Here is a 1,153,433-nt window from a genome sequence, read left to right as displayed (position 1 = left end):
TTCCTTTTTCATTGTGTCAGTTGCTTTTTCTAAAGCCTCAAAAAATTCCTCCACTTCTACCTTAGTAGAACCTTCTGTGGGACCATAGGCACATATTATTATTATTATTATTATTATTGTTCCGGGAAACTCCAAGGAGTCGACAGACTCATCGAGCAAGGCCCTAACATGTCAAGAACAACTATTCAACATTCACACAGTATCTATCATACGTTGCCTTGAACTCATTCACGGTCGTAGCACCCACAACAGACTCTGGAAGCTTATTCCACTCATTTACCACTCTCCAAGTAAAGAACCTAGCTTTAACACCCTTGTCAACCACGCTCTTGCCCAGCTTCCATGCATGGCCCCTAGTCCTCCCACCACCAGTCATATTTTCAAAAATATCTTCTGGATCAATCTTATAAAAACCCTTCAGTAATTTGAATGTCTCAATCATATCACCTCTCCTTCGCCTATCGTCCAATTTCTGCAACCCACAAATCTTCAACCTATTCTCATAAGGTTCATTCCACAGATCTGCTATCATCTTGGTCACTCGCCTCTGGATCCTCTCCACCTCCACCCCATCACAAAGAAACCCTGGTGCCCATAGCTGGGCACAGAAGTCCAGATGGGGTCTTATCAAGGCTCGATACAGAGGAACAACAACTTGTTCGTCTCTGCATGTTAAAGTATTTTTCAGAAGCCAAGTGATTTGGTGAGCTGTTTTAGTTACTTTTGCAATGTGCCCCCTAAACTTCAATTCCCTATCCACCAACACTCCAAAATCCCTGGCCTCATCAATCTCCTGGAGTATGGTTCCACCAATGCGATATACTGCTGCTATTCTTTTCACCCCAAAGTGCATAACCTTACACTTTGCCACATTAAATTGACATCCATTATTCCTAGCCCAGTCGTCCAAACTATCCAAATCATCCTGTAAAATTTTGACATCCTGTGCACTCACAATTGCTCTACACAACTTTGCATCATCAGCAAACAAGTGAACACTTCCTCTCAGATCCTTTCCAATATCATTGATGAACAAATTGAAAAGCAGTGGTCCAAGAACAGAGCCCTGTGGCACTCCACTAGTCACAAGACGTCTTTTAGACTCCACTCCTGAATAAACCACTCTTTGATATCTCTCCTTCAACCACCCTCTTATCCATCTCACCAACCCTATATTTATACCCATCTGCTCCAGTTTACTGATTAGGGTTCCATGTGGTATCCTATCAAAGGCCTTGGCAAAGTCTAGTAGTATCACTGTAAACCCATTACCCCTATCCAGTTCAGCCGTCACTGTGTTATAAAACGTGAGCAAGTTAATGAGGCATGATCTACCCTTCACAAAACCATGTTGTCTCCCATACAATATCCCATTTTCATCTATCCAATCCTGTATTATTTTCTTGACTAATTTCTCTAAGACCTTGACAATGATTCCTGATATGCTAATCGGTCGGTAATTTACAACAGCAGTCTTGGAACCACCTTTATGCAGTGGAACTATTTTCCCCTCCTTCCACCCGCTCGGGACTAACCCAGACCCGAGACTCAAATTAAACAAAATGGTCAAGGGTACTAACAATTCTTTAGCTGCTTCTCGTACAACACGAGCTGGTATACCATCCAATCCCACAGATGTATTGACACTGAGGTTATGCAATAGACTACTCACCTCCTCTTCATTAACCACAATTCCCGTATAATCTACTGGTTTATTCGTTTCTGCAATGTCACCACCTGGATGATATACTTTTGCAAAGTGCTTACTCAGTAACTCAACTATCTCAACTGATTCAGTTACCTCCCTACCATCGGAATTCTTTAAAATCAATCTGCCATGTACATTTTTTCTTTTACTTGCTACATATCTAAAAAACTGTTTAGGATTCTCTTTAGCCTGCATGGCCAATGTTCTTTCGTAATCCTTTTTTGCTTTTCTTACCACACTCGTCACCCTTCTGGCCTGCGCTTTATACCGTTCATGTGCCTGCCGGTCACCCTTCTCCTTAAATTCCCTCCATAGTTGTTTCTTTTTTTGCAACTCAAGCTTAATGGTGTTATTCATCCATTTAACCCCTACTTGATTTATTATTCGGACTCTAGGTATACAATCAGCCATTGCTTCATGCAAGCATTTCTTAACTACCTCCCATGCACTATCAACTTCTAGTCCTTGCAGTTGTACATGCCATGGCACTGAACCAATCAAACTCCTAAGCTTATCATACTTTCCAGCCCGATAATTCCACATGTACCCTGTCTTAATTGAAAATTCTACACCTTTAGCCACCTCCCAAGTTAAGACCCTAAGATCACTCTCACCGATTGGTGGCAATGTGGTCATATTTGTTACAGCCAAATCCTCAGATATAATTACTAGGTCAAGCACTCTCTGACCCCTAGTATTTTCCATTACATGCTGTCGCAGATAGTTATCCCTTAATAACCGCATAAAATCCAGTTCCTTCCTCCCGTGTGTCCTCTCCTCACTCCAATTAATGCGACCATAGTTGAAATCTCCCATAATAATCACCCTCCTTCCACCCATTTCTTCTATTTGCTTGTGCATACTGTCACCACCATCTTTTCCATCACCTGGTCTATAGCAGCACCCAATTGTATATTTAGTTCTGCTAGCCACAATCTCACACCAAATGTCCTCAAATGTGCTGTTTTCTCTATCCTGCAATTCAACTTCTATTCTCCTTGGCTGGAGCTCATCAGCTCTCATCGACAATACTCCTCCCCCCATTTTATTCTCTCTGTCATTCCTGAACACACTATATCCATCACATTCAATCCCACTAGTTATATCATCTACAGTCAGCCATGTTTCACTAATACCTATAACCTGTGGTCTGGAAGTGCCAACCATGGCCAAAAACTCTTCCTTCTTGTTCCTAATACTCCTAGTATTAGTGTACATGAATTTAAGACCCCCATTAGCCCCAACCCTACCTTGATGCCTTATATTAACTACCCCACTCAGATTTGTTGTCCTTATTTGCTCTGGCATATTATATTCATTCTTACATTCAACTGCCTCCATAAGGACTGTATCTCTACTCCCCCCCCCTTAACAAATCTAGTTTCCCTGAATTTGCACATCCACTACATTCAGCAACACTTTCTGAAGTCTTCTTACACCGTAACCATTCAAATGCAAGCCATCCATCTTATATAGATCCTTTCGCCCATCAAACTCACTCCACACATCCACAAATTCCACACCACGCGTCATACATAACCCACGCATAAAGTCATTCGCAATTATAGCCCTCCTTTTAAACATTTCACTGTCAAACCGTGGCAAAAGACTAATCATTCTAACTCTCTCACTCTTTTCTTTTGCTACCTCAAACAATTCATTCAGGTCTTCTATCATTTCCATTTTATCTCCTTTCAGATCATTCGTACCTGCCACAACATGGGGAACTGGACAATATAAGTCTCATTGTCCAGTTCCCCATTCTCATATTTACCCACATTACTCTACTTGAGACTGACTGCCATTCAAGAAGGTTAGCCTCGTATTTTGATAATAGACTCGTTTACATCCTTAATGTTCACAACAGGTTAGTACGATTTTGTCAAACTCTTATCAATCACACCTCTTATTAAAGAATCTCCGTACAATAATTGCTCTTACATTTTGTTTACACTCACAGTCATACTCTTATTTTTCTTATCATACTTTTGCCGTTCATTAGTTGGTACGCTTGGTAAATATTTTTTCAAATGCACCAGCTGCCGATTCGCCCTACGTATCGCTCCGTGCAACCTCACTCATTGCATCTATCCCAACATTTTTATTATCTGTTAAACCATTCATTCGGTCTGTATTTGTAACTTCATTCTCACTTTCAATCCTGCTCTCACAGGTCAAGTCATCCAAGTTCGCAACTTTATTCCAAAACGAAAAGAGTTTCCTTTAAACACAATCCGCTTAGCATAGCCCTTTGCATTTTATCCTGTAAAGTGCTATCAGGTGATCCCTTTGCTCGTGATTCGAAAATTTGAACGCACACCATCTTTCTACTCGAGATCAACAGTTATCCAAATTGCCAAAAGCTGATTCGTTTGAATTTGCGGTTGTAATCTTCAGAAATAGTATTTGTCCTCAAGGACACCAGTGTAGTTTATTTGGGGATATACTTCATTTGCTTACATTTAGGTAAAGGTTTAAGAGAAGAACATAATTTCTTGTTATTCTACTTTATATTGTAACGTATGCTAGTGTTTTAAATTATTAGTTTGATTCTACTTTAATCTCCATGGTATTCTCAGATATGTGTCACCTAAGTTATCCATGCATTACGTGGTGGGGAAAGCAATCAAATTTCCGATATGATTAGTATTATAGCCCCGATTTCTTTATGGGGAAGATTCAAATTTCGTTCCTAGAGAAATATATAAGCAAAATTATTAAGCAGATTTCTTTTGATGTAAATGATATATAGGCTGTCCAAAACAGGAAGATATAATTTTATATACTTACCATGTCACCATATCTCCCAAATTATTTACAGCTGCACTAGAGGAAGTCTTTAGAAGCCTTGATTGGGAAACAAAAGGAATAAACATAAATGGAGAAAGGCTGCATCATCTGAAATTTGCAGATGATATTTTCCTAATAGCGGATAATCTTGAAGATCTGGAATAAAGGCTATATAAGCTAAATGAAGCCTCCAGAGTAATTGGATTAAAAATAAATATAAGCTAAATGAAGCCTACAGAGTAATTTGATTAAAAATAAATAGAGAAAAAGCAAAAATAAGGATGAATAAATACATAAACCATAGAACTGTCAAAGTTGAAAACCAGTGGTGGCTCGTGGCTTGAAATCGTGAGGATGCTGCAACTTTCGAAATATACATACACACTGTACAGTGTGCACTGTACACATTACACTGTCACGCATACCACATTAGCGTAATGTGGAATGCGCGACGAACATGCCACATTATGCTAATAGCTCGCATTTCAGTATGACATGCATATGCTTGCGCGCATAGCAATATGACACTGTGGTAAAAACAGTGCTGCTAGCGTCCTTCGCCCTCCTAAGTGCTACAAGATGGATTTTTATTATTTTTTATACAAAATAAGAGAACTATATAGGATTGTTGATAATCAAATCAAATATTACAAGCAAATATAAATAAATTAATAAATATATTTATATATTGAGAAAAATTGGGGTGCTGCAGTTCCGTAGTGCCTATGCACGAGCCGCCCCTGTTGAAAACCATGAAATAGTACAAGTTACTTCATATGCATATTTGGGCCAATTGTTATCCTTTGAGGATTGCCAAAGAAAAGAGATTGAACAAAGAATTCACCTCAGATGGATGGCTTATGGTAAAATAAGAGACATATTCAGAAGTGATATCCCTATTAGTCTAAAAAAGGAAAGCTTTCAACCAGTGCATACTTTCTGTCCTAACATATGGAGGAGAAACATGGACTTTAACAGAAGCCCTAAACAAGAAGCTGAGAACAACACAACATCGCATGGAAAGAAGTACGCTAAAAATAACATTAAAGATAGGAAGACAAATACCTGGATAAGATCTCAAACAGGTGTCATAGAGATTGTAAAATACATTAAACAGGCTAAGTGGAGATGAGCTGGCCATATTTCCAGATGCAGTGATGGGAGATGGACTAGAAAAACAACAGGGTGGAGACCAATGGATGGAGCAAGCCAAAGAGGAAGACCAAGAAGAAGGTGGAGGGATGAATTGGAACAAATTGCAGGAGTGAGATGGATGGGAGAGGCAGAATACCGAATGGTCTGGAAAACCATGTGGGAGACCTTCGTCCAGCAGTGGACAGAACCAAAAGGTTGAAGAAGACCATGTCACTGAAAAATATTCTTCGCTACTTATTCTGTGCCTATATCAATGCTCAAAAATACGTAAAAGTATTAGCCTCCCTACAGACCACGAGATATTTTACGTCTACAAAAATTTGGATGGCAGGTATACAGTATGGTTGAAATACCGTGAATAAGAAATACGTAATCGGGGTCCACTATACGTTTAATATATTTTGTGTTAATGAATAATAAAAAGTACTATCGATGGATACTGATAGTTATGCAGGAATCAAAGTTATTTTGTACTAATTATGTCTAATAATGCTTATTATTATTAAATCCGGATGCAAAAAGGTAAGTCAAAATAACTTATAATTGTCTTGGTTGGCATAAATGATTTGAGAGGCAAGAAGTATTCTATGAGGAAGGATGTTTAGAAGAAGCAAAGCTGAAGAGCAAGAAGATGAAGATTGTAAGTCTCCTCCCACCCTATGATAGAGATGAACCGAGGAGGAGGGTGTTAGTAGTTAATGAATCAATACGTAAGTTGTTCAGAAGGAATGATGTACGATTTGTAAAGCTATGATCTGTGTTTGACAAAAACAAAAGGATTTGTACAATGCTCATGGAGTGCATCTAAATGTGTTGGTGTTATGTCTAAGTAGAGCTTTGTTCACTGAGCATGCTGAGGCGAAAATTGAGGAAAACGTAAGCAGTTAGGGTGGAAGGAAGTGAGTTTGTGCAAAGGCACCCGCGAGGCAAGTGAGTGAGTGTGAGAATGACCAAGTGTGGAATCTAGTCTCTCAAGCAAAAATATTGAATAGGGTAGTCAATTCATGAAGTAATGATGAGTGGAAGCCTAAAGATATGCTGCAATTTCTATATACTAATGCCAGCAGTATCGGGAACAACAAGGAAGTGAGTTTTGGGCATTGGTTTGTGCAACCCGCCGAAAGTTAGAGGCATTAGTGAGACTTGGCTAACAGCAGATGATGTGGTTACAGGGATTGAATGCGAAGGACTTAGTATTTTCAAGGAAGATAGAGAAGATAGAATGAGAGAAGGGATACTGCTGATGATAGCGGATGAATTGCAGCCAAAAAGAATAGGCTGTAGGCAGAGGTGTTCGTTTGAAGCAGTCTGGTGTGAGATCAAAGCCTGTAAAACAAAATATATAGTTGGTTGTTGCTATAGTCTTCCAGCAACTTGATGTGCTGTAGGTTCTCAACCTCTCATGTGTGGGATTAATGTTTACAATTATATAAGACAATCTGTTTAAGCTAATATCATTGCAAACACTTTTTTTGAATAGTTGGGTAAATTTCTTCACCCCGTTCTCTGATGTTTATTAACAAATAACCATGGTTTCAACCTAATTCTGTGTATAATGTGACAACTCAAAAAAAAAAAGTAGTAGTAATGCTCGAAGAATTTTTACTTCTCTAAAAGTCTTATTATTCATTGTTTTCTTTTCATCAATTTATCTGAATGTTTAACTGAAACTTCTGAAAAAAAAAATAATAAAGCTTGACATAATTTCCTCCATATCTTTAGTAACATCTTCCAAAGTGAAATTCATTGTTGTGTCACTTCCAAACAACCGAAGTAAATTAAATGTAAACCTGAACTCTTTACTTGGAATTTCCTAAGAGAGGAAATTCCAGCTAACACACTTTGCTCTTAACTCAAGTGGTGTCAAAGGGCGCAACGCTGCTACATTAAATCCGCTCAAGCCCTAAAGGTATGGAATAAACGGAGGTATGGGTAAAGACAAGAAAAAAGATAAAAGGGATGAAAAACTATCAAATTTCAGAACTGATTAGTATTATAAATGCCCAATTTCCTTATAGGGAAGACTCAAACTTCTTTCCTAAAGGTTGTATTTCAGATGGAATTACTCTAAATATACATTGACAAAAAACACACCTTGCAGGTGGCTTGCTTTACCTGTCTCAAATGTGATAATATAAATCTGTGTATTTATTCATGTCACTGGAATCAAAGCCAAAGAAGCTGTGGCTAAATTAATGCTCATAAGATTAAAATAATTCTTAGTTAATTAAACATAACCATAAACTGAAACGAGGAGTCGATTGTTTTAATTTTGACAAACTGCTTATCAACTGCTTTGCTAATGGCAGCGAAAATCAGTGTTGTTATGAAAATTATTAAGCAGATCTTTTTTTTTTTTTTATTTAGCCATGGGAAGACAAATCTGTGTACTTATCTATGTCACTGGAATCATAACCAAAAGTAATGCTATATCAATGCTCATAAACATGTATACTGGTTTTAAAAATATATGGATATTAATGTAACATTCGTAAAATCTTCCAGATGAGACAAAACATTTGTCTCAACATCACAAGATGACAGTGAAGTGATGAAGGACATGTGAAAACTTCCCATGGCGTCAACTCAAGAAAACCGACAGGTTAGGTGAATGGGAGGAAGACTTGCATATACATTGTTTATTCGGACATGGATCACTTGTGTTGCACTGTGCATCCAGTTATGTGATAACTGAAACACATAAGCAAATGAAATTTTCCCTTTTCAGGAAAATAGCAAGCGACAAACTGGTTCAAAACGATGGCAACCAATTTTCATTTTGGAAAATACGTGATTTGGTTATCAAGGAGCAACTGGAAAAACTTCGAGAGAGTGATGGTACGATATTTTCAGCTTACTGCCGATAGTAGAATATGATGCGGACATCGGAGATTCCATTCTACTAAAATGTCAAGATGGTGACCTATCATTGATGCAATGCAAAGGCAAAGTTTTGTCGTTCAGTTACTAAGAAGCTCTGAGCCATTTTCACCCATAGTACAGGAATTGACACCCATCTTGTTTAAAGAATGTGAATTACCAGCTATCCGCATTATGAGGTGGATTATCGCCGCACGTTCCGAATAGTTCCCCGGAAAATTAGAATTGCATGATTTATTCAGTTCAACAAACATTCTTTATTTTTTGAACATTTATGAGAACGATACAAAAACCGCTTGTTTGTTTCATGTCTAAGGAATACTCGGAATCTTCAGCCAGGAATTGGGTTCTTTCCAGACACACCATACGAAATGTACTTCTAGTGCTTTCAGACCTAAACTTTTTTAGCCGGACCAGTTATTTTGATATACTGCCAACCAAAATCGGCGAGTAGTGAACAATTTTCTTATTGAACTATTTTTTTTTTTTTACATTTGAATTGTGAATACAGCTCTCAGACACCCAGTGTACACTAAACACATGAAATATTTCTAGATAAATTCACTTATGAAATCTGTAAATAAAATTTCTATCCAGCAAAATATCCATTTCTAACTTAAAAATGACCAAAGTATGGTGGAATTTTGTGTACTTTATAGGCTATAACTTCATATGTTACTTGGGCATCCTGATAAGAACTAGACTTTACTTGGAAGTCATATGAAACAAAATCTCTGCTTACTTAATTCGATTGAAATTTGATATATAAACCATAACTTGATATTTTGCAAAAATCATATAGAAACACTAATTATTTATGGCAAAAGAAAATTATAATTCAAATAGAAAAAGTGCCTTTTAACGTCCGTAGAAATTATACCAAAGTACTTGTAGATTATACTTTGCAAAATATTGTGATAAGACATTTATTTTTAAAATTACCTGAAGCATACAGATTTCTGCTTAATTATATATGCAAAAATATTTTTAAAATTACCTGAAGCATACAGATTTCTGCTTAATTATATATGCAAAAATATATAGAGACAGATTAATATAGATATTATCGAAAATGGCAAAAAAAAAAAAAAAAACCATCGTGTGCCTTTTGTTGACATTTCAGAAGAAAATAAGTTTCCGGGAACTACTCGCCAAAACAGAGAAACTATTTTGGAAAAAAACTTATGCTACCATCTGGTGATACTGCATTAAAATTGCTGCAGTCAAAACAAAGTTGGGGATGTGAACTAACACGCATAAACATGTTATGTCATCTATTGAAACTGCTCCAACTATCTCATCCAGAATTCTGTACTTAAACCATCAGCTGATACCTCAGGCAGTTATGTCACTAATCGCTCCCCTACTTCTAATTGTTTCCAAGTGACCGATCTTCTTACTTGATATTGTTTGCCATTCAAGATAATCCTCTTATTTACTGTTGAATACTAGAGCTACTCCTTTTCCTTGCCCGAATATAACATTCTGTATTTGTTGCTTAGGAAGATTTCCCCTGTTTTTTGGTTTCTTTGTGCCAGTCATGCCGCTTATGTTGATCTGATACATATCCAATTCTTCTGCTAGTTCTTTTTCTTTTCCATTGATGCTGATGTTCAGTTGAGACGCGTTGTGAAATTGTTCAGGTAGCTAACTTTGGGTTGTTCGTCCTGGTTCCCTGACGAAAACAACTTGAGCCTTGATTACCCGAGCGAACTCGCAGTCGGAGTAATTTAATAATGTGCGACATTTGGCAACTCGTATAGGTACATATGACTTCTGCATTGCTTCAACCTTGGTATCACCCCTGGGTATGGCTCCCACTGAAGAGACCTCAATCAAGGTCGAAACCGGTCTGGGTAGTAACCCTTCCCATAATGCATAGCATTATACATGTCCGTAAGGAGATGTGCTTTGCATTATAGGATACTAAGGCAAGTGATGTGAAGCTTTGTTCCATCTTTACCACGAGTTGCCCCAGTCCTGAAGATACTTCAGGTGCAAACTTTGTTTGCTTACACTTGGATAAAGGATTAAACTAAATATATAATTTATAGTCCTTCACAAAAGTCGGTTCCTCATGGTACGGCTTTAAAAAGAAACATGTGAAGCTTTACTTCACTCTCCTAACTTAAACAGATCCGATAGTCTATCTCCTTTGTGGGAGATAACACTTTTTAAATCAGCTAATCTTTCTTAACTTTATTTAATTGTATAATTTTTTTTAAAATAAGTTAGGAAATTTAATGACCTTTTTTTTTTAAGTTATCTTACATTATCTACTTAGGTGGCACCTTTTGGAATTGTCATTTATTGTTTGATTATCTTTTTACATTCTTGTACTGAAGATGCCTTTATCACTTAGGATACGAAAATAATTTACATGAGTTTATTCTATTATAATTTATTTAAATATGCCAGCGCATGGTATTTCCTTATTGAAACAAATTTACAAAGTTACTTGTTCATGCAACTTATATTACAGTCAAATTGGGAGATCTGCTTGGTGAACACAATTAATACATTCCTCTGGCACAATGATGGTCAATCAAGTCTAGCTGATCTGGCTTAGATAGCTTACAGGATCAGATGAAAACAAAAAGATAAAAAAATATGATTCCTGCAGCAAATACAAACTTGAAACACTCTTTTTAGAATCAGCAACAGATTTATAAAACTGGTCTAATCTAAATAAACATGGTTGTGCTAAACTTCCCCAAGATTTGGGAAACTTCAACTCTTAAGTCTCCTGCCCAACAGCACCCATTGAGGGCATCCTTCATAGGCTTCAGGCTCAAAGTAGCCTAATTTGTTTCACTTACTGTAGAAGAAATTGGGCTACCTCAGGAATACAATATTAAAATTTACAAGTTTAATATTGTATTCCGAAAGATATCTCTGTGACAGAGATGAAATATCAGGATGATTAAACCTGTTGATTAATTATTTCTGATTTAATGGAATAAATATGTACTATATTTATTCCATTAAATCAGGGGTCGGTAAACTTATTTAAACCATTGACCCATTCATGGAATCCATGATCCCTAATCGACCACCATCATGTTAAATAAATGTTATCAATAATAAATTTCTCAATTTAAAAATAATCCCTTCACCCTTTTACTTCATTACTGCTTCTCTATAATATTTAAAGAAATTTATAAACATTAAAAACTGACTTACATTTTATTGATTTACTTGAAATGGTTAATGAGAAGCATGTGTTTGATGAATAGTAGCCACTGCATCACCATTTGGTTGGAATTTGAGTTTTCGCCTTAAGTCACCATGCTCTTCCAGGTTCATTCTGTTCCTCTCCTTTGTTAAAACCTGCTTTACCATGTATGAACTTGGGAATGCAAGTAAAAAGGGTTCAACTGCTGCACTAAGCTTGGGGTATATATTATTAGTATTTACATTGCTCCTATAGTCACTGAGACTTTTGTTTTTAAAAAAGGATTTAGTTTTGAGATCCACAAGCATATCAAAGCTCATCCTGTAAGTCAAATTCAACGTCTGCATTTTCTATTTCCAAATCAAACAGTGTAACAATCGAGTCAAGTACATGCATTTTCTCCAAGTCCTCGAAACATACTTTAAAATCTTCCTTTAATTTTTCTAGGTGATTTATGTATATCTCTAGGTCACAGTCTGAAAATTTTCCCTCTTCTCCATCTTCCAGTTGCATAAGTTTGAAAAATCGTTTTAGGTGTTTATTGACCCTCTTTTAACCCTTAGACATTTATCGACCCCTTGGACAGCCACATTGACCACTTTGCTAACCCCTGCATTAAATGAAACATTTCAGCAATAGCTTCAACCTCTGAAAAACGAGTGTACTTTTTTTTTAAGCAAGACATTACTTCTCACTTGCAACACTGCTGACATATAAATCCAAATTCCCAAACTTAGAATGCTGCTCAAGGATTTGGGATAGTGCAATTAAAAACTCACTAAGAATCTTCAATACTATCTGGCAAACTCAGAAACCTTCTCAAAAAAGATTCATTCCAATTATGCTCTTAAACACTATTTCTCACTTATGTCTTTTATTAATAAGTATTTTCAATGATGATAATGTGAAGACTAGATAATTACCCATTCAAAAAGTCAATGTTAAATGAGTGCAATCTATTCCATTTGGGGGGGTGAAAAATTGTTAGATGATTGTTAGTATTATTATTATGAAATATAGCAAACTCTATAGCTAATAAAGTTATAATAAACTCTCCTGATACGCTGCTTGAAAAGAACTCAGACACTCTGGATAAGGTTCATCATGCCTCGTAACAAGTCATGTTTGCAGCCAGGAGAAATTGGAGGAATATGATGCTCCCAATACAGTGCAAGTGTCTGGGTGAAATAGCTGTAAGAAGGGAAATGAAAGAGGCATTGTGATAGGAGGTCATGTTGCAGACCTATCTGTTTGGCAAATTGGGCCATCTCAGATCAACAATCAGTGATACCATACATAGTTGAGAGCAAAAGGGATTCAACTGCAAGTGCTACTCGCAGTGGATGACCCACCACACTCACTGAACATGACTATAGGATGCTACGAAAGATAATATATAAAAACTGCCATTCACTGGCCGACACATTGATGCCCAGAACTCTGCATTCAATTGGAACACAAATCCCGCACGAATCTACGGGAAGAATAGTCAAAAAATTCCCATTGATTGGTATTGTATGCTTGTGGAAAGTATTACCTGTATTTTGCACCAGCAAAAGGTGGGAACCATGGATGTTTGTTTCTCATATTATGGTGCCCTTTAACTTCTTTCCAAGCAGTGTATATAGCATCAAAAAAAAGACCTGGCCAAGTTTAATTACTGCTGGTCGATGATGGCATTGATTGAACTATGTTTTTAATGTAAAATGCTACAGTATTTCTTTATTACAATAATTTCTTGGTTCCTTCATGTTCAAGCATACAGAGAAACTGACAGTTAATCATTATTTAAAAAATAATTTAATGCACATATTTTTTATATTAAGAAGTATACAACTGAGGTTTACACAATGCAATAACTTTAAAGTTTATTTTACATGATAATTTCTTTTATCTATACAGGTTTTTTTTTTTTTTTTTTTTTTTTCACTTTGTATTCTTTAAAGTAAAAATAATTAAAAAAAAATTGTGAACAATTTCGACTGAACCTTCTGAAAATATGCCTTCTTTATTCATGATATATCACCTTGGCTAATAGCACTCAAAGAATGGCTTCCATTTGTTTTATATCTGCAAGCAGTTTTTCACCATATTTCTGGCAATCTAATGGTGTTGCTGACATTACAATAGTTTTTAAGCGGTTTTCTTCCTGTAAAATTAACACAATATTCAATTAATGATGAGTGGCAATTAGTGCTGAAATGAAGAGAAGACATACCATAATATCAAAAAATGTATTTAATTTTTTCCCTCTAATTACCTGGTATGATAATGGAGGATGGTTTTTTTTTTTGTTTGTTTTTTTAAACTCAAATATGAGAGTGTGCAATAGCTACCAACAGTGTGAAGTGTGAATGAGTGATTAAGGAGGAAGAAATAATCTATTGATAAGTAAGTTTCTTGAAAAGATGTGCATTGTACTCACTGGGAAAAACCATATGAAGGCAGTTCCAAATGGGGGGGGGGGGGGATGAAAGATGAAATGTTGGTTTGATTAGTTTGGAGTTGGAACACTGTAACTAACCAGTGGCTGCCCTAGTTCTCACATGATTTAAAGGAAAGTGAAGGAATTTTCCATAGCACATCAGAAAAAATAGCCATGTCTTTAAAAAAGTACAACCTTTACACAGCTTTTTAAGCCCCAGTGGAAACTTGCTATCCTTATCTGTTCTACAAAAGATATCAGCTGGCCCATATATATATATATATATATGAGGTAACGTGTTCTATTTCAAGATTTACAACTCTGACAGTTCTTTGGTTTATGTATTTATTCATCATTATTCTTGTTTTTTCTTTATTTAATTTTAATCCAATTACTCTGGAGGCTTCATTTAGCTGATCTAGCCTTTCTTCCAGATCTTCAAGATTATCTGCTGTTAGGACATCATCATCTGCAAATTTCAGATAATGCAGCCTTTCTCCTTTATGTTTATTCCTTTTGTTTCCCAATCAAGGCTTCCTCTAGTGCAGCTGTAAATAATTTGGGAGATATGGTATTGCCTTGCTGGATGCCTTTTTTGTATTGGAAACTTTTCACTGTTTTTATATAATTTAATTACAGAAGTTGCATTATTGTAAATATGTTTTAGTGTTTCAATATATGGTTTCTCAGTTCCCTGAGTTTCAAGAGCCTTTAGTATTGCAGATGTTTTCTGCAATATGTTATAGTTTTCTTAACCTCCCTACCAGCAGAGGTGGATGAAACAGTGAGACCAAATTGCACTTCTTATCCATGTTATTCAACTGGTGTTACAGAATCGTATCGAGATTTAGCTGGACGTCTATAGACATCATAGCCAGTTGGGGGGTTAATGTGTGAATATGGTGCAAAGTATTGTAATTCTTCCTAAATCCAGCTTGTTTCACAGGATTGCATTCCCTCAAGTTTAGATTTTATTCTATTATTTATAATTTTGGTGAAGACTATATGTGGTGAATAGGCTTATAGGTCTGTATTTTTAATTTCTTCCTTATTGCCCTTTTTAAAAATTATTATTAGGAGTGAATTGTTCCAATTTTTTGGAATTTTTCTCTGTTTTAGGAATTTATTAGAGTTTGGTCAGCTGTTTTGATGACAGGACTTCCTGTTTTAAGAAGTCTGCCATAATTCCATCCATTCTTCATTTCGCGCAATGCCATTTCCACTTCATCTTGTAAGATCTTGGGGGCATTGTATTCTTCCTCACTTGAGTTATCCATAATTGATTCTTGGACGTCTCATACTTTATCTTGTCTTGATAAAGTTTAGTATAAAATTCCTGATTCCTTAGATTATCGCTTCTCTATTTTTTTATAAGATCACCATTTTTTCCTCTTACAGCAGCTATTTCCTCTATTCCAACTGATAATGCTCATCTTAGGATCTTCATATTGCTATTTTTTTCTATTGTTTCTTTAATTATCCTAGTATTACATGATCTAATTTAATATTTCATCCTTTTGTGTATAGTTTTACAAATTTCTGAATATTCTATTTTATTGGTCGCATTCAAATCTCTTCTTCATCAGATCTAAAGTTTCCTGTTTCTGTTTTAGTTTTTCCTCTCTTTGGTACCATTTTACAGCTCCTATTTCTAGTGCCCATTTCAAAAGAGATTTTGTTAAGATTTCACTAGCATCATCGATAGTAGTGGCTGTATTTAACTTCTTTAGTTCATTTTTGAGTGATTCTCTATAACAGCTTTTATTGTGATAGAGGTTTTGTAGATTCACTAAACTGGATTTTTTTTCTTATGAGCTTATCCATTCCCAGTTCTTGTTGAGCCTTACTTTTGCTCTAACTAGTCTGTGGTCACTTCCTGTATTGAATCTATTGAACACTTCGGTTATTTATTATGTCTTTGTTGGAGAGGATAAAGTCTATTTCATTATAGGTTTGTCCATTTGGGCTTCTCCATGTCCATTTTTGGTTAATTTTCTTCTTGAAAAAGCTGTTCATAATAAAGAGATTAATTTCTTCTGCAAATTCAATAAGTCTTTCTCCTCTTTCATTCCCCTGTCCAAATCCAAATTTACTGATGGAGTTCAGATGGTCATTTCTGCTTCCAATCTTGGCATTAAAGTCGCCCATTATAATTATGTAGAATTCTTTAGAATTATTTAATGGATTCTAATGTTTCATAGAAATCTTCAATCTCTTCATCTGGATGATCCATGGTCGGGAGATATTTGTATAATTTTCAGTTGGTATCTTTTATTTATGAAGAGACTTAGTTCAGCTATTCTTGATGTTATTTTATTAACAAACAAGACACTGTCCTCGAGTGTTTTATTTATTAGGAATCCTACACCACCAGTTGAGTTTCTTTCACATTCACAGTGGTAGAGTAGATGTCTATCTTTTAATTGCAGGAGAGTTTCTTCTTTCCTTCTTATCTCTGATAGGCCCACAATGTCCCATTTTATATGGTCTAATCTCTCCATCAGTTCTTCCGATCTATTATCATCCCAGAGAGATCTGCAGTTCTGGGCGAAAGGACTTATATAAGATGGATGGGTTACATTTGAATGGAGTTGGTGTACGGAGACTTGAAAGAGTGTTGATGAATGATGTGAAAGTGGATGTACAGACTCAGGGAAACTAGATTTATTAAGAGGGGGGAGTAGATATGCAGACTTTAGGGGGGCAGTTAAGTGTATGAATGAGTATATTATGCCCGAGCGAGTATGACGGACAACAAATCAGAATGGGATAGTTAGTATAAGGCATCAAAGTAGGGATGGGACAAATGGGTTTCTGCGATTCATGTACACTAATGCCAGGAGTATTAGGAACAAGAAGGAAGAGTTTTTGGCCATGGTTGGCACTTCCAGGCCACAGGTTGTCGGTATTAGTGAAACATGGATGAGAGAAGATGATAAAGCTAGTGGGATTGAATGCGATGGGTATAGCGTGTTCAGGAGTGACAGGGTGAATAAAAAGGGGGGAGGAGTGTTATTGATGATAGCTGATGAGCTTCAGCCAAGGAGTATAGAAGTTGAACTGCATGATGGGGAAAAAAGCACATTTGAGGCTGTTTGCTGTGAGATAAAATCTAGCAGAACAAAATATACAATTGGGTGCTGCTATAGACCGGGTGATGGAGTGGATGGTGAGGATAGTATGCATAAGCAAATAGAAGAAATGAGTGGAAGGAGGGTAATTATTATGGGTGATTTCAATTATGGTAACATTGACTGGAAAGAGGAGAGGGCACATGGGAGGAAGGAATTGGATTTTATGCGGTTATTAAGGGGCAACAATCTACGGCAACATGTATTGGAAAATACCAGGGGTCAGAGAGTGCTTGACCTAGTAATTGCAACCGAGAATGTGGCTGTAATGAACATGACCATGTTGCCACCAATTGGTGAGAGTGACCATAAGGTCATGACTTGGGAGGTGGCTAAAGGAGTCGAATTTACAATTAAGACAGGGTACATGTGGAATTACAGGGCTGGTTAAGTATGACAAGCTTAGGTGTGTGCTTGGCTCAATGCCATGGCATGTAAAACTGCAAGGGCTGGATGTTGATAGTGCATGGGGGGTGGTTAAGAACTGTTTGCATGAGGCAATGGTTGACTGTATACCCAGAGTCCGAATAATAAATCAAGTAGGGGGTTAAATGGATGAATAACACTACTAAGCTTGAGCTGCAAAAAAAGAAACAATTGTGGAGGGAATTTAAGGAGAAGGGTGACCATCAGGCGCAGGAACAGTATAAAGCTCAGGCCAGGATGGTAACAAGGGTGGTAAGAAAAGCAAAAGCAGATTACGAAAGGAAATTGGCCACGCAGGCTAAAGAGAATCCCAAACAGTTTTTTCAATATGTTGCAAGTAAAAGGAAAAATGCTCATGGTAGAATGATCTTAAAAAATGCTGAGGGTAGGGAGGTAACCAAATCAGTCGATATTGTGGAATTACTGAGCGAGCACTTTGCAAGAGTATATCATCCAGGTGGTGACTTTGCAGGAATGGAAGAACCAACAGCTTATACTGGAATTGTGATGAAGTAGAGGTAAGTAGTCTATTACAGAACCTCAATGTCAATACATCTGTGGGATTGGATGGTATACCAGCTCGTGTAGTACGAGAAGCAGCCAAAGAATTGTCAGTGCCCTTGACCATTTTGTTTAATTTGAGCCTCAGGACTGGGTCAGTCCCAAGGGGGTGGAAAGAGGTGAAAATAGTTCCACTGCACAAAGGTGGTTCCAAGGCTGCTGTTGAAAATTACCGGCCAATCAGCATAACAGGAATCATTATCAAGGTCTTAGAGAAAATAGTCAAGAGGAAAATACAAGATTGGATAGAAGAAAATGGGATACTGTATCGGGGACAGCATGGTTTTGTGAAGGGTAGGTCATGCCTCAGTAACTTGCTCACGTATTATAACACAGTGACGGCTGAACTGGATAAGGGTAATGGGTTTACAGTGATTCTACTGGACCTTGCTAAGGCCTTTGACAGGATACCACATGGAATTCTAATCAGTAAATTGCAGCATATGGGAATGGACATAGGGTTGGTGAGATGGATAGGAGGGTGGTTGACGGAGAGATATCAGAGAGTGGTTTACTCAGGAGTAGAGTCCACAAGACGGCCTGTGACTAGTGGTGTGTCACAAGGATCTGTTCTTGGACCACTGCTGTTTAATTTGTTCATAAATGATATAGGAAAGGATCTGAGAGGAACAGTTCATTTGTTTGTGGATGATGCGAAGTTGGGTAGGGCAATAGTGAATGCAGATGACGTCAAAATTTTGCAGGATGATTTGGATAGATTGGAGGTCTGGGCTAAGGAGAATGGATGTCAATTTAATGTGGCAAAATGTAAGGTTATGCATTTTGGGGTGAAAAGATTGGCGGCAGTTTACTGTATTGGTGGAACCGTGCTCCAGGAAATTGATGAGGCACGAGATTTAGGAGTGTTGGTGGATAAGGAATTGAAATTTAGGGGACACATTGCAAAAGTGGCCACATCAGCTCATCAAATCACTTGGTCGCTGAAGAATATGTTGACAAGCAGACACAAGCAGGTTATTGTTCCTCTGTATCGAGCCTTGATAAGACACCATCTAGACTACTGTGCTCAGATTTGGTCACCTAGGTTTCTTCTTGATGGGGTGGAGGTGGAGAGGATCCAGAGGCGAGTGACCAAGATGATAGCAGGTCTGTGGAATGAACCGTATGAGAACAGGTTGAGGATTTGTGGGTTGCAAAAATTGGTTGATAGGCGGAGGAGGGGAGATATGATTGAGACATTCAAATTACTGAAGGGTTTCTATAAAATTAATTCAGAAGATATTTTTGAGAACAGGGCTGGTTGTGGGAGGACTAGGGGACATCCATGGAAACTGGGCAAAAGTGTGGTTAGTAAAGGTGTTAGAGCTGGGTTCTTTACTTTTAGAGTAGTGAATGAGTGGAATGCGCTCCCTGAGTCTGTGGTGGATGCTGTGACAGTGAATGAGTTTAAGGCGAGGTATGATAGATACTGTATGAATGTTAAATAGTTGTGATGAATATGATTTGGGGCATCCCTCGATGAGTCTAATGACTCCCTGGAGTTGCCCGTAATAATAGTAATAGTAATAATAATAGTAATATGTTCCTATTGATATCATTCTGTCATTGTTCATTGTAGATATTCTGTCTATCTTTCCTAAAAATATTGTATTCTTTGCACTCGATACCAGTTAGTAGGTCTGCTCTTGATAGTCAGGTCTCATTAATGCCTACAGTATGAGGTCCCAATATACTAACCAAAGCAACAAACTCTACCCTTCTGTTTCTGATAATCCTAGCATTTATCTACAGTCATAAGTTACTAGTATGCTCTTTTGTATACTCTTGTCTGTGGTCTACATGACAGTTCAGCAAACTTATAAATCTCTGTTGTTACTTAGTTCGTTACTTTTGCAGATATCTTTACAGATGTTTGATAGATCTGAACTGGACAAACACAGAATCGTTTTCACTTCATATTCATTTCCATGATAATAACCATTCCTATCATTAGCATAGTTATCTAACATTGTCACTCTTGCACACAAATTCTCACAATTCCTCCCATCAGAATTCATTTTCCCTGACTTTCTGTATTAGGTCTCATATTAATTTTTCAAGACTCCTGATGCCAGATACATTCAAGTGTAGGAGATCCCAGTAATATAGGAATACTTTTTATTTTCTCACTTTTCACTCTCGCTTCTTCCAACCACCTTTTCATATTCTTTCATACTGAATTTATTGTTAGTTAAGTCACTGGTACCTATCAGAATTATGACACTTTTGCTTTGTTTTTCTATTTTTCAATTGCTTCCTTATATTTTTAATTTTTTCTCCAGGAAAACCTTCTGTTATAACCAGCTCATCAATGGCATGTTTTGTGATTGAGTCACCATACCAAATAACATTCTTTTTGCAATCAACTCTACTTTCCAGATTTTCATTATTATACACTAACTTACCTGATTCTGTGCTTTGTTGTTTCCCATTTTGCTGCTGAACTTTTTTTATTCCTGTGTTCCTCTAAATGCCACTCGACTTTCTGTGATTCCCTCATCGTCTGTCTAATACTCTGCTTTAGTCTAGTGATTTCAGAGGTTAAATTATTTTAAATTATTCTCTTCGGTATCATCTTTAGTGGAGGAAAGCTTCTTGTTCACTACTTTGCTGTTCTTGTTAGCGTTCTGTTTCTTGCACATTTTTGGCATCATTTTACAGCTGTGTTTAATATTACAATAAAAATATGTTATAAAGATGCTAAATACTCTAAAATCATGAAAATCTGCTCTGATATACTATAAAACACTAATTTCCTAAGGTTACATGACTACTAAATTACACTGACTACACATAATATAACCTCAAACCCAGATTTTAAAACTTTAAACTTTGTTACATTGAACTGGCAGCCTTGCACACTTGCCCATTTATGCAATCTATTCAGCATTCATTCTATTCCTCATAGCTCTTCCCAACTTGTATAATCTGAAACAGCTGTAAATCACCATTCAAGCCCTTTGCAGTGTCATTTACATACAAATTAAACAACAATGGTTCTAAAACAGATCCTTAGAGCACACCACTAGTGACTTTCCTCTTCTGGGATATTCCTCTCCCATACACAACTTGCATATACCTATCAGACAGCCAATTCCCAATCCAACACTAATTTATCATTCAATCCGAACTGTACTATATGTCTTTTATCAGTGTGTTTATTCAACAGTGCTACATGCATACTACTATAATTGGACTTCCTGAAGACAGAAGAGTAAGTGGGAACAAAATTACTTGCTAGCCAATTAGGAAACCTCCTGACAATTATAATCAAGTTTGGTCGTCCCATGTACTGTCAAGTGACAAGCCAGCACCACTTCTCTGCTATATTCTCAAATAGAGAAGGTAATTACTTTAATTAATTACAGTGAGTTTAGCTACCCATGCAGAGTGTCTGAATTGCATGCGTTAAGATGAAGGAAAAAGATATGAATCCCGATTCTTTTTTTGAATATACATAGTTCTCTAGTTTGTGTAATGATTGATTTTTGAGTTGATATACCCTTTCAAATTTCCAATCAGGAGATACATTTTCCTAGTCTCAACATTTCATGAAAGTTGATCAAAAGCAGATCGATTAATCTGACATAAATTTGCTAACTAGCAAAGGTGATGGGGGTAAGCTTACACTTATCCACATTTAAATTAACCATTAATTAATCAATTCTCAAGAGAATTCAGGCGTGTCGACCGACTTCTGGTACAGCACTGTGTAACTGTACTTTTATTTGATCATCAAATTGATTTCCCACTGCATATCGATAATTAAAGGATTACTACATATCACACCAACTTCCAACCTTATTGATTAGATAAATTGTCATACAGAAAGACCTAAATGAACACACTTCCTAAACACCTATTGTATCTTTCTTTAAAAGCATTCACAACAGAGTACTTAAATAACTGTCAGTATTATTATTAAATTATTATTATCTGTTAGTATTATCTATTACAAATTCTTGCTAAAAGGCTTATATGCTGGTTAAACATGATAACTAATAATTAAGGAATTAACAGCGTACACTAGAAATATAAATTAAAATAACTTTAATAAATACTTTCCGATATTTCGGCAACGTAGAGTTGCCATCTTCTTGGGAACTTAAAATAAAGAACAGGTGCACGCAAGTACTGCATAACAGCAAATGAGAAACGAAGCGAGGAAGCTACCATTTTCCTAAAGTCCTGATGGTGCTGCCTGGCGGGTCATATTGGTAGTTATTGGCCTTTGGGCTGAAGTTCTTTTGATATATGTTTCCCAAATTTGGGGCAGTCTAATGCGCCCAAATTTGTTGATGTTTGGCATATTCCTAAGGGCAGAGGATGATTCCATGAATAGTCATTCATATTTGAACTTGCTGCGGTGTATTACTGTGGCTTTCTTCCACTTTATTCTGTGGTGGGTATCCAGAGCATGGTCATGGCACTTAAACAGAATGGGAGAGGAAAGATTAGCAAAACAAGTGTTCTCTGCCAGGTTGGCAGGAAAACGACTCAGAGGAAAACCAAGATATAGGTGGATTGATACAGTACCAAGTGCCTTAGACGATAGAAATATAAGATCTGATAATGTCAGCATCTTGACAAGTAACAGACTGATTTGGAGGAAAATTGTAGAAAGGAAGTTAGTAATGATATAAAGTTTTCATGTAGTACTATCATATCCTGTACACCCCTTGAGGGTACATGTCAGGAATTTGATGATGATGATATTATTATCTGACACCTCCAAGGAATCACGGCAGGAGGGTACTCCACTCTATGCAACCAACCATTTACACTACTCTAAACCTCCTGCTACATACAGTGCTACTATCCACACACTGTGCCACATCATATACATTCTTTGATCAACTGCCAGTAACCCGGAGTTTGGTATATTTTAGGCATTTATTAAATAGTTTTCAGTACTTTTGTTAATATTTCTCCTGATGCTTTCATCACTTCTAATGTAATTCCATCTTCTCCTAGCAGTTTATCATTTTTCACAGCTTTCAATGCTTGATGTTCATCATCATCATCAAATTCCTGCCATGTACCCTCAAGGGGTGTACAGGATATGACAGTACTACATGAAAAAAAAATTACATCATTACTAACTTCCTATCTACAATTTTCCTCCAAATCAGTCTGTTACTTGTCAAGACTCCAACATTATCAGATTTTATATTTCTATCGTCTAAGGCACTTTGTACCGTATCAATCCACCTAAATCTTAGTCTTCCTCTGGGTAGTTTCCTGCCAACCTGAGAGAGAAAAATTGTTTTGCTAATCTTTCCTCACCCATATCACCTGAGATTAGCTCTGTTAACACATTCCTAGATGCTGACAATGTCAAGTTCTTTCCAAATATCCTAGTTTTTAATATGATATCGCCATTGATGCCATCTGTCAACGCCTCGAATCTTTCTCAGGACTCTCATATCTGCGGTCTCTAGTCTTTGGTCAAGTGTTTTACTTCTGACCCAGTTCACAGATCCATAAGTTAAAACGGATTTGAAACAGTGTCTTGTATACAGCTAATTTAGTGTTTTGACTAATTTCTCTCTTATTCCATATGAATTTATTCAATTGACTGCCTACCATACCAGCTTTGTTCATTTTGTTGTCTATTTTCATATTTAATTTACCGCCTTCACTAAAAATAGTGCCTAAGTAGCTGAAATGTTTTACTTGTTTCACAGATTTCCGGTTTTCACAACACAGTTGATATTTTCAACAACACTACCTATTTTCATTCTCTTGGCCTTATTAATGCTGACCTTCATACCATATCTATTACAACAGTTATTCAATTTACTCAGGGAATCTCGTAAACTTTCAGCGGATTTATTTAGAAGTATAACATCGTCCGCATAAAGCAAAGAGCTGACATTAACATCTCCAATTCTGATATCATGTTTAATACCACTTTCCTTCATAATGTGATCCATATAGATAATGAATAACAGAGGGAATAATGTACATCCTGGTCTCAGACCAGATTTAACATTAAACCATCTTCCTGTACCTCCTTCAATTCTAACTGCTGACTTACAACTCAAATAAAGACTAAGTATTGCTTGATATAATGGCCCATTGACATCATATAACTGTAGGGTATTGAATAGCTTCTCTCTTGGCACCTTGTCATATGCCTTTTCCAAATCAACAAAACTTAAATACAGATCTTTGTTATATTCCCATGATTTCTCAACTATTTGTTGAGAAGTGAAGATCTGATCCTGACAGCCTCTATTTGGCATGAATCCAGCTTGTTCTTCACCAAGCTTTTCTTCCACAATTCTTCTAAACCGTTTCTCAAGTACACTGGCATAGATCTCGCCAGGAACACTCAGTACGGAAATACCTTTGTAATTCTCGCATACAATTTTATTTCCCTTTTTATATATGGGTACTATTAGAGCTCTACTCCAATCATCAGGAATTCGTACCTTTGTCGAGGCTTTCTGAACTATGCAGTGAAGCCACTAAAAGATTTTTATAGCACCATACTTCAGCATTTCTGGTCGAATATCATCTACTCCTGCTGCCTTTCCACATTTTAAGCCTTTAATGGCTTTTTCTACTTCAAGTATGAATATGTATTTCTGACTGCATGCCTGGTCAGTGTTTTTTACCACTGTGCTGTTCATCACTGCTTGTTTCATTTGGCAGTTTTTCAAAGTAATTACTCAATACTTCAAGGATATCTTTACCTCCTGTTTTCATGTCACCTTTATCATCTCTAAATCCTTTTACAGCACTTTTTCCTCCATTTCTAAGCTTCTTCAACAACCTCCAGATTATCTTACCACCTTCTTGATATTTATTTTCTATGTTCTTGCGAAAGTCTTCCCATGACTTTTGTTTAGCATTCTTACATTTGTCTCTGTATTCTCTAAGAGCAAAAGCTGACTTATTTGCCAGGAACATTTGATATGCTTTCTTCTTTTCCTTCACTGCCTCTTTAACTTCCTGTATCCACCTTCGAGTTCTAATTTTTCTATCCTTGCAGACAACCTCACCACATGCCTCTCTGGCTGAATCATTCAGGGTTTTCTTCAAGGCTTGCCACTGAATCTCCAAGGTTTGGTTCCTGTTATCAAACTCTTTCATTTTTCTTAAAAATCTTTGTATATTTTAGTCTACAGTTCCCATCTGAGAACTGCTCAACTTTTATTCGCTTTAAAACTTTCTTACATGTCATTCTTTTCAATATGAAATTCAATTTCATCCTGCTCAAGACTAAATAGTGATCACTTCCAATTTGAAATCCTCTGTACACTCTGGTGTCCTGCACCAGGGAGAAAACATCATCATCAACAATAATATGGTCAATGAGACTTTTCTTATTCCTTGCCTCTTCTCTCATTTGTGAATTTGTGCAAATTTTTATGTTAACCATGGTGTTAGTAATAACCAGTCCATGTCCTGAGTAGAAATCCAACAGGTATTTTCCATTATTATTAGCTTTTCTCTTTTCTCCAAATTTTCCCAAAACATTTTTGTATGTCACACAATCATTTCCTACTCTGCTATTTAGATCCTCAAAAAGGACCAACTTTTCTTTTTTCATTGTGTGAGTTGCTTTTTCTAAAGCATCAAAAAATTCCTCCACTTCTACCTTAGTAGAACCTATTGTGGGACCATAGGCACTAATAAGTCTCATTGTCCAATTCCCCATTTTGATATTTGCCCACATCACTATACTCGAGACTGCCTGCCATTCAAGAAGATTAGCCTCATATTTTGTGTTGAATACTATGGCTACTCCTTCTTTTCCTTGATTGTTATTTCCTGAATATAACATTTGGTATTTATTTCTCACAAAGATCTCACCAGTTTTTGTCTTTTTTGTTTCACTCACCCCTATTATGTTGATCTGGTACTTATCTAATTCTTTAGCTAGCTCCATTTCTTTGCCATTTAGGCTTCTTATGTTGATAGTACCGATCTTTTCCAGTAGCTGACTTTTCTCTGTTCGGCATGGTTCCCTGCCAAAAACAAGGGCCTTGTTTAACTGGGCGACACCCCAGCCGGCATGAAATTTTGTCATGTTGCACCATCATTTTCTATATTGGATTGAGCCAATAAGAATGCAATTTGGTCGGCTAAATTCCAAATTGCCAGCCCATCCTTGTTCGTTCAGTATCCAGGTAGATACTCAACAGAGTGCACCATGAGAAGGTGAGGATTGTACATTAGGTCAGAAGCCCTGGTCGGTTCTCTGCATTCCTTTAAAGGTTATGTGGAGGTCTCCTCTCTGTTATACAGCTTTGACCCTTAAGCTGTTCTATTTCTGAAATATTTTTGTCTTATTCTTCTTGCTTCCATGCAATAGTATTTTCAACAATGCTTCTGATGTTTCACACTAACTCTTTCTTCTCTTTCTTCTATGCCTTTTTATATCTTTGATATTTTGTCAATTTTCATCTAATATTATTATTATTTCTTTTTTCCCGATTGTGAGATTGTTTCATAGTGTTCTTATATTCGATTGTTGCCTATTCTTATTTTTATTTATTTCTGTTAGTTCTGCTGTATTTCTTTTTCCCTTCTCCAATTGGTTTTCATCTTTTCTCTGGCAATTATTTTTTTTCTGTTTTTATGTTTAACGATTTTATCCCTTGCAATTTGATGTGCACTTTCTATAATGATTAGATTAAGATTTTCCCTGTATATTATCCATTTCTGGATTTTCGTTTTTAACCATGTCATTTCTTTAATTATATAATTTTTGGTTGGTTACTAATGTGTCATTATTTATCCTTATATATTTGTTTTATTCTGTTTACTCTTTGTAATTTTTTAAATTCTATTGTTACTTTCTCTTTAACTGTTCTGTGATCACTTCCTATGCATATTTCATCATCATCATTATCATCAAATTCCTGCCATGTATCCTCAAGGGGTGTACAGGATATGATAGTACAACATGAAAAATTTACATCATTACTAACTTCCTATCTACAATTTTCCTCCAAATCAGTCTGTTACTTGTCAAGATTCCAACATTACCAGATTTTATATCTCTATCGTCTAAGGCACGTTGTAATGTATCAATCCACCTATATCTTGGTCTTCCTCAGGGTCGTTTTCCTGCCAACTTGGCAGAGAACACTTGTTTTGCTAATCTTTCCTCGCCCATTCTGTTTAAGTGACCATACCACCTGAGATTAGCTCTGCTAACGCATTCCTGGATGCTGACAATGTCAAGTTCTTTCCTAATATTCTCGTTTTTAATATGATATTGCCATTGATGCCATCTGTTCATGCCTCTAATCTTTCTCAGGACTCTCATATCTGCGGTCTCTAGTCTTTGGTCAAGTGTTTTACTTCTGACCCAGCTCTCAGATCCATAAGTTAAAACTGGTTTGAACACTGTCTTGTATACAGCTAATTTAGTGTTCCGACTAATTTCTCTCTTATTCCATGTGCATTTATTCAATTGACTGCCTACCATACAGCTTTGTAGATTCTGTTGTCTATTTCCATATTTAATATACCATCTTCACTAAAAATCATGCCGAAGTAGCTGAAATGTTTTACTTGTTCCACAGGTTCTCCATTCACAACACAGTTGATATTTTCAATGATTCTGCCTATTTTCATTGTCATTTTAATGCTGACCTTCATACCATATCTATTACAACAGTTATTCAATTTAGTCAGAGAATCTTGCAGACTTGTAGTGGATTTATTTAGAATTATAACATCGTCCGCAAAAAGCAAAGAGCAGACATTAACATCTCCCATTTTGATATCATGTTTAATACCACTTTCCTTCATAATGTGATCCATATAGATAATGAATAACAGAGGGGATAATGTACATCCTTGTCTCACACCAGATTTAACATTAAACAATCTTCCTGAACTTCATTCAATTCTAACTGCTGACTTACAACTCAAATAAAGACTAGGTATTGCTTGATATAATGCCACACCGACACCATATAACTGTAGCGTATTGAATAGCTTCTCTCTTGGCACCTTGTCATATGCCTTTTCCAAATCAACAAAACTTAAATACAGATCTTTGTTATATTCCCATGATTTCTCCACTATTTGTGGTAAAGTTAAGATCTGATCCTGAGAGCCTCTATTTGACCTGAATCCAGCATGTTCTTCACCAAGCTTTTCTTCCACAATTCTTCTCAACCGTTTCTCAAGTATACTTGCATATATCTTACCAGGAACACTCAGTAGTGATACACCTCTGTATTTCTCACATTCAGTTTTATTTCCCTTCTTATATAAGGGTACTATGAGAGCTCTACTACAATCATCTGGAATTCGTATCTTTGTCCAGGCTTTCTGAACTATGCAGTGCAGCCACTGTAAGACTCTTATACCACCATACTTCAGCATTTCTGGTCGAATATCATCTACTCCTGCTGCCTTTCCACATTTCAAGCCTTTGATGGCTTTTTCTACTTCAAGTATGGATATGTATTCCTGACTGCATGCCTGGTCAGTGTTTTTTTACCACTGTGCTGTCATCACTGCTTGTTTCATTTAGCAGTTTTTCAAAACAATTACTCCATACTTCAAGGATATCTTTTTCTCTGGTTTTCATGTCACCTTTATCATCTCTAACTCCTTTTACAGCATGCTTTCCTCCATTCGTAAGCATCTTCGACAACCTCCAGAATATTTTGCCAGGAACTTCTTGATATATATTTTCTATGTTCTTGCCAAAGTCCTCCCATGACTTTCGTTTAGCTAGTTTTACACAGTGTTTAACTTTCTTACATTTGTCTCTGTATTCTCTAAGAGCACAAGATGACTTATTTGCTGGAACATTTGATATGCTTTCTTTTTTTCCTTCACTGCCTCTTTAACTTCCTGTGTCCACCATGGAGTTCTAATTTTTCTATCCTTGCAGATAACCTCACCACATGCCTCTCTGGCTGAATCGATCAGGGTTTTCTTCAAAGCTTGCCACTGAATCTCCAAGGTTTGGTTCCTGTTATCAAACTCTTTCATTTTTCCTTCAATAATCTTTGTGTATTTTAGTCTACGGTTCCCATCTGAGAGCTGCTCAACTTTTATTCGTTTTAAAACTTATTTACATGTCATTCTTTTCGATATGAAATTCAATTTTATCCTGCTCAAGACCAAATAGTGATCACTTCCAATTTCAAATCCTCTGTACACTCTGGTGTCCTGCACCAGGGAGAAAACATTATCCACAATAACATAGTCAATGAGACTCTTCTTATTCCTTGCCTCTTCTCCCCATGTGAATTTGTGCATATTTTTATGTTGAAACATGGTGTTAGTAATAACCAGTCAATGTCCTGAGTTTGCCATTATTATTAGCTCTGCTCTTTTCTCCAAATTTTTCCAATATATTTTTCTATGTCTGACAATCATTTCCTACTCTGCTATTTAGTTCCCCAACAAGGAACAACTTTTCCTTTTTCATTGTGCCAGGTGCTTTCTGTAAAGCATTAAAAAATTCCTCCACTTCTACCTTAGCAGAACCTTCTGTGTGGACCATAGGCACAAATAGGTCTCATTGTCCAGTTCCCCATTCTGATATTTACCGACATCACTCTACTTGTGACTGACTGCCATTCAAGAAGATTAGCCTCGTATTTTGTGTTGAATACTATGGCTACTCCTTCTTTTCCTTGATTGTCATTGCCTGAATATAACATTTTGTATATATTGCTCAGAAAGATCTCACCAGTTTTTGTCTTTTTTGTTTCAGTCATCAAACAAATCAAAATGTATATTTCATTGATGACTGAAACATCTTTAAATATTCTTGTAAGACAGGTTCTCATCCTGGTTGTGGTTGCGGGCACATTCAAGATTGGGAAGAGTGACAGGCACCAATATATTTTTTTTTTCTATGAAAAACTACATTTGTTTATCATATTAAATGATAACAATTAACAAATTGATTAACTATGAAAGTAGGATAAATACACATTTAACATTTATTACAAAAACTAAATTAAACCATTGCACAACAAGCAAAAACATTTGTCTCTACTCTGGATAAAACAACAGTCTTCTTCTTCCCAATCATTGTTGAATTTATAGGTTCATTGTTTTTTATTTGGATTACTCATTTTGGGGCAAAATTTTTAAACACGAGAAAACAATATATGAACAATAATGAAATTTTGATGGTACAACATGACAAAATTTCATACCAGCTGGGGCGTCACCTGGTTAAACAAGGCCCCCGTTGGTGTCGCCAGGGAACCAGGGTGAACAGTGATAAATCAGCTACTGAAACAAATCTGAAAACAAACCCCAATTCAACATCACCAGAGTAAAAGATCGGTACTATCAACATAAGAAGCTTGAATGGCAAAGAAATGGAGCTAGCTGAGGAATTAGATAAGTACCAGATCGACATAATAGGTGTGACTGAAACAAAAAAGACCAAAACTGGTGGGATCTTTCTGAGCAATAAATACAAAATGTTATATTCAGACAATGACAATCAAGGAAAAGAAGGAGTAGCCATAGTATTCAACACAAAATACGAGGCTAATCTTCTTGAATGACAGTCAGTCTCAGTAGAGTAATGTGGACAAATATGATAATGGGGAACTGGACAATGAGACTTATTTGTGCCTATGGTCCCACAGAAGGTTCTACTAAGGTAGAAGTGGAGGAATTTTTTGAGGCTTTAGAAAAAGCAACTGCTAAAAATTCAGGACATGGATTGGTTATTACTACCACCATGTTCAAACATAAAAATGTGCACAAATTCACATGGAGAGAAGAGGCAAGGAATAAGAAAAGTCTCATTGACTATGTTATTGTTGATAGTCATGTTTTCTCCCTGGTGCAGGACACCAGAGTGTACAGAGGATTTGAAATTGGAAGTGATCACTATTTAGTCTTGAGCAGGATAAAATTGAATTTCATATTGAAAAGAATAACATGTAAGAAAGTATTAAAGCGAAGTTGAGCAGCTCTCAGATGTCAACTGTAGACTAAAATACACAAAGATTATTGAAGAAAAAATGAAAGAGTTCGAGAACAGGAATCAAACCTTGGAGATTCAGTGGCAAACTCTGAGGAAAACATTGATTGATTCTGCCAGAGAGGCATGTGGTGAGGTTGTCTGCAAGAATAAAAAAATCAGAACTCCCTGCTGGACACAGGAAGTTAAAGAGGCAGTGAAGGAAAAGAAGAAAGCATATCAAAAGTTCCTGTCAAATAAGTTAACTTGTGCTCTTAGAGAATATAGAGACAAATGCATAAATGCTAAACACTGTGCAAAACTAGCTAAACAAAAGTCATGGGAGGACTTTAGCAAGAATATAGAAAATAAATATCAAGAAGGTGGCAAAATATTCTGGAGGTTGCTGAAGAAGCTTAGGAATGGAGGAAAGAGTGCTGTAAAAGGAGTTAGAGATGATAAAGGTGACATGAAAACTGGAGAAAAAGATATCCTTGAAGTATGGAGTAATTACTTTGAAAAACTGCTAAATGAAACAAGTAGTGATGACAGCACAGTGGTAAAAAACGCTGACCAGTCATGCAGTCAAGAATACATATCCATACTTGAAGTAGAAAAAGCCATCAAAGGTTTGAAATGTGGAAAGGCAGCAGGAGTAGACGATATTCGAGAAATGCTGAAGTATGGTGGAAAAAAAGTCTTACAGTGGCAGCACTGCATAGTTCAGAAAGCCTGGACAGAGGGAAGAATTCCCGATGATTGGAGTAGAGCTCTCATAGTACCCATATATAAAAAAGGAAATAAAACTGAATGTGAGAATTACAGAGGTATTTCCCTACTGAGTGTTCCTAGCAAGATCTATGCAAGTATACTTGAGAAATGGTTGAGAAGAATTGTGGAAGAAAAGCTTGGTGAAGAACAAGCTGGATTCTGGCAAAACAGAAGCTGTCAGGATCAGATCTCCACTTTACGACAAATAGGTCGAGAAAGCATGGGAATATAACAAAGATCTGTATTTAAGCTTTGTTGATTTGGAAAAGGCATATGACAAGGTGTCAAGAGAGAAGCTATTCAATACGCTGCAGTTATATGGTGTCAATGAGGCATTATATCAAGCAATACTTAGTCTTTATTTGAGTTGTGAGTCAGCAGTTAGAATTGAAGGAAGTACAGGAAGATGGTTTAATGTTAAATCTGGTGTGAGACAAGGATGTACGTTATCCCCTCTGTTATTCATTATCTATATGGATCGCATTATGAAGGAAAGTGGTATTAAACGTGATATCAAAATTGGAGATGTTAATGTCAGCTCTTTGCTTTATGCGGATGATATTATACTTCTAAATAAATCCGCTACAAGTCTCCAAGATTCTCTGACTAAATTGAATAGTTGTTGTAATAGATATGGTATGAAGGTCAGCAATAAAAAGACAAAGACAATGAAAATAGGCAGAATCACTGAAAATGTCAACTTTGTTGTGAATGGAGAACCTGTGGAACAAGTAAAACATTTCAGCTACTTAGGCACGATTTTTACTGAAGATGGTAAATTAAATACAGAAATAGACAACAGAATCAGCAAAGATGGTATGGTTGGAAGTCAATTGAATAAATTCATATGGAATAAGAGAGAAATTAGTCGGAACACTAAATTAGCTGTATTCAAGACACTGTTCAAACCAGTTTTAACTTATGGATCTGAGAGCTGGGTCAGAAGTAAAACACTTGACCAAAGACTAGAGACCGCAGATATGAGAGTCCTGAGAAAGATTAGAGGCATGAACAGATGGCATCAATGGCAATATCATATTAAAAACGAGAATATTAGGAAAGAACTTGACATTGTCAGCATCCAGGAATGCGTTAGCAGAGCTAATCTCAGGTGGTATGGTCACTTAAACAGAATGGGCGAGGAAAGATTAGCAAAACAAGTGTTCTCTCAGGTTGGCAGCAAAACGACCCAGAGGAAGACCAAGATATAGGTGGATTGATACGGTACAAAGTGCCTGAGATGATAGAAATATAAGATCTCATAATGTTGGAGTCTTAACAAGTAACAGACTGATTTGGAGGAAAATTATAGATAGGAAGTTAGTAATGATATAATTTTTTCATGTAGTACTATCATATCCTGTACACCCCTTGTGGGTACATGGCAGGAATTTGATGATGATGAAAACAATATATGGTCAAAGTGTGCTAACACTGATGATGTGTCACCACTTCATGGTGACATATCATTAGTGCACTTGAGGGACACAGTTGCCAGTAGACTAAATAAACAAAACATATGCACAAAATTGGCACTAGTAACACTAGCACTCAAAGACAGAGGAATTACATAATGTTCACATTTTTTACGATTTCAATAAATATTATTACTAAGAGAAGACATCTTTTCAAGTTTTAATTTTATTTTTTCCTTATTTAATAACTGACAGCAAGCACATGCAAATAGCTCTGGGTATGCATTTGTATCCATGGAAATAGGGTTGAGAACCTCTGTTGTATGAGATAAAATATAATCTATTTCACTTTTTGTTTGTCCATTTGGACTAATCCATGTCCATTTTTGGTTTTGTCTTTTCTTGTAATATGTGTTCACAGCATTCGACTGGTTCCTCGCATGAAGTTTAACATCATATTTCCTCTTTTATTTTGCTCTCCTATTCAATTTTTTGTATACAATTTTCAAGTTCATTTTTATTTTTCCTAGTCATGCATTAAAATCTCCTAACACTATAGTGTAAGCTGCAAGATCCTGTTATATTGTATTGGACATCGTGTCATAGAATTTGCCAACTTCTTCATCTTCATAAATGCTGGTTGGTGCATACATTTGTACTATTTTAATGGTTTTCTGTTCTGATGTTTGAACTATGATATATACTATCCGATCTGATATTCCTGATATTTAGTAACATTGTTTACAAGGAAACCTACTCTCTGTCTGACATATCTGGTTCTTTCCAGTAAAGCACATTTCCTGATTATAGTTATGCAATCTTTACTTTTTATGTGTTTTCCCACCCATAAAAGGTTATTAATAAACCTATAGTACATCTGTACCATGGGTGGGCAATTTTTTTCTTTTATTTTTTATTATAACTTTTATTTTTATATATATTTTGTAAGTTTGTATAGTCCAGAAGTCCTGCTCTAAAGACCAAACATGGACCTCTTTCAAGCCACTTCAGGCTTCCAAGAAGTGGGATGGTGATCTCACACCATGCAATTCATCCCACCTGAAGACAATCACAAACATCTATGCCTATAGTGGGATTTGAATCTGCAGTCTGTTGGTCGGAGAGCAGATACGCTAGCCACTCAGGCAACCAGGCTGGCAAATTCTTAGTCTTATTACATCTCATTTCATTTTCCAATTCCTCTACCTTGTCAACATCTGCTAATGTTCTTATCTTGTATGTAGCAATCATGAAATTTGTTTTCTTGCACTCACTTTTATTATTTCCAGGTCAACAATCAGTGATATACCATACTGAGATGGAAGTGCAGGGTTTCAACTGCAAATGCTACCTGCAGTGGACATGACCATATGGTGCTATGAAGGATAACATGTAAAAAACCACCATTCATCAGCAAACACGTTGAATGCAGGGTTCTGGGCATTAACTGGAACATGAATCTGCACTAAAGCATTCAGAGCCGGGGTTTCTGTGGTAGGACTGCAATATGCAAGCTTGCTCCATATTACCCGAACCAACATGCAGCGTCTTCAGTAGTGCATGTATAGATGTGGAAGCTTGGAAAGCTGTTATGAAGCAATGAATCATGATACCCCCCCCCCACCACCACCAACCAAGCAGATGGAGAGGTGTGGGTTTTGCAGATGCCCAGTGAACATCTCTTACCAGAGTATGTAGCCTGAACTATGAAACTCAGAGATGGCAGTGTGATGATATAGTCTTGTTTCTCCTGGTTTTGCCTTGGACCTCTGTTTGTGGTGCCACGAACACTAAACTCCAAGAGGGTCTCTGAACATTCTGGGCATTGCAATGCTTTATATTTTGCAGCATTTCTACGGAACTGACCACCGTCTCTTTCAGCAAGACAATGCACTATTATTGCGTGGTTTGTAGACATGAACATCACCACACTTAAATGGCTTCCACAGAACCCTGATTTCAACCCTACTGAACATCTGTGGGATGAAGTGGAGTATTTGAAAATAGTTCTTTTCATGGTCCACTAATGTTGGACAGGAACATACTTAGTTTCCTGTAATGTAGCTCCATTGAATAAAAAGTGCAAAATTAAAGCCCATTCTGCTTTGTTCAGCCAAGACAGTCATAACTGCCTCTTTCAATCCAGAGGTATGCTGATCAGTATCCTTAATAGATGAAATCCAAGAATGCAAGAGACGATTCTGAAGTTGAGAAGAAAATTTTCATTAACCTGGATAGATGTAATCACAATGAATGAATCTGAAGACCTCAATGATTTCCAGTATTGTGGAAAAATGTTAATGACATATCATGAGGAGATGTAACCAACATTGGACTACTTAACCAAGAACAGAATACTGAGTGAACAGCTCCATCCAACAGGGACAGTACTGAGAGAGATACACCTTACCTAGGGATAGAGAAGGAAACTTGTCTAGGAAGAAGGATGTAATTAAGAATGAACAACTGATAGAGCTTTTTAAAGAAGAGATAAAAGATTCTAGAACAGATGAGAAAGATGAATAAGTTGTAAAAGAAAAGAGAACACCAATGTGTTCTCTTTTCTTTTAGAACACCAAAGCAACACACTCTTCCAGAACCATGTTATAATGCAATTGCACGTTGTGCAGGGAAACCTTCAATTTCCAAGTAGTCCAATGCATTTCTGGAATTGACCTTGAAAGAGAAAGGACTAAATCATGGTGGGTATGGTGGTGGAGGGGAAAAGTTCTCCAAAAGCAACAAATTTCTTGTACATCTCACTTGGATGCTCCATCCATTATTATTTTGGCACAAACTTTTTATATAATCTTCACATTTAGGCATAAAGAAATTTTCTTTCTTTCCACTTAGATCGAACAGGCGATGTGTGATATTCTACTAAATAGGAAGAAGGATCCTGCCTAGAAAATTCCATCTCAAAATAATGATTCAATTTAAGACATCATTTAGTGGCATTCTGATAATTTTGTTTAAAATCTTGTAACTATACTGAGTGAGAGAAGCCTGATGACAAGGTGCTGTAACATATTCTTGAAGAAAAGAAATTATACCATGTCTACTCCAGTGGCAGCCAGGAATATAACAGCCACAGGAAGAGGCTAGTAATGTAAATCATAGTACTAAAATCATATTAGTACTATGATTCTTATATAACTCTTGAAGTTAAATGAGCCATATTTAAAAATTACCTTACTGAAAAGTATGCAAAACTATCAGGCTCATGGAAATCAATTCACATAATCTGTATGATGTTAGAGTGTAAGATGCTAGAGTGATGTATCTAATAACCAGACTAGTTCAATGATCAGAAGTTCCATTCACAAGGCAATACACTACTGCTTCTAAATAGTACAGAAAGTAATCAAAACAGAAAAACATAGTCACTGAAATTGAACTGCTTGTTGAATTCTTCATAAATTAAAGTTTTTGATTAAAAAATGAATCAATTATTATTTATATCACTACAGCAGTATACTTTTCAATTTTAAACTTACATTAAACATTTCCATCTTTGTTCTCAATCTGAAAATAAATGACTTGAAATTTGCATGACTGATTGCACGATTATAAGCAGCTTCATCCTACAGAAAAATATTTCAAAATTTATGTGTAGAGCATATAAGTGTGAGGGGTGTGTATAAAGTATCAATTTAATATGAAGATATGATAATTAAATAAATGCATAATAAATTGAAACATTTATAAAACAACAGATGGATGATGAAAAATGTTATATCTAGATCTGAGCTATGAGATATTATAGGTATAGCTCTTCAAATTATTTATTACAAATTCCACAAATGAAGGTTTAAACCAAGCTAAATGTTGGATACTTACTCAAACTGAACTACTGAAATAATTCTCACTGGAAAGATGTTTTGCTAACTTAATTCAACTGTTTACAATCTCAGCCTTGGTTCTCCACTGAGTATAACCCCCCCTGCCCCCAATTAAAGATGAAATTCTAGTTTCATCATTAGCTTATAATGAAGCCTGTACTGCTACAAAAACATCTTCTGCCTTAGCTTAACTGCTAAGGTTTTCTTTCTGCAAGTATCAATTTCTTCCATTCCTTTGTCTTGAACTCTTTCAGTGAAGTTCAGTCCAGGATTCCCATCTTAGCAGTCTTCTCCTAGGAAGAATGCAGTTAAAAGTTAAAATAAAAAAAGTTACAAGTTTTAACAAGTTTTTACAAGTTTTTTTTCACTTGAAACCATGTGAAAAAAAATCTTTCAACTATCAGTAATCCAGAGTATTTTAATAACAAGTGGTACACTTTCTATGGGAAATATATATGACTTATAAATGCATTACTTCAGCCTTGATATCTCTTCTGGGTCTGGCTACCACTGACAAAACTAGTCTGGACAGTGGCCCCTCCCATGATGTCAAGCATTATATACATCCAAAAGGGTGCATGTGTTTTGCATTATGGCATACTAAGGCAATTAATGTGAAGCCATTAGCCTCTATAAACAAGTGGCCTAGTCATGAAGATACCTCACATGCAAACTGTTTGCTTACACTTGGAATAAAGGATTAAACAAGAATACAATTCGTCAAGTATAAGTGAACTCCACTCTTATTCATCATCAATATGGATCACATTATGAAAGAAAGTGGCATTAAATCCGATATTAGAATGGGAGATATGAAACTTAGCTCTTTGCTATATGCACATGATGTACACTCCTAAACACATCCAGTGCATAAATATGACATGAAGATCAGCAACAAAAAGACCTTCTTCTTGTGCTCCATCCCATCTATTTGGGGTGAGCCTTTTTACATGATGTAACTTTACATGCATGATCCCAACTGATTTGTCGCAGAGCCTGACATTGCAGGGAGGGGAGGTATTGTCTGTAGAAGTTTGTGTGTTCATGGGGCCAGTTTGCCTTTTCTGAGGGATGAATTTCCAGGAGGAAAAAAGCCTTCCACCTCCATATGAAACCAGCTAACTCACCTTGAGTCGAAATAGACTAGATAAAGTTTCCTCGTGTCATATCAGCAACAAGAAGACCAAAACTATGAAAACAGCATAGCTGCATTTTCAATAGATCACTATAGAAAAAGTAAAATATTTCAGCTATTTAGGCACAGTTTTCAGCAAAGATGGAATATTTGGCATCTCTACACAATAACACAATGCTGCTAGTGAATATAGCAGCATTTAAGATGTGCTAAGAAAAGCATTTTTAAATAGCATATAGTGTGGCATTTTATTATATAATTGAGTTTACTTTTTTTTTCACACTGAATAGTTCTTCGGTAGCATTTACTATTGGAAGTTTGTAATTTTGCTACTTGTTTGTTCCTACCGCTTCTGCTTTCTGAAAATGGCATCTGTAAAGAAGAAAACGTTTGTAGCACAGAAAGCCTTAGATAAAGATCAAGTAACTACATTTTTCCTAGTGGATGAAAAATGTGAAAGATTTGCAGACTATTAGACTGAACAAAAGGAAGGAAAGCATTGATGTATGTGAAAAGTGAATAGAGCATTTTGAAATAGGAGCTAGTGTAGCAGGCAGTCAACAAAAATCACATGGAAGTGTTAGTTATGATAGCAAAGGATACAGAGCTTAGACAAGAGTTGATGAAAACGAAAGTGAAATAAAGCATTTGAGAGATGAGATTAAGCATCTAAGAAAAGAATGGCTGATGTGAATGAAAAAGAAGGAAGTATATCTTTGCATGGGGACTCCATCATTAGAGATTTTATGACTAATAAAATACACAAAACATGCTTTCCTAGTGGAACACTGAAAACAAATAACTGATGCTTTGCAGAGTGGGCATTAGAATTACTGGTAGTTGACTTAGTTGATGAATAAAGGAATGATGATAAAGACTCAAGGAAGTAGGATGTTGCTCAGTTATAAGTATATTGAGTTAAGAAGGAAAGCAGCGATAATCAACAGCAAGATGGTTCGGTTGTTTGAAGCAAAACAGGTTCAGTTTGTGAATCTGTGGCATGAATTTGAAAGAAAATTGGAATGGTATAAAGATAATGGAATTGCATTTAAGTGGGTTTGGTGTTGGGCATTTAGAAAGGCTATTGTTTGCTAAGAAGGCACTGAATCAAGAAGTTAATGTAGCTAATGATTAAAGGGTACTTGTGAAGATGGATAACACAGCCCAATAGGCTGTGTTATCCATGATGATCTAAAAATCCCAATAATATGAATAGCACATATTCTATCCATATAACCATTTGTTCTAAGAATTCATTGTAAATTGTAATTAGGAGTACTACTAGGACTGTAGTACTCCAAAATCTTTGCATTAATATAACAAATGCTGATGTTAAATTACTGATTAGGCCACCGCTGTTACTGTGTTAAAAGTGTTAAAGGATAGTATGACTGATAATGTTATATAAAATAGGGTGTAGCTTTCATAGACATTCCCCCCCCAACACACACACACTAGGGGTTAGTCCAGTAAAATAAAGGTTGATCAAATCATTGTCACTTTGGCATTCTGTTTAAACTGTAATGAACTGTAATTCTGTTTGAATTGTACACTAGTTTTGAGGGAAACTAGTCTATTACTCAACAATTTTCCTCAAAAAATTGTTGAGAAATCATAGGAATATAACAAACATCTGTATTTAAGTTCTGTAGTTCTGGAAAAGGCATATGACAAGGTGCCAAGAAAGAAGTTATTCAAAACACTACAGTTGTATGGTGCCAGTGGGACATTATATAAAGCAATACTTAGTCTTTATTTGAATTGTTATAAGTCAGCAGTTAGAATTGATAAATCTGCTTCTAATAAATAAAAACTTCTAAACATGTCAGGAAATGGATGATGACGATGATGATGAATAGTTCCAAGCTTTTTTTTTGGGGGGGGGGGCTGTGATTGGTATTCCCCCAATGGATGTTTCATGAAGGAGCTGCTCTGATTGTGTTTGGTATTGTTTCTATAAGAATGCCCCCTGAATGAGTTTCTTGGTTGATTTTGGAAAGCCTGCAAACCTTTCTAAATCCTAGATGAAAACATTTTCCAGCATGGACATTCTTCAGGTGAGCATGTTAAAATGGTTGTTATTTTAAATGCTGTCCTTAATGTTTTTTAAGTTTTGATTTTGTTTTCGGTTAATGTTGCAATGGTTTCTGGACATGGTTGGGACTTTTTGAGGATCCCTGATAAACATAAGGATGAAAAATTACTCATACTCAATGGAAGTTTGTTTCAGTCACAGAGCTTCCTACCTGCCATGGAACCACACCTGCAGACTCAGTCTCTAGTAAGCAATGACTGCACTTGGGAGTGGAATGCCAGGGCTATCCTGAAGCTATACTAGCACCACAGCAAGCCTTGAGCCATGTTCCCAGACAACGGAGAAGGAGACTTTCCACAAACTGTTGACTCTTGCAGACCCACTAAATGATCCTGACTGGGCCATCCAGGACTGCCCATCTTGCTGAAGTAGAGAACAAAGTAGTGTGAGACTACCAGGATCCACATTTCTGGATGTCCATAGTCACAATGCACAGCAAACACAGTAGCAAGGCATTGTATCTCAGAGATTATCATTATTGTTGTTATTATTGTTCCGGGCAACTCCAAGGAGTTGACAGACTCATCGAGGGAGGCCCTAACATCATGTCAAGAACAACTATTCGACATTGACACAGTATCTATCATACCTTGCCTTGAACTCATTCACGGTCGTAGCACCCACAACAGACTCTGGAAGCTTATTCCACTCATTCACCACTCTCCAAGTAAAAAACCTAGCTCTAACTCCCTTGTCAACCATGCTCTTGCTCAGCTTCCATGCATGGTCCCTAGTCCTCCCACCACCAGTCATATTTTCAAAAAATATCTTCTGGATCAATCTTATAGAAACCCTACAGTAATTTGAATGTCTCAATCATATCACCCCTCCTTCGCCTATCGTCAATCTCTGCAACCCACAAATCTTCAACCTATTCTCATAAGGTTTATTCCACAGACCTTCTATCATCTTGGTCACTCGTCTCAGGATCCTCTCCACTTCCTCCCCATCATGAAGAAACCCTGGTGCCCATAACTGGGCACAGTAGTCCAGATGGGGTCTTATCAAGGCTCGATACAGAGGAACAACAACTTGTTTGTCTCTGCATGTTAAAGTATTTTTCAGAAGCCAAGTGATTTGATGAGCTGATTTAGTCACTTTTGCAATGTACCCCTAAACTTCAATTCCCTATCCACCAACACTCCCAAATCCCTGGCCTCATCAATCTCCTGGAGTACGGTTCCACCTAGCCCAGTCCTCCAAACTATCCAAATCGTCCTGTAAAATTTTGACATCCTGTGCACTCACAATTGCTCTACCCAACTTTGCATCATCAGCAAACAAGTGAACACTTCCTCTCAAATCCTTTCCTATATCATTGATGAACAAATTGAAAAGCAGTGGTCCAAGAACAGAGCCCTGCAGCACACCACTAGTCACAAGCCGTCTTTTAGACTCCACTCCTGCATAAACCACTCTCTGGTATCTCTCCTTCAACCACCCTCCTATCCATCAGATAGTGGTGCAAAAGAAATGATAGTTAAAAACGACTCAGTAGAGCAAAGAACATGGGAAGAAAAGCATAGAGATGAAAACAGTGAGTACCAACACTGGATGCCTCCACCATGAACAGGTGCCTCACATGAAGAGGCTGAGTGATTGAATTCACTGCAGTGGCATCTGACATAGTGAGAGCTGACTATGTTATGTCTGTGTTCTCCAAAGTATATCATGTCTTGCTTTATGCATTAAACTACACATTATACAAGTCTTAAATTTCATCCATTCAATTCTCTTCTAAATTACGTTAGTTATTCACATAAAATACCTGTCACAAATCATCTATAAACTCCTAACCAAATGCTCAGTGAAGTTAAGCCATTGCTATTATCGATAATCACCTAAGAGTTCTATACTGCATTGTCCTTGCTCACTAACTATATAATATTTTTTCACTCTAAGTGGGAAAGGAATAACAAAATTTTGTACATTACCAGATCCGTCACTTAATTCACATTTTTGTCTTACACAGCCCGATCCTTCTTCCTTGAATTGGTGTCAGAACATCTCCGCTTGGTCTTTATCCACGTGGTTACTCATAGAGGTCATCCTACTTCGTTTTACTGAACTGGCGATGTGCCCACACTTGTCTGGTTCTGATGCCGCTAATCCTCGTCAGAGTTGCCAGTTCAGGAATTCCGTCCTGAGGAGATAGCTAGCGAGGGTGCTGGAACTGTGGGTGTCAACATCTAACATCTCAGGGCAATCTGGAATCCATCAGAAGGCGAGAGAGGCCCAATGTCCAACCATGTAAAACACCCGGAAATGGTCAGGAGAACGAGACAAAAAACCTCGAGAGAAGGGCACAAATCCCTTTTATTCTACATTCTTGGCGCCCTCTTTACTGCCACGTTCTTCCACACGGAACTCGTCTCCTTTGCCTGCGAGATGATCCGGTACACCGCATCGCCTTGTGTGACATCTTCCAGGAAAACGAACTAGCGCCGCTTTCCGTGTAAATGTTATGCCTCAAGCCAAATGTTCACCCGAACGGTTTGCCCGCGAACTTAGGACTTTTGTTTACACTTTGATAAACATTTCATTTTACATAGAATATCCTTTTATAGTTACTTTTTACAAACTGGAAATTTATACTTAGATTTGAATAAACAAGTTTTCTTTTATAATTCTACTTTTAAATGTACTTATAGCCCTATTTACAATCATTTTGATAGCTTAAGTTCAAGTTTCTCCTTGTTGATATGTTAGACTTGTTAAATCTTGAATGAATTAATTTTTTTATAAATTCTCCCATTCAAGATCTAACAGATTCACATGAGAAAATTAACACAATAAATCACTGAATAAATCTGATTACCAGCCATACTATTTAAATACCAGGTAAAAGACATGATAAAACATGATATGCTATACAAATGATCTGAAGTTTGTTAAAGACTTCAAATGAAATCTGAATGCTCTATCCAACTTATAATTCCAAACCACCCAGATTATGGGTTTAGTCCAGTTGTAAATTGTAAAATGATACTGATTAGTTACTAATAATGAGGAACCATATCAATATAATTTGCAATTCAATTAACAGCAACAAATTTTGTGCTAATATTCTTGTTCAACTGCTACCATACAAATTCCTGGTTTATTTTCAGCATGTTACAGTTTCCCCCTGAAGACATCATATACATATCACATAGCTAAGTTTTTAGCATATTTATTAAAGGATTACATTGGTTACATTGGATTACATTTGTGTATAAAACCAGCAAAATATTGACAACTAAGTAAATGTAAATGGGTATATTATTTATTTTCTTATTATTGTCTTGTGTTGTGAATTAAAAAACTCAGTAAAAAATACATTGTTAAAAAGCTAAGTAATGGAATTTGTTATAATTGTATTTGCTATAGTGAGAATTATTAGGGTAGATTATTATAATTATTATGGTTATTACACAGTCACATAACTTACCACATGATATCCACCCTATCACTATGTTGTCCTTAAATTCATTCACTATCAGTGCACTTACCACTTCCTTGGGGCCCCCTTGTAAAAATTAGTCTCTTACTTTATCATGTATCCATCTAATAAGCACCTCTCATTAACTTATGTCTCACTTATATTATTTCTGTTTCCAAGCTCTGTAAATTCCATTTAATTAATTTTTTCTTGCTAACATCTATAGTCCTAATATTACTTTTATGCATCTCTCTTTTTTCAAAGTTCCCTCATTCCACTGAAATTCACATAGCCAGATCTTGTACTAGTAGTTGAAATATTATTGTTATTATAACTTAACTCTGTCACATTGCATGTCATGCTACACCTTAGTCATTAACAGTCCTTGCACTAATAACTGTTCCTGGTAATATTCCAGTCATACATCCTTCTCCACATCAAGAACTAGTTGATATGGGAAGCCATTATGAGGTGAGTGAGTTAGTCTTCATACATATGTGACTTGGTTTAACCTCCCATAACTCAGATTTTTCATCCTGAAAAAGGGTCAGGCTGACAGGAGAATACTTGCAATGAATACACATGATGCACTTCCTCATAGTGTTTCATCATAATTACAAATAACCCAACTTACTTATCATGCCTTTATGCAATTTACAGAGATAAACCTTCATTCTCTCCTGCCACTTTTGAAAATATTATCTGATAGACTAAACTCTTTTCACTAACTTCAAAGTCTCAATCATATCATTATTATCTGATAGGCTAAACTCCTTTCACTAACCTCAAAGTCTCAATCATATCATTACTTCTTTTTCTTCTCTCTGTCAGTTTCCACAACTTACATCCCCTCATTCATCTTCATAGCTTATATTCTAGTCCTGAAATTACCTTTATAACATTTATCTACATCCCGTTTAGGATTTCAATATCACGCTGAAAATTATTGACAAAATCTGTTAATATTTCAGATGCAGTTTGATCAAAGTTTTATATAGGGGAACTACCTCTTTGCATCTTATTTATCAATTTTCTCTTCACCTTAGTAGGGACACTTTTGGGTTTATCATTCGTACCCTTTGTAATTTTCCCTGAGGCCTTCAGTATCAATCAACCATCATTCCAAGATCACTTACCTCCTGCATTTTTTCTAGAACAATCTTCTTACAATATGGAATGTAGCCTTATATCTCTGAATTCCAAAATGTAAATCTTCTTCGTAACTACACTGGACTGATATCTCTGAAAAAATTCCATCCTGTATCATAGCTTTATTGACATCGAGATTACTCAGTATTTATATACCTCCACTACACTCATTTTCCCAGGCTCTAAAATACTGTCTAGAAAAATATTCTTGAAATATTATTATTAAGAGAACTGCAGGGAGTCAGGGACTCATCTAGGAAGGCCACACTACCCACACCAGCTGTCATACCTGTTCTTGAATTCAATCACACTGCTTGCACACACAACATCCGATGGCAATCCATTCCAATCATGCACCACTCCGAGAGAAAAATATAGCTCTCACTCCCTTGTTGACTGCTTTCATTCACACCAAGGATGCCTTCTTGTCCTTTCCTCACCCTACATAAAATGAAAAAATTCATTTACTGATATCCTGTATGGCCCTTTCAGAAGATTTTAAGTCTCATTGATACCATCCCTCTTTCTTCTGTTTACTAGAGTTTGCAGTCTTCAAATTCTCAGTCTGTTTTCATAATCAGTATTCTACATTCCTGATATTCATTTTTAACACTCTCTCCGCTGCATTAGAATCACCACAGAAATCAGGAGACCAGACCTGTGCATAGTGGTCCAAATGATTTCTTACCAAGGTCTTGTAAAGAGGCAAAATGACTTCCTTATCTTTACATATCAAGGTTCATACTAGGTTTGCAATTGAAGACTTTGCAGCAAGAAGGGGACAGGTCCAGTTTTATCATTTTTTGGAAATTAAGTAAAAAAGTATGTTAAAAAAATATTTAAACTTGTAATTTGATATGTTTTGTCAATGTTTAATATACATATAAATACTGATTTGAACACTGTTATTAAGGTAAAATCCTTTTTCCTCAGAGATGAATGAACTTTCAGAATCTGGAGCTTTCCTGTTTTTGTGCCTAATTGCATAAAAATACACTAATCTAAGGTAAGTAATTAAAATAAGTAACAAAACGTTGTTACAAAACTATTTACTACTACATGAGAATATATCAGAAAATATCAAATGCAACAGTTTTATGTATAGTCCCATATTCTCCTATTTATGCAGCAGTTTTCCATTCTGTATTCTGTCAAAAGTCTTTTCAAAATCCAAGAATATCATGGTGTATCCATTCCTTTGTCTAACTCAATAGTAATAATATTATAGAATCCAATCAAGTTGTTCAAACATGACCTTTCCTTAGTAAACACATGCATGCTGTTCATTGCAAAGTATAGATTCTCTGTCAACCCATTTCTATATGTGAGATCTAACCTACTTTATCAAAATCTTCACCACTCTTATGCAATGGGATTACCTTACTCTGAAGAGTTGTCCCTGTTCTGAGACTCAAATTATATAGCCTGGTAAAACGAATAGCCAGTTGAGCAGAACACACTTTTAGCATCCATGTTGATATCCCATTAGTCCATAATGCTGAATTCTTATTCAGTTTGTGAAACAGCTCTAGTACCTCATCATTATCATCAAATTCCTGCCATGTACCCACAAGGGGTATACAGGATATGATAGTACTACATGAAAAAATTATATCATTACTAACTTCCTATCTACAATTTTCCTCCAAATCAGTCTGTTACTTGTCAAGACTCCAACATTATCAGATCTTACCTCCTCCTCCTTAATTTCTTCATCCAGTGAAGGGATAGCAGTGAGCACAATTATTATTATTATTATTATTCCGGGCAACTCCGAGGAGTCGATAGACTCATCGAGGGAGGCCCTAACATCATGTCAAGAACAACTATTCGACATTCACACAGTATCTATCATACCTTGCCTTGAACTCATTCACGGTCGTAGCACCCACAACAGACTCTGGAAGCTTATTCCACTCAATCACCACTCTCCAAGTAAAAAACCTACCTCTAACACCCTTGTCAACCACACTCTTGCCCAGCTTCCATGCATGGCCCCTAGTCCTCCCACCACCAGACCTATTTTCAAAAATATCTTCTGGATCAATCTTATAGAAACCCTACAGTAATTTGAATGTCTCAATCATATCACCCCTCCTTCACCTATCGACCAATTTCTGCAACCCACAAATCTTCAACCTATTCTCATAAGGTTCATTCCACAGACCTGTTTCATCTTGGTCACTCGTCTCTGGATCCTCTCCACTTCCTCCCCATCACGAAGAAACCCTGGTGCCCATAACTGGGCACAGTAGTCCAGATAGGGTCTTATCAAGGCTCGATACAGAGGAACAACAACTTGTTTGTCTCTGCATGTTAAAGTATTTTTCAGAAGCCAAGTGATTTGATGAGTTAATTTAGCCACTTGCAATGTGCCCCCTAAACTTCAATTCCCTATCCACCAACACTCCCAAATTCCTGGCCTCATCAATCTCCTGGAGTACGGTTCCAACCAATGTGATATACTGCTGCTATTCTTTTCACCCCAAAGTTCATAACCTTACACTTTGCCACATTAAACTGACATCCATTTTTCCTAGCCCAGTCCTCCAAACTATCCAAATCATCCTGTAAAATTTTGACATCCTGTGCACTCACATTTGCTCTACCCAACTTTGCATCATCAGCAAACAAGTGAACACTTCCTCTCAGATCCTTTCCTATATCATTGATGAACAAATTGAAAAGCAGTGGTCCAAGAACAGAGCCCTGCGGCACACCACTAGTCACAAGCCATCTTTTAGATTCCACTCCTGAATAAACCACTCTCTGGTATCTCTCCTTCAACCACCCCCCTATCCATCTCACCAACCTTATATCCATCGCCATCTGCTCCAGTTTACTGATTAGGGTTCCATGTGGTATCCTGTCAAAGACCTTGGCAAGGTCGAGTAGTATCACTGTGAACCCATTACCCATATCCAGTTCAGCCATCACTGTTATAAAATGTGAGCAAGTTACTGAAGCATGATCTACCCTTCACAAAACCATGTTGTCCCCCATACAATATCCCATTATCATCTATCCAATCCTGTATTCTTTTCTTCGCTAATTTCTCTAAGACCTTGACAATGATTCCTGATATGCTAATCGGTCGGTAATTTACAACAGCAGTCTTGGAACCACCTTTATGCAGTGGAACTATTTTCCCCTCTTTCTACCACCTCGGGACTAACCCAGACCCGTGACTCAAATTAAACAAAATGGTCAAGGGTACTGACAATTCTTTAGCTGCTTCTCTTACGACACGAGCTGGTATACCATCCAATCCCACAGATGTATTGACATTGAGGTTATGGAATAGACTACTCACCTCCACTTCATTCACCACAATTCCCGTATAATCTACTGGTTCATTCATTTCTGCAATGTCACCACCTGGATGATATATTCTTGCAAAGTGCTCACTCAGACTCAACTATATCAACTGATTCAGTTACCTCCCTACCATCGGCATTCTTAAAATCATTCTGCCATATACATTTTTCCTTTTACTTGCAACATATCGAAAAAACTGTTTAGGATTCTCTTTAGCCTGCATGGCCAATGTTCTTTCGTAATCCTTTTTTGCTTTTCTTACCACACTCATTACCATTCTGGCCTGCGCTTTATACTGTTCATGTGCCTGCCGGTCACCTTTCTCCTTAAATTCCCTCCATAGTTGTTTCTTTTTTTGCAGCTCAACCTTAATGGTGTTATTCATCCATTTAACCCCTACTTGATTTATTATTCGGACTCTAGGTATACAGTCAGCCATTGCTTCATGCAAACACTTCTTAACTGCCTCCCATGCACTATCAACTTCTAGTCCTTGCAGTTGTACATGCCATGGCACTGAACCAATCAAACTCCTAAGATTGTCATACTTTCCAGCCCGATAATTCCACATGTACCCTGTCTTAATTGAAAATTCCACACCTTTAGCCACCTCCCAAGTCAAGACCCTATGATCACTCTCACCAATTGGTGGCAATGTGAGCATATTTGTTACAGCCAAATCCTCAGATGTAATTGCTAGGTCAAGCACTCTCTGACCCCTAGTATTTTCCATTACATGCTGTCGCAGATAGTTATCCCTTAATAACCGCATAAAATCCAATTCCTTCCTCCCATGTGTCCTCTCCTCACTCCAATCAATGCAACCATTGTTGAAATCTCCCATAATAATTACCCTCCTTCCACTCATTTCTTCTATTTGCTTGTGCATACTGTCACCACCATCTTTTTCATCACCTGGTCTATAGCAGCACCCAATTGTATATTTAGTTCTGCTAGCCACAATCTCACACCAAATGGCCTCAAATGTGCTCTTTTCTCTATCCTGCAATTCAACCTTCTATTCTCCTTGGCTGCAGCTCATCAGCTATCATCAACAATACTCCCCCCCCCCTTTTTTTTTATTCTCCCTGTCATTCCTGAACACACTATACCCATCACATTCAATCCCACTAGCTATATCATCTACAATCAGCCATGTTTCACTAATACCGACAACCTGTGGTCTGGAAGTGCCAACCATGGCCAAAAACTCTTCCTTCTTGTTCCTAATACTCCTAGCATTAGTGTACATGAATTTAAGACCCCCATTAGCCCCTACCCTACCTTGATGCTTTATATTAACTATCCCATTCTGATTTGTTGTCCTTATTCGCTCGGGCATATTATATTCATTCATACATTCAACTGCCTCCCTAAGGACTGTATATCTACTCCCTCCCCCCCAATAAATCTAGTTTCCCTGAATTTGCACATCCACTACATTCAGCAACACTTTCTCAAGTCTCCTTACACCGTAACCATTCAAATGCAAGCCATCCATCTTATACAGATCTTTCTGCTCATCGAACTCACTCCACACATCCACAAATTCCACACCACTCGTCATACATAACCCACGCATAAAGTCATTTGCAATTATGGCCCTCCTTTTAAACATTTCACTGTCATACCGTGGCAAAAGACTAATTCTAACTCTCTCACTCTTTTCTTTTGCTACCTCAAACAATTCATTCAGGTCCTCTATCATTTCCATTTTATCTCCTTTCAAATCATTCGTACCTGCCACAACAATCATTTCTTTCACCCTTTCCTTTTGCTTTCTAATAGACTCAGTTACATCCTTTATGGTTGCACCAGGTTGGCATGATTTTGTCAAATCCTCTACTAACACACCTCGTACTAATGAGTCTCCATACAGCACTCTATCCTTCGTTTTGTTCATGTTCACACTCATACGCCTATTTTTCCTGTCATACTTTTTATTATTGGCTGGTTCATTCAGTCGATTTTTGCTCATACGCTCTAGCTGCTGTTTTGCCCTTTGTATTGCACCACTCAACAACGCGATCTCACTCATTGCATCTATCTCATCTTTTTTATTCTCTGTAAAACCATTAATATGCTCTGAAATAATACTATCATTCACACTCTCACAATTCTCTGGTACAACCTCGCCGTTTCTTGTCATATCCCTATTTTCTTCATTCGGAAGTTTGACAAAAATATCACACTCACGATCCGAAATACACTTCGATTCCTCATTCTCCCTGCATTTTCTACACACATTCACTCCTTTATTATCATCTAACCACACTCCGACCGCACTCCACAAGGTGTACATTTCGCAGATAGTACACTGAATCATCTCCTTTATATTACCGTTCTTTAATAAAGATGGCGAACCATCATTACTGGCCGCCATTTTTCTTCGTATGGGAGCCATACTTACTTATAACGTATTTTATCAAATTATAAAAAGAAACACACAAACAGACGCACTAAGATACACAAGGCAAACAAAACTAAGCAATATTCAAGTAAATTTATCAATGATAACAGAAAATAACACTTATCTTATCAGGAGCTTTCATGAACACTACAAATCCCTCTAGCGGCTACAATGTTGCATTTACTAGGTCGATAGCTTTTAGCAACTCGTTAGTTGAATAGTCTTTTCTGCATCTGTCACCCACATACCAACTGCATTCATTACAGTTATTCTTTCTCTTTTACTTGCAGTGTAATGATAGAATTCTTTTTGATTGTCTTTTTTGATTTCCATACAACAGTTTTAACTCTTCTGGCCTGTAATTTTCCTAACAGATATCATTCTTATGCATGTGCTATTCCTTCCACACAATCTTTTTCTTATGAATCTTTTGCTTAACACGTTCGCTGCCAACTATGAGTATGCTCGTAGTTCGTATATGAGCTTCACAAGCCAACTATGAGTATACGCGTATGTCGATTTACCGACCTCCTATGCCAAACACGAGTTAACCCTTAGTATAATTACCTTCATTTTGATCCTTGGATTCTGAATAGAATCCAAGGATCAAAATGAAGTCTTGATAGAAGGGAAATAATTTCAACTAAAATATAGTATATCATATATGTGCCACAGAAGCCAACTACGAATATACTCTTATGTCGATTACCAACCTCCTATGCCAAACGCGAGCCAATCCGTAGTATAACATGTAATTTGTAAATCAATTTAAAACTGATAAAATCAATACAAATAATAAAATGAAATCAATAAAATAAAAACCAATTTATTCAAATTACGAATGATACACTTTAAAACAATTTTCCACGCAATGGTGGTTTTTCCTGGCAAACAGGACAATAATAACGTGTTTCGCGTCGTTGTTTGTTTCGTGTACATACTCGGCATGGCTTTGTCGGCGAATATTTTTTTCTGTAGGTGGTAAAATTTCCAAATAATGAAGATCCCGAATCCTGCTGATATTCTGTGATGATATAAGCTCATCCATTCCAACAAAAACTGAGATAAATTGATCTCTAAATTTTAACGCAGTCATTGCATTTCCAGTAATTATATTATAAAATTTATGCGCATTTTGAATGTATATATCAAAAATGCGTACTGCCAATTTCTTTGGCCATCTAATTGTCTTTCGTAAGGGGGAATAGTAAGAAAGCATTTGATCAGAAAGATCGATGCCTGACATACCCAAATTATAGTCCCTAACGATATTTGGTTTTAATTGAATTTTACCATTCCGATTTTTTGCTTCAACCATTTCAAATTTGTGCATATTTGAAATGGAAAGAACTTCCATCATCGCAAATGGAAAGAACTTCCATTTGCGATGATGAATTCATCAAATTCATCATCGCTCATATTAGCGTAAGCTTCTAATTCTTTATCAGTAAGTTTTCTTTTACTGGTCATGGCGAAACTGAAGGTTTTTAGAGACTAGACGCAATAAACACATTCAGCAGCGCATGTAATATATGGGTGGGGGTGATACGAGATTACTCGTAGTTGCCGTATGAAACAAAATTCTGTCTGATAAGCTGGCTACAAGATTACTCGTGGTGACCTTGAAGACGCAAAAGTGCTTGGCATGCAGGAACAAACTATACCTGAGGAGCGTGGCAGCGAACATGTTAATAAGATTACACATCGATTTCACTCCTGTGTCCAAACTCTAGAAACACTAACAGTACTGCATCATTTAAGCATTTTTTTATGCGCTTCTCGTTCACTGTTAATATATCATCATCATAATGCTAAGTATGGATATAGACATATTGGTTTGTTCAAGTCTCATTATCCATCTAATATCCTCTTTGAAGGTCTACCTCGCCTTCTCTTTCAAATTGGTTCATATTTTATTATTTCTTTAGGATATTGGGTTTGGCCATTCGATTTACACGTTCTCCCCAGTTTTGTTTGTAATTGTTTAGTTTTTCTTCTACTGATTTTATTTTTAGTTATTTTAAAATATCTTCTTTCCCCTTTTTTTTTTGTCTAATAATGTGTATATTGCAGTTCTTCTCATGAATCTGAATTTCACTTTCTTTATTCTTTATCTCCCAAATTTTGCTTCCATATAATAATGTGATCCCCCATGGGGCTTGCGACTTGCAGGCACGGACATGGCTAACCCAGGGTCCCAGAGCTAAGTATGATCTATTTCAAAGCTTTTGGTCATACCTTTCTCTAACTCTTCCACTTCCTGCTTCTACCCTCATACTAACATTCTTCCTAATGAGGATTCTTTACTTAAAACTTTGTCTGTGTCTTTTCTTGCTTACTAACCTCAGGAGGAGGTCCTCCATTCTCCCTGAAGCTATTAGAGTACTCGAAGGCTAGGGGTGTTTCCTCCTCTTTCAACTAACCACTAATAGTTATAGTAGTGGGCAGCAGCGCTATTTGTATTAACCTGTAGAATACATGTTACAATACTGCGATGTGGAAGGCAAGGGGAAACCACCACATTACATTCCCAAGTAAAAGCAGCAATAGAAGTTAAAAATGAAATCAAGATTGGATATGGAGCCTTCACTGAAGGAGTCATGCCCGGCAGGAGAAGTAACTGGGCTTCTCAAGTAGACAGCCAACAAAATCCTGTTACTTATTCAAAAATGAAGACAAGAAATAAGCTGAATATTGGAACATGGAATGCTAGAACTAGGTAAAATAGAAAATGTGAAAAAAGAAATGGAAAGACTTGAAATAGATGTTCTGGGCATTAGTGAGACGAGATGGGAGGGACAGGGTGATTTCTGGAGTGGAGAATTTTGGATAATATATTCAGGACAAAAGAAGGGCAAGTCAGGTGTAGCAATAATGCTTCATAAAAAAGTTGGAAAGTTAATCACTACAATAATTAACTATAGTGACAGAATCATGGCGATAAGCATTCAAAATGAAGCAGTAAACCTCAATATTATAATGGTCTACATGCCAACATCACAACATAGCGATGAAGAAATAGAAGAAATCTGGAGCAGCTTTAAAGACAAAGACAATACAATAATAACGGGAGATTGGAATGCTATAGTGGGTTGCTCTTTCTCCCACTATAGCATTCCAATCTCCCGTTATTATTGTATTGTCTTTGTCTTTAAAGCTGCTCCAGATTTCTTCTATTTGTTCATAAATTTCTTCTATTTCTTCATCGCTATGTTGTGATGTTGGCATGTAGACCATTATAATATTGAGGTTTACTGCTTCATTTTGAATGCTTATCGCCATGATTCTGTCACTATAGTTAATTATTGTAGTGATTAACTTTCCAACTTTTTTATGAAGCATTATTGCAACAACTGACTCGCCCTTCTTTTGTCTTGATTTGGTCTTGGATGTAGGAATGAAAGAGGAAAGCAATTAATAGAATTTTGTACACAAAAACAGTTAGTTATAGCAAATACACTATTTCAAGTACCAAAAAGAAGAAGATACACCTGGAAAGTGCCTGGGGATTCAAATAGATATCAAATAGATTATATATTGGTCAAGAAAAGATACAGAAACCAAATAAAAAATTGCAAAAGCTATCCAGGTGCCGACATTAGTAGTGACCATAACCTTGTCGTAATGAAAACAGAACTGAAACATAGGAAATAAATCCAAAGATACAAACCAATAAGATGGAACCTTGAAAAATTAAAGAGTAAAGAAAGTAAAGAGAGGATATCAAGAGGCAACTGATCATAACATTCCAGAAAACATAAATAGTCATAAATTATAAACATAAATTATCCAATGGAATATGATTAAAGAGTTAATTACAAATTCATCAAATCAATTATTGAAAAATGCAGAAAAAGAAAAAAGAAAACATTGGATAACAGATGAAATACCTGGCCTTATGGTAAGGTATGAAGAAAATATAAAAATGCTGTTAAAGAAGATGTGGCCAAATACAAATATCTTAAAAATCAAATTACAAGAAAATGTAGACAAGCCAAAAAAGAATACATGGAAGAACAATGTAATAACATAGATGAATTATTTAAAAAAGAAAACATAGAGAAAGCCTATAAAGAAATTAACAAACTGACTTTCAAATTTAATAAGAACAGCAAAAACAATGCCATCAAAGATGAAAATGGAAAATTACCAATAGAATCTGAGGATATATTAATGGAATGGAAGAATTATCTTGAAAATCTCTATAATGGCAACGAACTTGATGTTGATATCAGTATAGAAAATCAAAATAAAGATAATCTAGGACCCCCAATAATGCGAGAAAAATTTGATAAAGCACTGTCCGAAATGAGTAAGGGAAAAAGTCCAGGTGATGAGACAAAATCCTTACTCTTATCAATTAATAGCCCAAATCTATGATAGAGGAGAAATACCAAAGGAGTTTATGAAATCAACCAAAATACCAAAAAAGAATAATGCAAACAAATGCAGCCAATTTAGAACAATAGCTTTAATCCCACATGTTAGCAAAATTCTGCTAAAATTTATTCAAAATAGAATTTATTCAAAAATACATTGTCTATTGGATGAAGACCAATTTGGATTCAGAAAGAATAAAGGAACAAGAGAGGCAATACTCTGTTTAAGAACAATAATAGAGAGAAGATTAGACCTTAGTCAAAATACTTACATTTGCTTCCTTGATTTAGAGAAAGCGTTTGATAAAGTAAACCAGCAAATACTCCTAAATTGTCTAACTAATATCAGCATAGATTTGAGGGATAGGAAAATAATTTATCAAATTTACAAAAATCAAAATGGACGGATTAAAATCAATGATAAGGAGAAATTAATAAATATCAGGAGTGGAGTAAGACAAGGATGTATACTTTCACCACTTTTATTTAATTTATATATTGAAAAGGCCATTCAGGAAACTAAAGATAAAATAAATAGTGGCATAAAGATAAATGGTGAGCAATTCATGTGTATAAGATTTGCTGATGACATAGCCCTTGTAGCAGAAAACAGAAGAATGTTAAAAACAATGCTAGAATTACTAAATAATAACCTTGAAAAATGAAAATCAACATAGATAAGACTAAAATAATTATTACAGGCAAAATCCCTATCAATACAGAGCATATAGACATCAGCGGGGAACAAATAAAACAAGTGAAAGCTTTAAATATTTAGGTAGCCTAATAACAGAAGATGGCAGAACAAGAGAAGACATAAGATCAAGAATAAACAATGCAAAAGTCCAATTCTCTAAGATGAAAAGCATTTTAACAGGAAACCTCAACCTACAATTGAAAAAAAAATTGGTAAAGACATTGATATGGAGCATTGCACTGTATGGATGTGAAACCTGGATTCTAGGCGGAGAAGATGCAAGAAGATTGGAGACTTTTGAAATGTGGTGCTGGCGTCGCATGAACAAAATAAAATGGACAGAAAAAAAATCAAACCAACAAGTCTTGAGAGAGATAAACGAAACAAGAACTCTAATAAAATCGATCAAAATTAGAAGGGATAGGTGGTTTGAACATATACTTCGACATGATGGACTTGTGAAAAGAATAACTGAAGGCAAAATAGAGGGGAAAAGAAGAAGAGGCAGACCAAGGAAAAGCTTTCTTGACCAAGTCAAAGACGGCATGGGTTTGAGGAGTTACCAGGAGGTTAAGAAGAAAGCCAATGACAGAGCGGAATGGAGGAAATTGCTGCTGAGCTACCAGTCCCAAGACTGATGCAACTGATGAACATTGGTAACTCCTATTCTTTCATAAACATTTTTCCGAATTTCTTGATAAAGCGAAAAATCTTTACTTTCAATGAAACAACTTAATGGTCACCTTCGATATTGAATCCCTGTTCACTAATGTGCCTCTAGAAGATTTCCTTCATCTGCTATGACAAGCCTCTCTCCACTGGATACAGTCGAATTATTTGAGTGTCATTTTCTCGGATTATTTTTTTTGTGAGAACAGAATGTACAGATAGGTTGAAGGGACCAGTATGGGTAGTCCACTCTCTCCTGCACTCAGTAACTTTTATTTAGAACATCTAAATCCTTTCGCATCCACACACCCTCAGCCTTTGTTTTGGGTAAGTTACATAGATAACACCTTTGTGATCTGGCCTCACAATGAAGAATCTACACCCAAGAATTAATTTCACAATGGAAATAGAAAAAGAAAGCAAACTACCTTCCCTAGACATCCTACTTTCTTGTTCCTCATCAGGTGAATTAATTACTTCAGTTTATTGACAACTTACCTTTACTAGACGATACTTCAATAGCAATCTGTTCACTATCCTTCTCAGAGGAATGGAATTATAAAAACTGTTACAATTGTGTTCAAATTATATGTTTTAAATCACAACAACTACAGCAAGAACTTCTGGACATAAACAGTATATGCATTTCAATGGTCTCTCAGAGTGGACCATACAACATATTTCTGATTCTTATAATTCGAGCTCACACAACAAAGCGAAGAATACCTATCCCACACATTTCCAGTATCTTGGGAATCGCTAGAATCCTTAAAAAGTATAACCTAGTGGGTTCATTCCTTTCGACGAATTACCATTATGGTTCCCATCTTCTAAAGATAAACGATCCCTTCTCACTCTTCCTGGTATCTACCAAGTTCTGTATGACTGTCCCCCATCTTACCTCGGAGATACTGGATGTTCAGTAGAGAAAAGAATGCAAGAACATCAACTTACATTGTTAACAAGAAATCTGAGAAATTTGGCCTTGCACAACATGGAATTAACACTGATCAAAATATCCGATGGTCTGAAACATGCTTACTCCACCATTTGAACCTGAATTGGAATGATGACTGCCTCTTACTATTGAAGACATGGGAGAGTATTATTCTAATCACACAGTTTTTTTTTGTTTTTTTTTTAATAACAACAACAACACTATGTTTCCTTTGTTATTCATTTGTGTTGTTCTATGTATCCATCATTAGCATTCTACTTTGTATTCTACTGTCTGATGCCACTGATAATGATCTGTATCTATCACATACATCTCTGGTTGAAAAACAAAGCTCTTTTCCTCGTGTTATTATGCTAATTTGTGAAACCTGATAGCATAAGTATTACTGAAACAACAATAAAATACAATACAGATTATAAAAAAACATTACTAATGTTCCATTGAGTTTTAGTTGTGTCTATTTTTTAAATATGAACCTCACATGCAAGATGTGGTCACAAAACCTGCAGCACAACAGTGCCAAGCAGGCAAGTAATAGTGCTCAGATAAAATCACATGACAAATGCTATAAAGAACAGATGTAGATGGGGAATAAAAGGAAAACAAGGAAAAGATGGTTTGATAATTTTATACCTGAATTATGTAAGATTGTAGATCAAACACTATTTGTGTTTTGATATGTTTAGAGAAAAGTGTAGAAATAGAAGCATAAGTAGGACAATGGGTACACAATGGCATGGGTGCTGCTCAGCTGAACTGACAATTACCACTCCTCCACTTTTCATAATGTATCTATGAGAAAGTGACTGCAGGAAATCTCTACGTATTGTGTGGGTGTGTGTGAGAGAGAGAGAGAATGCAAATTAGATGCAACAAGTGAGTTTTAGGTTCAAAACTGAATGTAATTTATTTTTGAATCATAGAACTCATATACATCAATATTTATATAGTCACTCGTTCAAATGTAATACCATATAATTCATAAATTTAAAAACATAAATCCTTACTTTTTCTTTCAGTTTTCCTAATTCTTCAGAAGAAATACCCAGTACAGTTTCAGCTGATTCCTGAAAACAAGTTACCCATTGGTTTTCTGATATGTCAGCTAGACTGATCTGCAAAATAATAAACAAAATATATATACACAGAACAAGAAAAATATTGGAATTTTGAGGAGGAAGTAAACTTATGAAAATGAATGCATAAAACCATATAGGCTTCTAAGAAAAAAAGTCATAAGGAGAAGCCATTAAAATACAATTCTACCGAGTATTCTCCATGGCCAAGTAGCTTTGCTGTGTGTCATTTATTATTATTACTGTTCCGGGAAACTCCAAGGAGTCGACAGACTCATCGAGGGAGGCCCTAACATCATGTCTGGAACAACTATTCAACATTCACACAGTATCTATCATATCTTGCCTTGAACTCATTCACGGTCGTAGCACCCACAACAGACTCTGGAAGCTTATTCCACTCATTCACCACTCTCCAAGTAAAAAACCTAGCTCTAACACCCTTGTCAACCACGCTCTTGCCCAGCTTCCATGCATGGCCCCTAGTCCTCCCACCACCAGTCATATTTTCAAAAATATCTTCTGGATCAATCTTATAAAAACCCTTCAGTAATTTGAATGTCTCAATCATATCACCCCTCCTTCGCCTATCGTCCAATTTCTGCAACCCACAAATCTTCAACCTATTCTCATAAGGTTCATTCCACAGACCTGCTATCATCTTGGTCACTCGTCTCTGGACCCTCTCCACTTCCTCCCCATCACGAAGAAACCCTGGTGCCCATAACTGGGCACAGAAGTCCAGATGGGGTCTTATCAAGGCTCGATACAGAGGAACAACAACTTGTTTGTCTCTGCATGTTAAAGTATTTTTCAGAAGCCAAGTGATTTGGTGAGCTGTTTTAGTCACTTTTGCAATGTGTCCCCTAAACTTCAACTCCCTATCCACCAGCACTCCCAAATCCCTGGCCTCATCAATCTCCTGGAGTACAGTTCCACCAATGCGATATACTGCTGCTATTCTTTTCACCCCAAAGTGCATAACCTTACACTTTGCCACATTAAATTGACATCCATTTTCCCTAGCCCAGTCCTCCAAACTATCCAAATCATCCTGTAAAATTTTGACATCCTGAGTACTCACAATTGCTCTACCCAACTTTGCATCATCAGCAAACAAGTGAACACTTCCTCTCAAATCCTTTCCAATATCATTGATGAACAAATTGAAGAGCAGTGGTCCAAGAACAGAGCCCTACGGCACTCCACTAGCCACAAGATGTCTTTTTGACTCCACTCCTGAATAAACCACTCTCTGGTATCTCTCCTTCAACCACCCTCCTATCCATCTCACCAAACCTATATCCATCCCCATCTTCTCCAGTTTACTGATTAGGGTTCCATGTGGTATCCTATCAAAGGCCTTGGCAAGGTCCAGTAGTATCACTGTAAACCCATTACCCCTATCCAGTTCAGCCATCACTGTGTTATAAAACGTGAGCAAGTTACTGAGGCATGATCTACCCTTCACAAAACCATGTTGGTCCCCATACAATATCCCATTGTCATCTATCCAATCCTGTATTCTTTTCTTGACTAATTTCGCTAAGACCTTGACAATGATTCCTGATATGCTAATCGGTCGGTAATTTACAACAGCAGTCTTGGAACCACCTTTATGCAGTGGAACTATTTTCCCCTCCTTCCACCCGCTCGGGACTAACCCAGACCCAAGACTCAAATTAAACAAAATGGTCAAGGGTACTGACAATTCTTTAGCTGCTTCTCGTACTACACGAGCTGGTATACCATCCAATCCCACAGATGTATTGACATTGAGGTTATGCAATAGACTACTCACCTCCTCTTCATTCACCACAATTCCCGTATAATCTACTGGTTTATTCGTTTCTGCAATGTCACCACCTGGATGATATATTCTTGCAAAGTGCTCACTCAGTAACTCAACTATCTCAACTGATTCAGTTACCTCCCTACCATCGGCATTCTTTAAAATCATTCTGCCATGTACATTTTTCCTTTTACTTGCTACATATCTAAAAAACTGTTTAGGATTCTCTTTAGCTTGTTCTTTCGTAATCCTTTTTTGCTTTTCTTACCACACTCGTCACCCTTCTGGCCTGCGCTTTATACCGTTCATGTGCCTGCCGGTCACCTTTCTCCTTAAATTCCCTCCATAGTTGTTTCTTTTTTTGCAGCTCAAGCTTAATGGTGTTATTCATCCATTTAACCCCTACTTGATTTATTATTCGGACTCTAGGTATACAGTCACCCATTGCTTCATGCAAGCACTTCTTAACTACCTCCCATGCACTTTCAACTTCTAGTCCTTGCAGTTGTACATGCCATGGCACTGAACCAATCAAACTCCTAAGCTTGTCATACTTTCCAACCCGATAATTCCACATGTACCCTGTCTTAATTGAAAATTCTACACCTTTAGCCACCTCCCAAGTCAAGACCCTATGATCACTCTCACCGATTGGTGGCAATGTGGTCATATTTGTTACAGCCAAATCCTCAGATGTAATTACTAGGTCAAGCACTCTCTGACCCCTAGTATTTTCCATTACATGCTGTCGCAGATAGTTATCCCTTAATAACCGCATAAAATCCATTTCCTTCCTCCCGTGTGTCCTCTCCTCACTCCAATCAATGCGAACATAGTTGAAATCTCCCATAATAATCACCCTCCTTGCACTCATTTCTTCTATTTGCTTGTGCATACTGTCACCGCCATCTTTTCCATCACCTGGTCTATAGCAGCACCCAATTGTATATTTAATTCTGCTAGCCACAATCTCAAACCAAATGGCTTCAAATGTGCTCTTTTCTCTATCCTGCAATTCAACTTCTATTCTCCTTGGCTGGAGCTCATCAGCTATCATCAACAATACTCCTTCCCCCATTTTATTCTGTCATTCCTGAACACACTATACCCATCACATTCAATCCCACTAGCTATCTCATCTACAGTCAGCCATGTTTCACTAATACCAATAACCTGTGGTCTGGAAGTGCCAACCATGGCCAAAAACTCTTCCTTCTTGTTCCCAATACTCCTAGCATTAGTGTACATGAATTTAAGTCCCCCATTAGCCCCAACCCTACCTTGATGCCTTATATTAACTATCCCACTCTGGTTTGTTGTCCTTATTTGCTCTAGCATATTATATTCATTCTTACATTCAACTGCCTCCCTAAGGACTGTATATCTACCCCCCCCTTAACAAATCTAGTTTCCCTGAATTTGCATATCCACTACATTCAGCAACACTTTCTAAAGTCTTCTTACACTGTAACCATTCAAATGCAAGCCATCCATCTTATATAGATCCTTTCGCCCATCAAACTCACTCCACGCCACTCGTCATACATAACTCACGCATAAAGTCATTTGCAATTATGGCCCTCCTTTTAAACATTTCACTGTCATACCGTGGCAAAAGACTAATTCTAACTCTCTCACTCTTTTCTTTTGCTACCTCAAACAATTTATTCAGGTCTTCTATCATTTCCATTTTATCTCCTTTCAAATCATTCGTACCTGCCACAACAATCATTTCTTTCACCCTTTCCTTTTGCTCTCTAATAGACTCAGTTACATCCTTTATGGTCGCACCAGGTTGGTACGATTTTGTCAAATCCTCTACTAACACACCTCGTACTATTTGTTTGGGAAGGAAACACGAGTTCAAATCCTGTCTATAACATGACAAACTTGAGCCATTTTAGGGAAGGATAAGTTAGCTAGTCTTAAATAGAGTTCTTATTAAGAGAGACTTCCAGGGAGACTCATCGAGGGATGCGTCTACATAGACATATTACCTGCGCCAGCTGTCATATTTGTTCTTGAATTAATTCACACCACTTCCAATGGCAATCCATTCCCATTATGTACCACTCTATGAGAGAAAAATCTAGGTCTCATCACATTCTCAACTGAATTCATTCTTATTTTCCAAGGGTGTCCTTTCATTCTTCCCCCACCCTCCATACAATGAAAAATTCCATCTACTGCTATCGCGTATGGCCCTTGTGGAAGTTTGTAAGTCTCAATCATATATGACCCCTCTTTTTTCTGTTGAACCACAGTCAGTGACTGTGGTCCACAATCCCGATATCACTTTGGACACTCTCCTTTGCAATCTCTCCGCCTCTCCTCCACTATATTAGAATCACCACAGAGACCAGACCTGTGCAAAAGAGTGCAGATCCAAGTGAGGTCTTTTCAAAGACTTGTAAAGAGGCAAAATGAGTTCCTTATCTTTACATGTTAAATTTTGTTTCAGCATTCAAATCATCCTCTGAGTTGTGTCTGCAATCTTTGCTATATGACTCTTGAACTTCAACTTCCTATCTACTAAAACTCTCAGATCCCCAACATGATCAGTTTCATCTAGCATAATCCCACCACTATAAGTATGACATCGGATATCTAATGACATGGAAGTGCATGACTTCATGTTTAGTAACACTGAAATGACAGCCATTCTCACATACCCACAATTCCAACCAATTCAAATTATTGTATAAGTGTTGCACATTAGCTGTATTCCTGCTTATCTTTGCATCACCAAATTGCTGCATGTCTGTTGTCAAATCTTTCCTAATGTCATTTATATAATTAAATAAAAACAAATAAAATATATAAAGGGATTAAAATGGACCATGGACTGATCCTTGTGGTACACCACTTGTTATTTTATTTTTTTCATTAATCTTTGTACTGGTTATGGGCAGTACTACCCTTACATCACGTCCAGACTTGATATAGGCCTAAGCCTTTACAAGTGTTTTACCCTATGCCTGTTCTAGTTATCATTGTAGTCATTCTCTGATGGCAACGGCATGCCACCAGTGTGCCCTGTAGAGCCCTCAAGGAAAGAACTTTTATATCCTTCTGAGTAAGCCCAAGCTGTTTTAAGTCCTTATAGCTATTTGCACTCCATATGCCATGTAAAGAGATTGTGGCGCTGGTAAACCTCAGAGTTGCCCCATGCTCCTGCCATATCTTACTAACTAGATCTTGGTTATTCTTATATTAGTTAACCTCATTATTATGGCTATAGGCTAGTGAGTACCCTGTTCCCACTACCTGGGCATCAACTACCCAAACATTACCATCTGTTTTAATCACTAAGTCTGGCTTATGCAAACCAGATGTGGTTCCATTGCGGTCTCCCAATCTTTTGTTCTTAAAGTAGTTGTTCAGAATGGAGACCACGGTGCCATGCCTCCACAGACGGATCCCATGGGTGCAGAAGCAACACTGGGCTATATGAGACAATGTCTCACTGTAGTGGCATCCAGCACTACAGTTTGAGTCATCACTACCCCATCGAGCTGTGCGGGCTCGAGTGGACAGGGCATTGATCCTCGTCCCGATAAGATCCATATACTCAAACCCAGAGAGGACCCTGGTGCCATCCCTTACCCCATCATACTGGGGAGGCACCAGATATGACTCTTTTAAAGGAGCACCATCTACAGAACAGTGCAGCAGAGATGCCCATCTCTTGTGTTCTGTGGATGCTGACTCAATCAATGGGACCAGTCTTTAGCTCGCCTAAAGTCTTCTTGTATTAATGGGCTATAGAAAACCTCTCTGCAGATAGGGGAAGAAGATAGTTCTAACTTCACGATCCTGGACAGCCACAGGCATGGGATCAGCCAAGTGATGGAACCCCGAGCCCACCATCCTTCACCCTCGCATGAAAATATGCAGTAGGGGTGTCAGGCGGCAGTCGGAGCCATGATCTCAAGGCTGAATGGATAGCCCTGTCCATTCGGGACAGTACCGAGATATATGTCCTACCAACCACCAACTTGTGATAAAAGCAAGGTAAGAGATAGTGGGAAAGGAGAAACAGTCTTTGCTGGGGCTTGAGAGGAGCTTCCTCAAAGAAGCGATCCCAGCTTCTAGGATAGAAGAGACAGAAGACCTTACCATATGCCCAGCACAGTCTAATCCCCCCCCTTAAAAAAATTAACATTCCACAAAAAAAAATTGCCTTAAAAATATTACACAATAAAAAGATTGTTATAACAGAATAAAACGACAACAAAAAAAAAACACACTTTTCTGTTGATAGTACAGACTCCCTCACCTTTATAAAAACATTCTGGGTAAATCAAAACTATATTTAAAAAACACTGTTAAACATTCAGACATCATTAGAAGTTAATGCCCTTTCCTCCATTAACACCCTCAGGTACCCTACAATACACCTCCTCAAAACCAAGATTAAACAGGTCTTCAGATAGAGTGGAAATGTTTTTGGAATTGCTGCATGGGCAATACAATCTATCTGTAACGTACTTCACTGACAGGTGTTTTGGCTGACTGCTTCAATATTAAATTGAGTGGGTAGGCATATTGAAGAAAGTATTTACACTGTTATTTAAAGGAGAGGTCATGGTTGTCGAGAATTTGCTGAATGATATGACCTCATATATTCGTGTTGGCATTATCCCACAGAGTATAATGTCCATAAATGCCACCCATTAGGAGTATGGACTAAGGCAGTTGTATTATGAGATTATCAACTTCCATTTCATTAAATTCAGAATCCAGTGATAAGAAATCCCACAGACAAGAAAATCGCTACTACTTCCACGACAGTATTAAGCTGAACATGATGAAAAGGAGTATGATTACCCACAAGAATAGCTACTCCACTATGCGTAGGACCATCTCCAGTTCTGTCCTTGAGTTCAAGAGTGATATTCCTCAAGTTAAGGTCCTTACTGGGTTTTAAATAAGTTTCCTGCCAATAGAAACCAAAAGGTTTGTGTTTCTGCAGCAGGTACTTGATATCATCGATTGTCTGACAAAACCCATGACAATTCATCATAGCAATTTTCCTATTGTTTAAACTTTGTAGACTTGTCTGATTTCTGGGAAGTATAGACAACCAGCATCCATCTCTTCCACCCTGGAAAAATATCCAATAAATCATCAGATGTGTTATGATCACCAAGTAAGTACAAGTTACTTTCAGTGGATACTGAAGTATTTTTTTTTCACAAGTAGGATCTCTTCGAATGGAACCATTTTTGGAATGGGACAGTACATCGTGCGATTGATGCACTCAACAAGAAATAGTCACAATCATTATGTTCAAGTATGGTGAATTATCAAATAGTGGAATGGACATACGAGTTTAAGTTGCTGCTGACATTTGCTTAAGTTGCATCCCGATATGATATGTTTTGTTCTATTTTTATTTATTGTATTTCTTTTTCATCTTTCCACTTCTGACATGTATGGGAGTATGCTGGATGATCTCCCTGACAATTTGTGTTTAGCTTTCTTGGCAGAGCAACACTAGCTTTCATGCTCTTTACTACCACGTCGGGCACAGGTGGCAGAGCCACAATAGGTTGTTTGGGCATGTCCATATTTCTGGAATTTGAAGCATCTTAGTGGACTAGGGATGTCCTGTTAGACTGTACAATTAAGATACCTTACTTAACAGATGTTGGAGGCTTAGGAGTAGCAAAAGTAAAGATGATATTTCTGGTTTGAATCAGGTGACTATCCCTACAGACCAGGATGTGTCCAATATCTGTCGCCCCCTGTTCTGTCAGCTCTGAACATATCTCATCAGAAACATCTAGCAGATCCCATTCTGAGATTACTCCTCTGCAGGAGTATAAAACGGTAAATCACTCCTCTACAGGAGTAGAGAAGTGATCTACTATTTGATACAGGAATTGAGTGTTTTATGGGATGTAACTGTTATTGGTATTCCACTCATTGATGTTGCTCTGAGTAGCTTTATGGAGTGCTGATATTATGTTTCTACGAGGGAATTGCCAAAATAAAGTTCCATAACTGTTTGGGAGAACCAGTCGGTCCTAAACCCTTTTGAATGAAGGAGGGTTGCCTTTTCCCTATTGGCTTTTCATCTGTTGTACAGATGATTAGAAAAGCTGACATATTTATATTGGTATCACATCTTTCGTTTCTTACTTGTTATCGAAAGGTGTACCAATGCTTTCATTACTTGGTTGGGACTTTGTTAGAGCCCCTGAAACAATTGAGGATGAAGGATTAATGCTCAAGTGGTTTGTAGTTTTAGTGCCAGAGATTCCCATTCACCATGGAGACGCATATGGACATCTACTGTCTGGCAAGCAATGACTGTGCTTGGGAGTGGAATGCCAGGATTACTCCAGATGTTATATGAGCACCATAGCAAGCTTTGAGCTCTGTCCCCAGACAACTGGGAGAGAAGACTTACTGCAGCACACTTTACCCTTAGAGGCAAGCCCACTAGCTGAATGATCCTGTCCTGGCCATCCAGCACTATCCATCTTGCCAAAGCAGATGGCCAACATAGTGCAAGACTACCAGGATCCCCTTCTCTGGATGTACTTCCGTACCGCTGGATGTCCATGGATCATCCAGCAGTACGGAATTAGATCCCAGTATGGTAGTCTGGAAGATAGGATAGTAAAAAAGACTAAGGAGAAGTAGAGCAAAGAATACATGAAGAAAAGCAAAGAAAAAGAGGAAGAATGAAAGGGGCCAGTACCATTACTGGGAGCTCCCCTCTGCCATGAACAGGTGCCTCATGTGGAGGGGATGATAATAAAGCAAAGAGCTGAGATGAATATCTCAGCTTTGAAGTCAAGCTTAATTCCACATTACTGCATAATAATATGATTCATACAGATGATGAATAACAGTAGAGATATTTCTGCAAAACTGTTTTACACCTATTTTACATCAACCCAATTTTGTGTACCTCCTTCAATTCTAACTGCTGATTAACAACGTCTTGCTCTGTATTGCACATAACTTTAGCACTTTGAAAGTCTTTCTCTATGCATTGTCCAGAACTTCAAAACTTAAATACAGACCCTTGTTATATTATATTAAATAAAATTTCCTTCTGTCTTAGTGAAAACTGTATCCTGACATTTCAAAGTGGGTTATCTTATCCTGACATAGAAATGTCAGGATAAGATAACCCACTTTGTTCTTTTCCACGTTTTTCTTCCACAATTTTTCTTAACCATTTCCCAAGTACACCTGCATAGATCTTAAATCTTACCTGGAAGATTAAGCAGGGAAATTTCCTCAGCAATTCTTATATTCAGTTTTAGTTTTTTTTTCCATTTTCACAGATGGGCAACATGACAGCCGTACTACAATCATCTATCATTCAAACTTCTGACAGGCATTCTGAATTATGCAATGCATTTACTTCATAATTTCAGAAGGCAAGTGAGAAGTCCAAACTCTAGATCAGCGTTTCCCAAACTGTGGGCCGTAGGTTTTGTTGAGGGGGGGGGGGGGGGGCGTGAAATAATGAAAACAAATATAAAATGTTTTAAGACTAAGTATATATTTTTTTATTTTAAAAGAAACGTATTTAACTTTTATTATTTCTTTTTTGTTATTTTTTATATTTTAATGGAAAAATTCACACATTGGTGTTGGTTCACAAACTTTGCTTCCTGCGTATTTCGGCGCTTAACGAATATTAATAAATATTGCTTATTCATATATTTCATTTCAAAGCAGTGGTTAATTGTATTTACTTCGAATGTTCTCCAGGGAAGTTCCAAATCTTTCTGTCCCTTTCATAATGCGTTCGTAATTGGGGACTGTTGATATTGACTTTATGTTGATATTGACTTTATATACATATCAAAACTCGTTTTATATTATCACTGTCATCCGAGCTAGTTTTCTGTTACCAATAAAACTTTCGCATATACTTCATTCATGAAAAAAAGCTTAAACAAGTTCATGTGGGGATATAGTAACTCGCTTGCAGTGGTAAACAACACGCCCTCCCTAAGAGCCGCTATACTGCAGAGGCAATAAAAATAAGTACTTTTATTATGCCAGTGAATAAGGTATGAGGAGTCTGTGTAATATATTTCTCAACAAATAGTGCAATTAGAGACAACTGGGATAAAAACACTAATTAATGAATCACATGTCCCCTTATACAGAAACTATGCTGTATAGACTGAAACAAAACCATATGTTGCATGGGCAAACATAGTATCTAACTAAAAACTATTGTTATTAATTAGATGTATGTGAGTTCGATTTCCCAAGGCAGCAATAAAATTCAACCGAACGTGTTAAAATTCGTAAAAGTGTTAAAACTAAGTAATATATATATATATATATTAAATGTTATGGCAGTTTCACATATGGAATTCGGTTGAAGAGAGTTAGCATTTCAACTCAATTGTCAGCTATGCTTTTATCTTTCGGTTGCGCGATCTTTTGTTAATACCGCACCAATCATATGCATTTTAATAAACAGACTGCCTTTGCTGTCTGTTTCGCGTTAGGCTTAATTACCATAAAAGGAGAAAAGTCACAAATGTGAAAAATGTTCCTGGTCTGGGGATTCCCGTATTCAGGTAATATTCACTAATTTCATGTTATCAGTCTGTGGTGTGCCAGTATTGGTAAGTGGTGATATTATTTGATCTATTCTACGTTAAAAAATTTAACCCTGAGATGGATAAGTGGTTGATAAAAAATAAAAAAAAAATCCCGCGAACAATCAGAAGAAGCAGAAACAGACTAAAAAAAAAAAGGACAGTATTTCATATTTTACCAGAACAGACCGTATCGTCTTCAGAACCAAACGGTAAGAGGCAAAAAATGTAATATGTGCATTTGATTTTTGCAATATTCGCTGTGTATGTTTTGTATTGAATATAAATACAATAAATATAATAATAATATATCTCTATTACGATTTTTTTCGAGGGGGGCCGTGAAATATTTTAATTTTTGCAAAGGGGGGCCCTGACATCCAGAAGTTTGGGCAGCACTGCTCTAGATGACTGGAGTACAGCTCTTGTGTAGTCCTTACTAAACTTTCAGATTTCCATCATTGAACATTTTTCACTGAATATCATCTACTCCAGCTGACTTTCCACATCTCAGGTTCTATGATGTTTTTTCTATCTCAAATATTGAAAATATTATAGCATTCCTCTTGAATTTTTACTCTTGTTCTGTTACTGTTTATCTCATTTCTTTAAAGTAATTATTCAGAATGTCATCTCAAACACTCAAGATGACTAGCCAATACTTGGAATCTAAAATTTTAGCACATTCAGGCAAATCAGCATCATCTTCTTCAAGCAGATGCTTTCCAACAGCTTCTGTCAGACTTTTATAAAAAGCAGATGAACTTATTGCAGGACTGTGTTTTTCATTTTGCAGAGCTCAATACCTTTGAACTTAATGCTCTTCTGACTTTGAAGAGAAATACTGTAGTATGGACCAGGCTTTTCAATTCTTTCTTCAAAAAGTTGAACTGTATTCTTTATCTTCCTGTCTGCTTTGTACAAGTTAATATTTCTCTCTTGTAAATCTAGACTTAATTCAAAGTTCTTAGAGAGCATCACACATAAGACCCAAATCAAGAACAAACTCGCATGATGTTATTATTCTTAAAAAGCCCTCATAAAGAAAGCAATCTGTTTTGCTTTTTCTGCTGTCTTCTTTTGCCTCTAGAAAGTGATGGACAAGGGCTTCAAAGTCTTGCCGCACTGCAGAAACAGTGCGAAAGCTAGATGCAACCCAGTGAATGCTTAAAATTCTGCCAATTTTAAGAAGTTGAAGTTCTAGAGTCGCTGCACATTCCTGTAGTTCCCTAGCATTCTTAGGTGAAGCATAGGTCACAAATTATATATTTAGTTTAATCCTTTATCCAAGTGTAAGTAAACAAAGTTTGCACCTGAAGTATATTCAGGACTGGGGAAACTCGTGTGACAAAGGTGGACTGCCACGAGTTGACCAAGACCTGAAGATACCTCAGGAGCAAACTTTGTTTGCTTACACTTGGATAAAGAATTAAACTAAATATATAATTTACAGTCTAACCAAGTGGGGAAAAAACTTCCAGTCAGAAATAAGTCAGAAAGTTTGTCCATGAAACTGTTAAAGCGATTCACTCCTGCCACATTGTTCACTGTGTCACTAACAGACAATTCAAGGCGATGGCTAATAACACTAGGAAACATCTCTTGCATTAGACTCCTTACACCATTATGCACACCAAACAACATGGCTGCACCATCACAAGTTACAGAGAATAAATACTCCTTTAAGTAATTTTCAGATAATCCTAAACTCTCAAGATGACTAATTAAAGAGTTTAGAATTCCTCTAGCAGTTACACTTGATAATTCGATCAAATCTAGGAAAATACTCATAGGAGCCGAAAGTTCAGTAAGAATTACATGAACAATAACGATCAATGTTGTTGTGTTACTCACAGCTGTCGATTCATCAATAAGTAATGATATTTTGTTCTTGGAGTTCACTATATATTGTCTATTAATGTTTTTCTTATTTCATTTGCGATATAGCTCACAATGTTAATACAAGCATTTGCAGAATGAAGAATATATCCCATGTCTAAGCCATTAAGTTCCTGTAAATTTATTTAGTCTTCAAAGTTGTTAAATGATTGATTTCTCTTTGTAACTTTGTAAGTGGATCGAAACACTTTTTTAATGTTTCGTTTTTTGTTTCAGATTTTATTTTTTGGCATGCTTTGTGTGCTCCACTCTCCTTATGATCATAAAATCTTTTTTTCGTAATGACATTAACTATTGTTTGCAAGATTCTCCAAAATGACTGATTTTACCATTTGCCCACTCTGATGAAATTTTTGTTCCTATATGTTTATCGACAGCAAGACTTCTGTAAAATCGGGTATTCAAGGAACTTTATTCAAAAACCTCTTGTATACCAATTTTACTGGAAAACAAAATTCACTAAAAATACTTGTGAGTTAACAGAGAAATTTTCATATTTTTTTAATTTTGAAATAATATTTTTTGTATATTACTGAATATTGTCACCTCAAAGGGTTTTATAAAAGAACAAAGGAAAATAAGTATAAGATAAATTGTGTCTAAAGAAACCTCTTAGTCACCGGTAATTCCAGAGGGATTATCATATTGACCTGGGGCAACTGCAACCTCGAAGATCAACAGTGCGTGGGGGGTTTCCCATCTGAATGCAACGACTGAGAAGGGTGGTGGGTGCAGGCCACCAAAGTACCAAGGGATGACGATGTAAGCGAACCCCAAGGTCAACGGAGCCAGATAAATAGAGGGTTGCGATGGTGAGGAGGGAGTTCAGTGCGGCGATTCAGTTTGGTTCCTGGCAGAGCAGTTCTTGGATTTTGAGTTTGTCCGGTCCCGGGTCAGCGAGAAGTTTTAAGGTCATGTGGGGTTCTGACCTGAAGTTACGGGTTCCAGAAGTTGACGAGGTCCCAGAGTCGAGAGGTACAATGATACGACATACGTTGCGGCAGCAGAGCTTTGATAACATCTTGGGAAATGATTTGTAATCGCCATCAGAGACCTGCATTCCAGACGGTAGATGCCAGAAGAGAGACACAACTATGCTAAGTTGTCTTAGAAGAAATTAGATATCAGATTTTCATGTCGCCAAATTCCTGATGTTCAGAGGGGATCTCACAAATCCCGGAGAAGGTATCCGAGTGCAGTGCTAAAGTCGGACGGTAATAGAAGGAAGTGATTTCAGGGATCATTCAAAAAAGACCAGACACCTGTTCAAAGTAATCTTTCCTTTGTTTAGCTAGAAATAAGAAGATTGTGACAGTGATTTAATTAAGAGACTTGTTTTATAGTGATACTTGAGGACTTTAGGCCTTATGCTGATATTTGAAGTATTTTGTTATACGTGAGAGTAGGTCTGGCTAAAATTTAAGGTGAAACATCATGTATTTAATGTTATAGCTATTGCCTAAACCTGCAGAATGTTATGTAAAAATTGATCTGAGTATTACCAAGTGTAACGACAGAAAATTATAGACGTGATCTTACTAGAATTGATTATGATGAGGAACTAAATTGTAAATGTAGTCATTAGTTGTGATTTGAAGCAGAAGCTAATTTACTTAGTACTTAAAATTGACCCATTGTACATTTCATTGATGTTAAATAAATTGTTTTCTTGTTTAAATAACTTGCCTGATTTCTATTTCCAATGCGCTACTCATTAATTCAAATCTGTGAGCCTTAAGGTAGATATTGTCACGACTGCATAACAGAAAATTTAAGTTGCTAGATTTACTTAGAATTAAGAGAGAAAAGTTCTGTGTGGTTTACTGTGTATTATTTTTCGGAGGGAGATTCAACTCCCACCCATGAATTTGGTGGTGCAGCTAGAAACTAAATAAATTTTTCAAATTCAGTTGAGAATAAACACCAGTGGGTCAGACAAAGAGATTGGCTCTGGCCTGAGGCGATTTCTTTATTCTGTAAGTTTTGCACACGTGAGCTTCATATTATTTGCAGCCGTAAGTCAGAAGTATAGTAAAGGTTAAGAAAAAGGGTTTAAACGAGATAACTATAGTTTTTACAAAAGGCACAGAAGATAAGATATATTTGAAGATTTCATAACATATCTTAATAAGATAAGAATAATAAAATTAACAATTATTTAACACTTCCGACATCACGACATACTTTACAGCCCAACATTTTATTCTTGACATACAACCACTCGTTTCTCTCTCGAAGTCATTTTTCTGCAAAAGTGTCCAACGTTCAGGCCAATCATTATCAGAATCTGCTTCCTTTTGACCACGTGGATCTTCGGTCTTGGTTTCATGATCCTCTTCACCAAGTATATTTTCGGTGCTAGTTTTCTGTTTTACAGGATCACAAGTAGATTCAACAATTTCTGCTTCTTCAGCCTGCCTTTTTTTACTCATTGGAATAATGATTGCACTGATTTAACTTAGATTAATTCAAAACTCATGTGAACACCCATCTGTTACAGAAAACATAGAACCGATAAACTGATATTGGAAGCAATCAGAAGTGAACACAGCTTCCTATTTTCGGTTGCGTACCAACCTATGAAACAGGAAAGCAGGGTACCAACTTATGAGTATCAAAACTGAAAATTCAATTCATGAACTCATCTTTATCATGCTTTTAGAAAGAACAAAAGATGTCATAAAGGATAACATAAGGGAATTTCAATCCAAGGTATGAAAACAAACAATATGCAATCTGCAGATGACAGTCATTATTGAAGAAGATGAAAAGATTGGTAGAGAATGAAGTAATGTCAGAGTTGATCATGACCAGCACAGCATAAACAGTGTTGAAACTAAGTGAAGAAGAGAGAGAGAGAGAGAGAGAGATGTGGATTGATAATGAACATAGATAATGATTTAGACTGTATAAAAAAGATAAGATCTCAGATAACAAAAGCTAAAGTAAACCTACAGGCAATGAACAAGATATGGAAAAGTAAATCAGTGCACCTTCCCATAAAGCTGAGACTGCTGGTAGCATGCACATTCACAAGGGCTTTGTATGATTGTGAGACATGGTAATGGCCAAAGACTGTGAGACAAATATTGGCTTTCAAAAGAACATGTTATAGAAATTGGATGAGTGCAAAAGATAACAAATGAAGAACTGTATTGGAAAGTGAACTGCTACGATAATGTAAAGCAGAAAATAATTTCAAATGAAACAAATTTTGTGATAGTGGTGCTTAAGGGTCAAAGCTGTATAAATGAGAGGAGACCTCCACATAGCCTTCAAAGGAATGCGGAGAAACAACCAGGGCTTCTGACCTGATGTCCAATCCTCACCTTCTCGTGGCGCACCCTATTAAGTATCTACCTGGATACTGAACGAACGAGGATGGGCTGGCAATTTGGGACTTAGCCGACCAAATTGTATTCTTATTGGCTTAAACCAATATTAAATGATGGTACAACACAACAGAATTTCATGCCAGTTGGGGCACTGCCTGGTTAAACAAGGCCCCATTGTTTTCACCACGGAACCAGGACAAACAGTGAAAAGTCAGCTACTGGAACAAATCTCACACCCTAACTCAATATCACCAGAGTTGAAGATCGGTACTACTGTAAATAGGAAGTTAGTAATGATGTAAATTTTTCATGTAGTACTATCATATCCTGTACATCCCCTTGAGGATAAATGTCAGGAATTTGATGATGATGACAAATTTTGTGGACATAGCTGCAGAATGGAGTTCAACTTTCTGTGCTGCTGATCTATTCTCAGACTAATGCTACACTCGCCTGTGTGTAAATGTATGGCTTTTGATTAGAACTTCTCTTTGAATCATAGGCAGCCTTTTAGGAAGGAAAGTCGATTGAGTTGTGACAATTCTTAGTTTCCACTGACCTAAATGATGTGCTCTTTGTACAACAGATTCTCTTGGAGAATCTGTATACATACACAGGTTTAAAGGTATAAGACATACAAAGAAAAATAAATTTTTAATTAATTTATTGAAACCATTAATATTCTGCTTGTTTTCTAGCCGATATCTTCAGAGCACAAATTAAAACTGTGATTATAAGTGAAAAAGAATTAATATCCTACACCAAGGCAACCCTCTAGAGACTGGAAAATCGCAAAGTTAATCTGGAGAAGGCAAGATATATATATTATTTTTAAGGTGGCTCCCAACCACAAAACATTATTTGCAAAACTATAGTACATTCATACCACGAGCAGGCTAAGAATTTTTCCCCCCTATTTTTATTGATTATATATATACATATATTTGTATATTTTGTACAACTCTGGTCTCAGAATGACTGTCTCTCAAATCTTTTGCAAATTAATGAAGCTGCACTTCTTGAGGTTGGGAAAAGAGTATCATAGCCAATACTGATTCTAAAATCAGTCTCTCATACTTATACTATAGGTATATGAGTGGGTATAGTAACAACACAGCTGTCTTCTGCCATTTAATGCTATGTAAAGAAATATCTACTAGAAAAGGGGTTCTCAAAACTTTTCTACGACGGAACGCTTCATAGAACACCTTGGTTATTTTGTAATGTATTAATTAATAATTAATTGGTAATTTAGCTGATTTTTATTAATAATTAAACCATCATTAAATTAATTTGTGCTGATTTTCATTGACATAGTCTATTCTGATCACCAAAAATTTATATTATAAGTACTTACGAGTGAATGCAGACTTTTTCTCCTGTGTGCTGGTAGTTTTCCCCTCCTTTCGTACATCCTGGAGATCGCTTTGTAGGCTGGTAGTGGATGACTCACTATCTGTTGCATCATAAACACCTTCAATAAGATATTTCTTAATACCAAAATTAAACAAAGTGTCTTGTCTTCTCTTATTCATATTAGAATTTAAATCTGTATTCCTATTATTTTTTAAAAATCACAGCACTCCAGTTTCAGAACAAGCATTAACCCACTGCAATATGAACTTGCGAAGAAAGTATTCAGTATTAATAGATTTGAGAACCGGATACAGACTACCTTCATCTTCAATTTCAGTGGAAAAATTTTCTTTATACTTCCTTGCTGATTGGTCACTGACATTTGCAACACAGATGTTATTTCGTTCAGTTTTGAGAACACGCCACTCATTGTTGTAATCGGCTTGCAGGCAATTTTTATGATCAGTCATAAACGGTGGTATTCTCTTTCCCCATTGTTGAAAGATTTCGATGTGTGAAAATTAACGATAATTCTTCATCATCAAATTCCTGACACGTACCCTCAAGGGGTGTACAAGATATGATAGTACTACATGAAAAATTTACGTCATTACTAACTTCCTATCTACAATTTTCCTCCAAATCAGTCTGTTACTTGTCAAGACTAACATTATCAGATCTTATATTTCTATCTTCTAAGGCACTTTGTACCGTATCAATCCATCTATATCTTGGTCTTCCTCTGGGTCGTTTTCCTGCCAACCTGGCAGAGAACACTTGTTTTGCTAATCTTTCCTCCCCCATTCTGTTTCAGTGACCATACCACCTGAGATTAGCTCTGCTAACGCATTCCTGGATGCCGACAATATCAAATTCTTTCCTAATATCCTCGTTTTTGATATGATATTGCTATTGATGCCATTCTGTTTACACCTCTAATCTTTCTCAGGACTCTCAGATCCATAAGTTAAAACTGGTTTGAATGCTGTCTTGTATACAGCTAATTTAGTGTTCCGACTAATTTCTCTGATATTCCATATGAATTTATTCAATTGACTTCCTACCATAACCAGATTTGCTGATTCTGTTGTCTATTTCCATATTTAATTTACCATCTTCACTAAAAATCGTGCCTAAGTAGCTGAAATGTTCTACTTGTTCCACAGGTTCTCCATTCACAACGCAGTTGACATTTTCAACGATTCTACCTATTTTCATTGTCTTTGTCTTTTTATTGCTAACCTTCATACCATATCTATTATAACAGTTATTCAATTTAGTCAGGGAATCTTGCAAACTTATAGCGGATTTATTTAGAAGTATAACATCGTCTGCATAAAGCAAAGAACTGACATTAACATCTCCAATTCTGATATTATTTTTAATATCACTTTCCTTCATAATGTGATCCATACAGAGGGGATAATGTATATCCTTTTCTCACACCAGATTTAACATTAAACCATCTTCCTGTACTTCCTTCAATTCTAACTGCTGACTTACAACTCAAATAAAGACTATATAACTGTAGTGTAGTGAATAGCTTCTGTCTTGGCACCTTGTCATATGCCTTTTTCCAGATCGACAAAACTTAAATACAGATCTTTGTTATATTCCCATGCTTTCTCAAATATTTGTCATAAAGTGAAGATCTGATCCTGACAGCCTCTATTTGGCCTGAATACAGCTTGTTCTTCACCAAGCTGTTTCTCAAGTATACTTGCATAAATCTTGCCAGGAACACTCAGTAGGGAAATGATAATTCATGAATATTTCCATGTTTAAAAATATGCCGCATGGTCACTGATATTTGCTACACAGATGTCATTTCCTTCAGTTTTGAGAAAAGAGGATATGCCACCCATTGTTATAATCCGCTTGCAGGCAATTTTTATGACCAGTCATGAACAGTGGTATTCCCTTTCCCAAATGTTGAAATATTTCGATGTGTGAAAATTAACAATACACAGATGTTATTAAGCATTCTGGGTCTGAGCTTTTCGACATATTCACGAATATTATTCTCCTCAGAATATTTCTACTATAAAATATTTATTCATGAAAAATGCTTAGAAAACTAAAATGACAAATTCCAGAACTTCTCGCAGAACACTAGTGTTCCGCAGAACACAGTTTGAGAAACCCTGCACTAGAGCATAGTCTACCAGTCCCTACTTGTCATAAAAAAAGAACTATGCATTAATTATTTTTTTTACATGCAAAGCAATGCCTGCCGATTTCTCAATGTAAGCTATGCATATATGTTGTCTGATCATGTTTTAAAAAGGAAATATGTTAAAAGGCATCAATTGTGAGAAAAAAAAAAACTGGATAAAGTTGTTCAATCAGTTCATACACTGAACTGTTCTATACGATTATGCAAAAACACTAATACCATTTTATTTCCCCAAAGGAAGCAGGCAGAACTTTTTTAGCCATAACGTTATTTTTGGAAACTGGTCATCTCCCTTAGTCATCAACAGTAGCCGAATTCAGGGCTCACAATGATTTGTAAGATCTCAGGGAGATACCTTAAAATCATTACTAACCTTACAATGTGAAAATTCTGGTGAATATAAAGTTAATAACCACAGGATTTCCTCTATAATCACTCTGTGGTCATAATTAAGACATATATCAACTATACTATTTGAAAAATCTATAATTAAAACACTAACAATGATATAAAGATGTATATAACAAATATATAAGATGTCTGAATTTTAAGTTACAAAATATAAAGTGCAACTTACAGATAATAAAAGTCTCCATTTAAAATGGTCAAATTCACGGTTGCATTTTTCACAGCGATACATGCCTGTATTCATATCTATTACTTTTTTAAAGCACTCTCCAGAAGGACAAGCCTATAAAATAATTTATCATTAGATAAATATACAAAATTACATCTTAATATTCAACAAGGTGCAGTTACAATGCAATTAATGCAATAACTAATAATTATTAATAAGATAGGTAGAATGTGAGGGTGAAGCAAGTTCTTTGAGCAACTGACCTTTTGACTACATATTGTATTTTATTATTATTATTATAGGAAATATTAAACTTTGCCAAAATTGTGGATAAAAGTAATGCCATCATCACAAATTCCTGTCATGTACCCTCAAGGGCTGTACAGGATATGATAGTACTACAAGAAAAAAATTACATTACTAACTTCCTATCTACAATTTTCCTCCAAATCAGTCTGTTACTTGTCAAGACTCCAACATTAGCAGAGCTTATATTTCTATCGATGGTGCTTAAGGGTCAAAGCTGTATAACTGAGAGGAGACCTCCACATAGCCTTTAAAGGAATGCGGAGAACCGACCAGGGCTTCTGACCTAACGTCCAATCCTCACCTTCTCGTGGTGCACCCTGTTGAGTATCTACTTGGATACTGAACGAACGAGGATGGGCTGGCAATTTGGGATTTAGCCAACCAAATTGTATTCTTATTGGTTAAATCAAAATTAAAAATGATGGTACAACATGACAAAATTTCATGCCGGCTGGGGCGTCGCCGGTTAAACAAGGCCCCCGTTGTTTTCGCCAGGATACCACGCCGAACAGCGAAAAGTCAGCTACTGGAACAAATCTGAAAACAAACCCCAACTCAACATCACCAGAGTTAAAGATTGGTACTATCAACGTAAGAAGCCTGAATGGCAAAGAAATGGAGCTAGCTGAGGAATTAGATAAGTACCAGATCGACATAATCGGGGTGACTGAAACAAAAAAGACAAAAACTGGTGAGATCTTTCTGAGCAATAAATACAAAATGTTATATTCAGGCAATGACAATCAAGGAAAAGAAGGAGTAGCCATAGTATTCAACACAAAATACGAGGCTGATCTTCTTGAATGGCAGTTAGTCTCAAGTAGAGTAATGTGGGCAAATATGAAAATGGGGAACTGGACAATGAGACTTATTTGTGCCTATGGTCCCACAGAAGGTTCTATTAAGGTAGAAGTGGAGGAATTTTTTGAGGCTTTAGAAAAAGCCACTGACACAATGAAAAATGAAAAGTTGGTCCTTGTTGGGGATCTAAATAGCAGAGTAGGAAATGATTGTCAGACATACAAAAATATTTTGGGAAAATTTGGAGAAAAGAGCAAAGCTAATAATAATGGAAAATATCTGTTGGATTTCTGTTCAGGACATGGATTGGTTATTACTAACACTATGTTCCACCATAAAAATGTGCACAAATTCATAAGGAGATAAGAGGCTAGGAATAAGAAAAGTCTCAAATGTTATTGTTGATAGTGATATTTTCTCCCTGGTGCAGGACACCAGTGTACACAGGATTTGAAATTGGAAGTGATCACTATCTAGTCTTGAGCAAGATAAAATTGAATTTCATATTGAAAAGAATAACATATAAGAAAGTTTTAAAGCGAATAAAAGTTGAGCAGCTCTCAGATGTGAACTGTAGACTAAAATACACAAAGATTATTGAAGAAAAAATGAAAGAGTTTGAGAACAGGAATCAAACCTTGGAGATTCAGTGGCAAACTCTGAAAGAAACATTGATTGATTCTGCAAGAGAGGCATGTGGTGAGGTTGTCTGTAAGGATACAAAAATCAGAACTCCCTGGTGGACACAGGAAGTTAAAGAGGCAGTGAAGGAAAAAAGAAAGCATATCAAAAGTTCCTGTCAAATAAGTCAGCTTGTGCTCTTAGAGAGACAAATGCAAGAATGCCAAACACTGTGTAAAACTAGCTAAACAAAAGTCATGGGAGGACTTTGACAAGAACATAGAAAATAAATATCAAGAAGGTGGCAAAATATTGTGGAGGTTGTTGAAGAAGCTTAGGAATGGAGGAAAGTGTGCTGTAAAAGGAGTTAGAGATGATAAAGGTGACATGAAAACGGGAGAAAAAGATATCCTTGAAGTATGGAGTAATTATTTTGAAAAACTTCTAAATGAAACAAGCAGTGATGACAGCACAGTGGTAAAAAATACTGACCAGGCATGCAGTCAGGAATACATATCCATATATGAAGTAGAAAATGTTGTAATAGGTTTCACGGTATAATAAGAACACAGATGGTTAAGAAAATAACTATTTATTAACTTAAAGCTAATATTTCACTGGCATTATATCCAGCATCTTCAGAGCACACAACACAAAGTTTGTTAAGACAACCACAATCTGGTGTAACAGTGGGGGCTAGTATAAGTGATTGCAGCATGCAACACAAGACTAAAGTCCTAATATGGCGCCATATAGGTAAAAAAAAAAAAAAATCAAAGTTTTGAAATAGTAGTAAAAAAAATTCAAAAAAAACCCACCCCAAAATAATGGCTTCCATTGAACGCGGGATTTACCACTTGCCTCCAGTCATAGCCAATATCCTTATCCATTCTAAGCCTCCCAAAAATAATATCTCACATAAAGAAAGAATTACGAAATAATAACCAAATCAGACAAAGGAAACGGCACTATAGTAATGGATACAACAGAATATGAAAACAAAATGTATGCACTGCTTCAAGACCAGTCTACATATCAAATCATAGATCGAGATCCCACCAACTCACAAAAGAATAAGGTGTGCAAGTTACTGAACAAAATCACTTCCTGGCCTAAAGAAATTGTCAAAACACTCAAACCCATGCACATTAAAGCACCCAGAATATATGGTACTCCTAAAATACACAAACAAGGTACACCTTTGCGTCCTATTGTAGATAGTATAAACAGAGCTACATATAAACTAGCTAAACATTTAGCAAAATTACTAACCACTTACACAAACAATTGTCCCTCTTTTGTTAAAAATTATACCCACCTAAAAAGTATTTTAGAAAACGACACCTTAAATAGTTCAGACCTAATGGTGAGTTTTGATATCACCTCATTATTCACTAATGTACCACTGATTGAAACACTTAACTTACTAAATTCACAATTTCCCCCAGATATATTTCATCATCATCATCATCAAATTCCTGCCATGTACCCTCAAGGGGTGTACAGGATATGACAGTACTACATGAAAAAATTACATCATTACTAACTTCCTATCTACAATTTTCCTCCAAATCAGCCTATTACTTGTCAAGACTCCAACATTATCAGATCTTATATTTCTATCGTCTAAGGCACTTTGTACCGTATCAATCCACCTATATCTTGGTCTTCCTCTGGGTCGTTTTCCTGCCAACCTGACAGAGAACACTTGATTTGCTAATCTTTCCTTTCCTCAGATATATTTCAGCTATTTAAATTCACAGTACAGGCAGGTTATTTTACATGGAAAGGGAAAATATACAAACAATTAGATGGGACAGCTATGGGTTCACCCCTTTCTCCCCCCTTAGCCAACTTCTTACATTGAACATCTGGAAAAATTAGCTATCAACACAGCCACTCTCAAACCTAGTCTCTGGCTATGCTATGTTGATGATGTGTTTGCTATTTGGCCACATGGCCCAGACACATTGAATACATTTTTAGTGCATCTAAATAGCCTAAAATCCACTTTACAATGGAACTAGAAACCAATGACTGACTGCCTGCCCTTCTTGGACACACTGATCACACGTCTTCCAGAAGGTTCCTTATCATTTTCGGTTTATAGAAAACCCACACATACAGGGAGATACTTACACAAACAATCACACCATCACCCTTCTCAACAATATGGTATCTTAAAAACACTAACCCACAGAGCTAGCGCAATCTGTTCCAATGACATTGCTCTCGCTGCTGAACTTTCTCACCTACGTCAAACCTTCTTAATCAATGGTTATAATCCCCACAAAATAGATAACATACTAAATGCTACCCATAAATCCCCTCTATCTACCACAGAAGACTACAACAAAACCATCACCATCCCATACATTAAAGGCACATCTGAAAAGATATCTAGGGTGCTTAATAAACACAAACTACGCACAGTATTTAAACCTTATATAAAATTAGCAACTCTCATCCGTTCACCTAAGGACAAATGCACTCCTTTATCACATCCAGGTGTCTATGAAGTGCCCTGTTCTTGCCATCAAGCCTACTACGGACAGACAGGAAGAAATGTGGATCTCCGCCTCAGTGACCATAAAAAATATATCCGACAATTTTGCTATGGTAAGTCGGGTCTGGCAGACCATGCTTTGGATACCCCTGCACACAGGATCAATTGGAAAGAAACAAAAGTAATGCACAGAAGCTTCTACAACTCAGAGAGGTTGTTCCTGGAATCAACAGAAGCCTTGAAACATACTGCAAACCTTAACAAGTATGGCTGTATAAATCTACCAAAGATTTGGGAGACAGTCATCCTAAGACCAAATTAATATTTTTTAATTTATATTTTTTCAATTTGAATTTTTTTGACTACTATTTCAAAACTTTGATTTTTTTTTTTTTTTTTTAACCTAGATGGCACCATATTAGGACTTCAGTCTTGTGTTGCACGCAGCAATCACTTATACTAGCCCCCACTGTTACACCGGATTCTGGTTATCTTACATTTGTAACAAACTTTGTGTTGTGTGCTCTGAAGATGCTGGATATAATACCAGCGAAATATTAGCTTTAAGTTAATAAATAGTTATTTTCTTAACCATCTGTGCTCTTATTATACAGTGAAACCTATTACAACATGTCTGATGAAAACATAAGCCTATCCACGCATATATTGAAGTAGAAAAAGCCATCAAAGGCTTGAAATGTGGAAAGGCAGCAGGAGCAGATGATATTCGACCAGAAATGACGAACAGAAGGAAGAATTCCCAATGATTGGAGTAGAGCTCTCATAGTACCCATATATAAAAAGGGAAATAAAACTGCATGTGAGAATTACAGAGGTATTTCCCTACTGAGTGTTGCTGGTAAGATCTATGCAAGTATACTTGAGAAACGGTTGAGAAGAATTGTGGAAGAAAAGCTTGGTAAAGAACAACCTGGATTCAGGCCAAATAGAGGCTGTCAGGATCAGATATTCACTTTACGACAAATAGTCATAAAGTGAATATCTGATCAGATACAAAACTTAAATACAAAGAGCTGTATTTAAGTTTTGTCGATTTGGAAAAGGCATATGACAAGGTGCCAAGAGAGAAGCTATTCAATATGCTGCAGTTATATGGTGTCAATGGGGCATTATATCAAGCAATACTTAGTCTTTATTTGAGTTGTAAGTCAGCAGTTAGAATTGAAGGAAGTACAGGAAGATGGTTTAATGTTAAATCTGATATGAGACAAGGATGTATATTATCCCCTCTGTTATTCATTATCTATATGGATCACATTATGAAGGAAAGTGGTATTAAACATGATATCAAAATTGGAGATGTTAATGTCAGCTCTTTGCTTTATGCGGATGATGTTATACTTCTAAATAAATCCACTACAAGTCTGCAAGATTCTCTGACTAAATTGAATAGCTGTTGTAATAGATATGGTATGAAGGTCAGCAATAAAAAGACAAAGACAATGAAAATAGGCAGAATCATTGAAAATGTCAACTATGTTGTGAATGGAAAACCTGTGGAACAAGTAAAACATTTAGGCACGATTTTTACTGAAGATGGTAAATTAAATATAGAAATAGACAACAGAATCAGCAAAGCTGGTATGGTGGGAAGTCAATTGAATAAATTCATATGGAATAAGAGAGAAATTAGTCGGAACACTAAATTAGCTGTATACAAGACAGTGTTCAAACCAGTTTTAACTTATGGATCTGAGAGCTGGGTCAGAAGTAAAACACTTGACCAAAGACTAGACACACAGATACGAGAGTCCTGAGAAAGATTATAGGCGTGAACAGATGGCATCAATGGCAACATCATATTAAAAATGAGGATATTAGGAAAGAACTTGACATTGTCAGTATCCAGGAATGCGTCAGCAGAGCTAATCTCAGGTGGTATGGTCACTTAAACAGAAAACAGAATGGGTAAGGAAAGATTAGCAAACCAAGTGTTCTCTGCCAGGTTGGCAGGAAAACGACCCAGAGGAAGACCAAGATATAGGTGGATTGATACGGTACAAAGTGCCTTAGACAACAGAAATATAAGATCTGATAATATTAGTCTTGACAAGTAACAGACTGATTTGGAGGAAAATTGTAGATAGGAAATTAATAATGATGTAAATTTTTCATGTAGTACTAACATATCCTGCACACCCCTTAAGGGTACATAGCAGGAATTTGATGATGATATTTCTATCGTCTAAGGCACTTTGTACCGTATCAATCCACCTATATCTTGGTCTAACTCTGGGTCGTTTTGCTGCCAACTTGGCAGAGAACACTTGTTTTGCTAATCTTTCTTCGCATATTCTGTTTAAGTGACCATACCACCTGAGATTAGATCTGCTAATGAATTCCTGGATGTTGACAATGTCAAGTTCTTTCCTAATATTCTCGTTTTTACTATGATATTGCCATTGATGTCATGTGTTCACACCTATAATCTTTCTCAGGACTCTCATATCTGCGATCTCTATTCTTTGGTCAAGTGTTTTATTTCTGACTCAGCTCTCAGATCCATAAGTTAAAACTGGTTTGAATACTGTCTTGTATAGAGCTAATTTAGTGTTCCGACTAATTTCTCTCTTATTCCATACGAATTTATTCAATTGACTTCCCACCATACCAGCTTTCTGATTCTTTTGTCTATTTCCATATTTAATTTACCATATTGACTAAAAATCGTGCCTAAGTAGCTGAAATGTTTCATTTGTTCCACAGGTTCTGGATTCACAACACAGTTGACATTTTCAATGATTCTGCCTATTTTCATTGTCTTTCTATTGCTGACCTTCATACCATATCTATTACAACAGCTATTCAATTTAGTCAGAGAATCTTGCAGACTTGTAGCGGATTTATTTAGAAGTATAACATCATCCGCATAAAGCAAAGAACTGACATCTCAAATTTTGATATCATGTTTAATACCACTTTCCTTCATAATGTGATCCATATAGATAATGAATAACATAGGGGATAATGTACATCCTTGTTTCACACCAGATTTAACATTAAACCATCTTCCTCTACTTCCTTCAATTCTAACTGCTGACATACAACTCAAATAAAGACTATATAACTGTAGTGTAGTGAATAGCTTCTCTCTTGGCACCTTGTCATATGCCTTTTCCAATTCGACAAAACTTAAATACAGATCTCTGTTATATTCCCATGCTTTCTCGACTATTTGTCGTAAAGTGAAGATCTGATTCTGACAGCCTCTATTTGGCCTGAATCCAGCTTGTTCTTCACCAAGCTTTTCTTCCACAATTCTTCTCAACTGTTTCTCAAGTATACTTGCATAGATCTTGCCAGGAACACTCAGTAGGGAAATACCTCTGTAATTCTCACATTCAGTTTTATTTCCCTTTTTATATATGGGTACTATGAGAGCTCTACTCCAATCATCGGGAATTCGTCCCTCTGTCCAGGCTTTCTGAACTATGCAGAGCAGCCACTGTAAGACGCTTATACCACCATACTAAGGCATTTCTGGTCGAATATCATCTACTCCTGCTGCCTTTCCACATTTCAAGCCTTTGATGGCTTTTTCTACTTCAAGTATAGATATGTATTCCTGACTGCATGCCTGGTCAGTGTTTTTTACCACTGTGCTGTCATCACTGCTTGTTTCATTTAGCAGTTATTCAAAGTAATTACTCCATTCTTCAAGGATATCTTTTTCTCACGTTTTCATGTCACATTTATCATCTCTAATTCCTTTTACAGCACTCTTTCCTCCATTCCTAAGCTTCTTCAACAACCTCCACAATATTTTGCAACCTTCTTGATATTTATTTTCTATATTCTTGCCAAAGTCCTCCCATGACTTTTGTTCAGCTAGTTTTACACAGTGTTTAGCATTCTTGCATTTGTCTCTGTATTCTCTAAGAGCACAAGCTGATTTATTTGACAGGAGCTTTTGATATGCTTTCTTCTTTTCCTTCACTGCCTCTTTAACTTCCTGTGTCCACCAGGCAGTTCTGATTTTTTTATCCTTGCAGACAACCTCACAACATGCCTCTCTGGCAGAATCAATCAATGTTTTCTTCAGAGTTTGCCAATGAATCTCCAAGGTTTGATTCCTGTTCTCACAATCTTTCATTTTTTCTTCAATAATCTTTGTGTACTTTAGTCTACAGTTCACATCTGAGAGCTGCTCAACTTTTATTCACTTTAAAACTTTCTTACATGTTATTCTTTTCAATATGAAATTCAATTTTATCTTGCTCAAGACTAAACAGTGATCACTTCCAATTTCAAACCCTCTGTACACTCTGGTGTCCTGCACCAGGGAGAAAACATCACTATAAACAATAACATAGTCAATGAGAATTTTCTTATTCCTTGCCTCTTCTCTCCATGTGAATTTGTGCACATTTTTATGTTGGAACATGGTGTTAGTAATAACCAGTCCATGTCCTGAGCAGAAATCCAACAGATATTTTTCATTATTATTAGCTTTACTCTTTTCTCCAAATTTTCCCAAAATATTTTGGTATGTCTGACAATCATTTCCTACTCTGCTATTTAGATCCCCAACAAGGACCAACTTTACCTTTTTCATTGTGTTAGTTGTTTTTTCTAAAGCCTCAAAAAATTCGTCCATTTCTACCTTAGTAGAACCTTCTGTGGGACCATAGGCACAAATAAGTCTCACTGTCCAGTTCCCCATTCTCATATTTGCCCACATTACACTACTCGAGACTGACTGCCATTCAAGAAGATTAGCCTCGTATTTTGTGTTGAATACTATGGCTACTCCTTCTTTTCCTTGATTGTCATTGCCTGAATATAACATTTTGTATTTATTGCTCAGAAAGATCGCACCAGTTTTTGTCTTTTTTGTTTCAGTCACCCCTATTATGTCGATCTGGTAATTATTTAATTCCTCAGCTTGCTCCATTTCTTTGTCATTCAGGCTTCTTATGTTGATAGTACCGATCTTTAACTCTGGCGATGTTGAGTTGGGGTTTGTTTTCAGATTTGTTCCAGTAGCTGACTTTTCGCTGTTTGCCCTGGTTCCCTGGCAAAAACAATGGGGGGCCGTGTTTAACCGGGCGATGACCCAGCCGGCATGAAATTTTGTCATGTCGTACCATAATTTTTGATTTAACCAATAAAAATACAATTTCGTCAGCTAAATCCCAAATTGCCAGCCCATCCTTGTTCGTTCAGTATCCAAGTAGATACCCAACAGGGTGCACCATGAGAAGGTGAGGATTGGACATTAGGTCAGAAGCCCTGGTCGGTTCTCTGCATTCCATTAATGGCTATGTGGAGGTCTCCTCTCAGTTATACAGCTTTGAACTTTAAGCACCCCTAAAAGTAATGTACAATATGTTTAACTGGAAAGTAGTTTTTTTAAATAGCATGTTAAGGTCAGAGTTTGTAACTTATTAGCCTGCTACAGATAGAACCTAAGAAAAAATGGAGGCAAGTAACTCCAAGGAAATATAATTTGGGTGGGAAGGTTTCATTGCCGTCATAATTGTCACACTCAGGGTTATGCCAACCATATGAAGTGCAATGAAGGTAGTAGGGTCATTTCTAAGCAATGCATCTTCAGCTTATATGAAATAAAAACAAGCATAAATCTAAAACAGTGCAAGGTATTAAGAATAAACTTTTGGAGAAAGTCAGTAATCGTTATCCAGGTATCAGATTTATCAGAATATCACTTAAAAGTGAAACTGCTTCACTGTAGAACACTGCTTGGAAGAGAGAGAGAGAAATGGTGAGAGAGCTGACAAATTCCGAAGTAGGAGGAGAATAAATATACTGGGACTGAATTTGAAAACTCAGGGATAGATAGATAGCATACTAGTGAAAATAGTTAGCTCTTAGTAGAAACATCCAATGGGAAGGAGGATTGTAACAATCTGGATGTCTTGATTGATTGTAAGTTAAGGCACACATTCTGATTTTAAAAAAAATAGCATTAAAGTGCGTGGTGATTCTGAGACAAGAGAGGTAAGGGACATTTTATGCAGGTTACGTCACAAGAACATAACTTGAGTATGTCTGCATGGAACTAAAAGTGATTTAAATAATGTGCAGGGGAAAATTACAAAATTCAGGTGTTTATATTAGTGAAAATGAGTGATCTGAAACTCAGATTGTTTAAAAGATTAAAGGAATATTTTTCAGCACTAAGTCAAGTTTAAATAACTTTTTTTTTACATATGATACACAGGTATAATAGTGAATAATTCATGGTCTGAGTAATGGAAGCTAACTGGATTTAAGCAGGTTATGCACAGCATTTATTTATTTATGGGATCAGTTTGTTAAAAAATGAGAAGAAGTGATTTGGTGATAATGATATCCATTCACCTAAATACTGGTGGACCCATTAAGCTGAGTAAATGCCATAAAATCCACAATATTTTTAAGACTAAGAAATAACACCATAAGAAATTTATGGCAACTGACTGGATGTAGATAAGAATGTGCTAAGCTTAAAGAATAAGCTTGTCTTTAGTTATTAACTAACGAAATCAGGCTTTATATTGTGGAGATTTCCGAGTCTTTGCTTAATGGCAAACAATATCAAAGTGCATGATGGTAATTATAATATTGTCAGAAGAGACAAATAAGTAAAACAGGAATGAGAGTTATTGTTTATCTGGGATGACATCAAATTCATATTCAAGACAGGAAGTGGAGGAAACAGAAATAATATTACATGTCAGTTATTTAAGAGGAATAATACTTAAGGAAAAGTAAAATATTATTAAATGAGGGATTTTAATATGAGAGATAGAAAGAAATGACAATGCAACTTGTAATAAATTTTTGGAGCAACTTTGTATTTAAATTTTCGTAGTAATAGCATTGAATGTAGCCATTTTAAGATGTGTTCACATCCCTATCAAGATGATTAAAAGAGTCAGCAAATGTTCAGTGACTATAGGAAAAACATTTGACAACAGATTTCTGGAGTTATAATAAAAAATCCAAGTCAGACTAACACTTTTCTATGCTCGAACGTTAATTTCTTGTTGTTCATATGTCTCACTGAACTTCATTTCAAAATGATACATGGAGAGTAACCATCTATTGCTTATACTCACTCACATCAGATGCCATATCATAGTTGCAATAGTGTATAACTTGTTGAGGTAAACTTAATTTCTTATAAGCATTCTTCACGACAACATTATTATTGAAAAACTGAATTAAAGTAACATGACTACTAGAACATGGGGACATGTCTGATGTTTGTCACATTCTTCTTCCATATATATATATATATATATATACGCACACACAGTAGAACTCAGTTATAACGATCACGGTTACAGCGAATTCACGTTTATAACGAATAATTTTGAAGGCATATTTGAATTACATTTGATTTAATGCATGTATTTCATGTTTATTACGAATTTGTTTCACGGGAATAACGAACGAACAATACACATTAGTCATTCCTTTACTGACATTTCGTACGTATGCATTTTCTGGTTGTGGAAAAATGTCGGGAGTCAAACGGAAAATTTTATCGGTTTCCGAAAAAGTAGAAATTATATGGGAGGTGGAAAGTGGCCAATCAAATCTAACAGTAGCAAAGAAGTATGGTTTGTCCACACCTACAATATCAACAATTTGGAAGAATTGCAAGTTGACTCTGAACGCTTTTGAAAACAATTTATCGAAGTGTAAAAAACTTAAAAAGTGTAATAAAAGTGACGTTGACGAGGCACTTCTTTCGTGGTTTAAAGTGCAAAGAACCGTTGGCTTACCTATTAGCTGACCAATTTTGAAAGTTCAAGCCAAAAAATTTGTTCAACTTGGTTATAGCGATTTTAAATGCAACAATGTGTGGATTGATCGCGTTAAGAACAGAAACAATATTGTCTACGCAAAAGTAAGTGGCGAGGTGTTGTCCACTGACAAAAACGTTGTTTCTGACTGGATCAAGAATGTATGGCCGGACATCAAAGGACGGTATGGATATACAATAACATTTATAATGCAGACGGAGCAGAGGTTTTTTATAATTTAACGCCCGATAAAACTTTTCAATTTAAAAATGAAAAGTGCATTGGCGGAAAACTTATCAAAAATAGACTCACAGTTTTAGTTTGTGCAAACATGACCGGTAGCGATAAAAGAAAGCTTCTTGTAATTGGAAAATCGCCAAAGCCTAGATGCTTTAAAAACATAAAGAAACTTCCCGTTGATTATACGGTGAATAAGAAGGCCTGGATGACATCTTCAATTTTTGAAAATGAAATTCGCAAGTGGGATAAAAATCTTCACAGTGAAAACCGGAAAATTTTGTTATTGATAGACAACTGTCCTGCCCATCCTGTAGTGGCTAATTTAACAAACATAAAACTTGTTTTTTTGCCACCGAATGTGACATCTGTCTTGCAACCACTTGATCAAGGCGTAATTAGATGTTTTAAATCCCATTTTCGTCGTCTGTTAGTCTTGGAACTGATAGAACGCAGAGAAAAATTCATGGAAAATGCTTATGCTTACGAGTCGAAGATCAGTGTACTTCACGCAATACGTTTAATGAGTGATGCTTGGAATTTGGTGTCATCATCTACGATACAAAACTGTTTTAAGAAAGCCCGTCTTGCGAAATATGAGTGCGCATCTGAAGAAGATGATAACTTACCATTATCAGCGTTTAAAAGCGTGAAACTTGAACAATTTTGAAACGTGCGCAGAGATTGATAATTTTAGACATTGATAATGGCGTCGCAACTTTGGGTATACCGACAGATGCTGACATCTTAAAACAAATCTCTCATACACCAGAAGAAGATAATAGTAGTAGTGACTCCGAGGAAGAAAATAGCAATGATGAGAAAATCGTTACTTGGTGTGAAGCAGAAAGTGCTTTACATATTTTAACAAGATTTATGGAATCGCGACCTGTAAGTTCAGACGACACATTCAAGCATCTTAGTGGTATAAGGAACAATTTCAAATTGTATGAAATATGCGTCCTGTGCAAAGCAAAGCACGCTTGATGATTTTTTATGTAAAAATATGAAGTTTTAAAAATAAATTTTTGTTCTTTATATGTATGTATGCACATATGTATTTATGTTACCCAATATACCTATGCTGAGAAAAATCTGAAAACATTTTTAAATCGCTCAAATTATGACTTTCTTGGATATAATGAATAACGGTTATTACGAACAAATATATGCGGTCCTGTGGAATTCGTTATAAACGAGTTCTACTGTGTGTGTGTATATATATATGTATGGGTAGATTCTTCTGCTATTTCTTCTTCGTCCAGCTATTCAGTCATCTTCTTTACTTGCTACTACACAGTAGGAATGTGAATTATTACTACTGAGCTTTCAGACATCGGTTGACATGGTATATACCAAGCTACTAAATGGTTAGTGAGGAATTAATCAGAGACTAACAGAGGAATCAGACTGCTGATTGACTGTAGATGTAATCGATGATGCAAGTTGCACAAAAATATTCTTCTGTTATAAACTGCACGTTGGTGATCAATACCAAGATATTTAGCACAAATGGACTGAATATGTTTGCCTATTCTCCCTAGGTTCTCTCTTCACAAATATTTTTGTCTAAGCTATGTCAGTCTGCAGCATAACCAAGTAAAATGACTCACAGTTCATTTTGTTTGTTGTTAAAAATGATTAATGTTCTAATTGTTCTCTTTGAGAGCATTACAAAGTTTGTTATAAAAGTTTGCATATTTAGCCTGTTTGCTCTTGAGTTTAGGTATTGCAGTAGAATAGCTAGGAACAAATGGAGCCTCGAAAAGATATTTATGCTTGTCTGTATTTGTAAGTCTTGCAGCACATGAGGGATGTTTATAGGTTTGAAGTATCAAAGATGTACTGTTTCCAGAAGCTAGATAACTGATCTGTCCAGGGCATCATTAAGACCACAAAGTTTGAGAAGTTGAGGCTAACATTTAATTTGAAGTCATAGACATAGATTTTCCAAGCTGATATATCATAGCAAACAGATTTTTTTTTCAATGCACATTGATGAAATCCACAGTTTTGATTTATGCTATCTAGAGAGCATAAATCAGTCAACTTTGTATCTTTGCCAATGAATTTGAAAGGTGACGGTCAAAGAAGCATGAGTTTGTAGTCTCATTTTCACTGCCACATATAATAGATGGTATAGTGCAACTACATGTCGAAGTATCCACTGCTATTCACTTATAGACATAATAAACAGAGGGACTTGTGAACCATCTTTACAGTAATGCAAGTCATCGTCATCATCAAATTCCTGACATGTATAGGATATGACATGACTACATGAAAAACTTACATCATCACCCAATTCCTATCTAAATTTTCCTCCAAATCAATCAGTTACCTGTCAAGAGTATCTTATATTTCTGCCTTCTAAGGCACTTTCTACTGTATCAAATTCACCTATATCTTGGTCATTTTCCTGCCAACCTGGCAGAGAACACTTGTTTTGCCCATCATTCCGCTTCCATTCTGTTCAAGTGACCGTAACCGCCTGAGATTAGCTCTGCTAACACATTCCTAGATGCTAACAATGTCAAGTTCTTTCATAATATACTCATTTTTAATATGATATTGCCATCTGTTCATGCCCCTAATCTTTCTCAGGACTCTCATATCTACAGTCTCAGGTCTTAAATCAAGTATTTTATTTCTAACTCTCAGATCCATAAGTGAAACTGGCTTGAACACCGTGTTGTATACAGCAGCTAATTTAATGTTTTGACTAACTTCTTCCCTATTCCATATAAATTTATTCAGTTGACTTCCTACCATACCAGCTTTGTTGATTCTGTTGCCTATTTACATATTCAATTTACCATCTTCACTAAAAAATTGTGCCTGAGTAGCTGAAATGTTTTACTTGTTCTATAGGTTCTCCATTCACAATGGAGTTGATATTTTCAATGCTTCTGCCTTTTTTCATTGTCTTGGTATTGCTGACCTCATCCAATTCTATCACAACAGTTATTCAATTTAGTCAGAGAATCTTGCAGACTTGTACCAGATTTATTTAGAAGTATAACATCATCTGTATAAAACAAAGAGCTGAGATTAACATCTCTAATTTTGATATTATCAGGTTTAATAACACTTTCTTGCATAATGTGATCCATATAAATAATGAATAACAGAAGTACATTCTTGTCTCACACCAGATTTAACATTAAACCATCACCCTTTGCTTCCTTCAATTCTAACTGCTGACTTACAACTCAAATAAAGACTAAGTATTGCTTGATATAATGCTCCATTTACACCACACAACTGAAATGTTTTGAATAGCTTCTGTCTTGGCTCCTTGTCATATGCCTTTTCCAGATCTACAAAACTTAAATACAGATCTTTGTTATAATCCCATGATTTCTCAACTATTTGTCATAAAATGAAAATCTGATCCTGACAGCCATATTTGCTTGAATCCATCTTGTTCTTCACCAAGCTTCCCTCCCACAATCCATTTCAACTTTTTTCAAGTATACTTGCATAAATCTTACCAGGAACATTCAGTAGGGAAATACCTGTGTAATTCTCACATTGTTTTATTTCTCTTATTGTATGAGAGCTCTACTCCAATCATCTGTATTTCATCCCTCTGTCCAGACATTTTGAACTACACAGTGCAGCCACTGCAACTTTTATACCTCCATTCTTAAGCATTTCTGGAAATATATCATCTGCTCCAGCTGCCTTTCCATAATTCAGGCTTTTTTTTCTATTTCAAGTATGGGTATGTACTTCTGATTGTATGCCTGTTAAGTGTTTTTTTACCACTGTGCTGCTATCACTGCTTGCTTCATTTAGCAATTTTTCAAAGTAATTACTCCATACTTCAAAGATATCTTTTTCTCCAGTTTTCATGTCAACTTTATCATCTCTAATTCCTTTTACAGCATCCTCCTTTCCTCCATTTCTGAGCTTCTTCAACAACTTCCAGAATATTTTGCTACCTTCTTGATATTTATTTTCTATGTTCTTACCAAAGTCTTCCCATAACTTTTTTACACAGTTTAGCTTTCTTACATTTGTCGCTGTATTCTCTAAAAGCACAAGCTGACTTATTCACCAGGAACTTTTGATATGCTTTCTTCTTTTCCTTCACTGCCTCTTTAACTTCCAGTGTCCACCATGGAGTTCTGATTTTTCTATCTTTGCAGACAATCTCATCACATGCCTCTCTGACTGAATTAATCAATGTTTTCTTCAGGATTTGCCACTGAATCTCCAAAGTTTGGTTCCCATTCACAAACTCATTTTTTTCTTCAACAATATTTGTGTATTTTAGTGTACAGTTCTTCTGAAAGCTACTTAACTTTTATTCACTTTAAAACTATCTTACTTGTTCTTCTTTTCAATATGAAATTCAATTTTATCCTGCTCAAGACTAAATGGTGATCACTTCCAATTTCACATCCTCTGTACATTCTAGTGTCTTGCACCAGTGAGAAAACATCACTATCAACAATAACATAGTCAATGAGACTTTCTTATTCTTTGCCTCTTCTCTCCATGTGAATTTGTGCACATATGTTCGAACATTGTGCTATTAAAACCAGTCCATGGCCTGAGCTGAACGGGTATCTGCCATTATTATTAGCTTTGCTCTTTAATCCAAATTTTTCGAAAATATTTTTGTATGTCTGACAATCATTTCCTACTCTGCTATTTAGATCTCCAACAAGGACCAACTTTTCCTTTTTCATTGTGTCAGTTGCTTTCTCTAAAGCCTCAAAAAATTCCTCCACTTCTACCTTAGTAGAACCTTCTGTGGGACCATAGACACAAACAAGTTTTTTGTCCAGTTCCCCATTCTGATATCTGCCCACATCACTCTACTTAATATTGCCTACTATTCAAGAAGATTAGCTTCATATTTAGTGTTGAATACTATAGTTACTCCTTTTCCCTGATTGTTATTGTCTAAATATAACATTTGGTATTCATTTCTCAGAAAGATCTCACCAGTTTTTGTCTTTTTTTTTTTTTGTTTCAATCACTCCTATTATATCAATCTGGTACTTATCCAATTCCTCAGTTAGCTCCATTTCTTTGCAATTCAGGCTTCTTATGTTGATATAACACAAAGATGTTTATTATCTCTCCAGATTAGTCTGTTGTAGAACTATCAGGATGTTTTTGATAGTTCACAGTCTCACTTTTATGTTTTTCCTTTAGAATGTTTTCTGGAATCTAGATTGTAAAGAAACTGTAATGAACTATAACTCTGTACATACAATAAAATGACATGCCAGTTAGATATTTCAGCCATGATTTGACAATGCTCTTACTCAATAATTCTAATAAATAACTGGATGTCTGAATTTTCTTTTTTTGTATGTAAATTAATGCAGTGATTGTTGTCCAAGCTTCGCTGGAGGTGAGTGATGATGGTGTTGACAGAAACAGGAGCTTTAATAATTTGACCTAAGATGCTGTACTGTCCATAACCATGCCTCACACATCTTATTTGCATAAACAGTAGTCTCAGAAAAATTGAACATTCAGTGACAAGATCTAAGCCCAGGTAATGTTGAATGATCTAGTATCAGTGGAGAAGAAAATTTGGACTTTAATTTGGTTCAAATCATTTTTCAAAGATGTGTGGCAGCTATTACAGAAAGTCATTTCATCCAAAATTTGATTTGGAAACTGCTGAAGTATAATTTTACTAGCTGAAGCTAGAGGACATTTCATAAAATTTTTGTACTACAGGTGATCACAAATTGAGCAAATAGCACCAAAATGGTTATTATAAAATCTTTCAAATTCTCTGTGCAAAAACAATGTTTGTTACAGTTTAAATAAGGCAAAGCAAGAGTGAATTCTTCACAGTTTCAAGCATTTAAATCAAGGTGAAATACATTATTTCAGATTTGATACAAACTAGAAAATGGTTGATTCTTACTTGTATATTGCTGATTTAATTTAGCCAAAGCAAAATTTGGCATCTTCTTTTGCATGATCTTGACATTCTGCAGCTAATTTTGCAATCTTCTTCACTTTATAGAGGCATATACTGAGGGGTTTTTTTTGTGTGTGTGTGCTTTTAATGCTGATTTTTGCCATGGAATTCATATTTTATTTCATTTTATTTATTTCTGTTGACAATGTCAAAGTTTTTACATTTTCCGAACCAAAATGATAAAAAAAACCCACTTTACTTTCAATTTTGAAAAAACTAGAACTTCAGTTGTAACAAAATGGATGCAGCTAGTCACTCCAAACAGAAGCAATACCAAGTAGACACTGGTATGCTTTCACAGCCAATCAAGTGGCGATGGCATAATTACTTCTGTCACCTCATTTTGTGGCATACATGATGCAAGTTTACTCTGTGTGAAAAATGAAAAGGGTGTGGGTAAAGATGTGTCACATTAAAAAATGTTAGTAAGACTTTACAGCAGTTTGGACCATGCTACCACTATTTATTTATGTGTAGCTGATGAGCCTTTATTATGTTACTTATACCTTGTTCACTTTGAATTCATACTAAAAACCCTTCATATATGAGAGAAAATTTTAAGCAATTAAAATTATAATGCAAGTGGCCCATTGTAAAGTGTCCATTTATGTTTCACTTTCCTCAGATAACTTTCCAGAGTCAAATGCATGTGTCAGCCAACTATCTGAAACTCAAAACATACGGTTTTTAGTATGTTTTTATTCGTGACAGTAAAAGGATTCCAGTGGCATCAATAAGAACACATCAAAAGTTTGCCACAATCAAATCCATTGTAAATCCACACTCTGGTCATACTTGGATTGTGGTTCTTTTGAATTTTGCAAATTTCTTACCCCACTCAATATTTATATTCTTATGTTCATGATAAATGTCTCATCCACATTAAACCATTGCCATATATACTATAAATACCTTCAAGAAGCATCTGAAAACCAAGAAATAGAGGAACTGGAAATGGATGTAATATTGTATTTTAAATCCTAGGGATTTTGGATTTATTTGTTATTATTCTTTACTTTTATTTTTCATTTTAATTTCATTTGCATATGAAGCAAAGAATTTAGTTCTAAATTTTCAAATGTTACTTGAAATATATCCAAAATTTTTTTTCTTTCTTTCTCTTTCACGATGTTCAACATTAAAAATTTTAACTCTTCTGTTATTTTAATTTACAGATGAGTAAGTAGTTATCCCACTATATAAGCCGTAATTAAACCATGACTAAACAATGGTGTGTTTACCTGTAAGTCACGATGTTCAGCTTCAACCAGCCATGACATCAAGTTATTATCTGAGACTTCCAGTGAGTCAAGGACTCATCGAGAGAGGCTATAAATCACCCAAACCAGCTATCATCCTTCCCTTAAGGGCAAATTATTCCGCTCACTGCTCTCTGGGAGAAAAACCTAGCTCTTATCCTTTCTTGACTGTGAACAAACTTAACTTCCATGGATACCCCTGCGTTCTCTCCCCGACTATATAATGAAAAATTTCAACTCTTGATATCCTATAACACCCATTCAAAAATTTATAGACCTCTATCATATCACCCCTCTTTCTCCTGTTAACCAGTCTGCAATCCACATACTCTCAATCTGTCCTCATAATCTAAATCCTATAATCCAGATATAATATTTGTAACTCTTCTTTGCACCCTTTCCACAGCTTCTTTATCCCCTTGGAACCTGGGAGACCAAATCTGTGCACAATAATCCAGGTGTGGTCTTATTAAAGCCTTATAAAGAGGCAAAATGACTTCCTTATCCTTATATGTCAAAGTTCGTTTCAACATTGCAATTATCCTCTGAGTAGTATTTGCAACTTTTGCTATGTGACCTCTGAACTTTAAATTCTTATCCACCAATATGCCAAGATCCCTTGCCTCTTCAGTTTCTTGTAGCATAACCCTGCTAATATAATATGCTGCTGGAACTAATCACACCAAAGTGCATAACTTTACATTTACTAACATTAAACTGATAGCCATTTTTGTTTGCCCAAATTTCATGTCAATTCAAATCATTTTGTAATTGCTGAATATTCAACAGCATCCCTGATTGCCCTGCCTATCTTCGCATCATCAACAAACAATCGCACATCTGATGTTTGATCCTGCCTGGTGTCATTAATGTATACAGTAGATTGAACACTAATGGCCCAAGAACTGAACCCTGATGGTACACCACTGGTCACCTTAAATCTGGCAGATTCACACCCACTGTATACTACTTTTTGATATCTGTGTGTCAACCATCCTCTGATCCAAGTCAAGAGTTTGTATTCTTCCAATCCCATATCCTCCAGTTAATGCAACAGCCTTTCATGTGGTATCCTATGAAATGCCTTGGAAAAATCTAACATTATCTAGTGTATTTAAATTAATGTATCTCTAAGTTGAAAAAACAGACAACTCCCCTTCCTAGACATACTGGTGAAAAGGCAGGAGAATAATTTTAAACTTTCTATATACAGAAAACCTACAGATACTGGACGTTATTTACATTATTCTTCCAACCATCATAGATCACAAAAACATAGCATCATTCACATGTTACAGAAGAGAGCCAAAAAGTTTATTTCAGACGAAGAAGAGGTATAGACAGAACTTTCTCAAATTGCTATAACACTATTGCAGAGTGGTTTTCCTACAAACATCATCAACAAGTTCCTGTATAAAGACAACCTCCAACAACAAGGAACAGTCACCCAGTATGCTTCAACAGTAATCATCCCTAATGTAGATTCGGTCTCTTCAAGATTAGCGAGAATGTTAAAATCTCATAACATCAGAGTGGTATTTAAGCCTACCACTACCATCAGATAAGTATTAAGATCTCTTAAAGACAGTGTATCATTTTTCAAATATCCAGGTGTTTATAGAATTCCATGTACATGCAGCCTTTCATATATTGGGCAAACTTCAAGAAGCCTGGAAATCAGACAGAAGGTGCATGTTGGGGATGTCAATCACAACAGGACAGTCTCCTCAGGCTTAGCACATCACTTTGCAACTTCCAATCATGCAATTGACTGGGAAAATAGCTCTATGCCGTATTTGGATGATGATTATGGTTACAGAATTTTCAAGGAAGCAGCAGTGGTATTAAGAACCGGTAACAACCTCAACAGAAATCATATGGAAAAACTTAATCAACTCATTCAGTTTAACGGAACTACAATACGCAAAAAATCATGTAACACGTGTGCATACAACACGTATCCATGATACTGACTGAAGCTTCTCAACACATGCACGCATAGTTTCAAACTTAACTGCCTAACAGTTAGCAACATTTCTGTATTCTCTCGTATTTTTTTGTGTGTACCGTTCAGCCTTGACAAAGCTAGACAGTCGCTAGTGAAACAAGTAGGCAGGATCATATTAATAAAGTACCGATGGTCTCATAACCACAAAAAAGTTTCATTTTTTAATTATCATAGTGTATCCATTCCCTTTATCCAACTCAGCTGTAACATTTTTACAAAATATGAGCAAATTGCTAACAAAATGACCTTCCTTTAGTAAACCCATGTTGTTCCTTGCAGAGTATAGTAAGTTTGTCTACCCATTTCTGTATGTGAGTTCTCTAAAATCTTCATTACCATACCAGAGATACTGATAGGTCAGTAGTTAGACACATCAGTTTTTGCACCATCCTTGTACAATGGAAATATCATACACTCCTGAACTGAGACTCAAGTTATACAAATGTGTGAAGGGCATAGCCAATTCGGCTGGACATTCCTTTAGCAAATGGCTGATATTCCACCTGTCTATAAACAAATTCTTATCCGGGTTATGCAACAGCTCTTCATGCATTTTCATGAATCTCTAACTCTTCATCCAATGTAGCAGTAGCACTGCACACCATGTTACATACACCTGGTTGATATATCTTAGCAAAGCGAGCACTCGTTAATTGAACAATCTCATTAGCTTCCAACACTCGAGTACCATCTGCATTCAATAAACTGCATTTCTTTTGCTTGCAGCATAACAATAAAATTCTTTTGGATTGTCTTTAGCTTGTATGGCCAATTTCGTTTCATACTTCGATTTAGCATTCTTCACAATACTTGTTACTTTTCTGGCCTGAGCTTTATATATTTCATAACTCCTCTCACTCTTATTCTCACGATATTCTTTCCACATCATCTTCTTCTTGTGAATTTCTTGCTTAATAAGGCTACACATCCATTTCACTCCCAACCTATTTATTCTTTGAACGTTACTAATGCATTCAGATACTGCCTCATTTAAGCACTTTTTCAAAGATTCCAATGCATCACTGACATTTTTCCCATTCAGTAACTGATACCATGGGACAAAAGATAGTATTTTCCTAAGTTGATCATAATTTCCAACTTTGTAGTTCAGCATGTAACATGTTTTGATTGGAGCATCAGTACAATTAGATACTTCCCAAGAAAGTACAGCATGATCACTGTCACCAATTGGTGGTAAAATAGCCATATTCTTGACAGAGATCCCTTCTGATGCTATGAGCAAATCCAACACTCTTTGACCTTGAGTTCTTCCTTCTTTCACATGCTGCTTGAAAAAGTTGTCTTGCAACAATTCAACAAATTCCTCTTCTTATTGCGAGATTTCTCTTCTACCAAATCAATGTTTGGAAAATTAAAGTCACCCATAATGATAATTCGTTTAGTACCCATAAGGCTAAATTGACGATGCATTTCTTCGTCCTCTGCAACTGAGCCACCAGGTCTGTAGCAACACCCCACTATACATTTCATTCTGTTAACTTCCACTTCACACCAGAAAGACTCAAACTCAGCGCTACATGGGACATTGTTACCATCATTGTTTTCTTGTGTTTCTACCCTAACTGGACTTAAGTCATCTGATATCATTAGTACCACTCCTCCTCTTCCTCTCCTATCTCTTTTGTCATTCTTAAAAATAGTATACCCATTACACTCAATCCCACTTACCATATCTGATTCTGATAACTAACCAGGTTTCACTAATGCCAACAATCTTAGGCACATCGTATTCAACAAAGCAATGAACTCAACCTCTTTGTTTCTAATGCTCCTGACATCTGTGTATAGAATAGACACAATAAATTACCACCCACCTAGACTATTCTTATAATTAGATATGCAATCTATTTGGTCTTGTTCTAGAATTTTCTTTTTTCCCTCCCCTGACATACTTAAAGGGTCTGAACCCAAAGCATATTTTTCCACCCCTTCGCCACATACATAACCGTGTTTGAAGACATTCACATCTTTATCATATTTGCATACAATATCTGAACTTTCACAGACATTTTTCCCATTCCTCCCTTGATGATCTAGTTTCCTGCTGTGTTTTTATAGATTGTGTGTGTATGATTTGGCACGTTTTGCAAGATGAAATCCAAACTTCAGAGTACGAAAACTTTTCCACATCCATGTAAGAATGGCTAACCTACCTATAGCTAAAATGTTCTAATCTATATTTCTTTTACAATATGAGAAGAATTAAGCTTGTCATTCCAACCAAAGTGCTGTATTGCATTGTATTATGGAAATAGTAGTGTCTCCACAGTATAATACAGCACAAGGCGAAGAGAATAAGTCAGAAAACAGCGTGACTGAAATGAAAACAGAGCAGTCCATCTTGGTCTGCTATCCCTATTCAATAAAGAAATATTAAGAAGTATAAGGCAGATTTTTAAGGGGTTTTACAACCCATTAAAACATGCTCTTAAAAACCACTTGACAAACCAAAGAACAAATAAAAATCAAATGATAACAAATCTAAACATACAAATTTAAATAACCAAAATAAGAGAAATTAAGGTATTATGCTTTCCAGTATTCATTTTATTTATAAAATTTTGGAAAATATTTTAGATATGGAAACAATTTATGAAGTCAGTCTTTGAAATAAATATCATACGTACCATGTACATGCAATTTTCTCTGCGTACCATAACAACTGTAGCTTTTGTTGTATAATAATCTGGTTTCTCTCCCATACCTAACATTTCTGCTTTAACCTGGGCAAAGGTCTTCCAGTCACTTCCTGCTGCTGTGAGAAAATGCAATAAAATTCACATAAGCTTCTTTTAAATCTGAATAAGTTTTCATCTTTAAATTGCTATAATTATACTCACTGAATGAATTAAACTCACACTTGATAAACCTTAATTTAGAATTTTTATGGCATGTTAAATGGTCATAGGAATGTACAGAAAGGTTTGCATTATTATTAGTGCAGACTCGACTGCAGATCTCACTTAACCAGCAATACACTACACCTGTCATTCATCTAAGGTTTAGCAGCATTTAACCAAATACCATAAGAATAAAATGAATAAGATATTTATTTAGCTACTACAATTCCTCTGGCTTTCAAATCAGCATCTTCAGAACAGAAACAACTTGCCATGATACACAGGAACAAAGAATCAAGTAGTAGGAGAAACAATTTAAAATTACAATGGATATAGAAAAAAATAACCGACATCCTCTTTATGGCAAGTTTACAATTGCCAAACCTCAACAGATATGACTGAATTGTTTGATTAAAAATTTAGGAGAGTTATTTTAAGAACTGCAGCCTAAATTTTTTTTAATAGGACATTGGTTCTTTCCTTATATCATTAGAACTGAGAATTGTTTCCATTACTACTTAATTGTTAGCAACTATGTACCTTAGCAAATTGTTCGTCATAGAGCAGAAATATCTTAGAATATGCAAACAGCAGAAACCGAACACCTGTGTGAAAATGAATAAAGTGTACTTAAATTGTACATATTTGGTCTAATGTATTAAAATTAAGAACTTTTATTGCTAAAAGACCATAAGATATAATGATAAAATATACAAAAAGCCAATAAGTTTCGCTAGCCACTGTCAAGCATTTTCAAGGCTGTACTGGTGTGAAAACAAATGCATCAAGTTACATGTAAAACATACACTTTAGTAACTGCTTGGCCGTTACATTTGATAATTCGTGTTTGATGGCATGCATGCGTTTGAATACTTCAGTCAGAATCTGGTACATGACCACGTGTTGTGTAGTTTTTTGCATATTGTAGTTCTGTTAAAGTGAGAGAAATGATGAGATTTTTCCATATGTCTTTAAGAACAGTACCTTGATTTCTATTTAAATTATTGCCTGTGCGTAGCACCACAGCTGCTTCTTTGAAAGTTCTGTGTCTGTAGTCATTCTCGATATAAGGTATAGAACTGTTTTTCCAATCTATAATGTGATTTGAAGTTGAGAAATGATGAACTAAACCAGATGTGATGATTCTATTGTGATTGACATCCCCCACATGTTCCTTCTGTCTTATTTCAAAACTTCTAGAAGTCTGACCAATGTAAGAAAGGCCACACGTGCATGGAATTTCATATACTCCAGGAAATTTGATGAAAGGTACCTCATCTTTGGGTGATCTTAAGATTTGTCTGATCATGGTAGTTGGTTTAAAAACCGCTCTGATGTTATGAGCTTTTAACATTCTTGCCAATTTTGTGGAAATTGAATTAATATATGGAATGACAGTTGTGGACACATATTGGGACACCGTAACACGTTGTTGGAGGTTGTCTTTAAATAGCAATTTGTTTAAAATGTTAGAAGGGTATCCATTCAGAGATAGAGTGTTAGCTATTAGTGACAGTTCTCTCTGTACATCTGCTTCTTTCGAAATAGACCTTAAGGCTCTATTACAGAGCATATGAATGATGTTGTGTTTTTGCGATCTATGATGGTTAGACGAATAATGTAGATATCTACCTGTATCTGTGGTGTATTAATAAGACAGACAGACAGAGAGAGAGAGATGAGTCATTCATCAGTTATTTACCTTTTTTATAGAGTCGAGTATCTTTAGAGACCCAGACGTGATAGCAATATTCAATGGTCAGATGAATTTGTGATTTGTAAAAAGCTGTTTGCAGTTAATAATGCCTCAAGCATTATTCCAAGAAGCTAAATCTCATCATACATAGAGATTTGGTTGTTGTCGCAAGGCTGGAAGAGAAAGGTTCTTTTTATTATGATTAAGAGAGACCGTCAAGAAGTCAGAGACTCAGAGGGAGGCCCACACATACATATTACACATGCCACCTGTCATATCTGTTTTTGAATTCTTTCACATTGCCTGCTCTCATCACTTCCAATGACAATCCATTCCAATCCAATCATGTACATGCTGAGAGAAAATTCTAGCTCTCACCCCTCAACAGCATTCATTCAAACTTCTAAAGATGTTCACTTTCATCTACTGATATCATGTATGACTCTTTCAAAAGTTTGTAAGTCTCGATCATATCATCCCCCCCCCTTTTTTTTTGCTTGTGTCTGCAGTACATACACAAATTCTCAATCTGTCTTCATAATCAGTATTCCACAACCCTGATATCATTTTTGACACTCTCCTTTGCACTCTCTCCACTGTATCACAATCACCATAGAAAATAGGAGACCAGACCTATGCACAGATACAAAATGACTTCCTTATCTTTCAAGGTTCATTTCAGCATTGCAATTATCATCTGAGTTATATTTGCTATATGGTCCTTGAACTTCAACTTCCTACTAAAACTCCAAGATCCTTAGCCTGATCAGTTTCTTCCAACATATTACCACCAGTATAATATGACACTGGATATCTAATCACACCAAGGTGCATGATTTTATATTTACTAACATTGAATTGACAGTCATTTTCACATGTCCACAACAGCCTATTCCAACCTATTCAAATCATTCTGCAAGAACTGCATATCAACTGCATTCTTGATTATTACCCTGCCTATCTTTGCATCATCGGTAAATAGCTGTATATTGCCTGTTAAATCCTTTCCAATGTCATTATTACAGATTGAATAACATTAACCAAGGAATAATCCCTGTGGAACACCAGAAATTACCTTAAATCTTGCACACTCAAATCATCCATATATCACTTTTTGATATCTGACAGATAGCCAAACTCTTATCCATGCCAATATTTTATAATCTGATCCCATATTTTCCAATTTATGCAACAGTCTTCCATGCTGCATTCTGTCAAAAGCTTTAGCCATATCCAAAAGTGCCATGGTATAACAGTTCTCTTTGTCTAACTCACAGTAGCATTACAGAATGTGAGCAAGTTGCTCAAACATGACCTTCCCTTAGTAAACCAATGCTGTTCATTGCAAAGTATAGTTTCTCTGTAAACCCATTTCTGTATGCAAGCTAAAATCAAGATTTCCAAAATCTTCACCACTCCAGAGATAGGTCGATAGCTGGTTACATCAATTTTTGAATCAGCCTTGAGCAATGGGATTACCACACATTCTTTCCATTTCTGTGGAATCCTCCCTGTTCTGAGACTCAAACTATATAGCAGGATATCAGCATCCATGCTGATATCCCATCAGTCCCAAGAGCCAAAATCTTATTCAGTCTGTGCAACAGCATGAGAAGGTACTTTTGCACTCACTGCTACTTCAGTCAAGAGATAGCAGTGAGTGGAATGCTGCCTGCATCAATTGATAAGTTTTAGCAATGTGGTACTTGTTAGTTAAACAATCTCTACAGCATCTCTTACCTGTACAAAATCTGCATTCAGTAGCTATTCCTTTATATTCATTCTTTCTTTCTTTTACTTGCAACACAATGATAGAATTCTTTTGGGTTATCTCTACATTGCAGAACAATGTAAAGATAATGCAAAAGAATTTCCTTTTCATAGTCAAACTTAGCTTTTGTTGTAACAGTTACAACTCTTCTGGCCTGCTCCTTATAATTTTCATAACTGACATTGTCTTTATGCACATGGTATTCCTTCTGCATCATCCTTTTCGTACAAATCTCTTGCTTAATAAAATTACATATCAATTTACCTCCTACTGTAGTGATTCTTCAAACTAGGAACTAGGAAAACATTCTCATATTGCTTCATTGAAGTTTTTTAAATGTTTCCCATGCACTGTTGATATTCTTCCCATCCAACAACCAATACCAATATCCTTAGTTGGTCATAATTTCCTGCTTTGTAGTTTAGCATGTAAGCTTTTTTGAATGGAACATTCATAAAGTTAGCCACTTTCCAAATGAGTACTGGACGATCACTGTTACCAACCAAAGGTAGAATAGTTATATTTTTAACTGAAATCCCCTCTAACACTATAATCAAATCTAACACTTTTTTTTTGTTGAGTTTCTTCTATCACATGCTGCTTGAGGAAGCTGTCTTACAACAGCTCAATAATTCTCGTGGAAAGGCTTAGATGTTGGTTATGCATTTTTTACTAAGTAATTTAAGGAAATTATAACGTCGCTAGGATATACATTAAAATAAATTTTAATATACTTCAATATTTCGGCAACGTCACGTTGCCATTTTCAAGAAACTTAAGAACAAGACACGTGCACGCAAACAGTAAATGAGGAAGAAGCAGGAAGCAATTATTTCTCCTCAAGTCTTGATGGTGCTCCCTAGCAGGCAATGTTGGTATTCTTGGGCGATTGGGCTGAGGTCTTCTGATGTAGGTTTACCAAATTTGAGGCAGTCTCATGCAGCCAAATTTGTTGAGGTTTGGATTGTTTCTTAGGGCTGAAGCTGATTCCATGAAAAGCCTTTCATATTTGTATTTACTATGGTGTATTATTGCGGCTTTCTTCCACCATATTCTATGGCAGGTATCCAGTGGGTGGTCAGCAAGACCAGAGTGGCTGTACTGGTGAAACCGGATGTAGTCCTTGTGTTCTGAGATTCTGATATTGGCTGTCCTGCCTGTTTGGCCAAAGTAGGAGAGCTTACAGCTGCAAGGGACCTGGTATATACCAGGTAGGTCTGGTGGTGGTGGTGGTGGGGGGGGGGGTTTGGTCTTTAGTAGAGCGGATAAGGAATGCCAATTTTTTATATGGTCTGTAACAAGAAGTTAAGTCATGTTTTTTTAGGATTTTTGTGAATTTTTCCGAGGTGCCTCGGATATAGGGTAAGGTAATCCTTGTTGTGAGGTTTCCTGGTTTCAATATTTTTTTTTGGGGGGGGGGGGGGTTAGCCATTGGCTGAGAAAGTGTTGAGAATGTGGTTTAGTTCTGTGGTTAGGGCATTGTCATTTGAAGAGATACGTTCAGCCCTATTGTGTAGTGTCTTAATGACTCCATGTTGTTCAATATTGTTCAAGATTGGCAATAACATTGCCGTAAGAAACATCAATAGAAAAGAAATGGAACTAGCAAATGAACTAGATAAGTACCAGATCGACATAATGGTCATAAGTAAGACAAAAACAGGTGAGATCTTTCTGAGTAACAAACAAAATGTTATATTCAGGCAAAGACAATCAGGGAAAAGTGTGAGTAGCTATAGTATCATCATCATCATCATCATCATCATCAAATTCCTGCCATGTACCCTCAAGGGGTGTAGAGGATATGACGGTACTACATGAAAAAATTACATCATTACTAACTTCCTATCTACAATTTTCCTCCAAATCAGTCTGTTACTTGTCAAGACTCCAACATTATCAGATCTTATATTTCTATCGTCTAAGGCACTTTGTACCGTATCAATCCACCTATATCTTGGTCTTCCTCTGGGTTGTTTTCCTGCCAACCTGGCAGAGAACACTTGTTTTGCTAATCTTTCCTCTCCCATTCTATTTAAGTGACCATACCACCTGAGATTAGCTCTGCTAACGCATTCCTGGATGCTGACAATGTCAAGTTCTTTCCTAATATCCTCATTTTTAATATGATATTGCCATTGATGCCATCTGTTCACGCCTCTCATCTTTCTCAGGACTCTCATATCTGCGGTCTCTACTCTTTGGTCAAGTGTTTTACTTCTGACCCAGCTCTCAGATCCATAAGTTAAAACTGGTTTGAACACTGTCTTGTATACAGCTAATTTAGTATTCCGACTAATTTCTTTCTTATTCCATATGAATTTATTCAATTGACTTCCCACCATACCAGCTTTGCTGATTCTGTTGTCTATTTCTATATTTAATTTACCATCTTCAGTAAAAATTGCGCCTAAGTAGCTGAAATGTTTTACTTGTTCCACAGGTTCTCCATTCACAACACAGTTGACATTTTCAATGATTCTGCCTATTTTCATTGTCTTTGTCTTTTTATTGCTGACCTTCATACCATATCTATTACAACAGCTATTCAATTTAGAATAGCTGTTGTAATAGATATGGTATCTATTACAACAGCGAATCTTGCAGACTTGTAGCGGATTTATTTAGAAGTATAACATCATCCGCATAAAGCAAAGAGCTGACATTAACATCTCCAATTTTGATATCAGGTTTAATACCACATTCCTTCATAATGTGATCCATATAGATAATGAATAACAGAGGGGATAATGTACATCCTTCAATTCTAAACCATCTTAAAATTAAATTTAAAAAAAATTAAACCATCTTCCTGTACATCCTTCAATTCTAACTGCTGACTTACAACTCAAATAAAGACTAAGTATTGCTTGATATAATGCCCCATTGACACCATATAACTGCAGCGTAATGAATAGCTTCTCTCTTGGCACCATGTCATATGCCTTTTCCAAATCGACAAAACTTAAATACAGATCTTTGTTATATTCCCATGCTTTCTCGACTATTTGTCGTAAAGTGAAGATCTGATCCTGACAGCCTCTATTTGGCCTGAATCCGGCTTGTTCTTCACCAAGCTTTTCTTCCACAATTCCTCTCACCCTTTCTCAAGTATACTTGCATAGATCTTGCCAGGAACACTCAGTATGGAAATACCTCAGTAATTCTCACATTCAGTTTTATTTCCCTTTTTATATATGGATACTATGAGAGCTCTACTCCAATCATCGAGAATTCGTCCCTCTGTCCAGGCTTTCTGAACTATGCAGTGCAGCCACTGTAAGACTCTTATACCACCATACTAAGGCATTTCTGGTCGAATATCATCTACTCCTGCTGCCTTTCCACATTTCAAGCCTTTGACGGCATTTTCTACTTCAAGTATGTATTCCTGACTGCATGCCTGGTCAGTGTTTTTTATCACTGTGCTGTCATCACTGCTTGTTTCATTTAGCAGTTTTTCAAAGTAATTACTCCATACTTCAAGGATATCTTTTTCTCCTGTTTTCATGTCACCTTTATCATCTCTAATTCCTTTTACAGCACTCTTTCCTCCATTCCTAAGCTTCTTCAACAACCTCCAGAATATTTTGCCACCTTCTTGATATTTATTTTCAATATTCTTGCCAAAGTCCTCCCATGACTTTTGTTTAGCTAGTTTTACACACTGTTTAGCTTTCTTACATTTGTCTCTGTATTCTGTAAGAGTAAAAGCTGACTTATTTGCCAGGAACTTTTGATATGCTTTCTTCTTTTCCTTCCCTGCCTGTTTAACTTGCTGTGTCCACCAGGGAGTTCTGATTTTTTTATCCTTGCACACAACCTCACCACATGCCTCTCTGGTAGAATCAATCAATGTTTTCTTCAGAGTTTGCCACTGAATCTCCAAGCTTTGATTCCTGTTCTCAAACTCTTTCATTTTCTTTTCAATAATCTTTCTGTATTTTAGTCTACAGTTCACATCTGAGAGCTGCTCAACTTTTATTCGCTTTAAAACTTTATTACATGTTATTCTTTTCAATATGAAATCCAATTTTATCCTGCTCAAGACTAAATAGTGATCACTTCTAATTTCAAATCCTCTGTACACTCTGGTGTCCTGCACCAGGGAGAAAACATCACTATCAACAATAACATAGTCAATGAGACTTTTCTTATTCCTAGCCTCTTCTCTCCATGTGAATTTGTGCACATTGTAGCTATAGTATTCAACACTAAATATTAAGATAATCTTCTTGAATGCAGGCAATATCAATTAGAGTGATCTGAACAAATATCAGAATGAGGAAATGGACAATGAGGGCTCAGAGAACTAAACCACATTCTCAACACTTTCTCGACCAATGGCTACTCTCCCAAAAATATCCAAAAAATATTGAAACCAGTAAAACACAACTCCCCCCTCACAACAAGGATTACTCTAAATCCATCACCATGCTCTATATCCAAAGCACCTCGGAAAAAATTACAAAAATCCTAAAAAAACATGACTTAACTTCTTGTTACAGACCATATAAAAAATTGGCATCCCTTAATCGCTCTACTAAAGTCCAACCTTCCCCCCCCACACACCCCGACCTACCTGGTATATAACAGGTCCCTTGCAGCTGTAAGCTGTCCTACTTTGGCCAAACAGGCAGGACAGCCAATATCAGAATCTCAGAACACAAGGACTACATCCGGTTTCACCAGTTCAGCCACTCTGGTCTTGCTGACCATGCACTGGGTACCTGCCATAGAATACGGTGGAAGAAAGCCACGATAGTACACCGTAGTAAATACAAGTGTGAAAGGCTTTTCATGGAATCAGCTTCCCTAAGAAACAAGCCGAACCTCAACAAATTTGGCTGCATGAGACTGCCTCAAATTTGGGAAACCTACATCAGAAGACCTTCAGCCCAATTGCCCAAGAATACCAACATTGCCTGCTATGGGGCACCATCAGGACTTTAGGAGAAATAATAGCTTTCTGTTTCTTCCTCATTTACTGTTTGTTGTGCCTGTGTGCATGTGTCTTGTTCTTAAGTTTCTTGAAAATGGCAATGTGACGTTGCCGAAATATTGAAGTATATTAAAATTTATTTTAATGTATATCCAAGTGGCGTTGTAATTTCCTTAAATTACTTAGCAAAAAACAGCTCAATAAATTCAGTTTCATTTTTCTCATGAGATTTTTTCTGCTACCTAATCAATGTTTGGATAATTAAAGTCTCCCATTATGATTACTAGTTTCTCTTTTTTCTTTTCTGTGGGTCATATGTTGCATTTTGCATAGTTGCATTTTGCTAGCACTGAAGCTAACTAGGTTATTCAAACTACACTGAGTGTTTCAGAGATCTGAATTTATGGTAGTAGTGGTAAGGTTCTGAAGATTGTGCTGATTTGTTCAGTGCCAGGTTCATCAAATGAAAAGGAGGAGTGCAAGCTGGCAGTTTTTGAAAAACAGGGAACCATCCACCATCATACGAAGCATGAATCCAATCAGAAAGCTGGCAGCCCAACTGCAGAAGTTGGAGGGGGGGGGGGGATGACTGACAAATAATGGGAGTTTTCTTAACAAACCTTTGTGGCAGACCTCATCAAAATCCTTGGAGATAAAGGGCAACCACTTCTGACTTGCCAAACTTTTCAATGGCATTTATCCAGATATGGATGAGATAAGTGAGATTGCCTGCTAATTGACAATGACAGAATCCACACTATTGGTCACTCATTAATTGAGAGTCTTCAAGATTGTGTGGCAGTTGAATGTTAATAGTTCTTTCCATTACTTTGAAAAGGACTGAGATGAGACAAATTTGATGCAGTTTGAAGGTAAAGATTTGTCACGCTTTTTAGAGATGGGTTGAATGTGGGCTAATTTACAGACCGAAGGATAGATACCAATAGGAGTGTAAAAGATTACATAGAATGGAGTCAACTCTGGAGTAGAAACCTTTAGGACAATCACAAAAATGCCATATCTTAATTAACAGCTTAATTGCTTTTGGATTTGGACTAATAACATTAAGGATCAAGTTCTTCCAGGGTTGTAATGTCATATAATCTAACATGTACTTATTTTGTAACTGTGTATTCTATTCTTTAACTATGCTTAGATTGAAAACACTGAGAAACTTGATCACAAATGAAGACATTTTCTACATAATTGAACTATATTTCTATTATTAGAATAATGTCTTCTATTCATGTTTCAATCTTTCATCATAACATTCCTATTTGTCCTTAAATAGAATGGTTAGTGCCTTATCATTACAAATAAACAATGAGATTATCATATCTTCTGAGGAAGGAGGGATAACTCTAATTTCATTCTTCCATAAATTAGAAAGGCAGACTAGTAACGAGCCCAAGACATTCAGATGGGGAAAGAGGGAAAAAAAAAAAAAAAAAATTCATTCCTACAGTGAATAAATATCACCAACACTAACCACAGATGCCAGACCCTTGGCTGGCAATGTACCAAGAAGAGTCAATTCATGTTGAAAGGGAGAAAGGAATGAGGTGATGTACGAGATTCGTTACCAACACGTGAAATCACATGCTTTATATGTAAATTTTCCAACTGTTGTACAAGCAAAATAGTAACCACTTTAAAAACTAGAATTTTCATAAAAGAAAAGCCAATTTTCTGATGTATAATAATAAACACTCATCCCACAAAACGCATTGATTACCTTATTATTGGAATGGATTCGCCTTCTTCTGACATGCGCAGAAATGTTGAGGGGTCTCGCAATAGATAGATGGACCATAGATACAAGTCCAAAAGAAAATTGGAATTGCCATCAGGATACACATTTTGACCCCAGTCCTTAATCAACTGCTCTGTTTCAAAGCCAGCTTTCAGATAATGTTCAAATCAGTAAAGTATCTCAATATCCTTAATCTAGATGAAGGAGATCATTAAATTTGTGATATGTACCCTCAGGGTTGTGTACAGGATAATTATGATAGTATTACATAAAAAAGTTATGCCATTACTAATTTATTTGGAAGTTTTTTGTTTTTTTCCTCACTTGGTTAGACTATAAATTATATATTTAGTTTAGTCTTTTATCCAAGTGTCAGCAAACAAAGTTTATGCCTGAAGTATCTTCAGGACTGGGGCAACTCATGGCAAAGGTGGACTAAGTTATTAGCACTTTCCCTTCCCATAATGCATAGCATTATACATGTCCACAAGGAGATGTGCTTTGCATTATAGGATACTAAGGAAAGTGATAAGAACTTAGTCCACCTTTGCCACGAGTTTACCTAGTCCTGAAGATACTTCAGGTGCAAACTTTGTTTGCTTACACTTGGATAAAGGATTAAACTAAATATATAATTTATTACTAATTTATTATCAACAATTTTCCTACAAATTAATCTTTTCTCTATCAAGATTGCAATATTATCAGATGTTACTGTATATTTCTGCCTGGCACTTTTTACTATATCAATCCATCAACATCTTGGTCTTCCTCTGGGTCTTTTCCCTGCCAACCTGGCAAAGAACACTTGTTTTGCTAATTTTCCCTTTCCCACTCTGTTTAAGTAACCATACCCTGAGATTAGCTCTACTAACATATTCCTGAATGTTAACAATGGAAAGTTCTTTCATAATATCCTCATTTTTAATGTGATACTGCCACTCATCGATGCCATCTGTTCACTCCAGTAATATTTCTCAGAATTCTCATATCAGAGGTCTCCAGTCTCCAGTAATTCTTGCATTCAGTTTAATTTTCCTTTTTACAGATGGGTACCATTAAATCTCTGCTTCAATAATCTGGAATTTGAGATTCTGTACAGGCCTTCTGAATTATGCAATACAGCCACTATAAAACTTTCATATCTCCATATTTGAGAGTTACTGGCCAAATTTCATCTACTACAGCTGCCTTTCCACATTTCAGGTTTTTGATGACTTTTTTTTTTATACTTAAAATATGGATATGTATTCCTAACTGCATTCCTGTTGGGAGTTTTCTACCACAATGCTGACAATGCTTGTTTCATTTAGCAGCATTTTAAAGAAATTACTCAAGACATCTGGAATATCTTATGCTCTTTCCTCCATTTTTAAGCATTTTTATTAGTCTCCAGAATATTGCCAACTTCCTGATATTTATTTTTTACATTCTTCCCATTACTTTTGTTTAGCTAGTTTTACACGATACTTCACTTTCTTATATTTTTCTCTGTATTCTCTAAGATCTGTCTCTTTAACTACATGAGTCCATGGAGTTCTGATTCTTCTACCCTTACAAACAATCTCAACATATGCCTTTCTGGCTGAATCAATCAATGTTTTCTTCAGGATTTGCCAATGAATCACCAAGGGTTGGTTCTTGTTTTCAAACTTTCATGTTTTCTTCAATGATGTCTGTGTATTCAGTACACAGTTAACCTCTAAAAGCTGCTCAACCTTGATTTGTTTTAAAACTTTTTTATATACTCTTCTTTCAAAGATGAAATTTAATTTTATCCTGCTCAAAACTAAATAGTGATCACTATTTAGTTTTTTTTTTTTCAAATCCTCTGTATACTCTTAGGTCCTGAACCAGTGGGGAAACATTGCTATCAATTATAACATAGTCAACGAGACTTTTCCTATTTCTTGCATCTTGTCTCCATGTGAATTTGTGCACATTTTTATGTTGAAACATGGTGTTAGTAATAACTAATCCATGTTTTGAATAGAAATCCAGGCATGCATTTATCATTATTATTAGCTTTGCACTTTTCTCCAAATTGTCCAAAAAAATTCTGTCTGGTAATAATTTCTACTCTGATGTTTAGATTTCCAACAAGAACCAACTTTTCCTCTTTTATTGAGCCAGAATTTATACTGGCTACATGTGACTCGTTACATGGCATGATGCACCATGCCCACTGGGGTGGGCAATGACTTTTTTTTTCCAAACAGTAAATATAACTAACACATAATATACACAAATATTTACACTGCATAACTGCAACAAAACTGGCCATGGTCAGCCAGAGAAAATAGTACAGCTGACTCTCAGTGTAGCAAAGTTATAAGAACCACAATAGTAGATTGCTGCTGTTCCTTTAGCACCATGCTGCACTGTGTTTATGAGGATTTGGTCAGAACTGTGTAGTTCGATATAATGAGCCTGCTACAGTGGTATTAGCTATAGTGAAAACTAAACTGCAGATAAGTAATAATCCTTTGTACATTTATTTTCATTTAAATGCCATGTATGTATTAATATCAAAGCAGTATTATCAGTATACAATATTATTAACATCCAATCACCATTAATAAAAAATTTATTAGTGTATAACTCCAACCCTATAAAAATCTTACCTGTCCCACTTCCTTTGTTGGAAACAGATTCTGCTTCCAGTTTGCAGCCTTCTTTATCATACCACCCTCTTAATATGAATGCTTCTCGGAGCTCTGGATTGACCTGAATGGTGCTGGAATTCACTGCTGATAAAGAACAGCCTGTTCATAAAAACAACAATAGTTTCAAAATTAAAGATACAGTAATTCTCACAATTTTTTGCCCATTCATAATCAAGTTTAAATACAAGATTTATCCTAAATATAAGTTGATCACAATTATAAAACTGCAAATTGTCATAAAACTGTGTTTTATGACAATATACAGTATTTCATAAAACACTCACAATGAAGCTCAATGATTTCCCAAAGGTAATGCTTACCACAAATAATGTGGTAAGCATTATTTCTAAAATATTTGATTGTTGATCAAGAGAACATTCTTACTTGATTATCCGAAATATAGAAAGGTAGAAGAGAGGGATCATAAAAAAAAACAAAGCACACCAGTGGATAAAAAAAACATCATTCATCTCTTGATATACTATGGACAATGTCTGCAAAAACAGAATCAACCAATCAAAAATCTGTATATGAAAATGCAAAAACTGCCCTTGTGCTGAAGTGTCAGTTATGCATTTGGGAGCTCTTGCTAAGAGCAGTGGCTACAACTTCTACCTATTTCAGATATCATCCTTCTAAATGGTTCTTCTGTACAAATGTGAGAAACAAATCTGACCTGCTGGCACATCATTTTTCAGATTCCTACATAAATAACCAAAGAATCTTCTACTACTTTACAATCCTTTACGATTACATTATAACCTCCTATTTAAAAGAAAATTATGGCACTCTGTTGAATGTGTTTGGAATTACATAAACTCCCATTATATAGTCTACCTTCTGACTTATGCAAATGAGTTGCTAATTTTCTCTCCTCTTGAAGAGAAAGTTAGCAACATTGTGGAATTCCACAAGCTTTCCACTTACTTCTTTAACACAAAAAAAATGATAAACTGGTAAACTGCAAATCTAATCCACAGTTTTCTTGATGAAAGGATAGTATGCTTCTTTCTCATTGAACAAATCTTACACTTCAAAAATGAATGAAACTGCTCGACTATTACATCTGGGGTGCTTAAGGGTGTCAAAGCTATATAACTGAGAGGAGACCTCCACATAGCCTTCAAAGGAATGCAGAGAACTGACCAGGGTTTCTCACCTAATGTCCAATCCTCATCTTCTCGTGGTGCACCGTTAGGTATCTACCTGGATATTGAACGGACAAGGATGGGCTGGCAATTTGGCATTTAGCCGCCCCAAATGTATTCTTATTGGCTTAAATCAAAATTTCAAATGATGGTAACAACATGACAGAATTTCATCCAGGCTGGGATGTTGACCTGTTAAACAAGGCATCCCGTTGTTTTCGCCAGGGAGCCAGGGCAAACAGCGAAAAGTCAGCTACCGGAACAAATCCAAAAATTTACCATAGGTCAACATCGGCACTATCAACATAAGAAGCCTGAATGGCAAAGAAATGGAGCTAGCTGAGGAATTGGATAAGTACCAGATCGATATAATAGGGGTGACTGAAACAAAAAAGACAAAAACTGGTGAGATCTTTCTGAGCAATAAAAAAAAAATTATATTCAGGCAATGACAATCAAGGAAAAGGAGTTGCCATAGCATGCAACACTAATTATGAGGCTAACCTTCTTGAATGGCAGTCAGTCTCAAGTAGGGTGATGTGGGCAAATATGAGAATTGGACAATGAGACTTATTTGGGCCAATGGTCCCATAGAAGTTTCTACTAAGATAGAAGTGGAGCAATTTTTTGAGGCTTTAGAGAAAGCAACTGACACAATGAAAAAAGGAAAAGTTAATCCTTGTTGGGGATCTAAATAGCAGAGGAAATGATTGTCAGACATACAAAAATATTTTGGGAAAATTTGGAGAAAAGAGCAAAGCTAATAACAATGGCAAATACCTGTTGGATTTCTGTTCACAATATGAACTGGTTATTACTAACACCATGTACCAACATAGAAATGTGCACACATTAACATGAGAAAAGAGGCAAGGAATAAGAAAAGTCTCACTGACTATGTTATTGTTGATAGTGATGTTTTCCTACTGGTGCAAGACAGCAGAGTGTACAGAGGATTTCAAATTGAAAGTGATCACCATTTACTCTTGAACAGGATAAAATTGAATTTCATATTGAGAAGAACATGTAAGAAAGTTTTAAGGAGAACAAAAGTTGAGCAGCTCTCAGATGTGAACTGTAGACTAAAATACAAAAATATTATTCAAGGAAAAAAAGAGATTCAGTGGCAAGCCCTGAAGAAAACATTGATTGATTCAGTCAGAGAGGCATATGGTGAGGTTGTCTGCAAGGATAGAAAACTCAGAACCCCATGATGGACACAGGAAGTTAAAGAAGCAGTGAAGCAAAAGAAGAAAGCATATCAAAAATTCCTGGCAAATAAGTCAGCTTTTGCTCTCAGAGAATACAGAGACAAATATAAGAAAGCTAAACACTGTAAAACTGGCTAAAGGAAAGTCATGGGAGGACTTTGGCAAGAACATAGAAAATAAATATCAAGAAGGTGGCAAAATATTGTGGAGGTTGTCGAAGAAGCTTACAAATGGAGGAAAGAGTGCTGTAAAAGGAATTAGAGATGATCAAAGTGATATGAAAACTTGAGAAAAAGATATCCTTGAAGTATGGAGTAATTACTGCTAAATGAAACAAGCAGTGATGACAGCACAGTGATAAAAAAACACTGACCAGGCATGCAGTCAGGAATACATATCTATACTTGAAGTAGAAAAAGCCATCGAAAGCCTGAAATGTGGAAAGGCAGCGAGAGTAGATGATATTCAACCAGAAATGCTCAAGTATGGAGGGATAAAAGTCTTACAGCAGCTACACTGCATAGTTCAGAAAGCCTGGACAGAGGGACAAATTCCATATGATTGGAGCAGAGCTCTCATAGTACCCATATATAAGAAGGGAAATAAAACTGAATGTGAGAATTACAGAGGCATTTCATTAATGAGAGTTCCTGGTAAGATTTATGCAAGTATACTGGAGAAATGGTTGAAAAGGATTGTGGAAGAAAACCTAGGTGAACAACAAGCTGGATTCAGGCGAAATAGAGGCTGTCAAGATCAGATTTTCACTTTAAGATAAATAGTTGGGAAGTCATGAGAATATAACAAAGATCTGTATTTACTGTATTTTTGTAGACTTGCAAAAGACATATGACAAGGTGCCAAAAGAAAAGCTATTCCAAACGCTACAGTTATATGGTATTAATGGGGCATTATATCAAGCAATACTTAGTCTTTATTTGAGCTGTAAGTCAGCTGTAGGAATTGAAGTACAGGAAGATGGTTTAGCCATGCTACCAGCCAGGACGTTATATATACGTCCAAGTTATCATGGATGCGAAATTAACATTAAAATTGTAATATCATTGATTGTACATTGAAATATATGATGGATACGAAGCGCATGAGGATGCATATTTGATCCATAATGGTCGGTAAGGTGGTTAATGTTACATCTGGTGTCAGACAAGGATGTACATTATCCCCTCTGTTATTCATTATCTATATGGATCACATTATGAAGGAAAGTGATATTAAACCTGATATCAAAATTGGAGGTTAATCTCAGCTCTTTGCTTTATGCGGATGATGTTATACTTCTAAATAAATCTGCTACAAGTCTTCAAGATTCCCTGACTAAATTGAATAACTGTTGTAATAGATATGGTATGAAGGTCAGCATTAAAAAGACAAAGACAATGAAAAAAAAGGCAGAAACTTGAAAATATTAACTGCATTGTGAATGGAGAACTTATAGAACAAGTAAAACATTTCAGCTACTTAGGCACGATTTTTAGTGAAGATGGTAAGTCATCATCATCATCATCATCATCAAATTCCTGCCATGTACCCTCAAGGGGTGTACAGGATATGACAGTACTACATGAAAAAATTACATCATTACTAACTTCCTATCTACAATTTTCCTCCAAATCAGTCTGTTACTTGTCAAGACTCCAACATTATCAGATCTTATATTTCTATCGTCTAAGGCACTTTGTACCGTATCAATCCACCTATATCTTGGTCTTCCTCTGGATCGTTTTCCTGCCAACCTGGAAGAGAACACTTGTTTTGCTAATCTTTCCTCTCCCATTCTATTTAAGTGACCATACCATCTGAGATTAGCTCTGCTAACGCATTCCTGGATGCTGACAATGTCAAGTTCTTTCCTAATATCCTCATTTTTAATATGATATTGCCATTGATGCCATCTGTTCACGCCTCTAATCTTTCTCAGGACTCTCATATCTGCGGTCTCTAGTCTTTGGTCAAGTGTTTTACTTCTGACCCAGCTCTCAGATCCAAAAGTTAAAATTGGTTTGAACACAGTCTTGTATACAGCTAATTTAGTGTTCCGACTAATTTCTCTCTTATTCCATATGAATTTATTCAATTGACTTCCCACGATACCAGCTTTGCTGATTCTGTTGTCTATTTCTATATTTAGTTTACCATCTTCAGTAAAAATTGTGCCTAAGTAGCTGAAATGTTTTACTTGTTCCACAGGTTCTCCATTCACAACACAGTTGACATTTTCAATGATTCTGCCTATTTTCATTGTCTTTGTCTTTTTATTGCTGACCTTCATACCATATCTATTACAACAGCTATTCAATTTAGACAGAGAATCTTGCAGACTTGTAGCGGATTTATTTAGAAGTATAACATCATCCGCATAAAGCAAAGAGCTGACATTAACATCTCCAATTTTGATATCATGTTTAATACCACTTTCCTTCATAATGTGATCCATATAGATAATGAATAACAGAGGGGATAATGTACATCCTTGTCTCACACCAGATTTAACATTAAACCATCTTCCTGTACTTCCTTCAATTCTAACTGCTGACTCACAACTCAAATAAAGACTAAGTATTGCTTGATATAATGCCCCATTGACACCATATAACTGCAGCGTATTGAATAGCTTCTCTCTTGGCACCTTGTCATATGCCTTTTCCAAATCGACAAAACTTAAATACAGATCTTTGTTATATTCCCATGCTTTCTCGACTATTTGTCGTAAAGTGAAGATCTGATCCTGACAGCCTCTATTTGGCCTGAATCCAGCTTGTTCTTCACCAAGCTTTTCTTCCACAATTCTTCTCAACCGTTTCTCAAGTATACTTGCATAGATCTTGCCAGGAACACTCAGTAGGGAAATACCTCTGTAATTCTCACATTCAGTTTTATTTCCCTTTTTATATATGGGTACTATGAGAGCTCTACTCCAATCATCGGGAATTCGTCCCTCTGTCCAGGCTTTCTGAACTATGCAGTGCAGCCACTGTAAGACTCTTATACCACCATACTTCAGCATTTCTGGTCGAATATCATCTACTCCTGCTGCCTTTCCACATTTCAAGCCTTTGATGGCTTTTTCTACTTCAAGTATGGATATGTATTCCTGACTGCATGCCTGGTCAGTGTTTTTTATCACTGTGCTGTCATCACTGCTTGTTTCATTTAGCAGTTTTTCAAAGTAATTACTCCATACTTCAAGGATATCTTTTTCTCCTGTTTTCATTTCACCTTTATCATCTCTAATTCCTTTTACAGCACTCTTTCCTCCATTCCTAAGCTTCTTCAACAACCTCCAGAATATTTTGCCACCTTCTTGATATTTATTTTCTATATTCTTGCCAAAGTCCTCCCATGACTTTTGTTTAGCTAGTTTTACACACTGTTTAGCTTTCTTACATTTGTCTCTGTATTCTGTAAGAGTAAAAGCTGACTTATTTGCCAGGAACTTTTGATATGCTTTCTTCTTTTCCTTCACTGCCTCTTTAACTTCCTGTGTCCACCAGGGAGTTCTGATTTTTTTATCTTTGCACACAACCTCACCACATGCCTCTCTGGCAGAATCAATCAATGTTTCCTTCAGAGTTTGCCACTGAATCTCCAAGGTTTGATTCCTGTTCTCAAACTCTTTCATTTTCTTTTCAATAATATTTCTGTATTTTAGTCTACAGTTTACATCTGAGAGCTGCTCAACTTTTATTCGCTTTAAAACTTTCTTACATGTTATTCTTTTCAATATGAAATTCAATTTTATCCTGCTCAAGACTAAATAGTGATCACTTCCAATTTCAAATCCTCTGTACACTCTGGTGTCCTGCACCAGGGAGAAAACATCACTATCAACAATAACATAGTCAATGAGACTTTTCTTATTCCTAGCCTCTTCTCTCCATGTGAATTTGTGCACATTTTTATGTTGGAACATGGTGTTAGTAATAACCAGTCCATGTCCTGAGCAGAAATCCAACAGATATTTGCCATTATTATTAGCTTTGCTCTTTTCTCCAAATTTTCCCAAAATATTTTTGTATGTCTCACAATCATTTCCTACTCTACTATTTAGATCCCCAACAAGGACCAACTTTTCATTTTTCATTGTGTCAGTTGCTTTTTCTAAAGCCTCAAAAAATTCCTCCACTTCTACCTTAGTAGAACCTTCTGTGGGACCATAGGCACAAATAAGTCTCATTGTCCAGTTCCCCATTCTCATATTTGCCCACATTACTCTACTTGAGACTGACTGCCATTCAACTCAGCTAGCTCCATTTCTTTGCCATTCAGGTTTCTTACATTGATAGTACCGATCTTTAACTCTGGTGATGTTGAGTTGGGGTTTGTTTTCAGATTTGTTCCAGTAGCTGACTTTTCGCTGTTCGCCCTGGTTCCCTGGCGAAAACAATGGGGGCCTTGTTTAACCGGGCGACGCCCCAGCCGGCATGAAATTTTGTCATGTTGTACCATCATTTTTTATTTTGGTTTAACCAATAAGAATACAATTTGGTCGGCTAAATCCCAAATTGCCAGCCCATCCTCGTTCGTTCAGTATCAAAGTAGATACCCAACAGGGTGCACCACGAGAAGGTGAGGATTGGACATTAGGTCAGAAGCCCTGGTCGGTTCTCCGCATTCCTTTAAAGGCTATGTGGAGGTCTCCTCTCAGTTATACAGCTTTGACCCTTAAGCACCCCAAGATGGTAAGATGGTAAGCACCCCAAGATGGTAAGTTAAAGACGGAAATAGACAACAGAATCAACAAAGCTGGTATGGTAGGAAGTCAACTGAATAAATTTATATGGAATAAGAGAGAAATTATCCAAAATACTAAATTAGCTGTATACAAGACAGTGTTTAAACCAATTTTAACTTATGGATCCAAGAGCTGGTTAGAAGTAAAACACTTGACCAAAGACTAGAGACTGCAGATATGAGAGTCCTGAGAAAGATTAGAGGCATGAACAGATGACATCAATGGCAATATCATATCAAAAATGAAGATATTAGGAAAGAACTTGATATTGCCAGCATCCAGGAATACGTTAGCAGAGTGATATGGTCACTTAAGCGGAATGGGAGAGGAAAGATTAGCAAAACAAGTGTTGTCTGCCTGGTTGACAGGAAAAAGACCCAGAGGAAGACCAATATAGGTAGATTGATACAGTTGATACAGTCAAAAGTGCCTTAGAAGACAGAAATATAAGACCTGATAATATTGGAATCTTGATATTTAACAGACTGATGTGGAGGAATATTATAGATAGGAAGTTAGTAATGATGTAAATTTTTCATGTGGTACTATCATACCCTGTACACCCCTTGAGGGTATATATCAGGAATTTGATGATGACTATTACATCTACAACCTTAAATTCTGATCACTAAATTATTCTTTAGTGAACAAACATATTAAAGGAATATATTTTAGACATACTTTTAAATACAGCCAATGCAAAAATATATAATATTTATTTAAAAAAAAAAAAAAACTCCAATATATTTCATCTAATGTAACACACATCATCAAGGATAAACGTGAAGATCAGTAGTTGCATTCAAAATGCAAATGATAAGATATGAGCCACATAGATTGTTCTTACTAGTGTATTGTCCTTAACTGAATTGCAGAAGCTATTCCATTCTAACGAATGGAATAGCTTCTGCAAATCAGTTAAGGACAATGTTGGGAGAAAAAAAAAAGGAAAGATAGAAAAAGAAACAGACATCAAGACTGGTATAGGAATGAATTTAGACAGAATACCAAGAATGTATGAAATGAAATTTGAAGGTAAAGACCAAGAGGAAGACCACAAGAGGTATAAGAGAAGATCTAGAAAAGAAACCTGTACTGGAATAATGTTCAGAAAGGAAGAATTTGGTATGTTAGAAAGAAATGGAGAGATATGATTTACCAGACATGAGTTTCTATAGAAATAGTTCATGACTTATTTTTCACGGTATTAACAACACCACAAACACTTTTATCAACAAGGATGTTTTATTAATGCTAATATTTCGCTGATTTTCAACTCAGCATCATCAGAGCACAACACACATGTAAACGCGACAGTGAGTGAGTGAAACAATATAATTGCAGAAAGACAAAAGATCTAAAGTCCTATTTTTGGCGCCCTCTAACGAAAAAAAAAAAAAAAAAAAAAAGGCAGCAGTTATCCAGGAGTTTTTCTTAGGATAACCGTCTCCCAAATTTTTGGCAAATTAATGCAACCATATTTGTTAAGGTTGGGAGAATTCTTCAAAGCCATTGCTGACTCAAAAAATAGTCTTTCAGATCTATAACGACTCCTAAATAGCACATTCGTTTTCCTCCATCTAATCCTGTGTGAAGGAGTGTCCAAAGCATGGTCTGCCAGTCCCGACTTGCCATAATAATAGTAGCGAATGTATCTTTCATGTTCTTCCAAGCGGATGTTCACTGATCTTCCTGTTTGCCCATAATAGGCCAAGTCACAGTCACATGGAACTTCATACACTCCTGAGTGTGCTAAAGGGTGAAGTTTATCCTTTGGTGAGCGGATCAGAGTTGCCAGCTTGACATGAGGCTTGAAGGTGGTGCGAAGGCCATGTTTCAACAATACTTTGGCTATCTTTTCTGATGTACCTCTGATATAGGGAATAGAAATGGTCATGTTGTATTCTTGTGTATTAGGGGGGGGGGACAGAGTAATGGGCCTATGTAGTATTTTTTCTATTTTGTAGGGATTGTAGCCATTGGCTAAGAACGTATGGCGCAGGTACTGGAGTTCAGTGGTCAGAGCTGTATCGTTAGAACAAATGGCTCTGGCTCTGTGTGTAAGTGTTTTTAAAATGCCGTACTGTTGGACTGGGTGATGATCTGATTGTTTATGTAGGTATCTTCCTGTGTGTGTAGGCTTCCTGTAAATAGAAAAAGATAGTGATCCATCTGAAAGGCGGGTTAATGTGTCAAGAAATGGTAAACAGTTATTTGATTCTTTTTCTACTGTGAAGTGAATTTTAGGGTGTTGGCTGTTTAGGTAGGTGACAAAAGCATCCAAAGTGTCTTGTCCATGGGGCCAGATGGCAAACACATCATCTACATAGCGCAACCATACTGGTGGCTTGTATGTAGCTGTGGTAAGTACTTTGTTTTCAAAGTGTTCCATGTAAAAATTTGCTAACGGGGGGGAGAGGGGGGAACCCACAGCAGTACCATTAATCTGTTTGTAGAATTTCCCAAAATTTCCCAGAATTAATTTGCCAAAAATTTGGGAGACGGTTATCCTAAGAAAAACTCCTGGATAACTGCTGCCTTTTTTTTTCCCTGTTAGAGGGCGCCAAAAATAGGACTTTAGATCTTTTGTCTTTCTGCAATTATATTGTTTCACTCACTCACTGTCGCGTTTACATGTGTGTTGTGCTCTGATGATGCTGAGTTGAAAATCAGCGAAATATTAGCATTAATAAAACATCCTTGTTGATAAAAGTGTTTGTGGTGTTGTTAATACCGTGAAAAATAAGTCATGAATAACCAGCAATGCCTAAGCTTATCTGTTAGATTATAGAAATAGTTGTACATAAAATAGAAGAATAGTTTACACTTTCGAAAACTACAAAATTGGCCAATAATCAGAGCAGTTAAGGTTTGAACAATTTTGAACATCTTCTCGTGTGTTTGTGGTTCAAACAAAAGATGATCGAATCTGAATCTACTGAAATGAAGAATCGATCTGGTTCCAAAGAATTCTGTGTCTAGTGTTCAATGGCCTGGTAAGCAAGGCCAGACTTGTCAGATTCCAAAAGCGTAACGTAGTCCTGATATTCTTGGATTTTAATCTTAATAAAGTAGCCAGTCTATCCAAAGTAACAAAACTGACATGAAAAGGACACTTGATAAACACCTGGTAAGGAGAATTTGTCCGTTAGATGGTAAAAAATAAAGTTTCTGAGTCTGCTTGAAGGAAGCTTGGAGATTATCCAAAGAATCCATGCTATTTGTTTGGACTTTATGGTAGGATATAGAAATTCTTTTCACATCAGACTATAGTCTGGCTGAATAATGATAACTGTCAATAAATTTCTGAATGGTGGTTTGGTTGTAACCATTAGTCACCAGAATGATCTTTATTTTATTTAATTCATCTAACAAAAGAGAACAAATCTGAAAGCACACCCGAATTCAACATCACCAGAGTTAAAGATCGGTACTATCAACATAAGAAGCCTGAATGGCAAAGAAATGGAGCTAGCTGAGGAATTAGATAAGTACCAGATCGACATAATAGGGGTGACGGAAACAAAAAAGACAAAACTGGTGAGATCTTTCTGGGCAATAAATACAAAATATTATATTCAGGCAATGACAATCAAGGAAAAGAAGGTGTAGCCATAGTATTGAACACAAAATATGAGGCTAATCTTCTAGAATGGCACGCAGTCTCAAGTAGAGTGATGTGGACAAATATCAGAATGGAGAATTGGACAATGAGACATTTGTACCTATGGTCGCACAAAAGGTTCTGCTAAGGTAGAAGTGGAGGAATTTTTTGAAGCTTTAGAGAAAGCATCTGCCACAATGAAAAAGGAAAAGTTAGTCCTTGTTGGGGATCAAAATAGCAGAGTAGGAAATGATTGTCAGACATACAAAAATATTTTGGGAAGATTTGGAGAAAAGAGCAAAGCTAATAATAATGGAAAATACCAGTTGTATTTCTGCTCAGGACATGGACTGGTTATTACTAACACCATGTTCCAACATAAAAATGTGCACAAATTCACATGGAGAGAAGAGGCAAGGAATAAGAAAAGTCTCATTGACTATGTTATTGTTGATAGTGATGTTTTTCTACCTGGTGCAGGACACCAGAGTGTACAGAGGATTTGAAATTGGAAGTGATCACTATTTAGTATTGAGCAGGATAAAATTGAATTTCTTGAAAAGAGTAACATGTAGGAAAGATTTAAAGAGAATAAAAGTTAAGCAGCAGTTCTCAGATGTGAACTGTAGACTAAAATACACAAAGATTATTGAAGAAAAAATGAAAGAGTTTGAGAACAGGAACCAAACCTTGGAGATTCATTGGCAAGCCTTGAAGAAAACCCTAAATGATTCAGCCAGAAAGGCACGTGGTGAGGTTGTCTGCAAGGATAGACAAATCAGAACGGCATGGTGGACACAGGAAGTTAAAGAGGCAGTGAAGGAAAAGAAGAAAGCATATCAAAAGTTCCTGGCAAATAAGTCAGCTTGTGCTCTTAGAGAATACAGAGACAAATGTAAGAAAGCTAAACAAAAGTCATGGGAGGACTTTGGCAAGAACGTACAAAATAAATATCAAGAAGGTTGCAGAATAATTTGGAGGTTATTGAAGAAGCTTAGAAATGGAGGAAAGAGTGCTGTAAAAGGAATTAGAGATGAGAAAGGTGATATGAAAACGGGAGAGAAAGATATCCTTGAAGTATGGAGTAATTACTTCGAAAAATTGCTAAATGAAACGAGCAGTGATAACACAGTGGTAAAAAACACTCAACAGGCATACAGTCAGGAATACATATCCATACTTGAAGTAGAAAAAGCCATCAAAGGCTTGAAATGTGAAAAGGTAGCAGGAGTAGATGATATTCAACCAGAAATGCTGAAGTATGGTGGTATAAAAGTCTTACAGTGACTGCACAGCATAGTTCAGAAAGCCTGGATAGAAGGACGAATTCCCGATGACTGGAGTAGAGCTCTCATAGTACCCATATGTAAAAAGTGAAATAAAACTGAATGTGAGAATTACAGAGGTGTTTCCCTACTGAGTGTTCCTGGCAAGATTTATGCAAGTATACTTGAGAAACGGTTGAGAAGAATTATGGAAGAAAAGCTTGGTGAAGAACGAGCTGGATTCAGGCCAAACAGAGGCTGTCAGGATCAGATCTTCACTTTACAACAAATAGTCGAGAAATCATGGGAATATAACAAAGATCTGTATTTAAGTTTTGTCGATCTGGAAAAGGCATATGACAAGGTGCCAAGAGAGAAGCTTTTCGATACGCTACAGTTATATTGTGTCGATGGGGAATTATATCAAGCAATAGTTAGTCTTTATTTGAGTTGTAAGTCAGCAGTTTGAATTGAAGGAAGTACAGAAAGATGGTTTAATGTTAAATCTGGTGTGAGACAAGGATGTACATTATCCCCTCTGTTATTCATTATCTATATGAATCATATTATGAAGGAAAGTGGTATTAAACCTGATATCAAAATTGGAGATGCTAATCTCAGTCTTTGCTTTATGCAGATGATGTCATACTTCTAAATAAATCTACTACAAGTCTGCAAGATTCCCTGACTATATTGAATAACTGTTGTAATAGATATGGTATGAAGGTCAGCAATAAAAAGACAAAGACAATGAAAATAGGCAGAATCGTTGAAAATGTCAACTGGCTTTTGAACGGAGAACCTGTGGAACAAGTGAAACATTTCAGCTACTTAGGCACGATTTTTAGTGAAGATGGTAAATTAAATATGGAAATAGACGACAGAATCAAGAAAGCTGGTATGGTAGGAAGTCAAATGAATAAATTTATATGGAATAAGAGAGAAATTAGTCAGAACACTAAATTAGCTGTATACAAGACCGTGTTCAAACTAGTTTTAACTTATGGATCTGAGAGCTGGGTCAGAAGTAAAACACTTGACCAAAGACTAGACACCACAGATATGAGAGTCCTGAGAAAATTAGAGGCGTGAACAGATGGCATCAATGGCAATATCATATTAAAAACGAGGATATCAAGAAAGAACTTGACATTGTCAGCATCCAGGAATGCATTAGGAGAGCTAATCTCAGGTGGTATGGCCACTTAAACAGAATTGGCGAGGAAAGATTAGCAAACAAGTGTTCTCTGCCTCTGCCAGGTTGGCAGGAAAATGACCCAGAGGAAGACCAAAATATAGGTTGATTGATATGGTACAAAGTGCGTTAGACGATAGAAATATAAGATATGATAATGTTAGAGTCTTGACAAGTAACAGACTGATTTGGAGGAAAATTGTAGATAAGAAGTTAGTGATGATGTAAATTTTTCATGTAGTACTATCATATCCTGTACACCCCTTGAGAGAATCAAGAAGACAAAAGAGAATCAGAAGAGCAGATTGAGCTATGTGTATGTACAAGATTTGATAATACCCATTTTATGAGATGGATGATAGTCTGAGTATGAATGGATGTATCTGCCAGTTAAAGAGTTTTCTATAAATAGAAAATTCAACACTACTTGTAGGATTATGGACTATTAAAGTATTCACAAAAAGGGAAGAATATTTTTGGAATTCACATTCAATAGCGAACTTGATACAGAAGTAAATATATATGTATATACATCTGCTTACACCTTTTATTCCCCAAAGAGAGTAGTAGACAAGGCAATTTTAGCCCTAACTTTTGGAGACTGAGTAGCTAAGGATGGAGACCGATTGCCCATCAAAGACAAATGGTCAAAACTAACAATGTTATTAAATGGGATCCAGTGAGGAGAGATTACAGTAGATATCTACCACCATCTTGTGGTCACTAACCATAGCACAATATAGTGTTGTCTGAAGTAGTGCAGATTCCACAGTCAACTGTCTTCAATTTACATGATAAAAATCCAAGTTCTATGAAAAAAAAATCTTCTTCCCCATGACTAACTTGTAACTGGTTGAAGAAAGGTTTACAAAAAAGTTCCTCTAGTCAGCAACTAGAACTGAACTTACAATAGCCTTTCTACAAGTGGCCTAGCACCATAGATGCAAATGCCATTTCCATTTCCACAAGCCTCTCTCATATACAGGGTGTTCGGGATAAATTTGACATATTTATAATTAATTATATTTTTCCGTAAGTTACATGTATTAACACACACTTCTCTTCATTTAAAAGTTTGGACCCTTCTTCATTCATATACAAGATGTCAGAAAGGATGGATAGCTGGAACCCACCTGAATCATGGAAGAGAATAACTTGTATCATGATGATTCGTGCCCGCCATCAAAATAAGGATATTACGACTGCTGCCCAATGCTCCCTGAATACAGTAAAAACAATCAGGCATGAACTAGAGACTTGCAATGGTGACTACGAGGATGTAGCAAGAAGAAAGATCCCTAGCAGACGATCTGATTGCGTTCGTACAGCAGAATTCCTCGCAAATCTGCAGGAACAGGTGTTGAAGAACCCTGGCATTGGAATTCGGGCTTTGTTCGTGGAGTTGCTAACTGTAGTCAAGCCCTGGATAACAAGGGTAGCCAATGGTAGGCCGTATGTATGGCAGCAGGATTCGGCCCCTTGCCACACCTCTGGGAAAAGTCAAAAATGGTTGTCTGAAAATTTCTACGACTTCACCAGTCCAAATGTTTGGCCTCCAAACTCCCCAGACCTTAACCCCATAGATTATTTTGTATGGGGCGCAGTTGAAAAAGACACCAATCGCACTTCCAGTAATACAAAAGCCCAGTTAATGGATAAAATTAAAACAGTTTTTGCGGCCCTTCCCAGGGAGACTGTAGCATCAGCTTGTTCGAGGTTCCGAAGCAGAATTGAAGCTGTGATCGATGCTAATGGTGGTTATTTTGAGTAAATCTTGTTGATAGTATTGTAATTAACTCTGCCTGTAATGTTTTTTTGTCAATTCATTAAATTTAATAGATACAAAGAAGATTTTCTTTTTCCTTACGAAACTGTCAAATTTATCCCGAACACCCTGTATATGTGGGTGGGTGTGTTTATACACATGTATTTGTTTAATAGGTTATTTTAGTAGTAGAAACCATTCCATTTGTTCCTTTAAACTGTAACAGTGCATTCCTATTAACTCAGCTGTGCCTAAGACACAAGCTAGTAAGCATATGCTATGTGACTAATATCTTATGCTTCATATTTGGAATGTAGTTACTGATGTCTGTTCTCTGATGATGTTCATGTTACACTGGATGATATTTTTTAAATAAATTCCATATATTTTCTATGTGTGTTAGCTGCATAAGTGTTTAGAAGCATTCTTCACTGAAGTTTTGACAGTCAGTTGATTTCAATGCTAGCAAAAACTGTATGCTGTAATTTCTTGCAAAAAGGAACTCTTTTCTTCAATTATAATTTTTGACTATGTCCAAATCCCAGGACAAAATGAGATTTCTCTTTTCAGGATAACTCTAATCATACTTCATTCAAATACTTCTTCCTCCTCAACATCCAAAAATGTTTTTTTTTTTCTCCCTCAAGGCCCTGCATTTCTAACCAACTTGTGTCTAACCAGTGAATACTATTTTAACATTTTGAATGGCTTCCCTAGGAACACCCTAAAATATACTACTTAAAAACAGAGAGAAGTTAGGTTTATTAATGACATCACTAAATCACTTTTTTTCATACATATTTCATATAACAGTAATTCATACATTCCCTTCTAAATTTGTTAAAATGTATGCAGTGATGTCTCACCAACTGCATTCAATTTTTTTAATTCAATTCTAAATTCAGAGTAGAAAGGTTCTAGTTTTCTTCGTTCATCTTCCTTCTACCACATTTTAGAACAGTTCCTTGTGTTATATATTTCATAAGGAGTATCGGCTGAAGGCCATTGAATCCAAAGCTAACAAATTTTTTTCTTTCTCCTCAACTTTCTGTCCATTCAAATACTGAAGTACTATATGTTGAATAACCAACTGCATATGGGATTGCAGTAAAAACATGTGAAATTAACTTAAAACGCTTTAAGTTAAAAACAACTGAATTGTGTTTGGGGACACGGTGTTAAAAAAAAAAAATCACACCTAAGATGATACTACAATTTAAGTAGTTTTGTGATGCATATTTAAATAAACCCATCTATGACATAAGCAACATAATGTCAAGTTTCAGAAAATGTTCCATGGACAGAAATAATGATAAAATGTGAAGGATGAAGGCTTGTCATGAAAAAAATGATGGAAGTTTTTTCACTTGGCTATGCTACCATTTACATATTTGGTTTAATCCTTTATCCAAGTGTAGACAAACAAAATTTGCACCTGAAGTATTTTCAGGACTGGGACAACTCATAGCAAAGGTGGTATAACTTATCACTTGCCTTAGTATCCTATAATGCAAAGCACATCTCCTTGCGGACATGTATAATGCTATGCATTAAGGGAAGGGTCACTACCTAGACCGGTTTCGACCTTTATTGAGGTCTCATCAGTGGAAGCCAGACCCACAGGTAGTGATGTTGTTGCAATTTATATGTATACTTAATATGGGTAATTTTATTTTTATTTATTAATTTTCTGTATGAATTATATGGTAATTTCCTGTGTGTTACTCTCCAGCTTAAGTTAACTTTGTAACCTAATAGATAACAGGACTCTAGCTTTGATGTAATAAGGTTTTTTATTTTATTTTTTTAACACCAGAGGCCAGGCAAATAGTTCTACCAATTGATCAGTAACTTTAGCATGCCATGTAGATTGTAGTGCAGCTTGTTTCTTTGTGTATATATATATATATATATATGGTTTATACTCCAGAAGATGACCTTGATATGAAGGTCAAAACGTCAAGTGTATATTTTGGTTTATATTAAACCAAAGTTTTACTCTAACACGGTAGCTTCTATTCATAATTTTCATAAAATGTTTCAGACCACCCCCCTGTGCATGCGTGCGTGTGTATGTGTGTGTAGAAGGTCAGATTCCAGATAAGAATAGAGCTCTCATAGTACTGTAAAATCTTGCGAGAAATAATTTTTTTTTAAGAGAATTTTCACTAGAGATTTTCCAATTTTTTTGTCTGAATTTATAAGAAGAAAATATGCTTAGTAAGATGTGTTAATAAAAAAGAATAAATTACTGTTAGAATGCACCTGCACTTTAGACTTGTTTGTAAAAGCTTAATAGGAGTTAAGCCAGATTAGTGCTGAATACCACCAAAATCATGAGGTCTGGCGGCCAGCGATGACGTCAGATCTTTCGTTGCTTCTGGCTAATCCTGGAATACTCCGAATTTAGAACAAAGGACTGAGAATATAATAAAAGGCAATGTAGCACGTGGTTCTAGGCTTTTGGATCCTTGGTCTCGTGCTTGGCTGTTCACCTGTGAGAGCGCCTTTCCGCAATCCAGGAGGTTCGTTTTCCTGCCGTCGCTGCCTGATGTTCACCGCTGCCAGCTTGCTCTAGGCTCCCAGTGGCTACGGCAGAACCCCAGCGCGTCTAACGAAGAAATGTTCTCGAGGATCGACCGGATGAAGGACGTTCCAGTTTCAATATGTATGTCGGACTTTCCTCTCGAGATTGTTAGCAAGTAAGCCATTAATTTGTTGTGGTATGTAACTCAAAATCGTAAAGGATTGAGAGAGATTACTTGTTAACTAGCAGGAAAAGTGAATGTGAAATAATGGAAAATTATGTATTGTTAAGTATGTCTAATTCATAGGTTGATTGTGATAGTGTCTGAATTAGTGTCATTTAAGTTTTAAATATATTGGAAGAAATTTGAATGTAATCCCTCCTGGAATACTTATGCATACTTGTAAGCCAAGTTGTGTCATAGAAGACACTTTTATATCAAGACAAACCAGGGTTTTTCTGATAGTGAAAGCACTATAGTTTCTGTTGCTCAGATAGCAAGTAAATCTGTGTGTGTTAAAGTGCTTTTGATTAAGTTAATCTTTAATTAACTTTTATGTGCTCTGTATCACATCTTTTAGTTTTATAATAAATACATTTTTGTTTTGCAACTACCTAGTTCTCATTCCTTAGCCAATGCACTATCCCGAAAATATTAATGAGCCTGCTGGAATAGAATATAGTAACGAGCCACGACTTGCATATAAAGATAATGTATAGAGGTATTAACTTAACTTTTGTCATCTTCTCGCCCCCCGACTTTCAAACATAAAAAGATCAATTAAGTGATGCAGTCGTTGCGAATAAATAAATTTCTTAATTGACATTGTGTGATTGCTCAGGGACTGTTATGTTAGATAGACTTACAACACGAGGTCTAACTAATAACAGAAAAGAGGGGGGGGGCAAGAATAAGTTTAAGTAAGTATCTGAAGTAAATGAATTATCTATATCAGGGGTGGGAAACCCCTTGCCCATGAGTCTATTTCAATTCACCCCTTTGCTGATGTACTTGTTATGTAGATGTAAAGTAAAATTTTATAATAATTTAATCTGCCTATATTGGACTTTTACAAATCTATTGATTCTGAGAAATTCCCCTCGTTAAAAATTAAACACCTTGAAAATAGTTTATCAGTTTTCTACTACTTATCAATTCTCATGGAAAGGCTTAGATGTTGGTTATGCATTTTTTACTAAGTAATTTAAGGAAATTACAACGTCACTAGGATATACATTAAAATAAATTTTAATACACTTCAATATTTTCGGCAACGTCACGTTGCCATTTTCAAAAAACTTAAGAACAAGACACGTGCACGCAGGGCACAACAAACAGTAAAATGAGGAAGAAGCAGGAAGCTATTATTTTCTCCTCAAGTCTTGATGGTAGCCCCCCTAGCGGGCAGTGTTGGTATTTTTGGGCGAATGAGCTGAAGGTCTTCTGATGTAGGTTTCCCAAATTTGAGGCAGTCTCATGCAGCCAAATTTGTTAATGTTTGGATTGTTTCTTAGGGCTGATTCTTTCTTAGGCTGATTCCATGAAAAGCCTTTCACACTTGTATTTACTACGGTGTATTATCCTGGCTTTCTTCCACCATATTCTATGGCAGGTATCCAGTGCATGGTCAGCAAGACCAGAGTGGCTGTACTGGTGAAACCGGATGTAGTCCTTGTGTTCTGAAATTCTGATATTGGCTGTCCTGCCTGTTTGGCCAAAGTAGGACAGCTTACAGCTGCAAGGGACCTGGTATACAGCAGGTAGGTCGGGGGGGGGGGGGGTTGGTCTTTATTAGAGCGATTAAGGGATGCCAATTTTTTATATGGTCTGTAACAAGAAGTTAAGTCATGTTTTTTTAGGATTTTTGTAATTTTTTCCGAGGTGCCTCGGATATAGGGTATGGTGATGGATTTAGAGTAATCCTTGTTGTGAGGGGGGGAGGGGGGTGTGGTTTACTGGTTTCAATATTTTTTGGATTTTTTTTTTTGGGGGGGGGGGGTAGCCATTGGCTGAGAAAGTCTTGAGAATGTGGTTTAGTTCTGTTGTTGTCATTGTCATTTGAACAGATAAGTTTAGCCCTGCTGTGTAGGGTCTTAATGACTCCATATTGTTGCAAGGAGGGTTGGTGGGATTGTTGGTGAATGTATTGGCCTGTATAGGTGGGTTTTCTATAGACTGAGAAAACCAAGGTTCCATCAGGCTGGCGGGTGACTAGTGTGTCTAAGAAAGGAAGGCAGTTGTTTTTTTTCTTCTTCCAGGGGGAATTTGATTCTGGGGTGTTGGTTGTTTATGTGTTAGGAAGGAGAGGAGTACATCGGAGCCACGTGGCCAAATAGCAAACACATCATCAACATAGCGAAGCCAAATGGTTGGTTTTTGTGTTGCAGAGTTTAAGGCTTTCTCTTCAAAAGTCTCCATATAAAAGTTGGCCAAGGGTGGGGAGAGTGGAGAACCTATGGCTTTCCCCTCTATTTGTTTGTAGAATTTTCCTTGCCAAACAAAATAGTCCGAGTTCATTGTGAACTGAAAAAGGGCTGTGATATTGGGAGGAAATTTAGCTTGGATTACCTCTAAGGTTTTTTTGAGTGGGACATTTGTGAATAAGGAGGAGATATCAAAACTGACCATTATGTTAGTGTGTTTGAGTGTAAGGTTTTCTATGCTGGCTTTGAAGTGGGCTGAGTTTTTTTATGTGTGAAGCTGTGTTGCCAGTATAGTGTGAGAGAGCTTTGGCCAAATGTTTAGCTAGTTTGTATGTGGGGGAATCAATGCCATCCACTATGGGACGTAACGGCACATTTTCCTTATGTATTTTTGGGAGTCCATAAATATGGGGGGGGGGGGGGTATGGAGTTAAATGGTTTTAATTTGTTAGTGATTTCCACAGGCCAAGAAGTGACCTTCTTAAGGAGCCTGTGGAGTTTTCTAATTTGTGAATTGGTGGGATTGTACTCGATAGGAAGGTAAGTAGCCCGATCTAACAATAAAGCTTTCAGCTTACCTGTGTAATCCTTTTGGTTAAGCAAAACTGTGGCGTTCCCTTTATAGCTTAACAGAAAGGATTTTACCATCAGGACTTTAGGAGAAATAACAGCTTCCTGCTTCTTCCTCATTTACTGTTTGTTGTGCCTGCATGCACGTGTCTTGTTCTTAAGTTTCTTTAAAAGGGCAACGTGATGTTGCTGAAATATTGAAGTATATTAAAATTTATTTTAATGTATATCCTAGTGACGTTGTAATTTCCTTAAATTACTTAGTAAAAAATACTACTTATCAATGCGAGCAATTTTTTTCAAAATAAAGTCTAGCAAAAAATCGGCTTTGTACAAGATTCACTTACGAAAATCTCGCCAATGAACTAAGAGTAGCCGTCTCATCAAGGGCGGCAAATATTTCTAAGCTTTCACAAAAAAACAGTTTCAGCCTTCTCACTAAAAAGTTTAAGATTGTTATAATTATATGCTTGATTGTTATAATTATATGTCTACACAATTGTAATTAAAAGATACCATATCAGATGAGAATGTTGCACATTTACTTATTGAGATATATATTGCACACTACATACACTATATATAAGAGTTAAAATTTGCCAGTTGCCCACGAAAGTTTTTAAATTAGCAATTTTCGCCCTTGATACTAAAAAGGTTCCCACCCCTGATCTATATGGATCACATTATGAAGGAAAGTGGTATTAAACCTGATATCAAAATTGGAGATGTTAATCTCAGCTCTTTGCTTTATGCAGGCGATGTTATACTTCTAAATAAATCCGCTACAAGTTTGCAAGATTCCCTGACTAAATTGATTAATTGTTGTAATAGATATGGTATGAAGGTCAACAATAACAAGTCAAAGACAATGAAAATATCAATTGCATTGCGAATGGAGAACCTATAGAACAAGTGAAACATTTCAGCTACTTAGGCACGAATGAAGATGGTAAATTAAATATGGAAATAGACAACAGTATCAACAAAGTTGGTCTGGTAGGAAGTCAACTGAATAAATTCATATGGTATAAGAGAGAAATTAGTCGAATTTGGTTTGAACACTGTATATAAGACGGTGTTCAAAACAATTTTAACTTATGGATCTGAGAGCTAGGTTAGAAATAAAACACTTGGCCAAAGACTATATACTGCAGATACAAGAGTCCTGAGAAAGATTAGGGGCATGAACCGATGGCATCAATGGCAACATATTAAAAATGAGGATATTAGGAAAGAATTTGACGTTGCTAGCATCCAGGAATGTGTTAGCAGAGCTAATCTCAAGTGGTATGGTCATTTAAACAGAATGGGAGAGGAACGATGAGCAAAACAAGTGTTCTCTGCAGGAAAAAGACCCAGATTAAGCCCAAGATATAGGTGGATTGATACAGTAGAAAGTGCCTTAGAAAGTAGAAATATAAGAGCTGATAATGTTGAAGTCTTGACAGGTAACAGATTGATTTGGAGGAAAATTGTAGATATGAAGTTGGTGATGATGTAAGTTTTTCATGTAGTACTATCATATCCTGTACTTCCCTTGAGGGTACATATCAAGAATCTGATGATGATAAGAAATAAAGAGGGATATCTCTACCCTTCTTAAGATTTATGCAAGAGGCTAAGAGAAACAAAGGTAGAGAAATCTGGGGAAAGAACAAGATCAGTATACAAAACGTGGACACCGGGATTTTATTTAAAGTCAATCACAAATTCATGAGAATATGAAATCAAGTTGTATTTAATTTTGAAGATATGGAAAAGGCATATGATTTATACAATAATTTACATTATTTTATATATACTGTGCCAATGGAATATTATACAGAGTAATAAACAGCCTATACATAAGCCATATTCAGCAGTCAGCACTGAAGAAAATATAGGAAGATGGTCTGATGGAACAGGTAATGTAAGGATGCATTTATCCCAAATGCTATTCATCATCTGTATGGATCAACACTATGAAAAAAGTAGTATTAAATCTGATAAGAAAAGTGAAGATAATAAATTCATTTCTTTATAGAGCTGAGTTTAATATTATTATTATGATGATGATGATTCAGGTCTTCATGGAGTCACAAGACTCAATGTGGGAGGGCCATCCTAGAAAACACGAAGTTCATCATACCACTCCTTGAACACTCTTGCTCACAGCTTCCTTTCGTAACTGCAAGGGATGGCCTCTTGTGCTCGCTGCTTCCCCCTGTTCCACCAAATGAAAGAACTCCCGAATGTTAACCTTGTAACTACCTCTCAATAGTTTAGTCCCAATCATATCACCTCTCCTTCCACCTACCAAATGCTGCAGACCACATGCCCTCAGCCTATCTTCATAACTAACATTGTACAGTCCTGATACCTTCTTTGGTATCTGCCTCTGCACTGTTTCCATAGTTAGTTTATTCCCTTGAAATCCCAGGGACCAAATTTGAGAACAACAGACCAAGTGTGGTTTGATCAGGGCTTTATACAATGGAAAGACAACTCTTATCTGTGCAGGTGAGCATTGCTGCAATTCTTCTCAGTATTGCAGCAATCCTCTGGGTTACCTTCACCACCTTTGCAATATGTTCCCCGAATTTCAGGTTTCCAACAACCATCATCCCTAGATCCCTTGCCTTCCTCCAACAGAGTATGCAGCCTTCCACTGATGAATTCCAAACTTCAAGACTATATTTAGCTGAATTAAATTGATACACCCATTCAGTTACCCATCAATTCATTTTATTCAAACCTCTTGAAGGGCTACCACATCTGAACTACTACTAATCCTTCCCAGCTTCACATCATCTGCAAACAACTCAATATTCCCCTGCAATCCATTGATATAAAAGTTAAACAATTCAGGGCCCAGTGGGATCCCACTTGTAACCTTCTGCCTCCTTCATGTTATACACAACTCTCTGATACCTATCAGATAGCCAATCCTGAATCCAGTTCATTAACCTGACATCTATACATATGTGCTGCAACTTAAATATCAGTTTATCGCGTGGTACCCTGCCATATACCTTTGTAAAATACAAAAAAAGACAAAATATGCCATTCCCTCATCAACTGCTCTTGTCACTTTATTATAAAAGGCAATCATATTACTAAAGCAAGAATACCCCCTTGAGAGTCAACAAATCCATGTTGACTCTCACAGATAACATTACCCTCATCTGCCCAACACTGTAAATCATCCCTCAGTAATTTCTCCAAGATCTTAACTACTGATGAAACACAAACTGGGCTATAGTTTGACACTTCAGTCTGCTATCACCCTTATGCAATGGCACTATCTTACCCTCCTTCCACTCCTTGGAAACCTTTCCTTTGGCCAGACTTTCAGTGAAAAGCCAGATCAAGGGAGCTGTTATTTCTTTAGCACCTTCTTCTCTCATGGAATTTCCCCCAAACCTGTGGGGAAATTCCATGGTGAATTTCACATACTCAGTATGTGAAACGCACTCTCTTCTTGCACTTCTAAACCTTAAACCTTCCCTATTCCTCTAGTATTAAAACCTACTTCACCAGGATGAAGAACCCCAATAAAGTATTCATTGAACAACTCTATTATGTTCTTTGCATCAATCATTGTATTCCTATTTTTATCCAACAATGTCATTCTTCCAAAATCATTTCTCCTCATCCTCCTGGCCACATAACTAAAAAATTCCTCAGGATTTTCTTTGGCTCTCAGGGCCAAATCTCTTCTCATATCTTCCTCACCATACTAGTCACTCTCCTGGCATGAGTCATGCATTTGCTCTCAAACCCTCTTCTTATATTTCTTCCATGACTTCTTTTTTACCTGCAGTTCCTGTTTGATACTGTTTGTCATTCACTTTACACCAAATTGTGTTCTCTTCTTCACTCGCAGTATACAGGTTGCTATTGCTGCTAATAAATATTCCTTCAGAAGTTCCAAAAGCACTAACGATATCTCACTCTTACAATTCCTTCCTTCATGAAACTGCCCCAAATTGATATCTAAGAGACTATTATAATCACCTGCCTTATAATTCCACATACATTCCTTTCTCTTTGATACTCCTGCATTTCCATTCTTCTTCTTCCAAGTCAAACACACATGATTACTCTCTTCAACTGGGGAGCGGGGGTCAGAGATGCAATATCAGTTTTAATCAGATCTTCTGATGCTATGACCAAATCTAAAACTTTTGAACCTTGTGTTCCTTCCTACTACATGTTGCCTAAGATATCTGTCCCTCAAGAATTCCAGAAATTCAATTCCCTTACTACTACATGCAGTTTCCTCTTTCTAATTTATAGTGCTGTAGTTAAAATCTCCCATAAGAATCATTCTTCTTGCACTTGCCCAGGTCAACTGCCTAAACATTTCCGCTCCTCACTCTCTATGCTCCCTGACTTGTAACAACATCCCCACTAAATATCTTATCATGCCTACCTCTATCTGACACCATATGCTTTCAAACCATTAGTGCCGCTGCCCTCCAAATCCCCATTCTGTGAGAATATAAGTCGCAGCTTATCATAAGCAGTACTCCACCACAGCGTTTTCCCTTCCTATCCTGTCAAAAAATGCTGTACTCTTCTACTTCTATTCCTGTTGGTATATCATCTTCCATCAACCATGTCTCAGAGATCTCAATAATCTTTGGACAGTCTGAGGCTATCAGCACCAATTCATCTTCTTTATTCTAGATACTCCTGGCATTAGTATAAATAATTAAGACATTGTTACTGTTTATATAGCACTGATTTCTCATGGAAGTAAAGTCTTACTTAAGATCATTCAGAAAAGACTGGAACCATTCATGAGGAGAGAAATGCCAGATGAACAGGCAGGATTTCGAAAAGGCAGAGGAACAAGAGATCAAATTGCCAATGTGAGATGGATAATAGAAAGAGCACAGGAATATCACAAGAATGTCTACCTTTGTTTCCTGACTATAGCAAGGCTTTTGACTCTGTAGATCATGTAACACTGTGGAATATGTTAAGAACAATGGGAGTACCAGAGCATTTCATTATCCTTCTGCGGAATCTTTATCATGAACAAGAAGCTACTGTCCAAACAGATCTTGGAGAAACTGAGTATTTCACAATAGGTAAAGGGGTGCAACAATGATGTATTTTATCTCTGTACCTGTTTAACTTGTACAGCGAATACATTTTAAGAATGACAGGGCTGGAGGAGTCTTCAGTTGGAATTAAAATTGGTGGAAAAAATATTAATAATTTGAGGTATATGCAGATGATACCACCTTGCTAGCAGAATGCAAAGAAGATTTGAAGGAACTTATTATGAAAATTAAAGAAGAAAGTGATAAATATAGTCTTAAACTTAACCTCAAAAAGACAAAAGTTATGGCAACATGTGAACTTAATGATTTTGAAGTAGATGGGGAGAAAATGGGAGCAGTTAACAATTTTGTGTTCCTAGGATCCCGAATTGATAAAGATGGTTATTGTACCGAAGAAGTTAGAAGAAGATTATTACTCAGAAAAAAAGCAATGATAAATTTAAGCAAGACCTTTAAAGATAAAGATATTAGCCTCATAACAAAAATCAGAATCGTGAAAGCAATGGTATTCCCTGTGGTGCTGTATGGATGTGAAAGTTGGACTCTGAGAATGAGTGAAAGAAGGAAGATAGATGCATTTGAATTATGGGTTTGGAGACACATACTAAGAATACCACGGACTGCAAAGCAAACCAATAAATCAGTGACAGACAGAATAAAGCCAGATTGTTCCCTTAAAGCTATGATCATCAAGCAAAACTTGCCATACTTCGGACATATTATGCGAGCAAATGACAGTCTGGAGAAGATGATGATGCTTGCTAAAGTTGATGGAAGCAACTTTAGAGGAAGACCAAGAATTAGATGGATGGATGGATGGAGTTAAAGAAGCAACTGGAGTGCGCTTGGAGGATCTGAAAGACATAGTCAGGGGCAGATCAGAATGGAGAGTGTACGTTCATGGAGTCTCCAGGAGTCAGAAACGACTTGATGGATCATAACACACCATCGTTACCCCCTGCAGACTCCACTGAATTCAGCATTACCTGATGTATTTCCCCTTCTCCCAAGCACCTATTTCCAAAAGAGGTCACCCCTGCTACCATCCACCTTGATGACGGAGTTTCCCTGCCTGCATTGACACAGACTCATTCAGAGAACAGCACTCGCTCCAGATGTCTACATCCTTCCTGATTCAAATTAAAGCCATCTCTTGTATACAGTTCCTTTCTCCTCAAATGCCCTCCAAACATTCATGTATTCCAAGCTTCTCTTTCAACACATTCTGGGTATTAAACGTATTATTGATGCTCTTCCCTGCAGCTCTACATTATCATAACTGGGCAACACACACTATCTTCCCTTTCTGTCTTCTTTCGTACAACCTCAAGCATGAACCTCAGATATCTTGTCACCCGATTCACACTCCCTCTCAAGTCATTCATGTCCACTATCACAATCATTTCATCCATCTTATCACCTCGCAAACACTCCTCAGGCATTCTATCTTGCACACCACGGATCATCGAGTCTCCATACATTACACTTCTTACCACAGTTTCTTTCTTGCTTACCTGCATCCCTCACTCTCTTCCCCCTCTAACACTTTCTTTGTTCCCCTACTTAGTTGTTGTGCTGGCATCTCTTTCTATCCCTGGTTCCAGCACTCTCTCACATTTTTCTCATTCCCTCTCTTTTACTGATTCTCCTATTCTCTCCTCTTCTATCATTCCCATAACTGTCTCTCATGTCCACTCTGATTCGCTTTGCATTTGTCATTTCCAATTCTCAACTCATTCCCAAGACATTCCACTTCCTCTTTCATCACCTCTTTCTCTCTCTGCAAGCTACCTACTATTGCTCGCCATTCATCTTCCCAATTACACCATCTTCGAAAACTTCACAATGATTCTTATCTTAATGCATATATTGGAATTAATGAATAAATAACATCATCTGCATATGCAGATGATGTTATTCTTTTTTAGCCTCTTTCCGTGCAATTCTGGATATAGGCTTCCTGCTTAACTTTTCACTTCCGTTTTTAGCCACTTTCCATCATCTGAAGTCAAATCTTTGTAGACCATCCTTCTATCTTGTTCTTTGATGACCTTTCCTTATTTTGGTAACCACTCAGTGCTTACTTTTCTCCACTTTTGTCTGTCAATCTACTAATATGCCTATCTCCATTTACATGCTTTACAACACTTCACAATATCTTCTACTCCAATTCTAGTATTTCTAATTCTATCCCTTTTTGTCATGTGGAGCATTCTTCTCTCCAAGTTTCTTTGGGCCACATGCAATCTGTTTTCCTGTTTTTTTACTTGCCACCCATGTTTCACTTCCATAGATAAACAGATAAACACTGGAATAATACATATATTAAAGAGCTTTCTTTTTTAGGCATATAGATAATCTCCCAACAAATAAACTTTATACAAAGTGCTTTTACCTTGTGTGATTCTCCAATTATTTATCTTGTTTTTCCTTAAAAGTAACCAATTAGCTAAAATAAACATAGTCCTCCACAATTTCAATATGATTATGTTAATTTTAGTTTGGTATGATCTGAATTTGTCATCAATTTGACTCTTTAGATTAATCTTGAAACTTTATTTCCTCCTTTCTCTATCATTGTCATTTAGCATTTCCTGAGCTTCATTTTTTTGCTTAAAAAAAAAAAAAAATGTCATCTGCAAAATGTAAGTGAATTAGATTTTTTTTCAATTGATGCTAATGCCTTAACTTTATATTGGTTGTTGAGTTTTGATACACAGTTTTTAATAATTAGATATACTTTGTGAGAATGGCTTGATGTTTTAAGCTGTTTATTATTTCTGAATGATATAGAGAATCAAAGCCTTTTTCAAAATCTATGAACACTAAATATGCAGGAAGAATATATTCATTTGCTTTTTCTATTACTTGGTTAACAGTATGGATATGATCTATAGTTTCCTGCTTGTTCATATGGCTGAATCATCCAAAAACCTCGTGATCCTATTTAATATAAAGGATATAAACATTTTGTATAGTTGCAATAGCAAACTGATTGGCCTACAGTGACATTATCTCTGCTGCCTTTTTTTTATGTAATAAGTTAATCAAGGATTTATGCTATTAATACTACACTGGCTGTGAACCTCCTGATTTTGTGTATTCTGTTAATAAGCCATCTTCTCCAGGATTTTTATTATTCTTTGCTGATTTGTGGACTTTCCATAATTCTTCTATCATGGGTCGCCAAACTTCTTTGACCGTCGACCCCTTCAAGAGTTTCTTGACTTTTTATCAAACCCCTCTATTTTACTATTAAGTAATTATAATAGGAAAAGTAAAAAAGACATTTATCTGAGTTTTTAGATTGTTTATTTTATAGTTAAGTGTTTATTGTATGTATAATATAGTATATATTATTATATTGGATTAACGTCAAAGGGATACGTTTTTGACGTCCTTCTTAACATTACATATTTGATAGGAGGGATAAATAATATATAAAATATAATTTAGATAACAAAATAAGAAGAATGCAATCTTCCTTATATATATGAAAATAAGACTTTTATTAACTTAGTATACAATTTACTAACGTTGTCAATGTGAAGGGTGTGCTCCGTGACTCTTGACAAGATTAGCAATGTTGGGTTCAAAATTAGTAAGTTTCAGCCTTAAATTGCCACGGAATTCTATATCTAGCTTATTTCTTTGTTTTGTTAAAATGGAATTAACATGGCTGAAACCAGCTTCAACCATGTACGAGCTTAGAAATGCAAGCAAAAAGCGGAGTACCACTTCAGAAAGTTTTGGATATTTTTCTACAACATTTATATTCATCCAAAAGCAACTTAAAGTCCTATTTTTAAAAAGTGTTTTAGCTTCAAGATCAATTGAAAATTCAATAAGTTCATCTTGTAAGTTACATTCGAAGATGAACTTATTGAATTTTCAATTGATCTTGAAGCTAAAACACTTTTTAAAAATAGGACTTTAAGTTGCTTTTGGATGAATATAAATGTTGTAGAAAAATATCCAAAACTTTCTGAAGTGGTACTCCGAAAAGTTAAGCGATGATTTTAAATTGCGCTTTGCGTGATAACCCAATCAGGAATGTGCATGTTTTCAAAATCTGCAAAGCGCAATTTAAAATCATCGCTCAAATTTTGAAGATGTTTTGTGTATATTTCTAAGTCTTCATCTTTTACTTCCAATTGTCGTAGATTCGAAAAGTACTGAAAATCTTTTTTGCAACAATGATGATTTAAATAAGGCTAATTTAGCTTGGAAGCCTAAAAGAATCGTCCGAGCTTGAATAATCGTGACATCTTTACCTTGTAGACTGGTCTCTGTGTCATTAAATTTTGAAAATAAGTCCGCCAAGTAGAAAATATGATTCTTATTTCTCTTCAGTTCATCACTCAAAAACAAATTAACATCTATAAGAAACTCTAGAGTTGAGTCGAACAACTCAACAAATCTTTGTAGACTTGCACCTCTAGACAACCATCTTACTTCAGTATGCAAGAGTAATTGGTTTGATACTTCATTTTTTTCACAAAGTTTGGCAAACAATCACGATTTAAGAGGATGAGCTCTAATTTGATTAATAGATTTAATACACACTCTTAGAGTATCATGCAGTCAGTCACTGACAGTTTTTGCCACCAAATGGTTTCAGTGCAACACACACAGTGAATAGTATGTACACTTTTTCTTTCAGAAAGGCAGCGAAACCTCGATAACGGCCCACCATTGCAGGTGCACCATCTGTGGCTACTGCCACAGATGGTGCACCTGCAATGGTGGGTTTATGATATTCCATTTACTAATGTATATTAGTAAATGGAATATCATTCTTATTTAAATATTCCTCCAAACGCTGAAAAATTGTCAACCCCATTCCATCACTTTCAAGATATTTTGCAAATAAAAATTCATCAATAATTTGATGTTTAGTTTTACTATAATATCTTACATAAGCCATAAGAAGAAGAAGAAGAATTATTGAATGTAGATTCATCAAGTTGAATGGAGAACTTACTATTTTTTGAGTTCTGATACTACAGTTTTTTCTACATCTTCAGCCATTTCACCAGTATGTCTTTTCACGGTATTCACACTCAATGGTAAGCATTTTAAAACGGGGCCAGAATCTTTTTTCATTATGGTTTCAATTACTTCTTTGATTGCAGGTATAACAATGTCCTCTGCAATTGTATATGGTTTTCCTTTTTTTGCTATATTAAAAGAACTATTGTAGGAGGCTGTTAATCCTTGTTTATTGTCAGCTTCGGCAGGTGCTTTCATAAATGATTTTATAGTTGGTTAACGTGTGTATTTCTCTTTCAGTTCTTTAAAAAAGTCAAGATCTTTATCTTTCTTATCGGGATGAAGTCCTTGAAGATGATCCTTCATTTTTGCTGGTTTCATTGCATCGTTACTAAAAAGTTTTTCACAAAGAAGACACACAGGCCTCGTTTCGTTTCTTAATGAAGCAATAAACCCAAGTTTCAAATATTCTAACGAATATTGTCTGCATTTCTTTTTAGAATCTGCCATTGTGGTTACTGGGGTTGTAACAAAATAATTAAAATTGAAGTCAGTAAGCAAAAGTAATAAGTCTAAATAATATACCAGTCACATATTTCTATAGGATGTACAAAACTACCAGCCCTGTTCAACTCTTCAGCATAGAGAAGTTTAGTACGTGAATGAATAACGATTGAATTATAATATGCATGTTGATGAATTTTAGAACATTAATCCCACTTGTATGTCGATGCGCAAAAATGAGACCGGGATCGAATACATGTAAGTATAAGTTAATAAGCAACTGCGCACATCTTGCAATCTCGATCCTGCTGCACCGGCCAGGAGGGAACCACCGACATCTGTTTATTGATAAATACGTCATTTTGGTCTACTTGATTGGCCTCTGTAACTATTTTGATGACCTTGCTCCATCTTATAGGTCCTCTTCATGTCATTGTTCCCACGATTCACTCTTAATTGCGTTGTCATTCAGGATGGAGGTAATCCAAGTTAACCAAATTAAATATTACCCATACAATGATTTCTTATATTTTTCTATCGACCCCTGAGTCCGAATCGATCCCTAACAAAGTTATATCGATCTCTGTGGGTCGATATCGACCACTTTGGCGACCACTGTTCTAAATATAGGAAAGGATTTGTATCTGTTCCTTGCTTGTGTATAAGTCACTATAAAACTCTATTATAGTCCCTATTATAGTAAACAACATGGAAATACTAGAAGATGAAACCCTTATCAACCATTTTAATTATAAGAGTAATCGTAGATTAGTGAGAGCAAGGATAAAAATAAAACATCAAGAGGGAAAGATGGAAATTGTTAATGAAAGAACACTAGAAGGTGAACATATGATAAACCATAAAGAAATTTGAGGATGATGTTATACTTCTTAATAAATCCAGTAGAATGTTTCAGGATTATTTAAATAAATTATTTAAATTTAATCATTACGATAACAAATCTATTATGAAAAACAATAACCACAATAAAATCAAGAACACAGAGAGTTTGATGTAAAAGCAGATTATGCAAGTTTGCATGCTATCTCTCATTGCTTTAAATCATCAAAATTCTATCTATTTAGGCTCGGCTGTTTGTTAAGGCAGATAAGAAAATATGCAAAGATGGTATTGTGGGAAGCTAGATGAAGCCAGATGAAATTTATATGGAATGAAAGAACAGCTAGCTAAAACACTGAAGTAGCAGGATACTTGTGCTTCCAAAATAATTTTGACTTATGGATTTGATAGCTGGATTAAAAATAATACAGCTGATCAAAGACTAGAGACCACAGACAGGAGAAATCAGAAAAAATTTAGAGGTAGTGAATAAATAGTGTCAGTAGTAGAATCATATGTTAAAATCATATTAAAATGAAGATATTAGGAAAGGAACTTCACATCATTATTATTCAATAATGTGCACTGAATATATGTATGTATATAATGATAGGATGGCAGAAAAAAGACCCAGAGAAAGATCAAGACCTAGGAGGACTGATGCAGTTATCAGTGTTCTTAGAATATCCAAATGTAAGAGCGAGACAATATCTCAGACTAGATAAACTGGAGATTAATATGGAAGAAAGCTGTTGACAGAAAGGAGTAATAAATGCAAATTATGTAATAGCATCATCATATGGACAGGGATGAGCAATATACAGCCACTTCATAACCCCAAGTGTGGTGGTTTCACCAATCTATGAAGTTCAATCACCTGGTGGGTCTAGTTGGCATTTACAACTAAGAAGATATTCTTTTCATGTGGGAATCCTTGCCTATAAAGCAACAAAATTACATGATAACCACAGTAATGAACTTTAGTGAAAGTGCAGATATTTTGCACTGAAAATAACAGCACATCATCAGACAAGCACATTAAAGAACAGGAATGCAAGGTATATACAACAATCACTTTACCAATGAAAAACGGTTCTGCTTCTATGGAGAAGACGAGTTTCATCCCATAGGATACTGTGTTTAGTGTCAATGCTATGCTGTGCAAGGCCAAGCCAGACTTTGAGATTTCATATATTCAATGTAGTATCAATGTTCATTAATTATTTTTTCCATAGAACTGTCTGCCAAAGTATGTCAAATTACATTCACAGGGGATCTGGTAAACACCACCTAAAGATAGATGTGACAGTTTGTCTTTTGTAGATGGTAACATTGTTGATAGGAAAATATGTGGGATTAAGGTGGATAATTCGGCAAAATTCTACCAAAAGGTTCAGATACCAGAAATATAAGGGAATGGAACTGCAGTCTGTTGAAGAATACGTAGGTGTTCAAACATAGGAACCAATTACCTGTTGGATTTAATGAGGATTATAATCATTTAATTCCATTATTGTTTTGAAAGTGAGAAGTTCTTGTTGCAAGCTTGAGGGAGAGGAGTACACATTATGTGCTCTGTTAATTAATGATTTGATAACACCAATTTTTGAGAGGTGCGATGAGCAGACTTTTGATGAATGTATCTGCCAATAAAGGTAGGTTTCCGACAAACACTGGTTGACAATTTTGCAGCTATCTAAGCCCGCTCCTAGGCACTGCCTTAGTGGGTTACGCTGCTTGGATGCGTATTTTGTAAACGAACGGAAAGAACTCTTGGAGCAGAAAACATGGATATGAAGATTTCTAAGGAATAAGCAAATAATAAAGTTGCTTATTCTGGCAAAAGAGGTAATAACAGCTACTATCTTTAAGAAAGAAAACATTATCGCACTATGAAGTAACAATATAAGTAAATATTTTTTTTTTTTTTTAGTTTTCTTTTCATATCCTTTAAATCTTCAGTTTTTCCTGCTAACCAATTGTGAGTACTGGCAGTTTTATTTATTTATTTAAAAAAAAAATATTAAAGCACTGTGAAGATCAAAAATGGGAAATTCAAGACTAGGTATCCTTGGCAAGGAATATCAGATAGCACAAAAGTACAACTATTCCTGGAAGTGGAATTAAAAAGAGTATAATTTGCACAGTTAAGATGGATTGTGGTCGTTGTGCTAATATGGAGTTCAGTCACTCACAGGTCTGGATGTCTGTAGGTGATGTGTGCACAATATTTAAGTCATTGTCACAAATACTACTTAAGTCAATGTGATTTTTTCTTTTTGTAAGATTTATTGCATATTTGCTTTTTTTTTTAAACTTTCTGAAGTGAGCTAAATTTTTTTTATTTTATTTTAACTGTGACTCTATATTTGAGTTTACTGTTATGATGGTGCCAAAGAGATGAAGGGAAAAGAACAGAGAAACATGCACATTCACAGAGCATTCAGTCTTCATAGCATAATGTGGCCTTGACCATACCCTTATATACACCATGAATGGCCTTTCTCTCCCCTCCCACCCTACACACACACAATCTGATGGCAGTAAGATTATGGACCAGCTGATCACGAAGCCTCCAAAATATGTTTTCATCAGGTTTGGCAGCAACCTGTACAACTGCTATACCTTCAAAGACAAGGGAGGTTCTGGATCTGCATCATATGTTTGGCATGCCCTTGAGCAATGCATGCACAAATATCATTCACAATGCATGTTGGAAGAGTGAGAAAAATAGGATCCCTACCCTCAATACCAAATACAGCTACAGGGATGAGCAATATACAGCCTCTAATAGAAAGTGATGTGATGATGGTATTTTCACCAGGCAATGAAGGCCATCCACCAACTAGGTCTAGGTGGCAGATGGTTAGCAGTTCAGAATTCAGAACATTTCATTACCTGGAAAAGTAAAACATGTATTTTTATCTTGCTTGCTGCAAACTTACCTCCAAAATCTGACACACGTACTCCTTTAACTGCTACAACAGGACATGAGCTTCCATCAAACTTTTCAGCCTACAAATAAACCACGATACAATAATTTATGATTAACAAACTACTATCATTTTAATTTACCAAAGTACATGCTTCACAGTAATTAAATCAAAGTATCATCATCATGATGATGCTAAATATGAATGTATACCATATGATATGTTCCAGTCTCGTTTTCAATCTAACATCCTCTTGAGGTTTACCTAGACTTCTCTCTTCCCAATTGGTTTATATTTTATTAATTGTTTAGGATATCAGGTGTTACCATTTTGTTTACGCTCTATCCAGTTTTGTTTGTATTTGTTTATTTATTTATTTTTTCTATTGCTACTGATTTTATTTTTAGTTCTTTTAAAATATCTTTGTTCCTTTTATTCTTTCTTTCTTTTTTTAATCTAATAATGTATTTTTCAGTTCTTCTCGTGAATCTCACTTCACTTGTTTTTATTCTGTGTTTAACTCGATTATTCGTTACTAAAATCTTTCTGAAGAAAAAGTTATGGAGTGGGAGAAGGACTAATTATTTTTTGATACCATGAGAACTACAACCATTAGATAAAAAAGTGTGGTGTGTATGATTGAGTTCTGATGCAAGAGAGGATTCACTGGAACAACAGTTACAGGCTCTGCTGGTGAGTGTTTTAATGTTATCATATTGTTGGGGAGGGGGGGGATTTCTGAAGGTATCTGCCTGTATGAGTGGGTTTCCTGTATACTGAAAATTACAAGTTATCATTAGGCAGGCAAGTAGAAAGGTGTCTAGAAAGAGGATGAAGACTACTGAGGTGACAAAGGAAAGAGTAATGTATCAGGGCCATGAGACCAAATAGAAAACACCTCAATCATCTACATATCATAACCAGACAGAGGATTGTTTAAGAAGGACTGAGTCAAGAGCTTATTTCTCAAAACTTTCCATGAAAAAACTGGAAAGGGGTAGGGGTGAGAGGGGAAACCCAATAGAGTACTCTGTTTATAATTTTTTTCTCCAAAGAGAAATAACTGGAATGGATAGCAAAAGAGATGTATGATATCAAGAAGAAAAATTTTTTAAAAAAAAGTAAGTGTTATTTAAGGAAATGTTGGTGAACCATGAGGTAGTGTCAAAGGTCAAGGTATCAGTATTATTTGCAATTAAATTTTCAACAGAACTTTTAAAATGGAAAGTTTTTTTATGTATGATTTAGTATGATCAGTAAGGAAATAGGGCAAGAGATTTTGCTGTTTGGATAATTTATAGCATGGGTAATCAGTAGTGTCTCCTATGAGTCTTAGGGAGGGGGAGGAATTGCGTTTATGAATTTTAGGTTAGCCATAAATCCAAAAGTGGGGGAGAATGGCAACTGAAGGATTTAAGTTTTTGTGTGATGTTAAGAGACCATTAAGAAACTTCTCTGAGAAGACTAATTTTTTAATCTGAGATTCAGTGGGATCATAATCTAATGGTCTGTAGGTGGAGGGGCCTCTGAGAATGAGGTAATGTTATCATATTCAATGGCATTAAGGATAACAGTAGCACTTCTCTTGTCAGCTCTGGTGATGACTATGCTATTATCTTTATGTAGTTTCTTGATGGCACTGAACTGGCAGATTGATAGATTTCTATTAGGAGGCAAAGATCTAGAAAGGGAACTAGTGATGTCAAGCCTAATGTTGTTAGCTACCTATGGAGCTAAGTTATGGATACTGCATTCAGTATGATGAATGCAGCATCCATATGCTAGATCTAATGCTGAACATTAGATCTAGTGCCAGTAGTTGTTTAGGTGCAACTACTGGCACTGGTAATATATTATCAATTGGTCGAGACTTGGGACAATAACAGCAGCTTCGTTAAGCCTCTTTGATGATAGGTTAACTATTGTATGAAGAGTTTGAACTTGAAGCATGGGTTTATAATCCAAAAGAATGTTCTACTTATTGAAATGTTTATTTTCAAGAATTCTTTTGGAGCATACGAAAATAGTGCAGAGTTTCAAGCATTGGTGGCTGTGAGAATGGTGAATGTAGCAGCGATCTGTTCAAGTAGCAGAACAAAACTGTAATTAGTAATGCTATCACCATCCCCTGTGTCTGAGTCACATCAAATAAACTAGCCAGAATCTTAAAGAAATACAATCTGTGCACAACTTTAAAGCCCCACTTAAAACTAGCTACCCTTATCCACTCCACTAAAGACAAACTCCCTCTTCTCTTGGTTCCAGGTGTATGCAGAGTTCCTTGTTCCAACAAGTTGTCCTACCACAGACAGACTGAAGAATAAATATCTGCAGTCATGACTATGGTGGTCAATCGGGTCTTTTGTCGACATGTTTCACTTAGTTTTGTGTTGCCTTTGTGTGTGTGTGTGTGTGTGTGTGTGTGTGTGTGTGTGTGTGTGTGTGTGTGTGTGTGTGTGTGAGAGAGAGAGAGAGAGAAAGTCTTGTTGTACTCCCTGACGACGTCTCTGTAACTGAGACAAAATACTGAAGAATTCGATATTATTTTTAACCCTTTCCCAGTGTTGTTTTACTCCATTAAACTTCTAACATGAGTTTCTCCCAGCACTTAAGCATTAACACATGAGAGAGACACACATTAGATACATTTTTCGGGTATTCAAATAGTCAAAATCTAAAAATTCACTTCACAATGGAAATGGAATTAAATCGCTGCCTGCACTTCCTAGATACACTAGTCACATACCAAATGGTTCATGATCTTTTTCTATTTATAGAAAGTCTATCCATACTTGAAGATATTTGCACAAACAATTTACACAATCATTGAGCCCAACAAAGTATCCTAAAAACACTAACACAGAGAGCCAGAGCTATCTGTTCCAATGATACTACTCTTATCACTGAACTCACCTACCTTTGACACACTTTTCAGCTAATAACTATAATTCCCAAATAATAAGGAAAATACTAAATGCCTGCCCTCAATCCTCTCCATTCCCAAATATACAAGCCCACAGTAAAACTATCTCATACAATCAAAGCACACAAATAAAGATATCCAGAGTGCTTAATAAATATCAGCTCCACACCACATTTAAACCAAATATCAAACTGGCAACCGTCTTGTGTTCCCTTAAGGACAAACATACCCTCTCCTTTACAAACAAACTCTCCCCTCCATACTTGGATCCAGAAGTATATGAAGTGACCTGTACTTGTAACTTGGTTTATTATGGATAGACAGGAAGACCTGCCTTGAAGAACATAAATACAGGGCTTTTCAAAAGAGGGTATACAACTTTGCATGACAATAGAAGGTAAATAGTGATAGATGAACAATTTTTATTACTGTGCAAATGTAGCATAACACTTGAATTTTCAACACAAACAGTTAAAGTTTCATATGACTACCTCCAGTAATTCTGCAGACATCCCATCTGTAATCAATTTCCTGCCACATGCTGCAGAGCATATCTGACGTAACTTCAGCAATATCAGCAGTAATTCTAGAACACAGCTCATCCAAATTGGCTGGTAGTGGTGGAACAAACACTCAATCTTTTGCACACAAGAAAACAAGTCCCACAAGAAAAAATCTAACGGTGTAAGGTTGGGGAAACGAAGTGGTCATGCTACAGATGATCCTCTACCAATCCATCTGACTGGGAAACTGGCATCAAGGTATGACCTTACATCTCTCAGGTAATGAGAAGGTGCTCTGTCTTGGTTGAAATGTAAGCATCTGTCATAGTCATCGTAGTCATTGTTGTCTAATTGTGGTATTAGGTACCCTTGTAGCATGTCCAGATACACACCACTAGTAATGTTACACTCAGAAAAAAAGAAGGATCCATACACTTTCTTCTTGCTTATGATGCAAAAAAACGTTAGTATTTGAGGTGCCGCAAACATGTTCTATGATGGTGTGTGGATTTTCGCTTCCCCAAATTCTGCAGTTGTGTTTACTTGCCCACATACATGAAAAGTGCACTTGTCACTGAAAACGATCGTGTCCAAAAAGTCCTCATTTTGTTCTATCCTACTAATCATTTCCATATAGAAATTCTGGCATATCTTCTTATAGTTTTTCTTCAAATGTTATACAAGGATAAATTTGTAGGGTCTTAAATGCAGATACTGTCACATGCCCACACAGTCACATGTGGAATTCCAATTTGACGAGACTCCTGTCTGATTGACTTTCCAGGGCTTCTCTGGAAAATATCCCAAACTTCATCAACAACAGCATCAGCACACAGCCTTCCTGTTGACCTATGATGCACAGAACAGCCTTTTTCCACAAAATTCTTGTGCCACGTGTAGATCGTGAGCCTACTAAGAGGTTCTTTGCCATATTGTTTACAGAAATTCCTCTGAACTTGTGTTGCAGCCTTCCTGTTGACCTATGATGCACAGAACAGCCTTTTTCCACAAAATTCTTGCCACGTGTAGATCGTGAGCCTACTAAGAGGTTCTTTGCCATATTGTTTACAGAAATTCCTCTGAACTTGTGTTGCAGACTTTGTTTTCTCAAACTAAAACATGCAACATGCTTGCTCTGCACCATCAAAAGTTGCCATTTTCAAATGATGTGACATATCATGCCATCTAGTGTCATTTTGTAATAAAGTTACGTGACCAAACACTGACGTGTTTCACTACACTATGACACTTACTCAGCTTTTGTATGTCTTCTGAGTTATTCTCTGTTCTCATGCAAAGTTGTATACATCCTTTTGAAACACCCTGTACATTTTCACCATTGTTATGGCAAGTTAGGACTAGCAGACAATGCCTTGGACATCCCTTCAACTTCTGTGTTGATCCATCTAATCCTGAAGGATTAGATGGATCAACACAGGATTAGATGGATCACATGTTGATAGCACTAGGAAAGGATTAAAAATTAATTTTAATGCTTCCAATATTTGTCTCAGTCACTGAGACATCTTCAGGGAGTACAAATAACATTTGCACCATGCACATGAAGCCAACATAATTCTTAATGAAACACGTAGGGGTGTGTTTGCTATGGGCATTTGTAGGTAGCCTAGGATATAAACTGGAACCTCTCATAATTATTGTTTCCCAAATTTTGGGAAGTTTCATGCATCTGTATTTGTTTAAATTAGGTTTTCTGAGTGCCACTGCAGATTCCAAAAACAGTCTTTCCTTTTAAATTTACTATGGTGGAGCTCACAGGATCTTCTGGAAGAAAACCCTGTGAGTTGTGTCTGCAATACATGGTCTGCAAGGCAAATTTATTATATATCAGACTGTTTTCAGAATCAGCATCAGTTTTAATATATTTTCCAAACCTCAACTATGGTTGTAGCAATTTACCAAAAATCTGGAGATAGTCATTTTACAATCAATTAATATATGTTAACCTCTCTCTTTATCCAATTTTTCCTTTTTATCCTCTCTCTCCTTAGTTCCTTGTATTGTCCATTAAAATATTAATGTGTTCTGTTACTGTTTGTACTTTGAAACACGTTTGTGCTCTAAAAGTGCAGGGTATAAAACCAGTCTAAGTAAATAAATACATTATTCATTTTCTTATGATTATTTAATAATTCATTTTATTCACAACACAAGACATAAGAAAATTGTCTTATGTCTTGTGTTGTGAATTAAAACAGTCATTAAAAAACTCAACATGGACTGCCAACACACAAGCCCATCTATTCATTTTAGAAAACAGTTTGTGTCTTGATGTATCTTGTGATATAGATATTGAATTCCAACATTCTTTTCAAGATTTTTTCCTACATGATTTCAACTGAAATATTTTATGAATGCAATTATATATCATCATCAAATTCCTGACACGTACCCTCAAGGTATGTACAGGATATGATAGTACTACATGAAAAACTTACATCATCATTAACTTCCTATCTACAATTTTCCTCCAAATCAATCTGTCACCTGTCAAGACTCCAACATTATCAGATCTTATATTTCTCTCTTCTAAGGCATTTTTCACCATATCAATCCACTTATATCTTTGTCGTCCTCTGGGTTGTTTTTCTGCCAACCTGGCAGAGAACACGTTTCTGGATGCTAACAATGCTATAATTATATATATTTCTGTGTTGTATTTTATGATTCCATGGCAAAAATTGTGTAGATAATGTATCTCACATTATACAGTACAAGCCAATGGGAAGCAATTTAACAAAAATTGTCATTTAACAAAAGCACTTTCACAAATGTAATCTTTTCCTAGTAAAAGATGCCAGTACTTATTATGAGTACCTAGCTAAAACAGTAAAATCAATTTTAAAAAAATTAGAAGAACAGTTTACCTCATCTCCCCACACAGTAAGGGAAACTTGAGTGTTGCTCTTATCCACTAACTGGATATCTCTTTTCTTAAATTCCTTGTTTGTGGTCCGAGATACTACATTTTGAATTTCGGAGGCACTTTTGCACACACCAATGATATCTAAAAAAATTTAAAAGTAAAAATGACATATCTGTGTACTGACAAATGCTGATATCGCAGTAGATATATAGATCCAGTGAAATATCTATGTTGAATAAACTGAGAGAATGGTAAATGTGAGTAATGAAACCATATAAAATAGATTTGCCACATTAAAAGATGTTGCACTTCTTGGTTCTACTCAATAAAAAATCATCAACACATAGCAACATCTAGTACAATATTAACCTTTTATTCTAAACTAACCATTTCCTACATCATTTCATATACAGTATATAAATTTAACCTTGAAAACTGGATAAGGTATAAAGACTCAACATTTTGGAACAGTAATCTAATTAAATTTAAATTCAGAAATAGATTAAAACCATGATTTCATGGGCCCGCTTAAGGGTCAAGGATAGATAACTGGGAGGAGATCTACACATTAACTTTAAGGAATGCAGGGAAACAACAAGGGCTTCTGACCTAATGTCCAATCCTCATCTCTGCATGGTGCACCTTGTTGGCAGGTATTCATCGGATACCGAAGGAACAATAATGGACTGGCATTTTTACACTTGACTGAACAAATTAAGTTCTGTATTGGCTAAAACAAAAAATGAACATGATTGTACAACATGAAATTTCATGGCAGGTGGTGAGTTGGGCTGGGTATTTTTTTCAGAAAACAAGGGGAAAAAAAAAATCACCTATTGGAACGAATTCAGTGTCAGCAGAATTGAAGATGGGCACAATCAACAGAGGTATAAATGAAAAAGATGAAATGATAGAAAAAACGAGAGAAGTATAAACTGCATAAAACTGGTGTTACTGAGACAAAGACTTAAACAATTCAGATCTTACTAAATAAATATAGGATGTTATATCTGGGGAAAAGTGAACAATGAAAGGAAATACTTGTGATAGCATCCAACATCAAACACAAAGATAGGTATTCGTCTGAAAACTGACACATTTCTGGTACTAATATTTTATAATGAACAAAAATAAGCAATTTCATAGGTAATAGGTATTCTGGAGGTTGTTGAAGAAGCTCAGAAATGGAGGAAAGAGTGCTGTAAAAGGAATTAGAGATGATAAAGGTGACATGAAAACAGGAGAAAAAGATATCCTTGAAGTATGGAGTAATTACTTTGAAAAATTGCTAAATGAAACAAGCAGTGATAGCACAGTGGTAAAAAACACTCAACAGGCATACAGTCAGGAATACATATCCATAACTTGAAGTAGAAAAAGCCATCAAAGGATTGACATGTGGAAAGGCAGCAAGAGTAGATGATATTCAACCAGAAATGCTGAAGTATGGCGATATAAAAGTCTTACAGTGGCTGCACTGCATAGTTCAGAAGGCATGGACAAAGGGACGAATTCCTGATGATTGGAGTAGAGCTCTCATAGCACCCATATATATGAATGTGAATGTGAGAATTACAGAGGTATATCTCTACTGAGTGTTCCTGGTAAGATATATGCAAGTATACTTGAGAAACAGTTGAGAAGAATTGTGGAAGGAAAGCTTAGTGAAGAACAAGCCGGATTCAGGCCAAATAGAGGCTGTCAGGATCAGATTTTCACTTTACGACAAATAGTGTTTTGTCGATCTGGAAAAGGCATATGACAAGGTGCCAAGAGAGAGAGAGAGAGAAGCTTTTCAATACGCTACAGTTAGATGGTGTCAATGGGGAATTATATCAAGCAATAGTTAGTCTTTATTTGATTTGCAAATCAGCAGTTAGGATTGAAGGAAGTACAGGAAGATGGTTTAATGTTAAATCTGGTGTGAGACAAGGATGTACATCATCCCCTCTGTTATTTATTATCTATATGGATCCCATTATGAAGGAAAGTGATATTAAACATGATATCGGAATTGGAGATGTTAATCTCAGCTCTTTGCTTTATGCAGATGATGTCATACTTCTAAATAAATCTACTACAAGTCTGCAAGATTCCCTGACTATATTGAATAACTGTTGTAATAGATATGGTATGAAGGTCAGCAATAAAAAGACAAAGACAATGAAAATAGGCAGAATCGTTGAAAATGTCAACTGGCTTTTGAACGGAGAACCTGTGGAACAAGTGAAACATTTCAGCTACTTAGGCACGATTTTTAGTGAAGATGGTAAATTAAATATGGAAATAGACGACAGAATCAAGAAAGCTGGTATGGTAGGAAGTCAAATGAATAAATTCATATGGAATAAGAGAGAAATTAGTCAGAACACTAAATTAGCTGTATACAAGACAGTGTTCAAACCAGTTTTAACTTATGGATCTGAGAGCTGGGTCAGAAGTAAAACACTTGACCAAAGACTAGAAACCCGCAGATATGAGAGTCCTGAGAAAGTTTAGAGGCGTGAACAGATGACATCAATGGCAATATCATATTAAAAAACGAGGATATTAGGAAAGAACTTGACATTGTCAGCATCCAGGAATGCGTTAGCAAAGCTAATCTCAGGTGGTATGGTCACTTAAACAGAATGGGCGAGGAAAGATTAGCAAAACAAGTGTTCCCTGCCAGGTTGGCAGGAAAACAACCCAGAGGAAGACCAAGATATAGATGGATTGATACGGTACAAAGTGCCTTAGATGATAGAAATATAAGATCTGATAATGTTGGAGTCTTGACAAGTAACAGAATGATTTGGAGGAAAATTGTAGATATGAAGTTAGTAATGTTGTAAATTTTTCATGTAGTACTATCATATCCTGTACACCCCTTGAGGGTGCATGGCAGGAATTTGATGATGATGATGAGGTAATTTCAAGGAGTGATGTGACCATATCTCAAAATGGTGAAATGGACAATGAAACTTACTTATATCTATGGTCCCACATAAGGTTCTACTAAGGAAGAAGTGAAAAATGTTTCGAGTCATTACAGAAGGCATCTGATATTAAGCAACCAAAAGCGCTAGTTCATTAGAGATCTAAACAGTTGGGTACGAAATAAATCCAAGCATGTTTTTGAAAAATATGAAGAAACAGAGAAAGCTAATAATAATGGTAAGTGCCTGCTGGATTTCTGTTCAGGATATTTAGTAATTATTAACATCATGCTTCAAAAAAGATGTGCACAAATTCTCATGGTGAGAAGACAAGAAAAGTTTTCCTGACTATATTATCAATAACAGTCAAGTCTTCAGATGATTGGTTTAGGATAAGAGCATACAAGAGATCTGAACTTGGTAGTGATAAACACTTAGTTTTAAGAAGGATAAAAAAAAAGAATATCTTATTGCAAAAAAAAAAATAGGTAAGAAAGTTTTAAAAAGAATTAAAGAAGAGCAGTTTTTTTTAAAGGTGAACTCTAAACTCAACTATATAAAAATCATTCAAGAAAAAATGAAAGAGTTCAGAAACAAGAACAAAAACTTGGAGTCTCAGTGGCAAGCTCCGAAGTAAACACTGATTGATTCAGCTCAGTAGGTATGTGGTGAAATTGTCTGCAATGACAGAAAAATTAGAACTCCATGCTGATGGAAGGAGTCAAAGAGGAAGGGCCTGGAAAAGAAGCATATCGCAAGTTCCTAGCAATTTAATTCAGAAGGTGCCTAAGAGAGCTATTTGCACAAGAGTTATGTGTAAAAGTAACTAAAGAGAAACATGGGAAGACTTTTGTAAAATATATAACATAAATATCATGATGGTGGCAAAATGTTTCAGAGATGATAAAGGTGACAAGAAAGCTTAAACAAAAGATGTTCTGAATATCTGAAGTAATTACTATAAATAATAAATAAAACAATCAGTAAAAAAACAGTGGCAGGAAATTCATGAGGAATGCCATCAGAAGTGCATATCAATACTTGAAGTTGAAAAGCTATCAAAAGCCTGAAATAAAGGCAGCTGAAGTACATGATTTGATGAGAAATTTATTTTATGTTGGGCACATATACAAGAAGTTGGCAGATCAACCTAATATACTTTAGTATCGTATATATGGGTAGTGGGGTGGGAAATTAGAACCTTGTTGATATTCAATTTAAAAGCCTGTATGTTGTATTCCTTGGGAAATACATCGGGGGGGGGATTTCCTCCTCCTTCATCCCAGTACAACAGTAGCAGGGATGAAGGAGGAGGAAAAGAAACTTATTCTGTGGGTTTCAAGGTGTACTGTGAAAGGATGTTGGGCAGCAGCTGTATGTGTTCCAATGGGCTTAGTACAGAGTGATGGAATTATTAATGCTGTTTCAGATGAACATTTTCCATGGAAATATTTATAGAATATACATATTGCAGAGATTAAATGTCTATGTGAAAGTGAGGGGAGTGAGTTGGCAAGAGATGGGTCATTTATCAGTAACTGCTCTCCTCCGTATTGAGTCAAGCATTTTGAGTCTTTTAGGAGCCCCACTCCAAATGTGAGAACAGTATTCGATAGCTGGGCAGATTTGTGATTTCTATAAGGTTAACAGCTGTTTAGAGGTGAAGTAGTCTTGAGTGAAAGAGAAATCCTAGTTTTTTGGAAGCTGAGGATGCAATGTTGTGATGTGTTTATGCCACGAGAGGCCTGATGTCAAGGTAATTCCGAGAAGAGAAATCTCATCTTGTCTGGGAATTTGAGTGTTATCAAAAATAATACTGAGCGAAAATGATTCTTTTTTGTGAGAAATGCTCAAATATGGAGATATAAGAGTTATACAGTGGTTACTGCATAATTAAGGACTGGTTAGAAGGACAAATTCCAGATGATCAGAGTAATGCATTCATAGTTCCCATCTATAAAAATGAAATAAAACCAAATTCGAAAATTACAGGAGAATCTTTTTCTACAAAGTATCCCAAGTAAAATTTATACAAGCATACTTGAAAAGAATAAGAAAAATTGTGAAGACAAGCATGGAGAAAAACAACCTGGGTTCACACCAGATACAGGTAGTAAAGATTGGATTTTCACTTTATGATAAAGAACTAAACAATCATGGGAATATAACAAGGACTAGAAAAAGTCAATGTCAAACCTCAGAAAAGCTGTTCAGAGAATGCCATAATTATGTGGGATTAATGAAACGTCTATAAGGAAGATAATTTGATATAAAATGTGAGTAAGAGATCTGACTGGCAAATTTTGTGGAGTGCACTAACAATAGACTCTTCCCCTTCTTTAAGTAGTTTTGATGGAATATTGTCAATTCCTGGCATTTTTCCTGATTTTGATATTAAAATTGATCTTTCTATTTCTCTAAATATAGGATAATCATTGTTCTCTATTATCAGAGAAAATTCCTTCTAAATTTTGTTGGTTCAAGCTATCAATCATACTTGAATAATCATACCATCTTTTCAATATTTTTTCATAATCAGTAATATTTGTTCCTTCCTCATCCTCAATTATTCAGCTCTTATGAACAAAAGGTTTGTTAATTTCTTAATTGTTTAGATTGTTGTATGGGTATTCTTATGAAGATTATTCACAATTTCTTTGCATTCTTTGGATAACCATTTCTTTTTTGTACCATTCCTTGTTGTTCCCAATGTACTGAATTGATTATGATCCTGCTGATCACAAAACTGTAATATTTCTTGGGTTTATTGATACCACATTTTCCTTGCTAGGATATTTTTTACTGAATTGATTATGATCCTGCTGATCACAAAACTGTAATATTTCTTGGGTTTATTGATACCACATTTTCCTTGCTAGGATATTTTTAGCAGCTTCAATGACTTTCCTCCAAACTGTGGGTAAGAGGTAACAGGACAAGAATCAGAAGGGATTTCAGAAAGAGCAGAAGCAAGTTTGTTTTTAATAATTCTTTGGTGGATTTTGATTTAGATGTGTAAGGTTAAATTTTTATCTTATTATTTTTTTTTTCATGTCAAATTTTTATTTCAACATTTATGTTGAAATAAAAATTTCAACATAAATGTTGTATGACTAAATTATGGTCACTTCCAATGTCAGTACATGGGAAAGATCTAATTCTTGCTGAGTTTATACAAGTTCTATATTTAATGTTTATACATATATAATCAAATAAGCTGTGTGAAAAGTAGGTTAGTTATGGGAGATCAATCTGCAAAGTAATTTCTACCAGTTTCATACCACTGTTATTTGTTTCTCTTAATCCAAAAGGGGACACAAAGGGGGAGAAAATTCCATCCTATATCTATTCAGATATTTCTATATCTACTGAGCTATTATAGTCTTTCTTTGGTATTTCACTGATCAGATGATTGATTTGGTCATAAAGAGATCCATTTCATGATCATCATATGAGGTATTTGGTACATAAATTTGTATAATAGAAATATTTAGTGGTTTACCCTTTAATCTTTTAAAGGATAAACCTCAATGACCAAGCCAGCATGACATTCTGTAAGGTTTCCTTTATATAGATAACTATACTCCTAAACAAATTCAACACAAAACTCCATTATTAATTAACTAAATTGAATAACAGCTGTGACAAATTTGGCATGAAAATCAGAAATAAAGAGACACTATTTATCAAATAGGTGGGAATATGGAAAACTTCAACTGCATTCAAAATAAAGGAATTAAGTAAAATATTTCAGTTATTTAGGCACAATTTTTAGTGAAGACAGTAAATTAAATTTGGAAATAGTCATCATCATTGTCATTGTATGTTACGCTTTTGTGCAGGGATACACATTTTACTGCATAAGCTTCTGTAACCGATAATCCCACAGAATAGGTTGGATGCTCCTTATTCCCCATAGTATCCCATGCCTGTCAAAACGTCTGTTCACGGGGCCAGTTGGCTGCTTTGCAGGAGGAAAAACCCCAGGATAAACTGGGGAAAAAAACTGCTGTCCACGCCCAAAACCATTTAACTTGGCTATGGCTGAGGAAGATCCTTAAGCTCCTCACGTCACTGACGCGAATCGAACCTAGGACACTCCTTCCCCAGGCATATGGTTGTGAAGTACGTAACAACTAGGCTAACCGCACGGACGAAATAGACAACAGAATAAACAAAACTGGTATGGTGAGGAGCCAAATTAATAAATTATTATTTTTATTATTATTCAGGCCACCAAGGAGTCAAAAGACTCTTCGCAGGAAGTCATTCCTAGGAAATAAAGTCTATCGTACCACTCCTTTAACTCATTGACCGTTCTTGCTCTCACCACTCTATCAGGCAATGCATTCCACGGTTCTACAACCCCCCCATGCAAAGAAACCACTCCTCACCCTCTTGCTCACAGCTTCCTTTTGTACTTACCAGAGATGGTCCCTTGTCATCGCTCCTTCCCACCAAAAAGTCTCGATCATATCACCTCTCCCTCTATCCACCAAACTCTGCAGTCCACATTCCTTCAGCCAATCCTCATAATTAACATTGTACAGTCCTGAAACAGACCTGAAACCACCTTTGTTATCCACCTCTGCACCCTTTCCACAGTTAATTTATCCCCTTCAAATCCTGGGGACCAAATTTGAGAACTAAGTGTGGTCTGATCAGGGTCTTATACAACGGAATGACAACTCTTCTATCTCTGCAGGTCAGCGTCATTCTCAGTACTGCAGCAATCCTCTGGATAACCTTCACTACCTTTGCAATATGATCCCCTGAATTTGTTTTCTGTTGATCATCACCCCCAGATCTAGTCTCCCCTACTTCCTTCAATACAGCTCCTTCAATCGAGTATGCAGCCTCCCATCGATGTATCCCAAACTTCAAGACTTTATTGTTTGCTGCATTAAACTGCACCGCCATTCATTTGCCCGTCTGTCTAGCATATTCAAATCCTTTTGCAGGGCAGCCACATCTGTACTATTACTAATAACCCTTCCCAGCTTCAAATCATCTGCAAACAACTGAATATCCCCTTGCAATCCATTGATAATGTCATTGATATAAAGGTTAAACAATACAGGTCCCAGTACTGAGCCCCGTGGAACCTCACTTGTAACCTTCTGCTTCCTTGATATTGCTCCACCATACACAACTCTCTGATACCCATCAGACAGCCAATCCTGATTCCAGTTGACTAACCCAACATCTAAACCCATTTGCTGTAGCTTATCATTTGGTACCCTATCAATGCCTTTGGAAAAAAAAAAAAAAAAAAAAAAAAAAAAAAAAAAAAAAAAAAAAAGGCAGTGCATGCCTTTCGTTCATCAACTGCTCTTGTCGCTTTAATATAAAAGGTAATCATATTACTTAAGCAGGAGTGCCCCTTAACAAATTCGTGTTGATTCTGACAGATAACATTACCCCTCAATCTGCCCAACGCTGTATAGAGTCCCTCACTAATTTCTCAAAGACCTTAACAACTACTGATGACACAGAAACTGGCCTATAATTAGACACTTCCAGTCTGCTACCATCCTTATGCAATGGCAGTATCTTACCTTCCTTCCATTCATTGGGTATCTTTCCCGTAGCCAGACTTTCATTGAAAATCCAGGTCAAAGGAGCTGTCAGTTCTCACATTCTCTCAAAACCCGTGGTGAAATACCATCCAGTCCCACTGCTTTACTGACATCCAGAGTACTCAGTGTTTGAAAAAACACTCTCCTCTTGCACCTCGAACCAGTCTCATCCCTCTATTATTAAAACCTATTTCTCCAGGATGAAATACTCCAATAAAGTGTTCATTGAACAACTCCACTATGTCCTCTGCATCAGTCACGGTATTCCCATTTTTATCCCACAATGTCATTCTTCACACAATCATTTTTCCTCCTACTGGCCATATAATTAAAAAATTCCCTAGGATTTTCTTTGGATCTTAGGGACAATCTCTTCATATTTCAGTTTTGCCTTCCTCACCATACATAGTCACTCTCCTAGCCTGAGTCATATTCTTCATGCATCTGCTCTACACCCCTCTCCTTATATCTCTTCTATAATCTCTTTTTCTCCTGCAGTTCCTGTTTAATATTGTTTGTCATCCACTTTACACCAAATTGTGTCCGCTTCTTCACTTGTGGAATACAGCTTACTATTGCTGCTAACAAATATTTCTTCACCATTTCCCAAGCACTAATGATATCCTGGCCTTTCAATTCCACACTCCATGGAACTGCCCCAAGTTGATATCTAAGACTATTATAATCACCCACCTTCTAATTCCGGATATGTTCCCTTTTCTTTGAATACTCCTGCATATCTATTCATCTTCCAAGTCAAAACCACATCACTCTCTTCAACTGGGGGGAGAGATGTCATCTCATTTATTATCAGCTCTTCTGATGCTATGACCAGATGCAAAACTCTTGAACCTCTTGTTTCCTCTATTACACGTTGTCTAAGACAGTTTTCCCTCAAGAATTCTAGAAATTACATTCCCTTATTACTACATGCATTTTCTTCTTCCCAGCTTATAGTGCTACAGTTAAAATCTCCCATAACAATCATTCTTCTTGCACTTACCAAGCTCAACTGCCTACACATCTGTTCCCCACCCTCTGTGCTCCTTGGCTTGTAGCAACACTCCACTAAATATCCTGTCTTGCCCACCTCTACCTCACACCATATGCTTTCAAAACAATTAGTGACACAGCCTTCATTGGCCTCCACTCTTAGAGGACATAAGTCATCACTTATCATAAGCAGTACTTCACCACCAAGTTTTCCCTTCCTATCCTGCCGAAAAATGCAGTACCTTGCTACTTCTATTCCTGTTATTATATCATCTTCCATCAACCATGTCTCAGATATCCCAATAATCTTTGGCCAGGCTGATGCTATCAGCACTACCAATTTATCTCCTTTATTCTGGATAATCCTGGAATTAGTATAAAGCATAAAAATGTCACTGCTTCTATACTTATCATTATCCCCCACCAGACACCACTGGACTCAGTGTTACCTGATGTCGTCCCACTTCCGAGCACTCATTCCCACAAGAGGCCACCCCTGCTACCATCCACCCTGGTAACTCTAGTTTCCCTGCATTGACACACTGAGTTGTTCAGAAAACAGCAATCTCTCCAGATGTCTATATCCTTCCTCATTCAAATGCAAGCAGTCTGGCATACAGTTCCTTTCTGTCCTCAAATGCCCTACAAGCATCCACATATTCCAATACTCTCTTCTGACACATTCTGGCTATTATGCTATTCATTATTACTGCGCTCTTCATTCTGCTAAGCTCCTCATTATGATACCTGGGTAACACACACACACACACATACACACACTCTTTCCTCTCTGTGTTTTCTTTTGTACAACCTCAAGCATGAATCTCAGATCTCTCGCCACTCGATTTACACTGCCTCTCAAGTCATTCGTGCCCACCATCACAATCATTTCATCCACCCTTTCACCCAGCTTAATTGTCATACCCACACTTTCTATCGTTCCTCCAGGCAAACATTCCTCAGGCATGCTATCTTGTACACCACAGATCAAGTCTCCATATATCACACCTCTTACCACTCTATTCCTTGATTGCTCGCCTACATCTCCCCCCACCCCCCTCTCTCTCTCTGTGTTCCCTTACTTACCTGCTGTCCTGGCATCACTCTATCCCTGGTTCCAGCACTCCCTCACATTCTTCTCACTTCCTCTCTCTCTGACTGTTTCCATTCTCTTCTATCATTCCCATAACTCTCTCTCATTTCCTCTCTTCTACTCTTTCTATTCTCTCCTCTTCTATCATTCCATCTCTTTCTCCTACTCTGATTCACCTTGCATTCATGTCTTCCATTCATCTACTCTCATCTTACATACTTCTCATCTCATTCCCGAGATGTTCCACCTCCTCTCTCTCTCTCTCTCTCTCTCTCTCTCTCTGCAAGTTAGTCACTCTTACTCACCATTCATCCTCCCAATCAAGACCATCTCTGAAAACCTCACAGTCATTCAAGTCTTCCACACTCCCCACTCTTATTTTTTCATTCATATTTCGCTCATTATTTTCACCTATCACACTACTCGTCTCTCAAGTATTCTCCCGCTCATACCACACCAAGGTCGGATATAGTAACATCTAACTCACTGAATTCCTCCCATTGCCTACATTTTACACATATACGCACTCCCCCTTCTCTCACCAGCCACATATCTAACCACAAAATCCTTTATTATGTTACACAAAATAGAGTCCTTGAATGGGGAAGGACTTGGTGACACATCATTCGTAATGGGAGCTGCAGACTGCCACCATCATTAACTTCGTGCCAAGGAACTACTACAACTAAATGCTAATATGCTCTACTGGAAGCTAATTTATTTATGATATACTACAAGTATAAACGATATTTAACTATACTAAATAACAAAAACTTATCTTATAATAAATTTAGTTTAATGCTTTATCCAAGTGTAAACAAACAAAGTTTGCGCCTGAAAATATCTTCAGGACTGAGGTAAGGTAGTGCAACACCGAGCAAAGGTAAACCAAGCTCTCATCACTCCTTGTGTCAGTATCTCCCATAATGCAAAGCACATCTCCTTGCAGACATGTATACTGCTATGCATTAAGGGAAGGGCCACTACCCAGACTGGTTTCAGCCTTTATTGAGGTCTCATCAGTGGGAGGCAGACCCAAACCTGGAGAGGAGATACTAAGGCAGAAGCAATAGGAGAGGTCATATTTACCTATAGGAGTTGCCAACAGGTGTACCACCCTATTATTGAATTACTCTGGATTTAGAGAAAGATGTTGGAAGTTTATTTTTCACTTGGTTAGACTATAATAAATTTAGTTTAATCCTTTATCCAAGTATAAGCAAACAAAGTTTGCACCTGAATATCTTCAGGACTGAGGTAAGGTAGTGCAACACCAGGCAACTCTGAGCAAAGGTGGAGACCAAGGTCTCAGTATCCTCTCACTTTTATTCTCACGATATTATTTCCACATAAACTTCTCCTTCTTGTGGATCTCTTGCTTAATAAGGTTGCACATCCATTTTTGCCATTCAATAACTGATAACATGAGACCAAGGATAGCATTCTCCTAAGTTGATCATAATTCCAGCTTTGTAGTTCGGCATGTAACCTGTTTTAATGGGAACATCAATATAATCAGATACTTCCAAAGACAGCACAACATGTTCACTGTCACCAACTGATGGTAAAATAGTCATATTCTTAATAGAGAATATGACCCCCTTCTGACACTATGAATAAATCCAACACTCTTTTTCCTCGAGTTCCTTCTTTCAGATGCTGATTGAGAAAGTTGTCTTGTAACAATTCCACAAATTTCATTGTTATGCCAAATGTTCATTTTTATCATGAATACTCTTCTACCCAATCAATGTTTGGATAATTAAAGTCACCCATAATGATCACTTGTTTAGTACCTATAAGGCTAAATCGGCTATGCATTTCTTTGACCCCTGCAACTGAGCTGCTAGGTCTGTAGCAACACCCCAGTTACCAGTAGACAAAATAGCAATCAATCTTTCTTCATTTATTCTCTCTCAAATGGAGCAGAATATATTAGCCAAAAGCTTTAATTATTATTTTGTTATACCTTCCAATCACACCCAAAAGTTGACATAATGGCAAATATTGGAAGAAAACTTATTTAAAATGTCATAAGATTCTGCATACATCTGGAACAGAAGCCATTATCATTCATTCCAACCCTCCTCTAGAAATATCTCTAATGCTGAATACAAGGCAGTGAGAGATCTTCAGAAAAATAAGAATGTACTCTATACTGAAAGCAGATAAAGGAAATGCAACTACAGTATACTGGATTCAAACATGGACATAGAGATGAAGGAACTACTTGGTGATGTTAACCCATATGGACTACTCATAACAAAACCAATGATTAAATAACAGATCTTCGTAAATGGCCTAAGGAAATCAAAGAACACATCACTTCAAAACATCCTGTTATCCCATGTATCTATGGTGTTCTTAAAATACTCAAGGAATACCTCCTTGAGTATTTTAGCAAGTATTTGCAAATATTTATCTACAATCAGAAAAAACATCAATATACTTAAAACACTCCAAAGACTTCATAACAAAATAAGACATTAAACTGGATCCCACAAATATCATGGTGAGTTTGGATGTCACAAGTCTGTTTACTAATGCTCCAAGATAAGCCACCATATTAATTAAATAGGAGATATATTTCCACCTGCTACTATAAAACTTTTCAAACATTGTCTAGAGAATACTTTCTTCAAGTTTTGCAACCTCTATCATGAATGGACAGGCAGGCTTGGAAACCAGGGCTGTCCAACCTTAGTTAATCTGAGGGCCGCATCCAGAATAATAAATACAGTACATATATTAAACTACTTCGAGAGTCCTCCATGCCTGGAGCATGCACAGTTACAAAACAGCGTAAGAACGCTTCTTTGGCACATATAATATTTGAAAAACATGTGGATATACAGTGGTGTAAAAATACCAAATAAAATTACCACATTGAGATTATCGATTAGTGATAGAATGAAAATATCTAATACGCATTCAATTCAAATTGCTATTTTATATTTTTGCTCGTGAAAATCAAAATCCACAAGCGGGCAGCACAAAATCGCACTTCGGCATCCAGCCAGCAGGCCATGTTTTTGACAGCCCTGGCTTAAACCATAAAATCCAATTCACATAAAAAAAAAAGATAGATCTTTTCCCTCCTAATATTTTCATCTCAGTAGGAAATCATGGCAGTCTTTTTTCCCTGCAGAATTCATTTGAATTCTACAGGGAAAAAAGCTCAATGCTGGATGATATCGACATGTCACATAACACCACCCTGCAACAATAAGTTATCAAAACACTCAACAGGGTTACTGCAATATCCAGTGATGATAAAAAGAGAGAGAAAAAAAAAAAAAACATATCACAAAGATATTTTTCTTAAAAAAAAATATATAATCTCAGAATCAATAGCATCTTAAATAGACCAGCCATTTCAGGGCATTCAATTAGATAACAAAGATACTGTTTCTTTACTTACATAAACAATGTTACAAATTAAACAGGGAAAATTCTACAACAATACAACTTAAAAGTTACATTTAGACCACTACAAAAAATATCTCTGATGCTAGCATTGACAAAATAACTTCACCTAAGAACAAATACTCTTCTTTCTCTACTTGTCATTTGTCAAATAGGCTTATGAGAGAAGTTGACAAAATACTGCAACAATGTCCCATGTATCTGACATCTCATTACTACTACTGCAACATCATGTTCAAGTTTTTAATGGAATAATGACAGTTGTTAATTTAGAAATCTCTCTCTCAGTGAATGCTTTTGTTTGTTTGTTTTTTTGATGAAGTACGCAAATGTACAAATCTTGCAATTCATTATTTTTTTTTTCCCTCAAAAAGATGTACTCAACAGACACAAAAACATGGATATATAAAGAAACCTTAACTAGTTATGGGTACACAGTACTGCCTCCACCGTTATTCATCATCAATATGGATGATATTATCAAGGAATACGGTACTAAACCTGATATCAAAATTGGAATGCGAATCTCAGCTCTTTACTTTGTGCATATGATGTTATACTCCTAAATAAATCCAGTACAAGATTGCAAATTCCTTTAAACTAAGAAATCTTCATTTCCAGTAATAGGACTAGTGGCCTGTTACGGTCTCTTCCCATCTTTTCAAAAGCCATCCTCTATTCCTTCTCTCTGGAGGCCAATATCTCTGTATCTCTCTCTCTCTGGGGAATCCTCATACACTCATTCTTTCTGTAGGTTGTCTCCATCTCACTCTATAAAGATTGATGTAGTCTAAACAGATATTACCTGAAGTTAAAAGATATCACTATTTCTTTTGAACTCTAGTCTATTATATCCAGTTGTTTTGTCTATGAATCTTATTTCAGACCTTATCAGTCTTTATCTATCTGCTAAATTTATGGTACAGGCTTCCGAACCATATGTTAGGACTGGTCGTGAAAATTGAGTTATGGATTCTTATTGTTTTCTTGCTTATTAAATTTAGATTGATATCAGATTGATAGTTTTGGTTATTCCTATATAACTGGTTATTTTATGTTGCATGTCTTTCTCTCTTTCATAAGATACTAGATATTTGAATATATTAACCTGTTCTATATCATCGGTGATGCAAATTTTGCTTCTAATTGGGTCTCAGCCTTAATCATCCTCAAATTCCTGCCATGTACCCTCAAGGGGGTGTACAGGATATGATAGTACTACATGAAAAAAAATTACATCATTACTAACTTCCTATCTACAATTTTCCTCCAAATCAGTCTGTTACTTGTCAAGACTCCAACATTATCAGATCTTATATTTCTATTGTCTAAGGCACTTTGTACCGTATCAATCCACCTATATTTTGGTCTTCCTCTGGGTCGTTTTCCTGCCAACCTGGCAGAGAACACTTGGTTTGCTAATCTTTCCTTGCCCATTCTGTTTAAGTGACCATACTACCCGAGATTAGCTCTGCTAACGCATTCCTGGATGCTGACAATGTCAAGTTCTTTCCTAATAACCTCGTTTTTAATATGATATTGCGATTTTTTTATTCCTTGCCTTTTGCCTTGTGGCTACAGTTTGTTCCTCGTTAGAATCTATGTCCTCCAAAATCTGTAAATCTTTCTTTTATATTGTTCTTACTGTGGATTCCTGTAGATCGAACTTCTTTGTTAGCTCACAAATTTTCATTCCGCCTTCAAAATCCTTAATAATGTCGAGTTTTGTTTCCAAAGTCAACGTTTTTCTTTTCTCGCTAGCTATAGAAGAATCGGACTTGCTTCTTTTGGATGACATCATTATTTTTTATGTGCTAAAATTTTTATCAAGAACATAACATTGAACAATCGCAAGGTTTGTAGACTATAAAAATCGTGTATGAATGGAGACTGCGTGAAATACGTCAGTGCTTGTTCACAGCATGTGTGACACTGGCGAATGCAGCCTGCGACTGAAAATACGTACACATAAGAAACCGCATAACTCCGGATTCGCGTAAGTCAGGGTAAGACTACTTAAAAGCACAATCCCCTTTTCGATATGTATGCATTATGGGAAGTGACACTATCCAGACTGGTTTCATCCTTTACTGAAATCTCATTAGTGAGAGCCAGAACCAGAAGAAATACCAAGGTTGAATAAACGCAGTAGTCTTATATTTCCCATATGCAAGTAGTGAAAAGTGTATTAACTTATTCTTAAAATACTCTAGATCAGAGAATAATATAAACTTATGCTGACAAGAAATTATGACTATCTTCACAAATTGGATACTTAACATCAATTGAGTAGCCCAGTTGTGAAGATGCTTCATGCATAAACTTTGCTTACTATTGGATAAAGAATTAAACAATAATATAATTTTTGTCAAACAGGTGAGATCTTTCTGAGCAATAAATACAAAATATTATATTCAGGCAATGACAATCAAGGAAAAGAAGGAGTAGCCACAGTATTCAACACTAAATATGAGGCTAATCTTCTTGAATGGCAAGCAATCTCGAGTAGAGTGATGTGGGGAAAATATCAGAATGGGGAACTGGACAATGAGAATTATTTGTGTAAAGAATTAAACAATAATATAGGTATTATTTCTGGAAAATTTCCCATGGTACTCCTCTAAAATAAACTATTATTTTAATGGCCAATATAGCATCCTTTCATTTAGAAGTGCCCTTTTTTTTTTACAATGTCATTGGCTCTTTACCCAAAATCTTAGGGCATTACTGAAGTGTTATAAAACTAACATATGAAGAATAAAATAGAAGGAAAATATGGACATACCTTTTTTGGATGTTGTTTTCTGTTTCCTTATCCCGGCGATATGTCATCTGCTGTTAAAAGAAGGGGGTGTTTTGTGGAAAGTAAAGTAATGTGGGAGAATTATTTGAAAAAACCTGGATTTTTTATATGTGTAATATTATTATTATTAAGGGTGGGTAGAGTGTTTGAGAGGAAGGGGGGGGGGGAGTGAGAGAAAAATCTGAAGATAGGTTTTTTTTGGTACGAGGGGGGGGGGGGGGGGAAGGAAGGAGGAGAGATTTAAGAGAAAAAGTCAGGGGTGGGAGTAACGGGGTGCGAGCCATTTCAATAGGCGTTATCTTCGGAACTCTTCGGGGAAGTGGATGATATGTCATGTCGGTTAGGTGTTTTGTCTTTGGTGTACTCGTGTTGTCTCCTATTCAAGAACATTTAAGCAATAAAAGATGCAACAACAAAAAGAAAAACAAGATACAAAGTACATGAAAAACTGAAATAGCAGTCCACGCCCTTGAACATAAACATACCCAGCAAATTGACAAGGCCATAATATTAGACATACAAGACAACAAAACAATGCTTAGAATATTGGAAACTATAGTCATAAATTGTGACGAAAACTCAATAAACGTCCACCGACCTTACATAATCTCCAACAGTTGGAAGCGCCATAACATAAAAATTAGGTCAAGACACCAACAATAGGAGACAACATAAGTACACAAAAGACAAAACATCTGACATGACACAACATTCACTTCCCCCATAAGTTCCAAAGATTATGCCTGTCAAAACGGCTCACACCCTATTACTCCCAAACCTGACTTTTTCCCTTAAATCCCTCCCCTTCCCCAAAAAATAACTTCTATCATCAGATTCTTCTCTAACCACCCCCTCCCAAACACTCTCTACCCACCCTTAATGATAATAATATACATATAAAAAACCTGGAGTTTTTTCAAATAATTCCCACACATTACCCCCACTTTCCCTGCCCCCTTCCTTTAACAGCAGATAAAGGCACATCGCCAGAATAAGTAGACAGAAAAAAATATCCAAAAAATTATGTCCAAATTTTCCTCTTATTTTATTCTTCATATATTAGTTTGATAACACTTCAGTATAATGCCCTAAGATTTTGAGTAGTGCCAATGACATTGTAGAAAAAAGGGGCACTCATAAATGAAAGTAGGCTATATTAGGGATTAAAATAATAAACAATAATATAATTTTTGTCAAACTGATGAGAACTTTCTGAGCAATAAATACAAAATGTTATATTCAGACAATGGCAATCAAGGAAAAGAAGGAGCAGCCATAGCATTCAACACTAAATACGAGGCTAATCTTCTTGAATGACAGGCAGTCTCGAGTAGAGTGATGTGGGGAAAATATCAGAATGGGGAACTGGACAATGAGACTTATTTGTGTCTATGGTCCCACAAAATGTTCTACTAAGGTAGAAATGTAGGAATTTTTTTGAGGCTTTAGAGAAAGCACCTAACACAATGAAAAAGGAAAAGTTGGTCCTTGTTGGGGATTTTAATAGCAGAATAGGAAATGGTTATCAGACATACAGAAATGTTTTGAGAAAATTAGGAGAAAAGAGCAAAGCTAATAATAATGGCAAATACATGTTGGATTGCTGCTCAGAATATGGAATGGTTATTACTAACACCATGTTCCAAAATAAAAATGAGCACAAATTCACATGGAGAGAAGAAGCAAGGAATAAGAAGTCTCATTGACTACGTTATTCTTGATAGTGTTTTCTCCCTGATGCAGGACACCAGAGTGTACAAAGGATTTGAAATTGGAAGAGATCACTATTTAGTCTTGAGCAGGATAAAATTGAATTTCATATTGAAAAGAAGAACATATAAGAAAGTTTTAAAGTGAATAAAAGTTGAGCAGCTCCCAGATATGAACTGTAACTAAAATACACAAACATTATTCAAGAAAAAATGAGAGTTTGAGAACAGGAACCAAATCTTGGAGATTCAGTGGCAAGCTCTGAAGAAAGCATTGATTCAGCCAGAGAGGCATGTGATGAGGTTGTCTGCAAGGATAGAAAAATCAGAATTCCATGGTGGACACAGGAATTAAAAGAGGCAGTGAAGGAAAAGAAGAAAGCATATCAAAAGTTCCAGGCAAATAAATCAGCTTGTGCTTTTAGAGAATACAGAGACTAATTGTAATTGTGAATTGTAAGTCAGCAGTTAGAATTGAAGGAAGTACAGGAAGATGGTTTAATGTTAAATCTGGTGTTAGACAAAAATGTATATTATCCCCTCTGTTATTCATTATCTATATGGATCACATTATGAAAGAAGGTGGTATTAAACCTGATATCAAAATTGGAGATGTTAATGTCAGCTCTTTTGCTTTATGCAGATGTTGTTATACTTCCAAATAAATCTGTTACATATCTGCAAGATTCCCTGACTTAATTGAATAACTGTTGTAACAGATATGGTATGAAGGTCAGCAATAACGAGACAAAGATAATGAAAATAGTAAAAATAATCATAATTAAAAATCTGAATATTTTTACGTATTGTTTATGTTAGTATTTTATTAGTTTTGTTTTCATAACACGCATTGTCGGCACTTGCGATGTGCTCGTTATGGAAATTGTTTTGTTAAAAGTGATATGTAAAGCAGTTAAAAATTTATGTACTTACCGGATTTGAATAGTTGTAACTTTAAACAAATTTATTATGGTTTGAAATATTAAGATTTGTGTTTTATGAGGACATTCTCTTGTCGCTAACGGAGACGTGTCAGCCATTATACAGTACTTAAGTTTCTCGCTTGCCATGGAGTACGCATGCTCGACAAGAAGTTTGATGTGTGATTGACAGCTGACAAGGAAAGCCTTCGGTATCTGGGTAACGGCTGTAAACAAGAGAGCGTTCGGAAGAATTTTAGAACACAGGCCAGCAGATATTTAGGTTCGGAGGAACCTAAATATCTGCCGGCTATCAGTTTTTTATGTGACAGTCAGAGGAAAATTAATGGTATATTCCGAAAAAGGAATCGTGGAACTATTAAGTTTTAATGTGGAATAAGTATGTGGATAAATAAAAGAAAATACTCCTATATGCGTTTTAAACGGAATATTGGAGGAAACACTAATTGAAAGATTTATAGTAGATTCCGAAAAGGGAATCGTAGAACTGTAAGTTTTTTTTATTGGAAGAGTTAAGAATGTCAATAAGAATTTCTTATTTACGTTCTAAAGGAATGTTTGAGAAAACTCTGATTAGGAAGTTTCATCTGTATTAAGGATGCCAGATCTAACTATTATTTCTACAGAAGAAAAGAGGACGAATTAATGTGTATTACATAAGTGATGAGAAAGGATCCAGTAAAAAAATGAAGAATAGAGTCATATATCTTCTGAAAAAGGCCTTGACAGAGAAAGAAACTGACTATGAAATTTTTGTGATTGTGCAAACAAAGTGTTTAGTCTAGTCTTAAGTGTAAGTTTATTTTTAAAAGGCCTTGGATCCAATTAATTTGTAGTTAGTTATGTAAAGTTGTTTGAAATGTATATATATATATTGTTTTTGTTTTATTAAATGTATTTATTTTGTATTTTGGTCTTGAGTCAGTGATTATTTGGATTATGAAAGAAAGAGTTAAGATCATTGCACCAATTGGAGTGAACCCTTGTGCATATAATAACATATAGGTACACTCGGAATAAAAAAAAAAATAATTGTTAGAAACAGAGATCATCTCTATGGTAGAATTAAAAATATTAAGATATAATATCTATGAATATCCTTATCTATATAAAAATCCACCAATTATTAACAGGCTCTATTGCTTTATGCAGATGTTGTTATACTTCCAAATAAATCTGTTACAAGTCTGCAAGATTCCCTGACTTAATTGAATAACTGTTGTAACAGATATGGTATGAAGGTCAGCAATAACAAGACAAAGATAATGAAAATAGGCAGAAGCATTGAAAATTTGAAGTGCATTGTGAATGGAGAACCTATAGAACAAGTGAAACATTTCAGCTACTTAGGCACGATTTTTAGTGAAGATGGTAAATTAAATATGGAAATAGACAATAGAATCAACAAATGGTAGGAAGTTAACTGAATCAATTTATATGGAATAAGAAATTAGTCACAACACAAAATTAGCTGTATACAAGACAGCATTCAAACAAATTTTAACTTATGGATCTGAGAGCTGGGGTCAGAAGTAAAACTTGACTGACCATAGATATGAGAGTCCTGAGAAAGATTAAAGCATGAACAGATGGCATCAATGGCAATATCATATTAAAAATGAGGATATTAGGAAAGAACTTGACAATGTCAGCATCCAGGAATGCATTAACAGAGCTAATCTCAGGTGGTATGATCACTTAAACAGAATGGGAGAGGAAAGATTAGCAAAACAAGTGTTCTCTACCAGGTTGGCATGAAAAAAGACCCAGAGGAAGCCGAAGATATAGGTGGATTGATACGATAACAAGTGCCTTAGAAGAGAGAAATATAAGATCTGATAACCTTGGAGTCTTGACAGGTAACAGACTAATTTGGAGGAAAATTGTAGCTAGAAAGTTAGTAATGATATAAATTTTTCATGTAGTACTATCATATCCTGTACACCCCTTGAGGGTACATGTCAGGAATTTGATGATGATGATATAATTTTTGTCAACTATCATTTATATTAGAACCAAGTGAAAAAATTTCAACATCTTTCTCTGATCCAGAGTATTTTAAAATAAGGGGATTTGGTGATATGGTCACTCATTAATGATAATTAATGTTCAGGCCTGTGTGCTATCTGGTGACCAGCCTGGGGTGCCACCATTAATTAATGTACCCTCAAAATAGAGGTTTGGGGTTTCTAATGACAACTGGAATACCACTGAAGGCTGCCACTAACAATGCATGGAGATTGGCTGATAAAAAAAAGTGGAACCCCTATTCTAGAAGCCGAAAATAGCATTAACCAATTTGAGTCTCCAATGAATATGGTGGTGTTTCATCAGATAAGTGTTCTCCACCTAGTGAATCTAGTCAAATGATATTTCCTCCAACTAAGAAGAAAAAGTGCAGTGGGAATACACAGTGGGTATTCCCACTGCTCATTAGTGGCCAAAAAAAGTTAGTTTAGTTTCATGCTGCTAAAATAAAGTTTTTTTTCATTACTGCAAAAAAATCTCAACTATTATAATTATTGCTAATGGTTACTATTTCTAAAGTAAGGTAAATATATAAGAAATACTAGGTAATAATCCTCTATGACCTAGCTAGTCATGCTGAAAGCTGTGATTACTTATCACTACAGAAAACAAAAACATGTTCTAGAAAGCATATAACAGAGCCTCAAGCCTAGTGTATATCAGAAATATGTTGTTTTCATCCTTCTGATTGAGAAAGAGATATTCTAAACAAAAATGTAGGTACAGTATTTCATTTGTAGGCAATACAGTATTTTCTCATAACAAATCTGCTTAATAATCCTAACTTCCCAAGACCACACAAATGGGAGAGCTCTTCTTCCATTGCTCTACATCTTCACTGGCAACCTCCAACTGCAACTCTTTAGCTGGTAGCACTAGCTTGTCACAATCTCTAAAAGCACTGTTGAATCCTGTGAATGTAAATATATTGTCAGTGCCTTGTTCCGAAATTTCATACAGTCACCTCACTCCATGCTGAATCTAACTTCCATGTACAATGCAAGATGATATATTCCTTACACACGTCTGAGAGTATTCTCACCCTCATTAGTAGCTAGACTAAAGGTATTTCTTAAATATGCCTTGAAAACAGCAATAACACCCTAGTTCACAGGTTGCAAGAGAGCAGCAGTATTCAGGTGAACACATTAACAGGATGCCACCATAAGTAACATACAATAAGTCAAGGGATTCTGTATATGATGTGTGTGAAGTTATTAAAAGCAGAATTCCCCCCACCCCTCAAATATATTGTATTTTCTTCTTCATACTGTGAGAAAATGTTTCCTAATAATATACAGTATTTTTGTCTTCATGGGACAATCTTTTCAGAACCAAATTTTATTCACAATGGTCTATACATTCTATTTGGTCCAAAAAAAAAAAAAAAAAGTAATGTGCAAGATTATTTTGTTGCTATTTTTACACCCACTGAAAATCAGAAAAATAATTATAAGAATAACATTTGTTAGAAGGGGGAATACATATATGCGCAAAATGCAGGCAATGAGAGGAACTTGGTGAGTTAGAGATAACTATAACTGACCTCGTTGAGTCAGAGGTGGGAGATTCTCCACGTACAGAGATGAGTGGTATGATAGAGGGCGAGAATAGCGAGAGAAATATGAATGAAAAAATGAGAGTAGTGCATGTGGAATGGTTGAATGATTGTGAAGTTTTCGGAGATGGTCTCAATTGGGAGGATCAATGGCAAACAAGAATGACTGACTTGCAAAGAGAGAGAGAGATAGATGAGCTGAAAGAGCAGGTGGAATGTTGTACTTTCATAAGCAGTACTTGGCGTACTGCTTATGAGATTAGGCAAATGGAAGAGATGAATGCAAGGCGAATCAGAGTAGAAGTGAGAGTTATGGGAAGTAGAAGAAACAGAATGAGAGAGTTATGGGAATGATAGAAGAGGAGAGAATAGGAACAGTAGAAGAGAGGGGAATGAGAGAGAGTTATAAGAGTTGTAGAAGAGGAGAGAATACAAACAGTAGAAGAGAGTGTTATGGGAATGATGGAAGAGGAGAGAATGGAAACAGTCGAAGAGAGGGAATAAGAAGACTGCGATGGAGTGCTGGAAACAAGGATAAAGTGATGTCAGGAAGGCAGGTAAGTAGGGGAACTCAGAGAGAAATTGTTAGAGGAGAGAGAGAGAGAGGGAGGGAGCAGGTGAGTAATCGAGGAACAGGGTGGGAAGAGGTGTGATGTATGGAGACTCAATGATCCGTGGTGTGCAAAGATAGGATGCACGAGGAGTGTTTGCCTAAAGGAATGATAGAAAGGGTGGCTATGGCAATTAAGAGGAGTGAAAGGGTGGATGAGATGATTGTGATGATAGGAACAAATGACTTGAAAGGCAATGTAAATTGGGTGGCGAGAGAGATGAGATTCTTGCTTGAGGTTGAAAAGAAAATGTAGAAATGAAAGATAGTGTGGTGTTGCCTAGGTATGATAGTAATGAGCTGAGCAGAAGAGCAGTAATATTGAATAACATAATAGCTAGAATGTGTCAGAAGAGAAGATTGGAATATGTGGATGCGTGGAGGGCATTAGAGGACAGAAAGGAATTGTATGCGAGAGACCGCTTGCATCTGGAGAGATTGCTGTTCTGAACGAGTCGGTGTGTCAAAGCAGGGAAACTAGAATGCCCATGTTAGATGGTAGCAGGGATGGCCACTTGTGGGAAGGGGACGGCATCAATTAATGCTGAGCCGAGTGGAGTAGAGGGGATAGTGCTAGGTATAGAAACAATGGCATTTTTTATGCTTTATACTAATGCCAGAAGTATCCAGAATAAAGGAGAGGAATTGGTGGCGCTGATAGCATCAGCCTGGCCAAAGATTATTGGGATCACTGAGACGTGGTTGACAGAAGAGGATATAATAATAGGAATAGAAGTAGCAGGGTACAGCATTTTTCGGCAGGACAGGAAGGGAAAGCGTGGTGGTGGAGTACTGCTTATGATAAGTGATGACTTATGTCCTCTTAAGAGTGAAGGCCAATGAAGGCTGTGTCACTAATGGTTTTGAAAGCATTTGGTGTGAGGTAGAGGCGGGCAAGGCAGGATATTTAGTGGGGTGTTGTTACAAGCCAAGGAGCACAGAGGGTGGGGAACAGATTTGTAGGCACTTGAGCTTGGTAAGCAAGAAGAATGATTGTTATGGGAGATTTTAACTACAGCAGTATAAATTGGGAAGAGGAAGATGCATGTAGCAATAAGGGAATGGAATTTCTACAATTATTGAGGGACAAATGTCTTAGGCAACATGCAATAGAGGAAAGAAGAGGTTCAAGACTTTTGGATTTGATCACAGCATCAGAAGAATTGATAATAACTGAGATGACATCTCTCCCACCAGTTGGAGAGAGAGTGACCATGCAGTTTTGACTTGGAAGATAAATAGACATGCAGGAGTATCAAAGAGACAGGAACGTATGTGGAATTATAAGGCAGGTGATTATAATAGTCTTAGATATCAACTTGGGGAAGTTTCACGGAGGGAGGAACTGGAACGCCAGGATATCATTAGTGCTTGGGAAATTGTGAAGGAATATTTATTAGCAGCAATAGTAAGCTGTATTCCACAAGTGAAGAAGAGAACACAATTTGGTGTAAAGTGGATGACAAACAATATTAAACAGGAACTGCATGTGAAAAAGAGGCTATGGAAGAGGTATAAGGAGACAGGTGAAGAGCGGATGCATGAAGAATATAGGACACAAGCCAGGAGAGTGACTAGTATAGTAAAGAAGGCGAAACTGGAATATGAGAAGCGATGGGCCAAAAGATCCAAAGAAATCTTAGGGAATATTTTAGCTATGTGGCCAGTAGGAGAAGAAATGATTGTGGAAGAATGACATTGTGGGATAGAAATGGGAATAGAGTGACTGATGCAGAGGACATAGTGGAGTTGTTCAATTAGTACTTTATTGGAGTATTTCATTCTGGAGAAGAAGGTTTTAATACTTGAGGGGTAGGGCAGGTTTGAGGTTTAGAGGTGCAAGAGAAGAGTGTGTTCCAAATACTGAGTACTCTGGATATCAGTAATGCTGTGGGAGTAGACGGTATTTCACCACGGGTTTTGAGAGAATGTGCTAAAGAACTGACAGCTCCTTTGACCTGGATTTTCAATGAAAGTCTGGAAGGAAGGTAAGATAGTCCCATTGCATAATGGCAGTAGCAGACTGGAAGTGTCTAATTATAGGCCAGTTTGTCTGTCAACAGTAGTTGTTAAAATCTTGGAGAAATTAGTGAAGGACCATATACAGCACTGGGCAGATGAGGGTAATGTTATCTATGAGAGTCAATATGGATTTTGTTAAGGGGTGCTCTTGTTTTAGTAATAAAGTTACAAGAACAGTAGATGAGGGAAAGGCATATACTGCCATTTTCTTGGATTTAGCGAAGGCATATGACAGGGTGCCACATGATAAGCTGATATTTAAGTTGCAGCACATGGGTTTGGATGTCAGTTGGTCAACTGGATTGGCTGTCCGATGGATATCAGAGAGTTGTGTATGGTGGGGCAGTTTCAAGGAGGCAGAGGGTTACAAGTGGGGTCCCCACAGGGCTCAGTACTGGGACCTATATTGTTTAGCTTTTATATCAATGACATTGTTAGTGGATTGCAGGGGAATATTCAGTTGTTGGCAGCTGATGTGAAGCTGGAAGGGTTATTAGTAATGGTGCAGATGTGGTAGCCCTGCAAGAGGATTTGAATAAGCTAGACAGATGGGACAATTCATACTCTACTGGAGGAAGTAGGGGAGACAAGAGATCTTGGGTTGATGATTGATAGAAACCTGAAATTCAGGGGATATATTGCAAAGGTGGTGAAGGTAACACAGAGGATTACTGCAATATGAGAAAGACATTAACCTGCGGTGATAAAAGAGTTATCATTCGGTTGTATAACACCCTGATCAGACCACACTTAAGACTACTGTTCTCAGATTTGGGCCCCAGGATTTGAATGAGATAAATTAACTGTGGAAAGGGTATGGAGGCGGATAACAAAGATGGTTTCTGCCTCCATACAAACAAGGATAGGCTGAGGGAATGTGGACTGCAGAGTTTGGTAGATAGAAGGAGAGGTGATATGATTGAGACTTTTAAACTGTTGAGAGGTGGTTACAGGGTTGACACTGGGGAGTTCTTTCGCTTTTTTGAACAGCAGGAAGAAGTGATGACAAGGGGCCATCCCTGGAAGTTACGAAAGGAAACTGTGTGCAAAAGTGTGAGGAGTAGTTTCTTTGCATGGATGATGGTTGAACCGTAGAATGCATTGCCTGATAGAATGGTGAGAGCAAGAACGGTCAATGAGTTTAAGGAGTGGTATGATAGACTTTGTGTTTCCTAGGAGGGACCTCCAGCAATGAGTCTTTTGGCTCAATGGAGGCCTGAATAATAATAATAAATTATTGCTTTAGTTTCATGTTATAAAGAAAGAGGCTTAATGGATACATAACAATGTTTCATAACTGTTCAATCTGTAATCAGCAATTCTGGAAAAAAATGGGGGGGAGGGGCTCTTAGTACTACAGATATTCTGATTATTACAAATGTAATGTGATATGTCTAAAGATTTGTTTTATATCATATGGAGATAACCCATATACAGGAATCATATTACTTTTGACACCCCTCCCAAAAAAAAAAAAAACATCTGGATGACATGAACTATTTAAGTTACATTTAATTTATTTAAATTACTTACCAACTAAAGAATTCTTTTCCACCTTTTCTAACTGATTAATTGGCACAAACTCAAACTGAATCATAGGAATAGAAGTTGTTGTCTCCAAACAGGGAATCACAGTGGTTTCATTATTAAAGGTCATTTCATAATCATTTTTGATAGATGTAAAATTTTTATTGGCAGTTTTCAAAGTGCATTTGGAGATATAGTAAACCTGCAAGTAACATTTTATTGTAAAGTGAAATATATAATGTTAAATAGGACTAAGCATTTCACAATAATTCATAAAAAAATTATTAGAACCACCACCATTAATTTTACTATTATAAATAAATAAATATATTTCATGTGGATATTTTTTTTCCCTTGACTATTAAAGAAACAGGTTATAATACAGTTGCATTTCCATGTTTACATTTCTGTAGCTGTTCCTAATATTCTTGTTAAAGTTTCTGGAAAGGAAAACTGCATAGACACTGGAATGCAAATAAGTACTTATCTATATAAAATTAATTATTTACAGCCAATGTTTCACTAGCTTAAGCTAGCATTATCAGAGGAAATTTAACATTAGTGAAGGCACAAACTAAGATGACCAGGATAAAAAGGATAGTCACGTGTATGTAGGGTGACAGTGGTGCCCTTCATGTTGACTACTGTTGCTGATGGGTGGGAAGGGCAGTGAGCAAAAAGCTATTTATAATCCTACTGTCTGTTCTGTTACTGCTAACAGGGTTATGTAAAACTTGTGCTGCTTTCAGGAACAGTCTCTTCGATTTAAACTGGGATTTGTAAAGTAGCTTGGTTTTCTTTTGTGTTATGAAGTGGTCATTCTCCAAAGCATGTTGAGATAGTGTGCTTTTTGGCTCTTCATTCTCCACTCCATAAAAGATACATTTGAAATGGAGAGCCAAAAAGATGCCTTCAATCCTGTCATGAAAGTGAAGATTTTGAGGATAATGTGGAGAAAATTGTCGAAAATTATCAGAGGACATTAGAAGAAAAAGAAAATGATGAGGGTAACACTGCCAAGCTTGAATAAGTGAGTAACCAGGATGCTAGGCATGTTTTTTTTTCTGAATTATGACTATTTTATGCAAGAAGGTAATGAAGGCAGTGCTATACCTGCACTAAATACCTGTGAAAACCAGACAGGCTATATTCAATTCCTAGAACACACTGGCTACTAAGAACTGCATGCATGTTTAATATATGTAAGAGAAATCATTTGTATGGCTTTTCATTTGCTATAAAGTAGTCTATTATTGATTTCTGTCCTCTTGCTCACCTTGCATAATTTTATGGTTGTAGAATATATTCATTATTGTTAAATTATTATAATATTATGTAATCAAGGAGTTGTTTTCCATTTCTGTTTACTGTTGCTTCTCCAAGTTTTTCTATATTATTATATATATATATATATATATTTTTTTTCCATTCCTATTCTGGCATTAAAATCTCTGGCTATAATTACATATATTGTCTGTTTTATTTAATTTTTCATATATTCCTTGTAACCGTTTGTAAAAGTCATCACTTTCTTTTTCCTCTTTGCGAATATACACTCAAACAACTGTTAATTTGTTTTATTTAATTTTAATTACACTTCCAATATTCTTTCATTCTAGTAAAATAAGTTATTTTTGTTTTAATTGATTCATGGATCCAAATAATTATGCCAGCTTGTGCATGTATTTGTTTGCCTACTCCGCTATATTGCTAAATATATTATCTTGTCCTTTTATATTTTTGTAAAATATCTTTTTATAAGTCTTAATATGTTTTTAATATCCTTTATACTTTACTTATCTCCTTCGTACTTAAACCTTCTTAAATCAAAATCCTACCGGCCATTATAAAAATTGTAAAATCTTTCCTGTGTAATATCGTTCTCTACAATATTTTTAATTCCCTTTTAGTCAGTTTATAATTTCTCCATCTATATTTTTCTCTGTTATAACCTTTATCTCACGTAAGTCAAAATAATCTCCAGGCCGAATTTCTAATGAGAGTGACGCTATTGGTTTGTGGGACAAAGGAATTACTTAATGGCAGATACCTATTCCTTTGTCTTAGCACTAGTTCTAATTCCTTATTCAGATTCAGAGAAAATTTATTTTTTATCTGCACCATCCCGAATCCTAGATTAACAAAGCTTGTATGACCAAAGAACTAGAACACAGTTAGCATTCAATCTTATTAAACTATAATTCTCTTTTCTGCAGCTGTAGCCTATCTGTTATCTAACCTCCCGCTATGGTTCGTAAATTTTATGAGCAAGTGCAATAGAACAAAATTCAGGCCAGGCAGCATTTACTCTCAAAACAAAACATTTAATTCAAAAGACATATTATACACTTTATAGTACTAAACTGAATAAACATTCTAAATTAGATAATGAATGAGCACTTAGTTTACAATTTCTCAATCTCTCTCATGGAATGCATTCAAAGAATCTCACTCATGATATCTAATTATACACTAGACATATCACTCTTAACCTTCAATTCTATGTACATTATATAACAGACTTATTCAATTTTGTTCCACATGCTCTCAACAAAATTATCTCACACGGAACACTCATTATATCCCTATCATTTAGGAATTACGTTCTATACACCACAGGCTGTTTCACTATATCCTATACAGAATTCTCAATTTTACTCAATAAAATAATGAAACAATTTCTAGAGTCTTTCCTAGTATTCACAAACATTCTTCTTAAACAATTTCACTTGTAAGAGAGCATAAACTGTACATTACCAATTGCTGGGTTGCTACTTAGCCTCATCACTAATTTCGTCTGGATATTCACCTTTGAATTCAAGTTCACTCTGCATATTCTAAGGTATTCTTCACGGATTCTCTCTGCATTTTACATCAGGATATCGCTGCAAGTATTTGTGCTTTTCATCTGCTGGGCTGACCACTGACTGGTAGACTTTCGAGCCATTGTCTCGAAAAAAACTCGTCGAATGAAGGGGATACCACGTGGAGGCTCCACACACATCAGCACGACCGCCAGACACATGAGATCCAGAACCTACGAGACCATCTGAGAGCACAGGAACCAGAGAACAGGAGCAAGGCCTGATTTTCGGCGTTGCATACCCTTTTAAACTGAGCGCCAACAGTTCATACTACCTCATCAGTTTCTCCTTCCAATATCTTTAGCGTCATCTCGTGTCACCAAGTACACAGCGCCCCACACAGAATCCTCACGTAATCTATGGAGTGTAGGAGGGGGGGAGGCAGCATGCTTACAAAAGATATACCTGTACTCTGTTGCACGTGCTATAGACTTCGGCCATTTTCAGATAATAGGATTATCTCTCTTTTCCAGCAATTGTTCAGTACTTACAAAACAGTAAGGTTCAAGCAACTTAACAATTCATAAAACTTTACAATATAAGACAAAATTAAAATTGAAGGATTTAGTAACATTTGGTTAATTTACAAGTGCTCAGTAAGTCTGATATATCAATATTTATTTCCAAAGTGAAAGGCCCATGTCAAGTCTGTATGAAATGTAAATTACTTTAATTCAAGTTTCATTCGGAACTTAACAATATATAGTGGAGTAGACATTTGGAGTAGATATCATATCATATATGATATGATAGTAAATAGATACGTTATATAGCAAATGTCTTCCTAGATATTAAAGTCAAGAGAAGGCTAGAAACAGATACAGATCATTTAGTACAGGCAAAATCAAGGTTTCCAGCAAACTGGTTACAAAAAAATAAATAAATAACCTAGACAAACAAAATCTAATTACAAAGTAAGACTACTACTAAATGATTTAAGTATAAGAAATTTATACCAACTGAGGATTAATAACTATTTAGAAAAAATATAAGAAAATGAAGACATCGAGAAAGAATGGAATAATATAAAAGAAATTATTACATCAGAAGAATATGAAAGTCTGGAAACTTATAAAAAATACATAAAAATAAAAAAAGTACATATATATGGGACAATGAAATAAAAACAATAACTGAAAATAAAAAGCTGGTCTTTAAAATATGGTTAAGTAGTAAAAAACAAAACAATGAAATTGAATATAAAAAAAGATGAGCAATAGTCAAAAGAGAAATCAGAAAGAAACAAGAGAAAGATGGGAAAAAATTGTATCATACCTGATATTGCAAAATAAGACCCAATGCCTATAAAATACTAAAGCACATGAATGCAGATATAAAAGAAACTGCAAATATAAATTACCAAGTAGGTTTAATAGAATTCTTAGATTACTTTACGTCTTTGAACAGATAATTTGTATGGCTTTTTCATTTGCTAAAAAGTAGTCTATTATTGATTTCTGTCCTCTTGCCCACCATGTATAATTTTATGGTTGCAGAATATGTTCATTATTGTTAAATTATTATAATATTATGTAATCAAGGAGTTGTTTTCCATTTCTGTTAAAAAAAAATACACCAAAAACTTACAAAATGTTTCAGATGATGAAGGAAAACTAACTAAAATAAAATAAAAAAATGGTATATCAACAGAAGATGGGATAAATTCCAAACTGCATAAATTTGTAGGGGAAAAAAAATTCATGAGAGATTACTAAAATTTTTAAATAAAATATACACAAATGGGAAAATACCAACAGAATGGAATATAAGTATAGTAATATCTATATTTAAAAAAGGATATAAAAGAAAACCTGCTAATTATAAGTAATTAGCAGGTTTTGAGAGGTATAAGTAGAGGTGTAATAAGAGGTATAAGTCTATTGAATACATTCTACAAAACATATAGTAAAATACTTAATGAAAATTTGAAAATATACAGTGAAAAAATATTATTAGAATGTCAAAATGGATTTAGACAAGGATGCAACTTTCCATTTAAAACTACTTAGAGAGAAAGGAGAATTTAAGAAACTCAACTTTTGTTTATGGATTATGAAAAAGGATTTGACAGAGTAAAACGAGATACTGTTTCATATATATTACAAAGACAATGAAAATAAACAAATTACAAAATGCCTGAAAAACAATCTATAAACCAAGGAGTAAGACTGAGATGTCCTCTGTCTCCAGCAACTTTTTAATATTTATATTAATGACATATTAATACAGTGGAACACTTTAAATAACCCTAATATAGAAATTTCCCAAAATAACAAAATAAATATGCTATTATTTGCAGATGATCAGGTAATATCAGATAGGAAGCCACTTTATAAAGAGCAATATATAATTTAAATGAAATATTACAATAGAATAGTTTGGAATGAAAATATCAAATAGATAAAACAGCAACAACATTTTGTAGACAAATTCCAGTTAGTAGTAAGATAGTTATTAATAATAAAATAATAGAACAGATAAATATATCTAATTATATTGGATATGAAATATATGAAAGAGAAAAAGACAATTAAAAGCTTCAAAATTTTTACTGATTATAGGCCTGCTAAACAAACACTAAATCTGAATATTGTGCAAAAAGAAACAAGTTTGAAAATACACAATACTTTAGCAGTACCTACATTATTTTTTAAGCAATGAAATTTGAACAAACAATATATAAACAAGATAAATAAAGAATAAAAAGAACAAGTGAAATGAGATTCAAGAGAAGGACTTTAAAAACACACATTATTAGACAAAAAAAAAGAACAAAGATATTTTAAAAGAAAACTAAAAAAATCAATAGAGGAGAAACTAAATAAATAAAAACAAAATCAGAACATGCAAACAGAATGACTAACAATCATATCCTAAACAATTAATAAAATATAAACCAAATGGGAAAAGAAAGGCCAGGTACACCTCACAAAAGGATATTAGATGGTTAATGAGACTGGAACAGACAAATATAATTTATACCCATATTTAGTATTATGGTGATGATTTTTATGGCAATCAATTAAGGCCAATAACCTTGTCTACACTTGTATTTTATCTTATGTACATACACACCTTTTAAACTCTACATATAACTTTCTGTAATCAGGGAAGCTACTTGATTAGGCCAAATTATGCTATTCACAATGTGATCCGATTAACTGGAATTCGCTGTACTTAAAAAATCTGTTGAAGATCTTGAAGCCTCTAACAATCATGCACTACAGTCTATCAAACAAAGTGGAATGGCATGCTCTGCCATCAATAATGATATGAATAGGATTTGAGGTCAGTTATACACAGAAGGAAGAGTGAGTGATGTACAGAGCCCTGGGGTACATTAATATTGGTGGCAAAAATCTGAGGAAAGGAAGCCATTTACCATACATGTGATAAACAGAAAGCAAATAGTGATGTACAGGCCATAAGAGGATGGCTAAGATATAAAAGAATGACCCACATATCAAAAGTCACAAGATTAGTGCCATGTGTGTTTAGACCACAGATGCTGGCCTAAACTACAATAGATGAAATGGATGCAGAAACTTTTTTTGGGGAGTAAGAATTAAATTTGGTGGGTTGTTTGGGAGATTTTCATCATCATTAAATTCATCACCAAGCCCCCAATCTTTCTCAGGAGTCTCATATCTGCAGTCTCTGTCTTTGAGCAAGTATTTTATTTCTAACCCAGTGCTCAGATTCATAAGTTAAAATAAGCTTGAACACTGCTGTATACAGCTAATTTATCTCTTATTCCATATAAATTTATCCAGTTGACTTCCTACCATACCAGCTTCGTTGATTCTGTTTATTTCCATATTTAATTTACTATCTTCACTAAAAGGTTCTCCATTCACAATGCATTTGATATTTTCGATGTTTCTGCCTATTTTCAATGTCTTTGACTTGTTTTGCTGACAATCATACCATATCTATTATGACAGTTATTCAATTTAGTCAGGAAATCTTGCAGACTTGTACTAGATTTATTCAGAAGTATAACACATCTGTATAAAATAAAGAGCTAAGATTAACATCAATTTTGATATCAGGTTTAATACCACTTTCTTTGTGGGGGGGGGGTCCAACCACACCTTCTCGCTTCCTTTAGAAAACCCATGCTGTTCCCTGCAGAGTATAGAATGATCATCTACCCATTTCTGTATGCGAGTTCTTACTAACTCCTCTAAAATCTTCACTACCACACCAGAAATATTAATAGGTCGGTAGTTAGACATATCAGTTTTTGCACCACCCTTGTGCAATGGAACTATATTACATTCTTCCATTCCTGTGGTATCATTCTTGAGCTGAGACTCAAGTTATACAAATGTGTGAAAGGCCTAGCCAATTCTGCTGAACATTCCTTTAACAAAACGGGCAGATATTCCATCTGTCCCTATTGACAAATTCTTATTCAGGTTATGCAAAAGCTTTTCAACCTTATTTTCATGAACCTCTAACTCTTCATCCAACATAGCAGTAACACTGTGCACCATACTACATACACCTGGTTGATATATCTTAGCAAAGTGAGCACTCATTAACTGAACAATCTCCTTAGCTTCTGACACTCGTGTACCATCTGTATTCAATAAAGTTATTCTTACACATTCATTCTTTCTTTCGCTTATGGCATAATGATGAAATTCTTTTGGATTGCTTTTAGTTCACATAGCCAATTTCTTTTCATACTTCGATTTAGCTTTCCGCACAATACTTGTTACTTTTCTGGCTTGAGCCAGAAAAGTAACAAGTATTGTGCGGAAAGTAATCATAATCAAGTAACAAGTAATCATAATTCCTCTCACTCTTATTCTCACGATATTATTTCCACATATTCTTCTTCTTGTGGATTGCTTGCTTAATAAGGCTGCACATCCATTTCACTCCCAACCTATTTATTCTTCGAACACTACGGATACATTCAGATACCGCCTCATTCAAGCACTTTTTCAAAGATTCCCATGCATTGCTGACATTTTTTCCATTCAGTAATTGATACCATGGGACGAAAGATAATATTCTTCTAAGTTGATCATAATTTCCAGCTTTGTAATTCAGCATGTAGCCTGATTTAATCGGAGTTTCAATACAAGTAGATACTTCCCAAGAAAGAACAGCATGATCACTGTCACCAATTGGTGGTAAAATAGCTATATTCTTGAGAGAGATCCCTTTTGACTCTATGAGCAAATCCAACACTCTTTGACCTCGAGTTCTTTCTTTCACATGCTGCTTGAGAAAGTTATCCCGCAACAATTCAATAAATTCCTGTTCTTTCTGATCATGAGATTTCTCTTCTACTCAATCAATGTTTAGAAAATTAAAGTCACTCATAATGATCATTCGCTTGGCTAAATCAAGGCTAAATTGGCAATGCATTTCTTCGTCCCCTGCAACTGAGCCCAGGTCTGTAGCAACACCCCACCATATATTTCATTCCGTTAACCTCCACTTCACACCAAATAGACTCAAACTCATTGCTACATGGGACATTGTTACCATCATTGTTTTCTTGTATTTCTACCCTAACTGGACTTAAGTCATCTGATATCATTAGTAGCACTCCTCCTCCTCTCCTATCATTCCTAAAAATAGTATATCCGTTACACTCGATCCCACTTACTATATCTGATTCTGAGCCAGGTTTCACTAATGCCAACAATCTTAGGCCACATCGTATTCAATAAAGCAACAAACTCAACCCCTCTGTTTCTAATGCTCCTGGCATTTGTGTATAGACATAATAAATTACAACCTAGTCTATTCTTATAATTAGATACACAATGTATTTGGTGGTGTTCTAGAATTTTGTCTTTTCCCTCCCTTGACATACTTACCGAACCCAAAGCATATTTTTCCACTCCTACGCCACATACATAAACATATTCAAAGGCAATTATATCTTTATGACGTTTGTATACCATAGCTGAACTTTTACACACATTTTTCCCATTCCTCCCTTGATGATCTAATAACTGAAAAACTGCACCTAATAAATCTCCTAGTAATAATTTTATCTTTGGTCATATGGTCAAACACCTTGGCAAAAATGCCAAAGAACAACTTCTGGACATTCTTATTACTTCTTGGCAAACAGGCAAACTACCAATAGAATGGAAAAAATCATTTATTGAACCCATCCTAAAACCTGACAAAAATTCTACAGAATGTCAAAGCAATAGACCTATCACAATTAACTAGTGCCATACCAGAATCACACACTAGCTCAAAAAAAATAATTATAATAACTTTTACCAAACTGCCTATAGAGCACATCATTCGACAACAGATCAATTATTCTACTTCTGCCAAACAATAATACTCATTTCAGGAAAAAACAAACAAAAAAGATAACTGCCATATTCCTTGATATGACTTCTACTTTTGATCGTGTTTGGATCAAAAAATTAATACAAATAGTACCGGATTAGAGAATCCAAGACTACTGTAACAAATTACCGACCGACCAGCATATCAGGAGTCGTTGTCAAGGTCTTGGAGAAAGTAGTCAAGGGAAAATACAGGAATGGATTGATGAAAATGAGATACTGTACAGGGGACAGCATGGCTCTGTGAAGGGGTAGATCATGCCTCAGTAACTTGCTCAAGTTTTATAACACAGTGACGGCTGAACTCGATAAGGGTAATGGGTTTACAGTGATACTGCTGGACCAGGCTAAGGCATTTGACAGGATACCACATGGAATTCTAATCCGTAAACTACAACATATGGGAATGGATATAGGGTTGGTGAGATGGATAGGTGGGTGGTTGATGGAGAGATATCAGAGAGTAGTTTATTCAGGACTAGAGTCCAAAAGACAGCCTGAGACTAGTGGTGTGCCACAGGGTTTTGTTCTTGGACCACTACTGTTTAATCTGTTCATTAACGATATAGGGAAGGATCTAAGAGGAACAGTTCATTTGTTCACTGATGATGCAAAGTTGGGTAGGGCAATAGTGAATGCAGAAATGTCAAAATCTTAAAGGACGACTTGGATAGATTGAAGTTCTGGGCTAAGGAGAATGGATGTCAATTTAATGTGACAAAATGTAAGGTTATGCATTTTGGGGTGAAAAGATTAGCAGCAGTATACCACATTGGTATACTGGAACTGTACTCCAGGAGATTGATGATGACAGGGACTTGGGAGTGTTGGTGGATAGGGAGATAAAGTTTAGGGGGCACATTGCAAAAATCGCTAAATCAGCTCATCCACTCACTTGGTTTTTGAAAAATACTTTGACGAGCAGAGACAAGCAAGTTATTGCACCTAAGACCTCATCTCGACTACTGTGCCCAGATTTGGTCACCTAGGTTTCTTCTTGATGGAGAGGAGGTGGAGGCGAGTGACCAAGATGATAGCAGGTCTATGCAATGAACCTTATGAGAACAGGTTGAAGATTTGCGGGTTGCAGAAATTAGTTGATAGGCAGAAAAGGGGAAATATGATTGAGACATTCAAATTGCTAAAGGGTTTCTATAGAATTAATTCAGAGGATATTTTTGAGATCAGGACTGGTAGTGGGAAAACTAGGGGACACCTGGAAGCTGGGCAAGAGTGTGGTTAGCAAGGGTGTTAGAGCTGGGTTCTTTACTTTTCGAGTGGTAAATGAGTTGAATAAGCTGCCAGAATCTGTTGTGGGTCTATGACGGTGAGCGAGTCCAAGGCAAAGGTATGATAGACACTGTGAGAATGTCGTAGTTGTGTGGACATCATGTTCAGGACCTCCCTACTGACTTACAGCTCAAATAAAGACTAAGTATTGCTTGATATAATGTCCCATTGACACCATGACCATCCAACTGTAGTGCAACGAATAGCTTCTCTCTTGGCACCTTGACATATGTCTTTGGCAAGTCTACAAAACTTAAATGCAGATCTTCGTTATATTCCTATGATTTCTCAACTATTTGCTTGAAATGTGGAAAGGCAGCAGAAGTAGATGATATTCGACCAGAAATGCTGAAATATGGTGGTAAAAAAGTCTTACAGTGGCTGCACTGCATAGTTCAGAAAGCCTGGATAGAGGGAAGAATTCCCAATGACGGGAGTAGAGCTCTAATAGTACCCCTATATAAAAAGGGAAATAAAACTGAATGTGAGAATTACAGAGGTATTTCCCTACTGAGTGTTCCTGGCAAGATCTATGCAAGTATACTTGAGAAACGGTTGAGAAGAATTGTGGAAGAAAAGCTTGGTGAAGAACAAGCTGGATTCAGGCCAAATAGAGATTGTCAGGATCAGATCTTCACTTTATGACAAATAGTTGAGAAAGCATGAGAATATAACAAAGATTTGTATTTAAGTTTTGTCGATCTGGAAAAGGCATATGACAAGGTGGCAAGAGAGAAGCTATTCAATACGCTGCAATTATAAGGTGTCAATGGGGCATTATATCAAGCAATACTTAGTCTTTATTTGAGTTGTAAATCAGCAGTTAGAATTGAAGGAAGTACAGGAAGATGGTTTAATGTTAAATCTGGTGTGAGACAAGGATGTACATTATCCCCTCTGTTATTCATTATCTATATGGATCACATTATGAAGGAAAGTGGTATTAAACATGATATCAGAATTGGAGATGTTAATCTCAGCTCTTTGCTTTATGCAGACGATGTTATACTTCTAAATAAATCCGCTACAAGTTTGCAAGATTCCCTGACTAAATTGAATAACTGTTGTAATAGATATGGTATGAAGGTCAGCATTAAAAAGACAAAGAAAATGAAAATAGGTAGAATTGTTGAAAATGTCAACTGTGTTTTGAACGGGGAAGCTGTGGAACAAGTAAAACGTTTCAGCTACTTAGGCACGATTTTTAGTGAAGATGGTAAATTAAATATGGAAATAGACGACAGAATCAAGAAAGCTGGTATGGTAGGAAGTCAATTGAATAAATTCATGTGGAATAAGAGAGAAATTAGTCGGAACACTAAATTAGCTGTATACAAGACAATGTTCAAACCAGTTTTAACTTATGGATCTGAGAACTGGGTCAGAAGTAAAATACTTGACCAAAGACTAGAGACCACAGATATGAGAGTCTTGAGAAAGATTAGAGGCGTGAACAGATGGCATCAATGGCAATATCATATTAAAAACGATTATATTAGGAAAGAACTTGACATTGTCAGCATCCAGGAATGCATTAGCAGAGTTAATCTCAGGTTGAATGGTCACTTGAACAAAATGGGCGAGGAAAGATTAGCAAAACAAGTGTTCTCTGCCAGGTTGGCAGGAAAACGACCCAGAGGAAGACCAAGATATAGGTGGATTGATACGGTACAAAGTGCCTTAGATGATAGAAATATAAGATCTGATAATGTTGGAGTCTTGACAAGTAACAGACTGATTTGGAGGAAAATTGTAGATAGGAAGTTAGTAATGACATAAATTTTTCATGTAGTACTATCATATCCTATCTACAATTTTCCTCCATCATCAGGAAATTGATGATGATGAACAAAATGGACAGAAAAGAAAACAAATGAAACTGCAAGACAAAACCTAAAATATACAGACTCATTAATTGAAAATCTCAAAAGAAGACAACTTCAGTGGTACGGACATGTGAAGAGAATGCCATCAAAAAGGTGACCCAATCTCATTCTGTATGCAAGATTAGAAGAAATAAGAAAAAAAGGAAGAACAAGAACTAAATGGCTAACAACAATACAGGTCAACTCTGGATTACAAACATATAGACAGCTCACCAGCTACGCAAGAAACCAAGACTCCTGGAGGACTCAACCCGTCCCCAACGGAAGAGGACAGTAAGTAAGTAAGTAAGTAATATAGGAGCTATGGCAGCTGCACTGCAATCATTTGGAATTTGTCCCTCTGTCTAGGCCTTCTGAACTATGCAGTGTAGCCACTGTAAGACTTTTATACCTCCATACTTGAGCATTACTGGTTGAATATCATCTACTCCAGCTGCCTTTCCACGTTTTCAGGCTTTTAAATGGCTTTTTCTACATCAAGTATGAATATGTATTCCTGATTGCATGTCTGTTGAGTGTTTTGTTTACCACCGTATTGTCCTCACTGCTCGTTTCATTTAGCAATTACTCCATACATCAATGATATCTTTTTCTCAAGTTTTCATGTCATCTTTATCATCTCTATTTTCTTTTACAGCACTCTTTCCTCCATTTCTGAGCATATCTTGCCACCTTCTTGATATTTATTTTGTATGTTCTTATCCGTCCTCCTATAACTTTTGTTTAGCTAGTGTACTTGGTCTCCATCCATTCATAAACTGGCAAAATTGGCTTCAGGATTTGATCCTAGCTGATCGGAAACCTTTAGATTCCTTACTAACCGTTCAGTCCAATGCAGTAACCAGCGCCTTGCCTGTGGAACTGTTTTCCTACTGCATCTTCAAATGTGAGAGAATTCATGCCCCTTAAAGTATTCTTTGTATGTCATTAAGAACATCACTCTTACTGCATGTGGGATGAAAGGGGTGGGAACAGAAACTGGAGCCCTTGCTCTAGTGAACAAATATGGCAGCCCCCACTTCAGGTCTCTAATAAGCATGGAAGGAGATGGTATTTCACTGAGCAATGAAAGTCATCTATCACCTAGATCTGGATCATAAGGCAGTGATACATATAGCAGTAAAGAAATTAACCTGAACACTAAATTTATGTGCTCCTCTGTTCCTAATAAGTTCATTAATTTGCTTAAGCATGAATTCTACCAACGTAGAACACATTTTTCTTATTTTGTATCTTGAAACCATACCATTATAATGGATTGTATTAAATTATCCTTTGTATCGCAATTAAATTTTCCAAGTTTCTTTTTCACTATGGCCCACCAATTTTCTAATAAGTTAATGTCAGGAGAGTTACCTGGCCAGTGAAGCAATTAGATGTTGTGACTTTTGAAGAACTCTCTTTCACTTTTTTTTGAAGCATGACATGGAGCAAGATCCTGTTGGAAGATGAGTTCTTTCTGGATCTGTAGGACCACTCTCTTCTCTAATATTTATGTATTGCTCACTTTTCATCATATCGTCAAAAGCAACTAGTGATCTTGATCTGTCATCTGTAAAACAACCCTAGAACATCGTTTTAGCTGGATGTTTAGGAGTTTGTTAAAGGTGGGTGGGAGAAGTCTTCTCAGCTGCTAATTTGCAAACATAGAGTACTCACTTTTTCTTTTAAGGTTACACGGTGATCAGCATTCATATTTATGAATTTGGGGATACAAAACACACGTGTTGAAAAGATTATTTTACTGATTAATAATAAAATAATAACTTGATGTTTCGACCCCTGTATTGAGGTCATCATCAGAAGGATACATGTGTATAAGAACCAAGCTACATGCTGTTACACTCTATATAGGTAAATTACATCTAGGTTGTTAACTAATCTTTTTTCTTAGCCTGCCCTCTAGTGATTAAAAAAAAAAAAAATTACCAATAAAAACTACAAAAAACTATGCTAAAGTCCTCAGGTACTAGGATTCTTCTGGAATTATACAGTTCATATTGTTATAATACGATTACCTTCTGGATTTGTACAGGTTGCTACTGAATGTTCAGGAAAAAATTATGGTAATGAGGGCACTCATTAGTTGAACAACCTCTTCTGAATCTGCAACCCTCATGCCATCTGCATTTAGAAGAGTTATTCTTTCATATTCGTTCTTTCTTTTACTTGCAGCATATCAATAGAATTCTTGAGGGTTGTGTTTAGCATGTTGCCAGTTTCTTTCACACCGAGACTTTGATTTCTGTACAACAGTTGTGACTAATTCTAGCCTGCTGCTTATAATTTTCATAATGCACTTCATCCTTTTCTTACCAATCTCTTGCTTAACACCCCAACTGGCCAGGATGTATATATACGTTCAGATAAATCTGGATACGATTCTGTAACACCTATTGAATAACATCGATAAGAAGTGCAGGTTGGTCTCACTATTTCATCCACCTCTGACGGTAGAGAGGTTAATAAGATTACACATCCATTTGACTCCAACCTTATTTATTCTTTGAACTCTCAGGACACACTCTGATATCGCATCATTTAAGTATTGTTTAAATGCTTCCCATGCACTGTCGATATTCTTTGCATCCATCAACTGATCCCATTCCAATGGACTCAGTTGGTCATAATTTTCTGCTTTGTAGTTCAGCATGTAACCTTTTCTGAATGGAACAGTCATAAACTTAATCACTTCCCAAGTGAATCACTTCCCAAATTATCACCGTCACCAATCGGAAGCAGAATAGTTACATCTTTAACTGAAACGCTCTCTGACACTATAATCAAATCTAACACTCATGTCCTCGAGTTCCTTCTGTAACATGCTGCTTGAGGAAGTTGCCCTGCAACAACTCAATAAATGCATTCTCATTCTTTTTGTAAGAATGAGAATGCATTTATTGAGTTGTCAGTAAATGTAAAGTCATACACTTTGGCATGATTAGATATCTGATGTCATATTATATTGGTGGAATTATGCTTGAAGAAACTGATGAGGCTAAGGATCTTGGAGTGTTAGTAGATAGGAAGCTGAAGTTTCAGGAGACATGTAGCAAAGATTGCAAATACATCTCAAAAGATAATTGCAATGCTGAAACGAACATTCACATGTAAAGATAAAGAAGTCATTTTGCATCTTTACAAGGCTTGACCTCACTTGGACTATTGCGTGCAGTTCTGGTCTCCTGGTTTCCATTGTGATTCTGATATTTTGGAGAGAGCGCAAATGAGAGTGTTAAAAGTGATATCAGGCTTGTGGAATACTAATTATCAAGACAGACTGAGAATTTGTAGACTGCAGACACTAGCAAACAGGAGAAAGAAGGACGATATGATTAAAACTTACAAACTTCTGAAAAAGTCATACAGGAATTCAAGTGATGGAATTTTTCAATTTATGGAGGGCTGGGAAAGGACAAGAGGGCATCCTTGGAAGCTGAAAATGACTGCCACTAAGAAGTGGGGTGAGGGCTAGATTTTTCTCTCATAGGGTAGTGCATGATTGGAATGGATTGCCATTGGATGTGAGTGCAAGCAGTGTGGATGAATTCCAGAATAAGTATGATAGCTGGTGCGTGTGGTATGTGGACTCCCTTGATGAGTTCCTGACTCCCTGGAGGTCTCTCTTAATAATAATAATATTGTTAAATCTAAGTCTCAGCTCTGGGTTAGTCCTGAGATAGTGGGAAGAGGGAAAATTAATTCCATTGCATAAAGGAGGCTCTAAGACTGATGTAGCAAATTACTGACTGTTCAGTTTATTAGGAGTTGTCAAAGTATTGGAGAAGTTGGTCAAGTGCAAAAATACAGGAATGGATAGAAGGAAATGGGATACTGTATGGGGAGCAGCACGTTTTGCAAAGGATAGGTCATGTCTCAGTAACTTGCTGACATTTTATAATACAGTGACAGCTGAGTTGGATAAAGAAAATGGGTTTATAGTTATACTGCTAGGCTTTGAAAGGCCTTTCACGATACCACATGGAACTCTAATCAGTAAACTGCAGCATATGGGAATGGATATAAGGTTGGCGAGATGGATAGGAGGGTGGCTGATGGAGAGATATCAGAGAGTAGTTTATTCAGGAGCAGAGTCCAAAAGAAGGTCTGTGATTAGTGGCATGGGTTCTGTTCTTGGCCCATTACTGTTTAATTTGTTCATGAACAATTAGGAAAGGATCCGAGGAGAACCATTCAGTTCTTTGCTGATGACACAAAACTGGGTAGAGCAATGGTTAATAGATGATGTCAAAATTTTGCATTATGACTTGGATAGATTGGCAGACTGGAAGAAGAATTGATGCATTATGCATTTAGCATAAAGATTATGCATTATGGAGTGAAAAGATTACTAGTTGTATACCACATTGGTGAAACTGTACTCCAGGAAATTGACGACGAAGCCAAAGACTTGTATAGGGAGTTAAAGTTTAGGGGGACACAGCAAAAGTTACTAAAGCAGCTCATCAGATTACCTAGTTACTGAACTTTGACGAGCAAAGACAAGCAGGTTATTGTTCTTGTTTAGCCAGCCTTGATAAGACCACATCTTGACTACTGCATGCAAATCTGGGTGCCAGGGTTTTTTGGTGATGAGGATCCAGAGGCGAGTGACCAAGATGTTAGCAGGTTTATAGAACGAATCTTATGAGAACAGGTTGAAGATTTGTGGGTTACAGAAACTAGTTGATAGCCAGAAACAGAGTGATACAAATTACTGAGGGGTTTTTACAAGTCAAAGGAAATTTTTCAGAACAGATCTGGTGGTGGCAGAACTAGGGGCCATCCATAGAAACTGAGTAAGGGCATATTTAGCATGGGTGTTAGAACTAGGTATTTTGCTTGGAGGGTAGTGAATGAATGAAATAGGTTGCCAGAGTCTGTTATTGCTGCTATGACTGTGAATAAGTTCAAATCAAAGTATAATAGATAATGGGCAAAGGTTGGATAGTTCTTGACGTGATGTTTAGGGCCTCCCTAAGGACTCCTGGAGTTGCCTATAATAATAATTATCATTATTGTCTGATATCATATTACAGTTACAATTGACTGTCATTACAGCAACCATCATTTCAGTATTTCAGCATTGTATCTGTGGAATTAAAGTTTCACAAATACAATACTATGCTGAAAAAAAATTCACTATAGCAAATTATCCATTAGAGCAACTATTCCTTTGGTCCCTAGGAGTCTGATCTAAGAGTCGATCAACTGTATTATTAGCAGTATCTCACTAGTTTTAGCCATCCTTATTGTTATTACTGTTATTATTACGTGACCTCCAAGGGGTCCAAAGACTCATCGAGGGAGGACACCCACTCCACAACTCTCCGCCTCTACTACTCAACCCACCGACAACGACGAACTGCAACCACCACCATCTACTGCTCACTAACACCACTAGTATTTTCACAGACAATCACAAACATCAATGCCCACGGCGGGATTCGAACCCACAGCCTTTTGGCTGGAGAGCGGATACGCTAACCACTCGGCCAACCAGGCCGGCATCTTTATCTCATTAATATGAATTATTTTAACAATGCATTCCTTTAATTTTCTCAGCATTGCACTTTCTTCTTATGGTGATGTGCCTATCTAATTGATATGACACTATCATATTTCTTCAACTCATTTTCTATTTTAAAGACATATAGAGTATAATTTGATTGGCTGATGAGCCAATCTCCAAAAAGTCCAAAATTTCCATACATCCTCAATCATTTAGTATCCAGGTAGATGCTTAATAATAAGACTCACCATGAGATGGTGAGGAGTGGATACTGGATCAGTAAGTCGAGTTAGTAATGTGCATTTTTCATTTTTCTAAGGCTGTATAAAAGTCTTCCGTCCAGGATACAGTAATACTGATATCTTCAAATATTCTGTATTATGATCATCATTAATCTGCTTGTTGCTTAACTCAGTCATTAATTTTTTATTTTTATAAGCTCCTTATAAAGTATTATAAAATATGCAAAACTAGTTGAGATATTAAAGTAAAATAATTGCTGAACCAGGACAGTCCATGAGGAATATATACTACATTAAATGGTCAACAAAATTAAATATTGTTTAATTAGGAGCAATTTTTACCTCTTCTGCTGTTTTTATTTTTGAGCATCATCCAGAATTTAATGCAGACATACATAATTTCAACATTTTACTTCCTACAGTTTAAGCTATAAGTTCTTTCATGGAGTTTTTTCTTTGTCTTTGCAAAGAATTAACCACTGCTGGATAAAATGTTATGTGGAGCTCTCTTAAGTTTGCTGAAGATCTGTTTACTTATTTTTCATCTGGGTCAAGACAGCAGATACATGTTGGCTGTAATAACGATAAAAAATAATCTTTAAAAAATTCACATGAATAAAATAATATATTTATTTACCTTGTTAGCCTCAATTAGCTTAAAAAACTTATCACACTGTTCATTGAAGGCAGTTGCTCTAATTTCACCACTTTCATCTAGAAGATCCATAGAGAACAGCTTTCCTTCTCCTCTTGAGTTGTTCCATGTACGAATGGCAGATTTGTTTGTTACTCTTGCCCTAATAGTCCACCTAATAGGTATAACCAAAATGTTAATTACAGGGATGAACAAAATTAAAAGCATTAGCATTCAGAAGAGTTAGCCTTTAAATGAAACAATTTCCTTAATTTATTTTTAACATTTTTTATGGTAATCCAATACATGAGAGATTGCTTAATTTATAGTACATTCTTTCTCCTGAACTTTATACCCACCTGTGGGCATAAAGTTCAGGAGAAAGAATCTTTTAACACTGGATTTAAAGACAGACCTGCAGATTGTATTCTTCGGGGAATATAGAAGAAGGTTCCAAAAGGCAGAAGGAATGAATGAAGAGGAAGAAAAATTTTGTTCAGTGAGTCTGGAGCTGACCTGTGAAGGAGAACTGAAAAAGGCACCCACTCCACAGCTCTGTCTCCACCACTCAATCCACCAACTACAGTGAACCACAACTACCATCAACACCTACACAAATACCATCTACTGCCCATCACCACTACCACTAGTATTGTTATTATCGTGTCTATGAACAGTGAGCATTGAAATACTTGCAAAAAGTGCAAGAAGCAAAATTGACTGGCCATGTGAAAGAGAATGGGGTGAACTCATGAGATGGGCCCATTCATCAACCTAACTGCTCTCTTCTATAATAATGAATCAAGTATTTTAAAGGATATCATCATCATCAATGTAAAAACTGTATTCAACGATTGGATAGGTTTGCGATTTATGGATGCTTGGACAGTGATTATCATTCATGCTGATGTTTAGTGAAGGAAACACGTCTAGAAATAATAATGATTATTTCTAGACTAAATTTATTTAGATAATAAATTATTATGCCAATATTTCATCTTGCTATCAAGGCATCTTCATGGACACAAAGAAATACAATAAACACATGCATGCAGGCACACTAGTAAGAAAGTAAACACAGACTGAGTGAGAGGATCCTACAGTCCTAACTGGCACCCTCTTGGTGTGGTGATGGAATCATGTTGAAGGTCTCATGATAATGGTCTTCCAGATTTTTGGCAAAAAAGACAGCAGCTGAATTTGTCAAGATCTGATGAATGTTGAATGCCGTGGCAAATTCTAGAAATCGAATATATCATATTCAAAAAGTCTTATGCCATATATAGAAGAAAACTACCATTCCAAAATCTTCAAAGAAGCTGCTACAGTTGCCATTCCACAAATAACCTCAACAGGAACCAATGTTTAATCCTACCAGACATATGGAAGACTTTAATTAGAACAATAAACACACAAGAAACGAACTTCAGTGCAAACTACAAAATGCATCTCGACAAGTAACTCAACATTACTTTGAATCTGTACTCTGATTTTTAATTTTATGAATAGTCAGACAAGTACAAAGTGCCTTAGACGACAGAAATATAAGATCTGATAATGTTGGAGTCTTGACAAGTAACAGACTAATTTGGAGGAAAATTGTAGATAGGAAGTTAGTAATGATATAATTTTTTCATGTAGTACTATCATATCCTGTACACCCCTTGTGGGTACATGGCAGGAATTTGATGATGATGATGATGAATAGTCAGACGGCCACAACTGTTTAATATGAACTATTACTAATAATTTTTCTTTTCTTTGTGTTTTAACTTTAAGTTACCTCTTTAACCGAAAGAAGTAAGTAAAACGACTTACGAAACTTGTCGGATCTTTTATCAATTCATTGTGTTTTATATAGCTTATTATATAAAAAAATACAATCCAATTACCGGAATACACGATGCGAAGTAAATCATATATCTGTGACACGCGTATTGTTTCACGCGCACTATTTTGTTATTGAAATAGAATTGCCAGTTAACGTTTAGCTTGTAATTTTTGTTTTCTTTGCTTTCCTGATTGTACCCTGATGAAGCCGACAGCATAAGCCAGCGAAACTAGTTGGTAATTAAAATAGTTATTCACCTACACTTGACCAATATCTAAATAATAGTTTATTCTCATTAATCCTTGTGGTCGAGAATCAACAATTTCGAATATATCATATTTACATCTGCTTCTGTCTATAAGAGAGATCTGGTTCCATTGGATTCACGATCCATATCCATGGCATGGTCTGCTATTCTAGAATTGCCTGTATTGCAGGAAATAGATATAATGTCTGGAAGAATACAAACTATTTAATGTTTTTCCTATTTGTCCAGATGATGGAGCATCTTTTGGTGAGCAGATAAGGGTAACTAATTTCTGGTATATGGCTTGAAGGAGGACTGTATGTAATACCTTTTTTTCCTGAGGTGCCTAAGATATAGCAAATGGTAATTTAGTTATTTTTTTGTTGTTGTTCTGGAATTTTTTATGAGGTGGGGGGGGAGGAGATTAACAGTGTTCTGTTGGGTTTTGTGAAGGAAAAATCATTTGCTAAAAAAAAGTATTGCAACGATGATTGATTTCAGAATAAAGACTAGTATTGTCCAAGAAAATGGTTCTAATTTATTTTACTCAGGTTTTGATAAAACTGTATTTGATCATCCTGTATTATCTCCTCCAAAAGAGAATAGTTTCTTGAATTTTGTATATCTTGCATTTCCAAAAAGTGGGATATCAACAATTGTGCAAATTTATCAGAATCATTGTATCAGATGACTTTGATTAGCAGGAAAAAAAAAAAAAAAAAAAAAAAAAAAAAAAAATCTTCTGATTTTGAAATTACAGAAGTACAGTAAAACCCCGAAGTGGGACCAACAAAAAACGCGTAAGTCGAATTCGAGTAACTCAGGGTATAATTTTGCATGTAATTTAGGTACACAAACATATAATTGGGACCAAAGGTTTACAAAAACACCTATATTTTTTAAGAAATATAATCATAATTGCAGTTTTTCGTACATAAAAAAAATAAAGTAATTTGGATGTCAATGGTTTCATAAAATCTAGTAGATTTGTCTGACGGCATAATGTCTTTTTCTTGTCACGCAAAATTTTTTCATAGCAAGCTAATGATTTTTTTATTCCTTGCCTTGTGGCTACAATTCGTTCCTCGTTAGGATCCATGTCCTCCAAAATCTGTAACCCTTTCTTTTTATGATTGTTTTTTACTGTGGATTCTTGTAGATTGAACTTCTTTGCTAGCTCACAAATTTTCATTCCACCTTCAAAATCCTTAATAATGTTGAGTTTTGTTTCCAAAGTCAATGTTTTTCTTTTCTTGCTATCTGTAGAAAAATTGGACTTGCTTCCTTTGGACGACATTATTATTTTTTATGTGATAAAATTTTTATCAAGAACATTAGATTAAACAATTGAAGGTTTGTAGACTATAAAAATCATGTATGAATGGAGACCGCATGAAACACGTCAGTGCTTGTTCACAGCATGTGCGACACTGGCGAATGCAGCCGGCACCTGAAAGATACGACTAGTGGGATGGGAATACGTACATATAAGAAACCACGTAAGTCGGGGTATGACTGTATTCATAGAATCTTTGAAAACTTATTTCTAGAAAACAAATTATAGTATCTGAAGAGTATGTTACTGTAAAGATATTTAAATATCTTTACATGATTTTGTTTAAGAAACCTATTATTGTTGGTTTCATTAATGAAAAATGAAATAAAATATGTGCAAAAATATTATATTGATAATATTATAGCAGTACTTGTAGTTTTGCTATTAGTAGTTGACTAGCAAGGTGATGTAGTTAGGCTTAACGCCTAATTGTGTCCTATGGTTTATGCCACTGATGGAATTAGCTTTCCAATTTAGCAGCAACAACAAGAACTGGCAAGATGTACATATCTTCCCACATCATTGGAATTAAACTACCTATAAGTTTTTTTTTTTATACTGAGTGCATGAAATAAGCATTAAGTGGGAAAAGAAACTTCATCATACCAAAAATAAATGCATCCAGTCTGCCATTACTGACAAACTTTTCTCTGCTATATGTGAAATCTGGCTGTCAAGATATCACGCACACAATCTCAAATAAGAGAGTACAGTGTATGCTCTACCATGATATGAAATGAATAGCAGATGGACACAAGAAAAAGGTGGTTATAACAAGCACCAAAAGAATGACAAACTTTCTTCATTATGACCATCAATCACTATGTCGGTGATAGTTAAATCTACCTCCTATTTTTTTTAATTCTCAATAACTAGATAAAAATAGATTAAAAAAATGATTAGACATAAAAAATAATAATTACATACATACCGAGATATCTGTATGAACATGATATATAAACTGAATACACTTAATATTAAAATAATATTAAATGTATTGAGTTTATTATTCAAAATATCCAAAATAATTTATTTCTCCATGAATTAAAAACAATGCTAATTAATAATAAACACAATTTCAATTAGTATTTTTAAAAACTGACATAATTCAATGTCAGTTTTTAACATACGATGTTATGTTGGTAGGGGTTGCACTAACAAAAATCGCATCAATTGTAACACGCAGACCCTGCATTAGAAATGGGATAAACATGCAGAGGAAGATGATTAGTTTACATTATTATTATTACGCGACACCTTCAAGGAGTTCGAAGTCTCATCGAGGGAGGGCACCTATTCTAACTCTGTCTCCACCATTCAATTCACTAACTACGGCGAACAGCAACTACTATCATCATCTACACCAGCACCATCTAATGCCCACCACAGACAATAATCACAAATATCCACGTCCATAGGGGATTCAAATTTGCAACCTTTCAGCTGGAGAGATGATATGCTAACCACTCGGCCTTCACCAATGCCTCTAGATTTTGCACTGGCCATCTTGTTTCTTGTATGCAGGCAATGTCAATCTTTCTGTTTTTAAAACAGTCAGCAAGTTTGCGGCTGTGGCCAGTCAATGTGCCATTGTTGATGGTTGCTAGTTGAATATTCTGGTTTTGGACTTGCTTATTTAAACTGCCTTGCCAACTGGCAGATAGCCCTAGTATTCTCTTCGTATTATTCAGGTAATAATGGAATGCATCGCTTAAGGGAACTCTCTAGCAGGTTGTGCAAAATGAATTGTCATCAGTACATAGTGATGTAACATGAATTTTACTCCAGTCAGCTTGCTGCAAGAGTCTGACCCTGGAGGAACACTGGGATTTTTACAGGTCCAGGTCGTCAGCCTGGCATCCCTCCTTTCCTTGGGATCCCGTCATTGGGACCGGCACTGACCAAGTTCCTCTTATACATGCTAATGTTTTATAATTCAATCCAATATTTTCTAATTTAAGCAACAGTCATGGAAGCTGTATTCTGTCAAAAGTCTTAACAAAATTCAAAAGTATCATGATGTATCCATTCTCCTTATCAAACTCAACTGTAACATTATTATAGAATATTAGCAAGTTGCTCAAACATGATCTTCTCTTAATAAACTCATGCTGCTTATTGAAAACTTCAATGTCAACCCATTTCTAAATGTGAACCAAAACCAACTTTTCCAAAATCTTCACCACCACTCCAAAGATAGTGACAGATCGATATTTGGATACATCAGTCTTTGCACCATCCTTGTGCCGTGGAATTACCATTCATTCTTTCCACTTCTGTAGAATCTTCCCTGTTCTGAGACTGAAATTATATAACCTGGTCAAAGAAATAGCCATTTCAACCAAACTCTTTTAGCATCTGTGTTGATATCCAATCACTCTGAATTGCAGAATTTTTATTCAGTTTGTGCAAGAGCTTTAGTACCTCCTCATACACAAGAGTTTCTTCATCAGGTGAAGAGGTTAGCAGTGAGTTCAATGTTACATACACCAGGATAACTGCTTTTAGCGAAATGGTCACTCATTAGTTGAACAATCTCTTCTGCATTTGTCACCCACAGACAATTTGCATTGAGTAGTTATTCTTTCATATCCAGTCTTTATTTTACTTGCAGCATAATAATAGAATTCTTTTGAGTCGTCTTTAAGATTGTAAAGCCAGTTTCTGTTTATACTCAGGCTTAGTTTTTTGTATTATAGTTGTGGCTTCTAGCCTGATGCTTATAATTTTCATGACTAGCATCATCCACATGGATACAGTATTCTGTTCACATCTTTTTCTTACAAATCTCCTGCTTAGTTAGTTTACACATCAATTTCTCCCCTACTCTATTTGTTCTTCGAACTCTAGGGACACATTCTGATGTTGCATGATGTATTTTTTTAAACACTTTCCATGCATTGTCGACATCCTTCCCATCCAACATCTGATACCATGGCACAAAACTGAGAATATTCCTCAGGTAGTCAATATTGTCCTGTTTTGTAGTTCAGCACATGACCTCTTAAATGGAACATTCATAAACTTAGCCATTTTTTATGTGAGTACTATATGATCATTGTTACCAACTGGAGGCAGATTAGTAAATCTTTAACAAAAATTCCCTCAGAGACTATAATCAGATTTAACACTCTTTGACCTCAAGTTACTTCTGTCACACGCTGCTTGTGAAGTTGTGCAACAGCTCAATAAATTCAGTTTCTTCTGCTTATGAGATTTCACAGGTACCCATGTCAATGTTCAGATAATTCAAGACCTCCCATTCTGATTACCTTTCTCATCCATCATCTTTATTTGGCAAGGCATATCTTTGTCACAAGCAACCGATCCACTAGATGTGTAACAACACCCCACTACGTATTCGATCTTGTTAGACTTCAATCTTTAAACCTCCTCTTCTTCTTCTATCCTGTCTGTCTTCTCTAAAAGTATTGTACCCTCTACAATCAATATCAGTTAGTATGTCTACCTCTGATAGTCAGGTCTCGATGCCTACAAACTGAGGCCCCAACATATTGACCAGGGCAACAAACTACCTGCATACTTTTTTTGTGTACTCTTCTCTGTGGTCTGCATGACATAGTTGGACAGCTTGCAGATCACTGTTGTTATCTAGTAGTTTATTTATGCAGACATCCTCGCACATGCTTGATAAGTCCAAACTGGACAAACACAAAAATCATTCTCTCTTCAATCATTTCCATGATGATCTGCTATAAAGCTGTAAATACAAATCTGAGAGAACATGCTTGGAATCTGTTATAGTTCCAACTTGCAACACTATAAATCTAAGTTTGGCTGTCTTACTGTACCAAAAATCTCTGAGATTATCATCGTAACACTGTCAGCTGAATGACCCAGATATCTTCACTCATGAAAGGTGCCAATTAGGATAGTAAGAATGCACTTCTTTTTTTTTTTTTTTAATCCCTGATCTGGTTTGCCTTCCTATGATGTGCCTATGTGCATGTGAATATCATAATCCATGTACCTATTGCAGGAAATAAAAGAGGAGGAAATGTCACAAACTTTACATAAAGGTGGATAGGAAGAAGAGAGGATATGATAGAGACATTTAAGTTAGTGAGAGGATTTTATCAGATTAATCCAGAGAGGATTTTAAAAAGAGTAGAAGGTGACAGGGGAAGAACCAGAGGTCATTCCTGGAAGTTATGTAAAAGTGTGGTGAAGAAGGGTGTGAGGAGTAGATTTTTTACACGGAGAATTGTTAGCGAATGGAATGCATTACCAAAATGTGTTGTTAATGCAAGGAATGTTAAGGATTTTAAGATTCTATATGATAAAATTTTGTCAGTTGAATGAACCTCCCATGATGAGTTTGTCGACTCCATGGAGGGTGTAATAATGATAATAATAATAAAGCACACAAAATGACAACACGAAGAAATGCAAACAATAACAGGAGATATACAGATCCAGAAGAGCATGAAATTATAAAAATTAAAATCCAGAATTATCATTTAAATTTTGAAATGTCATGTTAGCTTAATGTCACTTACCAAAAATCTTCATAATAAACTAAATACATGCAGTCTGTACCATTAAAATAAAAAAACCCTGAAAACTTCACTTCCGATTACAAAGGAGAAGGTAATAGGAAAAGTGATCGACACAGAATGTGGATTCCAAACTAGAGAGAGAAAGAGACAGAATGATGTACAGTCACAGAATTTTCTGAATGTGTAAATTTCTGATTTAGAATTTTAGTTTTTGACTTCTTAAACTTTTGATTATAATGGGAAAGTCTGCATATATTTAGTTCATGATGAAAGTTTCAGGTAAGTGACATTAATATAGTTAATTTAACATTTCAAAATTTCGACATTAATTCAGGATTTTCATTCTTATAATTTCATACTCTTCTAGATCTGATATAAATTAAGTGGATATTAAATCCAACATCATCTCAAAGCTGAATACATAAACTATAAAAGTTTCATGCGAAAATTGACCAGAGAGCTTGAGGGAATACACTGCTGCCATACTATGAGTTTCCCTAGCCGAACCTAATTTGTATGGTGGCAGTGTGTTCATGCAAGCTCTCTGGTCAATTCTCACAAGAAACTTTTATAGTTTCTGTATTCGGCTTGGAAGTGATGTTGGATTTAAATCCACTCTTCATCATCATCAAATTCTTGATATATACCCTCAAGGGGTGTATTTAACAATTTTTCGAAGTAATTAACTCCATACTGCAAGGATATCTTTTTCTCCAGTTTTCATGATACCTTTATCATCTCTAATTCCTTTTACAGCACTCTTTCTTCCACTTCTGAGATTCTTCAACACTTCCAGAATATCTTGCCACCTTCTTGATATTTATTTTCTATGTTCTTGCCAAAGTTTTTGCATGACTTCTGTTTAGCTAGTTTTACGCAGTGTTTCACTTTCTTACATTTGTCTCTGTATTCTCTAAGAGCTAAAGCTGACTTATTTGCCAGGAACTTTTGATATGCTTTCTTCTTTTCCTTCACTGCCTCTTTAACTTCCTATGACCACCATGGAGTTCTAATTTTTCTATCCTTGCAGACAACCTCACCACATGCCTCTCTGGCTAAATCAATCAAGGTTTTCTTCAAGGCTTGCCACTGAATCTCCAAGGTTTGGTTCCTGTTCTCAAATTCTTTCATTTTTTCTTCAATAATCTTTGTGTATTTTAGTCTACAGTTCACATCTGAGAGCTGCTCAACTTTTATTCTCTTTAAAACTTTCTTACATGTTACTCTTTTCAATATGAAATTCAATTTTATCCTGCTCAAGACTAAATAGTGATCGCTTCCAATTTCAAATCCTCTGTACACTCTGGTGTCCTGCACCAGGGAGAAAACATCACTATCAACAATAACATAGTCAATGAGACTTTTCTTTTTCCTTGCCTCTTCTCTCCATGTGAATTTGTGCACATTTTTATGTTGGAACATGGTGTTAGTAATAACCAGTCCATGTCCTGAGCAGAAATCCAACAGGTATTTGTCATTTCCTACTCTGCTATTTAGATCCCCAACAAGGAACAACTTTTCCTTTTTCATTGTGTCAGATGCTTTCTGTAAAGCATTAAAAAATTCCTCCACGTCCACCTTAGCAGAACCTTTCTGTGGGACCATAGGCACAAATAAGTCTCATTGTCCAATTCCCCATTCTGATATTTGCCCACATCACTCTACTTGAGACTGCCTGCCATTCAAGAAGATTAGCCTCGTATTTTGTGTTGTGGCTACTCCTTATTTTCCTTGATTGTCATTGGCTGAATATAACATTTTGTATTTGTTGCTCAGAAAGATCCCGCAGATTTTTGTCTTATTTGTTTCAGTCCTATTATGTCGATCTGGTACTTATCCAATTCCTCAGCTAGCTCCATTTCTTTGCCATTCAGGCTTCTTATGTTGATAGTGCCGATTTTGAACTCTGGTAATGTTGAGTTAGGATAAGTTTTAGGATTTGTTCCAGTAGCTGACGTTTCACTGTTTGCCCTGGGTCCCTGGTAAAAACAACGGGGTCCTAATTTCACCCGGTGATGACCCAGCCAGCATGAAATTCTGTCATTAAATGACAGAATTTAATATCCACTTAATTTATATAATTTTGCATCACCGAAATGAAGCATTTGGCTCTTTATTTTAGTAAGTACTTCTAGATCCTTCTTGTATGTTCTCTAATGTTTTTTTTTTTTTTTATCCCTGGCTATGCTGTTGGCCAATTTATAGTGAAATATGAAGTCATATGGTTAAATTCTAAATAAATCTGAGTTTATCCCACATTGTTTATTTGCACACTGCTATAAAAAAAAGCTAAGGGCAAACTATATTTTTACCTACATACAAAAGAAATTTTCATGACTACAGCCAAATGTGGACATAAATTTATTGCCTGTATACTAATAATTAATATTACACAAAAATTAAGTCAGAAATTCCACATAAATTAAACTGCAATATGTCTTTGGCAAAAGTTACAAATTTTGTAAGAACGTAGTTAAGGAAGCAATTCAAAAGATGAAAGAAAATTCCCTGGAATAGATGGTATACAGATAAAACTTATAACATAGGTGAAAAAGGTATGGAAGTGTTATGGTAAATTATTAATGGTGTTAGATCCTGAATAGAGAACTTTACAAGCAAATTCTTTATTCAGGATTTAACATACTAAATATTACTAATTAAGGAGATACCTGCACATCAGCACATAATTATGAAAATTTCCTTGTGTGAGGTGATAATATGTATTCTATATGTTCTATATACTGAAGTTATTCCTGTATAACTGAATTCAGAAGCAGAGAATTTTGTGCTAGAATAGTGAGAATTGTGTAAGTGAATTATTAAATTATTTGTAAATCCCATTAAACTGTCTGGTACATTACAAAATTTCCAAACAGATAATAAGCAGTAATCCAAAATAATCGTATGTAATCAGTATGAGTTGAGCATAGCACCGGAGGCTTACCTACACGGAAAGTGACGTCAGAACGACTACCTGGAATACAGTAACCTAACAGATTAGGGAGAGTGTGGGATCACTCAAGGGGCATAAACTGTGAGGTTCATGCAGTAAAAGACATATTGAATAGAGGGCACACGAAAGGATGAATAAAGGATCATGCGCGCCATATTATATGGGTTTTTCATTCTTCGGTTCCTGAATTCTAGTTTTGGGAGGTTTTGTCGGGTGATTCGTGAGAGACCGGTGGGTCGATTACAACGATGTCGGACAACGAGGCCTATTTCTGAGAATGCTTGAGGATTTCCAAGCAAAGCTGATCGTGATATGACGGCCTATGCAGAATCTAACCTTTGGAAAAAGTCCCATCGAAGAAAATGGAGAAAGTTTCTTGAGAATCAGTAGAAAACACGCCAAAGTCCGGAAGTGATTCAGGAACAGCGTAGTGAATGTCTGGGCGCAGAGACTGCCAACAACTGTACAGGAACGTAACCCAGATCTACATGTGATAGAGTCATGACAATCAGAAAGGATCCGGTAATGTAAAGAATTTCATTCTATGTTAAGATCGCTTTGAAGAAAGAGAATTTTGTGTATACTGTAAGCTAAGGACATTTTTCTAGAGAACTTCATCATCATCATCAAATTCCTGCCATGTACCCTCAAGGGTGTACAGGATATGATAGTACTACATGAAAAATTTACAACATTACTAACTTCATATCTACAATTTTCCTCCAAATCAGTCTGTTACTTGTCAAGACTCCAACATTATCAGATCTTATATTATTATCATCTAAGGCACTTTGTACCGTATCAATCCAAATATATCTTGTTCTTCCTCTGGATCATTTAACTGCCAACTTGGCATAGAACGCTTGTTTTGCTATCTTTCCTCGCCCATTCTGTTCAAGTGACCATACCACCTGAGATTAGCTCTGCTAACGCATTACTGGATGCTGACAATGTGAAGTTCTTTCCTAATATTCTCGTTTTTAATATGATATTACCATTGATGCCATCTGTTCACACCTCTAATCTTTCGCAGGACTCTCATATCTGCAGTCTCTAGTCTTTGGTCAGGTGTTTTACTTCTGACACAGCTCTCAGATCCATAAGTTAAAACTGGTTTGAACACTGTCTTGTATACAGCTAATTTAGTGTTCTGACTAATTTCTCTCTTATTCCAAATAAATTTATTCAATTGACTTCCTACTATACTAGGTTTGTTGATTCTGTTGTCCATTTCCATATTTAATTTACCATCTTCACTAAAAATCATGCCTAAGTAGCTGAAATGTTTTATTTGTTCCACAGGTTCTCCATTTCCAACACAGTTAACATTTTCAAAGATTCTGCCTATTTTCATTGTCTTTGTCTTTTTATTACTGACCTTCATACCATATCTATTACAACAGTTATTCAATTTAGTCAGAAAATCTTGCAGACTTGTAGCAGATTTATTTAGAAGTATAACATCGTCTGATCCCCAACAAGTACCAAAGAGCTGACATTAACATCTCCATTTTGATATCATGTTTAATACCAATTTCCTTCATAATGTGATCCATATAGATAATGAATAACAGAGGGGATAATGTACATCCTTGTCTCACACCAGATTTAATATTAAACCATCTTCCTCTACTTCCTTCAATTCTAACTGCTGACTTACAACTCAAATAAAGACTAAATATTGCTTGATATAATGCCCCATTGATACCATATAACTGTCACTGAATAGCTTCTCTCTTGCCACCTTGTCATATGCCTTTTCCAAATCGACAAAACTCAAATACAAATCTTTGTTATATTCCCATGATTTTTCCACTATTTGTCATAAAGTGAAGATCTGATCCTGACAGCCTCTATTTGGCCTGAATCCAGCTCGTTCTTCACCAAGCTTTTCTTCCATAATTCTTCTCAACCGTTTCTCAACTATATGCTTGCATAAATCTTGCCAGGAACACTCAGTAGGGAAACACCTCTGTAATTCTCACATTCAGTTTCATTTCACTTTTTATATATGGGTACTATGAGAGCTCTACTCCAGTCATCGGGAATTCATCCCTCTATCCAAGCTTTCTGAACTATGCTGTGCAGCAATTGAAAGACTTTTATACCACCATACTTCAGCATTTCTAGTCGAATATCATCTATTCCTGCTGCCTTTCCACATTTCAAGCCTTTGATGGCTTTTTCTACTTCAAGTATGGATATGTATTCCTGACTGCATACCTGGTCAGTGTTTTTTTTTATCACTGTGTCATCACTGCTTGTTTGATTTCGCAAATTTTCCAAGTAATTACTCCATACTTCAAGGATATCTTTTTCTCCTATTTTCATTTCACCTTTATCATCTCTAACTACTTTTACAGCACTCTTTCCTCCATTCCTGAGCTTCTTCAACCTCCAGAATATTTTGTCACCTTCTTGATATTTATTTTCTATGTTCTTGTCAAAGTCCTCCCATGACTTTTGTTTAGCTAGTTTTATACACTGTTTACATTTGTCTCTGTATTCTCTAAGAGCACAAGCTGACTTATTTGCCAGGAACTTTTGATATGCTTTTCCACCATGGAGTTCTCATTTTTCTATCCTTGCAGACAACTTCACCACATGCATCTTTAGCTGAATCAATCAGGGTTTTCTTCAAGACTTGTCACTGAAGCTCCAAGGTTTGGTTCCTGTTCTCAAATTCTTTCATTTTTCCTTCAATAATCTTTGTGTATTTTAGTCTACAGTTCACATCCGAGAGCTGCTCAACTTTTACAGGGTGTTCGGGATAAATTTGACATATTTATAATTAATTATATTTTTCCGTAAGTTACATGTATTAACACACACTTCTCTTCATTTAAAAGTTTGGACCCTTCTTCATTCATATACAAGATGTCAGAAAGGATGGATAGCTGGAACCCACCTGAATCATGGAAGAGAATAACTTGTATCATGATGATTCGTGCCCGCCATCAAAATAAGGATATTACGACTGCTGCCCAATGCTCCCTGAATACAGTAAAAACAATCGGGCATGAACTAGAGACTTGCAATGGTGACTACGAGGATGTAGCAAGAAGAAAGATCCCTAGCAGACGATCTGATTGCGTTCGTACAGCAATATTCCTCGCAAATCTGCAGGAACAGGTGTTGAAGAACCCTGGCATTGGAATTCGGGCTTTGTTCGTGGAGTTGCTAACTGTAGTCAAGCCCTGGATAACAAGGGTAGCCAATGGTAGGCCGTATGTATGGTAGCAGGATTCGGCCCCTTGCCACACCTCTGGGAAAAGTCAAAAATGGTTGTCTGAAAATTTCTACGACTTCACCAGTCCAAATGTTTGGCCTCCAAACTCCCCAGACCTTAACCCCATGGATTATTTTGTATGGGGCGCAGTTGAAAAAGACACCAATCGCACTTCCAGTAATACAAAATCCCAGTTAATGGATAAAATTAAAACAGTTTTTGCGGCCCTTCCCAGGGAGACTGTAGCATCAGCTTGTTCGAGGTTCCGAAGCAGAATTGAAGCTGTGATCGATGCTAATTGTGGTTATTTTGAGTAAATCTTGTTGATAGTATTGTAATTAACTCTGCCTGTAATGTTTTTTTGTCAATTCATTAAATTTAATAGATACAAAGAAGATTTTCTTTTTCCTTACGAAACTGTCAAATTTATCCCGAACACCCTGTATTTGCTTTAAAACTTTCTTACATGTCATTCTTTTCAATATGAAATTCAATTTTATCCTGCTCAAGACTAAATAGTGATCACTTTGAATTTCAAATCCTCTGTACACTCCGGTGTCCTGCACCAGGGAGAAAACATCACTACCAACAATAACATAGTCAATGAGACTTTTCTTATTCCTTGCCTCTTCTCTCCATGTGAATTTGTGCACATTTTTATGTTGGAACATGGTGTTAGTAATAACCAGTCCATGTCCTGAGCAGAAATCCAACAGATATTTGCATTATTATTAGCTTTGCTCTTTTCTCCAAATTTTCCCAAAACATTTTTGTATATTTGACAATCACTTCCTACTCTGCTATTTAGATCCCCAACAAGTACAACTCTTCCTTTTTAATTGTATCAGTAGCTTTCTCTAGGGCCTCAAAAAATACCTCCACTTCTACCTTAGTAGAACCTTCTATGGGACCATAGGCACAAATAAGTCTCATTGTCCAGTTCCCCATTCTGATATCTGCCCAAATCACTCTACTTGACACTGCCTGCCATTCAAGAAGATGAGCCTCGTATTTTGTGTTGAATACTATGGCTACTCCTTTTCCTTGATTGTCATTACATGAATATAACATTTTGTATTTATTGCTCAGAAAGATCACCAGTTTTTGTCTTTTTTGTTTCAGTCACCCCTATTATGTCGATCTGGTACTTATCTAATTCCTCCGCTAGCTCCATTTCTTTGCCATTCAGGCTTCTTTCGTTGATAGTACTGATCCTTAACTCTGGTGATATTGAGTTGGGGTGTGTTTTCAGATTTGTTCCAGTAGCTGACTTCATTTTGTATTTTGGTTTAACACAGGAATACAATTTGGTCGGCTAAATCCCAAAAGAGAACTTTGGTTGTGATTTGAAAGACTAGACTGCTATTAAAGGACTATTCCACTTGACTATTCTAATGATGCAAAATCATCCTGTATGTCATCTACTTAGTTTATATTCCTGTTTATATAATACTAACAAAGCAGACTGCAGTGTTTGTGAAACCAGTATATCTGTGAGCCAGCTGTGGGTATGATGGTTGCTAACAGAGGAACTCCGTGGGTGTTTTGCAAATTCTAAATTACTAGTATTCATGCGTAGCAAATATACTGCATTTAAATGCAATAAATATTTAATGTAATTTTTATCTCAAAGATATTTAAGCCTTGCTACTCTCTAAGACAATCTCATGCAAGCAAAATTTTATTGAAGATCATGCTAAATAGGATTGAGGTGAAAGTTGAGACAGAGATGCCCGAAGAACAAGCAGGTTTCAGGAGAGGTAAGGGCACTAGAGATCAGATCCTTTGCCTTAGACAGATCATAGAAAAACATAAAGAATTCAGACTCCCCCTGGTAATGTGTCTCTCAGACTATTCTAAAGCTTTTGACTGTATTAAGCATGTGAAACTGTGGGAAGTAATTAAAAAAAATGGGTTTTCCTCAACACACTATCAGGTTGATAGCCAACTTGTACAGCAAGAAGCCACAGTAAGAACAGGTGTTAGATTGACTGACTGGCTTCAAGTTGGAAAAGGAGTTAGGCAAGGATGTTTACTTTCTCCTCACTTGCTTAGTATATATGCAGAGGACATGATGCATGAAGCATTGGATGAGCTGAAGACAGGAATTAGGATACGTGGTAGATTGATCAGTAATCTGAGGGATGCTGATGATACAGTACTCCTTTGTAATGACAAGAAAGAACTAGGACTAATTCTTGACAAAGTTAACTAGATCATTAATAACAGATGACTTCAACTCAATCCTGGCAAGACAAAGATTATGGTCTCAAAGGAAATACAAACAGAGAAGCTCTTGAGAAACAAGTGTATCTTAATGGAGAAAGAATTGAGGAAGTTGCAAGTTTGAGTACCTGGGATCCATTATTAATGTGAAGAATTGCTGTCCAGAGGATCTCAGAAGAAGGTTAGGAATGGTTAAAACAACAGACTTGTCTAAAATCTGGAAGGATGGATCTAAGGGAACAAAGTTGAGGATTTTGGATGTAGTTTTTCCAACAGTGACTTATGGATGTGAAACTTGGAACCTAAAGAAGTCAATAAAAATTGGATATCTGCCTTTGAAATGTGGAATTAGAAGGCTGCTGAGGATATCACATACTGAAAGGCGTACAAATGAATGGGTGTTAGAAAAGATCAGTAGAACTTTAAGGCTCCTTAAGGATATTGACAGAAGAAAGTTAAAATATTTTGGACACATTGAAAGGATGGAAAGGGGACTTCTCAGCACAGTAATAGAAGGTAAAGTTCCTGTAAAAATAGGAAGGGATAGATCATCGATGAGATGGATGGATTGTGTGTGTGTGTGTGTGTGTATGGAGTGACCGATCTTCAGAGAGTTGAGGCCTCCAGAAAAGCAAACAACAGGACTACATGGCAAGGCCTCTGTGGCACATCACTGAGCATCAGAGTGACCATACGGCATCTGTAGATGCCCAGTGAACATATACTCTTTCAGACCCTCCTACTTAAAATGATGGGATTTAGTCAAAAGTAATGAAAGTGAATTAAAGACACGTGGATATATCATTTAAATTTTTACAAACTTGAATACATTATCTAGAATAGACCAGCTAACATATATTTATTCAAAATATATCATTCCGAAACAAAAACAAAACATGAAATCCAAACCTGTTTTGGTAAGGTGTCAGACTGTCAATTGGATAAATGTTTTGTTTGGATAATCCAGCATTTGAAACAGAGCCTCCAACCTTTTCTGGGCCTAAGCCTGTTAAGAGCATAGAAATTATTTTTTAAAAATTGAAAATACTTTTTTTTTTGTCAGATTATATACAAAATCAGTTGATTAATAGAAATTTCAAAATGACATTCAGAGCATTGCAAAGTGTGACAAAGAAGTAAAGATAATGTTTTTTTTTTCCTTTTAAATGGTACAGGGCCGTAAAAACACAAAAAATATGCAACCTTTGCAGTTCTGTCAACCAAAACCAGTTTTACACACACAGGTATCCCTTGCTCAACACAGTTTTATTTAATGCAGGATTTGATTAATGCAGCAAAATTAACTGCGACATTCCCTTTATATACATAGCAAGAGTTTAATTAACACGCTTTAAATTTACCATGCCAAAACATGAAAGCCTCAAGGAGTGTTTCCTGGCTGAGAGAAAGATTGCGAGCATGATGTCATTCCTCCCATTAGACATTAAGAGTGTATATTACAAGCTCCAATTGTTCTGCTGTATTTACAAATTATTCTTTGTAAATTTTACAGTCCATTGATCCATGTCGAAGAATAAGAGAAATCCCATAACCAGGTCATTAAGTGAAAAAAAGAGGAGAAAAGTAATTACCTTACAAAAAGTAAAAGTAAGATTGCAAGCGAATTTGGTTTTAATGAGTCTACAATACGGACTATTTTATCCAAAGCTGATGAGTATTGCGAGCAAGGTAAAATTGCATCTACATCTGCAAGTGTGCAATGCACGCATAACCGAAGTGCTATAATGGTTGAAATGGAAGATCTGTTGATTATTTGGCTGGAAGACTGCAATCAAAAGAGAATTCCAATTAGTGCAAATATCACAGGCAAAGCTCTAAGCCTCTTTTCAAGACTTAAAGAGACTAAATATAAAGAAAGCAATTCAAAATTTGCAGCTTACAAAGGCTGGCTTGAAATTTTTAAATCTAAGTTGGACTAAAGACTGTGAAAATAATAGGTGAAGCTGCATCTACATTTTCTGCTAAGTTGCAGAAAATGTAGATGCAGCTTCGAAGAAAATTATTACAATTACTGCCAAATTTTCAATGTAGATGAAACTGGCCTCTATTGGAAAAAAATGCCAGCTAGAACATCACTTAACTGTTATGCTTGGAGCGAATGCTAATGAAAATTTTAAATTGAAGCCACTGCTTGTCTATCAAACTCAGAACCAAGGGGCTTTAAAAGAGGATGTAACAAGAACTCTTTACCTATAATTTGGTGGGTAAATCAGAAGGCTTGGGTTATTCAAAGCCTATTCGAAGATTGGTTTAAGTCTTTTGTCCAGCAGTTGAAGCTTATTGCAAGAGAATAACTTAGCTTTCAAAGCTGCTTTGCTTTTAGATAATGCACCTGGTCATCCAAATTCTCTTAATGATCTGTGTGAGAATGTGAAAGTTTTATTTGTTGCATCAAATACAACATCATTGCTACAACCCATGGACATAGGCATCCTTGCAACTTTCAAAGCCTATTTTTTTAAAAAAGACATTCTTGAAGGCAATAGAAACAACAACAGGAGAAAATGCGATTGCGCTCCAAGAATTTTGGAAAAATTTTAACATTAAACGCAGAATTGAAAACATTCATGACTCAACAGAATAAGTGTCTTCTAGCTGCATGAGAGCTGTTTGGGAAAAAACTTTTGCCAGAATGTGCTAATGACTTACGTGGAAAAATCCTGTGAATAACATGTTAAAGAAATCGTTGCAATTGGTGAAGACATTGTTTTTTATGGTGTTGATGCAGAAGATGTTAAACAATTACTGGATTCAAATTCAAAAAATTTCAGTGACAACAATCTTCTTGAAATTGAACAGCAATGCACATTCTTATTAACTCATTTCTCTTATTAACAGACAAGGATTTTTGATACTTGTTAAATCTGAACAATAGGAATTATATTTCTAAAATTCCTACTATTCAAGATTTAACAGTAGTGCATGGGATATAGTTAAGGGTCATCTAGAGGAAGCAGTATTAAATTGTATACCTAGAGTAAGGAGAGTTAATCGGGTAGGAGTTAGATGGATAAGTAATGGCATTAAGCACGAGCTATAGAAGAAAATGCAGTGGAGGGTATACAAAGAGAAAGGTGACCAGAAAACTTGTGAACAGTACAGGCTCAGGCAAGAAAGGTGACCAGCATGGCAATGAAGGCAAAATCAGTTTATGAGAAGAATTTAAGAACTCTTAGAAAATCCCAAAGAGTTCTTTCATTATGCGGCAAGTAAGAGGAAGAATAACTATGGAAGATTAACCTTAATGAGTTATGATGGTCATGAGGAGACAGAAGTGGATAAAATAGTTGAGTTACTGAGGGACCACTTTGCAAGGTCATTTCAGGTCATTTCTAATTTTAATGGACTACATATATTTAGTTCATTATGATTTCAGAAAGGTGAATTAATAAATGAATAGCTTAAGTGAATTAAGCTATAAAATTTTTGGAACATTAATTCCAAATATTTTTATAATTTCATACTCTTCTAGTTATCTTCTTTCTTATGTCTCCCATAATTTTTTTGAATTTGCACTTTTTCATTGTGTACTTTTGTGACTTATGTGTTCTCATGCAATTTCCCATAATTTCCTTTATTATGTTTTGAGCCACTTCTTTTGTTTTTTATTTCTTGCTATTTCCTTCATTGGACCCAGCTACAGTTTTCTCCAGTTGTAAAAACATATCTGCCTGGACTATAAAATGTTGAGAATTTATTTTATTATTAGCTCCCCACCCCATCCACTAAGGTAGTTTGTAGACTATCTTGGGGGGGGGGGGGGGGAGTAAATAAATTAAAAATAATAATAATAATGATTCAACTTACTTATATTCCCCATTCCATAATCCCCCTCTCCCATTCATTTTGCTACAGCTAACTAAATTGTGTTCTTGTGGCTTCACAGTTGCTTAATAAAGCTTATTAAGATCAAGGGTCTCTCTGTGAATGGCACACTAATAAACAACAAAATAATATCAAAGCTGACCATGATGTTTAAATCATGGTGAGCTTTAATATTACTATATTATTCTTGGATATAATGTTTAAAGATAAGATTTTTTGTTTTCATTAATATTTTAAAATAATGGAGGGAGAATTTCACATGGCAAAGTTTACAGGCAGGACTGTCTAAGACTACCCATTTTGCTTTTATACTGCATTTGATCCATAATGACAGGACAACTACTGTACAGAGGTTTACATGGTTTGTAAACTTTTGGGATCTGCAGTCGTTTGGCATGGTAAGGTTTTAACTGTTTGGTAATTTCTCTGAACCAAAATTATATTTTTTTAAAAGAAGGTTACATCTTTCAAAAATTTATACACTCTTTCCTTTTGAAATTTAGAGGAGCCTTTAAGAAGACTGCTCATTTTTCTGTTATACTCTGCTTAATCTATAATCACAGCTGTATTACTTCTATCTGCTTTTGTTATGATTTATTTATTTTTTGTTTGTTGTTGCTCAAGTCTTTAAGTCTAATTTTCTTCAGGTGGAATATTCCACTTTGGAAAGTTTGATTTTGTCAGAATTCTAGTTATTCCTAATAAACATTGTTCACCACTGGAGATAGTTCATTGAATACTACCTTCCACACAGGGTATGATTTTTAAACTGATCGGGGGGGTAATAAATACTCTGCACTTTGCTGTACTTGTAGCTGAGATGTAGTTTGCTGTTGGAGGGTTTCATATCTTTCATGTGACAGTTTTTGATTTTTCCAAATTCTTCAGTGGCTGCAGTTTTGGAGATGGTGTAGAGTAGCAGTTCTCAACCTTATACCCATGGACACATTTGTGCCTGCTGTCAATTATTAAATAAGGAAAAAATATAATTAAAACTGGAAATGTAAGTCTTCTCCTAGTAATACCTAAAATCTCTAAGTCTTCTCCTAGTAATATCTAAAATCTCTAAGTCTTCTCCTAGTAATAATGTTTATTGAAATCATAAAAATTGTTAACATTTATGTTATATTACGAACATTTTGTAATTCCTGTCTTTGAGTATGAGTGTTACCAGTGCCAATTGGTAACTGTGCGCTTGAGGGATGTGTCACCCTTCACTGGTGTTGTTGGCATGCTTTGACAATAAATTGTTTTCTCATTTAAAATGAGTAATCCAAATAAAAAACAATGAACCTATGAATTCAACAACAATTGGGAAGAATACTGTTTTATCCAGAATAAAGATCAATGTTTTTGTTTATTGTGTGATGGTTTAATTTAGTTGTATAATAAATGCTACATGTGTATTTATCCTACTTTCATAGTTAATTAAATTGTTATCATTTGATATGATAAGTATAAATTTTCACCAAAAAAAAAAAATATTGGCTCTCTATTGGCACTCTGTTCCCAATCTTGAATTCACTCAAGACCACAACCAAGTTAAGAATACCTGGCGAAGAGGATCAAACAAAGTTCAAGATTCTATTCACTTTAAAATCTTATTAAATTTTTTTTGTCTCAGATTCAGGCATTATGGTCAGCTTGAATATTACTTAGCTGTTTAAAATCTATTACTAAGAGAGATCCTTGACCTAATTAAGTCACATTGCCCTCTGATATTTTTGAATTAATCAGATTAACCATTTATTAAGGTTATTTTTCATGGAAAGGAAAAATATACCAACAGCTAGATGGTCTGCAATGGGGTCCATGCTAGTCAATTTCCATATGGAATTTCTAGACAACCAAGCACTCAACATAGCTACAATAAACCGTTGATTTGGCTACTGTAGGCAGATGATGTGTTTGCTATGTGGCCTCATGGCCTAGACACATTAGATACATTTTTGGTATATTACACTTCGCCACAGAAAATTCTTTTTCTGTCTTTCCTTCCTGAGCATGCCAGTGATCCAATTATCAAATAGTTAATTATCCATTTCTATTTAAACAAAACTCATGCATAAGCAAACACATCATCTCCCAACAGTATGCCATCCTCAAAACACACAGAGGAAGGGCTTTTTCTAATGAAATAAATAGAAATATTTATTTTTCTCTTTTCTATTACTTCTACATTATTTCACTCAATATGTCATGAGCTTCATTCAGGGAGAAGGCAGAAGAACTTATTCAGAAGATAAAAATTGCCACACTATTAGATGTATTGAGATTGACAGTTTCTAAAGTTATGTCAGCATGCATAGATCATGACAGGACAATATCAAAGAGAACAGTGGGTGAAAATCAAAAATGACAGAAAGAGATTTCAGACAGTGAGAAGGATTGTTTCTAAAAGTCAAGAACTACAGCCAAATAAGTAACAGCAGAACTGAATATTCATCTTTCAGTACCTGTTTCCATAAAAATGGTGAGCCAAAGCTTCATAAATCCAATATTCATGGTGTAGCTTCAACTGCTAAACTGATTACTGAAAAGGATGCCCAGATGTGTAAACAATGGTATCATGACCATAAAACATGGACATTAGAAAACTGGAAACATGGAATATGGTCAAATGAGCCGACCTTCACGCTGAGCATGAGGGCAGTTCTGTGATGGTCTGGGCAGCAATATTATGGTATTGAGTTGGAACCATTATTACTCTTCATAGCAGAATTACTGGAAGCGATATTTGGACATTTTGTGTAACCAAGTGCATCCCAATCCAAACATTATTTCCAAAAAACAATGCTGTATTCCGAGTTAACAATACCTCCATGCATACAGCTCACACAGTACCATCTTCTCTAACCAGCACAATCACCAGATTTGAACATTACTGAACCACTGCAGTCAGTTTTGGAGACTAGAATAAAAAACAGATTCCAACTACAACATCTTTAAAACAACTTGAAGATGTTCTTCAAGAAGAATGGTACAAAATTCCAAAAAAAAACTATGCAAAACTTTTTCGAGTCAATTCCAAGAAGAATTCAGGTAGTACTGAAGGCAAAAAAAGGTGGCCAATCACCACTTTAATAAAAAAATATTTATGCAAAACAGGTGTTTCCATTATTTTGTCCAATACCTATATTTAAAGAAATATCACACTTGAATGTTATCCTTCACAGGACAAAGTGCAAAACTAAAAAGTTGCACTTTGGCAACAGAGTGGCAACAGATTAGCAGGGCTGAGATGAGAAAGAAACAGGTGGTCCAAAGTAAGAATCGAGACCATGTGAACAAACAACACGATTAAGTACTCCCCTATTCAATGATCAGGGGAGTACTTAATGAAAGTGTTCCCTGGCATTAAAATTAATGACCTTTTTGCATCTGGATGGCAGGACTAATATCATTAATTTTAATGCCAGGGAACACTTTCATTAAGTACTCCTCTGATCATTGAATAGGGGAGTACTTAATCGTGTTGTTTGTTCACATGGTCTCGATTCTTACTTTGGACCACCTGTTTCTTTCTCACCTCAGCCCTGCTAATCTGTTGCCACTCTGTTGCCAAAGTGTAACTTTTTAGTTTTGCACTTTGTCCTGTGAAGGATAACATTCAAGTGTGATATTTCTTTTAAGTGTGATATTTCTGAGAGGCGAGAAGTATGCTATGAAGGAGGATGAAAAGGAGTTGTTAGACGAACCAAAAATGAAGAGTGAGAAGGTGAAGATTGTAAGGCTCCTGCCACATTACGATAGAGGCGAACTGAGGAAGAGGGCGTTGGTAGCTAATGAATCTTATACGTAGGTTGTGCATCTGGGATGCAAGTTTGATAGAAAGGATTTCTATAATGCTGATGGACTGCATCTAAATGGTTTTGGTGCTAGGTGTCGAGAGAGAGAGAGAGAGAGAGAGATAGAGAGCTTTGTTCACAAAGCAAATTCAGGAAAACTTAAGCAATTAGAGTGGAAGCAGTTGAGTTTGTATGAAGGCACTCCATGAGGCGAGTGAATGTAAAAATGAAGAAGTGCAGAATCTTGTCTCAAGCAAAAATATTGAATAGAGTAGTCAGTTCAAGAAGTAAAGGTGAGTGGGGACACAAAGAGATACTGCAGTTTCTATATACTAATGCCAGAAGTATCAGGAACAAGAGGGAGGAGTTTTTGGCATTAATTAGTGCAAACCTCACCAAAAGTTATAGGCATAAATGATACTTCACTAACAGCAGATGATGTAGTTACAGAGATAGAATGCGAAATGTGAAGGGCTTAGTATTTTCAATGAAGATAGAGAAGATAGGATGGGGGGAGGGGTACTGCTGATGATAGAGAATGAATTGCAGCCAAAAAGAATAGGAGATAGGCAGAAGGGTGGATGTTCATTTGAAACAGTCTGGTGTGAGATCGAAGCCAGTAAGACAAAATATATAGTTGTTGTTGCTATAGGCCTAGTGGTTCCAGGTAGGGCCAGATTTAGACTTGCTGAGGCCCTAAGCTATACAAAACCCAGAGGCCCCCTACTATTTTAAATTACATCAGCTGGTCTTTTTGTTTTTTTTTTTATTTGAGGCCCCGGCACATTGCAAGGCCCTAAGCTGTAGCTTTTTTAGCTTATAAGTAAATCCGGCACTGGTTCCAGGAGATGATCTGGAAGACATGCATGCAAATTAATGCAGGTACAGGTCAAGAGTGGAATTAGCACAACCACATAGCAAGAAGGAAATGGAATCTATGCACCTACTAAGATACAATTACTTGAGGCAGAATGTAATGGAAGGGACTTGTGGTGGTAAAGTATTGGACCTGGTCATAGAATTAGAAGAGCTATTCATTACCAAAGTGACAACATTACCTCAAATTAGCAAAAGTGACCATGCAGTCTTGATTTGGGAGATTGTAAAAGACAAGGATATTCTGTCAAGAAGGGGTATATGTGGAACTACAAGGCAGGTGATGATGACAAGCTTAGGAGGAAGCTTGAATCTGTGCAACAGAAGGATGTCAGTAGTGCATGGGAGATGGTTAAGGGATATATCTAGAGGAAGCAATATTAAATTGTATACCTAAGGTAATGTGGGTTTAATCAAGTAGGAGATGGATGAGTAATAGCATTAAGCATGATCTGCAGAAGAAGAAATGCTGCAGAAGGTACATATATGGAGAAAGATGACCACCAAACTCATGAACAGTACAAAGGTCAGGCAAGAAAGATGCCAGCATGGTAAGGAAGGCAAAATCAGTCATGCCAGATTACAAGAAGAATCTAGTCAAGCAAGCTGAAGGAAATCCCAAAGAGTTCTTTCATTATGTGGCAAGTAAGAGGAAGAATGACTATAGAAGATTGACTCTGACGAATGCTGATGGTGACAAGGTGACAGTAGGCAGATAAAATAGCTGAGTTGCTGAGTGACCACTTTGCAAGGGTATATCATCCAAGTGAGGTTACTGCTGTGATATGTGACAGAGATGGATGTGGATTAATTGAACAGAGATGGATGTAAATATATTGGGTTTTATTGGAGGTGCTTAGGATACTGCAGAATATCAATATAAATACAGCTGTGGGATTAGATGGGATATCAGTGTTAAATCTGGAATGAACACTAAAATTGTAATTTGGTATTTCATTCAGATTTAACATAAATGCAAAATTTCCCTAAACAGAATTACTTGTAAATAGATAATATTAGAAATCCTTGTACGTATAGTAATAATAGTCCATTCATATAATTTTTCTATGTGAGTATTTTGTAAATGGTCCTTAAATAACTAACAAGAAATAAAGTAATGTAGAGGTGATATTGTAACAAGAAGGTCAGAATTTAGAGTAAACTATTGTAATCCGATTATAAACATGACCTCAGGCAGTTGTTATATGAACCGAAGGCACATGCAGGCTGTCCACGCGGGAACACAATGAGAGGAGAAGGTGCAGTGTGCAAGGAGAATTAGGTGATGTATTAGAGAGAACAGACACAAGCATATAAAAGTCTTAGCGATGCGAGTTCGTGGTCTTTTTGCCTTTTTCATTCTTAGTTCAGGTTTTGGTGTTTTCTTCCTCCTGCGGTTTTCCATGTGGTGGGTCGTAGCTTTGAGGCGACGGAGTTGAGCAGGAGTCATTCAGCAGCAGTAATACAGTCAAAATAGCGGGCTTGTCCAAGCATAGTCATCCATGTGACGGGACAAACAGCGTACGCTGAAACTTCGTGTAGTTCCAGCAGTACTCTTCTGCCAGATAGATTCTTGGACATAAGGTAAAGAAGTGATCCATGATTGAAGTCACCAAGAAGTTAAGGCAAGGAACAACAGCTCGATGAATAGGGTGACAACCTGAAAGAAACCTACAAGAAGACAGGATGAAAAGAATCTCCTAATGAATAAGTCTGGTTGGTAACGTAAAGCTTTATTTCTTATTGTATTGTGTAATTCTTAGGCCAGAGTGAGCTACAGTGTAAAATTTCCTGTGGATCGGACTTGTTAAGACAGATTTTAGGACTTTAGTACCTATTCCTTTAACAAGGATCTTTATAGTTATAGAAGTGTAGAATTACTAATGTAATTCTACACTTCTATAACTATAAAGATCCTTGTTAAAGGAATTGTCATTAGTTTAAGGTTAGTTTGAATTCGATGTGTTGTATGTGCATTAATTGAGGAAGTAAGGCATTCATCTATTTGTGTTAAGTAATCGGATTTAGGACTTAGGATTTGTTAATATCACCTAATGAGAGATACCTATTGTGAACTAGCTCTTGTTTGTTAATATGTGCATAATTAATTTTATTGACCTTCATTTAGCTTAGTTTTGATTAACATGTATTGTATTTTAGAATGAATAAATTTCTTTTTTTCTTAACCCAAAATATTTGTATGATTTTTCTAGCCAATGCACCACCTGCTAAAAATATCGAACCTGTATAAGTAAAAACGCGGGAAATGGTTACGACTCCTGTTTAGAATAATTAAGGGAGTGTTTAATGTTGATATTTATTGGAATCGCGATAATCTGTAGGTCAAATCCCTGGCAAGAAGTTCTCTCTTGAATAGGAATCAAGATGGCGCAGCTAATAAATTTTCTGGATTCCGAAAAGGACTTGACCCCAGAATTTATAGATTAAGGAGAATTCTCTTTGTTTGAAGACTTTGCACGCGATTTAAGACTGTAGGAGAGGCCATGAAAGATTACAACAAAGGCAGAGCAGACAAGGGATATAGTTGAGGGTTAAACAAGACAAGATTCAGGAATGAAGGTGTTTTAAGAGGCACTTAATATGAGAAATGGAGAATAACACATAAAATAGCAAAACATATATAACAGATTTCTATGATAATGAGCCAAGAGTCCATTTTTCCGTAAATTAAGTTAAGGGGATAATAAATCCCTCATTATTTTAAAGCTGGATACAAAACTCAGAGATTGAAATCTCTGAGTTTTGTATCCAGTTAAAAGCTCCTAGGAAATGTATTACTGTCTTATATTATGAGGAGAGGTCACTACCCAGACTGGTTTTGACCTTTATTGAGGTCTCATCAGTGAGTAGGTAGACCTGGAATACCAAGGTTTAAGTGAACCGAACTTATACACCTACTAATGAATTGCCAGACCGGTGTATCCATATATTATTATTACTACGATAAAGAGCCAAGAGACTATTTTTCCGACGACATAAATTAAGTTAAGGGGATAATAAATCCCTCATTATTTTAAAGCCGGATACGAAACTCTGAGATCGAAATCTAAGAGTTTCATGCTGAAGAACTATCGGCGAGTCCAAGCGTAAGTCATCACTTGGGTAGTATAACACTATGGCAACTCGTGTCAAAGGTGGAGCAAGCTCTGTCACTATCCTTAATATTTTCTCATAATGTAGTAGGGGTATAAGTTCGGTTCACTTAAACCTTGGTATTCCAGGTCTACCTCCTCATTGATGAGACCTCAATAAAGGTCAAAACCGGTCAGGGTAGTGACCTCTCCTCATAATGTAAAACAGTAATACATCTCCTAGGAGCTGCGTTTTACATTATGAGAAAATATTAAGGATAGTGACAGAACTTGCTCCACCTTTGACACGAGTTGCCATAGTGTTGTACTACCCAAGTGATGACTTATGCTTGGACTCGCCGATAGTTCTTCGGCATGAAACTCTTAGATTTCAATCTCCGAGTTTCGCATCCGAGGGATTTATTATCCCCTTAACTTAATATAACAGATTTATAACATCAGCTCAGGTTTAGAAAGAATGTGCAAGGGAAATGGCAATGTCGCTGACTAGGCTCTTTAAGTCTCAACTCCGGAAGAGTTCCAAGGGAGTGGAAAGAGGACAAAATAATTCCCTTGTTAACTTGCCTAAGGGAGGTTCTAAGACTGCAGTAGGAAATTATAGACCAGTCAATATCTCAGGAATAGTGGTAAAAGTACTGGAAAAATTGGTCAAAAAGAGAATTCAAGAATGGGTAGATAAAAATATGATACTATATGAGGGGCAACATGACTTTGTTAAAGGTTAGTCGTGCCTAAGTAATTTACCAACTTTTTATAACAGCTAAGTTGGATAAAGGAAATGGCTGCATGGTGATTTTGCTGGTTTTTGCAAAGGCATTTGACAGAAAACCACATAGAACTATTACGCAAATTAGAACAAATGGAGATGAATATGACCACTGTTTATATGGATTAAAGGGTGGCCGCTGGACAGATATCAAAAAGTGGTATATATATATATATATATATATATATATATGGAGGAGCAGAATCCAGACAAAAGCAGATGATTAGTAGTGTGACACAAGGTTCAGTGCTAGGACCTACTGTTTAATTTTGTACATAAATGATATAGGAAATATTTGTTAAGATGCAGCATACCCTACCTTTAAGGTAGGGTATGCTGACCAAGATATGCAGTTTTCCTTCTTTTTATGGTATCTAAAAGTTCACGTGATTTCCTCATTTGTTCCAGTACTTCCTGATTGGACATTTTTGCTGTCCATGGGATTTTTAACATTCGTCTGTATAACCACATCTCAAAGGCTTCAAGTCTTTTTATTGATGTTGTCTTCAAGGTCCAAGTTTCTGCACCGTACAGCAGTACAGACCATACATAGCATTTAACCATGCGTGCTCTAAGTTTAAACTGCGGTTACACAGTGTTGATTTCATCAAGAGAAAATTTTTTCTAGCCATTTCAATTCTAACTTTTATTTCCATTTCTGGATTGCAATCTTCATTTAACCAGCATCTGAGATATTTAAACTTTGCCACTCTTTCTAGTTGTTTCCTATTTAAAGAAAGTGCTAAATTAAGAATTGGTTTCTTACTTATGACCATGAATTTAGTTTTGGTGATATTTATTTTTAATCCCATTTTTTCACTCTCTGTATTTATTTGTTCCAAAAGATTTTGAAGATCCTGAATATTGTCAGCCAGAAGAGCTGTATCATCGGCATATCGGATGTTACTGATGATTTCACTATTTACACTAATCCCTTCCTTTCTTCCTTCCAAGACTTTTTGAAATATGACTTCTGAGTAGATGTTAAAAAGAAGAGGTGACAGCACACATCCTTGCCTTACTCCTCGTTTGATGTTAATGGAGTCTGTAATAATGTCATCAACTTGAACAGATGCCTTTTGGTTCCAATAGGAGTTTTCAATGATCCTGATGTCTTTACCATCTAATCCAATTCTTTTTAATAGTACAATCATTTTAGCATGTTGGACTTTGTCAAATGCTTTCTTGAAGTTGATGAAGCAAATGAATATTACCTTGTTTTGGTCAATACATTTTTGAAATAAGATCTGAGAACAGAAAAGGGCCTCTCTTGTTCCCAAGCTGTTTCTAAAGCCGAATTGGGTATCACTGATGGTGTCTTCACATTTTCTGTATATTCTTTTTGGAATTATTTTCAGAAACATTTTGAGAACGTGACTCATTAGGCTGATCATTCTATGGTCATTACAAGCTTTCGCATTTACTTTTTTAGGTAGCATGATGAAGGTCGACTGTAACCAGTCTTGAGGGATTATGCCTGTATCATAGATCTTATTAAATAGCTTTACTAATATGTTAATGTTGTCACCTTCTAATAACTTTACTATTTCTGCTGTCCTAGGGCTTTACCATTTTTAGCTGAGTTTAATGCACATTCTACCTCTGATTTTAGAATGCATTGACCTTCCATATGTTCATAATTATTTTCTGGGTTCTGTCTGTTATCAGTAAAGAGTTCTTCTATATATTTCACCCATTCTTGTATTTTGCCATCCTTTTTGGATATAATTTCTCCCTTTTTGTTTAGAAGGATACAGAATTGTTTTTTCTTATATATACCTGAGGTCTCTTTCATCTTTTTGTGTAGATTAAAATTGTCATGTTTTTCCTGTAGAATTTCTATTTCTTTACATTTTTCATTCATCCAGATTTCTTTTGCTTTTTTGATCTTGTGTTTAATAATTTTCTGAACCTCTGTATATTTTGTTGGATTATGATTTTTATATGATCTGCGTTGATCCATGAGAGAAAGAATTTCATCAGTCATCCAATCTTTCCTTTTTATTGCTCTATTAGGACATAAGGTATTGGTACATTTCTCTATGAAGACAGATGTCAATTTGTCCCACGATTTATCAACCCTCATGATGTCATCATTCTTGAAAAGTGCTAGCTCTTGATTCAGATCTTGACTCACTTTGCTTCTAACAAGAATGGGCTGACAATTTTGGGATTTAGCTGACCAAATTGTATTCTTATTCGCTAAAACCAATATACAAAATGATGGTACAACATGACAAAATTTCATGCTAGCTGTGGGTGTCGCCCGGTTAAACAAGACCCCCGTTGTTTTTGCCAGGGCACCAGGGCAAACAGCAAATAGTCAGCTACTGGAACAAATCTGAAAGCACACCCCAACTCAACATCACCGGAGTTAAAGATCGGTACTATCAACATAAGAAGCATAACATATCAAACTTTTACAAGTAGATTTCCTTGATGATAGTCAAATTATTTACATTTACTATTGAAACCTGTTATTTTACTTCGCATAATAAATTATGGGGTGCTTAAGGGTCAAAGCTGTATAACTCAGAGGAGACCTCCACATAGCCTTTAAAGGAATGCGGAGAACCGACCAGGGCTTCTGACCTAATGTCCAATCCTCACCTTCTCGTGGTGCACCCTGTTGGGTGCCTACTTGGATATTGAACGAACGAGGATAGGCTGGCAATTTGGGATTTAGCCAACCAAATTGTATTCTTGTTGGTTAAACCAAAATACAAAAATGATGGTACAACATGACAAAATTTCATGCCGGCTGGGGCGTCGCCCGGTTAAACAAGCCCCCACTGTTTTCGCCAGGGCACCAGGGCACCAGGGCAAACAGCAAATAGTCAGCTACTGGAACAAATCTGAAAGCACACCCCAACTCAACATCACTGGAGTTAAAGATCGGTACTATCAACATAAGAAGCCTGAATGGCAAATAACGGGCGCTAGCTGAAAAATTAGATAAGTACCAGATCGACATAAAAGGGGTGACTGAAACAAAAAACACAAAAACTAGTGAGATCTTTCTGAGCAATAAATACAAAATGATATACTCAGGAAATGATAATCATGGAAAAGAAGGAGTTCCCATAGTATTCAACACAAAATACAAGGCTAATCTTCTTGAATGGCAGGCAGTCTCAAGCAGAGTGATGTGGGCAAATATCAGAATGGGGAATTGAACAATGAGACTTATTTGTGCCTATGGTCCCACAGATGGTTCTACTAAAGTAGAAGTGGAGGAATTTTTTGATGCTTTAGAAAAAGCAATTGACACAATGAAAAGGGAAAAGTTGGTCCTTGTTGGGGATCTAAATAGCAGAGTAGGAAATGATTGTCAGACATACAAAAATATTTTGGGAAAATTTGGAGAAAAGAGCAAAGCTAAAAATAATGGCAAATATCTGTTGGATTTCTGCTCGGGATATGGACGGGTTATTACTAACACCATGTTCCAACATAAAAATGTGCACAAATTTACATGGAGAGAAGAGGCAAGGAAAAAGAAAAGTCTCAATGACTATGTTATTGTTGATAGTGATATTTTCTCCCTGGTGCAGGACACCAGAGTGGACAGAGGATTTGAAATTTGAAGCGATCACTATTTAGTCTTGAGCAGGATAAAATTGAATTTCATATTGAAAAGAGTAACATGTAAGAAAGTTTTTTAAAGAGAATAAAAGTTGAGCAGCTCTCAGATGTGAATTGTAGACTAAAATACACAAAGATTATTGAAGAAAAAATGTAAGCGTTTGAGAACAGGATCCAAACAATGGAGATTCAGTGGCAAGGCTTGAAGAAAACCCTGATTGATTCAGCCAGAGAGGCATGTGGTGAGGTTGTCTGCAAGGATAGGAAAATCAGAACTCCATAGTGGACACAGGAAGTTAAAGAGGCAGTGAAGGAAAAGAAGAAAGCATATCAAAAGTTCCTGGCAAATGTCAGCTTTTGCTCTTAGAGAATACAAAGACAAATGTAAGAAAGTGAAACACTGTGTAAAACTAGTTAAACAAAAGTCATGGGAGGACTTTGGCAAGAACATAGAAAATAAATATGAAGAAGGTAAGATATTCTGAAGGTTGTTGATGAAGCTTAGAAATGGAAGAAAGCGTGCTGTAAAAGGAGTTAGAGATGATAAAGGTGACATGAAAACAGGAGAAAAAGATATCCTTGAAGTATGGAGTAATTACTTTGAAAAACTGCTAAAAGAAACAAGCAGTGATGATAGCATAGTGGTAAAAAACACTAACCAGGCATGCAGTCAGGAATACATATCTATACTTGAAGTAGAAAAAGCCATGAAAGGCTTGAAATGTGGAAAGGCAGCGGGAGTAGATGATATTCGAACAGAAATGCTGAAGTATGCTGGTATAAGAGTCTTGCAGTGGCTGCACTACATAGTTCAGAAAGCCTGAACAGAGGGACGAATTCCCGATGATTGGAGTAGAGCTCTCATAGTACCGATATATAAAAAGGGAAATAAAACTGAATGTGAGAATTACAGAGATATTTCCATACTGAGTGTTCATGGCAAGATCTATGCAAGTATACTTGAGAAACAGTTAAGAAGAATTGTGGAATAAAAGCTTGGTGAAGAACAAGCTGGATTCAGGCCAAATAGAGGCTGTCAGGATCAGATATTCACTTCACGACAAAAAGTCGAGAAAGCATGTAAATATATAACAAAGATCTGTATTTAAGTTTTGTCGATTTGGAAAAGGCATATGACAAGGTGCCAAGAGAGAAGCTATTCAATACCCTACAGTTATATGGTGTCAATGGGGCAAAACATCAAATAAAGATTAGTCTTTATTTGAGTTGCAAGTCAGCAGTTAGACTTGAAGGAAGTACAGGAAGATGGTTTAATGTTAAATCTGGTGTGAGACAAGGATGTACATTATCCCCTCAGTTATTCATTATCTATATGGATCACATTATGCAGGAAAGTGGTATTAAACATGATATCAAAATTGGAGATGTTAATGTCAGCTCTTTGCTTTATGCGGACGATGTTATACTTCTAAATAAATCCTCTACAAGTTTGCAAGATTCCCTGACTAAATTGAATAACTGTTGTAATAGATATGGTATGAAGGTCAGCAATAAAACGACAAAGACAATGAAAATAGGTAGAATCGCTGTAAATGTCAACTGCATTGGAAATGGAGAACCTGTGGAACAAGTAAAACATTTCAGCTACTTAGGCACGATTTTTAGTGAAGATGGTAAATTAAATATGGAAATAGACAACAGAATCAACAAACCTAGTATAGTAGGAAGTCAATTGAATAAATTCATATGGAATAAGAGAGAAATTAGTCGGAACACTAAATTAGCAGTATACAAGACAATGTTCAAACCAGTTTTAACTTATGGATCTGAGAGCTGGGTCAGAAGTAAAGCACTTAACCAGAAACTAGAGACAGCAGATATGAGAGTTCTGAGAAAGATTAGAGGTGTGAACAGATGGCATCAATGGCAATATTGTATTAAAAACGAGGATATTAGGAAGGAACTTAACATTGTCGGCATCCAGGAATGCATTAGCAGAGCTAATCTCAGGTGGTATGGTCACTTAAACAGAATGGGCGAGGAAAGATTGGCAAAACAAGTGTTCTCTGCCAGGTTGGTAGAAAAACTGCCCAGAGGAAGACCAAGATATAGAAGGATTGATACGGTACAAAGTGCCTTAGACGATAGAAATATAAGATCTGATAATGTTGGAGTTTTGACAAGTAACAGACTCATTTGGAGGAAAATTATAGATAGGATGTTAGTAATGACTTAAATTTTTCATGTAGTACTATCATATCCTGTTTTTCATGTAGTACTATCATATCATACCCTGGAGGGTACATGTCAGGAATTTGAGGATGATGATGAACGATTTATTTCTTTAATGTTTTTTATCGAATCGTCTAATGCTAAGTGTAAACGATGAGCGCAATGCCAAATCACAACTTTGGGAAATTTTTGTAGGAGTTTGATTGCAACACCTGATTTGTTTCCTAACATTACACTAGCGCCATCTGAACAAAATGCAATGAAATGATTTTTTATATAGTTATCAGAAAATCCATATGAATTTAAAGTAGCAATTATAGTAGTGTGTATACATTCCACGGTGGTATTTTCTAGTTCTACAAGATTATTAAACAAGAAAAAGGGGCTCGGAAATTTGAGAAAAATTTAACAAAGGGCTCGTGCGAGCCCCTTATAGCTCACCACTGGTTATATGGTGTCAATGGGGCATTATATCAAGCAATGCTTAGTTTTTATTTGAGTTGTAAGTCAGCAGTTAGAATTAAATGAAGTACAGGAAAAAGGTTTAATGTTAAATCTGGTGTCAGACAAGAATGTACATTATCCCCTCTCTTATTCTTTATCTATATGGATCATTTTATGAACAAAAGTGGTATTAAACCTGATATTAAAATTGGAGATGAATTCCTGGATTAAATTGAATAACTTTTGTAATAGATATGGTATGAAGGTCAGCAATAACAAGACAAAGACAATGAAAATAGGCAGAATTGAAAATATCAACTGCATTGTGAATGGAGAACCTATAGAAAAAGTAAAACATTTCAGCTACTTAGGCACGATTTTTAGTGAAGATGGTAAATTAAATATGGAAATAGACAACAGAATCAATAATGCTGGTATGGTAGGAAGTCAACTGAATAAATTTATATGGAATAAGAGAGAAATTAGTCATAACACTAAATTAGCAGTATATAAGTGTTCAAACCAATTTTAACTTATGGATCTGAGAGCTAGGTCAGAAGTAAAACACTTCAGCAAAGTCTAGAGACTGCAGATATGAGAGTCCTGAGAAAGATTAGGGGCATGAACAGATGGCATCTATGGCAATACATACATACATATACATACATCTTCAAGGCCCACCCTTCCTAATTGGGTTGTGGGGGCAAAAGCTGCAAGAGGAACTTCCAATGGTCACGATCCTCTGCCACCAAGCTCAGGTGTTCTGGTGGGATTCCCAAACGTGTCCACCCAATGTTTTGGATATAATCTATCCAGCGAGTCCTTGGCCTCCCACCCTCTGGCTTGGCAAAGAGGGCCTGCTGAGGGAGCCTCTCTTGTGGCATTCTGACCAGGTGGCCGTACCAGCGTAACTGTGATCTCTCAACACGGAGAAGCAGCGGTTGAGTATTGAGGGTTTCCCGAATTGCAGAGCTTCTGACTCTGTCGAGTTTTGTCAGCCCCGCAATCCCTCGAAGGAACCTCATTTCAGCCGCTTGGATTCGTGTCCGCATTCTTTCGGTCATTACCCAACTCTCATGACCATAGGTGAGGATGGGGACATAGACTGTATTGAAGACAGCCAGCTTTGCCTTCTGGCTTAACTCCCGCTTCAATACTACCGAACATCCAAGCTCCCACAATATTGAGCTTGCTAAGCCAATTCGAGTATCTAGCTCTACATCCCATTTTCCATCATTCCTGAATATGGACCCAAGGTATTTAAACTTCTCATTAGGACGCCACTTACATTTAGAGTGCACTGGGATGGTTGTCTTGAGATCACCAATGTTTCAGTTTTGGCCACACTGATCTTCATTCCGGCATCTGCACAAACAGCTACAAACCTATCCAGGGTCCGCTGGAGGTCATCTGTGGAAGAGCTAAGCAGAACTAGGTCATCTGCAAAAAGCAGACGTCCAATGCTACATTTTCCAATTCTGACACACTCACTGCCTCGGCTGTGCCTATCAATCCAGTCCATAAATATTATGAAAAGGAGGGGTGATAACACACACCCTTGGCAGAGGCCAACGGAGACTGTGAAAGGTTCAGACGTTGTGCTGTTTACCCTGACACAAAACTCTGGGCATTCATACAGGGACTTGATGGCAACTAATAGTTGACCATCCGCTCCATACTCCTGTACTACTTGCCAAAGCTTATCCCGAGAAACCCGGTCATATGCCTTCTCCAACTCCACAAAACATGTGTAGACATTCTTGGCATATTCCCAAGATTTCTCAAAGACTTGCCTTAAAGCGAAGATTTGGTCAGTTGTGCTTCTACCAGGACGAAAGCCACACTGTTCTTCTTGGAACTTTGACTCAACTATGCTCCTGCACCGTCTTTCCAAGCACTTAGCATACACTTTCCCAGGCAGGCTGAGCAGAGAGATGCCATGATAGTTATTGTAATCCTTCTGGTCTCCCTTCTTAAAGACTGGTATTATTATGCCTGTCTGCCATTGCTTTGGTGCTCGCCCAGATATCCAAGCAGCCTGACACACTCGAGTCAGCCAGAGAACACCGTCTCGATTTAAGACTTTTAGCATTTCGGGCCGAATTTCATCATCGCCAGCAGCCGTGCCCGATTTTAGCGATTTTATTGCTAAATTGACCTCTTCTGCTGTGAGACTAGTCATTGCCCCGATCTGTACCTCTTGGATGTCCACAACTGCTGGGCTACCTGGGTTAAGAAGGCTCTCAAAGTATTCCCTCCATCTGTGGAGGATATCCTTCTCGGTTGTTAAAAGTGCACCATCAGAGGCTTTAATTACCCTTGCTGTGCACGATTTCCTCCCTCGAAGGCGGCGGATGGTCTGCCAGAATACTTTGTGTGCATTTGCATAGGATGAATCTAATCTTTCTCCAAAGGATTCCCAAGCTTTCTGCTTTGCTGTCTTTACTGCCTTAGCAGCAGCTTTTCGTGCCTCAGCATACCGCAAACGCATCTCAGGTGACCTGACTCTAAGCCATGTTAGGTAGGACGCCTTTTTTGCCCGGACAGTTTTTTGGACTTCTTGGTTCCACCAAGGTGTCCTTTTCTCACTGCCCGTTGCCACGCCGAGCCGCTTTCTGCCACACCATGAAAGTGCAGAGGCAGTGACAGCTGTTCTGAACAGCTTCCATTCCTCCTCAACATCTGCAGTATGCTTGGGAATCTCTTTGAACTTGGAGGAAATGTCATCTGCAAAATTATTCCTCACAGCCTCATTTTCCAATGCCTTCCATTTCACGCGGTATAGCTGCTTAGGCCTACCAGCGTTGATGGTAGCATCTGGTTTCTGAAGCCTTAGAGTGCACACAACAAGGTGGTGGTCGTTGACAGCTCTGCCCCTCTTCTCACACGAACGTCCAACACTGAGGAAAATAGGTCTGCTGAGACTATAAAGAAGTCAATCAGAGACCTTTGTTCTAGTGTATCCCTGTACCAGGTATACTTATGGACTTCTCGGTGCTGGAAGAAGGTATTCATTATGGACAAGCTGTTAGTACAGCAGAAGTCCAATAATTTCAACCCATTCGCATTAAGGTCAGGGGCACCATTCCTCCCAGCCACACCCCTCCATGTCTGGTCATCTGTTCCAACATGTGCATTGAAGTCGCCCATTAGCAGGACTGATTCCATGTCTGCCACCCTGTCAAAAGCAGCATCCACTTCCTCTAGGAAGGCAGAATTTTCTGACTCCAGATTAGGTGCATAGGCTTGCACCACAGCCAAATCATGGTTTTTTATCTGAAGCCTTAACACACATACCCGTCCCCCCAATGGGATCCACTCAGCAACACAGTCTGACAGCTGGGGGCTTGTGAGTATCCCCACACCCGCCTGAGCAGACATTGTCGGGCTCACACCAGAGTAGTAGAGCTTCCACCCCTTATCCAGGTTGACAGTTCCAGAGCCTCTCCTCTTGGTTGAAGAAAGTCGAACTAAGTCTAGCCGGTAGCGCTTGGCTTCCTCAACCAGTTCCAACTCCTTCCCTGTCAGAGAGAAGATGTTCCAGTTGCCTAAAGCCATAGTCTGATGTTGTTGCCATTTCCGTCCTTTTGCAGAACCATTTCTTTGCACTGCCCCTAAGCACCTCCCCAAACGGGTAGCGGGCCCATTGATGAAGTTTCCTCTAGCAGAGTGCTGAGGAGTGGTGTCTAAGGGAGACTGTAACATATTTTTCGAACGGGTCCCTCCGCCTAAAACCCGAACACGTCCCATGGTAACCCGCGCGACGGACGATGCTGTATGAATATTTTTTAATGGCCTGATCATGTTACAGTGTTTGATAATGTCCTGTTAGCACAAGACGAAATGACAAAAAAAATAGGAAAGATTCCCCTCGAATACTCTAATAGCATTCGAGGGAAGGAGCAAGAAGAGAAGAAAGAAAGAATCAAGGGAAGAAGAGGGACCAGTCTACAGATAATATAACAGATGTATATTACATGAAGTAAGGCATGGTCCAGCATCAGGTACCTCGGGTTTGCCACACCCGTACTCACTAAAGTGAGCCCCTGAGGATATCTATGGCAATATCATATTAAAAATGAAGACATTAGGAAAGAACTTGACATTGTTAGCATCCAGGAATCTATTAGCAGAGCTAATCTGAGGTGGTATGGTCACTTAAACAGAATGGGAGAGGAAAGATTAGCAAAACAAGTGTTCTCTGTCAAGTTGGCAGGAAAAAGTAAGCAAACAGACAAGTAAGTCAAGTTTGCGCCTGCAAGTCTAGGTTATCCCACACGTAGTGCAAGACCAAGGCAACTCATGGTAAAAGGTGGATAAACAAGCCCTGTATTACTAAAATCTTGGTATTTCTAGCCTGGCTCCCACTGATGAGACCTCAATAAAGGTCTCATCAGTGGGAGCCAGTCGAAACCGGTCTGGGTAGTGGCCCCTTGCCTGTAATACATGGCATCATACTTCTCCTCCAGGAGATGTGCTTTGCATTAAGGGTAAATATTAAGAATAGTGTTCAGAGCTTATCCACCTTTTACCATGAGTTGCTTGGTCTTGCACTACGTGTGGGATCACCTAGACTTGCAATACCAGCAGGCGCAAACTTGACTTACTTGTCTGTTTGCTTACTTGGGAAATGGAGTAAAACCAGCTTGGTATCTTTAACATTTATTATACCCAAGTTAAAATACTTTCTACATATATATATATATATATATTACTCTAGTTTGACATGTTAAGCTTCATGAATAAAATTCTTTTCTGTTATATATGTTACACATGTTATCATAGGATGTCAGATATTAACAATTAGATTATTATTCAAGGGTGCTTGAATAATAAATGCTTACTATTGCTTAAATGCTTACTATTCAAGGGCAGCTACTGCAATTCATGCAGTACCTGCAACGAGCAGTGTTACATATTTGTTCCTAATTTAATTTTCATAATCTTTATTTTTATTTCCACTAAAGATGAATTCTATTATTCTTTCCAAAATATTTAATATTTAAGTGATCAATAATAAATAATTTACTGTGGTTTATGTGTTTCTATATTAAAAAATGGTTTATTCATACATTAAGGATCAGAGAAAAGGAGAAAGTAACTATAATATTCAATAACAATAATAAAAATGAATTCTTGAATTAGTGTGACTAGGGCACATTCTGAAATAAGAAATTGAACAATGAGACTTACTTGGGCCTACTGATTCCATTGAAGGAAATGTAAGATCTTGTAAGGAAGAAATACAGAAATTTTTCAAGTCAGAGTTTACACATGATATAAAGAAAAGCTACTTCTTGTTTGTTATGCACAGATCTATTAAACTCTTCTACATTTAAAGTAAAATGCAGGATACATCCATAGAGTGCCCTTAAATGGAGTATACAAATGGTTTTTTATCCAAACATATGGTATTGCACTAATCATCATCATCATCAAATTCCTGCCATGTACCCTCAAGGGGTGTACAGGATATGATAGTACTACATGAAAAAAATTACATCATTACCAACTTCCTATCTACAATTTTCCTCCAAATGAGTCTGTTACTTGTCAAGACTCCAACATTATCAGATCTTATATTTCTATCGTCTAAGGCACTTTGTACCTTATCAATCCACCTATATCTTGGTCTTCCTCTAGGTTGTTTTCCTGCAAACTTGGCAGAGAACACTTGTTTTGCTAATCTATTCTCTCCCATTCTATTTAAGTGACCATACCACCTGAGATTAGCTCTGCTAACGCATTCCTGGGTGCCAACAATGTCAAGTTCTTTCTTAATATTTTCGTTTTTAATATATTGCCATCGATGCTGTTCATGACTCTAATCTTTCTCAGGACTCTCATATCTGCGGTCTCTAGTCTTAGGTCAAGTGTTTTACTTCTGACCCAGCTCTCATATCCATAAGTTAAAACTGGTGTGAACACGGTCTTGTATATAGCTAATTTAGTGTTCTGATTAATTTCTCTCTTATTCGAAATGAATTTATTCACTTGACTTCCCACCATACCAGCTTTGCTGATTCTGTTGTCTATTTCCATATTTAATTTACCATCTTCACGAAAAATCGTGCCTAAGTAGCTGAAATGTTTTACTTGTTCCACAGGTTCTCCATTCACAACACAGTTGACATTTTCAACGATTCTGCCTATTTTCATTGTCTTTGTCTTTTTATTGCTGACCTTCATACCATATCTATTACAACAGCTTTCAATTTAGTCAGAGAATCTTGCAGACTTGTAGTGGATTTATTTAGAAGTATAACATCATCCGCATAAAGCAAAGAGCTGACATTAACATCTCCAATTTTGATATCATGTTTAATACCACTTTCCTTAATAATGTGATCCATATAGATAATGAATAACAGAGGGGATAATGTACATCCTTGTCTCACACCAGATTTAACATTAAACCATCTTCCTGTACTTCATTCAATTCTAACTGCTGACTTACAACTGAGATAAAGACGAAGTATTGCTTGATATAATGCCCCATTGACACCATATAACTGCAGCGTATTGAATAGCTTCTCTCTTTGCACCTTGTCATATGCCTTTTCCAAATCGACAAAACTTAAATACGGATCTTTGTTATATTCCCATGCTTTCTCTACTATTTGTCGTAAAGTGAAGATCTGATCCTGACAGCCTCTATTTGGCTTGAATCCAGCTTGTTCTTCCACAATTCTTCTCAACCGTTTCTCAAGTATACTTGCATAGATCTTGCCAGGAACACTCAGTAGGGAAATACCTCTGTAATTTTCACATTCAGTTTTATTTCATTTTTTATATATTGGGTACTATGAGAGCTCTACTCCAATCATCGGGAATTAGTCCATCTGTCCAGGCTTTCTGAACTATGCAGTGCAGCCACTGTAAAACTTTTATACCAACATACTTCAGCATTTCTGGTCGAATATCATCTACTCCTGCTGCCTTTCCACATTTCAAGCCTTTGATGGCTTTTTCTACTTCAAGTGTGGATATGTATTCCTGACTGCATGCCTGGTCAGTGTTTTTTACCACAGTGCTGTCATCACTGCTTGTTTCATTTAGCAGTTTTTCTAAGTAATTACTCCATACTTCAAAGATATCTTTTTCTCCTGTTATTCTTAAGCTTCTTCAACAACCTCCAGAATATTTTGCCACCTTCTTGATATTTATTTTCTATATTCTTGCCAATGTCCCCCTATGACTTTTGTTTAGCTAGTTTTACACAGTGTTTAGCATTCTTGCATTTGTCTCTATATTCTCTAAGAGCACAAGCTGACTTATTTGACAGGAACTTTTGATATGCTTTCTTCTTTTCCTTCACTTCCACTTTAACTTTCTGCATCCACCAGGGAGTTCTGATTTTTTTATCCTTGCAGACAACCTCACCACATGCCTCTCTGGCAGAATCAATCAATGTTTTCTTCAGAGTTTGCCAATGAATCTCCAAGGTTTGATTCCTGTTCTCAAACTCTTTCATTTTTTTTTCAATAATCTTTCTGTATTTTAGTCTACAGTTCACATCTTAGAGCTGCTCAACTTTTATTCGCTTTAAAACTTTCTTACATGTTATTCTTTTCAATATGAAATTCAATTTTATCCTGCTCAAGACTAAATAGTGATCACTTCCAATTTGAAATCCTCTGTACACTCTGGTATCCTGCACCAGGGAGAAAACATCACTATCAACAATAACCTAGTCAATGAGACTTTTCTTATTCCTAGCCTCTTCTCTCCATGTGAATTTGTGCACATTTTTATGTTGGAACATGGTGTTAGTAATAACCAGTCTATGTCCTGAGCAGAAATCAAACAGATATTTTCCATTATTATTAGCTTTGCTCTTTTCTCCAAATTTTCTCCAAAATATTTTTGTATGTCTCACAATCATTTCCTACTCTGCTATTTAGATCCCCAACAAGAACCAACTTTTCCTTTTTCATTGTGTCAGTTGCTTTTTCTAAAGCCTCAAAAAAAATTCCTCCACTTCTACCTTAGTAGAACCTTCTGTGGGACCATAGACACAAATAAGTCTCATTGCCCAGTTCCCCATTCTCATATTTGCCCACATTACTCTACTTGAGACTGACTGCCATTCAAGAAGATTAGCCTCGTATTTTGTGTTGAATACTATGGCTACTCCTTCTTTTCCTTGGCTGTCATTACCTGAATAAAACATTTTGTATTTATTGCTCAGAAAAATCTCACCAGTTTTGGTCTTTTTTTGTTTCAGTCATCCCTATTATCATGTCGATCTGGTACTTATCTAATTCCTCAGCTAGCTCCATTTCTTTGCCTTTCAGGCTTCTTACGTTAATAATACCGATCTTTAACTCTGGTGATGTTGAGTTGGGGTTTGTTTTCAGATTTGTTCCAGTAGCTGACTTTTCGTTGTTTTTTCCCCTGGTTCCCTGGCGAAAACAATGGGGGCCTTGTTTAACCGGGAAACGCCCCCAGCCGGCATGAAATTTAAAAATATCACAAATGCTCTCACAACATATCTGCTAACAACAGCTAGGAAACTTACCCAAAAATTCTATAAATGTTAAATAATTTTTTTCTTCATGTGCATAGCATTCTGTCACTCTATAATTTTATCATAATGCTCCCAAATTCCTGTCATTTCATTCTATTTTGAGCTCTTCTCATCCTCATTTTCACTTAACACAGCATTTCAGGTCTTCCTATCATTTCCATGTAATGGCAACTGTCACCTTTAATTCATCAACAAATACCAAATAGAAGCAATAAAAATTTTCTATTTTATAAAAATCAAATTAAAACATTTACAGTGTATCCTTTAAAAAAAAAAAATAAATAAAATCTCAATAGTTTGACTATCGAACTCTGCCATTAACTTATTTACCTGCTAATCTCTGAATTCCACTTCCCTGTTTGTTAACACCACCTGAATAAAGAAAAAATAATATGAGTAAAAAATAATTCATCATATACAAAAAAAAAAGTTAGTCAGTGATAGTGCAGTACATCAATTATAATAAGAGAAAATATGAAAACTACTGTGCATTTTTATGTTATATCATAATTTTCTAATGTATATTTCTCAAAGGATGTACCAAATATTTCATCACTAGTTTCTGTTCAACAAAATTCTCAACAGAATTATCTGTCAGGGCTGACAGCTCTTTCATTTTGTTCTTCATTAATATTCTTAACTACATTAATCCAATTATATCACAGTCTCTGTTATGGTCTTTTTTTCCCTAATCATATTTGCTTCAAATGCTAATTTAATATCTTCTATTCAGTTTAAGTGACTATACCATCTTAGATTAGGTTAGAAACATTCTTTAATATTAACAATATGAATTATTTTCGAATATCTTTTTGTTTTTAATATGGTTCTGATACTGATGCCATCTGCTCATATACCTAATTTTTTCCTGAGAACTCTCAAATGTACAGTTTCAATCTTTCATAAATTATTTTATTTCTAACAATTTTATTTCTAAGATCATTTTAGTAAAATCATGGAGATTACAGTGTTAATTATAATAACTTTAATTTTCTAACATTAGAACCTTCATATTAAGATTATCTCATCATCTGAAGCACGCACACACACAAAGTTATATTACAATTCAAACAGTATGCTCAAGTATCAAAAACGTGGTCAAATATTACTCTTCTGGCCTCACCTATGTTATTAAAAAATAACAATATTTTATATTTTAATAATAACGTGTGACACCTTTTGACTACTCTTATATGAAAATGACTTCTGCATTACTTCAACCTTACTATCACCTCTGGGTCTGGCTCCCACTGATGTGACCTCAATAAAGGTCGAAACCAGTCTGGGTGGTGACCCTTCCCATAATGCATAGCATTATACATGTCCGTAAGGATATGTGTTTTGCATTATGGAATACTAAAGCAAGTGATGTGAAGTCATTAGCTTCTAAATACGAGTTGCCCCAGTCCTGAAAATACTTCAGGAGCAAACTTTGTTTGCTTACTTGGATAAAGAATTAAACCAAGTATATATACTTGGTTTAATTTCATGGCATCTTTAATTTACATTACAACTTCCCTTCGAATTCATTCCATACATTAAAGAGCTTTGCTCTTTTCTCCAAATTTTCCCAAAATATTTTTGTATGTCTGACAATCATTTCCCACTATGCTATTTAGATCCCCAACAAGGACCAACTTTTCCTTTTTCATTGTGTCAGTTGCTTTCTCTAAAGCCTCAAAAAATTCCTCCACTTCTACCTTAGTAGAACCTTCTGGGACCATAGGCACAAATAAGTCTCATTGTCCAGTTCCCTATGCCCAAATCACTCTATCTGATAGTGGTTGCCATTCAAGAAGATTAGCCATTTAGTGTTGAATACTATAGCTACTGCCAGATTGCCATTGTCGGAACACAAAGCTAATCTAAGGTGGTATGGCACTTAAATAAAATGGATGAGGAAAGGTTAGCAAAACAGCGCTTGATGCTAAGATGGCAGGAAAGACCAAAGTCTAGGTGGATTGATTCAGTCAGAAGTGGCTTAGAAGAACGAAATGATAAATTCTTATTTGTGACACATCCAAGGGGTCCAAAGACTCATCGTGAGAGGACACCCACTACACAACTTCTCCTTCACCACCACCACAGTGAACGTCTACTACCAATCATCAACGCCATCTACTGCCTACCACCACTATTAGTATTTTTTCTGTAAATTGAGTTTGTTTTTGTTCTGAAAGGCAGATTTGTCTGTATGCGGGATGAAAAACCCGAGTTTCCAAGAGGAAAAAGCCCTGTTACCTCCGTATAACTCACCTTCAATCGAAAAAGTCCATATAAAGATTTCTCTCATCACCATGAGAATCAAACTTAGGCTTTTTTAATCGAAGGTGGTAACGTACCATCGTTCTTCCAATTGCGCTATGGAGGCAAGTTTTTCAAATAAAAAACAAACCTGATATGACAATATTGGAATGCTTGCAAGTAATAAGCTGATTTGGAGGAAAATTGTTCATAGGATATTAATAATAATGTACTCTTAATCATGTAGTGCTGTATAGTAACTTTAACATTCCTTGTGGATACATATCAGGAAACTAATGATGACACATACAGGTAGTCCTCAACTTACGACGGCCATAAATTATTATTAAAAATTCTCTAATTTAACTTTGCCGCCAGCATTGCTTTTATATACGCATCGCAGTATTTGACAATTTTAGGAAACAACAAGAAGATAAATATTGCAAGCATACATTTAACATTAGTAAAGCCTAGTTTTATCGATTCAAAAGCCGATTTAACTTACGAATAATGGGAGAAGCTGCTAGTTCCGATTTTGAAACTGCCAAAATTTTCAAGAAAAATCTGAAAGAGATGATAAAAGATGAAGGCTATTTGCCAGAGCAGATTTTTAATGTAGATGAAACCGGCTGTTATGCCAGAACAAACTTACATTCACAGAGAAGCTACATCGCCGCCTAGTTTTAAGGCATTTAAAGATAGGATTAAACTTCTTCTTGGAGGAAATGCTGCTGGTTTTAAATTAAAACCACTTCTTATTTGCCATTCACAAAACCCCAGAGCTTTGAAAAACATTGAGAAGAATAAGTTGCCGGTTTACTTCAGGAGTAATCCTAAGGCTCAAGTAATCAAATTTAGAATTTAGTAATCAAACCTTATGGATCAAGGTTTGATTACTAATTAAATTTAGTTTCTACTAAATTCCAGACATATTATTCAAGACATATCTGAAAACTACATTTTCTCAAGCAATAACAGCAATGGACAACGATGCTATAACATTATGCGATTTTTGTAAAATTTACGATATTAACCAATATATCCAGAACAATGGAACTTCGTGGAAAGATGTATGGGAACAATGTATGCAAGGAATTTGGAAGAAATTACTACCGCAGGAAACACTCAAAGAGTACAATGAGCATAGTATGATAGAACAAATTGGTGAAGAAATCGTTGAAACTGCAAGAAAACTGGATCTAGAAATCAATATTACCGATATAGAAGAATTAGCAGATCACGAAGAAAGTGAACTGACTGATCAAGACTTGATTTTCCAAAACGAAAGAGTTGTAGAAGAAGAAAGGAATAATGCATGCATTATGGATTTATTTTTTGTTTCATATTTCATTTTCAGAATGAAGAAGAAAAATCGTTAAAAAATTTACTGTAAAAGGATTAGCTGAAGTATTTTCCAAACGAAATCAAGGGCTTCAGCTACTCGAAAATATGGATCAAGACACTGATCGCTTCACCAAAATCGAAAAGCAAATTCGAGAAGCAGTCAGATGTTATCAGGAAATATATGAAGAAGAAAAGAAAACAAAAACCCAACAGACAACATTAATCAATTTTCTGATTAAAAAACTACTCCCGATCAGGAGTAAAAACCATATTGTCCAAATGAATGATAGTTACTAACCTGCTTAATTAAAGATGCCGTTAATAAGTTTTTTGTTTATGTTAACTAATATTTAAAGTAATTTCAAATTAAAGTAAGTGCACCATTTTTGATATGTGTTTATGTATTTTTTCTTAAATATTTCTTTCTTAACTTTGTATTTATATGTATGTTTATGAAGTTTATATATTTTAACTGTTTTAAGTTAAATAGAAACCTAATTTATGAAAATATAACAGAAATCAAACAAATCAATAATTAAATTCATAAATGTTTATGAAGTTTATATATTTTAACTGTTTTAAGTTAAATAGAAACCTAATTTATGAAAATATAACAGAAATCAAACAAATCAATAATTAAAAAAAGTCCTCGACTTACGATGGAGACGTTGGAACGGAACTCCGTCATAAGTCGAGGACTACCTATATATACTTTATTTTCCCACATAGTTGTCAGTAACTTCCAGTCATTTTTGGTATGATGGCACTAGCTTCTCCATACCATGTCAAAAAATTCTGCCATCAATGAGTTCAATGCTTGTTTGAATTTTTTTGCTTTCAGAGATGATGAATGGTGCCGCTGCATTGTTATTTTGACTCAATGTTTGTGTATGAAATCCACATTTTGTCACCAGTCATGAAATGAATAAAAAAAAAAAGTTCATCTTCATTTTCATAATGCTGCAAAATTTTTTTAGCCGTTTTTATCATTGCTGTTTATGTGCATCGGTCAACATTTTTATGACCCATCTGGCACACAATTTCTTATACCCCACCTTTTCTGCAGGAATTTGTGTTAACTCTTCCCACTAAATTGTCTGTCACTGCACTTGTCAGCCACCGCACTCTTCATTGCAAATGCTGTTACACCCTTCTTTAAACAAACACCATTGCCTAACCTTACTGTCACTCATTGCATTATATCCATACTTTGTACAGTCATTAGTGAATTTTTGCAGCACTAATGTTTTCTGCCAACAAAAGCCACATCACACCACGAACCTTGCAACTGGCAGGATTTTTTTTTTTTTTTTTAATCACAGAACTCATAAATTATTCGTAGAAGACAACAAACGATAACATAATGAAAGTAAAATTGGCAATGGCTAGCTAATGAGTCACACTATGCTACCAAGCATTCACAACCCCTCTCCCATATCTTATTTGGTGGTAAATTGTGAATGGACATTACTTTCTGGATGTGCCTCATAATAGTTGAGACAGCATGCAATCCTACATCTGACTATTTAGACTTATGTGCTGGTTTGCACTCATTATGGGGTTTAATGGAATAAATACAAACAGATTGCATATGCTGTATTTATTCCATTAAACCCCATAATGAATCCTCCATCTGATTTAACATCATTATCTTATACATACAAGGTCTGGTCATGTGACAAAAAGGGAGGACAAGTATGCGGGAAGAAAGGTCATGCAGATGGATGTGCAGGAGAGGAAGAAGAGTGGGCAGCCAAAGAAGAGATGAAGGCAGCTGGTGGAGGAGGACCTGAGGATGAAGAACTCAGATATGGTTACAGCCCAAAAGTCATGGGCTGTCTTGTTCCACTAAAAACTCTATGTCTAGTGTTGATGACATGCTCTGCAAGTCCAGACTGTTGAGGTTCAAGGTACTGGATATATGAATTGTGTTCTTCTAACCGGATCAGAGCAGATCTTCCTGTTTGTCCGAAATATGATAATAGACACAAGCAGGGAATCTGGTAGACACCTGGATAGCTGAGATGTGGGAGATTGTCCTTTGGAGACATGAAGAATGTGGAGATTTTTCTGACAGATCGAAAGACCACACAAATATTTAGTGGTTTTAATACTTTAGCTATGCGTTCGCTAATGCCTTGCACATAGGGGATAGGTATACGTGTAGGTTCTTCTGCATTTGAAGAGGATGCTGAAGCACGACTGCTTAAAGCTCTTTTTATGAAGGAATTCTTACAACCATTGGATATGAAGGAGGAATTAATATATTGTAATTCTTTTTGTAATAGTTCTTCTGAAGAACAAAAGGAGTGGGCTCTATGAACCAGTGTTTTTATAGTACCTACCTTTTGACTGGGATGGTGATGTGACCAGAAAATTCTACGAATAAAGAATATTTTACATAAGCTAATTCCGTTATTATAATAGTAAGTAATTTTTGGATGTTAACTTCGCTCAGTCCAGTTTTCGGACGGCCTGGCTTTTCGTCGTCCTCAAGCGTCTCATGATTACTTTGAAATCGTTTAAACCACTCAAACTTGAGTACAGAATAAGCATTCATCCCCGTATGCTTTTTGAAGCATTTGATGCATTTCGGTAAAACTTTTACCAAGTTTAACACAAAAGTCAATCGCAGCTCTCTGTTTGAAACTCATTTTGCGACCATTCATAAAAACACGCTGTCACTCTTGGCACTATAACTCGGCTTCTAATGAAACAAATGTCATAAACAGTTGACACAACACTAATGAAGGTTGCCACTTTCAACTACAAAAAGATTCAACAAGTGGCTTCCACTAGTTTCTTCTATTTTCGAATAGTTCGGCTTCTTTTTGGACAGAGGATGTATTTTGAATAATGCCATATAACCATTGTGAAATTATTATTACAAAAGACCTACAGGGACTCATTGAAGTAGGCCACATGTTACCTACACGTTATCTCTTTTCTTCAAATCATTCATGCTCTCTGCAGTCACAACCTCAGAAGGTAAGCCAAATCCAGTCATGAACTCCTTTATAACAGAAAAAAATCTAGCGCTCATTACTTTCTCAATTGCATTCATTCTCAAATTCTAGGGACCCTCTCATTCTCTACCCATCCTCCACATAAAATGAAAATTTCCATCTATATCCTGTATGACTCTTTTGAAAGTTTGTAGGTCTATTATATCAGCCCCCCCACCTCTCCTATCTACTGTCTGAAGTGCATAACTCCTCAATCTAATAATCTACATTAAACAGTCCCAATGTCATCTTTAAAACACTCCTTTCCACCGAATATGTATCACCTTGGAAATCAGATCTGGCATAATAAAATAGATAAGGTATCATTTTGCCTCTTTACAAAGCTTTGTAAATAGGCAAAATGACTTACTTATTCTTGTATGTCAGCATTCAATTCATCATCATCATCAAATTCCTGCCATGTACCCTCAAGGGGTGTACAGGATATGATAGTACTGCATGAAAAAAATTACATCATTATTAATTTCCTATCTACAATTTTCCTCCAAATCAGTCTGATAGTTGTCAAGACACCAACCTTATCAGATCTTATATTTCTATCGTCTAAGGCACTTTGTACCGTATCAATCCACCTATATCTTGTTCTTCCTCTGGGTCGTTTTGCTACCAAGCTGGCAGAGAACACTTGTTTGGCTAATCTTTCCTTGCCCATTCTGTTTAAGTAAACATACCACCTGAGATTAGCTTTGCTAACGCATTCCTGGATGCTGACAATGTCAAGTTCTTTCCCAATATCCTCATTTTTAATACGATATTGCCATTGATGCCATCTGCTCACGCCTATAATCTTTCTCAGGACTCTCATATCTGTGGTCTCAAGTCTTTGGTCAAGTGTTTTACTTCTGACCCAGCTCTCAGACCCATAAGTTAAAACTGAATTGAACACTGTCTTCTATACAGCTAATTTAGTGTTCCGAATAATTTTTCTCTTATTCCATATGAATTTATTCAATTGACTTCCCACCATACCAGCTTTGCTGATTCTGTGGTCTATTTCTATATTGAATTTACTATCTTCAGTAAAAATCGTGCCTAAATAGGTGAAATGTTTTACTTGTTCCACAGGTTCTCCATTCACAACACAGTTGACATTTTCAACGATTCTGCCTATTTTCATTGTCTTTGTCTTTTTATTGCTGACCTTCATACCATATCTATTACAACAGCTTTCAATTTAGTCAGAGAATCTTGCAGACTTGTAGTGGATTTATTTAGAAGTATAACATCATCCGCATAAAGCAAAGAGCTGACATTAACATCTCCAATTTTGATATCATGTTTAATACCACTTTCCTTAATAATGTGATCCATATAGATAATGAATAACAGAGGTGATAATGTACATCCTTTTCTCACACCAGATTTAACATTAAACCATCTTCCTGTACTTCATTCAATTCTAACTGCTGACTTACAACTGAGATAAAGACGAAGTATTGCTTGATATAATGCCCCATTGACACCATATAACTGCAGCGTATTGAATAGCTTCTCTCTTTGCACCTTGTCATATGCCTTTTCCAAATCGACAAAACTTAAATACGGATCTTTGTTATATTCCCATGCTTTCTCTACTATTTGTCGTAAAGTGAAGATCTGATCCTGACAGCCTCTATTTGGCTTGAATCCAGCTTGTTCTTCCACAATTCTTCTCAACCGTTTCTCAAGTATACTTGCATAGATCTTGCCAGGAACACTCAGTAGGGAAATGCCTCTGTAATTCTCACATGCAGTTTTATTTCCCTTTTTATATATGGGTACTATGAGAGCTCTACGCCAATCATCGGGAATTCGTCCCTCTGTCCAGGCTTTCTGAACTATGCAGTGCAGCCACTGTAAGACTCTTATACCACCATACTTCAGCATTTCTGGTCGAATATCATCTACTCCTGCTGCCTTTCCACATTTCAAGCCTTTGATGGCTTTTTCTACTTCAAGTATGGATATGTATTCCTGACTGCATGCCTGGTCCGTGTTTTTTACCACTGTGCTGTCATCACTGCTTGTTTCATTTAGCAGTTTTTCCAAGTAATTACTCCATACTTCAAGGATATCTTTTTCTCCCTTTTTCATGTCACCTTTATCATCTCTAATGCCTTTTACAGCACTCTTTCCTCCATTCTTAAGATTCTTCAACAACCTCCAGAATATTTAGCCACCTTCTTGATATTTATTTTCTATATTCTTGCCAAAGTCCTCCCATGACTTTTGTTTAGCTAGTTTTACACGGTGTTTAGCATTCTTGCATTTCTCTCTATATTCTCTAAGAGCACAAGCTGACTTATTTGACAGGAACTTTTGGTATGCTTTCTTCTTTTCCTTCACTGCCTCTTTAACTTCCTTTTTCAATACTCTTTGTGTATTTTAGTCTACAGTTCACATCCAAGAGCTCAACTTTTACTCGCTTTAAAACTTTCTTACATGTTATTCTTTTCAATATGAAATTCAATTTTATCCTGCTCAAGACTAAATAGTGATCACTTCCAATTTCAAATCCTCGGTACACGCTGGTGTCCTGCACCAGGGAGAAAACATCACTATCAACAATAACATAGTCAATGAGACTTTTCTTATTCCTAGCCTCTTCTCCATGTGAATTTGTGCACATTTTTATGTTGGAACATGGTGTTAGTAATAACCAGTCCATGTCCTGAGCAGAAATCCAACAGATATTTGCCATTATTATTAGCTTTGCTCTTTTCTCCAAATTTTCCCAAAATATTTCTGTATATCTCACAATCATTTCCTACTCTGCTATTTAGATCCCCAACAAGGACCAACTTTTCTTTTTTCATTGTGTCAGTTGCTTTTTCTAAAGCCACAAAAAATTCCGCCACTTGGAGCTTAGTAGAACCTTCTGTGGGACCATAGGCACAAATAAGTCTAATTGTCCAGTTCCCCATTCTCATATTTGCCCACATTACTCTACTTGAGACTGCCTGCCATTCAAGAAGATTAGCCTCGTATTTTGTGTTGAATACTATGGCTACTCTTTTCCTTGATTGTCATTGCCTGAATATAACATTTTGTATTTATTGCTCAGAAAGATCTCACCAGTTTTGGTCTTTTTTGTTTCAGTCACCCATATTATGTCGATCTGGTACTTATCTAATTCCTCAGCTAGCTCCATTTCTTTGCCATTCAGGCTTCTTACATTGATAGTACCGATCTTTAACTCTGGTGATGTTGAGTTGGCGTTTATTTTCAGATTTGTTCCAGTAGCTGACTTTTCGCTGTTCGCCCTGGTTCCCTGACGAAAACAACGGGGACCTTGTTTAACCGGGCGATGCCCCAGCCAGCATGAAATTTTGTGATGTTGTACCATCATTCTATATTTTGGTTTAACCAATAAGAATACAATTTGGTCGGCTAAATCCCAAATTGCCAGCCCATCCTCGTCCGTTCAGTATCCAAGTAGATACCCAACAATGTGCACCACGAGAAGGTGAGGATTGGACATTAAGTCAGAAGCCCTGGTCGGTTCTCCGCATTCCTTTAAAGGCTATGTGGAGGTCTCCTCTCAGTTATACAGCTTTGACCCTTAAGCACCCCTATTTATTACATAGATGCAATAAAAATTTTGCATCTTTGTGCATCTTGGATTTCATAGAGAATTTAATATAATATTTAAATATTATTTTTACATTTTTCAAGTAATTAGACATAACTGTTTAAAAAATATAAGGATGAACTGCTTTTTTAAAAAAATAATAAAATTTCTAACTTTAATTTCAGACAGGACATCCAGGAAAAAACCACATACATTTAATCATGAAATCTCTTTCCATTTAACAAAATTGACTGAATGTACAATGTATACAGAGCAATGCAGATTTTTCAATTGCATTTGATAAAAAGAATGATATTTCCAGATATATTCAATCAGAGAAACATAAATGAGCAACATTAGGTGTAGCAAGTTCAAGCACTTACAATTTTTCACAGCATGAGTTTTGAACATGAAGAACAAAAACTTACACTAAGTGAAGCCATTTTATTTTCATTCGATTTTTCAAAACTGTTCATTTTGCATTTAATGGATTGCACCTCCAAGATGGATAAAACGTTGGGAAAAAAAATTTTAGTTGCACCAACTAAAAAAAAGAGTATGGTCGTTTGTGGTCAGGGAAATTTCTGAACTCTTGGTTTAATTCCATGGTCAGCTATCCCATTTCATCTATGGCTCTGTACAACAGAAGACAACCTGTATTCTTGATGAGGCTTTGCTACCCACTATTGCATCTGCAACTGCAGTTCTGCCAATACTCTTCTCTTCTGGAACACCTTTACTACAGCATTCTGCAAACAACCTGCAATATCAGCAGTTTCCTGTATAATGCCACCCTGCAATCAGTACCCTACAGTCATGCCTTTTTCAAAGTCTATAAAATTGCATCTCTTGTCAATGACAATCAGTAACTTCAAAAGAATAATATATCATACACCTCCAGTATCATGTACAGTGGCTTTTCCCTTGATACGAATACTACCCAAAAGGATGGAATGGCCAATTATGAAATAACAGGGATAGTCATAACATTCTGAGAGGACTGTGCATGTTTATCATGCATCTTAAAAATTAAATACAAATATATTTAAAAACTCACCATCCGCATTAGATGTAAAAACCTTTTCTGATGAAAACTGACTAGCTGATGAATCAATACTGCAGTTAACCGATAAAGAGGGCTGTGCAGGATTACCAAGTCTCTCTCCAACATCTTCACCACTGGCCAAAATAGATATCTCAAGAATAATTAAAACTTTCCTAAAACAGGAAAATAAGTAATATAAATATTATGATAGGAATCCTACAAACACAAGAAATTATGAATAAATCAAATGTAAATAAAGCATTTACTCTGCATCATTACAAATAAAAAAGCACTACCAAAGTAGGCTACTGTAGTCTTGAATTACAGCAAAGCAACTGAAGCCAATGTATTATCATGATCATTATAGACCTGCAAGGTGTCTAGGACTTATTAAAAGATACCATATGTCACCATACTAGCTATCATATCTTCTTTTAAACTCATTCGCACTAGATGCATTCACTACTTTGACAAACTGTTCCACTCACCGCTCTCTGAGAGGAAAATTCAGCTGGCACTCATCTTAATTATGTGCAAACAACTTCCACAGATGCCCCTTTTCCTCATTCTACCTTCCATATAACAAAACATTCTATCAAACAGTATCCTACACCCTTTCAAAAGTTTATACACTTCTAAATGTTACCTCTCTTTCTCCAGTATCTGAGCGCGGTCCACACCCAAATTCCATCATAATCTTCATATCATCTTTGTAACTATTCTTTGCACTTTTTTCTAATTCTTCTTCTTGAAACGCAGGTCATCAAATCTGTACATAGCACTCCAAGTGCAATCATGTCAAGGTCTTGTAAAGAGGCAAAATGACATTCTTACCCTTAAATGCATCAACATTCATTTAAACCAGCATCACAGTTATCCTCTAAGTTGTATTTGCAAGTTCTGCTATGTGACCTCTGAACTTCAACTTCCTATCCACCATAATTTCAAGATCCCTAGCTTCAGTTTCTCTAAGCATAATCCCACCAACATAATATGCTAATGGAAATCTCATAATGTCAAAATGCATAACTTATACAGTTGAACTTTGTTGTAACAAGCACAGAAATAACAAAATCACCGCTGTAATGAACAAAAAGCCTTAATGATTTTAATTTATGCATATTCCCATACAACTGCTCATTTTCATAACCTATTCAAATTTTGGTAGCTATGCAAACATTCTTAATTGTTTTTTGGGTATTTCTTGGAATATCAAACATCACCTCAATAAACAGACCTCAATGTCAAAACCAGTCTGGGTAGTAAAACCAGTGGCCCTTCCCATAATGCACAATATTATACATGCCCAAAATGATGTGTGCTTTGCAATATGGGATACTAAGGCAATTGATGTGAAGTCATTAGCCTGTATATACAAGTAGTCCAGTTACAAAGATATTTTGTGTGCAAATTTTAGTTGCTTACACTTGGATAAAGAATTAAACCAAGAATATAATTTCTTGGCATCTTTAATTTATAGTATAACCAAATGAATAAACCTTCGACATCTATCTCTGATCCAGAGTAATTTAATAATGAGGTGATACACCTTTTCAGTAATTTATATGGGAAATACACTGCTTGGAAAGAAGTCAATGGACACCATAGCATGAGGAACAAAAATCCAGGGAGCCCACCTTAATAAAAGATGTAGGACCTCCTTTTGCTATGACACTTGCAGCAATCCTACAGAGCATATTTTCGACAAGCATATGATAGTGATCAATGGGAATTCTGAACCATTCTTTCTGTAGGAATGAGGTCCTGGACTAATGTGGGAGAGCAGTTACACTAACTGCTCGGCCAACCAGGCCAGCCAAGTCATATTCTTGTGCAGTTTAAGTCAATACAGAATACAATTTGATCAGTTACATCCTGCTTTGTTAGCCCATTCTTGTTCATTTGCTATCTGTGTGGCACAGCAACAAGGCAAAAATAACACAGAAAGGTAAGAACTGTATGCTGGGTCAGATTTCCCAGTGAGTTCTCCATAATCCTTACAGACTACACGGAAGTCTCCTTGCAGTTATCTAGGTTTAGTCCTTAAGTGAGGTCTGTGGACTGGAAGGTAACATAAATTGCATAATTATTTAAAAAAAAAAAGGATTTAATCATTATTATTCAAGAATATCTAATGGAATGTGGTATGGTCACTTAAAACAGAATGGAGAGAGGAAAGGTTAGCAAAATAGATGTGCCTGTGTGTGTATATGTGCACACAATGAACTCACATGCATATGTACATGGCACTTGATGCCAGGATGGAAGGGAAAAGATCCAGAAGTCCAAAATCTAGGCAGATTGTAGTTAACTCAAAATGTAATATGCGACAATACTGGGGACCTGATAAACAGATTAATTTGGAAGAAAATTTCTGATAGAAAGCTAGTAATAAAGTGAACTTAATTATGTAACATTGTCATAGTTGTTTATTAAGAGATACTTATATCATGAGGTTTCTTTAAATTAACACAAAAAACAAGGAATAAATAATTATTACTAATTATAAATGCTAATTATACATAAACCAAAGGGACAGTGATCGAAGAAGACCAAGAGGAGGTGGGCAGAAGACTTTTTAAACTCTTGAAAAGTTACAGGCAAATAATTACCTAATAAGCAAAGCCAAGAAAAAGAAATACTAATTATTTAAGGCCATATATTTCAGCCTGAAGGGTGTTCAGGTTACCATGACAGCACTACATGATTAAGTTTACATTATTATTAATACCCTATCCACAATTTTCCTCCAAATTAGTCTATTACTGGTAAGCACTCCAATACTGTCATATCTAACATTTCATTCTTCTAAGGCAGTTCTGACAATCATTATTAGACCTAGACCTTGGTCTTCCTCTGGTTCTCTTTCCTACCATCTTGTCATCAAACACCTGTTTTGCTAACCTTTCCTTACCCATTATATTTAAGTAGCTATACCACCTTAGATTAGCTCTGCTTAAACATTCTTGAATATTAATAGTGTCAATTCCTTTCTAATATCTTCATTTTTAATATGATTCTGACATTGATGCCATCGGTTCACTCCTCTAAATTTTCTAAGAACTCATATCTATGGTCTCTAGTATTTGATCAAGTGCTTTATTTCTAATCCTACTCAATGATGCATAACTTAAAACTGGTTTGAACACCGTCTTGTATAATGCTAGTTTGGTGTTTTAGCTAATTTCTCTCTTATTCCATATAAATTTATTCAGCTGGCTACCCACTGTGCAGCTTTGCTTATTCTGTTGTCGATTTCCCTATTTAACCTGCCATCTTCACTAAAAACTGTGCCTAAATAACCGAATATTTTACTTGTTCAATAGGATCTCCATTCAGAATGCAGCTGAAGTTTTCTATGAAAGTTTACTCTGAAAAACTTTCATTTTTCTCTAAAGTTCCTGCCTATAGTTTTGGTCTTTTTATTGCTGATTTTCATGCCAAGTTTGTTAGAGCTGTTATTCAACTTAGAGAATCTTGCAGACTTGCACTAGATGTGTTTAGGAATAAAATATCATGTGCATAAAGCAAAGGGCTAAGTTGGACATCTCCAATTCTAATATCAGTTGCCACTTTCTTTCATAATGTGATCCATATAAATGATGAGTGCAAATAATGTGCATCCTTGTCTTACTCCTGATTTTACATCAAACCGTCTTTCTGTATTACCTTCAATTCTAACTGCTGACTGACAGCTTAAATATAGACTATGTGTTGCTCCATATAATGTTCCATTCACCACATGGAATTGTAGTGTTTTGAAAAAGTTTTCTATGGGCACTTTGTAGTATGCCTTTTCCAGATCTACAAAACTTAAGTACAAAATCCTTGTCATATTCTCACGATTTTTCAACTATTTGTCTTAAAGTGAAAATCTGATCTTGATAATTTCTATTTGGCCTGAACCCAGCTTCTTCTTCTCCAAGTTTCTCTTCCATCATCTTTCTCAACCTCTTTTTTTTAAGTATGCTTGCATAAATCTTACCTAGAACATTTAATAGAGAAATTCCTTTGTAAATCTCACATTCAGCTTTATTCCCTTTTTTTATAGATGAGTACTATGGGAGCTCTACACCAATCATTAGGAATTTGACCTTCTGTCCAAGCCTTCTGAATCATGCAGTGTAGTCACTGCAAAACTTTTATATCTCCATACTTAAATATTTCTGGTCAAATATCATCTATCAGCTGCATTTCCACATTTCAAGTTTTTGACAGCTTTTTCTACCTCAGATATTGATATGTACTCCTCTTTGCATTCCTCTTGAAATTTTTAGTATGGTTCATGTGGAATTATTCATTAGCTATTAAAAAAAAAAAAAATTAGTATTGTGTGATTAGAATAAGGCTTTCCCATATCTTAGAGAGAGGCAGTTGTTCTGATGGTGAGGCAATGGCTCAGTGCTTTCTTTAAACAATGTTCAAATTTATACCGACATTGATGTATTAAACATGCTTCAGACCATAGGATATTGTGGTCTGTACCTATTCCATGCTGTGGCAAGCCAGATTTCTGAGATTTACTGTTGCTAATTTAAAATTGGTGTTCTTGTATTCTCTTTTATACTGAGCATCCAGTTGGTCCTAAGTAAGAATGATGACAGGCACAAGGAACTTGGTAGACACCAAGGAGAGCTAGAGGAGACCATTTATCTTTGGAAGATGGATACCATACCGACAATTTGTTGATAGAAAGAAAAGTGCCACTAAACTGTATTTCTTAAGAATTCTGGAAATGGGTTCCGAGATGCAAGAAACGTAAGGGATTGGCACTCAACGTACTGTTTCCTTGTTATTTGAGCTAAGATTATAGGAATTAAAAACCTGTTGGGGTGCTTTCTGAAAAACTATTCAGTTTTATATATTGTTTGATATTTAAGAGATCCTGCTGTAATAGTTGGGATGTATAACAAATAGTATGAGCACATCATAATAAAGTTTTTATAACTGCAGTCTTCTATGCAGATGGTTAGCTGATTGCTGTTGAATGCAGCATCCAGTAAAAATTGCCTTTCGATAAACAGAAGTAATTAGTTCACCTATTGGTGAATAGAAGAGCAGAATATCAAAAAAGGATAATTTGTTGTCATTTCTATTTCCACAGTAAATTTAATTTGTGGCTGCAGATTGTTTATATCAGGTAAAAAGAGTACGTAGTGTTTCTTCATTATGGGGCAAAATAGCAAAAATGTCTACATAACAAACCCAAAATGAAGAATGAGGGTGTATAGATGAGAAAAAGATGTCATTTAAATGTTCTAAATAAAAGTTAGCGAGCACTGGAGAGAGTGGATTTCCCATTGTGGTTCTTTCGACTTGACTGTAAAACTTATTTTGACAAAATATCCAGAGTGCATAACAAAGTCAAATAATTTTACTATATCCTGTTAAAATGCTTCTGAAAGTAGATGCAATGCATCCTAAAGAGGAACATTAGTGAAGAGAGAGAGAGAGATTCAATGTCAAAGCTAACCAATATATCAGTGGGCTGTATGGAAACATTTTACACTTATGTTTTTTTTTTTTTGAATAACTAATGAATAATTAACATTCTCTCAATTATACCATTGCATTGTTTTATGTTTAACATCCTGTGGCTCTTACTTCTTCAAATCAATTCACCATTTGCATTCTACCTTGTAATTAACTGTTGTCACTACTGATGATGGCCTGTAACATTCAAGTTTAAATATACAGCCTTAAATAAATAGCATTACTTATTCCTTGTATTAATTTAAAGAAAGCATTATCATAGTATTCTGCACCTCTTGAGCATATATTAAGAAATGATAAGCATATACTAAATTACGTAGTCAAGCAATATAAAAAACACTAATGATAACAAAAACTGCATAACTAAACCTTACTTGTCCTGCTGAAGCTGATTACAAATATATTTATTAAGCTGTATTACTGTGAATTTTTCCAGTTCTCCACTGGTAACATGGTGATTCAGCTGTGCAGCCAACATGGCAACTAAAAGAATAAATGAGAAAACAAATAACTAAAATACTCTAGCAAAGTAGCTGGAAGTAATTAATTAACCTACATTAAATAATACGGATCTGGTAAGATTTACAGGTATTAATAGGTAATATTATAAGATCCCTGAAAGAGGGAGAACTCTTAAAAACAGTAGTTCAAGAGAAGAAGAATAAACTGGCCAGGTTTTAAATATTACAAGTAAGCTTTGATCTAACAACTGTACCAAAGCAGTCCAGACCAAAGATTTAGCATATGTCTAATGGCCAAAAACTATCCATCTACAACTCAGCTTACATTATTACAGCTTGTAACAACTGAAAAAAATATAATCAACATATCTAAAGCAGACTTTGTAAGGTCCAAAGCACTAAGCTTGTCTCCTGTCCTAATGTTCGTGCCTTCTAATCGCTCGCTAAGGTTGTGGACATAACTTCTGTCCTATGTTTCATAGTAACATCTCCCAAAGACCTCTTGGCATCAGTTTTACACTCCAATTCTGAAGTAGACAACCAAGAGAAAGACATCCCCCCCTACCATAACACAAACTATACACATTATGCATCCTGTGAAATTTTGCCAGAAGGACATCAGAAAAATCCTCAGCAGCTTTTATCAACTCTGATTCCTTTCATAGTATTTTTTTTAAATGAGTTCCAGTAGGAGCTTGTTTAAATGAGCAACACCCTAGTGAACTTAGCAATTAATAACCATGTTTTTAAATTTATGCAATATGGAATACAATTTGATTGGCTTAGTCACAAACTGTCAATTCTCATTTGTTATATTCAGGTGGACACCACATAACAATCCTCACTTTCCAGTGGTGTCCACTACTAGAAAGTGAGGATTGTTATGAAGCGATATCTTCAAGCTTTAACCATTAAGCAACCACACACAACAAATCCATAATTTTTTTTTAATTAAATATTAATAACTTTCAACCATAGATATCCTTCAAAGATAAATGAAAGTAAATAAATAAAATAAAATTCAAAAAATCAAGAAAATTGACTTTAGAAGTTACATTACTTCCAGAAAGTAATATAAAGTGCTATATGAAATATGAAAGTAACATAATAAGAATCATGAGAAGGCTGCAGTTGTCTGCTGTATGCTCCTCCCCAGGTGCCAATTAAAATCACTAATAGTCTTGTGCCAGTTATTCAGTGAGTGGCTAAGGAAGGCTTGCTGTTCAGTAATCTTCAAACGTTAATTAGGGTCAAATGGCTTCACCTACTCCCTTTGGAGAATAAAAGGTGTTAGCAAATGAATTTCAGAAAAGTTGAGCATTAAAAGAAACAAGATAAGAAACCCAGCTTAAATTTCATAAAATAGTCACTTATATTTACAGTTCATAAATATGACTTGTTAAAAAGAAAGTAAAATACAGGCAACAGCATTAAGAATTTATAAGAACAAATAAAGGATAAACAATGTCAGACTTCATAAAGATGAAGATACTGGAAGAGAGTGAAGTATTTATAGTTTATATGAAGAGATTAAGGATATATATATATATATATATATATATATATATCCTTAATATATATATATATAGAGAGAGAGAGAGGGAGAGAGAGAAATGAAAAGTGAATTTATATAGGATGAAAAGATATCAAATACCAAAAATGGATAGATAAAAACCAAAAAGGGAAAGAGAGGGGAAAACTGACTGAAAGATGAAACAAAAGAAACAAGATAGGCAAATGCCTAATTCTTAATGAGAACAACTTTCAACAATTTAACTCCTTGCAGTACTAATATTATCAGGAGCTAAAATATAAAAATTAATTATAAAAAATATATCAAAACTTACAGCAGCAATGTGATGACTGTGCACACAATCCAGTGGGGCAGGCAGTTAATAATAATAATAATAATAATAATAAAAACCTTTTGGATTTTTATATTATTTTTTTATCTTTAAAAATATTTCCAACATTTTTTTTTGACAAATATGAAATAAACATTAAGCAGCAATGCACTAACTTTACTTTAAATACTGAGAATTGCTACACCCTTTGAGGGTACATGGCAGGAATTTGATGATGATGAGAATTGCTATGGCTTACAATCACGTAATTTCAATAAATTAATAAATAAAATACTTACACGGATGACACATAACTCCATCAGATACTAAGAGTCGATATCTTTCATTTGGACTTCCTCCAGGAATCTTCTTATAACTCTAAATTACAAAATATCAGAAATCTTGTTAAAAATATACTGAATTAAAATGATCCCTGAACCACTGTGATATTTACTACAGCAAATGTCTTAACTCAAAAGCTATGAGAAAATAGATATTCTCATGTGGAAATTAAGCCGATTGGTTCAAATGAGAAGTGCCATTTTGAATTTATTATTAGCAATAGTATCATTACCATGGATTCAAGAGACAATTTGCAACAGGTCTATTCTAAAACAATCATACCATATCTTAAAATTATTCAATGTCTACAAATCACCACCTTCTTGCAATGCAGTCCATGCACTCACCATTCTTCGAATAAAAACTTAATCCTTACTTTCTTGTGCAAGTTGCAGGGATTATTCTTAACCATTCTCCTTGTTCAACCTTTGGAAAATTTTCCCATTGCCTATGCAGTAAAGGCTTCTCAATAACTTATATTTCATAATAATCACCCTTCTCCTATCCAAAAAACCTTCAGATTACATCTTCTCAATATGTCCTTATAGCTGACATACCAAAGCTTTGATATCATATGTTATTTACATTTGTGGCTTTCTAAAGTTTCCTGATCTTGAATTCCATATGACTAGATGTGCACAGTGGTCCACTTGTGAACTAATTATTATTATTACATCACAAGGTGCTTAAGGGTCAAAGCTGTATAACTGAGAGGAGACCTCCACATAGCCTTTAAAGGAATGCGGAGAACCGACCAGGGCTTCTGACCTAATGTCCAATCCTCACCTTCTCGTGGTGCACCCTGCTGAGTATCTACTTGGATATTGAACGAACGAGGATGGGCTGGCAATTTGGGATTTAGCCGACCAAATTGTATTCTTATTGGTTAAACCAAAATACAAAAATGATGGTACAACATGACAAAATTTCATGCAGGCTGGGACGTCGCCCGGTTAAACAAGGCCCCCACTGTTTTCGCCAGGGAACTAACCAGGGCGAACAGTGAAAAGTCAGCTACTGGAACAAATCTGAAAACACACCCAAACTCAACATCACCAGAGTTAAAGATCGGTACTATCAACATAAGAAGCCTGAATGGCAAAGAAATGGAGCTAGCTGAGGAATTAGATAAGTACCAGTTGGACATAATAGGGGTGACTGAAACAAAAAAGACAAAAACTGGTTAGATCTTTCTAAGCAATAAATACAAAATGTTATATTCAGGCAATGACAATCAAGGCAAAGAAGGATAGTATTCACCACAAAATACGAAGCTAATCTTCTTGAATGGCAATCAGTCTCGAGTAGAGTAATGTGGGCAAATATGAGAATGGGGAACTGGACAATAAGACTTATTTGTGCCTATGGTCCCACAGAAGGTTCTACTAAGGTAGAAGTAGAGGAATTTTTTGACGCTTTAGAAAAAGCAACTGACACAAAAAAAAAAATGAAAAGTTGGTCCTTGTTGGGGATCTAAATAGCAGAGTAGGAAATAATTGTGAGATATACAGAAATATTTTGGGAAAATTTGGAGAAAAGAGTAAAGTTAATAATAATGGCAAATATCTGTTGGATTTCTGCTCAGGACATGGACTGGTTATTACTAACACCATGTTCCAACATAAAAATGTGCACAAATTCACATGGAGAGAAGAGGCAAGGAATAAGAAAAATCTCATTGACTATGTTATTGTTGATAGCGATATTTTCTCCCTGGTGCAGGATACCAGAGTGTACAGAGGATTTGAAATTGGAAGTGATCACTATTTAGTCTTGAGCAGGATAAAATTGAATTTCATATTGAAAAGAATAACATGTAAGAAAGTTTTAAAGCGAGTAAAAGTTGAGCAGCTCTCAGATGTGAACTGTAGACTAAAATACACAAAGATTATTGAAGAAAAAATGAAAAGGTTTGAGAACAGGAATCAAACCATGGAGATTCACTGGCAAGCTTTGAAGAAAGCCCTGATTGATTCAGCTAGAGAGGCATGTGGTGAAGTTGTCTGCAAGGATAGAAAAATTAGAACTCCATGGTGGACACAGGAAGTTAAAGAGGCAGTGAAGGAAAAGAAGAAAGCATATCAAAAGTTCCTGGCAAATAAATCAGCTTGTGATCTTAGAGAATACAGAGACAAATGTAAGAAAGCTAAATACTGTGTAAAACTAGCTAAACAAAAGTCATGGGAAGACTTTGGCAAGAATATAGAAAATAAATATCAAGAAGGTGGCAAAATATTCTGGAGATTGTTGAAGAAGCTTAAGAATGGAGGAAATAGTGCTGTAAAAGGAGTTAGAGATGATAAAGGTGACATGAAAACAGGAGAAAAATATATCCTTGAAGTATGGAGTAATTACTTGGAAAAACTGCTAAATGAAACAAGCAGTGATGACAGCACAGTGGTAAAAAACACTAACCAGGCATGCAGTCAGGAATACATATCCATACTTGAAGTAGAAAAAGTCATCAAAGGCTTAAAATGTGGAAAGGCAGCAGGAGTAGATGATATTCGACCAGAAATGCTGAGGTATGGTGGTATAAGAGTCTTGCAGTGGCTGCACTACATAGTTTAGAAAGCATGGACAGAGGGATGAATTCCCGATGATTGGAGTAGAGCTCTCATAGTACCCATATATAAAAAGGGAAATAAAACTGAATGTGAGAATTACAGAGGTATTTCCATACTGAGTGTTCCTAACAAGATCTATGCAAGTATACTTGAGAAACGGTTGAGAAGAATTGTGGAAGAAAAGCTTGGTGAAGAACAAGCTGGATTCAGGCCAAATAGAGGCTGTCAGGATCAGATATTCACTTTATGACAAATAGTCGAGAAAGCATGGGAATATAACAAAGATCTGTATTTAAGTTTTGTCGATTTGGAAAAGGCATATGACAAGGTGTAAAGAGAGAAGCTATTCAATACCCAACAGTATATGGTGTCAATGGGACATCACATCAAATAAAGACTAAATACTTAGTCTTTATTTGAGTTGTAAGTCAGCAGTTAGAATTGAAGGAAGTACAGGAAGATGGTTTAATGTTAAATCTGGTGTGAGACAAGGATGTACATTATTCTCTCTGTTATTCATTATCTATATGGATCACATTATGAAGGAAAGTGGTATTAAACATGATATCAAAATTGGAGATGTTAATGTCAGCTCTTTGCTTTATGCGGATGATATTATACTTCTAAATCTGCTACAAGCCTGCAAGATTCTCTGACTAAATTGAATAACTGCTGTAATAATTGTAATAGATATGGTATGAAGGTCAGCATTAAAAAGACAAAGACAATGAAAATAGGCAGAATCATTGAAAATGTCAACTGTGTTGTGAATGGAGAACTTGTGGAACAAGTAAAACATTTCAGCTACTTAGGCACGATTTTTAGTGAAGATGGTAAATTAAATATAGAAATAGACAAGAGAATCAACAAAGCTGGTATGGTAGGAAATCAATTGAATAAATTCATATGGAATAAGAGAGAAATTAGTCGGAACACTAAATTAGCTGTATACAAGACAGTGTTCAAACCAGTTTTAACTTATGGATATGAGAGCTGGGTCAGAAGTAAAACACTTGACCAAAGACTAGAGACTGCAGATATGAGAGTCCTGAGAAAGATTAGAGGCGTGAACAGATGACATCAATGGCAATATCATATTAAAAACGAGGATATTAGGAAAGAACTTGACATTGTCAGCATCCAGGAATGCGTTAGCTGAGCTAATCTCAGGTGGTAAGGTCACTTAAACAGAATGGGTGAAGAAAGATTAGCAAAACAAGTGTTCTCTGCCAGATTGGCAGCAAAACGACCCAGATATAGGTGGATTGATATGGTACAAAGTGCCTTAGACGATAGAAATATAAGATCTGATAATGTTGGAGTCTTGACAAGTAACAGACTGATTTGAAGGAAAATTGTAGATAGGAAGTTAGTAATGATGTAATTTTTTTCATGTAGTACTATCATATCCTGTACACTCCTTGAGAGTACATGGCAAGAATTTTTGTGATGATGATGAAATTTGTTTCACTTGGAAAAAAAAATTCAGGTCAGAAAGGGTTGATATAAAAATACACATGAATTCACAACTAATAAGGAAAGCCTCATTAACTATATTATTGCTGATAGCAATATCTTCATGCTGGATCAGGATAAGAGTATACTGGGGGATTTCAAATAGGAAGTAATTATCATTTAACTTTGAGTAGGAAAAAACTGAATATCATAATTAAGAGAATATTTAAGATAGTTTTAAAAAGAATTAAAATTAAGCAGCTTTCAGGGGTGAACTGTGCACTCAAATATTCAAATATAAAAAAAAAAATGATAGTTTGAAAACAAGAAACAAACTTTGGGTATCCAGCAGTAGATTCTGAAGAAAACATTGATTCAGGCAGAGAAGAATGTGTCATAAAATCATATGCAAAAATAGAAAAGCCAGAACATGATGATAAATGTAAGAATTCAAAGGCTTGGCAAGTGAGCTGACAGAAGCTCTGAGAGAATACAAAGAAAAATGTAAGAAGTGAAGCAACATGTAAAAGTAGCTAAGTAAAAGTTAGGAAAACTTTGGTGAGAACATAGTAGATACATATCTAGAAAGAAGCAAAATGTTCTGGATTCCATTGAAAAAGCTTAAAAATGATGGAAATAATACTGTAAAAGAATAAGATATAAAGGTGACATGAAAACTTAGATAAAGATTAATATTACTTGACACCTCCAAAGGCTCATCACAGGAGGGCACTCTTGTCCAATATACACAACTCACCATCTTCCATATTTAATCCTCCAAGTACTATTACTATCACAATGACACTACCACCATCAACAGACAACACCATCTACCACCATCCATGGTATATTTTGTCTGTAAATTGCGAGCGTTCTCATGGCCAATTTGTTTGTATGCAGGATGAAAAACCCAAGTTTTCAGAAGAAAAACACTTCTGACTCCATATGAAATCAAATAACTCATCTTCAATTGAAAAAGCCCATATAAAGATTACCTGTCATGATGACAATCAAACTCAGGACTTTTCCAACTAAAGGGCATAAAGTCCCATTGTTCTTCCAAATGCGCTATAGTGGTCCCAAATTGATTTGAAGGAATGTTAAATGAAACAAGTAAGAAAGTAGCCGGCCTGGTTGACTGAGTGGTTAGCGTATACCCTCTTCAGCCAAAAGGCTGCGGTTTCAAATCCTGCCGTGGGCATGAATGTTTGCGATTGTCTGTGAAAATACTAGTGGTGGTGGGCAGTAGATGGCATTAGTGTAGATCAGTGGTGGCGAACCTTTTTATGTGTGCATGCCAAAAGTTTACAAATCGAGTTGCTGATGTGCCAGCGCGTGCTAAAAATTTACAAATCAAGTTGCTGACGTGCCGGGCAGTTTTAAATAGGGGAAAAATTAATACAAAATTAATTGCAGAATTTTATTGAGACAAGTTTAAAAATTACCCATAGAATTTCATAAAAATGAACTCATAATTTGACATACACATTGTCATATACAAATCAATATCAACCTATTATCAATTTATTAATTTTTCAATGAGATTTTTGCTATTGTACATTAGATGCCAAATGCTTTATATCAGGTTCATATTTTGTCACTTTTAGTAATACACAAGCGGAACTAGATTCATCACTCATTCTATTTCTTAAACTGTCTTTTATAAAATTCATTTCGAAAAATAACTCACAAGCATATGTAGAGGAGAAAATTGATAATATAGCCGTCGCTAGTTTTTTTAAACAACTAAAGGTTTCAGAAATGGCATACAAGTTCTCATTATTTCCTCTTCTGCATTCTTTTTAATTGTGATCAATAATCAATCATTTCCCATTATTTCCAAATCATTTCACAAATCGATAGACTTTTATTTCCACATAGAACTGGAATGAAAATAGATTAATTGTGCATTTATATATCTTTCATTTGAATCACTCGAAAATCTCAAAATTGAATTTATCTGCTGATGTTGTGTCTGGATGCAAAAATAAATTTTGATGTCTCTGCAAATAGCCTGAACTGCGTAAATCTTGAAGAAAATTCGTTGATTATCGACTGAATAACTGCAGAAAACTATTTTGTCGATTTAACTTGATCTGTTTTATCATGGGATTCTAGATCTGCAAAGTTTTTTTTTTGTATTTGGAAAATATTGGAAGGTATTGGAAATAACGTCACGATTAAAAATTGGTAATTCAGCTTCGAATGCTTTGATTAAATCAAATATGACAATAATTGTCTTGTTATTAATATTTAATTCATTTAAATGTAAACACAAATCAGTAAAAAAACATTAATTTCGAAAGCCATTCGACGTTCATCAATTGATTGTATTTTTCAATGATTTTCTCATTATGTAAAAAAAGTCTGACTTCATCTTTGCCTTCGCGTATAGCTCGCACCCCTGATTTCACTTTACGAAAAAAGACAGTAAAACATTTTGCATATATACCTCTCACACAAAAAATGTTTAAACGTGTTCATGTCTAGATGAGAGTAACTCGCTTCCCGTGGTTAACAACACGCTCTCCCCAACAGCCATTATATACTGTAGATGCAAGAAAAAAAAATAGTTTTATTGTATCCCCCAAATAAGGTACAGAGTCTTTTGCAGTCTGTGCAATATATTTCTCAACAAACAGTGCAATTAGAGGAAGCTGGAATAAAAACGGTGCTAACTAATGATTTGATTGCATTTGAAATGTCATTATAACAGATCACAAAGGCTAACTTCAAATAAAATTCTACCACGAATCAAAACGTCATATAATGCTTGTGTGAGTTCCCCTTTCAGCTCAAATGCAAACAAGCAGCAATAAAAATCAACCAAGGGTTGAAACTTTGTGCGAGTTGAGCCCGCCGGTAATGAGAAGTTCTGTTGGAACGATAAACGACCCCAGTCATGAATGTAAAAATAATCAAAATTAAAATTCTGAATATTTTTACGAATTGTTTATGTTAAAATGTTTATTAGTTCTGTTTTCATAACACGCATTGTCGGCACTTGCGATGTGCCCGTTATTGAAATTGTGTCAAAAGTGATATGTAAAGCAGTTAAAAAATTGATGTACTTACCAGATTTGATATTTGTATTACTTACAAGAATTTTATTGTAATTTAAAATTATCAAAAGTTGTGTTTTATGAAGACATTCTCTTGTCACTAACTGAGACAACGTGCCAGCCATTATTCCTAGTTTCTCGCTTGCCACTTTCATGGAGTGCGCATGCTCGCCAAGAAGTTTGATGTGTGATTGACTGCTGACACGTTCGGTATCTGAGTAATGGCAGTAAACAAGATAGCGTTTGGAAGGAATTAAGAACACAGGCCGGCAGATATTTAGGTTCGGAGGAACTTAAGTTTGTATGTGACAGTCGGAGGAAAATTAATAGTATATTCCGAAAAAGGAATCGTGGAACTATGAAGTTTTAATGTGGAATAAGTATATGGATAAATAAAAGAAAATATTGCTATATGCGTTTTAAATGGAATATTGGAGGAAACACTAATTGAAAGATTTATAGTAGATTCCGAAAAGGGAATCGTAGAACTAAGTTTTTTTTTTTAATTTAGAAAAGTTAAGACTTTTCTAAAGTCTTAACTTTTGACTGTCTTAACTCGTCTAACAAAGTTAAGACGAGTTAAGACTGTCAATAAGCATTCAGTGAATAAAAGAAGAATTTGCTATTTACATTCTAAAGGAATGTTCGAGAAAACTCTGATTAGGAAGTTTCATCTGTATTGAGGACGCCGGATCAGACTATTATTTCTACTGAAGAAAAGAGACAGAATTAAGTTAGGAAGAATTAATGTGCACTACATGAGTGATGAGAAAGGATCCTGTGAAAATGAAGAATAGTCATATATCTTCGGAAAAGGGCCTTGACAGAGAAAGAAACTGGCTATGAACATTTTTTGTGATTATGCAAACAAAGTGTTTAGTCTAGTCTTAAGTGTAAGTTAATTTTAAAAAGGCCTTGGATCCAATTAAATTTGTAGTTAGTTATGAAAAGTTGTTTGAAGTGTATATATATTGTTTTTGTTTTATTAAATGTGTTTATTTTGTATTTTGGTCTTGAGTCAGTGATTATTTGGATTCTGAAAGAAAGAGTTAAGATCACTGCACCAATTGGAGTGAACCCTTGTGCATATAATAACATATAGGTACACTCGGAAATAAAAAAAAATAATTGTTAGAAACAGAGATCATCTCTATGGTATGATTAAATATTAAGGTATAATATCTATGAATATCTCTATATATATAAAAATCCACCAATTATTAACAAGTTCCCCTTCTAGCTCAAATGCAAACAAGCAGCAATAAAAATCAACCAAGGGTTGAAACTTTGTGTGAGTTGAGCCTGCCAGTAATGAGAAGTTCTGTCGGAATGATAAACGACACACAGTCATGAATGTGTTAAAACTAAGAAATATGTAGGGAATGTTGTTATGATGGTTGCAGATGTTATGGAATTTGGTTGAAGAGAATTGGCATTTCAACTTAAAAAGTCTTTGGGTCACGTGATCTTTTGTTAATACTGCACCAATCATATTCATGTCTTCATAGCTGCTCTCTCGTGTAAAACAAAATTTAACTTGTATGTATTGTAACAATTAAAAAAAAAAGGTTGAATAATTTATAAGCGTATAAAAGGATATCACATGTAAATTGTTGACGTGCCAGCAAAATTCTCGGGTGTGCCACCTCTGGCACGTGCGCCATAGGTTCGCTATCTATGGTGTAGATCATAGATGGCGAACCTACGATCTACACCTATGATCTACACAATTTTTGGCACGCGCACGTAAAAAGGTTCACCACCACTGGTGTAGATGATGATGGTAGTTGCGGTTTATTGTAGTTGGCAGACTGATTGGTAGAGACAGAGGTTGGTTGTAGAGTAGGTGCCCTCCCTCGAGTCTTTGAACTCTCTGGAGGTGTCGTGTATTAAAAATAATAATAATTAATAATAATATCATGTAAAGAAACATTTCCTTCATGAACATGTAAAGAAAGTTTGATGTAAAATCAATTGCAAGACAAAGGTATACATTATATCCACTGCTATAGACAATGATAGCAGTGGATATATTATATCCACTGCTATCATTATCTATAATGTTTCCCATTAGACCTCTAATTAAATGCATTCACTGTCTCTGCACTTACTACAATTTCAAGCAAGCAATCCCACCCATCACTCTAAAAGGAAAAAAAAATCTACTCCTTGATCCCTTGTTCACACCCTTCTTATAGAGGTTCCAGGGATGGCTCCCTGTTCTTTATCTCCAGCAATTCTATAAAATATCTCATCCACATTAATCAGGTGATTATCCCTTACATCATGTCCCCCTTCCTCCACTTCATATACACTAGGCTCTGCAATTTTCATTTTCTTAATCTGTCCTCATACTTCACATTCCAGAGACCAGAAACCAGTCAATCGTCTCTAAACCTCAACAACTCATCATCGTTTTGAAAAGCAGGTGACCAAATCTCTGTCTGCACAGTAATTCATATGCAGCGTAATAAAAGCCTTGTACAATGAAATCATAACATCCATACTTCTACATTCAGTCTTCTCCACATCATTACCATAATCTGCAGTAATGTACACAAAATTTTAGCAAATCACCGAATTTTCAGGTCCTTCCCTATCCACTGTCACTCCCACATCTTTCAATGCCTCCATCCCCTCTAACATATCATTACCAATCTTATACCCTGAATCCCATTTTTGCTTCTCAAATTTTAAAAGATTACACTTTGCTACATTGAACTGACATCCACACACACTCACCCAGTCTATTCAAGGCATCTGCTGTACTGCTGTATATTACCATTCAAGCCACTTTATTACATTCACAAGAATGGAATACTTTAATGAATTGCTCATTTAACACTGCTACTGTATCCTCCTTCATGGTTATCATTCTAACATTATCAGTGACCAACATCATCCTCCCATAATCATTCTTCCTTCTACTTGCCACATAGAAAAAACTACCTAGGATTTCTTTTAGCCTCATTTGTTAATTGCTGTTCATACCAAACCTTTGCTACCCTTACCAAGTGAGTCACCTTCGTTGCTTGCTCTTTGTACTCATGTTACTAATGATTGCCACTCAGCATGTGCTGCCTTCACAATGCCTTTTTCTTCCATATTGCATGTGTCACCTATATGGTCACTGATTTTAGACCTACCTTATTTAATCTCCTGATTTGGAATACATTCAATCATTGCTTCTGTCAGATAGTTCCTGAGTAGAAACTATCTGACAGAACAGTACTGATTTACTTCGCATCAGATTCTTCATTCCATGATATAGCTACGAGCAACCTCCTAAGTTTGTCATAATCATCTGCCTTATAGTTCCACACATAACCTATCTCAGAAAAGTCCTGATGTCACCTCATGGTCACTTTCACTAACTAGAGAATGATCTGACACTCACAATATCTTCTGATGAGATAACCAAATCCAAGACTCTCACACCCATTACATACTGCCTAAGATAGTTGTCCCTCAAAATCTGAAATTCATTCTCTTTGGTTCAAGATGCTGTCTCTTCATTCCAAACCATCCTTTTCTTATTAGTCAGATTAATTTGCCTATATATTTCTTTCTCAATGCCATCCACATTAGCAGGTCTACAGTAACACCCTACTAAACATTTCATCTTATCCACTACACACCATACTGCTTCAAAGCCACTTAACTATTTGCTCATTGCATCTCCATCCTAGATGGAGATGCAATGAGCAAATAGTGAAGGGCACAACTCATCTACCATCATTATCAACAGCACTTCTCCTTCCTTTCTGCCTTGTCTGTATTCATAAAAGATTAAATATCCCTCCATCTCAATTCCTGTCAGAATGTCATCATCCTCATTCAACTGAGTCCCATTTATTCCAATAATTTTTGAGCAACTAAATTATCAATGCTACCATTTCATTTTCTTTATTTCGAATACCTCTAAAATTCATAAACATATACACTAGCACATTTCTGTTTCTATAACAAGTTCCACTGATCCTACTTGTTGGATATGACTCCTCCATACTCCCACCCAGGCCATTCCTTTCTATCACTGATATCACACCTCCTCCCCCCCCACCAGACCAAAACATTACCCCCTAAATCCTTGGCTATCAACCCTTTCTTGCACATTCACACATCCACTTCTGGAACCATCATCTACACTTAGCACACTGTCTCCCCCTGTCCACCCTAACCCCCCCCCTGCCACTTTCACCCTCCATTTCCCTATTCATCATGTAACTTCTCTCTCATTCTCTTCACTCAATACCACTCCCCTGTCCATTCACAAAATCCTGCTCTTCCACCACCTCTTGCTTTCAAAGGTATTCCAAACACTTCAGTCATTACTTTCTCTTGCAGCAAGTTTCTCCAGCTGAATCATGAAAAATCAATTTAAATGCCCAGCTCTTTTATATAGTTCTATCCTTTCCTCAAATCCATCCAACAAGTTCACAAAATAAACTCCTTTCTCCTCACACAACTCTACTAGCATATCATTCATAATCTTTGCTTGCCTTTTCATCTCATCATTATCACAGTTGGGAAACATGCTGCTAGCTACCTTAATTCTGATTACTTTTTTTTTACATGTTTGTCATCGTGATGGATGTACAGGTTGTATGCATGGAGATAATACTTTTATTATCTCCACATTTATTTATCATTTATTTATTTATTATTAACAAATATTGAAGTGGAGTCTGATAATTAATATTAAAATATTTAATTAAAATTAATACCTCTCACTTTTGTAATTCTTAAACTCTCTATAATAAAGATCATTAAAAACCAGATGTTTGAAATTTTATGATGGGTACTCTGGTACTAAAACTTTGGTAAGCACTGATCTATATAGTCATGTTATGAAGTAAAGTGGTATTAGATCCAATATCAAAACTGCATATAATTAACTCAGATCTAAACACTCCGGATTATAGATTAGTTGGAAAAACTTCCAACAACTATCTCTAATCCAGAATATTTTAATAAGGTGTGACACCTTTCGGCTACTCGTATATGAAAATATTATTATTATTACAGGCAACTCCAAGGAGTCCATAGACTCATCGAGGGAGGCCCTAACATCATGTCAAAAACAACTATTCGACATTCACACAGTATCTATCGTACCTTGCCTTGAACTCATTCACAGTCATGGCACCCACAACAGACTCTGGCAGCATATTCCATTCATTCATCACTCTCCAAGTAAAAAACCTAGTTCTCCTATTCTCAAAAATATCTTCTGAAATATAGTACAAAAAGAAACACGCTTGAAAATATACAATACTTTAGCAGTGCCTACATTATTATATGGCAGTGAAATTTTGGCAATAAACAAACAAGATAAACAAAGAATAAAAACAAGTGAAATGAGATTTATAAGAAGAACTGCAAAATACACATTATTAGATCAAAAAAGGAACGAAGACATTTTAAAAGAACTGAAAACAAAATCAATAGAAGAAAAACTAAACAATTATAAACAAAAATGGATTGAACATGTAAACCGAATGGAAACACCCAACATCCTAAACAAATACTAAAATATAAGCCAACTGGAAAGAGAAGACAGGGTAGACCTCAAAAAAGGTTATTGGATGGATAATGAGACTGGAAGAGACCAATATGGTCTATACCCGTAATTAGTGTTATGATGATGGTATATGAAAATATGACTTCTACATTCCTTCAACCTTAGTATCAACTCTGGGTCAGGCTCCCACTGATGAGACCTCAATAAAGGTCGAAACCAGTCTGTGTAGTGACCCTTCCCATAATGCATAGCATTATACATGTCCATAAGGATACGTGTTTTGCATTATGGGATATTAAGGCAAGTGATGTGAAGTCATCAGCTTCTATATACGAGTTGCCCCAGTCCTGATTATATTTTAGGCGCAAACTTTGTTTACTTACACTTGGATAAAGGATTAAACCAAGTATATAATTTCTTGGTATCTTTAATTTATAGTATAACCAAGTGGAAAAACTTCCAACAACAGAAGAGAGTGATTTGCCTCCAGTCACCTCCCATAGGCAACCTGTTTCTGCACTTTTCTATAGATCAGGGGTGGCCAACCTCACGTACAAGTTCAGATGCATCATACAACTCTTATACCCTTAAAAATTCCCAGCAAAATTATGTTAATATAGATATATTTAATATAAACATGATATATTTACTAGAATCTACTTGTAGATTTTCTAGGCATGATTTTACTTTCTCAAATATGTCTGATCCTCTTGTTTTTTCATGAAGCGATTCAAGACAGATAAGTTCTTCAAAAATGTTAAAATTATCATTAATTTCTCTTATAAAAATGCTTACCTTGGCTACATCACATGTTAGTAGATTCATTCAAAGCTAAAGAAAAGAAAGTACAAGCACAGACAAGGTCTTTCAGTTGCTCAAGTCATGTCTTTTATTATGTAAGAAAGTGTTTTCACAGAGAATGGACAATGGTTTCCCTGACAGATTCGCTATAAACAAGAACTCATTTTCCCACTGTTCATTGAATTCATGCTTACTATCACTTTCTGTTTTTCTTTAGCAATTTGATGAGTAACAGTGTAAAAACAAGACTTAATTATCGAAAAAGTACAAAACTGCAAATGTTCACAAAGGACGAACAAAGCACAACTCCGTGGCGCATGAGTATCAATTGTAAACTGACAAAAACCTGCGACACACCACTGCTAATGCTTGGTGCCTGAGGATCAAACAAGTGAAAGTGCAAAAGATGTACACGAAAAAATAAAATCGCTAAATCGTAACCCATCACATTACCGTTGGCCTGGTTGGCCAAGTGGTTAGCGTATCTGCTCTCCAGCCAAAAGGCTGTGGGTTCGAATCCTGCCGTGGGCATGGATGTTTGTGATTGTCTGTGAAAATAATAGTGGTGATGGCATGGGTGTAGATGAAGTGGTTTGTGGATGAGGTTGAGTGGTGGAGATGGAGAGTTGTAGAGTAGGTGCCCTCCCTTGATGAGTCTTAGGACTGCCTGGAGGTGTCAAATAATAATAATTATCAGTTTTAGCTTCTTTTTTTAAAATAAAAATCAGTTTTTGGTTAATGTTTTTTGCACAAATAGGCTTACTTTTTTATTATTATCATTGAGATCCAATGTGCCACTTCCAATCATCCAAATGGTGCATGCACCATAGGTTGGCCATCCCTGCTATAGATACTTTCATGGGCACTGCTCCACTGAATTGACCACTGCCATTCCTCAACTCATGTAAGAACTAGAGCAGCCACTGGTCAACTCCAAATATATCCAAGAAGCTTCTCTTCATCTTCCTTCATTCCGTTTGCCTCTATTCTTTGAAATAATCTCCCCGATACTGTTTTTCCAACTAAGTACAACACTCAAAGATTACTTCTCTATATATAAACACTTACCCACATAGCACTGTTGTATTATAGGTCCCATGACCTTTCATGTGTGGGGTCATCATACTCTTTTTTTTTTTTAATTATTATTAATATTATTATTATCCCATGGTATTATTACACCAAATCATAGAGTTTAAATTCATGTATTTTATATGGCACCTTTTCTGGTGGACAAAGTCTGACTTTAACCTCCTCGTGGTGCCCTCTGGATAATCTAACAACAGCAGCATTTCTTTTTTTCCCCATCATGGAGACAAATTTCAGTGATAAAAAAAAATACTTAGGTAAACTGATACTGTAAGAAGTGCCTTAGAAGACTGAAATACAAGATCTGATAATGATGGATTCCTCAGACATGAAACCGGTTCGGAGGAAGCTATCAACTGGAAGTTGGCAATAACATGAACTTTTCATATAATATCTCATTTAATACTATAATATATATAATATCTATTATAATATTATAATATAATTGATGTTAATATAAAATATTCTTACCAAAATCTGAAGAACTGGTTTTTCAACTGTTGCATCTTCCAGAAGTCGCTGGTAATAGCAAAATGACAACAGAATTAAACATACAAAAGTTGTATATCCATATATATATATATATATATATGTAATAAATTTTTTAACTTTGGGATATTGTATATTAGGATAACCAAGTAATTTTATAAACTTGGTTATTTTAACTCCTAATCCCAAGTATGCAAACAATTAAGTTTGCGCCTGAAACAAAGTTCAAGTCGATAGATGGTACAACACCAGGGCAACTCATTGTAAAGGTGGGTAAAGCTCTGATCACTATTCTTAGTATTTTCCCATAATGTAAAGCACATCTCACTAGAAGATGTATACTGCAATGCATTATGGGTGGGATCACTACCCATAGTGACCCCACCCATAATGTAAAGCATTATGGGTGGGGTCACTAATGGGAAAATACTAAGAATAGTGGAAAAAGACCCAGAGGAAGACCAAGATATAGGTGGATTGATACAGTAAATAGTGCCTTAGAAGGTAGAAATATAAGATCTGATAATGTTGAAGTCTTGACAGGTAACAGATTGACTTGGAGGAAAATTGTAGATAGGAAGTTGGTGATTATGGAAGTTTTTCATGTAGTACTATCATATTCTGTACACCCCTTGAGGGTATATATCAGGAATTTGATAATGATAATGACAAAATTAAATGATGCTCAAATTTAATATTTCCAATTACAAGTTATCTACTGAGAAAATACAGTATTATCACTTCCTTCAGTTTTGGTCGATATCCAGTGAACAAAGTTTCAATATGACTTCTCCCACAAACTGATAAAATAAATTTACCATTATCATAGTAACAAATTATAACAGAAAGCAAATATTATTCTTGTTTTAATCTAATACCCAAGAATAAGCAAACAAATCCTTTTCTTCATAGCTACATGGCGATCAGCATTCATTATTAAAAAATTTAAAAAAATGGAAATAACTGCCATGTTATGGCATGATAGCTGTTTCAATTTTTTTAATAATGTAAGCAAACAAAATTTGTGTGAAGACTAAGCTCCATGAACATAGATGCTGTTGACTTCACATCAGTTGCTTTAATATCTCATAATGCAAAACACGCTTCCTTTCAGATGTGTATATTTTATACATTATGGGAAGGGTCACTATCCAACCTCTACACTGGGAGCTAGCTACACCCAGAAAGTTACTGAGGTAAGAGCATCAAAAGTGAAGTATGAGAAGCAGTTAAAAAAAAAAAAAAAAAAAAAAAAAATTATGGAAGGAGAAAATGGTATAAGCACAACTGCTGCAGAGGATATCCTCCACATCAGTTGAGATACTTAATGAGTAGTTCATAAACATCTTTCATTCTTGAATGTGACATCATGGAGTGTTTGAGAGCAGTTGATGATGAGAAGGAGAGACTGACTGTAAGTGAGCACAAGAGGTATATGGAGAATTGAGCAAACTTGATGTTAATAAGGCTGTGGGACATGATAATATATCACCACGTATTTTGAAGGAATGTGCCAGGGAGTTGACATCTGCCCTGACACATTTGTTTAATATGAGTTTTGCACTGGGTCAAGTTCCAAAGGAGTGGAAGGAGGGCAAGATTGTGCAGCTTCATAAGCGAGGTGATAGAAACAAGCATCAAATTATAGGCCTATCTGTGTGTCAGATGATGTGGTTAAAGTGTTGGAGAGGTTGGTGAGAACCAGGATCCAGAATTGGATTGAAAACAATGCTATTAACTTTGATGGACAGCATGGATTTGCTAAAGGGAGATCATGCTTTAGTAATCTACTTACTTATTACAGTAAGGTGACAGCAGCATTGAACATGGGAGCTGGATACACAGTAGTATATACTTAGACTTAGCAAAGATTTTGATAGATTACCACATGATAAATTGACAGTGTAACTAAAGTGGATGGGGTTGGATATTAGACTAATGAAGCATTGCATTGGAGATTGACTATCTGATAGGTATCAGCAAGGTGTATAGGGGAGCTATATGCTGGAAGAAGAATGTCACCAGTGGTGTGCTTGAGGGATCTGTTTTTGGGCCATTGCTGTTTAACTTGTTTGTTAATGATTAGGGAAGATTTAGATGGGAAGATTTAGTTGTTTTCAGATGATTCAAAGTTGGGATGAACTATGAGTAGTAGAGCAGATGTTCAGGCCTTACAAGAAGACTTGAATAGATTGAGTGATTGAGTTCAATGTTGCAAAATGTAAGGTTTTAAAATTTGTGAAACAAAGATGGGATGTAGAATTTATGCTTGTTGGGACTGTTTCCTAGGAAGGACCTCCTGCGAGGAGTCTTTTGACTCCTTGGAGGCCTAAATAATAATAATAATATTATTGGAGGTGGAGGAAATAAGAGATCCTGGGGTGATGATAGATAAGGATCTAAAATTTAGAGGACATATTGCCAAAATTGTGAGGACAAAACAATGATTTCTGGGAATGATGCAGAGTACACCGACTTGAAGTAAGGAGATTCTTGTTACATTGTATAAGGCCCTGATTAGGCCACACATGGACCTACTACGTATAGATTTGGTCACCTGGTTTTCAAAACAATGAAGAGATGTTGGAAAGGGTACTGACTAAGGCAGTTTCTGATCTCTGGAACATTGAATATGAGGAAAGGTTGAGAAGATGCAATCTACAGAGTTTAGTGGATAGGAGGAAGAATGGCGATATGATAGAGACCTACAAGTTAGTAAGGGGTTGCTACAGGATCAATGTTGAAGAGGTTTTACAGAAAATGGTGAGAGATTAGGGAGAACAAGAGGTCATCCCTGGAAGCTGTATAAGAAGGATATGAACAAGGGAGTAATAAGCAGATTTTTTGCATGCAGAGTTGTGAATGATTGCAATGCTTGCCTGAGAGAATGGCATCTGCAGAGAATTTGAATGTGTTTTTACGGCACGATGTGATGAGCTGTGTATATGAAAAAAGACCTCCTAGATGAGTCTCTGACTCCATGTGTGTGTGTGGAGGGGGGGGGGAGTCTTAGGTCTTAGGTAATAATAACAACAATAAATGAATGCAAACATCATATTTCCCATACATAAGTAACAAAATGGTGTAGCACATATTTTTAAAAGTCTGGATCAGAGATACATATCTACGAATTTAGGGACACAAAATACACATGTCAAAATTATTATTTTACTTATTATTAATAAAATAACAATTGATGTTTCAACCCCTGTATTGAGGTCATCAGAAAAATACACGTGTCTATGAAAACAAGCTACATGCTCTTGCACTCTACAAAGGTAAACTGAATCTACACTGTTAATTGATCTTTTACTTAACCTGACCTCTAGTGGTAAAAAAAATAAAAATACAATAAACCCTGCTAAAGTCCTCCCATACAAAGCTTTTCTTCAGGACTTGTACAGTTCAGGTTGCTATTAAATGTTTAAAAAAAAAAAAAAAAAAAAAAAAAAAAAAAAAAACTTCACCAAGTCTTCTTGTATTGAGATTTTTCTTTGGCTTGTTCTGGTTGCTATAATGGTTGCAAATGGGTCCTCCACATTCTTGGAATGGTTAGACCATCATTTTTGTTCTGGTTAAGATTGTGTTTGAGCATTTCCCATGCTTCTTTAAATTTTCTCTCAAACCAGGTTTTGGTACAGTGTAGGAACTTGATACCTTTCCAATCTACATCCCAAATTTGTGAAACAAAGATGGGATGTAGAATTTATGCTTGTTGGGACTGTTTCCTAGGAAGGACCTCCTGCGAGGAGTCTTTTGACTCCTTGGAGGCCTAAATAATAATAATAATATTATTATTGGAGGTGGAGGAAATAAGAGATCCTGGGGTGATGATAGATAAGGATCTAAAATTTAGAGGACATATTGCCAAAACTGTGAGGACAAAACAATGATTTCTGGGAATGATGCGGAGTACACCGACTTGTACAAGTAAGGAGATTCTTGTTACGTTGTATAACAAGCTGTGGTATGTCTGGAGTGCGTGGTCTGAAAGGCTGGTTTTTCCAATATGGAGGTATTTAATGTGTCATTTGTGTTTGTCCTTCCTAATTAGGGTGGTTTGCCCTGTTTCCCCTATGTATGGTAAGTTACATGTGCATTGTATTTTGTAAACCCCTGGGTGGGCTAGGTGTGGAAGAGGATCTTTGGAAGAACTGAGTAGGTGTCTTAATTTTGTCAGGGGTTTAAAGGTGATTTGATGTATTTATGTAGTGTTCTGTCTAATTTTTTCCAAAATGCATCTAACATAAGGAATGGCAATGGCATTCTTGAAATCTTTTTTGTTTTTAGTGTTGTCTCTATGGAGGATCTTGTGAATAGGTTTTTTACTGTATCCATTTTTTATAAATGTATGGTTGATCTCGTATTCTTGGTTTAGAGCAAGGGTGTCCAACCTTTTAGCTTCCCTGGACCACATTGGAAGAAGACGAGTTGTTTTGGGCCACACATAAAAAACACTAACGATAGCTGATGAGCAAAAAAACGTAGAATATATAATTAATATATTTAAGTAATTTAAACTTCATTAATTCATGAATTTTTTATTATAAAAGTAAAAGACAAGACAGCAACATGAAATTAGTGAGATGTTTGACATTGTTTTTGAGACACGAATGCTTCGATATTTGGTTCAATGACGTAGTTGCAATTCTCAGTGAGTTCTCAAGGTGCTTATCAGATATTTTGGTTAGATTATTACACACATTATTATTTTACAATGTTTCTTCTCCATTGGGTGAAAGATATACACTTAATAGACAATTATATGATACACTTCACCCCCTTTCCTTATTTCTTTCTAGTACAATTTTCACCAGCAGTACAGGTATTTTCTTTATTTAGGCTCAGTTCTTGTTAGATCCTGAACGAGGGTCTGTCTAGCAGAGGCAGGCCTCATTCACGATCTAACAAGGGAAAAAACAGTCCCACTGCAATAAAGGAGACGCCAAGACAGAAGTAGCAAATCATAGACCACTCAACCAGAAGTGGTGGTTAAGGTACTGGAGGAAGTGATGAAAGAGAGAATTCAGGACTGAGTGGATAGGAATATGATACTCTATAAAGGGACAACATAGTTTTGTGAAGGGTAAGTCTTGACTTAGAAATTTCCTTACTTTTTATAAAGTGACAATAGAGTTGGATAAAGGAAATGGCTAGTCAGTGATATTGCTAGACTTCGCAAAGGCATTTAATGGATTCCACACATGCATAAATTGGAGCAAACAGAGAAGGATATAAATCTAGTGATTTGGAATAAAGTGGCCAATGGACAGATATCAAATGATTTATGGAAGAAATGCGTCCAGAAGGTAGGTGACTAGTGGTGTACCAGAGGGCTCAGTGCTTGGTCCTGTTGTTAATTTGTACATCAACAATATAGGAAATCATTACAGGAAATATTCAGTTGTTTGCCAGTGATATGATGCAAAACTGAAAAGAGCAATAGTAAATGAAGGTGATGTAGAGATCATGCATAACGACTTAAATAGACTAGCAGTATGAGCAAAGGTGAAAAGCTGCCTGCCAGTTTAATGTGGTCAAGTGTAAGGTGATGCACTTTAGGAAGACAAGACAACAAGCTATATACTATATTGATGGAATTGAACTTCAGGAAAGTGATGAGGTCAGTCAGGGACTTGCAAATGGTTGTGGACATGGAGTTGTACATCAATGAAGTCTAGAGGGCATACTACAAAAGTATCTAAAGCACAGACTGTGTTGTTGATGAACAGGAGCAGACAAGTTATTGTTTCCCTATACAAGGCTTTAATAAAACCATACCTGAACTATTGCATACAGATCTGGGACACCCAAATTCCATGGGATGAAGAAGTGTTGAGATAATCTGGAGTCAAGAGAGACAAAGATTGTTGCAGGTCTATGGAATTCTCTGTATAACAGCAGACTAAAGGTCTGTGGGCTTCAAAAACTAGCTGACAATGGAAAAAAAAAAAAAAAATCAACACGATAGAAGCATATAAGATAATAAAGGGGATTTATAGGATTGTCACCGAAGACTTTCTCACGACATAGGAGGAAAGGAAAGGCAAGGGATCACCATGAAATTGTGGTTAGAGCTAGGGTTTTTTTGCTTAGAGGGTGGTGAATGGTTTGGAATGGGTTGCAAGTGCTTCATCAATGAATGAGTTTAAGGAGAAATATGATAGGTATGTATTGTATGAATAATGGCTCTATTCTTCTTCTACTTCAACCTTTTGGTTCTGTCCACTGGGGGACGAAGGTCTTCCCCATGATTTTCCAGACCACTCGGTTTTCTGCCTCTCCCATCCACCTCATTTCTGCAATTTGTTCCAGTTCATCCCTCCACCTTCTTCTCGGTCTTCCTCTTTGTCTTGCTCCATCCACTGGTCTCCACTCTGTTGTTTTTCTAGTCCATCTCCCGTCACTGTATCTGCCCATCTCCACTTAGCCTGTTTAATGTATTTTATAATATCCATGACACCTGTTTGAGATCTTATCCAAGTATTTGTCTTCCTATCTCTTAATGTGATTTTCAGCATACTTCTCTCAATGCGATGTTGTGTTGTTCTCAGTTTTTTTGTTTCTAGGGCTTCTGTTAAAGTCCGTGTTTCTCCTCTGCATGTTAGGACAGGAAGTATACACTGGTCGAAAGCTTTCCTTTTTTTTTTAGACTCATAGGGATGTCACTTCAGAATATGTCTCCCATTTTCCCATACGCCATCCATCCAAGGTGAATTCTTCGTTCAATCTCTTTTCTTTGGCACTCCTCAAAGGATAACAATTGGCCTAAATATACTGTTATGTACCTACCCCTATACAATGATATCATATTCTTTAACCCTTTACCTTTATGTCTTTAATCTACTCTTGTTAGTTATGTATGCCCTACTCACTCATACAAGTTTTCCTTTTCTTTAAGCAAGCTAAATTTAGACCGCTCTTAAGTTTAGTCATGTCCCATACTTGGACAATTTAATTTGTCCAAGTATGGGACGCTGCCATTAAACATATCCTCTGAGACAGTTCACCTGATAAATATTGACAACTTTATTTTTTTTAACTGCACCAGCCAATACTGAGGATAGACAAGACTCTTATCCAAGGTGGCTCTCTCAGAGTAATACACAGTAATAAACTTCCAACAATAATATAAACTATTTCCTGTTCTCTTTATCTTTGCATGCAGTCATGGCTCTAAATATTAACTTATACTCGTGGGTCCCTCCCACTAGGTTCGATGTTAATTTTATGAGTGGCTATTTGAATACATATAACAAGCTGGACTCAGGTAAATGCTATGAAACATATTTATTAACCAAGAAATTATACATGAAAAAACATAAATGCATGGTTAACTATATCGCATTGCTAGCAAGATCTCAATTTCAATATTAACATTACAATACAAGAACAAATTACTTGGACCACTTCTATATATAATTTAACAAACTTCTAGCATAAGTAGCCTATCTTTTATCACTCACGTGGTCACTAGTTATATCTCACAGCATATTGCAATCATCTCTTATACAAATCCCATCTAGGGAGACATTTCTTAAACAGGGACAGGTCAATGCCAAAATAGGGATAGTTCCTAAAGTTCCTTACAATACGTCCATTACACAAATTATCCTATAGAATTCACACACAAATCACAAATCTTCAACTGGAAATCAGAATATGACAATCTACATTACTTCCTGGAATGACTTTCAGTTCTTTCTTCAGCCTTGTCTGGACATCAAGGCTTCTTAAGGTCTACGATTCTCCGGGTCACATACAATAGCTGTATGGCCAGATTCTCCGAACTGGAAAGGCGATGTGCCGCTCAGGACTTTCACCAGTATAGCAGGCACACATCTGGATCACCGTTGCACGATATAGCATAGCTATCCTAGTCTGAGGAAATAGCTAGCCCTAACATGCATGCTATGGCAGACGACTCATAACTTCTATGGCCAGCCTAGAATCTTCTCCGCTGGCAGAGACCGAGAGCCAACGTCCACGAGGTCAGGAAACAGGAACCAAAAAAAGCCTCATGTGATGGGGGATTGGCGTTTATATTGCCCACTTCAATCTCAGAGATTCGTGCATTTTACGTTGTTCATTGCGCTACGTGCACTCCACCACGTGTGCGTGGGTGTTTTCCTAGAAAGCGTTCTAGCTTCCTTTTTGTATAACGTCACTTTCCCTCCGATCATACGTTATTCTGGATGGCTAAAGTGTGACCCTTGGACCTTAGCTTATACACTTTGCTTTCTTATACTACATGAAATGGGATACATTACATAAATTAATACCTTAAATAAATTTACTATTAGACTTCCTACAAAACAGGTAAAGTCTCACATATTATTCATATTAATTATTTCTTCACTTCTATCTTTCTGTTATTTATATATATGTACATGGCGTTCATTGTCAAAACACGACATTCTCTACCTACAATCAAAGATCAGTTGTTCCAGAATAATTTAATGTTATGTCCCACTTATAATTTGATTATTCAGGACACAACAATACATATCAAGTAACTTGTTCTATGTCATGGTTTTCAACTCTGACAGTTCTATGGTTTATGTATTTATTCTTCATTATTTTTGTTTTTTCTCTATTTATTTTTAATCCAATTACTTTGGAAGCTTCAATTAGCTGATTTAGACTTTCTTCTAGATCTTCAAGATTATCTGCTATTAGAACAATATCATCTGCAAATTTCAGATGATGCAGCCTTTCTCCATTTATGTTTATTCCATTTGTTTCCCAATCAAGGCTTCTAAAGACTTCCTCTAGTGCAGCTGTAAACAATTTGGGAGATATGGTGTTGCCTTGCCAGATGCCTTTTTCTATTTGGAACTTTTCACTGTTTTTATATAATTTAATTACAGAAGTTACATTATTGTAAATATGTTTTAGTGTTTCAATATATGGTTTCTCGCTTCCCTGGGTTTCAAGTGCTTTTAGTGTTGCAGATGTTTTAACTGAATCAAATGCTTTTTCATAGTCTATATAGGCCAGACATAAGGGTTTATTGTATTCAATTGATTTTTCAATGAGCTGTCTTAATGTGTCAATATGATCCAAAGTATTGTAATTCTTTCTAAATCCAGCTTGCTCACAGGATTGCATTCCCTCTAGTTTAGATTTTATTCTATTATTTATAATTTTTGTGAAGACTTTATGGTGGGGAGTAGGCTTATAGGTCTGTGGTTTTTAATTTCTTCCTTATTGCTCTTTTTAAAAATTAATATTAGAAGTAAATTGTTCCAATTTTTTGGAATTTTTCTCCGTTTTAGGCATTTATTAAAGGGTTTAGTAAGCTGTTTGATGACAGGGCTTCTTCCCAGTTTTAAGAAGTCCACCATAATTTTCATTCTTCATTTCCCACAGTACCATTTCCACTTCACCTTGTAAGATCTCAGGGGCATCGTGTTCTTCCTCACTCAAGTTATTATTATTGTTGTTATTAAATATTATTACCCCAAGACCTCATGGAGTCAAAGACTCATCTGGGAGGTCCTTTTATCACACACACACATCTCACCATACCGAGCATTAAACACACTCAAACTCCTTGCAGACACCACACTCTCAGGCAAGGCATTCCAATCATTCACAACTCTGCACTAAAAAAACCTGCCTCTCACTCCCCTACTAACACCCTCTTTATACAGTTTCCAGGGATGACCTTTGGTTCTCCCCTGATCTCCCACTATTCTCTGTAGAACTTCTCCACCATTGATCTTATAACAACCCCTTACCAACTTGTAGGTCTCTATCATATCTCTCCTCTTCCTCCGCTCCACCAGATTCTGCAAATTACATCTCAATCTTTCCTCATATTCAACATTCCAGAGGTCAGAAACTACCTTAGTCAGTCACCTTTGGACTCTTTCCAACATCTCATCATCCTTCTGAAAACCCGGTGACCAAATCTGAGCACAATAGTCCATGTGTGGCCTAATCAAAGCCTTATACAACAGAACAAGAATCTCCCTACTTCTACATGGCAGTGTCCTCCGCATCATTCCCAGAAGCCTCTGTGTTGTCTTCACAATTTTGGTGATGTGTCCTCTAAATTTTAGATCCTTATCCACTAACACCCCCAGATGATAATCTGGGGGTGATAGTGGTTAAGTGGTTATTTCCTCTACTTCCAACAATATATTCTCACCAAGCATAAATTCTGCATCCCATCTTTGTTTTCCAAATTTTAAATCCTTACATTTTGCAACACTGAACTCACATCCCCATTTCCATGCCCAATCACTCAATTTATTCAAGTCTTCTTGCAAGGCCACAACATCTTCACTACTCTTTATGGTTGGTCCCAACTTTGCATCATCTGCAAACAACTGAATATCTCCATCCAAATCTTTGCCAATATCATTAATATACAAGTTAAATAGTAATGGCCCTAAAACAGACCCCTGAGGCACTCCACTAGTGACTTTCCTTTTCCTGGATATTGCATCCCCATACACAACTTGTTGATACCTATCAGATAGCCAGTCTCCAATCCAATGCACTAATCTAATATCCAACCCCATCCACTCTAGTTTCACTGTCAACTTATCATGAGGTACTCTATCAAAAGCTTTTACGAAATCCAAGTATATTACTGTGTATCCTTCTCCTCTGTTGAAGGAAGCAGTCACTTTATTGTAATAAGTAAGTAGATTACTAAAACATGACCTCCCTTTAGCAAATCCATGCTGTCCATCAAAGATTATACCATTGTTGTCTACTCAACTCTGGATCCTAGTTCTCACAAGCTTCTCCAACAACTTAACCACAACACCTGACACATATATAGGCCTATAGTTTGATGTTTGACTTCGATCACTTTCTTTATGAAGTGGCACAATCTTGCCCTCCTTCCACTCCTTAGGAACTTGACCAAGTGCAAGACTCGTATTAAAAAAATATGTCAAGGCAGGTGTCAACTCTCTGGCACTTTCCTTCAGAATATGCAGTGATATATTATCAAGTCCCACAGCCTTATTTACATCTAGTTTACTCAACTCTCCAAACACCTCTTGCTCACTTACAGTCAGTCTCTCCTCCCCCATCATCAACTGCTCTCAATCTCTCCATGAAGTCACATTCACAAGATTGAAAGAGCTTTATGAACAGCTTATAAAGTATTTTCACCACACATTCTGCAACAGCTGTCTTTATACCATTTTCTCCAATCAATGTCATCCTTCCATAATCATTCTTTCTTTTGCTGGCTACATATCGAAAGAATCCTCCTAGGATTCTTTTTGGCTTCATTAGCTAACTGCTGTTCATACCTCTCTTTAGCTACTCTAACCAAGTCACCCTCCTTGCCTGGTCTTTGTAGAGCTCATGAAATTGGTTATTTCCACTTCTCTTATGCTGCCTCCACAATGCCCTTTTTTTTCTGTATCGCATGCTTAATCTCTTCATTCATCCATCTCACACCTACCTTACTTAACCTTCTCACCCTTGGAATACATTTAAACATTACATCTGCTAGATGGTTTTTGAAAATCCCCCAAGCTGCATTGATCTCTTTTCCAGCTAACTCCTCATTCCATGCTACACCTGCGAGCTGTCTCCTGAGCTTTTCATAATCACCCCCCCCCTTGTGGTTCCACATATACCCTTTTCTCACAGGGGTCCTCGCACTGCTGGCAACCACCCAGGTAATCACCTCATGGTCACTCTCACCAATTGGTGGATGATTTGACACCTCATTTATAATTACATCCTCTGATGAGATGACCAAATCCAAGATCCTTAATCCTCGTGTGCCCTCTGTTACATACTGTCTGAGGTAGTTATCCCTCAAAAACTCAAGAAACTCATTTTCTTTGCTTCCAGTTGCTATCTCATCATCCCAGTCTATACTGCCATAATTAAAATCACCCATAATGATCACCTTTTTCTTATTTGCTTGGCTAATTTGGCACATTTCATTATCACCACCATCCACATTACCTGGTCTATAACAACATCCCACCAAGTATTTGATTCCGTTCACCTCTATCTCACACCATACTGCCTCAAAACCACCGGCACTATTTCCGTCTTGCATCTCTACTTTGTATGGACATAACTCTTTCTCTATCATCAATAGCACTCCCCCCTCCCTTTTTACCCCTTCTATCCTCACGAATCACATCATACCCTTCCATCTCTATTCCTGTCAGGATGTCATCCTCTTCTAACCATGTTTCACTTATTCCAACAATCTTAGGGTGAACAGACGCAATTAGTGCAACCATTTCATCTGCCTTGTTTCTTATACCTCTAGCATTGGTATACAAACACAACAGCTCATTTCTGGATCTACAGCTAGTTCCACTGATACCACTTACTCGATGTGATCTCTCCATGCTAGACTGGGGCCATTTCCCTTTCTGCTTCTTCATTTTAGAACCCTTTTCAATTCCAACTGTTTCCTCTTGATCCCTGGTCATCCCATTCCTTTCCTGCTTACACATGATCTCAACTCCTCTTGGAGCATCCACCTTTCTCACGCTGTGCACCCCTGTCCACCCTGAGCCTCCCCATTTCCCTGCTCCTCTTGCACACCCATTCTCTCATTTTCAATACTCATACCACTCACTTCCCAATTCATATCCACTCCTTCAATCTCTCCTGTCTTACTATCCTGCTCTTCTACATCACTCCCCTCTCGATTTGTTGTAAGTTTATTTTTCATATTTCTATAGTTTTTTATAGTCTATAAATTTTCTATAAAGTTTCTTTAAAGTCTATAAATTTTCTATAAAGTTTCTTTAAAGTCTATAAATTTTTATAGTCTAACCAAGTGAAAAATAAACTTTCAACATCTTTCTCTAAATCCAGAGTAAATTATTAAAAAAGGGTGGCACACCAATTGGCAATTCCTATAGGTAGAGATGACCTGCTAATGCTTCTGCCTGATATCTCCACTTGGGCCTGGCTCCCACTGAGGAGAACTCAATAAAGGTCGACACTAGTCTGGGTAGTGGCCCTTCCCTTAATGCATAACATTAGACATATCCGCAAGGAGATGTGTTTTGCATTATAGGAGATACTGAAATAGGAGTGTTGGTAGCGTGCTCCACCTTTGCAACGAGTTGCCCTGGTGTTTTACCACCTTAACCCAGCCCTAAAGTTACTTTAAGGCGCAAACTTTGTTTGCTCACACTTGGATAAAGGATTAAACTAAATTTATTATTACCCTCTCGATTTGATTCATTCTCTCTATTCACTTCTCTACCTTCCAGCAGCAGTGACTCACACCATAACCACTCAAATGCAGTCCATCGCTCCCATACAGCTCACTTTGTCCCTCAAACTCATTCCACACATTAACAAACTGTACTCCCATCTCCTCACACATTCCAGCCAGCATATCATTCATAATCCTTGCTCTCCACCTCATTTCACCACAGTCATACCTAGGCAACACACTGACTACCCATCCTGTCACACTATTCTCTTTTATCCTTCCAAGCAGCCTAAAGTTATCCATAAATGATTCTTGGATGTCCCAGTCTTTAGAGTTCATACTAAACTCTATGTCTTCATAGAGTTCAGTATAAAATTCCTGGATTCTTTTGATTATTGCATCTCTATTTTTTTATAAGTTCATCATTTTTTCCTCTTACAGCAGCTATTTCCTTTGTTCCAACTGATAATGTTCGTCTTAGGAACTTCATATTACTATTGTTTCTTTAATTTTCCTAGTATTAAACGATCTAATTTCATGTTTCATCCTTTTACGTATAGTTTTACAAATTTCTGCATATTCTATTTTATTGGTGCCATTCAACTCTCTTTTCATATCTCTTCTTTTCTTCATCAGATCTAAGGTTTCCTGTCTTAGTTTTTCCTCTCTTTGGCGCCTTTTTACACCTCCTATTTCTAGTGCACAATTCAAGATAGATTTTGTTAAGATTTCATTAGCATCATCGATGGTAGTAGCTGTGTTTAACTTTTTTTAGTTCGGTTTTCAGTGATTCTCTATAACAGCTTTCACTGTGGTAGAGGTTTTGTAGATTCACAAAACTAGACTTTTTTCTTATGCGCTTATTCTGGTCCCATTTTTTGTTGATCCATACTTTTGCCCTTACTAGTCTGTGGTCACTTACTGTATTAAATCATCTGTATTAAATCAATTAAATCATTAAAGCACTTCAGTATTACTTATTATATATCTTCTGTTGGAGAGGATGAAGTCTATTTCATTGTAAGTTTGTCCATTTTGGGCTTCTCCAAGTCCATTTTCGGTTGATTTTCTTCTTGAAAAAGCTGTTCATAATAAAGAGGTTATTTTCTTCTGCGAATTCAATAAGTCTTTCTCCTCTTTCATTCCTCTGTCCAAATCCAAATTTACTGATGGAGTTCAGGTGGTCATCTCTGCTTCTAATCTTGGCATTAAAGTCACCCATTATAATTATGTAGAATTCTTTAATGTGGATTCTAATGTTTCATAGAAATCTTCTATCTCTTCGTATGGATGGTCCGTAGTTGGGGAGTATATTTGTATAATTTTCAGTTGGTATCTTTTATTTATGAAGAGACTTAGTTCAGCTATTCTTGATGTTATTTTATTAACAAACAGGACATTGTCCTTGATTGTTTTATTTATTAGGAATCCTACACCACCAGTTGAATTTCTGTTCACATTCACAGTGGTAGAGTAGATGTCCATCTTTTAATTGCATGAGAGTTTCTTCTTATCTCAGAAAGGCCCAAAATGTCCCATTTTATATGGTCCAACTCCTTCATTAGTTCTTCCAATCTATCATCATCCCATAGAGATCTGCAGTTATATGTTTCTACTAATATCTTCTATCATTGTGCACTGTAGGTGGACTCATTGTAGCTAGTGGAGACTAGCATATTTTTCGAACTAGACCCTCTGCCTAAGTCCAAGACTCGTCCCTTTTTATGCTGGGTGACAGACGAGCCAGTGTGTAATTTTCCTACTTTAATGGCTAGGGTGTGAATAGTGGATCTCCCACAATGAGTCATCATCTGACTCCATGGAAAGGCCTCTGTATAATTATTATTATAACAAGAGAAGAATACAAAGGTTGTCTCTAAAAGATAAGTGTCATTAGCAAGAATGTGAAAACAAAATTCTTCTCATTACATAAACTAGTAAGAAACTGGCATAACTCACCAGAGGGAATAAATGAATAATTAGTGAATGAGTTTTAAAGAAAGGTATGATAAGTAGATTAAAACAAACTGTTGCAGAAGCTCTAGCAATACTGGAGGTGCAAAAATAATATATGCAGTCCAAACAATAAAAATTCTTGGATGCAACAAAGCTCCAATATGAGATGTACTATGTTTGTTAGTAGAGTGTACTGTCACTTGTTTACAGGATAAAAAAAAATACTCAAGTTTTAGAGAGGAAAATATTATTACTATATTTAAGAGTTCTAGTCACTCGCATCCAGCTGAAAATGTTCTTCATATCCCAGATAAGATTCAAACTCAAGTTTTCCCAAACAAAGGGCAAGCATCACATCATTCTTGTAACTAACAGTAGCTATAGAGGACAATAGAGCATAACAACTGATTCTCTTTGAGCGCAGTTGATATGGTTTTTCATCCTCCAAAATAAACAAGCTGGCCAGAAGAACACACTGAATTAGCAGACATAATTAAATTGGTCACACTGACTAGGCTGCACTGGTCCTAATTATACAGGCTTTTCCAACTGAAGGTTGGTTAGCTAACCCAAGCAGAGACAGAAAGGTTGTTTTTTTTTTCCTCCGAGACACTTCGATTTTTCATCCTGCATACAGGCTAATCAACGCTAGTACAAAAGCAATTTACAGACAAAAAGCTGGCCTGGCTGGCTGGCTTATCCACTCTGCAGCCAAACAGATGGGAGTTTGAATCCTGCCATGGGCATGGATGTTTGTGATTGTCTGTGGAAATACTGGGTGGGCAGTAGATGGCATTGGTGTGGATGATACAGTTTGCTGTAGTTGGTGGATTGAGAAGACAGTTGTAGAGAGGGGGGGGGTGCCCTCCCTCAATGAGTCTTTGGACTCCTTGGATGTGTCATGTAATAATAATATCATAAATGTCTTGATGGATTCAAACAGTGTATGAATGATGACATAAATGAAGGTTTGGTAAATATTTACAAGGGAGTCTGGAGGAGTCACACAGAGTGGAAGCTGAAATTAGTTTCATGGAAAGCAAGGAGCATGCAGTCTTGGGCAAATGAAGCAGTGCTCAGTCCACCTGAGCACTACCTTATTCGTCTTGCATTTGCCTCGCTGATATTCCCACATTATGCTCTTCATATTTTTTTTAATTCCGAAACTAAAAATTTCATTAGAGAGTGTTTTTTTTAAGAGAAGATTTTTAGAAGTTAGAAGGCTAGAAATCTACCTTCGAACACTGAAAATAATTGATTTTCCATCCTTCAGAACTTTCTAAAAATAAATGTCAAACATATTAATTTGAAAAATAAATTCAAACTACAGTTCTCACCTGAATTGCACCACCTGTAAGTTTCACCGCCATAATTTTAAAATGCCCGAGCCTAACAGATAAATCAAACAAATAATACAAAAACAACAAACGTACTTCAATTTCTCTTATGAGCGCAAATGTATTTTAGCGGCATACGATAAGTGTCGCCATCTCATTAAGCGGTAACACACCAATATCGTTGCGAAAATTATATTTATTTATTTTAATCTAGTGAGTTGACTTATTCTGAGTGAAATATTCTGGAACAGCTAAGTTATTATTATTGTTATATTAACACTCCTAGAGTCAAAGACTCACAGAGGTTGAGAGGAGCAATTTGTGCAATCAATAATTAATATAATACAATATCCATTTATAAGAATTTTTTTTATAATTTTTTTTAAATTTTTTTTTCAAATTATAAGAATTTGCAGATAACATTATTGATCTCCAAAAACTCATTGACAGAGTATACATAGAAGGCCAAAGAATGGGAATAAATATAAACATCAACAAGACAAAATACATGATCATCAGCAAACATCCAGCCTCATCAATGAAACTGACACTCAATGGGAAAAATATCGATCAAGTGTCAAGATATAAATATCTTGGTTGCTGGCTTAATGAACGGTGGGATCCAGAAATAGATATAAAGACAAGGATTGAAGTTGCACGGCAGTCCTTCATGAAAATGAGAACACTATTCTGCAATAAAGACCTAAACATGGAAGTCAGATGCCGAATACTGAAATACCACGTGTGGTCTATTCTGCTCTATGGAGTTGAAACATGGACATTGAAGGTGACAACCATCAAGAAAATCGAAGCCTTTGAGATGTGGCTATACAGAAGAATGCTAAAGATATCATGGACAGAAAAAATTACCAATGAGGATGTCTTAAAATCCATTGGCAAAGCTAAACATCTTGTACAAATAATCAAGAAACGAAAAATATCATATCTTGGCCACGTCATGAGAAACAGCAAATACCAACTTCTACAAACTATTTTGGTAGGAAGAATTGATGGCAAAGGAACTAGAGGAAGAAAAAGAATATCATGGTTTGACAACATCAAGACGTGGACAGGAAGAGCAGTGCACAACTGCTCAGATTAGCACAAGAGCGCAGTTTGTTCGCCAAGATGGTCGCTGACCTTCGATAGAAGATATCACAATAAGAAGAAGATTTATAAGAATTATCACAAATCCAAAATCTCCCACATACTCCTATCTTTGACATCTCGGAGGTCAAATGTTAATAAAATATAAAAATTAAAATGTTAATATATATTAAAATAACACAACTAATATTTCTGTTACAGAGAGAGGTTTATGCCATTAACAATTAATATTATATAAACTCCGTTAGACAAGAAGTACTGTATGCGAATACATTATTACTGAAATACAGAGACGTATCACTAAGAATTTATCCTTCTGTCAATATGTCCATCAGATTGAAACTTAAACTCACATATTGGCATTCAGACCACATTGAGATAAGGCTTTCCATTCACAATCACTCTCCACTTAAAAATATATACTTATTACCCATTTATTTACCACTCACTAGCGCAATTTCCAAGAATGGGCTCTAGCTCTTGCTCCTTTCTTTTGCTCCACCATCTGAACACTTCCGAGCTGTCGAGAGCTAAATACATCTCAAACTCTGCAGATTCCATTACTTCACTGTATCGTCATAGATACACCGCTCTATGTTCAGAAGGGGATGACAAAAGGGCATCATCTTCTGCAAACCTCCATGGCTATATTTAAGCACAGAAGCCAACATGTCTCGGGATTATGGTCTCATACACAGGAATGACAAATCACTATCATTTCATCTTTGTCAATTAGTGATCTCCTTAATATTACATCAGTCATTCAGGTTATCTCCTTGAATTTTAAATGTCGATCAACCATAACTCCAAGAGCCCATGCTTCTTCTACTTTTTCCAATATATTTCTACATACAGAGTATCCCATCTATAGATTTGAAAATTCAAAACGTTACAATCAGCATGAACCTTCATAGCATACTTAGTTTAGAGGAACCCTTTGGTTAGAAATAACCAGGATCGAATCCCGTCTATGATATCATGAAACTTTATCAGCTCTTTACAAATACATGGTGAGTTAGCCGGTCTCATCGAAGCTGGAGGGTTTTCTCCTGGAATATCGGAATTTTCCTCCCTCAAAACAGACAAATCCTCCAGAAGAACACATGCAATATGTAGTTCCCTTCTAGAATAAGGATTAACCAACAGTGGTGGTCCGTACATAAGCACTGCAACACTGCAACACCCCAAGGAAAAAATGCAAAAAATAAATTTTGTTTGTGTTTATAAATAATAACAATGTTTACAACATTATATATAACTGATGTTTTGACATTGATTGAATAGTTAATAATTGGAATTCTTCGATTAACGGTTTAGATTAGGAAACAAATGCACTGCGATCTAGCGCCGATATTTGTTTGTTCTTGTCATTGCATGTTAGGTCATTTCCAAATATAACTGCTCAAAACGGCAGTATATTTTTAGTATGCTTACGTGCAGTGTGACAACATCTAGTACTTTAGTACTAGATCAGGAGGCTGGATGAGAATCAATCGACCATGAGATGCGGTGATTGATTGATTTTATACCCTTGGAGGTAATGAATGGCAATGCTGTACCAATTTTAGTGCCTCCGTAGCGCAATTGGAAGAATGACGGTACATTGCGCCTTTCGATTGGAACAGGCCTAAGTTCGATTCTCGTCGCGACGGGAGGAATCTTTATCTGGTCGATTTCAATCGAAGGTGAGTTAGCCGATCTCATACGGAGGTAGCAGGGTTTTTTCTCCCGGAAACTCGGGTTTTTCATCCCGCATACAGACAAATCGGCCCTTCAGAACACACGCAATTTACAGACAAAACACACTAGTTGTGGTAGTGGTGGAGGTGGGCGGTAGATGGCGTTGATGGAGATGATTCGTAGTAGTGGTTCGGTGTAGTGGTTGAGACAGTTGTAGGTGTCCTCCCGCGATGAGTCTTCGGACTCCTTGGAGGTGTCAGGAATAATAATAATAATAATATCTAGTGCGATTTATAAATTTGTAGTGTTCTAGTACGTTCAACAACAGACGTAGTACTTTTTCCTTTCCGAATAATAACAACAACAACAACAACATGAGAGTTATATGAGTTGAATATTTTTCTCTTTTCCCACCTCCCGATATGTCACATTCAGTGACACAAGAATATTATTTCTCTTTTTTTCCTACCCCTCTTATTGTTCGCTAGTATTCTCCGCCCCCTCCCCCGTTAAGCAATCCGACTGGCATTAGCCAATGAAAATATATTCTTTGCTGTTCAAACACTTCTCGTGGTATAAGAAATTCAGTGTTGTTATTAACAAAAATTTGTTTAATTCTTCATCGAAAATATCATTATTTAGATTTTATTTTTAAACATGGACAGGTGACAAGAAAACTATCTAAATTTAAATTTGATTCTAAATCTCAGGGGAAAATGTGTAGTGCATGAGTCAGTCAAGTACATAAACGAGCTATTGAAAGTGAAGATCTCAATTCCAGCCCTTCCCACTCACAAGAAACCACTTCTCACACAGGTAATTCAGATAAAAGAGAAAGTGATGCTAGTTATGATTCAAATTCAGGTTTGCAAGGTTCATCTAAAAAGATGAAAAAATCATATAAGCAAAAATTCAAAGAAGAATGGTTGGAGGATCCCATTCTTAAATCCTGGATTTATTCAGGTAAAAGTAAAGGACACACTACTTATTGTAAATTTTGTGATATAAGCATTAATTGTAGCAGATGTCTATCGATTCATTATGCAAACACTCCAAAAGACTCGCAGAATGTAGAATCTAAAACAAGCTCACCATGTTTAATGTCATTGTTTAAATCCCGTTTCAAATACCAGTCGGAAAAATAAATTAAACAGACAGAATTAAGATTATGGGAATATGATGCATACAGGGTGCACTATTTCGTACAGGAGTGCAAAGAACCTGGGTGGCACAATTTAGGGGCGATATAATCGAACACGGTCATAAAAAAACAGGGAATAAATAATACACTGAAATGTTTGTGCATATTTGTCACCTTCGAATGTGAGAGATTTCAGTGAGGGGCTCAGTCATTGCGTAGTTAAATAAATGGTACGAGCTTCAACACAACTTACTTTAATCACTGCTCTCAGCACACTGAACAAACATTCTAGGAATTTCTTGAGTTTTCTTCTTGATGGACCTGTGTTTCACTCAGGATTTTTCCATGAGCGTAGGTCACAAAGATGCCTCCAACGATCTCGATCTTGAGCCTCTCTCTCTCTCTCTTCCATGTTATACCCATAGATTTCACCAGTGGATCTTCTCATCTTGTAGGTGGTGGTCCTGGTTTTCTCTTTATTTTTGTTGGCAGTTGAATATTCTGTATGTCGATCTGTTATTCCTGAGTCTGACTATGTAACCTGCCTATCTCATCCTGCTTTCATATACTGCAATTACCATATCTTTTATGCCTGATCTCTTTCTTAGTTCCGTGATTCTAACATGTTCCATTTTGTTGATGTTACAAGTCTACGTTCCATTGCACGCTGAGTTATTCTGAGAGTCTCTTCTTTTCTTTTTTTGTTCCATGTTACATTATAGGAACGTGTTTGTTTATTATATAAAAATAAGATTTTTTACTCTTTCTCTTTTCTATTTCTTTAATTTAATATTCATTCCTCTTAATGTGCAGTATAATAAAATAATTCGTAACGTGTTATTGTACTTCGGGATCCTTTAATCTTTAATGGAAAAGGGGCACAAAACTTTGGCGCTCGGGAGGCGCAAACCAAAGGAACGGCCCTGGATCCCGAACACAATTTGCTTTTGTGGCTTATGGATACTCTTCAAACTCTATTGAAAACAATTGCAAATGACAGTGAAATTGCTAAAAAAAATACAGTGTGGACGCACTAAATGTAACTATCTTATACAAAATGCGTTGGCTGTAGATTCACGCAATGAAATCTCAAAAAAAAAACCTCCTTTGCTGAATGGACTCCTTTTGACAAAAGAAAAATTGAAACATTCATCAGCTACAGATTTTACTATTTGTGAAGAGTTAATTAATTTAGCAAATTCTGATAAAAAATAATGAATGAATACTTCAAGTGTTTTTCTGGAAGGAAAAACACTGGAAGTGGGAACTCCTGTATATATATGTAAATAGCAAATTAAATAACTGAAAATTTAATGTTACATTATTTTAAACACTAAAATGAGACTAAAATTTATATGGTAAATTAATACACATGTTAAGTGCTAGAGTTACAATTGGATCTTCTGTTACGATGATTGATAACTGCAGCTCTTGGAGTCATAGATGACTACAGTGAGGTGAGTTTTGACTTTTTTTTTTTTTTTAAGATTTGTTGTGCATCTGTTAATTTAGCAGTATTACGTTGAGTTCATCTATGATAATAAGGTAGTAATATCGTAAAGTGTCTTAAATAGAGTGAAACGAAAGCAAATGAAAATTTAGTACTTTTTTTTTTCAGATCTAGTACCTTTTTCCTGCATAAGTTAGTACGAAATATTTTTGCTGGGTGGTCACCCTGCTTACGCGCCTTATTTCAGTGAGATGAAACGTTTATTATTAGTGTGTGAACTATTTTTTGTAAATTTTATTTTATTTTGTTAAAATAATATATAATTATTTATTTATTATAGATACAAGGCTGAATTATGACAAGTGTCACTTTTGAAAATATGAAAAGAATTATATTTTTTCAATTATCTTTACACGAAACAAATGCACTGCGATCTAACGCCGATATTATTATTATTATTATTCCTGACACCTCCATGGAGTCCGAAGACTCATCACGGGAGGATACCTACAACTGTCTCAACCACTACATCGAACTTCTACTACGAATCATCTCCATCAACGCCATCTATGGCCCACCACAACTAGTATTTTTTGTCTGTAAATTGCGTGTGTTCTGAAGGGCCGATTTGTCTGTATGCGGGATGAAAAACCCGAGTATCCGGGAGAAAAAACCCTGCTACCTCCGAATGAGATCGGCTAACTCATATTCGTTTGCAATTGTCATTGCTATTGATACGAAACTTTTAATATTGGTGTTTGTTCGTGATGAGGATTAAATATTTTTAATAAAGCAATTTTTAATACGTAAATTTATTTATTAATAAATTCGTTACTTATTAGAAAAAAAAGTGGTTTTTTTGTTGTTTTTTTGTATATACAGCACCCCCACTTAATATTTTCACCGGCCGCCACTGTTAACCAACCTATTCCATCATATTTGTTTCCAAATACCGGCACATTGAACCGTGGATCTACACGTAAATCAGGAAGGAAGGACACTCAGAAACGCTAAAGTGGCATCCCCATTTATCGACCAATATATCCACCGTCTCCAATCCACGTAAACAGCGCACAAATGAGCAAGTGCTTTATAATACTTAATAACCTTCTTTAAATGTATATCATCCACAAATAAATCAATATCTCACTCAGTTCCAGTGACGATAATATTAGTATTGAGGTCGAACAGTAACAAAAGTTTTCATCACTAAAGATGATATTAAAGAGGATATTGAAAATAATTTAATCTCCGAGATTTATTTGACTTTTTTTTTTCAATGATCTTGGTTCAGATGTAATTTCATCATCGAAGCTTATTTATTAAGATTAGCTGAGGATGACACCGGTTAGTTATTATTTATTCGTTTGTTTACTGTGTAGGGAAGTAGGCTGATGTTTGAAAGGTCTGATTTCCAATAATAATAATAATAAAAACAATCATCATCATCATCCAATTCCTGCCATGTACCCTCAAAGGGTGTACAGGATATAACAGTACTACATGAAAAAAATTATATCATTGCTAACTTCTATCTACAATTTTCCTCCAAATCAGTCTGTTACTTGTCAAGACTCCAACATTATCAGATCTTATATTTCTATCGTCTAAGGCACTTTGTACTGTATCAATCCACCTATATCTAGGTCTTCCTCTGAGTCGTTTTGCTGCCAACCTGGCAGAAAACACTTGTTTGGCTAATCTTTCTTCGCCCATTCTGTTCAAGTGACCATAACACCTGAGATTAGTTCTACTAACGCATTCCTGGATGCTGACAATGTCAAGTTCTTTCCTAATATCCTCGTTTTTAATATGATATTGCCATTGATGCCATCTGTTCACGCTTCTAATCTTTCTCAGGACTCTCATATCTGCGGTCTCTAGTCTTTGGTCAAGTGTTTTACTTCTGACTCAGCTTTCAGATCATAAGTTAAAACTGGTTTGAACACTGTCTAGTATACAGATAATTTAGTGGTCTGACTAATTTCTCTCTTATTCCATATGAATTTATTCAATTGACTTCCTACCATACCAGCTTTCTTGATTCTGTTGTCTATTTCTATATTTAATTTATCATCTTCACTAAAAATCGTGCCTAAGTAGTTGAAATGTTTCACTTGTTCCACAGGTTCTCCATTCACAACACAGTTGCAGTTGATATTTTCAATGATTCTGCCTATACTTCATTGTCTTTGTCTTTTTATTGCTAACCTTCATACCACATCTATTACAACAGCTATTCAATTTAGTCAGAGAATCTTGCAGACTTGTAGCGGATTTATTCAGAAGTATAACATTATCCGCATAAAGCAAAGAGCTGACATTAACATCTCCAATTTTGATATCATGTTTAATACCACTTTCCGTCATAATGTGATCCATATAGATAATGAATAACAGAGGGGATAATGTACATCCTTGTCTCACACCAGATTTAACATTAAACCATCTTCCTCTACTTCCTTCAATTCTAACTGCTGACTTACAACTCAAATAAAAACACGTATTGCTTGATGTAATGCCCCATTGACACCATATAGCTGTAGCATATTGAATAGCTTCTCTCTTGGCACCTTGTCATTTGTCTTTTCAAAATCGACAAAACTTAAATACAGATCTCTGCTATATTCCCATACTTTCTCAACTATTTGTCGTAAAGTGAAGATCTGATCCTCACTGCCTCTATTTGGCCTATATCCAGCTTGTTCTTCACTAAGCTTTTCTTCCACAATTCTTCTCAACCGTTTCTCATGTATACTTGCATAAATCTTGCCAGGAACACTTAGTAGGGAAATACCTCTGTAATTCTCACATTCAGTTTTATTTCTCTTTTTATATATGGGTACCATGAGAGCTCTACTCCAATCATCGGGAATTCGTCCCTCTGTCCAGGCTTTCTGAACTATGCAGTGCAGCCACTGTAAGACTCTTATACACCATACTTCAGCATTTCTGGTCGAATATCAACTACTCCAGCTGCCCTTCCACATTTCAAGCGTTTGATGGCTTTTTCTACTTCAAGTATGTATATATATTCCTGACTGCATGCCTGGTCAGTGTGTTTTACGAATGTGCTGTAATCACTGCTTGTTTCATTTATCAGTTTTTCAAAGTAATTACTCCATACTTCAAGGATATCATTTTCTCCCGTTTTCATGTCACCTTTATTATCTCTAACTCCTTTTACAGCACTCTTTCCACCATTCCTGAGCTTCTTCCACAACTTCTAGAATATTTTGCCACCTTCTTGATATTTATTTTGTATATTCTTGCTGTACTCCTCCCATGACTTTTGTTTAGCTAGTTTTACACAGTGTTCAGCATTCTTTCATTTGTGTCTGTATTCTCTAAGAGCACAAGCTGACTTATTTGACAGGAACTTTTGATATGATTTCTTCTTTTCCTTCACTGCCTCTTTAACTTCCTGTGTCCACCAGGGAGTTCTGATTTTTTTATCCTTGCAGATAACCTCACCACATGCCTCTCTGGCAGAATCAATCAATGTTTTCTTCGGAGTTTGCCACTGAATCTTTATGGTTTGATTCCTGTTCTCAAACTCTTTCATTTTTTCTTCAATAATCTTGGTGTATTTTAGTCTACAGTTCACATCTGAGAGCTGCTCAACTTTTATTCGCTTTAAAACTTTCTTACATGTTATTCTTTTCAATATGAAATTCAATTTTATCCTGCTCAAGACTAAATAGTGATCACTTCCAATTTCAAATCCTCTGTACACTCTGGTATCCTGCACCAGGCAGAAAACATCACTATTAACAATAACATAGTCAATGAGACTTTTCTTATTCCTAGCCTCTTCTCCATGTGAATTTGTGCACATTTTTATGTTGGAACATGGTGTTAGTAATAACCAGTCCATGTCCTGAGCAGAAATCCAACAGATATTTGCCATTATTATTAGCTTTGTCCTTTTCTCCAAATTTTCCCAAAATATTTTTGTATGTCTTACAATCATTTCCTACTCTGCTATTTAGATACCCAACAAGAACCAACTTTTCCTTTTTCATTGTGTCAGTTGCTTTTTCTAAAACCTCAACAAATTCCTCCACTTCTACCTTAGTAGAACCTTTTGTGGGACCATAGGCACAAATAAGTCTGGTTGTCCAGTTCCCCATTCTTATATTTGCCCACATTACTGTACTTGAGACTGGCTGCCATTCAAGAAGATTAGCCTCGTATTTTGTGTTGAATACTATGGCTACTCCTTCTTTTCCTTGATTAATGACCTTCTCCAACTGTATATCATCCACACATAAATCAATATCTCACTCAGTTCTAGTGAAGATAATATTAGTATTAAGTTTGAACAGTAAGAAATGTTTCATCACTAAAGACGATATTAAACAGGATATTGAAAATAATTTAAATTCAGAGATTTATTTCACTTTTTTTAATAAATTTTTTTAATGTTTAAATTTTTTTTTAATCTTTTAATAAAAATAATAATAATAATAATGACAACAACAATAAAGAACCCTGAAGAGGCACATAAATTTTCTGTCTGATATTTGTCTCCAACCATGCATTTTATATCTATCTGAGAGCCAATTTCCAATCCACTTCGACAGCACAATACACAATTATTATGTGAAAACCTAGGAAATACTTCTGCTAAATGAAGAAACTCAAGAGAATAAAATAAAATAAATAATAATGCTTATTCATTTCCCTCATCAATCACTCTTATTACTTTATATTATAAAACAACCATATTGCTGAAACAAAATCATTAGTTAACTACTCCTCGCAGGCCTTCACAAATAGTATTATCCTTATCTGTCCAATTCTCTGTGGTGTTACCGGTATTTCCAATAATATCACAACCACAGAAATAATACAAACTAGTCTATAAATTGATGATTCCATTCTTTTATAATCCTTATACAGCTGCACATCTCCTAGATTTAAAATAGCCATGACAATGGTTCTGTTTGTTCTCTGACACATTCCTTTAGAAAAAAAAGTGTATACATTTCTTTGTACAAACGCATTTCTGGTTTCCAGAGCACTTATTATTCTAAAGCATCTTCTTCACATCTGATTGCTTGAAGCCTCTCAATTCCATTTACATATAAATTTGTATAGCCAGAATGGATACTAATGAGTATCCATTAAACAGTTCCACTATGTCATTCTGCTTAGTCACTCGACCAAATATACCATAAAAATTCTTTCTTTTCTGGCCACATAACGAGAGAATTCCTGAGTGATGTCCCTTGAATAAAGCGTTAGTCTCATCTCATATTTTAATTTTCGCTCCTTAATTTTGATAATGTTATTCATCCATTTTATACCGTTTTTATTTTTTTTTCATTCTTTATAATATATTTACCTTACTCTAAGCATAGGGCCCTTAACTAGCTGTCATTCGCTATTGCCACTTTATTCTAGTTCCTCCATCCATGACAATGAATAAAGTTGATTTTCAAGACGACTGAAATCTCCTGCCTTGTAATCTTACAAAACTTTCTTTCTCTTTCAGATTCTCGCATGTCTATGAAATGCATATAACAGTACTATAAGATTTGTTTCGCCGAGTCGATTTCACCAAGTCAGTTTCAGTAATAATCAAATCCTCTGAGTCCCTAAGCAAATCGATAACTCCTGATCTTTGCATTCCCTCAGTCATATGCTGACTAAGAGACCCTTCCTTATAAAAAATAAAATAAACGCCTTTTTTTTCCTTTTAGGGAGTAGCTGAAGCCTTTAACCTTATCTAGTTTTCGCAGACAGAGTGGGCAGTTCAATCTGCACCGGTAGCCAATGAATACAGCTGGCCTATGTCTATCACTAATTATAGGCAGCACGGATGAAGAGACTGGCAAACATGTGCTAACATCTCTTGGGACCTAACCCTAACAGGATATGTTACTGTCTGAAATAACGTGGTTTCTATTGTTTCAAGTTTAACTCTGAAACCCGTCCTTTAAAAACTACAAAAATTGATTTTCCATATTATCATATGGTATTTGATTCATCCAATCTAAATTATCATGGTTGAAATTACCCATAACAATTACCTAATTTTCACTCACCGATTTTATTTGGTTAAACATTTCCTGCTCATTACAATTAACATTGAAGGCCTACAAGAACATCATCTATAAAAAAAAAAAAAAAAAATCAGCTAACGCCTTTTAGTTCCCATATAGGGAGTAGGCGAGGCTGTTTTATCCCTATTTAACTTTTGGAGACGGAGTGGGGAATTCAATCTACTCTAGTAGCCAATCAGAGATAGCTCACCGAAGGCTATCACTAATTAATCGGTACGCACTGAAGAAAGCGGCTAGCAAGTGCCGCTATCTCGTAGTCCCTAACCCTAACACAATATCGTTGATTTTGAAAATAGTGTGGGTTCGACGACCCATTTTCCTGAGGTTATGGGACGAAAAATTCGAGTTTCCAGGAGAAAAAAGTCGCTTGCCTCTGCCAGCGATCGACTAATTCGGGAATCGGTCGAAAAAAGCTTAGAAAATGTTCCTCTAGTCGGCGAATAGATTCGAAACCAAGTCTTTCATCTATCCAGCTATATATTTGGTTCTTTTCACCACCAGTATTCGTGCAAATAGATGACATTACGATGCCACCAATTAGAAACATAGTGATCATGTAGGTGTGGCGTGGGGAACAGCTACCAAGGTACAAACTTCATGAAACAAATAGTTGTGTGGAATTTATCTTATTACAGTAGGTGATAAGGTTTATAAAACATTTAATAATATTGTATCATAGAGTGATACTGGGAAATATTCATAATTCTGAGGGCTACACTGTTAATACCTGTTAATGGAATTAACAGGGTAGCTATCCTGTTAATTTCTGATGATGATAGCTTATATTATATATCATCATCATCATGATATATAATATAAGCCACCACTGCTTAATATAAGCAGTGGCGGCTCTCGGCTTGAAATCGTGGGCGTGCTGCAACGTTCGAAATATGCATTCATGCTGTAAGCACAGTGTATACGTGTTTGGTTAAATATCAAAATTAAGGTAAAAATTTTTAAAAAAATTAAACACGAAAAAAAAAATTGTTTATTATCGATAAAATTATACACTTTAGTATAATTCAAAATTACTTTTTAAAAAAATCCATTCTTCTTGTTTTGTTTCGAGTGAAAAGGTCAATAACCTTTTCCGTGATGTTTGTGTGATTGTTGAAGATCTCCGTTGAAGTCATCGCAAGTGCATTTAACCTATTCTGATTCACAGTACTCCTCAGAAATGTTTTTATTCTCTTTAATGTTGAAAAACAGCGTTCAGTCCGGGATGTAGTCATAGGAATTGTCAAGAGAATTTTTATCAAACACGATAAGCACTACGAACACTCTACTACTGGCGCAAACTGCATATAAACAGCTTTGGAACTGCGCGACGAACAGTGCCGCATTACGCTAATAGTTCGCATCTCTCTATGACGAACATATGCTTGCGCGCGTAGCAATATGACACTCTGGTAAACACAGTGCTACTAGCGTCCTTCGCCCCCCCTAAGTGCTACAAGATGGATTTTTATCATTTTTTATACAAGATAAGAGAATTGTGTAGCATTGTTGATGATAAAATTAAATATTACAAGCAAATATTATATATCGAGAAAAATTGGGAGTGCTGCAGTTCTGTAGCACCTGTGAACAAGCCGCCCCTGAATATCAGGTCCAGGTTTGGGAAGTGCCCAGTTTAGTGGGACAATGAAAAATTTGCATATCAAAAGGATGTTAACTACAGAATAAATCAATACTATCCAGGTATCCACAATTTCATCGCTAGTACGAAAAAGAATGAATATGGAAGATTAGCTTTTACTGAAGATGAAACACAGATCATGTCTGCTGAATATGTAGTGTAAATGTTCAATAAATATTAGAGTATTTTACGCATAGGATTGGGAGTAGTGTTGAATAATATTTGGTAGGACACAAGACTAACAGTGGAAAATTGGAAAGTATTTTGTACATTCCTTACTTATGTTAATAAGCTATTTGAACTGGATTGGATATCCCCACATATATTACGAGAAGTTGCGAAACAGCAGGGAGTGCTGTTGGCAAAAGTGTTTAATTGGAGAATGGAAACAGGAAGTGTTCCAGAAGAACAGAAAGAAAAAATCGTGCAACAGGATAAGGGAGAATGCAACGTAGTGAAGCATAACTATAAGTCACGGAGTGTACAGATGATTGTTACAGAGGTTAATTAGTGACAAAATATAAAGATGAGTTGAAGAAAATAAAAATCTTTTGAGAGAGCAGCATGGTGAGAGTAAAACTTGGACTCGTGATGAATGGTAAAGTCTTGATCATTACGCAGAATGAATGCTCGCTGAAATAGCTCATAGTTCTTTTTTGCAATGCCGATGACCTATTATACTGTAGTATATGATCTAACTAGAAAATTATATTTGCTTTCAAACACTAACGTTGTACTTGTTCTCTCACTTCGGGCACATTTAAAAAAAACAAAAATGGATACCAATCAGCGGAAACTTTGCTAAAAAAAGTCCTAAGCGTCGTCTGCTTCGTTGTCACTACTGCCGCACCTCCTGGCCACCAGTACACAGTTTAAAGAGAATTCGCAAGTCTTCGTGACAAAAATCTTTACAACTGCCTTTGGGGGAAGCATATCCCTCACAGGAGTGTCGATGTTGCATCTAAAAGAAAACTCAGGCGAGTAATTGACTCTGAAATACAAGAAATGAGGTGAGAGCTTTATGGTGCGATGCAGCTCCCACAAACAAACAAAACAAAAAAACTATATAATCATCATTAACTAAACATCAAGAAAATATACAATCATTATTAAGAAACAAGCCAATAACATTAATTAATTATATCAGTTTTTAATCTGGAAAGGGCATCGGCGTTACCATGACGACTACCCTTTCTATATGTAACGATCATATTATAACGTTGTAGGGCTAAAGCCCATCGGGACAACTTGGCACCATGAGGGGCACTTTTAGTTAGATAGGTCAGAGGGTTATGATCTGAAATTACCTGTATTTCAGCACCAAATACCCATGTGTCAAACTTTTTCAACGCCTCCAAGACGCAAAAAGCGTCCCTTTCAATGGTTGACCATTTCAATTGACAGGAATTTAGTTTCTTTCTGAAGAAAGCAATGGGCAATTCTTTTCCTTGTTCGTTGTTTTGAGCTAAGCATTCGCCAATTGCTGTTGCTGATACATCCGTATACAACTGGAACGGCTTGTCGAGATCTGGAGTATGCAAAGAAAGCAATTTTATAAGCTCTCCTTTGAGTTTCGTAAAAGCTTCTTCAGCATCAGTAGTCCAAGGAATATTGTTTGGGACACTTTTCTTAGTCAGATTTGTCAGTGGTAATACAATTTGGGAGAATCGTGGTATGTAGTCACGGTAGTAGCTAGCCAGTCCAAGTAGACTTCTTACTTCCTTCTTTGTCGCTGGTGTCGCTAAACCTTTTATAACCTCGACCTTCTCTGGGTCTGGGGAATGGTGACCGGATTCAATCAAATGACCCAGGAACTTCACTTGATTTTTCCCGAATTCGCCTTTTTCTAGGTTTACTGTTAAACCCACCTCTCTTAATGTTTTGAAGACTTTATCTATATGGGTGAGATGTTCAGACCATGTTTTAGAAAATATAGCCAAATCGTCGATATAAGATCGGCAGTATGCCTTATGAGGAGCTAATGCTTTATCTAATGATTTCTGGAATGTGCTTCCAGCGTTCTTCATTCCAAACGGTAAGACGTTCCATTGATAGTGACCAGAATGTGTCACGAATGCAGTGAAGGGCTTTGCTTCCTTTTCCATAGGGATTTGCCAATATCCCTTGGTGAGCTCAACTACAGTGATAAATCTTGCTTGTCCTACCTAGAATAATAAATCTCTAGCTATTTTCATTGGATAAGCATCTGGAATAGTTAAACTATTTAGCAATCTAAAGTCAATGCATAGTCTGACACTTCCTTCTTAGCACACAAACCACGGGATGAGCCAATTCACTGACACTTGGCTCAATGAGACCCATATCTAACAGTTCTTTGACTTGTCTATCTACTTCCTTTTGTAGAGTGATTGGCACCCTATAGGGTTTGAGTCTCTTAGGGGAACAGTTCTCTGTAACTTTGATGGAGTGTCCGTCAACTTTGGCATGACTAGGTTTGGAACTAAAAACATCTGTATATTTCCGGAGGATGTCAAAAATTTTTATTTTTGTTCCCCCCCTTAAGAGAGCTTTCATATCCTTAAGATGTTTCCTAATATCTTCGACTGATTTATTCATCTTGTCAGCGGGTGCATAGTGGAGTATTCCGAAATCTTCATCTAGCTCGAAAACTAGACCGACATGATTAATTCTTTGAATATATGGTCGAAGCTCATTTATGTGGAGCTCCCTGATACTTCCATCCTTCATCTCATCCTTCGCAGAATGTGATCTAGTAAGTTAAACGCTAGCAGGTCCTGTCCAAGTATTTATAAGCTTATGAGAGGATGAAGGTAACAACACTAAAACCTTTTCACCAACAGTGAAGGATTTTTCTTTGGAACAAAGATTATATCGGGAGGAGTATTGTTCTTGAGACCCTTTGGCATTCTCGGATGCAATTTCATGAGCATTTCTTAGATTTTAATGAAGCTCTTGTAAATAATTTTCAACCGAGCGAGAGGCAGCGGTTTGGATGACTCGTCCACCAGTCCAAATTTCCTTTAACAAAGATAAGGGGCCTGGAGGTAATCTTCCATATGCCAACTGGAAAGGTGATAACCTAGTAGTGCTATTTGGTACTTCTCGGTATGCAAATAGAAGATAGGAAGATGTAAATCCCAGTTTCTTCCATGTTCCTGTATATTCTTATTCATCATCTCTTTTAAAGTTCTGTTCCAACGTTCAACAGCGCCCATAATCTCAGGGTGTCCTGGAGTGGAAAAACGTGGAGCTATGCCTAGCAGATCTTCAAAAGCTTGAGTGAGTTTAGATGTAAAATGTACAGACCATTTTAGGAAATCCAGTCTGAGTAAAAATCCTCATCAGAACATTACATGTAGTTTTAGCACTTATTTCCTTGACAGGTATGTCTTCGGCCCATCTAGTACATAAATCAACAGCACATATTATGAATCGATGTCCTCTTCCCGATGGAAGTTCTAACGGTCCAACACAATCCACATTCCATATCTCAAACGGAGTTTCTGGTCTGACAATAGGTCGTACGCGGATTCTATCTCTATATGTAGCAGTCCTTCTCATTTGACATTCTTTGCAGCTTTCGCATGATTTTTTCACCTTGTTTAACCACGCTACCGGCCAAGACGTCTATAGACATCGAGTTTATTATGGATGCGAAGTGCATATTAAAATTTTAATACCATTGATATTACATTGAAATATGTGATGGATTCGAAGCGTATGCGTATCCGTATTTGATCCATAATGGCCGGTGAGGTGGTTAATGGTAGGCCAAAAGAATGAGTACTTGATTCGCTGACGGGTTTTCTTTTTGCCGAGATGGCCAGCAAGATGGATTTCATGTGCCATCTTTAAGACATTTTCTCGTTTCACACACGGTAGCACTACTTGTCTAATATTCTCGCCACAAATATGTTCGTTATGAAGCAGAACCCTATTGTCAAACGCATAGGCATTTTTCTGCCTTTTTGCCCATTCAAAACACCTTCGAAGCGTCTCATCATCCTCTTGAAGTTTGCCGAATGCGAATTTTGTTTTTTCTGGTATACATTCATTTTCTGCACCTGGTGGGGACTCTATCGTACTGACTGCCAATGCTGTACTGGTTATTTTCGACGGCATGTCTTCGTCTTCATCATCTTCTGACCGTTTATCACTTAAATCTTTTGATTTCAGAACTGGTGTCTCCCAATGATGACTACTCTCATGTAGCTCGTCGCTTTCGACCAGTATTTCATAGGCAGAGGAGCTCAGTAGCAGATCGGTAACCAGTCTTCTTGAGACGGCACATGTGACTGGAATATTACCATGTAAATTACCATCAATTTTCATTTCAAAAATTCTGAAGGGTGTTATTTCATTTTCTCCGAAAGCAGAAGATATTTCTATCTTACTTTCTCCATCATGGGGCGTATCTGCCACTAAATCTTCGCGCACTACCGATATTTGCGCTCCCGTATTTATTATTCCATTTAAAACTCTACTTCAGCATTTGATTTTGACGACCTTCAAATCATCTACGTTTCGACTAATGTCCACTGATTTGGATACTGGAATGAAAATTTTGGCTGTCAACACACCTGATTTATTGTCATCCCTACAGGTAGACGTTTCAACTAGGTTTCAGTGTGCTGTAGCAGGAGTACCTTTTGGCGGACTATTTTTCATACAAAACTTGCTGATATGACCTTCCTTTCTACAAGTAAAACAAGTTGGTTTGTAATGAGGCTTGTATGAATCAACAATTCGCCGCGGTTGGTACCATCTCGGTGGACTTTTAGAGGGAGATAAAAACTTATTCTTGAATGTTCGCTCAGCAGGTGGAGTATAAGGTCTAAACTTTTCAGTAACCTTGTCCTTCGGAATAGCTCCAATGGGCTTCCTTGATGTACTACGAACACTGTCGTATTCGTCCCATCTGTCAGCTAACTTGGTTGGAGAAACGAATTTTGCCCAGTCGTCTAAGAGATGTTCTCTCACTTCATGTGATACTTTCTTCTTCAGTTGATCCGTAATAATTATATCTTTTAATCCTTCAAAATCCTTGATATCAAGGCCACCAATCCACTCTTCGAAATAATTAGTTATTTCATAACAGAAATCCTTCCAAGATTTTTCAGCAACCTTTTGGTGCATCACAAACTTTTTTCTGAAACTTTCAGGATTCAGTCTAAATCTCTTTAGTAGAATTGTTTTAATATATTCATGATCTTCGCAATTTTCTTCTGACTCTCTACCAACTAATTGGACAATCTCAAATGGTAACAAAGTCAAGAGACATAATATCCAGTCTTTAACATCAATTTTGGTTTTCTTAGCTTGTCTTTCAAACAGGGATAGGTATATCACAATATCATCCTCTTGTAATCTAAACCTAGACATTAGCTTAATTAGTTCAAGACAATATGGTTTATTGTCACTGGATACTGGAGTTGAGGTTGGTTGAACACGCACCTCAATTTCCAGTTTCTTCAACTCGAACTCCATTTGTTCTCTTTCTTGTTGGGCTCCCAATTCATCTTTCCGGCATTGGGCTTCTAGTTCTTCCTTCCACCGTTGAGCTTCTAATTCTTCTTTCTTCATCAGTTCTTCCTCGAGTCTGGTACTAATAATCGTCTCCAACATCCCTTTAACAAATTCTTCTTCATAAAATTTACTTCCCGTAATAATCATTTTAAGATCTATCACTTTCATTTCAACAGTTGGCTTCTCTCCCGATTCTTCAGCCAATTTACGTAAATCTTCCTTTCTACCTTTGGTTAAATAAGCCATGATGCTAAACAATAACTCTCTTTACTAATAAAAAAATCACCCTTAAAAAGGAATCAATTGCAATTTTTTTTTAAATGCCCACAAAGAGATGTATATATTTGGAGATTATAGGACTCAATGCTAAATTCAACATATCATTTGTAAACATAGATAAATCTTATAATATTATCAGATAAAAAAAACTTCAACTATACAATTTATTACACTTTCAAATACACAAATATATATATATATATATATATATGGATATATAAAAACAAAACAAAACAAAAAAAAATAGTTTCGATTTTACACCACTACTATATAATAACTTAAATCTCGAAACAGAACTATCAAAACAGTATGCAAAAAAGAACTATGATAACACTGTCGTGTTCTTTCTCTGGCGAGAAATCACAAGTATTGACTGTTCCAAGATGGAACAAATATGCAAAACAGGAAAAATCGGTAAATGCAGAACAGAACAAAATAAATTTAAAATGAAAAAAAAAACAACTATTCTGATTTATCTGGGACGAAAATATAGCTTGAACACTGGCATGTTTTTCTTTTATCCAAACTATTGTACTACTGTTCCAGGATGGATCAAAATTTGAATACTGATTTATTCTTTCTCTGACGTGAAATCAAAACTACTACTGTTCCAGGATGGAACAAAATTTGAATACTGATGTATTCTTTCTCTGGCGAGAAATCAAAACTACTACTGTTCCAGGATGGAACAAACTCCGATCGCCATTTTTTTTTGTTTTGTGTTAAAACAGACTTTCGCCCAAATAATCAAAATAGAACTTTAAAACATGGGAGCATGCATTTACATAACGAACTGCTCTCACCTTGTAGATCCTGTCGACTGCGCCAGTAAAACTCGGACTCGTGATGAATGGTAAAGCTGGTAATGGTAAAGTCTTGATCATTACGCAGAATAAATGCTCGCTGAAATAGCTCATAGTTCTTTTTTGCAATGCCGATGACCTATTATACTGTAGCATATGATCTAACTAGAAAATTATATTTGCTTTCAAACACTAACGTTGTACTTGTTCTCTCACTTCGGGCATATTTAAAAAAAAAAAAAATGGATACCATTCAGACGAAACTTTGCTAAAAAAAAAGCCATAAGCGTCGTCTGCTTCGTTGTTACAACTGCCGCGCTTCCTGGCCACCAGTACACAGTTTAAAGAGAATTCGCAAGTCTTCGTGACAAAAATCTTTACAGTGAGTAAACGATAGGACTTGCCTTAGTAAATTGTTTATATATTTTAAGAGGATGATTAGAGTATCAGGTCAGAATACATGTTTATTCAATGATTAATTTGGATTTTTCTAAAGCATTTTATAAAGTACCTGATAAATTACTGAGGAAATTGAGCAGAACAGAGATCGAACTATTCACTCATCTCAAAAGTTAGTGCAAAAACGGCTTCGCCTGCTCCCTACGCGCGCGCGCGCGTGTGCGTGCGTGTGTGTGTGTGTGTGTTGTTTGAAGCGCTGTTTGCACTCTTCAGCTCTATCCGCCAGAAGATAGACTTAAGCTCAAGGCTAGTCGCCAACTAGAGGAATTTTTTCTAAGCCTTTTTCTCCAACGTTCCCGAGTTACTCGATCTCTGGAAAGGGCAAGTAGATTTTCTCCCCAAATCTCGGGTTTTATGTTCCGTAAATTCAAGAAAATCGACCGTAGAACTCACATTATATCAGACATTTAAATTATTGTGATTAGGTTAGGGACCACGAGATGACAATAATGGTGATCCTCCTCTTCACTACGGGCTGCATAAATTAGTGATGGCCTTGGTCAGCTATCTATGATTGGCTACTGGTGGAGAATGAACTGCCCACTCAGTCTCCAAAAGCAAGATTTAAGGCCTTGCCTACTCCCTATAAGGAAAAAAAGGCGTTAGTTCATTATTATTGTTGTTGTTGTTGTTGTTATTTTTTATTTTATTTTTTTCAGGTGATACCTCCAGGGAGTCCAAACACTCATCTAGAGTGGGCACCTACTCACCAACTCTCCATCTCCATCACTCAATCTACCAACTACAACAAACCGCAATTAACATCAACATCACCTGCACCCAGGACATGTACTGCCCACCAACATCACTTTTCACAGACAATCACAAATATCCATGCCCACGGCGGGATTCGAACCCACAGCCTTTTGGCTGGAGAGCGGATATGCTAACCACTCAGACAACCAGGCCGGCAAATTGTTATTCACATAATTGATACAAAGTCAAAACAAGATATCATTTAAACAACAATTTTACTAGTGATACATTGTAATTCAGATTCTCCCTAAGAATCGAATAGTAGTCTGTCGGGTAGCGTCGTAAAATAGGGACTGCTCCAAGTAATGCTGTTTTTTGTAGATCATATGGAGTCATTTCGCTGATGTTTAATTGCTGTAAATAATTGGACAGCTTCTTTGAAATTGCACTAAGTGCACCGATAACTATTGGGATAGCTTTAGTGTGTTTAAGCCACAGCCTGGCAACTTCGATTGCCACATTTCTATATTCATAATTTTTCTAGTTCTTTGTTGTTAATGTTGTTATCACTGGGTTCTGTGATATCGATAATCCAAACTTGTCGATGTTCGATAATTGTGATGTTAGGTCCATTGTATTCCAAATGCAGCTCAGTTTGTATTCCAAAGTCCCAGCCCAGAGAATTTTTGCTGTTTCGTTTTTCAATATTGTTTCTATCTTATGCTGCCACCAGTTATCAGATGAAGGGAAGCCATATTTTTTGCATACGAGCCAATGAATTATTTTGGCCACTTGATCATGGCGGTATTTACAGTCAGTTTGCGATATCTTGCTGCACTGATTAGATGTTCTAATCTCATCTTTCTGATTACTGATATTCATAATTTTTACTTTCATTGCATTAGTTTGCAATACCTGATCTTCAGCTACTAGAATAGATCTTTCTGTGTCTTTTTTAATATATTCATCTTGTAACCATTGCCACGTCTTGTTCACGTCAATTTTTTCCTCAGTATTTCGTAGAAATTGACGATGCAAGGGTTTATTTTTCCAGCGCACATATCGGTTATACTGCTTTCCCTTTTTTGTAATGGGATTTTTTTTTCCTGTTGCTCTTTGAAGTCTCTCTTATGTAATTGCTTGAAGCATTTGCTCAGAGCTATTGTCGATATACCTTTTTGAGCTAATTTCTTCTCCCACAGTCTGTCTCACTTGCAGCAGATCCCGTCCACCTATTCTCCTCGGTACGTACAACCAGTCAAAATCTCTTCGTGTATGTAATGCATGATGCATAGTCATTAATTTTCTAGTTTTCCAGTCCAATTTGTCCAGGTCTTCTTTTGTCTAATATATTATGCCAACTGTGTATTGGATCCCTGTTATAGAATTCATTGCTCTATTTGTGGCTAATCCACTTAGCCTTGGTTTCAAAATATTTCTAGCTCTTTTGATATATTCTGCTTCTGCCTGTTATTAAACTTTCGAGTGAAGAATATCACTAGCATCTAATATTCCAAGGTATTTATAGTGTTCGTCAACTCAAATTACTTTTATATATTTCTCTTGATCAAAATTAAAATTGCTAGGATTATCAATTTTTCATCGTATAATAGATACAATTGCACACTTATCTAAACCAAATCCCATTTTGATATGTGTTGACTGAAAATACGATCTGTGTTCAGTGAAGGGTGTATTTACTGTGCCGATTTTCCATATAATTTCAAGTCATCCATATACAACAGATGGGGAATTTTATTATTATATTTAAGAATTTCATATCCTAATTTTGTTATCTTCAACATCATAGACAAAATTATTAAAGAAATGTTGAAAAGCAATGGTGACAAGGAATCAACTAGGAAAATTTCACGTTTAATCCTGATATCTCCGAATCGTTCATTATTGACTACTAAAGTTGTTTCAATGATTTCCTAGCATCAGTCAGATAGGAACATATGTTTTTGCTAATTTCAAATATTTGTAGTAATTTTAGGATTCAGGAGTGTGGGAGAGAATCCAATTGTTTCTTATAATCTATACATACCATGTTTAAGTTAATTTTTCTTCTTTTTGAATTTCGAGAATCATTTTATTAATATCAATCTGGTCTTTTGTTTCTTTAGATTTTTGAAAATTGCCTTTTTGATCAATCGGACAAATTTGATTATCGGATTATCTCATAAGTAGTGGTATGTGGAATTTTCTATGATTGCAGTAAACAGCTTAAACATAATTAGTAGGCATGTTATTGGACGATAGTTACTAGGGTCTGCGCCCTTATCTTTCATGAAGAAAAAGGTGAGCCCAGATATCATCCACTTTTACGATGAGCTTGAACCTTCATTAAAACTTCCTTTAGTTGCTCAGATCAGCTCGAAGTTTTTGACTTTTCGTTCTAACCGGATTTTGCATGGTGCAGATTGTTTCATCCTCAGCTTTTGCTCTTGCAACCAAGCTTCTCTGGAATGTTATAGGCTGTGCTGTATAGGAGCTGATTTATTTCCTTTATACTCTTGGTTGTGATGGTTTCATCCACAGCATTTGCGTCTAAGAGGAGCCGTTTCAGCTTAGATTTATGTAAAGCTCTTAATGGTGGTAGTCTTATGCGTTCATTTATGCAGGTCTATATCTCTGACTTCACTTTACACTGCAGGTCTGTCAAAATATTCTGAGGTATGTCGTCAGCTTGCTGCTACACTAAATTGAATTCCAAAATTTGATATAGCTACCCGCTGATGATTTTCTATTACTGGAGTTGTTTGTATAAATAAAATAAATCATCTAACGCCTTTTACTCCCTTATACGGAGTAGGAGAGACCTTTATACCCTATTTAGCTTTTGGAGACTGAGTGAGCAGTTCAATCTCCACCGGTAGCCAATCAGAGATAGATGTGTGTACTACAGTCGATTATCTTCAATTTACGAGACGAAAAACCCGAGTTTATTGGAGGAAACATCCGCTTGCCCGTGGCAGAGATCGACTAACTCGGGAACGGTAAAAAAAAAAGGGTTAGAAAAAATTCTTCCAATTTTTTCTAACCGAATAGACTTAAACTTAAATCTGAGTTCGCGCGACCAAGCGCAGAAGACGCAAGCACCACTTCTACTGAGTTACATGTCTTTACACTTTTCATTTAAATATTGATCTTTATTTATATTTTTATACATTTATTTTCTGTGATAATATGTAAATAAATTTTTCTTCATAAATCTAAAGCACCATCTTGGCGACCCTGTAAAATCGATGTTATTCATTGCTATTGCGAATAATTTTCCTTGTTGAATAATCAGTTTTGTAGATATGCGGCAACTCGATCTTCTTTGATTCATTAAGCGCCTCCGTAGCGCAATTGGAAGAACGACGGTACAATGCGCCCTTCGATTGGAAAAGGCCTAAGTTCGATTCTCGTCGCGACGTGAGGAATCTTTATCGGCACGATTTCAATCGAAGGTCAGTTAGCCGACAAAAAGTTTACAGACAAAAAATGGTAGTGGTGGAGGTGGCCGGTAGATGGCGTTGATGGAGATGAGTCGTAGTAGAGGTTCGGTGTAGTGGTTGAGACAGTCGTAGGTGTCCTGCCGCGATGAGTCTTCGGACTCCTTGGAGGTGTTACGAATAATAATAATAATAATTATTATTATCCAATTTAGTACCAAAATTTCCCCTATCGGAGAATTTTAGTACTAAATATTTTGTTTTTCGCGGAATTCATCTTCCCATGCCCTGAAACGTCTCAATATAAAATTTGGTCTCCTTCCATTTATTGGTTTTAGCTACAGATGCCTCCAAAGAGGGAAAGTTATTTTATGGCTACCTTGTACATTTTCCTTCAGGTAACCGCACAGGAGGAAGTTGGAAGCAGTCATATCTCGAGAATACGATGGTCAATTATGGTATTATTTGCCTTATAAGATGCAGTATTGTATTGGACAATTTTCATGTTAAATTTTTGAGGAAAAATATTTTTCCCAGCATCAGGTGCATGAATTATGCATCAAATTTTAAATATTTATTTATTATAAATATTTAGCTTATTTATTATAAAATAATAAATAAGCTAACGCCTTTTATCCATTAGGGATTAGACAAGGCCTTTTGAACCCCCATCTAGCTTTTGGAGCTAGTGGGGTTCAAAGAGCAGTTTAACCATGTTACCGGCCAAGATATCTATAGATGTCAAGGATATCATGAATGCGAAGTGCATCTTATAATTGTAATACCATTGATATTACATTGAAATATATGATGGATACAGTAGCCTGTGTAGCTCACTTTTTGCTTGGACTCTGACCAGAGCAGTCGTGTTTTATTGTGCTTCGCGTCGATAGTGTTTAGTGCTTTGTTGAAGGATTAAGAGCGTCATAAGGCGATTATCAGTGACCTCGCCCACGATTGCTAAATGCTTTCCGTGAAAATGGTTACTGTCTCGGGAACATCGTCAAGTAATCCGACCGTCCCTAGTCTGGCCGTTCGTCAAGAGAATTCCACCAAAGTAAACGGATCGAAAAATAATAATTTATCGGGAAACGCTACAGTTTCTTCCATGGATACCAACGTAGACATCCTATCTTAAATAAACCTGCCCGAGGAACTGGACTGGAGTAAGGCCTGCATCTTACAGTGCGACCGAGGTGGAGCCCCGTACACCGAAGAAGACATCATAGAAAGCCTCAAATCCAAGGTAAGAGGTTCAGATGTCTGGTACCTCGGTGTCCTCAAATATAATTATATTTTCCTTATTTCCTTTAAGACCATTGCTGTGAAAGAAACGTTTGTAAATTTTAAAGAATTGGATGTATGTAAACGTAAATGCAAAATCCTACCAATATCTAAAAATCGTAAGCTAGATATTATTATACACTGGTTACCCCCCCCCCCCCCCCAAATCCCAAACAGACTTGTGTCAATGCGCTTCGAAAAATTTGGAAAAATCGAATGCATTGAACAAGTCACCAGTAACACCAGGGACAAAGATTGGGCACATATCCTTTCTAACAAAAGAAAAGTAACCATCACCTTGAACGAAAGCACCAAAACTGAAGAAATACCGTATGTCATAAAAGTTCAAAAATGACGGGAATAGTAATCATCCCAGGACGTCCCCCCTGCATGCTTTCGATGCAGGAAGATTGGTCACTTAAGAAAAGAGTGCACTGCTCCGAAATGCGAGCAGTGTAATCGAATAGGCCATAACATGAAAGAATGTCCTGGGCAGACATACGCATCAATGTTAGCCAAACGAACGGCTGCAGACCAGCCAAGTACACAAAATGAGCTGGAAAAAGCAGACGATGTTCAAGAGTACAACTTAAAAGACATGCAACTGAAAAAAGTAAACGAAAAAAATACATCCGAAGATATTAGCAAAAAAATACTCCCAAATAAGCAGCAAGAAGAGGGAACACCGTGTGTAACCTCTGAAGAAAATATATGTAGAGAGGACATTACAGAAGAAAACAAAATGCCGGAAAAGATTAACTGCAAGAAGCAGAAATACCTTGCATAACGTCTCAGGAACAAAACTGCAGAGAAGACATGGCAGGAAAAAAAGAATTTGTCAAGAAGAATGATAAAGAGGATTTTACTATAAGTCCAGAAAATCTGGGTGGAAATGAAAAAAGCCCAAGTGCTTTCACGCCACATAGAAGTAACAAAATGAAATTTACGCCTAATGTAAAATCAAAAAGAGAAATAGATAAAGTAAAATCTCAGAGAGGAAATGTCTGCTGATTTTAAAAATTATGATGAAACCAATTAATATAGTGAGCATTAATTGCAATGGTCTAAACAGTCAGCAGTCACAGAAATTATTAAGAAACATGATACATCAGAACCGCACAGACATTGTAATGCTACAAGACATGAGACTAAACACAGAATCGGAAACAGAAAAAAAAATTTCACAGAAGCCTGCAATGTCATTACTACATCGTTGGCAAGCCAGCACAAGGTAATAGCATTGCAGGATTATCAACACTCATAAGAAAAAAAAGCAACGTACAAATCATATCCCACAGCACCATAATAGAACACAGAGCCCTCGAGGTTGAAGTGGTCTGGGGACATCAAATAGTGTCGTTAATAAACATCTACGGCTCTACCAATCACAACAACAAAAAACACTTCTGGGAAACACTTGGAAATAAAATGCTAAACATAAAAAATATCATAGCAGCCGGGGACATGAACTTTACTGAAAACAATAATATAGACAGGGAAATTAAAAACACTCAACAAAGAACAACTTCACACACATAATACAACGATGTAATATAAAGGACACATTTCGCATACTATACCCTACACGGAGGGAGTATACACATTTTGCCCACACCAATGCCTCACGGCTAGATAGAATATACATAAGCCAGCATATAAAGTCCACTGTTAAGGAAGTTTGCCATACACCACTAAACTTTAGTGACCACCACTTGGTCAAGGCTAAACTGTCCCTTGAGACCTTAGACAGCACATACACTAACAGAAACTACCCGCTGTGGAAACTAAATAACAGTATTATTAACACAGATCAATTTACATCGGAAATTAAACAAATACTAGACAATATAAAAAAAATAACAAATGTAACGGAGGCATGGAACAAATTTAAAATACAAGTAAAAAAAACCCGCCATAAAGATAGGGAAACAAAAAAATACAACACAAACAAAGAAAAAATAAACATAATTAAAGAACTAATGCAGAAATACAACACAGACAGAACACTTCCAGAAAATAAAATAGCCATTAATGCACTCAGAGCAAAACTAAAACAAATTGAAATAAAAGAGGCTGAAGGGGCCTGGGTTCGCGTTAAAATAAAAACAATGGAACAAGATGAAGGAAGGACCAAAGCTGCGTGGCTCTTTGAAGAGCAAAAAAAGCAGAAAGCACAATTTATTAAAATAAAACACGAGTGGGTAGAAATCGAGGGAGATGCAAATCTCCTCCAATTTTTCCACTCACAATACACGAATACATTCTCTGAAAAAGAAAACGACGAAACAGAAACACAAAACTTCTTGACACAACTACCAAGACTCACAGACAAGGAGGCAGAACACATAGACTCACCAATCACGCCAACAGAATGCAAGAAAAATCATAAAATCGCTATCATTACACGAATCTCCAGGACCCGACGGCCTCACTGCGGAGTTTTACAAAGCGTACTACCCCCTGTTTGAGACACTATTTGTGGAAATGCTATCCGAAATACACAATTCGGAGAGCATCCCAGAACATTTCAACCTCGGCTACATAGCATTAATTCCCAAAAAAGAAAGACACAGCAAACAAAGAAGAGACACAAAAGAGAGAGGAATCACACTCCTCAATACAGACCAAAAAATATTAACTAAAATTATTTCCGAAAGAGTGCAGAGACACATAAACCAGATCATATCCAGATCCCAAACCTGCGGAATAAAAGGCCGCAAAATAGAAGACAATATCCTTCAAATTCGATGTATATACGAGCACTACCAGGCAACACAACAACCATGTCTACTGGTAGGTCTCGACATTGAAAAGGCCTTTGACTCAGTGAGTCATCATTACCTACATGAAGTCATCAAAGCTACAGGTTTGGGGAAAAAATTTCAAAATCTGATTTCAAATATTTACACCACAGCAGAGTCTCGCCTAATCATAAACAAGAAACTGTCTACAGTCAAAATTAAATGCTCGGTCAGACAAGGAGACAGTCTCTCTATGATCCTCTTTGGTCTCGCCTTAGAGCCGGTGATACGAGAAATATCTAAGCATCCCGGCATAGCGGGCACTCACATAGGAGGTGAAGGAAAAACAAAAGTGCTCGCCTATGCCGACGATGTAATACTAACCGTAACTACAGCCGAGTCCTTCACACTCGCACACAACATACTCAAAAAATTTGAAAAAGCGTCAGCACTGAAAGTAAACCTTCACAAGTGCCATGCGATGTTCGTCGGCAGGTGGGTAAAAAGGCCTACCATGCCGAACGACATAAAAATAGACAAACACCTACCACTAATGGGGATCGTCATAGGGGAACAAATCCAACACAACACACAATAGGAGCTTGCACATATAAAAATAACCAAGAAAATTACACAGATGAGACACAGACAACTATCACTAACAAGTAAAGCTAAAATATGCAATCAATACCTACTGTCTAAGATATGGTACCTCATGAACAATACCAACTACAACGGTCAAGAGCAGTAGAGAGAATACACAGAGAGTGCGCAAAGTTCATCTGGGGTTCCAAATGCGAACCCATCAGAAGATCCACAATATTCCATGACATTGAGGCGGGAGGACTCGGCTTAATAAACGTACACCTAAAAACTCTAAGTGCGAGAGCAAAACTCATAGAGAGAGCTTACACGGAAGAAAAAGCGTGGAGCGCATATATAATATATTATATGCAGAAGATAATGCCCGACAAAGTAATATGTTCCCTTCCGCGTTCGAGTGGCAAAACACCAAGAATGTTCCACGAGATTGCGGAAGGTTACAACTTCATTAACAAATACACAGGAATAAACGAATTCTTGAAGATGAGACCTAAAGCAGCACACATCAAACTCACGCGCACAGTTATACCACCACCACAACACCGGGAGTTTGAAAGAGGGACATTAAGACTATCAAAGGCACTTAAAAAAGTTTTCAATCTGCCCATAAACCCCAAATTAAAAACCTTCTATTACAAAGTACACCACGCTTGTTTGCCCACCAAAATATGGTGCCCAGCGAAAGGGATCCCTCTTCAAGGCCCCGCCAGATGTCATTTTTGCCTCCCAACCAGAAACACTTTACCACTTAATGATGTGCTGTCCTCACACCTCCCGAATATGGAACACGGTTCAAACATTCATAAAAGACAAACAACCCCTTACAGAACACACATTATACTGGTTAAACGAAGGAAACATTAACAACTAAAGCAATCATTATTATAACAACCATGTACTCGATTTCGACATACAGATGCGACAAAATTTACGGAAGGGAAACAGGACCAGACATACTCAGGAAAATAAACAATATATTAAAAGAAACAATAACAGATACCATAAACAGAAACAAAATAACAAAACACCAATGGCAGCAAGTAGGTCTCATCTCAGAATTCGAAGAACAACTGCAAATCATAGAAATAAAGGACCCACCATAAATTTAAAAAAGAAACATAAAACACATATATACACGATAAAATAAATATACATAAGCAAAAGAAAAGCATATTGCAAACTTTTTCATTAAGCTGTATAACCATTTGTACATTAATTGCTTTATGCTATGATTAGTTGTAGTTCTGTGCATAATATTTGTCAATTATAGAGGTTGTAGTTTATTTTTATGTATCAAAAAATGTCAATGACAGTTTATATAGTGGAAGAAGTTGATGACATTTTGCTGATCAGGTGGGTAACTCAAATATCTGCCAAAATGTAACCCTCTCCTATGTTAAAACAAATACTACATATGTATATAGACATTTGCAATCTGAAAATGATAATAATGAAGCCATAAATCATGTAATGATATGCAAAAACAAGTTTTAGTAATTATATGTTAAGAATATTTATGATATGTAAAATAACTACAATCCAAAATGTTTACAGTCCAAATGTAAAAGTGTCAAGTCAAACATAACAAAGGGCTATAAAGAAATGTCTCCGAAAGAATAATTATATGTATTATAAGTAAAATAGTCATATGCATAGAAGACGTATTATATGTAAAATAGTAATAGGTATATATGTATATGTGCGTATATGTACATACATGTATAAAAATGTATATTTATATATGAATATTGTCAGATTAGTTAACAATATAAAATCCATTGTTGTATATTTTAAAACAAACCTTACATAGGATTAAGGAAATGTGTCTCTTATAGGAATTTCATTATAAAAAGGAAATATGAATTATGGAAATAGAAATGTGATGACTGGTAACTTAAATTCATAATCCAGAATTCCATGGATAGTAAAGTTATGTTACATTAAAAGAAAAATACTGCTCAACTCATGTAAAAAGGACTGTAGGAAGAAGCAGACACTGAGCAGATTATTGATGTTAAAAATAAGGAAAAATAAATTGTACATAATATATATTATTAAGATCAAGAAATGTAAATCAAAATGCCAATTAGAATTAGCATTCTATGTACAAATGTATATATATTTATTTGGATTGTACGTAGATGCTTTATGGTTAATAAAATATACTGTGTAGCTCAGTGGATGTGGCGTTTGCATACCACGGCGCTTGGCCGCACGATGGAAGACTTAATTTCGAGTCTAGTCGGCGATTAGAGGAAATTTTTCCAAGCCTTTTATCGACCGGTTCCGAGTTAGTCGATCTCTGGCACGGGGAAAGCAGGTTTTTCTCCCGGAAACTCGGGTTTTTCGTCACGTAAACTCAAGAAAATCGACCGTAGAACCCACATTATCTCAGACATTAAATACGAGTGTTAGGTTTATGGACCACGAGATGGCGGCACTCGTTCAGCCGTCACTCCTCACTGCGTGCCGCTTAATTTGTGATAGCCTTTGGTCAGCTATCTCTGATTAGGTACCAGTGGAGATTGAACTGCCCACTCAGTCTCCAAAAGTTAGATAGGGCTAAAAAACGGCCTCGCCTACTCCCTATATATACGGGAATAAAAAGGCGTTAGCTGATTTTTTTTATGACGTATGTGATCGATAATGGCCAGTAACGTGGTTGATTTCGGTAGACAATCAGAGATAGGTGGCCAAAGTCTGTCACTAATTATAGGTGCAGCGTTGAAGAGACGAGCAATGTAGTAATTGAGCTCACAGCCAAAAGCCACTCCATGTGACTTGGCTATGGTGGGTATTTGAAATCCGTTATGTATGTTGGTAGCATTTCCAACTTGCATGTCTTGAAAGAGAACATAAAAACGGGCTGTTATGAACATCCAATCCGACTCCTTATGCTCAGCTGTAGAGCCTGTCACACACCCGATGCAATTTATTGTACACAAGAAAGGTCAGCACATTGAAAATCGTGTATGTGGTCCAGGGGACACTGATTCTGATGAATAAAACATTATTTCCTGTGAGTTCAATCACAACATTAATTTGTGTCTCTCGCAAGTTGTTGTTTTAGTTTAATTATTATTATTATTATTATCATTGAAAGAGCCTGTGTAGCTCAGTGGATGTAGCGTTTGCCAACCACGGCGCTTGGCCGCACGAAGGAAGACTTGGTTTCGAGTCTAGTCGGCGACTAGAGGAAATTTTTCTAAGCCTTTTTTCGACCGGTTCCCGAGTTAGTCGATCTCTGGCACGGGCAAGCAGGTTTTTCCTCCTGGAAACTCGGGTTTTTCGTCCTGTAAACTCAAGAAAATCGACCGTAGAACCCACATTATTTCAGACATTAAATATATTGTGTTAGGGTTAAGGACCACGAGATGGCGGCACATTTGAGCCGTCTCTCTTCACTGAGTACCGCTTAATTAGTGATAGCCTTGGGCCATCTATCTCTGATTGGTACCAGTGGAGATTAAACTGCCCACTCAGTCTCCAAAAGTTAGATAGGGCTAAATGGCCTCGCCTACTCCCCGTATACGGGAATAAAAAGGCGTTAGCTGATTTTTTTTTTCATTGTAACACCACATATCCAGCTGGAATGAGTGACGGGGCTGTCGCTGACACCGTCGAAATGTTATTATTCCATTTTATCTGCCTTTAATGTAATCATTCGCTTGTTTTAGGCTCCGCAAGCGCCAAAATTTCTCCTATCGATTTGTGGTGCTAAATCTTTTTTTTTTCGCTGATTTCATCTCCCTATGCCTTCAAAATTCTCAATATAAAATTTGGTCTCATTCCGTTTATTGGTTTTAGCTACAGATCCCTCCAAAGAGGGAAAGTTATTTTATGGCCACCCTGTAAACCCTAGCAAAATCCACATGGTCATGAGGTCTTTTTCTTTCTATGTCCATCTAAATCATCACACCCTGAATTTAAAAAAAAATGAAGTTTTCAAAAGCTATATATTTGGTATCTGACACAAAATACGCACCTCCTTCTGTGGCCGTTTCAGTGATAGAATGCGTCAAAGTTAAAGAAAAAAAGAAAATATTAATTGGTCTTGCCCTCTGTACAGCAATTTTGATTGTAAATTGCTCTGAAATCAGATCAGGACTGTTATCGATTTAACCTGATATTTCCAGGAATTTTGAAAATCTTCTGAATTGTTGTGCATCACTATCTAGTGCAAGACATTCAAGAACTAGTATTAAGCTAGGATTCATACCTCTCTTTCTCATCAAAATTCTCAGCTACACGGAAAGCAATGATTTCTTCTCAACAAGTTGTCACGAATAATAATGCCATATTATTAATTATTATTAACATTTGACCTCCATGGCATCAGGGACTCATATTCTACAAAGCGACTACTTAGCCTGCATTATACTAAGGATGGAACATATCGCTCTTCAATCGGAAAATTTGACTTTAATTCTCGCCATAAAAGAATTCATCTTTATTTTGGGTTTTTCACGTAAAGTCAATTTAAACCATCTCATACCGCAATGTCAAGGTTTTCCTCAAGTAATGTATTTTTTGAACCTCTCATTTCTTTATTCTGACATAGAGGTAAATCGTCCAGAGGATATACACTAAATTTAAGGCAAAAACACAATTTTGAGTGTTAAATTGTATTCTATATTGATAATGTATAGTAGTACAATGTGTAGAAGGATTGAGTAGCATACAGTTAACTGTGTGGTATGTTGATTAAATGCTTCAATTGGTCCTGATTTAAATGTTGCAGTTTGTATAAATTTTGTCCTGTTGATGAAACTATCCACAGGGAATGCAGTTCTTCACATAAATGCAAATAATAGCCTTCACTTCACATTAGATGGTAATAGACTGACTTCTCCAAAGAACATTCTTCTTATTATAATTTTCATGAGTGTCTACTCTAATGGACTCAAACCATCTAATTCTAATATGATTAGGTAGTACTCCAACTATCCGATCCCTTCTCTCCTTCCTAAAAACATTAGTGTATACCATCTACACACGAGTTTAGTTACCTAAGAAGATATGAAGATACTATGAACGATTTTCCCTTTCCTTCCCCTCTTCCTTTCGAAATTGCCCCATTGGCAATGATTCCCTTTTTGAATATTACTTAAGGAAGCAACTTTCTTCCATCTGCAGTAATTGTGGGCATGATTACGACTTCCAGCTGAGCGTATGATGACACTTTTTCTCCGATTTCTTTTCTTGGTATTCAGTATGGCATGTCCATATTAATGGAGTGTTTTATCAGTTTTTACTGCTCTTCCTAAGCCGAGTCACATATCGATGAAAACCAACACTTTATCTTCGAAATCAGTCAGTATTAAGGAATGCTGAAAGGTAAAGGGATGGCCATCAGCGAAGAGAAAGACTTTTCCTTTTCATGAATCTTCTCATCCAATTTCCGCTCACATTCAGATCTGTGCGAATGATACCTCGTTTTGTAGTTACCTCATGCGCTTTGAAATTTAACATATCGTACCAAACACCGCAACCAACTTTACGCAAACCGAACATATACTCAAATAATTTTCCCTCCAATGCAGAAAACATTTCACTGTTATCTCCTCGAAATTCTTTTCTGGACTTATTTGTTTTTTGTAATGCAAATTTCTGTTTATCCTAATATCACACTAAACTCTTTCATTATAAACTCACTCTGTGCTGCATGATTGTCAGGTTTTCCTTCAAAATCAATAACTTTGAATTTAAAAACCACCAGAATAACTTGAACTTTTCTGTATATATGTCTGAAAAATTACCAGTAATATAAAATACTTGAGACACGATATGAACAAACATTCACGAATGATTATGATAAGTGAAAAAGGAGCGCGAGATGGACAGTAATCCTAGGCCAGAGAGATAGTGTAGCTATGAAGAAGTGCATATGATGAGTGCTGTATTAACACGATCACTCTTGAAAGTGATTTACACGTTTACCGTACTGATGGCAGTTCTCATTGCTGTTTGTGTGCCGTTTCAGCATCGTGAAGCCAGCTGAACAGATGCATAGTTTTAACGGCCTGTTAGGTATAACCCATTTAGTAGACGATTATTACCACTTTCATGTGTGCTGCACCCATGTCAGGCTGGTGGACAGCCTCCCTGACCTAAATTTTATGCATAATGTTTATTGCAACTCTTTCGTTAATATTTGACTTGAGATAACATTTGTGACCTGTTTTATTGATATCGAAAATTTCAAAAGATCGAGTGACTCATAAACAAAGGCAAGCCGAGGACTATTCATTTTAAATATGATTCTCTTCAAATGACTTCCAAAATATTTCTACTGCCATAACTATATTCACTATCTATTTCTTAAAGTTTAAACTTTTTTTCATGTACGAGGTATATGGGAAACTTTATTTCTTTTTTCGTAAAATAAAATCAGGGGAGAGAGATCCTCGAGGGCGAATTATATTCTAGTAAATATATTACGCATACCAATAATCCTTTAAAAACAAACAATTTATATTAATAGTTTGGAATAATGCTTACTCCCCACATTGGAGAGGTTTTGCTTGTTGAAACATTTAGACAAACTACGTCAGTATGAAACTACAGTCTGACATCCACGCAACCGAACTGACGTATTTTTTTTACAGTTTCTCAGTTTGCGAAGAGATGTCGTTTGTTACTCTGGGCCTAATTTCATAAATATCTGATTAGCTCATATGTGGTCTTATCAAATCCTTACAAAGAGACAAAATGACTTCCTTATTCTTATATATCAAGTGCGCTTCACCATCGCAATTAACCTCTGAGTTGTATTTGCGACATTTGCAATCTGACCTTTGAACTTTTAATTCATATCTACCAATACGTCAAGATCCTTTGCCTTATCACTTTCTTATAGCATAATTCCGATAAAATAATATGCCGCTGGAAATCACATCACTCCAATGTGCAAGGATGGCCATTTTCATTTTCCCATTCAAGCCTACTGAAATTATTTTCTAAGTGTTGAATATCAGTAGCTTTCCTGATTGCCCAACCTGTCTTCGCATCATCGCAAACAATTGCACATCTGATATTAAACACTGCCTGATGTCGTTAATGTATAGATTGAACTATAATGGCCAAAGGACTGAACCCTAGGGTACACCACTTTTCACCTTAAATGTGACAGATTCACACCCAATGTATACCACTTTCTGATATCTAACCGTCAACCATCCCCAGATCCGAGAGTTTATGTGCCAATCCCATATTTTCCAATTTATGCAAGATCCTTTCGTGTGATATCCTATCAAATGTCTTCGAAAAATCCAACATTATCATCCATTTCCTTTATCCAGCTTGAGAGCAACATTGTTATAGAATATGAACAAATTGCTAAAATATGACCTTCCTTTAGTAAACCCATGCTGCTCCTTGCAGAGTAGAGACTGTTTCTCTACCCATTTCTGTATGCGAGTTATTACCAACTTCTCTAAAATCTTCACTACCATACCAAAGATAGTGATAGGTCGGTAGTTAGAAACATCAGTTTTTACACCACCCTTTTACAATGGAACTATAATACATTCTTCCATGCATGTGATATCATTCCTGAGCTAAGACTCAAATTATACAAACGTGGGACTGGCGTAGCCAGTTCGGCTAAACATTACTTAGCAAACGGGATGATATTCCATCTGTCCCTAATGAAAATTCTTATCATCCTAATAATTCCAATTCAATAAAGGTATACTTTAACATTCATTGTTTCTTTATCTTGCCGCATAACGATAAAATTACTTTGCAGTCAATTTCTTTTAAATATCCGAATTAGCTTTCCCACAATACCGTTTACTTTTCAGATCTGAGCTTTACATGTTTCTTAGCTTCTCTCACTCTTATTCTCACGATGTTCCTTCGATATCATCGTCTTGTGGATCTCTAGCTTAATAAGGTTGCACATCCATTTCACTCTCTACATATCTATTCTTCGAAAACTAGGGATACATTCTGATACCCCTCATTTAAGCATTTTTAAAAAATTCCCATGCATTCTAACATTTTCTCCGTTTAGTAACTGAAACCATGTGGGCAAAGATAATATTCTCCTAAGTTGATATTAATTTCAGCTTTGTAGTTCAACATGTAAACTGTTCTAATTGGAGCATAAGTACAATTAGGTACTTCCCAAGAAAGCACAACATGATCACTGTCACCAACTGGTAGCAGTGGCATTGTGCACCATGTAAATTAGCCACATACTTTCACGTTTTCCTTGAGAAAACTGTCTAGCAATAATTCAATAAATTCCTCTTCTTTCTATCTTATCATGAGATTTCTCATCTACCCGACTAAAGTTTCGATACAAAATTAATAACGGAAAAAACTCACGTACAAAGATTATTTAATAGTATAATTTTCGCCTGTGTGTCACAGGCATCTTCAGTACATTAAGCTCAAATTAAACAATAACTGACAATTCCAAAAAGCGCCACCTAAGTAGCTGGTGTAAGATAACTAAAAAGGTCAATAACTTTCCTAAAAAAAAAAAAAAATCAATACAATAAAAAGTTAGGAAATATTAGCTGATTTGTAAAGTACCATCTCCCATAAAGGGAATAGATGCAAGCCGTCGGATTTGTTTAAGTTAGGAGAATGAAGTAGAGTTTCACATGTTTCTTTATAAAGGCGTTACATGAGAAATTGACTTTTGTGAAGAACTCTTGTCTTTCTCCAATGAACTCTGTGTCTAGTGAAGATGGCATGTTCTGCAAGTCCAGACCTTTCAGGTTTACCCTCCTTGATTCCATTCTTTGTGCAGTGAGGGATCGCTAGCTACTACAGGGAGGGTCTTGGGTTTTTCAGTTACCTCTGATTTAGCTGAGGTGTTTTCTGTTAGTGTAATTCTAGCTATATCTGGTGTTCTTTTGTGGATGTCGTCAAGGGTTTAATGCCAGCGGAATGGTGTCTGTCTTTTCCTTTTCTCTGGCTGATGGAAGGTGATAGTGGCTGAAGAGGATACCATTGTCACTCTAGATGTTTTGGCTACTGTCGTTGGAACAGTAGCTGATATTTTTTATATTGCCCAAGACTGTTTGCGAAAAGGTATTCCCCTCCCCCCCGATACTTTTTAGGAAAGTTGAGGTAAAGCCCATGCACAGTTGCAGGCTATGAATTTAGTAGATCGGTTGTATCCCTGCTCGTTCTTCGACTCTGCACAGAGGACAATGTTGTTTTCTTCTGTTTCAGGGGTGCAGGCACTATCTGGAAATGTACTCGATGTTAACACAATTGAAGCACTAAGCTCGTGGGCAGTCACTTTACAGATGTTCTGTTGAGCCGGAACGCAAGCACTGCCTCTGTACTCCGGTATAGTTTACCATTATCCGGGTTGTTCGATGTTCAAGAGGTTGGTACAGATAAACTCATTTCGATTGTGAAAGTTACTTTACCAGAGTACCATGCAGGGTTTTCCTTGGAGACACTATATTTGATATGGCTCACTTTCTTCCCCATTACCAAAACTTTGGAAGCGTACCTGGTCTCCAGCCTCAAGATATTCTATGGAAAAGTGCTCTATTTTTACTCTTCGTACTTGAGATCGTGCCATAGTTTATAGGATCTCTAGTTGATGTACTTCCTCTGGATGGAGAAGCCCTCAAGAAGTTTCTCTCGAAACTATGTTTTTCATTACTATTAAAAATCGTCATTCCCATAGGGATGAAAGAATAGATGTCAGCTCCTATAGTCTCGATCAGCATTTTTGTGGCAACTCTGGGCTCTTCGCATTGTGGTATCTTCACTACTGTTATCCTGGCTTTTGGTTGGATGGATCTTCTGATTCATCTTTTGGTCTCTGCGCCTTAAAAAAAAAAAAAAAAAAAAAAAAGAGATTAGTCTTACGACTCTGTGTAATCCCGTACCACTGGATGTGCTACCAGCAGAGGTTAATAAGATTAATATATAAATTAAGAATAATATAAATACCATTAGTAATTTTAAACACCTCAGTAACTAACAAACAATAAATACTAAAGTGTTTCAGAGGAAAAAGGGAGCTCCCCTGCCCGAAAACAAACTAATAGCCATTAAGACGAACCAGGTGCACTGAGTAGGGATTAACGATTAACATTTCTGACTCTAAGAGTGAAGCAAAGCAATTTTCATTTTCCCCGCTATCTGACATGGAAACAATGAGTGGAAAGGTTTGTGAGCTACTTGTTCGCCCTTGGCTGACTTGGAGGTTAAAAATCAGAATAGGGAGTTAGGATGGCTTTGGGTCTTTTGTGTGCAGATGCTTTTGTGAAGAACTTTGCTGTTGTAGTTGGGGAAAAGTATAAATGTAGGGGACATCTGTGTCCCGATGGAGCTGCAAGTTCTAACGATCCACGGAGCGTTTAGGATCATAAAGGCATTTATTTTGTAACTCCAGGCTGGAGAAGCATAAGTGAGTATAGGACGGACCATCAGTTTGTAGATAAGCAGTTAGAATCTGGTGTTAATTTACTGTTCCTATTGATTAGAGGATAGAGTTGAGCAAGGCTTTTGATGCCTTTGCACACAGCCTTGATATGAGAGTTGAAAGTTAGCCTTCTGTCTAGTAGTACACCGAGGTATTTGACTTCTGTGTCCCAAGGGATTTTTTGTTGAATAGGAGGATGTCCCCTTTGAGAAGCACCGGTCTTCTGGTGAATAGCATGGCTATGCTCTTCTGGGGGTTTATTTGTAGTCTCCATTTGGAGAACCACTTCTCAATCTGTAGTATGTTTTCTTTTAGTTTTTATGGCAATCTATGGTTTTAGAGATCTGGTTAATATTGCTGTATCATTTGCGTAGAGGGCCATGATGGTTGACAATGGATTGTGTGGGATATCAGCCATGTATATGGAAAACAGAATCGGAGCTAGTAATGATCCTTGTGGGACTCCAGCCATGAGACCTTTCTGGGCTGATACTACACCTTTGATCTTGATTTGCAGTTGCCTGTCAGATAGGTATCATTTAATTAGTTGTACCATTTCCAGTGGTATTCCAGCTGAGATCATTTTGTGTAGTAGTCCGAAATGCCAGATTTTATCAAATACATGGCTATGTCAAGGAAGACAGTCCCAGTGCATTGGTGCCAGTTATATCCAATGGAGATATATTCCACTGATATGTGTATCTGTTGGGTGGTGTTATGGTACTGGCAAAATCCAAACTGTTCTTTAGGGAGAATGTTTAGGTTGTGTAAATGGTTGGAGTCTGGTGAGTATAACGTTTTCTGCGGTCTTACCCAAGTTTGAGATGAGGCTAATGGGCCGATAATTTTGAGGTACCATGGATATTTTCGGGTCTTATGGATTGGGATTATATCTGCCACTTGCCAACTGGAAGGGAAATGTTTGAAACGGAGGATGGAGATTATTATATTGGTTAGTATACAATGGCTAGTCGAGGCAGCAACTTCATTACTTTGTTGGTGATGCCATCTAGACCAGGAGCCTTCTTGTTCTTTAATTTCTTGATTATGTCATTGTATTTCCGCTGGGGAAGTGTGTGTAATTTGTTTAGAACAGGATTCAGAGGGTTTTAATGAACATCTGATGTGTCGATGGATCTTGAAGGCATGATTGAAGTCTAGATGTTCATATCAGGATTTACATTGCTCATCTAAGTTTTCAGCAATTGCATTTGGTTTATCTGCATCAGAGTAAGTAAGACCTAATTCCGACTGGAGTGGGGGAAGGGTTGTGCTTTTGTTTTTGATGTTTCTTATCAGTTTCAATATGGAGTGATTATCAGGAGTGACAGAAGTCGATCTTTTTTTCCCAGAGTTGACTTCTATGTGTTTTAAGGTCTTTTCTCACCTCAGAGTTTAGTCTATTCAGGATTCGCTTGTCTTGTGGTACACGGGTATTATGAAACATTTTCCTTGCATTATTTTTCTCCTTGATTAGGCTCATGATGTCGTCTGATAGGTGGTTGGGCCAGAGGGCAGTTGTGGCAGCAGCGACTGTCATGAGGGCTGTATTAATTTGTTGGGTAAGATCTTTAACAGCTGTTTCAATTTCCTCTTTAGATTTTACAAGTGGTACAGGACCTATATATTTTGGAAGTACTTTGGATAATTTATCCCAAGATATGAGTGTGTGTGTGTGGGGGGGATGGGACAGTTTTTCTTGGTTTCCCAACTGTAGCAGTATAGGATTATGGTCAAATGAAAGGTCATTTAGTGTCATCAAACTGTGCTGGAGTTTCAAATTCTGCAGTATGACTATGTCCAAGACATCAGCAGTGCCATGTGTGTTGAGACGGGTAGGTTCAGTGGGACCTTTCACGATCGCGTAGTTTGATCCTATATAGTTGGCGAGTGAATGGCCATTTCCATTGGTAGTTCGACTGTTCCAGGCAGGGTGTTTGACATTAAGTCCCCAGCAATGATGACAGGCTCTTCGAAGCACAGAATGGCAACCAAATCCGAAGGAAGTAAAGATTTTATTTGAGGATTGTAAGCTGCTTAGATTTTTAGTCTACCAACCAAGCTCGTGAGAACCTCCACGCCTGTAACCTCAAGAATGGTGGAAGTTGGCATGTTTACAGTGTGGTGACTGATGTAGTTCTTTATGAAAATGGCCGTGCCTCCGCCAGTGTAGCCTAAGATGTCAGTTCTATATATATGTGATATCCTTTGATTCTGGGGAAGTCCGCCCATCTCAGAAGCATCTCACTTATCAAGATGATGATGTCTTTTGGTGAATTCCTGGATCTCCAACATTTTGTTTCTGAGGCCATTTGCATTCCATGCAACTATCTTTAGGTAATATGGGGTGTTTTGTGTCTATTCACGAGAGAGTGCAGCTAAGATAGACTGGGCTTCGTGCAGAAATCTTTTTGTGGAGTCCAATGATGGGTTTGCCTCCAAAAAATCCTGTAGCATAATTGTAAGAGAAGCATTAGTAGCTGCTAGATTTGGGGATGATCTCGGGTGGATCTGGCCTTACATAGCTTTTGATGAGTGGGCAACATCAGCATAGGATCTTATCTATTGTTGATGACAGGTTGTTTGAAGGGCCTCAGGTTGCAATAATGGAACCCTGTCACTGTTTTTGAAACATTATGAGACTATGGAGTTGTAGTTGTTGTTGTTGATCGCGAACTGGTAGAGGAAATATTTTGGTTGTTAAATTCTGTCAGTCTGTTTTAGGATATTTAATAAATCGTCTGTAGTTGGCTGAGTGGGGCAACCACAGTTGGCACACTTAGCCGGAGTGGATTTTGGCTTGGTGCAGGTGTTTGTGGGGGTGGCTCTGCCCACATTTTAGACATTCGAAATCCGCTCTACACAGTTTCTGTGCATGCAAACTTCTGACAGCAGTGGCATTGTCCTGATGATGCCGTTTTTCTTAAGGGCTCTGAGCTAATCTTGAGGTCAAAGACCATTGTCAGGTGGTAAATATTTTTGCAGGCCTAATGAATTTCTACCAAGACCAGTGGCATCAGAGTTTTATCTGCTCTGACTATTCTGCTATCTTTAACAGATGTAAGTCTTGGGATCTGAGATCTTCAGCTATTTCTTCTGTGGATGTGTCCTCGGAAATACCTCTAAGCACCACCCTTCAGGTTTTTCTCCGAGCTCAAGGAGAAAGTATGGTATTTCACATCTTTTGAGTTTATTTCATTGGTTAGTCTTCTGTAGTCCATTACTGTGGTCGGTGGATTTTAATGCCATGGTCTGTTTTTGGCCATTTTGTAGGATATCTGCAGTTTCGACATGGTAGTCCTTTGGTTGCCCACCTGTGCTTTTCATGAAGAATGACGGGGGCACCTTCTCTTTGGCATAGGCAGTGGAGTCTGAATCTGGACTGTCTCCTTCCATTTCCTTATCTTTGGGTGGATCTATGGTTGTTCCGCGCTTCTTGAGCGTGTGGACCTCCTCGAACCTGAGGGAGCAGAGTTTGCCGAGTGCAACTGCTCCTTCATTTTATCGGTGTCATCACCTGTGACGACTGCGGGGGGAAACGTATCGTAAAGTTTACTTTTCCAGGCCAGTTGTTGCTGAGTACTTCACCTAGTCTGATGAATTCGCGATACACTTTCTCAAATATCGTCTCATCTATTTGATTTTCCATGTCTGTATGTGTATATTAACTTCAAATATCAGAGAGCGGGAAAAAAAATAGAAACACGCTTACCGTGCAGTTGTAATTCGCCGGTGTCTTCGCGATGCTCTGAACTTTTCGGGTCAAATCACTAGCATAAATGTCGGAATCTCTAAAGCTCATCAGCGACAAGTGTTTTGCAAGATCCAGTTCAAATGTAGTCACTCTATCTTGATCACTATCACCTTCCTTCACCGTAATCGTAATCGCACTCCAATCCGCGTCCAATCAATCTAATCGCCTCCTCCGTAATCCACTGAGTAGGGATATCACGTTCCTTCAGTTTATACCAGCTATAAGCACGTGACTCATTTCATGGCATGGTGCACCATGCTGACTGGGGTTATATATATATATATATATATGAGACTTATATTTATATATATATATATATATATATATATATATATATATATATATATATATATATATATATATAAAGTCTATATATATATATATATATATATATATATATATAAAGTCTCATTTGGAAACAACCATTGGCAACATATATATATATACTGTATATATATGTTGCCAATGGTTGTTTCCAAATGAGACATTTGAAACTTTTTTGTTGTTGTTGTTTAAACTACAGCGCCTTTTTACTCTCATTTTGTTAAGAAATGTACATATTTACTTGGGTATCAATCTTTTAACTGCCCTATGATCAACTTCGGCAAATGTATACATTTTTCGAAATAAATAAATAGCATGGAAAAAAAAAAAAAAGACTGTTGTGCAATTTATTATTTGTATTCCTCTTGACCTGTAGGTTGTGTTCGAGTAATTTGTGTGGGATTGGTGTAATTAGTTGAAAGTTTGGTTTGTTTGTCGTGTTTTCGATATCCTGCAATAAATTATTGAAAATTCTCTCTGTCTAGAGATACTCTAAACACATGTTATTCTAAAGATTACGCTGATGATCTCTAGAGGTATTGATATGATTCATATTATAGTGACAGTTTCGCTAACAGCTATTATGCTAGGCGTTTGGTAATACTCTTTGACTTCTTGGTTATGGGATTTGAGATCTATTAAGGATTACGGTAATACGAATATTTATGCTCGTCAGTTATACTGAATTTTTTAGTGTGTGTATTCATCATGATAGTCAAAGCGGGAGTTGCTCATTCAGATTCTGTGTCAAGGAAAGTTGCTAATTTAACCATCGTCTGCTTGTTGATCGACGAAGTAGTTCAAGAAAGCATCGATGTACTATAAAACTTATGAGTGTGTACAGAATGACACTGCGGATATCCATTATTTTATACAAATGTTTCTCATTTTGCGGAATTAATGCAAATTTTATGTGTTTATTGATAATGAAGTAAATCCTGAGCATATTGAGAAAATGCCTTTCAAAAAAAAGAACAAAGCAGGTAAAGTTTTCCCTGTAAGGGTTACAACTATGGACGCAGAGCTTGAATTCGATTTAGATGTAAGTACATAATTTTTGCTATTTTCATGTTAGTTGCGATGATCATCACAACTGTTTTTAATTAGTGCAATTACAATACATGTGATTAGTATCGTGAATTTTACCGGTATGTCCAAACAACCCATCATACACACATGTGATCTCACTTTATCCCCTGAAATTTTATCATGGGGTAGCCTTCTGCAATACTCAGTTCCCTTTCCCTGCCCACCAAATGATTGATTTTTCTTGTTGCATGCTAATAGTTTCTCATCATTCTCGCCCCAAATACATAACATTATACTTTTGTTGAAGATATATATTAATAACGGGTCAACCCAAAGGCGTTCTTGTGCACATGGTGGGAAACTTTTCTGTTTCAAACACTGGATGTCATACATGTCTTTAAAGATATTTACTCTCATTGTGGCCCTTCATACTACTTCTGGCAACATATCCTACGCATGCAAAAAATCTGCTCCCTCACTCTTAGTTCTGCACTTGCCCAGCTTTCAAGGAATGATCTGTCATTACCTTTTTCCTCCAATCGCAGTTGGAAAATTTTATCCAATCAACTTATTTTTGTAACAAGTCAAGTCCCCCCCCCCCGATACTCTTTTGTTTGCTGAACTCTGAAACTCAGGCACTCTTAATCTATTCTTCAAGCAATAGAACCATCATTTGTGATATCATCGTAGCTGTCTGCTGCTCTACTTTCTCTACTATTCCCATCTCCCTGAAACCACCGTTAGACATAATTTAAATAATATTTTTGTCTAGATTAAAAAAAATCAATAACAGATAATGCTGTATATTTTATTATTATTATTACATGACATCTCTAAGGAGTCCAAAGACTCGAGGGAAAGCATCTACTCTACAACTTTCCGTCTCCACCACTCAATCCCCAAACTACAGCGAATTGCATCATCTACACCAAAGCCATCTGTTTCCCACCACCACTCGTATTTTCACAGACAATCACAAACATCCATGCCCAGCAGGATTGGAACCCACAACATTTCACCTGGAGAGCAGATCCACTAACCACTCGGCCAACCAGGCTGGCAAATTATTCACAAATTATTATTTTTTTTTTTTTATTGTACATAGGATGTAAAAAAATGATCATCACATCAACCTTATTGAGTCAGCTGAATTATTGTGGAAATTCAATTTATCTAACACCATATTTATTATATTGATCCTTAAACACCTTAACTTGCTCATCAGGCATAAAATATTATTATTATTTAGGCCTCCAAGGAGTCAAAAGAGTCATCGCGGGAGGTCCTTCCTAGGAAACACAAGTCTATCAAGACTCAACGCGGGCGGTCCCTCCTAGGAAACATAAAGTCTTTCATACCACTCTCTGACCGATCTCGCTCTCACCACTCTATCAGGCAATGCATTCCACGGTTCAACTACCCTCCATGCAAAGAAACCACTCCTCACCCTCTTGCTCACAGTTTTCTTTCGTAACTTCCAGGGATGGCCCCTTGTCATCGCTCCATCCAGCTTTTCCAAGCAAAAGAACTCCCCAGTGTCCACCTTCTAACTGCCTCTCAACAGTTTAAAAGTCTCAATCATATCACCTCTCCTTCTTCTATCCACCAAACTCTGCAGTCCACATTCCCTCAGCCGATCCTCATAACTAACATTGTACAGTCCTGAAACTGTCTTTGTTATCTGCCTCCATACCCATTTCACAGTTAATTTATCCCCTTCAAATCCTGGAGACCAAATCTGAGAACAATAGTCTAAGTGTGACTTGGACAATTGCATTATTGCAGCAATCCTTTGTGTTACCTTCACCACCTATGCAATATGTCCCTTGAATTTCAGGTTTCTATCAATGATCAACTCCAGATCTCTTGTCTCCCCTACTTCCTCCAGTATATCTCCAATAGAGTATGCAGCGTCCCATCAATATGTCCCAAACCTCAAGACCTTACATTTAGCTGCATAAAACAGACTACTCCACCATTCATTTGCCCATCTGTCTAGTTTATTCAAATCCTCCTGCATGACTACCACATCTGCACTATTACTAATAACCCTTCCCAGCTTCACATCATCCGCAAACAACTGAACATCCCCTTGCAATCCACTGACAGTGTCATTGATATAAAGGTTAAACAATATAGGTCCCAGTACTGAGCCCTGTGGGACCCCACTTGTAACCCTCTGCCTCCTTGAAACTGCCCCACCATACACAACTCTCTGATACCTATCGGACAGCCATTCCTGAATCAAGTTGACCAACCTGACATCCAAACCCATGTGCAGCAACTTAAATATCAGCTCATCATGTGGCACCCTGTCAAATGCCTTTGCTAAATCCAAGAAAATGGCAGTATATGCCTTTCCCTCATCTACTGCTCTTGTAACTTTATTTTAAAAGGCTAGCATATTAGTAAAACAAGAGTGCCCCCCTCACAAATCCATTTTGATTCTCACAGATAACATTACCCTCATCTGCCCAATGTTGTATATGGTCCCTAACTAATTTCTCCAAGATCTTAATAACTACTGATGACACACAAACTAGCCTATAATTAGGCACTTACAGTCTACTACTGTCCTTATGCAATGGCACTATCTTACCTTCCTTTCATTCCCTGAGCACCTTTCCTGTAGGCAGACTTTCATTGAAAAGCCAGGTCAAAGGAGCTGTCAGTTCCTTAGCACATTCTCTCAAAACTCGTGGTGAAATACCATCCAGTCCAACAGATATACTGGTATCCAGAGTACTCAGTATTTGGAACACACTCTCCTCCTGCACCTCTAAACCTCGAACCTGCCCTATCCCTCTAGTATTAAAATTTACTCTCCAGGATGAAATACACCAATAAAGTATTCATTGAACAATTCCTCTATGTCCTCTGCATCAGTCATTCTCTTCCCATTTTTATCCCACAATGTCATTCTTCCACAATCATTTCTCCTCCTACGGCCACATAGCTAAAAAATTCCCTAGGATTTTCTTTGGATCTTTGGGCCAATCTCTTCTCATATTTGAGTTTCACCATCCTTATCATACTAGTCACTCTCCTGGCCTGTGACTTATATTCTTCATTCATCTGCTTTTCACCTGTCTCTTTATATCTCTTCCATAGCCTCTTTTTCACATGCAGCTCCTGTTTAATATTGTTTGTCGTCCACTTTACTCTAAATTGTGTCCTCTTCTTCACTTGTGGAATACAGCTTATTATTGCTGCTAACAAATATTCCTTCACAATTTCCCAAGTATTAATGATATCCTGGCTTTCCAATCTGCATTTTGGTGTAATGCATTCCACTCACCCACAGCTCTTCATGTAAAGAATCTTCTCCTCATACTTCTCTTCTCCACCTTTAGACAACTTTCAGGAACCTTCCACTTTTTTATAATCTCTGCTGTGTTAATCCACTAAAATTGCTCATTGCAAGACAATTGACTAGTATAGTAGAAAAAGGCAAAATCTGATTATGAGAGAAAATTAGGTAAATATGCCAAAATATATCCAAAAGAGTTTTTTTCATCATGTAGCAAGTAAAAGGAAGAATGATTATGGAAGGATGACTATAATAAATGACGATGGGAGAAAGGTGACAGAAGCAAAATAAATAGTTGAGTTGCTGAGTTATCACTTTGCAGTGTGTCTCCCAACTCTTTGGAAATACCCATGTAATAATAATAATAATAGATCATGCATTCACAGGGTAAGAGATTTTATTTGAATTAAACAACTAACTTATAAGTAACTTTTTCCAGTAAAAGAAATAATTATAGAAAGAGGTTGGGGGAATGCTAAACTGTAGAGTTTGGTGGGTAGGCAGAAAAGAGATGATGTGATAAAGACATCACCTCTTTTCTAATGCATGACATCTACCATCTTCTGTGGATCTCCTGTTCTGTAGCAGCATCTGATAATATACAGTGGTATCTCGCTAATCCGAATTAATAAAATCCGTGCTCGTTCGGATTAGCGAATTTTCCCCAAGAGACAACAATAACTAGCATTTAAGACAAAAATAATCAGATTCTAATGTTACATCAATTTAATTCTGTAAATAAATGAAGTAACTGATAGAAAAAAAACTACTCTGCTGTAATGTAAAACTTAAAAAAATAATACAGCACACAAGTTTATTTTAGTTAAAAATTTAGTTTGTATGTACCTGTATTGTTTAGGATTCTGATTTAATAAATTTGCATAGCTTAGTACATAACTTAAATTGCATAAAAAATATCACTTGTACACAACACAAAAAAAATTTCACAAAATAACACAACATTTTTTTTTATTTCTTTATAAAAAAGTCACTGATTTTCTTTTGCTTCTTGGAAGCTGAACTTTTTTCAAATGCTCCTGCTGCATTGGCAATAAAATTTTGTGGAATGATGTATCATTCTGCTTAGACTATTCTGTACACACTAAAACTATCAACTGCCTCTTCGTGTCTTACTTTTTTTTCTTCGAGTTCTTTATCATCGTCTTCTAATTCATTCTGTAGTGTCACATTTATAATTTCAGCATCTGATTTGATTTCAAATTCACTTTCGGTTCTATCTGTAATCCATTCCGTAACATGTTGCAATTTCACAAACATTTTGTTTGTGAAATTGCAACATGTGGAATTATATTTTTAACCAAATTATGCACGTTTTGAATTTCCTCTTTTTGTATATCACCGTAGTTATCTTGGTAAATTCTAGAAGGCCATAGTTTTTTCCATGACGCTCGAATTGCTTCAGGTTTGACAGCTTCCCAAGCAAACTTGAACACACAATAAATCAAAATATAATATAATAGGAATAGAAGTTCTGGGTACAGCATTTTTCGGCAGGATAGGAAGGGAAAGCGTGGTGGCGGAGTACTGCTTATGATAAGTGACGACCCATGTCCTCTAAGAGTGGAGGCTTTGGAAGGCTGTGACACTAATGATTTTGAAAGCATATGGTGTGAGGTGGAGGTGGGCAAGACATGATATTTAGTGTGGTGTTGCTACAGACCAAGCAGCACAGAGAGTGGGGGGCCAGGAGATGTTGAGACAGTTGAGCATGGCAAGTGCAAGAAGAACGATTGTTATGGGAGATTTTAACTACAGCAGTATAAATTGGGGAGAGGAAGATGCATGTAGCAATAAGGAAATGGAATTTCTAGAATTCTTGAGGGACAAATGTCTTAGGCAACATGTAACAGAGGGAACAAGAGGTTCAAGAATTTTGGAGTTGGTTATAGCATCAGAAGAGTTGATAATAACTGAGATGACATCTCTCCCACCAGTTGGAGAGAGTGACCATATGGTTTTGACTTGGAAAATGAATAGACATGCAAGAGTATCAAAGAGACAGGAACATATATGGAATTATAAAGCAGGTGATTATAATAGTCTTAGACGTCAACTTGGGGAAGTTTCGTGGAGAGAGGAATTGGAAGGCCGGGATATCATTAGTGCTTGGAAAATTGTGAAAGAATATTTGTTAGCAGCAATGGTAAGCTGTATTCCGTGAGTGAAGAAGAGGACACAATTTGGAGTAAAGTGGATGACAAACAATATTAAACAGGAACTGCATGCAAACAAGATGCTGTGGAAGAGATATAAGGAGACAGGTAAAGAGAAGATGCATGAGGAATATAAGACACAGACCAGGACAGTGACTAGTATGGTAAGGAAGGCAAAACTGGAATATGAGAAAAGATTAGCCCTTAGATCCAAGGAAAATCCTAGGGAATTTTTTAGCTTTGTGGCCAGTAGGAGGAGAAATGACTGTGGAAGAATGACATTGTGGGATAAAAATGGGAATAGAGTGACTGATGCAGAGGACATAGTGGAATTGTTCAATGAACACTTTATTGGAGTATTTCATCCTGGAGGAGTAAATTTTAATACTAGAGGGATAGGGAAGGTTCGAGGTTTAGAGGTGCAGGAGGAGAGTGTGTTCCACATACTGAGTACTCTGGATGTTAGTAAAGCTGTGGGACTGGATGGTATTTCACCACGAGTTTTGAGAGAATGTGCTAAGAAACTGACAGTGCCTTTGACCTGGCCTTTCAATGAAAATCTGGCTGTGGGAAAGGTGCCCATGGAATGGACAGTCTGCTACCACCCTTATGCAATAGCATAAGGGCAGTAGCAGACTGGAAGTGTCTAATTATAGACCAGTTTGTGTCTCATCAGTAGTTAGTAAGATCTTGGAGAAAGTAGTGAGGGACCGTATACAGCATTGGACAGATGAGGGTAATGTTATCTGTGAGAGTCAACATGGATTTGTGATAGGGTGCTCTTGTTTTAGCAATATACTAGCCTTTTATGATAAAGTTAAAAGAGCATTAGATGAGGAAAATTCATATACTGCCATTTTCCTAGACTTAGCAAAGGCATTTGACAGGGTGCCACATGATAAGCTGATATTCAAGTTGCAGCACGTGGGTCTGGATGTCAGATTGGTCAACTGGATTCAGGATTGGCTGTCCAGTAGGTATCAGAGAGTTGTGTATGGTGGAGCAATGTCAAAGAGGCAGAAGGTTATAAGTTGGGTTCCACAGGCCTCAGTACTGGGACCTATATTGTTTAACCTTTATATCAATGACATTATCCGTGGATTGCAAGGGGATATTCAGTTGTTTGCGAATGATGCGAAGCTGGGAAGGGTTATTAGTAATATTGCAGATGTGGTAGGCCTGCAAGAGGATTTGAATAAGCTAGATAGATGGGTAAATGAATGGGGGTGTCAGTTTAATGCAGCAAAATGTAAGGTCTTGAGGTTTGGGACACATCAATGGGATGCTGCATACTTTATGGGAGGAGTTACACTGGAGGAAGTAGGGGAGACAAGAGATCTGGGGTTGATGATTGATAGAAACCTAAAATTTACGGGGCATATTGCAAAGGTAGTGAAGGTAACACAGAAGAATGCAATAATGAGAAGGACACTGACCTGCAGAGATAAAATGGTTATCATTCCGTTGTTTAAGGCTCTGATCAGACCACACTTAGACTATTGTTCTCAGATCTGGTCCCCAGGATTTGAAGGGGATAAATTAACTGTGGAAAGGGTACAAAGATGGATAACAAACATGGTGTCGGGACTGTACAATGTCATTTATGAGGATCGGCTGAGAGATTGTAGACTGCAGAGTTTGGTGGATAGAAGAAGGAGGAGAGGTGATATGATTGAGACTTTTAAACTGTTGAGAGATGGTTACAGGGTTGACATTAGGGAGTTCGTTTGCTTGGTTAAACAGTGGGAAGGAGTCATGACAGGGGGCTATCCCTGGAATTTACGAAAGGAAACTGTGAGAAAGAGGGTGAGGAGTGGTTTCTTTGCATGGAGGTTGGTTGAACCATGGAATGCATTGCTTGATAGAGTGGTGAGAGCGAGAACGGTCAATGCGTTTAAGGAGTGGTATGATAGACTGTGTTTCCTAAGAGGGACCTCTCTCGATGTCTTGATCGACTTGTGTTTCTTAGAAAGGACCTCCCACGATAAGTCTTTTGATATCATGGAGGCCTGAATAATAATAAAATAGGCCTACAGTATAACCGTACAATTGACAGTATGAAAAAAAAATACTGTACTGTAATAATAATAAAATAAATAATAATAGTTAAAATAATAATTATTGAATGAAAATTATAGTACACAAAATAATAATTAGTAATAAATAAAACATTTTTTTCTTTCAAACTGCAGTTTGGATTACTTGAGGGTTCGGACTAAAGTTGTTTGGATTAGCGAGATACCACTGTACTTTATTCTGTTGGCCTCTCTCACACCAGATAGCATCAAATGAACTATTTCCCCCAGATCTAAAATCCTCTTTAGTCAAGCTGAGCAATGTCCAAAACTACTCTCCTTTATTCCTGATACTTCTGGTTTTGAAATGAATGTGCAAAAAATATTACATTGTAACCCACAGTTATCCCTGTGTCATTACCAATCCATTTGGATTTGAAACCTACCAAACTGCATTCACCATTGCAAAAGCATTTTGTACACACTCATTTATTTTATTATTATTATTAACATCTGACCTCCATGGAGTCTGAGACTCATCATGAGAGATACACACTGCTGCACACAAAGCTCATTCAACCATGTGTTAAACTGATTCAATGTGTCTACATTCACAACACACACAGGCAATGCATTCCACTCACCAATCGCTCTCCGTGTAAAGAATCTTCTCCTCGCTCCACTGTTTACACCCTCCCTATATAGTTTCCAGGGATTGCCTCTTGTTCTACCTCCCCTTCTCCCATTCAGTGAAACATTTTTTCCATGTCAACCTCTGACTAGTTTATATATATGATTCATAACCCCCCCCCCCACCCCACTACTTCCTCCTATTCATGAGACTTTGCAGTTTACATTCTCTTGATATGTCTTCATACTCCACATTTCAAAGACCACTGACACCTTTGTAAATCTTCTCTGGATATTTTCTAACATATCCTTGTCACCATGAAAACCTGGTGACCAAATCTTTGCACAGTAATCCAAATGAGTCCTTATACAATGGCATCCTAACTTCTTTATTTCTGCATGCCAGTGTTCTCTGCATCATTGCCATTATCCAATATGATGTCTACACAACTTGTGCACTGTGGTCCTTGAATTTGAGATCTTTGTCCACCACCCCGCCCATATCTCTCATCTCCCCCTACCTCCTTTAAAGTTTCCTCACCAAGTGTATACTTTGCATCATCACTGTTTACCAAATTTCAAAACCTTACGCTTTGCAATATTGAACTGATAGTTCCACTTACCTGCCCATTCATAATACAATCTATTCATCCTCCTGTAAGGCCACCATAGCATCTACTTTACTCTGCATTGCTCTTTCCAAATTTTCATCATCTGTAAACATCTGCATATCACCAGTTAAACCCATCCGAATATCATTAATATACAAATTGAACAATATTCCCAAAACTGACCCCTGTGGTATACGGTTTACGGAAAAGTCGCCCCTCGTATTTCGCCCCCTGTAGATAATGAGTGGGCTACAAAAATGTAAATAATACAGCTAATTTTTTAATAATTCTAATTTATTTTGTTTTAATAGAATAAATGCACATTATTATTGTTTAAAACTCAAAGTTGTATGCAATGCCTCTAAGGTAATCAATTACATTATGATTTTGAAAATCTTGGACTATTGTTTTGATTCTAGCAGAAATTGCAGTATATTTCTTGTTTCTTTGATTGCCTGAATTACTGGCAATTAGTTGTGTAATTTCGAAATTGTGCAGCCCTTGTTATTTCTTTAAAGAATCAATGAATCGGTAAATATTTGGGAATAAAGTAGCACGTTTCCTTAAATCCCCTGTTCCATCCCTCCACGTTGGTGTTGGTACATTTCTGATCATTCAGTGTTCGTGTGTAAACATTCCACAATTCGATGGCAAAAATGGATAATTGCCTGCCTCTCCGTTGTCTTCTTCTTCTTCCAATATATGTATCTTCAAAGTAGTTTGCAATCACCATAGCTTCAATGGGGAAGTCATCAGCTTCAACTAAATCTTCAAATGTTTGAATAACGTTAGCAGGAGGAATAAATGCCAATGCCGGAATTATTCAGATCCAATGAGCAAATTCATGGTCTTGTTCGTATCGCTCATTTAAACCTTCATTCTGTACCTTTCGCCAAACGCTTTGGGAAAGATGAAAAAAAAACAGTATTTACAATACCAGGAAATTCTTGTTGGAAGGCTTGCATGGCACTTTGTTCAAAGCCTGTCATAAGTCGCTGGGGTTGGAGACCCAGTTGTAGATTTTTAACTTCTTGAAGCAACTTGACGTATGTGGCACGAGTTTTGTTTGGCAGAAGCGTGTAGACCACTGGAATAACTGCATTGAATTGAACCACATGAATTGTATAAAGCTGCTGGAAATGCATGGGTACTGTGTTAAAAGTTGCATCAGAAAAACATTCCTGGCTATGTGCCAATAACTGAAGATTGTTACTAGTGGAAAAAATAAGCATGCGACCCGAATTACTGATGCAACAATTTGCTGTGGCCATTCGTTCGTGGTTGTTGCATGTTGCCGTATATGACCAATCAATTGCAATGCTTCCGACCTTGTAGCTTGAGTTGCATGGTTATGTTTAGTTATGATTTTCACAACTGGGCCTTCCAAACCCGCTGTCCAAATACGCCCTTTGCAGGTGGAACGTTTTTCACAAACCCAGATTTCACGTTGTTCATCTACAGTTCTCTTTGAAAACATGTAAATGCGGTTGTCATCATCTACCAATTTTCTTTTGCCTCTTATTGACAGAACACTTTTTGCCATTGTACATACAGGATTAATCAATCAAGATGCAAAAATAATATGTAGATATTGCACTGCCTGCGACGCTCAACTTGTTCACGATATGCACCGCTGATAATGAGGCAGTGAAAACAGCAAATGCATGCTGTCCACTGTTCCCGTCCCCCGTGTCTGTCACTAACTATGTGACTATCGTCCTTGTGGTCGAGTATGTATTCTTTCCATTGTGAAAGGATTAACAGTTCCAGTTAATACTTTCACGATAGAAAGAGAATCCTGAAGACATACAAAAGGGGAGAAATTAGTTTAAAAGCTATGTGACAATTTGTACACGAATGTAATTTTGAAAATTTGTTCTGAAAAATTGGAGTTATCAGAAGTTCACTTCGAGTAATCGACAGAGTTTAACATTGAATCTCCGCTAAAGTGGTTCCATTTTTGTAACCTATTCATTATCTACAGGGGGCAAATTGTGCCAGGGGTGAAATGTGCTGGGGGCGAAATGCTGTGGGTGACTTTTCCGGATCCCGTGGTACCCTACTAGTGACCTTCCTCTTTCGGGATACTGCACCCCCATATACAACTTTCTGATATCTAACTGACCGCCAGTCACTGATCCAACTTAGAAGTATGTTATTCAGTTCCATCTATTTCAGTTTACTTAACAGCTTGTTGCATGGCAGTCTATCAAAAGCATACCACTGTTCAAGGCATTTGTCACTTTGTTATAGTACTTAAGTAAGTTAGTAAAACATAATCTCCCTTTAACAAACCCATGCTGATAACCATAGAGAATACTGCTGTCATCAACCCATTTCTGTATCCTAGTTCTCACCAGTCTCTCTAGTACCTTAACCACAATTCCTGATACAGATTGGCCTATAATTTGTAGCCACATCCTTATCACCACCTTAATGCAGTTGAACAAATTAGCCTTCTTTCCACAATTTGAAATCTGTTCTTTTGTAAGACTTATTAAAGTTTAATTAAACTTTAATTAAATCTTAATTAATAAAATTTATAATTAAACTTAATTAAGTTTGTGAAGGCTATGTGGAGGTCTACTCTCAGTTATGTAGCTTTGACCCTTAAGCACCCCATGTAACTAATTATTACTATTATTTATCTTGTACTGCCTCCAGTGTGCCACCTTCATCCAGATTTCAGCTTAATCACCTCATTCATCATTTTACATCTACGTTATTCAGCCTTTTGACCTTCAGGATACATTCACACATTGATGCTGTTATGTATTTCTTTGTCATTTCCCAAGTAGTACTTATTTCCTTACTGCTCAACTTCTCATTCCAAGCTGTTTCCTAAGCTTGTCATAATCACCAGCCTTGTACTTCCACATATATCCTTTCCTCACAGAAGTCTGCATATGGCTAGCCAACCGAGCTGATCACTTTGACCAACTGGAGGAAAGTGTAAAACCTCACTCAGAGTTACATCCTTTGATGAAATGATCAGATGTAAAACTCTCAATCCTTGTGTGCCTTCTTTTACATGCTGCTTGAGATAGTTGGCTTTCAAGAACTCAAGAAATTAATTTTCTATAAATTAAAGATATCCAGAAGTTATATACTTGGTTTAATCTGTTATCCAAGTGTAAGCAAACAAAGTTTGCACATGAAGTAATTTCATGACTGGGACAACTTGTGGTAAAGATGGTATGACTTCACATCACTTGCCTTGGTATCCCATAATGCATAGCACATCTTGCAGACATGTATAATGCTATGCATTATCGGAAGGGTCACTACCCAGACCAGTTTCAGCCTTTATTGAAGGTCTCATCATTGGGAGTAAGACCCAGTGGTGATACCAAGGTTGAAATAATGCAGAAGTCATATTTTTCATATACAAGCTGCCAAAAGGTGTCACACCTTATTATAACACTCTGGATTAGTAGTAGTTGTTGAAAGTTTTCTCACTTGGATATGCTATAAATTAAAGATACCAAGAATTTATATACTTGAAGTATATAAATTCTTGGTATCTTTAATTTATAAGCGCCTGAAGTATCTTCAGGACTGGGGCAACTTGAGTAAAGGTGGTATGACTTCACATTACTTGCCTTAGTATCCCATAATGCAAAGCACATCTCTTTGTGGACATGTATAATGCTATACATTATGGGAAGGGTCATTACCCAAATATAATAGCATTATACATGTCCGCAAGGAGATGTACTTTGCATTATGGGATACTAAGGCAAGTGATGTGAAGTCATTGCCACCTTGACTTCGAGTTGCCCCAGTCCTGAAGATACTTCAGGCGCAAACTTTGTTTGCTTACACTTGGATAAAGGATTAAACCAAGTATATAAATTCTTGGTATCTTTAATTTATAGTATAATCAAGTGGAAAAACTTTCAACAAATTAATTTTCCTTATTTCAAAATTCTATTTCTTCATTCCAATCTATACTGCTAATTAAAATTGCCCTTCCTTTGTTCAGATAGTTGTGTATACATTTCTTCATCACTACCTCCATATTCCCTGGCCTATTAGTAACATCCAACTAAATATGTCTTCCTGTCAACATTCACTTCACTTCACTCCACACCGTCTCATAACCATTGCCACATTTCCATGTTTCATCTACTTTATATGGACATAATTCCCCTGCTATCATATCATCAGCAGCACTTCTCCCACTCCCTTCTTGTCCTTTCTATTCTCACAAAAAACACTTTACCCTTCCATTTCTATTCCTGTTAAGATATCATCATCATTCAACCATGTTTCACTTATTCCAATGATTTTGGGGCAAATAAACTCAATGAGTGAAACCATTTCACCCCCCTTATTTCTGATACTTCTGGCATTTGTAAATAAACACAGCAGTTCACTTTTAAGTCTATAACCAGTCCTACCCAAGCCACTTGTTAGTTGTGATTTTCCCCACCACACCTCCCCTTGCCCCCAGTCACCTTTATCACCACTTACTAAATATATCTGCTCAGTCTCAACTTCCCTATTTACATCACAATCTATTCCATTTCTATGCTGATCATCTCCATGCATACATTCACTACTACTTCCAACATCCATTCTCCCTATGCCATGTCTCCATGTCCATCCTAGCTCCCCCCGTTCCTCTTGCATTCCTTTTCTCTTTTTCTCTCTTCATCTCTCACACTGCTACTGTTTCCATTGCCAAGCACTTCAGTCTCTTCAATAATACTCTCTCCTGATCTTTCGCTTTATCTCTTTCTTCTGATCTCTTGTTTGCATCTCTCTCTCTCTCTCTCTCTCTCTCTCTCTCACACACACACACACACAGACACTGCACTTCCATCTAGCACCACTTTCTCCAGTGCACTGACTCCAAAGCCATTCAAGTGCAATCCATGACATCTGTATAATTCCATTCTTTCCTGAAATACATGCCATACATTCACAAACTGTACTCCCCGTCTTCTCATACAGCTCCACTAGCATACCATTCATGATTCTGGCTCTCTGTCTCAACTCGTCATTCCTTGGCAACACACTGACAACCTTTCCCACTATACTGCTATCTTTCACTCTTCTCAATAACCCCTTGATATTTGCCCTTACATCTCCTTATGTCCACTTAAATCAGTTTGTCTCAGAGGTGGTTGTACTCACACTTTACTGCATCCCCTCCCAATTTATCTTTTAATTGTAGAGTAAAATAAGTGAAATTATTGAAGTTTGCCTAATTTTGGAACAGAATTAATGGAAAATGATTATTATATGTATGGAATTGCTTTAAAAAGTGATAGTTTCCATATTCATTTGGATATGATTTTTGTAATTTTTTGCTCCTGTTTTTCCATAAACAAAGTAGCTCGTGTTTCTTCTGTGTGAAGAAAATGATCATGTAATCTTCAGCTAGAAGTAGATAATCATGTGGGGTTTTCACTTAAGACAAGGAATATGTGGAACTGGTGATTATGACAAATTTAAGGAACAGCTTGCAGCAGTGCCTTAAATTTGTCATAATCACCAGTTCCACATATTCCTTGTCTTAAGTGAAAACCCCACATGATTATCAACTTCTAGTTGTAAGGGAAATGAGCAAGGGGTGTTACAGAGTTAATATCAGGCTTCACATCTGGGGCAAGGTAGATTAATCAGGTGAAAGTTAAATGAATGAGAGCATTGTGAGAGTAGATGTAAAAAAACATATTGGCAGGAATTTAAAAGATAACATTATCAAGCTCATGATTTGTATCAAACACAGGTAAGAAGGGTGACCAGCATATGGTAAACAAGGCAAAATCACATTATAAGAGCAAATTAGCTAGTTCAAAGGAAATCCCAAAATGTTTTTTGTTACATAGCAAGGAAAAGGAAGAAATATTTATGGTAAAGAAGTGATAGAATTAGAAGGAATAGTTGGAGAGTAACTACTTTGCAAGTACATATCATGTAGATGGCTATATTATAGTGATAATTAAAAGAAACCCATGTATTAACCACAGTGAAAATTATTTAATTTTAAATATTTCATCCTAAGTATCTTAGGACATCATCAGTACAGTAGTTTAAAACAATAATAGGAATAACATGCAGTTAGGGCGCATGATTACAATAGAATTTCATTAAACGTGCGTAATGTGTAAAAAAAAAAAAAAAAAAAAAAAAAAAAAAAAAAAAAAATTTAACACAATTTTGTATGACAATTTCCCATACTTTAGGAATAGTAAGAATGTCGTTGCAGTTTAAGTTTGGTCTGTGTAGTAGGGCTTCAGAACTTTCTTTGTATAAACGTTCGTATTTATATAAAGATCTATGTAAAAGTTTAGACTTTTCCCAATGGATCCTATAGTTTGGATTTTCAATTCCATGTTGAGAGAGGCCAGATTTCTGCGGTTTAAAAAGACGAATGTGGTCTTGATGTTCTGAGATGTGTTTCTGAACAGACCTACTTGTCTGTCCAAAGTCTGTTCAGAAACGCATCTCGGAGCATCAAGACCACATTCGTCTTTTTAAACTGCAGAAATCTGGCACACACGTTTAATGAGATTCTATTGTAATCATGCGCGATGATGTCCTAAGATACTCAGGATGAAATATTTAGAATTAAATAATTTTCACTGTGGTTAATACGTGTGTTTCTTTTAATTATGATCGCACCACAGGTTTCGTTATTTAAAAAATATATATATTATAGTGATGTGTGACAAAAGCTGCTGCAAAAATAAAGAAAGATGAAGTGAAGGCACTTAGGATATAATGATATAAATATGAATGGGATTGGAATTGATAAGATATTGTCTGTGTGTTAGAACGCATGCATTACCTCTCACTAGACAGTTAAAGGGTAAGGCTGAGCTTTAGTAAGGTCCCAAGAGTAAAAGGTTTTGTTATAGAAAGGAGACTCCAAGATAGAGATGGTAAATTATGTAATAAAAATCCCAGTGGCTGATGGACAAACATCAAAGTCTAGTATATGGTGGAGTTGAGTTGAAGAGAAGAACACAGACTTATGATGTGCTTCAAGGCTCTGTACTTGGACCACTGCTGTTTAATTTGCGCATTAATGTAAGGAATGATTTGAGGAAGAATATCCACTTGTTGCAGATGATGCAAAACTAAGGAAAATATGGTTAACAAAGATGTAGAAATGCTTTAGAACGATTTCAATAGATTAATATTATGAGCATAGGATATTGATTGCTATTTTATTATTATTATTATTATACCCTCCACAAATTCGACAGATTCATCGTGGGTGGTTCATTCAACTGACAACATATTTATCATATAGAATCTTAAAATCTTTAATACTCCTTGCATTAACAACACATTCTGGTAATGCATTCCATTCACTGACAATTCTCCATGTAAAAAATCTACTCCTCACCCTTCTTCACCACACTCTTACGTAACCTCCAGGGATGACCTCTGGTTTTTCTCGTCTCACCTTTTACTCTTTTTATAATCCCTTCTGGATTAATCTGATAAAATCTTCTCACCAACTTAAACGTCTCTGTCATATCATCTCCCTTCCTCCTATCCACCAAACTCTGCAATCCACATCTCTTCAACCTCTCTCCATAGCAAGCATTCCAAATTCCTGATATTGTCTTAGTCACTCGTCTCTGGACCCTCTTCAGTGTCTCCACATCACATTGAAAATCAGGTGACCAGATCTGAGCACAATAGACCAAGTTTGGTCTGATCAGTGCTACAGTGGCACAACCACTTCCTTATTCTTGCATGTTAGAATACTTCTTATCATAGCAGCATTATGATGTGCAACCTTTGCAACACTAGCAATATGCTCTCTAAACTTCAGTCTACTGTCAACCATCACTCCCAAATCTCTAATCTCATCCACTTCCTGCAGTACAGCACCATTGATATAGTACACAGCCTTATATTTCTGCACTCAAAATGCAACACCTTGCACTTATTGATATTAAAACTACAACCCCACTCTTCTGTTTAATGTGACAAAATGTAAGGTTATGCACTATGGGGCAAAATGATTACAGGCTGCATGTTATTAATAGAATTGGACTGTAGTAAATTTAGGTGAATAGAAATTTAGGGGTGATGGTGGATTGGGATTTGAATTCTTTCCTTCATGCTTACACAGTGATTTGAAAACATTTTTATGAAAATTATGGACACAACTACTGTGTTAGAGTAAAACTTTAGTTTACTAAAGTTTTACCAAAAATATAAACCAAAATATACACTCGACGTTTTGACCTTGACATGAAGGTCATCTGGAGTATATATATACACACACAAAGAAACAAGCTGCACTACAATCTACATGGCATGCTAAAGTTACTGATCAATTGTTAGAACTATTTGCCTGACCTCTGGTGTTAAAAAAAACTTACTACATCAAAGCAGCTAGAGTCCTGTTATATATTAGGTTACAAAGTTAACTTAAGCTGGAGAGTAATATACAGAAAATTAATAAATAATTCATACAGAAAATTAATAAATAAAAATGAAATTACCCATGTAAATATACATATAAATTGCAAAACTGGTATGGACAGTGGCCAATAAAAGATGAAAAATTGCTTAGAGTCCTAAAGTTAGGGTTTGTCGAAACTAAGTTGGCTGAATGTGTGCCATCCAAATTCTTGGGATTTTTAAGCCACCATTATTATTAAGATTAGGGTGGTTGATCAAAATTTTGATCAACCACCCTAATCCATGATGGGTGGCGGAAACAGAGAGTTGTGAGTGGGTGCCCTCCCTCGATGAGTCTTTGGACTCCCTGGAGGTGTCACATAATAATAATAAATAAATAAATACAGTATATAATTCCACGACCGGTGGTCATGGAGAAATCCTGACTGAAATCAAAGATCCATCAAGGTCGGTCTCTCTCTCACACACAAATTAAACAAAGTTAGTACTTTTTAAATCAGCTAATTTTTCCTATCTCCCACAAAGGGGATAGACATAGACCATCAGATCTGTTTACGTTAGACGAGTGAAGTAAAGCTTCACATGTTTCTTTATAAAGCCGTTCCATGAGGAACCGACTTTTGTGAAGGACTCTTGTCTTGTTCTAATGAACTCTATGTCTAGTGTTGATGGCATGCTCTGCAAGTCCAGACTGTTGAAGGTATTGAATATAAGACTTGTGTTCTTCTAGTTGAATAAAAGCAGATCCTCCTGTTTGTCCGAAATAAGATAACCCACAACAGCAAGGAATCTGGTAGACACCTGGATAATTGAGATGTTGAAGCTTGTCCTTTGGAGAAGTGAGAAAGGTGGAAATTTTTCTGATGGGGCGAAAAGCAACAAAAATATTTAGTGGTTTTAAAACTTTTGCTGTGCATTCACTAATGCCTTGCACATAAGGGATATGTGCAAGGCATTACCATATGAGTTATTTCTTTTGTATTTGAAGAGGTAGAAATACCAAAACTGCTAAGAGATCTTTTGATGAAAGAATTCTTATAACCATCAGATAAAAAAAAGTGGAAATAATATGTTGCAATTCTTTCTGTAAGAGCTCATCTGAAGAACATAAGGAGTAGGTCCAATGAACCAGTGTTTTAATAGTTGCAGCCTTTTGACTGGGATGGTGATGAGGTTCAGAATGCAATGGCCTGTATGAGTCTTCTTCCTAAAAACTGAGAAATGTAGGTTACCATATGGTTGGTGAAGAATTAAAAGATCTTAAAAGGCTAACTGCTTATTTACTTCTTCCTCTAGCGTGAATTGGATCCTTGGATGAAGAGCATCTAATTTAGAGAGAAACTGTTGTAATTCATAAGAGACAAGCTATTCCAGATGGCAAAAATGTCATCTACATATCTTTACCAATGAGTAGGTCTAGGTGAAATGTAGTCAAAAATACGTTGTTCCAAGTGCTCCATAAAGAAGTTGGTGATAGCAGGAGAAATAGGATTGATTGCCCATTGCTGTTCCTTCGATTTGTTGATATAACTTGTTTTTAAAGGAAAAATTTCCTTTAAACAAGAATTTCCTTCAGACATTGTTAAAATATTTGATTTTAGCCTCTTTCTATCTGTTGATGGATGTAGGCCTCTCCCTTAACTTTACAGTTCTGTCTGTTTTTGGCTAATGTTCACCATCTCATATCAAACCTTTGTATATCATCCCTCCAAATTGTAATTTGGTGGGTGTTGCTTTTCTTTCCTTCCCTTGGAATCCATTCAGTACTTATTTTTATCCACATTTTGGCTGGCAATTTACTAATATGGCCAGCCCATCTCCATTTACATGCTTTACAATGCTTTGCAATATCTTCTACAGTAGTAATCTCTCTCTCTCTCTCTCTCTAATTCTAGTACAGGTATTCCTTGCTTAATGTGGTTTTGCTTAACGTGGGATTTGATTAACACGGCAAAATTAATTGCGGCAATCCCTTAATATATGCGGTAAGAGTTTTGATTAACGTGCCTTTAACCCTGCGGAGCTTGCAGCTGATCTGACAGATACATGCAAAATGTTTAATATAAATATTCTTACGCAATTCAGTGCCCAGCTTGGAGGTCGTGAATCGCTGTGTATTCATATGTTACAAGTGATGTTCCGCACTGTTTTTTGCTGTCAGTTTGGTTTAACACATGTTATATAAAGGTTTGTGATATTTGACAGTAAATTGTATCTGAGAGATACCGCAACCTCCGATATCAGTATAGTATGGTTTAGTTGTTGTTTTTTATTCTTTGTTCAATAATTTCTAGATTGGAACTGAAAATAAATAAACCATCATGTATTACTGAAATAGAGAGCCAAAGGCTTATTTATCATACATGTTCTCTAGGAGATGTGCTTTACATTATGGAAAATACTAAGGAAAGTGATCTGGAGCTTGCTCCACCCTTACTAAGCGCTCCCCATAAGGTTGCTTGCATCCGCCGAAACGTTTAGTTTCTATATATTCGGCATGAAACTCTTGTGGTTTCTATATTTGGCTATGAAATAATGTTGGATTCAATATCCAATTAATTTGTACCATCATGAATTATATTTGCAGTGTTTTTTCTTTATGTTTTATTGCTTGTTTGCCGAGGTTTGGAGAGACATTTTACTTGCTACCGTAGAATTTATGCCGATAAGAAAAAAAACTAAAACTTTTCAAACCACTCTTGATAACTTTTTTTGATAAAAAAAAATTGCAGTAAATAATGTAGGTACAAGTATTTATTAAACATTTACTTTGCATTCATTTTTTATCTTTCCTAAAAGAGTACCATTATAAACAAATTATTAATACAGTAATCGATCATGGACGAATTGTAATTTTTACCATTGGTTATTAGATTTGATTAACGTGATTTTGATATACGCGGTAACATCGAGGGATTAATTAACCGCGTTAATCGAGGGATACCTGTATTTCTTATTCTATCCCTTATTGTTATGTGGAACATACTTCTCCCGAGGGCTTTTTGGGTCACATGCAACCTGCCCACCAGTGACTTTCCTCTTCTGGGATACTGCTCCCCCATACTCAACTTGTGGATACATATCAGACAGCCAATCTGCAATGCAATGCATTAGTCTAATATCCAACCCCATCTGCTTTAGTTAGACTGTCAACTTATCATGTGATAATCTATCAAAAGCCTTTGCAGAGTCTAAGTATATACTACTGTGTATCCATCTCCCGTGTTCAGTGCTGCTATCACCTTATTGTAATAAGTAAGTAGATTACTAAAACACGACCTCCCTTTGGCAAACCTGTGTTATCCATCAAAGATAATACCATTGTTGTCAACAAATTTCTGGATCCTGATTCTCACCAGGTATGGTCACTTAAATAGAATGGGAGAGGAAAGATTAGCAAAACTAGTGTTCTCTGCCAGGTTGGCAGGAAAACGACCCAGAGGAAGACCAAGATATAAGTGGATTGATACGGTACGATGTGCCTTAGACGATAGAAATATAAGATCTGATAATGTTGGAGTCTTGACAAGTAACAGACTGATTTGGAGGAAAATTGTAGATAGGAAGTTAGTAATGATGTAATTTTTTCATGTAGTACTGTCATATCCTGTACACCCCTTGAGGGCACATGGCAGGAATTTGATGATGATGATGATGATGATTCTCACCATCATTTTTTATTTTTTATTTTTTATTTTGTTTTTTTTTTTGCCAGGGAACCAGGGCGAACAGCGAAAAGTCAGCTACTGGAACAAATCTGAAAACAAACCCCAACTCAGCATCACCAGAGTTAAAGATCGGTACTATCAACGTAAGAAGCCTGAATGGCAAAGAAATGGAGCTAGCTGAGGAATTAGATAAGTACCAGATCGACATAATAGGGGTGACTGAAACAAAAAAGACCAAAACTGGTGAGATCTTTCTGAGCAATAAATACAAAATGTTATATTCAGGCAATGACAATCAAGGAAAAGAAGGAGTAGCCATAGTATTCAACACAAAATACGAGGCTAATCTTCTTGAATGGCAGTCAGTCTCAAGTAGAGTAATGTGGGCAAATATGAGAATGGGGAACTGGACAATGAGACTTATTTGTGCCTATGGTCCCACAGAAGGTTCTACTAAGGTAGAAGTGGAGGAATTTTTTCAGGCTTTAGAAAAAGCAACTGACACAATGAAAAAGGAAAAGTTGGTCCTTGTTGGGGATCTAAATAGTAGAGTAGGAAATGATTGTGAGACATACAAAAATATTTTGGAAAAATTTGGAGAAAAGAGCAAAGCTAATAATAATGGCAAATATCTGTTGGATTTCTGCTCAGGACATGGACTGGTTATTACTAACACCATGTTCCAACATAAAAATGTGCACAAATTCACATGGAGAGAAGAGGCTAGGAATAAGAAAAGTCTCATTGACTATGTTATTGTTGATAGTGATGTTTTCTCCCTGGTGCAGGACACCAGAGTGTACAGAGGATTTGAAATTGGAAGTGATCACTATTTAGTCTTGAGCAGGATAAAATTGAATTTCATATTGAAAAGAATAACATGTAAGAAAGTTTTAAAGCGAATAAAAGTTGAGCAGCTCTCAGATGTAAACTGTAGACTAAAATACAGAAATATTATTGAAAAGAAAATGAAAGAGTTTGAGAACAGGAATCAAACCTTGGAGATTCAGTGGCAAACTCTGAAGGAAACATTGATTGATTCTGCCAGAGAGGCATGTGGTGAGGTTGTGTGCAAAGATAAAAAAATCAGAACTCCCTGGTGGACACAGGAAGTTAAAGAGGCAGTGAAGGAAAAGAAGAAAGCATATCAAAAGTTCCTGGCAAATAAGTCAGCTTTTACTCTTACAGAATACAGAGACAAATGTAAGAAAGCTAAACAGTGTGTAAAACTAGCTAAACAAAAGTCATGGGAGGACTTTGGCAATAATATAGAAAATAAATATCAAGAAGGTGGCAAAATATTCTGGAGGTTGTTGAAGAAGCTTAGGAATGGAGGAAAGAGTGCTGTAAAAGGAATTAGAGATGATAAAGGTGAAATGAAAACAGGAGAAAAAGATATCCTTGAAGTATGGAGTAATTACTTTGAAAAACTGCTAAATGAAACAAGCAGTGATGACAGCACAGTGATAAAAAACACTGACCAGGCATGCAGTCAGGAATACATATCCATACTTGAAGTAGAAAAAGCCATCAAAGGCTTGAAATGTGGAAAGGCAGCAGGAGTAGATGATATTCGACCAGAAATGCTGAAGTATGGTGGTATAAGAGTCTTACAGTGGCTGCACTGCATAGTTCAGAAAGCCTGGACAGAGGGACGAATTCCCGATGATTGGAGTAGAGCTCTCATAGTACCCATATATAAAAAGGGAAATAAAACTGAATGTGAGAATTACAGAGGTATTTCCCTACTGAGTGTTCCTGGCAAGATCTATGCAAGTATATTTGAGAAACGGTTGAGAAGAATTGTGGAAGAAAAGCTTGGTGAAGAACAAGCTGGATTCAGGCCAAATAGAGGCTGTCAGGATCAGATCTTCACTTTACGACAAATAGTCGAGAAAGCATGGGAATATAACAAAGATCTGTATTTAAGTTTTGTCGATTTGGAAAAGGCATATGACAAGGTGCCAAGAGAGAAGCTATTCAATACGCTGCATTTATATGGTGTCAATGGGGCATTATATCAAGCAATACTTAGTCTTTATTTGAGTTGTGAGTCAGCAGTTAGAATTGAAGGAAGTACAGGAAGATGGTTTAATGTTAAATCTGGTGTGAGACAAGGATGTACATTATCCCCTCTGTTATTCATTATGTATATGGATCACATTATGAAGGAATGTGGTATTAAACCTGATATCAAAATTGGAGATGTTAATGTCAGCTCTTTGCTTTATGCGGATGATGTTATACTTCTAAATAAATCCGCTACAAGTCTGCAAGATTCTCTGACTAAATTGAATAGCTGTTGTAATAGATATGGTATGAAGGTCAGCAATAAAAAGACAAAGACAATGAAAATAGGCAGAATCATTGAAAATGTCAACTGTGTTGTGAATGGAGAACCTGTGGAACAAGTAAAACATTTCAGCTACTTAGGCACAATTTTTACTGAAGATGGTAAACTAAATATAGAAATAGACAACAGAATCAGCAAAGCTGGTATGGTGGGAAGTCAATTGAATAAATTCATATGGAATAAGAAAGAAATTAGTCGGAACACTAAATTAGCTGTATACAAGACTGTGTTTAAACCAATTTTAACTTATGGATCTGAGAGCTGGGTCAGAAGTAAAACACTTGATCAAAGACTAGAGACCGCAGATATGAGAGTCCTGAGAAAGATTAAAGGCGTGAACAGATGGCATCAATGGCAATATCATATTAAAAATGAGGATATCAGGAAAGAACTTGACATTGTCAGCATCCAGGAATGCGTTAGCAGAGCTAATCTCAGATGGTATGGTCACTTAAATAGAATGGGAGAGGAAAGATTAGCAAAACTAGTGTTCTCTGCCAGGTTGGCAGGAAAACGACCCAGAGGAAGACCAAGATATAGGTGGATTGATACGGTACGATGTGCCTTAGACGATAGAAATATAAGATCTGATAATGTTGGAGTCTTGACAAGTAACAGACTGATTTGGAGGAAAATTGTAGATAGGAAGTTAGTAATGATGTAATTTTTTCATGTAGTACTGTCATATCCTGTACACCCCTTGAGGGTACATGGCAGGAATTTGATGATGATGATGATGATGATTCTCACCAGCCTCTCCAACACTTTAACTACAACACTTGCCACACATATTATCCTTTAAATTGATACTTGAATTCTGTTACCTCCTTTATGAAGCACTACCATCCTTTCTTCCACTCCTTTGGAACTTGACCCAATGTAAGACTCATATTAAACATCTAAAGGCTGATGTCAACCTCCTTGGCACTTTCTTTCAAAATATGTGGTGATATATCACTAAGTCCCACAGCCTTATTAATATAAAGTTTGCATAATTCCCTATATACCTGTTTCTCACTCACAGTCAGTCTCTCTTCCTCATCATTCAATGCTTTCGAACTTTCCATGATCACATTCACAAGTATGAAAGACTTTTATGAACTGTTCATTAAATATCTGAGCTTTTTCCTCCACAGCAGTTGCCTTTATATCATTTTCTCCAGTCAGTGCCATCCTACCATAATCTTTTTTTTTTTTTTTGATTTATTTGCTAACTGCTGCTTATACTGAACTTTTGCTACCCTTACCAACTGAGTCACCTTCCTTGCCTATTCTTTGTATTCCTCATGGAATTGAATATTACCACTCATCTTATGTTGCCTCCTCTACAATTCTTTTTTTTTCTCTATATTGAATGCTTAATCTCTTCATTGAACTTTTAGATACCATACCATAAAAAGAAGGAAAACTGCATATCTTGGTCACCTACTTCGTAATGAAAAATATAAGATACTTCAATTGATTATAAAAGGGAAGATAAATGGAAGAAGAGGACAAGGAAGACGAAGAAAATCTTGGCTGGCAGATATCAGACAGTGGACTGGTATGAACTCTGAGAGACTGCTCAGAATAGCTGAGAATCGCTCAAAATTTGCCAAGGTGGTCGCCGACCTCCTATAGGAGATGGCACTCAAAGAAGAAGAATCTCTTCATTCATCTACTTCACACTTACCTTATTTAACCTTCTGACATTTGGAATACATTTAGACATTGCTTCTGCTAGATGGTTTTTGAATATCACCCAAGCAGCATTGATCTCCTTTCCACCCGACTCCTCATTCTATGCTACAGTTGCAAGCTCTCTCTCTCTCTCTCTTGAGCATCTCATAATCGCCAGTCTTGTAGTTCCACGTAACCCTTTCTTCACAGAAGTCCTCACATAGTTGGCAACCACCTAGGTAATCACTTCATGGTCACTCTCACCAACTGGAGGGAGATTTGACACCTCATTTATAATTACATCCTCTGATTATGATGATCAAATCCAATTCTCTCAATCCTCATGTGTCCTCTGTTACATACTGCCTGAGGTAGTAGTTGTCTCTCAAAAACTCAAGAAACTAATTTTCTTTATTTCTGTTTGTTATCTCATCATCTCATTTTATTTATTTATTTATTTATTTATCGTATAGCTTGTACACATGGTTAAATGACAATAAGATATAATACACATGAGTATAGATAAGATACACATATATGATTAAAAAAAAATGTCTACATTCAGGCAAATACAAATATGAAATTTATGACAAGCATCAGACAAAAGATTAGTCATAATTTAACATTTAGGTTTTTGATCCAGTTGATCACCTCTGGGGATAGGTCAAAGATATCCTTAAAATCACCTGGATATGCTGTCAGCTCGCATTCCTGTACTATATGGTAAATGGTTTGGGTCTCGGCTCCACAGGGTCAGTAGGGGTTTGATATCTTACCCCACTTTGAAAGTAAGTCTCCACATACACCATGGCCTGTACGAATCCTATTAGTCGTCATCCATATATTCCTGGGCAGGTCAAATCCAGATGGTTTTTGGAAGATGTTTATGTGATTGTGAACTTCAGGTGATACTGCATGGGACCACACTACATCCCACCTACTCACCATACTGTCATTCTGGCTAAGAAGATTACGGGCGGTTTTTATGGCAGGTCTTCTGGATTTTAGTCTATTGGATAAAGCATCTGGAATAAATTCATGTATTGGAAGATTTTGGTTATTTAAAATTCTTTTATATTCACATCTTATTCTATATTGCCATAATTAAAATCACCCATAATGATAACCCTTTTCCCATTTGCATGGCTAACTTGCTTATATATTTCGTGGTTGCTATCCTCCACATCACTAGGTCTATAGCAACATCCCTTGAAGTATTTCATTCTATTTGCCTCTGCCTTACTCTATAGTGCCTCAAAATCACTGCTACTATTTCTCCCTTGCATCTCTGTCTTGTCTGTTTTTATCATCCATAGTACTTCACCTCCCTTTTTACCCTTTCATGAAATACATCAAACCCTTCCATCTCTGTTCCTGTCAGGATGTCATCCTCATCCAACCTTGTCCCACTTATTTCAACAGTGTTTCAGTGAATGAACTCAATCATTTAATTTCTCTTGCATGCAAGCATACCAGCTCACTCTTGGACCAAGTGTAAGTCTTTAAACTTTGGGATTTTAAGAGGGAAGAGTACATTCTGTTGGTGAGACTATACTGGTGGAGAAGGCAAGAGATCTTGGAGTGATTGTTAACAGGAAATAAAATCAGGGAATTATTGCATGGGTGATACAGACTACCTAACATATTACTTCTTTAGTGAGGATATCAACCAGCAAGATAAGGATGTGGTGATTTCATTGTATACAGCACTGATCTGCTGCATGTGGTCTTGCTATGCACAGATCTGTCACCTAGATGCAAATGTGGATAATGAACCTACTCTTTAAAGGCACCTGTGGCATAATAACCAATAGAAGAAAAAGAACCATTAAACACATTAAAAAATACTTTAATGAAAATAGTACAGATATTTTTTACTGAAATTAATGGTACATAGTCAAAGTGTGTGTGTGTGGAAGAACATGCAGTTCAGCGAGACAGGAGTTATTTGACCATTGAAATGGTTGCCGCACACTAGAGGAATCATTAAAAAGATTTTAAAAAAAAAATTCTGATATTTACATACGACTATCCCAACCATTTTTTTTTCTGGGGGGGGGAGGCAATAATTCAAATTCAAATTAGGTCAATGTAAAAGAGCTTCACAACTTTCTTTGAGGAGACATTCATATTTCAAATCACTTCTGTGAAATGTGGCTTGCATTCTCCATAGAAGCAGTTTTAAATATGAAAGTCTCTCTATAGAAAGGTGAAAGATGTGAAGTCCTATTACACTGGGCCTAATTTGAATGATTGTCTCTCTCTCTCTCTCTCTCTTTCTTTCTCTCTCTCTCCCCCCCCTCACGATATAAATATTAGAGATAATTTTTGAATATGATTCCTCTAGCATGCAGCAGCCATTTCAATGGTCAGTTATTGTATTTACTTTGTATTCCTGTCTCTTTGAATTGCTTGTTGTTCCACATGCTGATGATGTAATGTTAATTTCAGCATGAAATATTTGTGCTATTTTTATTCAATTTTTTTTTACTGTGTTTAATTATTATTATTATTTTTTTTTGTTTGTTTTTTACTTCGCAAAGATGGATATTAAAGATTATAATCAGAACTTTGGAATGTCAACTATAAGTATTGATTGAAAGATTTCAGATTATATTTCATTATGCCTGAAAAAAAAAAAAAAGTAGCATTTCAAGTGAAGTATCCAGATTATATGGTGACTTAATAGACAAGTAATATGTGGAGGGACGAACTGTATTCCTCTGGAATGTATTTTTGATAGGATCAAAGATATTATCAAAGATACAAGTATCCTTATTCAATGCTTCACTCGTCAGTATTGCTTTTTTATTTTCTACTTTTATTGGATGAATTTTCATTTGTAGTTGCTGTTTTGCAAATTAATGATATTAAAATAATTAGTAAAATAGCTTGTTAGACTTCAGACTTCACAGAAAATTGAAAGAAAGGTGTGAAATATCAGAAAGATTGTATTGCAAATAGCATGTGTACTAAAGGCTTATACACCCTCTGTCCAAAAAGAAACCAAACTTTTCGAAAATAGAAGAAACTAATGGCGCCACCTGTTGTATATTTTTGTTGTCGAAAGCTGCAACCTTCATTAGTGTTGTGTCAACTCTTTATTACATTTGTTTCATTAGAAGCCGAGTTATAGTGCCAAGAGTGACAGTGTGTTTTGACAAATGGTCGGAAAATGAGTTTCAAACAGAGAGCTGCGATTGACTTTTGTGTTAAACTTGTTAATAGAATTTTTACCAAAATGGATCAAATGCTTCAAAAAGCATATGGTGATGAATGCTTATCCTGTACTCAAGTTTACGAGTGGTTTAAGCGATTTCAAAGTGATCATGAGACACTTGAAGACAACGAAAAGCCAGCCCATCCAAAAACTGGACTGAGCAAAGTTAACATCCAAAAACTACATGATTTCATCAAAAAAAAAAAAAAACCCAAAATCGTCCATGAGATTCATTGAAGATGAATTGGGGATTCCAAAATCAACTGTGCACAACATTTTGATTGAGAGTTTAGGTCTTCGTAAATTGAATTTGCGATTTGTTTCCCACAAGTTGACCAACGACCAAAAAATGTATCGAATTGAACATTGCAAGGACCTCATTAAAACCGCTCGTAAGGACACAAACTTCCTTGAAATGATCGTTACTGGTGATGAAACGAGGTGTTTTGAGTATGAGTCCGAAACAAAGTGCCAGAGTGCTGAGTGGAGACTACCAGAAGAGGGGCATCTGAAAAAAAGTGGCTTGGAGAAATCAAAAGTAAAGACAATGCTGATTTGTTTCTACAATTCCAAGGGCATTATCCACAAAGAATTCATTCTGCCTTGCCAAACGGCCAATGGTGAGTTTTATTTTGAAGTTTTGAAGCGATTGATAGTGAGAATTCGTTGCATACGGCATGAATATCGTGATGTAAGCAGCTGGTCACTTTTACACGATAATGCACAATCTCATCGTTTGAACATTGTAAGACAGTTTTTGAGCAAAAACCAAGTTTGTGTGTTGGATCACTCGCCATATTCACCTGATTTAGTACCCTGTGACTTCTTTCTTTTTCCCCCCGACTTCATTTGCCAATGAAAGGAAAGCGATACGACACCATTGAAAATGTTCAAGCGCCAGTAACCACGACCCTCAACAGTATCCCAAAAACCGATACAAAAAACTCATTTAACGAATTAATTGACCGTGCCAAATGCTATATCGAAGCTGAGGGAGAGTATATTGATTGAAATAAATGATTTGAATAATTATAATTGGCCTGTGTTTTATTTTCTATCAAAAGTTCGGTTTCTTTTTGGGCAGAGGGTGTATAACAAATTAATCTTTTGAGTATAAGTATAATGCTTTAATTCTTAGAAGATTTAAAGCCAATAATCATTTGAGGATTAACTGTGGTTGCTTGAAAATTCCAGTGTGTTGTTAACATTGTGGAATGTTCTTTAAATCAAGCTTCTAAGATATATTATTTATTTATTTATTTATTTATTTTATTGTTATTATTTTTTTCAGTTCAAAGCAAATGGACGGGATTTATTTGATCTGGTATGTCGAACAATAGGGTTGAGAGAATTATGGTATTTTGGTTTACAGTATGTTGATTCTAAAGGTTTTGTTGCCTGGCTAAAACTTGATAAAAAAGTAAGTAATTTTAGTTTTTCTCCCCCCATCCCTATTTTTAAGGCTCGCATACCTCATGGTGAGTTTTATGACATGGACATGATCTGCAGAAGTAGAACCTTGTAGTTAGATTCTGGTCACTGACTAGGAGAACTTTTTGTAGGCCTTTTTTTATCAAGTCAGTTTCACACTTACATCAGCTGATCTTCGCAAGCAAGTAGGGGTTTTCTCCCGTGAGACATTTGGAGTTTCATTCCACAACTCAGAAAATCAATTATAGAATGCAGATGAATACTTATGAATAAATTCTATTTAAGATAGAAACACTGACATGAGTGTGATGTACAACATAGCCTTTCATAGTCAAGTAGGGTATGTTTCCCCTGAGGATTCTGGGAAGCCTTACTTTCTGTTATTGGAGGAAGTGCTAACTCCTATGATAATGACTTTCATCACCTAATGAAACATCACTACCTTGCTTATTGATGGCCTGAGATTGTTGCTGTCTCTAGAGCAGGGATGCTGGTTACTGCATTTGCAACAGGAAGTGCAGGGGACATCCTGGGGTGTGCCTAATACCTTAGGGTGTATTTAGGTATACCTAGAGGCCAGTACCTCTATCAGAGATACAGGCAGTGAAGTAGTTTCTGAGGACAGCAACTGGATAATACATGGGACAAAATCTGATGCCAGTGCATCAGGAGGCTTCTTCGACCAGCTATCAAATCTGTTGCCATAGTTTGTTCCTTACATGATGATATGTTATTGGAGTATAGTAGTATGTAGGTTGTATTGTCTAGGCCACAACACTGGATGACTACATGTTTGTGAGTGAACAGGACAAAACAATAACAACAACAAAAAACAATTATTTGCCACATTCATCTAAACTTGACCTGTTATTTCTCACAGAAGCTCAACTGGCAGCCTTGGCAGCTGCTGCCACAATTTTCAGAATTACGGGGTGTCCCATAAGTTCCTAGATATTTCAATAATTCATAAAAATTAGAAAATTTGGTATATTAGAGTGCAGTTTACATGAAAGTGAATCACAAGGAGGGAGATTTTTTTTTGGTGGGGAGAAAAAATGTACTTCATATTTTCACCAATAGGGGCACTATACTACATGCATCATTTGCAAATACGTGCAAATGAGAGTTCTATAAAATGCAGGCTGTACTGCTGACAGCTCATAATGGTGTGCAAATTCCCAGTCATTGGGGGTGGACAGTTGTTTTTGTGAAAAGAAAAATTTGTTGCTGTGATTCTTACTTTGGTGGATAAGATATTGTTAGTGAGGTAGTCTTACGTAAGTGGGGAATCGGTAGTGGAGGTTTTACGAAAGTTTCGAATGCAGAAAAGAATGAAGGAAGGTTGAGGTCCAATCACTCCTGCTAGAATACAGTCTCTAATATGACTTTTCGAGAAAACTGGAAATTGTCAGATCGCTTTCAAACATGCAGACCACTATTATCCAAAGCCCATACCAGCATTATGGAATTACAAATGAATGCCGTAGCAGTGCAATCAACAAGCGGTGTAAGCAGTGCATGGGAAGCTGCAAGAATCACAGGCATAGCAAAATTGTCCCTATTCCACATCCTTCATGGTGCGTAATCATTACACCACCAAAGTAAGCATCACAGCAACAAATTTTTTCTCCTGCCAAAAAAAAACCTCCTCCTTGTGACACTTTCATGCAAACTGCACTCTAATATACCAATTTTTCTAAGTTTTATGAATTATGGAAATATCTAGGAACTTACGGGACACCCTGTACATTCTTATTTGTTAACAGTCCCAAACATGTAAGACGTTACAAGGTCTATATCATATTAATGTCCTGTGAGGGGGAATGATTCAAGAAGAATGATGAATTTCTTTTTTTTTTTTTTTCTTCACAATTGATTAGAGATTACACTCATTGGGCAAAATGGCATGAGGAAGACTTCCAAAGAATGGAGATAGATGGTATGAACAAAGAGAAATGAGGAGTTTGGTTTGGTAGTAAGTTTTTGAAGCTTGGTGGTGAACAGATGTTGATTTGTTTGAGGAAAAGTGAGGGAGCATGATTCTTTCCATTACAGGGTGCTAGCACTTCCATTGCATGTCAGAGAATACCCAACTAGAATATGATCTCATCAAGTTACAATTTTCTTTCCATGCTTGGTTGCATTTGCTATCATTATTTTGGTACAAATTGTAATGGGCACTTCGGTTCTGAATCTGATAATGACTTTACTAATCTCTTTGATTCACTGAAACTGGCCAAATAGCACAAAGTTTTTCTTCAATGTTTACACTATATGTAATACCCAAAAAGTGAAATCATATTCTTTGGGAATTCGTTGTTCATCATGCAAACTGGTTCCCCTTTCTAATTCCACTGCTTAAACTGGGAGATATGCAAAGTATTTTCTATTAGTAGTAATCTAATGTAAATTTTCCATGTATTTAATAGAATACCGGATGTTCATACCATCTTCCCAACACTCTTGATCTTTATCTAACTGGTTTTTCTTCTAAACATACAAAGAAGATAAGGTAACTGATATCCACAGTAACTCAGACCAACCAGTTACTCTTGTCCATGCTTCTTTTACTACAATATGTACTTCATCAACCATTCGTAATCTCATGTCTGCTCTTTCAAACTGCATTGGTACTAAATATAATGACTCTCTGATTTCTGCTCCTACTAATGAAATTACTGAAAGTATCCTTGCTAGAATGAGGACCATTATTGAAATAATGCCTAATGTACAAACCTTAGTAGTTCAGCAAGCACGCCTACATATTCCAAGATGATAACAATTAAAAAAAAAAAAAAAGAAAGATGACCCTGTTTCCATTGGGTAGTCAAAAACTACAAATTAACTTTGTACCTGGCCTACACTAATACTTACAAAATCGGTATTAATAAATCCAAATCCATAAGCAAATGTGCAGGAATACATACCTTAATATCCCTGAGTTGCCTTAGTGTGGACTACTTAAAAGACATGAGTGCTGCCCAAGTGTCTCTCTCTCTATTCGCCTTTTATTAGTCCATTTTGATAAGGTTTCACAAGGCCTGTGAACCTCTCTATATTTGCCAACCATATTTTATATTTATTATAATATATTTGTCCATTGATCTCCATTCGATCTATTAGCATCTACAACCTCTCTTTCAAGTGGATCGACTATAAGGGTGGTCAGTATTCGCCCCTATTAGGAATCCCTGATATAGACATTAGCTGAAGAGGGGGAGGGACGAATGTGAATATATAGAAGACTCGTTTGGTTGCTTGTATCTTGAATTTGAATATTAAAAAATGTCAGCAGGGGATGTGGGTCTTGTTAAGAATTGAAAAATATAAGTGTTATATTGGTAAACAATAAAGTAACATCAAGACTCATCATGATGTCTAAATTCTTTCTTAGAGATTTTATAAACAAGTTTTGAAATAAATTGAATTTTTCATAAACGAGAGAGAGAATTGTCCATGTGATTAGGGAGAGGAGAAGTTTTGCCAACCGCTTTGCCTGTTTGTGGGATTGCAATTATTGGTTACTATACAAAAGAAAAGTATTATTTGAATGTGTAAATTACCTGTGTAACTATCATTTTTTTCTCTGATGATCCTTATTTGAATCCAGCAAAATATCACAAGCTTAATAAATAGCTTATAGTGTATATAGTAATAGTATGTGTATATATATATATATATATATATATATATGAGTATTTTGCATATTACACCATTAATAAATCTAAATCCAATAAGCAAAATGGATATTAGATCCAGCATTATTTCAAAGCTGAATGTAGAAACTGAAAGTTTCGTAAGTTGACATATCCAGGAGCAGACTGTGATACAGATCATATATTGTTGTCAACTAAGATGAGGATTAATCTAAAAAAAGGTAACTGCAGGGAAACGGTACAAATCATGGAACATGGAGCGGCTGAAGATACCAAGTACGGCGACGCAAAGAAAGTAGAAGAAGAAACGAATGAGAGAAAGAAAGTGATGATGTAAGTGAAAAATGGAAGATTCTGAAGGAAAGCATAATTACTGCTATAGAATTACATTTAGCCAAAACAGAAGAGGAAAGAGAGAAATGAAAGAAGCCATGGATGACAGACAATATTTTGAGGAAAATATCACAAAGAAGAAAGTTAGTTAACAGTAAAACAGAGGAGGAAAAAAAGCAGTATAAAGACTTGAGTAGGGAGATACAAAGAGAGATAAGAAGGAAAAAGGAAGAGTGGTTAAATGAAATAAGTAAAGATACAACAGCAAAGGCAGAAAGCAATGACATAAAAGGTGTTTATAAAAACATTAATTGTTTTTATAAAACAATTAATGTAAGTAAACTTTATGAAGTAAAAATGTAAGTAAACTTTATGAAGACAGAGGAAGAGGAGAAAATCAAATGAAAGAGCATAGTGGGCAGAGGCTGTACATCATGAGGGAGGAATTGAATCGAGCAATTCAAAAGATGAAAGAAGGAAAATCTCCTGGAATAGATGGTATACAGATAGAACTTATAAGGAATATAGTGAAAAAGGTATGGAAGTGATGGCAAATTATTAATGGAATTTATGAGGGACAAGAATTACCAGAGGAGTTTAGAAGATCAATTTTTATACCCATTCCAAAAAAAGACGGGAGTTTTAGACTGTAACAATTTTAGAACGATAAGTCTTATAACTCACACAGCAAAAATTTTGGCACAAATAATTTTAGAGAGAATTAAGAATAAAATAGAAAAAGAAATTAATGAGGAACAGTTTGGATTCCGAGCCAACAGAGGAACTAGAGAGGCTATAACTTGTCTAAAAATTATTGGGGAGAAGACAATAAACCATGGTGGAAAGTTGTTTTTGGGATTTCTAGATTTTGAAAAGGCATTTGATAATAAAAGGCTTTTATTATCAAATGAAAATAAAAGGCTTTTTGACATTCTAGAAGATATTGACTCTTATGACTTGAATATTTTAAAGAGATTATATTGGTCACAAATAGCATCAGTATGTGTAAATGGAGAGAAAACAGGAGAATTCCTGGTGGAGAGAGGAGTATCAATAATGGTGATAATGCAAGTTATCACCATTATTGTTTAACCTTTATAGTGAACAGATGCTTAGAGAGGCACTTGAGGATGTAGAAGAAGGAATAAAAATAAATGGCAGAATCATTAATAACTTAAGATATGTGGATGATGTAGTGGTGATGGCAGAAAATGAAAATGGATTACAACAAATTGTTTTCCTAGAGAAGCTTATACATTGGTTATGCATTACTAACTCACTTAAGGAATTGACAACTTAGATAAGAATATAAATTAAATTATACTTTAATGAATATTTCGGCAACGTCACGTTGCCATCTTCAAAAGGAACTTACAAAAAAGGCACGTGCACGTAGGCACTACAACACAATAACTGAGAATGAAGTGATGAAGCTATTGTTCTCTTAAAAGTCATGATGGTGCCCCCTAGCAGGCACCATCAGGACTTTTAGGAGAGTTTCTTAGGGCTGAGGCTGATTCCAAGAATACTCTTTCGAATTTGTATTTGCTACGGTGTATTACTGTACTTTCTTCCACCATACTCTCCAAACCTCAACAAATTTGGTTGAATGAGACTGCCCCAAATTTGGGAGGCTTACATCAGCAGACCTTCAGCCCAACGGCTAAGAACACCTACTTAGCCCGTTAGAGGGTACCATCAGGACTTTTAGGAGAACAGTAGCTTCATCACTTCATTCTCAGTTATTGTGTTGTAGTGCCTACGTGCATGTGCCTTTTTTGTAAGATCCTTTTGAAGATGGCAACGTGACTTTGCCGAAATATCGGAAATATTTATTAAAGCGTAATTTAATTTATATTCTTATCTACGTTGTCAATTCCTTAAGTGATTTAGTAATGCATAACCAACTTATAAGCTTGTCTACTAGAATTACCATCATCCACGGAGATGCCATCGCACAGAAGTCCTACCAATACGGTAAAATGCAGTTGAAGTTATCTAGACAATTAAATCGTCTAACTTTCCTAAAACGCTGCTGTGATAATCAGGTAATCTGAAATTGTGTAAAATTCAAGCACTGTTTTGTTTCACAATAAGCTCTATGTATCTATAACCACGCCAGCTACGCTTTGCTTCGGGAACAAATCGTCGCCATACAGTTTCTCTTAGCTGACATTAACAAAGCTATTCGTTGTCTTGAAGAAGAGCTTTCGTGCACTTTAAATCACGAGCTTTGGTCAATATTACATGACGTCTCGTGTACCGCAGCAGACAAAGAATTTGAAAAAATACGAGGTCGACAGATCAAAAAATTCGAAAAATTAAAAAAGAACTCTACCGTCAATCCAATACTTCTTACAAACACCGTAATCAACCTTTCTTCATTCACCCTGAAGCCTGAAGCACTCAACGCGCTTTCACGTGGCCACAACTTCGCCATTGCTCCCAGAAAAATACCTAGTGAGGATATTATGATCCAGATCGAACGCGGAATCCGCTACCTTCCGAATCAAATTGCCAACAGTGTAAGACTGGATGTAGCTTGTGTCCTCTCCAAAGCAAGACCACCAAAAACCAACATATCCAACAAAGAATATAAAGCTCTGCAGGAAATTAGGAATAATAAAGAAATAGTTATCACAAAAGCGGATAAGGGAAATGCAACTTTAGTACTTAACCAAAAGGACTACACAGGTAAGCTTAATGCTCTTCTATTAGATCAGGCTACTTACCTCCCTATCGAATACAATCCCACCAACTCACAAATCAGAAAACTTCACAGGCTCCTTAAGAAAACCACTCCTTGAATGTGCCATTACGTCCCATACTGGATGGCATTGATTCCCCCACATACAAATTATCTAAACATTTGGCCAAAGCTCTCACACACTATACTGGCAACACACAATCACACATAAAAAACTCAGCCCACTTCAAAGCCAGCATAGAAAACCTTACACTCCAACATACTGACATAATGGTCAGCTTTGACATCTCCTCCTTATTCACAAGGAAACTCGAGGAAACTTTAGAGCTAATCCAAGCTAAATTTTCTCCCAATATCTCAGCCCTATTTCAGTTCACAATGAACTCAGGCTATTTCGTTTGACGGGGAAAATTCTACAAACAAATAGACGGGACAGCCATGGGTTCACCACTCTCCCCACCCTTGGCCAATTTCTTTATAGAGACCTTTGAAGAAAAAGCCTTAGCCTCTGCCCCACAAAATCAACCGTATGGCTTCGCTACGTTGATGATGTGTTCGCTATTTGGCCACATGGCTCTGATACACTCCTCTTCTTCTTAACACACTTAAACAACCAACACCCCAGAATCAAGTTCAACTCTGGAAAAAGAGGAAAACAACTGCCTCCCTTTCCTAGACACACTAGTCACCCACCAGCCTGATGGAACCTTGGTTTTCTCAGTTTATAGAAAACCAACCCATACAAGCAGGTACATTCACCAACAATCTCCCCCCCCCCACAACAATATGGAATGGTGAAAACACTATACAACAGGGCTAAACTAATCTGTTCTAATGACAAGGCCCTAAATATTGAACTAAATCACATCCTCAACACTTTCTCAGCTAATGGCTACCCCCCCCCCCCCCCAAAAAAAAAAACAAAAAAAAAACCAAAAAATACTGAAACCAACAAAGCATAATCCCCCTTCACAACAAGGATTACTCTAAATCATCGCCATTCTCTACATCCAAGGCACCTCGGAAAAAATTACCAAAATTTAAAAAAAACATGACTTCACCTCCTGTTACAGACCATACAGAAAATTGGCATCCCTTATCTGCTCCATTAAAGCCCAACCACTTCCCCTAGACATACTTGGTGTATACCACGTCCCTTGCAGCTGTAAACTGTCTTACTTTGGCCAAACAGGCAGGATATCAGATCACAAGGACTACACGGACGGACTACATCTGGTTTCACCAGTACAGCCACTCTGGTCTTGCAGACCATGCTCTGGATACACGGCACAGAATACGGTGGAAGAAAGCTACGGTAATACACCGTAGCAAATACAAATTCGAAAGATTATTCTTGGAATCAGCCTCAGCCCTAAGAAACTCTCCAAACCTTAACAAATTTGGTTGTATGAGACTGCCCCAAATTTGGGAGGCTTACATCAGCAGACCTTCAGCCCAACGGCCACTTAGCTTGCTAGGGGGCACCATCAGGACTTTTAGGAGAACAATAGCTTTATCACTTCATTCTCAGTTTCTGTATTGTGGTGCCTACATGCATGTGCCTTTTTTGTAAGTTCCTTTTGAAGATGGCAATGTCACGTTGCCGAAATATCAGAAATATTTATTAAAAACAAATTGTTCAAAGAATTGAAAACTCTTGTAAAGAGTTTGGACTAAGGATTAACACAAAGAAGACCAAGATAATGATAATGGGCAGAAAAATAGGAGATAATGTAAAGATAAGTTGTGGAGGAAAGATTTTAGAAGAAGTGGAATGATTTCAATATTTAGATAGCTGGATCTCAGAGCAAGGAACTTCAAAGTTGGACATTAGAAATAGAATAGGCAAAGCTAAATCGGCATTTGCAAAAATGAAGAGAATTTTAATAAACAAGAATATTAAAATTGGTGTTAGAATTGGAATAGTTAAAGCAACAGTTTGGAGTATTGCAAGTTATGGAAGTGACACTCAGAAAAGAGATATGGAAAGAATTAATGCATTGGAAATGTGGTGTTATAGAAAGATGGAAAAGATTAGCTATACAGAGAGAATATGAAATCAAGAAGTTTTAAGAAGAGTTGGGATTTGAAGAACACTTTTCAAGAATATTATGCAAAGAAAGACCAGATTTGCAGGACATCTTTTGAGAGGTTCTTCGGGATACCTGACAAGAACTATGTTACAAGGGAAAGTTGAAGGGAAGAGAATACATTGAATGCCAAATAGAGAGTGGTTCATTGACATCATGGAATGGACTGGTTTAAGAATGACGGAGGCGACAGACAGAGAGAAAGAAAAGAGCTGCTCATCTGCTGCAATCCTCTTACTAGAGGATGCTACCGGACACATTACATACTGTATATGCATATATAGCATGTAGTAGTGTATTTTGTTCTTGTATGGTGAATGTGTATCATGGTTCTTCTATAGTGATGTGTGTAATATCCTTAACAAATTTGTTATAATGAATTTCATATTTACTTTTCCTCTGAACTAGCACCAATAATTCCTTCACTTTATCTACCTCTTAAAGATGCTTGTAATCGTCTTCTACATGTAGTCTAAATTTAAATTTACCAATTAATTTTTTTTTTCCCATTCTCATAATCTCTGCACTTTAATACAATATTTTCTGTGGAATACAGCTTATCATTTAAAGCAAATCAAGATTCTCTCTCTCATTAGCCCATTTCAAACTGTTTACCCACAGAAGATTTTTCAGACATAACATTACTGAAAGCTTTTTCACTTGGTTACAAAGGAATTATATTTTTGTTTTGACCTTTATTATGGTCTTGTCAGTTGGAGCCCAAAACTTTCAAAAACTCTCTGATCCAGCATATTTTAATAAGCTGATGCACCATTTTACTATTTGTATATTGAAAATATATGACTTCTGCATTGATTCAACCTTGGTATTTTCTTGGATCTGGCTGCCACTGAACTTCAATAAAGGTCAAAACTGGTCTAGGTCCTAGATGGTGACCCTCTGGCATGCAATCCAGAGGTAGCATGTCCGAGAATTTTGCTGGCACATCAACGATTTACAGGTGTGATATCCTTTCATACACTTCTGAATTATTCAACCTTTTTTTTAATTGTTACAATATGTACAAGTTAAACTTTTTTTTACACAAAAGAAACTAACCAACAAACACAAAGCCTACTGTAGGAACAGGTAGAGCAGCTGAAAACTACAGCTGATGTTAAGTACCTGTAGCCAAGCTGAGGGACATAATGCCATAACTCAGCTGATAGAAAACAACTGTGTTTAGTCGCCAAAACTTTTCATTATTTAAAAGCTTATTAATTAACTCAGGTTTATTATCTTTAATATTTTTAGTATATGAAAAGTCACCAGCTGCAACTTTGCAAAAACACTTGGCTTCTAAATATATGATATTAAGAGTAACATGGTGGTTGTATCTGTCATATCTGCTGGGTCTTCTTCCTACAGTGGGCTGTGAACAAATACAATTTTTCTTTGCGTCAGTCGACTCATTGTAGATCAAGTTTTCTCAACCACCGGGCCCTGGCTTCAATTATACTAGCCTATGAAAGATTCTCCTGAAATTTGTCATTTAAGTTTTCTAAGTATTTTTCATGAATTTTATAGTGGAAATATTCCGAGGAGAATAATATTCGTGAATGTATCAAAAATCTCAGACCCAGAACGCCTAAATAACATCTATGTGGGAAATGTCAGTGACAAAGCTGCATATTTTTAAACATTAAAGTATTCATGAGTGATCAGGAATTTTCAGACATCGAAATCTTTCAACATTTGAAAGTTCATTGACTGTCCTGCGGCGAAGTTCTCAAGAGGTTATATGAACTCCGAAAGGAAGTTGGGCTGTTTCTAATTGATAAGAAAAGTGACCTGTCCCATTATTTGTAGGATAAGAAATGGATAGCAAGGCTGGCATATCTCAGCGGTATATTTTCTTACATAACCGAGTTGAATTTAAAACTTCAAGGTCCAGATACAACAAAATTTAATGCTTGGGACAAGATTGAATCATTCAAAAAGAAACTCTAACTCTAGTTTAATATGATTGCATAAAGAAATAATGAAATGTTTCACTCGTACTCAGATTATATTATGGAAGCAGGTGATTTCTATTTGCAGAATTCAGTTTCAGATATCATTGCAGCCCACTTAAAGATGTTGTTTCTCGTTTGAAAAGTTTTATCCTGAACATAAGGATTCCCGGAGGCAAAATATGTGAACCCCCTTTGTTGAACACAAAGAGACAGCCCTTTCCCATGAAGAAACCCTTCAACTTATTGAATTATCATCACAAAGGACTGGAAAGTAGTTTTAATCCTATGAGTAATTCGAAATTCTGGATAAGAATGAAAAATTAATATCCAAATTTACATGAAATGTCAAGATTTCTTCTTTGTTTTTCCACCACATAGTTTTGTGAAACTGCATTTCTGTCATGACTGTGCTTATAATGAAACAGAGGAACTGGCTGCAACTTTCTGACTGTCTCTGTTTGGATATCACATCAATTCATCCCAGAATTAATAAGCTAACAGAGAGAATACAGCAACAAAAGTCTCATTAGCCTAACTAAAACTTTCAGAAACTAAGTTTAACTTTTTCAATAACTTATAATTGTTGTGTTAAAGTGCTGCATTTTTAAATTCAAAATATTAGTGTTTAGAACTGAGGGATTCATACATTTTTATTTATTAAATTACATACTTTGCATATATAAATATTTGGCATGTGTATGTGATAATACTGTATTTATTAGAATATAATTCTCACTCCCCCCATAATTAAAGCTAAAAATTTGTGGTGCGAGATATATACAGGGATTTTTGTAAACCCAAACAGCATCATCTTCTTTCCCATTATTCCAAGCAAAAATTACTAATAATTTACAAGACTTGAGATACATAGTGAACAATCCTTCACGAATGACTAATGAGAAATGAAAGCATAGTACGAAACAGACAGCAATGGTAGGCCAGTAGAGATAGAGCAGCTATGAAGACCTACATATGCCTAGTGTGGTATTAACAAAAGATCATGCAACCGACAGTTGTTGAGCTGAAATGCTAATTCTCTTCAACTGAATTTCATAACGTCTGAAACTGTCATAACAACATTCACTATGTATTTCTTAGTTTTAACACATTCATGACGGGATGTCATTTATCGTTCTGATGGGATTTCTCATTACTGGTGGGCTCAACTCACACAAAGTTTCAACCCTTGGTTGAATTTTATTGCTGCTTGTTTGCCTTTGACCTGGCAGGCAAACTCACACATTATATGGCATCTTTCAATTCGTGGTAGAATTTTATTTGAAGTTAGTTTTTGTGATCTGTCATAATGACATTGAGAATTTCAAATGCAATAAAACAAACACTTATTTCATGTAATTGAAAAATTGGACAACAGTTTTTAGTTGCACCGGGTGCTGTGTTTCTGGTGCAACATATGGTTTTGTTTGAGTATACAACATAGTTCCTGTGAGAGGGGACATGTGATTCCTTAGTTAGTGCCGTTTTTATTCCAGTTGTCTCTAATTGCACTATTTGTTGAGAAATATATTACACAGACTGCAAAAGCCTCTGTACCTTATTCAGGGATACAATCAAGCTACTTGTTTTTCTTACATCTGCAGTATAATGGCTGTTGGGGAGGGTGTGTTGTTAATCGTGGGAGCGAGTTACTATTGCGTTGATGTGAACATGTGTAAACATTTTTCGTGTGCGAGGTATATGCAAAACTTTTTAATGTCTTTTTTCGTAAAGTAAAATCAGGATGTGAGTTATACGCAACAGCAAGTTATATTCGAGTAAATCTTCTTCATGTAGCTTCCTCAGTGAGAGGGTGCAGCACCATGTCCTTCTAGTTCTCTCTGTTGGTGGCTTTCTTTTTTGTTTCTGCATAGCCATGTGATCCTGTCCATGATCTTATATCTTCAAGCCATGTCCTTCGTTTTTTGCTTCTTGATCTTTTCCCATAATTTTCCATTCTAAAACTATTAGTATCTTCTGTCTTGCTGAACCTCTCATTACATGTCCTGCCAATCTCATCTTTCTCTGGATCATTTCCTGTAATAAAGATCTCTGTGTTCTCATTCTCTGTAGGACATCTGTATATGTCACATGTTCTGTCCATGGGATTTTCAGAGCTCTCCTATAGCACCACATTTCAAAGGCCATTATCTGTTGCCTTACTCTCTTCTTGAATATCCGGGTCTCTCACTTCCATATGTGAAAATTGACCTCACTAATGTTCTTATCATTCTTTTCTTTGGCTCGATACTCACAGAACTTCTGAGCAGATATTTATTTTTCCAGAATGCATCTTTAGCTATAGCTGTTCTTATTTTTATTTCTTTATCTTGCTTTCCATCTGCAGTAAAGTAGGTGCCTAAATATTTGTATTCTGTTGTATGTTCAATTTTCATATTGTTTATGAATATTTCTAGCTCGGATCTGCTTTTTTGAGATTTTCATAAATTTGGATCTTTTTTGCATTTATATCTAATCCAAATTCTTTACCTTCTTCACTTAGTAGCTGCAGTAATTTAATTAATTTGTTTCTGTTTTCTGCTATTAGAATGGTATCATCAGCATATATAAGATTGTTGTATTTTATACCATTGATACTAATTTCTATTTTTTGTTTTTCAGTCTTTTTCATCAGTCTCGCTATAGATATTAAATAGATTTGGTGAAAGGATACAATCTTGTCTAACTCCTTTTTATTTTCACTCCAGAAGTCTCATTGTTAAACAGCTGCATTTTCTGTTTAGTGTAAATCATTTTTATAATCTTAAGTACGTGATCTTCTATGTCTAATTTATCTAATATATTGAACATTTTATTATGTTTTACCCGTTCAAAAGCCTTCTGAAAGTCTATGAAGCATATGTAAATGTTCCTATTTCTTTCAAGTGATCTTTCTATTAGTATTTTTAGTTCCAGTATAGCATTAATGGTTCCCATTCCTCTTCTGAAGCCTTTCTGTTGTTCACTCAATTCTGCACTTATGGCTCTTTCAATTTGTTTATTAACAATGGTTAAAATAATTTTAGATGCATGGGATATTAGGCTCACAGTTCTGTAATCCTTGCAGTTTTGTGCATTATGTTTCTTTGGAATTGATATGCAGATAGATGTTGTAAAAACTTCAGGTAATTGTATTGTTTTATAGATGTCCTGAATGGATTCCACTAAATAGTTGTTATTATTGCCAGTCAAAGCTTTCAACAGCTCAGCTGGAATATTATCACACCCAGGGGATTTATTATTAGGAAGATTTTTGATTGCGTGTTCTAACTCCTTTCTTGTGGGTCGAGTGGTATCTGTTGTTACGTTTAACTTAAGGTGTCGTGAATCATCTAACATGTTACCATTATCATCATCATAGAGGTCTGATAAATACTCCACCTATCTTCTATTTATCTTTTCCTTATCAATGAGTGGGTTTTCATCTTTGTCCTTGATGTTATTAGACTCTGTATGTTTTGCTTTTCCATTAAGTTCTTTCACTTTCAGGAATGCTTCTCTGGTTTTGTTCCTATTTTGTAATTCTTCTATCTCAGTGCAATGCCTATTTATCCAGTTTTCTTTCAATCTTTTAGATAACTGTTTGATTCTTTTATCCAGAATTTTATATCTTAACCTTCCTTCTTCATTTGCTCCTCTTTTCCATGTTCTTCTTTCATCAATAAGGTTGATTACCTCTTGAGTTATCTATGGTTTTTTCTTTCTTTCTTCTTGTTTATTGATGTGGTTTTTAGCAGATGTTATAATAGCTGCTTGTAGTCTATTCCACTGAGAGGGTTCATTTTCGTTTTGCAACTGTGCAGACAGCAGTTCTGAAATATTTTTATTGAATTTTGATTTTATTATTGGATTTTGTACCATTTGCAAATCCCATTTTAGGGGTTGATTGCTTTAAAATTTTATTGTTTTCAGGCAAATATTCATCTTCATTAAGACCAGTCTATCATCAGATCCACAGTCAGCACTTGGCATCACCTTTGAGTTCCATATTCCATTGAAGTAACGTTTATTGACTACAATATAGTCTAATTGATTTTTGTATCTTCCATCTGGACTTTCCTATGTGTAACGTGCTGTTGGTTTTTGCTTAAAATAAGTGTTAGTTATGATGAGACTGTGCTTGTTACAGAAATCAATCAGTTGTCCTCTCTCATTCCGAATTCCTAGTCCAAATGGACCCATGTGTGTAGATGTTCTCTCTGATCCAATGTTTGTGTTCCAGTCACCCAAAGCACAAATAACTCGATCTTTCTTGCCTCCAGCTTTCATTATACACCATTCTATTTCATCATAATGATATCTAATTCTGTTTCCTCATTCTGTTCTGTAGGAGCATATACTTGAATGATCAGCATATCTTTAGGTTTAGATTTAACTAGAATTGCCATTACTCTGATTTTTTGATTATATGGATAAAGTTTTAGGGCAAATATCAGAATGGGAAACTGGACAATGAGACTATTTTGTGCCTATGGTCCCACACACAGCTCTACTAAGGTAGAAGTGGAAGAAGTTTTTGAAGCTCTAGAGAAAGCTACTGACACAATGAAAACGGAAAAGTTGGTCCTTGTTGGAATCTAAATAGCAGAGTAGGAAGTGATTGTGAGACATACAAAAAATTTTGGGAAAATTTGGAGAAAAGAGCAAAGCTAATAATGGCAAATACCTGTTGGATTTCTGCTCAGGACATGGACTGGTTATTACTAACACCAGATTCCAACATAAAAATGTGCACAAATTCACATGGAGAGAAGAGGCAAAGAATAAGAAAAGTCTCATTGACTATGTTATTGTTGATAGCGATATTTTCTCCCTGGTGCAGAACACCAGAGTGTACAGAGGATTTGAAATTGGAAGTGATCACTATTTAGTCTTGAGCAGGATAAAATTGAATTTCATATTGAAAAGAATAACATGTAAGAAAGTTTTAAAGTGAATAAAATTTGAGCAGTTCTCAGATGTGAACTGTAGACTAAAATACACTAAGATTATTGAACAAAAAATGAATCAGTTTGAGAACAGGAATCAAACCTTGGAGATTCAGTGGCAAACCTTGAAGAAAATCCTGATTGATTCTGCCAGAGAGGCATGTGGTGAGGTGTGTGCAAGGATAAAAATATCAGAACTGCATGGTGGACACAGGAAGCAAAAGAGACAGTGAAGGAAAAGAAGAAAGCATACCAGAAGTTCCTAGCAAATAAGTCAACTCATGCTCATAGAGAATACAGAGACAAATGTAAGAAAGCTAAACACTGTGTAAAACTAGCTAAACCAAAGTCGTGGGAGGACTTTGGCAAGAACATAGAAAATAAATATCCAGAAGGTGGCAAATATTCTGGAGGTTGTTGAAGAAGCTCAGAAATGGAGGAAAGAGTGCTATAAAGGGAATTAGAGATAATAAAGGTGACATGAAAACAGGAGGAAAAGATATCCTTGAAGTATGCAGTAATTACTTCGAAAAATTGCTAAATGAAACAAGCAGTGATAGCACAGTGGTAAAAACACTCAACAGGCATACAGTCAGGAATACATATCCATACTTGAAGTAGAAAAAGCCATCAAAAGCTTGAAATGTGGAAAGGCAACAGGAGTACATGATATTTGACCAGAAATGCTTAAGTATGGTAGTAAAAATGTTTTACAGTGACTGCACTGTATAGTTCAGATGGCTTAGACAGAGGAACGAATTCCTGATGATTGGAGTAGAGCTCTCATAGTACCCATATATAAAAAGGGAAATAAAACATAATGTGAGAATTACAGAGGTATTTCCCTACTGAGTGTTTCTGGTAAGATTTATGCTATTATTATTATTATTATTTTGGGCAACTCCAAGCAGTCGACAGACTCATCGAGAGAGGCCCTAACATCATGTCAAGAACAACTATTCCACATTCATACTGTATCTATCATACCTCGCCTTGAACTCATTCACAGTCCTAGCACCCATAACAGACTCTGGCAGCTTATTCCACTCATTCACCACTCTGCAAGTAAAAAACCTAGCTCTAACTCCGTTGCTAACCACATTCTTGCCCAGCTTCCATGTATGGCACCTAGTCCTCCCACCACCAGTCCTATTCTGAAAAATATCTTCTGAATTAATCTTATAGAAACCCTTCAGTAATTTGAATGTCTCAATCATATCACCCCTTTTCTGCCTATCAACCAATTTTTGCAACCCACAAATCTTCAACCTGTTCTCATAAGGTTCATTCCATAGACCTGCTATCATCTTGGTCACTCATCTCTGAATCCTCTGCACCTCCTCCACATCAAGAAGAAACCCTGGCACCCATATCTGGGCTCAGTAGTCTAGATGGGGTCTTTTCAAGGCTTGATATAGAGGAACAATAACTTGTTTGTCTCTGCTTGTTAAAGTATTTTTCAGCAACCAAGTGATTTGATGAGCTGATTTAGCCACTTTTGCTATGTGCCCCCTAAACTTCAACTCCATATCCACCAACACTCCCAAATCCCTAGCCTCATCAATCTCCTGGAGTACGGTTCCATCAGTGTGATATGCTGCTGCTAATCTTTTCACCCTAAAATGCATAACCTTACACTTTGCCACATTAAATTGACATTCATTTTCCTTAGCCCAGTCCTCCAAACTATCCAGATCATCTTGCAAAATGTTGACATCCTGTGCACTCACTATTGCTCTACCCAACTTTGCATCATCAGCAAACAAGTGAACACTTCCTCTCAGATCCTTTCCGATATCGTTAATGAAAAAAAATTGAAAAGTAGTGGTCCAAGAACAGAACCCTGCAGCACACCACTAGTCACAGGCCGTCTTTTGGACTCTACTCCTGAATAAACCACTCTCTGATATCTCTCCTTCAACCACCCTCCTATCCATCTCACCAACCCTATATCCATCCCCATATGCTGCAGTTTTACTGATTAGAATTCCATGTGGTATCCTGTCAAAGGCCTTAGCAAGGTCCAGTAGAATCACTGTAAACCCATTACCCATATCCAGGTCAGCCGTCACTGTGTTATAAAACGTGAGCAATTTACTGAACCATGATCTACTCTTCACAAAACCATGTTGTTCCCCCATACAGTATCCCATTTTCATCTATCCAATCCTGTATTTTTCTCTTGACTAATTTCTCCAAGACCTTGACAAGGATTCCTGATATGCTAATCGGTTGGTAATTGACAACAGCAGTCTTGGAACCTCCTTTATGCAGTGGAACTATTTTCCCCTCTTTCCACCCCTGCGGGACTAACCCAGACCAGAGACTCAAATTAAACAATATGGTCAAGGGCACTGACAATTCTTTAGCCGCTTGACGTACAACATGAGCTGGTATACCATCCAATCCCACAGATGTATTGACATTGAAGTTTTGTAATAGACTACTCACCTCCACTTCATTCACCACAGTTCCCATATAATCTATTGGTTCATTCATTCCTGCAATGTCACCACTGGATGATATATTCTTGCAAAGTGCTCGCTCAGTAATTCAACTAAATCAACTGATTCGGTTACCTCCCTACCATCGGCATTCTTTAAAATCATTCTGCCATATACATTTTTTCTTTTACTTGCAACATATCGAAAAAACTGTTTGGAATTCTCTTTAGCCTGCATGGCTAATGTTCTTTCATAATCCATTTTTGCTTTTCTTAACACACTCATTACCCTTCTGTCCTGCGTTTTATACCGTTCACGTGCCTGCCGGTCACCTTTCTCCTTAAATTCCCTCCATAGGTGTTTCTTTTTTTGCAGCTCAAGCTTAATGGTGTTATTCATCCATTTAACCCCTACTTGATTTATTATTCGGACTCTAGGTATGCAGTCAGCCATTGTCTTATGCAAACACTTCCTAACCGCCTCTCATGCACTACTAACATCTAGCCCTTGCAGTTTTACATGCCATGGCACTGAACCAATCAAACTCCTTAGCATGTCATACTTACCAGCTTGATAATTCCACATGTACGCTGTCTTAATTGTAAATTCTACACCTTTAGCCACTTCTCAAGTCAAGACCCTGTGATCACTCTCACCAATTGGTGGCAACGTGGTCATATTCGTTACAGCCAAATTCTCAGATGCAATTACTAGGTCAAGCACTCTCTGACCCCTAGTATTTTCCATTACATGCTGTCGCAGATAGTTATCGCTTAATAATTGCATAAAATCCAATTCCTTCCTCCCATGTGTCCTCTCCTCCTCCCAATCAATGTTACCATAGTTGAAATCACCCATAATAATTACACTCATTTCTTCTATTTGGTTATGCATACTATTTCCACCATCTATTCCATCACCTGGTCTATAGTAGCACCCAACTGATTTTGTTCTGCTAGTTTCAATCTCACACCAAATGGCCTCAAATGTGCTCTTTTTCTCTATCCTGCAATTCAACTTCTATTCTCCTTGGCTGCAGCTCATCAGCTGTCATCAATAACACTCCTCCCCCCATTTTATTCTCCCTGTCAATCCTGAACACACCAAACCCCTCACATTCAATCCCACTAGCTATATCATCTTCTGTCAGCCATGTTTCACTAATGCCAATAACCTGTGGCCTGGAAGTGCCAACCAAGGCCAAAAATTCTTCCTTCTTGTTCCTAATACTTCTGGCATTAGTATACATGAATTGCAGAAGCCGATTTGTCCCATCCCTATTTTGATGCCTTATACTAACTACCCCATTCTGATTCGTAGTCTTTTGTACTCGCTTGGGCATATTACACACATTCATACACTTAACAGTCTATCTAAAGTCTGCATATCTATCCCCCCCTCCATAACTCTAGTTTCCCTGATTCTGCACATCCACTTCCACTACATTCGACAGCACCTTTTCAAGTCTCCGTACACCAAATCCATTCAAATGTAAACCATCCATCTTATATAAATCCTTTCGACCATCGAACTCACTCCACACTCCTGCATAATTCATGCATAAAGTCATTTGCAATTATGGCCCTCCTTCTATACTCTTCACTGTCATACTGCGGCAACAGACTCACCATCCTAACTCTCTCACTCTTCTCTTTACTACCTCAAGCAATTCCTTCACATTCTCATTCATAGCCATTTTGTCTCCTTTCAAATCATTTGTACCTGCTACCACTATCAATTCTTTCTCATGCTGCTTTTGCATTCTAATTGACTCGCTTACATCCTTAATGTTTGCACCAGGTTGGTACGATTTTGTTAAACTCTTACTAAGGAATCTCCATACAACACTCGCTCTTTCATCTTGTTTACACTCATTATCATACTCTAATTTTTTCTATCATACTTTTGCCGTTTATCAGTCGCTAAACGACTGATAAACGTAAAAATAAACATAAAAATAAACGTAAAAAAAGTAAACATATTTGCCATGCTCCAGCTGCCGATTTGCCCTGTGTATCGTTCCGCATAATCAAGCGATCTCACTCATTGCATCAGTCTCATCATCTTTATTCTCTGATAATTCATTCGTTCTGTATGTTTACCTTCATTCTCACTTTCAACGCCACTCTCACAGCTATCTGGTACTACCTAGCAAATATCACTATTTTCTGGATTCTCACTTTCAACAATGATATCACTCTCACCACCTGAAACACTCTTTAAATGCTCACATTCTTTACACTTTCTGCACACATTCACTCCACTGTCGTTGTTTAACCAGACTCCAGCCGCTCTCTTCAATGCATACATTTCTCAAACGGTACACTGAATCAAATCCTTTAAATTAAAATTTTTAGACAAAGATGGTGACCTGGACGCCATCTTTGTATTTCTCTTCATAGGGCCATGTGCACAAATAATCGTATCTATCAATTTACTATTTAAAATACTCAGAGACAACCCCAAAATCACCCAGACACGCTGAAATACGAAAAGTAAACAATACTATGTAAATACTATGCAAATTCACCAATTATTACTCAAAATGACACTTATCTGTTCAGGAGCTCTCCACAAACACTACACACCATATATCCCATTAGTATACCTGAGAAATGGTTGAGAAGAATTGTGGAAGAAAAGCTTGGTGAAGAACAAGCTGGATTCAGGCCAAATAGAGGCTGTCAGGATCAGATCTTCACTTTACAACAAATAGTCAAGAAATCATGGGAATATAACAAAGATCTGTATTTAAGTTTTGTCGATCTGGAAAAAGCATATGAAAAGGTGTCAAGAGAGAAGCTATTCAATACGCTACAGTTATATGGTGTCAATGGGGCATTATATCAAGCAGTACTTTGTCTTTATTTGAGTTGTAAGTCAGCAGTTAAAATTGAAGGAAGTACATGAAGATGGTTTAATGTTAAATCTGGTATGAGACAAGGATGTACATTATCCCCTCTGTTATTCATTATCTGTATGGATCATATTATAAAGGAAAGTGGTATTAAACCTGATATCAAAACTGGAGATGTTAATGTCAGCTCTTTTTGCTTTATGGAGACGATCTTATACTTCTAAATAAATCTGCTACAAGTCTGCAAGATTCCCTGACTAAATTGAATAACTGTTGTAATAGATATGGTATGAAGGTCAGCAATAAAAAGGCAAAGACAATGAAAATAGGCAGAATCGTTGAAAATGTCAACTGTGTTGTGAATGGAGAACCTGTGGAACAAGTAAAACATTTCAGCTACTTAGGCAGGATTTTTAGTGAAGATGGTAAATTAAATATGGAAATAGACAACAAAATCAACAAAGCTGGTATGGTAGGAAGTCAATTGAATAAATTCATATGGAATAAAAGAGAAATTAGTCAGAACACTAAATTAGTTGTATACAAGACAGTGTTCAAACCAGTTTTAACTTATGGATCTAAGAGCTGGCTCAGAAGTAAAGCACTTAACCATGGACTAGAGACTGGAGATATGAGAGTCCTGAGAAAGATTAGAGGCATGAACAGATCGCATCAATGGCAATATCATATTAAAATCGAGGATATTAGGAAAGAACTTGACATTGTCAGCATCCAGGAATGTGTTAGCAGAGCTAATCTCGGGTAGTATCGTCACTTAAACAGAATGGGTGAGGAAAGATTAGCAAAAAAGTGTTCTCTGTCATGTTGGAAGGAAAAACGACCCAGAGGAAGACCACTATATAGATGGAATTGATTCCGTACAAAGTGCCTTAGACAATAGAAATATATGATCTGATAATGTTGGAGTCTTGACAAGTAACAGACTGATTTGGAGGAAAATTATAGATAGGAAGTTAGTAATGATGTAAATTTTTCATGTAGTACTATCATATTCAGTACACCCCTTGAGGGTACATGTCAGTAATTTGATGATGATGGATAATGTTTTTATTAGTTTTCTTCTGTACAATAAATGCTACACCTCTTCTTGATATTTCACCACCTGACGTATATATTTTATATATCTTGCCATTTGGTAGTTTCGACTCAAAATCTGATGATCCTTTCCAAAAAGTTTCACTTATTCCTAGTATACTAATATTCAATCTCACATTAGCTAATTTTCCGCATTTATTCAATCCTCTTACATTCCAAGTAGCAATATTCAGGCAATTTCTGTGTCGAGTTTCTTTATAGCAGTCATGGACTGACGATACTGCAGGGCCTGCTATATCACCCTGACACCACTGTTCCTGGCATAATGAGTCTACCTGGGCTTTAATTCTTTTGTGTAGACATGATGCTTTACATAGCAGCATTTTTTATGGAATGGGCTACCAGAACCATCCATCCCCCAATATGAATGGAGGGTTGCAGCTGTTGTTGGTTAGCGGGTCCCATGGACCTAGCCGGGAGGCCTACAAAGTAGTGCCACTGACCATCCCTCTCATTCACCACCGAGGGGGGGACGCCCCAATGTGCCTTGACAGCCCAGTGACCGTATTTGAGTAAATACAGTATGTATTTTGCCGACAAATTGACATCCTTCTGCTGCTTCCCCTGCTCAGCTGACTTCTGTGGTTAGTTACATTGCATAAATATTTTTCTCACTATCGTTTTTTTTTTTTCAAACCAACATCATTAAAATCAATTTCATAATACAATAATGAATTTTACACTGAATAATATTATAAATTTTTGGTGATCAGAATGGGATATGTCAATGAAAATTAGCACAAATTAATTTAATGATGTTGGCCTGAGGAAACCACAATATGATACAGGATTTCATTAGTCCAGTGATTGATAACTAATTTAAACGTACTTCTATATTTGTCAACATGCATACCGTATACATAAGTGTACTAATACTGTTTTTGATTATGCCATAATTAATTATTAATACTTATGTTAGTTTAATGTATGAACTTTCAAAAAATGGAAAAGGTATTTACAAGTAAGTTTGTTGGGATTGGGTCCTCATCTTATAGAAAAAGAAACAAGAACCACCGATCCTTAGGATTCTTGGACTCTTCCCTTCTCTAATCTCACGTGCATTCAATATGCATTTCGCACCGCGCATCTGCCAATAGGTGGAAATAAGCAGCAGCAAGTGTATTATTTTTGCATATGTGCACTGTTTTGTTTTTGGTCAAGTTTTTGCTGTAAGTGTGAATTATAAAGGTAATTTAATTTAAGCATATAATAAAATGTTGATTTTTTTGAAACTATAGAAAAATGCATACAGATGCATTTGATAGAATCTTGGAAATTGCTTAAAATATAACTCGTTAGCAAAAAATAGTTATAAAATCTTCTGGTTTAATTTCTCTTTGTCTTGATGAGAGTACTAACATAATTGGATCAGCTTGTTTAGCAATCTTTAGAAAAGAAAATCATTGAAAAATGCAATCAAGTAATGAACGTTGAATGGCTTTCAAAATTAATGTTTTTTACTGATTTGTGTTTACATTTAAATTAATTAAATGTTAAACTGCAAGGTATTAAAAAGACAGTTATTGCCATATTTGATTTAATCAAAGCATTCAAAGCTAAATTACAAATTTTCAATCGTGATGTTATTTCCAATACCTTCCAGTTTTTCAGATAATACAAAAAAATTCTTTGCAGATCTAGAATCTCATGAAAAAATAGATGAAGTTAAATTGATAGAAGAGTTTTCTACAGTTATTCAATTGATAATCAACAAATTTTCTTCACGATTTATGTAGTTCAGGCAGTTTGCATTGACATCAAAATTTATTTTGCATCCAGACACAACATCAGCAGATAAACTCAATTTGGAGATTTTCGAGTGGCTGAATTTGGAAGATATAGAAACAATTAATCGATTTTCAATCCAGTTCTGTATGGAAACAAAAGTTTGTCGATTTGAGAAATGACTTGAAAATAATTAAAAATGATTGATTATTGGGCACAGTTAAAAAGAATGGAGAAGAAGAAATAATGAGAACTTGTAATGCCATTCCTAAAACCTTTAGTTGTTTAAAAAAACTAGCGATGGCTATATTATCAATTTTCTCCTCTACAGATGCTTGTGAGTCATTATTTTCCGAAATGAATTTTATAAAAGACAGTTTAAGAAATAGAATGACTGATAAATCTAGTTCGGCATGTGTATTACTAAAAGACAAAATATGAACCTGATATAAAGCATTTGACATCTAATGTACAGCAGCAAAAATCTCATTAATAAATTGCTGGATTGATATTGATTTGTATACGACAATGTGTATGTCAAATTATGAGTTAATTTTTATGAAATTCTATGTTAATTTTTAAACTTGTCTCAGTAAAATTCTGCAATTAATTTTCTATTAATTTTTCCTCTATTAAAAACTGTCCGACACATCAGCAACTCAATAAATATTATTTGTAAATTTTTGGCACGCACACATAAAAAGGTTCTCCGCCACTGGTCTAGGTAGTGGCCCTCCCTTTAATGGTTTTATATTGTGGGATAATGAGCACAAACTTTGTGTGCTTACACTTGGGTAAAGGATTAAACAAGAATATCATTTCTTGTTAAATGTGATTTAACATGTAATAAGAAATGATAAAGAAAAGAAACTATGTGTGATGCTATTTAATAAAAAATAGTTAATGTCATAACTATAAAATAATCTGTCAGGAAACATTTTTACAACTCTGTGTGTAGACTGTGCAACATTGGGTAGATGTCAATATTAGCACAGATGTTTTTTTTATTATTATTTTTTTTATTTAATGAATATTTTAGTGAATAAATTTAGTCACAGCTATTATAAATGGACATTTTTTTTTCAGGTTCAGGATCAAGATGTTCCAAAGAAAACTCCAGTTCCTTTCCTTTTCCTTGCCAAGTTTTACCCTGAAGATGTAGCAGAAGAATTGGTTCAGGAAATTACACAGCATCTTTTTTTTCTTCAGGTGAAACAAGCAATTCTTAACATGGATATTTATTGTCCTCCGGAAGCATCTGTTTTGCTTGCTTCATATGCTGTTCAAGCTAAGGTATCATTTATGTATTTTTATTCATACTAGTATCTTTTTCTTGTTATTGAAATGCTTATATATGTCAATTAAAGTAAGTTTCATGCCTTACATATGTAACAAAAATTTATGTAGAATTTATTCAAAAACTCCAGTATAATTGTAATGCTTATATATGCCAATTAAAGTAAGTTATATGTCTTACACATGTAACAAAAATTTATATAGAATTTATTCAAAAACTCCAGTATAATTCATCCAATGTTGCTTTTATTGGTTGCTAATAATTGTCTTTGAGTAAGGGAATAATTTTAATTTGAAAGTTTATATTTCACTTGTTTAGACTATAATAAATTTAGTTTAATCCTTTATCCAAGTGTGAGCAAACAAAGTTTGTGCCTGAAAGTATCTTCAGGACTGGGGTAAGGTGGTACAACACCAGGCAACTCGTTGCAAAGGTGGAGCAAGCTAACATCACTCCTGTCTCAGTATCTCCCATAATGCAAAACACATCTCCTTGCGGATATGTATAATGTTATGCATTAAGGGAAGGGCCACTACCCAGACTAGTTTCGACCTTTATTGAAGTCTCTTCAGTGGGAGCGAGGCCCAAGTGGAGATACCAGGCAGAAGCATTAGCAAGGTCATCTCTACCTATAGGAGTTGCAAAATGGTGTGCCACCTTTTTATTAAATTACTCTGGATTTAGAGAAAGATGTTGAAAGTTTATTTTTCACTGGTTAGACTATAATAAATTTAGTTTAATCCTTTATCTAAGTGTGAGCAAACAAAGTTTGTGCCTGAAAGTATCTTCAGGACTGGGGTAATTCACTGGACATTGCCCGAATGTTGTACCACCCACCGCAAACAAAGTTTGCGCCTGAAGATACTTTCAGGCGCAAACTTTGTTTGCTCACACTTGGATAAAGGATTAAACTAAATTTATTATGGAATAATTTTAAATATGTAGGGATTGACATTAACACCTGCCTACAATAATATGCATCAGGAGAGAATTGTGAATACCACTCAGTGATATTTCACATCTCCTAAATCCGGGGGAATATGATCAAGAAAATCTAAAGAAAAACTTAGATTTACATTTTTGTATTTACGACCAACATTGATGTGTGATTATGAGTCCTGGCCAACAACACAAAGATATCATAGAAAATATTATATTTGAAAGAAAGTTAATAAAGATTTTTAGACTGTACTGTATAAATGATGACAATAAAGAAATATGAACTTATTTTAAAGATCTAATATTCTATCATCATGGAGTCATTAAAGTTCAAAGATATATAATTGGGATGATAACTCCAAATAGCTTTTAAAAAAAAGCAAAGAACTGATCAGGCTTCTAACCTAATCTCCAGTCCTCACTTTCTTTGGTACCTGGTTAGTTAGGCCATCCATCAAGATATTGAATGAACTAGAATGAGCTGCTAATATGGGGCCTAGCAGATCAAATTATATTCTGTATTGACTTAAACTACAATAAAATGATTGATGATACATAATGAAATGCTGTTCCAGGTGAGGTGTTGACCCTTTGCCATTTCTTAGAGAACCTAGGTGAACAGTGAAGAGCACAGAAAAATAATTAAACACAAGTTTAATCATGAGCTCCATAGCTCAGTATTAATGATGTACACATTGAAAAGACCTGGGTTCCAATCCTCTAGGATGTGAAGAACTTTTATCAGGACACTTCGTCAAGTGAAGGTGAGTTAGCCAGTCTTGTATGGAGGTGGTGGGATTTTTCCTTCCAAAAGCTCTGGTTACCAGCCAGAAGAACATGTGTATTTGCAGACATAACAGACTGTTATATTTTCTGATATTTTGGTAGTTCTCAACTCTGCTTCATCTTTTTCTTTTTATTGTCGTTGTTCTTTTCTTAAACCTCGTGAACTGTCATGAATGGTCAACTTCCTTAACAATTGACTGCTGCCATTTATTTATTTCTACTAGATCTTATGTTCTCATGTTCTATAGTCTGACAAATTTATGTTTTATAACTTCGACAGTTAGACTATGTATTTGGTGGGTTCAAGATTATAAGATTTTAAACTAAAGACAAAGCAGATATTGTTAGCATTCCTTGCTAATGTTAATCTTTACCTTTAATTAGTCATTGCTTGATTATTGATCACTTAAACTTTATCTTATGCAGGTTTGAATTTTTCTGGGTAGTGCATTAACAGAATCAGTCCAATGTGTTGTTCACAAACTATTTAATTAAATCAAAAAGGAATATTTACACCATCTGCTCCACATTAATATATATACACACACACAGTTGCATCACAAGTCTTTGTCAGTTTCAATTCTTCCTGATTCAAACTTAGTTCTATGTTTCTTCCGTTAAAGTTAAATCACGATGTAGAATATCCTGTTAGTCATACATACACGAACTGAAAATAAAGCATACCTTGGGTAAGCTTAAATCAATATTAATTTAGATCATATCGTACAGTACTCTTCTTGCTCTTACAGTAATTAATTATACACAGTTGAGATTAAGACACACACCTTGAGTGAGCTTCTTTCAATTGGTAACTTACACATTCTTATTGTACCCATAAGCAGACACACTTGATGTACATTCTTGTTGGAAATCACATATATAAGTACTTACAATTCTCGTTCAGCACTGCCTTTTTTCATGAATTTTTGTTTGCATGAAAGTGCTCCTTTTTTGTCTTTCTTTCCTTTTGCTGGCTTGCTCTTGATCTCCCACCAAACTTCTCCTTTGTCTGAGTCGATTATTCTATGCCCTTTAGGACCCTTAACATGGCAGCAATGTGCAGCTCTTTCCTAGGGAGATGTCCTGACAAGCGACACAATACTTCTCATGGTGGCAGACCCAGGTAGGAGACTATTGAGAACCCTCAGACCTACAATGTTTCTCTTTTGATTCCCGACAATGGACCTCACGCAGCATTGGACCCAGGCAAGAGAAGATTTTGAAAACTTAAGACCTATGATGCTTCTCTTTTGATTTCCAACAAGGGCATCATGTGAAGGCAGAGCCAGGTAAGAGAAGACTGAGAAACCTAAGACAAAATCCTTCTTGATGTTTTGCCTTATAAAGGCCCGGACTTCCGTTGAGCCTATGTGTGTCTGTCAAAACTTCCATATATGGTCATATATTGATATCCAACCATGATCATCATACTTCATGTGTCTTTTGAGCCATATATGGACATGGGTTAATAGTGTTACATAATGACGTCATGCACCACATTATTTTAACAAAGGCAGCCCATGGTTAAGTTATTACAAATATAAGATTATTACACACAAAATTGACATTTCTCCAAGTGCAATCTCCCTAGAAAAACATGTATAAATGATAAGTTAATTTATCGTGAGAGATCTTACATGACAATGCCAATAGGATTAACTTCTCCATTATAAGCAATAATTTATTTTCTAGAAGCCAAATTTACTTGTCTGTGACAGGCCATTGAGCTTAACACAAAAAAGAGTATGGGTGGGAGGTATCATTCTCATGTTTTGTATGTTACAGAGACATCTTCTGGTATGCAATATAAAAATTGTAATAACATCCACAAAACAGTAAGTGGAAGAAGTTAACTAGAAACCCAAAGTCCTATGTGGGGGAGGATGCCCTCTGTGGGAGTTGTTTTTGCTAGCCTTGGCTGTTGTGGGCAGCAAGTCTAAGAATTAATGTTTCCCAATTCTTGAAAAGTTTAGCACAACTATATTTATTTAGATTAGGTTAGTTTTTCAAATCTGCTTCTGATTGTTTTTAAAAAAAAAAAAAAAGTTAGAATGAGCAGCAGATTTAAAAAATCAACCTAATCTAAATAAATATGGTCACGTTAAACATTTCAAAATTTGGGAAACATTAATTCTTAGACCTCTGTTGCTGAACAGCCAAGTCTAGCCAACAGCATAGAGGGTGTCCTTTATAGGACTTCAGGCTTCTAGTGTATCTTCCACTTATTGTTTTATGTATTATTACAGTTTATTATTATTATGTGACACCTCCAAGGAGTCCAAAGACCCAGCGAGGGAGGGAACTTCCTCTACAGCTCTTTGTCTCTACTCAATCCACCAACCACAGCGAACCACATCCTACATCAACGCCATCTACTGCCCACCACCACTAGTATTTTCACAGACAATCACAAACATCCATGCCCACAGTGGGAGTTGAACTGCAGCTTTTGGCTGGAGAGCGGTTACACTAATTACTCGGTGAACCAGACCAGATTTATATCCCAGATGTTTCTGCAATGGAGATGAAGTATTATTATTAGCTGGTTTGGTTGACTGAATGGATAGCATGTCTGCTACCCAACTAGTGTTAAAAAGTAAAAAGCCTGCTCTGGACAAGCTTGTATAACTCCTTACATTTATAAGGCTTGTCTTATTTTTTTTTTTTAAGTTTATTTAAATTATATAATATAAAAAAAAAAATAAGAGACCTCCAGGAAGTCAGGGACTCATTGAGGGAGGCTACATATTATCTGCACCAATTGTCATACTTGTTCTTGAAGTCATTCACACTGCTTGTACACACAACTCCAATGGCAATCCATTACAATCAAACTTTACTATATTGGAGAAAAATCAAGCTCTCATCCCCTTGTTTTGAGGAAATTCCGTTTCAAATTCTAAGGGTGCCCTCTTGTCCTTTTCCCACCTAAATAAAATTAAATATTCAGTCTATTGTTACCCTGTATATCTCTTTCAGAAGTTTGTAAGTCTTAGTCATATCACCTCTCTTTCTATTGTGTGTTAGTGTCTACAGTCCACAAATTCTCAGTTGGTCTTCATATAATCAGTATTGAAAAATTGTGATATTGTTTTTAACACTGTCTCTCTCTTTCTCTCTCTCTCCACTGTACCAGAATCACCATAGAAAGCAGAGACCAGACTTGCATGCACTAGTTCAAGTGAGGTCTTATCAATTTTCTAAGGGGCAAAATGACTTCCTTATATTTACATGTCAAGGTTTGTTTCAACATTGCAATTAACCCCTGAATTCTCTTTACAATCTTTTCTATATGGCCCCCGAACTATACCTTCCTATATATTAAAACTTCAACATCCCTAGTTTTCATGCTGGCTCGGGCATCGCCTGGTTAAACAATGCCCCTGTTGTGTTTGCGGGAACCAGGGCGAACAGCGAAAAGTCAGGTACTGGAACAAATCATAAAACACACCACAATTCAACATCACCAGAGTTCAAGATCGGTGCTATCAACATAAGAAGCCTGAATGGCAAAGAAATGGAGCTAGCTGAGGAATTGGATATATACCAGTTCAACATAACAGAGGTGACTGAAACAAAACAAATATAAAAGACAAAAACTGTTGAGAACTTTCTGAGCAATAAATACACAATGTTACATTCAGGCAATGACAGTCGAGGAAAATAAGGAGTAGCCATAGTATTCAACACTAAATACGAGGCTTCTTGAATGGCAGGCAGTCACAAGTAAAGTAATGTCGGCAAATAATAGAATTGGAAACTGGACAATGAGACTTATTTGTGCCTATGGCCCGCCCCATAGAAGGTTTTACTAAGGTAGAGGAATTTTTTGAGGCTTTAGAGAAAGCAACTGACACAATGAAAAAGGAAAAGCTGCTCATTGTTGGGGATCTAAATAGCAGATTACGAAAAGATTGACAGACATACAAAAATCTTTTGGGAAAATTTGGAGAAAAGAGCAAAGCTAATAATAATGGTAAATACTTGTTCTGAGCAGAAATCCAACATGGACTGGTTATTACTAACACCATGTTCCAACATAAAAATGTGCACCAATTCACATGGAGAGAAGAGGCAAGGAATAAGAAAAGTCTCATTGATTATGTTATTGTCAATAGTGATGTTTTCTCCCTTGTGCAGGACACCAGAATGTACAACTGATTTGAAATGAGAACTGATCACCATTTAGTCTTGAGCAGAATTGAATATCATATTGAAAAGAAGAACATGTAAGAAAGTTTTAAAGCAAATAAAGGTTGAGCAGCTCTCAGATTTGAACTGTAGACTAAAATACACAAACATTATTCAAGAAAAAAATGAAAGAATTTGAGAACAGGTACTAAACCTTGGAGATACAATGGCAAGCCCTGAAGAGAACACTGATTGATTCAACCAGAGAGAGAGAGAGATATGTGGTGAGGTTGTCTGCAAGAATAGAAAAATCAGAACTCCATGGTGTAGACAGGAAGTTAAAGAGGCAGTGAAGGAAAAGAAGAAACCATATCAAACGTTCCTGGCAAATAAATCTGCTTGTGCTCTTAGAGATAGTACAGAGACAAATATAAGAAAGCTAAACACTGTGTAAAACTAGCTAAACAGAAGTCATGCGAAGACTTTCGCAAGAACATAGAAAATAAATATCAAGAAGGTGACAAGATATTCTGGAGGTATTGAAGAAGCTCAGAAATGGAGGAAAGAGTGTTGTAAAAGGAATTAGAGATGATAAAGGTGACATGAAAACTGGAAAAAAAGATATCGTTTCCTACTCCCTTTAACGGCCTAACAGTAGAAGTAAGGAGAACGAAGATATCTTAACATCCAAACAAGGTATGTGCAAAATTTCTTCCTCTATTAGTTTGCATTTATTTACCTCTAAAATACACTTATAATGCCCTAAAAATTCTTGAGTAAAAAGCCAATGTATTTAAAATAAGGGACACTCCTAAATGAAAACAGGCTAAAATAGCCATATAAATAATGGTTAAGAAGGATTGTGGTGGTGAAGAAAGCTGGATTCATCCCAAATAAAAGCTGTCATGATCAGATTTTCACTGGAGGACAGATAGTTGAGAATTCATGGGAATATAACAAAGATCTGTATTTAAGTTTTGTAGATCTGGAAAAGGCATATGAAAAGGTGCCAAAAGAGAAGCTATTCTAAATGCTACAGTTATATGGTATTAATGGGACATTATATCAAGAAATACTTAATTTTTTTTTGAGTTGTAAGTCAGCAGTTAGAATTTGAAGGAAGTAGAGGAAGTGCTCCCTGCACTTTCTTCTTATAGAGGGGATAATGTACATCCTGAAAGGATGCATTCTTGGATACTGACATTGTCAGCATCCAGGAATGAGTTAATAGAGCTAATTTCAGGTGGTGTATGGTCACTTAAACAGAATGGGAGAGGAAAGATTAGCAAAATAAGTGTTCTCTGCCAGGTTGGAAGGAAAAAGACCCAGAAGAAGACCAAGATATATTTGGATTGATATGGTAAAAATTGCCTTAGAAGATAGAAATATAAGATCTGATAAGGTTGGAGTCGTTATTTGACAGGCAACAGACTGATTTGGAGGAAAATTATAGATAGGAAGTTAGTAATGATGTAAATTTTTCATGTAGTATTATCATATCCTGTACACCCCTTGAGGGTACATGGCAGGAATTTCATGATGATGATGATGAGATCCCTAGTCTAAATAGTTTCTTCTATTACAAAGAAATATAATATAGCATTGGATATCTCATCATTCCAAGGTGCATGACTTTACATTTATTAACATTGAACTTGCATCCATTTTCCCATGCCCATAATTCCAGCCTATTCAAATCATTCTACAAGTACTGCATATCAACCGTGTTCTTGATTACCTAGGCTATCTTCACATCATCAGCAAATAGCTGTATGTTGCCTATCAAATCCTTTCTGATGTCATTAATGCTTAGATTGAATAACAATAGTCGAAGTACTGATTTTTCTGGTACACTACTGGTTACCTTAAATTTTGGACTTGCATCCCCCATATAGGCATTTCTCTATATCTATATCCATGCCAATATTTTATAATTCAGTCTCATATTCTTCATTTTATTATTATTATTATTATTATTATAAGAGCACACCCCAACTCAACATCACCAGAGTTAAAGATTGGTACTATCAACATAAGAAGCCTGAATGGCAAAGAAATGGAGCTAGCTGAAGAATTAGAAAAGTACCAGATCGACATAAGAGGGGGTGACTCAAACTAAAAAGACAAAAACTGGTGAGATCTTTCTCAGCAATAAATACAAAATGTTATATTCAGGCAATGACAATCAAGGAAAAGAAGGAGTAGCCATAGTATTCAACACAAAATACAAGGCGAATCTTCTTCAATGGCGGGCAGTCTCAAGTAGATTGATGTGGGCTAATATCAGAATGGGGAATTGGACAATGAGACTTATTTCTGCCTATAGTCCCACAGAAGGTTCTACTATTCTAAAAGATAAAGTTGGTCCTTGTTGGGGATCTGAATAGCAGAGTAGGAAATGATTGTCAGACATACAAAAATATTTTGAGAAAATTTGGAGAAAAGAGCAAAGCTAATAATAATGGCAAATACCTGTTAGATTTCTGCTCAGGACATAGACTGGTTATTACTAACACCATGTTCCAACATAAAAAATGTGCACAAATTCACATGGAGAGGAGAAGCAAGGAATAAGAAAAGTCTCATTGACTATGTTATTGTTGATAGTGATGTTTTTTCATTGGTGCAGGACACCAGAGTGTACAGAGGATTTGAAATTGGAAGTGATCACTATTTAGTCTTGAGCAGGATAAAATTGAATTTGATATTGAAAAGAATAACATGTAAGAAAGTTTTAAAGCGAATAAAGGTTGAGCAGCTCTCAGATGTGAACTGTAGACTAAAATACACATAGATTATTGAAGAAAAAATGAAAGAGTTTGAGAACAGGAACCAAACCTTGGAGATTCAGTGACAAGCCTTGAAGAAAATCCTGATTGATTCAGCCAGAGAGGCATGTGGTGAGGTTGTCTGCAAGGATAGAAAAATCAGAACTCCATGGTGGACACAGGAAGTTAAAGAGGCAGTGAAGGAAAAGAAGAAAGCATATCTAAAGTGCCTGGCAAATAAGTCAGCTTGTTCTCTTAGAGAATACAGACAAATGTAAGAAAGCGAAATACTGTGTAAAACTAGCTAAACAAAAGTCATGGGAGGACTTTGGCAAGAACATAGAAAATAAATATCAAGAAGGTGGTAAGATATTCTGGAGTTTGTTGAAGAAGCTTAGAAATGGAGGAAAGAGTGCTATAAAAGGAGTTAGAGATGATAAAGGTGACATGAAAACAGGAGAAAAAGATATCCTTGAAGTATGGAGTAATTACTTCGAAAAATTGCTAAATGAAACAAGCAGTGATAGCACAGTGGTAAGAAACACTTAGCAGGCATACTGTCAGGAATACATATCTATATCTGAAGTAGAAAAAGCCACTAAAGGCTTGAAATGTGGAAAGGCAGCAGGAGTAGATGATATTCAACCAGAAATGCTGAATTATGGTGGTATAAAAGTCTTACAGTGGTCGCACTGCATAGTTCAGAAAGTCTGAGCTATGCAGTGTGACCACTGTAAGACTTGATTGGTGTAGAGCTCTAATAGTACCCATATATAAAAAGCGAAATAAAACTGAATGTGAGAATTACAGAGGTATTTCCCTACTGAGTGTTTCTGGCAAGATCTATGCAAGTATAGAAATGGTTGAGAAGAATTGTGAAAGAAAAGTTTGGTGAAGAACAAGCTGGATGCAGGCCAAATAGAGGCTGTCAGGATCAGATCTTCACTTTACGACAAATAGTTGAGAAAGCATGGTAATATAACAAAGATCTGTATATAAGTTTTGTTGATCTGGAAAAGGCATATGACAAGGTGCCAAGAGAGAAGCCATTCAATAAGCTACAGTTATACGGTGTCAATGGGGCATTATATCAAGCAATACTTAGTCTTTATTTGAGTTGTAAGTCAGCAGATAGAATTGAAGGAAGTACAGGAAGATTGTTTAATGTTAAATCTGGTGTGAGACAAGGATGTACATTATCCCCTCTGTTATTCATTATCTATGTGGATCACATTATGAAGGAAAGTGGCATTAAACATGATATCAGAATTGGAGATGTTAATGTCGGCTCTTTGCTTTATGCGGACAATCTTATACTTCTAAATAAATCTGCTACAAGTTTGCAAGATTTCGTGACTAAATTGAATAACTGTTGTAATAGATATGGTATGAAGGTGAGCATTAAAAAGACAAAGAAAATAGATAGGGTTGTTGAAAATGTCAACTGTGTTGTGAACGGGGAACCTGTGGAACAAGTAAAACATTTCATCTACTTAGGCACGATTTTTAGTGAAGATGGTAAATTAAATATGGAAATAGACAACAGAATCAATAAAGCTCGTATGGTAGGAAGTCAATTGAACAAATTCATATGGAATGTGAGAGAAATTAGTCAGAACACTAAATTAGCTGTGTACAAGACAGTGTTCAAACCAGTTTTAACTTATGGATCTGAGAGCTGGGTTAGAAGTAAAACACTTGACCAAAGACTAGAGACTGCAGATATGAGAGTCCTGAGAAAGATTAGAGGCGTGAACAGATGGCAACAATGGCAATATCATATTAAAAACGAGGATATTAGGAAAGAACTTGACATTGTCAGCATCCAGAAATGCGTTAGCACAGCTAATCTCAGGTGGTATGGTCACTTAAACAGAATGGGCGAGGAAAGATTAGCAAAACAAGTGTCTCTGCCAGGTTGGCAGGAAAACAACCCAGAGGAAGATCAAGATATAGGTGGATTGATACCATAAAAAGTGCCTTAGACGATAGAAATATAAGATTAGATAATGTTAATATTGGAGTCTTGAAAAGTAATAGACTGATTTGGTGGAAAATTGTAGATAGAAAGTTAGTAATGATGTAAATTTTTCATGTAGTACTAACATATCCTGTACACCCCTTGAGGGTACATGTCAGTAATTTGATGATGATTATAAGAGACCTCAAGGGAGTCAGAGACTCATCGAGTTAGGTCACATACTACACACACACCAGCTATCATACTTATTCTTGAATTCATTCACACTGCTTGCACTCGCAACATCCAAAGGCAATCCATACCAATCCCTAATAACCGTCTGAGAGAAAAATCTAGCCCTCATCCCCCCTTCTTAGCAGCCTTCATTTTCATCTTCAAGGATGCTCTCTCATCCTTTTCCCACCCTCAATAAATTGAAAAATTCCATCAACTGAAATCCTGTATGACCCTTTCAGAAGTTTGTAAGTCTCAATCATATCAACCCTCTTTCTCCTCTTTGATAGTGTCTGCAGTCTACAAATTCTCAATTTGTCATCATAATTAATATTCCACAATCCTGATATTATTTTTAACACTCTCCTTTGTAGTCTCTCCAATATATGAGAATGGCAACAGAAATCAGGAGACTAGACCTGCGCACAATAGTCGAAGTGAGGTCTTATCAAGGCCTTGTAAAGAGGCAAAATAACATCCTTATCTTTACATGTGTGAATGTTCATTTCAGCATTGCAGTTATCTTTTGAGTTGTATTTGCAATCTTTGCCACATGGCCCCTGAACTTCAATTTCCTATCTATTAACACTCCAAGATCCCTAGCCTCATCAGTTTCTTCCTGCCTAATCCCACCAATATAATAAGATATTGGATATCTAATCATGGCGAAGTAAATGACTTTACATTTACTCACATTGAACTGACACCCATTTTCCCATGCCCATAATTCCAGTCTATTCAAATCATGCTGCAGGTTCTGCATATCAACAGCATTCCTGATTATCCTACTTATCTTTGCATCGTCAGCACATAGCTGTATGTCGCTTGTGGTACACCACTTGTTACCTTAAACCTTGCAGACTCAGATCCCCTGTATACCACTTTTTTTGATATCTGTCAGTCAACCATTCTCTTATCCATGCTAATATTGTATAACCCAAACCCATTTTCTCCAATTTATGCAACAGTCTACCATGCTGTATTCTGTCAAAAGCCTTAGCAAAATCCAAAAGTATCATGGTGTATCCATTTCCCTTGTGTAGTTCAATGGTAACATTGTTATATAATGTGAGCAAGTTGCTAAAACATGACCTTCCCTTAGTAAACCCATGTTGTTCATTACAAAGTAGAGATTCACCATCAACCCATTTCTGAATGTGAGCCCTAACCAATTTTTCTAAAATCTTCACAACCACTCCTGAGATACTAATTGGTCGATAGTTAGATTTGTTTTTTGTGTTGGGCCCATACACAGGAGGTTGGTTGGTCAACCTATAGTACATTAGTACTGTGTATGGGTTTACCAAGGGAAAGGAGGAATTTGTTTATATTTGGTTTGAATGACTTTAAATTATATTCCTTGGGAAACACAGCAGGTGGTAGACTGTCCCACAGTGCAGCAGTTGCAGGGATGAAGGAAGAGAAGAAGAAATTTGTTCTCTTTGTTTCTTGGTGTACTGGAAAGGGATGTTGTGCAGCAGCTGCACGTGTTCCAATGAGTTTAGTACTGAGCAGAGGAATTATTGATGTTATTTTGGATGAGCATTTCCCATGGAAATATTTGTAGAATATACATACTGCAGAGGCCATACGTCTGTGTGAAAGTGGGGGGAGAGAAGCTATGGGATGGATTGTTGATAAGTCTAATTGCTCTCCTCTGTATTGAGTCGAGCATTTTGAGAGAGCTTTTGGGGGCCCCACCCCATATGTGGGAGCAATATTCAATAGCTGGGTGGATTTGTGACTTGTATAATGTTAATAGCTGTTTGGAGTGAAGTAGAGTTCGGGTTTCTCTTGAGCGAAAGAGAAATCCTAGTTTTTTTGAGGCTGAGGATGCAATATTTGAGATATGTTTCTGCCAGGAGAGGTTTGATGTGAGGGCGATTCCAAGGAGCGAGATCTCAGACTGTCTGGAAATTTGAGTACCGTCAAAAAGGATACTGGGAAAAAATGGTTCTTTTTTATGGGAAATAGTTCAGAACTGGGTTAATGACATTAAAATTTATGAGGTTGTCCGAACCTCATTGTAGGATGGCTTCGAGATCAGAGTTGAGGGTGGTGGTTGATGTTCTGTAGGTTGAGGTGAGTTGTGTAGGGCAAGGCTTATCAAATGCAAGCGAGGAGTGTAGGGTGCTGTCATCTGCAAAACTGTGTATTGGGTTGGAGGTCAATTGCAGTAGGTCATTGATATATAGTAGGAAGAGGGTTGGTGAGAGGACAGAACCTTGTGAGACCCCAGCATGAATTGGGTGGTGAGAGGATGGTTCTTTCACACACAGGGTGCATCCAGACAGAAAACTGGCAATCCACCTACAGAAGTCCTGGGTCAGGCCGAATGATGCTAGGTTACCTAGTAGGCCTTTGTGCCAGACTCGGTCGAAAGCTTTGGAGATATCTAGTGCAACCACTTGAGATTTGCCAAACCTCTCCATTGCATTTGTCCAGAGATGGGTGACGTATGTGAGTAGATCTCCTGTTGATCGGCAGTGGTGAATCCATATTGGTGGTCATTTATTTGGCAAGTGTCTTGAAGATAGTGGAGTTGGGAATTGATGGTTTTTTCCATTACCTTTGACAGGACTGAGGTGAGCGAGATAGGGCGGTAATTGGATGGCAGTGACTTGTCACCCTTCTTGGGAACAGGCTGAACATAGGCCAATTTCCAGTTTGTGGGATAAATCCCAGTGGAGCAGGAGAGTATATATAGGTGACATAGGATAGGAGTCAGTTCTGGAGCACAAACTTTCAGGACAATTGGGGGAATGCCATCAGGACCAGGAGACTTTTTTGTGTCTCATTTGGACAGTATTTTTCTGATCTCATCCTGGCAAAAGGATATAAGGGGCATTGTATGTTGGGTGTCTGGAATGGTTGGGGGACATTTACCATCGTCAGTTATGCATGCATTTGAAGCAAAGTATGAGGCCAGAAGCTTGGCTTTTTCTGTGGGTGATGATGCAGTAGAGCCATCAGGGTGTGATGGGATGGGAATAGTGTTGGACAGAAGTTACGGCCAATAAAGGCTCGGCTGCCATTTGAACAGGCTGCTAGTTTCCTGCTTTTTGCTCTTTCAAACTCTGTTTTGGAAGTGTTGATTGTTTTTTTGCATCTATTATGGGCTTCGGTGTAAGCTTTGAAGGAAGATGGGGTTCTTGATTTCAACCAGTTGTGGTATGTCTGGTGTTTCATCTCTACAGCCTTGGCACATCTTTTGGAGAACCAGGTTTTTGTTAGGGAATGGCAGTTCAGAGTGCTGTGTGGAATTATGTATTCATGCTGGTGAGGATTACTTTGGTAATAAGCTCAGTGCATATGTTTAGGTTGGAAGGCCGGAAGCAATAGTCCAACCATGGGAATGAGGCATAGAAGTTGCGGAGACTCTCCCACTTGGCACTGTTATATGCCAAACTGATTGATACATCAGTCTTTGCACTACCCTTTTTCACTGGAATTACCATACATTCCTGCAGAATCTTTCCTGTTCTGAGACTCATATTAAACAGCCTGGTCAACGGAATGGCCAGTTTTAGCTGAACATTCTTTTAGCACACCTGCTGATATTCCATCAGTCCATATTGCTGAATTCTTATTCAGTTTTTGTGCAACAGTTCTAATACCTTAACCTGTGTTTCTTCATCTAGTGAAGAGGAAACAGTGAGCTCAGTGTTGCATTCACCAGGTTGATAACTTTTAACAAAATGGGCACTCATTAACTGAACAACCTCTTCTGAATCTGTAACCCTCATGCCATCAGGATTTAGAAGAGTTATTCTCTCATATTCATTCTTTCTTTTACTCGCAGCATATCAATAGAATTCTTGTGGGTTGTCTTCAGCATGCAGAGCCAGTTTCTTTTCATACTCAGACTTTGTATTCTGTACAACAATTGTGACTATTCTTGCCTGACGTTCATAACGGACGTCATCCTTATGCAAACGGTATTCCTTTCATATTGTCCTTTTCTTATGAATCTCTTACTTAATAAGATTACACATCTATGTGACTCTTACTCTATTTATTCTTCAAACTCTTGGGACACATTCTGATATTGTATCATTTAAGTATTGTTTAAATGCTTCCCATGCACTGTCAATATTCTTTCCATCCAGCAACTGATCCCATTCCACTGAACTTGGTATACTTCTCAGTTGGTCATAATTTCCTACTTTGTATAGTTCATCATGTAACCTTTTCTGAATGGAACATTCATAAACTTAGTCACTTCCCAAGTGAGTACTGCATGATCACTGTCATCAACCGGATGCAGAATAATTACATTTTTAACTGAAACGCCTTTGACACTATAATCAAATCTATAACACTTTGCCCTTGAGTACTTTCTGTCACATGCTGCTTGAGGAAGTTTGCCTGCGACAGCTCAATAAATGCATTTTCATTTTTCTCACGAGATTCTACTGCTACCCAATCAGTATTTTGATAATTAAGGTCTACCATTATGATTACTCTTTTTGTGCTCATATTTTCTATTTGGTGATGCATTTCTTCATCACTAGCAACTGATCCACCAGGTCTGTAACAACACCCCCACTATGTAATTGATCTTGTTAGATTCCACCTCACACCAGATGGCTTCAAACTCAGTGCCACATGAAATATTGTTAGTAATAGTAGTACTGCATTCATAGGTCTCAACTCTAACTGGATGCAAGTCATCTGATATCATTAGCAGCACACACCCCCTCTCCTATCCTCTCTATCCTTCCTAAAAATACTGTACCTTTGACACTCTGATACCAGATAGTAGGTCTGATTCTGATAGCCAGGTCTCACTAATACCTACAATCTGAGGTCACAACATATTGACTGAGGCAACAAACTCTATCCCTTCGTTTCTGATACTCCTAGCATTTGTGTACGGACATTATAATCTACCTGTTTGTTCTTTTGTATTGTCTTGTCTGCAGTCTGCCTGACACAGTTGGACAACTTGCCCATCTCTATTCTTCTCTAATGCCTTACACTTTGTAGATATCTTTGCACACATTTGATGGTTCCAAACCAGATGAACACAAACCCGAAATCATGATGCAAAATAATTTTGCATCATGAATAATGTAACAGTGAATATTATAATAACTAAATTGTAATGATTAAACCTGCGTTTAATTATTTTTCTGTGCGGTATTTATTTTAATTCTAATTATGAGCTTTAACCATCACCCGTCTTAATACCTGAAGTTTACTATTGGAACATACTGTTAGGCACTGTTACGCCACAAACCAGTCAATGAACGAATCATACTAGCAAGATTTCAAGCAAAACTATTTAATATATCAATAGTCCAGATATATATATATATATATATATATATATATATATATATATATATATATATATATATATATATATGCACCCACATCTGACAGCACAGATGAGGATATTGACTTATTTTACAAAGATCTGACAAAGACAATAGAAACATTACCAAAGCAAGATGTACTAATTATTGGAGAAGATTGGAATGCCAAAGTTGGAATAGAAAAGCGTGGTTGGGAAAGCGTCATGGGAAAATATGGTTTTGGAGAAAGAAATGAATGAGGTGAAAAAATGTTAGAATTTGCTGTGGACCATGAGACAATGATCTGTAACACAAGATTCCAGCAAAAGCAGTATAGAAAATGGACATGGCAATCAAATGATGGAAAACCAAGAACATGATTGATATTGTTAAATTGTGAATGAAGAATTTTATGATTATTAATACTTCATTTATGATTTAACATAAATTGCATATCCTGAGCTAATTTTACTCCTAAGTAAATTCTAATTTAAATACTTACTGTTATTTTTTTTATTGAAATAATAATTGTAATTTTTTTAGTTATTTATTCTATATAAATTCATTATATAATTTGTAAATGTATCCTAAGTGAACTGTAATATGTGAATTTTATTTATTGTAAATGAAAGTAAAAGTAAATTTAAGAAATTCTGCTAATGAGATTTGATTGGTCACTGTCAAGGAAACGGAGTTAATTTTAGATAGCGCATGGTGGAGCATGAGCTACGGTATTCGAAGGGAGGAGTTGATATGAGCTGGACTGGCTAGAACCGGATTTTGGCTGGAAGAATGAAGGTATTTTATTGGAAAACGAAAGTAAACAGGGGGAGAAGCATTCAGGACAGCACGGAGTGAAGTAACGGGTGGCAGCAAAGGGAATTTGGAAATGCCATAAATAAATTAAGAAGGGACCGGGAAATTAATAGGCAATTAGGAATATTTCTACGGAATTCTAAAATTATGTCAAATTCCAATTGTTTTGAGGAAGAATAGTGCAAAGCTGAAATTAATGCGTAGAAGAAAATAAGGAATAAGTAGATTACCTGAAATGAGTGCGTCAAGACTTGTGAAGCTCTATGTTTAATATTTCAGTTATATAGTGAAGATTCCTTTTGAATAGTGTTACTTCAAAGTGATAGTTAACTTCAGTTTTTAGTGTGCCTATGGTGAATCCAGTGCGCAAAGGATGTAACCTGGTAAGAGCAGTCCATTTTTTTATATTTCAGCGTGAAGGAATAAGAGTTATCTCCACCCAATGTATCTTAACATTAACTGTGGCGTTCTACTAAAATTAGCTGAAGTATGGAGCTTTAAAGTGTTTCCCCCTTGAAGTGATAACTGCCTCATGATTGAATTAAGTGTTTGTTGACTAGGAGAGAATTAGAGAATTCTACTTTAACACGTTCGCTGCCACGCTACTTCGGCATAGTCTGTTCCTGTACGCCGAGCAATTTCACTTCTTCAAGGTCAGTACGGTAATCTCGTTGCCGGCGGTAAGCGTCATACGAGTATACTCGTAGTTGGCTTGTGCACAGCATATATCATCTATGAGAATACACAGTTTTGATACTAGTTCCACAAGCCAAGCATTTTCACTTCTTCAAGGTCAGTACAGTAATCTCGTTGCCGGCGGTAAGCGTCATACGAGTGTACTCGTAGCTAGCTTGTGTAGCTGGTTTACCAACTACAAGTATACTTGTAGTTGGCAGCGAATGTGTTAAGAATATTTACTGTAAGATTTGTAATATTGAACTGTGTGAACCATTTTTAATTATTTGGAAGAATGTAAAATTGACAGCTGGATGTCTGATGCCTAATGTTTTATGTTTGTTATGAGTATTTGAACTAAGTTGATTTGCATTATCTTGTTTTCAAAGTTATACTTAATGTACATGTTATGTAACCCTGCATTAAATGTTTGTTTTATTGATTCCAATTTAGTGTTTGCCTGATTTTGCACTGCTCATAAAGTTTATCGGACCTTGCAGAAGCCTTAAATGATAATATTAACCTCAGCCTGTAGAAAAGTGAGATGTGATTGCAAAAGTTAGTTGATGATTGATTCCACTATATTATATAGACTAATCTGAATATAGGGTGGTGCAGGATAATATAAATTTCTCTATATTTGGATCAGTAATCAACCAACAATTAATAAAAAAAAATGGATAATTTAAATAAAAATAACGTTCCAACAAGATGGCGGATTCAAAGCCAAGATGTATGATACAAAAATATGATTAAAAGAAGATGGATAGCATCAGTACAACGGTGTTGAACTTTTCAAGGAGCGGATATAGATTCGGATCATAGTTTAGTGACTGCAAACATCAAATTGAAATTAAAAAGAAAATATGAACCCCACCATCAGAAATGAAGAGATATAGCAAGAATAAGTGAAGCAGAAATAGGAAGAAGGTACAGAACAGTGTTAGAAAAGAAACTAAAAAATGTGGACAGAAAAAAAATTGACTCTAAGAGTGAAAGGAATAATGAAGGCGATAGAAGACGCAGTTGAAGAAACAGTACCAGAAGAGAAGATCAAGAAGAAGTGGAGGTAGGAAATACTGAAGTTAGTACAGGAGAAGAGTATGTTGAGGATAAGAAGGGATATATCAGGACAAATAGAGGAGCAATATAGAAGAAAGTGTAATGAGGTGAATAAAGCAGTCAGAATGGATAAGATTAAATGGTTAGAAGCTCGATGCAGTAATGTAGAACAGCACTCTGGAGAGCACACAAAACTAGGGGAGGTGTACAAAATGACTAGAACCATTAATAGAAGGTGGCAACCAAAACAGATCACAATTAAAGATGAAAAAGGCAAAACATTGATGAATGAAGATAAAATTGTACAGCAGTGGACAAGATATTGTAGTGAGTTATATGAAAAAAACTAGATTTAGACGGAGTTGGGAAACTGATTGAAGAATTGATATCACCACCAGGTAATGAGTATGACCTTGACATTTTTAGAGGAGAGGTAGAAAAAGCAATAGGACTGCTAAAACACAACAAGAATCGTGGTAATAATAACATCGCTGAAGAAATGATTAAATATGTTATTATTATTATTTGACACCTCCAGGGAGTCCTAAAACTCATCGAGGTAGGGCACCTACTTTACAACTCTCTGTCTCCACCACTCAACCTCATATACAAACCGCCTCATCTACACTAATGCCATCTACTGTCCACCATCACCACTATTATTTTCACAGACAATCACAAACATTCATGCCCATGGCTGGATTTGAACTCGCAGCCTTTTGACTGGAGAGCGGATATGCTAACCACTCAGCCAACCAGGCTGGCGTTGTTGATGAAAGTATGGTCACAGAAATGCACCAACTATGTAATATGGTATGGAAGGAAGGGAAAATGCCAGAGGAGTGGGAAGAAATCGATATTAGTGACATTATACAAGAAAGGAAATAAGCTAGAATGTAAAAATTATAGAACAGTTGCTTTGACAAGTCACCTTGGTAAGGTGGTGGTGATGATATTGACAGAAAGATTGAGAACACAGTTGGAAACATATCTTGGGGACGAGCAAGCACGATTTAGGAAAGATAGAAGTACAGTTCAACAGATTTTGACAATGTGGTTAATAGCAGAGAAAGTTAGGAGAAAAAACAAAAAACATATATACTTGCTTTGTTGATTTTCAGAAGGCATTTGACAGTATCGACCAGAAAGTGACATTAGTAGTGCTAGAATCCTATGGCAAAATAAACTGCGACATTGTGCACTGGACAAAGAAAGGTGGAAGAAGATAGTGATAGAAAACTAATAGCTATATTAAAAGTTGTTATAAAAATGCGATGGCAGCAATTAGAATAGGTGAGGATTTGGGGAAATGGTTTAGAATGAGCAGAGGTACTTGACAGGAGGATGCAATATCACCAAGCATTTTCATTGCACATTTAGAAAGAGCAATGGACAAAAATGAAGGAAATTGCAAAAGGAATATTGGTACACCGGAGGAGAATTAACAATCTGAGATTTGCAGATGACATTGTTATTACTGAAGAAGATGACATAGAACCAAAAAAATCACTGAAACTGTTGAATGAGGAAGAGAAGAGATTTGGACTTGTTATGAACTTGGAAAAAACAAAGGGGAGAAGAATATGAAACAAAAGATACAAGCCGATGGACTTGATAGAAAAAATATAGAACAATTCAAATATTTGGGAAGTAAAATGACATATGACTTGGACTGTAAAACAGAAATAAATATCAGGATTATAATGAGAGCAAATCTGAAGGTTATGGATAACATCTGGAAAAGTAAAATGATCAACCTGCAAACGAAATTAAGAGTGCTAGAAGCATGCATCTTTAGCAGAGTGCTGTTTGGATCTGAAATGTGGGTAATAAATAAGGAATCAAGAAGAAGAATTTTGCCATTTGAAAGAGAGGGGTGCTTAAGGGTCAAAGCTACTGAGAGGAGACCACCACGCTGTCTTCAAAGGAATGGGCTTCTGACCTAATGTCCAATCCTCACCTTCTTGTGGTGAACCCTCTTACATATCTACCTGGATACTGAACAGATGAGGATGGGATGGCAATTTGGGATTTAGCCGACCAAATTGTATTCTTATTGGCTTAAACCAAAATTTCAAATGATGGTACAACATGACAGAATTTCATGCCGGTTGGGGCGTCGCCTGGTTAAACAAGACCCCGTTGTATTCACCAGAAAACCAGGGCAAACAGTGAAAAGTCGGCTACTGGAACAAATCCTAAAAGTTACCCCAACTCGACATTACTAGAGTTCAAGATCAGTACTATCAACATAAGAAGCCTGAATGGCAAAGAAATGGAGCTAGCGGAGGAATTGGATAAGTACCCGATCGACATAATAGGGGTGACTGAAATAAAAATAGACAAAAACTGGTGAGATCTTTCTTAACAATAAATACAAAATGTTATATTCAGGCAATGAAAATCAAGGAAAAGAAGGAGTAGCCATTGTATTCAACACTAAATAAGAGGTTAATCTTCTTGAATGGCAGGCAGTCTCAAGTTGAGTGATGTGGGCAAATATGAGAATGGGGAACTGGACAGTCAGACTTATTTGTGCCTATGGTCCCACAGAAGGTTCTACTAAGGTAGAAGTGGAGGAATTTTTTTTCAGGCTTTAGAGAAAGCAACTCACACAATGAAAAAAGGAAAAGTCAGTCCTTGTTGGGGATCTAAATAGCAGAGTAGGAAATGATTGTGAGACATACAAAAATATTTTGGGAAAATTTGGAGAAAAGAGCATAGCTAATAATAATGGTAAATACCTGTTGGATTTCTGCTCAGGACATGGACTGGTTATTACTAACACCATGTTCCAACATAAAAATGTGCACAAATTCACATGGAGAGAAGAGACAAGGAATAAGAAAAGTCTCATTGACTATGTTATTGTTGATAGTGATGTTTTCTCCATGGTGCAGGACACCAGAGTGTACAGAGGATTTGAAATTGAAAGTGATCACTATTTAGTCTTGAGCAGGATAAAATTGAATTTCATATTGAAAAGAATGACTTGTAAGAAAGTTTTAAAGTGAATAAAAGTTGAGCAGCTCTCAGATGTGAACTGTAGACAAAAATACACACATATTATTCATGAAAAAATGAACGAGTTTGAGAGCAGGAGCCAAACCTTGGAGATTCAGTGTCAAGCCCTGAAGAAAGCACTGATTGATTCATCCAGAGAGGCATGTGGTGAGGTTGTGTGTAAGGATAGAAAAATCAGAACTCCATGGTGGAGACAGGAAGTTAAAGAGGCAGTGAAGGAAAAGAAGAAAGCATATCAAAAGTTCCTGGCAAATAAGTCAGCTTATGCTTTTAGAGAATTCAGAGACAAATAATAGAGACAGAGAACATAGAAAATAAATATCAAGAAGGTGGCAAGATATTTTGGAGGTTGTTGAAGAAGCTCAGAAATGGAGGAAAGAGTGCTGTAAAAGGAATTAGAGATGATAAAGGCGACATGAAAACAGGAGAAAAAGTAATTACTTCATTCTTCAAGGATATCTCCTTGAAGTATGGAGTAATTACTTTGAAAAACTGCTAAACGAAAGAAGCAGTGATGACAGCACAGTGGTATAAAACACTGACCAGGCATGCAGTCAGGAATACATATCAATACTAGAAGTAGAAAATTCCATCAAAAGCCTGAAATGTGGAAAGGCAGCAGGAGTAGATGATATTCGACCAGAAATGCTCAGGTATGGAGGTATAAAAGTCGTACTGTGGCTACACTGCATAGTTCAGAAGGCCTAGACAGAGGGACGAATTCCAGATGATGGGAGTAGAGCTATCATTATACCCATATATAACCAAGGGAAATAAAATTAAATGTGAGAATTATAGAGGCATTTCATTACTCAGTGTTCCTGGTAAGATATATGCAAGTGTACTTGAGAAACAGTTGAGGATTGTGGAAGAGAAGCTTGATGAAGAACATGCTGGATTCAGGCCAAATAGAGGCTGTCAGGATCAGATTTTCACTTTACAACAAATAGCGGAGAAATCATGGGAATATAACAAAGATCTGTATTTAAGTTTTGTAGGTCTGGAAAAGGTATATGACCAGGTGCCAAGAGAGAGAGAGAGAGAAGCTATTCCAAACGCTACAGTTATATGGTGTTAATGGGGTATTATATCAAGCAATACTTAGCTTTATTTGAGACTAATTATTTGTAAGTCAGCAGTTAGAATTGAAGGAAATACAGAAGATGTTTCAGTGTTAAATCTGGTGTCAGACAAGGATGTGCATTATCTATATGTATCATATTATGAAGGAAAGTGGTATTAAACCTGATATCAAAATTGGAGGTGTTAATCTCAGCTCTTTGCTTTATGCAGATGATGTTTTACTTCTAAATAAATCCGCTACAAATCTGCAAGATTCCCTGACTAAATTGAATAACTGTTGTAATAAATATGGTATGAAGGTCAGCATTAAAAAGACAAAGACAATGAAAATAGGCAGAAACATTGTAAATATCAACTGCATTGTGAATGGATAGAACAAGTAAAACATTTCTGATACTTTGGCATGATTTTTAGTGAAGATGGTAAGTTAAATATGAAAATAGTCAACAGAATCAACAAAGCTGGTATGGTAGGAAGTCAACTGAATAAATTTATATTGAATATGAGAGAAATTAGCCAAAATACTCAATTAGCTGTATACAAGACAGTGTTTAAATCAATTTTAACTTATGGGTCTGAGAGCTGGGTTAGAAGTAAAACACTTGGCCAAAGACTAGAGATTTCAGATATGAGAGTCCTGAGAGAGATTAGGGGCATGAACAGATGGCATCAATGGCAAAATCATATTAAAAAAGAGGATATTAGGAAAGAACCTGATATTGTGAGCATCAGGAATGAATTAGCAGAGTTAATCTCAGGTAGTATGGAAAACGACCCAGAGGAAGACCAAGATATAGTTGGATTGATACCATAAAAAGTACCTTTGGAGACAGAAGTATAAGACCTAATAATATTGGAGTCTTGACATTTAACAGACTGATTTGGAGGAAAACTGTAGATAGGAAATTAGTAATGATGTAAATTTTACATGTAGTACTATCATATCCTGTACCCCCCCCCCCCTTGAAGGTATATATCAACAATTTGATGATGTTACCGAAGATTCTAAGAATAGGATGTGTACAGAAAATCACAATTGAAGAGTTCTATTAGAAGATACAACCAAAGGAGAATTTAATGCAGAAAATTATACAATGGAAGCTGCAATTATTTGGACATATCTGCAAAATGAGCACGGATCGGAAGATGAAGACATTCATGTTTGATATTATGGATAATGCCAACAGAAGAGGTAGACCATGCAGAGAATGGATAGACCACATAAAAGGACTGGTGTGGAATTTTGTTACAGAAACTGCAACATTGTGTAACAGACAAAGAAAGGTGGAAGAAGATAGTGAAGGAGGCATTGGACACCAATGGGCAATCTGCCCATGGTTCCTGATGATGATGAATCCTATTATCTTGCATGATCTCTTGCAAAAGTCAGCTGTAACTCATGCAATGAAAATCATGTCGACTTGTGTGGACTTTGAACAAAGCCCTATTGAATACGCTTAGCATTTTTATTAGACATTTGAGGTCACGTGCACCTTTCTTATGTTCTACACTTTTAGTTTTTATAAACTTTTTATACCAAGCTAATATGTATTAGCCTTGCTGGAGTGATCTGTTGTAATGAGTTCTAAATTTTCTTTAGCCCTGTGTACTAGATTTTATTTGAATATACCACTCAGCACATGGTGCTTTCTTCTATGGATTCATACTGACTGAGGGGTGGAAAATGAAGATCTGGAGGGAAGAAAAGAGTGAGAGATGAAAAATTTGATATTCAAAATCACTTAATGGCATTCTCTGTAAAATGGGATGACTCCAGTATTTCTACATCATCACCAATTTCCTGTTTACAATTTTCCTCCAAATTAATCTCTTATCTGTGAATACCCCAATATTCTTAGATCTTACATATTTTTCTTCTAAGCTACTTTTTATTGCATCAGTCCACCTTGGTATTCCTCTGGATCTTTTTCCTGCCATCTTGGTAAAGACCCCTTTTTTTTTCCTAACCTTTCTTCTCCCATTTTGTTTAAGTGACCATACTACTTGTGACCAGCTCTTCTAATACATTCCTGAATGCTAAATTATGTCAAGTTCTTTCTTAATATCCTCATTTTTAATATGATACTGCCATTGATGCTATCTGTTCACTCCCCTGCTCTCAGATCCTTAAGTTAAAATTAGTTGGAATACCGTCTTTTATACAGCTACTTTAGTTTCTTGACTAATTTATCCATTATTCCATATAAATTTATTCAGTAGACTTCCTACCATACCAGCTTTGCTAATTCTGTTCTCTGTTTCCATGTTTAAATTGCCATCTTCACTGAAAATTGTGCCTAATTAGCTGAAATGTTTTACTTATTCTGTAGGTTCTCCATTCAGAATGCATTTGATGTTTTTAATGTTTCTGTCTATTTTATTCTTTTCCTCTTTTTATTGCTGATTTACATAGCATATTTATCATAGCAGTTATTCAGTTTAGTCAGGGAATCCTTCAGACTTTTACTGGATATATTTATAAGTATAATATCTGTATAAAGTTGAGATTAACATCTACAGTTTAATATTAGATTTAATACCACTTTCTTTCACAATATAATCCATAAAGATTATAAATAACAATGTAAATAATGTACAAACTTGTCTCACACCTCATTTAACATCAATCCATCTTCCCATATCTCCTTCAATTCTAACTTCAAGATCTTATCCACTAAAACTTCAGGATCACTGGCTTGATCAGTTTCTAGCATAATTCCACCAATATAATACACTATGGGATATCTCATTACATCTAAATACATGAACAACAGGTACACCACTCTCCATGTATTAACATTGAATTGACAGTCACTTTCATATCACAATTCCAGCTCATTCAAATCATTATGTGCAAGTAGTGCATGTCATTTGCATTCTGATTGTGTTGCGTATGTTTGTATCATCAGTAAAAGCTGTCTTTTGGAAATCCTTCCCAATGTTATTAATCTAAAGATTGAATAATAATGGACTGTGGACTCTACTTAGGGTTATATCACTGGTCTCCTTAAATCTTGAAGACTCACATTCTCCACATACCACTTTTTGATAACTGTCTGTCAGCCATCCAGACAAATAGTTTGTAATCTAATCTCATATCCTCCAACTTATACTACAGTCTTCCATGCTGTTTCCTGTTACAAGCTTTAACAAAATTCGAAAGTGTTATGGTGTATCCATTCCTCTTCTCTAACTGAATTGTATCATTATTATAAAATTTAAGCAAGTTACTCAAACATGACCATCCATTAGTAAGGCTGCTGTTCATAGCAGTGTGTAGATTCATTGTCAACCCATTTCTCTTATCAACTCTTCCATAATCTTCATCACCACTCCCAAGATACTGATAGGTTGATAATTAGACAGATCATTCTTTCTACCCCTGTGAAATCTTCCCTGTACTCGTGCTCAAATTAGGCAGACAGGTCAAAGGCACAGTCAGTTCATCTGAACACACTTTTATCATCCATCTAGTCAGGTAGAGAAGAGGAATGGATACACCATAACACTTTTGAATTTTGCTAAAGCTTGTAACAGGAAACAGCATGGAAGTTTATGAAACATCTGCGGTACTTCCTCCTCATAGGTGAGTTTCTTTATCCACTGTAGAGGTAGCATTAAGCTATGTATTGCACACACCAAGTTGATATCTTTTAGTAAAATGGGCTCTCATTTGAACAGTCTGTTCTGCATCCACCATCAGCATGTCATCTGCATTCAAGAGAGTTATTTCACATTCATTCTTTCTGTTACTTGCAACATAACAGTGGAATTTCTTTTGGTTGTTCTTAGCTTTCAGAGCCTGTGTTTTTCATACCTGCAAATTGCTTTCCATACAATAGTTGTAACACTTCTGTCCTGTCCTATAATTTTCATAAGTGACATCATCCCTATTTTTATGGTATTCATCCCCCCCCCCCCATCATCTTTTTCTTAACAATCTTTTGCTTATTAAGCTTTCACATCCATTTCACTCCCACCTTTTTATTCTTTAAGCTCTAGGAATATATTCCATCATAGAAATTTTTAATACTTTCACTGCACTGCCAGTATCTTTCCCATCTAACAGCCATTACCAGGAGATCAAATATAGTATTTTTTTTTCTGAGTTTGTTAGAATTTCCTGCTTTGTAGTTAAGCATGTAACCTTTCCTGAATGGAATATCCATACACTTAGTCACTTCCTATATCAGTATAGCAAGAAATTACCACCAACTGGAGGTAGAAAAGGTACGTTTTTACTGAAACTCCCGCTCCCGTTATAATCATGTTTAATACTCTTTGACTTTGAATTTTTTCTGTCCCATGCTACTTAAGGAAGTTGTCTCTCAACAGCTCAACAAATTCAGCTTTATTCTTCTCATCAGATTTTACTGCTATCTATTCAATATTCAGATAATTAATTTCACCCATAGTGATTAATCATTTAGTTCCCATTAGCTTCATTTGACAATGCATTTCATCAATAGCAACTGATCTGCTAGGAATCAGACTGTGTATTTGATCTCGTTAAACTCCACTTCATGCCATATAGCTACAAACTCACTGCTACATGGAAAACTGTTACTATTGCAGTCTACCTAACTAGATTCAGATCTTCTGATGTCATCGGTACCCCTTCCCCATTCTCTCTCTCTTGTCTTCCTTCCTAAAAATACTTTAGGAAGGAAGACAAGATACCAATTAGTGCATCTGCTTCCAAGAGCCAGATCTTAAGCCAGTAATCTGAGACCACAAGGTATTCCCTAAGACCAAAAACTCATCCCCTTTGTTTCTGATGCTCCCAGTATTTGTGTATATTATTATTATTAAGAGAGAGACCTCCAGGGAGTCAGGGACTCATCAAGTGAGGCTACATACTACACACGTCAGCTATCACATTATTATTTATTCATTCACACTGCTTGCACTCACAACATCCAATGGCAATCCATTCCAATCATGCACCACCCTTTCAGAGAAAAGTCTAGCCCTCACCCCTTCTTAGCTGCATTCATTCTTAGCATCAAGGATGCCCTCTTGTCCTTTCCCCACCCTTCATAAATTGAAAAATTTGATCATCTGAAATCCTGTATGACCCTTTCAGAAGTTTATAAGTCTCAATCATATCGCCCTTCTTTCTCCTGTTTGCTAGTGTCAGCAGTCTACAAATTCTCAGTCTGTCTTCATAATCAGTATTCCACAATCCTGATATCATTTTTAACACTCTCCTTTGCACTCTCTCCACTATATCACAGTGGAAAGCAGGACACCAGGCCTGTGCACAGTAGTCCAAGTGAAGTCTTATCAAGGCCTCGTAAAGAGGCAAAATGACATCCTTATCTTTACATATGAATGTTTGTTTCAGCATTGCAATTATCTTTTGAGTTGCATTTGCAATCTTTGCTACATGGCCCTGAACCTCAACTTCCTATCTGTTAACACTCCAAGATCCCTAGCCTCATCAGTTGCTTCTAGCCTAATCCCACCAATATAATACAACATTGGATATCTAATCACGCCAAAGTGAATGACTTTACATTCACTAACATTGAACTGACATCCATTTTCCGCCCACAATTCCAGCCTGTTCAAATAGCAAAACTGCAAGTAATTCACATCAGCAGCATTTCTGATTATCCTACCTATCTTTGCATCATCAACAAATAGCTGTATGTTGCCTGTCAAGTCCTTCCCAATATCATTAATGTACAGATTGAATAACAGTGGACCAAGGACTGAACCTTGTGGTACACCACTAGTTACTTTAAATCTTGAGACTCGCATCCCTGTATACCACTTTTTGATATCTATTAGTCAGCCATTCTCTTATCTACGCTAATATTCTATAATCCAAACCCATATTCTCCAATTTATGCAACAGTCTACCATGCTGTATTCTGTCAAAAGCCTTAGCAAAATCCCAAAGTATCATGGTGTATTCATTTCCCTTGTCTAGTTGAATGGTAACATTGTTATGGAATGTCAGCAAGTTTCTAAAACAGGACCTTTCCTTAGTAAACCCATGTTGCTTATTGCAAAGTAGAGATACACCGTCAACCCATTTCTGAACGTGAGCCCTAGCCAATTTTTCCAAAATCTTCACCACCACTCCTGAGATACTATGGTCGATAGTTGGATGCATCGGTCTTTTCACCATCCTTGTGTAATGGAATTACCATGCATTCTTTCCACTACTGCAGAATCTTCCCTGTTCTGAGACCCATATTAAACAGCCTGGGCAAAGGAATAGCCAGTTCAGCTGAACACATTTTTAGCACACGTTCTGATATCCCATCAGTCCCTATTGCTGAATTCTTATTCAGTTTGTTCATACACCTGAGTTTACACCTCAACTGGCAGTCAAGCCTTCTGGTCCCTTGCTAAAGCTGTTGTGCATAACTTCTGCCCTTCCATGTTGACACCTCTCTTGCAGCCTAATGGCACTATGGTAACCTCATCCAAGGAAAAGGTGGCAGACTTCTTGGCATCAATTATTTTCCTCCAACTCCTGACTGGATAACAAAAGCAAATCATCTCCTCTACTTCTACAAAGTGTCCACTCCATGCCTCTTCTGAACTTTCACTAAAAGGACATTAGAAAAACTTTCATTAATCTTGATACTAATAATACTCCTGGTCCAGACTGTATTCTAGTTGTGCTCCAGAATTGACATCCACCCTGCATCATGTATATATACTTTCATATTCTACTGGCATTTACCCAACAGCATGGAAACAAGTCCATATCCAGTCTGTACCCAAAAAGGGAGAACAAAAGTCATAATCTAACTATCATCCCATTGTTCTCTCACTTTATTACTTTCAAAAGTGGAGAAGTTCTTAATTACCTCCAGATTCATCATTTAATTATTGATCACTTCCTAGCTAATCTCACCCACTTTTGGACTCAGGCCATGGAATAATTTGGAGAAACTCATGTTATTGCTCTCAATATTTCTAAGGGATTTGATCATGTCTGGCACTGAGGCCTCCTGAACAAGCTACCATCTTATGACCTCCCTTCTATACTCCATCATTGCATTGCCAGCTTCCTCATTTGTCGTTCATTATGTGTCATGATGGATGGCTTCCTCTCATCAGAGTGTTTTTGTTTTGTTTTTTATGTTGGGCACATATATGAGAGGTGGGCTGGTCAACCTGTAGTACTTTAATACTGTATATGGATAACCCCATCAGTGTTGGTGTTGAGTTCTATGCTCTCACTCACACTCTTCCACCTTTACATCAATGACCTCCTTTCTCTGACTTCAAATCTTTTTCACTGCTTTACCAGTGACAGTATACTCTTCATTCCTCTTCCTCATTCAATAAACCCTTCAGTACAATGCCACAAGAGATTCCATAACCAGTGACTTGAACCCTTTCCTTCTCAACATCCTTAAATGGGATGAAGACAACTTATGAGCAGTGCCAAAAAAATCCAAACCTGCCTTATTACCCACAAGAAAAATCCTGCCTAATCTCCTCTCATTTTTGATAATGTTCCAGTTTCCCTTTGAGATCAGTTTTCTCTTCTAGGGTTGACTGTCGCATCCAGTTTATCCTGCACAAATATAATACTCACATAGCCTCTTTAGCTTCTAAAAAGCTTGATGTTCTTTTCTGTTCTATACATTACTTCTCTTAATCTCAATACCCACGATTCAGATCTGTTCAATTTTGCTGTACAGTTCCCACATTTGGGGTGGAGCACTCAAGACCTCTCTAAGAATTCTTGATGATATTCAGAAGAGGGCAATCTGCTTAATAGATGGCCCTTCTCTCACATACTCCATTCAGTCACTTTATCATAGGCACTCTGTTTCAGTGCTGTGCCTGTTTTATAGGTAATTTCATGGGTGTTGCTTCTCTGAATTGGCTGCACCCATTGCTCCACTTTCCTTTAACCATAGAAGAACCAGGGCAACCACTGGCCAACACCCATACACTGTCTAGTTTCAAACAAACTAACTTATCATCAGCTTCTTTCATTTCATCCACCTCTATTGTTTGGAACAGTCTTTCCCCATACTGTTTTTCCCACTGAGTACAACCTCCTACGCTTTGTTAATCATATCAACAGGCTACATTTTTCTCCTTAATCACTTGCGGTGGCACTGTAGTGTTATAGGTCTTGTGACCTTTCATGTGTGGGGTCACCATAAAAAAAAATTTCCCTTTTTGTCCAGCTAGTTATTTTAGTGTTTATTGTAGATATTTTGAATGTTAGTTCATTCTCTATGCTTTCATTGCAACAAGTCTTGTTTTTCAGAATTTCATTAGCATTTCTCTTTGTTACTGCTCTATTGTTCTTATGTGCTTTTGGTGCTGATTTATAGGACTGTTTTGATATTATAGTATTCCAACAAAATATCAGGAAATACCAAATACTATAAATCTGCACAAAAAAATAAGTTTTTTATAGTAATGTACTATAAAAAAACTAATTATTCTAAGAAAATAAATAACACAATAAACAAGGTTATGGCTGATAGTATACCGGGTCCGAATAGTAAAACAAGTAGAGGTTAAATGGATGAATAACACCATCAAGCTTGAGCTGCAAAAAAAAGAAACAACTGTGGAGGGAATTTAAAGAGAAAGGTGACCTGCAGGCACATGAATGGTATAAAACGCAGGCCAGAAGGGTAACGAGTGGTAAAAAAAAAGCAAAAGCGGATTATGAAAGGAAACTAGCTATGCAAGCTAAAGAGAATCCCAAACAGTTCTTTCAATATGCTGCAAGCAAAAAAAAAAAAAAACTATACACGGCAGAATGATTTTAAGGAATGACGATGGTAAGGAGGTCACTGAATCAGTCGATATAGTGGAATTACTGAGCGAGCACTTTGCAAGAGTATATCATCCAGGTGGTGACATTGAAAAATGAAGGAACCATTAGTTTATACGGGAAGTGTGATGAATGAAGTGGAGGTGAATAGTCTATTACAGAACCTTAATGTGAATACATCTGTGGGATTGGATGGTATACCGGCACGGGTCTTACGTGAAGTGGCTAAAGAATTATCAGTGCCCTTGATCATGTTGTTTAATCTGAGTCTCGGGTCTGGTGTAATCTCGAAGGTGTGGAAAGAGGAGAAAATAGTTCCACTGCATAAAGGAGAACCCAAGACTACTGTTGCAAATTACCAACCATTCAGCATATCAGGAGTCATTGTTAAGGTCTTGGAGAAAGTAGTCAAGGGAAAAATACAGGAATGGATTGAAGAAAATGAGATACTGTACGGGAGACTGCATGGCTTTGTGAAGGGTAGATCATGCCTCAGTAACTTGCTCAAGTTTTATAACACAGTGACGGCTGAACTGGATAAGGGTAATGGCTTTACAGTGATACTGCTGGACCTGGCTAAGGCCTTAGACAGGATACCACATGGAATTCAAATCTGTAAACTGCAACATATGGGAATGGATGTCGGGTTGGTGAGATGGATAGGTGGGTGGTTGATGGAGAGATATCAGAGAGTAGTTTATTCAGGAGTAGAGTCCAAAAGATGGGCTGTGACTAGTGGTGTGCTGCAGGGTTCTGTTCTTGGACCACTGCTGTTCAATTTGTTCATTAATGATATAGGGAAGGATCTAAGCGGAACAGTTCATTTGTTCGCTAATGATGCAAAGTTGGGTAGGACAATAGTGAATGCAGAAGATGTCCAAATCTTGCAGGGTGATTTGGATAGATTGGATAGATAAGTTTTTTAGGTAGTTGAGAATTTTTATGAAACCAGCTTAAATATGTCAACAAGTGGAAGTGAAGTTTAGGAAACACTGAGAAATTCAAGTGGGTGCTGCTAAGGAAGACACCTGAATGGAAAGAAATACAGGGCAGCCTGAACAAGGAACTCATCACATGCACAGGAACAGAAGAAACTCATGTATTCGATCAGTGGACCCTCATAAAATCTATAATTGTGAGGCAGATGGATATGTGGAATAAAGAAAACATTCCTGTATCTGATAGATAGGTACAGATTTTTTCTGAAATGAGTGAAAAACATCAAGACTTTTGTAATATTGTAGAATTTATTCTTTGCCTTCCAGGAAGTATAGCACCTGTTGAGAGAATATTTTCTGTTATGAACAGTATGTGGTCAAAGGAGAAATCTAGATTAAGTGTTGAGACAATGAGGCTATGTTAGTTGTAAGACAAAATTGTATCATGGAGTGTGAGAAGTTTTATGATAAGGTGTTGAAAGACTGAAATTTGTTGTGTAAGATCACTTCGTTGGAGAAATATTCATGGTACGATCGTGATGAAGTACAGTTCCCCCTCTACATCTACCTAAATTTTTGTATGGATTCTGTAACTGAAGAATAATGGTAAGCTCAATATGTTTATGTAATAAAACTTTTTTTATCGTCTTACTTTTTCATGAATATAGAATATTACATAAACCCCCATCCCAGTGCATCCTGTTTTTGTCTCAAGGAAATATGCTAAGCCTATGTAAGTGGAGAAACATATCACCACTGAACTTGGAGGAAACTGTTTTTAATTTATATCATATTTTTTTAAATTTATAACATTGCATAACTTGATGATAAAACTAATTTCTCTTTTTTGAATTTCACTAACCATGTCAAGCAGCGATATCCTAAATTGCAAGTTGGAAATGAGAAATTTAAAGAAGTTACTTAGAAAATTATTTGAACTTCAGTCTTGATTGAATCTGATTTCACATAAATTGTAGTATCAAGATTTCTTTCAGAATATATTATTTGATAATCCTGTATAAATAACATCGTTCAAGAGTTTTTGTTTATTTAGTATGGAGATTATGATGAAGCAACATATAAACCAGGAATGCTTGCCAATGAAGATCTTTTGCCACAAAGAGTTATTGATCAGTATCAGATGACTCCTGAAATGTGGGAGGAGAGAATTAAAATTTGGTATGCAGATCACCGTGGAATGACAAGGTAATGAACTTTTTAATGATAAAGTTAATCATCTGTATATTCAGTAGCTATTATTCAGTAGCTATTCAGTTGGTAATAATATGCTAGCCACAAACAAATAAAATGTTGATATGTTTTGAATTGCTCAAAATATGTGTGATATTTTGAATTGTTTCTCATCAGTGCAAATGACCTACACTTAATTTTCTTAATCTTAAATTATGCTAATATTAATAAGATTATAAAGATAAATACTAATTATAAAAAAAAAGTGCATTTACATATTCTTTCAGGGGCTCACATTGGTGAGTACAGGCATGGCAAACCCTAGATACCTGAGCTAGACCTGATCTTACTTTATACAATATACTTTTGGTATATCATATCTGGAGACTGGTCTTCTATTCTTCTTTCCTCTCTACTCTCTCTCTTACTTCTTACTTCTTCCCCCCAGTGCTATTAGAGCAATTCGAGGGCGAGGGGGTGACTCTTTCTCTCAAACTGTAGCTTCCACTATATACTAAAAAAAAAAAAAAAGGCAAGCCTAGTTGTCTTAAGGTGGCAGCCCCACCACTAGGATACCTATCATCATGCTAGTCACTTGACATAGGGAAACACATATTACTTTCAAGTCTCAATGAAATCCAAACCGGACAGGAAACATGGGAAATGACCCTAACTGGAAAAGGTTATGAAACTTTGGAAAAAGAAAAACGAGGTGAAATATGCTACATGGAACATCAGAAGCATAGCATATAAAGAAGAAGAATTAGATAAAATTTTAAATGACAAAAATATAGAAATTGCAGTTCTTACAGAAACAAAAAAGAAACTTAGAATAACAAAAGCACTAATTACAATATCATATAGAGTGGAGTGGACAAACAAATATGCAAAAGCTGCTGTAATGATTTGGATCCATAAATTAATTAAAGCAAAAATAACTCATTATACATACTGGAATGAAAGAATATTAGAAGTGCGATTAAAATTAAATAAAGAAAATTTAATTATTTAAAATAAAGAGCCAATAATTCTCGTGGAAAAGCTTAGACGTTGGTTATGCATTTTCATTATATAATTTAAGGAAATCACAACGTACTAGGATATACATTAAAATAAATTTTAATATATTTCAATATTTCGGCAACGTCATGTTGCCATTTTCAAGAACTTAAGAACAAGACACGTGCACGCAGGCACAACAAAACAATAAATGAGGAAGAAGTCTGAGGCTATTATTTCTCCTAAAGTCCTGATGGTGCCCTCTAGCGGGCAATGTTGGTATTCTTGGGCGATTGGGCTGGAGGTCTTCTGGTGTAGGTTTCCCAAATTTGATGATAAAACTAATTTCTCTTTTTTGAATTTCACTAACCATGTCAAGCAGCGATATCCTAAATTGCAAGTTGGAAATGAGAAATTTAAAGAAGTTACTTAGAAATTTATTTGAACTTCAGTCTTGATTCCGAACCTTGAGTTTCTTATTCGGTTTTAAAACAATGTGGGATTTAATATCCTCTTAATTTAAATAAGAAAATTATTACTTTTACAAAGAGTTATAAGGAATATATGAAAAATTAAATAAAACAGATCATATAATTATAGCTGGAGATCTTAATGCCAGAATAAGAATGAAAAAAAATAACAATAATATACAAACTATACAAACTCTCGCATTCAGTTTTATTTCCCTTTTTATAGATGGGTACTGGGTGCTCTCCTCCTGAAATTTGACCCTCTGACCAGGCCTCCTGAAATATGCAATGCAGCCACTGTAAAACTCATACCTCAATATTTGAACATTTCTGGCCGAATTGCAGCTGCCTTTCTACATTTCAGTTTTTGATGACTTTCTACTTCAAGTATGAATATGTATTTCTGACTGCATTCCTGTTGGGAGTTTTCTACCATCATGCTGACACTGCTTGTTTGGGAAAACATTGCTATCAACTATAACATATTCAATGAGACTTTTCTTATTTCTTGCATATTCTCTCCATGTGAATTTGTGTACATTTTTATGTTGGAATATGATGTTAGTAATAACTAATCTATGTCCTGAAGAGAAATCCAACAGGCATTGACATTTATCATTATTATTAGCTTTGCACTTTTCTCCAAAATTTCCCAAAACATGTCTATATGTCTGGTAATTGTTTCCTACTATGCTGTTTAACTCTCCAACAAGGACCAACTTTTCCTTTTTTTTTTATTGAGCCAGCTACCTTCTCTAATGCCTCAGAAAATTCCTTCATTTCTTCCTCGGTAAAACCTTCTGTGGGACCATAAGCACGAATAAGTCTCATTGTCCAGTTCCCCATTCTGATATTTGCCTACATCACTCTACTTGAGACTGCCTTCCATTCAAGAAGGTTATCCTGTTAAATCTTGAATGAAGGAGAAATTTATTGTATACTACATTTCATTCAAATTTAACAAGTATCAAAACTCTCGGAGAAATACTTGTATATTGGTAAAGGTGAAATTGATTGTAAAATAACGATAAAATCCATAATTCAAAGATTTCCTTACTTAATATAATATTAAGTGTCTTTGTGAATTCAACAGAGGTTGAAAATAGGTGAAAAAAATGTTAGTATGCCAAAGTTTAGACCAAAGTTACAGAACAGATAAGCGGATTAAAAACATGTCCAGAGGCAGTCACGTACGCAAAGTCTAAAAGGCGCGCGGGAGTTTCCCGTGGACACACAAGGAGGAGCGACGGCACAGAGTGCAGAAGAATTAGGTGCCGGGTAAAAACAATGACGTAGTAGGGAGAATATCACAGCAGTGAATATATAGAGCTTGGCAACGCCAACTCGGGGCTTTTTTCCATCTTGTTCCTGTTGTTTCCGGAGAAGGAAGTTCGAGTGCGGTCGAGAAGGACGATGTCCATAGGCAGCTAAGCGGTCAGACAGAGATCGAGTGCGAGCATAGGCCTCGGCACAGCGGTATAATCAGCATAGACTGAGATGATGTGTGGAACCACATGGACCGATCCTCGTAGACCAGCTTCGCCTACATCGAAGGAAGTGAATCGTGAATGTATTCGCTAGCCAGTCCTTTCAGAAAGCAGTAAAGCGGAGGTAGAAACATCGAGCCGTAGGAATATAACAGATGATCGAAAGAGAAAGCCAGAATGATCCTAATGCCTCGGTAATGTAAGAACTTTTTTAATCTTTTGTATATACGGGAATGTTAGATTGTAATGAAGATAGGAGCTGATAAGTTATTGGACTTTCGAAGTGTAATAGGACTTTAGCATCTGATCCACATATAGAATGTTGTATCTCTGTGTATGAGGACTTGCAAAGTGTTGTGATTGAATATATAGTTCTGTTATAGTCAGTCAGTTCCTGAGACCAAGATTTGATAAATGATTACCTAAGAATGTTAAGTAATTAAAAGGAATTCATAATGTGTTTAGTATTAGATATTGATTCATGTTGAGAAAGATTAAGAATGCCCAGGTTACACCTACATGATTGAATTAGTTTAGTTAAGTAATTATCAGTAATTGTACCGTATTTTTTTATGAATAAATCCTTTCTTGTCAACCTAATAACTTGCCTGATCTATGTTCTCATTGCACCACTCAAAAATAGAACCTGTGCGAATCAAAATCTTGGGGATAGCCATGACTGCAATAAAATTAAAACATAAGTTTTGGTGAATTTTGGAATAGTAATTGTATGAATATTGAATATTGTGCCATTCTGAGTGTTTTCTCCCAGACGACGAAGCTTCTCTAGTGTAATAATTTTGGATGGCGCAGCGTTAACAAATATATTTTTCCAAAATTAGAAACGGGGTTAATATCAGAATTATAACGAAGGGATTGGCTCTAGCCTGAAGCAGCGTCTTTGTTAACATCGCGGTGCACCATCATTCAATACGTTTATAGCGGCCAGCAGATAGAGATATAATAAGATTTGTATGAGTAAGGAATTAATGAGACTTAAGAGAGAATTAAGAGAGACAAATGAGTAAGGTAGATAGGTAAAGTTATATATCAAATTACATAATTTTTTATTGGCGCAGCCAGTGGAATAATTGAACATTTAATCGGAGATTTAGTAAGATCTGATAAAATTAAATATAAGAAAAATTTAAAAATAACAAAATCAACATAACTTTACAATCCTCATATTTAGTGTTGAATACTATGACTACTCCCTCTTTTCCATGTTTGTTATTGCCAGAATATAACATTTTATATTTGTTGCTTTGAAAGATCTCACCTGTTTTTGTTTTCTTTGTTTCAGTCATGTCTATTATGTCAATCTGGTACTTATCCAGCTCTTCTGTTTGTTACATTTCTTTTCCATTGACACTTCTTACGTTGATAGTACCACTTTTGAACTCTGTTGATGTTGAGTTAGGATGTGTTATGAGATTTGTTCCAGTAGCTGACTTTTTGCTGTTCACCTTGATTCCCTGATGAAAATAATGGGGGCCTTGTTTAATTGGGCAGTGTCCCAGCTGGCATGAAATTCTATCATTTTTCACCATCATTTTGCATTGTGGTTTAAGCTAATAAGAATATAGTTTGGTCTGTTAAATCCCAAATTGTCATTCCATCCCATCGTAGTTTGTTCTCTATCCAGTTATATACCTAACAGTGTACACCATAAGAAGATGAGGATTGGACATTAGGTCAGAAGTCCCAGTCGGTTCTCAGCATTTCTTAAAAGGTTATGTGGAGTTCTCCCAGTTATGCAGCTTTGACTCTTAAGTATCCCCTGTATGTAGTCTTGTTCAGTAATTCCTTGTATTTCCCCCTTATGCTAAATAAATAATTATTCAGTTTTTCATCATTAACTGCCATTTTCATTTTTTTTTGCCCGAAGACATCATTTTTGATTTTTGAATGTTTATCCATAACCACTAAGTGCCCAAACTGTTAATTCTTGTAACTGATATTTATTCTCTGCTCTTTGGTCAATCCCATTGGCAAATATAAGTTTATTGGTTTTTCTACAACCAACTGCAATTCTAATACCACTAAACATTTTCCAGTTCTAAGTTTATTATATATTCAGCACATAGGTTAAAAAGTATCAGTGAACATATGCTGCCTCGAAGCTCACCTTTTCCATTTTGAAAGGCTTGCTGTTGTTGCTGTTGATTTCTATTAACATTTCTGAGGAACGGTAAAAAGTTTTAATTAATTGTTCTATTTTATTATCTATTCCATACCGGTTCAGTGTTTTCCACAGTGCTTCATGCCATACTGAATTGAAGAAGATCTGCGATACAGTATTTTATTATGTTCGATATATTTTTCTCTAATGAGATGTATTATAGATGAATGATTTGTTGTATTTTTTTATTGTATCCCACTTAGTGCTGTAACAATACACTTTCTATTTTCCTCTCAATCCTAGAGAGAAAAATTTAGAAAAATTTTGCTTGGATGACTGATTGAAATGATACTTCTATAATTGCCAAGTTTTGTACTTTTCTCTTTTTTAGGAATAAGAATCAGAATAGGGCTGCACCAATCACTAGCTTATTATTCATTGTTCCATACCTTCTTCACAAATTTTGATTAGAGCATCTATGATAGGCTCTCCCCACTCCACCTCCTGCTTTCAGTAGTTCTGAAGTTATTCCATTTATGCCTGATGATTTTCCCACCTTCAAAGAATTAAATTGCTCATTCTCTCTCTTCTCTTAAAATTGGGAAATCTTCTCATCCAATGCAATTTGTGTCATGTTCTCAAGGTTTTGATTATTAAGGCTGCTGTATTTTGAGAAAAAGCTAGCTTGTGTGATCATGGCAGTGCTGCAAGATTTCATCCTTTCTTGACAATCATCATCATCAAATTCCTGACATGTACCCTAAAGGGGTGTACAGGATATGACAGTACAACATGAAAAATTTACATCACCACTAACTTCCTATCTACAATTTTCCTCCAAATCAGTCTGTTACCTGTCAAGACTCCAACTTTATTAGATCTTATATTTCTACCTTCTAAGCCACTTTTTACCATATCAATCAACCTATATCTTGGTCTTCTTCTGGGTCTTTTTCCTGCCAACCTGGCAGAAAACACTTGTTTTGCTAATCTCTAATGAATAACAGAGGGGTAATGTACATCCTTGTCTGACACCAGATTTAACACTGAACCATCTTCCTGTACTTCCTTCAATTCTAACTGCTGACTTACAACTCAAATAAAGACTAAGTATTGCTTGATATAATGCCCCACTGACACCATACAACTGTAGCATTTTGAATACCTTCTTTCTTGGCACCTTGTCATATGCCTTTTCCAGATCTACAAAACTTAAATACAGATCTTTGTTATATTCCGATGATTTCTCAGCAACTTGTCGTAAAGTGAAAATCTGATCCTGACAGCTTCTATTTGGCCTGAAGCAAACTTGCTCTTCACAAAGGTTCTCTTCCACAATCCTTCTCAACCGTTTCACAAGTATACTTGCATATATCTTATGAGGAACACTAGAAAAATACCTCTGTAATTCTCACATTCAGTTTTATTTCCCTTTTTATATATGGGTACTATGAGAGCTCTACTCCAATCATCGGGAATTCGTCCCTCTGTCCAGGCTTTCTGAACTATGTAGTGCAGCCACTGCAAAACTCTTATACCACCATACCTCAGCATTTCTGGTCGAATGTCATCTACTCCTGCTGCCTTTCCACATTTTAAGCCTTTGATGGCTTTTTCTACTTCAAGTATGGATATGTATTCCTGACTGCATGCCTGGTTAGTGTTTTTTACCACTGTGCTCTCATTACTGCTTGTTTCATTTAGCAGTTTTTCAAAGTAATTACTCCATACTTCAAGGATATCTTTTTCTCCAGTTTTCATCACCTTTATCATCTCTAATTCCTTTTACAGCACTCTTTCTTCCATTTCTGAGCTTCTTCAACAGAATATCTTCTCCAGAATATCTTGCCATCTGCTTGATATTTATTTTCTGTGTTCTTGCCAAAGTCTTTGCATGATTTCTGTTTAGCTAGTTTTACACAGTGTTTAGCTTTCTTACATTTGTCTCTGTATTATCTCTAAGAGCACAAGATGACTTATTTGCCAGGAACTTTTTTGATATGCTTTCTTCTTTTCTTTCACTGCCTCTTTAACTTCTTGTGTTCACCATGGAGTTCTGATTTTTCTATCCTTGCAGACAACCTCACCACATGCCCCTCTGGCTGAATCAATCAGTGTTTTCTTCAGAGTTTGCCACTGAATCTCCAAGGTTTGGTTCCTGTTCTCACTCTTTCATTTTTTCTTCAATAATGTTTGTGTATTTTAATCTACACATCTGAGAGCTGTTCAACTTTTATTCGCTTTAATACTTTCTTACATGTTTTTCTTTTCAATATGAAATTCAATTTTATCCTGCTCAAGACTAAATAGTGATCGCTTCCAATTTCAAATCCTCTGTACACTCTGGTGTCCTGCACCAGGGAGAAAACATCGCTATCAACAATAACATAGTCAATGAGACTATGTTATTGTTGATAGTGATGACTTTTCTTATTCCTTGCCTCTTCTCTCCATGTGAATTTATGCACATTTTTATGTTGGAACATGGTGTTAGTAATAACCAGGAACTTTTGCCAGGAAGTCCATGACGTGAGCAGAAATCCAACAGGTATTTGCTATTATTATTAGCTTTGCTCTTTTCTCCAAATTTTTCAAAATATTTTTGTATGTCTGGCACTCATTTCCCACTCTGCTATTTAGATCCCCAACAAGGACCAACTTTTCATTTTTTGTTGTGTCAGTTGCTTTCTCTAAAGCATCAAAAAAATTCTTCTACTTTAGTAGAAACTTCTGTTGGACCATTGGCACAAATACGAGGGATGTTCGATAAGTCCATGCCAATCCTAAGAGATGGCACCACCAGTACATATCAAGGTTATTTTTAGTTGCTGGCAACTATCGGAGGATCACACTCTAAGTTTCAGTCAGATCTATTACTCTGTTTTTGGCATTCATTTGAATTGATCAAGTACCGCGATTTGTGAAAAATGGATGAGAAAGAATTCCGTGTAGTAATCACTGCACATTAAACATTACTTTTTGAAAGGCAAAATGGATCAGGAAACCAAAGCTAAGCTTGATAAACATTATGGCGAGCCTGCACCTTCAATTAGAATGGTTTATAAGTGGTTTAGTAACTTTCGAAGTAACCATATTAGCACAAGTGATGCCGAACGTTCTTGACGCCCTGTTGAGGTCACTACTCCAGAAATTATTGAAAAAATCCATGATATGGTGATGGTTGATAGAAGAGTGAAGGTGCATGAAATTGCTAATGCGGTGGGCATCTCAAATGATTGTGTACATAATATTTTATATGAACATTTACATATGAGAAAACTATCTGCAAAATGGGTACCTCGTTTACTCACACTAGATCAAAAGCATCAGCGAGTGAACCATTGCAGAATTGTTCAATTTATGCTACCAAGTCCTTTCTTATCCCCCCCCTCCCCTCCCCTATTCTCCAGATTTGTTTCCAAATCTGTTTGGAAACAAATCTGGATGCCAAAACAACTGCCTCTTTTGAAGAGTTGGACAAATCATACTATATGGATGTGATCAAAAAACTTGAGCATCGTTTCTATAGACCTCAAAGGAGACTGCGTTGAAAAATAAAAAATGTTTGTTCCAAAAAAATTGTTTTATTCATTTTTGCATGGACTTATCGAACAACCCTCTTAAGTCTTGTTGTCCAGTTCCCCATTCTGATATTTGCTCACATCACTCTAAAATTGCCTGCCATTCAAGAAGATTAGTCTCATATTTAGTGTTGAATACTATAGCTACTCCTTCTTTTCCTTGATTGCCATTGCCTAAATATAACATTTTGTATTTATTGCTCAGAAAGATCTCGCCAGTTTTTGTCTTTTTTGTTTCAGTCACCCCTATTATATCGATCTGGTACTTTTCGAGATCCAATTCCTCAGCTAGCTCCATTTCTTTGCCATTCAGGCTTCTTATGTTGATATTACCAATCTTGAGTTCTGGTGATGTTGAGTTGGGCTGTTTTAGGATTTGTTCAAGTAGCAGACTTTTCGCTGTTCGCCCCAGTTGCCTGGCGAAAACAATGGGGCCTTGTTTAACTGGGCAACGCCCCAGCCTGCATGAAAATCTGTCATGCTGTACCATCATTTATACTGTGGTTTAAGCCAATAAGAATACAAATTGGTCAGCTAAATCCCAAATTGCCAGCCCATCCTTGTCCATTCAGTATCCAGATAGATACCTAACATGGTGCACCACAGAAGGTGGGGATTGGACGTTAGGTCAGAAGTCATGGTCGGTTCTCTGCATTCCTTTGAAGGCTATGTGGAGGTCTTCTCTCAGTTATACAGCTTTCCATTAAGTCAAAGCTGTATAAGTTTTTTTACCCTCTTTCTTGACAAAAGAATGCCTATTTCATCCTCAGTTGGCCAATTAGTGTTAGGGGAGGATTTGTTAATCTTCTTATAATTTAGAAAGCACTTCTGAGGTTGTTTCTTTGTAATTTCCTCTTCAGTCTTTTCCTGTTTCTTCAGAATCCAGTTGGTTGTAGCTGTTTTAATTCTTATTATTTTGTTTAGTTGTTTATATTTTTTCCTGTTATCATTATCTTTGTTTATACTGGATTTTAATATTCTCCTTCACATCACTGTAAGATGTCCTCTGTAATATAGGGTTTGATGATCCTTCAAGATATCCCTATTATTGTTATTGTGTCAGCTGCTTCTAAAATTGTTTGGAAAATAGTTTGTATTCATTTTCAATACTTCTGAATTCTTTGAAGAAATATTCAAGAAATTGGTAGTATGGGATTTACCATATATTGTTCTCTAATATGAGGTGATTCCATCTTCTCAACATTATATTTTTTTCTTTGTTTTTGGTTACTTTTTGTTTGTTTTAATTTTAGATTTAGAGTAGCAGTGATGTTGTGGTCTGCCAATATTGGCTCCCAGGAAAGATCTAGTTTTAGGAAGGTTAACTGATGTTTTATGTGTTGTCCAAACAAGTATATAACATATAATCATTTAAATTGTGGGCAGATCCATTAGGTGAGGTTCATGTCCATTTTCTTGATGGCTTATGAGGATATAAAGTATTAGTAATTGTCAAATTATTTTGATTGGGAAAATTGATAAGATTGTATCCTCTGTCATTGGTTTCACCCAAACCAAATGTGCCATAATAGGGAAGAAAATTCCTTCCTATATCTGTACTGATTTTTGCATTTCAGTCTACTTGGACATTCTGGTAGCATTTATTTGGAATTTGTTTTATCTTCTGTTGGCCATAGAATTCATTAATACCATCTTCATTATATAATGATGTAGTTGCATAGATCTTTATTATTGATACATTTGTTGGTTTTCCTTTAAGCCTGACAACTGCTATTCTGCTTTACACATTTAAAATCCATCACATATCTTTTGATAGTTTTATGAATCAAAAAAACCAATTTCCTCTTTTCCTCCTTCTTGTGGCCATCTGATCTCTCAAAAGCCCAATGACAAACCAAAGATAGCATGAGAGTTCATGTTATAGTAGCTTTAAATTAAAGATGCCAAGAAATTATATATAAAGTATTATTAGAGCCATCAATATGTATATTTTGGATTTAAATGAAAACCATGGAAATATTTATATATGACTGTATAAATTATGTTGTGAGTACCCTAGAATTCTTAAAATAATTTTACATTAATTACTTATGTTATATGTTAATTAATTCAGTTGGCTATCACTGTAATTAAGTGATGGCCAACACTGGTATCCTAGAAGCTCTGTCAGTTAATTAATTGGTGGAGAGGTCTGCTTGCTTTTGATAGGGGGGGGGATGCATTTCATAACTGGTGTGAAAACTTCCCTGCTAATTGAAAGCCTGAAGTGGCTGGAAAAATTTCCATGTTTGGTTCTAGAGCAGGATTTCTGGAGTGTAAAAAATAAATAAAAATACAAAAAAAAAAAAAAAAAAATTAAATTCCTTATCCTCTCCAGAGTATTCATGTACTATAAGTCTACAAAAACCTTTTTGTAAATGGGAGTTACATGAAAAGAAAAAAAAAAATAGCAATTTCAGATAAAGGAACTTGCAGACCAAATGTTTTATGAACCATTGCTGTTTCGATGCAAAAAAACTGTTGTACTTAAAGACACAGCAGCTTTGCAGGCATAATTAGTTCCAAATTTATCTTGTCTATCAGATAAATAAAAAATAACAGCCACATTGAGAGCCTTCGTCTTTCAAATAAATCAGAAGAAAATTGAAGGCTGATTGTTTCATGTTTTTTTTTTTTTTAATGCAGATTATGAGAGAATTTCATGTTAATTTTTGTTTATTGCATTAAAATGTAGTTTCAAACGCATTTTAAAATGAACACTTGAACATGTTTTATAGTTGCTTTTATTGTATAAGTGACTGTTACTGCTATTTGTTGCCAAATGCCTTGCAGAATGGTATATATGTACTAGGGTGGGCTGAAAAGTTCTCGGCCTAACAATGAAAAAACGAAATTATAATTTCAAAATTATTTTTCAACACAATCTTCCTTAAGACTAATACGTTTATTCCAGCGATGCTCCAGCACCATTATCCCATCCCTGTAGTGGTTCTCAGTAAGATCTGCAAAATACTCCTGTACAGCTGCAATCACTTAATTCGAAGACAAACACTGACCAGTGAGGAACAGTTTTAGTTTTGGAAAGAGATAGAAGTCAGATGGAGCCAAATCTGGGGAATAGGATGGATGTTCCAACAATTCACAGTGCAGATCCCTTATTTTCCCATTGCCAAAACACCTCTGTGGGCAGATGCATTGTCCTGATGAAAGATGATTTTTTTCTTCTGCAAACCGTATCTTTTCTCTGGAAGTTTTTCGTCTAGTCTGATTAAAAGATCGGAATAATATTCCGCGGTAATTGTTTTACCATTTTCAAGATAATTAATAAACAAAATGCCTTTAGCATCTCAAAACACCGATGTCATGACCTTTCCTGCTGATAGAACCGACTTTGACACTGAACGACCAGCTTCTGTCCACTGTTTTGACTGCTGTTTGGATTCTGGTGTGTAATAGTGAATCCAAGTCTCATCCATAGTAATAAATCGATGCACAAAATCAGTTTTATTCTTGTTAAAATGCTCCAAGCACAATTCAGAGATTTTCATGCGAGTATATTTTTGATCTGTTGTGATCAAGCGTGGCACCCATCTTGCACAAAGCTTTTTCATTTGCAAAATATATCCTGCACATTCTTTTGAAATGCCTATAATCTCAGCAATTTCACACACTTTGACTCACTGGTCATCCAATACCATATCGTGTACTTGATCAGCGATTTCTGATGTTGTTACACTTTTGGGACGTCTTTCACATGGATCATCTTCAAGGCTGGTACGGCCATGTTTAAGCTCGGCAGCCCATTTCTTAATTGTCGGAAACGAAGGAGAAGAGTGCCCATAAACTTTTATGAACTTCAAATGAATTTCTTTTGGTGTTAAACCTTCTTTTACAAAGAATTTTATAACTGCATGATACTCAATTTTATTCATTTCAAGGGATACAGACAACACTTTTGCTTCAGACAGCTGTATAAAACAAACTACTTGATATAGAATGACTTGCAATTTCACATGGACGGTTATGACAGATGTACCAACCTAGAAAAAAAACATCTTGCCGATAATGTTGCCATCTATGGTCGAGGAGGAGAACTTTACAGACCACCCTCGTATATGATATGGGAAATCATTAAGACCAGTAGAAAGTGGTATAAGCAGCTGTTTGTGTATGTGAGAGAAAGAGAGGAAGTGCTATTCCAATAATGTAAAAACAAAAATCAAGTTATCTGCATGGTGCTAGGCCATAATTATTCACATATGTGAATATCTCGGCTATAGATATTCACATATAGTTTACTATCTATCTATTTATCTATCATTCTAGAGCACTGTGCAAGTGGTGCTCTAATAAGATCACAGTGTAGGTACATGAACTTCACAGACGCACTGACAAAATATTTTTATTATTATTTTTTTTTTCCTTTGGGAAAACTCCAAAGAGTCCACCACTCTTTCTGCTATAACTATTTCAGATAGTGGAAGCATTATAGAAGACTGTGATGAAATTCTCTTATTTGCCTTGAAGTACTGTAAAAGCATATACAAAGCTAACTCAACATCCATCAATGTCATTAGTATAATCCTCTTTGATTTGAAAATCCTTTCACCTGCAATGCAGCATAATGCAGAGCTTCCCATCATTACATGATTTGACAAATGCTTGATTTTTATAGGTATTATTTCTGGGAAAATTCACATGTAACTCCTCTTAAAAACTATTATTTTTTACAGGTATTTTACCTGCTTTCGTTTAGGAGTGCCCCTTTTTTAATGTCATTAGCTTTTTACTCAAGAATTCTTAGGGCATTACAGACGTATTTTTGAGACAAATATATGCTGAATAATAGAGGAAGGAAATTCTCACATACTTGTTTTTGGATGTTGTTGGCTGTCTTCTTTCTGCAATGTGCATACTTCTGCTGTTAGGGTATCAAAAGAGAAGGGAGTTTTGGAAAAAGTGGGGGGGGGGGGGTTTGATGCAATGTGGGAGAATTAAGTTGATAAACCCGTTTTTTTTATATAATATATATATATATATCATTATTTTTATTTTTTTGGAGGGGGAGAAGAGATGCAAGAGGCGGCTGAACATAGAAATTGTTTTTTTTGGGGGAAGGGGAAGGGTTTATGGGAAAAGAGGGCTGGGGAGATTTTTTTTTACTAAAAGGTAAATGTAAATCTCCTGGCATAGATGTGCTTACCGCTGACCAATCCTGAACTTGACTTATTCTCCATAGAATATATATGTTGAAGCCACTGACAACGGCTTCCTACCTAGTATGATAACATGTTATTAAGCTTATCCCAAAGAAAGAAGACCTTACAAAATTAGGAAACCGGTGACCCTCATCTTCATTATAAACACTGACTGTAAGATAACATCAAAAGACTTTTGGCAACAGACTCAGTCCTTCACTGGACAAAATAATAGATAGGCGACCAGAGCTGTTCTATCCCAGGACAATCCACTCACAAAAGCTTATACCTAATAAGGGATCTGATAAACATAGCTAACAACAATGGTAAAACCATGTGCTTTGTAACACTGTACCAAGAAAAGCTTTCCACCATATTGAGCATTCCTACCTATTCAACCGCTTGAAAGCCTTCAGTTTTGGCTCAAGTCATTTTGAGCCATTAAGATGTTATATTCTAATCTTCACTTTTGCATGAAGATAAACAATAGGCTTATTATATCTACACCATACAGCAGGGGTATTAAACAAGGCTGTCTACTTTTTGGTCCCCTTTACACATTTGCCATAGAGCCTATTCTGCACTGAGTAAACATGTTGCTTAGGGCTTTCTGTCCTTAACTTTCTTACCACGTCATAATCCTGACAGCATATAATGTTACAGTTATAACATGCAAAGAGAAGGATTTCTCTAACACACAAGGAAATACCAATCATCCTCAGGAGCCAAATTAAATGCGCGTTTACGAATGAAACTTTTTCCTCCAAAATACGAGCACTAGCAGCTAAGCTTGAACTGATTGATGATCAGCGCCACAACACAAGTTCACCCTTGCCTGCAAATGAACTCCATGACCTAATCGCATCAACGGTACACTACTCAATGGAGGCCAAAAACAAAAAATTCATTGCCATTATTTTGAATTTTCTGATGGAAAATCACTAAAAGAAGACATCATCAAATTAGCAGAAGAATGCAACTTCAATTCTAAAAATATCATCAGGTGCCATCATTTCAGATCCATAAATAAAAGAAAGGATGGAATTGACTTTCCATGCCTCTCAAAAGTGACTTTTGACATGTTGACAAGCACATCTAAATTAATAACAGTGATCAACAAGTTCAAGGATACTTGACCTCAATAGCATATATGTTCTCGACCAGATTTAACATTTGCCCAGAGAAAACAAAGTCATCATCTTCAAAAACAACTAGAAGAAAAATAACAAAATGGAGAAAACAATTGGATCGTAGACTACAAAAAAGCTAAAGTAGTGCCAAAATCAAGTAACACCACTAATAGCCACCATGAAGACTAGTATGTAGGCACTGCATGGGAAATGTGTGCAGTGAAATATATTGATACAAAATTAATAACTTAATTTTGTTAATTAAGTTATTAATTAACTTATTAAATTAAGTTATCTATTATATAAATAAATTAAGGTATATAATATATAAAATTAAGTTATCAATTAAATTAATTAATTAATAACAAAATCTGAAAATTAACCCCAACTCAACATCACCAGAGTTAAAGATCGGTACTATCAATGTAAGAAGCCTGAATGGCAAAGAAATGGAGCTAGCTGAGGAATTAGATAAGTACCAGATCGACATAATAGGGGTGACTGAAACAAAAAAGACCAAAACTGGTGAGATCGTTCTGAGCAATAAATACAAAATGTTATATTCAGGCAATGACAAGGAAAAGAAGGAGTAGCCATAGTATTCAACACAAAATACGAGGCTAATCTTCTTGAATGGCAGTCAGTCTCAAGTAGAGTAATGTGGGCAAATATGAGAATGGGGAACTGGACAATGAGACTTATTTGTGCCTATAGTCCCACAGAAGGTTCTACTAAGGTAGAAGTGGAGGAATTTTTTAATGCTTTAGAAAAAGCAACTGACACAAAAAAAATTGAAAAGTTGGTCCTTGTTGGGAATCTAAATAGCATAGTAGGAAATGATTGTGAGACATACAAAAATATTTTGGGAAAATTTGGAGAAAAGAGCAAAGCTAATAATAATGGCAAATATCTGTTGGATTTCTGCTCAGGACATCGACTGGTTATTACTAACACCATGTTCCAACATAAAAATGTGCACAAAATTCACATGGAGAGAAGAGACTAGGAATAAGAAAAGTCTCATTGACTATGTTATTGTTGATAGTGATGTTTTCTCCCTGGTGCAGGACACCAGAGTGTACAGAGGATTTGAAATTGGAAGTGATCACTATTTAGTCTTGAGCAGGATAAAATTGAATTTCACATTGAAAAGAATAACATGTAAGAAAGTTTTAATGCGAATAAAAGTTGAGCAGCTCTCAGATGTGAACTGTAGACTAAAGTACACAAAGATTATTGAAGAAAAAATGAAAGATTGTGAGAACAGGAATCAAACCTTGGAGATTCATTGGCAAACTCTGAAGAAAACATTGATTGATTCTTCCAGAGAGGCATGTGGTGAGGTTGTCTGTAACGATAAAAAAATCAGAACTCTCTGGTGGACACAGGAAGTTAAAGAGGCAGTGAAGGAAAAGAAGAAAGCATACCAAAAGTTCCTGTCAAATAAGTCAGCTTGTGCTCTTAGAGAATATAGAGACCAATGCAAGAATGCTAAACACTATGTAAAACTAGCTAAACAAAAGTCATGGGAGGACTTTGGCAAGAATATAGAAAATAAATATCAAGAAGGTGACAAAATATTCTGGAGGTTGTTGAAGAAGCTTAAGAATGGAGGAAGGAGTGCTGTAAAAGGAATTAGAGATGATAAAGGACATAAAAACGGGAGAAAAAGATATCCTTGAAGTATGGAGTAATTACTTTGAAAAAGTGCTAAATGAAACAAGCAGTGATGACAGCACAGTGGTAAAAAACACTGACCAGGCATGCAGTCAGGAATACATATCCATACTTGAAGTAGAAAAAGCCATCAAAGGCTTGAAATGTGGAAAGGCAGCAGGAGTAGATGATATTCGACCAGAAATGCTGAAGTATGGTGGTATAAGAGTCTTACAGTGGCTGCACTGCATAGTTCAGAAAGCCTGGACAGAGGGACGAATTCCCGATGATTGGAGTAGAGCTCTCATAGTACCCATATATAAAAAGGGAAATAAAACTGCATGTGAGAATTACAGAGGTATTTCCCTACTGAGTGTTCCTGGCAAGATCTATGCAAGTATACTTGAGAAACGGTTGAGAAGAATTGTGGAAGAAAAGCTTGGTGAAGAACAAGCTGGATTCAGGCCAAATAGAGGCTGTCAGGATCAGATCTTCACTTTATGACAAATAGTGGAGTAATCATGGGAATATAACAAAGATCTGTATTTAAGTTTTGTTGATTTGGAAAATACATATGACAAGGTGCCAAGAGAGATGCTATTCAATATGCTGCAGTTATATGGTGTCAATGGGGCATTATATCAAGCAATACTTAGTCTTTATTTGAGTTGTAAGTCAGCAGTTAGAATTGAAGGAAGTACAGGAAGATGGTTTAATGTTAAATCTGGTGTGAGACAAGGATGTACATTATCTCCTCTGTTATTCATTATCTATATGGATCACATTATGAAGGAAAGTGGTATTAAACATGATATCAAAATTGGAGATGTTAATGTCAGCTCTTTGCTTTATGTGGATGATGTTATACTTCTAAAGAAATGTGCTACAAGTCTGCAATATTCTCTGACTAAATTGAATAGCTGTTGTAATAGATATGGTAAGAAGGTCAGCAATAAAAAGACAAAGACAATGAAAATAGGCAGAATCATTGAAAATGTCAACTGTGTTGTGAATGGAGAACCTGTGGAACAAGTAAACCATTTCAGCTATTTAGGCACAATTTTTACTGAAGATGGTAAATTAAATATAGAACTAGACAACAGAATCAGCAAAGCTGGTATGGTGGGAAGTCAATTGAATAAATTCATATGGAATAAGAGAGAAATTAGCCAGAACACTAAATTAGCTGTATAGAAGACAGTGTTCAAACCAGTTTTAACTTATGGATCTGAGAGCTGGGTCAGAAGTAAAACACTTGACCAAAGACTAGAGACCACAGATATGTGAGTCCCGAGAAAGATTATAGGCATGAACAGATGGCATCAATGGCAATATCATATTAAAAACGAGGATATTAGGAAAGAACTTGACATTGTCAGCATCCAGGAATGCATTAGCAGAGCTAATCTCAGGTGGTATGGTCACTTAAACAGAATGGGCGAGGAAAGATTAGCAAAACAAGTGTTCTCTGCCAGGTTGGCAGCAAAACGACCCAGAGGAAGACCAAGATATAGGTGGATTGATACGGTACAAAGTGCCTTAGACGATAGAAATATGAGATCTGATAAGGTTGTAGTCTTGACAAGTAACAGACTGATTTGGAGGAAAATTGTAGATAGGAAATTAATAATGATGTAATTTTTTTCATGTAGTACTATCATATCCTGTACACCCCTTGAGGGTACATGGAAGGAATTTGATGATGATGATGATGAAAATTAATAACGGAAAAAACTCACGTACAAAGATTATTTAATAGTATAATTTTTGCCTGTGTGTCACAGGCATCTTCAGTACATATTAAGCTCAAATTAAACAATAACTGACAATTCCAAAAGCGCCACCTAATTAGCTGGTGTAAGATAACTAAAAAGGTCAATAACTTTCCTAAAAATAAAAAATAATAATAATAAAAAAATAAATAAATAAAAAAAAAAATAAATACAATAAAAAGTTAGGAAAGATTAGTTGATTTGTAAAGTACTATCTCCCATAAAGGAGATAGATGTAAGCCTTCGGATCTGTTTAAGTTAGGAGAATGAAGTAGAGTTTTACATGTTTCTTTATAAAGGCATTCCATGAGAAACTGACTTTTGTGAAGAACTCTTGTCTTTCTCCAATGAACTCTGTGTCTAGTGAAGATGGCATGTTCTGCAAGTCCAGACTTTTCAGGTTTAAAGTATTCAATATAAGATTGGTGTTCTTCTAGCCGAATAGAGGCAGATCTTCCCGTTTGTCCGAAATAAGATAATCCACAAGAGCACGGAATCTGGTAGACACCTGGATGATTAAGATGTGGAAGCTTGTCCTTAGGGGAAGTGAGAAAGGTGGAGATTTTTCTAAACGGTCGAAAGGCAACAAAAATATCCAGTGGTTTTAAAACTTTTGCGATACGTTCACTGATGCCTTGTACATAAGGGATAGTAATGCGTGTTATTTCTTCTGTGTTTGAAGAGGAAGACATATTAAAACTACTTAAAGTTCTTTCAATGAAGCAATTCTTATAACCATTAAATAGAAAGGAAGAAGTTATATATTGTAGTTCTTTCTGTAAAAGATTGTCTGAAGAACAAAAGGAGTGGGCCCGATGAACCAGTGTTTTAATAGTTCCTGCCTTTTGACTGGGATGGTGATGAGATTCCGCATGGATATAATGGCCTGTATGAGTCTTCTTTCTATAAACTGACAAATGTAGGTTACCATCTGGTTGGCGAAGAATTAGAAGATCTAAAAAGGCTAACTGCTTATTTGATTCTACTTCTAGGGTAAACTTGATCCTAGGATGAAATGCGTTTAACTTAGTGAGAAATTGTTGAAGTTCATCCGAAGAGCCATTCTATACAGCAAAAATGTTATCGACATATCTGAACCAATGAGTAGGTCTGGGAGAAATGTTGTTCAAAATGTTCCATAAAGAAATTGGAGATAGCAGGAGAAAGAGGATTACCCATTGCTGTTCCTTCAATTTGTTGATACAACTTATTTTTAAAGAAAAAATAACCAGAATGTATTACAAAATCAAATAAGTTTACAATGTCTGAAGGAAATTCCTGTTGTAGTAATTCAGTGCTTTCAGAAAGAGGCACATTTGTAAATAAAGAAAGAACATCTAAACTGATCATGATATCAGAAACGTCCAAATGAGGATCTGAAATTTTATTTTTGAAATCCAAAGTATTTTTATAAGTATCAGTTCTTCTAGTTGAAGAGGAGAGTAAATTTGAAAAAATTTTGAGATTTTGTAAGTGGGGCAACCTATACAATCTACTACTGGTCTCAGCAGAATGCCTGGTTTATAGAAAGAAGACTCATACAGGCCATTATATCCATGCGGAATCTCATCACCATCCCAGTCAAAAGGCAGGAACTATTAAAACACTGGTTCATCGGGCCCACTCCTTTTGTTCTTCAGACGATCTTGTACAGAAAGAACTACAATATATAACTTCTTCCTTTCTATCTAATGGTTATAAGAATTGCTTCATTAAAAGAACTTTGAGTAGTTTTAATATGTCTTCCTCTTCAAACACAGAAGAAATAACATGCATTACTATCCCTTATGTACAAGGCATCAGTGAACATATAGCAAAAGTTTTAAAACCACTGAATATTTTTGTTGCCTTTCGACCGTTTAGAAAAATCTCCACCTTTCTCACTTCTCCTAAGGACAAGCTTTCACATCTTAATCATCCAGGTGTCTACCAGATTCTGTGCTCTTGTGGATTATCTTATTTTGGACAAACGGGAAGATCTGCCTCTATTCGGCTAGAAGAACACCAATCTTATATTGAATACTTTAAACCTGAAAAGTCTGGACTTGCAGAACATGCCATCTTCACTAGACACAGAGTTCATTGGAGAAAGACAAGAGTTCTTCACAAAAGTCAGTTTCTCATGGAATGCCTTTATAAAGAAACATGTAAAACTCTACTTCATTCTCCTAACTTAAACAGATCCGACGGCTTACGTCTATCCCCTTTATGGGAGATAGTACTTTACAAATCAGCTAATCTTTCCTAACTTTTTATTGTATTTATTTATTTTTTTTTATTATTAATATTTTTTATTTTTTTTTTATTTTTAGGAAACTTATTGACCTTTTTTAATTATCGTACACCAGCTACTTAGGTGATGCTTTTGGAATTGTCAGTTATTGTTTAATTTGAGCTTAATATGTACTGAAGATTCCTATTAAATAATCTTTGTATGCGAGTTTTTTCCGTTATTAATTTTGTATCGATATGTCTACTCATGGTATACCTTTTAAAACTTAGTGAAATATATGCCTCACAGAATCTTGCATATCCACTTCACCAACATCAGTGGCCTCAACTCCAACTTAATAGTGTCTCTTACCATCTTCAGCCCACCAAATCCCACTTACTCTTTTTGGCAGAAACTCAAATCTCGTCTTGCCAGAGAGTACCCAACCTAGAATTGCCCAACTCTTTGACCATTTTTGGTTGAAAATATCCCTTCTCCACTCAGTCAAATTCATTTGCTGTTTCTATCGTTCCTCTAATGCCACCAACCACTCTGAGCTCTTTAATAACTCTTTCCTTAAAAATTGATTTTCTCCAGTCAAACTTTCCCAACAGCAAAGTCATACTCCTAGGAGATTTCAGTGTCCATAACACCAACTGACAACCTCCTCCAGTTACACAGATCTTGCAGGCAGAGATTCTGAAACATTTGTCATCACCAGTGACCTTACACAGCTTGTTCACATACAAACCAGATAACTCAAACCACTCCCCAAATACCCTAGATCTCTTCCTCACCAACAACGCTTCCAAATACACAGTGAATGTAGTGGCCCATTAGATAATTCTGACCACAATCTAGTGCTCATCTCCTCCCCATGCAACAACGCTTACCATCTACTCCCATACAAGAGTAGCTTAGCATTATAACAGTGTCTAGTGGAACAGCCTCCGTGGCATCTATGCCTCATGCCCATGGTTGGACTATCTTCTGGACTTCCAACCCAAACATATGCACTAACTTATCACCAAAGTAATCTTCACTGGCATGGAAACATACATTCCCCATACTACTCTGAACAGCCATCCCCTAACTAACCCTTCGTTCTCCAAAAGATGTGCCAAGGCTGTACAAATAAAAAATCAAGCATACATACCCACTGGCTCAAATCGAGAAAACTCCATTCTTCTTTAGAGCTTTACTCAAGCCCAAAATAGATGTAAAAAAAAAAAAAAAAACTATCTCTGCTTCCAAAACAGAGTTCAAAAGAGCTAAAAGCAGGAAACTAGCAGCTTGCCTGTTCAAACGGCAGCCAAGCCTTTTGGTCTCTTGCCAAAGCAATTGGTTGTAACTTTTGCCCAACATTATTCCCACCCCTATCATTTCCATATGACTCTGTTGCATTATCACCCACAGAAAAAGCCAATCTCTGAACTTCACACTTTCTTCAAATGCACACATAACTGACAATGGCAAATGTGCCCCAACCCTTCCACATGCCCAATATACAATGTCCCAATCCCTTTTGCCAGAAAGACATCAGAAAAATACTGTACAAATTAGACACACACACACACACACACAAAAAGTCTCCTGGCCCTGATGGCATTCCTCCTATTGCCTGGAAAGTTTGTGTACCAGAACGGAATCCTGTCCTATGTCACCTATATATACTCTCTTACTCCACTGGCACAGACTGGAAATTGGCCTATATTCAAACCCATTCCCTAGAAGGGCGACAAGTCATTGCTGTTTAACTACCGCCGTATCTCACTCACCTCAGTCCTGTCTAGAGTAATGGAAAAAATTATCAATTCCTAACTCCTGCACTACCTTGAAGGCACCCACCTAATAAACGACCACCAGTATGGATTCCGTTGCTGCCAATCAACAGAAGATCGACTTACATATGTCACCCATCTCTGGACAAATGCCATGGAGACATTTGTTGAATCTTAAGTGGTTGCACTTGATATCTCCAAAGCTTTTGACCTGGTCTGGCACAAAGGCTTACTAAGCAAACTAGCATCGTTTGGTCTGTCTCAGGATTTCTGTAGTTGTATTGCCAACTCTCTCTCTCTCTGAGAGGATAAGGAACCATCCACCATCACATATAGCATGTGTGTGTGTGTGTGGATGGTTCCTTATCCTCTCACCATTCAACTAATGTCTGGGTTTTCTCACCAACCCTCTTTCTGCTATATATCAGTGACTTACTTCAGTTGACCTCCAACCCAATACAGAGTTTTGCAGATGACAGACACATTGCACTTCTCCCTTTCATTTAATAAATCTTACTCTATGCTACTCACCTCAACCTACAGAACATCAACTACCACTTCAATTCTGATCTCCAAGCCATCTTCCAATGGGGTTCAGATAACCTTGTCAATTTTTCTAATAAAATCAAGTTCTGTCTTATTCTCACAAAAAAAAACCCATTTTTTTCCCAGTATCACTTTTGACAACACCCAAATTTCCAGACGGGATGAGATTTCTCTTCCTTGAATTACCCCAATAATAAGTCTCTACTGACATAAACACATCACAACCATTGCATCCTCAGCTTTATAGAAAAAATCAGGATTTCTCTTTTGCTCAAGATGTTACTTCACTTCTGAACAGCTGTTAACTTTATACAAATCGCAAATATGCCAAGCTATTGACTATTGCTCCCACATTTGGAGTGGGGCCCCTAAAAGCTCTCTCAAAATGCTTGACTCAATACAGAGGAGAGCAAGTAGACTTATTAATGACCCATCTCTTACCAACTCACTTCTCTCACTTTTGCACAGATGTTTATTTTCTGCAATATGTGTATTCTATAAATAATTCCCCCACTTAGTACTAAGCTGGTTGGAACACATGCAGCTACTGTTCAACATCTCTTCACGGTGCACCTTGAAACCCACAGAACAAATTTCTTTTCCTCCTCCTTCTGAATCCCTTCTACTGCTGTATTGTGGAACAGTCTTCCCCTGATGTGTTTCCCAAGGAATACAGTATACGGTGTTTTAAATCAAATGTAAACAAGTTCCTTCTTTCCCAACCCACTACCTATATATGGTACTAATGTACTATAGGTTGAGCAACCAATCTCTCGTGCATGTGCTCAACAGAGGGGGAAAAAAAAAAAAAACATGAAATCACTGGACTGTGTTGGTGTTGTGGCAGATGGAGAAACTGAACTGACACCCTGTGTCTGGCCACTATTCTGCTGAGGGAAGCAAATACTTGGAATCCACTTAGGAAACACAACCTCTTATGTGAATAAGAACTGGGATACACTCATTAAATGTTTCAAGCAAGTACTAGGAAAGTGGGTGTCAGTACAAGCCTCTGCCTCCATAAGAGGTAGAACATAATTATTAATAAAATGGCTACTAGTGTCCTTTGGCATATATTAAAGATTCTCATATAACCAGTGTAATTTATCAAACCAATACAGTCAAGTATCTGTCAATTCATGTTGGAACCAAATAGACTGGCTTTCCTACTCCAAGTTAAGTAGTCCTCTTAAAGGAGGAGGACAAAACCTTATATCTGTTGACCACGAGGGGATAATGTCTTGCACTTGTTTTGCACTCTTTTTCCTCAACACACAACAACAGGAAATCCCCTCAAACACACTACCAAATTATTCAAAATTAAGTAGATATTGAATACCACATTATTTCTTAGCTGAATAAGAAACTCAGAGATAGGAAATCGAATCTAAGAACTTCATGCCGAATATAGAAAACTATAAAGTTCTGCAAGTCCAAGTATAAGCTAACACCAGGTAGTGCAATGCTAGGGCGACTCGTAGTAAAGGTGGAGTAAGCTCCGATTACTGTCCTTCGTATTTTCCTATAATGTAAAACACAGCTCCTAGGAGATGTATTACTGAAATAAGAGCCAACAGGCTTCACTTCGGCGAAGTAAAATTATTCAAAATTAAGTGGATATTGACTACCACGTTATTTCTTAACCGAATAAGAAACTCAAAGATAGGAAATCTAATCTAAGAGCTTCATGCCGAATATAGAAAACTATAAAGTTTGGTGAGTCCAAGCATAAGCCAACACCTACTACAGTAATACATCTCCTAGGAGCTGTGTTTTACATTATGGGAAAATACTAAGGACAGTGATCGGAGCTTTCTATATTCAGCATGAAGCTCTTAGATTCGATTTCCTATCTTTGAGTTTCTTATTCGGCTAAGAAATAATGTGGTATTCAATATCCACTTAATTTTGAATAATTTTGCTTCGCCGAATTGAAGCCTGTTGGCTCTTATTTCAGTAATTGTATTTGTGCACCTTTTGGTAACTTGTACAGTAAAGAAATAAGTTCTGACCAGAAATTTGTATGTAAACTATATGTAAAAGGATGAAACATGAAATTAGATCGTATAATACTAGGAAAATTAAAGAAACAATAGAAAACAACACGAAGGTCCTAAGACGAACATTATCAGTTGGAACAAAGGAAATAGAAAATGCTGTAAGAGGAAAAAATGGTGAACGTATAAAAAAATAGAGATGTAATAATCAAAAGAATTCACGTTTAACTGAACTCTATGAAGACAAAGACCGAGACATCCAAGAATCATCAATGGGTAACTCGAGTGAGGAAGAACACGATGCCCCTGAGATCTTACAGGGTGAAGTGGAAATGTTACTGCAGGAAATGAAGAATGAAAAGGTCCCAGGAGAAGATGGAATTATGGTAGACTTCTTAAAACTGGGAGGATGCTATGTTATCAAACAACTGACTAAACTCCTTAATAAATGCCTAAAACAGAGAAAAATTGGAACAATTCACTTCTAATATTAATTTTTAAAAAGGGCAATAAGGAAGAAATTAAAAACTACAGACCCATAAGCCTACTCCCCACCATATATAAAGTCTTCACAAAAATTATAAATAATGGAATAAAATCTAAACTAGAGGGAATGCAATCCTGTGAACAAGCTGGATTTAGAAAGAATTACAATACTTTGAACCATATTCACACATTAAGACAGCTCATTGAAAAATCAATGGAATAAAATAAACCCTTATGTCTGGTCTATATAGACTACGAAAAAGCATTTGATTCAGTTAAAACATCTGTAACACTAAAAGCACTTGAAACCCAGGGAACTGAGAAACCAGTAGTTCCCAATACAAAAAGGCATCTGGCAAGGCGACACCATATCTCCCAAATTATTTACAGCTGCACTAGAGGAAGTCTTTAGAAGCCTTGATTGGGAAACAAAAGGAATAAACATAACAGGAGAAAGGCTGCATCATCTGAAATTTGCAGATGATATTGTCCTAATAGCAGATAATCTTGAAGATCTGGAATAAAGACTAAATCAGCTAAATAAAGCCTCCAGAGTAATTGGATTAAAAATAAATAGAGAAAAAACAAAAATAATGATGAATAAATAAAAATAAACCATAGGCCTGTCAAAGTTGAAAACCATGAAATAGAACACGTTATTTCATATGTATATTTGGGCCAATTGTTATCCTTTGAGGATTGCCAAAAAAAAAGGGATTGAATGAAGAATTCACCTTGGATGGATGGCTTATGGAAAAATGAGAGACGTATTCAGAAGTGGCATCCCTATGAGTAAAAAGGAAAGCTTTTGACCAATCCATACTTCCTGTCCTAACATATGAGGAGAAACATGGACTTTAACAGAAGCCCTAAACAAAAAAGCTGAGAACAACACAACATCACATGAAGAGAAGTATGCTAAAAATAACATTAAGAGATAGGAAGACAAATACCTGGATAAGATCTCAAACAGGTGTCATGATATTGTAAAATACATTAAACAGGAGATGGGCTGGCCATATTGCCAGAGGCAGTGACGGGAGATGAACTAGAAAAACAACAGAGTGGAGACCAATGGATGAGCAAGACAAAGAGGAAGACCGAGAAGAAGGTGGAGGGATGAACTGGAACAAATTGCAGGAGTGAGATGGATGGGAGAGGCTGAAAACCGAGTGGTCTGGAAAATCATGTGGGAGACCTTCATCCAACAGTGGACAGAACCAAAAGGTTGAAGAAGAAGAATCTTTATACGTAAGATTGTTATTTTTAATAAAAAAAATTTAAAAAAAATTGTCTATCAGTGTAGATATATATATTGTGTAGCTTTTTAATAATGGAATCCAAATATATTTATGCATAATACATAAGTTATTTATTTATTTTTAATAGGGATGAAGCAGAAATGGAATACTTGAAAATTGCACAGGATCTAGATATGTATGGAGTTAATTATTTCCCAATTAGTGTAAGTATTATTCAGATGGTTTAAGGCAGAAAATTATTTTTTTAAAATCTGGAGCTCCATTCCAAGAAATGCTTTCTGGGGAGGGAGTTATTTTCCTTCCATTTTTTTTTTATTTTTTTTATTTTTTTTATTTTTTATGTTAAATGGGAGCCTCCTTGGATTGGAAAGACTGGGTTTCAAATCCTGTCTTTCACATGAACCTTTATAAGGTCATCATGTTGGAGGTTTAAGGGATATTCCCTTAAATTTCAGCACTGGGATTGTTATCAATTATTAGTTAACAATTGGGATTGTTAACCTTCATAAAAACTTTTCAACCAAAGATGAGTTAACTAGTTTTATGTCCGTGCAGTTAGCCTAGTGGCTTTGCACTTCGCAACCATATGCCTGGGGAAGGAGTGTCCTAGGTTCAATTTGCGTCAATGACGTGAGGAGCTCAGGGATCTTCCTCAGCCATAGCCAAGTTAGCCGGTCTTGGGCGTGGACAGCAGGTTTTTTTCCGCCAGTTTATCTGGTGTTTTTCATCCTGCAAGCAGGCAAACCGATCCGAGGACACACACGGATTTCAGTCAGGAATACTGACCCAGCCATAGGTCTGATTCGTCAGCCTATGCTGGTTCTGGAGCCCGGATAAAATTTGGGGGATTAGATGGTACTGTGAACTCCTGTAAAAAGGGGGAACGCTGTATCATCACACGGAATATATTTATTTACCAGTTTTATATGGAGGTGGTGGGATGTTTTTCTGATAACTCCACTTTTTTCCTTCTGTAAGCGGAGACTAGTGCCACGAACGAACGAACACACACACACTTTATAACAAAATAAAATTTCTCCTTAGAGGCACATCAGAGGATGCAAGCCAAGTGCATTTAAAATGCCTGTTAACTTTTAACCAGTGGAACCAGCCCATCCTTGGATGGAAGAGATAAAGACAAGATTTGTTCGTAATGCTTTCTTTTAAATAAGCAGTTACTTCACATGATATGTTTGTTTCCTTTTAATTCCTTTTTGAAAATCTTCAAGTTTTGCATCCTAAATGCCCTTCTTTACTGATAAACTTCTCTCTCTCTTCTCTTCCCAGTGCATTTTTTAAAAATCTTTAATGACAAGTCATATTTTATATTTCACCATTCATTAAATAATCAATTCTTGTTTTTAAACTGAAGTTAAGTGAGCTAAGCTTACTTAACTATGAGCACATATGTTATTCTGTTTTGTGTTACATAAGAATAATTTTTAATTCATTTCTAATTTTATAGTATATCTCTATTCTCTAGTATCTGTAGAACAAATTAATCAGGAATTATTTATTACAGTTTTCAACTGAATGCATAAAATCTTCTACAGAGGCTTTCTTCACAGGTACTGTAGTGTTTCTTCCAAAAGAAAAACAGACAGATAGCTAGAGAACCCATCTAACAGACAAAATACAGATGGCTCCCATGGCCTTCATTGTCTCTGTAATTTTAAACTGCCATAATCATTCTTTTGTCATAATTTATGAAATATCAGCAGCTTGCCTGAAGAGTAGGCTTCATTTCTTTTTTCTTGTTTGCATTTAAATAAATAGCAGGTATATTTTATTTGGAAATGTTGAAAATTTTGAAAGGTCAGACATTTGACTGCTTAGAAGATGTATGTGAAAAACTGCAAAAGGCAGTTAATTTTTTTTTTGGAACTTCCATATTTGGCTGTTAAGAACCAAAATTTTTATAAAACGTGTAAAGAACTGAAATTTCAGATAAAAAAAACAACAAAAATATGAAATATGAATGCATATACATATGAAAACTCTTGTTCAGTACTAAGAACGAGAGTTTTTGCTCTCTAAGAGACATAAACGATCAACTCTGATTCCTGAGGCACTCCTGCATTGGTGGCAAAGATCGAAGAGAGGTTGCCATCCACCACGAAATGCAGTGAACAACCTGAGAGAAAGCTGCTATCTAGTTACAGCAGGTGACAGGTAGACCAAAGGAATGTAGTTTGCAAAGCAGGCCTTGATGCCAAACACTATCAAAAGCCTTGGAAATGTCAAGGGTGAGAGAGCACGTTTCTCCAAAATGTGTTCTGTCACCCTTGACATTTCCAAGGCTTTTGATAGTGTTTGACATCAAGGCCTGCTTTGCAAACTACATTCCTTTGGTCTACCTGTCACCTGCTGTAACTGGATAGCAGCTTTCTCTCAGGTTGTTTACTGCATGTCGTTGTGGATGCAAGTTTGTGCCTGAAAATATCTTCAGGACTGAGGCAAGGCGGTACATTTGTTTGCAACTCGTAGCAAAGGTGGACCAGGCTCTCATCTCTCCTTGTCTTAGTATCTCCCATAATGCAAAGCACATCTCCTTGCAGACATGTATAATGCTATGCATTAAGGGAAGAGCCATTACCCAGACCGGTTTCGACCTTTATTGAGGTCTCGTCAGTGGAAGGCAGACCCAGAAGTGGTGATACCAAGGTAAAAGCAATGGATAGGTCATATTTACCTATACGAGTTGCCACAGGGTGTACCACCTTATCATTAAATTACTCTGGATTTAGAGAAAGATGTTAGAAGTTTATTTTGCACTTGGTTAGACTATAATAAATATGTTGTGCTGAAGTTCTCAAGATGCAAGTTTCCCAAATTTTGGGCAGTCTCATGCACCCAAATATGTTGAGGTCAATAGGTAAATATGACTTCTTCATTGCTTCCACCTTAGTATCACCACCTCTGGATCTGGCTCCCACTGACGAGACCTCAATAAAGGTCAAAACCGGTCTGGGTAGTGGCCCTTCCCTTTATACATAGCATTATACATGTCTGCAAGGAGATGTGCTTTGCATTATGGGAGACACTAAGACAAGTAGTGATGAGAACTCGGTCCACCTTTACCACGAGTTGCCTCAGTGGTTTCCCAAATTTGGGTGCATGAGACTGCCCCAAATTTGGAAAACTTGCATCTTGAGAACTTCAGCCCAACAGCCAAGATAACCCAATATAGCCCACTAGGGGGCACCTTTAGGTCTAGTAACAACAGTAGTTTTCTCTCTTCTGCCTCATTTGCTTTTTGTAGTGCCTGCATGCACGTGTCATAGTTGTTCCCGTGAAGATGGCAGTGTGACATTGCCGAAATATAGTAGGTATTTATTAAAGTTTCTTTTAATTAATATTCCAGTATACGTTATAAATTCCTTAAATAATTTAATAGTCAGGCGGCATATGATGTTTAGTTGCTGGTATGGAAGGCAATGATTTGCCTTCATCATCTATGCAGGAGTTAGAAGAAAAGAGTGATGTTAATAAGTTGGCTTATTTCTTTGGGTGCTATAACAGTGGTACCATCTGGATGGGTGAGAGGTCAGAGCACAGGTGATCAGAAGTTGCATCATGTGATGGCTTTTGCAAGGGACCAGAAAGCATGGCAAGTTTTCTGCTATTGGCCTTTATGAATTTGGATTTAGATTTACATTTATTTCATTCTTCTTCTTCTTCTGCATAGGGTGAGTATGAATCTTGAGTTCTTGATGCAAGCCACCTGCAGTAAGCTGAGTTTTTTTTTTTTTTTTTTCTTTGACTGCTGGCATACATCTGTTGAATCACAGTTTGAAAAGTGGACAAGAATTTTGGATGGAATGAGGGATGAATGCCTTCATGCTACTGTGGATGATTTCTTTGACTTGCTCAGCACAGAAGAGTAGAAGCAATAGTCATACCCTGGGAAAGAAGAGTTGTGGTTCCAGAGATCATCCTACTTTGTACCTTTTGTAGTGCCAGAAGACATGAGGTTGGGTGTGGCCAGAGGAGAGGCATTCTGTTGAAGCCGGACACTTGCACAGAATTGTGCTCTGAGTTGCTGACAGGAGAGGTGACCTCTGCAGTGTAGTCTGGAAGGAGAACTAGTTAAATCAAGGATATTGGGAAAGTGGGGGAGATTATCTGGAATTCAAGTAGGTAGCTGCACAATTTGTGTTAGATCATTGCTTATGGTGAAAACTTCTGTATCTCGTCCAGCTTGATTGGTTGTGGTGGTGAAGGGATAGCCAGTTATGAAGTTGTAGACATTCAAGTCACCTAGGATGATTTCTTTGTTGATTTGGATGGCTGGGTTGTAGATGGTTGAGTTTTATGGAGAGGGGTGAAGAAGTCTTTGTGGTTTTCAGAGTTTGGTGTCCAGTAAATGCAGAAGATGAATCTTACTAAGTGGCACAAGGAAACTTTCAGTCAGAGGAGGTCAAAAGCAGGGGATTCTAAAATTGGCATTCTCTGGCAGTCAGTGTCAGAACATTCAAAGGCACATACAAGTGCTGCCTTTGCGGTGAAATGAATCATGAAGAATATAATTTGGACATTGAAGATAAACTGTGGTTGATATAGCTGCAATTTGGTTTCTGTTAAGAGAAGGAGATCTGGTTTGGATGTTTGTAAGCAATGATGAAAGTCATTTATGTTGGAATTTATTTTGTGTATGTGGAAATAATTTTTTTTTGTTTGGTAGGGATCTGGGAAAATTTGGAATATTGTTTGTTTTGATTTGTTTGGATGAACTGGTTTGCAGTGTTGCTGCCATTATTTGTCTTTTTCATTTTTGATTTTTGGTTTATTATTGGATGAAAAGAAAAAGTGGGGACATGCAGTGGGGGAAGATAGATTCGTGAACATGACATCCATACAGAGAGCAATCAGTCCCATTGCCATTCACTGACCCTGACAGTTCTCTCACATACCAACTTGGGCTCCCTTACCAGGCACCACCTGGCAGAGTATGTTGCAGTGGGATTATGTGCGAGTTGACTGGGAACTTCCTGATTCGTTACTGACTGGTTTGGGGCCATATACTATCTGGCGACTGGCTTGCATTACTACTGTTTTAATTGGTATACCCCCAAAATGGAGGAGGGTCTGGTTCTCTATGTATGTTAGGCATACCCTTGAAGAGTATTACTCATGCTGCATTGAGAACATCTGCTCTCTGGAGGCCAAACATTGCATTTGCCACTTCAGGTCCCCCAGTAAGCAGGGTGGTGTTTCACTGTGCAGTGAAAGTCATCCACCATCTAGTTGTCAGTTGGCATTTCCTCCAACTAGCAAGATATCCTTTTGCAGTGGGAATGCTTGCTGCAAGCACCAGGGTTCCTTTTGTGGAAACAGGCCACACCACAGGAAGGCAGGGTTGACTTTACAGGGAGAGACTGTTTATTGCATATCCCTTTCCATTAGTGGCCAAAATTCATCGTATTGCTGTCATCAGCAATACTATGAAATAACTTTCTTCAGATTTTCTTCTTAATGCAGGTGTCCTACAGGGACACCTGCATTAAGAAGAAAATCTGAAGAGAGAAAACACCTTCAACCATAACATATAATGAATGATTTGAGAGGAAACTGGCAATCCATTTTAAAAAGGAGGGAGGTAGACCATAAGAAGGTAGTTTGCTGAAAACTCTCAATGGCAGAGCCTATCATATGCCTTTTAAATTTTAAGTGCAACAGCACAGATTTCTCCAAACTTTTCCACTTCTTTTTTTAGTATCCATGTTTTTCAAGGTTCTTTCTGGTGGAAAGCAATAGGAGCCATGTGATGCAGTGTTCTAGGTAAAGAGTGAGATCAGTTTTTATTGGCATTTGTAACATAATAAAGTTCATTAGACATGTATTCATAAGAATATTGTAATTTATTGTAACTACCTGCTAGGTAGCATTCCAGCATGTGGCTCATCTCTGTAAATAGGATTAACATTCTCTGTTCAAACTTCACCTTGTGATTATGCTGGTGCCGATGATGACCAGTTAGTTTCTGGTTGTCATCAAAAAAAAAAAAACTCTTACTACATCAAAACTAGAATCCTGTTATTATTATTATCTGTTAGGTTACAGAATTAAATTGAGCTAGAGAGGCAACATGTTCACACAAAAAAATTACTGGATGTATAAGTATACATATAAATTAAAACAAACCAGTAACCAGTATGGATGGTGGCCAATAAAAGCTGAAAACTTAGAGTCCTAAATTCAGGGTTTGCTGGAAAACTTGAAGAACTAAGTGGGCTGACTGTGTGCCATCCAAATTCTTGGGATTTTTATGCCACCATTATTGTTAGGATTAGGGTGGTTAACAAAATTTCACAGGCTTCTTTGAATTTATGTTCATACCAGGTTTTTGTATGATGTAAAGAATAAGTACTTTTTCAATCAATTTGCTGTAGGGTGTTAAGAGCATGATTGATCTGAGATTCCTGCTTCACCAAAATGATTAAATTTAATGTGTCGTTTGTGTTCTTTTTTACGGATAGGGATTGTACATCCAGTTTCTCCAACAGCTGCAATAGATACAGTAAACTCCAGGGTGAGCCAATGGGGAGAGAGTATCCTAGAGGAGTTGAATATGTTTTTTAATTTTATAGGTGGTTTAAAAGTGGCATTAAGATTATAATGGTATAGAATTCTATTAATTTTTTCTGATAACCATTTAATGTATGGGCTATGGTTTTACTGTAATCTATATTTTTTGATGAAGTTTTATGAAGAATTTTATTAATAGTATTTTTGCTATAGCCATTATTTATAAACGTATTGCTAATAATTTGTAATTCTTGTTTAAGAGCTTGTTCATTAGAGCAAATTGTTATAGCTCTTTTTTGAGGGTTTAATGATTCCAAGTGTTTGCAAAGGGTGGTGATTTGAGGTAGCATGTACATATTGGCCGGTATGTGTAGGCTTGCAGTAAACAGTGAAGGAAAGACTGCCTGAGGGAAGGCGTGTGACCAGTGTATCCAGGAAAGGAAGCAAATTCTGATTTTCAATTTCATTAGTAAATTGTATGCACTCGTGTTGTTTGTTCAAGTGGCTAAGGAATGGATTTAACATTTGGCAGCTGTGTGGCCAGATAATGAAAATCATCATTGTATCTAAGCCAATCTGTAGGTTTCAAAGGAAAGATATCAAGGAAAGTGGTCAAGGAGCATTTACAGGAGGTTATGGCTGATTGTATACCTAGGGTCCGAATAGTAAAACAAGTAGTGTTTAAATGGATGAATATGCAAAAAAAAAAAGAACCAACTGTGGAGGGAATTTAAAGAAAGAGGTGACCTGCAGGCACACGAACGGTATAAAGTACAGGCCAGAAGGGTAATGTGTGTGGTAAAAAAAAGCAAAAGCGGATTATGAAAGGAAACTAGCTATGCAAGCTAAAGAGAATCTCAAATAGTTCTTTCAATATGCTGCAAGCAAAAAAAAAAAAACTGTACATAGCAAAATGATTTTAAGGAATGACGATGGTAAGGAGGTCACTGAATCAGTCAATATAGTGGAATTACTGAGCGAGCACTTTGCAAGAGTATATCATCCAGGTGGTGACATTGAAAAAATGAAGGGACCATTAGTTTATATGGGAATTGTGATGAATGAAGTAGAGGTGAATAGTCTATTACAGAACCTTAATGTGAATATATCTGTGGGATTGGATGGTATACCGGCATGGGTTTTACATGAAGCGGCTAAAGAATTATAAGTGCCCTTGACCATGTTGTTTAATCTGAGTCTCGGGTCTGGTTTAATCCCGAAGGTGTGGAAAGAGGGGAAAATAGTTCCACTGTATAAAGGAGGATCCAAGACTACTGTTGCAAATTACCGACCGATCAGCATATCAGGAATCGTTGTCAAGGTCTTGGAGAAAGTAGTCAAAGGAAAATTACAGGAATGGATTGATGAAAATGAGATACTGTACGGGGGACAGCATGGCTTTGTGAAGGATAGATCATGCCTCAGTAACTTGCTGAAATTTTACAACACAGTAACGGCTGATCTGGATAAGGGTAATGGGTTTACAGTGATACTGCTGGACCTGGCTAAGGCATTTGACAGGATACTAAATAGAATCCAAATCCGTAAACTACAACATATGGGAATGGATATAGGGTTGGTGAGTGGTTGATGGAGAGATATCAGAGAGTAGTTTATTCAGGAGTAGAGTCCAAAAGACGGCCTGTGACTAGTGGTGTGCTGCAGGATTCTGTTCTTGGACCACTGCTGTTTAATTTGTTCATTAACGATATAGGGAAGGATCTAATAGGAACATTTCATTTGTTCGCTGATGATTCAAAGTTGGATAGGGCAATAGTGAATGTAGAAGATGTCAAAATCTTGCAGGACGACTTGGATAGATTGGAGTTCTGGGCTAAGGAGAATGGATGTCAATTTAATGTGACAAAATGTAAGGTTATGCATTTTGGGGTGAAAAGATTAGCAGCAGTATACCGCATTGGTGGAACTGTACTCCAGGAGATTGATGAGGCCAGGGACTTGGGAGTGTTGGTGGATTGGGAGATGAAGTTTAGGAGGCACATTGCAAAAGTGGCTAATTCAGCTCATCGACTCACTTGGTTGTTGAAAAATACTTTGACGAGCAGAGACAAGCAAGTTATTGTACCTCTGTACCGAGCTTTGATAAGACCTCATCTCGACTACTGTGCCTGGATTTGGTCACCTAGGTTTCTTCTTGATGGAGAGAAGGTGGAGAGGATCCAGAGGCAAGTGACCAAGATGATAGCAGGTCTATTGAATGAACCTTATGAGAACAGGTTGAAGATTAGTGGGTTGGAGAAATTAGTTGATAGGCGGAAAAGGGGAGATATGATTGAGACATACAAATTGCTAATGGGTTTCTATAGGATTAATTCAGAGGATATTTTTGAGATCAGGACTGAAGGTGGGAGAACTAGGGGACACACCTATGGAAGCTGGGAAAGAGTGTGGTTAGCAAGGGTGTTAGAGCTGGGTTCTTTACTCTTAGAGTGGTAAATGAGTGGAATAAGCTGCCAGAGTCTGTTGCGGGTGCTATGCGGTGAGTGAGTTCAAGGTATGATAGATACTGTGAGAATGTCGTATAGTTGTGTGGACAGGATGTTTAGGGCCTCCCTCGATGAGTCTAAGGACTCCCTGGAGTCGCCCGTAATAATAATAAAAAGGTATCTTGGTATGGAGTCGATGAAAAGTTTTTTGATGAGTGCATTAATACCAAGGCTAAATTTTCACCCTCGTTTACTGTTTGGGATTGCATGACATCACAAGGTGTTGGAAAACTATGTGTTACCTACAGTCAACTCCAAAGACTAGAGCATTTTTTGGTTCCTAGTATTAGAGAATAGTTCCATGATTCCAATGACTTAATTTTTAAAGATGACAATGCATCTTGTCACCACAGCAGATGAATCAAGAACTATCCTCAAAACAGTGGAAACACTCCAATTAAAACTATGACTCAGCCTTGGAATAGCCTGGCCCTTAATTTGACTGAAAATATTTGGAATATTTTAAAGCGAAAAATTGACACCAAAAAGCCCACAGATGTTGTCGAATTATGTCAAGAAACATGGAAAGCTAGAATGAAATTTTGCTGACCAACTGTCAAAAGCTCATTGAGTCCATGCCCCGAAGAATGAAAGCCATCATTCGGGCTAAAGGAGGAATTAACAGAATACTGAGTTTAGTGATCTGATATGTATTTCCTGATCAAAGAATGATCTCATACTTTTTTCTTCAGTGTTTGATTTCCATTCACCTAATTTCTGGTTAAAAGTAACCATGAAATATTTTTTGTAATAAATTTTATTTCTTTGTTAATCATTCATAACTGTTCAAATAGAACAAAATTTATGTATTGAGGAAAAATAAATCCTAATATATACACAATGCTAGTGTTACAATCATTGGTTGGATACTTTTTGCCAGGGGTTGTAGGTAGGGTGGAAATTTTGTGAGAGAAATTTTGTAAAAACCTCCATCTAACATAGATAATTTCTATAACAAAATCATGACAAATATCTGAATCTGAGAATGGAAATGCCATTCTGATGTGACTGTGGAAACGAGGAGTAAAACTCATGGGGATCTTTTCACATGGTGGTGTTTTAGAGCCCAAATACAAAATAATGAGGCTATGAATGGCTGAGAGAAGGACATTCTACTAGGTTGTTGTTGCAGAGATTTGGTTGTTGTTGTTGTTGTTGCAGAGATTTGGGGGTGCAATCAAAAATCGAATAACTGTTTTGGATGTTTGCTGGCTATGATACATGTAATTTAGGTTGGTGTTTATACTGTCATGAATGTTGGTGAAGCAGACAGAAGAAGAAATTTTTTTGTAAGAGGTTTGAATTTTAAAATTTTTTTGGTGGAATTTTTGAGTAAGGTTTGTTTTTAAGTTAACTGCAGTGATACTATATTTATTTTGATTTACTCTCATGCTAGGATTTCAAAGGTGAAGAGCAGTTGAGAGAAAGAGTTAGACATGTTGCCCATACAGCATCATCATGCATGTTATTACACAGCTTCCTTCCAAGCATGACCTGGCAACATAAATGACAGTGAGATTATGCACCAGCTGATCAGGAAGCCTCCTAAATGCATTGCCTACTGGTTTGGTTCTGTACACTATCAGACATCCAACCTGCATAAATGCTTTACTGCCATCCTCAAAGATGAGGGATGTTTGCATGTCATCTACTGGTATCACTCACACTGTGCATTGAAAGATTTGCAGGGGACAAAAACTAGAGCTCTTTCTCTGGAAATCAAACATGGCATCACCCACTTGAACCCCCCCCCCCCTCTCCCAATCCAGTAAGCAAGGTGGTGGTGTTTCACCTGGTGATGGTCATATGCCACCTAGGAAGGTAATACTGTGAGCTATTTTAACGACTTTTGCAATATGATATGTGAATTTTAATAACTCAGTGTTTATTAGCTCCCCAAAATCCCTAGCCTCCTTAATTCCTTGTAGCCCAGATCCATCAGTGTAGCACTACAGTGATAATCTTTTCATCTTAAAATGCATAACCTTACACTTTGCCACATTAAACTGACTGCTATTCTTCTTTGTCCATTCCACCAGTCTACATAAATTATCCTGCAATATCTCTCCATCATCTTTATTAACTGTTTTGCTATCCAGTTTAACATCATCAGCAAATAACTGAATATTTCCCCTTAGATAATTTCTGTATCATTAATGTACAAGTTAAGTAGCAGTGGCCTGAGTACAGAGTCCTGTAGCCAGGGCATCCTTATCCATTGAGTTAAATGGGCTATAGCCCAGGGGCACCGTTGATTCATATAAGTATTGAATAATACATATAATTAATTATATGTATTATTTAATTATTGCTCAATCCAATGTAATTAAGGTGCCAATTTTTTTTAACCCAGGGTTGCTCAAACTTGTTAAGATGCCACTGCCTGTAATATGATGCTAGTGATACACCTTGATGCTACTCCTCCATAACCCATTCTCTGATGTCTCCATTAGCCATCCTCTTATCTATGTCTCCTGATCACCTTTCTCTTATCTATGACACTAACTTTATATTTAAACCCATTTGCTCTTATTTAAGTAACTGAGTTCTGTGAAATATCCTGCCAGGTGCTTTTGTAAAGCTCTTCAGTATCACTGTGTAGTCATTTCCCTTATCCAGATCATAAATTATTTTATTATTTCAATAAAAAGCAAGTAAATTATTAAGGAATGACTTGCCCTTCACAAAACCATACAGTTCCTCCATACAATGTTCATTCCTTATCCACCCATACTTGAATTTTGCCTTTAACCAACTTCTCCAGTACCTTAATCACCACTTCTGATATGCTAATCCTCTATGCAATGTCACAGTTTTCTCCTTGAGACTGTGCCAGAGCTGAGACTCAAGCTGGTCAAAGGAACTGTTAGTTTCCTAGCATGTTCTTGTAATTTGTAAGCAGATATTCCATCTAATCCAATAGTTTTATTTATATCAAGGTATTGTAATATCCTATACACTTAGTATAATGTTTTAAATATATTTGGCTTAATTAATCCTTTATCCAAGTGTAAGCAAACAAAGTTTGCACCTATGTAAAGTATATAATTTCTTGGTATCTTTAATTTATAGTATAACTAAGTAAAAAATTTTCCAACAACTATTTCTAATCCAGAGTATTATAGTAATAAGGTGTGACACATCTTTGGCCACTTGTATATGAAAATATGATTTCTGCATTACTTCAATCTTAGTATCGCCTCTGGGTCTGGCTCCCACTGATGAGACCTCAACAAATGTCGAACCCGGTCTGGGTAGTGACCCTTCCCATCCGTGCATAAGGGCATGTGCTATGCATTATGGGATACTAAGACAAGTGATGTGAAGTCATTAGCCTCTATGTACGAGTGGCCCCAGTCCTGAAAATACTTCAGTGCAAACATTTTTTGCTCACACTTGGATAAAGGATTATACCAAGTATATAATTTCTTGGTATCTTTAACACGTTCGCTGCCAACTACGAGTATACTCGTAGTTGGTATATGAGCATCACAAGCCAACTACAAGTATACTCGCAGTTGGTATATGAGCATCACAAGCCAACTACAAATATACTCATATGATGCTTACCGCAGGCAACGAGATTACCTGTACTCGCCTTAAAGAAGTGAAAATGCTTGGTGTGTGGAGCTACCAGCGAAAGTGTGTTTACTCATAGATGGTATATGAGCCTCACAAGCCAACTACGAATATACTCGTATGTCAATTACGAGATTACCCGTGCTGACCTTGAAGAAGTGAAATTGCTTGAAGTACGGTAACAAGCCATGCCCAAGTAGCGTAGAGGCGAACCTGTTAATTCATCTGGCTAATAATTTCAAATTCTAGGTTCAGAGCCTGCTAAACACTGTGTAAAACTAGCTAAACAAAAGTCATGGGAGGACTTTGGCAAGAATATAGAAAATAAATATCAAGAAGGTGGCAAAATATTCTGGAGGTTGTTGAAGAAGCTTAAGAATGGAGGAAAGAGTGCTCTAAAAGGAATTAGAGATGATAAAGGTGACGTAAAAACGGGAAAAAAAGATATCCTTGAAGTATGGAGTAATTACTTTGAAAAACTGCTAAATGAAACAAGCAGTGATGACAGCACAGTGGTAAAAAACACTGACCAGGCATGCGGTCAGGAATACATATCCATACTTGAAGTAGAAAAAGCCATCAAAGGCTTGAAATGTGGAAAGGCAGCAGGAGTAGATGATATTCGACCAGAAATGCTGAAGTATGGTGGTATAAGAGTCTTACAGTGGCTGCACTGCATAGTTCAGAAAGCCTGGACAGAGGGACGAATTCCCGATGATTGGAGTAGAGCTCTCATAGTACCCATATATAAAAAGGGAAATAAAACTGCATGTGAGAATTACAGAGGTATTTCCCTACTGAGTGTTCCTGGCAAGATCTATGCAAGTATACTTGAGAAACGGTTGAGAAGAATTGTGGAAGAAAAGCTTGGTGAAGAACAAGCTGGATTCAGGCCAAATAGAGAGTGTCAGGATCAGATCTTCACTTTACGACAAATAGTCGAGAAAGCATGGGAATATAACAAAGATCTGTATTTAAGTTTTGTAGATCTGGAAAAGGCATATGACAAGGTGCCAAGAGAGAAGCTATTCAATACACTGCAGTTATATGGTGTCAATGGGGCATTATATCAAGCAATACTTAGTCTTTATTTGAGTTGTAAGTCAGCAGTTAGAATTGAAGGAAGTACAGGAAGATGATTTAATGTTAAATCTGGTGTGAGACAAGGGCGTACATTATCCCCTCTGTTATTCATTATCTACATGGATCACATTATGAAGGAAAGTGGTATTACACATGATATCAAAATTGGAGATGTTAATGTCAGCTTTTTGCTTTATGCAGACGATGTTATGCTGCTAAATAAATCCGCTACAAGTTTGCAAGATTTCCTGACTAAATTGGATAACCGTTGTAATAGATATGGTATGAAGGTCAGCATTAAAAAGACAAAGGCAATGAAAATAGGTAGAATTGTTGAAAATGTTCACTGTGTTGTAAATGGGGAACCTGTGGAACAGGCAAAACATTTCAGCTACTTAGGCACAATTTTTACTGAAGATGATAAATTATATATGGAAATAGACAACAGAATCAACAAAGCTAGTATGGTAGGAATAAATTCTTATGGAATTAGAGAGAAATTAGTCGGAACACTAAATTAGCTGTATACAAGACAGTGTTCAAACCAGTTTTAACTTATGGATCTGAGAGCTGGATTAGAAGTAAAACACTTGACCAAAGACTAAAGACCGCAGATATGAGAGTCCTGAGAAAGATTAGAGGCGTGAACAGATGGCATCAATGGCAATATCATATTAAAAATGAGGATATTAGGAAAGAACTTGACATTGTCACCATCCAGGAATGCGTTAGCAGAGCTAATCTCAGGTGGTATGGTCACTTAAATAGAATGGGAGAGGAAAGATTAGCAAAACAAGTGTTCTCTGCCAGTTTGGCAGCAAAACGACCTAGAGGAAGACCAAGATATAGGTGGATTGATATGGTACAAAGTGCCTTAGACGATAGAAATATAAGATCTGATGATGTTGGAGTCTTGACAAGTAACAGACTGATTTGGAGGAAAATTGTAAATAGGAAATTAATAATGATGTAATTTTTTTCATGTAGTACTATCATATCCTGTACACCCCCTTGAGGGTAAATGCAGGAATTTGATGATGATGATGATGAGGTTCAGAGCCTGTTCATTGGAGCAAATTGTTAGGGCTCTAACAATATGAAGATGGTGATGACTACTACTTTTTGTGTTGAATGATGGTATGAATTTTTATGTATGTATTGGCCTGTGTGTGCAGGTTTGCAGTAGACTCTGAAGGATAGGCAGCCTGAGGGAAGACTTGTGACAATTATCTCTTGAAAAGGAAGAGAGTTGTTGTTTTGATCTCGATGGTGAATTGGATACGTTTGTGTTGTTATTTGTTCAGGTGGCTTAGGAATGTATTTAATGTTTCATGGGCGTGGGGCCAAACGGCAAAAATATCATCAACATATCTGAGCCAAACTTTGGGTTTTAGCCTGGCAGAATCTAGAGCTCATTGCTCGAAGTCTTTCATTAAAAAATTAGCTATTGGGGGGGGGTGGAGTGAGCCCATGGCCATACCTTCTTTTTCTAGGTGTTATTACAAAATTGGATAAAGGCAATGCTACCATCGTCCTTGATTGGACAGCATACCTGGAAAAAATGAACAAATTGGTATCTGACCACATATATTACAATATGTAATATACCAAGTGGTGCATTACAACCAGACAAACTGTATCAAAAAGAAAACAACAGAACTAATCAAATTGGTGATCATGTAGCCAGAAGAAACAAACAAAAAACTAATACCGCATTATGCCCGTGCTCTCAGAATTAATGGTCTGCCAAAAATACACAAAACAAACACCCTGCTACGACTGATAGTGGAAGGAATCAACAGCTATAATTATCACTTAGCCAAGAAGATAGTGGCCACACTCAAGGAGTTGGTAGGTCATTTCCTCCCCCCCTCCTACATAAAAAAATACACAAGCTTCATAAACAAAATTAGAAACATCACACTCAACAACGAAGATTTATTAGTCAGCTTTGACATAGCAACCCTTTTCTCTAATGTCCTAATCAATGATACTATTCTTCTCCTAAAGAACATATTTCTTTAGGAGAAGAATATCACAGCCCCTTTTGCCCCCCCCCCCACTTTATTCTGGGTAGTTCTTTTACTTTATTACTTAATCCTCTCTCTTCTATCTTTTATGGTGTTGATGTTATTCATAGACTTTTGCAACTGCACCTGTAACTTGAGGATAAGATGGTTAGCCTTATGCCTCCCAGTGTATCCTATGTCTGTAGATGCGTTTGTTCACAAGGCCAGTTTGCCTGTTCTGGGAGACATAAAACCCGAGTTTCTGGATGAAAAAAAAAAACCCGTATCTGTATAAGACCAGGTAACTCACCTTTTGTCGAAAGAGACCAGATAAAGGTTTCTCACATCACTGACGGGAATTGAATCCAGTTTTTTCTAACCAAAGGGCTTCATCTTTAATGACTGAGCTACGCAGCCTCTTCGGGTATTTCATGTGGCAAAATAATTTTTACCTACAAAAAGAGGGTATGGCCATGGGCTCACCACTTTCTCCCCCAATAGCTAACTTTTACATGGAAGACGTCAAGCAATGAGCTCTAGATTCTGCCAACCTAAAACTCAGTCTGGCTCAGATATGTTGATGATATTTTCGCCATTTGGCCCAATGGCCGTGAAACATTAAATACATTCCTAAGCCACCTGAACAAACAACACAAACATATCCAAATCACCCTTGAGATTGAAAACAATTCTCTCCCTTTTTTAAACACACTTGTCACACATCTTCCCTCAGGCTGCCACTCCTTCACAGTCTACAGCAAACTGACACACAGGCCAATACATACATAAAAATTCATACCACCATCCAACACAAAAAAATAGAGGTCATCAGTACCTTGAAATGCAGTCCTAACAATTTGCTCCAATGAACAGGCCCTGAACCAAGAAATTATTAGCCAAATCTTTGTAAAAAAAAATGGCTACAATAAAAAAACAGTTCACACAATCTTCCAAAAAAATGCCATTAAAAGCAAAAAAGATTTCAAAAACAAAATCTTTTTTGCTTTTGAAATGCCCCTAATGTAAGCCATGCCTTACATTAGGGGCATTTCAGAAAAAAATAGACAGAACACTACTTAAAAACAATATTAAGACAACCTTCAAATCCCCTGCAAAATTAAGAAATTTACTTAGCTCTTCCATACCTTGCGCACCCAGGGGTTTACAAAATTCCATGTACCTATAACGTACCTTACATAGAGGAAACAAGATACATCATCCCAATTAGAAAATATGAACACAAATGCCACATTAAATACCTCCACTGTGGTAAAACAAGCCTATCAGATCATGCACTTCAAACATGTCACAGAATTGACTGAAAAGGCACCAAGTCCTACACCGCATCAAAACCTGGTTTGAAAGAAAATTCAGAGAAGCCCATGTAGTGATGGATTAATTATTCTAAGAATTTGGATGACCCATCTTCAACCAGCATAACATCCAGAATAACCCAAAACAGAAGAAAATCTTAATACAAGAGGATTTTAGAAATTGTTTAATGTAGTTCTATTTTTTGTTTTATTTTATTTTATTTATTTATTGTATATTATTATTTTTTCCCGCCAGAGGTCAGGCTAGGGTAAATGATTAACAAACATTTAGATTCATCTTACTTTTGTGTAGTGTATTGTCATGTAGCTTGTATCCTGTACAGGATTATGATGACGACGACCTCAATTTATTGTTCTATATATTGAGATCATCACCAGGATGATCTCAATACATAGGTCGAAACATCGAATGCTACTTTCTTAACGTATGTCTCCATAAATTTTTCACTGTGATTGCTGACCACCGTGTGACCTTGAAAAAGAACATGTTGGAATAATTAATATAAAAATTTCACAAGTACAGCCATTCTGGTCTTGCAGACCATGCTCTGGATACACGCCACAGAATACGGTGGAAGAAAGCTACAGTAATACACCGTAGCAAATACAAATTCGAAAGACTATTTATGGAATTAGCCTCAGCCCTAAGAAACTCCCCAAACCTCAACATATTTGGTTGTATGTGACTGCCCCAAATTTGGGAGGCGTACATCAGCAGACCTTCAGCCCAACGGCCAAGAACACCTACTTAGCCCGCTAGAGGGCACCATCAGGACTTCTAGGAGAACAATAGCTTCATATCTTCATTCTCAGTTACTGTGTTGTAGTGCCTGCATGCACATGCCTTTTTATAAGTTCCTTTTGAAAATGGCAACGTGATGTTGCCAAAATATCGGAAATATTTATTAAAGTATAATTTAATTTATATTCGGATCTACGTTGTTCAATTCCCTAAGTGATTTAGAAAAGAAATAATTAATTTATTCTTAATTATATTTATTAATATAATTAAGAAAATAATATTCAACATTTAGACTTCTGTATGGAGGTCATCATCAGGAAAACATACATATGTACAGTATACATGCTACGACACTACACAAAAGTAATATGAATCTAAATGCTTTGTTAATTGTTTACCTGGCCCGACCTCTGGTGAGAAAAAAAAATTAAATTAAAAAAAAATAAAAATACTACTAAATATATAATATATAGAAAATAAAATATAATATAAAAACAAAATAATCACAAAATAAAATAAACTTTCTATATATATCGGTATAATAATATTCAGATGATAAAATTAAATATATATAAATAAATAAATGGTTTCACAGCAGAACTACATGTAGGGACTTTGTGCCTTTCCAGCTAATTCTGTGACATGTTTGAAGTGCCTGGTGTGACAGGCCTGTTTTGCCATAATGGAGGAATTTAATTATGGCATTTGTGTTCATCTTTTCTTATTGTGATGATGCACCCTGTTTTCACTATGTAAGTAGGTTGCAGTGTGCACTGAATTTTCTTAATTCCTGGGTGGGCAAGGTATGGAAGAAGATCTTTGGATGAGCTAATTAAATTTCTTAATTTTGCAGGAGATTTGAAGGTTGCCTTAATATTGTATTTATGTAGTGTTCTGTCTATTTTTTCTGATATGCTTCTAATGTATGATAAGCCATGGCATTCTTGTAGTTTGCTTTTAATGGTATATTTGTGGTGGATCTTGTGAACTGTTTTTTAATGTACTAATTTTTTACAAACATTTGAATTGGATAATAATTTCATATTCTTTGTTCACTGTCTGTTCATTGGAGCAAATTATTAGGGCTCTGTGTTTCAGCGTGCTGATGACCCTTAGATTTGTGTTGGATGGTGTATGAATTTTTATGTATGCATTGGCCTGTGTGTGTGTGTGTGTAGCTTTGTGGTACACTGTGAAGAAGAGTCAGCTTGAGGAAAGATGTGTGACAAGTTGTTTAGAAAATAAAGAGTTATTGTTTTCATTCTTGATGGTGTAGATATGTTTGTGTCATTTGTTCATGTCAAAATAAAAACTTAGAAATGTATTTAATGTTTTGGGGACATGGGCCAAATGGTGAAAATATCATGAACATACCTGAGCCAGACTTTGGGCTTTATAGTGACACAATTCAAGGAGTTGGTAGGTCATTCTCCCTCCTACATAAAAAAAAAAAAAAATACACAACATTTCATAAACAAAATTAGAAACATCGCACTCGATGACAAAGATTTATTAGTCAGCTTTGATATTACTACCTTATTTCACTAATGTCCTGATCAATGATACTATTCTTCTCATACTGAATATATTTCTTCCCGATGTCACTGATATCATGGCCCTCTTTGCCACCATACTTCACTCTGGATATTTTGTTTGGCAAAATAACTTTTTCCTACAAAAAGAAGGCATGGCCATGCCTCCCATCCTCCCATAACTAACTTTTACATGGAAGACTGAGTAACGAGCTGTAGATTAATCAAGCCTATAGCTCAAAATCTGGTTCATATATGTTGATGATATTTTTGCCATTTGTACCCACGGCTGCAAAACATTACATACATTACTGCCTCTCCACCTGAACAAACAACACAAATGTATCTAATTCACCATCAAGATTGAAAACAGCAGCTCTCTTCCTTTTCTAGACACGCTTGTCACATGTCTTCCCTCAGGCTGCCTCTCCTTCATAGTCTACCACAAACCTACACACAGGCCAATACATACATAAAAATTCATATCACCATCCAACACAAAATCTAGGGGTCATCAGCACCCTGAAACACAGATCCCTAACAATTTGCTCCAATGAGCAGGCGCTGAACAAAGAATATGAAATTATTATTATTATTATTATTATTATTACATGACTCCTCCAGGGAGTCCAAAGACTCATTGAGGGAGGATACCTACTCTGCAACTATCTGTCTCCACCACCCAATTCACCAACTACAACGAACCGCAACTACAGTAACATTATCTACTGCCCACCACCACTAGTATTTTCATAGGCAATAACAAACATCCATGCCCACGGCAGGATTCTTACCCACAGCTTTTTGGCTGGAGAGAGATATGCTAACCACTCAGCCAAACATTTGTAAAAAATGGCTACAATAAAAAAACATTTCACAAGATCTTCCATAACACCGTTAAAAGCAAAAAAAAAAGATTATAAGAATGCCATAGCTATACTGTACATCAAGGGCATATCAGAATAAATAGAACATTACTTAAATACAATATTAAGGCAACCTTCAAACCTCCGGCAAAATTAAGAAATTTACTCAGTCTTCCAAAGATCCTGTTCCATAAGATCTTTACTTGGATTCCTAAGATCTTTAATAGGATTTCTCTACCTTGCCCACCCAGGGGTTTACAAAATTCAATACACCTGCAACCTATACATAGGGGAAACAGTACACAATTACAATATCAAAAGATGAACATAAACACCATAATTAAATTCCTCCACTATGTTAAAACAATCCTGTCAGACAACGCACTTTAAACTTGTCACAGAATTAACTGGAAAGGCACCAAGTCCTTACCCCACACCAAAATGTGATTTGAAAGAAAGTTCAAATATGCCTTTGAAATGCTGAAATCATTTAAATCCAAACAAGGATGATCTATTAATAATTCCAAGAATCTGGAGTACCCACATAGCATCCAAAACAAACCCAGACTAAAGAGAACCTTCATGTGAGAGCAATGGCGGCTCGTGGCTTGAAATCGTGGGGTTGCTGCAACCTAAAATTATACAGTTTGGTATAATTCAAAATTACTTAAAAATGAAATCCATTATCAGAATCCCATTAATGTTCTAAAATAAAAACTATAACAAATTATGTCTAATTGTAATGTTCAAATATTTAAAGAGACAGTATAAACACAATAAGCACTATGAACACTCTACTAATAGTGCAAACTGCATATAAACAATAGTGGAACTGTGTGACGGACAGTGCCGCATTACGCTAATAGCTCGCATCTCGCTAGCCCGTGCATATGTTTGCGCACGTAGTAATATGACACTGTGGTAAACACAGTGCTGCTAGCATCCTTTACCCTCCTAAGTGCTACAAGATGGATTTTTATTATTTTTTTATAGAAAATAAGAGAATTGTATAGGATTGTTGATGATAAAATTAAATATTACAAGCAAATATAAATAAATTAATAAATATATTTATATATCGAGAAAAATTGGGGGTGTTGCAGTTCCAAAGTGCCTATGCACGACTGCCCCTGTATGAGAGGATTTTAGAAATTGTTTAATGTAGTTCTGCTATGAAACCGTTCATTTATATATCATCATCATCATCATCAATTTCCTGACATACCTTCAAGGTATGTCAGGAAATTGATGATTGATGTACAGGATATGATAGTACTACATAAAAATTTTACATCATTACTAACTTCCTATTTACAATTTTCCTCCAAATCAGTCTGTTACATGTCAAGACTCCAACATTATCAGATCTTATATTTCTATCATCTAAGGCACTTTGTACCGTATCAGTCCACCTGTATCTTGGTCTTCCTCTGGGTCATTTTCCTGCCAACCTGGCAGAGAACACTTGTTTTGCTACTCTTTCCTCGCTCATTCTGTTTAAGTGACCATAACACCTGAGGTTAGCTGTGCTAATGCATTCCTGGATGCTGACAATGTCAAGTTCTTTCCTAATATCCTCATTTTTAATATGATGTTGCCATTGATGCCATCTGTTCACTCCTCTAATCTTTCTCAGGACTCTCATATCTGCGGTCTCTAGTCTTTGCTCAAGTGTTTTACTTCTGGCCCAGCTCTCAGATCCATAAGTTAAAACTGGTTTGAACACTGTCTTGTATACCACTCATTTAGTGTTCTGACTAATTTCTCTCACATTCCATATGAATTTGTTCAATTGACTTCCTACCATACGAGCTTTATTGATTCTGTTGTCTATTTCCATATTTAATTTACCATCTTCACTAAAAATCGTGCCTAAGTAGATGAAATGTTTTACTTGTTCCACAGGTTCCCCGTTCACAACACAGTTGACATTTTCAACAACCCTATCTATTTTCTTTGTCTTTTTAATGCTCACCTTCATACCATATCTATTACAACAGTTATTCAATTTAGTCACGAAATCTTGCAAACTTGTAGCAGATTTATTTAGAAGTATAAGATTGTCCGCATAAAGCAAAGAGCCGACATTAACATCTCCAATTCTGATATCATGTTTAATGCCACTTTCCTTCATAATGTGATCCATATAGATAATGAATAACAGAGGGGATAATGTACATCCTTGTCTCACACCAGATTTAACATTAAACCATCTTCCTGTACTTCCTTCAATTCTAACTGCTGACTTACAACTCAAATAAAGACTAAGTATTGCTTGATATAATTTTCCATTGACACCATATAACTGTAGCGGGTAGAATAGCTTCTCTCTTGGCACCTTGTCATATGCCTTTTCCAGATCGACAAAACTTAAATACAGATCTTTGTTATATTCCCATTCTTTCTCAACTATTTGTCGTAAAGTGAAGACCTGATCCTGACAGCCTCTATTTGGCCTGAATCTAGCTTGTTCTTCACCAAGCTTTTCTTCCACAATTCTTCTCAACCGTTTCTCAAGTATATTAGCATAAATCTTACCAGGAACACTCAGTAGGGAAATATCTCTGTAATTTTCACATTCAGTTTTATTTTCCTTTTTATATATGGGTACTATGAGAGTTCTACTCCAATCATCGGGAATCCATCCCTCTGTCCAGCCCTTTTGAACTATGCAGTGCAAACACTGTAAGACTTTTATACTACCATACTTCAGCATTTCTGGTCGAATATCATCTACTCCTGCTGCCTTTCCACATTTCAAGTCTTTGATGGCTTTTTCTACTTCAAGTATGAATATGTATTCATGAATGTATGCCTGTTGAGTGTTTTTTACCACTGTGCTATCACTGCTTGTTTCATTTAGCAATTTTTCGAAGTAATTACTCCATACTTCAAGGATCTTTTTCTCCCGTTTTTACGTCACCTTTATCATCTCTAATTCCTTTTAGAGCACTCTTTCCTCCATTCTTAAGCTTCTTCAACAACCTCCAGAATATTTTGCCACCTTCTTGATATTTATTTTCTATGTTCTTGCCAAAGTCCTCCCATGACTTTTGTTTAGCTAGTTTGTATTATTTTTTTTTAATATTTTCTAAAATTTTATTTTGTCATCTGTATATTATTATACTGATATGTATAAAAAGTTTATTTTATTTTGTGAATTAATTCTTAATTTTGTATATATTTTATTTAGTAATATTTTTATTTTATTTTTATTTAAAGTTTTTTTTTTTTTTTTTTTCACCATCGATCAGGCCAGGTTAAATGATAAACATAGCATTTAGATTCATCGTACTTTTGTGTAGGGTCATGTAGCATGTGTTCTGTACATATGTATGTTTTTCTGATGATGACCTTATATACTGAAGTTGAAACATCGAATATTATTTTCTTAATTATAAATAAAGTATTTATTCCAACATGTATGTTTCTATCACCATAAATTCTTGACTGTGAATGCTGTCCACTGTGTGACCTTAAACGAAAGGAATATCAAGATTTAATTCATTAGTTGAATTGCTCCAAATGATCCATGCTTGAGATTAAATACTATGTCATAGTATTTGTACTAGTTCCTTTAAAAAAAAATGGACTCAGAGTTAATGAAACCATTAATTCTGTTTGAGTCCATTTATTATTATTAGATCTCTAGGGGAATTAAGAACTCATACATTTCCTATGCCAACTGTGTCATACCTTCTCTTAAACTTATTCATGCTAGATACACTCATTATTTCAACAGGCAGACTGCTCCACTTCAGTCACAGTTTTTTGAGTGAAATCAAAGATAAGTCAAGCTTTCATCCTTTTCTTAACTACACATAACTTCCACAGATGTCCCCTTGTCCTGTTCCCACCTCCCATATAATGAAAAATTTTATTAGCTGATATTCTATAATGTGATCTCAAAAGTTTATAGACCTCTTTCATATTGCTTCTCTTTCTCCTGTCTGCTAGTGACTGCAGCCCACATACCCTCAATCTAGCCTTGTAATCTACATTTCATAATACCAATATTATCTTTGTATCTTTTCCACAGTTTCTTTATCCTCTCTTAACCTAGGAGACCAAATCTTTGCAAAGAAGGAAAACGACTTCCCTATCTTACATGCCAATGTTTGTTTTAACATCGCAATTACTCTCTGAGTTGTATTTGCCATGTGACCTTTGAACTGCAGTTTCCTATCTGTCATAACTCCATGAACCCTAGCCTCATCAATTTCTTGTAACATAATCCATCATTATAATATGCTCTTGGAAATCTCATCATTCCAAAGTGCATAACTTTACACTTATTAATGTTGAATTAATAACTGTTATCATTTACCCTACCATTCCAGATTATTCAAATCATTCTGTAAGCATTCCTGATTGTCCTACTTATCTCTGCATCATCAGCAAAGAATTGAGCATCTCCTCTTAAGTCCTTCCCATTATCTTTAATGAATAGAATTAAACAAAATGGTCCAGGGACTGATCCCCAGGGCACATCACTGGTCATCTTAAATCTGGTAGATTCACGTCCACCATATATATATATATATATATATATATATATATATATATATATATATATTACTCCTCTGATACCTCTCTACCCACTTATCTAAGTCAGCAGTTTATATTCCAGTCCCACATTCTCCAGTTTATCCAGCAGCCTTTCATATGTATCCTATCAAATGCCTTTGCAAAGTCTGAGAGTATCGTAGTATTATATCTAGTCTCTTTATCCAACTTTGCCATAACATTATTATAAAATGTGAGCAAATTGCTAAATGGATCCCTCCTTTTTTTTAGTAAACCCATGCTGTTATTTACATAGTACAGCTTGCTTGTCACCCCATTTCTGTATGCAAGTTCTGGCCAAATTCTCTGTAATCTTCACCACCACCTCAGAGCTACCAAGAGGTAGTAGTTAGGCACATCAGTTTTTGCATTACCCATGTATAACAGATTTGATTTTTTTTATAGTGCAAAGATATCAAAGATCATACTGTGCCAGGTATGATTACAACAGTACATATAGTAAACAGTTAATATGACAATTACAAACATCCATGCCCTTGATGGATTCAAACCCACAGCCTCTTGGCTGGAGAGTGGATATGCTAACCTCTTATATAACAGCTATCACAGATTCTTTCCATTCCTATGAGATCTTTCCTGAGCCGAGACTAGTTATACTGACATCAAACATGTCAGTGACCAAACCATTTCAGTTGAACATTCCTTTAGCACATGCTGATGTCCCATCTTGAATCAGAATCTCATCATGAACAAGAATTTAGAGAAGGTTTGGACTGTTGCATGAAAGCAGATGCAGGCATCAAATTAAGTGGTAGAAATTCTGAATATAATGAGAGTGAGAAATATGATAGCTTGTTATTATGGATGACTCAGGAAAAGCAGGACTAATTTTTTGGTTCTAAATTTAACTTTTCAGCTTGGTAGTTGGGCTAATGAGTTAATTCCTTTATTAACTATAATGTCAGGAGCATCATAAGGTGAGTAATTCTTAGCATTGATAAATGTAGTGAAACTAAAAAGTATAGTCATTAGTAAGACCTGGCTGACAGCGCATGATTTTGTTAAGGAATAGAATGCAGTGGGTTCAGTTTATTCAAGGAGGACAGACAAAAGGTCACTTGCGTACTACTAATGATTGTAGAGGAATTAAATCCAATTAGAGTAGTAGCATACACAGTTCAATGTTTTTATAGACAAGGATCATCTGAAGAGGACTGTGAACGTGAATGTGGATTGTAGAAATTTGCCAGATGCATAAGAAATAGCTTTATTGTTAGATGCCCACTTTAGTAAGGTACATATTCTGGGCAGACCAGAATACATGAAGTAACGTGCAAAAGAGTTAGTAGTGTCTCCTGACCTCATTGTTTAACTTTAGTCTCAGCAGATGCAAGATTCCTTAATGAGCAGAAGGGAGCAAGATAATTACATTATAGAAGGGTAGAGCTAAGACCGATGACATCAGTCATATTTCTGGTGTGGTGATCAAGGTATTAGAAAAGCTGGTTAGGAATAATGTTTTGTTTTAAAAGTTAGGTCTTACCATATCCATCTTCTCTTGTTTTATGATAGCAATATCAGCATTTGATAAGGGAATGAATATGCCATGCTACATTTTGCCAAGGCGTTTGTCAGGATTCCACATTGGAGGTTGTTATTTGAACTCATAGAGATGGGTTTGCAAAATAAATTTGTCACATGGGCTGGGTAAACAGTTGACTGACAGACATCAGAAAGTGGTGTATGGGTGCACTGATTCTGTGAAGAAGAGAGTAACCAGTGGTTGTACCACTGGATTCTGTAATTGGCCATTGTAGTTTTAACATGTATACTAATGAAATTGGTGGAGGAGATCTTGAGTATCATATCTAGTTATTTGCCAGTGATGCTAAGTTAGGAAGATGTGTTAAGGAATGTTGATACAGAAAGTGTAGGCTGATTTGGACAAGTTGATTATATGGTCAAATGACAATGGGTATCATTTCAGTGTTGCCAAATATAAGGTTATGCATTTTGGACTGAGGTCACTGCAGGCAGATATTACATAACGAAAATTTATTGGATGTCATTGCATCCAATAACGCTACTGTTGAAGAGAACATTAATTTGTTAGAATAAGGAAGATTTTTCTTACTTTAAAAGGCTTTGATACAACCATGTATGGATGACTGTGTGCAGATATGGTTACTGTGGTTCAATGAGGATGGGAGACAGTTGAAAAAATTCATCAGTGAGTATCAAAGGTGATAAATAACCTGTAAAATTGTTCATATGAGGACAGATTGAGGGAATGTGGTCCAATGTTTGGGGAATAGATGGAAAAAAAAGTGATGACACAAACATACAACTTTAAGGGGATTTTAGAATATAGACATAAGTGAGATTTTGCTAGTTGCAGATGATAGAAGTAGAACTCAAGGTTATCCCTGGGAGCTGGTTAAGAGGGTGTTATGGGTCCTGATTTTTCTCTTGGTTGGTAGCAAATCTATGGAAGCAGCTACTGTAAAATGTTGTGAGTACATTTCTGCAATTTTGTTTAAGGAGAGATATGACAGATGCAGCCGACTCTCACTATAGTTAACTTTTGGGGACCAAAAACAGTATGTTATAGTGAACTTCATTGAACATGATTGATATGGAACTTTGGCTGGAAGTGTTTTGGTAGTTTGTTATAGTGAGAGAATTCAATGTAGTAATGTTTCTTTGTTATAATGAGAGTTGACTGTATTTAAACTCCTCCTCTCTGATTCCTTTATCTCCTTGAAGGAGCATTCATAATAATAACAAGACTTGCTATATGAGATCACACATGGTTTCCTCTCATGTCAGGTCTTCAAGTAAGCAGAGAAATTACAATGAAACATATGGTAGTAAAACTTACCTTTCATCTCGTGATTTTCATAAACATCTGAATCAGCAGGATTTGAGTTTGCAGCAGATGATAAAGTGAAAACTTCACTTTCTGAGCTGTCTTGAGGTTATAATAATTTAGCACGTTCACTGCCAACTCCGAGTATACTCGTAGTTGGTAAACCAGCTACACAAGCCAGCTACGAGTATACTCGTATGATGCTTACTGCCGGCAACGAGATTACCGTACTGACCTTGAAGAAGTGAAATTGCTCGGCATAGGGGAACAGACTATGTTGCAAACTTTGTTTGCTTACACTTGGATAAAGGATTAAACTAAATTTATTATATCAAAATGTTTTCTTGATTAGAAATATAATTTTGTATTTTAATGTGCAGTATTTCCTTTTCTATAACAATTTCAGATTGCTATTTTCCTCTTTTATTTTTATTCGTAAAATTACAAATTTTATTTGTATAGAAATTGAGCTCTTTCATGCTGTTGTAATTTGCTAATTATGAGTATGAGATGCATTACTTACTGTAGTTTCATATTCTCAGTAATGTAAGAGATATATTTTTTTAAAAATATATTTAGAGAAATACTTTTTTAAGTACATAAGTGGATTAAGAATTATAGTGATATCAAATTCTTATTCATTGAGATTGGTTTTTTTCTGAGTTCTTTTAAGTAAATTAAGTCACTTTACATTTGGTTGGAATGGCAATTTGTCATCAGGTACATATTAATATTAAAATGGTTATTTCTCTACAGTGAAATAAGCTTGAATGATCATGATGATTAAAACAAATGTCCATTAGCATTTTTTCCAAAGGAATTTAAGATACCAAAAATATTTAAATTACATTGCAGAAAAGTTGTTCTCATGCACATTGTACCTTATATATATCTTTCAGTATAAAGTTGACTTATTATTATGATAACAGTTTTATATTTCATTTTTATATGTAGAATAAAAAAGAAAGTGAACTGTGGTTGGGAGTGACGGCCCTTGGTTTAAATATATATGAAAGGAATAATAAACTGACACCAAAGATTACATTTCCATGGAGTGAAATTCGAAACATATCATTTGATGATAAAAAAGTAAGTTTGGTAAATGCTAATTTTTAACATTTTTCCGTATGCATTTGTATGTGCCTGGTCCCAGAGATGGACAACCCAAACTTGCTGCTGCATTTACCTATCTTCGTAAAGATCTCTTGACTGCCAAGTTCTTTGTGATTGTGCGTGTGCACTTACCTGACACAAGCTGCTGGTGATAATATAAGGATTTCTTGCCATTCTCTAGTACAGAAATTCAAATCCAAGTAAAGCATAACATTTAGCTTTGTGGCAGCCATAGGACATTTCTTTTGGATTTTATACATACAAATATCTGTAGTTGCTTTATTTTATTTCATTTTATTTTTTTGTTATTATTGTTATTGAGCTAATGATAAATTTCCAAAGTTATAATTGCATAATAAAGCCAAAGAGTTGCTTGTGAATTGCAGTCCATCAGATTCCCATCCCTAAATTAAACTGTTTATTTTAAGGCATTTCAAATGCATGTACAGAAATTGTACATGCATTTCAAATGCATGTACAATTCTCACTTCAGTCATATTTTGTTTTTTGGCATTATTTTGTAGCATATTTTTAAAGGAAATCTTTGGCAATTTTATAGATTTCCTTGCAGTTTTTTTCTCTCTTTCTTTATTATGTTATGAATTTTTAATGGCAAGACCTTTATGATTATTTGGATGCACAAACATCTGAAATTATTTGTCATAAATACATTAGTTATGCTTTAATTTGTTTGCATATTTTTAAAATACATTTTTATTAGGTCACAAAACCTGTAACTCATCAGTGCTGAGTATGAGTAAACTTATAAGAATTGACCTGCTTTTTAAATAATTAAAGATTGTAGTCTTTGGAGAAGACAGTGAGGAAGGCTGTTCCAAAGAACAGAGTAGATGCAATGAAAGAGGAGAAAATTCAGTAAGTTTGGAGATGGCAAATGGATGTTAATCAGCAGCTGCTCTTGTTCTTTCATTTTTGGATGAAATTGGAAGATAGTGGCCAATTCAGCAAAGCACTGACTAAGAAAGCACTTGTATAAGATTAATAAGGCAGAAACCGAGTCTGTAGGACTGGAGTTATCTTCTAGTTATAGAGGGGGGTCATCATTTAAACTGATTGCCCTCTTCTGAATAACATCAAGCTGTGCTAGATGCTATTCTGTATCAATCCAGATTTGGAATTTATAAAGTGTTAGCAGTGGTATAGCTGAAAAATAGTGCATTATGCAGAAATGTACACCAAGTTTTTTTTGGCAGCCTCAGAAGCTATGGCTGAGATGTGTTTGTGCCAGGAAAATGCTGAAAATACAGGTTAGCCAAAGAAGAGAAATCTAAACATGATGTCAGAGTGTTATTGGAAGTAAGGGAAAGTGATGTGAGGTCTTATTGTGAGAAATTATATAGGATTGTAATATTGTTGAAGTTAACTTGGTTATCCTCATCCCATTTAAAAATGGTGAGAAAATTAGAATTTAAGACTGCATCATTAGCATAGCAATGGATAGGATAAGTCAGTGATACCAGGTCATTGATGTACAGGAAGAAGAGAATGGATAAAAGTCCACATTGATGGGGAAATCTGAGGCAAGGGGGCCATCTATTAGTGAGCAACAAAAGAAGAATCTGTAGAATGCAGAATGGAGCCAATACCAGTTGAACAGTAGTTTGTTGACTTAATTTTATCACCTTTTTTACATGTGGGAATTGGAAGAGAAGAATGATGCCATCAGATCAGCTTTGTTTTTGGGTGATGTTTCAGTAGTACTATCTGATATGAAAATGCTGAAATGTGGGTGGGCAGACGTTTTGCTGATAATCTTGGCTTAACCTGAAGCCGTGACTGCCATTAATATGGGAGTCAACTTTGTGGCATTTTCCCTTTCAAAATTGGATTTAAATTGATTGGTGGTTTTTTTGCAGTTGTTTTGAGCTATGGTGTAAACTGAGTGTGATGCTGAAGTTTTAATCTCAAGCCATTCATGATGTTCTGATTTTTTGTGAACTGCCTTTGGAGAACCAAGCCTTAAACAGTGGCTGGAAATTCTGGATTGAGTGAGGAATGAAGGCCTTCATTCTAGTTACATTTATTCTGTTATTTATTCTGAGCTTGGATCAGGAGAACTGAAACAGTGATCAGACCATGAAAGGAAATATCACATAGGTTGTCCCATTTGGCTCGTGCATACACATTATTTACTTTGATAATTATAGGCCTTGTGGCCTCTTCTGTGCAGGAGCGACAAAAAAAAAGGAGGGGGTGTGGCTTAGTAATGCCAGAGGTTGTGAGACTGAGAACGACTTGGTTTAAGTTGTTCTAAAGTGGAGAAGACTTGGATGAGAATGTGGTCTGAGTTTCCAAAAGAATTGACATCCATTAAAAAAAAAAGCCATTTTATTTTATTTTATTTTATTTTTATGTTGGGCCCATACACAAGAGGTTGGTTGATCAACCTATAGTATGTTAGTACTGTATATGGAAAATGGGTTGAGAAAGGAGAAAATTGTTTACATTTGATTTAAAAGTCTGTATATATTGTATTCCTTGAAGGAAGACTATTCCACAGTACAGCAGTAGCAGAGATGGAGGAGGAGGAAAAAACTTGTTCTCTGGGTTTCAAGGTGTACTGTGAAAGGGTGTTGGGCAGCAGCTGTACTTGTTCCAATGGGCTTAGTACTGAGTGGGGTAATTATTGATGCTATTTCAGTTGAACGTATGTCATGGAAATATTTATAGAATACTCAAATTGCAGAGACCAAACATCTATGTGAAAATGAGGAGAGTGAGTTGGTAAGAGATGGGTCATTTATCAACCTAATTGTTCTCCTCTGTATTGAGTCGAGCATTTTGAGGGAGCACTTTTAGGGGCCCACTCCAAATATTAGAGCAGTATTCAACAGCTGGGAAAATTTGTGATTTCTATAAGGTTAACATCTGTTTACCTATCTGTATTCGTTGGTAAGGAAGAGATCTAGGGTATTTGGAGAGTGGTTCAGGTTATCTGGTATTCTGGTCAGCTTCTGAACAATTTGTGTAAGGTCGTTAGTGATGCCAAATGTTTCAGCATCTCTGCCTGGAAGATCCGTACAACTGGAGGAGGATAGCCAATTGGTGTTATGGACATTAAAATCTCCTAGGAGGATGATTTCGATGTTAGGAGAGTGGGATTGGAGAAAATTAATTTTTAAGAAGAGGAAATTAAGGAGATAGAGACAGCAGATGACTTTGACTGAGTGCGGAAGGGATATCTTCGACCTAAGAAGGTCAAAGTTTGGCTGTTCTAGGTTAGGTGCTCTCTGGCAGGTTATGTCAGAGTGCATATATGTGCAGTGCCACCCCGGGTCGAAATGAGTTAAACAGTGTGTAGTTTGAAAGGTTGAGATGGGTAGTGCTGGGGGGGGGGGGGAATTTGAGTTTCTGCTAAAAAGAGTAAGTGGGGTTTGGTGGACTGCAGATGGTAGTTGACACTATTAAGGTTGGAGTTGAAGGCACAGATGTTGGTGAAGTGGACATGCTAGGTTCTGTGAGGCATGTATTTGACTGCAAGGGTCTTAAATTGCACATTTCCTATACAGTGCGTGCATACTGGTCTCCTTGGTAGCTACTAGTGACGTTACTTGATTTTTGCACTAGTTTGGCTTGCTTGTAGTCTATGATCCAACTGTTGTCTCCATTTAGGTGTTTTTCTTCAAGTTGTCTTCGAAGTTGGCGTCTTTGTTTCCTCTGGGCAAATGTTAAGACAGGTCGAGCATATATGCACGATTGGGAGCAAGTGTCCTTTAACTTGTTATTTATCAGCATTATTAATTTGGATGCACTTATTGGTGTGTCAATGGTCGCTTTCAGGAGATGTGGAAAGTTCGTTCCATCCTTTCTTTCGTTTATGAGTCTGAAACAATGGCATTTGACGATGTTTCTGGGATCGAAGTTGCATTCTCCTGCTAATTGCTGACATCTTCTTTTAATGATTTACCATTTTTCCGTTGGAAAGTTGAGAATATCGGGGTTATTCTGGCCATATGGGTCGTTATGGAAATTTTGAGCCAGAACTGATCATTTGGAAGCAGGGGTTCAAGATATTGCTTTTTTCTGACATAGGACATTTCATTATGGTGATTGCCACAAGTGCTGCCCTTGTGGCAATATTGTGCAAGGTATAGTTTGGATGGTAGTTGTTGAGATCACAACATAAGGTTTTGTTAATTCAGTGAAACAGTTCAAATTGTAATGGACAAAAGATCTAATGTCCTAATGTGGTGCCTTCTAATGCATAAAAGAAGTTATTACAGTTGTTGTTGAAGTGAATCTTAAGAATAAATATCTCCCAAATTATTTAAATTAAGGGGATATTAAATCCCACATTATTTCAAAGCTGAATAATAAACTCAGAGATCGGAATCAAAGAGTTTCATGCCGAATATAGTAAACTATAAAAGTTTCGACGGATTGTAGCGTAAGCTAAAGCATGTAGTTCAACACTAGGGAAACTCGTTGCAAAGGTGGGTAAAGTTCTGATCACTATTCTTAGTATTACCCATAATGTAAAACACATCTCCTAGGAGATGTATGATGTTATACATTATGGTGGAATGTCACCCAGACCAGTTTCAACCTTTATTGAGGTCTCATCAGTGAGTTGGTAGACCAGGTAATACTGACGTTATAGCAAAAAGAACTTATGTACTTTGCTATACGAGTTGTCAAAAAGTGCACCCATAAATTACTTAAATAAAAGAGCCAATAGGCTTCACTTCGGCGATGTAACATTATTGAAATTAAGGGGATATTAAATCCCACATTATTTCAAAGATCGGAATCAAAGAGTTTCATTCCGAATATAGTAAACTATAAAAGTTTCGGCGGATTGTAGCATAAGCATGTAGTTCAACAATAGGGCAACTCTTTGCAAAGGTGGGTAAAGTAATAATGAAATAAATGTGGGATTTAATATCCCCTTAATTTAAATAATGTTACATTGCCGAAGTGAAGCCTATTGGCTCTTTTATTTAAGTTTCTCCCAAATGTTTGGCATTAATCAAATATGATTAATGCAGCCATACTTGTTAAGATTAGGAAAATGCTTCAGAGCCATTGCTTACTGAAAAATAGCCTCTGACATGTAAATGACTTTGGCATAGCACACTGATTTTCTTCCATTCAATCCTGTATGAAGGGGATGTCCAAAGAGTGGTTTTTCTCTGCCAGTCCTGACTTGCCATAATGATGGTAGCAAATGTTTCACCAGGTATTGAAAGATATCTATCACCTGGAAGTCTTGTTTGGCATTTCTTCCAGCTGAGGAAGATGTGGTTTGTGGCTGATATTTGTTCGATACCAAAGAAACCTGTCTGGGGGATTGGGCTACGCTTCAGAAATATAGGGTTGATTTGACTCTGAGAGGTTATATGCTGCACATTAACATCCCTTTAATAGTCCATTTAGTAGCTTAAATCAAGTTTACTTGTTTCTCTGCATTTCCATTTTTAATATTTGCATGCATGCTTATAGCTCCTCCTCCTGTCTGTCCATAGTAAGTCAGGTTACAATCACAAGGCACTTCATGCACTCTAGGTTGTGCTAAAGGATAAAATTTTTACTTAGGAGAGCAGATCAGAATTGCTGATTTCACTTGCAGCATAAAGGTTGTATTTTATTAGTACTTGTGGCTATGTTTTCAGATGTACCTTGGATATGGAATAGCAACAGTAGTGCTTTGTAGTTGTGATCTCTGGATGCTGGTTTGAAATCCTGCATAATATAGGCAGGTCAATAACTATCTTTTTATAATTTAGTGGTTTTCTGTTATAATAGTGTACATAAGTTATAATGTCCAACACACAAAAATTTGCCCTTGAGGGTTGATTTGACTCAAGGGCATTTTAAAAGTGGATACGGATTTTTATTTATTTATTTTTTTTGAAGGATTATTAATGTTGTTTGTTTTTGTTATTTTTTAATGGTTTTATTGATTTTTTTATTTTTTGAATTTTTTGGTTGGAAATTTTTTGTAATCTTCAGTAAAACTGTATATCAGTAAGTTGTCTTTCATTTTGTGTGCGATTGGATATAAAAGTTGCAAACATACCACTTACATAGAGGGAACACAGTTTGCTGTCATTTTTTGGCCTTGACAGTCCTTCCTGTGTACCACCATACTTGGACTCCTTCCAGGTATGAACTAGCAAAGTGACAAGAAGATTTATCAGTAGCTGATTGGGAAGTCTCCAGATTTGTTACTATGAGATTCAATCCCATCTGGTGTGCTTCTAGCAGAATGGTTTTACTGCTTGAATAGGGGAGATCTTTGTCCCATACTGTATTTGGCATTCCTTGAAGGTATCATCCACTCTGCATTAGAAAGGGAAAGGGATACAGAAATTGGAGACCTTGCTCTGAAAACCAAACATTGCAGTAGTCCACTTGAATCTTCCAGTAAGCAAGGTGGTGGTGTTTCACCAGGTGTCAAAAGATATCTACCAGCTAGAAGTCTGGCATTTCTTACAACTAAGGAAGATGTGCTTTTGTGGCTGCAATATTCACTCAATATGTGAGAGACCTTTGTGGCCAGGCTATGCCTCAGAATGTGGGGCTGACTTCACTCATCCCATAAATCAACTATACTTATTTCTCTGCATTTCTATTTTTAATACATGCATTACATATGTGTGCGCACGCACGCGCACACACACACACACACACACACACACACACACACACACACACACACACACACACACACACACACACACACACACACACACACACAAATAGTTTGTGTGTGTCAGCCACATAGACACACACACACACGTGCAAAATGCCTTAAAACCAATAGCATAACAATGCCATGTAAGCAAGTAGATGAACAGAATGAAATGACTTTAACAGCTAGAGATCATAATCCTTGGGAAAACTTGTTGGAAGGCCTAAAGAACTGAGATGAATGACAGAGAAGGAGGATAAATTGATTTGGTAAGTTTGAAGCTGAACTGTGTGTGGATGTTGACCAGCTTCTTCTCATATTTTTACATGGTTTGAGATAGGTAGATGTGTGATGGTTGCTAGTTTGGGAATCCCCATAATTTTTTTTATGTGGATCCCACTCATGAATCAGTGCCAAAGGTGAGCTAATGTTGGATAATCTGCCTCTCTCCTCATTGTCTAGACCAGGGGTGGCCAATCTTTATATAAGTGTGCTTGCCAAAATTTCCAAATCTTTGATGCAAAATTATCTCAAGTGCCAACCAAAATTTTGCAGAACATATTATTATTTGGTATCTTTTAATTATTGAGAGAACCTTTTCAAATAATCAAAAATCACACTAGAGCGGTAAAATCAAAGAAAATTGGAAGAGTGATTATTGTAAGTCATGTAAGATTGAATGAATGTAAAAATTAGTGATGGAATTTTTTTTAAAAATTCCTTCTGCCCCATTGATAGCGTGGATATTTTTTATTTGTCTTTAAGTGTAATTCTAGCTGCTACATACAGTAACACAATTTAAAGATGCAATTTTTAACATCAGCAAAAGAGTAAACAATAATTCTGAATTTTTTTGTTTTTGTTTTTTTTATAAAAATCAATCAGACAAAGTTTTTCCAATATATTACACTGCACAATCTCATCATTTTACTTGATTAAGGCACATTAAAAAAAGTAAAATGAAAGATATTCTTTTATTAATTCTTAATCCTTTATGAGTAATACATAAAAATTTCAGATAAAATAAAATGTTACTTTACCTACATAATATATTAAACAGAAGTTTACCTTTCTTTACCAAAACATCAAATCAAAACTAGAGAAAGAAAAATAGTGGACGTTTTATTTATTTAGTATCAATAAGACTTCTGCTGCTGCATCACTGATGATAGATAATTTATATCAGTCATCAGTATGCGCTACTAGTTTCATTTTTATTATGAGACTTAACAAAGTTCATCACTGAGAACAGTGATTCACAAGAATATGTAGATGCAAAAATGGATAGTAATGCTGTTGCAAGGGTTTTTAAGCATATAAAAGTTTCTGGAATTGTAGTCCAAGTCCTTAGTACCTTTTTTTCTGCACTTCGGTTACTCCCATATATAATTGCTCCTTTTCTATATTTTCCAAGTTAACTCATAGGTCAACAAATTTCTGCCTCAAAATTTGAGCTACTTTGAAAATCAATCAAGTGCATTTCAAAATCATCCATATTTATCCATGAAAATATCTGAAAGTTTAATTCATCCGGTTTTATAGTGTCTAGAAACTTAAGTGGCAAACTCTGAAGAAAACATTGATTGATTCTGCCAGAGAGGCATGTGATGAGGTTGTCTGCAAGGATAAAAAAATCAGAACTCCCTGGTGGGCACAGGAAGTTAAAGAGGCAGTGAAGGAAATGAAGAAAGCATATCAAAAGTTCCTGTCAAATAAGTCAGCTTGTGCTCTTAGAGAATATGGAGACAAATGCAAGAATGCTAAACACTGTGTAAAACTAGCTGAACAAAAGTCATGGGAGAACTTTGGCAAGAATATAGAAAATAAATATCAAGAAGGTGGCAAAATATTCTGGAGGTTGTTAAAGAATCTTAGGAATGGAGGAAAGAGTGCTGTAAAAGGAGTTAGAGATGATAAAGGTGACATGAAAATGGGAGAAAAAGATATCCTTGAAGTATGGAGTAATTACTTCGAAAAACTGCTAAATGAAACAAGCAGTGATGACAGCACAGTGGTAAAAAACACTGACCAGGCATGCAATCAGGAATACATATCCATACTTGAAGTAGAAAAAGCCATCAAAGACTTGAAATGTGGAAAGGCAGCAGGAGTAGATGATATTCGACCAGAAATGCTGAAGTATGTGGTATAAGAGTCTTACAGTGGCTGCACTGCCTAGTTCAGAAAGCCTGGACAGAGGGACGAATTCCCAATGATTGGAGTAGAGCTCTCATAGTACCCATATATAAAAAGGGAAATAAAACTGCATGTGAGAATTACAGAGGTATTTCCCTACTGAGTGTTCCTGGCAAGATCTATGCAAGTATACTTGAGAAACGGTTGAGAAGAATTGTGGAAGAAATGCTTGGTGAAGAACAAGCTGGATTCAGGCCAAATAGAGGCTGTCAGGATCAGATCTTCACTTTACGACAAATAGTCGAGAAAGCATGGGAATATAACAAAGATCTGTATTTAAGTTTTGTCGATTTGGAAAAGTCATATGACAAGGTGCCAAGAGAGAAGCTATTCAATACGCTGCAATTATATGGTGTCAATGGGTCATTATATCAAGCAATACTTAGTCTTTATTTGAGTTGAAGTCAGCAGTTAGAATTGAAGGAAGTACAGGAAGATGGTTTAATGTTAAATCTGGTGTGAGACAAGGATGTACATTATCCCCTCTGTTATTCATTATCTATATGGATCACATTATGAAGGAAAGTGGTATTAAACATGATATCGAAATTGGAGATATTAATGTTAGCTCTTTGCTTTATGCAGATGATGTTATACTTCTAAATAAATGTGCTACAAGTCTGCAAGATTCTTTGACTAAATTGAATAGCTGTTGTAATAGATATGGTATGAAGGTCAGCAATAAAAAGACAAAGACAATGAAAATAGGCAGAATCATTGAAAATGTCAACTGTGTTATGAATGGAGAACCTGTGGAACATGTAAAACATTTCAGCTACTTAGGCACGATTTTCAGTGAAGATGGTAAATTCAATATAGAAATAGACAACAGAATCAGCAAAGCTGGTATGGTGGGAAGTCAATTGAATAAATTCGTATGGAATTAGAGAGAAATTAGTCGGAACACTAAATTAGCTGTATACAAGACAGTGTTCAAACCAGTTTTAACTTATGGATCTGAGAGCTGCGTCAGAAGTAAAACACTTGACCAAAGACTAGAGACCGCAGATATGAGAGTCCTGAGAAAGATTAGAGGTGTGAAGAGATGGCATCAATGGCAATATCATATTAAAAACGACGATATTAGGAAAGAACTTGACATTGTCAGCATCCAGGGATGTGTTAGAGATGTGACACAGAAGTACAAAGGAGAAAATGAATGCTTTAACATTGGATGGAAGGTTTTACAAGCATAACTTTATTATACCATATTACGAGGCTAACCGGGAGACCATATATTTCAAATGTATTTATTGTAAATATATTCTGAATCGCTCAATGTACAAAGACTTCTAAATAAATAGACAAAACAAAGAAGCGTGCATACCAATGTATTTTAAGGATCATCCTCAAACAACCATAAACTATGCACTACACTAGATAACTTTTATTATTATCATCACAATATTCCTGGAATCAAAGACTCACTAAGAGTCTTTCTTACAAAAGACTTCTTTAATAAGTTAGTAACTGTCCCAGTTGGCTAACTTATTAACTGTCACATGTAAAGAATTTAAATTCTTTAAAGCCGAGCTAATCTCCGGTGGTATGGTCACTTAAACAGAATGGGCGAAGAAAGATTAGCAAAACAAGTGTTCTCTACCAGGTTGGCAGCAAAACGACCCAGAGGAAGACCAAGATATAGGTGGATTGATACGGTACAAAGTGCCTTAGACGATAGAAATATAAGATTTGATAATGTTGGAGTCTTGACAAGTAACAGACTGATTTGGAGGAAAATTATAGATAGGAAGTTAATAATGATGTAATTTTTTTTTCATGTAGTACTATCATATCCTGTACACCCCTTGAGGGTACATGGCAGGAATTTGATGATGATGATGATGAGAAACTTAAGGAATTTTGCAGTCTCTTCTAATTCTCTGAACTTAACAATTCTTAGAGAGAACTGCTCAACAGTTGGCACAGTGACATTTAAAAATAGCTTTTGAAGATATTGGTGGCCTCTTTTGTCATTGATGGAGATCATTGGTGTATTTCTTTTGATCTATTTGGTCTATTGTTGGAGATTGGAGATCATTGATGTATTTCTTTAGATTTGGAAAATATCTAAATCTCTCACTGTCTACATCCCTCTTAAAAACTGATAGTTTCATTTCAAATGCATTTATGTCATCAAACTTGACATCCAGAATCTTGCCAGAGTCCTGTAGTTTAAGGTTCAAGTCATTTAAATGTTTGCAAAAATCTGCAAAAACATCAGTTTACAAACCCAGACAATGTCATACATTTCTTTATAAGACATTTGTTGATTAGTCAAAAAGGGATTTATCTCATCCAGGCATTCAACAAATCATTTCAGAACAAGATCTCGACTAAGCCAACAAACGTTGTTGTACATTATTAGTCCTTTGTGCAATGAAACCACCTCATTCAAGATTCTGAAATTGTCTTTCGTTCAAAGCCTGTGCAGAAATGTATTTAACAACTCTGGTTACTCTTTGCATCACTTCTTGAAGTTCCTTTAGGCTGGCTTTTGCACATAAAGTGTACTCATGGATGATGCAATGAAAACCTATCAGTGGATGACCCACATGCTTTGCAAACAGAATTATAAATCTTGCTTCCTTACCAATCATGCTGGATGCACCATCTGTTGTGACAGATACTACTTTTGAAATATCAATATGACAAATAGATAATTTGTTCTTAACTGCTTTACATATTTCAACCCCAGTGGTACGCTCAGGTAATGTTACAAGGGTAATCATCTCTTCGCATACTTTGTCAACCCTACAAATTCGAGCAAAGATTGTTAGCCTTGCTGATGATGTAATGTCTGTGCTCTCATCAACAAAAATAGAAAAGAACTTACATGAAGCCAAATCTTTTGTTAATTGTTCTACTGTATTCCTTTCCAACTTAAGTATCCTACCTTAACTGTTTTTCTACTCACAGACAGATCTTTAATGCACTGAATAATTTGTACCTTTTCTGAAAGATTGTCAAAAAGGAAAAGGACCACGTTCCAGCCATGCTTCTTTAATATACTCCCTATCACTGAGTAATTTTCCATGTTGGGCAATAACTTTTGATATACTCCCTATCACTGAGTAATTTTCTATGTTGGGCAATAACTTTTGAAACTTCAAGACTAGCAGCAATTAAGATTAATAAATCTCATCTGAAATAAATATCATCAAAGTATCAGATTTTTATTTTTATTTTTTTGTCTTGCTCAGTTCATGAGAAATCAATTTTCTTTGTTCTTGCTCACTTTTATTGCTTAAGTTCTTATGAACAGTTTCAAAATGTCTCTTTACAGAAGAAGTCTTATAAACAACTGATTGAACATAAAATGCTTAATGCTTTATTATTGTTTTTAATCATACCATTTTTTTCAGTCCAGTATTCTGTAAATTCTCTAATATCCACTTCATTTGAATGTCTATGTTTCTTTGCTGGTAGTTGTGACATTCTGTACAATCTGTAAAGTGCAGGAAGCAAATAAAATAACTGATAATGGTATATTTATATATATAGCATAAATATGTATAGAAAAAAGGAGGGGAAAAAAAGAAAAAAAAAGTCAAGAAGGGAATAAAGCAAAAGGAAAAAAAGTGAATTACAACTGAATGACCAAAGTTGTACAATCACAAGGTACATACAAAAAATAATTGCTTTCTTCATATAGCTTCCAACTTTAATGAAAATCAGATCATAGGGTGTAAAAATGTGGACAGAGACATATGGACACTGATTAAAATTATAATTTGGACTCAGAAAATCTCATCACAGTCATTCTGTACAAACACCAAAAATTAGTATAATTATAAGCCTAACTACACACTTGCTAATAAAAGAGTAGGATAGGCATGGCATCTTAATCACATTCAGATAACACTTCTGAATGGGTCAAAACTTGTACGTCAGTATATTGCAGAGATAGATGCCTTGGAAATAGGATGTTTGTTTCATTTTCTCATTACTTATTATTACTAAAGCAGTTCATAGTGTCTCTTTTTCATTATTGCATTTTTATTTAGTATCGCCTCTACTTAATAAAATTGTATTCTAATAAGTTAAAATATACAACTCAGCAAAGATGTTTGATATGTATTTATTTATTTAATTATTTTTAAGGTGAGCCCTGGGTTGCGTGCCAGAAAATAGTCATTGGCGTGTCACGTTTGGCACGCGTACTAATGTTCCCCCCCGGTCTAGACCATACATGGAATTTTGTCAAGCTAGATGATATAAAATCATTTCCACCTGCTTTTTATAGCAGGTGGAAATGATTGGTTACTATCCCATATGCAGGAATCATATTTTTAGATTTGACGAATTTGTTATTTATATAGTAAAAGCTTTAAAGGAGTTGGATACAGGTAAGAAGTTATGTCTTGAACTGAAAAGGCCAAAGTTTTTTTGAAAGCTAAGTGAATTGTGGATGTTCAAGGAGAGACCAGAGGTGTGAGACAGTCAGAGAAATAAAATATGATCTTCACTGGAGATCTGAGTGTTATCAAATTCCTGTGGGGATTAATTGTTATTCTTCCAAAGTGTTTGATTGGGACTGTATTTTATCGTAATCTCATACACAAGTTTGTTCAATCCAGAGTACAAGAGTTTGTTCAACCTTAGTATACACCCCTCTGTCCAAAAAGAAACTGAACTTTTCGAAAATAGAAGAAACTAGTGGTGCCACCTGTTGTATCTTTTTGTTCTCGAAAGCAGCAACCTTCATTAGTGTTATGTCAACTGTTTATGACATTTGTTTTGTTAGAAGTTGAGTTATAGTGTTAAGAATGATAGTGTGTTTTGACGAACGTTGTAAAACGAGTTTCAAACAGAGAGCTGCGATTGACTTTTGTGTTAAACTTGGTAAAAATTTTACCGAAACGCATCAAATGCTTCAAAAGGCATACGGTGATGAATGCTTATCCCATACTCAAGTTGACGAGTAGTTTAAGCAATTTCAAAGTGGTTTTGAGATGTTTGAGGACGACGAAAAGCAGGGCCATCCAAAAACTGGACTGAGCGAAGTTAACATCTCCTAAAAGCGCATGATTTCATCAAAGAAAACCCAAAATCGTCCATGAGATTGATTGAAGATGAATTGGGGATTCCAAAATCAACTGTGCACAACATTTTGACCGAGAGTCTGTCACTCTGTGGAATAATCACTTTACTCATATGCTAATGTACTATAGGTTGAGCAACAAACTTCTCATGTATGAGCTTGCCATTAAAAAAAAAAAAAAAAACCTTTAAAGCTTTTCCTTTGAAAAAGATAAACTGTGGAATCTCTCCATGATGTCTGAAAACTCTAAAAACACCATTCATATTGCATCCTAGAAGAAATGGGAAAATATATCCTGCTCTTTGCTCTGGAGTCAATACATTGTTTCTGACCAATTTAAACATTTATTAAGCAATGTGGTTTCATTGCCTGATGTAATTGTTCCTTTAGTCTGAGAGGTGGTTCTTGGAGTATCACACCTCTATACCTTACTGTGTTTGTTCACTCTTAAACAGTTTCCTCCATTCTGACAGTTTAATTCCTGTTAACTAGAGTATATATATCCAAGACTGCTAATGAGGCCCACCTATGCAAAGATGTAGGCAGAAGATTTAGTTGTTATATGCTTTACAAGGCTTCACTGAAATTTGGTTTCCTTCACATTGTGGTGGTCTAAACATCACTTTCATCAGCATTATGGACTCCTGAGATTTAGTCCCATTTTAGGTATGGTCTGAAACAATAATCAGACATCAGCACTGTGGAGTAGAAATCACAGAGATCCTCTCATTTGGCACCAAAGTAGTGCACAAAGACATGAGACCAAGAATGGCTTGGTGAAAGATGTTCCATAGAAAAGAGTTGACAATGTAATTGTATGAGTTATCAAGAGGTGAACAAATGCCTAGAGTATATTTGGAAGTAGGATTAAGAAAAGGTTTAGCATTTTGGGAGCATGATGTCGCTATAGCATGCGTGCACACACACACACTGTTATAACAAACTTGCTTGCTATAACATATTGCTGATTTGTCCTAACCAAAACCCAATAAATGCAATAATAATCTCAAAGAAATTCTATAACAAACTATTTCTGTGGTCCCAAGTTTGCTATAGTGACAGTTAACTAACTGTATTGAGGTTATTTATCAAAAGTATTCTTAGTCTTAAATTAGCATTACAAGACTTTACTTACTCTTTCTTTTTTTTTTTTTCTTTTTTTTTTAGTTTACCATCAAACCAGTGGATAAAAATGCACCATCATTTCAATTTTACTCATCAAAGATTCGTATGAATAAATTGGTAGGTAGCATTACCTTATACTTAATTTGTTTAATAAACAGATTTCTACTTAAAACATTCAGTTGTCATTATTTGTTACACCTGCCTAATAGCATTAGGCAGGTGTAACTCACAGCCTTAACTTGTCTCTCACAGCCTTAACTTGTCTAAACATGGATTTTGTATGATATTTCAAATGTTCTACAGAAATGCTGTACTAGGAATCATTTCCATTTCACAGATGTCTCGGCATTGGAATCTCTCTCTCTCACACACACATCTCATTCTATTTCTACTTTATCTTACTATGCTTGTTTGTGTTCAGATATTTTACAGATTTATTAACAGATCTGGCCAATTAATTATGCTAATGTCATTTTCATGCTTATGGAATCATTTCCTAAATGATCTTTGACTTGTGAAATGATGCATTACCCTGCTGAATGTATATCAAGAAAACACTGCTCACTCTACTCTACAAATCTGCATTGTTACCACATAGTTTGAGTCCATTGATTCCTGCTGCCAGTTCTGCTTTCTGCAGCATCTAGAGTGGCATTTGGGTTAGACATCCTTTTTTCATTCATTGTCTCATCGTTCCCGTACTCGTTTGTAGTTTGCTTATTTTATCAAAATAACAGATTGACTGTCTGATGCTGTATCTCTTGTTCAGTAGAGTGTGGTGCATTGTGCATTTCATCATGCCCATGACAATTGTTGTATTGTCTGTCATTGTTTCATTGTTATGTGTAAAAACACTCCTGCAAGGTGGCAGTTTTTATACTATCTCCACCAGCATGTTAAAGTCACTTTCGTTTACTGTTATAGTCGATAGTGTGATGATGCATCTCACTGCCAACTTGTTATCTCCATGAATTGCACATGTACACTTTTTTCTGTCTGTGTTTGTTTTTATAGCTTAACCAAAATGTGACATTGTCACTGACAAAGTAATGGATTTCATGGATAAAACTGGTCACTAAGTGTATTTATGGAAATAAGAATACATGTTAAAATTTTACCGAGATGCTCTTATAGTTTTTTTGTTTTTTAACTTGTAATAAAATAATTGTTTATTTCAATTCATTTTTACATTACTTGGTGTAGCTAAAGTATATGCCAACCTCATTAGAAGCTAATAATAATCTGTAAAGTTATTTATGATGCACGGTATCCATCATACCTTCTACGTATTGTTTTTGTGAATAGTAATCCCATTGATGAAAAGATTTTTAGCATATTGGCATGCCATGGGAAGACAGATGTTAAACACATCAGTTGCTCAAAAGCACTTAATAAAGTTCTTTCCCTCTCTTTACAAGTTTTGAGGAGAGAAAGTTGAAAGATAATAAAAGCTCAGACCAGCAATATCTGTAGGAGTATCTGTGAAAAAGGTACACATAGCAGAGACTGAGAACCTTTATGATATCAGCAAGAGAATCAATCTAGATCCTTTCTGAATAGCAGCCAGAATTATTAAACAGATTTTGCAGAACTCTTCTCAAACAAGGAGGCAGTATTCTATTTATAATGGCATAGGGCTTATAGAGGCATTGTAGAGAGATTGTCTCTATAAAGATTTGTTTTTATACTCTATTGTTTTTATAAACAGTGAACAATAAACAGTGTTTACTATTTGCGCAAGAGTTCAATTCCGATTGGTGCAATGACTTAACTGTCTCTTTTAGAATCGGGAAAATTACTGACTCGAGATCAAATACAAAAATACACATTTAATAAAACTAAAACAATATATACACTTTAAATAAAATTACATACTAACTACAAAATTAACTGGATCCAAGGCCTTCTAAAATAATTCTACTTCAGAGATTTTCTTATCCAAAAATATTAAAATCATCATTCTCTGACTCATTCTATTACTGGATTGTTTAACATATACTTAATCACACCTACCAGACTAAACACCTTGTTTTCACAACAACAAAAATGTTCATAGTCAGTTTCTTTGTTAGCGCCTTTTCCGAAAATATAAAATTCATAGGATCCTTTCTTAACGTGCTTATGTAGCAGACAGTATTATTCCTCCTGTCTCTAAAGTATAAATACTCTTACCTCTTGAAGCTCAATTTCACACACAATTTACTAATTTTTGTACCAGAGAAAAAGGTTTCTTCTACTGCTTTATAAACAACATATCTAAGTTGCTCTAATTCCGTTGCCTTTTCCAGTAGAAATAACAAATAGATTCTTTATTTCAGATGAAAGTTTCCAATCACATTTCTTCGAACATTCAATTAGAACATTGACTGCAATATCTTTTATTTACTAAATACTTGTTAACAGTCTTAACTCCTCCAGTTTAAAGACTCTCAGCTCTATGATTCCTTTTTAGAATCTTCTATTAATATTCTTCCGACTGTCACATAAAACTTATAAACTTCATAAGAACAAAATTTCTCTGGTGTGCATTCTTAAACTTTCATTAGCTCTCTCTTGTTTTTCCTATTACTTTGATACTGAACGCTCTCTCTCTTTTGTTTTCCTCGTTATCCCGATACTGAATGCTCTCTCTGTCAGCTGTCAATCACTCATCAAACTCCTTGGCGAGCATGCACACTCCATGTAAAATGTCAAGCGAGAAGTTATGTATAATGGCTGACATGTTGTCTCCATTAACATAATGAGAATGTCTTCACAAAACACAACACTTGATAATTTTCATCATCATCATGCATATCACGGATTTAGGCCTAGCATGGCCTTCCAGCCTTAGAAGTCATCGTTTAAGAGGACGTCCTGGTTTTCTTTTTCCTAATGGCTTGTACTTTAAGGCTTGTTTTGGTAATCTTTCTGTTTTCATTCTTTGAACATGTTCCATCCATTTATGTTTATATTTTTTAATTTTTTCTATTACTGGTTCTTGGTTTAATTCTTTCATAATTTCTTCGTTTCTTTTGTAATCAAATAGGGTATACTTTGCAGTTTTTCTCATAAACTTAATTTCTGCTGTTGTTAATCTTTGTTTGTCTTTTTGTTTTATTGTCCAGATTTCGCTTCCATACATTAAGACTCGTAGGGTTAATGTATTGTATACTTTTAGTCTGGTTTGTTTTTGAACTAGGTTTGGTTTAAATATAGAGTTAATTACACCTGTTATTTTTAAATATTTTGCAATTTTTATGTTTATATCTTTTTCATTTTCATATGTGATCATACATCCTAGGTAGTTAAATGAATTCACTTGTTCTAAGATCTTGCTATCTATTACTATTTTAGTTCTTGCTGGATAGTGTCCTTTAAAGGCCATAGTTTTTTGATTTTTCTGTTGATATTATCATACCATAATCTTTGGCTATCTCATTTAGATCTAAAATAGTTTTCTGTAAGTTATCTTCAGAATTTGTAATTATTATTTGGTTGTCGAAAAAAAAGGAGAGTGTTTAAGTTCACTGTAGGAGAAAGTTTAATTCGTTGATGTAAATTTTTATTTCATTTAAGTGTAGATATTAAAAAGAGTTGCTGAGAGGGGACATCCGTATCGGACCCCTTGGTTTATCTCTCTCATATATGACAGCTCGTGATTTAATCTTTGTATTTGATTATTTTCATATATACTTGTGATAGCTTTTAGGATATTATTTGGTATTTGCCTTTCTTTTAATATGTTAAATAATATGTTTCTTTTAACTTTGTCAAATGCTTTTTCAAAGTCAATAAAAGCAATATCATCATCAACATCATCAAATTCCTGACATGTACCCTCAAGGGGTGTACAGGATATGATAGTACTACATGAAAAAAATTACATCATTACTAACTTCCTATCTACAATTTTCCTCCAAATCAGTCTGTTACTTGTCAAGACTCCAACATTATTAGATCTTATATTTCTATCGTCTAAGGCACTTTGTACAGTATCAATCCACCTATATCTTGGTCCTCCTCTGGGTCGTTTTCCTGCAGACCTGGCAGAGAACACTTGTTTTGCTAATCTTTCCTCCCCCATTCTATAAGTGACCACACCACCTGAGATTAGCTCTGCTAATGCATTCCTAGATGCTGACAATGTCAAGTTCTTTCCTAATATCCTCGTTTTTAATATGATATTGCCATTGATGCCATCTGTTCACTCCTCTAATCTTTCTCAGGACTCTCATATCTGCGGTCTTTAGTCTTTGGTCAAGTGTTTTACTTCTGACCCAGCTCTCAGATCCATAAGTTAAAACTGGTTTGAACACTGTCTTGTATACAGCTAATTTAGTGTTCCGACTAATTTCTCTCTAATTCCATATGAATTTATTCAGTTGACTTCCTACCATACTAGCTTTGTTGATTCTGTTGTCTATTTCCATATATAATATATCATCTTCAGTAAAAATTGTGCCTAAGTAGCTGAAATGTTTTGCCTGTTCCACAGGTTCCCCATTTACAACACAGTTAACATTTTCAACAATTCTACCTATTTTCATTGCCTTTGTCTTTTTAATGCTGACCTTCATACCATATCTATTACAACAGTTATCCAATTTAGTCAGGAAATCTTGCAAACTTGTAGCGGATTTATTTAGCAGTATAACATCGTCTGCATAAAGCAAAGAGCTGACATTAACATCTCCAATTCTGATATCATGTTTAATACCACTTTCCTTTATAATATGATCCACATAGATAATGAATGACAGAGGGGATAATGTACATCCTTGTCTCACACCAGATTTAACATTAAACCATCTTCCTGTACTTCCTTCAATTCTAACTGTTGATTTACAACTCAAATAAAGACTAAGTATCGCTTGATATAATATCCCATTGACACCATATAACAGTAGCGTATAGAATAGCTTCTCTCTTGGCACCTTCTCATATGCCTTTTCCAGAACGACAAAACTTAAATACAGATCTTTGTTATATTCTCATTCTTTCTCAACTATTTGTTGTAAAGTGAAGATCTGATCCTGACAGCCTCTAACTGTCCTGAATCCAGCTTGTTCTTCACCATCTTTTCTTCCACATTTCTTCTCAACTGTTTCATAAGTATACTTGCATAGATCTTGCCAGGAACACTCAATAGGGAAATACCTCTATAATTCCCACATTCAGTTTTATTTCCCTTTTTATAAATGGGTATACTATTAGAGCTATACTCCAATCATCAGGAATTCGTCCCTCTGTCCAGGCATACTGAACTATGCAGTGCAGCCACTGTAAGACTTTTATACCACTATACTTCAGCATTTCTGGTCGAATATCATCTACTCCTGCTGCCTTTCCACATTTCAGGCTTTTGATGGCTTTTTCTACCTCAAGTATGGATATGTATTCCTGACTGCATGCCTGGTCAGTGTTTTTTACCACTGTGTTCTCATCACTGCTTGTTTCATTTAGCAGTTTTTCAAAGTAATTACTCCATACTTCAAGGATATATTTTTCTCCTATTTTCATGTCACCTTTATCATCTCTAACTCTCTTTACAGCACTCTTTCCTCCATTCCTAAGCTTTTTCAACAACCTCCAGAATGTTTTGCCACCTTCTTGATATTTATTTTCTATGTTCTTGCCAAAGTCCTCCCATGACTTTTGTTTAGCTAGTTTTACACAGTGTTTAGCTTTCTTACATTTGTCTCAGTATTCCCTAAGAGCACAAGCTGACTTATTTGCCAGGAACTTTTGATATGCTTTCTTCTTTTCCTTCACTGCCTCTTTAACTTCCTGTGTCCACCATGGAGTTCTGAATTTTCTATCCTTGCAGACAACCTCATCACATGCCTCTCTGGCTGAATCAATCAGGGTTTTCTTCAAGGCTTGCCACTGAATCTCCAAGGTTTGGTTCCTATTCTCAAACTCTTTCATTTTTTTTTTCAATAATCTTTGTGTATTTTAGTCTACAGTTCACATCTGAGAGCTGCTCAACCTTTATTCGCTTTAAAACTTTCTTACGTGTTATTCTTTTCAATATGAAATTCAATTTTATCCTACTCAATGCTAAATAGTGATCACTTCCAATTTCAAATCCTCTGTACACTCTGGTGTCCTGCACTAGGGAGAAAACATCACTATCAACAATAACATAGTCAATGAGACTTTTCTTATTCGTTGCCTCTTCTCTCCGTGTGAATTTATGCACATTTTTATGTTGGAACATGGTGTTAGTAATAACCAGTCCATGTCCTGAGCAGAAATCCAACAGGTATTTGCATTATTATTAGTTTTGCTCTTTTCTCCAAATTTTCCAAAAATATTTTTGTGTCTGACAATCCTTTCCTACTCTGCTATTTAGATCCCCAACAAGGACCAACTTTTCCTTTTTCATTGTGTCAGTTGCTTTTTCTGAAGCATCAAAAAATTCCTCCACTTCTACCTTAGTAAAACCTTCTGTGGGACCATAGGCACAAATAAGTCTCATTGTCCAATTCCCCATTCTGATATTTGCTCACATTACTCTACTTGACACTGTCTGCAATTCAAGAAAATTAGCCTCGTATTTTGTGTTGAATACTAGGGCTACTTCTTTTCCTTGATTGTCATTACCCGAATATAACATTTTGTATTTATTGCTCAGAAAGATCTCACCAGTTTTTGTCTTTTTTGTTTCAATCACCCCTATTATGTCGATCTGGTAGTTATCTAATTCCTCAGCTAGCTCCATTTCTTAGCCATTCAGGCTTTTTAAGTTGATAGTACCGATCTTTAACTTTGGTGATGTTGAGTTGGGGTGTGCTTTCAGATTTGTTCTAGTAGCTGGCTTTTCTCTGTTCGCCCTGGTTCCCTGGCGAAATCAATCGGGGCCTTTTTTAACCCGGCGACGCTCCAGTCGGCATGAAATTTTGTCATGTTGTACCATTATTTTCTATATTGGTTTAAGGCAATAAGAATACAATTTGGTCGGCTAAATCTCAAATTGCCAGCACATCCTCTTTCATTCATTATCGAGGTAGATAGCCAACAGGGTGCACCATGAGAAGGTGAGGATTGGACATTAGGTCAGAAGCCCTGTAATGGGCACATTGTAAGTGGCAATATATGTGTTACGAAACCAAAACTAATAATATATTAACATAAACAATTTGTAAAAATAGTCATAATTTTAAATTATGACTATTTTTACAGAATGACATTTGCACAGGTTAGAAGCACAAGAAACTACTGTCCGCATAGTTTCTTCTGCAAAGCTATAGAAGTTGGAAGGATATTCTGGAGTGAAAATTATTTGGATAATGATGATTACTTAGCATACCCTTTGTCCATCAGGCTAGTGTGTGGGTTCTAATCTTGCTAGCGTGGGTGTGGATGTTTTTAGTGAGAGTGAATTTTATTTGCTCAGTGTGAGGTGAACATTGTGTGCAGGTCTGAAGTAGCTTGAAAAAGTTCCATGTTTTGTCTGTAGAGCAGTGTGTACAAATCTAAATAAAAATAGATTAAAAATGTATATGAAATTATTAAAAGAAAAAAAAATTCTTAGCCCACCCTTGGTATTTGAGAGTATTTCACTTTAGATTAACAATCTTTATATAAAAAGTAATATAAAAATAAAAGTAATATAAAAAACATGGGTAATATCAGAATAGTGTGATGTTTTTGCAAGAAATAAGATAAGGTATCAAAGTGGTTGAAGTTAATTAGGTTACCTTTCTTATGCTTGAGAGTAGCTTGGAAATTGGCATTAAAGGAGTTTTAGTTATTCACAAGATTTTGATTTCTGTATTGTACTTTTTTTTGTAGCAAGAAACTATGTGGACTACTCTCCACATAGTTTTTAGTGGAAAGCTATAGAAGTTGGAAGGATAAATGATCCCCACCCTTGCATTATTCACATAGTAATTGAGAAAGAAAACTGGTACTCAATTACATAGCACAATATATGGAAAGATTTATAAACTCTTATCAATTATGTATTTTTACAGTGCTCTGGTGCATATTTCATATATCATTATCATATTTTTGAAATACTCTCAAGTGGTGTACAGAGCACTATGATGGTGCTACCTGATTATTATTATTATTACAAGAGACCTCTTGGGAGTCAAATTCATTGAGGAATGCCACATATTACTCGTGCCACATCATACCTTCTCTTGAATTCACTCACACTATCTCCACTCACTGCCTCCAAAGGCATTGCATTTCCAATTCAATTCCAATTGCACACCACTCTACTCACACCTCTCAACCTCTCCCCACCCTGCATAAAATGGCAACTTCTGTCTTCTGGTATCATGTATAATCCTTTTGAAAAATTAGGCCAATTATCCCCCCCCCCTCCCTCTCTTGTTTGATAACATCTGCATTCCACAAATTCTGAATCTTTCCTCATAATCTACATTCCAAAGTCTCAATATCTCCTTTAAAACCAGATCTGTGCATGATAGTCCAGATGAGGTCATATCGAAGTCTTCTAAAGTGTGTAAGCGGCTTCCTTTCGTTGGAGTCATCCTCAAGTATTCACAATTTTTGCTACATGACCCTGAACTTCAATTTTCTATCTAAATAGAATAAAACTAAATAAAACTCCAAGGTCTCTATTCTGGTCAGCTTCTCGCATAATCATTACAGTATAACACACCAGTGTGCATAACTTTACATTTACCTACATTGAACTGCCAGTTAATTTCCCATGTCCACTATTGTAGATTTTCAAATCATTATGCAGGTAATCAGTTGCATTCCTGATTATCAGACCTATCTCTGCATCATCAGCCAAGCTGTGATATCCTTCTCAGTGTCATTAATGTAAAAACTAAATAATGAATAACAGTGGGTTGACTGATCATTGCAGCCCTCCCCCTCCCGACACATACACCACATTTTGATATCTGTCAGTTAGTCATCCTCTTATCCACTACTAACAGTTTATAATTCAATCCCATATCATCTGACTTATGCAATAGCCTTCCATGCTGAATCCTGTCAAAAGCTAAAAGCTTTTGACAGGATTCAGTATCGCAGTGTATCCTTTTCTCTTGTATCGCAGTGTATCCTTTTCTCTTGTCAACCCAAGTCACAAAAGTATCGCAGTGTATCCTTTTCTCTTGTCAACCCAAGTCACATTATTATAAAATATAAGTTACTTAAACATGACCTTCCTTAGGAAACCGATGTTGTTCATTGCAAAGTATTCATTCTCTATCAATCCATTTTTGTATGCGATCTCTTACCAATGTTTCCAAAATCTTCACCACCACTGCAGAGATATTGATAGGTTGATAATTAGACTTGTGTGGAATCCTCCCTGTTCTGAGATTCAAATTATACAGCTCGATTGAATGAACAGTCAGTCCAACTAGACACTCTTTTTGCATCTGGGTTCATGTCCCATCATTCCCTTCTGCTGAATTCATATTGAGTTTATGAAACAGCTTTAGTACCTTCTCCTCGTACACCTGAGTTTTTAACTCCAATACAGAGGCAGCATCGAGCTGAATGTTATATACACCAGATTGATAGCTTTTAGGAAAATGGGCACTCATTAGTCTTCTGCATTTGCCATCCACATATCATCTGCATTGATGGGAGCTATTCTTTCATATCCTTTTGGATTGTCTTTAGCTTGAAGTGCAGTTTCTTTTCATATTCACACTTAGCTTTCTGTAAAATAGTTGTAACTCTTATTCCTGTGAATTATAATTTTTGTAAGTGCCATCATCATTATGTAAATAGTATTCCTTCCACATCCTTCTCTTAAGAATATCTTGTTTAATAACATTGTACCTCTTACAATGTTTATCCTTCAAGCTCCAGGGACACATTCCAATATCGTATTCATTGATGTATTTTTAAATATGTTCCATGCACTGCTGATATCCTTCCATCTGACAGTCTATATCATAGTATTGAACCTGGTATTCTCCTGCATTGTTAATAATTTCTTGCTTTTCAGTGAAGCTTGTAACCATTTCTGAATCGAAAATTCATACATTTGCATTCCGGGTCCCTACAGCATGATGATTGCCATCAACCAGAGGCTGAACAGTAAGCTCCTAAACACCCAGCTAAAAAGATGTTCTGGGATTGTTTTACACATGACAGTCCAGAATCACTCATGCCTGTTGATGGTATGATGAAAGTGACCATTACATAAAAAAACATTGGAGAAAAGAGTGGTTCCTCAGATCCAGAAAGACAAAGAACTCATCTTCCAACATGATTTTGTTCTATGCTACAATTCAAAAAAATTGAAAGCATTCCTGAGAAATCAAAAAACTCTCCTGACATTAACCCAATGGAAAATTTGTTGGCTGTAGTGAAAAGAGACTTAGAAAATTAAATTGTGATATAAAAGATAACTTAAGGGGTGCTTAAGAGTCAAAGCTGAGAGGAGATCTCCACATAGCCTTTAAAGGAATGAAGATAACCGACCAGGGCTTCTGACCTAATGTCCAATCCTCACCTTCTCATGGTGCACCCTGTTGGGTATCTACCTGGATACTGAACAAATGAGGATGGGCTGGCAATTTGGGATTTAGCCGACCAAATTGTATTCTTATTGGTTAAACCAAAATACAAAATGATGGTACAACATGACAAAATTTCATGACGGCTGGGGCGTCGCCCGGTTAAAAAAGGCCCCAGTTAATTTCACCAGGGAACCAGGGCGAACAGAGAAAAGCCAGCTACTAGAACAAATCTGAAAGCACACCCCCAACTCAACATCACCAAAGTTAAAGATTGGTACTATCGACATAAGAAGCCTGAATGGCAAAGAAATGGAGCTAGCTGAGGAATTAGATAAGTACCAGGTCAACATTATAGGTGTGACTGAAACAAAAAAGACAAAAACTGGTGAGATCTTTCTGAGCAATAAATGCAAAATGTTGTATTCAGGCAATGACAATCAAGGAAAAGAAGGAGTAACCATAGTATTTAACACAAAATATGAGGCTAATCTTCTTGAATGGCAGACAGTCTCAAGTAGAGTAATGTGGGCAAATATGAGAATGGGGAACTGGACAATGAGACTTATTTGTGTCTATGGTCCCACAGAAGGTTCTACTAAGGTAGAAGTGGAGGAATTTTTTGAGACTTTAGAAAAAGCAACTAACACAACGAAAAAGGAAAAGTTGGTGCTTGTTGGGGATCTAAATAGCAGAGTAGGAAATGATTGTCAGACATACAAAAATATTTGGGAAAATTTAGAGAAAAGGGAAAAGCTAATAATAATGGCAAATATCTGTTGGATTTTTGTTCAGGACATGGACTGGTTATTACTAACACCATGTTCCAACATAAAAATGTGCACAAATTCACATGGAGAGAATGGACAAGGAATAAGAAAAGGCTCATTGACTATGCTATTGTTGATAGTGATGTTTTCTCCCTGGTGCAGGACACCAGAGTGTACAGAGGATTTGAAATTGGAAGGGATCACTATTTAGTCTTGAGCAGGATAAAATTGAATTTCATATTGAAAAGAATAACATGTAAGAAAGTTTTAAAGCGAATGAAAGTTGAGCAGCTCTCAGATGTGAACTGCAGACTAAAATACACAAAGATTATTGAAGAAAAAATGAAAGAGTTTGAGAACAGGAACCAAACCTTGGAGATTCATTGGCAAACCTTGAAGAAAACCCTGATTGATTCAGCTAGAGAGGCATGTGGTGAGGTTGTCTGCAAGGATAGAAAAATTAGAACTCCATGATGGACACAGGAAGTTAAAGAGGCAGTGAAGGAAAAGAAGAAGAAAGCATATCAAAAGTTCCTGGCAAATAAGTCAGCTTGTGCTCTTAGAGAATACAGAGACAAATGTAAGAAAGCAAAACACTATGTAAAACTAGCTAAACAAAAGTCATGGGAGGAGTTTGACAAGATCATAGAAAATAAATATCAAGAAAGTGGCAAAATATTTTGGTGGTTGTTGAAGAAGCTTAGGAATGGGTGAAAGAGTGCTGTAAAGAGAGTTAGAGATGATAAAGGTGACATGAAAACGGGTGAAAAATATATCCTCGAAGTTTGGAGTAATTACTTTGAAAAACTGCTAAATGAAACAAGCAGTGATGACAGCATAGCGGTAAAAAACACTGACCAGGCATGCAGTCTGGAATACATATCCATACTTGAAGTAGAAAAAGCCATCAAAGGCTTGAAATGTGGAAAGGCAGCAGGAGTGAATGATATTTGACCAGAAATGCTGAAGTATGGTGGTATGAAAGTCTTACAGAGGCTGCACTGCATAGTTCAGAATGCCTGGACAGAGGGACGAATTCCCAATGATTGGAGTAGAGCTCTCATACTACCCATATATAAAAAGGGAAATAAAACTGAATATGAGAATTACAGTGGTATATCCCTACTGAGTGTTCCTGCTAAGATATATGCAAGTATACTTGAGAAACGGTTGAGAAGAATTGTGGAAGAAAAGCTTGGTGAAGAACAAGCTGGATTAAGGTCAAATAGAGGCTGTCAAGATCAGATCTTCACTTTATGACAAATAGTGGAGAAATCATGGGAATATAACAAAGATCTGTATTTAAGTTTTGTTGATTTGGAAAAGGCATATGAAAAGGTGCCAAGAGAGAAACTATTCAATATGCTACAGTTACATGGTGTCAATGGGGCATTATATCATGCAATACTTAGTCTTTATTTGAGTTGTAAGTCAGCAGTTAGAATTAAAGGAAGTTCAGGAGGATGGTTTAATGTTAAATCTGGTGTGAGACAAGGATGTGCATTATCCCCTCTGTTATTCATTATCTATAAAATCACATTATGAATAAAAGTGGTATTAAACAAGATGTCAAAATTGGAGATGTTAATGTCAGCTCTTTGCTTTATGCGGACGATGTTATACTTCTAAATAAATCTGCTACAAGTCTGCAAGATTCACTGACTAAATTGAATAACTGTTGTAATAGATATGGTATGAAGGTCAGCAATAAAAAGACAAATACAATGAAAACAAGCAGAATCATTAAAAATGTCAACTGTGTTGTGAATGGAGAACCTGTGGAACTAATAAATCATTTCAGCTACTTAGGCACGATTTTTAGTGAAGATGGTAAATTAAATATAGAAATGGACAACAGACTCAACAAAACTGGTATGGTATGAAGTCAATTGAATAAATTCATATGGGATTAAAGAGAAATTAGTTGGAGCACTAAATTAGCTGTATACAAGACAGTGTTCAAACCAGTTTTAACTTATGGATCTGAGAGCTGGGTCAGAAGTAAAACACTTGTCCAAAGACTAGAGATCACAGATACGAGAATCCTGAGAAAGATTAGAGGCATGAACAGATAGCATCAATGGCAATATCATATTAAAAACGAGGATATTAGGAAAGAACTCGATGTTGTCAACATCCAGGAATCCGTTAGGAGAGCTAATCTCAGGTGGTATGGTCATTTAAATAGAATGGGCAAGGAAAGATTATCAAAACAAGTGTTCTCTGCCAAGTTGGCAGGAAAACGACTCAGAGGAAGACCAAGATGTATGTGGATTGATACGGTACAAAGTGCCTTAGACGATAGAAATATGAGATCTGATAATGTTGGAGTCTTGATAAGTAACAGACTGATTTGGAAGAAATAGTAGATAGGAAGTTAATAATGATGTAAATATTTCATGTAGTACTATCATATCCTGTACACCCCTTGAGGGTACATGTCAGGAATTTGATGATGATGATGATGATGAGATAACTTAATAGAATCCATTATTAAAGTATGATTTCGAGATGCAGAAATAAGAAAAATGTGTTCTCTGTTGGTAAATCCCATGCCTAAGCGAATTAATGAACTTATTAGGAACAGAAGAGCAAATACAGATTATTAGGTATAAAGTTACAGTTTAATTTTTATACTTATTTTCTTGTCAAAATTAATTTTTTTTTTTAGAAATGTGTGTTCAGATGACTTTGTTAACTGCTGTAAATTACATATGCTTCCGTAATTCAGTGAGCATTAGAAAAAATATGGATCTTTCTACACATACCAGCCACTGAATTAAAAACCTTTTTGGCATATGCATGTGAACATCACTTATGCAATGTATTTGCAAAATGTTTGGTCACTTTCATACCCATTTGTTCTAGAATGCAGCTGGTCAGTAATCAACCATAGTTATTCATCACAGTGGGAAAAAACAAAGGAGCTTTTGAAGTTCAATAAAGAGCTTATTGTGTGTGCCTGTCTGGGGCCATGATTTTGTAAACAGCAGAGCTGACTGTTATCTCAAAAGGTAAGATATTAATAAGTGGAAAAATAACTCGCATTGCTTGTCTAAGAGGCATAACTGTGGTCCGAAGACAGTTTGTCAGGAATGAGATTACTGTCATCTGAGAAGGCTTGTACAGACAAACAAACAGAAGTTCCTTTGTGCAGCAATTGACTGAAGCATTTAATGAATGCTGTTTCTGACCCATATCTCACCTATGTACAGGGAATTGAAGTGGATCGATATTGGCAGTTGCATGCTTATGCAGAAAGCCACTGGTTTCTGCAAAGAACCTGAAACCTCTTCTACAGTGCTGTCAGGAACACTGTGACTGGTCACTGGAAGACCAGAAAAAAGTCATGGTGTGGGGCATATTTTGTTGATACAGAATGGCTCCCCTGATATTGCTGGAAGGTACAGTGTTCTTCTCCAGTGGATATCTGAACAATGTTGCCTTCAAGTCCATCCTGCAATGCTGACTTTTTATCCAACAGGTGACAGTTGTTTCATGAATGATAATGCTAATGTCCATCATGCAAGAATTATTCAGTAGTGGTTCAGCAAGTGCAACAGTGATTTCTACCATCTTCTCTGGTCACCACAAGCATGGAAGTGAACCTCCATTGAGAATATATGGGATATGTTAGAATAACAGATCTAGGATGAAAGTATTCTCCCATCAAATCTGAGACTGTTAAAGGACTGTCTCGTGAATGCCTGGTATGTTGTAGACGAAGATGCAAATCCAACACCTTGTGGAATCTATGCCAAACTGTATATTTGCTGTAATTTGGGCTAAAGGAAGTCTGACATGGTATTAAATAAAAGTTTCTAGTTGAGTAGCTAGTATGTGTAGGATTCATTGAAAATGTTTTCAGAGTTTTTAGCTGAAAGCAAGTTAAGTAATTAGACTCACAATGAGTTGCAAAGTTTTGCTTTTCCTAGAAATATAGGTTTTGTCATCTGCAAAAGGATGTTGAAAAGGATGTTTCAAGTGCACGATATGATATTGGATGATGACCAGTCATAAAAATAAGGTTAACTATCCCATCTTAGACATTAGATTTATATAATCTAAGGTCAGCCTGCTTCATCTATCAGTAACTGTTTCTTTAAGTAGCTTTCTTAAGTTACTGGAAGATGAAATAACATTATGAATTACAAATGTATTAGCACTGTTTAGATTTATTTAGAGATAAAATTTTTTGCAAGATTTTGTACTAATTGTTGTTTTTTTGTTTGTGCAAATTCTGCCCATGATAGGCAGTAAATTTTTATTTTCCTAATTTCCTGCAATAAACAATGTTCTACACTATAGTCCCACATACGGGGTTGGTCTCAAAAGTTCTCGGCCTCGACCATAAATGTCAACACTATTGGCAAGATTTTTTTTTTCTAAGTTGGTACATATGTCATAAGTATCCATGTGAATTGCAAGTCATTTTGTCATGTAGTTTGTTTTATACAGCTGTCTGAAACAAAAGTGTTATCTGTATCCCTTGAAATGGATAAAATTGTGGTTATAAAAGTTTATGGGCACTCTTTTCCTTCGTTTTTGACAATTAAGAAATGGGCTACCGAGTTTAAACATGGCTGTACCAGCCTTGAAGATGAACCACGTGAAGGATGTCCATAAAAGTGTAACAACACCAGAAATCATTGATCAAGTGCACGATATGATATTGGATGACCGGCAAGTCAAGTCAAAGTGTGTGAAATTGCTGAGACTATAGGCATTTCAAAAGAATGTGTAGGATATATTTTGCATGAAGAATTGCAAATGAAAAAGCTTTGCGCAAGATGAGTGCCATGCTTGCTCACAGCAGATCAAAAACACACTCACATGGAAATCTCTGAACAGTGCTTGGAGCATTTTGACAAATGTTTTAACCTTGAAAGTAGACATGAAACCCCTTTCAACTATTTGCGCTGCACAAAATGATGTCATTTGAAATGCAGAATTGAAAGCTTGAATAGCTTCAATAAATTAATGGACTTTGGATGTTGCATTGTAATGAGTTATAATGATGGTTCAGGAGGAGCTCTGATTTCATTTAATTTCACCTTTCCATTCAAACAACACATTCTGGGAGATTCATGTCTGTATTTAAGTGCCTTACCGTGCTGACATACTGCAGTCATAGTACTCATCACAACTGTTGGATCAGTGGAATATCTTATATTACAATTGTAAGAGAAGCAAATGTTCCTTAATATTTCAAGAAACTTCAATAATTTCACTCTGTCTATTTAGTCTCGTATGCCTTACCGCAGGAGTCAAAATATACCTTGCCAAAGGAGTTGAAATTCTGTTATTAGAATTTAAAAATAGTTAAAAAAAAATTAGCAATATTTGGCCACAAGTAATAACAAAATAACTTAATAATAGAATTTAACAATATCTATATTGTTAAACTGCAGTATGGCTCATGGAGGGAGGTAAAAAAAAAAAAAAAAATCACTACTTCATAATCTGGAGGTGTATATTGATGAAAATGCACATGAACCATCTTTGGAACATCCTCTATCTATTGGTGAAAGCATCTTCAAAATCGTTCAATTGATTCTCGAGTTATAAGCAAATGTCGAAAACAGACTTTGCTTTATATATATATGTATAAATTAGTATTAATACTGTGGATGTCGTCTGGGTTAGATAATTCAAATATTGAACTTTTTTAAGCCATATCAGGTTTTCAATAATCTAGATAATGGTCTTCTGCCAGTTTATGAAATTCATTTACTAACAAAAGACTAACAAATATCCATGCCCATGGTGGGATGTGAAACTATATCTTGTTGTAATTAAAAAAAAAAAAAAATATCTTGTTGGCTGGAGAGCAGAAGCTATTTACTTGAACAACCAGGATGACAGATGACTGTGAACATGTATATACTTGGCAGCCAACTCTTACTGTTGTGGAAAGTCTGCTGTAATAATAGCATAGGACTGATGTTATAAGACTGTCACGATCTTTTTCTAATCATCATCATTAGCATCATCAAATTCCTGACATATATACTTGGTGGGGGGGGGGGGGGCACAGAATCTTATGATGTAGTATTATCATGTAACAATTTTCCTCCAGATTGGCATGTTATCTCAACATTCCAATATTATCATATCTCATATTTCTGTCTTCTAAGGCACTTTTCTTACTGTATCAATCCACCTACAATCTTGGTCTATCTCTGATTATTTTTCCAGCCACTCTGGCAAAGAATGCTGGTTTAACTAATCTTTCCTCTCGCATTCTGTTTAAGTAGCTATACTACCTGAGATTAACTCTGTTAACACAATCCTGAATGCTAAAAATGTCAAGTTCTTTCCTAATATCCTCATTTTTAATATGATACTTACTGCCATTGATTCCATCTGTTCATTTCCGTAATCTTTTTTCAAGATACTCATATCTGTGGTCTCCAGTCTTTGATCGAGAGTTTTATTTTTAACCCAGTTTTCAGTTCCATAAGTTAAAATTAGTTTGAACACTGTCTTGTATACAGCTAGTTAGTGTTTTGATTAAATCTCTCTCTTATTCCATATTAATTTATTATTATTATTATCTGAGACCTCCAGGGAGTCAAGGACTCATAGAGGGAAGCTGTAAATTACCCAACCCAGCTATCATACCTTCCCTTAAATTCATTTACACTAGATGTACTCACTACCCCCAAGGGCAAATTATTCCACTCACTCATTGCTCTCTGGGAGAAAAACCTAGCTCTTACCCCTTTCTTGACTGAGAACAATCTTAACTTCCATATATGCCCCAGTGTTCTCTCCCCGCCTTCCATATAATGAAAAATATCATCATTTAACAAATTCAAAAGTTTATAGACTTCTATCATATCACCCCTCATTCTCCTGTTAACCAAAGTCTGCAATCCACTTACTTGCAATCTGTCCTCATAATCCAAATCTCATCATCATCATCATCAAATTCCTGACATGTACCCTCAAGGGGTGTACAGGATATGACAGTACTACATGAAAAAATTACATCATTACTAACTTCCTATCTACAATTTTCCTCCAAATCAGTCTGTTACTTGTCAAGACTCCAACATTATCAGATCTTATATTTCTATCGTCTAAGGCACATCGTACCGTATCAATCCACCTATATCTTGGCCTTCCTCTGGGTCGTTTTCCTGCCAACCTGGCAGAGAACACTTGTTTTGCTAATCTTTCCTCTCCCATTCTATTTAAGTGACCATACCATCTGAGATTAGCTCTGCTAACGCATTCCTGGATGCTGACAATGTCAAGTTCTTTCCTAATATCCTCATTTTTAATATGATATTGCCATTGATGCCATCTGTTCACGCCTCTAAACTTTCTCAGGACTCTCATATCTGCGGTCTCTAGTCTTTGGTCAAGTGTTTTACTTTTGACCCAGCTCTCAGATCCATAAGTTAAAATTGGTTTGAACACAGTCTTGTATACAGCTAATTTAGTGTTCCGACTAATTTCTTTCTTATTCCATATGAATTTATTCAATTGACTTCCCACGATACCAGCTTTGCTGATTCTGTTGTCTATTTCTATATTTAGTTTACCATCTTCAGTAAAAATTGTGCCTAAGTAGCTGAAATGTTTTACTTGTTCCACAGGTTCTCCATTCACAACACAGTTGACATTTTCAATGATTCTGCCTATTTTCATTGTCTTTGTCTTTTTATTGCTGACCTTCATACCATATCTATTACAACAGCTATTCAATTTAGTCAGAGAATCTTGCAGACTTGTAGCGGATTTATTTAGAAGTATAACATCATCCGCATAAAGCAAAGAGCTGACATTAACATCTCCAATTTTGATATCAGGTTTAATACCACATTCCTTCATAATGTGATCCATATAGATAATGAATAATAGAGGGGATAATGTACATCCTTGTCTCACACCAGATTTAACATTAAACCATCTTCCTGTACTTCCTTCAATTCTAACTGCTGACTCACAACTCAAATAAAGACTGAATATTGCTTGATATAATGCCCCACTGACACCATATAACTGCAGCGTATTGAATAGCTTCTCTCTTGGCACCTTGTCATATGCCTTTTCCAAATCGACAAAACTTAAATACAGATCTTTGTTATATTCCCATGCTTTCTCGACTATTTGTCGTAAAGTGAAGATCTGATCCTGACAGCCTCTATTTGGCCTGAATCCAGCTTGTTCTTCACCAAGCTTTTCTTCCACAATTCTTCTCAACCGTTTCTCAAGTATACTTGCATAGATCTTGCCAGGAACACTCAGTAGGGAAATACCTCTGTAATTCTCACATTCAGTTTTATTTCCCTTTTTATATATGGGTACTATGAGAGCTCTACTCCAATCATCGGGAATTCGTCCCTCTGTCCAGGCTTTCTGAACTATGCAGTGCAGCCACTGTAAGACTCTTATACCACCATACTTCAGCATTTCTGGTCGAATATCATCTACTCCTGCTGCCTTTCCACATTTCAAGCCTTTGATGGCTTTTTCTACTTCAAGTATGGATATGTATTCCTGACTGCATGCCTGGTCAGTGTTTTTTATCACTGTGCTGTCATCACTGCTTGTTTCATTTAGCAGTTTTTCAAAGTAATTACTCCATACTTCAAGGATATCTTTTTCTCCTGTTTTCATTTCACCTTTATCATCTCTAATTCCTTTTACAGCACTCTTTCCTCCATTCCTAAGCTTCTTCAACAACCTCCAGAATATTTTGCCACCTTCTTGATATTTATTTTCTATATTCTTGCCAAAGTCCTCCCATGACTTTTGTTTAGCTAGTTTTACACACTGTTTAGCTTTCTTACATTTGTCTCTGTATTCTGTAAGAGTAAAAGCTGATCCAAATCTCATAATCTGGATATAATCTTTGTAACTCTTCTCCCACCCTTTCCACAGCTTCTTTATCCCCTTATAACCTGGGAGACTAAATCAGCACACAGTAATCCAGGTGTGCTCTTATCAAAACCCTATAAAGAGGCAAAATTACTTCCTTATCCTTACATGTCAAAGTTTGCTTCAACATAGCAATTATCCTCTGAGTTGTATTTGCAACTTTTGCTATGTGACCTTTGAACTTTAAATTCTTATCCACCAATGCACCAAGATCCCTTGCCTCTTCAGTTTCTTGTAGCATAACCCTGCTAATATAATATGCCACTGGAACTCCAATCATGCCAAAGTGCATAACTTTACACTTACTAACATTTAAACTGATAGCATTTTCGTTTTTCCCCAGATTTCCAGTCTATTCAATTCATTTTGTAATTGCTGAATATCAGTAGCATCCCTGATTGCCCTGCCCATCATTGCATCATCAGCAAACAATTGCAAATCTGATGATAGATCCTGCTTGATGTCATTAATGTATAGATCGAACAATAATGGCCCAAGGACTGAACCCCGAGGTACACCACTGGTTACCTTAAATCTGGTAACCAGTGGTGTACCTTAATCTACTTAAATAGATTCACACCCACTGTATACCACTTTTTGATATCTGTCTGTTAACCATCCCCTGATCCAAGTCAATAGATTATGTTCCAATCCCTTATTCTCCAGTTTACGCAACAGCCTATCGTGTGGTATCCTATCAAATGTTTTAGAAAAATCCAACATTATCATAGTGTATCCATTTCCTTTATCCAACTTGGCCATAACAGTGTTATAAAATATGAGCAAATTGCTAAAACATGACCTTCCTTTAGTAAACTCATGCTGTTCCCTGCAGAGTATTGAATGATTGTCTATGCATTTCTGTATGAGATTTCTTACTAACTTCTCTAAAATCTTCACTACCACACTAACAGGTCGGTAATTAGACACATCAGTTTTTGCACCACCCTTGTGCAATGGAACTATATTACATTCCTTCCATTCCTGTGGTATCATTCCTGAGCTGAGACTCAAGTTATACAAATGTGTGAAAGGCCTAGCCAATTCAGCTGAACATTCCTTTAACAAACGGGCAGATATTCCATGTGTCCCTATTGACAAATTTTTATCCAGGTTATGCAAAAGCTCTTCAACCTCATTTTCATGAACCTCTAACTCTTCATCCAATGTAGCAGTAGCACTGTGCACCATACTACATACACCTGGTTGATATATCTTAGCAAAGTGAGCACTCGTTAACTGAACAATCTCCTTAGCTTCCGACACTCATGTACCATCTGCATTCAATAAAGTTATTCTTCCACATTCATTCTTTCTTTTGCTTGCGACATAACGATAAAATTCTTTTGGATTGACTTTAGCTTGCATGTCCAATTTCTTTTCATACTCTGTTTTAGCTTTTCTCACAATACTCGTTACTTTTCTGGCCTGAGCTTTATATATTTCATAACTCCTCTCACTCTTATTCTCATGATACCCTTTCCACATTATCTTCTTCTTGTGGATCTCTTTCTTAATAAGGCTGCACATTCATTTCACTCCCAACCTATTTATTCTTCGAACACAAGGGATATATTGAGATATTGTCTCGTTCAAGCACTTTTTTAAAGATTCCCATGCGTTGCTAACATTTTTTCTATTCAGTAACTGATACCATGGGACCAAAGATAGTATTCTTCTAAGTTGATCATAATTTCCTGCTTTTTAGTTCAGAATGTAGCCTGTTTTAATTGGAGCTTCAATACAAGTAGATACTTCCCAAGAAAGAACAGCATGATCACTGTCACCAATTGGTGGTATAATAGCCATATTCTTGACAGAGATCCCTTCTGACACTATGAGCAAATTCAACACTCTTTGACCTCGAGTTCCTTCTTTCACATGCTGCTTGAGAAAGTTGTCTTGCAACAATTCAATAAATTACTGTTTTTTCTTATCATGAGATTTCTCTTCTACCCAATCAATGTTTGGAAAATTAAAGTCACCCATAATGATCATTTGCTTGGTATCCATAAGGCTAAATTGGCGATGCCTTTCTTTGTCCCCTACAACTGAGCTGCCAGGTCTGTAGCAACACCCCCACCATATATTTCATTCTGTTAACCTCCACTTCACACCAGATAGACTTAAACTCATTGCTACATGGGACATTGTAACCATCATTGTTTTCTTGTATTTCTACCCTAACCGAACTTAAGTCATCTGATATCATTAGTAGCACTCCTCCTTCACCTCCTCTCCTATCTCTTGTCATTCCTAAAAATAGTATACCCATTACACTCGATCCCACTTACCATATCTGATTCTTATAACCAGGTTTCACGAATGCCAATAATCTTAGGTCACATCATATTCAACAAAGCAATGAACTCAACCCCTTTGTTTCCAATGCTCCTGACATTTGTGTATAGACATAATAAATTACCACCTAGCCTATTCTTATAATTAGATATGCAATCTATTTGGTCTTGTTCTAGAATTTTCTCTTCCCCCCCCCTCTCCTGGCATACTTAAAGGGTCTGAACCCAAAGCATATTTTTCCACCCCTTCGCCACATACACAGTCATGTTTGAAGACATATCTTTATCACATTTGCATACAATATCTGAACTTTCACACACATTTTTTCCCATTCCTCCCTTATTCAAGTTGACTTTCTATACCAGCTTTGCTAATTCTGCTATCTATTTGATTTAATTTTATTTTCCATCTTCACTAAAAAGTGTGTCTAAATAGCTGAAATGTTTCATTTGTTCTATAGGTTCTACATTTAGGATGCAGTTGATGTTTTCGATGTTCCTGTCTAGGCTCAGTGTCTTTATCTTTTTAATGGCGACTTTGATATCAAATTTATTACAGCACTTATTCAGTTTGGTTAGGGAATCCTGCAAACATATCCTGGATTTATTTAAAAGTATAACATCTGCATACAGTAAAGAAGGCTAAGATTAACATCACCAATTTTGATATCAGGTTAAATACTGCTTTCCTCTATAATGTGATCCATATAGGTAATGAATAACAGTAGAGATAATGTGCACCCTTGTCGCACACATGACTTAAAATCAAACCATCTTCCTGTACCTCCTTCAATTCTAATTGCTGATTTTGAACTCAAATAGAGACTATGTATTGCTTGCTATAATGTCTTAAAAACTTAAATATAGAACCTTGTTATATTCCCATGATTTCTCGACTATTTGTCTTAATGTAAAAATTTAATCCTGACCACCTGTTTGTTCTGAACCCAGCTTGTTCTTCTCCAAGCGTCTCCTCCACAATTTTTCTTAGCTGTTTCTCAAGAATACTTACATAAATCTTACTAGGAACACTCAGTAGAGAAATTACTCTGTAATTCTCACATTCGGCTTTATTCCTTTTTTATATATATGTATGCCGGCCTGGTTGGCCGTGTGACTGGCGTATCCGCTCTCCAGCCAAAAGGCTGCGAGTTCGAATCCCACCGTGGGCATGGATGTTTGTCTGTGAAAATACGAGTGGTGGTGGTTGGCAGTAGATGGCAGTGTAGATGATGAAGGTAGTTGCGGTTGATGGTGATGGAGTAGATTAGGTACTCTCCCTTGATGAGTGTTTGGACTTCCTGGGCTGGTTATGTAATAGTCAGTTTAATTTTGAATAATTATTATTCAAAATTAAGTAGATTTTGAATACCACATTATTTCTTAGTCGAATAAGAAACTCAAAGATAGGAAATCTAATCTAAGAGTTTCGTGCTGAATATAGAAAACTATAAAGTTCGGGGAGCCCAAGAGTAAGCCAACACCTGGTAGTGCAATGCTAGGGCGACTCGTAGTAAAGGTGGAGTAACCTCTGATCACCTTTCTTAGTATTTTCCCATAATGTAAACACAGCTCCTAGGAGATGTATTACTGTTCTACATTATGAGGGAAGGTCACTACCCAGACCGGTTTCGACCTTTGTATAGGTGAAGTGGGCTCTAAAAATAAGACGATTCCGAAAGATCACCCAACTCAGCATTGTTCCACTCAGTGACAGGCTCATCCCATCACCGAGAAGAACTTCTCAGCATCGAATCTACCCAGTGGCAGGCTCACTCCACCACCAAGCAGAACCATAATCTCAGCAGTGGCCCCACTCAGAGACAGGCAAAAACTTACCACCAAGCAGAGCCTCTCAAATCATCAGAGTCAGTCCTGCACCGGTTTCAATCTTTTTGAAGTCTCATCAGTGAGTAGGTAGGCCTAGATGTCATACTAAGTTTTCAATGGTCAGAACTTATTTCTTTACTGTACGAGTTGGCAAAAGGTGCACAAATACAATTACTGAAATAAGAACCAACAGGCTTCACTTCGGTGAAGTAAAATTATTAAAAATTAAGTGGATATTGAATACCACATTATTTCTTAGCCGAACAAGAAACTCAAAGATAGGAAATCTAACCTAAGAGTAAATTTAACCTTAGCATTACATATAGGTCTACCTACTCATTGATGAGACCTCAAAAAAAAAGGTCGAAACCAGTCTGGGTAGTGACCTTCTTTCATAATGTAGAACAGTAATACATCTCCTAGGAGCTGTGTTTTACATTATGGGAAAATACTAAGAACAGTGATCGGAGCTTACTCCACCTTTACTACGAGTCATCCTAGCATTGCACTTTCAGGTGTTGGCTTATGCTTGGACTCGCTGAACTTTATATAGTTTTCTTTATTTGGCATGAAACTCTTAGATTAGATTTCCTATCTTTGAGTTTCTTATTCGGCTAAGAAATAATGTGGTATTCAATATCCACTTAATTTTGAATAATTTTACTTCGCCGAAGTGAAGCCTGTTGGCTCTTATTTCAGTAATTGTATTTGTGCACCTTTTGGCAACTTGTACAGTAAAGAAATAAGTTCTGACCATTGATACCTTAGTATTACATCTAGGTTTACCTACTCACTGATGAGACCTCAAAATAGGTTGAAACCAGTCTGGGTAGTGACCTTCTCTCATAATGTAGAACAGTAATACATCTCCTAGGAGCTGTGTTTTACATTATGGGAAAATACTAAGAACAGTGATCGGAGGTTACTCCACCTTTACTATGAGTCGCCCTAGCATTGCACTACCAGGTGTTGGCTTATGCTTGGACTTGCCGAACTTTATAGTTTTCTATATTCGGCATGAACATCTTAGATTAGTTTACTTAAATAAAGAACCAATAGGCTTCATTTCGACGATGTAATATTATTTAACATTATTCGGCGATGTATAACATCATACATCTCCTTGGAGATGTGTTTTTACAATATGGGAAATACTAAGAATAGTGATGAGAGCTTTACCCACCTTTGCTGCGAGTTGCCCTAGTTTGTACTATATGCCGATACTTTTATAGTTCTATATTTGGCATGAAATTCTTTGATTCTGATCTTTGAGTTTCTTATTCGGTTTTGAAACAATGTGGGATTTAATATCCCCTTAATTTAAATAACTCTTAGATTAGATTTCCTATCTTTGAGTTTCATATTCAGCTAAGAAATAATGTGGTATTCAATATCCACCTAATTTTGAATAATTTTACTTCGTCCAAGTGAAGCCTGTTTGCTCCTATTTCAGTAATAATAATAATATATATATATATATATATATATATAGATGGGTACTATGAGCGCTTTACTCCAATCATATGGAACTCAACCATCTGACTAGGCTTTCTGAATTATGCACTTTAGTCACTGTAATGTAAAACTTTTATACCTTCATATTTTAGCATTTCCGGTCAAATATAATTTATTTCAGCTGCATTTTCCACATTTCAGGATTTTGATAGCTTTTTCTTCTTAATGTACAGATATATTTCTGGCCTGGTTGGTCGAGTGGGTAGCGTATCTGCTCCCCATCCTGTAGGCTGTGGGTTCAAATCCCGCTGTGGGCATGGATGTTTGTGATTGTCTCTGAAAATACTAGTGGTGGGCAGTAGATGGCATTGGTGTAGTTGCAATTCATTGTAGTTGGTAGATTGAATGGTGGAGACAGAGAGTTGTAGAGTACATGCCCTCCCTCGATTAGTCTTTGGACTCCCTGGAGGTGTTGTGTAATAATAATATATTCCAGAAGGTATTCCTGTTGAGTGTTTTCTGTCACCATGCTATTATTACTTGCTTCATTTAGCAATCTTTCAAAATAGTTATTCCATACAGCAAGAATGTCTTTATCCTCAGTTTTCATGTCTTATTTGTCATGTATAATTCTTTTTACAGTACTCTTTCCTTCATTTCTGAGCTTTTTAATAGCCTCCAGAATATTTTATCACCCTCCTGATATTATTTTCAATGTTCTTACCAAAGTCTTCCCATGACTTTGTTTAGCTAATTTTATACAATGCTTTGCTTTCTTATGTTTTTCTCTGTATTCCCTAAGTGCACAAGCTGACTTACTTGCCAGGAACTTTAGATATGCTTTCTTCTTCTTCTTTTCCTTTACTGCCTCTTTAACTTCCTTAGTCCATCACGAAGTTCTAATTTTTCTATCCTTTCAGATTACCTCACCACAAGCCTCTTTGGATGAATCAGTTAAAGTTTGCTATAGAGTTTACCACTGAATCTCCAAGGTTTGCTTCTTGTTTTCAAACTCTTTCAGTTTTCTTGAATAATGTTTGTGTATTTGAGTTTACAGTTCACATCTGATAGCTATTCAACTTTGATTAATTTCAAAACTTTCTTAATACACCCTTCTTTTGAATATGAAGTTCAATTTTATCACTCAACACTGGATGGTGATCACTTCCTATTTCACATCCTCTGTATAATCTTGTGTACTGAACCAATGGGAAAAGATCACTGTTAACAATAACATAATCAAGGAGACTTTTCTTATTCCTTGCTTCTTCTCTCCATGTGAATTTGTGTACATTTTTATGTTGGAACATAGTGTTTGTAATAACTAGTTCATGTCCTGAGCAGAAATCTAGAAGATACCATTATTATTAGCTTTGCTCTTTTGTCCAAATTTTTTCAAAACATTCTTATATGTCTGGTTATCATTTCCTGCTCTGCTGTTTAGATCTCCAACAAGGACAATTTTTTTTTTTTGTTGTGTCAGTTGCTTTCTCTGATGCCTCAAAAAAATTCCTCCACTTCTTCCTTATTAGAACCTTCTTTGGGACCATAAGCACAAATAATTTACATTGTCCAATTCTCCATTTTGATATTTGCTCACATCACTCTACTTGATATTGCTCTTTCTTTTCCTTGATTGTTATTTCCTGAATATAACACTTTGTATTTGTTGCTTAGAAAGATTTCACCTGTTTTTGTGAAACACATATTATGTCAGCCTGGTACTTATCCAATTCTTTTGCTAGTTCCATTTCTTTTTAATCGATGCTTCTTATGTTCATTGTGTCAATGTTGATCGCTGCTGATGTTGAGTTGGAGTTTGTTCCAGTAGCTGACTTTTTGCTATTCTGCCTGGTTCCCTGACGAGAACAATGGGGACCTTGTTTAACTGGGCAACTCCCCAGCTGACAAGAAATTCCATCATGTTGTACCATCATTTTGGGTTTTGGTTAACTAATAAGAATACAATTTGGTTGGCTAAATCCCAAATTGTCAGTCTATCCTTGTTCATTCAGTATCCAGGTAGATACCCAACATGGTGCACCATGAGAAGGTGAGGATTGGATATCAGGTCAGAAGCCCTGTTTGATTCTCTGAATTACCCAAATTATGCCATTTGGAGGTTTCCTCCCAGTTAACCAGCCTTGACCCTTAATTAAGCACTCCAGATTTATCCAATTTTTTTCTAATAAATACTAAAATATATATATATATATATATATATATATATATATATATATCTATTCTTGTTTTTATTCTATACTAGAGTGTAAGAAACAAAATTTTCTCCTTGAAGTATCTTCAATTCGGCTACCCCATATGGAAGCAGTTGATGTCATATTAATTGCCTTAGTTCTTTCTCAGACCTTCTATTTAAAATAGTGAGTGAGTTCACTATGGTGCTTTGTTGTGAAGTTGACTGTACTACAGTGATGTGCAAAGAGAGTAGAGAGTTAGTGATTGTTTGAAATGTTATGTTCATTTAATTTTATATAACTTTCTTGAACTGTTCATGTGTACCCTGAATCTCATTTCTTTTGTGAAGCTTGAATACTTTTGTAATTCTCTGATAATAATAAATTTAGTTTAATCCTTTATCCAAGTGTGTGCAAACAAAGTTTGCACCTGAAAGTATCTTCAGGACTGGGGTAAAGTGGTACAACACTGGGCAACTCCTTGCAAAGGTGGAGCAAGCCACCAACGTTCCTATCTGAGTATCTCCCATAATGCAAAACACATCTCCTTGTGGATATGTATAATGTTATGTATTAAGAGAAGGGCCACTACCCAGACTAGTTTCGACCTTTATTGATGTCTCTTCAGTGGGAGGCAGGCCTAGAGGTGGAGATACAAGGCAGAAGCAATGGCAGGTCATCATCTTTACCTATAGGAGTTGCCAAATGGTGTGCCACCTTTTTATAATTCTTTTGTAATTCTATAATTTTGTAATTCTCAGCATTTTTAAATTATTTATTTATATTTTTTATGTGATGCTTACTCCTTAAGGTTGTAGATGTATAATACTTTATTGCCTTTGGTTGGGATGAGGATTAATCATTATTATTCTTTATATAATTTATATTTATGCAATCAGGAAACCCTGCTGTAGAGACTAATCATAGAACATTTTCAAGCCACTTGAAGCCTTCAATAAGTAGAGCAGTGATCTCATATAGAGATTTTCATCTTCCTTAAAGACAATCGCAAAATCCATTCCCATGATGTGAGTTGAACTTACTGCTCTACTCAGATAGTGGCTACTGAGTTATTGTCTCCCTACTTTCTTTTGTAATTGGATCACAAATTTCCTCTCTAATCATTCACTTTATGTCGTAGTGGATGGTTTCCTCTCATCAGCTTTCTCTGCCATAGTTCCCCAGAGCTGTGTGCATTTATCTACACTCTTCAGTACATCACTGACTTTCTCTCATTAACGTCACTATAGTTTGGCTGATGACAAAACACACACACACCATTTTTCATTCATAGAACATTGTAGTGTGCTCAAATGATTCAAGCTTATTCATTTTCCATAAGCAATATCTTCACTGCTGATTGCCTATTGCCTAACTTTCTGGCAACTCATATATGAAAATATGACTTCTGCATTACTTCAAGTGATGTGAAGTCATAAGCTTCTATGTATGAGTTGCCCCAGTCCTAAAAATAGTTCAGGCACGAACGTGTTTGCTTACACTTGAATAAAGGATTAAACCAAGTATATATTTTCTTGGTATCTTTAATTTATCCAATAACACCTGTCCCTTATCATCTCTCCACTATATTATACTCAGCTGGCATCTACTGCACATGGAAGCAATCTGATAAACCAATTAAAAATTTTTTTAAGTAAAAAAAGAAAGAAACATAGATAAGCATCTACTATCAGAAACTATCAGAAACTATCAGCCTTTTATCCTCAACTCAATTCTGTCTAAAGTAATGGAGAAGGGCTTAAACAGCCAACTTCTCTGATACCTTGAGAGCTGTCAAGTAGTTAATTACCACTAATTAACTTCTAATTACCACTAGTTAATCACTAATTACTTCTTCCACTTAAAATCCATAGCACATCTCCTTATCTACATCACTTACTTTTGAATACCTGCCATAGTAAGGTTTGGTGGTGTTGTGTTTTACAGTTCTAAGTCATTTGGGTGGCCAAAGAAGAGATGGAGGGAGCTGGTAGAAGATGACTTGAGGATGAAGAAGTTGGATGTGGTGACAGCCCAAGACAGGGGGATGGGGAGGAGACTCATCATCAACAGTGACCCCACTTAAGTGGGAGAAGCTGCAGAAGAAGAAGAATTATTACATGGACACCTCCAAGGAGTCTTTAGACTCATAGTGGGAGACCCAAACTATTAGCTCAGCATCTATCATACCTCTCCTTGAAACTGTTAACAGACAAAGCACCTACAAGTGACTTAGGCAACCCATTCTATTCATTCCAGGAATGACTTCTTGTTCTTCCTCCCCCTCTAGCCAAGTGCTGAAACATTTCTTTTGCATCAGTCCTATAAACTTAAATGTTTCTATCATGTCCCCCGCCCCATTAACTTCTGCAATCTACAAACCCTCAATCTATCCTCATAGGGATCATTCCACAGACCACTCATCATCTTGGTCACTTGCCTCTGAATCCTCTCCACCACTTTCTCATTTCCGAGAAACCCAGGTGACCAGACCTGCGTACAGTAATCCAGATGTACTGGTATCACAGATTTATAAACAGGAATGATAACTCACTTATTTCTGTTTGTTAGTGTGTTCTTCAATAACCAGGTAATCCAGTGAGCTACCTCAGCAATGTGCCCTCTAAACTTCAACTCTCTTCAACTACCAACAATTTGGCTGATTATAGTAGTCTCTGTTCCTTCTATTTATAAGTGCTAAAACTTATCATATTTCAAGATCATTGGCACTAAATGTTCTAAAACTGATCCTCACACCATCCTTCAGTTGGGCAATAACATGTTAGGCCCCAAATGATCAATGGCAACTTAAAATCTGCTTCTTTGAACAGCTCTCTTTCATGGCCTTATTATATGTCCTTTCTAGATAATATAGATTTATATTATATTCACATACTTTACTGTAATGCTTGTGCCATAATGCAGTGGTCATCCTTATGATCTTTTTTTTTTTGATATTGATCCTATACCTGAGAGGTCACAGGACCTATCACGCAACAGTGTCATGCATGGGCAAGTGGGTATGGAGAAAGAAGTAATCTATTAACATGTTTGTTGAAAAGCTGGAGGAATGGTGTACTAATTGGGAAAAATAGTATAGAAAAGGCTGTTCCAGAGAACAGAGGTAGATGGAATGAAAGAATATGTTGAACTGTAGTTTGATGGTTGATTAGTCAACCATCAAACATATACATTACTCTTGAAAGTGAAGGAAAACGGCATCAACAACTATCTTCTTCATTACTTTGAGCCCATTGAGTATCCCAGATGTTCAGATGTTGATGCTGGCTGGATAAATGCAGATAAATTTTAAATAAATACGACAGCTTATTAGCATGTGTGTGTGTGCCTGTGCGCGTGAAGCAGAAGGCTTGATTGTATTGTTGGGCAGGAAAGAAGCTTAATGTATTTTGTCTTTATGAAGTCTGCTTTGGATTTGTTGATATATTTTTTATTTATTATTTTTTCCACGTGTTTTATAGTGAAGCTGAATGAGAAGCTTGAGTTTTTGATTTGAGCCTTTGAACATATGATGTATTTTTATCACTGACTAGAGACACTTTTTTTTTTTTTTAAATTCTCGTAGAAAGGCTTAGACATTGGTTAAATATGCTTATTAAATAATTTAAGGAATTTACAACGTACACAGGATATAAATTAAACTTTAATCTATATTTCCAATATTTCGGCAACGTCACGTTGCCATCTTCACAGGAACTTAAAATAAAGACACGTGCACGCAGTGCACGTGTCTTTATTTTAAGACGTGGCTAATACTATGGTGTATTAGCCACGGTAATGCACCATAGTAAATTCAAATTTGAAAGGCTATTCATGGAATCAGCCTTAGCCCTAAGAAACAGCCCAAATCTCAACAAATTTGGTTGCATGAAACTGCCCCAAATTTGGGAGACCTACATCAGAAGACCTTCAGCCCAAACGGCCAAGAATACCTACATAGTCCACTATGGACACCATCAGGACTTTTAGGAGAAACAATAGTTTCCTGCTTCCTCCTCATTTACTGTGGGTAGTGCTTGCATGCACGTGTCTTTATTTTAAGTTTCTGTGAAGATGGCAATCTGACGTTGCTGAAATATTGGAAATGTAGATTAAAGTTTAATTTGATTTATATCCTGTGTATGTTGTAAATTCCTTAAATTATTTAACAAGCATTTTTTTTTTAATTAGAAAACCAGGGCTTGGATAGAGTTTAGGGTTTTGCAGTGGAGTGGTGAGTGAAGGGTCTCGTTTCAGCAAGATTTATTTCAGATATTTGGAGTAGGCATTTGAACCAGAAGAGTGTAAACAGTAATAGGGATATGGAAAAGAGCCACAGAAATTCTGAAGGTTATTCCACTTGGCACCAGTGCTGCAGCATGGGCTACAAGGATGAAACTGAGGAGATCAATTTGTATAAAAAGAGACATAGATAAGGTTATGGTGGGAGGTTCCAAGATGAGAGCAGTCATCTGCAGTGTATTTGGATAGAGCTGGTTTAGAAAGGTCCAGAGTGTTGGAAGAATGATAAGGATTGTTTGGTATTCTGGTTGGTAGATAACTTATTTGTGGTAGATCATGACTGATATTAAATATTCAGCTTCTCTTCCATCTGATCACTATAGTTAAAGAAGAGATACCAGTTTGTGTTATGAACATTAAAGTCTCCTAGAAACATTATCTCACACTTTGGATAATCAGACTTTATGGAATCAACTTTTAAAGATGTCATAAAGGGCAATATGTCTGTATTAGAAGAGCAATAAACACAGCAAATGAAAGCTATAAAATGTGGTAAGAAAATCTTGAGTTATAGCTGATTGAGAAACAGGGATCATCTTGGGCAGTTTGATCAAAGATGATCAAACAGGTTTGATCATCTTTGGCAGTGAATGTCTGATTTGACAGCAGCACATTATTCCCTTTTTTGTTGGACACATCATGTAGGATATATAGTGAGGATGGCTGAAGTGAATTTGCAGTCGTGGACAATGCCAGTTGGAGGTTTAGTTAAAAATAGCAGATCAGATTTTTTTCTACCTGTAAATCTTGCTGTATGTTTGTATCAGTGTCCTACAGTTTGGTGAAATGGATGTGGAAGTGTTTTTTTTTTTTTTTTTTTTTTTAATGGATGAAATTGTGTTATTTTGGTTCTTTCGGTATATTTTAAGTACAATCGTACTTCGACTTATGTGAATCCGGAGTTACGCAGTTTCTTATGTGTACGTATTCCCATCCTGCTTCACGCCTCACCACTAGTTGTATCTTTCCAGTGCCGGCCGCATTTGCCAGTAATCCAAGAGCTCTAAAAAATAAATCTGAAGCTGGCTTTCCAGTGATTTGGAAGTCAAATTCTAAAGCTTCAGTAACAGCTTCTATTTTTGAAGACTGGTTTGGTCACCACTTCATACCTGAAGTTGAACGTTATTGCCAGTTTAAAAAAAATTCCGTTTAAAGTTAAGCCCATTATTGATAATGCACCTGGTCACCCTCCTGCAACTTTAATTGATTTTGATCCATGTGTAAAAGTTGTTTTCTTGCCTCCAAATACAACCAGCTTACTTCAACCGATGGACCAAGGAATTATCAAAACATTCAAAGCGTATTACCCGTTTGTTTGCAAGTCTGAATGAAGCTATGAGGCAAAATTAGCAACTGTCTGTTAAAAAGAGTTTTGGAAACAGTTTAATGTTTTAGATGCTGTAAGGATTATCAGAGATTCTTTCGGTGAAATTTCCCAAAAAAGCTTGAATGGCATCTGGAAAAAACTTTGTCCATCCTTTTTTAAATGCAAAACGGAAATGTTGTCAGAAACTGATCAAGTTGCTGAGGCAATAGAAGAAGTTGTCAACCTTGCAAGGCAATTAGATTTAGAAGTCAACAGTGAAGATGTTGGTGAGCTGACATCACATAACAAGGAGCTTACAATAGACGAGCTCATAGAGATGGGTGAGCAAAGTGCTACTGAAGAGACCGAAACCCCATATCCAGTTCTACCAGAAATACACACAACAATTTCAAAATTAACAGAAGGTCTCAGCTTAATTAAGAAAGGTTTACAGATTTTGGAGGACATAGATTCTAACAAGGAATGAATTGTAGTCACAAGGCAAGGAATAAAAAAATCATTGGCTTGCTATGAAGAAATTTTGCATGACAAGAAAATGACATTATGCTGTCAGACGAATCTATTAGATTTTATGAAACCATCAACATTGAAATAACTTTTTTTTTTATGTATGAAAAACTACAATTATGATTATATTTCTTAAAAAATATAGGTGTTTTTGTAAATCTTTGGTTTCAATTAACTAATATTTTGTATGTTTGTATATATAAATTACATGCAAAATTATACCCCGAGTTACGCAAATTCGACTTACGCGCTTTTTGTTGGTCCCACCTACCACGTAACTTCGGGGTATGACTGTATATTGTTTTTTGCAACGTTTTGTTGTATTTTTCATCTTTTTTATGATTATTTTTGCTATTTTTTATGCAAGATTTTTGTATATCTGTCATGATGCTAGCATTTGAATCTCGTTTAAGAATTAAGATTGGAGTGCTCAGACTGCAATCCAAATGTCATCTTGACAGTGCTCTACATACTGCTATACTCAAACTTCTTTCAGGCATGACCTTGCAGAACATTCAACTGCATCAGCAGGATTATTTGTCGAGAGATTGGGAAACGTTCAGATTTGTTTTCAGTGCATTCGTTCTCATGCTATCTAGTAGGTGGCCTGTGAGAAGTGCTTTACTGCTGTATCCTGAAATGGAAGAAGTTCTGGCTACCTGATTTATTAATAACAGTGTTGGGCATGCTCAGAATGCCCAACACTGGTTAATCAGATCTCGTAATGGTTGAATTTCAATAGTTTATGGATTTCTTTTTTTTTTTTTTTTTTCTTTTTTTTTCCCTTCATATTCAGGTGATTCTGAGCATGCCCAACACTGTTATTAATAAATGTCTTCAGTAAGGAGCAATGGTATTTCTTCTTATTATTGTGCTATCTTCTATCGAAGGTCAGCGAGCATCTTGGCGAACAAACTGCGCTCTTGTGCTAATCTGAGCAGTTGTGCACTGCTCTTTCCTGTCCACGTCTTGATGTTGTTAAACCATGATATTCTTTTTCTTCCTCTAGTTCCTTTGCCACCAATTCTTCCTATCAAAATAGTTTGTAGAAGTTGGTATTTGCTGTTTCTCATGATGTGGCCAAGATATGATGTTTTTTCATTTCTTGATTATTTGTACAAGATGTTTAGCTTTGCCAATGGATTTTAAGACATCTTCATTGGTAATTTTTTCTGTCCATGATATCTTTAGCATTCTTCTGTATAGCCACATCTCAAACGCTTCGATTTTCTTGATGGTTGTCGCCTTCAATGTCCATGTTTCAACTCCATAGAGCAGAATAGACCACACGTAGCATTTCAGCATTCGGCATCTGACTTCCATGTTTAGGTCTTTATTGCAGAATAGTGTTCTCATTTTCATGAAGGACTGCCATGCGACTTCAATCCTTGTCTTTATATCTATTATGGTATTTAACTATATGAAAAAGACATTTAGCCTGAACTCAACCTGATTTTCTTTTTCAGGTTTCTCTTCAATAGTGTACCCTATCTTCTTTTCAAGTATGTTAAAATTTTCCCTCCCCTGCTGGAATTGAGTATAAAATACAATTTGGAGAGTTAGATCCAGTAAATTAAACACATGGAACCATAAATAAGATGGTGGAATAAATATGAGTCAAAAATATATTTTAAAAAACATGCTAGGAAAAAAAAAAGTTTTATACATGAAAAAACTATTTATTAGGTTTGCTATGAATTTAATTAGTTTGAGAATAAGAGAGAGAGAGAGAGCAAGTTTCTTAATTGTCCTCCATGTTTGGAACATATATGGAGGACATTTCTTGGTAACACTAGTTACTAAGACAAGGAAGGGCTTGTTATCTTTTAAATAACAAGCCCTTCCTGGAGTGTATATGTTCAACTTTTATTAGTGCATTTACATTTCACTCAGTGAATTTATTTATTTTTTATTTTTTTAATTATTATTATTTATTTATTTATTTTATGGTGCAAAGACATCAAAGGTCATACTGTGTCAGGACACAGGTCACAGCAGTACATATGGTAATTGGTTAGTAGGACAATCACAAACAACCATGCCCTTGGCAGGATTTGAACCTTCAGCCTCTTGGCTGGAGAGTGCATACACTAAACACTTGGCCGCATACACTAAACACTTGGCCAACCAGGCCGGCTTCACTCAGCGTATGTTGTATAAATATCAAAGAGAGAGAGAGAGAAATGGAAAAGGCTTCATTTTGGCATCAACAAAACTCATATTGACTCACAGGATGCTAAATATCCAATATCTGTTATAGCAAAACACAGTTTCCCTTTTAGTGCAACCAGGAGCTTATGATAAAATGACCTTCTGAATGAGAGTTTATGGAAAGCACAACTTTCAGAAGTGGCTTTATTCCCATAAATGCTTCTCAGTCTCTGATGAGAACCAAGAATTTGAAATGGCTGTCAGACCATTGCAGCCTTAATCTAAGGAACTGTTATAAGGCAAATATATGGAAAGAGTTCATTGTACACTGTTCATTGTAATGCTTCACCAATGCAACTCTTATATGGAGGATTTTAATATTTTCTTAAGCTCATGGTCACTTTTGAAACTTTTTGATCAAAGGCAAACATGATTTTGTTATTTCACTATAAATCAGAATTTGATGTTTATTATCCTTTCTTTTTTATAGTTTTTTGATGTCAAAATGAAGCATTTTAGGCTTTTTTTAAAATATATCTATAAGAGCTGTTATATTTTATCTATACGGTTCTAAATACCAAGAGCAATATCTCCTGGTATTCAGAACTATAAATTAATGTAATGATGTTGAAAGTTTATTTTTCACTTGGTTAGAGTATAATAAAATTAGTTTAATCCTTTATCCAAGTGTGAGCAAACAAAGTTTGCGCCTGAAAGTATCTTCAGGACTGGGGTAAGGTGGTACAACACCAGGGAAACTCGTTGCAAAGGTGGAGCAAGATACCAACACTCCTATCTCAGTATCTCCTATAATGCAAAACACATCTCCTTGCAGATATGTCTAATGTTATGCATTAAGGGAAGGGCCACTACCCAGACTAGTTTCGACCTTTATTGAGGTCTCTTCAGTGGGAGCCAGGCCAAAGTGGAGATACCAGGCAGAAGCATTAGCAGGTCATCTCTACCTATAGGAGTTGCCTGCAACGAGTTTCCCTGGTGTTGTACCACCTTACCCCAGTCCTGAAGATACTTTCAGGCACAAACTTTGTTTGCTCACACTTGGATAAAGGATTAAACTAATTTTATTATACTCTAACCAAGTGAAAAATAAACTTTCAACATCTTTCTCTTAATTCAGAGTAATTTATTAAAAAAGGGTGGCACACCATTTGGCAACTCCTATAGGTAGAGATGACCTGCTAATGCTTCTGCCTGGTATCTCCACTTGGGCCTGGCTCCCACTGAAGAGACCTCAATAAAGGTCAAAACTAGTCTGGGTAGTGGCCCTTCCCTTAATGCATAACATTAGACATATCTGCAAGGAGATGTGTTTTGCATTATAGGAGATACTGAGATAGGAGTGTTGGAAGCTTGCTCCACCTTTTCAACGAGTTGAACTGGTGTTGTACCACCTTACCCCAGTCCTGAAGATACTTTCAGGTGCAAACTTTGTTTGCTCACACTTGGATAAAGGATTAAACTAATTTTATTATAATGTAATGATATTAGTATTATTTCCATGCTCCATGGAGTCAGAAGATTCTTAGCAGATTACATTCTATTCATATGGCTCAATATACATCTACCATCTAGTGTCTAATTGACATTTCCTCTAACTAGGAAAGTATCCTGTTGTAGCAGAAATACTTCCTTGTTTCTTCGGAGCCCTTTTTGTGAAAACAGGCCACACTGCAAGAAGGCAGAGTTGACCTGAAAGGAGAGGCTGTATATTGCACATCCTTACTCAACTATCACCATCTTGTTTGTTTGTTTGTTTGCATTATAGCAGTGATTTTCTGGTTAACCCCTTAGAACTTTTGTGATTTGTCTCCTGAACTTCAGTGCTTTATCTGCCAGGATCCCCAGATCCCTTGGCTTTTTCACCTTCTTGAGCAAAGCTATTTCAATATAATAACCTCCTTCCATTTCCTCTGACCTAGTGCATAACTTTACACTTAGCATCATTATAGTGATGACATCCCACTCTTCATCCCAAAGTGGCAACCTGTTCAAATTCTTTTGCTGCATCATATCAGAACTTCCTGACATTGCCCTTCATAATTTAGCATCATTAGCAAACAACTGAATGCAAGGGTGGTCTGAAATGTTCTGAGCCTAACAGTGAAAATATTAATTTATAATTTCAAATTTATTTTTATTTTTCAACATAATCTCCCTTAAGACTAATACATTTCTTCCAGCGATGCTCCAGCAACATTCTCCCGTCCCCTGTAGCAGTTCTCAGTAAGATCTGGAAAATACTCCTCTACAGCTGCAATCACCTCTTGATATGAAGAAGAACCCTGACCAGTGAGGAGGAAGGGTTTTGGGAAGAGAGAGAATTCAGAGGGAGCCAAATCTGGGGAATAGGGTGGATGTTCCAACAATTCATAGTGCAGATCTCTTAATTTTCCCATTGCCAAAAAAACCTTTGTGGGCAGGTGCATTGTCCTGATGAAAGATGATTTTTTTCTTCTGCAAACCGGGTCTTTTCTCACGAATTTTTTCGTCTAGTCTGGTGAAAATATCGGAATAATATTCCCCGGTTATTGTTTTACATATTTTCAAGATAATTAATAAACAAAATGCCTGTAACATCCAAATCACCTTTCCTGCTGATGAAACCGACTTTGTCTTCTTTGGTGCTGAACAACCAGCTTCTTTCCACTGTTTTGACTGCTGTTTGGATTCTGGTGTGTAATGGCGAATCCAAGTCTCATCCATAGTAATAAACTGACATGCAAAATCAGTTTTATTCTTAAAACACTCCAAGCACTGTTCAGAGATTTTCATGCGAGTGTGTTTTTGATCTGCTGTGAGCAAATGCAGCACCCATCTTGCACAAAGCTTTTTCATTTGCAATTCTTCATGCAAAATATATTACATACATTCTTTTGAAATGCCTATTGTGTCAGCAATTTCACGCACTTTGACTCGCCGGTCATCCAATACCATATCATGCACTCTATCAATGATTTCTGGTGTTGTTACACTTTTTGGACACCCTTCACATGGATCATCTTCAAGGCTGGTACAGCCACGTTTAAACTCAGCAGCACATTTCTTAATTGTCAAAAATGAAGGAGAAGGGTGCCCATAAACTTTTATGAACTTCGAATGAATTTCTTTTGGCATTAAACCTTCTTTTACAAAGAATTTTATAGCTGCACGATACTTTATTTTATCCATTTCAAGGGATATAGACAAGAGTTTTGCTTCAGACAGCTTTATAAAAAAACTACTTGATAGAATGACTTGCTATTTTATGAATGCTTATGACAGATGTCCCAACTTAGAAAAAAAAATCTTTCCAATAGTGTTGCCATCTATGGTCGAGGCCAAGAATTTTTCAGACCACCCTCGTATCTCCTTTCAAACCTTGATATATAAATTAAATAATAGTGCACCCAGAATGGAACTACACTTGTTACCTTCCTTTCACAGGCAGGTAACAAGTGTAGTTCCATTCCATACTCGACTCACTTGCTTCTATCGAATTACCATCAGCATAACCAAATTACAATCTAACTGTCCATTTCTAACCTACTCAATTTCAACAGTAGTTTATCATGTGGTATCCTATCAAATGCTTTAGCAAAATTGAGATAAATCACTGTATGTGCACTCCTCTATTCAGTACATTAGTTATCATATTATAAAATGTAACCAAATTAATATTAGAGATTTAAGCAGCAGAGTAGGCAATGAATCTCACTAGGCACATAGAAATATTTTGGGAAAATTTGGAACAAAGGACGAGGCTATTTATGCTCTGGATGGACTAGTCATTATTAACACCATTTTCCAACATAAAGGTGCACAAATTCATATGGAGTATAATAAATTTAGTTTAATCCTTTATCCAAGTGTAAGCAAACAAAGTTTGCACCCAAAAATATCTTCAGGACTGGGGTAAGGTGGTGCAACTCGCAGCAAAGGTGGACCAAGCTCTCATCACTCCTTGTCTCAGTATCTCTCTCATAATGCAAAGCAGACATGTATAATGTCTGCAAGGACATTATACATGTCTTTGCAGACATGTATAATGCTATGCATTAAGGTAAGGGCCACTACCCAGACCAGTTTTGACCCTAAACTTCCAACCTTCATGTGGAGAGCAGATACATCTGTCATAAGCATCCATGTGAAATTGCAAGTCAATCTATCAAGAAGTTTGTTTTACACAGCTGTCTGAAGCAAAAATGTTGTCTGTATTCCTTGAAATGGATAAAATTGAGTATCGTGCAGTTATAAAATTCTTTGTAAAAGAAGGTTTAATGCCTTTAAAACTTTAAATTTCTTTAAAGTTTTAAAGAAATTCATTAGAAGTTAATAAACGTTTATGGGCACTCTTCTCCTTCATTTTCAACAATTAAGAAATGGGCTACTGAGTTTAAATGTGGCTGTACCAGCCTTGAAGATGATCCACGTGAAAGACGTGCAAAAAGTGTAACAACACCAGAAATCATTGATCAAGTGAACGATATGGTATTGGATAACCAGCGAGTCAAAGTGCGTGAAATTGCTGAGACTGTAGGCATTTCAATAGAACGTGAAGGATATATTTTGCACGAAGAATTGCAAATGAAAAAGCTTTGCACAAGATAGGTGCCGCACATGCTCACAGCTGATCAAATACAGGCACTGACATGAAAATCTCTGAATAGTGCTTTCAGCATTTTAACAAGAATAAAACTGATTTTGTGTGTCAATTTATTACTATGGACGAGACTTGGATTCACCATTACACACCCGAATCCAAACAGCAGTCAAATCAGAGGACAGAAGCTGGTTGTTCAACGCCAAAGAAGACAAGTCAGTTCCATCAACAGGAAAGGTCATGGCATTGGTGTTTATTAATTATCTTGAAAATGTGTAAAACAATAACCGGGGAATATTATTCCGATCTTTTAACCAGACTAGATGAGAAAATTCGTGAGAAAAGATCTGGTTTGCAGATGGAAAAAATCTTTCAACAGGACAATGCACCTGTCCACAAAGGTGTTTTGGCAATGGGAAATTAAGCGATCTGCACTATGAATTGTTGGAACATCCACCTTATTCCCCGGATTTGGCTCTCTCTAACTTCTATCTCTTCCCAAATAAAACTCTTTCTCGCTGGTCAACGTTTTTTTTTTTTTCGAATCAAGAAGTGATTGTAGCTGTAGGGGTATTTTGCAGATCTTTCTGAGAACCACTACAGGGATGGGATAATGGCGCTGGAGCATCACTGGAATTAATCTTAAGGGAGGTTTTGTTGAAAAATAAAAATAAATTTGAAATTATAAATTCGTTTGTTCATTGTTAGGGCGAGAAATTTTCAAACCACCCTTGTATATGATTCACGTTACTATACTTCGATTTTGCAAAGACTTTTCATAGAATACTGCATGTTAAGTTGATAGTCAAAAAACTAAAGCGGATGAGGTAGAATATTATGCTAGTGCATTGGATTGGAGATTTGCTGTCTGTTAGGTATCAGCAAGTTGTGTATGAGGAAGCAATATCCTAAAAGAGGAAAATCACTAGTGGTGTACCTCAGAGTTTTAGGGTCATCGTTGTTTAACCTGCACGTTAATGATATTGGGGAAGATTTAAATGGTGATATTCAGTTGTTTGCAGATCATGCAAAGTCTATGAGGAGTAAAGCAGGTGTTGTAGACTTACAAGAAGACTTGAATAGATTGAGTTCATGGGCATGGAAGTGGGGATGCCAATTCAATATTATTTGATGCCTCCAGAGAGTCCAAAAACTCATCGAGGGAGGGCACCTGCTCTACCACTCAGTCCACTAACTGACTCCAACTACACCAATGCCATCTACTGTCCACCACCAGTATTTCCACAGACAATCACAAATATTCATGCCCACACAGGATTCGAACCTGCAGCCTTTTGGGAGGAGAGCGGATACACTAACCACTCGGAAAGCCAGGCTGGCATATATGTACAGTGTCCGTCAAAAAATGTATACACACTTCAGCAAAAGAAAAGCCTGTATAAAAATTGTAATACTAAATTTATACAGACATTAAGGGATGAATACAAGTTACCTTTAACTTCTACACACGAGGTGCTCAAAGTGGTTACCTTAGCATCCAGACACTTATTATTACAGCAAACTACTGCTTGGGCAATTGGCCAAAGTGTCCAGTGGGATTGCTGGTCATGCTGTTTCAATTACTTTCCAAAGGACCACCAGTGTAGTTGTTTTTTTACGATATACTACATCCTATGGAGTCCCCCATAGGTAGAAGTCCAAGGATGTTAAATCAGGAGAACGTTGGGGGGGGGGGGAACTCAACTGCACCTCTTTGTCCTATCCATTGTCCCTGCAAATTCTCATCAAGGTAAGCTCCCACGTCTTGGTGGTACACCATCTTGTTGGAAGAGAAATTGATCATTCCCATAAAGTGCATGAATGGCAGGTAAAATGAATGTGCATTTCATGTCTAGGTACACTTGACCAGTAATACTTTCAAAGAAGAAAATGGCCGTATACTATTAAAACCCTAGATGACAATCTACACCAGACATTGAGCCCCAGTAAATTGACTGCCTTGTCCACATGAATGCCCGGATTTTCTTGAGCCCAGTAAACAGAATTATGCCAATTCACTGTTCCATTAAGCTTAAATTGTGCTTCATCAGACCAAACCATCTTCCTCACAAACTCCCCATCCTCATTTACTATATATTGAAACCACTCACAATGCTTCATTCTTCGATCAGAATCATCTTAATTCATTGCGTGTAATAATCTTGGGATGTAAACTTTCCATTTAGCTGCTTTAAGAATGTGCCGTATACTCGCACCGCTAACTCCTGTCTCACATGGACATTGTGTGGTAGACTTCTGTGGCGAGCATGTGAACCGTTTCAACACCATAGCCGAGGAAGCAGGACGTTGCTGTGAGAGGCCTCCCAGATCTTCCCTTGTGCACATCACACACGGTACCATGGATCTCAAACTTATCACGAATATGTGCAATTGTCAGACGTGTTGGAGGTTGTGTTGCAAACTCATGCCTCCATTGTTGTTGAACTTCAACAACATTCTCGAATTTGAACTAGCACTTTAAAATGATCTTGCATTCCTCGAATGACAATCGTACCTTGGGCATTTTGTTTGACTGTCCTACTAGTCATGTGAGTAATAACATCTTTTGCGAGAACATGTTACTACACATTGCTACCGTAATTCGATCCAACTTCAAAAAAAGTCCTAAAGTATGTATAAGTTTTGATGGACTCTGTATATATATATATATATATATATATATATATATATATATATTAGGGTTAAGTATTAATTTTATAAGCTTGGTTATTTTACTCCTAATCCCAAGTAAGCAAACAGTTAAGTTTGCACCTGAACATAGTTCAAGTCTAAAGGTGGTGCAACTCATTGTAAAGGTGGGTAAAGCTCTGATCATAATAATTGTTTGCTTACTTGGGATTAGGAGTAAAATAACCAAGTTTATAAAATTACTTTGTAAACCTAATATACATTACCCAAGGTAAAAAACTTATTTACATCTATATCTCCTCCAGAGATGCTTATTCAAAATAAAAACACCTTGTAGCAACTTGTATAGGTAAAGTTGATAAGGCTCTGTATTATTAAAGCCTTGGTATTTAGGGTTTAGCTACTCACTGAGGAGACCTCAAAAAAGGTTGAAACCGGGTCTGGGTAGTGACCCCACCCATAATGTATTGCAGTACACATCTCTTAGTGAGATGTGCTTTACATTATGGAAACTACTAAGAATAGTGATCAGAGCTTTACCCACCTGTACAATGAGTTGCCCTGGTGTTGCACCACCTTTAGACTTGAACCACGTTCAGGTGCAAACTTAACTGTTTGCTTACTTGGGATTAGGAGTAAAATAACCAAGTTTATAAAATTACTTGGTAACCCTAATATACATTACCCAAGTTAAAAAAACTTATTTACATATATATATATATATGATTATTATTACCCTAAGACCCAATGGAGTCAAAGACTCATCTAGAGGAGGTCCCTTTGTCATACACAGAGCTCACCATACCATGCTGTAAACACATTCAAATTCTCTGCAGACACCATACTTTCAGGCAAGGCATTTTAATCATTCACAACTCTGCATGCAAAAAAACCTGCTTATCACTCCCTGGTTTCACACCCTCCTTTTACAGCCTTGAGGGATGACCTCTTCTTCTCCCCTGGCCTCCCACCATTTTATGAAAAACCTCTTCGACATTGATCTTATAAAAACCCCTTACCAACTTGTACATCTCTATCATATTACCCCTCTTCCTTCTATACACTAGATTGTAAATTTCATCTTCTCAACCTTTACTCATATTCAACATTCCAGAGATCAGAAACTACCTTAGTTAGTGGCCTCTGGACCCTTTCCAACATCTCTTCCTGCTTTTGAAACCCAGTTGACAAAATCTGTGCACAGTAGTCCATTTGTTGCTTAATCAAGGACTTATGGAACAAGTCTCCTTACTTCTACAAGTCAGTGTCCTCTGCATCATTCCCAGAATTCGTTGTGTTGTCTCATGATTTTGGCAATCTGTTCTCTAAATTTTAGATCCTTATCCACCATCACCCCAAGATCTCTTGTTTCCTCTACCTCCAACAATATATCCCCACCAAGTGTAAGTTCTGCATCCCATCTTTGCTTGCCAAATTTTAAAACCTTGCATTTTGCAACATCGAACTGGCATCTCCACTCCCATGCCCGTTCACTCAATCTATTCAAGTCTTCTTGTAAGGCCACATCTGCTTTACTCTTCATAGTTTGTTCAAACTTTGCATCATCTGCAAACAACTGAATATTCCCATCCAAATATTCCTCAATATCATTAACATATATGTTAAACAGCAATGATCCTATAACAGACCCCCCCCCCCCCGAGGCACACCACTAGTGACTTTCCTCTTCTGGGATATTGTTTCCCCATACACAACTTTGCTGATACCTATCAGATAGCCAGTCTCCAATCCAATGCACTAATATCCAACCACATCCACTCTAGTTTGACTATCAACTTATCATGTAGTAAATTATCAAAAAGCCTTTGGAAAATCTAAGTATACTACTACTATGTATCCACCTCCTTTGTCCATTGAAGCCATCATCACCTTATTGTAATAAGTAGATTACTAAAACAAAGAGCCACAAGGCTTCTGCTCAGTGATGCAAAATTACATAAGCAAAGTGGATATTAGATCCAATATTATTTCAAAGCTGAATGTAGAAACTATGAAAGTTTTGTAAGTTGATCTGAGAGCAAAGTCAGGTCAGCTTTCATAGTTTTTCAACTTTCATAGTTTCTACATTTGGCTTTGTAATATTGTTGGATCTAATATCCACTTTTGCTTATGTAATTTTGCATTGCCAAACTGAAGCTTTTTTTTGGCTTTTTATTTTAGTGATTACTTTTATGCGTTGATGGAGAGTTTTCTTACGAAAAATAATTTCTCTGACATTTCAAGATCCTTAGTACTGAACGAGAATTTTTGCTCTCTTAAGGGTTTTGACTGGTCCTGAATAGAACCAATGAGTTCGAACTATCAGGCCAGTGAAACCTTTACCAAATGCACTAATAAAAGGTGAGTATATGTATGCTTGGGCAGCATGCATGTATTTTAAGTAGTGTAAGCTAAGGCAACTCAGAGATGCCAAGGATTGTATTCCCGTAAGCTCTCCGGTACTTTCAACTTACGATACTTTCATAGTTTCTATGTTTGGCTTTGAAATAATATTGGATCTAATATTTACTTTGCTTATATAAGTAAGCAGATTACTAAAATATGACCTCCCTTTATCAAATCCATGCTGGGCATCAAAGATAATACCATTGTTTTCAACACAATTCTGTATCCTGGTTCTCGCCAGCCTCTCCAATAACCACAACAAACTAACACACAGATAGGTCTAAAATTTGATGTTTGAGTGTTCTGTCACCCCCCCCCCCCTTATGAAGTGGTACAATCTTGCCTTCCTTCAACTCCTTTGGAACTTAATCCCTTGTAAGTCTCATATTAAACAAATATGTCAAGGCTGATTTCAATTTCCTGGCACATTCCTTCAAAATATGCAGTGATGTTTAAATCCTACATCCTTATTATTATTATTTGTCACCTCCAGGGAGTCCAAAGACTCATCGAGGGAGGGCATCTACTCTACAACTCTGCTTTCACCAACTGACCACGACTACACCAACGCCATCTACCACCGACCACCACCATTAGTATTTCCACAGACAATCACAAACATCCATGCCCACGGCTGGATTCGAACTCGCAGCCTCTTGACTGGAGAGTGGACACAGCTAACCACATGGCTAACATCGTTTGTTTAATTTCCCATATACCTCTTGCTCACTTACAGTCAGTGTCTCCTCTTCATCATCAACCTCTCAACTCTCCATGATGTCACATTCACAAAAATGCAAGACCATTACAAACTTCTCATTAAATATCTCAACTATATTCTCTGCAGCAGTTGTTCTTATATCATTTTCTCTAATGAGTGTCATCCTTTCGTAATCTTTTTTTTTTTTTTTCTGGCTATGTACCAAAAGAATCCTCCTTAGGATTCTTTTTGGCTTCTTTAGCTAATTGCTAAAGAAGTCATATATTGAACTTTTGCTACCCTTATCAACCAATTCGCCCTTCTTGCCCGTTGTAATCCTTTTGAAATTTATTATTATCACTCCTCTTATGTTGCCTCCATAATACTTTTTCCTTGCAACCTAATCTCTTAATTCATCCATTTCACACCTACCTTATTTAACCCTCTAACATTTGGAATACATTTAGACATTGCTTCTACTAGATAGCTCTTGAATATTACTCAAGCTGTATTGATCTCCTTTCCAGCTTCTCATTCTATGTTACACCTGCAATCTGTCTCCTGAGCGTCTCATAATTTTTTCTCATTTTCTTTCCTCTCAAGATGCCCTCACACTGCTGCAACCACCCACATAATCACTTCATGGTCACTCTCACAAACTGGAAGGTGATTTGACACCTCATTTATAATAACATTCTCTGATGATGAGATGATCAAATCCAAGACCCTCAATCCTTGTGTGTTAAATAAATATTTAAGTTTTCAAAATTAAGTGGATATTGAATACCACATTATTTCTTAGCCGAATAAGAAACTCAAAGACAGGAAATCTAATCGAAGAGTTTCATGCACAATATAGAAAACTATATAAAGATCGGAGAGTCCAAGAGTAAGCCAACACCTGGTAGTGCAATGCTAGGGCGACTCGCATGAAAAGGTGGAGTAAGCTCCGATCACTGTTCTTAGTATTTTCCCATAATGCAAAACACAACTCCTAGGAGATGTATTACTGTTCGATGTTATGAGAGAAGGTCACTACCCAGACCGGTTTCGACCTTTTTTTTTTTTTTTTTTTTTGAGGTATCATCAGTGAGTAGGTAGACCTAGATGTAATACCAAGGTTTCAATGGTCAGAACTTATATCTTTACTGTACGAGTTGCCAAAAAAGGTGCACAATATAATTACTGAAATAAGAGCCAACAGGCTTCACTTCGGCAAAGTAAAATTATTCAAAATTAAGTGGATATTGAATACCACATTATTTCTTAGCCAAATAAGAAACTCAAAGACAGGAAATCTAATCTAAGAGTTTCATGTCGAATATAGAAAGCTTGGACTCGCCGATCTTTATATAGTTTTCTATATTCGGCATGACACTCTTAGATTAGATTTCCTGTCTTTGAGTTTCTTATTTGGCTAAGAAATAATGTGGTATTTAATATCCACTTAATTTTGAATAATTTTACTTTGCCAAAGTGAAGCCTGTTGGCTCTTATTTCAGTAATTATATTGTGCACCTTTTTTAGCAACGTACAGCAAAGATATAAGTTCTGACCATTGAAACCTTGGTATTACAACGATCTTCATTTTTATTTGATTATTTTGTTCAGCAGTGGTTTGCGTTTTATGTAGCTTGAAGATCATGCAATTTTGAATCAGTGCTCTTACCAAAACAGTTCAGAGTCCTGCAGCAGTGCCGGTAAGACTACAACTGCACGGTAAGAGTTTTTTTTTTTTAAGGTCCACATTGACAGATATGGAACAGCAGCCAAACGAGACAATGTTTGAAGAAGTATATCGGGAATTACTCAACTAAAATTGGCCAGGAAAGGTGAAACTTTATGATACGTTTCCCCAGCAAGTGTCACAGACGTTGACGCTGAGATCAGTCAGAATCAGCAAACCCCACTACTTCTGATTTTCAAGGTCCACGTATGTTAAAAGTGGAGAACAACAGATGAACCACTCAAAGACAACATAATGGAACTGCACGATCAAGTTTCGGACTCCACTGCTTCTCCCAAAGAAAAGGTGCCTCCGATTATATTACGAGAGAAGCTGAGATGGGCAGTATTAAGATCAACAATGTCCAACCTACACATTGGCTATGTAAAGGCCAAAAATGTGGATGAAGGAATAAAGATATATCCTACAACAGTGATAGACTACGGGCATCTAACAAAAGAAATGGACAATAGAGGTATACAATATCATACCTTTACACTCAGCTCGGAGAAAAATTTAAAAGTGGTCCTCCGTGGCGTCTGTGAAGACATTGATACAGAAGATATAGTTGCTGATCGTAATTTACAGGATCTACCTCCTGTTAAGGTCAGCAGAATGTACAGATCAAACAAATTTCCCATGCCGGTAGTCCTTGTAGAGATCCATAACATATATAAAAATATCTACAACTTGAAAACAATCTGTGGGCTCACTGTCACACCAGAGCCACTCCAAAACGGATGGAAACAGCCAAACAGTCCTCTTCCTCTAGTTACAAGAACTTCAGAGGCCCCTGCACCACAGCCAAAGGCTCAGCATCTGCAGTCAGAGACCTTCAAAGATAGAGTGAACCAAAAGCAAACAAGAAGTTATGCTGACATGGCCTGTACAAATAAATCAGCACTTACAAACCTAACAGCTGTTATTACAGCCTCTCTAGCCAACATGCTACAAGACTTCAGCTTGTCAAACCATTCAGCAACCTCCACCAAAGATTTCTCTGTTAATCACAGGTCATCCTCACAGCGCTAATTGATGAGTAGAAACAAACTTATTCCAGCCTCTTTGCAGATCATTGCATGGAATGCAAATGACTTAAGAAACTAAATTCTGGAGCTTCAAGTCTTCACTAACAGATATCAACCAGATGTTATATTAATCAGTGAATCTCATCTAAGACTCTCAGATAACTCTAAAATAAGGGGGTTACACTGCCTATACAGAAATGACAGATTGGTCTACAGAGGTGGTGGCACTGCCATAAGAACTACATCAAGCATAATGCTGTGAACAACCCTCCAACCACTAATCTTGAGATCACGGGCATGGAGGTGTTCACCAGCTCGGCTGGCAGACTGAAAATCTACTCTGCTTACAACCCACCCCTAAAAACTCTATTACACTCTGACCTAAATGCCATTTTATGCGCCAGAGAACCCACCATTATAGCCGTGGATCTGAACTCCAAGCACCCTGCATGGAATTGCAGATCCACCAACAAGAACGGTTGCATCCTTTCTAACTTCATAGGCTCACACAATGCTGTTGTGGCAGGCCCCACCGAACCAATTCATATTAGCTCGTTTGGAACTGTGGACATCCTGGATATAGCTATCCTGTGGATATTAATCTTCAATACAGCCTAAGATCATTAAATAAGTTGTCATCTGATTACAACCCAATACTACTTCAGATAGGAAGACAAGAATACCTGTCTCCTCCCCCCCCCCCCCCCTCACTCCTATATATCATGGGAAAGATTGTCGGAAGTGCTCAGGGATAGTATTGGCCCTGTTCCTCACATACGTGCAAAAGAAGATAGAATCTGCAGTTACAAGCCTCTCCCAACTAATTAACTCTGCCATAACAGTTGCCACCTTCTACAAATCTGTTCACAAGCCTGGTCATCTGCCTGAAGACATTATTAACTTGATCAGGGAAAAAAAACAGAGCCAGGAAAAGATTTCATAACACTCGTGCACCACAAGATAAAACGAATCTAAATAGACTTACTGGGGTTGTGAGAGATGCACTCAAGGCTCACAGAGATCATCTATGGGAAGAAACGTTAGCCTCTATCTCACCTACTGATCACTCTGTCTGGAAATTACTAAGTAATATCAAAAACAAAGGCAAATCTCTTCCCCCAATACTCTCTGATCAGGGCCTTGTACACACTGATGCAGACAAGGCGGAGGCCATGGCAAGAAATTTGGAAGAGCAGTGCAAACCTGCATATGGAAATCTAGACTTCGATCACATATACAAAATTCACAGACAGGTCAGATACTCACTCAAACTTCCTGATGCCAGTACTGACCACATTGTACCCACATCACCTGGTGAAATATAAATTATTATTAAAAACTTAAAGAACAAAAAAGCTCCAATCAAGCTGTAGTGCACCTGAAAATTATAATAAATGCAATTTTAAGATTTCCCTATTTTCCTTACGCCTGGAAACTGGTTGATGTAATCCCTATACATAAGCCAGGCAAGGAACCACACCCACTGCAAAATTATCATCCAGTCAGTCTTATCTCCAACCTGGGTAAGGTTGCTGAGAAGGTCATCCTCTCACGACTCTGAACCTCAGTAAATGACCTAAACATCATCACTAAATAACAGTTTGGTTTTCATAGTTCTACACAGCAAATCCACGGAATTGTGGAATAACTGGCGCCAGTGCACAGGAGCTGTTTTTCTAGACCTATCCAAAGCATTTGACAAAATCTGGCATTTCGGACTCCTAGACAAACTTATCTCAGCCGGTATCTCTCTAAAAATGGTTCATCTAATCCGTTCATATCTTCAGAATAGATCAGTAACAAGTCAAAATCAATGGTTCTACTTAATCCCAGCATCATATTTTTGCTGAAGTGTCGCAGGGATCCCTACTAACTCCATTTCTGTTTTCTATATACATGTCAGACATCCTGCACAATCCAGTGTCTTCCATCTTTGCCCTGTATGCAGACGATACAGGAATATTAACCAGATCTCTCCAACCCCATTTCATTACCAGAAAGCTTCAAGAAAACCTAAAGCTGGAGGGTTAGTTCTCCAAATGGAGATTGGAAGTCAACCCCAAAAAAGCTCAGCCATTCTTTTCTCGAAAAGGCCAATATCTCCTGCAGGAGATATATTACTATTCAATGCTAAAATTTCCTTGCAGACAGAAACAAAATACCTGGGTGAAATTCTCGACAAAAAGCTAACTTTCAACCAACACATCAAGTCTGCGTGCGCAATGGCATCTAAAGCCATCGCTCAGATCTATCTGCTAATTAATAGAAATAGCAAGCTAAGTAACAGAATTAAATTGCAGCTATACCAGATGACGATTCGTCCTATCATCACCTATGCCTCTCCAGCCTGGAGCCACACCTCTAATACTAACATTATCAAAATACGAGTACAGAACAAGTGCTTGAGAATGATTCTGAACACCCCCATGGTATGTTAGAAACAATCAACTTCATAGAGATACAAATATTCCCTATATTTTCTCTTTCCTATTCGTGTGTAGAGGCTCAAGTGCTGTGAGGACATCATGTTGGAGGCTTAATGGATTTTTTACAACACTCAAAAAGAATTAAAATAGAATTTAATACTTCCTATATTTCGTCCTAGTAACTAGGACATCTACGGGGATTACAAAAACACTTAATGTAACATGCACACACAAATCTTACAATGCTAAGCCCAACCACGTGGGTGACACTAAAGTCCTATCTAGATGGAGCGCCCTCTAAGGGCGGTAGTAAGTGGCCTGGAATGTAAGGTGGGACCTCTGGTGATGAGTGTTTCCCAAATCTTCGGAAGCTTAATGCAACCATATTTATTAAGATTTGGTTGGTTTCTGAAAGCTGCTGCTGCTTCTAAGAAAAGTCTCTCTTTCTTGAATTTGCTGTGGAGGAGCATGGTGGTTTTCTTCCATGATACTCTGTGTCCAGAACATGGTCAGCCAAGCCTGAATGGCCATAGGTGTTTACAGATGTAAGACATGTGTTCCTCCAGACAGATGGATGCTGATTTGTGGGTTGCAGAAATTGGTTGATAGGCGGAAAAGGGGAGATATGATTGAGACATTTAAATTGCTAAAGGGTTTCTATAGGATTAATTCAGAGGATATTTTTGAGATCAGGACTGGTAGTGGGAGAACTAGGGGACACCTATGGAAGCTGGGCAAGAGTGTGGTTAGCAGGGATGTTAGAGCTGGGTTCTTTACTTTTAGAGTGGCAAATGAGTGGAATAAGCTGCCAGAGTCTGTTGTGGGTGCTATGACAGTGAGTGAGTTCAAGGCAAGGTATGATAGATACTGTGAGAATGTCGTATAGTTGTGTGGACATGATGTTTAGGGCCTCCCTCGATGAGTCGCCCATAATAATAATAATATATATATATGTTAAGAATACCAAGCTATTTTAAACCTGGTTTTACTCCATTTCCCAAGTAAGCAAACAGACAAACAAGTCAAGTTTGCGCCTGCACGTATTGGAAATCTAGCTGACCCTCAAAGTAGTGCAAGTCAAGGCAACTCATGGTAAAAGTAGAATTAAGCTCTGATCACTATTCTTAATATTTACCCTTAATGCACAGCCCATCTCCTTGAGGAGATGTATGATGCTATGTATTAAAGGCAAGGAGCCACTACCCAGACCGGTTTCGACCTTTATTGAGGTCTCATCAGTGGGAGCCAAGCTAGAAATACCAAGATTTTAGTAATACAGAGCTTATAAGTATTTTACCAGAACAAGTTACCATAAGGTGTTTTAAATAGCTTGGTATTCTTAATATTTATTATACCTAAGGTAAAATACTTTCTACATTTATATCTCATCCAGAGATTTTTATTTAATAAGGTTAAAACATCTTATGGTAACTTGTTCTGGTAAAATACTTATAAGCTCTGTATTACTAAAATCTTGGTATTTCTAGCTTGGCTCCCACTGATGAGACCTCAATAAAGGTCGAAACCAGTCTGGGTAGTGGCCCCTTGCCTTTAATACATAGCATCATACATCTCCTCAAGGAGATGTGTTGTGCATTAAGGGTAAATATTGAGAATAGTGATTAGAGCTTAATTCTACTTTTACCATGAGTTGCCTTGACTTGCACTACTTTGAGGGTCAGCTAGACTTCCAATACGTGCAGGTGCAAACTTGACTTGTTTGTCTGTTTGCTTATTTGGGAAATGGAGTAAAACCAGGTTTAAAATAGCTTGGTATTCTTAACATTTATTATACCCAAGGTAAAATACTTTCTACACACATATATATATATATATATATATATATATATTCATTCACACACACACACACACACACACACACACATATATATATATATATATATATATATATATATATATATATAATCAAAGAAGAGAGACCATGTAACCTGCAGCATGGCAGTCCAAATGGGGGGGAGGATGAATAATAGTTACAGAGAAGAGAAGAATCTTTTAGTGTGTTTCTTGAAGAACTGGGCTATTTGTTGGGCATCATGATATGTAGAAGGCCATTCCAAAGAACATAGGTGGATGGAAATGAAGGAAGAGAACGAAAAGTTAATGCAAAAGAAGTTATATAAAAGAGGAGTAATGTGCTGAATGAAAAGACTACTACTTTATCTGAGTCTGAATGGGCTGTGGATGTGATATGTTTGTTCCGTTGTAGGCTAGATGCAAAAGTGAATACAAAAATAGAAAAACTTATCTTGGTTGTCAATCAGAATATGAACATGCTTTGCTTTCCCTCAAAAGTGAGGAAGTGCAAAGCCTGCTTTTTTTTCCCTGAGAAATAAGACAGGATTGTGTTTTGGTAGCACTGAAATTCAGTGAATTTTCTTCATACCAGTTTTTTATGGGGACCCCATCCATAAGAGGTTGGTTAACCTATAGTATGCTAGTACCATGGATGGGAATATGTAACTTATTCACATTTGATTTGAAAAGCTGCAAATTATATTCCTTGGGAAACACTTGGTGGAAGACTGTTCCAGATGGAAGCAGTATAAGGTATAAATGAGGAAGTGGAGAAATTTGTTCTGTGGGTTTGGAGTTGAATTGAGAGAGGGTATTGATTAGCTGCTGCATGCTTTTGGACAGATTTGTAAGAGGGTGGGAGAATTATTGATGCTGTTTCTGATGGATTGCAGTCAGAAGTATTTATAGACGATGCAAGTGCTGCAAATACCGAATGCCTCTGCAAAAGTGAGTCTAGTATATTAGTGAGAGAGAGATTGTTAATCAATTTAACTGCTTTTTTTTGTGTAGAATTCAGTATTTTCAGGGAGCTCTAATGGCATCACCCCAGATATGAGAGCAGTATTCGATGGTCAGGCAGATTTGTGATTTGTAGGGTTAAAAGCTGTTTGGAGTTAAAGTAACACTTCGAACAAAAGTGAGAGAGAGAGAGAGCCTAATTTTTTGGATGCAGAGGAAGCAATATTTGTGCCAAGAGAGAGATTTGAGGTTAAGAGTTTTTTTGAGAATTGAATCTAATCTTGAACAGAGATTTGAATATTGTCAAGGGTAAGATTGGACGAGCAGGGTTTTTTTGTGGGAAATAATACACAAGCTGTGTTTTGATAGCAATGAAGTTGGTAATATTATCCAAACTCTATTGATGAACAAGTTTTAAAAGAGGTAAACCGTGAGTAGACATATCGGTACACAATAAATAACGGAAAAAACTCGCATAGAAAAATTATTTATTAGTATAATTTTCGCCTGTGTGTCACAGGTATCCTCAGTACATTAAGCTCAAAATTAAACACTAACTGACAATTCCAAAAAGCGCCACCTAAGTAGCTGGTGTAAGATAACTAAAAAGGTCAATAACTTTCCTTTAAAAAAAAAAAAAAAAATTAATACAATAAAAAGTAGTTAGGAAAGATTAGCTGATTTATAAAGTACTATCTCCCATAAAGGGGATAGACGTAAGCCGTCGGATCTGTTTAAGTTAGGAGAATGAAGTAGAGTTTCACATGTTTCTTTATAAAGGCGTTCCATGAGAAACTGACTTTTGTGAAGAACTCTTGTCTATCTCCAATGAACTCTGTGTCTAGTGAAGATGGCATGTTCAGAAAGTCCAGACTATTCAGGTTTAAAGTATTCAATATAAGATTGGTGTTCTTCTAGCCGAATAGAGGCAGATCTTCCCGTTTGTCCAAAATAAGATAATCCACAAAAGCACGGAATCTGGTAGACACCTGGATGATTAAGATGTGGAAGCTTGTCCTTAGGAGAAGTGAGAAAGGTGGAGATTTTTCTAAATGGTCGAAAGGCAACAAAAATATTCAGTGGTTTTTAAACTTTTGCTATACGTTCACTGATGCCTTGTACATAAGGGATAGTAATGCGCGTTATTTCCTCTGTGTTTCCTCACTTCTCCTAAGGACAAGCTTCCAGGAGACCAGACCTGTGCACAATAGTCCAAGTGAGGTCTTATCAAGGCTTTGTAAAGAGGCAAAATAACATCCTTATCTTTACATGTGAACGTTCATTTCAGCATTGCAATTATCTTTTGAGTTGTATTTGCAATTTTTGCCACATGGCTCCTAAACTTCAACTTCCTATCTACTAACACTCCAAGATCTTTAGCCTCATCAGTTTCTTCTAGCCTAATCCCACCAATATAATACGACATTGGATATCTAATCTTGCCAAAGTGAATGACTTTACATTTACTGACATTGAACCGGCACCCATTTTCCGATGCCCACAATTCCAGTCTATTCAAATCATTCTGCAAAGACTGCATATCAGCAGCATTCCTGATTACCCTACCTATTTTTGCATCATCAGCAAATAACTGCATGTTGCTTGTCAAATCCTTCCCAATATCATTAATGTACAGATTGAATAACAGTGGCCCAAGCACTGATCCTTGTGGTACACCACAATATCAGCATTTTAAAAAAAAGAATATCAAGAATTATATTGCTCTTGATCTCCCGCACACTATTTTGTATAGGCCTTGCAGCCTTTTTTGGGTACAGTGATATATATGACATACCACTCTTTGGAACTTTGTTGTGTAAAGTTTTGTTTAGTATAATGCTAAGCAAAGTTATCAAAGGCAAAGAGCAAAGTGCATTGCTACTTTAGAATTATTGTGAAATAACTGTTAAAGTAAAAAACAAATTGTGCTACTTTATTTAAGATCTTTTCGAAACATCCTTAGAGTGTCTCTAAAGGCAAGAAGAGGCTAGAATTTAGTTCATTAATTAAGTTTTCATCTTTCATGTTGGAAAGTATTCTTTGCTTAAGTAAAAAAGTACTCCTATTTTTCTTAATTGTTTATTCTTTTCTTTTTTATTTCAGGGAACAAAGGTAAGTTTTTATTACTTCCTGTCCCCTCTCCATTAAGAGATCTTGGTCACTTCTTTCTTTCTCTTTTATTTATTATTTCTTTTAGTTTATTATTATTTAAACTTGGTAATGCATTTTGCTAGTATTGTCTTACATTAGTTGAAAAGTTTTTTTCAACTTCTTGTATTTTGCTTATGCATTTAATTTACATTTGAATCTGTAACATATTCTTAACGATTCTATGAGAGAGAGAGTACACACCTAAAGCATATATACAACTTAATAATTATTATATAGCAGTGAATCTACTGTTTCATATTTTCCAGACACCACCTTTCATTTTACATTAAAGTCTGAAATTATGAACAAGAATTCACGAACTGAATAAAGTAAGGATAGTTTAGTTTTTGCGTTAACTTTGGGATGTCACTTATTATATGCTTGTGTGCGATTAGATTAGGCAATATGAATTATTAATACACAACATATTACTTGGTTTACTAGAATACCCTGCTTATGACTAAAAAAATCAACTGACAATAAGGTTACATGTTTATTCATTATTTATTGAATGTTGATATGCTATTGTCACAACTTCCTTCCACACATACCATTGCAGTATGTGAGTAGAGATAAGTCTGAAGTTTGAATTTACTCATATATGTGAAAAGGATATGTATTAATAATTCTACACTCTCAGTGAAGCTTGCAATAATTAAAGCAGGAAAGTTGAAAATTTTGCTGCTTGCTTAGGAAATATGCTTCACCAAAACTCGCTTACAGGACAGGAGGAAGAAAGAAAAAAAAAACTGTTGTTAGAAAACTAATCTTGTAGTGGCCAGAAATAGAAATATTCCAAAATTAAATTATAATGCTCACTCATACAAATTTTATTTGGGTGAGAATTATATGCTCAGACTTATGGTTTCAACCACATTGTACCAATTAAAGGTATTATTATACAAAAGAACAGAGAATTAAAGATTTCAAGCTAATCTAGGAACAGACATGAGAAATTTCTGTCATGTTGCTTTCATACTTTTTTTTTGTACTTCATTAAAATCATGGTCAAGTTTTTTTTTTTTTTTTTTTTTTTTTACTTTTCTTTTTTGAAGGAGTGCATGACTTGTTAGATGGTATTTGAGAAAATATAGTAATAATAATTCTCTAACCAATAATCTATAGTGTGTATCTTTTTTTGCTACACATTATTATTATTATTCATTGCACACTATATCAAATTTTTGTGAACATTTCTTTGTAGTCCACTATTCACAATTCCTATTCAATCTTTTTCCCACAGTTCTGTTCTCTTTTTCTTTTGACTTGACCAATCAACACTGCAGAGATTATGTGCATGATGCAAGTCATCATTTCCACCAAGATTCTTATCACAGTTATTATTACTAACAACTGTGTTTGTTGTCTACTTTAAAACAGTGTAAAGCCGTTCATAATTTCTAATTGTTATATGGCTTCAAAAATGGTATTGCACTCATCACACTTAGTTTCATACCTACATCTTGGAGAAAAGTCTCTCTGTAGCTCATTCAGTACAGACAAAGCCCTTTGGTTGGAAAAAACCTGGGTTCAAATCCCGTCTAGGATGTGAAGAACCTATATCAGTATTTTTCCAATGAAAGGTGAGTTAGCTGATCTCATACGGAGATGGCACTGCTTTTTCTTCTGGAAACTCAAGTTTTTCATTTTACAACTAGACAAAGCAACCAGTAGAACACATGCTATTTACAGACCAAAAATACATTACAAGCAATAGTAATATACCTGTTACATAAGATGGTGTGCAATGCCTGTGTGGCATCCTGCCCATTATATCATCATCATGCTAATTAAATAACACCTTGGATCATCCCTTTCTGTTAATGCTACATTAATAGAAAGAAATGAATTGTTTTCTATTAAGTAGCCTATGAAGATGTAATCTGTGAGACCCATGCAGGCAGTTTAGGTATCATGCTATTAAAGCAATTTATTGCTGTTAGCTGAAAGGCGTTGTATCTGTAAATTGCAGGAATCCTCTGGCTGGTTTGAGTTCTGGATGGGATTCAAACCCAGGTCGTGCTATTCTTGGGTTGTCATACTGACAGCTGCAGGGACTCTGTTTAGTTTCTATGGTTGAGGTGTCTGGATTTCCCAAAGCTTAGAGATGGCAGTTCGTTTGTCTGAAAGGAACACATTTTAAATGTTCTTGAGGTAAATAATACTTGTCAAGAAATTACATATTTTTCCTTAACCTATTACATGCAAACAAAAGTTAGCATGCAAATTATCTTCATGATTATGTTACTTGTATATAGAACCTATTAACTTCATAACAAATTGCCTCAATATCCCATAATGCATAACACACGTTTTTTTTGGATGTGTAATATATTGTCATGTATTATGGGAATAGTTACTGTCCATTTCAGTTTTAACCTTTATTAGGATCTGACTGCAAATCCAAGGAGATACCAAGGTCTACATCGATGGAGTAATATTTTCCGTATTCATATAGAAAAATTATTTATTACCATGTTATAAAAAAACTCTGAATTGAGAAATAGTTTTAACAAGTTTTTCACTTGGTTGGAAAGTAAATTATACTTTAAAAGATTATTTTCTCATTTTTATTCTTTAATCAAGAATGAGCAAACAAAAGTTTGCAGGTGATGTATCTTCATAACTAGCTATATGTATAGAGACTGACTTCTCATCAGATTGCCTGATCATTCCATAATGCACAGCTCAGCTTTGGATAAGTTGCATGATGATATAAATGTCCCAACTACGAGGGTGGTCTAAAAAGTTCTCCTCTTTGACCATAGATGGCAACACTATCGGCAAGATTTTTTTTTTTTTCAAAGTTAGTACATCTCTCATAAGCATCTATGTGAAATTGCAAGTCATTCTATCAAGTAGTTTGTTTTCTACAGCTGTCTGAAGCAAAAGTGTTGTCTGTATCCCTTGAAATGGATAAAATTGAGTATCGTGTGGTTATAAAATTCTTTGTAAAAGAAGATTTAGCGCCAAAAGAAATTCAGTCGAAGTTCATAAAAGTTTATAGGTGCTCTTCTTCTTCGTTTTTGACAATTAAGAAATGGGCTGCCGAGTTTAAACATGTCTGTACCAGCCTTGAAGATGATCCATGTGAAGGATGTCCAAAAAGTTTAACAACACCAGAAATCATTAATCAAGTGCACTATATGGTATTGGATGACTGGCGAGTCAAAGTGCATGAAATTGCTGAGACTATAGGCATTTCAAAAGGACGTGTAGGATATATTTTGCATTAAGAATTGCAAATGAAAAAGTTTTGCACAAGATGGGCTGTGCTTGCTCACAGCCCATCTTGCGATCAAAAATGCACTCTCATGAAAATCTCTGAACAGTGGGAGCATTTTAACAAGAATAAAACTGATTTCGTGCATATCGATTTATTACTGTGGATGAGACTTGGATTCACCATTACATACCAGAATCCAAACAGCAGTCAAAACAGGGAAAAAAGAAGCCAATTGTTCAACACCAAAGAAGACAAAGTCTGTTCCATCAGCAGGAAAGGTCCTGGCATCACTGTTTTGGGATGCGAAAGGCATTTTGTTTATTAATTATCTTGAAAAGGGTAAACAATAACCGGGGAATATTATTCCGATGTTTTAACCAGACTAGATGAAAAAATTTGTGAGGAAAGACCTGGTTTGCAGAAGAAAAAAAATCATCTTTCATCAGGACAAGGCACCTGCCCACAAAGGTGTTTTGGCAATGGGAAAATTAAGGGATCTGCACTGTGAATTGTTGGAACATCCACCCTATTCCCCAGATTTGGCCTCTCTCTGACTTCTATCTCTTCCCAAGTCTAAAACTCTTCCTCCCTAATCATTGTTTTTCTTTGAATCAAGAAATTGCAGCTGTAGAGGGGTATTTTGCAGATCTTACTGAGAACCACTGGAATAAATGTATGTCTTAAGGGAGATTATGTTGAAAAATAAAAATAATTTTGAAATTATTATTATTATTATTATTATTATTATTATTATTATTATTACTACATTACACCTCCAGGGAGTCCAAAGACTCATCGAGGGAGGGCACCTACTCTACTACTCTGTCTCTACCACTCAATCCACCAACTACAACTAACCACAATTACACCAACGCCATCTACCGCCCGCCACCACCACTAGCACTTTCACGGATAATCACAAACATCCATGCCCACGGCGGGATTCGAACCCGCAGCCTTTTGGCTGGAGAGTGGATACACTAACCGCTCGACCACCCAGGCCGGCTATTATAAATTTATAATAGCCAACCTGGCTATTATAAAATTTTAAAAGAATTTATAATTTCTATTATAAATTATAAATTTGTTTTTTCATTGCTAGGCAGAAAACCTTTCAGACCACCCTCGTATGTCATCTTTTTATACATTTACTCTTACATTACCTCTTAAGATATTGTGCAGAAATTGTAATAACATCCAAGAATATTTTAACATAATTTTCAGTCTTTCTGTTTAGTAATGACTTCTGTATTACATCAACCTTGGTATCCCTTCTTTGTCTGGCTCCTACTGATGAGACTTCAATAAACGTTGAAACCGGTCTGGGTAGTTACCCTTCCCATAATGCATAGCATTATACATGTCCATAAGGATATGTGCTTTTCATTATGGGATGCTAAGGCAAGTAGTGGGAAGTCATTAGCCTCTGCATACTAGTTGCCCAGTCGTGAAGTTACTTCATGCACAAACGTTTTTGTTTAAACTTGGATAAAGGATTAAACCAAGACTATAATTTTTTGTCATCTTTAATTTATAGTATAAACAAGTGGAAAAACTTACACTAATCTTTCTCAGAACTAGCATATCAGAGGTCTCCAATCTTTGATCAAATGTTTTAATTCTAACTAAGCTCTCAGATCCATAAGTTAAAATTGTTTCAATGGGTTTTCCATATAAATTTATGGAAAACCCATAAATAGAAAATCAGCTGAATAAATTTATTCAGCTGATTTTCTACCATACCAGCTTTACTATTTCTGTTGTCTATTTCCATATTTAATTTACCATCTTCACTAAAAATTGTACCTGAAATGACTGAAATGTTTTACTTATCTATAGGTTCACCATTCAGGATATTATTATTATTATTATTCAAAATGTGGAATCAAAAGACTCATCGCGAGAGGTCCTTCCTAGGAAACACAAAAGTCTATCATACCACTCCTTAAAATCATTGACCGTTCTTGCTCTCACCACTCTATCAGGCAATGCATTCCACGGTTCAACCTCCCTCCATGCAAAGAAACCACTCCTCACCCTCTTGCTCACAATTTTCTTTTGTAACTTCCAGGGATGGCACCTTGTCATCATTCCTTACTGCTGTTCAACCAAGTGAAAGAACTCCCCGGTGTCATCCCTGTTACCACCTCTCAACAGTTTAAAAATCTCAATCATATCACCTCTCCTTCTATCCACCAAACTCTGCAGTCCACATTCCCTCAGCCGATCCTCATAACTAACATTGTACAGTCCTGAAACCATTTTTGTTATCCGCCTTTGTACTCTTCCCACAGTTAATTTATCCCCTTCAAATCCTGGGGACCAAATCTGAGAACAATAGTCTAAGTGTGGTCTGATCAGAGTCTTATACAATGGGATGATAACTCTTTTATCTATGCAGGTCAGAGTCCTTCTCATTATTGCAGCAATCCCCTGTGTTATCCCCTAAATTTCAGGTTTCTATCAATGATCAACCCCAGATCGCTTGTCTCCCCTACTTCCTCCAGTATAGTTCCTTTCATAGAGTATGCAGTGTCCCATCGATGTATCCCAAACCTCAAGACCTTACATTTTGCTGCATTAAACCGACCCCCACCCATTCATTTGCCCAACTGTCTAGCTTATTCAAATCCTCTTGCAGGGCTGCTGCATCTCCACTATTACTAATAACCCTTCCCAGCTTTGAATCATCTGCAAACAACTGAATATCCCCCTGCAATGCACTGACAATGTCATTGATATAAAGGTTAAACAATATAGGTCCCAGTACTGAGCCCTGTGGGACCTCACTTGTAACCCTCTGCCTCCTTGAAACTGCCCCACCATACACAACTCTCTCTGATACCTATCGGACAGCCAATCCTGAATCCAGTTGACCAACCTGACATCTAGACCCATATGCTGCAACCTAAATTTCAGCTTATCATGTGACACCCTGTCAAATGCCTTCGCTATGTCCAAGAAAATGGCAGTATATGCCTTTCCCTCATCTACTGCTCTTGTAACTTCATTATAAAAGGCTAGCATATTGCTAAAACAAGAGCAACCTTCACAAATCCATGTTGATGCTTACAGATAACGTTACTGTCATTTGCCCAATGCTGTATATGGTCCCTCACTAATTTTTCCAAGATCTTAACAACTACTGATAACACATAAACTGGCCTATAATTAGGCACTTCCAGTCTGCTACCACCCTTATGTAATGGTACTATCTTACCTTCCTTCTATTCCCTGGGCACCTTTCCTGCAGCCAGACTTTCATTGAAAAGCCAGGTCAAAGGTGCTATCAGTTCTTTAGCACATTCTCTCAAAACTCGTGGTGAAATACCATCCAGTCCCACAGCTTTACTGACATCCAGAGTACCCAGTATTTGGAACACACTCTCCTCCTGCATCTCTAAACCTCGAACCTGCCCTATCCCTCTAGTATTAAAACCTATTTCTCCAGAATGAAGTACTCCATTAAAGTCTTCATTGAACTCTATTCCCATTTTTACCCCACAATGTCATTCTTCCACAGTCATTTCTCCTCCTAGCTAAAAAATTCCCTAGGATTGTCTTTGGATCCTAGGGCCAATCTCTTCTCATTTTCTAGTTTTGCCTTCCTTACCATATTAGTCACTCTCCTGGCCTGTGTCTTATATTCTTCATGCATCTTCTCTTCACCTGTCTCCTTATATCTTTTTCATAGCCTCATATAGTTGATGTTTGCAATGTTTCTGCCTATTTTCACTGTCTTTGTCTTTTTATTGCTGATTTTCATGCCAAATTTATTACAACAGTTATTGAATTTAGTTAGGGAATCTTGCAGACTTGTACTGGATTTATTCAGAAGTAAGATATCAACTGCCTAAAATAAAGAGATAGGATTAACATCACCAATTTTGATATCAGATTTAATACCACTTTCCTTCATAATGTGATCCATAAATATACTGAATAATTGTAGTGACAATGTGCACCCTTTAGTACATCTGATTTTACCTCAAATCAGCTTCCTGTATCTTCTTCAATTTTTACTGCTGACTTTCAGCTTAAATAGAGACTATGTATTTCTTGATATAATGTCCCTTTTACACCATATAACTGTAGCATTTTGCTTTATTCTTGGCACCTTGTCATATGCATTTTCCAAAGTAACAACGCGTAAATACAAATCCTTGTTTTATTCCCACGATGTTTCATCCATTTGTCTTAAAGTGAAAATCTAATCCTGACAACCTCTATTTGTTCTGAATCCAGCATGTTCTTCACGAAGCTCACTTTCAATTTTATTTCCATTTTTATAGATGGAAATAAAATAGAAGTGCTCCAATAAAATAAAAGTAAAAATAAAAGTGCTCCAATCATCTGGAATTTGACCCTGCGAACAGGCTTTCTGAATTATGCAGTGTAACCACTGTGAAATGTTTATAACTCCATATATGAGCATATCTGGTAGAATTTCATCTACTTTAGCTGCCTTTCCATATTTCAGGTTTGTGATGATTTTTTCTACTTCAAGTCTGGATATGTATTCCTGACTGCATTCCTGTTGGGAGTTTCTACCACTGTCCTGAAACTGCTTGTTTTCTTTAGTAGTCTGTTGAAGTTATTACTCCAGACATCTAGAATAACTTTATCTTCAGTTTTCATTTCACTTTTATCATCTCTGATTCCTTTCACAGAATTCTTTTCTCCCATGTGTAAGCTTTTTTTTTTCAATAGTGATCAGAATATTTTACCACCTTCATGATATTTATATTTCTATGTTCTTACTAAAGTCTTCCAGTGACTTTTTTTTAGCTAGTTTTACACAGTGCTTCACTTTCGTACATTTTTCTCTCTATTTCAAAAATACGAAAAATCTTCTTCATTTCTTCCTTTTGTTTGTTTCCACGTTTTGCTATAAAATAAAGACGAATCTGCAATATTATCTATTTCAATTCTGCAATTTACTGTTTTATTATGCACACACACAGAGATCACTTATGGTGAATTTTACTTTTTGAGATAAGTCACAGCATTGAATGAGCTTTTGTCTTGACTTCCACGAATATGTTTTACATTGGCCAGTTTGAAGCCTCGTGTTTCAGGCCAGTGAAACTTATTTAATGCATTAATAAAGGGTAAATTATGGGTTCATGTTGTTTAAACAGTGCAGCCAATGCAACTCCGATCCGAGTCTTATTTTCAAAGGTTGGCTAGTAAATTTTCGAAGCTTTACTTTCTTTCTATATTTGGCTATAAAATATAGACGGAACCGTAATATTTTTCATTTTGATATAATAAAACTATAATTTAATTTCATACAGAACAATGTATTTAAAGAAAACAATACAGTATAAATATCAGGACAAAATATTACACCTATTTCTTCAAATAATAGAAATATTAATGGAATTTATTTTAAAATGTGAAATATAGAGAATAATTATGGATTTAATAATCAACATGAATTCACGATGCATTATGATGTTGGAAAATGAATTTTTCATAATTTTTGGAGTAGCTTATGTTTTGTTTCTTCATAAATATTTCTGACTTATGAAAAAAACTCTTTCAAGGAATAAGCTAATAGCTAGGGGCAAAAGAAATTATTTGAGAAATTGTACTGCAGAGTAAGTTCACTCATTTGCCTTGAGAACCATTTCATTTGAACAGTCACAAAAATTTATGTGTGTTGAGGCTGAAGTTCTTCGAGGACATCATCTTGGAAGTCTAATGGAATGTTTTCAGCACTGGAAAAGGATTAAAACTAAGTTTAATACTTCCAGTATTTTGTCTGTCACTGAGACATCATCAGGTATTACAAATAACTTGTAACAACACACTCAAATGCTGTACAATACTAAGTGAAACACGTGGGTGACTCTAAAGTCCTATCTAAGTAGTGTGCCCTCTATGGGCATTTGTAGGTGGCCTAGGATTTAACGTGTATCTCTGATAATGTTTCCCAAATTTTGGGAAGTTTTATGCAGTGGTATTGATAATAATAATAGTAATTTTAATAATAAGGTGTGACCCCTTTTGGCAACTCGTATATGAAAATATGACTTCTGTATTACTTCAACCTTAGTATCACCTCTGGGTGTGGCTTCCACTGACGAGACCTCAATAAAGGTCGAAACCAGTCTGGATAGTTACCCTTCCCATAATGCATAGCATTATACATACCCATAATGATATGTGCTTTGCATTATGAGATACTAAGACAAATGATGTGAAGTCATTAGCTTCTATATACGAGTTGCCCTGTCCTGAAAATACTTCAGACACAAACTTTGTTTGCTTACACTTGGATAAAGGATTAAACCAAGTATATAATTTCTTGGTATTTTTAATTTATTGTATTTAAAATATATCAGCATAGTGGCATGTATTAGACCTTTAAGTAGCAGTGACTTGAACTTGCGATGAGTACAAGTATATATGTTTAAAAAATGTTGTGTTCAACAACTAAGCTCCACTTCTTCCATTGACAAACTTCACAAGAATTTTTTTTTTCCCTTGGAAAAAATTCTATACCATTTTTTTTTAAAATTAATGAAATGGTACTTTGCAATCATATTAAACTTGGACACATAATGTGACATGTTTGATCCACCCAAACATCTAATATGTAAATTAACTTTCCATCTGTTCAATTCTCTATACATTTCCTGCAAGTTTCAGTTGAGTTTTTTCTTTTTCTAAGTCTATTTTATTCTGGCAGAGTAATATCCTGAAGGCTCTGCTTCCTTATCTCCTTTGTGAATTGATCAAAACTTTGTCTTTTACCTATAAAGAATGAGTCTTAGTTAATACATTGCATTTGTTTTCATTGCAAGACACTTTTATCACTGAGCCCAGTTATATCATAAATGTTTTTTTAGAAGCACTTCATTACATTTTATTACAAATATTTTTTCCTGATGTGATTGTCCTTATTTATGTTTCCAGATATTTGACTAAATTTTGATTACTTGTTGTGTGGGTGGGGGGGGGGGGATTTTCTCTACATAAAGTGGAAGAAGATACAGATATGGATGTCTAGAGTAAATTATTTGAAAGATTTCGAAATGAAACAAGTAGTGCCATATTCAAATTTTTATAACTATTGTAGTGACTAGTTTTTCTGGAATAAAAACTAGGTTAGAAAAACTGAAATTATGTTGAAGTCAGGAGAGTGAAGCAGACCAAGAGGAAGAGAAAATATGTTGGTGGATTGATGTAGTTTGTACTGCTTGAGTAGACCAAACTGTAATAGAACTGACACTATTCAAGACCACAGAATAATTTGGGAGGAAATTCTTGTTAGGAAGCTAATGATTCTTAATATTCTGAAAGCCCTTTGATATTATTTCCATAGCTATTGTAGTGATTCATGTTGAAGTTTCTGAAATAAAAACTACATGAAATGGAATGTTAATTTACAAACTAACATTATCAAAGGCACATTAAAGCCACACACCCAGTGAAGACTGGGAATGATGATCTTGAGAACATCGACAGCCACTTGTATGGAGGGTGATATGGCACGCTTCAGTGATCTTCTGTAATTATTGCTGACTGGAGGATATGGTGGGGCACCAAAATGTGTGTAGGATTACACCATTAGTTCTGTTCTATACGTTTTTATTCTGTTCCTCTTTTCTATTCTAGATATTTCTTTATCTGCAATGAATTGGATTATGAGTTTAAACTGGCATCTAGCCCTTACTACACATTGGTTAATTCTTCATGGAGTAAGTATAGCAGGCAAAGCTGAAGAGTAATTGGTAACTACATTTACTAGACTTAACTACAGTTGCTAGAGTAGGAAAATGATAACAATTTTTAACTCTTATCTGACTTTCCAACAATCTTAGTTTATTACAAAAAGCTTTGACATGTCCATGCAGTTCATGAACCAATTGTCCTTGTTTTTTGCAATTTAAGATTCAATTCATTTAGGAATCCGGTGACATCTACAAGGAATGCTAAATCACACATCCACTCATCATCTTTTACTTGGTTAATTGTGTTTCCTTTTATTTCCATAAAATCTGCACTGTCTTGTCTCAGATCATGAAATCGTTTTAACATTTTACCTTTACTCAACCACCTCACTTCGCAATAATAAGACATTTCATAATCCGAAAATAGGTCTGCCAAATACTCCTTAAATTGGCGGTGATTAAGTGCTCATGACTTAATAAAGTTAATACTGGCTACTACAACTTTCATAACATTTGTGAATTTAATTGATTTTGCACACAGATTTTGTTGGTGAATAATGCAGTAAAAATTTGTTAAATTTTCCAGATGGATCTGTAGTTCTATTGCTCTTTCATGAACTATTCCAATAAATCCCTTCCGTGCGCCAACCATTGCAGGGGCTTCATCAGTATATATGCCAGATAGTGACAAATCTCTCGAAGACTGTGTTGACTGTTTCAAATATATCTTCACCGGTAGTTGTTCCTTTTAATGGCCAAAGCGCCAATAATTCTTCTGTGATGTTGAAATTCGCATCAACTCCTCGAATAAATATTGCTAGTTGTGCTGTATCGGAGGCATCGGTGCTGTCATCCAAAGCAATTGAAAATGCTTCCAATCTAGTAGCAATCTTCTCTTTTAAACTTTTTTTGATATCATCAGACATAATTGCTATCCGTCAGACAACAGTACATCTCGACAGACGAATATTCTCAAAGTCTTTTTTCTTTTCAGGACATATTATACTTGCAACATCCAGCAGACATTCTTTGATAAATTCTCCTTATTCCTTATTGATAAATTCGTAGTGGTCCATCAATTTTTGGGTGATCTGCATGTCTCGAAGTAACGTGCCTCTTCAAGTTGTATTCTTTGTTGATGGATACGGATTCGTTGCACAGCAAACATACAGGCAAACCTTTATTCAGAATAAAATAATAATCCTCCGTCCAGTTGTCTTGAAATTGATGATTCTCTGCATCTACTTTTCTTTTTTTTTTGCAATAACCCCTGATATTGTCCCAAATTTATAAGCGATATTCAGAACTGTCAAACAAAACTGTCTTCTACACCGCAGGCACTGAACAAAGCACAACACCAACGCAAGTACTGAACTGACATGTTGTAACACGTTCACACATGCCGCTAGTCAAAGTGAGAAAGAGAACTTGGTTGGAGAAAACATAGTGTGTTTTGTGCAAGTCATATGATGTCAGCTTAATGTGAGTTAGTAAAACACACCATGTTTTCTCCCACCATGAATCAGACAAACTTTGCTGAAATAAATTAGGGCCAGATCAAAAGAAGTAGAGGGCCGGATGCAGGCCAGGGGTTGCCCATATATGTGCTTTAAAGCTTCAAAAGTAACAAAATTGACCTAAGAGTTTATCAGAATACAACCTTCAGCATTGGTTCTGCCTTGGTATTGCATTAGTGAGTCAAATTTTTTCATAAGTGGACTCTCTGTTTCTCAATATTGGATGTGATTGTTATTGAAAAGATACTGTTGCCCACTTAAGATTTCTTTTAGTCTCTAGTGAGAAACAGCTGTCAGTTCACTGAAGCCTTAATCAAAAGCAGTAATAATAGGTGAACATATGACTCTCGGGTAAGATGTGAAATTTGATATCTTATAATAAATTTAGTTTAATCCTTTATCCAAGTGTGAGTAAACAAAGTTTGTGCCTGAAAATATCTTCAGGACTGGGGTAAGGTAGTACAACACCAGGCAACTCGTAGCAAAGGTGGACCAAGCTAACATCACTCCTATCTCAGTATCTCCCATAATGCAAAACACATCTCCTTGAGGATATGTATAATGTTATGCATTAAGGGAAGGCCACTACCTAGACTACTTTCGACCTTTATTGAGGTCTCTTCAGTGGGAGCCAGGCCCAGAAGTGGAGATACTAGGCAGAAGCAATGGTGAGATCATCTTTACCTATAGGAGTTGCCAAAAGGTGTGCTACCTTTTTATTAAATTACTCTGGATTTAGAGAAAGATGTTGAAAGTTTATTTTTCACTTGGTTAGACTATAATAAATTTAGTTTAATTCTTTATCCAAGTGTGAGCAAATAAAGTTTGCGCCTGAAAATATCTTCAGGACTGGGGTAAGTACAACACCATGCAACTGTGTGATAGTGATAGGAGTGATGTTATAAGATATTACAATAGGAGTGATGTTAGCTTGGTCCACCTTTGCTACGAGTTGCCTGGTGTTGTACTACCTTACCCCAGTCCTGAAGATATTTTCATGTGCAAACTTTATTTGCTCACGCTTAGATAAAGGATTAAACTAAATTTATTATAGTCTAACCAAATGAAAAATAAACTTTCAACATCTTTCTCTAAATCCAGAGTAATTTAATAAAAAGGTGGCAGCACACCTTTTGGCAACTCGTATAGGTAAAGATGACCTCGCCATTGCTTCTGCCTGGTCTCACCTCTTCTGGGCCTGGCTCCCACCGAAGAGACCTCAATAAAGGTGGAAACTAGTCTGGGTAGTGGCCTTTCCTTTAAATGCATAACATTATACATATCTGCAAGGAGATGTGTTTTGATATCTTATTTCTGTAATGTTGCTAATGAATTTTTTTTTATAAGGCCATTTGACATAGTTTGCATTTTATGAATGTTGCACTCTAATAGTGCATGAATATATTTGCATTTACTAATGTTTGTGTGTGTGCTTTTTTTTTTTTTGCTTTAATATGAACATCTCATTTAGCATAGTCATAAAAATAAATGTTGCAACATTTCTCCTTCAGTTGAAAAGATCCAGGTTCAAATCCCATATAGTTCACAGTGAATCTTTATAAGAGCTTGTACGCTGTTCTGATTTATTGGTAGCAGGATTTTCCCTCCAGCAAAAACAAGCAACATACATGCAATTAGCAGAGCAGGATATTATTGCCCTTAGTTGCTTATACTATAAATAATACTAACCAATCAATACCTCCTTTGCATTCATGCATGCATATTTTGTAGTCTTGAATATCTGGCCAGTTTTAATTTTGAAGTATTTGAATGTAATCTTCTGGCTTTTATTTTTGAGGATATGCTTCAGCTTTTACTTAAATGAAAACCAGATTATCTTACAAGATAATCTGGTTTTTAATATATCAGCTGTGATTGATAGTAATTTTTCTCTTTGTGTACATTTTAATAGTTAATTTTGGTAAAATGGATTCTATTTTGCTGAATGAATATTTTTGGTTTTTGAATACCTGAATGTTAATCCATTTCAAATGTTATCTAATTTATCAGTTATCTTCTGTGTTTAATTATTATTACCTGATATTTCTTCACCCAAGTATTTTTATAGGCAAAGATATCAAATATGCACTTGTGCATTAATCAGGAAGGTAAATACATGTTAAGTTCAAAATGGCATAAATATCGTAATAACTGATGCCTTCTATGGACGTGGTGAGGGATTCTTCACTTAACAGTCTTATGAAAGTTTCTCAGATTTTGGGAAAGTAATGTGGTCATATTTATTTGGTTAAGAGAATGTTGTAGAGTTGTGGTAGAAGAAACAGTCTCTCAGATTTATATTTACATCTGTATAATAGAAAAGATTTTCCTCACTGGATCTAGTGGTCTCTGTGAATGGAATGGTTTGCAACTCCATAATAGCTAAAGTGTAAATGTTGGACATATTTCTGTTTTCTTCCACTAAGATACTGCTGCTGTTCCTCAAGTTTGACCAAAATACGTTAGTTTAGAAAATGAGCAAAGAATACTGTAGTTAAAGATTATCTTTATATGAACACATAAGGGAAGCTAATTTTTGGTAAGACTTGAAAAACATTTGAATATTATATCTTCTGAAAACTCGTGAAACTTTGAGGAATGGCAGCAGATTTTTTTGTGATCTGAGTGTCAGGAAGGATTAGGTTTAGGAAGCAGAAAGTAGTTGTGTTGATTTGATAGAGGAGTAAGTTATTAGTGAAAAATTGATGCAATTATTATTATTATTTATATGGGCACTCCATGGAATAAAAAGACTCATAGTTGGAGACCCACTCTATCCATTAACACAATACCCATCATACATCTCCTTATACCTGTTCACTGCAAGGATGCTCACAACAGTCTCTGGCAATCCATTCAACTCATTCACCACTTTCCAAGTAAAGAACATAGTCTGCACACCCTTACTAACCACACTCTTAGACAACCTCCAAGTGCGACCCCTTGTTGCCTCTTACTCCCCATGCATTGAAAAATTTTCTTCTGTGTCAATCTTATAGAATCCCTTTAATAACTTATAAGTGTCTATCTTATCCTCTCTCCTCCACCTGTCAGCTAATCTCTGCAACCCACACACCCTCAATTTATCCTCAGGGAACATTCACACAGACCTGTCACCAGGTTGGTCACTCATCTCTTAATCCTCTCCACAAACTCCCAATTCCCAATAAATGCAGGTGACCAAATCTGTACACATTAGTCAACATGTAACCTAATCGTAGCTTTTAAAGAGGAATAATAAGCTCCCTGTTTTTTACATCCTCTAAGCTATTTTGCAATATATTTTCTGATTTTCAAATCTCTATCCACCAAATCTAGTCTCATCAATTTCCTGTAAACTAGTACCATCAGTATGATACGAAGTATGTAATCTTTTCATCCCGAAGTGCATTACCTTATATTTTAAAACACTGAATTGGTAACCATTGTCCTTTTCCCACACTGCCAATTTATTTAAATTATCCTATAAGACATCTACATGATCTTGATGAACTGTTGCCCTTCCTGGTTTTGCATCATTGGCAAACAACTGAATATCCTCTTTCAAATCTTCTGCTATATCAGTAATGTACAAATTAAAGAGTAATGGTCTGAGTACAGAAACCTGGGGCACTCCACTAATCACCCTCATTTGCCTTGATTTCACTCCACTATACACGCCCTCTGATGCCTGTTTATCTGCCCCCCCCCCTACATGCTACCAGCTTCATATCCATTCCCATTTGCTCTAATTTATGTAAGTTTTCCATGTGGTATTCTGTCAGATGCCTTTGCAAATTCATGCAGTATCATGGTGTAGCCATATCTTTCATATCCAATTCTGCTGTCATCTTATTGTAAAATGTGAATAAATTACTGAGGCAGGATTTACTTTTTACAAAGCCAGCTGCTCCCTATGGAGTATCATATTCCTATCCACCCATTCCTGAATTTTACTTTTAACCAACTTTTCCAATACTTAAACCACTACTCCAGAGATACTAATTGGTCTGTAATTTGCTACTTCTGTCTTGGAGCTACCTTTATGTAGTGGAACTATCTTGCTCTCTTTCCATTCCCTTGGAACCTTCCCAGAGGTGAGACTTAGATTAAACAATTTGTCATAGGTACTGCAGGTTCACTGGTGTTAAATTCTGACCTTTCTTTTACTTTTCTTTAATTTATATTTTATTATTGTTCTTCTGCTCATATCACTTATCTTATTCACAGTTAAATCTATCCACACAATTTGGCCGATTCTTAGAAAGATTAAGTATATTAAATAAATTGACAAAGGGTAGACTTTTGAATAGAGTCCGATCCTCAGCAATGACAGTCTGGATTACCTCCTATTCAGGTTCTGGCAATATTTATTTGATCAACTGCGCCAGCCAGATCACTAGGTCAGAAATTCCTCTTAACCAAGGAGTAACCCTCAGAAAATATACTAAGTAAATCAATCTATTAGTTATTCTTTATCTCAATCTTATCTATCTCTCTCTTAAAATACTTTAGTATTTTAAGAGAGAGATAGATAAGATTCGCTTGCTAATATTCAAATATTAGCAAGCGGTGCATTGGATTCAAATCAAGGCACAAAACAGGTTAAGATAATCAAGATGCATTTATTAGATTCTAAAGATTACACATTTACAATAAAAAACACTCAATAGGAATAGAGTTATCCCAAGTTATAAGGTTAGACATAACAACTGTAATTCACATATCACATCTAAGAATAGGCTCATTTCACTACACAAAATTCTAGCTAGCATCCTTTAAATATCTCTACTTATCTTACACATATTCTTAAAACATTCACATCGATAATTCTATGGATCATTACTTATAACAAATTAACTAATACTCATTCACACAAATACTAAGGAAACAGCCATTAGATTCTAAACTTTGGTATCTAAATCTCACTATAGTCCTTCCTACAAGTTTAGAGTTATATAACCTACCATCTCGTTTCTTCCATAACACATTATTCCGTTCTTTGTTAACAGAGGATTTATAAAGGGTTTTACATTACCACATTCCTGTAACTTATTCTGTCTATCCTTTCTTTATAATTTCCCTCCGAATGATCGGTCTCGTCCTTTGTGATTATAACTCACGGCTAGATTTGGCCTTCTTTGTTCTGTCCTTTCATCGCATTCTTGACTAGAAACAGCATGGATTGAATCGATCCACGTGGATGTATGTGGTGGCCAGTTTCTTCAGGCTTACTCGAAAAAGTACCTAATATTTCTTCGTCTATTCCTTCTGCCCGACATCGCGAAACAACAGCAGAAAATAGCTGCCTGCTATCGACTAGATCTCGAACTAGAACTCTTCCTGACTCCACCAGAAATTCTCCAGCAACTCCAGATGAAAAAAACTTAAAAAGCCCCGAACGGGAGGGACAAACCCGTTTTATACATCGTATCTCTAGCGCCCCCTTCACTACCAAACCTTTCTCCCCGACACTTTCCTTTTGCGCCTGGCTCCTATTTTCATTTCTATCTTCCTGGAATACTTCGTACACGTGCCGTTCGCACGTAAGCAATTTCCCGTTGGCTATACAATTTATCTGAAGTTGTCGTTAATGGACTTCGATTCTTCGTTATTATGCTCTAACATATATCTTATAGAGAAACTTCTTACATTATAATCTTTTTACAAAAAATTGACATCTTTCACCTTTAATTAATATTACAAAGTTTGTATTAGTATAATTCTTTAAACAAAATTGGTATCTTCACTTATTTACAAGCATTTCTCCTTTTAGTCTTTTTTTCTTGTTAAATTCTGAATGAGATATTTCTTAGTAAAAATATTTTCATTCAAAATTCAACACTGGCACATTCTTGTAGCACACAAGCTGATACACCATCCAGGCCCATTGCTGTATTCACATTGATATTTCTCAATATACTGAGTACCTCCAGCAATGGATAGACAAACTGGAGGCACCACCTGGATGACATACTCTTTTCACTCAGTAGCTGAACTATTTATTTTTGCTTCTATAACTTTCCTACCATCAGCACTTAGTAAAATCATCTTTCCATAATCATTCTTTCTCTTGCAACATAGCAAAAAAAATTCTTTTGGTTTTACTTTGGCTTGGTTAGCTAATTTGCTCTCAAAATCTGATTTAGCCTTCCTTACCATACTAGTTACCCTTCTTGCTTGTGCTTTATACTGCTCATGGGCATTCCAATCACCTTGTTGTTTATATTTCTGTACACTAGAGGTAAAGGGCACTATGTCCATTTTTTTACAGAATTGAGTTTTAGGCATATTTTAATGTTTTGTTTCGCACTCTTTTCAGTTGTGCAAAGCACTATCTCCTTTGTGTAATAATAAGCAGATTAGCCAGTTGGAAAACCATCAGGCTTTCCAACTGGCTAATCTGCTAAGAATGCCATCATGGTATCGAGGTAAAGAGCAATAAATGGACAGCTAGTCATTTACTTTGTTATTAGCCTTTTTACAGGAACTATGTCCAGATAGTGCATTTTACCTCTAACACTGTAGGATGAAAAAATGGATATGTAACAAGTGAAAGGCAAGTCACATAGCAGGACAAGAATACATCAACAAAAGGGGCAAGACGATTCCGGCAAGAGCAATGAAGCCTCCATGTACATGTAAATTTAAATGTGTGTGGAGAAAGTTCCAGAAAACATAAGATTAGATATATTGAAGCAATACTGGGATGGAAAAAAAGATGTAAATATTAAACGACAGTTTATTAGTTCTTGTGTTGAAGTGAAACCAATATGCAGACCAAGGCCAAAAGATGGTGGTAAACAAAAAAGAATAATTGATGTACAGGTTTTTAATAAATAAAGAAACAGTAAGGGTTTGCAAAACGATGTTCTTAAATACTCTATGCATTTGAAATAATGTTGTTATTAATGCACTTAACAAAAAAAAGCAACTTGGCAGAATAGTGGAACCAGATCAAAGAGGGACAAACATTCCAACAAATAAAACTGAACAAGAAGTTATTGATACTGTTTACAATCATATTTCTACGTTCCCATCTTATGAGAACCATTGCAGCAGAGAAAAAACAGGAAGAAAATTTCTAGAGCTAGGTCTGACCTTTTCAGAAATGTACAAATTATATTTAAAATTCTGTTCTGAAAACAACGTAGACCCAAAAAAGGTTGCTAAAAAGTGGTTGTACTCCGAAATTTTCAATAAAAAATTTAATTTATCATTTAAATATCCTGAAAGTGACACATGTGATGTATGCGATTCTTACCTTGCTAAATTACAGTGTGACATGTCTGAGGAGGATAAAGAAAAAATTAAATTTGATTATGATACCCATCTGCAAGAAGCAAAAAAACAATATGTTGAAAAATCTAGTGATACAACTGCTTCAAAAAAATAATCCAAATCATAAAGTGATTACTGGAGATCTCCAGAAGTGTCTTGCAATACCCCTATTGTCGAGCTGAAAGTTTTTATAAAAGGAAGTTGTGGACATTCAACTTCACGCTTTACGATTCGTCAGATGGTTCAGCCCACTGTGTTATGTGGAATGAATCAAAAGCAGGCCATGGGAGAAATGAAATAGCCTCCACAATCTTGAAGTGGGCAGATCATGTTATACTGAATTCTATGGTTGATGAAATAACAATCTGGACGGATAATTGCTATGGTCAGAATAAAAACACGTCTGTTATCATGCTTTTTTTTTTTTTTTTTTTTTTTCCCCTGCATAAACACAGCCAGGTAAAAATTATTAATCACAAATTTCTTTTGAAGAGCCATATGCACATGGAAGCAGACACAGTCCACGCACTGATTGAGCATAAGATAAAAAGGCACCCACCTTTAACAATATTATCACCACGGGATTGGCAACAGGTGGTTCGCCAAACATCTATAAAGTTTACTTTACACAATATGGAGTTACAGGATTTCAAGAACTTCAAGTCTATACGGTGTACCAAAAATATCTCCTATGTTGTATAGAAAATTAAATGTAAATAAAGAATCACTGAAATTATTGCAGTGCAGTCGTCGTCACCTTCAGGTAAAACACAAAAACATTGGCAGTCTTTTTTTCAAAATTAGTTTTGAACATGATAATTTCCAAGAAGTAAATTTAAGGAGAAATGCCAGAAAAGCAGTTACATTTCCACAAACCCTGGTTGCGATTTCTGAAGAATCCAGACCTATTTCTTCACAAAAATACAATGACCTTTTATCCCTTTTGAAGTTTTGCTGATGGAATACCATCCATTTTACAAGAGCCTACAACACACAAATGTTGCAACTGACTTTCCATTGGAAGAAGATGAAGATTAAAATTTTCTTTTTGTGTAATGTGTCATCAAGCATAAAAATCTGAAATAATCAGATGAAGTTTTTGTAATAACATTACTGTATTCTAATGCTTCCTTTTTTTGCTTACAAACGTACTTCATTTCAATAAAAAATTATAAATTGGGTTTCAAGTAACACTACTGTTTTTTTAATTATTTTATCAAGAATTTACTTTGCTAAATAGTGCATTAATTTTTTTGTTTGCTAATTTTTATAATAGAGGTAAAAGGCACCAAGTCCAGTATTTCATAAATAAATAAAAATAATCAAAATTTGAGAACTGGATGTCAAAAAGGCATGAAATGTTTTCATTATTATGTAAAAGAAGTTTAAGAAACTTGCCATTGAAAAACGTGCAAGTGAAACAAACATGGAAAAAACTTTCATTTAGCTCTCCTGCAAAATTCAATAATTGTGACATAGTACCCTTTACCTCTGGTCTGTAGATGTATTCCACAATACTGTCCACACGGTTAACCTAGTGGCTATGCGCTTCACAACCATATGCCTGGGAAAGGAGCATCATAGGCAATTCCTGTCGACAATGTCAGGAGCTTAAGGATCTTTCTCAGCCATAGCCAAATTAGCCAGTCTAGTCTTGTGCATGGACAGAAGGATTTTTCCTTCCAGTTTATCTGGGGTTTTTCATCCCACAAGCAGGCAAACCAGCCCTGTGTACACACACACACAGGCTACAGTCATAGAATATAGTACTTAATCCCTCATTAGGAGGGCTCAACCAGTCCTAAGGACGGTCGAGGAATGGGGGGGGGGGGAATCCCACACAAATAAATTAAAAAATTCCATACTTTTTTTTTTGCACCTCCTGCTTTATATTGTTAGTCATCCACTTAATCCCTACTTGATTTATCCTCCTAACCCTGGGTATGCACTCTGATACTGCCTCACTCAAACAATCCTTGACCACTTCCCAAGCACTAATGACATTCATTCCACGTAGTTTCTTATGGCAATGCACTACTCCAAGTTGCCTCCTAAGTTGGTCATAATCGCCAGCTTTGTAGTTCTACATAAATTCTTTCTTACTGAAATTTCCACATGTTTAGCATCCTCCCAGGACAAGACTGCATGGTCACTTTCCCCAATTGGCAGTACAGTTGCTACTGCAGTTTTTGATAGAACTTCTTATACTGTTACCAAATTCAACACTCTCAAACCCTGGTCCTGCTATTTCAGGTAATTATCCCTTAGTAACTGTATAATTTACATTTTGCCATGTGCTCTTTCCTCCTTTCACAACGACTGCAAAAGTACAACAGTTAGCACAATGTATGCAAAGGGCACACATTATGCCATTTGCCCTCATTATGCTAATCTACTTTCAATGTGATGCTTGGGAGGGTTACAAAACATCAGCAAGAAGATTCAAATCTTCTTGCTGTTTTGTCTCTTCAAGAAGATTTGAATAAGCTGGAAAGATGGGCAAATATATGGGGATGTCAGTTTAATGCAAGTAAGTGCAAGGCTTTGAAATTTGGGATCCACAGATGGGATGCTTTATACTCACTTGGGGGAGTTATACTTGAAGAAGTTGAGGAAGCAAGGAATCTTGGGGTAATTGTGGATAGCAATTTGAAGTTCATAGGACATATTGCAAAGGTGAAAACACCTTTGCAGAAGATTGCTGCAATATTGAGAAAGACATTGATCATGAGAGGTAAAAGGGTGGTGGTGGTCCCATTGGATTTTTGTACTCAGATCTGGTCACCAGAATTTGAAGGAGATGAAGTAACCTTGGAAAAGGAGATGAATAACAGAAAGACTATCAGAGCTGTACAATGTTGGTTATGAAGATAGACTAGGGACATACAAACTGCAGAGTATGGTGGATAGAAGACAAAGGGGCAGGGGGGCGTTGAGATACCTAAGTTGCTTGAAGGGTTATTATCAGATTAACACCGAGAAGATTTTTCATAAAGCAGAACAATGGGATGAAACAAGGACAATGGCTATCCCTGAAAGTTTTACAAAGGGAAGTAGTGAGTAAAAGGACAAGAAGTAAATATTTTGTATGGAGAGTGGTAGGAGCATGGAATGCATTGTCTGAGAGGTTGGTGAAAGTGCATATGTTTGAGGAGTGGTATGATAGCCTTTGTGTTGACCTCTCACTATGAGTCTTGTGACCCAATGGAGGTCAAGAAAAAAAAAAATTCTTGAAGAGCTTAAAACATAAATCCGGATTAGACTCTGTCTGCCATGCTGATGATCTAAAGGTGTTTCTATCCTTGGCATCAAATACAAGGTGTATATTATTTATTTCTGCCCATTGAACAAGGGAATTGGCTATTTTTTTGCTAGTACCGCAGTCGTTGTTATCACGGTACTTCCATTCTTCATGATGGCTATTAAATCATCAATCCATACTGTTGGATGTTGATAAGTAGGTATCACATCTATAGACCATTATGTTAAAGGAGGTTTATAGACATTGGCTCTTGTTACGTTGTGAATTTTCAGCTCACAAGATTGGTATCGTTATCACATCTCGTTGTCAGGACAGAAGCATTTCTATATCATTCTTCTCCAGTGATTTGGACAACACTCAGGTGAGAACAATAGGCGGTTGATATCTGGGTGGTTGACACTTAACCCCCCCCCCTTTTTTTTTTTGAATTGGCTATGAGCTTGCTTCCATGTTATAGGACGAATGTCAGCTGAGCATAACATAATGTAATAGATGAAAGAACATGTGTTTGTTCTGGAGTACATCTCTTGAGCAAAACTGTTGGGATTTCATCAGGACCAGAAGCATTTTGGTGCCTAAGTTGTCAAAGATTCATCTGATATCTGACAAAAGGCATACAGTGTGATGATGTTCCAGGTAAAGGTGATTTGCCTTCATAAACTGTATAAGAGTTGAATGAGAAGAATAATGCCAGGAGATCAGATTTATCTTTGGGTAATGTTGCTACCATTTGGCTGCGAAAGAGGTGGAAGCACACATAAACAAGTTACACCCAACAGCTGTTGTAAGGGACCTAAATGCACTACTTCCACTGGAACTAGGGGCAAGTTTTCTACATTTAGGCTTGTCAAAGTCATCTTTTTTTTTAATGATGATTTTGCTAGTATTATTGACTTTAGTATAGGCAGTTAATTAACCTGGGATTTTTGTCTTGAGCCACTCCTGATAAGTAGTTTTTATTGCACTACCCTGGCACACTTTTTGGAAAACCATGGCTTGGATTGGGAATGTTGAACAGAATGAGGAATAAATCTCCATTTCAACATGGATCATTTTTGTATTTATTGTGGAATGGAATAAAAGTCATGAATTTCTTTTAATCAAATCATTGTAATTCCAAGATACACGAGGTTGTGAATGGCTGAGAAGAGATGAAAATGTCCACAGAGATGAAACTCAGATGAGATTGTGATCTGAATTACCAAGAGGAGCAGTCACCTCAGCAGTGTACCTGGAATAATAACTGTTTAAGAAAAGATGCAGTGTGTTGGGTGTATGGAGAGAATTGTCAGGAATCTTGGTCAGGAGATGAGTGATCTGTTTTAAATCATTATTTATAGCAGATATCTCTGCTTCTCTTCCAGCTTGCTCAGTGGAATTCAGAAAAGGGAGTCGATTGGAATTGTTGTCATTAAAGCCACTAAGAAAGATTGATTATCTTGCTATTAGGGAATTTGGATTGAATGAAATTCAATTTCGTGGATAAGAATTTAAAGAAATCAGAATGATTTTCAGAATTGGTGAATCAGTAAGGACAGCAGATGAAGGAGACATAATGAGGCAGGGAAATCTTATGCTACAGAAGGTCAAAATGGAGAGATTCAAGATTAGGCATCCTCTAAGAAGGAATGTTGTATCGCAAAAAAAGCATAAGTGCCACCCTTGTGGTGAAAGAAATTATGTGTTTAGATAGTTGAAATGGATTGTGGCAGAGATTTGAGGCTCAGTCAAAAATAGGAGATCAAGTTTTGGGCGTCTTCAAGTTGTCACTGATACTATAAATGTTGGTGAAGTGAATCTAGAAGAAATTTTTTGTATGATTTTTTTTTTTTTTTTTAATTTTTAAAAACATTTTTGGATAAATTTTTTTAAAAAAATTATCGAGTGGAGCTAAGCTGATATAATTTGGCTTCCACAGTGCCACTTGCATACTTTACACAGATAAATCGACACACAAAATCAGTTTTATTCTTGTTAAAACGCTCCAAACACTGTTCAGAGATTTTCATGGGAGTGCGTTTTTGATATGCTGTGAGCAAGCATGGCACCCATCTTGTGCAAAGCTTTTTCATTTGCAATTCTTCATGCAAAATATATCCTACACGTTCTTTTGAAATGCCTACAGTCTCAGCAATTTCACACACTTTGACTCACTGGTCATCCAGTACCATATCCTGCACTTGATCACTGATTTCTGGTGTTACACTTTTTGGACATCCTTCACATGGATCATCTTCAAGGCTGGTACGACAATGTTTAAACTCAGCTGCCCATTTCTTAATTGTCAAAAACGAAGAAGAAGAGTGCCCATATGAAGTTCGAATGAATTTCTTTTGGTGTTAAACCTTCTTTTACAAAGAATTTTATAACCTCACCATACTCAATTTTATCCATTTCAAGGGATACAGACAACACTTTTGCTTCAGACAGCTGTATTAAAAAAAAACTTCTTGATAGAATGACTTCAATTTCACATGGATGCTTATGACAAATGTACAACTTAGAAAAAAAAAAAATCTTGCCAATAGTGTTGCCATCTATGGTCGTGGCTGAGAACTTTTCAGACCACCCTTGTAGAATAGTTAGACAGAGTTTTTAAAGACTAGTGCTTCATATATTGCTTCAAGTATTGGCTATAATTTATCCTTTGATTTATCCTAAGTCATTACACTTTCTGCGCAACTTTAAACTGAGAATCAAAGCGTTATTGAGTTTAACTTGAAAATTTTTTAATGTGTCTGGAGTTCAAAACATGGCATTGCTTATCTTGAGCTGTCACAACAGAAAACTCGAGGAAAATTTTACATAAGATTATGCTGAAAAGACCACCTAATGCATATATTAATCCTTTTCCTCTTCTAGTAAATATAGGTTTGGTACTCCCCTGTTTTTACTGGAATTGGGAATTGTAGAATGAAGTTGAGAATTCATTAAGAACTAAGATACTATTTTGGAGAAGATCAGACAAGGGAATATCAGTACCTCTAAGTTATTTTTTGACCTTCTCATCTTAGGGATTTCATGTGTAGACTCCAGAATTGATAGATCCATCTGTAATGATTGTCTGGGTACTTATCACTGGATGGTCATGTGGATTATGAAGACATTACAAAAATAGTAGATTGGGATTACTAGTTAAGTTGAGCTAGGAATGTAAAGGATTATCAGGTAAATATGGAAGAGATTTTTCATAGAATTGGAGAGGGAAGTAGAACGGGAGGCCATTACTGGAAACTATATAGGGTGGGTGTGAGCAGGAGAGTGAGAGGCAGGTTCTTTGCATGGAGGGTGGTTGATGAGTGGAATGCATTGCCTGAGTGTGTTGTGGATGTGGACACATTGAATCAGTTTAAGACGAGGTTGGATAAGCATTGTATGCAATAGTGAGTACCTCCCATGACGAGTCTCTGACTCTATGGAGGTCGGGTGTTGATTATAATAATTATATCCAGTCCTGTTATAGTTGTCACATAGAAATGCTTTTGTTGATAATACTCTCTTATAAAAGTTGTGTTGCATCATTTTCAACATTTATTTGCAGATGTAGGTTCTTTTCAAAAGTATGACCAAGGAAAAAATTTGATTTTTTTTTTTAAATAGTGGATATGCTTACATGATGCTCATCATAAAAGATTAAATACATACTCTTGCTGAATGTTTATAGATGGGATTATTTATAGGTATGACTCTCCAGAGGTTCGTTGTTGTAGTTTTAGTTCAACTCCTGGACAGTTCTTGCATATTTCATAGCTTCTAGTACTATCTGACTGAATTTTCATGCGTTTAAAATGTTCCATCGTCTGGTGATGATTGTGGTTATTTCTTTATTTTCATTAATTTTGCTGATTTTGTGCTTCTTTGTGATGGTTTGTTTTAACAATCTTATTTTTGCAACAGAATTAGCATCAGTTAGTGGTAGTGGATTTAACTTTTGAGATGAGTATCTTACTTCTTTGGCTAGTCTGTGTGCTATTTCATTGCCTTCAATATTTACATAGGTTGGTATCCATTGCAGTGTACAGTTCTTATTTTTCAAATTTAAAGTTGTTAGATGTTCATGAATTTCCTGTGTAAGTTTTGTTTTTCTATATTTTAATGCTTCAAGTGCAGATTTTGAGTCACTGTACATGGTTATTCCTTCTGTAATGTTTATTACTGGATTAGAGAGATAGAATTTTAGGGCTGCTTGTATGACTGTTAATTCACAAGCGAAGTTTGAAGCTATTTTGTCAGTTGTTGATTTGATTTGCATTCCCTTACCTTCAGGTAGAATTAATAAAACTCCTGCTCCTTCTCCTCCTTGATTGAGTGCTTCATCAGATGATCCGTCAGGTGTTGACATTATTTAGATCATTTAAGTGATGTATAGCGTCTAATCCTTTTCTTTTGTTTCAAGCTCTGAAATTAACTTAAATCTCCTAGAAAAAATTCTAGGAGATTTAAGTTAATCATTGTGTTTTTTGATGATATAGTGGGAATGAATGTCTCTTTGCTTATTTCGATAGACAAGTGCTCTAAGTCAATCTGTTTTCTAATTTCATGATCATATTGCAAAGTTGATGATCTGTCCGCTCGGTTAGCCTAGTGGCTTTGTTCTTCGCAACCACATGCCTGGGGAAGGAGTGTCCCAGGTTCGATTCCCGTCGAAGACGTGACGAACTTGAGGATCTAACTCAGGCATAGTCAAGTTAGCCAGTCTTGGGCACAGGCAGTAGAGTTTTTTCCACTAGTTTATCTGGCATTTTTCATTCCACAAGCAGGCAAACCGGCCCCACGAACATACGTTTCTACAGCCAAAAATATATCCCCCCCCAGTGGCAGACTAGGCGACAGGTTGGTTGGGAGTGGTACTAACAAGAAGTCGCATCTAAGTAACACATGGACCCTGCATTGGAAGCGGGAATGATGCGTAGTGAAAGAAGATTGCAAAGTTGATGATCTCTAGTCTACATTTTCCTGACCAGGCATCGAAAGTCCTGAGTGAGATGTGATTCTGTTAGTGAATTTTACTATGGAGAGTTTTCTTCTGTATACTAGTATGTGAAGCCCACACTCTTGTTGCGCTTTTAAATTATTTGTGGATGAGACTGCACTTGTGTTAATTTTTGCTGCTCTTTTGAACTAGTAGAAGCTGGAGCCCAAATGGATGAGGCATATTTCATGGTGGGTCTTATGAGTGCTGTATATGTAGTTTTGAGTGTCTTCGGTTTTGCACTCCACTTTGTTCTGCAAAGTCTTGAAATTAGAAAACAGATTGACTTAGAGCACTTGTCTATCGAAATAAGCAAAGTGCCATTCATTCCCACTATATTCTAATATTAAGCTTTTTAAGAGCTTTATTAGATAGATTTTCAATATGAGTTGTAAATCTCAGTTCACTATCTAGAGTTAGGCCTAAGTATTTTGGAGACCCTGTTTTTCCTATTTTAGTATTATATATTTTGATTTGGGAGTTGTTATCATGTCTGCTTTTTCTATCAGTGGAGAAGATACTCAGTTTTGCTTTTTCCAGGTTTATGTGTAATTTAAGTTCTTTGCCCATCTTTCTAAGCCTTGTATTGATTTATTTAGAATTCTTGCAGATTGTTGAGGATTACTGCTTGTGTACCAGATTGCTATATCATCTGTATAGCATGCTATTTTTATCATTTATGATGTGTGGGTGAATATTGTTCATATAGATGAGAAATAGGAGTGGGTTTAAAACAGAACTTTGTGAAACTCCAGCCCAAGTTCAATCCATGTTGGAATAAATTCCATTGACTTTTACTTTTATTTTTCTACCTTCCATGAAGTCTGAAATCCAAATTAATGCATTCCCCCCTTATTCCAGTATCCAAGAAGAGTACTGTCCAATTCATAAGTCTAGTATATGTTATTCTTTCGTTTAGTTTACAGAGAGTACTAGGCAAAACTATTAGTCTGTAGCTTTTACAGTCACTTGCTTTTTGTTAGGTTTTAGTATGGGTATAATGACTGATTTCCAGATTTTTGGCTGTTTATCTGTATTCCAGGAAGTGTTAAATATCTTCAGAAGGCAGTTTTGGCTTTTTCTTCCATTTTTTTTAATAATACTTAGTTTTAAGAATAACTTTTAATAATAATTAGTTGATAAAAGCCCAACAGTATTATTTTATATCCATTCTGCTTGTCTAATGCATCTGTAACATTATTATAAAACTTGAGCAAGTTTTGCAAACATGACCTTTCCTTAGTAAGCCCAGCTATTTATTGCAAAGTATATAGATTCTCTTCCAATCCATTTATGTGAGATCTTACCAAGTTTTCTAGAATTTTCATCACCCTAAATAGGTACTGATAGGTCGATATTAATTACATTAGTCGTTTTTACTACCCTTGTTAAGTGAGGTTTATCATACATTTGTTCTATTCCTGTCGAATCTTCCTCTCTGCTGAAACTGAAATTTATATAGCCAGGTCAAAGGTACAGCCAGTTAGCTAAACACACTTTTAGCATCCATGCTGATATCCCTTCAGCCTTAATGCTGAATTCTGTCAAGTCAATGTAACAGCTCTGGTAGTTCTAGTGTGCAAAGGTAGCATTGGGCGTCATGGTAAATAGCTCTTAGCAAAATGGGTCCACATTAAATGAACAATCACTTCTGTATCTGCCACTCTTATACCATCTGAATACGGAGACTCATTTACTTTTCACACTCGGACTTAGCTTTCTGTACAATACTTATAACTTTTATAGCCTGCACCTTATAATTTTCATAACCGATACAAACCTTATGCACATGGTATTCCTTTCACATCATCTTTTTTAAGAATATCATGCAATAAGTTGCACATCCATTTCACTTCTAGCATGTTATTCATTGAACTTGGGGCACATTCTGATATTGCTTTAAGTATTTTTAAATGCCTTCTACACACACAGCTGGTATTCTTCTCATCTTCAACTGATAGTATCCTAGTCTTCTCCTCAGGAGGAATATTAGGAGGAAAAGAGAAATAATAGGAATATTATTAACAGTCCTATCTAAGATGACATGTTCACTTAAACAGAATGGGGAATAAAAAAAAAATCAGAAAAACAAGTATTTTAAGCATATGTTTGCTGGTCTAGTCTGCTGAGTTGTTAGCATATCCACTCCCAAATCAACAGGCTGCAGGTTCGAACCCTGCCGTGGACATGGATGGTTTGTTATGGTTAAAATTTAGCTTGAAAATGAAATGAATTTCATTTCCTGGTATGAAGCTACTGCCCCTTTTATTAGAGGACTGAAGTGGCCTGATAAAAGTTCCATGTTTTAGTGTTTAGAGCAGGATTTATGTATTCTATAAAAAATACATGAAAATATTTATAAAATTAATAAAAATAGAAATACTTAGCCCACCATAGTTTAAAATGTTTTGTAGGTTGAAATCACATTGGGGGGGGAGTTTGATGCAGTTAACAGGTGTGCTTTAGAAAATCAAAATCTAGAGCTAATCAAATCAGGGACCCCCCCAAATAATAGACCAATTTGGAAGATTTGCTGATATGGAAATACATTAAAAATGTTGTCTTTGGCTAATGTAATATCTTCATTACAGTAAAATTATGGAGACTGCTACTGTGTTATACTTACTGAACAAGCAAGCAACAGAGTTTTGTGCTCCCGGGTTAAAAATTTGTGACGTGACTGATGCAATATGTAAGTAAATAGAGTGGGTGGATGATAGGATTCTGCTGTTTTGGAACGAATGATTTGAAAGAAGAAAACATATGGTTTGAGAGAGAGAGAGGGGGAGAGAAAGAGAGAGAGAAAGAAGGCATGAAAGAGGTATAGCAAGAAAGTTGAGTGAAGTTAAAAAAAAGAAGAGTAAAGGTTGTGCATCTGGAACCATAGTTCGACAGGAGTGAGCTGAGGAGGAAGGTTGCAAATTAGAAATGAACAGTAAGACAGTGTAGGAGTGTCCATACATAATGTATGGACATTATGTAGATGTATAGGCTAATTTAGATGGTTGATTGAAAGAATTTATACATGTATATATACATTTACATATTTATACATTGCACTTGAGTGGTTTTGGTATCACACACTTAGCAAAATCATTCCATCCATAGATTCATTGGTGGACATTATGAGATTCTGTATGGTCACTCCACTCCTCAGTGATGTACCATACCTGTCTTTGCAATGTGGGCCTGTTGTATGCTTTTCTGTGGGCTTCAATTCTCTGAAGATTAGTTGCCCCATACACACTCACCATCCATCTCAATGTGGGTCTACCACTTCTTCTTGTTCCTGGAACTTTATCTTCTATTACTGTTTTGAGAAGTCATCCTTTCATTGTGTCCAAATATTTCAGCTTTCTTCTGTCAGTATCCCGAAGGAGTCTTCAAGTTCTACTGATCCTTTCTAACACACATCCATTTCTCTACTTTTCAGCATATGTGATCCTCAACAGTCTCTTGTAATACCACATCTCAAAAGCAGGTATCAATTTCATATCACACTCTTTTGGGTTAAGTGTTTCACATCCATAAGTTGCTATTGAAAAAAAAAAAAAAAAAAAAAAAAAAAAAAAAAAAAAAAAAAAACAGTTGCATATAGATTTCTCAGCTTTGTTACTATAAATTCTTTCCTTCATAGTTACATGGTGATCAACATTCATTAATAAAAATTATGGAAACGGCTACTGTGTTATAGGAAAACTTCAGTTTAATATAAACTGAAATAATCACTCAACTTTTCGACCTTCATATCAAGGTCATCACCTGGAGTACACATATAGATACAAAGAAACTAACTATATTGCAATCTACATGGTATGCCAAAGTCACAGTAATTTGGTCAACTATTAAAACTACTGGCTGACCTCTGGTGAAAAAAAAACAACCTTATTAAATCAAAGCTAGAGTCCTGTTATTATTATTATCATTATCCGTTTGGTTACAAATCATTAAGAGATATATTAAGCTAGAGAGCAACATGCTCTTACATTATTATTTGCATAAATTAGAACAAAACAGTATAGATGTTGGTCAAAAAGAGTTGAAATTATGCTTAGAATCCTAAAGTAAGGCTGGAAAACTTGTACTTAAGCGAGCTGAATGTGTGCCAACCAAATTCTATGGATTTTTATGCACCATTATTAATTAAGATTAGGATATATATATATATATAGGTAACCTTCGTATAACACTGTACTTATACAATGCAGTTTTGATATAACATGGTCTACAAATTGTAGTAACCCTTTATCTTTTCATATATTTTTCACCGCACGACTTAAAAATCAAATTTTATCTTCATTACTAAATTTGTCTGCCTGTATCGTGCATGTAGTTATAAGTTGCGAATTTATATTAGGGGAAATACCCTTTATCACGCATGTACATATTTTTTTTTTTTTGTGTAGCATCAATTGTTTAGTGTATAAAGTGTTTATTGTTGCCAATGTAGTTACAAGTAGTGAATTTATGTTAGGGGAAATACCCTTTAGCATGCATGTACGTCAATTGTTAACCATATAAAGTGTTTATTGTTGAAAATTGTCTTTGTTTTCTGCCAGGAAAGTGCATTAAAATCATAAGTGTGTTAATCTCAAGCTGAGCACTTTATTTTCTGTTGAGTTACATACATAATTGATATGTAATGCTTTTTTTTTTATGTAAAAAAATTATATTTATGGTAATGACCACTAAAACTGCAATGAAAGGGTAAAAACCAACATTGAAAAGAAAATTTCTCTTGAAGAAAAAATTAAAATCTTGAATTGGTTGAAAAATGTAGAAAATGCAGGAGTTGCTGCAAGGACTTTGAATTTAAATGAATCAACAATTTGAACAATCAAACAAAATGAACATAAAATCCTAGAAAGTGTTATTGCTGGGTCAAGTGCAAAGCACGTTGCTCATGTATGCCATATTCCAAAGGAAAAAATGGAGAAATCTCTAATGATTTGGATAGAAGATTGCACAAAGGAAATTCCTTTGGATGGAAATGTTATTAAACAAAAACCTCTCAAAGTTTATAAACATATAAAAGAACTTGATCAAGATTCTTCAGAAGAAAGCTCTCAGCATGGATTTTGTGTCAGTAAGGGTTGGTTCGAAAACTTTGAAAAATGGTTTTCTTTGAAGAAGGTGGTTATAGTGCAGACCAGGTGTTCAATTAGGATGAATCTGGGTTATATTGAAAAAAAAAAAAAATGCCAACGTGAGTCTATATTTCGAAAAATAAAAGATCAGCTCCTGGATTCAAAGTTTCCAAAGATAGAATTACTCTACTGTTTTGTAGTAATGCATCAGGTGATTACATGACAAAACCAATGTTTATTAACCGATCCGCAAATCCTCATGCTATGAAAGGACTTAACAAGTCCACCCTACCTGTTTATTGGCAGGCCAACAAAAAAGGCATGGGTTACAGCTAGCATGTTTGAAAATTGATTTTTCAAGTGTTTTGTATCTGATGTAGAAAGTTACACAAAGAAAAAGAATATAGACTTCAAAATTCTACTAATTTTAGATAACGCACTAGGCCACCCAATAAATTTAAGCCATCTGAATATTAAAATAACTTTTTTGTTACCTAATACTACTTCACTTATTCACCCACTTGACCAAGGAATAATATCAATTATCCCTAAATAATATCATTTAAGTCATATTATATTCATTGAACATTCCAATTAATTTTGGAAAAATTTGTAATTTTTATAATTTTATACTATATATTTGTTTCGTGGTTTATGTTTTCTTAACATACATGAATTACCTGAATTAAATAAAAATATATTTTTGTTGGATATGTCATTGTTATTTATATAATTTAAAGAAAGAAAAGATTTTGGAACATAACCCTACTTTTTCTATTTGATCTGAGTCTTGCACAACACGGCATTTCTGTGGAACCTAACATCTACGTTAGGTTCATATGAGGAAGTTACCTGTATGTATGTGTTTTTGTGTATATGTATGTATATACACACATGCATGTATATTAGTATATACATGCTCCAGATGATGACCTTGATAAGAAGGTCGAAACATCAAGTGATTATTTTGGTTTATATTAAACTGATGTTTTACTATAACATGTTTTGCTTCTATAATTTTTAATGATGAGTTTGGTCCTGTAATTTTAGGAATAATTTTAGATACGTCTCTGACTGTTTTAGTTATTCTTAATCTTCTTTTGATGTCTTCTGAACAATAATTCCTTATATTAATGATGGATCCCAGGTACTAAAATTTTCTAACTTCCTCAACTCTTTCTCTGTTAAGGTACACTTGTTTCTCAGGAGCTACTTTGTCTATATTTCCTTTGAGAATAATAATCTTTGTCTTGCTAGGATTGAGTTTAAATGCTTTGTTCATGCAGTATAAAACTGCATGAACAAAGCATTTAAACTGCAGCTGTCATGAAATACCCATACTGATGGGTATTTCATGACAGCTGCAGCTTTTTGGCATGCGTCATTGTCGTCTTGATAGTAACAAAGTCCGTTCCATAAAACTTCACAGTGTAGGCAGTACCTGATTATCCAGAATATCATGGTACTGAACTGCCTTCATGGAACCATGGACAACAACCAGTGGTCCCACTCCAAATCAGCTGAATGCTTCCCACACTATTCCTCCTCCACTACCAAACTTTACTGTGGGTATAACGCACTGTGGTAACAAGTGTTCACTAGGCTGCTTCCACACCTGCCATCAGACTGGAAACAAGTGAACTTTCATTCATTGCTTCAAAGTACCGCTTTCCACTGGTCATCTAGTTTACACGCTGTTTGCACCAGTCCAGACGAGCCACCTTGTTAGTTGTAATGATGTTCAACTTGTGTGCCACTACTCTTCCATGAAAATCCAGCAAATGGAGTTCTTTTCTTAGTTTTAGTGCTAACCATGGTGTTACTAGTGCTCTGGAACTTGTCACAGATAGTCTGTGCTGATTGCAGCCAGTTTTTGCATGCCACCTGTTTTAACACCCTCCTGTCCCTGTCAGTCATTTAGTCATTTTCAGTAGCCTCCCAGAGTGTTTTCCTGCACTAGTGATGTCAGAACGTCTCCATTTGTTGATCACATGTTGATTTTTGGATGCTCCAGTTGAGTAACAATGGCACGTATGGACATGTCACCAATGTGACAGCCCATGATGACACCTCTCTCAAAGTCACTGAGTTCACGTCACGTTGCTATACCACCTGCATTCAATTGCTATGATGAAATAATGCTTCGTACTATCTGTACTCTGGTTTTTATATTATTAATAAACTTTGAATGTCCAATAGCTTCAAATAACAGGGTATGCAGACAATTATTGGTAGATAGTGTAGTTAGCATTCATAAATGTGTGAGGCCAAGATAATATCAGAGATGCAATGGCGACTTTAACAAAATAAAAGTTAGTAAAAGTGTTTTTTGCAATTTGGACCAAGCTGTAGACAGATTAATATAGTAAGAAGTGACTTAGAAGACAGAAATATGTGATCCGATATAAAAGTTTTCTGAAAGGTTTTGTGTTGCTCCTGAACTGCAAAGATTAACAAAAAAAAAAATAACAAAGCTTATTAGGTTATAGTGCTACCCCACTTCCCAAGCAGAGGTTAAGTTAGTGACTAATATAAAAGTTTTAATTTAAATTAAAAGACATATATTGTTGTATATTTTTATAACATAGGGATGACAGAGTATTCAGAGCCAACATGATTGAGCCAAAAACGAAACCATATGGTAAGAGAAAGGTGTAGAAAATGAATGATACATAAAACTGGTAATGAGTAAAATGATGAATCAAAGTGTATAGATTTTGAAAACTAAAAATTTTAAGATCAAAAAGGAACAGAACAAGTAAAGTACACACAGAACCAGCAATATGACAGTTTTGCTGTCTGTTTCATAGCAGTTCTGTATTAGAAATAAACAGTGCAAAACCAGCTATGAGCTGCTATGTGGTTTAAGATTATTAAACAGTAATATATAATAAATTACTTCCCATTTTTCTCAAACCAACCAAATTTCTCTTAATACATAATCTATAGTCACATGGACTGCTGGAAAGAAGTCAACAGACACCATAATGTGAGGAACAAAATGGCACCTGCCTTAATAAGATTTAGAGCTTCTTTTTGCTGCGATGATTTATGGTGCATACTATTCACAAACGTACAATATCAATCAATGGGAATTTTGGTCTTTGGTCGATAACACAGCTTTCCAAGCCTCTATGTCCCACTGCATGCACTCCTTGTGCCACTAAAAAATGATGATGCATGTTGGTTTGGATAATGTGGGGCTTGCATGTTGCAGTCAGACACAGGGCTGTCGCCAGATTAGATGGCACCCTGAGGCAAACAATTAAATAATGCCCCTGGTGGATTATAAGACAAAAATATAAGAAAATCTCCAATTGCTATTTTGTTTTTATTACAAGAGAAACTTTGATGCAAAACAATTACATAATAATATTAATTAAATGTTTGTTCTATGGGGATATTGCACAATAAAACTGTTTATAAGCTCTTCTAAATTTAAATTATAAGCTATATCTACCTCTATTGATATAGTTGCTAGACCAACCAATCTTTCTTGGGTCATTGCTGTTCGCAAATAATTTTTAATCAGTTTAAGCTTGGAAAAACTTCTTTCCGCACTTGCTATGCTAACAGGAATTGTTAGCGTAGCGACGCTGCCTACCGCAATACGGCTGAACGAGCGCCCTTATTAAGCCATGCCGTGAGTCAGGCTGCCTCTATGCTACACCCTGTCAATGGTACCGGTTAGACATACCATAGATTCCCATGTTGTGAGCCTTGATTCTGAAAGTTTTTCTGCAGAATTGTGTTCTCATCGATGCCCACATTCAATGTGTCAGCCAACAAATGGTGGTTTTTATATATTATCATTCACAGTAACCTACAATCATGTTCAGTAAGTGTGGTGGATTGTCCACTGCTGGTAGCACTTGCAGTTGACTCCCTGCACTTCAATCTCAGTATGGTATCACTGATTGTAGGCCTAGAATGGCCCATCTGTCAACAATTTGCTGAATAGATAAACCTGTAAAATCTTATCATAATGCCTCTTTCAAACTACGTCAGTTCCCTTCTTGCAGCCATTTCACCCAGAGGCAGTTGCAGTGACTTGGGAGCATCATATTCCTCCAATTTATACAGACTACAAATATGTGACTTGCATTACATGGCATGATGCACCTTGCCCATGGGGGGGGGGGGGGGATTGCCTTCTTTCCAAGTAGTGTGGTAGCTCATAGTTGGTTTTGTGTTGTTTATTATCTTGTGAGAATTTCCTCAAAATTACCAGCACAACTGTCATGTTGCTGGTGCTATATGTACTTTAATAGTTTTTTTAATTTAAAAATTATTAGATTTCAAAATATTTCTTTTTAATTCTTAATTTTTAAAAATCTTTAATCAAATCCACTAGTCCATTTGATTAATAATTTTCCTTGTTTGCTGTTTTATTTGTTTCATTTTTGAATATTAAAGATATTTAAGTTCACATAATTGAGCTATGTTTTCAACACCTTTCTCTTACCATATCTTTTCAGCTCAATCAAGTTTGGCTCTGAGTATTTTGTCATCCTTACCTTCTAAATAATTTTTGCTAACAAGAAAGTTATTCTGAATATTGACTTAAGGAAACATGCCATCCAGTTTGATCATCATTCTACACCATTAAAAGTTTTTTCATTTCGACATTAAGATTTTCCCATTTACAGATACTTATAGTATTAACTAGTGTAGCACTTTTCACTTCACTCAAACTTTATCTTTGTTTTTAATAACTGTAACGTCAGTAATGTGATGTAATTTTAGCCTACAACTTCTGTTAGTGTTACATCACTTATGAAAATGAAAAATTGAGAATAATTTTTGCTAAACTTAATTGTCCATAATAAAGATTAATGGTATAAATAACTAAGAGGAAAAATTGCATTTATTAAACTCATATTTCGCTGGTTTTCTACCCAGTGTCATCAGAGCACAATCAAACTGTGACAGGCATACAATTTAGTGCTGTAGCACTAAACCAAGTAATTGTTGAAACAATTTAAATTATAACTGACACCTAATGTCATACTTGGCACCCTCTATGAGTCAGATAATTACAACATTAATTTAGAGGAGTCTTGCTATTAGGTCTTCTAGCCTAATAGCTGCACTTCTCTGAATACTACATTAATCAGAAAGTTAAAATTCAGTAGAGCTCTCTTTGTATTCATGTGTTAAAAGAAAAATAAAAGTGTAGTATAAATGAATTTCATTACTGAGCATTATTCTGGTTTATCGATGGATGTGAAGAAGAATTGAGTGCATATGCAACAGAAGAAAGTGGTTTCAGGTCAAATAGGAGTGTTTTTTTTTTTTTTTTTTAAATGACAAATGTTGAGTACTGAAGATATGGCAGCAATCTATATTTAAGTTTTGTAGGTTTGAAGAAAAGCATTTTCATATGATAAGGTTAAAAAAATAAAAAAAAAATCCAAAAGCTAAAATTTTATGATGTAGCATATTATTGTTATTATTACTATCACGCCAACCTTCATGGCGTCAGTAGCCTCATCATGGGAAGTTCACTCAACCAATAACATATTTATCATATTGAACTCTTAAAATCTTGAACACTCTCTGAATTCACAACACATTCTGGTAATGTGTTCCATTCACCTACAATTCTTCATGTGAAAAATATGCTCCTCAAATAACCTTACAAAACTTCTAGGAACAGCTCTTGTTCTCCCCCCCCCCTTCTACATTGTCCTCCTCTGTATTAATCTGATAATATTAACTTTATAATATAATATTGTCTTTATCATATCACTTCTCTTCCTTCTATCTCTAAACTCTGAATTTACATTCCTTTAACTTGCTTCCATAACCAAAATGTTTGACTTCTGATATTGCCATCACTTGTCTCTGGACCTTCTCCAGTGATGATCAAAGAAAAGACAGGAGTATATAAACTCTGGATAAATACAAAATCACTAGAAGCAGAAATTAAATATAAACACAAAAGAGCAATATCAGAGAAAAAGAATAGAGAAACATGTGAATAATTTCATAGCAAAATTGGAAACAGATCTTTCAGTGAAGAGACCAGATACATACAGAATTCTAAGAAATATAATCTTTCTTCATCAGCCATTTTCTGTTCACTACTGGATGAATAATCCTCCCAAGTCCTCCGTTCAATCCCCCCCTTGAGCTTTCTATGCCACTGAGTTCCAGCCATCTGAGTTCAAACACTCACTGTCCATGAGTGGATTTGTGATAGAGGGATCATCATTTAACTGTATTACTCTCTTTAGGATAATGTTAAGCAATCTTAGAGAGGAGTTTGCGGCATGTCAAATGTGAGAGCAAAGGCTCTACCCCTGAATATTTTAAAGATGAAGTGACAAAAAATATATATATATATATATTTGAAACAGATTAAATGACTATAAGCTGAGATAAAAATAAACACCATTTTATTTTAAATAAATTGCACAACTAATTTCATCTTCTTAGAATTCATCAAGTGCATAACATGAGAAAAAAACCAACAAACATTGCGAGAGAAAAAATCTAAACATTAAAATGCTAATGTATTAACATTTGAAGGTGTTCCGAGTATCTCTTCATTGTTGGGTGTGTACATACGTTCAAGGTTTTGTGAATGCCAAAATTGGATAGCAGCGCAGTGACAGTCTGAGAGTGAGTCTCCTTAATGCAGTTAGTCTTCTTAGTCCAGAAGTAATACTAATACTATTATTTGTTATTTAGATACCATGCAAGGAATCCTTGTGATATGTCATTCAACACTTACTATACCTCTCATTTAATACATTCTAATCACTCACCAGGTGGAAAATCTTGCTGCCACACTCTCATTAACTACTCTCATATTCACTTTCTGGCTACTTGTTCTCTCCTGCTTTGCCATGTTAAAAAATTTGCCCACCTCTGTTCTGTGAAATTGCTCTATCATCCTGTATGTTTATATCAGTTTTAACTCATTTTCTTTTAATCTTTCTTCATACTTAATATTTTATGAAGCCCCCCCTCCCCCAACATCCTGTTTTATTCTACACAGAAGAGGTGGCAAAAGTGTAAGAGATTTAGAAATCTGTTGATATTTTCTTCATCAGCTGAAGGTTGTAGTTTTTGGGGAAGACCTGGCTGAGGAGGCCATTCCTAAGTATAGTGGTAGATGAAATGAAGGAGGAAGAGAAGTTGGGTTCATTAGGTTTCAAGTGGGGCATTAAATGGTAATGTTCTTCACAGTGTCATAAGAATGTAGAGAAATAATGGTGACAAGTTTAGCAAATCATTGTCTATGAAAATACTTATACTAACCCTGTTGCAGGCCATTCTCATATTATTTCTTAGCCGACTTATGATACTAATATGTATGATAGGTTTAAAACTCTTTGTAGGTGGTATTTTTATTCTGGGAGAGGAGAAATAATGTATGAAAGTTAAGGATTTGGTTATTCATTTCAAACTGTTACTTTGTGTAAATTTCTGTCTTCTCCCTTTCTGTCATTAATTAAACTATGACTCAATTATCAAGTGGATCCATCATTGAAAAATTCAGTCTAGTGTTACTTTGTTCTGTTTCTTTTAATTTGGAATAACTTGAATTTTGCAAAATATACTTCATAATTTATTATGAAACTTCTTTCACTGATTTTAATGTAAACTGAAGTACATTAAATTTTATACTCGGAGATTCATAGTAAGAATTTGTGACAGTTTTGTCGCCTAGTGTTCACAGTCTTTAAATGTAATTAGAAATGCTTTGCATGAAAAGCTTGCTACCTTAAATGCAGTGTTTTGTGTTCAAGTATACACATATATAAAATCACATGTTTCTTGCTGATTTTTTGAAAGAAAAATTTGTCCATGAGTATTGTGGACATATTTTTTCCTGTTGTAAACTTCCATTAGTGAGCAAACTAAATAGGACCAGAGTGCACTAAATCATACAAAAACTAAAAGGAGTGAAATTGAAAATGAAATAAAATTGAATAACAGAATTTATCACTAGTTTTTGGATTCAAAAGAATGTTCATTATCTTTTGGATTCCTAGTGTTCACAGTCTTTAAATGTAATTAGAAATGCTTTGCATGAAAAGCTTGCTACCTTAAATGCAGTGTTTTGTGTTCAGGTATACACATATATAAAATCACATGTTTCTTGCTGATTTTTTGAAAGAAAAATTTGTCCATGAGTATTGTGGACATATTTTTTCCTGTTGTAAACTTCCATTAGTGAGCAAACTAAACAGGACCAGAGTGCACTAAATCATACAAAAACTAAAAGGAGTGAAATTGAAAATGAAATAAAATTGAATAACAGAATTTATCACTAGTTTTTGGATTCAAAAGAATGTTCATTATCTTTTGGATTCAATTATATTTTATTACATCTTAAAATTTAAATATAATAATTTCAATTAAAAAAAAAACTATTATATTTAAAAAAAAATTAAAACTGTAGCAGTTGATTCTTTATAATGTCATTAGATTTTAGATCTTTGCATTGGCAATCATGATTTATTTATGAGGAGAAGAAAACCAGATTCCATGGAAGTGCAACAGATGAAAGCACAAGCAAAAGAAGAAAAACTCAGGAGGCAGGTAATTTAAGTGGTGCTACTTGATGGCATACTATTCAGCTATATATATGGTCAGATAAAGATGATATACATACTTCATATCTTTATATAATCCCAAGGCAACTGTTCTTATTAAGAACAGTTACTTGGAATTATCTGAACTATCTGTGACAACAGTAATATTCTATTTAAATTTTCATTAATCAGTCTTTTAATCATTGGAGGGGCAAATGACCAACTACCAAACTCTTCTGTGACCCAGTTAACAAAAAAAAGTTTAATTAAAAGTTTCCTTTTAATTAACAGCAAACTGTTAAAATATTTATCTGCTTTCCTATTTCTTTCAAAAATTAAAAAGGCATATAATGAAAGTAACAGGAAAGTAATCAATATTTTAATCATAATTAAAAGGGAGGGAAATCATATTTATTAGCATTTTGTCCTTTCAGAATGTTAATCTAGTCACCTTGGATATACAATATAGTTTTGTGATGTATCACCACATTGATTGAAATTCATAAGTTTGTTTAAAAAAAACACTAGCTTTAAATTTACACTGCCACCACTTTCAAAAGTCTTCTTTTGTACTGTATTATCACTTTTTTTTTAAATTTAATTACCTAACATAAATGGAATTGCTTTACTTAACACAGAATAATCACTACAGGCATATATATGCACTTTTTTTTTAACTATGTCATAGAAGAGTATAGTATATCTTCCCCAATGATTAAAAGGCTGATTAATGACAAATCATGATCATCATCATCAGGCTTTTTGAGGATTTAGGCCTACACCAGCCTGTTTTGGCCTTAGAAGTCATCGTTGAATCACTTTAGAGTACGTCCTGGTTTTCTTTTTTCTAAAAAATCAAAAATCAAAAAAAATCAGCTAACGCCTTTTTATTCCCATATATATGGGAGTAGGCGAGGCCATTTAGCCCTATCTAACTTTTGGAGACTGAGTGGGCAGTTCAATCTCCACTGGTACCCAATCAGAGACAGATGGCCCAAGGCTATCACTAATTAAGCGGTACGCAGTGAAGAGAGATGGCTCAAATGTGCCGCCATCTCGTGGTCTCTAACCCTAACACAATATATTTAATGTCTGAAAATAATGTGGGTTCTACGGTCGATTTTCTTGAGTTTACAGGACGAAAAACCCGAGTTAACGGGAGGAAAAACCTGCTTGCCCGTGCCAGAGATCGACTAACTCGGGAACCGGTCGAAAAAAGGCTTAGAAAAATTTCCTCTAGTCGCCGACTAGACTCGAAACCAAGACTTCCTTCGTGCGGCCTAGCGCGGTGGTGTGCAAACGCCACATCCACTGAGCTACACAGTTTTTTTCTAATGGTTTGTAATTTAAAACTTGTTGGTAATCTTTATGTTTTCATTCTTTCAACATGTTCCATCCATTTATGTTTATATTTTTTTATATTTTCTATTACTGATTCCTGGTTTAATTCTTTCATAATTTCTTAAGGTAGCAGCTCTACCACTGGACTATTCATCGCAGGCTAGTAATCTGATATGAAGAACATTAATTTACATCTAAGCTAATAGAGAAAGGTATTCGAAATGAATCTCTGTAAAATGACCCAGGAATTGAAAAGGTGAAATGGAAATGACAAAATATAATACATATAGCAAACTGGAACATAAGAGGAATAGCATATAAAGAAAAAAAAAATGAATCAAAAATTACATAGAAAATTACTAAATGTTGTCACAGATAATTCAGATGCCATATGGAAATCTATAGTAAAAGTCTTTTGCAGTGTAATTGCTAAAGAAGCAAGATCTTTCCAATTTGATATCTCCTAAATATTGACCAGGAAAATTGTAGTGCCAAATATAATCAAATTGATGTGTGACACTGGGCACACCTTAAGATTTTTTTTTAAAATTTTTTTACAGCAATTAAATTGACATGTTATTTTATAGGAATTAATATTCGTATTCCACAAGTATGTGTTTGGTGTCAGTTGTGCTTACAGACTGCCTGCTACGCAACAGCAGCATAACGGAATAAAATGGGTAAAAACGTTTAGAAACATTTAGGCCTAAATCCTTGATATGTATGATGATGAAAAACGTTTAGAAATAAAGTTTATAATTGTTATGTTAGCTTTCTGCATTTGAAGGTTACTTTTTTATCAGTCCTGCACATTAGAGATTGAAGAACTTCATTGCACAGAAATTATGGTAGGTGGAACCTACTTACCTTAATTATATTCTACTACCCTGCTATATTCTTGAATAGCTGGTAGCCATGGTTGTTAGGGAATACCATCAGTATTCCCTTAAGAATTTATTACAATGGTATTCCTAGGGGAATACTGATGTTTTTATGAGCTTAGTGGAAAGTGCTGGAAATTGTTACCATTCAGTTTGATGAGCAGTTCATGTGAGATGAGCCTTCATAAAGATTGAAACTGGGTTGGACAGTTATCCTTCTCATGATGCATAGCAATATACAAGTTTGAAGAAGCATGTATATTGCTATTATGGGCTGCCGATGTGAAGTCAGCAGGCACTGTATACATGAAGCCTGGTCATGAAGATACTTCACACACACAGATGTTGTATGCTTACTCTTGAGTACAGGATTAAACAAGAATATAATTTCTTGGCTAGTATAATTTACTTTGAGCAGAAAAAGGATACATGTTTAGGTCGTTGGAAAAGCTATTGCTATTATTTATTGATACAGGAAAGGCTAACAGTAAATGTTATTCCAAGAAAAATGATCTGATCTTGCCCTAATGATAGGGTTATTGTCTTTTTATACTGGCTTAGCCTGAATCAGAATGATTTCTCTCTCTCTCTCTCTTTCCCTTCCCCACTCCAAAAAAAAAGGTTTTCATGATTTCATCTTATGTAAATATCAAAAATAGTTTTAAAAAATATATATTATTTTTCTAGCACGTGGCAACCATTTTACTTGACCAATTGTTGTTTTTACCTTGTATTTCTGTTCTTTGAATTGCTTGTTGTTTCCACACACTGACAATGTGCTATTGTAATAATCCCCGAGTATAGTTTGAGGCATTATGAATGATACTGGATAATGTGGAATAGATTACAAACTAATTAAAACTCCTTATTCCTCAGAAATGCTAATAGAAATCAATGACAACTATAACAAGCCTTTCAAAATAGAAAGAGTTGTGCAACAAGGCTGCATACTTTCAATTATAAATTAAAGATACCAAGAAATTATATTCTTGGTTTCATTCTTTATCCAAGTGTAAGCAAACAAAGTTTGCACATGAAGTCACTTCACGACTGGGCTACTTATATATAGAGGCTAATATATACTTGTATATAGAGACTTCACATCAATTGCCTTAGTATCCCATAATGCATGTTGAAAATTTTTTCACTTGGTTATACTATAAATTAAAGATGCCAAGAAATTATATTCTTGGTCATCTTTTATCCAAGTGTAAGCAAACAAAGTTTGCGTACGAAGTCACTTCACGACTTGACTACTTGTATATGGAGACTAATGACTTCACATCAATTGCCTTAGCTGCATAGTTTCACCAATTTTTCTTAACCTATATATGGAATATGTAATAAACCTAGTCTTGGGAAACAGCAGTACTGGATTTAAAGTTGGTTAAAGTCTAAGTTTACTGATTTTGTGTCAAACAAAATCAGTAACCTTAGATTTACTAATGGCATTTACCTAGTAGCAAAGAATAAACATCAGTTACAAGAATTAATAGAATTCTAATAGAGGTCCAGGAAGCCTTAAAACTCACCAAGAATGGCAAGGCTGCAAGAGTCGATGGTATCCTCCCTGAGTTTCTAAAACATCTCGGCCAATGAGGTCAAACATGGCTGGCTGCCCTTTTCTCAAAAATTATAACTGGAAAACTACCAAAGCTGTGATGGGAAGCCAAAATAATTGCTATGCCCAAACCAGGGAAAGATCTAAATAATGTCAAAAACTATGACCTATCTTCTTGCTTTGCTCCACCTTGAAGCTCTTTGAAAGAATTCTCATTAAAAGAATTTCACTACTCATCGAAAGAGCACTCCTGATTGAACAAGCTGGCTTCAGGCTGGGAAGAAGTTGCTGTGACCTGACAACACAGACTGAAGCAGGCTTCCAGAAGAAACTTAAATCTGGAGTCTCTTTCATTGACCTAATATCAGCTTATGACATACTTTGGGTCAGGAGCCTCCTCCTAAAGCTAGACAATATTATAAGGTGCAAAAAAACTTTCCAGCTTTTGAATCCATTCTCTCCACCAGAACGATCCAGGTTCATATTCCTGGAAAAAAGAGTAGGTCCAGATTCCTCCACAATGGCCTCCCACAGGGCTCTGTGTTAGCCCCTTTACTCTTTAACATGTCTGACTTACCGCATACCATCTCAAGCAAATATGCATGCCAGTGACCTAGCTATCCTACACCAATCTAATTCCTTTGCCAATCAACCTTGAACACAGACTTGAACATGCTGGAAGAGTACTTCAAGCAGCGGTACCTGAAGCCAAATCCAACAAAAACTGTGTCTATAGCATTCCACCTGAACAATGCAGAGACAAATCGACACCGCAACCTCTCTTTTTGTAGCAGAATGGTAGAACATGAGCCTCTCCCAAAATACCTTGGGGTGAGCCTGGACAGAAGCCTAATCTATAAAAGGCACATCAGCAACTTGTGCAACAAAAATAAAATGAGACATAATATCATTTCAAGGCTTGCTGGAACAACCTTAGGTTGTGGTAGTGCAGAAGTCCTAAGATCAGCTGCACTAGCCCTCGCATTCTCTGCAGCAGAATACTGTGACCCTGTCTGGGAAAGAAGTGCACTCACTAACATTATAGACACCCAGCTAAACTCTACCATGTGCACAATTAGTAGGATACTGAGAAGCACCCCTCTTTCTCTTTCCTGGCTGCCTGTCCTATCTAATATTGCTCCACCAAATATATGGAGAAGACAAGCCTCGATTAAAGAATTAGTTAAAGATTTTAGTCTTAGCCTAAAATCAAGAAACCCTTTTTGGTCCATGGATGAACTCTCTTCAGCTGCCTTACCATCAACACTTGACATATAGAGAGAACAATGGTCCAACAATCTTCCAACAAATGGCTTCCTAGTTGAAGATCCTTTTGCTCCGCAGCCTGGTTTTGCTCTTCCTAGGAAGATTTGGTCATCTATCAACAGGATCAGAACTAACCAGGGCAGATGTGGCTATCTCCTACATAAATGGAGACTGTCAGACCACCCTTGTTGTGACTGTTCCCTTTCCCTGTGGCCCAAAGTTTGCATACGAAGTCACTTCATGACTTGACTACTTGTATATGGAGACTAACGACTTCACATCAATTGCCTTAGCTGCATAGTTTCACCAATTTTTCTTAACCTATATATGGAATATGTAATAAACCTAGTCTTGGGAAACAGCAGTACTGGATTTAAAGTTGGTTAAAGTCTAAGGTTACTGATTCGGATTGTGAATGACTGCCCAAGCCACCAATTTCATGGTGGTGGCATCCATGAGGTGACGGATGAGATCCTGGATTGGCTTTCTAGACTGGACATTGACCTGTAGTTGCTTTGTATTTCTTTTGCCATAAGAATAAATAAAGTCAATAAGAGTACAATTTGGTTGGCAAAATTCCAAATTGTCAGTCCACCTCATTCATTCAGTATCTAGGTGAATACCTACTAATGGGTTGCACAATGAAAAGGTGAGGATTGGACATTTTGGAAAAACTTTCTAGACACTGATTGTATGCCAACCTGATGGATCCCTGGCTTTCTCTGTTTACAGAAAACTGATCAATACAAGTAGATACATTCACCAGCAATCCCCCCCCTCCCCTTACAACAATATGGGATTATAAAAACCCTATATAACAGGGCTAAATTAATCTGTTCAGACAACAATGCCCTAATTCCTGAACTTAACCATATCCTTAACACCTTCTTAGCCAATGGCTTCAACCCCCCGAAAAATCCAGGAAATATTAAAACCAGTTAACCTCAACACCCCCCCCCCTTCTTAACAGAGATTACACTAAATCTATCACCATTCCCTATATCTGGAGCACGTCTGAAAAGCTCACAAAAATCCTAAAAAAATATGACCTGACTGCCTGTTACAAACCACATAAGAAATTGGCATCCCTTATCTGCTCCACCAAAGACCAGCCACTTCCCCTAGACCTACCTGTAGTATACCAGGTCCCTTGCAGCTGTAAACCGTCTTACTACTGCCAAAAAAGCAGGACAGCTAATATCAGGATATCTGAACACAAATACTACATCTGGTTTCACCAACACAGCCACTCAGGACTTGAGGATGATGCACTAGATACCTACCACAGAATATGCTGGAAAAAAATCACTTTACTACACCATGGCAAATATAAATATGAAAGATTGTTCCTGGAATCTGCCTCAGCTCTAAAGAACTTCCCAAATCTCAGCAAATTTGGATGCATGAGACTGCCCCAAATTTGGGAAGCTTGCATCCTTAGAATATCAGCCCAACAGCCACAACAACCCAGTTTAGCCCGTTAGGGAGGGGGGGGGGGGGCACCGTTAGGACTCTAGACCAACGGCAGTTGCTTTCTTCAGCCTCATTTGCTCGTTGTTAGTACCTGCATGCACATATCATAGTTTTATATTCCCAGAAGATGGCAATGTAACATTGCCGAAATATTGGAAGGTATTGATCAAAGTTTTTTAATTAATATTTTAGTATATGTTGTCATTTTCTGAAAAATTTAAAGTCGGTTATAACAATATACTGTAATAAAAGTTATCTGAATGTGAATGGAATCTTAACAACCTCAGCATACGTTTCCCCCCTACCCGCTTATATGAAGTTGAGAAGTTTTACTTATGGCAAAAGAAGCACTTTATGGCTTCTTTTTTTTTTGGCATATCTGAATTGCCTACATCACTACTCTTGCACTTTGGGCTATCATTAAGTAAAATAAGAGTTACTTGAACACAAACACTGGCACGACAGTCGGTCCAATAACCAGGATGGCTGGTAGTGTATACAGTACAGTGTGGATATGTTGGACAAAGGGATGATTCATGTTCCAGGCAGGATGGTGCTAGATTTCATCATGTTGCTCAGAACGTTGTGCAATTTAAAATTTATGAATTGTTTATTTCTAGAATTTTCGATTTCATATTTTCGGACCGAGGTTGACCACGGGTAACTGAAATCATAGAAAGCGAACCCACAGATAAGGGATGGGGGGGGGCACCATATACCACAATTCCAGTATCCTCTTCACTGTCCTTATTCTTTCATATTCCTGAAGTTATCTGATTGCAGTAGGAAAGTTGACTAAGATGTAACTGAATGATTTCTTTATTCTTGCCTACTAGTGTTTTTATCAGCGTATTGCCGGCCTGGTTGGCTGAGTGGTTAGCATATCCGCTCTCCAGCCAAAAGGTCGTGGGTTTGAATCCCGACATGGATGTTTGTGATTGTGAAACTACTAGTGGTTGTGGTGGTCAGTAGATGCCGTTAGTATAGATGATGAGGTTCACTGTAGTTGATGGATTAAGTGGCGGAGAGTTGTGGAGTGGGTGCCCTCCCTCGATCAGTGTTTGGACTCTGGAGGTGTCACCTAATAATAATTTCTGAGAAGAGCTTCCCAGAATTTCAATATACACCATTACTCTGATATTTCTAGCTTTATTGGTTTACCTGAGCCACATTCCATCAAAACAGTATGTCTACCAGAATTTTGCAGTCTCAGATGTATAACTTTGTATGTTTCAAAACTGAACTAACTGCATATCATAATTTTTAATTTATGTATACAGTTGGGTGAGGAACGAGGGCCGTAATGGAAATCTGTCCAGTGCTAGCAGGCAAGTTTTTCTTGTGCTGGTCGTCAGTCCAAATGAGCTGCACATTCTCTATTTTAACATCATTTTATCACATACATACATAAGCTGTGTATTTAGCAGTAAGAATTCTACCAGTTCACACTGCCTCTCTGATCTCAGTTTCTTGTTTCCTTATGTATCGTATGGTGCTTTCATTGATACCAAAAATGCTAAGAAGGGCTGATGCATGCTCTTTTCGACATTTATCTAGAATCCACACTTTCTCATTCAACGTCATTGCTTTCTTGGCTCTTTTAGGCTTTTACTCATCATTAGATGCACTTCATTTATTACCCATGGATATTCACATAAGCATGGCAGTATTTTAAACACAAGTAGTGTAATGCTCATTGCAAGACTGAAGACGTGATTTTGCGACTGCCAACCTGAAAAGATGAATCTGCAAATGCAAATCCCACAGATATGAAGACTCAACTGTGTGCTACCATATATATATTTTTGGTAGCATACAATGTTCCCTCTAAGCTATGTGCTTGTGCATGTGGAAAAAAAAAGAGCACATGCCTTGTAACTGTGTGCACAAAATTTTCAATTTCAGGATTTCTATTTTACGGTCAATTTTTTGCACATACTATAAAAGCGAATTATATGATAAATTGTGTTTGTCATTTATATTATTTAGTAATTTCTCTGGCATTGGTTCAAACCATAATCCACTAGTAGCAGAACTCAAATTGAAACAATCCAGAAAACAAAACAGATTAAAAAATTAAATTTAAATAACTTAAAGAATGTGAAAATAGAAAAAGAACTAAATTAGAACTTAATAGAAAAATTACTTGGAACTCCAATGATGATGAACTAGAAGTGAATGAATTATGGAAGAAACTAAAAGAAAAATTATTAAAAACAAGTACAGAAATATTGAGTTATAGTACATCTCACAAGCAGAAGAATTGGATGACTGCTGAGATCTTATCCCTCAGGGACCAGTACAGGCTGCATGAAGATAAAGATACTACAAAATATAAAGAGATACAGTCAGGATAAAATCTAAAATAAAAGAAGCCAAAGAAAATTGGAATGAAAGAAAAATGTAATGAAATTGAGGGCCTACAAGGAAGAAAAAAAAAAAAAAGACTTCAATCTTCACAAAAAAAGATTAAAGAATTCTCGCTGGAGTTGATGAAAAAATGACATCCTATGCCCTATTTAAGACTAATGAAGGAGAGATAATCCTAGAAACATCTAAAAAAATAACGAGTTTGGACTGAATACGTTAAATCACTACTTTCTGATAATAGACAAGATTTATCAAATTTAAGGAATATAGTCACAGACCCACCTATCTTGAAGCCTGAAGTACTAAAGATGATCACATGATCAAGAAATGGTAAAGTGTGTGGACCCGATGAACTACCAGCAGAAATGATTAAACTAATCAATGACAGTAATACAGTGATGCCTCGGCTAATGAAGATAATTCGTTCCGGAATCACATTCGTTAGCCGAAACGTGATTTCCCGTAGGTTTCTATAGAAAATCGTTTAATTTGTCCTGGATGCTGCCTACTATTTAAAGATAAGTTTTATAAAGTAGTAAAAAGCACACTATAAAAGGGCAAAAACTCGCCAAAGGCTGAGATAAACAGCTACCCAATTAGATGAAGGAGAATGGAAAGTAGAATGAAAAACTGACGATCTTTACACGATTATTTACACTTTATTAAACTGAAAATATGTACACAACATTTTTACTATTCTTCTTCCAAATTTTCAAAGTTTATTCATGGTAAGTCTCCTCTTCTTCAGTAGCTGGCCTCTGTCTCTTTGCGAAAGGAGAAGTCAAAAATATGTCCAAAGTTGATTGAACTTCTCTTTTTTTCAGAATGTTTTTAAAGTGATTCAGACACTTGTCTTCAACCAAGGCACAAAGTCTGTTCATTTCAGCTTTGTTGGAATGCCACTTTGTAGCCAAAGACTGAAACTCTTCCCAGTAGTGCAGCACTACTGGGAAGAGTTTCTACTTTTAACAGCACTACTTTTAATGTCACCTGTTGGCATTCTTCCCTTTCTATTGCTGTCCTCCTCCTCTGATGAGCACTCTTTATTTTCCTTGTCTCTTTCCTGATTCAGTTGCTTTTTCAACTCTTCAAGATCTTCTGATGTCAGATCTTTTGAGTGTTCTTCAACTAATTCTTCTACATCTTCTTCATTTACCCCCAAATGTAATGCTTTGCCCAAGGAGACTATCTTATCTACAATGTCTGCATTTTCAGCAGCAAGTTCCCCAGCAACATCTTCAGCATCTTGAACACTGGAAACAGCACTTCTTATCTTGCTGAATTATGGCCACAACTTTTTCCAGGCATCATTAAGTGTCCTAACTGACACTTCGTCCCATGCCATGGCAATGACTTAAATAGCATGAAGGATATGATAATGATCCTTCCAGAATTCCCTCAGAGTCAGACTAAATGAAGTTGCATCAAAGCATCTTTGGAACATGTGTGTTTTGTATACAATTTCTTAAAGTTTGATATGACCTGTTGGTCCATGGGTTGCAAAATAGATGTGGTGTTTGCAGGAAGAAATTTTATCTTGATGAAGTTAAATTCTGCCTCCAAATCTTCTTCCAAGCTAGGTGGATGCCCTGGAGCATTGTTCAGAAGAAGCACAGCCTTTTCAGGCAAGTTTTCTTCTCTCAGGTACTTTTTCACCGTGGGCCCAAACACCTCCACCATCCACTCTGTGAATATGCTTCTTGTTACCCATGCCTTGGTGTTTGACTTCCAATAAACACTAAGCATGGGCTTACAAACAATCTCCTTCTTGAAAATTCTTGGTGTCTCAGAGTGGTAGACCAACATTGGTTTAATTTTGAGATCATCATTTGCATTAGCACAAAATAAAAGAGTTATTCTATCTTTCATAGGTTTGTACCCTGGCATACACTTCTCTTCTTTTGTGATGAAAGTTCTTTTAGGCATTTGCTTCCAGAACAACCCAGTTTCGTCACAATTAAACACTTGTTCTGGCTTGCATCCATGAATGATGGTCCACTCCTGAAATTCTCTAACAAACTTCTCGGCCTCCTCTTTATTTGCACTGGCTCCTTCTCCATGTCTAATTACACTATGGATCACTGACCTTCTCTTGAACTTCTCAAACCATCCTCTGCTTCCTTTGAATTCTCCCTGTGTCCTGCCACATTTTTCTTCAAATTTTCATAAATCATTCTGGCTTGACTGCAGATCATTTCTTGAGTCATAGTGTCACCAGCCATTTGACGCTCGTTTATCCAGATCATCAGAAGCTTTTCCATTTCTTCATTCACAGAACATTTTTGGGATTGAGAGGCCAAGGTCTTCGCACCAGCTACAACTGAAGCTGCCTTAATCTCCTCCTCCTTCTTCAGAATTGTAGCTATTGATGCTATGCCATGCTTAACTGCTAAATCCACAATTCTGACTCCTCTTTCATATGCTGAAATTATTTCTTTCTTTTGCTCAATTGTGAGCAACTTTCTGCTTCCCTTGGGTTTGTCACTTATTTTTTTGGACCCATTGTCAAGAAAATTTTTTTTTGAAAAATATAAAAGAAATATGACATATAGCATATTATTTATTTAATTAGATAATAATAGAATTTACTAATTATAAATTAATCCCGCATAGTAGAATTTAGCCAAGTAAAGAATAAATGCTATCACACTTACCTCTTACATTCACAGCCACACGGAGCATACACCGTCCTGACACTGGTATGAGGCATCCCACTTCTCGCTGTCTCGAATGTAAACAACCCAGTCGGGTTGGTGGGTCTCCCCTATGTGATGTGGTCAGCTCATTTCTTTGTCACACATACAGATGGAAAAGATAAGCTCCTGGAATGGCCCGACCATTCATGTTTGCTGCTTTATGTTAGCACACGCATCCACTAAAACATTCGTTAGCCGAGTCCGAAAAACCACGAAAAAAATCTTCGTTATCCAAAAAATTCGTTAGCAGGGTCACTCGTTAGCAGAGGTATCACTGTACTGATAAAATTGTAAAATTATTCAACAAAATTTATGATACTGGTAAACTACCCTCTGACTGGAAGGTAGTTTACCAGTGACATTACCTAAAAAAACCTAATATAAAAACTTGTGATGATTTTAGATTGATCAGTTTAATGGGCCAGACTCAAAATATTCCTAAAAATTATTCATAACAGGATATACCAAAAATGTGATGATCTCATTAGTGAAACTGTTTGGTTTCAAAAATGGTTTAGGAACAAGAAAAGCACTTTTCTGCTCATGTATCATAGCACAAAGATGCAGAGAACAATAAACTGACTTTTATATTTGTTTTGATATAAAACAAAAAGGTTTTTGATAAGGTTCAGCTTAATAAAATTATAAACATCTTAGAACAACTAGGCCTAGATGATAAGGATGTTAGAATCATTAAAAACCTCTACTGGGCCAGACTGCATCAGTCCCAACAGACAAACATTATCAAAATTGAAAGAGGAGTGAGACAAGGATGTGTACTATCCCCACTTCTGTTTAACACGTTCGCTGCCAGCTACGAGTATACTCGTAGTGGGTAAACCTGCTTCACAAGCCAGCTACGAGTATACTCGTATGACGCTTACCGCCGGGAACGAGATTATTGTAGTGACCTTGAAGAAGTGAAAATGCTTGGCTTGTGGGGCTAACATCAAAACTGTGTATTCTCATAGACCGTATATGCTTTGTACAAGCCAACTACGAGTATACTCGTAGGACGCTTACCTCCGGAAACGAGATTATCGTACTGACCTTGAAGAAGTGAAATTGCTCGGCGTAGGGGAACAGACCATGCCGAAGTAGCGTGGCAGCGAACGTGTTAACATCTACTCAGGGGACTTATTTCTCAAGGCCTTAGAAGGAAGAAAGGAAGGAGTAATCATAAACGTCAATTAATAAATAACTTGTGCTATTCAGATGATACTACTTTAATTAACAAATATTCAACATCTTCAACTACTTCTAGAATGTGGCAACAAAGAAAGCACAGAAATGGGCCTAAAATTTAACACCAAAAAAACAGAACTTATGATAATAAGCAACAGCCCTTTGATAACAGCTGACTTAATTCTAAATGGAAATAAAATTGAACAAGTGAACAAATTCAAATACCTGGGATTCTGGCTAAATGGAAATTTCAGACTGTGAAATGGAGATATGATCAAGAATTGAAATTGCAAGACAGTCCTTTATCAACACAAAACCCATTTTATATAACAACAACTTAAACGTTGAAATTTGAGTACAAATGATGAAGTGCTATATATGGTCAAGTGTACTGTATGGAGTTGAAACATGAACGTTAAAGGCAAATACAGTCAAAAAAACCAGAAGTCTTTGAAATGTGGATATTTAGAAGGATGCTCAAGATCCCAATGACAGAAAAGGTGAAGAGGTACTGAGAAGAATAAATAAAAATCGAGAATTAATCCATTTTGTGAAAAGAAGAAAAACTGCATACTTAGGACATCTAAATGAGAAACCATAAATATAACATTCTTGAGGTAATATTAGAATCATCATCATTAAATTCCTGACATTTACCTTCAAGGGGTGTACAGGATATGATAGTACTACATGAAAAATTTACATCATTACTAACTTCCTATCTACAATTTTCCTCCAAATCGATGAAATTACCTGTCAAGGCTCCAACGTTGTCAGATTTCATATTTCTATCTTCTAAGGCACTTTTTGCTGTATCAATCCACCTATATCTTGGGTCTTCCTCTGGGTCTTTTTCCTTCCAACCTGCCAGAGAACACTTGCTTTGCTAATCTTTCCTCTCTCATTCTGTTTAAGTGACCATACCACCTGAGATTAGCTCTGCTAAAGCATTTCTGTATGCTGACAACATCAAGTTCTTTCCTAATATCCTCTTTTTTAACATGATATTGCAATTGATGCCATCTGTTCATGCCCCTAATCTTTCCCCGGACTCTCATATCTGCAGTCTCTAGTCTTTGGACAAGTGTTTTACTTCTAACCCAGCTCTCAGATCCATAAGTTGAAACTGGTTTGAACACTGTCTTGTATATAGCTAATTTAGGTAATATTATGTGTATTATAAAATCAATCGAAAGAGAAAACCTGTAAGAAGAAAAATATCATGGCTGGACAATATAAAATAAACTGGACAAAACTAAACACAGAGCTCTTAATCAGAGCCATTAAAGACAGAAGTAAATTTGCAAAGGTGATCATTGAACACCATTAGGAAATAACATTTAAAGATATAAATTAAAGATACCAAGAAATTATATACTTGGTTTAATCCTTTTTCAAGTGTAAGCAAATAAAACTTTGCACAGAATTTTCATGACTTGGGCAACTCGTATATAGAAACTAATGACTTCACATCACTTGCCTTAGTATCCCATAATGCAGAAGCACATATTCTTATGGACATGTATAATGCTATGCATTATGGGAAGGATCACTACCTAGACCAGTTTTGAACTACATTCTTTCAAAACAAATTACTACGTTCTTTCATAAGAATATATCCTCAACCTATTAATGTCATAGGAAGCATTCAACAGACCACTCATCATCTTAGTCACTTGCCACTGGATCATCACCACCACATCCTGATCTCTATTAAACCCAGAGACTAGAGCACAGTAATCCAGATATGGCTGTATCAAGGCCTTATAAAAAAAAAAAAAGGAATGATAACTTTCTTAACTCATGCATTAGTGTGTTCTTCAATAAAAAATACTTACCTTTGTACTTATCCTATACTCTCCATGCCACGTAGCATATAAGGCTGAGATTGATCGTTCCTGTTACTGTCCAGATCTCCTAACTAGGCTTTTTTTTTTTTCTGTCATTCCTCACCTAGGTATTTTAGGTCTTCCTCTTCTCTTTCTTCCCTCTTGAATCCATTATCATCACTTGATAATGTAAAGGTTCCCCCTCTTTTAATGTTTTGATGATATGTTGACGATATTTTTATCATTTCGCCAGGCTCAGAAGAATTTCTTCAAAATTACTGACATCCTTAATGGTTTAAATCAAAAAAAAACAATTCACATCAGAAGTAGAAAAAAATTGATTCATTTCCTTCTTAGATGTTCTCATATCAGTTGAAGATCATAATAATTTTACATTTGAAGTATAAAGAAAAAAGTTTAACAGGTTGATATCTTCATGCTAGTTCCAAACCACTGCCTGCTACAAAAATGACATCATCAAAACATTACAAGAGAGTCATTATGTGATGCAGTGATGATAATAAAAGAAGCAAGGAAAAAACATACATTAAAGACATTCTTCAAAAAAATAGGTACAACATCAAAACTATTAATGACATAAAATAAACCAACACAGCTCCAAGACAACAGCAGATGACTACAAAAGGTACAGATTCTTTGCTGTATATCAGGAACGTTACAGACAAAATAGCATATTGATGATAGTGCTACTAGAATATAACTTAAAAGTTGCCTTTAGACCTCTACAAAAAAATCTCCATGATGTTAAGATTTCCTAAACAATCATATAAACCTGTGAAGAAACCAGGAATTTATGAAATCTCTTACAGTTGTGGTATTTGTTATTGCGAACAACAGAACATTCTGGAGAAATCCATTAAAAAAATAATAATAATAAACCAAGATGTGGAGAAAAGATGAGTGCATAAATCTGAATTGGTCAATCACCAAAAAATACCATACATAAAGAGGCCAGTGAGATGATACAGTGTCTGACCCAATATAATAAAAAAACCAAAGCCTGATGTTAAATGATCTGTGGGACGCATACATAGGAGATCTGTCTGTGGATGAGTTAGGCTATGAGATAATATTATATCTTGTAATAATGACCTACACTCATGATAACTAATTTCTGCATTCAATGTCTGCCATGTGCCGAATGAATTAAAAAAGTATTGTTATTTAGAAATCGTCATGTTAATACTTCTTTATTGTGTTTTATTGTATCAATGTGAAGAAGTACACAATGTTATTGTATGAAACTAATAATTGATTTGTCAAATTATCTTATTTTTTATGTGGTTTTTATGCCAGTATTAATTTAATAATTATGAATCTCTCGTACATCCAGTATCTCATAAGTCCGTATGCATACACACACACACACAAGTAGATACCTACATACCACTTCACATCACCATCCTTTACAGAAGTTTGTAGGATTGTTTAAAACTTCAGCCTCTAAGGCAGAGTGAATTTCATTCTCAAGAACTGTACTTCATCTGGAACAACAAGCTCTGCTTACATCATTCAAGCAAAACAATTACAACACAAAAAAAAAACCTTGCTCCTTAAAACTAACATTTCCTTCCCCAGTTAAAACTACATATCACTACTCTACATAAAGGTACTGTGCATAGATTGAGTTTGCACCTAAAACATCCCAAAATAAGAACCAATCTTTACAAATCTCTGATCTCTTCATGTCACATGAGGCACTAGTTTGTGGTGGAGGTAATCTTCCAGTGATGATACTGGCCCTTTACATTCTTCCTCTGTTTCTCTGCTTTTCCTCCTGTATTTTTTGGTTTCCTTTCCCTGAGTCTTTTTTAACTGTTGTGTCTTCCAGACCACATTTGCTGGACTCCAGTCCCCCGCTGCTATGTTTTGCATCCAGTATTTTGGACACACAGGATGGAACCACTTTGGTAAGAAGAAAAGAACATAAAATTATATATTCTGTATTAACAAACTAAACATGGACTAGTACGACATGCCTTGTATGAAGACCATATCAGGTAAAAGAAATCCAGGCTATTATACACATGCTAGTTCAAATCACACAGCCATTCCTGGAATTGGCTCATGTTCTATAGATCCCAGCTAACTGCAATAGAACTGATGGTGTAATCCTTACACAAATTTTAGTGCGCCACCCTCTTCCCATCAGCAGTAATCATAGAAGATTGCCACAGAGCATTACTATCACCACTATAAACATGACTATCCTTGTTCTCAAAGTCTTTCCTTTCTTTGCATTTCCTGAGGGTGTGTCTTTATAGTGCCTTTGATAATTGTAATATTAGCTTGAGCTGCCAAAACATTGGCATATGAATGATTAAATTAGTCAGTGAATTATTTTCATTCCAGTTGCACATAGCTTCCCCCCCCTCCCCGCCTGAAAAAAAAACTTCAATCTTCAATTTGTATCATATAGCCTACTTGGACAGACTAGTAGATCTGATAATATTTGCCTTGAACATAAAAACAACATTTGCAATCATCTGTATAGTATGTCAGGACTGGCATGTTATACTCTGAAATCTTAGTGAGGATCAGTCAGCTAATAGGCTTGCCTGCAAGGGTTAATGGTGCAGCAATAAGTCTCCTTTCCCATGGTTTGAGGATAAGGCTTGGTGTGGTGCTGGTATGATGTTCAAGGTAGCCTTTGCATTCCGCTCCTAAGTGCAAAGTGCAGTCATTGCTATATGGAAAGTGAGCATCCATATGTCGCATTGTGATGGGTAGGGAGCTCTGAATCCAACTCCCTTTGAGTCAGTTGCCATCTGACTCATTCAGATTTCTTACAACAGTATGTGGCATCTTCTTGACCTCCTAGTGCAGTATGTCTCCTTTCCCATGGTCTGCCACATGATGACATTGTATGCAGTTACCATCCATTTTCCTTTTAATGTAGAATTTAAATGGACATAATGCTGTGTTTGTGTAGTGCCTGAACAAACACCAGAGGATGAGTTGTAGAACACAATCACACAACCATCATCTCTCCTTCTTCAGCACAGGAAGCAACACTTTCTTCCATATTCCTACTCGACTATTCACTACCATTTACTTGTCTACTCACTTTCCCTCTTCCCACTAAGTGAAAAACTAATGACAACTTTTTTCGAGATTGATTGTTTCTCTGTGATATCCACGTTTTTGCATGAGTATCTGTGTACCGCATCACAGATATTATGACATCATAATATCATAGAAATCTATGAATCTGTGTACTGCATCACAGAAACTAATGACATCATAATATCATATCTTTAGTTTTTCACTTAGTGGGAAGAGAGAGAGCAAACAGACAAATAAATGGCATTGAATGGTCGACTAGGAATATTGAAGAAAGTGTTGCTTGCTATGTTGAAGGAAAGATGATGGTTGTGAGATTGTGCTCCACACTGCAACTCTTAAAACATCTAGTCAGTTTCCCCAAAATGTGGTGGAACACTGATTGCATAGTAGCCAAGGAAGCTCAGAACTAAACTTGGAGTCTCTTCTGTAGATACTCCATAACAACAAACTTCTTTGCTTTCAATTTTGCCCAATCAAGACACATCCACCATCATAGCCAAAGGAATTTTAAATACAATACACATCTTCTATAACAAGAGCAACCAGCAGCAAAGAAGCTTGGTATAAAATTTTGAAAATTAAGGGCAGATACCACCTGTCCAGTTTTCATCTTTGAACATAATGGATGTACAAATGCCAACCAAATAGCAGTTGCTGATATTCTTGGAGAGATGTTTTCCAGAACATCAGCAATATTTTCTTATACCAGGCATTTTTTTTGCTCAAAAATATAAAGCAGAAAAACAATGAATTCTTTTTTTTTTGAGTGAACATATGAAAGATTACAACAGGCCATTTATTTACAAAGAAATGAAAGCTGCTTTGCTTAAATGTTGCCTGAATGCTGTTGGACCAAATAACATCCATTATGAGATGACAGACATCTGTTGCCATTTGCACTGGATCAACTGCTGTACCTACTCAACAGAATTTTTTGAGAACTTGTTTCCAGATGCCTGGCAAAAGGTGTTTATTATTGTCTCTCCTAAGCTGGGGAAGGATCCAAAATCCCCAATAAAAACCAGTTGCTCTGACTAGCTGCTTGTATAAGATTCTGTAAAATATGGTAAGCAAACCATTAGCAAGTGGATTCCCTCCAAAGGATCAGTCAGACTGGGAGATCTGCCAACTTCCACCTTGGAGAACACAAAAAATACATCCGCTGACATGACTATGGTCAGTAGATTTAAAAACCCACGTAATCTAAATAAATATGGTTGTGTTTAAACTGTTCTGATATGGCTAGGGGAAGAGTCATAAACATGCCCACTTGAAGAACTTTCACTACTGCAACAGAATTATCTGCATTCTGTTCTACTCTACTCATACATTTCCAGGAATGATCTGGTAGCTTCTCTGTGTCATTATTCTCTTGCTGGTCAAGGAGCCTAACGATTTCGTGAAGTTGCCTCGTGTATTATCTAGCAATTCACTTGCAGTACCATTTACCTTCTGTTTCCTTGAATAGGAGAAGTTCTCAGGCTCTGCAGTGTGTTTTATCATGCTTTTGCAGATAAAAATGAGGTGGGAACATCAACTGGAAAACTTTACTTAACAGACCAACACACCACATTCACTTCAGGTTTCTAACAAGATGGTGATTTCCCAAGCATTGTATCTGTCAATACTGAGAAGTTTAGTTGGCTGTGCTCTCTAGGTTCCCAAGAGCACTGTTTGCAAATACATTATGTAATATTGAGTATAAAGATAAATTGAGAGACCAGGTTTGTTCTAAGCTAGCAGACATGAAAGGAGATATGATGGACATTTATAAGTTGTTGAGAGGCATTTATCAGCTAGACATTGGATGTTGTTACAAGAGACCATCTCTAGAAGATGCATATTTGTGAAGTAAGTAAAGGAATTTAAAATAATTTTTCAGAAATATAGTTGGGTAAGGAGAGTGAATTGAATTCCTGGTGAGGTATGAAGTATTGTTTTGCAAAGAATGAAATGATCTCTTCAATAAACATAGATAATCAGGATGCTTGAAGTAATTATTTCAAAAAATTAGAATTTGTTGTTATTTTAGGTGGAAAGAAATAAGCTTGCAAGAGAAAAACAGCTACGTGAAGAAACTGAAAGAGAAAAAGCAGAGTTAGAACAAAGGTTATTACAGTATCAAGAAGAGGCAAGATTAGCTCAGGAAGCTCTGGTAAGGAAAAAGATAATTTTATTGCCATAAATGTAACTGATTTAAATGAATATTTAGTAACCCTTTTTTTAGTGTACATTCATTATATCAGGTATTATAATAGGTAAACACAATATTTTATTATTAGTGTCTTATGAAGACATTTCTTCCATATTGGTTTATTGTTTGTCTGGTGTTGAATTTAATCAACTCATGTCCTCCTTCTTCCAAAGCACTTAAATTGCCACTGCTGACTCTTTCTTGAATATAAATGATTAAAGTTCTTTTCCATTATCTTTATTTCTAATAAGGTTCTTCCACAGGCACCATCAGATCAGTGCCCTAATTTTCCTCAAGACCATGATATCTGTGGTCTCGGTCTTTGTTTTATTTCTAACCTACTCTTGGGTGCATATGTTAATATTGGCTTGACATTTTAATTCATTTACAGCTATTCCCCAAGTTTCAGAATGTTTTTGTTCCATAAATGTTTACATAAGCCAGAATTTGTTCAACTACATGCACAAGTATAGTACAGCAAATAAGCCAATGATGAGAAAATATCTAGGCATAGAAATTAAGAAAATTGTTTAGACCTTGGGTTATACTTTATTTGAAAAGCGATAACAGCAAAAAAGTATCACCACATTAACACTGAACGGCAACAATTTTCTCAAAAGGTAGAGATAGTTAAACATTGTAACTTACTGCAATCCAAGTCTGATTTCATCTCACTCAATGTAGAATTTCCATAAAAGGTGACAAAGCATTTACTGATTGATAGTCACTGGACAGGTATCACATCATCAGCTCACTAGTTCACAACAGTCTTACTTCTTCAACAGTCTTACTTGTATTTGCTTGTTGTTAGTGCCTGCATGCACCTATCATAGTTTTATGTTCCCATGAAGATGGCAATATAACATTGCCGAAATATAGGAAGTATTGATTAAAGTTTTCTCTTAATTAATATTTAGTATATGTTTTAATTAAAAAAAAAAAAAAAATCAGCTAACGCCTTTTTATTCCCGTATACGGGAGTAGGCGAGGCCATTTAGCCCTATCTAACTTTTGGAGACTGAGTGGGCAGTTCAATCTCCACTGGTACCAATCGGAGATAGATGGCCCAAGGCTATTACTAATTAAGCGGTACACAGTGAAGAGACCACGAGATGGCGGCTCAAATGTGCCGCCATCTCGTGGTCCCTAACATTAACACAATATATTTAATGTCTGAAAATAATGTGGGTTCTACGGTCGATTTTCTTGAGTTTATGGGACGAAAAACCCGAGTTTCCGGGAAGAAAAACCCGCTTGCCCGTGCCAGAGATCGACTAACTCGGGAACCGGTCGAAAAAAGGCTTAGAAAAATTTCCTCTAGTCGGCGACTAGATTTGAACCACCAAACCCTTTCTTCGTGCGGTCAAGCGCTGTAGAGTGCAAACGCCACTTCTACTGAGCTACACAGGCATGTTTTAATTTCCTGAAATAATTTAATAGTCATGTGTTACCAACGTATAAGCTTATCAACAAGTCTTACTTCCTCTCAGTCACTTTTCAGATGTGATTGGAAGTAAAATACTGTAATTGGAAAAGTGTCACTAAAGATGCAAGATGATGCTGTTGCCATCAACACAGTAACAGTGATGCAGGTGACTGATAATAATTCAACTGCCTTGTGAATAATGCTGTAGATCTTGAAGAAATCATTTTACATCACATCATAAACTACGGACTCATCTTAAGTGATGTCTAGAAGTCTTGTTTAGATCTCTCAACATAACCGAGTTCAACTTTTCAAATATTCCTGGAAGGCAGGTGACCCATGCTGCACATTGTCACCTCATTCTTCAATTATTAATATCCAAGTGTATTGATCCAATTGCTCTAAATTTTGTATTTAACTTGTAATCCTTAATTTATTTACCACCCTGAAGAGTCTATTCATTGTGGAGCAGCCTAGACTGTGTTTTTTTTGTATGGTTATTATAATTTCAACGACTAATAAAACTGAGTCCTTTTATCAGTAGTTTTCTTAATCATATGGCCCATTTTCATTATTTATAAATGGAAATAGATAATTTTCCAACCTGCCTCTTGCATTTGTCTTTTGCATATACTTTTATTTAAGGTTTCATTAACACCATATCGATTTAGTGTTCGAAACAGTTTTTCCTTATCACTTTACTTTGAAACATCTGCACAGCACTTTAGTAGAGATCTTTATTATAATACCATAATTTCTTGACTGTTTGTTGTAAAGTAGAAATGACATCTAGAGAACTCTGATTTGGCTTATACCAGCTTCTTATTTTGTTTTTCCCCCTTATTTTTTGCTTTTATATCATTGACTGAGTTAGTTTGTCCTAGAGCTGTTTTTTTTTCTTCTCTGAGTACTAAGTTTTTCTTCGCAAATAAAAGGGAAAAAAAAGAAATGATGAACATTTTTTGCGGCATATCACTTACTCCAGTTAATATAACTGGCAGTAGGAATCGAGTAATTTATCCAGGTCATGTCATTGCTACCATATGTGTATTAATGTCTCCTGGTCGAAATAATATATTCTCAATGACAAGCAGCAGGTAATGGCTATAAGTTGGTAGCAGAAAACTATATTTTTTACTTAATATATTTTAAACTTAGTACTCAGAGAAGAAAAAAAACAGGAAACTGTTTTTTTTTTTTCTTCTCTGAGTACTAAGTTTTTCTTCACAAATAAAAGGGAAAAAAAGAAACGATGAACATTTTTTGTGGCATATCACTTACTCCAGTTAATATAACTGGCAGTAGGAATCGAGTAATTTATCAAGGTCATGTCATTGCTACCATATGTGTATTAATGTCTCCTGGTTGAAATAATATATTCTCAGTGACAAGCAGCAGGTAATGGCTATAAGTTGGTAGCAGGAAACTATATATACATTCAAGTTCGTGCGTGTGTGAGAGAGAGATAATGGGCAAAGGCAAACCTGAGTGATTTCATATGGACATGTTAGTAAAAGTACCCCTGAGATAACTGCTGTGCTAAGAAGATGTAAAGCTTAGAAAACATCAAATGGGGAATGATATTGAAACCTGACAGGCAGTTGAAGAGTTGTGATATATCCATAACTGTTTGCCTGCTAGGATGATTGCAGGTAACAGTGTCTTATTAAAATTAAGGGGATATTAATCCCACATTGTTTTAAAACCGAATAAGAAACTCAAAGATTGGAATCAGAGATTTTAATAATGTTTATATTGCTGAAATAAAGCCTATTGGCTCTTTATATTTAAGTTACAGTGTCTTATGTTTATGGAATAGCCAGTAATCAGCTAGAGAAATATGGATGTTGAAATACAACATCCATATCTCAGGTATACTAGGAACTGTATGATAAACACTTCAGTGATGTGGCTGGAAAGATTTGACCATCGTGAGAGGTAGATGTATGTTAAAATGAAATGAATATGCCACAGTTGCTTCGTTTTATTTATTTATTTATTTATTTATTTTATCATATCTATGAATCCTACCCTTGGTAGAAACCTTGAAGAGACAATGGCAGAATCAGAAGAAAACATTGATTTATATAGCTAGAGAGGCATGTGGTTGTTTTCTGCCAGGAGATAGAAAAATCAGAATTCTATGCTGAACTCGGGAAGTTACAAAGAGGTCATCATGGAAAAGAAGGAAGCCTGTTATTGAAGTTCCTAGCAAATCAAGTCAGTATATGCTGCTGAGAGAATATATACAAAACTGTAACAAAGTAACACATTGTGCAAAAACAGCTAAGCAAAAGCCATAGGAAGACTTTGGTAAGAATATAGAAGATAAAATATAAGGAAGGTGGGCAAATATTTTGGAGGCTATTGAAAAATATTATAAATGGAGAACTGTAAAAGTAATATGATAATAATAGTGACATAAAAACTGAAGGTATTTTAGATGCCATACATGGTAGAAAATATTCAAGAGAAATGCAATCAAAGTACATATCATTATTTGAAACAGCCATCAAAATCTCAAATATGGAAAGGCAGCTGGAGTAGAGTAGAGTGGAGAAGCTGAATTATTTGCCATCAATCAAGACCTAACACAAATAGTCAGTCTACCAACCAGAATACCAGACAATCGTCATCATTCTGCCAATGTTCTTGACCTTTTCTTAACCAATTCTCCCTCCACATACTGTGGATGTCTGCTCTCCCATTGGCAACTCTGACCACAATCTTATTCAAGTGTCCTTCTCTACAGTTTGTCCTCTGCCCATCCAATCTCAGCCTCATACCCTGTGGCACTATAATTGTGCCAACTTGGATGACCTCCAGAATTTTTATGCTGTATTTCCATGTTCAGATTACTGCTTTCGCTGTCATGATCCAAACACCTGCACTGACCTAGTAATCGAAATAGTCTTCATTCTATACTCCACTGCAAATCCCCAACCTGTATCCAAACTAGATATGTGCCTCTGCCAGCCATGATAAAAAAATGCAACTTATGTTCAGTGGCTTAAATTAAAAACTCCAGCTTCTCATTCAGCTTACACAACAGCTAGAATAGAAATATGTGTAAAAAAAAAAAAGTAAAAAAGTTATCAGTGATTCTAAAGCAGACTTTGTAAGAATGGAATGCAATAAACTCACTTCCTGCTCAACTGGAAGTCAAACTTTCTGGTCCCTTGCTAATGCTGTTGGGTGTAGCTTCTGCCCTTCCATGTTGCACCCCTCTTGCATCCTGATGGCACTATAGCAACCTCACCCAAGGAGAAGGTAGACCTCTTGGCATCAGTTTTTTTCTTTCAACTTCTGCCTTGATGATCAAGCCAAATCACATGCCATACTTGCACAACCTACCCACTGTATGCCTCCTCTGAACTTTCACCAAAAGGACATCAGAAAAACCTTCATTAATCTTATACTAATAAGGTTCCTGATCCAGATGGTATTCTGGTTGTGCTCAAGCCTTGTTCTCTAGAATTGACATCAATCCTGTATCGTGTACATAAACTTTCATATTCTACTGGCATCTCCCCACCAGCACGGAAGCAAGCCCATATCTAGCCTGTACCCATAAAAGGAAGAAAAAAATCAGATCTATCGTCTCATTGCGCTCACCTCAGAGTACTTTTAAAAGTAATGAAGAAGGTTATCAACAGCTGGCTTCTTTGTTATCTGGAGACTCATCAGTTAATTAGCAATCACTAATATAGGTTCTACCATTCTCATTCTATAGCCAACTTCATAGCTAATCTCACCTACCTTTGGACTATAAGGTATTTGATGGTGTGTGGCACCAAGGCCTGAACAAACTACCATCTTTTGGTCTTCTATACTTCTATACTCTGTAATTGGATTGCCAGCTTTCTCACTGGTCATTCATTGTGTGCCATCGTGGATGGCTTCCTCTAATCAGATTTCCCCATTAGTGCTCAAGTGCATCAGGGTTGTGTGCTCTCATTCATGCTCTTCCTCCTTTACATCAGTGATCTTCTTTCTCTGACTTCAAATCCTATTCACAGCTTCACCAATAACAGTACTCTTCATACCTCTTCATCATTCAATAAACCCTGCAGTACTCTGTTGTTAGATGCCTCAAGATCTTCCATACCAGTGACTGGAACACTGATCACCTCATTATTTTGAAATTGGATGAATACAACTTAGTAAATTTCAGTGCCAAAACTAATTCAAGCCTTCCTTATTGTCCACAACAAAAATCCCTCCTCATCTCCTCTCATTTTTGATAATGTTGCAGTTTTCTTTCAAGATCAACTTTCTCTTCTTGGGTAGACTGTCACATCCAGTTTATCCTGCTCAAACTTATTACTCACATAGACACCTTAGTCTCTAAAAAGCTTGATGTTCTTTTCTGTTCTAAACATTACTTCTCTTCCTCTCAATTCCTGGCATTCTATAAGTCTCAGATCCATGCAAGTTTGGAGTGCTGTTCCCACATTTGGGGTGGAGCACCCAAGACCTCTAAAAATTCTTGATATATTCAGAAAAAGGCAATCTGCTTACTAGACAACCTTTCCCCCACAGATTCCCTTTAGTTACATTTTCATAAGTGCTCTGTTTCAGTGCTGTGCCTTCTATAGTTATTTTCATGGGCATTGCTTCTCTGAATTGACTACTACCATAGAAGAACTAGAGCAGCCACTGGCCAACACATATATTGTCCAGCTTCGAACACACTGAACTAACTTCGCAATCTGCTTCATTCATTCCATCCATCTCTATTCATTGGAACAATCTTTCCCATACTGTTGTTCTCCTGACTACAACCTCCTACTCTTTAAGAAACATATCCACAGACTAAATTTTCTCCATAATCATTCATCTGCATATGGCATTGTAGTGTTATAAGTCTTGTGACTTTTCATGTAGGAGGTCAACATTAAAAAAAAAAAAAAAACTAACTATAAATGCTGAAATGTGGAGAGGAAAAGTTCCATAGTTGGTGGCTGCATTACAGTTGGTATTTCTCTAAGTTGGAATGTTTCACTGTTCAGGTAAGATTTATTCAAACATACTTGAGAATAGACTAAAAAAATTGTGGAAACTTGGAAAAATTAAAAAAATCGAGCCAAGTTTTGGTCAAATAGGGATTGTCAGAATCACATTTTCACTTTAAAACACATAGTTAAGAAATCATTGGAACATAACAGTGATCTGTGTTTAAGATTTGTAGATCTAGAAATGATTTATTTCAAGATGCCAAGAGAAAAGGTATTAAAAATGCTACTGTGATATGCTGTAGAATAGCAGATTACACAGAGTAATACTTCGTAAAAGTAGTAAATCTGCGGTTAGAATTGAAGAAAGTACAGAAACATAGTTTGATCTAAAATATTGTAAAAGCCAGGGTGCACACACAATATGTGTTCTTCACCATTTATTGGATCATATTATGAAGGAAAGTGCCATTAAACCTAATATCAAAATTGGACATGATAATCTTAGCCCTTTACTTCATGTTATATGATGTCAAACTCTTAAATAAATCCAGTACAAGTCTTCAGGATTTCTTGACTAAATTGAATAACTACTGTAATAAATTTGGCATGAAAATCAGAAATAAAAAGACAATCATCATCATCATGCACATTGTTGGATCGTAGCTTCTGTTCAATCAAGTTTTTTCGTCTTATAATTCTCTCTCTCGTTAGTATTTAACTAGTTATAGGCTGATATATCATCCACACATGAAGAAAATTTATATTATACTGCGCCACTCCATGTTCTGAATTGCATGAGCAACTTTGATAAATCAACCATCAACTGTACTAGATTATTATAAAGCTGATTTTAGGCCGAGGTTCTCTTTATTATATAGGGTTCCTGCTAAAATTCGAATTATTTTAATGAGCGGTGCAATGAAAAAATCAGGCAAATACAAGATTCAATTCAATTAAAATTATTTAATGCAGTGTCACATAAATTGCATCATAACACAGTATTCCAACAGGGACATTACAATTAAACGAATATTGATACTAGTTACTACCCAGCTGAGCTTAAAATTTATGATTAAAAACTATATTAACAGATCTTATTCTTCTTGTTATAAAGAACTTCTATCACAACTTTACTCTGACCAAGGTTACATCTCAAAACATTTTAAATATCAAATCAGTTCAAGATATTCAGAAAGAATACAACTCATAAAACATAAGACATTCATTGTAATTCTCTAAGCTCAGTCAATCAAAATTAGTTCTTGTAAGTTCAAGATTCCTAAATTACAACAAATAGGCTTCTCAATATTTTCGTTCAGTCAATGAACACCTAATTGAATAATATAGCATTTGTCACTTGAAGAGGGAAAAGTCTTAGCACATCACACATTAAATCTTGACTTGCTGAATACAGCAACTGGGAATAAATTACTTTCGGAGGAATTAATTTTCATTACTTCTCACTAAGTATAGTAAAGGTATCTTACCAGGATATAGCTTCATCGCATCATAAGGAGATCGAACAACATCTTTAAAGTCCTTGCTGACTTTTACTTTCTAGTAACACAAACTTAAAAGAATCTTCTATTTCCACGATTGATTTATAGACTTGGGAGAATATAACCTTTTTGCACTTGGTTTAAATTATCTACCATTTTTTTCTTTTCTTATACATATTATCCTATATCCTGCACTACTCCACTGCTAGGCGTTAGGAAGTTTTGGTAGAAATCCAACTCCAAAAAAAGGTAAGTTAAAATACCAAGCAATTCCCGGTTCTTTTTATTCCGATTTCGGCACATCAAAATCCCCCTTCAATCTCTAGCTACTGTTCTCTTCACTACCCCACTCGTTTCTCTTTTTTACTTTCGTTTTCGTGTCCACTCGTTTCTTTTTTCCTGCCAGTAACTGGTTTGCATCAGTTTAGCTCACATCGAACTTGCTTTTCCCTTGGTTTATACTAGTTCACGCGCTAAGAGAAATTTGCATGATTTCTCACAACAACCAATCAAATGATATCACAAGGAATCTTCTGGATATATTAAAATTGCATACATTACAGTTTCATCATCAAATTACTGACATGTACCCTCAAGGGGTGTATACAGGATATGATAGTATTACATGAAAAATTTACATCATTGCTTACTTCCTATCTACAATTTTCATCCAAATCAGTCTGTTACTTGTCAATACTGCAACATTATCAGATCTTATATTTCTATCGTCTAAGGCACTTTGTACCATATCAATCCACCTATATCTTGGTCTTCCTCTGGGTCATTTTCTTGCCAACCTGGCAGAGAATACTTGTTTCACTAATCTTTCCTCGCCCATTCTGTTTAAGTGACCATACCACCTGAGATTAGCTCTGCTAATGCATGACTGGATGCTGACAACGTCAGGTTCTTTCCTAATATCTTTGTTTTTAATATGATATTAATATGATGCCATCTGTTCATGCCGTAATCTTTCTCAGGACTCTCATACCTGTGGTCTCTAGTCTTTGGTCAAGTGTTTTACTTCTCAGATCCATAAGTTAAAACTGGTTTGAACACTGTCTTGTATACACTAATTTAGTGGTCCTACTAATTTCTCTCTTATTCCATATGAATTTATTCAATTGACTGCCTACCATACCAGCTTTGTTGATTCTGTTGTCTATTTCATTATTAATTTACCATCTTCAGCAAAAATCGTGCCTAAGTAGCTGAAATGTTTTACTTGTTCCACCAGTTCCCCGTTCACAACACAGTTGACATTTTCAACAATTCTACCTATTTTCATAGTCTTTGATTTGCAACTCAAATAAAGACTAAGTATTGCTTGATATAATGCCCCATTGACACCATATAACTGTAGCGTATTGAATAGCTTCTCTCTTGGCACCTTGTCATATGCCTTTTCCAGATCGACAAAACTTAAATACAGATCTTTGTTATATTCCCATGCTTTCTCAACTATTTGTTGTAAAGTGAAGATTTGATCCTTACAGCCTCTATTTGACCTGAATCCAGCCTGTTCTTCACCAAGCTTTTCTTCCACAATTCTTTTCAACCGTTTCTCAAGTATACTTGCATATATCTTACCAGGAACACTCAGTAGGAATATACCACTGTAATTCTCACATTCAGTTTTATTTATGGTACTATGAGAGCTCTACTCCAATCATCTGGAATTCGTCCCTCTGTCCAGGATTTCTGAACCATGCAGTGCAGCCACTGTAAGACTTTGCGGTTACTTTGCTGAAGTATGGTGGTCTTACAGTGCAGCTACTGTAAGACCACCATACTTCAGCATTTCTGATCGAATATCATCTACTCCTGCTGCCTTTCCACATTTCAAGCCTTTGATGGCTTTTTCTACTTCAAGTATTGATATGTATTCCTGACTGCATGGTCAGTATTTTTTTGCCACTGTGCTATCATCACTGCTTGTTTCTTTTAGCAGTTTTTCAAAGTAATTATCCATGCTTCAAGGATATCTTTTTCTCCTGTTTTCATATCACCTTTATCATCTCGAACTCCATTTATAGCACTATTTCCTCCATTTCTAAGCTTCTTCAACAACCTCCAGAATATCTTATCACCCTCTTGATATTTATTTTCTATGTTCTTGCCAAAGTCCTCCCATGACTTTTAGCTAGTTTTACACGGTGTTTAGCTTTCTTACATTTGTCTCTGTATTCTCTAAGAGCAAAAGCTGACTTATTTGCCAGGAACTTTTGATATGCTTTCTTCTTTAACTTCCTGTGTCCACCATGGAGTTCTGAATTTTCTATTCTTGCAGACAACCTCATCACATGCCTCTCTGGCTGAATCAATTCTTCAAGGCTTGCCACTGAATCTCCAAGGTTTGGTTTCTGTTCTCAAACTCTCATTTTTTCTTCTTTGTGTATTTTAGTCTACAGTTTACATCTGAGAGCTGCTCAACTTTTATTTGCTTTAAAACTTTCTTACATGTTATTCTTTTCAATATGAAATTCAATTTTATCCTGCTCAAGACGAGTTGTCAAAAAGGTGACCCATAAATTATTAGTAAAGTAAAGAGCCAATAAGCTTCATTTCGGTGATGTAAAACATTATTACGTTTATAGTTACTATATTCGGCATGAAACTCTTTGATTCCGATCTTTGAGTTTCTTATTCGGTTTTAAAACAATGTGGGATTTAATATCCCCTTAATTTACATAATGTGTTACATTGCTGAAATGAAGCCTATTGGCTCTTTACTTTAAATAATTTATGGGTGCACCTTTTTGACAACTCTTATAGCAGAGTATATAAGTTCTTTTCGTTATACCCTTAGTATTATACTTTGGTCTAGCTACTCACTGATTAGATCTCAATAAAGATCGACACCGGTTTGGGTAGTGACCTCCCACCATAATGTATAACATCATACATCTCCTAGGAGATGGGCTTTACATTATTGAAAATACTAAGAATAGCGATCAGAACTTTCTCCACCTTTGCAACGAGTTGCCCTAGTTTGTATTACGTACTTGAACTATGTGCTTTAGCTTACGCTAGTAGTCGCCGATACGTTTATAGTCACTATATTCAGCATGAAACTCTTAAATTCCGAACCTTGAGTTTCTTATTCGGTTTTAAAACAATGTGGGATTTAATATCCCCTTAATTTAAATAATGTTTTACATCGCCGAAATGAAACCTATTGGCTCTTTACTTTAAATAATTTTCTATAGAAGTTTACCATTCCTAAGTACCTTCGTACTTGTCTCACAGAGGTGGGAATTTTCGCCCTTAGAATGGCAGAGATGTTTTCTTGAGTGGGGACTATTCCAGCTTCACTGACAACATGTCCTAGGTATTCGGTTTTCTTCATGAAGAGTTTACATTTTGAGCACTTCAAAGATAGATGTGACAAGTTCAGTCTGTTTAATACATTATCTAAGATTTCTTTATGTGATGTTAGGTCTGGGGTGTAGATTAATAGGTCATCTTGATGAACACTGTACTCTCCATCAGACACTGAAAACTCATAGCTGAGTTTCTGGCCCCTTGAGGAACCAACAGAGTTGGTATTTTTGTCATCGATGGTGAAGGCAAAAAACTGTCTGTCCTCTTTTCTAAGAGGTATCTGAAAATAGCCAGAGTTCAGGTCCAATTTCGAAAAGTACCTTGCTCCTTCTAGTCTAGTCAGAAGTTCTTCTATTTTACATAGAGGGAAATCAGTGGGCTTTGTGACCTTATTTATCTCACAGATCTAATATAAATCTCAGATTTCCATCAGGCTTTTCCGTCAACAAAAAGGGGCTATTCCATCTGGAATTAGACTTCTCTATGATCCCAGCTCTTTCATAATCATTTAGAAGGATTTGAAGTCTCTCTAGATAGTTAAGGGGGGGGGTTGTACTGCTTAGTGTACATAGGCAATTCTGCAGTGATCTAAATGGTAATCTACCATTCTCTTCCACCATTGTCACGTTTTGCATTCTATGGGAATCGTAGTCTAGTGAATCTGGTTTGTCATTCGAGATGGTAGAGACACCTATATTAACTTCCTCATTCTTATTTCCCCTTTTTTTACATTCTTATTTTCCCTTTTCTTGAGTTTATGGAACAAAAAATTGAATGGAACGTTCTACCATGTCTGTACAGGATAACGAGCTAATATCTTCAGTGAATGTTTGGGGATACTTTTAGAAAATTGATAGAATGAATTTCCTTATTTCTACCCTATCGGTCTTTGACTCTGCCAAATTGATAGCTTCGTACAACAATTTCTTTTTCTCATCACTCGATCCATCTTCAAAGTTCAAGGTTTCAATCTCTATCCTGTTACATTCTCTCCTTTTATTCCCTTTATCGTACATTGGTTGATAACTCGTGCCACACAAGGAAATGGTTCTGGAGGCAAAATCGCACATGAATTCATTTTTCTCCGGAAATCAAGTCCTAGTATGATCTGGTTATATGTGTTAGCAATTTCTGGAAGGATAACAAGTTCATGTGAGAACTCCACCAGAAAAAAGGTATGGAAAATTTAGTAGTTATTTTTCTTGTGGCAATCAGTTCAACCTTAGCAATTCCAGTGATTTTTACTGGTTTCTGAATTACGGTGATGTTATCAGAAAAGTCATCATCCAATTTATTCACCATGGAGTTAGGAATAGCTGATATGTGAGCGCCAGTATCTAGAAGAATATCGCATGGAATCTTCCCAATTAGCCTTATCTTCTGCACAAGAGGTAAGGGTAATCTACCATTCTCTTCCACCATTGTCACGTTTTGCATTATATGGGAATCGTAGTCTAGTGAATCTGGTTTGTCATTCGAGATGGTAGAGACACCTATATTAACTTCCTCATTCTTATTTCCCCTTTTTTTACATTCTTATTTTCCCTTTTCTTGAGTTTATGGAACAAAAAAACCGAGTTTCTGGGAGGGAAAACCCGCTAGCTCATGCCAGAGATCGACTAACTCTGGAACCGGTCAAAAAAAGGCTTAGAAAAGTTCCTCTAGTCGGCGACTAGATTCGAAAGCCTTTCGTTGTGCGGTCAAGTGCTGTAGAGTGCAAACGCCCCTTCTACTGAGCTACACAGACTCTTATGGAAGTCAACCGAATAAATTTATATGGAATAAGAGAGAAATTAGTCAAAACACTAAATTAGCTATATACAAGACAGTATTCAAACCAATTTTAATTTATCAATCTGAGAGCTGGGTTAGAAATAAAACAATTGATCACAGACTAGCCCATAGATAAAAGAATTTAAAGAATGAAGAGTGTGAATGAACAGGTGGTATCACTATAAAGGTGAAATCATATTAAAATTAAGATATTTGGAAGTACAGGTAACCCTCGTATAATGCGGATGTTAGGTTTCATAGAAATGCAACGTTATATAAATCGTGTTATGCGAGACTCGATCACATAGAAAAAGTAGGGTTAGGTTCTGAAATCGTTTTTTTTTTTAAATTATATAAATAATGATATACCCAACAAAAATATATTTTTATTTAACTCAGGTAATTCATGTAAGTTAAGAAAACATAAACTATGAAACAAATACATAGTATAAAATTATAAAAATTACAAATTATACGTAAACTTCATTGCACATAATGTATAAATGGTTTAGGCAAAATAAAGTGCATATTTTAATCTTTCATAGTACGAGGATTTGAGGATCGGTTAATAAACATTGGTTTTGTCATGTAATCACTTGATGCATTACTACAAAACAGTAGAGTAATTCTGTCTCTGGAAACTTTGAATCCAGGAGCTGATTTTTCGTTTTTTCGAAATATAGGTGCATTTTGGCATTTTTTTCCAATATAACCTGGATTCATCTGCATCAAACACCTAGTGTGCATTATAAATATTTATAAACTTTGAGAGTTTTTTGTTTAATAAGATTTCCATTCAAAGGAATTTTCTTTTGAGTGCAATCGTCTACCCAAATCATTAGAGATCTCTCAATTTTTTCTGTTAGAATATAGAGCAACGTACTTTGCACTTACTGTTGACCAAGCAATAAAAACTTTCTCGGATTTTATGTTCATTTTGTTTGATTATGCTAATTGTTGATTCATTTAAATTCAAAGTCCTTGCAACAACTCCTGGTTTCTTTCCATTTTTCAACCAATCCACGATTTTAATTTTTTTACTTTGAGAGAAATATTTTTTTTTTTTCAATATTCATTGTTCCCTTTCGTTGCAGTTTATGGCCATTACTATAAGAATAATTTTTTTACATAAAAAAGAGCATTGTATATTAATTATGTATGTAACTCACTAGAAAATAAAGTGCTCAGCTTGAGATTAACACACTTATGATTTTTAATGCACTTTCTTGGCAGAAAACAACAATTTTCAACAATAAACAATTGGCGTACATGTGTGCTAAAGAGTATTTCCCCCTAATATAAATTCGCTACTTATAACTACATGTGCGATACAAGCAGACACAAATTTAACGAAGATAAAATTAGATTTTTAAGTCGCACGGTGAAAAATATATGAAAAGATAAAGGGTTACTGCAATTTGTAAACCATGTTTTTATCAAAACTGCATTGTATAAGTACCACGGTCTACAATTTGTAGACCGCATTATATTGAAACTGCGTTGTATAAGTACCACGTTATACGAGGGTTACCTGTAACTTGATATTTTTAGAATTCAGGATTGTGTGTGAACAGAGCTAATGTCAGGTAGTATGGTCACTTAAACAGAATTGGAAAGGAAAGATTATCATTACAGGTGTTCAATATCAGAATGTCATGAAAAAGACTCAGAGGAACACTAAGATCTAGGATATTGATACAGTTGAAAGTGTCTTATAGGAAATTATGAGCCATGATAGTTTTGAAATTCTAACATAGAACAGTATAATGTGGAGGAAAATTGTTGATAGGAAGTTAGCAGTGATGTAAACTTTTCATGTAGTGCTATCACAGTATTCTGTAAAGGTATACATATCAAATACATATCTAAATTTGGTGATGGTAAGAGCATGAGAGTAAAAATTGCAAATCATCTTCTTCCAAGGTTTGATAAGATTGAATTTGATAAGATTGCAACTGAATTTGATGCATGCTATGCCAGAGAAATAATGTGCAGATTGTAGAATGTATGGAGTCAGTTTGAGAGACTTAAGCTGATGCATTAGTACTAAGTTTATATGTTTCAGTATAAACTTGACTGTTATAAGTGGTCTAGCAGATTTGTAACTAAACAAAGAGAGGGGACATCAGAACTATAACTATACAGAAAATCACCACAGACCTTGTGCATAACATCTTTTGTGCAGTAATATGGTGAAAAAAACCACATCACCATCTTAAAAATGACATTTCAGAAATGTATTCTAACAACAGAACATTCCTTGTTTAAATAAACTTGGCTACAGAATGTTGTCAATGATTTGAGACTTCATCTGCCAAAAATAAACAGCCATTCACTGTGCCAAGGTGGCATAGTCAGACTGGATACCAGCTTGGATATTTAATGCTCTTATTCATTGTGATTAATCAATGCCTCAATAACTAAAGGAAAATATTGATGATGAAGTATTTTCTTCTTTTATCTTTTGTTTTATGCTAAAGCATTAAACTCATATGTATAATAATTACCTAAGCCTAAATATTCATATATACACATGGAGATAATATAATCACTAATAATGCAGTAACAATTACCATTATTACAGTCTCGGTATGATACCCATGAGAGGATGGAATATCAGACTGTATGATACTGTAATATTAGCTATTTATTTATTTAGAAACCCTTTTATTTTCTTTATATATCTTTTATATATATCTTCTTATCTTATCACTTATATATGTCTTATATATCTTAGTTGTATCTTATCATGCAATATTCTCATCTGCAATATTCCTTTTACATATTAATATCTTATTAAACAATATTTCTTTATCTTAATATTCTTGTATTTTCTTTCTAATTTCTTATTCTACCTTAAGTATTCTTTCTTATGCCTGGGATCTCCAGATATTTATTTGTTTGAAGACTGTGCCTCTGGAATTCCCCCATAGGCAAAAGAAAGCTTTCATACCCTAGTAGAACAAATAATCACTTATATCCTATCTTAGCCAAGGTTTGCAGTCATGGCAAAATTTACTCGCTTTTTATCTGAAATCACTACTAATCATTGGGGTTCTGCTATCAGGTCTAAATAGTGGTTTTTAGGATCAGTGCATTGCAAAAGATTGAATCGGACAACTATTTTTATCAACAATAACAATAAGTTTAATTTCTGGTCTAATAATTGTACATATCACATGGAATCACAAGATTCATTTATGAAAGGTAATTCTTAGTCTTTCTCAATCACTCAACTTGGTTTCTATTAAATTCTTTCTCACTTACTTAGTTAGACTTTCAACAAGCATAGTTTATATTACAACTGTCAGGAAGTTATACACATAACATGAATTCGTTAGATGCGCTTGACATTCCTAATTTAGCATCAATCAAAATACAACATACATGTATACAAATATATCTCTCAGAATCTCGTTCCTTTTAAACACTTAATCATAATCTTAATTATCACAATTCACAAACAATATATGAATATATAGACTCACATGGGTCTCTTCCTATCTTGCATGTGTCTTCCGTCCTCTTTTTCTTATTCCAGCGCTTGAGTGGGGTTTCTCTCCTCCCGTTCCGTGTTTTGGAATTCTCCTCGAAGTGATACAGGGCACCGATGAATAGTCGCAGCAGCTGGTGGGATATAGGGTAGGCTTTCCAGCATCTTGAACTGCCCGGCGAAGGATTTCTGCGTAGGTCAGTCGCACTTACTCAACTTCAGGAGCTTTACGGCAAGATTTCTCCTTAACTTATCGCCTCTGGATATCTTCGGCTGTGACTGGAGTGCTATCGGTGGACGGGTCTCTCCGTCTTCCCCCTCTAGAACTTTATGGCACCTCTCGTCCTCAGTCTCTCGTGGATGGATCACTCAGGATGAAGAAAAGGAAGCCCTTCTCATCTCCGAACCAAACCTTTTAATCACCAGAGTCCCTGCACCCTGGATTAAGTTTTTGGGACTCCTAGCATCCCCGTGCGAGTCTTGCTAGTAGTTTTTAGAACCCTGGATAATGTTTCTCGAATATTCACCGACAATCTTACTTTCTCCCTTTACCTTCTTAATCCTGCCTATGGGCCTTTCCTTTTGATTCGTGCCATGCCCTTTCAATATTGACCTTGAAGGTCACCTGCGATGGGTCTTGCAACCAATCTTCAAAAGACATGCCGAATTTCGGGCAGTGCTCTTGGTTTCAATACTTCTACATCCCTTCTTAAACAATGAGCGAGTTAATTCCCTTTTGGGCTTATTTTGCTCTTTATACAGATAGCTTTACATAGAGAAATAAAATATACATTTGTACAAGAAAATTTAGGTGAATTCCTACTGTAAAAAGTCGACGTTTTAGATAATTTATTTTGGCAACACTGAATTTTTACATTACAGTATGTTGAAGAGAATTGACTGCATTCCCTGGCACGACATTTCAGATATATAAAATAAGCTTCAAGACAGAGGTAACAAACATTAACTCCGGAGTAGTGTTTAAGGTGTTGGAAAACTTGGTAAAGATCAGAATTCATGAATGAGGGATAGAAATAATATGATTCTATGAGAACTGAGAGCCTCCATTGAATCTGAAGACTCATCATGGGGAGATGCTTACAGTAATCATTATTTACACAATATCTATCATATCTCTCCTTGAACTCATTTACTGACAAAGTGCTCTAGACCTCCTCAGATTCCACTCTTCATCTCTCTCTCTCTCCCCCCCCTCACACACACACACACACGAGTATGAGTCCTCACATCTTTTTAATCACACCATTTGGAGGAAATCCTGTATTTTGTATTAGAACATTTCCTTAGAACATATTCCATAAAACATTTTAGTAAATGTCAGTGAAATTTTGCAACCCACAGACCTTCAATTTATTCATATAGAGAGCACTCTGCAAACTGGTTACCATTTTTATCACTCTTTTCTGGATTCTCTATAACACCACGCTGCCAAGAAACATGATGGACCAGATCTGTGCATAGTAGTCCAGATGTGATCATATCAAAGCCATTAATAAAGAGTAATAATCTCCTTATTTTTGCTAATTGGTGTATTTTTTAGCATTCCAAAAATAAAATAATTACTTTTTTTTTCTTTTCCTGCTTTTGTAATATGTCTTTTGAGCTTGAAGTCCTTATCCATCATCACTCTATAATTCCTAGCCTCATTAGTATCCTGCAGTCCAATGCCTGTTGGTGTAGTATATAGCTCGTAATAATAATATGAGTGTGACAGTTTAATTCCCAGAATGACCGCGTAGCATCACCCATGTGTTGATTTGGTTGGAGTCACGTGAGTAATCGTGTTTGTGCATCTTTAAACTAGCATGTGCATAAACTTCAAACCGATAGAGCCATTTGCTAGTTAACTATTGCAAAAACAGTAGAGATCTGCGTGTAAACTTTGGCATAAAAATGTGTGATTGAAAATTGGAGCAGCATATTAACATCAAACATCATTTGTGTGAAAATTGGCAAAACTGCTACTGAAACGTTGGAGCTGTTGAAAGTGGCATATGGCGTGGATGCTCTGAAAAAGTCAAGGGTCTTTGAGTGGCATAAGAGATTCAAAGGTAGACGAGAAAATATGAACGACGATCCCAGAAGTAGGCAGCCAAAAACAAAAATGACGGATGCAAATGTGAACAGAATGTGAATTGGTACAATTTGACAGACGATCAAGTGTGTGATTAATGGCTGATGAATTGCAAATGAATCGAGAAACAGTCAGGGTAATTTTAACTGAGGAATTGGGTATATGAAAGATTTCTGCGAAGTTTGTGCCTCGGATCTTGACAGATGAGCAGAAGCAGTGGCAGGTTCAAGTTGCGACTGATCTTTTTGCAAATAAGCACATGTTTCCGAGAGTAATTATGGGTGACAAAATCTGGTGCTTCCAGTGCGATCCTGAAACAAAACGGCAGAGCATGCAGTGGAAAACCTCCGAGTTTGCCACGTCCGAAAAAAGCATGCATGTCATAGTCGCAGTTCAAGACCAGGCCATGTGTTTATCACAAGGCGATAGTCCACTATGAATTCATTGAGCAGCAAGAAATGGTCAATCAACAATGCTATTTAGAGGTGTGCTAAAAAGTTTACGAGATTCTTTTCAGAGAAACAGACCTGAATTGTAGCCTGATCATCCATCATGACAATGCACCAAGCCATTGAGAGCTCATTGTGAGAGAATTTCTGGCAAAAAGAATCTATTACCAAATTATGTCATCCTGCTTATTCATTCGACTTATCGCCCTGTGATTTCTGGCTGTTTCCAAAATTAAAGACTTCGCTAAAAGGACAAAGATTTTCTGTCATTGTTGATATCCAGCCTAATGTAATAAAGGAACTCAAGAATATTCCGGAAAAAGAGTTCCAGGCCTGTTTCCAAAAATGGGGACTGCTTCGAAGGCAACAGTAGCTACTAATGTATAGTTCCTAATGTAAGTTTTTTACAGGTGCATTCTGGGAATTAAATCACACCTTGTACATAAATGCATATAAAAAGAATAATAAGTAATATAAAGAAGGAAAAGCAAAGTGTCCTTGTTATTGGAGCTGCCCCTCTATCCAGCTTAGGTTAAAATAATATAAATAAAATGAGAATTATTATAATTAAAGAATTATTAATTTTGTCTATTTTTGAAGGTTAAAGATGACATAATACTTGGTATACTTAATCTGAAATGAAATGGCATGTAATTAGGAGAAGTGGTGAAGATAAAGAACCAATAACTAAACATGGAAATGTTTATCAAATAGCTGATAATTATGATTTAAAATAAATAAGTGAAAATTAAGCAAGCTATGTATTTAAAAGAACTCTAAAAACAAAAGGGACAGCAAACATGTTGTATATGCAGCAAGCCAGCAACATAGTGGTAAACTGTCCATTTTCTAAAATATTGTCAGATGTAGCAGAGAGAAGACTAACCATGAGCTTGCTATGTAGTTTATGTGACATGGTGTATTAAGAGAAATTAGGTTAGAGCAGTGTTTCCCAACATGGGGGCAATTAGAAAAGGATGCTCCATTCGTCACCTCATCACTGATGTACTCAAAAAACTCACTATTGTCGACGATAAATTGTCAATGTCGCAACCCTGACTTTCCAAGAAAAAAAGCTGACATCACTAGTATAGCGGTCAACATAAATTCAGTATCAAGAAGAACTTTCAGAAACAGTAAAGCAAAATGATGAGTCTATTAGAACTTTATTCAACATAAAAGGAACAATTGCATGGCTTTCTGACAAGACAGAAACGAAATACCGAAATTCAACTAGTTTTGCAAAAAAAATACTGTTGTCCATCTCGCGTCATATTTAGTTGAATATGGTTTTAGTGCTGTAAATGACTTGCTACTGAAAAAAAAAAAAAATCATCTGCATATCACAAACTATGGGGATTTGAGATTGATAATGACTAAATTAGTATTCAAATAAAAACACTGCAGCAGACATCAAGCTCAAGGATCACATTAACTTGGATTTTATTTTCCCAAGTTCAGTTCGATTTATGTTTTGTAATATACAAAGTGTAACATAAAATTTATATTCATTGAAGAAAGTCAAATTAAAAACAGTTTTACCTATGATCCTTTTTTATTTAAAGTACATATTTATATTATACTTTTTCAGAACTATTATGCTGGGGTGAGGGGGACATCAAAATCTTTGAAGCATTGAGGTGGGGCATGATCCAAAAAACTTTGGAAGACACTGGGTTAGAGGTTATTGTGGAGTTTGTTGGTTCAAGAGTCATGGAAAGTGATTTATTTTAATTGCACAATTGCTAGAGGAGATAGGATCTTGTGTTTATAGCGTACTGGGTAGTTCTTATTACTAAGGATTCAGAGTAACATTTATTTCAGGGATGTGTTTGGATTGTGTTACATTTAAAAATCTCAGCAGTGGTATTTTTGTAGTTGCTGGTGTGTTTTTTGTTTGTGTTTTTTCTTAGTGGTGTAAAGTGAGTAGTCTGCTATATAAATGTTGCAGTCTTGATAATGTTCAATTAAGTGGTAACCCTATGGAATGAAAGACATATCTGATATGACATTTTGCAGTCTAATTGGTGGTAGTTGGAAAAAAAGTGGAAAAACTTCCAACAACTTTCTCTAATCCAGAGTATTTTAATAATAAAGTGTGACACCTTTTGGCTACTCATATATGAAAGTATGACTTCTGCATTACTTCAACCTTAGTATCTGGGTCTCATCGTTTTTATTGAGGTCTCATCAATAAAGGTTTCGACCTTTATTGATGAGACCTCAATGAAGCTTGAAACCCATCTGGGTAGTGACCCTTCCTATAATGCACAACATTATACATGTCTGCAAGGAGATGTGCTTTGCATTATGAGAATGCAAAGGTAAGTGATGCGAAATCATTAGCTTCTTTATACGCATTGCTTCAGTCCTGAAAATAGTTCAGGTGCAAACTTGTTTGCTTGCACTAGGATAAAGGATTAAACGAAGTATATAATTTCTTGGTATCTTTAATTTATAGTCTGATTGGTAGTTAAACTTATAAACATTATGCTATCATAACCAAGGCTGCATTTACTATGAGGTGCAAGATGGGGGGGGGGGCTCACTCTCTAGGGGAGCCTCATTTTAAAACCTTACTCTTCACAAAGAACAATAAAAAGAACAGAGTAGTTATAGTTGCAAAATAAAATACGTATTTTTAAATATTAAATTCATAATATAAAAACTAGAGGCTGCTGAAAAATTTGTGAGGCTTCCGGCTTCCATTTGGAATACATTGTTCTTTCCTTAGAATATAAAACTAATAGGAACTCGGTATTCCATAAAATTCATGTATGTAAGCGTACCATTTCTTTGCTGGACGTATATACACGTCCAGCAAAGAAATGCAAACCTGGATAATATTCTGTCCACCTGCTGAATTATGGATAAGAAGTGTAGTTTGACCGTCATGTCCATTAGATGGTGCGATAATCCTTCATGCTGAAAAGAACACTTAACTACATTACCTGGCGTAAGTAGTAGCAAGAAACGCAGGTGCTTGCCGTTTGATCGGTAACTGGAATTTAAATTATATCAGACTAAATACCTATGAGTTATATTCATTTTGCTGCTTGTTTTTATCATATATTATAGTTTTTAATGCCAGCATAAAATAAGAAATCCTTTCATACTTTCTTCACTTCATATTGTATCACTTTGGAAGATCAATGTCACTATCGATTTTTTTGCTAATTATTTTAATCGCCAATACATTTTAAAATTCTCCAAGAACTTGATTGAAGATAATTATTTTTGTCAAACAATTATTTTATAAATTCATGAAAATCCGAAAATCTAATAATGAATACAGTCTCCATCTGTTCCAAATTAAGTTTCCTATTTTATTCATAATCTTAGTTCGAAGGTTAGTTATCATACGTAAATCTTGAATCAAAAAAAAAAAAAATCAGCTAACGCCTTTTTGTTCTGTAGGGAGTAGGCGAGGCCATTTTAAGTCCTATCTAACTTATTGGAGACTGAGTGGGCATTTCAATCTCCACTGGTAGCCAATCAAAGATAGCTGGCCCAAGGCTATCACTAATTAATCAGCACACAGTGAAGAAGGCCGCTAATAAGTGCTGCCATCTGGCGGTCCCTAACACAATATATTTAATGTCTGAAAATAGTGTGGTTTCGACGGCCGATTTTCTTGAGTTTACGGGACGAAAAACCCGAGTTTCCGGGAGGAAAAACCCACTAGCCTGTGCCAGAGATCGACTAACTCTGGAACTGGTCGAGAAGAGGCTTACAAAACGTTCCTCTAGTTGGCGACTAGATTCGAACGCCTTTTGTCGTGTGGTCAAGCGCTGTAGAGTGCAAACGCCACTTCTACGGAGCTATCATGTAATGCATAATTTTTATAACGTAATCTGTTGGTTTTTGCATTTCAACTTTCTTGGTTTTCCCCCTAATCACTCACTACAAATCAAAATAAATGGCAGTTATGAAAACTTATGTACATATTTTCGGCTAATTTCGATATTATGCAGCAGTTTTGAAGTAGCGATATTTTCCCTACAGTTTATCTTTTAAAACATGTAGGTGCATGCATCAATTTTATTATTTTTTTTAGCCATTAATGTTTAATGGCTAACTCTCCCCTCCCAAAATTATCACCACACACACAAATACTGCTAGTAACGTGTGCACACTTTCTTTTTGTTTGAATTCATTATTTTTCCAATGTAATTGTACTGTTGCAGTTTTAAGCAGAAGACAGAGGCGTAAAATCTGATAAAATATCATTGGATATAAATTTAAAAGACTCACAATCGGAAACCCCAAGTAATGCAGTTTAACACCATTTGGTGTTCATAAAAATAAATAAAAAAAATTAAAAAATCGTTCCTAAAATTCAAATGTGCGACCCATATAATCTTATTTTGCAAGGAAAGGAAGCAAAATGTCATATTTATTTCAATAAATGTTATTTAATAAATATTTGACATAATATTTCCAATGCAAACAAACATTTTGATTATTTATTTTTGCACATGTGAAATTCGTTTTTATTTGGGAAGAGACACAATATGTAAATTGTGCAGCAAAAACGGGTCAATCCAAGAAATGCAGTGCACATAACTACAGTAATCCGTTAACACGGGGTGGGGGTAATTGCTTCAGGATAACTTGATAAATTTTGATGATACCAAAACAAGATCACACACATCTGTAGAAATCTATTATTACTATTATTAGAGTCCTTTAAATTATGAACTCTATACAGATATACTTAATAAATTTGTGTTTTTAAATAAATATACTAGTTTCATTTTGTCACAGATGGTTTTCGCTGGACTACCTGGACTTTTAGACTATTGAAAAACTCAATTTAAATATTCCAAAACACATTTCACAGATTTTTTACTTAGGTCAAGTCCCATAAGAATGTTGAAAAAAATAACCTTGTTGGTCTCTGTATATTTTGTATTAGATATTTTTGTAATTAGACATTTGGAAATTAACTGTATATATTGCTTTAATAAGAATATGCTAGAGTGTTAAAAACAAAGGCAATATTTTTCACTGGAGCTGTATGTAATAGATCTACATGGCGGCATTAGAAAGGTTGTTTATTAAATTTTGTGTATGAGAAAGGCTTACAAGCTCTGCACGTAAACACCTCCATAGTCAGTCAGAAAAGTTCAAACAATTTTCCAATGGTCTTCAACTTACAATCAAAAGATGGCACAGAAAAGAACAAAGAATGGACCGAACTTGAAACTTAAGATGAAAGTTTCATGTTCGAATTCTTTGGGCGGTTACAAACTTCGTGCGAGGTCTCAGAGTAGGCATAATAAAAGGGGACAGAGCCAAGCATATAGGGCTTCCCAGATCCAGAAGTCGCTAGAGAGAGAGAGAGAGGGGGCTTTCCGTTTCCAGATGATGCCAGAGAGGAGCTTCCCAGTTCCAGTCTTAAGAGAAGGCTTCGAGTTGTCGAAAGGAGATGTTCCAATCGCTGGATAAAAGCTTCCAGGCCAGAGAGGAATCTTGGTTGACAGTTGGCAGCAATTCGAGTTAGTGGAGGTGGCAGTTGTCCAGGCATTTTTGGCGACCCCAAGCAGAGGAGAAGGTGAAACAAATTACCCGAAGTACCTTCACTCTGAAGTTTTTCTTTTTGCCGTGGGAGAATAACGTTTTGCTAGAGCTGTATATGAGTACCACAGAGCGTAGTTCACAGTCCTCTATTTTCCTGATGAGATATTTCTGAAGCCAGATATCCTGATGGAAGCTCAAGATCTGAGATGAGAGAATTGCCTTAGAACATTTTGTGCAAGACTTTTGACTGAATGTGCGATACAGAGCTTTTGTAAGTTATATGCCTTTGTACAATTTCTCTTATAACGTGTAAAACAGTAACAAGAAGTGTCATTAAGAGAATCTATTGGCATATTTGAAGTTGATATACAGTTTGTAAAAGTAACTTAATAGAGAGTTAGCTAACCTCTTTGCAAGTATACTAGAAGTTAAATAAGTGGAAATTGTAAACAGAGTAAATAAGTTTTTGAGTTAAAGAAAGTTTTTGCGATCATTTTGAAACACGTTCCAGAGACAACAGAGGTTTTTTGTGTGCTGCTGCTATTTGTATTAATTAGTTGGGTAAGAGCAGTTTCTATATCACAGAAATAGAGCATTTGAATTTCAAGTTTATTATTATTTATAAATTAAATTGATTTTTCAGTTCATTTTTTTTGTGCATCAAGATTCTAGTCATTTTAGGGTAAAATATCAAGTAAAAAAGTGGATGTTAACGAGCATAGCAAGTTATCGTTACTATTTGTTACCTCTACATTTTAACTAAAGCTGGAATTATTATGCTTATTACTGCAACTTAAAAAAAGCTGGAGTTGAATAAATTTTGTAATCAATAAATGTTGTAATTCCATAAATATGATGATTTTTGCTATAATTTTTATTACCGTAAATTCAAAATTTTTATTTTTAGTGAGAATATCTGAACTTTACGGTTCATGAAGTTCCAATTTTTACTTTTATTAGCAATCTTAATTTGGTTGCATTTAAATTCTTTTTTTTTTTTTAAATAAAAAAAAACTTTTATCCTTATACTAAATTATTACCATACCTTTTAATATTTTTTCGGTATTCAGAATTTTTGTAGCAACTATGATGCTTGTCAACGAAGCTTGTCAAACAAAATCAATAATCAACACTGCAATTGAAATCTTTCACAGAAAGATTTTAATTACATCTTTCTTTAAATTAATTATGATTTCAATTACATGCAATATTTAAAAATGTAAATAATATATATATTTAGAATTACATTAAAAGATTTTAAACTATTTAGAAAATTTAATATTAAATATAAAGTATCGTAGATGTTGCATAATTATTTATAATCCATCAATATAAGTTATTTATTTATATAAAATGACTTACGAGGTTGCTAGTTTAATATTACCAAGATTTTTTTAATATTAATATTTATTGTATGCATGTGAAATTCTTTTATATTTTTGGGAAGAGACACGATAAATAAATTGTGCACCAAAAAGGATCAAATATCGTAGAACAGTAAAGGAAATTCCAAAAAAAAAACGGTAATTAAACTGATAGTTTAGTTACCGTTATTTGGCTAGTGCTTGTAAACCAGTATACTGTATACAAGTGTATATACCTAATTATATGGTTAAAGTAGTTGTTGCAGTCGGTAAGAATATATTATTCAATTAATTATTATTCTTATTTTACTGTTACCCATTTATTTTAACAAAACCAACTACTGTTTCTATTTTTGTATTTTTTAAATTTTAACGTAATTGTTTATTTTATTTATATGTTTATTTTGGATTTAATAAATATTTATTTTGCTTTTGATAGATTAATAGACAATGATACCAAGAAAATTTGAATCTGGAGCTAGTAAAAAAAAATGACTTAGAGAAAATGAAAAACAGATAAATAGTCAAAAGGGGGCAATTTTGTCTTTCTTGCGTTCTGAAAATGAAGAATATCGTAGAACTGAAGTTGTACTTCACAGTTCTCGGAATGAAAATGAAACATTGGTATCATTATCAGGAGATGAAAGTGAAAATGAAGAACATGAAAATGATGTGGAAAACATAGAAGGAGAGAAAGAAGTAAATGAAAGAAATCAAGAAGATTCTGAAGAAAATTTTCAATCGGAGTCTGTACTTATCAGCAAGCAAGCTATCGTTTATCCTACCGATATAGCAGTTTGGCCACTTACTATTAATGAACAGTTTATCGAGCATATTTTAATAAATATGCCCCAGAATGTTGGTAAAATCGAAAATTTAAAAAAAGAATACACAGAACGCAATAGAATATATGTCAGAAATGTAAATATATCATATTTTGACTGTAAAATGTGAATGGAACAAAGGAGACGAGAGTGGCTATTTTTTTTCAGAAACCAGCAAAGCAATTTACTGCTTTGTTTGTAAATTGTTTTCTAAGTCAAATAATAGCTTAATGAATGGTTTTAATGACTGGGGAAATATAACACGAACCTTATGTGATCACGAGCATTCTACTGAGCATACACGAGAGATGTGCATATATCGCAAAAGAAAATCAAGTTCTGTAAATAGTCGAATTGATTCTGAATTGATCAAAAAATTACAATCTGAAGAAAATTATCGAAGAGAGGTTTTAAAAAGAATAATAGCTACCATTAAGTCACTGAGTAAACTAGGGCTAGCATTTAGAGGAAATACAAATGATAATTTCTGCAAGAATCAGAAAAAATATTTATCGTGTTTACATTATTTAAGTGAATTTGATGATTTTTTAAAACATCACATGAAAATGTATGCCAGCTGTGGTTCTGGCAGATGAAATTATCTTTCTTACCATACTTGTGATGAATTCATAGTGTTAATAGCTAAAAAAACAAGAGAAATATTGATATCAGAAATTAAGGAAGGTGCTTATTTTGCAATAATATTCGATTCAACGCCAGACATTGTGCATAATGACCAACTAGCTATGATGTTTAGGTATGTTGCCACAAATTCTGACATTAGAGAAACATTTATCGGGGTTCATCAGAATTACACAACATAATTCCTTATATTTAGAAGAGGTAGTATTTAAAAAAATGAGAATTATCTTTGGATATAAAAATGTGCAGAGGGCAAAGCTATGATAACGCTGCCAATATGAAAGGTATCTATACAGGTTTACAAGCTAGGCTGAAAAAACGTAGTCCCTCTGCACATTATATACCGTGCTCTAGTCATTCCTTAAATTTAATTGGCAACTATGCCGCGGAATCTTGTCCGGAAGCAGTGCAATATTTTTGTTTTATTCAAAATGTATATAATTACTTTTCATCTTCAACAAGAAGATGGGGTATACTCCTTAAACATTTAGAAAAAAAATCTTTAACAGTTAAAAGACTAAGTAAAACGAGGTGGTCCGCAAGAGCTGACACTATATTGGCTTTGAAACGTGGATATAAACAAATTAAAGACCCATTACTTGAACTATCCATTTCTCCTCATGAAAAACCTATTTCTAAATTAGAAAGCTCATCATTGGCTGAACATTTTGAAAAACCAGAAACAGCAATTTTAACAGTTATGTGGGACAAATTTTACAACGAATAAATGCTTCTAGTAAATCTCTAGAAGATCCCGATATGGATTTGTTTTTAGCTAATAATTTGTTACACTCTTTAGTTGGTTTTATTTTAGTTGTAAGAAATAGTTTTGCTGCTGTAAATGAAGAAGCGAATTTATTAACAGATGAGAAAAAATTTAAAGATGAGAAGGAAAGAGTTAAAAAAACGAAAAAAAATGAGTGAAGAAGTTTCACAATCTAACAATGAGATTATATTACATGGGAAGAAAATTTCGGTGTGAACACTTTTAATGTCATTTGCAATAAGCTAATTTTGGAAATTATTGAAAGAACAAAAAGCTATTTTGACATATTAGATATGTTTGACATTTTTTTGAAGGAAGATATAGATCAAGACAAGTTCAAGATTAGTATTGATAAAATTTTACAAACTTATGGGACTGATATTGATTCAGAAAAATTTACTGATGAAGTTGTTATTTTTAATAATGATAAAGGAAGAAAATTCTTCAATTAAAAATATGTACAAATTTATAAACGATGGTCTACTTTTGCAAACGTAGAAACAATTTTAAAAATATTTTTGACGATGTCTGTTTCAAATGCAAGTGCCGAACACTCATTTTCAGTTTTGAATCAAATAAAAAAAATATTTAAGAATCAGCTTGCACCAAAATAAAACAAGTGACTTGTCGTTATTATGCATTGAATCAGATGTAATGGACTCGATCAATTATGATGACATTATAGATATATTTTCTAAAACCAAAGCCAGAAAAAAAAACTTTTAGTTATTATTTTTTTTATCTAAATTTGAACTGATTTATTTTTATACTTTTTTTAAAATGCAAATATATGTATACCAATATTGCATTGTATTATTAAAATGAGTTATTATGGAATTGTTGACTTTTTATTTTCAATAAACTAAAAAAATGCTTATTTTTGAGGACCTCATACTGATGTTGCGCTTCGGGCCTCCAAAAGTATAAATGTAGCCCTGATCATAACCTATCAGTCTGAACTATTGTAGTTCTGTGTTTCAGTAAATTTTGTAGTTTGTTGCTGGTGAGGAAGATAATTTTATAATTGATATATTGAAGATGTATTTTATGGCTTTATAAATGTTTATGGATATATGGGATTTAGATATGTCACTTTTAAAAGAAGATACATGATTCATGGCTGAGTGAATAGTGTAATCTATTAGTTGTTGGGGATTATTATGTGATTGAGTTTAAGCTGCTGTCTTCTCTATGTGTCGCTTATAATTTAAGGTCCTATCTAGTGTAACACCTAGGTAAGTTGGATTTGAATAATTGACCAATTTCACACCATTCCATTTTATATTCAACTCTCTCCTCACCTTCCTATTATTATTATTATCTGAGACCTCCAGGGAGTCAAGGACTCATCGAGGAAGGCTGTAAATTACCCAACCCAGCTATCATAACTTTCCTTAAATTCATTTACACTAGATGCCCTCACTACCCATAAGGGCAAATTATTCCACTCACTCACTGCTCTCTGAGAGAAAATCCTAGCTCTTACCTCTTTCTTGACTGAGAACAACCTTCCATGGATGCCCTGTGTTCTCTCCCCACCTTCCATATAATGAAAAATTTCATCATTTGAAATGCTATAACACCCATTCAAAAGTTTATAGACCTCTATCATATCACCCCTCTTTCTCCTGTTAACCAACATTTGCAATCCACATACTCGCCACATAATCTAAATCCCATAATCCGGATATAATCTTTAACTCTTCTTTGCATCCTTTCCACAGCTTCTTTATCCCCGTGGAACCCGGGAGACTAAATCTGAGCACAGTGATCCAAGCGTGGTCTTATCAAAGCCTTATAAAGAGGCAAAATTACTTCCTTATCCTTACATGTCAACGTTCGCTTCAGCATAGAAATTATCCTCTGAATTGTATTTGCAACTTTTGCTATGTGACCTTTGAACTTTAAATTCTTATCCACCAATACACCAAGATCCCTTGCCTCTTCAGTTTCTTGTAGCATAACCCCACTAATATAATATGCCGCTGGATCCCTAATCACGCCAAAGTGCATAACTTTACTCTTACTAACATTAAAATGACAACCATTTCCGTTTGCCCAGATTTCCAGTCTATTCAAATCATTTTGTAATTACTGAATATCAGTAGAATCCCTGATTGCCCTGCCTATCTTTGCATCATCATTTGCAAACAATTGCAAATCTGATGATAGACCCTGCTTGAAGTCATTAATATATAGATTGAACAATAATGGCCCAAGGACTGATCCCTGAGGTACACCACTGGTTACCTTAAATCTGGCAGATTCACACCCACTGTATACCACTTTTTGATATCTGTCTGTTAACCATCCCCTGATCCATGTAAATAGATTATGTTCCAACCCCATATTCTCCAGTTTACGCAACAGCCTATTGTATGGTATCCTATCAAATGTCTTAGAAAAATCCAACGTTATCATAGTGTATCCATTTCCTTTATCCAACTCAGCCATAACATTGTTATAAAATATGAGCAAATTGTTAAAACATGACCTTCCTTTAGTAAACCCATGCTGTTCCCTGCAGAGTATAGAATGATTGTCTACCCATTTCTGTATGCGAGTTCTTACTACCTTCTTTAAAATCTTCACTACCACACCAGAAATACTAATAGGTTGGTAATTAGACACATCAGTTTTTGCATTTTTGCACCACCCTTGTGCAATGGAACTATATTACATTCCTTCCATTCCTGTGGTATCATTCCTGAGCTGAGACTTAAGTTATACAAATGTGTGAAAGGCTTAGCCAATTCAGCTGAACATTCCTTTAACAAACGGGCAGATATTCCGTGTGTCCCTATTGACAAATTTTTATCCAGGTTATGCAAAAGCTTTTCAATTTTTCATGAACCTCTAACTCTTCATCCAACGTAGCAGTAGCACTGTGCACCATACTACATACACCTGGTTGATATATCTTATCAAAGTGAGCACTCATTAACTGAACAATCTCCTTAGCTTCTGACACTCATGTACCATCTGCATTCAATAAAGTTATTCTTCAACATTCATTCTTTCTTTTGCTTGCGACATAACGATAAAATTCTTTTGGATTGCCTTTAGCTTGCATGGCCAATTTCTTTTCATATATAAAAAGAGCTGTAGGCCTATTATTGAGACGGAAAAGACACATTTGTGTTTTACTGGGATTTGGTTTCAGTTGGTTTTCCTTATAGTAAATTGTAAGGGTTTCTAGTTCTTCTGTGAACTTCTTCTCAATGTCATCAAAGGATTTTGCTTGATAATCTATTGCCTGGTCATATGCATATAAGAAGATTCTTGACTGTGGGTTTATAGGTTGGTTGTTAGTATATATATATATTGAAGAGGAGGGGGGGAGAGAGCACACTTTCCTGAGATAGACCATTTTTCTGGATATGCTATCTGCTCTTTTTTCCGTGAAAATCAACAAAGAATCTCCTGCTGAATAGCTGAACACCTCCACTTAACCGATAGCTGTTTGTCATGCTGTAAATTTTGACTATAAGCTTTCTAAAATTAAGTGTGTCATATATTGCTTTCAAATCTATAAATACAGCTCCTGTTGCTAACCCCCTTTTAAAGCCATCCTCAATAAACTGTGTGTTAAGTTTATACTTGTCCAGTGTATGGTCTTCCTGGTCTAAATACTGCCTGTTCTTTTATCAGCACTTTCTCTATTTCTGGGCTAAGTCTGTTCAAGATTAACCTCTCATACAGCTTCAGCATTGTGCATAGGTGAGCTATAGGCCTATAGCTCTTTGTATCCTCAGCAGGTTTACCCGATTTCAGAATAGGTATTACTTTCCAACAAAAGTTGAAAAATTCTAACAACCTCCTTTGCCTTTTCTCCCAGATTTCTTAGTATCTCCTTTCTGATATCATCTACACCAGCAGCTTTTCCTGGTTTTAAGACTTTTAAGGCATTTTCTAGGTCCATTCACTAAAGAGGACCTAGAAAATGCCTTAAAAGTCTTTTCTTTTAAGGCAATTTTAGGGAATTAGAAAATCATCTCTTCGAAGAAGAGATGATTTTCTGAATCCCTAACCTTTTTAATGTGATCTTTAGGTTTTTTTTTAACTTTGGTACTCGGTTTAGAGATAGCTGAGTTGCAATTTGGTTTGCATTTATATTAACTGGTTGCTGCTGTTGTGGGGTCACCAGGTAATTTTTTGAGTAAAAGCCAAGCTTTCCTGCCACTGTGTTTCATATCTAAGCGTTTAATTTTTTTTCCCATTGTTGACTTCTTTTTTCAGACAGTGCTGCTATAAGTTCCTCTCCTACGTCAATTGTTTCTGATGAAAATGGATCTTTATCATATAGGTTACAATATCTTTCATATATTTCCACGTTGTGTTCTGTAAAACCTGGAATACAGCATGTTCTACAACCTCTCGGGATGTGCCTGGTAGCAGACCGTCTAATAGCTTTGATGAACTTTCCATAATTTTCTGGTGTGGGTGAAATGTTGGACAAGTTTATGTCTAATTCTCTGGAGAACTGTTCCCAGTTAGCTTTTTTAAAATGAAAGCATATTCTAAGGGGGGATCTCCTTAAGCTGGACTGGTGGAAAACTTGCAGCATTATTGGTCTATGTTGTGAACTTGGGATAAGTGTAAGGACCTGTTTAGTGCACAGATTAGCTATTCTATTACTAACAAATCCAAGGTCTGAGTATCCTCTTTTCCATCTTCCACTGTTAAATGATGTTGGCTTGTTAGGATCGTGTATAAGACTCATTTGATTACTTTCAGCCCACTGTTCGACTAACTCTACATCCTGATTTGTTTCACTATAACCCTGTGTGCTATGATTATTACAGTCGCCTATAATAATAAAAAAATATATCTGACAACTTCTTTCAAACAGACCTACCAGTCTTTCATCTGCCATTGATAATGCCCAGTTTTCAGAGGGATAAGATACCACATGAAACCGAGTTATATAAATTGGAGTTTCATATCCATTTACCAACTGAAGCTGATATGAAGCTAGTGCCACAGATAAAAGAGCAGCCAACTGTCATCCTACTATGGTGGCCAGGAGTAGTTTAATTTTATTTTTAATATCAGTCTGAGACACATGACATAGAAAAACCTATACCACATCAGTATTATGTGGGCATTGAGAAAGATTGTCATTTTTCTTCAAGAGTTTCCACATAAATGAGCTCTTGTGTACCAAGCAAAGATATCTTCCATCATCATTGGTAGGCCAGCCCTACTTGGGCCCTGGCCTTCTTCAGAAACTTCTGCCAGCCTTCGTTATTCAATGTCAAACTCCTCCAATTTCCAACTCCTAAAACCTAAATTATCTTGCATCTTAATTTTGGTCTTTCAATTTTTCTTTCCTTCCAGCTTAGCATTGAACATCTTAACTATTCTATTACTATCCATGAGTATGTGTCCTGCCCAACTTGATTATTTATTTTTATGTGCTTAATAATGTCAGGTTCATTAAATAATCTGTGTAGTTCATGGTTATATCGTTTCCTCCACACACCGTTCTTTGTACTGCTCCAAAAATATATCTGAGAACTCTTCTTTCAAACAGACCTAGCAATCTTTCATCTGCCATTGATAATAGCCAGTTTTCAGAGGCATAAGTTAACACTGGTCTTACAAATGCTTTGTACATCATTATCTTTGTTTTTCTTCAGATCAGATGAGACTTGAGGTGTTTCCTAAGTCCACAAAAGCATCTATTTGTGGAAAGAATATATCTCTGAATTTCAGTACTGATATCATTTTTACAAATAACTTCTGATTCCAAGTATATAAAACTATGTACATTTTCAAATTTATAGGAACCAATTTCAATTTGAGAAGGATTATTATCACAAATCTTTCTAGTTACAGGCATATACTTTGTTTTTTCTTGGTTAATCTGCAAATTCATCTTCTTTACTGCCTTTTCTAAACTGATGAAAGTTCTTCCATTGTTTTTTGTGTTCTTCCTATAATATCGATATCATCTGCATATGAAAATGCATACTTATATGTATATTTGTACTGACTTGTAAAAAATAGTTCCCCTTGTATTAATTCTCAATCACTGAGACATCTTCAGGGATTACAAAAAAAAACTAATGTAACATATACACAAATACCACACAATACTAAGCCCAACCACATGGGGGACTCTAAAGTCCTATCTAGGTAGAGCGCCCTCTAAGGGCGGTTGTAGGTGGCCTGGAATGTAAGGTGGGATCTCTGATGATAAGTGTTTCTCAAATCTTAGGAAACTTAATGCAACCGTATTTATTAAGATTTGATTGATTTCTGAGAGCTGCTGCTGATTCTAAAAATAGTCTCTCTTTTTTGAATTTGCTGTGGTGGAGCATGGTGGTTTTTTACCATGAGATCCTGTGGGTTGTATCCAAGACATGGTCAGCCAGGCCTGACTGACCATAGTCGTGGTTGCAGATGTATGACTTGTGTTCCTCCAGGCAGATGGTTGCTGATCTACCTGTCTGTCCAAAGTATGCCAGCTTACAGGAATAGGGTACTTTATAAACTCCAGGTACTGAGAGAGGATGGAGCTGATCTTTTGTAGAATGGATAAGGATAGCAAATTTGTGGTGGGGTTTAAATGCTGTGTGTAGGTTGTACTTTTTTAAAATCTTGGCTATTTTTTCCGATGTGCCACGGATGTAGGGTATGGTGATGACATTTCTAAATTCTTTCTGAAGAGAGGACCAGGGAATGGGGAGAAAATGATTATTTCTTTTAATACTGTGATTGCTGTTGCCATTTGAGAGGAAAGTGTTGTGTATGTGGTCAAGTTCAGTTGTAAGGGCAGTTCCACTGGAACAAAGATTGTGGGCTCTATTGGTTAGAGTTTTAATAACGCCATATTGTAGAGCGGGGTGGTGGGAGAGTTTGTGAATGTATCTGCTTGTGTGCTTAGGTTTTCTGTATACAGTGAAGGAAAGTGTGCCGTTAGGAAGGCATGTAACTAAGGTGTCTAGGAAGGGTAAACAATTGTTTTTTTTCCTTTTCCATCGTAAACTGGATTCTTGGATGTAGGCTGTTGAGGTGACTGAGGAAGGAATCTAATGTGTCTGGGCCATGAGGCCAAATAGAGAACACATCATCTACATATCTTAGCCAGATAGAAGGTTTGAGAGGGGGCTGAGTCTATGGCTCATTTTTTCAAATCTTCCATACAAAAATTGGCAAGAGGGGGGGAACCCATGGCGGTTACCTCTATCTGCCTGTAGATTTTGTTCTTCCAAGTAAAATAAACCAGAATTGATGGCAAAGGAAAAGAGATCTAAGATGTCAGAAGGAAAAATATTTTCTAAGAGTGTTAAGGTATCAATTAAGGGAATATTGGTAAACAATGAGGAGCTGTCAGAGCTTACCAATATGTCTGTGTTACTTAAGGTAAGATTTTCTATTAGGGTTTTAAAATGGATAGAGTTTTTTTATTGGTAGTGTTTTTCCTTTTTAATAGCTGCCTTCACTTCTGCATCTGTTGGTACTGGTTCAACTGCTTCTAGATCTTGACTCTTTTCCATATCATCTAATTACCAGATATATTTGAATTCAATGTCCTCTCTTAAATCTTTTCCTATGTCAATGATATACAAATTAAAGAGTAGTGACACTAGTACTGAACCCCCAAGGTATTCCAGTAGTCACCATCATTCTCCTAGATTCCACTCCACCATATAAATGCTCTGCTCATCTTCTTAGTATCATTTCATTTCCTCAAAATTCAACTTTCTAGCATGGAATCCATATATCTTCTTTGCATTAGAGATTTTGCTTCTAATCTTTGATATAATCAAATGGTGATCAGAATCAGTATTTGCTCCTCTGTATGTTCTAACATCCATCAAATTGGATAGGTATCTTGCATCTATTAAAAGATGATCAATTTGGTTAAAGGTGTCTCTATCAGGAGACTTCCAGGTCATTTTATGAATATCTTTATGACTAAACATTGTACTACCAATAACCATATTTTTTGAAGAAGAAAAGTTGATCAATCTAGTCCCATTATCATTAGTCTCATTATGCAAAGTATTTTTCCCAGTGGTTGGCTGGTGTCTATCCTCTTCACCTATCTTGGCATTTAAATCACCTATAGTAATTTTTACATCCCTCTTTGGACATTCCCCATAGATCTTATCTAAAACAACTCTATTTCAGTATCATTCTTTTCTTCAGTTGGAGGACAGATTTTTTTAACTGCAGAAACTGTAGTTAAAAAACTGTCCTTTAATTCATAACCTACACTAGCATTTCCCAAACGTTTCTTACGATGGAACACTTCACAAATCCTGAAATTTTAATGGAACTCCTTGGTTAGAGTCGAATATCATCGGTCTCGTATTCAATGTAAAGCTAAGTGCACACTATCGCTGAAGCAGGCTGTATCGCATCGCAAAAATGCGACAGCACACACTACAGGCATGCTGTGTCTCAGCGAATCACATTGACATTGCTTGTGACCGCACTTTCCTAGAATAGATACCTCCGTACCACTCGCACTCGGAGGTGTTGACAACCGCAGACAGCTGTCAGTGAGCGGCTGAGTCAAGGCCAGAGAGCACTGCCCTTAATAGCACAATCCACATGCAAAGTGAGGAGTGCCTGATTTTCAAACATGTTTGAACTTGTCACAGCATTTAAAACCATTCCAAGCTCATATTACTTTTGATAATTTTTCATGGAACACTTATTCACTTTCTGCAAAACACAGTTTGAAAAAAAAAAAAAAAAAACACACATTCGTGCTGAGTTTACTTTGAAGTCCATAATAACATAATAAGATATTTTATCCTCTTGTTTACAATGAAACCTGTTCCAAACATGTGATCTTTCTTTTGGCAGCTATAAAAAATAATACGATTTTTCTTTTTCATAATCACCTCTCCTGTCCATCTCATTTCTTGTATAGCTGTAATCCTGTACTTATCCAGTTGCTCCAGCAGCATTTTTAAAGCTCCAGATTGGTAAAGAGAAAGTACGTTCCATTATCCAATTTTCAAATCCTTAAGACATTTGCCATTTTGTTACCATTTAATCCATCCAGCAGTGATTTCTTTAGATTTTGTAACAAGTTTTTTTTTGCAGTGTGGGGTCATCAGCCCAATGCCCAACCCCCAACCTGGAGGATCAGGCCTCCGTGTTTATCACCCCCGGAGACTGGGTGATCCAGCTATACCCGGCACTGGGTACCTTTTTAAGTCGCCTTGTACAACATGCATGGGCTACACTGGGGCTATTCTTATTCCTCGGCTGCCACACGGGGAAGGATAATCTTCCTACTTGGAGGAAATGCCAGCTGCGCCCACTAGGCAGTGAAAGACAGTCACCATGAAACCATTATCCCTACTTATTGCAAGCCTAAAATGCCATGTTTGGTCTCTAGAGTAGGATGGTTTCCTTGGGTAGGATCAACAATTGACAGAAATTGACTGTATATTGTGCATTACTTTTCCATTAGTGCCTGTGCATGTGTTTGATTTGGAGGAATGATAGCAGTTAATAAAGGTAATTGATATAGAATATTGGTTGGTAGCTCAGTGTGTAAGGTTATGCACTTTGAGATGAAATGATTACAAGGTGTATAAAAATGTGATGAGACTAGAGTACAAGAACTGATGAGATTTGGAGGTGATGATGGACAGCGAGTTGAAGTTCAGGAGATATTTTGCTAAGGTAAACAAAATAGCATGAAGAATTGTATGGATGTTGAAGAACACAAGTAGAGATGTGGAAATTGTTCTCTCTCTTGTTTAGGCTTTGATAAAAGCTTAATCCTTTACCCAAGTGTAGGCAAACAAAGTTTGCACCTGAAGTATCTTCAGAACTGAGGCAACTCATAATAAAGGTGGACCAAGCTCTCATCACTCCTTGTCTCGGTATCTCCCATAATGCAAAGCACATCTCCTTGTGGACATGTATAATCGGTGATAGATGAAACATTTCATCTATCACTGAGACATCATTCAGAGAGTGCAATATGAGACGTAACATATGCACAAAGACAATGCAAAACTAAGTGAAATATGGATGAAAGACTAGTCCTAACTAGGTGGGGTGCCATCTGTGGGCACCTGTTGGAGGACTAGGTTGTAAACTGGGATCTGAAAGTATTAGTATTTCCCACATTTTTGGAAATTTAATACAACAATATTTATTCAAATTAGGCTGATTTCTGAAAGCAGCAGCAGATCCCAAAAACAGTCTTCTAAATTCACTGCGATGGAGCATGGTGGTCTTTTTGCAGTTGATTCTGTGAGCTGTATCCAAAGCATGGTCTGCAAGGCCTATTAACTAGATGTATTTTTTATGTTCTTCCATGCAGATGTTGTCTTAACTTCCTGTCTGTTCCACAGTAGGCCAACTTGCAGGAAATGGCACTGAGAGAGAGAGAGGAGAGAGCTGAACTTTAGAATGGATAAGGGTAGCAAGTTTTTGCTAGGGCTAGAAAACTGTGCAGATATTGTATTTCTTTAAGATTTAAGAAACTTATGTTTTCATCTAGAAGCTCATATTGAGTGCTTATGGTCTAAAGTTACACAACTAGAAAAATTATGCATTAAACATAAGAACTTCATCAAACGATTAACGTTTCTGGTTTGGTGTAAAGACAATGATATTACACCTAATTCACAAAAATGAAACCTACATTCCATTCAGCCAAAGCAGATAGAATCTACAAGAAAACAGAGCTGGCTATCTTAAGAGAATGGATCTCAGTCATTAGATTTGATCTTTCAAAGATCAGGATAACATTCACTGTACATAGTGAATTAGCTATGTTACTACCGTCCAACTTACAGGATATTATTGACAGCCTTACATCCAACAAAGCTGCAGCAGTTTCTGATTTAAAAAAAAAAAATAAAAAAAAAAGATTTAACTTGCTTCAATAAGAAAAAGAAAAACATCTAGATCAGTCAAAAGTTATCTTCAATCTTTCTTCCAAAGTCTTACTAGCACTGAAAAAAATCTCTTAGTGAGAGGTTTTAATTTTGCTTTATCCCTCACAGAACACTCCAAAACTGGTGGTGGAAAACTAGGGCCATCCATGGAAACTGAGTAAGAGTGTAGTTAGCAAGGATGTTAGAGCTAGGTTTTTTGCTTGGAGAGTAGTGAATGAGTGGAATAGATTGCCAGAGTCTGTTGCGAGTGCCATTACTGCGAATGAGTTCAAAGCAAAGTACGATAGGTACTATGCAAATGTTAAATAGTTCTTGGGATGATGTTTAGGGCCTCCCTTGATGAGTCTAAGGACTCCTTGAAGTAACCTTGTAATAGTAATAATAATTTCTAATCTTCAGTAGCCTCCAGAACATCTTGCCACCTTCCTCATATTTATTTTCTATATTCTTACCAAGGTCTTCCCATGACTTTTGTTTAGCTACTTTTACACACACTTTCCGTAATTATAAGTTCCAGTTAGTAAGTTCTTTTATGTTTGCCATCCAACTCTTTTGTGGTCTTCCTCTTCTTCTTATTCCTTCAATCTTACCCAACATAACTGCCTTTTCCAATGATTCATCAGCCCGCATATGTCCAAAGTACATCAGCTTCTGTTTAGCGATCATCACCTCCAAGGAGAATTCTGTCTTATATTCTCTAAACCTTCTTATTGGTCATTCCTGCAGTCCATGGGATTGTTATTAATCTCTTCCATACCCATAATTCAAATGAATCAATTTGCTCTGTCTTTCTTCTTAATAATCCAGCTTTCACAACTGTACATCTCTACTGGAAATACCATTGCTTTGACTCTTAAGCGACTCCATAAATGCAAATAGATATGAAAATTTGAATATGGAAATATAAGATGCTTTTCACATGTATATCAAACACTTTTTGTCACTGTTGTATTTGTATTGAAAGCACTTTTGTGAATATATAATTGTATGTTGACCAAATGAATTGTGCATTTATTTTCCAACTAGTTATTCATGGGTTTTTGTCCTGCTGCATGCAAAAATATTTATGAATGTGCCTGTAGGCGATGGTGGTAGGTGATTTTCATTACCTGGCCTAAGACTACAACCCCTCCTTCTTAAGTCAGTTGACTTTAGTGTTTTTTAATTTCTAGGGCAGGGGAATCCAAATTATTTAGTCCTTAGTCAACTTGGTAATATGTGCTGTAAGTTGACAATCTTTCATGGGCAGCATTCCCATTTGTTTAAATAGACTTAAGTCTATTTAAACAGAAGTAGTAAATCATAGTCATAACTAAATAACATAACTGATAATAACTAAAAATGATTACCTACAATTTAGCATACAGTTAAAATTTTTATTTGTTCAAACAAATTTAAACAAACAAATTTGTTCAAATATTTGTTTGAACAAATAAATTTTTATTTGTTCAAACCAATCACAGTCTGTTTTCACAGGTTGATATACACTTATTTTCTAGTTGTAATATTTATATAGTCATCTTATACCACACCATTATAGCAATCTGATTCTATCAAGCTGCGAAAATGTTCTGACCAAAGTTCCATAGTATAAATTCTATTCTAAAGGAAACATTGCAACAAACTTTTCACTATAACAGAATATTATTTGAGTCACTACAAAAGTGTGCAATGACAATTCAAGCATGTTTTCTATTCGAATATCTACAGACTAGATAGAGAGTGAGGTTTTTATTATTGCTTTTATTTATTTATTTATTATTATTATTTTTTTTTTTGAAGAGGCGTTCTGAAGAAACAGCAGAATTACTTGCAGAAAAAGCTCGTATTGCAGAAGAAGAAGCTCTGTTATTAACCCAGAAGGCTGCAGAAGCTGAAGCGGAAATACAGCGGGTTAAAATTAGCGCCATAAAGGTAATGGACTATTCCCTATTGATATAAAGTTATTTGCTTTTTTTTTTGTCAAAAAAATACAAATTCTTTCTATTATTGTTTCATTCACAGGAAATCAGTTAATAAGGAGATATCACATTTAAATCTAAACATAGTAAGTTCACAGTAATATTAGGAACTGGCTTCCTTGCTGTGATCTGTTGCTATTCCATGTGGTTTGATGCTTACATTCAAATTGCTCTTCTCAATAATATTTGTATATCTGCTAACAACTGTTTCTAATTCTGATTCATTGTTTATTTTCCTGAGAACAAATTACTTAGTAATCTCCTGCACTTTTGTGCCTGCTTTTGACAAGTAATGTATCATTAAGTGTTGTCAATTCAGGTTAGCAAAATCTTAAAAAGTAATAGTGTTATCAACAGAGAAATTAGCAGTTGACCTTTTTGGAACATCTCCAGAACCAATGATCAAATAAATTATTTGTAAATTTACTTATGTTTCAGGACCCAAGGAAATTCCCAGCATAGACATCATGATACTTTGCAGACAGGTTATCTATCGAACAGGCGGTCATCAGCCATGGTCTTTATTGGTATATTTTATTATTGCTTACCACCTCCAAAAAAGGCTGTAAATCTGCAGTACATTAGTATTGCGGATGGGCTAAGGATTTTTTAATTTTTTTTATTTATTTATTTTTTGTGATAAAATTTATCTCTACCCACCAATCTGCTTGATCTGATTAGATGAAGAACACATTGCATTCATTCAAACCTTGCAGTCAAACTAATTTCTTAGTGTATATGTTAACGTTGACTGACCTATTGGGTCAAGTAGTCAACGTTAAGTGGTTGGGTCAAGTAGTTGTTTGCTTATACGCTCTCCAACCAACAGGTTGCAGGTTTGCCATCTAAGTTGGTGCCAGGTTGTTTTATCAACAATAGATCTAACTTTGAAGCTCCCATGGATATATTGGCAATGCACTTTATCCAGCATGGTAACAAACATCTCCAGTCCACCTCACCATCTTCATCTCTGTGGCATTTAGCTTTCATTGTTGTTTCTTTAGAGGACACCATTCTGTACATACAAGGTGGTATCAAAAAGTTTCGAGATTAGCTCTGTTTACAAGAAATCACTTTATTTATCTACATTTACACACTTTCATCTTCAAAATAGTCCCCTTGCATATCAATACGGTGTTCCCAGCATTCTTGCCACTTCTGGAATGTATCCTGGAAGTCTTCTTTTCGAAGCATGTCACGCACTTTCTGTGATTCGCGTTGGATCTCCACAGTGGTGTCAAAACGGTGACTTTTGAGCTGGATCTTCATCTTCGGGAAGAGGGCGAAGTCTGCAGGAGCCAAATCTGGCAAGTAGGGTGGGTGCGGAAGTGAGATCATGTTGTTTCTGGCGAGAAACTCGTGTGGGGAGAGCTTGGTGACAGGGTGCATTGTTGTCGTGGAGCATCCAGTTTTTCGCATACCGCCGATCTGGTCGCTTTCGCCGAATGTCCTCCCTCAGATGCCTTAAAACCTGGCAGTAGAACTCGCTATTGACGGTCTGTCCCCTGAGGTTGAATTCTCGATGCACAATAATGCGAATGTCGAAAAAGACGATGAGCATGCACTTGGTCGAGTTGCGGACCTGCCTCGCCTTTTTCGGTTGTGGAGATGATGGGCTCTTCCACTGTGAAGACTGTTGCTTCATCTCAGGGTTGTACCCGTACACCCAAGTTTCGTCACCGGTAATGATCCTCGACATGAATTGCCCAGTTTAATGCAGAATTTCACGTTAGCTCTTTGTTCTAACTTGCTGTCCATGATGCAATCGCAGAAGAATAGCATCAGTTGCACAGCTCCCGATGTACACAGGATGATGTCTTTTGGCACACTGACTTATAAAGGTGGATGCTTCCTGTGACTGTGCATGCAGCCTTGTGCTGCCATCAAAAAATGATAGTTTGTCTTGAAACTATCAAAAAGTTTCAAGACAAACCTAGTCTTGAAACCTTTTGATACCACCTCATAATAGCAGGTCCTGCTGATGCATTATATATTCTCCCCTTTACTCTTACTGGCATCTTTACTATCTCATAATACTCCAGATACAGTGCTCATACTCCAGAAAGATCACCATTTCATCCATTCGCTGTTCATGTGGTGTTCCATGTCTACATTGATGGTGCTGTCCTTTGTGTTTATAAACAAAAAATCCATTTCCACTTTAAACTCTCATCTCTAAGTGAATCTGTGAGAAGTATGTCAAAACTATACAAGGGAAGAACAGAATATATCACATTTTGGCTTTCACTAAAATCTCTATCTTGCTCTTATACAATGAAATTTATTTATTTATTTTTGGTTGTTGTTTATGTGTGTGTGTGTACACACACACACTTATCCTGTGCAGGAGAGGTACAAGAACCTATATCATATCAATCCTGTGTGTAGAGTGAAAGGTGAGGGTTGGGGGGGAAAAATTACTTGACATTTTGTTGAAGAGTTAGAGATTGTAGTTGTATGGAACACTCCAGGAGAGGATTATTTTGGAGTAGAGAGGGTAGATGGAGTAAAAGAGAAAAGTAAGTTTAATTTATTTGTAGTCATACTGAAAATGGATGATGGCAGCTGCTGCTCATGTTTTAACAGGCTGAGAGAAAGTGGAGGGATGATGGAGCAGCAGCCATGAATGTGTCTACATTAACGATAGATCTGAAACACTGCATCTCTAAGATAGAGATTGAATGTCAGCAAGGGGAGGGGACTGATATATATATATATATCACCCCCCCCTTTCTCCTCTGGACGTGAAGAATTTTTAGAGAAGTTTTTAGGTGCTTCACTCTAAATATCATCATTGTCAATTTACTCATACGGCAGGGGTGTACAGGCTACTTTGACATGGATGATTAATTTACATTTTTACTAATGTCCTATGAACAATTTTTCCCCAAATTAATCTATTACTTGTCAACACTACAATATTGTTGTATCTAGCATTTTGGTCTTTTTAAGGTCCTTCTGACTTGAATCAATCCACCTTGATCTTGGTCTTCCCTTGGGTATTTTCCTCACCATCTTGGCATCAAACATCTGTTTTGTTAACCTTTCTGTTCCCATTCTGTTTAAGTGACTGCACCATTTTCGATTAGCTCAACTCATGCATTCTTGAACTAACATTGGAAGTTCCTTCCTATATTATATTATATTAGAAAGAATTTTGTATTAAGTAAATAAGTATTTATTATGAAATAAAATATATTATAATTAAGAAGTTCTTCCTAATATCTTTATTTTTAATATGATTATGCCTTTAAAGCCATCTGTTCACTTCCTGAAACTTTCTCAGAACTCTCATATCTGTGGTCTCTAATCTTTAATGAAGTGCTTTATTTCTAACCCACTTTCCAGATCCATAACTTAAAAATGATTTTAACACTGTCTTTTATACTGCTAATTTAGTATTTTGGCTAATTTCTATTTCATATAAATTTATTTAATTGGCTCCCCAACATACTAGCTTTGCTTGTTCTATTGTATTTTCATATTTAATTTGTCATCTCCATTAAATATTGTGCCTAAATAGCTGAAATGTTTTACTGAAGAATGCAGCTGAAGTTTTCTATGTTCCTGCCTGTTTCATAGTTTGATCTTCTTATTGTTGATTTTCATGCCAAATTTGTTACAGCTGTTATTCAGTTTAGTTAGAGAATCCTGGAGACTTGCAGTAGATGTAGTCAGAAGGTACTGTGAGAACTCTACTTCAAATTTGAAATTGAGTCCACTGTTTTAGCCTTCAGAATTATGCAGTATGACTAATGTAAAACTTTTTGAATTTCATCTTTTCCTGAATAATCTACATTTTACCTGTAAAAGCTGCTCAACTTAAATTCTTTTTAAAACTTTCTTTAAAAAGTTTCTTTCTAAAATATTGTGCCTAAATAGCTGAAATGTTTTACTGAAGAATGCAGCTGAAGTTTTCTATGTTCCTGCCTGTTTCATAGTTTGATCTTCTTATTGTTGATTTTCATGCCAAATTTGTTACAGCTGTTATTCAGTTTAGTTAGAGAATCCTGGAGACTTGCAGTAGATGTAGTCAGAAGGTACTGTGAGAACTCTACTTCAAATTTGAAATTGAGTCCACTGTTTTAGCCTTCAGAATTATGCAGTATGACTAATGTAAAACTTTTTGAATTTCATCTTTTCCTGAATAATCTACATTTTACCTGTAAAAGCTGCTCAACTTAAATTCTTTTTAAAACTTTCTTACATATTTTTCTTTTGAATGTAATATTCATTTTTATACTACTTAAACTAAGTAATGATCACCTACAATTCCAGATCCTCTATATTTTCTTCTTTGTTGAACCTGCATGATAATATCACTTCACCATATCTAAATATACCCATTTCACCACTCTACATAGTGTTCTAAAGATGGGTGCATTTGGGATTTGTGTGTCTACACATAAAGAGAAAGAGAGAGATAGCAAGAGGATTGAAAAGTAGTGTCTAGAGCAGAAAAAAAAAAGTGCCTAGTTTTTTAGAGGCTGAGGAAGCTATTGATGTCATGTGCTTATGCTAAGAGCATCTGGACGTAGATATCATTGTAAATGTGAACTTAGAGCCTTTGGCAAGAGAAAATCCAGGATTGTATTTAATGGCATTGAAAGTGATCAGGTTATCTATTTTAACACTCTAAGAGTTGGAGCAGATAACAAGATGTATTGAGAAGGGTTATGATGATGCTTTTTTGAGGCAGATGATGTGTAGAATCTTGTTGTGAAGGTAGTGTTATGATAAACCAAAGTTATTTTCCAGATGGGTAGTGAAAGAGAGGAGAGAATGCCCAAGAAAGCTAATTTTCCATCCATTTCTTTCTTTATGGTGAATTTGATACGAAGTTGCTGGTTGTTGATTTTGGAATGAAGGTAGAGTAGCTTCAGTATGTGGGCATATAGTGAAGATATATCTACATAAGAATACCCAGAATTAGGTTGTATGGAGGGAAAATAGTCTTCTATGTGTTCAGGGTAGTCTGCTAAAGAGAGACGGAAGGGGGGGGGGGATGTTCTATGCCTTTAGCCTGCTTGTAAAATTTGTTTTTGTAGTAAATAAGGATTGAATGATGATATGGGGTGGGAACTTATTTAATTGGTAGGGGAATCATAGTCATTCATGGGTCTGAGAACAATATACTTTTTTATGAATGTGTGGTAGACCATAGAAGTGAGGGGTTTTATCAAAATTACTTCAATATTTTGATGGTATGTATCCTCATCTTAGCTAACATCTTCACCAAGTAATGAAGTCACTTTCGTTATTTGGTTCTTTGTGGGCTGTGCTCAGTCTCTTGATAAATAGTTATTTTCTGTTGCATAAAATAAGAGTTATTTTCCTGTTATCATGAGCAGTATCCATAATTACTATAGCCCTTACCTTCTCTGCATTAGTAATAGATGGCTGTTCTGTTTCAAAGATTTAAGGCTTTAAATGCAACTGGAGACAGGTTAGGAGAGGGGAAATTGTGCTTTTAATAGTATGGCAGTAACTTCAAGACAGAGTTTATTGGCATTATCACTTGGGAGGAAATAAAAGTTATATTTAGTGTTGTGAAAGAAATGTAGAAAAGGAAGATTCTTAAGAACAATGGAGAAATCATATGCATAATACTTTGGCAAGTGTCAAGCTCTTTGAAACAGATGATGTGCAGATTATTGTTGCATAATAGCCAATGAAAGTAAAATTACGATAAACTGAAGTTGTCAGATGACAAGCAGAGGACAGAAGAAAAGGATATTGCTTTTACAGTATTAAAAGAGACTATCAGTATTGCAAAAGCAGGAATTATTTTAGAATCATGGCATTTTTATAGAATGGGAATCCTTGCAAAAAAAAAACTTATTGTAAAACCTATGGATTTCATGGTCAGTTTTGGCCTTCAGTTATTATAAGTATTTCCTCCTGACACTGACCAGTTGTTAGAATTCATCTTGCATTCAGGTGACTTTATTTGGAAAGACAAACTTTACAAGCATATCAAAGGCCTCACCATGGGTAATCCTCTCTTAAATAAACTTTGAACATCTAGATGACTTTATTTTTCTTTATGCATTTTCAGTTATCATTCTGGGTATACCTCAGGGATGATGTTTTCACTGTATCCTGAAGCTTCTACTTCCTTTTTTTTTTTTTTCTAAACTAAAATCAACAGTCTACATCCTTGTATCAAATTACCATGGAGAAAGAAAAGGATGGAAAATTTTTCCTGAATATCCTTTTCTTCTGTCCTCTGCCTATCATCTGACAACTTCAGTTTATTGTAATTTTACTTTCACTGGCTGTTATGCAACAATAATCTGAACATCGTCTGCTTCAAAGAACTTGACACTTGCCAAAGCATTATACAGCAGAACCACTTTATCCCAAGGAGGATCCAGTGCATCTTCAATTACAAACTTTTTCTAAGAATTCTTATCCTATATGTAGAGTTCCAATTCAATACATTGCTGAAATCTGTTTTATTGTTTCATGCTTTTGAATTTCTTTTTGATTATACTTCCTCATATCATTTGAAATCCATTGTTATATTTTACATTTTTGAATTGTTAATTCAATAAAAAGTAATTGAAAATTTCAGATCAAATTATATATTTCTTTTTATAATTTATCAATAAACTTGTTGTACCTGTATGTTCTGATATTTTTTGCTATGTCATAAATGCCTCAAAAAAAAAAAAAGTTATGAAACATCCTCTGATGCCATCATCAGATCCAGCACTCTCAAACCCAGGGTCCCTTCGGTCACATGCTGTTTTTTAGGTAATTATATTTCAATTGTTGCATAAATTATTCAGTTTCATTTCTCCTTCCTGTAAACTCCCTCGTATGGATAAATGTATACATGCCAGTTTATATCTTCCATCGTGCCCATAGGTCTATATCAGCAATCGACTTTTTGTCCTGTTGAACTCTACCTCACATCAGATAGTTTCAAACTCATTTTCTCTCTCTCAATCCTGGTCTTGCTTTCATGTTGACCTTCTACATTTATTGGTTTTGTTTCTTGTGTTGTCATTAACAATATCCATCCTATTCCATATGATTTGTCTTACTGAAAATTCAGTATTCTTTACATTCTACCCCTGTATCTTTTTCTATCAACCAGGTCTCACTAATACCTGTAATTTTCTCCAGTTTTATCGTATCCCATAGTTTTTTTTCATAATTCATACAATTTTAATAGTCTTTGTTAATTTGATTACAAAGAAAAGCCATCAAAAATATTGAAAGATAAAGATGATAGAATCTGAAAATTGTTCGGGACTGCTTAGTCCTGTATTTGATCATCATCTTGTCTTGTATTAGGCCTCAGAGCCTGTTACAGATGTCTCATTCCATCTTTTATATTGTCTTCCAACTGATCTCCTCCCCATGTGTTTGTATTCAAGGATTTGTTTCTACTAATGTTCATTCTTTCAATGTGCTGTTTCCATTTTCATCTATAGTTGTGGGTATATTCTATTATTGGTTGTTCATTGATTTCTTCCATTAGATGTATCAACAAGGTGTATCAACAGGATACACCTTGTTGATACATCTAACAAGGTGTATCCTGTGGTTTTCTTCATAAATTTCCTTCCTTTCGTATCTTCCATGCCTCACTTTCGTAAGTCAACACCGGTCTTGCCAGTGTTTTATAAGCTCTAATCTGAGTATGTTTTTTGTACCTTCGAAGGTTTAAAAACTTGATTTATAATATTTAAAGCTCTATAAAAAAATTAAAAACTTTCATTTCTATGCCTTTTATTCTCTGTAGGTTAGGTGATATCCAAGGTATTTAAAACAGTTGACTTTTCAATAATTGTATTGTCTAAACAGATTTTACTTCTTATTGGTTCTCTTCCCTTAAAGACAAGTACCTTTGTCTTCTTTTGAAATTTCCATATTAATTTTTTTTACTATTAGATTAAGATCATGGATAAAGTATTGCAGATTAGTTTCAGAGGTTGCAAGCATAGCCTGATCATCTGCAAATAGTATTGTGTCTATATAAATGCCTCCGTAGTGCAATTGAAAGAACGATGGTACATTGCACCCTTTGATTGGAAAAGGCCTAAGTTCGATTCTCATCATGATGGGAGGAATCTTTGTATGGACTTTTTCAATTGAAGGTGAGTTAGCCGATCTCATACAGAGGTAGCAGAGTTTTTTCTCCCAGAAACTCAGGTGTCTCATCATGCATACAGACAAATCAGCCCTTCAGAACACATGCAATTTACAGACAAAAAATACTAGTTGTGGTGGGCGGTAGATGGCGTTGATGTGGATGAATGGTAGTAGAGGTTCAGTGTAGTGGTTGAGATGGAGAGTTGTACAGTAGGTATCCTCCCGTGATGAGTCTTCAGACTCCTTGGAGGTGTCACAAATAATAATAATAATAAATATTAGTGCATTTGTTAATTGGGATATAACCATGTACTGTGAGTCTCCAATGTCTTACTATTGAATTCATATAGATTGTGAAGAGAATGGGTGATAGGCTACAGCCTTTCCTTACTCCCCTGTTTATAGGTTCCCAGTCAGAGATTCTGCCATTAACATTTACTGCAATCGTGTTATCTGTATATGCCTTTTATTCTCTTTAATTAGGTGATGGGAGAACTCTATCATTTATTAATATCTCAAAAGTTTATTGCTGTTAACTCTCTCAAATGCCTTAGAATAATCAATAAAAGCAATATGGGTTTCCACATTATATTCTTTATGCTTTTTCAATAAAATTTTTAAGGTTAATTATCCATCTGCCCAAGAGCAGCCTCTCCTGAATCCATTCTGCTCTTCTCCTATCTATCAATTCTTCATAGAATTGGGAAAATCTGTTTTTCAGAATTTTACTATAGATATTATATCCAGAGTTTAGAAGACTAATTCCTTTATAATTTTCACAGCTATTAATATCGCCCTTCTTGTATATCGGAATAACTATCCTTTTGCCAGTCTTTTGGTGGTAGTTCACCACTCCATATTTTATTTATTAGTTTAAGTAAACGAATTTTGAGATTTGGGCCTGCATGTTTGATTAATTCAGTATTTAACCCATCTTCGCCTGGTGTTTTATGGCTTTTACAACTTTTTAGAGTAGTTTTCTAACTTGTCTCTTGATATAGGATCCAAAAGTGCCTCATTATTGAAATGTATTATTTCAAAATCTTTATTGTGAGACCAAAAGGTTTTATAATAGCTTAGCAAGGTATTCTGATCGATCGGTGAAAGACATGTGTTTTCTCTTAGATCTCTGTTTAAATTATTTAATATTTTAAAAGTATTGGACGCTGGGCATGTAATATTTTAAGTTGCTAAGTATTTTTTAAAAGCATTCCTCTTGTCTTCAATAATTTGAGCGATCTGATCATTCCATCTTCTAATTCCCTTTCTTCTCTGCCACTTCCTCTTCTTTCCCAGTGATTCATTGGCTGCGTCTGTTATAATTGTTTTGATGTTATTCCATTCTTCCTCGACAGTTTTATCTAAATTTATATTTTCTGTTTTTTCATTAATTCTTTTTTTATAGAGCTATTTAATGCTAGGGTCATTTAAAACGCCAATCTTAAAAAAGGATTCCTGTTCAGATGAATGGGCTTTTCTCATTAACCATTGAGGTGAGAATCTCAGGTTTGAAACAAGAAGAAAGTGGTCCATTTCTAATTCACAACCTCCGTATACTCTTGCATCTAGAATGAATTTTGCAAGTTTTTTATTAGCTATTACATAATCGATAATTGTCTGCGAACCCCTTGCTGACCAAGTATGTTTATGACAGTCCTTATTCTTAAAGAATGAAGTTGTGATTTTTAAACTATTAAATACTGAAAAATCAATTTTTTTTTTTCTGTTGTTATTGCATATATGTTTTCCGTAATTTCCTGCACAATCAGTAATAGGGATGTCTCCAATTCTGGCATTAAGGACTCCAAGAACAGATATGTAATCATTTTTATCTATCTTTTTCCAGACATCTTGTAGCATATTGTAGAATTCGTTACTTCAAGACCAACCACTTCCCCTAGACCTACCTGGTGTATACTAGGTCCCTTGCAGCTGTAAACTGCCTTACTTTGGCCAAACAGGCAGGACAGTGAATATGAATTTCTGAACACAAGGACTACATCCGTTTTCACAAGTACATCCATTCTGTGACCATGCTCTGGATACACGCCACAGAATACGGTGGAAGAAAGCTACAGTAATACACCGTAGCAAATACAAATTCAAAAGACTATTTATGGAATCAGCCTCAGCCCTAAGAAACTCTCCAAACCTCAACAAATTTGGTTGTATGTGACTGCCCAAAATTTGGGAGTCTTACATCAGCAGGCCAATGGCCAAGAACACCTACTTAGCCCACTAGAGGGCACCATCAGGACTTTTAGGAGAAGAATAGCTTCATCTCTTCATTCTCAGTTACTGTGTTGTAGTGCCTACATGCATGTGCCATTTTTTGTAAGTTCCTTTTGAAGATGGCAACGTGACGTTGCCGAAATATCGGAAATATTTATTAAAGTGTAATTTAATTTATATTCGTATCTACGTTGTTCAATTCCTTAAGTGATTTAATCATACATTCTTGATATACACTTGTTCACTTACAAAAATGGCAATAATAGTGTTTTATAAAATTTACATAATCTACAAGGGGTGGCCACTTGAGTGCACCATTTTTTTCCGTGCTCGAGTTAACTCAACCATAGCAGTTAAAATGTTAAACATCTAATATCTTTATTCATTATTTTACTTTCAGTGTATTTGTGCTTATTTATATCAGAAATTTTATTAACATATAATTCCACATTTACAGACAGAAGAAGAAAAATTGGTAATGGAAAGGAAAGCACAGGAAGCTGAACTCTTAGCTACAAAAATGGTAGAAGAATCTGAAAGGAGGTGCATATACTTTAATAATGTTATCATAATAATCATAAATTTAACATCTCTGAATTAATATTTTTAAATACTATAAATATCCTCTTCATTTTAGAAATGATGGCCTTTACAACCGTGTCATAAATAACTCTTAATAAGTAGAGGTAGGGGATATTAAAAGAGTTATTTATAACACGGTTGTAAAGTCCATAATTTCTAAAATGAATGCTGATCACCGTGTAACACTAAAAGAAAGGATAAATATCTTCCGTTGAAACAGTGCTCTCTGGGTAAGAATTTTCATTTTATTTTATTATTTTTTATAACATTCTAGATGTTGAAATCTTTATGTGGATAAATTAAATTTCTTTAAGTAATATATGTAAAAAAGACCATCTTTGCATATATATTATATTCCCATGTATATTGTTTCCAACAATTATTATATTTCTCTATTCTTAGCAAAGGTAGGTACCAATTTACCATATCCACATTTTTTTTTCACACCTATTGTTAAACTTGTCAAATAGGTGTTAAGCTTAGATGCTGGTTTAAACTCATAATTAGGTTAAATGGAATAAATTCAGGACAGAGAAATAATTAAATACAAGTCAATCATTTATAATATTTCATATGTCACAGAGATATCTGGAGTACAATATAAAATTGTGATAACTCACACAGAAACACACAATACACTAAGTGGAAAAAGTTAATCTAGAAGCCTAAAGTTCTATGAGGGACTCCCTCTATAGATGATGTTGGTGCCTTTGGCTTTTGGACAGGAGGTCTATAAATTAATGTTTCCCAAAACTTGGGAAGTTTAACACGACCATATTTATTTATTTAGATTAGGTTGCTTTTTTAAATCTGCTGCTGATTCAAAAAAAAAAAAAATCTTTCAACTTGGTATTTGCTGCAGTGAAGCATAGTAATTTTTTTTTTTTCCATTTGATTCTGTGCAGTTCATGGTCAGCTAGACCTGACTGGCCATAATTGTGGCATCAGACGTATTTCTTGTGTTTGCCAAAACAGATGTCAGTAGATCTCTCAGTTTGTCCATAATTTGACAAGCTGTATAAACAAGGAATCTTTTAAACAGCTGGAACCAAGAGTAGAGGAAGTGGATCTTTACGAGAGCAGATAATCGCTTCCAGTTTCAAATGAGGTTAGAAGAAAATTGTGCAGAGATTATATTTTTTAAAGTTCTGGGTATTTTTTCTGAGGTGCTCCAGATATAGGTAACAGTAATTGCATTACTGTTCCATGCATCGTGATATGTATGTTATGAGGTGACTGCAAGAACAACTGTTTTAACCTTTTTGACATTGTAGCCATTGGATAGGAAGGTATGGCAAATAAAGGAGAATTCAGTGTAAATGAGCCTAATTGGAACAGAAAATGGAAGCTATATTGATAAGGATTTTAATAATACAATATTGCTGGGAAGGAATGGGGGGGGGGTCTTATGTATCTACTCGTGCAATAGGTTTTTCAGTAAACAGAGAAATAAAGAGTGCTGTTAGGAAGACATGCTTGGAGTTTCCAGAAAAGGCAGGCTATTGTTAATTTCTTTTTCTGTAGTGAAGTGGATTCTGAGGGCTGACTGGTAGGGTGGGGGGGATGAAAGAGCAATGTATTCAAATAGAGAACAAAATAATCAATGTCATTCAGTGAAATTGAACATTAAACAGCACTCATTATACTAGCTATCTCATATTTACTTTTTATGATTATACTCATCATGATGCTAATTACAGATATAGACTATATTTGTCTGTTCGGTCGTTTCATTATCCGTCTAATATCTATTTTTGAGGTCTACCCATTGTTGTCTTTCCAGTTGGTTTGTATTTTATTATTTGTTTAGAATATCGGGTGTTGGCCATTCAGTGTATGTGTTTTATCCATTTTTGTTTATAATTGTTTAGTTTTTTTCTATTGATTTTGTTTTTAGTTCTTTTAAAATATCTTTTGTTCCTTTTTTTGGTCTAATAATGTGTATTTTGCAGTTCTTCTCATAAATCTCATTTGACTTGTTTTTATTCTTTGTTTGTTGTCCAAATTTCACTGCCATATAATAATGTGGGCACTGCTAAAGTATTGTATGTTTTCAAGCTTGTTTCTTTTTGTACTATATTTGGATTGAGTGTTCTATTTATCAGGCCTGTAATCTATAAACATTTTGAAGTTTTTAATTGTATGTCTTTTTTTTCCTTTATATGATATTTCACATCCAAGAACAAATGAAAGTATTTATTTAGTTCTATTATTTTATTATTAATAACTATTTTATTTCTAACTGGAGTTTGTTCACAAAGTGCCATTGTTTTAGTTTTATGTATGGATATTCATTCCAAACTGTTCTACTATAACGTTTAAATTATATATTGGTCTTTGTAAATTGTCTTCCTTATCTGATATTATTACCTGATCATCTGCAAATAATAGCATATTTATATTGTTATTCTGGGAAATTTCTATACCTAGATTGTTTAAGGTGTTCCACTGTAATTCCCTCAATGAGTTTTTGTACTCCCTGGAGGTGTCATGTAATAATAATAATAATTATTAATATTTCATTAATGTAAATATTGAAAAGTGTTGGAGACAGAGGACATCCCTGTCTTACTCTTTGTTTTATAGATTGTTTTTCAGACATTTTTTCATTTATTTTTATTTTTATTTCATTATCGTTGCATATATTCAATATTGCATGTAGTAAAATATTAGATATATTTATTCTTTGTAATATATCAAACAGTATATATCTTTTTACAAGCTGGCCTGCCTGGCCGAGTGGTTTAGCATATCCGCTCTCCAGCCAAAAGGCTGCGGGTTCGAATCCCGTCGTGGGCATGGATGTTTGTGATTGTCTGTGAAAATACTAGTGGTGGTGGGCAGTAGATGAAGATTGTAGTTGGTGAATTGAGTGCTGGAGACGGAGCTATAGAGTAGTTACCCTCCCTCGATGAGTCTTTGGACTCCCTGGAGGTGTCATGTAATAATGATGATAATAAACAAAACATGAGTTTCTAAATTAAATTCTCTTTTTTTTTCTATAAGTAATTTTAAACAAAAAGCTACATCCATTGTAGAGCATCTTTTCTAAATCCATTTTGACATTCTAAGAATATTTTTTCACTGTATATTTTCAATTTTTCATTAAGTATTCTCCTGCATATTTTGTAGCATGTTTTCAATAATCTGTAATTGGCAGGTTTTGTTTTATCTCCTTTTTTAAATATAGGTATTACTATACGTGTATTCCATTCTATTGGTATTTGTCCATTTGTATATATTTTATTTAAAAATTTTAATAATCTCTGATGAAATTTTTTTCCAGCTAATTTATACAGTTCGGAGTTTATCCCATCTTCTCCTGCCGATTTGCCATTTTTTATTTTACTTAGGTTGTCCTTTAATTCTTTCATTGTTATTATATCATTTAAAGCATTTTGTAACTTATTGGTGTAATTTGTTTATATTTGCTACTTAACCATCTTTTAAAGGCCAGCTTTAGTACAGACAGGAAAAATAGACATTCCTACAATCCCAAAGTCATGATCAATAACAAGCTAATTGAAAAAGTCACAAATCCAAAATACCTTGGTATTACGCTTGATCAGGAATTACGTTTTGCACAACACATCTCTAACACTTCCAACAGAGCTCTAAAAAAATTAAATATACTGAAAAGGCTTTGTGGAACAAATTGGGGCGCAAAGCCAAAAATCCTCAAAACTACTTACACTACACTAATAAGGCCAATAATGGAATATGCAGCACCTATCTGGTCACCTTCGGCCTCATCGGTAAAGAAAAAACTAGACAAAATACAAGCAAAAGCATCCAAGATTATCATTGGTGCAGTCTCATCCACTAACAACATCAGAGCCCAACAGGAATGTGGGCTTGACCTGCTGGAGGACAGACGAAAATTTGCCACCATAAAATTCATAAATAATATCAGAAGCTACCAAAGTGATCATATCTCCCTAAAAACTTATGAACATTGGAACCAAATTTGCAGACTTCACAGATCATCGACTTTACAATATGATGACACTATCAGGAAAGAAATAGGTCTTGATCAGCAAAATGTCCACATAAACAAAGAACCTCTATTTACCAGTCCTTTACCTTCAAATACCTCCATAAATCTAAACCTTACCAAACTCTGTACAAAAAAAGAACCAAAAGAAATGCTTAAAGAAAAAGGCCTAAATACCATCAACCTTCTTTCATCCTCCAAACAGGTTATTTGTTATACCGATGGATCATCAGACACCAATATGATTAATGGAGGCGCTGGTGTTCTCCTTCTACTCCCGAAAGGTGAAAAACTTTCAATAAAAGTTGGATCTGGGAGAATCGCTTCCAATTTTACCAGCGAACTCTACGCAATAAATAAAGCACTAGAAGCCTACTTAAATCTATCATCATCTCAACAATCTGAAGGAATTATAATTTACAGTGACTCAAGATCAGCTATGGAGGCAATCAAAAATGGCAATACCAAGCTCACACAAGACATCCATAAACTCTTAAATCATCTAAAGTGTTTAGGTAAAAGTTGCATTTTACAATGGATTCCTGCTCATGTAGGCATTGATCACAACGAAGCAGCTGATAAATTAGCAAAAGAGGCCAGAGAACTCAACCAAGAAACTCACATGATAACTCTTGCTGATGCCAATGCACTAGCAAAAGCTAAACTAATTCCATTGAAATCAGTGATACAACATCAAATTCTCGAGATCAATGCTGACAGAAGGACCTCCACCACGATAGCAAGACTACGAACAGGACATTATAGAGGAATGAAGATCAATACAGATGATACGAGAACATATAGAAACTGCAACAACTGCCCCAATACTGAACTGACACCCACTCACATCTTTACCTGTCCAGCAATTACAGCAGCCTTGCAAGAAATAGATCCTAATCCTGAACAACAGCTCTATACAAACAAAATCACAGACATAGCCAAAGCAGTACAAAGAGCACACGGAAACATCTAAGACTCTTCAAAGGACAACAACAACAACAAGGCCAGCTTTTTTTTTTTCAATTATTGGTTTTATTTCATTGTTGCATATATGTAATTTTTTATTTTTATGATTCACTTATGGTTCGCTTAGTAATTCTACTATTTCGACTGATTCAGTTACCTCCCCTACCATAGGCATTCCTTAAAATCATTCTGCTGTATACATTTTTTCTTTTACTTGCAGCATATTGAAAGAACTGTTTGGGAATCTCTTTAGCCTGCATTGCTAACTTCCTTTCATAATCTGCGTTTGCTTCTCTTACCACACTAGTTATCCTTCTGGCCTGTGCCTTTTACTGTTCATGTGCCTGCAGGTCACCTTTCTCCTTAAATTCCTCCACAATTGTTTTTTTTTTTTTTTTTTTTTCTTCAGCTCAATCTTAATGGTGTTATTCATCCATTTAACTCCCACTTCATTAACTATCCTGATTCTAGGTATGCAGTCAGCCATTACCTCCCTCAAACACTCCTTTACCACTTCCCATGCACTATCAACATCCAGCCCTTGCAGTTTTACATGCAAGGGCTGGATGGCACTGATCCAATCAATCTCCAAAGCTTGTCATACTTACCAGCCCGGTAATTCCACCCTGTCTTAACTGAAAATTCCACACATTTATCCACCTCCCAAGTCGAGACCACATGATCACTCTCACCATTTGGTGGCAATGTGGTCATATTCATTAAGTCAAATTCTCAGATGCAATTTCTAGATCAAGCACTCTCGAACCCCTAGTATATTCCATTACATGCTGTCTCATGCACTAAAAAAGTAACTGCATAAAATCCATTTCCTTCCTCCTTCCAATCAATGTTATCATAGTTGAAATCCCCATAATAATTATCTGTCCTCCACCCATTGAGTATATTTGCCAATGCATACTATCTCCATCATCTATTCCATCCCCTGGTCTATAGCAGCACCCATCTGTATATTTTTTTTCTGCTGACTGCAATTTCACACCAGATATATCATCTTCTGTTAGCCATGTCTCACTAATGCCAGTAACCTTTGCTGGGATGAGCCAATCAAGCCAAAATTCCTCCTGCTCATTCCTAATACTCCTGGCATTAGTGTACATAAAGTACAAAAGCCCCCTAGTCCCACCCCTATTTTGACACCTTATACTAACTATCCCATTCTGGTTTGTTACCCTTGGTACTAATTCTGGCATATTATACACATTCTTACACTCAACTGCCTCACTGATGTCTTCATGTCCACTCAACAACTCCCCCTTAAAAGCTAGTTTCCCTGATTCTGTACATCCACTTTCACTTCATTCAGCAACAATTTTTCCAGTCTCTGAACATCAAAGCCATACAGATGCAAACCATCCTTCTTGTATAAGTCCTTTTGACTATCAAACTCGCTCCACACATCCACAAACTCCACAACAATCTTTCTACATAACCTACACATAGAGCCATTCACTATTATGGCCCTCCTTCTCAACTCTACTCAGTCGCACCTTTTATGATTGAATCACCATATAACACTCACTCCTTAATTTTTCTTTCACACCCGATCATGCCCTCATTTTTCTTATCTTGCATTTGCTTCTTTTTGTTAGCTGATCCACTGAGTATCTATATCTCCCGCATTGCAGCTAACTCTTTATTTTTTATATCAGTCAAACCATTCTCTCGTTCTATACTTTTACACTTACTTTCAATTTTTTTTTTCATTTTACACAAATTATGGACTATACAACCATGTTATAAATAATTATTTTAATTTCCTGATGTTTCGACCTTCATATTAAGGTCATCATCTAACATTTTGGCCCTCCTTCTCAACTCTACAATAAAATAAATTAACTACATCAAAGCTATATTTTATTTAAGACAACATCAGAGAAACATTCTTTCATATAGATAATTTTGTTGCAGTAAAAATGATGTTCTAATTTAACATGACAATTGTTATATTAGATTTAAGATCCTGGATTATCTATGGTCCTATTTATAATTAACTCTTAGGAAGAAAGACTAAGTGGGTTGAATATGTGCCTTCCATATGATTGGGATTTTTAGATCATCATTGTTGTTAAGATTAGGGTGATTGATAAGAATCTCACAGACCTCCTTAAATTTACATTCATACCATGTTTGGTGGGATGTAAACAACAGGTGCTTTTCCAGTCAATTGTATTCAGGGCTTGATCAGAGAGGCTAGCTTGACCATAGTTATTCTATTTAATGTGTCATTTATGTTCCTTTTTTTTCTGATAGGAATTGTGCTTTCTGTTTGCCCTATATAGGGCAAATTACAGGTGCAGTGAATATGGTATACTCCAGGGTGGGCCCAGTGGAGGGAGGGTATGTTGAGTAAGGATGAGTTGAGTAAGTTCTTTAATTTTGCAGGAAATTTAAAGGTGGCTTTAAGGTTGTATTTTTGTAGTATTCTGTTTATTTTGTCTGATATCTCTTTAATGTATGGAATGGTTACAATTTTATTGTAGTCTTATTTATTTTTGTTTTTAAGTGAGGTCTTGTGCAGAATTTTGTTGATAGTATTTTGTCTGTAACCATTTTTTAGGAAGGTATTGCTGATAATTTTTAATTCATCATTAAGTGCTTGTTCATTGGAGCAAATCTCCAAAGTGCTGTTTTTTTAAGTGTATTAATGACCCCTAGTTTTTGTGGTGGTAGGAGTTTTTGTGTATATTGTCTAGTATGTGTCAGTTTCCGGTAAACAGTTCCAGATGGAAGATGTGCAACAAGTGTATCTAGAAGTGGAAGTGTGTTCTGCTTTTCAATCTCAATTGTGAATTTATGTGCTTGTATTGTTTGTTTAGGTGGCTTAGGAAAGTGTCAAATGTCTGGCAGCCATGTGGCCAGATACTGAAAACATTGTCAATGTATCTAAGCGAGATTTTTGGTTTTAAAGGAGAGGAATCTAGAGCATGTTGCTCAAAATGTTCCATGTAAAAGTTAGCAATAGGGGTGGATAATGGTGAACCCATATCTGGCATTACAAAATGTTGTTGTTAGAATGATTTGGTAGCAATGCATCATAACTTAATGTGTTGTTAACTTCGGCAATTATGTAATGATGGCATAAACAAACATGTAGAGCTGGCAATATACTTAGTTCAACTACTGCTCTGTATTTTGGCTAGTACCAGTGAGTTTGAAGCTGGCATGCAAATGGGCAGAGAAGCGAGAGAAAAAGTAATCGAGAAAAAGAAATTTGTGGCCTTGACAGGGTGCCACATGATAAGCTGATATTTAAGTTGCAGCACATGGGTTTGAATGTCAGGTTGTTCAACTGGATTCAGGATTGGCTCTCTGATAGGTATCAGAGAGTTGTGTATGGTGGGGCAGTTTCAAGGCGGCAGAGAGTTAAGTGGGGTTCCACAGGGCTCAGTACTGGGACCTATATTGTTTAACCTTTATATTAATGACATTGTCAGTGGATTGCAGGGGGATATTCAGTTGTTTGTGGATGATATGAAGCTGGGAAGGATTATTAGTAATAGTGCAGATGTGGTAGTCCTGCAAGAGGATTTGAATATGCTAGACAGATGGGCAAATGAATTGGGGGTGTCGGTTTGCATCAAAATGTAAGGTCTTGAGGTTTGGGCCACATCGATGGGATGCTGCATACTCTATTGGAGGAGCTATACTGGAGGAAGTAGGGGGAGACAAGAGATCTGGGGTTGATTGATAGAAACCTGAAATTCAAGGGACATATTGCAAAGGTGATGAAGGTAACACAGAGGATTGCTGCAATACTGAGAAGGACGTTGACCTGCAGAGATAAAAAGTCATCATTCCGTTGTATAAGACCTTGATCAGACCACACTTAGACTATTGTTCTCAGATTTGATCCCCAGTATTTGAAGGGGATAAATTCACTGTGGAAAGGGTACAAAGGCGGATAACAAAGACAGTTTCAGGACTGTACAATGTTAGTTATGAGGATCGGATGTGGACTGCAGAGTTTGGTGGATAGAAGGAGAGATGATATGATTGAGACTTTTAAACTGTTGAGAGGTGGTTACAGGGTTGACACTGGGGAGTTCTTTCGCTTGGTTGAACAGCGGGAAGGAGTGATGACAAAGGGCCATTCCTGGAAGTTACGAAAGGAAACTGTGAGCAAGAGGATGAGGAATGGTTTCTTTGCATGGAGGGTGGTTGAACTGTGGAATGCATTGCCTGATAGAGTGGTGAGAGAACGGTCATTGAGTTTAAGGAGTGGTATGATAGACTTTGTGTTTCCTAGAAGGGACCTCCCATGATGAGTCTTGATAGACTTCTGTTTCCTAGGAAGGACCTCCTACAGTGAGTCTTTTGACTCCTTGGAGGCCTAAATAATAATAATGATAATTATAATTATTAGGCAGCCATAGTTCAAGGGAGAAATAATTATAGGAATGCTTTTAGAGGCCTATAGATTTATCTAAAAGTAATTATTTCTTTCAGTTGGTGTGCGACCACCAGAAGGTAATCTAGAAAAGAGCCTTGAACATTGTTTTGTTATGTCCAGATAGCATGTGGCTACAAGTAACCATTTTGAGAGAAGAAATGGTTATAAGAATGTATTCTGAGATTAATAGATTTACCTAAAAGTATTCATTTTCTTTTAAATGGTGTATGGCCACCAGAAGATAATCTAGAAGAGGATCTTGAATATAGCTTTTGTTGTAAGGAATAACAGTGGCTCAAGTTTGGAGAAAGTAAGTTCCAGCACAAGGTGTGTCCACTGTTTGTTTTTTATAACTCTGCCTTTGTTCTCCGTCAATGATGAAATCAAAGTTTGGCAACTTTCAGATGTGAACTGTAGACTGAAATACACAAGCATTATTTGAGAAAAATTCAAGGAGATTGAAAACAAGAACAAAACTTTGGAGATTCAGTGGCAAACCCTGAAGAAAACATTGATTTATCCAGAAAGGGGCATGTGATAAGGTTGTCTGCAAGAATAGGAAAATCAGAACTCAACAGTGGTCTCAGGACATTGAAGAGACAGTGAAGGAGAAGAAGAAGAATGTATATCGATAGTTCCTGGCATTGAGAGTAATTCAGCTTGTGCTCTTAGAGAATAGAAAAAGGGCAAGAAAGTGAAGCACTGTGTAAAACTAGCTGAATAAAAGTCATGGGAAGACTTTTTGGTAAGAGTAAGAGCACAAATATCAGGAATATGGTAAGATATTCTGGAAGCTGTCGAAAATGCTTAGAAGTGAAGGAAACAGTACTGTAAAAGGAATCAGAGATGATAAAGGTGTGTGAAAACTGAAGATATTCTAGATGTTTGGAGTAATTACTTTTAAAGATTGCTAAATGAAACAAGCATTGGCAGCATAAGAGAAGAGAAAGAACCAGATGGTACAAGGTAAGAATCGTGATCATTTGAAGTCGAGAAAAACAAGGTAAGGAGAAAAGTATGTATGGAGACTGTGATCAGAAGAGTACTTAATGAAAGTATAACAAAATCATGTTTCTCTGGTGCAAAAATTAATGATATTAGTCATACTGTACAGATGCAGAAAGGTAAGTCGAAATAACTCTGTTGATTGGCATTAATGATTTGAGAGATCAAAAGGGAGGATTTGAAGGAGTTGTTGGATGAAGCATAAAAGAAGAGTGAGAAGGTGAAGATTGCAAGTCTCTTACAATCTTCACCTTCTCACTCTATCATAGTGAGAAGGTGAAGATTCTATCTTCACCTTCTATCATAGTGAATCGCCTCTATCATAGCTTGTCAAGTCTCTTGACACACTATGATAGAAGCGATTTGTGGAGGATGGCATTGATAGTAAACAATTCAATTCGTAGGTTGTGTAGAAGGAATAGTGTAGGATTTGTGGACTTATGTTCTGAGTTTGACAAAAAGAAAAATTTGTATAATGCTGACAGACTGCATCTAAATGGTTTTGGTGTTAGATGTCTAGAGCTTTGTTCACTGAGCATGCTGAAGCACAAATTCAGGAAAACTTGAGCAATTAGGGCAAATGTAAGTGTGTGTGTGTGAGAGAGAGAGAGAGAGAGAGTATCCATGTGATAAGTGATTGTCAGAATAACCAAATGCAAAATCTTCTCAAGGAAAAAATTGAATAGCGTAATCAATCTAGGAAGAAAAAGCTTGGGCAGGGCCTAAAGGGATGCTGCAGAATCTGTATTCTAATGCTAGAAGTATCAGGAACAAGAAGTGGGGGGGGTGGGGGAGTGCAACCTTGCCAAAAGTTATAGGCATCACTGAGCCTTCGCTAACAGAAGATGGTATAGTTACAGGGATTGAATGTGAAGGATTTAGTATTTCATGAAGGATAGAGAAGATAGGGTGGGGTAGGGGGTACTACTGATGATAGCAGATGAATTGCAACTGAAAGAATAGGAGATAGACAGGAGGATGGTTGTCCATTTGAAGCAGTCTAGTGTGACATCAAGGCCAATAAGACAAAATGTACGGTTGGTTACTACTATAGATTGGTGGTTACAGGGATGATCTAGAAGACATGCATCAACAAATTCATACAATAAGTGCAGGTTGAGTGGTTATTATGGGTGACTTCAACTATGGAGATATAGATTGGAAGGAGGGAAGAAAGATCATATGACAGGAAAGGAAATGGAATTAATACACCTACTCAGAGATAACTTACTTGAGGCAGTGTTGGGACTCAGAGTACGAAAATATTGGACCTGGTCATAGGATCAGAACTATCCATAACCAAGGTGGCCACATTTCTCCAATTGGGGAAACTGACTGTGAGGTTAGAGATAGCAAAATATGAGGAATAATCTCTCAAGAAGGGAACTATATGGAACTACAAGGCAAATGATTATAACAAGCTTAGTAGGAAGCTTGAAGCTGTGCCATGGCATAAAACTCAGCATGGGAAGAATGTTAGTAGTGCATGGGAGATAGTTAAGGGATAATCAAGAGAAAGTAATATTAAATTATATACCCAAGGTAAGGAGGGTAAATCAGGGAGAAGTAAGCCTATCACCCCCCCCCCTTTTTTTTTTCCAGGCAGTAATTTGTTTGTTTCTATTTTTATTACCATACTGATTACACCCGTTTCACAATACTTTCATAAAAGATGTGAGAGGGGTAAAACCTTGTCATTTTCAGTGAAAATTAATATTTTGATAGATACCTTAAGTAATATATGCTGTGTTGTCTGTTTACATACATGTGAAATGAAAAAATGAAAACAACCTTAGTGTACTTAAAGAATTGTCCATTTTTATCACCTAAATTTATAAAAAAAATAAAATTTAATTACATGTCGAAAATATACTTTTTTTTTTTTTTTTTAGTAATCTAGCTGATTTTTTATCATTCATTATTGGCTTAACTGCTAGGTTATAAAGTTTGTTATAACCTAGCAGTAAAGTTTGACAAGAAATTATATTCTTGTTTTAATCCATTACCCAAGATAAACAAACAGCTTCTTAACAACTAGTCTATTTGTATATGGAAGCTGTTGACTTCACATCATTTACCTCAGTTTCCATAATGCAAAAAAAAAAAAAAAACCTTATGGAAAGATTCACTAGCCAGACCAGTTTTGACATTTATGACTTTAGGGGTGAAGCAAGATGCTTTTCATATTCCCTGCTATCTATTGTTGTTACAGTGAAGGTAAAATTTATGAGCAGATTGCTTGCCCTGAATGGGCATGGAGATTATGCATCACTAAAGGGGGCTAATATAGCTTTTGGTCTTCTATATTTGAATATGTCCGTTGGATTGTATGCTGCAGCTTGCTGAACGAAATCGTTGGGATGTGTGGACGTCTTTAGGAAAAACTTGGATGCTAAGGATTGCAGAAAAGAGAAAATATAGGGAATATTTGTGTCTCTGTGGAGTTGATTGTTTCTAACATACCACTGGGCGTTCAGAATCATTCTCAAGCACTTGTTCTGCACTCACTGTATTTTGATAATGTTAGCATTAGAGGTGTGGCTCCAGGCCGGAGAGGCATAGCTGATTATAGGACGAATTGTCATCTCGTATAGTTGCAATTTGATTCTGTTGCTGAGCTTGCTATTTCTATTAATTAGCGGATAGATCTGAGCTATGGCTTTAGATGCTTTTGTGCACGCAGACTTAGTGTGCTGATTGAAAGATAGCTTTTTTGTCGAGAATCACACCCAGGTAATTTGTTTCTGTCTGCCAGGGAATTTTAGTATTGAATAGTAACACATCTCCAACAGGAGACATTGGCCTTTTTGAGAAAAGAACGGCTGAGCTTTTCTGGGGGTTAACTTCCAATCTCCACTTAGAGAACCAACCCTCCAGCTTTAGAATGTTTTCTTGAAGCTTTCTGTAATGAAATGGGGTTTGAGAGATCTGGTTAGTATTGCCGTATCGTCCGCATACAGGGCCAAAATGGAAGTCATCGGATTGTGTGGGATGTCTAACATGTATACAGAAAACAGCAATGGAGCCAGTAGAGATCCCTGCGGCACTCCAGCAAAGATGTGGCACTGGGAGGATGTAGAATCGTTGATTTTTACTTGCATTGATCTATTCTGAAGATATGAATGGATTAAGTGAACCATTTTTAGTGAGGTACCGGCTGACATAAGTTTGTGCAGGAGTCCAAAATGCCAGATTTTGTCAAATGCTTTGGATAAGTCTAGGAAAACAGCACCTATGCACTGGTGCCAGTTGTAGCTGGTGGTGATGTATTCCACAATTCTGTGGATTTGCTGGGTAGTACTATGGTGTTGCCTAAAACCAAACTGTTCTTTAGGGAGGATGTTTAGGTCATTTACTGAGGTTTGGAATCGTGAGAGGATGACCTTCTCTGCAACCTTACCCAGATTTGAGATAAGACTGATTGGACGATAATTTTGCAGTAGGTGTGGGTCTTTGCCTGGCTTATGTATAGGAATTACGTCAGCGCCAGTTTCCAGGTGGAAGGAAAATAGTGAAATCTTAAAATTGCATTTATTATACTGGTCAGGTGCACTACTGCTTTTCAGGGCAGAAGTTTAATCACCTGATTAGTAATGCCGTCTGGCCTAGGAGCTTTTTTGTTCTTTAATTTTTTAATAATGTCATATAACTCAGCAGATGATGTTGGTGCAATATGGTCAGTGCTGGAGATAGGAAGTTTGAGTGAGTGTCTGACCTTGCTGTGAATCTTATATATGTGGTCAAAGTTAAGGTTTCCATACGAAGGCCTGCATTGCTCCTCTAAGTTGTGCGCTATAACTTCTGCTTTGTCTACATCTGTGTGAGCAAGGCCCTGGTCAGAGAATATTGGGGGAAGGGATCTGTCTTTGTTTTTGATATTTTTCAGTAGTCCCCAGATGGAGTGATCAGTAGGTGAAATGGAGGATAACTTTTCATCCCATACTTGGTCTCTATGGGCTTGGAGTGCATCTCTTACTGCCCCATTTAATCTGTTTAGATTTATTTTATCTTGTGGTGCACACGTGTTACGGTATCTTTTCCTAGCTCTGTTTTTGTCTCTGATCAAGTTAATGATGTCTTCAGGCAAACAATCTGGCTTGCGGGCAGATTTGTAGGAGGATGCTACCTTTATAGCAGAATTAATTTGTTGTATTTGTTGTGTGAGATTTGTAACTGCAGTTTCTACTTCTTCTTTTGTGCATATGTGAGGAACAGGTCCAATATAATCCTTCAGTGCTGCTGACAGTCTTTCCCATGCAATGTAGGAGTGAGAAGGAGGACATAGGTATTCTTGATTTCCCAGCTGTAGTAGAATTGGATTGTGATCAGGCGATAGTTCATCCATAGATATGATGCTGAATTGAAGTTTAATATCCTGAAGGATAGCTATATCCAGGATGTCAGCAGTGCCGAACGTACCGAGATGAGTTGGTTCGGTGGGGCCTGCCACAACAGCATTGCTTGATCCTAAGTAATTGTAAAGGATGCAACCATTCTTGTTTATGGTTGTACAATTCCACGCAGGATGCTTGAAATTCAGATCCCCGGCAATAATGGTGGGCTCTCTGGTGCATAAGATGGCATTTAGATCAGAGTGAAGTAGAGATTTTTGGGGAGGGTTGTAAGCTGAGCAGATTTTCAGTTTGCCAGTGGAGCTGGTGACTACTTCCACTCATGTGATCTCAAGGTTAGTGGTTGAAGGAATGCTCACAGAGTGGTGCTTAATGTAGTTTTTAATGAAGATGGCAGTGCCGCCGCCTCTGTAGAGTAGTCTGTCATTTCTGTATAGGTGATAGCCCCTTATTGTAGGATTGTCTGAGGGTTTTAAATGAGTTTCACTGATTAAAATAACATCTGGTTGATACCTAGATGTGAAGTGTCGGAGTTCCAGAATTTTGTTTTTAAGGCCATTTGTGTTCCAAGCAACCATCTGAAGAGATGCTGGAATGAGTTTGTTACTATTCATTTATGAGAGCTGTGAGGACCTGTGTTTCACGAAGAAATCTTTTAGTGGAGGTTTCAGTAGGGTTTGATAGGCTGAAATTTTGTAGCATGTTTGCTAGTGAGGCCGTAATAACAGCTGTTAGGTTTTTAGGTGCTGTTGGTTGATTTTGTTCTGGAATTGGTCTAATTGTACAGGTCACATCGGCATAGCTTCTTGTTTGCTTTCGGGTGTCTCTATTATTGGAGGTCTCCGACTGCGGCTGCTGAGTCTCCGGTTTTGATGTCTGGGCCTCTGGTGTTCTTGTACTGAAGGAGGAGGGCTGATTGATTGCCTCCATCCGTCTGTTCTTTGGGTGCTGAGTACATCCTTTGTAGTTCGCAGGATGAGGGCCACTGCAGTTGGCACATTTGGCCGAGGTAGTCCTCGGCTTTGTGCAGGTATTGGTTGGGTGGCTGTCTCCACATTTTAAACATCTATATTTCGCTCTGCATAGATTCTGGGCATGGCCAAACTTCTGGCACCTGCGGCGCTGCCCAGAAGATGATCTTTTATGGAGTGGTTCCAGTATGACAATGAGACCACAGACTGTTTTTAAGTTGTAAATATCCTTGTATATTTTATGAATCTCAACAAGGACTAATGGCATGGGAGTCTTGTCTGCGTTGTACATTCTGCTGACTTTGACTGGAGGCAGATCCTGAGAATTTAGGTCAGCAGCTATTTCTGCTGTGTCAATGTCTTCACAGACACCACGAAGGACTACTTTTAAGTTTTTTCGGAGCTGAGCGCAAAGGTATGATGCTGGATGCCTCTGTCGTCCAGTTCTTTGGTCAACCTTCTATAGTCTGTCACTGTTGCTGGCTGGATCTTTATGCCTTCATCCATGTTTTTGGCTTTAATGAAGCCAATATGCAAATTGGACATTGTGGATCTTAAAGCTGCCCACTTATGCTTTTCTCTAAGGATGATCAGAGGCACCTGCCGTCCGAACCCTGAGAATCCTGTTCCATTTCAGTATTGTCATTGTGCGGTTCATCTGTTGTTCTTCGCTTTTTGTGTGCGTGCACTTCTACAAAGTCTGAAGGAGTAGTAGGCACTGATTCTAAATGATCTTCAGCTACAACGTCTGAGACACATTCGGGGGGAAACGTGTCATACAATTTCACTTTTCCCAGCCAATTATCACTCAGCAGCTTTCCCAGTCTGAGGAATTCCTTGTATACTTCCTCGAATTTGGTTTCATTCACAAGTTTTGCCATTTCAAGACACTGATGGAAAAGAGTAGAGATTTCTCAGGTGTCCCGAACAGGTAAAGATAATCCTGTGGACTTTTGAGGGGATCCACTAGCAAATCCCGTAGACACTCTTAGGTGTCTACCAGCAATAAAATGTCACTATAAGAAACAAACAAAGGCGATACTAGCGGCTGTAGGCCTGCCTTATCGCCCTTGTAATTACAAATGACTTACCTGGATAAAGCACTATGGAAAATAAAGTGACTGTTTATGGTAGCAAGCAATTAACTACTATTACTAATGAATAAGCATAAATATAAATCGCTAAAAACATATCAATCAAATTCACAATTCATTATCAATAATACACGACACTAAACACTAACACACGAGCCGCCATTTTATGCCAAGATTAAATCAATGTAGAAATCATATATTTTCTATATACAAGCATTAAGATGGTATATTACAATATTATTAAATATTTCAGATCAGAGATGTAGAAAGTTTCACTAAGGGTTTGCAAAGTATATTGTACATGGCAAGAAATTGTATTCACATTTGAATCGTTTAACCAAGTTTATGCAAACACAAATTTTGGCATATGAAGTATCTTTATGACTAGTCTGTATCTAGAGTCTGAGTAATCCTTCCCATAATGTTTTTGCATTATGGGATACTGAGGCAGTTGATGTGAATTCTTCTCATCCCATCTTCAAGACAGTTTATTATTGTTATCCTAAGACCCCACAGTTAAACTCTCATCTAGGAGGTCATACACACAACCCTTTGCCATACACACAACTCATCCTACCATGCCATCAACACATTCAAATTCCCTGCAGACACCACGCTCTCAGGCAAGGCATTCTAATCATTCACAATTCTGCATCCAAAAAAACTTGCTTCTCACTCCCTTGTTCACACTCTCCATATACAGCTTGCAGGACCTCTTGTTCTTCACTGATCTCCCACCATTTTATGAAAAACAGCTTGAACATTGATCCTTTACCAACTTGTACGTCTCTATCATATCACCCCTCTTCCTCCTATCAATCAGACTCTGTAAATTGCATATTCTCAACCTTTCCTCATATTCAACATTCCAGAGATTAGAAACAACCTTAGTCAGTCACCTCTGGACCCTTTCTAACATCTCTTCGTCCTTCTGAAAACCAGGTGACCAAATATGCTCGCAGTAGTCCATGTGTGGCCTAATCAAGGCCTTATACAATGGAACAAGAATATCCTTACTTCTACAATCTGCATCCTCTAATTTTAGATTCTTATCCACCATCACCCCAAGATCTCTTATTTCCTCCACCTGCAACAATATATTCCCACCTAGAATAATTTCTACATTCCATCTTTGTTTCCCAAATTTTAAAACCTTACATTTTGCAACATTGAACTGACATCCCCACTCCCATGCCTAATCATGCAATCTATTCAAGTCTTCTTGTAAGGCCACAATACATCTGCTCTACTCCTCATAGTTCATCCCAACTTTTCATCTTCTTCAAACAATGAATATCCCCATACAATTCTCCAATATCATTAATATACAGCTTAAACAACAATGGCTCTAAAATAGACCCCCGAAGCACACCACTAGCAACTTTCATCTTCCGGGATGTTGCTCCCCCATATGCAACTTGCTGATACCTATCAGACCACCAGGCCCGTTTCTACATTTAGCTGGGCCCTGTGCGAAATGGAAAAGCCAGGGCCCCTGAAAGTTAGTAACATTTATGGAAATTTTAAATGGAAGAATATCTTGTTAATTAATTAATTAAATCAAATATGAAAAATATTTATGCACATAAATAAACAAGTATGCTCTTTAGCATCAATTTAAGTAAAGGGAAAAAATTAGTTAAAAAATAAATGTGTTTGTATGTACATTGATATATTATTTTATTATGTAAGTACACATTATCATATAAATACACCAGAACAATGATTTATTTAATAATATAAATAAATCATAAATAAATAAATAATATAAAAATATAAAAAAATATCCATTTTTACTATAAAGAATGAAATATATGTATAACAACTTATAAGATTTAAAAGGAATCTTAATATATTAAATTTTATTTAACCTAATGCGCTTATTAATAAAATCATTTATAACGCTATCAAAATTCAAATTTTTTGCAATTTCATGCTCTATAGATATTATTGCCAGGGACGACAAACGTTCTTGAGACATAGATCACAAATAGGTTTTTATTAATTTTAATTTGGAAAATGACCTTTCTGCTGATGCGACCATAACTGGACTGATCAATAATATTTTAAATGTCGTAGCAATATATTTGGATAAATATCCAACAAATTATTTGCAATTATGAATTTTAAAATATTAATGGGTGCATCTTCTGGAACAATATTTCTAAAAATAATTAATTCATTGTAAAATTCAGATTCGTTAATATCTGTATTTAATTTTTGATACAGCTGTTTCAGCAGAAATTTAGTTCATTTTCTGTCATTTTTCTTATTAATTTCATATAAAGAAATCCAATAGAAAATAAATATCAAGAAGGTGGCAAAATATTCTGGAGGTTGTTGAAGAAGCTTAAGAATGGATGAAAGAGTGCTGTAAAAGGAATTAGAGATGATAAAGATGATAAAGGTCAGCAGTTAGAATTGAAGGAAGTACAGGAAGATGGTTTAATGTTAAATCTGGTGTGAGACAAGGATGTACATTATCCCCTCTATATGGATCACATTATGAAGGAAAGTGGTATTAAACATGATATCAAAATTGGAGATGTTAATGTCAGCTCTTTGCTTTATGCAGACGATGTTATACTTCTAAATAAATCTGCTACAAGTCTGCAAGATTCTCTGACTAAATTGAATAGCTGTTGTAATAGATATGGTATGAAGGTCAGCAATAAAAAGACAAAGACAATGAAAATAGGCAGAATCGTTGAAAATGTCAACTGTGTTGTGAATGGAGAACCTGTGGAAGAAGTAAAACATTTCAGCTATTTAGGCACGATTTTTACTGAAGATGGTAAATTAAATATAGAAATTGACAACAGAATCAGCAAAGCTGGTATGGTGGGAAGTCAATTGAATAAATTCATATGGAATAAGAGAGAAATTAGTCGGAACACTAAATTAGCTGTATACAAGACAGTGTTCAAACCAGTTTTAACTTATGGATCTGAGAGCTGGGTCAGAAGTAAAACACTTGACCAAAGACTAGAGACCGCAGATATGAGAGTCCTGAGAAAGATTATAGGTGTGAACAGATGGCATCAATTGCAATATCATATTAAAAACAAGGATATTAGGAAAGAACTTGACATTGTCAGCATCCAGGAATGTGTTAGCAGAGCTAATCTCAGGTGGTATGGTCACTTAAACAGAATGGGCGAGGAAAGATTAGCAAAACAAGTGTTCTCTGCCAGGTTGGCAGCGAAACGACCCTGAGGAAGACCAAGATATAGGTGGATTGATACAGTACAAAGTGCTTTAGACGATAGAAATATAAAGTCTGATAATGTTGGAGTCTTGACAAGTAACAGACGGATTTGAAGGAAAATTGTAGATAGGAAATTAATAATGATGTAATTTTTTTCATGTAGTACTATCATATCCTGTACACCCCTTGAGGGTACATGGCAGGAATTTGATGATGATGATGAAGAAATCCAAATGATTTTTTGTGAATTTCATACAATTCAAATCTTTTTTTGACAGATTGTAGAGCAGTATCTAAAATTACAAAAAAAAAAAAAAAAAAAAGAAATTTATCCTAAAATTATCTTTCTTATCACCTATATGTGATTCATCAGGCGTTTCATAATCAAAAAATATTGTTTTCGACGTACTGGACTTTCTTTAAATTTAATTTCTAATAGATTTGACAGTTCTTTAGCAATCTCAAAACAGCTATCAAATCCTGATATTCTCTGCTCTTCAAAGTGCTGCACTAACTTTAATATGCTTAGTTGCTACGTCTATGGGAATTTTTCATTTTGTAATACTTACTAAATTAACTTTTGACAAAAGCTCATACCAAATTACAAGGCTAGTATAAACTCAAATGAATCCATTTGTTCATATATTGAAACCACTTCTACTTTGATAGTATTATCTGATGCAGTTTTAGATAATTCTTTTAGTGCATTTAAAAATTCTGGAATTTGAAAACGTACAGCTCTAACTGATTCTATTCTATATTCCCATATTCTATCACATAACGGTTTTGGAGTTAATTATTATTATTATTATTATTCAGGCCTCCATGGAGTCAAAAGACTCATCATGGGAGGTCCTTCCTAAGAACATAAAGTCTGTCAAGACTCATCGAGGGGAGGTCCACACTAAGAAACACAAAGTCTATCATACCACTCCTTAAACTCATTGACCGTTCTCGCCCTCACCACTCCATCAGGCAATGCATTCCATGGTTCAACGACCCTCCATGCAAAGAAACCACTCCTCACCCTCTTGCTCACAGCAAATTTCTTTAATATGTCCCAACGTGAAGTTGAGGCAGCAAATAATACATATATTTTTTGTATAACATTAAAAAAATGTATTGCTATAATTGATGATTTTGCAACATCCCCTAAAATCAAATTTAAATTATGACAGGCGCAAGGAGTATAAAATGCCTTTTCATTTTCATTTAAAATGTAAGCACGGACTCCCTTATATACTCCTTTCATATTTGCTCCATTATCGTACCCTTGCCCTCTACAATCTAACAATTTAAGATTTAATTTATTCAAAAGTGATTTTATATTTTCACATATACCTTTACCAGTAGGTGTCATGAATTTCAATATCTTCTTCAAATATATGTAAAAATCTAAACATTACTGAAATTTGCTCCTGATGACTAACATCAGGAGTACAATCGAGAATTATTGAATAGTACTTTGCCTGTCCTATCATTTTTACAATATTTTGTTGAATTTTGGTTCCCATATCAACAATTAATTCATTTTGTGCAATGGGTGATAGATACAAATTTTGTTTCTTACCTATAATTTTTTTTCCCGAACATCGCATTAAATGATCTTTTGAAAATTACCATTATGGGCTGTGCACAAAGTATCAAAATTACCTCTAAAAGCTAAATTATGTTCGTATAAATAAAGAATTGCTGCTACTATTCATCTTAAAACATTTCTTAACCGTTCTGCTTCAAATTTTATGACATTTTGATTTGCCTGATCAATTGTATTGTGATTTTTTAAATTACATTCCATTTGTGATTTTTTGATTTTTTAACAATACTTCAACATCCTAACTTGAATCGTAATCAAAAATTTGGGAAAGTTTAATCAGGATAACACATTAATTTTTTTTTTTATAATGTAAATTTCCTATATTAGTCTAATGTTATTTAAGATTATTATATGGATTTCTGAATTAATATCTTTAATTATGACTTTAAAAATGTTTACTCTTCTAATTCTTAGCGATATGACATCACACGGCTCTTTCTATGTGTGAATGATCAATTGTTCGTATTCCACCTTGTTTTTTAAAACTATTCCTATGTAGCCACTGAAGATGGCTACATAGGAATAGTTTATTTATATTTATATTTATTTTTATAGTTTATTTATATTTATAGACCAAATATTTCGGTCTGTAATATTCAGACCAAAATATTTGGCAAATTAAACATTATTCTTGTGTAAACGTGTACATATTTCTAATCATTCCATTTGTGACCATGAATACATGCATTTCATGTGCACTGGATTTCGTTCGTGCGACTGTAATCTTTCACTTATATGCCGCCAGTCAGAAAAGCCATTAATAGATAAAAATTTATCATCAGAAGAAAATAATTTGCAACAGAAACAAAAAATAGTGTTGGAAGAGTTTGAATATACAAGCCATCTTTTGTTTTGCTTCTCTCCGTTTGTAATTGTCCTAACATAGTGAACTGTGGAAAAACATCTCTTGTCATCTTTTGGAAAATCATTTTCAGTCAGAGGAGACGGTGGACCAAGTTGTACAATTTGTGTTAGTGTTGCGTTGTTCAAAATTTTTGGTCATGTTGCTGAATCATCAATAGTTAATAGTTCACCTTCCTCTCAGTTTTAGGATCTTCAGTACTCATTGTTTGACCAAACGCATCATGTTCTCCGCTTCCTTTGATCTTAAAAACGCGGCGCAGTGCCAACAAAAGAACGATATGCCGTTATCAGTATAATTTTAATGTATTTTCATGAAACATTCGGTGTTTATTTTACCAAGAAAATACATAAAAATATTTCGCTTACTATAACAATAGTTGGTTGTAAAATTATATACATATTATATTTTTCTATATAAAAATATTTTTTGTATAATAATTACAATATTAATTTATATAATAATTTAAAAAATTAATTGATTTTCTTTTTTCAACTGGCACGGGGCCCTGTGCCACCGCACAGTTCTCACACCCATGAATATGTCCCTGCAGACAACCATCTTCAATCCAATGCACTAGTCTAATATCCAACCTCATCTGCTCTAGTTTGACTATCAACTTATCATGTGGTAATCTATCAAAAGCCTTTGCAAAGTCTAAGTATACTACTTTGTATCCATCTCCTGCATCCAATGCAGTGGTCACCTTATTATAATAAGGTGCCACTGCATTGTAATAAGTAAGTAGATTATAATATGACCTCCCTTTAGTAAATCCATGCTGTACATCAAAGATAATACCATTGTTGTCAACACAATTCTGGATCCTGGTTCTCACCAGCCTCTCCAACACTTTAGCCATAACAACTGACACAGATGAGCCTATAATTTGATGCTCAAGTTCTGTCAAGAATCTCCTCCCTTATGAACTGGTACAATCTTGCCTTCTTTCCACTCCTTTGTGTTAAATAGTTATTTTAATTATGTTATCACATCTTCAATTATATCTTGTCTTCTGCACCTTTCAAAAACTATAGTTATCTCGCTTAAACCTTTCTTCTTAACCTTTACTATACTTCTGACTTATGGCCGAAAATAATATACAGCTCATGTGTGCAAAACTTACAGAACAAAGAAATCGCCTCTGACTGGAGCCAATCTCTTTGGGTGACCCACTGGTGTTTATTCTCAACTGAATTTGGAAAATTTTTTTACTTTCTAGCTGTGCCACCAAATTCGTGGCTGGGAGGTGAATCTCCCTCCAAAGAATAACACACAGTAAACTACATGGACCTTTCTCTCTTAATTCTAAGTAAATCTATCAACTTAAATTTCCTGTTATGCAGTCGTGACAATATCTAGCTTTAAGCTCACACAGATTCGAATTTTATGAGTAGTGCATTGGAAATACAAATCAGGCAAGTTATTTAAACAAGAAAACAATTTATTTAACATCAATGAAATATACAGTGGGTCAATTTTAAGTACTGAGTAAATTAGCTTCTATGCTTCAAATCACAACTAATGACTATGTTTACAATTTAGATCCTTATCATAATCAATTCTAGTAAGACCACGTGTCTATAATTTTCTCTCGTTAAATTTAGTCAAGCTCAGATCAGGCAATAACTATAACATTAAATACTCGATGTTTCACCTTAAATTTCAGCCAGGCCTTCTCTCACATATAACAAAATAATTCAATTATCAGCATAAGGCCTAAAGTCCTCAAGTATCACTATAAAACAAGTCCCTTAATTAAATCACCGTCACAGTCTTTTCCCTAGCTAAACAATGAAAGATCTTACTTGAACAGAGGTGTGTACCTCTCTGAATGATCCATAAAATCAATTCTTTCTGTTACCGTTCGACTTTAGCATTGAACTCGGGGAAACTCTTCTGGGTTTTGAGAAATCCTTCTTTATCATCAGCAGACATCAGGAACTTGGCGGCATGGAAACTCGGCATCTAAATTCTTCTAAAACAGCTTATCTTAGTCGCGTCGGTCCCTCGGCAATTTTCTATCTGGAACACAGGTTTCCAATGGCAATTACAAATTATCTCTGACGATGTTAGCAAAACTCCACTGCCGTAGCGTACATCTTAACTTTGGGTTGGAACCCCACGTTACCTCGAAACTCCTCAGTGACCCGGGAACAGGAACGCACACCGGATCAACTCGAACTCGTACTCCAGGAAAAGGGCAAGGCAAGACCTTGTTTCGACATAGCGAACTGCTATTTATACGGTCCCAATGACCTTCGTGTTTGCTTACGTCATCGTCTACTGGGTACTGTAATTTTCTGCACCTGACACCTACGTCTATCGGTGCAATTAGATGGGAGACCCCCGTGTAATATTGCGCTGCACGTGTACAGTAGCCTCAGGTCATGACTTAATCTTCTTAATCCTGTCTCGAATTTTTTTGTTCACTATGGCATACTTAGACACAATACAATCTCCTTTGTTCTTACAAAAACTATTGACAATACATTATTCATAATTTTAAAAAAAAACATTATTTCTATTACAATTACGCCAAGTTTATTCATTGATATACAAATATTTTAGCAGGATTTAGTATACTTGTAAAATCTGAATAAAAGGTATTATATTATTAAAATACCTTTTATTCAAGATTTAACATTTGGAACTTGACCCATTGTAAGACTCATATTAAACAAATGTTTCAAGGCAGATGTCAACTTCCTGGTACATTTCTTCAAAATATGCAGTGATATATCATCAAGTCTCACAGCCTTAGTAACATCAAGTTTGCTCAATTTCCCATATACCTCTTGCTCACTTACAGTCAGTGTCTCCTCCTCATCATCAAACTCTCCATGATGTCACATTCACAAGAATGAAAGACTTTTATGAGGTGTCAGTCTGAAATGACTTGAAAAAGTTCCATTGGTTTCTAGAGCATGGTTTCCAGATCTGGTAAAAAAAAAAAGAAGAAGAAAGAAAAAAGAAAAATATAGAATCAATAAAAAAAAAATATATATATATATATATATATATATAAAATCTGTAACCTGTCCACAGTACTAATGGACGGAAGCCACATAATTGGCTGGAGATTACTAGCAGGTGATTCAAAAAAAAAAAAAAAAATGTATTAGTAGTGGCCGGTATACAAAATAAGAATGGAAATTATTGCTTAGAGTTTGTTATAATAAAATTATGGCGACAACTACTGCTTTAGAGTAATAAATGTAGTTTAGTATAAACCAAAATAATTTCCTGATATTTCAACCTTTATATCATCATCTGGAGTACATTTACACACACACGCACATATATATATATATATATATATATATATATATATATTAGTTTCCATAAATTAAGAAAGAAAAATCATGATAGCTCATGGGGATAGGTGCATATGAAAGTCAGTTTTATGTTATATAAAAAGTGACCCTGAATCTGGTTATTTATTGCATAAAAATTAGCTGGTGTGGTTGGCAGTGTATGCAAATGAGCCATGGCATAAAAGCAGGCATTTTGGAATGGTTTTCCATTTCATATCTGGTGTGATATAAAGACATTTCATAATAATCAAATTCTTAGGTTTTGCTGCAACACATCATTTAACCAGTGAATTCAAGTGGTAAGTCATCGTAAGACTAGAGGCTGGCCAAAGTCAGGCAGAGGTAGCCAGGTGGCTGCTGTGAGTCATTCTGTGGTTCACAGACTGTGGAACCAATTCCAGAAGTCACAAACAACATTCCAGAGATACAGTGAAAGAAGTCCATGAGCTACAACTTCAGTGGTTGACCGATATCTCAGATTATCTGCTTACTGCAACAAATGCTACCCAGAATCAGCTACAATCTGATATGATGTCAGTTACAGGAATGTTGGTATCTGCTTCCACTATGTGGAGGAGGCTTCACGAAGATGGTCGGTATGCTGGGTGACCAGAAGTCTGCCTCTATCTCCATGCCCCAAGAAAGAGAGAGCATTTGAAATGGATCAGACTCCATTTCAATTGTCAAGTCGCAATTTGCTTTGCAAAATGATACCAGGTATACTCTGATCCAGACAGAACCAAGGACACATTATCATCCCTCTAATATCTATCCATGAAAGGAATACTTATAGATGCACTTACCTATATGTGCCTTCTAGCAGAACCATGCAAAGTCCTCCTAAGTCCCTTTTGATGAGGGCTTTGCAAGGGCAATGGTTGTTATTATCAGCTCAGCTGCTGGCAACCATTATAAACTGTATGAAACATTGTTATGGGCACTGTGTTGCTGTGAAGATTACTACACTCCTTATTCAGGGCACTTGGACAATTCATTTTGACCTTTTATTTTTGACCATTGTCTTCATATACCCATTTGCTATTGAATTGTTACTGAAACTATATATTTACAATTTTTGTGGGTGTTTCTTTCACATCTCATATACTGTTTTCCACCAAATTCTATAAAATTTCCTACAGTTTTGAGTTATCATGATTTTTCTGTTTGTTCCTTAATTTATGGAAACGCTCGCGGTACTCAGTCGCTTTATTTAAAATGGCTCGTATAGTTGATTCACCAAAGCTAGAGCTCTTCCGATGGACAATTCATTTTGACCTTTTATTTTTGACCATTATCTTCATATACCCATTTGCTATTGAATTGTTACTGAAACTATATATTTACAATTTTTGTGGGTGTTTCTTTCACATCTCATATACTGTTTTCCACCAAATTCTATAAAATTTCCTACAGTTTTGAGTTATCATGATTTTTCTGTTTGTTCCTTAATTTATGGAAACCAGTGTGTTTGTGTTTTCACACATACACAAAGAGACAATTAGAATCCACTTAGTATGTTATACGAATTTCGTTATATAGTGACACCTTTCTGGCATTCGTATAGTAGCAAAAGTATGTAAGTTCTTTTCACTTAAATTCTGATATTCTAGGTCTAGCTACTCACTGATGAGTAGCTGGTATTGATGAGTACAGTGGTATACTTCCAGTTATGACATTTGGAAGTTAAACATGGACTCTGACTAAAAAATTGACCAACAACTTGAGGATTACCCAGAGGAAAATAGAAATATCATTATTCAGTATTACTATTCTAGATAGAAAGTGCAATACTTGAATCAGAGCTCAGGCTAGGGGGAAGAGACATTATAACAACCATTAAAAGATCCAAATGGCAATGGGTTGGTCATATTGCAAGAAGTCAAAAATGGACATCAGAATGATATCCTAGAGATGGAAAGAAGGCTACAGGAAGACCAAAGATATGGTGGAAGGATGAGATTAAAGAGATGGCAGGAACTCAGTAGCATAGAAAGGCTCAAGATAAGACTAAATTAGACTTGGACTCAGCTTCTTCATAAAACCACTCTTTCATATCTATTCTCATTTGCTCCAGTTTATTTTTTGGGGGGATTTGTCCAGCAGGTGGACAGATGAAGAAGGCAAAGTATGATATAATAATTTCGCAGTTAAACTAAATAGCAGTAAGTATTAACATTATAGTAGCTGTTTTCATATTGCTTTGATGAATTATTACTATTTTTCTAATCAATATAGGGAAAATAGTAAAACGCATTTAATTTTTGCAGTCAAAGGTTACAAAATTCAATTTTCTGAGAGAATGTATATGCACTTCACTATTATCAGTAAATGTTTCAGACTGAATACAGTAAGATTCCTAGTAAACATCAGAATAATTTTTTAGAATTTAGAGCAGTATACAATATAGCTAAACGGATTACATTATGAAAATTATGGAAACAACTACCGTGTTGGAGTAAAACTTTAGTTTAATATAAACCAAACCAAACACTCGACATTTTGACTTTCACATTAAGGTCATCATCTAGAGTATACACATATATACAAGAAACAAGCTGCACTACAATCTACATGGCATGCTAAAGTTACTGACCAACTGTTACAACTATTTGCCTGACCTCTGGTGGGGGGAAAAAAACACCTTACTACATCAAAGCTAGAGTTTGATTATTATTATCATCCTCTATTTGGTTACAAAATTAATTAAACTGGAGAGCAACATGTTTACAAAAAAATAATAAAAAATTAATAAATAATAATAAAAATAAAATTACTTATATAAGTATACATATAAGTTACAACCAACTGGTATGGATAGTGCCCAATAAAAACTAAAAATTAACTTAGAGTCCTTCCAAAAGTTAGGGTTTGCTGGAAACTAAGTGGGCTGAATGTGTGCCATCCAAATTTTTGGGATTTTTATGCCACCATTATTGTTAAGATTAGGGTGGTTAATCAAAATTTCACAGGCTTCTTTAAATTTCTGTTCATACCAGGTTTTTGTGTGATGTAACAAGCAGGTACTTTTTCAATTAATTTGGTGTAGGGTGTTAAGGGCATGATCAGAGAGAGAGATCACAAACAACACATTCAGTTTATCAGAGATAAATTGAATGTGTCATTTGTGCTCTTTTTTTTTACGGATAGGAATTGTACATCCAGTTTCCCCAATATAAAGTAAGTTGCAGGTGCAATAGTTGCAATAAACTCCAGGATGTGCCAATGGGGAAAGAGGATCCTTAGAGGAGTTGAATATGTTTTTTTTGTTTTTTTTAATTTTAAAGGTGGTTTAAAAGTGGCATTAAGATTATAATGGTATAGGATTCTATTAATGTTTTCTGATAACCCTTTAATGTGTGGGATAGCTATGGTTTTTTACTGTAATCTATATTATTTTTTGAAGAACTTTATTAATAGTATTTTTGCTATAGCCATTATTTATAAATGTATTGCTAATAATTTCTTTTAAGAGCTTGCTCATTACAGCAAATTGTTATAGCTCTGTTTTTGAGGGTGTTAATGACTCAGTTTTTGAGAAGGGTGGTGATAAGTGTTAGCATGTATATATTGGCCAGTATGTGTAGGTTTGTGGTAAGCAGTGAAGGATAGATAGCCTGAGGGAAGACATGTGACTAGTGTATCCAGGAAAGGGAGCAAATTTTGATTTTTAATTTCAATAGTAAATTGTATGTGCTCATGTTATTTGTTTAACCCAGCACTAGTGATGTGGGAAAATGTAACAAAAGTGGTATGGTGGGGTCCCACAGACCCACCCAAATAAGGTAATGTATTATAGAAATCCGTATCTTTTTATCAATATTAGTGGATTCTTTCTCACAGTCATGTTCTGTATCAGACTTGTGGTTACTGACTAATTCCAAATCAATTTCACTATCATCATCATCTCTGCTAAATGGCTCCTCGCCAGTCAAAGCGTCATCTATAAATTGACGTAACCTCTGTTCCTCCTGCTCATAAATCATAACTTTATGATTCTCAACATTTTGAGAATCATAAAGATATTATTCTCAAAATACCCTCTAAATATTTACGAAAGCGTATTTGCTTATAGTTGGTATGTAAAAATATAGAAGACACAGCAGTAACGATAATATTTTAGTAAAATATACACGAAAACAACTTAAGTTTCAGAAGTAAATATAGTCACACTTTAGGTAAGGTGGGGTCTGGTGGACCCCAGCCCACTTTACACTTCTGCACACTAAACTTACTTGTGCGTAATAGCCTGTTGTTTATGTCGAGTAGTGGGTTACGGGAGGGGAAGCTCTACTGAGGCATGACACTGCCACGTGTTGTTAAAAAGTTATAGTCAATTTAAAATCTTTGTGGTCTGTGACACCCCACCTTACTAACACCAGGTTAAGTGGCTAACGAATGTGTTTAGTGTTTGGCGACCATGTGGGTAGATAACAAAGGCATCGTCAACGTATCTAAGCCAGACTGTAGGTTTTAGAGTAAAGGAATCAAGAGCACATTGCTCAAAAGCTTCCATATAAAAATTAGCAATTGGAGGGTAGAGAGGTGAGCCCATGGCTGTACCTTCTTTTTGTAGGTAAAATTTATTTTGCAACACAAAGTAACTGGAACATAGTATGTGAGCCATAACATCAGGCAGAAATTTGTTCTATAGGAGAAGAATTATGTCACTGATTGGGACATTTGTGAAAGGGGCAGAAATGTCAAAACTGACTAATAAATCATCTTTTCTGAGTGTCATGTTTTTAATTTTGTTTATGAAGTAGTTGTTTCCATAATTTTCATAATGTGTTCTGATCACTGTGTAAGCATAAAGGAAAGGAAACAGATAATTTTAATCTTACATGAATAGGGAATAGTGAAAACACAAACATGAATAAAACAGTATTGAACTTTTATTCAACAATATTATATACAAGCTTATATAATGTATTTATAATTTTATGTTTTAGATGTGAAGGGTTGAGCCAAGATTCTAAGAGCTTTGGTATCTTGAAAGTGTAACCAATAAGGGTTAATTGTCATTTTCTTTTTCACTTATGAAGGAGCTCTTAGTAGCAAAATTTTGCTGCCATGATGCCTTGCCTTGCTTTAGAACTCTACTCATAATGTGTGTCATTTTCTAAGAATTGGTTCATAATTTGCATGCTTGTTGATAGTTTTGTTTACAAAGTCTATACTAAGCCCTCTTTATACATCATATTCAGAATCAGAGGTTGTAGGTTCTGCTACAATGCCTTGCACTGCCAATTCTTTTCTAAGACTCAAGACAGTAGCAATTCCTGAATATTCTCTTCATTAATATCTTCCAGTCCTGCCTCATTAGCCAAGTTAACAGTGTTATGGATTTAGGCCTTATCTTCCATATTCTATTCATGTATTTTTCATTCACTTCATTGCAGGCTATTTTGATGTTATCTGTGGCTTCATAATGTTGTAGTTTCTCAAAAATTGCCTAATGGATGGTTTACCTTCAACATCAATATTTTTTATGGGTTGCTTAAATGTGAGGTGGAGATAATGCCTTAAAATTTGATATTATCCTCTGATCCATAAGTTGTATTAATGAAGTGGTTTAGATGGAAAAAAAAACACTCAACAGGAATACAGGTTTTAAGTTTGTTAAGGTTGTCAGGGGAGCATGGAGAATTATCAAGCAATAATAATGCTTTTCTGCTTTGCACTTTTAACAATAGTGTTTTACGTTTATCATTACCCATGCTTTTTTGTTTGACTCCCAGCATGCTGATGGACTTGATTTTAAACATCTGTAGTGTGTTAGAATGATGACTTAGTTGCCTTCACATTGCCTCCTACTCCATAGATAAAAGCACAGGGAGGCATATTTTTCCAGAAAAGGCTTGTTTTGTCCAGATTAAAAACAAGTCAATGCAGATAACTGTGTCACTCAGTTATGGCATTCAGAGTTGCAGAAAATTCTTGAGGCTGCCTTTTATCTGAAATTGCCACTTTTCCAATTATTGTTGTGTATATTACTAAGCTTTTAAAATCTGAACTAGCCTCTGCTACTGTAAATTTGTCTGATATTTCTTCTTGAATAAAAATTAAAAATTATGAGCTAATGCCTTTTATTCCCTTATAGGGAGTGGGCAATTCATTCTCCACCAGTAGCCAATCAGAGATAGCTGGTCCAAGACAATCACTAATTATAAGTGGCAACTGATGCAGAGACAGGCAAACAAGTGCTGCCATCTCTTGGTACCTAACCTAACAGGATATTTTATTGCCTGAAATAATGTGGGTTCTAGTCAATTTTCTTGAGTTACAGGACAAAAAAATCTGAGTTTCTGGGAGAAAAAACCCGCTTGCTAGAGATAGACTCACTTGGGAACCAGTTGAAGAAAGGCTTAGAAGAAGTTCCTCCATTCGGCAACTAGGCTTGAACTTAAGTCTATCTTCAGGTGGTTTAGTGTAGAGAATGCAAGTGTCACTTCCACTGAGATTATTTGTATCAACAACAGCAGCTGTGTACATTTAAAAATAATTATATATACAGCTATTTACAATTTGTACATAGGCTGCTAATTCTATTAGGCATTTTCATTTACTCGTTACAATATACTTAGAAGAGTGTGTGTGCGAAATGTGACCTGAACGAGGAATTGATGAATGCGAATATGAAGTTGATGACAGAAAGTGCTAGTACAGATTATGTCGCGAGTGCACGTTTGAAAGAGGATGGCGAGAAAGACAGGCGAAAAAATGTTAAAAAATCAGGAAAAAAGAAAAAGAGCGATTTGACAACCGTAACGGATGTTAAAAGGGACGAAAGTGAGGCGGAAAGAAACGAAATTGAGAGAACGAATGAAAGTAGAAATGGCGTGGTGCAGAAATCGAAAGTAAAAAAAATCGAAAGAATGAATGATAGCGAAAAAAGAATGACTGATGGCGAAAGTTGGACGCATGTTGGAACGAAAGTACTGAACCAAAGAAAGATGAATGACAGTAAAAGTGAGAAGAATGATAGCGAAAGTTGGACGCATGTTAGTCCGAAAGTACGGAAACAAAGAAAGATATGTGAGAGTGAAAGTGAGAAGAATGACAGTGAAAGTTGGACGTATGTTGGACCGAAAGTACGGAAACAAAGAAGGATGAATGAGAGGGAAAGTGAGAAGAGAGGGTCGAGAGTTAGAAAGTTAGAAAGATTTAATGATAGAGTGAATGTGTCGCGAGGTTCAGAAGGTGAATTGGATTGGATGAAGCAAGAAATGAAATGGATGCGGAATGAAATTAAGAGAATGCAAGTCAAAATTATTAAAATAAATCATGATGGCATGAAAGAGTTAACAAAAGATGAGCGAGTGGCGTTGTATGGCGACTCCATTATTAAAGGTGTGCTAGAGGATAAAATGCACAAGGTATGTTTTCCAGGCGGTAAAATGAGTAGAGTGATTGAGGCATTGAATATGAGGCGGGAACGAGCAAAAGAGTTAATTGTATTAATTGGTACGAATGATTTGAGAGAGAACAAAGAGCATGTCAAAATGAATGTCAGGAGACTGCTTGGAAAGATAAAGGAGAATAGTGTGACAGGAAGGGTGGTCAGTGTGTTGCCTAGGTATGATTGTGGTGAAATGAGGCGGAGAGCAAGGATTATGAATGATATTCTGGCTGAAATGTGTGAGGAGATGGGAGTACAGTTTGTTAATGTGTGGAATGAGTTTGAGGGACGAAGTGAGCTGTATGGGAGCGATGGACTGCATTTGAGTGGTTATGGTGTGAGTCGCTTGGAGAGACTGCTGCTGGAAGGTAGAGAAGTGAATAGAGAGAATGAATCAGATCGAGAGGGGAGTGATGTGGAAGAGCAGGAGAGTAAGACAGGAGAGATTGAAGGAGTGGAAATGAATGTGGAAGTGAGTGGTATGAGTATAGATAATGAGAGAATGGGTGTGCAAGAGGAGCAGGGAAACGGGGAGGCTCAGGGTGGACAGGGATACACAGCGTGAGAAAGGTGGATGCTCTAAGAGGAGGTGAGAGAATGTGTGGGCAGGAAAGTAATGGGATGATCAGGGATCAAAAGGAAACAGATGGAATTGCAAAGGGTTCTAAAATGAAGAAGCAGAAAGGGAAATGGCCCCAGTCCAGCATGGAGAGATCACATCGAGCGAGTGGTATCAGTGGAACTAGCTGTAGATCCAGAAATGAGTTGTTGTGTTTGTATACCAATGCTAGAAGTATAAGAAACAAGGCGGATGAAATGGTTGCACTAATTGCGTCTGTGCACCCAGAGATTGTCGGAATAAGTGAGACATGGTTAGATGAGGATGACATCCTGACAGGAATAGAGATGGAAAGGTATGATGTGTTTCGTGAGGATAGAAGGGGTAAAAAGGGAGGGGGAGTGCTATTGATGATAGAGAAAGAGTTATGTCCATACAAGGTAGAGATGCAAGGGGGAAATGGGGCCAGTGGTTTTGAGGCAGTATGGTGTGAGATAGAGGTGAATAGAATCAAATACTTGGTGGGATGTTGTTATAGACCTGGTAATGTGGATGGTGGTGATAGTGAAATGTATGGTCAAATAAGCCAAGCAAATAAGAAAAGGGTGATCATTATGGGTGATTTTAATTATGGCAATATAGACTGGAATGAAGAGATAGCAACTGGAAGTAAAGAAAATGAGTTTCTTGAGTTTTTGAGGGATAACTACCTCAGACAGTATGTAACAGAGGGCACAAGAGGATTAAGGGTCTTGGATTTGGTCATCTCATCGGAGGATGTAATTATCAATGAGGTATCAAATCATCCACCAATTGGTGAAAGTGACCATGAGGTGATTACTTGGGTGGTTGCCAGCAGTGCAAGGACCCCTGTGAAAAAAGGGTATATGTGGAACTACAAGGGGGGTGATTATGAAGAGCTCAGGAGACAGCTTGCAGGTGTAGCATGGAATGAGGAGTTAGCTGGAAAAGAGATCAATGCAGCTTGGGGGATTTTCAAAAAATATTTAGTGGATGCAATGTCTAAATGTATACCACGGGTGAGAAGGTTAAATAAGTTAGGTGTGAGATGGATGAATAAAGAGATTAAGCATGCAATACAGAGAAAAAGGGCATTGTGGAGGCAGCATAAGAGAAGTGGAAGTAACCAATTTCATGAGTTCTACAAAGACCAGGCAAGGAGAGTGACTTGGTTGGTGAGAGTAGCTAAAGAGAGGTATGAACAGCAGTTAGCTAATGAAGCTAAAAAGAATCCTAGGGAGTTCTTTCGATATGTAGCCAGCAAAAGAAAGAATGATTATGGAAGGATGACATTGATTGGAGGAAATGGTATAAAGACAGCTGTTGCAGAATGTGTGGTGGAGATACTTAATGAGCAGTTCATAAAGATCTTTCAATCTTGTGAATGTGACTTCATGGAGAGATTAAGAGCAGTTGATGATGGGGAGGAGAGACTGACTGTAAGTGAGCAAGAGGTGTTTGGGGAGTTGAGTAAACTAGATGTAAATAAGGCTGTGGGACTTGATAATATATCACCGCGTATTCTGAAGGAATGTGCCAGAGAGTTGACACCTGCCTTGACATATTTTTTTAATACGAGTCTTGCACTTGGTCAAGTCCCTAAAGAGTGGAAGGAGGGCAAGATTGTGCCACTTCATAAAGGAGGTGATCGAACTCAAGCATCAAACTATAGGCCTATCTGTGTGTCAGGTGTTGTGGTTAAGTTGTTGGAGAAGCTTGTGAGAACTAGGATCCAGAGTTGGGTTGACAACAATGGTATAATCTTTGATGGACAGCATGGATTTGCTAAAGGGAGGTCGTGTTTTAGTAATCTACTTACTTATTACAATAAAGTGACTGCTTCCTTGGACAGAGGAGAAGGATACACAGTAATATACTTGGATTTCGCAAAAGCATTTGATAGAGTACCTCATGATAAGTTGACAGTCAAACTAGAGCAGATGGGGTTGGATATTAGATTAGTGCATTGGATTGGAGACTGGCTATCTGATAGGTATCAACAAGTTGTGTATGGGGGTGCAATATCCAGGAAAAGGAAAGTCACTAGTGGAGTGCCTCAGGGATCTGTTTTAGGGCCATTACTATTTAACTTGTATATTAATGATATTGGCAAAGATTTGGATGGAGATATTCAGTTGTTTGCAGATGATGCAAAGTTGGGACGAACCATAAAGAGTAGTGAAGATGTTGTGGCCTTGCAAGAAGACTTGAATAAATTGAGTGATTGGGCAAGCAAATGGGGATGTGAGTTCAATGTTGCAAAATGTAAGGTTTTAAAATTTGGAAAACAAAGATGGGATGCAGAATTTATGCTTGGTGAGAATATATTGTTGGAAGTAGAGGAAATAAGAGATCTGGGAGTGATAGTGGATAAGGATCTAAAATTTAGGGGTCACATCGCCAAAATTGTGAAGACAACACAAAGACTTCTGGGAATGATGAGGAGGACACTGATGTGTAGAAGTAGGGAGATTCTTGTTCCATTGTATAAGGCTTTGATTAGGCCACACATGGACTATTGTGCCCAGATTTGGTCACCTGGTTTTCAGAAGGATGAAGAGATGTTGGAAAGGGTCCAAAGGCGACTGACAAAGGTAGTTTCTGACCTCTGGAATGTCGAGTATGAGGAAAGATTGAAAAGATGTAATTTGCAGAGACTAGTGGAGAGAAGGAAGAGGGGAGATATGATAGAGACCTACAAGTTGGTAAGGGGTTGCTATAGGATCAATGGTGGAGAAGTTCTACAGCGAATAGTGGGAGATCAGGGGAGAACCAGAGGTCATCCCTGGAAACTGTATAAAGAGGGTGTGAGTAGGGGAGTGAGAGGCAGGTTTTTTTCGTGCAGAGTTGTGAATGATTGGAATGCCTTGCCTGAGAGTGTGGTGTCTGCAAGGAGTTTGAATGTGTTTAAGACCCGGTATGATGAGATGTGTGTGAGATAAAAGGACCTCCTAGATGAGTCTTTGACTCCATGAGGTCTTGTTTAATAATAATAATTTAATAATAATAATAATTAAACGATTCAACGATGACTTCTAAGGCCGGAACAGGCCATACTAGGCCTAAATCCTTGATACGTATGATGATGATGATGAGGAGGAGGAGGAGGACTATTTTCTCTAGAAAATATGACTCAAAAAAAAAAAAACATTATTTTTAACCAATTCAAATACTACTGCAAGTACTAATGGAATTGGTACATTATTCTATAATTTTCTGGCTTCAAACGATAATATTCAGTATTATCGTTTGAAGCCAGGAAGTTCAGGGATTATGTACTGTTATCTGATGTTATCACATGTGAAAGCTGCAAGTTCAGGGAATTGGGAGTATTGCATTTTACCGAGCATTAACCAGGGACTTATTCTGTAAGTAAATTATCTACTATGACATTACATCCCTGATGTCATAATTATTATGCAATGTAACTGAAAGTTATTTGGTCCTTTTCATTAAAATTGAAACAAACTACACGTAACCCTCATATAACGCAGATTTTAGGTTCCATAGAAATGCTGCATTATATAAATCGCGTTATACGAGACTTAGATCACATAGAAAAAGTAGGGTTAGGTTCCGAAATCGTGTTTTTTTTTTTTTTTTTTAAATTATATAAACAACAATGACATATCCAACAAAAACAATATTTTTATTTAATTCAGGTAATTCATGTAAGTTAAGAAGACATAAACTTTAAGGAGACAAATACTTGGTATAAAATTATAAAAATTACAAATCATCATCAAATTCCTGCCATGTACCCTCAAGGGGTGTACAGGATATGACAGTACTACATGAAAAATTTACATCATTACTAACTTCCTATCTACAATTTTCCTCCAAATCAGTCTGTTGCTTGTCAAGACTCCAACATTATCAGATCTTATATTTCTATCGTCTAAGGCACTTTGTACCGTATCAATCCACCTATATCTTGATCTTCCTCTGGATCGTTTTCCTGCCAACCTGGCAGAGAACACTTGTTTTGCTAATCTTTCCTCTCCCATTCTATTTAAGTGACCATACCACCTGAGATTAGCTCTGCTAACGCATTCCTGGATGCTGACAATGTCAAGTTCTTTCCTAATATCCTCATTTTTAATATGATATTGCCATTGATGCCATCTGTTCACGCCTCTAATCTTTCTCAGGACTCTCAAATCTGCGGTCTCTAGTCTTTGGTCAAGTGTTTTACTTCTGACCCAGCTCTCAGATCCATAAGTTAAAACTGGTTTGAACACTGTCTTGTATACAGCTAATTTAGTGTTCTGACTAATTTCTCTCTTACTCCATATGAATTTATTCAATTGACTTCCCACCATACCAGCTTTGCTGATTCTGTTGTCTATTTCTATATAGCTACCTAAGTAGCTGAAATGTTTTACTTGTTCCACAGGTTCTCCATTCACAACACAGTTGACATTTTCAATGATTCTGCCTATTTTCATTGTCTTTGCCTTTTTATTGCTGACCTTCATACCATATCTATTACAACAGCTATTCAATTTAGTCAGAGAATCTTGCAGACTTGTAACGGATTTATTTAGAAGTATAACATCATCCGCATAAAGCAAAGAGCTGACATTAACATCTCCAATTTTGATATCAGGTTTAATATCACTTTCCTTCATAATGTGATCCATATAGATAATGAATAACAGAGGGGATAATGTACATCCTTGTCTCACACCAGATTTAACATTAAACCATCTTCCTGTACTTCCTTCAATTCTAACTGCTGATTTACAACTCAAATAAAGACTAAGTATTGCTTGATATAATGCCCCATTGACACCATATAACTGCAGTGTTTTGAATAGCTTCTCTCTTGGCACCTTGTCATATGCCTTTTCCAAATCGACAAAACTTAAATACAGATCTTTGTTATATTCCCATGCTTTCTCGACTATTTGTCGTAAAGTGAAGAGCTGATCCTGACAGCCTCTATTTGGCCTGAATCCAGCTTGTTCTTCACCAAGCTTTTCTTCTACAATTCTTCTCAACCGTTTCTCAAGTTTACTTGCATAGATCTTGCCAGGAACAGTCAGAAGGGAAATACCTCTGTAATTCTCACATTCAGTTTTATTTCCCTTTTTATATGTGGGTACTATGAGAGCTCTACTCCAATCATCGGGAATTCGTCCCTCTGTCCAGGCTTTCTGAACTATGCAGTGCAGCCACTGTAAGACTTTTATACCACCATACTTCAGCATTTCTTGTCGAATATCATCTACTCCTGCTGCCTTTCCACATTTCAAGCCTTTGATGGCTTTTCTACTTCAAGTATGGATATGTATTCCTGACTGCATGCCTGGTCAGTGTTTTTTATCACTATGCTGTCATCACTGCTTGTTTCATTTAGCAGTTTTTCAAAGTAATTACTCCATACTTCAAGGATTTCTTTTCCTCCTGTTTTCATGTCACCTTTATCATCTCTGACTCCTTTTACAGCACTCTTTCCTCCATTCCTAAGCTTCTTCAACAACCTCCAGAATATTTTGCCACCTTCTTGATATTTATTTTCTATATTCCAAATTGCAAAATTACAAAAAATTACAAATTGTACATAAATTTCATTGCCCATAATGCATAAATGTTTTAGACACAATAAAATAAAGCTCATATTTTAATCGTCATCACTGTCTTCAGAAATAACATTTCGTAGATGTTCTTTAAGTGGCCAGAGGTCATCACCACTTGAAATCTCTTGGACATCATTTGTATAATTCTAATTGCATACTTCGGCTGGTTTAGTCATCAAGAAGTCAGTAATAAGACTTTGCTTTCCACTATGCTGTAATTTTTTATTAAGTTCATAATATGGCGCTAAACAAATATCCAATTGTCTCATGAATTTTCCCGAGCGCATCATTGAGGGATCTTTATCCGTAATGATCCCTCAATGGAGGGATCTTTACGGATAATCTGCTAATTTCTTTAACACGTTCATTGCCAATCACGCGATATCGCGTTGACGTCGCTAACTAAATAAAAAAATATAAAAAATTTGGCCACCACACGAAATTCCAATTTTCAGCTTGGCAATGAACGATATCATGCGATGCGAGTTCTCACCAAACGGCCGATCACGCCTTATCGCGTGGACGTCGCCAACTAAATAAAAAATAAAAAAAATTTGGCCACCACACGAAATTCCAATTTTCAGCTTGGCGTTAAAAAGTGTTAAACTGAATTTTTTAATAGAATTATCACAATCAGAATCTTTGGCAGAACTTTCGACGCCATCTATTAATTGTACCAATACCTCCTCATTTAAATCTGTTTCTCCATCAATTAATTCACTAATTTCGTTTTCAACCATATCGCAAAAGTCCTCTTTACCAAAAATGTGTACGACATCAGCATCCACTGGAGGTACGAAATTTTGTTCCAGAATGGCTTCAGGCCATATTTTTTTCCAGCAATTATTCACCTTAGAGGGTTGTAATTCCTTAATGGACAGAGAAATAATTTTTACACAGTTCAATATTGAAAACTTTCCATGCTTGAAGCAGTGTCATGTTTGGATTAGATTCCATTTTTTCCAAAATTAATTGAAATGTTCGCCGAATATAATATGACTTAAATGTTGAAATTATTCCTTGGTCAAGTGGTTGAATAAGTGAAGTAGTATTAGGTGGCAAAAAAGTTCTTTTAATATTCGGAGATGGCATAAATTTGTTGGGAGGCCTGGTGCGTTGTCTAAAATTAGTAGAATTTTGAAGTCCATATTCTTTTTCTTTGTCTAACTTTCTACATCATGTACAAAACACTTGAAAAACCAATTTTCAAACATGCTAGCTTTAACCCATGCCTTTTTGTTGCCCGCCAATAAACAGATAGGATGGACTTGTCGAGCCTTTTCATCGCACGAGGATTTGCAGATCGGTTAATAAACATTGGTTTTGTCATGTAATCACCTAATCCATTACTACAAAACAATAGAGTAATTCTATCTTTGGAAACTTTGAATCCAGGAGCTGATCTTTCATTTTTCGAAATATAGGTGCGTTTTGGCATTTTTTTTTTCCCAATATAACCCAGGTTCATATGCATTGAACTCCTGGTAATGATTTTTAAAGGTTCTGCTGGGTATTTCCGGGAAGCTTCAACGTCTGCTGATGCTGATTCTTCCTGGATTTTAAGATTATACAAAGAAAACCGTTTTTTAAAGTTTTCGAACCAACTCTTGCTGTCACAAAATCCATGCTGGGAGATTTCTTCTGCAGAATCTTGATTGAGTTCTTTTAAATGTTTATAAACTTTGAGAGCTTTTTTGCTTAATAAGGTGTCCATCCAAAGGAATTTTCTTTTGAGTGCAATCTTCTATCCAAATCATTAGAGATTTCTTCATTTTTTCTATTAGAATATAGCGAACACGAGCAACGCACTTTATACTTACTGTTGACCTAGCAGTAACACTTTCTTGGATTTTATGTTCATTTTGTTTGATTGTTTGAATTGTTGATTCATTTAAATTCAGAGTCCTTTCAACAACTGGTTTTTCTCCAATTTTCAACTGATCCAAGATTTTAATTTTTTTCTTCGAGAGAAATGAATTTCCTCTTCAATGTTGGTTTTTTCCCTTTCATTGCAGTTTTAGTGGCCATTACAATAAAAATAAACTTTTACATGAAAAAAAGCATTACATATGTATGTACTCACCAGAAAATAAACTGCTCAGCTTGAGAATAACACACTTATGATTTTAAATGTGCTTTCCTGGCAGAAAATGAAGACAATTTTCAACAATAAACACTTTATACAGTAAACCCTAGATGGCGAACCTATGGCACTCGTGCCAGAGGTGTCACATCTGAGAATTTAGCTGGCATGTCAACGATTTACAGTTGATATCCTTTTATATGCTTATAAATGATTCAAGTTTTTTTTTAATTGTTACAATGCGTACAAGCTGAATTTTGTTTTACACAAGACAGCAGCTATAAAGACGTGCATATGATTGGTGCGGTATTAACAAAAGATCGCTCGACCCAAAGACAACAGCAACCGACAAGTGTTGAGTTGAAATGCTAATTCTCTTCAATCGAATTCCATAACATCTGAAATTGTCATAACAATATTCACTATTAGTTTTAACCTATTCACAACAGGGTGTCATATATCGTTCCGATGGAACTTCTCATTACTGACTAGCTCAACTCACACAAACGTTTCAACCCTTAGTTGAATTTTATGGCTTCTTGGCAGGCGAACTCACATTCATTATATGGCATGTTTCAATTCTTGGTAGTCTTAATTTAAGTTAGCCTTTGTGATCTGTCATAATGACATCGAGAATTTCAAATGCAATAAAACAGACACTTATTTCATAATTGAAAAATTGGACAATAGTTTTTAGTTAGATACTGTGTTTTGGTGCAACATATGGTTTTGCTTAAGTCTATACAGCATAGTTTCTGTGAGAGGGGACATGTGATTTATTAGTTAGTGCCGTTTTTATTCTATCTGTCTCTAATTGCACTATTTGTTGAGAATGACACGCCTCTCGACCTTATTCAATGATACAATAAAACTAAATTCGATACTTTTAACTACTTGAGCGATACAGGCAGACACAAATTTAACGAAGATAAAATTTGATTTTTAAGTCCCACGGTGAAAAATATGAAAAAAAAAAAAAAATAAAGGTTTACTAGAAATTGCAGGCTGTGTCATATCGAAACCGCATTGAACAAGGGATACTAATACTACAATTTGTAGACCGCGTTATATCGAAACCACGTTGCATAAGTAACCTATTATACGAGGGTTACCTGTATTTGATTTTTTAGACCATGGATTTAATAAACATTTATACAAATCGTCTACTAGTTTCGCTAGCTGTAACTGTCTAGCTTTGTCAAGACTAGGAAGGTAATGCTAGTATTAAATGCAAAAAAACAGAATAATGAAGTAATGGTTTAAAAACAGTGAGACAAATTGGAGTGCATGCGTGACATCACGTGCATTAGGCATGAAGACTTAGTTATTTTTAAATCTGTTTAAGTTGTCATAAAACATTTCATTCGGGATTTAACTAGGATAAATTAGATTCTCCTAAAGAAGTACTTGTATATAGGTATAAATGAAATTGTAAATAACATATTAGTCCTTTGTTTTGTAAATTCGTCTGTTTTGCTATATTGTTAACTGTCCTATGTATAACCGAAAGGAATTGAATTTTTGTGAGAATTATATTAGAACAGGAAAGGTTAGATCAAAGTTCACATTGAAGTAATCGGCTTAAAGACATAACCCGAGACAGTCACGAGGTCTGAGGTGCACGCGAGACATCCACATGAAGAAGATAGTACCGAGTGCAAGGAACTTAGGTACCGAGCGAAATCAGTGACGTAGGGGAGAGCAGAAACATGAAGGTATAAGAAGCATAGTGGCACGGGCTTGAGGCTTTTTTTTCCCTCTTCATCTCCCCTTGGCTTTCGGGTACCGGTAGAAGTGGCACGAGTGGTCAGGAAGGATGATGGTCAGAGCGGCTAAGCGAACAGGCGGTAGTCCAGTCCAGGCATATCTACAGCACAGCTAGACAGTCAGCAAGAACCGAAGCTTCATGCCAAAACACGAGGACCTGTCCAGGCAGAGCAGTCTCACCCACATCGGCAAGAGGGTGACTCATGAACTTAGTCACCAGAGGGTCATATCCGAAGACAACAAACTGTAGAATGAGGTAACAAGCCATATGCTCACAAAGGAATGATCAGGAGGAGATACCAACATGAACCAGATGGTCGGTAATGTAAAATCTTTCTAGTTCCATTGTATTCTGAACTAAGTTGAAGTGCAGAAAAGTGCTGATTTATTATGTGGTATGACTTGATAATTAGTAACAGGACTCTAGTACTTAATCTATCGATAAATCACTGTAACTCTAAAAGTGTATAGTGGTAGAGTTTGACATTGAATTGTTGAGGTATGCTTTTGTCTATTAGCCTTAGATGAATGAGATAATCGCTAGCTTAATTGTGTTACATTAGTAGAAGCAGGACAACTTAAATTTGATATTGTCTCATAATGTGATGTATTAATTGTAGTTCTATTTTGTCTAGTTAATAATTGTTATGTGCAAGTGCAATTCAGTTTAGTTAAGTGAACTTTTGATAATGTTTATCAAGCTAAAGAATGAATAAACATTCTTTACCGTATAAAGTTGCCTGATCTCTATAATCAATGCACCACTCACTAAAATCAGAACCTGTACGAATTCAAACACGGGGATTGGCTACGACTGCATGTAGAATAAGTTTGTTAAGGATTTTGTAATTGGAATTGCTGTTTGCTAGATTCTAGAATCATAAAATAGTCTGTGTGTTAACTCCATGACAAGGAGATTTCTCTTGTATAGGAAGTAAGATGGCGCAGCGTTATCAAACAAATTTTTCTTAATTCTGAAAGGGAGTTAATTCCGGATTTTGCATTCAAAGAGGCTTGACTCTAGCCCGAGATAGACTCTTTGTCTGCTGAGCTTTGCACTCATAACCAACCGAAGGAGCTGCCACCGAAGGGATAGGATTTAGCTAAAGCAGATTATAGTAGCAGAGTGGTCAAGGATAGATAAATTACTGTGTTTGTAAGTACTTCTAACTATTTTCGAATGGAACTGAATAAGGATAAGGGAGAGGAATTCTAGCATACCATGAAACACTAACACGTAAGAAAACAAACAATAATAGCTGAAAAGTAACATTATTAAGTTCCGTTTTATAATTTTTTGCGTAATTTAGTTACATTAAACTTAATGAATTTAACAGATTTTTCCACATGTCTTTTAATATTATTCCCGTTTCTATTGAGATTTTTTCCTGTTCGTAGGACTAAAAACTGTTTTTAAGCCGTTACTTCATTATTTTTTTTTTTTTTTTTTTTTTTTTTGCATTTAATACTAGCATTACTTCTTAGTCTTGACATAGCTAGACAGTTACTGCTAGCGAAACTAGTAGACGATTTGTATAAATGTTTATTAAATCCATGGTCTTAAAAATCAAATAGTTTGTTTCAATGCAATGTAACTTAAAATTCAAACAAAAAAAAAAAATCAGCTAACGATTTTTTGTTCCCGTATACAGGAGTAGGCGAGGCCATTTAGCCCTATCTAACTTTTGGAGACTGAGTGGGCAGTTCATTCTCCACTGGTACCAATCAGAGATAGATGGCCAAAAGCTATCACTAATTAAGCAGTACACAGTGAAGAGAGATGGCTCAAATGTGCCGCCATCTCGTGGTCCCTAACCCTAACACAATATATTTAATGTCTGAGAATAATGTGGGTTCTACGGTCGATTTTCTTGAGATTATGGGCCGAAAAACCCGAGTTTCCGGGAGGAAAAACCCGTTTGCCCGTGCCAGAGATCGACTAACTCAGGAACCAGTTGAAAAAAGGCTTAGAAAAATTTCCTCTAGTCGCCGACTAGACTCAAAACCAAGTCTTCCTTCGTGCGGCCAAGTGCCATGGTGTGCAAAAGCCACATCCACTGAGCTACACAGGCTCGCAATATAACTTTTACTGTTATATTACAAATGTGGAAAAGTATAAGCATATTTACAGAATACCTTGTTCTGCTTACAATGGAGAGTGAAAAGATCAGAAGACCTATACTTATATTATTACAAGGTTTATTAATAAATTTTCTTCAGCTCAAAATTATAAGAGAAGTAACAAGTTTAGATTCAGAAACTTTTGTAGTGAAAAAGTCATATTTTGAAACATTTTTCTTACAATAAAAAGAAAATAACAGCATTTATGGTTTTATTTTATGCTTTTATCTTTTCATTTATTTATGATTATTACAGACTTAATATGGAATAAGTGAGAAATTAGCCAAAACACTAAATTAGTTGTATACAAGACAGTGTTCAAGCCAATTTTAACTTATGGATCTGAGAGCTAGGTTAGAAGTAAAACACTTGACCAAAGACTAGAGACCACAGATATGAGAGTCCTGAAAAAGATTAGGGCATGAACAGATGGCATCAATGGCAATATCATATTAAATATGAGAATATTAGGAAAGAACTTGATATTGTCAGCATCCAGGAATGCATTAGCAGAGCTAATCTCAGGTGGTATGGTCACTTAAGCAGAATGGGAGAGAAAACATTAGCAAAACAAATGTTCTTTGTCAGGTTGGCAGGAAGAAAAGACCCAGAGGAAGACCAAGATATAGGTGGATTGATACAGTAAAAAGTGCCTTAGAAGACAGAAATATAAGACCTGATAATATTGGAATCCTGACATTTAACAGACTGATTTGGAGGAAAATTGTAGATAGGACGTTAGTAATGATGTAGATTTTTCATGTAGTACTATCATATCCTGTATATATATATATCAGGAATTTGATGATGATGATGATGATGACTTAATCACTTAAACTTAGTGATTCATCAATTCATGACTAAAACACTTAAAATGCTAGTTTAAATGTAGTAGTTTTCTGTAATCTAGAATTTACTGCATTGATCTCAGCTAAATTGCACTTTCTTTTAAGTTTTCTCCATGAAACTTATAAACAAAAATATATAAAAACATTTTTTTTTTAAATAACAGTTTCAGTATCCGTGGGAGACAATTCACAGGTTATTATTATTTTTTTTTTACAACTCCCCTTCCTTTTTAAGAAATAAATGACTACTGACCTCTAACTAATGCATCTGAAAATTTTACTGCAGTACAGGGGAAAAAAAAAAAAAAAAAACACTGATGAATGCCTTCAGGATGAATGGTGTAAATTTGTTCTTCTGAAAAAGTCCAAAATACCCAAATGATAAAATATATATTAGGCAAAGTTAGTAACAAAAGAATTTTTAAAAAAATCAGGTGCATCTTAGCTGAAACCATGCAAAACTCGATAATCATCCACATAAAAAAAAAAAAGAGAGAGAGAGACTCACTGAGAGCATAAACAACTGAAAACAGTTTGAGACATTATTAATAGGTGTGATGTTGTGAATTTTTTTTTTAGCAAGGCTTTAATGTCAATTATTTCCTTGTTTCTTTCATTTTCATCACGTGATAACATAATGGCTCCTTGTTTTTTATGCTGAGTAGTGGTGGGAACTGGCATATAGATAATGATCCGTAATAAATTTATTAACGTTTGTATTATTAATGCCTTGAATAAATATCCACAGGCTCCAAGACAAAAACCAGGTGATTATAAAGGTGCAGTTTCTTTGCTTCATATCAACACATACAGTCAAAATAGTAAAAAATCCTACAAGAATATAACTTGAAAGTTGCCTAAACATAACCAAAAGTTTTAAAATCTGCTGTAATTGCAGTTCTGTTATATTGGACAGATGGGAGATGTGGAGAAACCCATCAAAAAGAACATATCAGAGATGTGAAATAAAATGTGCATGTAAATATAGCTGCCGTAGCACAATTGGAAGAACAGCGGAACGTTGCACTCTTCGATTGGAAAAGACCTAGGTTTGATTTTTGTCGTGACGAGGGGAATCCTTATATTGGCTTTTTCAGTTGAAGGTGAGTTAGCCGATCTCATATGTTTGCAGGTTTTTCATCCCGCATACAGACAAATCGGCCTTCAGAACACACACAATTTACAGACAAAAAATACTATTGTTGGTGATAATGGTGTTGATGGTAGTAGTGTCGTAGTTGGAGAATTAAGTAGTAGTGGAGAGAATGAGATGTATTTAGCGAAGTAGAGTAGTGTGTCCTCCCACGATGAGTCCTTGGACTCCCTGGAGGTGTCACATAATAATAATAATAAAATCTGGTTTGGCCTTTCACATCAGTAAGGAAGCTCATGTAATCTGATATGGCAACAACTTTGTTAAAACAACTTGTACACTGCATGCTATATGCTTCTATATGAGCAGTCTAAGTAATTAATGCCTACAGCTATTTAAATACTACATATCAATGCATTTATAAACAAATTATGTCACATTTGTCCAGCCACTCAAATATAAACAAATTTGCAGTTCTTTTCTGCTTTTATTTTGACAGTGATATTTTGAGAGTTTAATGCACTAAAACTGCTAATGTATGAGTGGTGAGTTGGAGCTGAAAAGTTCTGAAATACACCTGGAACAAAAATTATATTAAAGCAACTGATATAACCACAAGAAAGAAGATATCTTAAAACCCTTTAATCCCATGTTTCATCAAATTGTAATAAATAATTTGTTCATTTTCTTTTAAGATATATAAGAAGATCTCAATTCCTACATGGTGATCATCACAACTTTTCAGCACACCCGCATAATGTTTCTCTATTAATGTTGCCTTTTTTCTTCTAGCTGTAATCTGTAAAAGTCTGTGCACTAAATTGATTTTCTTAAATCCACATATGCCTCTGCAACTTACTGACATCAATGTCATTTGATCCAAGAGTAACATTGAAGTGAAGACACTGGAAAAATTCCTAAATAAAATAAGTGACAAGTGTGATTTATCATGTAATTTGTTTTTATAGTATAGTCAAAAATTATTGAGTGTAAATTAGAAATTCTGAAAAAAACGTTGTGTATTAAGTTACTAGATATGTGTGCTTCCTTTTGACCAGTGTGCACAGCTTAGATTTGGTCACCTAGTTTTCATGGTGATGAGGATATGTTAGAAAGGGTCTAGAGAAGATTCCCACAGGTGGTGTTTGGAATTTAGGGTATGAAGACAGATTGAAGGAATGTAATTTGCATAGCCTAGTGAATAGGAGAAGGAATAGAGGATATACGATTAAGATATATAAGTTGGTAAGGGGTTGTTACCAAGTTAGCATGGAAGAAATTTTTCAGAGAATGGGAGAGGACAGTAGAACTAGATGCCATCGCTGGAAACTATTTTGAGGATGTGAGCAGAGGAGTGAGAAGAAGGTTCATTGCACGGAGAGTGGTTGGTGAGTAGAATGCATTGCCTGAATGTGTTGTGAATGTAGACACATTGAATCAATTTAAGGCACAGTTGGATGACCATTGTGTGCAATAGTGTGTACCTCCCATGATGAGTCATCTGACTCCATGGAGGCCAGATGTTGATAATAATAAAATGATCTGCTGACATCATCCCTTTATAGATGATATTTATTAAAATTAAACAGCTGTCTTATTTTTTAGTTTGGCATTTTTTTTTCCTTTTCTGCTTTGTATGTTGATTTATGAGACACACACACACACATCTGCCATTCTGTGTTTCCTACAACACTGTGATACATCTTCTGTAGACTAGCAGACATGATTATTGCAGTGAACACCACAAAGTTAATCACCCAGAAGGAAATGAACACTGCCTTGACAAGCCCGACTAGAAAGATTGGAGTCTAAAACCCACTCTCATGGTTTTGAAGAAAACAATTGCAGAGAAGAAGTTCAGTATGAAATTATTCTCCCATGTTGGTGAGCCATGATGATTTGCCTATTTTACAATAAAGAACAGAAATTGCTTGTTATACAGGAAATTAGTGATTAAATAACAGTGTTTCGTAGTTGTTTATTTCAATTTGCAATCATCAGTTCTGGGAGGAAATAGATAAACTACATCTGTGCTGCAGATAAGATTCTAAAGTATTATAAATATTGTGTCATGATATGACGAAAGATTTGTTTTTTTTTCTGTAGAGAAAAACTCTACAGAAAAATATAGTCAAAAATTTATATTTATAAGGAATGCTTGTGGACTCTTAAGCATTCCTTCTGTAAAGAAATTAACTAGGATTATGAATAAATAGACTTCATTTAAAACACACAATGAACATTTGAACACATGATTAATTTGAGACAAACGGATTTGTTGATTATTGTCATCATCAACTTCCTGACTTATCCTCAGGTGGTGTACAGAATATTATGATAGTACTACATGAAGAAGTTACATCATTATTAACTTCCTATCAGCAATTTTCCTCCAAATCAATCTGTTATTTTTCACGACTCTAACATTATCAAATCTTATATTTCTGTCTTCTAAGGCACTTTTTACTGTATCAATCCACCTATATCTTGGTCTTCCTCTGGGTCTTTTTTTTCCTGCCAACCTGACAGAGAGCACTTGTTTTGATAATCTTTGCTCTTCCATTCTGTTTAAGTGATCACACCACCTGAGATTAGCTCTACTAACACATTCCTGAATGCTAACAATGGCGAGTTCTTTCCTAATATCCTCGTTTTTGATGTGATACTGTGTTCAAATCAATTTTAACTTATGCATCTGATAGCTGAGTTAGAAATAAAACACTTGACCAAAGACTAGAGACCACAAATATGAGAGTCCTGAGAAAGATCAGTGGAGCAAACAGATACTTGACCAAAGACTAGAGACCACAAATATGAGAGTCCTGAGAATCAGTGGAGCGAACAGATGGCATCTGTTTGCTCCACTGATCTTTCTCAGGACTCTCATATTTGTGGTCTCTAGTCTTTGGTCAAGTGTTTTATTTCTAACTCAGCTATCAGATGCATAAGTTAAAATTGATTTGAACGCTGTCTTGCATACAGCTAATTTAGCGTTTTGACTAAATTCTCTCTTATTCCATATAAATTTATTCAGTTGACTTCCTACCATACCAGCTTTGTTGATTCTGTTGTCTATTTCCATATTTAATTTACCATCCTCACTAAAAATCATGGCCAAGTAGCTGAAATGTTTTACTTATTCTCTAGGTTCTCCATTCACGATGCTGTTGATATTTTCAGTTTTTCTGCTTATTTTCATTGTCTTTCTCTTGCTTTGGTTGATTTTCATACCAAATTTATTATAATAATTATTCAATTTAGTCAGGGAATCTTGCAGACTTGTTCTGGATTTATTTAAAAGTATAATATCTTCTGCATAAAGTAAAGAGCTGAGATTAACATCTCCAATATGATATCAGGTTTAATACTGCTTTCCTTCTTAATATGATCCATATAGATAATAAATAACAGTGGGTATAATGTACATTCTTGCCTGACATCAGATTTAACATCAAACCAGCTTCCTGTGCTTTAATTCTAACTGCTGACTTACAACTCAAATAAAGGCTAAGTATTGCTTGGTCAGTGGGGAATTGTATCAATTACAACTCTAGTGTTTCGAATAGCTTCTTTCTTGGCACCTTGTCGTATGCCTTTTCCAGATCTACAAAACTTAAATACATATCTTTGTTATATTCCCACAATTTCTCAACTATTTGTCGTAAAGTGAAAATCTGATCCTGACAGCCTCTATTTGGCCTGAATCCAGCTTGTTCTTCACCAAACTTCTCTTCCACAATTCTTCTCAACTGTTTCTCAGGTATACTTGCATAAATCTTACCAGGAACACTCAGTAGGGAAATACCTCTGTAATTCTCACATTCAGTTTTATTTCCCTTTTTGTATATGGGTACTGTGAAAGCTCTACTCCAATCATCTGAAATTCGTCCCTATGTCAGGCCTTCTGAACTATGCAATACAGCCACTGCAAGACTTTTATTCCTCCATACTTAGCATTTCTGGTTTAATATTATCTACTCCTGCTGCCTTTCCACATATCAGGCTTTTGATGTCCTTTTCTACTTCAAGTATGGATATATATTCCTGATTGCATGCCTGTTGAGTGTTTTTTACCACTGTGCTGTCACTGATTGTTTCATTTAGTAATTTTTTGAAGTAATTATTCCATACATCAAAGATATCTTTTTTCTACAGTTTTCATGTCACTATTATCATGTCTAATTTATTTTACAGCACTTTTTCCTCCATTTCTGAGTTTTTTTCAATGGCCTCCAGAATATTTTGCTACCTTCCTGATATTTATTTTCTATGTTCTTGCCAAAGTCTTTGCATGACTTTTGTTTTGCTCGTTTTACATAGCGTTTAGCTTTCTTACATTTGTCTCCGTATTCTTTAAGAGTACAAGCTGACTTATTCACCAGGAATTTTCGATATGATTTCTTCTTTTCCTTCACGGCCTCTTTAACTTCCTGTGTCCACCATGGAGTTCTGATTTTTGTATCCTTGCAGACAACCTCACCACATTCCTCTCAGGCTGAATCAATCGATATTTTCTTCAGGACTTGCCACTGAATCTCCAAGGTTTGGTTCCTTTTCTCAAACTCTTTGATTGTTATTTGATTATTATCTGGAATAATAGCCTTCAGAAGCAAAAAAATTGAGCTTTAGCTGCATAATTTTGGCAATATTACCAAAATATAAAAATAATAATTGTTTAAATTTTCTAAGAAAATACAAGATTTATGTTTTTTCTTAAATATTGTATCTGCTTGTATTATTTGTTACTGTTTTGCAAGGCAATCAACATTTATTCCCTCTAATTTTTGTCTGCTCATATTGTAAATGAAACACATTTTGTTCACAAGTTTCCAGTCTCAGACTCATTGTGTGCAGTTGCTTGTGTTCACAATAGTGAATGTCACAAGCCATAAACTCTTAATTTGATATACCTAAAATTGATAATAGTATCTTTGTTAAAAGATCTTGTACATTGCATGCTAATTATTTCTATATGAGGAACCAAAATGCTTATGCCTTTCATCTGCTTAAAGCATTTACATGCTTACTACATATACATGTAGTAAGCATGTCTATTTAATTTCAACAGAGTGGCATTTGGAGTGTTTAACCTATTAAAACTGCTAATGTAAAATTTTTCATATTAATGTTGCCCTTTTTTTAGCTATAACCTGTAAAATTCCAAGCACTAAACTATTATTATTATTACACCCTCCATGGAGTCCCCAGACTCATTGTGGGAGTTGCATTCAACTGGCAATATATTTATCATATAGAATCTTAAAATCCTTAACACCCCTTGCATTAACAACTTAATCACTTGCCTCTAGACCAGGGGTGCCAAAATTCTTTGACCGTCGACCCCTTCAAGAGTTTCTTGACTTTTTATCGAGACCCTCTATTTTACTATTACGTAATTATAATAGGACACTCAAAAAAGATGCTTATGTGAGTTTTTAGATTGTTTATTTTATAGTTACAGTGTTTATTGTATGTATAACATAGTATATATTATATTAGTATATATATATATTTGCCGGCAAAGGTTGGTCGATTGGTAGAGCCTCTGCTACTAATGGCTCAATTAAGTAAGTTTGAGCGTAGTTAGTAGTTGGAATGTGACCAATTGTTCGATACTGGTGGCAGACTCTCCCTCGATGAGTCTTTGGACTCCCTGGAGGTGTTAAATAATAATAATAATAATATATTATTATATTACTAATAATATAGTGATAGTAATAGTAGTATCACTAGTAATATCACTGGTATTACTACCAGCCCTGCTCAACTATTCAACATAGAGAAGTTTAGTTCGTGAATGAATAACGATTGAATTATAATATGTATGTTGATGAATTTTAGAACATTAACGCTCACTTGTATGTCGATGCGCAAAAATGAGACCGGGATCGAATACGTGTAAGTATAAGTAAATAAGAACCGTGCACGTGTTGCAGTCTTGCTCCCACTGGTCAGGAACCACAAACATCCGTTTGTTAGTAAATATGTCATTTCAGCCTACTTGATTGGCCTCAGTAACTATTTTCATGACCTTACTCCATCTTACAGGTCCTATTCATGTCACTGTTCCCACGATTCACTCTTAATTGCGTTGTCATTTAGGATGGAGGTAATCCAAGTTAACCGAATTAAATATTACCCGTACAATGATGTCTTATATTTTTCTATCAACCCCTAACAATGTTATATCAACCCCTGGGGGGGGGGGGGTCGATATCGACCACTTTGGCGACCACTGCTCTAGACCCTCTCTAATGTCTCCACATCACATTGAAAACCAGGTGACCAGATCTGAGCACAGTAGTCTGTGTTTTCTGACCAATGCCTCATACAGTGGCATAACCACTTTCTTATCCCTGCATGTTAGAGTACTTCTTAACACCTTTGCAACACTAGCAATATGCCCTCTAAACTTAAGTCTACTGTCAATCATCACTCCCAAATCTCTAATTTCATCCACTTCCTGCAGTATGGCACCATCAATATAGTACACATCCGCCTTATACATCTGCACTCCAAAATGCATCATCTTGCACTTATTGATATTAAAACTACAACCCCATTTCTTTGTCCAAGTAAAAAGTCTATTCAAATCTTCCCGAAGGGAATTAACATCAGCAAATCATTTACAAACAAGTTAAACAGCAAGGGCCCAAGAACAGAACCCTGGGGCATGCCACTGGTTACACTCCTTTTTGAGACACTGCTCCATTATACACGACCTGCTGGTATCATTCAGAGAGCCAATCTCTGATCTATTCCCATCCTCTGTAGCTTGTACACCAACTTATCATGTGGTAATCTATCAAATGCTTTTGCAAAGTCTAAGAATATCACTATATATATATATATATATATATATATATATATATGATTCTCTCTTATCTAACACACTTGTCACTTTATTATAAAATGCAAGTAAATTACTAAAACAGGACCTACCCTTTACAAATCAATGCTGACCATCGTAAAGAATGCTGTATCCATCAACCCAATCATGTATTGTATTCTTTACCTTCCCGAAGGGAATTAACATCAGCAAATCATTTACAAACAAGTTAAACAGCAAGGGCCCAAGAACAGAACCCTGGGGCATGCCACTGGTTACACTCCTTTTTGAGACACTGCTCCATTATACACGACCTACTGGTATCATTCAGAGAGCCAATCTCTGATCTATTCCCATCCTCTGTAGCTTGTACACCAACTTATCATGTGGTAATCTATCAAATGCTTTTGCAAAGTCTAAGAATATCACTATATATATATATATATATATATATATATATATATATGATTCTCTCTTATCTAACACACTTGTCACTTTATTATAAAATGCAAGTAAATTACTAAAACAGGACCTACCCTTTACAAATCAATGCTGACCATCGTAAAGAATGCTGTATCCATCAACCCAATCATGTATTGTATTCTTTACCAGTCTCTCCGACACCTTGACCACAACTACAATAATACAGAATGACCTACAGTTGGACATTTCTGTCTTAAAACCATGCTTGTGGAGTGGTACTATTTTGCCTTCTTTCCACTCCTTATTAGTTGGGCATGTAAAACCTTACCTACTGCAAGACTTTCATTAAATAACCAAGTCAAGGCATAGCCAACTGTGGTGCACATTCTTTAAGAATGTGTGGTGATATGTTATCCATTCCCACAGCCTTATTAACATCTAACCCAACCAACATCTGATACACCTCTGATGCTTTCACTTCTAATTCTTCTAACACTTGCCTCTCTTCTACATACATTGCAAGGCACGATTTACACTGAAAATCAGCATATATCCGATTTACACTTTATCAGCATATATCATTGAAAATCATTATGATATATGCTGATAAAGTGCTTGTTCAATAATTCCACTATATCCTTTGCAGCTGATAATCTGCTGCCATAACTATTCTTCCTCTTGCTTGCCATATAGTGTAAAAATTCCCTTGAGTTAACCTTGGCCTGACAAGCCAATCTTCTCTCATACTGCACCTTTTCTTTCTTTATCATGCTCATCACCTTTCTAGCCTGCACTTTATACTCTTCATGGATCCAATCGGCATCAACTGTCTTGTACCTTAATACTCCATAACATTTTCTTTTCCAGTACACCTTGCTTGATTTCTCTGTTCATCCATTTCACTCTATTAACTCGCTTAACCCTCAGTATGCAGTCATACATTGCTTTTGCAGATACTGTCTTGTGAGTTTCCATGCATTGTTCCACTACAGAGAATCCTGACTACAGAGCTTCCTATAATCACTTCATTTATACTTCCACATGTATCTATTTTTGGCAGTATCCTTTTCTTGTTTCATCACTTCCCAAACAAGTACCTCATGATCACTCTCACCAACTGGCAGCAGTTTTACCACTTCATTAACAACTACATCTTGTGAAATTATCACCAAAACCAAACAAAACATTAAAGCCTCTAGTTGTTTCAATCACATGCTGCTTAAGATACCTATCTCTCAGAAAGTCCACAAACTCACTGTCCTTGTTCCCATCCACTCCTCCTTCCATTCTGTATTCCTGTAATTAAAGTCTCCTATCAGGATTGCCTTCTTTTTACATGCCCAACTAATTTGCCTAAACATTTCACAATCAGTATTCTGTGCATTCCCTAACCTATAACAGCATCCTATCAGATGTATTAACTTGTTTATTTCAACTTCATACACACAGATTGAAAATCTATGCATGCACTATCGACTTCCACACTTTGCAGACACAATTCTCTGCAATCATTAACAGCACTCCCCTCTCCTTTTTTCACATTTCTATCCTTCTGGAAAGTTATACATCCTTCTAACTCTACTCCCTACATCACATCCTCCTCAGACAACCAAGTTTCACTTATTCCAATTATCTTTGAGCATAACGACTCAATGCAACAAACTCAGCTCTCTTGTTTCAAATACTCTTTACATTTGCATATAAACATAACAATCCCTGTGTATGTGTGAGGCCATTCTACCAGTACCAACATTCTCTATTCTAGCTGTTATACCACATCTCTCTGTCTCTTCTGTCTGACCACTCCCATTTCCCTGATCCTGACTCTGATTTCCATTTCCTACCTATCTCATCCTCACCTTTATGCATTCCATCATCTTGTGCTGCTGCAACCACATCTTCAACCTCATATCCATCTTCCTCCTATCGTACAATCCGTTTATTTGTGCTATCCTGCTTCACAAGTAGACTCTGATCATTTGCTACATTAACTTCTTGACTCTGTGCCTTCTCAGAAAACAATAGGCTTTCTAAATGCCCAACACCAAACCCATTCAAATGTAATCCATCAGCTTTAAATCATTCCAACTTCCCTTCAAATTCACTTCACAGATTTACAAATTGAGCCCTCTTTCTCTCATGCAACTCAGCCATCTTACTATTCATCATCTCTGCTCTCCTTCTCAATTCACTGTTGTCATATCTGAGCAACATGCCTATGACTTTCCTAACACTACTTCTTTACCTGCTGCAACAACTTCAAGTCTCTGTGAACATTTTTTCTCCCAAACATTTGGGGAGAAATTTGCACCCATGACTACCACTAATTTTGACCTGGTTTTTCCTTTTATTAAATTAATTTTGCTTACAAAAATCCATCACTGTTTGTACAAATTCAATTGACTGTACTGTATAGATACTCTAAATAAATGCATCTCTGCAACTTGTTGAAGTCAGCTTCAATTTTCCCACATGACAAAGGAGAACAGTAACTAATTAGTTGGAATGGATTAGAGTACTATTGGAGTGGAGACATTGGAGAAATTACTAAATAAAATAAGTGACAAATGTGATTTTTCTTATAATTCATTTTCACGGTATGTTTAAAAACATACTGGGAAATGTTAACCGAAATAACAGAAGTTATTTCAGATAACAGAGTTCACTGTATTATCAAGGACAGCCAGCAATACTATCTTGATCTCATTACTGAGTTCAGTACTAAACAACTTAAGATAAAAATGTGCATCAAGTAAACAACAAAAGAGCGGTTCTTGTCTTGAACTAATTTATTTTGTATTGCTTTTTTTTTTTTTTTAAGTCTATTAATTCTGTTCTGATGATGCTTGTGAAAATTATAGTGAAGTATAAGCAGTGATAAATGGTTAATTATTATTTTTAATTGTGTGTCATTTGGTAACCTAGAAAATTGCATATGTTAAAAGAGAAATTACATCTTCTAATAGTTTCAATAAAAGTATATGATTGAGACGGTTTCATAAATACTTTTTTTATGCAAAAATTCTATGAAAATATGATTGAGACAATGCATGTTGTTTCATACCTCCCATAAACATTGATGAATGAATAAAAATTAGCATACCTGATGTAGAAATAATGCACTATACATCTTGGTACGGATTTGTTGAAGCTCATTTCTGATAGCCCTGTTCCATTTGGACTATTCTTTACAAATTTTATCTTCAGCAATATAAAACAGTTTTGCTTAGTTGCTTGTGTAAATCTTTGTGTAAATTTCCAGTATACCTGTGTAAATCTTTCTTGGAGTATCAACAAAAAAATTCCTCAATACTTCTCATATTCCATTCTCTTTTCTTTTTTATAAATATTTAAACATTTACTCTAATTATTTGGCATTTGACCTTCTAAGGCTTCTGAATTATGCATCGTTGCCACCATAAAAGTTTTTCATACTCATTTCATTTCATACATATTGAAAATGTTGTGATTTTAAGGCTTTCTTTGAAAACTTGGAACGTTTTCTCTCCATTTCACTCATAGTCATTGTCTGCATCATCCAACAAAATCATTCTTGGACTCTTGTTTAATGGATAGTCTTCTAAGGAACATTGAATTCTTAAAATACATAATCTACAAACTCCTCATGATTTTTAATGCTTTTATTCTTTATACCAAAACTTGATAATCTTCATAATAATGTTCACTTTCTTAAAGTTAATTTTGATTTTTAAGGGCAAAAGAAGCAGATAAATTAAAGGAGGAACTCGTGAAGGCTCGTGTTGCAGAAAAGCATGCAAAGGAAAAATTGATGGATATTTTAAGGAATTCTTATGCAGTAAGTATTATTGCAGTTGGTTCTTTCTCTCTTATCATAAGAATTAAGCAGGCTTCCATTACAGACCATTGAGCCCACCACAAAATAGAGGAACGGGATGCATCTCATCTATATGGAGATTATCATCAAATTCCTGATATGTACCCTCAGGGGATGTGCAGGATAATTGTGATAGTACTACATGAAAAAGTTACACCATTACTAACTTCAAATCAATAATTTTTCTCCAAATTAATCTGTTATCTGTCAAGACCCCAATATTATAAGATCTTATATTTTTGTGTTTTAAAGTGCTTTTTACTGTATCAATCCATCTATATCTTGGTCTTCCTAAGGATCTTTTTCCCTCTAACCTGGCAAAGAATACTTGTTTTGTTAATCTTTCCTCTCCCATTCTATTTAAGTGACCATACCACCTGAGATTAGCTCTACGAGCACATTTCTGAATGCTAACATGGCAAGTTCTTTCCTAATATCCTCATTTTTGATGTAATACTGTCATTGATGGCATCTGTTTGCTCCACTAATCTTTTTCAGAACTCTCATAGCAGAGGTTTCCAGTCCTTGATCAAACATTTTATTTCTAACCCAGTTCTTGGATCCATGAGTTAAACTTGGTTTGAACACTGTCTTGTATACTGCTAATTTTGTGTTTTGACTAATTTCTTTCTTATTCCATATTAATTTATTCAGCTGACTTCCTATCATACCAGCTTTACTAATTCTCTTGTCTATTTCCATATTTAATTTACCATCTTCACTAAATATTGTGCCTAACTAGCTGAAATGTTTTACTTGTTCTATAGGTTCACCATTCAGGTTACATTTGATGTTTTCAATGTTTCTGCCTGTTTTTAATTTCTTTGCCTTTTTATTGCTGATTTTCATGCTAAATTAATTACAAGAGTTAATCAATTTAGTCAGGGAATCTTGCAGACTTGGGCTGGATTTATTGAAAAGTATAACATCATCTGCATAAAGTAAAGAGCTAAGATTAATGTCAACAATTTTAATATCAGATTTATTACCACTTTTGTTCATAATGTGATTTATATAGATAATCAATAACAGTGGAGATAACATGCACCCTATATCACACACCTGATTTTACTTCAAACCATCTTCCTGTACCTTTACCTTCTTCAATTCTAGCTGCTGCCTTACAGCTTAAATAGAGACTATGTAATGTAAATTTAAAACTAAGTTGCTTAGCATCAACTTAGTTTTAAATTTACTTCACTTTGTTGATAGATGCAGTTAAGGGGGGGGGGGAGGGGGAGAGGATAGTGTTGAATTTTGAATGAAAATATTTTTACTAAGAAATATCTCATTCAGAATTTAAAAGAAAAAGAAAAAAAACTAAAAGGGGAAATGCTTGTAAATAAGTGAAGATACCAATTTTGTTTAAAGAATTGTACTAATAAAAACTTTGTAATATTAATTAAAGGTGAAAGATGTCGTTTTTTTGTAAAAAGATTATAATGTAAGAAGTTTCTCTATAAAGATATATGTTAGAGCATAATAACGAAGGATCAAAGTCCATTAACGACAACCTCGGATAAATTGTGTAGCCGACGGCAATTTGCTTACGTGCAAACGGCACGTGCACAATGTTTTTTCTGAAAAATCATACGGAATATTCCAGGAAGATAGGAATGAAGTAGAGGCCGGGTGCAAAAAAAAAAGGAAGTTTTGGGTGAAGAAAGAGGGCGCTAGAGATACGGGGCGGGTTTGCCCCCTCCCCTCTCTGGTGATGAGTGTTTCCCAAATTTTCGGAAGCTTAATGCAACCGTATTTATTAAGATAATCTAAGATTATCTTAGATTATTATTGTATGATATTTGTGTTATGTTACATTAGTTATTTTTGTATTCCCCGTAGATGTCCTAGTGACTAGGACGAAATATAGGAAGTATTAATGAGATGACGACCAAGAATAGTCGAAACGGACCGCACCGCGTCAACCACCTTTCCCCTTCCCCCTCCCTATTTTAAAAAATCAACCCTTTCACCTTTTCCCCCACCCTATATAATATAATATATATGTTTATATATATTACGGAAAAAACCCCGGGTTTTTCTAACTTAATTCTCCCAAATTGCCTACCTCCCCCACACACACTCAGTAGTTTTTCGACATCACAGAAAGAGGAAAAGCCGCAACACCCAGAGAAAGGTATGTGTAAATTTCTATTTCTTATGCTACGTATACTTTTTGGTAAATTTACACCTACAATGCCCTAAGAATCCATGAGCCAATGACATTTAAATAGGGGCACTCCTAAACTGAAGCAGGCTAAATAGCCGTAATTATAATAATCTTTTTAATCCTTTCTGAGTGTTGTAAAAAATCCATTAAACCTCCAACATTATTGTCTTCACAGCACTTAATCCTCTATACACGAAAGGTAATGTGATTGTTTGTGCGAATATCTTCCAGTATGTGTAGGCTTTTTATAAATTAAAAAAAAAAGACAGTGAACTATTTGGAAAGCATGTCACGAGTGTATCTAGGAAAAGTCTGATTATTATATTTGATCCTTTTCCATTGTGAAATGGATTTTAGGATATCATCCTCATCAGATTCCTGGCATGCACACTTGGAGGGTATACAAGACATAGCATACATAAATGTGTTAGCAGAGCTGATCTCAGGTGGTATGCTAACAGTATCAAATTCTTTCCTAATATCCTGATTGTTAATATGATACTGCCATTAATGCCATCTGTTCACTACCTTAATTTTTCTCAGAACTCATATTTGTGGTACCCAATCTTTGATCAAGTGTTTTGTTTCTAACCAAATTTTAGGATGTTCACTATTTTAATGCACTAAAAATGTATCTGGATCATGTGGCCAAATAGCAAATACATCCACATGGTATAGTGAAACCCTGGTTTGACCATCACTGTGTCGAGTGCTTGGTTCTCTGAGTGTTCGGTGTAGAAATTAGCCAATAACTGTCTGCCCTTCCTAAATACACTAGTCACATACCTCCCAAATAGTTCATTATCTTTTCTGTTTATAGAAAGCCTACACTAACTGGAAGATATTTGTATATTAGTCACACATCGAGTCCAACAGAATGACATTTAAAAAAAACACCAACACATAGAGCTAGAACATTCCATTCCAATGATACTGCTCCTAGTACTGAACTCCTTACCTTCTCCACACTTTTTAGCCAATGGCTGTAATCCTCAGAAAATGGAGAAAATACTAAATTTCCCTCCTCTTAAATCTGCTGTCTTTCCTAATCCACCAACCACCTCAAAACTGTTATTATCTCATACATTCAGGGCATTTATCTCTATATCTGAAAAGATATAGAGATAAATATGAGCTTTAAATACCACATTTAAACCATCCATCAAACTGGCAATCCTCATCCATTCACCTAAGGATATATCCTCTCCTTTATCACATCCAGGAGTATGTGAGGTGTACTTTACATGTGACCCAGCTTACTATTGGACAGACAGGAAGATCCGTTGGCACCCACTTTGGAGAACGTAAGAAAATCATTTGGCACTGTCAACATGACAAGACTAGCAGACATGTCTTGACCATCCTTTCACACAGGATTTGAAGGAAGTAAACCAGTGTGCTACACAGAATTTATTATAAATCAGAGAGACTATTCTTGCAGCTTTAAAACATATGCAAACCTCAACAAATAAGGCTGTATCAATACAAAAACTGGGAGACAGTCATTTTAAAATGAAATTAATATCTGTTAACCTCTGTCCATTTGTAGATAGCACGCAATTAGGTCTTCATTTCTTTGAAGACCTAACTGCAGCCTAACTATTCCCACTATTAACTAATTATTGCTGTCTTGTGTTATGAATTAAAACCATTATATAAAACACATCATGAACTTCCAACACATAAGCCTCTCTACACATTGGAGGATTTTTCAATTGATTGTTGTAATTTTATAATTTTAGCAATTGTTCATTAATTATAATTATTTGCAATTTTAATTGATGTAATACATTTTTTAATAACACAGACCACTGGTCCTTTTCTTATGTGTGTGAGGTTTACAGACTGAAACATAAAAAACTGATATTAATGCATAAATTAATAGTAGAATTTTTTTTATTGTACCAAAAAATAAACACGTTTTATTTAAATTGACATTTTTGAAGTGTGGGAATATTCCTTTGCCTCTAATGATTCCAGAATCTGCATTTTCAATATTTTAGGGGAATATTGCATTTTGTTCACTTCTCCCAGTGCATTGATTAAAAATTTTACATTCAACGTTTTTTCTTCTCTGCTTTTTTGCATAAAATTTATGATTCGGGAGATGTTTTGAAATACCGCATTGTTTTCACTTTTCTTTGATTGAGTTAGAACTCTCATAAATTACATATAACCTTATTTAAATTTTGTGTCAGTTACACTTGGTTTTGTCCAGAGTTTTGGTTGAGCCTGCATTTCGTGTACTGCTGATGCTCACATGTAAAACTGAAGGTTTTGTGACAAAGCAAAATAAGAATAATTTAATTAAGTGGATTTAGACAGTTAAAAAGATTTCTTTTGTGGAAACTGAAGGTCTTAGGCATTTGCATTCTAAATATTAAATGTGTATGTGAAATTTTACATAAATTTAAAACAGTCCTAAGATACTTAGGATTTCATTTATCATCATCATCAAATTCCTAGCATAAACCCTCAAGCGGTGTACAGGATATGATAGTACTACATCAAAAATTTACATCATTATTAACTTCCTATCTACAATTTTTCTCCAAATGAGTCTGTTACCTGTCAAGACTCCAACAGTATCAGATCTTATATTTCTGTCTTCTAAGGCACTTACTGCCAACCTGGCAAAGAACATTTATTTTGCTAATCTTTCCTCTCCCATTCTGTTTAAGTAACCATGCCACCTGAGATTAGCTCTTCTAATACATTCCTAGATGCTGACAATGTCAAGTTCTTTCCTAATATCCTCATTTTTAATATTATATTGCCATTGATGCCATCTGTTCATGCCCCTAATCTTTCCCAACACTTTCATATCTGCTATCTTTGGTCAAGTGTTTTGCTTCTGACTCAGCTCTCAGATCCATAACTTAAAATTGGTTTGAACACTGTCTTGTATACAGCTAATTTAGTGTTTTTGTTAATTTCTCTCTTATTCCATATAAATTTATTCAGTTGACTTCCTACCATGCCAGCTTTGTTGATTCTGTTGTCTCTTTCCATATTTAATTTACCAACTTCACTAAAAATCATACCTAAGTAGCTGAAATGTTTTACTTGTTCTGTAGGTTCTCCATTCACAATGCAGTTGATATTTTCAATGTTTCTGCCTATTTTCATTGTCTTTATCTTTTTAATGCTGACCTTCATACCGTATCTATTACAACAGTTATTCAATTTAATCAGGGAATCTTGCAGACTTGTAGCAGATTTATTTAGAAGTATAAAATCATCTGCATAAAGCAAAGAGCTGAGATTAACATCTCCAATTTTGATATCATGTTTAATAAGACTTTCCTTCATAATGCGATCCATATAGATAATGAATAAGAGAGGGGATAATGTACATCCTTGTGTGACACCATATTTAACATTTAACCACCTTCCTGCACTTTAATTTTAACTGCTGACTTACAACTCAAATAAAGGCTAAGTATTGTTTCATATATAATGCCCCATCGACACTATATAACTGTGGCGTTTTGAATAGCTTCTCTCTTGGCACCTTTCATATGCCTTTTCCAGATCTACAAAACTTAAATACAGATCTTTGTTATTCCCATGATTTCCCAACTATTTGTGATAAAGTGAACATCTGATCCTGACAGTCTCTATTTGGCCTGAATCCAGCTTGTTCTTCACCAAGCTTCTCTTCCACAATCCTTCTCATACTTCTCGAGTATACTGGCATAAATCTTACCAGGAACACTCAGTGGGGAAATACCTCTGTAATTCTCACATTCAGTTTTATTTCCCTTTTTATATATGGGTACTATGAGAGCTCTACTCCAATCATCTAGAATTCGTCCCTCTGTCCAGGCCTTCTGATGCAGTGTAGCCACTATTAGACTTTTATACTTACATACTTTAGCATTTCTGGTCAAATATCATCTACTCCTTCTGCCTTTCCACATTTCAGGCTTTTGATGGCTTTTTCTACTTCAAGTATGGATATGTATTCCTGACTGCATGCCTAGTCAGTGTTTTTTACCACTGTACTGTCATCACTGCTTGTTTCATTTAGCAATTTTTCAAACTAGTTTCTCCATACTTAAGGATATCTTTTTCTCCTGTTTTCATCTCACCTTTATCATCTCTAATTCCTTTTACAGCACTCTTTCTTCAATTTCTGAGCTTCTTCAACACCTCCAGAATATCTTGCCACCTTCTTGATTTTTATTTTCTACGTTCTTTCCAAATTCTTCGCATGACTTCTGTTTTGCTAGTTTTACACAGTGTTTAGCTTTCTTATATTTGTCTCTGTATTCTCTAAGAGCACAAACTGACTTATTTGCCAGGAACTTTTGGTATGCTTTCTTCTTTTCCTTCACGGCCTCTTTAACTTCCTGTGTCCACCATGGAGTTCTGATTTTTCTATCTTTGCACATAACCTCACCACATGCCTCTCTGGCTGAATCAATCGATATTTTCTTCAGGGCTTGCCACTGAATCTCCAAGGTTTCATTGCTGTTCTCAAACTCTTTCTTTAATTTCGTTCCTGAATAATATTTGTGTATTTTAGTTTACAGTTCCCATCTTAGAGCAGCTTAATTTTTATTTGCTTTAAAACTTTCTTACCTGTTCTTCTTTTCATTATGAAATTCAATTTTAACCTGCTCAAGACTAAATGGTGATCACTTCCAATTTCAAATCCCCTTTATACTCTGGTGTCCTGCACCAGGGAGAAAATATAACTATCAACAATAACATAGTCAGTGAGACTTTTCTTATTCCTTGCATCTTCTAACCATGTGAATTTGTGCACATTTTTATGTGTGAACATTGTGTTAGTAATAACCAGTCCATGTCTTTACCAGGAACACTCAGTAGGGAAATACCTTTGTAATTCTCACATTCAGTTTTATTTCCCTTTTTTATATTACTAACTTTTTATATTACAAATGTTGAGCAAAAATCCAACAGGTATTTGCCATTATTATTAGCTTTGCTCTTCTCCAAATTTTCTCAAAACATTTCTGTATGTCTGATAATCATTTCCTACTCTGCTATTGAAATCCCCAACAAGGAGCAGTTTTTTCTTTTCGTTGTGTCAGTTGCTTTCTCTAGAGCCTCAAAAAATTCCTCCACTTCTATCTTAGTAGAACCTTCTGTTGAACCATAGGCACAAATAAGTCTCATTGTCCAGTTCCCCATTCTCATATTTGCCCACATCACTCTACTTGAGACTGCCTGCCCATTGGAGAAGATTAGCCTCGTATTTAGTGTTGAGTACTATGGCTACTCCTTCTTTTCCTTGATTATGATTGCATTTATTACATTATCTAATCAAGGTTGAAACGAGTAACTTTTTGTTTGCCGTAAATTGTCCTGGCTAACAGTATAAAACAGTTTGCATGAAATTTTACTTGTTACTGAGTCTGGACATAATGTTTAGTCCTGTTGTTACTTTTTTTTGTATTTAATAAATGTTAATTTTGTTTCAATATTTTTGTCAGTTTATATCTTTAAAAACTTAGGGAACAGTTGTATAGCATTGTGTCTTTGAAAGCTTTAAAATATGCAATAAATTTTCTGATAACATAAGAATTTCATCTTTTAATTATAGTATTGCATTTGGACATGGGATTCCATTTCAATATTGCAAAGTGTAAGGTTTTAAAATTTGGAAAACAAAGATGGGATGTAGAGTTTAAGTAGAATAACTTGGTAGTGAGATATTGGAAGAGGTAGGGGAAGTAAGAGTTGGGGTGGGGTGATTGTGGATAGAGATAAAATTTAGAGGACACATTACTAAAATTGTGAAAACAGCAGAATGAATTCTCACAATGATGTGGAGGACACTTACTTATAGAAGTTAGGAGATTCTGGAAATTGAAAAGACCTTAATTAGGCTGCATATGGACTGCTGTGCACAGATTTGGTCAACTAGTTTTCAAAATAATGAGGAGATATTGGAAAGGATCCAGAGGTAAGTGAATAAGGTAGTTTCAAGTCTCCAGAATATCGGTTATGAATAAAAGTTGAGAAGACGCAATTTACAGAGTCTAATAGATAGGAGCGGTGATATGATATAAACATATATATTGGTAAGAGGCTGTTATAAAATTAATGTTGAAGAGATTTATCATAGAATGGCAGGAGATGGGAGAACAAGAGGTCATCCATGGAAGCTGTATAAGGAGGGTGTGAGCAAAGGAGTGAGAAACTGGTTTTTTGCATAGAGATTGGTAAATGATTGGAATGCATTGCCTAAGAGTTTGGTGTTGGCAGAATCTGAATGTTTTTATGACATAGTATGATGAGCTGTGTATGACAGAGAGAAACTTCTCACATTGAGTCTTTGACTTCATGGAATGGAGGGAGTGGGTCTGGGAATAATAATAATTTTATTACCTAGTCACTCTTGTTCTGAAAATTACCATTATTTCTAAGCTATATGAACCTATCTCACTGGCTTAGAGCTTTCATTTTGATCTCAATACAATTGTTTGATCTTAGTAGAAAAATTTCTAATGATATCAATAACTTTCTGCTAATAGTTGAAATATGGTATTTTATTTAATATCAATTAAAAAATGTTCACATGGGTCTATGTCACTGAATACAATAATTTTCATTTTATCTCTCACACAAGTGCCAAATGAATAACAATCTGATTATTTTTAGCCATATAGCAATGAGTCATCTGCTGCTGAAGTACCAAGTCTTCCAAGGCAGTTAAGTGATCTCAGATTACAACCTGAAATAGGGGTTGATTGTGATAACCTGACTTGTGATCTTATCACAGATCGTGATGTAGAGCAGCTGTCTATGGAGATGGAAAAAGAAAGGTAGTTTTTTATTTCTTCATAAATATTTAGTTAAGAATACAATCGTACATATTATATAGAATGTTTCAAAAGGGAGTATAGAACTTTGAATGACAATAGAAGGTAAATAGCAATAGAAGAACAATTTTTATTACCTTGCAAATGTAGATTAAAAAAGTTTTGACACAGACAGTTATAGTTTGATATGACTGCTTCCAGTAATTCTGCAGACGTCCCATCTGTAATCAATTTCCTGCCACACGCAAAGCATATCTGGCATAACTTCAGCAATGGCTGCAGTAATTCTGGAATGCAGCTTATCCAAATTGGCTGGTAGTGGTGGTACAAACACTCAATCTCTTGCAAAGCTCCACAAGAAAAAAATCTAATGGCGCAAGGTCGGGGTAATGCAGTGGCCATGCTACAGGCATCCCTCTACCAATCCATCCATCTGGAAAACGGTGTCAAGGTACGACCTTACATCTGTCAGGTAATTGGGAGGAGCGCTGTCTTCCTGAAATTGTAAGCGTTTATTATGTGACGTTGACACCTCCAGGTAGTCCAAAGACTCATCAGGGGGAGGACACCTGCTCTACAACTCTCTGATTCTGCCACTCAGTCCACAACTACAACAAACTGCAACTGCACCAGTGCCATTTAACGTCCTCCACCACCACCACTACTTGTATTCTCGCAGGCAATCACAAACATCCATGTCCAGGGCTGGATTCGAACCCTCAGCCTTTTGGCTGTAGAGCGGATGTGATAACCAGGTGAAATTGTGGTATTCGATACTCACACCAATAATGGTAGAGACTCTGAAAAAAAGAAGGGTCTATACACTTTCTTCTTTCTTATGGCACAAAAAATGTAAGTTTGAGGTGCTGCGAACATGTTATGTGATGGCATGTGGATTTTTGCTTCCCAAAATTCTGCAGTTTTGAGTGTTTACTTGCCAACTTATGTGAAAAGTGCGCTCGTCACTGAAAACAGTTGTGTCCAAAAAGTCCTCATTTTTTTCTATCCTATTGATCATTTCCGTACAGAAATCCTCACATGTTATCTTTCTTCAAATGTTATACGAGGGTAAATTTGTAGGGCCTTAAATGTAGATGCTGTTGTAAAACATGCCACACAGTCACATGTGGAATTCCAATTGATGAGATACCCATCTGGTTGACTTTCCAGGGCTTCTTTGGAAACTTTCATGAACTTTTTCCACAACAGCATTGGCAACACGCAGCCTTCCCATTGACCTTGGATGATGCACAGAACATCCTGTTTCCACAAAATTCTTGTGCCACATAGATTGAGAACCTACTGGGAGGTTCTTTGCTGTATTGCATGCAGAAATTCCTCTGAAATCATGTTGCAGACTTTGTTTTCTCAAACCAAAACACACAACATTCTCGCTCTGCACCATCAGAAGTTATTTTCAAATGATGTGACAGATCATGCCATCTAGTGTTGTCATTTGGTAATAATGTTACCTAAAATTGACTTAACATAACAAACACTCACTCCGCTTTATATCTTCCGAGTTATTCTCTGTTCTCCTGCAAAATTGTATACACCCTTTTGAAACACCCGGCATATGTATGTAGTAAACATATAAACTCTATTTACGTTGAAACCCATGTGAATTAGTTTTGAATTAGAAAATTATATGAACATTTCCGCACTTTGCTCATGTTGACCTAGTCATCCCAAGAGCTGATTTTCTGTAGTCAGAAGATGACTTTACCGAGAAATTTACTATTTCATTAATTCCCCCCCCCCCCTAAAAAAATGGATATTCATGAAATGGTTACATTGTCTTACAATCAGGGGCAGCTCGTGCATAGGTACTGTGGAATTGCAGCACCCCCAATTTTTCTCGATATATAAATATATTTATTAATTTATTTATATTTGCTTGTAATATTTAATTTTATCATCAACATTCCTATACAATTCTCTTATTTTCTATAAAAAATTATAAAAATCCATCTTGTAGCACTTAGGAGGGCAAAGGACACTAGCAGCACTGTGTCATATTGCTAAGTGCACAAGCATATGCACGTTGTTAAGTTTTTCCCTTGCTCATTGTTATATCTTTATCCCTTTATGTTATTCTTTGCATGATTTACTTTCTTATATTTACTTTGACTTCTATCAGCTGTCTTTAATTTCATGTATCCCTAAGTCGTCTATATTACTTGAATATGTGATCTTATCGCTTATCTAGCAAATTTCTCAATTTTGGGCCCCCAGAAATACCTGTTCTCTGATCACTATAAGCTATCCTTATTCACTCAGGCAAATTTATTTACTGCGCCAGCCTGGGCCTTAAGGATAGAGTTAAACTCAGCCTAAGGATAGTTATAGGGTGTCAGGTGCTACTAATATCATTTACTATAATTCAGAAGCCTTAGGTTTCCTAGTTTATTTGCAGTCGTGCCCCTCTTCTCTCTTAATTGGGATATCCCCACGCACATATATGACACAGGTTCGAAATTTTATAAAGGGTCAGTCAGCATGGTCAGAAATACAGGCATGAAAGGTACCAAACAATTTTAATGAATTCATTATTTAATATAATACAGGAACAAAACAATTATTAATACTAAGTTAAACTCTTGTTTTCCTCTCACTCTCTCGTTCTTAAAATATACATTGATTTCTAAATCTTTACAATTCAATTTTCTCAACTTATTTGACATCTTAGTTTACAACTCATTAGGTCAGCTAGGCATTTAGCACATTTTGTCGTGATCCACTCCCTCGAGTGGATCATGACAAAATATCTAATAAACTAATAGTTCTTAAAATCCAGTCCAAAGATATAGAGTTATCCACGTAAATTTCAATTCTTCATACTTCCTTTTGTCACATATTTGAAATACACTCTTTTCCGTACTGTTAGTCAATTTCTCTAAAAGGGGCTAGACATATGAAAGTACTTATCTACATTGTTTCGGTTTCTCTCCATCCTTCTTTGTGAAGATTCTGGCTATCTTGATTCTACCGCCACGTGATTCACGTGCTCTTCCTGAATCGGGCCCTGTTTCTTTGCTATGGATTTATGTCAATACTTCTTCTCACTGACTGCCTACGTTCGATCTTGCCATGCTGGAACTTTTCGAAGGTCAGCTCTTAAAAATAAGAACTGAACCACAATGAACACTTGTAGCACACAGTGAGAATACAGGAACAAACAAAACGGGGGTGTTTCACTCCGTATTGCGGGTTTTATATGCTCCCCAAGAGCACCACCTTTCCGAGTTTGATTTCTCCTATCGTCCTACCAATTGGACCCCGACTGGGTGACCTCACCGATCCTCATACTGGGCTTTCTAATTCCGGGAATACATGCATCATGATATTTTCTCAGATGTAACACCTGCGGGCGCTTACGCTCCTCTTGTAGCATTAGGGCGACCTTTGCCCCATCTTGCCAAGTAATTTACTTTCTTTTACGTGTAGAATATCACTAATAATTTCTCTTACAATTGCCCCTTTTTTGTTGACTTACAGTTACATTTGATATACAGATACATTAACTTCAATTCAAACAGTTCAAAATTTAATTTACAAGATGTTATTTCCTATAAAACATAGTCACACTGTGCTAAATGATAAGTATGCTTATTTAATTTATGTTTACTGTTAGACTCTGGAAGGGTAACCTCATTTAGAGTGAGGTAGCCCGTTTCAGATCTAACAACGTCATAGTGAGATGCGAGCTATTAGCATAATGCGGCACTGTCCGTCGCGTAGTTCCACTGTTGTTTATATGCAGTTTGCGCCAGTAGTAGAGTGTTTGTAGTGTTTATGGTGTTTACTTTGTCTCTTTAAATATTTGGACATTACAATTAAAGGATTTAATTGTAATCTCCAAAAATTGTAAATCCATTCCTTTAATTGCAATTAAAGGAATGAATTTTATTTTTAAATAATTTTGAATTATACTGAACTGTATAATTTTATCGATAATAAACAATATTTTTTCATTAAAACGAAACAAGAAGAATATATTTAATTTTTAAGTAATTTTGAATTATACCAAACTGTGTACTTTTATCGATAATAAACAATATATTTTCATGTTTAATTTTTTTTTTTTAAATTTTACCATAATTTTGATATTTTATCCAAACACACATACACTGTATTTACAGTGTGTTTATATATTTTGAAATTGTAGCACCCCCACGATTTCAAGCCACAAGCCGCCACTACTTACAACATATCTAAGTCATGTATTACCAACGTATAAGCTTATCAACGATAATTACAATATGTAGTAACCAACTTTGCTAACAACATACATTTGCTCCTTCGAATCAGAAACAGTGTGTGGCAAATGCCCACAAATAATGTCATTTATCGATCTAATCTATGAACTTAATATATCATGCACTGAAAAACCATCAAAGATCACATATCCTATACTTGTTACTAAATGATGTTTAAGCACAGTAATTACTTTGGAACTTAGACGAAATAATTTTTTTAAAAAATTCATTTAGGGTACCAAAATTCAGCTTTAATAATTATGACTCTAAAAGTGGGGTGCTTAAGGATCAAAGCTATATAACTGAGAAGAGACCTCCCCATAGCCTTCAAAGGAATGCAGAAAACTGACCAGGGCTTCTGACCTAATGTCCAATCCTCACCTTCTCGTGGTGCACCCTGTTAGGTATCTACCTGGATGCTGAATGGATGAGGATGGGCTGGCAATTTGGGATTTAGCCGAACAAATTATATTCTTATTGGCTTCAACCAAAATTTCAAATGATGGTACAACATGACAGAATTTAATGCCGGCTTGGACGTTGCCCGATTAAACTAGGCCCCCGGTGTTTTCGCCAGGGAACCAGGGGAAACAGCGAAAAGTCAGCTACTGGAACAAATCTTAAAACTTAGGTTTTAGGTACTATTCAACATAAGGAGCCTGAATGGCAAAGAAATGGAGCTAGCTGAGGAATTGAATAAGTACCAGATCGACATAATAGGGTTGACTGGTGAGATCTTTCTGAGCAATAAATACAAAATATTATATTCAGGCAATGATAATCGAAGAAAAGAAGGAGTAGCCATAGTATTCAACACTAAATGTGAGGCTAATCTTGAATGGCAGGCAGTCTCAAGTAGAGTGATGTGGGCAAATATGAGAATGGAGAACTGGACAATGAGACTTATTTGTACCTATGGTCCCACAGAAGGTTCTACTAAGGTAGAAGTGGAGAAATATTTTGAGGCTTTAGAGAAAGCAACTGACACAATGAAAAAGGAAAAATTGGTCCTTGTGGAGGATCTAAATAGCAGATTAGAAAACGATTGTCAGACATACAAAAATATTTTGGGAAAATTTGGAGAAAAGAGCAAAGCTAATAATAATGGCAAATACCTGTTGGATTTCTGTTCAGGACATGGACTGGTTATTACTAACACAATATTCCAACATAAAAATGTGCACAAATTCACATGGAGAGAAGAGGCAAGGAATAAGAAAAGTCTCATTGACTATGTTATTGTTGATAGTGATGTTTTCCCACTAGTGCAGGACACCAGAGTGTATAGAAGATTTGAAATTGGAAGGGATCACCATTTAGTCTTGAGCAGCATAAAATTGAATTTCATACTGAAAAGAACAACATGTAAGAAAGTTTTAAAGCGAATAAAAGTTGAGCAGCTCTCAAATGTGAACTGTAGACTAAAACCCACAAATGTTGTTCAAGAAAACATGAAAGAGTTTGAGAACAGGAACTAAACCTTGGAGATTCAGTGGCAAGCCCTGAAGAAAACATTGATTGATTCAGCCAGAGAGGCATGTGGTGAGGTTGTATGCAAAGATAGAAAAATCAGTGCTCCATGGTGGACACAGGAAGTTCAAGAGGCAGTGAATAAAAAGAAGAAAGCATATCAAAAGTTTCTGGCAAATAAGTCAGCTTGTGCTCTTAGAGAATACAGAGACAAATGTAAGAAAGCTAAACACTATGTAAAACTGGCTAAACAAAAGTCATGGGAGGACTTTGGCACGGACATAGAAAATAAATATCAAGGTGGCAAGATATTCTGGAGGTTGTTGAAGAAGCTCAGAAATGGAAGAAATTATAATAAAACCATTAATGTGAATGATGTAACTGTGTTTGTGTTTTTAAAATGTTATTAAACTCAGCTTCAAATTTTGAAGTGCTAACTACAAGTAGAAGAATTTTTAAACGTTCATCAGATAAATTTGCCCTGTATTTTGACTTGATATATTTCATTCGGGAAAAAGTTTGTTCACAAAGATACGTTGTCCCGAATGAAATATATCAAGTTCAAAATACAGGGCAAATTTATCTGATGAACGTTTGAAAATTCTTCTACTTGTAGTTAGCACTTCAAAATTTGAAGCTGAGTTTAATAACATTTTAAAAACACAGGCAAATTTCTTCAAATTTGCTTGTAAATTTGAAGAAATTTTGTAATGTAAAATTTTGTAAAATTCAAATTTTTTTCCTTTATTAGTACATTTTAACCAACCTTTTACAGTCAGAAAGACTGTAACTTGGATTACGGTTACTTTTTACTATTCAGGAATATATTTTGAACACAATATTAATTAATGCATTTGAAATCTATCAACACCCCGTTTTTTTTTTTTTGTTTTTTGTTTTTTCCAGTTCTTATTGAAAAATTAGTCCAGTTGGTGGGCCGGATAAAATATTGCGGGCCGTAGTTTGGAGACCCCTGAAGTAGATGATATTTGACCAGAAATGCTCAAGTATGGAGGTATAAAAGTCTAACAGTTGCTGCACTGCATAGTTCAGAAGGCCTGTACAAAGGGATGAATTCCAGATGATTGGAGTAGAGCTCTCATAGTTCCCATATATAAAAAGGGAAATAAAACTGAATGTGAGAATTACAGAGGTATTTCCATACTGAGTGTTCCTAGTAAGATTTATTCCAGTATACTTGAGAAGTATGAGAAGGATTGTGAAAGAGAAGCTTGTTGAAAAAAAAGCTGAATTCAGACAAATAGAGGCTGTCAGGATCAGATCTTCACTTTTTGTCAAATAGTTGAGAAAGCATGGGAATATAACAAAGATCTGTATTTAAGTTTTGTCGATCTGAAAAAGGTATATGACAAGGTGCCAAGAATGAAGCTATTCAATACACTACAGTTATATGGTGTCAATGGGGCATTATATTTGACAAGCAATACTTAATCTTTACTTAAGTTGTAAGTCAGCAATTAGAATTGAAGGAAGTACAGGAAGATGGTTTAATGTTAAATCTAGTGTGAGACAAGGATGTTCATTATCTATATGGATCACATTATGAATGAAAGTGGTATTAAACATCATCATCAAATTCCTGCCATGTACTCTCAAGGGGTGTACAGGATATGATAGTACTACATGAAAAAATTACATCATTACTAACCTCCTATTTACAATTTTCCTCCAAATCAGTCTGTTACTTGTCAAGACTCCAACATTATCAGATCTTATATTTCTATTGTCTAAGGCACTTTTTACCGTATCAATGCAACTATATCTTGGTCTTCCTCTGGGTCGTTTTCCTGCCAACCTGGCAGAGAACACTTGTTTTGCTAATCTTTCTTCACCCATTTTGTTTAAGTAACCATACCACCTGAGATTAGCTCTACTAACGCATTCCTGGATGCTGACAATGTCAAGTTCTTTCCTAATATCCTCGTTTTTAATATGATATTGCCATTGATGCCATCTGTTCACGCCTCTAATCTTTCACAGGACTCTCATATCTGCGGTCTAGTCTTTGGTCAAGTGTTTTACTTCTGACCCAGCTCTCAGATCGATAAGTTAAAACTGATTTGAACACTGTCTGTATACAGATAATTTAGTGTTCCGACTAATTTCTCTCTTATTCCATATGAATTTATTCAATTGACTTCCCACCATACCAGCTTTGCTGATTCTGTTGTCTATTTCTATATTTAATTTACCATCTTCAGTAAAAATCGTGCCTAAGTAGCTGAAATGTTTTACTTGTTCCACAGGTTCTCCGTTCACAACACAGTTGACATTTTCAACAATTCTACCTATTTTCTTTGTCTTTGTCTTTTTAACGCTGACCATCATACCATATCTATTACAACATTATTCAATTTAGTCAAAGAGTCTTGCAAACTTGTAGCAGATTTATAGAAGTATAACATCATCCGCATAAAGCAAAGAGCTGACATTAACATCTCCAATTTTGACATCATGTTTAATACCACTTTCCTTCATAATGTGATCCATATAGATAATGAATAACAGAGGGGATAATGTACATCCTTGTCTCACACTAGATTTAACATTAAACCATCTTCCTGTACTTCCTTCAATTCCAACTGCTGACTTACAACTCAAATACAGACTAAATATTGCTTGATATAATGCCCCATTGACACCATATAATTATAACGTATTGAATAGCTTCTCTCTTGGCATCTTGTCATATGCCTTTTCCAAATCGACAAAACTTAAATACAGATAGTGGTATTAAACATGATATCACAATTGGAGATGTTAATTCTTTCTTTTAAGGTTACACGATGATCAGCACTCATATTTGTAAATTTAGAGACACAAAAACACAAGTGTTGAACAGATTATTTTATGAATTACTAATAAAAAAATAGAACTTGACGTTTCGACCTCTATATTGAGGTCATCATCGGAAGAATACAACTGTATAAGGAACCAAGCTACATGCTCATGCGCTGTATACCGGTAAACTAAATCTATGTAGTTAATAAATCCTTTTTCCTAGCCTGACCTCTAGTGATAAAAAAATAAAATAAATTAATTAATTAAAAAAAAAAAAATATATATATATATATATTATAAATAAATATATACAACTGCACTAAACTGCTAAAGTCCTCATGTATTAATATTCTTCTGGATAACTAAGATGAAAAGCCAAACGTCTATTTTTTTCTGGCGAGGTTGATAAGTTTAGGGGCTAAGAATCCCTTATTGTTTTTCAGCCAGTAAGCGAAACTAAGATCGAAAACTATGATTCCCCCTGTATCGTAGTTTTCGATCTTAGTTTCGCTTACTGACTGAAAAACAATAAGGGATTTTTAGCCCCTTAACTTATTCTTCTGGATAGTTCTGATTGTTATAAAATGATTTCTTTCAGTTGCTGTTGAATGTTCCAAACACTTCACCAGGTTGTCTTCTTGTAGTGGGATTTTTCTAAGGCTAGTTTAGGTTGTTATACAGGTTGTAGATGTGTCCTCCACATTCTTGAAATGGTTAGGCCATTATTTTTGTTGAGATTTGGGTTGTGTTTAAGCATTTCACATGACTCTTTAAATTTTCTCTCAAACCAGATTTTGGTGCGGTGTAGGGACTTGGTATTTTTCCAGTCAATTCTGTTGTATGTTTGGAGCGTGTGATCAGAAAGGCTACTTTTATCAAAATGGAGGTATTTAATGTGTCATTTGTGTTAGTCTTGTCTGATTGGGATAGTTCACCCTGTTTCCCCTATATATGGTATGTTACATGTGCACTGTATTTTGTATACCCCTGGGTGTGCTAGGTGTGGAAGAGGATCTTTAGAAGAACTGAGTAGGTGTCTTAACTTATTTAACTTATGGATCTGAGAGCTGGGTTAGAAATAAAACACTTGACCAAAGACCAGAGACCACGCATATGAGAATCCTGAGAAAAATTAGGGGCATGAACAGATGGCATCAGTGAGAATATTAGGAAAGAACTTGATATTGTCAGCATTCAGGAATGCATTAGCAGAGCCAATCTCAGGTGGTATGTATGGTCATTTAAGCAGAATGGGAGAGGAAAGATTAGCAAAACAAGTATTCTCTGTCAAGTTGGCAGGAAAAAGACCCAGAGGAAGGCCAAGATATAGGTGGATTGATACAGCAAAAAGTGCATTAGAAGGCAGAAATATAAGACCTTATAATATTGGAGCCTTAACATTTAACAGACTGATTTGGAAGAAAATTATGGATAGGAAGTTAGTAGTGCTGTAGTACTATCATATCTTGTACACCCCTTGAGGATATATATCAGGAATTTGATGACGATGAACTCTAAAAGTTAATGCAATATGATTATTTTGGGATTCAGTAATTTTTAATAGTTTTTAAAATGTGCTACAATAAAAGTAGAAGTTACTTAAGACTCAAAGCTAGATAACTGGAATGAGGTCTCCACATAGCTTTTTAAGGAATCTGAAGAACTCATCAAGTCTTTTAACTTATAATAAATTTAGTTTAATCTTTTATCCAAGTGTGAGCAAACAAAGTTTGCACCTGAAGTAGCTTCAAGACTGAGGGAACTTGTGGTAAAGGTGGACTAAGCTCTCATCACTTGTCTTATCTCCCATAAGATACTAAGACAAGTGACAAGCAAATCACATCTCCTTACAGACATGTATAATGCTATGCATTAGGGGAAGGTCCACTACCCAGACTGGTTTCGACCTTTATTGAGGTCTCGTCAGTGGGAGCCATACCCAGAGGTGGTGATACTAAGGTAGAAGTAATGGAGAAGTCATAATTACATATTTACCTAAAAAATTTCCATGATCTTTCTCTAATCCAGAAAACTTTAATAATAAGGTGTTGACACCATTTGGTAACTGGTATATGGTGATGTGACTTCTGCATTACTTCCACCTTAGTTTCACCGCCTCTGGGTCTGGCTCCCACTGATGAGACCTCAATAAAGGTCAACAACGTTCTGGGTAGTGGCTCTCTCCCTAACGCATAGCATTATACATGTCCGCAAGGAGATGTGCTTTGCATTATGGGAGATACTGAGACAAGGAGTGATGAGAGAGCTTAGTCCACCTTTACCACGAGTTGCCTCAGTCCTGAAGTTACTTCAGGCACAAACTTTGTTGCTTACACTTGGATAAAAGATTAAACTAAATTTATTATCATCTAACCAAGTGGGAAAAAAACTTCCAGCATCTTTTAACTTAATGTCCAATCCTCACCTTTTCATGGTGCAACCATTACTAGGTATTCACCTAGATACATGAATGAGGTGGGGTTATAATTTGGAATTTAGCCAACCAAATTATATTCTTATTGGCTCTGTTTTATTTATTCTTATGGGAAAAGAAATACAAAGCAACTACAGGTCAATGTCCAGTCTAGAAAGCCAATACAGGGCCTCATCCGTCACCTTGTGGATGCCCTTGAGGCCACCACCATGAAATTGGTGCCTTGGGCAGTCATTCACAATATGAGTAATTGTCTGGGCCACAGGGAAAGGGAACAGTCACAATAAGGGTGGTCTGAACAGTCTCCATTTATGTAGGAGGTAGCGACATCTACCCTGGTTAGTTCTGATCCTGTTGATAGATGACTAAATCTTTCTAGGAAGAGCAAAACCAGGCTGCGGAGCAAAAGGATCTTCAACCAGGAAGCCATTTGTTGGAAGATTGTTGGACCATTGTTCTCTCTATATGTCAAGTGTTGATGGTAAGGCAGCTGAAGAGAGTTCATCCATGGACCAGAAAGGGTTTCTTGATTTTAGGCTTAGACTAGGTAGATTTATGAGAGTCTTTAATCGGGGCTTATCTTCTCCATATATTTGGTGGAGCAATGTTAGATAATACAGGCGTGGATGTTGATTGGCAAAGGAATTAGATGGTGTAGGATCACTAGGTCATTGGCATGCATATTTGCTTGAGATGGTATGCGTTAAGTCAGACATGTGGATGTTAAAGAGTAAAGGGGCTAACACAGAGCCCTGTGTGAGACCATTGTGAAGGAATCTGGACCTACTCTTTTTTTCCACGAATATGGAAAAAAAATCTAGACCTGGATCCTTCTGTTGGAGAAAATGGATTCAAAAAGCTGGAAAGTTTTTGTACGTTATAACATTGCCTAGCTTTAGGAGGAGGCCTCTGACCCAGAGTGTGTCATAAGCTGATATTAGGTCAATGAAAGGGACTCCAGATTTAAGTTTCTTCTGGAAGTCTGCTTCAATCTGTGTTGTCAGGGCCAGGACCTGGTCACAACAACTTCTTCCTGACCTGAAGCCAGCTTGTTCAATCAGGTGATGATTGGTGAAATTCTTTTAAGGAGAATTCTTTCAAAGAGCTTAAAGGTGGATCAAAGCAAGGAAATAGGTCGTAGATTTTTGACATCATTTGGATCTTTCCATGTTTGGGAACGGCAATTATTTTGGCTTCCCGCCACAGATTTTGTAGTTTGCCAGTTGTTATAATTTTTGAGGAAAGGGTGGCCAGCCATGTTTTACCTCATTGGCCGAGATGGTTTAGAAACTCAGGAAGCATACCATCCACTCCTGCAGCCTTGCCATTCTTGGTGAGTTTTAAGACTTTCTGTACCTCTTCCCAAGATACAGTGTACAAGTTCAGGAAACTTGGAGTCCCATCTTCAGGGTTTTTCTGATGGAAGATTGCACAGTTATTTTCCTGGTAGAGCTGAGACATATCTTGTAGGTTTTCAGTGAATGATTAGCCATTTGATCAGGAGTCATCTCAGGTGGTTTTGCCCAACCAACAGTTGTTACATAACAATAATTGATCAGCACATCTCTGATCCACTAATTATATCTCCCCATGTATCTAAATCACCATGAACTACTAAAATATATATTTAATATAAATTAAATGTGAATAAGTGATTAAATAAAATACGTAATCATAAATGATACAGTGCAAGTGGATATAGACTAGTACTTATGCTGGACATTACAACACTGTGAACTAGCCCTTGCTTTAAAATCTCTTCCCTATGGTGGGACCTCCTAGTGATGGTAATGGCTCTTTTCATTCTTACTCTTGGTTCTTTGCTTTTTTCCCCATAATCTTTGCTCTTCTTCTCTTGAGTCTTTTTTTTTTTTTTTTTTTTTTTTTAACTATCCTTTCTTCCAGACTACTATCACTGGGATCCACTGCCATGTTGGCCGTGCAGTGTGACCTGTGGATATCCAGAAAGGGGAATCCTAGTAGTGTCAATTTTGGTCTCTGTTTTGGCAAGACTGGTGTTCCTGGATGCCTGGCCAGAATCAGTCAGCTAGTGGACTTTCCTGCAAGAGTCAACAGTGTTGGAGTAAGTCTCTTACCCCGTGATCTAGGGTTAGGACCCAGTGCTTGCTGTAAGTGCTTATATCATTTAGTAGCCCTGGTGTTCCACTCTGCCACGCAGTCAATGCTAGCCAGTCAGTAGACATCCCTGTGTGGCTTCTTGGCAGGTGGGGAACTCTGATGCTAAACAAAAATCTCCTTCAGCATGAATTCTTCCATCCTCAAATATTTCAAGGGCCTTAATAAGATCCCAACCAAGTACTGATACCGTACCCACATTGTTTGATAAAAGAAGTAACAAATAAAAGATATGTGATACCAGTATTTTTGATCATCCACGTAACAGATGAAAAGCGAGTAGGGAAATTGTCACCCTTCTTTATTCAAAGGGGTTTAAAAGGACTGACAAGATCTCATTAAACTGTTAAGAAACTACATTTTTTCCACTTCTGACATGCATGGTGGTAAGCTGCTTTTACATGATATCCTTGTGAAAACATCATATCAACAACATTCTGAGAATCTGCTGAGAATGACATCAACTAGTGGAATAGCAATCAGAGTAAGTAACATCTCAAAAAACACTCAATTCTTGTAGAGGACTGATATTAGAAAGAGATCTCCTTGATATTCCTGATGAGGAGATATGTTCAGAATTTGAAGATCAGAGAGTGACAGGTGTGAGATGCGTCCTGATATGTTAGTGATGGTCACCTGGTTCTGACCAGGAACATCATCCTTAATTTTGATACACCTAAGTCCCTAGCATCTGTAAAAGTAGAGTATCTCAGCTGCTCTGTTAGATTGTGCATCCATAATCCACTAAGATGCTTTAAATGTCAGAAATATGATCATGCCCAAATTTCCTGTCATGGCTCTACCACCTCTGCCGTATATAGTAAAGAGCATGATAACATATCTTGCTAAGTGATACGACTTACGAAACTTGTCGGGTTTTCACGTATTCTGTTCGTATTTAATAAACATGTGTTCTCAATACCGGAATCTATCTCTCAGTATGGCTTTTGTTTTTACCATCTGGTAGTATCAGGGTCATTTTATGTGTATCTTTATGTTTAAATAAGCTCTCTCGTGTAGATTATTTATTTCACAAAATGCTACCAGTAAATCACCATTATAATTTCTTTGACCACAGACTTCATTACCTATTGCTCTCTCATTTTCATTATTTCTTTTGTGAACTTTGACATTCATATCACCCATAAAAATGACCATGTTACACATATTTGTTAGATACACTTTTATCATAAAAAGGTCTTTTTTTTTTCAAGAGCATTATCATTTGCTGGTGCATAAATTTGTATGATTGTTAATTGAATACATCTTAAATTATAATCTGGCCATTATTATATGATCATCTACAGGTTTCTGATTCACCAAGATTTTACTTGTCTCTTCATTTAATATAAGTGCCACTCTTCTTTCATGTTTTTCATCAGATCCTGAATATAATATTTGATATCCATCTACATATTTCTCTTTTCCAAAGCCTGTCCATCTTGATTCACTTATTTATAAAATATCAGTTGTGTACTGTTCATTTCCTTAACTTCCTATGTCTTTCTAGTTCGAAACATAATTCTAACATTCCATATGTTGCAATTAGTGTGTTTTAGGTGAAAATGGTGACCTCATCTGTTTCAAATGTTCCTGTTTGCTTTGCCCTTGAAATTTCATCCATGCATAATCCTCTTGTTAACTTAAAAAGTAGTTGTTTAGGATCCTGTAAGTCATTGCATATAAGCACCTGGTTGTTGCTGCTTGTAGGCCAGAAGATGCAAAAAACAAATTGTGGATAATATTAATTGATAAATTATTTCAGCAGACACAGAATGGGTATTCATTAAAGTCAAAACATAGAATTTTATTTCAAATAGTGGTCGATTCCATAAATTATATATAATTATTGGTGTTCATCATTTAATTTCACTGAATGAAATTAAGAAAAATCATTATTGAAGACTTCAAGTATTAGGAATGCAAATTGAATGGACACATGGAAGGGAGGAAATTAAATATATGTATCTACGGAGAAAATTTACCTAAAAAAAGAATAATCACACACTCGTGAACTGGGAGCCAGTTAAGCACATGGAATTTTCAATTAAGAAAAGGTATGTGTGAAACTAGAAAGGTGGGGATTATGACAGGCTTAAGGGGCAGCTTTGAGTAGGGTATAAGAAACTGGAAGGAAAGGATGTTAACAATGGCTAGGACGTAGTCACAAAATGTTTGAAGAAAAAATATATTAAAATTGAATATCAAGATTAGGAGAATAAATGAGGTAGGACATCATTAAGCAGAAGCTTTCAAAGAGTTATGTGGAATGAGATTGCAAACTGCTTATTATATTGATGGGATTGTACTGCAGGCAACTGAGGATGCTTAGGATTTGTTGGTGATGTTACAGGAAGTTTATATTGGCATATTGCAATAGTGGGCAAATATCTGAAATGATCATTTGGTTTTTAAGAAACAAACTGAGAAGCAGGGTTAAAGAGGTTATTATTGCTTTAATTAAGTCTTTGATAATAAATATATACACTGTTGTGAACAAGTTGGTTGTTGAGTTTCTTGGAGGTGTAGAAGTGGCAGAGAACATTTCAAGGCACACGACCAAATTGGTGGCTAGTCTGTGGAGTTCTCCTGTGATGATAGAATGATGGTGTGTGAGAATTAAAAAGTTTACTTGATAGATGGAAAAGAGAGAATGATTGAAAATATAAGTTATTAAAAGTATCTCACATGGTAGATGCTAAAGAACTTGATTCAGAGGATGCCCTGAGGGTTGTGCATGAGTTTTTCTAGAAAAACTTAGTCAAGAAATGCATAGTTCTAGAAAAAGTTTTTTTTTTTATGTGAAGAGTAGCGAATGAGCAGAATGTGTTGCTTGAAGTGGTCATGAATGCTCTGTTAATGAATGATTTTAAGTAGAGGGATGACAGAATTTGTGGTAGAGGTGGGCATCTCACAATGAATCTTCAGACTCCACGAAGATACTTATTTAACAGTTGTATTAATAAAATCCTGCTTGTGCAAATACTCACCAATTTGAACAAATGCTACACATCAGTAAATTAAAACTATATTATTACCAAATCATTAACCATTCCATATATCGAAAAAAATTTAGAAACACTTGTAAATACAGTCATGAATACAATCAGAAAATCACCTTTAAACTTCCTGCTCACAATGTGTAATATGGTGTCAGGATCATTGTAACATTTAATTTTTTACAATGCCAGGTACAGATGCAGTTATTTCCTTGGTTAACACAGGATATATCGGATTTCTGCAGCATAAGAGATAATCTTACAGAGATTCCATTGTTGACTCACTGAATTAATTGAAAACAACAGCTATTTTACACAGATTTAAGTTTAAAGTTGGAACTTTTTTTTTTCACTAAAATTCAGTGATATCCAATTTAAAAAAAAAAGGATTTAATTGAAATTTATCAATTAATTATCTTGGTGGCAAAGTATTCTGGAGGCCATTGAAAAAGCTTAGAAATGGAGTACTTTAAATTGAATCAAAGATGATAAAGGTGACATAAAAACTGAAGATAAGGATATTCAAAATGTTTATATTAGTTATTATTATTATGTGACACCTCCAGGGAGTCCAGGGACTCATTGTGGGAGGGCACACTACTCTGCTTCGCTAATTACATCGCATCCTCTCCACTATTACATAATTCTTCAACTACTACCATCAACGCCATCTCTTGCCCATCATCACCAACAACAGTATTATTTGTCTGTAAACTGTGTGTGTTCTGAAGGCCGATTTGTCTGTATGCCGGATGAAAAACACGAGTTTCCAGGAGAAAAAAACCTGCTACCACCGTATGAGATCATTCAAGATTATTAATATTCAATACTTGAATAGGAAAGGCTATCAAATTCCTGAAATGCAGAATAAAGTTATTCAACTAGAATGCTCAAATATGGGGGTATAAAAGTTTTGCAGGGGGGGCTACACTTCATAATTCAGAGTGCTTGGTCAGATGGCTGAATTCCAGGTGATTGGAGTAGAGCTCTCAAAGTTCCCATCATAAAAAGGAGAATAAAGCTAAATGTGACAATTACAGAGGAATTTCTCTACCAAGTGTTCCAGGTAAGATTTATACCAACATACTTGAGAAGATGCTAAGAAAAATTGTGGAAGAGAAACTTGCAGAAGAGCAAGCAGGATTCATACCAAATTGAGGTTGCCAAGATCATTCGCTTTATGACAAGCAGAGAAATTATGGGAATATGATAAGGATCCGTATTTAAATTTTGTAGATCTGAAAAAGGCATATGACAAGGTGCCCAGAGGAAAGCTTTTCAAGCACTACAATTATATGGGATAAATAGCATATTATACAAGCAATATCTATATTTAAGTTGTAAGGCAGCAGTTAGAATTGAAGGAAATGCAGGAAGATGGTTTGATGTAAAATCATGTAAAAACAAGTTACACAATATCTGTACTCTTATTCATCATCTATATGGATTGCATTATGAAAGAAAGTGGAATAGACCTGATATTAGAATCAGAGACATCAAACTTAGCTCTGTGCAGATGCACTCCTGAACACATCCACTGCAAGTCTTCCGGATTCTCTGACTGAATTGAATAACTGCTATAACAAATTTGGCATTAAAATGAGCAATAAAAAGATGAAAACCATTAATATAATTCAGAACATCGAAAACTTGATCTGCATTCTCAATGGAGAACTTATAAAACAAGTAAAACATTTCAGCTATTTAGGCACAGTGTTTTGCCAAGATTGCAAATTAAATATGGAAATAGACAGCAGAATAAGCAAAGCTGGTATGTGGTGAGATCCAGTTGAATAAATTTATATGGAATAAGAGAAATTAGTCAAAATACTAAACAAGCAATATACAAGACACTGTTAAAACCAGTTTTAAGTTATGGATCTGAGAGTTGGGTTAGAAATAAAGCACTTGATCAAAGATTAGAGATCACAGATATTAGATTTCTGAGAAAGATTAAAGAGTAAATAGATAGATCAATGTAAGAATCAGATTAAAAATGAAGATATTAGAAAGGAACTTGATATTTCTAGCATTTAATGTGTAACCAGGGCTAATCTAAGGTGGTATTGTGAACTTAAACAAAATGGGAAAAGAGAGACTAGCAAAACAGGTGTTTGATGCCAAGATTGCAAGAAAAAGATCCAGAAAAGACTAGTGTCTAGGTGGATTGATTCAGTTAGCAGTGCCTTAAAAGAACAAAAATGTTAGATTGACAATATTGGAATACTAACTAGGAAAACACTAATTTGGAGAGAAACTCTGGATAGGATATTCATAATAATGTAAACTTTAATCATGTAGTACTCTGCCATTAGTAGCCTGTACACTCTTTGAAGATACATATCAGGAAATTGATTGGTGATTATTAATCGAGATTCAAGAATCTTTTTTTGTCGAGACAGGCTTTATAAACTCGAGCAATTATATGAGCTTGTTTATAGCAGGCTTTTACAATCGATTCCCACAGTGGAATTCAAACCCATGATCTGTTGGTTGGAGAGTGGGTGTATTAGCCACTCGACTAATCAAGCTAGCTTTGTGTTGATTGGCTGTGGTGTTTTGGCATTGTGCTATGTTAGGGCATTTGCAGAAGCTGCCACTTAGTGATTTGCACATAGGGCTGGTATGTCTACTTCCGTCTACTAGTGTACTGTTTCTTGAATGATAGTGGTAATGTTCTGTGATAAAAGTGGAATATAAGTTACAGAAACGTTGGAAGTAAAATATTTTGTTTTTTGTGCAAGCCCATGGATTTTATCTTATATTTAAATTATCACATTAATCTTTATTGTATTATTTTCTGCAGTGAGAAAATTAAAATAGTATAATCTCTATTCTTCCCCCTCCTCTCCCCTCCCCACAGTCTTGAAAAAAACTAATGTTGAAAAGTAAGTGATATGTGTTATGCTGTTGTAAGCCATTTTAATGTCAGTTTCAAAATTCTTTCCTCTACATTTTCTTTTTCATTGATTTAGTATTTGACAATACCTATTTTAAATAAAATCTACTATACCATAATACTATAAGTAGTATTACTTTTTTAAATTCATCTTAGTGACATACATAACAGTATAAGTTATATATTTGAATCCTGCAATGGATTATAAAGGTAACATCCTTATATCAGAATATTATAAAATATCTTCACAGAGTGGAATATTTAGAAAAGAGTAAACACTTACAAGAGCAGCTTCGGGAACTTAAATCTGAGATTGAAGTACTAAAGGTAGAAGATAAGTTAACTCCGTTGGACAGGATTTATGAAGAAAATGCATTGAGAGGAGAAAGCAAATATTCTACTTTGCGTAAAGTAAGTATTATTTCCATCTTTTACCAAGAAATGACTGTAGTGATATTTTATTTATTAATGCTTATTTTGTTTTCTAATATTTATATATTTTTTAAATAGTCATTATCATCATTTTCTAATAAGCAGCAAAGGGTGTATATGAGGAATGCTACCACATTTATATGAGTTTTTGAATAGTCAGGAAATGATTATTATACGCATTTTAACAATAGAAATTATAGTTTTTAATGTACTAACATGTTCAAGGTGTGACAATTTAATTCCCAGAATGCACCTGTAAAAAACCTGCATTCGGAACTATACGTTAGTGGCTACTCTTCGAAGTAGTCCCTTTGTGCATTTATACACTGGTTTAGACAGGGTTCTCATTTTTGGGAACAGACCTGGAACTTTTTTCTGGAATACTCTTGAATTCCTTTATCACATTATGCTAGATATCAGCAATGTCAGAAAATCTTTGTCCTTTTAGCGCAGTCTTTAATTTTGGAAACAGCTAGGAATCACAGGGAGTTAAGTCAAATGAATAAGCAGGATGACCTAATTCAGTAATTGATTTTTTGGCCAGAAATTCTCTCACAATGAGCACACTATGACTTGCTGTATTTATTGTTGTGATGGATGATCCACTTGTCAGTCCACAATTCAGGGCTCTTTCTTTTATTTTGATTCATTTGCAATTCATCAGCCATTAATCACACACTTAATCGTCTGTCAGACCATACCAAATCTTGCACTCTTTTCACATTTGCATCTGTCATTTTTGTTTTGGCTGCCCACTTCTGGGGTCGTTGTTCACATCTTCTTGCCCACTTTTGAATCTCTTGTGCACTCAAAGACACTTGACTTTTTCAGAGCATCCACACCCTATGCCACTTTCAACAGCTCCAATGTTTCGGTAGCAGTTTTGCCGATTTTCACACAAAATTTGATGTTAGCACGCTGCTCCAAATTTCAATCACACATTTTTATGCCAAAGTTTACGCACAGATCTCTATTGTTTTTGCAATAGCCAACTAGCAAATGGCTTTATTGGCTTGAGTTTCTGCACGCATTAGTTAAAAGATGTACGGACACAATTACTCCCGTGACTCCAAACCAAATCACCACATTGTTCACCCGTTCCAGGAATTAAATTGTCACACCTCATATTAATATATTTAATTAGTAACTATGCTAATTATGATCATTCAGAAGAATTAATTTATTCCATATTAACAATTGAAAATGCTAATGTTATACAAGGAATACCATACAATGAATGGCTAACAACAATTTCAGGTTAATTGCTACATATCCAGAAATGCATTATAACATTTAACTTGTTTTTAATATATTGCTTGTATAAATGTGCATACACATGCACAGCATGTTAATTTACAAACAGTTCATAATAATATTCTCCATCACTTTTAATTGTCATTCATTTTGCAATTAAGATTAACTCAATAACCAAACGAATTCCTCCAAATGTAAGTAATGCCTTCTATGCGGATTCATTCATTCATTTCATTTCAACGGCCGTTAGCCCCTTTTACGGGAAAGTACTGCACCACCTCAATTCCCCCTATTTTTATCTAGGCTTGGGACCAGCATAGCTGACAATTCAGACCTATTGCTGGAGGGATTGTCTTAAGTATTCCTGACTATATCTGTGTGTGTTCACGGGGCCAGTTTGCCTGCTTGTAGGATGAAAAACCCTAGATAAACTGGGGGGGGGAAACCCTGCTGTCCATGCCCAAGACCGGCTAATTTGGTTATGGCTGAGGAAGATCCTTAAGCTCCTCATGTTGTCGATGGGAATCGAACCTAGGACACTCCTTCCCCAGTCATATGGTTGTGAAGCGCATAGCCACCAGGCTAACTGGTCGGACTCTATGTGGATGACTAGACTTCAGTCGTTTGGGTAACATGAGGGTCATAGAAAGACAGCTACAACAAGCCATTGATCACTTTTCAAAATGGGTTCTTGCAAGGTTTCACAGCAGAAGATAGTATGTGGATTTTTGCCACAGACATGGTCTTCATCCTAACCCAGAACTCAGACCAGAACAAACATTAATCCCAGTTGAACTGGAAGCAAAGTTTTTGGACTTATATTTGAAAACAGACTCATTTCCTCCCTCACATATCAGTTACGAGACAAGTAATGATGATCTATGGTTTTAATGACACAAGGAAAGCAAAGGTCATACTGCACCATATCAAAGATTATAATAGTACACAAGGTAAGACAATCACAAACATCCATGCCTACAGCAGGATTTGAACCCATGACCTGTTGGTTGGAGATTGGGTATGCTAATCACAGTGGCATAAACACAATGAACATTCTTTGCAACCTATCTTCCACCTCTTGGAGTGCAGTTAGATGTTCTTTGCTCCATCTGTATCATGCACTTATATGTTTGCACTTATGCACTTGATGATGGATCAGAAGTCTATGCTTCTACCAGGAAGAATACGATTGGTAGACCCTTGTTCACCATCAAGCCATAGAAATCATGGCTGGAACATTTTAAACTTCACTGATTCCTAGTCTGCATGTCGAGGCAAATGAAGCACCTATGTTGCTTCAACATCAACAATTTTTTCTATGATATACTACAAAAATAAAATCCTTACCAGATCATCCCATGTGCCAACTATTTTCTGTCCACAGTGAGAGAATCTGTATATCTTTCAGATTGCCATGTGACCCTTTGGTTTGCTAACAAAAGCTCTCTTACAAGCTATAGATATTGGAGTGGACAACATAGCTCAGACACTACTAAACACACTTCCACTCAGTATACATGCTACTCTGTAGCACCAGCCTGGTTGGCTGAGTGGTTAGCATCTCCTCTCTTCAGTCAAGAGGCTTCAGATTCAAATCCTGCCAGGGGCATGGATTTTTGTGATGTCCAGGTGTAGTATGATCTGTGATTCCTTTGTGCCATAAAAATGAAAAATAACTAACTAACCATATAGCTTTTCTTTTTGCAGGCTACCCAGATTTTCTACTTCTCATGTTGTCTATCAGCAGCTCTTTCAAGCACATAAAAGGAAATATTCTGATTTTGTAAACCAATGCTGTTGGGAAATCATAAGGATATAGCATTGTTCTATATTTAAGTTTTGTAGATGTAGAATAGGCATGTAACTAGGTGCCAAGAGAAAAGCTGTTCAACATAGTGTAAACAGGACATTGTATTAATCAATACATAGTGTATATTTAAATTGCACATTTACTTAGAATTGAGTAAGGTGGAGAAGATGTATGCATTCTATTCGTGCTGTTATCATCTATAGATCATATGAAACAGAAGTGATATTAAAATTGATATCAAAATTGGTTATGTTAATCTCGGCTTGGGAGAAAGAGTGGGATGCAGAATCATTTTAAAAATGAAGATATTATTAAGCTCTATGTACAAAGTACCTCAGACTAGCTCTGTGTACATGTTCAGGATTGTGTATGCAGAGCCAGTGTGAGGTGGTTAGCGTATCCGCTCTCCAGCAAAAAGGCTGTGGGTTCGAATCCCGCTGTGGGCATGGATGTTTGTGATTGTCTGTGGAAATACTAGTGATGGTGGTCGGCGGTAGCTGGCATTGGTGTAGTTGCGATCAGTTGGTGGATTGAGTGGTGGAGACAGAGTTGTAGAGCAGGTGCCTCCCTCGATGAGTCTTTGGACTCCCTGGAGGTGTCAAATAATAATAATTTTAATAATACTGCATGATGATACACCATTGCTACTTATTTATGGAAAATATGACTTCTTCAATGATTTAGCTTTTGGTATCCTAGCTCCCACTGATGAGACCTCAATAAAGGTGGAAACCAGTCTTAATAGTGACACTTGTCACAATGCCTAGCAATTTATTATGGAAATGGTCACCCAAAAGCAGGGAGTGCTGTGTATTAAGGAATTACTGAGAGGCAATCTCATGTGAGTCAGATTTCAGTGTACAAGTAGCCTAGTCATGAAGACACTTCACACATTTCTTTCTTATGCTTGATCAAAGTATTAAAACAAGAATATAATTTTAAATTTTGTAGATTTGGTATTGGCCAAGGATAATGTTCCAAGAGAAACACTCTTTTCAAAATGTTATTTTTATGTGATGTAAATAGGACATTATGCAGGCAGTATGTAGTTTTTACTTGATGTAAGTCAGCCTTTAAAATTAAAGGATGTGCAAAAAGATGGTTTTATGTAAAATCAAGTGCAGAGAAGGCATGCATACTATCTCTACTGTTATTCATTATATGTATAGATCATATTATGGCAAAAACTATCTATTGACATCTAGGCTGGACTGTCTTGAATTGCCTTTGACTTTCAGTGAGACACCAAGATGCTTCCTCATACATTCTGTTTGCATATTAATGGATATGCTTACACACATTGTGTCAGGGTCTTGCTCTATAACTAAATTTACTTGTAGGTGTGTGTGTGTGTGTGTGTGTGTGTGTGTGTGTGTGTGTGTGTGAGGGGTGTTTGTTTTAGGATATATAAGAAATCAATAATTAAGGAGAATCCTATATTTGGTGTGTGTATTTAAATTACTCATCATCAAATTCCTGCCATGTACCTTCAAGGGGTGTACACGATATGACAGTACTACATGAAAAAATTACATCATTACTAACTTCCTATCTACAATTTTCCTCCAAATCAGTCTGTTACTTGTCAAGACTCCAACATTATCAGATCTTATATTTCTATCATCTAAGGCACTTTGTACCATATCAATCCACCTATATCTTGGTCTTCCTCTGGGTCGTTTTCCTGCCAACCTGGCAGAGAACACTTGTTTTGCTAATCTTTCCTCTCCCATTCTATTTAAGTGACCATACCACCTGAGATTAGCTCTGCTAACGCATTCCTGGATGCTGACAATGTCAAGTTCTTTCCTAATATCCTCATTTTTAATATGATATTGCCATTGATGCCATCTGTTCACGCCTCTAATCTTTCTCAGGACTCTCAAATCTGCGGTCTCTAGTCTTTGGTCAAGTGTTTTACTTCTGACCCAGCTCTCAGATCCATAAGTTAAAACTGGTTTGAACACTGTCTTGTATACAGCTAATTTAGTGTTCCGACTAATTTCTCTCTTACTCCATATGAATTTATTCAATTGACTTCCCACCATACCAGCTTTGCTGATTCTGTTGTCTATTTCTATATAGCTACCTAAGTAGCTGAAATGTTTTACTTGTTCCACAGGTTCTCCATTCACAACACAGTTCACAATTTCAATGATTCTGCCTATTTTCATTGTCTTTGCCTTTTTATTGCTGACCTTCATACCATATCTATTACAACAGCTATTCAATTTAGTCAGAGAATCATGCAGACTTGTAACGGATTTATTTAGAAGTATAACATCATCCGCATAAAGCAAAGAGCTGACATTAACATCTCCAATTTTGATATCAGGTTTAATACCACATTCCTTCATAATGTGATCCATATAGATAATGAATAACAGAGGGGATAATGTACATCCTTGTCTCACACCAGATTTAACATTAAACCATCTTCCTGTACTTCCTTCAATTCTAACTGCTGACTTACAACTCAAATAAAGACTAAGTATTGCTTGATATAATGCCCCATTGACACCATATAACTGCAGCGTATTGAATAGCTTCTCTCTTGGCACCTTGTCATATGCCTTTTCCAAATCGACAAAACTTAAATACAGATCTTTGTTATATTCCCATGCTTTCTCGACTATTTGTCATAAAGTGAACATCTGATCCTGACAGCCTCTATTTGGCCTGAATCCAGCTTGTTCTTCACCAAGCTTTTCTTCCACAATTCTTCTCAACCTTTTCTCAAGTATACTTGCATAGATCTTGCCAGGAACTCAGTAGGGAAATACCTCTGTAATTCTCACATTCAGTTTTATTTCCCTTTTTATATATGGGTACTATGAGAGCTCTACTCCAATCATCGGGAATTCGTCCCTCTGTCCAGGCTTTCTGAACTATGCAGTGCAGCCACTCTAAGACTCTTATACCACCACACTTCAGCATTTCTGGTAGAATATCATCTACTCCTGCTGCCTTTCCACATTTCAAGCCTTTGAGCTTTTTCCACTTCAAGTATGGATATGTATTCCTGACTGCATGCCTGGTCAGTGTTTTTTATCACTGTGCTGTCATCACTGCTTGTTTCATTTAGCAGTTTTTCAAAGTAATTACTCCATACTTTAAGGATATCTTTTTCTCCTGTTTTCATGTCACCTTTATCATCTCTAATTCCTTTTACAGCACTCTTTCCTCCATTCCTAAGCTTCTTCAACAACCTACAGAATATTTCGCCACCTTCTTGATATTTATTTTCTATATTCTTGCCAAAGTCCTCCCATGACTTTTGTTTAGCTAGTTTTACACACTGTTTAGCTTTCTTGCATTTGTCTCTGTATTCTGTAAGAGTAAAAGCTGACTTATTTGCCAGGAACTTTTGATATGCTTTCTTCTTTTCCTTCACTGCCTCTTTAACTTCCTGTGTCCACCAGGTAGTTCTGATTTTTTTATCCTTGCACACAACCTCACCACATGCCTCTCTGGCAGAATCAATCAATGTTTTCTTCAGAGTTTGCCACTGAATCTCCAAGGTTTGATTCCTGTTCTCAAACTCTTTCATTTTCTTTTCAATAATCTTTTTGTATTTTAGTCTACAGTTCACATCTGAGAGCTGCTCAACTTTTATTCGCTTTAAAACTTTCTTATATGTTATTCTTTTCAATATGAAATTCAATTTTATCCTGCTCAAGACTAAACAGTGATCACTTCCAATTTCAAATCCTCTGTACACTCTGGTGTCCTGCACCAGGGAGAAAATATCACTATCAACAATAACATAGTCAATGAGACTTTTCTTATTCCTAGCCTCTTCTCTCCATGTGAATTTGTGCACATTTTTATGTTGGAACATGGTGTTAGTAATAACCAATCCATGTCCTGAGCAGAAATCCAACAGATATTTGCCATTATTATTTCAAATCCTCTGTACACTCTGGTGTCCTGCACCAGGGAGAAAATATCACTATCAACAATAATATAGTCAATGAGACTTTTCTTATTCCTAGCCTCTTCTCTCCATGTGAATTTGTGCACATTTTTATGTTGGAACATGGTGTTAGTAATAACCAATCCATGTCCTGAGCAGAAATCCAACAGATATTTGCCATTATTATTAGCTTTGCTCTTTTCTCCAAATTTTCCCAAAATATTTTTCTATGTCTCACAATCATTTCCTACTCTGCTATTTAGATCCCCAATAAGGACCAACTTTTCCTTTTTCATTGTGTCAGTTGCATTTTGTAAAGCCTCAAAAAATTCCTCCACTTCTACCTTAGTAGAACCTTCTGTGGGACTATAGGCACAAATAAGTCTCATTGTCCAGTTCCCCATTCTCATATTTGCCCACATTACTCTACTTGAGACTGACTGCCATTCAAGAAGATTAGCCTCGTATTTTGTGTTGAATACTATGGCTACTGCTTCTTTTCCTTGATTGTCATTGCCTGAATATAACATTTTGTATTTATTGGTCAGAAAGATCTCACCAATTTTGTTCTTTTTTGTTTCAGTCACCCCTATTATGTCGATCTGGTACTTATCTAATTCCTCGGCTAGCTCCATTTCTTTACCATTCAGGCTTCTTACGTTGATAGTACCGATCTTTAACTCTGGTGATGTTGAGTTGGGGTTTGTTTTCAGATTTGTTCCAGTAGCTGACTTTTCGCTGTTCGCCCTGGTTCCCTGGTGAAAACAACGGGGGCCTTGTTTAACCGGGCGACGTCCCAGCAGGCATGAAATTTTGTCATGTTGTACCATCATTTTTTATTTTGGTTTAACCAATAAGAATACAATTTGGTCAGCTAAATCCCAAATTGCCAGCCCATCCTCGTTCGTTCAGTATCAAAGTAGATACCCAACAGGGTGTACCACGAGAAGGTGAGGATTGGACATTAGGTCAGAAGCCCTGGTCGGTTCTCCACATTCCTTTAAAGGCTATGTGGAGGTCTTCTCTCAGTTATACAGCTTTGACTCTTAAGCACCCCCATTTAAATTACTAAAAGGCATAAATTGCAAGGGGATATTCAGTTGTTTGCGGATGATGCGAAGTTGGGAAGGATTATTAGTAATAGTGCAGATGTGGTAGCCCTGCAAGAGGATTTGAATAAGCTAGATAGATGGGCAAATGAATGGGAGTGTCATTTTAATGCAGCAAAATGTAAGGTCTTGAGGTTTGGGAAACATCGATGGGATGCTGCATACTCTATGGGAGGAGTTATACTGGAGGAAGTAGGGGAGACAAGAGATCTGGGGTTGGTGATTGATAGAAACCTGAAATTTAGGCGACATATTGCAAAGGTGGTGAAGGTAACACAGAGGATTGCTGCAATTTTGAGAAGGACACTGACCTGCAGAGATAAAAGAGTTATCAATCCGTTGTACAAGTCTCTGATCAGACCACACTTAGACTGTTGTTCTCAGATTTGGTCCCCAGGATTTGAAGGGGATAAATTAAATGTGGAAAGGATACAAAGATGGTTTCAGGACTGTACAATTTTGGTTATGAGGATCGGCTGAGGGAATGTGGACTGCAGAGTTTGGTGGATAGAAGAAGGAGAGGTGATATGATTGAGATTTTTAAACTGTTGAGAGGTGGTTACAGGGTTGACACTGGGGAGTTCTTTTGCTTGGTTGAACAGCGGGAAGGAGTGATGACAAGAGGCCATCTCTGGAAGTTACGAAAGGAAACTGTGAGCAAGTGGTTTCTTTGCATGGAGGGTGGTTGAACCGTGGAATGCATTGCCTGATGGAGTGGTGAGAGCGAGAACAGTCAATGAGTTTATGGAGTGGTATGATAGTCTTTGTGTTTCTTAGGGGGGGGGGGGGAACCTCCCCTTGATGAGTCTTGACTGACTTTATGTTCTTAGAAAGGACCTCCCACGATGAGTCTTTTAACTCCATGGAGGCCTGAATAATAATAATAATAAAATTTGTGAACTGACATTAATGAGACATGAACCATGTAAAAATGATTAGTAAATATATGGGTGATAAAGAACAGGGGTGAATAGAAATACCTTCATTAGAAGTTAATGAATTACTAATAATTTACAGTAATGATTGTGTGTGTGTGTGTGTGTGTGTGTGTGTGTGTGTGTGTGTGTGTGTGTGTGTGTGTGTGTGTGTGTGTGTGTGTGTGTGTGTGTGTGTGTTCAATGAGAACAAATTCCATGTGATCTTGTAACCTCTGGACATGCATGTTTGCATTTATGATGGCATTATAAACAGTTTTCATAGGGAAAGGAGACGGGGAAAGAGATTTGTTTACAAAATATAAATAACTACCATCACACAAACTTCTAAAAAAATTAAAACAGATGAGATTGTATGGCAGACTAGTGAGTTGGATTGGTGGCTGACTGTCAGATAGGTATCAGAAAGTTTTTATATGTGGATGCAGTATCCCAAAAGAGGAAAGTCACTAATGGTGTGCTGCAGAGGTCGTATCAGGACCATTGTTTTAACTTGTATATGAATGATATCAAAATGGGTTTAAATGGTGATATACAACTGTTTGCCAATTATACAAAATTGGGAAGAACAATGCAGATGTTGTGGTACAGACAGACTTGTACAGATTGTATGAATGGGAAGGTGAGTGGAATTATCATTTCAATGTTGCATAGTGTAAGTTTAATTAATAAGCAATGATGAGGTGCGAAGTATTCACTGGTTGAGGAAACTTTGAAGGAGGTAGTGGCGATGAGAAATCTGAGTGTGGTGGTGGACAAGGACCTGAAGTTCAGGAGCCACATTGCACAAATTATGAAGTAATTACATCAGATAATGGCAAGCAATGATGCTGTGGACCTTAATGTGCAGAAATAAAGAGGTTACATTTCCATTGCTTAAGGCCTTGATCAGGCCTTATATGGATGATTGTGCACATATTTGGTCACCTGGTTTTCATGTTGATGAAGATATGGTAGAAAGGGTCCAAGAAGATTCACAAAGGTGGTAACTTGTCTTTGGAAAGTGAAGTAGATGGATGATGGTTGGTGAGTGGCGGGCATTGCCTGAGTGTGTTGCAATTGTGGGCACATTGAATGAGTTTTATATATGACAACCTATATCTCTCCACAGCCAGTCTCTAAAATCAATGGAGGTCTGATGTTAATAATAATAATAATATTATTATTATGCCATCTATTCGCACAGCCTTATTAACAGCTAACCCAAGCAACACTCGATACACCTATAATTCCTTGAATACTTGCCTCTCTTCTGCATGTTGCACAGCATGATTTATGGAGGTATAAAAGCTTTACAGTTGCCACACTACATAATTCAGAAAGTTGAATTTTGGATTAGTGAAGTAGAGTTCTTATAGCTGCCATCTATAAAAAAGGAAATAAAATTGAATATGCAAATTACCGAGGAATGTCTCTATTTCACGTTTACGTAAGATTTATACTAGTGAGAAACGACTGAAAAAAAAAAAAAAACAATTGTGGAAGAAAAATTTGAGCTCTGTTCAGGCAAAATAGAAGTTGCCAAGATCAGATTGTAGCTGTACAGTACAACTTCCTTGAGTTTCTATCAGCATTTCTTTTTTTCAATAACTAAGTGATTTGTGCCCACAACTACCACTAATTCTGATGTCTCTGCAAAGCATCAGTGTTTTATTGTTCCACCAGGAACTCATGTTTTTCGTAGTTTATTAGTCATCACACCTCTAATGATTGAGTCCCCCATACAATGATATATGATTATCCTTTGACTGCATAATACTAACGTCTTCCAGATGCTTCATTTCACTTTTCATTTTCAGCAACTCTTGCCTGAATTTATGCTTCTACTACAGTCTTGACTCTCACTCCCATTTCTAAACACTCTAATCTATCAATTCGTGTGGTACAGCAGAAGGGAGAATGAAAGAAAATGTGAATTTGGAAAGTATGAAAGTGCAAGAAACTGCAAATAAAAATATGGTATTGTATGGAGATTCAATGATAAGAGATATACTTAAGAACAAGTAATTGAAAGCTCATTTCCCTGGCACAAAAATCAAGGATATTAGTGATGCTGTTAGTTTGCAGAAGGGAGAAGTGAAAGAGATGATTGTTATGGCAGGAACAAATGATTTGAAAGGGAAGAAATGTGCATTTAGAGAAGATATGGAAAGAGTGGTTGAAAGAAACAAAAATGAAGAGTAAGGAAGAAAGTCAAGCCTCATCTCAAAGGAGACAAAGATTCATCTTTACAAGTGCACCAGCCAGTCTATCTTTCTATATTGCTCCCAGACCTGGAACATTTCAATACAAGTAGCAACCAATATTATAAATAGCTTTGGAACTACTTGTCTAAGAAATATCCTAGATTACTCTTCCCAACTCCTAGCAAGATCCTCTAGTCAGCACTGCTCAAAGAAACCAAATAAAATGGCTCGGCCACCAACTCAGACACCCACCTCTGCAACTTTTGATGCTCTGGTCCTCTACACCCTACAGATGGGAAAAGAAAAAGAGGCAGACCCTGGACTCAATATTGGAAATACATCAGCAATATTCTCCCCATCCCCCCCCCCCAACTCTCTGCATCAGAGATCCATCAATTATCATATGCCAGAGAAACCTGGTTTTCCTTCACGTCATAAGAACCTCCTATCTTAGTAATTGGTTTCCCTGTTTTAATTGTAAAATTATAAATAGGGAAACTTAATGAGTCAATGAGAAAATTGTGCAAGAACAATGGAGTGAAGTTTATTGACGTATCAAGTGAATTTGAGATGAAAGGACTTTAATAAGTCTGATGGACTACATTTAAATGGTTTTGGAGAGCTGTTCGTATGGTTCGTATGGCAACTCATATGGTAAAGTATAAGTTCTGCATCACTTCAACTTGAGTATTTACATCTGGGTCTGGCTCCCACTGACGAGACCTCAACAAAGGTCGAAACCGATATGGGTAGTGACCCCCCCCCCCCCCATAATGTATAACATCATACATGTCCGCTAGGAAATGTGTTTGACATCGAAGTAGAGGAAATACTAAGGATAGTGATCAGAGCTTACTCCACCTTTACTACGAGTTTCCCCTGTCGTGAAAGGTTTGCTTATGCTTGGATATGCCGAAACTTTTATAGTTTCTATATTCAGCATGAAACTCTTGTAGTTTCTCTGTTCGGCTTTGAAATAATGTTGGATTCAATATCCACTTAATTTGAATGGTTTTGGAGAGTATTGTTTAGTGAGGGTTTGGAAGTGCAAAGCCAAGAAGACCAAAGATATTAGAGAGGATGCAATCAAGCATATACGTTTGCCCATAATTGAAATAAATGAGCATATGTATAGAAATGATTATGCAGTGCTCAATGTGATTTCACAGGTTTCCAGTTCGAATGAGTTGGTAATGACATTACATAAGGGTAACTGTGAGTGCAAGGAGATGTTGAAATGCATTTTCACGAATCCAAGAAATATCAGGAATAAGAGAGAGGAGTTTCTGGCATTGGTCAGCTTGACTCGACCAAAAATTGTATGGTTGATAGAAAATGATACAGGTACAGGGATAGAATGTAAAGGGTATTGTATTTTCAGGGAGGATAGAAGGAATGGGATGGGGATTGGCCTACATTCATTGTGCTAATATGCCATCTGCTATAAAACAGGGTCCATGTTTTATAGCAGCAGCAGCCAACAATGTATTTTGTCCTGTTTGCCTCTATCTCACACTTGCCAGCCTCAAATGAATCATCTCCCTCAGACCTAAAATTCTCTTTAACTTCTAATTTTGTTGGTTGTAATTCTTCAGCTATCATCAGCAAGCCTTAAATAAATTGGCATTGTGGGCAAAGGATAATGATTGTCATTTTAATGTTGCAAAATGTAAGGTTATACAATTTTGGCTGAAAAGGTTGCATATCGTGTATCAGTATTGATGGTCTTGAATTAACGGAAATTGATGAGGCTAGGGATCTGGGGATAATGGTGGATAGAGAGTTGAAATTCAGAGAGCATGTTGCAAAAGTTAGTAAAATAGCTCAAAGGAATACTTGGATGTTGAAAAACATGCAAACAAGTAAAGATAGAGATGTTATTATCCCTCTTTATAAGGCTATAATTTGACTGCATCTTGAGGACCAGGAAGTGGTAGAGAAGATTCAGAGATGAGGGACCAAGCACATGATCTGTTGAATGCTCCCTATGAGGATAGATTGAAGGTTTGTGGGTTGCAAAGTTTAGTTGATAGGTGGAAAAGATTGGACATAATAGAAATGCTGTCTACTATAGAGTATGGCATCCCAATAATAATAATAATTATTATTATTATCATCTGAGACCTCCTGGGAGTCGGGGACTCATCAAGGTGGTTATAAATCACCCAAACCTGCTGTCATACCTTCCCTTAAATTCATTTACACTAGATGCACTAACTACCCCTAAAGGCAAACTATTCCAATCATTCACTATTCTGTGAGAGAAAAACCTGGCTCTTACCCCTTTCTTGACTGTGAACTAACATAACTCCCATGGTCTCTCCCCACCTTCCATATAAGGAAACATTTCTTCAGACAATAATCTATAATACCCATTCAAAAGTTTATAGGCCTCTATCATATCACCCTTCTTTCTCCAGTTAGCCAGAGTCTGTAATCCACATACTTGCAATCTGTCCTCAATTGGTCTGTAGTTTACTACCTCTGCTTGGAGCCACCTTTATGCAATGGTGCTATCTTACCTTCTTTCCACTCTCTTGAAACTCTGCCAGAGCTGAGACTTAGATTGAACAACTTCATCGGAGGCAATGCCAATTCTCTTGCACATTCATGTAGTACACGGGCTGATATACCATCAGGTCCCACTGCTGTGTTCACATTAATATTTTTAATATTCTGAATATCTCCTGTTCATCTACCTCAGTATTGATATGCATCTCTGAAACATCAGCAACTGTAAAATCACCACACTTTTGCAAAATGATCACTCAGCAACTCAACTATTTCTTCTGGTTCGGTCACTTTCTACCATGAGTATTGTTTAAATTCATCCTGCCATAGTCATTTTTCATCTTACTTGCTACATAATGAAAAACTCTTTTGGATTTTTGGCCTTTTTTGTTAATTCTCTCTCATAATCTGGTTTGGCCTTCCTTACCATACCATACCATTTTCTTCTTGCTTGCACTTTGTACTCCTCATAAGTATGCTGATCACTTTTTTTCTTTGTATTTCCTCCACAGTGGTTTCTTGTTCTTGCAGCTCTTTCTTTATATCCCTACTCATCCACATAATTCCAACTTGGTTTATCCTCCTGACCCTGGGTATGTAGCCTGATACTGCTACTCTCAAGCAATCTCTGACCACTTGCCATGCACTACTGACATTCTTTCCTTGTATTTCAAGCCATGGCACTGTTCCAAGATAACTCCTGAGTCTCTCATAATCACCAGCCTTATAGTTGAACATAAACCCCTTCTTGACAGAGAATTCCATGTTTGGCAACTTCCCAGAACAAGATCAGATGATCACTCTCTCCCCAATCAGAGCGTAGTATCTACCTTGGTTATGAATACATCTTTTGATACTATTATCAGATCCAACATCTTCAAGCCCCTTGTCCCCCCCCACCTCTATAACATGCTGTTTCATGTAAGTATCCCTTAGCAACTGTATATATATATCCCACTTCTGTCTTGCCATTTCCCCTTTCCTCCCTCAACTTGATGTCCCCATAGTTAAAGTCTTCCATAATAATTGTTTAGCCTACACTCATTGTACTAATCTGCTGATACATAGCATCTACATCTTCCTCTTGACCCCTGGTCTATAGCAGCAGCCAACAAGATATATATTTTGTCTTATTTGCCTCTATCTCACATCAGACAGCCTCAAATGAACCATCTCTCCCAGACCTAAAATCCTGTTTAATTTCTAATTTTGTTGGTTATAATTCTACAGCTATCATCAGCAAGACTCCACCTCCTGTACTATTCCTGAAAATACAATATCCTTTACATTCTATCCCTGTAACTATATCATTTTTAGTCACCCAGGTCTCATGGATGCTTATAATTTTGGCCTTGATCTTACCAATGCCAAAAACTCATCACCTCCCTCCCTGATACTTCTTGCATTCGTGTACGTGCATTTTAACATCCCTTTGTATTCCTTTATCCTAGTGTAATGTTATTACCAACCCATTCAAATCGAAAACCTATGGAATCCCATTCTGCATTGCATAATCATTACTGTTCACATTTATCACTGGGATGGTCAGATGCATATATTTGATTTTATCCTCCCTAATATATCTATTCCCTGGGGAATTTATACAATTTAGAAATTACCCAAAACACTAAACTAGCAATGTACAAAACAGTATTCAAACCAATTTTAACTTGAGGATCTGAGAGTTGGATTAGAAATAAAACAGTTCATTAGAAACTATCATTATTGTAGTTCTGAGAAAAATTAGAGAACAGATAATGTCAGTGGCAGTATCATATTAAAACCAAAGATATTAGGAAGGAAGGAACTTGGCACTGTTAACATTCATGAATGTGTGAACAGAGCTAACCTCAGGTGGTATGGTCACTTAAAGAGAATGGAAAGGAAAAGTATTTGATATCAAGATGGCAGGGAAAAGACCCAGAAGTGGATCTAGGTGGATTAATGCAGTCAGATGTGCCCTGGTAGACAAATATGTAACAGTATTTCAATGCCTTCAATTGATAATCTGATTTGGAGGAAAACACAATATGAATAATAATGTAAATTCTGTGCTAATAAAATATATTACGTGAGTTTTTATCCATTATTATAATTATTTGGAGTTACTGAGAACATGAGGTCACAGTCGGGAGTATTGGTGGTGGAAGAAAAGAAAAGATAAGTTATTTGGTATAGATGAATATAGCGTTTATGTATATTTATATATATAATACAGTGTTTATATAGCATTTATATATAATTAAAGATTACTTTAGTAATTCCTCGGCAGTAAGGAATGATGGTGGATTCAGCTGCAATCGCAAAAGGCGTGTCACCAAGTGCTCCGCTATTTAAGAACTTTATTATAAGTAATATAATAAGGGACTTGGTGACACGCCGTTTGCAATTGCAGCTGAATCTGCCATCATTCCTTACTGCCGAGGAACTACTAAAGTAATCCCAAACAAAACCATCTCCGAAACTTTCACAGTCACTCATGCCTTCCACACTATCGACTATTAGTTTCTCATTCGTATTTTTCTTCATTCTCTCCTATCACGCTACTCGTCTTCCGATATTCATTTCTCATTCATGGAGCAACTAGGTCAGTTATCAATATATCTAATTTTTCCCACTGCCTGAATTTTGCACACATACGCACTCCACTCCCTCTCTCACCAGCCACATATCCAACTCCCGAGACGCATACATGCCGCAAGCACTTCATGCCACAAAGTCCTCCACTATTTAAGAACTCTATTATAAGTAATATAATAAGGGACTTTGTGGCATGCAGTGCTTGCGGCATGTATGCGTCTCGGGAGTTGGATATGTGGCTGATGACAGAGAGAGAGAGGGTGGAGTGCGTATGTGCGTAAAATTCAGGCAGTGGGAGGAAATAAATGAATTAGATATATCGATAACTGACCTAGTTGCTCCATGAACAGGAAATGAATATCGGAAGATGAGTAGTGTGATAGGAGAAAATGAAGAAAAAATACGAATGAGAAAATAATAGTCGATAGTGTGGAAGGCATGAGTGACTGTGAAAGTTTTGGAGATGGTTTTGTTTGGGAGAATGAATTTCGATTAAGAGTGACTGACTTGCAGAGAGAGAGAGAGAGAGAGAGAGATGAGCTGAAAGAGGAGATTGAATGTCTTGTGAATGAGATGAGAAGTATGAAAGATGAGATTAGGAGAATGGGAGAGATAAATGCAATGCGAATCAGAGTGGGGGGGGAAGAGTTTTGGGAATGATAGAAGAGGAGAGAACAGAAACAGTAGGAAAGAAGGAATGAGAGAGAGGTATGGGAATCTAGAAGAGGAGAGAATGGAAACAGTAGGAGAGAGGTATGGGAATGCTAGAAGAGGAGAGAATGGAAACAGTAGGAAAGAGGGAATGATGAGAGCTATGGGAATGGCAGAAGAGGAGAGGGAATGAGAGAGACATATGAGAATGATAGAAGAGGAGAAAATGGAAACGGTAGGAGAGAGAGAGAGAGGTATAGGAATGCTAGAAGAGAGAATGGAAACAGTAGGAGAGAGGGAATGAGAGAGAGGTATGGGAATGCTAGAAGAGAAGAGAATAGGAACAGTAGAGGAGAGGGAATGAGAGAGATGTATGGGAATGATAGAAGAGGAGAGAATGGAAACAGTCAGAAAGAGGAAATGAGAAGAATGCGAGGGAGTGCTGGAACCAGGGACAGAGTGATGCAAGGACAGCAGGTAAGTAGGGGAACACAGAAAAAGGGTTAGAGGAGAGAGAGTGAGTGATGCAGGCGAGCAATAAAGGAACAGAGCGGTTAGAGGTATGATGTACAGAGACTCGATGATCTGCGGTGTGCAAGATAGGATTCCAGAGGTGTGTTTGCCTGGAGGGATGATAGAAAATGTGGCTATGGCAATTAAGAGGGGTGAAAGGATGGGCAAAATTATTGTGATGATGGGCACGAATGACTTGAGGGGCGGTGTAAATTGGGTGGCGAGAGATCTGAGATTCTTGCTTGAAGTTATGCAAAAGAAAACGCAGAGAGAGAAGTGTGTGTGTGTGTGTTACCCAGGTATGATAGTGATGAGCTGAGCAGAAGAGCAGCAATACTGAATCACATAATAGCCAGAATGTGTGAGAAGAGAGGATTGGAATATGTGGATGCTTAGAAGGCATTTGAGGACAGAATGGAACTGTATGCTAGAGACTGCTTGCATTTGAATAAGGAAGGACAAAGGCATCTGGAAAGATTGTTGTTTTCTGAACGAATCAGTGTGTTAATGCAGGGAAACTAGAATTCCCAGGGTTGATGGTAGCAGGGTGGCCTCTTGTGGGAATGGGGGAAGGGGGACGACATCAGGTAACATTGAGCCCAGGGGGGGTCGAGAGGGGACAATGATAGGTATAGAAGCAGTGACATTTTTATGCTCTATACTAATGCCAGGAGTATCCGAAATAAAGGAGATGAATCAACCTGGCCAAATATTATTGCGATCTCCGAGACATGGTTGATGGAGGATGATATAATAACCGGAATTGAAGTGGCAGGGTACAGCATTTTTCGGCAGGGTAGGAAAGGAAAACGTGGTGGTGGAGTACTGCTTATGATAAGTGATGACTTATATTCTCTAAGAGTGCCGGCTTTGGAAGGCAGTGAGACAAATGGTTTTGAAAGCATATGGTGTGAAGTAGAAGTGGCCAAGACTGGATATTTAGTGGGGTGTTGCTATAAACCAGGGAGCACAGAGGGTGAGGACCAGGAGATGTTTAGGCAGTTGACCTTGGCAAGTGCAAAAAGAATGATTGTTATGGGAGATTTTAACCAGAAGAGGAAAATGCAAGAAGGGGATAGAATTTCTGGAATTCTTGAGGGACAAATGTCTTCGTAATAGCGGGAACAAGAGGTTCAAGAGTTTTGGGTTTGGTCATAGCATCAGAAGAGCTGATAATAAGTGAGATGATATCTCTCCCACCAGTTGGAGAGAGTGACCATGTGGTTTTGACTTGGAAGATGAACAGACATGCAGGTGTATCAATGAAAAGGGAACGTATGTGGAATTATAAGGTGGGCGATTATAATAGTCTTAGGTATCAACTAGGGGCAGTTCCATGGAGGGCAGAATTGGAAGGCCAGGATATCATTAGTGCTTGGGAAATTGTGAAAGGTTATTTGTTACCAGCAATAGTAAGCTGTATTCCACAAGTGAAGAAGTGGACACAATTTGGTGTAAAGGGGATGACAAACGATATCAAACAGGAACTGCAGTTGAAAAAGAGATCGTGGAAGAAATATAAGGAGAGGGGTGGAGGACAGATACACGAAGAATATAAGACACAAGCCAGGAGAGTTAACAGAATGGTGAGGAAGGCAAAACTGGAATATGAGAAGAGATTGGCACTAAGATCCAAAGAAAATCATAGGGAATTTTTTAGCTATGTGGCCAGTAGGTGGAGAAACGATTGTGGAAGAATGACATTGCGGGATAAAAATGGGAATAGAGTGACTGATGCAGAGGAAATAGTAAAGTTGTTCAATGAGCACTTTATTGGAGTATTTCATCCTGGAGGAGGTTTTAATACTAGAGGGATAGGGCAGGTTTAGAGGTGCAAGAGTAGAGTGTGTTCCAAATACTGAGTACTCTGGATACCAGTATATCTGTTGGACTGGATGGTATTTCACCACAGGTTTTGAGAGAATGTGCTGAAGAACTGACAACTCCGTTGACCTGGCTTTTCAATGAAAGTCTGCCTACAGGAAAGGTGCTCAGGGAATGGAAGGAAGGTAAGATAGTGCCATTGCATAAGGACAGTAGTAGACTGTAAGTGCCTAATTATAGGCTAGTTTGTGTGTCATCAGTAGTGCCATCCATCTTATATAGATCCTTTCGCCCATCAAACTCACTCCACGCCACTCGTCATACATAACTCACGCATAAAGTCATTTGCAATTATGGCCCTCCTTTTAAACATTTCACTGTCATACCGTGGCAAAAGACTAATTCTAACTCTCTCACTCTTTTCTTTTGCTACCTCAAACAATTTATTCAGGTCTTCTATCATTTCCATTTTATCTCCTTTCAAATCATTCGTACCTGCCACAACAATCATTTCTTTCACCCTTTCCTTTTGCTCTCTAATAGACTCAGTTACGTCCTTTATGGTCGCACCAGGTTGGTACGATTTTGTCAAATCCTCTACTAACACACCTCGTACTAACGAGTCTCCATACAGCACTCTATCCTTCATTTTGTTCATGTTCACATTCATATGTCTATTTTTCCTGTCATACCTTTTATTATTGGTTGGTTCATTCAGTCTACTTTTGTTCATGCACTCTAGCTGCTGTTTTGCTCTTTCTATCGCACTATTCAACAACGCGATCTCACTCAATGCATCTATCTCATCTTTTTTATTCTCTGAGAAACCATTTATACTATCATTCACACTTTCTACATTCACACTCTCACAATTTTCATGTACAACCTTGCCGTTTCTTGTCATATCCCTATTTCCTTCATTCTGAAGGTTGACAAAAATATCACACTCACGATCCGAAATACACTTCAATTCCTCATTCTCCCTACATTTTCTACACACATTCAATCCTTTATTATCATCTAACCACACTCCGCAAAGCGTACATTTCACAGCTAGTACACTGACTCATTTCTTTTATGCTACCGTTCTTTGATAACGATGGCGAACCATCATTACTGGCCGCCATTTTCCTTCGCACAGGTTTCATACTTATTTGCAACGTGTTTTGTCAAATTATACGTTATAACACACCAAAAACAGACGCACTAAAATACGCAAGGCAAACAAAACAAAACTACACAATATTAAGTAATTTGTATCGATAACTGAAAATGATACTTATCTTATCTGGAGCTTGCACGAACACTACACATTACGAATTCATCTAGCGGCGACTTCCCGACATAGATTATGTTATAAAACACTTTAGTAACACTAACCACGCTAATAAAGCTCCAATAAAGCTACCAAAATTACACACTTAAGTCCATTAAATTGAATCCAAAACATCAATAAATCAACAAAAAACACAAATTTCTCAGGAGCTCTCCGATAGCACGTCCGTTCACCAGCTAGCCTCGACACCCTTCCAATTGAATGGAGACCGCGTGAAACACATCAGTGCTTTTTCACAGCATGTGTGACACTGGCGAATGCGGCCGGAGCCTGAAAGATGCGACTAGTGGTGAAGCGGGATGGAAATACGTACATATAAGAAACCGCGTAACTCCAGATTCGCGAAGTCAGGGTATGACTGTAATAATTTAAATGTAAATTTAATTGGCATACAATCATTGTATCCTGTATACTTTTTGAGGATACTTATCAGGAAACTGATAATGATGATGTTGATGACAAAAAGAAAGTACTGATAATGTTTCCATTCAGATTTAAAAAAGATATAGATGTATTAGCAGAAATGATTTGTGAAAGAAAATAAAACATTTTATGTCATGTGTTTTGCCTGACAGTCAAGTGGTTATTAAAAACAAAATTGTACTGATTCAGTGTAAATTTTCTGAACTAGTGATCTTTTACCTAATTATGATGTATCAACACAAAAGGGGGGGGGGGGAGTAATGAATCTGTTTTTCAAACAAAATGAAACTACTCCACCTAAAAAAACGTATGGATTTGAATACAAAGCTTGATATTATTGATCAAGTTGAAAGAGGTGAAATGTGTGGTTGGTGTTGCATGCTGATTTAACAAGTCCTGGTCAACTGTTAAAAATGTTATCAATTAGAACAAATACCATAAAATTGAAACTCATGTACTGGACTAATAAAAGTGTTTAGCCAGTTTATCTCTTGAAAAGAAACTTGAAGTAATTCATAAAAATGATTTGCCAGAACACAGATCCTATTTTCTGACTCAGTAAAAGGAATATACAAGTTCGCCATCATCAGTTTCCTGATATATATACCCTCAATGGGTATTCAGGCTACTGTGATAGCACAGGGTGCTTAAAGGTCAAAGCTGTATAGCTGGGAGGAGATCTCCACATGGCCTTTTAAGGAATGCAGAGAACTGACCAGGACTTCTTACCTAATGTCCAGTCTTCACCTTTTCATGGTGCACCCTGTTAAGTATCTACCCAGATATTGAACAAACGATGATGGGCTGGCAATTTGGAATTTAGCCAACCAAATTGTAATCTTATTGACTTAAATCGCAATGTAAAATGATGGTACAACACGACAGAATTTCATGCCAGCTGAAGCATCATCTGGTTAAATAAGGTCCGTTGTTCTCATCAGGGAACCAGGGTGAATAGCACAAAGTCATCTACTGAAATAAATCCCAACTCAACATCATCAGAGTTCAAGATTGGTACTATTAATGTAAACATCGATGGAAAAGAAATGGAAGAACTAGTAGACGAATTGGATAAGTACCAGATCAACATAACAGGCATGACCGAAACAAATAAGACAAAAACAGGTGAGATCTTTCTAACAACAAATATAGAATGTTATATTTAGATAATAACAGTCAGAGAAAAGAGGAAGTAGCCATAGTATTATTAGTATTATTATACTTTATCTCCTTTCTTTTAGTGTTGCACAGTGATCAGCATTCGTTTTAGAAATTATGGACTTTATAACCTTGTTATAAAAAACTCTTTTAATTTCCCGATGTTTCGATCTTCATATTAAGATCATCATCTGGAGCATATACAAATATACAGGACAAGCTGAGTTACACTGCATACAGTAAGCTATAGAAATAATGATTTCATTACAGGTTATTCTACTGGCATGACCTCTAGGTTAAAAAAAAAAATATATATATATATATATATATATATTATTTAGAAACTATATCAAGCTAAATTCTATTTATGATAACATGTATAAACATTCATGTTATCATAAATAGAATAAACAGTCCGCACGGTTAGCCTAGTGACTATGCGCTTCGCAACCATATGCCTGGGAAAGGAGCGTCCTAGGTTCGATTCCCGTCGGTGACGTGAGGAGCTGAAGGATCTTCCTCAGCCATAGCCAAGTTAGCCAATCTTGGGCGTGTACAGCAGGGTTTTTTCCCCAGTTTATTCTGGGGGTTTTCATCCCGCAAAGCAGGCAAACTGGCCTTGAGAACTTAACACTACAGGCCATAGGATACACCAGGGCATAGGGCTGACCACCTTACCTGTAAACGGAGTGAGGTCCGATGATCAATGGACCCTCGACACCGTAAGGTAAAAGAGGGTATAAAGAAGATGAGATGATGAGCTGATGAATAAACATTCTTTCTTATACATAGTTTTCTTTCAGTAACAATGATGTCCTATTTTTAGCATTACAATTGTTATTTTTGATTTAGGATCCTGGATTATCTATTGTCCTGTAACGACACATTAAATATAATAATTATGGTGAAGCTGGCCTTTCTGATCATGCCCCGAACACCTTACATAGAATTGACTGGAAAAGCACTAGTTGTCTACATCACACCAAAACATGGTATGAATGCAAATTTAAGGAAGCCTGTGAGATTATTATCAACCACCCCAATCTGAACAATAATGATGGTCTAAAAATCTCAAACATATTGAAGGCACATATTCGACCCATGGAACCTTCCTCTCTAAGAGTAACTATAAACAGTTACTCTTATTTTTAGCATTACAATAACAATTGTAATGTTAAAAATAGGACATAATTGTTACTGAAAGAAAACTATCTGTAAGAAAGAACGTTTATTCATGTTATCATAAATAGAATTTAGCTTGATGTAGTTTCTAAATAATTTTTTTTTTTCCTAGAGGTAGAATAACATGTAATCAAATCATTGTTTCTGTAACTTACTGTATACAGCTTGTCCTGTATATTTGTATATGCTCCAGATGATGATCTTAATATGAAGATTGAAACGTCGGGAAATTAAAAGAGTTTTTTATAACATAGTTGTAAAGTCGATAATTTCTGAAATGTATACTTTATCTTCATGGAGTCTGGCGATTCGTCTTCAGAGACTCAAACTGTTATACACACAAAACCTATCATGCATTTCCTTAAACTCGTTCACTGTTCAGGGAACTCACAACTAATCCTGGCAATAATTTCATTTGTTTGCCACTCTCCATGCAAAAATCATGGCCACCCCCCAACTTCCAACCACGCTTTTACATGATTTCCATGGATAGCCCCAAGTTCTCTATATGTCATATACTGAAAAATTTCCTTTACATCAATTTTATAAATCCCATTTAATATCTTAAAAGTTTCTATCACGTTCCCTCCTTTCGACCTATCAACGAAATTTTGCATCTTACAAACCTTCAACCTATCCTCATAGGGAGCATTCAATGAAAGCATGAAAAGCATGCTTAAAAGTATAGATAGGGAAGTTATTATCCCTCTTCATAAAGCTATGATTCGGCTGCATCTTGACTACTACCTCCTGGTCCCCAAGAAGTAGAGGTGACCAAATCCATGCACAATAGTCAAGATGCAGCCGAATCATAGCCTAATGAAGAGGGATGATAACTTCCCTATCTATACTTTTTAAGCATGCTTTTCAACCTTCCAAGTAATCCTTTGAGCTATTTTACCAACTTTTGCAATATGCCCTCTGAACTTGACCTCTCTGTTCACCATTATCTCCAAGTCCCTAGCCACTTCAATTTCTTGCAGTTCTGTATCATCAATATTGATACACCATATGCAACCTTTTCAACCAAAAATCTATAATCGTTATCCTTTGCCCAAAATGCCAATTTATTTAAATCATCCTACAAGATATCTACCTCACCTTTATCAACCATTGCTCTTCCCAGTTTTCCATCATCAGCAAACAACTGAATATCTCCCTCTTAAATCTTTCCCTATTTCATTGATATAGAAATTAAAGAGTAATAGTCCTAGTACAGAACCCTGAGGTACTTCACTATATACTACTCTCTGGTATCTGTCTGTCAGCCATCCCTGTATCCAAGCTACTAGCTTCATATCCCTTCCCATTTGTTCCAGCATTTGTAATATTCAACACTAAATATGAAGATAATCTTGAATTGCAGGCAGTATCAAGTAGAAAAAACTTCCAAAATATCCAAGGTTTGTTTCTTGTTATCAAACTGTTTCATTTTTTCTTCAATGATATTTGTGTATTTAAGTCTGTACAGTTCACCTCAGAAAGTTGCTCAACTTTGATTCATTTTAAAACTTTCTTACACATTCCTTTTTCAATCTGAAATTCAGTTTTATTCCTTCAACCCCCCCCCTACCCTCCTCCCACTCATAAATTCCTGCATTTCTTCCTTAGTGAAACTTACTGTGGGATGAAAAGCAAATAATAAGTCTCATTACCTGGTTTCGCATACTAATATTTGCCTACATCGTTCTACTTGATACTGCCTGCAATTCAAGATTATCTTCGTATTTAGTGTTGAATATTACAAATGCTGGAACAAATGGGAAGGGATATTAAGCTAGTAGCTTGGATACAGGGATGGCTGACAGACAGATACCAGAGAGTAGTATATGGTGAGGTACCTCAGGGTTCTGTACTAGGACTATTACTCTTTAATTTCTATATCAATGAAATAGGGAAAGATTTAAGAGGGAAATATTCAGTTGTTTGCTGATGATGGAAAACTGGGAAGAGCAATGGTTGATAAAGGTGATGTAGATATCCTGTAGGATGATTTAAATAAATTGGCATTTTGGGAAAAGGATAACGATTATAGACTTTTGGTTGAAAAGGTTGCATATGGTGTATCAATATTGATGATACAGAACTGCAGGAAATTGAAGTGGCTAGGGACTTGGGGATAATGGTGAACAGAGAGGTCAAGTTCAGAGGACATATTGCAAAAGTTGGTAAAATAGCTCAAAGGATTACTTGGAAGTTGAAAAGCATGCTTAAAAATATAGATAGAGAAGTTATCATCCCTCTTCATAAGGCTATGATCCGGCTGCATCTTGACTACTGTGCATGGATTTGGTCACCTCTGCTTCCTGGGGACCAGGAGGTATTAGTCAAGATGCAGCCGAATCATAGCTTTATGAAGAGGGATAATAACTTCCCTATCTATACTTTTAAGCATGCTTTTCATGCTTTCATTGAATGCTCCCTATGAGGATATGTCGAAGATTTGTAAGTTGCAAAATTTCGTTGATAGGTCGAAAGGAGGGGACATGATAGAAACTTTTAAGATATTAAATGGGATTTATAAAATTGATGTAAAGGAAATTTTTCAGTATATGACAAATAGAGAACTTGGGGCTATCTGTGGAAATTATGTAAAAGCGTGGTTGGAAGTGGGGGAGGGGGGGCAGATTTTTGCATGGAGAGTGGCAAACAAATGAAATTATTGCCAGAATTAGTTGTGAGTTCCCTGAACAGTGAATGAGTTTAAGGAAATGCATGATAGGTTTTGTGTGTATAACAGTTTGAGTCTGAAGACGAGTTGCCAGACTCCATGGAGATAAAGTATACATTTTAGAAATTATCGACTTTACAACCGTGTTATAGAAGAGTTTTTTATAACACGATTATAAAAGATATGGAGGCAGCACAAGATGAATAATGATAGTAATCAGTTACACTAGAAGTATAAAGAGCAGGCCCGGAAGGAGACTCACAGTAAGAACTGCAGAACTAGAGTATGAGCAGAAATTAGTAAATCAGGCCAAGAAAACTCTAGATAGTTTTTCAGATATGTGGCAAGTAGAAGGAATAATCTTCATTGGATGCCCAATGAACAGATAGTGATGAGAAGGAAGAATGATTTTGCAAGATGATATTAATGGATGAAAATGGTAGAATGGTAACTGCTGCAGAAGAAATTGTTGACAAGGGTAGAGGACATGCAAGAGGTTGGCTTAATTGTGCGTGAGCAGGAGGTGTATGAGTAAATAAATAAGCTTGATGTCAATAAGGAGATAGGAATTGATGGCATATCACCAAGACATGTGGTGATATGTGGTGATGGCATATCACCACATGTCTTGAGCTTCCGTAGCTCAGTCAGTATACCCCCTTTGGTTGGAAAGACCTGGGTTCAATTCCCATCCATGATGTGACGAACCTTTATCTGATCTCTTTCAATTAAAGGTGAGTTAGCCAGCCTCATACAGAAGTAGAGGGTTTTTTCACCTGGAAACTTGGGTTTTTCGTCCCTCAGAATAGGCAAACTGGCCCATGAACACACAGGTCTACAGTCATGTATACATACTTAATCCCTCCTAATAGAGGAGGAACCCCATGTGAATAAATAAAAAATCATGTCTTAAGGAAATGTTCCAGGAAATTGGCAGTAGCATTGGTATGCCTATTTAATAAGAGTCTTACAACAGCACAGGTTCCAAGAGAGTGGAAAGAAGGTAAAATTGTTCCACTGCCTAAAAGTGGTGATAAGACTGTAGCTACAAATTATAGGCCAATCTGTATATCTGGAGTTGTGGTTAAGGTACTAGAGATTGGTGAGAACTAGGATACAAAAATAAGTTGATAACAGTATTCTCTGTGGTTGTCATCATGGGCTTGTTAATGGGAGATCATGTTTAACTAACTAACTTATGTACTATAGGTGAAATGTCTTGGACAAGGGAGATGCATATACAGTGTTACACTTAGATTTTGCAAAAGCTTTTCTAGCCATGCCTTGAGAAGCTGTTAAAGAAACTGAAAAGAGTGGGATTGGATAACAGACTAGTGAGTTGGATAGGTGACTGACTTTCAGATAAGTATCAGAAAGTTGTATATGGGAGTGCAAGATCCTGGAAGATGAAAGCCACTAGTGGTGTGCTGCAAGGGTCTGCTGTCCAGTGGGGTCACAATATCACAGAAAAACTCTTCACTCAAATGCTAACAAATTTATGGAAATTATTAAGAAACTGTTTTAATAATTTAACTTCATTTAACTAGTCTGTATTTGAATGGAGACTTCAGAAAAGCCACTTCTTATCTGTTATTCTGAGAAGCCAAGGTCATTGATGAATGTGAATCAGCAGTTTTTTAGTAGTAATCAAAAAAGGCAATAGGTGCCCCATGAAATTTTTCGAGATTGGTTTGGGAATTTTACATTAGTAGTAAGATTCTAAACCAACTGTAAGTACACTGAGCATTTCAAAAAAAAAAAAAAAAAAAAAAAGTTTTTGTTTTGTATTTTAATATCGACCATAGTAAGCACTAGTAGACCACATGTAGCCATGCCTGCAGCATGAAGCAAGTATGGCAACAACAAGGCTGATCAGCAACAGAGCATTTTGAGTCTCACTACTGCAAACAGACACCTTGAAGCTTTAAAATGCCAAAGTTGCAAACTAGATATTTCAGGAAATAAAAAGTTTTCACTGCAGTTTTTGTTTCCAGTGGACTCATGCCGATTGAGTCCACTGGAAACTGCTAAAATCAGTGCTTAAATTCCTCAGTAACTTTAGCTAGCCATTTTCTTTTTCTGTCTGCTGTGCCTCCCCACCATTAAACAGCTCCTAACCTTATCATGCTCAATGAAACCTTCTCCTGGAAAATCAGTGCAATTGGAGGTGGGTGGGGGGCATGAAACAGTTCACAATCACCAGCCCAAAACTAACATGCCAACAAATTTTAGAAATGAAGCATGTATCAATAGCAGCATAGCTTGGTTACTGACACCCTTGGTAAATTTTTAGCTATGCACCTTGAAAATTTCAATGTGACAGTTTTGATAAAATAGAAATTTACCATGAAACTACTTACCAATTGCCATCACTTCAATATTCTTCAAAATAATGGAGAATGTCACAATAGTCAACTTCTCTGCTACCTAGAGGCCCACCGGTTAATCAGCCATCACCATTTAAGGTCCCCATCTACCACTGTTGACATTTTCAGAGCTTTTCATCGTGTCTGACCTTGCCTGCCACCATCTGTAATTGGATAACCAGCTTTTTTTATTCTCTTGTCATTTGCTGCTAATCATGATGGACAGCTTCCTCCAATACAGAAGTGTCTCAAAGCTCTGTTCCATCACTTACCCTCTTTCTACTGTACATAAATGACTTACTATCAGTCACCCCCCCCCCTTTTTTTTTTTTTTATCAGTCACTATGCAACACTCAGACAATCTAAGCTTCAAGATCATCTTCAACCAGTACCTGATTGTATTGATCTCCATACATTCTTCAGTGTACTGAGAACAATCTGGTCACCTTAAATGCCACCTTTTAAAACACAGTCTTGCCTTTTCTCTCACTTTTGGTAATATTATTTTCAGCATTCAGTGAATGTGGAAATATGTGGTAATAGGGAATGTCAAAATGTGCAAGTTTTTAAGCAGAATATATGCAGACATTTTGTGTAATCTTTCATAAGCAACTCATTTTGAGTAGTCACAGGAACAACGTAATTGGACTATAAAAATTTTCGGACTGTTTTAACCTGTCTCATATGCTGGCCTGGTTGGCCGAGTGGTTAGCGTATCCACTCTCCAGCCAAAAGGCTGCAGGTTTGATCCCATCTTGGGCATGGATGTTTGTGATTGTCTGTGAAGGTAGTAGTCGGCGGTAGATGGCGTTGGTGTTAGGTGATGAAGGTTGGTGGAGTAGTGAGACGAAGAGTTGTAGAGTAGATGCCCTCCCTCGATGAGTCTTTGGACTCCCTGGAGGTGTGATGTAATAATATTAATAATAATATGAAGTTTATTGTGTTTTTGCTTTCCACAAGATTTCATTTTTCATCTTGCTAAAACAAACTTACAAAAATTCAGAGACAATTAACAGACATTATATGATTGCCTGATATCCAGTTATTTATAAATTTCATTTGATCTGTGTATAGAATTGTAAATATCATTTGTTTCTATCTGTAAGTGCAAAATTTTAGTGCATAAGTTTTCAATTTTTAAATTCAAAATATGCAGAGTTTGTTCACTTAGATGCTGATTTTGACAGAAATTTTCATGCTCAAATATCTTTATAAAGATCTTTCTGAGCAATAAATAAAATGTTATATTCAGGAAATGACAATCAAGGAAAAGAAGGGGTAGCCATAGTATTCAACACAAAATACGAGGCTAATCTTCTTGAATGGCAGGCAGTCTCGAGTAGAGTGATGTGGGCAAATATCAGAATGGGGAATTGGACAATGAGATTTATTTGTGCCTATGGTCCCACAGAAGGTTCTGCTAAGGTAGAAGTGGAGGAATTTTTTTTATGCTTTAGAAAAAGCAACTGACACAATGAAAAAGGAAAAGTTGGTCCTTGTTGGGTATCTAAATAGCAGAGTAGGAAATGATTGTCAGACATACAAAATATTTTGGGAAAATTTGGAGAAAAGAGCAAAGCTAATAATAATGGCAAATACCTGTTGGATTTCTATTCAGGACATGGACTAGTTATTACTAACACCATGTTCCAACTCTCGTAGACAGGCTTATACATTGACTATGCATTTCTAAATCACTTAGGGAATTGAACAACGTAGATCCGAATATAAATTAAATTATACTTTAATAAATATCTCTGATATTTCGGCAACATCACGTTGCCATTTTCAAAAGGAACTTACAAAAAAGGCACGTGCACACAGGCACTACAACACAGTAACTGAGAATGAAGATATGAAGCTATCGTTCTCCTAGAAGTCCTGATGGTGCCCTCTAGCAGGCTAAGTAGGTGTTCTTGCCCGCTGGGCTGAAGGTCTGCTGATGTATGCCTCCCAAATTTGGGGCAGTCGCATACAACCAAATTTGTTGAGGTTTGGGGAGTTTCTTAGGGCTGAGGCTGATTCCATAAATAGTCTTTCGGATTTGTATTTGCTACGGTGTATTACTGTAGCTTTCTTCCACCGTATTCTGTGGCGTATATCCAGAGCATGGTCTGCAAGACCAGAATGGCCGTACTTGTGAAACCGGATGTAGTCCTTGTGTTCAGAAATTCTGATATTCGCTGCCCTGCTTGTTTGCCCAAAGTACGACAGTTTACAACTGCAAGGGACCTGGTATACACCAGATAGGTCTAGGAGAAGTGGTTGGTCTTTGGTGGAGCAGATAAGGGATGCCAATTTTCTGTAAGGCCTGTAACAGGAGGTGAGGTCATGTTTTTTTAAAATTTTGGTAATTTTTTCCGAGGTGCCTCGGATGTAGGGAATGGCGATGGATTTAGAGTAATCTTTGTTGTGAAGGGGGGGGGCTGTGGTTTGTAGGTTTTAATATTTTCTTTTTTTGGATTTTTTTGGGAGGATAGCCATTGGCTGAGAAAGTGTTGAGGGTGTGATTTAGTTCAGTGTTTAGGGCCATTTCGTTAGAACAGATTAGTTTAGCCCTGTTGTATAGTATTTTCACCACTCCATATTGTTGTGAGGGGTGGGGGGGATTGTTGGTGAATGTATCTGCCTGTATGGGGGGGTTTTCTATAAACTGAGAAAACCAAGTTTCCATCAGGCTGGCGGGTGACTAGTGTGTGTGTGTGTGTCTAGGAAAGGGAGGCTGTTGTTTTCCTCTTTTTCCAGGGTGAACTTGATTCTGGAGTGTTGGTTGTTTAAGTGTGTAAGGAAGGAGAGGAGTGTTTCAGAGCCATGTGGCCAAATAGCGAACACATCATCAATGTAGCGGAGCCATATGGTTGGTTTTTGTGGGGCAGAGGCTAAGGTTTTTTCTTCAAAGGTCTCCATAAAGAAATTGGCCAAGGGTGGGGAGAGTGGTGAACCAATGGTTGTCCCCTCTATTTGTTTGTAGAATTTTCCCTACCAAATGAAATAGCCTGAGTTCATTGTGAACTGAAATAGGGCTGAGATATCGGGAGAAAATTTAGCTTGGATTAGCTCTAAAGTGTCCTTGAGTGGGACATTTATGAATAAGAAGGAGATGGCAAAGCTGACCATTATGTCAGTATGCTGGAGTGTAAGGTTTTCTATGCTGGCTTTGAAGTGGGCTGAGTTTTTTATGTGTGATGGTGTGTTGCCAGTATAGTGTGTGAGCTCTTTGGCCAAATGTTTAGCTAATTTGTATGTGGGGGGGAATCAATGCCATCCACTATGGGACGTAATGGCACATTTTCTTTATGTATTTTTGGGAGTCCATAAATAGGGGGAGCGTATAGAGTTAAACGGCTTTAATCTGTTGGTAACTTCTACAGGCCAAGAAGTAACTTTCTTAAGGAGCCTGTGAAGTTTTCTGATTTGTGAGTTGGTGGGATTATATTCGATAGGGAGGTAAGTAGCCCGATCTAATAGAAGAGCATTAAGCTTACCTTTGTAGTCCTTTTGGTTAAGTACTACAGTTGCATTTCCCTTATCCGCTTTGGTGATAACTAATTCTTTATTATTCTTCATTTCCTGTAGAGCTTTATAATAAAGAATTAGTTATCACCAAAGTGGATGAGGGAAATGGCTCCGCTGCGTTGATGATGTGTTTGCTATTTGGCCACATGACTCTGAAACACTCCTCTCCTTCCTTATACACTTAAACAACCAACACTCCAGAATCAAGTTCACCCTGGAAAAAGAGGAAAACAACAGCCTCCCTTTCCTAGACACACTGGTCACCTGCCAGCCTGATGGAACCTTGGTTTTCTCAGTTTATAGAAAACCCACCCATACAGGCAGATACATTCACCAACAATCCCCCCGCCCCCTCACAACAATATGGAGTGGTGAAAACACTATACAACACGGCTAAACTAATCTGTTCTAACGACATGGCCTTACAGAAAATTGGCATCCCTTATCCACTCCACCAAAGACCAACCACTTCCCCTAGACCTACCTGGTGTATACTACGTACCTTGCAGTTGTAAACTGTCGTACTTTGGCCAAACAGGCAGGACAGCGAATATCAGAATTTCTGAACACAAGGACTACATCCAGTTTCACAAGTACAGCCATTCTGGTCTTGTGAACCATGCTCTGGATACACACCACAGAATACGGTGGAAGAAAGCTACAGTAATACACCGTAGCAAATACAAATTCGAAAGACTATTTATGGAATCAGCCTCAGCCCTAAGAAACTCCCCAAACCTCAACAAATTTGGTTGCATGCGACTGCCCCAAATTTGGGAGGCATACATCAGCAGACCTTCAGCCCAAGGCCAAGAACACCTACATAGCCCACTAGAAGGTACCATCAGGACTTCTAGAACAATAGCTTCATATCTTCATTCTCAGTTACTGTGTTGTAGTGCCTACATGCGTGTGCCATTTTTTGTAAGTTCCTTTTGAAGATGGCAACGTGACGTTGCCGAAATATCAGAGATATTTATTAAAGTATAATTTAATTTATATTCGGATCTACGTTGTTCAATCCCCTAAGTGATTTAGAAAACCATGTTCCAACATAGAAATGTGCACAAATTCACATGGAGAGAAGAGGCAAGGAATAAGAAAAGTCTCATTGACTATGTTATTGTTGATGGTGATGTTTTCTCCCTGGTGCAGGACACCAGATTGTACAGAGGATTTGAAATTGGAAGCGATCACTATTTATTCTTCAGTAGGATAAAATTGAATTTCATATTGAAAAGAATAACATGTAAGAAAGTTTTAAAGAGAATAAAAGTTGAGCAGCTCTCAGATGTGAACTGTAGATTAAAATACACAAAGATTATTGAAGAAAAAATGAAAGTGTTTGAGAACAGGAACCAAACCTTGGAGATTCAGTGGCAAACTCTGAAGAAAACATTGATTGATTCTGCCAGAGAGGCATGTGGTGAGATTGTGTGCAAGGATAAAAAAATCAGAACTACCTGGTGGACACAGGAAGTTAAAGAGGCAGTGAAGGAAAAGAAGAAAGCATATCAAAAGTTCCTGGCAAATAAGTCAGCTTTTACTCTTACAGAATACAGAGACAAATGTAAGAAAGCTAAACAGTGTGTAAAACTAGCTAAACAAAAGTCATGGGAGGACTTTGGCAAGAATATAGAAAATAAATATCAAGAAGGTGGCAAAATATTCTGGAGGTTATTGAAGAAACTTAGGAATGGAGGAAAGAGTGCTGTAAAGGAGTTAGAGATGATAAAGGTGACATGAAAACAGGAGAAAAAGATATCCTTGAAGTATGGAGTAATTACTTTGAAAAACTGCTAAATGAAACAAGCAGTGATGACAGTACAGTGGTCAAAAACACTCAACAGGCATACAGTCAGGAATAATATCCAGACTTGAAGTAGAAAAAGCCATCAAAGTCTTGATATGTGGAAAGGCAGCAAGAGTAGATATTTGACCAGAAATGCTGAAGTATGGTGGTATAAAAGTCTTACAGTGGCTGCACTGCATAGTTCAGAAAGCCTGCACAGAGGGACGAATTCCCGATGATTGGAGTAGAGCTCTAATAGTACCCCATATATAAAAAGGGAAATAAAACTGAATGTGAGAATTACAGAAGTATTTCCCTACTGAGTGTTCCTGGCAATATCTATGCAAGTATACTTGAGAAACGGTTGAGAAGAATTGTGGAAGAAAAAGGTGAAGAACAAGCTGGATTCACGCCAAATAGAGGATGTCAGGATCAGATCTTCACTTTACGACAAATAGTTGAGAAAGCATGGGAATATAACAAAGATCTGTATTTAAGTTTTGTCAATATGGAAAAGGCATATGACAAGGTACCAAGAGAGAAGCTATTCAATACGCTACAGTTATATGGTGTCAGCAGTTAGAATTGAAGGATGTTGGTTTAATGTTAAATCTGGTGTGAGACAAGGATGTACATTATCCCCTCTGTTATTCATTATCTATATGGATCACATTATGAAGGAAAGTGGTATTAAACATGATATCAGAATTGGAGATTTTAACATCAGCTCTTTGCTTTATGCGGACGACTTCTAAATAAATCGACTACAAGTTTGCAATATTTCCTGACTAAATTGAATAACTGTTGTAATAGATATGGTATGATGGTCAGCATTAAAAAGACAAAGACAATGAAAATAGGTAGAATTGTTGAAAATGTCAACTGTGTTCTGAATGGGAAACCTGTGGAACAAGTAAAACATTTCAGCTACTTTGGCATGATTTTTAGTGAAGATGGTAAATTAAATATGGAAATAGACAACAGAATCAACAAAGCTGGTATGGTAGGCAATCAATTGAATAAATTCATATGGATTAAGAGAGAAATTAGCTGTGTAAAAGACCGTGTTTAAACCAGTTTTAACTTATGGATCTGAGAGCTGGGTCAGAAGTAAAACACTTGACTAAAGACTAGAGACCACAGATATGAGAGTCCTGAGAAAGATTAGAGGCTTGAACAGATGGCATCAATGGCAATATCATATTAAAAACGAGGATATTAGGAAAGGACTTGACATTGTCAGCATCCAGGAATGCGTTAGCAGAGTTAATATCAGGTAGTATGGTCACTTAAACAGAATGGGTGAGGAAAGATTAGCAAAGCAAGTTTTCTCTGCCAGGTTGGCAGGAAAACGACCCAGAGGAATACCAAGGTATAGGTGGATTGATACGGTACAAAGTGCCTTAGACGATAGAAATATAAGATCTGATAATGTTGCAGTCTTGACAAGTTACAGACCGATTTGGAGGAAAATTGTAGATAGGAATTTAGTAATGATGTAAATTTTTCATGTAGTACTATCATATCCTGTAATACCCCTTGAGGGTACATATCAGGAATTTGATGATGATGATGATGATATCTTTATAAAAGTAAAGTGATAAATAGAATCACAGATCATGCACTTCATGCTCACTGCTTTGTTTTCTCCACTTAGTTTTAAATTTCATTTCACTTATTATTATTCATATAGATGCCCTGTCTTTTTGTTACATGATTCATGATTATAATTCATTGCATAAAAGATTGGTGAAATGGGCTCATGATTAGCAAATGACTGATGTAGAATTGCTTTTGCTGCTTTGTGAATAATAAAATGAATCTGGGAATAAATATTTTTATGGTACTAAATGAATGTTATTTTACTTCTCCAACAGCATTCTTACATTTTACTCAAAAGGGCAGTTGATGCATCAATACAAAATCACAGTTGTTTTTACCATTACGACGTGGCCTGTGAATGAAAGTGCACCACCTTAGTAATATACAAGAGAAAAAGCTGGTTATCCAGCTTTTTCTCTTGTTTCTCTAAAAATTCTCTTGTAATAAACTAAACACGGATCTAATTAAACAAGGGGTCTGAACACAGTTCACTGTGCTTGGACTAACATTTACCTCCAGCCATTCCTAGCATAAGCTCATGATGCTAGGAACTTCAGCTCAAGGTACTATTGTTAAGTCCACTTACCTACCCAGCTGCTAGCTCTATACAAAAACCCAAATCTATCCTTAGAATACTGCTCACATGTTTAAGTGGTATACCTAAAAATTCTCCTGCTGTCCAGAGAAGGTCAATTCAGTTCATAGGTAATCCTCCCTTACAGCCTTGCTTCAATCTGTATTTCACAGATGCAGTATTTCTATATCAGATGCAGTACTTCCATAGTCACTGCTCCACTGAACTGGCAGCCATTATCTCTCTCCACTTTCTGTTGAAACTATTAAAACAAGAACAACAGCTGTTTAGCTTCCCTTCTCAGTGTAACTACAAACACAATGAACCTGCTTCTTCTTTTAATCTTGTATTCCATTTACCTCTGTCCTCTATAACAGTCTTCTTTCTCAGTCCTCATCACCACTCACACAGCATTATGCTTATAATGTTCTTTTGATTCTTGTTTGTGAGATCAATATAAAAAATGAAAAATTAATGCATAATGGCATTGTTTTGTTATACAATTAATTCTCACTATACTAAATTTTAAGGGAATAGTTTACTTAGTTTTCTTTATTGCTGATGCTGTGGGAATTTAGTATACTGTGATGGGATTTGTTGAGAGTATTATTGTATTGGGAATTTTTATATATGGTATATGTCATCATGAGTGAATTATATCTCATAAAGTAAAATAATTTGATAAAATAGATATGATTACCGTTTTTTATTTTATCTTAATTTTTTCTAGACAAAATCAGGATCCACCAAAGCCAGAGTAGCCTTCTTTGAAGAGTTATGAATCATTTGTTGGAAGTCTGCCAACTTTGTACATACTGTAGAATATGTATATCATCTGGTAAGGAGGTTTCGCCAAGAAATGCTTTTCCTCCTATAATCATCTTTAATAACCTATTTTTCAGTCATAATAGCAAGATTAGTGCCTTAGTGTCCTGTGATATATATACTTAAGGAAAGCTTGTGTCATGGACTAAATGAAAGCTTGTAATGTATTTTCAATTTTTATTTCCTGTATAAAGGAATTTCTCTATTATCTCTCTGTACTCTAACTTTTCAGTTTTATTGAAAATTATATATATGATAATTTTTTTTCCAAATTGAAAAAATACTAAAATAAGAGAGCCAAAATATATATGATAATGAAATCAAAATATATATATGATATTTTTTATCATAAAATAAGGTTTAAAAACTCATGAGCATGAAAAAATGCATTTTTATATTGATTCTCTTTTTTTAAAAAATATCTTTTTAAACAGTTCATCTTTCATTTTAATTTTAGAAATATAGAACAAAATAAAGCAGTCATGTTTTCAACTGAATAGTGACAAATTACTTAAGACAGTAAAGAGGTGTACTTAGAGAGAAAAGCAAAAAAAAAAAAAATTTTTTTTTTTTTCTACGGCATATCGTTTAGCACTTAAAGAAAATGAACAGCTTAATTTAACATAGCACATTCAAAAATAAATATGATTAAACTTTTTTTTTTTAAATTGACTGTAAATTTCTTCATAATTTCCCAAGAAATTTGAAAATCGAATATTTTTTTGAAAACTTATAATCCGAATACTCATTGGTATTTCCTTATGATTTTTCTGCCTTGAACTCTCTCTATTAAGGGCTGTGTTATTTTTTCACTCCTGTATCTGTAGTACATTATAGTTCAGTCATAATTTAATGTATTTCTTACTCAAATCAGACTTTTGGTGTGTGTTTGCATGGGGTGGGGGGGTTTGCTTTCTGGTCCTTTGTTAAGCTATTTGAGTGTGACATTGCCCTTCCATACTGTCAAGTTTACCCATATTGGTAACCCCACTAGCATTAGCTAAATACACAGCTGACCGCTTGGCTTCAGTCCTCCTTCAACTCCTGTTTAGGTGACCAAAGCAAATCATCTTCCTCTGTTGTTTTGACATCAGAAAAATCAAAAAACTTAATGATCTAAATATTAATAAGTCTCCAGATGGATATCCTCCTAGTTATGCAAAAAATTTGTGCTCCAAATTTAACAGCCATCCTTCATCACCTATACAAGTTGTCATACTTGTCTGACATCTACCTAACAGCATAGAAGCAGACCTCTATATCAGCTTGTTCCTAAAATAAGGAAAGTAAAAGTCAGCTATCAAATTGTCATTCAATTGTGTTTGCCTCAATCCTCTTTAAAATGGAGAAAGCCATTAACAGCCAACTTCCTTACTACCTGGAGGCCCCTACCAGTTAATTAGTTATCACTAATATCCCATTTTCATTCCACAGCATATCTCTTAACCGTGGTTGTTGTTGTTGAGATTTCCACAGCATTGATTGAATCTAGCATAGATGCCTTCTTACTAAGCTACTATCTTGTGATTGTTGCCTTTCTGATTGGGTTGCCAGTTTCCTCTCTCATCAGGTTTTGCTAAGCTCTCAAAAGTACAGAGTTCTCCGGAGCCGTGTACTCTTGTCCCTGTTCTTCTCTTATAGATTAATGCAAGGTTTTCCCTAACTTTTTTTTCCATGGCCCAGTTATTTTAATACTTCATCTTTGTGACCAACTAAAATTTTTATGGCCAATAGGTAAAAAAAAACAGATTTGAATTTTCATAGAGTTTTCATTTATTATTATTATAATAAAGAATCAATCATTTACTCTTACAAAAATATAAAGAAATTAAACTAAAGCCAAGTAATTTATTAATGAGAAGTGTGATGTTGCTGTTTGTTAACTAGAAACTTCAGGTTTGGAGGAAAAGATGATAACTTTATTCTTAAATCCGGTTTGACTTCCAATAGGTTTCTATATTTATTTTTTAGAAAAACTAGTGTTGAAAAGCCTGTTTCACAGTTATAGGTTGTGACAAATTATAGAAATTTTATCGCTTTTTCTGCTAAAACTGGGTATACTCCTGATGGCAAGACAGCCAAAAATCCATCAGTGGTATTGTGTTGAAGACGTTGTTGTTGAGTGCCGTATCACACGACAGTTCAATTATAGATTCAATATCTGAATCCGGCAATTCTGTCTCAGATTCTGCATTCACTGTAAAAGCATTCCTTATCCATGCTCTATATGCTCTCTCTTGATGCTTAATGTGGTGGGCGAGTAAAACAAACGCCAGACGGCCAAACAATTCGGCTGTGGTGTGGTTGCTGCCGTGCAGCCTTGACATTAGTTGAGCTACTTTACCGCGAACAAAGAGACTGTGAAATGCCATCGCAGATGGAGCGCATTTTTTGTCTCTGTTAATTAAATTATTTATTCATTAGTCCCGATTAAAAGCTATTTACTTATATTTTAGAGTTTCATGAAAAAAAGAAACACCTAGGTTTTTGAGAGTTTTTTTAGGCAACCTGGCATTTAGCTTTTGTGACCTGGTGTCGGGTCGTGACCCACCATTTGGGAAACACTGCATTAATATATAGGAGAAGAGTAAGTGTACTGATGACAGTATGCCCATTTCTTTTATTCATGCAGCAAACCTTGTATGCTGAAATGATTTATGTTTCAAGAACTTTCCTCTTCTTGAATCCTTTTTAATTAGACGTATTTCACAAAATTATTGCATTTTTATTTTATTTAATTATTTTAGGCATATCATCCCTAAACACTGGCTGGCTGGATTTTATTGCAATCATCTGAAAAATACATCAAGCCATTGCAATTTTGTTTCACTCAGACCATTTGCAACAGCAGAAGGGGACAGGATATTTTAAAATTATATATAATTATAACTCATCAGGCTATACAGAATTTAATGAAATTTGTTATTTAGGATGTGGCTTAGAATATGTCACGTAATTTGTTTTTAGTTTCATTTGGATTATTTTTATTAGCAAGATCATTGAAACTGATTATTCCATACTGGCTAGATGGAATTTAATGAAATTCAGTACTTAGTTTACATGTTTATGATAAAGTCCCATGTTTTTTCCAGCACACAAACTGGAAACAGCTTGTGTGCTGAAAACATATCTGTCATTTGACACACTCATCAGATATTTACATAAGTACTACCTTTAGATGAAGCTTTTTTAATATCATAAATTTATAAGATATAAGTTCTCATTGAAAGTGCTTGAAATATTGACAATTAGAAATTCATCTGGGAACAAACAATTTCAAACCATGTATATAAGTAATTATTTGTGCCTATTAATGAACTGTGTATTCCACTAGCAGGTGCTTATATTTTATGTTTATAAGGTATTGATGTGGCTACATCTGAATGATTGTACACAGATTGTAGATTTCTTGGAAATGAACTGGTGAGGATCTGGAAGCAAATAGAAAATAATTAAATGATCTGTGGAGTTCATCCTGTGAAGAAGAATGGAACTAATGGAAGAGAACAAGGGATCAATCACTCCTGGAAGTTGTGTAAGAGTGTGGCTCTTAAGGACTAATATTTTTTTCATGAGCATGGTAAAGAGTCTAAAGAGAAATGTGTTAAGTATTGCAAGCATGGGCCTCCCATAGCAAGTCTTTGAATTCCATGGACGTTCCTGAATCGTAATAATAAATAATATGTTGCATCATATCCATTTATTATTGTGTGGTAATTTTCAGTTATAGATTCGTTAATGAATGCTTTTTCCTCACTATAATATTGGAGTGTAAGAAAACAGTTGTTTGGTTACACTTGGATAAAGGATTAAACAAAAATGTAATTTCTTGGTATTTTTAATTTAATTTATAAACAAGTAAAAAAAACTTTCTACAATTTGCCTTAATCCAGAGTATTTCAATGATAAGGGTGCCTAATCTTTAAAGGTACCTGTGGCATGACTATTAACAATAAATTACACGATAATCACAGGGATTAACTTTAATGAAAAGAAAGTACAGATATTTCATACTGAAAATAACAGTACATCATCAGTGTGTAGAAAGAAGAAAATAAAAGGAACAGGAATACAAAGTACATACAGCAGTTGGTGGTTTACCAATTCTAGCATGCGGCATCTGAGAGATACATTCATTACTAGTATGTGCAATGCGATAAAACTTAAAAAAAAAACACTGCAAATATAATGCATGATGGTTTATAAATAATATATGATGGATTATTTATTTTCAATTACAATCTAGAAATTATTGAACAAAGAAATATAAAGAATAAAAATGTTCATTTCAAAATAATGCAAACATGAATAATGAAAGAAAATAAAACTAAACAAATGCATTTAACATTAATTAATCAGAATCTTCAATAGTTGGATTTACAAAACAGTCATCGCAAACAATATTGCTATACTCAAGGCATAAATACTTTTTTCAACACAGATTGCACAAATATATAATTTCTTGCCAAGTATAATTTCTCCATAATTTTTTTTCTAACTAAGTGAAAAATCTTTCAAGATCTAAGTTTTGCAAAATTTATATTATGGACCTCATTTTATGTAATTTTTATGAAGGTTTGTGTCAAGTCAAATTTGCATAAGTTGAGCCTCTTGTAACAATCTTTCATATATCCCTTAGGGACATATCAGGAAAAATGATTCTTTCAGTACTGTTTCATTGTTCAGTTCTAATTTGAACTGCTGTGCACATGTTTGAGAGCAACATACCCAGATAACCACAAATCCTTAATTGGCGAGGAAACAATAACAGTGCTACTTTGGAAGCTGCTACACCACAAAGCAGAATTACTGAAATATGATAGATTTTACATTAACATATTCTTGCAGTAGTCAGAATATGTTAATTTTACATTAACATATTCTGACTACATATAAATGCAGTCTTTCATACATTATCGGTGTTTATTTTTTAATTTTATAATGTAATCTGATTTTCCATGAAATGTATCAAGATGTGACCTAAAACTTTCCAAATGCCAGTGAAATTGGGTGGGGGGGTAAGTGTTTACCATCAGGCTGTCAACCTCTTGCTCTAACCTCACCTCACTGCTTCCTATAGTGGAGAAGGCTATCAGCTGTCTTCTTCAACATCTAAAGAACTATCAGCTGATCAATGATTATCAATCAAGATCCACAGTAAATCTCCTCACCTATAACATCCAACACTGTACATGTGTCATGGAAATGCTTGGAGAAAATACTGCAATTGTACTTGACATTTCCAAGACATGTGATAGGGTTGGGCACTTAAAACTTCTCAGCAAATTGCTATGATATGGCTGTCTTCTTCCCTTTGTAATTGGATTGCCAGTTTTCTCTCAGATCAGTTCGCTGTAATGGTGGGGGAGGGTTGAGATTTTAGGATTAATGCAGGTGTTCCTCGGTGCACTGTTATTTCACCTCTCCTCAAACATGTCATGCTTCAAGGTTATCTACAGTAAATTCCTAAACACTGATCTCTATGCTATCCTTTAATGGTGTGATGACTGCCTGGTCATCTGCAATGATTCCTCAGCACAGTTCCATCTTTTTACCTTCAAAAAAAAAAAAAAAAAACCTTAGTTCTTCCCTGACCTTTGACAATGCTCAACTTAACGACCAAGATCAGATCTATTTTTTGGACTGACTATCACTTCCAACCTTCCCTGACATAATCACATCGCTTCTATACCATTCTCAGCTTGCAAAAAACTTAGCATCCTTTTTCACTCCAGACATTAGTTTTCATTTATGCAGCCTGCTTATTTGGTACAAATTCCAGATTTTCCCCACCTTGGAATACTGTTTTCATATTTGGGGTAGTCCACCTAAAACTTCTCTGAAAAAAATTTGATGCTGTTCAGAAAAGAGCAGTTGTACTTATTGATAATCCTTTCTCTCAAAATGTTTTCTACCACTGTTTCAAAGGTGGTCAATTTCCTCATTGGTGTCCCTTCTATAGATATTTTCATGGACACTGTTCAGCAGAACTGGCATTAGTCATACCCCAATTTCTGCCAAACCTACAGTAATGTGAGTAACAGCTGTCCACCATATTTTCATTTGAGCTGTTGACTGACTCACCTAACCTGTTATTCCTATTCATTGTTTGTTCCATCAGCCTAAGTTCTATGGAACAAGCAGCCTTCCTCACAAAGTATTCCCAAGACTATAACTCCATCTTCAAAAAAAGAATATGTTGATATTACTATGCTCTTGACCCTTGCCTCATACACACTGTTTATTTGCTATAGACCTTACAGTCTCTCACTGTTTGGAAATGATTTAAAAATAAAAAATCCTGTATCCACAGGATTTTTTATTATTCAGGTTTTTCAATTAAAGAATGTGAAAGCAAGCTATTAAGTAGATGCTTATGATGTGTGAAAAAGTTGTACTTTGGACATGATATTGATGCTTCATATCTTGATGTTTACAGTGTTTTGATGCATTAATGGATTTTTATATGTAGGGTAAATTCTAAATTTCTGTTACATAATGCACGATGTTTATATATGTCAGAGTCATGCATTATGTAACTGGATATCACATTCAGCACATGCATCATGTGGGAACAGTTATTCACACTGAATATCATACCATTCAATGGAAGTCAGTCCTCTTCCATCAGACACTGTCTATGTGGATATCTGGTGGAATTTCTTCCTCATATGAGTGAGCTCTGTGACATGTTCTTCACCCATATTGTTGTTACTTATATGAAAGGTAGTGAGTAACTGAATATAAAATTTCACTAATATTTTCTTTCACATTCATTCATATAGTCATTTCCACCCATATGAGCAAAATTTTCAGGTGAGGTTTCAGCTTTATATGTCAAAACATGTCTTTTGTAGAAACAGCATATAGTCATAATATGCTTGAAACTATTAAACATGAATAACTTATATGTTACAATGCATACTACTGTTCTTGCTGAGAATGACTTACTTTCCTTTCCAAAGGAAAGGGAGCCAGAGAGAACATATTTATATAGACGTTTTGCATTGATTTGATGTGAACAGCAGCATACAACATTTTATGCATCTATATATTCTAGAAAGCCTAGTGATAGATGACTTTCATCACTCACTGGAACACTCCCACTGTCACTTTGCTTATTGGAAGTCTGAGGTGGTCTTTAATAAGCAAGTTTATTGGGTTTCCAAATCAGAGTATCTTACTTCTGCTCCACTCCCCCTTTTCTTACATGTAGTTTAGATGAAACCCTTTAAGAACATTCCTAAATATGCTATATAATTAATTAAGAAACAGTACTTTATTCAGGGGGAAAAAAGCAGTTCTGCATAGTGGCTGCTGGATAGTATGCAGGATTGAATCTGATTATAATGCCTCAAAAGGCTTCCCACATAACTAGAGAATTAATTCTTCTAACACTTACTCTGTCGTAGAGTTCACCTAGACAGAGTTCAAGTATAGCACTATGATTGTCTATGTCAAGGCCATGAATGCACATGACACTTGAGTACTCCTTTGTGGGAGATATGAATATAAGTCTTTTGCTACCTACATGTACCTGCTCTGTAATTAACTTTTTGACATTATCTGGATAAATGAAGTAATACTGTGGATCAGAGAGAAAAGGGGGGGGGAATAAATATAGCAAAGAAATCATGGGAAAAAAAAAAAAAACTTCCACAAATTTTTGGATATTTGTAGCCTTAAACAAATGATGTATATCACTACTTACATGTATCTAAACCTGAAATCTTATTTCTTAGAGTGCCTAATCAGCACCACAACTATCTGAAGTATACTCTATGGCAGTATGTTCTGTCAGAAAGATTAAATTTGTGCATGTGTCAAATTTATTGCGGACTCATTTTCTTCTACTATTGACTTGGTGGTTCTTCTAGAACTGGAAAATTCTGAACTTTTGTTGGGGGGGGGGGGCAATTATTCCTAGATTGTGTCAGCTGTTGGAGTTGTGTGTTATAGGTGGTGCTTAATTGCACCACCCATCCATTTAGCATGAGGGCAGGTGTTTGTTTTATGTTGTTCACTTCCACACTTTCCACAAGGTGTTATATACTGCTCAAGCACATGTCCTAAGGCAAGTGATGTGAAGTCATTAGCTTCTATATACAAGTTGCCCAGTCCTGAAAATACTTCAGGTGCAAACTTTGTTTGCTTACACTTGGATAAAGGATTAAACCAAGTATATAATTTTTTTGGTATCTTTAATTTAAAGCACATGTCCTGTTTGCATACAGTTTCTGCATTTTATTTGTGAACACTTTGTACTAAGATGGTCATGTGATTCATACCTAAAACATTGTCTTCTAACTCGGATAATTTGTTATGACTCTTGCTGATCCAATGAATACAAAATTGGGGACTGGACTTTTCATTTCTATTGAAAAAATCACCTCTCCTAATTTCCAGTCTGGGTTGTCTATATCATTTGGTGTTGTGGACCACACTCCACTTGGAAAAAACCTTACATATAACATTGTCGCTGTTTTTGATGTATTCTAAGGGAGGGAAAGAGAGAGCAAAAGGCATGATTGCATTTTATATCATGCAAGCTGTTTTTAACGCTTTCAAAATCAGTTTTTGATATATCTTGCTTGCAACTATTTTGGGCTTTTATATAAACATAAAAGGAAGATGGAGATTTTGATAAAAGCCATTTGTGATATGCCCGATTCTTTTCCTATAAAGCCCTAGTACACCTCTCGAACTAAAATTATATATATATTGGTTATGGAAAATCTTGGAGTTTGCATTAATTGAGTACTGCATGATTGGTTAAATAAAGAGGAATGGAGTTTACTGTCTTCTACAAAACTATCGATAGTATTTGTGGTCATTGAAAAAATAGCTTTAATATATAGTAGGAAGAGGGAAGGTGAAGGCACAGAGCCTGGCAAATCCCAGCACTGATAGAGAAATCTGAAGAAAGGGCATCAACCATCTACTGTAACATGCACTGAAATACCATGAAGGAAAGGCAATTATTCAATTGCAAAGGACTATTACCTGTCATATGATGTTATCATTGCAAGGATACCAGTACATCTCACTTAATCAGATAACAACAAAAATCCAGTGGATTTTGTTGTCTGAGATCTACTGTGGAACAAGATTGATGGAATCCATACTGGTGATCACTAATTAATTAGTGAGCCTCCTGGTAGCTGTTGATTATTTTCTCTGTTGTTTTTGAGAGTACTGAGTGAGAGCAGTAGGATAGTTTGATGGCTAACTTACCTTCCTTTAAATTAAAGATGCCAAGAAATTATCTTCTTGGTTTCATCCTTTATCCAAGTGTAAGCAAACAAAGTTTGCATGTGAAGTAACTTCATTACTGGGCTACTTGTATATAAAAGCTAATGATTTCACGTCAATTGCCTTAGTATTCCACAATGCAACACACATATCCTTACAGATGTGTATAATGCTATGCATTGTGGGAAGTGTCACTACTCAGACCAGTTTAGGCCTTTATTGAGGTCTCAGTGGGAGCAAGACCCAGAAGTGATACCGAGGAAATATGACTTCTGCATTAATCTAACAGATAAGCTTAGGTTATTATTCATGACTTATTTTTTAACAGTATTAACAACACCAAGCAATTTTATCAAAAGATGTTTTATTAACTGCTCATATTTTACTGATTTGAAATTCAGCAAAATATAAGCAGTTATTATTATTATTACACAAAGAGATTGAGACACAAAGACTGATCTAGGAGGTCCTTTTATCATACACACAGTTTATCATACCATGACTTAAACACACTCAAATTCTCTGCAGACAACACACTTCAGGCATTCCAATCATTCACAACTCTCCATGCAAAAAACCTGCTTCTCACACACCCTCTTAGTACAGTTTCCAGGGATGATGACCTCTGGTTCTTCCCTGACCTCCCACTGTTTTTCTGTAGAAAACCTTGCCAATATTGATCCTATAACAACCCCTTACTAACTTGTAGGTCTCTATCATATCTCCCCTCTTCCTCATATCCACTAGACTCTGTAAATTGCATCTTCTCGATCCTCATATTCGGCATTCCAGAGGTCAGAAACTACCTTAGTCTGTCACCTCTATATCCTTTCCAACATCTCTTTGCACTTTCGAAAACCAGGCGACCCTGTGCACAATAGTCCATGTGTGACCTAATCAAAGCTTTATACACTGGAACAAGAATCTCCCTACTTCTACAAGTCAGTATCTGCTGCATCATTCCCAGAAGTCTTTGTGCTGTCTTCACAGTTTGGCAATGTGTCCCCTAAATTTCAGATCCTTATTTACTATCATCCCAAGATCTCTTATTTCCTCCACCTCTGACAATATATCCCTACCAAGCATAAATTCTACATCACATCTTTGTTTCCCAAATTTTAAACCCTTAAGTTTTGCAACATTAAACTCACATCCCCATTCCCGTGCCCATTCATTCAATTTATTCAGGTCTTCTTGTAAGGCCACCACATCTTCTCTACTCTTCATAGTTTGTCCTAACTTTGCATCATCTGCAAACAACTGAATAATCTCCATCCAAATCTTTGCCAGTATCATTAACATACAAGTTACAGTAATGGCCTTGAGGTACACCACTAGTGACTTTCCTTTTCCTGGATATTGTTCTCCCACACAACTTGCTGATACCTATCAGATAGCCACTCTCTGATCCAATGCATTAATCTAATATCCAACCCCAGCTATAGTTTGACTATCTACTTATCATGTGGTAATCTATCAAAAGCCTTTGAGAAATCTAAGTATATTACTGTGTATCCATCTCCTCTGTCCAAAGAAGTTGTCACCTTATTATAATAAGTAAGTAGATTACTAAAACATGACCTCCCTTCAGCAAATCCATGCTGTCCATCAAAGATAATACCATTGCTGTCAACCCAATTCTGAATCCTAGTTCTCACAAGCTTCTCCAAACTTAACCACAACACCTGACATACAGATAGGCCTATAATTTGATGCGTGAGTTCCTGAAAGAACTCCCTATCACCTCCCTTATGAAACAGCACTATCTTGCCCTCCTTCCACTCGTTAGGAACTTGACCCCATGCAAGACTTATATTAAAAAAATATGTCAAGGCAGATGTCAACTCCCTGGCACATTCTTTCAGAATATGTGGTGATATATTATCAAGTCCCACAGCCTTATTAACATCAAGTTTGCTCAACTCACCCATACACCTCTTGCTCACTTACAGTCAGTCTCTCTCTCTCTCTTTCTTTCCCATCATCAACTGCTCTCAATCTCTCCATGAAGTCACATTCACAAAAATGAAAGACCTTTATGAACTGCTCATTAAGTATCTCCCCTATATCTTCCACAACAGCTGTCCTTATACCATTTTCTCCAATCACTGTCATCCTTCCATAATTATCTTCTTTTTTCACTGCTACATATCAAAAGAACTCCCTAAGATTCTTTTTTTTTTGGCTTCTTTAGCTAACTGCTGCTCATACCTTACTTTTTCTACCCTTACCAACCAAGTCACCTGCCTTTTCTGGTCTTTGTAATCCTCATGGAATTGGCTATTACCACTTCTCTTATGCTTCCTCCATAATGCCCTTTTTCTCTGTATTGCATGCATAATCTCTTCATTCATCCATTTCACACCTACCATATTTAACCTTCTGATCTTTGGAATACATTTAGACATTCCTTCTACTAGATAGTTCTTGAATATCCCCAAGCTGCACTGAGCTCTTCATAATCACTACTCTTGTAGTTCCACATATACCCTTTTCTCACGGAGGTCCTCACACTGCTGGAGCCACCCAGATAATCACTTCATGGTCACTCTCACCAATTGGACACCTCATTTACAATTACATCCTCTGATGAGATGATCAAATCCAAGACCCTCAAATCCTCATGTGCCCTCTGTTACATACTGTCTGAGGTAGTTGTCCCTCAAAAACTCAAGAAACTCATTTTCTTTACTTCCAGTTGTTATCTCATCATCCCAATCTATATTGCCATAATTAAAATCACCCATAATGATTACCTTTTCTTATTTGCTTGGCTAATTTGATTATGCATTTCATAGTCACTATCAGTTAGCCGGGTCTGTAACAACGTCCAACCAAGTATTTCATTCCATTCACCTCTATCTCACACCATACTGCCCCAAAACCAGTGGCACTATTTCCCTCTTGCATCTCTACTTTGTATGGACATAAAGCTTTCTTTATCATCAATAGCACTCTCCCTCCCTTTTTACCCTTTCTATCCTCATGAAACACATCATACCCTCCCATCTCTATTCCTGTCAGGATGTCGTCCTCATCCAACCATGTCTCATTTATTAGAACAATTTTTGGGTGAACAGACTCAATTAATGCAACCATTTCATCTGCCTTGTTTCTTACACTTCTAGCATTTGTATACTAACACAGCAGCTCATTCCTGGATCTATAGCTAGTTCCACTGATACCACTCAGTCAACGTGATTTCTCCTTGCTCTACTCAAGCCATTTCCCTTTCTCCTTATTCATTTTAGAACCCTCTTCAAATTCAACTGTTTCCTCTTGATCCCAGGTAGTTCCCTTCCTTTCCTGTCTACATATGCATTCGCATCCTCTTGGAGCATCCACCTTTCTCACGCTATGTTGTTTGGTGTTGTTAATACTGTTAAAAATAAGTCATGAAGGACCTCTGCATTACTTCAATGTTGGTATCACATCTGGGTAGTGGGCCTGACCATATACATATCTGTTAGGATATGTGTGTTGCATTATGGGATACTAAGGCAATTGATGTAAAGTCATTAGCCTCTGTATACAAGTATCCCAGTTGTGAAATTACTTCACACACAAACTTTGTTTGCTTACACTTGGATAAAGGATGAAACCAAGAATATAATTTCTTGGCATCTTTAATTTATAATTATTATTATTTGTGACACCTCCAAGGAGTCCGTAGACTCATCGCGGGAGGATACCTACTGTACAACTGTCTGTATAGTAGGTATCCTTTCACCACAACACCGAACCTCTACTACCAATCATCTACATCAACGCCATCTACTGACCACCACCACAACTAGCATTTTTTGTCTATAAATTGCGTGTGTTCTGAAGGGCCGATTTGTCTGTATGCGGGATGAAAAATCCGGGTTTCTGGGAGAGAAAAACCCTGCTACCTCCATATTTGATCGGCTAACTCACCTTTGATTGAAAAAAAATCCACATAAGGATTCCTCCCGTCACAACGAGAATTGAAGTTAGGCCTTTTCCAATCAAAGGGCGCGACTTACCATCATTCTTCCAATTGCGCTACAGAGGTGACTTCATATATAACCAACTGAAAAAACTTTTAATGGCTTATCTCCAGACAAGTATGGTAACTTGAACTGATATAGGATGGATGTTAATAATGGAAGGAAATAACTGAGGGGGATGCTGTCTTTACTAGAAGGTTTATTGGCATCTAGATGGTGAAAACTTTTCTAGTATCATTCAGGCATAACATCAAAGTAGGTATACAATGTTCATGGTATACTAGGAGGTCGTTTTCTTGATGATTTTCTTATCTGTTAGCCCATATATGAAATTTAAAAGATGCATTTAGTGATTTTCTTTAGATATCACCATAAGCCATTATTTTATATACTTCTCATTATTCTGAATTTTATGTGTGTGGGGGAGGGATCTACATTAGCCTGTAGGGAAATGTTCATGTTTTCTCCTATTTTCTCATCATCATGATTTTCAAGGATTGGCCTAGAGTGGCTTGTTCTGGCCTTAGACGTCATCGTTGAATCTCTTTAGAGGACATCCTGCTTTTCTTCTTCCTAATGGTTTGTAATTTAAAACTTGTTTTGGTAATATTTCTGTTCAACGTATTCCATCCATTCGTGTTTATATTTTTTATATTTTTACTGATTCCTAGTTTAATTCTTTCATAATTTCTTCATTTCTTTTGTGATCAAATAGAGTATAATTTGCAGTTTTTCTCATAAACTTCATTTCAACTGTTATTAATCTTTGTTTGTCTTTTTGCTTTATTGTCCAGATTTCATTTACATACAATAGGACTGGTAGGGCTAATGTATTGTATACTTTTAGTCTGGTTTGTTTTTGAACTAGGTTAGGTTTAAATATAGAGTTAATTATACCTGTTATTTTTAAATATTTAGCAATTTTTAGGTTTATATCTTATTCATTTTCATATGTAATAATATGTAGTTAAATAAATTCACCTGTTTTACAATCGTGTTATCTATTACTTTTATTAGTTCTTATTGGATCTTGTCCTTTAAAGGCCATCGTTTTTGATTTTTTTCTGTTGATATTATCATTCCATAATTTTTGGCTATTTCATTTAAATTTAAAATAGCTTTGTAAGTTATCTTCAGAATTTGTAATTATTATTTGATCATCATCAAAAAGGAGAGTGTTTAAGTTCACAGTAGGAGAAAGTTTTGAATACCTTGATGGAAATTTTTATTATTATTTCATATAAATAAATATTAAAAAGAGTTACTGAAAGGGGACATCCCTGTCGGACTTCTTGGTTTATCTCTCTCTCAGATATAATAGTTCATAATTTAATCTTATTTGCATTTGATTGTTTTCATATATACTTAAGATAGCTTTTAGGATATTCTTTGGTATTTGTCTTTCTTTTAATATGTTAAATAAAATACTTTTAACTTTATCAAATGCCTTTTCAAGTCAATAAATGTAATATGTGTTTCTAAATTGTATTCTCTTCTTTTCTCTGTTATTAATTTTAGGCAAAAGACCAGGTCTCTACATGATCGTCCTTTTCTAAATTCATTTTTTTTTCTCTTTTCTAATTATGAAAATACCAATTTGGAACTTTTCTTTTCATCTGGCTCTGGTTAGCCTTAGGCATCAATTGCTTGCATCATATTGAATTATGAGAAAATTTTAAATGATTCTAGAACAAACTTAATTACTAAACATCTGCAAAGGATAAAGTGGTAATTATCAGTTAGTTTTAAACTGTCAGATGAATTCATATTGACTATCCTAGATATTTAAAAAGATTAGAACTGTAGTTTGTGCATGTACCAAGGCCCATATTTGATAAATGAGTGCCTGATACAAAATATAATTTTTTTGTGTGTTAAACAGTTTTAATGTCTGTGTTAATAAAGGACACTTGATCACGTATCCTTGTACTCATGGTCATGCCTTATTAGAATATTTTATAAATTGTTTTATAGAATAAGAGCATTTTAAGAAAATAAAATATTTTGATAAAGTGACCATTATACAAGCAATATTTTATTTGCGCCAGTCACTTAAGCTACCTTCTAGTTACAAAAAGAGGGATTTTTCTTGGTTTGCAGTGCAAAACTCATATCATGCTCTGATTTCTCCTTCCTTCTGTGTTGTTCCTCAGCCTCCTTCATTATATCTTTTGCATAATTTTTTCCCTCTGATTCCGCTGTTATCTGTATTTTTTTTTTTTGTGTGTGTGTGTGTGTGTGTGTGTGTGTGTGTGTGTGTGTGTGTGTGTGTGTGTGTGTGTCATATAGTCATTCATTTCACCCTGAACTTATCTATTCATCCTTCTCTCTCTCTCTCTCTCTCTCTCTAGGGATGCAGTTTGTCATTGTTTTTATCAAATATTTCTTAATTAACTATCATTTCATAATTAACCACTTTTTTTTTTGTATCAGTCCTATTTACCATAAACTACCTTCTAAATCTGCCTTATAATCCACATAGATCCTTTTTTTTCTTGAGACTTAAAATTGCTTGCTCACTCCCAAGTCAAGACCATGGAAGACCCTTTCCAACTAAGAGGGAACTGTCTTATTTGGGTCACATTGTCTCACACTGATCACATCCAAAATACCTGATATTTACTACATGTTGCCTTTAGTTGCTTGTGATAATTATTCCTCAAATTCCTAATGGCATACATGACCAAAAATGATAACTAAATTAGGATTTGTTTAAAGCAGAACAAGTAACATGTGCAAAATACTATAATGTTGCCATCTTGCTGTTGTACAGTTCATTTTATTCATTGAAGCATTATTTTCTAAATTCTAAAGTAAAGCAAATTTTATTAATGCTTTGTATATGTATATTTATGTTTGTTCATATCACATGAACAAACATAGCAGTAGTCAGACTATTTTGGTTAAAGGAAAAAAAAAAATAATAATAATAATATCTTTTTAGTCATGAAAGGCTGCTAATCATTCTTATTTAACAGTGTCTTATAATAAATTGGCTGTATTAATGCATGTGACTAATATGAAGTATCTGTTACAAGAGCTAAATAATTTTGAAATTAAAACAGTGAAAAATTACACAAGAATATGAATTAAAGAAAAGAAAAGCTACTTTGAGTAATATATATATATATATATATATCATATTCTGACTGTATGCACAGGGTCATTATGTGAACACTATACATTTGATCATCATGGTGTAGAGCAGTGGTTTCCAACCTTTTTGACTCGCGGAACCCTTTTTAGAGTCAGTTTCTATGGCGGAGCCCCTTAGGTCCATTCAATAAACTCAATTCCTCCAATTTCATCATTACATCCAATTCAATTCAAATACATATTCGTTCATTACTTGTTATTCGAAATTTTTATTATTCATTATAGAAGACAATTCCTATTTAATTGTACTAACTAGAGTGCACTGTAGTGCAACAGTAGGCCTAAATTAAGACATAACTTAAAATAACATATAAATGTTTAATGGAACACCTGTAGTTGCATTTTTTTGCACAGTTTTCTTATTTTAGGTTCAATTGATGATAATTGCAGGCGAGAATGGCTAGTTCTTCATTTAAGCGGTTTCTGTATTTTGTTTTGGTACCTGTATAGGTGGAGAATCCCGCTTCACAGAAATATGTAGTTGAGAAAGGCAGCAATACTAATTTTGCTTTCTCAGACAAGATTTTGAATTCATCTGGTAAATGCAGCCAAAACTCCAGTAAACTTTGGTTTTGAAACGCGATTTTTAGTTCGCTGTGGGATGTCAAATCTATGAGGACCTCGTATTCCGCTGAGTTTAAGCTGGGCGGTTTTTTGTTCACTCTGAACACATTCAGTACCCATTTAAAGTCATCAAGCACCTTCTCTTGAGCTGTCGGAAAATAATGTTCAAACGAGTCTTTCAAAGCTTCGAAATGCGCCTGAATATTTTTCTGTATTTTTTCTTGAATCTTGATGTTATTTTCATTTAACACGTTCATTGCCAAGCTGAAAATTGGATTTTGTGTGGTGGCCAAATTTTTTTTACTTGATAGCGACGTCCACGCGATAACGTGTGATCGGCCACCAGATGAGAACTAGCATCACGCGATATCGCGTGATTGGCAATGAACATGCTGAGGAGCTTTTTGTGAGAGGGAAGCAATCGATATCTTCCTTTTCCATGCACTCCAACCAATACATAAATTTCCTCTTAAAAGAAGACACTTTGGCGGCATTTGCATCAAAAACTGTGGCAGTTTTTCCTTGCATTGATAGATTTTCATTTCGTTCATTTTGCTAAAAATTTCGGCCAAATACGCCAGTTTGCACACCCAATCGTCATCATTTAAAACCATCACCAATAGAGCATTACGGTACATGAAAAATGCTGCTGCCTCTGAACGTAGTTCCATCAAACGTGTCAACGCTTTTCCTTGAGACAACCACCTTACTTCAGTGTGCAGCAGGAGGGACTCATGGTGGCTTCCCATATCTTCACACATTAGTTTGAAGAGCCTGCTTTTAAGAGGTTGCAATTTTATATAGTTTATTATTTTTATGGCATCATTCAACACTATCAAAAGCTCAGATGGCATTTTTCTCGAGGCTAGTGTGTCTCTATGAAGAACGCAATGGCTGCTGCTACATTTCTTTGCCTTATGTTTAATTTTGGAAATGGCTCCAGGCATTGTGACCCATCATTGCCTTTGCACCATAAGTGCATATATCTGCACAGTTTTCCCACGGTATTTCATTTGATGAGAAGAATTCATCCAAAAGATTAAATATTTCACCCCCTGATGTGTCGGTTGGTAGTGGTCTGCAAAGAAGAAGGTCCTCCTGATAGCTTTGTAAGTAAACATAACGAACAAATACCATTAAAACTGCCAACCCAGCGACATCAGCCGATTCATCCATTTGTAGTGCGAATTTGGTACACCTGATGCGACTGACAAGCGTCTCTTTCACGTCATCAGCCATATCTCTGATTTGTCTAGCAACGGTGTTATTTGATAAAGGAATGTTGGAGACTAACTTAACAGCTTTTTTATCAAGCAAACACTTGACAATATCGATTGTACAAGGCTTAATAAGAGTCTCTGCAATGGCATGAGCTTCACCAGCTCGAGCTACATGGTAACTTATTAGGTAGGAAGCTTCCGGTACTTTTTCATTATCGATTTTAGCAAGTGTTGTCATAGTTTTCTGTGAAGCCAAAATTTCATTGCACATCCTCTTGAAAAAAACCAGACAGTTTATCTTTCAACTCGGGATGGTTTCCCTCGAAATGATGCCGCAGTTTAGCAGGAAACCTGGAGCTGTTGGTTAACACATTTCCACAAATCACACAGAGAGGCCGACCATCATTTGTTTTTGTGAATGCCATATTCAAGTAACTTTCTTCGTGTTTTCGTTTTTTATTGGGGGGGGGTCTTTCCCCCACTGCCCCACTTCTGTCGTGTTTTGCAAACAATGATTGAGGTTGTGCCGCAGATTCAGAAATAGTTTCTTTTGCGGAAAGCTCTTCTGACAAACAAACGCTGGAGTGCATTACTTGGTTATCATCTTTTTTTGTCGTTGGCACATCTGGCAAAGTAATGGAGTGAGCTGCTGGTTTGTCCTCCTTTTCAAATATAAGATCTTTTTTCTTCAAAGTACCTGTTGTAAGCCAGCGATCCATGCCTAAAAGAAAATCATGCAGGAATATGAGAATAACTGACTTTATCTTTCATAACCCAGGATACAAAATAAAGCAAATAAAAATTTTATAACAAAATACAAATACTATACATATACAAATCCTTCACATTATGAAGGAATGTGGTATTAAACCTGATATCAAAATTGGAGATGTTAATGTCAGCTCTTTGCTTTATGCGGATGATGTTATACTTCTAAATAAATCTGCTACAAGTCTGCAAGATTCTCTGACTAAATTGCATAGCTGTTGTAATAGATATGGTATGAAGGTCAGCAATAAAAAGACAAAGACAATGAAAATAGGCAGAATCATTGAAAATGTCAACTGTGTTGTGAATGGAGAACCTGTGGAACAAGTAAAACATTTCAGCTACTTAGGCACAATTTTTACTGAAGATGGTAAACTAAATATAGAAATAGACAACAGAATCAGCAAAGCTGGTATCGTGGGAAGTCAATTGAATAAATTCATATGGAATAAGAAAGAAATTAGTCGGAACACTAAATTAGCTGTATACAAGACTGTGTTCAAACCAATTTTAACTTATGGATCTGAGAGCTGGGTCAGAAGTAAAACACTTGACCAAAGACTAGAGACCGCAGATATGAGAGTCCTGAGAAAGATTAGAGGCGTGAACAGATGGCATCAATGGCAATATCATATTAAAAATGAGGATATTAGGAAAGAACTTGACATTGTCAGCATCCAGGAATGCATTAGCAGAGCTAATCTCAGATGGTATGGTCACTTAAATAGAATGGGAGAGGAAAGATTAGCAAAACAAGTGTTCTCTGCCAGGTTGGCAGGAAAACGACCCAGAGGAAGACCAAGATATAGGTGGATTGATATGGTACAAAGTGCCTTAGACGATAGAAATATAAGATCTGATAATGTTGGAGTCTTGACAAGTAACAGACTGATTTGGAGGAAAATTGTAGATAGGAAGTTAGTAATGATGTAATTTTTTCATGTGGTACTGTCATATCCTGTACACCCCTTGAGGGTACATGGCAGGAATTTGATGATGATGATGATGATGAATACAAATACTTACCTACTTGAAAACCAATGAAAGCACCTGAGTCAATCAAATGTAACGTTTGTCTACCGGAAATGTATCGCAGTAGTTCGAGGTTCGAACGGATGAGTAGAACAAAACACACTTTATTAATGAACACTTACTAACTACACAACTAAACACTCACAAAGGGGTCAAACGCACAGAAAACTCGTGGAAGAATCACTATGAAAATTCACCGTGAAGTGATTGATTGATTCTACTTTTTGTTTCTTATTCTTTAATTTCATTCAATTTTTATTTATTTTATTTTCCTGTAGCAGCTGCAGAGCCCCTGGGAAGTGCACGCGGGGGGGGGGGGGGTCCTAAGGGCTCTGCGGAGCACAGGTTGGGAACCACTGTTTAGAGAATACTGTGCAAATTATTAAGATTGGTGACCACAAACATTGTAAATTGTCATGTACATTTGTCCACTAATTTACATAATTTCTCAAAACAAATTGCCTCATTGTCAAAAATTCAATTTTTATGGTATTTTGTGAATTTTGTTGCAATAGTGATTCATTAATAGGGTCTTTCTTACCTACCTCTACATGCGTTCTGCAACCTCTGGTGTATTGGGATTGATATATAAGAGTTAAAATTAGAGAATCTCAAAAAACAATTATGATGCTAGCAGATAGATAACTAAGTCATTTGTTCATTGTACAAAGAAGATCTGTTTCACATTAGTGTAGTGACAGTTAACATGGTTTTACTGATCCTAAGTTAATATATAAATTATTCTTATTGCATGAATTTGTTGAATAAAATAATCTCTTAAGTTGTCTATATGCAGTTATCCAAAATGTGTATTATCATTTATAATTGCTTCATACTTATTCTTAGTTAAGCTATGTTAAGTGATCTGATTCTTATTTATTGTGGGGACAGGTGCTGTGTTTCAGTATAATACCAACTAGTAGTGTCCATATTCCAACACAGTAGTACTCTCCATAATTTTGTCATGATAAATGTTGATCACCATATAACAGCAGAAGAAAGAATTTGAATATTGTTTCAATTATAATTTTCATCTGAAATAAATATCACTAAATGAAGTGTTATTCTGAAAATATTCAAATTGTACTTTAACATTTAAAAAAAAAAAAAAAGGGAGTCATGAGAATGAAGCATGCAACTTTCCTAAGACATAGGACAGATAGTAACTTAATTTTTATTTAATTTAAAATTTTTTAAAAAAATGTGCTTTCTGAAATGGTTTATTTCCTATTTTAAGAAGAAAATAACTTAAAAAAGCTATAATTAAGTAATTAAATGGGTTTTTTTTACAAATAATAATAATAAATATCCATAATTTTATCCAAAATAGTAAAAACATATTTCCCTGTATACAAATGCTAAATAGTTCTCAGAAGTGATTGAAAGTTTTATCATTAGCAGCTGTGTTATTGCACTACTAAAAAGACATAACCTGGAGTCCGCATATTTATTTACCTTTTGCTTTTAAATAATGATTTCACTGACTGTTGTTTTGACCTGTGTTCCCCCATGAGAGATTTATAAATTCTGATTACATGTATAGATTCTGATGGGAACTGGTTCAAAACAGCTGTCAGCTCATGAAATCCTTAGTCAAAAGCAATAAAAGGCAAATACTTCAACTACTGGTCAGAGTTCTTGTAAGTTCAGTCACATTTGAAACTTTATAAAGTTTGGAAGTATTTTTTTTTTCTTACTTAATATAAAATAATGACTGACATTTATTATCTTTTCTTCTAAAAACATGTTCTCTTGTTTGCGAAACTCAAGAACTTTGGATATTTATTATTTAGGAAGTGTGTGTTATAAATGTTAGCTGTTGTATAATACATACAATGACATTTATCTTCATTTCTCAGTCCAACCTTCATTTGCAAATATAGTAATATCTGAAAGCAGTCATGGTGAAAAAGATTCCATCTGTAAGAATATCCTCAGTAAAGATTTAACTCAGTATCGAAATTGGATATCTTAATTATTTTATGTGTAGGCAAGCATTTTTAGTTTCATTTTCCTCTTAATTTTGAATAATGTTTTTGGAAGATCAATGAAATATATTTAAAAACTACTTGCAGGCTGGATGGGGCAGGAGATACAATAATTCATCCATGGATCACAGCTAATATACAGTAAAGGAAACCATGCTTAAATCTTCTTGGAATAAAACAGCAATGATAAACAAAAACAATAAGCAACATGCAGTTAGATTACATAATTTTCATTTTTTCCTTTCTTTTAGGCTTACACGGTGATCCGAATACATTTTAGAAAATTTGGAGACAACTGCCGTGTTTGAGTAAAACTCTAATTTAATATAAACCAAAATCCACGCTCGACGTTTCGACCTTTATATCAAGGTCATCTTTTGGAGCATATATACAGAGAAACAAGCTGCACTACAATCTACATGGTTTGTTAAAGTTACTGACCAACCGTTACAACAATTATTGGCCTGACCTCTGGTGAAAAAAAAAAAAAACTTACTACATCAACGCTAGAGTCCTATTATTAATATTATCTATTGGTTGTAAACTTACATTGGGATCAACATGTCAATATATATATATTTTAACACCATGATTATACATATAAATTCCAACCAGTTGATATGGAATGATTTCCAATACTAGCTGAAGGTTGCCTAGAGTCCTGAAGTATGCTGGATACTAAATATTAAGTAGGCTGAATGTGTGCCATCCAGATTCTTGGAATTTTCATGCCACCATTACATAATTTTCCTAATCTGTCACCCACAACTATGAGTTCTTCTCATTGTTGTCTGCTTAATTAAAAAAAAAAAAAAGATTTCTTTTTTTAATGTGCTTTCCTACAGAGTAAATGCAAATTATATCTCTGATTTCTTGAGCTTTTGCTATTGTTATTATTTTTCAGGCATCTCCTTAGAGTGAAATACTCATCATAGGAGCTCGCTCTAAGCATTGTTCATGCAGTACTTGTCATAACTTGGATACTAAAAAGTATCCAAGTTATTTAGTGGAACAATTGAAGAGATGGCATCTCTTCAATTGTTCTCAAACATTGTGCTCCAGAGCTAACACCTGTCATGTATCATCTCCACCATCTATTACATGTGCCTGGTGCTTACTCCAATGAGTGATAGCAATCTCATATCCTGCCTCTACTCCAAAAAAGGAAGTAAAGGTTTACAGGCAGACTACCAACCAATCTCATCTCTGTCCTCTCCAAAATAATTAGAGGGCCACTTAAGCAACCATGAGTATGGATTTTGCCATTCAAGATCCATAGCTGATATCATAGCTTCAATTGTCGTCTACCACTAGACATGTGCCATGGAAAGTCCAGAAAAAATTGTGCTTTTGCCCTTGACATTTCCAGAGTTTTGACCATGTTTAGCATTGAGACCTAAACAAATTGCCATCCTTTAGTCTCCCTGCCATCCTCCTTAATTGGGCAGCCAGCTTTCTCTGTGAGTCGTGGTACATGGCTTCCTCTCTTCGAGCTTCACCATCAATGCTAGAGTGTCTTGAGGCTCTGTCCTATCACCTACTCTTTTTCTCCTATACATAAATGACCTAGTCATAATAACTACTAATCCTATCCATAGCTTTGCAGATTATAGTACTCTCTACTCATCCTACTCATTTCACAAACTGTGCAGTACTCTGACATGTTAGGCTACGAGATCATCTACAGCTATTGCCTTAAATATCGATTTACACATTATCCTCCAATGGAGCAAGGACAAAATTGTTTTATTCAATGCCACATAGTATTGCCTTTTCTCATGCAAAAGATCTCAGTTAACCTATCCTTACCCTCAGTAATACACAAATCACCCACCAGACAAGATCAGATCTCTTTGCTTGAACTAATGTTTTCCTCCTGTCTTTCCTAGTATAAACACATCACATGAATAGCCTCAGCATCTGAGAAACTTGGCATTCTCTTTTAACTATATAGAAATCCCAAATCTGTCCATGTTTAAAATTATCATCATTATTATTATTACATAACACCTCCAGGGAGTCCAAAGACTCTTCTGGAAGGGTACCTACTCTACACCCTCTGTCTCCACAATCCACCAACCGCAACCACCTTCATCATCTACACCAATGCCATCTACTGCTGCCCACCACCACTAGTATTTTCACATATAAATATCCATGCCCACTACTGGATTCAAACCCACAGCCTTTTGGCTGGAGAGCGGGGATATGCTAACCACTCGGCCAACCAGGCCAGCAAATACACATATCACCAGACAAGATCAGATCTCTTTGCTTGAGCTAACATTTACCTCCAGTCTTTCCTATCATAAACACATCACATGAATAGCCTCAGCATCCAAGAAACTTGGCATTCTCTTTTAACTATATAGAAATTCCAAATCTGTCCAAAATACTACTCACATTTGGGGGTACCTAAAATTTCCCTTAAAATCCTCATTCCCATCCTAACAACCAATTAGGCTCATAGATGATCCCTCTCTCTTACGGATTCACTTCAACATCTCTTTCACAGGTGCAGTGTTTCAACACTGTCTATTCTGCAGGTACTTCCATTGTCTTTCTGCAGTTAATTGGCAGCCATTATTCCTCCACTTTCTGTTGTGCCTGTTAATAATACAAGAGCATCAGCTGCCTAACACCCTTTACTGTGCAACTGCAAACACAGCAAACCTGCTTCTATTCTTCCTCTTTTATTCTGTCCTCTGAAACAGCCTTCCTCATGAAGTATTCCCAACTACAACCTGCAAACCAAACATGGTACTGATGTGCTTATAGATTCCTAGTTCCTTTACCACTCATGTATGGGGATCAATACAAAAAAAAAAAAAAATCCCAATGAAGCACTTTTGAAACATCATCTGATTCACTGTCAAGTTATTTGGTCATGATCGGTTGCCAACAGATTCATTAAAGAAGTTTTATTTCCAACCAGGAGATAGCATCTTATGAAGTTACAAAGGAATTAACTTGTTAAATTAATTTTGGCACTATTAAAATGACCTGTCAGTTATTGTTGATGTTATTAAAAGAAAATTAGTTAAGGAAGTCGAAGACTCCAGTAAAGTGAAGCTTCTTCTAGATGCTTCTATGGGTATTTCAAATGAGGAGGAATTTGTCCTTTATATGAGATACATAAAAACTGAAAGAGACATTTGTTTCCATAATTTATTTTTAAAACTCAACAGCTGCATAGTAATTTGTGGTACATTATGGGATTTATGACAATAATAACTTGTCATGAGTAAGCATTAAAACAGAGAGTAGATGATATGCTGTTGCACATAATTTGAATCTGGCTTGTTTTAATTTCTATAAAGATGTTCCCTTGGTTGCCAATATTGAAACAGTAGAAAATTATATACCTTTTGCCAGAATTCACCAAAAAAAATTAAAGCATTGGGAAAAGCATGTTACAAACAAAAATCATGAAGTTCAAGTATCTACATTCAGTAAGGTGAGTGTCTAATAGAGTGAGGCACTGACTGCACTTGCTAACTACTTTGCAGTAGCAAACATTTGGAGGAGTTAGCCAATAAACTAGGAATGATGTTCAACATCATAATGCATGCAGATAGCTATTCAAAAGTTGAAAAGAAAAAATTTAATCTAATAAATGAAGGAATAAGTATTTTGTAAAAAGATTTAGTGAAAATGAATCAAAAATTGCTAAAGCTATCTCATACTTACCTGGCCTGAAGACCTGGTAGATTCTGAGAAAGAAGAAATTAAGATTTTTGGTAAATATTTTGATGATAATCAAAAAACAATTATAGTAAATTTGGTGAACCACTGGTAATGAGTTCAGAGTTGTGGAGAAGCATTTAAATATACAGTACCTTTTTGAAAGAACAATGAGTAATAAGAACAGCTTTCCATTTCTCTCAAAACTGCTTAAAATTGTAGCCATTACAAGGTCTTGAACAAATACTTGTTCGTTCATGACCTTAGCTTCTCTAATAAAAGGGAATTCAGGGTGGAGATTCATTCATGAATCTCCACCCTGAATGATTTATTAATGATACAAATGAATGACCTCCCTCTCTGCAGGACTTTATTCAAGAAAAGATGTACTAGAGGACATAATGTGAAGCCCATATGTAAATGAACAGTAAAGTGTTAGTGGCAGACATTTTTAAACCCACATTTGAAAAGGAAAGAATATTTCTTTATAATTATGCATAATGTGTATTACATAATAATTAATAATGTATTACTTTATTTTGTCACCATAACATTTGTTTGTTTGTTTTTAAACATCACTTATAACCATATTTATATAAAGTAAACAGAGACTATAGGCAGTTAAAGCTTTTTTTGTGTATTAGATTTCAGTTGTATTTGTGCAGCTCTGTCATTAATATATTTTTATCATTGTACTGTTTCCAGGACATTGCATTGTTATTCTTTTTTTCATATTTCCACTGAATAGGTTAATCATTGTTGTTATTACATGGGCACCTTGTGAAGTCTGAAGACCCATCATTGAAAGCTAACACTAATTTTGATACAACACTATTATTGATACAGTGACTATCATACCTCTCCTTAAACTTATTGTAGAAAGTTTTTTCACTTGGTTATCATCATCATCATTTATTTATTTATAATTTTACAATTATAAATAGGGAAACAAATCAAAACAAGAGTCTGTGTACACTGAGATAGGACTTAGAGGTTCCTATGATGTGAAGGAAAGCTAGGCCTCTCTGTCATATGCTAATTGACAGATCTTTAGTGCGGAGAGTTGAGGAGAAATGGGGAAGAATGTTGCTGATGTATCTTTAATGTTGAGTTCGGGGTCTGCCTCTTTTACTTTTCTCATCTATAGGGGGGTGTAAAGGACTAGAGTATCAAAAGGTGCAGAGGGTGGGTGTCTGAGTTGGTGGCCAAGCCATTTTATTTGGTTTCTTTGAACAGTGACTAGAGGATCTTGCTGGGTTTCCTCTAATATAGTAGAGTTTGGAATGTAGTCTTGCCAGGAGTAGTCCAGGATATTTCTTAAACAAGTAGCTGTTTATAATATTGGTTGCTGCTTTTGTTGAGTTGTTCCAGGTCTGGGAGCCATATAGAAAGATAGATTGGCTGGTGCACTTGTAAAGACGAATCATCATCTCCTTTGAGATGAAGCTTGACTTCCATTTTTTATTAAGGCTTCTGTAGAACTGAAGTGCTTTCCGTTTTCTTGTCTTAATGTCTATTAAGGAATCTGAAATATGTGATCCTAGGTATACAATGTCATCTACTTTATCAAAGTAATCATTTTGATTTATATAGATGTGCCCATCTATCTGATTATTTTTTGGGAGTTTATTTTTAGTCCAAATATTTCTGCAGTTCTCCTAAGGCTGTTGAAGTGGTTTTGGGTATCTGTGATGTTAGAGTCAATGAGGAGTCCAGATTTAACTTGGATCAATTTAAAAATGTAGTCAATTACTATGATGAATAGAATGGGGCCAGAGTATCTCCCTGTAGGACTCCTGTCGTGATGGGAATACTGTCTAATTGTCTCCATTAACTAGTACTGTAGCTTGATAACCCTGGTATGGTGCCTTGATTGCACTAATAATTTTTGGTGGAATGCCATAAAGTTTGAGTGTTTCCCAAAATCATTCCCTATCAACAGAATCAATTTAGTAAAGTCTATAAAGTTCAAAAACAGTGGTAAGTTCTTGTCCTTTGAATCCTCTATTAGTCTTCTGATACATTGAATGTGTTCTAGAGTAGTACCACATTTTTTAAAGGAATCCAGCCTGGTTTGTGCAAAGTAATGGAGTTATATGTGGTTCATTTCTATTTGTAACATTCTATTGTAGATTTTTAGTGGAGTAGATAAAAGTGTGATTCTAATAAATTTAGTTTAATCCTTTATCCAAGTGTGAGCAAACAAAGTTTGCGCCTGAAAGTATCTTTAGGAACCCAGTCCTGAAGATACTTTCAGGCGCAAACTTTGTTTGCTCACACTTGGATAAAGGATTAAACTAAATTTATTATACTCTAACCAAGTGGAAAATAAACTTTCAAAAGTGTGATTCCTCGATAGTTTTCAGGTCTGTTCAGGTTACCCTTTTTTGGAATTATTAGACCCTCTTTCTACTGTTCAGGAACTTTCTCAGAGGAAAGTGCTAAATTATATATATGTAGGAGTTGTTCTTTGATGACTGTAAAGTTCTTTAAAGCAGCGCTTTAAAGCCTCAACTGTTATACCGTCTATTCCTCATGATATTCCTGCTTTTTGTTATTGAAGCGCCATTGTGAGCTCCTGCATAGTGAAATAGTCGCATTTGATGCTAAGAGTTTCCAGTATTATAGTTTCTGAGATGAAATCAATGTTTGGGGTTGGTGTGTTTAGCAGAGTTTGGAGGTCTGTCTTCCATTCATCAAGTTCTTCAGTCTTGTTTTTAAACGAGTTTCCATCTTTTTTCTTGATTCTCAATACTCTGCGTTTTCTTTCTGCTGTGCTCAGAGATTTAAACTTGGTTATAAATTTAAAAAATTAAAGATATCAAGAAATCATATTCTTGTTTAATCCTTTAATTGGATAAAAGTTTAATAAACTTTTATTATATAAATTATTATATTAAATAATTTTAAATAAATAATTAAATAATTTGGATAAAAGATTAAACAAGAATATCATTTCTAAAAAAAAAAAAAAAAATCAGCTAACGCCTTTTTATTCCTGTATATGGGAGTAGGCGAGGCCATTTAGCCCTATTTTCTTGGCATCTTTAATTTAATCTTGACTTAGTCACCAACAAAGCACTCACAACCAGCCGTAACCCATTCCACCCAGTACAACTCTCGCAAAAAATCTAATCTTTGACACCCTTGGCTAACCACACTTACACAACTCCAGGTGTGACCTCTTGTTTTCTCATGCCAAGTCATGTATTGAAACATTCCTTTAGCATCTTCTCTATGAAAGTATCCTTTAGCTTATTGAATGCCTTTGGCCTAATGTGTAAACTTGCTGTCGATGTCAATAGGTTGTTAGCATTTTCTTTTCAAAAAAATATATAATTTATGTCTTTGTTTTGTTTCCACTTTGTCACTGTAACTACAAAATTGTTTAGTAAAGGAACAAGAATCAAATTATCTCTTGAATTAATTCTTTTATATATGCCATCTGCAAGAAATTGCTCTACTAGTTATCTCTTATATAAGTTCCTGAAGCAAAATTAATTTAGACCAATAAAAAATAAATAAATGAATAAATATGCCACTTATAGTAACTGCAAGTTGATGTTAATATGACTTTGGTGCTGCTTGCTTCTAATTATCCAGACACTTTTTTCCTCTGCTGGATTAGAAATGTTGAACCTATAATATAAACACACAGGCCCTGAAAATATTTTAGTACAACTCTAATGTTTTGGTAAAGTTTTGTATTTATTTTACAAATTTGTCTTATTTCTCTTATTTATTCACTTATCCTCCTATTTCCCCCATTTTAAATACCTGCATCAAGTATGAATTATCTTTTAGTCCACAATCAGTATGACAAATACCAGATAACTTGTAGTCAGCAGTCAACGTGTTAATAACTTATGTTTCCATCATCTTCCTTCTTTTTCTTATCAGCTAAACTTTGTAACCTACAGGCTTTCAGTCTACCCATACAGACAAACCAGTCACCATTTTGCTCACTTGCTGCTGGCCTTGTTAGTGGTTAGCATATCCTCTCCCCAGCCAAGAGGCTGCAGGTTCGAATCCTGCCAAAGAGCATAGATGTTTGTGATTATCCTACTAACCATTTACCACATATACTGCTGTAACCTGTGTCCTGGCACAGTATGACCTTTGATATTTTTTATAAAAATCAAAAAAACTCACTTGCCTCTGAATTCTCTTCACCCTATCCCCAGGAAACCCAGATAACTAAATCTCTGCACAAGTTGTCCAGATGTGGTTGTACCAAAGTCTTATAAAGATTCTTATAACTGCCTTATCCCTGCTTGTCAGTGTGTTTTCTTAAAATTCCCACATGCTCCTTTTGTGATATATGCTCTGAATTTCAGCTCTCTTGGCACACCATTACCTCTAAACTCTAGCTTCATCAGACTGATACACTGAATTAGCATCTGTTATCCTTTCTATCAATCCCAAACTGTCAGTCTATTTAGATCATCCTGCAGGATCTCTATATCATCTTTATCTATTTATGTTACATTGCTAAGCATTAAGAGAGGTAAATTTCATCAGAGTGATGAATAAATTATAGGTATTAATTCACAATTTCATATAATAAACTTAATTTATAAAGTCAATTAAAGATAACATTAGACTAATGTAGGAATTAGAAGGTCTGAATTAAAAAAAAAAAAAAACCTAGTGTGTCATCGGGATTAAACTTTCCCATATTTTTGACAAGGATAGGCAATCATTTCGATTCAAGTTAGGGCGTTGAAGTAAGGCCTCAGCACTCTCTTTGAATAGGCGTTCGAATTTATAGCGACATCTGTGTAGAAGTTGAGTCCTGGACCAGATGTCGCTATAAATTCAAACACCTATTATATACATTATCGCCTATGCATATGCTTTGACTTCTCCAAGTGACTTTTTTTCGGATGCCCCTCTTCTGGTGGTCTCCACTCAGCACTCTTGCGCTTTGTTTCAGGCTCATACTCAAAATACCATGTTTCGTCACCAGTAACAATCGTTTCAAGGAAGTTTGAATCCTTACGAGCCGTTTTAATGAGGTCTTTTCAGTGTTCAATTCAATGCATTTTTTGGTCGTCGGTCAACTTGTGTGGAAAAAATTGTGAATTCAATTTACGAAGGCCCTCTTAGTCAAAATGTTGTGCACAGTTGATTTTGGAATTCTCAATTCATCTTCAATCAAACTCACAGACAATTTCGGGTTTTCTTGGATGAATTCACGCACTTTGGATGTTACTTTGCTAGGTCCAGTTTTTTGACAGCCCGACTTTTCGTCGTCCTCAAGCATCTCACGACCGCTTTGATATCGCTTAAACCACTCGTAAACTTGAGTATGTGATAAGCATTCATCACCGTATGCTTTTTAAAGCATGTGATGCATTTTGGTAAAACTTTTACCAAGTTAAACACAAAAGTCAATCGCAGCTCTCTGTTTGAAACTCATTTTCCAACTGTTCGTCAAAACACACTGTCACTCTTGGCACTATAACCTGCTTCTAATGAAACAAATATCATAAACAGTTGACACAACACTAATGAAGGTTGCCACTTTCGACAACAAAAAGATACTACAGGTGGCACCACTGGTTTCTTCTATTTTCGAAAAGTTTGGTTTCTTTTTGGACAGAGGGTGTATATCTCACCAACCTCTCCAATACTTGAACCACAACTCCAAATATACAGATCAGCCTATAATTTTGCCTTAGCCTTATCACCACCTTTGTGAAGTGGAACAATTTTTTCTGCCTTCTGCTCCTTTAGGACTTGTGCCGTTGCAAGACTCTTGTTAAACAGGTAGGTCAAGGCTGATGCTAACTCCTTGGAACATTGTGATATGTCATCCAGTCCTGTTGCCTTATTGACATCTACTCCTCATATACCTTTTGCTGACTCACCATTAAGTCTTCTCTTATTTCATTCTCTACACTTGAGCTTCTGATTTCACACTGAGGATGAAACACCTTAATGAAATGCTCATTGAGCATCTCAACTATGTCCCTTTGCAGCAGTCACTAATCTCCTACTTTCATCCATTAACAGAATCTTATTGTAATCATTCTTCCTTCTATCTGCCACATATTAAAAAAACTCACAAGGATTTTTCTTAACTTTGATTTGCAAATTTCGGCTCATACTGCACTTTTGCTGGCCTTACCAGCTGAGTTCTTCTCCTGGCCTGCTCTTTATACTCTTCATGCAACAGATTTTTACCATTATTCATCTTGTGCTTCCTCCAAAGTAGCTTCTTCTTCCAGATTTCATGCTTAATCCTCTCATTCATCCAGTTCACACCTACCTTATTCAACATTTTGAACTTCAAAATACACTCACATTGATGCTGCTATGTATTTCTTTGTCAGTTCTCAAGCAGCATTGATTTCCTTACTTCTCAACTCTTCATTCTATGCTTTAACTCCAAGCTGTCTCCTAAACTTCTCATAATCACCAGCTTTGTACCTACACATATATCATTTCCTCACAGAAGTCTCCGTTTGATACCTACGTTATTCATTCTTTTGCTCTTTGGAATACATTCATACATTGATGTTTTTAAATATCTTTTGGTCAGTTCCCACATGGCATTTACTCCTCCCACTTAATGCCTCATTCCATCCTATAGCTCCAAGCTGTCTCCTAAGTGTTTCATAATCGCTAGCCTTGTAATTCCACATATACCCTTTCCTCACAGAAGTCTTAATATGGCTAGTCACAATCTAAGTGATCACTTCATGATCATCACCAACTGGAGGTAAGTGCAAAACTCCACTCACAATCTCATCCTGTGATGAAATAATCAGATTTAAAACTCTCAATTCTTGTGTACTCTCCATTACATACTGCTTGACACACTTGTCTCTTACAAACTCAAGAAATTCATTTTCCTTATTCCCAGTGCCCTTTTAGCTCTAACTTTTGGAGATTGAGGGGAAAGTTAATTCTCCATCAGTAGTCAATCAGAGATAGCTGGCTCAAACCTATCACTATTACAAACGGTATCCGATGAAGAGAGGCTGACCATTCTAGTCTATACCGCCATAATTAAAATCACCCTTTTTCAATAACTGAAGTTGGTTATAAAGTTCTTCATTATCCCCTTCACATTCCCTGGCCTATAACAACTTCCATCTTCCACCACACTTGCCTCAAAACCATTGCCTCTATTTCGCTCTTTCTTGTCTACCGTGTATGGACATAATTCCCATGCTGTCATCAGCAGCACTCTTCCCCCCCCCCCTCCCTTGTCCTTTCTATCCTTATGAAAAACACTATCCCTTTCTATTTCTGTTCCCATTAGAATATCATCTTCATTCATTTGTTATTAAAAATATATAACTTTGATGTAGTTATTTGATTTTATTTTTTTTTTTTGTTTTGTTTTCACTAGAGGTCAGGCCAGTAGAATAATCATTGTCTCTTCGGCGTACTGTTTAAAATGTAATATAGCTACCTATATTACATTTTATATTACAGCTAGTGTGTGTGTGCGTGCATGCATGCATGCGCACATATATACTCCAGATGATGACCTTAATATGAAGGTCGAAATGTCGGGATTGCAGAAGGAAATTAAAGTAATTATTTCTAACATAGTTGTAGGCTCCATAATTTGTCTGAAATGAATGCTGATCATCATGTGTAACACTAAAGGGAAAAAAGGAAAAAAAAAATTCATTCAACTATGTTTCACTTATTCCAGCGATTTTGAGGCGAACAGACTTAATCAGTGAATCAATTTCACTCCCTTATTTCTGATACTCCTGGCATTTTTAAATAAACACAACAGTTTACTTTTAGGTTTATAATCAGTCATACCCGAGCCACTTGTTGGTTGTGATTTTTCAACCATACTTGTCCTTGCCCAATCACTTTTATTACCACTTACCACATATATTTGCTGAGTCTTAACCACCCCACTTGCATCCTGATTTATTCCATTTCTATGCTGATCATCCCCATAATATACATTCACTACTACTATAATCATCCACTCTCCCCATGCCCTGTCCACCTGGGCTCCCTACATATCCCTTGTTCCTCTTACATTCCTGTTAACTCTTCATTTCTCATGCTACTACTGTTTCTACTGCCACACTTCTACCACTGTCCTGATTTTTCACTTCACTTCTTGCTTACTTCACTCACTCCAAAGCCATTTAAATGTAATCCGTCAGGTCTGTATAATTCCATTCTTCCCCCAAATACATGCCATACATCCATGAATGCATTATTTATCCAGTTTAAATGTAATCCCATTCAACAAACTTCAAAAAAAAAAAAAAAAAACGAATTGATATTAATCTTGAGTACTATTTTCCATCTGCTATATGCTATTTGTAGGCTAATACTGGTTTAGGGCAATTTTTTACTGCAAAAGGTTCTGATTTTCAGATGTAAGAATCCTATAAACTTAAAACTTTACAGATAAAGTCATATTACACCCTGTTTCAATCAGCTGGTGGTTGGCTAAATATTGGTACTTTACAAGCTATGTATGGGGGGGGGGATAATATATATACATATTCATCAATCGAATCTAATAATTCCCAAACAGGATATCACAATATTGTCTTAATTAGTCATTAATCAAACCCATTCAGCCCTCTCTGATTAGCTGACTGATGCATGATCTTCATTAAAAGTTTCTACGTTGAGTTCATGGGATCAGCTTGGTTTAGAGGTTTTATTTATGGATCAGTATTTAGTGATTCACAATGTGCCAGTTTTAAACATAAGATGCTGAAATGAGAGTATTAGTTGTTTTTTCAAAAAAAAAAAAAAATTAGTTTGAAACAACACAAAAAAAGTTTATGAAAATAAAGAGATGGAAAATATGAGCAAGAAGCAAAACAGTGACAAAACCCATTAATGTCTGTTGCAATTTTAATGATACAGTGATTTTAAATATTTCACTTCCCTGTGGTATGTTTGTGTTGGGAAAATGCTAATCTTGAAGGTACTGGATATTTTTACTTCTGTTACAAGTGTTTTTTTCCTCCAAGAGTTCAAATGTGATTCTGAAAGTAGACATCTGAAAAATTATATTCTTCTTATTCTTATGTTGTATAGCCATCATTCATCCAGTCCTTCCTTCTATAAATGTTGGCTGTGAGAATAAATTGAAGATTAGGTTTATGCAGATGAAATTGTTTGTAAAAGCAGCACAAACTACAAGCATGAATTGTGGTTTCATCATTCATTCTCTTTGTTATAGTTAATCCTGTACTACACCACTCTAAACTATGCCCCCCCCCCTTTAGTCCTTGAACAGTCATGAGTGTCGTATCTCTGCATTGATTACAGGTTTTGTTTCCTACTTAAATGCCTTCTGTATGATTATTACATACTTTTTCTAAACAATAACAGTGTATACTCTGTTGGTCTTACTTTTTTATTTCATTTATTTATTTTTTTATTAAGCAGATAGCAGCAGTCTTAGACAGTTGAGAGAAACTGGATTTATAGTTCCTGTACATCATAAATTATTGTACATCACAATGTACAATAATTTTTTACTCATAAAATGTATAAAAGAGCTGATTTAAAAAAAAAAAAAATTAATAAATGAAATATAATTAATAATATTTAAGGGAAAATCAAAGCTTCATGAGAAAAATCTATTAAATGACTAAAATAAAATGTTATTCATGTTGACAATTAGAATCGATGTATATGAACAAAAAACTGATAAACAATCAGTAATTGAATAAACATTCTGAATTTCAGTAAATGTTTGTTAGCAAACATTTAAAGTTTTCATTACTGACATCTCTTTTAAGATTTTAACAATTTTGATAATGTACTTTGTATATGAAGCTTTTACATGTGAACACTAGATCAGTGTTTCTCAAACTAATATATTAGACCAAAACATTTGTATCCAGAATAATTGGTTATCTATATCCATTGAATTAGCCATAAATAAATATGCATGATTAATGTAATATTATTGTTCAGAAACATCTGCTTTGAAATTTTAAAAGTTTAGTGTTATTGCCATTATGTTAGCACAAGACAATTTTGATTATAGCTTATGACAATGAACTTTACAAAAAATTATCTAAACTCTTAGGTACCAATTCACAAAAACTTACATGGAGCAACATTAGTTTTTGTACTGAGAAACCTGCACTAGAATTAACGCAATGAGTTGCAATATGTCTATTGGAATGTTGAAATCTTACCAAATGTGCCAAAGCAAATGAGTGTGATTTTCATTTCATTTCATATTTTATTTGTCTTCAAGGATGCCAGTTGTTAATTTTGTCATTTGTATGTTGATAATAGATGTATAAAAGTATGTTTATTATATACCTACAGTTGAATACAGATGCTGATAGCATTACTTGTATATTGAAAAAAATAAAGGCTGATATTTTGAATTTATCAAAATTGATATTAGTGATGTTTATTGATACATTATATAAAATGCACTGTTGCTGTAGCACACTTCTTACACAACTTATGCCTTTTGACTGGAAAATGGATTTTGAAATCCTGTACAGGATGCAGGAAACATTAGCTGTATGTAAAAAGTTTTTTTACTTGGTTATAATTCAATTAAACTTGCCAAGGAATTATATTTTTGTTGAATCCTTTATCCCAGCATAAGCAAAGTTTGTATGTGAAGTATCTTCATGACTTGGCTACTTGTATATAGAGGCTAATACTGTACACCTACAGATGCGAGACCCTTCGACACCTGCACATGTCAGATGTCGGGGAATCCATTCCAATAATACAATAATCATTGCATTTTATGGAATGAGTGTTTATTATTATACATTCAGAAAATTAGATTTTCTTTTATGAAAATTTTAGTTTTTAAAGTGGTAACGAATTTGCTTGTACAACAGTTGGAAAATTTATAAAGCATGTGATTTCGCATTTGGTTGACCAATTCATACATCCTTTATTTCTTTCTCCCCTTCAGCATGAATTGACTATTCTTGACAATCTCCTAGCCCCATTTCTATGAACTGTGGGCATGCAATAACTTCATATTAATTAGCATCCCATAATGCAAAGCACATGCATCCTTTCGGATGTGTATGATGCTATACAGTACTTTATAGGAGGGGTCTCTACCCAGACTGGTTTGACCTTTCAGTAATTGAATAAACAATTCTTACACAACTGGTTTGAGTTGTGACAATGAACTTATGACAAAGTTTCAAAACTTATGAAAACTTTCTAAAACTCTAAACCTCACTGAGTGACCCTAAAGGATCACTGTTAAATTCATCGCTCCAGAACAGGAAACTCAGCAGTGGCTCCACCTAGAGACAGGCAAAAACCACTGAGCAGAACTGCTCTACTTTCCAGGAATCAAACAAGCCAACAAACAAGCATTAAATGTCATCAGCAGGAGACAGACCCAGAACTGGTACCAATGCAGAAGCCATATGTTTTCCGTATACAAGTAGCCAAAAGGTGTAAACTATTCTGGATCATGTATATGGTAAATATGACTTTATGTACTTACACTATTAAAGTATATATATTGAATTCATTACTTTTTGTACTGAGACTGAATCGGATGGTAATGTGTCTTTAGGAGGCTATATGTATACACACTTTAATACTAAGGCAATTAATGTGAATTCATTAGCTCCATACACAAGTAGCCTAATCATTTTGAGTTTAATTTAAATTATAACCAAGTGATAAATCTTTCTACAATTATCTCTGATCCAGAGTATTTTAACAATAAATTGATACACGTTTTACTATTTATACATCACTACTTTTTTTTTTTTTTTTTTCAGGTGTATAGTGTGACTTTTTGTGCGAATTGTGCTACATTTCCCTCAGTAATACAGGTGTTTAGTGGGGCTGATTTTTGGAATTTAGTTTTTGTTATATTGTGTATTTTTGAATTACCAAGAAGGCGAGGTCAGAGTCAGACATCTGCGGTGGAAGAAAAGATAAATTTTTGTTATTTGCTATTGATTATAGTTAAATATAGTTTATTCTTATAGTATCGAGTAAGGAAATTAACTTACAGTAGAGCATATAACACAGTATTTAGCATTTAGGTTTAGTTGTAGTAGTTCTTCGGCACAATTTGAATGATGCCTGCTGCTCCTGCTCCAGTTACAAATGGTGTATCACCAAGTCCTCCCCCATCCAGGGACTATTTAGTGTAACATAAAGGATTTTGCGGCATGTATACGTCCCAGCAGTTGGATCTGTAGCAGGTGAGAGAAGGGGGGGGTGCATATATGCTTAAATTGTAAGCAATCGGAGAAATTCAGGGGTTGCTTAAGGGTCAAAGCTGTATATCTGAGAGGAGACCTCCACATAGCCTTTAAAGGAATGCAGAGAACTGACCAGGGCTTCTGACCTAATGTCCAATCCTCACCTTCTCGTGGTGCACCCTGTTGGGTCTCTACTTAGATACTGAACGAACGAGGATGGGTTGGCAATTTGGGATTTAGCCAACCAAATTGTATTCTTATTGGTTAAACCAAAATAAAAAATGATGGTACAACATGACAAAATTTCATGCCGGCTGGGGCGTCGCCCAGTTAAACAAGGCCCCCATTGTTTTCGCCAGGGAACCAGGGCGAACAGCGAAATGTCAGCTACCGGAACAAATCTGAAAACAAACCCCAACTCAACATCACCAGAGTTAAAGATCAGTACTATCAACGTAAGAAGCCTGAATGGCAAAGAAATGGAGCTAGCTGAGGAATTAGATAAGTACCAGATCGACATAATAGGGGTGACTGAAACAAAAAAGACCAAAACTGGTGAGATCTTTCTAAGCAATAAATACAAAATGTTATATTCAGGCAATGACAATCAAGGAAAAGAAGGAGTAGCCATAGTATTCAACACAAAATACGAGGCTAATCTTCTTGAATGGCAGTCAGTCTCAAGTAGAGTAATGTGGGCAAATATGAGAATGGGGAACTGGACAATGAGACTTATTTGTGCCTATGGTCCCACAGAAGGTTCTACTAAGGTAGAAGTGGAGGAATTTTTTGACGGTCTAGAAAAAGCAACTGACACAATGAAAAAGGAAAAGTTGGTCCTTGTTGGGGATCTAAATAGCAGAGTAGGAAATGATTGCAAGACATACAAAAATATTTTGGGAAAATTTGGAGAAAAGAGCAAAGCTAATAATAATGGCAAATATCTGTTGGATTTCTGCTCAGGACATGGACTGGTTATTACTAACACCATGTTCCAACATAAAAATGTGCACAAATTCACATGGAGAGAAGAGGCTAGGAATAAGAAAAGTCTCATTGACTATGTTATTGTTGATAGTGATGTCTTCTCCCTGGTGCAGGACACCAGAGTGTACAGAGGATTTGAAATTGGAAGTGATCACTATTTAGTCTTGAGCAGGATAAAATTGAATTTCATATTGATGGATAACATATAAGAAAGTTTTAAAGCGAATAAAAGTTGAGCAGCTCTCAGATGTGAACTGTAGACTAAAATACAGAAAGATTATTGAAAAGAAAATGAAAGAGTTTGAGAACAGGAATCAAACCTTGGAGATTCAGTGGCAAACTCTGAAGAAAACATTGATTGATTCTGCCAGAGAGGCATGTGGTGAGGTTGTGTGCAAGGGTAAAAAAATCAGAACTCCCTGGTGGACACAGGAAGTTAAAGAGGCAGTGAAGGAAAAGAAGAAAGCATATCAAAAGTTCCTGGCAAATAAGTCAGCTTTTACTCTTACAGAATACAGAGACAAATGTAAGAAAGCTAAACAGTGTGTAAAACTAGCTAAACAAAAGTCATGGGAGGACTTTGGCAAGAATATAGAAAATAAATATCAAGAAGGTGGCAAAATATTCTGGAGGTTATTGAAGAAGCTTAGGAATGGAGGAAAGAGTGCTGTAAAAGGAGTTAGAGTGATAAAGGTGACATGAAAACAGGAGAAAAAGATATCCTTGAAGTACGGAGTAATTACTTTGAAAAACTGCTAAATGAAACAAGCAGTGATGACAGCACAGTGATAAAAAACACTGACCAGGCATGCAGTCAGAAATACATATCCATACTTGAAGTAGAAAAAGCCATCAAAGGCCTGAAATGTGGAAAGGCAGCAGGAGTAGATGATATTCGACCAGAAATGCTGAAGTATGGTGGTATAAAAGTCTTACAGTGGCTGCACTGCATAGTTCAGAAAGCCTGCACAGAGGGACGAATTCCCGATGATTGGAGTAGAGCTCTCATAGTACCCATATATAAAAAGGGAAATAAAACTGAATGTGAGAATTACAGAGGTATTTCCCTACTGAGTGTTCCTGGCAAGATCTATGCCAGTATACTTGAGAAACGGTTGAGAAGAATTGTGGAAGAAAAGCTTGGTGAAGAACAAGCTGGATTCAAGCCAAATAGAAGCTGTCAGGATCAGATCTTCACTTTACGACAAATAGTCTAGAAAGCATTGGAATATAACAAAGATCTGTATTTAAGTTTTGTCGATTTGGAAAAGGCATATGACAAGTTGCCAAGAGAGAAGCTATTCATTACGCTGCAGTTATATGGTGTCAATGGGGCATTATATCAAGCAATACTTAGTCTTTATTTGAGTTGTAAGTCAGCAGTTAGAATTGAAGGAAGTACAGGAAGATGGTTTAATGTTAAATCTGGTGTGAGACAAGGATGTACATTATCCCCTCTGTTATTCATTATCTATATGGATCACATTATGAAGGAAAGTGGTATTAAAAAAATTGGAGATGTTAATGTCAGCTCTTTGCTTTATGCGGATGATGTTATACTTCTAAATAAATCCGCTACAAGTTTGCAAGATTCTCTGACTAAATTGAATAGCTGTTGTAATAGATATGGTATGAAGGTCAGCAATAAAAAGACAAAGACAATTTAAATAATCGGAATCATTGAAAATGTCAAGTGTGTTGTGAATAGAGAACCTGTGGAACAAGTAAAACATTTCAGCTACTTAGGCACAATTTTTACTGAAGATGGTAAATTAAATATAGAAATAGACAACAGAATCAGCAAAGCTGGTATGGTGGGAAGTCAATTGAATAAATTCATATGGAATAAGAGAGAAATTAGTCGGAACACTAAATTAGCTGTATACAAGACAGTGTTCAAACCAGTTTTAACTTATGGATCTGAGAGCTGGGTCAGAAGTAAAACACTTGACCAAAGACTAGAGACCGCAGATATGAGAGTCCTGAGAAAGATTAGAGGCGTGAACAGATGGCATCTATGGCAATATCATATTAAATACGAGGATATTAGGAAAGAACTTGACATTGTCAGCATCCAGGAATGCATTAGCAGAGCTAATCTCAGATAGTGTGGTCACTTAAATAGAATGGAGGAGGAAAGATTAGCAAAACAAGTGTTCTCTGCCAGGTTGGCAGGAAAATGACCCAGAGGAAGACCAAGATATAGGTGGATTGATACGGTACAAAGTGCCTTAGACGATAGAAATATAAGATCTGATAATGTTGGAGTCTTGACAAGTAACAGACTGATTTGGAGGAAAATCGTAGATAGGAAGTTAGTAATGATGTAATTTTTTCATGTAGTACTGTCATATCCTGTACACCCCTTGAGAGTACATGGCAGGAATTTGATGATGATGAGAGAAATTCAGTAAGTTAGATGTTATGATATCCGAACTCGCTGTGTCAGGAGCTTTTCGAGAGACAAGTAGTGTGATAAGCGAGAATAACGAGCAGTGAAATATGAATTAAGAAAAGAAGAGTGGGGAGTGTTTGAACGATTGTGAAGTTTTCAGAGATGGCCATGACTGGGAGGATGAATGGTGAGTAAGAGTGGTTAACTTGCAGAGATAGAGATAGTGAAATGTCTCGGGAATAAGATGAGAAGTATGAAAGATTCTCATTTCATTCCCGAGACATGAATGCAAGGCGAATCAGAGCAGGAGTGAGAGAGTTATGGGAATGATAGAAGTGGAGAGAATAGGAACAGTAGAAGAGAGCTATGGGAAAGTTAGAAGAGGAGAGAATGAGAAGAATGTATAGAAGTGCTGGAACCAGGGATCGAGTGATGCCAGGACAGCAGGTAAGTAGGGGAACACAGAGTGAGTTAGAGCAGTGGTTCCCAACCTATTTCCACTTGTGTACCCCCCTTTTAAACTCATTTCTATAAATTATAAACCTTGTTTTTAAAATGGCTGTTTTTAAATACTGATAATTTTGTTCAGTGCCTATCTTAATGTAAGGCACTTACTTATACTCAGTCAATAACTGAACTAATAATGCGTCAATAACGTCTAAAGCAGGGATGCACAAACTTGTTAAGGCCGAGGGCCGCATAGTTCCACTGTTACTTATGGGAGGGCCGCCACAAAAAAACTTGAAAGTTATCTACCATATATTGTTTATTTTATTTATACCTATCATAATTGTTACAAAAAAGGTAAAAAGTAATTGAATTTAATTTGATGCATGACATTGCATTGATTTGACAATTTTTGATATTTGGTTCGAGTTTTGTAGTAGCCAACCGCAAAATTGATTCTAACTTTTCATCAGTCAAGTGGTTCCTATTTTTCGATTTGTTAATATTCATGACTGAAAAAGTTTGTTCACAAATATATTGAGCCAAAGAATCTTGCGCATTTTAATGCATTATCTAGCAACCATTTATAATTGTTTTTATCGACACAACAATAGAAGTTTAATGAATTGTCTTCGTTAAATTTATTTTGCAGGCTCTTATCGTTTTGAATGTCGATGAGTTCAAGCTGTACTGATTCGGGTACATTTTCGGGCAAAATGCCAAAAGGATTGCTAAATAAATCTAGCAACGGTTTCAATTTTTTAAAATCAGGAAACTGATCCTTGAAGGCTGATATCAAGTTATCAATCTTTTCAACATTTTTGAAGTTGATATTGAACTTTTCAGAAGCTATTATAATTAGAAAAATTGAAGTAATTCCCTGACTTCAGTTGGATTTGAAATAGATTTAACTTGCACTGAAAATACAAAATGTGGCCGTAAAGTTGAGTAACCAATTGATCTTTGCCCTGAAGTCGCGCATTTAACGTATGTAAATGATTAGTAATATCAACCAGAAAGGCTAAGTCACATAAAAAATCAGTCATGGAGATTTCAATTTCATCAATTAAATTTAGGAACCGCTCCAATGTTTGTCCACGACTTAGCCACCTCGCTTCTGTGTAAAAAATTAAGTCACCATATTCACTTTCAATGTCTTCAAGAAACTTTTTAAATTGTCGGTGATTAAGGTCACGGGATTTTATAAAAATAATCGTTGAAACCACAACTTTCATGACATGTTCAAATCCAAGTTTCTTAGGGCACAAGCTCTCCTGGTGTATTATACATTTTTGGCGACCCCAAGCAGAGTAGAAGGTGAAACAAATTACCCGAAGTACCTTCACTCTGAAGTTTTTCTTTTTGCTGGAGCTGTATATGAGTACCACAGGGCGTAGTTCACAGTCCTCTATTTTCCTGATGAGATATTTCTGAAGCCAGATATCCTGATGGAAGCTCAAGATCTGAGATGAAAGAATTGCCTTAGAACATTTTGTGCAAGACTTGACTGAATGTGCGATACAGAGCTTTTGTAAGTTATATGCCTTTGTACAATTTCTCTTATAATGTGTAAAACAGTAACAAGAAGTGTCATTAAGAGAATCTATTGGCATATTTGAAGTTGATATACAGTTTGTAAAAGTAACTTAATAGAGAGTTAGCTAACCTCTTTGCAAGTATACTAGAAGTTTAATAAGTGGAAATTGTAAACAGAGTAAATAAGTTTTTGAGTTAAAGAAAGTTTTTCAATCATTTTGAAACACGTTCCAGAGACAACAGAGGTTTTTTGTGTGCTGCTGCTATTTATATTAATTAGTTGGGTAAGAGCAGTTTCTATATCACAGAAATAGAGCATTTGAATTTCAAGTTTATTATTATTTATAAATTAAATTGATTCTAGTTTATTATTATTTATAAATTAAATTGATTCTAGTTTATTATTATTTATAAATCTGCTTGCTTCTAGTATTCTAAAATGACTAGAATCTTGATTTTGTGCATCAAGATTCTAGTCATTTTAGGGTAAAATGTCAAGTAAAAAAGTGGATGTTAGCGAGCATAGCAAGTTATCGTTACTATTTGTTGCCTCTACGTTTTAACTAAAGCTGGAATTATTATGCGTATTACTGCAACTTAAAAAAAAGCTGGAGTTGAATAAATTTTGTAATCAATAAATGTTGTAATTCCATAAATATGATGATTTTTGCTGTAATTTTTATTACCATAAATTCAAAATTTTTATTTTTAGTGAGAATATCTGAACTTTGCAGTTCATGAAGTTCGAATTTTTACCTTGATTAGTAAGCTTAATTTGATTGCATTTAAATTCTTTTTTTTAAAAAAAAAACTTTTATCCTTATTCTGAATTATTACCATACATTTTAATATTTTTTTGGTATTCAGAATTTTTGTAGCTACTATGATGCTTGTCAAACAAAATCAGCATTCTCAAAATCAATAATCAACACTGCAATTGACATCTTTCACAGAAAGATTTTAATTACATCTTTCTTTAAATTAATTATGCAATTACATGAAATATTTAAAAGTGTAAATAATATATATATTTAGAATTACATTAAAGATTTTAAACTATTCAGAAAATTTAATATTAAATATAAAGTATCGTAGAAGTTGCATAATTATTTATAATCCATCGATATAAGTTAGTCATTTATTTATATAAAATGACTTACAGGGTTGCTAGTTTAATATTACCAAGATTTTTTGAATATTAATATTTATTGTATACATGTGAAATTCGTTTATATTTTGGGAAGAGACACAATAAATAAATTATTCACCAAAAAGGGTCAAATATTGTAGAATAGTAAAGGAAATTCCAAAAAACGGTAATTAAACTGATAGTTTGTTACCTAGCGTTTTGGACTCAGATCAGAGCAGCCGTGTTTTTGTGTGCTCCTTAGTGTTCGAGCGTAAGAGGATTAGTGCTGCTTAAACCTTTAACAGTGTGGGCACGTTGCCCTTAACGTACCGTCTGCTTTCATACAGCATGTCGTCGATCGCGGAAAAATCTTCAATTGCTAATACAAGCTCACCTATTAAGGCTACTAGCTTTCAACAACTACCGGAAGGAAATGTTTCATCTGGCAATACCTCAAGTACCAAGGCTACTGGATCTCTGAAGGATACATCCCCAGTCTCTACAGTAACAAATCTACATAACACAATGGAACAGACATCAGCGACCGTCTTTCAGTCACCTGCTGCCAGTACAACAAAGGATTTCAATTCAGATGTTCTCTCATCGTTGAATCTCCCAGATGAACTTGATTGGAGCAAGGCCTGCATCCTAAAGTGTGATCCTTCTGGCGCCCCATATGCAGAACTGGATAGCATCGAAAGCTTGAAAGGCAAGGTAAGAGGTTCGATGTATGCCACCTTGGCTCAGTGGCACACCCAGAGGGGGGGGGGCCAAGGGGCCCGGGCACCCCAAAGAAAAGGAAAAACACTAGAAAAATTTCCAAAAACTTTTCCTAATTAAACATTTTTTTTTATTTATGTGTGCTACTTATGAGTTAGCGATCACTGCAGATGCTCAGTTATAGGTCGTATGCGATGTGTAGTGTGTATTCGCAAAACGTCTACTCAACTCTGCCCCCCCCCTCCCCCAAGGTTAAATCCTGAGTGCGCCACTGCCTTGGCTCCTTAAAATTCAGTTATATTTTCATAATTTCATTTAAACATGCTTCTTTGAAAGAAAAATTTGCTAAATTAAAATCACTTAATGTTAATAACCATACATGTGAAATTATCCCCATTGTGAGATCGAGAAAATTAGATATTTTAATTCATTGGTTGCCCCCCAAATATCTAATAGATTAGTTGGCATGCACTTTGAATCATTTGGTAAAATAGAATGTATATTGAAAATGTATCCAATATAAAAGATAAAGAATGGGCGCATGTATTATCAAACAAAAAAAGATTGACTATTACATTGAATGACGATGCCAGAATAGAAAATATCCCGTACATTATAAAAGTTTCTAAAATGCCAGGCTTAGTGATCATTCCAGGAAGACCTCCTGTATGCTTCAGATGCAGGCAGGTAGGTCGTCTAAGAAGAGAATGCACAGCATCAAAATGTGAGCGATGCAAGAGAATCGTACATGATATTAAACAATGTCCAGGGCAGACATATGCCTCCATGTTGGCCGCGTGCCCTTTGGGTAGTCAACCGAACTGATGAGCTCGAAAAAGCAGAAGACTTCCAGGAAATAACTTCGACTATTGAATATGAAACAGAATCAGGTCAATGAAGGCAGCACCCCACGGCTTAACGCCTACAGGCACGAGGAATGTAATGAGAATAACTCCGCTAAAGGCAAAGGAAGGGATTATCCAGGCGGGCGAGGAGACTAACAGCCAAAGGGCAGTTTTAGATTCAGAAAAAGTAACAAAACCTGAAACTACAGAGAAAAAAAAAATCACTCCGAATAACACAAATGAAGAATTAAATAATAATTGCCCGGTTGAAGATGAAGAACTTCCAAACATTGAAATAACTCAAACCATCTCGGTAACACAAATTACAGAAAAAAAAGTAAAACGGGTTTAGAAAACGAAGTAGAGAAATCAATGGAATACTAAACAGACCCCAGTAAAGAGAGCAAAAATGAAGTTTACGCCTAACATCACCAAAAGCCGAAACTCAAAACCCCAAGAAAAGAAATTAGCTGAGAGTCCGGAAAGAAAAGGTTCTAGAAAACTTTCAACTTTCTAACTATGACTCACAATCTAAAAATCATTACACTAAATGTAAACGGGCTAAATAATAAAACATCGATTCAACTAACAGTTAATTTAATCTTTCAACACAGACCCGATATACTTATGATACAAGACACTAGACTACACAACAACACTGACCCATCAAACAGCTTCAAATACAAGTTACAAACAATGTACCATATCGTTGCCGAAGAGGCTCAGACCAATGGAATAGGTGGAGTTACTACACTAATAAAAAAATCGGGTAACCTCCGAATATCCCATAATGTCGTAATCAGGCATAGAGTTCTGGAGGTCGAGCTCCTTTGGCAGAAAAAAATACACAACATAATTAACATATATGGACCAGCCACACATAATCATAAGACCACCTTCTGGGAGGAAGTGCGACACTATATTCAACAAAAAAATAACCCAATAATAGCAGGAGATATGAACTTTACAGAACAACCACAAAAGGATCAAGAACACCCAAACTTACTTCCGCAGAAAAATTTTGCAGGAGTTTTCACCCACTGTGGCCTATCAGATGCCTTCAGAATCTTGCATCCCCAAAAGAAGGAATTCACATATTTTGCACCCGGAAACGCCTCTAGAATAGACCGCATATACATCCAAACATTCAGAAATATAAAGGTCAAAACTGTACAACACACACACCTGTCATATTCAGCGATCACCATATGGTGATGGCTGAACTACAATATCAACAAACAGAAACAGCTGATAAGTTTACAAACAGAAATTTCCCCCTATGGAAGTTTAATAAACACCTTAAAGATGACGATGAATTCAACAATAACATAGAGAAAATAGTTGAGGAAATAGAATCCATAGAAAATGCTGTAACAGTCTGGGAGAAATTTAAACACATGACAAAACAAACAGCAATCAATATTAGTAGAATAAAAAAGCAGCAACAAAGGAACAAACAGAATGCTGACACGAAGAAATTATCAAAATTGTATCACCACCATGACAGAAATAACGAAAACATCAGAACAGAAATAAAAAATTAAAAACCGCATAACAGCGAAACAGTTTCAGGAAATAGAAGGAGCGTGGCTACGTGCTGGTCTCAAAATAATTGAAAATGATGAAGACCTCGACAGCATGGCTGTTTGAGAAACAACGGAACGCACAACAAAGAATAAAAACCATAACATACGAAGGCCAAACTCTAAACAAAGATTCCGAAATAATTCGTGGTGTTCAAAAATACTTTTCTTCACTATTTCAAGAAAAACCCAGCAGTCAGGAAGAAAGAAAAAGATTCCTATCACTCCTCCCCAAAATCACCCAGCAGGAGGCTGAGGAGATCGACGCACCAATCACCTTAGCAGAATGTCGTCTTATAGTGAAACAGCTCCCGGATAACAAATCATCAGGTGAAGACGGACTAACAGGCGAATTCTATAAAGAATACTTCCCAAAATTTGAACATATTTTTATTAAAATGATCAACACGATGATTACAACACAGACAACGCCAGCAAAATTCAACACAGGACACATTGTACTACTACCAAAGGTTGGGGATCAACAGAAGTTACAAGACATAAAAAACTGGAGAGGCATATCCCTACTGAATACTGATTACAAAATAATATCTAAAATACTTACAAACCGAATACAAAAGCACCTCCATAAACTTATCTCACCAGCACAATCATGTGCAGTGAAAGGAAGAAATATTCTTGACACAATAATGCACCTCCAATGCATTTGCGATTATTACAGCCTCACAGAAAATCCATGTATTGTAATGGGGCTAGATATTCAAAAGGCATTTGACACAGTTAGCCACCAATACCTGTTTGAAACACTAGACCGAATAGGAGTTGGAGTAAACTGGAAAGAAACGATTAAGCTTTTGTACAGAAACGCGGAAAGTAGGCTGATCATTAATAAAAATCTCTCAGCCTCTTTCCCAATAAAATGTTCCATCCGGCAAGGAGACCCACTATCCATGGCTCTATTTGTTCTAACCCTAGAACCACTCATTATAGCCATTAACACAAACAACAATATCAAAGGAACACACATATACACGGAGAAAGTGACGGCAAAATTTTGGCATATGCTGATGACGTCACTTTAACACTAGGAACACAAAAATCCTTGGACACAACACTCAAAATAATAAAAGACTTCAGCAAAGCCTCAGCACTGAATGTGAATCTGACAAAATCAAATCCCACTGCAAAATAATTGGAAAGTGGGAAAACCAACCAAGGATTCCTTCAGGAATACATGTGAATAATTACATACCGGTTCTGGGCATCAACATCGGAAGCTCAGAATCACACGAAGAACAGTAGAAAGAACTCCATGACGGCATAAAGAAGAAAATTAATGCAATGCGCCCTAGGCAGCTGTCCTTCAGAGGAAGGGCCTGGGTTTGCAACATCTACCTAACATCTCGCCTGTGGTACAAGATACACAACACCCCGTATCACGCAAGATGGGCCGAAAAAATACACAGGCTCTGCGCTACATACATCTGGGACTCTCAGTATGAACCCATGCACAGATCAACACTCTTCCATGAAGTTGAAGCTGGAGGTTTAGCATTGCTAAACATCCATCTGAAAACTCTCATCGGCAGGGCAATAACAGCAGCCCAAGCACACACAAAAACCTATCATGCCTATGCGGCAACATTCTTACAAAAGTGTTTGCCGCATAGGTTTATAAGCTCACTTCCAGATATAAAAAAACCAAGCCCGAGAATGTTCAAAGAAATAGCCGAAGGGTACACATATATAATGAAACACTCAGATACCGAAACCTTACTGACAATCAAACCAAGAAAACTATATAAAACATTAAGTCAAGTGACATTCCTACCTCCCTAGCACAGGGAAATAAGAAAAGGAGAAATTAGGCTAAGTCCGGTGCTTAGCAAATTTTCCAACTTCCAATATCACCAAAATGCAAAACATTCTTCTATAAAGTACATCATGCCTGTCTCCCCACAAAAATGTGGTGTGTAGCAAAAAAAATCCCATTACAAGGCCTAGCGAAGTGTCATTTCTGTCGCGAACCAGAAACAATATATCATATTATGATGTTCTGTAGCAAAATGTCCACAGTATGGAACACCATACAGAAATTCCTACATAAGACACAACCATTCTCTGAAAACACATTATTTTGGTTGGAAGACCAAAAAATGAAGAAAAAAAAAACAGAACTAATAATCATAATAATAACAATGTATGCAATATGGTCCCACAGATGTGACAAAATACACGGAAGAGGCACCAGACCAGACATACTAGCAAAAATTAACAATTATTTAAAGGAAATTATCATAAACACTACACAAACCAAAAGCATAACAACACAGCAATGGAGGAAACTCGGCCTAATTGAAGAAGGAAAAATAAAACTTATACCGATAATGGAACCCCCGTAGTTAGTGGTAAACAAAAATGATAACCCACTATCTGAACAAAAAGCATAATCCCAGGCAAAGGTGCTGTTAACGTAGGCCCATTCGCCACAATGAGAGGAATAATGACAAGATATCAAATCTAATAAAAAATCAGCTAACGCCTTTTTATTCCCGTATACGGGAGTATATATATATAAATAATAATTAAAATAAATAAATAAAAGTTTTAAAAAATAATAAAAATATTAATAATAATATGTAGGTACAGCCCGTGTAGCTCAGTGGATGTGGCGTTTGCACACCCCCGCGCTAGGCCGCACGAAGGAAGTCTTGGTTTCGAGTCTAGTCGGCGACTAGAGGAAATTTTTCTAAGCCTTTTTTCGACCGGTTCCCGAGTTAGTCGATCTCTGGCACGGGCAAGCAGGTTTTTCCTCCCGGAAACTCGGGTTTTTCGTCCTGTAAACTCAAGAAAATCGACCGTAGAACCCACATTATTTCAGACATTAAATATATTGTGTTAGGGTTAGAGACCACGAGATGGCGGCACATTTGAGCCGTCTCTCTTCACTGCGTACCGCTTAATTAGTGATAGCCTTGGGCCATCTGTCTCTGATTTGGTACCAGTGGAGATTGAACTGCCCACTCAGTCTCCAAAAGTTAGATAGGGCTAAATGGCCTCGCCTACTCCCGTATATACGGGAATAAAAAGGCGTTAGCTGATTTTTTTTTTTTTTTTTGATATATAGATATCAAATATTTGATATAAGGGATAAGAATGTTATATATATGTATATCTAATTGTGTAAGGGAAAAAAAAAGAAAAAATGGAAATGTAAATAGCAATTACTCCTTAAGATAAGTCAATACTATTCGAGTAATAAATATGTAGATTAAGATATATTACCAGAAATATGTATATGTTATTGTATATACAGACACAAGGATGGTAGAAATGTCAATTGTAAGAAATGCAGATAACATAAGTTCATAACATGATAATAACCCAAAATGTTAATAGGATATGTTATCCATTTATAGACCTGTAACTAATTCTGCAATTCAGAAAACTTTTGTATATAAGAAATTACAGATTTACCTCTTAGGTTAAGCAAACAATATAATGGTAAAGCAATATGGAATTCATTTTGTAAAAAATAAGAGTGCCTACAAAAAAAAAAAAAAAAATATGCATGAGGTATAGAAATACTACCAAAATGCATATATAAATGTAAATAAAAACATAAGCAATGTATGTATTTTAAGAATAAGATGTGCATTTAAATTAAGTTAATAAAATATCATCCAAAATATGTGAACAAAGATATAGAATGAAGATATATGTATAACGAATTGTACATATGGAAAATGTCAATGCTAACATATATATGTATGTATATGTAGGTATATATATATGTATGTGGATGTATATGTATATATGTGTATATATAAACGTGAATAGACTGATCTGATAATGGAATTTATAAATAGACTGAAATCACTATGTAACATATACCAACAAAATAACAGCTCAAACAATTCAATAGGACAATAAGGAAAATAGAAATTGAGCATGTGACATGTTGTATCTTATTTAAACAGTGATTGTAAAACAGGTGTCATAAGTATATTGTAACGAGTAAATGAAAATGCCTAATAGAATTAGCAGCCTATGTACAAATTGTAAATAGCTGTATATATATATATATATACATTTATTTTTAAATGTACACAGCTGCTGTTGTTGATACAAATAAACTCAGTGGATGTGGCGTTTGCATACCACGGCGCTTGGCCGCACTTGTAAAGCAGTATACTGCACTGTATTGACAATTGACAATTGACATTTATGTCTTTAGGGGTGAAGCAAGATGCTTTTCATATTCCCCGCTATCTGTTGTGGTTGCAGTGAAGGTAAAATTTATGAGCAGAATGCTCGCCCTGATTGGGCATGGAGATTATGCATCACTAAAGGAGGCCAATATAGCTTTTGGTCTTCTGTATTTGAATATGTCCGTTGGATCGTATGCTGTAGCTTGTTGAACCAAATCGTTGGGATGTGTGGACGTCTTTAGGAAAAACTTGGTGGCTAAGGATCGTAGAAAAGAGAAGATATAGGGAATATTTGTGTCTCTGTGGAGTTGAGTGTTTCTAACATACCACGGGGCATTCAAAATCATTCTCAGGCACTTGTTCTGTACTCGCTGTATTTTGATGATGTTAGCATTAGAGGTGTGGCTCCAGGCCGGAGAGGCATAGGTGATTATAGGACGAATCGTCAACTGGTATAGCTGCAATTTGATTCTGTTGCTGAGCTTGCTATTTCTATTAATTAGCGGATAGATCTGTGCTATGGCTTTAGATGCCTTTGTGCATGCAGACTTGGTGTGTTGATTGAAAGATAGCTTTTTGTCGAGAATTACACCCAGGTAATTTGTTTCTGACTGCCAGGGAATTTTAATATTGAATAGTAACAAATCTCCTACAGGAGACATTGGCCTTTTTGAGAAAAGAACGGCTGAGCTTTTCTGGGGGTTGACTTCCAATCTCCATTTAGAGAACCAACCCTCCAGCTTTAGAATGTTTTCTTGAAGCTTTCTGGTAATGAAAAGGGGTCTGAGAGATCTGGTTAGTATTGCCGTATCGTCTGCATATAGGGCCAAAATGGAAGTCATCGGATTGTGTGGGATGTCTGACATGTATACAGAGAACAGCAATGGAGCCAGTAGAGATCCCTGCGGCACTCCAGCAAAGATGTGGCGCTGGGAGGATGTAGAACCGTTGATTTTTACTTGCATTGATCTATTTTGAAGATATGAGTGGATTAAGTGAACCATTTTAGGTGAGATGCCGGCTGAGATAAGCTTGTGCAGGAGTCCAAAATGCCAGATTTTGTCAAATGCTTTGGATAAGTCTAGGAAAACAGCGCCTGTGCACTGGCGCCAGTTGTAGCTGGTTGTGATGTATTCAACAATTCTGTGGATTTGCTGGGTAGTACTATGGTGTTGCCTAAAACCAAACTGTTCTTTTGGAAGGATGTTTAGGTCATTTATTGAAGTTTGAAGTCGTGAGAGGATGACCTTCTCTGCAACCTTACCCAGATTTGAGATGAGACTGATTGGACGATAATTTTGGGGTAGGTGTGAGTCTTTGCCTGGCTTATGTATGGGAATTACGTCAGCCAGTTTCCAGGTGGAAGGAAAATAGTGAAATCTTAAAATTGCATTTATTATACTGGTCAGGTACACTACTGCCCTCCGGGGCAGAAGTTTAATCACACGATTAGTAATGCCGTCTGGTCCAGGAGCTTTTTGTTCTTTAAATTTTTAATAATGTCATATATCTCAGCAGGTGATGTTGATGCAATATGGTCAGTGCTGGTGATAGGAAGTTTGAGTGAGTGTCTGACCTTGCTGTGAATCTTATGTATGTGGTCAAAGTCAAGGTTTCCATACGAAGGCTTGCATTGCTCTTCCAAGCTGTGCGCTATAACCTCTGCTTTGTCCACATCTGTGTGAACAAGGCCCTGATCAGTTAATATTGGGGGAAGGGATCTGCCTTTGTTTTTGGTATGTATTTTTCAGTAGTCCCCAGATGGAGTGATCACTAGGTGAAATGGAGGATAACTTTTCATCCCATACATAGTCTCTGTGGGCTTTCAGTGCATCTCTTACTGCCCCATTTAGTGTGTTTAGATTTGTTTTGTCTTGTGGTGCACACGTGTTACGGAATCTCTTTCGAGCTCTGTTTTTATCTCTGATTAAGTTCATGATGTCTTCAGGCAAACGATCTGGCTTGCGGGCAGATTTGTAGGAGGAAGCTACCTTTATAGCAGAATTAATTTGTTGTGTGAGATTTGTAACTGCAGTTTCTACTTCTTCTTTTGTGCGTATGTGAGGAACAGGTCCAATATAATCCTTGAGTGCTGCTGACAGTCTTTCCCATACAATGTAGGAGTGAGAAGGAGGACACAGGAATTCCTGATTTCCCAGCTGCAGCAGTATTGGATTGTGATCGGATGATAGTTCATCCATAGATATGATACTGTACTGAAGTTTAATATCCTGCAGGATAGCTATATCCAGGATATCAGCAGTGCCGAACGTACTGAGATGAGTTGGTTCTGTGGGGCCTGCCACAACAGCGTTGCTTGATCCTAAGTAATTGAAAAGGATGCAACCATTCTTGTTTGTGGTTGAACAATTCCAGGCAGGGTGCTTGGAATTCAGATCCCTGGCAATAATGGTGGGCCCTCTGATGCCTAAGATGGCATTTAGATCAGAGTGAAGTAGAGATTTTTGGGGAGGGTTGTAAGCTGAGTAGATTTTCAGTTTGCCAGTGAGCTGGTGACTACTTCCACTCCTGTGATCTCAAGGTTAGTGGTTGAAGGAATGCTCACAGAGTGGTGCTTAATGTAGTTTTTAATGAAGATGGCAGTACCACCACCTCTGTAGAGTAGTCTGTCATTTCTGTATAGGTGATAGCCCCTTATTGTAGGGTTGTCTGAGGGTCTTAGATGAGTTTCGCTGATTAGAATAACATCTGGCTGATACCTAGATGTGAAGGCACGGAGTTCCAGGATTTTGTTTTTGAGGCAATTTGCGTTCCAAGCAACTATTTGAAGAGATGCTGGAATGAGTTTGTTACTATTCATTTATGAGAGCTGTGAGGATGACCTGTGTTTCACGAAGAAATCTTTTAGTGGAGGTTTCAGTAGGGTTTGATAGGCTAAAATTTTGTAGCATGTTTGCTAGTGAGGCCGTGATAATAGCTGTTAGGTTTTTAGGTGCTCTTGATTGATTTTGTTCTGGAATTGGCCTAGTTGTACAGGTCACATCGGCATAACTTCTTGTTTGCTTTTGGTTGGAGGTCTCCGACTGTGGTCGCTGAGTCTCCGGTTTTGATGTCTGGGCCGCTGGTGTTCTTGTACTGTAGGAGGAGGGCTGATTGATTGCCTCCATCCGTCTGTTCTTTGGGTGTTGAGTACATCCTTTGTAGTTCGCCGGATGAGGGCCACTGCAGTTGGCACATTTGGCCGAGGTGGTCCTTGGCTTAGTGCAGGTATTGGTTGGGTGGCTGTCTCCACATTTTAAACATCTATATTCTGCTCGGCATAGATTCTGGGCATGGCCAAACTTTTGGCACCTGTGGCACTGCCCAGAAGATGATCTTTTACGGAGTGGTTCCGGTGTGACGATGAGACCACAGACTGTTTTTAAGTTGTAGATATCCTTATATATTTTGTGAATCTCAACAAGGACTAATGGCATGGGAGTTTTGTCTGCTTTATACATTCTGCTCACTTTGACTGGTGGCAGATCCTGAGAATTTAGGTCAGCAGCGATTTCTGCTGTGTCAATGTCTTCACAGACACCACGAAGGACTACTTTTAAATTTTTTTCTGAACTGAGCGCAAAGGTATGATACTGGATGCCTCTGTTGTCCAGTTCCTTGGTCAACCTCTTGTAGTCTGTCACTGTTGCTGGCTGAATCTTTATGCCTTCATCCATGTTTTTGGCCTTAATGAAGCCAATATGCAGATTGGACATTGTGGATCGTAAAGCTGCCCACTTTTGTTTTTCTCTAAGGATGACCGGAGGCACCTTTTCTTTGGGAGAAGTAGCGGCGTCCGAACCCTGAGAATCCTGTTCCATTTCAGTATTGTCATTGTGCGGTTCTTCTGTTGTTCTTCGCTTTTTGCGAGCACGCACTTCTACAAAGTCTGAAGGTGTAGAAGGCATCGACTCTAAATGATCTTCAGCGACGACTTTGTGAGCACGCACTTCTGCAAAGTCTGAAGGAGTAGAAGGCATCGACTCTAAATGATCTTCAGCGACAGCGTCTGAGACACATTCGGGGGGAAACGTGTCATACAGTTTAACCTTTCCCGGCCAATTATCACTCAGTAGCTTTCCCAGTCTGAGGAATTCCCTGTAGACTTCTTCGAATTGGGTCTCATTTAGAAGTTTTGTCATTTCAAGAAATAAAAATGTGTTGAGACACAGATGGAGAAAGAGTAGAGGTCCCTCAGGTGCCCCGAGCAGGCAAAGACAATCCTGTGGACTTTTGAGGGTCCACTAGCAGATCCCGTAGACACTCTTAGGTGTCTACCAGCAATAAAATGTTACTCTATTATATATATCCCGTAGATCAAATCGATCTACCAGCAACGGTAGCAAATATTTCACCTTAAAAAACTTCAGAAAATGAAGAACACTTACCTCTGTATATATCATTTATCATTCAAAACTATCGCCACTAATTAACAACACAATGACTCAGCTGACTCTTTAATTTCATCATCAATAATACACTACACAAAACACTAACACACGGGCCGCCATTTTTCTTCCATTTCCAACGCCTCTTCCTTTCAGCAGTACAACTAACGACGTTTACTGCACTGTATACAAGTGTATATACCTAATTATATGGTTCAAGTAGTTGTCGCAGTCGGTAAGAATATATTATTCAATTAATTATTATTCTTATTTTACTGTTACTCGTTTATTTTAATAAAACCAAGATACTACTGTTTCTATTTTTGTATTTTTTTAAGCTTTTAACGTAATTGTTTATTTTATTTATATGTTTATTTTGGATTTAATAAATATTTATTTCGCTTTTGATAGATTGATACACATAATGATGCCAAGAAAATTTGAATCCGGAGCTAGTAAAAGAAAACGACTTAAAGAAAATGAAAAAAAAAAAAAAACCTAAATAGTCAAAAGGGGACAATTTTGTCTTTTTTGCGTTCTGAAAATGAAGAATTTCGTAGAACTGAAGTTGTACTTCACAGTTCTCGGAATTTTATTATTATTATTATGTGACACCTCTAGGGAGAGTGTGCCGAACAGCATCGAACGATTGAAACCCTTTCCAACTACTAACCGCACTCAAACTTGTTTAACGTTTTGTGAGTCAGTAGCAGAGGCTCTACCAATCGACCAACCTTTCATTATCAGGAGGAGATAAAAGTGAAAATGAAGAACATGAAAATGATGTGGAAAACATAGAAGGAGAGAAAGAAGTAAATGAAACAAATCAAGAGGATTCTGAATAAAATTTTCAATCGGAGTCTGTACTTACCAGCAAGCAAGCTATCTCTTATCCTACCGATATAGCAGTGTGGCCACTTACTATTAATGAACAGTTTATCGAGCATATTTTAAGAAATATGCCCCAGAATGTTGGTAAAATCGAAAATTTAAAAAAAAAGAATACACAGAACGCAATAGAATATATGTCAGAAATGTAAATATATCACATTTGTACTGTAAAAAGGAGAATGGAACAAAGGAGAAACGAGAGTGGCTATTTTTTTTCAGAAACCAGCAAAGCAATTTACTGCTTTGTTTGTAAATTGTTTTCTAAATCAAATAATAGCTTAATGAAGGGTTTTAATGACTGGGGAAATATAACACGAACCTTATGTGATCACGAGCATTCTACTGAGCATACACGAGCGATGTGTACATATCGCAAAAGAAAATCAAGTTCTGTAAATAGTCGAATTGATTCTGAATTGATCAAAAAATTACAATCTAAAGAAAATTATTGAAGAGAGGTTTTAAGAATAATAGCTACCATTAAGTTACTGAAGTAAACTAGGGCTAGCATTTAGAGGAAATACAAATGATATTTTTTCTGATTCCGCACCTACGAAAACAAAATACTCATATGACAAATAGACGAATTATAAAATTTGTTAACATTATTACTAACCGATTATCGTAAGTAGACAGGCAATCGTGACATCACAGCTACTTTGCTTTGCGCATGTACCATTTAAAAAAAATTACCTATCATGTAACTTGTTAAAGTTAAAATAATACACGGTGAGGCTGGCCGGGGTCTGTGCATCCCTAGTCTAAAGTCAATAGGCGAACCCCCGGGGGTGCGCTTACCACCGGTTGAGAACCGATAAGTTAGAGGAAAGAGTGAGGGATGCAGGTGAGCAATCAAGGAACAGAGTGGTAAGATCTGTGATGTATGGAGACTCGATGATCCGCGGTGTGCAAGATAGGATGCCAGAGGAGTGTTTGCCTGGAGGAATCGAAACAGTAGAAGATAGAGTGGCTATGGCAGTTAAGCGGATGAAAGAGTGGATGAGATGATTGTGATAGTGTGCATGAATGACTTGAGAGACAATGTAAATCGGGTGGCGAGAGATCTGAGATTCTTGCTTGAGGTTGTTACGAAAGAAAATGCACAGAGGAAAGATTGTGTGTGTGTTGCCGAGGTATGATAGTGACGAGCTGAACAGAAGAGCAGCAATAATGAATAACATAATAGTCAGAAGAGAGGATTGGAATATGTGGATATGCTTGGAGGGAATTTGAGAACAGAAAGAACTGTATGCGAGAGACCGCTTGCATTTGAAGGACATAGGCATCTGGAGAGATTGCTGTTTTCTGAATGAGTTGGTGTGTCAAAGCAGGGAAACTAGAATTCCCAGGGTGAATAGTAGCAGGCACGGCCTCTTGTGGGAAGGGGGATGACATCAGGTAACATTGAGTCCAGTGGGGTCTGGAGGGGATAATGACAGGTATAGAAGCAGTGACATTTTTATGCTTTTTACTAATGCCAGGAGTATCCGGAATAAAGGAGATGAATTGGTGGCACTGACAGCATCAGCCTGGCCAAAGATTATTGGGATCTGAGACGTGGTTGATTGAAGATGATATAATAACAGGAATTGAAAGTAGCAGGGTACAGCATTTTTCAACAGGATAGGAAGGGTAAACGTGGTGGTAGAGTACTGCTTATGATAAGTGATGACTTAAGTCCTCTAAGAGTTGAGGCTTTGGAAGGCCATGACGCTAATGGTTTTGAAAGCATATTGGGTGAGGTAGAGGTGGGCAATACGATATTTATCGGGGTGTTGCTACAAGCCAAGGAGCACAGGGTGGGGAGCAGGAGATGTTTAGGCAGTTGAGCTTGGCAAGTGCAAAATGATTATTATGGGAAATTTTAACTACAGCAGTATAAGCTGGGAAGAGGAAAATGCATGTAGTAATAAGGGAATAGAATCTCTAGAATTCTTGAGGGACATGTCTTAGGCAACATGTAATATAGGGAACAAGAGGTTCAAGAGTTTCGGATTTGGTCATAGCATCAGAAGAGCTGATAACTGAAATGACATCTCCCCCCCCCCTTCCCAATTGCAGTAGTATCAAAGAAAATGGAACATATGTGGAATTATAAGGTAGGTGATTACAATAGTCTTAGATATCAACTTGGGATAGTTCCGTGGAGGAAGGAACTGGAAGATCGAGATATCATTAGTGCTTAGGAAATTGAAGGAATATTTGTTAGCAGCAATAAAATGTTTTTACTGTGGTGATAAATTTTTTATTTTCTCCTAAAAGTCCAACATGAATGAAAGCCAGAAGCATTTAAGATTGAATAAGATTTAAGCTGTATTCCACGAGTGAAGAAGAGAACACAATTTGGTGTAAAGTGGATGACAAACAATATCAAACATGAACTGTAGGTGAAAAAGATTATGGAAGAGATATAAGGAGAGGGATGGAGAACAGATGCATGAGGAATATATGACTCAGGCCAAGAGAGTGACTAGTATGGTGAGGAAGACAAAACTGGAATATGAGAAGAGATTGGCATTAAGATCCAAAGAAAATCCTTGGAAATTTTTAGCTATGTGGCAAGTAGGAGGAGAAATGATTGTGAAAGAATGATATTGTATGATATAAATGGGAATAGAGTGACTGATGGAGGACATAGTGCAGTTGTTTAATGAACACTATTGGAGTATATCATCCTGGGAGGAGTAAATTTTAATACTAGAGGGATAGAGCAGGTTCGAGGTTTAGAGGCGCAAGAGGAGAGCGTGTTCCAAATACTGAGTACTTTGGATGTCAGTAAAGTTGTGGGAGATGATATTTCACCACGGGTTTTGAGAGAATGTGCTAAAGAACTGACAGCTCCGTTGACCTGGCTTTTCAATAAAAGTCTGGCTACAAGAGAGGTACCCAGAGAATAGAAGGAAGGTAAGAGAGAGAGCATTGCATAAGGGCGGTAGCAGACCGGAAGTGTCTAATTACAGGCCTGTTTGGGTGTCATCAGTAGTTGCTAAGGTCTTGGAGAAATTAGTGGGGAACTATATACAGCGTTGGGCAGATGAGGGTAATGTTATCTGTGAGAATCAACATGGATTTGTTAAGGGGGCGCTCTTGCTTTTTAGCAATATGATTGCCTTTTATAATAAAGTGACAAGAGCAGTTGATGAGGGAAAGGCATATACTGCCATTTTTTTTTTTTTTTTTTGGATTTTGCAAAGGCATTTGATAGGGTGCCACATGATAAGCCAAGAGTTAAGTTGCAGCATATGGATGTCAGGTAGTCAACTGGATTCGGGATTGGCTGGCTGATAGGTATCAGAGAGCTGATAGGTATCATATAAAAGGTTACAAGTGAGTTTCCACAGGCTCAGTACTGGGACCTGTATAGTTTAACCTTAATATCATTGACTATCAATTTATAGCAAGGGGACATTCAGTTGTTTCAGATGATGTGAAGCTGGGCAGGGTTATTAGTAATAGTGCAGATGTGGTAGCTCTGCAAGAGGATTTGAATAAACTGAACAGATGGGCAAATGAATGGCGGTCGTTTTAATGCAGCAAAATGTAAAGTCTTGAAGTTTGGGATGCATCAATGGGAGGCTGCATACTCAATTGGAGGAGCTGTACTGGAGGATGTAGGGGAAACAAGAGGTCTGGGAGTGATGATTGATAGAAAATTGAAATTCAGGTAGCATATTGCACAGGTGGTGAAGGTAACCCAGTGGGGGGGGGTGGGGGGGGGGGGGGGTGGGGGGGGGGGGGGGTGGGGGGGGGGGGGGGTGGGGGGGGGGGGGGGTGGGGGGGGGGGGGGGTGGGGGGGGGGGGGGGTGGGGGGGGGGGGGGGTGGGGGGGGGGGGGGGTGGGGGGGGGGGGGGGTGGGGGGGGGGGGGGGTGGGGGGGGGGGGGGGTGGGGGGGGGGGGGGGTGGGGGGGGGGGGGGGTGGGGGGGGGGGGGGGTGGGGGGGGGGGGGGGTGGGGGGGGGGGGGGGTGGGGGGGGGGGGGGGTGGGGGGGGGGGGGGGTGGGGGGGGGGGGGGGTGGGGGGGGGGGGGGGTGGGGGGGGGGGGGGGTGGGGGGGGGGGGGGGTGGGGGGGGGGGGGGGTGGGGGGGGGGGGGGGTGGGGGGGGGGGGGGGTGGGGGGGGGGGGGGGTGGGGGGGGGGGGGGGTGGGGGGGGGGGGGGGTGGGGGGGGGGGGGGGTGGGGGGGGGGGGGGGTGGGGGGGGGAAATCGTTCGTTTCTGGAATTTTCCATTTAATATTTCCGAACCGCAGTTGACTGCGGATAGGGGGGGAAGAACGGTAATAAATAAATAAATATAAATAAATATACTATACAAGATGGTAATTAGACCGGTTATCACTTACGCATCCCCAGCTTGGAGCCACACCGCAAATTCTAACATTCTAAAACTTCAGGGATTACAGAATAAGTGCCTGAGGATGATTCTGGATGCCCCCTGGTTCATAAGAAACAACCAGATCCATAGAGAAGTTAATATCCCTTATATCTCTTCCTTTCTCATAAATCTAGCTGAGAAGTTCTTTACCAAGGCAAGTAACCATCCAAACCCGTTAATCAAGGAAGCCTCGGAATATAATGAAGAAGAAATTTAAATTTAAAAGACCAAAATCTATTTTAAGTTCAGCTGAACGCAACTAACTTCACTGCCCTCAAACGCGGGCATATAGCTCACAAACACTCCATTCAAAGTTGTTCCATTACAAGACAAAGGGGAATATGAAAAGCAATTTTGCTTCACCCATCTAGCCAGAAATGTTAATGTTAAATTTGTATTCAGGATACAACCGAACCGAAATCGCCGATGTGAGACAATCTCTTCGGTTATTGGACGTTTGAAGTGGCTTGAAAAATTTCATATTTGGTCTCTAGGGCAGGATTTCCTGATTAAGTTAAAGTAAGTAAAATACTAATATATATATATATGTATATACACACGATAAAAATGGGAAAAAATCTTTAATTCACCGACGGTAAGAATGTAGTATAAGTTTACAAATAAAGCTTCCGTGGATGAGACAGATATTAAAGAAAGAAAAAAATTTTTTTTCACTTAATGAGTAAAATGCTATTTTAAAACTGTCATTTTCACGTAGAATGAGAATTTAGAAAGTCCAGAAATCTAGATATTGTACAATATAGACCAGTGGTCGCCAAAGTGGTCGATATCGACCCCTGGGGGTCGATAGAAAAATATAAGACATCATTGTACGGGTAATATTTAATTCGGTTAACTTGGATTACCTCCATCCTGAATTGACAACGCAATTAAGAGTGAATCGTGGGAAGAGTGACATGAATAGGACCTGTAAGATGGAGTCATGAAAATAGTTACGTAGGCCAAAATGACGTATTTACCAATAAACGGATGTCCATGGTACATCCTATATATACCTATAGGAAGATTGTATTATTATTATTTTGTTATCTAAATTAAATTTTATATATTATTTATCCCTCCTATCAAATATGTAATGTTAATAAGGACGTCAAAAACAAAAACGTATCCCTTTTACGTTAAGTCAATATAATAATAATAATAATAATATATATATATATATATATATATATTTATAAAAATAAATTTAACTGACTAGAACCCGAGAAAGTATAACAAAAACCTTTAATACATCACAACTAGTTTCATCGGTGATCCGACTTCTTCAGGTGAGAAATAAAAACATAAGACATAAAATAACACGGTAAAAAATGAACTTTACAGCTTAATAAAAAGCAGAATAATAACAGTCATATTTGAATAGGTGACCGCGTGCTACCGTTGGCATGAGTAGAATGTGTGCGACAGCTAATTTTTGAGCGCCAGTACTGGATTACTGCGCTATGGGAATCGGGTAAATTGTAGCTAAGATTATTGTTTAAATGTGAAGGGTCCAGAACTATTTCTTTTGATTCGATGATTCTTCTTTCGAATTCATCCTTGCAAATATATAAATTAGTAGTGCGTTCCCAATCAACTTGATGTGGCTGTTCTTCAAGGTTAGAGTTTGCCGAGAAAAGGACATGACTGGAAAGGGCGCTCGCTCGTGCTCTACTGTAGGAGATGTCACGTCTATGTTCCTCAAGACGAAGTGAAACAGATTTGTCTGTCTGGCCAAAATAAGGTCGACCACAGTTGCACAAAACTTTATAAACACCAGGAAAATGCAGATGGTTGTGTTTTGGTTTTGGTCGACTCAGAAAAGAACGAAGTTTTGGCAGCGTAGTATAGTCGGTCTTTATGTTGAATTTTTTCAGAATCTTAGCTAGTTTTGGGGTCAGAGTGCTGATAAAAGGCAACTGTATATGAGTGATTGGGTTGGAGTCATCTTCTTGTCGAGGATGTTGGCGTGGTCTCAAGCGTTTAGTGATGTTACGAGACGAATATCCATTATTTAAGAAGGTGTTTTTCAGGAAGTTAAGCTCTGTTTGAAGGTCTTCTTCTGCGGAAATGAGACATCTTGCTCGATGGGCGAGGGTGGAGATGATGCCCAGTTTCTGAGGTGGGAAGTGATGAGAAGAACCATGTAAATATCTATCAGTGTGGGTGGTTTTTCGAAAAATTGAAAATTTAAGACAGTCAGGAAATCTACTGATCTTTAGATCCAAGAAGGGGAGAACGCCGTTAACCTCTAGTTCAGATGTGAATTTAATGTTTTGATGTTGGTTATTTAAATGGTTTAGGAAGTTTTGCAGTTCCTCTAAACTATGTCCCCAAATAAGGAAGACGTCATCGATGTAACGTAACCACATTTTAGGTTTCAAAGTAGCTGAGGAAATAGCTTTCTCTTCAAAATCTTCTAGAAAAAAATTAGCTAAGACTGGAGATAGAGGGCTGCCCATAGCTAAACCGCTAGTTTGTTTGTATATTTTCTCTTCATAGCAGAAATAGCCGGAATTGATGCAGTGAGTTAGAAGAGCGAACACTTTTTTAGAAACCTTGTCCTTAAGAAGACTCAGAACTTCATCTGTAGGAACATTCGTAAACAAAGATACGATGTCAAAACTCACCATTCTGTCCGAGTCTAAAAGATTCAAATTTTTTATTTTTGAGATGAAATCTTCAGAGTTTTTGATGAAGGAAGAAGAATTGCCAACTAAATGTTTTAAAGAAGCTGCAAGATATTTAGACAGATTGTATGTAGGTGAGTCAATCCCTTCCACAATAGGTCTTAAAGGGGTGTCAACCTTATGGATCTTAGGCAAGCCGTACAACCGAGGAATGAGGGGATGGAGAGAGCGGAGAGATAGTCTTGTATGTCTAGGAAGTTCAGAAGTTGATTTCAGAAGATTGTTTGTACGGTTTTGAAGTTCTCTTGTGGGATCACTTTCTAGCATAGAATACGTATTAGAACTTAACAAGTTGTTCATCTTACAACGGTAGTCAGCTTTGTCTAAGATTACAGTTGCATTCCCTTTATCAGCAGGTAGGATAATAATGTCATTGTTGTTACGAAGTTGGTGTATTGCTTTCCTTTCTGTCGGCGATAGATTATCTGTAGGACGACGACTGTTGTTAATGGTAAAGATGGATATTTTGGCCAGACAGACAAATCTGTTTCACTTCGTCTTGAGGAACATAGACGTGACATCTCCTACAGTAGAGCACGAGCGAGCGCCCTTTCCAGTCATGTCCTTTTCTCGGCAAACTCTAACCTTGAAGAACAGCCACATCAAGTTGATTGGGAACGCACTACTAATTTATATATTTGCAAGGATGAATTCGAAAGAAGAATCATCGAATCAAAAGAAATAGTTCTGGACCCTTCACATTTAAACAATAATCTTAGCTACAATTTACCCGATTCCCATAGCGCAGTAATCCAGTACTGGCGCTCAAAAATTAGCTGTCGCACACATTCTACTCATGCCAACGGTAGCACGCGGTCACCTATTCAAATATGACTGTTATTATTCTGCTTTTTATTAAGCTGTAAAGTTCATTTTTTACCGTGTTATTTTATGTCTTATGTTTTTATTTCTCACCTGAAGAAGTCGGATCACCGATGAAACTAGTTGTGATGTATTAAAGGTTTTTGTTATACTTTCTCGGGTTCTAGTCAGTTAAATTTATTTTTATAAATGTATACATCCCGAGTAAATCCTAATTTCAACAATATATATATATATATATATATATATAGTATATTATACATACAAGAAACACTGTAACTATAAAATAAACAATTTAAAAACTCACATAAGCGTCTTTTTTTGCTTGTCCTGTCATAATCACGTAATAGTAAAATAGAGGAGGTCGATAAAAAGTCAAGAAACTCTTGAAGGGGTCGACGGTCAAAGAAGTTTGGCGACTCCTGATATAGACTATAAAAGTTTATGAAATTCACATCGTATGATACTTTATGGCTTGTTTCCTTACGTATCTAATAATTTAGTTTTAGTATGCATGACTTTTTTTTTTTTTTTGGTAAGCCTGTGTAGCTCAGTGGATGTGGCGTTTGCACACCATCGCGCTAGGCCGCACGAAGGAAGTCTTGGTTTCGAGTCTAGTCGGCGACTAGAGGAAATTTTTCTAAGCCTTTTTTCGACCGGTTCCCGAGTTAGTCGATCTCTGGCACGGGCAAGCAGGTTTTTCCTCCCGGAAACTCGGGTTTTTCGTCCTGTAAACTCAAGAAAATCGACCGTAGAACCCACATTATTTCAGACATTAAATATATTGTGTTAGGGTTAGTCACCACGAGATGGCGGCACATTTGAGCCGTCTCTCTTCACTGCGTACCGCTTAATTAGTGATAGGCTTGGGCCATCTGTCTCTGATTGGGTACCAGTGGAGATTGAACTGCCCACTCAGTCTCCAAAAGTTAGATAGGGCTAAATGGCCTCGCCTACTCCCGTATATACGGGAATAAAAAGGCGTTAGCTGATTTTTTTTTTTTTTTTTGATATATAGATATCAAATATTTGATATAAGGGATAAGAATGTTATATATATGTATATCTAATTGTGTAAGGGAAAAAAAAAGAAAAAATGGAAATGTAAATAGCAATTACTCCTTAAGATAAGTCAATACTATTCGAGTAATAAATATGTAGATTAAGATATATTACCAGAAATATGTATATGTTATTGTATATACAGACACAAGGATGGTAGAAATGTCAATTGTAAGAAATGCAGATAACATAAGTTCATAACATGATAATAACCCAAAATGTTAATAGGATATGTTATCCATTTATAGACCTGTAACTAATTCTGCAATTCAGAAAACTTTTGTATATAAGAAATTACAGATTTACCTCTTAGGTTAAGCAAACAATATAATGGTAAAGCAATATGGAATTCATTTTGTAAAAAATAAGAGTGCCTAAAAAAAAAAAAAAAAAATATGCATGAGGTATAGAAATACTACCAAAATGCATATATAAATGTAAATAAAAACATAAGCAATGTATGTATTTTAAGAATAAGATGTGCATTTAAATTAAGTTAATAAAATATCATCCAAAATATGTGAACAAAGATATAGAATGAAGATATATGTATAACGAATTGTACATATGGAAAATGTCAATGCTAACATATATATGTATGTATATGTAGGTATATATATATGTATGTGGATGTATATGTATATATGTGTATATATAAACGTGAATAGACTGATCTGATAATGGAATTTATAAATAGACTGAAATCACTATGTAACATATACCAACAAAATAACAGCTCAAACAATTCAATAGGACAATAAGGAAAATAGAAATTGAGCATGTGACATGTTGTATCTTATTTAAACAGTGATTGTAAAACAGGTGTCATAAGTATATTGTAACGAGTAAATGAAAATGCCTAATAGAATTAGCAGCCTATGTACAAATTGTAAATAGCTGTATATATATATATATATACATTTATTTTTAAATGTACACAGCTGCTGTTGTTGATACAAATAAACTCAGTGGATGTGGCGTTTGCATACCACGGCGCTTGGCCGCACTTGTAAAGCAGTATACTGCACTGTATTGACAATTGACAATTGACATTTATGTCTTTAGGGGTGAAGCAAGATGCTTTTCATATTCCCCGCTATCTGTTGTGGTTGCAGTGAAGGTAAAATTTATGAGCAGAATGCTCGCCCTGATTGGGCATGGAGATTATGCATCACTAAAGGAGGCCAATATAGCTTTTGGTCTTCTGTATTTGAATATGTCCGTTGGATCGTATGCTGTAGCTTGTTGAACCAAATCTTTGGGGATGTGTGGACGTCTTTAGGAAAAACTTGGTGGCTAAGGATCGTAGAAAAGAGAAGATATAGGGAATATTTGTGTCTCTGTGGAGTTGAGTGTTTCTAACATACCACGGGGCATTCAAAATCATTCTCAGGCACTTGTTCTGTACTCGCTGTATTTTGATGATGTTAGCATTAGAGGTGTGGCTCCAGGCCGGAGAGGCATAGGTGATTATAGGACGAATCGTCAACTGGTATAGCTGCAATTTGATTCTGTTGCTGAGCTTGCTATTTCTATTAATTAGCGGATAGATCTGTGCTATGGCTTTAGATGCCTTTGTGCATGCAGACTTGGTGTGTTGATTGAAAGATAGCTTTTTGTCGAGAATTACACCCAGGTAATTTGTTTCTGACTGCCAGGGAATTTTAATATTGAATAGTAACAAATCTCCTACAGGAGACATTGGCCTTTTTGAGAAAAGAACGGCTGAGCTTTTCTGGGGGTTGACTTCCAATCTCCATTTAGAGAACCAACCCTCCAGCTTTAGAATGTTTTCTTGAAGCTTTCTGGTAATGAAAAGGGGTCTGAGAGATCTGGTTAGTATTGCCGTATCGTCTGCATATAGGGCCAAAATGGAAGTCATCGGATTGTGTGGGATGTCTGACATGTATACAGAGAACAGCAATGGAGCCAGTAGAGATCCCTGCGGCACTCCAGCAAAGATGTGGCGCTGGGAGGATGTAGAACCGTTGATTTTTACTTGCATTGATCTATTTTGAAGATATGAGTGGATTAAGTGAACCATTTTAGGTGAGATGCCGGCTGAGATAAGCTTGTGCAGGAGTCCAAAATGCCAGATTTTGTCAAATGCTTTGGATAAGTCTAGGAAAACAGCGCCTGTGCACTGGCGCCAGTTGTAGCTGGTTGTGATGTATTCAACAATTCTGTGGATTTGCTGGGTAGTACTATGGTGTTGCCTAAAACCAAACTGTTCTTTTGGAAGGATGTTTAGGTCATTTATTGAAGTTTGAAGTCGTGAGAGGATGACCTTCTCTGCAACCTTACCCAGATTTGAGATGAGACTGATTGGACGATAATTTTGGGGTAGGTGTGAGTCTTTGCCTGGCTTATGTATGGGAATTACGTCAGCCAGTTTCCAGGTGGAAGGAAAATAGTGAAATCTTAAAATTGCATTTATTATACTGGTCAGGTACACTACTGCCCTCCGGGGCAGAAGTTTAATCACACGATTAGTAATGCCGTCTGGTCCAGGAGCTTTTTGTTCTTTAAATTTTTAATAATGTCATATATCTCAGCAGGTGATGTTGATGCAATATGGTCAGTGCTGGTGATAGGAAGTTTGAGTGAGTGTCTGACCTTGCTGTGAATCTTATGTATGTGGTCAAAGTCAAGGTTTCCATACGAAGGCTTGCATTGCTCTTCCAAGCTGTGCGCTATAACCTCTGCTTTGTCCACATCTGTGTGAACAAGGCCCTGATCAGTTAATATTGGGGGAAGGGATCTGCCTTTGTTTTTGGTATGTATTTTTCAGTAGTCCCCAGATGGAGTGATCACTAGGTGAAATGGAGGATAACTTTTCATCCCATACATAGTCTCTGTGGGCTTTCAGTGCATCTCTTACTGCCCCATTTAGTGTGTTTAGATTTGTTTTGTCTTGTGGTGCACACGTGTTACGGAATCTCTTTCGAGCTCTGTTTTTATCTCTGATTAAGTTCATGATGTCTTCAGGCAAACGATCTGGCTTGCGGGCAGATTTGTAGGAGGAAGCTACCTTTATAGCAGAATTAATTTGTTGTGTGAGATTTGTAACTGCAGTTTCTACTTCTTCTTTTGTGCGTATGTGAGGAACAGGTCCAATATAATCCTTGAGTGCTGCTGACAGTCTTTCCCATACAATGTAGGAGTGAGAAGGAGGACACAGGAATTCCTGATTTCCCAGCTGCAGCAGTATTGGATTGTGATCGGATGATAGTTCATCCATAGATATGATACTGTACTGAAGTTTAATATCCTGCAGGATAGCTATATCCAGGATATCAGCAGTGCCGAACGTACTGAGATGAGTTGGTTCTGTGGGGCCTGCCACAACAGCGTTGCTTGATCCTAAGTAATTGAAAAGGATGCAACCATTCTTGTTTGTGGTTGAACAATTCCAGGCAGGGTGCTTGGAATTCAGATCCCTGGCAATAATGGTGGGCCCTCTGATGCCTAAGATGGCATTTAGATCAGAGTGAAGTAGAGATTTTTGGGGAGGGTTGTAAGCTGAGTAGATTTTCAGTTTGCCAGTGAGCTGGTGACTACTTCCACTCCTGTGATCTCAAGGTTAGTGGTTGAAGGAATGCTCACAGAGTGGTGCTTAATGTAGTTTTTAATGAAGATGGCAGTACCACCACCTCTGTAGAGTAGTCTGTCATTTCTGTATAGGTGATAGCCCCTTATTGTAGGGTTGTCTGAGGGTCTTAGATGAGTTTCGCTGATTAGAATAACATCTGGCTGATACCTAGATGTGAAGGCACGGAGTTCCAGGATTTTGTTTTTGAGGCAATTTGCGTTCCAAGCAACTATTTGAAGAGATGCTGGAATGAGTTTGTTACTATTCATTTATGAGAGCTGTGAGGATGACCTGTGTTTCACGAAGAAATCTTTTAGTGGAGGTTTCAGTAGGGTTTGATAGGCTAAAATTTTGTAGCATGTTTGCTAGTGAGGCCGTGATAATAGCTGTTAGGTTTTTAGGTGCTCTTGATTGATTTTGTTCTGGAATTGGCCTAGTTGTACAGGTCACATCGGCATAACTTCTTGTTTGCTTTTGGTTGGAGGTCTCCGACTGTGGTCGCTGAGTCTCCGGTTTTGATGTCTGGGCCGCTGGTGTTCTTGTACTGTAGGAGGAGGGCTGATTGATTGCCTCCATCCGTCTGTTCTTTGGGTGTTGAGTACATCCTTTGTAGTTCGCCGGATGAGGGCCACTGCAGTTGGCACATTTGGCCGAGGTGGTCCTTGGCTTAGTGCAGGTATTGGTTGGGTGGCTGTCTCCACATTTTAAACATCTATATTCTGCTCGGCATAGATTCTGGGCATGGCCAAACTTTTGGCACCTGTGGCACTGCCCAGAAGATGATCTTTTACGGAGTGGTTCCGGTGTGACGATGAGACCACAGACTGTTTTTAAGTTGTAGATATCCTTATATATTTTGTGAATCTCAACAAGGACTAATGGCATGGGAGTTTTGTCTGCTTTATACATTCTGCTCACTTTGACTGGTGGCAGATCCTGAGAATTTAGGTCAGCAGCGATTTCTGCTGTGTCAATGTCTTCACAGACACCACGAAGGACTACTTTTAAATTTTTTTCTGAACTGAGCGCAAAGGTATGATACTGGATGCCTCTGTTGTCCAGTTCCTTGGTCAACCTCTTGTAGTCTGTCACTGTTGCTGGCTGAATCTTTATGCCTTCATCCATGTTTTTGGCCTTAATGAAGCCAATATGCAGATTGGACATTGTGGATCGTAAAGCTGCCCACTTTTGTTTTTCTCTAAGGATGACCGGAGGCACCTTTTCTTTGGGAGAAGTAGCGGCGTCCGAACCCTGAGAATCCTGTTCCATTTCAGTATTGTCATTGTGCGGTTCTTCTGTTGTTCTTCGCTTTTTGCGAGCACGCACTTCTACAAAGTCTGAAGGTGTAGAAGGCATCGACTCTAAATGATCTTCAGCGACGACTTTGTGAGCACGCACTTCTGCAAAGTCTGAAGGAGTAGAAGGCATCGACTCTAAATGATCTTCAGCGACAGCGTCTGAGACACATTCGGGGGGAAACGTGTCATACAGTTTAACCTTTCCCGGCCAATTATCACTCAGTAGCTTTCCCAGTCTGAGGAATTCCCTGTAGACTTCTTCGAATTGGGTCTCATTTAGAAGTTTTGTCATTTCAAGAAATAAAAATGTGTTGAGACACAGATGGAGAAAGAGTAGAGGTCCCTCAGGTGCCCCGAGCAGGCAAAGACAATCCTGTGGACTTTTGAGGGTCCACTAGCAGATCCCGTAGACACTCTTAGGTGTCTACCAGCAATAAAATGTTACTCTATTATATATATCCCGTAGATCAAATCGATCTACCAGCAACGGTAGCAAATATTTCACCTTAAAAAACTTCAGAAAATGAAGAACACTTACCTCTGTATATATCATTTATCATTCAAAACTATCGCCACTAATTAACAACACAATGACTCAGCTGACTCTTTAATTTCATCATCAATAATACACTACACAAAACACTAACACACGGGCCGCCATTTTTCTTCCATTTCCAACGCCTCTTCCTTTCAGCAGTACAACTAACGACGTTTACTGCACTGTATACAAGTGTATATACCTAATTATATGGTTCAAGTAGTTGTCGCAGTCGGTAAGAATATATTATTCAATTAATTATTATTCTTATTTTACTGTTACTCGTTTATTTTAATAAAACCAAGATACTACTGTTTCTATTTTTGTATTTTTTTAAGCTTTTAACGTAATTGTTTATTTTATTTATATGTTTATTTTGGATTTAATAAATATTTATTTCGCTTTTGATAGATTGATACACATAATGATGCCAAGAAAATTTGAATCCGGAGCTAGTAAAAGAAAACGACTTAAAGAAAATGAAAAAAAAAAAAAAACCTAAATAGTCAAAAGGGGACAATTTTGTCTTTTTTGCGTTCTGAAAATGAAGAATTTCGTAGAACTGAAGTTGTACTTCACAGTTCTCGGAATTTTATTATTATTATTATGTGACACCTCTAGGGAGAGTGTGCCGAACAGCATCGAACGATTGAAACCCTTTCCAACTACTAACCGCACTCAAACTTGTTTAACGTTTTGTGAGTCAGTAGCAGAGGCTCTACCAATCGACCAACCTTTCATTATCAGGAGGAGATAAAAGTGAAAATGAAGAACATGAAAATGATGTGGAAAACATAGAAGGAGAGAAAGAAGTAAATGAAACAAATCAAGAGGATTCTGAATAAAATTTTCAATCGGAGTCTGTACTTACCAGCAAGCAAGCTATCTCTTATCCTACCGATATAGCAGTGTGGCCACTTACTATTAATGAACAGTTTATCGAGCATATTTTAAGAAATATGCCCCAGAATGTTGGTAAAATCGAAAATTTAAAAAAAAAGAATACACAGAACGCAATAGAATATATGTCAGAAATGTAAATATATCACATTTGTACTGTAAAAAGGAGAATGGAACAAAGGAGAAACGAGAGTGGCTATTTTTTTTCAGAAACCAGCAAAGCAATTTACTGCTTTGTTTGTAAATTGTTTTCTAAATCAAATAATAGCTTAATGAAGGGTTTTAATGACTGGGGAAATATAACACGAACCTTATGTGATCACGAGCATTCTACTGAGCATACACGAGCGATGTGTACATATCGCAAAAGAAAATCAAGTTCTGTAAATAGTCGAATTGATTCTGAATTGATCAAAAAATTACAATCTAAAGAAAATTATTGAAGAGAGGTTTTAAGAATAATAGCTACCATTAAGTTACTGAAGTAAACTAGGGCTAGCATTTAGAGGAAATACAAATGATATTTTTTCTGATTCCGCACCTACGAAAACAAAATACTCATATGACAAATAGACGAATTATAAAATTTGTTAACATTATTACTAACCGATTATCGTAAGTAGACAGGCAATCGTGACATCACAGCTACTTTGCTTTGCGCATGTACCATTTAAAAAAAATTACCTATCATGTAACTTGTTAAAGTTAAAATAATACACGGTGAGGCTGGCCGGGGTCTGTGCATCCCTAGTCTAAAGTCAATAGGCGAACCCCCGGGGGTGCGCTTACCACCGGTTGAGAACCGATAAGTTAGAGGAAAGAGTGAGGGATGCAGGTGAGCAATCAAGGAACAGAGTGGTAAGATCTGTGATGTATGGAGACTCGATGATCCGCGGTGTGCAAGATAGGATGCCAGAGGAGTGTTTGCCTGGAGGAATCGAAACAGTAGAAGATAGAGTGGCTATGGCAGTTAAGCGGATGAAAGAGTGGATGAGATGATTGTGATAGTGTGCATGAATGACTTGAGAGACAATGTAAATCGGGTGGCGAGAGATCTGAGATTCTTGCTTGAGGTTGTTACGAAAGAAAATGCACAGAGGAAAGATTGTGTGTGTGTTGCCGAGGTATGATAGTGACGAGCTGAACAGAAGAGCAGCAATAATGAATAACATAATAGTCAGAAGAGAGGATTGGAATATGTGGATATGCTTGGAGGGAATTTGAGAACAGAAAGAACTGTATGCGAGAGACCGCTTGCATTTGAAGGACATAGGCATCTGGAGAGATTGCTGTTTTCTGAATGAGTTGGTGTGTCAAAGCAGGGAAACTAGAATTCCCAGGGTGAATAGTAGCAGGCACGGCCTCTTGTGGGAAGGGGGATGACATCAGGTAACATTGAGTCCAGTGGGGTCTGGAGGGGATAATGACAGGTATAGAAGCAGTGACATTTTTATGCTTTTTACTAATGCCAGGAGTATCCGGAATAAAGGAGATGAATTGGTGGCACTGACAGCATCAGCCTGGCCAAAGATTATTGGGATCTGAGACGTGGTTGATTGAAGATGATATAATAACAGGAATTGAAAGTAGCAGGGTACAGCATTTTTCAACAGGATAGGAAGGGTAAACGTGGTGGTAGAGTACTGCTTATGATAAGTGATGACTTAAGTCCTCTAAGAGTTGAGGCTTTGGAAGGCCATGACGCTAATGGTTTTGAAAGCATATTGGGTGAGGTAGAGGTGGGCAATACGATATTTATCGGGGTGTTGCTACAAGCCAAGGAGCACAGGGTGGGGAGCAGGAGATGTTTAGGCAGTTGAGCTTGGCAAGTGCAAAATGATTATTATGGGAAATTTTAACTACAGCAGTATAAGCTGGGAAGAGGAAAATGCATGTAGTAATAAGGGAATAGAATCTCTAGAATTCTTGAGGGACATGTCTTAGGCAACATGTAATATAGGGAACAAGAGGTTCAAGAGTTTCGGATTTGGTCATAGCATCAGAAGAGCTGATAACTGAAATGACATCTCCCCCCCCCCTTCCCAATTGCAGTAGTATCAAAGAAAATGGAACATATGTGGAATTATAAGGTAGGTGATTACAATAGTCTTAGATATCAACTTGGGATAGTTCCGTGGAGGAAGGAACTGGAAGATCGAGATATCATTAGTGCTTAGGAAATTGAAGGAATATTTGTTAGCAGCAATAAAATGTTTTTACTGTGGTGATAAATTTTTTATTTTCTCCTAAAAGTCCAACATGAATGAAAGCCAGAAGCATTTAAGATTGAATAAGATTTAAGCTGTATTCCACGAGTGAAGAAGAGAACACAATTTGGTGTAAAGTGGATGACAAACAATATCAAACATGAACTGTAGGTGAAAAAGATTATGGAAGAGATATAAGGAGAGGGATGGAGAACAGATGCATGAGGAATATATGACTCAGGCCAAGAGAGTGACTAGTATGGTGAGGAAGACAAAACTGGAATATGAGAAGAGATTGGCATTAAGATCCAAAGAAAATCCTTGGAAATTTTTAGCTATGTGGCAAGTAGGAGGAGAAATGATTGTGAAAGAATGATATTGTATGATATAAATGGGAATAGAGTGACTGATGGAGGACATAGTGCAGTTGTTTAATGAACACTATTGGAGTATATCATCCTGGGAGGAGTAAATTTTAATACTAGAGGGATAGAGCAGGTTCGAGGTTTAGAGGCGCAAGAGGAGAGCGTGTTCCAAATACTGAGTACTTTGGATGTCAGTAAAGTTGTGGGAGATGATATTTCACCACGGGTTTTGAGAGAATGTGCTAAAGAACTGACAGCTCCGTTGACCTGGCTTTTCAATAAAAGTCTGGCTACAAGAGAGGTACCCAGAGAATAGAAGGAAGGTAAGAGAGAGAGCATTGCATAAGGGCGGTAGCAGACCGGAAGTGTCTAATTACAGGCCTGTTTGGGTGTCATCAGTAGTTGCTAAGGTCTTGGAGAAATTAGTGGGGAACTATATACAGCGTTGGGCAGATGAGGGTAATGTTATCTGTGAGAATCAACATGGATTTGTTAAGGGGGCGCTCTTGCTTTTTAGCAATATGATTGCCTTTTATAATAAAGTGACAAGAGCAGTTGATGAGGGAAAGGCATATACTGCCATTTTTTTTTTTTTTTTTGGATTTTGCAAAGGCATTTGATAGGGTGCCACATGATAAGCCAAGAGTTAAGTTGCAGCATATGGATGTCAGGTAGTCAACTGGATTCGGGATTGGCTGGCTGATAGGTATCAGAGAGCTGATAGGTATCATATAAAAGGTTACAAGTGAGTTTCCACAGGCTCAGTACTGGGACCTGTATAGTTTAACCTTAATATCATTGACTATCAATTTATAGCAAGGGGACATTCAGTTGTTTCAGATGATGTGAAGCTGGGCAGGGTTATTAGTAATAGTGCAGATGTGGTAGCTCTGCAAGAGGATTTGAATAAACTGAACAGATGGGCAAATGAATGGCGGTCGTTTTAATGCAGCAAAATGTAAAGTCTTGAAGTTTGGGATGCATCAATGGGAGGCTGCATACTCAATTGGAGGAGCTGTACTGGAGGATGTAGGGGAAACAAGAGGTCTGGGAGTGATGATTGATAGAAAATTGAAATTCAGGTAGCATATTGCACAGGTGGTGAAGGTAACCCAGAGGTAACTACAATACTGAAAAGGATGCTGACATACTAGGATGCTGACTTGCAAAAATAGAGTTATTATTCCGTTGTATAAGATATTGATCAGACCACACTTGAACTATTGTTCTCAAATTTGATCCAAGGATCTGAAGGGGTTAAATTAACTGTGGAAATAGTACAGAGGCAGATAACAAAGATGGTTTCAGGACTGTACAATACATCAGTTACGAGGATCGACTGAGGGAATATGGACTGCAGAGTTTGTTGGATAGGAGAGATGATATGATTTAAACTGTCGAGAGACAGTTAGAGGGTTGATAATGGGGAGATTTTTCGCTTGGTTGAACAGCGAAAAGGAGAAATGAAAAGGAGGAATTCCTGGAAGTTATGACAGGAAGCTGTGAGAGAAAGGGCAAGGAGTGGTTTCTTTGCATGGAGGGTAGTTGAACTGTGGAATGCATTGCTCTTGGGAACATTGAACTTGGGAAGTGGTACTCTTGGGAACTGACTAAGTTTATGAATGTTCCATTCAGAAAAGGTAACATGTTCAACTACAAAGCAGGAAATTATGACCAACTGAGGAGTATACTGAGTTCAGCATATAATTAAAGTCTCCCATTATGATTACTCTTTTTGCGCTGGTCATAATGTCCTGTTTTGTAGTATAGCATGTAACCTTTTCTGAATGGAACATTCATAAACTTAGTCAATTCTCAAGTGAGTACCGCATGATCACTGTAACCAACTGGAGGCAGAATAGTTATGTGTTTAACTGAAACGCCCTCAGACACTATAATTAAATCTAACACTCTTTGACCTCGGGTTCGTTCTGTTACATGCTGCTTGAGGAAGTTATCCCGCAAGAGCACAATAAATGCATTTTCATTCTTCTCATGAGATTCTACTGCTACCCAATCTATATTTGGATAATTAAGCCTCCCATTATGATTACTCTTTTCGCGCATATCTTTTCTATTTGGTGATGGATTTCTTCATCACTAGCATCCGATCCACCAAGTCTCTAACAACACCCCACTATGTATTTGATCTTTTTGGATTCCACCTCACACCAGATGGCTTCAAATTCATTATCACATGAAATACTGTTAGTAGAAGTACTACAATCATAGGTCTCATCTCTAACTAGATTCAAGTCATCTGATATCATTAGCAGCAGGATCCCTCCTCTGCTATCCTATTCTCTCTATCTTTCCTAAATATAGTGTACCCATTACACTCGACACCAATTAGTACTTCTGATTCTGATAGCCAGGTCTCACTAATGCCTACAATCTGAGGTTTTAACATATTGACTAAGGCAACTAACTCTAGCCCTTTGTTTCTGATACTCCAAGCATTCGTGTACAGACATAATAATCAACTGCATATTCTTTTGTATACTCTTGTCTGCTGTCTGCATGACATAGTTGGACAACTTGCAGATCTCTATTGTTCTCTAGTGTGACATCTTTGCACACGTTTAATGGGTCCGAAACGAACGAACACAAAGCGGAAATCGTTCTCTCTTCGTCAACATTTCCATGATAAACCCATTCCCGTCATTAACACAGCTATATGACATTGTCTCTCTTAAACTCGTATTCTCACCATTCCTCCCTTTATAATTTAGTTTCCCTGACTCTCTGTGTTAGGTCTCATACCAGTTATTAGTTTTTTCAGACTCCTGATACCAAACGCATTCAGGTGTAGGTCGTCCCTCTTATACAAATACAATCGTCCCTCAAACTCACTCCACACATCCAAAAAAACTCGCATCCATTCCTCCTACACAGCCTAAGCATCGAATCGTTTGCCATCACAGCCCTTCTTAATTCATTTTTATCATAGCGAGGTAAAATACTGATAATTTTCACTTTCTCCCTCTCTCACTCTCGACTCTTACAAAAATCCTTTCATGTCCTCTCTCTCACTTAACTAGTGAACTTATCACTAGTTAAGTCGTTAGTACCTACTGCAATTACGATTTCGTTTACATTTCTTTTCTGTTTTTGAATTACTTGAGTTATAGTTTTAATTTTCGCTCAAGGAAAACTCGAAGTTATAACTCCCTCATCAACAGCATGTTTTATTATAGACTCACCATACCAAATAATTTCCTTCTTTATACGAACAATGCCATTAACTTGATTTCTTCCTAACTTACCTGTTTCCGTGCTTTGTTGTTTTTTATTTTCCGGTATAATTTTCTTTTTCTCCCTATGCTCATTTAAACGCCTCTCGACTTTTTGCAATTCCCGCGTCGTCTCTCTGATGGTCTTCTTCAATTTTTGCTATTTTAGAGGTTAATTAATTTTCATTAACCTCATAGCGGGGATAACCTTCTTGTTTTCGCCTGCAGTGCTTTTTTTATTATTATTATTTTATTGTTATTATTACGGGCGACTTCAGGAAGTCCTTAGACTCATCGAGGGAGGCCCTAAACATCATGTCCACACAACTATACGACATTCTCACAGTATCTATCATACCTTGCCTTGAACTCATTCACTGTCATAGCACCCACAACAGACTCTGGCAGTTTATTCCACTCATTTACCACTCTAAAAGTAAAGAACCCAGCTCTAACACCCCTGCTAACCACACTCTTGCCCAGCTTCCATAGGTGTCCCCTAGTTCTCCCACCACCAGTCCTGATCTCAAAAATATCCTGTGAATTAATCCTATAGAATCCCTTTAGCAATTTGAAGGTCTCAATCATATCTCCCCTTTCCCACCTATCAACTAATTTCTGCAACCCACAAATCTTCAACCTGTTCTAATAAGGTTAATTCCATAGACCTGCTATCATCTTGGTCACTCGCCTCTGGATCCTCTCCACCTACTCCCCATCAAGAAGAAACCTAGGTGACCAAATCTGGGCACAGTAGTCGAGATGAGGACTTATCAAGGCTTAGTACAGAGGTACAATAACTTGCTTGTCTCTGCCCCTCTAACTATTTTTCAACAACCAAGTGAGTTGAAGAACTGATATAGACACTTTTGCAATGTGCCCCCTAAACTTCATCTCCCTATTCACCAACACTCCCAAGTCCCTGGCCTCATCAATCTCCTGGAGTACAGTTCCACTAATGTGGTATACTGCTGCTAATCTTTTCACTCTAAAATGCATATCCTTACATTTTGTCACATTAAATTGACATCCATTCTCCTTAGCCCAGAACTTCAATCTGTCCAAGTCTTCCTGCAAGATTTTAACATCTTCTGCATTCACTATTGCCCTACCTAACTTTGCATCATCAGCGAACAAATGAATGTTCCTCTTAGATCCTTTCCTATATCGTTAATGAACAAATTAAACAGCAGCGATCGAATAACAGAACCATGCGGCACACCACTAGTCACAGGCCGTCTTTTGGACTCTACTTCTGAATAAACTACTCTCTGATTTCTCTCCATCAACCACCCACCTATTCATCTCACCAACCCTATATCCATTCCCATATGTTGCAGTTTACGGATTAGAATTCCATGTGGTATCCTGTCAAATGCCTTTACTAGCTCCAGCAGTATCACTGCAAACCCATTACCCTTATCCAGTTCAGCCGTCACTGTGTTATAAAACTTGAGCAAGTTACTGAGGCATGATCTACCCTTCACAAAGCCATGGTGTCCCCCGTACGGTATCTCATTTTCATCAATCCATTCCTGTATTTTTCCCTTGACTACTTTCTCCAAGACCTTGACAACGACCCCTGATATGCTGATCGGTCGGTAATTTGCTACAGTTGTCTTGGGTCCTCCCTTATGCAGTGGAACTATTTTCCCCTCTTTCCACACCTTCGGGAATAAACCAGAACCGACACTCAGATTAAACAACATGGTTAAGGACGCTTATAATTCTTTTAGCTGTACATTTCTTGTTCTTTTTTGTCGCCATTTTAAACTTATAATTATAATAGAAATATCTTAATAAAAATATGTTATAAAATACCAAATACACTAAAAACTACACTAATATACTATAAAACCCAAATTTTCTAAGTTAAAAACACAATAAAACAGACAAAAACCACCGATTTTTCAGGAGCTCTAAATTCACCGATTAACCACAATGTATGCTCGAAATATATATTTTATACTAGGGGGTTGCCTCCTCCCCCTGACACCCACAGCGCCCAACCCCCCCCCCCGACTTCCGGACTGATAGACCGGTTCTCCTTGAATTCTGATGACTCGAATTTTGAAAACTCGACACTCAGGGTAGCCCTGTGTTTCAAAACGTTTCAAATAACTTGACGATAAACGTGACACAAAAACGTTACAAAAAAAAGCTTATCATTTTATATTATAGAGTAGATATATATTTCTCCCACACACACGAAAGTCAGAAGAACCTATAGCAAACGAAACATGTGTGTGGGCAGAGTCCCAAGTAGAAAAATCTGCTGATATTCGTAGTCCATTGAAAATGATTCATGGGGAATGCCGTTCCACAGAATTGAGATGGAAGGAATGAAAGATTACTGGGAGTAGCAGGTTTGGTGAATATGCAGCTACTGTGAAGGGATATTGAGTAGCTTTATGATGTTCAGCAGAGCTAGCATCCATTATGCTGGCTCTGCTGAACAATGGCCATGGAAATACCTGTAGAAGATGATAAAATGCAGACACATCTATGGGAAAGTGGATGAAGAGAGTCTAAGAGAAGTGTGATTGATCAGACGGACTGCCCTTTTCTGAGCAGCATCAAGAATTTTTAGGAAAGTCATAGGTGCACTACCCAAACATGAGAGCAATAACCCAATGTTGGTCAGATTTGGGATTAATACAGAGTAAGTAACTGCTCAGCAGAGAAGTGAGATCTTGGGCAGAAAAGGATACAATTTAAATTTTTTTTTTTCTTTTCTTAAGGCTGATGATGCCATTGAAGAAATATGATTGTGCCAGGAAATGTTTTGAGTAACAATCCAGAGATTTGAATCCAGAGAAGAGAGATTTGGTCTTGATGCTGATCATTATCAAAAGTTAGCGAACACAATCTAAATCCTCTTTTATAGGAAAACAAGCAAGCAAGAAAAGAAGCAAGCCAAAGTGAATGCAGCATCCACTTTGGCTGCATCGTTAATGATTAAATTTAGAGTATGAGCAGCACATGGCACGTAAAAAGCTCGACGATTTTTGTTCAAAAGGAAATTTTGGAGCTTATATTTTTTCCCTTTCATTGTTGCCCCATTGTCATACCCTTGACCTCGCATGTCTTCAATGGGGATGTTCCATTTTTCCAGTTGTTCCATTATTGTTGCACATAAGCCACTTCCTGTGGAATCTGATATATCTGCAAAACCTAAAAAGTTTTTCCTGATCTTGACAATTCCATTGTCACAGGAAACAAAGCGAAAAATAATGGTCATTCGTTCTGTTTTACTTCCATCACGTGTGCAGTCTAAAATTATGGAATAATATTTAGATTTTCGAATTGATAATAAAATTGTATCCCTGATTGCGTTACTTAAAGTTTCCAATATTTCATTTTGACTGTCTTTACTCAAATAGTGTACTCTATTGTTTCGATGTAGGGCCCTTTCAACATGATTTTTCCATAACGGGATCAAACTTCGCAAACAGTTCGACTAATTTTAAAAAATTGCCGTTATTCCTTTCATATAATTTATCAGGTGATCCGCGAAAAGCTAAATTTTGGCTACCAAGAAATTTTATAATTTCAATCAAGCGTTCTAAAACACTCGTCCAATGTTTCTTTTCCATTTCATACATGCTTTGAGTCTGGCAATCAATAGAAGTTTTGATTATTAAATTTTTATCAAGTTCCTTCCATTTTTAAGAAATTTTTCATGTGAGTTAAACTAGTCTCATGTCTATGCAAAGTTTTACTTAAATTTCTCCCTTCTACAAGACTACTTGATTCAGTAGGTGCAAAACGTTTGCAACAAAAGCAAAAAACATAATTTAAAGTTTCGGAATAAATGAGCCATGTTCTTGGCACGAGCTTCCCGTTTTCCATTTTTCTATTATAATACGTGTCGCCAAATTTACGACTTATGTATCTCTGGGATATATTATATTTTTCTTTTGAACAGGCCCCCATTTCAATTAAAACAACTCGTAATTTTTCATCAATATTTCCCCATTCACCTGGATCTTTTAAATTTACAGAGACTAACAATGTGTAGTTAGGACAATTACTACAACTAAATTTCTCCTAACTGTTTTTCACTTAAATCATGCGTCTTGTTATCTTGTTCAGTTGCAATAGTACTTTCATGCAAACTGGATGATGTGCATGGTTCTTCAACTCTGATTTCTGATGTATCGAGTTGGTTACAATCTGCATCAGAATATTTTAATATTTTAACAAATTTATTAAGAGCCCCAGTTTGTTTCTTAATAACTGCTTCTTTTGCAGCATGACGCTTACGATTTTGTGCACCGGATAACGTTTTTTTTTTAAATTTTTGATTTTCCATTTCTATTTTATACCCACAATAAATTATTACACAACACGACACAGAGCCGAAATAATAGTCGGCACTGAGCTGCTGTCAGTAGCCTACTGAGATGCGTACCATATGACTGGCTAACTAGCAACAAATGTTTTGTACGAAAATTCGTTTCTGCGCATAAAAACCGTTCACCGTTTCACTTTAGATAGACTGCAGTATACACAACATTCTGCAGGCAAGTTTAGCTGCTCTCGCTGCAAAATTGTAAACAGCCAGCTCATCAAAGAGGTGGCAATATACATTTTTTAAAATTTTTTATTCGGTGTATCCGGCCTTATTTATTTTAATATTGATCATTGTAAGAATTTTTTGTTTTTATGATAAAAATTTTGTTTCCTAAAAATGAACTTATTAACCATGCCCCGGCAGCGGCGACCCCCTTCGTGGCGACACTCGCATGGCCGATTCCGCCGGCCCTGCGAATGCAGATACAATTAGTTTCTTTGCAATTATTCAAGAAATATGCAATTTCTTTTCATTCTCTTACAAACATTGGGCAATCCTTTTAAAGTTTGTAAAAAAATTAACATTGAAACAGCCATCAAAAACGCGATGGGAAAGTAAAATTAACGCAATCCGCCTTCTACGATATCAGTTAGGAGAAATTTACGATACACTTTTTGAAATTTTAAATAATGAAAATTTTAATAAAGAAACTCAGTATGAAGCACAAACATAATGTGCTAAAATAAAGGACTACAAATTAATTTGCTCTCGTATAACTGGACATGATTTACTTAACAGAATAAACCTGTGAGTAAAATGCTTCAAGACAAAAATATGGACATTACACTTGCTTTACAATCTGTCGAAAACTTAAAAATATTCTTACAAGAGTATTGATCAGATACAAATTTTAAAGAAGTATTCTAAAAGAGGTGGATGGAGTGAAGAGGTGGATGGAGAACAAGAATTTAAAACTGGTACGGAAGTTCGACGATGAAAGAAGACACGACAATTTGACTACGAGCATCAGCGAGCGGTGAACGTTCCTTTTCCAAGTTGAAATTAATTAAAACCTACTTAAGAGCAAGTATGTCACATAAAAGGCTTGTTAGGTTGAGTTAATAGCTATTGAAAATGATATATGTGCGGAATTAGACATTAAGACCATTATTTCTAATTTTGTGAATATGAAATCAAAAACCCTGAAATTTTAATTAAAAAATTTTCAAGTATATTTATGTAGTTTAATTATTTATATTATTCTGTAAAGATGTTATTTTTTGAATACTTATAATAAATGTTCTAATTATTTCTGAATTCTTTTCTTATTTTCTCATTTATCTTGAGTTTCTTTTATTTTCCTAAAAGATAGTTCCACTTATAAAAATTATTAAAAAATTTTACAAGTTACTAAGAATTTACTAACTTGTAAACTGAAAGAATTTTTTAAACTTTAGTTCAAATAAATTTTAACTTAAATTAAAATTCATTTTAATTTTGTTAGTGATTTGGATCGATGAGAAGGCCCGAATATAATCCCTGTATCATTATCTTCAACGATTAAAGTGAATTGGCTTTGTCAAAATTTGCATTAACTTTTAAGAATTTTTCGAATATTCGGGTTTTTAACGATTATCCTGCCAAGTCAACACTCCCGGTTCGTTACATTTAGCGAACCAACGTGTGTCTGTTCTGTCCAAATTTATTTAAGAAATTTCAAATAATTTAAATATTTATTATCGTGAAAGAACCACACACGCCCGGATCGTTACAGGGGCGCTTAGATAGAAATTGCATGCGGGCGCCAAAGACCCTAGCGCCTGTTTTGAATGTAAGGTTTGATTTGAGAGAAAACATTTATACACGGATGAAGGCAGCCCAAATGATGGTAACTTGTTGAGAAACCTTCGATGCCAGACCTTATCAAAAGCCTTGGAAATGTCAAGAGCAGTGGCACAGGTTTCTCCAAACCATTCCAAGAAATGGGTCCAAAGGTGTGTGATATAGGCCAGGAGATTTCCTCTGAATCTAGATTGGCAAAATCCAAACTGTGGTCACTAATTAGACAGAAATTCTCAAAGTGTCGAAAAAGTTGACTGTTGATAGCCTTCTCCATTAGTTTAAACATTCTGAAGTTATAGCAATAGGTTAATTACTTGATGGCAAATATTTATCTCCTTTTGGGAGATAATTTTCGTAACTGTAACTTTTTTTGTAACTTCATAATCTTCTTCATAATATCATGCTATGGGATCAGGGGTTACAGATGTTTATAATTATGTTACAGGGAAAACATGATAATATCAAATAAAATGCAATATAATCATCATTTGAGAATGCTTCGAAGATGTAATGTATAGATATTTATAATTTGAAAATATTACACGGAAAATATAGCTTTTGTTATTGATATATTGGCTTCAGTGACTTCAACAGTTCAGGTTAGTTTTCGAGGACTGCAGGCCTGAGGTGTTTATTCCTAGTACTGGTATTGGCTTTTGTGATGTTTCCAGAGAAGATGATACATTGTCATCGTTGAACGTAAAAGTTCAAGTTAGCTTTCGAGGGCTAGAGATGTTTTTTCTAGGCACGTTACTGGAATTGGCTTTTATAACTGATTTTGTTTGCTTTGTGTATGAATTCGTGGTCAGGTTAGTTTTCGATGGCTGTACGCCCGGGATGTTTCCTTCTTGCTTACGTTGCTAGTATTGCTTTTCTGTATGGTGTATGATCTGATATATATCTTCATTTCTATTGGTCTTCGAAAAGACCTCATATTTTGGTCTTTTTGTTTTTAAAAAGGTATTTTTGAAGACCAACAAATCTTTCACCATGCGAGAAATGCAAACACTCAGTAATGTTCGCACCAAGAAGCAAATGCCTCGTGCTGCAGCCTTTGAAAACTAACCTGACCATTTAAAGTCAGCGAATGCATACAGCAAAGCAAAATCGAAACACATCATAAAAGCCAATACCAGTAACGAGCGTACTTAGAACAACATCTCTGGTCTGCGGCCCTCGAAGGCTAGTCTGACTTTTAAAAATCAATGAAGGCCACCTAGGAATAAACATCTCGGGCCTGCTTCCCCTGCAAGTTAACCAAACTTTGACCTTTTAAAGTCTGTGAAACCAATAATAACATTTGTAAATAATGAAACACGTCGCATTCATATCACATTTTCCCTATAACATTTTTTATGCGGTTCCCACCCACGAAAGGTAATAGCATATCTTTAGTACATTTGTACTGTGGATGGACTAAAATTTTTTTTTTTTTCAGTTTTTATCAATTTTATATTTTGCTGTATTTTTTAATTTTATTTTTACATAGTTTAGAAACCCTGCTTTTTATTTTTGCAAACTAGAGACCAAACGTGGAACTTTTTTAAGCCATTTCAGGCCTTCAATAAGCGGGGAGGTGGTCTCACACTGGCTGATGATATTCATCTCCTACATAAAGACAATTACAAACATCCACGCCCACAGTGAGATTCGAGCTTGCTACCTGTTGGTTGGAGAGCGAATATGCTAACTACTCGGCACACCAAGCCAGCAGATATTTCTAATTATAAGCATCTATAATACCTGATTGCAGTGAATGAAATTGCGAATGCCGGTGTATGAAGAGCGCGAGCCGTCATTGTTGTCATGAAGTAAGGAGGGCCATGTTTGTGAAAAATATCTAATTAAGATAGTTTTCAGAAGAAGAAAAAAGCATCAAATGCCTGACAGAATAAGAGAGCAACATCGAACGTTAAGGATAATGATAGCATGGATCCCAATAAAGGGAAACTTTATATTGCTGGCATAAATGAAAAACTAGCATATGAAATTTCAAAGTTAAAAGGAAAAAATCAGCTAACGCCTATTTATTCCCGTATATACTGGAGTAGGCGAGGCCATTTAGCCCTATCTAACTTTTGGAGACTGAGTGGGCAGTTCAATCTCCACTGGTACCCAATCAGAGACAGATGGCCCAAGGCTATCACTAATTAAGCGGTACGCAGTGAAGAGAGACGGCTCAAATGTGCCGCCATCTCGTGGTCTCTAACCCTAACACAATATATTTAATGTCTGAAATAATGTGGGTTCTACGGTCGATTTTCTTGAGTTTACAGGACGAAAAACCCGAGTTTCCGGGAGGAAAAACCTGCTTGCCCGTGCCAGAGATCGACTAAGTTAAAAGGATTAATTGGAAAATTGACCAGAGTTTGAGAAAGAAGAAAAACGTTTCCAAGAACTAAGACAGAAATATAGAGTAATATGGTAATTATGATAGCATTAACAAGTTAAGTCAATTAAAATTAAGACAAAAGAAATTGTATAGTATTATAGTATACAGTAATTCGATGAATAAATTTGCTCTAGAGTCACTACATCGAGCTTTCCGGAAGCTAAAATAAAGGATGTAGCAAAGGCTATATAATAAAACAACAAAAAAATAGTAAAAGAGATAGTAGTGCTAGTATTATTTCGTATGGGGTTGTCCTCCCACACACTTCTTTCCCGTCCATTAGGACGGGTTGAGCCCTTCTAATGGGGGATTATGTATTTTATCACTGCAGATTCGTGTGTGTTCACGGCATCATGAACGCCCACTTGCTGAACGACGAAAACCCGAGTTTCAGGGTTTAAAGTCCCTCTACCCACCGTATGAGACCGACTAACTCACCCTTTGTCGAAATAGACCAGATAAGGTTCCTCAGGTAATGGACAACAATCGAACCCAAGTCTTTTCGACAAAAGGGCTTCTTCGTCTTTACCGACTAAGTACGTAGGCTCATGTAGTGCTGATTGAAATTAATAATTCAAGTTGTAACAAATATATTATCAGAGAGGATATGAAAAGCTTGATGGAAGAAGTGAGAAAGAAGGGTGACAAAAATAAATATACTGTAGTTAACTTATTACCAAGATACGATAGCAATCATTTAATGAGGGCAATGATAGCAAATGATTCAATGTGCACGCTACATAGAAAAAATGGGTGTGCTGAGTGAGTCTGGTGGTAGAAAAGATTTCTATAAGAGGGATGACCTGCACTTTAATGGATTTGGCATTAGGTGCCTAGAGAAATTATTTATTGGAATGAGACCATCTTGAGAGGAACCCCGACGATGTAAATGTAAGTGCAGCGAGGATTTGTAGATGTAATAGTTATATGAATGTCAATGTCTATGGTTATGAATCTGCTAAATGAATGGACAACATTAATGTTTCTTAACGCCAGGCCGCGGCCCGGTACCGGGCCCTAGCATCAATTATACGGGGCCACGACAGGTTCTCTTGGAATCTGTCATTTTAGTTTTCTAAGCATTTTTCATGAATAAATAATTTATAGTGGAAATATTCTGAGGAGAATCATATTCGTGAATGTGTCAAAAACCTCAGATGCAGAACGTCTAAATAACATCTGTGTAGCAAATGTCAGTGACCAAAAGGCGTATTTTTAAACATGGAAGTATTCATGAATTATCGTTAATTTTCACACATCGAAATCTTTCAACATTCGGGAAAGGGAATACCGCTGTTTATGACCGGTCATAAAAATTGCCAACAAGCCGATTACAACAATGGGCGGCGTATCTACTGTTCTCAAAACTGAACGAAATGATATCTGTGTTGCAAATGTCGGTGACAATCAGCAAGGAAGTATGAATAAAATTTTTCCACTGAAATTGAAGATCAAGGTAGTCTTTATCCGGTTCTTAAATCTAGTAATACTGAATACTGTTTCTTCACAAGTTCATATTTGCAGCGTGTAAGTGATTGTTTTGAAACTAGAGTGCCATAATTTTTTGAAAGTAATAGGCCTACAGATTTAAATTTTAATACGAATAAGATACAAGGGACTTTGTTTAGTTTTGGTGTTAAGAAATCTCGTATTGTAGGTGTTTGTGACGCCGCAAATAGTGATTCATCCACCTCAAGCCTACAGAGTGATCTCCAGGATGTAAAAAAGGAAGGGAAAACTACCAGCACATGTAGAGAAAAGTCTGCTTTCACTAGTAAGTGCATGGACATCTATTTAAAATTTGGTTTCATACAATTGCCACAACCTCAATGTGTCATTTGTGCTACTATTCTGAGAAATGAAGCTATGAAGACATCGCGATTTACCCGACATCTCAACACAAAACATTCCTATCTAGTCAACAAACCCATTGAGTTCGTTATGCGTAAAAGAGATGCATTTAAAATAGAAAAGGAAATTATTTTCCAAGCTTCAACCACTGACATGTCACTACTGACGGCATCCGATTTAATATTACTACAGATAGCTAAATGTTAAAAACTGTATTCCATTGGTGGAGAACTCATCAAGCCTTCTTTGATTGCTGCTTCTAATGAAGTATTAGGCCAGTCTGCGGCAAGTAAAATGAAAGACATCCCATTGTCGAATGATACAGTTGAAAGGTGGATATCTGATATGGCAGAAGATACAGAAACGCAACTCATTGAGAAAAATAAAAAGTCGAAATGGTTTGCTTTGCAACTGGACGAATCTACAGATATTCAGGACAACAACAAATTATGCATGTACAATATATTGATCATGATGAAAGTGACATGAAGAAAGACATTTTAGGTGTTTCTGAATTACCTATGCACACTACCAGCAGAGAAAATTTCAAAGTTTTAAATCGTTATTGAAAAGAAAGGGCTGGAATGGAAAAATTGCGTTAGAGTTTGTACTGATGGCACTGCCAGTCTTACGAGTAAAAATTCAGGTTTAGCCACTAAAATTAAGGATATGGCAGGCAATAACTTATTGTCAACGCATTTCTACATTCATAGGCAAAACCTGGCCTCCAAAAAATGGCACCTGAGCTTAATGAAAAACCGAGTCCTTAATTAAGTCGTGTCTCAATCTGCTAAAATTATTAATTATATAAAAAGAAGTGCGTTAAATACAAGACTGTTAAAAGCATTGTGCGATGAAATAGTCTCTGCGGTAAAGTTCTCAAAAGGTTATATGAACTCCAAAAGGAAGTTGAGCTGTTTCTAATTGATAAGAAAAGTGACCTGTCCCATTATTTCCACGATAAGAAATGGGTAGCCAGGCTGGCATATCTCAACGACATATTTTATTACATAAACGAGTTGAATTTAAAACTTCAAGGTCCAGATACAACAATATTTAATGGTTGGAACAAGATCGAATCATTCAAAAAGAAACTCAAACTCTTGATTAATATGATTGCAGAAAGAAATAGTGAAATGTTTCAGTCGTATTCAGATTATATTATGGAAGCAGATGATTTCTTTTCACAGAATTCAGTTTCAGATCTTATTGCAGTTCACTTGAAGATGTTGTCGTTTGAAAAGTATTATCCCAAACGTGAGGATCCCCAGAAGCAAAATATGTGGATTGTGAACCCCTTTGCTGAGCACAAAGAAACAGCTCTTCCCCATGAAGAAACCCTTCAACTTATTGAATTACCATCTGACAAACGACTGGAAAGTTCTTTTAATTCTATGAGTAATTAGAAATCCTGGATAAGAATGAAAAATGAATATCCAAATTTACATGAAATATCATATCAATGAGATTTCTTTGTTTTTCACAGCTTTGTCACTCTGCATTTTCTGCCATGACTGCTTAAAACGAAACAGAGAAACCGCCTACAACTTTTTGACTGTTTCCGTTTGGCTACCACTTAAATTCATCTCAGAATTAATAAGCTAACGGACAGAAAATAGCAACAAAAGTCTCACTAGCCTAACTAAAACTTTCAAAATTCAGCTGTAATAAAAGAAACTAAGTTTAACTTTTTCAATAATTTATAATTGCTGTGTTAAAGTGGTGCGTTTTTAAATTCAAAATATCAAGTAGTGTTTAGAATTGAGACATTTTTATTTATTAAATTACATACTTTGCATATAAAAATTATTTGGCGTGTGTATGTGATAAGTGTTTCGCCGACAAGTTGCCATCATTCTGCTGCTTGCTTCACCAGCTCAGCTGACTTCTATGGTGAGTTACAATGCAGAAATATTTTTCTCACTACAGTTTTTTTTAACCAACATTATTAAAATCAATTTAATAATACAATAATAAATTTTACACTGAATAATAATATAACTTTTTCGTGATCAGAATGGAATATGTCAATGAAGATCAGCACAAATTAATTTAATGATGTTGACCTGAGGAAACTAATATGCTACAAGATTTCATTAGTCCAGTGATTGATAACTAATTTAAATGTAATTTTATATTCGTCAACATGCCACACCGTATAGATAAGTGTACTGATACTCTTTATGGTTATACCATAATTAATTATTAATACTTATGTTAGTTTATTATTATTATAAAAAACCTGCATGGAGTCAGAGACTCATCATGGGAAGTCCATTGTTATACACACAGTTTATCATACCACACCTTAAATATATTCACTGTCTCTGCGCTCACCACATTCTCGGGCAAGGCATTCCAATCACTCACCACTCTCCATGCAAAAAACCTGCTCCTCACTCCCCTACTCACACCCTCCTTATACAGCTTCCAGGGATGACCTCTTGTTCTCCTGATATCTTCACCCATTCTTTGCAAAACCTCCCCGACATTAATCTGGTAATAACCTCTTAACAGCTTATGTGTCTCGATCATATCCTCTCTCCTCCTTCTATCCACCAATTTCTGCAAATTGTATTTAGTCAATATGTCTTCATATTCTACATTCCAGAGACTAGAAACCACCTTAGTCAATCGCCTCTGAATTTTTTCCAATGCATCTTCATCTTTTCGAAAACCAGGTGACCAGATCTGAGCACAGCAATCCATGTGGTCTGATCAAAGCCTTATACAAAGGAACCATAACATCCTTACTTCTACAAGTTAGTGCCATCCGTATCATTCCCATTATCCGGTGTGTTCTTCATAATTTTAGTAACATGTCCCCAAAATTTTAGGTCCTTGTCTACAATCACTCCCAGATCTATCATCTCCTCTACCTCTTATAAGATATCTCCACCGATTGTGTGCTTTACATCCCATCTGCTTCCAAAATTTCAAAACCTTACACTTTGATATATTAAATTGACATCCCCCACTCATTTATCCATTCAGCCAGTGTATTCAAGTCCTCTTGCAAAGCTACAGCATCTGCTCTACTCCTGATAGCTCTCCCAAACTTTGCATCAACTGCAAACAACTTCATATCACCATTCAGACTTTTCCAAATATCATTTACATACAAATTAAACAGCAATGGACCCAAAACAGACCCTTGAGGTATGCCACTAGTAACTTTCCTCTTCTGGGATATCGCTCCTCCATAGACAACTCGTTGATACCTATCAGTCAATCTCCAATCCAGCGAACTAGTGTACTGCTCAGCCCCATCCGTTTCAATTTAATTAACAGCTTGTCATGTGACAATTTATCAAACGACTTTGCAAAATCTAAATATACCAATGTATATACAACACCCTTATCCAACGAATTTGTCACTTTATTATAAAAAGTAAGCAGATTGCTAAAGCACGATCTTCCTTTATTAAATCCATGCTGATCGCCCAACAGTATTTTTCCTGTTGTCAACCCAGTTCTGAATCTTAGTCCTAACTAACTTCTCTAATACCTTAACCACAACTCCAGAAACACAGACTGGTCTATAATTCAAAGCCTTACTCTTAGTATCCTCCCTTATGAATTAGAACAATTTTACCCTCTTTCCAGTCTTTTGGAACTTGACCCAGTGAGAGACTCATGTAGAAAAGATATGCACAAGCTGTTGTGAACTCTCTGGCACATTCTCTCAAAACACGAGGTGAAACAGCATCAAGTCCCACAGCCTTATTTACATCAAGTCTATTCAATTCCTCATATACCTCCTGTTCACTTACTAAATGTTTCTCCTCCTCCTTTCCCACTGCTTTCAAGTTCTGCATGATGTCACATTCACAAGAATGAAATGCCTTTATAAATTGCTCATTAAATATCTGAACTATATTCTCCGCAGCGGGTATCATTCCTCCGTTTTCACCAATTAGTCCCATCCTACCATCATAATTCGTTCTTCTACTGGCCACATATCGAAAAAACTCCTTAGGAATTTTTTTGGCAGCTTTAGCTAACTGCAGCTCATACTGCATTTTTGTTACCCTTATAAAGTTCCTTGCCTACTCTGTATTTCTCATGCAACTGGTTGTTATAAATACTCATTTTGTGTTTCTACCATATCTTCTTCTTCCAGATTGCATACCTTATCTCTTGATTCATCCATTTTACACCTACTCTATTTACCCTCTTAACCTTTGGAATATATTCTGATATTGCCTCCACTAAATAGTTCTTGAGTATGGCCCAAGCAGCATTGATATCCTTTCCATCCAGTTCCTCTTTCCAATTTATTATCGCAAGCTGTTTTCTGAGCTTTTCGTAATTAACAGTCTTATAATTCCACACATATCTTTCTAGCAGACGTCCTCGAATGACTGGTCACCATGCAAGTGGTCACTCTCACCAACTGGTGGAAGATTTGACACCTCATTTATAATAACATCATCTGATGAGATGATCAAATCCATGTGGTCTCTTGATCCTCGTGTACCCTCCGTTACGTGCTGCCTAAGGTAATTCTTTCAAAAACTCCAAAAATTCATCATTTTCTTTACCCCGAGATGCAGTCTCTTGCTTCCAGTTTATATTACCATAATTAAAGTCGCCCATAATGATCACTCGTTTCTTGCTAGCTAGGCCAATTTGCCTATACATTTCCTTTTCATTATCAGGTCTATAGCAACACCCAACTAAATATTTCATCCTGTTTACTTCTACCTCGCACCATTTTGCCTCAAAACTGTGGCCACTATTTGGACCTTGCAAATCCACCTTAGATGGGCACAACTCAACTGCTACCATTAACAGTACTCCTCCTCCCTTTCTTCCCTGTCTATCTTCACGAAAAATATCATATCCGTTCATCTCTATTTCTGTCAGGATGTCATCGTCATCTAACCACGTCTCACTTATACCAACAATTTTGGGGCGAATAAACTCAAGCAAAGCAACAATTTCGTTCCCCTTATTTCGAATACTTCTAGCATTAGTGAATAAACATAAGAAATCATTACTGCTTCTACAAGTCCTATGAATGTCACTCCTACAATGTGATTCTTCAATACCTTCCCCAGTCACTTCCTCTATATTACCACCACCACCAATTCTATAACTTTCCTCACACCTAAACTCTCCCCAACCATCTCAATTTGTTTGCCCACTCACACATTCACCTCTGAATTTAGCATCCACGTTTCATAAAGTGTCTCCTCATCCACCCTGATCCCACTGTTTGTGTTGTGCCTCCATTCTCTCATTTACTTCATTCATAATATTCACCTCAACATTTACAAGTGAGCAAATACCTCTCCCTACCATGCTTTTTTTTGCTCTTTCACATCATCTCAGATCTATTCATTACAGTCATCTCTCCTGCCAGCAACAATCTCCCCAGCCGCCTCACACCAAAATCATTTAAATGCAGCCCATCTTCTTTATACAATTCCATCCGTCCCTCAAATTCCTCCCACACATTCACAAAATGTACTCCATTCTCATAACATAACTATGCTAACATATCATTTATAATCTTTGCTCACCTCCTCAATTCATCACTATCATACCTTGGCAACACACTGACCACCTTTCCTACCACACTGTTATCTTTTACTCTCCTTATATCCAATTTGGCATTTTCCTTTGTTCCCATCCAAATCACATCTACGCAGACCTCACACTGATGTTCTGACAAGGATATCCAAGGATAATTAATTGACCCATTTTTCTTCTCCTGAGCGACATTCTGATCCTGTAGCAGAAGCTGCTGATCACGTATTTTTTGAATGTTTGGCGTAACGGCAGCAGTAGGCCTGGATGTATTCCAAGACATCATCATGGATCTACTGTCTTGATGTGAAGAACTGGCACAAGGTGAAACTGCAGCTCCAGGTAATAGGAGTGAGACACCAGGTTTGATATCTTTTATCACACTTTGTGCAACTTAAGAAGTAGAAGATAATTCAGGTGATACATAACAAAGAACTAATATTTGGCTATCTGTACTTGGCCCTGATTCTATGTTATTTGAGCACGTTTCAATTAACTCAACAGTATTAATAACAAGGATTAGTTTAATGCATGAACTTTAAAAAAAAAAATGGAAAGGTATTTACAAGTAAATTTGTTAGGACCGGGCCCTCATCTTATATAAAAAAAGAATTTACTGGGCAACGGTCTCACAATTGACAACCACTGGACTACACTTTCAGTTCGGGCATTTTTGAGCGGGGGAGGAAGAAAGTTGACCAACCAGGTCAAGAAGACCCTAGATTTAAGTATAAGAAAAAGTGAAGGGGGTAACATGTTATGTCATACACAAATGCTAGAAAAATTAGAAACAAAGTGGTTGTTTGTTGTTTTGGTGAACACGTTGTGCCTAAAATTGTTAGTTTTCATCTTGTTAGAATCAAGTGCAAAGGATATAGTCTTTTTAGGAATGACAGAAGAAATATACATATCGTCCATTGAATTAGGAAGATTTTGCAGATGTAGGTAAACACCACTTATGCAGCATACATGCAAAATACTTGATCATGTGTATTCTAGGCTACTATTTAAGAACGCTGGTCAGTAATTGTCGATAGCGTTGATCACAATGGGAAAACAAAGGATCTTTCAGAGTTCAAAAAGGGCTTGTTATGTGTGCTCATCTGGTGGGATCACAATTTTGAATACAGCAAAGCTGCTGGTTTTATCAAAATGAGATATCTCGTGTTTAATCAGTGGAACAATAACCCACATTGCTTGTCAAATGCTTTCAGAAAAAAAAAAACATTGAGAGGATACTTCATAGGACTGAGGGATGGGAAAGCAGTTTATTGGCACTTTCCTCAAAGAGCTGGCGATAGGACTGAGGTAGATTGGAATAAGAGAAATGGGAGAAGCAGGTTCAGCGTGTTTGCACTTATTCTGAAAATGAATGATGGTAGCTGCTACCAGTAGTGCACTCAGGATTTAATCTGGGGGGGGGGGGGGGACCCCGAATTGAGAATACGCATCGCATACGACCTATGACTGAGCATCTACAATGATCGCTAATTCATAACTAGTATAGAAACACAAGACACGACACAGCATAAATAAAAAAAAAAAAGAATTTTAATTAGAAAAAGATTTTTGGAAATTTTTTAGTGTTTTTTTTTCCCTTTTCCTTTGGGGGAGCCAGGGCCTCTTACCGCCCCCTCTAAATATGCCACTGTTCTTTTTAACAGGGCCAACTGAAAGAGAGTAGCTGAAGATTGTAGCTATTGGAAAGTACTTCACAAGGAAGGCTGTTCCAAAGATGGAATAAAAGAGGACTGGGAGAAGCAGGTTCAGCATGTTCGTAGTTATACTGAAAAGAGATGCTGGACAGCTGCTGCTACTACTCATGTTTTAAGAGGCACAACAGAAAGTGGATAGTTGCCAGTTTCGTGAGCAGTAACCATAGAAGTATCTGTTGAAAAAATAGAGCTGAAACAATGCATCTGTGAGATAGGGAGTGAAGTAAGTCAGAGATTGTCTATGCTGAATTGCTCTCCTCTCTGGACAACAATGAGAATTTTTAAGAGGTTTTAGACACATTACTTCAAACACATGAATAGTATTCTAAGGATGGGCAGAGTTGGGATTTGAAGAGTTAGCATCTAGATAGGTAAAATACCATCTTGTGTGAAAAATAATGCTTAGCTTTATAGAAGCTAAGCATGATTCACTGCCAGACATGATCAAAAGTCTCAAAATTTCAAGAGCCACACCATGCTTCTCTGAACCTTTCCATGGCATATGTCCAGTAAGGGGTGATGTAGACTAAGGGGTCAGCTGTTGATCTAGAATGGTGGAATCCATATTAGTATCCATACTGATTAACTGTTAGGCCTCTAGCTAATGAAGTTGACTGATGATTACAATTTGCCAGTAGTTTGTGATACTTTTATTTTCCTTTTTTTTTTTAGAATAGGTTAGATGCATGCTTGCCTCTATGCAAGCATGCATTGGGTGAATACAGAAGATTGTACAAATGATATAGAATTGAAGTGTTAGCACTAGAACAGTTGAGTAAAATAGGAGAAATGCCATATGTCCCACAAACCTTTTTAGTCTATAAATTGTTTAGCATTCTTCTGATATATTTTTATCAAAATCACAGGAGGCATATTGCATTTAATTTCTGGTATGGTAAGAGGGATTTGCTTCTGTAATCTATGCAGGAGTTGGAGAAGAGTGGTACCAGAAGGTCAATTTTATCTTTAGGTGCTGTACTAGTCGTGCCATCTGGAAGAAAGAGAGGTGGCAGCACATCTGAGAGTAGTAGTGTATGATAGCCTATGCAAGGAACCAGGAGGCATGTCTTTCATTTGGACAGGAGGCTTTCTGCTATTAGCCTTTACAAAGTCAGATTAAGATTTGTGGATGGTTGTTTTGCATTTATTGCATGTTTCAGCATATGATGAGTGTGAAGCTAGGGTTCTTGCAAGTCACTATAATAAGAAGTTTTTTTTTTACTTCATGACTTGAAAAATGGACAAGAATTACATAGAGAGTTACAAAGAAATAATGTTGCATATATGTTATTATATGTTTATTTATAGTAGTGTTCCTATGCTATACACTATTCCACATGCAATCACTATAGTAATGGTAGCAATGTTGTCACTAGAGTATCACTTTGAATCTTAGTAATGGGCATACACATTAGTTGCAAGTTTTAGGAAAGCCTTGGGCCCCATTCTCTGGACTAGACTTACTGCAACACTGATGACCCTTGCAGCCAAGCCAACTGACTGACTGATCCTGACTGGATCATTCAGGACCACCCATCTTCTCGAAGCAGAGGAAAAGGTAGTGCAAGACTACCAGGAGCTCCCTTTCCCAATGTCTACAGTCACATAGCAGGACAAAAATGGCAGCACAGTGTTGGATCCCAATGATGGTGGGATGAATAACAGGATAGTGAAAAAATACAGGAAGAAAAGCAAAGAAAAAGGGTAAGAATGAAAAGCACCAGAGCCATCACTGTGAGGTCCCCTCCACCATGAATATGCATCCCACATGGATTTTTGGGTTGTATCCATTTAGAAGGGCTATTTACTTGGTAATTTCCATTTAATGAAAGAAGCCTCTTATAAGAATGAATTTTATGATCTCTTGATATCAGAGATTTAATTATTCCATATTTTCATCACACCAAGTGTGGTGCGCAGAAAGTGATGCGTATAGCATCCTATGAACACTAGCTTGCATTAAAAAAGAATAAAATTCCCATCCCATCTTAGGCTCAATGGCTATTATGGCCAAGTAACTTGGTTTCTAGAAATCTGATACTGTTAATGATAGGATAATTAATCTTACCTGTGTTGTCTACTGTGGCTGTAAATTGCAGGGGGTTGGGGTTCTTCTGGCCAATTTGCCTGTTTGTGGAATGTAAAACTCTAGTCTGGCTAACTCACCCTCAGTTGAAAAGTCCTGATATAGGTTCTTTGGATCCTAGGTGGGATTTGAACTCAGGTCTTCCCAACTGAAGGATTTCATCTATACTGACTGAGATATGGATGCTCTCAAAATAAACTTTACTTTGAAAGAAAGATCATTAGTAGCAGTGTCACTTCTGAACATGTCTACCTCTGTTTACTGCAAACTAATCTTTTCAGGATGCAATATATGTCATTCTTCTGCATGCCATCCTATCTAAAAATATTACTTATATAACTTGTCAACTACTCTTCTCTTAAAGGTAAATTTTCTCTGCTTTTTACTACCAGTGTTTATGAAGTTCTATGTTCCTATAATCTATTATCATATTTTGGTCAAACAGGTAGGTTAGTTGAAAATGTATTTCAGAACATCAAAGTCACACCAACTTCTTTTTCTTCTTTCTCATCCATTAGATGATGCACTGAGTCCCCTATGTACAAACCTTTGCCATCTGATTCTTATTCAACTTATTAAATCTGGAAATGATACCAACCAAACAGCAAAACTATATAATAGTATTTTTAAAAATAAGTGTTTATTCAAAAAGTTGCTGAAGCCCTACTACTCAACTGAATCTATGACTATCAATTTCCAAAGTATGAAAAACTGTTATCCTTAAATATATTGTTATTGTTTTATAGTACACAAGTCTATTTATCTTGGCATTGTTGTGACTGCATTATATCAAAAACATTTCCACTGTTATCACATATATTTCAATGTGCAGTTGTATTCAAATTTCTATTATTGTTCCTTCCACACTAAAGATGTTCTACGAGATGTAAGATAAAATATTTATAACTGTATTAATTAATAAAGTCATTTACTGTGGTATGTGTGTGTTTCAAAATGACACCATTAAGATTTTATTATCCAAAAGGATTACTTTTAAACAATATTCTAAAAAACTGAATTTCTAAAGAATAAAGTGATATCAGAAAAATTAACAGGAAAATAGGGCATTTTATTATTTTTTTATAAAACTGCAAAGTGAACATCAAAGTATCTGACTGGTACAAATAAACTGTATACATATATTTCCCATTTATATACAAATAACATCAATCCTTTATAAGTTCTTCTAATGCCTTCAGTATAGTCCTGAAAGAGAGGGGAAAAAATCCACTTAACTCAGAAAAAAAAACTATTTCATTTTATAACATGATTTCAGTCTATGAAAGTTACTAAAAAAAGGTAATAAGTAAATAACACTATACTGAACTTACACTATAGTGTGAGCTATATTGAAAATGCTCTATTTTGTCTATTACAAACGACTGAAAGTCATTTGTAATAGATGATACAGTGTGAAATGGGCCTCCTCTAATGAATCAAGTTTTCTCACACAAGACACAACTGCTATCTATTTAAACCACGGATACAGCTACTTTTATGTTGTGAAGTGTTGTGAGAACATGCAGCCTTGTTATACTTGGTGCAGCAGGATGATAATTGTCTCTGGCTTAATTATGACAAATTACTTTTGCTTTATATTTTTAAAAAAAATGAAAGACTTAGAAAGCAGGGTGTGCCTTTTATGTAATGAACTTTTATACATTAAGATTTTCATCATTTGGTTCTGGAAATTGTGATTGTACTTTTCACTTACCAGTTTTCATGTAGCCATAAGCATAAATAAATAAATGGTATTCTATCAAAAGCCTATGCGAAATCCAAGTATATTACTGTGTATCCTTCTCCTCTGTCCAAGGAAGCAGTCACTTTATCGTAATAAGTAAGTAGATTACTAAAACATGACCTCCCTTTAGCAAATCCATGCTGTCCATCAAAGAAAATACCATTGCTGTCAACCTAACTCTGGATCCTAGTTCTCACAAGCTTCTCCAACAACTTAACCACAACACCTGACACACAGATAGGCCTATAATTTGATGGTTGAGTTCGATCACTTCCATTATGAAGTGGCACAATCTTGCCCTCCTTCCACTCCTTAGGAACTTGACTGAGTGCAAGACTCATATTAAAAAAATATGTCAAGGCAGATGTCGACTCCCTGGCACATTCCTTCAGAATATGCGGTGATATATTATCAAGTCCCACAGCCTTATTAACATCAAGTTTGCTCAACTCCCCCATACACCTCTTGCTCACTTCCATTTAGTCTCTCCTCCCCATCATCAACTGCTCTCAATCTTTGAAGTCACATTCAAAAGATTGAAAGACCTTTATGAACTGCTTATTAAATATCTCCACCACACATTCTGCAACAGCTGTTTTTATACCATTTTCTCCAATGAGTGTCATCCTTCCATAATCATTCTTTCTTTAGCTGGCTACATATCGAAAGAACTCCTTAGGAATCTTTTTGGCATCATTTGCTAACTGCTGTTCATACCTCTCTTTAGCTACCCTCACCAACCAAGTCACCCTCCTTGCTGATCTTTGTAGACCTCACGGAACTGTTATTTCCACTTCTCTTATGTTGTCTCCACAATGCCCTTTTTCTCTGTATCGCATGCTTAACACGTTCGCTGCCACGCTACTTCAACATAGTCTGTTCCCGTATGCCAAGCAATTTCACTTCTTCAAGGTCAGTACGTTAATCTCGTTGCCAGCGGTAAGCGTCATACACGTATACTCGTAGTTGGCTTGTGCAGAGCATATACCTTTTATGAGAATACACAGTTTTGATGCTAGCTCCACAAGCCAGGCATTTTCACTTCTTCAAGGTCAGTACAGTAATCTCGTTGCCGGCAGTAAGCGTCATACGAGTATACTCGTAGCTGGCTTGTGTAGCTGATTTACCAACTACGAGTATACTCGTAGTTGGCAGTGAACGTGTTAATCTCTTTATTCATTCATCTCACACCTACCTTATTTAACCTTCTAATCTTTGGAATACATTTAGCCATTGCATCTACTAGATAGTTTTTGAAAATCACCCAAGCTGCATTTATCTCTTTTTCTAACTCCTCATTCCATGCTACACCCGCAAGCTGTCCCCTGAGAGCTTCATAATCACTCCCCTTGTAGTTCCACATATACCCTTTTCTCACATAGGTCCTCACACTGCTGGCAACCACCCAAGTAATCACCTCATCGTCACTCTCACCAAATGGTGGATGATTTGACACCTCATTTATAATTACATCCTCTGATGAGATGACCAAATCCAAGACCTCCCTCAATCTTCGTGTGCCCTCTGCTAAATAGTTCCAGTGATTTTGAGGCAGTATGGTGTGAGATAGAGGTGAATGGAATCAAATATTTGGTGGGATGTTGTTATAGACCAGGTAAAGTGGATAGTGGTGATAATGAAATGTACAATCAAATTAGTCAAGTAAATAAGAAAAGGGTGATCATTATGGGTGATTTTAATTATGGCAATATAGACTGGAATGATGAGATAGCAATTGGAAGTAAAGAAAACGAGTTTCTTGAGTTTTTGATGGAGAACTACCTCAGACAGTACTCCATCAAAAACTCAAGAAACTCGTTTTCTTTACTTCCAATTGCTATCTCATCATTCCAGTCTATATTGCCATAATTAAAATCACCCATAATGATCACCCTTTTCTTATTTACTTGACTAATTTGATTGTACATTTCATTATCACCACTATCCACTTTACCTGGTCTATAACAACATCCCACCAAATATTTGATTCCATTCACCTCTATCTCACACCATACTGCCTCAAAATCACTGGAACTATTTCCCTATTTTGTATGGACATAACTCTTTCTCTTTCTTTTAAGGTTACACAGTGATCAGCATTCATATTTATGAATTTAGGGACACAAAACACATGGGTTGAAAAGATTATTTTACTGATTAATAAGAAAATAACTTGACGTTTCGACCCCTGTATTGAGGTCATCATCAGAAGGATACATGTGTATAAGAACCAAGCTACATGCTGTTGCACTCTATACAGGTAAATTACATCTACGTTGTTAACTAATCTATTTTCTGAGCCAGCCCTCTAGTGATTAAAAAAAAAAAACAACCTACAATAAGCTTTGCTAAAGTCCTCATGTACTAGGATTCTTCTGGAATTATACAGTTCATATTGTTATATTACGATTATCTTCTGGATTTGTACAGTAAGGTTGCTATTGAATGTTAAGGGGAAAAAAAAAAAACACTTCACCAAGTCTTCTTGTATTGAGATTTTTCTTTGCTATGAAGGTTGCAGATGGGTCCTCCACATTCTTGGAATGGTTCGACCAGGGTTCGTCAAACATCTTTGACCGTCGACCCCTTCAAGAGTTTCTTGACTTTTATCGACCCCCTCTATTTTACTATTGCGTAATTATAATAGGACAAGCAAAAAAAAAAAAACGTTTATGCGAGTTTTTAGATTGTTTATTTTATAGTTACAGCGTTTCTTGTATGTATAATATATTATATATTATTATATTGGCTTAACGTCAAAGGGATACGTTTTTGTTTTTGACGTCCTTCTTAACATTACATATTTGATAGGAGGGATAAATAATATATAAAATATAAAATTTAATTTAGATAACAAAATAACAATAATACAATCTTCCTATAGGTATATATAGGATGTACAAAATTACAGTCAACACTTCAAAACAGAAAAGTTTAGTTTAGAAGTTCGTGAATGAATAACGATTGAATTATAATATGTATGTTGATGAATTTTATAGCATTAATGCTCACTTGTATGTCGATGCGCAAAAATGAGACCGGGATCGAATACGTGTAAGTATAAGTAAATAAGCAACCACGCATATGTTGCAATCTCGCTCCCACTGCGCCGCCAGGTGGGAACCACCGACATCCGTTTATTGGTAAATACGTCATTTTGGCCTTCATGATGGGCCTTCGTAACTGTTTTCATGACCTTGCTCCATCTTACAGGTCCTATTCATGTCACTGTTCCCACAATTCACTCTTAATTGCGTTGTCATTCAGGATGGAGGTAATCCAAGCTAACCGAATTAAATATTACCCGTACAATGATGTCTTATATTTTTCTATCGACCACTTTGGCGACCACTGGGTTAGACCATCATTTTTATTCAGATTTGGATCATGTAGGGACTTGGTACCTTTCCAATCAATTCTGTGGTATGTTTGGAGTGTGTGGTCAGAAAGGCCGGTTTTTCCAAAATGGAGGTATTTTAAGTGTCGTTTGTGTTCGTGATTGGGATGGTTCGCTCTGTTTCCCCTATGTATGGTATATTACATGTGCATTGTATTTTGTAAACCGCTGGGTGGGCTAGGTGTGGCAGAGGATCCTTGGAAGAACTGAGTAGGTATCTTAATTTTGTCGGGGGTTTAAAGGTGGTTTTAATGTTGTATTTGTGTAGCGTTCTATTTTTTCGGAAATGCCTCTAACATATGGTATAGCAATAGCATTCTTGAAATCTTTTTTGTTATTAGTGGTATCTTTGTGGAGGATCTTGTGAATGGTTTTTATACTGTATCCATTTTTTATAAAGGTATGTTTGATGGTCTCATATTCATTAGCCCACCCAGGGGTTTACAAAATACAGGGTGTTCGGGATAAATTTGACAGTTTCGTAAGGAAAAAGAAAATCTTCTTTGTATCTATTAAATTTAATGAATTGACAAAAAAACATTACAGGCAGAGTTAATTACAATACTATCAACAAGATTTACTCAAAATAACCACCATTAGCATCGATCACAGCTTCAATTCTGCTTCGGAACCTCGAACAAGCTGATGCTACAGTCTCCCTGGGAAGGGCCGCAAAAACTGTTTTAATTTTATCCATTAACTGGGCTTTTGTATTACTGGAAGTGCGATTGGTGTCTTTTTCAACTGCACCCCATACAAAATAATCCATGGGGTTAAGGTCTGGGGAGTTTGGAGGCCAAACATTTGGACTGGTGAAGTCGTAGAAATTTTCAGACAACCATTTTTGACTTTTCCCAGAGGTGTGGCAAGGGGCCGAATCCTGCTGCCATACATACGGCCTACCATTGGCTACCCTTGTTATCCAGGGCTTGACTACAGTTAGCAACTCCACGAACAAAGCCCGAATTCCAATGCCAGGGTTCTTCAACACCTGTTCCTGCAGATTTGCGAGGAATTCTGCTGTACGAACGCAATCAGATCGTCTGCTAGGGATCTTTCTTCTTGCTACATCCTCGTAGTCACCATTGCAAGTCTCTAGTTCATGCCTGATTGTTTTTACTGTATTCAGGGAGCATTGGGCAGCAGTCGTAATATCCTTATTTTGATGGCGGGCACTAATCATCATGATACAAGTTATTCTCTTCCATGATTCAGGTGGGTTCCAGCTATCCATCCTTTCTGACATCTTGTATATGAATGAAGAAGGGTCCAAACTTTTAAATGAAGAGAAGTGTGTGTTAATACATGTAACTTACAGAAAAATATAATTAATTATAAATATGTCAAATTTATCCCGAACACCCTGTACAATGCACATGTAACATACCATACATAGGGGGAAACAGGGCGAATCATCCCAATCAGGAAGGATGAACACAAATGACAAATAAATTACCTACGTATAAAAACCGGCCTTTCTGACCATGCACTCCAAACATACCACAGAATTGATTGGAAAGGTACCAAGTCCCTACATCGCACCAAAACCTGGTTCAAGTGGAAATTCAAGGAAGCATATGAAATCCTCAAACAAGATCTGAATCTGAATAAAAATGATGGTCTAACCATTCCAAGAATGTGGAGAACCCATCTGCAACCTTCATAGCAACCACAAAGAAAAATCTCAATACAAGAAGACTTGGTGAGGTGAGGTGTTTTTTTTTCCCCCCTTAACATTCAATAGCAACCTTACTGTACAAATCCAGAAGATAATCGTAATATAACAATATGAACTGTACAATTCCAGAAGAATCCTAGTAGGTGAGGACTTTAGCAGAGTTTATTGTAGTTTTTTTTTTTTTTTAAATCACTAGAGGGCAGGCTAAGAAAAAAGATTAATGTAATTTACCTGTATAGAGTGCAACAGCATGTAGCTTGGTTCTTATACACATGTATCCTTCTGATGATGACCTCAATACAGAGGTCAAAACGTCAAGTTATTATTTTATTATTAATCAGTAAAATAATCTTTTTAACACGTGTTTTGTGTCCCTAAATTCATAAATATGAATGGATAACTCTTTTTCTATCATCAATAGCACTCCCCCCTCCCTTTTTACCCCTTCTATCCTCACGAAACACATCATACTCTTCCATCTCTATTCCTGTCAGGATGTCGTCCTCTTCCAACCATGTCTCACTTATTCCGACAATCTTTGGGTGAACAGTCAAAATTAGTGCGACTATTTCATCTGCCTTGTTTCTTATACTTCTAGCATTTGTATACAAACACAACAGCTCATTTCTGGATCTACAGCTAGTTCCACTAACACTACTCACTCACTCGAGTGAGTGGTGTCGGTGAAACTACATTTCCCCTTCTGCCCATTCATTCTAGAACCCTCCCCACTTCCAACTGTTTCCTCTCACTCCCAGGTCATCCCATTCCTTTCCTGTCTACACATGCTCTCACATCTTTTGGAGCATCCCTTCTCATGCTGTGTAACCCTGTCCATCCTGAGCCTCCCCCATTTCCCTGCTCCTCTAACACACCCTTTCTCTCATTTTCTATACTCATACCACTAACTTCCCTATTCATAACCACATCTTCAATCTCTCCTACTCTTCTACATCACTTCCCACTTGATCTGATTCATTCTCTCTACTCACTTCTCTGCCTTCCAGCAGCAGTCTCTCCAAGCGACTCACACCATAACCACTCAAATGCAGTCCATCGCTCCCATACAGTTCACTCCGTCCTTCAAACTCATTCCACACATTAATAAACTGTACTCCCATCTCCTCACACATTTCAGCCAGCACATCATTCATAATCCTTGCTCTTGACCTCATCTCACCACAGTCATACCTAGGCAACATGCTCACTACCTTTCCTGTCACACTATTCTCTTTTATCCTTCTAAGCAGCCTCCTGATATCCATTCTGACGTGCTCTTTGTCACTCTGTCAAATCATTTGTTCCTATTAAAACCATCAACTCCTCTGCTCTCTCCCTCCTCATATCCAATGCCTCAATCACTGTACTCATTTTACCTGGAAAACATATCTTATGCATCCTATCATCCAGCACACCTTTAATAATGGAGTCGCCATACAACGCCACTTGCTCATCTTTCGTTAACTCTTTCATTTTTCTCTTTCTTTTGATTAAGTTATTGTACAAAACATATTTTTCCTAATTTTTATTTGGTTTAACTTGGTTCCAGACCTTTTCTTCCTTAGTAAAATTTACCCAAAAGATTTAGATAATTTCTGTTCATTAGAAATATTTTCAGAAATATTGAAAGCTAGGCATGTTTGATAAGCAAGTTGTATGCATTATTTATAATGCAAAAGTTTTACTTTTGCCATAATTATATCAGAAAAGAAAATACAAATTCTCACTAAATTAAATGCAAACATCTGAGACATATCTGAATTTGAAGAACTCAAACATACCCATTATGTGTATGTGTGTTCGTATGTGAGGGAGATTGTGACATGAACAACTCAAGGTCCCTGTTAAAAATTCAGCCATAATTATTTGCTTTGATATTACAATGTTGTTTACTAACACACAATTAAGGCTGTTGGTCATTTATAAGCAACAACAACAAAAAAATAAAATAAAATAAAATAAAATAAAACAAAGGGAACAAGCTGAAGAATTGGGTAAGTACTAGATCAACATAACTGATGTAAAAAAAAAGAAAGGAAAAAAGTGAGATTAGTCTAAACCAGTGTTTCCCAACCTGTGGTCCACGGATCCCCGGGGGTCCGCGGGATAGTTTATTTTTATTAAACTTTATCTTATCATGTTGCTCACACCTGGGATATTTGCAATGTACATCTCTGGCTCTTGAGGCCCATGATTTAAGTAAAATTTAACACGAATGTTGGTACTGTCACTTCTTTCCTTTGTAAAGCAGAGGTGAATAACCAACCCTTTGTAATTTAATTTAATAAATTATAATTTATAATATTATATTGGTGAGATTTATAATATTATAATTTATATTATAAATAAATTTTATAATAATATAAATTTTATAATATTATACAAGTGTGTTTTTCTCGGTTTAATATTCAGTTTTTCTGCTTTGGGTCAAATAATTGAGTTCACAACTAAACTTCTGATTTTCAATTTGTTCACGATCGTATTTAGATATGGATCGGTGGTTAAAGTGTAGATCATTGAAACAAGACAGACGATAATCTGAGTGGATCTAGTGTTTTCAAAAATACTAGTGCAGATAAAGTTCCTTCCCTCAAAAAATCATGCCAACATTGTCCATCCTATTTCCAAATGGGATTTTCCATTCTGAATAAAGATGGCGAAGACAGACCACAGTGTGTTCTTTGTTGCAAAGTGTTATCAAATGAATCTATGAAACCGCTTAAGTTGAGACGCCACCTTGAAACAAAACATGACGAATCAGTTAATAAGCCAATAGAATATTTTCTAAATAAAAAACTGCAACTTTGTGGTTCACAGAATTTAGTTAAGGACATTGTGTGTAGAACAAAAAATGAAAAGGCTGTTCTTGCCTCTTATGAAGTTGCACTTCTGATTGCTAGAAATGGACAACCCCATACAATTGGGGAAGAATTAATTTTGCTTGCAACAAAAGCGATAACAAAGAACTTGTTTAGTGAAAAACATGTCAACGAGGTGTCTCTAATATCATTATCTGACCATACTGTGAAAAGAAGAATCGATGAGATGGCTCAAAATGTGAAAGATATTTTGCTAGAACAGTTACGTCACAGTGAATATTTTGCGTTGCAGTTGAATAAACGCCACGATATTTCAAATAATGCTAATTTGCTAGCTTTTGTGTGATATGAACACAAAATTAAAGTTTGTGAAGATTTTTTGTTCTGTGAATCATTACCTCTTCATACAACTGCTGAAGCCCTTTTCAAAGTTATCAATGACTTCATAACTACAAATAAACTTCAATGGGAAAAATGTGTAGGTATCAGCACAGATGGTGCTCAGGCAATGTTGGGAATACATAAAGGTTTGCTCGCATGTATCCAGAAAGTCGCACCTCTTGTGAAATGGACACTGTTGTATACACCGTGAAGTACTAGCTACATGCCGTATGCCCTCCAAAATGAAAACGTTCTAGACGAGGCAGTAAAAACTGTCAATTTTTATTAAAGCCCATCCTCTTAACAGCCAGTTATTTTCTGCACTTTGTAATGAAATGGGAACTGATCATGAACATTTATTATTGCACTCAGAAATCCGATGGCTGTCCCAGGGTAAGGTTCTGACACGGTTGTTTGAGCTTCGTGACGAAGTAAGGCTGTTCCTCATAAACTCCAAATTTTAGTTAACACACTATTTAAATGATTTCACATGGCTCTCATCTCTTGCTTACTTGGCGGACATTTTTAATATCTTGAATACTCTTAACTTGAGCCTTCAAGGTACATCTGTCACCGTATTTTCTGTGCAAGACAAGATAGAGGCAACAATCAAGAAGTTAAATTTGTGGTGCAACCGTATCGAGAAAGGAAAATACGATTCCTTTGACACGCTGAGTGATTTCATTGATTTCAGTGAACAACCCCTTTCTAGTGATGTTGCTGAAAGTATGATTGAATATATGAGCTCATTGGCGTCTCAACTACATCTGTATTTTCTGCTTTGTCCTGAAAAAAATGACTGGATGAAAACTCTCTTTCTAGACCCGGAATATGAACTCTCTTCTGTCGAAGGAGAACAACTTATCAAGCTGTCCTGTGATTCGACATTCAAAATGCTGTTTTCTTCGTTACTGAAGTTTTGGTTCCAAACTAAGTCTGTTTACCCTGAAATTTCCAAAAGGGCTGCAAGATATCTAATGCCATTTGCAACTACATATCTGTGCGAGACAACATTTTCTCATCTTGTATATATGAAAAACAAATACAGGAACAGAGTTAATGTGGAGCCAGATCTATGTTTGAAATTATCCAGTTTTGATCCTGACATGCAAAAGTTGATTTCTGAAAAATAGCACCAGCCATCACATTAGGTGAGTGTTAAATTCATAATATTAGGCCTAATTGATATGTTCATATTCTTCCAAATATCTCCATTTATAACAGTATTGCATTGTCATAAATGACACATTTAGTGCTGTAAAATTGTAATTTATTACTTCATCTTTATGATATGTAAAATATAAAAAATTTCCATTTTGGATTTTTGGGGACTGCGGTGAATTAACATTCGTTACAGGGGGGGGGGGTCCACAACATCAAAAAGGTTGGGAAACATTGGTCTAAACAACATATACAAGATGGGATATTAAGGCAATCGTGATCAGCCAGAAAGGCTGTTTGAATTTTTTCCACTTGGTTATACTATAAATTAAAGATAACAAGATATTATATACTTGGTTTAATCCTTTATCCAAGTGTAAGCAAACAAGTCTGCACCTGAACTATTTTCAGGACTCGGGCAACTCGCATAAAGAAGCCAACGATTCCACATCACTTGCCTTAGTATACTAAGGCAAGTGATGTGAAGGGCAGGTAAGGAAAAGAAGACAACATAGTGGAAGTTCCTGGAAGTAAGTTGGATTGTGATTCTACAGAATATTGAGAAAAATGAAAGCAAACAAAGCACCGTGTAAAACTGTGCTAAACAAAAGTCATGGGAAGATATTGTGAAGGCTATCGAAAGAAAGAGTACTGTATAAGGAATCAGAGATAAGGTGACATCAAATCTCAATATAAAGATATTCTAGATAATGTCTGGAGTATTTATGTTTTGAAAGCCTGCTAAATGAAATAAGCATTGACAGCATGAAAACACTATAAAACATTCAAACAAAATGCAATCAGAAATACACATGAATACTTGAAGTAGAAAAAGCCATCAAAAACCTGAAACGTGGAAAGGCAGCTGGAGTTTTTGCATAATTCAGGCGTGGCCAGAGAGCTGAATTCCAGATGAATGCATTCGAACTCTCACAGTACCTAGCTATAAAAGGGAAATAAAACTGAATGTGAAAATTACAGAGATATTTCTCTATTCCTCTCCAAGCATCCCTTCACAATATGTCTTGGACTTTCTCAAGTATACTTGCACAAATCTTACATAGAGGATTTGTGCAAGTATACTAGAAAAAGGCTAAAACATATTGCAAAAGTAAGCTTGGAGAAGAATAAACTGGGTTTTGGACAAATAGAGATTGTCAGGAAGATTTTCACTCTAAGACAAATAGTTGAGAAATCTTGGGGATATAACAAGGAGCTGTATTTAAGTTTTGTATATCTAGATAAGACATGTGACAACATACTAAGAGAAAAGTGTTCAAAATACTATAGCATATTGAACAGTTTTGTTGTAAATGGGACAATATATCAAACAATACATAGTCTATATCTGAATTATAAGTTAGCAGTTAGAATTAAAGGAGGTACAGGAAGATAATCTAATGTGAAATCAGGTTTGAGACACATTATCTCCACTGTTATTCATAATCTATATGGATCACATTAAGAAAGAAAGTGGCATTCAACATGACATCAAAACTGGAGATGTTAATCTGATTTTTTTACTTTATGCAGATGATATTATACTACTAAATATATCCAGTACAAGTCTGTAGGAATCCCTGACTAAACCGAATAACAAATTTGGAAAAAAATTGGCAATAAAAAGAAAATGAAAATAGGTAGAAACACTGAAAACATCAACTGCATCCCGAATGGAGAAATCATAGATATAAAACATTTCAACTATTTAAGCACATTTTTGTGAAGATAACAAATCATCATCATCAAATTCCTAACATTCCTGTGGAAGAAGTTATCAACATTTTAGGAAGTTTGTTTCCACAAGATATCACTTCCCTGTTCCGTCATTGTTTAACATCTAACTTTTTCTTATGGAATAAAACCATATATCAGCAACTGACTGGCCTTGCAATGGGTAGCCTTCTCTCACCATCTTGTGCTGATCTTTTTATGGAAGATCTTGAAAGTAAAATTTTATCTCAAGTAGACCCTAAATCCACAGTATGGTGGAGGGACCTGAAAAAAGGACCTGTTTGATTTTCTAAACAAGATCAACTCTTTACACCATACAATCAAATTCACTCTAGATCATGAAAAAGATAACAAATTATCATTTCTGGACACCGTAATCAAGAAGCAAACGAATGGTCGTCTCAGTCTCTTAGTTTACCGAAAACCCACAAACACAGGATGTTATTTGCACTTTAGCTCCTCCCACCACATTTCTCAGAAACTTAGCATTGTACATATGCTAAAAAAGCAAGCTTTCCGCATTATAACAGATCTCCAAGATGAATTATCACCGATATCTAACAACCTCACCATGAATGGCTACTCTCGGGGACTCGTCCACAAGATACTTTACTCTGACCCCCCCCCACAAAGACAACCAGGTGACACACTGTATATTTCTACAATCGTCATTCCATACGTAGGGACAGTTTCTAATAAGGTTGCAAGACTCCTCAAACCCCATTGAATAAGAGTTACTTTTAAACCTACAGAAACGATTAGGCAACTCTTAAGATCTCCAAAAGATAGCCATCCTTTCTTCAAATATCCTGGAGTTTACAACATACCCTGCTCGTGCGGATTAAATTACATCGGCCAAACTTCAAGAAGCCTTGAGATTAGACAAAGGGAGCACATTGGAGACATTAATAACAATAGAGAAGAAAAATCGGATTTATCCTTTCATTTCTCAAGAACCAACCATATCATAGAGTGGGATAAAAGCTCCATTCCTTACATGGAAGAAGATTTCCACTCCCGAATTATTAAAGAAGCCACAACAGTTGCCCATTCTGTACAAAATCTTAACAGGAACCAAGGATTTATCTTGCCTGAAATCTGGAAGACCCTCATTAGATCTCTAAACATACAAGAACTGAATTATAGTGCCAATTATAGAACGTTCCTAAATAACAACAAGTGAGATCATACACGCGCTATGCATGTACTGTACGTGTTATGTTTTGTCAAATATAATTGGAATCGGTTGATTTATAGTCTGTAACAGTTTTTAGCTTTAAGTGCCTTATATCAGTTATGTACCCTGAAGATGCCAACAGCCTCAGTTGGTGAAACTAGTTGGTATAACATAGTTGTTCTAAAAAATACTTGATCAATAAATCCAAATAGAATCATTTCTATAGTCTACATGAAAATAAGTTGGATATGGGCTAATTTCCAAGCTGAAAGACAGATGGCAGTGAACCAGGAGAGGATAAAAAGGCAACACAGAACAGGAGTCAACTCATCATCATCATCATCATCATCAAATTCCTGCCATGTACCCTCAAGGGGTGTACAGGATATGACAGTACTACATGAAAAAATTACATCATCACTAACTTCCTATCTACAATTTTCCTCCAAATCAGTCTGTTACTTGTCAAGACTCCAACATTATCAGATCTTATATTTCTATCGTCTAAGGCACTTTGTACCGTATCAATCCACCTATATCTTGGTCTTCCTCTGGGTCGTTTTCCTGCCAACCTGGCAGAGAACACTTGTTTTGCTAATCTTTCCTCTCCCATTCTATTTAAGTGACCATACCATCTGAGATTAGCTCTGCTAACGCATTCCTGGATGCTGACAATGTCAAGTTCTTTCCTAATATCCTCATTTTTAATATGATATTGCCATTGATGCCATCTGTTCACGCCTCTAATCTTTCTCAGGACTCTCATATCTGCGGTCTCTAGTCTTTGGTCAAGTGTTTTACTTCTGACCCAGCTCTCAGATCCATAAGTTAAAATTGGTTTGAACACAGTCTTGTATACAGCTAATTTAGTGTTCCGACTAATTTCTTTCTTATTCCATATGAATTTATTCAATTGACTTCCCACGATACCAGTTTTGCTGATTCTGTTGTCTATTTCTATATTTAGTTTACCATCTTCAGTAAAAATTGTGCCTAAGTAGCTGAAATGTTTTACTTGTTCCACCGGTTCTCCATTCACAACACAGTTGACATTTTCAATGATTCTGCCTATTTTCATTGTCTTTGTCTTTTTATTGCTGACCTTCATACCATATCTATTACAACAGCTATTCAATTTAGTCAGAGAATCTTGCAGACTTGTAGCGGATTTATTTAGAAGTATAACATCATCCGCATAAAGCAAAGAGCTGACATTAACATCTCCAATTTTGATATCAGGTTTAATACCACATTCCTTCATAATGTGATCCATATAGATAATTTAACATTAAACCATCTTCCTGTACTTCCTTCAATTCTAACTGCTGACTCACAACTCAAATAAAGACTAAGTATTGCTTGATATAATGCCCCATTGACACCATATAACTGCAGCGTATTGAATAGCTTCTCTCTTGGCACCTTGTCATATGCCTTTTCCAAATCGACAAAACTTAAATACAGATCTTTGTTATATTCCCATGCTTTCTCGACTATTTGTCGTAAAGTGAAGATCTGATCCTGACAGCCTCTATTTGGCCTGAATCCAGCTTGTTCTTCACCAAGCTTTTCTTCCACAATTCTTCTCAACCGTTTCTCAAGTATACTTGCATAGATCTTGCCAGGAACACTCAGTAGGGAAATACCTCTGTAATTCTCACATTCAGTTTTATTTCCCTTTTTATATATGAGTACTATGAGAGCTCTACTCCAATCATCGGGAATTCGTCCCTCTGTCCAGGCTTTCTGAACTATGCAGTGCAGCCACTGTAAGACTCTTATACCACCATACTTCAGCATTTCTGGTCGAATATCATCTACTCCTGCTGCCTTTCCACATTTCAAGCCTTTGATGGCTTTTTCTACTTCAAGTATGGATATGTATTCCTGACTGCATGCCTGGTCAGTGTTTTTTATCACTGTGCTGTCATCACTACTTGTTTCATTTAGCAGTTTTTCAAAGTAATTACTCCATACTTCAAGGATATCTTTTTCTCCTGTTTTCATTTCACCTTTATCATCTCTAATTCCTTTTACAGCACTCTTTCCTCCATTCCTAAGCTTCTTCAACAACCTCCAGAATATTTTGCCACCTTCTTGATATTTATTTTCTATATTCTTGCCAAAGTCCTCCCATGACTTTTGTTTAGCTAGTTTTACACACTGTTTAGCTTTCTTACATTTGTCTCTGTATTCTGTAAGAGTAAAAGCTGACTTATTTGCCAGGAACTTTGAAGTCAACTCTGAAGTCAGAATCTTCAAAACAAAATGCCATATAGACCAGAAAAATTTTTTTGTATCCAGTTTAGACCCAATTCATCTGATCTCTTTCTGGTGAAAAATCAAAAGGAACATTGAATATTGTGTGTGTCAGAATGACAGAACATTGAATGCAAGAAATGAAGTAAAAAGCTTCAAGACTTTTTTTTTCCTGTGGTTAAATGTACTCCAATCATCTTAGTACAAAAAAAACGGGAGAAGCTGGTTTTGGAAATATCATGACCAACAGTTTGTAAACGGAATAAAAAGTATGACTTCCTTTTATTTTAATGTTAATTCCAGTTACAAAAAAGGAAATTAGCCTATAAAGCATTACTGTTAGTACAAAAGATATGCTAATGATATCCTAATGATGAAATTTATCTAACAGCTAAGTGGAAATTTCTTGTATATTGTTGTAAACTTGTATTTTTTGGTGTAAATTATTTAGTCCTTTCGCAATCATTTGGATGTGTCACCTTGAAAAAGGAATTTGCTTGCAGCTATTTTGAGCTTTCCAGTATAAATAGAAAAGGAAGACAAAGCTTCAATTAAATTCATATTCTTCTCTTGCATTGCATTTGCACATTTCTTGGAATCCAAGGCTTAGTTAGATAAGGGGAAGCATTTAAAGTGGAATGGAGAATAAATATTTTCGAATCGATATGAATATTTTCAGTGGTATGTTCATTGCAATTGTTTGCATCAGAAGACATGAAGAGGATCCCCATTTGACAATTTTATAATGCTGGACAACACACACGGATGAGATTGGCTTTGAAAATGTTGCTCTTCGTGGGGAAAAAAAAAAAACACTAGTTGGGATATGAACTGCCTAGAGGATAAGCAACATCCATAGTATATGCAGAAAAGTTACTAGTGAGGAAAAGCTCTAGAGTGTCTGGAGAAAGTTTAGAGTTATTTGGCATTCTTGTAGGTATATGGACAATTTCTGCAAGATCAACAGCATGCAGCAGTACTGCTACATGCTGGATCTGTTAAAGAAAAGTCCAAACTTCACTATTTGGAAAGTTGGAGTAAATAAACATTTAGAAAATCAAAAGGAGGAGATTCTAAATTGATAACTCTATATGGCAATATCAGAACGAACATGTACAAATGCCACCTTTGAGATGAAAAAGGTCAAAGAATGTATAATTAGAAAAAAGTGAGATGAGTAGTTCTCAAAGCAGCTAAAATATTAATTTCTGTTTTTAAAAGTAGGTGTAGTTTTGCAAGACATGAACATCAAAGATGGAACCACACACATACACACATTTATAAAGTGAATATCAAAAAGCTTTGAGAAAGTTTTTTTTCTGCATGTAATTTACTCGTCTCTGACTTTAGTTTTTAAGTCACATATACACAGAGAATCTCTCTCTAAGTACACAGGTGTACTTAGAGAAAGTCAAAGTACACCTGCTTCACACCAGCAACAGCAACAATGCTATTTTCTAGATGGCCTAGAAACCTCCTAAAGCATTATTCTTACATTTGGTCCAGCACATTATCTAGCTGCCAGTATGAAGAACAATATTTTAAAGTGTTTTTTTTTTTTATTAAAAAAAAAAAAAAAAAAAAAAAAAAAAAAATTGGTTGCTTTATGCTGATCAGACTTCAAGATGCATAACCCACATTATTGTGGATTATGCATCTTGGCTATTATGAGAAGTATATCACTGTTTCAGACCTAACTTGTACATGTTCTGGGCAAAAATCTAATGCATTTATTATTTCTACAGTTTTATAGCCATTTCTTCTAAAATTTCCAAAAACATTTCAAAAACTATTCTGTTGATAAGGTTCGTAACAGTTTTTTCTCTTCTTAACAGCTACTCTTCTTAATGAAAAATCCCTCTACTTCTTTAATATCGGAATTTTCAGTGGAATCTCAGGCACACAGAAAAGTGTCAATTGTCCAATAAATTCGGTTTAATCCTTTACCCAAGTGTGAGCAAACAAAGTTTGCGCCAGAAAGTATCTTCAGGACTAAGATAAGGTGGTACAACACTAGGGCAACTCGTTGCAAAGGTGGAGCAAGCTACCAACACTCCTGTCTCAGTATCTCCTATAATGCAAAATTTTGCATTATAGGAGATACTGAGACAGGAGTGTTGGTAGTATCTCCTATAATGTAAAATTTTGCATTATAGGAGATACTGAGACAGGAGTGTTGGTAGCTTGCTCCACCTTTGCAATGAGTTGCCCTGGTGTTGTACCAGCTTACCCCAGTCCTGAAGATACTTTCAGGCGCAAACTTTGTTTGCTCACACTTGGATAAAGGATTAAACTAAATTTATTATACTATAACTAAGTGAAAAATAAACTTTCAATGTCAATTGTACAATTTTGTATTTTCTCATAAACAACACTAGCTTTCCTCATATTTTATTTATTTTTTATTGAAGAGAAACCTGACATCCATTTGTAGGTGGAATAAATGCATACCCTCAGTAAAGATTATTTAATAAATTGAGCAGTTAACAAAAATATTTTAGTTTGTACAGTCAGAACTGGGGCTAGGGTCTTTGCCGCCTGCATGCAATTTCTATCTAAGCGCCCCATGTAACTATCCGAGCGTGTGTGGTTCTTTTACGATAATAAAAATTTAAATTATTTGAAATTTCTTAAATAAATTTTGACAGAACAGCCACACTTTGGTTCGCTTAATGTAACGAACTGGGGGGGTGTTGAATAGGCAGGATAATCATTAAAAACCTCGAATATTCAAAAAATTCTCAAAAATTAAAGCAAATTTTGATAAAGCCACTTCACTTTAATCGTTGAATATAATGATACAGGGATTATAGCCTTCTCACCGACCAGAATCGGTAACAAAATTAAAATGAATTTTAATTAAAGTTAAAATTTATTTGAACTAAAGTTTAAAAAATTCTTGCATTTTACAGGCTACTAAATTCTTAGTAACTTGTAAAAAAATTTTAATAATTTTTTATAAGTGGAACTATCTTTTAGGAAAATAAAAGAAACTCAAGATAGATGAGAAAATAAGAAAATAATTCAGAAATAATTAGAACATTTAATATAAGTATTCAAAAAGTAACATCTTTACAGAATAACAGAAAATAAATTAAATTACATAAATATACTTGAAAATTTATAAATTAAAATTTTAGGGTTTTTGAATTTTATATTCACAAAATTAGAAATAATTGTCTTAACGTCTAATTCCGCACATATATCATTTTCAATAGCTATTACGCCAAACTAACAAGCCTTTTTCGTGACATACTTGTTCTTAAGTAAGTTTTAATCAATTTCAACTTGGAAAAGGAACGTTCACCGTTCGCTACACTAACAGGTAAGGTTAATAGTATTCTTGAAGCAATTGAAAAGTTATGGAAAGATAAATTATTGGACACAATAAAATTAAGAATATCGATAGGGTTTTGAATATTTAAATTATCCTTCCGAAAAATATCCCGGAAAGCACATAACTTGTCATATAGTTCTATTGTATTTACGTCTTCATTGTCGCTGTCTTTTAAGAGAATCTCTAAATCTTCACAATTTTTTCCTAAATTTTCATTATTAATTTGTAGTAATCTATACAAGAAATTGAAATTATCATAATCTGTTTTTAGTTGTTCAAAACGTTCTATTAACGAACACATTGCAACATCTAGAAGGGTATAAAACACATTCACTCTAAATTTATCTTCTGGCGATTGTGGCATTTCGTCGTGATGATTGTAGTCAAATTGTTGTGTCTTCTTTCATCGTCGAACTTCCGTACCTAAATTCTTGTTCTCTATCCATCTCTTCACTCAGTCCTTTTGCCATTTTTAGAACTTCTTTAAAATTTGTATCTGATTGATACTCTTGTAAGAATATTTTTAAGTTTTCGATAGATTCTAAAGCAAGTGTAATGTTCATATTTTTGTCTTGAAGCATTTTATTCACAGGGTTTGTTTATTCTGTTAAGTAAATCATGCCAAGTTATAAGAAAGCAAATAAATTTGTAGTCCTTTATTTTAGCACATAATGTTTGTGCTGCATGCTGAGTTTCTTTATTAAAATTTTCATTATTTAAAATTTCAAAAAGTGCATCTCAAATTTCTGGTAACTGATATCGTAGAGGGTGGATTGCATTAATTTTACTTTCCCATCTCGTTTCTGATGGCTGTTTCAATGTTAAATTTTTTGTGAACTTTAAAAGGATTGCCCATTGATAATAACAGAATGAAAAGAATTTGTAGTTTCTTTGAAATTATTCAAGAAATATAATTGTATCTGCATTCACTTTGGCTGCATCGTTAATGATTAAATTTAGAGTATGAGCAGCACATGGCACGTAAAAAGCTCGAGGATTTTTGGTCAAAAGCAAATTTTGGAGGCCTCATTTTTTCCCCTTTCATATTTGCCCCATTGTCATACCCTTGCCTTCGCATGTCTTCAACGGGAATGTTCCATTATTGTTGCACATAAACCACATCCTGTGGCAACTAATACACCTACAAAACCTAAAAAGTTTTTCCTGATCTTGACAGTTCCATTGTCACAAGAAACAAAGCGAAAAATAATGGTTATTCGTTCTGTTTTACTTCCATCATGTGTGCAGTCTAAACTTATGGAATAATATTTAGATTTTCGAATTGATAATAAAATTGTATCTCTGATTGCGTTACTTAAAGTTTCCAATATTTCATTTTGACTGTCTTTACTCAAATAGTGTACTCTAGTGTTTCGTTGTAGGGCTCTTTCAGCGTGATTTTCCATAACGGGATCAAACTTCGAAAACAGTTCAACTAATTTTAAAAAATTGCCGTTATTCCTTTCATATAATTTATCAGATGATTCGCGAAAAGCTAAATTTTGGCTACCAAGGAATTTTATAATTTCAATCAAGCGTTCTAAAACACTTGTCCAATGTTTCTTTTCCATTTCATACATGCTTTGAGTCTGGCAATCAATAGTAGTTTTGTTTTTTAAATTTTTATCAAGTTCCTTCCATTTTAAGAAATTTTTCATGTGAGTTAAACTAGTCTCATGTTTATGCAAAGTTGTACTAACATTTCTCCAATCGTTATAACCTTCTACAAGACTACTTGATTCAGTAGGTATGAAAAGTTTGCAACAAAAGCAAAAAACAGAATTTAAAGTTTTGGAATAAATGAGCCATGTTCTTGGCACGAGCTCCCCATTTTCCATTTTACTATAATAATACGTGTTGCCAAATTTATGACTATATGTGTCTCTGGAATATATTATATTTTTCTTTTGAATAGGCCCCATTTCAATTAAAACTCGTAATTTTTCATCAATATTTCCCCATTCACCTGGATCTTCTAAATTTACAGAGACTAACAATGCATTAGTTTTGCAGTCAACTACAATTAAATCTCTTAACTGTTTTTTCACTTAAATTATGCATCTTGTTATCTTGTTCAATAGTTGCAATAGTACGTTCATACAAACTGGATGATGTGCACAATTCTTCAACTCTGATTTTTGATGTATTGAGTTGGTTACAATCTACATCAGAATATTTTAATATTTTAACAAATATATTAAAAGCCCCAGTTTGTTTCTTAATATCTACTTCTTTTGCAGCATGATGCTTACGATTTTGTACACTGGATAACTTTTTTAATTTTTGATTCCATTTCTATTTTATACCCACAATAAATTATTACACAACACGACACAGAGACGAAATAATAGTCAGCACTGCGCTACTATCAGTAGCCTACTGAGATGCGTACCATATGACTGGTTAACTAGCAAAAAATGTTTTGTACGAAAATTCGTTTCTGTGCATAAAAACTGTTCACCATTTCACTTTAGATAGACTGCAGTAGACACGCTATTCTGTAGGCAAGCATTTAGCCTTCTCTCGCCGCAAAATTGTAAACTGCCGGCTGATCAAAGAGGTGGCAATACACAATTTTTTAAAATTTTTATTCGGCGTATCCTGCCTTATTTATTTTAATATTCATTCTAAGAATTTTTTTGTTTTTATGATAAAAATTGTGTTTCTTAAAAATGAACTTATGAACCGTGCCCCAGCGGCGGCGCCCCCTTCGTAGTGGAGCCCGCATCCGCTGGCCCCGTGTATAATGTAAACCATCTTCAGTGAAGAGAAGAATAATGGAAAATGAAAATAACAAATTGTCCTTTAATATATCATCTGATGCTTATTATGTAGATGACCAGTTCTGATCTTTAATAGCACTAGTTATGTTGATATACCGTATTTTTCCGTGTATAAGAAGCCCTCCCCCATATAAGACGAACCCTTTTTCGAACCCAAAATTAAGAAATCAATATTTTAAACATAAAACAGAACACAGTTGATATATTTTTAAATATTCAAAGTATATTTAGTAATTAGGTAATATTTCCGAAAATAAAAAACAATCGTTTTTCATTTTTGGACAATTTTATGGACTAGTGCTCAAAATATTGTTAATGCATTAATTTACCCTGCCAACGAGTTGCAGATGTATGAATGCTTTCAGAGTTTGGTTTATTCAGATTCAGCCGTTAATGATGTCAATCAACAAAGTTAACAAAGGCTAGTGACTGGCGGAAGCCTGTTCATGGAAGGTACCAGCAGTTTCGCCACGGCAACCACAGATCTCTCAACCGGTTACCACCCGTGTATAAGATGACCCCCAATATTTGGTGTAAAAATTTTAGAAAAAAAGTATCACCTTACACATGGAAAAATATGGTATATCTTAATTCTTCTGCCAGCTCAATTGTTTTTTCCACTGATGCTTTTTATGTTTATGGTACCTGGTTGTGCTGATGACGTTTGATACATAAAGGATCCCAAAATTAAAAAGATGACAAAGAAAATAAAAAAAGAGTCACAGTGTGGAAATTCTATGATGAAACATGAAAGTGCAAAATTTTACACCATTTTACCATCTTAGTAAAAAGTGAAATACTTACTCTGCAGCTTCTATCTGTGCTTGCAACCTTGATTTAATAGTTGAATTTGATGCCTGTTTCTTTTTTTGGTCTAGGTCCCTGATGGTATTCTTATAACCAGAAATATTGTAAAATACACGTATATGCCTCCCAACAGCAGCAAGCAAATACTGGCCATCTGGTGAAAACTGTACCACGCTTACTGGTTCTGAAAAAAGCAAAAACAATAATTTAAAAAATGAACTAAAATTTATAATCCAAATAAAAGAGCCTACTTTAAATGAAAACAAACATTTTAGATAATACTGAAAAATAAACTTTCCTTAAAAACTACAGTCAACTCTACATTATAATAAAACTTGTATCAAAGGAGTAGTTTATCCAGTGGAAGATTGCCTTGTGAATTTCCACTACACTGAGTCTATGGGTGCTTTTGGATGGGATTGTGATTTGTGAATTTACTATAAAGGCACTTGACACAGCAATAACTGAAATGTTCATTAATTCAAATACATGCATGGTTTATTATAAAAAAAGATCTGTTTTACAGTGGGGTTGCTTAAAAACCAAAACTAGATAACTGGAATGAGACTTCTACGTAGTCTTTTAAGGAATGTGGAAAACTTACTGAGGAATAAGACCTGGTCCAATCCTCACACTTTTGTGCTATTAGTAGGTATGTTATTTATAATACACATACTAGGTGAAAAATGCATAGAACATAACAAAATAATCTGTCACAACTTTTCAGACCTTCAAAAAGCTTCTGACTCAATATGGCACGAGGCATTATGAAAAATTTTAGAACATTACAGTATTGACAACAAAATCATTAGGATTATTAAATCTCTTTATTCCTCATCCAACATCAGAATTGAAATTAAAAATTACAGCAGTGAACCGTTCCGGGCAGAACGGTGGTAAGGCAGGAATGCATCTTGTCCCCTCTTCTTTTTAATTGTTTTCTGGAATATGTTATAGATGAAGCTCTTCATGAATCTGACACTGGAATGGTAGTTGGTGGACTAAGAATAAACAACTTACATTTTGCAGACGATATCGATCTTCTAGCAGAAAGTGAAGAATTACAAGAGATAACCAGCTGCATTTTCAGTAAATTAAAAAAATATGGATTAGACCTAAACCTGCAAAAAACAAAAACAATGATAACCTCAAAATCAGACACTGAACTCTTAAAGATACAAACTGACAATAAACAAATTGAGAATGGAAACACGTTCACTTATCTAGGAAGCACGTTGAGTAAAGATGGTTGCTCAAAAACCAACATTAAATACCAAATTGCTAAGGCAACCGTGGCCCTACAGAAGTTAAAACCATTGTGGAGAGATAACAGAATAGCAATCACAACCAGACTAAGACTAGTTGACACTTTGGTAATGGTTGTGAGGCCTGGACTTTATTGAGAGAAGATGAGAGGAGATTCCTGTCTTTTAAATGAAAATTAACAGAAGACTTTTAGAAATTCCCTATACCGCTCACGAAACCAATGAAAATGTCGAAAACTGATTGATTCAATAGACGTGAGAAAAAGGGAAAATATTCTGACAGTCATCAGAGGAAGACAGATGAAATGGTTCGGACATGTGGAGAGAGCTAATGGCATTCCAAAGCAAGCACTAGAAGAAATCGTTCTGGGATCAAGGGTTAGGGGCCGACCTCAATTAAAATGGACAAATTCCTACCTTTCTCAACTGACATCAAGAACAAGAGACCAAGATGACTGGAGGAGGCTAACAAAGAATATCACCTACCAACCATGAGTGACCCAATAGTCCATTTAGGACTGTGGGAGAGAAGAAGTAGGTATGTACTGGAATACTGAATGAACAAAGTTAGACTGGCAATTTGGGATTTAAAGGACCAAAGTGTATTCTTACTGTCTTAAACCAAAATGAAATGACAGTATAACATGATGGAGTTTCATGCCACTGGGGGTGTCACCTGGTTAAACAAGACCAATGCAATTTTTTGTCAAGGAATCAGAGAAAATAGCAAAAAGTTAGCTACCGGAAGAAACTCCAACTCAACATTAGAAGAATTCAAGACACCATCAGCATTAACAAGTGGAAATAGCAGAAGAATTGGAGAAGTACCAGATCAATACAATAGATGTTACCAATGCTTTTTCTCTGGCGTAACGCAATGGAATGGCGTTCCGGCACCTATTTTTTTACAGTTTTTTTTCGATTTTTCAAAAGTAATTTTTGAAATAATGTTCGCGCGTACATTTACAAAAGCTCAGAATAATTATATATTATATTATATTACACCTCCAGGGAGTCCAAAGACTCATCGAGGGAGGGCATCTACTCTACAACTCTTTGTCTCACTACTCCACCAACCTTCATCACCTAACACCAACGCCATCTACCACTTTCACAGACACTCACAAACATCCATGCCACAGTGGGATTTGAACCCGCAGCCTTTTGGCTGGAGAGCAGATACGCTAACCACTCGGCCAACCAGGCCGGCAATAACAGACACGACATCAAAAAATATGGAAATAATGGTGTCAGTTGATGTTTTCGAATCATCTCAAGCTAATCTTGAGGAGCAAGGCCAAACTGAAAATGACTGGCCGAATTAATGGATATTAGATAAAAAAAAAAGATATTTGCTCGAAAAACGAATGGATGTATATTTGCAAAAAGAAACTTGGCTGTACACCTTGCAGAAAAGTTAGAACTCTTGGAATTGAAACAAAGATGGGAATGAAAATTTCCAAAGAATGGGCCAACACTGAGATTACATATTCTGGCAAAGATAGGAAGCTACAGATGAGCTCACTTTGAAAAAAAAAAAAAAAAAAAAAAAATGTTCGATCACAGAGAATCTGCTGCACACAAAGCAGTGTTAAAAATTGTTTCTGAAGCCGTAAAAAAGACCCTTGAAAATGTTTTTTTAAAATCATTATCTCGTGAAAAAGAAATAAACGCAAAAAATTTTCGAACTGCATATAAAGTAGCAAAGGAAAACCAATCATTCCATAATTTTGAAAGTGAAATTGATCTGCAAGAACTATACGGAATTGAAAATGGGTCATATTCTTCATTCAACAAATGCATGTATTAATATTGTGAATATGTAAGTGAAGGAATGAGAAAACGTGTTTAAGGAAATCGTACAATCCAAAAATATAATTTCACTGATAACTGATGAATCAACAACAATAAGCAATAAAACCACTCTCATAGTGTATATTTGATGCTGGATCGAAGGTGTTGGAATTAATTCACCGATAAATTTATTTCTGGACTTGATCGAACTTGAAAACGTAACAGCAAAAAGTGTATTCGATTCCTTACTCTAATGTCTTAACTATTATGGGATGACAGAAGATTACTTTTTAAAAAAATATTTAGTTTCTCTAGCATGCGATGCTGCTGCTGTAATGTTAGGGTGTAAAAGTAGAGTTAAAAAATTGCTGTCAGAAAAATTTCCTTCTATTATAGTTTGCCATTTTGCTAATCACAGACCAGAATTATCAGTAAGTGATGCTGTAAAGGAAATTTCAGGAATCAATAGATTCAAATCATTTATTGATAAACTTTATGTCCCATACCATGCTTTGCCAAAAAACAGTAGAGAGTTGCATTTATGTGTAGAATCAATTGAGGTTGAGCTGCTGAAAATTGGAAGAATTTTAAGTACTCAATGGGTGTCATCTAGTTTCTGTTCAGTTTTAGCTGTATGGAATAATTTTGAATCTCTAGTGCATCATTTTTAAGATGTGATGCATGATCCTAGGAGAGATAAAAATGATAAATGTACTTATGATCGCTTAAGAAGAAAAATAACATCTACAGACTTTTTATTGGATCTAGGATTGATGTATGATGCTCTCCAAGAATTGTCTGAATTAAGTTTGGACTGCAAGACAGTGATATGAACCTTTACAAGGCAAATCAAAAAACTAAATGCACTTGTACAAGTTTTTGAAGAAAGAAGACAGAATTTTGGATCCTATTATAGATGTTCTGCAGCTGCTGTACGTGATCTGAGCTTTTGTGGAGTTTTACTTCACGAAAAAGCTCCAAAAAATAATCCTCCTATTGACCCAAAAACATTTTATACCAAATTGAAAGAGTTGGCTTGATAGCGAAGATGTTGGGCTCGCGTGTTTGATCAAAAACATTGGCCTTAAGCTATTGACGCTCAGCTAACATTCGGAGAGGCGGAAATTAGAAATTTGTCAATCCAACTGCAACTAAATGAAAGAGAAATGATTCGTGGATTCTGTGAATACATTCTTGATAAGACATACCCAGGAAAACTATTGCGTTTGGTACATGCTCTGAATACCATTCCCAGTTCATCAAGTGAATGTGAACACAGATGAATTTAATTATCACCCCAACAAGAGCTTCGTTGAAGAATAAAACAGTTTCGGCACTTTTTATTCATCAAACTCGTTGGACCAACTTTAAGACTTTCTGATCCTTCAAAGTATGTTGATCTGTGGTAACTTAGCAGACGACATTCAGCCTTAGATACTACGAGCAAAGAAAGGAGTCGAGACGATTTGTTCGACAAGAATTGAATAAACTTTGGAAAACACTATGAACTTCTCTTAAATTATATAATGCTTTTACAAATTTACTTTGATATTTGGTCTTTGGTTGTATATTTTAATTTGTTTAATTTTACATTTGATCATGTCTAAAATAAAAAAATACTGAAGATAAATTATATTTAATTAATTTATGCAACTCTGTGATAGCAAAAGCTGCTTTATATTTCATTTAAATTATTTGAATATCGTTTTCTATAATAAAAAGCTTAACAAGATGTGAGTTCCGGCACCTTTTTTTTCTAGAAAAAAAGCACTGGATGTTACCGAAACAAAGAAGACAGAAAAGGTGAGATTATTCTAAATAACAAATACAAAATTATAATCAGGCTATAATGATTAAGGAAAGGAAGGAGAATTACAAGAGATAACCAGCCACTTTTCTCTCCACATTCTATACTATGGAGTAGGCATAGTATTCAACACGAAATAAGTGGATAATTTTCTTCAATGCAGATAGTATCAAGTAGAGTGATACGAATAAACATAAGAATGGGAAACTGGAAAATTTGGGTCTTAATTGCTTTATGATTCTACAGAAGCTTCTAGTCAGGGAGAAGTGTAGGATTTTTAGAGGATTAAAGAAAGCAGCTGTACATATCTGAACAGCATAGTAGGAAATGATTACCAGACATATTTCTAGATACTTATATGGCTTACACATACAAAAAAATATAGAATATTCTTAAAAAAAAAAAACTCCAATATATTTTATCCAGTGTAACATGGACATTGGGGAGAAAGACTAGTAACTATATTTAAAATGAATCACAAGTATAGTCACATAGCATGTGCTTACTAAATCATGTCTTGGTTGCAGTTGAGCTGGCAGAATTACACTATTTTAGTTCAAAGGAACAATTTTAAGTTTCTGCTGATTACAAAACCTAAATTAAATAATAAAAAAAAATATTATTATGAACATTTAGTAGTAATACAGTCAGATATAAGTTGCTGTTGAAACAGCTACATCTAGAATGCTCAATTTTGTCCCTGTGGAGACAGATAAATCCTTCCAGATTTTAGACAAGGAAAAAAAAAAAACCCTTAAGTATGAATTCTTCAGGGTCCTTCACGAGGTCCCAATGAAGTACAGATTCATTTGACAACAAAAGATATGACACCAGCATAATGTACAAGTGTTTCTCATAATCCATGCAATAGATGAAAAGCCAATAGGAAGAATATTGTCCTTTATTCAAAAGAGTTAAGAAAGACTTCCAGGATCTTCCAAAACAGTTAAACTACGTTCTGGTGATGTCCTTGTTGAAAAATCATAAAATTAAAGATGCCAAGAAATTATATTCTTGTTTAATCCTTTATTCAAGTGTAAGCCAACAAAGTTTGCATGTGAAGTATCTTCATAACTGACTACTTGTATATAGATGCTAATGACTTCACATTAATTGCCTTAGTATCCCATGATGCAAAGCACACATGGGATACCTTTTGGATGTGCATTATGGGAAGGGCTACCCAGACCACTTTTGATCTTTATTGAGGTAAGTTAAAGTGAGGGAATACCACTCCAAAAACTCTGAGTGACCCTAAAGGATGATTACTAAACTCAGCATTTCAGGACAGGAAACTCGGTGAAAGTTCCACACAATGACATGCAAAAACTTGCCACTGGGTAGAACCGCTCTACCCCCCCTCCCCCCCCGGAAAGTAGGTAAACCCAATAACAAGCATTTATAAATGTCATCAGTGGTAACTAAACTTGAGGACTCATCAGTGGGAACCAGACCAAGAATAGATACCAAGGTCGCAGAACGCTACTGTCTATAAGGGTGAAGCATAATGCTTTTAATCCCTGCTATCTGATAAGGTTACTGTGTAGGGAAAAATTTATGAGTTACGTGCTCAGCCCGAGTTGGCAAGTTATAGATCTTGAAAGGGAACTAGAATGGCCTTAGGTCATCTATATTTGCATAATTACGATTCATTATAATTTGCTGCTTGTTGGACTAATTCATTTGGATGCAAGGACGATTTTGAGAAGTACTTTACTGCGAGAGATTGCAGGAAAGAGTAGATATAAGGGACATTTGTGTCTCGATGAAGTTGAACATTTCTGATGTATACCATGGTGCATTTAAGATCATGCGTAAGCATTTGTTTTGCAGTTTAAGGATATTTGAGCTTGAAATATGGCTTCAGGCAGGGGATGCATAAATGATAATGGGACGAATCATCAACTGGTTAAGGAGCAATTTGATTTTAATATCTAGTTTGCTGTTCCTATTGATAAGAGGGTAAAGCTGTGATATGACTTTTGATACCTTTGCACATAAGGATTTTGTATGTGGGCTGAAGGTAAGTCTTCTGTCTAGCAGTATGCCAAGATATTTGGCTTCTGTTTTCCAGGAAATCCTGATGTTAAATAGAAAGATGTGTTCTTTGGGAGATGTTGAATTTTTTGTGAACAGAAGAGCACTGGTTTTTTGAGGGTTTACTTGCAGTCTCCAAATGGAGAACCAGTGTTCCAGTTTCAGCAGGTTATCTCGTAGTTTCTTTGTAACAAGATGCGGTTTAAGAGATCTGACCAGTATTGCTGTATTGTCGGCATAGAGAGCAATGGTAGATGACATCGGTTATGTAGGATGTCTGCCATGTGAATCGAGAAAAGTATCGGCACCAAGAGGGATCCTTGAAGCACTCCAGCCAAGATACGCCACTGGGTAGATACCGCCCCATTTAGTTTAACTTGCATGCTTCTTCCAGAAAGAAAGGACTTAATGAGGTGGATCAGATCCAATGGAATGCCAGCTAAAATCAGCTTGTATAGGAGTCCAAAGTGCCATAATTTGTCGAAGGCCTTTTCTAAGTCAAGAAAGACTGCTCCGGTGTATTGATGGCAGTTGAAGCTGGTAGTAATGTATTCAACTAGTCTATGGATCTGTTGAGTAGTGCTGTGGAGTTTGCGAAAACCAAACTGCTCTAAAGGTAGGATATTTAGCTTGTTTACAGAAACTTGAATTTTGGAGAGGATGACTTTTTCAGCGATTTTGACCAAATTGGAAATCAGACTGATGGGGCGATAACTTTGTGGCAGCTATAGTCCTTACCAGGCTTATAAACAGGGACCACATCAGCCAACTTCCAAGCATAGGGAAAGTATTTGAATCTAAGCATGGAATTTATTATTGTTGTAAGATGTACGATGGCCTTTAGGGGTAGCAGTTTAATAACTTTATTAGGGATGCCATCAGGTTCAGGAGCTTTTTTATTTTTTAAATTTTGTATGATGTCGTAGATTTCGGCTGGAGAAGTAGGTGTGAGTTGGCTAGTACAGGTATCACACTGTTTTAGTACGTATCTGACATGGCAGTGGATTTTATAAATATGATTGAAGTTCAGGTTATCATATGAAGGGTTACACTGCTTTTCTAAGTTTTTGACTATAGTTTTGACTTTTTCAGCATCTGAGTGAACTATGCCTAAATCTGATTTGAGAGGAGGAAGAGTTTTATTTTTATTTTTGATATTTCTTTCTTAACAGTTTCCAAACGGTTTGATCACTGGGTGAAATGGAAACTAATTTATCTTCCCATAGTTTGTTTCTGTGGGCCTTCAGTGCATCTCTCACTGCACTATTCAACCGGTTGAGTGACTTTTTATATTGGGGAGCCTTGGTATTAAAGTATCTTTTTCTTGCCTTATTTTTCTCCCTGATCAAGCTCATAATATCTTCTGGAAGTCTTTTAGGCTAAGAAGTAGGCATATTTGAGGTGATAGATGATAAGACTGCATTGATTTGTTGAGTAAATTTATTGACTGCCAAATCAATTTCTTCTTTAGAGTTAATATGAGGAACAGGACCAAAGTAGTTTGGGAGCACATTGGATAATTTTTCCCAAGGTACGAAGGTGGAGGCGGTGGGGGGGACAGTCCCTTCTGATTGCCTAATTGGAGCAGAATAGGGTTGTGGTCACAGAGGTTAATTTGTCAAGTGAATCCAAGTTGTACTGCAATTTGACATTTTGGAGGACATCGTTGGCTCCTCCGACATCCTAGATATAGGACGTCGGAGGAGCCAACTGGACTGAGATGAGTTGGTATTGAAGGACCAGCCACAGCTGTGCAATTGGAACTCGAGTAGTTAAACAGTATGCGACCATTTTTGTTGGTAGATTTACTGTTCCAAGCAGGATGTTTTGCATTGAAGTCTCCAGCAATGGTGACCGGACCTTTTAAGCTGTGATTTTGAGGTTGGTGGTTGCAGGGTTGGTTATTGAATGATGGTTTATATAGTTTTTGATAAGGGTGGCTGTACCTCCACCTCTATACCCAAGTCCCCAAGTCTGACGTTTCTGTAAACCTGATACCGTCTGATTTTTAGGTTGTCAGCAGGCCTCAGGTGAGTTTCATTGATTAGAAGTATATCTGGATTATATCTATTATTGAATTCCTGGATTTCCAATACTTTGTTTTTGATACTGTTGGCGTTCCAAGCAATAATCCTAAGCGAATCTTGAGTGATTTTTTTTCCTATGCATCAGAGAGTGCAGATAATATGGATTGAGTTTGCTGTAAAAATCTTTTTGTAACACTTGGTGATGGGTTTGTGTTGCTGAAATCCTGCAGCATATTTGCAAGAGAAGAGGTGATAATAGCTGATAGATTTGAATGTGGATTAGCCAGCTTCTGGTTTTGTACTATCTGTTTGGAGCGGGCCACATTGGCATATGTTCTCGTTTGATGTTGAAGATTCATTTTCTTAAGGGGCTCAGTTAATGATGAGTGAGCATCTGTTCATGTTCTCACTTTTGGAGGACTGAGGAGCTTGAATTTCAGAAACTCTCGCACTATATGACGAGGTAGGTTGACTATTTGGATCGTTTCATCTGTTTTTGGGGTGATGAATAGACCCTCTATAATTAGCGGGGTGAGGACCGTCACAATTAGTGCACTTAGCCGAGGTGGATTTTAGCTTGGTGCAAGTGTTTGTGGAGTGATTCTCGCCACATTTTAAGCATGGCCAAACTTCTGGCATCTGTGGCACTGCCCAGAAGATGCTCTTTTCTTCAATGACTTTTAGATTGTAAATTTCCTTGTAAATGTTATGAATCTCTACTAAAACTAGGGGCATAGGTATCTTATTTGATCTGAACATTCTACTGGCCTTTATGGGAGGTTGATCCTGTAAGTTGAGGTCAGTGACTATTTCATCCATGTCAATATCTTTGGAGACTCCTTGGAGGACCACTTTCAGATTTTTTTCGGAGGTAAGTGAAAATGTATGGTATTGTATTCCTCTTGCGTCCAGCTCCTTTGTACGATTTCTATAATCAGCCACCGCGGCAGGCTGAATTTTTATGCCCTCATCTACATTTTTAGCCAATCTATAATTTATTTGTAGGTTAGCCATGGTGGTTCTTAGGGTTGTCCATCTCTGCTTCTCCCTTAGGATAATTGGTGGAACCTTCTCATTGGGAGAGGTGGAGGAGTCTGAATTGGGGGAGTCTTTGTCCATACCAACTTCATTTGTTGGTTCAGAAGAGAGAGTTTTTTGCTTCTTACAAGCGTGAGTTTCTTCTTGATCAGTGGGATTAGGGGCAGACACCAGTAAATTGAGCTTTTCCTCCATTTCAGGAGAGTCTTCATTTTCTTCATCATCAACTTCGGGTAAAGAATATAAGTTTAAGTAGCCAGGCCATTCTTGTTCAAATTTTTTAAGAAGCTTTTTAATGAAAGTGAGTGCTAGCTATTTGTCAAGAGAGTCGACAATGATGTCGGGATCAATCAAGTTAACAGGCCATTTTAGTTTGAACTTCGTCAAGCAAGTCAGTGACAACGTCCAAGTCAGGACGCACATATCGATTTAATTGTGTATGAGAGCAAATATAAATCCTGCAGGTCTAGAGACCTGCTAGCAAAATTTCTGTAGAGAACTGCCAGCAATAACTAACACAATAGTCTACCAGCTAAACAATATAAGTGGAAAAATAGTCACAAAACGAAGAAGCTTACCTCTAAAAATCATTCAGAATTCCCCCAAAAAATATCACATTAATCAAAACGCATGATTAGTAACTTTAGTAACAAGTACACGTAAACTCTTCATGACAGGCGCCATTTTTCTTTCTCTAGATACCAAGGTTGAAGTAATGCAAAATTCATATATCTCCCACATTGAAAAGGTGTAATATATTATTATTAAAATACTCTGGATTACAGCTAGATATTGAAATCTTTTTCACTTGGTTATAAATTAAATTAGGGATGCCAAGAAATTATATTCTTGTTTTGTCCTTTATCCAAGTGTAAACAAACAAAGTTTGTATGCAAAATATCTTCATGACTAGGCTATATGTATGTAGAGGCTAACAACTACATACATGTAGCCTAGTCATGAAGGCTACATGTAGTGCCGTAATGAGGATGTGGCGAAAGAGGCACCCGCAACTAGGTTTGGGTCACAAAACAGAAGAAATAAATAGATATAAAAGTCTGCTATTTTATATTGTATTTATAAATTTTGACAATACGCCGCTTTAGACACAAATTCTGCAACACACTGCAACTCATTTTGATGGGATTAATAGAAAGTATTTAACATATTGCATTTAGTAAAATTTAACTTGTTACATTTAAATTTTTCCAATTTTTTGTCATTTCTGGATTAGGGGGCGCAAGTTAGAAACTTGCCACATGTATGTAGAGGCTAACTTCAAATTAACTGTCTTAATAAAGAATGATAAATGCACATAAACACAAGAAAGATATTTAATTAACCAAATATTTCAGTCTGGAAATAGCAGACCATCTTCAGTGGTATTACAAGAACATTTTTAGAAAACACAAGCTAGAATACTAACAATAGATCGTTAAAAATAGAACACGCCGCTGATATTATATCACTAAGCTTAGTGATATAACATCACGCGGCATTAAGCTTAGTGTTATAACACTAAGTTTAGTGATATAACATCACGTGGCATTAAGCTTAGTGATATAACATCACTAAGCTTACTGTTATATCACTAAGCTTAGTGATATAACATCACACGGCTTGTTCTATTTTTAACGATCTATTGTTAGTATTCTAGCTTGTATTTTCTAAAAATGTTCTTGTAATACCACTGAAGATGGTCTGCTATTTCCAGACTGAAATATTTGGTTAATTAAATATCTTTCTTGTGTTTACGTGCATTTATCATTCAGTCTCATGTCACAAGTATCCTTAAAACAGTAAATATAGATATAGAAGCCTCTATATACAAGTAGCCTAGTCATGATATTTCAAGCACAAACTTTGTTTGCTTCTTTATTTAATTTATATCAAAGTGAAATAACTTTTAACATTGTTGAAATATGTTGGCAACATTCATGTACACTGCTGAGAGCAGCATCAATACATGGAATAATAATTATAGCAACATAAATCACTAAACTCTTCTACAGGAGTGATATTAGAATGAGATATGTCCCAGATGAGGAGATATGTTGAGAGCTTAAAGATTGAGGACAGATACGATTTGAATTCTGGTATGCAGGTGTGGTCATCTAGTTCTGATCAGGAACCAGATGAACCTTACATACTTTATCCTTAATTTTGATACACTTAAGCTTCCAATAAAGGGAGAAGGCCTAAATTAACTTGGCAGAGAATGACAGAAATGGAATGAAGATGCTGGCTGGTGGTCAGTGATAGAGGTATCTGGAAAAACCATATCTCGGCCTTATGTGCATGAGGCACAAAGAGAATAAGTAAGCAAGCTTTCAATATCTATAAAAGCTGAGTATATCAATTCTTCTGTTAGTGTGCATCCCATCTGCTGATGCTTTAAATGTCAAAATACGGGCATGCACAAACTATCTATCATAGTTTTACCACCTATGCCCGATGTGGTAGTAAAAAGCATGATAATAAATCTTGCTCTGCAAAGTAAACTAAATCTGTTGATTGTCAAGGAGATCATCCAGTCTATTCTCATGCATGTCAGAGGTGGAAGGATGGGGGGAAAAAATACAAGAACAAAATATATCAGGTTGCAAAGAGGAAGCTGATATATTTTGTAGTTGTATCATCCACCTGCCATAAAATCCACTTACGCTGAGAAGGTGATAGTTAAGAAAATATCAATAGCATCTCATACCAATATGTCTATTCCACCACTGATATTTTCATCATACCTGGACTTTATAACCACGAGTGCTTCTCTCTGGAGTGCAGCAATCGTACCATCAATATCCCATTCCTGAAACAACTTCAAAAACCATCTTATTTGGTGAGAACCTGCTCATCCATCCATCCATCTGTACATTGAACATCCACAGATGCCATATGGTCAGTTAGATGCTTGGTGATGTGCCACACCAGTCCTCACCATGTGGTCCTATTGTATGCTTTTCTGGAGTCTTCAACTCTCTGAAGATCAGTTCCTTGACAGTCTAAACCCCTTTCTCTTTTTCTAGGAACTTTACCTTCTGTTACTGTTGTGAGAAGTCCTCCTTCCATCCTTTCAATGTGTCCAAAGTATTTTAACTATCTTCTGTCAATATCCTTAAGGAGCCTTAAAGTTCTACTGATCCTTTCTAACACCCATCCATTTCTCTGCCTTTCAGTATATGATATCTTAACAGTAATCCATCCTGTAACACTACATCTCAAAAGCAGCTATCCTTTTCTTATCTGATTTCTTTAGGTTCCATGTCTCACATCCATAAGTCGCTGTTGGAAAAACAGCTGTATCCAAAATCCCCAGCTGTGTTCCTGTGGAGATAGATCCATCTTTCCAGATTTTAGGCAAGTCTCTGACTGTTGTTTCAGCCATTCCTAATCTTCTTCTGAGACATCTTCTGAACAGCAATTCTTCACATTAATAATGGATCCCAGGTACTCAAACGTGCTGACTTCCTCAATTCTTTCTCCATTAAGGTACACTTGTTTCTCAGATGCTTCCCTGTCTGTATTTCCTTTAAGAACAATCTTTATCTTGCTAGGATTGAGCTGAAGTCCTCTGCTCTTCCCTGTCATTACAAAGGAGTACTGTATCATCAGCATACCTTAGATTACTGATCAATCTACCACCTATCCTAATTCCTGTTTTGAGTTCATCAAATGCTACATGCATGATGTCCTCAGCAGGGGTAGCTCATGTATAGGCATTGCGGAGCTGCAGCACCCCCAATTTTTCTCAATATATAAATATATTTATTAATTTATTTATATTTACTTGCAATATTTAATTTTATCATCAACATCCTATACAATTTTCTTATTTTGTATAAAAAATAATAAAAAATCATCTTGTAGCACTTAGGAGGGCGAAGGACATTAGAAACACTTTGTTTACCACAGTGTCATATTGCTATGCGTGCAATACAGCACCGTCCGTCAGGCAGTTCCACTGTTGTTTATATGCAGTTTGCACCAGTAGTAGAGTGTTCATAGTACTTATCGTGTTTACTCTATCTCTTTACAATTTTTGAACATTACAATTAAATCCTTTAATTGTAATGTCCAAATATTTAAACCCATTCCTTTAATTACAATTAAAGGAATGGATTTCATTTTTTAAGTAATTTTGAATTATATTAAACTGCATAATTTTATCGATAATAAACAATATTTTATCATGAAACAAAACAAGAAAAATATATTTTATTTTTAAGTAATTTTGAATTTTACCAAACTGTATAATTTTATCAATAATAAACAATATTTTTTCATGTTTAATTTTTTTAAAAAAATTTTTACCATAATTTTGATATTTTATCCAAACACGTATACACTGTACTTACAGTATGTACGTATATTTCGAAAGTTGCAGTACTCCCATGATTTCAAGCCACGAGCTGCCACTGGTCCTCAGCATAGATACTAAACAAGTGAGGAAAAAGTAGACATCTTTGCCTAACTCTCTTTTGAAACTTGAAGCCAATCAGTTAATCCAGCAGCTGTTCTTATCGTGGCTTCTTGCTCACTTCACCAGTAGCTATCAACCCGATAATGTGTTGAGAAAAACCTATTATTTTAATTACTGCCCGCAGGTTCACATGTTGAACACAGTCAAAAACTTTAGTCTATGAAACACATTACACAGGGAGTCTAAATTTTATTTACTTTTCTATTATCTGCATATGGCAAAGGATCTGATCTCTGGTAATCTTACTTTTCCTAAAACCTGCTTGTTCCTCAGGCATCTCTGCCTCAACTTTGGCCTCAATCCTATCTACAATGATCTTTGATAAAATCTTGCTTGCATGAGACATTAAACTAATAATTATAGTTGTTCTTGCAATCCTTCATATCTCACTTCTTGTGTAGTGGTATGAAAACTGACTTCTTCTAGTCTCTAGGCCATGTTCCTGTCTCCTATATCAATGAATCTACTAAATACCCTATCTCTTCATCCCCTGTGATCTTAACTAACTCTGCTAGGATTCGATCTGCACCCAGGGCCTTATTGTTGTTCAGCTGTTTAACTACTCTTTCAACTTCATGACTAAGTGGAGAAGGTTCCAAATTGAAACTTTCCTGGTGAGAGGACAACTCCAAATTTTTTTTATTTGCTCTGCTGTGCAGTTCCTCACAGTATTCTTTCATCCCTTTTTGATTCCCAATTCTTCTGTTAATATTGCTCCATTCCTGTCTTTGATGACATTCAATTTGGTCTATGTAATCTCCTATATTCTTATAGGAGATTACATAGTCCTATAGACTGATATCCACCAGTCTCTAAATGGGTCTAGATACAGCTTGGATGTATCCTATATTATAATCTTGACTCCTTCCCACAGAATTTCAAGTGAATTCTCCTCACTTAAGGAGTGTCCAAAAGATCCTCCAAACGAGTCGGTGTTTCTTCTGTGAACCTACCAAAGATTACTTTGACATCCAGTCTAGGGGGACAGGCCTGACTTGGAAGGTTTTGGAGTCTCAGTCTTACTTTAGCTTTTACTAGCTGATGGTCTGTACCAGTATGTACATCACATCAGAGATGCTTGTCTTCCACTGCTGAAGAGCCAGGATGTAATCTATCAACTGTCTTGACCTATCAATGTTAGATGTCCAAGTATAGGTTTGTCGTAGGTGTTTCTAGAAGCAGGTGTTAGTAATAACTAATCTGTTAGCAAATTCCAACAGTTTTTCACCACAGGCATTAACAATCATCCAGACCAAAAATACCACATTCAGGCCTAACTCTCATACTCTTTCCTACTTTAGCTTTAATATTCCCTATAAAGAAAAGTGGATATCTTCTTAGGCAGTCCAAAACAGTCTGTAAGTTTTCACAGAATTCCCCACTCTTTTCATCAGGCTTATCTTTGTGGGACAGCTCAAAACATAGGATGGTAAGCTGGTGGTTTACTCAGGAGGGGACTCAAAGCATCATGGAGGCTCTTGCCTAAACTGTCTTAAGTATCACAGCTATCCCCATGATGCTTCGAGTCACCTCCTGAGTAAACCACAAACTTACCATTCTGTCTTTTGAACTGCACTCCATTCCATCTAGTTTCTTTAATTCCCACGATGTCAATTTTATACCTCTCCAATTCTTTATAGTCAATATCAAGATTACCCATCTGTAGATCTGTACATTTCATGTGCCTATGTAAAGTTCACTTCAAAGATCAATCCCATACCTTTCTGTACTCCTTGTTCAAAATATCACTGACTTGTGTTAGAGACTAATATATTTCTTGAAAAGGACCCTCGGCCTAAGCCCTGAAGGTGGTTCTGATTATTCTGCACAACAACTGGATGCAGCATGAGTTGTATTAAGGCACAACCATATTAGCATTCTGGAATGATGTCACTGCAAGAAAAACAAAGTGGAAGGGTTGCAGAAGTCCTTTCTGGGAGGTTTTGGTCCCAATTCATCCCACATTGGCCAGGTGGGTTGGGACTTCAGCCTAATAGTTGAAGCAAATAACTAGGAGAGAATGTAGACTCCCACTGCAAAAGATGAAATGAAATAGCAAAATAGGAAAAATTCACCTCCTAGTTCTAGAATACTTTAATAGGGGTTTCTCAACTTTTCTAAGCCCAACAACTAGTGTTGCCAAATGAAAATGACTAAAAACAGCTAAATCTTAATAAAAAAAAAGCTAGAAAGAGCTAAAAAGGAGTTAAAAATAAAAATTTGAAGCTAAAATTTTAAAAGTAGTAGCTGATACTTGCATATAAGTGATTAAATACACCTTCCATGTGGTCTTTTGCACTTAATTTACCCACATTTTCAGTTAGATTTTCAGCTTTATTATATGGGGCCATCATTCCAATATTACTCAGTGTAGATGCTGGTAAATGATAGTCTGTACAGCACTTGTTGTTATGCCTGAGGCCATACTTGATTGACAAAATAGCTGTCAGCATTGGCAATTCCATCTTGTTTCTTAATTTAGTTTTAACTACATTCATGGAACTAAAAATTCGTTCAATTTCCGCATTAGAATTTGGCAGTATTAATAAATTTATTGCACAATGAGCAATTTCTTTAAATGGATTCATTCCAGAATAGCTCGGTGTTTTCTATATTTGTCCATTTATTTAAGTGGATAGTATTGTACTGGTATTCAGCAGCAGCAACATCTTTTTTTTTTTTCTCAGCATTATTTCTAAGATGGGAGTAGCAGGTTCTTTTATATGACTGAAATGTTTGAGGGTATTGTCAACAGAAAAAGAAGACATCATTCTTAAAATATTCAAGTTTTCAGGCAACCTTTACTTAAGCTGTTTAAAGAGACCAAGAAGAAACTGTTTTGGTCTACTTGTAAGATTTTGGTCATCATTTTGTGTTATTTTCTTTTGTATCGTCAACTCTGAAATTTTTCTTTCAAATCTGTAACCAAGATTTGGATTGGGATCCAAATAGTCATCAATATGACTCTAGAGGGTCGACTGTGGATGATGGTAGTACTAACATATTAGCAATAGAGCGAATCAAACGAGAAAGGTCTTCAAATAATCTCATGTTATCCGCACTGTTAGATTCAAAAATTTTGTTAACTTGCTGAACTTGAATTAGAACAGAATGCAAAAATAAGAGGTACAACAGATTCCTTTCATTTTTGTACATCTCCCACAAAATTTGAGCTTTGTAACATTTCTCAGTCACACTCAGGACTTCAAAGTGAGTTTTAATTCCAACCATTGGCTGAGAATTCTGTCTACTGCAAGTTCAATGCAGAGCCACCTTGCTGCACAATTGCTAACAATTTTCAGGGCTGCATCATTTTCGTTGATAGTTTGATAGAGCTCTTTGTATGCTGCTTGTTTTGAAGAAGAATGTGAAAACCACTTATACATTTCAGCAACTCGTGCAGAATCTCTCCCAAGAAAATTAGAATTTTCTTGGGAGAGATTCTGCACAAGTCTGAGACATTGCAGTTGTAATGAATGGCATACACATCTAATTAAAATTAAGGAGGGAATATATGCCTTCAGTTGTTCATAAATGCCATTATTGACACCAACCATAACACTGGCATTGACTGTACCAATTGCAATGAGATTTTTAATGTCCAGTTTCTTGCTCAAGAGCTCTTTTTTCAGTGCAACCACAATACCACTACCATCATACTTTTCTAGAACCACCATGCTCAGAAATACATGCATAATTTTGTTGAATTTCTTGCAGAGCACTTAGTTCGGTGCATTTGTACCTTTGGCATAATTTGACTATCTGGGATGATATTTTTGCAAAGATCTACTAGATGATCACAACTGTTGAATGATGAGTGACAACAAAGAAATAATGCTAACCTACCTTCAAAGTTCGCAGTCTCAGACTTTTTCACAAGCATATTTGTAATAGGAACAGCCTTATATGGAACTGCAGCAAGACGTTTCTTAGTTTCGCTATGCTTTACAAGCTGACAATATTTAGCAGCTATATCACATCTGCAAAACTTACAGTGACATTTTGTAGCATCACTAGGAACTTCACACATGCATTTACTAAACATTCCATTTGCAACCACTCCCTCCTAAATTTTTGCTTGTAAGCTTTATTTTTCACTTTGCTCATTTTTGAAGAAGGGTATACAACTCTTTACTGCAACGAATTACAATCAGTCTTTGAAAACTTCCCACTCGTTATCGTAACTACCAACTAGAACACTGTGCAAAGACTAACTTGTAGAGGTGCTATCAACTTTAAAGCGACAAAATGGCAGACTGTTGGGCCACGTGACTGACTGGCGTCATCATGCATTTGAAACGTGTACGATGCTCGCACCAAACATACAATACAATTCCTTATCAAATGCAAACATCTGGAAAACTTTTAAAACAATTTGTTTAACAATAAGTTATAAAAACAACTAAAAAGAGCTGAAAACTAGTTCTCAAGGAGCTAGATTAAAATTTTTGGAGATAGGGAAGAAAAAAAGATCTAGATCTCCAAAAGAGCTAAATTGACAACACTGCCAAGGACCAGTAAAATGCCTAAAACAATTCTACGGACCAGTAACTTACAGAGGCATAGCTTGGGGGGGGGGAAGCGTCCACCCCAGACAGCACTTTTTTTGGCGTTTAAGAAATTTTGCCATACTGTCTATAAAACAGCAACTGGGTGATGAAATAGACTTCAACAATGTCATCGACGATTTTGCAAACAGAAAAGCAAGAAAAATAATATTTCAGAATGTCGAAATTAAAGTTTTATTTCAAAAATAAATATAGTGATTTTAATTTATTTCCCTATACGTCGTTTTGACTTTTGGAAAATTTTTTAAAAACCTAAGGAGGAATTACCAACATTTCTGAAAAACTGTGCCATTTATAGCATAATAAATCCAAAAGCATGTTTTGAATACATATGGAAACTTAATTAATTAAATTGGAAATAAACTAAGTATTGTTTCTGGGAAAAGTATATCTTTCCCATGATTTAATGTCTCTAAGCGTCGTGAAAAAATTCAATTGCCTTATTTTTCACATCACAATGTTTAGTTTCTAAATGCTGTCAGAGTTTCGTAGGTTTCATGCACTTGTTCGACAACACAAAACACATTCAGGTTTCTGTTCACTTTCATTGGAAGTAAACGATTAAAAGTATATCATCATTGAAGAAAGTTTTAATTTTTATTAAACAAATAAATAATATGATCTAATTATGTTACCACTTACTTTTAATGAGATGGTTGAGCTTCTCGGCGCTTGCAGAGTTGCTAGATATCTGGCTCAATATTGGTCAAATTCAGTCGAAGATCGGCACACATAAACAAAGACGATTTCTGTATTTTGTTTCTATTTGAAGGAGCGATGAAAATCCTTTCTCACAAAAATAAGTTGTAGAGAACTGCATGACGATTTTCAATGCTTCTTCAGATAATTTGGGAAATTCACTTCTCACTGAAGGCGAGATCCAAAATCGAGCCAAATCAAGATCACGGAATTGCATTTTAAGTCCACTGTCACTTGAAAGCACAATTAATTGTTCTTTTTTTGATAACAAAAGGTCGTTCTCGTGACTGCAAGCCTGAAATGGATCGCAAACTCACAGAAATTTCTTATAAAAGTTATTCGGAAAATATGCATTTTTGAAAATTATGGAGACAACTACTGTGTTTGAATAAAAACTTTAGTTTAATATAACTAAAATCTACAATTCGATGTTTCGAAATTTATGTCAAGGTCATCTTCTGGAGCGTACAAATATACACAAGAAACAAGCTATACTATAATCAAACTGGTTGGGTAAACACACTGACCAACCGTTACCACAGTTGTTGGCCTGACCTCTGGTGGAAAAAAAAAAAAAATTTAATAAAAAATTATACATCAACGCTAGAGTCCTATTATTTGTGTTGTCTACTATATACATATATTAACATCATTCCAGCCAGTTGGAACGGGATGGTTTCTAACACTAGCGGATTGGCTAGAGTCCTGATTTATGTTGAATCTTTAATATTAGGAAGGCTGAATGTGTGCCATCCAGATCCTTGGAATTTTCATGCCATCTTTGTTATTGATATTTGGGTGGTTTATCAGGATTTCGTAGGATTCCTTAAATTTTCTTTCGTACCAGGTTTTTGTGCAGTGTAAGGAGTTAAGTGCGTGGTCTGAGAGGCCTGCTTCACCATAATGGTTATATTTAATGTGTCTAATGTGTTCTTTCTTGCGTATAGGGATTGTCCATCCTGTTTCACCAATGTTCGGTAAGTTACAGGTGCAGCGGATCCAATAGACTACAGGATGTGCTAATGGGAGGAGAGCATCTTTAGAGGAGCTGAATATAGTTTTAAGTTTAGTGGGTGGTTTAAAGGTGGCATTGAGGTTATAATGTTGTAGGAGTCTGTTGATTTTTTCTGATAACCCTTTAATGTATGGGATGGCTATGGTTTTACTGTAATCTAGATTCGTTTTTGTTGTAGTTTTATAGAGTATTTTATTGACAGTATTTTTGTTATAGCCATTATTTATGAATGTGTCACTAATGATTTTTAGTTCTTGTTTCAGGGCCTGCTCGTTAGAGCAAATAGTTGTGGCTCTGTTTTTAAGAGCGTTAATGACTCCATATTTTTGTGATGGGTGGTGGTATGAATTCGCATGTATGTATTGGCCAGTGTGTGTCGGTTTTCGGTAGACCGTGAAGGATAGACTGCCTGAAGGAAGATGTGTAACTAGTGTGTCTAGGAATGGGAGCGAATTTTGGTTTTCGATCTCGATGGTAAATTGTATGCGTTCATGTTGTTTGTTTAGGTGGCTGAGGAATGTGTTTAGCGTTTGTCGCCCGTGCAGCCAGATCGCGAACATGTCGTCAATGTAACTGAGCCAGACTGTCGGTCGTAGCATGGCAGAATCAAGAGCCCTTTGCTCAAAGGTTTCCATGTAGAAGTTAGCGACTGGGAGGGGGGATAGTAGTGAGCCCATGGCTGTACCTTCTTTTTGTAGGTAGAATTTGTTTTGCCACACGAAGAAACCGGACTTTAGTACGTGGGCAAAGAGGGCCGTTATGTCGGGCAGAAATTTGTTCTGTAGTACGAGAATTGTGTCATTGATAGGTACATTAGTGAAAAGGGCAGCAACGTCAAAACTGACTAATAAGTCATCTTTGTCGAGTGTTACGTTTTTGATTTTGTTTATAAAGTGTTGTATGTATTTTATGTAGGAGGGGGAATGACCTACCAACTCCTTGAATGTGCCGCTAATTTCTTAGCCAGGTGGTAATTGGGACTGTCTATTCCTTCCACGATTGGTCGAAGGGGCACATTTTGTTTGTGTATTTTCGGAACCCCATATAATCTGGGGGGGGGCGTAGTGGGGTTTGAGTTTTCTAACCGCGTCTGGTGGCCAAGAAGTGACAGACTTTAGTAGTTTTTTCTGTTTTATCCTTTATCCATTTTGTTGGGTTATAATTTACAAGCTTATATGTGTTGTTATCGGCTACTAGTTGATTCATTCGAAGTATGTATGTTGACCTGTCAAGGAGAACAGAGGCACTGCCTTTATCCGCTTTTGTTATTATTATGTTTTGTTTGGCTTTTAATGATTTGATTGCTGCTAATTCTGTTTTAGTCAGGTTATTCTGTATGGTTTTCTTCGTATTTAGGACATTACTGGTTTCTAGTCGTATTTTATCTGCTATATTGTGAGGTAGGGATCTGATGCCTCTTTCAATGTGGTAGATAACATCCAATTTGTTTACCTTTTTAGGTTCTATTGCGTAGTTCAGTCCTTTATTCAGTAGCGTAAGTTTGCCGTTGTTCAAGGTGTGGCTTGATAGGTTAATCGCATGGTTCTTGCTTGTCGGTGGTTGGTGGCTCATTGTCTCCCTTGTTTGTTGTTCATTGTTGTTTATCGGGAAGGAGGTCCTCTGATTGGATGGATTCCTGTGATTGGCCACCATATTTTGACGTTGTTTCAAACTGTGGAATTTTTTCTTGAGTTTTTCTTTATTCTTTTCCAGGGTATGTTTGGCCGAATTGTCAGTAATTCTTTCAAGTGTTTGTAGAATGTCTGGATTAACATAGATCAATAGTTCTGATTGTAATTTAGAAACCAGATGTTGTGTTGTAGCTAGGTTTTGGCAGGCTGTTTGTATCTGTTCTCTTAGCATTGCTTTTTCTGTGTGGTCATAGATACGGAGTGCCTTAGCGGACGTAAATTTCTTTTTTAGCCTGATGCAGATCGGAATAAGGTTATTGTATCTGCATCTTTTTAAAAAGGCCAGCCGATTGATCAAGAGAGAAATACGAATCTTTAGCTTACCATAGCGATTGCAGCGCTTGTGGGTATCATTTCCATGGATGATCTGAATCCTTTCTTTTAGGATTGCACGGTGATCAGAATGCATTTTTGAAAATTATGGAGACAACTACATTGTTTGAATAAAAACTTTAGTTTAACATAACTAAAATCTACAATTCAACGTTTCGACCTTTATGTCAAGGTCATCTTCTGGAGCATACAAATATACACAAGAAACAAGCTATACTACAATCAAACTGGTTTGTGAAAGACACTGACCAACCCTTACCACAGTTGTTGGCCTGACCTCTGGTGAAAAAAAAAAAAAAAAAAATTTAAAAATAAAAAATTATACATCAATGCTAGAGTCCTATTATTTGTGTTGTCTACTATATACATATATTAACATCATTCCAGCCAGTTGGAGTGGGATGGTTTCTAATACTAGCAAATTGGATTTTATCTACCACATTGAAAGAGGCATCAGATCCCTACCTAACAATATAACAGATAAAATACGACTAGAAACCAGTAATGTCCTAAATACCAAGAAAACCATACAGAATAACCTGACTAAAGGTCGAAATGTCGAATTGTAGATTTTAGTTATATTAAACTAAATTTTTATTCAAACACGGTAGATGTCTGCATAATTTTCAAAAATGCATTCGGATCACCGTGCAAGCCTAAAAGAAAGGATTCAGATCATCCATGGAAATGATACCCACAAGCGCTGCAATCGCTATGGTAAGCTAAAGATTCGTATTTCTCTCTTGATCAATCGGCTGGCCTTTTTAAAAAGATGCAGAGACAATAACCTTATTCCGATCTGCATCAGGCTAAAAAAGAAATTTACGTCGGCTAAGGCACTCAGTATTTATGACCACACAGAAAAAGCAATGCTAAGAGAACAGATACAAACAGCCTGCCAAAACCTAGCTACAACACAACATCTGGTTTCTAAATTACAATCAGAACTATTGATCTATGTTAATCCAGACATTCTACAAACACTTGAAAGAATTACTGACAATTCGGCCAAACATACCCTGGAAAAGAATAAAGAAAAACTCAAGAAAAAATTCCACAGTTTGAAACAACGTCAAAATATGGTGGCCAATCACAGGAATCCATCCAATCAGAGGACCTCCTTCCCGATAAACAACAATGAACAACAAACAAGGGAGACAATGAGCCGCCAACCACCGACAAGCAAGAACCATGCGATTAACCTATCAAGCCACACCTTGAACAACGACAAACTTACGCTACTGAATAAAGGACTGAACTACGCAACAGAACCTAAAAAGGTAAACAAATTGGATTTTATCTACCACATTGAAAGAGGCATCAGATCCCTACCTCACAATATAGCAGATAAAATACGACTAGAAACCAGTAATGTCCCAAATACGAAGAAAACCATACAGAATAACCTGACTAAAACAGAATTAGCAGCAATCAAATCATTAAAAGCCAAACAAAACATAATAATAACAAAAGCGGATAAAGGCAGTGCCTCTGTTCTCCTTGACAGGTCAACATACATACTTCGAATGAATCAACTAGTAGCCGATAACAACACATATAAGCTTGTAAATTATAACCCAACAAAATGTATAAAGGATAAAACAGAAAAATTACTAAAGTCCGTCACTTCTTGGCCACCAGACGCAGTTAAAAAACTCAAACCCCACTATGCCTGCCCCCCCCGCCCCCCCCAGATTATATGGGATTTCGAAAATACACAAACAAAATGTGCCCTTCGACCAATTGTGGAAGGAATAGACAGTCCCAATTACCACCTGGCTAAGAAATTAGCGGCACATTCAAGGAGTTGGTATGTCATTCCCCCTCCTACATAAAAAACACACAACACTTTATAAACAAAATCAAAAATGTAACACTCGACAAAGATGACTTATTAGTCAGTTTTGACGTTGCTGCCCTTTTCACTAATGACCCCATCAATGACACAATTCTCCTACTACAGAACAAATTTCTGCCCGACATAATGGCCCTCTTTGCCCATGTACTAAAGTCTGGTTTCTTCGTGTGGCAAAACAAATTCTACCTACAAAAAGAAGGTACAGCCATGGGCTCACCACTATCCCCCCCAATCGCTAACTTCTACATGGAAACCTTTGAGCAAAGGGCTCTTGATTCCGCCACGCTATGACTGACAGTCTGTCTCAGATATGTTGACGACGTGTTCGCGATCTGGCCGCACGGCGACAAATGCTAAACACATTCCTCAGCCACCTAAACAAACAACATGAACGCATACAATTTACCATCGAAATCGAAAACCAAAATTCGCTCCCGTTCCTAGACACACTAGTTACATGTCTTCCTTCAGGAAGTCTATCTTTCACGGTCTACCGACACACACTGGCCAATACATACATGCGAATTCATACCACCACCCATCACAAAAATATGGATCATTAACATCCTTAAAAACAGAGCTACAACTATTTGCTCTAACGAACAGGCCCTGAAACAAGAACTAAAAATCATTAGTGACACATTCATAAATAATGGCTATAACAAAAATACTGTCAATAAAATACTCTATAAAACTACAACAAAAACGAATCTAGATTACAGTAAAACCATAGCCATCCCATACATTAAAGGGTTATCAGAAAAAATCAACAGAATCCTACAACATTATAACCTCAATGCCACCTTTAAACCACCCACTAAACTTAAAACTATATTCAGCTCCTATAAAGATCCTCTCCTCCCATTAGCACATCCTGGAGTCTATTGCATCCGCTGCACCTGTAACTTACCGTACATTGGTGAAAGAGGATGGACAATCCCTATACGCAAGAAAGAACACATTAGACACATTAAATATAATGATGAAGCAGGCCTCTCAGACCACGCACTTAACACCTCACACCAAACGAACTGGAAAAGCACCTGCTCCTTACACTGCACAAAAACCTGGTACGAAAGAAAATTTAAGGAATCCTGCGAAATCCTGATAAACCACTCAAATATCAATAACAAAGATGGCATGAAAATTCCAAGGATCTGGATGGCACACATTCAGCCTTCCTAATATGAAAGATTCAACATAAGTCAGGACTCTAGCCAATCCGCTAGTATTAGAAACCATCCCACTCCGACTGGCTGGAATGATGTTAATATATGTATATAGTAGACAACACAAATAATAGGACTCTAACGTTGATGTATAATTTTTTTTATTAAATTTTTTTTTTTCCACCAGAGGTCAGGCCAACAACTGTGGTAACAGTTGGTCAGTGTCATTAACGAACCAGTTTGATTGCAGTATAGCTTGTTTCTTGTGTATATTTGTACGCTCCAGAAGATGACCTTGACATAAAGGTCGAAACGTCGAATTGTAGATTTTAGTTATATTAAACTAAAGTTTTTATTCAAACATGGTAGTTGTCTCCAAAATTTTCAAAAATGCATTCGGATCACCGTGCAAGCCTAAAAGAAAAAATTATTCGGAAAATATGTTTCAAAATTCTGTTTCAGATTTTGAGGTGGTCATAAACCCTTTCCAGAAACTCAGAATCAACAAAAATATCATTTTCAACTAAAAAGGATTTCAATGTTGGAAAAGGTGCAAATTGTCTGTCTTTTATATAATTAATCCATAAACCAGTTTTTTCTCGAATGCCTTTATTTTGTCGTAGGCATCAAGAAAACAGTTAAAGAATTTCCCTGAAGGGAGAGATTTAGTTCATGTAATTTTGAAAAAATGTCTGAAAGATAGAATAGTGTTGATAACCATGCTTCGTCAAAAAGGAGTGATGCAAAATCAGAATTACGTTCATTTACAAATAATAAAACTTCGTGCCTTAATTGAAATAAGCTTGTTAGTACTTTGCCCCTGGAAAGTCAGCAAATTTCAGAATGAAGCAAAAGTTGTATATATTCACTGCCCATTTCATCGCAGAGTACTGAAAATAACCTGTCATTAATTCTGCGACCAACAGTGTCATTTGAAAGAGGAATCAAATCAACATCTTTTAGTAACTTGTTACCAAACATCGTTTTCACCACATCTTTTATAGCTGGAAGTAGAAAAATTTCCCTGATAGAATGAGGTTTCTCTGTTTTTGCTATGTGCAAACTTAAGAGATAGGATGCTTCCAGTGCCTTGCTATTAATGAAAACCATGGCCAAAAGTATATCTTTCCCATGATTTAATGTCCGTAAGCATCGCTAAAAAAATTCAATTGGCTTATTTTTCATATCGCAATGTTTAGTTTCTAAATGTTGTTGGAGTTTCATAGGTTTCATGCACTCGTTCGACAACACTTCATAACACAAAACACATTGAGGTTTCTGTTCACTTTCATCACCACACCAAGTAAACCTGAAATCCAAATATGAACTGTTATATTTTCCTACTGTATATTTTCTTTGAACTGCTTGTTTCTTCTACTTTAATAGTGTCAGATTTACTCGCCGTTACAACACGTGTATCACAATTAGGGTTAGCATCACCTGTTTCATTTGCCCTTCTTTTCAAAGTCCTAGTTCTAAGCCACTTTTCCATTATTAAAAAACGTTTCCGAAAAATGTATAAATATATAATACTGGGGTTAACTCAGGACACACTTTGTCAAAGTATCACTTAGCACTTCTCAGGATAAACTGAGCCTTGGTTGAAGGAGGGAAACCTTCAATTATAAAAATCAATAAACAACAAGCCATTTGGTTGAAATGTGAATAACACATGTTCACTTCAAATCTGACAAAACAGCAAGGGAAGGCAAAAGCAATAGAACTATATTATTGTTCACTTCACCCCTCTTTTATTATTGTCATTCTGCTGCTACAAATTTAGGGCAGAATGATGAATAATAAAAAGGGAGTGAAGTGAACAACAATATAGTTTTATTGCTTCTGCCTTTGAACATTCTGACGATATTTTTTTTAAGTCTCCATTTGATTTCAATAATTTTTACTTAATTATTCAATTTTAATTTGTTTAGATAATTAAAAAATATATATTTATTTAATTAAGTATTATTATATTAATTAAATATAATAATAAATATATATATATTTATTATTCTACTGAATACAGTATATACAGTATATACAGTATATATACTGTATATACTGTATTCAGTAGAATATAACTCGCACTTTTTTCCCGAACATTGAAGCTAAAAAATCATGGTGTGAGATATATGTGGGGATTTTCGGAAACGAAAGTTTTCAGGAAAAAAAATGAAAATGGTATGACTTTCCAAGAATCTCCTACTAGCTATCGCTACTTCTGGCCTCAAGAGCGGTTTCTTTGTGTGCATTGTCAAAGTCATCTACCCAAATAGCGTCATCTTCTCTCCCATCCAGGCATTAGAGATGCCAGTTTTTAAAAAACTCTTGGCAATTATTTCCCAAGCTCTCAAAATTCAGTTGCACAACAGTTCTAATGATGATTTCTTAATCTTCCCTGGCAGAGTCAAGTCTTATCTGCCAGATGCCATCCACTCCATGTAGAATTTTCATACGTAGTCCTTGAATAGTTGGTTGACCGATACATCCAAGGGCTGTAGATGAGGTGCAAAACCACCAAGAATAATGGCCACATCGGTCCTCATATTCAAAAGTTGTTTTATTTCAGGTCTTAAGTGCTCGTGGAAGCTATCCCACCAGAAGAGAGTGGACTGTTGAAATAAAGCACCTGGCCGTTTGTCCCAAACTGTTCCAATCCAATCTCGAACCAACGTACTATCCATCCATCCTTTTTCTTGGACTCTTATGTGAATTCCAGGAGGAAATTTTTTTTTTGGCATTGCTTTCCTTTTGAATATTATGTAAGGAGGTAACTTTTTTCCATCTGCAGTAATTGCGAGCATGATCGTGGATTGCTGTTTTGCATTTCCATTTGTGTGTATTATCACACTTTTTTTACCGTTTCTGTTATTGTTTGATGTGGCATGCCGAAATTGAGAGGTGTTTGATTGGCAACGGCTATTTGTGATAACATATAGTTATTGCTCTTTCTAAGTTGAATCACATAGCGATGAAAAAATCCATCAGTTTATTCTCAAAATCTTTCGGTATTCTTAGGCAAAGGGATGTCCTTCGACGAAGGGAAAGATTTTGCCTCTTCATGAATCTTGTGATTCAACCTCGGCTCACTTTCAGGTCTGTATAACTAAGGCCTCATTTTGTAACTAACTCATGTGCTTTGAAATATAACATTTTGTGCGAAACACAGCAACCCTTATTGCAAACCTAACACATATTCAAGTAACTCTTCCTCAAATTCAGGAAACTTTCCACTTTTAGGTTCTTTTTCTTTTGTACCTTGGAATGCTTTTCTTGACTTATTGGTGCTTTCTAATGCAAGTTTCTGTTTATGCCAATATTGCATATTAAATTCAGTCACTTGAAACCCAGCCTGCTGCTTGATTGCCATGTTTTTCTGCAAACTCAATAACTTTGAGTTTAAAACCAGCACTGTAACTTGAATGTTTCTCTATATTTCAAGCAAAAATTACCAGTAATTTATAAGACTTGAGATATGTAACGAACAAGATGTGCATATGATTGGTGCAGTATTAACAAAAGTTCGCATGACCCAACGACAAAGGCAAACCGACAGTTGCTGAGTTGAAATACTAATTTTCTTCAACCAAATTCCATAATATCTGAAACTGCCATCTAAGTCCACATCTAAGAACATTGACTATATTTCTTAGTTTTAACATGTTCATGATGAATGCATCTATTTGTCCATTTATTGTTCTGACAGAATTTCTCATTACCACTGCTTCCACGTTGTGTGGGCGGTACACAAATTCAACCAAAGGGTTGAATTTATTGCTGCTTGTTTGCATGCCGCTTCTGCTTTTGTGATGTCTTAATGATATCGAAAATTTCAAATGCAATCAAACAAACACTTATTTCATGTAATTGAAAATTTGGACAATAGTTTTTAGTTAAATACTGTGTTTGCCAGTGCAACATATGGTTTTGCTTTGAGTCTATACAGCATAGTTTCTGTGGGAGGGGACATGAAATTCATTAGTCAGTGCTGTTTTTATCCTAGTTCTCTAATTGCACTATTTGTTGATAAATATATTACACAGACTGCAAATGTCTGTGTACCTTATTCAGTTATACAATAAAACTACTTGTTTTTCTTTTGTCTGCAGTAGTATAGTGGCTGTTGGTGAGAGCTTGTTTACCGTGGGGAGTGAGTTACTATCACCCTGACATGAATGTGTTTAAACTCTTTTTGTGTGCAAGGTATATGCAAAACTTTTTAATTTCTTTTTTCGTAAAGTAAAATCAGGGGTGCGAGTTATATTTAAGTAAATATGGTATAATAGATGTCCCCCAGAACAGGCAAACTGGCCCTGTGAACACATGCATCTACAGACATAGGACACACCAGGAGGCATAGGGCCAATCATCTTATCCTCAAGATGGTCGCGGTTGTGAAGTCCACATCTAAAGTACCACAATGGTTTGTCAAAAGCTTAAGACAAGACAAATTACGCTAAATGTTATTGTTAAATATTATGTCACTGCTGAGAAAGAATTCATGTTGGTTCAGGAGTATACAAAGGATTTGAAATAGGAAATGAAGACTATTCAGTTTTGAGCAAAATAAATATGAATATTATGATGAAAAGAAGAGTAAGTTTTAAAATGAATGAAAAGTTGAGAAGATTACAGAGGTGAATTGTAAACTGAAATACACAACTATTATTCAAGAAAATAATTGAATACCTTGAAAACAAGAAACAAAACTAGAAAATTAAGAGTCAGGCCATGAATAAAACAATTCTGCTAGAGAGGCATGTAGCAAACTTCTCAGTAAGGACAAAAATAACAAAAATCAATGGTGGAGTTCTGATATTTCAAGAGACAGTTCTGGAAAAGAAAAAAGCATATCCAATATTCTTAGCAAGTATGACAGAATGTGATTTGAGAGAATGCAAGAATATTGTCATAAAGCAAAAGTAGTGTGTAAAAGTGGCTGAACAAAAGTCACAAGAAGAGACTCAGAAAATAAACATCAGAAGGTAGCAAAAATGTTCTCAAGAATATGGAAAAGATTAGAAATGAAGCAAGGAATGCAGTAAAAAAAGATCTGGTAATAATAAAGGTGGAATGAAAATTGAAGATAAAGATTTCCTAGATATTTGGAAAATTACTCTGAAAAATTAATAAATGAAACAAGAAGTGAAGAGCAGTGATAGAAATATTCTAGAGGAATGCTATGGAGTAGATATCAATATATGACGTAGAAAAAGCCATCAAAAACCTGATACGTGGAAAAGAAGCTGGAATAGACAATATTCAAGAAGAAATGCTCAAATACAGAGAAATAAGTTACTAAATGTTTAATAGAGACATGCATATTAGATATAGCATAATATTTTACATAACAGCTTCACACACATAAGAAAATATATCATGAGCTTCATTCATGTTGAAAGTTTATTTTTCACTTGGTTAGAGTATAATCAATTTAGTTTAATCCTTTATCCAAGTGTGAGCAAACTAAGTTTGTGCCTGAAAGTATCTTCAGGACTGGGCTAAGGTGGTACAACACCAGGGAAACTCCTTGCAAAGGTGGAGCAAGCTACCAACACTCCTATCTCAGTATCTCCCATAATGCAAAACACATCTCCTCGCAGATATGTCTAATGTTATGCAATAAGGGAAGGGCCACTACCCAGACTAGTTTCAACCTTTATTGAGGTCTCTTCAGTGGGAGCCAGGCCCAAGTGGAGATACTAGGCAGAGATGAGCATTAAGAAGGTCGTCTCTACCTATAGGAGTTGCCAAATGGTGTGCCACCCTTTTTTAATAAATTACTCTGGATTTAGAAAAAGATGTTGAAAGTTTATTTTTCACTTGGTTAGAGTATAATCAATTTAGTTTAATCCTTTATCCAAGTTTGCGCCTGAAAGTATCTTCAGGACTGGGCTAAGGTGGTACAACACCAGGGCAACTCCTTGCAAAGGTGGAGCAAGCTACCAACACTCCTATCTCAGTATCTCCCATAATGCAAAACACATCTCCTTGCGGATATGTCTAATGTTATGAAATAAGGGAAGGGCCACTACTCAGATTGTTGTACCACCTTAGCCCAGTCCTGAAGATACTTTCAGGCGCAAACTTAGTTTGCTCACACTTGGATAAAGGATTAAACTAAATTCATTATACTCTAACCAAGTGAAAAATAAACTTTCAACATCTTTCTCTAAATCCAGAGTAATTTATTAAAAAAGGGTGGCACACCATTTGGCAACTCCTATAGGTAGAGATGACCTTCTTAATGCTCATCTCCGCCTAGTATCTCCACTTGGGCCTGGCTCCCACTGAAGAGACCTCAATAAAGGTCGAAACTAGTCTGGGTAGTGGCCCTTCCCTTATTGCATAACATTAGACATATCCGCAAGGAGATGTGTTTTGCATTATGGGAGATACTGAGATAGGAGTGTTGGTATCTTGCTCCACCTTTGCAAGGAGTTGTCCTGGTGTTGTACCACCTTAGCCCAGTCCTGAAGATACTTTCAGGTGCAAACTTAGTTTGCTCACACTTGGATAAAGGATTAAACTAAATTGATTATAGAGCTTCATTCAGGGAGACAGCAGAAGAATTGGATACAACATTTGTGTTGATAATTTCCATGTTGTAGCCAATGCTTCTGGTTGAATGAAGCTCATAATACATTGAGTGAAATATATAGGAATAGTAAATTGTATTTAGTTTTCTCTTACATGTGTTAAGCGATAATTTAAAATATTATACAGAGGAATAAAACTTTTACAGTGGCTACACCACATAATTCAGAAGGCCTGATCATAGAGTTCAATTTCAGGTGACAGGGAGTCAAGCTCATATTGACACATTTATAAAAAGGGAAATAAAATTCAATATGAGAATTACAGAGGAATTGCCTGATTGAATGTTCTTGTTATGATTTATGCAAATATACTTGATAAAACTGAAGAAAATAGGTCGAAACACTGAACAGACTGACTGAGTTCTAAATGGAGAATCAATAGAATCAAAAAAAGCATTTCATCTATTTAAGCACAATTTTTAGTGCAGATGGCAAATTAAATATGGAAAGAGACAACAAAATTAGCAAAGTTGGCATGGTAGCTTTTTAATTTTTTAGGAAAAGACAATGGATAATAGAATATTAATTATAAAAAACTTTAATTAATACTTTCTATAATTTGGCATTATTACATTGCCATCATCAGGGATCACAAAACATAATGATATGTGCACGCAGGCACTAACACTGAGCAAATGAGGCTGAATAAAGGCAACAGAAGACAGGTGTAGAGTCCTAAACAGTGCTCCCCTAGTTGGCTAAATTAGGTTGTCTTGGCGGTTGGGCTGATGTTTTTAAAGTGTATGCTTCTCAATTTTTGGGGCAGTCTCATACATCCAAATTTGTTGAGGTTTGGAAAATTTTTCATACAAGTATTTGCTGCAGTGAAATTGAGTGGTCTTCTTCCAGTATATACTGTGGTGGGTGTCGAAATCATGGTCAGCAAGTCCTGAGTGGCTGTATTGGTGGAACTGGATATAGTCATTATGTTTGGATATTCTGATATTGGCTTTCCTGCCTGTTTGGCCATAGTAGGACATTTTGCAACTGCAAGGGACCTGGTATACTCCTAGTAGGTTTAAGGCATGCGGCTGGTCTTTGATAGAGTGGATAAGAGATGCCAATTTCTTATGTGGTCTGTAATAAATGGTTGTAATGTCATATTTTCTTAGAATTTTTGTTTAATTTTTCAGATGTGCCCTGGATATATGGAATGGTGATAGATTTTAAGTAATCTCTGCTCTGAAGGGGAACAGAAACAGAGGGGGTTGCTGTTACATGGTTTTATTATTTTTTGGGGTTGTAGGCATTGGCTAAGAAAGTGTTAAGGATATGGTCAAGTTCAGTAGTCAAGGCTTTGTTATCCAAACAAATTAATTTTCCCGTTATGTACAGTTTTTATGATCCAATATTGTTGGGGGAGGGGATGACTGCTGGTGAATGTATCGACTTGTATGTATAGGTTTTCTGTAAACAGAGAATGCCAGAGATCCATCAGTCTAGAATGTAATCAGAGTATCCAAGAAGCTCTATTTCACTGCAGCAAATACTTGTGAAAGTCTATTCATTGAATCTGCTTCAGCCTTCAAAAAATTCCCAAACCTCAACAAATTTGGGAAGCATACATTTTAATAATACATTAATACTTTACTTAATTAATTAATTACTCATTTTAATATGTTAATTTAATAATACATTTTAAGAACATCAGCCCAATGGCCAAGACAACTAACTTAGTCCACTAGTGGGCACTGTTTAGGACTCTAGGCCTTTCTTCTGTTACCTTTATTCAGCCTCATGTGCTTAGTTCCTGCATGCACATATCATTGTTTTTTGTGATCCCTGACGATGGCAACACAACATTGCTGAAATATAGGAAAGTATTAAAGTTTTTTATAATTAATAGTCTAGTATATGTTGTCATTTCCTGAAAAATTAAAAAGCTATGTATAACCAATGTATAAGCTTATCTACAAGAATGCTGGTATGGTAGGAAGTGAATTAAATTTCTATGGAAAAAAAAGAGAAATTATTCGAAATGCTAAAGCAGCTGTACAGAAGACAGTGTTCAAACCAATTTTAACTTATGCATCTGAGAACTGTTTAGAAATACAACACTTGATCAAAGACTAGACAGATTTCCAAGAAAGATTAGGAGAGAGTGAATAGATGCCATCAATAACAGTATCATATTAAAAAATAATCAAGTTATGAAAGAAATGGACACTGTTAGCATTCACGGTTGTGATAGCAGAGCTTTGCTCACATAAACAGAATGAAAAGTGACAAGCAAAACAAGCATCAATTTTATTTTATTTTATTATTATTTTTTAACCCAAGATGGCAGGGAAAAGACCAAAATATAAGATCTCATAATACTGCAATCTTAACAAATAAGAGATTAATTTGGAGGGAAATTCTCGATGAGAAGTTAGTAATCATGAACCTTTTCACGTAGTACTATAACAATATCTTGTACACTCCTTGAAGGTACATATGATTTTGATGATGATCAGGACTCCACAAATTATACAAAAGCTTACTCACTAGGCACAAGAGCCCAACCATTTTTAAATTATATTTTCCAGTAAATAGGAGTTTCATAAAGTAATTCCAGTAAGTAAATAGGAGTTTCATAAAGTAATTAGAGGGTGTGTTTGTACCATGAGTTGGGTAAGTTATTTACTATTAAATTTAAAAAAATAAAAGAAAATAATAACCCATTTAATCCAGTCTGCAGCTACTTGCTAGCTAGCAAAATCCAATCACCACGGGCAAGTGTACAACAGTATTTGTTGTACACTTCATCATTATCAAGTGCTGATAATGATGAAGTTTACAAACTCCGTTTACTAGCTTGCTACACATACAACATTTGGTGACACAGTGATTGGCGAGACCCATGCTCATTCCATCACTATGAAACTGCTAGATGGTCACTTAGATAAAGGATGGTTTCTGTTTGAAGATAATTTTTATGTTAGTTTGGCAATAGCTGAGGAACTCCTCTCTATATGAACATTTCTCTATATAACAATCAGGAATAATTGAGTAGGACTTCCAGCAAATGTTGTAATGAATGAACAAAAATGGGAATGAATCACTGCTATAGGAAAAAAAAAGTATTAAAATATTGAAATGATTGATCAAAAAGATCAGTAACTATGCTGATGATCTACAGAGATCATTGTTGTGTTACTGGAGAATGCTCATAAGAACAGGTTGGAGCAACTGCTACAAAAGCTACCGGATGATATGCTGTGATATAGAAGGTGTTGAGCTCTCAGACCAGATGGTATGTTATTATTCCACTCTCAGAAAGACCAAGTAGTATAAAGAAATTGCCAGTGAATTACTTTTCAGAACAGCTATTGTGAATGCTCATGTTAATGTTTAACAGAGAAAACATAAATAAAAATAATTAACTAACTAGATGTATTTAGTTAATCAGATTATAAGCCAATATTTTGACATGGTCACGAAGTCATCTATCTTCATAGACACAAAGAAAAATTATGCACATGCAGACAGGCACACCAGAAGGAAGGAAAACAGTGGCTGATTTCAAAGGCTGGCTCCTACATTTTTTGGGGGTTTGAGAGGGACAATGTTGGAAATGTGACTACTCTGATGACATTCTAAATTTGGCTACATGGCAGAGATTTAAAAATGTTTTTAGCACACATCAACATCCAACACCTGAGGATCCATTTAACTATTGAAAAGAAAAACAATAACTGTCAGCTAATATATTACCTAAACCTTGACACTTTAGTCCTCTGCCTTCCTAACAGCTCCTTATCCTTTTCAGTCTACAGAAAACTATCCACACTCAAAGATGCATCAATCACTCCTAGTAGTACAATTACCAAAACCTTAGCTAATAGAAGCAGAACCATCTGCTTGGTTCATGCTAGTGTCTCCACCAAATTAAATCACATTTTTAGCCAATGGCTTTCCACCTCACAAGATTAACAGAGCTCACCTTCAGGCCATACGAAAAATTAGGTACACTTATCAATTCACCATCTTGATCATCCCAGTGTCTACAGTATTCCTTACTTATGCAAACCTAAATACTTTGGACAAACAGGAGGAACAGTTAATATATCACCTACAAGAACATAGGAAATACAACCATCACTTGCATTACTACTGTTTTGGGGGTGCCAGTCCACACCATAGATACAGGTCACCGGATCCAATGGAAAAAACCTCTCTTTTATGTGGAAACAGATACAGATCAGAGACTGTTCTTGGAATGCAAAATGAAGTTTGCATTCCAAGAACAGTTCGTTTGGAGAATACAAAATTCACCAAACTTAAATAAATTTGGCTGCATCACAGTCCCAAAAAAATTCTAGGAGACCATTACTGCAAGACCTTCAGTAAGATTCTACCACTGCACAGAGGGCTAGTTAGAACCACAGGGGTAGATCATTTTGAAATCAGTCTGTCTTTGCCTTCCTGATAGTGTGCCTGCATGCATGTGTTTAATTTTTATGAGGGTGGTCTGAAAAGTTCTTGGCCTTGACCATAGATGGCAACACTATCGGCATGATTTTTTTTTCTACGTTGGTACATCTGTCATAAGCATCAATGTGAAATTGCAAGTCATTCTATCAAGTAGTTTGTTTTATACAGCTGTCTGAAGCAAAAGTGTTGTCTGTATCCCTTGAAATGGATAAAATTGAGTATCGTGCAATTATAAAATTGGTTCTAAAAGAAGGTTAATGCCAAAAGAAATTCATTCGAAGTTCATAAAAGTTTATGGGCACTCCTCCTTTGTTTTCGACAATTAAGAAATGGGCTGCACAGTTTAAATATGGCTGTACTAGCCTTGAAGATGATCCACATGAAGGGCATCCAAAGAGTGTAACAACACCAGAAATCATTAATCAAGTGCACAATATGGTATTGGATGACTGGTGAGTCAAAGTGTGTGAAATTGCTGGGACTATAGGCATTTCAAAACAACGTGTAAGATATATTTTGCATGAAGAATTGCATATGAAAAAGCTTTGAGCAAGATGGGTGCCATGCTTGCTCACAGCAAATCAAAAACACACTCGCATGAAAATCTTTGAACAGTGCTTGGAGCATTTTAACAAGAATAAAACAGATTTTGTGAGTCAATTTATTACTATGGATGAGACTTGAATTCACCATTACACACCACAATCCAAACAGCAGTCAAAACAGTGGACAGAAGCCGGTTGTTCAATGCCAAAGAACATAAAGTCGGTTCCATCAGCAGGAAAGGTCATGGCATCTTGGGTGCTAAAGGCATTTTGTTTATTAATTATCTTGAAAAGGGTAAAACAATAACCGGGGAATATTATTCTGATCTTTTAACCAGACTATATGAAAAAATTTGTGAGAAAAGACCCGGTTTGCAGAGAAAACAATCATCTTTCATCAGGACAATGCACCTGCCCACAAAGGCATTCATGGGAAAATAAAGGGGTCTGCACTATGAATTGTTGGAACACCCACCTTTTTCCCCAGATTTGGCTCCTTCTGACTTCTATCTCTTTCCAAAACTAAACTCTTCCACGCTGGTCAACATTTTTCTTTGAATCAAGAGGTGATTGCAGCTGTAGAGGAGTATTTTGCAGATCTTACTGAGAACCACTACAGGGACGAGATAATGGCGCTGGAGCATTGCTGGAATATTTTATAGATTTTATATTTAAATTTTATATTAAAAGCAGCCTGTGTAGCTCAGTAGAAGTGGCGTTTGCACTCTACAGCACTTGATCGCATGACGAAAAGCGTTCGAATCTAGTCGCTGACTAGAGAAACTTTTTCTAAGCCTTTTCTCGACGAGTTCCAGAGTTAGTCGATCTCTGGCACAGGCTAGTGGGTTTTTCCTCCCGGAAACTCTGGCTTTTCGTTCCGTAAACTCAAGAAAATCAGCCATCGAACCCACACTATTTTCAGACATTAAAAATATTGTGTTAGGGATGACCAGATGGCAGCACTTACTAGCCGCCTTCTTCACTGTGTGCCGATTAATTAGTGATAGCCATGGGCCAGCTAATCTCTGATTGGCTACCAGTGGAGATCGAACTGCCCACTCAGTCTCCAAAAGTTAGATAGGGCTAAAAAAAACGGCCTCGCCTACTAACTATACGGGAACAAAAAGGCGTTAGCAGATTTTTTTTTTTTTTAATAAATTTTAGACGTGTTTTCTCCATTAAACATCAATATGCATGTTAACCAACATCTAAGCATCCATACCAGATTACCTGTTATTAATGCCTTGATTATTTAGTTTCTACAGAAAATTTTTCCACTCTACAATATAGCTAATCATAAAATAATTTTTAGATAGAGGGGAGGCTATACCTAAAGTGGTTATAGTGAAAAGGCTCAAATTTCATCAACTGAGAAAAATGGAAGATCTGTCATATAAACTCAGTAACTGCTTCAAAAAATGCCACTGAAAATTTTCTGGGATGGGTGGAAGGAAAGTGGCAAACCAGAAATTCAAGAAGGTGACAACATATTCTACAAACTGTGATGGACAGCCTCCCAAGCATTTAATGTGTCTTAATGCTACTTATAGATATGAATAATTTATGACTTGAAAAATAATGTAATTTAATGGTATTCTTAAATAAAATTAACTGAATTAAATGATGATATGAATGGCACTGAGCATGATTATTCATTAGGCAAAGGGGTGGAAATGTACACTTTGGGTTTACAACTTTTCAGTGAATCTCAGGAGAGATTCACTCAAAAGAAGGTTGGTTGTGTTGAACAACAGAAAGTTGTCCAACACAACTAAACAGACTGCAGATCTAAGTATAAGAAAAAGACAAGTGTCTATACACAAATGCCAGGAATATAAGGATTATGCTTTATTCACCTAGTGTAACAAAACAAAGTTTGCACCTGAAGGATCTTCAGGAAATATACTTCAGGATACTAAGGAAAGTGATCAGAACTTAGTCCACCTTTGCCATGAGTTGTCCCAGTCCTGAAGATGCTTCAGGCACAAACTATGTTTGCTTACACTTGGATAAAGGATTAAACTAAATATATAATTTATAGTCTAACCAAGTGAGAAAAAACTTCCAACATCTTTCTCTAATCCAGAGTAATTTAATAATAAGGTGCGACACCTTTTGGCAACTGGCATATGGAAATATGAGTTCTGCATCGCTTCAACCTTGGTATCACCTCTGGGTCTGGCTCCTACTGAAGAGACTTCAATAAAGGTCAAAACCGGTCTGGGTAGTGACCCTTGCCATAATGCATAGCATTATACATGTCTGCAAGGAGATGTGCTTTGCATTATGGGATACTAAGGAAAGTGATCAGAACTCAGTCCACCTTTGTTGTAGTAGGTTTCACGGTATAATAAGAACACAGATGGTTAAGAAAATAACTATTTATTAACTTAAAAGCTAATATTTCGCTGGTATTATATCCAGCATCTTCAGAGCACACAACACAAAGTTTGTTACAAAGGCAAGAGAACCACAATCCGGTGTAACAGTGGGGCTAGTAAAAGTGATTGCAGCGTGCAACACAAGGCTAAAGTCCTAATATGGCACCATCTAGGTTTAAAAAAAAAAATAATAAAAAAAAAAAAAAAAAATTCAAAGTTTTGAAATAGTAGTCCAAATGATAGTCTTAGTCTTAAAAAGTTTGAAAAGTATAAATTAAAAAATAAAAGTAATAAATATTAATTTGGTCTTAGGATGACTGTCTCCCAAATCTTTCTGGTAGATTTATACAGCCATTGGCGCCATATTAGGACTTTAGTCTTGTGTTGCACGCTGCAATCACTTTTACTAGCCCCACTGTTACACCGGATTGTGGTTGTCTTGCCATTGTAACAAACTTTGTGTTGTGAGCTCTGAAGATGCTGGATATAATACCAGCGATATAATATTAGCTTTTAAGTTAATAAATAGCTATTTTCTTAACCATCTGTGTTCTTATTATACCGTGAAACCTATTACAACATGTCTGACGAACACATAAGCCTATCGACGCGTTAGTCCACCTTTGCCATGAGTTATCCCATATACCAGTCCTGAGGATACTTCAGGTGCAAACTTTGTTTGCTTACACTTGGATAAAGGATTAAACTAAATATATAATTTATAGGAGAGGAGTGAGTTGTAAGTACTACGAATGATATCAGATTACTTAAGTCTAGTTAGAGTAGAAATGCATGAACTCAATAATGGTAATAATGTCCCATGTTAGCTATGTAGCAGTTTGAGTCTATCTGGTATGAAGTGGAGGCTAACAGGATGAAATATATGGTGAGGTGTTGCTAGAGACCTGGGATTCACTTGCTGGGGATTATGAAATACATCGCCAAATTGCCCTGATGAGTATTAAAAGAGTCATTATGAGTGACTTAAATTATCCAAAACATTGATTGAGAGGAGAAATCTTATGATAAGAATGAAAGAGAATTTACTGAGGTTGCTGTAAGTCAACTTTCTCAAGCATATGTGAAACAAGAAAATTGAGGTCAAAGTGAGTTAGATTTGATCATAGCATCAGAAAGCTCAGTAAAGAATAAGAACATTTTATCACCAATTGGTGACAGTTATCATGATACTTTCCTGGGAAGTAGCTAATTACACAGATCAGTGGTTCTCAATTGGTACCACATATGAAAATATGTACAATACAAAATAAACTACAAAACTGCATTAACATACAGAAAGTAGAAAGATAAGTAACTTTCTTTAAATTATTGCTAATAACACAGAGTTAATCTTTTGTGTTTCTTTGTTCTATAAGTGTCTAAAATAAACTGAGTTATTCAGACTTAAGTAAAACATGTATATTTCCTTAAAATATGTTGTTGGTATGATACTTATGCGCTCTGTTCTGTTATGCATAACATTTTGTTGGCCAAGTTAAATTTGCGAGATGTATACGTCATGAAAGATTTGTGGAAGGAGAGCGAAACTAATAAGCGAGTGTGTAATAAATGTTTTCAGAGTGAGTATGGAGAGAACAAATTGAACTTGAGAGTATTGAGAGAAGACCAGAAAATGTAATTATCGGTGATAATACCGAAAGTGAGGTGGTGGAAGTTCAGAAGAACATAGAAGACATGAATAAAGAAATAGCATGCTTGCATGTAAAAGCTCAAGATTCAAAGGCTACAGAAAGAGAAAGGGATTAGTTGAATTGAGAACAAACAAGCAAGAGGTACAAAGCAAAAAAGATTGTAAGAATAAATGAGAAAACAGTGCAAGCAGATGGTAATTCTATGCTAAGGGGAGTACTTCAGGAAAGTGCTACAAAATGTTTCCCTAGTATGAAAATTAACAGCATTAGTGATGCATTGTATATTTTTAAAGGAAGTTGACAACACATTGGTTAATAAATACTTTTATTTACTTACTATCCTATATTTCGCCGAAGTCAAGTCGACATCATCAGGGAAAAATACACTTGTATTAAACAAGTGCATGCAGGCACACTTCCGCAACAAAGATGAAGAAACCGGAGAGATACAGGAGACCTAGAGTCCTACAGTTATGCCACCTATTGGCTTCAGTTGGAAGTTCTTGGTCACTGAGCTGTCTGTGGATGAGGGTTCCCCATATGAGGGAAAGTCTGATACAACCATATTTGTTTAGGTTGGGATAGCTGATAAGGGTGTAGTTGATTCCAGGAAAAGTCTCCCGAACTTGAGTAAGGTAGCTTTTTTCCAGTAGATTCTGTGTCAGGTATCCAGGGGATGGTCTGCCAATCCTGAGTGGCCATAGTAGTGAAATTGGATGTAATCTTGGTGCTAAATCTTGTGCTAATCTTGGTGATCCCTCTTATGAGTGACTTAATGCTTCCTGATGCTTCTGACATTAGTATATAGAAACTGTAGCATTCCTTTAGGCCCACAGCTACCAATACATCCTAAACTAACTATCCCATTTGATATTGTTGTCTGAGAGACTAGATTATGCATTTTTTTGTTCATTCACACACTCTTTCGCTTCATCGGTGCCTTCACCCTAATTTCTTTAGTTTCCTTGACTGTTTCCACACTCTTAATGAACAAAGTACTCTCTAGACATATAACTCTGAATCCAATTAAGTGCTTTCCATCAGCATATTACAAATCTTTCCATCCATTAAACTCAAGCCATAGGTCCACACTCTACATCATTTCTTCTGTATAACCTGGAATTGATTCATTAGCTATCATCACCCTCCTTTTTCATTTCTCTATCACACCATAGCAGAGAACTTACAAACTTCATCCTCTCACTCTTCTTTTTCACTTCTTCAAATAACTTATTTACATCTTCCTTCATACAATACATCTCATCTCTCAGGTCACTGATTCCAGCCAAAACAATGAAATCAATTTTTTCATCTCCCTTTATGCATTCCAACAGCATTACTAATATTATTAATTTCTGCACCAGGGAAACAAGATTTTGCAGAGCTTTCGTGTAATTCCCTTATCATAGAATCACTGTAAAAAATTGTGCTGTTTCTCCCGATTATTCTTACAATTTTCTTTCTGGCTTTGGCCTTCGTGATGTTTTTGATTCTCAGTTTGACTAAGCTCTTGCTGTTTCTGCAGCCTTTAAATCTCGTGCTTTGTCCCGTGAAGAACTACATGTAAGTGCGCAATTTCTCTATTCAGGTCTTCTACATTCTCTAAATTTCTGCCAGAGTAAATTCAATATTATCACTGATATTTACACTGAGAGTGGTGAATGAATGGAATGGATTGCCTGAGCCATTTTTGAGTGATTTGTCTGTTAATGGTTTCAAGGAGAGGTATGACAGATATTGTGGTGAAAGCTTAAGTCACCCACAATGAGTCTTAGGACTCGACTACAAGGACGTGTCTGTGCAATAATAATACGGTGATTTAATTGTAATCATTAACATTAAATGCAATAAATTGGGAGAAACCTGAACAAATATTTAACAAAAATAACTGACAGTGTGACATACAGTAATTAGTTCCTTTACAGATGATTTTCTTTTACTTAATTTCAAACATACATTTGGCACCAAAGTGTGCTAAATTTGTTCTTTTAAATATAGCATAAAAGAAAATCCTGAAAAACACTGCCATGTAAGAAAGTTTACAAGAAAGGAATAGAAAACAACACAAAATAATATGCACTTATGATTTTAAACTTTCTGAATATGAATATTCTCATATACGTGTACAAATAAATGGGTGTCAGAAAGGATCAGTAGAACTTTAAGGTTCTTTAAGGATATTGACAGAAGAAAGTTAAAATCTTTTGGACACATTGAAAGGATGGAAGGAGAACTTCTCAGAATAGTAAGAGAAGATAAAGTTTTCCTGGAAAAAGAGGAAAGGGGTATACCATCAATAAGATGGATGGATTGTGTGTGGACTGACTATCTTCAGAGAGGTGAAGCATCCAGAAAAGCATACATCAGGCTATGTGGCAAGGCCTGGTGTAGCACACCAGAGTAACCATACGCATCTGTGGATGCCCAGTACACATATGGACAGATGAAAAATATATAGCTATTTGGAGGTTGAACAAACAAAATATTTGAAAATCAACTCATGACTTGTCAATTACTGATCTGATCTCATGTTGGAGGTTTAATGAAATATTATCAGCACTGAGAAAGGGTTAAAAACAATTTTAATACTTCCAATATTTCGCTCCGTCACAGAGGCATCTTCAGGGATTACAAAAAAAAACTTTTGTAACAACACACACACACACACACACACACACACACACACACACACACACACACACACACACAAATATAATACAATAGTGAATGAAACTAAAGTCCTCTCTCGGTGGTGTGCTCTCTATGGGCATTTGCAGGTGGCCTAGGATGTAAAGAGGGATCTCTGATAATTAATGTTTCCCAAATTTTGGGAAGTTTAATGCAACCATATTTGTTTAAATTCGGTTGATTCCTCAGTGCAGATGCAGATTCAAAGGAAAGTCTTTCTTTTGAATTTACTATGGTGGAGCATGGTGGTTTTTTTCCAGATCCTGTGGGTTGTATCCAAAACATGGCCTGCAAGGCCAGATTGACCATAATCGTGATTGCAGATTATGACTTGTGTTCTTCTAACCGGATTGTTGCTGATCTGCCTGTCTGTCCAAAGTAAGCCAGTTTACAGGCACAAGGTACTCTATATACTCCAGGCACTGAGAGAGGAGAGAGAGCTAGTCTTTGGTGGAACGGATAAGGGTAACAAGTTTACGGTGGGGCTTAAAAGCTGTATGGAGGTTGTGCTTTTTTAATGATCTGGCTATTTTTTCTGATGTACCATGGATGTAAGGTATGGTGATAGCATTTCTGAAGTCCCGAGAACCGAATGGTTTGAGTTTTTTTGTAATGTCAGGAGGCCAAGAGGACACTTTTTTAAGTAGGTTTTTTAATTTTTTAACTTGAGTTTTTGCGGGATCATATTCAAGTGGTATGTAGGTAGCACGATCACGGAGAATAATATCCATTTTCCGATTATATTCTCAGACATTAAGAAAGACTGATATGGGTAATGCCACAGCCGTTCTTAACGCCTCAGAATATTATCGGAAAATGGAAATTATTCTCCGTGATCGCGCTACCTACATACCACTTGAACATGATCCCACAAAAACTCAAGTTAAAAAATTAAAAAACCTACTTAAAAAAGTGTCCTCTTGGCCTCCTGACATTACAAAAAAAACTCAAACTATTCGGTTCTCGTCCCCGCGTATATACGGTTTACCGAAAATCCACAAACCTAATTCTCCCCTAAGACCTATAGTAGATGCCACCAATACTCCTTGCTACAAATTGTCAAAGCAGCTTCTAACTCTGAGAGAACTTCCCATGTAAAAAAACTCTACCCACTTTAAAAACTTAATTGAAAATCTTACTTTAAATAATACAGACATATTGGTCAGCTTTGATATCATCTCATTGTTTACCAATATTCTCCTAACTGACACCTTAACACTCTTAAAAGACTTTTTTCCTTCTGATATCTTAAGAGCTCTTTCCCTTTGCCATCTACTCTGGTTATTTTTCTTGGAAGAACAAAATCTACAAACAGATAGAGGGAACTGCCATGGGTTTCCCCCCTCTTGCCAATTTTTACATAGAAAATTTTGAAAAATAGGCCATAGACTCTTCCCCTTTAAACCTTCTATCTGGCTAAGATATGTAGATGATGTGTTCTCTATTTGGCCTCATGGCCCAGACACATTAGATTCCTTCCTCAGTTACCCCTCAATAGTTTACATCCAAGAATCCAGTTTATGATGGAAAAGGAAAATAACAATTGTTTACCCTTCCTAGACACCTTAGTAACATGCCTTCCTAATGGTAACCTTTCTTTCTCTATATATAGAAAACGTACTCATACAGGCAGATATATTCACAAACTCTCCCACCACCACCCCTCTCAGCAATATGACATTATTAAAACTCTTACCAATAGAGTCCACAATCTTTGTTCCAGGGAAACTGTCCTTTCAACTAAACTCAAACACATACACTACCCTTATCCGTTCCGCTCCCTCCTCTCTCAGTGCCTGGAGTATATAGAGTACCTTGTGCCCGTAAACTGGCTTACTTTGGACAGACAGGTAGATCAGCAACAATCCGGTTAGAAGAACACAAGTCATATATCTGCAATCACGATTATGGTCAATCTGGCCTTGTAGACCATGTTTTGGATAGAACCCACAGGATCTCCTGGAAAAAACCCACATACGCCACCATAGTAAATTCAAAAGAAAGACTTTTCTTTGAATCTGCATCTGCAATGAGGAATTAAACTTCCCAAAATTTGGGAAACATTAATTATCAGAGATCCCTCTTTACATCCTAGGCCACCTGCAAATGCCCATAGAGAGCGCACCATCTAGATAGGACTTTAGTTTCACTCACTATTGTATTATATTTGTGTGTGTGTGTGTTGTTACAAAAGTTTTTTTTGTAATCCCTGAAGATATCTCTGTGACGGAGATGAAATATTGGAATTATTAAAATTGTTTTTAATCCTTTCTCAGTGCTGATAATATTCCATTAAACCTCCAACATGAATTCTTCACAGCACTTAAGCCTCAACACACAGATACTGATCTGATCTGATTTTCCCTTTCAGTCGTTTCTGACCATCGGGACCGGCACATGGCTGTAATCCATGTGTGTGTTCACGGGGCCAGTTTGCCTGTTCTGGAGGGTGAAAAACCCGAGTTTCCGGGTTAAAAAACTCCCTACCTCCGTATGAGACCGGCTAACTCACCTTTAGTTGAAAGAGACCAGATAAAGTTCCTCACGTCACTAACGGGAATCGAACCAAGGTCTTTCCGACCTTGGGGCTTCGTCTATACTGACTGGGCTACAGAGGCTCCTTTCTGAATATACCTAAGCGATAATTCGTTATGTCATAAAATTACAGATCACATACTCGAGTGTCTGGCAACCAAAGATGTCAACTAAATAATAAAGCTAAATAAAACTAAAATCACAACTTTAAAAATCGATACAATACAATTGATGGAAACTGAATGCAGAGCCTTTTTCTTACAGAAACAACTCACTCTAGTTTAACCATGAAATGACGAATAACCAAATGTTGCTAATTCTTATTTTGAGCAATCATGACAAATGGACTACCGAGTATTCGAAATGTATAATCTAACGGCCAATGTTGCAGACGAGCTGTCTGCATCTACTCACCATTATTTATCTATCTATATTCCATCCGATATCACAGAGCTCACTACTCAATTACTACTACTCTGAAAAATAGATATACAAAACTTAATAATTATTGATCTTTAGAGGGGGGCAGTTTTAATATATTATTTTTTCATAATTTCATAAATTTAATAAATTCAACTGTTCGTTATTCACATTCCCACCAAATCTTTTTTCACACACCACTAGTTAAGAAACGCTGATATAAATAATCCAATTAGGACAAGTTATATGCTAACTACTGAGCTGGAAATTATGACTACTCTATCAATTGTCTCATGGTATCAGTTACTAAAAGAGCGATTCATGGGAAAATCTGAAAAAGTGCTTAAATGAGGCATATCTGAATTTGTCCCTAGACTTTGAAGAACAAATAGGGTGGAAGTGAAATGGATATGCAACCTTATTAAGGAAGAGATCCAAAGAAAACAATGATGTGGAAGGAATGTCATAAGAATAAGTGTGAGAAGAGTTATGAAATTTATAAAACACAGGCCAGAAAAGTTAAAAGTGTGAAAAGCTAAATCGGTGTATGAAAAAAAAATTGGTTATGCAGGCTAAAAGCAATCCAAAAGAATTTTACCATTTTGCTACAAGTAAAAGAAATAATGAATACAAAAGAACTTTACAGAATGCAGATTTACCTCTTGTGTCAAAAGATGATGAGATCGTTCGATTAATGAGTGCTCACTTTGCTAAGATATATCAACCAGGTGTATGAAACATGGTATACAGCGCTACTGATACACTAAATGAAGAGAGAGAGAGAGAGAGAGAGGTGCATGAGAATGAGGCTGAAGAGCTGCTGCATAACCTGAATATGAATTTGCCATAGGGACAGATGGAGCATCAGCACATATGCTAAAGGAATGTTCAGGAAAACTAACTAGGCCTTTGACATGTTTGTGTAACACCCTACTCAGGAAAGATGCTACAGGAATGGAAAGAACACATGATGGTTAGTTCCGCTGTACAAGGATAGTGTGGTTTCTGTTGTAAGCCAAAAACCACATTGTGGTTTCAATTTGGATTTAAACTGATACTGTTGTACCTAACGAATACTAATTATGAATTAGATGTTAACCATATTTTTCTAGCTTTTCAAGATCTTGCACCAAGTAGCTAGTAAGGCAACCACAACATGTCATGGTTACCTTATACATCACTCAGAAATTGAAGAAATAAGTATAACAGTTTTGCACTTATGTGGTTTCCATAGCAATGCATGCAAAACTGTCTTCCCTTCCAAATACTACTCATTTAAGTTGCAGTCTTTTGCTTTCTGTTGTAAACCAAAACCACATTGTGGTTTCAATTTGGATTTACACTGATACCGCTGTACCTAATGAATACTAATTATGAATCAGATGTTAACCATATTTTTCTAGCTTTTCCAAGATCTTGCACCAAGTAGCTAGTAAGAGCAACTGGATGGTTATTTGGTATAGCTAGTTTAGTGTTTTGACTAATTTCTCACTTACTCCATATAAATTGATTCAACAGAATCCCCACCAAAACAGCTTTGCTTATTCCATTGTCTATCTCCATTATTTAATCTGTCATCTTCATTAAAAATTGTACTAAACAGTTAGGCTAATTTACTTGTTTCACAGATTTCTTTATGAAGGATGAAGATGATGTGTTCAGTGATTAGGCCTATTTCCATAATTCTGTCTTTTTCTTCCTGATTTTCATGCAAAATTTGTTAAAGTAGTTAATCAATTTAGTTATCCAATTTAGAATTTAATTTAGTTATTCACTTTAGAATCATGGAATGACCAGCTTTGAATTTGTTTAGGAGTATAATATCAAGGAGTGCTAAAGGGTTAAAGCTATATAACTGAGAGGAGACCTCCACATAGCCCTCAAAGGAATGCAGAGAACCGACCAGGGCTTCTGACCTAATATCCAATTTTCACCTTCTCGAGGTGCCAGCTGTTACGTATCTACCTGGATACTGAACGGACGAGGATGGGCTGGCAATTTGGGATTTAGCCAACCAAATTGTATTTTTATTGGCTTAAACCAAAATTGTGGCAAATATCAGAATGGAGAACTGGACAATGAGACATATTTGTGCCTATGGTCCCACAGAAGGTTCTACTAAGGTAGAAGTGGAGGAATTTTTTATTGCTTTAGAGAAAGCAACTGACACAATGAAAAAGGAAAAGTTGGTCCTTGTTGGGGATCTAAATAGCAGAGTAGGAAATGATTGTCAGACATACAAATATATTTTGGGAAAATTTGGAGAAAAGAGCAAAGCTAATAATAACGGCAAATACCTGTTGGATTTCTGCTCAGGACATGGACTGGTTATTATTAACACAATGTTCCAATATAAAAATGCGCACAAATTCACATGGAGAGAAGAGGCAAGGAATAAGAGAAGTCTCATTGACTATGTCAGGGTTTCTCAAACTGTGTTCTGCAGAACATCAGTGTTCCGCAGAAAGTGAATAAGTGTTCCGTAAAAAATTATTAAAATTAATATGAGCCTCAAATGGTTTTAAATGATGCTACAAGTTCAAACATATTTGAAATCAGGAGCTCCTCACTTTGTGTTTGGATTGTGCTATTAATGCCAGCATGTGCTGGCCATGACAGCTGTCAGCGTTTGTTGACACCTCCGAGCGCGAGTGAAGTACGGAGGTATTCATTCTAGGAAACATGAGTCACAAGCAAAGTCAATGCATTGCACTCTGGCCCGGCATGCCTAGTGTGTGCTGTCGCATTTTTGCGATGCAATACAGCCGGCTACAGCGATGTGCGTGTGCTTAGTTTTACATTGGATACGAGACCAATGATACTCGACTCTAACCAAGGTGTTCAGTTAAAATTTCAGGAATTGTGAAGTGTTCTGTCGTAGTAAAAGTTTGGGTAAAGCTGGACTATGTTATTGTTGATAGTGATGTTTTCACACTGGTGCAGGATACCAGAGTGTGCAGAGGATTTGAAATTGGAAGTGATCACTATTTAGTCTTGAGCAGGATAAAATTGAATTTCATATTGAAAAGAAAAACATGTAAGAAAGTTTTAAAGAGAATAACAGTTGAGCAGCTCTCAGATGTGAACTGTAGACTAAAATACACAAATATTATTCAAGAACAAATGAAAGAGTTTGAGAGCAAGAACCAAACCTTAAAGATTCAGTGGCAAGCCCTGAAGAAAACACTGACTGATTCAGCCAAAGAGGCATGTGGTGAGGTTGCGTGCAAGGACAGAAAAATCAGAACTTCATGGTGGACACAGGAAGTTGAAGAGACAGTGAAGGAAAAGAAGAAAACATATCAAAAGTTCCTGGCAAATAAGTCAGCTTTTACTCTTACAGAATACAGAGACAAATGTAAGAAAGCTAAACACTGTGTAAAACTGGCTAAACAAAAGTCATGGGAGGACTTTGGCAAGAACATAGAAAATAAATATCAAGGTGGCAAGATATTCTGGAGGTTGTTGAAGAAGCTCAGAAATGGAGGAAAGAGTGGTGTAAAAGGAATTAGAGATGATAAAGGTGACATGAAAACAGGAGAAAAAGATATCCTTGAAGTATGGAGTAATTACTTTGGAAAACTGCTAACTGAAACAACCAGTGATGACAGCACAGTGGTCAAAAACACTGACCACGCATGAGTCAGGAATACATATCCATTCATGAAGTAGAAAAAGTCATCAAAAACCTGAAATGTTGAAAGGCAGAAGGAGTAGATGATATTCGACTAGAATTGCTCAAATATGGAGGTGTAAAAGTCGTACAGTGGTTGCACTGCACAGTTCAGAAGGCCTGGACAGAGGGACGAATTCTAGATAATTGGAGTAGAGCTCTCATAGTACCCATATATAAAAAGGGAAATAAAACTGAATGTGAGAATTACAGAGGTATTTCCCTACTGAGTGTTCCTGGCAAGATCTATGCAATGATACTTGAGAAATGGTGGAGAAGGATCATGGAAGAGAAGCTTGGTGAAGAACAAGCTGGATTCAGGCCATATAGAGGCTGTCAGGATCAGATTTTCACTTTATGACAGATAGTTGAAAAATCATGGGAATATAACAAAGATCTGTATTTAAGTTTTGTAGATCTGGAAAAGGCATATGACAAGGTGACAAGAGAGAAGCTATTCCAACACTACACTTATATGGTGTTAATTGGGCATTATATCAAGCAATACTTAGTCTCTATTTGAGTTGTAAGTCAGCAGTTAGAATTGAAGAAAGTACAGGAAGATGGTTTAATGTTAAATCTGGTGTGAGACAAGGATGCACATTATCCCCTCTGTTATTCATTATCTATATGGATCACATTATGAAGGAAAGTGGTATTAAACCTGATACCAAAATTCGAGGTGTTAATCTCAGCTCTTTTGTTTTATGCGAATGATGTTATACTTCTAAATAAATCTGCTACAAGTCTGCAAGATTCCCTGACTAAATTGAATAACTGCTGTAATAGATATGGTATAAAGGTCAGCATTAAAAAGACAAAGACAATGAAAATATTAACTGTATTGTGAATGGAGAATTTATGGAACAAGTAAAACATTTCATCTACTTAAGCACGATTTTTAGTGAAGATGGTAAGTAATATATGGAAATAGACAACAGAATCAACAAAGTTGGTATGATAGGAAGTCAACTGAATAAATTTATATGGAAAAAGAGAGAAATTAGCCATTACACTAATTTGGCTGTATACAAGACATTGTTTAAACCAATTTTAACTTATGGATCTGAGAGCTGGTTTAGAAGTAAAACACTTGACCGAAAACTAGAGACCGCAGATATGAGAGTCCTGAGAAAGATTAGAGGCATGAACAGATGGCATCAATGGCAACATCATATTAAATATGAGAATATTAAGAAAGAACTTGATATTGTCAGCATCCAGGAATGAATTAGCAGAGCTAATCTCAGGTGGTATGATCACTTAAGCAGAATGGGAGAAGAAAGATTAGCAAAACAAGTGTTCTCTGCCAGGTTGACAGGAAAAAGACCCAGAGGACGACCAAGATATAGGTGGATTGATACAGTAAAAAGTGCCTTAGAAGACAGAAATATAAGACCCGATAATATTGGAGTCTTGGCATTTGACACTGATTTGGAGGAAAATTGTACATAGGAAGTTAGTAATGATGTAAATTTTTCATGTAGTACTATCACATCCTGTACACCCCTTGATGATATATATCAGGAATTTGATGATGCATAATATCAACTGCATAAAGAGTTGACATTTCTAATTTAGATTGTAGTTTTAGAGCCACTTTCCTTCATAATGTAATCCACACAGATGATGAATAACAATAGAGATATCATACATTCAGATATCAGTCTTACAGATGATTTTATATCAAACCATTTTCCTATACCTATTTCAATTCTAACTTAAAAATTTCACTGTGTAATGTTCACTTTCCACCTCATTATTATAGAATTTTTTTCTCTTGGCACCTTGTCATATGCCTTTTCGAGATCATTAAATATAGATTAAATGCATTAAACCAAGGATGGAACCTTTGGGTATGGAAAGGTTCCATCATATTTCACATATAATAAATTTTGCTAAAATTATAAAGGGGTCGATGCACACAGAATGAGTATCGATATCACAACATTAAAAATCTATTAAACTCTGAAATGTGTTTTATTCATTTAGAAAAAAATTAATACTTTAAGAATGAAGTTCTACAAACTAAACATCTCAACAGTTAATAAAACACTTTATTTTATTACATTCTAGGAATACAAGCTTTACATTAATTTATTTAACTAAGTGGTACATAACTTAATGACTTATTCGAGATTGCTCATTGCTGGATAAGAAGCAGATATTTCGTTTCAGCATTGTTGTTCTTAGCTTCAGCTGGTCTTCCAGGTGAGTATTTGTCATTTGTGATCTCAAGCAATCTTAATTTGAGCCATGCGTGAAAACATTGGTTCACAAGAGTAGACTGTGCCAAAATAAGACAACATACATCAGGAATGTTGATGCATTTTTGGATACTCAACAGCATTCTTCCACATTTCAATGGGATCTTTCTTACTGCAATACAGAGATTTCAGAATGTTGTCTTCTGAGAGCTCCATCAAGCTGCATTTATAAATTTTCAGGTGCACTAGATACATCAACCAGATGTGGTTGGAAAGCCAGTTTTAGTGCGAGATCATGTTTCTCAAAATCTTTAAACCTATCATTGTATTTTTCGATCAATAAGTCTAAGATACTGCTCTATTCATTACTATCATAGTTTAAGGTTTTATTAGTGCACTATTCTTCAACTACCTTTGTCAGTTCAGGAAAATGTTTGGCTGAAATTACAGGTTTGGAAAGAATAGTTTTGAAAAAAATCAATTTTTTCCCTAAATGCTTGAATATTCTGCTACATTTCATATATTGATTTCCCTCAGTGACAAACATTTAGCTGGTTTTGTTTGGTCATAAAGTCACATAAAAAGGCAGCATTTCTGCAGAAATCCTCTTTAGAAAATTCACAAGGTTTTATTTTTTTCCATGTAAAAATTTGTAATTTGTTTTCATGGGCTGACAGAGAAGATATACTTTGCAAGGAACAGAACAAGTTTGCTAAGGAAAGATCATGTTTGAGCAATTTGCACACTTTATAATAATACTACTACAGCTGAGTTGGATAAAGGGAATGGATACATTGTGACACAGACTTTGCTAAGGCATTTAATTGGATATCACATGAAAGGTTGTATAAACTGGAAGATATGGGACTGGAATATACACCACTGACCTGGATAAGCGGATGGCAGACAGAGATGGATAGCACACTTCTGCTAGATTTAAGGTAACCAGTAGGGTATGTATCTCTCTTTCTCCTGAGATAAGTCCTTGGACTACTGTTGTTCACTCTATACCTTAAGAATATTGGGAGGGACCTATAAGGAGATGTCCAATTGTTTGATGATGGTGCAAAGATAGGGAAGATAATCAGGGATGCTAATGATATAAAGCACTTACAGAATGATTTGAAGAGGCTGTAAATGCAGGCAAATGATAATGGCTGTGAATTCAATGTTGCACTTTTGTGTGATATTTCCAAAAAAAAAGCATATTATATTGGTGGGATTATGCTTGGAGAAACTGATGAGGTTAGTTGATCTTGAAGTTATGGTGGACAGAGATTTGAAATTCATAGCTCACAGAATAAAAATCAGAGGATAATTGAGATCATAAAAACATGTGGCATCCTAAAACATTGACATGTAAGGAAGGATAAGGAAGTTGTTTTTCCTCTTTACAAGGCCTTGATATGACACACTTCAAATGCTCAGATTTGGTCCTGGAATCCCAAGGATATCAGGATTATGAGGAGAGATTCTGAGTATATGGAGTGCAGTACTGATAAGCAGAAGAAAGAGGAGTGATATGATATAGGCCTATAGATTTCTGGAAGGGGTTTTATGTGATATTAGTTGATGAAATTTTTCATTATATGGAGGATGGGTAAAAAACAAGAGGCATTTGTGGAATTTTAAGTTTGTGGGTGATTAAAGAAAGGGATGAGATCTAGATTTTTCTCCCATAGAGCAGTGAGAGAAAAAGTCTGCCTATCAAAGTGGAGTGCATCTAGTGTGAATGAGTTTAAGAGAAGGTATGACAAAAGGCGTGGGTAATTTATGGCTTCCCTTGATGTATCCTAGACTTCTTGGAGGTCTCTGATAATAATAATAATAATAAAGATGCAGTCAGGGAGGAGTCATAGAAAATATTGAGGATGAATGTAATCGCCAATGCATTTCAAAATACTGTCAGAAGTTAGAAAGGAGCTCTAAAAGTTTACAGTAGCTTCATTCTTAAACTTCCGCAGCTCGATATACATATATATAGCATTATAACAATTAATTCAAAAAACTAATTATGGATGACTTGGGGATAGAGAAAAGGAGGAGGGAAGAGTTCTCACAATGTCTTATTATTATAATATCTATTAAAAAAAAAAAATATATATATATATATATATATATAGCATTATACACAATTAATTCAAAAAACTAATTATGGATGACTTGGGGGAGTGGGGGAAGAGTTCTCACAATGCCTTATTATTATAATATCTATTAAAAAAGGAAATAAAATTTAACATGATGGTTACAGAGAAATTATTCTAGTGACTGTTCCAAGTAAATTCATGCAAGTATAACTGAGAACAATAATCTAAGAAATTTGTAGAAGAGAAATATGAGGAAGAATAAGCCAAATAGAAATCAAGATCAGATTTTTACTTTAATACAAACATAGAAATATAACAAGAATCTGTATATAATAAGCTTTGTAGATCTGGAAAAGACATAAGGTAAAGTATCAAGTGGCATACTATTCAAAATACTTTAATGATCTTCTTCTTCTTCTTCTGCAGCTTCTCCCACTTAAGTGGGGTCACTGTTTATTATGAGTCTCCTCCACACCTTCCTGTCTTGGGCTGTCACCACATCCAAGTTCTTCATCTTCAAGTCCTCTTCTACCAGCTCCCTCCATCTCTTCTTTGGCCGCCCACGCTTCCGCCTTCCTTGCACATCCATCTGCATGACCCTTCTTCCCACATATTCGTCCTCCCTCCTCATCACATGACCAAACCATCTCAACCTTGCCTCCTGTATTTTCGCTCCTAAGTTCGTAACTTTCACTGTTCCCCTGACATATTCATTTCTCAGATGATCCTTTCTGGTCACACCGCACATCCACCTAAGCATTCTCATCTCTGCTACTTCCATCCTGCTAATGTTATTTTTCCTCAGGGCCACAGTTTCTATAGCATATGTCATAGCTGGCCTCACTACTGTCCTATAAATTTTGCCTTTCAGATTGATCGGCACCCTCTTATCACATAACACTCCAGCCATCTCCCTCCAGTTCCTCCAACCTGCTTGTATCCTGCATCCCACTTCCTTCTCACCTCCTCCATCTTCTTCCACTGTCGAACCTAAGTATCTAAAGTCTCTCACCTTCCTGATGACATTTCCTTCCAGCTCCAGGTCTGTCTCTTGGCCACTGCCCACTGCGCAACACATATACTCTGTCTTACTTCTGCTCAGTCTCATACCTCTCTCTTCCAGTACTTTTCTCCATCTTTCCAGTTTAGTCTCCGCTTCTTCTCTTGAATCTACACACAGCAAGATGTCATCTGCATACAACATTGTCCAAGGTGCATCTTCTCTCACCTCCTCTGTTACCACCTCCATCACAATATTAAACAGAAACTGACTTAATGCTGACCCTTGATGCAAGCCAACTGTTACTTGAAAACTTTCTGTCTGTCCCAAACAGGTCCGAACACTTGTCTTCACATTTCTGTACATTTCCTGCACCAACCTGACATATTTCTCCGGCACCTTCTTCTCCCTCAGACACCTCCAGACTTCTTGCCTTGGCACTCTATCGTATGCTTTCTCCAGATCAATAAATACCAGATGTAGCTCCCTTTGTTTCTCTCGATATTTTTCCATCATCTGTCGTAACCCAAAGATAGCATCTGTTGTTGATCTACCAGGCATGAAGCCAAATTGTTCCTTTGCAATCTCCACCTCCTCCCTCAATCTACCATCAAGAACCCTTTCTAGGATCTTCATTGTGTGGGACATCAACTTTATTCCTTTGTAATTTTTACAGTCTTGTGCATCCCCTTTGCCCTTGTAGATGGGAACAAGAGTAGTTTCCCTCCATTCCTCGGGTATATTTTCCTGTTGGCAAACTTTCATGAACAGGTCCCACAGCAGGTCAATTCCCTCTTCCCCCAGTGCCTTCCATGCCTCCACTGGAATTCTGTCGGGGCCCACCGCTTTTCCATTCCTCATCCTCTTCATGGCCTCCGTCACTTCCATTCTACTGATGTTCTGCACCATCCCCTCAGAAGGCTGCCCATCTCCTCTGTGAGTCCTTGCATTTTCCTCATTCAGAAGTCCCTCAAAGTATATTTTCCATCTGTTTCTTATGTCCACATCCCTCCATAATACTCTTCCTTCAGCATCTTTGATCTGCCTCACATGTAAGATGTCCTTAGCTGCTTTATTTCTACATTTCGCTAGTTGGTAAATTTTTCTCTGTCCTTCCTTTGTTTCTAATTGATCATACAGATCTTGATATGCCATGGCCTTTGCCTGTGCCACAACTCTCTTGGCTTCTTGCTTTCTCTCTTTGTACACCTCTCTGTCCTCTTCCACTCTTGACTCATCCCACTTCTGCTTTGCCTTCCTCTTAGCTGTCACTGCCACTTGTACATCATTATTCCACCACCAACCCTCCTTCTGCTCTCTAATCTTTCCAGATGTCTCACCAAGCACCTCGATTGCACAGCTCAGGATTACTTTTGAATTATGTTTCCACCAATCTTGTACACTTTCCAGTCCATCCGAAATCCTCTCTAACACTCTCTCCCTAAAATGATTCCTCACACTCTCTTCTTTTAAGCGAAACCACTTAATTGTCTTCATCCCATGGCAACCAGAAGTTCTTATCTTCGATCTTAATTTAAAGTCTGCGCACAGCAGTCGGTGTTGTTGTGCTACTTGATCTGTTGGAATTACCTTACAATTTGTCACAACCTTAAGATGTTTTCTTCTAGTCAAAATGTAGTCAATTTGTGAGCTGTTGTTACCACTTCTAAATGTTATCAAATGTTCTTCCCTCTTGAAGAAAAATGAGTTCACAATTGCCAGATCAAACGCTACTGCAAAGTCCACAACCCTCTCTCCTTCCTGGTTCATCATTCCCACTCCGTGGCCACCATGCACCCTTCGACAGTCTCTATTCTGTCTTCCTATGTGCCCATTCAAGTCTCCTCCGACAATCACCATCTCATTTTCTTCCAATTCCCTCATTTCTTCATCTAACACATTCCAGAACTCATCTTTTTCTTCTGCTGTACAACCAACTTGCGGGGCATATACACATAATACGACCACCCGCTCTTCTCCAAGACCCAATTTCATTCGCATGATCCTGTCGTTCCTTCTACCCACGTCCAGTACTTCACCCTTCATTCTGCCACACACCACAATTCCTACACCATTTCTTCCCTCGTTATTCGCTCCAGAGTAGAACAATTTATATCCATCTCCCAGTTCCTTTGCCTTTCCCCCTTTCCACCTTGTCTCCTGCACACATAAAATATCCAACTTCCTCTTCCTCATCATGTCTGCCACCTCTCTTCCCCTTCCAGTCATGCTTCCAACATTCAGTGTTCCCACTCGCAACATCCTCTCCACCTGCTGGGCTCGCTTCTTTAACCGCACCCGCCCTTGATGCGGTAGCCCTCGTCCACTTCTCACAGCTGTAGGGCGATGTGGCTGCGCGTCGCTTAAGGGGTACGCCCTAGCCCTTATATCATTTTCTCTTCAACTCATAATCATAGTTTGAGTTGGCACTGAAGTTTTACGACCGGATGCCCTTCCTGACATCAACCCTCGCATTTACCTGGGCTTGGGACCGGCACCTATTGAGGCTAGCTTGCCTCCTTCGGTGGCTGCATAAGACGAAATGACTTAGCAAGATAGGAAAGACTCACCCCTAGCCCTCGAATACTCTAATAGCATCAGGGGGAAGGAGCAAGGAGAGGAGAAAGAAGCAAAGAAAGAAGAGGAGGGACCAGTCTACAGAATAATATAACAGATATATATTATATGAAGTAAGGCATGGTCCAGCATCAGGTACTTTAATGATAATGGTGTTAAATGCAAAATTACACAGAGTTTTTAATATACACCCTTTTCTTACATCTGATTTAGCCTCCATAGTTCAATCAGTATAGACAAAGCCCTGTGGCCAGAAAGACCTAGGTTTGATTCCCGTCCAAGACATAAAGAACCTTTATCTGGTCTCTTTCTACTAAAGGTGAGTTAGCCAGTCTCATATGGAGGAAACTCGGGGGTTTTTCATCCCTCAGAATAGCCAAACCGACCCTCTGAACACACACACACACACATCTACAGACATAAAATACATCCCCCCCCCCTCAATGCCAGGTTTGCCAACAGGCCAGTTGGGGTTGCTTAAAGTCACCGTATGTAATAGCGGACCCTGCACCTGGTGGATAAAAGTGCTACAAAGAAGATATGTTATAAAGAAAAAAGTGGCATTAAACCTTGTATCAAAATCAGAAATTTCAAACTTGACACCTTATGCAGATAAAAAGTAAAACATTTCACCTGTTTATGCACAAGTTTTAGGAAAGGTGGCATACCAAATATAGAAATTTATAGGAGAATAAGAAAAACCTGGTATGGTGGAGAGAAGCTGAATAAGTTAGATGAAATAAGAAAAAGTAGCCAAAACACTACATTAACAGTATAAAAGACAGTGTTCAAACAAACTATAATTAACAGATCTGAAAGCTGGGTTGGAAATAAAGCAGATGTAGAACCACAGATATAAGATTTGTTTATTTTAGGGAGGGAGGGTTAGAGAAGTGAATTGGTGGCACCAGTGACAGAATCATATTAAAAATGAAGACATTAGAAAGGAACTTGACATAATTAACATTCAATAATGTGTGAGAAAAAGTAACCTAATGTAATATAATCCAAGCTTATGAGTTAGAATGGAAGAGGAAATGCTTGCCAAACAGGCATTTCATGCAGAATCAGGGAAAAAAAAGGCCAAGAATAACAGAACTTAATTATGTAGTTCTATCATTGTAAATATATCAGCAATTGAAGATAATTAACATACAGAAGCATCAGTAGAAAAGCAATATAGCTACCAAAAGAAATTGCAGAAATGTTGTTACTGAAAGTAAGAAGACCAAAACAGATCCTTTAAATAATGATGTAAGATGGGCATCAGTGATCAGGGAAGTGAAGGTAATATCAGTTAGTGATAACGTTGAATTTCAAAATTAAAAACTGAATTAAAGTATAATAATGTGATTTATTTGTACCTATCGTCCATCATCTGAAAGTATCGATGACATTTCCTTGCAAAATGTAAACATATCATACATATTATAGGTGAGAGGACTCAAGTAAAAAATAAATAAATTCTCAAAAAAAAAAATTTGAGAATCCTGCTCTAGAAGCTCAAAATTAAACTTTTTAAGCCACTTCAGGCCACTGATAAGCAGGGTGGTAATGTTTACATTGGGTGGTGAAATTTATTTGCCACATAAAGACATTCACAGTATCCCATCCCTGCCCTAGTGAGATTCAAGCACATAATCTATTAACTGGAGAATGGAAGAGCTATCCATTCAAGCAGCAACATTAGAAATAATCTATTTGCTACCTGTATGCAGGAAATGAATCCTCTACTACTGCAAATTGAAAAATCTATCAGAAAGATGCAAAAAAAAACCAAGCCAAGAGATGTTTGGACTACTGCATATTCCAGTCTAAGCTTAGCTATTGTTTACAATCGCAACATACAGCATTGTTTGAATCTGTTTTGCTAAGAGCTATTTTTTTTTAAAGATAGCTTAACTTTCATATATGTTTGTAAATATTTTTGTGGATTCAATACTAGTTTCGTTATCACTCTCAAAAGAATGGGTAGAATGCTATCTGTTTAATATATTTTATTTTATTTTTTGTAAACATCAATTTCCTGATATATATATATATACCCCCTCCCCCAAAAAGGAGAACATTTAGGAAAACATTTGCGATTTAAGCCTTTTCAGCAAACAAGCAGTAGCTTTTTCCAACTAACTAAACAAGAGGCAGTTTTTTTGCACATAGAATTAATAAAGATTATAAATAAAAATGTTTAAGATTACAGGATAAATATAATTTCATTTCAAATACTAAAAAAGTTATCAGTTATCAAAATACCAACCTTTATGAATTTCTTTAAATTTTATCTGTAATTCATTAGTAACTCCAGAGAATATGCTAATATTTGAAGCTGATGCAATAGCAATAGTTCTGCCATCTGGTGATAGAGCCAGTAAACTATGGATACTGCTGCTGTTGTAAGTTCCACTCATTATCAGATATGGTTCTTGGCCTTTCTGATATTCAACTACATAAATAATTCAGGAGAGAGGGTAAAAAAAAAAAAAAAAAAATCAAACATTTTGGAACTAAATTGTTATTTATTAATGATAAGATAGCCAGATTTAAATCAAATATTATTTTAATTAATAAAAATATTTGTCCCCCCACATTTTTATACGTCATACTTTTCTGCTGTTTGAACAGGTCCAAGCAACGTTAACACTCAGGAAAGCTAAATATTATTCTTAAAACTCTGTGAGGATGGTTAAGCATCTAAGTATGTCACAAGTACACAGAAGCAATCACAGCAATATGTGAAGTAGCTGCCCTCAATTTATTAATACACACACAAAAAATGTTTTTTTTTTAAATTTATATATAAAACAAATAAAAGAATAAACTTTTACAATACAATAACAGATGATATTTTAAAATAATTACTCTACAAGGGGTGGGGGTGGGGGAGTTGTTTGGAATTACAGTTGAAGCAACTAAGACTATGACTATTATGTCTGTTGGTTGTGTGAGATGAATAATCAGCATGCTGGGAGAAATTTTGAGCTTTAAAACCCTTTCTGTTAGACAGATGACAATTATTTTATATTCTGGAGGCAAAGCACCTCTTGATAACCTGACTCTATATATTGTCCATACTTCTCCCTTCTATGTATTAGACCTACAAACCTGTTACAGAGCTATCTGAAGCCCTTATAAGTCATACCTGTCCTGAGGATAAGGTGACTAGCCCTATGCATCCCGGTATATTCTATGGCTGTAACTGCGTGTGCTCACAGGGCCGGTTTGCCTGCTTGTGGAAGGAAAAACCCCAGATAAACTGGGGAGGAAAACCCTGCTGTCCATGCCCAAGACCAGCTAACTTGGCTATGTCTGAGAAAGATCCTTAAGGTCCTCACATTGGCGACAGGAATCGAAACCAGGACACTCCTTTCCCAGGCATATGGTTGCGGAGCACACAGCCACTAGGCTAACCGAGTGGAACTGAGAAAGTGGCACAAATTCTTATTTCTCTAAAGAAAATGACTTCCTAGGAATTAATCTCTTCTAGGACACCTCGAGCTGCCATAGTTCAGCAGGTATAGATGAAGCCCTTTGGTTGGAAAGACCTGGGTTCAATTCCTGTTCATGACATGTGGAACCTTTATCTGGTCTCTTTTGACTAAAAGTAAGTTAACCAGTCTCACACGGAGGTAAAGAGTTTATCACCTGGAAACTTGGGGTTTTCAACAGACATAGGACGCTCCTGGAATAAGGATTGACTGACCTATTCTATGAGATTTTCAATGTTGAATGCCTGCATGGTGAAGTGTGGGTCTATGGACAAGTGTAAATCAGGATAGGACACCTGTTTACTTGGATAGCTAGTCTTTGCACATATTTCTTTGTATAATTATTCAGTCTCGAGTCAGTGAGAAGAACCGACAAACAAATAGCACATACCAGTCCATAGGCATAATTATGACAACTCTCCTTCCACATAGGAAACAATACAGTAAATCTTACCAACACACAAACACTTCAGAAATACTCCAAAGCAAAATATATGCACAATTCTCTTCTGTTCTTCAAAATAGGAAAGCAGATAAATAAATTATATATGCACTTGCTTTAACACATTTTCCTCCCTTCTACTTTAGAAATAAAAAAAATAATAAATAAATTAAAATAAATCAATGCCCAGTTTTTCTGTGACTTTTCCATTCATGAGGAGAGTTTTTTTTTTTTTTTTTTTTAAATCATGATAACTACTATCTCTGACATGAGAACTACTAACTACTATACTAACTACTAGGACGCTCCTGGAATAAGGATTGACTGACCTATTCTATGAGATTTTCAATGTTGAATGCCTGCATGGTGAAGTGTGGGTCTATGGACAAGTGTAAATCAGGATAGGACACCTGTTTACTTGGATAGCTAGTCTTTGCACATTTTTCTTTGTATAATTATTCAGTCTCGAGTCAGTGAGAAGAACCGACAAACAAATAGCACATACCAGTCCATAGTCATAATTATGACAACTCTCCTTCCACATAGGAAACATAGGAAACCACATAGAAAATTCATGAGGAGAGTTTTTTTTTTTTTTTTTTTAAATCATGATAACTACTATCTCTTTGGGTGTTTATCACACATCTATAATTCCCAACATGGCAAGGATAAGTGCTTTTATGGTTTTCATCACTAATTTCTTATACTTTGTATTTCTGTTAGTGGTAGAACAGAAAACTAGCAGTTCTTTTCTCATAAATATTAAGATGGAATGAACTTTTCTGCATTTCATTGCCAGACTCATAACCTGCATTGCAGAAAATCCAGCACTGCAGTTAAACCCATTCTTTGAGGGTTCTTATCAGTGGAATGATACAATTTTACTCAATCTTTGAGCAGCATTTGGCTCAAAGAACTTATGCTATAGAGATCCAGTTTTCAGGCAACGAGCTCCACCCACTCATGCAAAAAACTAGACCAAAGTTATCTAGATAATCTAGTTAATTTGTCTTTCAATGGAGGAGGGGGAAGAAGCGTTTCCAAAAATAAAAAACTAGCATAATATAATTAAAACTATGGCTGCTGGCACCAGACTTGACCTCCAACAGATCCTTGTTAAAGAGATTTAGAGTGTACTCATTCCAATTACGAGGCCTCAACAGAGTCCCATATTGTTATTTTTCGTCACTACCTCCCCGTGCCGGGAGTGGGTAATATGAATTTCATGCTGATCAGAAAAAAATTGTACAAAAGTTTTAATAAGAATCAGTCAACCAGCTTTCAGAGGTGAACTATAGATTAAAATAAACTAAAGATACTAAGAAATTATATACTTGGTTTAATTCTTTATCCAAGTGTAAGCAAACAAAGTCTGCACCATAAGTGTTTTCACAGGACTAGGGCAACTTGTATATAGACGCTAATGACTTCACATCACTTGCCTTAGTATCCACATCACTTGCATTATGAAATACTAAGGCAAGTGATGTGAAGTCATTAGAGTCTATATACAAGTTGCCCCAGTCCTGAAAATACTTCAGGCACAAACTTTGTTTGCTTACACTTGAATAAAGGATTAAACCAAGTATATAATTTCTTGGTATCTTTAATTTATAGTATATTGTCAAAAGAATCAGAAATGATAAAGATGAGAAAGGATGTTTAAAGTTAGAGAAACTAAGGCTATTAGGGGGAGATGTAGGTAAGCATGTGTACGACTACTAAGGAGAGTAACAGTGTGATAATGAAAAGATCAAAGAATGCTGAATATAGTTTTTCAGGTTTCAGAACAAACCCAATAGGACAAGAGCACCTGTGAATCCAAAATTCACCGTAGTAATTAGGTGCCATATGGAAAAAAGAGATAACACATATATTAATTAGACCTTAAAATGTCTCCCAGATTTTTGGTAAATTTATACAGCCATACTTGTTGAGGTTTGGAGTATTGTTAAAGCATTGTTGATTCCAAAAACAATCTTTCTGACTTATGACGTCTATGTAGCACTTTTGTTTTCTTCCAATTGATTCTGTGTGAAGTGGTATCCAAGGCATGGTCTGCTAGACCCGACTTCATCATCATCATTGGCTCGACAGCCCTATATGTGGGTCCTGGTCTTCAGAAACTTCTGCCAGTCTTTCTTATTCAATGCCAAACTCCTCCAATCTTGCATTATTCCATCTTCCCATCTTAGTTTAGGTCTTCTAATTTTTCTTTTTCCTTCCAGCTTAGCATTAAACATCTTCCTAACTGTTCTATTACTATTCATGCATATGTGTCCAGCCCAACTTAATCTATTTATTTTTATGTATTTAATGTCTGGCTCATTAAATAATCTGTATAGTTCATGGTTATATCTTTTCCTCCACACACCATTCTCTTGTACTGCTCCAAAAATATACCTGAGAACGCTTCTTTCAAACAGACCTAGCAATCTTTCATCTGGCATTCATGCCTTTGTACATCATTATCTTTGTTTTTCCTTGAGATCAGTACAAGATCTCAAGAAAAACATTTTAGGTGTTTTTAGATGTGATCTCTGAATCTTCGTACTGATATCACTTTCACAATTGACTTCTGATCTTAAGTATGTAAAACTATGTACAATTTCAAATTTATAGGAACCAATTTCAATTTGAGAAGGATTATTTATCACAAATCTTTCTAGTTACAGGCATATACTTTGTTTTTTCTTGGTTAATCTGCAAATTCATCTTCTTTGCTGCCTTTTCTAAACTGATAAAGTTTCTTCCATTGCTTTTTGTGTCCTTCCTATAACATCGATGTCGTCTGCATATGCCATAATTTGTACTGAATTGTAGAAAATGGATCCCCTTGTATTAATGCCAGCATCTCTGAAAACCTTTTCAAGTGCTATGTTAAACAGTAAGCAAGCTAAGCCATCCCCTTGTCAAACACCTTTTATATATATATATATATATATATATATATATATAGGATCAGACAACATGTTTTGAATTTTGATCTGACAACAAGTATTTCTCATTGTAATTTTAACTAAAGCAATAAGTTTTTGTGGAATCTGTAGTTCCTCCATTGCAATAAATAAGTTAGATCTATCTATACTATTATATGCAGCTCTAAAATCTATGAAAAGATGGTGTATTTCAATTCCAAATTCATTACATTTTTCAAGTAACTGGTGTATATTAAAAATCTAATCATTTGTAGATCTTCCTTGACGGAATCCACACTGATAATTGCCAATAACATTTTCTACATAGGGATAAAGTTTCTTAAATAGAATGTTAAGAGAAAATTTTATAAGTTGTACATAGTAAATGAATTCCTCTATAGTTAGAACATATCATTACATCACCTTTCTTATGGATGGGGCATATGATGCTCAGATTCCATTAGTCTAAAATTGTTTCATTAATCCAGATTTTGTTAATAAGTTGACACAGCTGAATGAAGTATTCTATACCTGCACTTTTAATCTGCATGTATCCTATCCATTCCTGGGGCCTTATTGTTCTTAAATTTTTTAATAGCTGCCTCCACTTCTGCATCTGTTGGTACTGGTTCAACTGCTTCTAGAGCTTGGCTCTCTTCCATATCATCTAATTGACCAGATATATTTGAATTCAATAGTTCATCGAAATGTTCTGTCCATCTTCCTAGTATCATTTTATTACCACTCAAAATTATACCCTCCTTATCCTTACATAACATTGTTCTAGGCTGGAAATCTTTCTGACTAGAATAGAAAGATCTGCTTTCATTTTAGATGTTCCAATTCCTTAAGTTCATCCTCAGGGTATTTCTTCTTTCTATTCTTATGCACTCTTTTTTCTTCTTTTCTAGCCAAAGTTTTTCTCCTCAACAACTTTACAAGTGTGGTTCCTTTGTTTATATGCATTTGTTTATATGCCTCATTTTTTAATACAGTCACATGTTCACAATCTTCATCAAACCAATGGTTACACTTAAGTCTGCTGACTTTTCCTAATACTATGTCTGCTGTTGTCACTATGACATCCCTAAGAACATCCCAAGCTTCATTAACGCTCTCACCAATGGTTAGACCACACAGGTTTTCACCGATTCTCTCACCATATTTGGCTTTAACTTCTAATTCCTTCAATCTTTCTTTATTAAATTTCATGGAATTTACAACCATAAATTTGGTTGTAAACACGGTTGTAAATTCCATAAATTTTTCAAATGAACGCTGATCACCGTGTAACTCTAAAAGGAAGGCTTCCTTATTAAACTTTTTAGCATAGGACCCATATATCTTCCTTGCATTAGAGATTCTGCTTATAATCTTTGATAGAATCAAATAGTGATCAGAATCAATATTTGCCCTTCTGTAGATTCTAACATCCATCAAATTAGATAGGTGTCTCACATCTATTAAAAGACGATCAATTTGGTTAAATATGTCTCCATCGGGAGACTTCCAGGTCATTTTATGAATATCTTTATGATTAAACATTGTACTACCAATAACCACATATTTTTTGAAGGAGCAAAGTTGATCAATCTAGTCTCATTATGTAAACTATATTTCCCAATAGTTGGCCTGTGTGTGTATCCTCTTTGCCTATCTTGGCATTTAAATCACCTATAATAATTTTTACATCCGTCTTTGGACATTCCCCACATAGATCTTATCTAATTCATCAAAAAACAACTCTGGAGTATGTACACAGATAAAACTGTCCCTTAATTCGTAACCACACAATCGAGGTGAGTTTGCTTTGAAGTCCATGATAAGATGTTTCATCCTCTTGTTTACAGTGAAACATGTTCCAAACATTTGATCTTTCTTTTGGCAGCTATAAAAAATGATATGATTTTTCTTTTCCATAATCCCCTCTCCCGTCCATCTCATTTTTTGTATAGCCATAACAAATATCCTGTATTTATCCAATTGCTCCAGCAGCATTTTTAAAGCTCCAGATTAGTAAAGAGAAAGTACGTTCCATGATCCAATTTTATTATTATTATTACATGACATCTACAGGGAGTCCAACGAATCATCGAGAGAGGGCAACTACTCTACATCTCTGTCTCCACCACTCAATCCACCAACTACAACAAACTGCAACCACTTCAACGCCATCTACCGCCCACCACTAGTATCTTTACAGACAGTCACAAACATGTTTGACTGGAGAGTGGATACGCTAACCACTCGGCCAGCCATGCCGGCTAATCCTTTTCAAATCCTTAAGACATTTGCTATTTAGTCACCACTTAGTCCATCCAGCAGTTATTTCTTTAGTTTTGTAACAAGTTTTTTTCCAGGGTGGGGTCATCAGCTCCCATGCCCAACCCCCAATCTGGAGGACTAGGTCTCTGTATTTATGACCACCAGTTGACCCAGCTATATACCCCCTGCCATTGGGTACCCATTTTAGTCGCCTCGTACAACCTGCATGGATACAGTGGGGCTATTCTTATTCCCTGGCTGCCACACAGGGAAGACCTTATTTGCCATAACAATAGTGCCAGATGTATTTTTTATGTTCACCAAGGTGGATGTCAACAGTTCTTCCTGTCTGTTCATAGTAAGCCAGATCACAAGAACAGGGCACTTTATAAACTCCTGGATGTGATAAACTCTCTTCTTAGATGAATGGATGAGAGTTGCCAATTTGACATAAGGTTTAAATATGGTGCGTGGCTGATATTTATTGAGCACTCACACTCTAGATATCTTTTCAGATGTGCCTTGAATATATGGCATTGTAACAGTTTTGCTATAGTCTTGTGTGGTAGGCAATGCAAGGGATTATTTCTGGGAAGTATTTAGTTTTTTTTTTTTTAATCATATGGAGATTATAGCCATTGGCTATAATCTCCATAGAAGGTGTGATGTAAGTGAGTGAGTTCAACAGTAAGAGTACTGTTGAACTCACTACTGTCATTGGAACAAATAGCTCTAGCTCTGTGAGTTAGTGTTTTTAGAATCCCATACTGTTGGGCTGGATGATGGTGTGACTGTTTGTGCAAATATCTCCCTGTATGTGTAGGTTTTCTATAAACAGAAAAAGATAATGAACATCTCGAAGCCATGTGATTAGTGTATCCAGAAAGGGCAGTTACTCATGTTGGAAGTAACTATACCTATCTCTCGGAAGACCCTGTAACCTCTAGGGAGCACATCCCCCTGGGTGGCAGATGGGGAGCTCACCAGATATGGTGGGGGTGGTCTGAATATGTTGAATAAGGATTTGTGGACCAACAAGGTCACAGGAGGCTATCATCTTGATAGCAAAGGAAGTGGCTTTCCCATGGTCCCCCCTAGCTGGGTCTATTCTCTCCTTCCTCTTCTATGAGGAAGGCCCACTTGCTTTTTAACCTTTCCTATATGGCATTCCTCTGTCAACTCTTGTAACTCACGACCCTAATGCTATTAGAGTAATCAAGGGTTATGGGTCATTCTATTTCTATCTCTACTCTATCTCTATGTGTTCTCTTTAAAATATCCTCCTACCATTTAAGGCAAGCTTGAAGTCCTCAAGATGGCAGCCCCACCACCGAGTTAGACTGTAGATGGTCAGTAACCTTCTCAATCAAAATTTTAATTTGCTAAAAACTCACGAAGAGAGTAAATGGACACTTTTTTGGTAACGAACTGGCTTGGAATAAGGATTCGAGAAGAAACTATCAGGGAAAAAAATACACCTATTGGAATATAGCTACTTGGAATGTGAGAAGTATCCACCACAAAATCATAGAACTTAGAAGAAAGAAATTTAAAAATAGTAGTAATTACAGAATCTAAAAACAAAGCTGAAAGGAATAGACAAAACTGAAAATTACATCTATATATACAGTGGGGTAAAAGCAGAAGAGAGAGCTAAATCTGGTGTAACGATCTTTTTACATAAATCTCTTAGAAAGAATATAATCCATTACAACTTTTGGAGCAATAGAATAATTGAAATGAGAATTAAAATAGACAGAGGCTCCCCTTTTCCTGAAGAAGGAAAAGAGGAGGACTCAGAAAACTTTTAATCAGAAATAAACTTGGAATCACAAACTCCCTAAATGAAATAGTTATTTGCTATAGAGAAAAATGGAAAGAACACATACCGAGAATGAAATACCTAAACAAATTTACCCTTAAAAAGACCCTTAAAAAGATGGAACTGAGTCCAGAAGAGGTCACTTGGCCTATAAGCCTGAAAAGGAAGAAGAAGAAAACTATAACTATAATAATGGCTTCTGTTGAACAAAGAATATATGATCTGCTTCCAGTCATATATTCTTTGGTTGGCCAACTGTGGTGAAGAATTTAGCTGAATATGAAAGCAAAATGCACATACTTTTACAAGACCAGTGTACACACCAAATTATATATCTGGATCCCACTAACTCTCAAAATAATAAAGTTTGCAAATTATTGAAAAAAGTCACTTCCTAGCCAAAAGAAACAGTTAAGAAACTAGCCTTTTCATGTTAAAACACCCAAAATATATGGAGCACCTAAAATTTACAAACAAGGTACACCACTATGTCCTATTGTGGATAGCATCAACAGTCTCACATACAAACTTGCTAAACATTTAGCTAAATTACTAGCCAAACTCACAAATAATTCACCCTCCTGCTAAAAATTCTGTTCACCTAAAAAGTATTTTAGAAAACCATATCTTAAAAAGTTCACATGGTAATGATTAGTTTTGATATCACTTCACTATTTAAAAATGTGCCATTAACTGAAACCCTTGAATACAATGATCACAGCCACTCTCAAACCAGTGGTTTGGCTACACTATGTTGATGATGCATTTGCTATTTGGGCACATGGTCCAGACACATTGGATACATTTTTAGTGCATTTAAACAGCCAACACACTAAAATCCACTTCACAATGGAACAGGAAGCTAATGACTGTCTGCCCTTCTGGGATACATTAATCACACAGCTTCCAGGTGGTTCCTTATCTTTTTTTGCTTATAGAAAATCTACACATACAGGGAGATATTTGCACAAACAGTCACACCATCATCCAGCTCAACAGTATGGTATCCTAAAAACACTAACTCAGAGCTAAAGCTATTAAGACCAAATACATGTAGAAATACAAAGCTGGTGATTATGACAAGCCCAGAAGGCAGCTTGCAGCAATGAAATTCCATAAAAAACTGAAAAGGAAGAATGTTAGTAGGGCACAGGAAGAGATCCAAGAATATTTAAGGAAAGTAGTATCAGATTGCATACTCAGTCAGTAGAATACATCAAGTGGAAGATAAACTAAGCAAGAAATGCAAAATGTCGTGGAAGATATATAAAAAGAATGGTGATCAGCAAAAGCAAGACTGGTAATGAAGACAAAATCAGATTATGAAAAGAAATTATCCAATCAGAGAAATCCCTAGAGAGTTCTTCTGATGTATGGAAAAGATAATGAAAATAAAAAAAAAAAAGACAGATTATGGAAAGATAACTTTAATGAATACTGATGGCAGGAAGGTGACAGTCGCAGAAGAAATAGCTGAATTACAAAGTGATCATTTTGCAAGTGTTTCATCCAACTGGAGATAGATAGCACAGTGACTTGGATCAATATGAAAATAAAGGTGGATGAACTGGTGGTGTTTAAGATATTAAGAAATCTCAGTGTGAATCTCTGGCCATGGAAACAAATGAAATACCATCTCATGCTACAGAAACATACAAGAGAAATGGCAGTGTCCATCATCTGTCAGTTAATTTAAGTCTTAGCACTGGCACAGTTCTAAGGGAGTGGAAAGACAGCTAGAATTTTCTTACAAAAATGATGCTCCAAGACTGGAGTAGCAAATTACAGAATGATTAGTATTTCAGGAATGATGGTTAAGTTATTATAAAAGCTGATTAGGGACAAAATTCAGGAATGAATGGATAGGAATATGGTATTACATGGAGAGAAAGAAAGAATGGCTTTGTGTGTGGGGGGGGGGGGGGGGAAGGATCCTGTCTTAGTTACATTTTCTATAGCACAGTGACTGTTGAGCAGTATATAGGAGAAATGGCTACATCATGACAATGTTTGACTCTACAAAAGTATTTGATACAATTTCACATGGAACCATATTGTAAGTTGAAGCAAAGGAGAGGGACATGATGTTGATGACACAGATAAGGAGATGGCAGATAGATGCATCATTGGAGAGCAGCATTTGTTTATGCGACCCCCCCACACCCCACAGTAATGTTCCAGAAGGTTGATACTTGGGCTACTGCTGCTGCTGTTCAATTTGTAAATTAGTGATGGAATGATTCTGTTTGTGTCTGTGTGTGTGTGTGTGTGTGTGAGGGAGGAATTATTTAGTTGTTTTACAATAATGCTAAACCAGGAAGGTGCAATAATTAATGAAGATAGCTGTATCTATCTAGATAATGAAAATTATATGAAAACAGGTGAAAATCTTTTTACGTGAGATTTTCCATCATTAATTTTGTATTTATATGTCTACTCACGGTATTCCCTTACTAAGAGTTATAATTTGTTAATAAAGATGACAAAGAGGTCCTCTACGATGATTTGAATAGAACGACATTTGAATTTAATGTGGAAAATGCAACTATAAAGTCGCATTTTCCACATTAAATTCAGGAACTCTGGACCGAAGAGAATGCATTATACTGATGGGATTATACTGCACAAAATGTTATGGTGTAATGGTGGACAGAGAATTGAAGATAAGAGGGCATTTAGCTATATATGATGATGGTGATGAACAGCCTATTTTTCTACCCACTGTAGGGTGAAAGCCTCTCCCATTGCGGGAGGTTTTGGGTCTACTACTCCCATGGTGACCCAGTCCATATTGGAAGAGTATATCTATACTTGGGTGAAGGAATGTATGAAGGTGGAAGACAATCACAAACATCCATGCCTACGTGGGATTCGAACCCACAGCCAATTGGCTGGAGAGCGGATATGCTAACCACTCGGCCAACCAGGCCAGCTAGCTATATATATTTTAACATAATTAAATCACTTAAGGAATTGAACAACGTAGATACGAATATAAATTAAATTACACTTGAATAAATATTTCCAATATTTTGGCAACGTCAGAATATCAGAATTTCTGAACACAAGGACTACATCTGTTTTCACAAGTACAGCCATTCTGGTCTTGCAGACCCTGCTCTGGATACATGCCACAGAATACGGTGGAAGAAAGCTACAGTAATATACTGTAGCAAATACAAATTCGAAAGACTATTTATGAAATCAGCCTCAGCCCTAAGAAACTCTCCAAACCTCAACAAATTTGGTTGTATGCGACTGCCCCAAATTTGGGAGGCTTACATCAGCAGACCTTCAGCCCAATGGCCAAGAACACCTATTTAGCCTGCTAGAGGGCACCGTCAGGACTTTTAGGAGAACAATAACTTCATCTCTTCATTCTCAGTTACTGTGTTGTAGTGCCTACGTGCATGTGCCTTTTTTTGTGAGTTCCTTTTGAAGATGGCAACGTGATGTTGCCGAAATATCGGAAATAGTTATTAAAGTGAAATTTAATTTATATTCGTATCTACGTTGTTCAATTCCTTAAGTGATTTAATAATGCATAACCAACATATAAGCCTGTCTACGAGAATATTTTAACATAAATGGTGAAATTGATATCACATCTTGAAAAAAAAAATAGAATTAAATAGCATTCTTAATCCCCCCCACACACACCTCTTTAAACTTTCTTTCCAGTTTTATTTATTCTAAAATTTCTTTCAGGAATTTTATTTGCAACGGCTAATGGAAATGTGGGTGATGTTACACCCTGATACCGTAAGAATGTAGAATTCCCAGCTATCATGGTGTAATATGAAGAGAAATTAAAATAAACCCCTGTATAAAAGCTAATAGATGAATTATTTAAAAGAAAGAAAAATATTCTTGCATCCAAGTAAAATATATAACAAAAAAAGTGTTTGAAGAACTAAATAATAAAAGAAGGAAAATATTACAGTTGTGATATAAAAGAATTAGCTAAGTAAAACAGGAAAGATTAGTAATAAGAAATTGTATGTGAGAGGCTAGAGATTAAAATATTAAGTAAATTCTTAAAAATTTGGAAGGGGGATTAATTTAGAGGCTAGCAAAAGAAAAACAATAGACTATCGCTCAGGGTCAATTCTCGGATTTGAGACATCGTCACGGGCTCGCCGACCAAAGGATTTTTGGCAGAAAAACGCCACCCTAATTGGTCGGTGAAGTTGAATCAAGTAAGGGGCGGAGAAAAGAAATTAAAGAAGGTGCTGTTAGGAGTCAAGGTATAAAAGGGGTTCGAAACCCCCCAACGGTGCTTTTTCCCAGATAGTTTCTTCACAAGCTCCTTCGTATAGGTTTCACGTGGTTTTCCTGAGTGGTGGGATTGGAGTTAATCTCCGCCGTCACAACAAGGAAACAAGAGTGAGTGGGATTTCGATTCCGCTCACTCTTACCATAGGAAAGAAACGAGGAATGCCATTTAGCCAAAGAAAAGAAGGTACTGTCTAAGTGTTTCATCATCCAGTGACAACTACGAAAAAAAGGAAATCTGTAAAGAAGTCGGTGTTCACAAGCTAATGTTACCTTGTAAATATTTTCTTAGTATTGAATTGAATTATATTAGAAATTGAATTGTACCATGCTAATGAGTTTAATAAACCTTTGTTCATTGATAAAACAGTTGTCTGAAATTGCTGCCCAATGCACCACTTGAAAAACGTACGAACCTAATCATGCGGGAAATTAATGTTTAAAAAACGAGATAAAGTGTCACGACTGCAATATTGTTTCACATTCAGACATATTTTAGTAATTGCTCCTTGTTTTTGTATTTAATATCTCAAACTAAATGTCCCAAAAGGCGCAGTATAATATAAATATTAGGGACACTAAGGGGAGAAATAACTTAAATATTTGTAATTTTGGGTGATATCTCATGCATAGATAATAGTTGAACATAGATAAGAATAATTTCACTAGATAGGATAATAATCGTAAAATGGGACACAACAGTGATTTTGCTCTGTCTCTCCCAAAATGAAGAATTTTCAAAACTTCCTAATTTAGAAAGATTAATCCATACTTTTAATAGTGAACCTCACGAAAATATTGAAATATTTTTGGAAACTGCTGAATTGGCTAAATCTCTTGGTAACTGGTTGAGATACTCAGTTGTTATTATTCTAAAAGCAAAATTAAAAGGGAAAGCTAAGATATTTACTCACAGGTTGATCATGTAGCATTTAAATATCTGATACAGGAAACAAAAGAAACTGTGTCTCAGTTTTATGACAGACTTATTGACCCATTTATGAATTTGATATAAAAGCTTCTGATGATCATTTCTTAAAAATAACACTTTTTTTATTTTAATTTTTTTTAAATGGCTTAAAACCTGAACTGAAAAGGAGAGTTTCTATAAAAACAGGTGTGATGCAATGGAACAAGCATTAGTTATGTTTAATGTTTGTTCCATTGAAGAAATCAGATGAGGAATCTTATCCTTTCATGGCAAAGGGTTGCATCTAGTTGAAACAGTTAAAATCATCAAAGGATTCTAGACCTTCAGAAGGAAATACAAAGTTTCAGTGAGGATTTGGAGAAAAAGATAGAGATGCAAAGTTTGAGTCACTTATAAAGCTTCAAAGAAAGCTTCTGTAAATGACTGAAGCTCTTAAAGACTCCAGAAAATTCTGAAAGGGATATAAATCTTATTTAAGACAATAGACAGAAATTTTAAAGGGAAAATCAGCAGTGTTACAGGTATAATGAAAAGAGTTACGTATCTAGATTTTATACTGTAGATTTTCCAAAACTCCCTAAGTCAAATGCTAAATAATTTCCTCCTCTTTTAATTCTAAGTAATCAAAGAATTCTAAATTTAAATGTGTTGCAAACTCATAAGTTCTAGAAACATAATTCAAAAATTGAAAGAATTATATACTTCCAATACTAAATGCTTGACTACAAGCCTCTGAATATTGTAGATGCATTTATTTCAGGAATTCCAAACAAGGTACTCCTGGATACAGGAGCACATGCCTGTTGTAAAACAGAATTTTTTTTAAATGATAACGAACAGTTTACAACGGGAAGATGAAAGTGGAAAATTTAGATTCAACTGTAACATTAAAAGGCATCTTTACTCAAGAGAGTGTAGCTACTGAAGTTTAAATAACTAATATAGGCATACCCTAGTCATAAGACATGTTAGGTTACAGGCAAATGTCATACAGCTAATTTTGTCATATAGTGAATCACTGCAACCCCCCCCCCCATACACACACTTGTAGATGCATATAATGTTTTAAGCAGTCCTATATGTGTGTAAACAATGTAAATAAAGCATTACTTTACACCAGGAAAGTAAACCAAAAATTTAGAATAATTTTTGCAAATGTAAAAGTTATTCTGAATAGTTTGGTTCGAGGATGATTGGTCATCAATCTACATGATTTAAAAATTTTTCCATTGTGGCAATAAGATTGTCACCATTATGGATAACCATAGCATTAACAAGAGTAGCACTTTTCACCTCGTTAAGAACTTGACTTTGTTCAGTAGTGTGGGTGTAATTATTTATTCTTTTTTCTTTTAATGTTGTGGTTTAAGATCTTAATTCTGACTTATTCCCTCACATAATTTCCTTAACCTAATTTCAATAAAAGTTCTTTGCTCGATGCATCAAGTTAATATACATTAATTCCTATGCAGTCTCAATATTTAATCTGGGCCGTTAAACCTTCTTAAGAGTAGTGCACGTGGATTGAGGACAAAGGGATTGCCATTGGATAGCACCAATTCCTTTGTTTCAGAGGTGGTGTCAGTTCCTATTCAGATTCAGAGAAAATTTCTATTATACTGCACCATCCTAAATCCTGGACTATTGAACAATGCAAAATCAAGGAACTAGAACTCAGTTTAGTACACTGTCTAATATCTCTTAAGCACCTTCATTAAATTCTAAATTCATCAAATAACTAAAATTAATTTCACAGTCGTAGCCACCCTTGTATTTTACCTCCTGCCTAACTTAATGAGTGATGCAATAGAAAGGAAATCAGGCAAGTCATCAATTAATACTAAAGAAAAACATTTAATTACAAAATCAGACAATTTACACTTTATGAACAAATTCTGACAAAGAATTGCACTAACTTTAGGAATGAGTATACTCAACTAAAATTTCTAATTCTCCCGTAATAAGTTAAAACATTATTTAAAGTAGGAAATTCTATCAAAGGTTATTATCCATTTTATACATAACAATGCTAAAGGTTATTCATTTATCAATAACAAAATTATCTCAACGAGCTTCCACACAATTCCTCCATCCAAAACTTAAAGTTCAACTACTTCCTTTAGCATAATCTCTAAAGTCCTTTCGTTAATCGAAACATTACAAACCTAAAGTCCTTTTTACAATTACAGGTTGTTCCCCTCAACACAATTATATAACAGATCAAAATTCTACATTACCAAAGGCTGGGGAATTATTCGATCTTCACATACATCTCGACAGAACTTCATTTCCTTGATCCTTCTCTAAATTGATTTCATCTGCACTATTCGACTGATGGACTCGGACTAGACACATCTCCGCCAGAAGATAAGTCTGGCTCGCCGCTCTCAGGTCGACTGGCTCGGCATGGCATATCGATCTCCACGGTGATCGGGAACTCTGTTCCGCTGGGCTACTCATTGACCGACGAACTTGCCATAGACACTTCAGCGTGCTCCAAAGGCCTCTATCTCTACGACCACTCCAATTCAAGGGGAAGAGGAAAAAAAGCCACGAACTAGCGCCGCTACGCTTTTTAAATCACGCACCCGATGTTTCCGCTCTACGTCATTCTCCTCTCTCCCTTTTCACACGACACCTCACTTTTTCCAGCACCTAGCACCACACTCTCCCCTAGCGTGCTTTAAGGAGGGAACCGACATGCGCATCCTACTTGGTGCACGTGTTTAGTTTCAGGCCATCACTATTTAATCCGATTATCTTTCTCCTGGCAATACACAAGTATTTGCACCAAATCCACATAGTTTAAACGTTAGAAAATTTACAATAATTATTTACAACATGATGCATAGACAAGTTTTACTTAAATTACTAATGTTGCTTATAAATTACAATTAGCTTTGTTTCTTCTGATATACCAATATTGGCCCCGGGAATGTTATTGCATGTTAAATCTGAATGAAACATAAATTTCAGTTTCAATCAGAATTTAACATGGGGAAGGTTTAGGATGTGGTCAGTGTTCAACACACCATGGTCATTAAATTTAATAATTTTAATATTGTTATCTAATATAATAGGTTTACCTGCCATTTCTTTTTCACTGGAAGCAACCAGCACACTCACTTTGAATTTTATCTGCCATTAAACATTAACAACTTTCATATCTCGAGGATACATTATGGTGTTGGGGAATTTAGCACTCTTGTAAAATTGGTGTTGTTCATTTTATAGTGTTTTTCCCTTAGAAAATTAGTGTTTTATAGTATATTCGTGTATAGTATTTTATAACATATTTTATTAAGATATTTTAATAATAAGTAAAAGTTTAAAATGGTGCCAAAAATGCACAAGAAACATAATGCTAATAAGAGAACCACAAGCAAGAACAAGAAGGCTAGCCTGGCTAACAAGGTTATTGGAGAAGGCTAGCCTGGCTAACAAGGTTATTGGAGATGTGGAGGAGGTTAATGAAAATGAATTAACCTCTAAAATGGCAAAATTAAAGCAGATCATCAGATAGGCAATGTGGGAATTACAAAATTAAAGAGGTGTTTAAATGAGCAGCAAAAGAAGAAACAACACAGCATGGAAACAGGTAAGTCAGGAAGTAACAGAAATCAGGTAATTGACGTTGTTTGTAAAAAGAAAGATGTTATTTGGTATGGTGACTCTATAATAAAACATGCTATTGATGAGTGAGTTATAACTTCGAGTTTTCCTGAAGCAAAAATTAAGAATATAAAGGAAGCAACTGAAAAACAGAAAATAAAAGTAAATGAGATTGTAGTAGGTACTAACGACTTAACTAACGATAAGTTCAGTATGAGAGAGGACATGAAAGGGTTGTTTGAAGAGGTGAGAGTGAATAGTGAGGAAGTGAAAACTGTCAGTATTTTACCTCAGTATGATAAAAACGAATTAAGAAGGGCTACGATGGCAAATTATTTGATGCACAGGCTGTGTAGAATGGATGGGAGTTTTTGGAGGTGTGGAGTGAATTGAGGGAGGATTGGATTTGTATAAGCCAACACTTGAATGCGTTTGGTATCAGGAGTCTAGAAAAAATAATAACTAGTTTAAGACCTAACACAGTCAGGGAAACTAAATTATAAATTGAAAAATGGTGAGAATGTGAGTGCAAGAGTGACAATGTTATATAACTGTGGTAATGATGGGAATGGGCTTTGTCATGGAAATGTTGACGAGGAGAGAACAATTTCAACTTTGTGTTTGTTCGTTCGGACGACCCATCAAACGTGAGCAAAGATGTCTACATGTATAAGGCACTAAAGAAGAATAAAGATCTGCAAGTTGATTATTATGTCTGTACATAAATGCTAGAAGTATCAGAAACAAAGGGGTAGAGTTTGTTGCCTTAGTCAATATGTTGAGACCTCAGATTGTAGGCATTAGTGAGACGTGGCTACCATAATCAGACATACTAACTGGTATTGAGTTTAAAGGGTACAGTATTTTTAGGAGAGGAGGAGGGATGCTGCTAATGATATCGGATGACTTGAATCCACCTAGAGTTGAGTTGAGATACTACTACTAACAGTATTTCATGTGAATTCGAAGCCATCTGGTGTGAAGTGGAATCTAACAAGATCAATTACATAGCGAGGTGTTGTTAGAGATATGGTGGATCGGTTGCTAGTGATGATGAAATGAATCACCAAATAGAAAAGATGAGCACGAAAAGAGTAATCATAATGGGAGACTTTAATTATCCAAATATTGATTGGATAGCAGTAGAATCCCATCAGAAGAATGAAGCTGTTGCGGGACAACTTCCTCAAGTAACATGTGACAGAAGGAACTCCAGATCAAAGAGTGTTAGATTTGATTATAGTGTCAGAAGGTGTTTCAGTTAAAGACATAACTACTTTGTCTCTGGTTGGTGACAGTGATCATACGGTACTCACTTGGGAAGTGACTGAGTTCATCAATGTTCCATTCAGAAAAGGTTACGTGCTGAATTACAAAGCAGGAAATTATGACTAACTGAGGAGTATAGAGAATTCAGTGGAATGGGATCGGTTGATGAATGGGAATCATTTAAATAATACTTAAATGATGCGGAATCAGAATGTGTCCCAAGAGGTCAAATAATAAATCAAATGGATGTGTAATCTTATTAAGCAAGAGACTTGTAAGAAAAGGATGATGTGGAAGTAAAACTGTGTGCATAAGGATTAAGGATAAAGTCCGTTATGAAAATTATAAGCAGCAAGCTAGAACAGTCACAACTGTTGTACGAAAAGCAAAGTCTCAGTGTGAAAAGAAACTGGCTCTGCATGCTAAAGACAACCCACAAGAATTCTATTGATATGCTGCAAGTAAAAGAAAGAATGAATATGAAATAATGACTCTTCTAAATGGAGATGGTGTGAGGGTATCAGATGCAGATGAGATTGTTCAACTGAGTGCCCATTTTGTTAAAAGCTATCAACCTGGTGTATGCAACATTGAGCTCACTGCTACCTCTTAACTGGATGAAGAAACTCAGGTGTATGAGATACCTCATCCTCATAGAGCTGTTGCACAAACTGAATATGAATTCAGCAATAGGAAGTGTGCTAAAAGAGTGTTCAGCTGAACTCGCTATTCTTTTGACCAGGCTGTTTAATATGAATATCAGAACAGGGAATATCCCACACGAATGGAAAGAATAGATATATGGTAATTTCATTCCACAAGGGTGGTGCAATGACTCATGTATCCAACTATCAACCAATTAGCATCTAAGGAGTGGTTGTGAAGATTTTGGAAAAATCAGTTAGGGTTCGCATTCAGAAATGGGTTGACAGTGAATCTCTACTTTGCAGTGAGCAACATGGATTTATAAGGGAAGGTCATGTTTTAGCAATGTCCCATTCTATAACAATGTTACCATTGAACTTGACAAGGGGAATGGATACACAATAATACTTTTGGATTTTGCTAAGGCTTTTGACAGAATACAGCATAGTAGACTGTTGCATAAATTGGAGAATATGGGTTTGCGTTATAGAATATTAGCTAGGATAAGAGGACAGATGAGTGAAAGATACCAAAAAGTGGTATACGGGGGATATCAGTCTGCAAGATTTAAGATTCAGGGAACCCACTAACCTATAGCCATAATAATAAAGTAAATTATTATAAAAATAACCAAGATCTAGTTAGTAAGATACGGGAGGAGCATGGGGCAACTCCCAGGTTTACCAGCGCCACCATCTCTTTACATGGCGTATGGAATGCAGATAGCTATAAGGACTTAAAACAGCTTGGGCTTACACAGAAGGATATAAAAGTTCTTTCCTTGAGGGCCCTACAGGGCACACTGGTGGCATGGCGTTGCCACCAGAGAATGACTATAATGATAACTAGAACAGGCATAGGGTAAATCACTTGTGAAGGCTTAGGCCTATATCAAGTCTGGATGGGATGTAAGGATAGTACTGCCCATAACCAGTACAAAGATTAATATAAAAAAATAAATAAATAAAATTTTTTTTAAAAAATAACCAGTGGTGTACCACAAGGTTCAGTGCTTGGCCCACTGTTATTCAATCTGTACATTAATGACATTGGGAAGGATTTGACATACAGCTATTTGCTGATGATGCAAAGATAGGTAGGGTAATCAGGAATGCTGCTGATGTACAGTACTTGCAGAATGATTTGAATAGGCTGGAATTGTGGGCATGGGAAAATGGATATCAGTTCAATGTCCGTAAATGCATAGCCATTCACTTCAGCGTGATTAGATATCTAATGTCGTATTATATTGGTGGGATTATGCTAGAAGAAATTCAAGAGGCTAGGGATCTTGGAGTGTTAGTAGATAGGAAATTGAAGTTCATAGGCCATGTAGCAAAGATTGCAAATACAACTCAAAAGATAACTGCAATGATGAAATGAACATTTACATATAAAGATAAGGATGTAATTTTGCCTCTTTAAAAGGCCTTGATAAGACCTCACTTAGACTATTGTGTGCAGATCTACTCTCCTGGTTTCCATTGTGATTCTGATATATTAAGGAGAGTGTTAAAAATGATATTAGGATTGTGGAATACTGATTATGAAGACAGATTGAGAATTTGTAGACTGCAGACCTAAGCAAACAGGAGAAAGCGGGGCTTTGATATGATTGAGAAAGAGATTACAAATATGATTAAAAACTTCTGAACCTCTTTCAGAAGTTTGTAATCATACAGGATTTCAACTGATAGAATTTTTCAATTTATGGAGGACAGGGAAAGGACAAGAGGGCACCCTTGGAAGCTGAGAATGAATGCTGCTAAGAAGAGGGTGAGGGCTATATTTTTCTCTCATAGGGTGGTGAGTGATTGGAATGGATTGCCATTGGATGTTGTGAGTGCAGGCAGTGTGAATGAATTTAAGAATAAGTATGATAGCTGGTGTGTGTAGTATGTGGCATCTCTCTGAGTTCCTGACTTTCTGGAGGTCTCTCTCTTAATAATAATAAACACGTTATAATTTACAGCAAAACACAAAAACACAGAGGGATGCAGCGAGGAACATCATTGTAAACAAGCGGTTCAAGAAAACTGCATGTCAGTTGGTTCACGGGAGCATCATATTAATGAATCGTCATAAAGTGAAGGGTTGTAAGGTGGTGTACTGCTGTACTGAATTTCTAAACTTTAAATTAAAGACATGTCATGAATTTTTCAATTTCTCCTGCAAATGTGAGTAAACTGGCCTGGTTGGCATATCAGTTCTCCAGCAAAGAGGCCGTGGGTTTGAATTCCACCAAGGGCATGGATGTTTGTGATTGTCCTACTAACTCAGTTTGGAAAGAGCATCTTCAACTCTACCATTTCTTCTAGTAGAAGACTGCACTACTGAAACCCAGTGAGAACGGGAGTGACCATATGCCGTCCATTGGCATCATGTGTGAAACATTTTTTTTAATGTCAGTAATGCCTTTGATATTATTTGTGGCAAAGAATTTTTGAATCGTAACAGATATTCCTGTTATGAAACGGGAATTATAAGGTCACAACATATGGAATACAAAAATCCTACTTATACATTTCCAGTTTTGCTATTATATGCTTCTTCTACTTCTCTTTTTTATGTCTTCAGATCTGAAAAAGATCTGTATTCTTGAAAATGATGATATTTCATCTGATGCATCACCTAACAGCTTAGGTTGCATGTAAAGTGTTTTGAGAAAACAGTCAGCAATATTTCTATTGAGGAAAATGGAGCTGATGTCTCAAATTTTCTAAAGCAGTTATTCAAGAAATTTGGTATGTCCTTTTCTGAAGAGATATCTAATTTGTCAAGAAGCAAATGAAGTATAGCATTCCATCAGCATTAGTTCAGATAAACTAATTTTTGTAGATCAGTATCACACTACTCAAGTATGCTGACAAGTTTAAATAACTCATACAGACATATTTGCAGGAATGAATTATTTCACCTTCAGAAAGTTTGTGGAATAGTCCATTTCTTTGTTAGAGAAACCAAATGGAGGGCTTAAATTTGTTTTAGACTGAAACTGTAAACAAGTTGCTGAGGACAGATATTGCTTCGTCTTCACAACACCATGGGTCACTGGCAATGCAGCTAAACATATTCTGGAAACAAATAAAGAAATGTTTATAGCTAAATTTCACAGAATAAAACAACAGTGAAATTTGAATGACCATCAGAAATATAACCAATCAGGATATCTCTACAGCAATGAATAACTCTAAGAGCACTCAACCACCTACAAATAACTGCCATGTGATCAACCTGGTCAAGCCACACACTAAGTAACTTTGAACTTTTGCTACTTAATGGCATAAACTCCACATTAGCAGCTAGAACTGTTAATAAACTAGATATTACATACCACACTGAAAGGGCATTAAATTTCCTCCAACTAATGTAGTTGATAAAATTCATTTAGAAATTTGTAACATTTTGAACATACCAATGTAACACATAGTAATTTCACCAAAACAGAATTAGCAGTAGTCAAGTCATTATAAGCTAATAAGGATATCATCGTTACAAAGGTTATGTTACAGTCATTTGAAACTTATGACAAGGGTAATGTTACAGTCGTTTGAAACTGATCAACTTATCTTAATCAAATAAATCAGCCTTTGACAGCAACACTTATCAATGTGCGAACTATAATCCAATTGACAAGATTAAAAAGAAAACTTATGATGAGTATGTAGATTTTAAATTTATTAAGCTGTAATATCACAGACGATTATTATTATCTAAGACCTCCAGGGAGTCAAGGACTCATCGAGGAAGGCTGTAAATTACCCAACCCAGCTATCATACCTACCCTTGAATTTATTCACACTAGATGCACTCACTAATGGCAAATTATTCCACTCACTCACTGCTCTCTGGGAGAAAAAACCAAGCTCTTAACACTTTCTTGACTGAGAACAACCTTAACTTCCATGGATGCCCCCCGAGTTCTCTCCCCGCCTTCCATATAACGAAAAATTTCATCAACTGAAATGCAATAACATCCATTCAAAAGTTTATAGACCTCTATCATATCACCCTTCTTTCTCCTGTTAACCAGAGTCTGTAATCCACATACTCGCAATCTGTCCTCATAATCTAAATCCCATAATCCGGATATAATCTTTGTTACTCTTCTTTTCACAGCTTCTTCATCCCCTTGGAACCCGGGAGACCAAATCTGTGCACAGTAATCCAAGTGCAGTCTTATCAAAGCCTTATAAAGTGGCAAAATTACTTCCTTATCCTTACATGTCAAGGTTCGCTTCAAAATACCAATTATAATCAAAGTTATATTTGCAACTTTTGCTATGTGACCTCATCATCATCAAATTCCTGCCATGTACCCACAAGGGGTGTACAGGATATGACAGTACTACATGAAAAAATTACATCATTACTAACTTCCTATCTACAATTTTCCTCCAAATCAGTCTGTTACTTGTCAAAACTCCAACATTATCAGATCTTATATTTCTATCGTCCAAGGCACTTTGTACCATATCAATCCACCTATATCTTGGTCTTCCTCTGGGTCGTTTTCCTGCCAACCTGGCAGAGAACACTTGTTTTGCTAATCTTTCCTCTCCCATTCTATTTAAGTGACCATACCACCTGAGATTAGCTCTGCTAACGCATTCCTCGAAGCTGACAATGTTAAATTCTTTCCTAATATCCTCATTTTTAATATGATATTGCCATTGATGCCATCTGTTCACGCCTCTAAATTTTCTCAGGACTCTCATATCTGCGGTCTCTAGTCTTTGGTCAAGTGTTTTACTTCTGACCCAGCTCTCAGATCCATAAGTTAAAACTGGTTTGAACACTGTCTTGTATACAGCTAATTTAGTGTTCCGACTAATTTCTCTCTTATTCCATATGAATTTATTCAATTGAATTCCCACCATACCAGCTTTGCTGATTCTGTTATCTATTTCTATATTTAATTTACGATCTTCAGTAAAAATCGTGCCTAAGTAGCTGAAATGTTTTACTTGTTCCACAAGTTCTCCATTCACAACACAGTTGACATTTTCAATGATTCTGATAATTTTCATTGTCTTTGTCTTTTTATTGCTGACCTTCATACCATATCTATTACAACAGCAATTGAATTTAGTCAGAGAACCTTGCAGACTTGTAGCGGATTTATTTAGAAGTATAACATCATCCGCATAAAGCAAAGACCTGACATTAACATCTCCAATTTTGATATCAGGTTTAATACCACTTTCCTTCATAATGTGATCCATATAGATAATGAATAACAGAGGGGATAATGTACATCCTTGTCTCGCACCAGATTTAACATTAAACCATCTTCCTGTACTTCCTTCAATTCTAACTGCTGACTTCCAACTCAAATAAAGACTAAGTATTGCTTGATATAATGCCCCATTGACACCATATTACTGCAGCGTATTGAATAGCTTCTCTCTTGGCACCTTGTCATATGCCTTTTCCAAATCGACAAAACTTAAAAAAAGATCTTTGTTATATTCCCATGCTTTCTCGACTATTTGTCGTAAAGTCTAGATCTGATCCTGACAGCCTCTATTTGACCTGAATCCAGCTTGTTCTTCACCAAGCTTTTCTTCCACAATTCTTCTCAACCGTTTCTCAAGTATACTTGCATAGATCTTGCCAGGAACACTCAGTAGGGAAACACCTCTGTAATTCTCACATTCAGTTTTATTTCCCTTTTTATATATGGGTACTATGAGTGCTCTACTCCAATCATCGGGAATTCGTCCCTCTGTCCAGGATTTCTGAACTATGCAGTGCAGCCACTGTAAGACTTTTATACCACCATACTTCAGCATTTCTGGTCGAATATCATCTACTCCTGCTGCCTTTCCACATTTCAAGCCATTGATGGCTTTTTCTACTTCAAGTATGGATATGTATTCCTGACTGCATGCCTGGTCAGTGTTTTTTATTACTGTGCTGTCATCACTGCTTGTCTCATTTAGCAGTTTTTCAAAGTAATTACTCCATACTTCAAGGATATCTTTTTCTACCGTTTTCATGTTACCTTTATCATCTCTAACTCCTTTACAGTACTCTTTCCTCCATTCATAAGCTTCTTCAACAACCTCCAGAATATTTTGCCACCTTCTTGATATTTATTTTCTATATTCTTGCCAAAGTCCTCCCATGACTTTTGTTTAGCTAGTTTTACACACTGTTTAGCTTTCTTACATTTGTCTCTGTATTCTGTAAGAGTAAAAGCTGACTTATTTGCCAGGAACTTTTGATATGCTTTCTTCTTTTCCTTCACTGCCTCTTTAACTTCCTGTGTCCACCAGGGAGTTCTGATTTTTTTATCCTTGCACACAACCTCACCACATGCCTCTCTGGCAGAATCAATCAATGTTTTCTTCAGAGTTAGCCACTGAATCTCCAAGGTTCGGTCCCTATTCTCAAACTGTTTCATTTTTTCTTCAATCATGTTTGTGTATTTTAGTCTACAGTTCACGTCTGAGAGCTGCTCAACTTTCATTCACTTTAAAACATTCTTACATGTTATTCTTTTCAATATGAAATTCAATTTTATCCTGCTCAAGACTATATGGTGATCGCTTCCAATTTCAAATCCTCTGTACACTCTGGTGTCCTGCACTAGGGAGAAAACATCACTATCAACAATAACATAGTTGATGAGACTTTTCTTATTCCTAGCCTCTTCTCTCCATGTGAATTTGTGCACATTTTTATGTTGGAACATGGTGTTAGTAATAACCAGTCCATGTCCTGAGCAGAAATCCAACAGATATTTGCCATTATTATTAGCTTTGCTCTTTACTCCAAATTTTCCCAAAATATTTTTGTATGTCTCACAATCATTTCCTACTCTGCTATTTAGATCCCCAACAAGGACCAACTTTTCCTTTTTCATTGTGTCAGTTGCTTTTTCTAAAGCATCAAAAAATTCCTCCACTTCTACCTTAGTAGAACCTTCTGTGAGACCATAGGCACAAATAAGTCTCATTCCAGTTCCCCATTCTCATATTTGCCCACATTACTCTACTTGAGACTGACTGCCATTCAAGAAGATTAGCCTCGTATTTTGTGTTGAATACTATGGCTACTCCTTCTTTTCCTTGATTGTCATTGCCTGAATATAACATTTTGTATTTATTGCTCAGAAAGATCTCACCAGTTTTGGTCTTTTCTGTTTCAGTCATCCCTATTATGTCGATCTGGTACTTATCTAATTCCTCAGCTAGCTCCATTTCTTTGCCATTCAGGCTTCTTACGTTGATAGTACCGATCTTTACCTCTGGTGATGTTGAGTTGGGGTTTGTTTTCAGATTTGTTCCAGTAGCTGACTTTTCGCTGTTCACCCTGGTTCCCTGGTGAAAACAACGGGGGCCTTGTTTAACCGGGCGACGCCCCAGCTGGCATGAAATTTTGTCATGTTGTACCATCATTTTTTATTTTGGTTTAACCAATAAGAATACAATTTGGTCGGCTAAATCCCAAATTGCCAGCTCATCCTCGTTCGTTCAGTATCAAAGTAGATACTCAACAGGGTGCAACACGAGAAGGTCAGGATTGGACATTAGGTCAGAAGCCCTGGTCGGTTCTCAGCATTCCTTGAAAGGCTATGTGGAGGTCTCCTCTCAGTTATACAGCTTTGACCCTTAAACACCCCGCTAGGGTGCTATGTGACCTTTGAACTTTAAATTCTTATCCATGAACACACCAAGATCCCTTGCCTCTTCAGTTCCTTGTAGCATAACCCCACTAATATAATATTCCGCTGGAACTCTAATCACACCAAAGTGCATAACTTCACACTTACTAACATTAAACTGACAGCCATTTTCGTTAGCCCAGATTTCCAGCCTATTCAAATCATTTTGTAATTTCTGAATATCAGTAGCATCCCTAATTGCCCTGCCTATCTTCGCATCATCAGCAAACAATTGCAAATCTGATGATCGACCCTGCTTGATGTCATTAATGTATAGACTGAACAATAATGACCCAAGAACTGAACCCTGAGGTACACCACTGGTTATCTTGAATCTGGCAGATTCACACCCACTGTATACCACTTTTTGATATCTGTCTGTCAACCATCCCCTGATCCAAGTCAATAGATTATGTTCCAGTCCCATATTCTCCAGTTTACACAACAGCCTATCGTGTGGTATCCTATCAAATGCCTTAGAAAAACCCAACATTATCATAGTGTATCCATTCCCTTTATCCAACTCGGCCATAACATTATAAAATATGAGCAAATTGCTAAAACATGACCTTCCTTTAGTAAACCCATGCTGTTCCCTGCATAATATAGAATGCTTGTCTACCCATTTCTGTATGCGAGTTCTTACCAACTTCTCTAAAATCTTCACTACCACACCAGATATACTAATAGGTCGGGTTTAGACACATCAGTTTTTGTACTACCCTTGTGCAATGGAACTATCATACATTCCTTTCATTCCTGTGGTATCATTCCTGAGCTGAGACTCAAGTTATACAAATGTGTGAAAGGCCTAGCCAATTCAAATGACAAATTCTTATCCGGGTTATGCAAGAGCTCTTCAACCTTATTTTCATGAACCTGTAATCTTCATCCAACGTAGTAGCAGTAGTACCATGCTACATACACCTGGTTGATATATCTTAGCACAGTGGGCACTCATTAACTGAACAATCTCCTTAGCTTCCGACACTCATGTACCATCTGCATTCAATAAAGTTATTCTTCCACATTCATTCTTTCTTTTGCTTGCGACATAATGATAAAATTCTTTTGGATTGCCTTTAGCTTGCATGGCCAATTTCTTTTCATACTCTGTTTTTAGCTTTTCTCACAATACTCGTTACTTTTCTGGCCTGAGCTATATATATTTCATTACTCCTCTCACTCTTATTCTCACAATATTCTTTCCACATCAACTTCTTTTTGTGGATCTCTAGCTTAATAAGGCTGCACATCCATTTCACTCCCAACCTATTTATTCTTCGAACACTAGGGATACATTCAGATACCACCTCATTCAAGCACTTTTTCAAAGATTCCCATGCATTGCTGACATTTTTTCCATTCAGTAACTGATACCATGACCAAAGATAGCATTCTTTTATGTTGATCATAATTTCCAGCTTTGTAATTCAGCATGTAGCCTGATTTAATCGGAGCTACAATACAAGTAGATACTTCCCAAGAAAGTACAACATGATCACTGTCACCAATTGGTGGTAAAATAGCCATATTCTGACAGAGATCCCTTCTGATGCTATGAGCAAATCCAACACTCTTTGACCTTAAGTTCCTTCTCTCCCATGCTGCTTGAGAAAGTTATCTCGCAACAATTCAATAAATTGCTGTTCTTTCTGATCACGAGATTTCTCTTCTACCCAATCAAAGTTTGGAAAATTAAAGTCACCCATAATGATCATTTGCTTGGTACCCATAAGGCTAAATTGGTGATGCATTTCTTCGTCCCCTACAACTGAGCTGCCAGGTCTATAGCAACACCCACCATATATTTCATTCTGTTAACCTCCACTTCACACCAAATAGACTCAAACTCATCGCTACATGGAACATTGTTACCATCATTGTTTTCTTGTATTTCTACCCTAACTGGACTTAAGTCATCTGATATCATTAGTAACACTCCCCCTCCTCCTCTCCTATCACGTCTGTCATTCCTAAAAATAGTATATCTGTTACACTCAATCCCACTTACTATATCTTATTCTGATAGCCAGGTTTCACTAATGCCAACAATCTTAGGCCACATCGTATTCAATAAAGCAACAAACTAAGCCCCTTGTAATCTAATGCTCCTAGCATTTGTGTATAGACATAATAAATTGCGACCTCGACTATTCTTATAATTAGATATGCAATATTTAGATATTTAGATATTTAGTAATTAGATATTTGCATATCTAATTACTAATTAATTATACTAGCTAGTTTCATCACATATGCTAGTGACTTCCTCTGGGTTAGGAAGAACAAAAAAAAAAAATAATAAATAAATAAATAAATAAATAAATAGGTAAACATGAACCATTATATAATTAAAATCTCATGACACTAAAGACACAACACTTTCAACAAACATCCTGGAGTCTATAATATTTCATGTTCATGTGGCCTTTCTTACAAAAGGAAAAATTCTAAACGTTGGAAATAAGACAAAAAGAACATATTGGAGATGTGAATAACTATAGAGAAGGCAACTCAGACCTAGCTTTCCACTTCTCACACACTCACCATAATAATGAATGTCACAAGAGCTTCATGCCTTATATAGAGAACAAGTTGCATGCATTGAACTTGTTCTCTATGCCTTACATAGAGAACAAGTTCAATGCACGCAACATCGAAGAATCTATGATGGTTATCCACTCACAAGGCACACTCAACAGAAACCAAGGAATGATTCTATGTAATATTTGGGGGTTGCTTATTAGATCTTTCCGTATGTCAGACCAACTTTTCTGCACACTTACACTGACAACTATCATGCACACTTACTGAACAATTGACTGACCTAAGCCAGCTTTCATGTTCCATGGGTGTTCTGTTTTTTTACTTTTGTATTACAGTTCCTACACATTTTTGTGATTATTTAATGGTTCATGTTTATCCCTTCGTTGTATTTTTTTTTTCCTAACCCAGAAGCAGCCACCACTAACATATGTGGCAAAAATAGTAGGCATAATCATCTGTAATATTACGGTCTAATAAAACCGAATGTCAGTTATTTAGAAAACTGTTATATTACTTAAATCTGTCACTTCTTGGCTGTCAGACACTGTTAAAAAGCTATTACCGCATTACATGCACTCTCCCAGAATTTATGGTGTTCCTAAAGTAGACAAACAAAATGTTCCACTTCAGCCAATAAGTAGAGACAGCCCTAAAACTATTATCAACACTCAAGAAGACACAAACACTGAACAATACACTGCCATGTTCATTATGTTTGTATTATTATGTTAATAATAATACACTGCCATTTTGGTATTCTGAGTAACTTCTTTCTTATCTAGAAAAGGGCCTTTTGCTGCATAGAATAACTTTGTTCCCGCACTTATCCTGTTATTAATTTCCGTGTCTAGTCTACCATCTTCTTGTATACATGATCCCAAGTATTTAAAGGAGTGGACTTCTTCCAGTTCGTGATTCTCTATTTTTATTATGTGTTTTGATTGGTTTCCAGATGTAATCGTTATATTAGTTTTATTTATATTTATGGTCATATTCCTTTTCTTTGTTTCTTCATACCAAATATTAATGTTATACTGCAAATCTTTGGCTGTATTTGCTAGAATCACTACATCATCTGCAAAAGCCATATTTGAGATCCTGGTTTCTTTCAGTTTCCTGTATCCTAGGTGGAACTTTTTTGTTTTGGTTTGGCATGCCTTTAAAATTTCATCCATTACTATAATGAAAAGAAGAGGGCTGAGGATACCACCTTGCCTCACTCCTACATTTGTTTCAAATTCTTTTGATCTATTATTACAGGTTCTTGCATAATTTTTATTGCTTTCTTTTATAGAGGCTTTGCATGGCAGCTATTAAGTTATATTGTACCTTTTTTTTTTTTTTAATGTTTGCCATATTAAATGTCTAGGAACTCCATCAAAGGCCTTTTTGAAATCTATAAAACATGCGTGTAGTTCTTTTCCATATTCCAATATTTTCTCCGATATTTGTCTAAAACTGAAGATAAGACCCTGTGTACTTCTATTTTCGCAAAAGTCATATTGTATTTTGTCCAATATATCCTCTATTTGATTCCTAAGTCTCTGTTTTAAGATATGGGTGTACAATTTTCCTGGAAAGATTAAAAGTGAAATCCCTCTATGATTTTCACAATAACAGTTATACCCTTTCTTAAATATAGGAATTGTTATTGCTACTTCCCAGTCTTTTGGAAGACTGGGAAGTAGCAATAACAGTAGGAATAATTTTCTTTTTCCATATGACATTGAATAGACGTAATAGAAATTGTATGGCTTTCTTTCCTAAATTCTTTATCATTACTGGTGTTATTTGGCCATGGCCTGCTGATTTGCACAATTTCATTTTACTTATCATTGTTAGCAATTCATTTTCCTGAATTTCCTCACTTTGATCTTCTTCTATTTTGCTCACATGTCTTGCTCTTAGAGTTCTATTTTTTCCGTGTCCTGCATCTTCCAATAATTCCTGGTGGTACTGTTTCCAACTTTCCATGATGCATTCAAGATACTATTACAAATAGTTAAAAGCTGTAAACCTTCACAATAGTGAAATGAATTTTCTATAAAATGATGTCACAATTAGGAGATAAAGGAAATTGTTGGATATAAAATAGAAAAAGTTAAATCCTGGGAAACAGAACAATGGAAATAGCAGGAAATTGTGCATTGAGGATAAGAGATACAAACAATAGTAGGAGACAAAAGAAAGAAAGAACTTAGAAGGACATGAAATTATAAAATCTGGGATTAAGATTGAAATTTTATTTAAGATTACACTAATTTAAATTTATGTTACATACCTGAAATTTTCATAATGAGCAACCGTAAAAATTTAGGTTTTTACAATTAAAGTCAAAACTATAGAATTTTTTACTATACAGATAAAGAGTCTTTCAAACACAAAATGAGCTGCTATTGAAACAAATTTCCTAAGTTTTACTTAAACTTCAAATTAAAAAAATGCTGCATACTCATTTTACTGAACACATTTTTCCTATATTCCTGTCGAATCAGGAAGCTGACATTGATACCAGCTGTGTCTATCACCTTCCCCTCAGGTTGATTGATGTAGACTAATATTTAACACTTCTGTTCTCTTTCTCATTGTAATTGGATGTGACCAAGTTGAAGTTTTCAAATAGGTCACATCCAAAACTTTATTTTTGATTGCAATAGAGACTGCACATATTTAGTTTATTATGAAGATTTCTGATAAGTAACATTAATTGAAGATAATGTAACATTCTGAAATTAACAAACCCAGATTTTATTTTTCATAATTTCACACTATTCTAGTTCTTTCCTTTATCTCTCATTATTGTCTGCAAATGTATTTTTTATGCTGTAATTTTGTGCATGCACTTCATGTATAGTTTCTGCCAATCGTTCATGTTCTTTCATCAATGCAGTATTTCTTTTATTTCCCATGATTTTTTTTTGTCAAGTTTTTCTTGATTTCTTTTGTTCTATTTCTTGAAATTGCCTTCGTTATGTTTCCTGTGAATTTCTTTGTGTTTCACAGTTTCTTTTGCGCTATTTTTATTTCTCACAATTCCTTTGGTTTCATGGGAATGAGTGTGGGGTTTAATATTTTTACCCTAAACTCACTGTAGTGCACTATGCATTATAATGGAGTACATCTCTGGTACCTAGTAGATCACTATAGTGATCTTTTACTTGATTTAGGAACAAAAAATAATAGCTTTCATATTCATTATATTCATGGTCATTTGAGGATGTGACAGAACTAAATTAATTCAGGGTTACCAGCAAAAGATTAAATTTAACAACATATTTTGGTTTGCACATGGAAATATCAAAATGTTTTAAGCTGATGGAATGGCCTGATTAATGTTGGGCATATACTCTAGATTCCTATGTATCATTAATACCGATGATATTGACACAAAATTTTAGTTACACAATAGTGGATTTAACGAATATGAATAGCGAGAGACATGATGTCACTCTCATTGCTGTGGGTTCCTCTGTATTTGTTGCATGTGTTTGAGAAGAATTTTTATCGATGATCATATTTTTTGAATAAAAATTATACTTCGGCGAGTTAAAAAAAACACCATGGTAGATATTCCAGCTTATTTGGATTCCTAATGATGCAGAAGTCCTAACCATACCTTTAGCTTATTAACAAGACAGTGTCATATACTAGATTTTGTTTCCAGCTGTTACAGCTAAGAAGTTCTTAATCAAACACACAGACAAACTTTATAGTGTACTGTAAATAAGGAACTGAAACTATGGACTAGTAAAAGTTGCGACAGCCTGAAGTCACCCATGATTGATCTCAGTGGTGAATGGCATTGCCCATATCTTAATTTATTTTTCTTTTATTGCAGATGAAAAAAGAAAAAGATCATTCTTTCATAGAAACAGGAATTTTTTAAAGCATTTCCTTAACATTTCAATAAATTGGTCTTATTAATTTTATTGAAAATTTTATTTTTTAAGCATCAAACAGCCAACATATATAAGTTTTCTCAGCTAGTTGCATCAGGCTGTGAAGTATACTGTTTTTTTGTGTTACTAAAAACAGATTCTTATTCACATATCACTGGATAATCAGAGGCAAGTCATCTGAATATATATCAGATGTGATTCCAGAACAGCATTTTATGAAAAACCATAAAAAAGTTATTTGCATTAGTTTCACTAATCGGCCAAACTCCTGTGTCAGTAAACAGCATGACACAGGGGGTTTATATTATTATATAATAATAATATAAACAAAGTTTTGATTTCCTAACTTAAATCTCTCTCAACATGGATTGAAGTTTTAGTTATTAGGCATGTTCACCAGCAAACACTATCCTGAATATTATTTTTGTCACATCTGTCTGTCTGAAATAACTTAGTGGATTCTAACTTGATTTGGAGTGAAATGTTTAAAACTTTGAAGAAAAATTGTACAGCAAATTAAATTTTTCTTAAAATCTTGCAACTTACATAAGGATCAAAATATTTTTCACTATGCCAGTAAAGTCAGTACTTCACAGTGTGGATGCAGTTAACCCATTCTAAGTGTAAATTTAAATCAATCACTTAAGATATTAATGGTACCTGGTGTACATAATCTAACATTTCTCTTTTCATAGACATCTTTGTCTTTTGTTTAATATGCAACTTTGTTTTGCCAATAATAAATGTTTTTTTTCCCTTGGGAATGCAATTTACAAGAAAAACATAACTTTCTGTTCTTTAGGAGCAAAATATTCCAATTTTATTTTTAATTCAGTCCATGATTATTAACATCGATAACATCATCATCAAATTCCTGACATGTACCCTCAGGAGGGGGGGGGGTATAGGACATCATAGTACTACATGAAAAATTTACATCATTACTAACTTACTATCTACAATTTTCCTCCAAATCAGTCTGTTATTGTCAAAACTCCAATATTATCATTATCAGATCTTATATTTCTATCGTCTAAGGCACATTGTACCATATCAATCCACCTATATCTTGGTCTTCCTCTGGGTCATTTTCCTGCCAACCTGGCAGAGAACACCTGTTTTGCTAATTTTTCCTCGCCCAATCTGTTTAAGAGAATACCACCTGAAATTAGCTCTGCTAACGCATTCCTGGATGCTGACAATTTCAAGTTCTTTCCTAATATCCTCATTTTTAATATAATATTGCCATTGATACCATCTGTTCACGCCTCTAATTTTTCACAGGACTCTCATATCTGGGGTCTCTAGTCTTTGGTCAAGTGTTTTACTTCTGACCCCTGGTCTCAGATCCATAAGTTAATACGGGTTTGAACACTGTCTTGTATACAGCTAATTTAGTGTTCTGACTAATTTCTCTCTTATTCCATATGAATTTATTCAATTGACTTCCTACCATACTAGCTTTGTTAATTCTGTTGTCTATTTCCATATTTAATTTACCATCTTCATTAAAAATTGTGCCTAAGTAGCTGAAATGTTTCACTTGTTCCATTCCCCATTCACAACACAGTTGACATTTTCAACCATTCTGCCTATTATCATTGTCTTTGTCTTTTTATTGCTGACCTTCATACCATATCTATTACAACAGTTATTCAATTTAGTCAGGGAATTTTGCAGACTTAATAGTGGATCTATTTAGAAGTATAACATCGTCGTAGGTTAACAACCTACGATATGCAGATGACACCGTGCTAATTGCAGATAACATTATGGTTCTCCAAATACTCATTGACAGAGTATACATAGAAAGCCAAAGAATGGGAATAAATATAAACATCAACAAGACAAAACACATGCTCATCAGCAAACATCCAGCCTCATCAATGAAACTGACACGCAATGGGAAAAATATTGATCAAGTGTCAAGATATAAATATCTTAGTTGTTGGCTTAATGAACGGTGGGATCCAGAAATAGATATAAAGACAAGGATTGAAGTTGCACGGCAGTCCTTCATGAAAATGAGAACACTATTCTGCAATAAAGACCTAAACATGGAAGTCAGATGCCGAATGCTGAAATGTTACGTGTGGTCTATTCTGCTCTATGGAGTTGAAACATGGACATTGAAGGCGACAACCATCAAGAAAATCGAAGCCTTTGAGATGTGGCTATATAGAAGAATGCTAAAGATATCATGGACAGAAAAAATTACCAATGAAGATGCCTTAAAATCCATTGGCAAAGCTAAACATCTTGTACAAATAATCAAGAAACGAAAAACATCATATCTTGACCACATCATGAGAAACAGCAAATACCAACTTCTACAAACTATTTTGATAGGAAGAATTGGTGGCAAAGGAACTAGAGGAAGAAAAAGAATATCATGGTTTGACAACATCAAGACGTGGACAGGAAAGAGCAGTGCACAACTGCTCGGATTAGCACAAGACCGCAGTTTGTTCGCCAAGATGGTCGCTGACCTTCGATAGAAGATAGCACAATAAGAAGAAGATAACATCGTCTGCATAAAGCAAAGAGCTGACATTCACATCTCCAATTTTGATATCATGTTTAATACCACTTTCCTTCAAAATGTGATCCATATAGATAATGAATAACAGAGAGTACATCCTTGTCTCAGACCAGACATTAAACCATCTTCCTGTACTTCCTTCAATTCTAATTGCTGATTTACAACTCAAATAAAGACTAAGTACTGCTTGATATAATGCCCCATTGACACCATATAACTGTAGCGTATTGAATAGCTTCTCTCTTGGCACCTTATCATATGACTTTTCCAGATCGACAAAACTTAAATATAGATCTCTGTTATATTCCCATTCTTTCTCAACTAGCTATCGTAAAGTGAAGATCTGATCCTGACAGCCTCTATTTGGCCTGAATCCAGCTTGTTCTTCACCAAGCTTTTCTTCCACAATTCATCTCAACCATTTCTCAAGTATACTTGCATATATCTTGCCAGGAACACTCAGTAGGGAAATACCCATGCAGTTTTATTTCCCTTTTTATATATGGGTACTATGAGAGCTATACTCCAATCATCGGGAATTCGTCCCTCTGTCCAGGCTTTCTGAACTATGCAGTGCAGTCACTGTAAGACTTTTATTCCACCATACTTCAGCATTTCTAGTCGAATATCATCTGCTCCTGCTGCCTTTCCACTTTTCAAGCCTTTGATGGCTTTTTCTACTTCAAGTATGGATATGTATTTTCCTGACTGTATGCTTGATGAGTGTTTTTTACTACTGTGCTATCACTGCTTGTTTCATTTAGCAATTTTTCGAAATAATTACTCCATACTTCAAGGATATCTTTTTCTCCTGTTTTCATGTCACCTTTATCACCTCTAACTCCTTTTACAGCACTCTCTCCTTCATTTCTAAGCTTCTTCAACAACCTCCAGAATATCTTACCACCTTCTTGATATTTCTTTTCCATGTTCTTGCCAAAGTCCTCCCATGCCTTTTGTTTAGCTAGTTTTACACAGTGTTTTGCTTTCTTACATTTGTCTCTGTATTCTGTAAGAGTAAAAGCTGACTTATTTGCCAGGAACTTTTGATATGCTTTCTTCTTTTCCTTCACTGCCTCTTTACCTTCCTGTGTCCACCATGGAGTTCTGATTTTTCTATTCTTGCAGACAATCTCACCATATGCCTCTCTGGCTGAATCAATCAGGGTTTTCTTCAAGGCTTGCCACTGAATCTCCAAGGTTTGGTCCCTATTCTCAAACTCTTTCATTTTTTCTTCAATTATGTTTGTGTATTTTAGTCTACAGTTCACGTCTGAGAGCTGCTCAACTTTCATTCACTTTAAAACTTTCTTACATGTTATTCTTTTCAATATGAAATTCAATTTTATCCTGCTCAAGACTAAATAGTGATCACTTATAATTTCAAATCCTCTGTACACTCTGGTGTCCTGCACTAGGGAGAAAACATCACTATCAACAATAACATAGTTGATGAGACTTTTCTTATTCCTTGCCTCTTCTCTCCATGTGAATTTGTGCACATTTTTGTGTTGGAACATGGTGTTAGTAATAATCAGTCCATCTCCTGAGCAGAAATTCAACAGATATTTGCCATTATTATTAGCTTTGCTCTTTTCTCCAAATTTTCCCAAAATATTTTTGTATGTCTCACAATCATTTCCTACTCTGCTATTTAGATCTCCAACAAGGACCAACTTTTCCTTTTTCATTGTGTCAGTTGCATTTTGTAAAGCCTCAAAAAATTCCTGCACTTCTACCTTAGTAGAACCTTCTGTGGTACCATAGGCACAAATAAGTCTCATTGTCCAATTCCCCATTCTGATATTTGCCCACACCACTCTACTTGAGACTGCCTGCCATTCAAGAAGATTAGCTCGTATTTTGTGTTGAATACTATGGCTACTCCTTCTTTTCCTTGATTGTCATTGCCTTGAATATAACATTTTGTATTTATTGCTCAGAAAGATCTCACCAGTTTTTGTGTTTTTTGTTTCAGTCACCCCTATTATGTCGATCTGGTACTTATCTAATTCCTCAGCTGCTCCATTTTTTTGCCATTCAGGCTTCTTATGTTGATAGTACTGATCTTTAACTCTGGTGATGTTGAGTTGGGGTGTGCTTTCAGATTTGTTCCAGTAGCTGACTTTTTGCTGTTTGCCTTGGTTCCCTGGCGAAAACAATGGGGGCCTTGTTTAACCAGGCGACGCCCCAGCTGGCATGAAATTTTGTCATGTTGTGCCATCATTTTCTATATTAGTTTAAGCCAATAAGAATACAATTTGATCAGCTAAATCCCAAATTGCCAGCCCATCCTTGTTCGTTCAGTATCCAGGTAGATACCCAACAGGGTGCACCACGGGAAGGTGAGGATTGGACACTAAGTCAGAAGCCCTAGTCGGTTCTCCGCATTCCTTTAAAGTGGAGGTCTCCTCTCAGTTATACAGCTTTGACCCTTAAGCACACTGAAAACATTAAGATGCATAATGAAGAGGTACTTGCAATGTTATATTATGACTAAACAAACACACGTAATAACAACAGTAATAAGTTTTAATAAGTAAATATTTCATTGTACAATAAATGTTATATTATATATGCATTTCCTAACCTGTTCTCATGATTTCCAATATTTTGCCATTGTCAGCATTCAGGTATGTGTTAGTAGAGTTAATCTCAGGTGGTATGGTGATTTAAATAGAATGGGAGAGGAAAGATTAGCAAAACAAGTGTTCTTTGCCAGCTTAGCAGAGAAAAGATCCAAAGAAAGAAGGAAATGAAAAACAAGATAGAGTGATACAGTAAAAAGCTTAAAAGACAGAAAGATAAGATCTGGTAACGTTGGAGTCTTGACAGATAACAGATTAATCTGGAGTAAAATTGTTGATCGTAAGTTAGTATTGGTGTAACCTTTTCTAGTAGTACTATCATAATTATCCTGTACTCCCCTTGAGGATACATATCAGGAATTTGATGATGATGATTCACTTCACAAATGAAGAACAAGTGTAAAATTAGTTTTATTTTTATTATTTTTTTTCTATTGTAATATATATATGCATACTTACATGGATCTAAAGTTTTCCCCTTATAATAAATTTAGTTTAATTCTTTATCCAAGTGTGTGCAAACAAAATTTGCACCTGAAAGTATCTTCAGGACTGGGGTAAAGTTGTATAACACGGGGCAACTCCTTGCAAAGGTGGAGCAAGCCACCAACACTCCTATCTCAGTATCTCCCATAATGCAAAACACATCCCCTTGCGGATATGTATAATGTTATGCATTAAGGGAAGGGCCACTACCCAGACTAGTTTCGACTTTTATTGAGGTCTCTTCAGTGGGAGCCAGGCCCGAGTGGAGATACCAAGGCAGAAGCATTAGCAAGGTCATCTCCTCCTATAGGAGCTGCCAAACGGTGTGCCACCTTTTTATTAAATTACTCTGGATTTAGAGAAAGATGTTGAAAGTTTATTTTTCATTTGGTCAGACTATAATAAATTTAGTTTAATCCTTTATCCAAGTGTGTGCAAACAAAGTTTGCGCCTGAAAGTATCTTCAGGACTGGGGTAAAGTGGTACAACACTGGGCAATTCCTTGCAAAGGTGGAGCAAGCTACCAACACTCCTATCTCAGTATCTCACATAATGCACACACCTCCTTGCGGATATGTATAATGTTATGCATTAAGGGAAGGGCCACTACCCTGAAGAGACCTCAATAAAGGTCGAAACTAGTCTGGGTAGTGGCCCTTCCCTTAATGCATAACATTATACATATCCGCAAGGAGATGTGTTTTGCATTATGGGAGATACTGAGATAGGAGTGTTGGTAGCTTGCTCCACTTTTTCAAGGAGTCGCCCGGTGTTTTACCCCTTTACCCCAGTCCTAAAGATACTTTCAGGCGCAAACTTAGTTTGCACACACTTGGATAAAGGATAAAACTAAATTTATTACAGTCTGACCAAATGAAAAATAAACTTTCAACATCTTTCTCTAAATCCAGAGTAATTTAATAAAAAGGTGGCACACCGTTTGGCAGCTCCTACAGGAGGAGATGACCTTGCTAATGCTTCTGCCTTGGTGTCTCCACTTGGGCCTGGCTCCCACTGAAGAGACCTCAATAAAGGTCGAAACTAGTCTGGGTAGTGGCCCTTCCCTTAATGCATAACATTATACATATCCGCAAGGAGATGTGTTTTGCATTATGGGAGATACTGAGATAGGAGTGTTGGTAGCTTGTCCACCTTTGCAAGGAGTCGCCCAGTGTTGTACTACTTTACCCCAGTCCTGAAGATACTTTCAGGTGCAAACTTTGTTTGCACACACTTAGATAAAGGATTAAACTAAATTTATTATAGTCTCACCAAGTGAAAATAAACTTTCAACAATTTTCCCCTTATGTTTTTAACTCACTTATGCTGAATTGACGCCACCCCCCCCCAATATGCCTTGCCTTAATCTTTATTGTATGTATGGCAGCTTTAATTCTGATTGCCACCAGCCATATGTCTACGACTTATTCAGTCCCTTATGCTCTTCAGTCTGGCAAAATTTATTTGTTTTTCGACTGTGCCAGCCAGACTGTGCTTTCGAGAGCGAGGGATTGAAATGTGGAATAACAGCAGTGCAGGGGCTCGTAACTTTAACAGAAATTTCTCATTATCTTACTCAACACTTAGGTTAGTCGTGGCAATTTCCTACTAGCACACAGGTTTGTAATTTTTTGGAGATAGGGAATTGACAAGTATCAGATCAGCAAGTTGTTTACAAGTCATTTATTCTAACTGAGAAAAGCACGTACATTTGAAACAACAACTAGTTATGGCTAGACCTCCCTAGCCTATTCTAATTTTTGATTATCATACATTATTATACTATACAATAGTATACACCAGGGTTTCTCAAACTTTTCCTACGACGGAACACTTCTCAAATCCTGAAATTTTCACTAAACACCTTGGTTAATTCTTGTGTAGAGGCTTAAGTGCTGTGAGGACATTATGTTGGAGGTTTAATGGATTTTTTACAACACTCAAAAAGAATTAAAATAGAATTTAATACTTCCTATATTTTCTCCACCTAGATAGGACTTTATTGTCACCCACGTGGTTGGGCTTAGTATTGTAAGTTTTTGTGTGCATGTTACATTAATTGTCTTTGTAATCCCCGTAGATGTCCTAGTGACTAGGACGAAATATAGGAAGTATTAAATTCTATTTTAATTCTTTTTGAGTGTTGTAAAAAATCCATTAAACCTCCAACATAATGTCCTCACAGCACTTAAGCCTCTACACAAGAATTCTAATCATCCATGGAGAAGAGTTAGCACGCAAATCCAAGCAATACGGTAAGTCAAAACTACGACTATCTAGACAACTAAATAGGCTGGCCTTTTTAAAAAGATGTCGGGATACAAGAGTGATACCGAAATGTGTTAAAATGAAGATTAATTTCCATTCTAAAAAAGCACTCCGGATATACAAACGTGCCAGCTTAGCATTACTACGCGAGCAAATCGCCTCTACTCGTGCCGCCCTCGCAGTGACGAACGCCGCCATTGGCTCCTTACAAGCGGAGCTCTCCACCGTTCTTAACCCTGAACTTTGGGCGATTCTCTCCGACATTTCGGAAACTTCCGCACAGAGAGAATTTCAGAAAATAAAAAACAAACACGTCAAGAAATTCAACAACCTGGTTAAAGACAAACCACAACCACAAATTCAACCGCTCCAGACAGTAATAAACCTCTCGTCCAAAAGGCTCAACGATGATGCAGTCAGCGCCCTTTGCCTCGGCCGTAATTTTGCCGTCGCCCCGAAAGAAGTGCCGGTGCTCGATGTAATGGTTAACGTCGAACGGGGGATCGGTCGCTTACCGTCGGAGGTAGCCAACAACATCAGACTCGACGTAGCCAACATCCTCGTTCACTCTTCGCCTCCAAAAAGTAACTTATCTTATTCCCAACGCATGGCTCTCCAGAAACTACGCAAAGAAAAAAGTATCGTCATCACCAGAGCGGATAAAGGTAATGCCACAGTTGTCCTTAATACCAGCGAATACAATCGTAAAATGAACATTATCCTCCGCAATCGCGCTACCTACATCCCGCTAGAACACGACCCCACAAAAACGCAAGTTAAGAAATTAAAAATCTTACTTAAAAAAGTAACCTCCTGGCCCCCCGACGTCACGAAAAAACTTAAACCTTTCCGCTCCCGTCCCCCCCAAATATACGGTTTACCAAAAATCCACAAACCTAATTCCCCACTCAGGCCTATAGTAGATGCCACCAATGCACCTGGTTACAGACTGTCTAAACAGCTGGCCAACTCTCTGTCCCCCCTCACCGGAAATTCAGCTTCCTATATAAAAAACTCGACCCACTTTAAAGCCCTCACAGAAAATTTAACCTTGAATAATACAGACATATTAGTAAGCTTTGATATCTCCTCCTTGTTTACCAATATTCCCTTAACTGACACTTTATCTCTCTTAGAAAACGTTTTTCCCTCTGACATCTTAGATCTCTTTTCCTTTGCCATCAACTCTGGGTATTTCGCTTGGAATAACAAAATCTACAAGCAGATAGAGGGAACCGCCATGGGCTCCCCCCCTCTCACCCCCCCCCTGCCAATTTCTATATGGAAGATTTCGAAAAACGAGCCATAGACTCAGCCCCACTCAAACCTTCTATCTGGCTAAGATATGTAGATGTGTTCTCTATTTGGCCTCATGGCCCAGACACATTAGATTCCTTCCTTGGTCATCTCAATAGCCTACATCCAAGAATCCAGTTTACTATGGAAAAGGAAAAGAACAATTGTTTACCCTTCCTAGACACCTTAGTCACGCGCCTGCCTAATGATACACTTGCCTTCACTGTATACAGAAAACCCACACACACAGGCAGATACATTCACAAACTCTCCCACCACCACCCCTCACAACAATATGGCATCATTAAAACCCTTACCAAGAGAGCACACAATCTTTGTTCCAGTGGAACCGCCCTCACTACTGAGCTTAACCACATACACAGAACTTTCCTCTCCAATGGCTACAGCGAACACAGCATCAAAAAAATAATCAATTCCTCCCCCATTCCCCATCCCTCTCGTCAACAAGAATTTAAAAATGCCATCACCATACCCTACATCCGTGGCACTTCGGAAAAAATAGCCAAGATACTAAAAAAGTATAACCTACACACAGCATATAAGCCCTACCGCAAACTGGCTACCCTTATCCGTTCTACAAAAGATCAGCTCCCTCCTCTCTCTCTGCCTGGAGTTTACAAAGTACCCTGTTCCTGTAAGCTTGCGTACTTTGGACAGACAGGCAGATCAGCATCCATCCGCCTAGAGGAACACAAGTCGTACATCGTTAAACACAACTATGGCCATTCAGGCTTGGCTGACCATGTTTTGGACACTACCCACAGAGTATCATGGAAGAAAACCACCATGCTCCACCACAGCAAATTCAAGAAAGAGAGACTTTTCTTAGAAGCAGCAGCAGCTCTCAAAAACCAACCAAATCTTAACAAATACGGTTGTATTAAGCTTCCGAAGATTTGGGAAACGGTCATCACCAGAGGTCCCACCTTACATTCCAGGCCACCTACAACTGCCCTTAGAGGGCGCTCCACCTAGATAGGACTTTATTGTCACCCACGTGGTTGGGCTTAGTATTGTAAGTTTTTGTGTGCATGTTACATTAATTGTCATTGTAATCCCCGTAGATGTCCTAGTGACTAGGACGAAATATAGGAAGTATTAAATTCTATTTTAATTCTTTTTGAGTGTTGTAAAAAATCCATTAAACCTCCAACATAAAAACCTTGGTTAATTAGTAATGTATTAATTAATTAATTATTAATTAAACATCAATTAACCCATCATTAAATTAATTTGTGCTGATTTTCAATGACATATCCTATTCTGATCACCAAAAATTTATATTATTATTATAAGTACTTATGAGTGAATGCAGACTTTTTCTCCTATGTGCAAGTAGTTTTCCCCTCCTTTTCTACACCATGGAGATCTTTGTAGGCTTGAGGTGGATGACTCACTATCTGTTCCATCACAAACACCTTCAATAAGAGATTTCTTAATACCAAAATTAAACAAAGTGCCTTGGTATTAATATTCATATTAATACCAAGGCACTTTGTATTTATTTTATTCATATTAGAATTTAAATCTGTATTTCTATTACTTTTAAAAAAATCATGGCATTCCGGTTTCAGAACAAGCACTTACACACTGCAATACGAACTTGCGAAGAAAGTATTCAGTATTAATAGATTTGAGAACCAGATACAGACTACCTTGATCTTCAATTTCAGTGCAAAAATTTTCTTTATACTTCCTTGCTGATTAGTCACTGACATTTGCAACACAGATGTTATTTTGTTCAGTTTTGAGAACACGCTGCCCATTGTTGTAATCGGCTTGCAGGCAATTTTTATGATTGGTCATAAACGGCGTTTCTCATTCTCGATTGTTGAAAGATTTCGATGTGTGAAAATTAACGATAATTCATGAATATTTCCATGTTTAAAAATATGCCGCTTGGTCACTGACATTTGCTACACAGATGTCATTTCCTTCAGTTTTGAGAACAGAGGATATGCCCATTGTTAAAATCCGCTTGCAGGCGATTTTTATGACAGGTCATAAACAGCGGTATTCCCTTTCCCAAATGCTGAAAGGTTTCAATGTGTGAAAATTAACAGCACACACGTTATTAGGCATTCTGGGTCTGAGCTTTTCGACATATTCGTGAATATTATTCTCCTCAGAATATTTCTACTATAAAATATTTATTCAATGAAAAATGCTTAGAAAACTAAAATGACAAATTCCAGAACTTCTCGTGGAATACCTATTCACCTTCCGCAGACAGTTTGAGAAACCCTGGTATACACTATGCTATTAAACAACACAGTAATATATACAATTAGATAACAACTTATTGCATACCTTCCCATAGCTGCATATATCCATAGCACAAGGGTATCACTTATCACAGCCACTTGCAGATCTTCCTTTACAAACAGTCTTTTGTATTCAGTGAAAGTTCTGTCAGGATACCTCATTCTTCTATCTTGATTATGACATTTCTATTTCTCACTAGGACGTCTCGGCAATGCATTTAATCCTTATGGTTGCTTCATACGAATTATCCTTCCTTTCCATTTTTCTCTGTAGTCAATGACTGGAAGCTTTTCTATCAGAAAAATTCTTTGGGAGATCTGGACTTCATCTGCGAGACCTTTCCTTTGGTTCCGGCCACAGGTGCTGGAATTCGCTGAGAGCACGAAAACATCTGTACTTCAGAACTTCTCAACTTGCAGAATACCCGGGAACTCCGTTTCCTTCTCACCAATGCATTTAATCCTTATGGTGGCTTCATACGAATTATCCTTCCTTTCCATTTTTCTCTGTAGTCAATGACTGGAAGCTTTTCTATCAGAAAAATTCTTCAGGAGATCTGGACTCCTTCTGAGAGATCTTTCCTTTGGTTCCCGGCCACAGATGCCTGGTGTTCGCTGAGAGCACAAAAACTTCTGTACTTCAGACCTCCTCAACTTTCGGAATACCCGGGAACTCCGTTTCCTTTTCACCAGGTCGCTTAAATATCCTTTCCTTTTTTTGTCTTTGCTTCCGCATTTATCTTCAGGCGAGTCAACGTCACTTTTCTTGATGAATTTTAACCTTCACAAGTCTCTGCGTCTGCTCCTAAATAGCCTCATAAGGGATAACAAATGAGCATATGACTTAGTGGCTGAGACCAGTGAAAGAAGCTCCCTCCGCGCAAGACATTATGCTAACAGGCTAAGGAAAGCCAAGGACCTGAAAAAGGGAAGTTTGGTTCTGATGGATCAGGGTTTCAGGGGAAAAGGAAAGGGGATAAAGTTCAGCAAAAGTGCAATCGGACCATTCGAGGTGATCGAGAGGATAACACCTGTGACCTTCAGAATCAAGGAAACTAGCCCTTGTGGTAAGGTCATCGTTGTACATTCTGATCGCCTCAAACTATAGAAGACTAGGTCAGCAAGACTAGTCTGTTTCGGTGACTCATTAGAGAATGTCTGGGGAAAGGAGAGAAGAAGGAGGGGCCAGAACAGATATAGACCTAGAAAGGACTCGCCCCCACAACAATCCACAATCAAAGAAAAATGTAGACCACATTGTAAGGGAGGAAGAATGCCTCCAAGATGAGTATTTCCCTTTCTTCATAAGACACAGGGAGACCCCAGATGTTACCAGTGAAAATGATATCAATCAGGGGAATCATGATAGGCTGACCGAGCCCAGTGAACGAGAGGAGGCACCTAATCCGGTGCATAGGTACATGCTAAGGGGTAGGCAAGGAGGTCAACCCTTTCCCAGAGAAAGAAGAGGATGTTGCTAACAGGAAATTTTTTTGTGTAACTCTGTTAAGAAAAAATTTTAATTAAAGGGGGGGGGGCTTTGTTGTGTCGGAAAAAGGGCACTCACTATCCATAAGCCAATTTGTTTCCGACCCAACACAGAGACAATGAAAACCTAAGGATAAGGACATGCTTATACTTCCAGGAACAGGGCTAAGGGAGTACTGTATATATATTCGCTCAAAAGTATGTCAACTCGACTGAGATTATTAACATTTCGACTGAGATTATTAACATTAAATAAGCTAAGGAAATCTGTGTTTAGAACTAATATTGTCCTTGTAAAATAAGCAAAGGAAAACCGTGTTTCAGGACCAAAATTGTTGTTTTTAAATGTGCTTAAGAGATCTATGTTTTAGAACCATGTTAAAACAGTTCAGAGTTAAGGTGACCAATCGGCCGTAGCAAAGTATATGATGTAGTCAATGAGAGAGAGAGAGCTCGCAAGGGTGATATAAGGCGTGGCACGAGACTCACACGCGCGCTTGTTTTCTGTTCCTGTGTTCCCGTCCAAGCCTGGATAGCTGAGGAAGCTTGTCGCCAGTGCCCAGCAATAATCTCCCGGTTGCTGTTGTAACCGGGCCGAATAAAGCTACCTAAGGAATGAAGTCAGAATTTCAGTGAGGAGCCATTGGTGAACCACGCCAATGTAAAGCCAGCGAAGGGTGACCTTCGAAGAAAGCAGAAGTAAGTCGCTGAGGCCACAGAAACACGTGGCTAGTGATTAAAGAAGTCTTGCCATATTGGAAATGAAAACGTGGGGGAAGTCAGCAAGACAAAGTAGTAATGTACAACCCTTTTATATATATTCTAGAATTGTAAACCAAAAATAAAGAAAAGGAGCCAAGGCTTTGAGGAGCTCCATACATTATCTTACCTATAGTGCCTTAATGACTGTTTGGACTAATTGTCTGTGTCAAGTAAGCCGGTGCCATTCCAAGCTTGTGTCGAGGAGGGAATCTAAATTTTGAACTGTTTGTCAGGAAGAAGCTATTTGCTGTAGTGTTAGATATTAGCCTGATCTTCACTTAAATGTGGGGCATAGAGACTTTGCAGAATTGAAATTTGTTTTCCATGTTAGAATATCAAGGAAAAGAAGGCCATAGTATTCAACACAAAATACGAGGCTAATCTTCTTGAATGGCAGTCAGTCTCAAGTAGAGTAATGTGGGCAAATATGAGAATGGGGAACTGGACAATGAGGCTTATTTGTGCCTATGGTCCCACAGAAGGTTCTACTAAGGTAGAAGTGGAGGAATTTTTTGAGGCTTTAGAAAAAGCAACTGACACAATGAAAAAGGAAAACTTGGTCCTTGTTGGGGATCTAAATAGTAGAGTAGGAAATGATTGTGAGACATACAAAAATATTTTGGGAAAATTTGGAGAAAAGAGCAAAGCTAATAATAATGGCAAATATCTGTTGGATTTCTGCTCAGGACATGGACTGGTTATTGCTAACACCATGTTCCAACATAAAAATGTGCACAAATTCATTCAAAAGTCTCATTGACTATGTTATTGTTGATAGTGATGTTTTCTCCCTGGTGCAGGACACCAGAGTGTACAGAGGATTTGAAATTGGAAGTGATCACTATTTAGTCTTGAGCAGGATAAAATTGAATTTCATATTGAAAAGAATAACATGTAAGAAAGTTTTAAAGCGAATAAAAGTTGAGCAGCTCTCAGATGTAAACTGTAGACTAAAATACAGAAATATTATTGAAAAGAAAATGAAAGAGTTTGAGAACAGGAATCAAACCTTGGAGATTCAGTGGCAAACTCTGAAGGAAACATTGATTGATTCTGCCAGAGAGGCATGTGGTGAGGTTGTGTGCAAAGATAAAAAAATCAGAACTCCCTGGTGGACACAGAAAGTTAAAGAGGCAGTGAAGGAAAAGAAGAAAGCATATCAAAAGTTCCTGGCAAATAAGTCAGCTTTTACTCTTACAGAATACAGAGACAAATGTAAGAAAGCTAAACAGTGTGTAAAACTAGCTAAACAAAAGTCATGGGAGGACTTTGGCAAGAATATAGAAAATAAATATCAAGAAGTTGGCAAAATATTCTGGAGGTTGTTGAAGAAGCTTAGGAATGGAGGAAAGAGTGCTGTAAAAGGAATTAGAGATGATAAAGGTGAAATGAAAACAGGAGAAAAAGATATCCTTGAAGTATGGAGTAATTACTTTGAAAAACTGCTAAATGAAACAAGCAGTGATGACAGCACAGTGATAAAAAACACTGACCAGGCATGCAGTCAGGAATACATATCCATACTTGAAGTAGAAAAAGCCATCAAAGGCTTGAAATCTGGAAAGGCAGCAGGAGTAGATGATATTCGACCAGAAATGCTGAAGTATGGTGGTATAAGAGTCTTACAGTGGCTGCACTGCATAGTTCAGAAAGCCTGGACAGAGGGACGAATTCCCGATGATTGGAGTAGAGCTCTCATAGTACCCATATATAAAAAGGGAAATAAAACTGAATGTGAGAATTACAGAGGTATTTCCCTACTGAGTGTTCCTGGCAAGATCTATGCAAGTATACTTGAGAAACGGTTGAGAAGAATTGTGGAAGAAAAGCTTGGTGAAGAACAAGCTGGATTCAGGCCAAATAGAGGCTGTCAGGATCAGATCTTCACTTTACGACAAATAGTCGAGAAAGCATGGGAATATAACAAAGATCTGTATTTAAGTTTTGTCGATTTGGAAAAGGCATATGACAAGGTGCCAAGAGAGAAGCTATTCAATACGCTGCAGTTATATGGTGTCAATGGGGCATTATATCAAGCAATACTTAGTCTTTATTTGAGTTGTGAGTCAGCAGTTAGAATTGAAGGAAGTACAGGAAGATGGTTTAATGTTAAATCTGGTGTGAGACAAGGATGTACATTATCCCCTCTGTTATTCATTATCTATATGGATCACATTATGAAGGAATGTGGTATTAAACCTGATATCAAAATTGGAGATGTTAATGTCAGCTCTTTGCTTTATGCGGATGATGTTATACTTCTAAATAAATCCGCTACAAGTCTGCAAGATTCTCTGACTAAATTGAATAGCTGTTGTAATAGATATGGTATGAAGGTCAGCAATAAAAAGACAAAGACTATGAAAATAGGCAGAATCATTGAAAATGTCAACTGTGTTGTGAATGGAGAACCTGTGGAACAAGTAAAACATTTCAGCTACTTAGGCACAATTTTTACTGAAGATGGTAAACTAAATATAGAAATAGACAACAGAATCAGCAAAGCTGGTATCGTGGGAAGTCAATTGAATAAATTCATATGGAATAAGAAAGAAATTAGTCGGAACACTAAATTAGCTGTATACAAGACTGTGTTCAAACCAATTTTAACTTATGGATCTGAGAGCTGGGTCAGAAGTAAAACACTTGACCAAAGACTAGAGACCGCAGATATGAGAGTCCTGAGAAAGATTAGGGGCGTGAACAGATGGCATCAATGGCAATATCATATTAAAAATGAGGATATTAGGAAAGAACTTGACATTGTCAGCATCCAGGAATGCGTTAGCAGAGCTAATCTCAGATGGTATGGTTACTTAAATAGAATGGGAGAGGAAAGATTAGCAAAACAAGTGTTCTCTGCCAGGTTGGCAGGAAAACGACCCAGAGGAAGACCAAGATATAGGTGGATTGATACAGTACAAAGTGCCTTAGACGATAGAAATATAAGATCTGATAATGTTGGAGTCTTGACAAGTAACAGACTGATTTGGAGGAAAATTGTAGATAGGAAGTTAGTAATGATGTAATTTTTTCATGTAGTACTGTCATATCCTGTACACCCCTTGAGGGTACATGGCAGGAATTTGATGATGATGATGATGATGATGATGTTAGAATATAAGTTAGAAAGAGTTTGATATGCCATGTATAAAGTTTATATCTAATTGTGCTTAGGAAATGAGCATTAAGTAACCCTGTATGGATAAGTTGAGTCTGAGCTTAATCATAAGACAGAGATATATCATTGAGTTACCTAAGCATAAAGATTGCAATTTTGGATAACTTAATCTAAAGAGGGGGGGGGGGGGGAGTTCAGACTCTCAATTTAGTTCAAAGAAGGTAACTTAGCATTGACATTTTTACTTAAAGTGTATCTTGAATGATTATACAAAAGTGTATCCATACTAGTGATTTAATAAATGTATTCTTTTATATCCAAGTTCTTGAGTTCTGTTCCTCTGAGACTGAGTTACCATTTATAAAAACTTTTGGACCTGTGTGAGTAAGGGAGGGGAACAAATTCATGTAAGAAAGAGAGGAGGGAACCACGACTGCACATCACGTGATCCCTATGTTAATCAATGTTAACTATTTAAATATCAGAAATTAGTTGCCGGCTGGCGCAGTCGTTCTTAAAATAAATTTGTCGGCAACGAAATCTCTGATACGTAAGTGAGACAAATAAAGCATAGAATTTAAGGAACGATAAGATAGAAGGTAAAAGAAATAATGTAAAACGAAAGAGGACACAAAGACGTAACATTATATTATTTTTCATTTGTGTTGGGCACAATTGTTTTATAGGTAATATCAAAATTATACATATACTATGCAATATACCTAATTTTTCACATATAGTTTACATAAACTTTACATTACATCTTATGCTTTATTCTGACTTAACACCCTTGTAAAACCGAGCATGATAAGTTATAGAATAACTGATGTGCGAGATAGCAAGTAGACAGCAAGGTAATAAAAAAAACATGAAAGTTGAAAAGGTAGCTGGAATAGACAATATTTGATCAGAAATGCTCAAATATCTAGATGTAAGTTTTTCAGAGGCTATATTGCATAATTTAGAAGGCCTGGTTACAGGGAGAAATTCCAGATGAATGCCGTAGAGCTCACACAGTACCCATCTATGAAATGGGAAATAAAACTGAAAGTTAGAATTACAGAGAAATTTCTCTAGTATGTGTGCCTAATAAGATTTATGCAAGTATACTTAGAAAAGGCTAAGTTTCTTATTCTTCTCCAAGCTTCCTTTCATAATTTATGAAAGGAAGCTTGGAGAAGAATAAGCTGGGTTCAGGACAAATAGAGGTTGTCAGGATCAGATTTTTACTCTAAGACAAATAGTTGAGAAATCATGGGAATATAACAATGATCTGTATTCATCATCATCAAATTCCTGACATGTACCCTAAAGGGGTTTACAGGATATTATGATAGCACTACATGAAGAACTTACATCATCACTAACTTCCTATCAACAATTTTCCTCCATATCAAGCTGTTATTTGTCAAGACTCCAACACTATCAGATCTTATATTTCCATCTTCTAATGCACTTTTTACTGTATCAATCCACCTATATCTTGGTCTTCCTCTGGATCTTTTTCCTGCCAACCTAACACTTGTTTTGCTAATCTTTCCTCACCAATTCTGTTCAAGTGACCAGACCACCTGAGATTAGCACTGTTAACATATTCCTGGAAGCTAAAAATGTCAGGTCCTTTCCTAATATCCTCATTTTCAATAGGATCTTTCTCAGGACTATCATACCAGAGGTCTCTAGTCTTTGGTCAAGTGTTTTATTTCTAACCAAGCGCTCAGATTCATAGTTAAAATTGATTTGAACATTGTTTTGTATACAGCTAATTTAGTGTTTTGACTAATTTCTCTCTTATTCCATATATATTTATTTTTAGTTAATTTCCTACCATACCAGCTTTGTTGATTCTGTTGTCTATTTCCATATTTAATTTACTGTCTTCACTAAAAATTATGCCTAGTAACTGAAATGTTTATCTTGTTTTATAGGTTCTCCATTCACGATGCAGTTGATATTCTCAATGTTTCTGCCTATTTTCATTGTCATGTTATTGCTGATTTTCATATTAAATTTATTACAACAGTTATTCAATTTAGTCAGGAAATCATGTAGACTTGTACTGGATTTATTCAAAATTATAACATTCTGCATAAAGTAAAAAGCCGAGATTAACATCTCCAAATTTGATATCAGGTTTAATAACCCTTTCCTTCATAACGTGATCCATATAGATAATGAATAACAGAGGGGATAATGTACATCCTTGTCTGACACCATATTTAATATCAAACCATCTTCCTGTACTTCTTCAATTCTAACTGCTGACTTCCAGGCCTTCTAAACTATGCAGTGAAGCCACTGCAGGACTTTTATACCTCCATAATTGAGAATTTCTGGTCGAATATCATCTATTCCTGCTGCCTTTCCACATTTCAAGCGTTTGATGGCTTTTTTAAACTTCAAGTACGATATGTATTCCTGATTGCATGCCTGTTGAGTGTTTTTTATGATTATGCTGTCGCTGCTTGTTTCGTTTAGCAATTTTTTGAAGTAATTACTCATACACTGAGGATATCTTTTTCTCAAGTTTTCATGTTACCTCTGTCATCTCTAATTCGTTTTATAGCGCTCTTTCCTCCATTTCTGAGCTTTTTCAATGGTCTCGGGAATATTTTGCTACCTTCCTGATATTTATTTTCTACGTTCTTGCCAAAGTCTTCCCTTGACTTTTGTTTAGCTTTCTTATATTTGTCTCTGCATTCTTTAAGAGCACAAGCTGACTTATTCACCAGAAACTTTCAATATGCTTTCTTCTTTTCCTTCACTGCCACTTTAAGTTCTTGTGTCCACCATCGAGTTCTGATTTTTCTATCCTTGCAGACAGCCTCACCATGCCTCTCCTGAATCAATTAACATTTTCTTCAGGGCTTGTCAATGAATTTGCAAGATTTGGTTCCTGTTCTCAAACTCTTTTATTTTTTCTTGAACAATGTTTCTGTATTGTAGTCTACAGTTTGCATCTGAGAGCTGTTCAACTTTTATTCACTTACTTATATTCTTCTTTTCAAGAAAAACAGAAGGAAAACAGAAAAGACCAAACTAGCCAGACCAAATAGCATGCTTATCTAATTATAAGAATAGGCTAGGTGGTAATTTATTATGTCTATACACAAATGCCAGGAGCATCAGAAACAAAGGGATTGAGTTAATTGCTTTATTGATACAATGTGGCCTAAGATTTTTGGCATTAGTGAAACCTGGCTATCAGAATCAGATATGGTAAGTGGGATAAAGTGTAATGGGTATACTATTTTTAGGAATAGTCAGAAGAGATAGGAGAGGAGGAGTACTACTAATATATCAGATGAGTTAAGTCCAGTTAGGGTTGAAATACAAGAAAACAATGATGGTAACAATGTCCCATGTAGCGATGAGTTTGAGTCTATCTGGTGTGAAGTGGAGGTTAACAGAATGAAATATATGGTGGGATGTTGCTACAGACCTGGCAGTTCAGTTGCAGGGGATAAAGAAATGCATTGCCAATTTAGTCTTATGGATACCAAACAAGTGATCGTTATGGGTGACTTTAATTTTCCAAACATTAATGGAGTAGAAGAGAAATCTCACAATAAGAAAGAAGAGGAATTTACCGAATTGTTGCGAGACAACTTTCTCAAGCAGCATGTGAAAGAAGGAAGAACTCGAGGTCGAAGAGTGTTGGATTTGCTCATAGCATCAGAAGGGGGTCTCTGTCAAGAATATGGCTATTTTACCACCAATTGGTGACAGTGATAAGGCTGTACTTTCTTGGGAAGTATCTAATTGTATTGAAGCTCCGATCAAAACATGTTACATGCTGAACTACAAAGCTGGAAATTATGATCAACTTAAGAGAGTACTATCTTTGGTTCCATGGTATTAGCAATTACTTGAATGGGACAAATGTCAGCAATGCATGGGAATCTTTGTAAAAGTACTTAAATGAGAGGGTATCTGAATGTATCCCTAGTGTTCAAAGAATAAATATGTTGGGAGTGAAATGGATTTGCAATCTTATTAAGCAAGAGATCCACAAGAAGATGATGATGTGGAAAGAATATCATGAGAATAAGAGTGAGAAGAGTTATGAAATATATAAAGCTCAGACCAGAAAAATAACGAGTATTGTGCATAAAGCTTAATCAGAATATGAATAGAAATTGGCCATGCAAGCTAAAGGCAATCCAAAAGAATATCGTTATCTGCAAGCAAAAGAAATAATGAATGCGAAAGAATAACTTTATTGAATGAGTTTGTTCAGTCAATGAGTGCTCACTTTGCTAAGATATATCAACCAGGTGTATGTAACATAGTGCACGGTGCTACTGCTACACTGGATGAAGAGTTAGAGATTCATGAAAATGAAGTTGAAGATCTGTTGCATAACTTGGATAAGAATTTGTCTATAGGGACAGATGGAATAACAGCCTGTTTGCTAAAGGAATATTCAGCCAAATTGGCTAGGCCTTTCACATTTTTGTATAACTTGAATCTCAGCTCAGGAATGGAAGGAATGTATGACAGTTGTATAAGGATGGTGCAAAAACTGATGTGTTTAACTACCAACCTCAGTATCTGTAGTGTGGTAGTGAAGATTTTAGAGAGGTTGGTAAGAACTCGCATACAGAAATGGGTAGACAAACATACTATATCCTGCAAGAAGCAGCATGGATTTACTAAAGGAAGGTCATGTTTTAGCAATTTGCTCATATTTTATAACAATGTTATGACCGAGGTGGATAAAGGGAATGGATACACTATGATAATGTTGGATTTTTCTAAGGCATTTGATAGGATACCACACGAAAGGCCGTTACATAAACTGGAGAATATGAGATTGGAAGAATACAAACTCTTGACTTGGTTCAGGGGATGGTTGACAGACAGATATCAAAAAAAGTGGTATACAGTGGGTGTGAATCTTACAGATTTAAGGTGACCAGTGGTATATCTCAGGGTTCAGTCCTTGAGCCATTGTTGTTCAATCTATACATTAATGACATCAGGCAGGGTCTAACATCAGATGTGTAATTGTTTGCCGATGATGTGAAGATAGGCAGGGCAATCAGGGATTCTATTGATATTCAGCACTTACAAAACGATTTGAATAGGCTGGAAATTTGGACAAATGAAAATGGCTGTCAATTTAATGCTAGTAAGTGTAAGTTATGCACTTTGGTGTGATTAGAGTTCCACAGTAGCATATTATATTAGCGAGATTATGCTAAAAGAAACTGAGGCGGCAAGGGATCTTAGCGTATTGGTGGATAGGAATTAAAGTTCAAATGTCACATAGCAAAAGTTGTAAATACAACTCTGAGCATAATTGAGATGTTGAAGTGAACCTTGACAAGGAAGTCATTTTGCCTCTTTATAAGGCTTTGATAAGAACCTCAGCTGGATTATTGTGCACAGATTTGGTCTCCCAGGTTCCAAGGGGATAAAGAAGCTGTGGAAATAGTGCAAAGAAGAGTTACAAAAATTATATCCAGATTATCGGATTTAGATTAAGAGTACAGATATTGCGAGTATGTGGATTGCAGACTCTGATTAACAGGGGTGATATGATAGAGGTCTATAAACTTTTGAATGGGTATTATAGGATATCACCTGATGAAATTTTTCGTTATATGGAAGGTGGGGAGCACAGAGGCATCCATGGAAGTAAATTTGTTCACAGTCAAAAAAGGTAAGAGCAAGGTTTTTCTCCCAGAGAGCAGTGAGGTGAGTGGAATAGTTTGCCTTTAGGGGTAGTGAGTGCATCTAGTGTGAATAAATTTAAGGGAAGGTATGACAGCTGGTTTGGGTGATTTATAGCCTCCCTGGAGGTCTCAATAATAATAATAATAATAATATAACATTTTGTATTTATTCCTTAGAAAGATTTCACCAGTTTTTGTCTTTTTTGTTTCAGTCATCCCTATTATGTCAATCTGGTACTTATCCAATTCCTCAGTCAGCTCCATTTCTTTGCCATTCAGGCTTTTTATGTTGATTGTACAGTTCCTGAACTCTGGTGATGTTGAGTTGGGATGGGTTTCAGGATTTGTTCCAGCTGACTTTTCGCTGTTCGCCCTGGTTCCCTGGCAAAAACAATGGGGGGGGGGGGGGAGAGGTCTTGTTTAACCGGGCGATGCCTCAGCCAGCATGAAATTCTGTCACGTTATACCATCATTTTATTTATTTGTGGTTTAAGCCAATAAAAATACAATTTGGTTGGCTAAATTCCAAACTGCCAGCCTATCCTCGTTCGTTCAGTATCCAGGTAAATACCTAACAGGGTGCACTATGAGAAGGTGAGGATGGGACATTAGGTCAGAAGCCCTGGTTCTCTGCATTCTTTTAAAGGCTATGTGGAGGTATCCTCTCAGTTATATAGCTTTGGCCTTTAAGCACCCCATGATCTGTATTTAACTTTGTATATCTGGGTAAGGCATGTGACCAGGTACCAAGAAAAAAGCTGTTCAAAATGCTATAGCTATATGTTGTAAATGGGACATTATATCAAGCAATACGTAATCTATATTCAAGTTGTAAGTCAGCAGTTAGAATTAAAGGAAGTACAGGAAGCACATTATCTGAAGTGTATATTCATCATGTAGCAGATCGCATTATGAAAGAATGTGGCATTAAACCTGATATTAAAATTAGGAGGTGTTATCTGATCTCTTTACTTTGTGCAGATGATGTTATATTAAATAAACCAAGTACAAGTCTGTGGTATTCTATGACTAAACTGAATAACAGTTATAATAAATCTGGTATGAAAATTAGTAATAATAAGAAAAGAAACACTGAACACATCAACTGCATTCTGAATGGAGAATCAATACAACAAATAAAACATATCATCTATTTTGCCACAATTTTTAGGAAAGAGATGGCAAATTAAACATGGAAATAGACAACAGAATTAGAAAAGCTGGTATGGTAAGAAGTCAACTGAATAAATGTAAATGGAATAAGAAAGAAATTAGTCTAAACAATAAACTAGCTGTATACAAGGCAGTGTTCAAACCAATTTTAGCTTATGAGTCCAAGAGCTGTATTAGAAATAAAACACTTGATCAAAGACTGAAGACTACAAATATGAGAGTTCTGGGAAAGATTAGGGTAGTAAACAGATGACATAAACACAGACACAGACAATAGGAAGTTAGTAATGATGTAACCTTTCATATCACACTATCATAATTTCCTGTATACCCTCTGAGGGTGTGTGTGTGTGTGTGTATCAGGAATTCGATGATGAGAGTTCAGAAATCATGGGAATATAACAAGAATCTATATTTATGTAGAAAAGGCATAATATAATCATCGCTAAGAAAATAGCTGTTTAAAATGCTATAATTATATGGTTTAAATGGAACATTATATCAAGCAATACATAGTCCATATTTGATTTGTAACTTAGCAGACAGAACTGAAGGATACAGAGGAAGATCGTTTGATGTGAGATCAGGTGTAAGGGTGGTACATGCTATTTCCACTGTTATTCATCTATACAGATCACAATGTGAAGAATAGTTGCATTAGACCTGATATCAAAATTGGAGATTTTATTCTCACCTATTTACTCTATGTAAATGATGTCACATTCTTAAATAAATCCAGTACAAGTCATCTGCAAGATTCCTTAACTAAGTCAAATAACTGCCATAACAAATTTGGTCAATGCTATATGCAGGTGATCACATTATATTACAAGACAAATGAGGATGATCTTCAAAAATCAGTTTATGAATTAAACAAAATAAGCCAACAATACAATTTAAAAATTTCACAAAAGAAAACAAAAGTCATGGGATTTAAAGGTTGTGATCATGTTGGATCTAAAATAGTTATAGAAAATAAAATAATAGAACAGATGACACAGTTTAATTATTTAGATTGCATAATAACATATTTAAAAAATTAAAGCTATAGATGAAAAAAATAAAGAAATTGCAGAAAATCCATGGAACAGTTAAAAGGACACTAAAAAAAAAAAAAAAAGATGAGAAACTCAACTAAAATTTTATAAAGTAATGGTCACTCTATTGTATGGTTCAGAAACATGGACTGTTAAAATGAATGATGCAAGTAAAATACAAGCTGCAGAGATGATATTTTAAAGAGTAATTAAAGGATGCACAAAATTGGAGCATATAAGAAATGAAGACATCAGAAAAGAGTTAGATATATACAATGAAAATGAAAAGATCAAGGAATATAGAGAGAAATGGAAAGAACATTCATTTAGGATGAAAAGGTATCTACTACCAAAAAGAGGTGGATAGATATAAACCAAAAGGAAGGAGAGAGGGGAAGACCAGCTGCAGGATGGAAAGACCAGTGGAACAGGCAAATCTTTAAAGAGAAGAAGAACAAATTTCATGTATAAATCAGCAATAAAAAAAAAAAGATGAAGCTGTCAAAATTGGAAGGAACAAAACATTGAAAATATAAACTGATTCCTGAATGGAGAATCTATAGAACAAGTAAAAGTTTCACCTTATTTATAGTGAAGATGACAAATTAAATATGAAAATATATAGTAAAATAAGCAAAGATGGTATGGCAGGGTGTCAACTAAACATATATATATATATATATAGAAAGAATAGAGGAAATCAGTCAAAACACTTAAGTAGCAGTATACAGTGTTCACACCAATTTTAACATATGGATTTGATAACTGGATTAGAAATAAAGCAGTTGATTCAAGATGGACACCAATGATATGAGAGTTCTGGGATAATTTATTATGGTATTCTGTATACCCCTTGAGGGTACATATCATGTATTTCAAGGTGGAAAATATGAATATACCAGAATAATTTCAAAAGAGTTAAAGTTCTTTAAAATAATCTTATAGCAATATAAAAACATAAGCAATAATACATCTTAGTATAAGGTATAAAAATAACTTACTGTTGGTATTCCATAGTTTCCAAGTTCCATCTTTAGAAATAGAAGCCATCCTGAAAACACAGAATGTTAGAGTAAAATTTTGAAACTAAGTAGCAAACTCAATTTTGATTGTAGTTTCATAGCTAATGTTTTGCTGCAAATGTCAAATGAACTAATCTCTAATGAAAATTTCATGAATTCACATTTTTAAAATTCCAACTTATTGAAATCTGCATTTAAACATAGTAAATTGCTAGGAAGTTTTTCTGTAAAGGTTGGTCGAGTAGAGCCTCTGCTACTAATAGCTTATGCAAAAAGTTCATCAAGTTTGAGCACAGTTAGTATTTGGAAGGGGATAAATTGTTCGATGCTGTTGGCATACTCTCCCTCAACGAGTCTTTGGACTTCCTGGAGGTGTCACATAATAATAGTAATAATAGTAAGGAATCAGATTTAAAAAAAAAAAAAAAGACAATTCTACACAGGCATAACACCTATTATTAGTCCAAGAAGGAATTAGACAGGTTCTTGGCCACCCACCCCATTACAATTTTAAATTAATTGCACGTTGATCTCAATTGCCCCAGGTTTCTGCCAAATAATTTGTATTTCAAGGATGCATATGCATTTGAATGTAGCAAATGTCATATATCATAAAATAAATAGATATACACAAAGTGAGATCACTAAAGAGAGTTACCTCAGGAGAACCTATTTTTGTATTAAATGCATATATGCAGAGACAAGCCAAATTACATTACAGTTCAACAGTTTGCCAAAGTGATATTAATTTAATCAACCATTAGTCTACTGGCCTCCCTTCTAGTGAGGAAAAAAAAAAAACCATGCAAAGCTATATTCTATTATTACATGGCAAAAGAACACATTCTCTTGATAAATTAAGGAAACAGAGTGGTGGTGCTGTGCAGTGATTTGATCAGTAAAAGGGAAAAGAAATCAGCAGATGCTGGTACTTGATACAGAATTTGTTACACATAAAAAGGCCAGATTGTATGTTTAAAGTTAGGAGAAGTGATAAAGCAGGGGTGAAATGGATAAGTCATGGAATTATGTAGGAGCTTTTGAGAAAGAGGATTAGAAATACAAAGAACAGGGTATCCCTCAGCAGCATGTGGAACATAATGTGCAGGTCAGGAAGGTAGCAAATATAGTGTGGAAACAAACATACATAGCTAAAGAAGTAAAGCAAAAACCCTACAGAATTCTACAGCTATGTTTGAAGCTGGGAAGAAACATGAAAGTTGCCGGAGATGGAACATGGGCTGAAGATATAGTGAAAATGTTCATTGAGTATTTCGTCTGTGCATTTCACATAGCAAGGAGGTCAGAAGACGGTTCAAGAACTGGAAGTGTTTAGAACATTAAGTAACATTGATATTAATAATAAGTCTCTGGAAATGGAATGGGACATCAACACATATATTACAGGAATGTGCAAAAAAGTTATCAGCCCACTGCACAAGAAAGAATCCAAGTCAGAAATGTCAAACTATAGGTCAATGAGTGTATCAGGTTAGTAGTGAAGGTGTTAGAGGCAAGTTAGAGATAAAATACAAACCTGGATTGATGAGAATGGAAATTTTTCGAAAAAGCAGCATGGATTTTTAGCTCATGCTAACCTGATTACATTTTATAATCCTGGCATTAAGGAAACATTGAAGGGAGAGAGAGAGTTTAGAGTCAAATAACTAAGACAGTCTCAGGATTCTGGAATATTGAGTATGAGGACAGATTGAGAGAATGTGGTCTTCAGCAGATAGGAGAAGGAGTAGAAGGAGGGATGATATAATTGAGATGTATAAGTGGATGAGTGGAGCCAATCAGATAGACAGGAGATTTTTACATAGGATTGGATGATGAGTGATGTGAGAATGAGAGGTGATCTCTGGAAACTGTACTAATCTGGAAGAAAGGAAGCGAAAAGGAGATTCTTTTGCTTCAGGTGGTGAATGAGCAGAATACATTGCCAAAGCAGGTGGCAGGTGCATCAACACTGAGTATTCAAGGCAAGGTATTAGAGTTATGTGGTTAGCAAGAGTTTAACCTCCTACAATGCGTCATGAACTTACATGGATGCTTGGAAGTACTACTACTAAAAGAACTATGGAATGAAGAAGAAGAATGGGTATATGAATATATATTTATAAAATATACAGTAACAATGAAACTCTCTTTTATATGCAATCATGTATATTCTAGTTTTGCATTATAACACTACTGGGAACTAAAAATTATACATATATTGAGAATTCCATTACAAATACAATTCTCCTAATTATTGGAATGGATAGACTTTCACTGCAACTGAAGTAACAGATAATATAATAGTGCCTAAGAAATTTCTTTAAATACACTTTCTTCTTCTTCTTCTGCAGCTTCTCCCACTTAAGTGCGGTCACTGTTGATAATGAGTCTCCTCCACACCTTCCTGTCTTGGCTGTCACCACATCCAAGTTCTTCATCCTCAAATCCTCTTCTACCAGCTCCCTCCATCTCTTCTTTGGCCGCCCATGCTTCCTCCTTCCTTGCACATCCATCTGCATGACCCTTCTTCCCACATATTCGTCGTCCCTCCTTATCAAATGACCAAACCATCTCAACCTTGCCTCCTGTATTTTCACTCCTAAGTTCGTAAGTTTCACTGTTCCCCTGACATAGTCATTTCTCAGACGATCCTTTCTGGTCACACTGCACATCCACCTAAGCATTCTCATCTCTGCTACTTCCATCCTGCTGATGTTATTTTTCCTCAGGGCCACAGTTTCTATAGCATATGTCATAGCTGGCCTCACTACTGTCCTATAGATTTTGCCTTTCAGATTGATCGGCACCCTCTTATCGCATAACACTCCAGCCATCTCCCTCCAGTTCCTCCAACCTGCTTGTATCCTGCATCCCACTTCCTTCTCAGCTCCTCCATCTTCTTCCACTGTTGAACCTAAGTATCTAAAGTCTCTCACCTTCCTGATGACATTTCCTTCCAGCTCCAGATCTGTCTCCTGTCCGCCGCCCACTGTGCAACACATATACTCTCGTCTTACTTCTGCTCAGTCTCATACCTCTCTCTTCCAGTACTTTTCTCCATCTTTGTTTAGTTCCTGCTTCTTCTCTTGAATTTGCACACAGCAAGATGTTCTTTAAATAAAATAAATTAAAAGAAGATCTTTAAATAAACATTAATTTTTATAAATGATTCTGTGTAGTAATTTTATGCTGTTTCAATAAATCCCTTATAACAATTTCATGTTAGGCTGGTCCAATTTTATGAAGTTTAATCAAATGAATATAACTTTGATGTTCAGAAATAGGTTTTTCAACTGTTCTTGTTTTATTTGAGTTACTTCTGCCAAACAATGAGTAACAGTTCACAGATTTGGTTATGCGTTTAAATGATAGTAAACTGAAATTTTGTGGGAATCTTAACTTGTTTATAGGTGCCTTTTACACATGGAATTAGAATTCTGTTTATTTCCTCTTTACTTGGACAATATGTAAAGAAATGGCTGATAATTATTTGGACTATTTTTGCATTATAACTACTGAGAAAGGCAGTTGCTTGATAGATTCTATTCCTTGAAGAATTTCTTGTGAAGACCAATTTTGCAGGCTCTTGATAGTAGAGATAAATGTAATTATTGCATATTTTTAGGACTGCTGATTTCATATCTTTTGATATAAAAAAATTAATCCTTTTAATATTAATAAAATCATAATTTAATATAATTTTTTTTAATAAAATAAAAATTTAAGAAAGAAACTCCATGGAATTTTTCACAGATGAGCTTGAATGATCCCACGAGAGGACTGAGCATGTTATAGATAAGTTTTGTTATTTTGAAAGAAGTATATAAAATACATTTAAATATGATTGCATATACAGTAGATATACACACTACAGCAAACACTACTATAGTGAAATGGCACACTATTACGAACAATGGAAAATACCAGCCTAAGTAAGAACCAATGCTTTTTTAAACATACTATTGTAAACAGGAAATCAAAAAACCATCATGACAATGAACTGTTTCCTCACAAATTATGCTATAATTCAGATCTCAAAATACTTGTGTAATATACTATATAAAATTTATTTTGTATTAAAACTGGGGGGTGGGGGGGGGGGGCTGTATACAAAGAAAATGGTGGGAAATGGAACAAAGAAAATGGCTGAAATTATTAACACCAGACTTCCACAAAGTCAAAGACTCCAATCAAGAGGTCTGAACTCTTGCAGATCATTGAACTCTACCTTAAGTCCACTGACAGTTTCTACTCACTCAGACAGCACATTCCACCTGCTTCTTACTCCCTTACTCATACCCTCCATATTATACAGTTTCCAGGAATGGTCCCTTGTTCTGCCCTCGTGGTCTCCCTATATCTCTGAAAAATTTCCATATTAATTTGATAACAATCTTCACCAACTGTACATCTCAAAAAATCATATCTCCTCTCCTCTATTCACAAGGTTATGAATTTGCATTTCCTCAATCTGTCTTCATACCACATTCTAGAGACTGGAAACTGACAATGAATCTTCTCTAGATACTTGCATGAAGCAGGATCGAAATCTGCAGTAGGAAACTATAATCCAGTCACTATCTCAGGAGTGGTGGTAAAAGCACTGGAAAAGTTGGTCAAAAAGAGAATTTGGAATGGGTGGATAAGAATATGATACTCTCTATGGGGGGGGGGGGGGGAACATAGTTTTGTGAAGGGTCATTCATGTCTTAGTAATCTACTAACTTTTTTATAATAGAGTGACAGCTTCTAACACCTCTAACACCTTCACTCAAATGTAGGACTGGATTTTGCTAAGATGTTTGACAGGATACCAAAGGGAACTCTGTTACACAAACTGCAACAAATGGGGATGGATAGGAAACTAGTAATTATGGATAAAAGAGTGGCTGATGGACAGATCAAAACATAGTACATGGAGGAGTAGAATCCAGGTGACTAGTGGTGTGCTCCAGAACTCTGTGCTTGGACCACTATGGTTTAATTTGTACATAAATGATATAAGAAATAATTTGAACGGAGCTATTCAGTTGCTTAGAGCCTCCATAGCTCAGTCGGTATAGGCAAAACCCTTTGGTCAGAAATTCAGAAAAGGCAAGAGCCACTACCCAAATGTGGTAGTGGCCCTTGCCTTAATGCATAGCATTGCACATATCCGCAAGGAGATGTGCTTTGCATTATGGGAGATACTGAGATAGGACTGATGAGAGCTTTCTTCACCTTTGCAACGAGTTGCCTAGTGTTGCACTAGTTTACCCCAGTCATGAAGATACTTTCAGGCGCAAACTTTGTTTGCTCACACTTGGATGAAGGATTAAACTAAACTTATTATAAACAAAAGTCATGGGAGAACTTTGGTAAGAACATAGAAAATAAATATCAGGAAGGTAGCAAAATATTCTGCAGGTTGTTGAAGAAGCTTAGAAATGGAGGAAAAAGTGCAAAAGGCCTTAGAGATGATAAAAGATGACATGAAAATGGGAGAAAAAGATATCCTTGAAGCATGGAGTAATTACTTTAAAACTGCTAAATGAAACAAGCAGTGATAGCACAGTAGTAAAAAACACCCAACAGGCATACAGTCAGGAATACATATCCATACATGAAGTAGAAAAAGCCATCAAAGGCTTGAAATGTGAAAATGCAGGAATAGATGATATTCGACCAGAAATGCTGAAGTATGGTGGTATAAAATTCTTACAGTGGCTGCACTGCATAGTTCAGAAAGCCTGGACAGAGGGACGAATTCCCAATAATTGGAGTAGAACTCTTATAGTACCCATATATAAAAAGGGAAATAAAACTGAATGTGAGAATTACAGAGGTATTTCCCTACTGAGTGTGCCTGGTAATATTTATGCAAGTATACTTGAGAAACGGTTGAGAAGAATTGTGGAAGAAAAGCTTGGTGAAGAACAAGCTGGATTTAGGACAAATAGAGGCTCTCAGGATCAGATCTTCACTTTACGACAAATAGTTGAGAAAGCATGGGAACATAACAAAGATCTGTGTTTAAGTTTTGTCGATCTGGAAAAGGGATACGACATGCTGCCAAGAGAGAAGCTATTCAAAACATAACAGTTATATGGTGTCAATGGGGCATTATATCAAGCAATTAGAATTGAAGGAAGTACAGGAAGATGGTTTAATGTTAAATCTGATGTTAGACAAGGATGTACATTATCTATATGGATCACATTATGAAGGAAAGTGGTATTAAACATGATATCAAAATTGGAGATGTTAATGTCAGCTCTTTGCTTTATGCAGACTATGTTATACTTCTAAATAAATCTGCAAGATTCCCTGACTAAATTGAAAAAATCTTGTAATAGATATGGTATGAAGGTCAGCAATAAAAAGACAAAGAGAAAGAAAATAGGCAGAATCATTGAAAATGTCAACTGTGTTGTGAATGGAGAACTTGTGGAACAAGTAAAACATTTTAGCTATTTAGGAAATATGGAATAGATATGGAAATAGACAACAGAATCAACAAAGCTGGTATGGTAGGAAATTAATTGAATAAATTCATATGGAATAAGAGAGAAATTAGTCTGACCCAGCTCTCAGATCCGTAAGTTAAAACGGATTTGAACACTAAATTAGCTGTATACAAGACAGTGTTCAAACCCGTTTTAACTTATGGATCTGAGAGCTGGGTCAGAAGTAAAACACTTGACCAAAGACTAGAGACTGCAGATATGAGAGTCCTGAGAAAGATTAGAGGCATGAACAGATGGCATCAATGACAATATCATATTAAAAACGAGGATATTAGGAAAGAACTTGACATTGTCAGCATCCAGGAATGCATTAGCAGAGCTAATCTCAGGTGGTATGGTCACTTATAGAATGGGGAAGGAAAGATTAGCAAAACAAGTGTTCTCTGTCAGGTTGGCAGGAAAACGACCCAGAGGAGGACCAAGATATATGTGGATACTGTACAAAGCACCTCAGACGATAGAAATATAAGATCTGATAATGCTGGCGTCTTGACAAGTAACAGACTGATTTGGAGGAAAATTGTAGATAGGAAGTTAGTAATGATGTAATTTTTCATATAGTACTATCATATCCTGTATACCCCTTGATGAATTATGAATTACTAGCGTATTATTAACGTGCTCAGCTGCAATAAAAGATATGACAGCAATGTTCTAAAATGACAACTAAATTTCAAAAATTAATGCATAATAACAATTATGATTATTATCATGCATGATAATAATGATAAGTTTTGTGCTGCTTAAGTAACATTAAGCAGCACAAAATACATAATACAGTTGACCATCACTATAACAAACTCATTTTGTTACAGCAATTCATTCACTATAACGAATTTCATTTAGCATAGTATCATAGCTATGGAGCTTTGACTGGAACAATTTAAGTAGTCTGTTATAGTGAGAGATGGACTGTAAAAGAAATATTAGACATATGACAATCAATGCAAAAAGGATACTTCGGGAACATACCTTGAGGAATCATTAGAAAATGCAAAACTAAAGACCCCTGATGTGTGTCCTTTAAGTTCAAATGCTCGTTTTACTTCTTTAAATTCATCAGACTTTGAAAAACACACTTCCCATATTTTAACATCTGGTGTAAAACCTTGAAGAAAAATTGGTCAAAATAATTTATTGCAAAAAAATAAAATTCAGTATTATTAAAAATGGCTAAAATCTCCTCTTTAAAAAATACACCCTCTGTCCAAAAAGAAACCAGACTTTTGATAGAAAATAAAACACAGGCCAATTATAATTATTCAAATCATTTATTTCAATCAATATTCTCTCCCTCAGCTTCGATACAGATTTTGGCACTGTCAATTAATTCGTTAAATGAGTTTTTTATATTGGTTTTTGGGATATTGTTGAGGGTTGTAGTTACTGCCACTTGAACGTCTTCAATGGTGTCATATTGCTTTCCTTCCATCGGCAAATGAAGTAGGGGGAAGAGAAAGAAGTCATAGTGCTAAATCAGGTGAATACAGTGAGTGATCCAACACGCAAACTTGGTTTATGCTCAAAAACTGTCTCACAATGACTGAACAATGAGATGATGCATTATGGTGCAAAAGTAACCAGCTGCCTGCATCACAATATTCATGCCGTACATGCCGAATTCTCGCTATCAATTGCTTCAAAACTTCGAGATAAAACTCACCATTGTCCATTTGGCCAGGCAGAACGAATTCTTTGTGAATAGTGCCCTTGGAATCATAGAAACAAATCAGCATTGTCTTTACTTTTGACTTCTCCAAGCGATTTTTTTTTTATGGATGCCCCTTTTCTGGTGGTCTCCAATCAGCACTCTGGCGCTTTGTTTCGGGCTCATTCTCAAAACACCACATTTCGTCACCAGTAACGATCGTTTCAGGAAGTTTGGGTCCTTACGAGAGGTTTTAATGAGATCCTTGCAGTGTTCAATTCAATGCATTTTTTGGTTGTTGTTCAACTTGTGTTGAACAAATCGTGAATTCAATTTATGAAGGCCCAAACTCTCGGTCAAAATGTTATGCACAGTTGATTTTGGAATCCCCAATTTATTTTTAATCAATCTCATGGATGATTTTGGGTTTTCTTTGATGAAATCACACATTTTTTGGATGTTAACTTCACTCCGTCCAGTTTTCAGACGGTCCTGCTTTTCGTCGTCCTCAAGCGTCTCAGAACCACTTTGAAATCACTTAAACCACTCGTAAACTTAAGTACAGGATAAGCATTGATCACTATATGCTTTTTGAAGCATGTGATGCATTTCGGTAAAACGTTTATCAAGTTTAACATAAAAGTCAATCGTAGCTCTCTGTTTGAAACTCATTTTCCGACTGTTCGTCAAAACACGCTGTCACTCTTGGCTTCTAATGAAACAAATGTCATAAACAGTTGACACAACACTAATGAAGGTTGCCACTTTCAACAACAAAAAGATACAACAGGTGGCGGCACTAGTTTCTTCTATTTCTGAAAAGTTCAGTTTCTTTTTGGACAGAGGGTAGGGTATAGAACTTGCTTTCATGCAAACATTTTATAGCATCTCTGTAATACAGATAGCATGACATGTGCCATTGATTAGAAAACCATGGGACTAAATCTTAAAAAGGTGCCGAGATACCAAACTGTATAAAAATTAGGAACAAGTTTCACTCGGCCAAAGCCCAACGTATTTACAAACAAGCGAGTTTAGCACTATTACGAGAACAGGTATACGCTACTCGCCGAGAACTTTCAAAAATAAATTTCTCCATCAGTGTACTATGGGATATATTATCTGACATTTTGAACCTGGAGTTATGGGATATCTTGGATAGAATCTCCGACTCGACAGCCAATAAAGAATTTGCTAAAGTTAAAAACCGCCACCGGAAAAAATTTGAAATCCTCCAGCAACGCAATGTTACGCAGCGGCCACAATTTTATCAAGATGGCATCATTGTGAACCTATCATCGACAACCTTATCCAAAGAGGCCACAAGTGCATTAAGTCTTGGACACAATTTTGCCATTACTCCTAAAGAAGTTCCTAAAACCAAAATAATGGCTTCCATTGAACGTGGGATATACCACTTGCCTCCAGCTATAGCCAATAATATCAGGTTAGATGTGGCCAATATCTTAATCCATTCTAAGCCTCCCAAAAATAATATCTCACATAAGAAATAATAACTCTAAAAGAACTACGCCATAATAATCACATTACAATAACCAAATCAGACAAAGGAAACGCCACTGTAGTAATGGATACAACAGAATATGAAAGCAAAATGCATGCACTGCTCCAAACCATGTCTACATATCAAATCATAGATCGAGATCCCACCAACTCACAAAAGAATAAGGTGTGCAAGTTACTGAACAAAGTCACTTCCTGGCCAAAAGAAATTGTCGAAAAACTCAGACCCTTGCAAGTTAAAATATCCAGAATATATGGTGCTCCTAAAATACACAAACAAGGTACACCTTTGAATCCTATTGTAGATAGTATAAACAGTCCTACATATAAACTAGCTAAACATTTAGCCAAATTACTAGCCACTTACACAAACAATTCTCCCTCTTTTGTTAAAAATTCTACCCACCTAAAAAGTATTTTAAAAAAACCACACCTTAAATAGTTCAGACCTAATGGTGAGTTTTGATATCACCTCATTATTCACTAATGTACCACTGATTGAAACACTTAACTTACTAAATTCACAATTAGATGGGACAGCTATGGGTCCCCCCCCCCCAGCCAACTTCTACATAGAACACCTGGAAAAACTAGCTACCAACACAGCCACTTTCAAACCTAGTCTCTGGCTACCTATGTTGATGATGTGTTTGCTATTTGGCCACATGGCCCAGACACATTGAATACATTTTTAGTGCATCTAAATAGCCAGCAGCCTAAAATCCTCTTTACAATGGAACTAGAAGCCAATGACTGCCTGCCCTTCCTGGACACACTGATCACACATCTTCCAGAAGGTTCCTTATCATTTTCGGTTTATAGAAAACCCACACATACAGGGAGATACTTACACAAACAATCGCACCATCACCCTTCTCAACAATATGGTATCTTAAAAACACTAACCCATAGAGCTAGAGCAATCTATTCCAATGACATTGCTCTCACTGCTGAACTTTCTCACCTACGTCATACCTTCTTAACCAATGGTTATAATCCCCATAAGATAGATAACATACTAAATGCTACCCAGAAATCCCATCTATCTACCACAGAAGACTACAACAAAACTATCACCATCCCATACATTAAAGCGCATCTGAAAAGATATCTAGGGTGCTTAACAAACACCAACTGCGCACCGTATTTAAACCATATGTGAAATTAGTAACTCTCATCCATTAACCTAAGGACAAATGCACTCCTTTATCACATCCAGGAGTCTATGAAGTGCCCTGTTCTTGCCATCAAGCCTACTATGGACAGACAGGAAGAACTGTGTGACATCTGCTTCAGTGAACACAAAAAATATATCTGACACTTTTGCTATGGCAAGGCGGGTCTGGCAGACCATGCTTTGGATACCCCAGCACACAGGATCAATTGAAAAAAAAAAGTAATGCACAGAAGCTTCTACATGTCAGAGAGGTTGTTCCTGGAATCAACAGAAGCCTTAAAACATACTCCAAACCTTAACAAGTATGGCTGTATAAATCTACCAAAGATTTGGGAGACAGTCATCCTAAAACCAAATTAATATTTATTACTTTTAGTTTATTTTATTTTTTTCAAACTTTCTATGACTATTATTTAGACTACTATTTCAAAACTTTGAACTATTTTTTTTCCCTTTTTTTTTTAAACCTAGATAGCGCCCCATTAGGACTTTAGTCTTGTGTTGCACGATGCAATTACTTATACTAGCCCCACTGTTACACTGGATTGTGGTTGTCTTGCATTTGTAACAAACTTTGTGTTGTGTGCTCTGAGGATGTTGGATATAATACCAGTAAAATATTAGCTTTTAAGTTAATAAATAGTTATTTCCTTATCCATCTGTGTTCATATCAATATAGTTAAATCTATTACAACAATAAATTTTATCTAGGACAAAAGGAATTTACAAGGGTGTTTCAAATGAAGGTGAGTTAGCTAGCTGATTCAGAGATACTAGGGTCTTTCACTATCCCTTTCCCAACAAAAGCAGACAATCTGACTGGAGAACATACAGACAATGACAGAGAAATACGATATTACTTGGCCATAACAGGCCACTAAGTCTAATATGTAAGTGAAGGCAATGAGATAAAATTGTATTGGTATGAGAAAACAATAATGATTATGCATAAAATTTTAAATTAATTTATTTTTTCTTGTGCCATGGAAGGGCAGAAGGTTCTGAAAGATGAAACTTGTTATAAACCAAATTTGAAGATTTGCTGATTGTATTATTCAGGAAGATGAATTTTATCACTTAGTTTGAGACTTTTATTTTTTTTGAGAATTTTATCACTCTGTTTAATGAAAGCATAAAGCATAATGAAAATGTTTCATGTATGGTTCCTGAAGTGGTAAGGGGGGGGGGGTGAATTACCTAACTCTTAGCCTGCCAGCAGCAAGGTATGGGAAAAAAAATGACGAAAAGAAAAATTTCTCTTATGTAGATTTGTTTGATAAGCTGCTTTATGAAAAGCCTATAGTATATCTGCATTAATACAGTGAGTGGAGTCAAGTTAAATAATCGAGAAATCATATTCCACAGATCAAACATGGAACTTTTCTAGTCACTTCAGGACTGCAATAATCAGGGTGGTGGTTTCCTAAACAAAAAAAGTCATTTACCATCTAAAGATATTCACAAACTATTCATGCCCATAGTTGAATTCTAACTTAGTCTGCTGGTTGGAGAGTCGATACACTACCATTTCACTGGCAATACATAAATGCAAGCAGCAACAGCAGCAAGAATGTTTGAAACAAGTGATGGTTGTTAGATTATTAGGAAGCCTATTTCTGCACTGAATAAAGAATTTTTCGGGAGTTCTACAGGGCATCACACCAAATGTGAAAACAGTGTTCAATGGTTGAAAAGATTTGTGATTTGTAAAGAGCTGATCATTATTCAGAGTAACACCTTCAGCATAAGAGAAAATTTAATTAGAGTTATCCTGTAAAGAGAAATCGTATCTTGTCAAACGATTTGAGTATTTCAAAAGTAAGAGAGGTCTTTTATAAATGAGAAATAACACCAGATAAAAGGCTATCAAAATGAATATCCAACAAAGACCAAAATTTAGGAGGTATTCTAGTGGTTTTTACTGATTTGTACGGTGCAAAGTTTCTCAAATGAAGAAGATTGTGGGTTATTTGGAATTACAGCTGATGCTTACCAGAGACTGAAGCCAGTGTGTCTTCTGTTCAGTTTGCCTGTTTAGTGGGATTAAAAACCCTGCCACCTCAGTATGAGATGGCTGACTCACACTCAGCTTAAAAAAAGTCCTTATAAAGATTTTTCCAACCCAAGGGTACTGTCATTACAATGAGGTAGAGAAGTGCAATTACTAACATCAGAAAAACTGTGGAATTTATTCACAATAATATGCACATCAATGATATACACAAGGAAAAGAATAGTCAAAACAATGCTAGCTTTAATTGCAAAGTTGAGAATAAAGATTCATCCGACATCATACATAATGCAAAAACAGAAAGATATCAAAGTAGATGTGATGTCATAAGGAAGGTCATAGGATGGTAGCTTACTTAATAGAAAACCTTTGTACAAATTTAAAAATAAAAATTTATCGCTGTTCTTAGGAATGAGTTAGAAAATTGCAAATTAACTAACTAAATTATAAACTTTATTGGCTACAAACAACAAAACTATGTTTCAACAGCATCAAATATATTGCAATCTGAAACACTGCTAGGTTAAACAACTTCCAAGCTGTTTTTGTGAGAGAAACAAGGAGCCTGCCTGGAGTGCCGGGGCACTGCTAAAGGCAAACTGAAAGCAATTCACTTCACTAACATTTTCATTTTTACCTCACATCTGAAAAAAACAATACACTCAGAACAGAAACTCAAATTCCAGCTATTTCAAGCACAGCTCACCTCAGTTTTTCCAAGTGAAAAAAGGTGGTATTTATGCATATTTTCAATCTAACATACCATGTCAGAAAGTTTCCACTTAGAATTTCCTCTTTTTGATCTTTAGCTAAAAATCTCTCTGTCCATCAAATTCATTTACTGTTGCTATTGATCTCACACACCAACCATTCTGAACTTTTTTGTTTTCTTTTTTAAATGTTTATTTTCTCAGGTCCAACTTCTCTAATAGTGGTCATCTTCTTTGGAAATTTTAATGTTTGCAATGCCGGCTATCCTAGATTTTGCAACTGCACATATCAAGCAGGTGGCACTATCACCAATGATCTACACAAGTTGTTCACATGCCTACCAAAATACCAGATGATCCTAGCTTGCACCCAAACAATTCAGATCTCTTCTTTATTGGCAAACCTTCTAATTATCAGTCTTCATTTCTCCTCACAAGGAACAACATTAATGTAGTCCACGCTCATCTACATGTTCTCTGGCTTTATAAGAAAACCACATGGGATGATCTCCATAGGGTTTCAAACAAAGAAAATGAGACCTGACTTCCATCACTTCATTTCACTGGTTGGATTAGTTTTTTAAGCCTTCAGATCCAAATATTTGAAGTGAATGTATTACTGAAGCGATTCTTACTGGAATGAATGTGGCCTGTTCCGGACTCAGTCCATCTTCTTCTTGGTCATCCCCTATTCCTTGTTCCTCTAGGATTCTCTGGCTTTATAAGAAAACCACATGGGATGATCTCCATAGGGTTTCAAACAAAGAAAATGAGACCTGACTTCCATCACTTCATTTCACTGGTTGGATTAGTTTTTTAAGCCTTCAGATCCAAATATTTGAAGTGAATGTATTACTGAAGCGATTCTTACTGGAATGAATGTGGCCTGTTCCGGACTCAGTCCATCTTCTTCTTGGTCATCCCCTATTCCTTGTTCCTCTAGGATTATATGTTAAGATCTTTTTTTGTAATCTTTCTCTCTGCATTCTTGCTACATGGTCTGGCCACTTTTTTCTATATTTAATCATTGAGTCTGTTATGGGATTGATTTTAAGATTTTTAATTATTTCACTATTTCTGTTTTTTATCTTTAATAAATTTAATTTAATCCTTTATCCAAGTGTAAGCAAACGAAGTTTGCACTAAAGTATTTTCAGGAACGAGGCAACTTGTGGTAAAGGTGGACCAAGCTCTCATCATTACTTGTCTTAGTATCTCCCATAATACAAAGCACATCTCCTTGTGGACATGTATAATGCTATACACTAAGGGAAGGGCCACTACCCAGACCGGTTTCGACCTTTATCGAGGTCTTGTCAGTGAGCACCAGACCCAGAGGTGGTGATACTAAGGTGAAAGCAATGGAGAAGTCACATTTACCTACATGAGTTGCCAAAAGTTGTCTCACCTTATTATTAAATTACTCTGGATTTAGAGAAAGTTGTTGGAAGTTTTTTTCCCCCACTTCATTAGACTATAATAAATTTAGTTTAATCTTTTATCCAAGTGTAAGCAAACAAAGTTTGTGTCTGAAGTATTTTCGGGACCGAGGCAACTCGGTCTTGTTTGCTTACACTTGGATAAAGGATTAAACTAGATTTATTAAGGATAAAGGGTTAAACTAAATTTATTGGGGTGTTTAAGGGTCAAAGCTGTATAACTGAGAAAAGACCTCCACACAGCCTTTAAAGGAATGTGGAGAACTGACCAGGGCTTCTGACCTAATGTCCAATCCTCACTTCACGTGGTGCACCCTGTTGGGTATCTACCTGGATACTGAACGAACAATGATGGGCTGGGATTTTGGATTTAGTCGACCAAATTGAATTCTTATTGGCTTAAGCCAAAATACAAAATGATGGTACAACATGACAAAATTTCATGCTGACTGGGGCATCGCCTGGTTAAATAAGGTCTGCATTGTTTTCACCAGAGCGAACAGCGAAAAGTTAGCTACTGAAACAAATCTGAACCCCCCCCACATACACACATCACCAGAGTTAAAGATTGGTACTATCAACATAAGAAGCCTGAATGGCAAAGAAATGGAGCTAGCTGAGAAATTAGTTAAGTACCAGATTGACATAATAGGAGTCAATGAAACAAAAAAGACAAAAACTGGTGAGATCTTACTGAGCAATAAATACAAAATGTTATATTCAGGGAATGACAATCAAGGAAAGGCAGGAGTAGCCATAGTATTCAACACAAAATACGAGGCTAATCTTCTTGAATGGCAGGCAGCCTTAAGTAGAGTGATGTGGGCAAATATCAGAATGTGGAATTGGACAATGAGACTTATTTGTGCCTATGGTCCCACAGAAGGTTCTACTAAGGTAGAAGTGGAGGAATTTTTTATTGCTTTAGAGAAAGCAACTGACACAATGAAAAAGGAAAAGTCAGTCCTTGTTGGGGATCTAAATAGCAGAGTAGGAAATGATTGTCAGACATACAAATATATTTTGGGAAAATTTGGAGAAAAGAGCAAAGCTAATAATAATGGCAAATACCTGTTGTTTTCTGCTCAGGTCATGGACTGGTCATTACTAACACCATGTTCCAACATAAAAATGTGCACAAATTCACATGGAGAGAAGAGGCAAGGAATAAGAAAAGTCTCATTGACTATGTTATTGTTGATAGTGATGTTTTCTCCCTGGTGCAGGACACCAGAGTGTCAAGAGGATTGGAAATTGGAAGTGATCACTATAAGTATGGTGGTATAAAAGTTTTACAGTGGCTGAAATGCATAGTTCAGAAGGCCTGGAGAGAGGGATGAATTCCTGATGATTGGAGTAGAGCTCTAATAGTCATCATCATCTTCTTTATACCCTCTTTTACCTTGCGGTGTCAAGGGTCCATTGATCATCGAACCTCACTCCGTTAACAGGATAAGGTGGTCAGCCCTATGCCCTGGTGTATCCTATGGCGTGTAGTGTTAAGTTCTCAAGGCCAGTTTGCCTGCTTTGCGGGATGAAAAACCCCAGAATAAACTGGAGAAAAAACTCTGCTGTCCATGCCCAAGACTGGTTAACTTAGCTATGGCTGAGGAAGATCCTTCAGCTCCTCACGTCACCGACGGGAATCGAACCTAGGACACTCCTTCCCCAGGCATATGGTTGCGAAGCGCATAACCACTATGCTAACCGCGAGTACCCATATATAAAAAAGGAAATAAAATTGAATGTGAGAATTACAGAGGCATTTCCCTACTGAATGTTCAGGGCAAAGATTTATGCCAGTATACTTGAGAAACGGTTGAGAAGAATTGTAGAAGAAAAGCCTGGTGAAGAACAAGCTGAATTCAGGCCTAAGAGAGGCTGTCAGGATCAGATCTTCACTTTATGACAAATAGTTGAGAAAGCATGGGAACATAACAAAGATCTGTATTTAAGTTTTGTCGATCTGGAAAAGGCATACGACATGTTGCCAAGAGAGAAGCTATTCAAAACACTACAGTTATATGGTGTCAATGGGGCATTATATCAAGCGATACTTAGTCTTTATTTGAGTTGTAAATCAGCAGTTAGAATTGAAGGAAGTACAGGAAGATGGTTTAATGTTAAATCTGATGTTAGACAAGGATGTACATTATCCCCTCTGTTATTCATTATCCATATGGATCACATTATGAAGGAAAGTGGTATTAAACATGATATCAGAATTGGAGATGTTAATGTCAGCTCTTTGCTTCATGCAGACGATGTTATACTTCTAAATAAATCCACTACAAGTTTGCAAGATTCCCTAACTAAATTGAATAACTGTTGTAATAGATATGGTATGAAGGTCAGCAATAAAAAGACAAAGACAATGAAAATAGGTAGAATCGTTGAAAATGTCAATTGTGTTGTGAACGGAGAACCTGTGGAACAAGTGAAACATTTCAGCTACTTAGGCACGATTTTTAGTGAAGATGGTAAATTAGATCGATTGATTTCGAAGCCACATGTATTTACTTCTCTCCATTTTTTGATAATATTGTCCATATATATATTGAATAATATGGGTGATAAAGGGCAGACTTCTCTATTTATTGGTTTCCAAGTGGATATATCATTTTGCCTTATTGCTATTTCATTATTATGTTATATGTTTAATAGAGCATTGTATAGTTGGTTTGGAAGGTGATATTCCTTTGGTTTCCCATAGTTTATTTCTCAAAATTTTGTCAAATGCTTTTATATAATCGATGAAAGCTATGTTTGTTTCAATATTGCATTCTCTATGTTTTTCTATAATAATTTTTAAGATAAAAGCTGAGTCTATTCATGATATTCCCTTACAGAATCTGTTCTGTTCTTCTCCCAACTGTGATTCTATATAGGATAATAATGTGATGGCAAGAAAATGATGAAAATTTTCTAAAGAAGGAAGTGTTAAGATGCTGGATGTAATTCTGAAAAAATTACTCCTTTCATATGCTAATAGCATGAGACAAAAATAGTAATAAATTAAATAAAATCTTTTCAACTTAATTTTTAAAAACAACTTAAGAATTTAAATTGTTTTAAGTATTATCACAGTATATGAGAAAGCTTAATAGTCAAAACTAGTTAAATGGAAGGAGATCTCCACAGAACTTCTAAAGACTGGGACTTGTGACCCATCCACCAATACTATGCTTGGAAAAAAGTCAATGGACACCACAGTGTGAGGAACTAAGAGTTATGGCTTTCTCTTGCTATGATGACTGCAGCAATCCCACAGGGCCTACTTTCCACAAGTGTACAATAGCAATCAATGAGAATTTCAGACCATTCTGCCTGTAGGCATGTAATTAGATCCTGGACTGTTTCAGGGCAGATGTCCCTTGACCTCAACAGATGTTCAATAGGATTGAGATTAGGACTCTGTGGAGGCACGTCAAGTGTAGTTAAGTTCATGTTCACAAACCACACAGTTACAGCTGCAGCCTTATGACAAGGTGCACTGTCTTGATGAAAGAGACAAGTCAGTTCCATAGAAATGCCACAAATTAAGAAGCATTTGTCTCCAGAATGTTCAGATACCTCTCAGAGTTCAATGTTTGTGGCATCACACACAGAGGTCCAAAGCCAAACCAGGAAAAACAGGATCATACCATCACCTCCAAATTTCATGGTTGAGGTTAAGCACTCTGCTAAGAGATGTTCGCCAATCTATCTGCATGGTAGAGGATGTAGCATGATTCGTTGTTCTATAACACAGCTTTCCAAGCTTCCAAATCCCATGTTCTTTGCACCACTGAAGACAATGCTGCATGTTGGTTCAGGTAATGAAAGCTTGCATATTGCAGTCCTACCACGGAATCCATGTTGTGAGCCTCGGTTCTGAATGTTTTTGTGTAGATTCGTGTTCTAATCAATGCCCAGAATTCTGAATTCAATGTGTTGTCTGATGAATAGCGGTTTTTACATATTATCCTTTGTAGCATCCTACAGCCATGTTCGGTGAGTGTGGTGGGTCATCCACTGCAGGTAGCACTTCCATCTCAGTATGGTATCACTTATTGTTGACCTGGGATTGCCCAATTTGTCAACAATTTGGGCAATCCCAGAACATGGCATCCTATCACACTGCCTCTTTCAAACTTTGTCAGTTCTCTTCTCGCCATCATTTCACCTGGACACAGTTGCAGTGACTTGGGAGCATCACAATCCTCCAATTTATACTGGCTTCAAACACGTGACTCGTTACACGGAACAATGTACTTTGCCCATGAGAGTGTCTGCTGATTTCTTTAAAAGCTGTGTACTTGGGGATTTGTTCCTTTATTAGATACTCGCCTGGATACTGAACACATGAGGATGGACTGGTAATGTAGCACTTACTGAACAAAGTGTACTTAAAATGTACTCTAAGTGTACTCTACTTAAAATTTCCTGCTTGTTGTTTGAGATCCCCATTTCAGTCCTAAGCTCAGATAAGGGAGGATGGCTGGTTGAAAGGCTAATCACCCTTCACCATAAAAATTTCTTAGATTATGGAAACCGAGAATTCAAGTAATCCAGTACACCAGGTTTTGGGTGCAATTTAAGTTGGCAAGAGGATAATCATGAAGTTTCAACGTCAATCGTACAAGAATCATTGAAAAAAAGTCATCACTTTCATCTAAACAAAAAAATTCATGTTTTTTGGTTTAGATCAGGGGATTGGCAAAGTGGTCGATATCAGCAATCACCTGGGGGTCGATGCGGCTATCCAAGGGGTCAATAAACATCTAGAGGGAAAAAGGGGGTCGCTAAACACCTAAAATGATTTTGAGTAACACCTAGTAAACATGCAACACCAACTGGCTGATCGGTTGAGCCAACGAGGGAGAAGAGCTTGTGCTCCCCGATGAGGACATCTAGAACAGAGACAATCAGAGCTAGTGTGTATTTATCGTCCATAGCTATCAGATTGGTGTTCAGTGATCTGATAACTTTGAATTTACTATGTAATTTTTTTACAGTTATAGTGCCCACAATGGCAGCCCCTGATAGTAAGAAGAAGTGCTGACAGTATTTGCAAGAGTATTTAAAATTTGGATTTATATCATCATTTACCAATGAAACAATGTCTATGTGCCTATTATGTGAAAAGACTTTTAGTAATAATCCATGAAGCCTACAAAGATGAAAGACCATCTCGAAAGAATTCACTCTGATAAGAAAAACAAAGATCTTACTTTTTTTAAGGCACTGAAAGAAAAGATCATAAAACAACCAAATTTAAAGATATTTTTAACACGTTCGCTGCCAACTACGAGTATACTCGTAGTTGGTATATGAGCCTCACAAGCCAACTACAAATATACTCGTATGTTAATTACTGACCTCCTATGCCAAGCACGAGTTAACCTGTAGTATAAGAAAATTGATTTGGACCCTTGGCTTGTGAATAATGCGGGAGCACATCTGGGAGGCTTGGTAGAAGGAAAATAATTTCAGCAAAAGTATAGTATATTATAATATTATAAGAGGTATTGTTGCATAAACTGTGTATTTATTAATGCAAATCAGACAATTTTTTGAAATTTTTTTCAACATATACATATATTTATATACGATATATCATCATCTGAGTCTGAATCTCACGCAGCACATCAAAGATGGTTACGAGAAGCTTGTGACTGGAGCAGCTTTTATCGATCTTTCAGAAGCATATGACACTGTTAATCGCAAGAAACTGTTGGTCAAGCGAACAGTTTCTTGTGATTAACAGTGTACCAAATAACGAAAGATTTTCACCTCATGAATGTAGTTAAAACCATGCTTCAGAATCGACAATTCTACATAACTTTGCAAGGAAAGAAGAGCAGATGGAGAAATCAGAAGAATGGTTTACCTCAAGGAAGCATATTGGCCCCAATGCTCTACAATATTTATACTAACCATCAGCCAACCCATGAGGTGGTTTATCTATGCCGATGACACAGTTATATGCAGTCAAGCAAGGAGTTTTGAAGAAGTTGAGAAGAGGTTGAAAAGAAGCCTTAGAAATGCTCTCCAATTACTATGAGACCAACTGCCTAAAGCCTAACCCAAAACAAGACTCAGGTATGCGCTTTCCGTCTGCGTAACAGGGAAGCAAAACGCCAATTAAACATTGTCTGGAGAGGAAAACGCCTCGAACACTGCAGCAATCCCAAATATCTTGGAGTTAAGCTGGATCGTACCTTGTCGTATAAGGTACATTGCCAGGAACTAAAAGGAAAAATCTATGCAAGAAATAATATCATAAGAAAAATGACCGGCACGACGTGGGGAGCTCAACCAGAGGTACTTCGCTCGACGGCTTTGGCACTGTGTTTTGCTGCAGGGGAGTATGCTGTCCCAGTGTGGGTGGCATCTGTCCATGTGAAACACATGGATGTGGCTTTAAATGATACTATTAGGATCATAACCGGATGCCTAAGACCAACCTCAGTCAACAAGCTGTATCCCTTAGCAGGCATAGCACCACCAGGCATAAGACGTCAAGTGGCTGGTGAGATGGAGAAAAAAAAGCAGATGACGGACGAAAGACATCCAATGTACAGCCATATCATCACGGCTTCTCGACTCAAATCGAGGCATAGTTTTATGCAAAGAACTAAACCATTGATCCATAAACCAGAGGAGCGACACCTTGTTTTATGGAGGGAATCGGTTCAACTTCAAGAAGCCCCCATAATTAAGGAAGAGTTAACCAAGGGATATCACCTACCCTATAGCACCTGGAGGACTCTGAACCATCTTAGAGTGGGAGTGTCCAGATGCAGAAGTAACCTGATGAAATGGGATTATGCAGATGATGATAGCTGTGACTGCGGAGATGCCCAAACTGACAAACATCTTTTATGTTGCCCAGATCTAATCAATGTGTGCTCCATGGATGACATTCTGATGGTCAATGACAAGGCGATACAAGCCGCTGTTTTTTGGATGGAGAGGATATGATTGGTGTTCCAGACTCGGAAAGTCACTAGAGTCGTTTGTAGGATTATAATCATCTTCGGGATCGGAACCAAATAATTCATTCCATTCATCATCGCTCATATTAGCGTAAGCTTCTAATTCTTCATCAGTAAGCTTTCTTATACTGCCCATGGCGTAATTGGTTTTTATTTAGTTAATTTTAAATAATTGTAAGACTAGACACAATGAAACTTGCTGCACTGAATGCTGAATGTCACTGACTCTGAAATCAAGTTACACAGTCATCAGTGCATGTAAGACATAGGTGGTGGTGGTGGGGGGGGGGTGATATGAGATTAGTTGGCGTATGAAACAAAATTCTGTCTGATAAGCCAGCTACGAGAGATAACTCGTACTGACTTTGTAGAAGTGAAAATGCTTGGCGTGCAGTAACAAACTATGCCTGAGGAGTGTGGCAGCGAATGTGTTAAAAGCACCTGCCAGTAGAGATTATGAAGGAGGACTGAAGGCATCATGCAGTATCTCTCTTAAAAAAGCAAAGAAAGGAAAACTACATACCATTGGTGAGGAGATTGTTGACGAGTTTTTGTTTGATAACTACCATAAAGCTGATGCAAAAGCTGAGACAATTTTGCTATGCCTAGAGGATTATTTGAACTTAATGTTCCCCTCAAAAATATTACTGCAGTGGCTACTGATGGTGCACCAGCAATGGCTGGCCTTTACAGAGGATTTGCATCCTTACTCAAGAAAAAGGTTCCTGATGTGCATACTGTTCACTGTGTATTACACAGTGAACAGTATGCACATCAAGATGGTTTCTGTATATTACACAGAAACCATCTTGTATCCAAGAATCTAACTGACAAACTGCATGCTGCCTTACAAGTGTGTATCAGGTCAGTGAATAAAATTAAAGCACATCCTCTGAACTCATGACTGTTTGTTGTGTGAAAAAAATAATGAAACCTTTAACCAACTTCTTTTGCACATGAAAGTAAGGTAGTTGTCAAGAGGTGATTCCTTGCAAAGCCTTATTAACTTGTATGACTCCACTGTCGAGTTTCTTACGGATGTGGTGAAAATGTAAAAATCATCTTTTCTATTTGGCAGACTTATATTCAAAATTTAATGAAATACAGAAATGTCTGCAAGGTAAAGATGTTACACGTATTCAAGCCCAAACAATCCTAATAGGCTTACAAGCTAAAACAGGCCTATTTAAATCTTCACTGGCAGGTAAAGATTACAACTATTTTTCAGACTTATAGCAACTGGAAGATGGAGAAGAGGGAAAAATTCAGACCTAAAGATATACAAAAATCACCTACAAAAATTAAAGGAAGACTTTAAAGTATACGTTTCAAGGACTTGGAGAAAATGCACGTACCTGACTGGATTGTTACACTGTTTGATTTGGAAATAGAAATCGCAGACACTGAATTGACTTACAACATGAGCTTGTTGATATGTGTGTGGATCTTGAAGCTAAATCCTTGTTTTAAAACAAAAGCCTCGGTGACTATTGGAGCAAGAAGCTATTCGTACCCTCGAAGATGAACTTTCGTGCACCTTGAACTACGAACTGTGGTCAATTTTACATGACATCTCGTGTACTGCTGCAGACAAAGAGTTTGAAAAGATACGAGGCCGACAGATGAAGAAATTCGATAAATTAAAAAAGAATTCTACCGTCAATCCAAAACTTGCTACCAACACCGTAATCAACCTTTCTTCAGTCACCCTGAAGCCTGAAGCTCTCAACGTGCTTTCACGTGGCCACAACTTCACCATTGCTCCCAGAAAAATACCAAGTGAGGATATTATGATCCAGATTGAAAGAGGAATCCGCCACCTTCCACATCAAATCACCAACAGTGTAAGACTGGATGTAGCTTGTGTCCTTTCCATAGCAAAACCACCCAAAACCAATATATCCAACAAGGAATTTAAAGCCCTACAGGAATTGAGAAATAATAAAGAATTAGTTATCACCAAAGCGGATAAAGGAAATGCAACTGTAGTACTTAACCAAAAGGACTACAAAGGTAACCTGGATGCTCTTCTATTAGATCGGGCTACTTACCTCCCTATCAATTACAATCCCACCAACTCACAAATTAGAAAACTTCACAGCTTCCTTAAGAAAGTCACTTCTTGGCCTGTAGAAGTTACCAACAGATTAAAACCGTTTAACTCTATACCCCCCCCCGTATTTACGGACTTCCAAAAATACATAAAGAAAATGTGCCATTACGTCCCATAGTGGATGGCATTGATTCCCCCACATACAAATTAGCTAAACATTTGGCCAAAGAGCTCACACACTATACTGGCAACACACCATCACACATAAAAAACTCAGCCCACTTCAAAGCCAGCATAGAAAACCTTACACTCCAACATACTGACATAATGGTCAGCTTCGACGTCTCCTCCTTATTCACAAATGTCCCACTGAAGGAAACTTTAGAGCTAATCCAAGCTAAATTTTCCCCCGATATCTCAGCCCTATTTCAGTTCACAATGAACTCAGGCTATTCCGTTTGGCTGGGAAAATTCTACAAACAAATAGAGGGGACAGCCATGGGCTCACCACTCTCCCCACCCTTGGCCAATTTCTTTATGGAGACCTTTGAGGAAAAAGCCTTAGCCTCTGCCCCACAAAAACCAACCATATGGCTTTGCTACGTTGATGATGTGTTCGCTATTTGGCCACATGGCTCTGAAACACTCCTCTCCTTCCTTACACACTTAAACAACCAACACGCCAGAATCAAGTTCACCCTGGAAAAAGAAGAAAACAACTGCCTCCCTTTCCTAGACACACTAGTCACCCGCCAGCCTGATGGAACTTTTGTTTTCTCAGTTTACAGAAAACCCACCCATACAGGCAGATACATCCACCAACAATCCCCCCCCCCCCCCCACAACAATATGGAGTGGTAAAAACACTATACAACAGGGCTAAACAAATCTGTTCTAACGACATAGCCCTTAACACTGAACTAAATCACATCCTCAACACTTTCTCAGCCAATGGCTACCCTCCCCAAAAAATCCAAAAAAATATTAAAACCTACAAACCATAGCCCCCCTCCTCTCCCCCCTCCACAAAAAAGATTACTCTAAATCCATCACCATTCCCTACATCCGAGGCACCTCAGAAAAAATCACCAAAATTCTAAAAAAACATGACCTCACCTCCTGTTACAGGCCTTACAGAAAATTGGCATCCCTTATCCGCTCTACCAAAGACCAACCACTTACCCTAGACCTACCTGGTGTATACCAGGTCCCTTGCAGTTGTAAACTGTCGTACTTTGGCCAAACAGGCAGGACAGCGAATATCAGAATTTCTGAACACAAGGACTACATCTGGTTTTACAAGTATAACCATTCTGGTCTTGCAGACCATGCTCTGGATACTCGCCACAGAATACGGTAGAAGAAAGCAACAATAATACACCGGAGCAAATATAAATTCGAAAGATTATTTATGGAATCAGCCTCTGCCATAAGAAACTCTCCAAACCTCAACAAATTTGGTTGTATGTGACTGCCCCAAATTTGGGAGGCATACATCAGCAGACCTTCAGCCCAACGGCCAAGAACGCCTACTTAGCCCGCCAGAGGGCACCATTAGGACTTCTAGGAGAACGATAGCTTCATATCTTCATTCTCAGTTACTGTATTGTTATTGCCTGTGTGCACCTGCCTTTTTGTAAGTTCTGTTAGAAAATGGCAATGTGACATTGCCGAAATATCGGAAATATCTATTAAAGTATAATTTAATTTATATTCGGATCTACGTTGTTTTCAATTCCCTAAGTTATTTAGAAATGCATAACCAACGTATAAGCCTGTCTACGAGAAAAGAAATAATAATAAATACCACAAGCTTAGTGGAGCAGTTGAACCCTTTTTACTTGCATTCCCAAGTTCATACATGATTAAAACAGGATTTAACCATGCAAATTCACTTTTAAATGGAGAGGAACAAAATGAACCTGGAAGGATGTGATGACTTAAGGGTAAAACTCACCAATATCCAACCAAATATTGATGCAATTGCTACTATTCATCAAACACATCCTTCTCGATTACCATTCCAAGTAAATCAATAAAATGGAAGTACATTTTTAATGTTCTTTATATATCTCTTTAAATATTTCTTATCAAAAAGCAGTAATGAAGTAAAAGGGTGAAGGAATTATTATTTTTAAGTTGAGAAATTTATTATTGATAACATTTATTCATTTATTTAACATGATGGGGATTAATGAGGGATCAAGGATTCCATGAAGGGGTCAATGGTCTAAAATGTTTGCTGATCCCTGGTTTAGATGAATGTTTTTCATCTAAGTGCAACATGGAATGTTAGATCTACATTTCAAACCAGAAAGATACAGGAAGTTATTAGGGAGGTGAGGCAGTACAAACATATTTTAAGAATAAGTGAACTAAGATGGATAAGCTTTGGAAGAGGGAGAACTGTAGATCAATATCAAATACTGTATTCAGGATCTGATGAAAAATGAACAGACAATACAGATCTTGAAGAAATGGAGACATTTTATGAGAAATTACAGAAGCATACAGAACAAGTACCAAAGCATGACATGATTGTTCTTATGGTAATATGAATGCCAAAGTTGGCCAAAGAAATACACAGTGTGCCCATTAAGTAATGAGATGACAATTATTATATCAAAACAAAGAACTATATTTGGAAATGTCAATTACACAGATTCAAAATAATTTCCCTCCTACTCCACACAAAGTTTACATCTATCATATAGGGATGTTCAAAGACACAGTGGTGATCCTGAATGGAAACCTCCTTCAGTGTCTGGGTCATACTGCATTGAATGTCCTCAACGTTGCTGAAGGCACACTTCATCTTTGGGAAGAGGTAAAAGTTTGGAAAATTGGGGTGTTCGATCACACAGATTGACTGTGAAGCCAGAAACTACTTCACATGCAGCGCAAAGTCGTGCAATAGAAACCAGTTGTTGTTGTGGAACAGTTCTTTCCTGACACATTGCATGTGGGATACGGGCTTAAAGGTGTTGCATTACTCTTAAATAATACTAACCATTCACCTCAGAAACAAATTCATGGTGGATAATTCCAATAGTGTCAAAAAAAAAAAAACAATGACCGTTGTCCTGAGACATGATTTTTGAAAGCTGCTTTCTTCTGCCAGAGGGAAGACATTCAACACCATTCCATCCTTTGGCATTTCATTTCTGGATCAAACTGAAAACACCAACTTTCATCGCATGACAATTCTTTGCAACACATCGTGATCTTGATCAACTGCAGGGATGAAATTTTGACAACATGTGTGGCATAAACCATGAACAAAACTTTTATGCAAGTCTCTTTCTAAGACTAATCTGGCCATTTTCAGACTGTCACCAAGCTGTACAAGTGAGTAGCCTAGTGGTTATTCTCCTATAGGATGATAAAGAATCCATTTCAAATTTTGGAGAATGAAAAGCTAGAAAGAGAGAAAGAAAAAAAAAAAGAAAAGAAAAAAAGCCCTGAAGGCATGATAAAAATGAAATTAAAAAAAATTAGAATAGTATATAATGAGGTGACAAGAGAATTGTTTTGGTACATGTCAGGAAAAACATCTAAATTAAAAATTAATGAAATGAAGGATCGTGGGCAACAATTTCTCTAGCTTTCACCACATTTTCATTTGTCCATGCAGAAGCATGGTTCATCTTCCAGGGACTTTCCCTCCATCTTTAAATGTTGAAAACCAGCAGGACACCTGTGTATGGCTCAGACATTTATTGCAGTAAATTTTTTTTAGGCCTTGGTACACTCCTGTAGCAATTTTTTGTAATTTACAGTAAACTTTTTTCACAGTTCTTTGCTCCATGATACAACTTCTGACACACTCCACTCACACACTCTTACTTTAATGACTGCCACATAAAAACTGCAGCATCGCCCAACTTGAAAGTTGCACCTGTGATTACAACACTCTAGCATCAAAACTATAAACATGTTTGTTACTTTTATTCAAAGGGCTGTGCTGTAAAAAATCAATCTCATTACTTAACAGGCACACTGTATAACGAAGATGAGGAAGAGCAATCAGTAATGAATCAATGTGGTCAAAGACATGGAAATTTACTGGTAGTGTTATGTGAAATGAATACTCTTATAATAAGAAATAGTATATTTGAACATAAGGATGTACATAAAATGATCTGAATATCACAATCATATTGTAATCAAGGATGGCTTTAGAAGCTCACTCTGCATAGGAATAAGGAAATTTAAAATCAAAATGGAAAGATACATCTAAATTAAAAATGAATGAATAAACAATAATTTTTCTGTTATGATAAAGAATCCATTTCAAATTTTGGAGAATGAAAAGCTAGAAAGAGAGAAAGAAAAAGCCCTGAAGATATGATAAAAATGAAATGGGAAAAAATATAATGAGGTGACAAGAGAATTGTTTTGATACTAAGAAAGGACAAAAGAACAAATAGTGGTTATCAAAGGTGATTTATAAACTCATAAAAGAAAGGCATAAAATTAAAATAAGAGGAATTATGTGGAGAACATAGTAAAAGAATCACAGAAGGCTGAAGGATTAGGAGACACATTGTAAAATTGTATAAGGTGACAAAGAAAACATACTCTAGGAGAAGGAAGCAAGTAAATGCTATAAAGGATAAATAGTGTGCTGCTAACTAATGAGGATAAGATTGTTAAAACATGGAGAGTACATTTTGATGAGATTATGTAGAAAACGATATAACTGACATAGTAAGAAGTTCAACAAGTCCTGACATTGTTAGCATCCAGGAATGTGTTAGCAGAGCTAATCTCAGGTGGTATGGTCACTTAAACAGAATGGGAGAGGAAAGATTAACTAATCAAGTGTTCTCCACCAGGTTGGCAGAAACTTTACTAAGTTGTCTTTATCCCCATTGAAGGATGTTGAGGAGATTAATGTTTAAGTCATTGTTTATGAAAAATCATGAGGTTCTATTGTTAGAGTACTGCCACTGGCGAAGCTGTGAATAGGATTTGAAGTCAGAGAGAGAAGGTCACTGATGTAAAGGAGAAAGGTATGAGTGAGAGTACAGAAATCTGGTGTACTCCAGCAATGATGGAAAAAATCTGATGAGAGAAAGTCATCCACCATGACATGCAATGAATGACTAATGAGGAAGTTGGAAATTCAATTACAGAGAGGCCATAAGATGGTAGTCTGTTCATCAGGAGGCCTCAATGCCATACATGATCAAATGCCTCTGAAATATCAACAGCAATAACATGGGTTTTTCTACCATCTTTCTAAGGCTTGTGCCCAAAGGAGATCAGCTAGGAGGTCAGATGTAGAACAAGAATGGCAGAATCCATAATGGTGATCTCTAATTAACTGATAAGTCTCCATGTAGTGAAGATATTGGTTGTTGATAACCTTCTCCATCACCCTTGAAAGTACTGAGTGAGAGCAATGTGACGATGGTTAGATGGCTGACTTTTGCCTCCATTTTTGGGTACAGGCTGGATGAAGGCTTATTTCCATGCTGTTGGGTAAATGACAGTAGAATATGATAGCTTATATAGTCGATAAAGGATGGGAGTTAATTCTGGAGCACAACTGGAGGATTACCATCCGGACCAGGAGCCTTATTAGTATTGAAACTAATCAGGAAACCCTGATTAGTTTCAATACTAATAAGGTTTTCCATCCTGATGACCTTCTGCTGAAAGTTCAGAGAAGGCATGAAGTGGGCAATTTGTGGCAGTGTGGGATGTGATTTGCCTTGGTTGCTCAGGCAAGAATTGGAGGGAAAAAAACTGACACCAAGAGGTCTGCTAAGCCAAAAGGCCTTAACAAAGGACCAGAAAACTCAACTGCTGGTTGAGCAAGAGGCAAGTTTATTGCATTTCATTCTTATTAAGTATGCTTTGGAATCATTGATAACTTTTTACACTTGTTTCAGGCTGTTGTGTAAGGAGTTTTTTAATTTAAGCCATTGAACATATGCTGAATTTCAATCATGAACTGCAGAGGTGCTTTTTTTTTTTTTTTTTTTTTTTTTTTTTTTTTTTTTTTTGTTGTTGTTGTTGTTGTTATTGAGAACCAGGCTTGGATACAGGTTCAGGGTTGGCAGTGGAGTAGGGAATGGAGCTGTGTCATTCTGGTGAGGATTATTTCAGTTATTAGTTCACTGCAGATGCTTGGATTGGGAGAGTGAAAGCAATAATCTGAGCATGAAAAAAAGAGATAAAAATTCTGGAGGTGATCCCAGTTGGCATAATTGTAGCACCACATGGTACAATGCTGAGAGGAGGACGAATTGCAGAGAAGGAGACTTAAATTAATTTGTGGTCAGAGTTGCCAAGGAAAGAGCAAACATCCACAGTGTATTTGGAGAGAGAGCTAGTTAAAAAAAAGAAAAAGAAAAAAAAGTCCAGAGTGTTGGGAAAATGATGAGGATCATCTGATATTCTGGATGGTAGGTTAATTATTTGTGTTTAGATTATGACTGATGGTAAATGATTCAGCTTCACTTCTGGCTTGATCTATGAAATTGGAATAAGGGAACCAGTTTGTGTTATGGAGGTTGAAGTTCTCTAGGAAGACAATTTGGGTAATTAGTTTGTATATACTCAATTTTTCATGAATAAGTAGTCAAAAAGGGTGGTATGGTTGTCAGAGTTAAGGCAGTGGCAAAGGCAGGAAATGAAGGCTGTAAAGTGAGACAAGGAAATCTTGGGCCAGGGCAGATCAAAAAGCTGGGAGAGTCTTTGGCAAGGGATATCAAATTTTACAAACTAAAGAAATTGCCTGATAATGTGAAAGTGATCTCTAATAATGTGCTAGAGACTGAAAATATAGTCAATCAAAATAAGCAATGATAACCCTAATTCCACAGAAAACAGACTGACTAAATTTTTGAAAAGTGGAAGGGAATTATTTTACTGTGCTTGCTTATAGAAACGTTCTGTAAATTTTGATAGATTATTAAAAACAGTAGAGATAAGGAAGGAGCAAGTTGGTTTTAGAACAGGTGGACAGTATTGTATATCACATTTTTAGTTTAAGGAAATACTTAACAAAAAGTATAAAGAACTACAATATCACGATCATATTACATGAATCAGAGACATGGAACTTGACAAAAAAAAAAAAAAAAAGACAGGAGCTAAATTAAAGTTTTCCAAGTGTTTTCATAAAATATCAAAAATATTTTGACCTCAACATATAACAAATGATGAATTATATACACACTATGAACAAAAAAAAAATATATATCAACAGTGAAATAAAAAGACACAGATTGAAATTTACTGGACATGTACTAAGAATGAACACAGGCAAGATCCAAAGGGTAGCTTTGACATGGGATCTGAGAAGGGAAAAGGAAAAGCCCAAACTAACTTGAGAGAAAATAGAAAATGAAAGATGACTTGGTGGAAGAGATGAAGAGCAGCAAAAGAAGTCACACAAGATAATGGTAATTGGAGAATATGGATATAAGCTTTATGTACCATGGGACACAAAGGAGATAGAAGTCAGTCAGTCAGTTTACACAGCAGAGAAGAGAATGAATACCAGACATGCAGAACTGTTTTTAAGTAGGACTTGGAAAAAAGAACAAAGCTTATAATAATAGTAAATACCTGCTAGATTTCTGTTCAGCATATGGTATTACTAATATCATGTTTGAGCACAAAGATGCCTATAAATTCACATGGAAGAAACATAACAAATAAGAAAAATCTTGCTATGTTATTACTGGGAATTATTCTACTGTGAGTTCTACTGTAAATAGGATAAAAATTACCAGTACATTGAAAAGAAATGTATGAAACTTAAAAAAAATCAAGGCTAAGAAGAAGCACATACAGACTCAAAAATACAAATATGATTGTAAAAAAGTGAAATAGTTTGAAAACAAGAACAAAATCTTAATTCACTGGTAATCTGAAGAAAATGTAGTAATTCAGCAAGGAAGTCACATGGTGAAAGGGAGTTGAGGCAGATCTCCTCTTCCCAATAATCCACAAAGGTATTTTTCTGATGTCCTTCTGACATCAGAAAAATACTCATTAACCTTGATAGCAATAAGTCTCCTGGTCTTGATGGTATTCCACCACAGCTGTATTAAAAGCTTGTGCTCCAGAATTTACATCTGTACTGTATCATCTTTTCAAGCTGTCATACTCATCTGACATCTTTCCTGCAACTTGAAAGCCAGCTTTTATCCAGTCTGTTCCCAATATTGAGATAAAACTCAACCATAAAACTATCACCCTATTGCTCTGATCTCAATACTCTTGCAAATCATGGAAAAGGTCATCCACAGCTAACTGCTTCACTACTTGGAGACTCACCAATTACTTACCAATTAGTAATATGGATTCCATCATTCTCATTACACAGCAGATCTAGCCAATCTCACAAACCTTTAGATGCAGGTCATGGAAAATTTCCGAAAAACTCAAGTAGTCACTCTTGATATTTCTAAGGCATTTGATTGAGTCTGGCATCGTAGCCTTCTTACCTGACTATCATCTTATGGTATCCCTCCTTTTTGTGAATAGATTGTCAACTTCTTGTCATTCATTGCAGGTGATGGAGAATGATTTCCTTTCATTGGATTTTTCAATTAATGACAGTGTACCCCAGAGCTCAAGTGTGCTGTCATCTACACATCAATGATCTTCTTTCCCTGATATCTAATCAGCAAACAGCTTTGCCGATATCAGCACTCTTCACTCCTCTTTTTCACTTTTTAAAACGTATGGTACTCAGTTAATTCTCACTTCAAGGTCTTCTTTAACCAATGGCTTAAACACTAATCTCCCTGCCATTCTCAAGTGTAGTGAGGACAACCTGGTGAATTTTAATGCTACCAAAACACAATCCTGTCTCATTTCCAGGAAGAAAGAGCATTTCTCTCTCTCTCTCACTTCTGACAATATTCTTCCCATCACCCGGGATCAGTTTTCTCCTCCTGGATTTCTTACATCTAATCTATCCTGGCATAAACACATCAGGCCCGTACACTCATCAGTTTCTGAACAGCTTGATATTCTTGTTCGTTCCAAACAGTTCTTCTCTCCTGCTCAACTCCTAATACTTTATATATCTCGAATCTGCCCAATCTTAGAATACTGTTCCCACATTTAGGTTGGTGCACCTAAGACCTCCATCAGGATGCTTGACTGAATTCAGAAGTGAACAAGTCACATAACTGATGACCACTCCATCATCATCATCATCATGAGCTCTCTCCAGTCGCTTTCCCATAGGCATTATTCTGTTGCTGCATTATGTTTCTTCTATGGGTATTTCCATGGGTGCTGCTCCAGTGAACTGGTCACTACCATCTCTCCAGTTTCCTGTAATCATATATCAACAAGAGCAACTGCTAGTCAATACCCACACACAGTTTAACCCCAAAGTCATTAAACCAACTTCTCATCCCCTGTCTTCATTCACTAAACCTCTGCTCTTTGAATTAATCTCCCCCCATACTGTTTTCCCCATGATTCAGGTCTCCAGGTTTTACATCAACAAATTCCTTTCTTCCTTCTATTGTAAACTATTGTCTTATATCACCAATTGTCCACACATGACACTGTCGTGGCATAGATCTTGGAGACTCATGTGTGGGATTTAACATAAAAAATAATAATAAATTGTAGAAAAAAAAAAAAAAAAAAACAAGAGGAAGACTGAAATTTAGGTGGATGGACTGATGCAATTAATAGTTCTTAGAAGACAGAAATGTAAGATTTGACAAATGGAATCCTGGAAGGAACTCTGCAGACAGGAGAGCTCTGTAGATTTGTCAGTTTTAACTATGTCCACCTGGGTTTGAATTCCATTTAGGATATGAAGAACCTTCACCAGGGCTTTTCAACTGAAGGCACGTTAGCCCAATTCATACAGAGGTAGCAGAACTATGAAACAGGTTATTAGCCTTTTAGCATAACACACAAAGGAAGTCAATTTAGATAGGAGATAATGTACACTTAATCATTTGTATTATTATAGATTCTTGTGTCCCTTGAAAATACACAGCAGGAATATCATAACACTGATAAAAGAATTAATGAAACAGAAGAAAAAAAAATGAAATTAAATGAATGAAAGAACAAAAGAATTCTCAATCACATTTTCAACACACTTGTGCGACTGCTTTCAGAACTAAATATGACCATTCAAACTAAATATGTGATTCTATAAACAATAAAAATAACTAGCTGGCAGAAATACTTCAATCGGATTTAATTTCTAACCAAATATTCTATTTCAATGTTATGCTCAACAATATTCCTTCACACTAAAGATTTAAATGAAATATTTCGTTGTGAAATTATTTCAAAACTTGTTTTACAGAACATAATAACCATCCTCATCTCCAATGTAGATAAAGATTAATCAAATCCTACATTGTCACTGAGATATTAAGACGTATACATTTATACCTTTATAGGAAATAAATGCTGAACATAGTAATGGAAAATATTAACAAACCTGAAGAGGCTACAAATCTTCCACAGGGAGAGATGCTTCCACAGTAGTTACTAATGTGATGTGTGTCAATTGTAGCAAGCATTTCTCCTGTAACAAAATAGAGAGAAAATAAGAATGCATTACATGGTAGCCACATCCTATGTGAGAAAATATAACAGTGTACATAATAATACATTATAAGAGAATGTTCACTAACATTTCTCATCATTTTTAAATGAAAGTAAACAAGTATGTGCAAAAAAATATGCCTAGAACCTAACACAAAACAATCAATCTGCATAATCAAATGTACTGTACTTTTGAGGTTTGTCTAATGCAGCATTTCCAAATCTTTTCTTACGACGGAACACCTTAGTGATTTTTGTAATGCATCAATAATTAATTAAACATCAATTAAACATAAACATCATTAAATTAATTTGTGCTGATTTTCATTGACATATTCCATTCTGATCACCAAAAATTTATAATATTATTATAAGTACTTACGAGTGAATGCAGACTTTTTCTTCTGTGTGCTGGCAGTTTTCCCCTCCTTTTGTACATCCTGGAGTTTGCTTTGTAGGCTGGAGGTGGATGAATCACTATATGTTGCATTACAAACACCTTCAATAAGAGATTCCTTAACACCAAAATTAAACCAAGTCCCTTGTCTCTTATTCATATTAAAATTTAAATCTGTAGGCCTATTACTCTTAAAAATTCATGGCACTACGATTTCGAAGAAAGTATTCAGTATTACTAGATGTGAGAACCGGATACAGACTACCTTGATCTTCAATTTCAGTGGAAAAATTTTCTATATACTTCCTTGCTGATTGGTCACACATTTACAACGCAGATGTTATTTCGTTCAGTTTTGAGAAAAGAGAATACGGTGCCTATTCTTGTCATCGGCTTGCAAGCAATTTTTATGACTGGTCATAAACAGCGGTATTCCCTTTCCCAAATGTTGAAAGGTTTCGATATGTGAAAATTAACGATAATTCATAAATTCTTCCACGTTTAAAAAAACACAGCTTAGCAAACTAACATTTGCTACAGAGATGTTATTAGGCGTTCTGGGTGTGAGCTTTTCGACATATTCATGAATATTATTCTCCTCAGAATATTCATCATCATCAAATTCCTGCCCTTTACACTCAAGGGGGGTGTATACAGGATATGATAGTACAACATGAAAAATTTACATCATTACTAACTTCCTATCTACAATTTTCCTCCAAATCAGCCTGTTACTTGTCAAGACTTCAACATTATCAGATCTTATATTTCTATCGTCTAAGGCACTTTGTACCATATCAATCCACCTATATCTTGGTCTTCCTCTGGGTCGTTTTCCTGCCAACCAGGCAGAGAACACTTGTTTTGCTAATCTTTCCTCGCCCATTCTGTTTAAGTGACCATACCACCTGAGATTAGCTCTTCTAACGCATTCCTAGATGCTGACAATGTCAAGTTATTTCCTAATATCCTCATTTTTAATATGATATTGCCATTGATGCCATCTGTTCACACCTCTAATCTTTTTCAGAACTCTCATATCTGCAGTTTCTAGTCTTTGATCAAGTGTTTTACTTCTGACCCAGCTCTCAGATCCATAAGTTAAAACTGGTTTGAACACTGTCTTGTTGTTGTTGTTGTCTTGTCCTTTGAAGAGTCTTAGATGTTTCCGTGTGCTCTTTGTACTGCTTTGGCTATGTCTGTGATTTTGTTTGTGTAGAGCTGTTGTTCAGGATTAGGATCTATTTCTTGCAAGGCTGCTGTAATTGCTGGACAGGTAAAGATGTGAGTGGTATTGCCATTTTTGATTGCCTCCATAGCTGATCTTGAGTCACTGTAAATTATAATTCCTTCAGATTGTTGAGATGATGATAGATTTAAGTAGGCTTCTAGTGCTTTATTTATTGCGTAGAGTTCGCTGGTAAAATTGGAAGCGATTCTCCCAGATCCAACTTTTATTCTGAGAATATCTGAGAATATGACCTTCTTCCACTTCGTCCAATTTTTGTACACTTTTGCCCACTGGAGCCTCTTTTTCTGCATAGCCTTTATCAGCAGTTGTTTCTTTTTTGGTCTCTTGGCAGTCCTCCTGCTTCCAACAATATTTGACGGTCTGTCATGCCAGAAACATTAATTCCACTAGGTTCCAAGTCTCTATTTAAGTCTACAGCAGACAATCTTGGACTCCTTTTCCACCCACATTTTCCATTTTCTGTGAGTAGAAAAGGTACTTGTCTCCCTAAACCACTTTAAAATTGGATTAACAGTACCCAAACCAACACCACACACTCATTGGCAATTTGTCTTTCAGTCATGAATGTGTGCTGAGAAAGAGTACATATTTTTAAAAGCTTTCTTGGAGATATATCCATTTTATAACTACACAAAATCAATAAAACACTATAAAAGTCAACTTGTTTACACCATTAAAATGCACAACACTATTAATAAACATCGTTGCGACAGCTAAAACATGCAGCACTCAACCAAAATAGCAAACTAAAATCAAAACCAGAACACAAAAACACAAACCTTTATGAAAATTTGGCTTGTTCAGATTAATTTGTTTGCTACTGTACCATAACAGGAATGCAATGCATTTTGCAATTTATACCACTTTATTGCTCTAATAATGCTGGTATATAACTTGACCTGTTGGAAGTTTATCCACTTGGTTATACTATAAATTAAAGATGCCAAGAGAGTATATTCTTGGCATCTTTAATTTATAACCAAGGGTAAGCAAACAAAGTTTGCACCATAAGTATTTTCAAGACAGGGCAACTCGTATATAGAGGCTAATGACGTCACATCACTTGCCTTAGTGCAAAGTGCATAATGCAAAGCATTAAACATGTCCAAGAGTAGTATGGGAAAGGAAGTGAACCTTCCCATAATGCATAGCATTATACATGTCCATAAGGATATGTGCTTTGCATTATGGCAAGTGATGTGAAGTTATTAACCTCTATATACGAGTTGCTCTGTCCTGAAAATAATTCTGGTGCAAACTGGTTTGCTTTATCAACAGGATCCTAACTACACTAAGGAGAACAGATAATTCAAAAAGTACTATATGACAGGGGGATTTTAAAATGAATTAATAAAAAAGTTATTATACATTTCTTTGGGAGTTCATGTGTTCCATTAATCTGATATCATAACTCTGCATTTCTAAGGTTGAATATGTCTCTCAACACAAGTTAATAAACCTATTTTTTTTAGAATTTTTGTGATCATTTTTTAGTGAAATATAAGGTAAAAATGCCTGGGGCTATAATCATCAAATTCCTGATATGTACCCTTGAGGGGAGGGTATACAGGATAATTATAATAATGCTACATGAAAGTCACACCATTACTAACTTTCAATCGACAATTTCCTCCAAATTAAGCTGTTATCAGTCAATATTATCAGATTTTATATTTCTATCTTTTAAGGCTCTTTTTACCGCATCAATCCACCTAAATTTTAGTCTTCCAATGGGTCTTTTTCCTGCTAACCTGGAAGAGAAAACTTTTTTTGCTAGTCTTTCCTCTCCAATTCTGTTTAAATGACCATACCACATGAGATTAGCTCTGCTAACACATTCCTGGATGCTAGCAATGTCAAGTTCTTTCCTAATAGCCTCATTTTTTAATATGATATTGCAAGTGATGCCATCTGTTCATGCCCCTATTCTTTCTAAGGACTCTCATAGCTGCGGTCTCTAGTCTTTGATCAAGTGTTTTTACTTCTAACCCAGCTCTCAAATCCACAAGTTAAAATTGGATTGAACACTATCTTGTATACAACTAATTTAGTGTTTTGACTAATTTTTTTTCTTATTCCATATAAATTTACTCAGCTGACTTCCTACCATACCAGCATTACCAATTCTGTTCTGACCTAATGACCAATCCTCACCTTCTCGTGGTGCACCCTGTTGGGTATCTACCTGGATACTGAACGAACGAGGATGGGCTGGCAATTTGGGATTTAGCCGACCAAATTGTATTCTTATTGGTTAAACCAAAATACAAAATGATGGTACAACATGACAAAATTTCATGCCAGCTAAGACGTCGCCCGGTTAAACAAGGGCCCCCCATTGTTTTTGCCAGGGAACCAGAGCGAACAGCAAAAAGTCAGCTACTGGAACAAATCTGAAAATACACCCCGACTCAACATCACCAGAGTTAAAGATCGGTACTATCAACATAAGAAGCCTGAATGACAAAGATATGGAGCTAGCTGAGGAATTAGATAAGTACCAGATTGACATAATAGGGGTGACTGAAACAAAAAAGACAAAAACTGGTGAGATCTTTCTGAGCAATAAATACAAATGTTATATTCAAGGCAATGACAATCAAGGAAAAGAAGGAGTAGCCATAGTATTCAACACAAAATACGAGGCTAATCTTCTTCAATGGCAGTCAGTCTCAAGTAGAGTAATGTGGGCAAATATGAGAATGGGGAACTGAACAATGAGACTTATTTGTGCCTATGGTCCCACAGAAGGTTCTACTCAGGTAGAAGTGGAAGAATTTTTTGATGCTTTAGAAAAAGCAACTGACACAATGAAAAAGGAAAAGTTGGCCCTTGTTGGGGATCTAAATAGCAGAGTAGGAAATGATTGTCAGACATATAAAAATATTTTGTGAAAATTTGGAGAAAAGAGCAAAGCTAATAATAATGGCAAATATCTGTTGCATTTCTGCTCAGGACATGGATTACTAACACCATGTTCCAACGTAAAAATTAGCACAAATTTTACATGGAGAGAAGAAGCAAGGAATAAGAAAAGTCTTATTGACTATGTTATTGTTGATAGTGATGTTTTCTCCCTGGTGCAGGACACCAGAGTGTACAGAGGATTTGAAATTGGAAGTGATCACTATTTAGTCTTGAGCAGGATAAAATTGAATTTCATATTGAAAAGAATAACATGTAAGAAAGTTTTAAAGTGAATAAAAGTTGAGCAGCTCTCAGATATGAACTGTAGACTAAAATACACAAAGATTAATGAAGAAAAAATGAAAGAATTTGAGAACAGGAACCAAACCTTGGAGATTCAGTGGCAAGCCTTGAAGAAAACCCTGACTGATTCAGCCACAGAGGCATGTGATGAGGTTGTCTGCAAGGATAGAAAAATCAGAACTCCATGGTGGACACAGGAAGTTAAAGAGGCAGTGAAGTAACAGAAGAAGGCTATCAAAGGTTCCTGGCAAATAAGTCAGCTTGTGCTCTTAGAGAGTACAGACACAAATATAAGAAAGCTAAACATTGTGTAAAACTAGCTAAACAAAAGTCATCGTAGGATTCGCAAGAACATAGAAAATAAATATCAAGAAGGTAGCAAAATATTCTGGAGATTGTTGAGGAGGAAAGAGTGCTGTAAAAGGAGTTAGAGATGATAAAGATGACATGGAAACAGGAGAAAAAGATATCCTTGAAGTATGGAGTAATTACTTTGAAAAACTGCTAAATGAAACAAGCACTGATGACAGCACAGTGATAAAAAACACTGACCGGGCATGCAGTCAGGAATACATATCCATACTTGATGTAGAAAAAGCTATCAAAGGCTTGAAATGTGGAAAGGCAGCAGGAGTAGATGATATTCGACCAGAAATGCTGAAGTATGGTGGTATTCAAGTCTTACAGTGGCTGCACTGCATAGTTCAGAATGCCTGGACAGAGGGACGAATTCCCAATGATTGGAGTAGAGCTCTCATAGTACCCATATATAAAAAGGGAAATAAAACTGAATGTGAGAATTACAGAGGTATGTCCCTACTGAGTGTTCCTGGTAAGATATATGGAAGTATACTTGAGAAATGGTTGAGAAGAATTGTGGAAGAAAAGCTTGGTGAAGAACAAGCTGGATTCAGGTCAAATAGAGGCTGTCAGGATCAGATCTTCACTTTACGACAATTAGTGGAGAAATCATGGGAATATAACAAAGATCTGTATTTAAGTTTTGTCAATTTGGCAAAGGCATATGACAAGGTGCCAAGAGAGAAACTATTCAATACGCTACAGTTACATGGTGTCGATGGGGCATTATATCACGCAACACTTAGTCTTTATTTGAGTTGTAAGTCAGCAGTTAGAATTGAAGGAAGTTCAGGAGGATGGTTTAATGTTAAATCTGGTGTGAGACAAGAATGTACATTATCCCCTCTGTTATTCATTATCTATATGGATCACATTATGAAGGAAAGTGGTATTAAACATGATATCAAAATTGGAGATGTTAATGTCAGCTCTTTGCTTTATGCAGATGATGTTATACTTCTAAATAAATCCACAACAAGTCTGCAAGATTCTCTGACTAAATTGAATAACTGTTGTAATAGATATGGTATGAAGGTCAGCAATAAAAAGACAAAGACAATGAAAATAGGCAGAATGGTTGAAAATGTCAACTGTGTTGTGAATGGGAAAAATTGGAACAAATAAAACATTTCAGCTACTTAGGCATGATTTTTTGTGAAGATGGTAAATTAAATATAGAAATAGACAACAGAATCAACAAAGCTGGTATGGTAGGAAATCAATTGAATAAATTCATATGGAATAAGAGAAAAATTAGTCGGAATACTAAATTAGCTGTATACAAGACAGTGTTTGAACCAGTTTTAACTTATGGATATGAGAGCTGGGTCATAAGTAAAACACTTGACCAAAGACTAGAGACCGCAGATATGAGAGTCCTGTGAAAGATTAGAGGCGTGAACAGATGGCATCGATGGCAATATCATATTAAAAAAGGATATTAGGAAAGAACTTGACATTGTCAGCATCCAGGAATGCGTTAGCAGAGCTAATCTCAGGTGGTATGGTCACTTAAACAGAATGGGCGAGGAAAGGTTACCAAAACAAGTGTTTTCTCTGCGAGGTTGGCAGGAAAACGACCCAGAGGAAGACCAAGATAGGATTGATATGGTACAAAGTGCCTTAGACGATAGAAATATAAGATCTGATAATGTTGGAGTCTCGACAAGTAACAGACTGATTTGGAGGAAAATTGTAGATAGGAAGTTAGTAATGATGTAAATTTTTCATGTAGTACTATCATATCCTGTACACCCCTTGAGGGTACATGGCAGGAATTTGATGATGAACCTACCACCTTCACTAAAAATTGCGCCTAAATAGCTGAAATGTTTTACTTTTTCTATAGGTTCACCATTCAGGATACGGTTGATGTTTAGAAATTTTTCTGCCTATTTTCATTGTCTTTGTCATTCTATTGCTCATTTCATACCAAATTAATACAATAGTTATTCAATTTAGTTAGAGAATCCAGCAGACTCTTGTGGCAGATTTATTCAGAAGTATAACATTATATAACATAAAGTAAAGTTAACATCGCAGATTTTGATATCAGATTTAGTACCACTTTTCTTCACCATGTGATCCATATAGATAATGGATAATAGTGGAAGATAATGTGTACCCTTGTCACACACTTGATTTAACATCAAACCATGTCCCTGTACCTCCGTGAAGTTTAAGTGCTGACTTACAGCCCGCTTAAATAAAGACCATGTATTGCTCGATTATTATGCCTCATTTACACCATACTGTAGCATTTTGAAGAACTTTCCTCTTGGCACTTTGTCATGTGCTTTTTCCAGATCAATAAAACTTAAATACAAACCCTTGTTATATTCCAAAGATTTCTCAACTACTTGTCTTAAAGCAAAAATCTGATCCTGACAATCTATTTGGCCTGAATCCAGCTTGTTCTTCACCATGCTTCCCTTTCACAATATTTCTTAGCTGTTTCTAAAGTATACTTGCATAAATCTTAACAGGAATACTCATTAGGGAAATAAAAAACTGCTGAAATAAAACCAATTCTCAAGTTCAGTTTTATTTCCCTTTAATGTATTATGAGAGCTCTGCTCCAATCGCCTGGAATTTGACCCTCTGACCAAGCCTTCTGAATTATGCAAAACAGCTACTGGAAAACTTTGAAATCTCCATATTTGGGCATTTCTGGCCAAATTTCATCTACTCCAGCTGCCTTACCACATTTCAGGTTTTTGATGACTTTTTTTCAACTTCAAGTATGGATATTTATTCCTGACTGCATTCCTGTTACGAGTATTCTACCATCATGCTGACACTGCTTGTTTCATTTAGCAGTGCTTTCAATATAATTACTCCAGACATCTTCTTCTTTGGCACTACAGCCCCATGTAGGGCCTTGGCCTCCCATTGGGTTTCATAACTCACTACGAGGTGGGGTCGTTATCCCCATTACAGTTTTCATGTAACCTTTATCATCTCTGATTCCTTTTACAGTATTCTTTCCTCCATTTCTAAGCTTCTGAATAGCTTCCAGAATATTCTGCCACCTTTCTGATATTTACCTTATTTTTCGCCTTATAAGAAGCACTTTTTTTTGTACCTCAGATTTATCTGAATATTGGATGCATCTTATAAACTAGTACAGCTTACGGTGTATCATCACTTGTCAATAATGCATGATCGGTTTGAATAGTTGCATGGTTGTTAACGGTCACACATTTAAACACTAGTAATCAATACATTATTAAATCTAAATATTTTTTATAACCCATGGACTCTATGAAGCACAGACATAGCTATACAATTGTGTTTAAGTGTAGTGTGATTGAATATGCAAAAAATAATGGCAATACAGCAACAGAGTACACTTTGGGCCTCCACCTACAGAATAAAATGGTATGAACTTGGATGAAACAAGAGCAGCAATTAATAAAAGCAAATTCTAAAAAACACAATCTCTTCAGAAAACCGGCAAAATGGCCAAAAAATGAATTAAAAATTTGGATAATGGATTGAAGAATATCGGGTCAGTGCATATCTACAAAATTGGTAATTCAAATTCAAAATTATTGCCAACAGAAAGAAATATCATTTTACAGGGTTGCTTTAGATTTATGAAGAGAAATCATTTATGCATGCATGCAAAAACGAAAATATCACAAAAAATGCCAGACAAATTTGAAAATAAAGGATTGAGTTTCACAGATTCATCATAAATGCTAGGAAACAATGCAGTTTTGAACATGAAGTATGTCTGCGAGTCAACGAGACTGTTGACTCCAAGTGGGGGGGGGGGGACATTATTATTAAAACCTTTGGTCATGAAAAAAAACCCAATATACTTATTTAACACGTTGACCGCCGTATGAATCAAATACGATTCACACTACATTTGTTCAATGCGTTGCGTGAATCATATCTGATTCGCATAAAGATTTTTCTTTCAGGCCGTGTAGTTCACCTGTGATTCGTATCTAAATGAAATGCTTATGGGTAATGGAAATGTGGGGCCTGGTAAACAGGTTTATATGGTTAGCACAGTAGAATTTCAACTACACGACCTATTATAGGGGTTTTATTTTTACCTGATTTAGGCCAATTTCTAATGTTGAATAAAACAATAACAATGGTGCTAAATATTTATTTATAATATATGTCATTAGAAATGTTACAAATCATAAATTTTTCTTCTAAACAATTGAAAAACTAATAAACAAAAAAATGTCAAATAATAGACAAATTGATATGAAAAAAATAATTAGGTGAAATTATTATAACAATTACAAACTACAGTTATGCACAATAGTAAAACAACGAACACAGTAAAATTTTTTGCACTGAACACATTTCCACCGTGTTTGTGTCGCCTTAGATGTTGCATATTTTCTATTATGTTCTTCGGTTAACTTTTTGTAGCAAGATGTACATCTTCTCCTATTACTGGTACCAACCTCTTCTAAAATATGTTTTTCCTTGTCTGAAGTCGAAGCGACATTATTTTCCTTTGGTGTAATTCCTAATAACTCTTTTGCGATTTTTTCTCTAAATTCTGTGATGCTAATGTTTTTATCAGTAACTCGCTTATATACTATAAAAGCGTTCACCACAGCAGAACCTAAAAGAATTTCAACTGCGAGTTTTCGATACCATTTCACACTTCTTCGAAGACAAGAAGCATAGGCTTTTATCTGATCAGATAGATCAATAAAACTTTTGCTTTTGTTATAGTCCATAATAGCTTCCGGCTTTTGCACTTCATTACCATTTCTTGCTGTAAGGGATTTCATTTTGTTTGTGTGTTTTGTTGATAACATAAGCACTTCACGTTTATCGCACCATTTTATTACCACCACCCCTGTGTCACTTTCTTTACCAATTATTTCACCCTTTTTCAATTTCTTCTGGGTAACATCCTGTGGAATTCCCTTTCGATTTTTTCTCAAAGTGCCTACAAGGTGTGTTTGTCTATTCAAAAGTTTGTGCGCTAATTCAATACTGGTATAATAATTATCTACAAATATTGTGCGTCCATGGTCAAGAAGATTCTCACAAAGTCCCATAACAATTGAAGTTGGAACACTATTAGTAGCATTGGTCTTTTCTGCGCCGCAGTATATCTTGAAATCATATGTATATCCATCTTCAATACACAATTTGAATAGTTTTATGTCAAATTTGTGTCGTTTATTCTTGATGTACTGTCGAAAGGCAATACGACCTCGGAAAGGAACTAAAGTTTCATCAACGCAAATATTACTCGAAGGCGTCATTATTTTCTGGAAATTTTTTCTTATATGATTTATGAGAGGTGTAATTTTATAAAGTCTTTCAGAAGTATTTCCACCCTCGTTGTCTGTGAAGTGCCAGTTACTGAGAAGAAGATCGAACCGATTCCTTGACATAACTTGTTTGATTTCTGTAGAATAGAGGATGTTATTCGACCAATAACACTCTAATTTTGGCATCTGCACTAAACCGAACCAAATTTGCAGACCCAAAAATATCTTCATTTCATTGGGATTTGTGTTTTTCCACTTTCTTATCCTTGCTTTTGGTAAACTTCTCTTACTGAGTTTTTGAAGAGTGTATCTGTTAGTTTCTTGCACCATTAGGTCCAGCAGTCCTTCATCAACAAACATAAAAAAGAAGTCTACAGGCTGTTTATCATGCATTTCTTCAATAACATTTTGTTTTATTCCAAAATTATTATCCACAAACTGAAAATGTTTTAGTTTATCACCTGTAATTTCATTCCATTGTAGGTCGGTTGAATTCACATTTCCAAGTATTTCATCTGAGGAATTTCTTATAACATCATCAATTGTTTGGTCTACAGAATGAGCAGCAGTAAACTGAGATGTACTAGGAGCGAAAACTTCGGTATTACCAGTTGTAGATACTTTTATTCTCTTCCTAGCAATGAGAGAATCAGAATCTGAAGACACAGAACTAAGATCACTTCCGTAGTAACTTTCCGTAGAATATTCATATGGTTCGTCATCAGATAGAACTTCATTTATCAAGGCTTCTAAATGACGTTGCTCTTTTTCGTAGTCTCCCATATTAGGGCAATTTATAACAATATTTATCACTATAACACTTTTATTCCACCGGACAAAACACTCAACACATATAACTGTTCGTAAGCGTCATATATATCCAAGTTTGACCTTGTGTGAAGTGCGAATCACGTGTGCACCGCTCGGCCCAGCAGTAAAAAAATTCTTCTCAGGCCGCGCGGTGCACACGTGATTCGCACTTAAAAAATCTATTTAGCTGCATGAAATAAATAAAAAATCATAAAATATGATTATTTTATGTTACTTTAAGCAAATTGTAAAACAAAAAGAAGTTGGCCTGGGGATCAAAAAATTTTTTAACATTACGGCAGTCAACGTGTTAAGTTAAGGGACATTATATCCCATATTGTTTCTTAGCCGAATATAGAAACTATATAAAAAAAGTTCAGCGATTCCAAGCGTAAGCAAATACCTGGATAGAGCAGCAACTGACCCGTGAGGGTAGTGGAAGCTGAGGCAACTCATAGAAAGGGTGGAGCAAGCTCCGATCGCTATTCTTGATATTTACCCATAATGTGAACTTAACTCCTAGGAGCTGTATTATTGTTCAACATTATGAGAAGGTCACTACCCAGACCGGTTTCGACCTTTTTTGAGGTCTCATCAGTGAGTAGGGAGACCAAGTTAATACCAAGTTTGTAGCGAACAGAACTTTACATATAAATAAACTTTATTTATATAGTTTCTATATTCGGCATGAAACTCTTTGAGTTTCTTATTCGGCTAAGAAACAATATGGGATATAATATCCCTTAACTTAAATAAGTTCATGTCGCCGAATTGAAGCCTTTGGCTCTTCATTATAATTAGTAACCCAATATACTGTTTTGTCATGCTTGAACAAAACTGCTACCTTTTTTAATTTTTAAAAGAAAAACAATGCCCAAAGTAAAACTTCCTAAAGGAGTTTATATTAATATTCATCCAAAAGGATGGATGGATAGATGGATGAAGTTATGGATAAAGAAGGTGTGGTCCAGACATCCTGGAAGTTTATGTCAGAAACCTGCTTTGTGAATATACAATCAGTTTAGACACCATAAAACTGAAGCTGTTATAAATGAACTTTGCAAAATGAACATAAAATAGCTCTAATCCCAGGTAACGTAAATGCTAATTCCAAAGAGGAGCTCCAGCTCTTTGGAAATAGTGTTTACATCCATAATGCTAGGCTGTTAAAAGAAAGACTGTTTTGAGTCAGATTCTAGCAATGATTAGAGGAACTTTTTTTTAAGACTTTCTTCAAATGATTCCCCAGTTAGTCAATCTCTGGCATGGGCAAGCAAATTTTTTTCCTGGAAACTCAGGTTTTTCACCTAGTTAACCATAGGATCCTGTGTTTCAGACAATAATATATAGTATTAGACATATTAATCTCCTTAAGGTTGAAAACAGTGTGAATGGTGGGATTCCAATAATGCACATCAAAAGAAAGTGGGCTTTGCATTACAGGATGCTAAGGCAATTGATGTGAAGTAAATAGCCTGTATATATAAGCAGCCTAGTTGTGACAAGCTTATTTGCTTACACTTGGATAAAGGATTAAACAAGAATATAATTTCTTGGCAAGTATAATTAAAAAAAAAAGCATATTGAAAGTTCCTAGGAACTTTGCTTTAAGAGAATACAGAGAAAAAATGTAAGAAAGAAAAGAAATATGTAAAAGTAGCTGAACAAAAGTAATGGGAAGATTGGTAAGAATATAGAAGATAAATATCAGGAAGGTAGCAAAATGTTCTTAAGCTATTGAAAAGCTTCAAAACAGAGGAAAGTGCACTGTGAAAGGAATCAGAAATGATAAAGGTGACATGATAACTGAAGATAATCATATATTGGATGTCTGTAGTAATTACTTTGAAAGACTGCTAACTGAAATAAGAAGTGGTAGAAGATATTGAAGAGGAATACAATCGGGATAAGGGTTTTATAGCGGCTGCACTAAATAATTCAGAAAGCCTAGTCAGACAATTAAATTCTGATTGGCTGGGTTAAAACTCTCACGGTACCTATCTACAAAAATTGAAACAAATTGAATGCGAGAATTACATAAGAATTTCCTTAATAAGTGTTGTGAGTAAGATTTATGCAAGTATACTTTGACTATCAGAAGATGTCAAAGAAAAATTGTGGAAAGGGAAAGATAGAGAAGAACAAGCTGGATTCAAGCTAAATAGTCATCACCAGGATCAGATTTTTTTCTCTCTAACACGGTTAGGAAATTCTAGAAATACAACATGGATCTGTACTTAAGACACACATATCTTGAAAAGGTATGACAAGATGCCAAAAAAAGATGTTCAGATTACTAGAATTATATGGTGTAAATGGGACATTATACAGAGCAATATATAGTATTTCAGTGTAAATATGCAATTAGAATTGAAGGAGGTACAGGAAAGATAGTTTGATGTAAAATCAAGTGTAAGTCAAGGGGACATAATCTCCACAGTTGCCCATATGGATCATGTTATGAAGAGAAGTGTTATGGCAATAAATTTGATAAAAAAAAAATTTTTCTATATGCAGATGATGATCCTAAATAACAGATGTGGTATGAAAATCAGCAATAAAAAAGACCAAGAATATGAAAATAAGCAGGAACACTGAACACATCAGTGCATTCTGAATGGGAAACCTAGAGAGAGTAAAACATTTACACTATTCAGGCAGAATTTTTAGTGAAAAGATGGTAAATTAAACAGGAAATACACAACAGAATTACCAAAGCTAGAATGTTGGGAATCAAATGAATAAATTTATATGGAATAAAAGAGAAATTAGGCTAAACACTAAAGCAACTACAGGGTGTTCGGGATAAATTTGACATATTTATAATTAATTATATTTTTCCGTAAGTTACATGTATTAACACACACTTCTCTTCATTTAAAAGTTTGGACCCTTCTTCATTCATATACAAGATGTCAGAAAGGATGGATAGCTGGAACCCACCTGAATCATGGAAGAGAATAACTTGTATCATGATGATTCGTGCCCGCCATCAAAATAAGGATATTACGACTGCTGCCCAATGCTCCCTGAATACAGTAAAAACAATCAGGCATGAACTAGAGACTTGCAATGGTGACTACGAGGATGTAGCAAGAAGAAAGATCCCTAGCAGACGATCTGATTGCGTTCGTACAGCAGAATTCCTCTCAAATCTGCAGGAACAGGTGTTGAAGAACCCTGGCATTGGAATTCGGGCTTTGTTCGTGGAGTTGCTAACTGTAGTCAAGCCCTGGATAACAAGGGTAGCCAATGGTAGGCCGTATGTATGGCAGCAGGATTCGGCCCCTTGCCACACCTCTGGGAAAAGTCAAAAATGGTTGTCTGAAAATTTCTACGACTTCACCAGTCCAAATGTTTGGCCTCCAAACTCCCCAGACCTTAACCCCATGGATTATTTTGTATGGGGCGCAGTTGAAAAAGACACCAATCGCACTTCCAGTAATACAAAAGCCCAGTTAATGGATAAAATTAAAACAGTTTTTGCGGCCCTTCCCAGGGAGACTGTAGCATCAGCTTGTTCGAGGTTCCGAAGCAGAATTGAAGCTGTGATCGATGCTAATGGTGGTTATTTTGAGTAAATCTTGTTGATAGTATTGTAATTAACTCGCGTGTAATGTTTTTTTGTCAATTCATTAAATTTAATAGATACAAAGAAGATTTTCTTTTTCCTTACGAAACTGTCAAATTTATCCCGAACACCCTGTATATACACTGTTCAAACCAGTTTAACTTTTGGATCTGAAAACTAAGTCAGAAATATTACAGTTAATCAAATAAAGACTGGACAACCCACACTGAGAGCTCTAGAAAAATTAGGAACAGGTTCAGATATCAACAGAAAAATCATATTAAAAATTAAAATATTAGGAAGGAACTTTAAGATTCAGGAACGTGCGAGCAGAGCTAATCTCAGGTGGTATGGTCATTTAAACAGAATGGACCTCGGAGCTCTGTTTGTGGTGCTACGAACATTGAACTCCAAGAGGTTTCCGAATATTCTGGACAATACAATTCCTACTTTGTAGCATTTCTATGAAACTGACAACTGTCTCTTATGACACAGTGCAAGACTTATGACACACTGTGTCATAAGGCTGCTGCTGTGGCATGGCTTGTGGACATGAACATCACACCACACTTGACTGGCCTGAACAAAGCACTGATCTCAAACCCTACTGAGCATCTGTGGGATGAACTAGAGCAGGGGTGTCCAACCTTTTAGTTTCCCTGAGCCACATTGGAAGAAGACGAGTTGTTTTGGGCCACACATAAAATACACTAACGACAGCTGATGAGCAAAAAAACGTAGAATGTATAGTTAACATATTTAAGTAATTTAAACTTCATTAATTCATGAATTTTTTTATTATAAAAGTAAAAGACAAGACAGCAACATGAAATTAGTGAGATGTTTGACATTGTTTTTGAGACACTAATGCTTCGATATTTGGTTCGATGGAAGTAGTTGCAATTCTCAGTGAGTTCTCAAGGTGCTCATCAGATATTTTGGTTTCTAGTTTTATTCTTTGTGTGCTTTATCCTTGAAAGTAGCTGCTCACAAACGTAGGTGCTTCCAAATAGCGATGACATGAATAAGGCATGATTGTGAAGCACGGGATATTTTTCTCTGGGAAGATATAGCTTATAGAAGTCCAGTAAAGAGACATGATTAAATTTTTCTTTAAGTTGAATGTCAGATTGTAGCTCTATGCATTCCATTTAAAAATATGTTTATGTCAACTGAAAATGGAGTAGCAAATATATCAAATATCAAAAGATTGATGATTTTTCTGGAAATCTTGGAACCTCTTCTCAAATCGAAAAGCAAGACTGCATATTTTTCGTTGTTCACAGAACCGTGTTTAGCCAACATGTCGAAATGCATAAAATTGTTTGCCTTAATTTGAGATTGCCATAGTTTCAGTTTCATTTCGAACGCTCTTATAGTTCGAAACATTGCATTGATCAGTTGGTTTTCACCTTGAAGATGCATGTTTAACTCATTTAAATGAGCGGTCTACTAAAAATGCCAAATCTGTGAGCCAGTTTTCATCATCAAATTCTGGCACAAATTTTGTTTTTGATTCCATAAACGACTTGATTTCATTTCGCAAATCATAAAATCTTTTCAACATTTTACCTCGACTTAACCACCTTACTTCCGAAAAGTAAATGATGTCCCCCATAGTCAGCATCCATAAATTTAAGGAATTCCTGGAATTGGCGATGATTCAATCCCTTGGCCCTTATGAAATTTACAGCCTTGATGACAATCTGCATGACGTTATCCATCTTTAAAGCTTTTGCAGATAAATTTTCTTGGTGTACTATGCAATGATATTTTATCATACTTAAATTTTGGGAGGCAATTGCATCATCTTCTATTAATTTTACAAGTCCATCTCTTTTACCTATCATCTGATTTTATCAACTGATTTTAGAAAAATCCCCTTTTTTATCAGGGCAAATTATATCTGCCACGCTTTCCATACATTGCTTAATAAACTCACCATCGGCATACAGTTTTGATTTTTTTGCTATCAAGTTTGCAACCACGTAACTAGCTTTTACAATAGAATCCACTTCAGTTGTTATTTTTTTTTAAAAAACTTTGTTGAGATGATAGACTTTTTATCAGTTCCGTTATTTTGTCTTTATGACACATTCCTTGATACGCACTAAATTTCGCGTATGTTTTTGCGTGTAATGCCTTTTCAAATTGTAGTCTTTGAAAACTGGCACAAATTACCTACAAATTAAGCAGATTGCCTTAGTATTTGCCTCGACAAAAAAGTAGTAGTCTGTCCACTTTTCGTTGAACAATCTTCCTCCTTCTATAATTTTTCTTTTTTTTTGATTTGGTTTTCTTTTAAGATGCTGTGGAAACCATGCTGGAATTTAAAAAAAAAAAAACAGATTGAAAATTAGAAAGCTAGGTTTAATAATCACCAAATCGCCAACTTTTTTTACTACTAAAAAAATTACTCGCCAAATCGCCACAAACTCATGTAACGTCTGCACCTTTCTTCAGTGTCAACTCGACTGTTTACAATTGCAATTGAAAGCCATACCAGCGTGCCCATGGTGCACATAGAGACATCTATTGCGTTTTAAAAGTAGGAAGCAAGAGCGCTAGTGCCATTTACTATGTTGAGAAGTAACTACTCGCATGGGCGGCAATTTTGAATAAATACAATTATTTGAGAATGATTTTATGAATCTCTCATTGCTAAAGAACGTGTTAAATTCAAAAGTTCATTGCTTATAAATTAATAGCATGTTAAAATTGTATTTGTAGTATTATTAATGGTATTTTTAGTCACAATCTCATAAAGTTTGTAAGTTTACAATTTTTTGTTGGGCCGCGGGTTGGACAAGCCGGAACTAGAGCATCAGTTAAGGTTAAGGAACGTCTGCCCCACAACAGTTCAGGACCTCATTGCATGCCTACAAGAAGAATGGTTCAAAATTCCCATTGATCACTATTGTACAACTTGTGGAAGGTATGCCCCACAGGATTGCTGCAGTCATCGCATCAAAAGGAGGTCCTATATCTTATTCAAGTGGCTGTTTGCTCCTCACACTGTGGTGTCTGTTGACTTCTTTCCAAGCAGTGTATATTGCTGAGAATTAGAAAATGATTAATAAATCACATACAGGAAATTTTACTGAATTTTGAATTTTATCTGAATTTTGATGAAGATGTGAATGTTTTGTAATAATCAGGCAAAAAAACAAAAAACAAATTGCCTACCTGTTATAAAATATTGATGGATTTTTATTAATTTCTTTTAATAATTTTTTTTTCTACTGAGCTACACAAGGATTGCACTCTACAGCGCTTGACCACACGAAGAAAGGATTTGGTGGTTTAAATCTAGTCGCCGACTAGAGGAAATTTTTCTAAGCCTTTTTTTGGCCGGTTCCCGAGTTAGTCGATCTCTGGCACGGGCTAACAGGTTTTATCTCCTGGAAACTCGGGTTTTTCGTCCCGTAAACTCAAGAAAATCAAAAGCTGAACCCACCCTATTTTCAGACGTTAAAAATATTGTGTTAGGGTCAGGGACCACATAATGGCGGCACTAGCTTGTCGCCTTCTTCACTGCATATTGATGAATCAGTGATAGCCCTGGGCCAGCTATCTCTCTGATTGGCTACCAGTGGAGATTGAACTGCCCACTCAGTCTCCAAAAGTTAGATAGGGTAAACGGCCCCACCTACTCCCTATTATTATTATTATTATTCCGGGCAACTCCAAGGAGTCGACAGACTCATCAAGGGAGGTCCTAACATGTCAAGAACAACAGTATCTATCATACCTCGCCTTGAACTCATTCTTTCTAACCACATTCTTGCCAAGCTTCCATGTATGGTCCCTAGTCCTCCCACCACCAGTCCTATTCTCAAAAATGTCTTCTGGATTAATCTTATAGAAACCCTTCAGTAATATGAATGTCTCAATCATATCACCCCTTTTCTGCCTATCGACCAATTTTTGCAACCCACAAATCTTCAACCTGTTCTCATAAGGTTCATTCCATAGACCTGCTATCATCTTGGTCACTCGTCTCTGGATCCTCTCCACCTCCTCCCCATCAAGAAGAAACCCTGGTGCCCAAATCTGGGCACAGAAGTCTAGATGGGGTCTTATCAAGGCTCAATACAGAGGAACAATAACTTGTTTGTCTCTGCTTGTTAAAGTATTTTTCAGAAGCCAAGTGATTTGATCAGCTGATTCAGCCACTTTTGCAATGTGTCCCCTAAACTTAAATTCCCTATCCACCAACACTCCCAAGTTCCTGACCTCATCAATCTCCTGGAGTACAGTTCCACCAATGTGATATACTGCTGCTAATCTTTTCACCCCAAATTGCATAACCTTACACTTTGCCACATTAAATTGACATCCATTTTCCCTAGCTCAGTCCACCAAACTATCCAAATCATCCTGCAAAATTTTGACATCCTGTGCACTCACAATTGCTCTACCCAACTTTGCATCATCAACAAACAAGTGAACACTTCCTCTCAGATCCTTTCCTATGTCATTGATGAACAAATTGAAAAGTAGTTATCCAAGAACAGAACCCTGCGGCACACCACTAATCACAAGCCGTCTTTTGGACTCAACTCCTGAATAAACCACTCTCTGGTATCTCTCCATCAAACACCCTCCTATCCATCTCACCAACCCTATATCCATCCCCATCTGCTCCAGTTTATTGATTAGAGTTCCATGTGGTATCCTGTCAAAGGCCTTGGCAAGGTCCAGTAGAATCACTGTAAACCCTTTACCCTTATCCAGTTCAGCCGTCACTGTGTTATAAAACGTGAGCAAGTTACTGAGGCATGATCTACCTTCACAAAACCATGTTGTCCCCCAAACAATATCCCATTTTCATCTATCCAATCCTGTATTCTTTTCTTCACTAATTTCTCAAAGACCTTGACAACGATTCCTGATATGCCAATCGGTCGGTAATTTACAACAGCAGTCTTGGAACCTCCTTTATGCAGTGGAACTATTTTCCCCTCTTTCCACCCCCTTGGGACTAACCCAGACCCGAGATTCAAGTTAAACAAAATGGTCAAGGGTACTGACAATTCTTTAGCTGCTTCACGTACGACACGAGCTGGTTTACCATCCAATCCCACAGATGTATTGACATTAAGGTTTTGCAATAGACTACTCACCTCTACTTCATTCACCACAATTCCCGTATAATCTATTGGATCATTCATTTCTGCAATGTCACCACCTGGATGATATATTCTTGCAAAGTGCTCGCTCAGTAACTCAACTATATCAACTGATTCGGTTACCTCATTACCACCGGCATTCTTTAAAATCATTCTACCATATACATTTTTTCTTTTACTTGCAACATATCGAAAAAACTGTTTAGGATTCTCTTTAGCCTGCATAGCCAATGTTCTTTTGTAATCCTTTTTTGCTTTTCTTACCACATTCATTACCCTTCTGGCCTGTGCTTTATACCGTTCATGTGCCTGCCAGTCACCTTTCTCCTTAAATTCCCTCCATAGTTGTTTCTTTTTTTGCAGCTCAAGCTTAATGGTGTTATGCATCCATTTAACCCCTACTTGATTTATTATTTGGACTCTAGGTATACAGTCAGCCATTGCTTCATGCAAACACTTGAAGTTGCAGTTGTACATGCCATGGCACTGAACCAATCAAACTCCTAAGCTTGTCATACTTACCAGCCCAATAATTCCACATTTACCCTGTCTTAATTGTAAATTCCACACACCTTTAGCCACCTCCCAAGTCAAGACCCTATGATCACTCTCACCAATTGGTGGCAATGTGGTCATATTAGTTACAGCCAAATCCTCAGATGCAATTACTAGGTCAAGCACTCTCTGACCCCTAGTATTTTCCATTACATGCTGTCGCAGATAGTTATCCCTTAATAACCGCATAAAATCCAATTCCTTCCTCCCGTGTGTTCTCTCCTCACTCCAATCAATGCTACCATAGTTGAAATCTCCCATAATAATTACCCTCCTTCCACTCATTTCTTCTATTTGCTTGTGCATACTATCTCCACCATCTTTCCCATCACCTGGTCTATAGCAGCACCCAATTGTATATTTTGTTCTGCTAGCCACAATCTCACACCAAATGGCCTCAAATGTGCTCTTTTCTCTATCCTGCAATTCAACTTCTATTCTCCTTGGCTGCAGCTCATCAGCTATCATCAACAATACTCCTCCCCCCATTTTATTCTCCCTGTCATTCCTGAACACACTCTACCCATCACATTCAATCTCACTATACTGGAACAACATAGGTCTTTAGCTGATTTTTTTTTTGCTTTTTTTTTCTTTATTAAGGAATCATTTTCTTATGAAAAGATAATGAATGCATGTGATTTTTGTAATTTTATACATGGAAATACTGGATAACATCAACCTCTTATGTAAAAACTTATTAGAGGGCTGAAGTGGCTTGAAAAAGTTCCATCTTTGGTCTCTAGTGCAGGGTTTCTGGACTATGCAAAAAAAACCGTGTGCATGTAGAGTGTGGTGGAGTAACAAACTGTTTATAGAAAACATGTTAACAAAAAGTCAAAGACATGTTTATTTCAAAATGTCATACATGTTTGCATTATTTCTGAGGACCAATACTTAAAAACACAACTATGTAGAAGACAATTTCCAAATTTCCAAAGATGGATGATAGCTTGGAAGCCACATGTGTAATATTTCTGCATTTAAAGGTTTTTATGCAATTGCAAAAAATATGGAAAGACAGAAACATTTCTATCACTACTAAATCAAGACTGGTCAATAGCTGTGTTTTTGATTTTCATTTATGACACTGAATCTTGGACACTTGGTGAAAAAGACATAGATAAGATAAACAAGCTTTGAGATTGGTGCTGTTGAGAGTCTCCTGGATGGACAAAAGGTCAAATGAAAGTATAATAAGTCAACTAAAAATAAAGAGGCAGTTATGTGACATTGTAAAGGAAAGAATTCTCAAATACCTCGGTCACATTTCAAGATGTGAAAATGACAACCTAGAAAAACTCATCATCCAGGGCAAAGTGGAAGGAAAAAGAAAAAGAGGATGCCCAAGATCAACATGGTTGGACCAGATTAAAAAGCTCACCGGACTAACTTTGGAATTGGCAACTGCTGCAACAAAAAACAAAAAGAAATGGAGGGACATTATAACTATGGTCACGAATCCTCAGACATGAGGAGACCGAGCAAGAAGATAGGTTTTTATTCAATCATCTGAGGATAATATGAGGACAGTACATCCATCTTCCATCAAAATAACTCAGCTGCAATCCTTCTGCCATTGGAAATGTAGCCTTCAGTTTCAATCTAGAGACTATCTGTTGGAGCTGGTCCAGTCACAGATTAAAAAAAACTGGGTAATGAGTGCAGCAGCAGCCATGCTTATCCAATCACAGAGGATAATCCCACGATCACATAGACATCCAGTAATAAGTACAGGCACACATTATGTTCTCAACACCTTTTGTTTTCATCAGAATAGTTAACACAAATGAAAAATTATGATGGTTTATAGTTCTTCCAGCTGCAGTTTATAAGTGCAATTTGTGTTCCAGCACCTGTCAAAATCACTTTTATTTTTGGTTGCTTTCATCTTTGCCAGTAACTCCTTTTGAGAGAAGTGCAGGAAAACTAATAACAGAAATAAAAATAAAATAAAGGTTGGGGAATAATAAAAGCACACTATAACTTTGCTTTATATTTCAGTTGACACCAATGACTTTATCCATTCTTCCTATATTATCATATCCCCAATCCACCATTTTTCCTTCTCTCCTTCCTTGTTTTTTTGCTACAGGTCAAAATGAAGGGTGTATAATATGACTTATCCATTATATTCATTTCTGGTTTCATGTTTATTTATTTATGTTGGCCTGGTTGGGGCAAATATTCAGGGTGTGCTAGGTGTGCGGTGCACATCTGCAGAATAGCAATATCACCAATGTTATATTTTTACATTTATTCACACTAAAGACTCCCCTAATTGTTTCGTTACTGTTTTTGAGTTTCATCTGTTTTGCTTGCTTGAAGTGTGAACTGACGTGTTTAGGACAGTAATACAGACAGCAATTTTCTATAAATAATTTATAACTTCGAAAATGGGAAACAGTGTTGTTCGCCAACACTGTTTCCCTTTCGCAGATTGTATGACTGATTCTAGTCCAAAAAGGTTTGGAACTTGCGTATAAATGAGTAAACGAGTTATTTCAGCCTTTCTTTGGTTCAATCGGGAAAAAAAAATTTCCCAAGTGATTATTTTTTCAATTTCTGTGCATATGGCTGTATGCAAAAATTGTATCAAAATTCAAATTATCCATGTCTCACTCTAGTATTTGCCAATGATAATCTAATCTCAGCATGAAGCGTAAACCCTTTGTGCTTCTCACATAACTGGTGCATGTGAAGCATAGCTGTTGTTAGTTTTACCTTTATATTTTTTCATATTTAAAATTATATTAATTGATAAATTCAAGTATTTAAATTGAAGTTTTTTCTGTCTGCAAGGGGATGTGCTTTGCATTATGGGAGATACTAAGGCAAGTGATTAGAACTTATCCCACCTTCACCATGAGTTGCTCCAGTCCTGAAAATACTTCAGGCGCAAGCTTTGTTTGCTTACACTTCGATAAAGGATTAAACCAAATATATAATAAAATATTTAAAGTTATCTTACAATTAATTATATTAGACCAATTAAGATGAACACTGATGTGCTATGCACTCTTAAAACTTTCATACATCGATAAAAATGCAATCATACAGTCAAATTGACGTGAATTTTGTGGCATGGGTTGCATAAGTCACATGATAGCACACCCAGCATAAATGGGCATGCAACACCACTGATACATACATACATACATACACACATATATATATATATATATATACAATTTATGTATATATCCTTCGATTATTTCCCAGCTAGCATACTTTGCCTTCATTTTCACTGGCAAACCTTTTAATCATATTTCTTTAAATCTTTAATCTTTATAAATCTAGATGCACTGAGAGAAGTACCTTAGAAGACCAAAATATAAGATCAGATAACAGATAACCAGACAGATAACACATTAATTGAAGGAAATTGTTGATAGGAAGTAATAATGTAAATTTCTCATGATATCCTGTGAAAACCAATGATCAGACTTCTCAAACTATAAGCATAGAAAACAGTTATTTTGTCAAGGAATGAGCAACATAAATGTAATGCTCAGAAACTTTATTAAAGTTAAGAAGTAAAACAAAAACATAATTTACCAGTGAATGTGGTCTTTGTATAATGAAGAGTGATCAACATGACAGTACTGTTAAGAAGTGGAAAGTCAGATTACAAGAACTGAAGTGTGTGTGTGTGGAAGGGGGGGGGGGGGGGGGGGGAACAAGGTGATATAGAGATTACTTTCCACAGATAGTAACTAACATATGATTTCTTTAAGATGGGACACTGTACTAGCCAAGACTGCACTAATTTGCAAAACTTGATTTCAATTTTATTTATTTATTTTTTTGATAAACTAGTGAGTTTCATGAAATAATGTCTTATATACATATTTGAGAAATGATGGTTAATCATGTTTTTAAGACTTGCAGCTTATCTTTCAAGATAAGAGGAAAATCTTGGAGGGGAGTCACTGTGAAGTGCTAGCCTTCCCTACTCAGTGGCAATAATAGCTCAAAAGTAGCTTTACACCAAATTTTTTTTTTTAATATGTATGCACAGTATTTCAAATAGATAAAAATTAATAATAATAAAGGAACTGTGATTTCATAAAGGATGTATTAAGTCAAAGATCAAAGGTGAAACAATGTGCAGCCCAAAAATGCAGACTTGGTAAGAAGGTTGGATAGTATATATCCAACTATTAGTATAGTTGCGACAGCATGTAATGGAAAATACTAGGGGTCAGAGAGTGCTTGACCTAGTAATTACATCTGAGGATTTGGCTGTAACAAATATGACCACATTGCCACCAATCGGTGAGAGTGATCATAGGGTCTTAACTTGGGAGGTGGCTAAAGGTGTAGAATTTTCAATTAAGACAGGGTACATGTGGAATTATCGGGCGGGAAAGTATGACAAGCTTAGGAGTTTGATTGGTTCAGTGCCATGGCATGTACAACTGCAAGGACTAGAAGTTGATAGTGCATGGGAGGTAGTTAAGAAGTGCTTGCATGAAGCAATGGCTGACTGTATACCTAGAGTCCGAATAATAAATCAAGTAGGGGTTAAATGGATGAATAACACCATTAAGCTTGAGTTGCAAAAAAAGAAACAACTATGGAGGGAATTTAAGGAGAAGGGTGACCGGCAGGCACATGAACGGTATAAAGCGCAGGCCAGAAGGGTGACGAGTGTGGTAAGAAAAGCAAAAAAGGATTACGAAAGAACATTGGCCATGCAGGCTAAAGAGAATCCTAAACAGTTTTTTAGATATGTAGCAAGTAAAAGGAAAAATGTACATGGCAGATTGATTTTAAAGAATGCCGATGGTAGGGAGGTAACTGAATCAGTTGAGATAGTTGAGTTACTGAGTGAGCACTTTGCAAAAGTATATCATCAAGGTGGTGACATTGCAGAAACGAATAAACCAGTAGATTATACGGGAATTGTGGTTAATGAAGTGGAGGTGAGTAGTCTATTGCATAACCTCAATGTCAATACATCTGTGGGATTGGATGGTATACCAGCTCGTGTTGTACGAGAAGCAGCTAAAGAATTGTCAGTACCCTTGACCATTTTGTTTAATTTGAGTCTCGGGTCTGGGTTAGTCCCGAGCGGGTGGAAAGAGGGGAAAATAGTTCCACTGCATAAAGGTGGTTCCAAGACTGCTGTTGTAAATTACCGACCGATTAGCATATCAGGAATCATTGTAAAGGTCTTAGAGAAAATAGTCAAAAGGAAAATACAAGATTGGACTGAAGAAAATGGGATACTGTATCGGGGACAGCATGGTTTTGTGAAGGGTAGGTCATGCCTCAGTAACTTGCTCACGTATTATAACACAGTGACGGCTGAACTGGACAAGGGTAATGGGTTTACGGTGATTCTACTGGACCTTGCCAAGGCCTTTGACAGGATTCCACATGGAATTCTAATCAGTAAATTGCAGCATATGGGAATGGACATAGGGTTGGTGAGATGGATAGGAGGGTGGTTGACGGAGAGATATCAGAGAGTGGTTTACTCGGGAGTAGAGTCCACAAGACGGCCTGTGACTAGTGGTGTGCCACAAGGATCTGTTCTTGGACCAATGCTGTTTAATTTGTGATATAGGAAATGATATAGGAAATGATCTGAGAGGAACAGTTCATTTGTTTGCGGATGATGCGAAGTTGGGTAGGGCAATAGTGAATGCAGATGACGTCAAAATTTTGCAGGATGATTTGGATAGATTGGAGGTCTGGGCTAAGGAGAATGGATGTCAGTTTAATGTGGCAAAATGTAAGGTTATGCATTTTGGGGTGAAAAGATTGGAGGCAGTTTACTGCATTGGTGGAACCCTGCTCCAGGAAATTGATGAGGCACGAGATTTAGGAGTGTTGGTGGATAGGGAATTGAAATTTAGGGGACACATTGCAAAAGTGACCAAAACAGCTCATCAAATCACTTGGTTGCTGAAGAATACGTTGACAAGCAGAGACAAGCAGGTTATTGTTCCTCTCTATCGAGCCTTGATAAGACCCCATCTAGACTACTGTGCTCAGATTTGGTCACCTAGGTTTCTTCTTGATGGAGAGGATGTGGAGAGGATCCAGAGGCGAGTGACCAAGATGATAGCAGGTCTGTGGAATGAACCGTATGAGAACAGGTTGAGGATTTGTGGATTGCAAAAATTGGTTGATAGGCGGAGGAGGGGAGATATGATTGAGACATTCAAATTACTGAAGGGTTTCTATAAAATTAATTCAGAAGATATTTTTGAGAACAGGGCTGGTTGTGGGAGGACTAGGGGACATCCATGGAAACTGGGCAAAAGTGTGGTTAGTAAACATGTTAGAGCTGGGTTCTTTACTTTTAGAGTAGTGAATGAGTGGAATGCGCTCCCTGAGTCTGTAGTGGATGCTGTGACAGTGAATGAGTTTAAGGCGAGGTATGATAGATACTGTATGAATGTCAGATAGTTGTGATGAATATGATTTGGGGCCTCCCTCGATGAGTCTAATGACTCCCTGGAGTTGCCCGTAATAATAGTAATAATAATAATAATAGTAATAATAGTTGGATACTAAAAAGGTTGGATAGTATATCACTCACTGCATATCTATATTAACAACAACAACATTAAATTTATATTACAATATAATATAAATATTAATAATGATACCTTTCAGATCCCAAATAATTATTGTAGTATCGGCTGAACAACTCATTATGAAACGTCCATTGCAGGCAATACCAATATTTATAATATCTGTTTTATGCAGCTCTTGAAAAGTTCCAAGAGGTTCTACATTACCAGGAGAGCAATCTTCTTTTCTGCCAACTTTATATACTTGTATTGCATTACCATTGGCCTGGCAAATAATGTAAGCCTTTGAGTCAGGACTCCATTTAATTTGTTTTGCATGATCATATTCTACATTGGCTCGTACGGATCTAGAAAGAAATTCAGAAGAGAGAGAGAGCTTGTATTAAAACAGAGTGGGGAAAAAAAAAAAAAAAAGAAGATAAAAATAACAATAAATTACCTGTAACAATTCACAAGTTTTTCAAATGGTTGAATTCATTAAGTTTAATGTTATTTTCTGCAAATAACATCAGAAACATTAAATTCCTGCTAGGTACCACACTGAATATGCAGGATATTATGCTAGTACTGCACGTCTATGTTAAATAACTACTGGCTTCCCATCAACAAATTTCATCTTCCAAAATAATATGTTATTTGTCAGAATTCCAAGTTCAGTCCTCCAGGATGCTAGTAACTGCATCGATCCACCTAGAGATTAGTTCTGTTCACACATTCATGAATGCTAACTGTATCAAGTTTCTTTCATTGATATAATCATTTTGATATGATTTTGCCATTCACAGTATCTCTATGCTCCCCCAATTTTTCTCTAAATTCTCATATCGATGTTATGTAATCTATGTTGAACTATTTTATTCCTAAACCAACTCTCAAAAAAAATAAGTTAAAATCAGTTTAAACTTGCTTCTTGTAATACTAGTGTAGACTTTTGGCTAAATTCTCTCTTATTTCAGAAAAAAGTATTCAATTGGTTTCCCTGGTATATAAGCTTTGCATATTATATTAAATATTTCCAAATATTTAATTTGCAACCTTCACTAAAATAATACCTAAACAGCTGAAATGTTTTATTTGTTCTGTAGGTTTAACACCAAGAATGCATGCGATGTTCTTAATGTTCCTGACTCTTTTCACAGTATTTGTTTTAATTGCTCTTTTCATACCACATTTCTTAGAGAAGCTATTAAATTTAGTTGAATTTAATAGCTGCTCATTTAGAATCACCATCATCAGTTGCATCAGTCTTGGGACTGGTAGCTCAGCAGCAATTTCCTCCATTCCGCTCTGTCATTGGCTTTCTTCTTAACCTCCTGGTAACTCCTCAAACCCGTGCTTTCATTTAGAATGAGCAGCTGTTATTCATACTGAATTCATTTAGAAGTATGACATCATCTGCACAAAACAAAGACCTAAATTGATATTTCTGAGTTTCAAATCTGATTTAATATCTTTTTTCTTGTCTTACCTAACTTTGCATCAAGCCATTTCTATGCACATCATTCAATTCTAATTGTAATTTACAACTTAAGTAAAACTACATAATAAACTTTATACTACACTGTATAAAGTTCCCTTTACACCGCATAACTATAGCATTTCAAGTTACTTTTCTATGGACATCTTATCACATGCTTCTTTCAGAACTACAAAACATAAATACCAATTGCTATATTCACATGATTTGTTGATTATTTATTGTGGAGTAAAAGCTGTTCATGAACAGCCACATTTTGCCTAACATGGGATTGCTCTTCATCAAATTTCTCTGCCACAATTTTTCTTAGCCTCTCTGCAAGATCTTACAGATGCAAGATGGAATACAGCAGAGAAATTTGTGCTGAATGTTTCCTTTTTTACAGGATCTCATATGGAATATGAGCGCTCTATTCCAATTCATTCACAAGTTTTCTGAATTATGCAGTGTACCAATGAAAAATCTGTAAACTATATATTAGGAACATTTCTGATGGAATATCAAATACTCCAGCTTTCAGCACTTCAGGATTTTGATGACCTTACCTCATATATTGATAGGTACTCTTAATGCAGTTCTATTCCATATTTTCTAACCCTGTTCTTTCTTGTCAATGCTTATAACAATCTTTAAAGTAATTATAATACTAGATAAAAATTTATGTAAAATATTTTATTAGTGTAGAATTTTCACCTAAGTATCATAGGCATCATCGGTAGTACAAGAACACATAATGGCAATGAACATTAACATATAATTCTAAAAAAGCACCACCTAAGTAGCTAATGTAAGATAACTAAAAACACAGTAAATTTCCTAACTTATTTAAAAAAAAAAAAAAAAAAAAACTATATATATGTAGACAAAATAAAGTTAGGAAAGATTAGCTGATTTAAAAAGCTATCTCCCACAAAGGGGATAGACATAGACCATTAGATATGTTTAAGTTAGGAGAGTGAAGTTTCACATGTTTCTTTATAAAGCCATTCCATGAGGAACCAGTTCAGGCTCAAGGTATGTAAGCCTTCAGCCTGAACAGTCTGGAATTACGGAGCATGCTATCAACACTAGACATAGTTCATTGGAACAAGAGTACTTCATAAAAGTTGATGTCTTGTGGAAAGGCTTTATAAAGAAACATGTGAAACTTTACTCCTCTCTCCTAACTTAAACAGATCTGATGGTCTACATCATAGGTTCCCAAAGTGGGTGGTACTTCCCCCCCAGTGGGCGCTGAAGCCTTCTGGGGGGGGTGGCTATAGTGGGATCACAAGCATTTGGGGGAGTTCAGGAAATCTAGGGGTTGGTGGCTCTTTATAGAAAAAATTAATAATATATATACAGTAGAACTCGGTTATAATGAATTCCACGGGACCGCATATATTTGTTCGTAATAACCGTTATTTGTTATATCCAAGAAGGTCATAATTTGAGTGAATTAAAAATGTTTTCAGATTTTTCTCAGCATAGGTATATTGGGTAACATAAATACATATGTGCAAACATACATATAAAGAACAAAAATTTATTTTTTAAACTTCACATTTTTACATAAAAAATAGTCAAGCGTGCTTTGCTTTGCACAAGACGCATATTTCATACGTTTGAAATGGTTCCTTATACTACTAAGATGCTTGAATGTGTCGTCTGAACTTACAGATCGCGATTCCATAAATCTTGTTAAAATATGTAAAGCACTTTCTGCTTCACACCAGGTAACAATTTTCTCATCATTGCTATTTTCTTCCTTGGAGTCACTACTACTATTATCTTCATCTGGTGTATGAGAGATTTGTTTTAAGATGTCAGCGTCTGTCGGTATACCCGAAGTTGCAACACCATTATCATTGTCTATAAAATTATCAATCACTGCGCACGTTTCAAAATTGTTAAAGTTTCTCGCTTTTAACCACGCTGATAACGGTAAGTTATCCTCTTCATCTTCTTGAGATTCGCACTCGTATTCCGCAAGACAGGCTTTCTTAAAACAGTTTTGTATCGTAGACGATATCAAATTCCAAGCATCACTCATTAAACGTATTGTGTGAAATACACTGATCTTCGAGTCATAAGCATAAGCATTTTTCTCTGCGTTCTATCAGTTCCAAGACTAACAGATGACGAAAATGGGATTTAAAACATCTAATTATGCCTTGATCAAGTGGATGCAAGACAGATGTCACATTAAGTGGCAAAAAAACAAGTTTTATGTTTGTTAAATTAGCCACTACAGGATGGGCAGGTCTATCAATAACAAAATTTTCCGGTTTTCACTGCGAAGATTTTTATCCCACTTGCGAATTTCATTTTCGAAAATTAAAGATGTCATCCAGGCCTTCCTATTTGCTGTATAATCAACGGGAAGTTTCTTTATGTTTTTAAAGAATCTAGGCTTTGCTAATTTTCCAATTACAAGAAGCTTTCTTTTATCGCTACCGGTCATATTCACACAAACTAAAACTGTGAGTCTATTTTTGATAAGTTTTCCGCCAATGCACTTTTCGTTTTTAAATTGAAAAGTTTTATTGGGCGGTAAATTATAAAAAAACCCTTGCTTCGTCTGCATTATAAATGTTGTTGTATCCATACCTTCATTTGATGTCCAACCATACATTCTTGATCCAGTCAGAAACAACGTTTTTGTCAATGGACAACGCCTCGCCACTTACTTTTGCGTAGACAATATTGTTTCTGTTCTTAAAGCGATCAATCCATCCAGTGTTGCATTTAAAATCGCTATAACCAAGTTGAACAGCAAATTTTTCGGCTTGAACTTTCAAAATTGTTCCGCTAATAGGTAAGCCAGCGGTTCTTTGCACTTTAAACCATGAAAGACGTGCCTTGTCAACGTCACTTTCATTACACTTTTTAAGTTTTTTACACTTCCATAAATTGTTTACAAAAGCTTTCAGAGTCAACTCGCGATTCTTCCAAATTGTTGATATTGTATTATTACTAAATAGTTTAGGGAAATAACAATGTAGACTAGGATATACATTAAAATAACTTTTTAATACAAATCCAATATTTCGGCAACGTCACGTTGCCATTTTCAACAGGAACTTGTGAGCAAGACATGTGCATGCAGGCACAGCAAACAGTAAATGAGGACGAAGCAGGAAGCTATTCTTTCTCCTAAAGTCCTATTGGTGCCCCCTAGCGGGCAATATTGGTATTCTTGGGTGATTGGGCTGAGGTCTTCTGATGTAGGTTTCCCAAATTTGAGGCAGTCTCATGCAGCCAAATTTGTTCAGGTTTTGATTGTTTCTTAGGGCTGAGGCTGATTGCATGAAAAGCCTTTCGTACTTGTATTTACTACGTGAATGATCGTGGCTTTCTTCCACCGTATTCTATGGCAATTATCCAGAGCATGGTCTGCAAGACCAGAGTGGCTGTATTGGTGGAACCGGATGTAGTCCTTGTGTTCTGTAATTCTGATATTGGCTGTCCTGCCTGTTTGGCCAAAGTAGGACAGTTTACAGCTGCAAGGGACCTGGTATACACTAGGTAGGTCTGGGGGGGGGGGGAGGTTGGTCTTTAGTGGAGTGGATAAGGGATGCCAATTTCTTATATGGTCTGTAACAAGAAGTTAAGCTGTGTTTTTTTTAGGATTTTTGTAATTTTTTCAGAGGTGCCTCTGATATAGGGTATGGTGATGGATTTAGAGTAATCCTTGTTGTGAGGTGGGGGAAGGGGGTTGTGGTTTATTGGTTTCAATATTTTTTTGATTGTTTTCGGAGGGTAGCCATTGGCTGAGAAAGTGTTGAGAATGTGGTTTAGTTCTGTGGTTAGGACATTGTCATTTGAAGAGATAAGTTTAGCCCTGTTGTGTAGTGTCTAAATGACACCATATTGTTGTGAGGAAGGGTGGTGGGATTGTTGGTGAATGTATCTGCCTGTATGGGTCGGTTTTCTATAGACTGAGAAAACCAAGGTTCCATCAGCCTGACAGGTGACTAGTGTGTCCAGGAAAGGAAGGCAGTTGTTTTTTTCTTCTTCCAAGGTGAATTTGATTCTGGGGTGTTGGTTGTTTAAGTGTGTTAGGAAGGAGAGGAGTGGATCGGAGCCATGTGGCCAAATAGCGAACACATCATCTACATATCGAAGCCAAATGGTTGGTTTTGGTAGGGCAGAGTTTAAGGCTTTCTCTTCAAAAGTCTCCATATAAAAGTTGGCCAAGGGAGGGGAGAGTAGAGAACCCATGGCTGTCCCCTCTATTTGTTTGTAGAATTTTCCTTGCCAAACAGAATAGCCCGAGTTCATTGTGAACTGAAACAGGGCTGTGATATCGGGAGGAAATTTAGCTTGGATTATTTCTAAGGATTCTTTGAGTGGGCCATTTGTGAATAAGGAGGAGACATCAAAGCTGACCATTACGTCAGTGTGTTTGAGTGTAAGGTTTTCTATGCTGGCTTTGAAGTGGGCTGAGTTTTTTATGTATGAAGGTGTGTTGCCGGTATACTGTGTGAGAGCTTTGTCCAAATATTTAGCTAGTTTGTATGTGGGGGAATCAATGCCATCCACTATGGGACGTAATGGCACATTTTCCTTATGTATTTTTGGGAGTTCATAAATAAAGGGGGGGGGTATGGAGTTAAACGGTTTTAATTTGTTAGTGACTTCCACAGGCCAAGAAGTGACCTTATTAAGGAGCGTGTGGAGTTTTCTAATTTCTGAGTTGGTGGGATTGTACTCGATAGGGAGGTAAGTGGCCCGATCTAACAATAGAGCTTTTAGCTTACTTGTATAATCCTTTTCCTTAAGCAATACTGTGGGGTTCACCATAGTAAATACAAGTACGAAAGGCTTTTCATGGAATCAGCCTCAGACCTAAGAAACAATCCAAACCTCAACAAATTTGGCTGCATGAGACTGCCTCAAATTTGGGAAACCTACATCAGAAGACCTCACCCCAATCGCCCAAGAATACCAACATTGCCCGCTAGGGGACACCAATAGGCCTTTAGGAGAAAGAATAGCTTCATCCTCATTTACTGTTTGCTGTGCCTGCGTGCGCATGTCTTGCTCACAAGTTCCTGTTGAAAATGGCAATGTGACGTTGCCAAAATATTGGATTTGTATTAAAAAGTTATTTTAATGTATATCCTAGTCTACGTTGTTATTTCCCTAAACTATTTAGTAATAAGGCATAACCAACGTCTAAGCCTTTCCACTAGAATTGTTGATATTGTAGATGGGGACAAACCATACTTCTTTGCTACTGTCAGATTTGATTGGCCACTTTCTACATCCCGTATAATTTCTACTTTTTCGGAAACCGATAAAATTTTCCGTTTGACTACCGACATTTTTCCACAAACAGAAAATGCGTACGTACAAAATATCAGTAAAGGAACGACAAACGTGTACGTTTGTTATTCTGAAATGAATTAGTAATAAACATGAAATACATGCATTAAATCAAATGTAATTCAAATATACTTCAAAATTATTCGTTATAAATGTGAATTGTCTGTAACCGTGATCATTATTAACCGAGTTCTACTGTATTTAAAAATTAACTATTTTCATGATTTTGCAATTAGATAATCATTTAAAATTTAAATATTGCATTTTAATTCATCTTATGCCCATCTTACATGATCAATTTTTTTATCAATTTTCTATTTCAATTATTTAATCATTTGAAAATTTACCATGTCAGATAGAAATAGATGTCAATTTTCTATGTCAATGAGAAAATAGAGCATGTATATATGTGTGTATAATAGGTTATGTTTACAGTAGCAAATATATTCGTTATATTTCATTTCAAAATATATATAAAATATATACAACCAGTTGGGATGCTTAATGGTCAAAGCTGTATAACTGAGAGGAGACCTCCACATAGCCTTTAAAGGCATGCGGAGAACTGACCAGGGCTTCTGACCTAATGTCCAATCCCCACCTTCTCGTGGTGCACCCTGTTATGGATAACTACTTTGATACTGAACGAACGATGATGGGCTGGCAATTTGGGAATTAACCGACCAAATTGTATTCTTATTGGTTAAACCAAAATAAAAAAATGATGGTACAACATGACAAAATTTCATGCCGACTGGGGCGTCATCCGGTTAAACAAGGCCACCATTGTTTTTGCCAGGGAACCAGAGCGAACAGCGAAAAGTCGGCTACTGGAACAAATCTGAAAACAAACCCCAACTCAACATCACCAGAGTTAAAGATCAGTACTATCAACGTAAGAAGCCTGAATGGCAAAGAAATGGAGCTAGCTGAGGAATTAGATAAGTACCAGATCGACATAATAGGGGTGACTGAAACAAACAACACAAAAACTGGTGAGATCTTTCTGAGCAATAAATACAAAATGTTATATTCAAGGCAATGACAATCAAGGAAAAGAAGGAGTAGCCATAGTATTCAACACAAAATACGAGGCTAATCTTCTTGAATGACAGGTAGTCTCAAGTAGAGTAATGTGGGCAAATATGAGAATGGGGAACTGGACAATGAGACTTATTTGTGCCTATGGTCCCACAGAAGGTTCTACTAAGGTAGAAGTGGAGGAATTTTTTGATGCTTTAGAAAAAGCAACTGACACAATGAAAAAGGAAAAGTTGGCCCTTGTTGGGGATCTAAATAGCAGAGAAGGAAATGATTGTCAGACACACAAAAATATTTTGTGAAAATTTGGAGAAAATAGCAAAGCTAATAATAATGGCAAATATATGTTGGATTTCTGCTCAGGACATGGACTGGTTATTACTAACACCATGTTCCAACATAAAAATGTGCACAAATTCACATGCAGAGAAGAGGCAAGGAATAAGAGAAGTCTCATTGACTATGTTATTGTTGATAGTGATGTTTTCTCCTTGGTGCAGGACACCAGGGAGAAAGTGATCACTATTTAGTCTTGAGCAGGATAAAATTGAATTTCATATTGAAAAGAATAACATGTAAGAAAGTTTTAAAGCGAATAAAAGTTAAGCAGTTCTCAGATGTGAACTGTAGACTAAAATACACAAAGATTATTGAAGAAAAAATGAAAGAGTTTGAGAAAAGGAATCAAACCTTGGAGATTCAGTGGCAAACTCTGAAGAAAACATTGATTGATTCTGCCAGAGAGGCATGTGGTGTGGTTGTGTGCAAGGATAGAAAAATCAGAACTACCTGGTGGACACAGGAAGTTAAAGAGGTAGTGAAGGAAAAGAAGAAAGCATATCAAACGTTCCTGGCAAATTCAGCTTGTGCTCTTAGAGAATATAGAGAAAAATGTAAGAAAGCTAAAAACTGTGTAAAACTAGCTAAACAAAAGTCATGGGAGGACTTTGGCAAGAACATAGAAAATAAATATCAAGAAGGTGGCAAAATATTCTGGAGGTTGTTGAAGAAGCTTAGGAATGGAGGAAAGAGTGCTGTAAAAGTAGTTAGAGATAATAAAGGTGATGTGAAAACAGGAGAAAAAGATATCCTTGAAGCACGGAGTAATTACTTTGAAAAACTGCTAAATGAAACAACCAGTGATGACAGCACAGTGGTAAAAAACACTCAACGGGCATGAAGTCAGGAATACATATCCATACTTGAAGTAGAAAAAGCCATCAAAGGCTTGAAATGTGGAAAGGCAGCAGGAGTAGATGATATTCGACCAGAAATGCTGAAATATGGTGGTATAAGAGTCTTACAGTGGCTGCACTTCACAGTTCAGAAAGCCTGGACAGAGGGACGAATTCCCGATGATTCGAGTAGAGCTCTCATAGTACCCATATATAAAAAGGGAAATAAAACTGAATGTGAGAATTACAGAGGTATTTCCCTACTGAGTGTTCCTGGCTAGATCTATGCAAGTATACTTGGGAAATGGTTGAGAAGAATTGTGGAAGAAAAGCTTGGTGAAGAACAAGCTGGATTCAGGTCAAATAGAGGCTGTCAGGATCAGATCTTCACTTTATGACAAATAGTCGAGAAAGCATGAGAATATAATAAAGATCTGTATTTAAGTTTTGTTGATTTTTAAAAGGCATATGACAAGGTGCCAGAGAGAAGCTATTCAATAAGCTAATGTTATATAGTGTCCATGGGGCATTATATTAAGCAATACTTAGTCAAGCAATATTAAGCAATATTAAGCAATACTTGAGTTGTAAGTCAGCAGTTAGAATTGAAGGAAGTACACGAAAATGGTTTAATGTTAAATCTGGTGTGAGACAAGGATGTACATTATCCCCTCTGTTATTCATTATCTATATGGATCACATTATGAAGGAAAGTGGTATTAAACATGATATCAAAATTGGAGATGTTAATGTCAGCTCTTTGCTTTATGCAGATGATGTTATGCTTCTAAATAAATCCGGTACAAGTTTGCAATATTCCCTGACTAAACTGAATAACTGTTGTAATAGATATGGTATGATGGTCAGCATTAAAAAGACAAAGACAATGAAAATAGGTAGAATGGTTGAAAATGTCAACTGTGTTTGGAATGGGGAACCTGTGGAACAATTAAAACATTTCAGCTACTTAGGCACGATTTTTAGTGAAGATGGTAAATTAAATATGGAAATAAACAACAGAATCAACAAAGCTGGTATGGTAGGAAGTCAATTGAATAAATTCATATGGAATAAGAGAGAAATTAGTCAGAACACTAAATTAGCTGTATACAAGACAGTGTTCAAACCAGTTTTAACTTACGGATCTGAGAGCTGGGTCAGAAGTAAAACACTTGACCAAAGACTAGAGACTGCAGATATGAGAGTCCTGAGAAATATTATAGGCGTGAACAGATGGCATCAATGGCAATATCATATTAAAAATGAGGATATTAGGAAAGAACTTGACATTGTCAGCATCCAGGAATGCATTAGCAGAGCTAATCTCAGGTGGTATGGTCACTTAAACAGAATGGACGAAGAAAGATTAGCAAAACAAGTGTTCTCTGCCAGGTTGGCAGCAAAATAACCCAGAGGAAGACCAAGATATAGGTGGATTGATATGGTACAAAGTGCCTTAGACGATAGATATATAAGATCTATTAATGTTGGAGTCTTGACAAGTAACAGGCTGATTTGGAGGAAAATTGTAGATAGGAAGTTGGTAATGATGTAATTTTTTTCATGTAGTACTAGCATATTCTGTATACCCTTTGATCAGGAATTCGATGATGATGATAAAACCACTTTTCTAATTGATTGTATAAAAATAAACCCAATTTTATATGATTTAATATTATGAGTAAAAATAATAATGGCAACAAAGAAATAAAATCGTAAATTTTAGGTTAGCCTAGTTAGTACTAACTTATATTGCTAACTAGAGGGAAAAAACAAAGCAAATATTATTCGAAACTTATTATACTATTTTCTGTGGTTATGTTTTGTAGGTTTGTTGTTTATATCTTGTGTAATTATTTTCTTTATTAATTATTATTTATAATTATTCGGACAATGTCGTGATCGGACGAACAAAATGCGCTTGCATGCAAAATAAAAAATTGAACGTGTCATACAGGATATTTTAACTTCTATTTTTTATATACTTAAAAAATTTATTCATTTTTTGCTATTGTAAAAATTGATCGTGCAATACAGGCTTTAGTCTATCCACGCAGCAGACGAGTCTTAACTAGTAGTATGTTGGTTAACTATTACGTAGTTAATTCACTCAATTCAGCATGTTTTGACAGGAATATGGGTGCTTTCAGTGACTTGTTCAAAGCACGAGTACGATGGTATCGCAAACTAGTCAATGCATGCAAGTCGATTCGTACTAGATTTCAAATCTATAAATACCAGTAGTTTAGGAATAAGTTACATTTTTGTGTGCTTTGCCAACAATCATTGGCAAACAAACAACAATATTCAGTCGAAAGTGTGATAGATAAGTGGAGTCATACAAAGTGTAAATTAAATCTTTTATTTTGTGAATATTTTTGCAAATTTTATTACTTCATTATGTCTGAATATAAGAAGAAATGTCGACAGTACAGTATTGAGTATTTGAAATATGATTTTATTCAGTCTCAAATATTTGAAATATGGTATTATTCAAACTGTTATAATGGGGGACGTTACAAAATTTATGTCTTGCAAAGTGGGCGGTGGCCTGAAAAAGTTTGGCAACTTATGGTCTACATCTATCTCCTTTGTGGGAGATAGTACTTTTAAAATCAACTAATCTTTCCTAATTTTATTGTCTAAATATATAGTTTTAATTTTTTTTTGAATAAGTTAAGAAATTTACTGACCTTTTTAGTTAACCCACATTAAATACTTAGCTGGCACTTTTTAGAATAGTCTGTTAATATTCAATTGTCATTATGTGTTCTTGTACCACTGATAATGCCTAGGTGAAAATTCTACGCTAATAAAATATTTTACGAGTTTTTATCTGTATTATAATTATTTTAAATATGCCTACTCATGGCATTTCATTATTGAAACAAATAACAATCTTTCAGACATTCAGAATATCTTTATCTTCAATTTTTATATTACAGCTATCATCTCTGATACCTCTTTACAATACTCTTGTCTCCAGTTTAAAGCTTCTTCAATAGCCACCATAACATTTTGCCATCTTCATGAGATTTATCTATATTCTATAAGTCTTAAAATGAGTTTTGTTCCAACATGTGGAGAAAGTATGAGTTGACCTTGCAGTTGCACCTTCAGTCTCAATTGATTCAAAAGGAGGGATATCCAATGCAATCAAAGATCAAAATTAAGAATCTTTTATACACAGATTAGTATTAGTTTCTTTATGTTTTATTTTAGTAAAAGTTTTCAGGTCATTAGCATTTTAATGTTAAAGTAGAATTTTCAAAAAATATTTTTTTTTACTTTTATACCAATAGCTTAACTAGGAAGACAATTCAATTTCATGTCACTAAGGTTTGCATATGGATTGCTTATGGGTCAAAGCAAAATAACTGGGAGAAGGCTTCCACATAGCTTTTTAAGGTATGTGGAAGACTGACCAGGGTTTATGAGATAATATCCAATCCTCTCTTTATGATAAACCTCATTAGTAGGTATCTATCTGGATACTTAATGAAAAAGAATGGGTTGGCAATTTAAAATTTAGCAGAACGAACTGTATTTTTATTGGCCTAAATCAAAACAAACTGATGGTACAACATGACAGAATTTTTGCCTGATGGGGCATCACCCAGTTAAAGAACTAGGGTAAACAGTGAAAGATCAGCACCAGAACAAACTCTAAAAACTCCAAATCATCATCAGGAGAATTCAAGACTGACATTATTAATATAAGTGGCACCAAAGGAAAAGAAGTGAAGCTGGCAAAAGAATTATAGAAATAGCAGATCGACATAATAGGTGTTACTGAAACAAACAACATGAGAAATTCTAAATAACAAGCATGAAATATTATATTCAGGAAATAATGATCAGCAAAAAAGAAGGAACACCTCGAGTATTCAACACTACATATTATTATTATTACTATTATTATTACATGACAACTCCAGGAAGTCCAAAGTCTCATCAAGGAAGGGCACCCTCTCTACAACTTTCTGTCTCCACCACTCATTCCACCAACTACAACTAACCGCAACTACTCCAAAGCCATCTACCGCCCACCACCACTAGTATTTCCACAGAAATCACAAATATCCATGCTCACAGTGGGATTCGAACCTGCAGCCTTTTGGCTGGAGAATGGATACGCTAACCACTCGGCCAACCATGCCGGGTATGAGAATAATATTTTTGAATGGCAGATAACATCAAGTAGGGTGATATTGGCAAACATCATTGAGCAATTAGACAATGAGACTTATTTGTGCCTAGCATCCCACATATGGTTCTACCAAGGAGGAACTGGAAGAATTTTCTGAGACAACAGAGAAGGCAGCTGGCAAAGAAAAAGTTGAACCTTGATGGAGATCTAAACAGCAGAACAGAAAATGGTTACCAGACATATAGAAATATTTGGGAAAATTTGAAGAATAGAGCAAAGGTAATAATAAATCTGCTGGATTACCATTCAGGATATGGACTAGTGATTACAAATACCATGTACCATTACTGTTAATAGCAATGTTTTCAAGTTGGTTCAAGACACAATAATATATGATGTAATAGACTTACCATTGTAATCCTATTACATCATATATTAAGATTAAAATTATTAAATTTAGTGGCAATGGTGTATCAAACACTGAGATAGGCTGCTAGCTAAACTTACCTAGCACTAATATTGGTATAGTTGATAAAAACAAAGATTAAGTTCTAAGTGAAGTGCTATGCTAGCAAATACTCCAGTTATTTGTAAACATAACAATCTCACTGCCAAAATGAAAAATTTTTAATGCTGTACATTGATGACAAATTGGTCGACATGTTTCCTTAAGCCACATTACTCAGAATAACTTTTTCATTTGCATATTTGATGTGCTTTATTTATGCCCTTTGTGCATATGCATGACTAATTAAAAAACATTATTTATTAAACTAATAAATGCAACCAGAAGTAGAGAGTTGGGGGGGGGGGGAGCAGTGTTTTGCTACATGACAATGGTCTAGAACCTAACCTGCCATGTGTCTGAGGTATGCTCGTATAAGCCTGCAGTAACTGAATAATTGCTGTAATAAATCTGGTATCAGCAATAAGAGCGATATAAAAATAAGCACTGAGACCATCATCTGCTCTGAATGGAGAACTTATAGAACAAATAACACATTTTAGCTATTAAGACAGAATTTTTAGTGAAGATGGCATTAAATATGGAAATAGACAACAGAATTAGTAAAGATGGTATGGAAGGAAGTCATCTGAATAAATTTATGTGGAATTAGAGAGAATTAGTCAAATACTAAACTAGCTATATTTAAAGACAGTGTTCAAACCAATTTTAAGTTATGGATCTAAGAGCCTAGTTAGAAGTAAAATGCTTTGTCAATGAGAGACTACAGATATCAGAGTTCTGAGAAAGATTACGAGAGTGAACAGATGATATGAATAGCAGAATCATATTAAAAATGAGGATTAGAGAGTAACCTGACACTGTTGGCAGTGAAGAATGAGTGCATGGCTAATCGAAAGTGGTATAGTCTGAAGTTTGCTTGTAAAGTTTTGTTATATTTTAAAATATATTTTATATTTTACTTAGTAAAGTAATAAAAATAACTAGTACTCACCACTTAGATGCTATTTATTGTTTCAAAGGATATGATCATGTAAATTTTAAGAGCAATTCTCTAACAAGTTCATTTTAATAATTACCACTAACATAGAAGGTAATCACTCAGTCGTGGTGAAATCTTGAAATACTGCAAGAAATTCAAATCTCTGAAGCAGAATAACAGCATTTTTCTCATCAACTGGGACATAGCCGAGATACATTCTAGTGCTGTCAATTTTCTCAGCTGTTTCCAATTTTTTAAGCATTTTGCTTCAATGTCTTCAATGGATACTAAAAAATGAATTTTATACTATCAGTGTTGCTAGAAAAGAAGTCAAACATGGTTTTCAATAGTCTTTTTGCAAGATTACTTTTGTGACCAACCATTTAATGGTTTCACCATCACGTAGACTCTTACCTTGTGAGATGGCAAAAGAGTACCACTCTCAGAAGATTACTAAAATCTGAATTAGAATCTATACACACTTTATGTACCTGTAAATATTTTTTCTTTAAAATAATTCATTCATTTTTCCCCCCTCCCATTTGCTATTATCACATGGCACACCACATGATCCTAAAAAAGTTTTTTTTTTTTTACGTGGATGTACTAAATACAGAAAAATGGGGGGAAGGGGGGGGGGGGTAATAATAATTCTGAGCTTCAAAATCAACCCTTTTTTTTGCAAACTTTCTCTGAGGAAATATTTTTCATAGACAAAATACTTCAAATCAAAGTGATTTTGAACATAAATATTCCATTACATGTATAAATTAAACACACAAAAAAAATTCAGATGTGGATTCAACCTAGAACAAAGTACAGTACAAAATTGGAGAAACAGCAATGGGAACACCATTTTCAGATAAACTAAGAAAACTTAGTTTATCTGAAAATGGAAATACAAATCAAAAAGTACAACACACCTTAAGTTAAAATATCATTTAAAAAATAAGACATTGGACAATCTGGAAATATGCTGTGATTAACTTGAAGCTCTCCAAAATTGAGAACACTCTGCAAGCCCCTTGAATGAAAAGGGCCAACATAATTAATAGAATCCCAGTTTAAAAAAAAAAAATTTTTTTAAAATCTAAAAAACATTTTCTTCCATCTAAAAGAGTAAGAAAACCAAATAATTCACTTTCATTTAACTACAAAATGATGCAGCTTCAGTTTAATTTTTAATTTGATGATTTCGCATGGAATGACCCATTGTCTAAAAACAGCTACAGGCTAGCTGCAATATTTTATTATTATTAATGCTAAATATCTTTTCTACGGGAGAGAATTTTTATCCCATTTGCTATTATCACATGGCACACCACATGATCCTAAAAAAAATGTTTTTTTTTTTTAGGTGGAAATACAAAATACAGAAAGATGGGAAGGGGATAATAATAATTCTGAGCTTCAAAATTGGCCTTTTTTTTTTTTGCATACTTTCTGAAGAGCATCTGTTCTAATCACAAACTTACTACCGTGTCCGGGGTAGCCAACACGTCGAGAACTGCAGTCTGGGATCTTGATGAGAAATATGCTACAAGGACTCTCAACATGCTTCAGCTAAACATCAATGGTACTCAAAAAAAGAAGGAAGAACTTAAGAACATTTTATACAAAAATAACATCCACATTGCATGGTTACAAAAAATGAAACTAAATCAGAATCTGAAGCTTCAAATCAAAGGAGATTCAACATTAAGGAAAGAAAGACCCGGTCGTTCTGGCGGAAGTCTAGCTGTACTCTTAGGGACCAAACACGTTAAATATAAATAAATCGTATCAACTACAAACAGCAATATAAATAGTGACACAGAAGTTCAAGCACTCAGGATATTTCTACCAAAACTCATTATTACAATAGTCCACGCACATCACCCCGATAACACAGATACAGGACTACTTAAGCAATTTCACACAATGTCAGATAAAAAGATCGTTTCAGGAGATCTAAATGCCAAAAGCCCACCTTGGGCTCCCCACAACTAGATCGGAAAGGAGCACAAATAGAAGACATAAATGATGATCTAAACCTTGAGATCATAAATAACAAGCAAATACATATCTGTCAAAAACAACACAAGCACAGAATCAGCATTAGACATCACAGCAGTAGATTATGAAATTGCGAGTCTTACCCAGTGGAAAATACTAAAGAACGCCATCAGTGATCACAGACCTATTATCACAGCCATTAATTTGCAGCTAGACCAAAAATCACAGACAAAGAGATCTTCGAACTTCAGAAAAGAAAACTGGCCTAAATACACACATATTAGAAACATATTACACAGACAGGTACGCTCGTAAAGAACTCGATCAGCAATTACTAGAACTAACTAACAATATACAGAGAGCTGCAAAAAATTCAATTCCCAGAGGATTCAGGAAAAACAGTTGGGTTCCATTTTGGAAAGCTCATGGTATCAATGCTATGATCATCGAAAAATATTTTATCAACGAACAGTTAAAACAAAATAATACAGAAGACAACAGAAAGAAGTTAATAGAATTAACTCAAAACATAAAGATGAAATTTCTAACTGCAAACAAAAAGGTGCGAAGAATTTTGCAATAGACCAGACCCAAGAAAATTCGCAACATTGGAACATCATCAGATTATTAAACAACGCAATACTTCCGGATCACACTTCAAACACAGTCTCCTCAGGAACCAATACAGCAGCAACAAACAAACATGGAAAATATACTAGCCAAACATTACTGTAAATTAAACAAACTGCAATATAACAAAAATTGCAAGAAAATTGCAAAACATCTGCTAATACAATCCAGAACCTATGCTTCTGAAGACATCTTTACTCAGGACCTCACAATGACAGAATTAGAAACAGCAATTAGTCAAACTGACCCTGACAAATCACCTGGAATTGATCTTATCTTTGGACATATGATTAAAAACATGGGAAAAATAGCCAAAAACTCCTTCTAAAGATATTTAACACTTCCTAGAATGCAGCTAAACTACCAGTAATCTGGAAAACACCAGTCATTATACCTTTACTCAAACTTAACAAAACCCTTAGTGACTGTAAAAGCTACAGACTAATAGCTTTAACTAGCACTCTCTGTAAACTAAACGAAAGAATAATACATACCAGACTTATAAATTGGTGCTTAGAAAACAACAAGATTAACTTCTGCCAAACTGCATACAGGTCTCAATACAGTACAGAAGATCAATTATTTTATCTTTGCCAATCAGTCATAGATGGCGTTCAGGAAAAACCACCAAAGAAGACAACAGCAATATTCTTGGATCTCACAGCTGTCTTCGATCGCGTTTGGAGACAGAAGCTAATAAAATTGCATACGATACAGGAATAACGGGGGAACGCATTAATTTGGATTTCAGATTTCATGAAAGGAAAAAAAATGAAAGTAAAAGTTTATGGAATTTATTCCAATATGCATCGAACTTGGGCTGAAGTCCCAGAAGGTTCTGTTTTAAGCCCACTCCTATTTCTCATCTATGTGAACAATATCCATCCTCACATAATAAATGACACAAAAATAGCATGCTATGCAAATGATTTAGCAATCTGGCACACAAACAGTAATCCTCAACAATCTGAAAAGTCCTAAGTAATTCAATAAAAGGCTTAGAAGGATGGGCAAAAGAACTTACATTACAGATAAACCCAGAAAAAAACAAAACTGAGCATCATCTCCACCGATAGAAAAAAGGGACACAATTACAACCCCAAATCAAAATATATAATACCAAAATAGAGAAAAACAGTCTCCAAAATACTTAGACCTAACCCTATTGCTAAACTGAGATTTACAATTCATATTACAAATATATCCAATAAAGCTCGTAAAAAGCTTAATATCACCAAAACGCTTTGCGCAACAAAGTGGGGAGCGAAACCAAAGACACTCATACGACGCACTGTGGTATGGAATATGCCTCATCAATCTGGGCACCAGTTTCTACTTACTCAAAAGAAAAGCTTGACAAGTACAATCAGGAGCAGCAAAAATTATCATAGGTGGAGTCTCGTCCACAAATAATTTAAAAGCTCAGCGAGAGTGTGGGCTTCACATACTAGAAGACAGAAGAAAACTCTCCACAGTTCAATTCACTAACAGAATCGGGAGCCAACAACAAGATAACATCTCATTCAGGACTTTCGATGCCTGGACAAGAAAATGTAGACTAAAGAGATCATCCACTTTAAAATACGATCATGAAATTAGAAAACGGATAGACCTAGCGCACCAGTCCATTGAAATAAGCAAAGCTTAGAACCTTGTTCACAAAAGATTCACAGCAAGAAAATAAAAGGAAATATCTTGACGCTACACATCACGTAAATAATCTAAACCACATCATTGCCTACATTGATGGATTTCCTGATGAAGCACTCAACCAAGGAGGTTCAGAAGTTTTTCTAACTCAACTTGGAGGCAAGGAAAGGCCAATCAAAACTAGCTTCAAACTTCACTTGTGAATTAACAGCCATAAAACAGCCTCCAAATTCTATCTCTGAAATCCAGTAATAAACATTACAGAAGCAATAACCATCTACAGCGACTCAAAATCTGCACTTAAAGCATTAAATAATAGAAAAACAAAACTCACACAGGAAATGCATGAACCACTGACTATAAATGTGAAAAATAAGAACTACACACTGCAATGGATACCAGCCCATGTAAATATTGAAAGCAATGAAAGAGCACGCAGACTAGCCAAAGAAGCAAGGCAAGATACTTACCTCAAAAATTACATTCGCTGTCACTAAATGATGGTAAATCTGTTGCAAAAGTAAGATTGGTAAAACAAACTATCAAGTAGAAGAATGAAATCAATGAAATTAATAAAAATAGGGAAATAACCACAATCATCAACAGACTAAGGAGAGAATATTTTAAAGGCATGAAAATATACCCAGACGGTAGTAGGAGCTATGAAACATACAAGAACCGTCCAGGAGTTAAACTAACACCTGTCCATATCTATTCTTGCCCCTCAATTGCTGCTGTTCTACAGAAAATTGACAATAGCTGTAGAGATAAGGATACGCCATCAAAGTCCAACAGATTTCCAAAGCAGTTCTGCAGATCCACGGTCATATCTAGAAGCTCTTCAAAGGATTCGACAACAACAACATGGGGGAGAATCCACAGATCCATAGCAATGATGTCCTCTGGTTAGAAATACCCGGGTTCAAAATCCCATTTAAGATTAGAGACCATTCTTTATAAGTGCTTGTCAAACCAAAGGAGAGTTGGTCTCACTGGAACAGCAGATTTTTCATGTCATAGAAATTTGGATTTATCTGCCCAAAAAAAAACAGTCAAATTGGGCATCAGACACATCCAACTGGCAGAATGTGTCTGATGCCCAGTTTGTCTGTTATACATTCTTATGTAAGAAAAAAATTAAGCATTCAGTATGTTACTGAAAAATTTGAAGAGCAGGATACACAGGAGACAGTACCACTGGAGAGTGAAGTGAGGTGGGCACTGCAACAGCTATCCAGTAAGAAAGCACCAGGAGGAGATGGAATATCTATTGAGCTGCTCAAGCCCTGGGAGAAGAAGCAGTTAAAATTTTAACAGCTCTATGTCAGTGAATTTGGATCACAACTACTTGGCCTAGGGAATGGAAAAAATCAATTTATATACCTTTATTGAAGAAAGGTGGTGCAAGAGAGTGTAAAAATTACACAACTATAGCACTGATTTCTCATGCAAGTCAAATCTTACTTAAGATCATTCAGAAAAGACTGGAACCATTCATGAAGAGAGAAATGCCAGATGAATAGGCAGGATTTCGAAAAGGCAGAGGAACATGAGATCAGATTGCCAATGTGGGATGGATAATAGAAAGAGCACAGGAATATCAAAAGAATGTCTACCTTGTTTCCTTGACTATAGCAAGGCTTATGACCCTGTAGATATCATGTGAAACTGTGGAATGTGTTAAGAACAATGGGAGTACCAGAGCATTTCATTATCCTTCTGAGATATCTTTATTATGAACAAGAAGCTGCTGTCCAAACAGATCTTGGAGAAACTGAGTATTTCACAATAGGTAAAGGGGTGTGACAAGGATGTATTTTATTTCTGTACCTGTTTAACTTGTACAGCGAATACAATTTAAGAATGGCAGGACTGGAGGAGTCTTCAGTTGGAATTAAAATTGGTTGAAGAAATATTAATAATCTGAGGTATGCAGATGATACCATCATGCTAGCAGAATGCAAATATTTGGAGGAACTTATTAAAAGTTAAAGAAGAAAGTGCTAAATATGGCCTTAAAAGACAAAAGTTATGGCAACATGTGAACTTAATCATTTTGAAGTAATTGGGGAGAAAATAGAAGTAGTTAACAATTTTGTGCTCCTAGGATCCCGAATTGATAAAGATGGTTATTGTACTGAAGATTAGAAGATTACTTGGAAAGAAAGTAATGACAAATTTAAGCAGGATCTTTAAAGATAAAGATATTAGCCTCGCAACAAAAATCAGAATCATGAGAGCAATGGTATTCTCTATGGATATGAAAGTTGGACCCTGAGAAAGAGTGAAAGAAGGAAGATAAATGCATTTGAATTATGGGTTTGAAGACGCTTACTAAGAATACCATGGACTGCAAAGCAAACCAATAAATCAGTGATAGACAGAATAAAGCCAGATTGCTCCCTTGAAGCGATCATCAAGCAAAAATTGTCATACTTTGGACATATTATGCAAGCAAATGACAGTGTGGAGAAGATGATGATGCTTGCTAAAGTTGATGGAAGCAGGAGAAGAGGAAGACCAAGAATTAGATGTGTGGATGGAGTTAAAGAAGCAACTGGAATGCATTTGGAAATTCTGAAAGATACGGCCAGGGACAGATCTGAACGGAGATTGTATGTTCATAGAATCACCAGGAGTCAAAAACGACTCGATGGAACATAACACACACACACACACATTCAGCATGTAATTAATTAGGTTTATAAGAAGCCGAGTTAGTTTGCCTCAAAAATTCATTGAGTGCATTAAGAGAATGATGAATTTTCTGCAAAGGACTAGTCATTTATTTCAGTAAAATCCATAATATTCATATATAATAAATAATGAGCTATAATAAATTAAATTTTAAAAAAATAATAAATTAAAAAAAACATTCTTTAACAATAAAATACACAAAGTTAAAATTCTATATTACCTGTGATCTTTCTGATTAAATGTCTTAACATGCCACAACATAACACTTCTGTCTGAAAAATAAAATTTTTCATCATGCATTTTCAAAGAAACCTTCATATATGCTAAAGAACACAAGCAATAATAAATTTTTACTAAATAAGAAGGCTATTAAGAAAAATGATGTGCCAACTATTATTAGAATTACTGATCATTATCAATTGATGATATGCTCCATCCAAAGAGTTACAGGATACATTGATAGTATTAGTACTACATAATTAAAAATTTTTCTTTCAAATTAATCTTTTTATTCGTCAGGACTCCAATATTGTCAGTTATCATATTTTGGATTTCTAAGGGAGGTGATTATAGAGCAAGGCACATAACTGGGAGGAGACCTCCACGTGGCCTTTTGGGGGAATACAGAGAACTGACCCTTCTCACTTGATGTCCAATCCTCACCATCTCAACGTGCAGGCTGTTGGGTATCTACTTGGATACTAAACAAAAAGGATGGGCAATTTGGGACTTAGCCGACCAAACTGTATCCTTATTGGCTTAACCATAACTCAAAATGATAGTATAACGTGATGGAATGTCATGATGGTTGCGGTGTTGCCTGTTTAAACTAGCCCCACCCCCCATTGTTTTAATCAGAGAACCAAGGCAAACAGTGAAAAGCCGGCTACTGGAACAAACCCAAACATCAACTCAACATCATCAGAGATCAAGATTGCCACCATCAACATAAGAAGCAACAATGGAAAAGAAAAGAAGTAGTAGAGGAATTGTATAAGTACCAGATTAGCATGATAGGCCTAACTGAAACAAAGAAGATAAAAACAAGTGACATCTTTCTAAGCAACAAATACAACGTTATATTCAGGAAATAACAATCAGGGAAAAGAAGGAGTAGCTATAATATTAAACACTAAATCTGAGGAAAATCTTCATGAATGACAGGCAACATCAAGTAGAGTGATGTGGGTAAATATCAGAATGGGGAACTGGACAATGAGACTAATTTGTGCTTATGATCCCACAGAAAGTTCTAATAAGGAAGAAGTGAAGGAATTCTTCAAGGCATTAGAGAAAGCAGCTGACACAATGAGAAAGGAAAAGTTGGTCCCTTGCTGGAGATCTAAACAGCAGAGTAGAAAATGAATACTAGACATATAAAATGTTTTGGGAAAATTTGGAGAAAAGGCAGCTGGAGTAGATGACATTTGATCATCATCATCATCAAATTCCTGCCATGTACCCTCAAGGGATGTACAGGATATGATAGTACTACATGAAAAATTTACACCATTACTAACTTCTTTTCTACAATTTTCCTCCAGATCAGTCTGTTACTTGTCAAAACTCCAATGTTATCAGATCTTATATTTCTGTCGTGTAAGCCACTTTGAATAATCTTGGGCTTCCTCTGGGTAGTTTTCCTGCCAACCTGGCAGAGAATACTTGTTTTGGCAATCTTTCCTCGCCTATTCTATTTAAATGACCATACCACCTGAGATTAGCTCTGCTAATGCATTCCTGGATGCTGACAATATCATATGACAATGACATTTGACCAGAAATGCTAAAATATGGAGGTATAAAAGTTCTTCTGAAGTATGGTGGCACTGCATAATTCAGAATTTCTGAATCTGCTGATTTTCTGCTCAGGACATGGACTGGTTATTACTAACACCATGTTCCAAAATAAAAATGACACAAATTCAGATGGAGAGATGATGCAAGGAATAAAAAAAGTCTCACTGACTATGTTATTGTACACAGATGTTTTCTCACTGGTTCAGGACACAAGAGTATACACATGATTTGAAATTTGAAGTGATCACCATTTAGTGCTGAGCAGGAAAAAACTGAAATTCATATTGAAAAGCAGGGCATGTAAGAAATTTTGAAACAAGTCAAAGCTGAACAGCTATAAAATGTGAAATGTAGACTGAAATACACAAACATTATTCAAGAAAAACTGGAAGAGTTTGAAAACAAGAACCAAACCTTGAAGGTTCAGTTGCAAACCCTAAAGAAAACTTGGACTGATACAGCCAGAGAGGCATGTGGATAGAAAAATCAGAACTCCATGGTGAACTCGGGAAGTTAAAGAGACAGTCAAGTAAAAGATGAAAGCATATCGAAAGTTCCTGGCAAGTAAGTCACCTTACACTCTTAGAGAATATACAGAAAAATGTAAGAAAGCAAAGCATTCTGTAAAATTAGCTCAATTTTACAGAATGGGAAACTCAAAAGTCATGGGAAGACTTTGGTAAGAATATTGAAAATGAATATCAGGAAGGTGGAAATATTATGGAGGTATTAAAAAAAGCTCAGAAATGGAGAAAATAGTACGTAAAAGGAGTTAGAGATAATAAAGGGGACATGAAAACTGCGGATAAAGATATTTCTGATGTATGGAGTAATTACTTTGAAAAATTACTAAAAGAAATGAGCAGTTACAGACAGCATGGTAGTAGAAAACACTCAAAAGGAATGCCATCTGGAATATATATCTATACTTGAAGCAGAAAAAGCTGTCACAAACCTGAAATGTGGAAAGGCAGCAGGAGTAGATGACATTTGACCAGAAATGCTAAAATATGGAGGTATAAAAGTTTTTCTGAATTATGGTGGCATTGCATAATTCAGAAGGCAGGATCAGAGGATCAAATTCCAGATGATTGGAGTAGAGCACTCATAGTACTCCATCTATAAAAAAGGGAATAAAACTGAATGTAAGAATTACCCAGCAATTTCTCTGCTGAGTGTTCCTGGTAAAATTTATGAAATGGCTAAGAAAATTTGTGGAGGAGAAGCTCGGAGAAGAACAAGCTGGGTTCAGACCAAACAACAGAGGTTATCAATATCATTTTTGAAAATTATGGAGTCAACTACCATGTTTGAATGAAAACTTTAGTTTAATATAACTAAAATCTACAATTCGACATTTCGACCTTTATGTCAAGGTCATCTTCTGGAGCATACAACTATACACAGAAAACAAGCTACACTACAATCAAACTGGTTTGTTAAAGATACTGACCAACCGCTACAACAATTGTTGGCCTGACCTCTGGTGAAAAAAAAAATATAAATAAATAAAATAAATAAATAAATAAATTATACATCAACGCTAGAGTCCTATTATTAGTGTTATCTGTTGGTTGTAGAAATACATTGGGCGCAACAACAAGTAACTATCTATATACATATAATAACAATATGTTATATACCTGTACATTCCAGCCAGTTGGTATGGAATGGCTTCTCATAATAGTTGTAGACTGGCTAGAGTCCTGACTTATGCTGGATCTTATATATTAGGTAGGCTGAATGTGTGCCATCCAGATCCTTGGAATTTTCATGCCTTCTTTGTTGTTGATATTTGGATGATTTATCAAGATTTTGCAGGCTTCCTTGAATTTCCTTTCATACCAGGTTTTTGTGTGGTGTAAAGAGCGGGTGCTTTTCCAGTTGATTTGGTGTAAGGTGTTGAGCGCGTGGTCTGAGAGGCCTGCTTCACCATAATGGTTATATTTAATGTGTCTAATGTGTTCTTTCTGGTGTATAGGGATTGTCCGTCCTGTTTCACCAATGTACGGTAAGTTACAGGTGCAGCGGATGCTATAGACTCCAGGATGTGCTAATGGGAGGAGAGGATCCTTAGAGGAGTTGAATATGGTTTTAAGTTTAGTGGGTGGTTTAAAGGTGGCATTGAGGTTATAATGTTGTAGGATTCTATTGATTTTTTCTGATAACCTTTTAATGTATGGGATGGCTATGGTTTTACTGTAATCTAGATTCGTTGTTGTTGTTGTTGTTTTATGGAGTATTTTATTAATAGTATTTTTGTTATAGCCATTATTTATGAATGTGTCGCTGATGATTTTTAGTTCTTGTTTCAGTGCTTGCTGGTTAGAGCAAATTGTTGTAGCTCGGTTTTTAAGGGTGTTAATGACTCCATATTTTTGTGATGGGTGGTGGTATGAATTTGCATGTATGTATTGGCCAGTGTGTGTCGGTTTTCGGTAGACTGTGAAGGAAAGACTGCCTGAAGGAAGACGTGTGACTAGTGTGTCTAGGAACGGGAGTGAATTTTGATTTTCGATTTCGATGGTAAATTGTATGCGTTCGTGTTGTTTGTTTAGGTGGCTAAGGAATGTGTTTAGCATTTGTCGCCCGTGTGGCCAGATCGCGATCACGTCATCAACGTATCTGAGCCAGACTGTCGGTCTTAGCATGGCGGAATCAAGCGCCCTTTGCTCAAAGGTTTCCATGTAGAAGTTAGCAATTGGGGGGGGGGGATAGTGGTGAGCCCATGACTGTACCTTCTTTCTGTAGGTAAAATTTGTTTTGCCATACGAAGTACCCGGCCTTTAATACGTGGGCAAAGAGGGCCGTAATGTCGGGCAGAAATTTGTTCTGTAGTAGGAGAATTGTGTCATTGATGGGGGACATTAGTGAAAAGGGCAGAAACGTCAAAACTGACTAATAAGTCGTCTTTGTCGAGTGTTATGTTTTTAATTTTGTTTATAAAGTGTTGTGTGTTTTTTATGTAGGAGGGGGAATGACCTACCAACTCCTTGAGTGTTGCAGCTAATTTCTTGGCTAAGTGGTAATTGGGACTGTCTATTCCTTCCACGATTGGTCGAAGGAGCACATTTTGTTTGTGTATTTTCGGGAATCTGTATATTCTGGGGGGGGGCGTAGTGGGGTTTGAGTTTTTAACTGCATCTGGGGGCCAAGAAGTGACGGACTTGAGTAGTTTCTCTGTTTTATCATTTATCCTTTTTGTTGGGTTATAATTTACAAGCTTATATGTGTTGTTATCAGCTACTAGTTGATTCATTTGAAGTACGTATGTTGACCTGTCAAGGACAACAGTGGCATTGCCTTTATCTGATTTCGTTATTATTATTATGTTTTGTTTGGCTTTTAATGACTTAATTGCTGCTAATTCTGTTTTTGTGAGATTGTTCTGTATGGTTTTCTTAGTGTTTAGGACATTACTAGTTTCTAGTCGTATTTTATCTGCGATGTTGCTAGGTAGGGACCTGATGCCTCTTTCTATGTGGTAGATAAAATCCAATTTGTTTACCTTTTTTAGGTGCTATTGAGTAGTTCAGTCCTTTATTCAGTAGCGTAAGTTTGCCGTTGTTCAGGGTGTGGCTTGATGGGTTGATTACGTGGTTCTTGCTTGTCGGTGGTTGGTCGCTCCTTGTCTCCCTTGTTTGTTGTTCATTGTTGGTGTTCTGATTGGATGGATTCCTGTGATTGGCCACCATATTTTGCCATTGTTTCAAACTGTGGAATTTGGTCTTGAGTTTTTCTTTATTCTTTTCCAGGGTATATTTGGTCGAATTGTCCGTAATTCTTTCAAGTACTTGTAGAATGTTTGGATTAATATAGTTCGAGAGTTCGGATTGCATTTTTGAAACCAGATTCTGTGTTGTAGCTAGGTTTTGGCGGGCTGTTTGGATCTGTTCTCTGAGCATTGCTTTTTCTGTGTGGTCATAAATACGGTGTGCCTTAGCATACGTAAATTTCTTTTTTAGCCTGATGCAGATAGGAATGAGGTTACTGTCTCTGCATCTCTTTAAAAAGGCCAGCCGATTGATCAGGAGGGAAATACAAATCTTTAACTTACCATAGCGATTGCAGCGCTTGTGGGTATCATTTCCATGGATGATCTGAATGCTATCTTTTAGGCCTGCACGGTGATCCGAATGCATTTTTGAAAATTATGGAGACAACTACTGTGCTTGAATGAAAACTTTAGTTTAATATAACTAAAATCTACAATTCGACGTTTCGACCTTTATGTCGAGGTCATCTTCTGGAGCATACAACTATACACAGAAAACAAGCTACACTACAATCAAACTGGTTTGTTAAAGATACTGACCAACCGCTACAACAATTGTTGGCCTGACCTCTGGTGAAAAAAAAAATATAAATAAATAAAATAAATAAATAAATAAATTATACATCAACGCTAGAGTCCTATTATTAGTGTTATCTGTTGGTTTGTAGAAATACATTGGGCGCAACAACAAGTAACTATCTATATACATATAATAACAACATTTTATACCTATACATTCAAGATTTCGCAGGCTTCCTTGAATTTCCTTTCATACCAGGTTTTTGTGTGGTGTAAAGAGCGGGTGCTTTTCCAGTTGATTTGGTGTAAGGTGTTGAGTGCGGGGTCTGAGAGGCCTGCTTCACCATAATGGTTATATTTAATGTGTCTAATGTGTTCTTTCTGGTGTATAGGGATTGTCCGTCCTGTTTCACCAATGTATGGTAAGTTACAGGTGCAGCGGATGCAATAGACTCCAGGATGTGCTAATGGTAGGAGAGGATCCTTAGAGGAGTTGAATATGGTTTTAAGTTTAGTCGGTGGTTTAAAGGTGGCATTGAGGTTATAATGTAGGATTCTATTGATTTTTTCTGATAACCCTTTAATGTATGGGATGGCTATGGTTTTACTGTAATCTAGATTGGTTTTTGTTGTTGTTTTATGGAGTATTTTATTAATAGTCCTGAATCAAGCTTGATTCAGGCCAAATAGAGGCCGTCAGGATCAGATCTTCACTTTAAGACAAATAGTTATCAATATCAGATTTCCACTTTAAGAGAAATAGTTGAGAAATCTTGGCAATGTAAAAAGAATCTGTATTTAAGTTTGTCGATCTGGAAAATGCATGTGAAAAAGTGCCAAGAGGAAAGCTGTTCAAATGCTCTAGTTATATGGTATAAATGGGACATTGTATCAAGCAATACATAGTCTCTATTTGAGTTGTAAATGAGCAGTTAGAATTGAAGGAGGTACAGAAAGTTGGTGTGATGCTAAGTCAGATGTGCGACAAAGGTGTGCATTATGACCACAGTTATTCATCATCTGTATGGATCAAATTATGAAGAAAAGCAGCATGCTGGTCTCAGCTGTTTACTTTATGAAGATGATGTTATACTTCCTTATTTCCTTCAATTCTAACTGCTGCCTTAACACTTAAATATAGACTATATACTGCTCTGTATAATGTTCCATTTTCCCCATATAATTGTAGTGTTGGAGTAGAGCTCTCATAGTACCCATATATAAAAAGAGAAATAAAACTGAATGTGAGAATTACAGAGGTATTTCCCAACTGGGTGTTCCTGGCAAGATCTATGCAAGTATACTTGAGAAACAGTTGAGAAGAATTGTGGAAGAAAAGCTTGGTGAGGAACAAGCTTGATTCAGGCCAAATAGAGGCCGTCAGGATCAGATCTTCACTTTAAGACAAATAGTTGAGAAAGCATAGGAATATAACAAAGATCTGTATTTAAGTTTTGTCGATTTGGAAAAGGCGTATGACAAGGTACCAAGAGAGAAGCTATTCAATACGCTACAGTTATATGGTTTTGTCAATGGGGCATTATATCAAGCAATACTTAGTCTTTACTTGAGTTGTAAGTCAGCAGTTAGAATTGAAGGAAGTACAGGAAGATGGTTTAATGTTAAATCTGGTGTGAGAGAAGGATGTACGTTATCCCCTCTGTTATTCATTATCTATATGGATCCAATTATGAAGGAAAGTGGTATTAAACATGATATCAGAATTGAAGATGTTAATGTCAGCTGCTTTATGCAGACGACTTCTAAATAAATCCGCTACAAGTTTGCAATATTCTCCGACTAAATTGAATAACTGTTGTAATAGATATGGTATGATGGTCAGCATTAAAAAGACAAAGACAATGAAAATAGGTAGAATTGTTGAAAATGTCAACAGTGTTGTGAATGGGGAGCCTGTGGAATAATTAAAACATTTCAGCTACTTAGGCACGATTTTTAGTGAAGATGGTAAATTAAATATGGAAATAAACAACTGAATCAACAAAGCTGGTATGGTAGGAAGTCAATTGAATAAATTCATATGGAATAAGAGAGAAATTAGTCGGAACACTAAATTAGCATATACAAGACAGTGTTCAAACCAGTTTTAACTTATGGGTCTGAGAGCTGGGTCAGAAGTAAAACACTTGCCCAAAGACTAGAGACCGCAGATATGAGAGTCCTGAGAAAGATTAGAGGCGTGAAGAGATGGCATCAATGGCAATATCATAATAAAAATGAGGATATTAGGAAAGAACTTGACATTGTCGGCATCTAGGAATGCATTAGCAGAGCTAATCTCAGATGGTATGGTCACTTAAACAGAATGGGTGAGGAAAGATTACCAAAACAAGTAATTTTCTCTGCCAGGTTGGCAGGAAAACGACCCAGAGGAAGACCAAGATATAAGTGGATTGATATGGTACAATGTGCCTTAGACGATAGAAATATAAGATCTGATAATGATAATATTGGAGTCTTGACAAGTAACAGATTGATTTGGAGGAAAATAGGAAGTTAGTAATGATGTAAATTTTTAATGTAGTGCTATCATATCCTGTACACCCCTTGAGGGTACATGTCAGGAATTTGATGATGATGATGAATCACAATACAATAGCCAACACCAAACCGTAAACCTGGAGGTGACCGGTGTGGAGGTACATACCAGCAACGCTGGCAGTATCAAGATCTATGCTGCTTATAATCCTCCAAGCATTCCTCTGCTGATAACAGATCTGGATTCCATACTTAGATCAAATGACTCCATAATAACAGCAGGAGACCTAAATTCAAAACACACAGCTTGGCTCAGCTCTACAATTAACACTAAAGGCTACACTCTATTCAACTATGCAATGCTCAACTCTACTGACCGGACCTACCGAGCCCATTCACCCACTTCAGCCCATCAGATAGTTCGGATGTGCTAGACATAGTCATTTTTAAAAAATTAAGATACCAATACAAATTGGAATCAGTTAACGAATTATCTTCTGACCACAGTCCCATAGTGCTTAATCTAGGTTCATCAGATCAATTCTTTCCTCTGCACACATTCATACCATGGAACAAATTAGCCAAGGTTCTTCCATATTATATTGGTCCAGTGCTCAACATCAGTAATAAGGAAGAGACAGACTCAGCAGTAAATAACTTAACTATACAAATTCAGAAAGCAACAGACTCAGTCAGGCAATCTACTGTCTTCCACCCACCCAGCTGTATCCCAGAGAAAATCATGGATCTAATAAGAACAAAAAATAGAGCCAGAAAGAGATACCACAATACCAGGGCCCCACAAGACAAAACAGTATTGAACAACCTAAACAGACAGGTATGTGAAGCTGTTCAAAAACACAGAACCCGTCAATGGGAAACCAAATTGGCTAACATCGATACTGAAGATCACTCGTCTGGAAATTCTTAAGAGCCATCCGCACCAAAAAGCAACTCATACCCCCTATACAAACCAAGAAACGGATAGTTCACACAGATGAAGAGAAAGCTGAAGCACTAATTGATAACCTCGAATCTCAGTGCAACCCATCTTATGCAAATCTAAATATTAACTTTATATACAAGATTCACCATCATGTCAGGACAACTTTACGACATCAAGGCCTTCTCTACAAACTCATAAAATTTAACTTGCCAATCAAGTTAATAAAAATACTTAACTCATACCTGAAAGACAGATATATGCAGGTTAGGGTCAGCGAAACTATCTCATCCAGATCAGGGTCTTGGCAGGTGTACCTCAGGGCTCTATTCTGGCCCCTCTCCTGTTCTTAATCTATGTAGCAGACATCCCTCTGAACCTGAGAACAACATTCACTACATTAATGGCAAGATCTCTGAGCCCAAAACTGGCAACGAAGACTTCAAGCCGGTATACATATTTTAGAGAGGTGGCTGGCAGACTGGAGGATCCAAGTAAACCCCCAGAAAAGTTCAGCCATACTGTTTACAAGAAAGAAAATCCATAATATGGAGGACATTCATCTTTTGGGAGTTAAGATTCCATGGCAGACAGAAGTTAAATATCTCAGAGTGATTCTGGATAGAAAGCTTCTATTCAGCAATCACATAAGTTACGTTACGTTATCTCAAAGACATCCAAAGTCATAGCCCAGCTCTACCCTGTGATCAACAGACAAAGTAAACTGGATACTCAAACAAAATTAACAATTTACAAGATGGTTATACAACCAATCATCACTTACGCATCCCCCGCATGGAGTCACACAGCGAACTCAAATATTCTAAAACTACAGAAATTACAGAGTAAATGTCTGAGGATGATTGTAGATGCCCCTTGGTTTATTAGAAACTCCTAGATTCATACAGAAGTCAACATCCCTTACATCTCCTTCTTTCTCCTAGATCTAGCTGAGAAGTTCTTTACCAAGACAAGCAACCACACAAACCCACTGATCAAGGAAGTTTCGGAATATAATGAAGTGGAAAGCTACAAATACAAAAGGTCTAAGTCTATCTTAAGTTCAGCTGAACACAGCCCTCAATTTCACTGCCCTCACTGGGCGAGCATATAGCTCATAAACACTCCATTCATAGTTCTTTCATTACAGACAAAGGGGAATATGAAAAGCAATTTTGCTTCATCCATCTAGCAAGAAATGTTATTCGTTATTCGAGAGAATCAGTATCTTCCGGACACTCACGGAGAGCTAAAGAGCGTAGCCGTCTGTCTAAAACAAAACACAGTGTCATTCTCGATATGCCATTATCCTTTATCGTTGTTGTATTATTATGAGAATTAAAACCATGCATTATAAACACAGTTATGTGACACATCGGAGCCCGACGGTAGGGCCCTTTTTGATGCCAGGCCTGTGACAAAAGTCTCAGATGTCACCCCTCTTGGCGGCCCTGCCCAAGATACTTGGAATGAAATATTTACGAATTAAATAGTCATTACTGTTTAATCACTGAAACACACTTATTCATCACTGAAATGAATAAGTGTGTAATCACTGAAACACACTTATTCATCACTGAAAAACACACGTACTGTTAGTACGTGTGTTTTTCAGTGATGAATTCACCACAGGTTTCGTTATATAAAAACATATTATATTCCAGGTTTTACAGAACAGAACGTGGAAATATATGAAAGATATTGTGACCTATATGATAAAGATCCGTTTTCATCAAAAATAACTGACACAGGAGAGGAACTTATAACAGCACTATCTGAAAAAGGAAGTCGACAATGGGCAGAGAAAATTAAAAGGTTAGATATGAAACATAGTAGCAGGAAAGCCTGGCTCTTACTCAAAAAATTATCTGGTGATCCCACAATAGAAACAACCAACGGTAATATAAACACAAATCAAATTGCAACTCAGCTATCTCTGAATGGTAAACCAAGTACTGAAGGAAAAATACCACAAGATTACATTAAAAAAAGTTAAAAATTGCCCTAAAAGCCTTAAAATAAGGAAAAGCTGCCGGCATAGATGATGTCAGAAACGAGATACTAAGGAATCTGGGAGAAAAGGTTGTTAAAATTTTTCAACTTTTGTTGGAAATTTGCTAAAATACCCAGTATATGGAGGCAAACGAAAGTAATACCTATCCTGAAACCAGGTAAATCTGCTGAGAATCCAAAGAGCTGCATGCCTATAGCTCTCCTATGCTCAACGCTGAAGCTGTATGAGAAGTTAATCTTGAACAGACTAAGTCCAGAAATAGAGAAAGTGCTGATAAAAGAACAGGCAGGATTTAGACCAGGAAGATCATGCGCTGGACAAGCTTTGAAAGGGAGGAGCTGTATTTATAGATTTGAAAGCAGCATATGACACACTAAAGCTTAGAAAGCTTATAATCAAAATTTACAGCATGACAAACAGATATCGGTTAGTGGAGATATTTAAGTCACTGCTGTTCAGCAGGAGATTCTTCGGAAAAAAAGCAGGAAGATAGCCTGTTATCACCTGCTTTAAGACTCCACTGAAATTCTACTAGCCTTTGTTTAAAATACATTTGCTATAACATCAAGCCTGTGTATTGTGGAATATTCATATAATCCTCAATTTGAAGACAAAATAAACAAAAGGGACATCCATTTTTGCTTTTAATATAAGTTCCATACATGAGAAGTTTCAGAAACTATTCTAAATCATTATTTTGTGGACAATGAGCTGAGAGAGGGGAAATCTGTTGGTGTTCTTTCTGAATATACTTCGGAAAATACTTCATGATGAAGGCTGTTCCCCCAGGAGAGAAGGGCAGCTTAACTGTCAACAGCTATCATGCAGCATTTGCTGACACTACTGTACTCTTAGTAGACTTAAGGAAAATGCTAAATGATAGTTCAACGAAACACATGGTACTGATGTGTGTGTAGGGGGTTGGGGTTTGATTTATGGCCAAAGCAATTCAGGCTATGAGGCCAGTGTCAGTGTATCTGTTAATTGTGTGTATTCTAATGGCCAGGTTGCCTGTTTTGCAGGATGAAAAACCAAGGGGAAGTAAGCATAAAGCAGAAATAGGCTGTGATGCAGCAGCTGGAGTTAGTCATGAGTGAGAGAGAGAAGACTGCTGATTAGTTAAATAGCCATCTTCTAAGATCTTCAAAGTTTGGCAGATTTGAGATTTATACACATTCAACAGTGGAGGTGAAAAGTATCGTCTTAAATGAACAGACTTTGTTCATTTAAGAATTGTCTTAAATGAACACAAAAAGTTTGTAAAGGATACAAACTTTTTGTGCCAAGAAAGGCTGAAGGTAAATTTAGCTCAAGACGAGGGATATGAGCTAGTATGGAAAGCTAGAATTTATAAGAGGTGGAACTAATAATAGATTTAGTTTAATCCTTTATCCCAGTGAGAGCAAACAAAGTTTGCGCCTGAAAATATCTTCAGGACTAAATATATAGTGTTGTACTATCTTATCCAGTAAGTAGTGCAACACCAAGGCAACTCGTGGCAAAGGTGGAGCAAGCTACCAGGCACTTCTAACCCAGTATCTCCCATAATGCAAAACACATTTCCTATGTGGATATGTATACTGTTATGCATTAAAGGGATTGGCCATCTACCCAGACTAGTTTCGACCTTTATTGAGGTCTCTTCAGTGGGAGCCAGGCCCAGAGCTGGAGATACCAGGCAGAAGCAGTAGCAAGTCATCTGTGCCTATGGGAGTTGCCAAAAGGTTTATCACCTTTTTTAAAAATTACTCTGGATTTAGAGAAAGCTGTTGAAAATTTATTTATCACTAGGTTAGACTATAATATAATAGATTTAGTTTAATCCTTTATCCCAGTGAGAGCAAACAAAGTTTGCGCCTGAAAATATCTTCAGGACTAAATATATAGTGTTGTACTATCTTATCCAGTAAGTAGTGCAACACCAAGGCAACTCGTGGCAAAGGTGGAGCAAGCTACCAGGCACTTCTAACCCAGTATCTCCCATAATGCAAAACACATTTCCTATGTGGATATGTATATGTATATATGTATACTGTTATGCATTAAAGGGATTGGCCATCTACCCAGACTAGTTTCGACCTTTATTGAGGTCTCTTCAGTGGGAGCCAGGACCAGAGCTGGAGATACCAGGCAGAAGCAGTAGCAAGTCATCTGTGTCTATGGGAGTTGCCAAAAGGTTTATCACCTTTTTTAAAAATTACTCTGGATTTAGAGAAAGCTGTTGAAAATTTATTTATCACTAGGTTAGACTATAATAGATTTAGTTTAATCCTTTATCCCAGTGAGAGCAAACAAAGTTTGCGCCTGAAAATATCTTCAGGACTAAATATATAGTGTTGTACTATCTTATCCAGTAAGTAGTGCAACACCAAGGCAACTCGTGGCAAAGGTGGAGCAAGCTACCAGGCACTTCTAACCCAGTATCTCCCATAATGCAAAACACATTTCCTATGTGGATATGTATACTGTTATGCATTAAAGGGATTGGCCATCTACCCAGACTAGTTTCGACCTTTATTGAGGTCTCTTCAGTGGGAGCCAGGCCCAGAGCTGGAGATACCAGGCAGAAGCAGTAAGGATTAAACTAAATCTATTATAGTCTAACCTAGTGATAAATAAATTTTCAACAGCTTTCTCTAAATCCAGAGTAATTTTTAAAAAAGGTGATAAACCTTTTGGCAACTCCCATAGGCACAGATGACTTGCTACTGCTTCTGCCTGGTATCTCCAGCTCTGGGCCTGGCTCCCACTGAAGAGACCTCAATAAAGGTCGAAACTAGTCTGGGTAGATGGCCAATCCCTTTAATGCATAACAGTATACATATCCACATAGGAAATGTGTTTTGCATTATGGGAGATACTGGGTTAGAAGTGCCTGGTAGCTTGCTCCACCTTTGCCACGAGTTGCCTTGGTGTTGCACTACTTACTGGATAAGATAGTACAACACTATATATTTAGTCCTGAAAATATTTTCAGGCGCAAACTTTGTTTGCTCTCACTGGGATAAAGGATTAAACTAAATCTATTATAGTCTAACCTAGTGATAAATAAATTTTCAACAGCTTTCTCTAAATCCAGAGTAATTTTTAAAAAAGGTGATAAACCTTTTGGCAACTCCCATAGGCACAGATGACTTGCTACTGCTTCTGCCTGGTATCTCCAGCTCTGGGCCTGGCTCCCACTGAAGAGACCTCAATAAAGGTCGAAACTAGTCTGGGTAGATGGCCAATCCCTTTAATGCATAACAGTATACATATCCACATAGGAAATGTGTTTTGCATTATGGGAGATACTGGGTTAGAAGTGCCTGGTAGCTTGCTCCACCTTTGCCACGAGTTGCCTTGGTGTTGCACTACTTACTGGATAAGATAGTACAACACTATATATTTAGTCCTGAAGATATTTTCAGGCGCAAACTTTGTTTGCTCTCACTGGGATAAAGGATTAAACTAAATCTATTATAGTCTAACCTAGTGATAAATAAATTTTCAACAGGTGGAACTAATATTTTTTTTTTTTTTTGGTAGCACTGAAGGTGACTAGGTTTTCATCTTCAATGAATAACAGTATGGAAGTCAGTGTTTAAAGCATTAATAGTAGAAGACATTGGAATATTTGGGCAAAGCTAAACTTATTAAATAAGTAGAAGGAAAAGAGTGTAGTATCATCTGCAGAACTATGAACAAAGTTTGTGATAAGTGAAAGGTTGTTTGTATGTAAGGAAAAGAGGGTAGAAAATATAAACATCCTAAGGCATTCCTGCACTGGTTGAGAAATCTGAAGAGAGAGAAAGAATGTCATCTGCCATTATATGTGGTTAACAACCACAGGAAAAAAAAAACTGGCAACACGATTACAGAGAGAGGAAGGTATAAAAAATTGGTCTACCTTTCCCCGAGGATTAAAGATTTATTAGAAAAAAACTAATCTTACAAAAAAATAAAAAGGAGCAGTGTAATATCATCATGATAATACATGACGTCATATCAAACCTGCCATAAATGGACTAATGCTATATCTTGTGAATATACTTCTTCTCTTCCGTCTAAGACGGGTTAAGTCTTCTCTTGAGCAGGATCTTCCAGTCTTCTCTATTCCTTGCTGTTCGAAAAAGTTCCTTATATGTTCTGCATCCTGAGATGTTCTTTATTAATTTCAGCCAGGTAATTCTTGGTCTTCCGGGTCTTCTTTTTTTTTTCAGTTGGAAAAGTATTGATTAGGACATTAGGAAGTCTGTCTGCATCCATGCATACAGTGTGGCCAAACCATCTCAGTTGTTGTTTTCTATTTTTTTCTATTATTGTCATTTTATACAATAATTCTTGTCTGACTGTGCTGTTTGTTTTCTTTTCTATCCAACTTGTTCTATTCATTTTTCTTAAGCATTTCATTTCAAATGCCAGCAGTTTTTTCTCCTCTCTTTTCTTAACTGTCCACACTTCTGCTCCATAGATGACTGTTGGTATATTATTGCTTCATATAATATGATTCTGGCTTGCCTAGATATCTTGTTTGTTTTCCAGATTTTCTGTAATTTTCCCATGATGGTCCATCCTATCGCTATTCTGTGATTGATTGTTTTGAGTTCATCTATTGTTTCTGTTAGTTTTGATCCAAGATATATATGAAGTTGTCTACTTCTTCTATTTGTTCTCCACTTAGGGTGGCTGAGATGGTAGTTCCGTTCCTCCCTATTTTCATCACTTTTGTCTTTTGTATATTTATTGTCATGTCATATGTTTTACAGGTTTCGTTTAGCTTATCAACCTTTGCAGTTCATTTGGGTTCTTGAAATAAGGACGAGATCATCCGCATATTTGATATTATTTATGTTCAAACCATTGACATTGATTCCAGGCTCATTGTCTATTACCTTCTTTACAACTTCGTCTAGCTATATGTTGAATAGGTATGGGTTTAATGGGCTGTAAAAATTCAATGTTGCCAAAATAAATTATCTAAAAACATCGACTTTTTACAGTAGGAATTCACCTAAATTTTCGTGTAAAAATGTATATTTTAGTTCTCTGTGTAAAGCTATCTATATAAAGAGCAAAATAAGCCCAAAGGGGAATTAACTCGCTCATTGTTTAAGAAGGGATATAGAAGTATTGAAACCAAGACCATCACCCGAAATTCGGCATGTCTTTTGAAGATTGGTTGCAAGATCCATCGCAGATGACCGTCAAGGTCAATATTGAAAGGGCGCGGCACGAATAAAAAAAAAAAAGCCCATAGGCAAGATTTAGGCAGTAAAGGGAGGAAGTAAGATTGTCAGCGTATTTTCGAGAAACGTTATACAGGGCTCTCCAAACTACTAGCAAGACTCGCACGGGGATGCTAGGGGTCCCAAAAACTTAATCAAAGGTGCAGGGACTCTGGTGTATAAAAAGGTTGGTTCGAAGATGATAAAGGCTTCCTTTTCTTCATCCTGAGTGAACCATCCATGAGAGAGGACCCGAGGTGTAAGTTCCGGAGGGGAGGGTGAAGAGACCCATCCACCGAAGTCGTTCTAGTCACAGCCGAAGATATCCGGAGGCGATAGTTAAGGAGAAATCTTGCTATAAAGGTTCTGTAGTCGAATAAGTGCGACCAGGCCTAAGCAGAAATCCTTTGCCAGGAAGTTCAGGAACACCTACCCTATATATCCCGCCTGCTGCTACAACTATTCATCGGTGCCTGGTGTCGCTTCGAGGAGAATTCCAAAACACGGAACGGAGGAGAGAAACCCCACTCAAGCGCCGGAATAAGGAAAGAAGGATGGAAGACACATACAAGATAGGAAGAGACCCATGTGAGTCTACATATTCATTTATTGTTTATGAATTAAGAAAGAATTCCCTATCGCACTGTTAAATTGTCTAGTTTAAAGAGATAATGTTTAGAGCAAATGTGTGTAATCGCAAAATGAGTGAAGCATGAGCGCAGTTAATTTCCCTTGGAGAAAATGTTGAGCTGTTGAAATTTCTTTAATGAATTATAGGTGTACTTACAATTGAATTACACATGTAAGATAGGAAGAGACCCATGTGAGTCTACATACTCATTTATTGTTTATGAATTAAGAAAGAATTCCCTATCGCACACTGTTAAATTGTCTAGTTTAAAGAGATAGTATTTAGAGCAAATGTGTGTAATCGCAAATGAGTGAAGCATGAGTGCAGTTACCGTATATTATCGCGTATAATGCGAAAAATTTATGGTAAAAAATACTACTTAAAGTTAGGGGTTCGCATTTTATGCGGATCTTAAAAAATAACATCTTATTAGACTTGCACACACAATATATACTACCTAATGCCTATGCAACCAAATCTACTTGACCCACTCGCATTCGGCGACCAAGCGTGCATCGTATCTGCGCATGCGCTCTCCGTCGCCGAATGATAGAGCACAGTTAGGTATATCGGTTTAATCACAGTTCATTTTAAATATTATTCGTTAAACAAACCTAGCCTGAAAATGAGCCAACAGAAACGCAAACGTTCATCTTTTGAAGCAGGATTTAAATTGAGTGTTGTGCAGTTTGCAGAAGAACATAATAATAGTGTTGCTATGAGAGAATTTGGTGTAGCAGAGAGTAATATTAGACTGGCGTAAGCAAAAAGAGTCTTGAAAAAATCCCCAAAACGAAACGTGCCCGTCATGGAGATGTAGCATCCTTTCCAGAACTCGAAGAAGAGCTAAATGAATGGATTTTGACACAACAACAAGATGGCATTATAGTAACAAGAAATGCAATTCGTTTTCGAGCTCTACAACTCAAGAATGATAAATTCAAGGACACACCAGGTATTCATCTTTTCTTGCTTTGCCTGGGTGGTGCAACAGATTTATGGAATGCAAAGCATTAACATTACGACACCAAACAAAAATGGTGCAGAAGTTACCAAAGCAGCTTGAAGAAAAAGTGCAGTCCTTCCATAAATTTATCATAAAATTACGGAAGTGTCACGGATATGAACTTTCCCAAATTGGCAATATGGATCAGATGCCCATGTACTTTGATATGCCTGGGAATCGAACAGTAAACTCAGATGGTGAAAAGGGTGTCTTCATAAAAACAACGGGACATGAAACGCATTTTACCATTGTTCTAGCATGCATGGCAGACAGAACCAAATTAAAGCCAACAGTGATATTTAAAAGGAAGAAAATTCCGAAGCATATGAAATTTCCACCAGGTGTAATTGTTTGGGCCAATCAGAAAGGTTGAATGGATGAAGAAAGTGTACAATTGTGGCTGGATCAAGTATGGAACATACGTCCAGGTAGCTTGTTACGTCAACAAAGCATGCTAGTCTGGGATATGTTCTGGCCACATTTAACAGAGGCAAGCAAAGAGAAAGCATGTGAGCTACGTACAGACCTAGCAGTCATACCGGGTGGTCTAACTTCCGTTTTGCAGCCGCTTGATATCAGCTTGAATAAGCCATTTAAAAAACACTTACGTGAAAAATGGAGAGAATGGATGTCATCTGGTTTGGTGAAGATGACAAAGGGTGGGAATTTTCAGAAGCCTGAAATCACCCTAGTCACCAGCTGGGTTAAAGAAGCATGGATTCGATACCATCTGAAATGATTCAACGCTCATTTCTTAAATGTGGAATAAGTAATTCAATGGATGGAACCTAAGATCACATCATATACGAAAGCAAGGATGACGCACGACAAATTAGAGAGCATGAAGACGATGACGACAACTGCTACACTGATGACGCAATCCCTACAGATGAATTTATAAATGAAATGTTTGACGACTCAAAAGATAAAGAAGAATTTAAAGGATTTTGACATTTTGTTTTAAAATAAATATTTCTTTCGTTAATTCGTCTTGTATTTTGACATTTTTGACTGTTTTTAAATAAATATTTCTTTCGTTAATTCGTATTTTATTATTTATAATGTTATGGAACAAGATTAACAGATCGCATTATACGTGGACATGGCATTTTAGGGCTAGTTTTCAAACAAAATTTCTAGTTCGCATTATACGCGATAATATATGGTAATTTCCCGTGGAGAAAAGATTGAGCTATTGAAATTTCTTTAATTGATCATATATGTACTTATGATTGAATTTTGTGATAGAGTATGTTCCTGCTATTGTATCACTGGAATGTTTGAAACTCAATGAAGTGGATTGTATAAATATAATTGCTTAGATTATGATTAAGTGTTTGAAAGAAATGAGATTCTGAGAGATATATTTGTATACATGTATGTTGTATTTTGATTGATGCTAAATTAGGAATGTCAAGCGCAACTAACGATTTCATGTTATAGGTATAACTTCCTGATATTTGTATGATAAAGTATTCTTGTTGAAGGTCCAACTAAGTAAGTGTGGGAGAATTTAATAGAAACCAAGTTGAGTGATTGAGAAAGACTAAGAATTACCTTTTATAAAATGAATCTTGTGATTTCAAGTGATATGTATAATTATGTGATCAGAAATTAAACTTGTTGTTATTGTTGATAAAAATAGTTGTCCGATTTAATCTTTTGCAATGCAATGATTATAAAAAAAAAAAAATTAAAACACTATTTTGGACCTGACAGCGGAACCCTGTTGATTAGTAGTGATTTATGAGTAAATTATGCCATGACTGCAAACCTTGGCTAAAATAGGATATAAGTGATTGATTGATCTAGTAGGGAATAAAAACTTTCTTTTGCCTGTAGGGGAATTTCAGAGGCACAGTCTTCAATCAAATAAATATCTGTAGATCCCAGGCAATAAAAATTATACTTAAGGTAGAACAATAAAGAAGGGAAATAATAGAAAACGAACATTATATAAGCTAAGATATAAGATCAATAAAGATAAACAATACCGAGATTATTAACAGTATATGTGTAATTAAAAATAGAAATGATAAGACTGGTGACATATTACAGGGCATCCTTGCATTTCTCCTTTTTGGATCTCTATGGGTTCTGTTGTGAGTGTGTCCTTTTAATTATTGCATCATTTGTCTTAGAGTAATATTTTATCAGAAACTGTATTATATATTTGTCTATTGCTTTTCTAGTAGAATTTTAAGAAGGATTTCTCTGTTGATGCTATCAAATGCTTGTTTAAAGTCCACAAAACAACAATATAGTTCTTTATGGTCTTCCCAGCTGAGCTCTGCTAGTTGGTGCAATGTGAAAATCTGGTCTATTGTTGAATAGTTTCCTCGGAAACCAGCTTGTTCTATGCCTATCAGTTCTTCATAGGTGTTTTTTAATCTATTTTGTATAATTCTTACGAATATTTTATAGGTGTGGGAGAGTAAACTGATTGGTCTGTAATTTCTGCAGTCTCTTTTGTCTCCCTTCTTTTATATTGGGATGATCTTTCCAGTTCTCCAGTCATCTGGGATCTCTCTTGTTTGTAGTATTTTATTGAATAGGGTTGTTAAATATTCTATTGATGTGCTGCCTCCATATGACCACAGTTCAGTAGGGATAGTATCAATGCCTGGTGCTTTATTGTTTTTCATCTGTTTTATTGCATATCTAACTTCTTGTAAAATTTTTGGGTGGTCGTTATTTTCTTCTATTGTTGACATTGTAGTTTTGTTTCCTAGGTGAAAGATAGTCTTAAAATGGTTCGACCAGATTTTTCTTATATATATTGAATATTCCCAGTTTCAGTCATCTTGTTGTTTATCATTGTTACTGCTTTTGTTGAGAATTCCTTTGTAATTTCTCTTATAGTGTCATAGAAGACTTTTAGGTTGTTTTGTTGGTATGCTTCTTGGCATTTCTTCTAACCATTTTTCTTTGGCTCTTTTGCATAGATTATTAACTTTATTTTTTAGTGCTCTGTATTTTTCTCTATTCTCTTCATTGTTTTGTTGGTTTACAAGTATCTTGGCATCTCTTTTCTCTTCTATTGTAGCTACGATTTCTTAGGTTATCCACTGTTTGTTTATTTTGGGTTTGGTACCTAGAATGTCTTCTGCAATTGATAACACTGTTTCTTTTCCTTCTTCCCAGTATTTTCTGCTGTTCTGGAAGATGGAGGGTTTTAATTTCAAGCACATCTGTTCTAAAAATCGACTTCTGCTCGAGCTATCTTTTAGTTTTGATAGGTTGATGTTTTCTTCTTTTCTGATATTGTTTTTCCTGTTGAATTTTATCTTCACTTTGGCAGTTAATATTTCGTGGTCAGTGTCGAAATCAAAGCTTTCTAATGTTCGTACATTATTTACTGATCTTTTCCATTGTTTGTTTATGATGATGTAGTCTATGCAGTTCTTTATATTATCATCTGGGGATTTCCATGTATATTTATTATTAGAGCGTTGATAGAACAATGTGTTTGTAATCATCAGATCGTTTGCTTTACAGAAGTTGAGTAATTGTTCTCCTCTGTCGTTAAGCTCTCCGTATCCAAATTTCCCCATCACATCTTTTTTTGTCTGCTGTGAACTGTCCTATTTTAGCATTAAAATCTCTCATCACTATCACGAGTTCTCTATTTTTGGAATTATCTATTTCCTGTTGTAGTTCTTCGTACTAATACATAAAAAATCTCAAATGTAAAATTAAAAGTACAGAATTTAGTTCTTGCAGGGAAATTTTACTTTCTGATATTTGGTACACAATTTGAAGAGTTAATCTTCCTTATTTTCCCTTAACATGTTAGGCTCAGTCTTTGGATACGGAGAGCTTAACAACAGAGGAGAACAATTACTCCACTTCTGTAAAGCAAACGATCTAATGATTACAAACACACTGTTCTATCAACGCCCTAATAATAAATATACATGGACATCCCCAGATGGCAATATAAAGAACTGCATAGACTATATCATCATAAACAAACAATGGAAAAGATCAGTAAATAATGTACGAACATTAAGAAGTTTTGATTTTGACACTGACCACGAAATATTAACTGCCAAAGTGAAGATAAAATTCAACAGGAAAAATAATATCAGAAAAGAAGAAAATATCAACCTATCAAAACTAAAAGATAGCTCAAGCAGAAGTCGATTTTTAGAACAGATGTGCTTGAAATTAAAACCCTCCATCTTCCAGAACAGCAGAAAATACTGGGAAGAAGGAAAAGAAACAGTAGAAATACAATTTTATTAATACAGACCAGTATTTTACAATAAACATTTATTAAAACCTACCAGTTTCGCCAGCAAACTGTCTGGCTTTTTCAAGGCATTACGGAGATATGAAAGTAAATGCAAATTAAAAGGAACATAAAAAACGTTGTAAACCAAACTAGTATCAATGGTTACATGTTTCGCGTGACAGAGATGGCTTATTGTTCTTATTCATTATCACGCATGTGTGATAATGAATAAGAACAATAAGAACAATAACCACAACAGAAGCATCTCTTCCGGCTTAGCACATCATTTCTGCACGTCTAACCACACGACAGATTGGCAAAACAGCTCCATGCCATATCTAGATGACGACTACAGGCATCGTGTATTTAAGGAAGCCACAATAGTACTAATAACCGGTGAAAACCTCAACAGAAATCAGGGTATAATTCTAAACAGTTCGTGGAAAAACTTGATCCTCTCTCTCAATCAATCTGAACTACAGCTAGCCAGTAATCACATTACAAGTCTACAACAAACACGCATGCGTGATAATGAATAAGAACAATAAGCCATCTCTGTCACGCGAAACATGTAACCATTGATACTAGTTTGGTTTACAACGTTTTTTATGTTCCTTTTAATTTGCATTTACTTTCATATCTCCGTAATGCCTTGAAAAAGCCAGACAGTTTGCTGGCGAAACTGGTAGGTTTTAATAAATGTTTATTGTAAAATACTGGTCTGGTCTGTATTAATAAAATTGTATTTCTATTATAAAAACGACCAAAAATGTATACTTTGAAAAGAAACAGTGTTATCAATTGCAAAAGACACTCTAGGTTCCAAACCCATGCGTACAGTGTGGTTTTGCCACACTGTACGCATGGATGCAGACAGACTTCCTAACGTCCTAATCAATACTTTTCCAACTGAAAAAAGAAGACCCAGAAGACCAAGAATTACCTGGCAAATTAATAAAGAACATCTCTAGATGCAGAACATATAAGGAACTTTTTCGAACATCAAGGAATAGAGAAGACTGGAAGATCCTGCTCAAGAGAAGGCTCAACCCGTCTTAGACAGAAGAGAAGAGAATCTTCCTTATTTTCTCTTAACATGTTAGGCTCAGTCTTTCATGATCAAGTAAGTCTGCAGTGGAAGAGAAATAAAGGATGATGACCCAGTTGCCTGAGTTTCTCAGATTGAAGGAGTGTTGAAAAGATCCAGGGATAAGTAACAAAATTGATGACATATCTGCAAAGTATTCCCTCTAAGGATAGGCTAAAAGTTTATGGGTTACAAAATTTAGTGAATAGGTGGAAAAGAGGAGATACAACAAAAGCATCTAAATTACTAAAGAGGTTATATACGATAAATGCAGAATAAATTTTCCAATACATGACAGGATGGGAGAGAATAAGGAATCACTCCTCGAAGTTGTGTAAGAATGTTGTTATCAAGGATCCAAGCACAATGAGAAGAACTAATTACCAAGAACCAGTCATAAATGCTTTGTGAGTGAAAGAGTTTAAGGGTAGTGAAAAGAATAGTGTGAGATTCACAAGTGAGCCTTTTCATACTCCACATATAATAGTAATAACAATTTAAGGTCTTTCTTGAAGGAAGTGAGATCGCACCCTGCCATATTTCAAGAAAGCACTAGGTTGTTACGTAAAATAGATATATATAGAACTTTTCTTGCATCTATAAATGTTTTAAAGTATTTAATGTTCTATTCTCTAATTCTAAACTTTTATTATTAAAAAAATATTAATTAACCAATAATTATGAATCACAAATTAAATTACCATCTGCACAGGAAGCGAGATATTTTCCATTACTATTAAAATCAAAATCCAAAATTTTTCCACTATGTCCTTTGAGCGTCGTCAGCAACCAAGGATGAGAATATTGAACTTTAAGGTCTCGTCGTTTATCAGTCAGAAATTTCTTTTTTTTTGATAAGGAACCTTTCACTTTGGGTTCATCGGCTTTCTGCTCATCACCTTAAATAAATAAATAAATTACTAAACTTAGCAAAGTAATACAGAGGATTTGGATTGCTCTGAATTTGAAAAAGGTTGTGTTCTCATAATATCAATCATGCCAAACAAACACTGTTTTGTGAAAAAATATACATCTCATACTTTTCTTTCACTTTGGGTTCATTGGCTTTCTGCTCATCACCTTAAATAAATAAATAAATTACTAAACTTAGCAAAGTAATACAGAGGATTTGGATTGCTCTGAATTTGAAAAAGGTTGTGTTCTCATAATATCAATCATGCCAAACAAACACTGTTTTGTGAAAAAATATACATCTCATACTTTTCTTTCAGTAAAACGACAAATTAAAGTAAATGATTTTTGGGTTACAAAATCATACAAGAATGAAAAAAATACTGAAATATGCAATACAAACAGCCAAAACGAGAGGTTTGGTCTATCATGTAATATAACTATAACATATTTGTTAACCGAAACTTATAAATATATTGTAGTTATAGAATAAAATTATTCTGAACACAGCAAATATTATTTCTCTTAATTTTTTTTTCTTACAATTTGGATAAATATCAAAAATTTTAATATCAGGGGGCCATGACATAAAATATGCTATGTTGAAATAAGTACCAAAACAGTATATGCTTATGAGAGAAACTGAATAATGCCTTCATTTGGCCCAGATATCATTCATTCCATTCTTCTGGCATGTTTATTTATTTATTTTTAATGTGACACCCACCAACAAAATCTTAATCTATAGTACATTAGCATCATGAGTAAGCTATAGTTTTTTTGTTTATTTATTTATTTTTACTTTTTATATTTATTTTTCATAATCTGGAAACTCTACTCTAAGACTTCTAGGTAATAAAATTCATCTTTTGCCTAAGGACATTCACAAACATCCATGAACACTGGGTGTTTTTCATGGATGTTGGCAAATGGCTTTGAATAGTAAATGATTTCACTGTCTGGTGTAAGAATAACACCCTGATTATTGGGATCCCAAAGTAGTTTTAAAAAGTTTCACATTTGATATCTAAAGTAACGTTTTTATGTCACGTTTTTTGTCACTTCATTGTTTTGAAACATCCAACAATGTGTTTGTCTTCATGAGACAAACACATTGTTGTCTCATGTCTCGAGTCATCAGAATTGAAGGAGAACACACTTACCAGCACGGAACTCAAGGGGGAGGCAGAGCCCCCTAGTGTGTGTGTGTGTGTGTGTGTATCCTAATAATTATAGTAGTCATTTTTATTCAACAGATCCACAGAATTTCTACAACTCTGAAGACTTCAAAATTAATCAGAGCTTATTCTCCAGATTGTCCAATTTCCTTTTATGTCATTTTAATGTGAAAGTGTGTATGTTTTCTGATATTGTTAGTCACCTGCTTTAGGTGCTCTGAGTGCTTTTACACCAACCCTGCAGCCTCTAAGACTGAATCCACAACCAAGTCTCTTTTTTTTTTTATGTGATTTACAAAGATAGTGGAATATGTAGGCCCACAATCACTTTGACTGAAGCATTTCTTCTAGGAAAAAATTACCTCAAAATTTGCAAAATATTAAAAATAGCAGACTTCATCAAATTCCTAATATGTACCCTCAGGGTGTGCACAGGATATTATTATTAATATATTAATATCTGAACTCCATGGAGTCAAAGGATTCATCATAGGAGAGTCCACAGACCTGAAACTAACTTAAAAAACTTTCTCTGGATACTACTATATATACATATCCTTTATCCACTCAATTTGTGACCTTGTAGTAATATGCAAGTAGACTGCTGAAATATGACCTCCCCTTAACCTATATCAACCCACTTCTGAATCCTGGTCCTCACCAACTTCTCTAACACTCTTAACAACAACCCCAGACACAAACTGGGCTATAATATGTAGTCTCAGTACTATCCTCCACCCTATGTGAAGTGGCACAATTTTTTCCCACCTTCCATTCGTTTAGGACTTGTCCTGTTGCAAGACTCATGTAAAACAGGTGTGCCAAAGGTACCATTAATTCCATAAAGCATTCCCTCAAAACACATGCCAATATACTGTCAAGTCCTATTGCCTTATCAATATCTTCTTCTTCTCTCCCATAGTCCTAAATGGACCATTGGGTCATTCATGGCTGGTATATGATGTTCTTTGTTATCCTCCTCCAATCATCTCGATCTCTTGTTCTTGATGTCAGTTGAGAAAGGGAGGAATCTGTCCATTTTTTTGATGTTGTCAGTCCATTTTAACCGAAATCGGCCCCCCTAACCCTTGATCCCGGAACGATTCCGTCTAGTATTTGCTTTAGAATGCCATTAGCCCGCTCCACATGTCCGAACCATTTCATCCGTCTTCTTCTGATGACTGTCGGAATATTTTCCCTTTTTTTCCCATCTGTTAAATTAATCAGTTTCTGAACATTTTCATTGGTTTTGAGCAGTATAGGGAATTCTCCAGAGTCTTCTGTAAGTTTTCATTTCAAAAGACAGGAGTCTCCTCTCATCTTCCCCCAATAAAGTCCAGGCCTCACAACCACACAAGAGGATAGAATTCACCAAAGTGTCAATTAGTCTTAGTCTGGTTATGATTGCTATTCTGTTATCTCTTCACAATGGTTTTAACTTTTGTAGGGGCCACAGGTGCCTTAGCAATTCGGTATTTAATGTCGGTTTTGGAGCAACCATCTTGACTCATCGTGCTTCCTACATAAGTGAACTTGTTTGCATTCTCAATTTGTTTATTGTCGATTTGTATCTTTAAGGGTTCAATGTCTGATTTTGAGGTTATCATTGTTTTTGTTTTTTGCAGGTTTATGTATAATCCATATTTTTTTAATGTTCCGAAAATGCGGCTGGTTATCTCTTGCAATTCTTCTTTATTTTCTGCCACAAGATCGATATCATCTGCAAAACGTAAGTTGTTTATTCTTAGTCCACCAACTACTATTCCAATGTTATATTCATGAAGAGCTTCATCGGACATATTCCAGAAAACAATTAAAAAGAAAAGGCGACAAGATGCATCCCTGTCTTGCCCCCCATTCTGCCCAGAACGGTTCACTGCTGTAATTTTTAATTTCAATTCTCATATCAGATGAGGAGTAAAGAGATTTAATAATCCTAATGATTTTATTGTCTATACCATAATATTCTAAAATTTTCCATAATGCCTCATGCCATATTGAGTCAAAAGCTTTTTGAAGGTCGAAAAAGTTGTGACAAATTATTTTGTTATGTTCAATGTATTTTTCACCTACTATGTGTATTGTAAAAATATGGTCGATTGTACTTCCTGAAATCTGCTTGTTCATCTGATAGTCTGCTTTCTATTTTCTTTTCGATTCTTGACAATAATATTTTTAACAGGATTATGCTTGGATGGATAATAAGGCTTATTGTTCTATAGTTGCTACATTTATTGCTGTTTCCCTTTTTAGGAATAGGTAAAAGGACAAAAGTCTGCCAATCAAAAGGCCAAGCTCTGTGTTCCATATATCCTGAAATAAATTTAGCAAGGTGTCTATGATGATGTCACCTCCTTCACGTATCAGTTCCATTGTAACACCATCAATTCCCATTGGTGGTGTTACATTGTAACACCATCGATATCAAGTTTACTTAACTTAATTCCTCATATGCTTACTCCTTGTTTACCATCAGTCGCTCCTCCATCATACCCTCTATATTCCAGCTTCTCCTGATGTTGCATTCACAAGGATGAAATATACTGATAAACTGATAATTGAATACTTCAACTATATCCTCTGCATTGGTTACCAACCTACCAGTGTCACCAACTAGCAACTTCTACCTGTCACACATCGAAAGAGCTCAATAGGATTTTTTCTTAGCTTTTTTTTCTCGTTTACCATCAGTCGCTCCTCCATCATACCCTCTATATTCCAGCTTCTCCTGATGTTGCATTCACAAGGATGAAATATACTGATAAACTGATAATTGAATACTTCAACTATATCCTCTGCATTGGTTACCAACCTACCAGTGTCACCAACTAGCAACTTCTACCTGTCACACATCGAAAGAGCTCAATAGGATTTTTTCTTAGCTTGATTGGCTAATTTCTTCTCGCATGCCGTCTTTAATGAGTCGCCTTCCTGGCCTGCTCTTTGTACTCTTCATGCAAATGATCATTAAATCACTACTAGAACTTGTACGAGAATGAGCTCAATGTTTTAAAATTTTAAATAAAACCTGTAGAATTAGAAAAGAAAGATGAAACATGTTAAAAACAGCCATTAAGCCAGAGTATCTTCTTCTAAAATCAATTAACTAGGTACATGCTGCACTAGATGAAACTACCTTTTTCTAAGAGAGGAAAAATGTAAAACAAAAAAGTTTAAAAAAAATATCAAATAAAATCAGAAAGAAATTATAAACTGGTTTCTCTGTTCCTGAGAATTATAATAGTCATGATGAAGAAAACCAAACATTCTTGCTTTCAGTCAAATTATCTTGAATTACAATACAAGAATTATAGGAGAACCTCTCAAAAATGACCTCATCTAATGAAAAGTACAAAATTTTAAGCCTTGCCCAAAACTGGACCTGTTGTGCAGATTTTTTTTTTTTTAAATCTTTTAACGAGTTATATTTTTTCATGGATTTCTTTGGTGTGGTTTTTAAAGTTATTTGGTTGTAACATTATTTTTATTTAGCTGTTGTTTGTGATAAATAGTTTGTTATGTCAGAAAATTTTAGTTTATTTTTTATGATCAATGTGATATAGTTAGGGGAGATTTTTGAGGTTGTGGGTATGTGTTTTGGAGAAAATAGGAAGACGGAGGCATTTTTGATGTGGGGCATGTTACATCTTTGTGTGGTATAATAAAAAGAAATAATTGTTTAAAATCTGAAACATTGTAATTAGCAATTGTCTGAAACACAACATAGAATTTCATAATGCTTAGAGTTATGAACTTCTTAGATAAACCATTTGAAAGAATAGTTACCCATTTAGAAAAAATATATTATTTTTGTGATAGCCTGAATGCTCAGTATAAGAACAGAAAGATGTTGGTTTATTCAGAGAGTGACAATTTTTTGCTCATTGTTTTGACATTTTTTTGTAAGAGTTCATATGATGGTGCTACCGTGGGGGGACATTAAACAGTTGTTCACAACAGCAAGCTCTTGAAAAGGACAAATGAAAACCACATTCTGTCACTGCAAACTGTATTAGACTTCTGTTCTACCAGTAGTACTGGTATAAATTCCTTTTCTGTATTCTTGTTAAAATGTTCCAAGAACTGTTCAGAGATTTTCATGCAAGTGTGTTTTTGATCTGCTGTGTGCAGGTGTGGCACTATCACTTCTATGTTGTGATTCAGATTTTAAACAATTATTTCTTTTAATTATACCACACAGAGATGTAACATGTCCCACATCAAAAACACCTCTGCCTTCCTATTTTCTCCAAAACACATATCCACAACCTCAAAAATCTCCCCTAACTACATCACATTGATCATAAAAAATAAGTGCAATGAGCTGGGCATATTGCTCGAAGACAAGATCAGTGATGGACAAAAGAAGTACTGGATTGGATTCCACAAGAGGAAAAACGACCACGACGCCGACCTAAATTGCGGTGGATTGATGATATCATCAGATTTGCAGGAGTGACATGGAAAAGGAGAGCAATGGACAGAGAGTTTTGGAGTAATCTAGGAAAGGCCTTCAGAACACACGCAATTTACAGACAAAAATTACTAGTTGTGGTGGTGTTGGAAGTGGGCGGTAGATGGCGTTGATGGAGATGATTCGTAGTAGAGGTTAGGTGTAGAGAGAATTGTAGATGTCCTCCCATGATGAGTCTTCGGACTCCTTGGAGGTATCAGGAATAATAATAATAATAATAATCTAACAGTGGATCGACGATGATGATGATGATGATATATATATATATGTGTGTGTGTGTGTGTGAGGGTGGTCTGAAAAGCTCTCGGCCTCGACCATAGATGGCAATACTATCGGCAAGATATTTTTTTCTAAGTTGGTACATCTGTCATAAGCATCAATGTAAAATTGCAAGTCATTCTATCAAGTAGTGTATTTTATACAGCTGTCTGAAATGGATAAAATTGAGTGTCGTGCGGATATAAAATTCTTTGAAAAAGAAGGTTTAATGCCAAAAGAAATTCATTCGAAGTTCATAAAAGTTAATGGTCACTCTTCTCCATTTTTGACAATTAAAAAATGGACTGCTAAGTGTAAACGTGGCCGTACCAGCCTTGAAGATGATCCACGTAAAGGATGTCCAAAAAGTGTAACACCACCAGAAATCACTGATCAAGTGCACGATATGGTATTGGATGACCGGTGAGTCACAGTGCGTGAAATTGCTGAGACAATAGGCATTTCAAAAGAATGTGTACGATATATTTTGCATGAAGAATTACAAATTAAAAAGCTTTGCGCAAGATGGGTGCTGCACCTGCTCACAGCAGATCAAAAATGCACTCATATGAAAATCTCTGAACAGTTCTTGGAACATTTTAACAAGAATAAAACTGATTTTGTACGTTGATTTATTACCATGGATGAGATCTGGATTCATCATTACACACCAGAATCCAAGCAGCAGTTAAAAACAGTGGACAGTAGCAGGTTGTTCGGCATCAAAGAATACAAAGTCTGTTCCATCAGAAGGAAAGATCATGGCATCAGTGCTTTGGGGTGCTAAAGGTATTTTGTTTATTAATTATCTTGAAAAGGATAAAACAATAACCGGGGAATATTATTCCGATCTTTTAACCAGACTAGACGAAAAAATCTGTGAGAAAAGACTTGTTTGCAGAAGGAAAAAAAACATCTTTCATCAGGACAATGCACGTGCCCACAAAGGTGTTTTGGCAATGGGAAAATTAAGGGATCTGCACTATGAATTGTTGAAACATCCACCCTATTCCCCAGATTTGGCTCCTCTGACTTCTGTCTCTTCCCAAAACTAAAACTCTTCCTCACTGGTCAGCATTTTTCATCAAATCAAGAGGTGTTTACAGCTGTAGAGGGGGTATTTTGCAGATCTTACTGAGACCACTAAAGAGATGGGATAATAGTGCTGGAGCATTCGCTGAAATAAATTTATTAGTCTTAAGGGAGATTATGTTGAAAAATAAAAATAATTTTGAAATTATAAATTCGTTTTTTCATTTTATCAGCAGTTACTCTAAATTGTCTATACAGGACAATTTTAAACCAATTACAACTTATGAATCAAGAAATGGGTTAGAAATACAACAGCTGATCAAAATCCAGACATCACAGATAACTGAGTTCTAAAAAAAAGTAGGGGAGTGAACAGATACCATCAACTGCAAAACCGTAAGGTGGCCCAAATAGCCCATCAGATTCCCTGAGCATTCAAGAACACACTTCTTCTTCTTTGAGTGCCATCTCCTATCGGAGGTCAGCAACCACCTTGGCAAATTTTGAGCGATCCTCAGCCACTCTAAACAGTTCCTCAGAGCTCATGCCAGTCCACTGTCTGATGTCTGCCAGCCAAGATTTTCTTCATCTTCCTTGTCCTCTTCTTCCATTTATCTTCCCCTTTATAAGCAATTGAAGTATTTTATATTTTCATTACGAAGTAGGTGACCAAGATATGCAGTTTTCCTTCTTTTTATGGTATCTAAAAGTTCACGTGATTTCCCCCATTTGTTCCAGTACTTCCTGATCGGACATTTTTGCTGTCCATGGGATTTTTAACATTCGTCTGTATAACCACATCTCAAAGGCTTCAAGTTTTTTTTATTGATGTTGTCTTCAAGGTGCAAGTTTCTGCACCGTACAGCAGTATAGACCATACATAGCATTTAACCATGCGTACTCTAAGCTCTAAGTTTAAGTTGTGGTTACACAGTGTTGATTTCATCAGGAGAAAATTTATTCTTGCCATTTCAATTCTAACTTTTATTTCCATTTCTGGATCATTCTTCATTTAACCAGCATCCGAGATATTTAAACTTTGTCACTTTTTCTATTCGTTTTCCCATTTAAAGAAAGTGATGAATTAAGAATTGGTTTCTTGCTTATGACCATGAATTTAGCTTTGGTGATATTTATTTTTAATCCCATTTTTTCATTCTCTTCATTCACTAGTTCCAGAAGTTTTTGAAGATCCTGAATATTGCCAGCCAGGAGAGCTGTGTCATCAGCATATCGGATGTTACTGATGATTTCACCATTTACATTAATTCCTTCCTCTCTTCCTTTTAAGATTTTTTGAAATATGGCTTCTGAGTATATGTTAAAAAGAAGAGTGACAGCACACATCCTTGCCTTACTACTCGTTTGATGTTAATGGGGTCTGTAATAATGTCATCAACTTGAACAGATGCCTTTTGGTTCTAATATAAGTTTTGAATGATCCTGCTGTCTTTACCATCTAATCCAATTCTCTTTAATAGTGCAATCATTTTGTTGGACTTTATCAAATGCTTTCTCAAAGTCAATGAAGCAAATGAATACTTCCTTGTTTTGATCAATACACTGACAGGTAGGAATAGGAAGGTTAATATCCATTCATATAAGACAGGGTATTCACCTAAATTTGGGCACCTAGATTCCTTGAGGATGAAGTAGTGGTAAAAATGATCCAACGATTATAATAGGCTTATGGAATAGTCTCAGGACAGACTGAAGGTCTGTGGGTGGCAAATACTAGTCGACAAACAACAGAGTTTACAACAGAAACACATAAGTAATTAAATTGGTTTTATAGAACTGATACTTTTGGAACTGATTATATGTCTCTATTGTAAACAGAGTCAACAGAAACATATAAGGCAATAAATTGGTTTCACAAAACTGATACAGAAGAGTTTTTTTCAATAGCAGTCAATAGCACTCCTAGAAACTATGCAAGAGTATGGTTAACAAATATGTGAGAACTTTAAACTGGGGGGAGGGGGATGAATAGATAAAATTGGATGCTAGAGGCAGTTGTTAGTGCACTGTCAGGAAGCACCTTGCATAACTGGAAGAATGACATTACACTGTGCCCTTTGATTGGAAAATACCTGTTCAATTCTCATTGTGACAAGAGGAATCTTTATATGGGTTTTATCAGTTGAAGGAGAGTTAGCCTTTCTCATACAGAGTTAGAAGGATTTTTTCTCCTGAAAATTCAGGTTTTTCATCCTGTGTACAGGCAAACTGGCAATCAGAACACATGCAATTTACACACAAAGAAATACTGCTGTTGGTGATGGACATTGATTGTAGTTGTGTACAGTGGGGGAGAAGGTGTGTAGTGGAGTGGGGTTCCACACTCCGCTATACACTCCTTGGAGGTGGCAGGTAATAATAATAAATGCATTCAAGGTATTGTGTGAATAATGGTTATTGTGTGGCTCTACCAAGATGAGTTTTTTTTACTCCATTATGTTGCCTGCAAAAATAATATTAAAAAAAAAATTTCCTTTCATTATATTGATGCTAAGTTTCTAGTTAATAAATAAGTAACCTAGAGGATTTGTTTTATAAATTTGAAAAATTGCTGGTTGTGAATGCACATCAGAAATTAGATGATTTAAATGATAAGACGCATATAACACAGGTTAGGCAAAAATCCCATGACTTCCAGTCTGTCAACACTGATCATTTATGACAAATGGATAACTTCTTTTGTCATACAGATATGAAAAAATCTGATTAAATGCATGCTCTTAGATATTTCAAAAGGATATAACATATCTATTTCTTTATTATAGCCATATTCAAATTCTCCTGAAAGCTTATGAGAATATAACTTAAAGCAGAGGAATTGCTAGTGGTTTTCATGCTACTTAAAAGATAAGAACTCTATATTCACTTTTATTTGGACTGACAGCTGCATTGAACTGCTGATTACCATCACAAAGTTAGCAGAAACTGTGGGAGCAGAAAAAACATCTACTGTTAAACCATGTCAATGCCATGCCAGGAGGTTATCTTGGCAAGTGCAGATATGAAATACTATAAACCAATATAACTTTCTGATATGGAAATACTACAGTTGAATTGAGGGTTTTTGCATGTTCTCTGGTGAAAACCAACTGTTCGAAACAGCTGTCAGGCCAGTGAAAGCTAAAAGCACTAATAAATGGCGACTATATGAACTCCTGGGTAGAGTTCTTGTCTTTTAAGTAGTGAAAATCAATATTCATGGAACTCCTCTGCTGAAGATAAACCAAGCCAGAACGAAGGCTTTTAGGTGGTTCTTTATTACATCATGGAGCCTCCGAAGCTCAGTCAGTATAGACGAAGTCCTCTGGTAGGAAAAGACCTGGGTTCGATTCCCGTCAATGGCGTGAGGAACCTTTATCTGTTCTCTTTCGACTATATGTGAGTTAACAGGTCAAATACAGAGGTGGAGTTTTTTTATCCAGGTAACGCGTTTTTCATCCCTCAAAACAGGCAAACTGGTCCCGTGAACACACACGGCTACAGTCATAAAATATACTACGGCAAGGAAGGCAACAAGAAACCACCTTGCTCATAATCATCTGCCTAGTATGGTAGCATATAGATATCCCCCGCCAGCCGTATGGCTGAGGGAATAGGATAGGATTACATCATGCTTTTAGTTCCATTGTGATGAGTATTCCGACTCCAAGGAGGCTTTGGATATTAAAAAACACCGCCAAAATTTGAAATGATTACAAGCAATTTACTTTATTAAATTATTTTCCATAAAAATAAAGAAAACACACTACGCAATAAAAAAAAAATTATGATAACAAAATTCCACGTGTTTAAAAACTCAAAAACTGGTGTACATAAAGTCCGTCACAATACAAACCCATCTCTTCTTCAGAACAGGCATTTTTTTCATTTTGCTTTCTGAGATGAGTAATTAACGTGATTAATAAAATGGATGCTAAACCAAGCGTGGCAATAATAATTCCAACACTGTCAGAAATATAATCAACAACAGTCGCCATGCTTTTTCCATGTGACCACGTTATACGCCACTGAGAGCCACCTATCGGACAATTAAAAGAGGTACTTCGGTTTTGAACATCGGAGTTTCGTCATTAATATCCACATGGTTCAAGTGACTGCAATAATTTCTTTCAGGTTGATCAACAAAATATTCATGGCATTAATAATATTTGTTCATCTTTCCATTTCAAAAATCTCATAGATTATTCTGCAGACAGAATTTGGAAATCATTTCGAAAAACTTAAATATATCAC

The 1,153,433-nt window shown here is 36.2% G+C and overlaps 4 protein-coding genes across 6 annotated transcripts; 1 reads left to right on the top strand and 3 right to left on the bottom strand.

The window, feature by feature from the left end:
• Nucleotides 1–13,507: 13,507 nt before the first annotated feature.
• On the bottom strand, nt 13,508–296,886 carry RPA1 (replication protein A 70). Its single transcript, XM_090391585.1, has 17 exons — nt 296,747–296,886; nt 280,265–280,312; nt 265,253–265,331; nt 263,023–263,131; nt 257,168–257,328; nt 246,277–246,318; nt 219,715–219,811; nt 202,467–202,638; nt 183,707–183,902; nt 156,495–156,634; nt 150,193–150,262; nt 115,354–115,494; nt 102,355–102,482; nt 78,229–78,342; nt 58,437–58,544; nt 36,854–36,940; nt 13,508–13,857 (listed from the first exon to the last, which is right to left on the bottom strand). The coding sequence occupies exons 1-17, from the start codon at nt 296,777–296,779 to the stop codon at nt 13,750–13,752; spliced, it is 1,833 nt and encodes a 610-aa protein (XP_090247711.1). The 5' UTR covers nt 296,780–296,886; the 3' UTR covers nt 13,508–13,749.
• Nucleotides 296,887–340,517: 43,631 nt separating this feature from the next.
• Nucleotides 340,518–829,256, top strand: Mer (ezrin/radixin/moesin family protein merlin). Of its 3 annotated transcripts, none has more exons than XR_016548261.1 (16): nt 340,518–341,172; nt 370,491–370,619; nt 395,525–395,731; nt 429,279–429,430; nt 456,203–456,278; nt 484,606–484,740; nt 499,827–499,901; nt 597,871–597,984; nt 617,699–617,821; nt 658,665–658,796; nt 669,639–669,724; nt 727,980–728,082; nt 736,928–737,091; nt 756,339–756,498; nt 793,159–793,266; nt 828,288–829,256. XR_016548261.1 is itself a non-coding variant. In XM_090392086.1 (15 exons), exons 1-15 carry the CDS (start codon nt 341,086–341,088, stop codon nt 793,207–793,209), a joined length of 1,794 nt encoding a protein of 597 aa, XP_090248212.1. In that variant the 5' UTR covers nt 340,518–341,085; the 3' UTR covers nt 793,210–793,461. The 3 variants fall into 3 exon arrangements, 1 of the variants encoding a protein (XP_090248212.1); XR_016548262.1 differs by having other exon boundaries at nt 828,285–829,256; XM_090392086.1 differs by lacking the exon at nt 828,288–829,256 and having other exon boundaries at nt 793,159–793,461.
• LOC150107836 (zinc finger BED domain-containing protein 5-like) lies at nt 811,118–811,654 on the bottom strand. The gene has a single exon (XM_090392196.1). It carries the CDS (start codon nt 811,652–811,654, stop codon nt 811,118–811,120), a length of 537 nt encoding a protein of 178 aa, XP_090248322.1.
• A 62,744-nt stretch (nt 829,257–892,000) lies between the features above and the next one.
• LOC150107834 (transducin beta-like protein 2) lies at nt 892,001–1,153,182 on the bottom strand. The gene is made up of 10 exons (XM_090391583.1): nt 1,153,036–1,153,182; nt 1,142,027–1,142,224; nt 1,117,828–1,117,879; nt 1,096,110–1,096,381; nt 1,068,826–1,068,912; nt 1,041,806–1,041,941; nt 1,034,304–1,034,353; nt 975,048–975,233; nt 914,227–914,413; nt 892,001–892,158 (listed from the first exon to the last, which is right to left on the bottom strand). The coding sequence occupies exons 1-10, from the start codon at nt 1,153,175–1,153,177 to the stop codon at nt 892,119–892,121; spliced, it is 1,350 nt and encodes a 449-aa protein (XP_090247709.1). The 5' UTR covers nt 1,153,178–1,153,182; the 3' UTR covers nt 892,001–892,118.
• Nucleotides 1,153,183–1,153,433: the final 251 nt, after the last annotated feature.

This window comes from Typopeltis vanoorti, chromosome 4 (assembly GCF_054136105.1).
Source record: "Typopeltis vanoorti isolate ZY-2024b chromosome 4, IOZ_Tvanoo_1.0, whole genome shotgun sequence".
In the NCBI taxonomy this organism is placed as follows: domain Eukaryota; kingdom Metazoa; phylum Arthropoda; class Arachnida; order Uropygi; family Thelyphonidae; genus Typopeltis; species Typopeltis vanoorti.
Note: the sequence above shows the minus strand (reverse complement) of the source record. Positions and strands in the feature narration are given on the sequence as shown.

What these genes read in the sequence shown, in the direction of transcription:
- RPA1 (XM_090391585.1), bottom strand. Translation starts at nt 296,779, where the DNA reads ATGGCGGTGAAACTTACAGGTGGTGCAATTCAG. An exon ending in TGGAGTTATGTGTCATCCGT is followed by an intron (nt 263,132 to 265,252) that starts GTAAGTATTTTA and finishes TTATTCTTTTAG; the next exon opens with TTGCCATGTTGGCTGCACAG. An exon ending in TGGAATTCAGAGATTAGCAG is followed by an intron (nt 219,812 to 246,276) that starts GTAAATAAGTTA and finishes TGCTCTTAACAG; the next exon opens with GCTTAGGCCCAGAAAAGGTT.
- LOC150107836 (XM_090392196.1), bottom strand. Translation starts at nt 811,654, where the DNA reads ATGACAACACTTGCTAAAATCGATAATGAAAAAGTACCGGAAGCTTCC.
- Mer (XM_090392086.1), top strand. Translation starts at nt 341,086, where the DNA reads ATGCCTTTCAAAAAAAAGAACAAAGCAGGTAAAGTTTTCCCTGTAAGG. An exon ending in TTAATTATTTCCCAATTAGT is followed by an intron (nt 456,279 to 484,605) that starts GTAAGTATTATT and finishes TTTTATATGTAG; the next exon opens with AATAAAAAAGAAAGTGAACT. An exon ending in ATGGAGATGGAAAAAGAAAG is followed by an intron (nt 737,092 to 756,338) that starts GTAGTTTTTTAT and finishes ATATCTTCACAG; the next exon opens with AGTGGAATATTTAGAAAAGA.
- LOC150107834 (XM_090391583.1), bottom strand. Translation starts at nt 1,153,177, where the DNA reads ATGGCGACTGTTGTTGATTATATTTCTGACAGTGTTGGAATTATTATT. An exon ending in AATTATTTGGGATCTGAAAG is followed by an intron (nt 1,068,913 to 1,096,109) that starts GTATCATTATTA and finishes ATTTTGTTACAG; the next exon opens with GAGAAATGCTTGCTACAATT. An exon ending in TTTTCTAATGATTCCTCAAG is followed by an intron (nt 1,034,354 to 1,041,805) that starts GTATGTTCCCGA and finishes CTGTGTTTTCAG; the next exon opens with GATGGCTTCTATTTCTAAAG.